The sequence below is a fragment of the Cydia amplana genome, chromosome 5 (genome assembly GCF_948474715.1).
Source record: "Cydia amplana chromosome 5, ilCydAmpl1.1, whole genome shotgun sequence".
Taxonomy (NCBI): Eukaryota; Metazoa; Arthropoda; class Insecta; order Lepidoptera; family Tortricidae; genus Cydia; species Cydia amplana.
In genome coordinates, this window is record NC_086073.1 from 10056896 (window position 1) to 11196926 (window position 1140031).

The 1140031-nt window shown below is 37.5% G+C and overlaps 42 protein-coding genes, 4 long non-coding RNA genes and 1 other non-coding gene across 69 annotated transcripts; 23 read left to right on the top strand and 24 right to left on the bottom strand.

The window, feature by feature from the left end:
• The first annotated feature begins 1510 nt into the window (after nt 1–1510).
• On the top strand, nt 1511–33681 carry LOC134647986 (uncharacterized). 3 transcript variants are annotated; one of them, XM_063502412.1, is made up of 7 exons: nt 2926–3060; nt 3142–3346; nt 3481–3600; nt 3681–3763; nt 6868–7010; nt 7779–7881; nt 33672–33681. In XM_063502412.1, the coding sequence occupies exons 1-6, from the start codon at nt 2998–3000 to the stop codon at nt 7873–7875; spliced, it is 711 nt and encodes a 236-aa protein (XP_063358482.1). In that variant the 5' UTR covers nt 2926–2997; the 3' UTR covers nt 7876–7881; nt 33672–33681. The 3 variants fall into 3 exon arrangements, 2 of the variants coding, with proteins under 2 accessions (XP_063358482.1, XP_063358481.1); XM_063502411.1 differs by lacking the exon at nt 33672–33681 and having other exon boundaries at nt 7779–7976; XR_010096871.1 differs by lacking the exons at nt 2926–3060; nt 3481–3600; nt 3681–3763; ... (1 more) ...; nt 7779–7881; nt 33672–33681 and adding an exon at nt 1511–2879 and having other exon boundaries at nt 3142–3274.
• On the bottom strand, nt 9283–25446 carry LOC134647956 (thioester-containing protein 1 allele R1-like). The gene is made up of 26 exons (XM_063502350.1): nt 25291–25446; nt 22528–22593; nt 21742–21925; nt 21343–21521; nt 20214–20370; nt 19529–19665; nt 18223–18550; nt 17870–18046; nt 17585–17791; nt 17155–17316; nt 16664–16828; nt 16252–16368; nt 16106–16160; nt 15870–16023; nt 15422–15726; nt 15022–15182; nt 14293–14535; nt 13659–13798; nt 13161–13368; nt 12866–13043; nt 12377–12567; nt 11976–12113; nt 11311–11483; nt 10907–11009; nt 9959–10127; nt 9283–9529 (listed from the first exon to the last, which is right to left on the bottom strand). Exons 2-26 carry the CDS (start codon nt 22590–22592, stop codon nt 9312–9314), a joined length of 4314 nt encoding a protein of 1437 aa, XP_063358420.1. The 5' UTR covers nt 22593; nt 25291–25446; the 3' UTR covers nt 9283–9311.
• On the bottom strand, nt 28797–32302 carry LOC134648245 (uncharacterized abhydrolase domain-containing protein DDB_G0269086-like). Its single transcript, XM_063502732.1, has 5 exons — nt 32225–32302; nt 31615–31821; nt 30690–30862; nt 29573–29739; nt 28797–29119 (listed from the first exon to the last, which is right to left on the bottom strand). Exons 1-5 carry the CDS (start codon nt 32300–32302, stop codon nt 28797–28799), a joined length of 948 nt encoding a protein of 315 aa, XP_063358802.1.
• Nucleotides 33682–39814: 6133 nt separating the features above from the next.
• On the bottom strand, nt 39815–188545 carry LOC134647958 (tensin-1). Of its 6 annotated transcripts, none has more exons than XM_063502357.1 (23): nt 188362–188545; nt 129032–129140; nt 124911–124948; nt 102371–102439; nt 93993–94145; nt 74377–74433; nt 64502–64666; nt 63758–63945; nt 63185–63334; nt 62681–62844; nt 62134–62334; nt 59809–59988; nt 51193–51805; nt 46855–47145; nt 46387–46515; nt 45851–45977; nt 44641–44783; nt 43972–44144; nt 43038–43287; nt 41916–42072; nt 41554–41726; nt 40881–40995; nt 39815–39883 (listed from the first exon to the last, which is right to left on the bottom strand). In XM_063502357.1, exons 1-23 carry the CDS (start codon nt 188515–188517, stop codon nt 39845–39847), a joined length of 3840 nt encoding a protein of 1279 aa, XP_063358427.1. In that variant the 5' UTR covers nt 188518–188545; the 3' UTR covers nt 39815–39844. The 6 variants fall into 6 exon arrangements, with proteins under 6 accessions (XP_063358427.1, XP_063358429.1, XP_063358428.1 ...); XM_063502359.1 differs by lacking the exon at nt 188362–188545 and adding an exon at nt 182024–182110; XM_063502358.1 differs by lacking the exon at nt 188362–188545 and adding an exon at nt 179712–179923.
• On the top strand, nt 139870–139941 carry Trnam-cau (transfer RNA methionine (anticodon CAU)). The gene has a single exon. It is a non-coding gene; the product is annotated as a tRNA-Met (tRNA).
• Nucleotides 188546–191066: 2521 nt separating the features above from the next.
• LOC134647957 (uncharacterized) lies at nt 191067–270515 on the bottom strand. 6 transcript variants are annotated; one of them, XM_063502355.1, is made up of 20 exons: nt 270422–270482; nt 270045–270234; nt 264641–264765; nt 217263–217382; nt 215120–215411; nt 213183–213469; nt 210515–210717; nt 209388–210265; nt 209045–209302; nt 207775–208031; nt 206765–206956; nt 205948–206071; nt 203503–203628; nt 203022–203342; nt 202685–202796; nt 202376–202452; nt 201982–202081; nt 200599–200820; nt 198128–198307; nt 195713–196206 (listed from the first exon to the last, which is right to left on the bottom strand). In XM_063502355.1, exons 3-20 carry the CDS (start codon nt 264667–264669, stop codon nt 196043–196045), a joined length of 3942 nt encoding a protein of 1313 aa, XP_063358425.1. In that variant the 5' UTR covers nt 264670–264765; nt 270045–270234; nt 270422–270482; the 3' UTR covers nt 195713–196042. The 6 variants fall into 6 exon arrangements, with proteins under 6 accessions (XP_063358422.1, XP_063358425.1, XP_063358424.1 ...); XM_063502354.1 differs by having other exon boundaries at nt 270045–270515; XM_063502352.1 differs by lacking the exons at nt 195713–196206; nt 264641–264765; nt 270045–270234; nt 270422–270482 and adding exons at nt 191067–194200; nt 245585–246149.
• A 3486-nt stretch (nt 270516–274001) lies between these two features.
• Nucleotides 274002–275744, top strand: LOC134647942 (pyruvate kinase-like). The gene has a single exon (XM_063502326.1). It carries the CDS (start codon nt 274028–274030, stop codon nt 275732–275734), a length of 1707 nt encoding a protein of 568 aa, XP_063358396.1. The 5' UTR covers nt 274002–274027; the 3' UTR covers nt 275735–275744.
• Nucleotides 275745–283480: 7736 nt separating this feature from the next.
• LOC134647951 (serine-protein kinase ATM) lies at nt 283481–312588 on the top strand. The gene is made up of 35 exons (XM_063502339.1): nt 283481–283748; nt 284237–284333; nt 284758–284922; nt 289242–289471; nt 289750–289848; nt 289935–290168; nt 290456–290583; nt 290849–291082; nt 291992–293088; nt 293228–293649; nt 293738–294196; nt 294415–294741; nt 295146–295699; nt 296496–296667; nt 296805–297045; nt 297763–298001; nt 298312–298577; nt 299758–299968; nt 300429–300714; nt 301056–301526; nt 302297–302495; nt 303121–303286; nt 303960–304072; nt 304958–305065; nt 305727–305956; nt 306515–306751; nt 307599–307757; nt 308024–308130; nt 308338–308454; nt 308780–308896; nt 309898–310082; nt 310233–310339; nt 310557–310671; nt 311021–311154; nt 312388–312588. The coding sequence occupies exons 1-35, from the start codon at nt 283548–283550 to the stop codon at nt 312579–312581; spliced, it is 8421 nt and encodes a 2806-aa protein (XP_063358409.1). The 5' UTR covers nt 283481–283547; the 3' UTR covers nt 312582–312588.
• A 2290-nt stretch (nt 312589–314878) lies between these two features.
• On the top strand, nt 314879–318413 carry LOC134647943 (B9 domain-containing protein 2-like). Of its 2 annotated transcripts, XM_063502327.1 has the most exons (6): nt 315513–315641; nt 315722–316309; nt 316408–316620; nt 316700–316850; nt 317023–317204; nt 317350–318413. In XM_063502327.1, the coding sequence occupies exons 2-6, from the start codon at nt 315818–315820 to the stop codon at nt 318391–318393; spliced, it is 2082 nt and encodes a 693-aa protein (XP_063358397.1). In that variant the 5' UTR covers nt 315513–315641; nt 315722–315817; the 3' UTR covers nt 318394–318413. The 2 variants fall into 2 exon arrangements, with proteins under 2 accessions (XP_063358398.1, XP_063358397.1); XM_063502328.1 differs by lacking the exons at nt 316408–316620; nt 316700–316850; nt 317023–317204; nt 317350–318413 and adding exons at nt 314879–315083; nt 315160–315285 and having other exon boundaries at nt 315416–315641; nt 315722–315958.
• On the bottom strand, nt 318401–339811 carry LOC134647944 (cullin-3). The gene is made up of 16 exons (XM_063502329.1): nt 339654–339811; nt 339112–339278; nt 336721–336918; nt 335886–336071; nt 334656–334859; nt 333743–333922; nt 332168–332362; nt 330593–330769; nt 329716–329886; nt 327670–327777; nt 326646–326770; nt 324986–325208; nt 323049–323218; nt 322492–322630; nt 320621–320773; nt 318401–318510 (listed from the first exon to the last, which is right to left on the bottom strand). Exons 2-15 carry the CDS (start codon nt 339169–339171, stop codon nt 320621–320623), a joined length of 2289 nt encoding a protein of 762 aa, XP_063358399.1. The 5' UTR covers nt 339172–339278; nt 339654–339811; the 3' UTR covers nt 318401–318510.
• A 4171-nt stretch (nt 339812–343982) lies between these two features.
• LOC134648246 (uncharacterized) lies at nt 343983–459768 on the bottom strand. Its single transcript, XM_063502733.1, has 7 exons — nt 459749–459768; nt 456666–456753; nt 362359–362560; nt 348141–348379; nt 345418–345678; nt 345037–345195; nt 343983–344138 (listed from the first exon to the last, which is right to left on the bottom strand). The coding sequence occupies exons 1-7, from the start codon at nt 459766–459768 to the stop codon at nt 343989–343991; spliced, it is 1119 nt and encodes a 372-aa protein (XP_063358803.1). The 3' UTR covers nt 343983–343988.
• LOC134648474 (uncharacterized) lies at nt 453649–454020 on the top strand. Its single transcript, XR_010096894.1, has 2 exons — nt 453649–453799; nt 453869–454020. It is a non-coding gene; the product is annotated as an uncharacterized LOC134648474 (long non-coding RNA).
• Nucleotides 459769–461379: 1611 nt separating the features above from the next.
• On the top strand, nt 461380–649513 carry LOC134648019 (uncharacterized). The gene is made up of 3 exons (XR_010096875.1): nt 461380–461655; nt 471240–471526; nt 649442–649513. It is a non-coding gene; the product is annotated as an uncharacterized LOC134648019 (long non-coding RNA).
• On the bottom strand, nt 527905–573989 carry LOC134647945 (trissin receptor-like). Its single transcript, XM_063502330.1, has 6 exons — nt 573706–573989; nt 567891–568035; nt 566828–566987; nt 566087–566284; nt 542520–542678; nt 527905–528539 (listed from the first exon to the last, which is right to left on the bottom strand). Exons 1-6 carry the CDS (start codon nt 573965–573967, stop codon nt 528072–528074), a joined length of 1392 nt encoding a protein of 463 aa, XP_063358400.1. The 5' UTR covers nt 573968–573989; the 3' UTR covers nt 527905–528071.
• On the bottom strand, nt 585368–786127 carry LOC134648015 (uncharacterized). The gene is made up of 3 exons (XR_010096872.1): nt 786116–786127; nt 585626–585661; nt 585368–585595 (listed from the first exon to the last, which is right to left on the bottom strand). It is a non-coding gene; the product is annotated as an uncharacterized LOC134648015 (long non-coding RNA).
• LOC134648180 (uncharacterized) lies at nt 615539–616983 on the bottom strand. Its single transcript, XM_063502661.1, has one exon. It carries the CDS (start codon nt 616637–616639, stop codon nt 615539–615541), a length of 1101 nt encoding a protein of 366 aa, XP_063358731.1. The 5' UTR covers nt 616640–616983.
• On the top strand, nt 667167–668389 carry LOC134648004 (uncharacterized). The gene is made up of 3 exons (XM_063502438.1): nt 667167–667312; nt 667503–667606; nt 668192–668389. Exons 1-3 carry the CDS (start codon nt 667231–667233, stop codon nt 668387–668389), a joined length of 384 nt encoding a protein of 127 aa, XP_063358508.1. The 5' UTR covers nt 667167–667230.
• Nucleotides 668434–668742, top strand: LOC134648008 (uncharacterized). The gene has a single exon (XM_063502441.1). It carries the CDS (start codon nt 668434–668436, stop codon nt 668740–668742), a length of 309 nt encoding a protein of 102 aa, XP_063358511.1.
• On the top strand, nt 668780–671256 carry LOC134648002 (ankyrin repeat domain-containing protein 39). Its single transcript, XM_063502433.1, has 3 exons — nt 668780–668906; nt 669385–669603; nt 671022–671256. The coding sequence occupies exons 1-3, from the start codon at nt 668804–668806 to the stop codon at nt 671219–671221; spliced, it is 522 nt and encodes a 173-aa protein (XP_063358503.1). The 5' UTR covers nt 668780–668803; the 3' UTR covers nt 671222–671256.
• Nucleotides 673363–679856, bottom strand: LOC134647971 (ankyrin repeat, PH and SEC7 domain containing protein secG). The gene is made up of 9 exons (XM_063502389.1): nt 679735–679856; nt 679116–679587; nt 678348–678505; nt 676742–676917; nt 675447–675597; nt 675094–675218; nt 674538–674667; nt 674286–674469; nt 673363–674037 (listed from the first exon to the last, which is right to left on the bottom strand). The coding sequence occupies exons 1-9, from the start codon at nt 679814–679816 to the stop codon at nt 673677–673679; spliced, it is 1839 nt and encodes a 612-aa protein (XP_063358459.1). The 5' UTR covers nt 679817–679856; the 3' UTR covers nt 673363–673676.
• On the top strand, nt 680488–699859 carry LOC134647946 (rho guanine nucleotide exchange factor 7). 4 transcript variants are annotated; one of them, XM_063502331.1, is made up of 11 exons: nt 680488–680782; nt 680972–681189; nt 681413–681575; nt 682129–682347; nt 688193–688391; nt 689231–689452; nt 689877–690089; nt 693218–693485; nt 693570–693770; nt 694158–694229; nt 694966–695562. In XM_063502331.1, exons 2-11 carry the CDS (start codon nt 681006–681008, stop codon nt 695436–695438), a joined length of 2214 nt encoding a protein of 737 aa, XP_063358401.1. In that variant the 5' UTR covers nt 680488–680782; nt 680972–681005; the 3' UTR covers nt 695439–695562. The 4 variants fall into 4 exon arrangements, with proteins under 4 accessions (XP_063358401.1, XP_063358402.1, XP_063358403.1 ...); XM_063502332.1 differs by lacking the exon at nt 694158–694229 and having other exon boundaries at nt 680489–680782; nt 694966–695561; XM_063502333.1 differs by lacking the exons at nt 694158–694229; nt 694966–695562 and adding an exon at nt 699531–699859 and having other exon boundaries at nt 680491–680782.
• Nucleotides 683363–684109, bottom strand: LOC134648181 (uncharacterized). Its single transcript, XM_063502662.1, has one exon. The coding sequence runs from the start codon at nt 684107–684109 to the stop codon at nt 683411–683413; it is 699 nt and encodes a 232-aa protein (XP_063358732.1). The 3' UTR covers nt 683363–683410.
• LOC134647948 (homocysteine S-methyltransferase-like) lies at nt 707866–722810 on the bottom strand. The gene is made up of 6 exons (XM_063502335.1): nt 722620–722810; nt 718054–718224; nt 714358–714458; nt 711471–711632; nt 709277–709491; nt 707866–708275 (listed from the first exon to the last, which is right to left on the bottom strand). The coding sequence occupies exons 1-6, from the start codon at nt 722798–722800 to the stop codon at nt 708077–708079; spliced, it is 1029 nt and encodes a 342-aa protein (XP_063358405.1). The 5' UTR covers nt 722801–722810; the 3' UTR covers nt 707866–708076.
• On the top strand, nt 750011–752763 carry LOC134648475 (uncharacterized). Its single transcript, XM_063502995.1, has 3 exons — nt 750011–750379; nt 751048–751219; nt 752511–752763. The coding sequence occupies exons 1-3, from the start codon at nt 750140–750142 to the stop codon at nt 752741–752743; spliced, it is 645 nt and encodes a 214-aa protein (XP_063359065.1). The 5' UTR covers nt 750011–750139; the 3' UTR covers nt 752744–752763.
• Nucleotides 776173–793376, top strand: LOC134648011 (uncharacterized). The gene is made up of 9 exons (XM_063502445.1): nt 776173–777605; nt 779222–779372; nt 782974–783202; nt 785410–785506; nt 786400–786532; nt 788307–788524; nt 792278–792539; nt 792745–792820; nt 792894–793376. Exons 1-9 carry the CDS (start codon nt 776307–776309, stop codon nt 793123–793125), a joined length of 2697 nt encoding a protein of 898 aa, XP_063358515.1. The 5' UTR covers nt 776173–776306; the 3' UTR covers nt 793126–793376.
• An 11192-nt stretch (nt 793377–804568) lies between these two features.
• Nucleotides 804569–813266, top strand: LOC134647950 (transcription initiation factor TFIID subunit 5). The gene is made up of 12 exons (XM_063502338.1): nt 804569–804646; nt 804725–804910; nt 805881–806083; nt 806450–806649; nt 806821–807022; nt 807386–807575; nt 807713–807788; nt 809223–809360; nt 810446–810639; nt 811285–811398; nt 812326–812515; nt 812672–813266. Exons 1-12 carry the CDS (start codon nt 804584–804586, stop codon nt 812878–812880), a joined length of 1965 nt encoding a protein of 654 aa, XP_063358408.1. The 5' UTR covers nt 804569–804583; the 3' UTR covers nt 812881–813266.
• Nucleotides 812891–814785, bottom strand: LOC134647949 (integrator complex subunit 10). Its single transcript, XM_063502337.1, has one exon. The coding sequence runs from the start codon at nt 814733–814735 to the stop codon at nt 812978–812980; it is 1758 nt and encodes a 585-aa protein (XP_063358407.1). The 5' UTR covers nt 814736–814785; the 3' UTR covers nt 812891–812977.
• A 385-nt stretch (nt 814786–815170) lies between these two features.
• Nucleotides 815171–817002, top strand: LOC134648476 (F-box/SPRY domain-containing protein 1). Its single transcript, XM_063502996.1, has 4 exons — nt 815171–815588; nt 815863–816136; nt 816446–816536; nt 816858–817002. Exons 1-4 carry the CDS (start codon nt 815239–815241, stop codon nt 816950–816952), a joined length of 810 nt encoding a protein of 269 aa, XP_063359066.1. The 5' UTR covers nt 815171–815238; the 3' UTR covers nt 816953–817002.
• Nucleotides 817003–824634: 7632 nt separating this feature from the next.
• On the bottom strand, nt 824635–828705 carry LOC134648477 (transmembrane protein 164). The gene is made up of 6 exons (XM_063502997.1): nt 828376–828705; nt 827901–828083; nt 826727–826843; nt 826168–826246; nt 825924–826024; nt 824635–824953 (listed from the first exon to the last, which is right to left on the bottom strand). Exons 1-6 carry the CDS (start codon nt 828508–828510, stop codon nt 824720–824722), a joined length of 849 nt encoding a protein of 282 aa, XP_063359067.1. The 5' UTR covers nt 828511–828705; the 3' UTR covers nt 824635–824719.
• Nucleotides 828706–832001: 3296 nt separating this feature from the next.
• On the bottom strand, nt 832002–851088 carry LOC134647954 (collagen alpha-1(IV) chain). Its single transcript, XM_063502347.1, has 12 exons — nt 850972–851088; nt 850761–850797; nt 843650–844024; nt 843116–843358; nt 842490–842711; nt 841996–842301; nt 841225–841695; nt 839834–840217; nt 836819–837275; nt 834830–836347; nt 833084–834315; nt 832002–832508 (listed from the first exon to the last, which is right to left on the bottom strand). The coding sequence occupies exons 1-12, from the start codon at nt 850989–850991 to the stop codon at nt 832245–832247; spliced, it is 5529 nt and encodes a 1842-aa protein (XP_063358417.1). The 5' UTR covers nt 850992–851088; the 3' UTR covers nt 832002–832244.
• A 1-nt stretch (nt 851089) lies between these two features.
• Nucleotides 851090–883976, top strand: LOC134647955 (collagen alpha-1(IV) chain-like). Its single transcript, XM_063502348.1, has 15 exons — nt 851090–851268; nt 873445–873636; nt 873862–873906; nt 874000–874284; nt 874502–874756; nt 875047–875830; nt 877201–877461; nt 877594–877819; nt 877976–878091; nt 878486–878886; nt 879736–881806; nt 881886–882063; nt 882500–882614; nt 882878–883098; nt 883654–883976. The coding sequence occupies exons 1-15, from the start codon at nt 851182–851184 to the stop codon at nt 883850–883852; spliced, it is 5436 nt and encodes a 1811-aa protein (XP_063358418.1). The 5' UTR covers nt 851090–851181; the 3' UTR covers nt 883853–883976.
• Nucleotides 883977–884730: 754 nt separating this feature from the next.
• Nucleotides 884731–887926, bottom strand: LOC134648478 (PITH domain-containing protein GA19395). Its single transcript, XM_063502998.1, has 4 exons — nt 887668–887926; nt 886690–886811; nt 886052–886156; nt 884731–885227 (listed from the first exon to the last, which is right to left on the bottom strand). The coding sequence occupies exons 1-4, from the start codon at nt 887851–887853 to the stop codon at nt 885017–885019; spliced, it is 624 nt and encodes a 207-aa protein (XP_063359068.1). The 5' UTR covers nt 887854–887926; the 3' UTR covers nt 884731–885016.
• A 1075-nt stretch (nt 887927–889001) lies between these two features.
• Nucleotides 889002–891192, top strand: LOC134648020 (thioredoxin reductase-like selenoprotein T homolog CG3887). The gene is made up of 3 exons (XM_063502449.1): nt 889002–889296; nt 889386–889515; nt 890711–891192. Exons 1-3 carry the CDS (start codon nt 889136–889138, stop codon nt 891026–891028), a joined length of 609 nt encoding a protein of 202 aa, XP_063358519.1. The 5' UTR covers nt 889002–889135; the 3' UTR covers nt 891029–891192.
• Nucleotides 891193–891459: 267 nt separating this feature from the next.
• On the top strand, nt 891460–892145 carry LOC134648479 (uncharacterized). The gene is made up of 2 exons (XR_010096895.1): nt 891460–891639; nt 891719–892145. It is a non-coding gene; the product is annotated as an uncharacterized LOC134648479 (long non-coding RNA).
• Nucleotides 892146–893881: 1736 nt separating this feature from the next.
• LOC134648021 (WD repeat-containing protein 35) lies at nt 893882–918231 on the bottom strand. The gene is made up of 22 exons (XM_063502450.1): nt 917918–918231; nt 917209–917320; nt 916832–916971; nt 916456–916558; nt 916039–916199; nt 915545–915692; nt 914641–914771; nt 913783–913986; nt 911560–911674; nt 911000–911113; nt 909698–909920; nt 908936–909161; nt 907878–908047; nt 907105–907320; nt 906295–906438; nt 904981–905104; nt 900974–901099; nt 898904–898997; nt 897001–897176; nt 895903–895989; nt 894883–894992; nt 893882–894054 (listed from the first exon to the last, which is right to left on the bottom strand). Exons 1-22 carry the CDS (start codon nt 917939–917941, stop codon nt 893886–893888), a joined length of 3117 nt encoding a protein of 1038 aa, XP_063358520.1. The 5' UTR covers nt 917942–918231; the 3' UTR covers nt 893882–893885.
• A 2104-nt stretch (nt 918232–920335) lies between these two features.
• On the top strand, nt 920336–941728 carry LOC134648022 (sodium leak channel NALCN). The gene is made up of 35 exons (XM_063502452.1): nt 920336–920633; nt 920752–920937; nt 921931–922154; nt 923070–923198; nt 923340–923485; nt 923744–923852; nt 924147–924346; nt 924671–924831; nt 924928–925095; nt 926065–926256; nt 926496–926633; nt 927342–927548; nt 927980–928215; nt 928619–928741; nt 929277–929465; nt 930100–930279; nt 930709–930829; nt 930911–931042; nt 931413–931580; nt 932093–932160; nt 932248–932388; nt 933087–933207; nt 933579–933712; nt 934210–934375; nt 934808–935002; nt 935736–935953; nt 936592–936815; nt 937660–937796; nt 937973–938109; nt 938494–938653; nt 939184–939285; nt 939972–940035; nt 940110–940203; nt 940357–940439; nt 941571–941728. Exons 1-35 carry the CDS (start codon nt 920532–920534, stop codon nt 941720–941722), a joined length of 5307 nt encoding a protein of 1768 aa, XP_063358522.1. The 5' UTR covers nt 920336–920531; the 3' UTR covers nt 941723–941728.
• Nucleotides 941729–944347: 2619 nt separating this feature from the next.
• LOC134648247 (uncharacterized) lies at nt 944348–950308 on the bottom strand. The gene is made up of 9 exons (XM_063502734.1): nt 950149–950308; nt 949868–949968; nt 949502–949576; nt 949133–949296; nt 948332–948533; nt 947783–947958; nt 946957–947137; nt 946056–946271; nt 944348–944587 (listed from the first exon to the last, which is right to left on the bottom strand). Exons 1-9 carry the CDS (start codon nt 950210–950212, stop codon nt 944348–944350), a joined length of 1419 nt encoding a protein of 472 aa, XP_063358804.1. The 5' UTR covers nt 950213–950308.
• Nucleotides 950309–950946: 638 nt separating this feature from the next.
• On the bottom strand, nt 950947–956147 carry LOC134648023 (nucleolar protein 10). 2 transcript variants are annotated; one of them, XM_063502454.1, is made up of 10 exons: nt 956018–956147; nt 955667–955927; nt 955449–955589; nt 954926–955134; nt 954413–954641; nt 953887–954013; nt 953050–953218; nt 952333–952567; nt 951939–952067; nt 950947–951417 (listed from the first exon to the last, which is right to left on the bottom strand). In XM_063502454.1, exons 1-10 carry the CDS (start codon nt 956081–956083, stop codon nt 950992–950994), a joined length of 1992 nt encoding a protein of 663 aa, XP_063358524.1. In that variant the 5' UTR covers nt 956084–956147; the 3' UTR covers nt 950947–950991. The 2 variants fall into 2 exon arrangements, with proteins under 2 accessions (XP_063358524.1, XP_063358523.1); XM_063502453.1 differs by having other exon boundaries at nt 950947–951420.
• Nucleotides 956148–956602: 455 nt separating this feature from the next.
• LOC134648480 (M-phase phosphoprotein 6) lies at nt 956603–957226 on the top strand. The gene has a single exon (XM_063503000.1). The coding sequence runs from the start codon at nt 956712–956714 to the stop codon at nt 957219–957221; it is 510 nt and encodes a 169-aa protein (XP_063359070.1). The 5' UTR covers nt 956603–956711; the 3' UTR covers nt 957222–957226.
• A 1821-nt stretch (nt 957227–959047) lies between these two features.
• On the bottom strand, nt 959048–970099 carry LOC134648024 (katanin p80 WD40 repeat-containing subunit B1). Its single transcript, XM_063502455.1, has 16 exons — nt 969844–970099; nt 969636–969766; nt 969225–969558; nt 968768–968966; nt 968182–968332; nt 967515–967689; nt 966180–966311; nt 965980–966036; nt 965277–965444; nt 963436–963582; nt 962256–962358; nt 962053–962173; nt 961081–961218; nt 959918–960030; nt 959757–959831; nt 959048–959349 (listed from the first exon to the last, which is right to left on the bottom strand). The coding sequence occupies exons 1-16, from the start codon at nt 969872–969874 to the stop codon at nt 959094–959096; spliced, it is 2331 nt and encodes a 776-aa protein (XP_063358525.1). The 5' UTR covers nt 969875–970099; the 3' UTR covers nt 959048–959093.
• Nucleotides 970100–970505: 406 nt separating this feature from the next.
• On the top strand, nt 970506–971409 carry LOC134648482 (UPF0598 protein CG30010). The gene is made up of 2 exons (XM_063503002.1): nt 970506–970680; nt 970759–971409. The coding sequence occupies exons 1-2, from the start codon at nt 970525–970527 to the stop codon at nt 971269–971271; spliced, it is 669 nt and encodes a 222-aa protein (XP_063359072.1). The 5' UTR covers nt 970506–970524; the 3' UTR covers nt 971272–971409.
• Nucleotides 971410–971793: 384 nt separating this feature from the next.
• On the bottom strand, nt 971794–973287 carry LOC134648481 (AKT-interacting protein). Its single transcript, XM_063503001.1, has 5 exons — nt 973112–973287; nt 972940–973004; nt 972752–972852; nt 972475–972662; nt 971794–972230 (listed from the first exon to the last, which is right to left on the bottom strand). The coding sequence occupies exons 1-5, from the start codon at nt 973195–973197 to the stop codon at nt 971978–971980; spliced, it is 693 nt and encodes a 230-aa protein (XP_063359071.1). The 5' UTR covers nt 973198–973287; the 3' UTR covers nt 971794–971977.
• Nucleotides 973288–989045: 15758 nt separating this feature from the next.
• On the bottom strand, nt 989046–999701 carry LOC134648025 (protein big brother-like). The gene is made up of 3 exons (XM_063502456.1): nt 999367–999701; nt 994916–995091; nt 989046–989411 (listed from the first exon to the last, which is right to left on the bottom strand). Exons 1-3 carry the CDS (start codon nt 999542–999544, stop codon nt 989058–989060), a joined length of 708 nt encoding a protein of 235 aa, XP_063358526.1. The 5' UTR covers nt 999545–999701; the 3' UTR covers nt 989046–989057.
• A 34747-nt stretch (nt 999702–1034448) lies between these two features.
• Nucleotides 1034449–1047384, bottom strand: LOC134648026 (tRNA-dihydrouridine(20) synthase [NAD(P)+]-like). Of its 2 annotated transcripts, none has more exons than XM_063502458.1 (6): nt 1047173–1047384; nt 1046830–1046968; nt 1045845–1046177; nt 1045334–1045621; nt 1044956–1045112; nt 1034449–1034589 (listed from the first exon to the last, which is right to left on the bottom strand). In XM_063502458.1, the coding sequence occupies exons 1-6, from the start codon at nt 1047324–1047326 to the stop codon at nt 1034467–1034469; spliced, it is 1194 nt and encodes a 397-aa protein (XP_063358528.1). In that variant the 5' UTR covers nt 1047327–1047384; the 3' UTR covers nt 1034449–1034466. The 2 variants fall into 2 exon arrangements, with proteins under 2 accessions (XP_063358528.1, XP_063358527.1); XM_063502457.1 differs by lacking the exon at nt 1034449–1034589 and adding an exon at nt 1044332–1044649.
• A 6721-nt stretch (nt 1047385–1054105) lies between these two features.
• LOC134648483 (COP9 signalosome complex subunit 9) lies at nt 1054106–1054750 on the top strand. The gene is made up of 3 exons (XM_063503003.1): nt 1054106–1054186; nt 1054261–1054333; nt 1054701–1054750. Exons 1-3 carry the CDS (start codon nt 1054118–1054120, stop codon nt 1054736–1054738), a joined length of 180 nt encoding a protein of 59 aa, XP_063359073.1. The 5' UTR covers nt 1054106–1054117; the 3' UTR covers nt 1054739–1054750.
• Nucleotides 1054751–1056480: 1730 nt separating this feature from the next.
• Nucleotides 1056481–1073925, bottom strand: LOC134648052 (transcription factor Dp-1). 5 transcript variants are annotated; one of them, XM_063502491.1, is made up of 12 exons: nt 1073504–1073925; nt 1073005–1073123; nt 1072562–1072610; nt 1070053–1070138; nt 1069361–1069548; nt 1068863–1069031; nt 1068032–1068229; nt 1060481–1060629; nt 1059751–1059833; nt 1059089–1059172; nt 1058174–1058333; nt 1056481–1056705 (listed from the first exon to the last, which is right to left on the bottom strand). In XM_063502491.1, the coding sequence occupies exons 1-12, from the start codon at nt 1073550–1073552 to the stop codon at nt 1056678–1056680; spliced, it is 1362 nt and encodes a 453-aa protein (XP_063358561.1). In that variant the 5' UTR covers nt 1073553–1073925; the 3' UTR covers nt 1056481–1056677. The 5 variants fall into 5 exon arrangements, with proteins under 5 accessions (XP_063358561.1, XP_063358564.1, XP_063358563.1 ...); XM_063502494.1 differs by having other exon boundaries at nt 1068032–1068244; nt 1073692–1073923; XM_063502493.1 differs by having other exon boundaries at nt 1068032–1068244; nt 1073005–1073118; nt 1073504–1073923.
• Nucleotides 1073926–1074181: 256 nt separating this feature from the next.
• On the top strand, nt 1074182–1079890 carry LOC134648028 (EGF domain-specific O-linked N-acetylglucosamine transferase). Its single transcript, XM_063502459.1, has 8 exons — nt 1074182–1074650; nt 1075078–1075168; nt 1075541–1075641; nt 1076439–1076615; nt 1076938–1077212; nt 1077554–1077888; nt 1078364–1078466; nt 1079696–1079890. The coding sequence occupies exons 1-8, from the start codon at nt 1074338–1074340 to the stop codon at nt 1079861–1079863; spliced, it is 1563 nt and encodes a 520-aa protein (XP_063358529.1). The 5' UTR covers nt 1074182–1074337; the 3' UTR covers nt 1079864–1079890.
• Nucleotides 1079891–1140031: the final 60141 nt, after the last annotated feature.

Consider the following 1140031-nt stretch of genomic DNA (forward strand, 5'->3'; position numbering starts at 1 on the left):
AATTTTCACTTTATAAAAAAATGATTATGGAAAACCCCCATTTATTTTAAAAGACCTATCCAACGACACCCCACATTATAGACTTGAAAGATGAAAAATTTTTCACACACATTATGTATCTTTTAAAGCGATTATTTCCGAAAATATTCACTTTATCAAAAAATGTTTTTCTAAATCCCCTATTAATTTTAAAAGACCTATCCAACGATATCCTACATCATATATTTGAAACGAAATTTAATGCTCACATACATTTTGCTTCGTTAGAAGCGATTATTTTCGAAAATGTTCACTTAATCAAAAAATGTGTAGGGTGTCGTTGGATAGGTCTTTAAAATAAATAGGGGTCTGAAAACAACATTTTTTGATAAAGTGAATCATTTCGGAAATAATAATTTAGAAAGAACAAAAAACGGTTATTCCTTCTAACTTTTGAAAAATCGATCTAAAAAATATGAAAAAAATCATAAAAATAGTGCTTAAAGAACTCATTCAAACAAAATTAAAACAAACTTGATAAGTTAAGCCGTTTATGAGTTATCGCTAAAAGTCTTCCCTTCTTATTTTATTTAAAAGCCTGGCAACCCTTATTTGTGACCGGATTTTCGCAGGCAACCCCACTGTATTCGCAATAAAATTACCATCATTTTGATGTATAATTCAAGCGTCAGACAGATGAGTGCAATTATCGATAAAAACTCACTTGTTTAAATACGGCAACCACATAATAGTGACCGGAAAAAGATAGGCAACCTAGTTGATTTATGTTGTACAAGTTGTATACTTTCCATCAGAACTTATTTCGTTTGTCAGACAGATCGGTGAAATTTGAAGAAAAATATTTTTTTTTTTCAAAAATTAATTAAAAATGGCCTTGACCATATTTCTTTAGGCAACCCTATTTATTTGTGTTCAGGAACATATTTTCTTTCATAATATGTAAGTTTCATCCGTCAGACATATCGGTGAAGTGAAGGTCGACCATATATGCCGGATCTCCTACTATACGCAATGCGACAATATGATTGGTCGAATTTATTTGTAGCCACTTGTAGCCCACCATAATCCATAGTATTATCTGGTCTGGCTGGTCAACCAAAACTTGTCAGTAGAAAAAGGCGTGAAATTCAAATTTTCTATGGGACGATATCTCTTCGCGCCTACATTTTTCAAATTTGCCGCCTTTTTCTACTGTCAAGATCTGGTTGACCAAGTATAATTTACGGTGGGAAATTAAAAAAAATGTAGACTGTGACAAGGACAAACAATAATAGCGCTTTCGCTGCTACTCCTACTGAAAAATACATAAGACTATCCCGTTCTGTCAGTTATCCCCACCACTCATGCCCAATCCAGTTTAATACTAGATTCATGATCCAACCAAATTGACAATTTGACATTGCCATTGACAATTTACAATTTGAGTAATTTGACAAGTACATGACTTACATGAGTACAATGGTCATTGCTTTTCTTTTCATAATAAAAGAAAATATTGTTCAAGGTCTTGTTAAATAATGGCACAAGTGGTGGTTCTTGATTCTATCAATGAAGATATATTTGTTTGTGGTAATTGTAAATTAGTGTTTAATTCTCTTAAAATTTTCTTAGACCATAAAAAGTGGAAATGTGGCGTTGATTTATCTAGAACAAATGAGCCTGCTGTAAATGAAAGTTCATGTGAAAATACTGTAACAACATTATCACATCTGTCGGTCTCTCAAAACCTTGGAATACCTTCAGGAATAGGTTCCAATGAATGCAAGTTGTGTAAAAAATCATTTAAAAAGATTAAGTCATTAGTGGCCCATCTGAAGACTCACAGCGATAGACCGTATCAGTGCCCTATCTGTGGCCGCTGTTTTGTCCAAAATTCCCATTTACAAAGGCACATAGCCTCCCACAAGATTTGGCCTGATGGTCTAACTGAGACAACTCCAAAATCAGCAGAAGCTGAACTCTTAAGCTACTCTTGTGCGTATTGTGATATAATATTACCAAATTACAGTCAGTTCAGACTCCACTTAAAAAAGCATCTATGTAATAAAAAGTTTAAATGTATTCAGAGTAATTGCAGCGGCTTGTTTGCAAACATTGATGACCTGCTGGAACATGTCTCCAGTAGCCATGAAACAACTGCTTACCACTGTCATATGTGCAACCAGACTTTTAATACACTTGAAGATATAGCTGCACATCATAAAACCCACGTGGAACCTGAAAAAGCTGTGCACAACACTGCTATAGCAAGGCATAAGTGTGCACAGTGTGATGCAGTCTTTAAAAATCCAGAAAAGCTGTCTTTGCACCTGCTGACCGAAAACCACAAGAAAGTTTGTATTCACTGTAACAGGACATTTGCTAGTGATAAAAGATTGAGGTTACACTTGCAGATTCACAGGAAAAACAAACCATTCCAGTGTAACATATGTGACAGTAGCTTCCATATGAAAAAATATTTGTCATCACACATGTTAAAGCATGGAGATAAACAATTTGCATGCTCCATATGCAATCATAAGTTTAAGAGAAAGGACCTGCTTCAGCGACACATGAAATCACATCAAGCTAAGAAACTGTTCAAATGCCCTTTCCGAGATACTTTAGACTGTATGAAGGAGTTCAGCCGGAGTGACAAGCTCAAGGCTCATGTGAAATTTCATACAAAGCGCATGGTGGCGAGCCCCAGCCCTCCACAACCAGTGTATGAAAATGCAGGCACTGTGGAAATATGCATAGTGCCTTTGGATGGCAGTATCATCACAAAATAAGAATCAGGATTAATAATAAAGTACCTAAATTATGAATATGTTTTTCATATGGATTGCACAATGATTTCAGTAATGTAAGACATAACACCAAGTATGGCTTCTTTATAGGTAAGGAACTATGATGGTAAGACTATTATCCAATTAGCTACTATACTTGTACAACTGTCCAGTATTGATTCAACCTCAAAGTGCTTGGGTGTCACACTCGTAATTTACCTAGTTGATAATGTTCTTTTATGAAAAACTTTTGTTTTTGTTATATATTGCAAAGTGTTTTTATGTGGCTGAAGTATGTGGTGAAAATGAATGACTTAGCAAGAAAATATTTTGTAATTTTATTTAGGTATAATATTCGATGTTTAATTTACAGACACGCCAATTTCGAGTTACTGATCAAGTATACCTGGACATACAAGATGAGGATAAGCCCTTAGGAAGGGTAGTGATTGGATTATTTGGTGACTTAGCTCCTAAAGCCGTTAAGAACTTTAAAGTTCTCGCTACTAAAGGAATCAAGGGAAAATCTTACAAAGGGACCTCATTCAACCGGATTATTAAACGGTTTATGGTTCAAGGTATGTAATTTTACAGATATAGTTATTTTAGAAAAAAAAAGTAGGTATTTATTTGTAATCTTATTTTTGAAAACTATAAAAACTAATTCACCTACCTATGTCTACCTAACCTAAATTTTTTTTTGAATTTGCAGGTGGTGATGTAGTATCTGATGATGGTTCAGGTTCCATTAGTATATACGGCGAGACATTCAAGGATGAAAACATGGACACTCAACATACCATGGCTGGCTTTGTTTCTATGGCCAACAAAGGTAACTTAACCCATCATTAATTCTGAAGACCTTCTTATTAAAGAAGTAATAATTTACTTGAATTCTCTTTATGATTTCAGGAAAGGATACAAATGGCTGTCAGTTTATAATAACAACAACTGGAACACCTTGGCTGGATAATATACACACTGTGGTGGGGAGGGTATGACTTTTATTGCTATTATATTTTTATAACCTAAGTATCCAAGGTTGTTTTAACCTTTTGGCCGCCGGACCTAGTCCGCAAAGACGCTCACTCACACGCCAGAGTAAATTTTAAGTAAACAACTAATAAAAAGTTTAGGCATTGCAAATAGTGATATCGATATTTACAATTTATGGTAAAAATCTACTCAATTTGGCTTTGTCCTTAACCAACTTTAATTTATTTCGAAAATGCCAAAAATTAACATTTTTTTACATACGACAATGTTAAAATTAAAGGTCTTTATCATTAAAAACAACCACTAAACAATATCGATTCATGACGTGAAATCACTGCACTAGGCTGTACGAGAAGGCTTTTATACAAGACAACGGCGCGCATGGACTGGCCGCAGTGCAGACCGACAAGGACTGTTTCCACGCGGATTAAGTAATAATAGTCTCTAGGTCAACGGCGTAAGCGCTTGTCGGTACGTAAACTTTATAAGCGTAACGTTAGAGCCGCGCATCGTGTGTCGATAATATAAATGTACCGGAACTGCATTGGGGAAAATTACACGTGGGTTGAATTGTCAATGAGTGAAGAACAATAATATTTATTCAGTCATTTATTAATTGACCGAAACGTAGCGAAGGTCTACGTTTTGACTCTGGCATTTTGCTTTTGTATGTCCGGATGTTCTCCTCTACAGGTCACAATTCTCAACCGATTCTTGTGAAATTTTGTGACCAGATTCTATGAGTAAATTTTTTTTTGTCAATCCCGTTTTTGGAAATTTTCAAAAATGGAGGAGTTGTGATACCTCGCGCTTAAACAAATAGTCGTATCGATATCATAAAAGTATTTTCTTTTTGAGACATGTTTATATAGTAAATGGCAAAAAATGCAGAAAAATTGTATTGCTGGTTTAGGCGGTATTTAGATATTTAGTTTGTACTCGAGAATGAGTAGCCGAATTTCGTCAGCTTAGCTAAGAACTATCATGGCGCATTTTGTAAACAATCGCTTTTTTTGTTTGCACACAGAAAGTCTGGGTTCGATCCCCAGTAAGACATAACTTTTTGTATTTTTTTTCTCTTAAACTTCGTATTTTTTTTAATAAATTAAAATCTTTGTATTGTTGATTGATCAAACCGCTGTGTGGCGCTGTCATCGTGCACGGTCCCATATTGGGCTATGCTCGCGAGGTCTACAGCTCACAGAGCCATTAGTGTAATAGTTTGACAAACAATTTAATAGTAGCATACTTAGCTTTACTTTAACGAACAATTAGGAGTTTTTTTACTTTCCATCCTAACTTCTTATCAAAAAAAATAATCAGCTGTCCTTTTTCGGTTTGGTTCCTGTGTTTTTCGGTTCGAGTGAACAAAGAAATTTTTAAGGGTTATAAAGCGTCACATAATAAATGTTCGGCGCGCGGCGCGTCCTTTGTTCCTACGTGTGATTTAAAACAGTGTGGTATTTTTACACACTTGAACACGTGTGCGTGACTAAAAATATGCATGTGAAAATTGTAATCATCTTTAATTTAAAATGACTCACTGCAGGGGTATCACTCTCCACTACACTATCATGTCAAAATGAATCATTTGTTCTGCAAATAGAGACCACAAGGAAAGATTTACTTGTCTGACTCTACTGTCTACAGCTGAAGAAGCTCCCTGTACTTCAGCTATAGTTATGCCTGTCTCTCTCGTTTTACGTAATCTAGTTACTAGTTACCACCAATTGGCATTTAACAAGTGTTCAAATGCTTAAATAAAACGAGATTTGCGATTTGATATTTATTTTGAATATTCTCATATCGAGTTAACATTCCCATCCCTAGCTGTCTTGTATACAAGGCAACGGCGACGAGGAACATGAAAAACGTTGAAAACTGGAGCAAATTCTGTGATAGCCTTATTATAAAAGAATGGATTTATATAGCTGCTTTAAATGTATTTTTTTAAAACAAAAACCTAAAACATTAAAATGAGTGTAATTTTTTTTACAATTGATATTTTTTTCACATTTACCGAGCGGTTGAATTTGTGTCTTGTATACAAGACAGCGGCACCATTGTACCGTTCTATCGTTCTTTATTTATTTACTTGAATCGTTGTCTTGTACCTATACATGCCAACGGCGCTCAAAGGGTTAAAAATCTTAGGTTTAGAAAGACTCGCCATTTAAGTAATTAAGTGGTAATACAAAAGTCTGATATAAAATTACCCTGACTGTAAACAAATAGATGGGTATATATACCTAGAAGGTAAGGTTATCACACACCAAACTTATATTTCGATTTTTAAAACTAGTTTAAAGGTTATTAATTAAAAATTGCTCAGGTTTACAAATGTCAGTTAATTTGGAAGCTTTATTTGGAGATTTTATGGTACTGGTATGGTATGGTACTTACTAAGTTGTCCAAGTTGCTATAAATACTTCCTAGAGAAAATTTATAGTGTTGTACGTAGTAGGCACCGTTTTGAATTAATGAATCCAATTTTATAGCATATTGGTTAAACTTTTATTCAGTTTTTAAAACAAATCTATTTTACGTAATAGGAACAAAAATCTAAATAAAACTACATACTTACCTAGATGTCTATTTCCGAACGCTGTTTACGAGTTTCTAAAATACCTTCTGTATAACAATTGGATTATGTATATAGTTAATAAATAATTTAGTCTGTGATTATGCATGTTAATTAGGTTAATTAATTAAGGTCTATTGTCTATTTGAGGTTATTCTGTAATGCTAGGAAAAGTGATGATATAATGAAAATGAACTACATAATACCATCCCGCGAAAAGGACGGCCAAAATCTAAGTCGCTAGAGATCCCATACTATTGTCACTGTGACGAAGTACAAAAGGGGAGGAAATTAACTTCTTTGACTGTACAATTTTATATCGTGCAATAAAGTTTAAATAAATAAATAATATATTACAATCCGGCTCACGAAAAGGAGGCAGGAGAGCCTATGGCCTGGCAGAGACAAAAAGCCTTGACTCAAATAGTTTAAAGATCCCTAGCTTAGCAATCCAGCGCACAAACAGTAGATTAGGTATCTTACACTAATACCTATTTAGTTATCTCCGTATACATTGTGCAGGTGATCGAAGGGCAGAACATCGTGCACCTATTGGAGCACACGCCCACAGACGTGGAGGACCGGCCTCTCCGCCGTGTGTTCATCGCCGACTGCGGCCTGCTGCCTACCCCGCAGCCTTTCTACGTCTCCGATGACCCTTACGAGTAAGATATACCGATCCTAACACCCTGTAAATAATACTAATATAAGAATATCCTATGCATCCTCATGTACCTAATGTGTTAATAACGTAATAATTTAATTTTTATTTGGAATATTTTGTATTTTTTGTTCGACATGTATATGAGATGTACATTTACGAATAAATCAAACGGTGCGTCAAACCTACATAAACGATTTTTCTTCGATATCTGCATAATAAGAAGCTCAACTTATTCGTTTTAAGTAAGCCGGTGGAAATCGAGTTCTAAGGACGCCCTGCCATTGCTATCTTCTCATAAAATATACTCACGTTCATTCCTCTTATGATATAAGACATAAGAGTATTCAATATTCGACTTATGAAAATAACGTATGACAATAGAATTAAGTATCGCCTGTATTTAGTATTGTGCCAATTTGCCCCAGTACTTTGGTACAGTCAAGGTCAAAAATATCGACAAGGATAAAGTGCCAAAAATATAAATACATAGGTCCACGACCTAACTGCTTAGACCTTAAATACGTACCTATGTATATTATTGGCCCTTTATTCATATTGAAATTTTGGTGCTTGACTTACTGGTCAGATTCTTTTCCTCTTAGCAGAAAATCCTAACTGGGCACCTACCCTTAAAATAGAAATTCAAAGAGAAAATCTATGTCCATCTCTATCGCTCATGCTTAATTAGAGTGACAGGGACGCAGAAAAAAAATCGGAGTTCGATATTGGAGGTAGCGTCTCGTCACTCAGTCTCTATTTATTGTTACAGTTTGTGGGCGTGGGTCAGGGCTTCAGTGGTCCCCCTGACGATGTCCTTCTCTATCCTGGGCTTCTTCCACTGGATGATAAGGAAAATGGAGATATAACTATGTATGTTAGTACCTTACATAATATACTTTATTGAATGGCAGTTAACTATAGAGACGTAAGTAAATTTCCATATCACGTTTTTTCCCCAAATGCGTTGATGAACATCAGTTCATCATCAGATGAGGACATTTGTATACCTAATTCAAGTTTATTTTGTATTCAAATGAGTTCAAGATAGATGTTTAATTTTGGATTTAATTTTATTGAATTAAAAGTCGGGCTTATTATAAATTTATTTAATTTCAATATTCTCCAAATGTTCATGTATATCACATTTAGTCAATTTTATACTGCGATTACACTTACCGTTTTGCGTCAATACCTATATGGCTCGGACATATCGTTTACTTTACAATTCAGCGCAAATACTGCCAATTGTTGCTAGCATTATATATAGTCATATTCTTATTTGTATTTAATACATTAATAAATTATTTACAATGAAATAAACTATCTTCTTAAAATTCTAACTAAATTATTAGTCAAGGTCTATACATCTTTTGGTGAAACCTGTGTTTTACCCTTAACTACGTTATATATCACATTAGTCGATTAGAAGTCTATGAGAGAGTAACTATGTATACGTTACGATACGATAGTATCCATGCTTAAATTAAAAGTCGTCAGACGATCAAAGTATTATTCGTCCATCCATAGGATTCACTGGGACTTGAAACTGGGTGCTGTTTAAAGAAATGAGTAATAAGAATAACTATATCGTTGGCTTAAAAAACAGGTGTTTTACTCTGTAAGTGAGTTGTTCGATATGTAATACCTAGCTAGTATTAAGTAGAAATATTAATTTTAAGTTAACAATCTACCTACCAAATAGATGAAGACTAATACAACTATGAATAGCTTCAAGATAATATTTGCATGCTTAACCAGCAAAATATGTCTCTGTACGGGAATATCTTTCCAATAACACCTTGTTATACCATATTTTAAGCGAATAAAGAATTTTTCATTTTCATTTTCAAAAAAAAAAAAGAAATGCAGACGTATTTGACTGCATGGACCTTATGCAGATGATGATTAGTAAAAAAGTACATCGACGTGTGGTCCTCAAGGAAGCGCGGAGAATCTGTTCTTCACGCAAACGTCATTATACCAGGGCTAGAATGAACACCGCCGGGGCGTCACCACCATTTTGTGGCTTGGTAACTTTGCCTTCATTCATGTGCTGTCCAACAAGGAGCCCCACCCGAGCATGACGCACAGCAGTAGTGACATATCCCTTCTCTGTTGTGTATCGTTAAGTCAGGATTCATCAGTAAACAGTCCTCATAGAAGTGTAAACAACAACGCCGCGAGCGCCACTATAGCGGGCACCAGTACAGAACCGCACGCTCTCGGGCGCGACGCGCAGCTGAAGTGACACTTCCTTCATTCTATGGTGTGTCTTGTTAGTCAAAGGGTTTATCTCGTAAACTCATAGTAGAGTAAATAATAACGTCACGAGCGCCACTATAGCGGGCGCTAGAACGTGCGTCGCCGCTGCATCAGGAGCACTGCGCGGTTTGGCGACGTCACTGCTGTCCGCGCGCTGCGCCGACACAGAGCCGCACGCGCTGGAGCACGACGCCCACGCGCGGCAAACGTCGCACGCGTGCGTCGTTATTGGCTGGAAGAAAACGCGCGCCCGGTGACCTGAAACAACATTCAGATTAATATAGGAGAAAAAAGACTGATTCAAATAATTGAGTTGCGACGTATTTCGTAAAAATAGATGAAAAGAAGAAGAAAAAGAACTTCGTAATGTCAGACTACATAATAACCTCTAACAGTTCAGAGGATACAGAAACAAATAAACTATAATTAAAATTAGTGGAATTATGATTCATACATAAAGTGCCAGAAAGAGCTCAGAAGCTCACTTTATGAATGGTGCAAGTACACTTAATCGTTCAGCTAATGCGGTTGCCGATTCAAAGTATGAGATTGCCAGGCAACCGACAATAGCGACATTGATGCCGCGTCTGCTAGACCTATAATCGCGCTCAGTGTAATTTGTGTCATCAAGGTTTTTTTGCTAGAAGCTAGAAGAACTAGATTACTAGATAGTAACAAAAAACTGACTAGAGTCGTAAAGGTCCTTGAGCGTGGCTACTCCGGGCCGCTGGCGCGCCACGGCGAGGGCGCGCGGCGCGGCGAGCGTGGCGCAGCGCTCGGCGCGGCCCGCGCGCAGCCAAGCCAGCACCACCGCGCCGCCTTCTGACAGTCGCGCTGTCGTCACGTGCGACGCTGCCTGTGGGATAATTTATTTTATTTAGAAAAAATCAGGCAACAAGGCCCATATTACAAATACCTTACAGACTAACAAACATATGTATTTTATAAACTTAAAACTAAACACTAGTTTTTTAGTCGACAAAACGGCGTGGCTCCGTTGCATCGGCTGCTCTGGTGTCGGATTCGGCAGTCATAATAACCACAATAATCGGCATAATAATCGACACATTTCAATGTGCCTCTTTGGAGCAGTTTGCACATTCATTAGTGTTTAGTGCGAGTTCATACATTTGCTACTTACGTACTTATTGAGTAAAATGGCCCTCATGTAACTGAGAATTAAGGATACTTACGTAGTAGCCCCACGTTGGGCGCCAGTATAATAAGAACATCCAAATTAGTGTCGAGATGTGTCTTATATCTAACTGAGGAATAAAGATACATTCACAGTGACCCTACAGTGTATCAGCAGGAATGGAGATGAGAAAATGTATCTAGTTTCTAACACAGGAGTAACATCTGAAGTAGCCCCACGTTGGGCGCCAATTGGTCGGTGTAACTAGCATTGAAGAAGACTGAAGAAGTGGCGATAAATAAAAGAAACGAGTGTACGTTTTGTTTTTTTGTTGTCCTAGACCCGATGTGACTGCGTTGAATTATTCTAGTAGAATATGAGATTGAACGTCATGAGTTCATGACTGTGTATTAATTAATTGTTAATGTTACATTACGTTAGGGCTAGTTATTTAAGGGCTAAGATAATATTAGGCAAAGACAGTATTTTAAGAATCTTACCGTTAGTTCGGTCAGTGTGTGGATGTCAGCGAGGTATCCGGAGGGTAGTCGCACGGTCAGCAGAGTAAGCCCGCTTTCAGTTTCGTTGCCCAGAGCGACAAACCTGCATTCAATTGGCAAATATGAGGTAAATCTGATGGCGACTGTACCTAAGTGTTAATAAATCGATCCTCAATCGGTCATTCATTTCCAATCCCTAAAAGAATTATATTTAAAAAAAATTAATCGTATTGAAATTTTCAAGAAACTTTTTGGTTATTTATGGGTAGGTATGTGTAATGTGATTTCTTGTGGAATTCGTATGTGAACTTTTTGATATCAGATCATTTAAATTCGACTAAATTTAAAGTCGAACAAGAGTTTAGTAGGTATTATATATCTACCATAAACCATTTAATACTGACCCTATGCAGATGGATAGCTGCAAGCGGTCCTTAGTAGACACCTGGTCCACCCGGGGGTCCAGGTTAAACCGAGGCCAAGCTGCAGTGACGTTGGTGCTGCCTTTGGTTGAGAGCCCCACGATGGCTATGCCGCGACCTTCGGTAACTGCACTAGCGGAACGCGCTGCACGTACCTGGGAACCAAGGCATAGGCACTCATTTCAAGTCCAGTCACAAATCACGTTGTCCCTCCCTAACACGTGACTCGTTCTCTTTACGTTGTGCCTTAATTGCTGCTCAGAGCACTCGTAAACCGAGCGCGTCGTTAGAATTGTGTAATATAGCGCATAATGTGCGTTTATAAATTAACCGTCACTTGGGTGACGTCCGCATTTGAAAATAATATAACGGATTCGAATTTCACTGGCTATACTCAAGATCTGTTGCGTAAATGGGCAAATATTTAGCATATTGGTACTATACAAATTCATTCCATTCCATAGCATAGCATAGCACCCCCACCGCACAAGCCTTCTTGAGCTTACTGTGGGACTTAGTCAATATGTGTAAGAATGTCCTAATATTTTTTTTATTTATACAAGTATGTACATGGAATGCGGTTGCGTCAACAATCAAAATATAGTTTATGCAACAACCAATGGCTTACTCAATAAATATGTAATTACCAGTTGTGTCTGTATGACAAGTGCATTTTCGTCGTCTATGTTGAACTGTCGAGCTTCTTCAGATCCTGTGACATTCACTGACAACCGAAGTTTATTTGGAGATCTGATTTCTTTAGCGAACATTGCAAGTGCATCCAGCTGAAAAATAAAGGGATTAAATTAAAAACCGGCACGTGTAGATATACAACACTCGCATCATTTTAACTTGGTAATAAACAATTTTACGACAGCGATCTGACCCGAATATTATTATTTCCGAAAACAATGAATGAGGCAGTTAAAGTAAATATGTATAATGCAAATACTGAAACCCTGATATTTATGTATGTATTTCCAAATGGATAACAAACTGTCCATTCTTAATGATGCAATTCCGAAAAAAAATTGCCAATAAAACGTACCACATCGGGATCCAGGTCGTTCTGAGCCTGCAAAAGGTATCTGGCTACGGGCACGGCCTCGTCTACCAGTCGTTCCGAAAGCATGGCGCGGAGTCCCCAGGCTGCCGTCGAGGCTTCTAGGCTGTTGCCTTTCAGCCAGGGGTTACGCCATTCGTTACCGGTCATCTTGCGAGACCAGAACTTAGTTGAACCTGAAAAAAAAACAGTGATCGTGTGTAGGTACACTTTTAAATTCACGAAAGGAGATGCAAATCAATCTTATAGTATATTTGTAGATTCATGTGTGTTTTTATAAAACTACGGTAAACTGTAGGTTCCTCTCATCTGGAAATACTGCCGTGTCCCCGCCAAGACAAGACAAAGAGTACTAGCTGCCTATTACAATGCCATGGAATACTTATGCATCGTGTTTGAAAACCAGCTGGATCTGAAGTCTTGGACACTTGGTCTTGGACACCGGCTCTTAGCCTCTCAGGCAGTTGTAATTACCAGAAGCGTTGGCGTATCGATCCATCATCTCCAGCGCCGTAGCGGCCTGCGGATGCCTAGCGGCGGCAAGAGCCCCGGCCGAAACTGCCAGGGAATACGCGTCCTGTTCGGGAGACAGTGAGCCCGCGACGTAGTCAGCGGTTTGCTGGACGGCGCGCCTCAGGAATATGTCGTTGCCCTGGAATAAATTTACATTAGACATTTATTGTATTGCCAGGTCTACAGCCGCGCGAAAAATAACATGCAATAATTGTGTTGATGAATCAAAGGCACACGGAATAGATTCGTAGTTTACCTGCGCCTGTGTGAACGCCAACAACGCATACGCAGCCGTTGGCAGGGCGTCTTGGGCATGTCGGTTGAGGCGCTGGTCAGGTGCGCGGAAGCTGCCGCCGGGGCCCTGCGCATCGGCTAGCCAGCGAATCGCTGCCGTCGCCGCCGCCGGGCCCACTACTACGTGGCGCGCGCAACGGACCAGCCAACGCGCTGCCACTGCTGTCATCCTGTTACAAACAACAAGCCATTTATTAATTGCGAGTTAAAACTTTTCGGTTGCACAGTGCACAACCATTCTGTAATACCAAAACTCATTTTAACTGGAGCTTGGTCTGATTAACCTTTTCGACGCCGTGTCAAACACAAAAGCTGTCACGCTGACGCCAGGTCCCGAAGTGTCAAAACTGAAATTGAACTTTATGCATATGCACGTAGGTCTATGTTGCTCTGTGGTCTGTGACCGATTAATCGGTCTTTGGCGTTGAACCTACGGTGCGGATATATCGGTCTAACTAACCATACGTCTCCTGTAGATTCGTCATCGGTGTCGGGAGCGAAGGAACCATCCGGTCGACGATAAGCCATGAGCCGCTGGTAGCCAGCGGCGGCGTGATCACGAGCCTCGCTCGTCACTGCCGAGTCGTCTTCACCGATCGCCTATAGAAGAAAAATTGGATCACATTCATTTTTACGTTTAATTACCCTCTTTGATACTAATACTGTCAGTAACAGAGTGTCCGGAATGTTCGCATGACTCTTAACTAAATACTGTTAATAGGGATGATGACACATGTTGAATTTTATAACAAAATCTAGTAAAATAGATAGCAAACGATACACAATTATGTGGATATTAAAATAAAATATTGAAAAATTACAAAATTACAGGACCTGAAAGTTTCAAAATTTAAGATTTTTTTATGTTCCAAAAACGATAAAAGTAAGGGTACCATTCGATTCCTTACATTTCATCCAAAAAAATATTGTATAGCAACTATATACATAAACGCAATATATCACCGACAACTTTTGTGTTACTTTAATGCAATGGGTCCCATATAGACATTTGATCCTAAAAACAAATCCGATCGATTGATACCATAAAAAAATAGTCATGTAGCCTATTCTCATTAAACTTCGTTTAAAATTACCTGCAAATAGTCGAGTAACACGCAAGCCACTGCCATGGGGCGCAAGGCGTGCACTGGATCGGCAGCAGGAGCGGGGGCCGCGCGCGCCCTGGGCAGCGCCGCGGCCAGCAGGTTCCCGGCTGCCAGCAGCGACACCGGGCCCGCTCGCGAGCCCGGCGGGGGCTCCAGCGTGACGTTCGCGCGCGCTACGCCGCGCCGCCCGTCTAGCAGGCCCCAGGATGAGATTTCTTCGTCGTAACCGTCCTAAAATAGTAATAAATACCTCAATATATAAATACTTTCTAAATCAATCAATCTTCTAATGCTAAGGTTTGCCCATAATGACCTAAGATATGAACCAAGTGTCAGATTACAATCAAAAGGCGCTCCGGACAACATTAGAATACCCTAAAAGTGTGTATGTTGCAGGAAATCGAAATCTGTAGGTATATCATAATACCAGTAACATTTAAAAATGAATTGTTTAGTAATAATAGTAGTCTATTGTACATTTTAAAGCTGTCGGTTCTCCCTAACTAAATAAATAAATAATTGGACGGTCATCCCTACTTTAACGCCAATAGTCCTGAAACTCCTGAAGAGTGAAGCAGACACACCATCGCCGGTGGCCTCAACGATAATTGGCGCTACTCATAGCCGCGTGGCGCTCACCAGGAACGCTGTGCTGGCGGAGCCTCCCACTGTCGGGGCCGACACTCGGATAAAGCAGTACACCTCGATCATCTTTACCTTAACGTCAATAGTCCTGAAGAGTGAAGCAGACACTCCATCGCCGGTGGCCTCAACGATAATTGGCGCTTCTCCCAGCCGCGTGGCGCTCACTAGGAACGCTGTGCTGGCGGAGCCTCCTGCCGGGACCGACACTCTAAGGCGGCGGTACACCTCGATCTCTGCAAGTTCACATTGCGTGATGATGTTTGCGCTCAAATTAAGAAGTATGCCAGTTAGAAAAGAGGATTTTCATCCCATTTAGGTGAAGAGTAATTGATCTCTATTTCTGTAAAACTGTCGCTAAATCATGTGGGAGACATGCTGATTTTAAAGTTTTCAAAAGTTTCAATAACATTAGCGTTAAAGCAGGTTTTAGCATTTGCTGAGAAGACCAGGTAAGGTTGTGGAATGTACTCACTTTTAGCCGAATCGATGTTATTTTCCAACGGTTCAAACTCAAAGTACTGCTCGGAATTGTGGAAAGTAACTTCAACGCTTGTATCAACTGTCAGCGTGCTTTTTAATGTGATAACTGCCGCCAACGCTTCGCCACGTTGTAGGCTAGCTGGCAGCTCTGCAGTTATGGTTAAGGGTATGCTGGTGGTGAACTTCTGTGGTGAAGCGAGGCCTAGTCCGAGCTCAGGATGTACCGCGAACGCTCCCACCAACCAGTTGCCACTGGTGATTGGAGATACTCTGTTCTCAGAGCCTCTTCCGTCATTGCTAAAAGGAAAAGTGGCATTGACAAATTCTTATTTTTAACAAAAGCTGATATTAATTTTAAAACGTACATTCTAAGATAGGTATATAATTACGAATTAGAGACAATGGAGTCAAGAGCAAATGAAAAAAGAAATTGTGCGTACTCGATTGAGAAGTTAGCAACCGTCCAAGTAGGCTGCGGTGCAAGTTTGAGGTAATATCTCGGAGTTGGCGGCGTCGGCAGGCGACTAAAGGCGTAAGGTCCCGCCAGCGGAGGCCGAGTGCCTGTTTCCGGGAGGCTTAGAGGCGGCGGTTTACCTGTTGGTTAAGATTGCTGTAAATAAAACAATCACTTACGGAAAGACAAGCATAAAGCAGGGCACAATTTAGATTGCATTACCTCTTGGATCGCTCCTCATTACTAAACCATCCGTTAAGATGACTACTCCTGCATTCTAAAATAAAATAAAATAACTGATTTTACATGTGTATTAAGTATATATTATTGTTGTTACATTGGCGTTGCGTGCGTAGGTATTTACTAACCGTGAAAACGTCAAATGTAGCGTTGCCTCCCAGGTCAACTCCCATGCCTGGCAAATGGTCATGATTCTTGAATATGGAATGCCTCAAGCCACTAAAGCTTTCTACTTCTCGTTCGATCTGTACGGAAAATTAATACATTTTAGTTGGAATGGCACAAATCGCCCTCCCACACAACTCTACTTTAATGATTGAAAAGATTAAGGAAGTATTCGTTTGAAGTGAATAGTCGGACATCATTAACACTACCAGTATGTTTCTTTCATTTTATTTCAATATCAAATATTCGTCAGGATACTCGTGGTTCTGGAAAAAATGTGGACTTTGCCACTTTGTCCACCTCCACTACGAATCAGCAGATCAGGATCAGGATAAATGCTAAGATGAGACAGAGAGACTCATGGTTCTTTGTTACCGTGTGCATGTCAAGCCCGCTGCCGAGCCCGTCCTCCCCAGAGAGTCCCGCGAGGGCAGCCCGCGAGTCCTCTGCCAGCACGGCAGCGTGAGCGCCGGGCTCGCCCACCACCCTCATTTCTACCGCGCCACCTGGTCGGTAGCCTCCGCCTACTGATAGATATACCTGAAACAGTTATTCATGTTTCAATGACAGATCACACAATAAGCTACGCGGGACAAGTCTTCTGAAAATGTCTCGGAGTTAAATTTCAAGACGCAAAAGAGAGATAAAAGAAGTCCGATTTCGTAGTCCAGTCCCTGAAATACCATTTACGAAATATTTACCAGTGGGATTATCTGTTAAACTCGGCCGAGGAAGACCAAAAAGTAAATGGCACGATGATATTTTGTAAAATGTTCAGAACAAAGGATTTTCAGAACAACAGTAACACATTGCCATAAATCATTAAATTTAACGTTGTTAGAAAGCTTGTTCATGAATATAGTTACTTTGTGCTGTAGCAAATTCTTTTGTGGGGCATATATCGCTGACGCCAATACGACGTCTTGGGTAGAGTCCAACAGCGGATACCAAGCTAGCAGCACGCAGCCGGGAGCCATCCGCGCTTGCACCGGTATTGAGACGTCCACGCTTTTGCGAGCAGGGCTTAACTGTAACACAAAAGAAAATATGTAATAAAACCCAAAATAAATAAAAAACTAAGGCCAGTCACTGAATCAGCGACAACTATGAATGATTATGAAAATCTTGGGATTAGCCAAACGAAGTACGCACCTCGTAATATGCGAATGCAATCGGCAATGCAGATAAGGAGGAAGACCTCGTCTCGAATGTGTTACGAATGTGTCGCGTTTAAGTGTAACGATTGGGGCTTAGGTAAGCGATAGGAAATGTATTAAGTCCTATTGTATGACTAACTTCAACAGTTTTAGCGAGAAGGATATCTCCACGCCCTATAACAGCATAGTGCAGAAGATCCATTCGTTCGGTGGAGGAAATACGCGCCCGCATCTCGCCTCCGACGGTGGTATCCCGAGTCAACAGTTCCACCGTGAGGTATTGTCCTTTAGAACCAGCTGATTTTATCACATTGATCACTCGCTCTGTGACCTCCTTGTATTTTATCTGAAAGATTTAATACTTAGGTAAGATCAGGCTATCATATAATTGAATTTAGATTTTATTATTGTTGTCTTATCATACCACTAAGTTGAGAGTAAAAGCAGCATACGATTCAGCAGGCGTTAAAGTGTAGGTGGCTAAACCTTTCTTCAATGGAACCGTCGTCACATTTACAGGCGCTCCGTCATCCCATAAACGCTCGACCGTGACGTCATCGTCCAGTTCTATTATTTGGCCTGATGGATCTACCACTTCGATCTGAAAACGTAAAAAAAGATATGTTAGCTATTTAAAAGACTTAAATTGATAGTTCAACCTTGAATTTATAGTTTCTATCGTGGTAACGGAAGAACCGAAGTGGTTTTATCCAAATTCGTTCCGCCGTAGGGGGTTTTAATTTAAATGAGTTAAAGAAAATGGCATGATTTGCTTACCTGGACAGTGTAAGGTAAATTAGGCCTGAAGTACTCCGGAGCAGTAACCTTGAGTCTATAAGGAGTCCTCAACAAAAGAATTCTTGAGGAGACATTTTGCTTTATCAACGTATCTTTCTCCTCCAGTACTGCTTCAACTACTAACGGCCTTGCCGCATCTTCGGCAAGGTCTAGGTCAGTTTTTAGATCATAGGTCACTTCAGTGTTACCGTTGAAGTCGACAACCTTGCGGGCGGGATTAGAGAATACTGGCTGGAGAATGTCGGAAAAAAATACTGCATATGCGGATAGGGTTAGTTCTCCTTGTACCGGTAAACCGGTGAAGTGGCTGGAATTAATATAAGTTCAAATAAGATCTGAGGGCTTTCCGCGAACACCGCCGAAGTTCGCAAACTGCGGACTTGTTTCTCTGTCGCAATTTTAGAGTAAAAGGAAAAGATGCCCGCAATTTGCGAATTTTGGTGTTCGTGGTAGGCCTTCTGAAGTCCTACGGACTACGAGTACAAATACTTTTACAGAAAAATACCAAAACCCAGATGTTTAACAAAAAAATGTGGAATTAATTTGCTCCTTAAAGATGATGGCATGCCATCCGTAAATAATTACAATAACAGCAAAAAGTTTTATTCCAACAGTTTTTTGTGCAGCAATATGTAAGTTATTAAGGCTATCTAATATTTAGTATAAGTATTTATACACAGTTTCTGAAGAGCGCTATAAAAACGAAATGACCGCATCAAATGGTTGGCCGGACGCTTCGCCACAAATCTACATTCAATCGAAATAAAACCTGATGCCACAAATAATCAGTTTTCCATCATTGTTACCATTGTTGACAGCTTTCGCGGAGAAAATAGAACTCCTTTGTTTACAATGGGAAGTTATTATTGATGTTTGTTTTCACTTTAACCTAGTGAAGTACGATGTTTTTCTTGCTTATTTTATTCTAAGTACATCGGAATAAATTGGAAATTAATTGATTTGAAGATATTATTTATTAAGTGCCTACAACACGAGTCTTATTGAGCTTCCTAGTCTGTGTATGAAAATTCATAAGGATCCTGACCACATTTTAAGTTATCTTGTTGCATTTCTTTCGACAAATATTTTATTGCACTATACAGCACAAAATATCCGGAAACGGGTACCTATTAGTTCAATCAATGGATGCTAGGCTAGAGGCAAAGATAATGCTTGTTTTATAAGAACTTACTTAAATTAAATTAAAATTAAATTAAATTCATTTATTTAGGGATAATTTTTGTTAGTACTTACGACTATGCCTTATACTTACTACACTACTTACTTAGCAGTGACGTTGATGGTAAACCGGCCCGCGCTGAACAACACTTCTTTAGGCAGTTGCATGTCCATCTGGAACTTGGGCATCACGTAGTCGGCCACCAGTATCTGGCGCGAATACACTTGGTTGCGAACCTCCACCTACAATAAGTACAAACATTGTTTTTACTACTTCTTTATACTTAATACAACCATAATGTATTTGTAAACAACATGACGTCAACCATTGTCGTAGGTAAACTGGAGTTTTAACATACCTATGGCTTATTTGGAATCAAAATAGTTTACATCGTATCAGACAAGTTACTATTAATGCCCAAAAGTTAAGACCAATAAAAACAGGTTATTAACACTTTCCGTGATCGTTTTTTTGCTCAACAGACTTTCAAAAAGAAAAGGATTAATACCTTTTCCGAATGCATGGATTTGGTTATCAATTATGGTTCCTACCACAGTCCCGAAAATTGTTACTGATGTAATTACTAGAACTTGTTTGCCCTACAATTTTTATTTGTTAAATACATATATACCAACTTATATTTGTTATGTAACAGTGAATAAGCAATATGTAGGTACTTCAAAACATGCAAATGTAATGCGCATCAAGAAACAAAATCTAAGGTCATATCAGAGTGGGTGTTAAATTCAAAGTCATGATAGCTATCTATGTTTCCGCTGTACTTCCTTACTTGTATCGTCCATTCCCCAAGTGCTGGCTCATCAGCCAGTACCAACTCGTCGGAGAGAATCCCTCGGTCCAGGGAGACAGCGCCCCATTGTCTTACAGGAGAGCCTCCCGCGTCCATCACGCTCACGTCTATCGGGATAGACAAAGGCAGCAAGTACCTGTGGGTGAGGTCAATAACCGTGGTAATCACACGTAATCTTACGCGCTCTATCCGTGCGTTCTAATTGCTTAGGAAGTGCAGGCGAGTCGAACGCTCTGTATACCTGTAACCTCGAGATCCGAGATAGCTATGTGTAAGCCCAGAGCGCATATATACTGGTTGACCTGTGGTTTTTAACACCTGCGCTAGATAAACGATCGGAATGACACCTGCTGGCTTCTCTTCGCCGAGGGTATCGAAAGCGAAAGTGTCTTGTGTTACGGTGCTGATGAAATTTATACGAAGAAACATTGTTCATTAGATACGATCGGCTAACGCTAAGTAGGTACTATTGTATGTTTAAAAGTTCGGAAGCTAAACATGCATTCTTGAATAAAACGGGTAGACACAGACAGTTAATTTATGTATTCCTACGTTTTAGGAAAATTATCTAAAACGATAAAAACTGTAACGAACGATTATTTATATTTAAATAATTCAAACTGGAACGACAGAAACTTCTACCATGCACGTAATGTCGCGTTCGAAACGTCAGACCAAATAAGAAACGTATGTGCACGGCATTAAGTCCCGTTTCAGTTTAAATCATCCACAACATCAATCAACACAGTATATTGAGGTATATCAAAAACGTGGGTAGCAAGGTAGCATCCACACAAACCTTTAAAAAATAAATAAATAAAATAAATTTATTTCAGACAATTAAACAGTCCATATTTTTACATTTTTAAATTAATTAATTAGAGCTTCAAAATTTAAATGATGTACAATTGTACAGTCAGGTGCAGATTGCTGCACTCCCCCGCATAGAAGTTTGTATACCTATATATAAGGCAACTCAAAGCCTGCAAATCCTCCAAAATCTCTTTTATCAAGCAGAATCTATTTTAGGTAGGATTGGTGACGTGGTGGATCAGTTAAAGCTTAACTGACAAAATTCAAATAATTACCTTTAAAAGGTTTAACTTACTTATCTAGAGCGACGACTCTGAACTTGATGGTGTCTCCGGGCTGGTAGACCCGTTTGTCGGTCTGCACGAATACGCAGAAGCTCCTCGGTTGGTACACCAGTCGCGCTGACGATGAGAACTGTGCGCCAGACCTCGACTGCGCGATCAGCTCGTAGTTACCGGGCCCCGGGTCGTCTATCTAGGATACAAATACAAATTAACTTTTTAGATTATTGTTATCATTAGGTATCGTTTGAGGGACTATGTTTATAGCTGATAGCTTTACAATTAATTGCAATGATAAGTATACAATGAAGGATCGGAAATGACCCGCCCGAGATCGTCAAGCGAGAAAAGCTATGCGGTCAGATCGCACGTGGCAAAATCGTTTAGATAGCATCAGTAAAAATGTAAGGTACCTCAAGATCAACGATCCTGGAAGACGCCGGTTGGACCTGCACCTCTCGCCCTTGTGAGTAGGGCTCTCCATTGGCCTTCCTGCCCTCCACGGCTACATAGAGGCTCTGTGCCCGCGGTCCGCCTGCGACCGCTACACGATACGCGCTGTACGGCCGGACCACTCGCGGTCCTATCACTGATATGCTGTAGGGAATAACACAACATCAATACTTGACAACATAGAGCCCTATTGATAATGCAGCAGGACGTAGTACAAACTCCATGGTGTAACGATTAATCACATAAATCGAATAGGAAGGGAACTAGAACAGTATTAGGTACTACAATGTCTAGGCTTACATAACGGTTATTTTACCAAACAAAATAACTAGTGTTATGGCTGGTTCGTTACATACCTACACGGTAAACATATAATTACACAACTATGTACCTACATATTATGTACAAACGTGTGTAGATCTATGGATTGCCATCTGTACAAGCAGGTAGGTAACATGCATTCATGAATAATTAAGTAATGTAAATAGGTATCTGTATGTGACCCTGCCTGACATTGTAACATATAACACAACGCTCATAAAATTTAAGCAAAGGTTTTTCAGTGACAACTCAAAGCCATAAAAATACCTGTGAGTTCCTATAATTGGCTTCCTGTATCTACTAAAATTTCTATGTTAATGTCATAGCTGTTGGATCTCTAAATAAATAAAATAAAATAAAAATAAAAAGCTTTATATGCAATTTGTAAGTGATATATTGATAATTATTGGATAACATAAACTTACCATTGAATAACAGTAGGAGCGACCAGACTTATAAGAAATATGTGAAATGCGAGAGAGTTCATCATTCTGAAACAAAACGTAGTTGCATTTGAAAGTGATAGTGTAGTAATTACTAGGTAGGTTATTTGCGAATGTAACTCTTTGTTTTTTCTTAACTTACCTAAATACTTAACCGATTTTGATGAAATTAGGTCAAGTAAAAAGCTACGCCTGGGGGATGACCTCAGGCTTCTTTCGGTATCGATATTTGAAAATAAAGTACTTACATCCTATATCCTATGATGGCGAAAAGATGACACTGACCGAATCCCACACGGGCGCAACGTAAACAGGTTACAGTCAAGGTGAATGCCAAAAGGCAAATATACTTAATGAAAAGACCTGAATATTAAATCAGAAAGGTAGTAAATAGGTACCTATATAAACTCTAAGCAAATCCAACCAAATTAACCTAACTTGCATTGCAATTTAGGCGACCGACATCACCTGTGCGTAGGTATCTACTTGTTGGTGCAGCTTTTGCTGCACTTATTTGATGAATATTTGAAAAATAAAACATTGGTCTAGCGGGCATTGCATAGCGGTCAGATAGCTGTGAAATATTTGAGTAGGTACGTATTACAACTACGAACGTAGCCGGTATAGCGTCACATGTCATCAGTGTTAATGGTCACCGATTTTTATTTTGTCGTCGTTTTTTTTAAATTGGTAAGTTTGAAGAGCTCCTCATTCTGGACAGTAAATCATAAGTGTTTATTACACTAAATCTCAATTTGGGACAAAAAAAATGTAGGTACTTAATTATTAGTTGAGTTACGAAAAATTTAATACTTAATTCCATACGTTTTCCTAACTCAAAGGAAGATTTCTTTAGGAAATGCGGTACAATAATAATATTGTAATATCCCGACTCTTATTAACCTAATTTTATCGAATTCTTACGAGAAACAAACGACAACGAAATAAAAACCAGCCCTAGTACTCGTAGCGCAGCTAATATAGTTTTGGTACGTACTTTGGATACGTTATTCGATTAGCTCAGGTATTATAGTGTATCAAAGGACTGTCCCATTTTAAACATAGAGAGAATCATACTATATTTGTTTTACACTAGTACTAGCACCCAAAAGAAAAGGACGAGTATAGTTTTTTTGATTCCTATTTACTGACGAATTGCATGGTTTGACCATCTATATTTACTTAAATAGTTCCATTCCATTCCATATACATAAATGAAGCCGGTGATCCAATTAAAGAATTGATTAGAGATTTGCAAGAGGTACTATTATAACAGCTGTTACTGTCCCTACAAGGAAACTTGAACAGCCTTCTGAACGACCATGCGTGCCCAGAATTAACACGCATAATGGCGTGATTCATATTCATTTGCACATTTAAAATAAATTCGGTTCAACATGACGATATTTTGAGTGCCGGGAACCCGCTTGGCGGATTCTCTGTTCGTAGTCGCTTTTCTCTACAAAGCAGGAAAACGCTGGGATCGGCTACGAACGTAGCGCTACGAAAACGTTAAATAGCAGTGAATGTGTTAATAGAATGTGTATGAATATGTGTGCGTGATTATTATCTTGTATTACTTTATCGAACGAGTGAAGCGTATTTAATTTACACGACATGCCGATATTCGTTTGCTAGATAATCTAAGTTGCAAATCAATTTCATGGGAAAGTACCTAACCTAAATAAAATATACCACTCAAATTAAATGTATGGATTTTGCTTTTCACTTTGTTACGGTTCCAAATCACGCTATTTTCTTCGGTTTCCACGATAAATAAAAAAAAACAATAAACTTATTGCGTAGAAGCTCTACGGTAGGTATAATGTGTACTTGTGTAGGCAATATTAATACGGAGGCATTTTTGCACCAGGTAGTCGTCAATGGTTACGGGATGAACTCCACAAAACAAGGTAAGTAAAATATATGAACGATGTTTTTAATCTCTACCTTCGCTCTACCAATACCTTATGGGGTAAAACATATTTTCTTATATGAGTCATAATCTTTATGTAATTAGTGATTCATGTTTGTCATCAGTGGTATTTATATTTTGTATTGATGCTCGAGGCAAGTGTTAGTGGTGTGTGTGTGTGTGTGTGTCACAATACCTAACTTCACATGTTACGGAAGATCGTGGGCGTGCTATTATGTATAAAATTCATATGTTTACGCATTGAGCTCACCGTCCTTGTGTCCCTGCCTGTCTGACTCACAGAGGTTGTATCAACACAGGCGTGTTGGCGGAACCTCTACCAAAATTGGTAAAATGTCCTTTTTAAGATTCTTTTAATAATTTTTAAAGTTTTCAAAAATTTCGTGTTTGAAATAACCGTGTTAGTTTAAAATGAAATCAACGGCTAAGTCATGTTTAAATGAGTTTAAACAATACAGAAGATAAACAGTAACAAAAGTGTTTAAGTACACAATAGTAAGGAACTTTCTCTGCATAGACACGGTACATGAGTACCTCTTACAAACCGCGAGCGATGTTTACCTCTAACAACCAAACAATTGCTGCACCGTCGAGAGCTATTTAACAGTTTCGTTTCTTACTACGAATCTTAATCCCCCAAGTCTTGGAACAATTAGTGCTTGACCTCCCCTCTGTGACATTCACGTAATATTTGACATTAAAAAAAGACGTTTTAATAAATTTCTGGTTTCCAGCTCCATATAAAAATAAAGATTGCGCATGCACATCACTGTTCACATAATTCTTGTATTTAGAGCGGAAAATCTCACCTGCGTAACACTCGAGTCACTAGTTAAACTTAATAACAGTAACTTAACACTATTTGATAGATCGTTTCTGTCTGGTGCACATAGTATTTGTGGTAGCGTGACGGCGCGCAGCGACGCGGGGCCTGCGCGAGATGCGGTGAAACTGACGGCAGGTTGCGCGGCGGCGCCCACGCAGCGGAGGGGCGCCGCGAAGCCTTGCGAAAATCCGCCGGACCGCGGACCGTGCCCGCCTCACTGCTGCAGGACCAGCATAAGGCTGACCTACAATCACGCACTATTTCTTACAAATATCTGCGTCGAATTATAACAGACGTGTCTCTGGTATATTTTGCTCATAGCCTAGATATATACCGTATGTGAATACGATAGCTGCTGCTGCTCTGTAAATCGCACACACCGAATCACTGGCGATCGTAACTTCTAAATATGTCACATTATGCAACATAGTTTTTTTTTATGGTCGGTACAACTATTAACACTAATAGCTATGTAAAAGATAATAAACTTGCACAATCAATCGTCCCTTGCTAAACTCTAAATTGATACCTGCATACATATCCAAATATTTGTCACATTGAAAACCTTGTAGCTTGTAGCATTCAGACAAGTTTCCTTCGATGAGATAATAGAGGATTCCTTATTAATTAGTCGTACGTCCCACTTATTATGCAGTCTCGAGTGGACGCCGTGAGTAGAGAGACAATCGGCGCAGCAAGCGGCCGCGCATTCCTAGGAACATGTTTTACCTCAAAGCTGCTCAATGACCGGCCGCTTGCATTCATACTTCTATTCCACTTAGCGTGTCTATATACAGAATAACTGTAATCTCATTAACGGGCGGAGAAAACTCACTACAATTTCACACAGTAATAAAAACAACTTTATACAAAGATAGTAATAAAAACTACTCAAAAAAGATATAGTTGCGTGTTTACTGACTTGCATGGGACATGCGAGTTTTGACGAAAAACCTGTTTGGAATATAAAATACTATGTATGTATACTTCTTAGTGTCGATAGCTTCTTGCACACGATTGTTAGTAAGATATAGCGATTGTGTATATACCTAATGATGTGCCGGCTAAAAGATAGTAGATGCTTTCGATCCATTCATTATACTTAACTACTCATTTGCGCAATCAATAAGTGAGAGAAAAACCTAATTCATCATGCAATTAATTAGAGGTAGAATTTAGAACTGATCAAGTGATGTGTTAGATTTTCTAAAAAGATTTTCATTTTGTGTTAAGTACAGTCGGCGTTGAAAGCACCTACTATAGATATAAAATTTCTGGTTGTACGTTGTTTCATATACTACATTTTCGTAGAATTGCGCTTCATAGAAAATGTTTCTAATATTATCATTTCATAGAATGATCAACTTCCAGTGCACATACATTGTAGAAGATCTATTTGTATATTTTTTATAGTTCAGAAAATTAATGTTTCGAAATTCATTTTATTAAATTTCAGGTCATATATTATTATTCCTTATAATATTAAGTTTATATAAAACTTGTTTCCAAGCCTGCATATTCATAGAATTGTGTTTCTCATTTTATTAAACTTAATATTTTAATTTTCTAACCTAACCTAACCTACTTTTCTGGCAACAGTTTGTTTCTGCGGTGGTCGCAGTTCTAACTTAACCTAGTCTACTTTTCTAGCAAGTTTGTTTCTGCGGGGCTCGCAGTTCTAACCTAACCTACTTTTCTGGCAACAGTTTGTTTCCGCAGGGGTCGCAGTTCTAACCTAACCTAACCTACTTTTCTAGCAACAGTTTGTTTCTGCGGGGGTCGCAGTTCTAACCTAACCTAACCTACTTTTCTGGCAACAGTTTGTTTCCGCAGGGGTCGCAATTCTAACCTAACCTAACCTACTTTTCTAGCAGCAGTTTGTTTCTGCGGGGGTCGCAGTTCTAACCTAACCTTACCTACTTTTCTGGCAACAGTTTGTTTCCGCAGGGGTTGCAGTTCTAACCTAACCTAACCTACTTTTCTAGCAACAGTTTGTTTCTGTGGGGGTCGCAGTTCTAACCTAACCTAACCTACTTTTCTGGCAACAGTTTGTTTCCGCAGGGGTCGCAGTTCTAACCTAACCTAACCTACTTTTCTGGCAGCAATTTGTTTCCGCAGGGGTCGCAGTTCTAACCTAACCTACTTTTCTAGCAACAGTTGGTTTTTGCGGGGCTCGCAGTCCTAACCTAACCTAACCTACTTTTCTGGCAACAGTTTGTTTCCGCAGGGGTCGCGGTTCTAACCTAACCTACTTTTCTAGCAACAATTTGTTTCTGCGGGGGTCGCAGTTCTAATATTACAATTCTTTGCATTGAGTTTCTTTTCAATAAATTTAAATAAAGTGAATAAGTTCTAAAATAATAATATTTGAAAAGAAAATACTCGAACTAAATGTTATATTAAACAGTTCCTATGAAATAACAATCTATGAAATCTGTGTCTACGAAACAAGAATACACGAAACATAATTCTACTGTTTGATAAGTTTCTAAATTTAAAAAGTTTGATAGTAATATTCATTCAACTGAATTTCTGTGAAATATGTTTCAACCAAGTAAATAGTCCCAATCCCAATCTGTAGCATCACTCAAGGAGAGGCTTAAAAAATTGTGGCTTTCCGATACATAAGTAGTTCGGTTTTCCTCGATTAGTACTTCTTTAGTTTCCTTTACTTTTCTGGTTCGAGCTCATATCTATTTGTTTTATGATATATATTGAGTATTTATTTATTTATTTAATTTAGGTTATATTTATATATGTACGCTTTATTTTTATTTATTTAAGTATTTCTATTTATGTTTATGTATATTATTTGTAACAATGTGTATTCAAAACTTGCATTTCATTAACTTTAGTGATTGTACACTATTGTGTTGTTTGTCATTCATCGTTACTTCTGTTTTGTTTTATTCGTTTCCTCAAAGGTTAACTGGAAGAGATCCCATACAGGGATAAGTTCGCCTTTGTTGTATTTAATTTACTCTGTAACTATGTTTCTCGTGTTTTTATTTCTATGTGCAATAAAGTATATACATACATACATACATAGTCTATGAAACAATAATATTGAAACTGAAAGTATATGAACCAAATAATATATGAAATAATTTCTGAGAAACGATATTCTATGAAATTTCTGTCTGTGAAATAGGGTGACACCAAAATTTCTAGACTGAAAGAAAATCTAGACACAATGAACACTAACATAATACAGTACCTACCTGAGTTGTCACATTAGGTAAGAAAATTTAGCAAACTTGGAAATTGGCAATATGAATTATTAATTTCAGTAATTTTTTGGGTAGGCAGGGGTTGGTTTAGGTATAGTTAGCAAATACATACAATGTTCCTACATAAAGTAGGAGTTTAGTTTTGTCAACAAGATTTAAACTTAATAACACATTAAATTTAATTATACAAAGAAATCTAGAAACAGTTTATTACCATAACCAATCAGTTTAAAAAGTATTCCATCTTTAAATTCATTATCTAATAATCTGCCAGGAAAGAATCAATTGGCGATATTTTGGTGTCCTCATCCTTCTGAGGACTAGGCGGTTGTCGATCCTGATTGGCGTGCGTGTTGTCCGTAGCGTGTAGGGTCGCGGCGAGCGCCGCGTTGTCCGCCAGCGCCGTCGCCAGCGCGCGCTCCAGCCTCGCCGATCCCGCGCGCTCAACTTCCAACGCAGCCTTGGCTACACTTAGGGCTTCCTTGTCGGGGTCCACTGCCGCTTTAGAGTACTCTGTTATATTGGTCGCTGATAACCGGGCTTGGAGCTCTGCTACTAGTGTGTTCAGGCGAGTTATATCAGCTGAAAGAAAATAGAGCGATAGATAACACCATTTAGTCTGCGTTGATGTCTAAGTTATGTATGTTTTTGTAATGAAGGAAATGAAGGCGATATGAACATAATATTTAGATTGCAGTGGGCTGACACTATTGTCTGCTTATTATCTGAGTAGGTATCCTCAATTGTAAGCAGCAGTAATGACAATTTGAAGACATTTAAGCCTACTAATAGGTAATTACCTTGTATTGACCCTGCTTGCAAATCTGGCGGTCATGCATGGAATTAGTATGATGGGGATATTTTTTCAAGAACTATTCTTGTTGTTGTTACTTGTTCTAATGTTATATGTTGGACTACATTGTTGTGTGCAAGACTGTCTTGTCCCTTGTCGCCGCTGACACTCCAAAGACGCTAGTGTGGGGTGGTCCTTAATGTTTAATGGCATGTCTATAGAAATGAATTCAATATTCATACTGTTAGCTCTCCTCAGCTTACTGCCGGTGTGGTGCAGCTCGGCGGCAGCTCGCCGTCGCTCCCGCGCGTGCGCGGCGGCGGCGAGGCGCGCACGCTCGCGAATCTCCGCGCCGCCGCTTGCGCACCGCTCTACTCGTCGGAGCTCGCTCTCAAGCCGGGACGCTTCGCTAAATGTACATTACACTAATTTTAAGAATGGAACGTGATGGGATATGAATTCTCTTAGGAGCCTCTCATTTATTTTCATGTGGGATTTGGCTAATGGGGTCAGGTAGTTTTTGAATAGGTACCTTGAATTTTTCTGAAGGGTAAAGGGTAAATTGAATTTTTCAGAATAATTATATACCTACTTAGGTATCTATTTTGTTCTATTAACGGGCTTGAACATATTGATTTGAATATATGTATATACATGTATATACGTTATGTATATGTAGGTATTGCCGAATATTCGGCGCCGAGAGAGGGGCCGAATATTCGGCCAAAAACACTATTCGGGGCATCTCTAATATATATATGACTGATTTCAAAAAATTGGAATCAATGTTTTTGTGTATAGTCTACATTTGTCCATAAAAGATGGTTAGCAAGCTGATGCGAATTAGATTCTAATGCACGCTGTTTACTCGACTGTGCAAGGTTAGCCGCTGTTTCCTACGAATCAAGACTCAAATACCGAGGAGACTATGTTGAATAAATAAACAAACCTAAATCAAAGTGGAAGAACTCAATAGATACAGGACTCATAAAGGTAGGTACCTATAATTGAAATATCCGTAAGGCAACATCCTGTATTTTTTCTCTATAATAATAAATTATAAAATTTTAGGATCAAAAGAAATTCCTCTTTACCTAATTTTAAAAATGTTGTATGATAAGTTGATAACTGTCCCTATATTGGTCCAATAGACAAATTAAGGATAGCGTGCCCTGGCTTACTGAGCTCATACCTTGGCGAGGTGGACTCAGTCCTGCACTCTGCCCAACCCGGTGTACCTACTGCAGCGGTCACAGTGACTGTTGAGTTCAGGTCGTGTGAGCGCTATAGACGAGCATAGTCTAGCTTACACACCGGAGTGGCGTGGGGATTCGTTTCAGTTTGATAACCGCGTCATACCTCCGTGCGTCGTCTGTGGCGAGGCGCACTCGGTCCTGCAGCTCGGCGTACTGCCGCTGCAGCGCGCCGTACGCGGCCTGCAGCGGCCGCAGCTGCTGCACTTCTCGCTCCAAACTGCTCAGCTGACGCGACAGCTCGGCGCAACGTTCTTCGAAGAGAACGCGCTGACGATCCTAGTCAAACATTGTTCATGATGCCTGAATATCCGCTGGACGAATAGACAAATTCAATGCTGTTAGAATTCGTCCAACATAGAAAGCGACTAAGAATGTGATAGTTCAGGATAGTACCTAGTAAGAAAAGCGCGTGTCATACATTATGTACTTTCAATATGCAGGCGAGATTCTCAAGTCATGATGGATCAAAGAGGCGACAGTGATGTAACTGATGTAATTAGCATATTTAGGATGAGCATATTTTTTGCCTCGGAGCCTGTTTCGATGCCATGCCTGAGCAGTTAAGCATAAAAAAAGCTTTCCATATGATGATTGATTGTCTTTCATAGTCTTGGTTCGTAGTTAGATTATCTTTCCTTCCTCGCATCTTGTGTAATATACTATAAGTAGTTTGATATTGGACAGCCCGGAAAGCGCTAAGATAAGGAAAACTAATTTAATTAGAGCTTTTATCCAACAATTCTATCCAATGTAAAAGTGTGAAGTATAATCCAGTTGTTGAATCCAGTTCTATATTAAGCCATCCACCCACACCCACCGTTATATTATGTCCATTCGTGTTTAACATTAGCAAGTTCCTTGTGAGCCTTGGCGAGCGTGGGTGGTAGGTATCCTTGGTTGCAGCACCTTGCCTTGCCACGCTTCGGTTCGCGTAAATCGCGTAGACTCTGTTTAGACCGGTTTTCTGATACTAGCATTTCATTTTTCGGCTTTATAACCAGACATTATTTTTATTAGCCTTAACTTACGTGTATGTCCATTTGCGTTTTAACATTAGTGAGTTCCTCTTGTGCCTTGGCGAGCGCGGCGGCGGCGTGGGCGGCGCCCGTGGTGGCAGCGGCGGCGCCGTGCCGCGCCTCGGTCGCGGCGCGCTCGGCGGCGTCGCGCGCGGCTTCCGCCGCCTCCGCCCGTGTAGACTCGGTTTGGACTGTTTCGCGCAAGTGTTTTTCTGATACCTAACCAAATCAATGGTTAGCTCTCTCATTATAGGATAGGATTTTATATCTTTTAATCAAAATCAAAAATGTTTTATTGCACATTTGAATTTCTTATCAGATTTACACTCTCGGTTGGACCACGGTGGCTACCGCGAACATCAGAATTCGATAATTGTCTATGTGCGTCCTTATGTTACTCAAAAGAAGTTATATAAGAAATAAAAATGTTACATTCGTCCTAGTTTCCTCAAAATTTATTTGTTTTTTGTTAGCAATCAATAAAGTCTAAACAATTGGACGGATAGGTAATTTCATCTTCGGGAACAATCCATCAACTAAATACTTATTGAGTAGGAAAACGAACGTCTCATAAATATATAATACCTAAGTAAGTGTATAATAAAAACAAAATGGTGCTCACGCTAATAGATTCAAATTCAGCAACAAGTTCCAGGAACTGCTGTTCAAAATTCTCAAATACCGTATCGTTCAACCCCATTTTGTAATTATTATTTTTAATTATTTCAGTTTGTAAGATTAAACTTTTTGACGTTTATGTTTTATAAAAGTGGCGGTAAAAGTATTTTTAACCATTATGGTCTGGATGCGAGTCCTTTAAGCCAATTGTTTTTATTTTTATTTTTAAAAGGCGTCATTCATTATCAAACGCAATCATAGAGGTACAACAATAGGTATAGAGATGAAATGGTAGAGACGTGAGATGACCGAACGAGATGCTCTTATAGAACTTTCAGTAAGAGTAGCAGAGAAAGCGTTATTATTGTTTGTCCTTGTCACAGTGTCACTTTTTTTTAAATTCCCCATCGTAAATTTAGTATGGTTTGATGGTAGGTAACAAATAACCCGACCAAATTACTTAGGTTGTTTTTGGTATGTCTTTTTTTAGAACAAACAGTATGTTGTCAGGAATGTCAAAATGTGTTTTTAATTTTGTCGCAAATGTATAGTTGGCCAAACCAATTTGTCAGTAAATAAGAACAAAAAAACTATACTCCTCCTTTTCTTTTGGGTGCTAGTACCAGTGTAAGACAAAGATAGTATGATTCTCTCTGTCTATGTTTGAAATGAGACAGTCCTTTGACAAACTATATGTTGTGCCTATCATGGGCGCACGCGTAGGTATAACACGTTTATAGAAAATATATAGCTGGTCAAGCAGATCTTGTCAGTAGAAAAAGACGGCAAAGGGTGTAGCAGGATAAGCCTTCAAAAATTGCCCCCAAAGCTTTGAGTTCAAAACTACTACCAGTTGATGCCCCGTCAAATGAAAATAATCCACACCAATTTTTAACCCTCTACTGCCGCCTGGAACCCCGTGACATTCATTTAACCCTAAAAAGTTTTTATTTTTTTTCTCAAAAAGTATAAAACGGACAATTATGAAATTTTTCATAAATGTTGATGTCATCTATACAAACTATCAAAAAAAAACTAACTCTCTACTTACTTATTTTCCTAGAAAAAAACCTAAATAAAAAAATAAAACACCCTGTATATCAGTTCAAGCTCGTCGTACTATCACCATTTTTGTACTAATTATTAACCAACTACCTATCTACATAATATATAAGTTTCATGTAAATAACAAAGGTGGAACAGTGTGAAAATATAAGTATTGTTCAGTACGTACCATGTATGTAACACGCTTACCAAACGTTGACGACACTAGTAAAAGATATCGGCCCGCCAACCGGGAAGCCATCCGTAATCATTTTTTTTTTGTTAATTACGAAAAAAATATTTGAAAATCGAACACGGCCAGCATCACGGCCGAGGGCCATTTTTTTTAATTTATTTCGCTTGCAGGACTCAAGAACTTACATAAAATGCTAAGTAACTCAATTACGTAGTACCTACCTTTTTACAAAACAATAAAGTAAAATAAACAGAAACACTTGTTCGAATAAGTATTAATGAGTTTCATTTGTCCTCCATTTCAAATTAACAAAAAAAAATGATTACGGATGGCTTCCCGGTTGGCGGGCCGATATCTTTTACTAGTGTCGTCAACGTTTGGTAAGCGTGTTATATACATGGTACGTACTGAACAATACTTATATTTTCACACTGTTCCACCTTTGTTATTTACATGAAACTTATATATTATGTAGATAGGTAGTTGGTTAATAATTAGTACAAAAATGGTGATAGTACGACGAGCTTGAACTGATATACAGGGTGTTTTATTTTTTTATTTAGGTTTTTTTCTAGGAAAATAAGTAAGTAGAGAGTTAGTTTTTTTTTTGATAGTTTGTATAGATGACATCAACATTTATGAAAAATTTCATAATTGTCCGTTTTATACTTTTTGAGAAAAAAAATAAAAACTTTTTAGGGTTAAATGAATGTCACGGGGTTCCAGGCGGCAGTAGAGGGTTAAAAATTGGTGTGGATTATTTTCATTTGACGGGGCATCAACTGGTAGTAGTTTTGAACTCAAAGCTTTGGGGGCAATTTTTGAAGGCTTATCCTGCTACACCCTTTGAAAGACGCGAAGGGATATCTTCTCATAGAAAATTTGAATTTCGCGCCTTTTTTACTGACAAGATTTGCTTCAAATTTTCTATGGGATGATATCCCTTCGCGCCTACATTTTTCAAATTTGCCGCCTTTTTCTACTGTCATGATCTGGTTGACCAAGTATATTTACATTATAAGAATTTTACGCCCTATGAACTGACGCCAAAATAAATCTTCAATATAAAAATACAGGCTACACAAAACTTAAAATGCTTACAACCATTGTGCAGCTGATAATTGAATTACATTTGGCCCTAAACACCTTGTAATTTTTACTTACGTAAGTAGGGATCGCGACACAGGTAGGTATACCACAAAATTTTAATGAGAGATGAATTTCGTTATCTCATTCCATAGACTAGGAATCCTCTAGACGGAGTTTAGAGCAATTATTTCATGAAACCGATGCTGCCAAAAATACGGGGGTGCGGGGGGACGAAGTGAGCGAATCCCGTGCCGTGATTGGTCCGTTCAAAGACACGGACCAATCACGGCACGGGATTGACTCGAAGATGGAGTAAAACTACCGTATAAGTGGCAGAGGGGGTAGCGTTACTATGCTCAGTCTAGAGGATGTCTTGTCTGTGTCTCATTCTAACAAATAGGTTTGTCCCTACTTACGTAAGTAAAACTTACAAGTGTATCTCAGGCCTAAGACGTAAAAAACTTGCCGTGGAGGAGTTCCTCTGGGCTTCATGAGCAGTTTCATTTCAGCAAATAAAACTATTTGAGTGCAAATGCTTGGTTTTTAGATAAAAATAAAGTTATGCTTATAAGAGTTAAGGAGATCCCTCAACTCCTCGTGGAAATCCATCATCAGAACTAGACCTTGAAAAAAAATGTTACTTAAAAACCTAACTTGCTTAACAAACAACGAAGAGCACAAATCGCCAAACGTGAAATATCCGTCGTTAAAAAGTCCCGTTCTGGTCATCATCAGCAGTTCCAGTTCATCAAAAGTCATTTTTTTTTTAATTTAAATGCTTGAATTGTTTAAATTTTAAACAATTTTTTTTAAGATAAGATTTTGAAAATTATGTTTTAAACTTTAAAACATAATTTTCAAAATCTGTCGAGAAATGACGGTGAGAAATTCTGAGGTAACAAACATTTAAAAAAAAAAGTAACCCAATCAATAACCTCTTTGACACATTCAGTGCCAGCGCGAGCTACGCGCTACGAGCGTAGCCGATAACACGGGAAAAACCGTATGTAGCGAAAAGCGCCTACGAACAGTGAACTCGCATAGCGAGTCGCTGGCACTGATGTGCCTCTTTAATTGTATTGTATCTATAATTTTCTTTGTATTGTATGAATGGACGGAATCCTTCATTATGCGTGGCCCGACACGCACTTGGCCGGTTTTAATGTTTACTTAAGTCAGGATTATTTATGATGATAGATTTAGGTTTTTGTATTCTTCAAGGTAATATAGTCTACAATAATATAAACATTTAAAAAAATAAACTTTATATACACGTGGTGCCAGTATTTAAGTACCTACCTACTGTTATGTTATGAGACTATTTTTATCTTCCTGAGAAAAAATATTTTTGATTGGACGAACAAATGTAATTATTGACGTTAAAACCACTTCAAACCCATAACAGGCTCTTTGCTGTCGAGATAATTGCAATGTGTCAATTCTTATTACAGTGCTTGTGCAGACTACAGAGAGGCCTCATTGCGAGGGGAATATTAAAAAAGGGGGAGTTATTTTTCTACCCAAAAGGGCTCATATAAAACCGCCTGTTGCTTCTCCGGGCCCTTACTTGGTCTTATCGTCTCCTCGGAGTTGCGGGTGAGTCATACAAAGTTTTAACGCTTAAACAAGCCAGTGTATGCCTGAATGTGTAGATGTGTAGTGTGGCGTGGCTGATAATAAAAAAAGGGTTCCGTAGCCAAAATGGCAAAAATGTTAGATCATGTCCGTCTGCCCGTCCGTCCGCGGGTACTCCATACATACATGTAACTAAAGTGAAAAAAAAAACAAGTTAACTCATCGTGTGGCTCATAATTTAGATAGGTCTTTAACTAATAACATCAAGGTTGCTAAGAACGTTTTTTTGATTCAGTGGATACTTTTGGAAATATTGCTCCGAGAGTCAAAAATATTGTGTAATACGAGTAAAGGCGAAAACACACTTATCCCACGTACGCAACCTTATGCAATCTGAACCCTGAAAGTTGTATGCTTAGAACCATACTTGTCATGCGTTGCGTTGCGTATGATAAGTATGTTTTCGCCTTAACTGTTGAATCGGGCGTGCATAAAAAAAAACTTAAATAAAGCTTAATAAATACTTTTCCTGAAAAATATGTTGAATATGACAAAGCATAAATTTAAAAGTTTGCAAGCACCTACGATCTAGGTTATTTTTTTATTAAAATTAAGCGAGAATAATTTTTGCCTTCTGTTGTCATTTCAAATTGTAAATGCGTTGCGGGCCTTTAAGATGGGAGTAGGTACGCTCTTTTCTTGAAGGTCGTATCGGTCCGGAAATATTGCAGGCGACAGTTAATTCCAGTGTATCCTACACCACAATAAAGTCTATACATGTGATTTTACGACTGTGTTAACACTCTGAATTAAATTTCAAAATGTCAAAAAATCACATTCTAATCTTTATACATTGATGACATGATCTCCATTGTGGCAAGGACTGGATAGTACGAAACTTTAAGGTACTATAATATTTAGTGTGGAGCACTTACTGATACACTTCTCTCTTGTACTAGGTGGTAGAGCCAACAAGCTAGCAGGAGCTAGGTGGGTACAAATATTATATGAATAAGTCATTGATATAGCTTTTAGAATAACGTGAAGTACTCGTACAGTCCCCATAAGATATATCGTAGCGTTTAAGGTGCTCCCAGATATCTAAGCACTCGTCTATTATCAAAGTGCTAGAGTACGTGTTCAGATATTTTTGAACACCTCGGCCGCTCGGATATTTCAGAGGCTGACTGTACGAGGTTAGCCGTATAGTGCTCTGCATATGTACCTACAGCAGTTTGTAAAGTCGTTCGTCATGGCATGGTTTGTTGTCGGCCGTGCTAGATGTTGAGGGTTATTTAGACTCGGGATGCTTGTGAGTCGTGTGTCGACAGTAGGTATTAGTAAATCACACTGATTTTCTGAACTTCTAGACATTTAAAATGCAGCTCGCGACGCTGGTAGCACTGGGGTTGAGCGTAGGTCTGACGACGCTCCCAGCGTGCTGCGACGGCAAAAACGGACGCGAGCAGGCAATAGATGAAGAGGAGGATTTCCGACCGAGGCTGTACCGAGAGTACGCCGTGCGCTCCGAGCGCGGCGGCGACATATTCGACGACTATGGGCACCTGCGATTTGGCCGCTCCGACGAATGACACTTGCGCCGACGGCGCCTCACGTTCAAATACAGGTTCAGATCGAATTTTTAAATTTGAATACCGATATGACGATTATGATGTCAATAAATGATTGAATCTGATATGAAATATCTATGGCTGGTACGATATTTCATGTTGAAAATTTGGAAGTTGAAAGAATGTTTAATTGTAATTCAATTAGAGTTTACCACCAATATTGTTGTAGTTATTTCTAAGGTAAAATTAAACTGCGGTTTATTTCAAATAATGTATTATAACCAATAAATACATTTTACAACAGTTATTTATTACAATAAACGTGTTACATTTAACATTAATATCTTAACTGGATATCATTAAAGAATTAAAATATAATTCTTATTTAGATCACTGGTGTACTCTTATAAGGCATATCTATGGCGTCAAATATTGATTACGGGTTGGATAATACAGTACAGTTAACGTCAAAGATATTTTTAAAATTTACGCCTTATTACCAAAGGAGTACCTAAGGTGCAAAAGTGTAAACTTATCTTTGACGCCGACTCTTAAATACGAATATTCTTTAATAATAAATTAATATGCAATATGTCAAGTCAAGTAAAGATATATTGCTATCGATTACTAGGCTACTGCTACTGACGGATTGCGACTATGGTTTTTATTATAATTTGTAGTGATCATATTGAAGACAAATTATTAAATAATTTGTACCAATTACTTTAGGGGTTCTTGAATGTATCAGTGCACTAATTGTAAATTACTGTGCTAATAAATATTAAATGTTAATTTTGGATTTTCAAAGTTGTAATATTTGAAATGTACCTTTGTATCTTAAGTTAACATTTTTACAGGTTATTTTTACATAATTATTGAGTCGTTTTAAGCATTTTTGTACTCACATTATTCGTTGTAGGATTACTAGACTCTCATGTACGAGTATGTAGTCATTTTATGTGTAGGTTCATGAGTTAGCCATTAGACTACGAAAGACTTTCATTATCGATTAGAATTATTGTTCTATCGCATTTATTTATTTTCTATCTAAGTCTAGATTTTTTTGATTTATGTAAGTTCTTCTCTCCACTCTCTTCTCTTACGACCCGCGTTACAAAATATCCATTGAATGCGCATTAACAAATATAATTTCACGAAGTTAATTGATTGAAATGTATGCCATATCATGGGGTCTACATTAAAACGCATAAAATTAACTGTTCTAATTCAACAACACATAACAAATTTAAACAATAATGCTTAAATATGTTATATATAAGAGACTAACTTGCTGTGTCCTTACAGGGTCTGTATTGGGTACTTGTAATATAATAAGAATAAAGATGTTTAAGAGTTTGTTTGACTTTGATACTATGAATACGTATTTTGCATCTACTTACATAATGTTACTACGCATAAATTAATATGATTCTGATTATGCCCATTATGCGTTATGCTTTTTCGTTATAATATCTCAATAATATGATAGATACCTACTAAAGATACATTGATTGAGTACAGTACAAATACTCTTTGATAGATATCTACCTAGATACTAAATCTGGTATGTGTTATATTAGAACATTTAATTTTGTGCCAAATGGAGCAATATGACAAAATTGCATCACATTTTCATCAAATTATGGAATCTATCCTTAACTCATAATTACACATTGACGATGTAGACGTTTTAAACATTATATAGGCACGCTCGATATCACTACATTATATATTAAATTAATATATGAGACTAGTTAGTTTCTTCTCTATGCTACGGTATTAATATAACATTTATATTAATTTAGCTTAAAACTAACGAAAGGGTTGGTTAATTGTACTTGGTGAATACGAAGCGTATTAAAAATAAAATCTTTGTAATGAGTTCATTTATACTAGTAAATGAATTAAAGTTCATAGTGACCAAGTTCAATTTGTGAAACATCTCACAAATGTAGTTAATATACTCAAATGTTTACACGGACAATAATGCTTGCCAACTTTACAGAGTGAAACATTCAAATATTGATCCATTTTGATTATTCACTCTGTATGTGTTGCTACAAAGTAGCTAGAATTTCGTAGATCACTGTTAGTGTATAACACGTCCTATGAGTATTCCATTAGACTCATCAGTTGATGTTAGAGGCCGTTAAATTATATCCTTTTTCTGCGAGTTCCCGAGTAATGCCTGTAAAAATAAACATATTATAATGGGTTCTAAAACAATATATAGTAACTCTAGTTTACTTATCTAAGTAATAATACTGGATAGCCAAAAAATAAAATTGTTGATAACTTCACGTTTGCGTTTGTGTAGAAAACTTAAGAAGAATATTTTAAAGATAATAGGTACTTTTTACTATTGAAAAATGATTGTAGATTTAATTTTTAATAACATTTTGTAGAGGATGTGTAAGTAAGAAAAATATTCCTGAAAGTTGTTTGCCAACTTTTTTTTTGGTCCAGCCTGTACTTAATAAGACTAAAGACTAAGGGGCTCAAGCCTTCCCGCAAAAGCATCTGAGTCCCTTCATGAAAAAATTTAGGGTAGGGACCCTAAAAAATTGGGTTCAAGCCCCACCCAAACCACAATCTTTACAGCAGTGTGTACAGTGAGCTGCAAAAGTGCATACGCACTTTATAAATGAATTCCATTCATAAAGCTACTATGCATTTTTGCAGCTGTGTGTACTTAAAGAGGACAGTAAACAATAAAACTTTTTTTACATTTATAAAAGCGATATAATTTTTTTACGAACATGACCTAACCATGAGGTCGGCGCGCGTCGGTCGCGTCTTGAACCTCGCTAGGTGTCTGTTATGTACATGTAGTGCATAATTGTTTTCGTTCGTATTTTCTCTCCGTACGTAAGTATTTGTCATGCTACTTCAAGTGTACTTCAATCCAGTGGCGTAGCGTGAGTCTCGGCCGCTCGGGGCGGATGAAAATTTTGCCGCCCCCTAGCTTACGTATATCAATATAATAAGTGCGACTGAAATAGTTCAAATATTTATACGATATTATTGGTATTTATTCTGAAATTTTGCCGCCCCCTAAAAGTGCCGCTCGGGGCGGGCCGCCCCCCCCGCCCCCACTACGCTACGCTACTACTTCAATCAACCTCAGTACTTTTTGCCTACGGCTATGAGTATGTAAAACTTGCAGTAAACTAGTATGAGGTTACCTTGTTGACGAAGTTGACGATGGCGGTGGCGGGCTGCTCGGGCTCCAGCTCGGCGAACACGTGGCACTGGTTGTCGGAGCCCGTCGCCGCGCGCGCCACGAACGCGAAAATGCGTCTGTAGAGGTACAGTGAAAAAGTTACTAACAATCTGACAACTGATGTTGCAATGGTCAAGCTAGACAGATAAGATAAAGCTTTGCCGGGGCTGGCTTTTCGACAAATATTAGGCAGTGACATAGATTGACTTACTTTTCAACCTTAATATCGTGACTTTTTCTACTCCAGCATTGCAATCTATCAACCAAAATGACTGGCAAGTGTTGAAGGGGTATACTTTACGATATAATGTCTGTGGTATTCTATTACCGATACCGTTCAAAGTTCTGTATCGTTAAGGATTTATATGTATACAACTTATAACGCCAAATTGGTGGTTTGCGTATTCTGCCAGCATTTAAATTTTAGAATGATGTTATTTTGCTGTCATCGAAAAAGTATTAGAAATAACTGACATCATTAGCCCTAAACCACTTGTATGATTCTATTATGAAACTCGCCTCGCTCGTTTCATAAAACCACACCCGTGTTCTAAGTGCTTTATAGAGTTAAATAGGTACGTTTGCGTGCCGTTCACTTATAAATTAAGCTTTACAGCTATAAAAATAAAGCTCACTTTTCATTCTTGGTGCCGTTCTCGACGTGTGCGTACCGTCGCTCGTCCGGGTCCAGGCCCGCGTATGAGACATTAGCGGCGGGATAGTGCCGCCTGAAGAACAGTTTGCGCGCCGCGTCGGTTAACGTGATGCCACCGCCGAACACCTTGAAGTGTACCACGTGCGCTCCTCCCTGAATAATAAGGGTTAAGACGTTGACTTCTGCACATATGCCTTTCATGTCTTGCAAGTGAGTCTAAAAATTCTGCAGCAATGCCTGGTGATAACTTTCGGGTTCGGATTGAATCTTAGACTAGTCACAGGTACTTGCGATGTAGACCAGATATCACGCTGAAATAATAGTAAGGAAAATGTCGCCCACCTTCTTCAGTATAATGTTGGTGACGGCCCGCTTGACGGCGGCGGGGCCGGTCAGCGCCTCGGTGTTCTCGGAGCCGAGCAGCAGCACGTGGCACGCCGCCCCTGTCGCTAGTAGGGCCCGAGCCGCCGCGTTCGCGGTGCCGCCGCTCCATGGATCCCTAAACAGAGAGATCATGTTTAGAATAAATAAATAATACCTAGGCTTAGTAGTAAATTCATAAATTGGACTAAACGGAACATGTTGCTTGCATTTGTAGTATCACAAAGAGCCAGGGCCGTCTTAAACTATGCTGGGCACATAAGAATTTGGGGCCCTTTTGGATAGTAAAGATAGCTAATTAAACTAACATTTTTCTACTATGATCTTCTATTTATTATGGGTAATCAAATATACTGTTACTGTCTGTCCTCGGGGGCCCCCTGAGGATGGGGGCCTTGGGCACGGACCCTGTGTGCCCTTATGGTAAAGACGGAGTACCGTCTTTACCATAAGGGCACACAGGGCAGTAGCAAAGAGTACCACAGAAAATGAATCTATTGAGAGATTGTGGGTGTCGGAGCCGATAACTTGCTAATGGTTATTTATTTGACTCTATAGCCTGGAGTAACACAACGACGGATCGTTTAAGAGCCAACAGGAGCTAAGATTTAAATATTTTAGGTAAATATACCCGTCTCGCTAACGGAAGCGGCTCCTAAAAATAGTGCGATAAGGACAAGGCGAAAAATCCTGCGTAAAAATATCAAAAATCGAGGTTTCGTACTCGACTGTTTCCTCCTCCAAAACTTAACCAATCGTAACCAAATTTGGAAATCTAAATGATTATGATATTATCTGTGTCGGACCGTTTTGCTTTTTTGACTAATTGATGTCAGTTTTGAATAGCACTCCTCTCATTGCGGCATAGTCAATTAGGCCATTTTGGCCATTTTTGAAGGGCTCTAGCGCCTTAAAAAACAAAAATATCAAAAAAAGCAAAACGGTCCGACACAGATATTGACAATATTAATTTGTGTTGAAAAAATCATTGCTCTAGCTTCAAAACCCACGGAGGAAACAGTCGAGTACGTTTGTATGGAGAAATGACCACTCCTGTTGGCTCTTAATAGTGTAGCGAGTAACCTGTCGGGCAGCCGCAGCGGCACGGGCAGCGCGAGCGGCGTGACGGTGTGCTGGTACACGAGCGCCGACAGCGAGCCGAACACGGGCTCGTCGGGGCAGCCGCGCAGGCGCACGCCGCGCGCCGCCGGCTCCACGAGGAAGTGGCGCACGCCGCCGCCGGCGCGCACGGCCAGCCCGAACGCGCCCGGGAACGAGTTCGAGTCGCGCACGATGAACGAGCCCTCCTCCAGCTGCTGCAGGGCTGCTACCGCTGTTCGTTACATAATTAATTAAAATTATTAGGAGGAACCAACAGAAAGGCAATTGTACTAGATACACGGTTTTTAATTATTAAAGTTTTAAGTAACTTAAGAATATACATACATAACACTTTCCTAATTCCTATACTTATATACGACACTTCGAAAGCATGGGACAAAATTAAGTGCAAGACAAAAATCAAAAAACCGGCCAAGTGCGAGTCGGACTCGCGGACGGAGGGTTCCGCACCATCAAAAAAAAAATAGAGCAAAACAAGCAAAAAAACGGTCACCCATCCAAGTACTGACCCCGCCCGACGTTGCTTAACTTCAGTCAAAAATCACGTTTGTTGTATGGGAGCCCCACTTAAATCTTTATTTTATTCTGTTTTTAGTATTTGTTGTTATAGCGGCAACAGAAATACATCATCTGTGAAAATTTCAACTGTCTAGCTATCACGGTTCGTGAGATACAGCCTGGTGACAGACGGACGGACGGACAGCGGAGTCTTAGTAATAGGGTCCCGTTTTTACCCTTTGGGTACGGAACCCTAAAAATGTGGTCATTCGAGCCGGATATGTTGTTGGCTCATGTTTGTCGTTGGAGCTCTATGTGAAGGACTACCACAACCAACCGGCCAACCACATCAATTTATTTGAATCTACCGTAAGTCATACAGCATATTTACACTCACCGTCATCCCGAGAGATGTTGGGCTTGTACCAGAAGTGGCTGGTGTCCCTGGCGAAGCGCTCGCGGTCGGGCGCCACGTGCTGCGGCTCCGACCCGCCCGCGCTCGAGCGCCGCGACCCGCAACTGCCGTTGTAGATCCGATACTCCGATTCGGGGCTGCTTTCGCGCTCTTTTCTGTAACATGGACATTATGGGCATAAGTACAGTACCTATGCTATGGCCCAAAAATCAGAGAAACTGGGAATGACGTTTGGTAGTGGTGTAGCGTGAACTAATCTACCCGTGGGGGAAGACGCATCGGCGAGGCCCTTTTCGTTGAATATATATTTCCCAAGGTGATATAAAGAGTTGGCTCCCGCGGGGTCATCTTAAGTGTGAGGCCGTGGGCAAGGGGTCGCTTTGTTCACGCCTAGCAACGCCATTAGTCTATGTTGTCTTTAAGTACAGGTAGCCCGCTTAGCAGCAATAGTTGCTAAGCGGGCTAGGTGTTCAAAATTACCTTGACGCGCTCTTATTTTCTTAACAATAGAGTCGCGTCATGATCATTTTGAACACCTCGCCCGCTTAGCAACTATTGCTGCTGACTGTACACATACCTAACGCTGACCTGTAGCTAAACAAATGTATAGACGCCAAAGATACGAAGACAGTAACGAGAGTCATGCGGTACCTGGTGACGGGCGGCGAGCGCGGCGGGCGCGCGCTGAGCGAGGGCGTGGGCGTGGGCGGGTACGGCGTGCGCGGGTGCGTGGGGAACAGCGGCGTGCCCGCGCGGGACTCCGACCGGGACCAGCTTTCGGTCCGCTCTCGAATCTGTACAGAAATAATGTTTACAGTACATATGGGGCTACTTTTCCGCACTAGTGCGTAAAATAGCACTTTTCGTGCGATGTCGAAACTTTAAAGTGCCATATGTACTGTAAAACGTTGTGCGAATAGGTAATTCGCAACTCGTGTCGATTTATAACTATTTTATTGCGTCAACATAATTCCTAACGGGTTAACTAATAGTTATTTACGATACAAGTGCGGAAAAGAGGAAATTCGAAACGAGTGGCGATAAATTAAAACACGACCGAAGGCCCCGAAGGGAGTGTTTTAAATCGACACGAGTTGCGAATTACTTATTTTCACGCGTAACGTACAACGTTTTACAGTACATATGCCCCTTTAAATATTTGACATAGTAACGAAAAGTGCTTATTTAAGCACTAGTGCGGGAAAGTAGCACCATATGTACTGTAAAAATAATTTATGAAACGACAAAACAATTAGCTATATAAATAAAAAACACATCTTATTACGTCACTATTCTGCACTCAAGCCGCCTTCTATTAGGAATATAAAGACTATGAAGTTACACATTTAGATAGAATTATGAGTGAGAAAGTTATTTTTCGCCTATTTTTTCCGTGTATTTTCCAGAATTTATTGCATGATTACTGTGATATATTTAGTTAGACTTGTTTACAGGAAACTGCCTTGAGTGTTTTACCGGAAAACGCAGCGTGAGTATGTCTCCTACAAGCTCAACCCACCAGAACTTGCTCTTGCATTTGGATTTGCGCTGGTTGAGGGCATCATGGGACTAGCTATCGCTATAATCTTTGTTGAAATAAGTATTCATTTAAGCAGGTAGGTACGAATATATTGATTAAATTAATGTCTAAAATTTAAACTGTCTAAAATAAAACCCAAAATTGCAACCTGACTGGCTTTAGATAATACCTATATAAGCTAATATAAATGGAAAGGAAACAAAGATCTGACCTACTTATCTTAGATTTACTTTCGAGAACAAAGGAGGCAAATTTTGTTTTTCTGGGGGCGTATGACTCCTGCTAATTATCCACAGTAAATTGAAAGTGAAAATAGCTTACGATAGTATCATTGCTCGGCGGCTCCGCTAGCGACAGAAGACCGGGCGCAGTGGTAGACGTGGGCGTGTTACTGCCACTCCACTCGCGCATTGTCATCTTTTCGAACATGAATTTTCTAGATGAGGTTCTGTAAAAACATAGGATAAGTTGTTTTGGAATTACAAAACAAAGAGAACAATATTTGTGTAGTTTCAAAAACGTTGTTTTTGAGCAACGTTATTAAAGCAGCATTCAGTATTTTCTAAAGTCAACTGAGTGACTGTCCTTACTTCGTTTTCGTAGTACTTAAGTATAATCGAGGTGGAGAAAACCCACGGCAGAATAATGTCAATAAATACACGCACCTTAAGATTAAGTTTAGGTAGGTACCTATTTTAATTACTTCTGTAACACCACTTTAACTAGGTAGGTATGTTACTCGTACAATACAAATGCGATGATTTGCAACATAGCCAAGTTCTCTGTTCTCTAGTCGTCGAAAATTGGAACTAGAAAAAGACTTGGTATATTAACTGGTATAATATCTCGATATTTACCTGTCAGGTGCTTGCGGACTGATACTATCGTTCCTAAGTGGAGTTCGTAATGTGTGGACGTGTAAGGGAACACTGAAGTCGTCATCGTCGTCGGCAAATGCTGTTGTGTCGCTAGTGTAGCCGTCCATTCTGAAAATAATTGTATTTTGTAAACAACAACAATACGAGTATAGCAAACTAAACAATGTTTAAAAAATTGTCATTGGGGTTAATATCTACCAATTTCTCATTTCAAATTGAAATAAGATTGGCCTCGATGTGTATGTATGTATATATTAGTTACAGCGCCAATGGATGATAATTTAATTGCGTCTTCATTTGAAATATTAATTCAATTCGTTCCTATAGCTAACAGCACACAGGGACAGGACTAACAGCACATTTTTGGCCTAAAATGTATAGCGCAATAAGCTTTTAGCTCCTAGTTTGTAATTGTAACCTGATTGCCTATTTCTATAATTTTATTACCGGTGGCTGGCAGAGCGTCGAACATGTCTGGAAGTGGCATCCCATTCAAGAGGTAACCGCTGGACTCTCTCCCTGGCTTCTTTCCTTTCCCGCAGTTTCTGCTGTTGCCGCTGTAACCACGTCAGGCCCGTGCTGCCTTCCAAGGCACTCTCTGACCTTCGCGGTTCCCTCGCCCTTGAACTTTCGTGCCATCCCAACGTGCTTGCTGATCGCCAAGTCCCATTTTCTTCAATCGCCTTGCGAGCGTTACTTGGAGGTCGGTCGATCCATTCCGCGTTTCCGTTCAACCACCTAAAACAACATTAGGCATACTTAATGGAACCTTCCTTAGCTTCCTTTGAATATTAGTCGGTATGTGTTTGTGTTCCAACTACTAAACTAACCATCAATTTTCTATACATACATAGTAAACAAGTAGGTTTATAAGGTTGTATTTGTACAGCTGGCACATAATAACATCTCAAAGTTTTTTATGCGTAGGACTATTTGACGATGGCTTGGATTCATATATGGTGAAGATACGGATATTTTTCTGTATAGGTATGTAAGTATGCGATAGTGGGTGGTGAGGATATCCCACATAATAAAGTACAAGGTAGGTAAGTTGTTAATTATAACACTTAGTCTTAAGTACTTATATCTACACTATCAGGTATACCCTACACATTTTTGTAATTAACTGAACACATTTTCTCGCTATTGCTGAACCGGAACAGTTAAGAAACGGCACTTATTTCAATATAGGCAGGCGCTATGTATGGGAGGTACCGATACCACTGGGTGCTGGAAGTATATTCCCATATATTGCATAGCACTTGCTCGAGGTTGACCAGTACAAGTGTGATCTATGATTACGCATAATAGTTACGGTTCTTCAGGTCACAATTATAGTGGTTTATATGAGGCGTGTGTTTGGAAAGAGGTCGGATTAACCGGCCTGGTCGTGGCTCGGTCGACAGGCGCCCGTTTATGGCGACGTTTATCTCGAAATAGCAACTTGCTCGGGTCGCGATGGCGGCGACGCAATCACACGCCATCGCTCCAAATCAATTTCTACGAGCCGACCGACTGGGCTCTCATAAGTCGGCACATGTATGGCATACGTAACTGATTTAGTGCATTATGTTAAGCAACGTATATGTTTCGCATAGCTTTGATTAAGGCTTTAGTAACCTTATGCGTGGGAGTTGCGAAAGATGTTTGCTAGTATCGATTTATAAATTGTCAGCAAATAGACTTTCTAAGAAAGGGCCCTGCAAGACGCAGTTTGTCTAAAGTGATCAGTCAGTAGGCGCCACATAAATAATTCGCAATAAGCAGTTTGTCGGAGCGCATGTGGCGCGTAATGTTGCGGAACGGCTAGCTGCGCCGGCGGCCCACACCCGTCACTTAACTTAATTCACGTTTAAACTTCCGGATATTAAAATACGACGTAGATATCTTCTTACAAATGTCAAGTAAAATCTTCATATTCAACTGCATTCATATATATATAGGTATATAACCTTTGTTATTTATGGTTTAGATTACCGCATCAAAGATTATTTAATAAATTAATATAAGGTAAAACATTCAAAACACTGACCGTACACCGTACTTACAATAGTGTAGGTACGATGCGGGTAACAAGATCTTCAAATCGCGTAGGTTTCTCAGGAAGCTAATGTATCGTATACGAGTATATCATGATAACGACTAACGCTACCGCTTGCTATGAAATAATATGTCGCTTAAATCAATTTGACACCTCGTTGCAGAACAAAAAATTGCGTTAAGAATAATATGACTCTACGTTAAAAGTTACGTAACTTTAAAGTGCTCCTTTAAGAATAATTGATTTGATTACAATGCGTTGTAATGTCTCTTTGATTGACAAGATATCGATCGCTATTATACTCATTTATCTTGGTGTCTATCACAGATAGCCGTCATGTGGCACTCTGTTTGCACATTATGGGACGGCGATTATCTAGCATGCCGATATGTCGTTAGTAAAGTAGTTTATACTAAAAACTTGTTATACTAAAACAAGATAGCTATCATCGTATGTAAACAAACCGTTCCATTAACCGCTATATTTAATCATAAAGTTTATAAATGGGCGCTTTGTTGACGTTGCTATTCAAAATATTCAAGTAGGCATTGTACGGATGAATGAGATTATGTATGAGGGAGAAAACGGGACCCTTTGTGATACCTACACGTATTCAAGGAGGTGTGGATAACGTCAATGATATGTATACATTTTTCGCTTTATTACAATGGCGTAAATAGCAAACGCGTTAACATATCTTTGATATTATGTACGATATGTTGCCGTACCGCCACACACGCGCGTGTTGCAGTAATAACAGTAATTTACTCCTTGTTACTGTTGACACACTTGATGATTGGCTATTATCTAGCAAACTGTACATATAATGTAGTTCTATATTTGCTTACTAAATACCTAGTTCTTTCACAAAGGTTCTTGGAATAAGTAGGTAGCAAATAAATAAATGAGAAATAGATACACATTGATCGCAATTAAAATAGTTTCTTCCTTTTCTATAGCTACATGCTTTGTATGTGGGCCGGTAGGTCATTTACCTTAATTATATAGTTACGGATCCTTTTATCTTACGATCGCGGCTTGAATACTCGTACAATACGGCTACAAATTATTATTTAAAGACCACAACAGCGTCTTACATGGATTGGTTGGTTTTTGTTGTGATCATTGTTCGTTATTCAATTAACGCCCACGTAATCAGAATCCCACGCAGCATCTATCAATAAATGATCGACGGGATCAAATTTATTTAGGTTTATTTTTCATGCTCGTTCCATGTAATTAGTCCTAAGAGACATTAAAGCGTTCAGTAAACAGGGGGAAAGAGCATAATTGAGCGTGTCTCATACAATTAATGGCTTTAGTACTGGCAAGTTCATAAAACGTACGAAATAACAACACTACACGCCATGATATGTAATGGGTTTTGTGGCTTAGTGTAATGGCCCAGATTGGTTATGGTTCGCCTTATTGCTCTTCTTGATCGACATTGAAGTGGGTCGAGTGGAACGAAGCTAAATAAATTACGAGACTATTCAATTCCACACCTCTTGATGCTTTGTGTTGTGGGTAGAGTTCTAGCTCTATCAGCATCATAATTTTTATTGCCTTCAATAATGTAACTATGTATAGGCAATTAGGCAATGGCAGTATATTATTTAAAAATATCTAGTAATAAAAATCATGTGAAACACATTTATAGGTCAGTCAGCTGCAGGTAAAGGTACCCCCCCTGCATAGAAGTTTGTATGCGAAGGTGCTAAGCGAATAGTATTATGCACTGACTTTACATAGAGTCCGTCTAAGCTTCACTAACGCTGACATTGGCACACTTTGTCATTGCAAATGCCATGCATTGTTATCTTGGTTCGACTATATAGGTACAGTTTTACTTACCATGTATACAGATATTTAATTTTTACAAAATTACTATCATCTATTGATTTATTTAATCGTATGGCATAAATACAAAAATAGGCAATTTTATACAATAATATACAAAATAAAAAAATTAAAATGAAATTTTAAACGTCAACATTCAGGGTGCTGAGCCAAACAGCTGCGTCGGGTGTGAGATGCAGCAGATCTTCTGGTGGCCCTTGGTATGAATGGAGGGGGCAGCGCTGGATAATATGTTCCATCTATTGATGATCTAATCGAACTAACTTTAATCACGGTTAGAAGGTGAGCATTGATTGTTTATGTTATAAACTGTATTTGCTAAAAATAAACTGTAAATGGTGAGGTTATGAGAGTAAACAGTAGCTCGAGTCGAGTTGAAGGAGTGAAGTAGGCGGCTCGCGGCCTCCAGCGCGCGGCCACCGCCTACTGCACGGGAACATATGTTTACGTTATCCGCCAGACCCCTTTTATTTTAACTTCACCCAACTTTTTAATGAACTCAACTATTCTGTTCGCAGAAGAATAATAACAAATGGAAAATTTGCTTTTGGAATAATAAAACAAAGCTACCTTTATCGATGCCTGTACAAAAAGTCGGGTGATTTATTGTTGTTGCGCGATTGGTTTTGAATTATTTATAAAGCAACATTAATCCTTTATCTCGTTTTTTAAATTACCTACGCTCCCAACTGATTTGATTAGATTTTATTATTACACCACGAGATAACTTAAAATTTGCATTCATTCCTTCCCCAATGAAACCGGTTAGGCTGGATCATTATACTCAATTAAATTAGAATACCGAGTATCAAGATCTGAGAAATAACCACAAAGGACTTATAATTTTAAAAATAGAGGTAATGTATAAATTGAATAACACTCACCTCCCATTTCGTAAAGGAGAGGCCGACGGTGGTACTGCTGTAGTGGTAGTGGTGACATCTTCATGAGTAAGTTTACGAAGGGTACGCGGAGAAACAGGGGTATGAGGCGATGGCGGTTCAGGGGTAGCGACTCGTTCATCGTCGTCGTCTTCGATGGGTCGGTAGGAGCGGTCGCCGCCGAGAGCCCGCCGCACCAGCTCGGGGCTGGCCAGGCGATTGGGAGCGCGCAGCATGCCGGGTCGCAAGCCTGGCGCTCCGTATGTGAAGGGAGCCGAGTCGGCGCGCGCGTGATACGGTATGTCAGGCGCGCGGTCGGAGTGCGATTGCGCGGCGGCAGGCTGCGCGCCGGGCGGGTCGGGCAGCGCGCTGACGGTGCGCAGCATGTCCCCGAGCAGCGCGTCGAGCTCGTCGGGCGGGCTGGGCGCCGCGCGCCGCCCCGCCGACGAGATGCCGGAGTCCATGGACGCGCTGAGCAGGGACGCGGGCCCGCCGCCCGCGCGCACCACTGTGGCGTAGATGGACCCGTCGAGGGGACCGAACGTGTGCGCCGCTTCAGCCCCCTCCCCGGCCTCGCCTCCCGACCCGGAACCTTCTGCGCTGCCGTTGTTTTCACCTATACCAAAACGTTATTAAAGGTAACTTTATTCGAAAACGAATTATAATCAAATGTAAGTCGTTTTTACTAGAGTTATTTGAAGTCACATATTTAAAAAAACCAACAGAGACTACAAACAGAGAGTTTAATTTCTGAAAAGTGAAAAAAGTTTATGGTACCTCATAGTACCTGCACTTTTACTTTAGCAGGTACCTAAGTTATATGTACCTCATTGATAAGGTGTATTTGGGCGTTTTTTTTTGTTGTCCCCTCCCCTACACTTTTTTTTCAAATATGGGATTTTTTATGTAATTTCTACTAGAATCACGAGCTCTTTCTATCCTAATAGGAGAAAAAAGTGTCCTAAGGTGTTTATTTCCATTACGTCACCATTTTTCATAGACTTTGTATGGCGGTCGCGGAATGGAAAGATCGAAAAATGTATGGAAATTTTGGGACACTTTTTTTCTCCTATTAGGATAGAAAGAGCTCGTGATTCTGAGTAGAAATAACATAAAAAATCCCAAATATGAAAAAAAGTGTAGGGGACAACAAAAAAAAACGCCCATTTTAGTCTATACTTAAATGGATATCGCAGGTTGTAAATTAGGTACCTAAGTATAAACTTGCGATACAAGTAAGTCATATATCTAGTTACTTATGTTTTGTAATCAACTCGACAGCCTAGTCCCAAGCCAATCAGTTTAGCTTCGGTTTAATTAACGACAGCTTCTAAATTGGATCCGACTCGCTCCAATAAGAGCCCCGTGGCCCCTCCTAACAAGCCGGTGGTAATGTGTGCAATTTCCTCTTGCCTTTCGTTCAAAGACAGTTTCGTTTACATAGTAAGTGTGGTAGGTATCTAATGAGTGTTGACAGATGTTTAACGTCAATGTGTTTTGGCTCGGTTCATTGAGTAGCGCGTGGATGCACTCTTGCAGTGGGTGCAGGTGCGGTGCAACGTGCAACCCGGTGCTAGACGGACGCCATAAAAGGATTAGGATTGCTTCCCGTTATAACGACGACTGTGGGATAACACCGTTGTATGACGGTAGAAACGTGTGAAAAAAAGATTCTTGGAAAACATCTTACTATAAAAACGGGATTTTTCAATAAAATCAAATTTGAAAAGTATTTCAGTAACTAGGTATAAGTTTTGGGAATTCTTTCCAGAATGTACATATGTATTTCTTTGGTTACCTTTAGAATTAGATCGACATACTATACCGTTTTTTTAATCATCAAACGTTATTTGGACAAGAAAGAATGTCATATGGATTAATTACTGAATAAGTCAATCAGAATCACTACTAGGTTCTCTACTACTAGGTTCTTAGATGTAATTTGCTCGTAGCGGTAAATAGTATTTATTTATCTTGGAGGGCATAATCTAAGTAATATATCGCTGTGGTTATGATGCAATCACGATAACCTCGGTTTTGTCAAACAGTTCCAAAGACGAGGAATTTGCAGACATGTTGACTATTCAAGGCAACAAATCTAAACAAGGAAGTGACCTCTTAATAAAGGTACCTATTACTATTTAAAGTTGCTTATAAAATAATCTATGGCGCCTACGTATGTTGATAGCTATATAATTCATTAATAAACTATATTATATTGGACCGTTCTCATATCTTGATGCATAGACCTAATTTAATACAATCTTTAATGTATAATCTTTATACATTAGCCTAAAAAGTACCTAGAGTTAGACCAAGCCAAGTATGAAGCGATTTTGATAGCCCAGACTGTGCAAGTGTTATTTTACACGTCAAACTTCTATGAAATTATGACGTTTAAATAACACTTGCACAGTCTGGGCTATCAAAATCGCTGCCAACTTAGCTTGGTCTTAATCTAGTACCTTTAATAATTCCTTGCAAGTTAAACAAACATTTTAGCGGAAAAAGCGTCTAAAATAAACGATTCAAAAAGTTGCCAAGCGAGTAAACACTGAACCAATATGGAATTGGGACCATCTTATTCATGGCTCATTTGCATAATGACTGTGTGTTTTTCGTTCACTAATTGAATGTAATACCTTCATGGTGTCATAAAAGTTGTAACCAGATCTTTTATAGGACCCTTATACGATCGGAAACAACTTACAGAAATTAATATAAGAAAAAGCAGAACCATAAAACATTAAAAATAATTAGGAATCGGCACACAATAGAAAATATCATTCCCATTCGGTCTGTCTAATGGATTGTCGATTTCACAACTAAACTAAAAGTAGGGTTGTCAATAACGCAATTAGTGTAAAGATATCAACGTCAGCGTCTGGTGACCGTCGGCGTCGGCTGTTAAGGAAGATGCGGTTATTTCTGTGATGTCAACCAAAATAACATGTTGGTTCGGGCTAGTGTTACGAAACGTGCGCCGGCGCAGGAAGAGGATGTGCTCCCCACGGCTCGGCGGTGCGAGCCCTACCGTCCCATCTTCTCATTCTGATACTCTTTGATATAAGCTACGTTCGCAAACATAGCATGTATGAGAATAAAAACAATCTCGCGACAAACTTAAGAATTGTTTGGAGAGGCCAATTAAGTTGTGGTGTAGAACATAAATTATTCCAATTATGTCCTTAGAATATTGGAATGAAGCCAAACAAGTTGGTTAGTGTGACATTTTATAATTATTGTTGTAAAACTTGTAAGTGACTTCCGCACAATATTTACGAGTACATATCCATCAATGGATTAATGGGATATGGACTTTCTTTTTTCCGTGCACTTGCAGATCCAAAATAGGCGAAATGTCTAACTTAACTAAGTTCAATTTCCATGTTGTAGAGTAATGGGTAAAACTGGTTAAGGACCGAAATCTTGATTACGGAAAACAAGTTTTATAAATTTGCTAACAAGGAAAATAGTTCAGTGATTTCGTCGCCTGACAAAACCTTGAATTAGTAGGTATGTCCTCAAGATTTAGCCATTTCAGTGTTATGACATGGTAACATTAATTAAAATTCCGATGTAAAGTCATAAACTACCTATACGCCGCACAAAATTTATGATTTCATTCCACTTTCAACATATAGAGAGAAGCATAATAGAGCCCTTGATAACTTAAGGCACAATAGGAAGGTAGAAAGTGACCGTCAATGGCGGTTGGAAGATTTATTGTCCGCCGTTCGTTAGCTGACGAACATTGGCGTGACCGTCATGACCGCGGTGTGTCGACTGTCGTCCGTCGGACGTGTCACGCCCACTGTCAAAACATAGATGAGAAAATCACGGATAGCCTGACAGTTTGAATGATAATATTTGAAACGTTTTAGGTACCTACATTGTTCTTGTTAAATTATTGTTAAATTGTTTTTATTTGTTATAAGTGTTATAACTAACTTATCTTCCTACCTAACATTCCTTAACTTTGGCATTATATGATGTACGACTGACTATTATTTACTACATTTATTTGAATTTAATAATTTCAAAGTTAAAATATTATAAAATTTCATTTTAATATTTAGGTAGGTATGTATTTATTTTACTGTTTCAATATTTTATTCATTTTTATCATATTTTGTTGAAACCTCTCCCAAGAAATAAAAATAAATAACTTATCTATAAGTTCTTGTAATTTTTTATATTTAATTACAAGATTCATTCATTCATGACCTATAAGGCGCTCTTGTTTTTTTTTTGCAATTAGAGACTTAAATATTATATCTTGTTGTTAAGCCTTTTTGCATTGGAATCCGCATTTTGGTATGCTAATTTTCAGCTAAATCAGACAACTGGTTCACATCTTGCATGCAAAATTTGACCTGAAGTAGTTAACGAACATTGTAGTAAGTTAAAGCTTTTATTATTATATAAAAAAGCATTGTCCGAAGGTAACCTCGCGATTCCGCCCGGTCATGATGACCTCACCGGCCCGCCCGATTGACCATTCTGCGAAAACCTAAGCGATCCCGGCCCCAAATTGTTATTCCTTCGCCCGCTGCTCTTCACCTTATCTGTTAGCATTTTGTTAGTTTCAAATCGCAACCAGTTTGGGATTTTTATGTCTTTTTGCCGTCCTTACGAGTATATGATGCAGTTGTTTACAAATTTTTTTACTAATTTCAACTTAGATGTTGTTGGAACATGTTTCTTAAGATAAACGGTTAAGAAAATAATACCTACATCGTCGTTTTTAGATTGCGATTGAGTACCTAAATTTTAAATAGCTTTCGTAACAAAATATATCTATAAGTAATATATATTGCCAAGCGGACCCTAGGCTCCCATGAGCCGTGGCAAAAATGCCGGGACAACGCGAGGAAGATGGAAGAGAAAACAATGAAAATGCTTCAAGGGCGTCCAAACAATATATTATACTACACTACACATGTAACACAAGTCCTGCTGACCTAATGTCACATTTAGTTTTATAACTAAACGTAACAGTGGGTCGTCTGTTACTTAACTAATTAGTGGAAGTGGTTCCGAGAACGTTAGGTTTCAACTAAATGAACGTGACATTGAATTCGATCCGTTATTCCATTAAATGATGATAAACGTCCGTGGTCTACATCTGACCTTTAAACATACGGCCGAAGTAAAGCAAACAAACCTTCGGTGTACGTTGCGCGCTGTTTTGTAATCGCAGGTTTATCGGAAACTCCAGTTTTTAAATACATTTTTAACACATTAGCCTACATATACTTTGCATAGCTTTAACATTGAATTCCGCACTTGTTTTTGATAGACAGTAACACTAATTCGGTTTTTATATGAGATCGATTTTGTGACGACACGACCTCAACTAGCACACCTGTGATATGAACTGTTCGTTAAGCTAAAAGTAAACACGATAAAATAATGCTGATATTTGTATACTTACAGTATTTGTATTTCTAACCTGGCTTTGATACGAGTCGAGTGGGAATTTGTTACTAGATAACACATATTATTACTTACCATAAAAATATAGTGGCTACTCCAGGTGATGATCCTCGAAAAGGATCTAAACTTGATGAATTTGAGAGTTACGGGAGTGTTCTATAGGTAGTTAAAATGCCTAGGTATATATATAAATTACAAAAACTTCTTATTTTACCAAACTTTACAGGTTTAAAAATGCAACTATTTAACAGTTGAAATACGTACCAAAAGGAAATTCATCAAAAGTGCCAGTTGATTTTGGTTTACGTTCTTGGTTTTATGCCTAACGTGACTCATAATCTGTTAGCTATAGGTAATTACCTAGGACCACGGACGTTTGTTACCATAGTATTGTGTTAATAGCAAATACTCTACAAAGGCTTTAAAGACTTTTTATAGGGGTTTCTCGGGATTTTGTAGATAAAGAAATATCACTTATCCAATTACATTTTTAAAGTTTGATATGTAATGTAACTCTCATTTAAATCGATATTTTAAACACAAACAGATACACGTTTTTCCTGTTTTGTATATTATTCAGAAGAGATTTAATGCTCATAAGCCGCCGTGCAGCAAGTAAGTAGGTAATAGAATTAGTGACGTCAGACCAGATTTGCAGGCAAAAGTTAACACATGAGCCGGTGCGAGTCACTGATCTCGTCGGGCCCGTCGAATCGAATTAAGTTGACGTATGACGAAAGGGCTGATATTGCGAATGGAACGGTACCGGCAAGCGATCGCTTAAGACAAACCAGTAAAATGTGATATCTGAATCCGTATACTTGTCACCGTCACGTATTCTGGTTTAAGTCGAACTGTGGTCGAAAATTGTAATACCGGCGAAGGAGGCGACGGGCGCCGCGGTGACGAGCGCGGTGGACATCCATCACGGATTCACCACGCCGGTCAATTAGCCGAAGCCGCAGGCGCCGCTACGCCCTGCGGAACTGATTTCCATCTCAGATCTCGTTTGAACCCTCACAATGCATCGTTCGTTTCACTAATAAGCACGCCTATTGTTCACATATGATCAACATTTGTTTGTTTCTATTTAATTTCGACAAAGTCGATGACATATTGATTTTTGAGGGGGTCGTTGCTATTGGTAATGAGAGGAGATAATTAAAGAAGTGCGTAGGCGCCGGATTGTGTAAAAGTCGATTTGTTTCGAACTGTAAACTTGTATTTGTATTGTCCCACTCACCTGGTTTCCAATAGTCGTCTACCGAAGTTTAGGGATCACTGGGCACCGACGTCTAACTGGTTAAAGTTTGATAAATATTTGTAGTTTTGTTTATTTGAAGACTTTTTAATAGATGAATATTGTTTGGTTTGTTTATTTCACGCATGGGACGTGAGTGCGTGGTGTCGGGTCGGGCGCGCGACTGGGCGGGCGGCCGGCGCTCGGCTCGGGCGGGTCTAGTTCACTAAAATAGCCCCACACCTGCGGCACCACAGACTGCGACCTCTCGGTTAACTGATGCCGCCTCAAATAATCATATTGTCGGTTACCGGCACCGCTCTACCTGGGTTGGTTAATTGGGTAGTTTATCTTTCTGCTCCATATTAAAGTTAATATAAATAGAATGCTAATTATTTTATATCTCACTTAGTACCTTTATATCGTGAACTTTTATGAAAGATTTGAAAATGTTACAAAACATTATATTATATAAAATAAAAATATATAGAGAGTTAAAATATCATCGAACAAATTGGGAGACACTAAAAACTTTTGTTAGATACATATTTATTTTTTGTTTTAGGAGTGCCACCTGGACAATGTTGCAAATACGACACACCGTGTTTAAAACCCTTTGCTTGACATCTGGAAACATTTAACAACACGTCTACTTGATCTATTTACTAATTTTAGCCTCTAAATGCGTAGGACTACGAGTTAAAACGCATTTTAAAGTTACTTTTATTCTATTCTGATTTTATGGGATTTAAAAAGGCGGTAAGCCAATTGAATTATTCTCTCTACTTAGTAAGTAGTTTTATAATGTTATTGCTGCTCGTCTAGCCCATAAACGCCGTTCTCTAACGGATTGTCTTAATGTGGTTAGACGTACTGTTATATTTTGTTTTTGGTCCGATTTTCGATTTTGATCAATTTAGATGATACAACGAAATTGAGACCTATGGATACATTGGATAGTGAAGGTAGAAAGCTACTGTTTTTTGACTGGGTATATCAGGTATATGTATGTATACACAGGTTGGGTCAAAAAGGTGTTGGCAGTTTGAAAAAAAAAAACTACAAAACGTACAACATTTTTAATATTACATACTTTTAAAAACTAAAAATTATGGGAATTGTATGACTTAAATGAATGTGTATATTATTGCCCCCCCTGAGCACTCTTGAAGGCGGAGTCGCAAATTCTGTTTCTTTTTTTCGCAGTTTTCCCCTCGGGGATAGAGTCTGTGCGGAAAGAGAAGAGTCGTGGAATGTATTGGACCCCATACATTCCACGACTCTTTCTCTTTCCGCACAGACTATATTAGCGATTTCCAAGACAATTTTCCTTTTGAGCTGCTCTAAAGCTTTCTGATTATTCTCATAGACTACGGATTTGTCTACAAAAATAAATCAGACAGATAGAGATTGGGGCTGCGTGGTGGCCATTGAATCACTCCTATTGGAAACGAGTTTAGACCATCTGATTGGCATAATAAAATCTGTTATTCGCATCATATGGTTCTAATCCATAAACAAACTGAATCTTTTAAACCTTAAGATAAATACATCCAAACAAATCTAGACAAATAAATCTTTGAATCTTTAAGATGCAAATTACGCTGCAAAACTTGTCGCAATGTTGTTTTTTTTTTCACCAAAGCCTCTCTCATTGATTGTTGCGAAGTTTGCCGCACTGAACGTCGAACTCGCTCCACAATGTTGGCCGTTCTCTCAGAGACCGGACGTCCGCCAGGCATTATTGCTATGGTCGAGCCGATTGTTCCAAACATTTTGATTAAGTAATTTGCGTACGTGCCTGAGCGAGTCGGCGCGGGCGAGTGCATCGGGTGCGACGCGCAATGGGGCCGCCCGTGTCAGCGCCGCCCTCGCTGCGCGCGAACACTAGCTCCACTAGCTAGGGCTGTGGTTCGATTGTTTGTAAACCGTGGACTTACCAGGGTCATCATCGGTGAGCGTAGATAGGGGCCGCAGGTGTTCGAGCGAGTCGGCTCGGGCTAGAGCATCGGGTGCGGCGCGCAGCGGGGCCGCCGGAGTCGGCGCCGGCGCCGCACCGCCGCCACCCTCGCTGCGCGCGAACACCAGCTCCACTGCGCCATCGGACGGGAACGATGGGTCTGTTGAAGATGAAATTAGGTTAGAGGTGGTCTTCGTCTTTATTCTATTTAGGTCTTCGTTTTTTTTAAGTGTATATTTTTACTGATTGTATTAACTTTCATGTATGTACCTATAAAATAATATAAATATGTAGGTACATACTTTAATTCCACATAGTACCTAAGTAGGTACAACTAATTTTAAACTATTATTTGCAATATCTCTTAAAGGCATTGAATCATTACTTAATTTAAGTCTGATTTAACAGTTACATCTTTCAAAAACATTTTTTTCCTTTCCTCAATTTGTTTATTTACTTATACACTTCGATCAACACGGGCTTCCGACACGTCGGAAGGGATAGGCCCAAGCGATATCTTAACATACAAATCATTCTGCCATTTTTCGCAGGGGGGAACGTGCACACAGTCGCACTTCTGACACACTTACGTACAAAATCCAATCTGTAATGACGACACAAATACATAGAAAATGACATCCTACACAGACAAATCTTGCACACCTCGATCTGTTTTTGTGTACGGATGAGCGAGTCACAAGTGTCACAACACGCACATAAACACGGGCACATTTTCGTCAAAGAATTTTATTGTTTTCTGAGAAATATATGAGAAGTCGGATTTGTCGCTCGACCGATCCGCAATTTGTACTGGGCGAGCAAAATCGATAAATCCAGCAATTACATGAGACTAAAATATAATAATTGTGTTTAGATGTAATTAAACGTATGATATGTAAAAAAATATTACATGTGAAATGTAACACCTTCTTTTTGTAAATTTGATGTCCCCGACCTCTTTGTTCAACAAAAAACCAAGCAATTAGGCATTTTTTCTGCTGCTGTGTTCACTCGCGCGTCTGGACTCGGTCTAGTTAAAAATCCGAGCGCAACTAGTTTTATTACCCGCGCTAGATCAGTTGATCTTGTACCTAGGCAGAGGGGAAATAGTGCGAATGCTGCATCCCTTCCGTGTTGATCGAAGCTTATACAAATTCTTTGTTTCCGACACCAAACAGTTATGATTGATATAGTGTAGTCAAGTGTTGTGTAGGCTGTGTAGGTATGTGCATATTTTAGTGTAACGAGTTTACATTAATGACCATTAGGTGGCGCTAATCCCAAGCTCAATGTTTCATTTCATATGAACAAAGTTTGACCGAAATACGGTTTTTTCATGCACAAGAAATATTCAAGTCGTGCAATAGATGGCGCTACATGGTAAAGCGTAGTGATGATAAGTTAGGGCAAGTTAGAGACAGACTTCGCTTAGTGTACAGCAAAGAGAATTAAATCACGACGTGTACAGGTCAAGTGCTATGATGACATTCGGATGGCCAATGCAGCTGCATTGCCGCTGCAGCCCTGATGAGGGCGCTGTCTTTGTCAAATTCTTTGATACAATGAGTAAGTAAGCGCCACTTGCACCATCCCACTAACCCGGGGTTAACCGGTTAGACCGTTAACAGAGTGTCAAATTGTACTGGTAACCATGGTAACTCCAGGTTTAACCGGTTAACCCCGGGTTAGTGAATGGTGCACGTGGCCCTAAGTGAGTTAACTTTCTAGTCGCGGTAGTAATGAGGCTACGAATGTCACTCATTTTATCAAGAAAATTGACAAGGTCATGTCAGTAATGTCCGAGCGACACCTTAAATCAGTGCAAGCGTAGCGTCGGACTCTAGATTAAAAGGCACACGTGTGGAACTGGCACCTGAACACGAGTACGCTGGCACCAGCCTGTCGCTTCGCTGTACTAGTTATATATCTCTCGCGTCGAATGATGGTACGTATGCGAGTAGTTGTCATGTCTGTACATTTTTTGGAAGTCTAGCGCATTATGGATGACTCACGTTAGACCGGGCCGTGTCCGGGCCGGAGCTTCCGGAGCCTCATTTTCTATGGAAAGCATCACGTGATCACCTGTCATCGTCATAGAAAAGTAAACGCCGGAAGCTCCGGCCCGGTCTAACGTGAGTCATCCTTTAATGTAGGTCTTAAGAATTCTAACATTTAAGTAATAAAACTACGGTAAAAACATATACCTTCAAATATTTTTCAAATGAAGGCCAATCAAAAGTGACTCGAAAGAACTGTGATAGGGACCATCATTCGATATGAAAGGTACATATCAGGGCATCGTTACCGTGCGCGGCGTGGTCCAACTGCTGCTTGGTGAAGGAGAGCGTGTGGTCCGCGACGGCGCACGTGTGGAACTGGCACGCGAACACGAGGCGCCGCTGCTGCGCCTGCGCCGGCCGCCGGTACGCCCGCACGAGCACGTCGCCCCGCAGCGCCAGGCGGCCCACGCCCACCGTCCACCCGCCGCCGCTCACCATGTACAAGCCTGGAGGTAATCGTGTTCTTAGAAATGTGCTGTACAACAATAAAAGCTAAATGTGCTAGAGAACATATTATAACTTTAGGATTGTTAACGTCTCTGAGAGTAGTTAAATTAAACCCTTGCACTTCAGACCCCCTAAGTGTAAGCCGGTTATAATTAAGTACTTATGTTAGGTGATCGTGTATTAAATACATGCAGAATGATAAAAAGTGCAAAAGTGATTGCTCCATCCTTAATTTATAATTTCTACATCGATATCAGTAAAGACATTTTAGAGCCAGTGGTAGCGCCCCGACCACGTTCAAGTGCAGAGCACACTCGTTTCAAATAGCACAGAAGCTTTGCTTACCCGAGGTATAGACGCAGACGAAGTTCTCGTAGATCTTGAGGAAGGCGATGGTGGGCTCCGAGGCCGGAGCTAGTGCGCCGGCCACGCTCACGTGGGTCAGGTGCAGCGGCGCCGCGTTCACGCGGATCTGCCCCGCCAGCAGGCCAGCAAACGTATCGATGTACCTGTGACAATGCAAAACATTAGTACAGTTCATTGTATGAACGCACACACACTTGTTGCAACTTTGTTTTTTATGTGCAATGGTCATACCACCACCAACTTACAATATGGAATCGACCTCAACCTCAAGAGTGAAGAACCTTAAAACTTATTATTGCAGGTATTAATAAAGTGCTAAAGGCTAGGATTATATGTAATAGAAATCGTTTTTATAGAGTGTTTTGGAACGCCATGCAGAAGTGAAGCAGATGATTTTCAAAGATACATAGTACCTACAAAGTAGTGCATATATATATGCTATGTAGTAGTTCTTGTCGTTTATATTATGTGTAGTAGTGTTACCTCTTGTTGGATGGCAGGTGGAAGACGGGCACGCGGTCGTCGAGGTACCGCCGCATGGCGTACCGGTCCAGCGCGTGCTCGGGCGCGCCGCAGATCGCAGAGTAGTGCATGTACGCCGCTACCAACACGCCCAGTCGTTCTCGGTTACCCCTGTCAAAGATAATAATATATTAATTATTTTAATAAGAATTAATCACCCTAACTCTTATACAGCAAACCAACTCAACATTAAGCAACTAGGCTGCTAATGTGAAATAATTTAATAAGTCAGCTCGAGCGATCAGCCCTTCTCGGCGCGAATGCCTTGAGCACAGTACAGTAATTTACGTCAGACACAAGAATAAGTACGCGGCCTGTCAAGTGTCAACTGTCAGTGAGCATGCTGGCGGATAGTTCAGTCGCTCAAGCAGGCCATCCAGCCCGGCGCCATCACAATAGGGACGCAGACCACAAGGATACGTTCCGCAGTTCCGCGGGTGCGAGGCCAGTCAGCTTTCCGCACACTGTGTATGCGCCCGAACGTCCCGCTTCGCTGCCGTCGCTACAGCTTATGTGAAGCAAAGGAATAGTTACCAGGCGAGTAAAACAGCTACGTTCCGCGGGTGCGCGGCCAGCCAGCTCTCGATGTGCTTGCAAGCGGCGCATAGTCGCTCGAGTGGCGGCGCTAACGTCCCCGCCCAGCCTAACGCTCGCGCGCGCCCAAACGCCGCACGCGCGTCTCGCCCCGCTCCGCTGCCGTCGCTACAGCTCACCTCAAACACCTGGAATGTGCGACATGTTTGTTTAAGATCAGCTTGTTTACATGGTATAATCATGGACAAGTTCATAAAAAAGTTAAAGACTTGATATATTAATATGTATGGATTTGAAAAATACTGTTAATCACACTTTTATGAATAGCTCATCAAGTACTATGGCCGCGATTGGGGCAGATATGATCATAATCATAATCATAATCATAATATTTATTGATAATATAAATTACATGTCACATTTTATACAGTGTATAAAGATTATATTTAAGTATTAAAATTAATTATGTTTATATGTGCATGGTTACATGCTAGTTGGTGAGCATGTGCGCGGCCTGCGCTTTGGCGTAGGTACCTACGTGTCGCCAGCATGCGCTCGGCTACATAACATTAGTCAAATCATTAGCCGGTTCCACACAGCAAGCATACGCGCGAGGAAATTGCCGCATTGCCTCGGGCGAGGCACGTCTTACACATGCCGCTTTGTGCGCGAGAAAATAGCCTCGCACGTATGCTCGCTCTGTGTGGACCCAGCTTGTGTGGACAAGTTACAAACAATGCTAACCATGAAATGTTCGCCGTGCTTGTTGGTAAGCATGTGCGCGGCCTGCGCCTCGGCGTGCGCGTCGCGGTCGGGCAGGTGCAGCGCCAGCATACGCTCGGCCACGTAGCACAGGTCCAGGCGGCCCGCGGACCCGCCGACGGGGAAGCTCGCTGACCGCGCGCCAGTCTGAGAGGAAAAAAATAACACGATGTAATTCATGTCCGTTCACTGGGGACCTAACACAGTGGTATGGTAAACTCAGCAATTATGTACATATTTGTCAAATTTTGTATCTTTCTAACAAATATTTACATAATATTATTACCTATGTCACAATCACGGATAGTGACTGAAACAAACGACTGTCAAGGGATTGTTAGATTTGACAGACGTTTAATAAATAACGCCATTAATTAATAGTCTATTTTTGAAATCACTTGTAGAAGATGTTCAATACTCGTATGTTTATTTATCACGCTAACTTTATACTACTATAAAATATATAATTTATTTATAAACTAAGGGAGGCTTTTTTTTAAATTGAACATGACGGCTTAGGGGCATGTAGGAGGAAACGGGGTCATTCGAAGCATGATTTTTGGATGATTTTAGGGGGGGGGGGGGGGGTGGAAATCGTCAAAAATAGATGACCTAATTTATGGACTACCCCTTAGGAGGAATTTGAGGAAATTTAAATGGCGTAAGGATAGACGGAATAATGTTTTAGATCCGTTTTACAATTAAATAAATATCACGATTACGAAAGTATAAAAAAAATAGGTACCATGTTCTGCAATGCATACATTAAAATAAATGTAGAGTGTTTGTGTGTGTAGTTAGTTACACTGTTCAAGATTATCAAGTAGGCAAGCTAACGCTGTTTTTCAACTAACTTAGGTACAGGTGGCCTAGCCAAGGTGACGATCACTTGCGCTTCGTCATCGAATCGCTTTGTGTCTCTCTATCAGTCTTCCATATTCGTGCGACAGTGACAGTTGGGTTTCGTTTGCTACGTAGCGTTAGCGATTGGCATGTTGTCTACGGGGCCAGCCGGCCTAGCCAAGGTTACAATCGCTATCGCTTCGACAACGAAAAGCATTATGTCTCTCTATCACTCTTCCATATTAGTGTGACAGTGACAGTTGCATTTCGATCGCTAGGAGCGTAAGCGATTGACATCTTGGCTACGCGACCTGGTTATCGACGTCACGAATCGACGTATCGAAAGTGTCACGATAAAGATAAACAACGGGAAACCCTGTCAGCAAAACTCTTATTGTTGTTTACCATTTGAAAGATTTCAATAAATTCACCTATTTACGAAGAGCATTTAATGAGATCTTTGGTACCACTGATGAGCAAATCTTAGATAACATTTACCAACTGTAGTGTGTCATTTGATATCACGCAATCTATCATTCCGTTCCCGTTTAATAATATGAATGTTACCTATGTACTTGTACAGTCAAGTGTATAAAAATATGGGTGTAGACAACTTACTCAAAAATATGTCCCATAGTTTTTAATTCGCTGACATAAGAGCTATGGGACATATTTTTAGTAGGTATGATTTGTGCACCAATATTTTTACACTTGACTGTACTTGTAGATAGATACATAATAATATCGAACCTTTTATTAATATTTGCCCTTTCCAGTATGAATACAGAGTCGTTCCCAGTCCCGAAATATAACAGAATTATTTTATTTCCTCAGGGACTTCTTCACACTTGTGTTGGAGCGACGAAGCCTCGAACAGGGTAAAATAGGGAAAGTTTCATATAGGTATAATTTTACCTAAAAACGTTTTTATGGTGAATTTTAGAATACCAGTGTTTTTATAAATTAACTGGACGTTAATTTAGGTACCCTTCAAATTAACGCAGTTGAAAAACGCGGTGTAGTATTTGAACTTCCTGGCTATACTGATTCGGCAGTTTATAAGTCAAAAATAATTTAAAAAACTGAACATTTATAAAGCAATGTTTTAAAAAAACTATATAGGTATTATTCTGTCGATTGTTTAAGCCTGTTCTTAAGACACTCTTCGAAATAAGTCCAGTAATTCTGGATGCTTAATTTACTTAAAGTTAATTTGTGTAATAAAAGTAATAAAACCTGAGTATTTCATCGTGGCCCCAGATCTTATCCCAGATTACGGCGGTTATATAACTCGGCCTTGGATGTTCTGCAGTCTCCGGGGCGTCAGGGGCGTGGAAATGAGGTAGGATCAGCTGTCACGCTATCGTACCTACGAAACCTACGCTAAGTTACGCCGCAATATCCTACACAATTTGTACAATACTCGTAGTAAGTGAATTAAATTTTAGAAGGCCGGAAACTTTAATATAGGTTGGTATAATTGGAATTTGTTATCAGAACGATTACTTAGTACCAAGAAATGGAATCTAACGTCTTATCAGTTGTGATTATGAAATTCTGTGTTTGTAAACACGGGGATCTAATAATAACATTTCATTGGAACTTCTGAATTTTTTTCTTAAATTGGTGTTTATCAATTAGCAACAAAACATTTAATTTGACAGTTATTAAAATTTAATAAATTGGATAAGAAGGATAAGAATGACTAAATTTTTTAAGACGTGTATATAAGTACCTACACAGTTTATACAATACGTATTGCAACATAAACTATAATTACTTATAAATGACCAAATTATGTAATAATTAATTACTAACAGATATTTGAACAGGCAGTTAATAAATACATACAATACAAGTAACGGATATTCTATTTTAATAACCACACTCAATTTAGTAGCGTTGACAGCTTTCATTTAAACATGTTAATTTCCGTGTCCGCGTCAACCTGTCTCCATTGAACAGGTCTCAACTATTACTATTATTACAACCAATTATGTTATAATATGTCATTTAGCCACAAATGAGTTTGTAATTTAAAACAATTAAGCTAAAATTACCTAAAAAAGATAAGAATAGAGTATTTGAAAGAAATTATTTCACACCGCATGCATGGAACAAAGCACCATATAATTATTATAAAAACATAGATAGCAGCTATTTTTAAGCACAGGTCCTAATTAATAAATCGGATAGATATATGTATAAAGAGTAGGTGAGTTGACCGTGACGCCACTGTGTAAATGTTTCATATAAATTCCATATTAGCAAATCGTTTTGACAGTTCTAAAAAAGAAAACCGATTTGACTAGTAGGAAAATACCCTATTACGGCATGTTTTACTCTTGTAGATGGGTCGTTCTCGCATTTCGTGCAAATCGGTGTTTTCGGAAATTTACCAAAAATGTGGTGGCGTTTTCGAATATCTGTTAATGCAAGGTTGTAACATAGGGCCTAAAGTATATGTATCTCCAATGAACAATTCTAAAAAAGTTAGTATTTTCTTTATATGTACAATTAACACCCAATTTTTTCATTCATCTCTATATGTAACGCGTGAAGATATAACTTTGACCTACATTTTAACCTTAAGATACTACAAATAGAAAATTCGTTGTTTGTGCAATAAATGACTTATTTAGTTATGTTTTAAATCGTATAATATTAGAAGCTAGAAATAAATAATAAAAACTATACAGCCTTATAAGTGTATGGTTCAAGTAATTTCTTCATTACCGACGCGAGAAATAGATTAGCTATATTTTGCTACATAGCGAGGGTATATAGCGCCTACCGCCGATGCAACACATTGTTCGTCAGTCAGTTGGCCGCATGATCTCGTAGCGGATGCCCGTGTGCCACTGTTAGCGAAAATATATACGATCTCTCGGGTCGGGAAGGAGTGTGGTTCTCGATAGTCTTCATCGCCATCGCGTGATTTATACAGTAAGTAGCAAGTGTACATTATTATAATTATACGTAATGAAGTGTTTTAGTGTCGCCTTTCAGATGGTTTATTCTGCAAAATTAAGGTCTTATGCCAACTGATGTAGGCGACAAAAACTTCCAAAACTTCATTCATATCGGTTTCATTAACTTCTTTTCCTTCCAATTTTACTGGGGAAGGTAATGAATGACTTAAGAAGGTAATGATAATATATTCGAGGCAGTGCATTTAATGAAAAGAGGCTTAGTAATTATAAATACTACGCTGTTATAAACATTTAAAACTGTATATGATAATAGGGGAGCCTTTGTAGTCTAAGATGGTCGACCTTCACCGATAGGTGAGGGTGGGGAGGGTCGATCCCTAGGGGACACTTGGTAAACTTAATTTTTAATGAAACCAAACGAGATACAATTTTTTGCGCTGGTAACACTCATTCATTCGTTCCTAACTTCACGTTCTGTCATGGCACTGTATCGGAAAAGTCAGTGGTTCAAAAATGGCGGACGGTGAAAGATTTTCTGCGTACTATATTCAATTTTCGGTAAGCTTTAACTGGATTTATTTTATAATATGAGATGGAAATGATGTTAGTGAGTGTGCTTATTTTATTTGTTGTTTATTGAAGTGATGATTAACTTGGATTACATTGATATACGCGAACACATGTTTCGAGTACGGCACGTTTTATAATCTTACTATGTATGGGGATACTTTGTCTTTTTCTTCAGGGGAGATATGATTCCGGGATCATGTCACCCCCAAAGCGATCAAGTATACATTGTAATAAATTTACTTACAAAATGATTCATAGAGCTATCATAAATATTTTCTTTTCTTTAGTAAATCATGCCGCGAAATTACGACCAGAGAAACACTGATTTAAACTTTCAAGGTTTTTGACTCATTATTGTTTATTAAAACAGAATTTAATGGCGTATAATTCAGTTTTCAATTATACAACCGACTCCGAAAACGGAATTATCCCCGTGGCCTTTGAAAAAACTGACTAAAGTTGACATCAACATTTTACGAACTACCCGTACTTGGTCTTTTTTATCAAGTTAAACGTTTTACACACAGGGGATGTTACTCGGTCGACAAGAAACACTTATAACGATATTTGGTTTTCAACCGGCGATATTTGTTTTTATGGATGAAATGCTATTTCAATGGCTTTCCGACCTTATGTACTATAGAACCGACGGTCCATAGAAAGGATTTTAGGATTATGCAGCTCAAACACCGTCCTCGAAACGTGAGCAGTAAATTTCTAAACTTATTTATTATAGTAAACAATAACGACCAGTGATGGGTAAAAAAATTAAAATTGCTGTAGGTATCTGACGCTAAAAATACCTTCACACGAACTTTAAAAAAATTAGCTTGTTACAAGAAATTTTATGTTAATAACTTAGATTTTTGTTTTTTTTTTTACTTTTTTTTTGGTACAAAAATTGATTCCCTATTTTATGTTGTTTTATGGATAATACGATTACATTGTTTTTTAAAAGTATAAGATTATGGATTAATATGTGTTTGATATCTTCATATATTAATTTTCTGTAGATAAAGTGAATAAATTAATGTAGATACTACCCTCGAAATGTGACATTGCCACTTAAAATCTTTTTACCAAGTGTCCCCAAATCTGGAAGACTTGATCCCTTCGGCTTAGACATCTGATTACCGGAAATACAACTTCAAAGCATGGAAGATGCAATATATATATGTTTGCTGTGTATTTTACAAATTATAGATGCATTGCTAATAGCGATCCGAGTTATATAATCAATGAGAATCTGGTATGGGGAGACATGGTAAAAATATGTTTACCATGTGTCCCAAGAACCAGGGTCACTTGATCCCCCTAGGATCAAGGCTCCCGACCAGGGGTAAACAAGTCTCCCTTACATAGGGGACACATGGTAAAAGTCAACAGTATGGGTTTTCATTAAATAATGATCTAATTTATTGCACAAATCTGTTCTAATTCAAACTATTAATGAAGAGATAAATTCTGAGTCGTATGGTCTATAAAGTTTTTCAATACTACAAATAGTTAAGAAAATGTATGCTAAAAACAAAAGGGGTGATCAACCCTCCCCAGTTTCCCCTATGTCTGACGGATGAAACTTACATATTATGAAAGAAAATATGTTCCTGAACATAAATAAATAGGGTTGCTTAAAGAAATATGGTCAAGACTATTTTTAATTATTTTTTGAAAAAAAATTTTTTTTTTCAAATTTCACCGATCTGTCTGACAAACAAAATAAGTTCCAATGGAAAGTATACAACTTGTACAATATAAATCAACTAAGTTGCCTATCTTTTCCCGGTCACTATTATGTGGTTATAGGGTTGCTTGCGAAAATCCGATCACAAATAAGGGTTGCCAGGCTTTTAAATAAAATAAGAAGGGAAGACTTTTAGCGATAACTCATAAACGGCTTAACTTATCAAGTTTGCTTTAATTTTGTTTGAATGAGTTTATTAAGCACTATTTTTATGATTTTTTTTTCATATTTTTGGATCGATTTTTCAAAAGTTAGAAGGAATAACCGTTTTTTGTTCTTTCTAAATTATTATTTCCGAAATGATTCACTTTATCAAAAAATGTTGTTTGCAAACTCCTATTTATTTTTAAAGACCTATCCAACGACACCCCACACTATAGGGTTAAAACGATAAAAATAAATTACATAGGTACAAAACGCGAATGATTTAAATATATTTTGTCTATGCTAATTTTTGAAAATTTGAAAACTACGTTTTATGTGATATGGTGCGCAGATGTTCAAACCGACTTAACAAACACTTCGGGTTGACAATCTCGACTTATAATGATGATAAGTAAATGGTAAATGTACCATCTAGCTTGAACATTATAAGTTGAGATTGTCAACCCCAAGTGTATGTTAAGTCGGTTTGATCATCTCCACAGTGCTTAAGACACATGTTTTTAATATTGTCGATTTTAATTGGTGTTAATTTTCTTGAAATACAGTTTTTTTATGTTCGATTTCATAAGTTTGTTTCATTACCGTCCACAGATAAAATTACCATCTCGGCCGATTTCATTACCAGCGCGTAGTTCATTACCAGTAGCCTTATTAAATGAAAAGTAATAAGGTTACAAAGGTGCCTTTAGCAGAAAAATGTTAATAAATGAATCCACAAATTGACGAAACCCAAAAGTTTACCATTTAAAAGAAAAATTACAAATCGAGAGAATCTCACCGATTTGCACGAAATGAGAGAATGACCCAGATAGCGTATGAATATACGCGTCAAAAGTATCTAATATTCTGGGACACTTTTTCCAAATAGAGATATTATCTCTACAGTTCGCGTTCAAAAGTATCGATTACAGTCTAATTTGTTGTACATATAGAGAGAGAGACATAATATCTCTTTTTGTTATGGTATTAGAGAATAGTAGATACCTTCTTGATGCTGACTGTATATTCTGCTGAATTTGGGAAATTATTAGGTAATTTTTTAGGGCTAAACTGTGTAAAATATGTATTGTGACGGAGGAATAAATAACACACGTAGGCTGGTTGTAAGACTAACTCTTTATTCATCTACCCACACATATGAAAGTATATATATGACATCTCCCTTTTTATAAGGAGAAAAAAAAATTAACAATAAAAAAAAAAACATGCTAAATCAGCTAAATCCATGAGAGGATTTCTGAGATGATTACATTAGATACATGCAATTTTTATTACAAAATTATACATGCTGATTATTTTACAATTCATTCATTAATTTTACAATGACTTGGTATTTTAATATTTTAAATTATATCATGTTTAGGTACAAATTTTTAATAGTTTATTTGTAGTAGCTACAAATGTTCAGAGTGCATTATGCTGGAGCTGGACAAGTCCGTATTATTTTATAGTTAATTAAACATTTAATTAGGAATTATTCTTACTACATTAACTTAAACGCATGACAATACAGGCAAAATTAGTTTGTAAGTGATTGTATCACATAAACGTACATTGACTTATAACATATAGCTTTTACATAATTTTATTCGCCATTCCTGAACCAAACATGTGGAACATTAAGTATGTCTAGGTAGGTACAAAATCTCAGGTCCTTCGGTGCGTGTCGGTGTAACCCCAGCGATCAGGCGGTCTCACTGTCCTGCCGTAACGAGTAATGTATAAGTTGTTGTTTTGGTTACACGGATTGTTGGATAAGCTAGAATTTAAATTATTCTGGTTGTTCGGGATGACAATATCATCGTATGATTGGGACCGGTGTTGAATATTATTGTTGCGTCGTTCAGAATCGGTAATCACGTGCCTACGGTTCCTAACTATTTCATTTCCGGTTTCCAAACGAATTAGGTATGATCTTATTCCGACATTTTTTTCTATAATCCCACTTTTCCACTTTTTATTTATAAGTGCTTAATTCATGAACATGATGCGTCTCCGATTCTGGTTTTATAGTACTGGCTTGCACCTGCGACATCTCCACTAAACGGCAAATATCCAGCGCTGAGCTAAGTTTTAAATCGGGCTCCCTTAACAAACGTTCACGCAGAGTAGTATTTCGTATACCACAAATCAAACGATCTTTTACAAGGTCATCACATAAGTCTTTGAATCCACACTTGGCAGCCATTTTATTGAGTTCAAAAACATATTGTTCTGCTGATTCTTGTGATTTCTGTTCCCTCGTGAAAAACCTATGCCTCTCAACTGTCGTATTGGTTTTAGGCAAAAAGAAATCGTCAAATTCTTTTAAAAGCGCCTGCAAAGTCGTTGGTTTCACCGAAAACTGCTGATATACCTCTCTGCATTTGGGTCCGATGACGTGCAATAAAATATTAGTTTTCACTTTTTCGTCTTTTTTATGAAGTTCGCATGCCTCACAATATATGTTAAATGCAGTTTTCCAGTTTTGCCACGCCTTACTCAAATTTCCCGAAGTAACACTTGAAATATTGTTCTCAAATAGAAACGGCGCGGGTGGTTGTAACACAGCTTCCATTGTTCATAGGTTAGTTTAACTTCACATAGGAAATACACTTATTTTGTACACTTCGCACTCAATTTTCTTATTACAACGGATACGGGCCGTAATTTAGTACAATATAATTCCGATTTCACGTAGATTTACTCGACTGCGCCATGTAAAATATGTATTGTGACGGAGGAATAAATAACACACGTAGGCTGGTTGTAAGACTAACTCTTTATTCATCTACCCACACATATGAAAGTATATATATGACAAACTGTACCTAAATAAGTAACTGCACTGTACCTAAATACTTATCTATTTGGTATCTACTAGACAAACAACAAATACGTAAAATGTGTCAAATAGTGACATGGAAAATCTCGTATTTCCATGTTTATATCTAGTCGGTGTCTATATTAGAGGTCGTAGGCGAGACATAACTCCGAGAAAGTGACATAGGCGGAGCGTAGGCGCAGGGTTGTTGTTCCAATTACATATTTACTGAGCACGAGCGAGTCGAATGCGCAGGGGTACCGATTTAGATGCGCTCTCCCGATTGCCTATAATTGGCGCAGATACTGAGGTCATAGTTACACTGGTTTGTCTGCGCGTCGAACTCGATTGGGCGCGCTCTGTATTAAAAGCAAAATAATAAAATGGCTAGCACGCAAAATAGAGCCTCGGGCTCGAGCCGCGACGCTAATCCGATTAGCGTAGTCATACCTTAAGCTCTGCTTATGTTCGACGTAAATTGAACCCATTGGAGCATAAAGACATTCATTTATACTGTCACCTAACTAAATAGTTGCTCCGAGGTAATGGCGCGGACTACTGAAGATACCAGTGTGCAGTTGTAGTCAAACCACAATACTTGTCTCCCTTTTTCTTGAGGCGTCGCAAGTAATGATGCACATTTGTTTTTATAATTGCTCAACGGAGACACGCGTTCAAGGCTATTTATCTTGCCGTACCGTACACAGTAATTATAATTATCTTGCACAGATAATAAACCCACACGTGACATCTTAATTCTGACTTTTCTTTTATGCAACTTGATGGGGAATATACTCACTTGATCCCTTCCAAATAACGCACCGGCGGGAGTGGCAGGAGCGCTGACGGCTCGTGTCTGAAACAAAGTAATAATGCGAATTTAAGTATAACACTTTGAACGAGTAAAAAGAATAGAATGCCTGGAGCAAATCCTTGATTAAGTTCTCCGACAAGGTCGCAGCTGCTGTCATTAAAACGAAATCAAAAGTAGTAATATAATTCTCGAGCATTTTTTGCCGCTACACGCCGGCTTTGATCAGACAGATGTATAAGATGTATTTCATTACACAAAGAGAATAGCGCGCATTGAAGGGAAACGAAATGTAGCGTTATGGTGAGAATATAAGTATCAGAGTTTGGTTACATTACGGATGGGAATTAAAAATTATCATTTGAAAATTAGATATAAATAAGTAACAATCTGTTGCCGATGACTCTGCCGCCTTGGTCAGAGTTACGAGATAGAGCCATGCCTCTCTAAGCCATCTCATCACCGTGAGAAGCTTGTATTAAGTGCAACAGCAGTACAGTGTATTAACCTTTTCCACGCCGTGTCAAACACAAAAGCTGTCACTCAGACGCCACATTATTGAAGTGTCAAAACTGAAGTTGAACTTTATGTATACGCGCGTAGGTCGATTTGCTCTGTGGTCTGTGACCGATTAATAGGTCTTTGGCGTTGAACCTACGGTGCGGATATATCGGTCATTGCCGTCCAAAAGGTTAAGTGTATAGAATTAATATTTTGCATGTCGAATACTTTTAAAACAAAAGCCTCGGAAGTACGCTCGGTGTCTAAGGTGAGTAAAGAGGGCCTCGATGCCTATCGCGATCGGATGGCCGCGTCAGCCCTATAAAACTGATAGATGAGTGTAGGAAAGGTGTGGCTTAAGTGATTACTGCAGTTTAAGGTCGGGTTATAGCCCCTCAGCTGGAAGTTTCATTAAGCTCCATTGTTATTACTGATTACACTAGCCTCATGGAACGCCGCAGGAGGAAGTGAGCGTACGCGTAAGGCGAGTAATTAACTATTTAATTAAAATGTAACTTCCTAATGAAAACTGATTTCCGTGAAACCAATTCGGACACGGTGTTTTTTGAGAGAAAATAGATATATACATACGTAGTAGAGGTACGTGTAACCTTAGAAAAAATATAATCCAGCAATAAGAAGCCGACTATGTAATTTGGTAATTATCCATAACAACTAATTTATATGCAGTATATTTTCAATCTTCATGTGCAACTATCTACGTTGCTCGAAAACAGGCTCATTTTTCGAACAATATTAGGCTAATATTATTAGTGTAGTGTAGGTATTGTTATGCCTAACACCGTTCGAGAAATGGGCCCCTCTTGCATACTTGTCGAATATTAGCGTATGAGTCATAACATAACATAAACGTTATGTCTCGAAGTGTTTTTTAACAACCAGCAAAACGCGTCTGTTATTTCGTGTTTTCATTCAAACTAATATTGAGCGGCCAGTGTGTAGGCCGGTTCATATTCTGGGTGTAAAGTTTACGACCCATAAATACACACCGTGGGCTTCCTCCTCGGGGCTGTGGCGACGCTTCGGGAGCGCGAGCGTGCGACATAGGCCTTTGTGTAGCTCCGCTGAAGATAGAACACTGCTCGCCACAGCGCAAACGCAAGGCGATGCAGCGCGCGCGCAGCGTCCGCGCCGTTCGCGGTCGGTTCTGCGCATCGCAAGCGGCGCATTCTACCTATCTTCACTGTCATCCATACTATCACTTAGGTACTCACTATTTATCTTTAGAACCAGTCATGTTGCAAAATTTACTAGTTTATGAATTACAGCAGATGAAAACTAAAAACTTTCTAAAATAATTGAAATTCATTACCACTTCCTTCGAAAGAAAACACCACTATTTCCTTAGAGAAACATAAACAAAGCAAGCTCTTTAGCTAAGACCGCAGGAACGTGCTGTGTGTGGGAACTAGCCTATCTCTAGAGGAAAAAGGCATCACGTGCACAAAATGTTAAGGATGTTATGGCGTTTTCCATTGGGATGGTAGTGGAAAGTCGGCGCCCGGGGGCGAGCGCCCCTGCACTGCGACACCCACGTGCACATTAACTATTACACTGCATCATTACTTCCTGAATCTTCTCGTATTACAAATTGAATATGTCGGACGTCACTCAAAATCGAAAGCTGGCAATTTTGTGATTCAGTGAACAAATCTTTGCCTTAAAATTCTAAGTAGATAATATTATGGATTATTTGATTAAATTTAAATTTCTAAAATAATAGAGCGTGAGATAGAGATGCGACTTTCTGAAAGCCGAGCAGGTATTTGGCAATATAATATTTAGCAAGTGTCGATTTCTAATTGACTTTTGGTGGCGTGGCTTTATTGAGTTCTAAATTTTTGCCTACCTTACTTGAAAGTTACACAATTGTTGAATACGGCTGTCGGAAACTCAGTAACTTCAAACGAATTCCCCCCAGACTCTTCACACCATGGTGCACTAACAGGGTGTAAACAGTGACACGTACAACGTATAACCCTGACCTTCCTCCACGCACGAGGGGTGAACGACCTCGGGGGTGCGGCTCGTCTAAATAAAAGATCGTCACATGTCGGAGAATGGCCACCGACTGCAGCCGAGACGTCCATTTATACTGATTCCGAGGTATGAGCCTGCTTTGAACACTAGTTTACAATAGTTTCAGTAGGTAAATGCTATGAAATTCGATTGATTGAACAGTCTGAAAAAGTGATTAAACCTAAAGGAGAACAAAAGTTTTACAAAGAACATTAGCTATAAGATATACAAAACACTAGCGACTAGTCATTACACTATCATCTATTAAGTCTCATTAAAATCTTTCATCACGATCTATAAGCGCCTGTCTGTCTGGGCAGAAAACTTTACTATGTACACACACAAGTAGTATGGTATGCACCCTTGCAAGAAAAATACGTTAGAAGAGCTTAATTCTCACCACATTTAAGTGTTAGGTAGGTACACTTAAACAGTGGCAGACATTGATCATGTGACTAAACACATGCAAACACTTCGACATACATGTTTATCTTAAACTTAAATACTTGCAAAATTACCCCCGACGTTCGAAGAGAATTTGAGTATCATTTTCAGTTTTTTTCTAGAATATTTTTTTCTAGAATATTTTAGATGCCTGATACGAAACGAATAAGAGGAATGTTAATATTAATGTTCGTTATCTTGATAGTATAATCCCAGCACAGACTGCTATCGTGTGAATAAACTTCGAATGTGCAATTAACTCTACAAATTAAATATAACCTTCTATCACAAAAAAATGAATCCTGTGATTATTACACATATTGAAGTGATTGAGCTGAATGTTTTCGCAGAATCATATATATCGCTGATTATCTTTACTGAAGTTTAGCATTATTCACGTTAGAAACTTTCCACTATTAACTTTTCCACATTCTCCAGAAACTTTTCCCACAGAACTTATCACTTTGAAAATAGCACTGAAAGCTGCATTTCAGCATCGGTCGTAATAAGGAACACTACAATTTTCCGCGTGCGACCACGACGGGCGGTGCGTGGTGCACGGAGCCGCCGCGGCGCGTCGGGAGCGGACTGAGCGTCGCCGCAGCGTCCCGGCGCTCTCGCCGCCGCGCTGGCGACGCGCGTTGCCTGGCAACCGCATCTGACTACGATAAATCACATCTCCTATCATACCGCAATCTATAAAAAAGGCACGTATCCTGCTAAGTGCAATGTTGTCAGCACTAGGTAGGTACTTTATTATATCGTTCCCTAAAAACTGAACGCCACTCGAACACACAACATGCAATGTCAATTTGGTAGAGCAAATGTGCCAAAAATTTACGTTTGCGTTCTATGAAATAAGTAACAATCATTAAGTATATTTGCATAAAATACAATTGTATTGGATTAGTATATCCTTTAAGCACTTAATATGGTTACTTAATATATGAATAAGTATGTAATTATTAATTATGAACAAAACATGTTCTCGGTTCTCGGTTCCCACGGCAGCTGAAATACAAACATTTACCAATACCTCTATCGCATTGCATAGTAAACAAAAAGACGTAGCACGCCACATTAATAGGTACAGTCGGCCAAAAATGTGGTCTACCACCCTACGGTTGAGGTTCGTTTGAACGTCATGAGACAACAAGGTCGATTTAATATTATGTCAGTGACAATTCTCAACCTTAGCGATCGTTAGATCTCGCAAAGACTTTTGTCAAAACTGGTAGAACGCTTTCTTGGCCCACTGTACCTACGTGCACTACAAACACTAATGGGATTTTCAAGCGGCCCGAGCTTAATTAAGTTTCAAACAGGTACCTACGTGTGCAATATCGAAATGGGCGTTTATGTAGAAGTAAATCAGAAACATGTCTAATATATTTAGTGACAATCAATTCAATTAAAATCTCATTCAAATTTATTTGGTTTTAGCGTCATAAGTGTCAGAACCAGTACTTACCTACACACGACTAGACTATTTTAAACTTTCAAACGTTACCTACTTGAAATTCATCATTTCTAATATTATGCTTTGTAAAGAGGAACTATAAAACATAAAAAAAGTACAGCACTAAAACCGCTACGAGCAAAATGCACTCAAAAACTCATTATTGTGCAGTAAGTTTCCAATGTTTAAAAAACATATAAGTACTTGCAATCACTGCTCAATTTCACGCCATACAAAAGTAAATAAAAAACAAAAATCAGTGAACATATATGAAGTCGGCGTTCCCCGAGCGGGATTTATTTTTATTCCCGCTCGGATCACAGATGCGCGCGCGCTTAATGCACGCCAATCGGCATTGACCAAGATACAGCTTCGCACCAATAAAAATTTAGTACCGAGATGCAGCACTATATAAATTGTTATTAACTTATCTTATCTTAAGCATCTCTAGGTAAATACCTACGTACTCATTCTTACACGTAGGTACCCAAGTTCTTATGAAACCGAAGCTTAGAACATTTCTGTTTTTTTTATAATTTTACATTTTTGCTAATTAAACGATTTGCTTTTGATTACGATTGTAATAAAATGTTATCTGACTTTTAGTTAACTTTGCTGATTGAGACAATGTAAAAGACTACTACTTAATGATGATAAAACTAAAATAAATTATGAGTTATCATTGAGGACTTACTAATAATCGTTACAACAAAACAAATTAAGTAACATAACAGGTTTTGCATGTTCATTAGACTAGCTTAACGTAACCTACTAGCATTTCTTCACCAAATAACCAAATATAGATTCGGTTTTATTGGACATAATTCAAATACCGCAAGTTATTAAAATAAAACTTTGTAATAAAGACATTGCAGTAATTTTTCAGTAGTCGTGTAAACAATACCGTCAACAGGTATTTTGTGTTGTGTTTTCACAACCCCCGTTTTACAATTCCCCCTTTGCATTAATACGCAACTGCATCGACATGAGGTATTACGTTTCATTGTGTCCATTCACTAGCGCAGGGCGGGCGGCGCGGCGGGCACTTCCGTAAACAAACGCCACGCGCCGCCGCCGACGGCCGCCGAATAAAATTTATATTCTATTGAATACGTAATATTGTACCTACTTGACATGTAACAATTGTTATTAATAAACAAATTTCATTTCATTTCATTTCATTTCATTTCATTTCATTTCATTTCGACGCGCCGACGCCGACGCGCCGACGCCGACGCCAGACTGCGTCGTTACTGCGACTAAGGACCTGCGCGGAGCAACATGGCCAGCACTTTTTTTTATTTGCGAGCAATGAACTCATATGTTTGCGAGTTCAGAAAAGCTGTCAGCTTTGTATGGACACATTCTTTTTGAATAGTTGGGTACCTACTTTAATTTTTGTAAAATTTATTTGTATCCCCATGTTTTTATCTACAATTAGAGGCAAAATTTTCATTATTTATGAAAGCAAAGTGTCAACGCATAATACATACATATAATCACGCCTATTTCCCGGAGGGGTAGGCAGAGACCACGGATTTCCACTTGCTACGATCATGACATACCTCTTTCGTTTCCTCGTATTCAATTATAAACACTAATCTATACACGACTTACTTAATCAAATTATTAATAAGGCCGTGCAATGTAATGCAAATGCAAAAACGTAACGTTATTTCAATGTGAGCGCGGCTTTACTTTAACAGAATAACTCATATGAAAATATTGTCTTCCTGTATTGCAGCACCAGTGTACGCTGCATTTAGCTGGATGCTCGGTTTATTACAGTATTTACCGTACAGTAGCCGGAAACCGCATGTGTACTAACTATTATACACCTAGGTGGATACATTTTATTGATGGGATAGGATATAATTGTCCGTCATATCCTGAAATAACTGTTTTCTTAAATTTATGCCTACATATAAACTACTAGAGAAGCAAGTAAGTACCTACCTACTGCCTTAAGCTGTTACGGCAAAACAGCGTATCTAGATAGGAAATAAGTATGTAAGTATTTGCCGTAATATGGCAGAGTACCTAGATGTATAGAATATGAAAACACTTTATTTATTTCTTACGATCCCAGTTCAGACGCACCTTATGTAAAGCGGTTCGCGATCCGCGATCTACTTCTTGTAACCCCTGCTTGACCTACCCGGCTTACGATATTTACTTCGGCAACACGTTTCCTATTCATAAAAGTGGTTCCCACGGCTCCTGTCAACCGTGTTCGATCTAAGGGCCAACTCGTGCATGCCAATCACGTACCTACTAATAATTTCGCCGCCGGCCCTAAATGTTGCGGAATATAGGTACAGCAGCTTTCATAAACAAATGACTTCTTGGCATAATCGTTTGTGTGACTAAGTGGAACTATTAACTCTACTTGCCGCCATAAAGTATTAGTCCTTAGAAAACGGCAATGTATTTTCCGTCCTATGAAAAACAATCTTACGGTTCAAAATTAAACATTTTAACAGAAATGTCAAAAAACTAAAATATGATCAGTTTAACATTTCCATCCACACGTAGAGCGAAGGCATGTCGACCATGTCGTCAAAGAGGTATTGCATGTAGTAATGCAGGAACCTAATTACTAAATGAAGCGAGATGGGGGCAACAAGTAGGTACCAATTAAACAACTTTCTGTTTCTGATGCATGGTACACGGAACAAGAAGCTTTTGTATGTACCTACGCTCGGGTAGGCGGAAAAACAAATATTCGGTTTAAACAAGCGAATGCAAGCGTAACGTCCAGCAACAACCACCGCCCAAATATTTACACCTTGACTGCATATTTACATAACAAATGTAAGGAATAAACATTCCTTTTATTTCAGATTCATTAAGTCTTTCATACATTAGTGTTACGCCGCATTTACATCAAAGAAATAAAGAAAACATTTGTTAGCTAACAAAACCGTTTCTCTGTAAAAACCCGTCAACATTATTGACCCCGCGAAAATTATATAGCTTGATTAGATTCTCATCGATAATCTCGTAATTAAAACGAATCGCTTTTGTCCATAATCGGCTGTCAAAGAGACCGCGGGTCGGTTGTGTTAGATAACAGATTGGTCCGATCGCGAACTCTCTCACGATGCCGCAGCGATACGCCGCGCCGCGGCCTGCGGCGTCCCGGTGCGACGGTACGGGGAAATATGCTAGTAGCGAGATAGTGCGGCTTTGGCATAATAAATAATTCTAGGTACCTGATAAATAGAGTTTACCGCATTCCTCACATCCTTTCCCTATTCATTAATAGCGGCCGCCCGTCAATTGGCATGCCTTCGCAACGCAATAGCTAATACAAGAGTAGAACCGAAATAGGTACGAATATTCATACTCGTAGGTGTAGGTATAAGTACATTTCGTATTATACTGTTCAAATAAGAGTAACGTCCTATTTTACATTTGAGGATAGTGACGTAAACTTGCGCATATGGGCATGTTTATTAACAGGGAACCGCAAAGTAATTATCTATAACTTATATTACTATAAGTAGGTAATTATATAATATTGAGCGATTTGTTTTTTGATAAAATATTTTGCCCCAATCCCGATAGATCCCGAACTTGTAGAGTACAAACTACCTACACTTTTACATAATTCACAAACATTTTAGAGCATTGATATTAAAACGTATCAAATTACTAACCGGGAGCGGGATCGCATCTGTATTGTTTTGATTGCTCTTACGCGACGGACAGGCCGTGGGTTCCTACTGATTGTACAAGCGACAGGGAACCGAGTTCTTAAGCTAACCAACGTAACCTGGTCTTTAGACTCTTAAAAACTATGCGTAAAAGAGCATAACACATACCCAGAGAGCGAAACTTTTGGTGCCGATGACGTCATTATGACGTTAAGTCGCATATAGGATGTTTTTTTAAAACAACATTGTAACACCTCAATGATTCTTAACCTTTTCGACGCCGTGTCAAACACAAAAGCTGTCACGCTGATGCCACGTCACCGAAGTGTCAAAACTGAAATTGAACTTTATGTATATGCACGTAGGTCTATGTTGCTCTGTGGTCTGTGACCGATTAATCGGTCTTTGGCGTTGAACCTACGGTGCGGATATATTGGTCATTGGCGTCCAAAAGGTTAATAATGATAATATATATAATTGTCTATTTATAAAAATGCTTGGTAATTTAATTTACACAAAAAATAATAAATAAAATAATATTCGAAGCTATCATAAAATTTGTTAAATCCATGTTAAAATCATATTGTGTCATTTTCTCTCCTTCTCGTTCAATATGCTTTGTTGTTTTCAAATGTTTCTCTATATTGCTTGCTTTTGCTGTTAAATTTTGGTTACAGCAGGAGCAGTACATTTTTTCATTTTTTACAATCAGAAAAGGAAATTTCTGCTAATACGGCTGCATAGACTCCATAGCGACTTCAAACAATAATATTTCGGTTATATTTTACTAATAAAAAAATAAGTAAACAGAAATTGGTTGTCATTTCCAACAATCTTGTTTTTAACATGACAAAGACAGTTAGTTATGTTTTTATACGTGGCCAGTACCAGTACGTATAAAATCTCTCAACTCAAGTTTCAATATCAGTAAACTAAAGAGGCTAATAAGTTGTTATTTGATTAAGTATCTATAATCTAGATAACAACACTCTGTATTTAGCTTGACGTCATACGTCTGTCATCGGCACCAAAGTTTCGCTCTCTGCACATACCTATTTGTACCGGTCTCCATGAACATTTCCCTCGCTCCTACTTGGAAAGCAATTATAATGACGCCATCGTATCGCGCGATCGCGCTAGGGCTCCTTCCCATTGTTTGAGTGTCGAATTTTATTTACGGCGACGATTGCCATGGCGTGGCCTATCGCACCGACACCTGATGCCCGATGGCTATCTCTCGTCACCGGCGGGTGGTCGTGTCTCACTAAACTACTCATGTAACGAACAGCCTACGAACTTTCGGCATCGTCTCTGTAACGCCAATGAATTGGCAAGTAGGTAAAATGAGAGTATATTACTTAAGCAAAAATCTTTTGATAACTATGTCTCTATTTCATCTTAGCGTTTTTCCCGGTTGCATTTAATGAGCTGCTTTGGTGTCATCAGGATCTGCTTTCCCTTTTTTTCTTCACCACCTCGCACGGTCGTCCACTTCCTTATTTGTCAGAGCATTGGCACGCATGCAATAACTTGATAACAAGAAAATCATTTGATAACTATTGTAAGTAGGGTTGCCAACTATTTTTTGGTAGAATATAGTATTTTCCAGAATAGGGCATCAAAAATATAGTACATTTCAAAAAAATATGGTACTTTTAGATAAAATACTAAACATAAGTGTAACATACGTTTAATCGGAAATATAGTATTATAGCGTACTATATATTTTTCCAAAAGTATATAGTACAGAGAGCCAAAATATAGTACAATACTATATAATATAGTACGGTTGGCAACCCTAATTGTAAGTCTAATAAATCTAGAATTTAAATCTGTTAAAATAAGACAAAATATGACAAAGGTTTTCTACGTATTATAAATAAGGGGGTTTAAATATACGAAGAGTACCACATATTGTTACTTTGGATTTGACATTATTCGCCCGGTATTTTCACTTAAGTATGTGACATGATGTAGACACGTGAATATAATTATTCGATGCTTTGCTAACCTAAACCACAACAAAACAATCTGTTATATTGCCATAGAAAACAAAAGAAGATCCTTTTGTTCTTTATAGCTAAAGAATGACATCATTTGATTAAATTTACTACATTCCAGGCTAATGACATTGTTGAAGATCCTTGGGTCTTAGCAGTGCGTCTGTACCGCGTGACACAGAGATGGGAGCGAGGGGCCGGCTGAAGACGTTGGAATGATAACTCACGTAATATTGAAGCGGTCCTTTTATTTCTCAGAATAACGTACAGCTTGCAATCGTCAAATGGTAATAATATATATTAGAAAAATTAATGAATCTAAAAATAGATCCTATCGCTATGGCTGACAGAATGGAAGAGAGTTAAACCATAGACTACATGCATAGACATGAAAAGCTACGGGCATAGTGTAAGGGCTCTACACATGATGCTACCAAATTATATGAGGACAATACATTCTAACACTTCCCCTTATTGTACTCAATGCAAATAACCAAATGCAGAATATAAAACAATCACAAAAAAAACTCTACATTAAGTGACTCTACCATATTTCTATGTGACTCTACATTTGATAAGGCATTCCTCTATGTGACTCTACATTCAAAAGAGTACAATACAAATGCTTATATCAAATTCATTACTGTGACAAAACGCTCATGCTTGACCTTGGATAACGGTTTAGTTAAAACATCTGCGAGCATTTTGTCAGTAGGCATGTACTTAACATCAATCAATTTCTTATTGATAAGATCCTTGACATAATGAAACCTTAAGTCTATATGCTTCGTACGCTTATGACAATATTCATTAACATGCAACAATCTTTGTGCGGACTGGTTATCATTATAAACAACATATTGAATATCCTGACTTTGTGTAGGTAAAATTTCAGAAAGTAAATTTTGAATAAATGTGACATCTTTACATACATCGCTTATAGCTAAGTATTCCGATTCACATGATGATAACGCCACGCACTTTTGCTTACGAGCTTCCCAATTGACCGTATCATTTCCGAGTTTAATGACAAAACCAGTATAACTTTTCCTATCGGTCACATCATTGGCCCAGTCCGCGTCAGTAAAGGCATTTAAAAACCAATTCTTACTTTTATGATAACATAAAGAGTACTGAATCGTTCCTGCCAAATAACGCAGAATCCTTTTAGCTGCCAGCCAATGAGTCCTATCGAAGCAGTTATTGAACTGGCTCAGCTGACTGCATGCATAAGATATATCTGGTCGCGTACAGACGGACAGATACATCAGGCATCCAAGCAGCTGACGATAGTTGTAAATGTCATCCTGTAAACTATCAATATTTTTAGATTTCAGTAGCTTACAGTTGACCTCCATTGGTGTAGATACGGCCTTACAATTTTGCATATTAAAGCGAACAAGCAATTTACGTATATATTCACTTTGGTCGAGTTTTAAAATGCCTTTAACTCTATCCCTAGTGACATTAATACCTAAACAGCTCTTTAATTCTCCTAGGTTCTTTACATTAAATTCTTTTTCAAGAACTGAAACCAACAAACTTTTATTAAAGCTGTTTGGACTGTAAAATACATAAAAATCGTCTACGTATAAAGCAATTATTACAATATCATTACCAGAACATCTCATATAGACACACGGTTCGCATTTAGATTGAACAAAGTTGTGTTTACATAATAAATTGTGTATTTTACAATTCCACATCCTGCTCGCCTGTTTTAGGCCATAAATACTTTTCTTAAGCAAGCAAACTTTATTAGGATCTTTATCACAAAAACCTATTGGTTGCTCCATAAATATAGTTTCATTCAAATCGCCATTTAAAAAGGCTGTGGCGACATCTAAATGGTCTATATTTAAATTAAATTGATTAGCAATTGAGAACAGAATTCGCATAGTAGAATGACGTACGACGGGTGAAAAAGTCTCCTTATAATCAATACCTTTACATTGAGTAAAACCTTTGGCAACTAGACGAGCTTTGAAACGGTCAAATTTACCAGATGCATCATATTTTACTTTGTATACCCATTTGCATTTAACTATATTTTTATCTACGGGTCTATCCACTAGCTCCCACACATTGTTGGCAACTAGTGCGTCGTACTCACGCGTCATGGCCTCCAGCCACTCCTTACTATGAGCTGAATTCACCGCCTCGTTGTATGTAAGTGGTTCGGAGATAAAAGGATTTTCAAAGACCATAAAACTGTTATCAGTCATATCATAGTCGGAAAATCTCGGAGGTTGTACGTTACGTGTAGAGCGGATTGGACGACCAGTGTGCGAAGCGACAGTCGCAGGACCAGTCGCGGCACCATCCCGAGCTGTGGTCTCGCATGGCGAAGTTAGAGGCTCGGAGCTTGGCTCCCTTGCAGGCAGCCCAGCGGGGTCGAGCTCGTCCTCGCTTGCAGACAAACCAGCGGGTTCGGACTCGTCCTCACTCCCAGTACAGTACACGCCATCTGAAATTGAAATATTATCTCCGTTAATATCATTACTTTCACTATCACTTACACATAATTGATCATTATTAAAATTTAATTCATTATTATTAGGATTAAATTCATTAATATTTTTATCACAGTTCTGTTTTGTTGTATCACAGTCAAAGTTAAAAATATTTATTTGCTCTTCGCTGTCAGCTTCTGAAGGTTGAGGATAGGAACCTCTGAACTTGTTCTCAATAAATGCTACATTTCGAGAGATAATCACCTTAGTAGGACATAAGGGATCAGCTAGTCGATATCCCTTAGAAGTCTCACTGTAACCTACAAATATATATTCCTTCCCCTTAGCGTCTAGCTTATCCCTTTTATTTTTAGGAACAAGCGAATAAGCCATACAGCCAAACACCCTGAGATGGCTGAGGTCCACCTTAGACCCAGACCAAACTTCTTCAGGAATGTGTCCGGACAAAGCAGTTGTGGGAGACCTATTTTTTAAATATATGGCTGCCATGATGGCCTCTCCCCAAAAACGCTTTTCCAAGGACGCATGCTGTAACATGCAGCGCGCTTTTTCAAATAAAGTACGAAATGCTCTTTCCGCCGTACCATTCTGGGAAGACGAATAAGGAACTGTGGTTTGGTGAATTATACCATGTTTTTGCAAATACTCAGTAAAATTTAAATTACAGTATTCTTTACCATTATCTGAACGTAAGCATTTAATAGGCAAATTTAGTTGCTTTTCTACTAAGGCTTTAAATTGAATAAAATAGGACATTACCTGCGATTTGTTCTTCATGAGGTATCCAAAGGTCTTCCTTGTGAAGTCATCGGTAAAGGTGACCAGGTAACGCGCCCCACCCCAGCTTGCCTCTGGTAATGGTCCACAAACGTCACTATGTATGAGCTGCAGCGGTTGGGTAGTCCTGCTTGAGCTGGCTTTAGGGAAAGGCTTGGTGGCCATCTTCCCCTTAAGACAAGCTTCACACTTGTCATAAGCATCACCCTGAAACACGACACCACACACATGCTTTCTCAAGCTATTCATACCTGCAATGTTCAAGTGGCCTAGACGGCAATGAAACAAATTTGCCGCCGCAGAGGTAGCGACTGCTGCGCTCGGTGTCTCCTGCCTCTCTTGCAGGAGCAAAGAGTGCATCCTATTGGGCAAGTTACCTTTACATACAGAACCCTCTAATTTATAAATGCCATTAGTACAGTTTGCTTTTGCTAAATAATTGCCAGAAGTTCTACTATTTTCATCATATATGAAACAACCATCAGCATTAAATTCAATAATGAAACCATTTTGACATAATTTAGAAACACTCAAGAGATTTACAGACAGACTGGGGACAAACATAACATTTTTAATTTGTCTAACCTTATTGTTCATAACGAGGTTCAGCTCTCCTGCGCTCGTACTGGTCATCTGTTGTTTATTTGCTGTTGATATTGATTGCGCACTAGTGTCCTTAAGATTGCACAGTAACTCCTTGTCCTTCACTAAGTGATTTGATGAACCCGAGTCCAAAAACAATTCAGCGGCAGCAGCATGGGCTAGGTAGGCAGAGGCATGTTGATCCTTGTTGTCCCTCTTCTTCGCCATCTTCTCACGTCGCAGCTTAAAGCATTTAGCCTTCACATGTCCTGGTTTCCCACAATATTTGCATGTGATCTGTTTCTTGCTTACAAACGCTGAAGTAGTCGAAGTCGAAGACGCATTCATGGAGTCCTTCCTCTGCTCTTCTTGTAACAGCCTAGTTCTCACTACCTCGCTAGAAAGTTTGGATGTCAAACACAGGGTCTCTAGGTTACTAACAAGCGAGTCATATTCTGGTGGCAATCCACTTAACAGTATTTCTGCAATTTCTTCGTCTTCAACGGTCTTCTCTATGTCTGACAACTGGTGTACAAGAGACATAACTTTCTCAATATATGAAGACATTGAACTAAAGTGCGAAAATTCAATACGGTGCAGCTGTCTTAAGAGTAGTACGCGCCTATACAGGCCGCGATCCTCAAAAACGTCGGACAACTTCTTCCAAGCGTCTTTTGCTGATTTGGCGTCTCGAACATACTGGTATAACCCAGGTTTTAAGCCTAAGCACAGACGGGCCAGCGCGCGCTGATCGCGCACGACATCAGAGCCCGTGAGCGGCGTATCATCCAATCTCACAATGAGGTCCCACAATCCTTCCAGTGTGAGCATCATTTTCATAGTGAACTTCCAACTTAGAAAATTGCCAGCACCCTCAAGCTTCTCCATCACGCCTGCGCCACCTAACATTAGCGTCGACGTACTTGTCGCTGTCGTCGAAGCACCCAGCGTGTTCGCAACCGGTGGTGTAACATTATCAATAACCTCATCACCATGCGGTGGCATGTTGGTAGGTTGCTCAGCGCGTAATTCCAGGTCACGCCGATAATACAGACGTAGGATGAAAACGGATTTGATTTACCTGTCGGGCTGGGCACATAAACTGTTGAAGATCCTTGGGTCTTAGCAGTGCGTCTGTACCGCGTGACACAGAGATGGGAGCGAGGGGCCGGCTGAAGACGTTGGAATGATAACTCACGTAATATTGAAGCGGTCCTTTTATTTCTCAGAATAACGTACAGCTTGCAATCGTCAAATGGTAATAATATATATTAGAAAAATTAATGAATCTAAAAATAGATCCTATCGCTATGGCTGACAGAATGGAAGAGAGTTAAACCATAGACTACATGCATAGACATGAAAAGCTACGGGCATAGTGTAAGGGCTCTACACATGATGCTACCAAATTATATGAGGACAATACATTCTAACAGACATAATGCAAACGCTAGAGCTATGGTTTACAACAAATAAACGTAAATCACTCGCAGATTTCTATTGACTAAGTGTTTGACCTCTCACGTTTGACACGGGACTAATATTAAACCATTAAAATTCCATAAACTCCCCGAGTGTTGCGCTGAACAAACAAATATTGTTGTCGACGTAATTTGCAAGGCGCCGCATACGGATAAGTATTAGATCACGCATTTGCCTTGAGTTTCGCATTACGTAATATGTATAGGTAGCACTCATTCGTTTTATTTCGCTCATAAGATTTATACTAAAGCTGAAAACTGTTTCTGCGACTATTCCCGTGGGCATCCAGGCGAGATGCACGTTAAAAACTAATAAAAAAGGTCTCAGGATATCGTACCACTATCTACACGAAGCTGCCTCGCCAGTCTAAATTATTCAGTTTGGAGGCTTCAGGAGCTAAAACACCGCCTGATCTGCGTATCCTTTTCTTTGAACTTATGCATTATTCATGAATCCCGGGTGATTTTATTTGCGATTGAATTTAGCATTATAAATAAAGTTTACTGGAATAGATCCTTCCAGAGTGGGGGCTTCACATCACATGCTATTTATTTTTAACAAAGAGACCGCAATATATTACCAAATCAAGTTAACGTCGAATTTACGTCATATATTGTTCTGTTCTTATTTTTATTTTACTATTGCATTGCATGTCGTCGGTTTGTTCCGAAACTTTAGCAATATTACCGGATCGCCTAGAGTTCTAGACTGACCTAGTTGTGCAAGTAAATATGGATAGTAGCTGCAATGTTCGGGACGCTCGGTAGCTGACGACATTAGCCAATCGGAAGGAAGCCCCGTCGAGCCAGTCCATCAATTACCAACGGCACAATTACTCCATTACAGTCGACTAGAGCACCATTAGGGTACACTGCCGGTGTTCGCACTCTCCGGAAAATGTCGTTGATAATAAATGCTTTCAAAAGGAATGCTATCCATAACCCGCCAGTATTGAGTAAATATATAAAATAGACACTTAAGTGCTAGTCAATTGCGAAGTCATCAATTAAATACCAAGGTTATCTAATACGACTCTGTTTACTCGTACGTATGAGTGTGTTAAGTACAAAGTAGTTGAAATAAATTATTATGACACTTAAGATTAAGACACTAAAAAATATAAAACAAATGATGTCACCCGTTGTATTGGAGAGGACCTAAAGATTATAGAATACGAAAAACATAAATTATGATTTACATATAACATTTAAATAGTGATCTAATTATCGCAACTTGAGGTTGCATAGTTTCTATGTACATTGTGCTGTACATATTACCAACAGGATTTTGAACAAAGTAAATGCAAGTAACGGAATTCTAGTTAAGGAATAAACTAGTGAAATCACGGAACATGCGTCGCGTGGGCGCCGGCGTTCAGATTCGAAACAAATGGCCATGCTATGCTCCCCGGAGCAGTCTCACGATAAATGACCGTAGTATCCGGCTCAGATCGTGTCAAGCCGGCGACCCTCTGCAAACTACACTTACAATAGTATCAATCAATATTTCTAAAATCGAACGTTCATTTTCATAAATCACATAAGAATTATTAAGTTAGATACCCAGCAGATCTGTTGAGTGATAATGACTTTGTGTTGTGAATACGTTGGGTACCTAGTTTTCTGAGAGTAATGGAGTTGATGTCTGTGACAAACCTCGGTGGGCACGGGCACTAACCCTTAGTTTACGAGCGAGCTAGCACAAAGGTACATTAGCTAAACAACAGGAACTGCGAGCTCGCGGCTACGCCTCTAACGCCCGTCTCTCTATTCCCTACTCCATTACACTACGAAACGCATTCAGCAAATGGAATGTCTGATATTAGAGTAACGAATTTTAGCTGAAACTTTTACTTCTACTCAAATCAAGAAATAATTATTTTGACTATTAAATAACCTACATGAAATGTATTAGAATTTAGAATACAGTTTTGTATACGTAATACGTGGAATACTACCCTTACTAACATATAGTTAAGTAAATATATTATTTTGTAATGCTGCTGTAGTTAAGGGATCATAAATTAATTACGTCACACAAATTTCTAGGTTTTTTTACCCCTCCCCCCTCATTGTCACACTTGGTCACATTTTGCAAACCCCCCCCCCCCCCTGGTGTGACGTCACATTTAAGGCAATTTTGTTTTCAACGAAATCGACAATATTAACTCGGCATTATTTTTTTAATAAAAAAATATTTTTGATATATAAATATTAGTATGTATAACACAACGAAAGTTACATCCAAAATCTCATTATTTAACTGTACTGCGAATAAAAAAATATAAATTAATTTTCAGTTACTGATGAAGTTAAAGTGACATCACAATGTTTGTGACTCCCCCCTCCCCCATGTCACAACATGTCAGATTTTCTTGACCGCCTCCCACCCCCTCAACGTATGACATAATTAATGGATGACCCCTAATGGGCATCGTATTCAAATATTAGAGGAAGGTATCTCTTAGGATTACTGTGTAAACTGAGCACCTAAACGTAATTTTTAAACGAGACATAAATTTCCTTACTATGCGTGAAAATAAGTACATATACATATTACGGATGAATGTGAATAAAGTGCATGTTGACCGCTTTGTTTAGAATAATACGAGCATTGGTGTGGCAGTATATTTATACAATTGCCTTACCACAGCATAGTTTGATTTATAGAGCATAAATGTACACTTCTAATACGACGTACATATAATGAATTATTTTTGCTCGAGAGTTGGAAAAGCCCGTCTAACAGCCTATTAAACCACATTCAGCTACTGTACGGATATGATGGTCGTTCTTGTCTACATGACAGCGTGATAAAACGGTGTCCGTCACTTTCTTTCCCACGGTGTTAAACAGTGACAGTTATTTTATCACGTGGATAAAGATGGATAAAGCTATCCATAATAGGCTGGCAGGAGGTGCCTAGCTTACTTATTTGATTTAACACTTAATCGAATTTTAAACGTACAATAACATTTACAAACCTGTTTTAATAAATTTTAGGTTAGTAGCCAGCTAAGGGCTCGTTAACTTAATACGTTTTTAATTTATTGCGTTTTGTGGATGACATGTTTTTTAACTCTTCTAATGTGTAATGAATTTTAAAGAGGCCACGAAGATTCGAAGAACCGCGTCAATGCGATTATGTAATCAATACACCGAGATAAGAGATAACCGGTATAAAACACCTATACTCTACCAACTTACTAAGATTAAACTGTATTATTGTTACAATAAGGTTATAAAGCCGAAGTTATTTAGTTTAAATTCCAGTAAACAATACAATACGAGTAAGTCTTATCAGAAAGTTTATAAGTGCTTCAAGCGCAGGAAGTAAAATATAGAGCTCTTATTACCGACTCCGTGCCAGGTTATATATCTAATGTTTGTTAGTACGCGAACATGAAGTACGTGAGTTTGTAGATGTTTAGGTATAGACTTTTTAAACATCCCAATGATGAAAACTCAAACCTTGATTGAGTAGCACAAATGAAGACACCCAGTTAAATTTGATCATGAAATTAATTAGTAGTTAAAGTAACCTAATTAATTCTAAAAGCTTAGGTACGTTCATCTGAGCGGTACACAAAAAAAAAACCTGTACGAAACCTACATAGATTTTGTACTGTTATTTACTTCTGTGCGATGTTCTGTAGCGAGTCAGGTAGGTAGGCTGGTTTGCCTGATACACAGGAGTTGTGCAGCAGTACAGACGACAAGGGCAACGGGGCTTCAAGAGTCCAGCTCCGGCGGGTCAGCTAGCTGGTGTCAGTAGAGAACCGTCGTACCATAGCAGATACATAGGTATCGTGATGGTATCATAGATGCCATTCTTGCCACTGCGGAGTTGTGGAGCGGGTGCTAGCTTACCGGTTTATTAGGGTTACCAGATCCAAATTTGGAATTATCTGACAAAATTCCTGATTTGCGAATTTATTTCCTGACGCTCATATCGGCGGGCGACGGGGGGTTTAGCCGTATGAGATATCTATGTTATGATTGATAAGTAAATTTGAATAATGTACCTTTTTAGGTACATATCGTTAATACACTAAAATTCCTGACCTTTTCGTATTCCGGCCGCATTCCTGACAAACGGCCAAAATTCCTGACATGTCAGGAAAATTCCTGACGTCTGGTAACCCTATACCGGTTGGCGTCGGAAAACAGACTTTCAAGAAACATACCGTAATGGTGTCATAGATGCCATTCTGGTCATTGCGGAGTTGCGTAGCGGGTGCTGCCGCGGTGCGCAGCGGTGGAGGCGACCGCGGGAGCGGGTCCTCGCCCCGCCAGGTCCGGTGGATCTGCCAGCTGGTGTCGGAGAACCGGGCTCGGTCCTGTCAACAATACGAACATTATTGCTATTGGGTTGATTTAACTTGAATTGATTACAAAACTCTTATTCTTCCTCGCGTTATCCCGGCATTTGCCACGGCTCATGGGAGCCTGGGGCCCGCTTGACAACTAATCCCAAGAATTGACCTAGGTTCTAGTTTTTACGAAAGCAACTGCCATCTGACCTTCCAACCCAGAGGGGAAACTAGACCTTATTGGAATTAGTCCGGTTTCCTCACGATGTTTTCTTTCACCGAAAAGCAACTGGTAAATATCAAATGATATTTCGTACATAATTTCCGAAAAACTCATTGGTACGAGCCGGGGTTTGAACCCGCGACCTCCGGTTTGAAAGTCGCACGCTCTTACCGCAAGGCCACCAGCGCTTCCGCTAGGCCACCAGCGCTTCTTGACTTGATTACAAATAAAGAGTTGTAAATTATCAATGTATTCACGTCAGCTTCGACAGTGACAGGCTATCGGTCTCTTCCATTTGCTAGACCGAGAGCAGATATATGTACTTATTGTAACAAGATGTAGACACGACGACCTGCGCCACGCGCACGCCAAGATAGACGACCTGCAGGTACCAGTACATGCACTATACACTCCTGCGGGCGCAGCAAGGTTCCATTTTTATCGCATATCACTATGCGCGTCCCTTTCGCACTTACATACTTGTGAGAACGTGACAGGCATGGTGACAAGTGATAAAAACACGATTGTGCTACGCCGCCTGCTGAGCCCGCACACTTACAACCACAATGAGTTGGATCATATAGGCTGAAACTCCAGTTGCTCCTACATATATATTTCTTACATACATAATGACAACATCTACTTCGTGTTTCTCAGTCTATGTTAGGATAAACGAATAATTTTAATAATAAACAACTGTGGAGTTTATTAGCAAAAGTTTACTTATAGTAAGGCGTTATTGATGTAAGGATGTAACTAGAAGTCCCCGTATCGACAACCGACAACCTTTTGCCCGAAAATATGTCCCTATTGTAACGGTGAGACATGTCGATTCTCATGGGAAGGGTTAACTTGGGCTCGCATGTGAAAGTCATAAACAAAATTATTTTTATTTAGAGCTTTATATTAAGGGTAGGTAGGTTAGGTAAGTTAACTCTACGCTAAAGATTTTTATTTTGGGTAGCGCGAATTATTAGGTACTTATAGGTAAGTTCTTTCGTGGCGAACTGTACCTGCATTAATTACTGAGACACCTAATCCCATTAAAATAACGTTTTAGTAACAACTCACCTATACAGCTAACCGCCGTTTGCATGCTAATTATGTGTATACCTACGTTAATCATCTACATTGACAAATAGGCAGTTACGGCAGAGCATCCAAAGTCTACGAGTGTCTTTATAAAGATGCTTGTCACGCACGGGCCTTCTCTTGTGGACTTTGTAGCACAATACGTTCTACACAGGAACTATAACTAATTCAATAAGGCGCTAGTGATACGACTTCCAGGCTGAGTAACCTCATGACATAGATCTTATATAGCATGTAGGTACAGTGAGCTGTGAAATTACATGGAGAAATAGGTTTAAGATCATTTATTCTCATAAGAATTTTACAAATTATGAATGAATTCAATGATAAAAGTCACCATGCACTTTTACGGCTGATGGTACAATATACATTAACATCACTTTAAATGGACTTCAGAAATTATGAAAGCTAAACCTTAGCTAAACCATAATTATGAAAGCTAAACGAGTAAAATACTCGTAAATATCAATAAATGAGAAAACGTAATTTCGTTTCTTCTTATACTAGGGTCATTAAGTAAACGGTAGTCTGGAGTTGACAGCATTCTACATGGCTTATAGTTTAGAGAATAACAGTTACTTATACGTATGTTAAGTTTCAAAATCTCTGCTCTACATTGTGTGAAAATAGCACAGCGTATTAACGAGCAGGTAGATAAGATAATAAACATCCCACGTGCCGCCGCAGCCTGCATCGTAGTCGCAGTATGTCGGTACATCCATCGATAATAACAGCAACACACGTATGCCGCCCCTAGACCTTACCTCGTCGCAATAAGGTTTACGACTGGTCAGCGAACTGCGACAACGATGGTACATCGGTGATCAAGCGCGTAGGCGCGCACATGCACTTAACATTTCGTTACTACTTTCGACACGTAGCGGCGTGATAAGCCACCTCGAGGAATTAATAAAGTTATCCACGCCTCCAGCCGACCGCGCCGTTCCTAGACACGCCAAATTAGATTTGTTACACTGTTGAAAACGAACGACATCACGTATTTCACGGTTTTGTGGTAACTCACTACATAGCTTTGTTGAATGAATTGACATCGGATTGGGAAAACTTTTAAAACTTTTTGCTCTATGAAAGAATCATGTCTTGGATAACAGCCAGATTCTGCTACAATATATAAAGAGTATTAAATCATTTATAGTGTTTTGAAAGTGCTATAGATATAGGGGCCCGATTCGGATTTTGAAATAGACATCTGTTGGATATCTTTTAGACATCGCCAAGATACGATAACGATATGTTTAAGATCTAACCTGTCAAATTTGACATTTGCGCGAGTCTGGAGATACTCTTGAACGATTTCCACAAGATTTGGCTTAGAGATCCAATTCACATCTAATAGATATCTAACTCTATAACGTAAAAGTGACATTGGTTGCCCGAATTGCGCTGCAAAAGAGAACTAGTTGAAATCTAAACTATAACGTATCTAGAATGGATCTAGTACGTGTCGTCTCTTGTGAATATCTTGAAGTTCGAATACGGCGGTAGGTACCTAATGCGTTTGTATACACTAATATATCATGTTGGAATACGGTGCTCACACAAGTCACACACAACACATGTTTGCTTGTCACTGATGGAGTGCCGTATGTTTTCTTTTGCGGAGAAATCGTAAGACTTGGTGAGAGTTAGAATACTAAATACATTACACGCATGTTCCTCCATGAAAATTTAAGATATAGGATAGCTAGCTGATCCATTGTATTTGCAGCTAAAAAGTTGGTTAAACGTTAGAACGGACGTTGCGTTCGAAATATTTAGACGAATTATTGTTAAGTATTACTTCAAAGTAGGTAGGTAGTATTTGCTTTGTGCATGACTATTGGCTTCGCCCTAGAGCGTGTGTGGTACACATTGATCTAACTGTTGACATTGTCAAAAAGTATGCAGAAGATTATCGTCCGTAAAAAACCGAACAAGTGCGAGTAGGACTCGCCCACCGAGGGTTCCGTACAAATTTAACTTATTGTAATTTCAATACCATATGCGATTTGTTTTTTTGCTTATTTTTAAAATATTTTACCTAACATGTATTAGTCAAGTACCTAAATGATATTACATCAATAATATCACATTAAAAGTGTGGTATGACGAGATAAGTTGTATGGAGGTATGTTAATTTGCTACTAATTTAGTTTGAGACAAACATTTATTTGATTCGACCGTTTACCGTATGTTTTAAGGTTGATAATTGACATTGGTGAGGACCAATGTTTGGCACTTCAACATCAATCAGCAATCGTGACCCCCTAAAAAATAAATACCTATGACTGGTAGGTATTCCTTCGGTAAGCAAATACAATAGTTCGTTTGTGTAGTTGGTAACGTAGGACAGCTGTATATGCGTCATGTTCATGTTGTTTTAAATGCGGTAACATAAAGTTACACTGATGGGTAGGTATGGACTATGACTTCTGTTTATTGCGTTTGACATTGACGAACGGGTTTAACATCTGATGAATATCTTACATTGATCAGTGCCGTACCGTACGTAAGTCAAACTTTATGCTTTTGTAATACCTTAAATGTTATTGTTGTGCGTTTAAAAAGTTGATGTTGTGACTAGATGTTTTGAAACAGAATAACATCCATCGTATATTTAGGTTTTTATTCAGTATTTGTGACCGTTAATGAACTCTTCTATAATTAAAAAAATATATGTACATCTGAATTGCTTACTACATACCTTTGCATCTTTTACCTAGGACCTAGACAACAAGAGTAACTGAAGTTTAACATTTAGTGAACTTATATTTCTACCTATCTATAGGTACCTACTTACTTACTTTTTAATATTAACTAGGATCAAACATTACTAGGTAGTAGAAGAGACGGACTTAATAGGTACATTCTCAGAATCAGAAATATAATGAAACATAGGTTGTGCAATTTACACCCCCAGAAGGGCTAAGATATGGCCGGCTCTTTATCATTTGTCACCATGCCTGTCACTTTCTAACAAGTATGTAAGTGCGAAAGTGACGCATGATATGACAGATGACAGGTGATAAAAACGCGACCATGATACCGCTGCAGGACGCATCAGTGAGTGGCAGGAGATTATATTTGTCAGGCTGAGGCAGACATGGCAGAATGGAATTACAAGAGGCTAAATAGCTGAAGGTAAACTCTCGTCGCGCTACGCGGCCCCCGGAGCGTCGCGACTCCGATAAGATAACCTTGCCTTTCAATTTACTTCGCACAGCACCGCGACGCTGCACGCTTCACACTACAAAAACTAACTGTAATAAAACTCTTATCAACTCCATGTCGACACACTCCGCGGGTCAGCCAAACGCGCGTGCAATCACGAGCCCTTTCCTTATCACCTTATCAGCTAAGAATAAGAGCTTGATTGATACACGTTACTCCTATTAATGTATCTACTCTTAAAACAAACCGAATGTCTATGGAATATTTTACCGCGAGCCATCTTCATCTTAATAGATTAAGATTGACGAGGGACAAATTAATCTCGAGAGATAAGTTAAAAACAACGCCGGCGCGTGCTTTTTATAAAACATACAAGCGGAGGGTAGTAGGTAGTAGATACAGCAAGGTGTATTGTCCAAAGGTGTGGGTCGAGTGGCTATGCTAGGTACCTCGTGCTCAAAGGGGTCGTCTGTGCGGGAAACCCGTTTCTGTTTATCTCCGCTGAACGACAGCCTCCTCTTGAACAACTTCATCTTTTAGACGTGGTCGCCGGCGGCGCTGCGCAAACGTCACTTCAGACGGGGAACCTCATTATTTTGCAGTGGAGCCACTTAAAACATTTTTGAAACTTGAAAACATCACCTAATATGCACTGAGTTCACTTTCTCGTAAAGAAAATACTCGTGACTTAATTTTGAAGAGTTTTGGCGAGTTAATAGGGATTTTTGTAAAACCTATACTGCCTGTATTTTCCCGCCTTTTATGTTTCCGCACGTGCGGAGTGCGGGTAGATGCGCGAGCACGCGCGTGGGTGGCTGCAGTGTACGGCCGAGTCGCGCGCCCGCCGCGCACTGCCGAAGCCCGCAGCGCCGCGCCGTCACCGCGCCGCGCGCGTCACCTTCGCACCACGCCATCAGGAACCGGCATTCCCGCCCTCCAATATTTTTGCAATTTGTTTGCATTTATCGTTGCAATATGAATTCATGTAAAATGCGATTCGCCATAAGTAATAATCACTAGTTAACGGTTAACTTTAAATAAGCGACTTAAGATTGGTATGGTATTTAATTTCACAAACGGGTCTACCGCGATATAATTTCATTGTTTTTACCTTGAATTCCGACGTTTCAGCTGAGTTGCACCAGCTGAAACGTCGTTATGTGTACAAAACGCGAGAGTTGAAAGTGTTATATTGGTATGGTACCTACCTATTCAAATGTACCTATACACACCACATTTTTCACGCGGGTGTTTTATGATTAACCAATCCATGAAAATGACGTTGCACGAGTTGATTAAAAAAACCTTAACAAATTGTTTTGATTTCTAGCCAATCAAAGCAACCGGTTTGCGCAAACCGTCTCTATATTCGACTGAATGAACCCAGCATCCGTTGTTTCTGTAAACAATGTTCTAAACTGGACAAATCAAAGTCGACCTGCGTTTGACATATGTCAATTACCCGCATGGAACGTGCTCAGAGTAATAATATTATTGTAATGGGATTAAAGTGAACGAGCGGCTGCAGAGGTTAATCTGTAGTCGCCCTTAGACATGAATTATCTACGTTACAAAAATACTTTAATTGACTAAAGTTTATGAGGCGTATATTTAAGTATAAATAGTTATGACTGCATTATTTTATAAAAATACTACTTCTTTTAAATAGTGCTTCGTTGAATTTATTTCTTGTATGTACCTACTATACTTGTACTGTACCATACGTGCTAGACTAGTAGATACTATCAATTATCTTCGTAAGTATAAAAATAGTCTCCTAAATATTAAATCGACCGCAGTCAAGGTCCCGAGTTAAAGAACATTTACTTTCAATCCTCACTGACTATAAAAACTAAACAAAATAAAGGCAAATAAATGTGAATCCTAATATGTAATATAATTTAAGAAATTATGTGTAAGATTTTTAGCTTAATATCTTTATCTTTATATCCCAACAATATCCTAAGCAGTTAATTATGGAACAAGTAACATTTTTATAAATGTTGATATCGATTCATTGGCGAAGCTGCAATATGTCTCAATAATTAATAAAATCCAATGAATAATGGTTAACAGTCCTTGTCTGAAGGGTAAAGCGTCGACATTTATTTCAATTAAAATGATCTTGCAAGTGCAGGGGCAGGAGGTTAAATTAAGAAAGAAATAATGCGTTCGCTAAATTGACACTATAGTGTGTAAGATGCCAATTGATTTTATCTTAGGTTTGACCTTACTTTAGCACCTAGATTTTCCTAATAATGATTTGCTAAAAAATGCTTCAACAACAATTACTGGCCCATTGTTTTAGTGTGACAAAGAGACCTCTCGCCTTTAAATATAATGATCGTTACGTATTGGTCTCAAATTGGTAGAGTCGATTTCCATTAATTGTTTAAAATATTTGTAGGCTAAGTTAAAATAATACTACTTATCTCTAAACTGGACATGAGAATTCCGAAGCATCAAGTTTAAAGTTAAGGGTTAGTGATATTTGTTTAAGAGCAGGAAGAGAGAACCACGAAGGTCGGAATGTAGCGCCGAGCTGCGGAACAGTTAAATGTTTGAAGTGTCGTTAGCACTTTCTAAATCCTTGCCACAGCGTGCCTAACACGGGGCACATGGTACAATCAGCTCAAAGCAGTGCTCAAAGCATTAGAATTAAACACGTCAACAGGTATTTGGTATTATAAGTCACAATGGTATGCGTCTTGCCAAAAGTTTAATTTGGTAAAAAAAGATCAAAATCAAAAAATAGGCGAAAATAGGGATCAAAACCAATTTAACAAATTCTACTTAAAATGTTCACTTTTATCATGATATGATTTGAATTTGGCCGTGTCAGCGATTTAAATCTAAGCGAAAACATAGTACGTACCTACACGTTACTTATTCTATTATAAAATTGTACCATCATTCATTCGATCAAACATACCTATTACTGATGAACACTCGACCGTGATTTCTAAGCAATTTACTTAACGGGTAAGGCGAAAATAATGTGAAATAATGGTCGGAACAGGCCGGGAGTTTACCCGAGTGGTGTGAAAATTAAACCGACGCGTGAGCTCCGACTCCGGACGGTCGTGCCACTTTCTTGTTCACGTCCCATAATCATAATCATAATGGGGAGTAATATCAGCAATTTCCAGCTGCAAACAGCCCCTTATATCAGCCATATCTCGCAGCTCGTATCTGCGAATATTTTTGGGCCGAAAGTTAACAACCTTACTCTTTGAGGTGCCTCCGATAATAGTAATTGCAGACTCATTTATACGACATTTTGACGGAATAATTGGTGATAAATGCCATTTATGGGGTTAAGGCAGAGCCTGGTTTGTACATTATCCCTTTAAAACTTCATTAGGTGCGTTTATTTTTACATAATTAACCAGGTATGGTTAATAACGGTTGGGTTCATTAAGCCTCAAAAGTATACTTCCAAAGTACCTACATAAAAACCTATGTCATGTGAATCAAGGTTTGGTTATAATGTTATAATGCATGTACTAGTTAATTTAGTACATTTTTATTTTATTTTACATCAATACATAGGTACATTCAATGTGGAAAAAATGAAAGTGGATACGCACTGTCAGCCAAAAATATACAGACCTATCATATTTCACGACTGCCTGATATTTCTATTTTCTTATCATTCAAGACCCATTTTTGACGAAAATAAAATGGTATGTACATCTTTTATTGACGATACTGTAACTGATAGCGGGTAGTGTCAGTTTACCATTATAAAAGTGTAATTACTTACAGGATTTTGCAGTTGAGCTAGTATCTGCGCAGTATTGGCGGGGTCTGCCAACTCCACGGCACCGGACACCTGAAACAAACAGTCCTCGCCCTATTAACCGGGTCAACTGTTCCCTGCGGGAACAACACGACGGAAACATATCTGGGTATGTGCACCGTGTGTCTTGTTAACAATTGTAAATTACTATAGCTCTTCTCACTCTCGCTCTCTTCACTTGTTTTTCCTTTTCTTTTCTTTCTCCTCACATCTAGGCAAAGGTTAATTGGGAGTAGGTTAAGGATACCTCAAAGGGATAAGTTGTCCTTTGTTTAATTGTAAGTTAAAAATTATGTGTTTTTGTAAAAAAAAGTGTTTACTACTACTATAAGTAAGTAAGTAAAGTAAATACAGTTTATTGCACCACAAAGAAAAATACAATAACAGATTTACAGTGTAAATAAAGGTAGCAACAGGCGGTCTTATCGCTGTAAGCGATCTCTTCCAGACAACCTTGGAGTAGCAGGATATAAAGAATAGAAAACTTTTAAAACAGGTAGTGCACGAAATAAATTACAGGAATAAGAAGATTACACATTCGACTACACATCATTTCATCATCGGTTTTTTACTATAGGTAAACTACAAAAGAAATGCCTCTAGGTGTTGTATAGTGTTCAATTATGGATTTTCGTTTTAAAGAAATAGGACGTTAACTTATGGACCGGATATTGCTTTTGCATTTTTCAGGGGCAACTACTTCAAAAGATAGTCAAGTTATATCTTCTCATAATACTCCTCTGTAGAGGGTTGAGTAATTACGTAATAAGGCTATATTTGTATCAGATTAATTTATTTCATGCATATAATATTGTCCGACTTTGGCTGTTATTTAAGACATTTGTGTTGCTTTGATGTAGCAGGTTCAGAAGTATCCTCACCAAATACAGGATCGACTGACACCATGATATAAATTCAGCGAATTAACTACCCTATATTGAGAGTGGCGTAATTATTTTTTGTACTCGTAATGCGTTGAATCGGATTACTAAATTCTTCTGAACTTATAAACGTTTCCAATGGTTCAAAGGAAACTTATAGGGTCAATATGGGAAATATGACTGCGGGATAGGCGAGGTTGCCACTAAACGCAAGTAGCTAATAATGTATCAACTCGCAAACAATGCCAGCCACACTTATCCCGTAGTCACAATTACCCGTATTGACCTAGCCTATTTTACATAAACTTATGTACCTACTTAAGTAACCAAGGCACCCATATGATGTCATTAATTTCATCATCAATGCCAACCTCCTCGTTTACTTTAATCAGCTGACATCGCACGCCGAGTTCAGCTATCATCACCGCAAATAGATCTGCAGATATGTATATCAAATATGTAGGTGCACAACAGACGCTGCCGCTGAACCGACCTTGCTCTACTATTCTTATTTGCGATTCAGCCTTGCCAAAACTCTCCTGTAGTGGAATATTGTATTGCGCTATAAAAGCTATGATATTGAAATTTCTTAAAATGGAAATGCATTTTTCGTAAAAGGTGGTACAAAGTTTAAGGTCGGTCGGTAAATATTCCTGTTAACAATATCATCTAATATTTAAATCATTAATAAACACTGATAATGTACCCTACTGGCAAGCAATGCCAATGCATGTACTCGTATGGGCACATATAAATGGCTTGACAAGTTTGGAAGTGTGACGTGTTTTTAGATTAGTTTAGTTGATCCTGGAACGCTACTCACCCTACTCGCGCAAGCAATGAGGATATACGGCTAGGTTGCGCGTGCGCAAATCAGTTCGCCCAAGGGCTGCAATTTGTAGCTATTGTCTATTATCGCGATATCTCTCCATTAGTCATAATGCCGTGCTCTATGATTTTATGTTACAGCATTCTCGTATATCGTTAAAATGTTTATGTTGATTTCAACCGCACCTCTCCAATAACTTCATTTAATCTACATATCAATCGCATCATCGCAGTTTACAAGAAACAAAAACCTAACGGTGTTATTATTCTACATTTTCCTATTTGGCCAGAAGCGACTCTCTATAGCCGTTTGACTTAATTCAGAGTTTCTTGTAGAATAATAAGTAAACAACCGGTTTATAAGCAATCACTGCATCACTGTACCTGAGATTTATATCCAACACATCCTTCACGGAATCTGCGGGAGAATTTCTAAAGGCATATTCAGAATAAATTATAGTATTCGCAGGTGCTTGGCATTCGCTAGTCGCTCGGTACGTTATGGACCACCATTACTCGCCGTCGCTCTGTAGGTGAAACTTCGGGAAATTTATGCATATTGAAAAACACATTGTTTATGGTAAACAGTACGTTGTTGTACGGTATCGCGAATGCCGTTGCTGACCACCAGTTTGTTTTAATGCAAATTATGGACTTGATTTTCAGCTTTAGAAATACGAAATAGGTACGTAGCCGGTTAGTTATAGGTACTTACTCGTATATACTTATAAATTTAATATGGGTATTTCCGTAAATACTGATGATGGCGAAAGGTTCTTGCTAATAATGCCATAATGACGGCTGAAGTGCTTGGCTGCTTGGAGAGAACTTTCTTAGCATCAGAAGAGAAACTGGGAGGGCTAATCTCACATCTGACTGACTGACAAAATTTAAGCAAATTACTATTAATTTAAAGAGAATTATTCTTTAAATTAATAATGTTTTACGGGGCAAAATTTAATGTCACGCAGGAAGTTCCTATATCAACAGGTAGGTAGGTAAACTCAATTATCTAGCTTTAAACCGAGCATAGGTATTTTAAGTGACTTAATGGTTTATGAGTACCAACTGTACCAAGTTATGATTTTTCTTTTAAAATAAAGAAGTACAATGTTGTTACATTGTTTCAACTTTCACGATTGTTACACATTATAGTGTTTTTGTTTTTCAAATGTGTAGATAGATTCTTATGGTATTCTTTTTATTAGCTTATAAATAGGAAATGGGCATAGATACTTTTTTTAACGACCAGTGCAGTCGCATTTCCACATTGGAAAATGCTCTAAACCTGGCTCTTACGTAGTGCCTTAAGACAATAAAGATGAATAAAAAAATTATAATTAATCTATTACGTCAAAAATAAACAAGCATTTCAGAATCACGATGTATTACTAGTTTACTAGATACATATTACCGGTAGCAAACTAATAAAAGGCGATTTGTAATTGGCCCCGCGTTCAGCAAGCTACAACATGGCAGGTAATTGCTACTCGCTCCATACCGAATACTCGGAAATGGAAAAGATTTTCCACCAATACATATCTACCAATTAAATTTCCACGTTTCAGTGGAACAATTTTTTTTTGATTGTTATTCTAAAGTTTTTTGTATGAAAACTGAACCTTTGTGTCTGAAAGATTCTGAAAAATCTGACGTAACCAAAACAGTACGGTGCCATCTTATCTTATCCATCCGGAGTCCATTAGGTTAACACACCCGACGTTAATGATGTGAAAATATTTCAAAAAGTAAACTTGATACCTAATATTTTTCGTTTAAACTTATTCATAATTCAAATTAATCTCTAAAGGTCAACTTTTCACGACGCTGAGTCTATAAAGATAGACTCAAGTAAGATTTGGTTGAAGTTGATTCAAATACCAACCTAATTATTTCTAACAATAGACTTTGCGAGGACCATTTAGGATTACACAAAGTGTTTAACGCCGAAATAAGACGAATTAATCAATAACTAACAAGCAATTTCTGTTACCATCTGGTAGTCAGATTGTAACTGCAGAAATTGGAGGCGTTTACAGTCCATACCTATTTTATTAAAAAAAAGTGTAAACACATTATTAACGTCGTCTGTATAGCCGTTTCACTTCATTCCATTAGCCAATTAAGCAATAGTGTGAACTTGATCGGCCTACGATTGAATACTAACAATGAGAAAAGCGAACGTAACTAGAAATGTGGACGAAACGTATTACGGACATCTCTCACGGCCGGACATTTACAAATCGCGCCACTAATAACATTCACCGGAATGAGAAACCATGCCGTATATTATCATTACGGGGAATGGCACTTTAACGAAGATAAGCTGTGAACTTAATGAAACGCCCTTCCTAGTAGAAAGTGACAATACTTATCTACATACATACTTCTATTGCCCAACCCCAAGTTAAATTTTAACTATGCCGGTTTGGCGACTTTGGCGCGATGTGTGTGGGTTTAAAACCCAATTGCTTTATTCATAAAATTGAATCTAAATGCTTAATGATGGGTAACGGTATCGCAGTAACATGTATTTATGTTTAATTACCAATTCGGTTCGATGTATGCTTTTTTTTATTCTCTAGGATGGACCTTTAACTCCATCCTTGTACCATTTGCCTGATTTAACCGCCTATCAATTTATTCTATTTAATTTAGTACTATTATCGACATTTTTTGGCTACACTCTTATTTTAATAGCACCTGTCTGCTAATCCAATTTATAGTACCTGCCTACTGACGTAGATAAATTGGACATTATGTACGTAATCAGGGCGAATTAGCCTTTATTACCGAGAGCCAAATAGAAACCCGACCGACGGCGCATTTAGAGAACATAATATGTTCTAATCATTATATGACTCGAGTTTTTACATTTTAGTATCGCCCTTGTTTTTACACACTTCTATTTCATTTAATCACACTATGCAAGAACATTATTTTTATTTCACTACAGTGATGCGAGACAAAGGCTAAAGGCTGTGATCCGCCCAATATTAAGCCACACCGCAGCCTTTGAATGCATTGAACCCTAAACATAGATTTAATACCTATTAACCCAAAATATATTTAAATTACATTAAAAACTACTGGTGACATGAAAGACGTAACCCTATTCATCATACAGTCAAGATTGAATAATTATATTTCAAATGTCAATTAAATTATAAAAATATTTGTAGAACATTTACCAGAAAGTGTTTTTGGAATGGCATCAAGAATTTTCAATATTTTACCAAATAGCATTTTAAATGAAGACAACATAATACTCTTTAAAGACGTCTGTTTGCATTTTTATCAAACAAAGCGTATTACTCCATTGACGAATATAAAAGAGACAATAATATAATTTAATTTAATGCAATAATTATTTAATGTTTAGAATAAGGTAAGATTTATGCATGCAGTTCATTGTTAAACTTACCAACGCAATTAAATTTGTATATACCTAATGCTGGTAAGACATAGTGATACTAAGTAATTATTTGTAACATCTATGTAGGTACCTATGTTTAACAAATAAAAAATATTGATTGATTGATTGAAAAAAATCGACTTAACAAAGCCTATTCCTATTAGGCACTCCTTCGGGAGTATGGAATGAAACCTTACCAAATATGGCTACCCCAAAAGCTATTAGTAAATAAATATTTTTACTAACGTTATAAATATTATAATGGTTTCATAGATTTCCTATAGGTATTTCTACAGTTTAGGTTGTAATGTTTAACATCTCACTTTTAAGAAGCAAAATTTCAATCCTTTTCTTTTTTATCAGGGAATTTCAAGTAATATTTTTAAAACAAAAGATTACAGAATGCCATCAAAATAAAAGCCCCGTGTCTATTTTTCTCAACAGTATCTTCGCAGTAACTTTAAGCATGGGCTTGGATTAAAGTTTCCACTCGTTGAAGACAAGTTACGACCACAAGAAAATGCATTTCATTTCCCGGTATTAGAAGAGCCGTGTCGGGCACTCCAGTGGTCTGCCGCATTGCCGGTAAAATAAACCTATTTAAGAACCACTCCTAGTCCCATGAGGCGTTCGGCACGGCCCCATTTCTGTTGATCCACTGCAGACCCCCACTTACTGATTGTTTATTAGGTCGATCAGGAAATCGCGAAGTTAATACCGGCCAGTTTATTTTCATAGTTCTTGAAGCTTTTACCGGTTACGCATGGCACGAAGCGAGGCGGCTAAACCAGAGCGCAATTGACGAATGACGAATCAAATACTAGTAGTTTGTATTAGCTAACCAGTACGGTAAAGTTTGGAGTAACGATTTCTACGCGGAGGAAGACGCAGGCGGTATGATGTTATAACACCATGTATTGATTAGCCTATTTTATCCAATGAAAACAAAATAAAAAGCTTTAAAAATGATATAAAATCTACACTTTGAACTCTCACTACTAGGTATTTCAGTTCAGACTTATTATTAAGATCACAAACTCCGAGCGGTTTTTATGTAATACAGTCGTCATTTTGTTTGTCTGTAATTAAAGCGAACATATAATTTTCATTTCCGTCGGCTTGTCCTATCATGCGTCGGCAGTCAAGGCACAATTTGTAGCATGTTGTTATTAATTACACGGTAATGTGGGCCCACCGCCGCCGTCCTGCAGCCCTCGAGTTCACATTCTGACAAACCAATTTCGTAATATTCTCTTAATGCAATCGAAGCTTTTTACCTACAATATGTACTTACAAAATAATGTCGCTCAAAAGAAAAATCAAAAGAAAACTAAAACTAGGTATGTTATCGTAGGTAGGTACTATTGTTAAAGGTTCTTCACAGTAGGATAAAACTTTAGTTAACTACCAGCTAATTAATGCAATAAATAATGACACAATATATCTCCATCATAATTAATCTTTAATCACTAACTTACCAAAATGTATTTTTTATAAACATTACGGGCGGGCTTGCCAGATTTATACGATACGTTCAAAGTTTAAAGACATTATTTTGCTTCTCTTTTCCACGTTAATTCAGCATTAATAACGATTCATTTTAACGAGACAAACGTGACACATTTATAGCAATTATTAATACGATGTGGATGAATATTATGAGCCCAAAAAGAATATACATATAAGTAAACTTTCATTTTTAGGGTTTCGTAGCCAAATGGCAAAAAACGGAACCCTTATGGATTCGTCATGTCTGTCTGTCCGTCTGTCCGAGTATGTCACAGCCACTTTTTTCCGAAACTATAAGAACTATACTGTTGAAACTTGGTAAGTAGATGTATTCTGTGACCCGCATTAAGATTTTCACACAAAAATAGAAAAAAAACAATAAATTTTGGGGGTTCCCCATACTTAGAACTTAAACTCAAAAAAATTTTTTTCATCAAAGCCATACGTGTGGGGTATCTATGGATAGGTCTTTAAAAAAGATATTGAGGTTTCTAATATCATTTTTGTCTAAACTGAAAGTTTGCGCGAGAGATACTTCCAAAGTTGTAAAATGTGCCCCCCAGGGGTAACTTCTAAAATAAGAGAATGATAAAACTAAAAAAAATATATGATGTACATTACCATACAAACTTCCACCGAAAATTGGTTTGAACGAGATCTAGTAAGTAGTTTTTTTTAATACGTCATAAATCCCCTAAATACGGAACCCTTCATGGGCGAGTCCGACTCGCACTTGGTCGCTTTTTTAAATACAAATGTTGTCATTTATAGCATACCTATTTTGTTGGTTTCAGATATTACACAATAATTAGAGCATCCAACACATAGGTACCCTATAGTTATAAATAATCTTTTCCTATAATCTAACAATAATTTACTCTTACAACAACAAACAATAGTTAAGCAAACACACAAAGCAAGGAAATAAATGAAATGAAACAAAATTTTTACAATAAAATGTAAATAAAAAATATTTTTTTCAACTCGAAAATGTAACTCTCTCTCTCTAGGCTGGTACTTAAAGACAGCGGTGGTAATATATTTAACAACAGAAAAATATAAATATTAAAGTACGACAAGAATACTGGTTGTGCGGAATGTGCGTGTTTCCTTAACCATTCTCCAATAACGGCTTAATATCCCCGCAAGATGACATCGGCTGTCTTTACAAATTAAAGTGTAAACCACGCAGATACCGACACGTCCGTACGTTCACTTCCTCGGGCCTGTCCCGATAAATCGAGAAGGGTACAACGAAATACTTTAAGTGAAAACAAAATGCAAAAGAAGTATACCTACCCGTTTGCGTGCACGAGAACAGCTTCAACTTGTAATGGGTTTATTTAAATTTGGCTTCAAGTATTGTTAAACGCTAATACGTAGCGTTACTAATAATATTCCGATAGGTACTTATATCATATAACAAATAATTTACGAGGTTGTTGATACACAATTTATGTTTTCAATTTGGATGAAACCTCTGTAACAACATCCCAGAATAAAGCATTACAAGCCATTAAAATTTAATTATGAGATATGTGTTTCGAGATTTTCGAGAGACATTTAGGATATGAAAGTCGTAAATTCAGCTCATGGGAATATTATACAGGAGATACCGGCAATTCTATTGTCATTTGCGTTAAATCTTTATTTACAGTATTCGGCATTACGCACGCTCCGGTGCTCAGGCTAACACAAGTTTTACGATGCTCATTTAGCAAGATCCATTTCAGTAGATTGCTCAAAAATATGGTAATCACGTCAATTATACTCCGATTAGTATTGTTAACATAAACGTATAAGTACGTCATTACACTAATTACCCATTACATAACTATTCAGATGAAGGGCAGGGTAAAACAATATAATGTAGTTTACCTACCTATAGGAACCTATATAGCTCCCATTTAATATAGTGTAAAAACCATTTCGTCACAATTGGAACCTTTGATTCGAAAATGCTATTAGGTAATAATAATACAGTGGGAATGTGTTCGGTGTCAATCAGAAACGTTATTGCTAACAAGAAATCGATTATCGTGCTTTTATAATCCATGTCCCTGGCGTCGAAGTCGTGATGTGAACGAGCAAAAAATACGCCTGTTGTAAAGTGATTAGTGTAGGTAATGCTTTACCAATACAACCGTCAAGTCTGAAAGAACTTATACAAATTAAAGCATTACATGCGGTTATTTAATAATAATAAATGAATAGCTACGATAGTTGTTGACCAGCAGGGATTTCCCGACTTTTTATCTACTTTTGTTAGGTATTTTTAATTTTTATTAAAACTAAATGACATACCTAAACAAGAAAACAACGGGTTGCACTCCGGGAGTGCCGACAGAAGTGAAAACTCAATGTCTAGTACAAAATGTCTGCAGCACTATGTATAATTGACCCATCCTCCTTTCAATTGAAAAACTTTAGTTCCGAAATTGCTGGTCAGTGAGCTTGTTTAAAATTCGAAATTCAAATTTGTAGCGTACATTTTTTTAAATTCGAATAGAAATTGTAAAGTTACCTTGCAGACCTCGCATCTAAATATATGGTCATGATATTTTGAGTTTTATTCACCAGTACTAGAGTTCACTTTTATTAGCGATTTCATCAAGATGTAGCTTTATTGAATTATATTTGAGTGATATAAAGTTAGAATGTAACTGTGAGATCCTCGTATTTCAGCCCGTAGGTACAAGATTAGAACATTGAGCTTTATTGCTTAATATAAAAGTCCAGTTTTAAATAATTGAGCTGATTATGATACGTTATGACTAAAGTTCTTTAGTGAATAAAAACGAAACAGCAGGCTCAGGCATACATTTTCGCCGCGCGGTAGAAAGAGAGGGTTAGGTACGCCTTACGCTGTCTCGAGTTTATCTGGTTTATCATTTTTTCCCCACCTCAAAAAGTGCACAGCGCCGCTAAAGAAGTTTTCACTTCAAAAAGATAATACAACTTACTAAATACTTAACTTATAGGTAAAAATTTTAGCCTAAATCGCCGTCAATCGTAAAGGTATTGGACATGGGTAATTTTTGCAACAAAAAGCAAAGACACGAGAAAATGCTAGTCACCTGCATCTCTCATATCATTTCTTTACGACCCCACAACACCATGTATACAAAACACTACGTAAATAGCCAAACCATTTACTAACAAATCTACAATAATTTATACAAGTAAGGTATAATATAATATAGGTGCATTATTGATTTTACAGAAATAAGCATTAATAGTCAATCACACTGAACATGTATTATCAATGCCATATAGACATCGATAAGTCCATTGATCAGTTCCGGGTCAATCGGCAGCGGTTGATGTTTGATATCTGTTGTTGTTGAAATATTAATTAAACCGCATTGATTTCATCAAACAAAACTAAGTGTACGTAAGTAGAAGAAAACTAAGAGGTAACTTTACATATATATTATATCATCACTAGCGCCATGTTTTTGTTGGTGCTCATTCTGTTTTTTTATAATTTTACATTTTTGATAATTAAACGTGATTATATATTATATCATCATATTCTTATGGATGGGATAAATAATGTTTACTCTAAAGCTTCTCGTGTCAAATAACTTAGAGCTTTTATTGCGAGCAATATTTTATTTCCTAGGGCCATATTTCCATCGCGACAGATTTTAAGATGCTAATTCCTATTGTAAAGTATTCCTTTTTCGTGATTAACTCAATAATCATAGGTATCAAATCGTAGGTTTGTAGGTTAGGCAGCCGTTTAGCCGTAAAGTGATATCAGTAGACAGGTATATGTTGTTACTTTTGCCTTTGCAATATTTGTAAAGATAACATATCTGCATGAACCTCGTAATCATGCAAATAAACTAACACAATCGACAAATACCACAGACGTAAAGAATGCCGGCGAACATAAATATAAGCAGCTGCATCGCTCCTTCCCATCTTTAGGTACGGATTTATCTTACTAACGCTGCACCTATCTGTACATTTGTTTATAACTTTCGCTCATGATTTTAAAATGTGTAAATGCTCTCTCGTCTTCGCCGCTCTTTTCAGATCGATTGACCCTGTGCCTCGCCTAATTCCCCAACAAACGAAACGACCTTGCATTGTTACCGTTCCTGACTCTCGGTTTGGATGAATAAGTAAAAAAGTAATTGAATGAAAGATCTGGCAGATCTTGTTCGTTATTGTCCATAAACACAATAATTTACGTAAATATAACCGAGTTAACAATATAATGCTTATGATGCCGATTACGAATGATAGTTAAATGAAATGGACCGATCCATTATCTGAAAATAATTTGCAAAACATTGCATCCAAGCTAATTTAATTTATTGCATACACGTTGCTAGTTCCCGAGAGAATCCAGCTTGATAATTGACATTGGAATTGCTAAACTATAATAAAAACAATCGATTTTTATTTATTTCAATATATGTAATATAACTGTTTAAATTGTAAATGGCGTATGACTCAGTGATTTATGGTGGTTTATGTGTAAAAGATCCACGAGGAAAATTATACCGAAGTAAGAACTTATCATGGTTACACTAAGTATAAAAGACACTAAGTGTCAAGAACGCTTTAACGTCCAGGGATGGAATTAGGTACGAGTAGATAGCTGTAAAGTAGAGCTTGTAGCGTCAGCATGCCTCCGCGTCGCCCGGACCGGTCGACACCGTACTTAATCTCCGGCAGAAGGCAACGTACCCGGAAACTAGGTGACTTTTAAGATATCGACCGCCTACCGGAACAGATCACCCACACTCTGCAATTTACAATTTGCATCTCGCTGATGAACTTGTCAAATGAGGCGCGAACGGCCCGGCCTAGCAATAAGTGCATCTTAGAGCGTGCAATTTTAGACGAGAAACTATGTACCAAGTTACCTGTTTACCTGTATTAGGTAACTGTCTATTTAAGTATTTACTAGCTAATAATTTACCGGAAGACTATATTTTAGGCTCGTAATGAAAATAATTATGTTATTGTATTGGTTGTTTTATTTAGTGAAGTAGAAAAGCTAAATATGTAGTAGTGAGCTGTCATTTAAATAAAAGGCTTTCTCAGACGTTTTAAGTTTAAGGAGTTCACGTACCTAAAGCTTTAAATATTTACTGACGACGCACCGTTATAGGTCTAAGAGCCTAAGAAACACCTCATCGTAGGGTCTTTCACATTTTACAAGATACATTTTTGAAACAGGTCAAAATATTATAGTTACGCAAAGTTAATTAGACTTATTGAGTTATGTGGTATGTGGTGTTTAATGTTATTCTTAGGGAGAAATTACATCTAAACGTTTTAATACGAAAATATGTACCTATGTATGTATATGTACTTGATTTACTTATATCTAGTTGGTTAATTAATAAGCGGTAGATGTCAGAGTTATAAGGGCGACGGAGCGAACACATTCCAGAATGCTAGAGACTTGAATCACTGTTGCCATTTTTGGATCCGTTCCGTCCCCACACGCATCTTCGGAGCGAATTGCGGTATCTTTAGAGCGCTTCTATGTTTCCTCAATCCTCCCATATTACTAGATGCGGTTTTGATTTTATACGTATAATTATTAAGTCAATCTGATAAAGTGCCGCTATTTACTTATTAAATAATAATTACCTAAACTGAAAAGATCCTTGGATAAAATATAGAAATATGTATTACATTTAGCTAAGTATTAAGTAAACTATTATGGCACGATTGTAGCAATGGTTGTGTGAAATTAAATATGTAGTACTTACAGGGAAACTAATAATTATCTAGCAAACAACTTATATTAGGTAGGTCCCTAGTTTCAACTACGATGCGCGATTCTAAGAATGCAACGCAAGAGAACATCCACCCTGTCGGTGTCAAGTGTCACCTGACCCGCGTATTTCAAAGTCAAATCGTGGTTTTGCCATTTTATTTGTTCGTCGGGCAAACTGCTTAGTGTATTGAACTGTGAGCATGTGCGGTCGAGGCGAGCGGGTCCGCGCCGTCCGCGGTATCGTACCGGTACCGTCCGCAACACACGCTGCGCCCGCGCTCGAGGCCCTTCTATATCATTGTCTAGAAATCTTTGACCCGCGCCGTAAGGGCACGCACAATCAATGCTGACATTGTTCCGATACATTTACTGTGTTCGTAAAAGTACGGAATTTAATAGATGTCAAGGAGGTCATCTGACACAATATTTCACACTTGAGGTTCTTGGTTTAGTTATGTACCTACTTAGTATTTAGTAGTCATATTTTCTTAATAAACAACTTAACAGTGTGTTGAGGGTTAGCCAATTTATTTATTTATTTAAAAGAACAAAAGGTCTTTTAAGATACAACTGACCTAAAAATTTGTGAGTATTGCAAGTACTTAGATCAGATCGGTAATGAAGAAGCAATTTATGATCTTATCTTCTACGTGTCTAACATAGAAATTTGATATACTTTCAATTTGGAGTAGTTAAATCATCATCATCATCAACCAGTTAAATAATGTAATGTATAATTTACCCGCAGATCCGAGGATCCTCCCGATGATGTAGAGGTGCTGCTACTGCAGCCGAGTCGCCCGGTATGGTACATTTTGTACTGTATGTACTGACAAGAGTCCGAAGAAAGGCAAGTTTGGTTCCTGGCCTAAACGGTTGGTAAAGAGTCTGTATTCACTTGTAACATTCACATCACGAGCTCACTGCTCAGCTATGCTGAGTTTACGTAAAGCTTTCTTCACTTAACAATCATTAGCAGGTGGATTGCGCACATTGTCTCTGCTAACCATTTTAACCGGCTTGTAATGCAATGGTGTTATTGTTGTTAGGGTTATTCTTAGTAGGTACGAAAACGAAATCTGGCAGTTAGTAATGACAACCTATAATAAGCACAACGATAATAACCAGTTAACTAACCGAATAGATTTAACACCTGTTAGCGTCTACGTGACCTAAAGGAGCTGTTTTATCGATCACTGAACACACGAGAAATAGTGGCCCCGATTTATCGCTTACTATCGACTTTGGCAGCAATAAATAATCGTGCCTCAATTTTGGTGATAAGGGAAAATCGCTGTCACCTTGAAAATTGTCTTTTGATAAACGACTAATTTTAATAAGTATCATTCTTGCTTCGTATTTAGACAATCAATTTAACTGGATAACTTTAATTGAAGGCACCTTAAACAAGACAAAACTAAAGGATTAATACAAATTACTATTTAATTTAATTTAATAATATGTAGAGTTAAACATTGATTGTGATGGTTAGGTATCTACATAAAAGTTAATTAAGCAAATTATTATCACATAAACTTGTGCTTATTATTCAAATATACGTACTTTATAACAATCGTAAGCATTCATCTCAACTTACTCAGTTTTAAGATCAAAATAAGTGTTCCTTCATAATCGCAAGCTAAATTTGCCACTAATTGGTAAACACCAGAGGACCACGACCGCGCGCTAATTAAGTGTATTTATAGAAAGGCATGGCTTTCTTAGCTTTAAAAGGCGTTTTATGTGAAATTGGTGATCGAGATAGTTGGATCGGTATCGCGAAAGCGTTTTCGCGTGCGCGTGGGCCGGTCGGCGCGCGCGGCGGCACTGCCCGTGCCCGGCGCGGCGCCGGCGTCGCTCAGCGCGGGACCCGCTGCGTGCGTTGCACTTGATCCTGCCCGCCGCCTCCAGCTCCCAAGATTCCCAGGAAGCTGTACAACGATCTTCGACCACATACCACGTGCCCACTCGTCATGCTTGCTTCTCAGATGCGTTGAACTCTAATAATTCACGCTCAGCGCGTGCTTGCATGTCATGACGAATTAGGAAGTTTTAGTTAAAGTTTGAATCATTATTAAATTGGTTAGTTGACACCATTAAAAAACTGTATCAGTTTTTTTATCCATTGTAGCTTCATAATTATTATATCCGTGTGGGTATTTACTTGGGGACCGGTATAAATATTCGTCTTACCTATGTAAATTCAACTCCAAAGGACTTTCGGTTTTCTACATTATTCAAACTCGTGAACCATATTATTCAAGTTTATGCCAATATATATAGATATATAGCAAGAATGTGTGAATATTCTCAATAAACAATGTCGGACAGCATCCCAGCATCTTCATTTGCATTGCGCCCGCGCCGCCGGGTTTCACTCACGACAACTTCCTACTCCGCAAAAGCCTTTTCTGTCTCTATTCAAGTGAACATTCCACAAATTATTGTTTTCCTTACTCTACTTAACCGTAAGTATAAATAAGTGTAAGTTGTATATGGTAAAGTGTCAAGCAAATTAGTGTAACTGCCTTTTAAAAACACATTATTATCAATTGATAAAGAGGTCAGCGAGGGGCTGCTATATAATTGGAGAAACAACTATAAGTATGTACTTCGTTATCGAAATAACCTTTAAATTTGTCAAACATGATAGTGACTGGAAATTAAAATGAATCTACCTAATTAAGTACCTACTTACATCGTCTGACGTTGAGTTTCCTTAAAGTTCTTAACTTTAAATTTTTTTTTACAAATATTATCAGTTCAGTATATAGGTAAATCTACTAAGTAAAATTCAGTACATAAGCCTCAGTCCCACTATTATTTACCATACATTTCATTTAGACCAATAAGTATTTATTACAAATAAAATGTTTAAAACATTAGTCAACTCAACAGTTAATTTTTATACACAGCTATATTCGGGCCATAAAACGGACAGAATAAGAACTTCATGCATCAAAATCGGCTCAGTCCCATTGACCCTACGGAGGAACACAGACATACGACCCAAACATGGTAAAAATTAAGCTAAATCCCTTTTTAGAAAATCGCGAACGCATAAGTAGGTACTTGTGTGGACTCCTAATGGCGATGGCAGGGTATTAACATTGAGACATGATTATTATAGAAGTCCCGAGAGAAAAGGGACGAGTATTAACATGTTATGTACCTATGTGTTGTGTGTAGAATACAATTGTTTTAACAAGTAGAATAATACGTCATTCATTGAGTCACGTATAACGGCACAGCGCGGGCTTTTTACTCGAGCTCATTCACCATTGTGTCTTGTGTAAATTTCATTCTGTTACATTTTATTAAGCGTATCGTACGGGAGTTCCATTTTTAATACTTCGGATATTTAACTATAGGGCTAAGATATAATAACATCATCTTTTTGTATTTTTTTCTTGTATATATACATAATTTTTAGGACTACATTGGCAATGAGGCTTAGGTACATTCTTTTTTGTCTTGCCCGTTAAAGGGTTAAACTTTAATAACCTACTGTATTTAAAACAATTTGATTGCCTGAGTCATCAACTCAAATACAATTTGGTCGAATTAAAATGTATCTCGCAAAACATCGGTGTTCCGGTGGACATCGCACGGCGCGTGTGCGAACGGAATCCAAGCGAAAAAAAAAACAAAACACCCACTTATACCCCGAATATTGGGTATATAGCTGATCGTGCCTGATAAGACGCGGGTTGGCAGCTTGTTTGGCACCTAAAATATCGCGCGATATATCGCAATCATTAGTCTTCGATTTGTGCGGCATACCTACTCAATCTCGCCCTTGGCTTAATAATGTTATTTATTTATTTATTTAAACTTTATTGCACATAATATATACAACAATGTACAAATGGCGGACTTAATGCCAAATGGCATTCTCTACCAGTCAACCATAGGGCCAAACAGAGATACCTTCAATTGGTGCAGAGGGAGAAAATATATTGAGTGAGTTAAAAAAAGCAAACTATACTTATAAATTACATAAATAAATAAAATATATATAAACTACCACGTATTTATAAAATACATACTATAAATATAATAATGATGGATATTATTCGAACTCTTGCTTTAGCAAATGCTTACGTAACATCCGCGCTTGAAAGTAAACTTACTAGTAGTAGTAGTAGTAGTATGTTAAGCTGCATTCAACTTTTATTACACACCTACAGTAACGAGCATGTATAGTTAAACATCAGAACAGTAGCCCAACTGTTGCCTAGCAGTACAGAATAATTTAGAACACCCTCATACCCGAGATTATAAATGTAGCGTTTGTAGGTAGAGTTTGAGACAGAGAAAATTAAATCCACACTCTAACTTACTCGAATAGGAGCCATATTATGGGTTTGTCTTACAATTTGTATTATTACCTATTGTTAATGTACCTATTGTTAGTATAATAAGCTCTACATTTGTAGTATTCAATTTATAGTGTTACTGTAACGTTGAATTAAGTATTCGGACGAATTAAAATTAGCAAAACTAAGTGTAAGTTAAAATGGTCATCATAAGTTTTATTACCTATCTCTTTGTCTTAGTTATGCGGTGCAACTTTTGCAGCGAACAAAGTTAGTAGTCAAAGCGAAACTGGCGAGTTTTATTATATTAGCGATGCAGAATCACGAAAACGCGAGTCTAGTTACGCTATACATTATTATCATAATTATACATTATATCTTTATCTACCTACCTATTTTGTATTTTTTTTTCTCGGTGGATAAACGGAATCAAGATTCGTAAATAAGTGGGAAATAATACTAATAATTATTCAATCCAGATTTGTCTGAAGAGCGAATGAACGTCTCGTGTAAAGGATGACTCACGTTAGACCGGGCCGTGTCCGGGCCGGAGCCTCCGGCGCTTACTTTTCTATGACAGATGATCACGTGATGCTTTCCATAGAAAACGAAGCCTCGGAAGCTCCGGCCCGGACACGGCCTGGTCTAATGTGAGTCATCCTTAAAGCCTTAACTTTTGAAATTCCTTTACAGTATAAGAACAATTAAAACAAACTGCTTTCATTGTAGTATAGTATTCCAGGGCTGATAGTTATGAATTTCATTCATTTGAAAAACTTGGTGTTGTTGTTTAGTTTAAGATTGATAATGATTTAACCTAGATAGTACGCCGTGTGCCTGCTACACTGCCACATCTCAAAAAACCGTTTTTTCGAGAAATCGCGTCTCAAAGTTGTGAGAGTATAGTTCAGGGTGTTTAATAGGATCTTACTCCTTTAGTTTTAGGTCTATGAATTTAAAATTTAGCTTTTTTTACTCGGAATGATATAACCCTCCTTATGACCACGCCACTTTTTAAAAGAAATGTTTATTTTTTAAGACACAAGGCCCGAAAGACAGGTATTTAGAGTTGTGGCCGTATTGCAGAAACGTTTTTTAAAGATTTTGAGATGCGGCCAAATTTAAACACAAAATTATTGGATAAAGGTTACCATGCAAATATAAATAAAAACACCAAAATAGTTAAAATCCCTTTATTTTATCAACTTTGGTAGGAACAAGATCACTGTACGCGATAATATGTGTAACTAGCTTATAATCAGCAACATTATACCATGTCATTACCAAATAATATTAATTGTTTAAAAGGTTCTTTATAAAATTTGAACAAATAAAACTTTGAAACTTCTTTTTTAAAACATTCATAATAATAAAAAGTATTTAGAATACTATATTATAAAATAAGAAATCAAAACACAATACTGTTCCTTGCTAATTTGTGAAATCAACATCTTTCAGAACATCGCAGTCAATTTATTTATTATAATGTATTCAGTAAGTTAATTCTTACAAGTAGGTAACTTCTTATAAGTAATCAGTACAAGAAATAACGAATATAACAATGTATTTCAGCTTAGCACTAATAAATAAAAAAAAGCGTTGATACACAAAATATTTTGTTTTCGTTACTTTAGTAGAATCAACGTATGTAATAATCAGTCTTCTTTAAGTAGACTTACAAAATACAAAGGTAGTAAATTGCTGTATATTTTCCTTTAAAAGGCCAATATTTAGTACTTACACAATACACATCAATAACACGTAACTACTGGACTCTAAACTTAATCATAGGTAATTCTGTTTTCTGGTGAATCCTTCGCTTTTGACAAAGGTGTCACACGAGAGAGACTGTCCGAGGTGGCATTACGTGTGTTAGCAGATCTACTCGTAGTCCTCGAAATTTTAGATCTAAAACAAGCAAGCATATAAAACATAGCTATATCTAGTTTCTATCATTCTTCATAAAAGCATTTTAATGGAAATAAATTGAATAGCTAGGACACACACCGATAAAAACATTAAACACAGTCATTACCACGAAAATTCCTTTACCATTATTAATAAGTTAATGTAAATATATCAAAGTAACGACTTTCCACGTGATTTAGTTTTTGGCGCCAAAGTCCCCAAAATAAAAGCAGTTATTATAATATTTAACAAAATTCCAATATTATGACACCATCCCGAATACAACCATCCCGAACACAGTTAGTAATTTACCTCACACAATAAAATCCGTTGCATATTATTGGCAGTAAAGCGTGCTATAGAATTAGACACACATAATATTATATACAATAAAATGTTAGTTAAATACATACACACTCTTCGAAAACATGCTCAATACTTATCTTTCTTCAGACGGGTAAAAATATGTATTAGGCTCACGACCCTCACTGATGAGCCATATTGAACCGCACTTGTAAGAAAACAAAGTTGAGATTTGCTTAATCATTTTGTTGCGTTGTGGTAGTTTCGGTGGCGAGCTTGTAATTTTGTAATAATAAGTGTAGTACTTACTGCTGTGACACAACCAATTGCCGTTTGTTTCTTTTATATTTATAGTGATTCATCGTAATTATCACTCAACTAATTATTATTTTCTAGGACGCAACTCAAAAGTTTCATTTAAAACGTGTGCTATATAGCCACAACTCAAAAGGGCCGTCAGTTCACGTACGAACGCCAGACGGCAGACTGGCAAGTGGCTGTATTGCAGGGAATCGTCTGACAATTTATGGTCAAATCCATAAGGCCACTTGTGAGAAAAAGGCTCTTAAAGACCTTTTTTGCTATGGCTCTCGAAATAAGGTCGTAAATTGAACAATTTTGAATACGAATCTGCAATAATCCAGAAAATTAAAATTTTTGAATTGTGGCCGTATAGCAGGCACACGGCGAGTAGTCACTACTTTACCAATGCGATCTTCTTAGTTAATGGGCTACATGTACTTCTAAACATATAGGTAAGTACATATTATAGATACCTCTACACATAATACGTAAAACAGTAATTACTTGAGTAGGTGCCAAAACAAGATATAACTTTTATTTTAATAATCAAAAATACCGGCAATTCCTAATAAATTAAATAGGTAAAGTTAGGGTTTGAGATCCGGATATCCGGATATCCGAAATATCCGGATATCCGTCAAATCTAAGATCCGGATCCAACGTCTCATAGGATCCGGATATTTCGGATCTCACGGATCCGTCAAATATTGCATTGGTCGCGTTATTGGTACGCGATAACGTCATAAAATAAGTACAAATATTGCTTAAACTAAACTGTAGTAACAGTAAGTCTTAAAAGGAGCTACCTGCATGCCTCCTGACTGGAATAAGGGTAAATATTTGTATGTTTTAAAGTAATTGTTATCAGGTTTTCGCTCAGTCACCTTTGGGTCGTCTACCTGGAACTTGATTAGTGCTTGTGCGTGTTGTTATCAGTGACTTTTTGTGTTATCGTGTCCGTTCCCAGTCTTCTGTTAACATAAATAACATGTGCTTGATGAGCTGCTAACTGAGTAACTAATATTGATATTTTTTTCTCGTTATTAAGAAGCTGTAGCCCAAATTTCTTAATTTCACGAAACTTTTGTAGTAATTTCACATTATTTTGCAGTAATTAACTGGATTTATATATACCTATAATGGAAGATTGTTGTAATGGGGACTGAATAAATGAGTTAGATACTTTTTCTAAGCCATTTTTCTCAATCTAACCACTGAAGGTATAGCTATTTTACCAAGGTAAAGGAAGTACGTTTTTTAATAGTATAAATTATATCACACCACACCGGTATAATATAATAAAAGTACATAAATGTAACTTTTTCTCCATTTTCTATTTTGTGAGCTTATAATGGCAAATTTAAGAAAAAACGCCGAAGTTAAAGCGGTGTTTTTAGGCACCTTTAGAATTAATTCTTCTGTGCAGATATATAGAAATAAATTTGCTTTAATTACTTCATTTTTGGCGTTTTCGGTTACAAATCGACTACGGCCTCCTAAAAAAAATGCATAATATTATTAATAGGAATACCTAATTAAGACTACACTGAATATCTTATTATACTTATTTATATCGTTTTGAGATAATAATAATAATTATTAATAATTGTAATTAACATTTTACATTTTACTAGCTGTTCGTTGTATGTAAGTTGTAAATTTCGTCACCTTTCTTGATACAGATCCGTATTATCCGAATTATCCGGATATCCGGATCCGTCAAATTTTAATATCCGAAATATCCGGATCCGAAAAATTGACGGATCTTGCAAACCCTAGGTAAAGTTGACATTTAATTAATATAAGTTACTCGTATCGTACCTCATATATTACCTGCGTTTAATAATTATAAGGTTGAACGCCATTAAATATGCAAGTCACGATTAGAGATAAATCTCAGTTAATATTAGTTGTCCACGAGATATTGGAATGGGTTACTGGTACTGCCAGGTCTGCCAGCAACGTACCTAGCCTAGGTACCTATGCCTAGGTACGGTTGCAACCCAACATTGGCCTCAGACGTCTCAGCAGATCACACTCAATGCTTCAGGCCAAGTGTTCACAGTATGAACAAATTAACTAGGAAGATCATTGTACAATCCTTTTAGGATCCAATTTAATCAGTAGTCAGTCTAGTAAGCTTGCGCTAGCGCACAATGGGAGCGTAACCACCGGCTGGCCGATTGTCATCAAATGTTCTCTGGCTAAACATGGACAGCAGAACCGGAATATTATCTGTTTCGTGAATACATTTAAATAAAGACCGTATAAACGACCGCGAAATGGCTTGTGTGACCGCTTCACAGATAAATACGTGACGGACATCGTTGCAGAGGGGCTACCGCCAAAATCGGAATTCGCAAATTGCGGGAATCTTCCTCTTTATTCCATTGCAGGCGTAATTAGAGTGACAGAGAAAAATGCCCGCAATTTGCGAAATTCGATTTTCGCGGTTATAGCCCTGACAGTAAAGACGTTTATTTATATTATGGAAGTCGCTAATGATGTTTGAATTATTACTATTATTAGAATAGACCGGTACATGATTTCTGAAATTACCAAATACACCCATCTACTTCCTTAGGCTGGGCACATACTACTTCGTTGTATGGTAGGTACAAGTAATTACGTAGGTATATATGTATACGTATACTCTGGCACAGCCTCAGTAGAAAAAGGCTGCAAATTTAAAATAAATGAATTTTGCGCCTTTTGCTACTGACAAGTTGGGTGTGTTTGAGTATACCATACCTATTCCTATTTTAACATTAATTTACAACATTTTCCCCCTCTTTGTTCACATTTTAACGGTATTTTAGCGGTAATTTAGATAAGTATTGATTATGTGTTATCTAAGCGATGAAAAACGTATATATTTCGTATAATTTATGCTTCCGGAAAGATTAAAAGAATTATTTATCAACAGTCGATAGGTAAAGCAAACTTCCGGAAGCCACGGTTTAAACATGCTGTGTGTATGTTTACGCCATCTAGTGGCATTATCAGATAAAGAATAGCGTTTAAAGTGCGCATGCGTGCTACGCATCTGTGTGACTAACTAATACTTATCATACTGGTAGAGGGCAGCACTGGCCATGCCATGCCAGTTGTAAATTCTTAGAGGTACCTATACAGATATTCCACTTGGAATCTAAGATTAATTTTATGTAATATAAAATTAATTTTCATATTTTAAATTAATACCAAGAGCACAGTAGGGTACAAGTAGATTCTACACAAACTTAAAATACTTACAGCAAACATTTTAAGCGCCAAATTCAAAACTTACCTTGCTTTCGCAGGACGTGTGGCACACATATTTGCAAACTGAAACAAAAACATTTATGTAATAGCGGCACGACGACTTCTATCGTTGCTACGATTCCTACAGCTTAACATACTTTATGGCCCATAAAACATACTTAGTATACGTTAAATACTCTTTTAATTTGAATTTCCGGTTCCTGGTAGCTAAGGATTGGAGAACCCATCGGTACGGGCCAAAACTGGGTACGTCAGGAATGTAGTTTTTATTATAATGAGGATATCATTCAAGAACAAAAATATTACATATCTTAGAACTGCAATGTTAGCCTGGGGAAAGAATTACAATTCTAATAAAAATACGTGTATGACGTTACGATATATAAGTCACGTCAGGATTATTAATTGTATTTCGATTTTAAATAAGCCAAACGTTTATCTTAATAATACACATAATAATTGATACCGGGGGTTGTTCACCTTTAGGGGCCAAACTAACACGATGTTTCAGCAAAAATTGTATAAGTATATATGTATATTATTTTATCCTCTAGCCGCCCAGAGACCTATAAAAGGTCTCCTATTCCATTCAAATTTGAACTTTGTGTTGACAAGATAAAATTTAATTTTGCTTGGCAAGGTTTGACGTATAGGCAGCTAGAGGTTCTATATTATATTGCCATTCAATTTGTCGATTAGAGATCATTGGATTATGCATGCAGTTTATAAATTATGATCATCACCGCCATCGCCAATGCCAGTGATTAAGTACCTAGACGACAATTAATTGTATAGTTTACTTTAGATCACCTTGCAATTACGTAATACAGATGTACTTAAAGCCCTTAAAGGTAACTAAATAACCAACTACCTCCTACTTACATAAACTTCTGTAACATTCATCACTTTGTAAGACAGCAAATTAGATCCATAACAAAGTTTGTGGGAAACACAAACGTTGTTTTATTCAGAGATTAGGCCTCATTCAGTTACGCCATGAATTACAAACACGGCCTCTGCCTACGACGCCGACGTATAAAAACATTCCTTGAATAAGCAAATATTTTTTCAAATGTTTACCTTTCCTAAACCAAGTAAGGGCCCGATTCTGATTTTGAAATAGACATTTATTAGATATCTTTTAGACATCACCAAGATACGATAACGATATGTTTAAGATCTAACCTGTCAACTTTGACATTTGCGCGATTCTGAAGATACTCTTGAACGATTTCCACAAGATATGACTTAGAGATCCAATTCACATCTAATAGATATCTAACTCTATCTAACGTAAAAGTGACATTGGTTGCCCGAATTGCGCTGCAAAAGAGAACTACGAGGGTTGTTTGAGAAATAACTTGGTTTCATATCAAAAAATAATAATATTGCAAATGTATTTATTTTATTTCTCTACGTAATCCCTCCGAAGTTCTACGCACTTGTCCCAACGAGTCTGCAACTTCTCTATGCCTTCACGGAAGTGCGTTTCTTCAAGGGCCTCGAAATACGCATTGACCTCCCATATAACCTCCTCATCGGACTTAAAATTTCGCCCTAAGAGAAATGTTTTCAGTTTCGGGAAGGGGTGATAGTCCGACGAAGCCAAATCTGGTGAATAAGTAGGGTGTGGAAGAAGTTCCAATCGTAACTCCGACAATTTTTGTGCAGCGACACGACTTGAATGCACCGGAGCGTAGTCATGGTGAAAAATCACATTATTTTTTGCCAAACCTGGACGTTTTTCAGCTATTGCCGCCTGTAACTGATCCAAAAGTGATGCGTAGTATGCCCCAGTTATAGTTTTTCCCTTGGCCAGGTAGGCAATTAAAAGTATCCCTTTGCGTCCCAAAACACAGACGCCATCACCTGTCCAGCAGACGGAATGCATATGGCTTTCTTTGTAGTTGGCTCACCATGACCAGCCCATTGTTTCGACTGATGTTTCGTCTCCGGGATGTAGTGATGGATCCAGGATCCATTCATAGTAACAAAACGGCGAATAAAATCTGTTGGATTTTTTTAAACACCTGCAAATCTTCATCAGATGTTCACATGCGAATACGCATTTGTTCTGGAGTCAGTAATCGCGGCACTTACCTTACACAAAGCTTTTTCTTATGCAAATCGTCGTGTAAAATAAAATGCACCCGCTCAGAAGAGATGTTTGTGGCTTCAGCTAATTCGCGTATTTTCAATCTTCGGTCGGCTAAATCTAAATCATGGATTTTATCGATGATTTCGGGTAAAAGTGCTGTTTTCGGGACTCCCGGACGGGGCGAGGTGCATCTTTAATGCATGTCCTGCCACGCTTAAACTCATTTACGCAAAGTCAAATCGTTCCCTAGGAAGGACACGAACTACCCAACGTAGGTAAAATCCTTTTATTGATTTGTTTCACAGTTTTGCCTTCCAAAAAAAGAACTGAAAAACTCCACGAATTCCAATTTTTTCCATTTTCCCGCGTAACTCAGACCAGTTTTGTTTGAACTACTGTCAAATGTCAAATTCCTGCCAAAAATGACATGACGCCACATATTAAATATGTTTAATTACTAAACTAAATCAATACATACAGAGTTGACGCCAACGCCATCTATACGTAGGCGAAACAAGTTACTTCTCAAATTACCCTCGTAGTTGAAATCTAATCTATAACGTATCTAGAATGGATCAGAGGGCCTACCGCGAACCACGTTCGACGTGTTACCTCCCTGTCACACTTCGTACGAATTTACAAGTGCGACAGAGAGGCAACACGTCGAACGTGGTTCGCGGTAGGCGCTCTGTCGTCTATTGTGAATATCTTGAAGTTCGAATACGGCAGTAAGTATAGGTACAGGTACCTACGTAGCTATGTTTTGGAATTCCTCTGTTGTAAGAACATAAAACGTAGCGAAGTCGTCCCTCGTGATATTTGCCGCACATTTCACAGCCTGTTGATGTCTAAGCATCTACGAGCAATTGAATTTGAAACGTGACATTTAATTTAAACATTCGTCTTGGCTTCTAGTAATTTTGTCGTCAATGACCTTTGAATGTCAGACTGGCAACGCAAGTTTGTAACAAGTTTACATCGGAGCCCCGGCGAGAGTGCTTACATAAATCTCCTTTGAACCTTATAATGAACTCACTAAACGATATTAAATTGCTATCAAGATCATAATCATCCCCATTTGAGTGAATAATATTGCGAGAGGAATACTTGGCTGTCGGTATCTTTATAATTAACGATCTCCAGTAACGTTAGAGTGGAGTATAATAAAACCCTATTTTCCGTAAATCACTTAATAAGAACGAAGGTGTAACAGCTTGTAATCGAAATATAAAGAATTCGATTCCATATTCGTCCAAAATATAGCAAGCAATACAAATAAGTAGAAATGTACTGAGAAATAGTTCTCGAAATTGCTTTTTTTCTATGGAGATTTCGTAGACAGCCTACATCTTTAAACATCGAAAACATGTCGAAAGTTCACTGGATCGTCAATTTAAACTCCCATTAGAAACTTTTTTCCCTCCGGAAAGTTTACGAAATATTATGATTTTAAAAATTATGTAACTACTACATAAGGTAGGTAAATTGCTACTTACATACCTATGTACTTAAAAGTGGAAAAGTCTAACTAAGTGTGTACTACTGGTTTAGGTAAAAAAAGTGGAGCAGAGCCTATTATAATACATATTATGACGTAAGATTTGCAGACATGTTATTTAGTTATCTAATAAGTACCTACATATGTTTATAATGTATTATTTATGGCATTCCATTGTACATAGAGATGTTATCTTAAATTAAATTGTTACAACATGGACCCTGAATAGGGTATGGCTACCTATAGCAAGTGAACCTTAATAATTAATATTGTCCACTTATAATTTAATTCTAATGAAGATAAAGCATTAGTCGACTGGCAGGCCAATAAAGAAAGCACACTGACATCAAATTGGCCTATTTATTATAAACGCACCTGTACAAGTGTACACTTAGGTACACAAACATGCTTTTACCTAGGAACCTAGGTAACTGCTGTATCTGTCCGTATGAATGACCTATTTGTTTTTCTTAATCCTCAATCCGCCGCGCCGTTCTGACCTTAAACCTCTGATTCGTCCATAAGTCATAATACACAAAAAAGTTCGTACCTCGACAGCAGGAGCCTTGCCCGGCGACTGGCTGGTGGCACCAGTGGCAGGGTTGCGGCTTGCGGAACGATTTACTGCGGAATGCGTGCGCCTGCGCCACGCCCTCCTTCTGAAACAATATAACATAATCTTATATTATTTATGTTGCAATACAGTTCAATTTATGGTCTCCTCTTGTCTAGTGGCAATTTTAACCTACAAAACTGTTTTATAAAGTTTTAACTTTGAAAATAACTAAAAGAAAGTTGCGCCTAAAAACACATTGAACATTAAGCTAAGAAATTAATTGATTGTTAAATTGCTTAAGTATTACACGCGGTTTTAAAGTTTTACTTATTGATTTGTCTGAACCGTGTGATAGGCACCTTACATACGTATGTCAACTATTGCATGTTTTTTTAATTAGGTAAGTAAGTATATTCCTAATTAATTTATACAACCTAGGTCACACACATTACTAAAAGATCTGAACCCAAGAATACAATTGATCTAAACACAAGAGTTCCCATTTCATACAACAATGTTAAATTCCTGGTCATGTTATTTTAAAGACATCAAACAGACCCTAGAAGCGCGTGTAGCAGGTACTGACGATGCTGGCCACCCAGTCGCGATCTTGTTATACGACTATTCCTGATGCTTATTACAATGAGGTAAAGTCCAGTATTGGTCAGCTGAGTATGTTGAACTGCTGTTTGTACCTGGCCGCAGCGAGCTCCACGGACAATGCACGCGGCGGTGGGAGGCGATCCATTCAACAACGCGTTCAGTAATTATCCAAACAACTTTTTCTTATTTTCGTTCAGCCGCATAAAGATTCAATGTACATGAATTAATATTGTGTGTCACATAAAGTTTATTTATTATTGCCTTAGACTTTATATCTTGTTGAAAATGTTAATAGGTACCTATGCAGGTACGTACACCTACGTGTACCTATAATATTGGGCCCTACAGCATTGTATTATAAGTTTCATTTCCTTTAAAACCTATACTAAATCGTAAAATACTTTCTCGCTTATGCATTATTTATTTATTTTATTTATTTAATTAATAAAGTACAGTGATATTCTTAACTATAATCATAGCCCCGCAAAACTCAACAATGAGTTTGACTGTGGGGTCATCAGTCTCTGGTTAATATGTAACTTAATGTAACTTAAAGTAGGTAAATTAATTACTACAATGTGTCATGGTAATGTTTTTTTAACATAGATTTAAATTTGGACTTCTTGTTTTCGCGTCTTATAGCTTCAGGCAAACTATTGAGTAAGTATGGAATTCTTTTTCTAAGTGTTCTATCCCCGTAGTAGTTATTAATTCTAGGAACGGATAGTTTGCCTGTAGTCACAGCCTTTATAGGTATGGTTCGATGCAGACTGTTTATCTGTCAAATTATCTATGCTTAAAATACATTCAGTTATTTAGACCATTATCGTGTCAATAAAATAAGTAAATATATTCCACTCAGTCAAGCTCCGAAGCCCTGCAATAGTCGAGCAATTTGCATTCAATAACTAACCACTCACAACTTGATCTTATCTCTTTAAAGCTCTAACATGTTTTACACTCGTTTGCAAATTGTAACTGACAGCCACAAATCAGATCTCGTTACGTCCGTTCTTGTTTGTAGCGAGCGGAGGAAATGGGCTATTTCAGCCGGTCTTACGCTATAAATGGCATGTACGGGATAATGGCGGGGACTTTATGAGCACCTGTACATTTTGCGGAAGAGTCTGCCCACTCTGCCCGATATAATGACGTCACGGGTTTCTGCGCTGGCGCCGGCGCCACATTTGCTGCGCACATGATCGACAGTCGCAAAATAAATCACTCCTCTGTTCTTATCTACACACAATGCTCAACCACCCGTCTAAGTGCTTTGAAATTGAGAACAACGATGATTCGATTTACATTTTTATTTTGGTCTCTAATCCTTTCGAACCATAAACATAAATGTATCTCAACTGGTTTCCTCCAACCTACAAAAAAAACTTGAGAATACATAACAGCCGAACAACAAGGCGTGCGTGCGCGGTCTCACACACGTGGCGTAGTTTTTGCCACCTGCTCCTGCCAGGCATGCAGCCGCCGGGAGCCGCGTGAGCGTAGCACAGTGGTTACACAAGCACACTCCAACAAAGGAGCACACCCGCTCCATTAACTAACCAAATCAAATAACATTGAACAGCTGGTTCTATAGCCAATTCAAACAATAGGGAATCCAACTGTCCGACAAATAGATGTCTCCATTTTAAACGAAGCGGTCCCACTTTTGATTTAAAACTCCAGTTATGCCTCTATTTCGGCTCGTCCGACTCTGCTAGAATTACTTGGCCTCTGCATTCACAGCTGCTATACGTACTCTAAGGTCAAACCTTTACTGGTCCACTTCAGACTATGTGGTCGGTAAGCGTAGAGAACAAGGGCTTTGCAGGCCTGCACGCGTCAATCGGCTCGTACATAAAGCGATGCAATCAATAACAATGCCCTCCAATGTCGGGCGCCTATAAAATGTGCATGAATGGAAGTAGGTGGTGTATCGAAATGTACGTGCACAATGATACTTTAGTAGGTTACAAGGCGCTGGTTCTCGGAATCCAATTCATTGTTGAATAATTCGGCAAATCCCGACAATAAATCGCAAAGGGTCGGGAGTCGGGACTCGGGAGTAGCAACCGCCCCTCCACGGGGTGCAAGCGCGGACGGCAGTGGAACACAAACACACTTATTCCAAGTTTTGTTATTATAATGTAAGAACATATATAACATCTGCACGTGAAGAAACATACCTATTACTAGTTCCAAATGTCAAACTAGGGTTTAGATTACCCTGTCTTTAGAGTTTTTTCTTTATAGAAAATATTTTTTGCCCATAAAAAAGTGTCTCTGTTGAGTTAAGCGGTGAGTTATTTCTTCCGAACGAACGATCCCTCCCATTGCCCTTACGACACAAATAAAGAAAAAATAAAAGTGAAAAATAACTAAAGCATAAAGCCGATGCTCACGAGAGCGGCTACTGTCGTCATAAGGAGAGTTAGATTTTTGTTTATCATGCCCAATAATTTGGCGATCGAACTGTTCCGTGATTGAGGCACACAACCACGCGACGTACGATCTGCGGTATACAGTCGGGCTTACCGGGAACACTTAGCGAAGTTTGCAGAAGGAGTAGGACGTTGCTCTGAGTCTTGGTGTATTTCTGCGAACGGAGCAGTAAAGCAAAACCACTCGAATACTTTGTTCATTTTCATTTGTATTTTCTTGTTTTATTTTAGATATATTTAGGGTTGTTGGTTTTAATTTAGTATTATTCATAGATGTATTTAGTTCATAAGTTATTTATTTGTCTTTTTATTGTTTGTTGCCATATATTGAGTCTTATAGGTAAATTAAACAAAATTACCTAAGTGTAAACTAATATTTTGCCGGCTACAATAATTTAAAGACTACGTTGCAATGTGAACAGCGCCCGTCCAGTCATTACAGCATCCCCCACGCAGGCCGCCGACGGACTCCCAACAAGCACTTATTAAAGAAAGGGTCGCGCCGTCTGTGCGGCGACCTTCACCCACAAATCTATAACTATACGTTGTATGTATTACGTATATAGATTAAAAGCTACCCGCACGGCCTGGGGCTATAAGGTGGGCCTATACCTGTATATTTTGTAGCAACTATAAAAAGAAGTACTTAACGAAGTATATGTACATACTTTTAAGTCTATAACTTGTTTGTTCGGAAAATGTTACCAAAACTTTAGTTATTAATCTTCTATATATATAAATGCACGTGTCCTGACTGATTGACTGACTGACTGACTGACTGACTGACTGACTCATCAACGCAGAGCCGAAACTACAAATGCTAGAAAGTTGAAATTTGGACACTAGGTTGCATTTATAAAATGTATAAGAGCTAAGAAGCGATTTTGAGAAATTCAACCCCTAAGGGGGTTAAAAAGGGGATGAAAGTTTGTATGGGGTTCAAGTTTTATTTTAAGCTAGGAATTTGAAACTTTGTAAAAATGTATTACATTAAAAAACAAGAAAACTAATTTCTGCGTTTTCGAAAATTCATCCCCCAAGGTGGTGAAAAAGGGGTTGAAAGTTTGTATGGAGATCAAATATTTTTGTGAGTGTGGGACTTGAAACTTTGTATAAGGGGAAATTATTATAAGACAGAAAAAGTAATTTCAGCGTTTTTGAAAATTCATCCCCTAACAGGGCTAAAAAGGGGTTGAAAATTTGAATCCATTACAAATGCTTTGAAACTTCTTAGAAAGGCATAATAGCCAATTACAAAAAAAAGTAATTGCGACGTTTTAGGAAATTCAACCCCTAAGGGGGGGGGGGGGAAAGGGGATGAAACTTTGTCCGGGGGTGCAAATTTTATTTTAAGCAAGGAATTTGAAACTTTGTAAAAATGTATTACATTAAAAAACAAGAAAACTAATTTCTGCGTTTTCGAAAATTCATCCCCCAAGGTGGTGAAAAAGGGGTTGAAAGTCTGTATGGAGATCAAATATTTTTGTGAGTGTGGGACTTGAAACTTTGTATATGGGGATATTATTATAAGACAGGAAAAGTAATTTCAGCGTTTTTGAAAATTCATCCCCTAACAGGGTTAAAAAGGGATTGAAAGTTTGAATCCATTACAAATGCTTTGAAACTTCTTAGAAAGGCATAATAGCCGATTACAAAAAAAAATAAGTGCGACGTTTTAGGAACTTCAACCCCTAAGGAGGTAAAAAAGGGAATAAAACTTTATCATGGGGTGAAAATTTTATTTTAAGCTAGGACCTTGAAACTTCCTAGGGTAAAAAAGGTATTAAATTAAAAAAAAAGAAAACGAAATTCAGCGTTTAAAAAAAATCATTCCCCGAGGTGGTGAAAAAGGGGTTGAAAGTTTGTACGGAGACCAAATATTTTTGAGAGTGCGGGTCTTGAATCTTTGTATAAAGCCATATTATTAGAACTCAAGAAAAGTAATTTCAACGTTTTTAAAAATTTGTCCCTTAAAAGGGTTAAAAAGGGGTTGAAAGATTGTATAGGGTTTTAATTTAATTTTAAGCTACGAATTTGTAACTTCGTACAAAGTTATTTCATTAAAAGAGAAGAAAACTAATTTCAGCGTTTTTTTTTAATTCAACATTTAAGGTGTGAAAAAGGGGTTGAAAATTTGTATGGAGGTCAAAATTTTTCTTTTAAGTGCGGGACTTGAATCTTTATATAATGACATACTATTAGAATACGAGAAAAGTAATTTCAGCGTTTTTAAAAATTCATCCCCTATAAGGGTCCAAAAGGGGTTGAAAGTTTGTATAGGGTTCAAATTTTATTTAAAGCTAGGAACTTGAAACTTCGTAAAAAGGTATTTTATTAAAAAATAAGAAAACCTATTCAGCGTTTTTAAAAATTCATCCCCCGAGGAGGTGAAAAAGGGGTTGAAAGAGTGTATGAAGATCAAATATTTTTGCGAGTGCGGGACTTAAATCTTTGTATAAAGTCAGTCAGTCGCGCGCGCGCATCGGTTCGTACGGTAGTTTCGCTCGCATAATTCATTGCCCAAGGTGGTGAAAGGGGGTTGAAAATTTGTATGGAACCCAAATATTTATTTGAGTGCGGGACTTGAAACGTTGTATAAAGGCATAATTATTAGAATACAACTAAAGTAATTTCAGCGTATTTAAAAATTCATCCCCTAAAGGTTTAAACAGGGGTTGAGAGTTGGTAGAGGGTTCAAATTTTATTTAAAGCTAGGAACTTCTAACGTCGTAAATAGGTAGTTAGGTAGCAGGTTTTATTAAACAGTGGACTTGAAAATCTTCTGGGGGTTGAGAGAGATTATATCGAGAACAATTTTATTCAGTTAGGGGCTTGAAACTTCGTAGCCAGGTTGTGAAAGACATACCTATCGTAGCGTTGTATAATAATTAACAAATGATTAACCGTCCCTACTGCTATCTTTTGCTGCCTAATGTTCTAAGCTAATGTAGAATTTATAACCACCAATATACAAATCCACGCGTACGAAGTCGCTGGCAACAGCTAGTAGGTAATACAAGCGTATTTATACTATTTGTTTTACAAGAGTCCCGAGTGAAACAACATTTTTCACCACATCAACGCAAGGAAAATACTAACAGTTTAGACCGGGCCGTCTCCGGGCCGGAGCTTCCGGAGCTTCGTTTTCTATGGAAAGCATCACGTGATCATCTGTCATCTGTCATAGAAAAGCAAGCGCCGGAAGCTCCGGCCCGGACACGGCCCGGTCTAACGTGAGTCATCCTTAAAACGTTACAAATCAAATTCAAATGAACTTTATTAAACATTTACTTATCACTCAAAATCATCACATAAAAGTCAATGATATCAGCTAGCCAATATGAGCCAATAACAACTCAAAATTTGCATCAGATTCCTTGGATAAAATGCAACTTGCTTTACCAGTTTTTGAAGTACAAAGCCTTTACGAGCTGGTGTGGTGAAAATACTTATAACAATCGGTAATACAGTAGAGTAAAATGCGATATTTGTAGCGGATGTTTGTAACCAAATCAAAGTTTCCACCAAAGGGCACGTGCCTGTTGCAGGGAGTGAAGGGTTCAATTATGGAACGTGCTTCAACGGAAGCGGCACTTGTTTGATCCTAATACTTACTGTATTGTTTCACTATAATTGAAGGGATGTTTACAAAAACAACATAACTGACTACACTGGTTGACACCTGAAACGATTAACAATGTTCTTAAAAAAGTGTCAACCGCTCTATGCAGTTATGTTGTTTTTGTAAACATAATTATTGTAAATTTTAAACCTACACGCATAGAATCGACTAAAATTGCCGGAGCCGGACTTGGGCGATTACGTTTGAATAGAGATTCTGTATTAAATGACCTTAATAGAAGCTTTAGTGTTTTTTTAATGTAAGTACCTAGTATATATGTGTATATAAATGTGAAAACTGCTAAGTACGTTGGTCTTATAATTATTTTGGGCATAAGTATAGCACGTGTCAACAGAGCGAGCAAATATTTCATCTCCCATAGGGTCGACCGAGGCGATTCGGATCACTGGGGAAATCGGATCAAAATAAGCATTTTTATCAAATTTGAAAAATCGTGGTTAGTTACAGCTAGCCAATCAGCGTCCCGGGTTAGCTCTGTTCCTAACGCAAGCCGCCACAGTTACTGCCCTTGGATAAGGCTCACGCTTCAGCCACGGTGACGGTTCCCGATGAGTCCCTCGTACAGGTGTATTGTGATTTTGACTCCGATGTAAAAAATGGGCAAACACATTCCGTGATAAAAGTGAACGCGAAAGGCTAAAGGTTAGTAATTGTTGTTACTTATTGTTAATCATGCATAGTGTTTCCTGGTTTGTTTTTGTTTTCATTGTAATTAAAAGCATATTTCCGTTAAGCGAAAATAATTCAAACCTATGATATGGGGTTATTCGGATCATCTGATGGGGGGCGTTTAGGATCACATTATAAAACAAGGTTTTTGGACGGTTTTGTTTAGCTTATTATATGCTTGCATGTTTAAGATGGTGCGTACGTATAAAAAGAAGACCCACCAGGGGGAATGGTCGGCAGAAAATATGACTACAGCTGCTGATAAGGTTCTAACGAAACACTTATCCTTACGTCGAGCGGCTGAGTTGTACAACGTTCCGTTCACGAGTTTGAAAAGGCGAGTCACAATGTCTCAAAGCATAGCAAAAAGCCGTGGTGGACAGCCAACATTAAAATTAAACCAAGACGCCGAGAAGTTATTTGCCGATCGACTATTGCAATTATCATCCCGTAACAAACAACAAATTTTCTGATATGGGGTGAATCTGTTATATGTGATGTTCAAGTTTTGGTATGCAAAAGTTTAAATTTCTTTTATTTTCATTTAAGTTATTCATTTTTGTTGCTAAAAGGCCATTAGCATGTTTTAAATTTATTGTTAAAACATATAGTAGCATATAGGAGTGATTTTATGTTGCGCTTTATATTGCGGTGTGATAAAAAAATTGAACTAGAAAGGAACAATAAAATTAAGGCTCAAATGCAATATTAAAGACACCAATTATAGTTGACCTCAAGTATTGTCCCTTCGTGATTCTTAATCATATGTTTAACGTTGTTAAATATTATTAATTTAGATTTTATGACACAGTTTTTTTGATCCGATTTACCCCTAAAAATGGGGCGAATAGGATTTTCTTAGAGGTTTAGTATTTTATTTTTCATAAATCATATTTAAGTTTTATTGTATGTCTGAACCTTGGATTCTGTTAATTAATAAATAATTTGTCCAACTGAATATTAATAAAAACAGTATCACCTTTAAAAATGGTATTTATTTACCGTCAAACGCGAAATGATCCGATTCGCCTCGGTCTACCCTACGAGGCGATGTTCCATTTTCACCGTTATCTCTGTAGACGCAGCTAGACATATAACTTTTGTAAGCTACGCGGCGTACGTGGCGTGATTTTGTCAATTTCATGAATTTCCCTTTATCCGGAACATTTGTATTCACGACGGGGCGTTTAGTCGATACCTGCCGTCCTTCGCTTCCTTGAAACAAATCAACAATTTAGTGAGTGAGCCATCTGTTCCGCGGGGCGCGAGCGCTCAAAGCGTACGTGACATCCTCCTAACGTCGACGCGGCTCTCACGTGGGGACACGACGTGTAATATCCATCGATCACACCGCGGTTCGAATAACTCGATAATGACATTACGAGCACGTGACGCAGGGGTGTAAATCATATTTGCGTGGGCAAACATTTCTTTAGCTACGGCGTAGCGATCGTAGCACACGAAATTTGCATAAAAATGCGAACCGCTCGAGAGCTGCCATCGCCTTTTGGTAAAATGACAACGCAATAGCGATTGCGGGACCGTAATTACTTCTTACGTGAAAACAATAGATGCTTAGCATTTCTAAAGGACCATTGTCTTCGAATGCCACAATTAATTTAGGGTCGAAAGTGTTTTTCGTTTTTATGCTACCTATAAAATGCAGATTACCATATACTACGAGTGTCCTCCGTACGAGAATTGTTATTAAAATATTTAAAATCAATCAAAATAAAACTACATGTATCATCTAATTTCACACACATCTTAAACCCACTTATAGAAAAACAAAACAAAGGATGTTGCCTCTGTCTCCTTCGATATAGGTCGAGATCCAGTAGAGCGATTGTAATTTGTCGTGGTTTTCTATTTGTGTCTATTTTGGTGCCTTACCGTCACGCTTAATAAATTGAGGGACGAGGGTTACTTTAATACAAGTCACCAAAATATAATTATGTTTTTATTCGGCTATTATTAATGCCTCGTGAATCTCGCGATGTTTCTGTCACAAAGCATGATCATAATTTTACTATGAAATATTATTATGTTATAACAAAATGATTTAACTATTAGCTAATCCCATTCATAACATTGTAGATGCGTGGTCTGAACTTCTAATAGGCTAATAGCAGCATTTGGAAGTTTAATTATTTTCAATGAAAGAGCGCAGTTATTCGGTCAGTCACATTCATTAACACGAGCAACTCGGGCCAATTAAAACAATCTGACCCTTGGAGCAGAACAGCTTTCCGGTTCCGATCGCGCCTAGCGCGTTGCATTAACCATAAACAATATTTCGATTAAGTGCTTCTAGTTATGTAACAGTTTCAAAGAGGAAACTATTTGGTACAGAGCAGGGATTGCACAATATCAACAAAACGTGTGGAATTAATATTTTGTCTAGCAATTGGCTACAAGATCGGGATATCTGGGATTGAAAATGTACAATTTGTTATTAAAATTCGACGATATGGTTCCAAAAATTGAAGATACGAGTAAATCATAAATTATTTATTTGCACAGTACGTTAGTAACTTAATTACAGATAATTTAGTTACTAGTACATATTTAATATGAATAGATTTTGCACATATGTAATTCTAGAATTATGTACAAAATCTATTAACTATATATTAAAATGTATTATGTGTAAACTAAATGTCTAGACATTAAATATGTATTAATTAGGTACATCCAATTCGATTTTAGGTTTACAAAACTAGTAGTCACTGGTCAGCTTTATTATGTATCCTTCCAACTGCCAACTGTAGCATTGTAAAATTTTACTGACAATACATAGAGGCTGCAACAAAGATTTTAAGAAAATAAAGACTTTGTTTAGATTTCCGGGCACACACACCTCATATGTATAATTGTATACCTATTTTATATTCAATGTTTTTTTTATAAAGCGTTTCAGGGTTCCGTACCTCAAAAGGAAACAAACGGAATCCTTATAGGATCATGCACTTTGTTGTCCGTCCATCTGTGGGTCAAGTCAAGACCCTTTATCTCGGGAACGCGTGGAGGACGTGGAGGTATCGAGTTGAAATTTAACCATAACCTAACTGAATAGAGTAAACCTGAGTAGGTTTACGGTCCCTTGAAGCTTTGATCAAATCAAACTTCTAACGTAAAAAAAAGATACTGCCATTTATGCCGCAAAAAACGTATGGTACGTATCAAAATTTACCTAGAACAGAACTATGAAATTTGGCAAGGAATATCCTCTCACGACAAATACAGGGAACATTCGTTTAATTTGTACGGAACCCTCGGTGGGCGAGTGCGACTCGCACCTGACCGGTTTAATTGGACTATCATTGTTTAATCAATTAATATCTTTAAAATGACTTATTTACAAGCCATTATGACTATATAATTTTGTCTTATGCACATACGCCATTTTAGGAACGGTGGAAATATCTAATCAGACACCATGCACAGTGTGGTAGCTAATTTCGTCCTAGCATTTAAGTAGCAGAGTGGCGCAGTGGAAGCGTGCTGGGCCCATAACCCAGAGGTCCGTGGATCGAAACCACGCTCTGCTAGACTTATTTTTATTTTTATTTTTTTCCTACATTTCCTTTCAAAGTACCTACATATCTAAGTATTGATTAAATTAGAAAAGAAATGCAATCGTTTCGTGACTGTACCCCGATGCCACGTAAAATGTATGGTTGCATGAACTAATATTGCCTACGTTGGCCATCAGCCGAATGATGATGACCGGACACTCCCTCTTTCGGGTTATACGAGGGTCCGTCCCTCATGCCAGGCATGAGGGTGACACCGGCTAAGTAATGGCACGTGGTAAAGGTGAACCTAATGTATATTAATTATTAATATCATGTTACTTAATAGTCAACGCGTGATAAGCGATGGCGTAAGTTATGAGATCATTTTTGATAAACTTGTGAACCGATTATCACCGACCGTGCGTTTTGCAAACAATGAACTACATGCACTAGGTTTTGTTAGTGTCTATAAGGATGGACTGGACAGATAACTTCTGGGTGGTTAGATGAGGTGTCCCCTTTGCACTCTTTGCAGTGTGTATGTGTGTGTGCGTGTCTGGCTCCGGTCCCGCGGGCTGCTCCGGTCCCGCGGGCTACTCCCCTCACTCCAAACAAAACGCAAATTATCAAATTATTCTACCAAATGGTTTTGATCGTGAATAATGACCGAATTCCGGCATTTTATTGAATTATTTAATTAATTTGATTCGAACAATGTTGACGTATCATTGTTTCTGCCGTTTTCAATTACTCTTCCATATATGTATACTATGTATGTACCTACACCAACCATAAATATGTAGGTAGGTACATCACCACATTAGTAAATACATATTTATCATCATTTTATGTGACATAGGTACCTATGACTAAACTTTCTTATTTTATTTTCCAATAAAACAACCCAAATCAAGATTCTAAAATTAAAGTCTGTAGGTACCTAATTTAAACATTGGGTCTCTTTATTTTGTGTACCTAACCCATATTTAACCTAACCTACCTACGTAGTTTTTGTAAAGGGATTTGACCCAGTCAAAATCCATATATCTAACTTCAAAAGTTAAAAACGAAGATAAATCTTGAAAATTTGCGAGATGTCCAGCTTTGAGAGCTTCGTTTTTTAGGGTACAATTTAAGATACTATGTTTACATTTTATCCTAATCTGATGATTTTCAATAATTTCAAAGTGAGGTTCTGAGCATTACCTACTGGTTTTACTGTTTAGAAAAAAAAAGCAAAAATAAAAATAAATGGGAAATTAATAATGTGCCTAATTAGTAAAATCTTAAAAGATTATAATTAGGCTTAAGAAATGTTTGTTAATCGAATTCAACAGATTTATTTTGAATGCGTATAAAAAAATACTCGAGTTTTCCTTTTTAACCAGACTATACGTAACAATTGAACACCAAAGGGATCACCACACTCGTGTGCAACCCTGGCTGTTTACGGATGAATGACAGGGACTCAGCCACATCCATCTATGGCAGGTACATGGAGAAAGTCGGAATCTCGACCCACCATACACTCGCCGACATGACTTGTCTAGACATACCTGTACCTACATGTCTCGGAATGGAAATGAATTGTATAGGTATCTAACTTCCTCAGTATCCGTATCGTTGCATACCTAACTTTCGTTGAGGGGCATATGTACTGAGACTATATTCTGTATTGGTCATGTAATTGCTCACAACTTTGGTACCTACAATTATTGAAGACGATTTCAGGAATCAATTTAAATACTTATCCTTAATTTTAGGGAACAAAAAAAATAAGATGTGTCATATACCTACTTTTAACAATTATTAGGTAAGTTCACTTCAACAAATTTTATATGTACATAATGCTATGCATTTTTTATGTACCTTACCTTACCTTCTCTAGAAGGTAGGAGTTCTATTAAAACCTGTGTAATAAAACATGATCACATGATTTATTAAATATTATTCACGCCAATGACAACTAATATTTTAAAAAATGTGTAATTGTAATAAATAATTCATACCTAAACAGAGATTTCGTATTAACTTATGACGAGCAAAATTGTACGTATAATAGAACAATATCGGTACACACACACAGTACACACAACTGTAGTCTTTTTACCTGTGTACTAAGAAAACTGTAGTAATCTCAACCAATATATGTCCCACAGCTGAACTCATGTTTCAAGCACGCGAGGGATGGAGCTATAGTCTCCACCTACGCTGGCCTAAGGTGGGTTGGTTGGTATCTTTATATTTGGGAACTTCTTCACGGATGCATATGTTTTCTCCTCAGATCATAGAAGTATTCTCAGTGTGTTCCTTTACTGAAAACGTAGCGGTTAATACCAAAATATCTATAATGATATTCCGTAGATATAATTAATCCCGAAGAACTATGGTACGAGCTAGGATTCGTAGCCAAGGCCATGGCCCCTGCAATGAAAATCGGACGTCGGAAGGTCGGAACCGCTCGGCCATCACCGTTTCTGTAACCGTAAGTTGACTAAAACTAATAAATATAAATGCGTCATAATGACTTTAATTATTAGCACTTCTGCCAGATATATAACACGTACGTTTCGTAAATCATCACACACTCAATGAGTCACCCTACACTTTTTAATATTAAGCATTGATCGAATGGAATTTTTGTGAGATCATAAAGTGTAGCAACGGGTCAAATTTCAAGTGGTTTATAATTTCTTAAATTTTAATTTACAGCTTCTCAGTACCTACTCCTCCAGATTCCGGGAGGCCACCCGCGCCGTGGATAATTCAGTCACCATTTACGTATAACTCATGTGCATCAAGCGCACTTTTAAGGCTTGCGCTCAATATGCGTCTGGTGTGACGGATCTAGAGAAGGAGCACCCGAACCGAGTAGCCCACGAAAGCCATGAACATACCGACCCCTGACCCGTCCTCACCGGTTTCACACCTCATAACCTAAAGCATAACAGTTTATGGAAAATATGTACCCAATTTTTATTTTTATACGAAGTTGGGCAGCTATAATATTGACAAGCCTACTTATCCCGTATAAATAGACAGGTAGTTTGTCTAGCCAATGAGGACTTTCACAACACTATGAAACAAATTAGCTGCACGTAACCTGAATACTAATTCCAGACTCGAATAGGTACTGACTAAGTACAAGTTAGATTCCTGAGCTCATTAAATGTTGGCTATCCGTATTTCGTGTCCATTAACCGCACTGGTAGTTAATTACAGACCCGCCGCCGCATTCTCTGCTTTTGATCAAAATTCTATTTATCTTCATTAACCAGTGCTTATCACGGCAGCTTTTATTAAATTAGACCTTCTCATACGGGTTAATAAAACACAGACCGCTAGTTTAATGGTACTTTAACCAAATAAAGGGACGAAAGTTTATATACATTAAGTAAACCGTCGTTTAGCTGACCAGAGACAAATACATATCTACAATAAATGGGACAATTTTAATTTCTACTACTAATTAGAGTAAAGTAACTAAGTAATAGGTATCAATGTTGTTTACTGTTAGCATTCGTAGAACGGAAGAATTAGTAAGCTATATGAAATAATGTGCCATAACCCGGTCACGGACTAAGCAACTAATTCAATGCATTCAAAATGAGTTCACCTCTAATCTTAATTCGTACAAACGTTATTTTCTCTTGTCTCAAAATGGGACATACACGATGCCCGTGCTCGTGTCTTGCAGCATTGTTTGTCTAGTGTCGAAACTTATGTGACGTCAACTCGTACACCCAGATGCTTTACGCAACACGACCTAACGCGCAATTGCCGCAAACACACAACTCACACAATGTACCTACTTACAGTTTACAGTAACCTCATCAATGTTTCTGACTAATAAATTTTAAAGGACATTATGTCGTTAAAATGGACACCTTAAATGGTATACAAATGGGTCGGCGCTGCTCTTGTTGGTTTCACCGCGCCCGGTCGGCGGAGTGTTTGGCGAAACCTCTTATTATCATGTCTAAATCAGTCGTAATGATAACAACTCCCAACACAATAGGAGTCATTGCCTTTTTCAGAGAACATTTAAACGTTTTCAGTTACTACTTTATTTATATGAAAGAACCTACTTAAATGAAACATTAAATTCAACTACTTCGTTAATTTTGTCATTTCCTTTAGAATGTAGGTAGAGCACCTGAGCAATTATTCGAAACATGTTACATATATTTAATGGTGTTGCACAACCTATTTCTAAGATGTAAATATGTTGGTACGTGTAGGTAGGTACTTATCATACATACATACATCACGTTTTACACCCCATGCTTGAAGTAATTTAATGTTGGTATTATTTATATTCTAATAGTTAGTATTTTTCATAGACTTCATACATTGCATTGTCGACACACAAAACTTGTGCAAAATAGCTATGCAAGGTCACGCAAGGTATTCACAATAATGGCTACAGGCATTCAGCATTCAGCATAATAAAAATCTGACTTCCGACAGTAGGTATAAATTAAAGCTATGAAGAATTTCAAGACTGCATCCCCAGAACTCTCTACAACTAAACACTGCACTTCAAAACGAAAATGTACCCTTAAGGATGACTCACGTGGGTCCGGGCCGGAGCCGGGCCGGAGCTTCCGGCGCTTCGTTTTCTATGGAAAGCACCATTATCACCGATCAGCCGTCATAGAAAATTACATGTCGGACGCCTCGGCCCGGGCCCGGCCCGGTCTAGCGTGAGTCATCCTTTAAAGTGTCAGTGGTAATGTGTCTAGAGTAGTTCTTACCATAATCGTTACGTAAGATATAATTAGATCCAGTTCTAACACTTTGCGTTATGCAGCGCTGCGACAACTTAATTGCCTAAATTGTCAGCGGCTTGCTTACAAAGTGAAAAGAACGGAACGTGACGAGGGGTTGGCTCGTCTGTCGTATTGGTCGTACGTCAAGCTGTCAGCTCGGCCGTATGGCGATGCATAGAGCCACATAGAGCACATGCCTGTCTGGTAATAGCGTAGCTCCATCAATATTAAAATGAATTAAAGATTCCAACCACCGCAACTTTTATTATTCGACAAATGTTCTGACAGTCATTCGTGAAATGTGTGATGTTGATCACTTGTCGAAATTATAATTTGATGGATTACTTATTTAGAAGCCAAATTACTAATAATATATGATGAGATAAATAAGGTTAGATATTAGATCAACATAATAAAAAAGTCGAACTAGGTAAACCACCTACTGTACTAGGTATTTATAAAGTAGGTACGTGCATGCATCACGATACAAAAGTTCATAGCAAGTCGGATCGAAATATACACAGATTTTGTATACTTAAGGATTCCTGATCAAAAGCATAACTTGAGTCTAACGTAGGTAGTATTAACGTAGAGTTTGTTATTAAGTATAAGGGGTCGCCCAGAAATCATGTGATCGTTTAGAGGGGGGGTGGGAGAACGAAAATATCACGAATTATCACGATGGGGGAGGGGGGTCAGAGAAGATATTACGTGTATTTTTTTTAAAAAGCGGGTAAGTCAAAATCAACAATATTACTCAAAAATTTCTTCAGATCAAATATAAATCCGCTCTATTTTGTATATATAAGTGATAAGCAGATTTTTACGATGCCTGTTTTTGAGAGATATCATCTTGAACGTGTCTTGAACATTACGCAATACATGCAGAAGAAACGACATTAGACTTGCCATGGACTAAGTTAGTCCATGGACTTGCTTAGCGTCAGAGTACCCGTATCATAATTATCACGTGATCTTGTGCTAGGGGGGGACGGGGGTTTCGTTAAAATCACCAAATACCACCAAGGGGGAGGGGGGGTCAAAAATAGGCCAAATATGATCACATGATTTATGGACGACCCCTAACTTCTAATGCCGGTTTAGAAGGAAGACGCGAAGCTTGCTCGAGCCGGTATTATCCCAAAAGGATTATGGACAAATGACAAATATAAGAGGCTTTACCTTTACGGGCATAACTTGTAAGAAGGAAATCTTACGGCTAGAAAACAGAACACGTTCAGAACCATTTGACTTAGTACGATTAAAATACTATGCTAAGTAGATAATTTACGTTCAAATGAATTCCTAAGAATCTAAATAGAATCAATTAAATAAAACAACAAAAGTGAAACAGAAAGATGAATATCGCGTATAGTCAATCAATTTAATTCAGTTGGAAATAATCGATAGCTATCTGAGAAGACCACCCACGTGGCCGGCTAAGGGAACTACCATCTACAGCACAACGCACCCACTAAATGCTGAGCATTTGGGATAATTGGCGTCCACTGGACAGTGAATAATACTCTGCTCAATTAGTCACTAACGTAAGTACATACAAAGCTTCTCACCGATTTTACGGTAGTCATAATAAACACTATAAAATAGTCCTTAAAACGTAACCAAAGTTTATGTCCGTCGAATTTACTGCAGATAAAATTAATTATCGGAATCTCGGATCGGACCTTCTTCAGAAAGGTTCCATCAAATATTTAAATTACCGTTTTCTGAAATTTTCAGAAAGCGCGAAACAAATAAAGTATTGCGTTTTTTTTTTTTTTATTTATTTATTTACACAAAAGGTACATGCTCACAAACAAAATTTATGATGTCGCCAAACTGTAACCAGTTTGTTGGCGAATGAAGCGCTCACTTAACTAATCGAATCATGCACCTAAACAAAACAATTAGTACAAAACAATAGCCTTTAAACAATAGGTAACCCTTATTATAATCTAAAAACTAACATGCACACATATGCTTAACAAATTAAATAGGTATCACAATTTCCAAAATTTTAATTTTCTAAAAGGTATGTTTTTAATCTCTTTTTAAGGACCGGCTTACTTAACTTAGGTTTCCCTCTTAACCACCCTATTTCGTTAAACAGTCTAGGCACTAAATATTTATTTAACCTTTTCCCATAATAATTAACCGTCGGAGGCTGTATTAACTTCCCCTCGCGTACCCTCCTCGTGTTGTATTTGTTAAATGCTGGCCGTTTATGCTCTTCTAAGTAATAGTTTTCTAAAGCTATCAGGTATTTAATTCTCTTATGTACAGATAAAATTTTACAAAGTGGGAATAACTCGCTATAATCATTACACGTTTTTTTTATTTTCCTGTCAACTAAATACTTAACTAATCTGGTTTGCAAATTTTCTACATCCTTTATATAAGTACTAAAGGTGCGGCCGTACACACTTAAACCGTAATTAATTATAGAATCCGCTAACGCGTAGTAAACAACTAATAACACCTTTTTACTCATCACTTTTTTCAGTTGATAAATTTTCCCCAAGACTATCCGGAGTTTCTTACAAAGTTCCTCTATGTGAAATTTAAAATTGAAGTTATAGTCCACCAGCAGACCCAAGTGTTTACATCGGTCAACATATTCTAAAAATGAACACTCACAGTCTAGTTTATTCCTATGCAAACAGTCATAAGTATGTCCTACTATGCCAACTTGTGTATAATCCACTTTTTTTGCTATGCTGTTATACGGAGAATATATATGTAGGCACTTCGTTTTTTTTATATTAATTATGATACCGTTGTCATGTGCCCATTTTAGTATGTTTTCAAAATCATTCTGCAGCTGACAGCGAGCCTCATTAATATTTTTTGATGAATAAAATAGGCACATGTCTTCAAAAACGGAACTCGTAAACGACGCGTATTTCACGTTTGGCGATTTGAGTTCTTCGTTAAGTTTATTTTAAGCAGGTACCTAAGGTTAATTTTAAGGAACAGTTGTGTCCTGGCGGCCTAGCCAAGGTGACGATCGCTTCCGCTTCGCCATCGAATCGCTTTGTGTCTCTCTATCACTCTTCCATATTAGTGCGACAGTGACAATTGCATTACGATCGCTACGGAGCGTAAGCGATTGGCACGTTGGCTACGCGGCCAGTCCCAGTTCTGGTAATGGGTTCCATGAGGACTTGAGGGAATTTCTCAAATCGTGCTGGATTCAGGTCCACACCTTGAAACGTACCCGAAGCGCGAAATCCTTTCCGAGGTCGGTTTTCTTAAAAAGAAGATTACCTATATTAAAAGAAATACATTAAATTTAAATAAATAAACCATATTAAAACATACCTTTGTGAAGGATTGAACGAATAGTTGGGCAGTAGGCAGGGGTTCTCATTACAATGTCCGTTTGTTGCTATTTGTTTATACAGACGTAATTTATTGCTACCGTGCCGTATGTTTGGTATAGGGGTAACGTCAATAATAGAACACAATTTTAATAAATTGCCCGCAGTTACTAAGAATAGCCATATTATGATTATAATTTGTCCAATAGAAAAATAGTCAAGGGTTATTTTTGCGGCTTCACTGTGTCGAGCTGAAGTGTCATAAATAATGTTCCCTGCACTCGAAGCAAAAGTTACGACTAGGGATTGCAGAACCGGTACTTTTTAAAAGAACCGGGATTTTCGGTACTAGGCAAAATTGGAACCGGGATTTCCCGGTATTTTCGGTACTTTCGGGACTGCCTTCAAAAATCAGTTTTTATCTTAATTTTCAGTAAAAAAAGCGTAAAACGACCATGAATCATTCTCTAAACATTGGCGCAATATAAAATGTACCATAGTAAAAAGGTACCTATACTTCTTTTTTACGATAATATGTCTTTATATAAGCCACACAATCATTGCCTACATTCATTGCCTACAGTACATACGACGCAATCTCGAGTGGATCCCCTCTAATCACCAAAAACTCCAGACTGTAACGCGTAGACGCAACCTCCTATACGTGCCCCCGAGACGTCTAGCAAAGTCTAAAAAATCCTTACACATAGTAGGCATAAAACTTTACAATACTCTAGACGAACAGTTAAAAGCTACTTCTGACTCGATATTCGAGAAAAAACTAAAGCAGATATTGTTGGACATGGCGTGCTACAGTATTGACGAATTCGTTAACTGCTACAAGTCACTGACCCATCTACACAATTATTAAATAAATTACCTATTTTAAGTAGTGGAAACACCCGCATTGCATGTTATTGTAATTTTTTGATATTACCAGTGTATCTAATTAATAATAATGTATAGTACTTATAGGATAAGAAAATGACATGTAAATCTTTTTATATTTTTATCAATAAATGATCTATCTATCTATCTATTAACTGTGATATGAACATGAACTGCCTCTCTGCGTACTGTACTACAAAATAAATAATTTTGGTTTAATCCTAATCTACATGTCATATTTTTACTATCTACAAAAAATTTCCTTATTTTTTGCTCGTATTTAGTATACAAATAATTAATTATTAGTTTTTTTTTATCGTTGAAACACTTATGTCCTTAAAGTTTACTACGCAATTTTATGTTGTCTGCATTGTCAAACCCATTGCCTATTTTTGTTTTGATTTTAATATTGTGGTCAGCCATAAAAGTATTAGAGTCAGTCTTAGATAGATAAAACATATTTCTTTAAAAAATCTGATATTTCATGCTAAGTAGGTAACAGAAAACAGTCAAATATTTTACCGGAAATGTTAGTCCCGAAAATCCCGAAAGTACCGGGATTTTAATTTTAAAATCCCGGTTCTTTGCTTGGGAATTCTCGGTACTTTCGGTTCCGGTATTTCCCGGGAGCAAACCCTAGTTACGACCATGCGGCTGCACCAGGTGGCGGAACTTATATTTAGGCTCATTCTGTTAAGTTGGTACTTAATATGAGAAATAAAACTTTATTACTTCCATTCATGACGTTTCTTTATCGATGAACGATCCAAGTTCTCAATAAGTAGGTAAGTTTTTTTTTTCTATTTTGTGCTCAGGCCGCGTTACGGTCACGTCGTGAAGCGTCACCGAAGTGACTCCTAACGCAAGCGAAACATTTTTAATCACCCAAAGTAACACCAGGCAGCTGTTGAGCATGTTTCGCGAAGCGTACTGTTTTTTGTTTGGGCCAGATGTTTTTGCGCGGACACAGCTAAAATTTCAGTGATGAAACCTACACCCAAGTAATCCAATACGTCGTCATTAAAAAGGTGACAACCTGTTAATACTAATATGTCGTAAAACTAGATCACCACTGGAGTGAAATACGAGCAATGACGTTAAAGTTCGAGCGTTCATTTTATTTGTGAATATGGATAACCAAACTTTATTGCTTTCGGTCCGCTACCGCCCGGGTCAACATTTGTCGATACAAAAACTACTGAATGTAGCTTGATTTTCCCACAAACTTACTTAGTGCGCGATTGAACCTTCGACTTTAAACGAGGTCTCATTAGCAATCAACATTCAACCAAAGACGTGTGGGTACTTTAGCCTAGACAGCGTATCCTTAATCAAAGTGATATATGTACGGCATTGTATAGAGCAATTTGTATTGCGCATTACGCATAATTAGATGCTGCGCTGCCGCTCCTGTGCCACTGCCGCTACGAGTGCATGTTGTTCATTAGGACCGTCATTAAGTACCTGTGAACTGACCGGACCACTTCCGCACAACAAACGGTTCCTACACTCGTATTGCGCAACGTCCGCTCCCGATTCTAAACCATGCATTAACAATTAATTCACAAATTAGATAATTGAACACGAATAGAATATAACACGCGTTTGTTGTGATGCATCGTGCTTGGCATGATAAGTTGACTCTTCATTATTGTTGTTACGGATTTATTTTGCTGTTAAATAAGTTTTCTACTTGTTTCCTAAATTAGCTAGGTTTACGTCCATAAACACATATTGTCGTAATTGTTATTCAAAGCAACGTGTCCATCAATATTCAATAATGAATAAATCAAAATTGGGCATCAATGCTATCGGTTCCTTTCAAGTACGCAGTACATTGACGCTGCCCAAACATTCCGTCAAATGTACACTATGTGTGCTATGGTGAGTAATGCTTGCTCTGAACCGAACAATGCGCGACAAAGCGCTCAGTCTGTCATCAGTTGAATGTGAAGTAATCTCGTTCCCATCGGCCGGCGCAGGCGCAGTGGTCCTGGAGCCGCAGGAATGTGCCGTAAATCATCTCGTTTATCCGTACCCGCTAGGGTTGTCGGCGTTATTTGTGAAGTCCAGACTTCAAGAAGCCGATGTTGAAGGTAGCATTCAGGTGTTTGGTAAAACATTTGAACAGTACTCATTTATTGTGAGGAAAATAATTTCATTGGTGTACTTATCTGAATAATTAGTTGAAAATAATTGCATTTAAGTAGGTAGGCCTATAACAATATTACTACCTACATCCTAGATTTGAAACTGTGTATAAAAATTATCCCTACGTATTAATAAATCTTCCGGATTGTGGCAGCCCTAATAGATTCCCGCATAGCTGCAGTCACATCGCGTTGCATTCAGCCATATCATATCAATGGCCAATTTAATTTCATTAACTCTTCCCATATAGAGAGACAGTAACCATAGTAGGTAAGTATCATTTGCAAACAGAAGAAAACAAATCAGATTAACTGATATACATACATGCTTCGTATCGGCCATTACAAAGGCAAGATTAAGTTTTAAAACTTATTGCTAGTAAGTATTGACGTTAAGGCTAATCTGTATGCACATTGTACGTAAGAAAGCAGCATGACTTCCAGCAGTTCACGGCACACGTGACGACAATAAACAAACGGATTGCCGGCTAAAACTTATGCAATATAGAAACTGTATACAGATTTACGAGTTCCTATAAATAGTTGACGATTCAATATTGAAAGTGCGCGGGGTGACAGTCGTATCTGTGATTCGAATAACAATAGTCATTAGTCAGTAATATCTATATTGTCATACAAAATTTCTTTGTGAAGCGCTTAGATCCGCGACGCCTATCCTAAATTCGCAAAACAGGATGGGTAACCACTGGTTACTGAGTTAGCTCCTGCCTGCTTTGGGTAGAAGGCATGTAATCAGTACCGCTGATTTTTCTTCCAGTAGTCCTTTACCCAGTTAGAGGCTTTCAGGCAGCTTGAAAATTAAAGGAAGTTTTACCACTCGCTGGAAAAGTAAAATCCAAGTGAGAGTAACCTTTAGCCCCATAAAGAAGCTCGAAAGTAGATATACGGTAACAGTGGGTTAACATTCTTAAATTATCAATTGCTTCTGTCAGTTTTAAATACTCGATCGAATCAGTTACCTTTAGGTTAAGGACGTAGCCTATCAAAAATAAAGATAGGCACATGAGTTAAAGTTAATTGCGACAACTTTCAACGTTTTCATTATTTGCATTGTTCATAATCAGAATGCTCTGTTTTTGTCTCGAATTTACATCATTAATTAATATTATCTCACAGTAGTCAATACAGCTAAAGTAAGTACATACCTAACTGACAAGGAAGGTTATCTGAACTGGCTATCGCCCGTATTATTTTACTCTCTTTGACAGGCTGCACCGAAATCATTTTGTTACTGCGCCCGGCCAACGGATCAATGCTTCTGTGTAATGAAGCAATTTTGGTATTATTCGGATTGGTGTGGTGGCGTTGGTGCGAGACCGTGTCATTATATTACCGCTCTATTATCCGAAATGGCTTATATTCATTGGAGTTACGGGCTTTAGTGGTTATTTTCATTTTTAAGCATCTAGCGGCGCGGCGTGATGTCGATATTGTCAACGCAATGATGTCGATATTATCGTGGTTGGCAATGAAATCCGAAACGGCCACAGCATTTCCAGATAAGAATAAAAACACGCGTCTCTTACTCGTGTTGGTACCTTAAAACCACGCAAATAAAACGGAATCATGAGCGTTGTGAGGGTTTCAAGGCACGAGGGTTAAACAAATTTTGCCACGGAGTGAAACACAAAAATGTTCACCACACCAACGCAAGGAGAAGAACAAATAATAAAAAGCACGTCGACTTCTAGTGCGAATTGAAGACATAGCAACAATATATTATTTTATATTATAACGAACCAATAATAATTCGTTTAAACACAGCATGACATCTGTCAAACTGAATCAATAACGCTACAGTTTCATCCATCGGCAATTGTGAATCGAACAATAACGTCTAATACATAGCGTAGCGGGGTTAATTAGGTGGATGCGTCAAAAGCGCCGCCGCTGAAAGGCTCCATTGTACAGGCTGCGCGCGCGCACGCAGATGCTCCTAATTAACTTATAAATGTTGGATAGATAAAGTACGAGTGCGTACACTAACACAATAGCGCCATGCAGCACAAGACTTGAGCACGGCAGCTGTATCACAGCGATCAGTATTTTAACTTGCAAATTTACCATTTTAGACAAAAGCCAACCAACAATCAGCCATCTTATCGGTATCATTAAGGTTGATTTCTATGCACAGTAGCGATTAGTGAAACCGAGAGCTACTACATTAAAATGTTAGTGACATACAAATGACACATGATCAGCAGCTTGTAGTGGTAACAAGACGAGACGAAAGATGCTGTGCTGTCGAGATAATGTTAACATTGTTAACTTAACAGTGCTCACTTGTGCATTGCATATACGCTGTGTCGAACTCTCAAACGCGGTCATGATACTGAGTACAGCAGTTGTACTGTGCCTTTAGTATTTGCTCAGTGGCCCAAGTAGGTATGTGAGTAAATAAGATACACGCACTCCCGGTTAAGAATACCACGTCCAGTGAACACTCAGCATCTGTATTTGAACAGAGCAGATTGCTTTAATGTGGGCCATATTATACAAATATAGCACATGCATTACGTTCCTTCAGGTACTTATTCGTTTCGTAACCTGTAATGGGTTTGTGAGGAAAATTAACTGAATGAAAAACACAAAGCGGTACGATACCGATCCGTCAAAAGTAACGTTTTTTGGTTGAAAAAATTTCACTTTTGACACTGACAGATCGGTATCGTACCGCTGTGACTGCTTCTTATAAGCATTGTTCGAATCGGGCCGATACATAATTTACAAAACTGGGTTAAACGGAAGCCAAATACGGAACAGTAAAGAAGCCAGTATTTCATAAAATGATCAGCAGACAAGCAGTGGGCAGATCAGTGGATATGTTGGTGACAATGAACTTGCCCGCGGCGCCTGCGCCGTGGGCGCTGCACTTGTGCTTGCGCAAGCGTTTGGGAAGCGACTCGACTGGGCATGCGACATCACACTAGTCGCATTAGCATTCTACCGTTAACACCGTTGCATCCAAGGGCGCCCTAGTATTAACGCTTGTACTAAAATGGCCGCAGCCTAAGTATTCATCACAATCTATCCCCGATCGATTAAGGCTTGTAAATTATAATTTTATTTTAATATGCATAACATTAACCAGCTTGCTCAACTATCGGTTATATATCGGTACATATTAACAGTAGGTATTGATGTAGCTGCTCCTCAGAAAATATTTAACTGAACTTATTTACCTACTTTTAGGTTCTTTCAGGTCGTTTAAGACGCTGTATTAATCGTATATGAGACGTCACCAATCGTCTGTCAGTCTGTTCAGTCACAACTGATTCTATAACCTGTTCAACTATTTAGAAATAAACTAATTAGCCTTAATAAAGGTATTTTACTAAGTAATGTCCTCGTCTGTCTTTTCCCAGGATTGTTGTTGATGGCCAATAGTGCCCAATAGGTCAAGGACCGTCGTGGTTATGTGAGTATAATTATGGTTATGGTCTGGATAAGAATCGTCCGAATGTTAAGCCCTAAGTTCAAAAATTAGCACAGTTTGACACTTAATACGAGCGTTTCGAGTAAAGAGACTAAACTTTACCTATAATAATTATTATTACGCTGCACAAACTTCTTCAATGATAATTTTAACTTGTAGTACGTGCTTTATCATGTAGCCTGTTCCATGAATGTTACAGAGAGGCAAAGCCAAAATTAAAAATATGTATCTGATTTATGAACATAACTCCTACGTTGAACGATTCCCGCGCTGTCAACTGTCAATGTCATTGTGTTTATTCATGTTAGCCTAGACCATTAGGGCTTAATAAAATATAACTTTTTTAACAGGAAATAATAGTAAATATATAATAAATATGTGAAAAAATAAAATATTAGTGTACGACAGTCCGACCAATTACAAAATTGGAAGAAAATACAAGAAGACTGAAGAAGAAAATGCTACTTTCGCGACCAAGGTCAAAGGCGGCGTCGTTTCGTGGATAGCATGACTATCCACCCGGACATGTTGCATATCAAAATAAGAATCTAGCAGGGCATGGACGTAGGTACCTACTTTTTATTTTAGGTCTGCATCATCATCTCCATCTCCGCCAGCGGCGTAGAGAAAAAAGCGATTTTCGCGTGGCGTATAAAAAGCAATCTGTGCCCTCCTCGCTCGCCAGCGACCGAATGTTTAATACGTATCTAAAATTCCGAAAGGGAAATAAACGCAAAGTAGGAAATACAGTGGACCCAGTATCAAGTGCTTATTTGTTCATGATTTTCGACGTTTGTGCTACTTGTGCATTCTGGATTTTTTGGAACACTATTCTAGCTAGGTGTATATCTGTCCGCTAACTGCACATGGTGACTGAGCTGTGCACTGCATTCTGGAGCACTATTCTAGGTGCGTCTGTCTGCTAACTGCACACGGTGGTTGTGCTGTGCACTGTGCATTCTGGAGCACTATTCTAGGTGCATCTGTCTGCTAACCGCACACGGTGGTTGCGCTGTGCACTGTGCATTCTGGAGCACTATTCTAGGTGCCTCTGTCTGCTAACTGCACACGGTGGTTGTGCTGTGCACTGTGCATTCTGGGCCACTATTATAGGTGTGTCTGTCTGCTAACTGCACATGGTGACTGAGCTATGCACTGCAATCTGGAGCACTATTCTAGGTGCATCTGTTTGTAAAATGGCTATACTAAGCTTTTTGGAGTACTAACCTAGGTATCTCTGATGATATTTGAACTTGGCAATCTTTCACATACTAATACTAGGTGTGTTCAATGCCAGTATATTTGGGACATTGTGGTGTTGTCACTTATTCCTTACTAACAGCACTGAGATATGGCTCATATCCTACCTGCCAATGGCAGTGGACTTAAGGCCACAAGTCTTGCTAGAACTGGGTTTTGTGGCCCCATGAGTTAATCAATGTGGTATGCCAAATTAGGCCGTCTCTTGATATGTACTCATCTTCAAGTAGGTGAATTAAAATATTTATTCTTATTTCAGCAAGCAAGGAATTAAGCGAGTAAATCTTGACATCGTGAGACGGAGGCACCAGAAATCTGGATATGGAAAAATCCTAATAAGACAACCTCGTTGTTTGTTTTTTCAGATGTATAATTAAGAACATTACAAAACCAGTATGACCCAAACAAGATTATGCAAAAATAATCTGCGCTGTAAAATTTTATTGGCAGCGACTTGAACTGCGGCTGGTGAGATGCTTGTCAGTAATGAATAAGGCTAAGTATTTGTTTGCTAACTGTGATGATTTAGCTCTCAATCAATTTTGTGCTGCAACCGGCTGTCGCTTTTAAGTGACTGACTTTCATTTGTGTGACTGTCATCACTGAGAATCTTCGCTAAGGCAGCGGTCCTTTAAATACTATTAAAGCACAATAAATGGCATTAGAGATTTCTTTAAAACATGCTGTCGACAAGTGATATTATAAGAAAATCTAACAGAAAAACTAATAGCTTACGGCCCGGTACTTCAACTTCAAGGGCTCGATTATCAATCATATTTTCCAATGTATGTTTTGCTGTTACTATTTGTTTCATATAATAAAGTGTTCATTTAACATTACAACATACAAAAAACCCTGGTCAAAAGCAGCGATAAGGAAGCGGAGTAACACTTTCCTCTCTGCAGTCACAATGTGGTCGCACTCAAGTGACATTACAACAGCCTGTGTTCATTTAGAACAAATTCTCAAAAGCTGTGGTTTATTTAAATACACTTCTTTAATTGCAGTGACATCATATTTACAAGGATTCTGTCATACAAAATTAAATTTTTGTCTGTGCTAATACCTAGAGGCATTCCGAAATATGATCAATTCTGTAAAATTGATAGTCAAATACTAGAAAACTATGTGACTGTGATATATACTGTGTGTATATGCCTATGATGTCCTTATAAAATAATGTACACTTTATACAGTTTAATATTGACTTCAATATTTTCTCTACCAAATCCTAAGAGAAATAAATACAGATACCTATAGAAGAAGTAAATTTATTGCAACTAAGCAGTTTAAGTCAACAGGGAATTGGAACTGTTATGAAACTAATGAAGTAATGACATAAGTCCTTTTATTAGACTATTAGACTAGGTGTCGATATGTGTCAGACCTTTCATGAAGTGTCTAAGATCTAGAGGTCACATAATGAGCAATTGTTTAGATTATATATCTATTGTTGAAGCTTATTATTATAAATGTTATTTATACCATGTAGGTGCATACATATACAAGATACACTTAATTAGTCTTGATACCATTACCTATATGGAGCTATAATCAAATGAAATTAGCTCCTTAGTACTTACCTCAGAAAGCTTAGTAATACTATAATTATTTCTTTAGCCGATAAGGATAAATACAAACTTAAACAACAGATAAAGTCCTTTATATATTGGTCACATTGTAATTAGTTTTAATGAACTTTGCTCATATAAATGGGTTGTTGTACCTATAACTACAAGTTATAGGTACCTATAACTACAAGTTATAGATATTTAAGTTTGGCTAATGAATATGGTTATGTGTGTATTTAAAGAGCTGAATAGATAAAAGTACCTATACTGAATTTCGTATATTTTAAAGAAATACAATGCCAATATATCACCTAGTGTGACATAATTTGGTGGCTAATTAAAATAAAGGGTTATAAATATATATTTTTTCCAGATATTTAATTACTTACGGTAATACTTACACCCGTGTGGAAATTATTAAATAAGCCTAATAGAATGAATTAGGTACATTAATTTTGTTCAGGTTATGGTGGTCTTGTTTATGTTTAAAGACCCTCTTTTCCGGTTTACCACACTGAGATACATCTGAGAGAAGACAACACAGCTATCGCAATTATTTATAAACCGGTGAAATGAAATACAGTATTTTTTATGTCTAGGAACATTAGCAGTGGTGTGAAAAGAGAAATTACAATATTCTACTTAAATGCTATATGTGCTTTAAGTGTCATAAGCTGATTGAGAGAAAATAATGTAAGATTTCAGATTTAACGCAAATTAAATTTGAAATTCTTACAACATTTTGGAAATCCATATACCTCACGAGTTATTGGTTATTATATAAATATCCTGGTGAAGTAACCCAGATGTTTTTTCTACATAAGTAGATGCTTTTGCAAAAAATATTTTATCTATGTTTTCCTTCCAACTGAAACGAAATCTAAGGTATTAAAATTTAGGAAAAGTAGAAGGCATCAAGGCACGGTCATTGTAACTACTCAGTTTACAAAATATTTACACGCATATGTACATATAATTGTATAAGATTTGCGCCCCAACTCTCATTTATAAAAACATATTTTATTAACTGGTTTCAAGTTTCAACAGCGGTTACCCCATTATCCATTATCCTGGTTACCCCAGTGTTATCCAGGAAGTGCCATCAGCCATCACTGAAGGAGAAGAGGAAGAGGAGAAAGGAGTACAGTACGGTGTAATCCCTTGCGCCCAACACCGTCAAGCACACACACACACACAGTACACACTTGAAATACTGGTGTATGTTATGTAAAAATAATTACATTAATTATTTTATGGCATCTGTTTCAGAAGTGCTTGCCGTTTTTAATAGCATTATGTAATGAGGGTATAGATGTGTAAATAATTGTAAATCTGCTCTTGTGCTTTTATTGGGGAATAGGCTCTCCTCAAATGATAGAATTGAACACTTTATGAAGAACGTTTTTTCGATTACACCAAACTCAACCTTAAAGTGTGACCTAGTACCCTTAATCGGTCTTAAATTATTTATTAACAATGTCACCAACTAATGAAAATCATTCATTACAGGATTAAGAAAAAGTAAAAAATTACTTTATCACTTTTATTAGCTGTTGTGATTGTACCTATACAACGTGCAAACCCTGTCCTTGAAAAAATATCAAACTTTACTGTTATTCTGATTGATAAATTTCAGCAACCCTTGTTTTAAAATCAATAGATGAGAATATCTTACATTATGTTATTAATTGCTCAACTACAAAGGATATCTTCGATAAGTTAGATGTTGTCTTTAATTACAAAGTGGAAAAAGACAGCCACCTAAAGGTAATTGAATTCTACAACTATAAATTCAGCGGAGATATACTTCAGGACATTAGCAAACTTCAAAATATGTGTTTCGAACTACAGTCTACCACAAATAAAATAAATGATGACATGCTTATACAAAAGATTTTAACAATCTTACCAGCTAATTTAAATTTCTTTAGAACTGTATGGGAGGTAACTCCAAAATCTGATCAAACCATACATACTCTCATTGAACGTATTCAAAAAGAACTTAAGCTATTTGATAGTAGTCCTTCAGAAATACTTCCACAAACAGAAGAGGCCATGAAAAGTAATGAAAAGAAGTGCTTTAACTGTAATCAACCAGGTCATATTGCGAGATTCTGCTTTAATAAAAAGTGCACCATTTGCAATAAAAGTGGACACACTTCCAGTGAATGTTTTTCTACAAAAATATGCAGGAAATGTAATAGGAAGGGACACATTGAAAGGTTTTGCCGTACGTTCAGCCTGGTGAGTGAACAAATAAAACACACGACTAGTACTAGAGCTATAATTGATTCAGGTGCTTCTTCCCACATGTTTTACAATAATGATATCATAAATTCCACAGAAAATATAAATGTAGATATAAGATGTGCCAATGCAGAGAACCTCGTCGCTCAAGCAATAGGTACAGTCAACACAAATGGTTTTGAACTGGAAGATGTACTGTATGTTCCTGCAATTTCTAGAAACCTGATATCTGTAAGTTCAATCACTGATCACGGTGCATCTGTACTTTTCGCTGGAAATAAGGTATCTGTAAAGAAACATAATAATATTATTCTTACTGGTTATAAAACTAGAAACGGTCTCTATGAAACAGAATTTTCTGCAAATATCGTTCGAGAGGTATTGTTCTCCGAGAATGTCGATATCTGGCATCGCCGGCTCGGTCACGTATCGGATGTGCCGCGTCTAGCTAAATTGGTAAACGGTATTAAAATTGGGGGGGCAAATCAAGAACATTTTTGCGAAATATGTGTCAAAGCGAAAATGACTAGAAAACCTTTCAAAAACAATAGAATTCAAGCTAAATTCCCTTTGGAAATAATTCATACGGATGTTTGCGGTCCAATAGAAACTCCCACTTGGGATAACAAAAAATATTTTATTACTTTCCTAGATGACTTTACACATTTTTGTGTCGTTTATTTAATTACTTTTAAAAGTGAAGCCTTTGACAAAATAAAACAGTTTGTGACTTTAGCGGAAAATCATTTCAATTCAAAAGTGAAAAAAATAAGATGCGATAATGGACGCGAATACTCGAACAATAATCTAATGTCTTGGTGCAACTCTAAAGGAATAATTCTAGATCTAACAATACCCTACACGCCGCAACTGAATGGAAAAGCGGAGAGACTGAATAGAACCCTGTTAGAAAGAACTAGAGCATTAATATTCGATGGCCGTGTTCCAAACTATCTATGGGGCGAAGCACTTACAACTGCCAGCTTCCTAATAAATAGAAGCCCCACCGAAGGTAAAGACAAAACTCCAGCTGAGATGTGGTTTGGCTTCAAACCAAATGTATCGCATATAAGAAGATTTGGTTCAACAGCCTATTATAAAATAAACTCAGGTGTACGAAAGTTAGAAGTTAGATGTAATAAAGGAATTCTGATTGGCTATATCAGAAATGGTTACAAAATATGGGTGGATGAAACGAAAACAATTGTAAGAGCCAGGGATGTAAGAATAAATGAAGACGAGCAAGGTATATATCTAAATGAAGAAAATGATGAAAGCATTAGAGGTCTTTGGAAGATATTCGAAGAGAATGAAGAGACGGTTAGGGAAGGCACAACACGAAATAAAGAAGTTAATAGACAGGAAGAAAATCAAGGTGGTAGAGTCAACAATAATGAAGGTCGAGAAGGTGAAATGTTAAGAAAAAGAATGAGTAGTAGAAATATGGAGAGTGTTCGAGAAGGCGATATTCATTTGAGAAGATTGAGTAGTGAAACAAGTGGAGACGAAACAAATGAAGACGAAACAAATGAAGGTGAAACAATTGAAGGTGAAACAATTGAAGGTGGAACAATTGAAGGTGAAACAATTGAAGGTGAAACAATTGAAGGTGGAACAATTGAAGGTGGAACAAATGAAGATGAAACAAATGAAGTAGAAACAAATGAATTCGAAACAAATGGCAATGAAACAAATAACAATGAAACAAATGAAGTTGAAATAAATGAAAGTGAAACAAACCGAGAAGTAGAAGAAGAAGAAAGTAATGAAGAATACTATGATGGAAATGAAGAACCTGTTGATACTGAACTAGTTGAAAATCGAGTTGAAAGTAATCGTAATCGAAATAATGATAGTGATAATAATGAAAATAGAAGAGTTCAGCCTGCCAGAGAACGTAGACTACCCGATAGATATAAAGATTATTTAATGAATTATGACACTGAAGCATCGATGTTGACCTACGAGGAGGCAATAGAATCAAAAGAAAAGGACAAATGGAAACAAGCTATAGAAGAAGAAATTAAATCACTTGAAGAAAATAAGACGTGGTCATTTGTGGATGAACAAGAAGCAAAAGGAAGGAAATTAGTTACTAGCAAGTGGATTTTTACTGTCAAGTCTGATGGTAGGTATAAAGCCAGACTAGTTGCAAGGGGCTTTCAACAAAAGTACAAAATAGATTATGATGAGACATATAGTCCGGTAGTCAATACTACTTCTTTAAGAATTCTATTATCAATTGCGGCAGCGAAAGGTCTAAAGATGAAGCAGTTTGATGTGAAAACGGCCTTTTTACATGGAGACTTGAAGGAATGTATATATATGAAGGTGCCTAAAGGCTACAGTGACAAAGAAGGCAAAGTATGCAAACTAAACAAGAGCTTGTATGGTTTAAAACAAGCTCCACTAATGTGGAATATCAAGTTTACAGAGTTCTTAACAAAGATGGGTTTTAAACAAATGAAACTTGATCAATGCATCTTTGTCATGGAAGGTGAAAGGAAAATTATCCTTGCAGTATATGTCGATGACGGATTAGTACTCGGAGAAAGAGAAGAAGATCTATTGCATATAATAGATACAATTCAAAAATCCTTCGAACTAAGAATTTTAGATGAAGTAACTAATTATATAGGTTTGGATATAAAGCAAGATAAGAAGGGGATTAAAGTTTTTCAGAAGACATATAGTGAGAAAATCATTAAAAAATTTAATCTTGAAAATGCAAAAGAATGTAAATGCCCAACAATTATGATAGAAGAACATCCATCTGTTAAAGTTGATACAAAGTCTCATGAGCTTTACCGCGAGATGATAGGGTCATTGTTATATCTCTCGAATAAAACGCGACCAGACATTAGTTTTCACGTAGGTTATTGTTCGAGGCATCAAAATTCTCCAAATTTAAATGATTTAAACAATGCTAAAACAATTTTGCGATTCCTTAAAGGTTCAGCAGAAAAAGGGATTCACTTTAGTAAAGATGATAAAGTTCTCAGGGGTTATTGTGATTCGGATTTTGCGGGAGATCCAGACACTAGACGCAGCACTTCTGGTTTTGTGATTTGGCTGAATGGTGGACCAGTGGCATGGAGCTCAAGAAAACAATCAGTAGTCGCATTAAGCAGTACAGAAGCAGAATTTATAGCAGCAGCAGAATGTTGTAAGGAACTACTGTTCGTAAGGGATCTGATCTATGAGATAACCAAAGAAAAACTCGAAGTTGAGATGAGAGTGGATAATCAGTCTGCGATTTGGCTTATGAAGAAAGGAATCATGGGAAAAAGAAGCAAACATATAGACGTAAAATACTATTATCTAAAGGAGAAAATCGACGAGAATCAGATTACAGTAAAATACTGTCCAACTGGATCACAGCTGGCTGATATACTAACGAAAAGTTTACCAGCTGTAAAATTTGAAAAATGTCAACGAAGATTAGTGTTTTAGTGATAATGTGAGCTATTGAGTGTAGACAATGTAGTATAAGTGCGGGCTAAAGTGAACGTTAATAATTATTTCGAATAAATGTCGGGGTTTTTTCTTTTATATTATATCGTAGTATGTAAGTTTTTTATAGGGTGTGTAAACTTTTATATTATAATACAGAAATATATACTTATTGAAAGAAAACTTGAGGATCAAGGATTCTAGAAACAAAGTGTATTCAAAATTGAGGGGGTGCTTAATAATGATTCACTTAAGGGGGTGTAAGTGTAGAAAGTGTAACTGAATCATTATTTAACCTCATCCACCAAAAAAGAAGAAGAGTAACATTCCCTTTATTAGGTACATTTTACATCGTTTCTGATAAATATCCTTGAGTTTTTTGTTTCTAAGTCTGTATTTTAATATTTTATAATTGGTATTAGAATTGTTATTAGGTATAGATTATTAGTGATGTTGAAGAGTTGAGTCGGTGAATAAAGGTTTTATTTTATATAATATGATTAGTATGGAAGAATCGAGTGGGAGTATAAAGGAAATATAGAAGAGGATTACTGTTGATGAGTCGAGCAGGAGAATAAAGGATTTATTAAAGAGTGGAAGAATAAAACGTTTATTATAGATAATTTGTGGTGACGTATCGAGTGGAGGAATATTTGAGTACTTATCTTGTTGAATGAGAATTTACTGTAATGTATTTGTTGAATGGGGATTACATGTATGTAATATGTGGGAAATATACAGGGTGATGTAATATGTTGGAAATATACAGGGTGATGTAATATGAGGGAAATATACAGGATGTGTTATGTTTTTTCTGGTTATTGTACTTATATGAAATTATTTATTGGAATATTGTCTTAACTAAAGAATAGCGCTGTAAATTAATGCTTCAAGCAGAGTCGATTGAGGGGGTGTGTTGGTATGTAGAGGGTGTATATGCAATCGACACTGGCTTGACACATTTAATTTGAATACAGAAGCTCAAGTTTGAATGATGTTTAATTCAAACTTGAGAATGTCAATTACTCTACTTCCAAACGCCGTCATGTAATGTTGTGTTTATAAAGTTTATAAATTAAATAATAAATAATGTATTGACAAACTAAAGTGCCTTCCAGTATTTATAATAAACCTCCAAAGACCTCCTGCAACCAATTAAGAGTTTTTTTTTTTTTTTTTTTTTTTTTTTTTTTTTTTTTTTTTTTTTTTTTTAGTTATATAGGTTTGGATATAAAGCAACATAAGAAGGGGATTAAAATTTTTCAGAAGACATATAGTGAGAAAATCATTAAAAAATTTAATCTTGAAAATGCAAAAGAATGTAAATGCCCAACAATTATGATAGAAGAACATCCATCTGTTAAAGTTGATACAAAGTCTCATGAGCTTTACCGCGAGATGATAGGGTCATTGTTATATCTCTCGAATATTTTGTGGTGACGTATCGAGTGGAGGAATATTTGAGTACTTATCTTGTTGATTGGTATGTAGAGGGTGTATATGCAATCGACACTGGCTTGACACTTTTAATTTGAATACAGAAGCTCAAGTTTGAATGATATTTAATTCAAACTTGAGAATGTCAATTACTCTACTTCCAAACGCCGTCATGTAATGTTGTGTTTATAAAGTTTATAAATTAAATAATAAATAATGTATTGACAAACTAAAGTGCCTTCCAGTATTTATAATAAACCTCCAAAGACCTCCTGCAACCAATTAAGAGGTTATGGAGCCCACAAGATAAAGTAAAATAAGTAATTTTAGTGTTTCAGATAAAACGATTCAGCTTTCGTACACAAATATTTCAGAAGATAAGCCTAGCAACGGAGTTGTTTACAAAATAAGGCTAGCAACCAGTTTGACGTTTCAGTAAACCGTACGTAATTTTAAATGATGGAGAATTCGGACTGCCTAAATAAATTGAATTTAAATTCCTCCTATCCTACGTGGCGTAAATTAGCAAAATTATTTCTGGACGCCAAAGGAGTTGGAGAAGACAGCGAAGATAAAGGTAAAGCCGCAAAGGCTAAATATTTTATTTTAAAATCAATAGATGAGAATATCTTACATTATGTTATTAATTGCTCAACTACAAAGGATATCTTCGATAAGTTAGATGTTGTCTTTAATTACAAAGTGGAAAAAGACAGCCACCTAAAGGTAATTGAATTCTACAACTATAAATTCAGCGGAGATATACTTCAGGATATTAGCAAACTTCAAAATATGTGTTTCGAACTACAGTCTACCACAAATAAAATAAATGATGACATGCTTATACAAAAGATTTTAACAATCTTACCAGCTAATTTAAATTTCTTTAGAACTGTATGGGAGGTAACTCCAAAATCTGATCAAACCATACATACTCTCATTGAACGTATTCAAAAAGAACTTAAGCTATTTGATAGTAGTCCTTCAGAAATACTTCCACAAACAGAAGAGGCCATGAAAAGTAATGAAAAGAAGTGCTTTAACTGTAATCAACCAGGTCATATTGCGAGATTCTGCTTTAATAAAAAGTGCACCATTTGCAATAAAAGTGGACACACTTCCAGTGAATGTTTTTCTACAAAAATATGCAGGAAATGTAATAGGAAGGGACACATTGAAAGGTTTTGCCGTACGTTCAGCCTGGTGAGTGAACAAATAAAACACACGACTAGTACTAGAGCTATAATTGATTCAGGTGCTTCTTCCCACATGTTTTACAATAATGATATCATAAATTCCACAGAAAATATAAATGTAGATATAAGATGTGCCAATGCAGAGAACCTCGTCGCTCAAGCAATAGGTACAGTCAACACAAATGGTTTTGAACTGGAAGATGTACTATATGTTCCTGCAATTTCTAGAAACCTGATATCTGTAAGTTCAATCACTGATCACGGTGCATCTGTACTCTTCGCTGGAAATAAGGTATCTGTAAAGAAACATAATAATATTATTCTTACTGGTTATAAAACTAGAAACGGTCTCTATGAAACAGAATTTTCTGCAAATATCGTTCGAGAGGTATTGTTCTCCGAGAATGTCGATATCTGGCATCGCCGGCTCGGTCACGTATCGGATGTGCCGCGTCTAGCTAAATTGGTAAACGGTATTAAAATTGGGGGGGCAAATCAAGAACATTTTTGCGAAATATGTGTCAAAGCGAAAATGACTAGAAAACCTTTCAAAAACAATAGAATTCAAGCTAAATTCCCTTTGGAAATAATTCATACGGATGTTTGCGGTCCAATAGAAACTCCCACTTGGGATAACAAAAAATATTTTATTACTTTCCTAGATGACTTTACACATTTTTGTGTCGTTTATTTAATTACTTTTAAAAGTGAAGCCTTTGACAAAATAAAACAGTTTGTGACTTTAGCGGAAAATCATTTCAATTCAAAAGTGAAAAAAAAATAAGATGCGATAATGGACGCGAATACTCGAACAATAATCTAATGTCTTGGTGCAACTCTAAAGGAATAATTCTAGATCTAACAATACCCTACACGCCGCAACTGAATGGAAAAGCGGAGAGACTGAATAGAACCCTGTTAGAAAGAACTAGAGCATTAATATTCGATGGCCGTGTTCCAAACTATCTATGGGGCGAAGCACTTACAACTGCCAGCTTCCTAATAAATAGAAGCCCCACCGAAGGTAAAGACAAAACTCCAGCTGAGATGTGGTTTGGCTTCAAACCAAATGTATCGCATATAAGAAGATTTGGTTCAACAGCCTATTATAAAATAAACTCAGGTGTACGAAAGTTAGAAGTTAGATGTAATAAAGGAATTCTGATTGGCTATATCAGAAATGGTTACAAAATATGGGTGGATGAAACGAAAACAATTGTAAGAGCCAGGGATGTAAGAATAAATGAAGACGAGCAAGGTATATATCTAAATGAAGAAAATGATGAAAGCATTAGAGGTCTTTGGAAGATATTCGAAGAGAATGAAGAGACAGTTAGGGAAGGCACAACACGAAATAAAGAAGTTAATAGACAGGAAGAAAATCAAGGTGGTAGAGTCAACAATAATGAAGGTCGAGAAGGTGAAATGTTAAGAAAAAGAATGAGTAGTAGAAATATGGAGAGTGTTCGAGAAGGCGATATTCATTTGAGAAGATTGAGTAGTGAAACAAGTGAAGACGAAACAAATGAAGGTGAAACAATTGAAGGTGAAACAATTGAAGGTGGAACAATTGAAGATGAAACAAATGAAGTAGAAACAAATGAATTCGAAACAAATGGCAATGAAACAAATAACAATGAAACAAATGAAGTTGAAATAAATGAAAGTGAAACAAACCGAGAAGTAGAAGAAGAAGAAAGTAATGAAGAATACTATGATGGAAATGAAGAACCTGTTGATACTGAACTAGTTGAAAATCGAGTTGAAAGTAATCGTAATCGAAATAATGATAGTGATAATAATGAAAATAGAAGAGTTCAGCCTGCCAGAGAACGTAGACTACCCGATAGATATAAAGATTATTTAATGAATTATGACACTGAAGCATCGATGTTGACCTACGAGGAGGCAATAGAATCAAAAGAAAAGGACAAATGGAAACAAGCTATAGAAGAAGAAATTAAATCACTTGAAGAAAATAAGACGTGGTCATTTGTGGATGAACAAGAAGCAAAAGGAAGGAAATTAGTTACTAGCAAGTGGATTTTTACTGTCAAGTCTGATGGTAGGTATAAAGCCAGACTAGTTGCAAGGGGCTTTCAACAAAAGTACAAAATAGATTATGATGAGACATATAGTCCGGTAGTCAATACTACTTCTTTAAGAATTCTATTATCAATTGCGGCAGCGAAAGGTCTAAAGATGAAGCAGTTCGATGTGAAAACGGCCTTTTTACATGGAGACTTGAAGGAATGTATATATATGAAGGTGCCTAAAGGCTACAATGACAAAGAAGGCAAAGTATGCAAACTAAACAAGAGCTTGTATGGTTTAAAACAAGCTCCACTAATGTGGAATATCAAGTTTACAGAGTTCTTAACAAAGATGGGTTTTAAACAAATGAAACTTGATCAATGCATCTTTGTCATGGAAGGTGAAAGGAAAATTATCCTTGCAGTATATGTCGATGATGGATTAGTACTCGGAGAAAGAGAAGAAGATCTATTGCATATAATAGATACAATTCAAAAATCCTTCGAACTAAGAATTTTAGATGAAGTAACTAATTATATAGGTTTGGATATAAAGCAAGATAAGAAGGGGATTAAAATTTTTCAGAAGACATATAGTGAGAAAATCATTAAAAAATTTAATCTTGAAAATGCAAAAGAATGTAAATGCCCAACAATTATGATAGAAGAACATCCATCTGTTAAAGTTGATACAAAGTCTCATGAGCTTTACCGCGAGATGATAGGGTCATTGTTATATCTCTCGAATAAAACGCGACCAGACATTAGTTTTCACGTAGGTTATTGTTCGAGGCATCAAAATTCTCCAAATTTAAATGATTTAAACAATGCTAAAACAATTTTGCGATTCCTTAAAGGTTCAATTATAAAATAAACTCAGGTGTACGAAAGTTAGAAGTTAGATGTAATAAAGGAATTCTGATTGGCTATATCAGAAATGGTTACAAAATATGGGTGGATGAAACGAAAACAATTGTAAGAGCCAGGGATGTAAGAATAAATGAAGACGAGCAAGGTATATATCTAAATGAAGAAAATGATGAAAGCATTAGAGGTCTTTGGAAGATATTCGAAGAGAATGAAGAGACGGTTAGGGAAGGCACAACACGAAATAAAGAAGTTAATAGACAGGAAGAAAATCAAGGTGGTAGAGTCAACAATAATGAAGGTCGAGAAGGTGAAATGTTAAGAAAAAGAATGAGTAGTAGAAATATGGAGAGTGTTCGAGAAGGCGATATTCATTTGAGAAGATTGAGTAGTGAAACAAGTGAAGACGAAACAAATGAAGACGAAACAAATGAAGGTGAAACAATTGAAGGTGAAACAATTGAAGGTGGAACAATTGAAGGTGGAACAAATGAAGATGAAACAAATGAAGTAGAAACAAATGAATTCGAAACAAATGGCAATGAAACAAATAACAATGAAACAAATGAAGTTGAAATAAATGAAAGTGAAACAAACCGAGAAGTAGAAGAAGAAGAAAGTAATGAAGAATACTATGATGGAAATGAAGAACCTGTTGATACTGAACTAGTTGAAAATCGAGTTGAAAGTAATCGTAATCGAAATAATGATAGTGATAATAATGAAAATAGAAGAGTTCAGCCTGCCAGAGAACGTAGACTACCCGATAGATATAAAGATTATTTAATGAATTATGACACTGAAGCATCGATGTTGACCTACGAGGAGGCAATAGAATCAAAAGAAAAGGACAAATGGAAACAAGCTATAGAAGAAGAAATTAAATCACTTGAAGAAAATAAGACGTGGTCATTTGTGGATGAACAAGAAGCAAAAGGAAGGAAATTAGTTACTAGCAAGTGGATTTTTACTGTCAAGTCTGATGGTAGGTATAAAGCCAGACTAGTTGCAAGGGGCTTTCAACAAAAGTACAAAATAGATTATGATGAGACATACAGTCCGGTAGTCAATACTACTTCTTTAAGAATTCTATTATCAATTGCGGCAGCGAAAGGTCTAAAGATGAAGCAGTTTGATGTGAAAACGGCCTTTTTACATGGAGACTTGAAGGAATGTATATATATGAAGGTGCCTAAAGGCTACAATGACAAAGAAGGCAAAGTATGCAAACTAAACAAGAGCTTGTATGGTTTAAAACAAGCTCCACTAATGTGGAATATCAAGTTTACAGAGTTCTTAACAAAGATGGGTTTTAAACAAATGAAACTTGATCAATGCATCTTTGTCATGGAAGGTGAAAGGAAAATTATCCTTGCAGTATATGTCGATGACGGATTAGTACTCGGAGAAAGAGAAGAAGATCTATTGCATATAATAGATACAATTCAAAAATCCTTCGAACTAAGAATTTTAGATGAAGTAACTAATTATATAGGTTTGGATATAAACCAAGATAAGAAGGGGATTAAAATTTTTCAGAAGACATATAGTGAGAAAATCATTAAAAAATTTAATCTTGATAATGCAAAAGAATGTAAATGCCCAACAATTATGATAGAAGAACATCCATCTGTTAAAGTTGATACAAAGTCTCATGAGCTTTACCGCGAGATGATAGGGTCATTGTTATATCTCTCGAATAAAACGCGACCAGACATTAGTTTTCACGTAGGTTATTGTTCGAGGCATCAAAATTCTCCAAATTTAAATGATTTAAACAATGCTAAAACAATTTTGCGATTCCTTAAAGGTTCAGCAGAAAAAGGGATTCACTTTAGTAAAGATGATAAAGTTCTCAGGGGTTATTGTGATTCGGATTTTGCGGGAGATCCAGACACTAGACGCAGCACTTTTGGTTTTGTGATTTGGCTGAATGGTGGACCAGTGGCATGGAGCTCAAGAAAACAATCAGTAGTCGCATTAAGCAGTACAGAAGCAGAATTTATAGCAGCAGCAGAATGTTGTAAGGAACTCCTGTTCGTAAGGGATCTGATCTATGAGATAACCAAAGAAAAACTCGAAGTTGAGATGAGAGTGGATAATCAGTCTGCGATTTGGCTTATGAAGAAAGGAATCATGGGAAAAAGAAGCAAACATATAGACGTAAAATACTATTATCTAAAGGAGAAAATCGACGAGAATCAGATTACAGTAAAATACTGTCCAACTGGATCACAGCTGGCTGATATACTAACGAAAAGTTTACCAGCTGTAAAATTTGAAAAATGTCAACGAAGATTAGTGTTTTAGTGATAATGTGAGCTATTGAGTGTAGACAATGTAGTATAAGTGCGGGCTAAAGTGAACGTTAATAACTATTTTGAATAAATGTCGGGGTTTTAAATAATAAATAATGTATTGACAAACTAAAGTGCCTTCCAGTATTTATAATAAACCTCCAAAGACCTCCTGCAACCAATTAAGAGGTTATGGAGCCCACAAGATAAAGTAAAATAAGTAATTTTAGTGTTTCAGGAAAACGATTCAGCTTTCGTACACAAATATTTCAGAAGATAAGCCTAGCAACGGAGTTGTTTACAAAATAAGGCTAGCAACCAGTTTGACGTTTCAGTAAACCGTACGTAATTTTAAATGATGGAGAATTCGGACTGCCTAAATAAATTGAATTTAAATTCCTCCTATCCTACGTGGCGTAAATTAGCAAAATTATTTCTGGACGCCAAGGGAGTTGGAGAAGACAGCGAAGATAAAGGTAAAGCCGCAAAGGCTAAATATTTTATTTTAAAATCAATAGATGAGAATATCTTACATTATGTTATTAATTGCTCAACTACAAAGGATATCTTTGATAAGTTAGATGTTGTCTTTAATTACAAAGTGGAAAAAGACAGCCACCTAAAGGTAATTGAATTCTACAACTATAAATTCAGCGGAGATATACTTCAGGATATTAGCAAACTTCAAAATATGTGTTTCGAACTACAGTCTACCACAAATAAAATAAATGATGACATGCTTATACAAAAGATTTTAACAATCTTACCAGCTAATTTAAATTTCTTTAGAACTGTATGGGAGGTAATTCCAAAATCTGATCAAACCATACATACTCTCATTGAACGTATTCAAAAAGAACTTAAGCTATTTGATAGTAGTCCTTCAGAAATACTTCCACAAACAGAAGAGGCCATGAAAAGTAATGAAAAGAAGTGCTTTAACTGTAATCAACCAGGTCATATTGCGAGATTCTGCTTTAATAAAAAGTGCACCATTTGCAATAAAAGTGGACACACTTCCAGTGAATGTTTTTCTACAAAAATATGCAGGAAATGTAATAGGAAGGGACACATTGAAAGGTTTTGCCGTACGTTCAGCCTGGTGAGTGAACAAATAAAACACACGACTAGTACTAGAGCTATAATTGATTCAGGTGCTTCTTCCCACATGTTTTACAATAATGATATCATAAATTCCACAGAAAATATAAATGTAGATATAAGATGTGCCAATGCAGAGAACCTCGTCGCTCAAGCAATAGGTACAGTCAACACAAATGGTTTTGAACTGGAAGATGTACTATATGTTCCTGCAATTTCTAGAAACCTGATATCTGTAAGTTCAATCACTGATCACGGTGCATCTGTACTCTTCGCTGGAAATAAGGTATCTGTAAAGAAACATAATAATATTATTCTTACTGGTTATAAAACTAGAAACGGTCTCTATGAAACAGAATTTTCTGCAAATATCGTTCGAGAGGTATTGTTCTCCGAGAATGTCGATATCTGGCATCGCCGGCTCGGTCACGTATCGGATGTGCCGCGTCTAGCTAAATTGGTAAACGGTATTAAAATTGGGGGGGCAAATCAAGAACATTTTTGCGAAATATGTGTCAAAGCGAAAATGACTAGAAAACCTTTCAAAAACAATAGAATTCAAGCTAAATTCCCTTTGGAAATAATTCATACGGATGTTTGCGGTCCAATAGAAACTCCCACTTGGGATAACAAAAAATATTTTATTACTTTCCTAGATGACTTTACACATTTTTGTGTCGTTTATTTAATTACTTTTAAAAGTGAAGCCTTTGACAAAATAAAACAGTTTGTGACTTTAGCGGAAAATCATTTCAATTCAAAAGTGAAAAAAATAAGATGCGATAATGGACGCGAATACTCGAACAATAATCTAATGTCTTGGTGCAACTCTAAAGGAATAATTCTAGATCTAACAATACCCTACACGCCGCAACTGAATGGAAAAGCGGAGAGACTGAATAGAACCCTGTTAGAAAGAACTAGAGCATTAATATTCGATGGCCGTGTTCCAAACTATCTATGGGGCGAAGCACTTACAACTGCCAGCTTCCTAATAAATAGAAGCCCCACCGAAGGTAAAGACAAAACTCCAGCTGAGATGTGGTTTGGCTTCAAACCAAATGTATCGCATATAAGAAGATTTGGTTCAACAGCCTATTATAAAATAAACTCAGGTGTACGAAAGTTAGAAGTTAGATGTAATAAAGGAATTCTGATTGGCTATATCAGAAATGGTTACAAAATATGGGTGGATGAAACGAAAACAATTGTAAGAGCCAGGGATGTAAGAATAAATGAAGACGAGCAAGGTATATATCTAAATGAAGAAAATGATGAAAGGATTAGAGGTCTTTGGAAGATATTCGAAGAGAATGAAGAGACGGTTAGGGAAGGCACAACACGAAATAAAGAAGTTAATAGACAGGAAGAAAATCAAGGTGGTAGAGTCAACAATAATGAAGGTCGAGAAGGTGAAATGTTAAGAAAAAGAATGAGTAGTAGAAATATGGAGAGTGTTCGAGAAGGCGATATTCATTTGAGAAGATTGAGTAGTGAAACAAGTGAAGACGAAACAAATGAAGACGAAACAAATGAAGGTGAAACAATTGAAGGTGAAACAATTGAAGGTGGAACAATTGAAGGTGGAACAAATGAAGATGAAACAAATGAAGTAGAAACAAATGAATTCGAAACAAATGGCAATGAAACAAATAACAATGAAACAAATGAAGTTGAAATAAATGAAAGTGAAACAAACCGAGAAGTAGAAGAAGAAGAAAGTAATGAAGAATACTATGATGGAAATGAAGAACCTGTTGATACTGAACTAGTTGAAAATCGAGTTGAAAGTAATCGAAATCGAAATAATGATAGTGATAATAATGAAAATAGAAGAGTTCAGCCTGCCAGAGAACGTAGACTACCCGATAGATATAAAGATTATTTAATGAATTATGACACTGAAGCATCGATGTTGACCTACGAGGAGGCAATAGAATCAAAAGAAAAGGACAAATGGAAACAAGCTATAGAAGAAGAAATTAAATCACTTGAAGAAAATAAGACGTGGTCATTTGTGGATGAACAAGAAGCAAAAGGAAGGAAATTAGTTACTAGCAAGTGGATTTTTACTGTCAAGTCTGATGGTAGGTATAAAGCCAGACTAGTTGCAAGGGGCTTTCAACAAAAGTACAAAATAGATTATGATGAGACATATAGTCCGGTAGTCAATACTACTTCTTTAAGAATTCTATTATCAATTGCGGCAGCGAAAGGTCTAAAGATGAAGCAGTTTGATGTGAAAACGGCCTTTTTACATGGAGACTTGAAGGAATGTATATATATGAAGGTGCCTAAAGGCTACAATGACAAAGAAGGCAAAGTATGCAAACTAAACAAGAGCTTGTATGGTTTAAAACAAGCTCCACTAATGTGGAATATCAAGTTTACAGAGTTCTTAACAAAGATGGGTTTTAAACAAATGAAACTTGATCAATGCATCTTTGTCATGGAAGGTGAAAGGAAAATTATCCTTGCAGTATATGTCGATGACGGATTAGTACTCGGAGAAAGAGAAGAAGATCTATTGCATATAATAGATACAATTCAAAAATCCTTCGAACTAAGAATTTTAGATGAAGTAACTAATTATATAGGTTTGGATATAAAGCAACATAAGAAGGGGATTAAAATTTTTCAGAAGACATATAGTGAGAAAATCATTAAAAAATTTAATCTTGAAAATGCAAAAGAATGTAAATGCCCAACAATTATGATAGAAGAACATCCATCTGTTAAAGTTGATACAAAGTCTCATGAGCTTTACCGCGAGATGATAGGGTCATTGTTATATCTCTCGAATAAAACGCGACCAGACATTAGTTTTCACGTAGGTTATTGTTCGAGGCATCAAAATTCTCCAAATTTAAATGATTTAAACAATGCTAAAACAATTTTGCGATTCCTTAAAGGTTCAGCAGAAAAAGGGATTCACTTTAGTAAAGATGATAAAGTTCTCAGGGGTTATTGTGATTCGGATTTTGCGGGAGATCCAGACACTAGACGCAGCACTTCTGGTTTTGTGATTTGGCTGAATGGTGGACCAGTGGCATGGAGCTCAAGAAAACAATCAGTAGTCGCATTAAGCAGTACAGAAGCAGAATTTATAGCAGCAGCAGAATGTTGTAAGGAACTACTGTTCGTAAGGGATCTGATCTATGAGATAACCAAAGAAAAACTCGAAGTTGAGATGAGAGTGGATAATCAGTCTGCGATTTGGCTTATGAAGAAAGGAATCATGGGAAAAAGAAGCAAACATATAGACGTAAAATACTATTATCTAAAGGAGAAAATCGACGAGAATCAGATTACAGTAAAATACTGTCCAACTGGATCACAGCTGGCTGATATACTAACGAAAAGTTTACCAGCTGTAAAATTTGAAAAATGTCAACGAAGATTAGTGTTTTAGTGATAATGTGAGCTATTGAGTGTAGACAATGTAGTATAAGTGCGGGCTAAAGTGAACGTTAATAATTATTTCGAATAAATGTCGGGGTTTTTCTTTTATATTATATCGTAGTATGTAAGTTTTTTATAGGGTGTGTAAACTTTTATATTATAATACAGAAATATATACTTATTGAAAGAAAACTTGAGGATCAAGGATTCTAGAAACAAAGTGTATTCAAAATTGAGGGGGTGCTTAATAATGATTCACTTAAGGGGGTGTAAGTGTAGAAAGTGTAACTGAATCATTATTTAACCTCATCCGCCAAAAAAGAAGAAGAGTAACATTCCCTTTAATAGGTACATTTTACATCGTTTCTGATAAATATCCTTGAGTTTTTTGTTTCAAGTCTGTATTTTAATATTTTATAATTGGTATTAGAATTGTTAGTAGGTATAGATTATTAGTGATGTTGAAGAGTTGAGTTGGTGAATAAAGGTTTTATTTTATATAATATGATTAGTATGGAAGAATCGAGTGGGAGTATAAAGGAAATATAGAAGAGGATTATTGTTGATGAGTCGAGCAGGAGAATAAAGGATTTATTAAAGAGTGGAAGAATAAAACATTTATTATAGATAATTTGTGGTGACGTATCGAGTGGAGGAATATTTGAGTACTTATCTTGTTGAATGAGAATTTGCTGTAATGTATTTGTTGAATGGGGATTACATGTATGTAATATGTGGGAAATATACAGGGTGATGTAATATGTTGGAAATATACAGGGTGATGTAATATGTTGGAAATATACAGGGTGATGTAATATGAGGGAAATATACAGGATGTGTTATGTTTTTTCTGGTTATTGTACTTATATGAAATTATTTATTGGAATATTGTCTTAACTAAAGAATAGCGCTGTAAATTAATGCTTCAAGCAGAGTCGATTGAGGGGGTGTGTTGGTATGTAGAGGGTGTATATGCAAACGACACTGGCTTGACACATTTAATTTGAATACAGAAGCTCAAGTTTGAATGATGTTTAATTCAAACTTGAGAATGTCAATTACTCTACTTCCAAACGCCGTCATGTAATGTTGTGTTTATAAAGTTTATAAATTAAATAATAAATAATGTATTGACAAACTAAAGTGCCTTCCAGTATTTATAATAAACCTCCAAAGACCTCCTGCAACCAATTAAGATTAGTGATTATTTATTGCCCTCAGAATCATGAAAAAATCACTTCCCAAACGATTTGTAGAGGGATTACATAAGTCAACTCTTAAAGATTTGTATTGATATATTTTTATTTTCATCACCTATTTAACCTGTTATGTGTTGTGTCAACCGTAAATCGTTTAGGAGTTGGTGGAAGAAAAACATCAAGGTGGAGTGATTCTTGTAATGATTTTTCTCAATTTCATAATCATGGTTCCATCCAATAATTTTGGTAAATCCTTACTATGATAAATGAGAAAATAAGTGTTACTTAAAGGTGTAACCAACAATAACACACTGCCAAGAGTTGCTTATAGTTGTTGTATTCGCCAACAGATGCATCTCATGCTATCCTTTGATTTCTTTCCTATAATAATTAAGTTGTATGTGGTATTTGGTGGTATAAATGAAAATACTTACCTATTAATAAATAAGGATCAAATTATTTTTGTTTCAACTATCTATACTATACGATAGACAGTTTGATGAAATGATATCACTAGATCTCTAAATAATGTTGTAAACTAAATATACATACCTATATTTTGAAAATAGTTAATGATAACTAAAAAGGTACCTAATTTAAAATGAAATAATAAATCATTGTTAATCAATGATTTCATTGTTGTAATACAAAGCCAAAACAAACTTTGAATACTTATCTCTAAACATCTACAAGTTAAAATTATCATTGAAGAAGTTTGTGCAGCGTAATAATAATTGGAAATTAAACGAACTTACCTGTAAGTGAAGTTCATTTCAATTATATTAGCTGCACAAACTTCGAAATGATAACCCATCCCACCCAGTACCCACGTTGTCCTGAGACAACCAGGGATTCGTGTACCTATAATCCCTGTCAAAGTTATGGCAATATTGGCTTTGCTGAATTGGGGGCCAAGTTGTTCCATCTATTGGCATATTCACTGCCAGCGTGAGCTAAAAGCATAGCGGATACCATATGTTTTTTCCGCTTTGTAGCGATAAGTACCTAAGAATAGAGAATCCTAGCGGGCTACTGGCAGTGAAAGTGTTATGTCTTGGCTTGTTACTCTAAACTAAATGACATTGACAGTTGACAGCGCGGGAATCGTTCAACGTAGGAGTTATGTTCATAAATCAGATACATATTTTTAATTTTGGCTTTGCCTCTCTGTAACATTCATGGAACAGGCTACATGATAAAGCACGTACTACAAGTTAAAATTATCATTTCGAAGTTTGTGCAGCTAATATAATTGAAATGAACTTCACTTACAGGTAAGTTCGTTTAATTTCCAATTGTACATGGTACTTACTGTACCTACATGTTACATAGGAAAGTGCCTACAACAATAGGTACTAGCTATTTAATGCCAAGCAATAAATATTTAATAACCAGCTCTTGATAAGCGAATAGAATTGGCACTGCTATTTGGAATTACTACTAGTAGGTACGTACTACTTACTTGGTAACTATTTGCCTACTGCCTGATAGAAGCTATTGTTGTGTCGCTAATTTAAACATGAATTTTAAATTAAGTAAATGTCAGAGCAGACGAAGTAGTTATAGGCAAGTACTCTTAGCATCCAAAAAACAAGTACAATAAATACTCAACTGAAGTCTAAGCATAGTCTAGGTACATTAGTGATTGCCTATCAGAATACTGGCCTACCAATAAATAAATAATAAATATCTTAGCAACGATTCTAATACATTCACAATAACATCGCTGACGAGATAGATTTGTGATAATTTGAATGTCATAATAATAATCTATAACCCAGTCTCATAGTCCACCCAAACTTCAATCCATAGACCAGTATATACTGTTCTCTTTTTCTACAATAGTCCCAATGCCTGCTGAGACCGGTTCATGGGTGGCTATTGTTGCACCTGGGAACGGGTTCCAGCAGGCGTTCTACATGACATAAAAGCTCTCCAAGGGGCCTCTACGTGTTGGATCTGTGTCCCCACGCAAGCCTATCAAAAAACCGGGATTATAGGCCCGTGATATCCAAGGAGATACATCTAAAAAAGCCCTGAAAGTTACCAAGAGCAAGATTTAATAAGAATTGTCTTATTCGAACTAACCAAAGGCAAAAGATACAACTCATTTTTAAATTGAAAAGGCATTCAAGCTTAGTCACGGAAAATATGAAGACAAAAAGAGTTGTACAAAGATTGTATTGTAGGCATTATAGCGGGCAGCACCGAGCTTGATGTGGATCGACGGCGGTGGTCGCTCGCGGCCCTGCACCAATTATATCTCATTGTGTCTATTAGGGCTGGAGCTCGCGTGGGAATTCAGGATACCCCGGCCTAGAAATGCCTTCAAAATAGAAAAAGCGGCAAGATCCTACATTCTACTCTTGATCTAATTGAAATCTGATCGTAACTCTACCGTATCATGCAGCGCAATGCATCCGCACGCATTTGGTTTAGCATTAGTCGATAGGTACCTACGAGTTTACCTGCATGAACCACAACGATTTTAATATAATACGAATACCAATATTTAAAATTTTCAGCAGCAGTTTGACCCTAAGTATAACACTAACTATGCTAGGTTGTGGTAACATGTTTACAGTTTCGCTATTCTATTACCTTCTCACGTAGGTAACGTAGCGTATATATAGTAGATAGTAATTGTGGGGTAGCCAGTGTTTAATTTGAGGGGTGATTAGATAGTTTTTAGTTAAGGTAGCTTAAAATTCAAATGCTCGTTAAAACTCAAAATGTACTTAATATACTTTCAATTAAAGCGTTCATTTAAAGGGCAATTGCGAAGAACTAGATACTTACAGATTAGATGTAAAATGTTTTACAGGTAAGTACCTAGTAGTACGGGTAATCCTGTTTTACTGTCCATGTGGGTATAGCCGCTTTATAACCAATTTACACTTGAGTCAATAATGGTACAACAAATACAAGCAAAGTGAGGCCTAAATTTACACTTAACCGAATTATCTTACTCGCCAATTATTTTAATTTCTAAACGTTGATCGATATCGATGTACCATTAGCTAATTATCAATAAAATATATGCATATTACTTGTTCTATTTTGATGTCAGCCGCACTAACTTAACTTTAAGTAAAAGGCAGGTTAAATAACCTAGGACTCTTAAGTTAAGCGGAATAGGTATGGCATATTCACCTGAATTAGGTGCAGCGGCCCACTGACTCTGCAGGTCGGTGCTGGAGGTTGGTATCCCCAGAAACAATTCCACGGCATTTTGTAGCATTTCTTAATTCGCACTTTTCCCACTAAATTTTAACTACATTTTGGATATAAATAATCAGAATATCGTCTTAGATTATTTATTTTTTAATCACCGAAGTGATCATAATTTAAGAGGCATTGTTGTTGAAGACGATGTCGCAGTAAGTATCGGATGTGTCGTTCCTCGACGGACCGCCGCGCCGCTAGGAGCGGCCGACCGGGAGCACGGGCGTATTTTAACTGAGTCGGGCCGGTACGCCGGTAGAGCTCCGCGGTTGATACCATATATCACTAACTTTACCTTGTTAACTTAACTGCTGCACTCAATTTCGCGTGGGTACTTTGTTCTTTGTAGAAGATTGAGGTCTATTCAGATTAGAATAGTCGAACCTGAATCCAGCTCTCGATAACTAAGAAGGAAAATCTCTTTTAGCGATTGGTTCTCTACCTGTGTTTGAATCCAACTGTAGGTAAGTATACGGATTTTTGTAAGGTTTTCAAAATGATATTGATGGATTTTTGTAAGATGAAAGTTTTTATTACCTAGTAGTTAGACAAAAGGCGAGGGATACCTAATGATAAGATTAATTCATCCAATAAGCTAGTACCTTATTACTAGGTATATGGAGGAACTCTACATTAATTGACATACTGCCATCAAGTGACTATTGGCCACCATAACGGGCTATGAGAGTGAGCTCCAGTTTAGTCAGTTTTCGTACTTCCTTACCAGAAATACCTACCTAATATGTGTTATTCCCGACTTCCCAGCAATGTTTTATATTTGTGTGTACCTATTCGGAATATTTATACAGTTATACACAAACAGTCGTAGCGGTGTTGAAACTTACAAAAGAAAGGAAAAGATAAGTTTATTTTGCACAAATAGGGTTGAAACAGTGGGACTTTTTGCTTATCAACTGATTGATGGCACCCTATGGTGACGGCGGAAACTACAGGTAAGAGGCTAATTGGCAAAAGCTGCCCATTTCAATCGGTCCCACTTCCGTCACGCGCCGGACCCTCATAAATAAAGATCCATTGTCAACCAGAAAATATAACCAAACTTTTTAGTGACACGGACACTTTTAAATCAATGGTGTCGCAACGGTTAACATGAAATTAGTTATCTTAGAGGTATGCTTATGTTTTTATGCTATACGCATTCCTGCGCTCTATTCTGTACGATATGGCTTTTATGGATATGACATTAACATGCATACAGCACTTTAAGTCCATTAAACAAATCTGGAGTATTACGTCGGCTACACTTGCTTTATCTCGGCGCGCTCTCAGAGTCAAGCTTTCGATTTGAATCGTAGGACACTTCGGATGAGCGATACAGTTATGTCAGTTATAGAAGACGCTGATACATGTTGTAGGGATAAACATGACTCACAGGACCAAATATTTGTCTCTTGATATTAAAATAAAAAATTAAGTAAGTATTATAATTTTATGATTTCCCAAATTGTGTTTCAGTTTTCAGTGACGTATAGGTACCTACGCGAGGAAAGCCGAAAATACAGTATTTTTTTATGATCTAAATTTCTAAAACAATTACGGTAGGCGTTCCAAGTTTAAATTAAACGTTTATGTTAACTGATTGTTATTACGTAACTTTTCATGTAGGTATTACTAATTTGCTAATACTGTTTACCTACTAATTACTTAACTATTTTGTTTTTATATTTATTCAGTTAGCTACTTCAATGGAGTTTTTTTAATCCCCTTGGCTTGAATATGAATATGCAAAATCAAAATTCAATAAGTGTCTGTAAACAGTTAGTGCGCGTTTTTGTTTGCCTTAACGTGGCTGCTGACTAAACGTAGCGGATTTAAAGTTCGACGCCAAACTGCGCATAAAAAATACAAAAAGTACAAACACTGTTTTGGTGGGAATGAAGGATTAAGAACTGATTGATGGACATAAGAATCTCGTACAATACTTTATGCTTTAAATACAGTATTTAATAAAAGGATAGGTATTAGGTAGGTCCCGATCGCTGTTAACGTGCATTAGGGAAGCCTTTTAGTAAATAGATGATTTATGTTTGTATTCTCGCTTTCTGACCTCCTCGAAGTTTTATTTCCAATTTGTTTTTACACTTTATAGCATGATGTGTATTATAAATGATAGATAAATTTTAATAAAAATTTTGTTCTCAATAACCCAAACACAAGTCTCAAATTTCTATCAAACGGTAAAGTAAAGAAAGCGAAATAATTGCAAACAAAAAACATACCTCATAGTGTAGAGGCGGGATAGCAGGCGGCGGCCGCTGCCGGTCCTGCGACCACGGACAGGTCCAGGGCATTACTAATAACTCGCTAACTTCTCGCTTTCTGACCTCCTCGAAGTTTTATTTCCAATTTGTTTTTACACTTTATAGCATGCCATTTTTTTAAATCCTCGTAATAACACAATAACGGCAATTTTCATACATTTTATGCACTAACTAAGTCAAACACTAAGCTTTATTTCTAAATATTGCGTAATTAGTTATACGGTTTATTGCGTGAGTTTTAGAGTACCTATACGCGTGCAACAGGATCGGTACGCACGCATGCGTGCGTGCCGCCGGCCGGCTACCTCGGGACTAGGTAGGCTCGGGACTCTGGAATCGGGACTTAGCGCGAACCCAAACCTTCCCGACGCCTCCGGGCTCGGCTTTCGAGGGCGCGCCACTTGTCAAGATACAATGGGACCATATTGTTATAATAAGTTGTTGTGATTATGACTCAGCCCATGAAAATTTAGCACAGTTGGAACAGAACCGTGTCATTTTCTAATTGAAATTTTGCCTTCTAACTAACAGGATCTAATTTTTTACCTATTATTGAAATCGGAATAAGTACGCCTGTAAGAATAGTATCATATAGGTATAGAGTCTGTGCGGAAAGAGAAGAATCGTGGAATGTATGGCGCCCAATACATTTCACGACTCTTCTCTTTCCGCACAGACTTTAATAACTTTACTACCAGAACGGTAAAATCCTCCTGAAAATTTAATTCCATTACTCGTACCAATCATACGTACTTACATGAAAATATAGAGTCGGACCAACCTAACTCTGCAAAAACGGGCCAAGTTCTAGATGAACTGGCGCCCTAAGAATTTTACCTTACTTTTTTTTCAATTTCGACCCATTCGTATCCTGTTTTTTATGGTTCCGTACCTTAAAAAAACAGAACCCTTATAGAATCACTCGTGCGTCTGTCTGTCTGTTCTGTCCGTCAGTCGCTGCCTATTGCTCCCCGAAAATACTAAACCAATTAAGTTGAAACGGTAGGTACACGTATGTGTACCTAAATCCGTGACCCAAAGACGGACGTGTAACATAAAATGTTTAACCTAGGGGCCACTTTTGGGGGTAAATGGGTAAATAATATATATAGTGTTATATATCAAATGAAAGGGCTCATTGTGAGTCCGAAACATCTTTTTTTATAATTTTAAGATAGTTTAAAAGTTATTTAAGAAACTAGGCAAAAAATTACCATCCCGTTCCCGTTTTTTCCAAAACTAAAGTTAAAAAAATACACAAAATAGATCTTCATCTATAAATTACAGGAAAAGCAGTCAAGGGTGATTCAGGCTTTAGAAAAAAAAATTGCTACAATAAGTGAATACGGAACCCTTGTGGCGCGAGCCCCACTTTGCACTTGGCCGGTTTTTATTACTATTTATAAACTAATCTTGCATACGAGTATATAGGTATAATACCTGAAGGAGATAATTATATTTTTATATTTTAAATACTATGCAGTAGGTACATATATTATATATAATTTCTGGGGTTATCAAAAAGAATATGAATCAGAAAACCTGTATGTTTCAATCAATTATGCTTATAATTCGTATTAATAATGGTACAAGTGTAGACCTTTATTAGGCAAACCAGACCACGTCGTAGACTCCCATCCAGAATATTTCATAGGTATGTAGACCCAGGGCCGGATTAACCCTAAGTCAGAGTAGGCAACTGCCTATGGGCCCCGCCTCGGATAGGGGGCCCCGCCTCGGCTAGGGGGCCCCGGCGGCCCCGCGCGCGCCAAAAACAATATTTGTTTCATATGGCCAAAATTCATAAATATTGTTTTTATTGTACCTAAATATTTATACCTAATACCTACTTAATGTCCAATATCAGTTTCTCAGATACACAATCATTAGATGATTATGTAAATTATGTTATTTTATAGATTTAAAGTCTGTAATATCGAGCTCGATTTTCAGGCTACCGAGGGCCTAATACCTCATCTCCGAGTAACTCTTGCACATATTATTGTCGAGTAACATTTGACGATTGGTTCGTGTCAGAGCGCTGCTTTCTTACAGTTCGACCTTCGGCGTCGTTTTTTAACAAATATAAACATTGATTTAAGAAGCTTGGCCTTTTGCCTCGCATGAAAGCTCACCTCGCTGGTTATAAGTACGCTTCGGGCTTGTTAAGTAATGTGGAGATTGCTGAGCTCGACCTTCAGCCTCACTTTTTACCTCCATTTTTGGTTTGTCTTCCAAATCTCCTCTTCTTCAGCTTAGCCTTTGGCCTCGCTGCGCCAAGCTCGGCCTGCGGCCTCGCTTTTTAATACAATGGACATTGGTTGGCGTCTGTGCTCTAGCTGAGCTTATCCTGAAGCACGGCTTTGACCTCGCATGAAAGCTCTGCTCACTGTGGAACTTCGGATTTTTAGGCCCGGCCCGGCCTTTTTAACACGCTTTCACAATTTTTTTACAAAAAATTTCGCGCTCGCTGCGCTCGCGTTTTTTTGCTGCTTTTCTGGTTGACCCTGTACCTACATGCTAACTTGACTGGTGAATGAATAGTAATTTAAACCTATGGAATATCTTTATTATTACGTTAATTTTAATCATGTGGCTCGGCGTATGGTATTATGGTCGGACAATCGCTGTTCAGCCTCGCACAATATTTAACTACCTATTGAGAAAAAAAGGGCTCTCCCCACACTTGACGCAAAAAGGACTCGGCAAAAACTGATAGAAAAAAGCTTTATGTCCACGCAATAAGAGCGAAAAAGACGTCGCTTGGCATGTTCGGATCGGCTCAACCGACACCTGAAGGTTGAAATTAAAACCACAAACTTACTTCCCTGAACTGAAAAATGAACATTATGTATGCAGAATTGACTGTAAGGGCCTAAGGGGGCCCCGAGCATTGCACTGCCTAGGGGCCCCGACATGCTTAATCCGGCCCTGTGTAGACCACTGTACATAGTGTACATATTCGATAACCAAAGAGATACTTTAACCCGAACATCGATGCCCTCGACCTCGATCTGTATTGCAGAATAACATATAAACTTGAACGTAGCTCTATCTTCATAATATGCATTATTACCTACATAATATGATAATCTGGCGGTCATGTCACATAGGTTCAAGAGGAAAGGTTTCCCGAGGGTATTTTGTGGTTCCCACCTTGAGTATTAAACTCACCTATTTAATTTGGGCTCTCGTATCAGGTAGAATATTGTAATTCTATGACTTGTAGGTACGTTGATAACATATTCCTCCCTATCTGGGGGCACGGCCGTGTCCCCGCCAAGACGAGACAAAGGGCAAAAGGCAGTGCATATCTTTTCTCGGCACGTTTCGTCGTATTTTCGAACCCCCGTAGTTTCGGTTTGGATAATGCTAGAGAGCTGAAATTTTTTGTATACCATGTATTAGGTATTAGGTGAGGGTGGGGAGGGTCGATCCCTAGGGGACACGTGGTAAACTTCATTTTTAATCAAACCAAACGAGATACAATTTTTTGCGCTGGTAACACTCATTCATTCGTTCCTAACTTCACGTTCTGTCATGGCACTGTATCGGAAAAGTCAGTGGTTCAAAAATGGCGGACGGTGAAAGATTTTGTGCGTACTATATTCAATTTTCGGTAAGCTTTAACTGGATTTATTTTATAATATGAGATGGAAATGATGTTAGTGAGTGTGCTTATTTTATTTGTTGTTTATTGAAGTGATGATTAACTTGGATTACATTGATATACGCGAACACATGTTTCGAGTACGGCACGTTTTATAATCTTACTATGTATGGGGAGACTTTGTCTTTTTCTTCAGAGGAGATATGATTCCGGGATCATGTCACCCCCAAAGCGATGAAGTATACATTGTAATAAATTTACTTTCAAAATGATTCATAGAGCAATCATAAATATTTTCTTTTCTTTAGTAAATCATGCCGCGAAAGTACGACCAGAGAAACACTGATTTAAACTTTCAAGGTTTTTGACTCATTATTGTTTATTAAAACGAAATTTAATGGCGTATAATTCAGTTTTTAATTATACAACCGACTCCGAAAACGGAATTATCCCCGTGGCTTTTGAAAAGACTGACTAAAGTTGACATCAACATTTTACGAACTACCCGTACTTGGTCTTTTTTATCAAGTTAAACGTTTTACACACAGGGGATGTTACTCGGTCGACAAAAAACACTTATAACGGTATTTGGTTTTCAACCGGCGATATTTGTTTTTATGGATGAAATGCTATTTCAATTGCTTTCCGACCTTATGTACTTTAGAACCCACGGTCCATAGAAAGGATTTTAGGATTATGCAGCTCAAACACCGTCCTCGAAACGTGAGCAGTAAATTTCTAAACTTATTTATTATAGTAAACAATAACGACCAGTGATGCGTAAAAAAATTAAAATTGCTGTAGGTATCTGACGCTAAAAATACTTTCATAAGAACTTTAAAAAAATTAGCTTGTTACAAGAAATTTTATGTTAATAACTTAGATTGTTGTTGTTTTTTTAACTTTTTTTTGTACAAACATTGATTCCCTATTTTATGTTGTTTTATGGATAATACGATTACATTGTTTTTTAAAAGTATAAGATTATGGATTAATATGTGTTTGATATCTTCATATATTAATTTTCTGTAGATAAAGTGAAAAAATTAATGTAGATACTACCCTCGAAATATGACATTGCCACTTAAAATCTTTTTACCAAGTGTCCCCAAATCTGGAAGACTTGATCCCTTCGGCTTAGACATCTGATTACCGGAAATACAATTTCAAAGCATGGAAGATGCAATATATATATGTTTGCTGTGTATTTTACAAATTATAGATGCATTGCTAATAGCGATCCGAGTTATATCATCAATGAGAATCTGGTATGGGGAGACATGGTAAAAATATGTTTACCATGTGTCCCAAGAACCAGGGTCACTTGATCCCCCTAGGATCAAGGCTCCCGACCAGGGGTAAACAAGTCTCCCTTACATAGGGGACACATGGTAAAAGTCAACAGTATGGGTTTTCATTAAATAATGATCTAATTTATTGCACAAATCTGTTCTAATTCAAACTATTAATGAAGAGATAAATTCTGAGTCGTATGGTCTATAAAGTTTTTCAATACTACAAATAGTTAAGAAAATGTATGCTAAAAACAAAAGGGGTGATCAACCCTCCCCAGTTTCCCCTACTCATACTACTAGCAGGGATGCTCATTCAACAAATTCAGGCCAATTTACGTGTAATTCCAACTGACCTCGTCAATTAATTTACCTTATCGTCGGTGAATACGTTCATTAGACCAATCAGTGAGTTCAGAAATGCCTAAGTAAACAATTTTGAAGTCAATGTTTTATCTAGCTACTGCTGACGCTATCCTGTGAAGTGGTTATAATTGAATAGTAGCCTTTGCGATAAAAAACAAAAATAATTTATATCAGTGAACCTGTTTTTGGATGGAATAAAGATAAAGATAGTTTATTCAAGAAGGCATAATTAGAATGCGCTTATGAACGTCAAATAAAGCTAGGTTGACCGGCTACAACCCTACACCTCTGCCCCGAGAAGATTTAAATCCCCCCTCAATTGGAGGAGGGTATCCCAATATGGGACCGGCAACAAACTCGGCGGGACACATATTTTCAAAAAAAAAAATTACATACCTACCTACCTACCTACTTAATTAGGTTCAGTCAGCATCAAATACTTTGTAGCAGTCAAAGTGGCCAAATAGTTCGGTACACCATCCTAAATATATGGTGTACCGAACTATTTGGCTACTTTGGTTGCTACAAAGTATTTGACGCTGACTGTACACTACTGAAAAAACCACACACTGAAAGAAAAGTAGGAAATTCGCAATGAGTGGCGATAAATTGAAACAAGAATATAAGACCCGACCCGAAGGGAGTGTTTTAAAACGACACGAGTTGCGAATTACCTTTTCGCACGTGTATTGTACATTTTACAGTACATTATGGCCCTTTAAATTTTTGACATATGCACGTATTGGAAAGTTAATTCCTACTTTTCGCACTTGTATCGTAATGTACTACTCGTATTACTAAATACTTTCTGATAACTTACATTCTAGGGTTTCAATAATACACTTCCCTCATCATACTCGTATTTCTCTTGAACGGAATCGCCAAAACCATTTCATGACCTCCAAAAATTTAGTTTTAACAGCTAAGACCAAGTTAATTCCTACTTTTTGCACTTGTATCGTAATGTACTACTCGTATTACTAAACTTTCTGATAACTTACATTCTAGGGTTACAATAATACACTTACCTCATCATATTTCTCTCTTGAACGGAATCGCCAAAACCATTTCATGACCTCCAAAAATTTAGTTTTAACAGCTAAGACCACAACACTCCCTATAACAATAATTAATACCGCGAGAGGCCATTCATCTAGGACCTCATTATCCCAGACGGGAAACATAGTTTTAATAGGACCGATCGTTGATTATCAGGCAAAGACATGACCCCGGCCATTAGTTGCTAGCCCCGCGGTAGCTGGTAAACAAATGAATGGTAGCGCGGATGTTCAGCTTCCAAGCTACCGCTAATTAGTAGTTAGCCACAAACTTGTGTGTAATGTAACGAGTAATAGGGTTGCGCTAATTATTCATTGTTAGCAGTTTCAATTTAATGAAAATAAGTCAAAAATACTTGGAAAATAATAAGTACAGCTTACAATAATAATGTCCGTTTTGTATTCTACGGACGGCACCTATGGGAACTGTAATAATTGTACTATTACCAGCTATTGTATGGTGTTTTGTGTATGTATATAGTATGTAGTTAAGCGTTTGCGGGTAGAGTAGAGGTACAATTAAACAACCATTTTCTTTTAGATATTAATATATTTCGAATCTAAAATGTACAAAAAATACAACTTAAAATTAATGTAATGTACTCATAATGCCTGATCTTTTCAAGGAATAAAATTATATTTTCACTGATTTTTTTTATCTCGGAGACAGCAAAATGCGTCAAGTTTCATTAATTGACAAATGCCGAGAAGAAATGTTCTGGAACAAGCTATTTAGGTAGACACTAGGAACAAAACGAGCTTAAGCCACACTCATACACTACTTATTTCTGATACATTTATTTATAATTTATATTCCTTTTAGATTTAACCGTTTTTATACCAAAAAATAATAAATTCGATTTTACTAATATCAGGGCGGTTGTGTAAAAGGCTTCAACGAGACATTGGATGTACCCATATACAACTGTACAGTTTTTTTGCATCTTTTCCTAAAATAAACATAACGACCTATTTTATTTAAATTTATTATTTAATCAACCATCACTTTATAACAACTTTGGTTGCGTATATGCTAGTCGTAAAAATATAATGTATTTTAGCTATTTACAATATTATAAACATACATACATACAATGCTTAGAAATGCACAGCAACACAAGAGGCCTTAATCTAACATCTGAAGAACTAAATAACACAGACTTAACGGCCACTCGCAAAAACGATGATTGCCCGAACAAGACTAGTCGTGTAAGAGGGTAATGTCAAATTTGAAATGTAGTGGTGCCGCGCCGAGCTGTACAGGACCCGTATCCGACGCGCCCGAGCGCTCTGCTCGTCACTGCCGCATACAGTGCGCTTCTAAACTAGAGTCTATTTTTTTATTCGGTAGACTGAAATGACAGTTAATAGTATGAACATGAAATGTCATTCCATACTATTAACTGTCATTTCAGTCTACCGAATAAAAAAATAGACTTTAAAGCTCACGTTCGCAATAATCCTTTCTGCGACTGACCAACACCTAAAACCACTTTGCGTATTCTTAGAAAAACATAATTAGCTTTTTACACTAACGTATTTAACCTTAGAAATATCCACAACGGAAGGAAACATCCTTTGTTCGCAGACGACAGGCCAAGACAAGAGGTACGATTTTATACAAAAAATAAAATCATTCTTGTACGGGAATATTAGACCTCATTGTGTTAGCAACTGTCATCCTTTATATTATAAATATTATCACGCGCATGTTAACTCCTTATTCCTTGATTATAAATATAGTGATACAAAAACACACTGTAAGTAATAATAAATAAATAACGGACATAACATGTACTTAATCTGAAGAACTAATTATGTTTTCCCTTTGAAACAAAGATTCCCGTACTCATCAATGTTTCAGGACGCAATATGCTCAGTGATAAACAGAGGTCTTTTCCACAGAGTAAATTAGTTGCAGCAACGTGTCTATTAACGATGACGTCATTAACTTACAATCCGAATTTATATTTCTGATATTTTGGATGGAAAATTTGGACCCTATTAATTGCATTTCTAGTTTAGATTTACTCTGTGGTAATAGATGATGCCTAGTCTAGATTAAATTGAGAAAACATTATAATATCTCAATTAAAAAGCATCATTTATGACATACCTTTCAAGTGAAATAGTTTAGTTTAATAGTTTAGTTTTTAGTAAATCCCATATAATATTTTTACAATAGGGACCATCATCCTGTAAATGGCCATGGATCCAAAGTAACAAATTAAAGTTTAAGTGCATAAACTAGATCAATTGCTATATAACATTTTGTAGCACAGAATTAATGTTGTATTATTAACAGCTTTGAAATGATTTATATGTATATTGAATCAAATCGAATATTTTATGCAGTGAATTCATTCCAACACACCAAGACAATTAACATGCTAACACTGCTTATACACACTGATTAATAGTTATAATCAATATTCTTAAAGCCCATTTAAACATTAAAATCTTCTTTACCAAAATACATTATTTATATGTTAGGAATATATTTTCGATGACCTTTGGTTAGATGCCAATTATTTCAGTATTATGTGAAGAATGAAAAGTAAGCTATTTGAAGTAACTCTGAATATGAAGCCCATTCAACGCAAGTGATATATTTAATTTCCACCGCTAAGAACTGGAAGACAAGTTCCCCAGGTTCATGTGTGATGGGCACTAACGTTTATATTATTACCAATTTTCATACAAATCACCGACAATCGTATATAATTATTAAGCCCATTCTCACTTTTCCGGAGTTTATAAACCTAGAGTTACAGATATAGATTATGAATGAAAATCTTAATTTTGCCTAATCGCTGCTTATTATAATTTTACTCGTATTTCATACAAGTACGTAAATTTATTAATGTAGCTATTCGATATCAAAATTTATCGTTCTGTTTGGATGCTTAGAAAAAATATCTTTTATTTATTTTAAATTCCAGGCACCTATGTTACTCATGTATTTGCTGCATCTATTTATTTACATTGTTTCAATGTACATATTCAACTGCTTGTGGTGTATGGACGTGTCTTCAGATTATTTATGAGACAATATGAGGTATTCACTATGTTAGCGTAAATCTGCAAAAAATATAATTTTAGTGTACAATTATTCGCTTCATGACGTAAATAAGTGACGGCATTTCATGCAGTTCCTTCTAGCGATCCGATAAGTCCATATATTCCGTATGTAAATATATGCATGTGTGGGTGGACTGACTAATCTTCATCTATTACGGTTAAATGTTGTCATATTAAAAGGCCATCACTTGTACTTATTGATTTGATATTTATCTATCTGACATTTCCCCCTTAAAATAAATGGAATGAATAGAAATATTGCTATATTCTTTTATCTTTAGTACATAAAACAAATCTTATCTAATAATTTTATGAGGAAATAAAAAAAATCACTTGCAGTAATCATAGTTCCAGATGTAGATATTTTAACAGCTAGCTAGCTACGGTAAGCTAGTGTGCGATGATCGCTACGCTAACCTAGCCGGTGTGCCCTTCCCCATAACTACTTTCACAAACAAATTGGTCAGTAGTCTACATTTCCAAACTATGGTACTTTTCATTGGTAGAAAAATATTCTTATCCTATACACATTACTCGTTTTGGTTTATGGATATCTTCTACAGACTATTTGTACGTTACTCATTAGTTAGGTAAAATCTTAAAACATCACATTACTCTTTGTCGTGATTCTACGTGCTACTGGCTACTCGTGTGTCGCTTTATAAGAGTAGGTCTGCAAAGTAACGGTAGGATTTATGCATGTGAAATGTTGGTACCCCCAAGTCTATTTAAGTACATACCTTATTTATATTCGTTTGTTTTATTGTCATTCGCCAATGTTGTATCGCGGGTATAAGACATCGAAGACTAATATAGTAGTTGAGCCGCTTGAGCTACAGTGGTTTGTAAGATTAGAGTAGTCGGTTTGCTTCCAGTCGGCGCGGCGCGGCGGCGGCGACCGTGGAGCGGAACTATGGTTGCCTCGTCCAGCCTGTTATGGTCCCGAGTGTTCGAGTTTGTGAATAACGTCTGTACAATTTTGAATAAAATTAGTTATCTTAAATGTAATTTTAATATTTTGTACATTTGAGACCGACAAATGAGAGCACTACGTTATATTTTACAAACACCAAAATATTAGTCAGTGCCCTTATTTTTATTGTGCACTATAATTGAATAATTTGTACATTTTGATGCTAGATGAATATTGATTACTTTTTCGATGAAAGACGGGCAGGTTGAGTTTAAATTGAAGTTGTAACTTTCGCCAATTATTGAGATAAAACGTTTTGCTTTAGTCTACACGGTCGACCATCCTTATCTGAAGTAGCCGAAGTTCACACATCAAGTTAGTGCATTTAACAGGAGCTGTATGTACAATAGTTGACAAGTAACATCGACGTTGTTCACGCTTGGACACATCGCTCAGCACATTTATTTATAATAGTGCGGCACGCCGGTCGTTTAATACATCCTGCCCACTCTACCCTAGACGGAGGATCTTAACAATTTCCTAAAGATCTAACTAGGATTTCTAGCTTTGCGACTATTGTTATTCAACAACACTCTCGCGATGTTGTAAATGTAAACTATAGACGATCTTGCACTAGGGGGCTAACAATATTTCCGGAAAGACTTACATTATAAACATGCACAAGACTACCAACCAATATAATAAAAACATTATTAGAATAGAATTCTGAATAATTGTCAAATTATAAATAATGCAATGCCAAAGAAAACAATGTACGAGAATAACATAAAATATCATAGGCACATGAAACACAAAGATTTAAAAAAATATTTACATTAAAGCAACATAATTATATATAATTAATTTAACAACACAGTATTTACACGCCATCATTATCATTATTCTTTGTTTCACTTGATGTCTCATTATGAATACAGAATGAGTTTTAGGACTAACAACATTTTGTTATAATCATTTGGAGTCACGTCTCTGTAACTATTTCACAAGGAACAAATATGTTTACTTATGATAACATTTCTAGTCAATTTTCATTATACAAATTTAGTGTAATTCCATGTCCTAAAACTCACTCTGTCGTCTCTAGTATACTATAATACAAATTACTTTGTCATAACAGGTAACATCTGACTTTCATACTATATTACATAAACGTTCACAACGCCTAATATGATTTTAAATCTATATCATATTGCACACGGTACATTTCTATCGTACATGATGTATGTACTAGGCGTACGAGTACATTGTAAAATAAAACTAATTTTTCCGTCGCTGGAAGCTACCATCATAATTCGTCTCGAACTAAAATCTCGTTCGAAAAAAAAAACTACTCATAGAAATGTAAAGATCAATCTTAAACAACGTTCTCAAAGAACTCAAGACAAAAATATTTCATCAACAAAACGATTTTTACAACTCCATATATAACTAGCACTACTAGACTACATATCGACATAATTATAAGACGTTCTATAAATACGTGTACTATGATTATTCTCGCGCCGCGAGATTTACAGCCGTAGAGGTACCGCGTAGACCGTAACCGGGAACGACGACGTTCGTTACGATGGAATTTAAGTATCGTCGAGTATCGTCCACCCGAAGGATCGATAAAGTAATAAATGCAACTTTAGCGAGTGTGGGAGCGAGTGAGAGTCACTGCGAGAGCAGCTTCTGCAGCAGCGACGCGTTCGCGGCCGCCGCCGGCGCGCGCCCGCCGCCCGAGGTCGCCGGCGCCTCATCACCGCGGGCCGCCGCCGCCGCCGCCTCCGCCGAGCCCGCCTCCGTAGTACTCTGCACATACAACACACCGCTCACTTCACACCCACCATCGGCCCCGTAACCCTGCACCACTGACCATCCAACCTCTAGACTGAGCTCAGGCCAATTCTTTCATGAAACCGATGCTGCCAAAAATACGGGGGTGCGGGGGGACGAGGTGAGCGAATCCCGTGCCGTGATTGGTCCGTTCAAAGACACGGACCAATCACGGCACGGGATTGACTCGAAGATGGAGTAACGCTACCGTATGTGTGGCAGAGGGGGTAGCGCGACTATGCTATGTCTAGAGGTTGGATTGTCTGTGCCCTGCACATACACCACGTAACCCTGCTCAACTATTAACAGAGCCTCGTTCTGGTCTGAATTTGAATGACATGAAAAATATTGATTAGTAAGTGTAGTAACTTTACAGTCATTGCAAAAGTTAATTACAAGTGGAGACTCAGTCAAGGGAACTCGATTAAAATTGAAACGGAGAATTGCCTCAAAACAGTATATCTCGTAATGTTTCAAAACGCTTTTAATCCAATTCTTGATATTTTTTATAGCTAAATATTTTTAAAAATCTACATAAAAACTATACTTAAACGTTGTACTGTAAAAGAGCAATAATTATCAAAAAACATACAATAAATACTAGAAATACGCTTATAACATTAATACTAAAATTAATCTATAAAATGTTCTTCTTATCTTGCTACATGTCACATGAAAAATAAATTTTGCATAAAAAGATTTGTAAGTCAAATATATTATTGTATCATATATATTATTATTGTATAGTTCTTCAACAACTTCAACAAGTAAGTAACTATTGCAAGAGTGACATTTAATTTTAAACTGCTGCTCAATAATTGACAACGACTTTCTTTATGATTGTACATTCTGACAAAATTGACGCAATAGAACAATTCTTTTGCTCGTAACATTCTACAAAAAGGTAAACTCAACTTACTACCACTTACCACATACAGTCCTGTCGCAATGACTGAATCCGGAGTTTACTATGTTGTAGAATGTAGAACATTAGACCTTGGTTCAGTCTGTTCTCAAAATCCGTCAATTTTGTTGAAACCATTGTTTATAAAATGATTCATTTTACTATTTTTATTATTTTGCACAAAAATCCTATTTTTTTTTAAGTATGTAGGGTGTCTTACCCGAATATTCATAGGTATCAAAAGTTTATAAAAAGCAATTTAATGATAATACCATTATTTTAAGTAGGCATCTAATAATTCTATTAAAAATAAGTTAAAAACGTCCGAGAACTTTATCATGCATTTTCAAACCACTTTTACTACAGAATGGAATAAACTGAACGGCTCGTATGCTATAGAACATTTCAGAAGCGGACAAATAAGCATTTTCTATCGCACAACAGTATACCTACTGACGCTCCGCGGCGGTTACATCACACAACCTTCACCACACTCCGCGCATGCTTCGTGCCCCACGTACTCAACATAAAGCTTTCATTTCTTTTATAACATAACAATTAAGCGCATTTCATTACAATTTTGATTTATGGAAAAAAGTAGAGTACTCAAATATCGGAAGGTTTGACACTATCAGAAGTAGGTAATATCATGGTTTTACTAAGAGTAGATAAGATAACACATCACAAAAGCGTAATTTAGTAATTTCAGAAATGTACCAATATCGCGTTATATAAATTTAATATGAGATTTTATTTCATGTCGATCGACCGCGAATTCTGGCAGAGAAGGCAACGAGTATTTTATTTTATAGCAGAAGTTTGGCACATTTCTCTAATTCAGCATCTAAGTATCATAATGATTGAATCGATACAACACACGTTGCGGGGCAGACTCAATACGTATTCAGATAAGTCTACAAAAATAATGAAAACCGATACAAAAGTAGTGGAGTGACTACATGTCTGGCCGGGTCGCAGTCCGCGGGTCCGCGGGCCGTGCTTACCGGGGTGCTCGACTCCCACGCACTCTGCGGGCCCGCCGCCGAGGCCGCGCGGCCCCCCACCACACTGCCGCCACCTACGTACGTACACACGCATACATTGCCTTGCCAGTGAATACGAGCGATTCACACATTTCTATGGAACCGCGCGCAGATTACACTCCACTTTGAGGACGGTTATAAGATTTTGTGGGATCTTATGCAGAGACTTTAACAAGAAAAGTGTGTGTCGGATCAGAAGCGCATAAAGAAGGATTGTGTCGTAACATTTCATCTGCAATTTATTACGCCTTTTATCTCTCTCGTCTCGTCTAATAATTCTAAATCATTATTATTATTATTACTATTCAATCTGCTTTCCATGACACAAAATTGTACACTGAAATATCCTTAAATATGAAATATATACCTCAGGCAACATAATATATAGTACTTATATTTCATGTGTTGTAAAGACGAATATGTAGTTTGATCGACGGACGGACTTTGTAAATCAGGGTTATATTTGGGACTTCAAAAATCAAGAACTACACATTAGAAAGTACAAGTTCACGGTATTTTCAGCTCTGACACTCGTTATATAATTAGCCTCTTAAATTTGTCCATTCTTACATCGAATAGGAATGTAACATATATATGTACTACCTAATCCAGACCAGATAAAAATCTCGTTTCATGTTCACATCGTACGTACACCAAATAATCTCGACAATTATGTTCATGCAACAGTCATTTAAGTGTAAGTACATTAATAATGACAAATAACAAAGCTCAGCCCGTATTCGATCTGATCACTTGCGCTATATCATTAGACAACATGACCCAAACCGATAATTACCATCGTGATATCGGATACAGGTTGCGGTCGAGTTATACATGAAATGCCTTGTGTCTGAAATTAGCTGGCATTATTTGCCTGAAGAATAATTTCATTCAAAAACCAGGCATAACTTATTAATATAAAACGCGTGGTATAATAAATATAGTTCGCCTGAAGTCATTTTGGTTGCGCTTATTACGCAACGTGTTATGATGTTACAGCTTATGTCACTATGTGAGACCGCGCGGTGGTACGCTATATCACGGCTAGTCGTGCGCGATAGTCACGACCAGAGTACGCCTGCAGGCGAAGTTTATTATAATATCACGCGTTTTATCTTCATCTGGTATGTTCTTCCCGCGACATCTCGTGAAGTATCATCGGCCTACGTAAAATACGTCACCATGGTGCAATTCTTTCATTTCAAATTCCAAAACTTTGACATAAAAACTGAACTACTCACGATTGTTATTACACATTTTTCATAATAAAGAAACAACGTTGCAAGTTTGAAAATGAATGCAAAAGCGGGCTGCCACTACTGCCAGTGTTAGGATTTAATTTGATGTGGTACAACTTCTTTTTTTATTTTTATTCTTTGTACGGCAAAGTTATGTTTCAAATTGGCATCACTTGGGATTTCTGCACTATTCAAATATGCCAAAATTTCAAGGAAATTTGTCCCAAATTAGAGTTCGTGACTGTACTTTAACTTCTTTATGAACAGTAACCGTACATTATCAAAACTTCATGATAATCATGAACGTATGGAAAGCGTTTATCAATAATAGCACCGATGTGACGTAGTCTCGAGACGTTACCGGTAAGAAAATACCTCGTCATATTGTACCATGATAAAACGTAAAACGATTATCAAACCTAAATAGACAAATGCATTTCGACACATTAAAAAGTGGAATACGGTTAAAGGAATACGTGGATCGAAACATCAAAATCGATCGGTCGCATTCACCGGTCCGGTCAATCTATTAATCTATCCCCGCGTTCAGTACAACGTTCAAACACCTAAATATAAGTCGAAGAGGAAGTATAGACTAAACGAAATGTAAAAGTTCGTTTCGTCTGTACCGAGGGAGGGAGTTTTCGTCAGGTGACCGTCAAGCGGGAGGCCCTCCTACCGGAGTAGAAGTTCGGATAGGAGAGGGGTAGACGCTTACCGCTCGACGTGGACATGTCGAAGCTCATGAGTGGGTCGAGGTCGGGCGCGAGGTGCGGATGCAGGTCGGGCCGCGCCGAGCGCGCGCCCACCACGGCGCGCAGCTCGTTGCGCACGTACTCCGACGTGCCGCCCCCCGCCGCGCCCGCGCCCGCGCCGCCCACCCCGCCGCTGCCCGCGCCTGCAATACCAGCGACCGAAACTTAGCGGGAGCCGTGGAAGTATGAAGGCAATCATTATCTCGCCGGTCCGACGGGGCCACTGACAATCCAACCTCTAGACTGAGCTTAGGCCAATTCTTTCATGAAACCGATGCTGCCAAAAATACGGGGGTGCGGGGGGACGAGGTGAGCGAATCCCGTGCCGTGATTGGTCCGTTCAAAGACACGGACTAATCACGGCACGGGATTGACTCGAAGATGGAGTAAAGCTTTGGATTCCTCCAAAGACGGTGTCGTCATATGACGGCCGTCATATAGCGGCCGCAAAAGACGGCCGTCTTTACGGTGGCGACATGTGGAAAGTACCACGGCGTCATAACACACCGTCATCCACCAAGGTCAAAGCGGCAAATTTGAAAAATGTAGGCGCGATGGGATAACGTCCCATAGAAAATTTGAATTTCGCGCCTTTTCCTACTGACAAGATTTGCTTGATCATCTATAATTTACTTGGAGGATGAAATATCATCAGAAGACGAAAATAATCGTAGTACGGAATCATTTATTCAAATCTCGTGTCATTTATTCAAAATGGCGTCACCGCTATCTAATAAAACGTTCACGAAACTATCGACACCGTCATGACGGCCGTCATCTTACGTTACGTTGACAATCAACGTAACGTAACGCCGTCTGGGAAACCGCGCCATCTTGTTTACATAGACAACGTTCTAGTGACGTCAGTCAACGCTATATAGCGGCCGTAATATGACGGCACCGTTTTCGGAGGAATCCAAAGCTTAACGCTACCGTATGTGTGGCAGAGGGGGTAGCACGACTATGCTATGTCTAGACGTCGGATTGTCTGTGGACGGGGCCATCCGTGAGCGGTACCGACGAACTTCTTGTGCCGCCTCGTAAATCACTCGACCCGTTGTCGGACGACTGTATTGCCCCGCCGTAAAAAAGCCTTCGGCCGTTCAAACTGATGTAAAGATATGCCGACGGGTGTACTTTCGTTTGGGCAATACCTTTCGCCAGATTTCACTTCCCGACAAACTTATCGCGATAGTTTCATTTCCCAAAGGAACCTTTAGCAAAGATACACTTCGCATATAATTTATAAATAAATATATTAAATTTTAGAGAGTTTATTAAGAAAAAAGTGATTATTTCATCCAAATCTTGTAAATTATTCTGTTTTGAAACCCCTATGTTTTATTCATTTTCTCAAAAAAAAATTAAGTCCCAGAAACGGCCCCCCTTTGGTACAGTCAGACCGGCATCTCTATTTAAATTTGAACCTAAATTTGTTCTGTTAGAATTTTGAATTTATATAATATTTCTACTCAGAATCAGTAGCTTTCTCCATTCCTACTGAGAAAAAATATCCCCAAGTCTTTGGTGCATTTGTATGAAATTTTAGGGACACTTTTTTTCTCGTATTAACGCCATGCAATGTTTTGGCACAATGTAAGTTATGCTTAATGATATAATGATACATTTGACTAAATAATACTTGGTAAGATGAAACTTGTCCAAGTAATTATTTTCTAAACAATAATTTGCCAAAAAAAACTATTGCTAACTGAAAAATTGCGATAAGTTGTTTTGTTAAACATTTTTTTGGGAAATGATAATTTGGGAAACATAGTTTGGGATGTGATACTTTGGGAAACGTTTTTGGCCCATTCGTTAGTAAACCATGCCGACGACAATGTTCATCGAGACTCGAAAGATTATGAAAAGTGTTTGAATGTAGGTGTTGTATTAAAATACTGCTACTGTTTTATTGAAATCGCGGACGATTTCAATAAAACATTGGAAGTTCGAAATCCTTACGTACCTACATGTTGTCAATCGCTTTTTACATGTCAATCGAAAACTAAACCCCGGGTCGGGCCTATAAATATATCTGAAATAATATCAGCGCCCGATAAACCGAACGACATTACAGACTGATCCAAATCGAATAACTTATATACATATCAAGAAAGTTCATATTATTGTAGAAGCGAAGTCGGTCGAAGCGCAAAATGCATTATTAGATATAAGTATCATGCAGAGTGAAAGTAAGAAAAATACTAATACGATACATGTTTCTATCATATTTTCTACGATTACTTTACCTTACAATATTCGAATTTATTTTGTAATCACAATGTCGTCCTCTGAACAAAAGGTTAATCAGTTAAAAACAATTTATTATAAGTTTATTCGTACACAATAAGGGACCCTTCCAGCTACAGCTGAGCGAGACTGGTTATTTACATGTTCACCATGAGGGTGCGGTGAGGCGCGGGGTACTCACATGACAAGACTTGGTCATGGGGCGGCGGGTGCACCTGGTGCGGCGTGTGCGGCGAGATGGGCGCGTGCGGGCCGTGCGGGGCGTGCGAGCCGTGCGGGCCGTGCGGACCGTGCGGCGCGTGCGGGCCGTGCGGCGCGTGCGGGCCGTGCGGCGCGTGCGGCGGCCGGCGCGCGGGCGCGTACTCGCCGCAGTAGCCGGCGCCCTCGTCGTAGTAGCTGCCCACTGCCACACACCCGCGTTAGTACCCACATAGCTACGGCGAAACCCGGACCTACCTACTCCGGAGCTTGGCGCCGACGATCGAACGAGCGATCGCGGAATCGCCGTTTTATTCCCGGGAGAGACGAGCCTCCGACCGGGATCGGCCGAAGCGCGTTTGATACGCCGAGGCTTCGATCTAAAACCTTACGATCGTGTCGAATAAAACTATTATATAAATACCATAATATAATTACAGCGATTAGTTCGGCTCCAACGCATGCGAGACTAATAAAATTACTTGGTCCGTCGTGTCCCGACAATATAGTCACGAATCACGTCGAACTTGCGAGGGAAAAAAATGCAATTTTATAACAAGACGCGCCTGTATAAGAAAAAAAATCATTCGACTCTAGGAAGCGGAACTACCTCACCTCTGTATTAATATTATTCGATATATCGAATAGATTACTAAGCGACATGCAATTAGTTCGTATCGTGGTTTCGAGAGTCGGGTCCCCGAACCGATAGGATCTAAATCTACGGAGCATGCTGAAGAGTCGGCGGGGCATGCTTCGAAGTAAAAACAATATCGGAGAAGATCTAATCTATAATCTACCTAAGAAAATATTTAGTATTTTAAAAGCATACCGTTACATAGAACGAAACCATTGGATCAGACTGAACACGGAACGGATTATTCAACAATTCGGTCGCGACATCGTTCGCAAAACACATACATACCTCGCGGGACCTTTAGTTTAGAGTTAGACTAAAACGAAAGGGAGAGAGACCCTCTCCACTAGGGTTGCCAACTATTTTTTGGTAGAATATAGTATTTTCCAGAATAGGGCATCAAAAATATAGTACATTTCAAAAAAATATGGTACGTTTAGATAAAATACTAAACATAAGTGTAACATACGTTTAATCGGAAATATAGTATTATAGCGTACTATATATTTTTCCAAAAGTATATAGTACAGAGAGCCAAAATATAGTACAATACTATATAATATAGTACGGTTGGCAACCCTACTCTCCACTGAGGCGGGGAAGAACGGTCGGTTCGTCATTCGCGTCGTTTGGTCGCGACCGGTCTTCGCCTCAGTGGGGAGGCGGCGGTAAATGAACACAGGAAGACGGTTAGTAAACAAGTAAGGCTTCGAACAGTGTTTGACTTACCCGGCTGCGGGCGCGGCGCACGGTGGTAGGGCTGCTGCGACATGGGCGTGTGCAGCGCGGCCGCCGAGTGCGCCGCCAGCGCCGCGCTGTACCGCGACCCCTACGGACATATCACATTACTACTACTATTCAGGGAATGAACCTTATGCCCGATTTACACATAGATTAGTTTTAAGTGCGAGTTCTTACGTTTGCTACTAAACGCGAGCAGTAAATGTATTAACTCGCACATAACACTAATCGAGTAATCATAGTGTAAATCGGGCGTCACTACACGACAGTTTACTAAATATTTTATGGTACGACTTGTGATATACCTACTCTAAAAAGTAAATTAGAGATATAAACCGGGTTTAACGTATTTTATCCGATTGATACGAAAGACAAAACTTACGGTTAGTTGTTGCGATAACATTGGGTTTTGTTGCGTCGAAGTAATTTTATTTGTACCATAATTTGACCCCAATTGATCTGAAATGAAAACATATACATTAAACACCTGACTCTAAAATTGTGTAAGTTTGATACTATCAAAAGATCAGACCCTTCGGGGGTTCTGGAAAAAGTTACAAGGGTCGAAAAGTGGTTAAGGAGGTTTCGTGTAAATATACACTGCACTGTGGCTTTTTCTTCAAACTTGGCCAGATACGCTGTCGGATTTCGATAAGCGAATTCAAGGGAAGGTATTTTTACTAATACTTACTAGAAGGGGATATATACAATCGGTGATAGTCGGGGGTGCGCTGCAGCGTGACGTTGGGCGGCGCGCCCGTCACGAGCGCCGAGCCGAGGTCCGCCTGCGGTTGCTCGGCCGCCTGCAAAACAGACGCCCGATTCAGCACAAACATGTTACTATTTTAGTTGAAAAAGCTCACTAAATTAATGTTTGACTGTTTATGCAATATAGATATTAAATGTTGGCATCTCTGTTAATTTAAAAGATAACTTTTCAATACGTCCACGCCGGCGCCGCTCATGCTGTACATTGCCGCGTTGCTGCCGCTCATGCTGCCCGCCCTGTAGTGTGACACGAAGCTCACCTCGCGCGACACGAGCATCTGCTGCTGCAACTGCTGCTGCAGCAGGCGCGCCTTCTGCTGCTGCTGGTCGCCGCCGCGCCGCGCCGGGTCCACGCCGGCGCCGCTCATGCTGTACATTGCCGCGTTGCTGCCGCTCATGCTGCCCGCCCTGTAGTGTGACACGAAGCTCACCTCGCGCGACACGAGCATCTGCTGCTGCAACTGCTGCTGCAGCAGGCGCGCCTTCTGCTGCTGCTGGTCGCCGCCGCGCCGCGCCGGGTCCACGCCGGCGCCGCTCATGCTGTACATTGCCGCGTTGCTGCCGCTCATGCTCCCTCCGCCCTGTAGTGGAATTGTATGTATGTATTATATACTGCTGTAATAACACATGTCTCAAAGGATTCGTTCCATTCGTTCCAGCTCTTGTGAATGGACCTGTTGAATGGAACACATTATAATTTATAAAATTTTAGTGGAACATTGTAAAATGAAATATTCTTACCAAATTTTGTACGGAGTACACAGGCGGCGGCGGTCCGGGACTAGACACTGGGCTCTTGGTGACGGTTTCACATTGCATAAGACTTTGTCTTATTGCATTGATCATAGCTTTGCTATCTTTCATACCCTGCAATATCAAACAATTTTTTTTAAATTAAAGTTGCTTGGTACCTATTTTGCCGTATCTCCAAATGGTCTTTGTCTTTATACCTAAACTTATTTTGGGTAAATCCACGGTGACTCACGTTACTTTGTAGTCACTATTCCTAACAATCTTGTCGTATATTTGAGATCAAGAGCTTTCTACGTCGAAAACTTGATAATAATATCACAGAGTACATTACTGCGAATCATTTATCGAAGTACTTTTTCTCCATCAAATTATAAAAATTGGAGAAAAGTGGAAAATAACTCCATGACTCACGTTACAAGAAATGGACACGGAGTTTTACGCCTTTTGTGTTTATTGATTTCCCTTTGATTATTGAATGAATTAGTTTTAACAAAATAACAAAACAATGACATAAATATGCAAGCTTCTTTAATAGTTAACCAAATTAAATCAAAGATACACCCTTATTTAAATAAAATATAAAACCTTACGAACTCACGTTACAGCGATTTCGTGAATCACGTTACTTGCGACTACCTAGAATATTTTGATATTTTTTATCATTTCTAGCAAACAAATAGCATATTTTTTACTTATTATTATTAGAATTAGAACTTTTCTGATACGTTATTTAGCTCTACCCAAAGCTTGGCGATTAATTAACATCGAAGATGAGGATGCAATTGAACTATCTAAGGCTCTTGCTTATTCAGCGTTTTTCTTTGATCTATATGTTTTTCAACTCTTTTTCTGGTTTTTTCTCTTTCATCCTTTATAAATTGGTTTTTCTTTTTTTGAGTCATGTTATCTAGCAACTTCTTCTTTTGCCTGATTTTTTTGGCGGCAAGCCTATGTTTTTTCTTATACTCTTCGTACTTTCCGTCGTCTTTCAGCTTCTGTCTTCTTCTTTTTGCCCTTTCTGCCGCTGATAGAGGCATTGTAGCTACAAAATACATTCAAATATTTAGTTACTCGCTTTACAGTTGCAACAACGCGATTCACTGTGACTCACGTTACAAGTATCTCAAGTCATGTATTTCTATAAAATAACACTTATGCGGAGAAATAAACCGCGAGAATGACACCATCTAAGCCCATTCATACACATAGTTCAATATAAGTTCGTTTGTCCAAAACTTCAGTACAGTAAATGAAAAAGATTGTTTTTTACGTTACTCACGTTACTCAACGACATGCAATTTTCATTCACCTCTTACATATTTTTCTTTCAACTTATGATAATTGTAATCAAAGTAACGCGTGAATAATTTAATAGACAACAGATAAATAAAGGTTACTTACCTCTTCTTTGCGTAAAAATCAATTAAAGTCGTAATATTTATAATCACTTATTTTACGTTCCTAGTTGATTCCGCAAGCAGCACTTACAATGTCGGAAATTATGACAACCGTTGACTTATTATTGACTTAAGGTTATAAAATTTGTTCTGCTACCCTCATTTGATTATTCTACATTCAAACACATTCTAAATTCAATAGTTTATTTTTTCGTTGTCATGTCCGAGTTACGCGGAAAGACCCTTTTTTAATCTGATTGACGATAAATGACAAATTACCAGCATTGATTGAAAAGAAAAATAGCATGACATGTCAATAACAAATATTCTACTTCGTAAATATGAAACAACCATACAAGACCTCAACTATCAAGCATTAAAACAAAATAGGTACTTACACTTTAATTAAAAATAAAAATAACGAGATTTGCTAAAATAGTGAAAAAAAAGTTACAAAGCTGAAACAAATTACTATGGATATATATTTCTTTATTTTTGGTTGTTCCTTTTACTTAATTCTTTGGAAGATAATAGAACCATAAAATAGAAAAAGTATAAGACATATTCCACATCATATCCCAAATTCATTGGTAGGCAAATAACAACATGCAAATATGTGTCACTTAACTTCAAACTCGGGTAAATCCATTCGACCTTCTCAACAAATATCTACCCTATTACCTTTTCTTAATACTAAAATCGCATAGTCTGACAGATGGATTTACCCGAGTTTGAAGTTAAGCTAGCTACTCATATGGAGGACCAAGGAGCTGACTACAATTCTACAGCCGATAAAGGTAGCAACTACCGCGGTCACCATACTGGCACCGCAACCAGATGTGGCGACGGCGTGCGAGCGAGAATCGCTATAGAAATGCATAGCGCTGTCTCGCTTCACACCGTAACCGCATCCGAGTGCGGTGTAGTGTAGACAGGACCGCCTAACAACGACAACGACAACAGGCTACGCCAGGTATCGACTTGCCGCGCTGTCGGGTTTGAGCTGATAGGTCTCGAGGTCCAAGAGCACGCTTACGTCGGGCGCGTTGCGGTCAGCGTCGGGCATGTTCTCGATGAACTCGTCCAGGATGGCCGACAGCATGCTGTCGCCGCAAGGGACCTCGCTGTCGCCGCGCTCGCCCTGCCGACTACTGCCGCTTCTGTAAACACATCTCCAAGTGAGTAAGTATAGACTAATCACAGTTAGGCCCACTTGCACCATCCCACTAACCCGGGGTTAAGCGGTTAAACCGTTAACCCAGTGTCAAATTGTACTGGTAACCATGGTAATTCCAGGTTTAACCGGTTAATCCCGGGTTAGTGGAATGGTGCAAGTGGGCCTTAAGGATTAACTAGAGGTGTTAAGTAACTGCTCCGTCTATTTGGTGTGATTTTTTCAATACGGGGTTAAGCGGTTTAACCGGTTAACCCTGGGTTAGTGGGAGTGTGCAAGTGGCGATAATTGTCAAAGATTTGTTGAATGTGTACCGATATTTAAAATCTAAGACAAATTATATTCGGCTCTATACATTATGCGGTAACTCTGTCATAAGTTGGCGCTTGGCAATCAGTAGCCAAAAAAATCATGTGGCGTAGTACAGTGCCATTTGGCACGGTGGCACGATTTTTTGTTTGACTTTACAACTGAATTACAATCAATAATTTCGTATGGGATTTAAGGGGGTTTTCTTCCTGGAGAGGAAGGAGGAGTGTTCATTTATCGGTTTAATTATACATATATTATCTGCCAGGAATATACTCAGGCGCCTATTATTAGGAAGGCGGAAACAGTGCAGAATGGAGAGCCTCGGTGCACAAAACAATGTGTTGACCGACAGGGAGCTAGGACTCACTGGGGCTGGTTGTTGTAGACGTGCAGCGGCGCGGTGTTGCCGTAGTGCAGCGGGTCGGGCGGGTTGGCGGCGGGCGCGGGGTAGCCGCGCGGCGCGCCCTGCAGCACGAGCTGCAGGTGGCTCTGCACGAGGCTGGGCGCGCACTCCAGACCCGACCCTCCGCCGCCGTTCACGCTGCTCGCTCGGCTGTTGCTGAAATAATACGGTCGATTCTAATTTCGGTCTTGTGCAAAACCGTTCACAACTCAACTGTCGTTATCTGCGGATCGGCAACAGTTTGTTCCGGACCCATTTTATGATCCGTTAAACGTAACAGTATAAGGGTCGGTTGCACCGAACTGTTTGTCTTCGTTAAAGCGTTCGCTAAATTCTATTGTATGGGAAGTTTCATAGTTCACTGCCGAGTGACGTTGATCAGTCCGCTAAGTGTGGTCGGTGCAACTGGCTCTAAAGCTTTGGATTCCTCCGAAAACGGTGCCGTCATATTACGGCCGTAATATAACGGTGAATGACGTCACTAGAACGTTGTCTATGTAAACAAGATGGCGCGGTTTCCTAGACGGCGTTGATTGTCAACGTAACGTAATAAAGCGGTGCCGTCATTTGGATGACGGCCGCCATGACCTTGTCGATAGTTTCGTGAACGTTTTATTAGATAGCGGTGAAGCCATTTTGAATAAATGACACGAGATTTGAATAATTGATTCCGTACTACTATTATTTTCCTCTTCTGATGATATTTCATCCTCCAAGTAAATTATAGATGGTCAAGCAAATTTTGTCAGTAGAAAAAGGCGCGAAATTCTAATTTTCTATGAGACCATATCCCTTCGCGCCTACATTTTTCAAATTTGCCGCTTTGACCTTGGTGGCTGACGGTATGTTATGACGCCGTGGTACTTTCCACATATCGTCACCGTAAAGACGGCCGTCTTTTGCTGCCGCTATATGACGGCACCGTTTTCGGAGGAATCCAAAGCTTAAGTGGAGAGGACGGGAGCGGTACTGACTTGTTAGCGGCGAGCATGTTGGTGATGGTGGCCTGGTGGCGCGGCAGGGGCGGCGGCGCGCGCGGCCGCTGCGCCGGGAAGCCGCGCAGCGCGTTGGGCAGCGGCATGGGCGTGGTGGGCGACGTCTGCTGCCGCGCCAGCAGCGACACCAGGATCTGGTTCTTGGCGCACAGCGGGCTCATGCCGGCGCTCGAGGTCGACGGTGACGTCGCCGACGACGAGCACGTGGGTGACGCCGACGCCGCACTCGAGCTCACCTGAGTAATAAAAGGGCCTATAGTGGAGTCCGTTTAGGGATCCACCTTATTTTTTTTTTCTTTATTTTAAGAGCTTTGTCACTGAGTGACGATGTCGCTCTGTATATACTACATAAATCTTAACGTCTACTTAATCCTACATTTACAAGCTTATAAATTAAGTTAGCGGCCTCTGACAGCGGCTGGGATAATATATAATTACATCCACCAATCCTAAAAAAGTTAACATCGTCAATCTCTCGTCGAACTGATTCGTTGATCCACCTTATTTATCAAAGCGAATGTAAAGAAATTAAGACGATAGTGGATGACTTTATTCTCCTTACAGAGTCCCCATTTTCCTCCCACAATAATAATAATACGCCCGCAGGATTTACGACCCCACGGACCCGAGTGCTCCAGAAAGTCGGTCAGGGTCTCCGTCTCCGGCGTGTCTTCGTCGGTCGGAGTGGAACCCCAAGGGGACCCGCAGGACTTTCGGCTCTGGCTTGCCTTAATTGGCCGTCCAGAGAGGAGTCATTAGAGCTATATGCTCCAAGTATTAAAGGGCAACACGCCTCGAGTAGCTTCGGAGAAAGCGCAGCACACCTCTCGACACCCCTGAGCCGCTCACGCCGCTGTTGCACTTAGCCGTCTTTACGATGGCACACCAGGTGCCCATCTAGCGAGTGGCGAGTCACTACCTGCCTCGATAACACTGTATATCACAATGTTATGATAGGTCATGCTAGCTTAGGTGTGGTTAATAAAAAAAATTAACAAGCAGAAACGTCTGCGAACGATGCTATTAAGCTTAGAATGAAAAAGTGGAAAAATTCCACTCCATTCCACTTTTAAAGTTGTGGTTAATAAACATGAATGAAATTAATAATATTTCCCTCCCGGGGAGGGGAAAATGGAGACTACTATTGTATGGAGAAACGGTCACGTGACTTCGTCCCCTTCCCTGTTAACGACGACATCGACCGTGTGAAGTGTACCTAACTACGAAATCGTATAAGAAATAGACTAACCTGTTGAGCCTCAGAAGTCGGCCTTTTAACATTACTCGTAGGGCAACCTTTATTCTCCTCAAATTTTCGTTTAACCCCTTGAAGCCTCTCGTGGAGGTAATCTCGCTCGGGGTCTGTGGAGCGGCCGTTATTCGACGGCCCGTTTGCCAAAAGTTGCGTTAGCAGCGCACTAGGTTGCGACACTTGTGATGACCGATTCCCGTCTTGACAATTTCTCCTATTTTCTTCAGCGTCTTCGTCTGAATTGGTGTGCAATATCTGAAGAGGACAAATACGTTGTCGTGTTTATAATAATAATAATACAACATACACAATCGATTAACGGTTCTAATGTAAAACTTACCCGTGATAAAATTTCTGAACCGTTATTATTAGGCGGCTGAAGAGTATGCAGCGCCGCACTCGACATGGACATCTGCGACTGCAGCATGTGCGACGAGTGCGACGCGTGCGGCGGGTGCGGGTGGTGCGGCAGCGCGCGCGCCGCGTGCGAGTGGTGCGGCGACAGTGCGGCCGGCGTGTGCGGCGTGTGCGGCGTCAGCGGCGTGTGCGGTGCCGACGTCTCGCTCGACGCGCCGTCCTCCTCCTCCTGCTTCAGCAGGTTCTTGAGCAGCCGGTTCTCGGACGCCACCGAGGCGTCCGACACGGGCTTGGTGAGCAGCGAGCGCAGGCGCTCGTCGGCGCCGCCCGCGGGCGCCGGCGGCTCGCCCGGCGTGGCGGGCGTGCGCGGCGTGAGCGGCGTCAGCGGCCCGGGCGACGGGCTGCCCTTCGTCTCCTTCGACTCCTCGGACATGTCGCCCATCGGGAAGTTGGGCACCGAGAACCACTGGTCGTGGTCGAAGTCGTTGATGGCGATGAAGTCGGCGGGGCTCATGGTCGGGCGGTAGGCCTCGCCGTTGGGCGCGGAGGGCAGCATCGGCCCGCCGGCGCCGGACGGCGGCGGGCCGGCGTCGAGCGGCGCGTCGTCGTCGAGCACGGTGTGCGTGGACATGATGAAGTCGTGCTCGTCGGAGGCGGCCTCGGCGCGGAAGATGCGCGTCTGCGCTATGACCCGCAGCCGGCGCTCGTTGAGCCGCAGCCGGAAGGGGTCGCTGATCGAGGGCGGCGCGGACAGCCCCGGGGCTCCCTTTAGATGCGCGGCGACGCGAACGCGATCACTTTGATCAACTAGTTCCAAATACCGGGTCCCTACTAAGTCTTCCAAACCACTTAAATCACAAGCTGTAACAATAAACATTTAATAGTTACATTTCAACCTATGTACCGTTCACGTGGCGCAGTCGGTAGGATTAAACTGGGTTAGCGAACATTTTATGTCACTTTCAATCTCAAGAGGAATTATTAAAACTCTCGAATCCGTTTAAAGAGACGATCGGTAATGACTCGATGACACTAATAAATAAATCCAACCATCTCAATCCAGGGAGGAGTACTGCTAGCCTTGGCAACAAATAGTAGTGAAAGCCTTACTTAAGATAACCAAATTGGAGTCCAATCTGAAGACGATCTGGTCGTTGTGGATGTCGGCTCGGCTGGGCGGGCCGTCGGTGGGCAGGGGCGCGGGGAGCAGGGCCGACGCGTCCTCGCAGCGCCGGATGACGCACATGACGGAGCCGGCCTGCTCCGCCGGCGAGCCGCGCACCGGCGCCGCGTGGATCACTGCCTCCACGTATCTGCACCACACCAAATTATTACTATAGTGCGTCAAGCAAATCTTGTCAGTAGCAATGTACTGCAAATTAAAGTAGGGTAACACCATGTAACACTCAAAGAGCAGAATTACGCTAAGAAAAGCAGCAATGTACATCGAACCAAAACGTGTTTCTTTTTCCACCCTTCATACGTCAGTTCGAGTGAATTATCATAACCTCAAATTTTAGTAATGTTTACCGTCAACGAGCATGATTGTACATTGTAGACACCTTAGCTTTGCTTGAGGTCATGCATAATCTCATAATCAGCAGAAATTTCTCTTGAAATAGAAACGATTCAGAATGTAAACAATAAGATGATGGCTGTCATTCACGATCCACATTCCACAGATAACACACAGATGACACGCGATTTTGGAATTATTCGAACACAGTGTTGCTAACCCGCGATTTTTCAAATTTGCCGCCTTTTAATACTGACAAGATTTGGTTGATCCAGTATATCTACTGTGTATATTGCTAAACTTATCTAGTGCCCTATGTATACGATGTCCCTCTCGCACACCGCTGCGGCGTGTGGAATACCGCCTTGAGAGTAATTCCCGATAACCGGCGCGGGATGGAGTTAGTAGTAAATGAACCAAGGGCCGTATTTATATCTGCAGGTGCGTATGCATTTTACTAATTAAAGAAATTACTTACTGAAAAGCACAATAGGAACACCATATAGCCAATACTACGCTTTAATAACCAACGTGTTTCGTAAATACAATTTGATAATTAATTTGATTTATGAAAAGTTAACTTTCAGTGAAATACTTTTACCTTATGCATGACGTCAATTTCAACCATTCATCACAACCATAAATCAAAGTTCATAATCATGGTGAGCACGCAGTCCCCAAACGTTATCGTTCACTACAAAAAGATAGGACGGATCATTTACACCGTCGGCGGATTGACCAAGTCATTGTCTCGCGATTGCCAATCGTTGTGCAAGCGTTTTGAAAAGCGAAGCTCAACCGACCAACTCTGGTTACGCATTACGAAAATTGCGATAAAACTAGTAACCGTGCCTAATGACTAATCGGCCTCGGAATTTTTAAAGCAATTATACATATATTATTTAAAACTAGGTATTAGCTTTTACTGTGCATTTATTTATTTTTATTTTCATTTTATGTTAGACAAACTTACGGAATGCACAGTTTCCGTAAGTTTGTCTATCTAATTTGAATTCTCCCCTCATCTACTCGAAGGTTAGCTGGAAGAGATTCCTTACAGGGATAAGTTCGCCTTTGTACCTTTATTTCTGTAAATATTATGTAAACCTGTGTTGTGTGCAATAAAGTGATTACTACTACTACTACTACTACTTTTTGTAGAGGTCTCAGCAACAATCCTGACAAATTACGAGGTGATTCTGATTTCGTCTGATTCGATTTTAAAAACCCGACCCATAAATTGCGCTATTTTTAAAAACCCTTGGAGTTCTTTCCTTGATTTCTTTGCATTTGACATTTTTCTATATGATAATTCAGTAGAAAGAAGAGAGGAAAATAGAACATTGAAAATTACTATAATAAAATTTAATCGACCCCTTATCGCTCAACTGCATCAGAATGAAATTGCAAAATAATCGATAGTCATAACCAACAATCGTTGACATAGGAAGCTAGTGCTAATCTCAATACGCAAATTTATAATTTATATGGGTGCCAATAGATCTTTAAATAATGTAGGTCAATTTATTGAAAAGTTGTTTCTATGTTGAATACATTATGTTTACACATACACGTTTATATTAGGCTTTTAGTTTGCAGTTCACGTTGAGCGATAGTACGGCATTGACGGCCAGCCTAATAGGGTATTATCCATATTGGTCCAAACCTTGCCGTCCAAAAATTTTTTTTAGATTCCACACGTCGTGGGCTATCAGAATATACCCCATGTATATTAGCCGATTTTTCGTAGTTTTTGAGTTATGATTTTTTAAACTTTTAACTTTTGTTATGAAATTCCGGGGTTCCCATACAGGGTGGTTAAAAAATAACTGCATTCCCGTTGCCAGGAAGGTTTTGGGATTATACTGAGCAAATTTTACTATGGCACCAACCCCGAAATCGCGAAAAAAAAATTTACCCTTCCATAGAAAATGGACCACAGCCAAAATGTATGAAAGCCAAAATTTTTTTCTCGCGATTTCGGGGTTGGTCCCAATAGTAGAATTTGCTCAGTGTAATCCCAAAACCTCCCTGGCAACGGGAATGCAGTTATTTTTTAGCCACCCTGTATGGGAACTTGGGAACCCCGGAATTTCATAACAAAAATTAAAAGTTTAAAAAATCATAACTAGAAAACTACGAAAAATCGGCTAACATACATGGGGTATATTCTGATAGCCCACGGCGTCAGGAATCTAAAAAAAATTTTTGGACGTCAAGGTTTGGACCACCCTGTATAGTATTTAATAGTACATTACTTACTCAGCGTTGTCTGTCCCATTCGAGTTGTGGATGGCGAGTCGGGCTTGTATAGCTTGAAACTTGTCGGTGTCTCCTGCGGACCAGCCGAAACTTTGTATATTCTTCAACAAGGGCTTTATTTTTGCATGGTCCCTGGCATGCAACAGTGAGAAGATAGATTTTTTGTATAACTCGGTTCTGTCCTGCAGAATGAAGTCTTTAATGTTCTCGGTTACGCAAACGATTTTGCCTTCTGAATTAATTTCCAGTAAAACCCAACCAAGATTGCTCGTGTAGTGCTTTAGAGCCTGAAACGAGAAAAAATAAGTTATTACAAAAATATCTAATATAAAAAGATGGAATGTGGACTACTTAAACTAAATATTGGTACAGATATAAACATTTTAAAAAAGGAGGGAGAGACAGTAATTTATTCAATCAGATAGTCGAAAATAATAAATGCTAGTATTATTAAAATGACTAAGTAAGGAAAACATAACCTAACTACAGCTTTTCTAAGTGTGAAAGTATTCCTAGATGAAATTTTATTCATATTACCAGACTAGTACAGTAATCCAGTATTTACAAATACTATTGCAAGCTACAGCGCATGATCAGCAAGAAGCATGTTAAGTAGGGCCTGAATGTCATTTCCACCCGTATCTTTATACTCCATCCAAATACATATCCCGATAATCGATAGCGGTCGTGACCTTGCCGACCCTAAATACAGACTGGAGCCCTGAACATTTTAACACATAGACACTCTCTAGGTCAGATGATTACCATAAATGTTGTTATGTCATTCTTACGTATTATCCGTGTACTGTATAAAGTGTCATTCAATAGAACTTGCTAACTATGTAAACAAACCGCCATACTAAAATTGACACTGAATGTCAATTTACTCGTAACTTTTGTTTACATTGTTAGCAATTTCTATTGAATGACACTTTAGATATTTTTATGGGTCATCTCGACATACCTGAAAGTTTTTATTTTTATTTTAGTTTGTATTACAGTAACAAGTAGGTGGGTGTAAGCTGTAACCTCGCGAATCCCCATGAATCCACCATTTTGAAAGAGTTCCAAAAATGTGAATCGACACCCGGTTGCGTCGCCAACAAGATTCATACACGGCAATATTCAGTCATGGCTAAATTATTTTTCGAAGACTCGCCCTGCCAGTCATCCCTAATGGCAACTTACGAAACAAAATATAACATATTTTATGATATCTCTATCTCTTAGGAGGTGATTACTGATTAGTAATAGACAATTTACCGCACAACTTGAGCTCCACGAACTGGGTAGGTATATGACGAGTAACCGTGATAGTTTCTTTTCCTTTTTCCTGTTTAGTCAACATCTAAAGCCGAACCGTGCCCGACTTGAATCCGAGGAATAAGCAAGGTAATATTGTTCCTACAGCATTCGCAGAAAACAAATGAGTCGCATAATTATAGGTATCGGTAACATGAAGTCCGTTAAACAACGTCAGTGCAACAGATGCCTCTGAAGTGCGTCGCAACATCAACCTCTAATCCTATAGGTTTTCTGTAAGTCACTAAGCTACGAGGCTATCCGCCTGCTAATACGGCACACGCTAACTTTAGATGGAGTATTGTGCTTCACTATGTAAACATTGTTTTTAGTAAGTAATGCCACATGCATTTACATAATATTTTATGAAGAAAAAAAATAGCATTATGTATGTATAGGTATATAGGTATGTTATTTACGTAGACATTATTACTCACAATAAATTAAAACTTTTGACCAGTTGCGCGGACCAAACCTAACTTTTTATTTACAATAATAAAAAACGTACTTTCCGTTAATGACATCGTACTGGGGACTCTCGTCCGCGAAAGAAAACCTCGCCCATGCGCTTCTCACTGATCGAGTGATCGCCGCTGATCGGACAGCTACGTAATATTGCAAATAGCAAGTGATACCTCAATAAGTGTAGTGGTCTCAGAGTAGTGGTGTCCTGGAGGCGGCGGCTGCGGCTGCGTGGAGCTGACCTCCCCCGCCTGTACGGGCTCGAGGCGCGCGCGCAGCGGACACTCGCCAGGGCACTCGCGGCGCCGGTTCAGCACCTCCTGGATCTGGCGAGTGGCCTCGCGAACGATGCCGTTCTTGTCTGGCTGCTTCACCTCCGCCAGGCACGTGCCCAGGAGCTCTTCCAACTGATTTATGGTCTCGTTCTCGAGCTCCCGACGCCGTTTCTCGTTGATACACTTATTTCTGGAAAAGAAGAGATGTTTTTTAGATACTTATCGAGATATGTGCAAACTTACATGAAATTTACGCGAATCATGCGGAAACGGAAGTTGATATTCAAACATTCAACAATATCAATATATACTAGCTTTACGTATACACAGAATTTTACATACATATGTAATGTAAGGCATTCCTTAGAGTAAACGGGAATATTACGAAGAACCGAAAATCGAACACGCGACAGCTTTACCACTTAACGTCAGCTTACGCGATTACAGCGAATATTTTCATAATTTCGCCTTTTCACACCAAGGCGAGGCGCTTAGAGACACATTCCGACTATACTTTGTTAACGGCCCTAGATATTAAGTGGTAATATTAAGTAACAATGCGCTACCCCATACTATCATGTTTTATTCAGCAGGGCCGCCTGCTATGAAATTACGACTTTATTATTTTATTATTAGCATAATAACAAAGGTAAATAGAATTCAAAACCTATGACAACCTGGAATTAAAATATGTATCTAATAATCTAATTAGAGCACTACGCGATTTTAAAGTTAAGTTCAATGAAATTGTAATTAGTTCAATAGGCCACGAATTATTTAACCAACACATTTACCTATATAGCGACAAGTATCGGGTTTCTTCCAACGATATGCTACATACGCTGACAATGTTATTAAACTCATTTGAATTGTTTCCGTGTAAACTGTTTAGTTGATAATTAGTATGCGAAAGATAAGTATGTGGCTCTTACTATGCTTTGACTGGTATCCGATATCCTTGGTAGTTCTACTGTTGGTAACTACTAATATTACTTTTATTTAAAAATGAATATTAAGAGATGAAACCTTTTTTTTCTACTGTTTGGAAATGGAAAGCATAGACAATAACATACGCGCTTAATGAGAGTTTTAGATTAATGCATAGGCCACTTGTCTTATGTCGTTTTTAATTCAAACGAATAATCTAACGACTGATTTGTTTAAATTAGCGTATGGAGCAAGCTACACGTAAGAAAGAAATACATTTTTATAATTAACGTACTTAAGTACCTATTCAAATATTCTTATGAGAACTAACCACAATTTCGGTCAATAAAGTATTCGAAACGTCAAATCAACAATTTAATATTCAAATTGAACGTTCACGCATTTATATGAAATGACTAGACTGTGCTGCCTCCTGACGGCCAGGCCAGTATTACGAGGCCGACCGCAAAACCGACCTGCGGAGCGTCAACGCGTATGACAATAGGCGTTTTGAAAACTTAACAAATTATAATAGTAAATAGAACTGCTGAGGTCCAAAAATATAGTTGAGCTTTTTCAGACGCAGTTGTGCATTAGTGAATCCGACTCTGACTGAGACTTCAAACAAAACTATGGACCGGTAATTACAGAATTTAATATGTAGTCTTGGGAGAGTATTTATATTAACAACTAAAATAAATACCTCACAAACATGATATTTATAAGTACAATATAACTGAGCGATAAACCAAAAACGTCCAACCACGTCGAAGGACACTCGTGCCCAAAACGCCACGCCGTCATTCGACGTCAATAATTATGAATTTTCATGCTTTATCATCTTAATGCTCTCTATTACTATCTACTGGTAATTCTTCATTTACTTCTAAGCTTTGACTTTGGTAATTATTTTAAAGCAGTCGAATATACATTATTATTATTATATAGCGCGTAGCGTCTGGGGCACATAATTTTGACAATTGATGTTTCATGAAGAATTGATATTGATCTATGGGAGTTCTATTGGAATGTAGTATGAATGTAGCTTGTTCGTGATGGCAACCCTATTATCGATGATGTATCGGTGAACGAGCACTTAACGCTGGATACGTACACTTGCGATTGTGGTTTACTGTCTGACTTTCTCTTTATCTTCTTAACCGGCGCTGTCACGCTCATCTTGCCTTGCATCCCCCTCCATGTGTCTCCCAGTTGGAGGTCACAGGAATTGACTCTACGGAAGCAGCAAACAAACAACTTTTAAATTAATTATCATTCACTATTACGAAGCTAACATATGCGTGAACAAGAGACCAAATAATAATAACGGCTACCTCTATACAAATTTGTGTTCCTTCGAGATACAGAGCTTGTTATAGATATTGAGCGTCACTTTAGCGAGATTTAAGAAGGATAATAAATATCCTGGGGTTATTCCATTTGTCCCCGCTTGGTATTTACCCGCGAGTACTAGGTCAATCGCATACAGATCACCGGTAAATTCAAAGTTAGGACAAATGGGAATATTGGGCATATCCCTTTTTTATTTGAAACTTTTACCTCCGTTTCTCTTATAATGCCACCTACTAACTAAGTTTCAAAAAGCGTTATAAATAATATGTGCCGCACAACATACGTCTTGCTAAATTGACGCAATGTACAAATATTAGGAACATCACAATGTATGGATAGCAGACTAATATTACTCGTCCCTGCTTAACCAAAAATGTAATAAAAGCATATTAACTGAAACAAAATGTAAGTAAATTGTAAGTGAGAAAGCATAGGCTCAACTTTCTTCAATTAGCCCGGCCTTCTGTGCACACCAACCTCGATAAACATTAACAAGAACACTTTATGTTTTGATTGCTTAAGTACACAATGAGCATGACTCATTATCACAACGTGTTTAACATATGCAGCATTTTTTTCTTACATAATCAAGTTGTCAATATGGTTGAAACTCGGCATGATATAAATTAGTTAAATGACTATGCTACACATGTTTTTTCCCAGATCGGTTTAATTGACGAGCCTAATCGTTAAATTTAAACTTAACACTCAGCAGCTCACATGTAGTGATAGACATTACGTAATATTGGGTGATTAATAACTTAGAACTTAACTAACTCTTCTTGGGTGATTGATAACTTAGGGATGAAAACATTATATTCACACTTTTAAAACGCCACATTAAGTGTTTTTTTTTTTTACATTTTTAACCTTTGACTTTGGCCATAGTTACATTTCTATAGAAATCGTCACTCAATCCGGTACATATTTTTACAAAGAAATGTATGACTGCCTGCTTTGAACTGATACTTCATAGAATAAGGAATCTCTTGACTATATAAAAATAATATACAACTTGCCCTAGTTGATAAGAACAGGAAGAAATATAGCATAGATTAGACCTGGGGATCCAACCCTTTCCCCTCCCTTTTTGGGGGTAGGCACGGTACAATCTCGTGGCCACCGGGCCAAATCAGCTTTGTTTGACCTTAGGAACAATCGTGCCAAGCGGCATCGCCTGAGACAAAAGTGCATACTCACTGCACTCACTTAGCCTACGAATTAAATTTCACAAAATTAAAAACTTTTGAAAGGCTATATCTCGGAAACTATTCAATCTACAGAGATTATTCTAGTGTCATATTGCAGCACATTTAGTCTTCTTTAAAAACTCCCTGAAAGGGTACAATCAAAAACTAGTCTTTTAGGGTTATAATCGCCCAAATCTAAAAGAAACCCGAAATTTTCGCAGTTTTTTCCATTTTTGACAAAGTTGCGTTCGGCACTCGAGGTCACAAACTTGGATTATTAATTGGGCCAACATCATAAATAAGACTGCAAAAAATCAGAACTACCGGATTTGACGCAGAAGAGCCACGTTACAAAATTCGACAAATTTACTGGATTATTATGAAATTTCCGATTTTCTGCTGTTTTTTATTTCAGGGTTAACTCGGAAGGTAGGTTTTGTCGTTTGTCTGGCAACGAGGGGTTGCCTAGATTTTGAAAATAGTTTACCTCACGCTATAGGTATGACAATTGCCACTTCAAAACTTTAAAAACCAAGCATTACGATTCGGTATACAGCTTATCACATTTTACAATAGTTTTGCCTTACGATTTAATTCGTATATTTTTAAGTCCAAAGAGAAAGAGTTCCGTTCAGTTACGTCACATTTTTTTCGTTCGACTATCTGGTTGTCAAGTGATTTTACGCTCTCGCTTCGCCTGTCGTTGAAACTAATTTTATGTTAACTTTACTGCATTCTTCTTAATCAACGCTATTAAAGAATCTCTTAGTTAATTAACTAAATCACCACAACAATTTTATTTTTCAACTAATACTTTAGTAGATTGAATGGAAATGGCATCTTTTATAGTACATACATGTGGCTTTCCATCAGACAAGGGTCCTTATGCACATAGAGCATAAGGACCCTATAGGCATGGAACCCCACATATGGCTAGAATGTGACGGTACAAGTCTTTATTAAATAGCCGATAATAAATTCCTTTGTTCCGACAATTGCCATAAGTTGATAAGAGATAGGTCCATCAACTAAATAAATGACAATCAAAATGTAATGTTCACATTGCGGCGATATTCATCAAATGCCAAGTACCGAACAGAACTGGCTGGAGCTTGGTGCGAAAGAGAGACAGGGCTAGCCGTCGAATGACGCCTACCGAGGAGCCCCACTACGCAACCTTACTGCGACGGCCGCGCAACCTTGAAATAATAATGTTCGGAATAACAACAACGCGCCATGACCAGAAATAGTACCTATATAAAATTACTTCTTGACAATTTTGAAGCCTCTATTCAAATCCTCTTCCTGTATCCTGTATTATATAACATCAAGTCCCCACCACGCAACGCGCATGCGTTAAAAGAAATCCCAATTAGCGACAAATAGCAAAAAAAACGTATTCTTTTTTTTAATTCTAATTAAGCACTCACCTTCCCATATTGTTAACGCCTTTGAGTAACACAACCTACCGCAAATAAATTCAGTTGACACTCGCATTCAAATGGGTGAAAGTTGGTAGTAGCCGAAGGTTTCGCTTTTTCAATCGTTACTCAACGAATTCGTCACCCGTCCACGTACATTAGCATTACATACGTTGAAACGTAAAGCAAACGTCAGACTTATTTTACCCTGCCGAAGATTAGATATGTCATGTTACCACATTAAAAATATCAATATTTGTAAATATTTATGAGAATAGAATATTTTTGTTTTTTAATAAACATTTTGATTTAATAATAATTAGTTTGTGTTTGGCTTCAAAAGGAGTAACGGAATATATGATAACTATGATGAGTTATAGAAATACAAAATTTCAGCATAAGTTTTTTCATCAAAAAACATTTAAAGTAGCTTCAACTATTGTGGCAAAAATGATATCGTCGAAGTAATGGAACGGGTTAAGCCTCAGGGGGCTTTGTTCGCTGTCATAATTTTTTGAATGTAAACATTGTGTGTTAATAAATAAATGAAAAAAAAAAAAAACGGGTTGCACAACGCACAACCTTCGATCTGATGAACGTTTAAGCGGCGCCAGCAACTGTCTTCCCTTAAGACGAAACAGGAGCTGAGATTTAAAATTTTAGGTAAATGTACCCGTCTCGCTAACGGAAGCGGCTCCTAAAACTAGTGCGATAAGGACAAGGCGAAAAGTCCTGCGTAAATATCTCAAAAATCGAGATTTCGTACTCGACTGTTTTCTTTTCCAAAACTTAACCAATCGTAACCAAATTTGGAAATCTAAATGATTATGAAAATATCTGTGTCGGACCGTTTTGCTTTTTTGGCTAAGTGATATCAGTTTTGAATACCACGCCTCTCATTGCGGCATAGTCAATTTGGCCATTTTGGCCATTTTTGAAGGGCTCTAGCGCCTTAAAAAACAAAAATATCAAAAAAAGCAAAACGGTCCGACACCGATATTGACAATATTAATCTGTGTTGAAAAAATCATTGCTCTAGCTTCAAACCCCACGGAGGAAACAGCCGAGTACGTTTGTATGAAGAAATGACCACTCCTGTTGCCTCTTAAAGAGCTGTCATATTTTTCATACAAACTAACTTTATCCGGCCCTAATTCTTGCGTTTTAGGAGTATTTCGACTACTAGTTTCGTCATTTCAAGTTCCTAATTAGAGATCTTTATTGGGTAATTTTTGTTGTTTCTCTCTATTTATTTCTCCATATCTCATCTTAGCGTTTATCCTGGCATCTTCAACTGCTGCTTCGGAACTAGGCTCCGTTTGCGAATTTTTCTCCACTCAGCATGGTCATGTTTATTTTATTTTTATTTTTATTTATTCTAACGGTACTGTACCGTTATTAACATTAACACAACACCTATCACAACACTGTAATGGTTCCTCTACACGATGGGCCAGCGCCGGCCACTCCAAGGGACGCATTTATGCGTTAGAGGGAGCAAGTGATATTGCTATCTCATTCTACCGCATGGCTGCGTCCCTTGGAGTGGCCGGCGCTGACCCATCGTGTAGAGGAGCCATAACAGCTATCGAAACAGTTGCCCAATGCGATAGTGTTACATATTTTTTTTCATCTCTCCTGTTCGGAAAGTTCACCTTTCACAGGCTGATAACCGGGTGGAAATTCGCATTTCCCACCCTAGGGTGGAATGTAATTTTTTTTTTAATTTTTACTTCGAGCAACGGCTAACAGCCATATATGCCATATTATTCAGTAAAAGCTCTCATATTAGCTTCCGCATGACTGAAATTGGCTACGTTTACATTTTGATCGAAAAAAAAAAACTAAAACCATAGACAATCCGATTTTAAAATGGGATGTCTGAAACGGCCTTAATGTATACGCGCCTTAAAAAAAGTGAAACTGAATGAATGAATGTAATGTAATGATAATATTTTAATAAACATTCATTGTATGCATTGTATTTATATTAATTTATTAACAAATATTTATGTTTATTTTATATATTTAAATATTAAATACAAGTAGTATATTTTTTATACACAATAATAAATATTTTGGCAGTAGCAACATTTTTATTTTTATGAAACAAATAAAATAGGAAAAAAAACTAATTAGGAAAAGGCGGGAATCGGTATTGGTACTAAATAAACTGTTGAGAGATTACTTGCTCTGGTTCAAAATTGATTTTTCAAGTGATTCGAGTGACTTAAACAGAATTAACTCCTGAATCTGTTAAAGAAGAAGCAAAAACAGTGATTGATAATCTTTTACCTACATCTTCAAAACAAAGATACCTAAAGGCATACGAGCACTTCATGAATTGGAGAAGCGTTAAAAAAGTGGTCGCTGTCGGAAAACGTATTTTTGGCTTATTTCAGTGAAATGTCTAAATCATTACAACCTTCCACACTTTGGAGCAATTACTCTAAAATCAGTGCTTATTGATTTTGATTTAATGACTGATGTGATGAATACAAAGCATCAAGTGAACTTGAAAATCTTCATAAATTTAACAGCGTTTTTAAAACGACTATCTCAAAACTATAAAAGCAAGAAATCAAAGGTAAAATCCTCAAGAAGTAGAGATAGTCTTGAATGACGCTCCCGATGACATTTATTTAGCAACCAAGGTAGGTACAAAATGCGCAACATTTTCGTAAAAAGTCGAAATGTATAGGTTTTAGTAAGTAAGCCTACATGATAATATGTTCTAATGAAATAATGTTGCAGGTTGTTCTTATCTTTGGCGTATGCGGCGCCTGCAGAAGCATTGAATTCTCACAAATTACCGTCCATGATGTCGAAAAATATAACGAGATAATACTAGTGAAACTGTTGAATACAAAAACCAATATAGACCGTCAGTTTGTAGTACGTAAAGAATTTACAAAGTTGGTAGAAAAGTACGCAGCTCTCAGACCAGAAAATGTAAACACAGACCGATATTTTTTAAATTACCAACGTGGTAGATGTTTAAAGCAAGTAATTGGAAATAACAAGTTTGCAAATATGCCACGACAAATTGCTTTATTCCTGAATTTGCCGAATGCAGAATTGTACACAGGACACTGTTTTCGCCGGACTTCCGACACCCTACTCGCCGATTCTGGAGCTAGCTTATCAGCCCTGAAACGGCACGGTGGTTGGAAGTCTAGTGCCGTCGCCGAGAGATACGTGGAGGACTCCGACGAAAAGAAATCTAAAATAGCGTCAAAAATAACCGAATTAATAAATATTTAAAGAAGTCTATGGCCCTTCTCTCACGAGGCTACTCTCAAGCGATTTGTGTTTCGTACGCGTATCCTACGCGTCGCTTGTGAGTACCCGCCATATTTATTTCCTACGTTTCGCACACGACGAGACGCGTCGACGACGCGTTTGATATCAGTCGCACGCTACTGTCTTGCTGATCGCACGCGACTCGAGTCGTATACGCGTTGTATACTCAAGATGGCGGCAGAACAAGTTTTTAATATAAATTTCGTTCAAGAGGTGGAAAAGTATCCATGTTTATATAATTATAAGCTGCCTGATTATGTAAGAAAAGATGTGACAGAAAAGGCGTGGCTTGAGATTGAAAAACAATCAATTTGACAGGTCAGGAATTATATTTTTATTTCAATTAAATGTATACACAATAATTGGACGAATAAAGAATTGAGAATAGAGAAGAAGATTGTCTTCATCGCTGGAGTCACTAGACATCGTCGTACGAATGTTGTTCCGCAAATGATACAAAATAAGTCTCATTTGCGTAGCACCGTGTGCGGAAACGAGTAGCATACCAGTAGGCGATCATGGTTTGCATCTCAGTCGCGTAGCTTTTGAATAGTCTCGTGAGAGAAGGGCCTATCTCCCCAAACTGGTACGTCCAAAGATCCGGATCCAGTCCCACATTTTTCGAGACAAAATAGTCAGTTTGACGAGCAAAATGTACCGGCATCTCACAACACACAAGAGACCCAGGTGTCTCAGAAGATTTCTAATATAAATATGCCTGGCAAAACTTTAAATTTTTCTAATTGTTTAAATTTTACCGTAATCTTTAAATAATTTCGTTTCATTATTGTTACCTAATAATTTGTTCTAAATAAATATACTAAACCAATACCAATAATAAACCTACATTGCTCGTGTTTGACTTTCCTCATACATAGTCGAAATGAAAAGTAGAGTGTTTAACTCGGGTAAAAGTAACCATCTCACCCTCGAACTATTGGCGCTCTCTGTTCGTTCGAGCGCCAAAATATCTCGGGTGAAATGGTTCACTTTCCACCCTCGGTTAACAATCTACTATTTACTCCCGTACTTTATTTGTCATTTAAAGGATCCTGCACACATCTTTAAAACCTACCTTAAGGCTTCGTCACACAGGCGCGTATTCCGGGCGGGGCGTGAGCGGGGCGCGCCGCTTTTACATATAAAACGCTCACGCCCCGCCCGGAAAACGCGTCTGTGTGACGGAACCTTTATAGTTGTCAAGACAAATCTTTAGTCAATTCCCCAAAAAAGCATTTGTGCATACACGCAGTATCTTTTTGGCACTTTTACGATACTTCGTGTAATGACCACTTAAAAAATATTGTATGAAATACATTGTTACCAACCTTATTTTAAATGTCATCTCTGACAAGTAAGTGAACCATAGACATGTTTTTTTTTTATTTCACACATTCTATAATCTTTTCCCGCCCGTACCCTCCATTCTTTGCTACTTCTTGAATGTGGTTGTCGTATGAAAACTTAACATTGTGTTAAAAAAACAGTGTGTCTTTCAAGTTAAAATCGATGAAGACGAAAACTTTGTGTCTACGCCTGAAGAAATATTTGTGATAGCGCAAGAAGTTATTAAAAATACCTATTTTACGGTATCTACCTAGATCATCATCTTCCTCGCGTTATCCCGGCATTTTGCCACGGCTCATGGGAGCCTGGGGTCCGCTTGACAACTAATCCCAGTAATTGGCGTGGGCACTAGTTTTTACGAAAGCGACTGCCATCTGACCTTCCAACCCAGAGGGTAAACTAGGCCCGTATTGGGATTAGTCCGATACACGATGTTTTCCTTCACCGAAAAGCGACTGGTAAATATCAAATGATATTTCGTACATAAGTTCCGATAAACTCATTGGTACGAGCCGGGGTTCGAACCTGCGACCTCCGGATTGCAAGTCGCACGCTCTTACCGCTAGGCTACCAGCGCTTACGGTATCTACCTAGATACCGTAAACAATATTTGTTAAATTTAAAATTTTATTTCAAAGTAAGTGTTACTACTAACACTCGTGGTTTTTGACCTCTCTTAAGGGGACGGTATATGACGTTTTCGATTTAGACCTCACTTTGTGCAATCAATTTGTTCAATGAATGATTAATAACTGCATTAAATTATACGCAAATCTGTTCACGAAGAAGCCGTGTACCGGCTCTTCACGCCATATTTTTTTTTATTTCCTGTAATTCTCTACAAATCGACACTAAAAGTGTCCAAAAATCAAAATATGGAGTTCCGTTTGAGCAAGACGCATTACAGTTTTGTCTTTGACAGTAATTGAGTTGTTGTGGGATTTTGAAGGCTAGATAACTAAACTACCAGATTATTATCTACTTATATTTTTACTCACAAATACAACACAGAAATTCAATCCCAAATGTAAACTTTCGTATAATTTCCATACATTGACGACATCACTCAAAACTCTTCTTCGAGTCAGATGGCCGTTGGCCTTGCATCGAAGCAGACGTGTACATCGTCATAGCTCGTTTTTGACATTAATAAAGACATTTCATCATATACGCATACGAAAATGTATACCAGTAGATAAATTGTATTTCATAAAATAGGGTAAATAAATATAATCACGTCGAGCTCCAGTCAAATTTTAAATGTGAGTTGTTGTTATTTACGGGTCGTAACGGTCGAAAACAGCAGTAAATTATCCTAAAACAATACGATTACAATCGAATTTAAGTAACTTGTTCCTTCAAAACCCGCTTAAAATGAAAAAAGTTTAAAAACTCGTTTTACTGATTGGGATTGATTTTCATTATGCTGGTATCAATTTTGCGTCATTATAAAAATGTATATGACTTCTGTACGTCAATGACTTTTGATGTCAATTAATTGTAATCTTGTATTTATGTTAGAGAATATTATATGTTCATTTAAATATTACTCATCTATTAATACGAAGCGAAATTCGTTTAATACCTAAAGACTTGCAGTGTCTACACCTACGTTCGTTCCGTCTATGTATGCGATTACGTAACGTGCTGTTCTGATAATCTTCAAGAATCAAGATAATTAATAACGGCAAGACCAGCATTTAGTACCAGCGAGTTTTGCGGATTTGGAGACCGAGATGAAGCTTACAGGCCAATATCGCTGCGGCCTGGCCTGCTTATTGTTATGTGTATAAATCGAATGTTATATTAATTTACTATAAAAAACAATGTTTTATTTCAATGACATTCTGTGCGTAGAGGTATGTATGTTTCGGTGATTATAAGAATTATGTCCACACAATAATCGTGCAAAGCAGAGACTGCATTATTTCTTTACGGTATAAGCGGTAAGGAAAAACTCATTGGTATCCTGGCTCGTACCAATGAGTTTTTCGGAACTTATGTACGAAATATCATTTGATATTTACCACTAGCTTTTCGGTGAAGGAGGAAACATCGTGAGGAAACCTGCATACTCGTAGTGCATACATTTGCGAAGAAATTCAAAGCTGTGTGTGAAGTCCCCAATCCGCATTGGGCTAGCGTTGAGATTATTGTCTATACAGGGTGGTCCAAACCGTGACGTCCAAAAATCGTGGGCTATCATAATGTACCCCATATGTATGTTAGCCGATTTTTCGTAGTTTTCAAGTTATGATTTTTTAAGCTTTTAACTTTTCCTATGTAGGTAATATTCTCCGACCGTCCATAGTCTGGGACCGGTCTGAAAACCAGCGCCGGGCACCTAGGCCCGGCACACGCTGAGACTGGAACCCTGTGCCTAATACAAAGATCTTCTCACTTTTGTTTTGTATATGATAACAACTGTTTTATTTTATTATGTAAGTAATTCTAACTCTATTTTATGTTCATGTATGTGGCAATAAACAATTCTTATTCTTATTCCTATGAAATTCCGGGGTTCCCATACAGAGTGGCTGAAAAATAACTGCATTCCGTTGCCAGGGAGGTGTTGGGATTATACTGAGCAACTTTTACAACCTCCCTGGCAACGGAAATGCAGTTATTTTTTAGCCACTCTGTATGGGAACCCCGGAATTTCATATGAAAAGTTAAAAGTAAAAAAAAATCATAACTCGATAACTACGAAAAATCGGCTAACATACATGGGGTATATTCTGATAGCCCACGACGTGAGGAATCTAAAAAAAAATTTTTGGACGTCAAGGTTTGGACCACCCTGTATATAGGCTGAATTATTATTATTATTTATAGGCGGTACGGTACCGTTATTATTTATCAATACCGCTTCGTTTTGAAGGTACTATACCTGTTGAAATATAAAGTACGGTACCGGTATAAAATTGCAGCAGGTACAACAATTTTTTATAGGTGTACAGTCAGCTGCAGAGAAAAGGTACCACCCCTGCATACAATCTTCTATGCAGGGGTGACCTGCAGCTGACTGTACCTAAACCATCACTGACCGAGCGTAGGCGAAGGTCTCCGTTTCAGCTTGGGCAAAAATACTTTCGTTTGTTCGAATGTTCTCCTTTGCATATCACATTTCTCAAATATCTCGAGAAAATTTGTAAGCAGGTTCGGTAGTTGGATATAATTACTCGGTTTCTTTTTTTTTTATAAGTTCTAATAGGCAGAGATTGGCATAAAGGACTTAAGCGACAGTAGGGTCTGTGGTACTTAGACCATTGTGATTATTCGTAGTGTCCGACCGAAGATTCGGTTTCGGTTTCGGTTTCGGCCATAAAATCATGTTTCGGCCGTAGTTTCGGTTTCGGCCAAAAAACGGCCGAATCTTTCGGCCTGGCCGAAACATACGAAATAGTACTTCGTATTATGAAACTAAACTATGTGACAAAGACCAAAAGTTGGCGAGCAAGTAGGACAACAATATTTATATATACAGAAATTTGTGTTTCGGTCGGACACTAATTATTAGGTACTTACTGATTACGCTGCGCCGCGTGGAACGTGAGGTGCGTTGGGGTAAGTACATACAAATCATTCAAGAAAAAAATCCCTTTTAAGATCACTCGTGTGTCTGCCCCTAATAGACTAATTCAATTGAAATTTGGTACACATTTTTCACATATGACAAAGAGTCGGTGATCCAAAGATGGACTAGTAACGTAAATAAATAAACTTTTAACTTTGCGGCCATTTTTTTGTATCGTGTGATATATCAGATATTAAATTGTAAGATATTTACTAATAATAAGCATTGGTCACGTAAATTATTTTTAGTCTTTTTTTGCAAGTATGAATGATATAGAACATTATTTCAATTATTTTTAAAATTAAGCCTATCCAAAGGCGACTTGGAAGATGTGTCATGGGGATCTATATTCGTTGGGTGAAAAACAAGTTTTTTTGTCTAATTATCGTTTAAAACACAATCGATCGGCAATAACGCGGGCACATAAAACAAAAAACTTCTTTTTTCACTCATAAAACTCCTTAAACCTAATAAGAGCTAAACAAAAACAAGTGCGAGTCGGACTCGCATTCTAAGGGTTCCGTATATTAAGTCCGTCTCACGCTTGACTGCACATTTCTTATAGATTTTCCTGACATATGTAGGTAAAGAACTACTTTGTGTATTTTTTTCAAAATTTTAGATCCAGTTGTTTCGGAGAAAGTGGGCGGAGAATGATCATTTTTTGCCTATTTTCATGAATAACTGCTGAACTATTAATCCTAAAATTATAAAAAAAGTTATGTTTGAGATTCTTACAATGAGCTCTTTTATTTGATATGTAACACTATATAGTTTAAAAAACATTTTTTAATTTTTTCATTTACCCCCCCCCCCCCCCCAAAAATGGCTACCGTATTTCAAATTCTCTAAAATACATTTTATTTACGTTACACGTCCATCTTTGGGTCACAAATTTACATTTGTGTGCCAAATTTACATATGTGTGCCAAATTTCAACTGAATTGGTCCAGTAGTTTCGGAGAAAATAGACTGTGACAGACGGACGGACAGACAGACAGACGCACGAAGAATTATATGTATATGCACTTATCCCAACGCACCTCTCGTTCTACGCTGCGCGGGGTTCATTGCCGCTCCTACCGCCGTAAGTGTAAGTACAACTACATCATCAAGGCTACGATCGAAGATAATCAGTTCAGCACTGAAATAATAGCGGTGGAATGCCAGTATAATATTTAATTATTTATTTTAATTTTATAAATTTAATAGCAAAATAAATAGCGAATATAGGATACTCGTACAAGTAAATCTGTAAAGATCTTAGGGGTACATCAGCCGACATATATTATTAAATTTTATTTTGTCGGCCTTAATTAAATTTCCACCCTGCCGAAACTTTATTTATTTAAATTTTTAATTGAATTGATTTTTCGCCTTATGAATAACCGTATAGAGTAGTAAATAACATTTTACATCTGACTTAATGACATCTGGGTTTATTCGGTTTAACTTTACAAAACGCGTATCTCGACAAAGCCATAATATGCAGAAAATAGTTAACAATCAAATGAATTAAATTAGAATTTAAATACGTCACGTGTGACATGAACAGACAAGGAGAGCAAGATTTAATGTATTGTTTCTCTTTCTTCTTTCAATGGAACGTTTTTACAGTTTCTGTTCCTCAAAAGAGGTCAGTGGTTAACACTAAACTCAAAACGCAATCTTAAAAAAACTTGATGGGTCAATGACCTGTCCCAGTAAAGTGAGGTAGTGTGCGTGAAGTGCGCTTGTGTGTGAAATGGGGTAAATTGACAGAATCTGAAAATTTACCCACCTCTACCGTCACCTTAAACGGTTATAAAATACTATTTGCAGTTGCGTGAATTCATGTTAGCCTTTACTGTGATGGCATATTCGTAAGACACAGTTTAGCTTAGGTTTCAATGGCAGTAATTCTTAAAAGTACTTTCGTTGATTATGTTATAATGTAACCATTAATGAATGTTCGTGTGAAAGTGTAGAACTGTAGTCATCACACGCCACTCTGTGCGCTTAAGACTGAGTTATACCGATTATGTAATGAATAAGTCTATTAAAAAATTTACTTGAATAGCTCACTTTCCGGTAAGCAAGTAAGTTGTATCACATTCTATTTTACATCTCTCATTATCATTAATAATTTAAGTAGGTACTTCTTCTAGGTTGACTTCATCATCGGAAACTGTGGCACCATAATTTTAGAATATATTATATTATCCCAAGCTTCGACTGTCATCTACTATTCATCAAGATAATCCTAACGAGCCCAAACTCAACAAGTACGCTTTATTTAATTACAGAGTTCCGGCTCTATCACCAAACTGGCTCTCAAACTAATAAAAGTCCGTAACTAAATAAAGCGTAAAAGATTACTCGCTATGAAACTGCTAGAGCAACACGTTTTTATCAGAAATAATTTAGGCATTTCCATACTATGATATCCTTGTTAACATCCGGTGTTTATTCCACACCCTATGTCGATGGTTATCTAATCTTGGTCGTGGCGCGACTCTGTAGCACCGGATCCACCATCGCGAAGGGACAGACGCTGGCCTTGTGGGCCATCATTACGATTCCCTATCTAACCTTCATATTTATGTCCAATAAGACGTGCGAATTCTAAGCTCACCTGTATTTCCGGCAAAACGCCCGATTTTATAATTGGCACATTGTTTCTTTATTCACTACATCCTACGCGACCAAAATTGGGTACGTGACATGGGAAAAGTTTTATTAATGATTGCGAAATGACGTATATTTTTTATATTTTTATCAATAAATAATCTATCTATCTATCAATATAACGTAGGGAGGTACTCTTGCAACTTTGTAGGTGATCTTGAAAAACTCATCTACGACGAGTGGTGGTCCGAAAATCGTTTTTTCCTAGTTGCGATTTCTGCCATTCGCAAATTTTACCACTTTTTAATTTCTCAATAGGTTCCTTTCCCGATAGCATCTCTAACCAATTCGCATATTTTCCTATATATTTATTTTTCAATAGATTATTTCCCTAACAGGATTTCTAACCATTTGCATAATTTCCCGCTATATTTCATTTGTTTACAATCACTAAACATTTGACAGAGCCTACCACCTGTGTTAGGTAAACTGCGACCAAAACAGTGCGCGAAGCCGAGCGAGCGAAGCGAGCGTGCCGCGGCAGCGGCCGGCGAGCGCCAGAACCCAGAACCAACATATTTTATTGAACAATATTGATTTACATTACAGATAATAAGAAAGTTATCCAAACTATTCGAATGGTTTGAAAACGTATCAGGAAAATAAGTTATTGCAATATGTATAAATTTAATAAGAAAATATGCGAATTGGTTAAAAATGCTTCCGGGAAAGGAAGCTAGTGAAAAAGAATAAAATGGTAAATTTTGTGAATGGAAATATTGCTTCCAGTAAAATTCGATTTCCGGGAAATAATCGCTACTCTCGAAATAGAATATGTACCTTTTCCGTTAAACATCGTTCAGCTTACGGGATCTGGGGGCACGGCAATGCCCTCGCCGAATCGAGCAAAACAGGGGCACGGCCGTAGGGCCGTACCATCCTTTTCTCGATAACTTATTTATTTGAATTTACTTGAACAATCGATCAACAATGAACTTCAATGACTCATAAAAACTTAATATGGCCGTTGATAAAAGACGAGAACTATTTTAATGAACAGGTATGCTGAACGGATGCTAAAATATGCAATGACGATTGGACCAGGTTGTCTAAGTGTTATTTATTGCTCAAATAAATTAAATGCACGCACCGTATGTACCTACTGGTTAAGGCGTAAATAATGATAATACGCGCGATATATGTTATTTCAGGGCCTGTTTACCTACAATAAACATAGTTGTTGGTGTTTGTATTTCGGGGAGTTGACTTGGAAATTAGAAGTAGTTTTAAGACATAAAATGGCGACCACGTAGGTATCCGAAATAGCAACGTTGGTGTCGTGTCGAACATTGCGTTGTATGCAAGTGAGACATGGACACTGAGACAAAAAGATAGAAAAACCGGCCAAGTGCGAGTCGGACTCGCGCACGGAGGGTTCCGCGCCATCATCAAAAAATAGAGCAAAACAAGCAAAAAAACGGTCACCCATCCAAGTACTGACCCCGCCCGACGTTGCTTAACTTCGGTCAAAAATCACGTTTGTTGTATGGGAGCCCCACTTAAATGTTTATTTTATTCTGTTTTTAGTATTTGTTGTTATAGCGGCAACAGAAATACATCATCTGTGAAAATTTCAACTGTCTAGCTATCACGGTTCGTGAGATACAGCCTGGTGACAGACGGACGGACGGACGGACGGACGGACGGACAGCGGAGTCTTAGTAATAGGGTCCCGTTTTTACCCTTTGGGTACGGAACCCTAAAAAGGTTGGAAGCTTTCGAAATGTGGTGTTAGCGGAGTATGGAAAGGATCTAGACAAAGGAAGAAGAATGAAGAAGCCCTGAGTATGATAGAAGAAAAGCGATACTTATTAAAATACAAAAAGAAATAGGAGAGGCATGATGGTAGGACACCTGACACGGCATGACAAGTTTTTCCTGAACATCTTGGAAGGCAGGATTGAAAAGACAAGAGAAGAAGGGAAACCTAGAATAACTTATCTCAGCCAAATAAAAAATGATACGTCGTATGAGGAAATTAAAAGACTGGCACAAGAAAGAAATGATTGGCGATTACATAATCATAATCATAATTCTTTATTGCAACCATGGTATTACAAGGTGTTCTTATGTTACTTAGTACATCCATGGACCCTACTAGGGCGTGGCAACATTTTATAACTATTTAATCTAAGTATAACTAATATATAACATAATATTTCCAACAATACGCATAAAAATTAAAACAAGCACCGTCTTAAACTAGAGCTTGAGCTAACTGTCCATGATTTCTTGTAGAGTATATGACACCACCGACAAGAGCAAAGCTCTTAAGTTATGATGATGATGATGATGGTGTCGTGGTACTTGGTAGACTTCTAAAAAGCGGACCGAAGATTTTGTAAAGGACTACCCTAGATAAGGTTTGAAAGGGGGTTTCGGAAATAAAAGATTATAAATAACGATTCATTTGTTAATTTTACTAGATACACTAATAGTAAAAGAGACGTAACAGTTGACGAAATAAAACTTGGACCGGTTTGTACCATCGACTTATGTTATGAATTTATGATATCCGGATTACGAACCAGCATGAGAGTAGGTACTTTCTAAAATGAATAGGGTAGGTTTATTACATGTAACAAGAAATATCAATACTTGTTGACTATATTTTTTTTATTATTATCCGAGTTAAATGAAAATCGTATCTCATTCCAATCTCAACGATACAATGTTAGCTCACTTCTCAATCGAGTGATACAACCACCAACAACACCAATTGGTTATTATAGTTATTATAAACGGTCTCACGTGGCTACCAATAAAACAACGCAAATAGTTTAAAAGTATTTATGTTTTTGCAGACCTCTAGTTTGGCGATGCTTACAAATAGGTATATGCTCTGTCCTGCTCTGCTGCTATACTAGGTGACGCATGCGTTCACGGCCACCGACGGAAGCCCGAGCTTCGTCACAAGCCCGGTCAAGGATATACATTTTTATAACTCGCTCCATGGGAATGTAGAAATTTAAACAATGTAAGTTTTAATTGGTTATTTATATATAGTTCGCGACTGTGTTATGTTCATGTCTGTTTAATGCATGCGCGCATGATAGCGAACAACATCTAAAGTTGTTTTCGAACTATCCTATTATCTCTTATTAATACACTCCAACCCATTTATCATTTAATATTATTATTTTAAAGTGCATTGACTTTTAAATACTTTGATGATTGAATGTTTAGTGAAGTATAATTTCTTGTCATCCATTACGAGCCATTTCGATGACTTCATTGTATCGCGGTCAGTGTCATGGCTTCGTTCAACAGAGCCACGAGACACGGTACTAACCTGCTGCCATGGACATATTCGATTATTCGTGGTATTGCGATTTGAAACATTTTTCCGCCTATTGTTTACTGTAGACTATGTATGTATTTACTTTTCGCATACAATATTGAAGGTGAGTTTTCAATTTGGTATTTAAGAACACCCTTGCATACTAATGGTGACACGCACTAGGAACATGGAAGCTGAATTTATGAACATCTTTAAGTATGCGTTTTCAGGGTATTGCAACGTTTTTATTTTCCTTGGGTCGCAAAACACTTGGACGTTGCTGCGCAAATGACTTGTTCTACATTTTTTCTTTTTATAATCTAAAGATAGATTTGTAGTCGGGATAGTTGGCCTAAAATACAGAAGTGATGATGCTTGTGTTATGACAAATTGCGCTTTCAAGCAATTGATACTAGAATGCGTTCGCACTTTTGCGACTAAATAACAAACTGCACCAGGGATGTTGCGAACATCCGCATCCGCAACCGCGGAACTTCCGCATTATTTACAACATCCGCATCTGCATCCGCATCCGCATAAAATCGATGCGGAGCTTATGCGGATGCGGATGTCGAACAAGTTGGTACAGGAACGTCTTAGGGGCGGCGTAAAGTGCTAGGTAATTTCGTCATTACCTATAACGAAATCGTCTAGATCCAGAAAAGTCGGCGAAGTTACTGTTTATTAAATATAACGCACTTATATTCTTGCTCAAATACTAAACGTTCCGTTTTTTTTTAATAAAAAAATACTAAAAATGTAATATTTGACGTTTTCTAAGTACCTAATCTTGATATCCGCATTTGCATCCGCGGATCTGAGCCTTTAAATATCCGCATCCGCATCCACGGATGTCAAAAAATCTGCATCCGCAACATCCCTGAACTGCACCCCTAGCACATGATTGTCGCGACAGTATCTCGCGGCGAGATAGACTACCCGTCTTTTTCTATGTTAATAAAAGAGGACGGGTAGTCTATCTCGCCGCGAGATACTGTCGCGACAATCATGTGCTAGCCCGGCTGGTATGGTAAGAGTATGTTCGTACCGCATGTGCAGTGCTACATCCAGTTCCTTGTTTTTGAAAAAGCCTTTCTTTTTCAAAAACTGATACGAATATACTACAGTTGCGAGAGCTTATGTGATTGCAGATGTGCTTTCATTTAAGTGTGAGTTAAAAGGGATTCCCTTCCCAGTGTAACAGAAAATTCTACTCGTTTTACGTCCACATACGCGACAGTGGAATTTCAACTTTAGCATTCCAATTAAGGATCAAATTAGATTGCACTTTAGGAAAATGTGACTTGTCTTCAAATCAAATGAATCATCAAAGCTGGATTAATTGGAATATATTTGGATTTTTTGGGAAAACTTTCAGATTGCTGCAGCCTGGAAAAGGGGTAAAATCCGTATCGCAACTCCCACAGCAGCGGTATATTATATATATGTATTAGGTCATGGGTCCCACATCCACAAGACTTGTATTCGGGCGTTACTTTTCCATTGCTAGGCAGGTTTCACTAAACCGTCTGTTAAATTCAGAGTAGTTAGATCAAAATTGCTTGTCAGAATACAAGAAGTTTGACAGTTCTCTGTTGGATGACCACTGCTTAATATTCAGCTGGTCAACGTTACAAAAAACCATACTATAAAATATAAGGCGTCATCTAGTAATAACGTCACACAAAAAATTGAGTTTTTAGTACTACTCGTATTATCTATTCTGTGCTGGTACTCCCCTTTATTGTCATTTTATCACATGTTGGTTTAATAAACATCTGAGAGATAGGAGTAGATTGTGTCAAGTAAAAGTGATTAGGTAAAGATTAGATATCCTTCTATTCAAATAAGCAACAATGATGCTTCATAATTTGCTGCCGTTTGTCGTTACACTTCCTAATTCAGCGCTTATCACGACATGTTGTCGTTACTCGTTACGGTTACCCCTCTACGATACTTTTACTGCATAAGTACCGGGAAAACTCTGGAATCCGCTACGAGACGTAGTGCTACGAGCGTAACATAGCAGTGAATTAATCATGCAGCCGTAAGTTTCTCCGAACTTATGTATCTAATCATTGAGCCCAACTAGGGTTAGGTTCCTTCCTGGGCTGGAAGGTTACATGACATGCAGCGATTGATGCTGGTTGCATAACATTCGCTTTCGGAAAAACTATAGTGTCTACGTTAAATCTGCATAAGGTAGCCGAGCGAACGCCGGGCTCCTAAAAGAAACCATGTGCTCGTGACCTGATGCCATTTGCGTTACTAAGTCGCTTTCGTGGTTTGCTGAGCCATTGACACAGGTTGGTATACTCTATCGATGTTAAAAAGAGAGGCAACACGGCTTGCGAACTTCTAGCACTTGTATAGCAGTCAAGCCCGCTCGCATTAAAAAAATCAGATCATATTATGGGTGGCGTTTTCATGTTATAAAAAAGTAACTTTTTAGCACCACGCCATTGAAAAAGATGGACGCTGTCATGACGTTGTCATGTAGACCAGAAAAGTATTAGTTCCCGTCTTAATTAAAGGTTGAATAAGGAATAGGACCTATCCACATATTTGTGCCGAACTTGACATGCCCATGCCATGCTTAACATACGCATGTGAAACATGGGCATGCACTAAGAACAATATGCAAAAGATTGCTGTTTGCCAACACGATATGGAGAGAAGCATGCTAGGAATAAGAATAAACGACAGATGGAGACTGACAACAATCAGGAATAAAAAACTAAAGTCAGAGATCAATCAGAGAAATAAGAAAAAGAAAATGGAAGTGGACAGGTCACATGTCAAGATCAAAAAAAATAAACAAATAGACACAAAATATAACCAATTGGTTCCCTATAGAGCTATAGACCAGGATCCCTAGAAGAGTGTCGTATGCATAATTGTTAGACCGCAATTTGACTTCTAATCCTTGTAGTAGGGCTCCTAGGCTACAAGAAACCTGATGTTGCCGGGCTAAAAAGTGGTGCCGTTCCCCCCACCACCCCCTTGAAAATCCCCTATAAAATGTTCATAGTCTTTGAGATTCTAATGGTTTTAATTTATTTTTAATAACTTGTTAATGATAAAAACCATACAGATTATCCTTTTCAAAAAAAAATCTTTAAGTTTTTCAAATAAATTCTTCTGGTCTAATACTGTTTAAACGACATTATTATAATATACCTAATAAAAAAAGTCAAAAATGGGTGGACCAATATACCTGCAGATTGCAGAGATTTCTTTGTGAGCGCTGAAAATAAGTTGCAACTTTAAAAATTTCTTTGCTCTCATGCTTGCACTTATGCCACAGTACACGATAACCGAGTGATATATATTTCCGATGGGTTTGAAGATCCCACAAAATGTTTTAAATTACAAGGTGCCGCTTTTACCGAAGTTGATAATTTAATAAAATCTAACCATTTAGAGGCTGATTCAAGAATGTTCTGCCATATATTAACCATGCCGAGATAATAATTCTCAGCTCTGATACAGATATCTTTGTGTTAGGTGTTTATTTCTGGCGTGAACTTCAAACGATGGGTTGCACAGGTTAATGGTTCGAAGGATCACGCAAGAAAAATCGAATGCTTGGGTTCGGTGCCATTCAGCTGCACAGTCTCATGGCGAAAAAGTATGCAATGTTCTACCTGCACCGCACTCTCTAACTGGCTGTGATACCACTAGTCGCATTAGTACCAAAAAACCGGCCAAGTGCGAGTCGGACTCAGCAAAAAAATCGTGTTTGTTGTATGGGAGCCCCCTTAAATATTTATTTTATTTTATTTTTAGTATTTGTTGTTATAGCGGCAACAGAGATACATCATTTGTGAAAATTTTAGCTATCGCGGTTCATGAGATACAGCCTGGTGACAGACGGACGGACGGACGGACGGACAGCGAAGTCTTAGTAATAGGGTCCCGTTTTTTACCCTTTGGGTACGGAACCCTAAAAACGGTCAAATGTTTGTATATCACTTTGTAAACGTGTAAATAGCAATTGTAAACACTTGTAATGATTTATGTTAGTTTATTATAGTTGGTAAGACATAAAAAGCGGCCAAGTGCGAGTCGGACTCGCCCATGAAGGGTTCCGTATTTAGGCGATTTATGACGTATAAAAAAAAAACTACTTACTAGATCTCGTTCAAACCAATTTTCGGTGGAAGTTTACATGGTAATGTACATCATATATTTTTTTTAGTTTTATCATTCTCTTATTTTAGAAGTTACAGGGGGGGGGACACACATTTTACCACTTTGGAAGTGTCTCTCGCGCAAACTATTCAGTTTAGAAAAAAATGATATTAGAAACCTCAATATCATTTTTGAAGACCTATCCATAGATACCCCACACGTATGGGTTTGATGAAAAAAAATTTTTGAGTTTCAGTTCGAAGTATGGGGAACCCCAAAAATTTATTGTTTTTTTTTCTATTTTTGTGTGAAAATCTTAATGCCGTTCACAGAATACATCTACTTACCAAGTTTCAACAGTATAGTTCTTATAGTTTCGGAGAAAAGTGGCTGTGACATACGGACGGACAGACAGACGGACAGACAGACAGACATGACGAATCTATAAGGGTTCCGTTTTTTGCCATTTGGCTACGGAACCCTAAAAAGGAAGAAGTACTTTGAAAAAAATAAATTAAAACTTACAAAAAGTTTAATCTGTATGTTTATCATCATTTTGTCACCTGTATATTCAATAAAAACTATCCAATATAGATTAAACTTTCCTGTAGTGTGCAAATTATTTTACTAGTCCATCTTTGAACTGCTCCTAAAACTTATTACTATACGACCTCGCTAAGCCTCGACCGTCAAAAACAGCTCCGTCAAACTATTCTATATATCTCAGTATATGTTATAGCAGCTTATTTTAATACGAATCAGTTATTAAAAATAAATTAAAACCATTAGAATCTCGAAGAATATGAACATTTTATAGGGGATTTTAAGGGGGTGATGGGGTGAACGGCACCACTTTTCAGCCCGGCAAGATCAGGTTCCTTGTAGCCTAGGAGCCCTACTACAAGGATCAGAAGTCAAACTGCGGTCTAACAATTATGCATACGACATTCTTCTAGAGATCCTGGTCTACTATATACAGCGAGAGGGGCCAGTGGCGCCCGAAGATGAGATGGGAGGACGATTTCCCACCAATTGGAAAGCTTTAGAGGCTTTTTTGGAAACCCCGACAACCTAACTAGCGACAATTAAATGAATCATAAAACAATAAAAGTAAAATGAGTCAGTGAATAAAGGCTAATTGTATTGTATTGACTTAGGCATGTCAATACAATACAATTTAGGATTTTTTCAATTAAAGAACAAATCACTATTTCCTATGCTTATGCTTGCTATGCCTATGCTAGTAAATTGGTGAAATAGGTGCCCTGGACTCTTCACACTACAGAGCCTACTGAAAGACATATACATTACACACAAAAATACATTTAAAAGAGAAAGTGATAAAAGTAAAAAGTAATAATTTATGGATTAGTTCTTTGTCAATATTTACTTGAATATCCGAATCATGTGTGCAATGTCATGCGCAGATGACAAAACTAACTGACGTCACCAACAGAAAACATAACTCAAGTTGAGGTGGATAGGTCATGTGTTACGAAATGGTGACGGATACAGTGCGATATCTTAGATGAATCAAGTTGCCGAATGGTAAGTAAGGTCATACTATTATTTATTCTGTGGTAAGGTCGACAAGGGGCCCATTTCTCTAACGATATTAGTCTAATATTATTAGTGTGTTGTCATGGCAACCCATAGGATTTGACAGTTCGTGCACAAATAATATTTAATATCGTTCGAGAAATAGGCCCGAGGGGTGGCGGTAGAGACCACAGGGCAAAATTTTATAAAGCTACAAGCTAAGGCCTTGGCTATGTTTAGTCAAGGTATGGTTGGACCGGACCGATAGTGTTGTGAGCACTATGCTTGTTTTAATGTGTAAATAGTCTTAATTTAATATAGTCGTTATTCGTCTTATTGCTGTGTAACTTTTTCTTATTTAACTATTTGTTCACTGTATGTTATTTTATGTCTTTTTCTTCTTGTCCGTGATTATTCTCACTTGGTGGTCTCATCGGAAGATCAGCGCTGGAAGCCACCAGCAACATGCTAAGATGAGGCCATTTCGTGGCACTTCATTCTTATTTTGTGTTTATTTTATAATATCTGGGAGACCGAGCTTTGCTCGGTAAACATATAAAAACTCAAAAATGAGCGTTTCCCCAGAGATAAGACCTAGCTAGATCGATTTTTTGCCTCCGAAAACCCCCATATACCAATTTTCATCGAAATCGTTAGAGCCGTTTCCGAGATCGCCGAAATATATATATAAATAAATAAATAAATAAACAAACAAGAATTGCTCGTTTAAAGGTATAAGATTATGTATTGTCTTGTTTGTTTGTGCTTACGAATAAATTATATTATATTCTACAAAAGTGTAAACCTGTTCTTGGCATGCGCTGAAATAAAGGGGAAGGCTGATGAAAACTAATTCCGCTCTTTTAGATTATACGTCAATAGAAAGAAAGATAAAGAGAGAGAAATAAGATGGTTCCTTATTATGTCGGGAAACTACATATAATAGATGTACAATAAGAAGGCTATCCCCAGAATCTACATGCTCATTATTGTGGGGTTATTTTAGGAAGAATGAACGTGGATTCGCATTTCGGAGCGATCTAGGTAACGTTGATATTTATGTACACAAAAATACAAATATGTATGACTTGTTATTGGGACTGCTTTTGGGTAACTAATAGATTACACACAGTTATTTGCAATCTAAGAATTGCAAGACTAAAAACAACTCTTGTCATACAAGCAAAAAGTACACGTATCAATGCATTCGGTAACTAGGTATTTTCATTTATTTATTTACTGCAATCCATGGTACATATAGGTCACATTAGGTACACATTTTAGTCAATGTTACCTTATCTGCGGGTCACCGTCGTGACCTACAATCTTTATGTCTATTTGTGCCGTTTTGGTTATCATTTGCGCTCACTGTTAATCTGTATGCATGCCTGGAGGTAACGTCAATTTAATTGCATTATTGTGCCGTAAACGGTAAAATTACTGCAATAATCTGTTGACTAAATACAAATAATGGAGATATATTATGCAATCTAAGCAATGCTAAAGATAAAAAAATAATAATCGCGTCTATATTAAAATTTTTTATCTACATCCATATCATAACCCTCCTATAATATATTCAGACACGATAAGCTAACAGCCTATATTAACAAACATTTATCTGTTCTGTGGGTGCATCGTAATTTTCACTTTAATGCATCGATATCCGATACCTTAATTACATTCAAATTTAGAACATCTCTGAGAAACAAAGAAATTTGATTTGGCCTCTATTCTAATATCAGTCCAGATGACGTTTTATTCGAAATGAAGTGTCCGAAACAATTTAGACAAATCTCACATGTTACTTGATATCAGACGATATGGCAGTCGACCCCCGGCTAGAGATGGGCGCCGGCGGGTAAATACCGGGAAAATACCCAAAACTACCCAATCTACCCGATATTTACCCATATCTACCCAAATTGTTGGGTATTTAAAATCTGTTCGTATAATTGAAGAAATTCATTATATAAATAAGATATATCAATATTATTATCGTATAAATATGAAAATTAGTTAAAATAAAGTATACAAATCACAATCACACAACTTTTTGTACACAATTAATGTATATTTTTTCGACGAGTGGATTTTATACCGTATTATTTACATTTCTTTGTTAATTTGTGTATTTATATTTTTTCATTTTTTTATACCTATATCTACTATTTTTAAATTATTTTCTTATTTTGGTTTTGATATTTCTACATTTGATTTTTTATTTTATTTATTTTTTGATACAGTAATTTTTTCGTTAGGTATATGGCCAAATTTGATTTACTGAAACCGGTTTGGATGAAATTTTGTGTGTATCTAAATTGTTTGAAAACACAATATGACCCAGCAGGTGGCACTGCTATCGGTATATAGCTAATAGTGTTTTCAAACAATCCAGGTACCGGTTGAAATATATACACAAAATGCCATCCAAATCGGTTTCATTAAATATAATTAGGTGATATACCGACAGCAGCGCCACCTACCGGGTCCAATAGTTTTTTCAAACAATCCGGGTACCCGTTGAAATATACATATATACAAAATTTCACCCAAATCGGTTTCAGTATATCGAATTTGGCTATATACCGATAGCAGCGCCATCTACCGGGTTCAATTGTTTTTCCCAACCCTTCAGGAACCCATATACACTAAATATTTCATCTCAATCGTTCCAGCCGTTTAGGAGGAGTAGAGTGACAAACACACGTATTGTAGAATGTATGTATTAAGATATTAAACATTTGACGATTTCCTTAGTCAATACAAATATTATACATTTTATAGAACTACATGAGTATCAAAAAACTGTTATTTACTCCGTTTCCAACTTTTATTTATACCCACTGATTTGGGTAGAAAAGGTAAATACCGGGTAGATTGGGTAAATACCCGATAAATACCCGATATCTACCCCGGGTATTTACCCGCCGCCCATCTCTACCCCCGGCTCTAGTTTGTCTCTGAATTTATAAAAAAACAACGTATGCGTGACATGCGCGAAAAAGTTTGTATTACCGGCATTTGACGTTTAGTTTGTCTCTTAACTAGTTTGTAAGTATAATAATTAACTGTACATAATTAGGCATTAAAATACTCATGTGATCCTTTTATGAAACTCATTTCATTCGTTTCATAAACCTACACTCGTACCATTATGTAAAGTAGAAGCACTTCCTGGTGCAACACGCTGGCCGGCGTACCGCAAGGCGGCGTGTTGTCTCCCTTATTATTTTCAAGTTTTATAAATTCCATAATCTTAAATCTCTCTTCGCGTTACCACCTGTATGCCGACGACCTTCAAATTTACTCGCAGGGTAAAACTGAAGATCTTCAATCTGTCATTAACACCATAAATAACCATCTTGTGAGAATCTTGGACTGGAGTCTTGCCTTTGGCCTCAAAGTAAATCCTTCAAAAACGCAGAGTATTATTTTTGGTAGTTCAAAACTGCTATCGAAGATCGACTTCAATACTCTATCTCCAGTTTATTTTGAAGGCGTTCTGATCCCGTACTCGTACCCTATCATGGGTATCTCAGGTTGGCGAAGTAAGCAGGAGAATGTTTCCATCAGTGGGCTCTGTTAGAAAGCTACGAAATCTTCTACCAATTCCGACCAAGACTGCGCTTGCCCAAACCCCCTTCTCCCCATTTTGGATTACGCTGACGTTTCATATCCTGTCATCCTGATCTAACGGAGGAGCAACTTAATAAACTTGAGCGCATCCAAAATATTTGCATCCGGTTCATATTTGGGTTACGCAAGTATGACCATGTTTCTCTTTTTTGCTTACAGCTCAAGTGGCTGCCTATTCGTTTTCGTCGTAACTTTCATATACTGACTCTTCTATATTTAATTCCTTTCCTTCCAGCAACTCCTCGCTATCTCAAGGAGCGTTTCAATTATTTAAATTCTGTGAGGCTGTCGCGCAGTATGCTTCTTTCCGCTCCGTCTTCTTCTTCAAAATTTTATAACACTTTTTTTACCTTTCAAGCTGTCCGACTCTGGAACTCTTTACCAGTAGGTATTAGACGCGCTCAATCGCTTGCTGCTTTCAAAAAAATACTTAAAGAACATTATTTATCTTTCTCTTAGTGCAGTTTGTATAGCATAGTTATTGTTACTCTATGGCTGACATGCTGCTGTCATATTTTAGCTATATTCCGGTCTATTATATATGTATATATTTATATGCATATTTATGTATGTCTATTTGTATTTCGTATATGTGTATGTTTATTCAATGTGATTGTGTGTGTAAACGTAGGCTCCACAATGCTTTTGCAACACCTACCTTTTCGATTATTTCTCTGTTTCCGCTACCCAAAGGTTGTCTGGAAGAGATCGCTCGTTAGCGATAAGACCGCCTGTTGTCTGCCTCTACATTTAATCAATTGTTCTTTTTACTGAGGTGTGCCAATAAAGAGTATTCTATCTAGAAGTCACATAAACTACTATACTCTTCGTAGTCATTATTTTAGAAGTCTAACAGCAACTGCTTGTCATTTACAAAGGCCAACGGCAAACCAACGGTCCCAACAACCACAGGTTGTGTGCTGCTCTTTTATGAGGGACGGACGAGGAGGGAATGTTGCTTGCGATATTGGCCATGTCGTTGGACCGTCGCTATGCGCTTTTAAGGCTCCTTCATCTTCAACTGTGAATTATTTGTAGTAGCAGCCATTTAAATAGACATACTCGTAAGCAGCTGTCGCTATCGTAGTTATATATATAATATCTGGGTGACCGAGCTTCACTCGGAAAACATTAAAAAACTCGAAAATGCGCGTTTTCCCAGAGATAAGACCTAGCTAGATCGATTTTTCGCCCCCAAAAACCCCCATATAGCAAATTTCATCGAAATCGTTAGAGCCGTTTCCGAGATCCCCGAAATATATATATATATATATAAACGAGAATTGCTCGTTTAATGGTATTAGATTGGATAGATATATTAATGGACCACTCGCAATGAGACACTTTCACTGCGCACTCCTCGTCACACCTGAAACGATTTCTCAGGCTTACAGCAGATTTCATAATCGTTTTCCTCGAGTTATTCAGTTGAGCGCGGATAAAGACAACGCACTGAACGCACCACCAACCAGCAAGTCAAACGAACGAGGAAATATCACAGGTAATTGTCCGAATATACTTCGACACCCAGGTGAAGAAATAAACTAGTTTTCTAACACGAGATCCTAAGTATCAAGTCGACTATCTGATACGACTTCTAATGTTCAAGCAGGCATGACGTGATGTGATCCAATCATTACACTGACACGCTCGATTTCATGAAGCTACCACTTGTTGACTTTCTTCGCACACTGGGCGTAATATGAGCGACTTGGAAACCTTTGCGAAATCGTTTGGCGACCAATTTACGTTCGTGTACGTGTTTCTGTAAATGCTACGCACGCATTTTTTACGAAATGTGAACGTCGGCGAAATGCGCAGCAAAAATCAACATGTTTTTACATGAGCACTAGATAAAATGTAGCGAGGAGAGCGTTTCACTAGCTATATCTAGTATTGACTACGATATAAATGATCAGGGTCAAGGGCGCGAGATGTGTTCGCTGTCCTAAAAATCGTTATCATTTCGTGAATGCAATAATTTACCTTGAAAAAGTGTTGACGGCCACATCGACGTCAAAGAAAATGTCTACAAGTTCGTCAACATCCGAGTGCGGCGTGAGCGAGGACGGCACCGAGGGTGACGGAGTTGCGGCTCCGTCTATGCTGGGACCCCCAAAATCGAAAAGCACCGGCTCTGTATGGACCATTGGCAGCATGGCTACAGCAAAATCCACAACTTTTTTGTACGATTCACTAGACTGCGGTCTCTCAGTATTAAATTCGCACAACACTGTTTGAATTCGCATCCAAACATACACTGCATTGCGCCACGCTTTTTCCCAGCGCTATTTTTTGTTCAGAGAATTCTCTAGAGCACTTGTAATCTAATGTTCAAAATAATCCTAAAGCTTCACGTAACTGAACTTCTCTCTCAGGATTGCCGATTGCAATAAATATATTACGTAGCGAAATTGCAATTTCCTATCAATATCCGTGCGAAACGTTCACTACAAAACGACGATGAAAGTCAACTGAAAGACGAGACGTACGTATACATACATCCTTTTCGTTCGCCACTTCACATAATATCAACACGACGCGACGCAGAACGGCGGCTGACGGCGGCGGTCGCGGGAGGCGAAGTCAGGACTGGACCTGATAGCGCTGCTACGGTCACACCCGTTGCCTTTATCTTATGAAGCTCTGTAGCGATCTCGCTCACCGTGACGACACATTCATAAACTTGACGAATAAAACCGATCATGCGCGAATTAAAACGAATGGCTAGACACAGGTAGATGTTTTTTATTTGCCATTTAGTTAAACTATTTGTTGCGAAATAAATACAGACTATGAGAGGAAGCTGATTACGAGAAACTTTTTTCCCACATACATATTTGTATTTAAATTTCACTACGTGTTGTATTTTTTTCTTATTGGATAGCTTTAGGTGACTGAATAGTTTTGTAAAGAGTTTAAATCTGTAATTATTTAATCTTGCATGTACATGTAATCGTACTTGGTACACGTGACATCGGCATGTGCGTGCATATTACCCATCTGCGTATACATACGTACACCAATCTCCGTGACGCACACATGAAAGTGAAATGGAACAGTACTTATTCGTGTCAAGTGCACAATTTAGATAACAAGGCCATTGTTGCACTATTCAATTTAATTATTTCAAACAAATAGAGTGAATGTTTAAAATACTTTTAATTAAGTATTCGCATAAAAATATATCAATGTAGATACCTACGTTAAGTTATCATTAAAGCAACATTCATGTATATGTAACTGTATGTAGAGCATCAGTTGACACGGATGGTGAAATTATGTTAAGGTCTAGGTGAGGTACGCATGTGCACATCTTTTTATAAGCCGCGTATGAAACAAGTTTAGTATAAAAGCAACTCGACTCGTTTAATGATAGTAAAACTCGCATGACGTAAGTGGCAATGGTACGCATTACAAAATAGAAATGCATCAAAAATATGCATGTTAAAAAGAGTGCAAGCGATATTGTGGTCGGGTAGGAGTGAGAGGAAGAGGTGGCGGCGCGTGCAGATATCGGTGCATGCAGGCGGCCCCGCGGATCTGTGTCAGTGGGTCACGGCAATGACGTGGCACACGGCCGCGGCGAGTCGCGCCGCGCACTTCATTCTAATTCCGCTTCGCCGGTGTCTTCGTAACCACTCGCCATTACGCTCAAATGAGTTAATCATACCGAATCATACCACACATGCTATTATCGGTATCGGCGCAAACACTACTGTGCACCCTGATAACGTGTCAATATCAAAGTCTCAAAACGGAGATACATTATTTATTAATATAGGTACTACACGTCGGACCTCATATCAATTAATGAGGTTGAAAGACTGATGGGTTGGCTAATTTTAGCATCTGTGTTCGATTACGAAGAAATTCAGACCCAAATGATAATTTATGTATACTTTCAAAATTTCATTTTTGAGGAAGAAATTGCGTAACTGATCATTATGCACAGCAAGCGCAGAAGTCAAATCCAGCAGCGGTTGGGTTTTCCTTTACGGCCAATGATGACTACGCGTGACCCACATTCGAATTCCGACTAAAAGTGTCACAGTTTCCTCGGTATTTGTTTACATACGTTAAACGAAACTAACTGACCGTGCACAATGATGTTGTTGGTTGGCACCCTGACTTTTCTATGGTTCCATAAATTAAAGGCACTTGGCACTGTTAATATTGTTACACAGATTGTAGATTGGGGCAGTGAGGGAATATCAAAAACCAAAGAAGAGAGCTAAATTCCTACTTAGCATCCACGAGTCTTAGGCCCTTCTCTCACGAGACTATTCAAAAGTTACGCGACTGAGATGCAAACCATGATCGCCTACTGGTATGCTACTCGTTTCCGCACACGGTGCTACGCAAATGAGACTATTTTGTATCATTTGCGGAACAACATTCGTACGACAATGTCTAATGACTCCAGCGATGAAGACAATCTTCTTCTCTATTCTCAATTCTTTATTCGTCCAATTATTGTGTATATGACACCGTAAGATTGTGAACCCGTTAGTTTACAATCTAACGTAGGTTAGGTTAGTTTATAATCTCCCTACCGTCAGTTTATGATTTAACTAGCGAGATTATAATCTAACGAGTGCTTACAATTTTACGGTGACATATACATTTAATTGAAATAAAAATATAATTCCTGACCTGTCAAATTGATTTTTTTTTCCAATCTCAAGCCACGCCTTTTCTGTCACATCTTTTCTTACATAATCAGGCAGCTTATAATTATATAAACATGGTTATTTTCCACCTCTTGAACGAAATTTATATTAAAAACTTGTTCCGCCGCCATCTTGAGTATACAACGCGTATACGACTCGAGTCGCGTGCGACCAGCAAGACAGTAGCGTGCGACTGTTATCAAACGCGTCGTCAACGCGTCCCGTCGTGTGCGAAAAGTAGGAAATAAATATGGCGGGTACTCACAAGCGACGCGTAGGATACGCGTACGAAACACAAATCGCTTGAGAGTAGCCTCGTGAGAGAAGGGCCTTACTCTACTGAACCGTACAGAACAGGGTTTACCTATTACGGAATTATGTATTCTACAATAAATACAACCAATGGAAACTGCCGAATTCGTCACTTTTGTTTACCAAAGCTGTGTAACTGAGAGCAGCAAGATATATAAATTTCTGCCGTATTGTTGACTGCTTAATTTAATCCTCACTTTATTAGCAAGAAAGTATAAATGGTTGACTTAGTAAGAATGATAACGTCACACACCCACACTCGTTTTTCTTTTTGCCCCACCTACTGCCTACGTTGTCCTCCCACTTTATCGGCTCTTCTTTTCAGCACACCTTGGCCCTAAAAGCTTGGGTAAGCGATGCCATATTTTGTAGACAATAGGGTATTTGACAATTTTTTATGAATGGCATCAGTCGATCAGGTTTGTTTTGAGGATCAAATTTCTGTATGGGACCCATTGTCTTAAAGCAATACAAAGTCACAAATGATGGTCAAAGTTTAAGGTCACCCGCACTTTACGGACGAAACGCTTCTAAGAAAATGACAATACATCGTGAATCGTGACGTCACCATGTAACGTTAGAAGCCGTTTCGATGTATGGAAAACAAGGAAGTTGCGATTTTGTCGGTGAAATATTGCCGTTTATGTATATTATTATTATTTTAATAAAATGTAAGGAATCGAATGGTATCATTAAAAAAAATTGAAGTGAAAAGTTCTTTAGCGGCGCTGGGCAATTTTTGAGGTGGGGAAAAATGATAAACTCGAGACAGCGTAAGGCGATCACGTGACCGTAATTGACCGTAAGGTTTAGATGGCCACTCATAATCGGGGAGCGGTGCTCGGGCCCGGCGCCCCGGCGCGGAGGCGGGCAGCCTCGCGCGCCGCGGTAGGGTGCCGCGCTTCAAATTGAATAGGAAGAACGAAGCCTTCAATAGGATAGGTTTGGTTAGGTTAGGTTAATTTAGATGGCATTTAAATCAATAAATAAAAACTCAATGTTATTTGACATTTATGTTGCGGACTCCTTTTCGAGACTCTTTACCTATGTTCAAATAATTTGACGTTGTCATGGCAGTATCTAAATAAACATGTCAATGAAAAAGTATGAACTTATTTGAGAATAATAATAATATATAATAAATAAATAGAATACCTCCGCTAAACGTATGTATCGTGTTACCGGGCCTCGGTAACATAGTGAGGTGAGTTTTCACTTCTATCGGCACTCCCGGAGTGCAACCGTTGTTGCTTGTTTTTGAAACTTTAAGGTCGTGTATTTTTTTATTTTTTCTCATATATTTTTTAAGTTTCCATTGTATTGTGATAAATTGCTCATGTTCTATCTATTTATTAACTAGATTTGGTTATAAAATTCAACATGTGTCAATAACCCTATTCTGGACTAAATATGACGTGTTCAATCAACATGTACCACATTGGTGTTGGCGATTAGGGTGATTCTTAATTGCTTCTTATGGCAGCAACACCTCGTTATCAACCAGAAATAAGGTGTAATTTGAGTTTTAATTTTTATTTAAGTGAAATAACTGTAGTTTCTTTGCATACTATAAAGTAACAGCTACCTATTTTAAACAGAAAAACAGAAACTGAATCATATTACATGGAAACAATAAATTTTAAATACAGGGAACGATTCAACATCCCATTAATATAGAAGTGCAACAACATGAATACGCCTGTAGTTATTTTGCTGCGTCATTCTTTTATCTTCAATTGCAACAAAAACGGGAGGAAAACCTGAGCAGTCAAGTGTGAACCTTGAGCGTCGAGTGTTGAAGCCCTTTTCTACCCTCTCTTATCTATTGTTAACATTAATAAGTTAAGTACCACAAAAGTACATTATTGCAGTGGCCGGGCAAGGGCAATTCGTGGATCCACGAATTGCTATTCCATGCCGAGGCATATATATAGTACTTTTCTCCAAACATGCGAGGAAATAAGGTAAAATAATCATTATTTAAGCATCAAGCCTCACTCAAATCGAACCTTCACATCAAAAATGTCAAAAACAATTTGCCTCTTTAATTATTTATTTAAAGTTAAAGGCACAAACTTATTCTGCCATACAGTACCATTCAATATTCGTCTATTCAAAATAAATTATAATAATTGTGCAATATATAGCTGGTCAACCAAATCTTGTCAGTAAAAAAAGGCGCGAAATTCAAATTTTCTATGGGACGATATCCCTTCGCGCCTACATTTTTCAAATTTGCCGCCTTTTTCTACTGTCAAGATCTGGTTGACCAAGTATAAGCTGTATGAAGAACTTCCCGTACTATTTTTGCTACAATAAGGTGAACATTTCCGAGCATATTGGAGAAAAGTCAACCCATCAAAAACATTACATGTAAAAAGGTGCAAGTCTCGCAACGCTTTTACTACAAAAAAGTTTTGAGATGTAATGTGAAACCAAGTTGGTTATTTTAATCAGTGCCACTAGTGCCAGGGGGTTTTAAAACTGTATCAATAAGATATCTTTAATTTGTAATACGTAGGGCAAACCTTGGCTTATCGGTGATACTTGGTAATTCGGTGATACTGCGTTATAATCTTACACAGTTCTCACCATGAGGAAATGCGAGCTATAAAATTGTTGGCAGCTGTTAGTTTTGATGCTTGCAATTGGGTTGGCAGCGATTTAATTGCTTACATTTCAGCATTGTAAGCTCACTGTAGATATGAGCGCCGATGGGCATATAGCCGGCGGCGGCGCGCCGGTCAAAATTGGTCGGCGGCGGCGGCGAATCGGCGGCGTGACCTTGAAACACCTTCGATTAATGAAAACAGAATCCAAACCAAAATTTTACCGAAAAAACATGTTTTTGCTGTAAGAAATTGATGAAATAAATGCATTCTTTATTTTCAAGGATAATTGGACGTAGTTTAGCGTAAAACATTCATCCTCTAAAATTTGACATTTAAATGAACGACTTTTTCGTTTGACAGAAAGTTCAAATTTGACTAACAGATTTTTGTGGATTGGATCTTTTACCCTAAACTACGTCCAATTTATTGAATAATGGTACGAAAAAAATTGATATCGTATAAACTGTGGATAAGCGGTATCGCGCGGCATCAGAGGCGGTCTTAATCTTGGCGAGGCTCTGTCCGGAAGATCTTAGCGAGGCCCTTATCTTTTGTGCTAAGTTAAAAATTGCGGATTGACTGTATCAGAGAAACGTCTTGTCGACAGTCCAAAGAAAATCGAGCTCCGTCATTAACCAATATCGACCCAACAAAACCGATTTATGTCAAAAAGTGAGGTCCAACGCCGAGCTCCATGTGCCGAACACCAAAGACTTGATTTCGACGCCTCCCAATGCGAGGCCAGAGGATGAGCTGCAGGTAAGTATACAGCTAAGAATCGAACGCCAAGTGTAAGCTTGGCTAACGGCCGAACGCCCGGAGCTCCGATTGCGGCGCGCTTCTGTGCGAGGCCGAGCTGCAAGAGAGCAGAGCGAGGGTGAAGGCCGATAAAGACTGAAGCCATAGTGTTAAAGATCTGGAGCTTTCCTGCAGGCGCATCCGTGCGACGCCAAAGGGCGAGCTGCAATAGAGCTAAGATCGGATAAGGACCAATGCTCAAGCGTTTTAAAACAGGCCGAAAGTTGAGCTCCAAACAGGGCCAAAAACGTTTAATTGAGACCCGATTCCGCGCCCTTCCGTGCGAAGCCAACGGCCGGACGTTTGAACGTGGAAACGCTTAATATCTCAAAATTAACCCCATTTTATACCTTTTAAAGATGGTAATGCTTGCAATGGTTAAAGTAGCGGTAAATGACGAATGGTTAGCTGGCAAAATTAGTTATGCATTGGATCGGTAATCCAAAGATGTGGGTTCGTGTCTCACGTTAGCCAGAGTTTATCACAGTTAATTTTTTCATTATGATTAACATATATCTAGTATATATATATATATAACCTATAAATTGTAATGTGGAACGTTCCACAATAAAAATGGAAGGAAATCAGTATATCTATTACAAGCATATTGATGTTAAAATTGATATTAAATAATTTCGTTTCTCCTAGACTAGTAGCGCGGTTACTAGATAGATAAGTTTGCATTTGCCTTCGATATTTTTGAATTATACGGGCCTAAAATACCTTTTGAATGCCTATAAACTATTCGAAGTGGCGCCGTTAATGATCTAAACTCGATTAAAAATATATTATCTGATTCTGAAAGTAGTAGTAACTACCAAGGTCACGCCGATGCCACGCCGATAGCGCAGCGTCGGCGGCGGCGGCGCGAAAATTTTGTCGGCGGCGGCGGCGCGCCGGCGCGGCGCTCATATCTAAAGCTCAGCGTAAGATAACAACGCATCATCACCGAATTACCAAGTATCACCGATAAGCCAAGGTTTGCCCTATAATGACTTAGCCATCGCACGGCTGCATAATGACAAAAGGATCATCGTCACCTATTAAAAATAATTCTAACATAACGCTAGCGCTAACTGCAGTTTGAGCATTACACATATTTACGAGTACGGTACGAGTAAAGCATTATGTGCGATTGCCAAGTCATTATATGTATTACAAATTAAAGATATCTTATTGATACAGTTTTAAAACCCCCTGGCACTGATTAAAATAACCGACTTGGTTTCACATTACATCTCAAAACTTTTTTGTAGTAAAAGCGTTGCGAGACTTGCACCTTTTTACATGTAATGTTTTTGATGGGATCTCATCTCTTTTTGTAGGCAGTCCTTCTTTTCGGGTACTCATACCCATACTATGTATACAGATATCATAACTAAACATATCTTCATTCATACTCACATCGTACATCGTAGTGTACCTTTACCTACTATTTGTAGGAACTGCGACAGTAACTTTGTAATATCATATATTTATATGGGATTACAAACTTACTTATGCAGTTCTTATATCTTTAAAACGTGACTGATATTGCAATATTTTTATTTTAGGTTTTCCCTTTATGTGGCCATTAAACCCTAACTCTGTACCAAATTTCAGCTCTCTGAGTTTATGGGAAGTACTAGTTCTATGCTGATGATCATGAGTGAATGAGTGTCATAAATGCGAAACTTTGCTTTCGCTTAACTTCGGAACTAAATGACCTACAGACTTGAAATTTTGGATTTTAAGTATGTGATTATAGCTTACTGGATGACGAAAATTTCTGCGTTCTGGTCTTATCCAGAGGTTCTCAAATAGGGGCCTGAAAATGCGGCGAAATGGTTCCAGTAAAGGATGGTACGGCAGTGTTTGCTTCGCGCTCGACTTGGCGGGGGCACTGCCGTGCCCCCAGATTTATTTAGTCCTTAATGCTCAGCTCTAAGGATAAGATAAAAAGTTTCCTGTCTTATTCCAGATTAGGAACTATTTGTGTTCCAGACATCATCGAGATTTGATTAGCCGCTTTCGCGTATCCAAACATCGAACCATCCATAAAATATAGAGATGCGCCGAATATTCGGCAAATTCGGTGCTCAATGACAATATTTATTTTGTTGCTACGTGCAATTCTGCAATAAATTTAGCAATTAACACTGCTAGATGGACTGCTAGACCGATTTTGCTTACTTAAATAGAAATATGAAACTACTAAAATCCTAAGGAAGCAGATAAGGTGCAGTCCTATTTATGCCCCGATATTTAGAGATGGACAGGTTTAAAGTTCTGTCAAAATCATGAAGCATTTTCCATCAACACTCAATAGTAGGTATGGATGTAAATCATACCGAATTCATAACCTCATACGAAAAAGTTTTTGACAAAAATTTCATTTTTGGTACAAGCTTTTATCGCTGACTGTACTTTTCTTTCCACAGGCAACTAATACTCATCGAGACATTTCTAAAAACCCCAAACACAATTAGGTTGCGTTGTTTTATCACAGAGTTCCTATGGCCACCTCCTGTCTCCATCATAGATATGAGCGCCGCGCCGGCGCGCCGCCGCCGCCGACAAAATTTTCGCGCCGCCGCCGCCGACGCTGCGCTATCGGCGTGGCATCGGCGTGACCTTGGTAGTTACTACTACTTTCAGAATCAGATAATATATTTTTAATCGAGTTTAGATCATTAACGGCGCCACTTCGAATAGTTTATAGGCATTCAAAAGGTATTTTAGGCCCGTATAATTCAAAAATATCGAAGGCAAATGCAAACTTATCTATCTAGTAACCGCGCTACTAGTCTAGGAGAAACGAAATTATTTAATATCAATTTTAACATCAATATGCTTGTAATAGATATACTGATTTCCTTCCATTTTTATTGTGGAACGTTCCACATCACAATTTATAGGTTATATATATATATATACTAGATATATGTTAATCATAATGAAAAAATTAACTGTGATAAACTCTGGCTAACGTGAGACACGAACCCACATCTTTGGATTACCGATCCAATGCATAACTAATTTTGCCAGCTAACCATTCGTCATTTACCGCTACTTTAACCATTGCAAGCATTACCATCTTTAAAAGGTATAAAATGGGGTTAATTTTGAGATATTAAGCGTTTCCACGTTCAAACGTCCGGCCGTTGGCTTCGCACGGAAGGGCGCGGAATCGGGTCTCAATTAAACGTTTTTGGCCCTGTTTGGAGCTCAACTTTCGGCCTGTTTTAAAACGCTTGAGCATTGGTCCTTATCCGATCTTAGCTCTATTGCAGCTCGCCCTTTGGCGTCGCACGGATGCGCCTGCAGGAAAGCTCCAGATCTTTAACACTATGGCTTCAGTCTTTATCGGCCTTCACCCTCGCTCTGCTCTCTTGCAGCTCGGCCTCGCACAGAAGCGCGCCGCAATCGGAGCTCCGGGCGTTCGGCCGTTAGCCAAGCTTACACTTGGCGTTCGATTCTTAGCTGTATACTTACCTGCAGCTCATCCTCTGGCCTCGCATTGGGAGGCGTCGAAATCAAGTCTTTGGTGTTCGGCACATGGAGCTCGGCGTTGGACCTCACTTTTTGACATAAATCGGTTTTGTTGGGTCGATATTGGTTAATGACGGAGCTCGATTTTCTTTGGACTGTCGACAAGACGTTTCTCTGATACAGTCAATCCGCAATTTTTAACTTAGCACAAAAGATAAGGGCCTCGCTAAGATCTTCCGGACAGAGCCTCGCCAAGATTAAGACCGCCTCTGATGCCGCGCGATACCGCTTATCCACAGTTTATACGATATCAATTTTTTTCGTACCATTATTCAATAAATTGGACGTAGTTTAGGGTAAAAGATCCAATCCACAAAAATCTGTTAGTCAAATTTGAACTTTCTGTCAAACGAAAAAGTCGTTCATTTAAATGTCAAATTTTAGAGGATGAATGTTTTACGCTAAACTACGTCCAATTATCCTTGAAAATAAAGAATGCATTTATTTCATCAATTTCTTACAGCAAAAACATGTTTTTTCGGTAAAATTTTGGTTTGGATTCTGTTTTCATTAATCGAAGGTGTTTCAAGGTCACGCCGCCGATTCGCCGCCGCCGCCGACCAATTTTGACCGGCGCGCCGCCGCCGGCTATATGCCCATCGGCGCTCATATCTACTCCATCATCAGATCAGCTCGATGGTACCATAATATAATATTGCATTGTCACCCGACTTACACGTGTATGCAAAATTTCAGCTCAATCGGAAACCGGGAAGTGGATCAAATTTAACTTGCAAGATTTGATAACAGACAACGGGACATGTGAAACTAAATACGAGGGCTGTTTGATAAGTACCCGTTTATGAAAAAAATTATCAGTTGTTTTTGTTTATATGCATTTATTTTTCTTCATAGTCTCCTTTTACCTCTATACACTTGTTCCACCTATATTCAAGCTTCAATAAACCATCCAAAAAGTATGATTTCGGAAAGTCATTAAAATAGGCCTCTGTGGCGGCAATGACTTCGTCATTTGATCCAAATCGCTTACCACCGAGCCATTTTTTCAGGTTTGGAAACAAAAATAAATCGCATGGGGTCAAATCTGGAGAATACGGGGGGTAAGGCAATAGGGCGTAGCGTAATTGTGTTAATTTAGCCATCACAACTCTAGACGAATGAGCTGGTGCGTTGTCGTGATGAAACAGTACTTTTTTATTTTTTAAATGGGGTCGTTTGTCCTTCAACACAGCGTCAAATTCATCTAATAAATTGGCATAGTACTGCCCTGTTATCGTTTTCCCCTTTTCTAAGAACTCAATATGTATAATACCCTGCGAATCCCAAAAAACGGTCGCCATGACCTTTCCAGCCGATGGAACGATTTTTGCTATCTTTCGCGCAGGTTCACCCGGTAAAATCCACTGCTTCGACTGCCCTTTCATTTCCGGAGGGTAGTGGTGACCCACGTTTCGTCTACGGTCACGAAACGATGCAGAAACTCCTTCGGGTTACGTTTGAACACGGCCAAACACTGCTCCGAAGTAGTCAGTCGGTTCCGTTTTTGTTCCTCCGTGAGTAAACGCGGCACCCACCTCGCCGATACTGTCTTCATACCCAATTTATCTTCTAATATGTTTTGTACCCGCTCGATTGGAACATTTACAGCATCAACGGTTTCTCAAAGTTCAATTCGGCGGTCGGCTAAAACGATATTTTCAATTTTCTTAACCATATCGTCTGTAGTGACCTCAATTGGGCGGCCTGGGCGATCCTCATCAAAGACGGTTGTTCTCCCCCGCTTAAACTCGTTAAACCAGTATCTGACGGTTGTCATAGAAGGAGCACATTCATGGTAAGCCGCTTGCATTCTTACTTTTATTTCATCACATGTTTTTCCTTCCAAAAACAAGAATCTAATTACAGACCGATACTGCTCTTTCTCCATTTTCACAATTTTAAGTTCACGCTTTCACTGAATCGTTGTCAAATGAGAAAAAAACAAAAGAATGCTGTTTTTTTTTAATTTTCCCACCTCTGAAAAATGGCTTAAAACGATTGTATACATATTTTCGGCCCGTGATATTAATACATTTGGAAAACGGGTACTTATCAAACAGCCCTCGTAAAAGCTAGTAAAAAGATAGGCGATTACGCCTAATTTTGGTTTTCCGAGACGTTTTAGTCACGCTTTTCTCTTCACCTTCTGAATCTGGTCATTCCTGTTCACCATTTCCAGATTCAAGATATAGAGGTGTTTAGGTAGGTACCAAAGCTGCTCGTCTCCCAATTACGGAGTTTAAGTTCTTTCCGTTGTTATTAAAACTAGTAAAATCTACTTAAAGCAGTTTTTGATAATTTTACGGTTTTTGAAATTTAGTTTGGGAGTCCTTTGCTTTTTACGAAACTTGTTTTACTCTAGAAGCGGTTTATTTAATGCTAATTTAATTACAGCGTTTTCTTTTGTCATAAGTGAACCGAATGATACGGCCGAATATTCGTTTTCGGCAAAGTCCATGTTCGTCCCATCTGTAACACAATATGTCACACGTATAATATACGCGAACGCGTTCTGGCTCATAATATATGAGCCGTGGGAGCTGACAGATTAAGAACCACACCAAAGCACACTTACAATTACATAGTTTGCTTCATTAATCATTTTGAGCATTAGCTGTAGATGTAGCTTCATCTGATCAGTAATTATGAACTGCTGAAATTTATAACGTTATATCAATAATCCATTGGTTCGATAACAACCGTGTAACGACAAACATGACTAGTTCATTACCACTTCGGCGGCGTGCTAATTCACCAGGCTATGTCGGCAACATCCGTCCTTTCACATAGATAAACCCCATTATTTACGAAAAGCATGCTGAGAAAGTGACAAAGAATAATTTGACACTTTTCTAAACATTTAGGTCCTTTTCCCCATGCCCCACCGTCGTCTTCCCCTTAACTCCGACGGCTTTTAAGTATTTTTATAAGAATATCTCAAGGAGCTGTAGGTAAAAAAATTCATAAATACAAAAACTTCACCAGATTATAAAAAAACGGTTCAGCATGTCAAACCGGCAGCGAATCCAAAAAATGGGGTAAATGTCTTATGTAGGTACTGTGTCTTTAAACAAACTAATCTATTGAATAGCAAAGGAATCTTTTGATCAGTTGATAAAACCAGCTCCATCGTGACATTATGAGGCAACGACAGACGTCAGTCAACCTTGACTACATCCGAAATTAAGCAGTCTCGCGATGGTTCAGAAACGACAAGACTGGTACCATTCGCAAACTAGGTCAGAAAAAACTACATATCAATTAGCACTCGTATTAACTTATGACAGTAATAAATGTAGCGAGTAGCTGTTTGATCTCTTAAGGGGCCCACTGATTACCAGTCCGCCGGACGGTATCGGCCTGTCAATTGTTCGGAGCTGTCAACTTTTTGTTCTGACAGGCCGATATCGTCCGGCGGACTGGTAATCAGTGGGCTCCTTTACTTTACATGGAACGCTTTATAAGCCTCCGCTGTCCATTAGCGGTCAATCAACGAGGAGCACAACATGCATGACCCGTAATATGAGTAGGTGGTAGACCCTTGAAATTTTAGCAAAATGTATTTTTCTATTGCCGCTTTAATAAAATATAATACCTAATCAAATGAGCCCCCATACAAGAAGAGTTTATGACTACATAATTGCATTAATTTAAAGTTTCAGACTATATTAAAAATATGGCTTATTTACATCGTAATTCTTTGGAAAAATTACATTACGAAGGACCTATTAGATATAAATTTCCACGTGAAAAGTAAGAACGAGAATATAAATTAGTCCCATCTTCAATCATAAACATAATAATATTTGAAATAAATTACATCATATAAATTTGAATCAAACGATCTTACGCTCTGTCGAGTTTAAATAGAACTCTTCTAATATGTGTTGACAAGATATGATGAGATGCAATCCCACGGGAGCGTAAGTAATCTAATCAAATGAAACAACTAATGAGATCTTAAATGGCGTAATATATTGGTTGGGGACCGGGTGGCCTGTCCCCGTCGACTGTGAGCCTCAGTTCGCAATCAATAAGTTTCTGGTACTTTGTTAGCTTTTAATAACCCCGTCACATAATAATTGCGTTGGTGCGTGTAAGTGCTGTCTGCTGTGCGATTTGATGGCATTGAAATCAGGCGCAGCTTCACCAACCAGTTGGTCGCTTGATCAACTGACTAACTTAGCAGAGAAGTCTGAATTGTCCCGCAATTTACTCTAAAAATTTTGCGAACGTTATAATTATTACAGACGGATTGTAGCAATAGGCCTTTAGACAAAAAGTCTGGACAACTGGAGGCACCATTTTTTAACTAACTCGGTGACTATGGTTTTATAGATGTATTTTTTTTTATATAATGTGAAGTACTTAGGGCCAGTTGCACCAACCACATTTGACAGACTGATCAACATCACTCTGCAGAGACCTATGAAAATTCTGTCTAATGTCAAAATCGAATTCTGTGATAATCTAGCTCATATCAGACATTTTATCATAGGTTATAAACCCTTGCTGATACAGTAGGGATCAGATGATCCTGATTAAGGTCCTTGGTTTCCAACTATATATTATCTTAAGTTACTCTCAGACTCAGAGCGTTTGGGAAACTTGGAGCTTTTTAATGTTTATAAATTATGAAAATAATTTAAGACAACCAATACCCATCTGTAAGTATATTATCATTAATAAATTAAAATAGCACCAAAACCTTCATAATCACAATCTACAATATTTACTTGAAAATGAACATTTCAAATATTTTTATACTGTTATTATGAAAATCCCGAGCTCCTGTTAAAGGCAAACATTGTGACGTTAGCAATATTGGAGTTGTAAGTCCTCGATGTCCCAGTGAGGTGTTGGTTTAATATGATCAGCTCAGCAAGCTCAACAGGTGTAAAAGCACTCGGCATCGGGCATCGGCGGCGATGCATTCCATTGTGGAACTATTATTGTTGTGACATTGTGCTGATGGGTGGTTTAACGCTGTTTACGATTACACTTTCGTTTTAAATATTTTACAAGTTTTAAATATTTATTATACAACGTGAATATCGTCAAATAAATATACCCTTTGATAGCTTATAGTGTGAGTGTGCGTTATAGTTATAGGTAAAATACATACGTGATGGAGTTAGATAGTTATTAAAAAGACACTATTATGCTCGTTTATGCTGGGAAAGAAAAGTAAATTGATTGAAATAATAATTCCGTTCTGAAATGAAATCTACTTACACTAACCTATCCCTAGCTCGAAGATAAATGTGTATAATCTATTCAAAATAACGCATTACCAAGAAAGGTTATCTGGGTCTTCAGTCACCTTTGGGTGAAAGAGATAATAAAATATTTTCAATTAAGAAAAATATTACAATAATCAAAACCTACATTTGCACAGAAAAACTTGGACCTGCGCTAGAATCATTCAATATTTTTTTCATTATTAACACATTTTAGGCTCTGTTGCACGAGCCTCCCGGGCCCTGTGCCTCCCTCCTCTCTCTCTCACCACCGAAACTCTGACGCGTTTCAAAACGAACAGGCCGTACACGTGTAACCGAAGGTCAAGAGCTCTGCGGGAATTTGAAGGTCCAAAGTCATCCAATTCTAATAAATGGAGGAATAAGGAAGTTACATTCCTTTATGTTTTATTTTGCTTTTTCAGAACATTATTTTTATGCATGTAAAGCATACATAACTACGTAGACTTATACTATTTGAAAAGCCTAGTTTTGCATTGATTGGCAAGAGTATGTCTGCCTGATGACATTACCCTTTGTCCGCCATTCCCTGACCACCGTTCCCTGACTTCTTTGACTTTCATGGGACCATATTGTTGGAGAACTATTGTGATGTCAAGTACCTACATAGCAAGTTGTCCGCAAAGAATCCCCGCAAATGTAATGCGTCACGTGGGCGGGCGGATCGATGGGCGGCGACGCATGAGCGCGTGCGCGAACTCGATCCTCTCTTATATCGACCGTAACTTTTAACTCGACAACGCTTTTGGGGCAGGTTAGGCCTATGCTCGGGGGTCAAGGTCACGCTCCTTCCTAGTACTGCTCGGTTTACTAGACTCTCGTTTCAATTGCTACCAGCGTTTTGGAATCTGATCTCCTAGATTTAGGGGCGTTAATTGAATAGACGATTTACTTTTTATCTGATCTGGATTAAGTACTTATTGCCGTCTTAACTTATTGCCGTCGATAGTAGGGTATGACGAAATGTTATTGAATACCATTTCTTTATTTTCAGACCGCTAGCGTAAAATTGGCGATCAATGCCATACATTTCCATAATCTCCGTTAAGGAGAGCTAATATGCTGTGATTTTTATCACTTATCAATGACACAGGTAACCTTAACATTACAAATTCAGAGACACCATATATACAGTCGACGTCAAAGATATGTTTACACTTTTGCCCCTTACTCCTTTGCAATAAGGCTAAAAATGTAAACATAATTAATATCTTTGACGTCGACTGTACATACCTACATTGTAGATTTTTTTAACCGACTTAAAAAAAAGGAGGTTCTCAGTTCGATCCGTATGTTTGTACATACATATACATATGTTTGATCGCGATTATCTTGATCTCCCGTTGATTGTGTTACGAGCTCATTTCTAGAAGCGTGTAATTATGGTAAAAATCATAGAAACTAAAATCAAACTTTACGCTAACCGAGGTATTCCACAATAGTTAAAATAGGTAATCAACTACTAATTTTAAGCCCCACAGTAAGCTCAATAGGCTTAAGCTTATTACCTAAGAAAATTTTATCACGGACATTTATACTTTGTACGCCCCCGTAACGGATCCATGACCGGCAAAAATCCCATTATTTGGAAAGTTAACTATTTAATTTTTACCTAGTGGGACAAGAAATTTTGTTTAAAATCCTATTGCACGTGTAAGAATGTTTTCGCCGGGAGTTTCTTGGAAATGATTTTTCCGGGGCTTGATTAGCGCAGTGTGGGGTGTTGCGCGAAATGGTATGCGCAGCCGGCGGCACCAGCCGCTTCCTCCGGCCGGATTGATCGCCGGGCTCGCGGAGGCGGCCGGAGCGGAGCTCGCGTAACCATGCCAACCGCCGCTGCGTCGCCATGATAACCACGCTCACACAGTACTACTTTATTCCCGACTAGGTATATTACCTCTCATTTTACTGATTTACAAATTGTATCACGCAATCATGTCTTATTTGTTTATCGAGATTAAATAATGTGCTCATATTACTCTTTCAGATATAATTTTTTGATATTAAGTTACATGTTTTTAAATCAACGATTCTTCTAAATAATTCACGGGTGTATGACCGTGGTCGGTTACCATTCGGTTTAAATTCATTTAAAATGCCTACCTCACAGCTATTTTCAACTTTAGCCCAGAATGAATTAACCTAGACAGAATATCTTGTAAGAATCTTATCACTTATGTTTAATGATGCATACGTAAACAATTTATGACACAAGCCTTTTGAAAATGAAACCAAGGTACAAAATTACTTATACTGATGCGGTAATTAAAGACTGTACACGATAAAACCTGGCCACGCAAGATATCGTAAATCTTTTATATGAATGTGCATTTTCAAGCAGCTTTTATTAAATAATTTGTGGTTATCAAACTACATAATAAAATTAGAAAAACAATATAACATTAGGTTGTCTGTGACCTTGAGCATTATATATTCTACAGTAAAGTGTCATTCTATGGAACTTGCTAACTATGTAAACAAAATGTGAATTCTTCTTCTATTTCTAAAAATATGAATTTACTAGTGACTTTTGTTTACACAGTTAGCAAGTTCCATAGAATGACACTGCCAAAATTTATTGTTCACGGTCTTCTGAGTGTTTACCAAATTCTTCTATTAAAAAATATTTTACTATTTTTAGTTAAATAGTTAAGCCAAATTATAATATACCTTCTTAAATTGTCTTTTCACAATAGCTAACATTTTTAGGGTTCCGTACCCAAAGGGTAAAAACGGGACCCTATTACTAAGACTCCGCTGTCCGTCCGTCCGTCCGTCTGTCACCAGGCTGTATCTCACGAACCGTGATAGCTAGACAGTTGAAATTTTCACAGATGATGTATTTCTGTTGCCGCTATAACAACAAGTACTAAAAACAGAATAAAATAAAGATTTAAGTGGGGCTCCCATACAACAAACTTGATTTTTGACCGAAGTTAAGCAACGTCGGGCGGGGTCAGTACTTGGATGGGTGATCGTTTTTTTGCTTGTTTTGCTCTATTTTTTGTTGATGGTGCGGAACCCTCCGTGCGCGAGTCCGACTCGCACTTGGCCGGTTTTTTTCTAATTATATTCAGATTGATATAGTTCTGTGTTTTAAATAAGTTAAATTCACACGGAACTCTCGGTGGACGAGTCCGACGCGCACTTGTTTTTTTAATCGACTTCGCTAATACCTATGTAGCAATTTGTATACCATGTGGCGAAGGATATATAGTGATACCTTATTATACATTTAAGACCTACTGTTGTACCGAACAATGTTTAACAAATAAATAATTTGGAACTTGTCTTCACCCTTGAAAAATCTTTACAATTGTGGCTTTGTAGCAGGAAGCGAGTGAAGATTATCAAAAAAATATTCGGCAAATCTCACACACGCCCATACAATGTAATATGATTGTATTTTTATTATATAGTACTACATATATAGAAATAAAGATTAAATAAAATAACAGCCTGAATATTTCCATTCGGTAAAAATATATACCAGTACGGATATGATGGTCGTTCTTGTCTACGTGACAGCGTGATAAAACGGTGTCCGTCACTTTCTTTCCCACGGTGTTAAACAGTGACAGTTATTTTATCACGTGGATAAAGATGGATAAAGCTATCCATAATAGGCTGGCTGATCATGCATAGCCGGATTATATCATGTAGTCTTCAATACATATTTATATGTACCTAAAAAAATACAAATACGTTACCCTAATGAAATATGCATGTTTAATAAACATAGGGTACATTTTTAAGTATTTTAGGTTAGTTATTTTTTGTGAATGATGTACCTAGGAGTCGAATGTTGAATAATATCAAGATAAAAAAGCTGATTAGCAAATACGTGGGTCTAACCTTGCATCTTCAAAGTCCAGAACTGGCATAAATGGTTCATTGAAGAGATGCGCGCCAGGGCGTTCCGAGGTTTGACGATCCGTGGCGTTGCTTGGGGTCTGTGCGATGTTCCCCACTTTTTACACCTGCAACAAGAATATATTTCATCTGATAATGATAAATCAGCTAATAAGCATAATATACACGGTGATATCGTCTAGGATATTTTTTGAAATACTTGGAGAGATGAAGATGTATTGTATACTGAAAACTTTACCAGGGGACCAACATTGATATTGCGAAAAAAAAAGGTTATTTTATAGGTACATTTCTGCCGTAAAAGCCAATCTTTTTTTGCGCTATGTCCTAAAATAAAAACTGATCAATATTAGTGATGTGCCGTTCCCGGGAAAATTCCCTAGGTGGGAGTATTCCCGGAAACGTTCCTCGGAAAATTTCCCATATGAAGGGAAAATAGGGGAATTTTGAAATTGTGCATAGATTACTATTTTATTATCAGAAATTCAGTCAACACTAAGCATTTTTTTTAAATTAAATACCGTATCTTATCCGCCTGAGTAAATTCACTATACTCCAGGGAAAGGCCGTGGCAGAATAAGGGAAGAAAAAATGCCCTTCGTCATTAAGAGCTGGTTTTCTCTATAGTTACTTATGTCTAGTAGTACTTACAAATGAGCCAAGTTTTGTATTGTCACAGAATAAATAATAGTACTAAGTACAGAAGACTCACTCTCTAACAAAACGCGTCTGTTACGATCAGCACAGATATGGCCGCTAGGTGGCGACAGCGCCACGCGCGGCTTATGGCTTTCCCCAACACTTCTTTTGCAAATGATATTTTTTGTAAAATAAACCGTAAATATTATTCATGGTCAAGTAATATTAATTAACCTAAAAACGACAATATGAGCAATAGAAATAATACAATACATTTAAGTAAGTGTACTTTAAGTATTTTTTTTCGTATTTCAAAGTTGGCAACTCCTATAATTGGACGAAATCTGACTCACCTACCCTATGGTTTAAATAAACGTAATGTCTCATAAACATGTTTACAACTTAATGTAACGTAGGTACTAAGCAGAAGATAAAGAAAAGTGCAATAGCAATATCAGCCAAGGAAAACTGTGTATGTAATGTATGTATAAGGAAGAAATAAGCCGTTTTGATCCGAACTTCAATATTTGAACCTTTTTTTAGAGAACAGGAAAAGACTTTTTAGAACTTAAATATTAATTAAAATGCGTAATTTTATGTTATAAGCAGAACTGCATTGATACTGAAAAAAAAAAGAATGGAATTAAGCTCTTTTGAAAAGACATTCCTCAGATGTTGATGTTTTGAATTATAGAGCCAATTTTCCAAATTGATCAAGCCACATTCAATTAAAAAAAGAAATTTCCAAATTAATCAAGCCTGGGTAATTCCATCATTACAGACGTTACATTTGAAGCGTTACAGAAATTGAATAATAACTGTAAAAGTAATATTAAAAGGCCCTTAATGTGGACACTCAAAATAATAGAGAAGTCTTTTGCATGTTTTGTAAAATATAGAATTTAATTGTTGTAACTGATGTTACAATGAATACGAGCCCCGATGCAAATTAGTTTGTCTAGTTCCACACAATAATTATGTTTGAAATGAAATGAAATGAAATGAAATGTTTATTTGCTAGAATACGTTACAATTTGGTCTTAATACAGTTATAGCATCAGTATTCAGTCGACATAAAGCCAACATGCAAAATGTTTGTAAATTATAATACGGGTACATCAGGTACATGCAATACAATTATAATAATCCTAATAAAACAATGTCAATTCATTACAAATAAAATAAAAAATAGAAATACTTATAAATTGCACATTAAAAAAATTAAGCTAAAATAAAATAGATTGATGGTGTCAGAGTTATGTCCTGAATGATTTAAATATTACATTTCGAAATTTAAATAGTCCTTAATAGTATAGAAGCAATGATATTGGAGCCATTTAGTCAGTTCTTTCTTAAATACATTTCCATGCAATATTCTCAATTCATGAGGGAGATTATTGAACAAAACAATACACATGTTATACGCATTTTTCCTATAGATATCAGATTTACAAGCTGGCTGGTATATCATATTTTTATACTGGGCTCGTAGCTCTCTTGCAAACATGTCATCTCTGTTTTTAAAATATCCTGGGTGGTTCTTAATAAATTGGCATGCCTTCAAGATGTACATAGAAGCTAAGGGGAGAATTTTAAATTTATGGAATAAAGGTCTGCAACTGTCATCAAATCGAACCCCACCTATTTCTCTTAAACATTTTTTCTGAATGATGAATGCCCTGTGAACGTCAACAGAATTGCCCCAGAGCAAGAGTCCGTAATTGAGAGTGGACGACACATACCCATGGTAAGCAGTTAACGCGGCGCGAACAGAAACTGAATTCCTCAGACTTCTTAAGGCGAAAACAAACCTCGATAACTTGGAACATACCAGGTCCACATGATCTTTCCAATTTAAATGTTGATCGATAACTAAACCTAAGAATTTAGATTTTTGAGTTTCTTCAATGGGAGTATTATTAAGGTTAACATTTATATGTATTGGATTTGAGTTATATGAATGGAATTGTAAAAATGAAGTCTTGCTTATATTAATTTTAAGGTCATTATTTTCTATCCACGTGTTAACATCGGTCAGTGCTTTATTTACGTTCGATTCGTACATAATTTTGTCAGTTCCTTTTATTATTACTGTTGTGTCGTCTGCGAAAAGTATACACTTTTGTGATGTTGCTGGCGGCAGATCGTTTATTCTATATATTTTACACATGAACATTAAATGACCCAGTAATAGGAACCATAAAAGTAATGTTTAATCTAGTTTATTTTGATCATATAATAAAATTGCATGAGACTTTTATTGCTGAAAAAATCTACTTGTCAAAAACATTGTCCAAATCATATTGTCCTCCCCTACAGCACTGCTGCATGCAGGGGCTCGAAACAAAATTGTCAGTACATTGGCAGAGCCGCGTTGCTTCCCTAGTAATAGCCCTTTTCACATCTGTTATATTCCTACCCATCAAATAAAAAATAAAAACTCTTTCTTCTTTTAGTCTAAATGGTATTTCTTGTATTTGGATTTAGTTATTGAAGAATATTACCTTATAAAATTAAACTACATTAGTATAATCATTAAATATTAGTGATCTTTGAATGATAACATTATATTTGTACAAACGCGTGAACCTCAAAAAATGGCCTGACTAGACGAAAACATATGCATCGGGGCTCATAGACATGTAAGTATGAAGGTTTCAGGACAGGAATGTTATTTTTGAATTGAAGAATCGAAGTTTGTTTAGAGAAAGCCTTTAATTGGTAAAAATCTATTATAAACAAACACATTCTAGAAAATCTACCAAATATACCGTAACCCTTACTGAAAATTCGTAACTGATGTTACATCAAAATCATCAATTAGATACTATGTCCATATACATATATTATTTATTTTATCATACACTAGCGAACCGGCCCGGCTTCACACGGGTTAACAAATTATACATAAACCTTCCTCTTGAATCACTCTGTCTATTAAAAAAAAACCGCAACTAAATCCGTTGCATAGTTTTAAAGATCTAAGCATACAGACAGACAGACAGCGGGAAACGACTTTGTTTTATACTATGTAGTGATGACATGAGCGTTGTTTATGTTTCTTAACAGCGTCAGTAGAATATTGCCATTGCCTGAGGAGTCATGATGGAGGAAGAAGATGTAGAAGGCTCTGAACCAAAAATGTTTAGTTTCTTCATTAAAGGACTTTGAGCTGTTTGTATATAAAATAGATTTTAAATTGTAAAAACACTCTTACCATAAAAGTTAATCAAGTCACTGTAATTTTGCACTAAATTCATTCCAAATGGGTTTGAAATAGACTTCTACCTTCAAAGCAAATTATGAATACAAAAAGTTGATTTTTGCCTCATCATGTCCCTATTTACGTGGAAGAATTATTTATTTTATTAATTACCCACCTTATAAAACAAAGTCTCCTGCCACATCTGTCTGTTTGTATGTTCGCGACAAACTCAAAAACGACTAAACGGATTTTCATGCGGTTTTCACCTATCAATAGAGTTATTCTTGAGGTTTAGGTGTATAATTTGTTAACCCGAGCCAAGCCGGGGCGGGTCACTAGACTATTCATAAATCAAACTTGTAAAGGAACAATTATTTTTAAAAAAGCTTAAAGATTTCCTTGTTACCAATTGTTTTTATGATATTAACGAATATTACAACTTTATGGAGTCTAAATAATATTAACCCTTTACCGCATATGAAGCCATACGAGTATATGATATTCGACTCTATTGACAGCTATTAAAGTTCAAATTTCAAAAGTAAGGGGTTAAGTGCCTATACATATGTAAACATTCTGCATGATAGATATGTTGTAAATATTGCATGCTATTTTTATTAGTTTATAACTAATAATAATGCAGTGTACAGGGTTTGTGGTAAACATACCGATTTTTAGTTATAAGACCTATTGTAAACCCACAAAAGCAATAAATATATGAATTATGAATTAATATAATCTTTCACAGAAAAATTGATGTGCTCACAATATTGGCTCTTATATAGTTAGAAAAAGGGATAAATATTGCAACCTTTTTACCTATGTTTAGTACCCATTACATTACACAAGTCTTGATTAGTGTAAGATTTTACCATAGTATTTGTATAGTACTTCTTTGATTATATACTTATAAAACCCCTAAAACTCTTAAAGGAAATACCAGAACCCGTCCCTGGGTTTATTTCAAGTAACTTTCAAATATAATTAAAATTAGGAAGAATTTTATACTCCTGGTTATTTCATTCTAATTTGATTTTGATTAAAATATTGTGATACACATATAAATGCAGCAATTTTGTATAAGTAAACTGATATAATTAAAATAGTGAATTTTATAATCACAGATTAGATAAATGAAGAGAACAATAGGATATCATGTACAGCATCTACGCCGAATTCGCACTGTATAGAAAACAGTAGGTTAGCGATTGTTAATAGAACAAAAAATAACCTCCAACAGGCAGGTGATCAAGGCTATACCAAAACCTTGAGATAATTTCACAAACATTGTTCTGGATATGTAACTTGTGTTATAAATTACATAAATATTGGTGTTTTCAGTGATTTTAATTGTGTTTTGATTACTGAGCCCCATAATATAGAAGTACCAATTCAATGACGTCATTACTTTGACAGTCAATAAACCACGGTAAACAATAGCAATATTTTTACACGAACACCTTACTACAAAAAACAATCGTTACACATAAATAAAAAACAATAAACCCCATAATACTAGAATAATAACAAAAGTATACTCACAATGTTTTCAATGCTATGGCAAAAAATGTTGGAAGTGTAGACTAACAACGATCAGTGGTTGACAGCCAAACTAAATAACATGGCGGCATCTCATTGCAGCCGGTAAAGAACGGATCCATCGATAACAATAATACACTTTCAGACACACTCCACAATTGGCGACAGTTTCGCTCAAGAAAATCACTTTTCACTACAACAGCAAAATAAATGATTGTATATCACACATTAAAAACTAAATGACGTAACATACTCAACCTTCACGGTCGCACAGTACATATTATGAAAAAATACTGATATTTTAACTAATGTACGTTGTATGCAAAACACTATTAATTACACTTTAGAGTTCAATTACATTTTAAATTGCGTTAACGTACATCAAATTAATTTGTCAAAGCAAAATCAAACGCATTTATGCCAAAGAACAAACGTGACACGCAGTCAAGCAACTCAAGCCACAGAATGCCTAGGAAACAATAAACATATCGGTACACAGACAAGTAAAATTTGTGAAAATATTGTAGAGGTGCCAACTGTTAGGAGAAAATAGTCCCATTGGTTTTGACAGTGTAAGGCCCCATTCGCACGAGAGCTTAAAAGCGTCGCGTTAAAACCCAACGTTGGCGGTTTTTTACCGTTTCTAATATTTGTGTTCATATAAACGCTTAAAAATCACTTATGAGTCGTACTGCCACGTACGCATCTCAGCACAGCCATGACGATTGACACCAACCAAAAATTGACACTTGACAGCCAACTGACAGCAGCGCCGGCGCTTTTTTAACGCTCGTGAGAACAGATACACGAAGTTCCGTATGCTCAATTCAATTAAACGGCCAACGCTCAACGCCGAAAATCGAACAGTGCTCGATTAAAAAGCGCTGCGCTTAAAAACCGCCTTCGTGTGAATACATACATGGTTATCTATTTTTCATTCAAACGCTTTTTTAACGCGCGTTGAAAAAGCTCCCGTGCGTATGGGGGCTAAAGTAGTATTTTTGTTTCACAAGCGTTTAAGGCTTGGCCAGACACAGAGCGCGACTTGGCGCGACGCAGCGCCGCGTCCGCGCCGCGTGATGCCGACGCGATGACTGTTCAAACAGGGCGCGCGCGGACCGCGCTCTCAACACGCCCTCATCGCGCGCGCGAACGCGGCGCGGCCGCGCGCCACCGCTCGCTGCCTAACGTCCGATCCGACTGATGTGACCCAGCGCAACGCAGCGGCCCGCCGCGTCCGCGCGGCGCAGCGCTGCGCGGACGCAAGGGGCCGCGCGGCGCGGGGCGCGACAGAAGCGGACGTGATACCGGCGGGACGCAGTCTGTTTGACGTCGGTAACCTGTTAGCATGTGCCGCGGTCGCGCGGCGCGGACGCGTCGCTGCGTCGCGCTCTGTGTCTGGCCAAGCCTTTACATTCTCGATTCTCGCGCGAGCCACGATACGCGAGTGTAAACGGTGGGCTCGTGGCTCGTCTCGCGGCTCGTAAGCTCGTCGAGCTAATATAATTTAAACACTAACGGCACGGCATAAGGTTTATAACCGAATGACAAGCCGAACGCGAGTGTGTCGAGGCGAGCCACGATTTCACGCACATAGTTTGGACCTGAGGGCCTACCACGAACCACGTTCGAAATGCTGCCTCCCTGTCACACTTACGTACGAATTTACACGTGCGACAGAGAGGCAACACGTCGAACGTGGTTCGCGGTAGGCCCTCTGGAGGGGGCTTCAAAAGTTTGTTTAAGTGGAGTCCAGACGTCTAGACGGACTAAAAATTGGCGTCCATCTCCAATTTAATCACCATTTTTAGGGTTCCGTACCCAAAGGGTAAAAACGGGACCCTATTACTAAGACTCCGCTGTCCGTCCGTCCGTCCGTCCGTCTGTCACCAGGCTGTATCTCACGAACCGTGATAGCTAGACAGTTGAAATTTTCACAGATGATGTATTTCTGTTGCCGCTATAACAACAAATACTAAAAACAGAATAAAATAAAGATTTAAGTGGGGCTCCCATACAACAAACGTGATTTTTGACCGAAGTTAAGCAACGTCGCGTCGGGCGGGGTCAGTACTTGGATGGGTGACCGCTTTTTTGCTTGTTTTGCGCTATTTTTTGTTGATGGTGCGGTACCCTCCGTGCGCGAGTCCGACTCGCACTTGGCCGGTTTTTAGTTTTATGGTGATATTCGAGCGTTCTAAATTAAATAAGATAAGATAAAAGATAGTTTATTCAAGTAGGCATAATTACAATGCGCTTATGAACGTCAAATAAAGCTAAGTAGACCGGCTCCAACCCTACACCTCTGCCCCGAGAAGATTTAAATCCCACCTCAATTGGAGGAGGGTATCCCAATATGGGACCGGCAACAAACTCGGCGGGATACATATAAAAAAAATACATCTTATAATTAACATGCATTACGAGAAAATAAGTAAAATACAATTTAAATTACTATAGAATTCATGCAATTATATACACATAACTCACATAAGGTGTAAAAGAAATTTGATTTAAAAAAATATACATATATACATGGAATCATACAAATACGTAGTAGCTCTTTCAGAAAACATATCAAATTCTTACAAAAGGAAAAGAAAATAAAGTTATTAAAATAAATGGGAAAACATATATATGTCGAAAAGGGAAAAGGGGGGGCTTTTGTGTGGGGTGGTGGGCATGGTACCTCTATGTATTACTTCACAGCCAATATAGTAGGTATGCTACCAACGCATGAAATAAACGTTCGGACTCGTTAACCATACTAATGCCTACTATATTTTAGTACTAAATAATCAAAACGACCAATCACTATTTGGATCCAAAAGGATTTGATTTAAAATAAAAAGATCATATGAAATCGTTCAAATCTTTATTTAAGTCAAACTAAACCGGCTTCCTACACCTCTGACCCGAGAAGATTTTAAAAGGGTATCGCAATAAGGGACCGGCAACAAACTCGGCGGGACACATCTTTTCAAAACAACACATCTTTTCTTTATTTTACACAAGTAAGCTTCTAATGGCAGGTAAGAAATCAAAATAACACTTGGAATAAAACACTTAGCTAAATGGTTAAAGAACGTTTGAATCTATAAGCTTTCAGAATAATCCTTCAGGTATAAGCCTTCAGGAACGTAGCGAATTAGACACGAGCTTGGCTAACGTCCGATCTCTAGCGCGGTCCGATCAAGAAGGAAGAAAGTCCCAGCGGCGGAGCCAACTGCTCCCGCCTCCAATTCAAGTTGGCAAACATGCCTGACCAGTCTACCAACATAACGACAAAAATGCCGACTCGTGCCTACGTTCGCGCAAGATACACCTCTTGACGTTCCAAAGCCTTCTACCTGTCATCTTAGTTCAACAATACGCCAATAGATGGTGGCGTTACTCTCTACGCAACTTTATTACTCCGTTACAAGCAAATAATACGTAGCCAAACATTGCTAATCGACTTTGTACAGGCGTCTAACTATGAACTGTAACGCTGCAAAACGTCCTTCTGGTGTCTCGCTTAAATCGTGCACCAGCGCCGGTGCTATCGACAAAGTTCCTATCAACAAAGTTTGTTATGCAGTTATTGTTAAAAGTCCTACTACAAAATTTCACCCCTTTAAGGGATGATTTCTGGGATAAAAACTATTCTATGTCCTTCCTCGGGCCTCAAACAATCTCTATGCCAATTTTCATCTAAATTGGTTCAGCGGTTTAAGCGTGAAGCGTGACTTACTTTACTCATTGGTTTAATGTGCCGATTTTGCATAATACAGTTTTTTATTCTATTAATACATTTTTTATTTTTAACTTTAACTAAATAGGGCTAACCTCTTTGTAAGTAGTTTTCAAACAAATGAACATTGACATGGTCAACATATCATCAACATATTTACTTGTCAATGGCAGAAAGCGTGTGTTTACTTTGATTTAATAAGGATTTAATTCATATTAAATTTTTTACTTGATTTATTTTATACAGTGAAAGAATGTCTGAAAATATGACACTTCCTTGGCACATTTCTTTAGAAGAGGCCCCAACGTTAAAAAAAGACAACTTTCCTTACGAGACATCATTGTTAAAACACTATTGCAAATTAGATGTACATAAAAATCCTTGTGAAGAATTACAAACAGGTATCATGTGTGACATCGGTATCAACAATCGAGAGCCTAGCAACGTCCAAAGGCTTATTTCCTCTGGTATGACTGTAGCTCGTCTCAATATGAGAGATATGGAACCAAATGCATGTAGTCAACTAATTCAGAGCATCCGACAAGCCGTATATAACTATAGTGCTGAATTGCAGTATGTATATCCTTTAGCGGTCATTGTTGATGTTAGAGGCCCTGATATTGTTACTGGTGATCTAAAAAGTGGTCCACGTACCACAGTGGAATTATTCCAAAGCAACACTATACGTTTGACTACTGATACTAGCTGGCGCGAAAGCGGTACGGCAGAATGTCTCTTTGTTGGATATGATCGTCTTACTGATCTTACAACAGGAGACAATATATTTATAGATAGTTTAACACAAGATAAAATTAAATTAGTGGTGTCCAAAGTGGGCGATGATTCTGTGGAATGCGTAATTGCAGTAGGAGGAACGATTGGTGCTAAAATGACAGTCCGGATTTCGTCGGTACCCCTTCCCAATTTTGTAAATCAAAATGAGAGTCGTGAATCACTTGCATGTGGCGAGTCAATAGGAGAACAACTTTTCGAACATATGGAAGGACAAATTGCTTGGGCTCTTGCTTATGATATCGATGCGATTTTAGTTTCTAACACTCAACAAAGAAACGATATAAGACAAGTACGAGAGCTAATACAGGATAAAGGCAAACATTTACTTTTGTTTGCTAGCATTGATACAACTTTAGGATTAGATAATATTGATGAAATAATAGATGAAGCTGATGGACTTTTCTTAGATCGAAGCATTCTTGCCACAGATTTGCCAATAGAAAAAATATTTATTGCACAGAAAGTAATTCTTGCAAAATGCAACAATATTGGTAAACCGTGTATTTGCAAAGCTGTTATAAACGAGCAGATTCCTACATTATGCGTTACTGATATAGCAAATCTCATACTGGACGGTGCAGATGTCCTTTCTTTAGAATTTAATTATGAATCTCCGTTGAAAAAATTTGCTCCTTGTTACGACGCACTTCGTATGGCAGAGCACTGCGTTGCAGCTGCTTCTGTTATTGGTAGACACGCAGAACGTATAGTGTGGCAACCGCGGACTTATGGAAATGTAGAGCTAATGCAAAGTCCGCTCAAGGAACCAACTGCAGCAATCAGCGTGACTGCAGTAGAATTAGCTGAGCGTTCTAATGCATCTGTAATTATATGCTTGACAAATTCTGGACGAACTGCAAAAATTATTTCACACGCACGACCATCCTGCCCTGTGGTGGCTGTCACCCGAATGTGCCACGCTGCTAGACAGTTACGTTTCTGGCGCGGTGTTCGCTCGGTGCATTATTTCGAAACCCCTAAAGATAACTGGATATCTGAAGTAGACGCTAGACTTCTCGCTGGATTAAACTATTGCAAGGCAAAATGCATTTTGCGTGGAGGTGACGCTTTTGTTGCAGTCACAGGATCTCGTCGAGGCGTAGGATACTGCGATTCTGTTAGACTCTTGTACGCAAGTGCCCGTGATACTGTATTCATAGAATAATATTGTTGTATAATTGTTTTACACTGTGTTATAAATATTATAATGATACTTTCCAATATCATTTGTTTTGTTTCTTATAGAAACTAAGTTATTCTTCTCTAAAATATAATAATTAGCAGAATTTCATTACTTTCAACATCGGTCTAGTAACTTCCAGATCCTGAAACCAAACAGATTGGTTAATTAGACAGTTCTATAGAAATTTTAGGCGCGAATGTTAGTATTCCGAGTAATAATTTTTAGCAGAGACTTTGCCTCCATAAAGCTGTAGGTATTATTTTATTTCCGACGAAATGCAATTTGGATCACTAGATTGCGGAAAGAGAAGAGTCGTAGAATGTATTGGATCCCATACATTTCACGACTCTTCTATTTCTGCACAGACAAATTTTACAGATTCTATAAGCAAAGAGAAAACATCAAATGATCTTTGCTATAAGATAATTAACCATTGTAATCCCGTCTTAGCAAGGTCAGAAGGGCAAATTGCGGCGAACTTCGATTTTCGCGGTTTTGGCGGCCCAGCTTGACCGGAAATTTTGATGGAAGCCGCGTAGAAGGGGATTCACCGTAAAATTTGGCAGATAAAGAGAGTTTGACGTATTTATACCGTGTTTAATGTTTAAAGCCGGCCTACACTCTCGGCTCGCGGCTCGACTCGCGGCGCGTCTCGTAGCTCGCCTCGACACACTCGCATTCGGCTTGTCATTCGGTTATAAACCTTATGCCGTGCCGTTAGTATTTAAATTATATTAGCTCGACGAGCTTGCGAGCCACGAGACGAGCCGCGAGCTCACCGCTTACACTCGCGTCTAATCGGCTATCAGAGTCAGTGTGCGGAAAGAGAAGATTTGTGGAATGTATTGAGCCCCATACATTCCACGACTCTTCTCTTTCCGCATAGACCTATAAAGCCCCCTCCAGACTATGCGCGCGAATCGCGGCGCGACTTCGCGGAGCGAACATACCGCGACGTTGACGTAGGACTCCACACTTGCAAACTTCACGGTGATTTCGCAGTTTGGTTCGCGCCAAGATGGATGAAAAGCATCAGCTGATCGAGTTTAACTGTCAGTTATCTACGGCATCATACTTGCTGGGGCTAATTTTCCATTTTGTTTGGTTGTAAAACCGTAAATTATAGCCGCTTTATATAATATAATTATTATTTATCTTGCAACAAATGAGACAAAATAGTGTGTAATGTGGAGTCTTACTAGTTCGCGCTTCGCGCCTCTTTGACGCGGGCCGAAAAACCGACAAAAAACGGGGAACAATGCGCGAAGACGTGAACATTCTGCGAAATCGACGCCACACTCGCGTTCGCGGCTTCGCGCCGCGATTCGCGCACGAGTGTGGAGGGCCCTAAAGATCTACTGTGGTCTACTGACGGCCTACTGTCCTTAAAATTTTGTATGCTACATGCGACATGCTAAATAAAAGACAGCAAAAAAATAGAGGCGATAGAATAAATGGGCCTTGAATCGCCAGAAATCTTGTTGGTTTAAATAGGTGTTAAATATATTAAACGAGTTTTTAAGCTAATCATTGCATCTTAATTAAACAAACAAATAAACAATAATTTATTTGCAAAAAAGGGTATGCAAACGTTATTTTTGCATTTTGCATGAAATCATGTGTTGGTCCCAAGTTGGTCGGGTTGGTCCTAGCGGGAAAAATATGTAGAGCCCCCTCCACACTCGTGCGCGAATCGCATTGTCCGAATCCGAAAGGCATAGAAGGTAGGATCCTATAGAAGTGGTATACGCGTGCCTCCGTGAGGGACAAAACATAGGCAATGCGACACAATGATTGGTCGAATTTATTTGTTGCCCACCATAATATAGCTGGTCAACCGAATCTTGTCAGTAAAAAAAGAGGCGAAATTCAAATTTTCTATGGGACGATATCCCTTCGCGCGTACATTTTTCAAATTTGCCGCCTTTTTCTACTGTCAAGATCTGGTTGACCAAGTATACATACTAAATTTACGGGGGGAATATAAAAAAATTGAGACTGTGACAAGGACAAACAATAATAGCGCTTTCGCTGCTACTGCTACTGAAAGATACATAAGACTATAGGAGACCTACCGGTGTAGTTGAATTAAACTTCCAGATATAATAAATCTCCTATAATTAATCAGTAAATACAATAACATTCAAATGACACGGAAAAATCAGCGATTGTTTCTGAATGTCATGCTTCAGCTAAAAAACTCGTTGAACCGCAGACGTGTGGCCAAAAAGGCCAGTCCGCCACACTACTCCCCCGCCGAGACCGTTCCTACGGTCGATAGTCAAAAAGATGGGACGGAAAGTGTACGGTTCGGCCGCTACGAGTTCTTTTTACTGCAGTTTGTTCCTGCTCTAGCGGCAGATTATTAGGAGCAGGTGTAGGTACTTGCGGAATTAATGGCGTGCTAGGCGTAGCTCTGCTGTGGTTGAGATTTCCCCAATCGTCTTTGGACATATAATGTAACGGCACCAGTCATGGGACATTTAAGAGGAAATTTGGAGTATTTGTGATATTTCCCTGATACATGTAAAAGTACTACCGCTTAGCTTGTTAAAAGATGAATATCCTATCTTTCTTTCATGTTTAAGGCGTGTTGTATCAAAGATACTGCAATTAGTTTCCACATAATTAATAAATTAAAAGTATGTTTTTTTTCTCCAGTCATGGACAGCAAAGCTCCAGTAATGGGCCCCCCATAATGGACATACCCGATCAGTATAAGATATTGGAATATAAGGAATAAGTTTTTGGCAAAAAACTAGTTATTAGTCATGTTTGGTATAAGCTTTTATGTAAGAATGTATTTTTCTTTCGACAGCCAACTAATACTCATCGAGACAATTCTAACAAACCCAAACACAATTAGGTTGCGTTTATCACAGAGTTCCTATGGCCACCTCCTGTCTCCATCATAAGATCTGGTCCGAGGAGACCTCCTGACATAGTTCGTAACTACATTATACTTCTGAATTGTTTAAATATGAAATTACGCCATGACAAGCATCATTATGTAAATTGTCCCATCATAGGAGGTATGCAGTTTTACAGCTCCTATAATGGGATTGGGCAAAATACCACTATTTTTATACATATCTAGAGTCACAACATAGTGTGTTGTATACCTTATCTCATGGTAAATGCAATTAACAAAACACATTCTAGTTTACACCAAGTAATACTTAATTACAATTTAATATATGAACTCACCTCTCTTAGCGAAGTTGTTAAGAATTCATACTGGTTATTTTTTCAGTGACACGGCAACTTTTGGGTTGGCGCCAATTTCTTAAAAAGTAACCGAAATTAATAAAGTCAAACTTAAACAGCTCTAATATGACTCTTATTTATGGTTAAATATTGCCAGTGTTTATAAACTACTTTTACATACTTATTTTAGAGGATTTGTGGTTTTATGTCCCATTACCGGTTCCACGTCCATTATAGGGTCCATTACTATACGCTGGCTTGAGCCTGTCTATAGTTACAGTGTCTGCTTTCCCAGCTCTCTCTATTTTAAATGTTTTGCTTCCTCTATGCAAAACCTTATATGGGCCAGTGTACGGGGATTCCAGTGATCCTTTGACAGGTCCATGTCGTAGGAAAACATAATCTGCAGAGCTGAGATCCTTCGGGATATAGAACGGCCTTTGAGAGTGACGAGTGCCAGGAACTGGGATGATTTTAGCTATATGGTTGCGTAGTCTGTCCACAAAATTGCAGTAGTCAACTGCAGTGGTTTCTGAAGGCTTGAAGAAGTCACCAGGTAGGCGCAATGGCTCGCCATATACGAGCTCCGCCGCCGAAGACTGGATGTCTTCTTTCCAAGCACTGCGGATTCCGAGGAGTACCAAAGGCAAAGCTTCTACCCAGTGCGTGTTGGTATGGCACATTATAGCTGCTTTTAACTGTCGATGGAGGCGTTCGACCATACCATTGCAAGCCGGATGATAAGAAGTTGTTGGTCGATGCTCGGACCCAAGGATTGCCGCCAAACTTCGGAAAAGCTCGCATTCAAACTGTCTGCCTCTGTCCGTGGTGATTCTTGCAGGGCAGCCAAAGCGGGCGACCCAGCCTGACATAAAGGCTAGTGCACAGGTCTCTGCAGTGATATCGGCCAATGGATATGCTTCAGGCCAACGCGTAAAGCGATCGATGACCGTGAGGCAGTACCTGTAACCACAAGAAAAAGGTAATGGCCCTACTATGTCCATGTGGACGTGCGAAAAACGATGAGATGGAGTGGAAAATGATGAGATGGGAGATGAAGTGTGACGTGAAACTTTGTTCTTTTGGCAATCTGCGCATTCTCTAGCCCACAATCGGCAATCTTTCCTGATGCCAAGCCAAACAAATCTTTGCGTTACCAGGCGGATGGTTCCTTTAACGCCTGGGTGGCTCAGCCTGTGTACTGCGTCAAATACTTTTCGCCGGAAAGTTTCCGTTATATATGGTCTTGGGTGTGCTGTTGAGACATCACAGTACACTTCGATATCGGAGTCAGGGATTCTCAACTTCTTTAGATTCAGCCCTGTGCCGTGTTGTAGTAGTTGAAGCAATTCCCTATCTCCGTCTTGAGAATTTGCCAGCGCTTTGTAATCAATCGTGTATCCACCAATTTCTTCAACTCTGGACAGGCAGTCTGCCACCACATTTAGTTTCCCTGCCACGTATTGTATGTCTGTGCTGAATTGGGAAATAAAATCCAAGTAGCGGAATTGCCTAGGAGAACATTTGTCTCTTGCTGAGGAGAAAGCATAAGTCAGGGGTTTGTGGTCCGTGTAAATAGTGAATGGCCTGGCTTCAACCATGTGACGGAAATGCCTGATAGCGTCATATATGGCCAGCAGTTCTCTATCATATGGACTATATTTCTTTTGCGAGGGTTTTAAACGACGAGAAAAGAATGCTAGGGGTTCCCAAGCTCCAGGTGTTACTCGTTGTTGTAGAACAGCGCCAATAGAGGTATCTGAGGCGTCAGTATGGATCGCCAACTCAACGTCTGTTCGAGGATGAGCTAGGATAGCAGCTCGAGAAAGTCCTTTTTTGCATGCCTCGAAAGCTTTCATCATTTCCTGCGTCATCTCGATGTCCTGCGTAGGTTTCTTCTTTGGGCCAGTCAGCACAATATTCAAGGGTGCTTGCAGTTCTGAAGCACCTGGCACGAATCTTCGATAAAAATTAAACATGCCAAGAAATCTGCGGAGTTCTCGGATGTTTTTAGGTGCGGGATAATCTAACATCGCCTGTACTTTGGTGTCAAGGGGTTGGATCCCTTGAGCTGAAACTTTATGTCCAAGAAAAGTAATTTCCGCCACTCCAAATTCACATTTTGCTACATTAATGAGAACACCATAATCTTGCAGACGCTGGAATAACGTATGGAGGTGTTGTTCGTGCTCTTCTGTGTTGGAGGAGAAGATTAAGATATCATCCAAATACCCGTAGCAAAAATCAAAGCCTCGGAGCACTTCATCCATAAATCGCTGGAACGTTTGTGCAGCATTTCGGAGGCCAAACGTCATGTACGGAAAATGGAACAGCCCGAAGGGGGTTATAATGGCAGTCTTTGGAATATCATCAGGATTTACAGGAATCTGATTGTACGCTTTGACGAGGTCAACTTTTGAAAATACTTTGCTTCCTGTTAGCTGCTGTGTAAAATCCTGAATGTGTCGTATTGGGTACTTGTCTGGAATGGTACGTGCATTAAGGGCTCTATAGTCACCGCATGGGCGCCAGCCGGCATCCTTTTTAGGAACAAGGTGCAAGGGAGACGACCATGAGCTCTCGGATCTGCAAGCTGTGCCAATTTCGAGCATGGCTTCAAATTCTTTTTGAGCTATTTTTAGGCGATCCGGTGGAAGACGTCGCGGCCTGCTTGTAACTGGCGGTCCGGGTGTAGTGCGAATATGGTGTATGGTATTATGCTTGGGAGTGGTATGCATGCCGGCTGGCCGTGTAATATCAGGGTACTGACACAAAATGTTATGGTAGCTCGACTCCCCTGACATTACTTTCACTGATGCGATGGATTTTGCTGACGGTTGAGGTGGGGCCGTGATGCACGATGTTGTTAAATTATCTACCAACCGCTGGTTTCTGCAATCAACTACTAAACTGTAGAACGATAGAAAATCAACGCCAATGATGGGCTTGGATACGTCGGCGACCACAAAATTCCAGTTGTAGATCCGACGGAGCCCCAGATCCAGTTGTAAGTGTATCGAGCCGTATGTGTGTATTATTGAACTGTTAGCAGCAAAAAGTTCATAATTAGATTTTGCACGAGGTCCTCTAATTAATGTGCGCGGATATACGCACACGTCTGATCCTGTATCTACTAGGAAAAGGGCTTTAGAGGTATGGTCCAATACAAAAAGACGGCCCGGGTTTATATGGCAGACGTTGGGCGCTAAATTCGGCTGCCGCTGAAGTTTTCCGCTCCTGGGTAACTGCAAGGCCTAGTACAGCGGGTAGCTCTATCACCGAATCGGTTATGGTAAAAGCATATGGATTGATCTCTGGGTCTCGATGCGGAACGATCCTGACGGCGGCTAGACCTAAACGGCGCTCGACTGCCACGGAAACCGGATCTTGATGTGTGTGGTGAATATCCAGCCTTTAAAGCAGCAACTTCTCTTGTGAGTTCAGTCATTTGTCTTGCAATTTCGGACATCTCCGTGCCATGAGAGGTAGTGCCTAATGCATGGACCTGCATAGTCTGAGGGGCGACGTCGTGTACCTTGTCCGCGGATTCAGCTAACTCTTCTAACGTAGCTTTGGCTTGGGACGTAATAAGCGCCTGCAGGTTGCCGGGTAAACGGCTTATCCATACGGTTTTCAGGAAATCTTCCGGAATGCCCTCACCTGCCAACGCGCGTAAGTGTCGTAGGAATCGTGACGGCTTTCTGTCACCTAGCTCTTCGTGTTTCATCAACTGTAGAAACTTTTGTTCTTTAGACACGGAGATCCTCGATATGAGCTGCGATTTTATCTTTTCATATTTATTGTCAGCTGGTGGGTTGCTAATAATATCCTTTACCTCTACGGCGTACTTATGCTCCAACTGGCCAATGACGTGGTTAAATTTGGTTGTGTCACTCGATATGCCGGCGATGGCGAACGGGGCTTCCATTTGCGAGAACCATAATGCGGGTTCCTCTGGCCAAAACGGCGGAGTGCGTACAGTGACTTTACATACCACACACGGGGCTTCAGCGGCTTTGGTATCAGTCTTGGTTTCATTCGTCATTTTTAATGATGATGGCTTGTAAATTTATAATGCAATACTGTATCACGTCGGGGTCACCAATATAGGAGACCTACCGGTGTAGTTGAATTAAACTTCCAGATATAATAAATCTCCTATAATTAATCAGTAAATACAATAACATTCAAATGACACGGAAAAATCAGCGATTGTTTCTGAATGTCATGCTTCAGCTAAAAAACTCGTTGAACCGCAGACGTGTGGCCAAAAAGGCCAGTCCGCCACAAGACTATCCCGTTCGGTCATTTCCCCCACCCCTCATGCTAGATCCAGTTGAAAGGGCACTAATTTTTGGCACTAATCCAAACACTGTTCACACTTGGTTTAAATTTAAATATCTGAATGCACCTTTATGAGATTGACAGTTTGTTGACAGTATTGACATTTGATTGACATTGACATTCATGTCATTGGGATTACCGGGAAGCGTTTCAAGTTGTTAGCTTTTAGACTGTAATCTTACTTTTTATTTTAGAGTTTCAAGATAGGGGAATAGATAATTTGATCACAGATGAGGTTATCGAAATGTCTCTTGTGAATTCTTTACAAGAAATAGGTGCCGGACTAATTTCCACTCGAGCAAATGAGAGAAAGAAAAATGCAGAGGCCTTGAAAAACTTCCTGACGGGGAATGCAGTTCCTGCACTTCTTAGCAATAATACTATAAAGAAAAAGGGATATAATTGGAATAATGTATTCGATGACGTCCACGAATATATATTAAAGGTAATATCAAAATATTCTGTAGAATTTCGAATTGTAAAAAAAGAACTAACTGTAGTAAGTTTTAATCATGGATGAGACATTAATATTATTATAAAAGCTATATTAGACTCCAGCAGTGTTTATAAGTACATACTAGTACTCTTTTTGAGTATTTTATTACATAATATAATTTAAAAAAGTTGCGGCTGTTTCCCTCATACAAAACATGTAGAGAGTGAAGTTCCAATAACTTTGGCAAAGGCCCTATGGGTGTACCCATAAGGTAAGTGCCTATACTACACATGCTATCTATGAACCTTCAATATTCATTTCATGGGAGCAACCTGTCCAACCTGAACCTTTAATTTTTAACCACAATTTAATGTATGAGGCAAAGTGACAACATAACTAGTGTCTTTGTAAATTAAGACAGAGCTCAAACCAGCACGTTAATTTATTGACAACTTAAGTTTAATATTCACTTTCAAAATGTGTTTATGTGACAATAGGAATTGGAGAAATATGAGACTTCAAAAACCTTCTTCAATGTAACGGCACCTCTTTGCACATCCTTATTGCACTTGTGCTTGGCTGGATCCAATAAAGGTAAAAATGTATTATTTTCGCAACTGTCATAAAACTAATAGGGTAAGCTTGGGGGCTACCTGGCAAATCAAAGCTTAAAAATTGTCTATCTTCATCCTCTTATATGTATAGTAGTTAGTAGTGATAGAGTTGGACATACATACACTTTCTTCAAATTTCATTGTAGCTATCCTTACTTGCAAAGGTCTTTTTTATAGGCTAATATTAAGAGGGCTAGCTTATTGTATTTATTTTATATTAGTTATAATGAAAGCCTACTGTTTTCATATAAATATCTGATTTCATGATTACTTTGTAATTTTTTTAATTATCTTAAAAAATATACTCGGAATATTATTGAAAAAGTCTAGCATAACTTTTATGTAGGTAACAGGTTAAACAGGGTTATGAATTTTATATTTATTATTATTTTATAAATTTGCAGGCCAAGCATACATCAGCTGTGAGAAAGTAATGGACGCATGTTTGTTTGTGTTGAAAGACAAACGCATGGCAACTGCCATTGGAGATGCCTATTTACAGTTGCTGTATAAACATGTATTGCCATATGAACATTATGTGAGTTTTATAACACCTGCAACATGGGAAGGTAAGAATACAAATACAAATATTTATTGATAACACCAATGTTACATGTCAACCAATACATAGACATAGACATAATTTATTCGTAATTAGGTATTACAGGTCACAATTATACAACTTATTTCATACATCTTAAATCTATTATTTACACCAATTCTTTAATAATAAAAAAAAACAATTCTTTATAATCTAAACACTCTTTAAAAGTATAAAAACTTTGCCTGACTAGCAATTTTTTTAGTCTTGTTTTGAAGACATCATACATCTTTCTCTTCTCTAAAACGATATTATACTTTTGTCAAAGGACTCTCATTTCAAAAATAGACAGAGAGACTCATACTATCTTTGTCTTACACTAGTACTAGCACCCAAAAGAAAAGGATGAGTATAGTTTTTTTTTGTTCTTATTTACTGACAAATTGGTTTGACCAACTATAAGTACTTTATGGACTGATCAGAAAGTTTTTAAAATTGAGAAACTTTTGGCAGTTTGTATTAAGTAATATGCAACAGTTTCCATTTTTAAAATTAAAATAAACTACACAAAGTGATTATCATGATCATGTTGTGTGCAATCACTTGTGAATTCATTTTGACAAAGTGCCAAGAGTAATAAAATAAAGGAGACAACAAAAGTGTGGATTTATAAGGACTACTCATTTGAATTAAATTATTGATCTGTTGGATTATAATACTGCATATTAAATAAGCATATGTATAATTTTACAAGTTAATGCTTGTCAAACACATTTTTTTATCAATCAATCAACGACATGAAATATGCAATGCAATTATCGGCCACTTGTATGCGGATCAGGTTTGATGACAATGATTAAGGCTCTGTGAACTGTACACCTCGTGAAGCCCTATTGTTCCGCCACTTTGAAATATTCCTTAAAACTGAAGCGACAAAATAATTCTGAATAATTATCTGCTAACCGAAAATTACGAGAATTGGTGGAAAACTGTCATTTATAATACCTACCTATGGTATAGACCAGGGATGTTGCGCATGCCGATTTTTTACAATCCGCGGATGCGGATGCGGATTTTTAAAGGCTCACATCCGCGGATGCGGATGCGGATGTCAAGATAGGTACATAAAAATCCTCAAATATTACATTTCAGTAATTTTTATTTCAAAAAATCGACCAAGTGCGAGTCGGACTCGTGTTCCAAGGGTTCCGTACTAAGTCCCACTGACGCTTGACTGCTCATTTCTAATAGGTTTTTTTGGCTAATGACTAAATTACCTAGCAGTCTAGCACTTACGCCGATGCTAAGACGTTCCTGTACAGACCTGTTCCACATCCGCATCCGCATTAAACTCCGCATCGATTTTATGCGGATGCGGATGCAGATGCGGATGTTGAAAATAATGCGGAAGTTCCGCGGTTACGGATGCGGATGCGGATATTCGCAACATCCCTGGTATAGACAAGAACATCTGGACCAGGGATGTAACGGATGTGGTTTTATCGGAACCGAAAACGGAAACAGATGTTTTCAATTTAGCTTAACGGAATCGGAAACGGAAACGGAACCGGAAACGGAACCGGAAACGGAACCGAAAACGGAACCGGAACCAGAGCTATAACCGCGAAAATCGAAGTCCGTCTATTGCGGGCATTTTTCTCTGTCACTTTAATTACGTCTTAATGAGAGTAAAAGAGAAAGATCCCCGCAATTTGCGAATTTCGGTTTTAGCGGTAGGCCCCCTGAATCGGAACCTGAGGCACTAGTCCACCAAGGGCGAGTAAGCTATAAGCTATCGACTATTTTTTCGCTCAAGAAACAAACAAAAGATAGAGATTCCGTGTCGGTAAAAGAGAGAGGTTCCTATATTAATAATTGATCGCTGTTCACACTGCCGGCGAGGACTCTCTTTACACTCTATTCGCAGCGATAAAAACTATCAACGATAAAATCGCTCAGCGGTACTCGCTAGGCGGTCGGAGAGACCATGCAACTAGCGATCGTTCTACAGTACATGCAGCGTGGATTTCAGAGCAACAAAAGTTTTTTGGTTCCTAGTTGCGTCGATCTAAATAAGGCGAAATCCTCGTTAACACGAAATACCTTCAAAGCCAAAATCCTCCATAACTTGAAATATTTAACCTCACTAAGATCACAGAATAAATAATAGTACTAAGTACAGAAGACTCACTCTAACAAAACGCGTCTGTTACGATCAGCACAGATATGGCCGCTAGGTGGCGACAGCGCCATGCGCGGCTTATGGCTTTCCCCAAAATTGGGGCCGGAACGGATGTACTTTTAGCTACCTGTAGCAAAGCGACGAAATCGCGGAGTGAAACACACCTGCTAAGATGAAGTAACCAGCGATTCCCTTCACGACTATTTACTACATTTTTTACCTCTATAACTCGGAAAATTTGAGCTCTACAACAAGAACCTCTCTAAGTCGATGCCCTCTATAAGACGAAACCTCATTAACGTTACCACGAAGTTTTTGGCGTTTCCCTTGAGATTAGTGCTATCGAGGTTCCACTGTACTTTTATTCTGTTACAATACTTAATTCTCGAAGGCTGATATTTGCTTGTAATTTCATACAAAATTTTAAGGACAGTAGACCTTATTAACCTTAAATACGGTGATTTAAAACGTCAAACTCTCATAGGGCGAGTAATCGCCCGTCACATTCGAACAATCGCTTTACAGCCGAGCGACGTATCTATCAGAACTACACTCGCTTCTCGCTGCTCGCCAACTCGTTTCTAGTTTCTAGCTCTAATCGCTTCTCGCTCATCGTTCTTGATGGGACCAGCCAGTGCTTGAGTGATTAGGTGGACGAGATGTTAAGGGTAGGTCTATTAAAAACAAAATTCAAAATCGAACTTGGTTTTGATTTCATTGTTCGTTTTTTACTCACTAACATTCACCACACACAGTCTAGTAGTATGTGGTGTACTGTCCGTAGGTACACATTACACAACACATACGAATAGGTAGTTTTAATTTCAATAACACGAATAATACAAACAAATTAGTGCAACACGTCGTGGCAAGCGGGGCGATGAGCGAATGACTGGTATAAACCTGTTTGTTTTTGATGTACGCCGCTCATGTCCCGCCGCCGCGCTAAGCATTGACATCCGATATACTTCCGTTTCAAAAGTAACAGAACCGGAACAGAAACGGAACCAGAATACCAAACGGAAGTTCCGCCTTAACGGAAGCGGAAACGGAGCTCCGTAACATCCCTGATCTGGACATACAAATAAATTTCCCAAGCTGAAATGGAATCCTTTACTTTCACTCAGTCAAATACGGCCTATCAAATATTTCAAAACACAAAGAGACAGTATAATTATTATTTAAAAACATTTTTTTCCTAGTTTTCTGCTAAGGCAAGAATACTTTGGGATGTAGAATAAATTCAATATGAATCAGAATCAGAATCAGAATCTTTTTATTTGTGAAAACATAGGTACAATTATGGTGTTAAATTATGTACAGGTTTCTCTATGTCTAATATGCCTAATATGCGCGATATAATCTGTTTTAATAGTTTTATTTCATGAGTAACTATCCCGGTAACCAAAGACAATATTAGGCAAGAATATTTAATTTGGTTCAATTAGTTTAATTTTCTACCTTAACTTAAACAAACTAAAGTCGAGTATTAAAACATGCTTGATATCTTACAGCCAGCAGCAGAAGTTGCTAAGCAGGCGAGGTGTTCAAAATTACCTTGACGCGCTCTTATTCTCTTAACAATAAAGTCGCGTATTGCTGCTGGCTGTACTAGGTGCAGAAGATTCGCTCTAACAAAAGGCATCTATTACGACAGATATGACCGCTAGGTGGCGCAAGCGCGAGCAGGCATCCGTACCGTAGTGGTGCGCGGCAAAATTGGTGTGGGCCGCATGTACTTGTAGCGACGCGACGAAATCGCGGAGTGAGCCACGCCTGTCCTAGTATAACATCACCTAGAGGGGTGCAATCGGGACTGTAATTTAGTGTTGTGTCGTACAACACTTATTTTTATTTTGTTGTATGTTGTAAAGACATATTTTGTTCCAAAACTTACAACTTATAGGAATCACTACATAGTATAAAACAAAGTCGCTTTCCGCTGTCTGTCCCTATGTATGCTTAAATCTTTAAAACTACGCAACGGATTTTGATGCGGTTTTTTTAATAGATAGAGTGATTCAAGAGGAAGGTTTATGTATAATTTGTTAATCCTTGCGAAGCCGGGGCGGGTCGCTAGTATTACAACAAACACATAAACAGTAATTAGGTACTTCAGGCGTGCGGTATATTTCGCGTGATTCTTTTACATTTCTTGATTGCAGATTTGCTGGAAATAAGTGTCAAGACATCTCTAACAAACCACACACAACTCGACACTTACACGTTGTTGCGACTGATATGCAGTGTCATCAAAAAGGCAGCTAGTTGTACCCAATTTGTGGTGCCATTGAGAAATGCTCTGCCACAACTGAAGAAATGCTTCCATAGAATAGAGAGTGATAAAAAAAATCAAGAGACTGTGACTGAGATCACAAGTATACTATTAGAAAAGGTATTATAACAAGTTTTTGTTTATTTGATAACATGGGCGTTGCCAAGGGGGGGGCAGAGAACAAAATTTCTAACCAAATGTATGCCCCTCCCCCTCCCCTTGGCTATATGAACTTCGAAATAGAGTAGATATATTGGCCATATTTTTGAAGTGTGCTTTAACTTCACTATAATAAAGTTGTTATTGTTTTAGATGTATTTGGTAGCAATTGTGTGGTCAGCACAACGGGGCCACCCTGATTTGCTTTTCATTCAAAGCACTTCCTTTTTATGTTCTAGCTTTCATCCGAAGGCCGACTGACCATGTGTGATTTTACAGAGAGCACACTACCCTTACTCTTAAAATATTATGATCAAAATGCAGATCAAAAAAAGAAGGTGGGAATCAAATACTTTAAAATGTGTATACTTGAAAATGTCTATAACTAGCTTCTATTTTAAAATTATATTAAATTAATTTTCAGGCTTCGGTATTCAAAGTTTTACATCTCATAGTACTTCTACATCACCCTGAAGGGAGACATCAAGGAGAGAATGGTAGCCTTTCTTATAATTGGAACATTTGGAACAAATATCTGAACAGTATCATGGAGATCACTTGCTTAGAAGCGAATTATTTGCAAAAATTAAGAAAGCACAATGACTCAACTCAATATTGCGAGTACTATTATACGTTGGCCGCATCAGTATATTTTCAGGTATTTACATATCTCCAATTTCTCTTTATACAGACCCATATTCAATAATTCCTAATGATCTTGCTTGTATAGTCCTGATGATTTGTCTCTAACCATCTGTATCATTGTTTGTATACATTTTAATGAAATTATCTTGAATTATGGTTTCGCTAGATGGCGCTGCCAAAGGGCATATATTTTATTAGTAAGACCTTGGTCTGCGATCTGCGATTGACGCTCTATAGAACGTGAAGCTTCACGCTCTATAGAAGTGACAATCTCCCTACATAACACATTTTTTTTTTCAGATTTTGAATATGCCTTCACAATCTGCTGATGAAACAATGAATTCGTCAAAGAGACAGCGAATTTCATTGAATAACTATAAATGCTTCTCTGATCTGATAGATGAGCTACAAACCAATCATGTGCCATGGTAAGATTACTTTTCAACTATTATAATACCTACATACTTATGTTTTAGTAGAGTTAGAGTTACCTAATATTTAATCTACTTATATTGTTCTCATTTAGCTATTGTAAGACATGTGTAACAGTTACAGTATCTACAATTTAAAATCGTATTGAATATTTTTAAATTGCTTACAATCTTACACCTGTATGATTAGTAAAATATTAAATATTAAGTTCTTATATACTTGATATTGAGAAAACTATAATAATATTGTTTTTTTTTTCAGGCTTGGAATTATATGCTCCTACATACAAGACTATGGCCGGCATGTAACAGCACAGGAATATGTGGTTTTACTAGGTGTTGCAGAACATTTAGTCTCCAACAATAATATGCAGAGTTATTGGAATGTTTTTGAACAATTTGCGTGTTTAATCTTGAATAATTTAGTTGACATGCCGGGTAACAACGAGAAATTGACGACCGAGCCTTTGGTGGCGTTGTGGAACTCTTGTGTCAGGTGAGAAAGCATTAATTTAGGTGTTTGTACCTTCGCTTGAAACACATGTGATAATGATAACGTCCTTGTAAATTAGCCTGGCTTAAAGGACTCGCATCCAGGCCATAACTGTTAAAAAAAAATGTAAATTAGCCCTTAACTAGCAGCGCCATCTATCGGACCACTAAAATACTGCTCCTCATTACGTTTTATTTCTCCAGTATTTTTGTTATTGCTTGATATAGGGAATATAGGGATGATGAATTGATGACACATTGTTGAATTTTATAACAAAACCTAGTAAAATTGATAGCAATTTATCACAATATTGTGGATATTAAAAAAATATATGGAAATAATACAAAAATTCAGCACCTGAATATTTCAAAATTTAAGTTTTTTTTAACTTTATAAAACGAAATAAGTAAGGATACCATTCGTTTCCTCACATTTTATCCAAAAAAAGATTGTATAGCAACTATATACATAAACGCAATATTTCACCGACAAAAATGCAATTTTCTTGTTTTGTTTATACTTCAAGTTGCGATCTCAGTGACCTTGCCGTCACGTTCACATAGCGATTTGTTAGGGGCGTTTTGCGAGTGAAGTACGACTGTCGGACTTTGACTATCATTTCATTTCATTTCAATTGAGGGGGGATTTAAATCTTCTCGGGGCAGAGGTGTAGGGTTGGAGCCGGTCTACCTAGCTTTATTTGACGTTCATAAGCGCATTGTAATTATGCCTACTTGAATAAACTATCTTTTATCTTTATCTTTTATCTGACTTTTGTATTGCTTTAATGCAATGGGTCACATATAGACATTTGATCCTAAAAACAAACCTGATTGATTGATACCATAAATGAAAATTTGTCATCTAGCCTATTATCCCATGTTGCTTAAAGTTTTATGCTATTTTTTTTAGGAACTCCTCATCTGTTAACGATGCTCATAAAGCGACACATACTATTATGCAAACATTGCTTGAATTGTACAACTTTGAATTTCAAACTGTGCAGCCATTACTGAAATTGTATTTTGAGAAAGGCATGCCGGTCACAGACTCGAGTATAAAAACATTATGTTGTGTTTATCACAAATATTATAGCAAGTGCAGTAACGAGCTAGAGAGGAGAAAATGCCTCGCTTGGCTTTTTCAGGGAAATATAAGCTCATTAGAAGTGAATCGCGTAAGGCATTTCTTCCTACGCATGATTGCAAATGAGAATTTCACTTTCCAAGAAAACATGCCTAAGAAACACAATGATCCTTTATATGAAATATTATTCAATTCCAAGGGAAAAGATACTCTATTTAGTATAGGCGATCTCGATATAATAAAGGGAAAGGAAACTTCTAAACATGTTCTCCAATCCATGGAACTGAACAATGAAATAGCCGGAATAGTACAAGAATATTTACAGGGAGAAATAACTTGTCATGTCGAAAAGTTAAATCTACGAGAGATAGGCCCATTAGATTTTATCCAGTATGCTCGGGTAGTTATAGCATACATTGACGTTACTTTGCAAATTAGCCCAGTTATGCAGTCTCAAATTGAAGAAAGCCAGTTGTGCATTTGCTTGAAAACTGGTTTAAAAACCATGTCCCGGGCCTTGGCTAAAATGCTTAAAGAGAGCAAAGACGCCAGAGATAAGACAAATATGTTGCAATGTATGCGGGATCTCTGGCTTACAGATTATCATCCAATAGTGAACTCTTTAGTGCGTTCTTGTGCCGATCACGAGTTTTTCGCGAGCATAAATGAAATACTGAGCGTACAACAACCTAAAGATGACGACGAATACGTAAATGACTCTGATTATAATCCTAGCGCTACAAAACACAACTGTATCTGGCTGCTAGCAGCATATTGTCGGAAGAGTTCTGAATATAGAGATGATATTTTTGAGCTAATATTAGACCCGGCGTTGTATGAGCTTACGTCTCCTTGGGACGTCAAATGTGCCTTCCAGTGCATAAGAATACTGATTGCAGAAAGCGTGGAAGAATGTCCCCTCGGTAGGTTAATTAATGATGATATTTTATTTTTTACTTACAGTGAATTAAACAGGCATATCTATCATAAGGATTTTCATGAAAATCTCAAGACAATGAAATTTTATTTTATTTGTTTAATTTTTTTTTCATTTTTTTATAGCCTCAGTATTTTCTCTTCTGAGCAATATGTGTAGAGCGTTATTTCGAAATTCGGAAGCAACTGAGACAATACTCCACATCTTATTGGACATACTCGACCGCGTTTGGACGCTAGACAACAATATGAAACAAAACTGCTTCATTATGGTCAAAGGGTACTTGCAACGCTGTGAAAAATTGTACTACCCTCCTCATGTTGCCGCTCTGATCTTGAAATGCGTCGCCAGAATGGCTGAATTAAACAATAATAATAATAACGATATGGGGAGCATCTTCCGAGATGCCCTAGTGGACCAGATGAAAAGCATCACACACAGCTTACGTTTGTACACTTGTTATCTGTTGGACGTGATTACGAATAACCTTACTGACACTGATATAGAAGCTTGTTTTACTGGGCTATTGGAGATCTTTGTTATAAATGTATGTTTAAGTATTTTTATTTTAATAAATCTTTTGTGCATAATTTGTTTTAACATTTTTTTTTAACTTAATACGCTTCGGATTTCAGGTATCTGATACAAATGAACAGATAATAAAAGATGAATCAACAAATCGTACTTTGACGGTTCTTCATAATTTCCTCGCCCTAGCGCAAGCAAAACACTCATCAATCCATAGAGTGATTACTGGTCTTCTATTAATAAAGACAGAGAAATCGTTGGATGCATCATTAGTAAAGATATTTTTGAATAAAATTACTAAATCGGTGACGTGCGGAGACATTGAAGCGTACCTTGAAGACAACATAGTTTCTGTCATTCATTTCTGGATATCGAAAAACAAAAAGATTGAAGAATTGCCATTCGAAGTGTTAGGATTTCAAAATGTAGACAGTTTTCTGGAAAAACATATGAAATGGATAATAGCGGCAGATAGTTTGTGGAATAATGAAGGCGATGTGATGAAAAGTCACTTTTTAAATACGATAAAACAGAAATTACGCAAAAGTGAAAAAAACATTATAGAGGTATAGTATACTCTTAATTTTAAAAATAGCAACACATATATCTGAGCATTGGTAGATCTTATCTCGTTGCAATAAGGCTCACCAATGGTTAGTTAACCGTGTCAATGATGGTACATACTCGTGCATTATTATGTTTCATGATAAAATTGATACATGTAAAATTTGTTAAGAGCTTTCAAGAAATATTAGTAACAAGTACCTATACGTCCTTGTTACAGATGTGTTTGCCCAACATGATGGTGTTATGCTTACCCTACATTTTGACCCAAAAATACAGCCTCAATTTCTCGGGCCCCGACCAATACGCCTTCCTTCAATCTGCGAAGCACGCCAACAACATGTTCAAAACCACGAGAAATGTACTGGACAGTGACAAATGGAGTTGCTTGTTTGCGGAGGCGATCCCGGAGCTAATACTGATGGGTGCGATGCACTTGCGCGACCAGGCGGGTGTCGAAGAGATGTTTGGAGTGAATATACCAGCAAATACGGAGTCTTATTTGTATCCAAAGGCTGTGTTTAGTTCGATGTTGAGATATTTTGGAGTGAGTTCTATTATTTCACTTGTTTCATAGTTCGCTTCTACATGTTTGACATTTATTCAGTGAAGAGTTTATTATTGCCTTTTAACTAAGACATTGAAGATGGCCTAAGTAGCCTAACTCAAGACGAAAATCGATTATCTGAAAATTGAGAACAGCAACACAACACTTCTGCCCCACTTAAACCTTGTGAATCGCCGCTACGCTCAGAATTCAAGCCAAGTCAAAATATACTTTATTCATGTAGGCTTAGCAACAAGCACTTATGAATCGTAACATACTTATAAATTATCTTAAGCTTATCAGAGCAATTTATTGATGTTATTATTTCATAATAATATTGGAATATTAGTTAAAACCCTTTGTTTTTTTAACAATTCAATGTTAGACGCATATTTTATTTACAGGAAATAACTGGCGGAAATATAATGCAGTACTTGTGCACAAACCAAGCCACCACGATATTCGACATACTGCTTAAGTTATGGCAAAATGTTCTCCAAACGAAAGTTTTCGAATTCCGAGTAATGTCCTTATACTCGTTCGTAACATTTGTCGAGTGTGTTCCTCTAGGGTTTGACTCCGACGCGTTCGTTGCCAACTTCACATGCAATCATCTCACTCAGGCAATCAAATCTTCCACAAAGAAAGACGAATTGCGCGTATTGACACAATCGCTAAAGATTGTCTTAACGAGACTTTTGCCGCAATATGCTGATCTGATTAGAAAACCGATGCTAAAGGCTTTATCAGTATTGCTAATCAAAAAAGAAGAAGGTTTTGACGAAGAATGTGAAGGATTGTTAAAATATTTAGCTCTGGATATGAAAGAGACTCTGAGACAGAATGAAGACGTGGTGGATTTCAGCAATGCGTCTCACGGAGCTGTGTTGTCTTGCGCGTCGAGTGTGGAGTTCTCCGAAAGACTTAAAGCGTATAGTTTTACTCTCACTTGCCCGAGGTACCTATTATCGTTTTGATATACCTATTTGTAAAATAATACCAGTAACCGCCTTCTTAAATCGTAAAGATTAATGAGACAGTGTAAAGTACATATGCGGGTTCGAATCCCGGCATGGGCATTTACTTGTGTGTTTATTTCATATTTGTGTCTAATTTATGGAAGTTTTCTATGTTTTGTACATATACTATGTATTATATACTACGTTGTCTAGTACAGTCGCAATCACATGTAACAAAGCGGTCAAGTTTATTAACGTACGCCGCTGCGATGTATCTGCAGGCGACTGTATCCACGACACAAGCTTACTGTAAGATTAATAGGTCGATTTGTGTAAGATTGTCCTTACAGACCTTACAATATTTATTTATTTTATCATACCTACCTAAGTATTATGTATTATGAAGCGCTGGTGGCCTAGCGGTAAGAGCGTGCGACTTGCAATCCGGAGGTCGCGGGTTCGAACCCCGGCTCGTACCAATGAGTTTTTCGGAACTTATGTACGAAATATCATTTGATATTTACCAGTCGCTTTTCGGTGAAGGAAAACATCGTGAGGAAACCGGACTAATCCCAATACGGGCCTAGTTTACCCTCTGGGTTGGAAGGTCAGATGGCAGTCGCTTTCGTAAAAACTAGTGCCCACGCCAATTACTGGGATTAGTTGCCAAGCGGACCCCAGACTCCCATGAGCCGTGGCCAAAATGCCGGGACAACGCGAGGAAGAAGACCTAAGTATTATGTATCAATGGTTCTTATTATAATCTCACGCCTAAAATGTGTTTTGATTTTCCAGTCATGAAGCTTTAAGCAACCTACGGCAGTTCGTCAAGTTGAACAAACACCACGTCAACAAATTGTGCGAAGAATTAAACACCAAGCATTTTTCTGAAGAATGCAAAACGAGCGTCATACATCAAGTCATCTACGCTCTCACCAACATTATGAAATCTTCGTCTGATGATAAGGTTTGTAATCACTTTATCATGTCAGGCAATTTTCCAGGGGATTCCCATCGGCGAGTGCATTTCACATTATCAGATACTTGTTATAAAAACATTTTTCTTTGGCAGAATAATACTAACATAAATCGGTTTTCTTATAGATCATAATCGAAGCGTGCAACTGTTTGGCAGAGATCGGCACATACGACTTAAAAACCATCGTCACCGTGCCCCCGCCAGATACAAAGCGGGTGATACATTTACCGCCGAAACAAAGCTTCGCTTTCGCCGTCGTGGCGGTCCTTTCCGAGGTTCTCTGCGATGACAACCCAGCAGCTACTAACAAGGCCGTAGGGGCGTTGAGTGATTTATTTAAATATCGTGAAGGAAAAGATGCTTTAGGTAAGAGAAGAAAGTGGAAGGTTTTGTTTGAACCAATTGTCATAATTTTCCGTAGTTTATAATATAAGTAGGTAGGTATCGATACAGAATACAGATATGCGGTCATGCACACAATCACATGTCATGTAATGACAGCAGAGTTAATTACCTTTTTTCGTACTGATACCAAGTTGCCAACTGCCACATTTTGATTTACACACAAAGTTTTTATTTATATATATGTAGCTTAAATACTGTAAGAAAACCGTAACGTACACAGATGAGGCCTAAGTGCCGAAGTTTCTTGCGTTGTGTCTTTAGATAGATTAGAGTGACTCGGAGGGGCGCACAGTTAAAATAAAACAACGGGTTGCACTCCGGGAGTGCCGCCAGAAGTGAAAACTCGGTGACTAGTGCAAAATGTCTGCAGCACTATGTATAATTGAGGTTAACGCCATCTAGCGTTATTTCGTCGCATTACTTGAAACCCCTAAGCACATCACCGTTAGTACTCGAGTTATATTAATACCAGTTAGAGGGAAACTCATTAGATGGCATTTAAATCAATAAAGAAAAACTCAATGACATTGTAAGTTTTTCGATCAGGTCACGTGTCCGTCTTACGGTCACGTGATCTGTCGCGAGTTTAACATTTTTTCCCCCACCTCAAAAAGTGCACGGCGCCACTAAAATAGTTTTCACTTCAAAAATTGTGTATCTCTATTTATTCATTTACAGAATTGGGGAACGTAAATGTCCAACTCCTGAAGCCCTTCTTGTCGCCTAATAGCGTCAGCGACAACGCATTTTTTACACATAGCCGTAAACTAGAAAACTGCTCATCTGTCGGGTTTTGGATCCCAAAAGACAAGGAAGATCACATCCAGTGGTTGGCTAGGATAACCGCTGCATTACTCGATGTGCTGGTGTCGGATACAAATTATATAAAAACTCTGAAAGAAGTATGCAAAATTAAGGTACGGATTTTAGCTTACGATATTCCTTGCCAAATTTATATAAAAAAATAACTCAGGTACGCCAAAATTAGTTTATCAAGCCAGCCAATATAAACTTTACTTGAAAAAATGAAGGCTGTTTTGTTACCGTACGCCACAAGACTTATATCATCACATCGGGACGACCACTTACGACAAATTTAGTATTTTTTTAGCAATCTATGTTAACCCAATTAGGCCGACGAAGTATCAACAAAACCTGTTTACTCATTTGTTTAAATTTAATGCTCTACTTAAAAAATTATCAACAGTTGTATTTCTTTTATTTTAGCCAACAATTTGCCAGCACATTCTCCCAGGCTTGGTCGGACTACTTCTCTATTCATCACCTGAAACACACATACAGATGTTCAGCGATCAAATAAACAATTTCTTTAAATTCATCTGGAACATGAACTTCGATGATGAAATTGACAACAGCGGTGAGCGCTGTAACCGCAGCTCAAATGTGATTGGCCATGATCGCAAAATGATTATTCGGTATATGATTGATATTGTTAATTTCGTACGACTGCAGAGGACTCATTATAAATCGCGGTAAGTGTTTTTTCGTTACTCTTTTAGATGTACCTAAGTTTCAAAACAGACAGAAACTTTAACCTAACCGCCATCCACTATCGCTGTATCGCTATACAGCGGCGGCAGTTATTATTTGAAAGAGTCTGTTCAGCTACGTTTACTTGAAGTTGGGCTTGGAGCACAACATTATTATGGCTTGAGAAACAATTTTTAACCGACTTCAAAAAAAGGAGGTTATCAATTCGACTATTCGATCTTTTTTTTTCACTTGGCTTGGCACCGACTTCAAACGTTTCAGTTGCTAGCGTATATAAAACGGGATAATATTTTATTTTATCCTTTTTGAAGTCGGATTTTACTTTTTTAAGAGAAATTTTTCACATGCCTGATCGCTTTACTTTACAGGTTGGCCCATTTAGATCGGTCAGTATGGGAAAATCTGAAACTATAAGACATACGACGATCTCTTCTTAGGAACCATGTCATCGATTTTAGTAACAAGAAAAACTGCATTCATACATTTAATTTTTTTTTATGTAAAATGTATTGAAAAAAATGGTGGCCATTTCGAAAACATACTAAAATAAATTAAAGGATATGAATACAATGCATTTTATTCATTTCAGACATCATGTTTCATAGTAACATTTACTGCTTATAAGACCTACACAATCGATATCTAAATAGAAATAATTTTAGTTTTTTTTTTCAAAATGTCCGGGTTCGATTCCCGAGCTGAGTACACATTGTTTTTTGAATGTATGAATGCAGTTTTTCTTGTTACTAAAATCGATGACATGGTTCCTAAGAAGAGATCGTCGTATGTCTTATAGTTTCAGATTTTCCCATACTGACCGATCTAAATGGGCCACCTTGTATATTGGCAAACTCTATATTATACGGGAAAGGCCAAAATGCGCGAAAAATGTCATACCCTTATTTTAATCTCCTCAAAAGGTGCGTTCAGATCCGGCGAATGCTACAATGCATTATGTAATTATTATGATATACGCACTTGCAATGCGCAGGTGATTCGGGAATGGCGCCCTGGGGCCTATTGCATAACATTTTACAACTCATAATGCAAGCGGACGCCTCTTTTAATTCCCTTTTATTAGAAAGAGACTGCCGCTTGTATTATGAGTTGTAAAATGTTATGCAATAGGCCCCTGGCTATGATAAAGTGAAATTGTTCCAGCCCTGACCGTACCCCAGTGGACGCGCTGAACTACTTGAGGCTCGACTACGACAAGGTGGCCTGGGCGGCCTCCGTGGCCGACCAGAACTTGGTGGCGATATATTACGGGGAGCTGTGGGCCGTCGCGCAGAACGGCGACGTTCCCCCGCCTTCGTCAGAACGCACTACCAATCTGGACGGCGGTGATAATATTCAGAGGATTTTCAGAAAGGTACGACAACATATTTGTTTAAAATATTTTTCTTTAGATTTTTGATTTACGCCAATGAAACTGAATCTGAGAAGGCGTAAGTGCGATTGGTCTCCAAATATATAAATTTGTGATTATAGAAAGATAAAAAATATGGTCAAATTGAACTGTTTAAATTTTTTTATTGGTCAGTTTGCTTTTGTCTGCTACATAGGGTCGAAAAAATTTAACACCATGTAAATTGTCAGCATAGATAAGGCTACATCTGTATATAACTTGGGATTAAAACCCTCGCGTTATTTTATTTTGAAACTCGCCTGTGGCTCGGTTAACAAAACTGTCTTTAGGGTGTCGCTTATCGTTATTAGAGATCAGTCTATTTTGTGTGACATTTCGGAATTCTGTACCTTATATCCTTCAACAGTCCGATATCAAATCATGCATATCAGTTCCAAAAATAACCATTAAATTCCCGTTCCAGTGTTTCGTATCTATCGGCGAAATGGATGCTGTCGATGGCTGCGGCACAGCGCATCTGACAAGCGAGGCGGAAAAGCGGAACCACCTCATCAACACGGGCCAGTACTCGGACGCGCTACTGTCTCACGACATCGCCTTGTCTGGCGGTGTTTCTTCGGACCTGCAGTTAGGTGTTGTGAGGTCGCTGTACAAGTCTGGCATGCACCATTTGGCCCTGCAGTACATTAAGTCGCTACCGGAGAACGATCAGCTTAACGATGTTAAGTACGATTGCTTGACCTGTCTTGGTGAGTTCTGGTTTATAATTCGGGGTTTTATTGTACACGGACCTTACACAGTACACACTACACATACACCTTACCACACACGGCCGGCCTTAGTATCACGAATGCGTCTTATATATCGAAGCAGTTAACAACTAGAACCAAGTTTAGTATGATTGTCTGAATTGTCTTCGTGAGTTAGTTAAGGTATCACCAGGGTTTTACAGCACAGAGGTATACACGGATGGTCTACTCTCACGACTTCGTCTTACTTACTAAAGAATTAAAATCTTGTATGTTTATTTATTTGTATAATGCTGTGCATTACATGATGACAGTAATAAAAAATGTGATTATGGTTTTAGGAGATTGGAACCATTTCGTTGATACAAAAGATTTGGAGGAGAAGTCCAAGACTTCAATGAAAACTCCTCTATCGCTTATAAAAGCACTGCGTTACGCTTGTCTCAAAGACTGCTTAAACGTGCAAGCGGGACAGAACCTGGACTCCAAGCTTACTCTACCCCTAGACAGAGCCAAGCTGGCTGTTTCCAAATGGTGTCAGAACTTCAATATGGAAAACTGTCAGAACGTGTACAGAGTTGTAGCGAACTTGCAACTGTTTAGTGACATTGAGGAATACTTTTTAGTCAGAAGCAATAAACTAACGGTAAATCGTTTATTGAGTAATTGGAGGGTCGAGAAACTGCCTTCTTTTCACGATTTTAAGCACCTGGAATCGTTGATATCGCAAAGGAGTTTGATACTCGAACATGCTGGGAAAAATTACAATACATTTTTGAAGGATATTGTATCGCTCCAGTTGCAATACGCTGGTACGTATGCACCAGTATCTATTACTTCAAAAATTAAACGTATCATGCTTGCTAATTCGCTTCTTTGTCGGCAAGTTATATACTTTTGCCATAGCCTTTCTATCTCCCATTACTTGCATCCAGTTAGAACCTACGTGTCTCCTGAAATCGGCCTGAATTCCAGCGGCACTGAACTGACTGACTGATGGTATCATCCGTTGTCCATGGACGCGCAGTGTGCCTAGACCACCTACTTTCCCTTCCTTTTAATGGTTAACGTTCGTTTTGAATAAATGTCATATACTAAGAAAAAGTGACCAAGGCCTCCAGTGCCCCAGGCTGGAATCGAACCAGCGTCGTCTGCTATTGCGGCAGGTGCCTGAGCCATTCGGCCACTGGGCCACAGCGGCAGAGGTCGAATTTTTCCAAGTATATGCACTTCTTACTGAAGGCTTATGGCGCCCCCTGGCCACCTCTAAGGTAGAACAGTATGGTTCGACCTTTCTAAAGCTTTGGATTCCTCCGAAAACGGTGCCGTCATATTACGGCCGCTATATAGCGTTGACTGACATTTATTCAAAGTTTATAATTTATAGTAGTGTGTCTACTTGAAATAAAAACAAATTAAAATATTTTCTGAAAATAATTTAATTTGTTCTAATACGTTAACGTTCGTTATCAACCATATCACTTCGCGCTTAGGTAAATCAAGCATTCTGATGCCGACTATTGCGCTCTCAATACTCCACATTATATAAATACCTAATTAATACCAAAATATGATGTTACAGAATTGGGACTGTCCAATGGAAGACTTCAAATGGCTCAACGTCTGTTGTCTGTGGCCAAGAATTTGCAAAATAGTGACGCGGTGTCTTTGGTAGAGAGTCGAGTGTCTTGGGCCAAAGGCCACAGGGAAATCGCGCTTTCTCTTATTCGCATGATGGGAGACCGCACTGATGATATTGAACTTAATGCTGCCTCGTTAAGGTATTTTTACTTATACAAGGCAATGACTCTGATTAAACTAGACTTTTAAGCATATCTTAATACTATTCAGTTAAAACTGTTTTGCTTGACCCATATGGTGGAAAGATTTGCTGGCTTTGGATGAGGTCTTGGTGGCTCAGATGGCAGAGCGCTGGAGTATCGATCCAGAGGCCGTGAGTTCAAGTCTCACCCAGGACAGTAATTTTTCCACTTTTAAATTTTATCGTAGACGTTTCTGCTTGTTAAAAATTAAAACTGTTTTGTTACATTTTATAATCATTATGATTTTATTGCAGTTTTCATTGTTATTTCTGTACAATTTACGTTATAATGTTATATTTAGAGTTATAAATTGTACTCAGATGATAGCTAATATGAAACTACAAAGAAAACAATAATATATCATCCTGAAAAAATCGTTGATTTGACAAAAAGTAAGTGCTTGTACAGTCACGTCTAAAATATTGTTACGGACAAAGTGCCAAAAATATGCACTACTTTAATATTTCGGCTGTGTGGCTGTGTTTTGTTTTAGGTTGTGTATACATATTTTTGGCACTTTGTCCATATCGATATTTTTTAGACGTGCCTAAGGTAAGGTGCATAATCTGCTTTATCTTTTCAGACAATATGGAATGTGGATGGCAGAATCGAAATTTGATAATCCCAGAGACATAATAAACAAATTCCTGAAGAAAAGTCTCGACGTTTTGGCTGGAAGCGACCACAGGCAAACAAGACTAAAGGTTTACCACGACATTGCCAAATTCGCAGACTCTGAATATAAACAGGTACCTAATAAATTGAATATCCTCTGTTTAACCAAATGGTCGGTATCATCTTGGGTCGTCCCATTCGTTTTTCGTCAAGTTCTTAAATTAGTCCTATTCTGCTTTCGTCACTCATTCTACATTCGTCACAATCGTCGGTGGCTTTCAATGTAGAATGAGTGACGAAAGCAGAATAGGACTAATTTAAGAACTTGACGAAAAACGAATGGGACGACCAAAGATGATACCAAATGGTCACACCAGGGGCGCAGAGTAGGGCAGAGTAGTAAATAGAGGCAAATATCCTATTTGGGTCACTGAGCCAGGGTCACTTACCCAAACAAGTAGTAGAAACTACTAGAAACCTTAGAAAAATATCCTGATAAAGTAAAAAGTACACTCAAGAACTACCTAAAACAAATATAATACATGTAAGGCTAAATTTGGTTAAGATAATCTCCAAATATAGAGATTGTAACTGAGTGTAACTGTACCTCTAACATTTATGTATAAGAAATAAACACATTTTTTTTAAATATGTAAGTAACTAACGGACAGGGCCGTTTAATAAGCTACTTAACTTAATTTTAAAAGCAGTTTAAAGCATAAAAGCAATCCCATTTCTATTAATTACAGTTTGTAGCTTACATATATTATTTGTACTAATATTGTTTACTTAATTATTATTTTTCAGGTAGTTTCATATATGAATTCTTCAATTTTCGAACATAAATTAAAATGTATGGAAAATATGAAGGATGCGGCAGACTCCCTGAGAACAACTTCAACGCAACAGCAATTGACCAGGTAGGTAGGCACTAGGTATTAGGGTTCCGTACCCAAAGGGTAAAAAACGGGACCCTATTAGTCCTATTACTAAGACTTCGCTGTCCGTCCGTCCGTCCGTCTGTCTGTTACCAGGCTGTATCTCATGAACCGCGATAGCTAGACAGTTGAAATTTTGCATCTATGTTGCCGCTATAACAACAAATACTAAAAATAAAATAAATATTTAAGGGGGGCTCCCATACAACAAACACGATTTTTTTGCTCTATTTTTTGTTGACGGTGCGGAACCCTCCGTGCGCGAGTCCGACTCGCACTTGGCCGGTTTTTTATTAACGTTAACATTGTTTCACATAATTTACATAATTTCATTGAAAGTTATATTTGTGTGAACACTATCAAATAGTCACCTTAATAACTATTCTCCCGGAAAACTAGTGTTAATGCGCAAGTCTTATATAATCACACCCATACACACAGAAATCACCATCCCATCATTTATACTGGCTACTGACTCACCTTATAACACACACACACACACACACACACACACACACACACACACACACACACACACGTCAGCCGTTTTTGTTTTTGTTTAGAACATATATTCATCTAGACTCTTTACATTTCCCCTTTCTATCTTAGTAGTATGTTCCTTTAGTACTTAAGTTTATAAAATAACTTGTACCACTTTCCTCGGAGGAATCGCTGAATCCTGAGTCACAGGCTTTGTCCTAGTTCAGGAAACAGAGGCTCAATCCAAAATGAAACTGATACAAACCTAATACTTATAAGTTTTTTTTTGTTTTGTTTCCTTTTTTTTGTAATTGTATAAGGCTGTAATACTTACTGTATTAGGTTTCAAGTAAATAAATAAAAAATAAATAAAAGATGTGTTATTAGGGATGAAAAGAAATATCTGGCGACTACGAGAGGATTGAGTAACTTGGACGAGGCAGATATTGCAAATACAAAGGCTGAAAAGCAACGATACTTGCAACTAGCTATGAGGTAATTGCGTAAGAAATTTTAGTACATTTAATATTACAACCCCAACATCTATTGCAGAATTAGCTATATATAACTGTTCTTTTTTGTGCCAACCATTGCATAATTTGTAGTAATTCGTGGATAATGTCGTTGGCTATGCATTAAGTTAATCTTAATTTGTAACACTAAATGTAACATTATATTGTATAGTTGTTTGTTATCCCTAAAATGAATAAAATAAAATAAAATATATGTACTATCAACTAGTTAAACTAGTTTGACTGCCAAAGACGATAATTGACGCGCGAAGCTACAGCTCAATATCAACCTTTGTGCAATGCGACAAGGTTACGCACGATAGGCGTAACTTCAAAGGGTTAAACATTGGTTCAAAGTTTAGGCAGGCGTGGCTCACTCCGCGATTTCTACGCCTCGCTACAAGTACCAACAAGTACATGCGGCCCACACCAATTTTGGTGTCTAGCCATAGTAGTTTCCGCGCACCGCTACGGAACGGGCGCCTGCTCGCGCTTGCGCCACCTAGCGGTCATATCTGTCATAATAGACGCGTTTTGTTAGAGAGTGAATCTTCTGTACCTAGTCCTATTATTTATTCTGTGGTATAGCTGTACACACTTCAGATTATATCTGGTTTGAAATCCAATTTTTTCCATAATTACAGGTACTATCTGCTATCCCTAAAGCACAGCGAAGAAAACAACCTATCAGTGTTCCGGGTCATCTCCCTGTGGCTGGCTAACCCAGGCCTAGAGTTGGACACGGACGGCGACAGTTTCGAGGCGCTGCTACGCGCGCTGCCGTCACGCAAGTTTCTAGCGGCGCTTCCACAGTTGGCACCTCGGCTGGCACAGGAAACCGGGGCGTTTGCTGACAATTTGAACAATGTTTTGAGTAAGATTTAGATTTCCTAGGTTTTAACCCTTTATTACGCAATGTAGATAATCTCTAGTTTATTAGTTAGTAGTATTGTGGGAATGAACATAGTAGTTCCTGCTCGCGATCTAGGGTAGAGCGAGTGGAGCGGCCGCTGGCAAGGCGCCGGATGGCAAGGGGGGCGCCAAAATGGCAAATGAGAAAAAAAAGTTTTAAAAGACGCGAGTGTGGCGAGGAGGGGGGGGGGGGGGGGGGGAAATACGCTTGAAAACTTCAACGAAACCCCGACGAAAACCCGATTTCGCTCTACCCTGAACAAGGGCTCGGGCCGGCACTGCCTGCTCGCATGTTGATAATCGACATTATAAATATGTCGTTAAAGCTTATAAACATTACGTTACCCATTCGTTGTTCCTCGAGATGCGGGGAAGAACAAAGGATCGGAAGGGTGCACTCTCCCCATCTTTTTCAGCCTTAATAACTCCGATAAAGACATGCTTACTTTAAATTTGACTGGACGGGGCGGACTGTTGTTGTATAGCACAGAAACTGCTAACGTTTTTCTGTTTTCATCAGAACGTTGCGCGAAAGAGCACCCGCACCACACTCTCCCCATCCTCTTCAGTCTCAAGAATTCGGACAAAGACATGCGCATCCTGAACGCAAGTCGGCACGCGACAGGCGACGCGCCGACATCGACGCAGGAGCCTCCGGAGCCGCGCGTCGGAGCGACTGAGGCATTGATAGCGGCGTTAGCGGCTGAAAGCTCGGCTCTAGCTAAAATTATAGCACAGATGGAATGCATGTGTGATGGTTAGTATAATCTTCCCATCCTCCTCAGTTACAATAGGGATGATGACACATGTTGAATTTTATAACAAAATCTACGAAAATAGTTAGCAAACGAGCAATTTATCACAATAATGTGGATATTCAAATAAAATATTGAAAAATTACAAAAATACAGGACCTGAAAGTTTCAAAATTTAAGTTTTTTTTAACTTCCAAAAACGATAAAAGTAAGGGTACCATTCGATTCCTTACATTTCATCCAAAAAAATATTGTATAGCAACTATATACATCGCAGTATTTCACCGACAAAAACCCAATTTTCTTGTTTTGTCCATACTACAAGATGGGCTCCTATAGACCTTGACGTCACGATCCCTTGTCGTTTTGTATAGGCCGTTTCGCGAGTGAAGTGCGACTTTGACTACAATTTCTGACTTTTGTGTTACTTTAATGCGATGGGTCCCATATAGACTTTTGATCCTAAAAACAAACCCGATCGATTGGTACCATAAATTAAAATAGTCATGTAGCCTATTAAACTTAAACTTTCATAAAAGGATATTTTAATGCAACCGCACCTTAGTATAGTTATAAGATACAAATTTCGGTAACCTCGTCCATCTGTTGTTTTGTTTTGACCTCAGGGTTCGAAAGGATAATTATCAATGATAGTTATCTTGATAATTATCGTGATTTTTATGCCTATAATTATCGATTAGACAACGAGCAAAAACGTCCAATTATTTTTTACAATCAAAGAATTCAAAGAAAATAAATATAGCACCATCTATACCCAAATTAATTATTATCAAGGACTATAATTATCAGGATAATTTCGAACCCTGTTTGACCTTATGTTTTTTCCAGCTACAATAAGCTTCGCAAACTACAAAACGAAGGAGAAAGCTCAGAAACAAATAATACCGTCCGCTGAACTGATACACCGACTCGGTCGGCTGGATGCTATACCTGTGCCTATTGATACGATACCCGTGAGGCATGATTGCAACTATTCGTATCTACCAAGTAAGTCCCTGTGGTGTTCGTTTTAGCTATTAAGAAAGGAATTAGATTTAAACTTTCTTTCATATTTACTTTAAAATTAAAATACAAAACTGTTAACTCGCTCATGGATCGCGACGTAGTTCTGATAACAATCAAACTTCTCTGAAGAATTCTCAATACATTAGTTGTATTTTTTGCAAAAATAGTTCATCTAATATTGTTAATTAATATCTTAGTGTAAATAAAATAGCCTGCATGGAATTCAATATATTTAATTTGTTTTTTAGCTATCGATTCATTCGAGAACAGTTTTGAACTAGTTGGAGGGATAAACTGCCCAAAGAAAATCATCTGTAGAAGTTCAGATGGAAGGAGAAGGATCGTTTTAGTAAAGGTATGACGCCCTAGCTATTTATTAAATCACACAATTAAAATTAATTAATTTATGTACAGTAAAGTCAAACATAGATTTATTAGCCATTAGTTAGTATATCACGAGACTAAAATCTTTCTTATAATAAAAAATACGCCCAAAAAAATAAAATACTGAAACACTCTGTTATTGCACCAAAACATTTGGTACATGTCTTATTTTATTCAGGGCGAGGACGATCTAAGGCAGGATGCCGTCATGCAACAAGTATTCAACATCGTAAATACATTGCTGGAAAGGAACTCCGTGACCAGCCGAAATAAGCTTCTTATACGAACATACAAGGTAAAAATATGAATATATATGATATGTATACCATTCGCTGACCATAAGAGCATTCAGCTATGGGAATTATTTTTATAGACATTTATTTTGCATAAATTTTTGAGTAACATGTTTTTCCAGATATGTATAGGTAAAGTTAGACCAAGATAAGTCTGCATTGATTTTGATAGCGCACGCAGTGCAAGTTTTATTTATACGTAATAATTTCATAGAAGTTTGACGTTTAAAATAACACTTGCACTGCGCGTGCTATCAAAATCGTTGCACTCTTCTTGGTCTAACTTTATTTGTTTGCGTAACTAGTAAAAAATGTTCTCTTTGAAAGGTGGTGCCGATGTCTCGTCAGTCGGGAGTGCTGGAATGGTGCGAAGGTACCCTGCCGCTGGGTGCATACTTAGTGGGAACTGGCACCACGGGTGCTCACGCGCGTTATCGACCGAAGGTAATTAACATATAGAAGACATGCTGCTGCGGCTAGCATTGTCATAACTTTTAGTTTTATTTATTTTATTTTATTGATAAATTAGTTTACATGACTTTACAGCTAAACCAATGCGTCACGAAACTTAGACTAATAGCAAAGGTAGTTCTCTCAACAGTTTATTTATAAGATTATTTTAAGTTTTATAATACATGTAGTTTAGTTTTATTGTTTAGTTACACGCACTTACATGGCATGGACAGTCATATAGTAGTTAAGGATAAGAATAGAGGTATAGAGGCACTACCTCTACCTCTATTCTCACCCTGAACTACTATATGACTGCAAATGCCGCTTTTTCTCCAACAATCAATTTAGGAAGGTGCACTCAGGGCGCATGTGCCTTTATCCTCACTTTTTACCTGATTCATAGGGAAGAGGCACGTGCCCTGTGGGAGAATATGTCCTACATGACCTTATTAAATGAAGTTTCAGTAGTACATAAATAGAGGCTTCGTTTAACTTTGATGTGATAGAGTCTATCACATCAAAGGTCTATCAGATAGACCAAGGATTGTGCTAGATAAATCCTTTTTAAGGATTCCTAACTATGTCAAGTCAAATTTTAATCTTTTCGACGCCGTGTCAAACACAAAAGCACTGCAAGTGTCAAAACTGAAATTGAACTTTATGAATGTGCACGTCGGTCTATGTTGCTCTGTAGTATCTCCTCCTAAGGTCCAATGTCCTACCTATAGTACCTATTCAGTTCGATGCAATTTAAACCATGTTCAATTGGAACAGAGTCGCTTTTGCTTTGTTTCGTTCAATTTTCAAACAACGCAAAATAAACTCTTTTTCCTACAATTTAGGTTCAAATTTAAGTGGCAAATTTTGGATGTTTTGTTTTTATGCTTAGGAGGATCTGACCGATTAATCAGTCTTTGGCGTTGGACCTGCGGTGCTGATATATCAGTCATTGGCGTCCAAAAAGTAGATCTATGCCTTGTCGCTTATTCCAGGATATCTCATGCACCGCTGCTCGTGCCAAATTCACCACTATTCAGAACAAAAGGACGTTGTCAGAGAAGTTGGCAATTTTCATGAGCATACTGAAGAATTTCAAGCCAGTTTTCCACAACTTCTTTACTGAACAGTATCTAGATCCCGTGACTTGGTATGAACGGCGCCTGGCTTACACCAAAAGGTAATCTGAACATTCTTCATTCCATCATTTGGAAACATTGTGACGAAATTTATGGATATGTCATTGTATTCATTCACAGTCGTTTTTGTCAAATAAATTAAAAAAAATTGCGTTTTTGATTTGCTTTGATTATGTTTTTCTTGATTTCAGTGTTGCTACCTCGTCGATGATGGGTTATATCTTAGGTTTGGGAGACAGGCACGTTCAAAATATTCTAATTGACAAGAATACTGCTGAAGTGGTGCACATCGATTTCGGTAAATATTCTTCACGTCAACTACTACTTGTAATGTTAAATCTCCAAACTAGTAGTCAAAAATGAATTCTAAAAACTTCATAAATGCTAGAGGAAAATCAAAAATAAAACAAAAGGAGACCAATTAAACAATTTATCAATTTTTATCAAACTTTTGGACCATAGTTGTTCTTAAGTTCTTATGCACGATATTAATCTAAGTAAATAAATGTTTTCAGGAATCGCGTTCGACCAAGGGAAAGCTCTTCCAACGCCCGAAACGATACCGTTCCGTTTGACACAGGACATGATCGCCGGGTTTGGATCCAGTGGTGTGGAAGGCATCTTTAGAAAGTGATTATCAATATTATATTTTTAATGCCTCCAAAAACTCGTATAGGGCCGCACTGAGCAGAGGTTCTTGATTGTAGATGGGACGTGTCAATATCAAGTTATGGAGTTCGGTGCAAGCCACATGGTGGTTACAATCTCAAACCTATGTTTTATACAAATTACGTACAGTCAGCAGCAATATGTAGTTGCTAAGCGGGCGAGGTGTTCAAAATTACCTTGACCCGCTCTTATTCTCTTAACAATAAAGTCGCGGCATTTTGAACGCCTCGCCCACTTAGCAATTGCTGCTGACTGTATGTACCTATTTGTCAGTATGTACCCTATAATCTATTTAGTTATCTTTTGTTAGGTCCTGTGAAAAAACAATGCAACTGTTGCGCGACAACCATGAAACTTTATTGACAATATTAGAGGTTCTGCTTTGTGATCCGTTGTACGCGTGGACTACGAAGAAGTTGCGGTCGACGCAAAAAGATGCAAATGGTAAGTTAACTGCCATTTGTGAAATTAAGTATTTATGCTTCAAAATGTTCTGTAATTGTTTTATTTGTCTGTCCCGTTTTGTTCAAGGTTCATTAGTCTAAGATGGGGAATGCTCCCGGTACTCGTTTGCTATTCAAAATCTGTACCTGAAAGCAGGGATCGGATACCGGTATTTTTTGTATGGGAACGGAAACGGTATTTTTTCGTTCTTTGCTAATTATTTCATTTCTAATTGGGCAATCTAATAATACGAAGTCGTAATCTAAAAACACAACTGAGTCCTACATTTCGAGTATAAAATAATTCGAAAAATATGGTTATTTCTAAGTTTTTGCAAAAAACCGGTTCCGATCCCTGCCTGAAAGGGGAATACCCGGTCTCGCCGTACAAACTCAGTACCGGGAGCATTGCCTAGTCCAAGCAGTATTTATTAGGCCAAGGCCCGCAGTAGGCACACACAGCCGCAAAAGTGCGCAACCACTTTATGAATGGAGTTCATTCAAACAGTGGATATGCACTTTTGCATCTCGCTGTGCAAAGAAATTACCGCGCGAGGTGTGTGTAGCAGGGATGTTGCGAATATCCGCATCCGCATCCGCAACCGCGGAACTTCCGCATTATTTTCAACATCCGCATCCGCATAAAATCGATGCGGATTTAATGCGGATGTGGAACAGGTCGGTACAGGAACGTCTTAGCATCGGCGTAAGTGCTAGACTGCTAGGTAATTTAGTCATTAACCAAAAACCTATTAGAAATGAGCAGTCAAGCGTGAGTGGGACTTAATGTACGGAACCCTTGGAACGCGAGTCCGACTCGCACTTGGCCGCTTTTATGAAATAAAAATTACTAAAATGTAATATTTGACGTTTTTTATGGTACTATCTTGACATCCGCATCCGCATCCGCGGATGTCAGCCTTTAAAAATCCGCATCCGCGGATGTCAAAAAATCGGCATCCGCAACATCCCTGGTGTGTAGACATGCCTCGCCCGAGACATTGCGTCGCGGGGTACGTTTACTTCGGTTTCATGATTAACGTTCTGGTTTTACCTTTTAACTTTTATCTGTTTTTAATATTGTAAAACATATTTTTACCATTATAACCTTTGTATGAAAGAGCGAATACCTCCTAACACAAGTGTCAAACTTAAATGGAGGATTCGACACCTAGGCAAAAACTGGTTAAAAATAAACGAATTTTGAATTTTTGAATATTTTTTTGAACTTTAGTGGCGCGTCCAACGGGCTCAGTGGCGGATCTAGCGGAGCGGGCGCTGCTGGCCGTGGGCAGCAAACTGCAGGGCACCGAGGACGGCGCGGCGGGCGGCGTGGCCGTGCCCGGGCAGGTCGCGCGGCTCATCCGCTCCGCCACCGACCCCGCCAACCTGTGCCGGCTCTACCAAGGCTGGCAGCCTTACCTGTGATTGCACTGATTGTAGTGATTGATTGTTTATGTTCTAACTTACTCTCTCATAGGGTCGGTTGCACCATAGAGAAAAAAATACATAGATTGCTCACTCCATACATCAGTTTTAGTACCAAAAAGACTATTAGCATCTAGCATCGAGTAGTGGAACTATCAGTACTGCTACTTGACAATAGATGTAGCACCGACCGGAAAGTTTTATGCTGTTGAGATAAAGCTTTGGATTCCTCCGAAAACGGTGCCGTCATATTACGGCCGCTATATAGCGTTGACTGACGTCACTAGAACGTTGTCTATGTAAACAAGATGGCGCGGTTTCCTAGACGGCGTTACGTTACGTTGATTGTCAACGTAACGTAAGATGACGGCCGTCATGACCTTGTCGATAGTTTCGTGAACGTTTTATTAGATAGCGGTGACGCCATTTTGGAATAAATGACACGAGATTTGAATAAATGATTCCGTACTACGATTATTTTCCTTGTCTGATGATATTTCATCCTCCAAGTGAATTATAGATGATCAAGCAAATCTTGTCAGTAGGAAAAGGCGCGAAATTCAAATTTTCTATGGGACGTTATCCCATCGCGCCTACATTTTTCAAATTTGCCGCTTTGACCTTGGTGGATGACGGCGTGTTATGACGCCGTAGTACTTTCCACATGTCGCCACCGTAAAGACGGCCGTCTTTTGCTGCCGCTATATGACGGCCGTCATATGACGGCACCGTTTTCGGAGGAATCCAAAGCTTAAGACTTTCCTGTCGGTGCTACATCTATTGTCAAGTAGCAGTACTGATAGTTCTGCTACTCGATGCTAAATGTAGACACCGAAATTAATAGTCTAACTGATGTATGGAGTGAGCACTCTTGTCTTACTATATTTCTCTATGATGGCACCAAACTGTTCGTATCGTTAAAGAGTTCGCAAAATTTTTATGGGAAGTTTCATAGTAAAGCGCCGGGGCGCGCCGGCTGACGTTGATCAGTCTATCAAATGTGGTTGGTGCAACTGGCCCATAATCTGTTGTGCCGATGTAGGATTGTTGATTAGATTTGAGGCGATTACAAATCCCTGTGTAGCTAAGCTACCGTTCGACTGGCAAACTTACTTGTGATTTAGTTTTAATTATTATATGATGATGACTTATAGATATGTTATTAGGGCATTATTTTTTGTAAGTAGACCCGACCAATGTTTATTTTAATTAGAATAAAGTATTGTTTGTTTTTAATTGTGAAATAATTATTAAAACTGCAAGCATGTAAGCGGTAAATTTTTAAATCATAATTTTGTACTTGTGAAATAATTTAAATTAACCCATCAACCTGTTGCCCGTTTTCGCCTTTCGGTTGACAAAGCCGCCGCTTTTATGTTCGCTATTATGATTGATGTTGAATAAATACGGATTTTATTTTACTGCTCATTTAGTGCTCCTCAGTCCTCATTGCATGCCTGGCAAATAGTCCCTAGATTTTACGTAAGGTAGTTGGCTCTTTAAGCCAAGTGGGCAAGTTTGTTGCTTGTTGCAAGAGGCTCGGTTAAGAGTAAGAGGGTCAGAGGACTCAGCGGTTAAAGGGCCTGGCGCGAACACCGAAGTTCCCAAATGGCGGTGGTCTTTCTGTTTTAGGTACTCTAATTAAGGCGTAATTAAAGTAACAGAGAAAGATGCCTGCAGAGAAGTAACAGAGAATATGCGAACCTCTGTGTTTGCGATAGGCCCTCGGTCAGTTCTGTCTGGTAACTTCATTGTTTAAAGTTAAAAATGCTCAAGCTGTCCGAAGCAAGTTCGAATCCTATTGACAGTAAACAGGGATAAACTGTTTGGTAAGCTCTACCGAATAAGCCACTAGAATAAACGATATCAACCGATATTGTTTAGGGTTCGTCCATTAATTACATCACACAAAATTTCGATTTTTTTGCAAAAGCCGAAGTTAATTCGACTTCCTTTTCAAAGATTTTGCGGGCCAATACAGGTAAATCGCTCATTACTATGCTATTTGCCCACCAAATAGTCCGGGTTATTACCTGCTTTAGTTACTTGCACGTGCTTGCACCGCGTGCAATTATTTCAATGAATTATTTATAGCTGGTCAACCAAATCTTGTCAGTAAAAAAGGCGCGAAATTCAAATTTTCTATGAGACGATATCCCTTCGCGCCTAGATTTTTCAAATATGCCGCCTTTTTCTACTGTCAAGATCTGGTTGACCAAGTGTATACAGAAGGTTTTAAAAACGAAACGCAACATGCAATGTCACTGTCACTTTGACAGCTGATGAATTTTGGTTAGTTGCCATAGTAACAAAGAATAACAACATTACAGTAAAATTAATATGCTTCCCTTACATTTGCGCATAACTGCATTCATGCAAAACCAATACCACCTTGCGACAAAATTAATCCCATGGCTGAATTGCATATATTAGGACAATTGCATGGTGCATCGGAGTTTCAAACAAGATCTTCATTATTCTGCCGATATAGTTTTCAGTCTGGTGAGTCGAGTTACATTATTACACAGCATTAAAAATCTAATGGGCTATTTATTGTTCATATGTGTTGATATTTCAGGTCCAAATTGGACGGTTATTTCTGGGTGTTCAGAAGGTCAAACGGTATCGGCAAAACCTGACCACGAAAACAAAGTTATTTGGACTCAACCGCTCGATATTCATTACATAACAAAGGGTATCCAGGGTAACTATTACTTTGATCAATTAATATACGTAGTTATTATGATTATAGATTCTCTTGTTAAGTTAAAATGGGTAATTTGGCAAGCTTACTATTTTCTGATTTGATAAGCTTATATCTGAAATGTTTCTAGGTTGGCCAAAACTAGTCTTGCAAGTAAGTTGTTTGGATTCATTGAATCGCTCCTGGATAGTGGGCTATAGTTGCTGCAGTTTAGCAGCAGTCCCCGGCTATCACACCATAAAGGTGCCATGTTGGGCTCCTGCTGCCACAAACCTCTCTGACCGAGTAAAACAATACTTTCTTGGTGGATCTCATCAGCTTTTACAGACTGACTTAATTAATCTAGGATTAGATAGGTAAGTCTATCCATTGTTATATTTTGTAGTTTTAGATGCCAAGTATTTTTATTAACCTTTAAAATCATTATTTATTTCAGATACAAATTACATACAGAGTCAAAAGGCAACATATTTTTACAAATAGACATTATCTTAAGAAACTTTAGCCAATTTGGTATAGAGTATAAGTAAAAATGAAGGTTATTACTTACCTTGGGTTTACACTACTCTCCATACTGATACAGTTTAGTGTTATGGATTATATCCAAGAAAAACTACAGCCGGATGAAAAACCACTGATTTCTAACAATACTAGCAATAGGAAACTGTTTCGAGATATACTGCAAGAATACTCTAAGAAACCTCATGCACTATATTACCGTACTCTGAACCAATTACAAGAACACAAAAACATCACTACCCCAAAAAATTATGATGATGCTACTTTAAATGGTAGCACATTTGAGACAGCCACAGATACTTTAAGCACTACTTTTGAAGACCTGTTTGATGAAAGTTCTTCCATGTCAGATGTTGAAACCACAACAGATTCATTTTACACCAGTACGGAAATTGAGAATGTGACAGAGTTTACATTATATGAAAAGAAAAATAAGACGATGAATAAACCAAATTCTAGTCCAAAGAGGAGTTTTACCAAAGACATGTGTCATTGCAATCTCTTGGTAAGTTTTAAACAATATGCAAATTACATACAAATTAAATAAATAAAATACATACATTTGCTAAATAAGAGAAAAAAATAATTTGTTTTCTTTTGCAGTTTAAAGTGTGTGATATTAATTGCTGTTGCGACAGTGATTGTTCGGAGACAGACATTAATTTGTTTGAGAATTGTGACAAAACCTCTTTAGATGGAAAACAAAATGATGTATGCTTTCCTCAATTCAGTATTAAACCACAAACAAGTAATATTATTGGTAACTTGTTTTGCATAGCAAAAACAAATTTACCTGAGAAGCGGAATGTTAATAAGGTATTATTTTGTACAATATATCACAATTATTATTCATAAATATAATGTCTTTCCACACTGATTCAAAATTTAATTTTAGTATGATCTAGAATTCGCTACTAGAACTATGGACATGACTTTAAAATGGCAACAGAGAAAAACATCTAAGGATAATATAGAATTTACTAAGGAACTTTATAAATCTGGTGATCCAATATGGCTACTGAAAAACGGTTCGATCGGTTATTTAGGTAAGTTTCATTACCTTCCTAACGCAAGCTAATATTTATTCAAGTACCTTCCTAACGCAAGCTAATATTTATTCAAGTACCTTCCTAACGCAAGCTAATATTTATCCAAGTACCTTACTGGAATTTGTAGACCCTATCACATAAATACTTAACTTTCTTTATTTTCTTACAGATGTATCGACCCCGGAAGTAAACCACTATTGTACAGGCAGAAAAATTATTAAATTCTTGAAAAATGAAAAAATTCAATGCAACGTTAAAATAACGCACTTGGAAATGATACAACTGTATAAAACCATTGAAGAAACTACTATTATCAGTGTTATAGATCGCACTTTGAACACTTCAATCTTGGTACGAAATTAACATAACATACTACCTAATATCATGTTCATCCTACCTAATCATGTTTTGTATTTAATTTTTACGCTATGTTTTTATTTTAAAGTTCAGTAGTTTGAGATTAATAGACTTTTAAAATGTGTATCTGTTGTTACAGAATTGTTCTAATGTTCATTGCACCAATTGGACAGTCATTATTTGCAATGATACATCATGCATAAATTATAACAAATCTATACACGAGCCATTCTGCACGGATACTCAATGCACTCATATTGCACTGAAGATTGACTACATGTTTTACTATCACAATTTAAAAATTATCAATGCAACAGTCAAATTATTCACTCAAAACGTCTCAATGAATGTGCCACTGATGATTCAAGATATAAGTGTGCGATTTTATCTATCAAATACATCCATTGAACAAGCTGTTCAATTTAGTGGAAATCCTAGTTACATTCCTAATCGTCCAGTCATTGTATCGCACGTTAAAAACAATCACACTGATAACTTTTTCAACAGTAGTTCAATGCATAATCATTTCGTACTTCCTGTTAATGAAAACGGAAAATGTACCCTGTCTAATTCAGCAAAAGACGAATTGAAATTCGGCTCAAATAAGAGAACTAAATGCCGATTGTATTTGGAACCAAAGTTTTTATCCTACAATGGCACACACGCATGTAGAATGATTCATGCCAGTATTCAAAAATATTTAGGATTAAATTATACATCATTTGTATCTTCATATGGTAATCCACGTGGACAAGAAGACGCCCAGTGGATTCCACTACGAGTGCAGGCAATTGAAAAAGACGCCATTTTCGGTGAATTTGCTGACGAAAAATCAACTTTAGTATGTTACCATATAGTGACGGCTGTGTCTCTAATGTTTACCTACGCTGACCTAAGCGCGACGAATGATAAAATTGAAAATAAAATTCTTACTGCAACTGTACAAATGGCAGAGCAAAATATTACTTTCCAAGTGGAAGATTTCACCACTGTGTTGACTGTGGATGTGACCTTTGTAGACGTCACTAAACCGCCAGTGTACGAGTTTGCTGGAAGCCCAGATTTCAATATTCATTTACCTGCAGATTTTTTCTTCCCATTTCCAAGTAAAGCTTTCGTTAATAGATGCAATTCAATGCAATTTATGTACATTTGTGGAGCAATGTTTTTCGCAATAAAATAACTTTAAATAATAACTATAAAGTTTTATTTTGAAATAATTTAATTACTTTTGTTACTTCTATCAGTTATAACTTTGCACCCGCCATTCAAGGAATGAACAATCTTGAAGTGCGATGCCCTGAAAATAAAACCCAATTGAGGCTTATGATTTCAATTAAACATGAATAATTGCAAGCAGAAGGCCTCCCAATAAGTTGGTACATATAAATGAAACAAAGCAAACCCAAGAAAACTCCGTGAAAGTGCACGATTGGTGTTTATATTTGTTAATATCAACAAAAAAAACGAGTTAATTAAGGCAAAAAGGTAGTTGATGATGGGTTTACCTCGTTTTAATTTAGCTGAGATATCAATAAAACATACTGTTACAAAAGAGAATTTTAATATATTTGCTTCTGGAAATTATGAGGAACACTATCATAATACAGTTCGAAAGGATCCAACTAAACCTACAATGGTATTTACAATATTTTTACATTGATTAAAATCTCAATGTGTTAAGAATAACTCTAAGACATATTTCCATCCGTAATAACAAAATACTATTAAATAAACTAAAGCGGACGTACACTGGGATCTATGCTTCATAAGTGTTTATTATAACAGTTAACATAGAGTGATCCTGTTTAAAATTATTACCTAGGTCAGTTCTTTATCGACCGATCGGTCGGCGCAGAATGCTGGCTCGTGAGGCGTTTATGAATGTAATATAACACTATTTTAACATTAGCTCGGGCAACCAGATTACACAACATTGCAAACGTAGCCCCCGAGTAGGGGCAGCTTTATTCCAAGACTTAGTAGGTGAACATTACAACATATTTCCCAAAACACATTTTATGCTAATAAGATTTCTAATGGGATACATACTTATTATTTCTGTCGGGCTGGCATGATGGAGATTCAAATAAATAATGCATTAAGTAGTCTGTGAAATGTGAAAGTATCAATCATGCCCAGCTTCGATAGGGACCGGTCGGAGGGTGCCGTCCGACCGTTCAATATAAGAGAAACAAACGGTCCGTCGGTCGCGAAGAAAGATGACAAACGACAATAAGACATGTTCCGGTGCACGACAATTTTGCCATTAATAAAATTTTCCAATCAAATAACGCAGTTCCAAAATGGTAAATATATTTTTCATTTAAAACAACTAAGTCCACGTTACAATCGAAGGTAACCGGACCGGGAACCGCTCTTCACTTTTTAAAGTTCAGCATTCGCCACACGACCCGTACAGACCCTCCGCTCATTCACTATCCGAACCAATGATATTATATAACCATAGATAGGTTATACTCATACTTGAGGAGCACAAAAAATACTTCCATATTTATTTCTGTGCCTACGAAGAAATCTGTTATTTTTGATTAATTTTCTCATTCCATCCATCTTTGTCACACTCGTTGTTAAACATAAGGTCGTCTCTTTCTCTTTCGGTGTGCGGGAGCTCGTTAGCACGTGCACATTTCTCGCTTGTCCAGCCGCGTCTAAAGGGAACTTGTCCAATATGTCACAAGTTAAGCGCTTCAATTTTGGAACGCCTATAACCTATCTTTAGTTATAAATCATTGATCCGAACTTTCTAGCTGTCGACGGGGTCAAATCGTACGGGCTCGCGCGTGAATGATAAGCTTTATAGGTGACGGGGAATGGCAAAATCGGTGTGGTCGGGCCTGGCGGCACTAAATAGATACAGTACAGAAGTCAACCACATGTATGTACTTCACTTTTCATACCTACGCTCGGCGGTCGCTCTAGGGTTGTCAACTATGATTTATGCACAAAAAACTATCGTGGTAGTGGCACTCGTATCTGGTAGTGGCCGGGGCGGGGTGCTTACCTACCTACCTAACTGTTCTGTTTAACGTTAAAACGAACCATTGAAATACAAGCAGATACCTACTTACCTCTCTGAAACCACTGGTAGCTTAAAAAACGACAATTCACCGTTTAATGTTGAATTTAAACAACCGTCCACTGAATAGTCATAATAACTTTTTTTTTGTTTCTCCATAATTGCACAAAAAAGACGCGTGTCTCAAGCGGTTGACACTCGCGCTCGCACTGGTCCCAACCGGTCCGAGATATCGTGTCCGTGAGCAGTGTCTATGTGTGCGTTGCTCGAGCGCACTTTGTATGTAGATTGATTTCTGTACTGTATCTGTTTTGTGCTGGCGGTGCGGCGGCAGGGTACGCAGGGTACGCAGGGTACGCGGTGTACGCACCTATGCGACGTAGGTGTAGACCTTGCGGTCGTCAGGCGTGCGCGCCAGGTACTCGCGCTCGATGAGCCCCTCGATGCGTTTCTTGATCACCACGGGCGACGGCAGGAAGCGCGCGCGCAGCTGCTCCGTCACCTCCGCCACCAGCAGCGTGTGCTGCACAAACATTACACATTAGGGTCTCCCCATACTTATCGACGCGGATTCGGCGAAAGCCGATAGTAAACAGCATAAACAGGTAAGGTTCGGTACGGCTCCGTTCGGCCGTCGACGTCGACGGCGTCTTTTTCGCTCTTATTGCGTGGACATAAAGTTTCATTTCTATTGGCATTGCCGATTCCGCGTCGATAAGTTTGGGGAGACCCTTACTGAATTTTAACCTCGAACAAGTCTATGGAACATGTGACAATTAACTCATCCATCCTAATTAGGGTTTGCAATCCGGATCCGTAATGTATGAAATTATCCGGATCTGGATCCGGATCCGCGGATCTTCCCATACATTTCGGATCCGTCGTGCAAACCCTAATCCTAATTGCTAAAGTGACACTGATTGAGAATATCAAAGTGCAGTTCTAAAGGGGCCCACTGATTGCCAGTCCGCCGGACGATATCGGCATGTCAGTTGTTCGGAGCTGTCAACTTTTTGTTCTAACTGACAGGCCGATACCGTCCGGCGGACTGTAAATCAGTGGGCCCCTTTAGAAATCTCGAAGAGTGAAACGATTATCATACTTGCCCCGCATACGGAAAACTTAACGATAGCCTTAATTTTCTTATAAGTTATATGTTATTTCTAAATAGTGCAAGTATAATGTAATATCGCTTTCTGAATATTTGATAGTATTTACGCGATACTCTTATAGGAACAGTTTAACGATCATCCTTAGCCAGTTAATTAGAAGTACCCTACCCATCAACCTCTATACTCTTGTTAGCTTGTTGCCGCAATTCCCGCTCCACATGGCGACCCTGCCGCGTTCGGTTCGGTTTCATTCAGAAGTGCAAGGAAAGGATAGAGAAAAATGTCACAAGCGCGTTATTCCGTGGACAGTACCATAGAGAAATAAGTACCTATAGTAAGACAAGAGTGCTCACTCCATACATCAGTTCAGACTATTAATTTCAGTGTCTATATCACGTATGCAGTTGAGATAAGACTTTCCGGTCGGTGCTGCATCTATTGTCAAGTAGCAGTACTGATAGTTCCGCTACTCGATGCTAGATGCTAATAGTCTTTTTGGTACTAAAACTGATGTATGGAGTGAGCACTCTATGTATTTTTTTCTTTATGACAGTACTCACCGGCAGCGCTGGTGGCCTAGCGGTAAGAGCGTGCGACTTGCAATCCGGAGGTCGCGGGTTCGAACCCCGGCTCGTACCAATGAGTTTTTCGGAACTTATGTACGAAATATCATTTGATATTTTACCAGTCGCTTTTCGGTGAAGGAAAACATCGTGAGGAAACCGGACTAATCCCAATACGGGCCTAGTTTACCCTCTGGGTTGGAAGGTCAGATGGCAGTCGCTTTCGTAAAAACTAGTGCCCACGCCAATTACTGGGATTAGTTGCCAAGCGGACCCCAGGCTCCCATGAGCCGTGGCAAAATGCCGGGACAACGCGAGGAAGATGATGAGTCTTGGAGGATACAACTAAACGGAGTAGCCATTAACAGGCTTTCCCCTCTGTCGAAAATAGGCGGCCAACGGTCATACACAATGTATGGACTGACGTTTATCTGACATGGCTATTTTTACGTTACGCATACATTTGACGTTCCCCTCCCCCGCAAAAATCGGCAGATTGTTTTGTACAGAAAATTACAGACATGGCGTCTCCGTTTGATTATATCCTCCTAGTGATGAGTACTCACGGGCATTTTCTTGCGCGCCTTCATGATGCGCACGATGGCCGCCTCGATCTCGTGCTTGCGGTCCTCGTCCACCTTGTTGCGTGTCTCTTTCCTCTCCGGCTCAGACTCCCCTTTCGCTGCCACCGTTTGAATCTTTACTCTGAAATTACAGACACTTATTAAGAATTTGGAGTATTAGGAAACACTTTCAAGTTTTGGCCAATGCTCTTCTAATCCAAAGGTTACTAAAGTCTATTTTTTTATTCGGTAGATTGAAATGACATTTCATAGTATGAACATCATGTGTCATCTCATACTATGAAATGTCATTTTAGTCTACCGAACAAAAAAATAGACTTTAGTGAGTCATCTCGTTCGAAAATAAGCGTGCGAAATCAAGATTTTAGGCGTTCAAATGAATGGATATATGTATCTGCGAAATCTGCGCGAGTTCGAGTTTACGCAGTGGAAAGTGACAAGGCTGAAATTCCGATTTTTCTGGATAAGTTTAATTATTACGGATGTGAATGTCGCACTTATTCACGATAGTCAGTCTGTAGGGCTAGATAATAGGCTACCTGTGCAGTTTGGAGGTGAATGCATCGTTGACGTAGAAGTGGTGTGCGGGCTCGATGTCCTTGGTCTTGGGCTGCTTGATGAGCACGCGCTGCGTCGGTTTGCCCATGGCCAGCGATTGCAGCGCTCGCACCAGGTCTTTTTCCGGGATGTCCGTCTCGTTCAGGATTTCCTGCGAGGAAGGGCGATTCGAGGGTGTTTAACAAAAACCGGCCAAGTGCGAGTCGGACTCGCGCACGGAGGGTTCCGCACCATCAACAAAAAATAGAGCAAAACAAGCAAAAAAACGGTCACCCATCCAAGTACTGACCCCGCCCGACGTTGCTTAACTTCGGTCAAAAATCACGTTTGTTGTATGGAAGCCCCACTTAAATCTTTATTTTATCTGTGAAAATTTCAACTGTCTAGCTATCACGGTTCGTGAGATACAGCCTGGTGACAGACGGACGGACGGACGGACGGACGGACGGACGGACGGACAGCGGAGTCTTAGTAATAGGGTCCCGTTTTTACCCTTTGGGTACGGAACACAAAAAAGTAGGGAAAGTGAGAAACGTTGGCAGGGTTGCAGTAACGCATGCGCATTGAGGGGGTCCAATTTCAGGACAAATTAATTTCGATATAAGTGAAAGGCAGAATCATGTATGCGCTAAGGGTCGGTTTTCCATAATGTAGAAATATTGAATATTGCTTTTGTTTCTAATGAGAAATGGCTTTATCTTAGTGTGCTTCTTGGAAGTAAAAGATGCCACTTTTTGGTGAAGGTAAACGTCTCGGGAATCGTCCATCGCCCGTCACAAGGTATTTCCTTTAAGTCCGAACGTCAGTCGCTTTTGTGCAAAAGAACGCCTGCTCCAATTCGTAGGAGAGAGTACGGTAAAAAGTCGGAACAACACTTTTTTGACTCGATCTTGGAAGAAATTCCACCAATTGAAATTAATAGTACATTACTGCAGACGCCGGGAAAGAAGGGCTTGCCGGGTGAGTGGGTATAGACGGCCGACCGTAGGGAGGCCGAATAGTGATACGAAGTCGGCAAGACCTTTTCACGGCTAGGCATGTATAGTGCTTTTCTCAAACATATGCAATGAAATTCACCACTCAAAAAAACAAATTATAAATATCAACCACATATAGCTACACGACAATTTTTTTTTAATTTTCCTTCCAATCCTGCCATAATGACTTTTTTTTTACGGAAGTCGTCCGTATTTCGCGTGTGTAGTGTTCGAATAGACCCTATTAGGGCCATTATACATTATACTAACAAGAATCTCAATTTCAATAAATAAAATAAATGCAGAGGTTTTTAAATATTGTCTATGGTCTCTGGTGATTTATGTATAGACAAGATTTTAAATTTATTCATCAACACATTGAATCATACAGATTCGTATTCTTAATATCAGTACGTCCGTGTATAACAGGCGTTAACACGGATATTTTGGTCCGATAACCATTCATTCACTAAAAATAAAAAAAAATAATATAATTCGGCTGTTTAGTCTGTTCATGGACACAGACCCCATGTTTACATTCAAATTAAAAAAAATTACTTCCCGGCCTAGGCCTTCAATTTCGTATGAAATTCCTTTCAGTTCTCTGGAGTTGCTCCGCCCTAAACGTGATACTTCGAAGCCTGATATAACGCCCGGAGCGACGATTTCATTGCATGTTTGAGAATAGTTATTTTCGATACAAGTGCGAAAAAGAGGAAATTCGAAACGAGTGGCGAAAAATTAAAACACGACCGAAGGGAGTGTTTTAAATCGACACGAGTTGCGAATTACCTATTCGCACGTGTATCGAACAACGTTTTACAGTACATATGGCACTTTAAAGTTTCGACATACGCACGAAAAGTGCTATTTTACGCACTAGTGCGGAAAAGTAGCCCCATATGTACTGTAAAACTTATTTTCTTCTCGTTCCTACGTACCTCATAGGTGAGTCGCTCCCTCTTGTTAAAGAGCAGCAGCACGCACATCTGGAACGTGGAGACCTGTATGATGTGCTTGCGGGCCTGCGGCGGCGCGGCGGCGGCGGCGGGCGGCGACCGCGGCGGCGACGCGTCCAGCGCGCGGAACACGGCGTGCAGGTCCGCGGAGCCGAGCTGCGGCTGCAGCGACAGCTGCCGGCCCGAGTGCTTGGCCAGGTAGAAGCTGGAACAAGAGAGGGTTAAGTTCTGGTTTCCTCTGAAAACGGTGCCGTTATATAGCGGCCGTAATATAGCGGTGAATGACGTCACCAGAAAGGTGTCTATGTAAACCAAATGCGCGGTTTCCTAGAGGGCGGTGATTGACACCGTAACGTCAAAAAGCGGTGCCGCATGGGTGCCGCCATATTTTGACGGTGTCGATAGTTTCGTGAGCGTTTTATTAGATAGCGGTGAAGCTATTTTGTACTAAAATCTCAAATGAACCACGAGATTTGAATAATGATCTTCCGTACTACGATTATTTTCCTCTTCTCATGACATTTCATCCTCCAAGTAAATTAAGCTAAATCAAGGTAGTTCATTTTCTCTCCTGGATACGTTTCGTTTGACCTTGGTGGCTGACGGTGTGTTATGACGCCGTGGTACTTTCCACATGTCGTCACCGTAAAGACGGCCGTCTTTGCGGCCGCTATATGACAGCACCGCTTTCGAAGGAATCCAAAGCTTTAAGCTTTAGTTTCCTCCGATAGCGGTGCCGTCATATAGCGGCCGTCTCCATACAAATACTACGACATCCATATTTAGCCGTATTATTTAGTATGGAGACGGCCGCTATATGACGGCACCGCTATCCTAGGAAAACCGATCTTTACAGCCGAGATCGAGCCGCTCCCTGCCTGCGGGACATCTCAGTTTCACCGTAAGTATCGGCTGAGTGACTATATTTTTTTAATACTTCCGATGAAGCCAAGATGCCGATATTTAGCATGGTAACATTTTATAAATTGGCCGTGCTCGACTTCGAGATTAAAGGAAGTTTTTAAAATTAACTGGTTATCAGTTTGAATTGAAGTCTCACATTATATATTCGAGATGTCAATAGGTATGAAATATACTAATTAAATTGTGCTGGGTTCGCCAAACCGTCAACAAATTATGGCCATGCTTCAAGCAAGTGCAAGTTTGACCTGACACTTGCCTGACACTGATGTAACTTTTGGTCCAAGTTTCATATTGAAACTCATATTCTCCTGTTTGCCCTTCAAAATTTACAAGCAGTAAACGAATTTGACCAACCCTACGTAAGGTCCATCTATCTAAACTAACTTTGCACCAACTCTGCAATGACAATATGTGAAAGTGCCCATAACATTCATAGGAATTTGTTTAGGAATATAGTACTTAAATACTCTATCGGTTGCTAAATCAACTTAGCCGAACTCTAGAACCTGAAGTAAATCACTACATATTATAAAACAAAGTCGCTTCCCGCTATCTGTCCCTATGTATACTTAGATCTTTAAAACTACGCACGGGATTTTGATGCGGTTTTTTTAATAGATAGAGTGATTCAAGAGGAAGGTTTATGTATAATTTGTTAACCCGTGCGAAGTCGGGGCGGGTCGCTAGTTATTAATATGTGTAAGCAGTAGATGCTCACCTCCTGAAGACATCGAAGGCGTTCCTCGGCGGCGTGGGTATGTTGCACTTGGGCGTGGCGCTCTGCGTGGGCCAGAAACCCGTGGTGAGCACTCGCACCGACAGGTCCACGCCGTGCAGGTTCGTCTGGGCATAGAGAAAAAAATACATAGAGTGCTCACTCCATACATCAGTTTTAGTACCAAAAAGACTATTAGCATCAGCATCGAGTAGCGGAACTATCAGTACTGCTACTTGACAATAGATGTCGCCACCGACCGGAAAGTCTTATGCTGTTGAGATAAGACTTTCCGGTCGGTGCTACATCTATTGTCAAGTAGCAGTACTGATAGTTCCGCTACTCGATGCTAGATGTAGACACTGAAATTAATAGTCTGAACTGATGTATGGAGTGAGCACTCTTGTCTTTATTTCTCTATGGTCTGGGGGACACAAACTTACTAACTGGACACGGGAGCCCCTGTTCATTGGAGTTGAATGTCAATGTCATGTTTATGTTTTAGATTTACGACATTATCCTACTGAGTTGTGCCTAGGGTTGCAGGATCCGAAATGTATGAAATTATCCGGATCTGGATCCGCGGATATTCCCATACATTTCGGATCCGTCGTGCAAACCCTAGTTGTGCCATTGTGACAATCGGCGTTCAACTATGAAATTTTCCACAAAATTAATGAATGAAAAAATGCTTAATTTGTTGCTGAAAATACAAAAATCGTTATAATATGATTTCAGGGGTGCCCTCAATTACTCATGGATCCCTTCATATAAATCTGGAAGTATATAACTTTTAAACAAAAAAATATCCCTAATCAGTTCAAGATTTACGTAGTTATTTTATTATACTTAGATAACAAATATAAAAAAAAAACTGAATTGAGACGTCGGTAAAAAAATTTATGTTCCACAATTTTTAACAAGAAATGAGTGTCCAAGACATTATTTAACCAGCGCGCTGTGAAAGGCCCCATACTATCAGACACAATATCCTTTTTACTTTGACGATATAAAGAAATAAACTCACCCCCGACGAGAGCACATGCTCCTTGAACTCCTCCATGATGGTGTTGGACACCGTCATGTCCTTGAACATGCCCTCCAGCTTCGACGTGAACTGACACCCGCACTCAGTCTGCAACACAACATCCATTCATGTGCTGAACACGACTATTCATAAAGGTAGCAAAAGGAAAGTACGTAAAACGGGGAGATTAAGTGTAAAGCCCTTGCTACACGGTCGCCGACAAACCTTCAGAATGCGTGGCCTTGGTCCGTCCCGGACCGTGTAGACAGTTGTTTCCAACAAAATTTGACCAAAACTGACCAAGGACAGACCAAGGTCAGACGGTTAGAAGGCTTGTCGGCGACCGTGTAGCAAGGGTTTAAGGCCTGAGTGGACGCTCGAGTTGGGCGTGCAGCGGGGCGGGGCGTGCGGCATGCATTTTAAACAAATGCAAGCGTATAGGAGCGCCGGCCTTAGTGCACGCTACTCACATCACTTGTGAGCCCGACGCCACGCTGCACGTCCCGCCGAACGCTCCGCTTCGAGCGTCCACTCAGGCCTTACACAAGGGCTGATTTAGACGGCGCGCGAACTCGTATGCGATTTTAGTTACATTGCGGCCGGTTACGACCAATCAGAACCCGCAATGTAATAAAACTCGCGTTCTCGCATCGTCTAAATGAGCCCTTAGGAAATTATGGGGTTACTTTGATATTAATAATTCCGATGGCATATCGTAACGAACTACTTCAGTCTACTTACAGCTACTTGTACGTGTCCAAGTTCTACACTTTAAAAATGTAACAAAACGTAAAGTAATCAAATGAGGAAAATTTACACATTATTTTTCATAATTTTCTCCTACAATATAAAAACTGCATTACTTTTATCAAGATGGATTGTTTTTCAAGAGTCAAAATTAACTTATTAAATAAGTATTTTGACTTGAATGTAAAAAAATCATACATTTTCACGGGCTAGCTTAAAGTCTCACGTCTGCAAAATTCTTTACTTGTTCAGTTTATCAGCGGACTAATTGAAAAATTTCGCAATCAGATAGAGGAAGGCAGGAACAAGGCAAAGAATTTTACATTCTTGGACTTTAAGCAAGAATTCCTCTAAAAGACTACTAAGAAATGTAGGCCCATTTACAATATATAGGGCCCGCCTCCCTCAATCGAGAAAATAGCTCGCTGAATGCGAAAGTCAAGCCCTATTCGACAATGTAAACAGGCCCTTAGGGGGACACTTACAAATGTCCATAGGATAGGTAAAGAATTTTGCAGATATGAGGGATGGGACAGGGCAGGGCAACGCGGCACTAGGAGCAGCCTGGGTTTTCTATTTGCGACACGTCTCCGATTATACAGTGGAAGTCTCGCGGCTCTACGTCCTTTAGCAAGCCTTCATTCTGGTAAGAACCAAAGTAGGAACCTTAAGTTAAACCGTAAAAATTGCAAACAGATAATTTGCAGCTATTAAAAAGTGACGAATCTCCTCCTTGTAGACATGATAAGTTTGCTGGATACAAAAACACGTGTGTCAAAAAAAATCAATCGATTATTCATCATTATGGTCTCACTGTTTCTCTTTATTACTCAGAATCACATTACTAGGGAGTCTAAAATGGATGAAGTAGGACGAGACATTCGTTTATAAACATCAAAGCTAAGATTGCCAGGTGTCCGATCTTGTTTAGGACCAAATCTTTAGGTGTCTTGCCTATCCGGCTTAATGGAGGTTACTCCACAGAACAAGTAGAATGGCGATGCGAGCAGGGTACGTGTCGCCGCCGGTTATGAGCAAACGCTCGCATGCTAGTACTCGCCCGCGCTGACCGAAAAACGTAAACATGACTTTTGCGCCACAATAACGTTCAGATTAAGAAGCCAGACATCAAATCTGTCTAAAGGAGGCGTATCCATTCACCAGGCACACAAGTTTTTACTACCGTTGCGCGAGAAATGTGGAAATGTGGAGAGGAACGAGCGGCGACACCGGTTCCGATACTAACTGCGCGCGATAGCCGTTCTAACCTCTTTAATATGTTCTGTGGGTTACTCATACCTTAAGTTTGGAGATCATGTTCTTCTCCGAGTCGTCGGAGACGGACTTGTTGAGCAGCAGCCGCTTGGCGAGGTGCTGCTTGTAGTACCGCTCGAACACGTCCTTCTCTTGCAGGAAACGGAACAGGACCATCGTCTTGTCCAGCACGCCTTCGATCTCCTGCTCGCTCATCTGCAAATACAGCAAAGTGTCAATAAAAATGGCCAATAATTTAATTCGTAGTGTTGTTTATAAGCATGCAGCATAGATAATAACTTAAACGTTGGCCTTACATTTTTTAGCAGAACGTGGCCAATGGTTTTATTGATTTGGAGCAAAAGATCAAAATGGACGTTTGTTGCATAAAATCGTGAGAATCGACTTGTGGTCGAAGGGTGTTGTTTTCAGCCACTGACAATCCAACCTCTAGACTGAGCTTAGGCCAATTCTTTCATGAAACCGATGCTGCCAAAAATACGGGGGTGCGGGGGGACGAGGTGAGCGAATCCCGTGCCGTGATTGGTCCGTTCAAAGACACGGACCAATCACGGCACGGGATTGACTCGAAGATGGAGTAACGCTACCGTATGTGTGGCAGAGGGGGTAGCGCGACTATGCTATGTCTAGAGGTTGGATTGTCTGTTTTCAGCAGTTCCGGTGCAATCTGCCGAACCCTACGTAAGGATAGACAACGCAGCCCATTTTTTGGAAATTTCAAAATATCAATATTTTATGTAATAAAAGTTAGTCTGTACTGTACGCTATGTATATATAGGCCTTGATAACTGAAAATAAATTACATTTTGTTTTACTAAACAACATAAAACAAAATACTAAATCTAAAGTTTATACTAATTCTTTCTTCTACAGAAAGATTTAGTATAAACTTAGTACTTACGCCTTTTTCGCCCTTCTTGAGCTTGCCATCGATGAAAAGAGACAAAAACTCTGGCGATTTGTTGTTCAAGTTGAGGAAGTATTCGAAGTCCGAGGCGATCATGTGCTTGAATATCTTATCATTGTTGAACGAGTTATGTAGGAAGTGGTCAAATCTGTCCTTCAAGTCAAGGAGATTCTGCAAAGAAAATAATAGGCTACATGACTAATTTTCATGTATAATATCAATCGATCGGGTTTGTTTTTAGGATCAAATGTCTATATGGGACCCATTGCATTAAAGTAGCACAAAAGTCAGAAATTGTAGTCAAAGGCCGACAGTCGCACTTCACTCGCGAAACGCCCTTAACAAAACGATAAATGAACGTGACGTCAAGGTCTCTGAGAGCCTATCTTGTCGTATGGACAAAACAAGAAAATTGCGTTTTTGTCGGTGAAATATTGCGTTTATGTATATAGTTGCTATACAATTTTTTTTTGGATAAAATGTAAGGAATCGAATAGTACCCTTACTTTTATCGTTTTTGGAAGTTAAAAAAAAACTTAAAACTTTCAGGTCCTGTGTTTTTGTAACATTTACATATTTTATTTTAATATCCACATTATTGTGATAAATTGCTTGTTTGCTATCTATTTTACTAGATTTTGTTATAAAATTCAACATGTGTCATCATCCCTATTTGATTAGTGACAGTAGGTACAGTAGTAGTAAACAGTTTGTAAATGTAACAATACATGTTTCGTTGTGTCACAGATTCAGATTCAGATGTTTTATTGATAAAAGGCAATAATTTTACAACAAACTGATCCGCAGGTCTCACATTAGCTGGTAACGCCCTAGGCCTCCTTCAAACAAATTCGCTTGTCCCAAGTGTCAGCGTCTAGCGCGAAAACCAAATGTAGGATTTTGCTTTGTTATGTTGTGAAAACTATGAAAACTCTATTAGACATATTATATATAGTACCTATTTATATATAAATTTTACTTTGCTCAAAAGTTACGTTTTTTTATTTATTTATTTAAACTTTATTGCACAAAAGAATAACTTAATGTACAAAAGGCGAACTTAATGCCATGAGGCATTCTCTACCAGTCAACCTTAAGGCCAAGCAGAAAATAATGTAGGCGGTGCATTAGAAAACCAAAAGAGAACTTATCTAGAAACAAAATATATACAATGTACATACATACAAATATCTTTAATAAATATGGCATTAATACATAAATATAGATTAATAATATTAAGTATATTTAGTATTAAGTTTATTGCAAAATATGTTTTGCATATAGGAAACTATAGGTCTACATTATAAAAAATTCTAGCTGTTTAGCTTATTTACCTACATGTTTATAAGACTGTTTGTTTCTAAATAAAATAAAAAATAATAATACATAGATTAGTTTTTTTTTCTGTTTATTTCTCACTGCACCCACGTGGACGCTTTTCTGTTTGGCCCTATGGTTGACTGGTAGAGAATGCCTATAGCGGCATTAAGTCCGCCTGTTGTACTCTTTTTTTATGTGCAATAAAGTTTGAAATAAATAAATAAATTCTCCTTGCATTAAAAGCGTTACCTGCACGTAGGCGATGGCGTTGGTGTTGTGGTGCGGCTCCTGCACCAGCGCGCGGCCCTGCTCGCGCAGGTGCGCGGACACGGCGTCCGCCACGGTGCGCAGCCCCTCCGCCACGCGCGACAGCAGCTTGTACACGCACGCCAGCTCCGCCGTGCGCGTGTGCAGCAGCATGTGCACCACGCCAGAGTTCTCCATCTGCACGGGACAACAATGCAACAAACAACTGTAAGTTAAGGCTGATGCCATAGACCAGTGGTCGGCAACCTTTTAGCAGCCAAGGGCCACATAGAGTTAACGAAGCGCGTGTGCAGCAGCATGTGCACCACGCCAGAGTTCTCCATCTGCACGGGACAACAATGTAGTGTCCGACCGAAACATGTTTTTTGCCGAAACCGAAACCGAAGGTTCGGCATTGGCTCTAGTTTCGGCCGAAACCGAAACCGAAACTTTTGCAGATTTATTGAAATCGTTGAATAAATTTCATTAAACCGCTTTTATACACATATTAAGACTGCGTCGACCCTCCAGTGGCGCCATCATTAGGGGAATTGTGTTTTCTAATAAACCAATTAATTTCTGTATACATAAATATTGTTGTCCTACTTGCTACCCAACTGTTGGTCTTTGTCACATAATTTAGTTTCATAGTACGAAGTACTACTTCGTATGTTACGGCCGGAACCGAAACTACGGCCGAAACATGAAATTATGGCCGAAACTGGCCGAAACCGAAACCGAATCTTCGGTCGGACACTACAACAATGCAACAAACAACTGAAAGTTAAGGCTGATGCGGTGTGAGCCTGTAACGTGTGTATAGTGTACCTCGACGATGGTCTTCATGTGCCGCTCGATGAGCTCGTGCTCGAGCACGGCCACGACGCGCGGCTCGGTGCTCTCGTCCAGGTAGTGCCGCGCGCGCTCCGCCTCCTCGCCTGTGCTAGGGTGTGAGCCTGTAACGTGTGTATAGTGTACCTCGACGATGGTCTTCATGTGCCGCTCGATGAGCTCGTGCTCGAGCACGGCCACGACGCGCGGCTCGGTGCTCTCGTCCAGGTAGTGCCGCGCGCGCTCCGCCTCCTCGCCTGTGCTAGGGTGTGAGCCTGTAACGTGTGTATAGTGTACCTCGACGATGGTCTTCATGTGCCGCTCGATGAGCTCGTGCTCGAGCACGGCCACGACGCGCGGCTCGGTGCTCTCGTCCAGGTAGTGCCGCGCGCGCTCCGCCTCCTCGCCTGTGCTAGGGTGTGAGCCTGTAACGTGTGTATAGTGTACCTCGACGATGGTCTTCATGTGCCGCTCGATGAGCTCGTGCTCGAGCACGGCCACGACGCGCGGCTCGGTGCTCTCGTCCAGGTAGTGCCGCGCGCGCTCCGCCTCCTCGCCTGTGCTAGGGTGTGAGCCTGTAACGTGTGTATAGTGTACCTCGACGATGGTCTTCATGTGCCGCTCGATGAGCTCGTGCTCGAGCACGGCCACGACGCGCGGCTCGGTGCTCTCGTCCAGGTAGTGCCGCGCGCGCTCCGCCTCCTCGCCTGTGCTAGGGTGTGAGCCTGTAACGTGTGTATAGTGTACCTCGACGATGGTCTTCATGTGCCGCTCGATGAGCTCGTGCTCGAGCACGGCCACGACGCGCGGCTCGGTGCTCTCGTCCAGGTAGTGCCGCGCGCGCTCCGCCTCCTCGCCGATGCGCGCCTCCACGCGCGCTATGTATACCGCCGCGCTATTCTCTGCTAGGAACTTCTGAGATTCCATCTATAACAAACAACGCGGTATTTTAGATAAATCCGATGGTGAAAGAGATTAAAGATAAAGATAGTTTATCATTCAAGTAGGCATATTATAATGCGCTTATGAACGTCAAATAAAGCTACACCGACTTTAACCCTACACTTGGGAAAGATTGGGAAATGTGATATCGGACGGCATCCTCAGCAGACTCATTGAAGATTGTATCATGACACCACTAAAATAAAGGGTTAACGACCGACCGCTGCGGGGAATCCCAGTTTGATAAAAACACTGATCCCCTAACGGTCGCTAAGTCACATTATATTTACGTTATTCGGGGAATCCCCCAACTAGCGAGCGACTAAGCGATCTATATAGGTAGGTATATCCCGAAAGCGACGTATCAAATAACGGGAATGATTAATATAAAATAAAAACTACTAATTTCTATTTACTTTTTTTTTGTAGTCATTACCTGCTAAGTTTCATGTTTTCTGCAGGATGGGACCATTCTTAAAAATACTTACCCAGATTAGTTCATTAATACTTTGGGGAAGGTCCAATAAGTCTTTCGGTAGTCTCGGTTGAAATGATTACGCAATTTCAATGTTCATGAATGAGCGATCACCTGTGCTAGGTTCGAAAATCGATTTTCGCAAATTGTGGGCATCTTTCTCTGTCACTCTAATTACGCCTGCATTGGACTAAAAGAGAAAGATCCCTTTCGCGGTAGCATCTGCTTCAAATGGTAGCTTACCCTATAGAACTCTGCAGACTGGTGCAGGAACGGTTTCTCGAAGTCCTCCTCGTAGACGGCGCGTGAGTTGATGCCGAGCACCATGAGCATCTGGCAGGCGTTGCGGATGGCCAGTCGGTCCACCACCTCGCCGCGCCGCTCGCGCGCCACCAGCTCCAGCAGCGTCTGCCGCAGGTGGTCGCGGATGCAGCCGTAACGGACCACCTGGATTGATCAGACAGACAGATGGTTAAGGTAGAGGAACAAGTAAGATTGTCACGAATTTGTCTTCCCGAAAGCTCCGTGCATGCATGTTTTGTGGTCGAAGCGTCGGCGCGCCCCGCTCACGTCCCGCCCGTCAAACGCGCCTGTGTGACGAAGCCTTAAGACTATTTATGTAATACAAACAACGAATCTTTGCTTTCAAATTCTTATTTAAAACTTTTATTGTATAAATAAAGAGGTTCCAACAAAAAATGAAACAATTGGCTACTTTCCTACTAGTCAAATCGGCTTCTTTTTTAGAACTGTCCAAAACGATTTGCTAATATGGAATTTATATGAAAACATGTGTAGTGTTGTATTTTTTTTTATTTCAATCCGATTTATTAAATAGAAAAATTTTGTGTTTAAAAATAACTGCTATCTATGTTTTTCTAATAATGATCTATGTTTTTCTAATAATTAATAAAGTTGTTCTAATATTATATATTAAGTGTTTTATTTCGTACACAGTGTGAAATAATTTATTTAAAGTAGAGGAAAGTACCCAATTGCTTCTGGAATTCAGTAGGGTGAGATTCAAGACCATTCTTCATAAACAGTTTAAAGACGCCCTTTGCCAGTCTAGAGGGCGTAGGATTTGAATAAAAAGAGTCGCGATGTCAGACATATCCGCCGGGTATGCAAAAACAATAAGCCTTTTCTCTTTTGATAAAAAGTTGGTTTTATTAATTGCATGAAAAACAATTTCTTATACAAAGGATTAATTTTGTTTAACTGAAATAATTATTTACTAATAAAATAAGAGAAATTGACCTTTTGCTGTTACAAAAATCGTTGTAATTGGTTTCCTTAGAAGTATTAAAGTGTACTGGATAATCTGCATCATCAAGAAATGTACTTACTTATGTATAAATACTAGCTTTATGATAACCTTATAACCAAGATTAGTCCTTTAGTCTAGTTTCAAGTGAGGTATGGCATGATGAGGTAGGTAACTAATAAACTTGTGCTGGTGAAGGTACATACCTGATCTCTAAAAATAATAAGTCCCAAATTGTAAACATTGTCCACTTCATTTTGCTGCACATATACCCTGTCCATATACATAAGTATGTCACGTATCATCACCATACTGGTCTGGTGGTCCGTCCATGCATTATTTAAAGTCTGCAGGAAACCATTGTGTAATGAGTGCAGAACGTCTTCTCTGACCTATAATAAAAGAAAAAATACGGGATAATTAATTACAATATCTTCTATCTATCTCTTTGCTAAACTTTTAAACGACCAGCTGGGCTGTATAGGCAAATGTATGGACTCTTTTCCAGCTTAATGAAAATATTTGTACATATTGAAAGACAAGCCATACGAAGAACGGCTTCAGGAATTAGGTCTTACAACATTGGAGGACCGAAGGAAGCGAGGCGATCTTATCGAGACATACAAAATCTTGTCTGGACAATGTTCCCAATATTATAGACCTATACACCTCAAGCCAGAACGTAAGGTTAAGAGGACACTCCAAAAAACTTGTCAAACCTCCATGTGCTAGTAATCCTAGAAAACACTTCTTACCAAATCGTGTGGTAAATGTGTGGAACTCTCTACCAGAAACTGTTGTTAGTGCACCATCGGTCAACACTTTCAAAAATAGACTGGATACACATTTTAGAACTTTAAAAAGTGCAAAATAAAATAAAATACAAGTGCTTCGATATACACGCATCAGCTCCAAGAGCTGCTCGAGTGTATCAAATAAAATAATAATAATAAATAATAATATCTATCACAATTTCACAATGGCACCAATGGATTGACGTTATTTTGAGACAAGTCATAAAGGATAAAATGAAGAGTTTACTTTTGTTTCAAGGTGATGCGTGACTACTTCTTTCAACCCAGTGTAGAGCCTTTCGCCATGTTTATGGAGGACCATAGTATATGCATTACGATATAGTTCTTCAAATGAAAGTCCAGAATTATTTTTCTTTTGTATTTCCTGTATTGCATTTTTAAGTAAACTCCATATGCTTTCCACATACTTCTCGTCCATAGTCATCTGTAACAGAAGAACAGAAGTGTTGGTCAAATTATTTGTATAATTCATAGATTTTACTATTTATGAGTTAGGGTAGAGCGAAACACTAAAGACTCTCAAAGTTAGTCATATTTATAGTACAGATGATTTGATTTTGCCTTGATGCTGCCAATAGTGAAACCATTTGGAGCCATATTATATTTTTTCTATTAAAAAATATAATAACTTGTTTGATGCAAGGCACAGAGTGTTAGTGTTCATGTAAACCTTATCTCACAACACAATCAGCACTATTAGGTATACTAGCATTGTCTTTTACAGACCCATGTGTCTGGATACATTTGATAGTAAGGTTCTGAGTAATTCCATACTTGAAATTTTCGTGTCATCTTGAATTTATCATATATATTAAATCATTAAATAGGCATTGTACAAAATTAAAACAGAAGTAACAAAAACACAAAACGGTTACAATACGAAAATACTAATAATGGTTTGCTATTTGATTAAATTTTCCCTCTTGTCAAAATATAATTCATGACATATTGAATACAAATAATTTAGATCCAAGCCAAAATCAACTTGACATTCCAATTTTGAAATATTGTTACATTTGTTAATTTAAAAAGTAATAACCATAAAGCCATGCTAATAGACTAGAAATTATAATTTTACATTTGATCAGCCTATTTTGCTTTTAGACTTCTATCCTGTAGGTTAGTGCAAAATTTGACCACATACTATTGTATGGGCATAGAAGGTAGGATCCTATAGAAGTGGTATACGCGTGCCTCCGTGAAGGACAAAACATAGGCAATGCGACACTATGATTGGTCGAATTTATTTGTTGCCCACCATAACCCATACTAATTTATGGAGGGCAATAAAAAAAAATGTGAGACTGTGACAAGGACAAACAATAATAGTGCCTTCGCTGCTACTCCTACTGAAAGATACATAAGACAATCTCGTTCGCTCATTTCCCCCACCCATCATGCCTTATCCAGTTAAAATACTAGATTCATGTGTATGGGTTAAAGTTAGTGATGTGCTGCTACAGACGGAAAGTTAAAAAAATTGTACTATCCTGAGGTTTTTCCCAGACTTATTAGGCTATATAGGTAAAACTATGTCAGGCCAATTATCTGGCTGCCCTAGGCCTGGGCCTACTGGGCCTTAAGGCAAATCCACCACTGTACCTACATCTCTTTCCACAAAAAATGTTCACAGTATGGCTGATTTAATGCAACCGACTTAAGCTCATGGTATAGTATGTTGACTATGAGCCTATGTTAACAAAATAACGACAATTGCAATTAAAAGTACATTTTGATTCGTAAATGTTTGGAAGTCTATAACAATTTCTCCTTAACTACAGAAGAATCAATGTGGACTTATTTCTCGGTAAAGTATTTCAGCATTACAATGTGAGAACAGACATTGTTGTTAGAGTCTGTTCTCACATTGTAATGCTGAAATACTTTACCGAGAAATAAGGCGCCAGGCCACAAAATTTCGTCATATAAAGCTGTAGTGCCACAATCCCGACTATTCAGTCGTCCGACCTGGGAACGAAATTATAAAATACCCGATAGTCGGGTTTTCGGCACTGAATTTATTAAACTCTAACTGTTAGCATTATTTTATGATACAATGTGACAGACGTAGTGAATAATCCTTTCCCATCATATTTTTATGGAAATGTATGAACATGTCATGTTATTTCAATCAAACTCAGTACAAAAAGTAGCTTGACTAAAGTAGCATGACAAATATGACTAATTCTGAGATAATATGATGGGAATACAAGTGTTTGTGATAATGTAAATCTTTAAGACATTTTGATATAATGTGAATGTGTTTACTAAATACATTAAATTACCAGACTAATTCAACTAATTGTTAGTACTTCATTGTAAACAATTTTACCTATGGAGGTGATCTGATGACCTCTTCAATAAACGTCAGCACATACATTTATTATGATCACATTATACAATTAAATGTATGTGTTAGTATATGACAGGCTGTAATATGGATATTTGTTGTATTATTTTACTATTTATCTATTTGTGACCATGTTACATAGTTTAAAACCTATAAGACAGGCCTAAAACAGCTTATTGTGCCACTAAGCTGATTTGTGTAAGATTTTTCCTGATAAATATGTATAATGCAATCAATGTCAGCCTTAATAAACACAGGGTTACTCACAGGAAAGGCTCGGATCCTCATTTTGCCTGGTTTATCCTTAGTTAAAGTATTTTTCATCATTTCGAATGCTGGTGATTATACAAACAAAACAGACACCTATAAGGTTTCTTCAATTAATGGCTTATTTACATAGGCAGAAATTCTTCATTGTGATTCCTCATTAATATCTGAAATTAAAATATTATTAAACATTGCGAATAAGCAAACGTCAGTTAGAATGATAAACACACCGAGACTCCATACTAAAGTACGCTGCAGAGGCCACATTGCAACGTGATTTGTTGTTTTATGTGTACTTTATTAGCACTTACTTATAAGATATATTATTATGAATGTTTGTTTTATACATTACGAATAGCATTATGATAAATATTGCTACGAATATTTCAATTAAAATTAGAATATCGAAGATTGACAGACAACTCCGCTCGTCTATCTCTGTCTTTCACATGTAAAAGAGGAACTTCTTTTTCTAATTTTTATTCCCTTTGTAAATCACCAATTTAACGTTCGTAATCAAATTATGTGCACTTGAAACTTACACGTAATGAGACTTTTAGCCGTAATGTAGATCAACAAAATAACGCTCGAGCGTAAAATAAATATGTATTTTTATTCTGATATTTTCTCAATTGTTTCAATTTATTTCTCTTTCCGACATGACAGTAACCGAGTATAAGGTTGCCAGTGGAATAAATAAATATAAAACGAAAGCTGGATGGATTGGATGGATGTACAGGGAAAAATAAATATTTTATATTAATATACAACAAAATGGATGCCAAAGACAGGTTTGAATACTTTAATATTATTTATTTCATACCTTTTAGTAGTGTAAAATAGTATAATATTCGGGTTTTGTGCAAAAACAACTTTTATTACGGCTTTTATTATTACTTTTTAACAATATTTATGACATTTAAATTATAACGTAACATTATGCTTTAAATACAAATAAAATAAATGGAATCATAACTTTCCCAAGGGTTACCAGGTTTAAAAAAAGTAATAAGCATGCAAGGTATTTTAAAAGTACTTGTAATCGTCCACAGATGGCATTGCTGAAAAGGCTAAAGAGCAAGTTTCTAGCATGAAGTTGGATGTAAGTATGTAAGTAGTTAAGTACTTTTGAGTTTAGACTGAGCTTTAGATCAAAGAGTATAATAATATATACCTATACCTAGTGAGATGTAGAGTTAAAAGAGCATTTACACATTGTTCGATTTATTGTTTGTTGCTCAAAAGAAATTAAATAACGCTTTAATGCAAAAATAAAAGGACTTTATGCTACAAGTAGGGCATTTCTTATAAGTTAGCTTAAGTTACTTATAAGAATTGCCATGCCCTTACGGGGCTCATGTTTGAAACTTTTATTTCATAAGATGTTATGTACAACATGAAAGCAAATAAACTACTTGAATACTTGAATACTATACTTGAATACTTGAATACATTTTATAGCAGCTGTTATTTCTACAGCTATTATTATACTAATAATTTCAATACAAAAATTAATGATATCCCATCAAAAACATAAATGTGAAATGAGAGTCAAGTTCAGCATTAAGAATATTCATGATGACTTCGCCGGCAAAATAATTGATATCTAATATGAATTCACTTGGGCTGTAACTAAAGTTCAGGAATTGACTTGGCTAGTTTTTACGTACCTACAGGCTATGTTAATGTTACTTTTCTAAAATTAGTTTATTGGTATAAGTGTTGGTTTATGTTTAATAGCTTTTGAGTTACGCAGGGGTTAAAAGTGGCTCCAAATGGTTCGTGTAATATAGGTAATCCCATCAAAAACATTACATGTAAAAAGGTGCAAGTCTCGCAACGCTTCTACTACAAAAAAGTTTTGATATGTAATGTGAAACCAAGTCGGTTATTTTAATCAGTGCCAGGGGGTGTTAAAACTGTATCAAATATATATCTTTAATTTGTAATACGTATAATGACTTGGCCATCGCACGGCTGGCCGAACATAACGCTAGCGCTAATTGCAGTTTGAGCATTACACATATGTATTTACGAGTACGGTACGAGTAAAGCATTATGTGCGATTCATCATCATATCATAACTAAACACATCTTCATTCATACTCACATCGTACATCGTAGTGTACCTTTACCTACTATTTGTAGGAACTGCAACAGTAACTTTGTAATAGCATATATTTATATAGGATTACAAACTTACTTATGCAGTTCTTAGATCTTTAAAACGTCACTGATATTGCAATATTTTTAGGTTTTCTATGGCTTGATAAGCTGAAAACTACTTATGTTTAAAATTTGAAGCTTGTGGGTATACTAGAAGTACCTTAGAATTATGATGATCGTAGGTGAGTGAGTGAGTGAGTGAGTGTGTCAGTGTCGAAAATAAGGAAATTTGACGTACAATAATTCTTAAACTACAAGTTCAAATTGAATGTTTTGGAGAATATATCTTACGCATGTTAAGCCCTATATATATATTACTGAAAATTCAGGGTTCTAGCTTCAGCCAGCACAAAATTACAGGACGTCGAAAATGGTCTGAATCGCTTCGAGAAAAGGATGGTACGGCCGTGCCACTTTGTTTTGCTCGACTTGGCGGGGGCACTACCATGCCCCCAGATATACTTAACACACTGCCGCTGCGTCGCCACAGTCGCCAGTTCTTTTCTTTTGAACTTGGCTTGACACGCTGCCACGTAAAACGTTACGATGCGTTACAGAGGCGGGAGGGAGTGTTTAAACTACGCGTTACGTAACATTGTTTTTTTAACCCTTCAGAACTTTTCGCCACTTTATGGTACTTTACGCCACATAATTGTGGCCTTTAGGTAACAAAATGGTCACTTGGTAGTTACGTAACGTTTTACTAGGGGGGGGGGGGGGGTACAGAAAAACGTTACGGCGCGTTACATGGTTGGGGTCAAAAATGTCCAAAAATTGCGTTACGTAATGCTTGAAATAAACCGACTTCTCGTTTATTTAGTTTAGGTACAGTCGCATGTTTTAATTTATGACCCATTTTTGTACCTTGTCACAGTGAAAGTCGCTAGAGACCTCATGCTTCATGCTATTGTCACTGTGACAAGGTACAAAAATGGGTCATAAATTAAAACATGCGACTGTATCATAGTGGTTTTCAGGGTCAGCGTCTGGGTCCGAGTCCGAGTTCGGGTCCGAGTCCGGGTCCGGGTCGAGTCCGGGTCCCAGTACCTACAACTCCTACAAGACAAAATCGAAATCGCCAAACTTGTACTATGCGTCGTTGAAGAGTTCCGTTCTGATCATCATCAGCATTTTCACTTTATCAAATGCGACAGTTTTCAATGTACGAGTAAATGCTTGACTTTCTGATGAAAATACAAAAATCTCTATATTTACCTTTATGATTTGAGGAGTTCCTTCGATTCCTCATGGACCCCATCATCAGAATTCGAGCTTGACATCATCAAATGTCACTTTTTTGAATGTATATGCTTTGTTGATATTTAAAAACACAAAATCACTACTTATATGTAGGTATGCCTTTAAGATTTGAGGAGTTCCCTCGATTCCTCATGGATCCCAATTCCCATCACCAGACCTGGATTTTGACAAAAACGGGACCAATCTGTATGCATACATATATATACAATCAAAAAAAGAATTTTCAAAATCGGTCCAGAACTGACGAGATACCTATGGAGTAACAAAAATTAAAAAATAAAACCGTTTAAAAAAAAACAACCTTCTGCCCTAGTAGCGCGGTCGCATTTTTATCGTTTGTCACCATGCCTGTCACGTTCTAACGAGTATGTAAGTGCGAAAGTGATGGGCATAGTGATAGTCGATAAAAATGGAACCGTGCTGAGCCCGCTGATGAGATTTGAAGTCGGTAAAAAAGGCAGTTAGAGTGTCGACGTGACTACTACAATTAGCGCTAGCGGTTCGCCAAAAAACGCTGCAAAATTGTAAAATTGAAAAATTATAAAAAAATACTAAATGTAAATATTTTCAAAATTGCTTTATTAAAATTAGATATGAGGATATTAGGAATAGTTTGAGGTATATTAAAAAAAAATATATATATATTTAACGGTATTGTATCTGGAGAAGCCCAAACCTGGTATGTTTTGAACATTATTTTTATTATAATAAAAAAAAGACTGAAATGTAATGATGTGATATATTTTTAATCGGCTCAGAAAAAACTTTTGTTTAATACCACACACGATAGGTTCCTTTCTAGACAAAACTTTTTTTTATTCCATACAAAAAAAGATGACATCATAACTCATCCATTTTTTTTTGTTTTTTTGGTGCTAAGGGTCAAATTAATTTAAATGTCCTAAAGATCAATCGTACCGTGTACCGATTTTCATACCTTTAACACCATTTGCAGCATTTTACTGAATTTCGCGGTGTACCGCCAGCGCTAAATCTGTAATATTTACGTGTCAAATCTTGAAGCATTTTAGTTTACCCCCATGCTCATTGCTTTGTCCGAAAAGCAAGGGGTTTTATAAAGTTATTATACTTAATATGTAAGATCACAGACCAACCCCTAGGCGGTTTTCTGTGTGTAAGATTAAATAAAACACATTTCACGAATATAATATTTAATGTTTAACAAAAATAAATTATGTTTACCTAATAATACTTATTAGCCTATCCATTACAATACTATTGTACCTATGCCCGAGAAATACCTGCCTAGACGCTGAATGTTATTATTTATTATATTACTGTAACTCGACATAATCCATTTCTCTGATTTATCGCTATTGTGCTCGGCTTTCAGTATTTGTTTTTGTAACAAATTAAGTTTAGGCAATGAGGGCATCATTCTAACTAGGCACTATTGTTGGTTTGAACGTGGTTACAAGCTATTTTGGTTATTACTCGTAGTAGGCGGGGTGGCCATGTAGCACCCATCTCAGCAAGAGGAGGATTACGAAGGCCATGGCGAAGAAGGAGACCATGACTCGCAGTGTCTTCTCGGACCGCTGGTCGCGCTCGCTGGTTCGCAGTCGCTCCACCAGGCCGTTCTGAAATAAACAAAAATAATTGAAATAAGGAAAACAAAGCTGTACGAAGCTGTTCGTGCTTAGCGAAGCACGAACAGCTTCGTACATTGACTATGACTTTGATCTTTTCTTGTTTTATACACGAAGCATTGTACTAAAACGTGAGAAAACCTCTACTCGCGCTAACCTATTATGAGAACAGTCTACAGGCAACACACGTTCCGGTGAATGCGGTAATCTCAGATTAAGTCCTCATTCCAATTTGGCAAAGTAGGACTTTGGCAGGTAAACAACAATAAACATGAGTAGAATCCATTAAGAAAAGTGGGCCTTAGTAAACATAAAGATGTTGACATAGAGCTCTATTCACATAATTAACGATCTTTTAACAGTCACAAGAGTAGACTGAAGAACTTAATTAAGTAGGTAGTAGGTACCTATTTAGCGTTACGACGAAAGTGGGGACGGCTCTTTCTTTCGAAAATCTTGGTTATTATAAGAGTTATTAGTTTTAAAAAATTAGTATGTAATTTATATTTTGCTCCTGCATCTTATAATAATCTAACAATCTAAAAAAAATCTAACGATGGGGCTTATAGTTACGGTTAATTAAAATATATGTACCTAAATATACCTATATCAAATTGTGTAGTAAATGTCAATATCCTGAGAGGAAAATGTGGAATACTTTTATATGTAGAAGCCGTCCTGCCCTATCCTCTCAAAGTGTTTTCTGCCCAACCTCGGGATTATCTTTCAGAGGGCCTAAGTATCGCGAACATCAATAAATCCTTCCTGCCTCTTTATCGCTCTTGCATCGAGAGATAGAGAGGCAATTAAACAAATAAACGAAATACATACTTATGTTCTTCGCGGTTATCGTCTAGCTAGCTAATGATGACTTGAATGTTCGGTTTACCCATCCACCGTTAGCTGCTATCCAGGATCCTGTCTCCTCGTGTAGAAGGTCTGCGACCGCCGCGGCCGGCGCTGCGACTAATTCTAGAGCTGGTTCACCATCTGCTGCCTCAGCTGCCTCTCGCGAAAGTGCCCCGCAAATACAAAATACTGCTGCTATCTGGAAAAAAGATGAATATCATGATTATAATTAATTAAATGAATGAAGGATCACAAAATAATATTGTTATGAACTACTGATATGTGGACGAAAGGTCCAATGGTGAATCCCACTCTTTATTCTGCGGGCAGGTTCAAAAGCTAGCTAAGATCGCAAATTTCTTCTTCTTAAATTTCTTCGGGGAGGTATAGCTGGCTCTATAATAGTCTGTGTAAAGCTTACCTTCGACCATGTAATGTTATCTCTCGTGATCCTGCGTGCAAGGGCCAAAGCCAACTCCGCTAAAGCGGTATCAGAGCGCAGCATGGCACATGGAGCTCGCGTGGCCTGCCGCGCCACATGTCGGAAGGCGTCTGGTCTCTTGCGCTCGAGAGCGGCGCACAGCGCCCGCAGGCCCGCGAGCACGCCGCCCTCCGCGTTACAATTCGCCTCTTCTCCACATTCAGTCTCGAGCATTCGTTGCAGGCGCTTCACTACGATTTGCTGTTACATGAGAAAGAATAGGATTAATGCTCTGTTCACGGAGCAATGCCTCGAACAGACAGACGGACATGGCGAAACTCTATAAGGGTTCCTAATTGACTACGCCGGAACCCTAAAAAACTAAAGATTTCTACCTGTCCATAAATCATGTAACCAATCCTACAAAATATATACCTTACCGTAGAGCAATTTTACCTCTAGTCCCATAGAAATTAACATTCTGCTTCAGCACGAAACATCTGAGAATACGATCCAAATATTTATTTTGAGAGTGCAAAAACACATTAATTACTTCCTCTCATGTCGCTTGCGACGGCTGTGTTGGTGGCTAACTGCGTGAACACCTGACTCTTGCCAATGGCTAAACTTATCCACGCATATATAGGTGTAATAAATGCGCTGTTCTGATATGCTGTATGAAGCTACCCCGTGTATGAATGGTGCTTATCTATGTACCTCTATGTATATTTGGTGGTTCTGAGAATACAGAATAGGTACAGTAATATTATGTGAGGTATTAAATAAAATATGCCCAACCTAAGCAAATACACAACATCCCAAATAGTTTTCAATTTAGTTATATGGTCAGGTTCAAATACCTGACATTACTCAAAAAATTTAGCAGCTTACAACTAGGTACGTAGGTATAATCTGTTTGTGTAGACCCTTTCAACATGCTTAATAACATGTTAAAATAAAGAAAGAGGTATTTTAATAATATCTTAATTCCTGCCGCTCCGGGCTATTATTTGAATATTTTGAATTCCATTGTTTTAATTACTTAAGATATTAAAACGGCCTTTATTTAGTTTACCGAACAAAAATGTATTTATAAGTACAGCGATGTCAATTCGTTCCATTATGTTAATGACACAATCAGACTCGATTGTCAGACGGTTGATTGAATTGAACAATTTGACGAATCATAGGTATTATGTATACGTTTGCGCGTAATCAACATATAGGCACAGTTAGGTACTTATGTAGGTACCTAAGTACTTTTCTATATGCCAACTAATGGAGTAGAAAAGCAATCATGCCCGTAGGTAATCAGTTTATTTATCGGTTGTCATGGTTAATAATAAATTTCTGTCGTGATATCAGCTTCACGGTTTGTTTCATTAATTTGTTATTTGTATTGCACGTTTCGATAAGAGTATATAAACCGTCACACTGTAGGTACATTAAAAAAAAGTCCTATCGGCCTAGTGGTAAGAGCAATCCGGAGGTCGCGGCTTCAAACCCCGGCTCGTACCAATGAGTTTTTCGGAACTTATGTACGAAATATAATTTGATATTTACCAGTCGCTTTTCGGTGAAGAAAAACATCGTGAGGAAACCGGACTAATCCCAATAAGGCCTAGTTTACCCTCAGGGTTGGAAGGTCCGATGGCAGTCGGGATTAGTTGCCAAGCGGATCCCAGGCTCCCATGAGCCGTGGCAAAATGCCGGGACAACGCGAGGAAGATGACGCTGTAGGTACATTTTTAGAAGCATTTCCTTTGGCGAACGTTCCGGCTGTAGATTGAGTTTGATGCTTTACCTATATTACATGAAACTCTTCAAGAAAGTATAAAGTTACTTTAGAACCTACCTATTTGATATTGACTTAAGTTTTACTAAATATTCCAACTCCTTGTCCTATCCGTTTCCTACACAGTATATATTAATATAACTTCAATAACTTGACTAAAACAGACATTAGCCAATGTACAAATAATGTGGTAATAACGTTTATCTACTTCCATATTATAACTTCCGTATAATATGTTCAGAAGCGATAAGCTAATGGCCTATTAACGAACCTTCATCTGTGATTGGATCGTAATTTTTACTTTACGTTATCATTAACTGGTATTTTAATTATATTCAAATTTAGAACATCTGTGACAAACAAAGAAAGATTTGGCCTCTATTCTAATATCAGTCGAGATAACGTTTTACTCGAAATGAATTGTCAGTTGCAAACAATTTTGACAAATCTCGCATGTTTCTTGATATCGAACGATATGGTAGTCGGCCCCCAACTTTAGTCAATTTCTGGATTAAAAGTTTGGCCTATATTCTGACAGAATGGTAACTACATATGTACCTACGAAACCCAATACTGAGCACAATTGCTTGATTTGTTAATGAATATACTAAATCGTGCTATATGTGTGCCTATAAGATTGGAGGACTTCCCTCGATCAATTCCTCATGGATGCATGCATGCACGAATTCCGCATGGATCATCAGAACTGGATTTAGCCAAAAATGGGACCAACTTTAAACTATCGGTTACCCATAAAGAGTTTTCCGAATCGGTTCAGATAACATTTGACGGAGTTCTAATGAAACAGACGTAAAAAAAATGGTACCTATGTTTTGAGAACCTCCTCCTTTTCAAATATTGAATTCGGTCAAATATTGATAGCGAACCACCAAGCGATTAATGAAATACTAAGATGCTATAAAAGTACCTTATTAGCACACATGGACGACCTCCTAATCTGCGTCTTAATATACTGTAGACACAGCGCGCGACCCTGCCGCACAATTTGGGGCTTGACTTGCGTGGGCGTCGCGAGACACCATCCGATGGTCGCGGACAGTCGGCGCGACACGGCCGCGGCCGCCGCCGACGACACCATGGTGCTGAAGCGCCGCTTCGTGCGGTCCAGCGGCGACAGAGACCGAGATGGCGTACTGCGCTGAGCATCTGCACAGTAAATAAGTTAACATCAATTTTGATGAATAGGTACAATAGGGATGATGATGAATTTTATAACAAAATCTAGTAAAATAGATAGCAAATGAGCTATTTATCACAATAATGTGGATAGTCAAATAATATATGGAAATTATACAAAGATACAGGTCCTGAAAGTTTCAAAATTTAAGTTTTTTCTTAACTTCCAAAAAGTTATTAAGTAAGGATACCATTAGATTCCTTACATTTTATCCAAAAAAAGATTGTATAGCAACTTATATACCTACGCATAAACGCAATATTTCACCGACAAAAATGTAAATTTCTTGTTTTGTCCATACTTCAAGATGGGCTCTATGTGACAGTGACGTCACGTTCACATATCAATTAGTTAGGACCGTTTCGCGAGTGAAGTGAGTAAGACTATCGGACTTTGACTATCATTTCTGACGTTTGTATTGCTTTTAAAGCAGTGGGTCCCATATAGACATTTGATCCCAAAAACAAACCTGATCGATTGGGGTTTACTACGGGAGTGCGACAGACGCTTGTTCGAAGTATTGTTAGTGCGACGTATGATTAGGCGATGTACGATTGTACGACATGTCATTTGTGGGAACTATATTATATTGTTCGTGCGAAACATTATTAGGCGATGCACGGCTATACGATGTGCCGTTTGAGCGAATCATCGTTTGTGCAAAATATTCGCGTTTTAACCGTGGTCGCACTTTATTTTTATTTATTTTTACCATAGTCCCACCGCACTAAGTGTTTCTTTTCCAAAAACATTTGCGTCACAACGACAATTTTCCAAAAACATTTAGACGGAGCCCCGCAGCTTATTGCTTTACTTTTGAGCGTTTGAACAGATTCGTGCTTTCTTGCAGAGTCAACAACTCCCAGAGCTGATTTTAATTAATATCGGGTTGGATTGTTTTACTACAACTTACAAAATATATGTAGCAAATTAGAATTCAAAAACATGATGAGCACGCGCATCCATCTCGCTCACGCTTGCGCTCAGTGAGAGTGAGAGAACACGTAGGGCCTTAAGGGTTTGCTGGAAGAGCCTTAGCTTGGAAAAGGTAAGACCAAAGATATGTAACTCCGTATAAGATAAGTAGTCCAAGAAAAAAAGGTACCTCGGAAAATTAAGAAAAAATCATGCTCGATTAGATGGCGTCATACCTTTGGCCTATCAGTATACTCATGTAGATGGAGATACCGTTTAATATTTAACATTTTAAACACAAGAACATGGGTCACAGTAATATGAGTAATATGGCGTTAAAAAAAATAAAAAAAATAAAGTTTATTTATCCACATAATAATATTGATATTTATTGATATTTTATTCATTTTCATTTTTAGTTTTAAACCTGTGTCGAAAGATGGCAGTTAATTTACTGTGATTACAAAATTTAATATGACAATAAGCCTCTACCCACTCCATCTATTCTCTTATTCTCTTTGCTATTATTTACTACAGAGTTGCTGCAGAAGTATTCTGATGTATATAGGATTTTAATATGCATTAGGTATTTTGCATGAAATTTAAATCATTATCATAGGGCCTACCTACTGAGTAGGTACCTAGTAAAACGGATAAAAATGTATGAAATTAATTTCATGTCTTCTTGCCGGACTTATATAGAAACTTAAAAAGCTGGTAGAAATAGTTCTAACCCAGAGGATAAACTAGGCCTTATTGGGATTAGTCCGGTTTCCTCGCGATACGTTTAATAACCACGGTATGATGTACCCATCATAAGATGGGGTAAATTTACGGTCTAACAAATTTTCGACGAGGTGGTTAGCCTTCGGGTTTGTATTTGATTACGATTATTCGAATTGTTGATGTTTGTCTAAAAAGTAGGTATATACTTACTTTGAAGTGTTTTCACGTCTTAATTACTTAAATATTTTCTACGTCGTACTTACATCAATTCTTAGTTGAAATAATAGTCATTCATAAAACATCGGGTTGATTTATTGATTTTACGTCAGTTACGTGCAAGATCATCTTTAAATACCTATAAGTACCAATACATATAAGTTTATTGGGCTAGGTCACCCACATTATTTTTATTTATTTTTTAAATCTATATATTACCGCTTTAAATCTATATATAAATACCTACGCTACTGAGTACAAAATCAAACACAGGTATTTGAATTACGGTTTTGACACTTTTGACCCGGTTTCGTCTTACTCAAACATATTACCTTACCAAAAATTTTGTACATGAGTGTAAAGTTAAGGACGTATGTGGAGGTCAGATCAGTCAACTGAAAATCCCAAGGCAGTGTATCTTAAGTCTGACCCTTTCCTTTCCAAAACTTCCACTCACTTTGAGTAAAAAGAAATGGCTCGCGACGACGCGTAGACGGACTGATTGAATGCCAAAGGGACATTTGTCTCTGCATTCTAAAACATAGAAAACAATATAGCACAACTGCCTACCTACACTCCAGAGGATTTTAAACGGGTCACTTCGTATGAGAATTGTACACAAAGTGGCAAGTTTTAATTGCTCTTGAGTGTATTCTAGGGACAATGATTCGGGCTGAATAATGATACAGATGAGTTTTCGTTTTGCGATTAATGAGGGACAGACACTTCATCGATCTATATTTTAGAAATTCAGAAATATTTAGCCCTAATTACTGAAATTTAATTACAGTAACCGCCCTGTGTAGAAGCTGTTCCAAAGGTTGTCTTTTGAATCGGGTATCTCCGATCCGGAATGTGGACCACAATTATAATTATCTGCCGAATCATCGACCTTCACAAATTCCTACCTGTTTCCTGCCTCTATACTAACTATTCCTGTACCTACTAGTCATAAAACTCATAATTTAACTTCAACCCACTTGGTATGCTAGCTTTGCCAAATATTTGGACGACTCTAGGTAAGAGTATAAAATAATAATCGACCCAAAAAGAAACAGATGTCTAACAAAAAACCGGCCAAGTGCGAGTCGGACTCGCGCACGGAGGGTTCCGCACCATCAACAAAAAATAGACCAAAACAAGCAAAAAAACGGTCACCCATCCAAGTACTGACCCCGCCTGACGTTGCTTAACTTCGGTCAAAAATCACGTTTGTTGTATGGGAGCCCCACTTAAATCTTTATTTTATTCTGTTTTTAGTATTTGTTGTTATAGCGGCTACAGAAATACATCATCTGTGAAAATTTCAACTGTCTAGCTATCACGGTTCGTGAGATACAGCCTGGTGACAGACAGACGGACGGACGGACGGACGGACGGACGGACGGCAGGACAGCGGAGTCTTAGTAATAAGGTCCCGTTTTTACCCTTTGGGTACGGAACCCTAAAAACTAAAATGAGTCAACCAACGCCCGTTGCATATCTCACCTCGTGTCTAATTAATTTTGATAAAGAGCAGGCCTACATGTGTAAAAATCTCACGCACCAAATATTTTTCGAACTCTTTATTTAATCGAGAAACTTTATGGGTGCCTACCTACTCAATGGGATCCGATCGGGTTTTTCGTTTGTTTTACCAGAATACCTACCTAGAAAATTAAAAATTGTTGATAAAATTCCTGATAGTTTTTATACCAATTGAAATCTCCTGTACAATAAATAATTTTTAGTGTATACTTAGTAGTCTTAGTACTATACTTAGTGTCCAATATTACAAAATACTCGTAAAAACCTTAGCAAATCCATCAGAATTCCATATTCAAGCCTCGTACTGACAAATGACCAAAATTCATGACGTTTGGTAACCGTACTTTGCGGGGATCGACTTCGCTTTCATACATAAGCGCTGCGGGTTTCGGCAATGGCTTTTATATTGATAAGCCGATTAGTGCTAATGCGTTGCATGTTTCATCCGTAATCGCGAGTGGCCGCTGTCGTTTTATCGTTATGGAAATGGAAAACACATTTAGTTTCATAGTACCCTGTGTCGTTACTTCAACTGAGCAAATATATTTGAATACCTATATTAAAAGACTAGCTGTTGCCCGCGACTTCGTACGCGTGGATTTGTACATTGGTGGTTATATATTTCTACATTAGCTTAGAACATTGTGCAGCAAGTGATTGCGGTAGGACGGTTAATCATTTGTTAATTATTAATATTATACAACGCATGAGACTTTGTCTTTCACAACCTACGAAGTTTCAAGCCCCTAACTGAATAAAATTGTCCTCGATATAATCCCTCTAGATTCCTCCTATCCTCCCTAGAAGATTTTCATGTCCTCTATTTAATAAAACCTACTACCTAACTACCTATTTACGAAGTTTGAAGTTCCTAGCTTTAAATAAAATTTGAACCCTATACAAACTTTCAACCCCTTTTTAATCATTTTAGGGGATGATTTTTTAAAAGCTGAAATTATTTTTCTTGTATTCTAATAATATGCCTTTATACAACGATTCAAGTCCCGCACTCAAAAAAATGTTTGGCCTCCAAACAAATTTTCAACCCCTTTTTCACCACCTCGGGGGATGAATTATCAAAATCTCTGAAATTAGTTTTCTTCTCTTTTGATAAAATACATTTTTACGAAGTTTCAAGTTTGTAGCTTTAAATAAAATTTGAACCCTATACAAACTTTCAACCCCCTGTTTTAACCCTGTTAGGGGATTAATTTTACAAAACGCTAAAATAACTTTTCCTGTCTTCTAATAATATTCCCAAATAGAAAGATTCAAGTCGAGCGTTCGAAAAAATGTTTGATATCCATACAAACTTCCAACCCCTTTTTCACCACCTTAGGGGATGAATTTTCAAAAACGCTGAAATTAGTTTTCTTGTATCTTAATTTAATACCTTTTTGCAAAGTTTCAAGTTCCTAGCTTAAAATAAAATTTGCACCCTAAGACGAACTTTTATCCTCTTTTTATCCCCCTTAGGGGTTGAATTTCCAAAAAATAGCAATTACTTTCTTGTAATCGGCTATTATGCCTTTCTAAGAAGTTTCAAAGCATTTGTAATGGATTAAAACTTTCAACCCCTTTTTAATCCTGTTGGGGGATGAATTATACAAAACGCTGAAATTATTTTTCCTGTATTTGAATAATATCCCGAAATACAAAGATTCAAGTCCCGCGTTCGAAAAAATGTTTGATATCCATACAAACTTCCAACCCCTTTTTCACCACCTTAGGGGATGAATTTTCAAAAACGCTGAAATTAGTTTTCTTGTATCTTAATTTAATACCTTTTTGCAAAGTTTCAAGTTCCTAGCTTAAAATAAAATTTGCACCCTAAGACGAACTTTCATCCTCTTTTTATCCCCCTTAGGGGTTGAATTTCCAAAAAATAGCAATTACTTTCTTGTAATCGGCTATTATGCCTTTCTAAGAAGTTTCAAAGCATTTGTAATGGATTAAAACTTTCAACCCCTTTTTAATCCTGTTGGGGGATGAATTATACAAAACGCTGAAATTATTTTTCCTGTATTTGAATAATATCCCGAAATACAAAGATTCAAGTCCCGCGTTCGAAAAAATGTTTGATATCCATACAAACTTTCAACCCCCTTTTTACCACCTTAGGGGATGATAATTCAAAAACGCTGAAATTAGTTTTCTTGTATTTTAATAACATATATTTTTACGAAGTTTCAAGTTCCTAACTTAAAATAAAATTTGAACTCCATACAAACTTTCATCCCCCTTTTAACCCTGTTAGGGGATGAATTTTACAAAACGCTGAAATAATTTTTCCTGTCTTCTAATAATATCCCCAAATACAAAGATTCAAGTCCCGTACTCTCAAAAATATTTGATCTCCGTACAAACTTTCAACCCCGTTTTTACCACCTCGGGGGAAGAAGTTTTAAAAACGCTGAAATGAGTTTTCTTGTTTTTTTAATTAATTACCTTTTTACGAAGTTTTAAGGTCCTAGCTTAAAATAAAATTTGCACCCCAGGACAAAGTTTCATCTCCTTTTTTACCCCCTTAGGGGTTGAATTACCTAAAACGTCGCAATTCCTGTTTTTTGTCATCGGCTATATGTCTTTCTAAGAAGTTTCAAAGCATTTTTAATGGATTCAAACTTTCAACCCCTTTTTAACCCTGTTAGGGGATGAATTTTCAAAAACGCTGAAATTACTTTTCCCATCTTATAATAATATCCCCATATACAAAGTTTCAAGTCCAACACTCACAAAAATATTTGATCTCCATACAAACTTTCAACCCCTTTTTCACCACCTTGGGGGATGAATTTTCAAAAACGCTGAAATTACTTTTCCCGTCTTATAATAATATCCCCATATACAAAGTTTCAAGTCCAACACTCACAAAAATATTTGATCTCCATACAAACTTTCAACCCCTTTTTCACCACCTTGGGGGATGAATTTTCGAAAACGCAGAAATTAGTTTTCTTGTTTTTTAATTTAATACCTTTTTACGAAGTTTTAAGGTCCTAGCTTAAAATAAAATTTGCACCCCAGGACAAAGTTTCATCCCCTTTTTTACCCCCTTAGGGGTTGAATTACCTAAAACGTCGCAATTCCTTTTTTTTGTCATCGGCTATTATGTCTTTCTAAGAAGTTTCAAAGCATTTGTAATGGGTTCAAACTTTCAACCCCTTTTTAACCCTGTTAGGGGATGAATTTTCAAAAACGCTGAAATTACTTTTCCCGTCTTATAATAATATCCCCATATACAAAGTTTCAAGTCCAACACTCACAAAAATATTTGATCTCCATACAAACTTTCAACCCCTTTTTCACCACCTTGGGGGATGAATTTTCGAAAACGCAGAAATTAGTTTTCTTGTTTTTTAATATAGTACATTTTTACAAAGTTTCAAATTCCTAGCTTAAAATAAAACTTGCACCCCATACAACCTTTCATCCCCTTTTTAACCCCCTTAGGGGTTGAATTTCTCAAAATCGCTTCTTAGCTCTTATACATTTTATAAATGCAACCTAGTGTCCAAATTTCAACTTTCTAGCGTTTGTAGTTTCGGCTCTGCGTTGATGAGTCAGTCAGTCAGTCAATCAGTCAGGACACGTGCATTTATATATATAGATTAAATGAATAGCTATTTGATTATCTGATTATCGGCGTCAATTTTTACCCTATATGGTAAATTCGCCCATTTTTACGCTCCAAGGTGAAGATAAACGGTTTCATGGTGTTCTTTAAGTTCTATCTGCGTACATATTGTAGTAAAGCATGAAATACTTTTACTAGTATTACCTACATATTAGTATCTATGTATATAGGCAGGTGCTGTTTGTAGGCTCTTAATTTAATCCATTTATAGGCCCACTAAGACGGTGAGGACCATGCGTTAAGAAAACGTGCGAAATTTGAAAATTCTAGTATTAATCATGACATTTGTCTTTCATTAAAACGTGTAAAAATTCATTGCGTTTCATGCGTGTTGTAAATAGAAACTTTCAACCCCATTTTCACCTCCTAACAAAACAATACTTTCATAGTGGAGTATTACAACACTTGAATAATAATGTTTAAAATTTCAAGAACTACTTTTAATATTATGTTATCTGTGCATATACGAGAATCAGTATGCCACTTGCACAACGAGTGCCGAGCAAAACACACAGTGTGAAACGAGAAGAGAATTTTAGTTGAGGGCTGCTTCAGACAATGGGAAATAGTAATAGTACCGTTCGGATTCAGACTAACACCACCATTACTGCTGCAGTAATGTCGCGCCGCAATGATACTGCCGACAGCATTGCTTCAGGAAACGTCAAAAAAAGGAGATTGAGACATTTAGGTACATTAAATTTTACATTTCCAGCAGTAAGATAGTCGGTAGCATTACTGCAGCAAGACAGTCCTGCTGACTGCATTGCTGCAGCAAATATCATAACACCAAGCAGCAACATCGATATTGACATACCGATGACCGGCAACCTTCAAATCAAGGGTGAACAGGCACCTTCTGGGCAGACTCGCTCCATCGTAGGCCACGTCTTCGCCCCGGCTAGTCTGTGGCCATGAGTAAGCCCATTTTTAATAAAAAAAAAAAAAAAAAAAAACAACAGCAATGCAGTCGGAAGTAATGTTGGTATATAGTCTAAATCCGTATGGTACCTAATAGAGTCAGATATTGTTCAGTCAGTCAAGATCATAATAAATACGAGTATCTATACATTTCTTCATCTTTGTTCATTGATAGTGTTAGCAACATTAAAAATACCTAATAACTTTAAGTTCTTTATTTAAAATATGTGTCATTAGCATTACTGATTTTTGTCACCATAGCGATCTCTTCTACATTTACCTTGCAATTGATATCTATTTTCTAGTATTTTATATCTTTTAACTCTACAGTCCACCCCACCCAGCTGACCATGGCTCCGCCAAAAATTAGGTGGCAAATAATCCTAACTGTACTAGGCGTTAAGAGAAGTAGGTAGGTACGTATAGCATCACCCACAGAACAAGTTAGAATGGCGATGCGAGCAGGGTACGTGTCGCCGCCGGTTTTGAGCAAACGCTCGCATGCTACTCGCCCGCGCTGACCGAAAAACGAAGTAAACATGCCTTTTGTGCCACAATAACGTTCAGATTAAGAAGCCAGGCATCAAATCTGTTTAAAGGAGCCGTATCCATTCACCACGCACACAAGTTTTTACTACGGTTGCGCGAGTGTTAGTAAATGTGGAGAGGAACGAGCGGCGACACCGGTTCCGATACTAACTGCGCGCGGTAGCCATTCTAACCTCTTTAATATGTTCTGTGGCATCACCAGTTAATGTTTGGCGCAGGCGCCACTTTCAAATCATTCGGTTCGTAAAACTTTATTGCTGAAACCCGTACTTTTTCTTTTCATCTTAACATTTGATCCATCGGCACAAGGCGTCAAATAAATAGGCGAATCTCAGGTAAATAGGTAAAACCTTCGTAAAAGTTTAGATCCTGGTCTTCCCATGTCGCTGTTAAATCGCTCGTAAATGAAATAGGTAGGTATATATCAAAAAACAAAAACATTTTGTAATTTGTTTTATATAAATAAGTACACATTCGGCATGGCAGCTAGGCTAGGTAAGGTACCTCATTGTGTTATGAAAGAGGAGAAGAGAGGGCTTGTTGTAGTTTTGTAGGATGGCAGGTAAGGGCGTATATATCTTAGAACAATCTGGCATTGCCGGCTATGTGCTCTTTGTTAACTTTAACCACTACTTAGCAGTTCAGTGTAGATAGGTAATTGTGCAATATTGCGCATTTTCAAGACCTATAAAACCAGATACGTACACGCCTTCTTTTATTGTCTAACGGAAAACTGTCTTAATTTTTTTATTTGAAAACAAGGACGATATAAAAAATAATTGTTTCACCATTAGGGGAGAATTTGTGTTACATGGTAACACTCTTCTACACGCACACCGCACACATTCAAACCGTCCGCCATTGCAGTGTCACAGTTTCTCTTAAGTGACATTCCATCTGTCAAATATATACTTCTATGGGTATATTAGTTAAAAAATATAAAATAAATACCACTTGATGACTGACAACATTGCATTTTAGACCGGGGAAATAGTTTCCTTTAATAGTTATGCGGGAGGCGGGAGAATTGCAACTTATTCATAATATTCATGCTCATTGCGGGTATGTCTTATAGTAGCCAGATCAGCGATGAGAAGGCGAGTAGCGATCGACTATTCTCTTTTGCAAAAAATGTACCTACGTTTAGATGTACAATTGTATATTTGTAGATGTGTGAAAAAATCAGCGGCATCACATCAGCCGGAATGTATGAAACAACCACATTTTATTGTGTTTTGGCATTGGTCCCAAAATAAAAGTTGTGCATCACCACACAGAGTATGCCTGGTAATAAAAATTTCACCCTGTATACTAGTGGCTCTACATATAAGCTAGCGACCTCATCTTGAAAATTTCGTAAAAACAAAATCGACCATACTTAAATTAAAATATTGTTTACTGGTTAAATTGCCAGTTAGTGCCTAGGTACTTTTTAGGGTTCCGTAGCCAAATGGCAAAAAACGGAACCCTTATAGATTCGTCATGTCTGTCTGTCTGTCTGTCTGTCTGTCCGTCTGTCTGTCCGTCTGTCTGTCCGTCCGTATGTCACAGCCACTTTTCTCCGAAACTATAAGAACTATACTGTTGAAACTTGGTAAGTAGATGTATTCTGTGAACCGCATTAAGATTTTCACACAAAAATAGAAAAAAAAACAATAAATTTTTGGGGTTCCCCATACTTCGAACTGAAACTCAAAAATTTTTTTTTCATCAAACCCATACGTGTGGGGTATCTATGGATAGGTCTTCAAAAATGATATTGAGGTTTCTAATATCATTTTTTTCTAAACTGAATAGTTTGCGCGAGAGACACTTCCAAAGTGGTAAAATGTGTCCCCCCCCCCCCCCGTAACTTCTAAAATAAGAGAATAATAAAACTAAAAAAAATATATGATGTACATTACCATGTAAACTTCCACCAAAAATTGGTTTGAACGAGATCTAGTAAGTAGTTTTTTTTTATACGTCATAAATCGCCTAAATACGGAACCCTTCATGGGCGAGTCCGACTCGCACTTGGCCGCTTTTTTTCAATTGCCTGTGAAGAAAAATGTCGCTAATGATTCTCTTGCCATCGCCCTCCGATCGGAAATCAGCCGTAGTAAGAAATGCCATTTCATTCTATGTTTCGCGACGCCGGTTGATTATTTTGACTTACAAATGGCTTTTATATTTATATTGTGCCGTCGTATTTTTGGATGGGATTAGAAGTCTTATTTATACTCTCATCGAACGAGCATTGATAGCTCCATAAAACCCCTGTGACAATTTGTGTGGGGGGCAAGAACGTGCGCAATTTCCGGGGCGCCAATTATTTATTTTCAATTTGCTTTGAGGTATTTGTTCGGATAGAACCTTCGTTTCCTTTCTTTGGCAAATTCAACAATACAGTGTGGGACTTCCTTCAAGTTTAAATTACTTAGGTATTTTAGATTTTTTTGGCGTATAATTATACCCGAATATGTGAAAACGCTTAGCTTAACTATGATAAATTCCCCCATTCCTTCCTGGCATAAGGGTAAGTGTGGCTAGGCTTTACATTGAGCCTGTTTACACATTGATTAGTTGTCTATTGCTAGTTCATCCATTTGCCACTAAGCGCAAGTAGCAAATATACTCTCGTGACAGTCTTGACTGGTCTTCTCATTGGGGTCTCTTTACACATTGATTAGTGCTTATTGCGAGTTCATATTGCTACTTGCGTTTAGTGGCATTGGACATGTAGGTACATAGACATGAAACGTATAATCTTCTGAAAGTTTATAGAAGGAAAAATAGGGAAAACGGGGAAGGGGAAGGAGGTTGAACTGGCTCGACAACACCAAAAAATGGACAAACGTCAAGGACGCGGCGGCATGGCAGCAGAAGAAGAACAATAATATACTGGAAACCGTCTTACTGGGCATGCTGATTAATTAGCTGGGGGCCGATTTTTGAATTTCGACCGCTCGATTTCGACACTCGAAAATCGGTGGAAAACGGTGAAATGCTAATTATTGAAATACGAGTGATAAATTTTTTGAATCGAGTGGTATCGACCACTCGTTTTCAATTCTATTAGTAGAATGTATATGCCTAGTAGTGGAGATATTACTGAACGAAATACACGAAATCGAGTGGTCGAAAGTCAAAAACGGCCCCCTGGTCAGCAAGTAATAAAATTGTCAGCATTTCTTTACAGATGCTCTTAACATTTGAAGACAGAATAGGCAGACAAATTAAAACCTAATCTGTATTAGACGTGTGCGCCGATTAAAAAACGATCGGCGGCGGCGTTTGCCAAAAAATCGGCGGCGGCGGCGTGTTTTCGGCGTGAAATCGGCGTGACCTTGACTTTCAGGTTTCTAAAGAAAAATCATTAATTTGTCATTTTTTCTTGAAAATTTGATTAATCCAGGTTGGTGGTAAGTGAACTACGTAATCTACGTATAGTTTTAAGTAGGTTGTGAGTAAAATAGGGTCGCGTTTGTATATGAATATAGCATATATAATAACTTGATTTTCCTAGTACAGTTACTAGGAAAATCAAGTTATTGCAAGCCAGTGCTATTAAGGGGTTACCTGTTCCCAATTACTTCCGATCCGATCTGTATCTCTCTGTAACTCCGTTTTCTCATGATTTCCATGGCTTAGGTATCTTTAAGTATCCTTGAAATTTGCTGGACATGGTCCATTAAATGGAAGCCATAGCAGTCCTGCTATGGCTTCCATTTAATCGTTTTCTTGTCGCACACGCACCAGGCTCACTGAGACGTATCTTCATCTTTCTCGATTTCTCATTGCTCAGGATTGCAACCACTTGTAATCTGTCTCCATTTCGTGCGGTTGCGGTCATAAACCGTGTGGACTGTACGGTATAGACTGCCGCCAGCCATCGACTATCTCACACATGCTCCACTCTGAGCAATTTCGCCATCCATAGGGCCTTAATTCATATGTTTCTCCACATTATGCGTTGGAACTCGCATAATATGTTCGAAGAAAGATGTTGTGGAGAGCCGAGTGGCGATATTGAGCTCTCAGAGAATTAAGGGGTTTGTTCTTCTAGCTCCTAGCTATAAGCAGCAGTCTTCGCCAACACCACATCTCAAAAGCGTCAACCTTTAGACGTCACACTTTTTGAGGCTCCACGTTTCGACACCATACTGGAATATTGAAAAGACGAGAACTCTTACTAAGTGCACTTTAGTTGCACGTCGAAGCCATAGCACTCTTAGCAATGCCAGATCTGCGGCATATCTCGACGGTGCAACCACCGGCCGGCACTGGTTATCAACCCAAACTACTTAGCTCGCTTTTTCGTAATCGCCGAGTGCGTCGATAACTCGGAATACGTTTGCCCTGTCTACTACCATTACTTTGGTCTTGGAACGGCTGATCTTGAGACCTCTCTAGAACTTTAAACTTCAATTTTCTTCAAAGCCGCCATTTCAATGTATTTCTTGATGTTATAATCCTGTCACCCAGTCAACAATAGTATGATGATCGCAACATTATTTATTTAGTTTTCCTTTTCCGTCGCACCTTGAGGTCACATGGTAATGAGTACTGTGTTTTAAATAAGTACAACAGAAAACTGTGTTCACGTCATTCCTGTAGACATACACAAGAGTTAAGGGCTATAAAGGTTAATTTTCTTATTTAACCCTTATCCACGTGAAAAGGTTCTCCTTTTATTTAGAGAACTATGATAAAATCATTACTTACATGCCCACAAGCTGTTAACTATTGCCCACAGGAGAGAAAACTAGTGTGTTCGCGCGAACTAGCTGTACATTTTTCTCTCCTGTGGGCAATAGTTAACAGCTTGTGGGCATGTAAGTAATGATTTTATCATAGTTCTCTAAATAAAAGGAGGACCTTATCACGTGGATAAGGGTTAAATAAGAAAATTAACCTTTATAGCCCTTAACTCTTGTGTATGTCTACAGGAAAGACGTGAACACAGTTTTCTGTTTGACCCAAATAGTTGCCTAGTTAATTGAATAAAATTTAACAACTGCAACCTATATAATCCAAATTTTAATCCAAATATCAAGTAAGGATAGTTGATTAACAAAACTCAAGGCCACGCCGATTTCACGCCGATCATTTATCGGCGGCGGCGGCGTGGCAAAAAAACCCGGCGGCGGCGGCGCGCCGGCGCGGCGCACACGTCTAATCTGTATCTAATACCTTGAAAGTTGAAACGAGCAATTCTTGTAGTATATTTATTTCTATATATATTTCGGAGATCTCGGAAACGGCTCTAACAATTTTGATGAAATATGCTATGTGGGGGTTTTGGGGAGCGAAAAATCGATCTATCGTCTTATCCCTGGGAAAACGCATTTTTGAGTTTTTATATATTATGTTTTCCGAGCATAGCTCGGTCTCCCAGATATTTCATGTATAAATTATAATATTATCAGGTTTCAAATATACATTTTGGATAAGGAATCCTAAAAACCTTCTTACTAGGCATGCCGATCAGCCGGTCGGCAGCGCCGGGCAGCGCGCTCAGCGGGGTGCTCATCTTCCTCCGGGTGCGCGCGCGCAGCGGCGGCACGAACTCGTCGTCTTCTTCGCCATCGGGTGGAATGACGTGTATTGCGATGTTGTTGCCCTCTTGAGTTTTTTGACCGGTCGTTTGCCATCGTAGCTCTGTTAGCTGCCCTATCTGGAATAAAATAAATTGGCATTAAATGTATAACGTAAACAATGGGCATGCATGAAAAATATTCATATACATGAAAAAGAATACATACATATACATGAATATATGCATGAAAAAGTCAAGTTAGTATTAGCTCTAGAACAAATGTGTAATGATGAGTTTAAAATACCTATTGTCAATCAAAGGTTAATAAGAAACTGAGATAGTAATAAATTGCTGGTACCTAGTTTTACGAATTATTATGGCCAGAGAAGTAGAAAATATTTAGTCCCTAAGATCTATAATGAGTTACCGTCGGATTTAAAGAACACAAGGATGACAAAACAAACATTTAAAAAAACTAAGCAATTTTTTATTAAACAAAATACAAAGTCAATAATACGTTACAATTTTATTTTATTTTGATTTTCTTTTACTGTACGCTAAGAATATAGAGTTAACCCCTTACTTCATGTCATAAATAAAAAGTATTTGTTTAAAAATGAACTTTAATAGTTGCTATATAGGGCTGCGCATGCGGTAAAGGGTTAAGTAGATACCTAAGTTTAAGTTACCTATCAACTACCTAGCTTGCATGATTATACATAAAGGAGCCTCGTCTGCCAACAAACCACTCTGTGGTTTGGCAGAAGAATATATGTAACTAGTAGTTCGCCCCGAACTGAGAACTCGCGGTTCGCCAAAATGTTAGATCGTTATTTTAAAATTGTAAATTTAAAAACTATATTATAAATGTGTAAGCCGAGCACTTTCATTTGATACCAAACTCGACCATACTTTCTTGCAAAAAAGATGTCCAGAATAGCAAGACCCATCACAAATAGCTTTTTAGCCTTCTAAGCTCGTCTAGCTCAATCACCCCTTGATCGAGCCTGCTCATAATTTAATGACTAAAATATAATGCCCTCAACTACACGTTTACCCAATTTCATTTAAATTAGAACAAATTTACTTAAGTTATTGTGTATCAAACTATCCTCTGATAGTTCAGCTTAAAAACATCGAAATGCCGGGACGTGCCCCTAGCCAGCCGTGTGCTCCAAGTTGAATGTAAGAACTTCACTTCGCTTCGCTCGCTCGTTCGATTAGTTGTAAGCAAGATCTCTGAATAAACGTTTTTTTTTTTTTATTTTTTTTTTTTTTTCATACTGTTTGTGCAATAACACGTTCAACAACGTTAAACGTTTCGTTAATCCAGAAATGTAGAATTCTCAACTTTGTAAATAGGTATAGTATGTACACTAACGAAAAACATTTACTCAAACCCGTTAATGTGTAGGTCACACTATGTGTAGGTAGCAACTTTTACTATGACACCAAACCCGAAATCGCGAAAATTTCAATGTCCAGCAAAATGTATGAAACAACCAAATTTTTTTCGCGATTTCGGGGTCGGTGCTATAGTAAAAGTGTATAGTGAAAGTTGCTCAGTGTGACTTACACATTAATGGGTTTGAGTAAATGTTTTTCGTTAGTTTACATACTGTATACCTATTCGAAATAAAAAAAAGCGGCCAAGTGCGAGTCGGACTCGCCCATGAAGGGTTCCGTATTTAGGCGATTTATGACGTATAAAAAAAAACTACTTACTAGATCTCGTTCAAACCAATTTTCGGTGGAAGTTTACATGGTAATGTACATCATATATTTTTTTTAGTTTTATCATTCTCTTATTTTAGAAGTTACAGGGGGGGGGGACACACATTTTACCACTTTGGAAGTGTCTCTCGCGCAAACTATTCAGTTTAGAAAAAAATGATATTAGAAACCTTAATATCATTTTTGAAGACCTATCCATAGATACCCCACACGTATGGGTTTGAGGAAAAAAAAATTTTGAGTTTCAGTTCGAAGTATGGGGAACCCCAAAAATTTATTGTTTTTTTTTCTATTTTTGTGTAAAAATCTTAATGCGGTTCACAGAATACATCTACTTACCAAGTTTCAACAGTATAGTTCTTATAGTTTCGGAGAAAAGTGGCTGTGACATACGGACGGACAGACAGACGGACAGACAGACGGACAGACAGACAGACATGACGAATCTATAAGGGTTCCGTTTTTTGCCATTTGGCTACGGAACCCTAAAAGTAACCTTTTAACATATTTTTTATTGCTGTAACGTATACACGCTTTAATTAGATTCCTTTATGTAATAAGGAGAAAAAAAAGACAAGAAGTCTACCCATTATACAACCTAAACGTTTTTTTAGAGGAGAAGGAGGAGGTATACGTTCCTAACTTTTAATCGTTAATTTATTTAACTAGTAAACAGTAGAGTCAGTATAAGCTAACTTTGTACCGACTTGAACAGAACAAAGTGAGGGAGTGTCATTATAAACATTATATTTTCATAGAAATTTTACCTTAATTATGACATGACTACACTTTTTCATTGCAAATACCATAAAGAGTTATTTTGGTCTGATTCTATGAACCCTATTGACTATTTACCATTACGATTACTATTTTTAGATAAATGGTGAACCTCGTCTTTTTGGAAAAGTCGGCGGAGAAATGGAATGCAAAATAAATAGCATTCAAAATTGAGTCGGCAATACTGTTAATGGATCAAATTAAACGTACAAAATAGCTGAAATAGCCCTTCGTTTTCTTTTATTGAATTTTTTCGAACAGCCAAGATGTTAAAGGTATTCTCAGCCGGGATTTGAATTTTCTCTACTGCAATTCAAACTGTATTTTTTAGATGGGAGTGCTCAAGTAAGCTCCAATGTGGATTTCATCAATGCTCATCAAGTCATCAAGTATACATATATATAAATCCTCCTGACTGACTGACTGATTCATCAACGCTGAGTCGAAACTACAAAAGCTAGAAAGTTGAAATTTGCACACTAAGTTGCATTTATAAAGTGTACAAGAGATAAGAACCAATTTTGAGAAATTCAACCCCTAAGGGGGTTAAAAAAGGGATGAAATGTATGTAATGTATTGTATGGGGTTCAAGTTTTATTTTGAGCTAGGAAATTGAAAGTTCGTAAGAAGATAAATTATTAAAATAAATGAAAAATATTTTCAGCGTTTTTGAAAATTCATCCCCTAAGGTGATGAAAAAGGGGTTGAAAGTTTGTATGGAGATCAAACATTTTTTTTAGCGCGGGACTTGAATATTAAAGGGTGGTCCAGAGATAGAGGCCGCTTTTTGCAGCCGTTTATATGACTACGAGAATAAACAATTGGATAAAAATGTTAAATGCATTTTATTGTAATATTATCCTAATTTGCATTCCTGTAAATTAAATCATGAAAAAAAATTATAATGAAACGTACCGAGCACGAATACCGAGCTAAGTCGATAATGGAATTTTACAGACGCTGTTCTGAAAATCGTGTACTGACTTTGCATCACTTTAGCAAGCAAAATGTACCTGACCAGACCATCCAAAATGTGATCAAACGGTACGTAGACAAACGTCAAATAGGATTCAAGCCACTTCCTGGTTTAAAACCGACTATTAACACGCCCAGGTTGCAAAAGAAAGTGTAGAAGGCGAGACAAAATCGTAGCAAATCTAACCGCGTCGCCTTACGAGAACTTGGCTTGACCCTGTCTACATATCGGCGAGTAAAGAAAGCAGAAGAAAAGACGCAGCCCCAATACAATCAAGGGTAGATCGATCGGTGTATTAAGGGTGCAGTTAAGCTTTACAAGGACAGCATTCCCAGCGGTCGAAATTTATTCTTCGTTTCAGATGATGAACTTTATGTACCGCTGGAGCTGGATCCGACGCAAGTAGCGAGCTACAAATACTACATATCGGACGATGAACTAGAAACACTAATAGAAGACACTGTTCTCTCGACTAGCTAACAGCATCCCAGTGATGAAGCGAATCTGGCAGCGGATTTCTAAGGACATCGCAATTAAATCTAGAAAATCACTTTTCAGCTGATTCCGCTCCGAGATACTGAAATGTGCTAAACAAGGTCATGTTGGGTTGTAATTTTTTTAGCATATTTACTGTAAATAAAAGTAAAACTGAATAAGTCATTCAATTTTTGTCACTTTATTTTAGTTACGTAGAAATTTACATATTTACAAACGGCCTCTATGTCTGGACCTGCACCCTTTATTAGAAAATAAGAAAAGTAATTTCAGCATTTTTAAAAATTCATCCCCTAACAGGGTTAAAAAGGGTCATCAATTATAAATGTATACCTAACTACTTAGTTAAAAGCGTAGATGAGCGTTAATTAAAAAACCGGCCAAGTGCGAGTCGGACTCGCGCACGGAGGGTTCCGCACCATCAACAAAAAATAGAGCAAAAAAACGGTCACCCATCCAAGTACTGACCCCGCCCGACGTTGCTTAACTTCGGTCAAAAATCACGTTTGTTGTATGGGAGCCCCACTTAAATCTTTATTTTATTCTGTTTTTAGTATTTGTTGTTATAGCGGCAACAGAAATACATCATCTGTGAAAATTTCAACTGTCTAGCTATCACGGTCCGTGAGATACAGCGTGGTGACAGACGGACGGACGGACGGACAGCGGAGTCTTAGTAATAGGGTCCCGTTTTTACCCTTTGGGTACGGAACCCTAAAAATTACACCATTCATAAACATTTTGTAAAAAACTTGCATTTGGTTCGTTGTAATGCAAACAGATTTTAAATTCAGTATTTGGACTTGACCTAAATAAAAAATAAAATGAAAATTGTTTATTTCAGATTTTAAAATCCATATTGTCTACTTACATCGAAACTCTAATTTTTTAAATAAAATATTTAGTTTTTTACCTCCTTTTATTAGGGTTCCGTAGCCAAATGGCAAAAAACGGAACCCTTATAGATTCGTCATGTCTGTCTGTCCGTCTGTCTGTCCGTCCGCATGTCACAGCCACTTTTCTCCGAAACTATAAGAACTACACTGTTGAAACTTGGTAAGTAGATGTATTCTGTGAACCGCATTAAGATTTTCACACAAAAATAGAAAAAAAAAACAATAAATTTTTGGGGTTCCCCATACTTCGAACTGAAACTCAAAAATTTTTTTTTCATCAAACCCATACGTGTGGGGTATCTATGGATAGGTCTTCAAAAATGATATTGAGGTTTCTAATATCATTTTTTTCTAAACTGAATAGTTTGCGCGAGAGACACTTCCAAAGTGGTAAAATGTGTGTCCCCCCCCCTGTAACTTCTAAAATAAGAGAATGATAAAACTAAAAAAAATATATGATGTACATTACCATGTAAACTTCCACCGAAAATTGGTTTGAACGAGATCTAGTAAGTAGTTTTTTTTTATACGTCATAAATCGCCTAAATACGGAACCCTTCATGGGCGAGTCCGACTCGCACTTGGCCGCTTTTAGTTTATATATTTTATTCCGTGTCGTGTCCTCGTTGCGATAAGAAGTATACATTATTATAGATTTTCCCTGAATGTATTTACATATATCGTGAAATTCGTGAAGCACTTTTTCAAAAGCACTCGAAAAGTTTAGCAAGAGCAGGATTGCACTTTGTAAAATGCTAGTTGTTGTTGCTTAGATAAGAAGTTTTGGGAAGTCGCAGTACGACTCTGTGAATGCTGATTACTTTCTTTGAACTTGTTTAAATTTTTTGGCGTGCGCATATCCAGTTTTAATGAAGTTTTAAAAGTTGGAGTAGAGGAGTAGAGTGTTTTCACTGGCATAGCGGTAGTTTAAGTAGATTAGCGACGCGCAGGGTGCTTCGTTACTTTACCGCGTGTCCCTTGATAAAATATGTATAATTATGTACCTAAACTTTAGCCTTTATGTTTTCTAATAGAAAGGTCTCTCATTCATATTTAATACCTTTAAACGAACAATTCTTGTATATTTGTTTATATATATATTTCGGGGATCTCGGAAACGGCTCTAACAATTTCGATGAAATTTGCTGTATGGGGATTTTCGGGGGCGAAAAATCGAAGTACTAGTTCTTATGCCTGGGAAAACGCGCATTTTTGAGTTTTTATATGTTTTCCGATCAAAGCTCGTGGTCTCCCAAATATTATTTATTAAGCTACTCGTAGTCGTATGTGTTGACATCGGAAATGTAATAATTATGCAAATTTGAAAACCAAATCTTGTCAGTAGCAATGTACTGCAAATTAAAGTAGGGTAACACCATGTAATACTCAAAGAGCAGAATTGCGCTAAGAAAAGCAGCAATGTACATCGAACCAAAACGTGTTATTTTTCCGCCCTTCATACGTCAGTTCGAGTGAATTATCATAACCTCAAATTTTAGTAATGTTTACCGTCAACGAGCATGATTGTACATTGTAGGCACCTTAGCTTTGCTTGAGGTCATGCATAATCTTGGTATTTAATGGTGACAGCAGAAATTTCTCTTGAAATAGAAACGATTCAGAATGAAACAATAAGATGATGGCTGTCATTCACGATCCACATTCCACAGATAACACACAGATGACACGCGATTTTGGAATTATTCGAACACAGTGTTGCTAACCCGCGATTTTTCATTTGCCGCCTTTTACTACTGACAAGATTTGGTTGATCCAGTATATGTATGACATTTACACGTAATAAATAAATGTATAAACATCCCGAAATAAGCGCTGTCGAGCACAGAAGCGCTGGTGGCCTAGCGGTAAGAGCGTGCGACTTGCAATCCGGAGGTCGCGGGTTCAAACCCCGTCTAGCACTCGTACCAATGAGTTTTTCGGAACTTATGTACGAAATATCATTCGGTATTTACCAGTCGCCTTTCGGTAAAGGAAAACATCGTGAGGAAACCGGATTAATCCCAATAAGGCCTAGTTTACCCTCTGAGTTAGAAGGTCAGATGGCAGTCACTTCCGTAAAAACTAGTGCCCGCGCCGATTCCTGGGATTAGTTGCCAAGCGGATCCCAGGCTCCCATGAGCCGTGGCAAAATGCTGGGACAACCCGAGGAAGATGATGACAAGACATCCCGAAATAAATAGAGGATCACTAAGCGTGACCCCGAATTCTAACAATTGAATACCGTTATCATGCGTCGATAATGCGACCTTTACAACCCGCATCAATTCCTGAGATAGCCTTGAATAGATTGATATCTTGGAAATACCGCGTACGCGTACCTACATACGTACAGCTAAAAAACCGGCCAAGTGCGAGTCGGACTCGCGCATGGAGGGTTCCGCACCATCAACAAAAAATAGAGCAAAACAAGCAAAAAAACGGTCACCCATCCAAGTACTGACCCCGCCCGACGTTGCTTAACTTCGGTCAAAAATCACGTTTGTTGTATGGGAGCCCCACTTAAATCTTTATTTTATTCTGTTTTTAGTATTTGTTGTTATAGCGGCAACAGAAATATTATATATATATGTGAAAATTTCAACTGTCTAGCTATCACGGTTCGTGAGATACAGCCTGGTGACAGACAGACGGACGGACGGACGGACGGACGGACAGCGGAGTCTTAGTAATAGGGTCCCGTTTTTACCCTTTGGGTACGGAACCCTAAAAATTACACAAGGGAAAAGTTTAGGACTTCTGTGAGATGTTTTTCTTTTATTTTCTTTGCCTGGGCCCCTATTAAGTATTTTGTTTTCATTTGACAAGTAACATGGCTTATATTATGTGGCTTATGAGCATAACATTAGAAATTGACAGATTGCCAGCCAGTGAGCGAGTGAGAAAGAGAACGTGTCAAGCGTAAGGGATGGACATAATGCTCGGACAAAATGATTCGTGACCTTACTGCCAAACATCTGTTTTTTTAGGCGGTGAAAATCTTAAAGATACATACTAGGTATTTATAGTTGGTCAAACCAATTTGTCAGTAAATAAGAACAAAAAAACTATACTCATCCTTTTCTTTTGGGTGCTAGTACTAGTGTAAGTCAAAGATAGTATGATTCTCTCTGTCTATGTTTGAAATGAGACAGTCCTTTGACAAACTATATCTATTCTGTGGCAGAGGTTGTTGAATAATGCGATGTCGTTAAGAATGAGACAGCTGCATCAATATCGTCTATGAGCTTAACGACAGGCGATTGAACCGTGGACACGTACCATCAATCTAAGAATCATAAAGCCAAGCTTTCCAGTCTACTGCCTTGTCGGGATATTGACATATTTATATTTATACTACAGGGCATATGAACGAACGTGACTTAGGAACGTAACTTATTAAACTGAAGTTACATTTCGTCTCCATTCAAAAGAACTCGACGCTTTTTGTCATATTCATGACACGTGTTAAATCAAAACAATGTGTTAACGTAAACTATGAAAATTAGCGTTAGAGTTAGACCAAGATAAGTCTGCAACGATTTTGACCCCTACGTAACTTAAAATCTTTCAAGCTAACTAGAACTCCAAATTTCATAAATATTTAAACTCAACCGGTTATTAAGTTAAGATACAAACAAATTATTAAGATCTAAAAATCGAGATTTTACTCACTGACTGACCTAACAACAAAAACCTAACCCATTTGTACTAACTATTATATTCTATTTCAACTCTTTTGAATTTAGGATCAACCTACATTATTATCTCGAATAAGTACTACCGATTAAACAAAGGAAAAGTGTCCTATTTTTCTCACGTGGTAGGTATAACCTACCGTCATAAAAGAATGGGAAACCGGGGACAATTTTAAGTAAAAAAACAACACTTTTTGCTGAAAACCCCCGAGTTGAAATACTTGTCGTTTTGTTATAATTTATAAAATAATAATGTGAATTGGTGACCGTTGACTTGTGACTAATTAAAATCTATCGCTTTAGTCACGCGAACACATTGTTAAGGAGTCCAGCCCATTTGTAACTTTAGAAGATACAAGGCGGTCTCTTTGTGGACGAAACGAAGGATTCATTATTTACACATTCATGATGCCATATTAATATCTTTCCACCCACTTATCTTTTCAGCTACCTAATTGACAGCTGACAAAGAATACTAGCAATTTTTATGTTATTTGATACAAAGAGTTAAGCGACCGAAACTGTAAGAACATGATAGCATTGTCAACAATTCTATGAAAAATTAATCCCTACGAACCTAAACAAAATGAAAGGGCTGTCTTTAAACTGAAAATACCTACATTAGGGACGTCGTCAAAGGCGGACGCGACAATCACCCAGATTGTACGACCGAGACTCGCGCCAAGACAATGCGTCTAAAAAGCTCACAAACATTAAGCAAAATAAGCCAAGATTTCCACTTTCGTTAAGTTCTGTTACAGCTGTTACTCTAATGCTCGAAATAATATTTCTACAATTGCGTACTTTCAGTCGAAAATTGTAGTTTGATTGAGATAAATCATTATACAAATGCGCGCCCCTCTACAGGCACCTGCTCACATATTAAGTTGTAGACGCACACAAGCACAATAAAAGAAAATTATACTCTTTCTGTGTTTCTGTGAGTTGCTTCTATAAGATTATACACCGTGGGCGTTAATAACCCGAAAGATTTAAACCACGTATTTTTGACGACAGTACGAGTAAATAATGTTAAATCAACATGGGTCCAATTTTGTGTTTTAATTAAATTATTATTTCAGTACAAATTAAATCATATTAATTTACCACTTCTTTATGAACAAACCTTTACTTCAGAGAGTGAGCGAGTTTAATTAATCTCAAGTAGAGAAACAGAGAGCGAGTATGACATTTCACGAATCACTCCGATATCATACGATGCACGGCGAATTTAGTGACTTGTGTTCCATGACAAGAAGTGCTATCGTTCCCAAAAGGGTCTGCGTCCGGCCTTGACGGCATTTCCCCTCAGCATCTGATTGATCTCACCAATCATGGCAGCGGTGTAACTGGTGAGCACCTTGTCTCCAGCATTACAAAATTAATCAATCTTATGCTGATGGGAGATGTGTGTCAAGAGGTGACGCCGGTAATTTATGGGGCGAATCTCATTGGCCTCTCAAAAAAAGACGGTGGCGTACGCCCTATTGCCGTAGGGTCGACGTTACGGCGATTAGCGGCCAAAGTGTGTGTCCGGCTAACACGCAAAAAACTAAAAAATCCTTTTGAACCTATTCAGGTTGGCTTCGGCACACGCGGTGGCTGCGAGGCGGCGGTTCATGCCGTACGCACCTTCGTACAAAGCGACGCATGTGAGGTACTTTTAAAATTAGACGTACAAAACGCCTTTAATTCAGTTAATAGAGACACCCTGCTGAACGAAATTAAAATAACGATTCCGGAAATTTATAACTTTTTACTACAGTGTTATCACTGTCCATCGAAATTAATGCACAAAAACAATGAGATCCTTTCGGCAGTGGGTTGTCAGCAGGGTGATCCCCTCGGTCCAGCCATATTTAGTCTGGCAATTAATTCAATAATTCACAGTCTAAATTCCAAATTAAACGTGTGGTACCTTGACGATGGGACTCTAGGAGGCGATTCACAGACTGTCTTAGCAGATTTATTACAAATTAAAAATAAATTTAAAGATATTGGGCTGGAATTAAATTTCAATAAATGTGAATTATATATTTCGGACAATTTAGATTCTTCTTCGGCATCCCAAATTATTCAAAGTTTTAATAACATCGCGCCATCTATCAAAAATATATCTAAAGACAGTCTACATCTTCTCGGAGCACCCGTCTTCGATGAAGCCATCCGTCCCCTTCTGAGTAAATCTATTTCAAAATTTAGTGACTATTCGGACCGCCTTTTCAAAATTAGCAGTCATTCTGCTCTGTTTATTCTAAAATTTTGTCTACTCATTCCAAAATTTACCTACCTGCTCCGCTGTTGCCCTATCTGGAAATACCCCCATCTACTCCGACCTCTTGACCTACTTTTAAAATCACAAATTGAATCAATTTTGAACATCCGATTTAGCGAGCAGGCATGGACTCAAGCCACCTTACCGATAAGGTATGGTGGTTTGGGTACCCGTAAAATTTCAAGTGTTGCTTTGCCGGCATTCTTGGCCTCAATTCATAGCACCTCCGATCTCGCAGGTAATATTCTCAAAGCCTCTCCGGCTACAAACTGCGAGATCGCGTGCCTGGTTGAGGCCTCGAATGCATGGCTAGCTGGACCGAGTCAAAATTTTCCGTCTCGACCGAAAATACAAAGGGCCTGGGATAACATAGCTTCAGTCTCTACGCTAAACTCACTTCTGGACACAGCGACAGGCAGGGACCGAGCGAGGCTTCTGGCATCATCTCAGCCAGAGTCAGGTCAGTGGCTACACGCGTATCCCTCGCCTAACACCGGCACCTTTATAGACCCAGAGACGCTTCGCATAGCCGCTGGTCTCCGGCTAGGAGTTGCTGTCTGTGCCGACCACAACTGCGCTTCATGTGGATCTGAAGTAGATAGCCTCGGTCACCACGGGCTCGCCTGCTCTTCGGGTGCCGGCCGCCTGTCTCGCCATTCCGCCCTCAATGACATCCTGAGAAGGGCGCTCGTCAGTGCCGGCGTTCCCGCCGCTCTGGACCCCCAAATAGTGCGGAACGACGGTAAGCGCCCTGACGGGATGTCACTGATTCCCTGGAAGATGGGTCGTGCGTTGGTATGGGACGCCACTTGAGCTGACACGCTAGCGGCGTCCTACGTCCCATCGACCAGCAGGCGTGCTGGCGCGGCGGCGGACACTCGGGAGCGTCAAAAGGTAGCCAAATACAGCTGTCTCGGCGCTCAATACGAATTTGTCGCATTTGGCGTCGAGACGCTTGGTTCGTGGGGCAGAGGCGCACAGATGCTCCACAAGGCGCTCGGGAAACGGCTGAGGGAGGCAACGGGCGACCCCCGCGCGGGCAGCTTTCTCGCGCAGAGAATTGCAATCGCAATCCAGCGCGGGAACGCTGCCTGCGTATTGGGCACCCTCCCGCGGGCACCAAATTTTGATAGGTATTTTTAATTTTTAGTTTTAGTTATTTTAATTGTAGTTAGTTTTAGTTTTATATTCTATGTCTTTTAGTAATTTATATTAATAAAGATTTTTAGAAGTGTCAAGTTATCTCTAGGATGATACAATGTTTACGTTGAAATAATTTCAATTTATTGGCACCACAAAATACCACAAATTGTATCAAAACTGTATTATTTAGTACAACATTATAGTGCAGTTATTATTGTTGAAACTTTGCGATAATATCTTTTCCTTTGACTGACGTAACCATGATTATATCCGAAAGAAATCATGCCTCTTATTGTTTTAACTCATACTACAGCCGGAAAGGGATGATTACTTTGTTAAAATATCGATCATGCTAATCAGTACGTATTTTAAATCTCGATGTGTTGATTTATACTGAGTAAAGTAAAATAAATAACTATGTTAAACAATTAGGCATTCTTATTAATTTAATGAATTAGGTTTTTGAAGTGTGTTCCACCGCTTTCAGCACAAATATTTAATCTTAAACGGATTTAATTATTTAGGTTTACTAAAGTGTTCTTTATTTCTTCGGAAGCCGTTCGAATTCTTATTAATAATTCTTCTCCAGAGTTCACTGGTGTTGAGTATTCCTTATCTTTCAGAGTTCTCGATAGAAAAAAAAAACCAATGGCGTTAAGTCGGGTGATCGGGCGGGCCAGGTTAGATAGGACGTTGCTTCCACGGCCAATCCACCTCTCAGTTTGTCAAGCCAATTTACGAACTGCAAGGCTGAAGTGGGTCCGTCGTGCTGGAACCACATAGTTCTTCGGGGTTTCCAAATCCGTACACAAAGTGAATATCCGCTAAATGATTCGGAGGATAATGCGGCATGGCGAATATTATTTATTACACTCAATCAAATTTCTAAGATTTTATCTCACGTGACAATCAGTAATAATATGAAATATGTCATTTCAGTGACATCAATTTCAAACTACCGGCCAGTTATCGTGAAGGTAAATAGTTTGCACTCTCGCGATTGAGAACAGAACAAAATTTCGGTAGTGAAACCTTTTTGTAGGATAGATACCAAACTTAATTAAGTGAATCTGGCTAATAACCATGCAGTTAGTGCGTCTGTGTGTAAAATTAGTTGGTGGCTACGTCACGCATAAGGGTGTGTTAGAATTGAGATTTTTTAACTTGTGATTTGTTTTAAATAATTAATATCTCTTAAATTATGGGTTTTTGGACTATATGATATATAACTTTATATACTCTAATTAGGCTCTAAAATCGTTGGTTTAAATCTTTCGGGTTATTAACGCCCACGGTGTATAAAAGTCGGAGCCATGAACATTGCAAACTCAGTCAGAGTAACATTTCTACAAAGAAATTCACAAATCCAACAAAACCTCAAATGTCTGCCCTTCCGCCCGGAATTTATCCCTTTTGGAATAAGCAATGGGGTACCTAGGCGCTCTTGGCCGGAGTTTAAATTTAGGCTAGGTTAATAGGTTTAGCTCTGCAATTTGCATTCTAAGCGAGTTAGGTATAAAATAATATTAGCGAAGTCTTATTGGTTTATCAAAATAAGTATGTCTGTCAACAATCCAACCTTTATGCATTAGCGCCGCCAGAAGAAACTACGATCCGGCGCGGATTCTAATTTTGAAACACATTCGATTATGTCAATACCGAAAAAACAATACAATTAATGTCAACATATTAATGTAAAATTACAATAAATATTGCTAATTTGTTATTATATAACGAGTTTTCATAATTCTACAACAAAAGACAAGAATATAGTTAACGCCTAATAACCGCGTTAACAATGTCATATATCGACTACCGTAGGCTCAAAGGGCGTAAGGGACAAAATGACGAAAATGAGTTATGAATGCAGTTATACTTAGTGAAACCTTTTTGTAGGATTATCTATCCAAACTTAATTAAGTGAAACTGGCTAATAACCATGCAGTTAGTGCGTCTGCGTGTAAAATTAGTAGGTGGCTACGTCACGCCCTTAGGGTGTGTTGGAATTAAGATTTTTTAACTTGTGATTTGTTTTAAATAATTAATATCTCCTTAATTATGGGTTTTTGGACTATATGTTATATAACTTTATAAACTCTAATTAGGCTCTAAAAGCGTTGGTTTAAATCTTTCGGGTTATTAACGCCCACGGTGTATAATACGTGTGAGGCTTTGGGCAGGGGCACGCACTTTTAAAACGGTTTACCTCTACCATTCGGATACGTAAATATAGGTCTCTTAGAAAGAAAAAGAATACAAAAACCTTGAAGTATATACCAGTATGGGATATCCGAAACCGTGAAAGATAGGTTAATCAATCTAGAATTAATTACTGCTTTGAAACTATTTTATACATTTTCAATAACCCTTACCAAGGCCTTTTAAAAAGGGGGGCCATGGAGCTTTTTGATAACGAAGTACATCTTACAGCAACACGGAATGGAGGCGGTATTTGCACTATTTCCGCTCTGCCGAGATACAAGATCAACTGATCTAGCGCGGGTAATAAAACTAGTTGCACTTGGATTTTAAACTAGACCGAATCCAGTCGCGCGAGTGAACACTGCTACACAAAAATGCCTATTTGCTCGGTTTTTTTGTTGTAAAAACAGGTCGAATACATCAAATTTACAAAAAGATGGTGTTATATTTCACATGTATTAATTTTTTTACATATCATACGTTTAATTACATTTAAACACAATTATTACATTTTAGTTTCATGTAATTGTTGGATTTATCGATTTTTCTCGCCCACTACAAATTGCGGATCGGTCGAGCGACAAATCCGACTTCTCATCTCTTGACGAAAATGTGTTAGTGTGCGTGTTGTGACACTTGTGACTCGTCCGTACACAAAAACAGATCGAGGTGTGCAAGATTTGTCTGTGTAGGGTGTCATTTTCTATGTATTTGTGTCGTCATTACAGATTGGATATTGTATGTAAGTGTGTGAGAAGTGCGACTGTGTGCACGTTCCCCCCCCGCGAAAAATGGCAGAATGATTTGTATGTTAAGATATCGCTTGGGCCTATCCCTTCCGACGTGTCGGAAGCCCGTGTTGATCGAAGGGTAGAATATTTATAAAAAGCTACACATTACTAAGCTTAGTGGTCAGGAACTTTCTGATATGAATGACACACATCTGATATGGTGATATGGTGATATGACACAGGTGATATGACCGCATGCGATACGAATATGAAGATACAGGGTGCTAGCGGGAAATTGCTATGGGTAGGCGAGACATAGCTATACTTCTGTCGTATATGTGCATAACGCCGTCTCGCTCACGCACCCGAGCGGCGTGCGGATCCGCATTAGAGTGATTACAGCGTAATAGTTAGTATTTTGCTTATCTAAACTCTGAGCTTCACTACGACTGATGAGAGCACATTAACAATGCTAAGTTGCATCCCGGAACACAGATGGCGACACCGAGCAAGATCCGGCCCTGAGCGCCATCACGTTGGAAATGTTAATTCAGCATTTCATTGCCACCGGCGTTTATCAGCGCCGCGCTTGAATACCTAATTGAGTGCGGAGGACGAGGAAACATCGACATGTGAATATTTAGGTGAGCTACGAGGTACGTAATGTTTACATTTTGTCTGGGTTAAGTAGGAACATCTAAAGTATCTTTGAGTTTTATTTTCTTACTCGTTATTTTTTTGTTGTAAATAAATATTTTATTCTCGGTATGCATCTAAAAATAATTTATTTAGGAGATTCCCTTGTAAATTAGGACGATTTACAAGGGGGTATCCGAGCCTTCCGACTGCCGACTAATATTTATGTTAAATGTCACAATTTTTGTCTATAGGCTTCATTAATTTCCCTGAGAATGTTGACTGTACGCTTGTATAAACATACATTAATAGCAAAGACATAACTAACTCCTTATAAGATGAATAAAGTCTAAGGAAAAAACGTGCCTCGGAAATCAAGAATAAGTCATTCTCGGATAGATGGCGCACACACCTTTGGCCTATGCTCGGCTAGATGGCGTTGACGACACCGTTTCATATTTAACAACGTTTCATTTTAACACATAGGTATCAGTGAAAGAACATGGGTCTAAAGGCCTAGGTAATAAGGGTGACGACTTTTTGGCTAAAATACCAATATCTCAGTTCTGCAATGGAATTTCACTTGGTGCCTATAGAACGAAATTAAGTACAAAGAAATAACTATCTAATGACCTAACTCTCAACTCTGTTGGTTTTGGGACAATTTTGATGCAGAGATTTTTATTGAGACTACAAAATTTACGATGACAGGACCCCTCTATACTATATTTTCTCTTTGTTAATAGGTAATCGAATGTAGTTGACAATATAGCGCTGGCGGTAGACCGCGAAATTCAGTAAAATGCTGCAAATGGTGTTAAAGGTATGAAAATCGGTACGATTGATCTTTATAGGACATTTGAAATAATTTGACCCAAAGCACCAACAAATAAAAAAAAAACGAGCGAAGTTATGACGATATTTCTTGTTACTAAAATCGATGACATGGTTCCTAAGAAGAGATCGTCGTATGTCTTATAGTTTCAGATTTTCCCATACTGACCGATCTAAATGGGCCAGCCTGTATATCAAACACGTGGAGTAAACGAAACTATTATGTACATTTCACGTATCGATATCTGAATTGGATACGATAGAAAGTAAGTAATAAAATGGTCAAATTCTATCGAATATTTATACCGTTTACCGTTTTGTAATTTTGGGTCAGCATTTATTTGAATTTTGTTATAATAATTAGGATGAAATGAATAATATTGTATGTTTTCGGTTTAAGTAAATAATATTTTTATGGGTGTCTACTTAGATGAGTATATGTGACGTTATCTATGAAAAGGGACCTTATCGTCGATGGCGCTTACGCCATAATTAACGATGCTCCGATATAAATACGCGGCCACGAGATGGCGCCATATCTTTAACCTATACTCGTGTAGATGACGACACCGTTTGATATTGAACAATTTTAACAAATATCAGTGAAAGAACATGGGTCAAAGTCATATGGCGTTCTAAAAAAGTAAAAATTCATTTATCCATATAGGTCATTTATACATATTTTGATATTTTTATTAATTTTCAGTTTTAGTTTTAATCCTGTGTCCAAAGATGGCAGTACAATTTACTGTGACTACAAAATTTACTATGACAATAAGCCTCTAGATACACTATTGTCTTCTATCAGGTTTCTCATCAACAAGTATTTAGTTATGTTTATAGGGTTAGCTACTTCTTTTAAGTCTCGCCGTCATGTACAGTTTATCTTAGTTTGACTACCATTTCATAATGTATCTCTCAGTTACTTAAAGGTTAGCTGGAAGAGATCCCTTAACGGGATAAGTTCGCCTTTGTACACATTTACTGGATTATCTCTGTGTTATGTACTTGTTTTGTGCAATAAAGTGTTTACTACTACTACTACTACTACAAGTTTTTGGAACTCATACCTAGTTACTTAGAAATCCGCACCGTATTGAATATAGGTATTTATTTTATTAAGTCAGTATTACCTATCCAGTCAAGCGCTAAGATTAAAAATCTGTCTTATAGATTGTAGAGGATATTTTTTGCTCACCAAGCAAATGCCCAAGCAAATTTCAATGTATATTTATGCCAAATAGTACGAGTACGACATATCGCATTTGCACGAATCTCTCAATAGTCTCAATTATCTTGTCACATTTGGTTCAGAGCGATATCGATAGCGCCGATATTCATTGGGATAGCCCGTATAATGTGTCTTCAAACCGTGGAAACCCATTCCGAGCAAAGTATAACTATACCGTAAAACGGGGTGAAAAGGTTTCGCGGGGAATGGGGAGAGAAGGTTTGAGAGGGGGGTGAGAAGGGATTTTAAGGCTACTGCTGGAGCTATAGTAATACGCATAATAAAAAAAAAATCGATCCAACAATCTTCCAAAATCAACTTTGTATGAAAACCCCTCTCACCCCAAATACGAGGCACTACGGGGTGAGGTGGGTTTTCCTTTTTATCGACAAAGTTATGAAATGGAACTACCCAAAATAAAATAAAAACTAAAATATAAACGTCCGGAACAATTATTATATACACCATTCAGTTTTCATATGTAAAAATAAAATGTTATCGTGGTTTGAATTTCAGTTTTGACCCTACTCACCCCATTTTACGGTACCCATATTTTAAGGATTTTTTACTACAACTCGTCACGTAAATATCCTTCCTATACCTATTTACAACAACACCACACGTAGGTAGGTATACTAACGCGTAATTATTTTATTTTAAATATATGAGCAAATAATGGGTCAATTTATTGAATTTATAACAAGTTAATGTAAATAAATAACACTGGCTAAAATTCAGTTATTCAACTTACTTATATAAAGAACAATAAAGAGCATTTGTATTGTATTGTATTATATACTTATAAATATACCTACAGCCCACAAATTATGCAATGAAATGCAAATCACTGCTGAATGCTTTATGCTTATTGGCCTTGGAGGATATAATCAAACGGAGACGCCATGTCTGTAATTTTCTGTACAAAACAGTCTGCCGATTTTTGCGGGGGAGGGGAACGTCAAATGTATGCGTAACGTAAAAATAGCCATGTCAGATAAACGTCAGTCCATATATTGTGTATGACCGTTGGCCGCCTATTTTCGACAGAGGGGAAAGCTTGTTAATGGCTACTCCGTTTAGTTGTATCCTCCAAGTTATTGGCAGTCGGTGGTATAATATTGCTTTAAATATTCCGCATATTCTCATTTGTTTCTTATAGAGTTGGTTTGCAATTTCCGTTACTTTATCTCCGAATAAAGAAAATGAAAAATAATTTATGACTCGTGTACAAATAAAATCAGCTACAAATATGCTCGTCTTCCATTCCACTTGGAATTTGTTATTTCGAATGAATATCAAACATCAAGGGCTCGTACATATTACCTGCTATGAGATAGAAGGTAAACTTATTAGTAGAGTCGGCAATTCCGTCGCGCTTCCAACTTAAGTAATAGGGTAAGTTGGGGAGTAAATACAGGGTGGATTTTCTTTTTGGGTCAGTGAGCGCAGCTACCAGATCCCGTGCTGCTACGAGAAAACGGTTTTAGAAGACCTTCCCTCGATTTCAAATTAATGAAGATTGGCTTTTACAGATTTTGGAAAAAACATACAGGATGCGAGAAAAAGGTCATTTTTGACAAACTTTTTTTTTGATGCCAATCGATCCCATTCCTATTGAGGATCAAAAGCTTGTATGGAACCGAAAATAAATTCCGTCTAGAAAAGCCACAAATCGAGGAAAACTTTTCCCATGCAATTTGTATGAAAATGAAAAAATTTTCACATGCGATTTTTGTATGCCAATCGATTCCATTCCTATCCAGTATCAATAGTTTCCTAGGGGTCAACTTACGGTAATGTACTAAAAAGCCACAAATTATTATAAACTTTTTCCATACATTTACTATGGAGAAAACCTGAAATTTTATTCACAATTTTCTATCTCGCCCATCAGTCCTACAGCAATATATTCATACAGTATTATGGTCCTTAAATGTAACAGTACTGATTGGGCAGATAGAAAATTGTGAATAAAGTTTCAGGTTTTCTCCATAGTAAACCCTGTATACACTCCAATTTACATAAATAAGAGTAGGTAATAGATTTTATTGCTTTAGATATACAATGCTTTGAATACTTGTATAATTCTGTAATATTATCTTTATATATTATATATCTTATCTTATATATCTATATATATAAATGCAAGGTCCTGACTGTAGTGATGGGTAGGACATCAATTTAAAATGAGTTTGTATGAGTACCTCATTTTCTAAAATGAGGTGTTACAATGTCTTACTTCAAATGAGGTGAGGTACTAGCATATTTTCAGCGTCGACTATTCCATTAATTCCAACGGCGACAAAAATATTTAATGTATATAAATATTTATGTATTCGTCACTTCCTTTATAAATAAATAAATAGTAACATTTAATTGGAGTGCAATTCTGGAGGTTAAGAATAGAACTTTTAGTAGAAAGATAATTTTAGAATCAAGTAAAATGAATAGAGGAGTGAAGTAAGACATTTTTGCGGTACGAAGTACTGCGACAAATTAACAAAATGAGTGGTACAAATGAGGTGCCTCACGAGTGAGCGACTCAACACTACCTGACTGACTGACTGACTGACTGATTCATCAACGCAGAGCCGAAACTACAAAAGCTAGAAAGTTGAAATTTGCACACTAGGTTGAATTTATAAAGTGTACAAGAGATAAGAAGCGATTTTGAAAAATTCAACCCCTAAGGGGGTTAAAAAGGGGATGAAAGGTTGTATGGGGTACAAGTTTTATTTTAAGCTAGGAATTTAAAACTTTATAAAAATGTATTATATTAAAAAACAAGAAAACTAATTTCAGCGTTTTTGAAAATTCATCCCCCAAGGTGGTGAAAAAGGGGTTGAAAGTTTGTATGGAGATCAAATATTTTTGTGAGTGTGGGACTTGAAACTTTGTATATGGGGATATTATTATAAGACAAGAAAAGTAATTTCAGCGTTTTTGAAAATTCATCCCCTAACTTTTTGTAAAAAGGGGTTGAAAGATTGAATCCATTACAAATGCTTTGAAACTTCTTAGAAAGGCATAATAGCCGATTACAAAATAAAGTAATTGCGACGTTTTTGGAAATTCAACCCCTAGGGGGTTAAAAAGGGGATGAAAGTTCGTCTTGGGGTGCAAATTTCATTTTAAGCTAGGAACTTGAAACTTTGCAAATAGATATTAAATTTAAATACAAGAAAACTAATTTCAGCGTTTTTGAAAATTCATCCCCTAAGGTGGTGAAAAAAGGGTTGAAAGTTTGTATGGATATCAAACATTTTTTCGAGCGCGGGACTTGAATCTTTGTATTTGGGGATATTATTAAAAGACAAGAAAAGTAATTTCAGCCTTTTGTAAAATTCATCCCCTAACAGGGTTAAAAAGAGGTTGAAAATTTGTATGTGGTTCAAATTTTATTATAAGCTAGGTACTTGAAAGTTCGTAAAAAGATATATTATTAAAATACAAGAAAACAAATTTCTGCGTTTTTGAAAATTCATCCCGTAAAGTGGTAAAAAAGGGGTTGAAAGTTTGTATGGATATCAAACATTTTTTCGAACGCGGGACTTGAATCTTTGTATTTGGGGATATTATTAAAAGACAGGAAAAGTAATTTCAGCGTTTTGTAAAATTCATTCCCTAACAGGGTTAAAAAGGGGTTAAAAGTTTGAATCCATAACAAATGCTTTGAAACTTCTTAGAAAGGCATAATAGCCGATTACAAAATAAAGTAATTGCAACGTTTTTGGAAGTTCAAACCCCTAAGGGATTTAAAAAGGGGATGAAAGTTCGTCTTGGGGTGCAAATTTTATTTTAAGGTAGGAACTTGAAAATTTGCAAAAAGATATTAAATTTAAACACAAGAAAACTAATTTCAGTGTTTTTGAAAATTCATCCCCTAAGGTGACGAAAAAGGGGTTGAAAGTTTGTATGGATATCAAAAATTTTTTAGAGCGCGGGACTTGAATCTTTGTATTTGGGGATATTATTAGAAGATAATACAAGTAATTTCAGCGTTTTGTAAAATTCATCCCCTAACAGGTTTAAAAAGGGGTTGAAAGTTTGTACAGGGTACAAATTTTATTTTAACCTAGGAACTCTAAACTTCATAAAAAGGTATTATTTTAAAACGAAAAAAAAAATTCAGCGTTTTTGAAACTTTATATCTCAAGGTGTTGAAAAAGGGGTTGAAGTTTGTATGGAGTTCAAACATTTTTGTAAGAACGGGCTTGAATCTTTGTACAGAGGCATATTATTAGAATACAAGAAAAGTAATTTCAGCGTTTTTAAAAATTCATCCCCTAAAATGGTTAAAAAGGGGTTGAAAGTTTATATAGGGTTCAAATTGTATTTACTTCAAACTTCGTAAATAGGTAGTTAGGTAGTAGGTCTTATTAAATAGAGGACATGAAAAACTTCTAAGGGGGTTGAGAGGGATTATGTCGAGAACAATTTTATTTAGTTAGGAGCTAGAAACTTCGTAGGTTGTGAAAGACAAATCTCATGCGTTGTATAATATTAATAATTAACAAATGATTAACCGTCCTACTGCAATATTTTGCTGCATAATGTTCTAAGCTAATGTAGAATATATAACCACCAATATACTAATCCACGCGTACGAAGTCGCGGGCAACAGCTATCTATCTATCTATATATATGTCGGCGACGGATGGTCCCGATGGTGGGGGGCGCGTGGGGGTAGTACCTAGATGATGTATTACTTCACAGCCAAAATAGTAGGTATGCTACCTACGCATGAAATAAACATTCGGACTCATTAACCATACTAGTGCCTACTATTATTTGAGTACTAAATAATAAAAATAACTAAACGATCTTACGATGGAATCGGAATTCAATAAAAATAAAAAGATCACATGAAATCGTTCAAATCTTTATTTAAGTCAAACTAAACCGGTTCCAACCCTACACCTCTGACCCGAGAAGATTTAACCCGGCAACAAACTCGGCGGGACACATCTTTTCAAAACAACACATAGTTTCTTTATTTTACAAAAGTAAGCTTCTAATGGCACATAAGAAATCAAAATAACATTTGGAATAAAACACTTAGCTAAACGGTTAAACAACGTGAGAATCTATAAGCTTTCAGAATAATCCTTCAGGTGTAAGCCTTCAGGAACGTAGCGAATTAGGCACGAGCTTGGCTAACGTCCGATCTCTAGCGCGGTCCGATCAAGAAGAAGGAAGCCAGTTCCAGCGGCGGAGCCAACCGCTCCCGCCTCCAATTCAAGTTGGTAAACCTGCCTGACCAGTCTACCAACATAACGACAAAAATGCCTGCTCGTGCCTACGTTCACTCAAGATACGCCTCTTGACGTTCCAAAGCCTTCTACCTGTCATTTTCGTTCAACAATACGCCAAACATTGCTAATAGATTTTATACAGGCGTCCAACTATGAACTGTAATGCTGCAATACGTCTTTCTGGTGTCTCGCTCCGACACGGCCGTCCTGCGCTACACACGTCCTCGTGTGTGGGTGTATGCATTTGATACTGAAACAAAACATACAGCACAGTATCTCATCGCTCGGTCATTCCTGACCAACAATTTGGTTCTCACCCAAATTACTATTAAAATCAAACTTTGTTATCAATCAAACCAGAAAAAATAATTGTTCAAAATTACTTTAACAATCCTCAATTCTCTAATCAAAAATAGTCCATCGAGCAACGACTAAATAAAAATAATCATCAGTAATCATCGCCGCTATCAAACGGATACACTCCAATAATCATCGCCTCCATCTGGCGGATACTCTCAAATTTATGCGAAAACAACAATCCCAAACATCAAAAACACAAATCACAACAGCTCTAATTCATTGCTCGACAGTATCACTACTATTGTCGTCAACATCAATTTACGGGGAAATTATCTGGCATTAAAAAAAAAAATTGGTCATATGTGATCTAAATTTTTGTAAGACATCTTAAAATAAATAAGATTCTGAATTGATAGTTCCAATTTTACTCATATGAACACAGTACATAAACGGGAATTCATTTTTAACAAAACACCAGTCCTTCGGTGCATTGCCAGTCCTTCGGCAGATACCAGACCCTCGTCAGAAGTAACCATCTCAGCTGCGTAAGTGCTACTCCTCGCAAAGAGCATTCTGCACATAAAAAGCAGACCACGTGCACCTCTTACATGCTCCGGCACTTCTGATGCGGTCACTAAACAATACCCATCGGCATACTTTCAGTCCATCGAAAGCAAAACAGTATTGCCCAGTCCATCGGGCGTGCCTTCAGTCCATCGAAAGCAAAACAGTAGTGCCCAGTCCATCGGGCGTAATTTCAGTCCTACGAAAGTACAAGCTTTCAGTCCGTCGAAAGCAAAACAATGTTAACAGTGAATTCCAAAAAAAAAGAAAATAAAAACAGGTCTTTAAATCATGTTACTTAGAACCATTGGTACTATCAGCGTCAACTGATCAACTGAAACTGAACATTACTAATCAAAATCACTAAAGATAGCTTTCTCCTTTAGCTTTAACAGAAACTCGCTCAAGACTTCTATGCAGAAGTAAAACATCTCAAAATAATCCCAACGAAATGGGAACTGCTCACCAGCTTAATAAAGTATGATGCACGCGACCAAGTCAAAGGTGGTGGTGGTGAGATCCAACCCAAGCACGGAGGCCGATCCCTTCCGCCCGCCGCTGCGGCAGACTGCAAGAGACACGATGCGGCTCAACACAGCCGGCTGTTACTGAAATCATCATTTGCACGGTATCAGGTTCATCATGTATGCAGGCTAAACTCAAAAGGTTTATGAAATGCAAGGTGGCAGACACAAAAAAACATGTTTTCAATGTATACGGGGCTTCAAAAATCTCAGAATAAAATTTAAACTTCAATGAGTGCGTTGTGGCGGCCTGCTCGGCTCGCCACTCTACACGCGCCTAAGTCCGCGCGCCTGCGCGATGCGCCACCGGCCGTCTCTTGGCAACGGACAAGATCTGCCTAAGACGAAATCCCATATTTCTAGTAATTCGTTGATTTGTTGTATATACCTAAATTGATGTAAATAACACTGTAAATATAATTGTAAATACTTTCGGTGACTTCTTTTGTACATAGCATTTTCCCCTACATACCTACCAACCACATTGGTGACTACCGACTAACGCAAGATGTCGAAAGAAAATCTCCATGAAGATTATGCCGACGCAAACGAGGAGGCGCAGGTATGTAGGGTTGGCGTCCGCGTGCCTCCATTTAACGCGGACGAGCCCGCCCTGTGGTTCGCCCAGATCGAAGCTCAGTTTCACTTATCGAAAATCACACTTGACGATACCAAATTTTATTACGTAGCTGGGCAATTAGAGGCGCGCTATGCAATGGAGGTAAAGGATGTGATTACTAACCCTCCCGCTACCGAGAAATATCCCAAAATAAAGGCCGAATTAATAAAACGTCTGTCCGCGTCGCAAGAGAAACGGACGCGGCAGCTGCTTGTTCAAGAGGAGCTGGGCGACCGCAGCCCGTCCCAGTTTCTGCGCCACTTACAAAACCTGGCCGGCGCCGCTGCAACTTCGGACCTCCTACGGACAATTTGGTGCGACCGTTTACCGCACAATGTTCAGACCATACTTGCGTCGCAGTCTGAGCAGCCTTTAGAACAGCTCGCCGATCTAGCAGATAAGGTTTATGAGCTAGCTCCTCCAACACCCCGTGCTCCGCAAGTGGCGACTACTTCTGGTGCTGCTACCACCTACGCACCAGCGCATCCTATCTGCCACGCGCCCGCTTCGCCTACCGACGCCTTGACGCAGCAAGTCAACGAGCTTACAAGGCAAGTCGCTTTATTAACGACTAAATACAGAAGAGGACGTACGCACTCGCGCTCGCGCTCGTCGTCAAGGCCACGAAGGCACAGCCACTCTCGACCTAGGATGCCGCAGCCGCCGTCTAACCATCCGCACTGTTTTTATCACTACAACTTTGGGCAAAAAGCACATAAATGTAGTAAGCCCTGCAGTTTCGACTCGGAAAACTCCCCGGGCGGTCGGAAGTAGCGGCCAGCGACTGCCCTACCTCAAAATCTGGCCGTCTATTCATCACCGACCGGACTACGAAAATAAGGTACCTCGTTGACACGGGATCTGATTTATGTGTTTTCCCCCGGTCGGCTGTCAAGACGCCTTGCCCACAATCAAAATTTGATTTAACTGCAGCCAACAATTCTGTCATACATACATATGGACCGATACAGCTAACTATCAACTTGGGTCTACGAAGAGCGTTCCCATGGAACTTTACTATAGCCGACGTGTCAAAACCGATTATAGGAGTCGACTTTCTCATCTATTACGATCTATTGGTAGACTGCCGAAACCGTCGACTAATAGATAATCTTACATCGTTATCGGTAGCCGCTATGCCCTACACGTCGTCCGATAATATTGCTTCCGTCAAAACCGTTACTGGTGAAACAGAATTTCATGAAATCTTACGCGAGTATCCCGCTATCACCAGACCTCCAGGTAGACACTCGCCATCGAAGCATAACACCTTGCACTTCATCAAGACTACTCCCGGACCGCCAGTATCCTGCAAACCTCGCCGCCTTGATCCTATGCGTCTGCAAGCTGCCAGAAAGGAGTTCGAGGATATGTTGGCATCCGGTATAGCCCGTCGATCAGAAAGTCCCTGGGCCAGTGCACTTCACTTGGTGAAGAAGAAAGATGACACCTGGAGACCCTGCGGTGATTATAGGGCACTGAACGCCAGAACGATCCCTGACCGATACCCTATTCGTCATATTCACGATTTTTCTCACCAACTATCCGGCTGTACCATCTTCTCAACCATCGATCTGGTCAAGGCTTATAACCAGATAGCCGTGAACCCTGATGACATTCCCAAAACCGCGATTATCACTCCATTTGGCTTATTTGAATTCCCATTCATGACTTTCGGACTAAGGAATGCAGCGCAGACCTTCCAGAGGTTTATTGATGAGGTTCTGCTCGGTCTAGACTTCTGCTATGGTTACTTAGACGATATCCTGATTTTCTCATCTTCACTGGAACAGCACAAAGGTCATCTCCGTCAACTGTTTGAGCGTTTGACACAGTACGGCGTATGGATCAACATCTCCAAATGCTTGTTTGGCCAATCCGAAGTCACTTTTCTTGGTTACCGTGTGACAGCTTCAGGTACCAAGCCTTTGGAATCTAAGGTGCAAGCTATCCAGGAGTACGCCGTCCCTAAAACAGTCAAGGAACTCAGAAGGTTCCTGGGTATGATAAACTTCTACCGCAGATTCGTACCCAACGCTGCACAACTTCAGGCACCTCTTCACTCCATTCTGTCTGGTCCCAAGATCAAAGGATCACATCCAGTGAACATGACTCCTGAATTGCTACAGGCTTTCGAAGACTGCAAGTCATCGCTGTCTAAAGCAACCCTCCTTGCTCATCCGGATCCTTCAGCTCAGCTAGCGATCTTCAGTGACGCTTCTGACACTTCTATTGGCGCAGTACTTCAACAGCTTGTAAACGACACCTGGCAACCCTTGGCATTCTACTCACACAAGCTTACCAAGCCACAATCGAAGTACAGCCCGTACGACCGAGAACTCCTGGCTGTGTATGAAGCCATCAGATACTTCAGGCATATGGTCGAAGCCAGAGACTTCATAGTGTATACAGATCACAAGCCACTTACCTTTGCTTTCTCCACTAACCGAGATAAATGCTCGCCAAGACAATTTAGATACCTGGACTTTATCTCGCAATTTACAACAGACTTAAGATACTTACCTGGAACTCTCAACGTTGTCGCTGACGCCTTGTCTCGCGTCGAGGAAATCGCCGTCCCTATTGACTACCAGGCGCTTGCACAATCTCAGGAAGCTGATCCAGAGCTGCAAGACCTGATCCTCCACGGCTCCTCACTCAAACTGCAGAAGATTCCTACACTTGGCAGTACCTTACCCGTCTTCTGCGATACTTCTACTGGACAACCTCGTCCATATGTCACTCCAGAGTTCCGAAAACAAGTCTTCGACCAGCTACACCAACTTCATCATCCAGGATGCTCAGCTACCGCGCGACTGGTCTCAGAACGATTCGTATGGCCAGGGATTCGCCGAGACTGTAGAGAGTGGGCCAAACAGTGCTTGAAATGCCAACAATGCAAAATCACTCGTCATACCATTTCACCACTTTCCACTTTCACCTCTCCATCCTCGAGGTTCGCTCATATTCATCTCGACCTCGTAGGGCCTCTTACCCCGTCTTCTGATTACAGATACTGCCTCACCGTCATCGACAGATTCACGCGATGGCCTGAGGCGTTTCCACTCAGAGACATCACTGCTGAATCCTGTGCATCAGCCCTGGTATCTGGCTGGTTTGCCAGATTTGGATGTCCGCTGCGGGTGACCACAGACCGTGGTCGTCAGTTCGAGAGCCAGCTCTTCAAGGCTCTGACCACGATGGTTGGTGCTCACCACCTCCGCACCACCGCTTATCATCCAGCCGCCAACGGCATGTGCGAGAGGCTCCACCGTCAGCTCAAATCCGCCATCATGTGCCACTCATCTTCGTCGACTTGGACCGAAGCTCTACCCCTCATCCTGCTTGGTATTCGAAGCGCCGTAAAGGAAGATTTACAGACTACCCCGGCAGAGCTCGTCTATGGCGAGACGCTTCGTTTACCCGGCCAGTTCCTGTCACCTCTACCCGACTACAAAGTGGCAGATATCACTGAGTACGCCACACGTCTACGCTCATACATGGCTAAACTCACACCCAGACCCGCATCTTGGCATATTTCATCATCACCGTTTTACATCCCACGTGGCTTAGATTCATGTTCCCACGTGTTTCTTCGAGTCGACCGTGTCCGCAGCTCGCTTGAACCACCGTACGAAGGCCCATATAGAGTTATTAAGCGACAGTCGAAATACTACTCTATTGACATTAAGGGCAAGGTGAATAACGTGTCGATCGACAGACTCAAGCCGGCATTTGTCATGCGAGAAGTGGCACCGCAATCGCCTGAGACAGACAACAGCGATACTGACAACGAGAAGCGGACGAGGAGTGGAAGACTAGTCAGGTTCCCCGCTAGGTATCGACCGTAGCCACGGTCTGGCCAGGGGGAACATGTGGCGGCCTGCTCGGCTCGCCACTCTACACGCGCCTAAGTCCGCGCGCCTGCGCGATGCGCCACCGGCCGTCTCTTGGCAACGGACAAGATCTGCCTAAGACGAAATCCCATATTTCTAGTAATTCGTTGATTTGTTGTATATACCTAAATTGATGTAAATAACACTGTAAATATAATTGTAAATACTTTCGGTGACTTCTTTTGTACATAGCATTTTCCCCTACATACCTACCAACCACAGCGTTTTCTTTCATTCTATGAACAAAAAAACACGTGTTCCAAAAATAAGTAACACGGTAAAATGGGCCAATACGAAAAGTGACAGCTTATTAGTTACGTTCGACTGTTATGCTTCGCCATTACACTCAAAATAAAATTCACTAATAAACAATTAGAACGAAACCTGTCCTTTTATTTCCAAATCTCCAGCACAGAAGATACTGCACAGCTGCTTCTGTGTCACGGGCGTAATGGTATCTGCAAAGTTCGCTCGGCTCTGGCTGCAGGACACTGTAACATTAATTTTCATATGCGTAGCTCATGTTTCCATAGTATGCACGATTTGTGATCTATCACGGCATTACGAGCAATAATTTGTCGCAATTTTATTAATTACTAAACATTACAGGGTAAAGATTACATAATGCTTGCATTGGCAAATCAGCAGGATCAATTTCTAACGGTGCATTGTATTTTTATGAAAAAAAAATATTTTTTGAGGGTAGATGCACAAGTGAGCGATGAAATAATATCACGTCGCGACAGCCAATATTTGATTTTAATTAACAATATGGATTTCACATCAAAATAACTTAAGATCACTTAGATTTCAACGGATTTTAAAAATTAATTGTATTTTCAAATCAATTATTGAGGGTAGATTCACAAGTGAGCGATGAAATAATATCACGTCGTGATAGCTAATACTTGGTTTTAATTAACAGTATGGATTTCAAATCAAAATAACTCGAGATCGCCTCGATCTAAATGGATTACAAAAATTAATTGTAAAGAAACGCGGCGATACCAGAGATGACGTCACGTAACGACCGCTATGCTCGACTGCCTCAATCATAATTCACAATTTCACAATAATTCTCACCAAATAACAATGAATTACACTCACCATTCAATCAAGGTTAGACACGTGAGCTTACCATTACAAAGTGTCCAGATTATGGAATGTAGGTCACCAGAAATACACCACGCTCCCAGGTGGCTGTGTAAGCAATACATGAAACTCCGCATCTATCCCACTTGCTGATGTCGGCGACGGATGGTCCCGATGGTGGGGGGCGCGTGGGGGTAGTACCTAGATGTATTACTTCACAGCCAAAATAGTAGGTATGCTACCTACGCATGAAATAAACATTCGGACTCATTAACCATACTAGTGCCTACTATTATTTGAGTACTAAATAATAAAAATAACTAAACGATCTTACGATGGAATCGGAATTCAATAAAAATAAAAAGATCACATGAAATCGTTCAAATCTTTATTTAAGTCAAACTAAACCGGTTCCAACCCTACACCTCTGACCCGAGAAGATTTAACCCGGCAACAAACTCGGCGGGACACATCTTTTCAAAACAACACATAGTTTCTTTATTTTACAAAAGTAAGCTTCTAATGGCACATAAGAAATCAAAATAACATTTGGAATAAAACACTTAGCTAAACGGTTAAACAACGTGAGAATCTATAAGCTTTCAGAATAATCCTTCAGGTGTAAGCCTTCAGGAACGTAGCGAATTAGGCACGAGCTTGGCTAACGTCCGATCTCTAGCGCGGTCCGATCAAGAAGAAGGAAGCCAGTTCCAGCGGCGGAGCCAACCGCTCCCGCCTCCAATTCAAGTTGGTAAACCTGCCTGACCAGTCTACCAACATAACGACAAAAATGCCTGCTCGTGCCTACGTTCACTCAAGATACGCCTCTTGACGTTCCAAAGCCTTCTACCTGTCATTTTCGTTCAACAATACGCCAAACATTGCTAATAGATTTTATACAGGCGTCCAACTATGAACTGTAATGCTGCAATACGTCTTTCTGGTGTCTCGCTCCGACATATATAAATGCACGTGTCCTGACTGATTGACTGACTGACTGACTCATCAACGCAGAGCCGAAACTACAAATGCTAGAAAGTTGAAATTTGGATACGAGGTTGCATTTATAAAATGTATAAGAGCTAAGAAGCGATTTTGAGAAATTCTACCCCTAAGGGGGTTAAAAAGGGGATGAAAGTTTGTATGGGGTTCAAGTTTTATTTTGAACTAGGAATTAGAAACTTTATCAAAAGGTATAATATTAAAAAACAAGAAAACTAATTTCAGCGTCTTTGAAAATTCATCCCCTAAGGTGGTGAAAAAGGGGTTGAAAGTTTGTATGGAGAAGAAAAATTTCTTTTGATTGCGGGACTTGAAACTTTGTATATCGAGATATTATTAGAATCCAAGAAAAGTAATTTCAGCGTTTTTGAAAATTCATCCCCTAAAAGGGATAAAAAGGGGTTGAAAGTTTGAATCCATTACAAATGCTTTGAAACTTCTTAGAAAGGCATAATAGCCGATTACAAAAAAAGCTATGGGACGTTTTTTGGAAATTCAACCCCTAAGGGGATTAAAAAGGGGATGAAAGTGTGTATTGGGGTTCAAATTTTATTGTAAGCTAGGAACTTGAAACTTCGTAAAAAGGTATTATAATAAAAGAGAAGAAAACTAATTTCAGCGTTTTGGAAAATTCATCCCTCAAGGTGGTGAAAAAGGGGTTGAAAGTTTGTATGCACATCAAATATTTTTTTGAGTGCGGGACTTGAATCTTTGTACAAGGGCATACTATAAGAATACAAGAAAAGTAATTTCAGCGTTTTTAAAAATTCATCCCTTGAAAGGGTTAAATAGGGGTTGAAAGTTTGTATGGAGATCAAACATTTTTTTTCAGTGCGGGACTTGAATCTTTGTATAAAGGCATATTATTAGAATACAAGAAAAGTAATTTCAGCGTTTTTGAAAATTCATCCCCCAAAGTGGTGAAAAAGGGGTTGAAAGTTTGTTTGCACATCAAATATTTTATTGAGTGCGGGATTTGAATCTTCGTATAAGGGCATATTATAAGAATACAAGAAAATTGATTTTAGCGTTTTTAAAAATGCATCCCTTAAAAGGGTTAAATAGGGGTTGAAAGTTTGTATGGAGATCAAACATTTTTGTGTGCGGGACTTGAATCTTTGTATAAAGACATATTATTAGAATACAAGAAAAGTAATTTCGGCATTTTTGAAAATTCTTCCCTCAAGTTGGTAAAAAAGGGGTTGAAAATTTGTATGGAGGTCAAACATTTTTTTGACTGCGGGGCTTGAATCGTTGTATAAAGGCATATTATTATAATACATAATAATTAAATTCAGCTTTTTTAAAAATTCATCCCCTAAAAGGAAGGGGTTGAAAGTTGGTAGAGAGTTCAAATTTTATTTAAAGCTAGGAACTTCTAACTTCGTAAATAGGTAGTTAGGTAGTAGGTTTTACTAAATAGTGGACTTGAAAATATGCTGGGGGTTGAGGGGGATTATATCGAGAACAATTTTATTCAGTTAGGGGCTTGAAACTTCGTAGCCAGGTTGTGTATAATAATTAACAAATGATTAACTGCAGTCCCTACTGCTATCGTTTTCTGCATAATGTTCTAAGCTAATATAGAATATATAACCACCAATATACAAATCCACGCGTACGAAGTCGCGGGCAGCAGCTAGTATATATATAAATGCAAGTGTCCTGACTGACTGACTGACTGACTGATTCATCAACGCAGAGCCGAAACTACAAAAGCTAGAAAGTTGAAATTTGCACACTAGGTTGAATTTATAAAGTGTACAAGGGATAAGAAGCGAATTTGAAAAATTCAATCCCTAAGGGGGTTAAAAAGGGGATTAAAATTTGTATGGGGTTCAAGTTTTATTTTAAGCTATGAATTTGAAACTTTGCAAAAAGGTATATTATTAAAAAACAAGAAAACTAATTTCAGCGTTTTTGAAAATTCATCCCCCAAGGTGGTGAAAAAGGGGTTGAAATTTTGTATGGAGACCAAATATTTTTATGAGTGTGAGACGAATCTTTGTATAAGGGCATATTATTAGAATACAAGAAAAGTAATTTCAGCGTTTTATAAAATTCATCCCCTAAAAGGGATAAAAAGGGGTTGAAAGTTTGAATCCATTACAAATGCTTTGAAACTTCTTAGAAAGGCATAATAGCCGATTACAAAAAAAGTTATTGGGACGTTTTTTGGAAATTCAACCCCTAAGGGGGTTAAAAAGGGGATGAAAGTTTGTGTTGGGGTTCAAATTTTATTGTAAGCTAGGAACTTGAAACTTCGTAAAAAGGTATTATAATAAAAGAGAAGAAAACGAATTTCAGCGTTTTTGAAAATTCATCCCCCAAGGTGGTGAAAAAGGGGTTGAAAGTTTGTATGCACATCAAATATTTTTTTGAGTTCGGGACTTGAATCTTTGTATAAGGGCATATTATAAGAATACAAGAAAAGTCATTTCAGCGTTTTTAAAAAATCATCCCTTAAAAGGGTTAAATAGGGGTTGAAAGTTTGTATGGAGATCAAACATTTTTTGTGTGCGAGACTTGAATCTTTGTACAAAGGCATATTTTTAGAATAGAAGAAAAGTAATTTCGGCATTTTTGAAAATTCATCCCCCAAGGTGGTGAAAAAGGGGTTGAAAGTTTGTCTGCACATCAAATATTTTTTTAAGTGCGGGAGTTGAAACTTTGTATAAGGGCATATTATAAGAATACAAGAAAAGTGATTTCAGCGTTTTTAAAAATTCATCCCTTAAAAGGGTTAATAGGGGTTGAAAGTTTGTATGGAGATGAAACATGTTTTTGTGTTCGGGACTTGAATCTTTGTATAAAGGCATATTATTAGAATACAAGAAAAGTAATTTCGGCATTTTTGAAAATTCATCCCTCAAGTTGGTAAAAAAGGGGTTGAAAATTTGTATGGAGATCAAACATTTATTTGAGGGAGATTGAAACTTCGTAAAAAGGTATTATAATAAAAGAGAAGAAAACTAATTTCAGCGTTTTTGAAAATTCATCCCCCAAGGTGGTGAAAAAGGGGTTGAAAGTTTGTATGCACATCAAATATTTTTTTGAGTGCGGGACTTGAATCTTTGTATAAGGGCATATTATAAGAATACAAGAAAATTCATTTAAGCGTTTTTAAAAATTCATCCCTTAAATGGGTTAAATAGGGGTTGAAAGTTTGTATGGAGATCAAACATTTTTTGTGTGCGGGACTTGAATCGTTGTATAAAGGCATATTATTAGAATACATGAAAAGTAATTTCAGCTTTTTAAAAAATTCATCCCCTAAAAGGTTTAAGAAGGGATTGAAAGTTGGTAGAGAGTTCAAATTTTATTTAAAGCTAGAAACTTCAAACTTCGTAAATAGGTAGTTAAGTAGTAGGTTTTACTAAATAGTGGACGTGTAAATATGCTGGGGGTTGAGAGGGATTATATCAAGAACAATTTTATTGAGTTAAGGGCTTGAAACTTCATAGCCAGGTTGTGTATAATAATTAACATATGATTAACAGTCCCTACTGCTATGTTTTGCTGTATAATGTTCTAAGCTAATGTAGAATATATAACCACCAATATACAAATGCACGCGTACGATGTCGCGGGCAACAGATAGTTTGTATATAAAGTAATTATCAACTCAAAATAGCTGCCATAAACTGATATACATATGTTAAACCTCTCCTTATATTCTTCCATTAAAAATATCTGATAATATGACTAAAATGAGATTGTATAAACATATATACATAATACAACGCTATTTGTGGAGCAGTTGCACGTCACATTGGTATAGTGTCATATCTTATATTGATTTGAACCTGTAAATTCACTCCCCGACCCACTCGATCGTCTGTACAGCGCGACGAGGTTGCGGAGTATACTCGTACGTAGGTACCCATGAGGACGCGTATTCTCAAAGTGACAGTGCTTTATACTCAAAAGTGACATTTCTTCAACCATAAACGTCATTTTTGACAATCACAAATGAAATTCATAACAGAATACCCCTCCAGATTGCAGTGGCAGGCCTTCGAAAAGCTTTTGCGTTGTTAACTAACGGTATCTTTACAAAGCCATTGTTTCCACTGTTTCCAGCATTGAAACCGATCTAAATTGCTTCGGATTAGATTCGCTACCCAGGCTCCGACAAAAGCTTTCATTTGGCCTGGTCTGATGGAAACCAATCTCAAAGAACATAAATTTAGTGACAACAAAAAATCAGGACTCCGTTTGCGATTATGATTTTTATCAAGGCAAGATCTCCAGAAGACCTATTGAGGAAAATATTTTCATAAACGTAAAAAAATGAAACCAACAACAAAATTAACACAATAATAAATAATGTATTAATACAAACATCAAAAGTAGCGGATCTTCTAATATCTTAACAAAAAGTCTTAACAACATGTTAAATAGAAAATTTACAAAATGCATGGTAATAGTAGGTATTAATTTTTTATTTAGTTTCTAATTTAAAGTACAGTAGCCATCAGATATATCGGAGCGGCTAAGACGCTCACAAATATCTGAACACGCGTCTATTGTAAGGGCGTTAGAGTGCGTGTTCAGATATTGTGAACACCTTGGCCGCTCCGATATATCAGAGGGCAACTGTACCTTTCTTACCTTTATAAGATTTAAGATAATTACGGTAAACCTTGTAATTAATGGAAGAGCGGAGCCTTCTGGGAAAAGTATTTGTTTACGTAAAAGAAGGTTCTTGTTTTGGTTCTAGTTAAAACCTATTGTGTAGCCAATTAATCATTTTTCATTTCATTTTCAAGACATGGATCTATATGTTGAACAATTAGACTGTGGCAGGTACTGAACCCGAAGTGTAAAGCTACCCATTACTCTATTTGGAAAAGTATTCTCGGTGGAAGATACTTTTGGCGCGTTGTTTCATCCATTGACTGTACTTAGTACCTCCCTAGGCTATAGCTACAAATATTTTCAATAACACGGCTGTAAACAAAATGTGAGTCAATTGAGAGCCATATGCGTCATCATAGTAATCATTCGCATATATCAATTGAAATGAGATTTAAATGAGATTCCTCCTCAGTAAAAGCAATCTTTACAAGATTGGCCGCTGCACGATGGATTAGGTAGGTACTTTTTTCCCTGTAATGGACCATTGCCGTTAGCAATATTCCCTTTTCCAGGAATTTATCTGGTAATAAAAACTTATGCTGGCGGTAAAAAGTAGAATATACCTATGTATCTTTTAAACTTGGCTCGACATCTCTTGTCTCGATGTGTAGTGTGTACACAGTGTTTTTTAAAAGTCCGTTAATTTCAAGGGTGCATTCCTGAGCTTCAATTAAGTAACTTTCTCAAAGAAACCAATATTCTAATTAACTCCATTTTGGAAATAATCGATTATTTATTTTTATCTGATAAGGGCCCTACGAGCGTATACACTTGCCTTAGGGCCTGTTTACATATTGATTAGTGTTTAGTACGAGTACTAAACTTAAGTACTATCTCGGACGATCGATGTTCGAAATGACATTGATGTCATAGTTTTCAATTGATTGGTGGATTTAAATATAATGTCCATGTTACAACAACGCTATGCATGTAATGTATGTAAATATGTATTTCAAGCAACATGGCACATAAATAAGGCTGTGAAACATAAAAATTAAAATTTAAAATATTTATGAATATTTTTTTGACAATTTTGAACTTTTTCACGTGATGATAATAAAAAAAGCGCCCAAGTGCGAGTCGGACTCGCCCATGAAGGGTTCCGTATTCAGGGGATTTATGACGTATTAAAAAAAACTACTTACTAGATCTCGTTCAAACCAATTTTCGGTGGAAGTTTGCATGGTAATGTACATCATATATTTTTTTTAGTTTTATCATTCTCTTATTTTAGAAGTTACAGGGGGGGGGGGGACACACACATTTTACCACTTTGGAAGTGTCTCTCGCGCAAACTATTCAGTTTAGAAAAAAATGATATTAGAGACCTCAATATCATTTTTGAAGACCTATTCATAGATACCCCACACGTATGGGTTTGATGAAAAAAAAATTTTTGAGTTTCATTTCACAGTATGGGGAACCCCCAAAATTTATTGTTTTTTTCTATTTTTGTGTGAAAAGCTTAATGCGGTTCACAGAATACATCTACTTACCAAGTTTCAACAGTATAGTCCTTATAGTTTCGGAAAAAAGTGGCTGTGACATACGGACGGACAGACAGACGGACAGACGGACGGACAGACAGACAGACATGACGAATCTATAAGGGTTTCGTTTTTTGCCATTTGGCTACGGAACCCTAAAAATTCATGTTGACAAGAGGCAGATGCTCCTATTTTTTTCTATAATCTATACATATAATAAAGCTGAAGAGGGTCGAAGGTCATGGAAGATATTCGAAAAAAAGTTGGTTGGGGATACTTAGAATCGATTACAGAACACGTTCTAACAGTTTTTAGAATTTTTGTCTGTTTATCTGTTTATTTGACCGCGCATCACGTGAAAACGGCTGAATGGATTTTGATGAAAACTTTACTAATCTGTCAAGAAAACCCCTGGCCCTATTTTAGGCTAGAAAAATTCAACCCCTAAAAGGGGGGGTGGCCACTATACTCAATTAAGTTATGTTTGCACCTGAATCTTATGGCGCTAACTTAAGAAAGTGGTGCAAACTTTTTTTTGTGTATGTACTTTGTAAAAAAAATACAAAAAATATCTTAGTCAATGTCAAACGTCTTTGCAAATACATATTAAATCACATTTATAGACGGGTCTATCGCGGGTATATTGACAATAATTAACATTATGTGAAGTGGGTGGTTTGAAAATATGATGTCTACCCCAAACTTTTTCATACACTTTTCGTCGGGTAGTTGCACAAACCTCTGTTTTGACATTTTGTTGGGACATCAGTTAGCCGCGACCACGACCAGTGAAACCTGTGTCGAAACGTCGGTAAATAAAGGTAATAAAATAAATTTCGAGATAGCCCGTCTATAAATGTGAGTTAATATTTATGTGTTCAAAACGCGAAAGTTTTGAAATTTTAAATAGGTATTATGTCTTTGTAAATGTCAAACAATTTGGGACTTGCATTTTAAACGCGTTACCATACCTGCTTCGCAACGTATTGAGGTTACAAGGTAGCACGGTCTCAGGAATCTGAGGAAGACGGATCGGAGACGTTCACGCAGTGCGAAGAACGGTTGACCGCTCAGCGGATTCGCACGACAAACGCGCTCGACGGTAAGTACTGTTGTGCATCAGCGGGTACTGGAGAGAGTCGTACGTCTATACTTACCTACACATGTGCGGATATTGGCGGAAATCGAAAATGAACAAGCAGTATATACCTAAATCCATTAACACTGTCTTGGATGAAGGCAACGTCACAACAGACCCTTTGGAGTTCCTAAACTCATTGAGTGCTTCAGGACCACTGTTCAGGACTCCCAGCACATTAACCTACATTAATACTATTGTTCTGTGTTTAAGCACGGACAGCCTGGACGCTTCGGGCCGTCCGCCCTCCGCGGAGCTCGGCCTTAAGCCTTCGCACTTAGACACTTATACTATTGTTCTGTGATTAAGCACTGACAACCAGCGGGCTCAGCACGGTTCCATTTTTATCGACTATCACTATTCCCGTCACTTTCGCACTTACATACTTGTTAGAACGTGACAGGCATGGTGATAAACGATAAAAATGCGACCGTGCTACTAGGGCAGGACGCTTCGGACCTTCGGCCCTACGCGGAGCTCGGCCTTGGCTTTCGCATTAGATATCCACACCAAAATTCAACCATTGCGGCTGTGTCCCTGACATAGCCTCTCAATTTTTTCTATCAAAAAAATTCGCGCTCGCTACGCTCGCGTCTTTAACTTTTAAGGTTAAGCCTACTTTAATAAAGGTGACATTCTGGGCACCCTACCGAGCGACTACTACTACGACTTAAGCATTGACATCCTGGACGCTTCGGGCCTTCGACCCTACATGAAGCTCGGCCTTCGGCCTTCGAATTTAGACACTTATACTATTGTTCTGTGTTTAAGCACTGACATCCTGGACGCTTCGGGCCTTCGGCCCTAAGCGGAGCTCGGCCTTCGGCTTTCGCATTTAGACACTGATACCATTGTTCTGTGATTAAGCACTGACATCCTGGACGCTTCGGGCCTTCGGCCCTACATGGAACTCGGCCTTCGGCTTTCGCATTAGATATCCACACCAAAATTTCACGTAAACCACTGCGGCTATATCCCTGACATAGCCTCTCTAATTTTTTTTTCTATCAAAAAAAATTCGCGGTCGCTACGCTCGCGTTTTTAGTAAGATTTTAAAGGTTAAGCCTAATTTGATAAAGGTGGCATTCTGAAGGGCACCCTACCGAGCGACTACTACTACGACTTAAACACTGACATCCTGGACGCTTCGGGCCTTCGGCCCTACGCGGAGCTCGGCCTTCGGCCTTCGCATTTAGACACTCATACCATTGTTCTGTGATTAAGCACTGACATCCGGGACGCTTCGGGCCTTGGACCCTACACGAAGCTCGGCCTTCAGCCTTCGTATTTAGACACTTATACTATTGTTCTGTGCTTAAGCACTGACAGCCTGGACGCTTCGGGCCTTCGGCCCTACATGGAGCTCGGCCTTCGGCTTTCGCATTATTTAGATATCCACACCAACGTTTCATGCGGCTGTCAATATCATCACCATTGCGGCTGTGTCCCTGACATAGCATCTCTCAATTTTTTTTCTATCAAAAAAATTTCGCGCTCGCTGCGCTCGCGTTTTTAATACGATTTAAGCCTTACTTTAATAAAGATGGCATTCTGGGCACCCTACCAAGCGACTACGACTTAGGCCTTTTTTTTTTAAATGTAAGTGTTATTCAATAAATAACACTTAAATTAAAAACTAATAATTCAACATTTTTTTACACTGTTAAAAGTAATCCCCGGTACATACATATATGTAGATATTTAGTTGTGCATACATAAACATAACTGTAAATAAAGTGTAAATACTCGGCCTTAAGTTTTTGATATCTATAATATTCTCCTTTCCTCTAATCTTACTTCTAACTAATATAATATTAGGCCTAAATTCGAAAGTTTGTTAGGAAGTATGGATTTCTATGTGTATAATTCTTAATTTTTCATAGTACTGTATTGTCCGTTATACACCTACTACTCTGTGTCGTTTAAATCACGTCTAATATTGGAATAAGGGCGAAAAAACTATTGGTTTTGGAGTGTAGTTTTGTTTAGTGGTACCTACCTAATTGTAAAATATTTTATCTGGACTTCAGTCCGCTAATCGTATCCATCTGTCAACTTTACTTCAAGTTCCGCCTCCAGGGGAGAGAAAGAGAAATTAGGGATGAATTAGCTTACTGACACATACCGAATTCCACGCGGGCGGAGCCGCGGGCACAGCTAGTATATATATAATTTCCGACAACTTCGCCCGTAATTTCCTAAACCTTCGCAATCCACATAGGTAGTACATCCATATTATACTATGTATGTTGTACGTTGGATGAAGATTCAAGTATCAAAAGGCTTCAAATAATAATGAACACCAATAAAATTTGCTGAATTTTCTTCACCGTTATAAAAATTCAGCAGATTTTATTGATGTATTTTGTTTATGGCTGCCTTTTATTACTAAGCTGGGCATTAATGTTTCGAACCTACGTGACCAGAGAATAGATTTATGTACCCGAATATTTCTCCAGTACGGATATGATGGTCGTTCTTGTCTACGTGACAGCGTGATAAAACGGTGTCCGTCACTTTCTTTCCCACGGTGTTAAACAGTGACAGTTATTTTATCACGTGGATAAAGATGGATAAAGCTATCCATAATAGGCTGGCAGGTCGTTGTCAAGGTTGATGAGGTTGATGTAGTATACATGTCATCCGAACTATACGACCCATATTAACGTGTTTTTCCTTTTTTCTACACTTTTGTTAAAGGTCGTGTTTAACGTACAAAAATACAATAAAAAATCGGCCAAGAGCATGTCAGACCATGCTCAGTGGAGGGTTCTATAGTTACTATTCTGCCAGAATAGGCTGAACGGGGGCTATTACCATGATACCATGTACTGTCAATGTCACCACACGGGATTGTTACGCCATTTAGGGTCCTAGCTAAATTGGTTGTTCCATACTTACGCTATGGAATGTCCAATTTAGCTAGAACCCTAAATGGCGAACAATCACGGAGCGTGTCTGTACATTGTTTTGTACGTAGTTTTACTAAGAAGAGAAGACTTTTTGCAATAACTCAAAAACGGCTGGACCGATCATGTTCGCAATAGTTTTAATTGAGAGTATTTGTTAAGTTTTGTTTTACGATTTTTTTATATTCATATTTTTTGGACCCATGGTTCAAAAGTTAGAGGTGGGGAATATATTCTTTTCTTTCGGAGCGATTATTTTCGAAAATGTTTACTTACTTTATCAAAAATAGTTGGAGAACCCTTACTTGTTTTAAAATACCTAATATCCAACGATACCCCACACCTACACCATTGGGCATTGTAGCTTTCTAGCACTAACGATCACGGATAAAAGCCGCGGACAGGCAAACGGACGGATATGGCGAATGGTTCATGGTTCCTAGTTGACTACGGAACCCTAAAAAGGGACACGTTTTTATTTGAGACCTGTTTGAGACAAAGAACGCCGATTTAGCTTATCTCGTGACACCGAGGGCTTACCTCAACTCGATATCTGCCATAGACAAACGTAAACCGCCGGCAGCGGCATAATCTTTTGAAATCCACAAGAATTTGAATAGCTTCAACAGAGTTGAAAATAAGCCGTGCATCTCCATCTCGTAAGAGGATTTCTTGATTTATTAAGCGGAGTAATTTGCAGAATAGCAGTTGGCAGCTGTCTCTCGAAAAAGTATTTCTATACAAGCTAGAGGTGACATTGTAGCGAGTTTCGGCAAACGAAAGTCCGCTGCAGTGTTCCTATTTCCTATCCCATATCAAGGAGAGCCTCAACAGGACCTGTATAAGTGAGACCCCGATTACATATAGTGGACTGTGATCACGAAGTCACAGTTACACTAGTTCCACTCAGGCCTAATGGTTTGTACACAATAGGAAGAGCAAGTCTAGCAATCTGCACGCTAACAGCAGTTCACAAAGTGCCTACTGCCTATACTGTGTCCTACTCGCGAACTAATAGAAATTTTATAGTTGCAATTGTATAAACTTATCCGTACGTTATCGAGAAAACTCGTTGATTGCAATATCACGCTTGGCTTATTGCGCGGTGCATGGTGCATACTATACATAGGTTGGCAGTTGAATACATTTTAGTAGGTAGGCACACAAAATGACAGTCACGTGAAGAAAAAAACTACGTATTCGATAATTAGATTTTAGACTTTGACAATTTATATCTGTATGTTGTTACCTAAGAGTAAGTTCCTACTCATGGCAAAGTTCAAAACACTACTCGCAGGACGACAGACGATAACTATGTATTTGCAAATAAAAATAGTACAGTGATGAAAGTAATAACTTGCGTTATAACGTCAGCAATTTCCAGGAAATACTCAAGTTTTCAATACCTACTACAGAAATATAAATTATGCAACAATATTGGAGCGGCAGCGGCGGCGCGTTCGCGGCGAATGAATGTTGCTAACGTTGTAAATTGTGAAAATTCTCCCACATTGGCCAATTCAGAATATTAGAAAGGTAATTTTTGTTTAGGTATAGGGTATCTCACGACATTCTGTGCGAAATATCATTTTATATTTACCATTCGCTATCCAGTGAAGGAATACATCGCGAGGAAACAAAACGTATAATACGTATAATATAGGACTTACGAATAAGGCTCAAGGCAAAGGCTTCCCCTCTAGGTTGGATGGCAGTCGCATTCATAAAAAAAAAGTGTTTGCGCCAATTCTTAGAATAGGTTGTCGTGCAAACTTTAGGTTTCCTTAGTGAACCGTGTCAGAAAGCCGGGACAGCGCTAGTATGATTATGATGATGATCAAGATATCTGACGACTACGACTTTTTTATGTAAAGTCCCGAAAAATGGGCTTTGGGCTGGGTTATCCGGAACATATCAGGGAGAAATCAACGATGACTAATTACTCAAATGTACTCAAACTCATGACATCGTATTTGTGGCTCATTCTATGGATTCATTAAGTATGTTTGCGTAGATAATTAGAGGTTTAGTACAACTACTAAAATACATAAGTATAAATTATTATTATTATTATTTATTATTCAGAGCCCACTGTGTCCCACTGCTGGGCAAAGGCCTCCCCCCTCTTCCTCCACTCGTCTCTATTTAGTGCAATATCTGGCCAGCCTCTCAAGAAGGACTCCAAGTTATCCCGCCATCGCCGACGAGGCCTGCCGGCTCCCCGGTTAGACTCGTGGGGCTCCCACTCTGTGGTTAACTTGGCCCACAAGTCGTCCGGCATTCGGCAGACATGACCAGCCCAGTCCCATTTTAACTTAGCCGCTTTCCGAGCTACGTCCATTATTCGAGTCTTAGAGCGCAGCGTGGTGTTTCGGACTCGATCCCTTAATTTTACACCTTTATGCTGCGCTCCATAGCTCTCTGGCAAACCCCGAGTTTGGACTTCTGATCTTCCGTCAAAGACCAGGTCTGAGCACCGTAGGTGAGAACTGGAAGTACGCACATGTCCATGAGCCTACGCTTGAGTGATAGAGGTAGGTCTTCCTTCATCAGGTGTTTCATTGACCAATAGCTCTTCCAGGCGTTTTCGATGCGTCTTTGGATTTCTTTCTCCTGTCGCGCCTGGAAAGAGACTATTTGGCCAAGATAAAGGTATTCTTGGACATATGCGACGTGTTCTCCGTTTATCTCAATCCCACGTTTTGTGCTGTTAGTCATGACCTTGGTCTTTGACATATTCATTTTCAGTCCAACCTCGAGGCTTGCGTTGCTAAGGTATTCTAGCATTTGACGTAACTCGGATGGAGTTGAGGAAAACAAGACTATATCGTCGGCGAAGCGAAGGTTGGTCAGCCTCCTCTCCCCGACTATCAAGCCCTTCTCTCCTCAACGCGGCGCAAGTTTTCGGAACACGTGCTCTAAAGTGCTGGTGAAGAGCTTCGGCGATAACGGATCTCCCTGTTTGACTCCTCTTTGTACATCGAAGGACTGGCCAGAAGTATAAATTAATTAGTAAATAATTAAGTATGTAGTAGGTTATGTATTCAGTTAATTTTCATTTTTGTTATTGCTACTAGATACCTCGTAGTTATAGTTATTTTATGGTCCGATACCCAAAGAATATGGTTATGATTATGAATATTACCTACTTATAGAAATGACATTGCCCTACGTGAATATTTCGGACACTTCTTATTATAGTTCTATATAAATCGGAAGAAGCTGTTATTTCCTCTGTAATAAAATTTATAGCTTCCTCAATAGTTACTTCAGTCGTACAATAATAATACTATCAATTAGAACGGAGAACCCACAAATAAAAACTGGTTGAATTATTAAAGTACTTACGTACCTGTAGCTAGTAAGTAGGTAGAGGTACGATCGGTTGTTTATTGCGACCAGCCTAATTAACCTGTCGGTAATGACAGGGCTGTTCTTTTCTGGTTCACCGAGCATTGGACTCAAGTACACCAGTATAAGTTTGAGCTCTCATTACACACAGTTCTCATGGACCTCTAGATCACACTCACTTAATGCAAGTGCTGAATAAACGAAGTATTAGAAGCTGCAGGTCAGCTAGGTTACTGACGAGAGTAATTTAGTATGAGCACAATTGACGCCTAGGATCAACTTAACAGAGAAAAATAGCGAAGTAAAAATAATAACCCCGGTATAGAAAAGCATTTTGATGAAATTCATTGGGTAGGCTGTACTTTTATGTTGGTAGACGTGGGTAGGTTTTACTTTCAGGTTGTTATTTGTTTTAATTTATAACAGTTAAGGCCTATGGCAATAAAGAGAAAAACCTACATGCTTCGGCGAATTATGAATTGCCTCGCCTAATCGATTACGATGGTTCTTACCCAATAATATTACTATTTCTCGTTTTGGCTTCCTTCCTAGAGTCAGATCGGTTCTTTAGAACTGTTCGATCGATGGTATTTATGTAGGTTCAGGCGGATGAATGACCTTTTTCTCGCACCCTGTATGTTTTTTCCAAAATCTGTAAAAGCCAATCTTCATTAATTTGAAATCGAGGGGAGGTTTTCTAAAACCGTTTTCTCGTAGCAGCACGGGATCTGGTAGCTGACCTCATTGACCCAAAAAGAAAATCCACCCTGTAGACCACCCATAGTTTGAATGTTGGATTGCGTACTGATCAGTACGACGCTGTCATTTTCTATTACGCGATTACGTCCGATTTTACCCGAAAAACGAAGTTAATTCTGAGAGTTAACGGACAGGACAGTAAAAGTATAGTTGGTCAAACCAATTTGTCATTAAATATTAAGAACAATACAAACTATACTCATCCTTTTCTTTTGGGTGCTAGTACTAGTGTAAGACAAAGATAGTATGATTATCTCTCTCGTCCTTTGACAAACTATATAACCTTTTTGTAGTTTCGCATTTTAAATAGAAAAAAAATCTGCCATGTCAAATCGGCGACATGATAGATTTTAATTGTCAGGCTAAAAGTACAATGTAATATTAATTTAAAAATCCATCATGTAACCTATATAGGAAGAAAACAAACAAATAAATTGCATTAAATATATGCAGAACATGAGAACTATGAGAGTGTGGATCACTCCATACGCAGAAGTGATTGATGGCTGAACATATATTCTGAAATTCGGCAACGCTATGAAGAAAAAATCCTGTGACGCCTATTCTCCACAGGTGACACGAGAAGAAATATTGTCTGAAACAAAACTGTAAGAGCTGATTTTATACACAGATATCCAAAATTTACACTATCATCAGAAAAAAAGACGTTTGGGTTTATATGACAGAAGACGCGGTATGCTGAAGAATATGTTGTCACGAAAGGAGCGGCAGTCCGTTTAAATGTAAATATGTGGGAATCACCTTCTACTGGTTTCAGCGAGCTTGCCGTGATTCCTTCACGGGCTAATCACAGCGGCGAATGATAAAATCATGGTTCCTACTGTGCGAAACATTTATGTGTATTGTATCGAAGCTGTTGCCGGCCTAACTCCAATCTGTGGCTAAATGTTTTGGTGCTTGTAGTTTCTAAGTATTCTGAATTAAATACTCTCATTGAAACATAATTAGATTGTTTTATTATTATTATTTATTTCTCTATTTTCACTTTATTGCACGAAACATAGGACGTTTTGCCAAATGGAATCTCTACCAGTCAGGCGTAAGGCAAACAGAGATTGGTATGGGTATGTAGAATATAAAAGCGACCGTATGTTTAACAGCTAATCTGGTTGCTGGTAGTATACATATTTCGTGCAGGTATACCTATTATACTGTTAAATCGTACCTATGCTAAAAAGTGACGTACTCAGAAAGTGACGTCCTCAGAAAGTGGCGTTCTCAGAAAGTGACGTCCTCAGAAAGTGATGTCCTCAGAAAGTGGCGTTCTCAGAAAGTGACGTCCTCAGAAAGTGTCGTACTCAGAATGTGACGATCTCAGAAAGTGACACAGTCAGAAAGTGACGAACTCAGAATGTGACGTCCTAAGAAAGTGACATACTCCGCCTGAATTATATGTGCTCATTCAAATTCACAAAACCAATTTAACTTACGCAAGATACTTACGCAATTTAACTTGCAACTAACAACTTAGGCAACTTGTAATATAACGTATATCTTTGTTTGTTTTGCCGAGAAGGTGGAGTGGTTAAAGATTTTTGATTCTCCTAGATAGGTATATAGGAGAATCAAAACGGTAAACAAAATTCACAAACCGGAGGAAACGGGTTCAAAGTGTTCAAACCCAGACTTGTACCAATGAATTTTTCGGAACTTACGTACGTAATATCATTTGATATCCATCAGTCGCCTTTCGGTGAAATAAACGAGACCGGATATTTGTGAGTTCCCCGGTTCAGCCCCGAAAACTGTACGAAACGAAATCGCGCGGGACCGCCTTTTTGATCGTAGACAGCCGCGCTTGTTTTATTGAATCGGGAGGAGAATTCTGTTGTAACAATGTGATATGGTTTTGATCATACATATATTGATACATCGGATTACATTCTTGAGCCATGTTGTGATCAGGAGACCAATTCAAACTTACATTTTGACATCAAAACGATATCTAAATGATGTCATTTTGTTCTAATTCGCTCGCGCGTTTCGGGCGCGCCAATACATGAACGATCAATAAGAACGAGCGAAATACACGCGCGGATTAATTTTGATACACCGCGCGGATATAATTTTGATGCACAGGGTGTCGTTCGAATTGGTCTCCCGCGCGTGTCAAGCGCTTTTCGTGATCGCAAACGCTCAAGCGCAAGCGAGACACCTTACGAGGCGATTCCTGATTTAATTTCGTGAGGACCAATTAGCGTGCAGCTTATTTAATTATATTTAATGGTGCAGCGGCGACCGCTGACTTAAGGTCGTATCAGAACAAAAGACAAACAATACCAAATTCTTAAAACACAATCGGCCACCAGTTAAGTGTACTGCCTAAGTAGCGAGCGACCAACGGCGCGGTCAGCGGGGCGTGCAGCGAGGCGTCGAGCGTCCAAGGGATTTGAGCAGCGTGCACTCGCATATGTTTGCATTTGTTTAATATGGATGCCCCGCTGGTCGCCGCCGCTCAAGCGTTCGCTCACCTTGCACCCTAATAAAATGAAATTCTATAATTAAAGCACTTGTATATGAAATAAAATGTATATTACGAATTGTTTGTCTGTGTTTGACTCTAACTTCACTCAAGTCTTTAGTTTCGTGCTTACGTCTCTATTTTTTATATTTATTATCTTCCGACACGCGTCATATTAGACTAAGAGTATAATATTCATAGGTAATATAATTATGCACACTGTAGACTTGTAGAGTAACTCCCTTTTTCAATTAGTACTAACCCAGCAGGCGTGAGTGCACGTCTGCTGGGTTGCACTGCTGTCTGCAAACATTACAAATGCAACTGTAATATTAAGTTTACGCATTAAACCTAAATTAAAACTGGTTATGGGCGCCAGATGCGGCGCATCCGACACCTACTAACAGAACGACGCATTTCGTAATATTCCGGTACTGTTTCCGTGTTTGTCAATATTCTAATAACTAATAATGTAGTAAATTATCTTCCAGAACAGGGCAATCAATTACAATCAAACATAAAATTACGCCCAATTTATTACTTTTATGGTTTTCTCAGACCGGATCTAACAGAATATTGGATTTCCTCATTAGCCATAACTATTGGAATGCGACGGATTTTTCTATTAATGGGCCAAGGGCTTTGCCCCGTCACCAAAGGTGATTATCGTCTATATTTCTTGAGATGTTCATAATTTATATAAACTGCCATTGGAAATAGAATGTTCTTGTCTAAGACAGTAAGGTTTGAACACACCAATTATGCTAAAAAAGTACCTACCTACACTTAAGATCATTTTAATTTAGGTAACTATACGGTCTATACGGATAGCTGGCATGCTGGCAAGTGAGAGAACACTCAAGCGTCAACTACAAACAAACGTTTGCATCACATTTATGATGTACAAAAGGGAAGACAATATTACCTGCGTAAAGCTGTCCCTTTCACTTTATTCAAAACGTGTGCCTCACCAGTTAGTCAGTCTACTAATGGAACGCGTAGTTTATCTATTTATGATAAATAAAATGGCGTTTGAGTTCCATTATGAGAGCGAAACAAAGTTTTCGAATAGTTGTGTCCAAAATGTACTGTTTACCAAATAAGAATTTTGATATCTGTCGGTTGCCGCTGCATAGGTACATAGGTACTAGGCTACGTAGGTAGATAGATATTTACTTGAGCTATCGAGAACACTGCACTGCGGACTATCTATGAATTTATAGCTTTATTATAAGCTCTACAGTTTTATTTTAGCTTCTAGTAAGGGTGGATGAAATTGAGGTATCAATATCAATATTTACATAGGTAAAAAGGTACTTACTGAAAAAAACATTATTTCAATTTGCGTAAGGTAAAGTAACCTGAAGAAATGAATGTACCAAGTTACCTTGTTAATATTTAAGTAACTATAGAAGGTAGTTTGTGAACGTATAGGTTTCACAAAAACCACTGAGATTGTTATTTCAAAGTTCAATCATTGTTTAACTTTACAATATTGCCTGCAGCGTTCGTATAATCCGGCACTACCTTTCATCCTTGTCCAAAATTACCCTTTGAACCCTAGTTAACCCGTTTGATGGGGCCCGGTCACGTTTGCTATTTACGAACGATGTGGTGGTAATCAGATTTAGTCCAAATTGAATAAATTTGCATTGGTTATAGCTGTAAAAACCCTTTAACGCGATCGCGTCGTATGTGTATGTATGCATACAGGTTGTTTTTGTTGTGTTTGAGTTATCTGACCATACTCTGAGGAGTGAATATGTATGTCATATTGAATAACTTAGAGTATGGTATGAAGCCAACCCCAAAATCGCGAAAATAAATCTGCTGTTCTATAGAAAACACAAAACGGGGTTAGCCCCATGATAAACTGTTCAGTATTATGACCTAAATATTCAACCTGTACAAAACGTGTTTTAGTACTTTGTAATTGATATTCATACGCATATGGTCCTTCGACGTTTTTAGGTACCGACGATGAAATGAATGATTTTTTAAACGTGAAGTAATTTACGACCAAAGTATAAGTAGGTACATAGTTATAAGTAGGTACTTAAAAGAGTTAAAAGGACAAATCACACGAGCATGCAGATTATTACTTTCATGAGTTTTAGTTATAGACGAAATACTCTCTCATACATATTTAATTGTTAAAAAGTTTTATACTTCTGACATTGTGGTTCAGCCGCGATACTAAATTGTATGTATAGGTGGGAGGGTCGCGCTTAGTGCGGTCTATAAATAGCTGTAACTTATACAAAAGTCGGAGCCATGAACATTCTAGACCAAACTCAGTCAGAGTAACATTTCTACAAAGAAATTCACAAATCCAACAAAACCTCAAATACCATACGTCTGTCTGCCCTTCCGTCCGAAATTTATTCCTTTTGGAATAAGCAATGGGGTACCTAGGCGCTCTTGGTCGGAGTTTAAATTCAGGCTATGTTAATAGGTTTAGCTCTGCAATTTGCATTCTAAGCGAGTTAGGTATAAAATAATGTTAGCGAAGTCTTATTGGTTTATCAAAATAAGTATGTCATATATGTTCTTTTAACAATAGATCGCGAGTAAGCGGTTAAGTACACCTTCACAAACTATATATTAGCATAACAATACGTTACAAGGAAACTATGTAAAACGGATATTACCTGTACTAATGCAGACGTGACACAAGACCATTATCTGTAGTCGAGGAATCGTAATGATACAAGTCATACAAGTAATGGTCGGTTAACAGCGTTGGTTAAGAAACTGGGTATTCACCCCGGCACTTGACTGATTTGTCAAACGTTGGACACACCAAAAAAATTACACATACTGCAGTATTTGATGACTTTAAATTACATAAATGAAATCTTGGTCGCCGTACTGTCTGTCGAAAATCGTCGATGATTATTTAAAGGCCTAATTTTGCTTGAAAAAGTGTCATTAGGTGACTTATTAGGGGTATGAAAATTTTTAAGGTTAAAAAGAATTAAAAATACAATATTGCTACTTTTGTGTCTAGCGTTCCATACTCATAATAGATCCTTGTAAACAATGTTTAAAATAATAAAGGTAATGCATAAAAAAAAAACAAAAGTGACCCAGATAAATGTGTAAAATGTGCGGGCTTCTTAGAACGTAAATCGTGTCTAAAGAAAAGTAAACCGACTTGACATTCATGATATACTTTGAGTAGGAATGCAATTTACTTGTACTTAATATTGGGAATAGATTTAAATAAAATAGCTAACCTCATGATGGTTTGCTATACTTAGGTGTTATTAACAGAATTGCGATATACACCTTTATAAATAATATCATTTATTAGTGCTCGTTTTAGACCACTGAGTGATTCAACCGCTGTATCTTCTTCTTCTTCCTCGCGTTATCCCGGCATTTTGCCACGGCTCATGGGAGCCTGGGGTCCGCTTGATAACTAATCCCATGATTTGACGTAGGCACTAGTTTTTACATAAGCGACTGCCATCTGACCTTCCAACCCAGAGGGGAAACTAGGCCTTATTGGGATTAGTCCAGTTTCCTCACGATGTTTTCCTTCACCGAAAAGCAACTGGTAAATATCAAATATTTCGTACATAAGTTCCGAAAAACTCATGGTACGAGCCGGGGTTTGAACCCGCGACTTCCGGATTGAAAGTCGCACGCTCTTACCGCTAGGCCACCAGCGCTTCAACCGCTGTATATTCGCTTAAAAGATTACATAACCGCGGTATAATTTATACAGTAGGTATGATTGGAAATAGAAAATGCTCTGCATTTTGCTCAACCTTAAAGCTCCACTGAGCACTGAGTTAATCTTTTTATTCACCAATTTTATAAGTAGGTATAATCTTTAGCGTAAAATATTATCTTCACGAAAAAGCTTAACACATAGATATATGAAAGGTAAATCATTAGCATAGCATAATCGACCATTTTTCCAACGTTCTCATACATGCAGAGGGGCAACCGCGTAAACCGAAATTGGCAATTTTGCGGGAATCTTTCTCTTTTACTCCAATGAAGGCGTAATTTGAGTGAAAAAGAAAAATGCCCGTAATTTGCAAACTTCGATTTTCGCGGTTATAACCTATAAATAGCTCAGAATCGTGAGAATCAAGGATGTTACCTCACGTTCTTGAGGCTTTTGCATAGTAAATTTAAATTATAAACCCAATCACTAAAAATAGAATGTTAAATAAGTAAGTAATTCCGTATTTACTTTCCGTAATCCTTCGGGTTCTTTCCGAGCACTCTGGTAAATTATTGTATTTATATAAAAATATATATTTATAAGAAGAAAAATACCTGATACAGATTGCCCATTAAGAAAACGAAAACATTTAACCCTTAAATGCATGATTTTTTATATAATTAATTTCCTAATAAATTGAAGTAGATGGGTAATATTGTATAGATTGTAGGAAAAATAAAGAAAAAATCATAGTACCTAATTAATAAATAATGTACCTAATTAAATAATAATGTTTTAATTTTTGTGTAGCATACCCGTTTTCTGTTTCTATATTCCCGAACGATTCTTAATTCGTCATCACTGTCACTGCTATCGCTCGAGTCGTAGTTTCCTTCACTAAGACTCATAATATCGCAAAGTGTCCAATTCCTTGTAATTACTTTTTCACCAGGTAAAGTACTTATGGAACACGCACAATCTGACAATAAAAACCAACCAATACAATTACACGAAAAAATTTAACTATTTAGCTCTCGCGACAAATTTTGTACTTACATTAAGCAGTTATGAACATAAAACTGCAATCACTGGCATTTCAAATTATTAGTTAAATATATTAATTAGTGATGTCTCATTAAAATTAATGATAGTTAATTGATAGGTATTGAAATAACGTAAATTTTCGATGATTAATTTGGATAAATTAAGAATCACCTAAATTGGAATATCTTAGTTTCCATGACCTTACTCATATTATTATATAGGTACTTACCAATTTATATCTACCTGTATTTGGAGTAACCGAACCAGGCCATGACCATCCGTGCAATTTCCACTAAAATGCAATTTTGTAACAGCTGTAAGAGTTCTTAGGATGAAAACGTTCGTATAATTTGCAAGATGATTTTACCTTCTATCACATGAGAAAATGGAAGTTACGCTGGTGGAATGAAACTAACAGGTATCCAATCCGATTTCTCGTTCCAATATCGCGTTATCGTAGGTACACGTGCTACTTATATATGTCACCGCAATATTGTAAACACTCGTCAGTTTATAATCTCGCTAGTTAAATTATAAACTGAAGGTAGGGAGATTATAAAGTAACATAACCTACTTACGTTAGATTGTAAACTAACGGGTTAACAATCTTACGGTGTCTACCCTACGTACGTAAAGTCTAGCTAGTCCTCGTATGTTTTATGTGATCTTCTTAATACTATTGGGTCAAGGTTGATGGCTGAACAAAACAAATCGAATGTCAATCAGGGCCCGGCCACATGTCAGCGGGGCGGCGCCGCCGCCGCCGCGCGGCGCGGCACCGCAGAAATCTGCGGCGACGCCCGCCGCAACGCAAAATTTTGCGGTGCCGCGCTGCGGCGCCGCAAAGCGGTGCGCGGCGCCGCGAGCGGTGCCGCAAAGCGGTGAGTTTCGCCGCGCGCGGTGCCGCAAAGCGGTGAGTTTCGCCGCGCGCGGTGCCGCCAAGCGGCGTGCGGCGCAGCGTGCGATGCCACGCTGCATAGTAAAGAATAAAATTCGACTACCAGTTGTTTAATCAGACATGGATCCCTTCACACGTGTTCTGCTCTTGCTGTTGTTATAGCGATAGCGGTTCGCCAAAAAACGCTGCAAATGGTGTTAAAGGTATCAAAATCGGTACGATTGATCTTTAAGACATTTGAAACAATTTGACCCGAAGCACCAACAAATAAAAAAACGAGAGGAGTTATGACGTCATCTTTTTTTTGTATGAAATTTAAAAAAAAATTGTTTAGAAACCTATCGTGTGTAGTATTAAACGAAAGGGCTTTCTGAGCCGATTCCAAAAATATATCACATCATTACATTTGAGTCATTTTTTTTAAATTATAATAAAAATATTTTTCAAAACATACCAAGTTTGGGTTTCACCAGATACAATACCGTTAAAATTTTTTTTGTTAAATATACCTCAAATTATACCTAATATCCTCATATCTAATTCTAATAAAGCAATTTTAAAATAAATTTTTACATTTAGTATATTTGTTTTAATTTTTTCTACTCCCGTAGCTTCATTTGTCATTTAAAAGGTCATCATACACACACCTTTAAACCCCTATGTTATAGTTGTCAAGACAAGTCTTTAGTCTATTCCCCAAAAAAGTATTTGTGCATACACGCAGTATCTTTTTGGTACTTTTACGATACTTCGTGTAATCACCAGTACCACTTAAAAAATATTGTATTAAATACATTGTTGCCAACCTAATTTTAATTGATTGATGAGTACTAAGTGCATTTACAAAATATTCATTAGGTTCTATAGTAGAAACAATAAAATTTCTTCAGAAGTCAGAAACGCGCATGTGACACCCGTAATATAGCAAGATCCATAGACTACGAACACCGCTTAGCGTTGCTTGTTAGTCTCCATAGGCTACTGTGGCCAAAATTGAGAAAAAAAACTATCCAAAATTGTAATTTAACTAAGAGCAAGTACCAGGGCCTCATGAGTTACTAGGAGGTGTCGCTGACCATCCGGCCGTGGGGCGCGGGGCGCTGTGGCCGGGTCGCGTATCTTAGCTGTATACTTTTGGTTTGTTTACCTACATATATGTCCTATATGATTCCACTTGTTTAAAGTATTATTTTTGTTGAATGAAAAATATTTGTTAAATTTACATTTTTTTTTTCAAAGTAAGTAAGTGCTTGGTCGTAGAAAAAGTATTGTATGCAACGTTGTTTAACCGAGTCAAAAAATACTCGTGGCGACTTTATTAACAATTTTCGGCTTCGCCTCAAATTGTTACTCACGCCACTCGCCTTTTCTAACTCCTCTTAAACAACGGTTGCATAAAATACTATTTCAATTTTACAAAGTGTAATAATACCCCTGCCGAATTATACTCATAATGTCATTCGGGTAAAATAAGAGTATTGAAACTTGGTTTACATGTTCCTTTGGTAATATCTAAGCTTTAAGTAAGAAAAAGTTCTCATGAGTGGGGGGTGGAGAACTCGGGGAAAGGGGGGGGGGGGTTAAAGGTGAGATTTTTCAGTTAATTCTTACATAAATAATTTTTACTACGACTTATAGATTCCGAGATATAAGCGACTTTCTGGAAAACCGTTATACTTATATTAATTTTATGCTTTCTATTAAAATATTTAATTGAACACCACACACCACCCCACCACACACACTTCACACACTCACACTTCATCACACTTTGTAAAATTGAAAAATTAAAAAAAAAGGACTTCATGTAATTATTTTCAAAATTGCTTTCTTAGTGTTAGATACCTAATATCCTCATAGGATATTAGGTATAATTTGAGGTATATTTTACAAAAAAATATTGAACGGTATTGTATCTGGAGAAGCCCAAACTTGGTATGTTTTGAAAATTATTTTTATTATAATTAAAAAAAAACCGGCCAAGTGCGAGTCGGACTCGCGTTCCAAGGGTTCCGCACATTACACAATTTTTAACAATATGTTTTTTTTAATGAAAAGTCAGTAAAATGTCTCTAAAAAACCCGTAGGGGTCGGATCAAAAACTAAGTACTTAAGTCCGACTCACGCTTGACTGCATATTTCTAATAGGTTTTCCTGTCATTTATAGGTAAAGAACTATTTAGTGTATTTTTTTTCAATATTTTAGACCCAGTACCTAGTTTCAGAGATAAAGGGGGGGAAAGGGTCATTTTTTGCCTATTTTCTTGAATAACTGCTAAACTATTTATCTTAAAATGATCATTCCAAAGTTTAATTAATAATTAAACGAATAAACTTTATTTTGAACACTTTTAGGTACAGAAATTTACAAACTTTTCTCAAAATGAGCTCTTTCATTGGATATGTAACACGATATCTTAGTATGAAAACCTTTATTTTTTAATTTGCTCTTTTACCCCCCAAAACTACATATTTAAAATTAATTTGTTTACGTTACATATATGTCCGTCTTTGGGTCACAAACTTACATAGGTATGTGTGCCAAATTTTAACTTCATTAAAAGTGAGTAAAATGTCTTTAAAAACCCCGTAGGGGTCGGATCAAAATCTAAGTACTTAAGTCCGACTCACGCTTGACTGCACATTTCTAATAGGTTTTCCTGTCATCTATAGGTAAAGAACTATTTAGTGTAATTTTTTCAAAATTTTAGTCCAGTAGTTTCAGAGATAAAGGGGAGGAATGCTAATTTTTTGCCTATTTTCTTGAATAACTGCTAAACTATTTATCTTAAAATTATAAAAAAAAATATATTTGAGATTCTCAAAATGAGCTCTTTCATTTGATATGTAACACGATATAGTTTAAAAAACCCCCCAAAAGTGGCCTTCATATTTAAAATTCATTTATTTACGTTACATGTTCGTCTTTAGGTCACAAACTTACATAATATGTGTGCCAAATTTCAACTTTATTGGTCCAGTAGTTTCGGAGAAAATAGGCTGTGGCAGACGGACGGACGGACAGACAGACGCACGAGTGATCCTATAAGGGTTCCGTTTTTTCCTTTTGAGGTACGGAACCCTAAAAAAAATGACTAAAATGTAATGATATGATATTTTTGGAATCGGCTCAGAAAGCCCTTTCGTTAAATACCACACACGATAGGTTTCAAAACAGTTTTTTTAAAATTCCATACAAAAAAAGCTAACTCATCTCGTATTTTTTTTAATGGTGCTTCGGGTCAAATTGTTTCAAATATCCTAAAGATCAATCGTACCGATTTTCATACCTTTAACATCATTTGCAGCATTTTACTGAATTTCTCGGTGTACTGCCAGCGCTATTAAGAAGGCGCAGAAATAAAAAAACAATTGAAAAGAAAATTTTGGGTGAACCCATATCTTCGTATAATGAATGAAGATGCAAATCATTTCAAAAGAAAATACCGGCGCGGCACCGCAGAAATCTGCGGCGCCGCACGCCGCTCGGCGGCACCGCGCGCGGCGAAACTCACCGCTTTGCGGCACCGCGCGCGGCGCCGCGCACCGCTTTGCGGCGCCGCAGCGCGGCACCGCAAAATTTTGCGTTGCGGCGGGCGTCGCCGCAGAGCGGTTTGCGGCGCCGCAGATTTCTGCGGTGCCGCGCCGCGCGGCGGCGGCGGCGCCGCACCGCTGACATGTGGCCGGGCCCTCAGATGGTCGATATGGCTACGCGAGTGCACACTGCGGCCAAATGAAATCAGACTGACGAGCATGATTGCGTTTACAAGTCTGGCGTACAGGATTTGTATACGAGTATTTGTAACCGTAATAATTTATATTTAGTGTGACTACCTATTTAAAAATTACAAATGGAAATAATATTTCATAAAATAATTAGATTTGTTCCCTGTATAATATTAAATAAAAACGTTCAGAGACCATTGTTAAAAAAATAAAAACTTTCTTTCATTTAGTACGTATGTACCGCGGTATATTATTATGTAGTACCTATAAACATTTCAGTGTTTATTGATAGTCTTAGCCATGAAAAAATACCTTTTAGTCTTTACGTAAATCTTATTCAAGCACTATCTGCGGTGTTGTCGTTTTTACCTGTACATAAATAGGTACTTTATATTACTGCTTATTTTCTTTGAATGTTAGTGCATCACTAAAACCGTCATCATGTGTACCTATTGCCAGGGCCGGATTAAGCATGTCGGGGCCCCTAGGCAGTGCAATGCTCGGGGCCCCCTTACAGTTAATTCTGCATACATAAGTTCAGTACAGGGAAGTAAGTTTGCGGTTTTAATTTCAACCTTCAGGTGTCGGTTGAGCCGATCCGAACATGCCGAAACGATGTCTTTTTCGCTCTTGCGTGGACATAAAGGTTTTTTTATATTCGTTTTTGCCGATTCCTCCTTGCGTCCAGTGTGGGGAGAGCTCTTTTTTTCTCAATAAGTAGTTAAATATTTTGCGAGGCTGAACAGCGATTGTCCGACCATACAAGCCACATGATTAAAATTAACCTAATAAGTGTTGGAAATAGGCCACAAACATAAGCGCCTGCCGCTGTACCAGTAGCAACACGACGCAGCGCATGGAAGTTAATCTTGACTTTTAGGAAACTCTCTTGCCATACATACGCGGTTAGCAACGTTTCATGTTAATCTTCATTTAAGTTTTTATAATATATTCTTTTTGTATTTCCCTCAAAACTTGTCTTATTTCATTAGGTTATGGGCCGCCCCATGCCTACATAAAAAAACAATTGAAAGTCAAAGTGTTTTTAAAGTGAAATAGTTCAATTAAAATTTAAAGTCATTCTAACCTAAAACGGTCACCAAGTAGGATTCTTTTTCAGCATAATATCAAGTGTAATACATTATAATGACGTCTAATAATGGATTATTGAGCATTGAAAAATTAACTGGAAGAGAAAATTATGCCACTTGGAGTTTTGCCGTAAAAGCATATTTGCAGTTGGAAGATTTATGGCAATGTATTGAACCAGAAACCGGCACGTCAGTCGACGCTAAAAAGGATGTTAAAGCTAAGTCAAAACTTATTTTGCTTATCGACCCCATAATATATGTGCACGTTAGAGAGGCAGAAACATCCAAGCAGGTGTGGGACAACTTAACGTCAGCGTTTGAGGACTCAGGCTTGACTCGAAAAGTAGGCTTGCTAAAAGATTTAATAAATACTACGCTAGAAACAAGCGCAAGTATAGAAGATTACATAAATAAAATAATGTCATCCGCACATCGTTTAAGAAACATTAAATTTAAAGTAGACGATGAATGGCTGGGAACGTTAATGCTAGCGGGATTGCCAGACGTATATAAACCCATGATTATGGCTATTGAGAGTTCCGGAGTAAAAATCAGTGCCGATTCCATTAAAACAAAATTGTTACAGGAGGTAAAAACTGTGGATACAACTGCATTTTACTCAAACTCCAGAAGGCAAGAGAATAAAAAGACTGACAACAAAGGGCAAGGGCAAAGTAAATCAAAAGGACCCAGATGTTTTTTTTGTAACAAACACGGGCATTTAAGCAAAAACTGTTGGCATAAGAAAAATAAATTAGATAGTAAAGATAATGCTTTTATTGCAACTTTTTCAGCCACCAGTGCCACCACACACAATGACTCGCTGAACTGGTATGTGGATTCGGGTGCGTCGAGGCACATGACGTTACACAGAGAATGGCTCCAGGACGAAAGGGCATCATCTGTAACAAACATCAGAATCGCTGATAATAACATACTCAAAGTACAGAGTTGCGGTGATGTAACAATCAAAGTACCTGACATGCATGGAAACATAAGTGAAATACAGGTAAGAAATGTCCTTTATGTACCTGATATTGGCACTAATCTAATATCTGTCAGTAAGACAATAAAAAGTGGCTGTAAAATAGAATTTGATGAAACTGGCTGCCAAATAATCAATAAACAAACTGGTTTGAGAGTAGCAGATGCCATTGAAGTTAATGATATGTATAAGCTTAATACAATTAAAGAAAAAGTTCATGCTATGCCCGCCGCAGTTGCTGATGATGACAATTTTGTTTGGCATCAAAGAATGGGTCACTTAAACTTCAAAGACATGGAAAAAGTTCCAAATTGTACTACCGGTGTAAAATTGTCTCCGTGTAAAGAAAATATAACATGCATAAGTTGTATTGAAGGAAAGCAGACTAGACAGCCATTTCCAGGTGAAGGCTCCCGAGCAACCGAGTTGCTAGAAGTCATCCACTCCGACGTATGTGGACCGATGCAAACTGCATCACTTGGAGGTGCCCGGTATTTTGTCACTTTCATAGACGATTTTTCACGTAAAGTATGTGTTTTTACCATGAAGAGTAAAGCTGAAGTTTTTGATAAGTTTGTTGAATATAAAGCAAGAGTTGAAAATGAACTCAATAAAAAAATTAAAACCCTAAGGACAGATAATGGCAAAGAATACGTAAATAAAAATTTTGACAATTATCTCAAGAAATTTGGCATATTGCACCAAACTACAAATCCATATACACCGGAACAAAATGGATTAAGCGAGAGAATGAATAGAACTCTTATTGAAAGATCTAAATGTATGGTACTAAATGCTCAATTACAGAACAACTTCTGGGGCGAAGCAGTGGTAACGGCAGCGCACATTATAAATCGTTCGCCGACGAGAGCCCTTTCTTACATCACTCCAGAAGAGGTTTGGACAGGCAAGAAACCAGATTTAAGCTACATGAAGATCTTTGGGTGCAAAGCGATGGTACACATACCTAAAGAACGCCGCCAAAAGCTGGATCCAAAATCCCGTGAGTTGATTTTTGTCGGTTATAGTGACTCCGTAAAGGGCTACCGTTTCATAGATCCTAAAAATAAGCAAACTATAACAAGTAGAGATGTCGTATTTCTCGAGGCCACTGTAAAAAGAAATATAGTTAATAATAAATCTGCTCCTGAAAAAGAAAAAGTAATTAGTAATGAAAGGAAGAATAGTAGACATGAAGGAAATGTACATGATGATACATCTGCACCTGAAAAAGAAAAAAGGATTAGTAATCAAAGAAATAATGCTACACAGGAAATAAATAAAAAAATAAAGTCTCACAAAAAGGAAGAATTAAACTTACCAAAGTCTAAAACAGTTTACTTACCTTTACCTGAAGAGAGTGAAGAGGATGATGATGATAGTGATGATAATAACAGCGTTGGAACCGATGAACTGAATAGTACATTTGTAAACGTTGAATCGTCATCGTCACCAGTATCAGTTTATTCAGATCCTAATGATGAGTCCTATATTCCTGAAGAGAGTATTGAAATTCCACAAATAGATAGGGATCTTCGGCCACGTCGTCGAGAAGAAATATATGAAGCTAATCCTCCGAATGTTGATGCATCGTTTATGTGCATGAACGGTGAATCTGCAATGAGCATTTTAGATAAGGATCCACAAAGTCTTTCTGAAGCTCTACAGAGTAATAAGGCAGAACAATGGATACATGCTATGAAAGAAGAGCATAAATCACTGCTTGATAATAATACTTGGACATTAGTTGATTTGCCTAAAAATAAAAAAGTAATTCCCTGCAAGTGGGTTTATAAAACTAAAACAGATGAGAAGGGCAATGTATCAAGACTGAAGGCACGACTTGTCGTAAAAGGCTATCAACAGAAAAAGGGCATAGATTATCAAGAAATTTATGCACCAGTGGTACGCTACACTTCTATAAGATATGTAATTGGCTTGGCTGTAAAGTATAATTTAAAAATTCATCAAATGGATGCAGTGACCGCATTTTTGCAAGGTGATATTGATGAAAATATTTACATGTCTCAGCCACCCTACTTTGAAGAAGGCGACAAAGTATGCTTACTTAAAAAATCCATTTATGGTCTGAAACAGGCCAGCAGACAATGGAACAAAAAGCTTAATGCAGCTTTATTAGAAATAGGAATGTCACGATCCAGAGTAGATCCCTGCATATATTATCGTATAGTCAATGAAAAAGATATATTATTTCTGACAGTTTATGTGGATGATTTACTATGTTTTTTCAATAACGAAGAATCTGTCAATATGATAAAAAATAAACTGAGTACAAAGTTTCATATGAAGGATTTGGGTGAAGCTAAATGTTGTATTGGTTTTAGAATTACTCATGAAAAATCATTGAATGAAATTTCTCTGGATCAGACTATGTATATAGAAAAGGTACTTACTCGTTTCAATATGAGTGACTGCAAACCAGTGCACACGCCGTGTGAAGCTAATCTGCAACTGAAAAAGGCTGAAAATGATGATGATGTCTTAAAAGATATCCCATACCAAGAGTTGATAGGGTGTCTCTTATACTTATCTCAAGGCACCAGACCTGATATAGCCTATATTGTAAATCAATTAAGCCGATTCAACAATAAACCTACAGCACAGCACTGGATGGCAGCAAAAAGAGTTTTAAGATATCTACGAGGTACACAAGATTTAAAACTCACCTTCAAGAAAAATAATGCCAATATAGTAGGCTACTGTGACGCAGACTGGGCGTCCGATACCGAAGATAGGAGATCCTGTTCTGGATATGTCTTCACATTTCAGGGTGCCGCCATTAGTTGGTGTTCTAAAAGGCAGCCTACAATAGCTCTCTCGAGCACTGAGGCGGAGTATATGTCACTAGCTACTGCAACGCAAGAAGCCATCTGGCTCAAACAATTGGAAGAAGATTTTTGGCCCACCATGTCAGGTATACCAATTGTCATGTTTTGCGATAATCAAAGTGCTATTAGCATTTCAGGTGATGACATCTACCACGCCAGAAGCAAGCACATCGACATACGCTACCATTTTGTGAGGGAGCGTATAACCAACAAACAAATCTCCGTTCGCTACAAAAGCACTCAAGATATGTTGGCCGATGTTCTCACAAAGGGGCTGCACCGGCCGAAGCATCAGACATTCTCAATGGCAATGGGTTTGTGCCCAGAGGAGGGTGTTGGAAATAGGCCACAAACATAAGCGCCTGCCGCTGTACCAGTAGCAACACGACGCAGCGCATGGAAGTTAATCTTGACTTTTAGGAAACTCTCTTGCCATACATACGCGGTTAGCAACGTTTCATGTTAATCTTCATTTAAGTTTTTATAATATATTCTTTTTGTATTTCCCTCAAAACTTGTCTTATTTCATTAATAAGAAATATTTTAGATGTGTTTAAATGATTATTCATTAACCAGTCAAACTAGCTTCTAATTATAATAACTCCACGGCCGATTCGGCCACGGCGACTGCTATCAACTCCGAATGTAAGTACAGGGTAAATCGGAAAAAGCAATAAAAACCGCGAGCGCAGCGAGCGCGAAATTTTTTGTGAAAAAATTGTGAAAGCGTGTTAATAAAGCCTAAAAATCCGAAGTTACCCAGTGAGGCGAGCTTTCATGCGAGGTCAAAGCCGTGCTTCAGGATAAGCTCAGCTAGATCACAGACGCCAACCAATGTCCTTTGTATTAAAAAGCGAGACCGCAGGCCGAGCTTGGCGCAGCGAGGCCAAAGGCTAAGCTGAAGAAGAGATTTGGTAGACGAACCAAAAATTGAGGTAAAAAGTGAGGCTCAGCAATCTCTACGTACTTGACAAGCCCGAAGCGTACTTATAACCAGCGAGGTGAGTTTTCATGCGAGGCAAAAGGCTAATAAGCTTCTGAAATCAATGTTTATACATATTTGTTAAAAAGCGACGCCGAAGGTCGAGCTGTAAGAAAGCAGCGCTCTGATACGAACCAATCGTCAAATGTTACTCAACAATAATATATGTGTCATACAAGTGTTACTCGGAGGGCCGAAGTTTCATTAATGAGGATTTAGGCCCTCGGGAGCCTGAAATTCGAACTCGATTTACAGACTTTAAAAGCTATAAAATAACATAATTTAAATAATCATTTGATGATTGTGTCCGAGAAACTGATATTGGACATTAGGTATAAGTAGGTACCATTAAAAATTATTTATGAATTTTGGCCATATGAAACACATTTTTTTTTGGCGCGCGCGGTGTCGCCGGGCCCCCCTAGCCGAGGCGGGGCCCCCTAGCCGAGGCGGGGCCCCCTAGCCGAGGCGGGGCCCATAGGCAGTTGCCTACTCTGCCTTAGGGTTAATCCGGCCCTGCCTATTGCGCATACAGGATTATAACAGCCATAACAACGGAAAGTGCATTCAATTGTTTACCGTATTGTACAGGGAAACTAAGTCCAAATTAAAAATGATAACCGTGTAAGTGTAATGTGAGTGGACTACAGCCATAATCTACCACAACGATTCAAACAAAATTACAGTTGACATTTATGAAACAAATAAATTGGTGTGTTGTGCTTGGTAATTTTGTAAATAAATATATTTAGCATCCGGATGTACAGTCCTGAGAGACAGGAGGTACTGAATAAAACATTTCATTATGAGTTATTACTTCAAGCTTCAGTCGTAACTCACGCCTGTGATTTGCGCGGCTAAAACGCAGCTATTATTTTATGACCGTAACAATATGCTGTAATAATGTTCATTTTGAAAAGTACGCTTCTTTGTTGCTCGTTTAATGTGCTGCTAGTTTACTTGGTGCGCGGGAGTCGCTCGTAAACGGAAGCTGATGCGTTTTATCTGCGCGTAAAGATAACAACATCATACACACTTTTTACACACGAAACTCGTTACGAGCATGCCGTAATATTTATCTGCCTACATTAACATTAGTACCTTTGAATACATAGTTAACAAGGCGGCATTAAATTAGGGAGGTAACGAATTTACTGCCTTATTTGCAATTCATGAAAAGTGATTTCCAGACATTCGATCTGGCATCTAGTCTATTGGAGGGCCCTGTGGGAGGTGACAAACTAATTCTAGAAAGTAACAGACAAATATAATATACCGTGTTGATAGCGTGTACGTAAAAACTTCCTGAACTTTAATTACATCCCGAGCGAACTAGAACTTGGCACCCATACAGATCTCAATTTTTTTTCCGGCGAAGTCAACAACGACGCATATTCTTAAAATATTGAACTTGGCTCTCATTTCACATGTCCGCTTTTTTCACGTCACCAATCATCACAAGCTGAAACGTTCACCTGATATCTAGGTAGGTACTATTTTAAGGTTATAACTCAATGATTCCACTAGGTACTTTAGTTGTAGGTAAACTAAACTAAACTAGGCCGGTTGCACCACCGTTAATAATGATGGCTACGGTCGCAAACATCATAATATGCTTATAATACAATATGCAGGATCAAGATAATATTTGAGTACCTAAGTAAATACGCCATTGAATCCCGTCTCGGTTAATTATGGAATACTTCCAAGTCTGAATAGCCTTGTTGACATTTTGTGAGAGAATAGCCAGCATTTCCATTATAGCAATAAAATCAATAGTGTAGTGTAGGTACGTTAGCACAATCGTATTAGGTCTAACCCCGAAATCTCTAGAAGAATCCTGAAATTTGGTATGAATGTTAGTAAAACTCCTAAACATTTTTCCTCCGTTTATTTTAGTAAATTTGCATTGCATTGCATAGCACTCGTGTACCAATTATGGATCTACTGATGTCTATTTTATTGAAATCCGCTCAATAATTTAGCCGCTAGGAGAAAAAATATGATTTTATATTCGGCGTCCTCTTAAGGGGGCTGTTTTGATTTTTCAGCGATTATTTTCTATTCTTCTTCTTCTTCAACCTAGCCTTTTCCCGGCCTAGCGCCAGGGTCGGCTTTCCTGTTTCTAGTAATTATTTTCTATAACAAGATGTATTTTTCCGCAAAGATATCTAGAATTTAATAAGCTTTAATGTTGCCTTACACCATATTCTCAAATACAACGTAAATTTAGAGTAAAACGCATATTTCTCCAGGATGGTACACATTTTCCAAGAAGGCTGTGATTCCTCGAGTTCCCCAAATTCAAATAGTGAGGACATGAAAAAGAGACCTTTAATTAACATACATACCAAATTTCAGGATTCTTCTAGAGATTTCTAGGTTAGACCTAATCCGATTGTGCTACGTGTGGTATGAATATGCATGCGCTGCGCAAGTGCGTTTGTTTTTTGGACGTGGGGAATTAAGTGCTGCGCTGAAAAATGTGAATTGGTTCGAAGTTTGGTTATTTCTATTGTACTGAGATATATTTTTTGTGTTTGCATTTCTACTTATTTTATACGTATTAATAAACTATAGGTATGTATTTATTGGTATATGCTTTTAATCCTGAGATTTTCATGAAATTGTAAAGTCAAAATCAAAAATTAAAATCAAAAATGTCTTTATTGCAATATTATGGTACATTTATAATAGTAAAGATGTTACAATGTTTTTATCAGAACACATAATCTACCCATTAGAGCATGCAATAGGTTCGTCTCCTTCATCTCTTTAGTACTGAATAATATAGAGTCTGTACAGAAAGAGAAGAGTCGTGGAATGTATGGGGCCCAATACAATCCACGACTCCTCTCTTTCCCCACAGACTCTAGTATCTAATATTTTTAGATAATAATATAGAAACAACATTAATTATTACATGAGATCATTAAATTAAATTTAAATCATTAAATTAAAATTAAATTCATTTCAAGTCGTTGGAAGGTAATCTGTTTCTTATATCTGGGGATGAATTAATTGAATCGCTCAGAACTCCATAACTGCCAGATTGATTACACTATTTTAAGATAATTAAGCCCGTTATCCCGGATTAGCCCTCATCAATGTGCCTCCCACTCCATTTGGTTAGGTTAGTTAGTCGAGCAAACTAATTTCATGCAAATTTTGAGTTGTTTCCTTATGCTTGAGGGTAGGACTGATGGACTTTTAAGTGGTGATTTAGAAGAAATACTATATTTGCGGCGTTTGGGCGTTGTAACCCTGGGCCGTGGGGGCTTAGCGCACGTCGCGTCTTTGAGGAGCTGTCAAACCTCCTTATAGAGGCTTCTGGTGACCAGATTAGGTATATGATCTGTGCCTGAGGGCTGGCCAATATTTTGCTCAGTGCATCAGCAGGGTGGGCACCCTATCGGGCGATCAGGATTTAGAACAATTTTATTATTATTTATAAGTTTTTAATTAAAGTGTTTATATTACGTTTTAGTTAATATTTGATTTATTTAATGATGAAATTAATCAGAAATTATTTTATTCAAACAAACATTAATAATAAATAACATAATTCCAGCAGGCGTTCTACATGACATAAAAGCTTTCCAAAAAGCCTACATGTTGGATCTGTGTCCCTACGCAAGCCTATCAAAAGAGCGGGATAATAGGCCCGTGAAATCTAAGGAGATACAAGTAATAACATAATAATTAAAACTAATAATGAACTAAACGTCTAATATGCGCCTCCATCCTGCATCGTACCAGGCTCAAAAGTCCCCGTGATGCCTGCAGCATTCCCTCGCTGCACTACAATTGAGATCTGTTGAATCAGGTAATCCAGCGGGGGTCGCAGCCCCCCTCCCGTAGACACCTCCCCAGTTTATTTAATTGTATTTCATTGTACAAAATCCTTAGTTGAATAGTAAATTTAATAGCATTCATTTGAATTCTATTTGCAATGTTTTAGAGCATGTTAATGATTTTAGAGCCAAAATGTAAAATTGATAGATTTAGTCGTTGAAATTGTACACCTTTTGTTACGTAATATCTAAATAACAAGTAATGGTTTCTATTAGCACGTCTTCTCATCTTGCCTTTTAATAATGAGGTCACAAACGTGCGTCACCGGTAATATACAGGGTGCTTCCTGTAACAGGAGCAATAAATTAAACTAAAGGCTGTACTCCTCAAACTGACCAACATTTGTTCAGCAACTTATACATATTACAAAATTACAAACAACCTATTATATGAGTACCAAATTCAAGTTTACTTGGGTTGTAATTAAAGTTCAGGAATTTACGACGCGTGTCTAGATTCAATTTTATCTTGAGTAATATGTCTTAAGAAATGTTACTGACGATTAAACATGTAGGTAGTAAGTGTTAATAAAGTTTGTAACAAGAATTCGTCATTAAAAGAACCTTGAAGTTGCTATAATGAAAGTTAATTAGGTGTGTATAGGCGTTTTTGTTCAAGTCTTTGTTGTCTCAAGTTAAATGTAATTAGACACTTCTGTTAGGTAAATGGAAACACTTCTTAAGTTGCTAAGTGTGCAGTTGTCGTTGCTAACTGCCGTGAGAGTTGTCTAGTCGAAGGAATGAAAACAAGTCTTCAGTATTAAATTATTTCATAAGCAATAGGTGTTAGAAGTATAATTATAATAATATGTGTTATATTAGTAATTAAAATGAATGACTTAAAATTAATAAATGAAATACATGTTTCGGTATTAGTCGTATTTATAGGAATTTTGAAAAATGAATGTTGTTTAGACATACTGGTCAGATCCTCTATAAGTAGATTTAAAAGGAGTGAATAGCCAAATAAGCAGACCCCTTTATTATTACCACTAGAACCACGGAACCTTATTATCTATCCTCATATCCTTTATTGAGATTATATCATGTCTTTGCTGTTCGCAGCAAGAAACCGCAAACATTGGCACAAAGTTGATATTCATTTCTTTCGCCTAAACATTACAAAAAAGAGTCACCTGGGGGCTGGTCAATGAATGACTTACGTTTATCTTCTGATTACACTGAATATTAACTAACATTAGCAATAACCCTGCTGCAGTTTCGCCATACAAATGTCAATCTTATTGATAACTGACAAACTAGCAGCTTTTGTGTGCTGAAAACGTCACTGTTGGTCTTATTTGGGATTCAATTATGTAATCTATCCTATATTGTGTACCTAGATTATATAATTGAACTGTAGTTAGCAATTAGCACTAAAATTCCATAAATAGAAACAAATGTTGTTTATATACAGGTATTTGCTGGTTATATCTAGCTCGCATTCCCAGGCTAATTTACGATGAAATAGAATACGTCAATTACGAGTAGGTATGGATCATATGTTATTATGTAAGTATTGTGAGACTATACTCGTAGGTAAATGTTCTTAATTGCAAGGGAAGCTTCATTTTTCTCTCTTAGGGCCCGATTCGGATTTTGTAATAGACATCTATTAGATATATTTTAGACATCGCTAAGATACGATAGCGATATGTTTAAGATCTAACCTGTCAAATTTGACATTTCCGCGATTCTGGAGATTATCTTGAACGATTTCCACAAGACATTACTTAGAGATCTAATTCACATCTAATAGATATCTAACACGATCTATCGTAAAAGTGACATTGGTTGCCCGAATTGCGCTGCAAAAGAGAACTAAGTAGTTGAAATCTAAACTATAACGTTTCTAGAATGGATCTAGTACGTGTCGTCTCTTGTGAATATATTGAAGTTCGAATACGGCAGTTAGTCGTCTGCGGTGTATCTGGGGGCACGGCAGTGCCCCCGCTAAGTCGAGCGCGAAGCAAACACTGCCGTACCATCCTTTACTGGAACCATTTCGCCGCATTTTCAGGCCCCTATTTGAGAACCTCTGGATAAGACCAGAACGCAGAAATTTTCGTCATCCAGTAAGCTATAATCACATACTTAAAATCTAAAATTTCAAGTCTATAGGTCATTTAGTTCCGAAGTTAAGCGAAAGCAAAGTTTCGTATTTATGACACTCACTCACTCACTCATGATCATCAGAATAGAACTAGTACTTCCCATAAATTCAGAGAGCTGAAATTCGGTACAGAGTTAGGGTTTAATGGCCACATAAAGGGAAAACCTAAAAATATTGCAATATCAGTCACGTTTAAAAGATCTAAGAACTGCATAAGTTAGTTTGTAATCCCATATAAATACATGATATTACAAAGTTACTGTTGCAGTTCCTACAAATAGGTAAAGTAAAGGTACACTACGATGTACGATGTGAGTATGAATGAAGATATGTTTAGTTATGATATGTGTATACATAGTATGGGTATGAGTACCCGAAAAGAAGGACTGCCTACAAAAAGAGATGAGATCCCATCAAAAACATTACATGTAAAAAGGTGCAAGTCTCGCAACGCTATTACTACAAAAAAGTTTTAAAGAAACCAAGTCGGTTATTTTAATCAGTGTCAGGGGGTGTTAAAACCGTATCAATAAGATATCTTTAATTTGTAATACATATAATGACTTGGCAATCGCACATAATGCTTTACTCGTATACCGTACTCGTAAATATGTGTAATGCTCAAACTGAAATTAGCGCTAGCGTTATGTTCAATTAGAATTATTTTTAATAGGTGATGATGATCCTTTTGTCATTATGCAGCCGTGCGATGGCCAAGTCATTATACGTATTACAAATTAAAGATATCTTATTGATACGGTTTTAACACCCCCTGGCACTGATTAAAATAACCGACTTGGTTTCACATTACATCTCAAAACTTTTTTGTAGTAATAGCGTTGCGAGACTTGCACCTTTTTACATGTAATGTTTTTGATGGGATATGTAATTACTTACACATATTTTTAATGACTGGTATACACGTACGTATAAAATAGTTTGTAAATTGATGCGAGCCAAATATATATATCGCAATCGCAATCAACACAAGAATACCTGGGGCACAAAATATAAATAATTAGGTTAAAGATTAGGTAGGTACCTATCTAAAATGTTCTTTAGCTCTCTCTACTAGTATTAAGATAATAATAGTTTTTTTATTATTATTATAAATGGGCTTACTCATGGCTACAGACTAGCCGAGGCGAAGACGTGGCCTACGATGGAGCGAGCTCGTCCAGAAGGTGCCTATCCACCTCGGCTGTTCACCCTTGATTTAAATTGTGTCTAAGCATCCTCTTTACCATCGGTGGTAGGTAATCCAGCTACTCAGATATTAGGTAGGTATGTGGGTACATCTATCTTGGCATGTTAGTAATAACATATGTAGATACCTACTCCGTCTACGGCTATAAATGTAATTTCATGCGGCAATTTCTTAACTTTAAAGCTTGTCTTAATGCATAATTTACGTCACTAATTTATGAACACCATTAAAACGAAATAGGCCATGCTGATGCCGCTAGACGAATTGAATATTAAGTTAAAAGTACTTAAGAGTCCTTAGTCCTACAAGCGAGCGTTTTTTGCAATCTGTTACCTTTTTCATTCAAGATTACGACGTAACTATTAGTATTCATTCAAAAACTGATAACGTACTTAAATAATCATTTCTTAAACTAGCAAGTAAGACCGTTCAAGTTGACATTTTCTCTTTTTAAACCTAAAATAAATGAGTTTTCTTGGGAGGCTTTTTCAAAATTTGCAGTGAGAACTGTCGTTTCGGTTCTCAATTTTGCAGTAAACAAGAATCATTTGATACAGAAATGATTACAATTCAATTCACCATATCTTTTACGAGCGGCTAAGACTATTGAAAATCAAAGATTCATTAAAAAAAATGGATATTTAACCTTCCGAACTTTCTTCATTTTTTGGGTGAAAACAGGGTTACATTATATTTTTTTATCGCAAATTGTACTATTATTTTGCCCTAAAAATAATATTATAGCAAACTATAACTATACGTTAACCCATAAAAAAATAATCATAACTATAGGACCTACCTTGCCGTAAATTTATATTATTTTAAAACACGTATAAATCACGCTGCACCAGTGTTGCCAGATCGTACCTTTTAGTACGGTTTTCCGTACTATTTTGGACCCTTGCGTACCTTTTTTGTAAGCAGCGTACATCGTACTAAAACCGTACCTTTTGATGTACGATTGTTTATCAACTTTTTTTTCGTTGTATTGGTTCAGGATGGTTTGTTCAGGGCAAAATATCTAATCTGACAACAATAGCCACCATAAAAAAGTACCATGTACTATAGAAAATACAAGTTTCTTTAGTTGCAGTCGGCAGTTGTGTCTTTCTTACCTGTGCTTTGCTAATAGTAATAGTAATATCGTTTATTGCAAACCATGTTAACCATGGTACAATAGAATAGATGTTACAATGGAAATAGATGACATGGCACCCTGATAGGGTATTGGCAATTATCCATAAAACTACATTAAATAATTTATGTGTAATATTATTAATATTGCTTTGTGATTGCTTTTAATGCAGTGCAGTTGCTCGAAGAATAATAAAAACGCTAAAAGAAGTTAAAAAAATTATAAAGAATTTGTTCTCGGGCTGTCAGGTACCTAAGTCATGTCATGTCCATAAATACTACTTGTTTATCTTACCAATCTTATTCACATGCATTTCTTTTTAATTTATATATGTACATTTGCATATCCAGTAGAAAGTTACTTAGTCATCTGAGTGTATTTCGTTTTATTTGGCATTATTATCCAGATTACAAAACTCAGGTAGTCAAAATTCAGCCGGCCATTTATAGCCCGTCAAACAACTTAGTCAGTATAAAATGGCGCGAAATTTAAGTTTTCTATTGGACCATAACCCTTCACACCATTTTTTTTTAAATTTGCCGCTTTTTTCAACTGACGGAAATGACTTGACAAATTTTATTTTTCATGTACCTATCTATATAAATGCAAACAAAATTGGTTAACTATAGCTGGTCAACCAAATCTTGTCAGTAAAAAAAGGCGCGAAATTCAAATTTTCTATGGGACGATATCCCTTCGCGCCTACATTTTTCAAATTTGCCGCCTTTTTCTACTGACAAGATCTGGTTGACCAAGTATATGACGTGTACACTACACTTATAGTTGGTCAAATCAATTTGTCAGTCAGTAACAATCAGGAAAACTATACTCAGGTCTCATCCACCCACCATACCCCCCACCCACACACCCACATATAAATATTGTTTCTGTAAGAAAATTATACTAATAAAAAAACCGTACTTTTTTTATCAAAATCGTACCTTTTTTGACGTACGACCGTACATAAGCTGGAAGCGCTCTGGCAACACTGCGCTGCACCGACGCCGCGCGCTCATTCTCCGCCGAGGCGGCTTAGGGGACGGACCTGTGCTCGATCGTCAGGCGTTCGGTGACTATGGTGCGTTCGTAAACAGCCAGAGAGTTCCGAGAAGTGCTGTATACAGCGACTAGAAAATCTTGATACAAATAAGTACATTTTTTACACCATATTTAATTTCAACAACAGACTCTCGCTAGGTGATAGGTTTTCAGTGTTACTTGAATACTGGTTAGGTTTTGCATTATTATTATACCCGGACGACCTGGATAATGTCCAGGTTCTCATGATGGAGTCAGGAGTTGGTCACCGAACTCCTAATCTACTCATCATAACTCCATCGTGTTTGGGCTCAATAGATTTGCCTCGACGAGCACCTTCGTTCTAGATGAGGTCCAGGTTCTCATGATGGAGTCAGGAGTTGGTCACCAGAACTCCTAATCTACATATTATCACTCCATCGTGTTTGGGCTCATTAGATTTGCCCTGACGAGCACTATATATCTTGAGGAGGTCCAGGGTCTCATGATGGAGTCAGGAGTCGGTCACCAGAACTCCTAATCTACTCATCATAACTCCATCGTATTTAGGATTATTAGATTTGTCCTGACGAGCACCATCTATCTAGATGAGGTCCAGGGTCTCATGATGGAGTCAGGAGTTGGTCACCAGAACTCCTAATCTACTTATCATAACTCCATCGTGTTTGGGCGCATTCGATTTGCCTTGACGAGCACCATCTATCTAGATGAGGTCCAGGTTCTCATAATGGAGTCAGGAGTTGGTCACCAGAACTCCTTATCTACTCATCATAACTATATCGTGTTTGGGCTCAATAGCTTTGCCCTGACGAGTACCATCGATCTAGATGAGGTCCAGGGCACAGGGCTATATTATAGTTCTTACGAACAGATACTTATCTCTCAAAGAAAACTCAAATGCCTACCGTTTTAATACCTACACAAAAATACAATGGAATGACCTTCAACGCACCGCTCCCCGCACCGCGCGCACCGGCACAAAGCTAGGGTTGCCGACGCTTAGAAATTATTTTACAAATAAGTACCTACCTACTTACCTAAACTATAGATTGTATGAAAGATACCTACCTACTTACCTAAGGTACAAATATAAGTTTTATTAATTGTAAAATAACTATGAGCAAGATAAGTTGCAATAAGTAATTAATAATTATAATATTCCTTTTATCATTATTAATTACTTATAAATGTATTTTATTATTCTCTTTATTTATCTTTTGTCTTAAGTTAGGGTTTTTCCTTATTTTATTATTTATTATGATGAGTGACTGCGAAATATTTTAAAAGGTCATATCTCCCTACAGTAACCGTAGTGTTTACGCCGTTTTATAAACCGCGTAAACACTACGCGCGGTTTATAAAACGGCGTACTACGTAGCTTGCGACTATCGTAAAAAAAATTGGTATAAGTACTTATATTGAGAACGTCTAATAGTTACTTTTCCTATTAATCGGTAAAGCAAACACGGATTTTTTTATTAGTTTTTTTTTGTTTCTGCATCCATCCACAATTCCACACTACAACATGTGTTATTTGTTCGTGAAGAAGACATTTATTTCGCATACATTTTGGCATATTCGAGCGCCGGCGACCAACTAGCTTGATTTTCTACCGTGAACGGGAAGAGATTCGTAGGTATAAATCCGTGCTCGCGCGGAGAGTTCCATAGGCCTGAGCGCCTACCGCGAACCACGTTCGACGTGTTGCCTCTCTGTCGCACTTGTAAATTCGTACGTAAGTGTGACAGGGAGGTAACACGTCGAACGTGGTTCGCGGTAGGCCCTCTGTCCAGGGTATCTTAATGGAGTGGAGCGAAGATGGCATAATATAAATAATCGGATTTCGGTATTGACCCCGACGAGGCCATCAAACAAAAAAAAATGTGGAATGTAGTCAACGGTATCATGGTTTTAAATAAAAACAATGACTGGTTTTAACAGATACGGCCAGTTGCATATCACAAATAAAGAAACATGTTTATTTGCAGTATGGACGGGCCCCGACTTTCCCCTAAAAACAGAAATAGTACAAAAAGACGACAATTTGTGGGCAGCAAAAATGTAAACAAAACTCATGGTTTGTCATGGTTTGTAAAAAAAAAACAACGGGTTGCACTCCGGGAGTGCCGGCAGAAGTGAAAACTCAATGACTAGTGCAAAATGTCTGCAGCACTATGTATAATTGATGTTAATGCCATCTAGCGTTATTTCGTCGCATTACTTGAAACCCCTAAGCACATCACTGTTGGTACTCGAGTTATATTAATACCGGTCAGAGAGAGGGAAACTCACTAGATGGCATTTAAATCAATAAAGAAAAACTCAATAACATTGTAACAGTTTTTTGATCAGGTCACGTGTCCGTCTTACGGTCACGTGATCTGTCGCGAGTTTAACATTTTTTCCCCACCTCAAAAAGTGCACAGCGCCGCTAAAGAAGTTTGAAAATACAACACTACTACAATGACGAATATTAGTAGTAAGGTTTATTCGGGTAATTCCGAAAATAATTGTAAAATCACTCATATTCCGTTGTAGTAAGAGTCAGCTTTCGGAATTATCCGCCACTATTTGTTCATTCGGAAATACCCGAATACACCTTATTCATAAGAAGAGTGATTGTCACAATAATTCCATGCCAGAGGTAAATATTGTTATTATTTACTCGCCTCTGGTTATATATTATCCCAACACATACACTCTATTGACTACTACCATGCTTATAAAATAAAATAAAGAGTGCCAATATAACGCTAAAAATAATGTTACTTTGCAATTAAATTGAAAAGTATCAATATTATTCTCGCCTGCGTTGAAACGCGCTTAACTTTGCCGGCGCTCGCGTACCGAGCGCCAACGCCATCTATCGAGTGTTATTTCGTGAAATCGGTGAACGCTCTAAGGAATAAGGCCTCTTAACATTTATTTAAAGTAAAATAGCACTCAACCTGAGTTAGCTTTTAAACTCAAGATTTATTAATTAGATTACTAAATGAAACAAAGCATATTGTTTTTTAATGGGCTATTTAGTTTTCGTGGTTTTTATATTTTGATAGGCACTTAGAAGACTATTAACTCCATTTTGGTAGAATACGCTCTGGTTTTGGTATAAAAATCATCAAGACTGCATAATTGGCTTGTGGCATTGAATCTCTGTATCACATCATCGCACATTGTTAGTAGTCAGTGTTGCATATTACGCAGTCGATGACTACATATACCTACATAGGTAAGAACATAAGTTTTGCAATGATTTATAACTCAAGATAGGTTATAGGCGTTCCAAAATTGAAGCGCTTACCTTGTGACAAATTGGACAAGTTACCTTTAGTCGTGGCTGGACAAGTGAGAAATGTGCACGTGCTAACGAGTTCCCGCACACCGAAATAGACAGAGACGAGCTTATGTTTAACAACGAGTATGACAAAGATGGCTGGAATGAGAAAATTAATCAAATAAACAGATTTCTTCGTAAGCGCAGAAATAGATATGGAACTATTTTTTGTGGTCCTCAAGTATGAATATAACCTATCTATGGTTATATAATATCATTGAAGTTTTGGCAGTTTTGGTTAAGTACCTATTCAGTTAAGTATTTAATGAATCGATCGCGACAGGCCGTCACGCATGAATAGGCGACACCAAACCCACAAAAGTTGCGTAGTGTGGATACATTATTCTCATATACATGTATCAGTGTCACGGTATCGACGAGTCCAGCCAACCGATAAATAAGAGATTCGGTAAGTGGTCCCTAGCGGCGTTGTACAAGATATCAAACATCTTCATCACCATCTTTTTGTTGTCTAGGTACAAGCTCGTTTTAAAATAGAAAAAACTTACTTACAGTGGTATTCAGAGAGTAAGAATAATTAAATAACAATAGTTTGTAATAGGTAAACTAATGTTGTGATTTGTGTTTTAGACAGTACTTGTAGAAAAATGCTAAGTGCGATTCTGACTCGCGTCCCGAGGGTTCCTTGCCATCACACTATCAAAATATTAAATTTATTTATTATATTCAGTATTACATATATTCTTTTTATCAGGTGTACCCTGATTTTACCGTAAAATCTTTTGCCGAATTTTGTTTTATAGAAAATTATTCATAGAATAATCGAATCCCACATTTTTGTTACAACTAATTTTGTTTCTTCGATTATTCAGTTTAAAGAAACATACTATGTAACTTTATTAAAATTCAGAATATTTATTGAAAGATTTTTAAATAAAATAAAATACTAACTGTAGAATTATTATTCATTGAGTATTATTTGTACGACACTACAGTTCACAGAATATTGATTTCAACTATTATTACTTCACTAAATTACCTTTCACCTAGTATTCATTTAAATAAAACACACTTCAAATACACCTAAACGCACTTAGACTTAAAAGTCTAACTAATCAAAATCCGAATCGGAGCACCCCACTATCCACGTGGTCTTGTCTGTCCTACCCCTAGAGTGTATGTAAAAAGTCGGAGGCGCGGAGGGGAAGCAGCCCTCGCCCGCCGTAACAAAGCGCAGAGCAAAATGCGAGCTGTAGCGGCTGAGGCTGGTCGCCGAAGGCGACCAGCAAGCCGAAGCTGTGGAGGCGAGCATTTGTGCCTGCGCTTTGATACGCAAGGGCGAAGGGGCTGCTTTGCCCGTAGCGCCGGATCAGACGCGGACCACGACTCGATAAAGAATATAACTCCAACAATAACAACTCCGCAACATTTACATTCATTTGCGTCAACATTTCATATGATTTTACCCGCAATGTTTTTAACGTTGCAATGACTTTCGGCCTAACAAAAATATGTATGAAGAATACTTTATAATATTATTCTATGAAATTAATGTTCGACTAAATAACTGCCGGCCTAGCCAAGGTGAAAATCGCTATCGCTTCGACAACGAAAAGCTTCATGTCTCTCTATCACTCTTCTATTTAGTGCGACAGTGACAGTTGCGTTTCGATCGCTACGGAGCGTAAGCGATTTGCATGTTGGCTACGCGGCCTGTTCTGTATTTTAAATTTCGGTAAACCATATTTATGAGAATCAACTTTTATACATATCGATGATTCTGTGAAATGAAATTACATGGATAAATTATCCTTAAAACGAAAGAACTTATTATTTTTTTCTGTGAAATGTAACTAAACCGAACCAAAATTGTTTGAATTAAATATTCTGTGTAATGATTATTTTGCAATATGAAATTACTTGAAAAATTTTCTGTGAAACAAAAATCTACAGAAAAATTGGCGACAAAACAAAGGTAAACCCTTTATCATCATACCGAGTTTGTTTCTTCAATACGATCAGCTGTAAAAGTGCATGGCGGTTTTATCAATTTAAGTATGCAATCTTTTTCTCCATGCAATTTCGTAGATCACTGTACAAAGGCGAATTTATCCCCTTCTGCAGTATTACCTTTTCCAAACTAAAGATCTTTCCAGCTAACCCTTAAGGCTTGTGTTCTTTGTCTCACTCTAACTGAGCGTAAACGTGAGCGAGATGGATGTGCGTGCTCGGGCTCGGGACCGCGGATATCATGCATGTTTTTGAATTTTAATTTGTTGTAAGTTTAAAAAATAAAAAGTAATCGCTAAGATCCAGTGTCAGTGTCAAACAAGTCTCAAAAGTGACGTTTCTTCAAAGAAATACGTCACTTTTGACACTGACATATCCGATCCATATCGTTTCAATATCTTATATTTGACGTATCTTAAAGTTCGAATATGGCTGTTAGAAATTTCTAACAATAAGGTACTTAAATTATCACCAACAGTACATGTAAGGTAACGGGAAGGTGTTCTACAGCGGACAGTTTTTTCATAAAACATTTTCCTTATTTGATGAAAAATTACCAAAGTAAACCTGCACTAGGAAATCATTTTATCGCCAAGGAAATCAGACGGAGAAGTTTTCGGAGGAGGAAGTTCATGCCGAGGATGTTCATCATTCTGCCAGAAATTTATTTTTGTTCCTACACTTAACATCTCACATCTTGGCATCTTGAGGGCGTTCGCGGAGAGGTTTGACTGCCAGTACCTGAATCACTGTCATATGATTCACGTACTGGTGTCCAAGCCACTCTAAGGCTTTGTGTTAAAATAGGTTATATAGGTAATATAATTGTTATATTTGATTTTAATTTATGTTAATGTAATTTAGTTTAGTTTATATTTCATTTTAATGTAATATGATCCTATGTTGGTCGAAATAAATGAATTATTATTATTATACAAAACAAAACAGAGACGAATCACAAGCTATTACCGTCACCCCTAGACACCTAGAAATATTGACTATATCTGAGACTATAGTAGGTATCAAAATTGAGAATATTTACCCCGTGACAATATATGATGCCGCGATAATATACCTAGATGGCGTTAAATTTTATTTTTAAATTTTAGATATTTGCGTGTGAAAACTGTCACTTTGCTATTTATAATTTCAAAACGAAAAACTAGCCTATAAAGCTAAAATGCAAAATACAACACCTACAACAATGATGAGAGGAGTGAGGCATGCGAGGCACTTAGTGCCGTATTCGAACTTCAAGATATTCACAAGAGACGACACGTACTAGATCCCTTCTAGATATGTTGTTATAGTTTAGATATATCAACTAGTTCTCTTTTGCAGCGCAACCAATGTCACTTTTACGGTAGATAGAGTTAGATATCTATTAGATGTTAATTGGATCTCTAAGTCATATCCTGTGGAAATCGTTCAAGAGTATCGCGCAAATGTCAAATTTGACAGGGTAAATCTTAAACATATCGTTATCGTATCTTGGTGATGTCTAAAAGATATCTAATAGATGTTTATTTCAAAATCCAAATCGGGCCCTTAGTGTTGTGTGAAGATTGTAGGTATTTTTTATTTACTAGACTCTGACTAAAGTCAATATAAAATTTCACACCATGCATGCATGCATGCACTATAATATTACGCGGCTGAGGACTTGCCCTCTACTGTTTCAAATAGTTTCAATCGCCGATGACTTGTTAGGCGCTGAATAATCACTTTTCTTTATTATGGTTAACATAATTTATTACGAAAGTACTTGTGACTTAAAACTTGTTATTGATATTGATATTTGATATTTATTGAAAAAAAATTTTACAGCATTACAGCTAACACCAATGCACTGTAAAATTAAGTAGTAATTGTTATAGTTGTTATTAGGCTATTACCCACTGCTGAAATAAAATCCAGGCTTCTTGTATAAGTAAATGTATATTTGAGCCCTCAGCATAATGATATTTCGGTCACTGAGCAATATTGTAGTACATAGGTACTAATAAATTCTCTTTTCGAAATTCAGGCCTGGAAAATACGAAAAATAACAGCGATTATTTTTCTTCATATGTTACCGCCAGATGATAAAAGTTTAGAGGGTAAATTTATTGCGCATTGTGATGGGGTTACCAATGAGTTTCTTACATTTACATACGCGGGTTGTCCAAGTAACTTCATACTCATATTATTATATTATACATAATACCTAATATCTGGGAGACCGAGCTTTGCTCGGTAACTTGTAAAAATTCAAAAGTACGCGTTTCTCTAGAGAAGGACCTAGCTAGATCGATTTTTCGCCGCCATAAACCGCCATATAGCAAAATTTTTCGAAATCGTTAGAGCCGTTTCCTAGATCCCCAAAATGTATAATGTACCTAAATATACAAGAATTACTCGTTTAAATGTATAAGATACACCTTAGTAGTTCGGGTAATATAAGACTTTAAAATCATATCAAAATCATCCTAAACTGCAAACAGAGCAGAAAAAGCAAATTTCAATCTAAATCTACTTATATAACCCACTTGAACGAATTATTACGTCTGGCTTATAATGGACTTTCCTCGCAGGAAGCATAATATAAGCATAACTCACCGCATTTGCCTTTGAATAAATTACGTACCTATATAATTTTTTTATTTTATTATTTTATTATTATTTTTTTAGCCTATTGGTGTGTACCACTGCTGGGCAAAGGCTTCCCCTCTTTCCCGCCACTTGACTCTGTCCAATGCACACTCCCGCCACTCCACACAGAATGCATCAAGGTTGTTCCGCCATCTCCGTTTGGGTCTTCCTTTTAAATTATTACAGCAGTCAAATTTTACAATGCAATGCGTGATGTAAAGCTGTATAGTCAGTCACACACAGGATTGTTACGCCATTGAGGGTCCTCCTAGCTAAATTGATCGTTCCGTACTTACGCTATGGAATGTCCAATTTAGCTAGAACCCTAAATGGCGTAAAAAATTTAAAAATCACGGAGCGTGACTGTACATCACGCTTTGAGTTTTAAGGAGATTACAACGTAAGATTTGACTGGCTTATGTGTTTGTTACAAGTGATTTGATCTTCTCAGGTAAACTCTTATTTTGACCCAAACATCCCTTCGTTCGAAGTCGATATCCACGGGACTTTTTAATTTATTAGGTAGGTAATTAAAAAAAACTAATAACATGAAAAAAAAAACATTTTTCTAATGTGGTTGAAGTGTACAGATGAAACAAAAATATATATTTAAAGGTCTATATTTTAGTCAGTCAATACAAGTCACGTCAGACATGTACCTACAGAATTTCTTCATTAAATAAAAGGACGGACGTGCCATGAACGTAACCGTGAAAATACTTTGTCTCAAATCTAACTTAACTAATTTGGAACTCAAGCTTTATCGAAACATACATCATTTAAAGGAACTCAGTTGGAATGTAGGAAAATGCCGATGACAATAAAACAGTGATAAGAGCGCAGAGTGCCGAGAGGTAGGATATATACATGATAAATGACTCCTTATGATAAATGACTTACCGGACACAATCAGTGCTGCTAAATGTCTTCTTTTCGCTGATGACCTGAAGCTGTTCCTAGGCATTCGTAGTATTAGCGACAGCGCAGAGTTGCAAGCTGATATTGATGCTGCTGCCAGGTGGAGTGAGAGAAATCGACTTCCCTTTAACGTAAAAAAGTGTAAGGCGATAACTTTTTCGCGTAAACGTTCTGCTCTCCAAACTGGGTACAGCTTAGCGGGTTCCTCCTTGGAGAAAGTTAGCGAAATTCGTGACCTGGGTTTAATATTAGATAATAAATTTGACTTCCATTCGCATATCAATAGTATTTGCAAGCAGGCCAGTAAAACCTTAGGATTTGTAATGAGAATATCCAAGCAATTTCACGTTGGAGTGGCTAAGGTTCTCTATAACGCATACGTGCGCAGTAAGTTGGAATATGGTGCGGTTGTCTGGGATCCATATGAGGACAAGTATTCCCTAATGCTTGAAAAAATGCAACGAAAATTTGCACGTTGGTTGTATAAAAAAGCATATGGTTATTACCCTTACCTCTACCCTTCCATCTTTGTCTCGGGGATGGTTGGGCTAGACACGCTCGCATTGAGGCGGAGGGTGTTGCTCCTGGTGCACTATCTCTCAATCATTCACCACCAAGTTGATAGCCCAGATGTGTTAGAGAAGATAGGGTTGTTGGTTCCTAGGAGGATACCACGGGATGTGGACGGGGCGATCGCGCCGCGTCGCCGGCCGTGTGTGTTGCTGCGGCCGTCCGCTCGCACATGTTACGCGAGGCACGCACCTACCACGCGTGCTTTATCATTTCTCCATCTTATGCTCACTCAACACGTTGACGCTGACATGTTCGCCGATAGTTTAGCAAATTTGTGCAAAACTGCTAGACAATTTTTAAATTTTCATACTGCATGACATTGTATAGGGTAACAACATGTAATTGTCCCTAATCTGTTTTGACATTTAATTTATTTTATTGTTTTGCTCCATTTCTGTTCTCTTAGAGTGTAAGTAAAATTATAATTTTAATTTGTATGACATTTTTATGCGCATGATTTTATATTTTTGTATGTTTTTAATTGTCCTTAATTAATTAGCATGTATATTGACAATGTATCTGTTTTTCCTAGCGTGTAAGTGATTTGGTCTGAAACTGTAAGCTTACATTGTGTTCAATAAATAATAATAATAAATAATAATACATGAATGAACCCAATGAAAACGAGATTACGCGATTATCCGATGACGTGTTATCTCCTCAGATTTTAGGGCGGTTTCAGACTAGCGTTTTATGCGCGCGTATAATCTCGTTTTTGAAAGCGCGCATAGGCACGTTTAGGGCAAATGTAGTGAAATATAGAGCTCGTGCAAGCGCGTAATGCCGAAACGACCGTATACGCGCAGAAAACCGCTATTGGGGAGAAATTCTTTAAAAAACTTCGACTATGAAATATTACTGCTTAAATAACATTCAGCTATTTGTGATAAAGAAGTTAAGCTAGGCCTAAATTTTACTTTTAATATATGGGTGAAAAAGAAAATAAATGCTCTAGGAATTTTAAAACGACATCTTGTTATTTTTATAAATTATTAGTTAGGTAATCATCGTTTAATCATCCATAAAAGAAAACTGGCAGTGAATTTAGAACATAATAGTGTTATTAAAATAGAATGTTTGTCTAGTTTTTAAATTAAATAAGATGTAGGTATTGTGATGTAAAATCCTTCGAAGTAGAGGAAAGCCTTTTTGTAATTTAATGAAAATGAAAATACTTATTTCAGACAAAAGGTATTCACCAGCTATTATTAAGTAGGCATATTTTTGGTTCAGGCGGAGTATGTCACTTTCTTAGGACGTCACATTCTGAGTTCGTCACTTTCTGACTTTGTCACTTTCTGAGATCGTCACATTCTGAGTTCGTCACTTTCTGATTTTGTCACTTTCTGAGATCGTCACATTCTGAGTACGACACTTTCTGAGGACGTCACTTTCTGAGTACGTCACATTCTGAGAACGCCACTTTCTGAGGACGTCACTTTCTGAGTTCGTCACTTTCTGAGTTCGTCACTTTTTTAGCATAGGTACGATTTAACAGTATAATATACCTGCACGAAAGATGTATACTGCCAGCAACCAGATTAATAGCTGTTTGACATACGGTCGCTTTTATATCCTACATACCAATACCAATCTCTGTTTGCCTTACGCCTGACTCGTAGAGAATTCCATTTGGCAAAACGTCCTATGTGTCGTGCAATAAAGTGAAAATAGAGAAATAAATAATAATAAAAAACAATCTAATTATGTTTCAATCAGAGTATTTAATTCAGAATAAGTACTTAGAAACTACAAGCACTACATTTAGCCACAAATTGGAGTTAGGCCGGCAACAGCTTCAATTCAATACACATAAATGTATCGCACAGTAGGAAAGGAACCATGATTTTATCATTCGCCGCTGTGATTAGCTCGTGAAGGTATCACGGCAAGCTCGCTGACACCAGTAGAAGGTCATAATTCCAACATATTTACATTTAAACGGACTGCCGCTCCTTTCGTGACAACATATTCTTCAGCATACCGCGTCTTCTGTCATGTCTCCATAAACTCAAACGTCTTTTTTTTCTGATGATAGTGTAAATTTTGGATACCTATCTGCGTATAAAAATCAGCATTGCAGTTTTGTTTCAGACAATATTTTTTCTCGTGTCATCTGTGGAGAATAGGCGTCAATGGATTTTTTCTTCAAAGCGTTGCCGAATTTCAGAATATATGTTCAGCCATCAATCACTTCTGCGTATGGAGTGATCCATACTCTCATAGTTCTCATGTTCTTTATTTGTTTGTTTTCTTCCTATATGTATAGGTTACACGATGAATTTTTAAATTATTATTACATTATACTTTTAGCCTGACAATAGAAATCTAGTATGTCGCCGATTTGACAACGCTGATTTTTTTTCTATTTAAAATGCGAAACTACAAAAAGGTTATATATAGTTTGAGGACTGTCTCATTTCAAACATAGACAGAGATAATCATACTATCTTTGTCTTACTCTAGTACAGTCACCAGCATAAATATATGACTGTGGGCAGCCGTGCAAAAATATCTGATGCTCCATTGGAGGCATAAGTACATGACGACACTACCTCGGTAATAATATGTGATGCTTTGTGGCCGGCAAAAATATCGTTAGTCTTTATCCGCATAAATATCGGATCGGGTCGCTTAAAAATATTTGATTATTTATAAAAATCAAAATTATCTGATTACTCTCATCTGGCATAAATATCTCTCCACTGTGAAAGCAAATACATCGGATGGACGACGGACCGCCTATTATAATATCTGACACGTTGGAAAATCACAAATATGTTATCGACCTTCAAAAACGAACCATACATGTTTGGTATAGAGCCGTAAATTGTATGAAGTGATTTGACAATTCACGAAAAGAGTGCAGTCTTGTCATTGTATATGTCTGTCTCACATTATATTCTATCATCGATTTGACGGAATAAAATGGATATATTTTTTTTGTAAATTTGAACGTATTGCAATCATATCATGAATCTAGTATATAACTGGATCTGGCATGAGGGGTGGGGGAAATGACCGAACGGGATAGTCTTATGTATCATTCAGTAGGAGTAGCAGCGAAAGCACTATTATTGTTTGTCCTTGTCACAGTCCACAAGTTGACTTCTTTATCATCCTTTTTTATGTAAGAAGGAGGTTTATTAGTTTTATTACACATCTTCTATTAAAAGTCTACCTGAATTATGTCACAATTTAAAATTGCAAATGAAATACGTGAGACAGACATATGCAATGACAAGTCTGTACTCTTTTCGTGAATTGTCAAATCACTTCATACAATTTAAGGCTCTATGCTATCCAGGTATGGTTCGTTTTTGCCGATTGATGACATACATATTTCATAATTTCGTGTCAGATATATAGGCGGTCCGTCTGCCATCCCATGTATTTGCATTCACAGTGGAGAGATATTTATGCCAGATGAGAGTAATCACATAATTTTGATTTTTATGAGGCGTCAAATATTTTTAAGCGACCCGATTCGATATTTATGCGGATACAGACTAACGATGTTTTTGCCGGCCACAAATCATCACATATTTTTACCGAGGTAGTGTCGTCATATACTTATGCCTCCAATGGAGCATCAGATATTTTTGCACGGCTGCCCACAATCATATATTTTTGCTGGTGACTGTACTAGCACCCAAAAGAAAAGGATGAGTATAGTTTGTATTGTTCTTATTTAATGACAAATTGGTTTAACCAACTATAATTTGATAATATGGTGCGCTAGCTTTGACCCGCGACTTCATCTGCGTGGAAATATGATGATAATAATTATAGCTGGTCAACCAAATCTTGTCAGTAAAAAAAGGCGCGAAATTCAAATTTTCTATGGGACGACATCGCGCCTACATTTTTCAAATTTGCCGCCTTTTTCTACTGTCAAGATCTGGTTGACCAAGTATATGTCCTTCCCCGGGCCTCAAATCTTGGGGAACGAAAATTTGATTATTTTTGCGCTACGACGTACGGTTTAGGAGATACAGCATTATAAAGTTTTTTTTGTTTTTTTTTTTTATTTCTTTTTTGTTTTTTTTTTATATTAATTAGGGATTTCTTACAGAGGAATGAACATTTTATTATTTTTGCACTACGACGCACGGTTTAGGAGATACAACCCATAAACCTTTTTCTTACTTTTTTGTTTTTCGTGTTTTTTAAACATCACTTTGAGGTTTCAAAGGGGAACGAAAATTTGATTATTTTTGCGCTACGACGCCCGGTTTAGGAGATACAGCATTATAAAGTTTTTATTTTGTTTTTTTTTTTCTATTTTTGTTTTTTTTTTTAAATATTAATTAGGGGTTTCTTACAGAGGAATGAACATTTTAATATTTTTGCGCTCGGTTTAGAAGATACAACCCTATAAACATTTTTCTTTTTTTTTTTTTTTCGTGTTTTTTAAATATTACTTAGGGGTTTCAAAGGGGAACGAAAATTTGATTGTTTTTGCGCTACGACGCGAAGGACCTAATTATTGTTTATAAATCATCATCATCATCATTATTTCCACGCAGATGAAGTCGCGGGTCGAAGCTAGCGCAACATATTATGTACAGTCCGTTAACTCTAATGACCTTCGGATTTCAGAAAGATACTTACATCGGGTATCGGCGGTAACACGCGAAGGTGATACTGCTATTCTGCTTTCTTACTCACTCACAAAAAGTTTTAAACTTACCGCAAAAAGTTAGGGATACCTATTGTCTCAATGTAAAATAAGCCCTAATTGAATGACGTTATGCTTAATATTTGGTTGATGACTATATTGCTATTTGACTTTTTGTCATATTCTATATAAAATAGAATCAGAATTTGAAAGCAGAACGTCACACCGTCATTTACTACTTCTAGCTGAAATTATATAGAGTGGTAATAACAGTCACATTTTTTTTGTAGGTAAGTATATTTTATAGTTTGTGTTTTTTATTTTATCTCTAGTTTTAATTCAAATTTACTTTAAAATAAAAGAATAAATTAAAACAATAATTTTAAATTTAATTTGTAAATATACAGGAAGTACTTAAAAGTCACATATTTTAATGAATTTAAATATTTACTTACCTACTAGTTATGGTGGTATTAACTACTCTATACAAGGTGGTACAAACCTCGATGTCCAAAAATTTTTAAAACGATCCAACCCACACTTCCTCGTGCTCCATGGTTCTCTTTCTGTAGGATGAACAGGCAAGATTTAATTGTTGCTCTTAGATTGCGATCTGGTCACATTCCTTTAAATAGTTTTGCATTTATGATGCGTAAAGTTGACTCGCCTAAATGTAACTTATGTGGAGTAATTGAAGATGTGTTTCATATTTTAATGGAATGTCGCCGAGGTGCTGCACAGCGTCGTTTGCTCAATGTCAGGTGCTATGACCTCGGCAGAGTCAATAGCACCCTGGCATGTCCAGCCTCCGAAGAGGCTGGGCTTCTTTATAATATGGTCAAGGCCATCTTACAAATTAGAAATAGTGAAAGTTAGATTGTTGTAGTTTTATTAGAGAGCCACTATGAGGGTGGCATTTGTAAAAACCCTCTATAAATAAATAAAGATTTAAAAAAAAAAAAAAAAAATTTTAGATTCTTCACTACGTGGGCTATCAGATTACTAATTTGGGAACTTTCCACCTCGGTTCCTTTGACCGGCGACTCTGTCAAATTATGATGTTATTATGGTGTTAAGGTCCCTTTTTAGAGTTTTTCGTAAATAACTCTTGAACGGTGGCCCGTAGCAAAAAATGTTCTACTACATAAGTAATCCATATAAAATTTCCTACAAAAAAGATTCAGTACACTTTTTCGCTAGGATGAATGTTTTAAAATATATTAAAGTGGGAAAGTCACGTATAATTTATTCCAAGGTTGTTATTTTTTAGTTTTTCGTAAATAACTCGTAAACGGTAGCCCACAGCAAAAAAATATCTTTTACGTAAATAATCTATTTGAGATTTCTTATAAAATAAATGCTACTTTTTTTCGCTAGAATCAACATTAAAAAATATATTTTCTATTACGCGATTACGTCCGATTTTACCCGAAAAACCTTGGAGGATACAACTAAACGGAGTAGCCATTAACAGGCTTTCCCCTCTGTCGAAAATAGGCGGCCAACGGTCATACACAATGTATGGACTGACGTTTATCTGACATGGCTATTTTTACGTTACGCATACATTTGACGTTCCCCTCCCCCGCAAAAATCGGCAGACTGTTTTGTACAGAAAATTACAGACATGGCGTCTCCGTTTGATTATATCCTCCAAGCGAAAAACGAATTTCATTCTGAGAGTTAACGGACTGTAAGTATAGTTGGTCAAACCAATTTGTCATTAAATAAGAACAATACAAACTGTACTCATCCTTTTCTTTTGGGTGCTAGTACTAGAGTAAGACAAAGATAGTATGATTATCTCTGTCTATGTTTGAAATGAGAGAGTCCTTTGACAGACTACTTATATATAACCTTTTTGTAGTTTCGCATTTTAAATAGAAAAGAAATCAGCGATGTCAAATCGGCGACATGCTAGATTTTTATTGTCAGGCTAAAAGTATAATGTAATAATAATTTAAAAATTCATCGTGTAACCTATACATATAGGAAGAAAACAAACAAATAAAGAACATGAGAACTATGAGAGTATGGATCACTCCATACGCAGAAGTGATTGATGGCTGAACATATATTCTGAAATTCGGCAACGCTTTGAAGAAAAAATCCATTGACGCCTATTCTCCACAGATGACACGAGAAGAAATATTGTCTGAAACAAAACTGCAATGCTGATTTTATACGCAGATAGGTATCCAAAATTTACACTACCATCAGAAAAAAAGACGTTTGAGTTTATGGAGACATGACAGAAGATGCTGAAGAATATGTTGTCACGAAAGGAGCGGCAGTCCGTTTAAATGTAAATATGTTGGAATGACCTTATACTGGTGTCAGCGAGCTTGCCGTGATACCTTCACGAGCTAATCACAGCGGCGAATGATAAAATCATGGTTCCTACTGTGCGAAACATTTATGTGTATTGAATCGAAGCTGTTGCCGGCCAAACTCCAATCTGTGGCTAAATGTTTTGGTGCTTGTAGTTTCTAAGTACTTATTCTGAATTAAATACTCTGATTGAAACATAATTAGATTGTTTTATTATTATTACTTTTTCTCTATTTTCACTTTATTGCACGGAACATAGGACGTTTTGCCAAATGGAATTCTCTACGAGTCAGGCGTAAGGCAAACAGAGATTGGTATTGGTATGTAGGATATAAAAGCGACCGTATGTCAAACAGCTATTAATCTGGTTGCTGGCAGTATACATCTTTCGTGCAGGTATATTATACTGTTAAATCGTACCTATGCTAAAAAAGTGACGAACTCAGAAAGTGACGAACTCAGAAAGTGACGTCCTCAGAAAGTGGCATTCTCAGAATGTGACGTACTCAGAAAGTGACGTCCTCAGAAAGTGTCGTACTCAGAATGTGACGATCTCAGAAAGTGACAAAGTCAGAAAGTGACGAACTCAGAATGTGACGATCTCAGAAAGTGACAAAGTCAGAAAGTGACGAACTCAGAATGTGACGTCCTAAGAAAGTGACATACTCCGCCTGAACCATATTTTTGTCTACCTGACTATATTATTAAAAATAAGTTAATGTTAGTAAAAACGTATAGTGATTAACGTATATGGATCGAACATGCATTAAGATGAGTGGTAAGAGAGCTATTAACCCTTTCCGCGATCGCCTTTTTATCCCACCAACTAATTACTTATAAAATATAAAAAATGCAAATCTTGCAACGCACTTAATCTGCTGCAAAAAAGTTTCGAGTACCTATTTTCCGAAACCATACCGGTCCATAGAACTCTACTGTTAAGTTGTTACCTAATAATGATTAGTTCACTAATTACTCCAGGAAAAACGCCCGTCATTTGAAAAAACAAAACATAATTTTAGAATCCATTAGATTGAAAATGTTCGTTTACGGTCTCGGGGCTATTCATAAATTACGTCATTACAAATTAGGGGGGGGGGGTCTGGACATCGGATGATGGTAGCATGACGTAGGGGGAAACGGGGTCATTCGAAGCATGATTTGTGGATGATTTTAGGGGGGGATCAAAAATCGTCAAAAATAGAGGACGTAATTTATGAACAGACCCTACGGATTGGGACATATTTAATCGTTGACATTGGTATAAAGAAGACTGTTTTGTACGGAACAGGGTAATGTTTTCAAAATGACGGGCGTCTTTCCGAGCCTTGCTAATTACCTATAATAATATAATATGGATATATTAGGGATGTACCGACTAGTCGGGAAAGCCGACTATTCGGCCTCATTTGTAGTGGCGATTAGTCGGCGACTAGTCGGCAAAAATGGCCGATTAGTCGTCACTTTATAAGTGACAGAAAAACAAGGCAAAAAATAAATAAACAGTAAATATTTTCATAAGCTTTTTACCTATTTTACCCAAATTTTTATTTAGGGTGCTTACGAAAACTTTTGTTCGAAATTATTGACCTTGTGGTCGCTTTTTTATGTCCGATTGTGCGGTCGCCGTATGAAATACATATAACCTTAGGATTTTTTTAATTTAATTTTTTAGCGTTACTTTACTATAAGTATGATAAATAGTGCGACGAAAGGGTTTGTTTTTTAGTGCTTTTGAACCGAACCTAGACCAAACTAATGATCTGGCCGACTAGCCGACTATAATCCGGCCATCCGAGCGCCGATTAGTCGGCTAGTCGGCCAAATCAATAGTCTGTACATCACTAGGATATATACATAAATAAATATTATTTGATAATACATATTATAGTGACCGCATCAATTAATTAATAGCTTTATTTTACTTTTATAAGCGCATTGTACCTAATATGCTTACTTGAAAAAGAAACTATGTATCTTACAAATACAGTTTACTTTGCGATACTATCTGAAGTCTAAGATTTTTTTTAAAGTAGCGCGGCAGATGTAGTTATGCCTTGCCAACTGTATTCTTAAACACGGCGTTGAATAGGTCACATTTGCGTTCAAATACGTACAATACATTGTAGATACTCGTAAGATAGGCAAGCCAGATATTTGGATACAATAATAATAGAGTCAGACCAAGATAACTTTGCAGCGATTTTTATAGCACAGACATGCAAGTGTTATTTTAAACGTCAAACTTCTATGAAATGATGACGTTTAAGTAACACTTGCACGTCTGTGATATAAAAATCGCTGTAGAGTTATCTTGGTCTGATTCTAGTAACAGATACTGCATTTCCATCTACTGACGAAAATAACATAACACGTAAATACCTACATGTTAACCACTTTCAGCAGGGATTAAGACAGATTAAGACCTTTTTAGGGTTCCGTAGCCAAATGGCAAAAAACGGAACCCTTATAGATTCGTCATGTCTGTCTGTCTGTCTGTCCGTCTGTCCGTCTGTCCGTCTGTCTGTCCGTCTGTCCGTCTGTCCGTCCGTATGTCACAGCCACTTTTTTCCGAAACTATAAGAACTATACTGTTGAAACTTGGTAAGTAGATGTATTCTGTGAACTGTGAACCGCATTAAGATTTTCACACAAAAATAGAAAAAAAACAATAAATTTTGGGGGTTCCCCATACTGTGAACTGAAACTCAAAAATTTTTTTTTCATCAAACCCATACGTGTGGGTAGGGGTTGGGCTAGGGATAGGTCTTCAAAAATGATATTGAGGTTTCTAATATGATTTATTCTAAACTGAATAGTTTGCGCGAGAGACACTTCCAAAGTGGTAAAATGTGTCCCCCCCCCTGTAACTTCTAAAATAAGAGAATGATAAAACTAAAAAAATATATGATGTACATTACCATGCAAAATTCCACCGAAAATTGGTTTGAACGAGATCTAGTAAGTCGTTTTTTTTAATAACGTCATAAATTCCCTAAATACGGAACCCTTCATGGGCGAGTCCGACTCGCACTTGGCCGCTTTTTTCCGTACCCTTAGCGCATAATAGTAGATTAGATTGTACTAGAGCAGAGAATAATCCATCTTATCCGAGGAAATGTATCAAACCTAACCGCCAGGCGAAGCCGATCATTGTACCTAAGTCGAGGGTATATTATGCGCTTTTAAAATCTGCATTTTACTTTTATTGCGAAGCAGATAAAGTTTAATAAGTATAATATATGCTGCTAAGGTCTGATGTGGTCTGGTTAATAGAAGAGGAGTACCTCCTTTTGCTTTTTAACTATTTATACAGCACTATAGGTACGCAGTAAGTAAGAACGCCTAACGCCAACATAGAAAAATCGAGAATCGTTATCTGCCTTTCTATTGCTCTTGCGTATTTGAGCGACAGGTAACGGTTTTCGATTTTTCGATGTTTGCGGTAGGTCCTCGGATTCTGCTGTCTGTCAGAACATATTATCTAAATTCTAGAATTATCTAAATTAAAGAAACTCTTAAACTACGGTAGGCACAATCTACGAATCTATGCTACGTTGCGAAATGTACTGTAGAAAATATTATTATTTTTCACCAAGAACTTTATTCTAGAAATAGCTGACTGCTAAATCTAAAAATTGTTGCAAACGAAATCGGTAGATACGCTTGTGCAATAGAATTTTCTTCGTATTTTACGTGACGACATTTGAAATATTTATTTGTAGAATTGAATTTTGTAACAAAACTCAAATTTCATTTCTACTCGAAAACAACGCAGGCTAAATAAAACGGCTAATAAATCATTCAAATATTTAACTTCGCAATATTGTATCTTAAAATGCAATTATCAATTTTTTTTAATGAAATAAGTTTGTTTAATAACATATTGAGTAAACATACAGATTATAAACTAAAATAAACCTAAGAATGAGTAACACTAAATAACTTAACAAATAAAATATTAACCCCCCCCCCCCACCCCCTCACTCTGATTATGCCCGGAACAAATGTGTGAAAAATACTGGCGATATTACCCCGCTGAATGGCCAGTGATATCTGTTGAACAAGGGAAGAACCAGAGCGAGGGTCGCAGCCCCTATCCCTTAAACGTCGCCCTATGTCCTTAATAAAGGCTTTGGCCTCGGCACACCAAGGCCCCGCCGTCTCGACGGTAACCGGGACAAAATCGTACACTTGTTCAAGGTTCGCGTACTTGCTGTAACTAATAAATTGTAGGACATAGTAAGGTATTGAAAAAACCGGTCAATTGCGAGTCGTACTCGCATTCCAAGGAATCCGTACATTACCCAAGTTTTAACCATGTATTTTTTTATGTGGAACGTGAATGAAATGGCTTTAAAAAACCCGTAGGGGTTGGATAAAAAATAAGTAATTATGTCCGACTCACGCTTGACTGCACCTTTCTAATAGGTTTTCCTGTCATAACTAAGGACTATAAGAACTATATTTGTGTATTTTTTTTTTTAATTTTAGACCAAGTAGTTTCAGAGGGTACGGAACCCTAAAAAGTACTACAGTTTTTATATCGGTTGGGAAATGCGACCTGCCAGCCTATTATGGATAGCTTTATCCATCTTTATCCACGTGATAAAATAACTGTCACTGTTTAACACCGTGGGAAAGAAAGTGACGGACACCGTTTTATCACGCTGTCACGTAGACAAGAACGACCATCATATCCGTACTGTAGAGGAAAACAGCTAAATATTCGGCTAGCTTGGGCAAAAAAGCATTTATGCCCAAGTTGATACGGAGAGTTTGGAGCTCGCTCGGTTTATTATTAAAATAGGTACTTACCTACTGAAAGTAAATTAAAAAAAAACTAAACAGTAAAAACAAAACTAAGGGTTAGTTATAAATTTCAACTGAGGTAATTATCAGGTATTCAATTAAAATTACCTTTATAAATAAATTCTAAAGCTATTTCGACGGTAAGTCAGACAAAAGGTATTATGGTTCTAATTAAGTTTATATAGGAACGGTCTTTGCAATCCTTTAATTGCTGTTTACCTTCCTCTTTTGAGCAATTAGACTGGCCCTAGCAGTTCAACTAAGCAATTAAATAAGTTCTGATACAATAGTAGTAGTGCATAATAATGCATTCTGTAAAATGATTTAGTTTATTATTGTGTGTATACGTATATTTCACACACAAAACACATTAGGTAAGTATTTCCTGAAACACAAACACATTAATGGCACCACAAGCGCTAGTGCAACTGTTTGACAACTGTGCAATTAATTCTGAAGATCAACTGGCATAATACCATTGACGACATTGACAAGATAAGATAAATCGATTTGATTTTATCTCAACGTAACTTACTTGTATAATAATTACTAGCTACAGTTACTAGTCAAAGGAAATATATATTCATAACTAAAACTGACAAAACAATTTTAGTTAGAAGATCAGCTTTAGGTAAACAAAGTTTAAATTGCTAAACCGTGCTGTGTGTGTATACCTATATTAAGGCAAGATAACGTTCAGTACCAGTAGTCAGCATCGGACAATGCATGCACTCAATTCAGTTACCAATACATAATGTATGATGGATGGTTACAAATAAACACTAAGTAACTCGAAATAGGTACCTTGAAATAATTGCTAGCAAACACTGGAAATGTGTCGATCGTTCTCTCCTGTGAATCAATCCCTGTATCTTCAGTGACACTATAGAAGCTTGAAGAAGAATGATTATGAGTATTCGAGGGTATCCGGCCGGCACGTTAATGGTGTTGTGTTGTCGACTGATAAGGCGCGGCGTGCTACGAGTATGCGTGGGCGCTGGGCACAGGCGGCGCGCGCGGCTCACGGTTATCAACTAAACACATTATGAACACTCGCGACGACCACTTTCCTCCATGCATCTTAACAAGCCGTATTGTTGATTCGTCAAGCGCACTATTTCATCTTTGCTCCGAGATTGAATTTAGAGTGACGATTTACTGTGAACGTTTAAATCGGAAAATGAAAATAGGCATAGGGAGTTATGCTTATGTTACATAAATTGCAACATAACTAGTAGTCATACGTCTTACTTATAGATTTTGTAGGCAAGCATAAGTCATTTGTTGAAGATTTGGTGATAGTGCCAAAAGTCGTCCAAAAGTAAGAGGGCGTGTTACAGATTTAAGTGCCAGCAATATTTTTTTCACCTCAGCAGCTCGAACAAGGGTACTTTGCTACTTAAAAACAGTGCAGCAAAGTACCCTTGTTCGAGCTGCTGAGGTGAAAAATATATTTACATAGGTAAAGAACTGTGATCGCTATGTCATAATCTGGGAGTGAAATGTTTCGTCACTGAGCCGATCAAACCATCCGAACGAGCAGTGTTTTTTTACTAGCGGTCTGTTATGAGGTGAAAATTTAATTGTTGGTATATCTTAAGAAAACATGAGTGAATAGAGGTAAGTGATGAAGAAGGAATACATTTTTCGGGTTCTCTAATATGTTCTCACTGCTGAGGTGAAAAATGTTGTGTACTACATGAGATCAAAGTTATTTACATCTCGTGCGCTTTCAGTCCCTTTTACTACGCTCAAGATTCTAAAATAGATTCACTCGCTACGCTCGTGAATCTATTATAGAATCTTTCGCTTGCACGGGACTCAAAATAAGCACTCGAAGAAATATCAAACTTTGATCTCTTGTTGTACAAATAACTATTATTATGACCAAGTTCTTTCTTGGATCACAAAATTACCATCGTTGGTTTGATTAGTTATTTTACGAAGCTACTTAGGTACTATTTATTTGTAGACACCTCTAAATCAGAACACAATTTGCAACCTTGAAATTGTAAACAAGCACCATGATACCATGAAACATATCTATATATATATATTTCGGGGATCTCGGAAACGGCTCTAACGATTTCGATGAAATTTGGTATATAGGGGTTTTCGGGGGAGAAAAATCGATCTAGCTAGGTCTTATCTCTGGGAAAACGCGCATTTCCGAGTTATTATATGTTTTCCGAGCGAAGCTCGGTTACCCAGATATTTATAATTATATTACCTATCTTCCGAGCTTCACACTATCGTTTTGTTCATTTCGACGGTTAGGTACTATTTCTTTTATTCAAATGCAAACCAATTTAACACCGAAATATATTAAAATTATCTTAGTATTTACAAAACTTGTTTGCGCTTTTTGTTTCATTTCTACTCTTTATTATTGGACTGTGAAACATCAAGTTCCGAGACAAGACCGCAACAGCGCCTCACCAAAATAAAGCATTAAGGGTTAATTATTAAGTTGCAAGTTTTCTTTGAGGCAAGCAGCCGCTAGGCGACCGCACTCGTAATGGTTAGTTTTGAAACATCATCTTGCCAGATTATAAATATTAACTAAACAAGTAGATACAAGATTATGAATATAGTGCAACCTACTTCCGTAGGATCGGTAAACAATAAATAAAGCGAAGTTTACAATTTCTTTTGTAGTCAGATAATGAAAGCCTAGCTTACAATATATATATGTATATTTTTTTACATTTGTTTGTTAAGTGATTTCTTTGAGTTGTTGCATTTTGCAAATATCTAATTAACAGCTATTTAGCTAGTACCTAACTGTGTCGTTTCAAACATGGTTTAATCCTTCCATTGGAAAAGAAAGACTGAATTGTCTAATATATTTTTCCCTTCTAAAAATCCAATGGACAAAATAGAGAGGTAAGATTAGGAGTTAGAAATATTAGGATTTTATAAAAATATCAGGGAACGGTGGGAAGTCCCTTGAGTTTAAAACGTTTCCGCTTGGCGCGCTGTTCAAAATCCCATACAAAATGAGACTTAAGAGCCAACAGGAGTGGTCATTTCTCCATACAAACGTACTCGACTGTTTCCTCCGTGGGTTTTGAAGCTAGAGCAATGATTTTTTCAACACAGATTAATATTGTCAATATCTGTGTCGGACCGTTTTGATTTTTTTGATATTTTCGTTTTTTAAGGCGCTAGAGCCCTTAAAAAATGGCCAAAATGGCCTAATTGACTGTGCCGCAATGAGAGGCGCGCTATTCAAAACTGATATCAATTAGTCAAAAAAGCAAAACGGTCCGACACAGATAATGTCATTATCATTTTAGATTTCCAAATTTGGTTACGATTGGTTAAATTTTGGAGGAGGAAACAGTCGAGTACGAAACCTCGATTTTTGAGATTTTTACGCACGATTTTTCGCCTTGTCCTTATCGCACTAGTTTTAGGAGCCGCTTCCGTTAGCGAGACGGGTATATTTACCTAAAATATTTAAATCTTAGCTCCTGTTGGCTCTTAACGCAAACGTATACGTAATGTCACGTTATCAGGGCCGTCTTAAACTATGCTGGCGCCGCTGGGCATATAAGAATTTGGGACCCTTTTGGAAAGTAAAGAAAACTAATTAAACTAACATTTTTCTACAATTATCTTCTATTTATTATGGGTAATCAAATATGCAGTTACTGTCTGTCCTTGGGGGGCTCCCCTGAGGATGGGGGCCCTGAGCACGGGCCCCGTGTGCCCTTATGGTAAAGACGTTACTGCACGCTATCGAATGAAATTTACACTAGGGCAATGCTCTTATATCCGCGAACTGTGGGATATATTTTTGAGTAAGTTATATGCACAATATTTTTACAATTGACTGTACCTACCTAAAATAACCACTTTCTTAAGTATTCGTTCGCACCTACCTGACTACTAGTCTATGCATGGTATCATCGTAAGGAAAGCTAATATCCTTTTTTCTGATGTAAGAACAAGGGCCTCTCTTATGTTTGAGTGATATATGGGATCCATTTTTTGGTCCCTTTGCGTGGAGATACACGTACTAAACATTCTTTTGCATTTCATACGAATACACCGTGTTTTTTGTTTGTTTTTTTTTTATAATAGTAATTTGTACTATGCCATTTAGTTTTCTTGAATATACGTGGCCATCATACTCCGAACTTAACGGAATTCAATAAAACACCGCGTATATTTTGTTAATTTATAAGTGGGAAATTTTATTTTATAAGTCACAGTAACGTCTAACCGCCACATTCCTGACAAAATGTATGGGATTTGACATTGACCGTCAGTTTTGTGACGATTGCTAACCGGCCGTTAATGGAACACAGACAAGTGAAAATGCTCAGGTACGCCTACGTGATAAATACATTGTTACGATACCTTTTGAACTCCGTGCGTTTTGATACCTATTATTTATACGGTACGGTAGATAAGTATTGTGCTTTGACATGAGAAGAGGCCACGAATACGACAATAGTAATGTCAGCGCCATTTTGGATTTAGAATAACTGTTATGCTTATATTTATTGTCTGTGTTATTATAGGCACTCAACACTGGTTTAACTAAATCACCTCCCTTTAAATTGTGAGACCTAGATTACCCTTTATGTTTCGAACAGAAATAGATTGATGTAGGTATATGTACCTAAGTATGGGGGCCCACTGATTACCAGTCCGCCGGACGATATCGGCCTGTCAGTTGTTCGAAGCTGTCAACCTTTTGTTCTAACTGACAGGCCGATATCGTCCGGCGGACTGTTAATCAGTGGGCCCCTTAAGAAAGCCTCAACTATTTTTTTATCTTCGGAATGGTATTAATTAAAACTTTTTACAGGTAACACGTTTTTTACACCGGATAGAGGATGTCTAATTAACTCAGTAAATTAGATTTCATGATATCTAGGTACACCGGTCACTTCGCGATAGAACAATTAAAGAGGGTATAGAACAATTAAATATATGAATTATTTGAAATGATTTTTTGGCTTTATATAAACCCTAAACTGTTAAACAAAAGCCATTATTTCTTTTGTGCACGCGGTGGGTACCGAATTTCTCATGAGTTAGAAGTATCAAGGCTCTTTTAGCGTTCTACAGACATGGCTCAAATTTATGTAACACCTTTTTGTTACCTCAGCGTGTTATCTCCGAATGTATGTGGGGGGACAAACAGTATGAGTATTCCCCATAAGTGTTTGTCTTGTTCCAGTGGGCATCTTAACCTAGAAAGCTAAAATTGTCTTTTAAAGTCAACAGTTTAGGGTTTGACACCTAAAAATCATCTCAGATAATTCATACTATAAATAAAAACATAAATAATTAATTAAACGGAAATATTGGTATGTAAATAAAATAAAATAAATATTATTATAAATAAATATTTAAGGACAAATATTACACAATAGATTTTGGGTACCTACTAGGTGACGATACATACATAACATCCATACGGGTATTCCATCAAACAAAAAAAGCGGCCAAGTGCGAGTCGGACTCGCCCATGAAGGGTTCCGTATTTAGGCGATTTATGACGTATTAAAAAAAAACTACTTACTAGATCTCGTTCAAACCAATTTTCGGTGGAAGTTTACATAGTAATGTACATCATATATTTTTTTTAGTTTTATCATTCTGTTATTTTAGAAGTTACAGGGGGGGGGGGACACACATTTTACCACTTTGGAAGTGTCTCTCGCGCAAACTATTCAGTTTAGAAAAAAATGATATTAGAAACCTCAATATCATTTTTGAAGACCTATCCATAGATACCCCACACGTATGGGTTTGATGAAAAAAAAATTTTTGAGTTTCAGTTCGAAGTATGGGGAACCCCAAAAATTTATTGTTTTTTTTTCTATTTTTGTGTGAAAATCTTAATGCGGTTCACAGAATACATCTACTTACCAAGTTTCAACAGTATAGTTCTTATAGTTTCGGAGAAAAGTGACTGTGACATACGGCGGACAGACGGACAGACAGACAGACAGACAGACATGACGAATCTATAAGGGTTCCGTTTTTTGCCATTTGGCTACGGAACCCTAAAAACCTCCGTGTAGGACATTACAGAGTACAACATCTGCATTTTGATTCTCTAATGCAAGTTTTTTTTGTTGGTAAATGCAAAATTCGTTATTCCATTATCCTGGAACAAATTTTCTCGTGCTCTTACACATAAATAAATACAGTTGTAGTGCAAAAAAAAATTCCATCGTATTTTCACGGAAACGTACGAACGTGTCTTGCTATTTCAGTCAGTCTCGGTACTGACCGAAAACTACTAAGGTTGACCGAAGTAGCATGACAAATAAGAGCGTTTCCGAGAAAGTACGATGGAAAACTATTATGCACTAAATCTATACCTATTTAACTCTGGGTTTGAAACAAAACATTTGCAAGTGGTAGTTTAATTACTTTTATCTCATAGCCAATAATTATAAATATGTAACTGGGCATTGACTTAACTGTGCACCTTTAACGGCCGATTAGCAATCGTCACAAAACTGACGGTCAATGTCAAATCCCATACATTTTGTCAGGAATGTAACGGTTAGACGTTACGGAAACACGAAGTCGCGCTTTAAAGTGCACAGTTAAGTGAATATGCCCAACTATAAACGTTATCCTATTATTTTTGACCGAGAATAATTTTGCTGAAGTCTTAACCAGCATAAAGGGAAGCCGTTTGCTAACTAGGTACATCTAAAGAAGTTGAGCCAAGACATTACGTTAACTCGAGACAGAATAAGCACCTACTTAGTTGCCAAGCAATTTGTCGGAGTTCCAGCAGACTTTCTCGAACCTCATGTATAGGTAAATTAGGTAAGTTATTGCCGAAAGTCTTACTAATACAAGGTCCTATTTATCATTCTTTTGAGTCGGTAACCAGGATAATGATCTACACGCGTCAGGGTCTGATTACCTACAGAGTACAGGACAATTCGAACATACACTAACATCAGTATGATATCTAAATGATTACATTTAGTTATCGTGCATTTCGCTTGAACTTGTCCGTACAGTCACCTGCAATAATATGTTATTGGGCATTTTCATTTTAACTTGCACTTTAAAGCGCGACTTAAGTCGTGTTTCAATAACGTCTAACCGTTACATTCCTGACAGAATGTATGGGATTTGACATTGACCGTCAGTTTTGTAACGATTGCTAACCGGCCATTAAAGGTGCACAGTTAAGTTAAAATGCCCAATAACATATTATTGCAGGTGACTGTACATGTATTGGCGCGAGCGAGATGCACGATAACTAAATGGCATCATTTAGATGTTCGAATTGGCCTGCTAGTCTATCGTGAGGCGTGAGCAATCCTATAGGACTTGTATATAATAATATTGGTACACACAGCTAGTATATACCTAGGTATCCAAGGTCAATCGTCGCTACAGCGAAATTTAATCTCTCACAGCGACAGAGCCCCAAAACGTGATTGCGAAGAAAGTAAACATCCTAATATATGTGTGAGTATGTAGGGGAGGTTAGCCCAAAACTTTGACACGGGGTAAAACAAGGATACGGCAGTATGGCTACTTAAATAGTTTCAGACTTACCAACGCTTTGATCACTGCCTACCATCTTGGTAAGTTTTTCTACAAAAGTTGAATGACGCGCGTGCCGGCGTACAGAAATTAAATAAGAAAAACGTTTTTAGCGGTACCTGATATAAAAAAAAATCCATAGAATTCATCACTATACCAATTTGTCGTGCGTTGACGTAAGTACAATTTGTATTTTTATTGCGATTATGTACTTATGTATGTTATTGTTTTTTCCACGTGAGATATGATCATGTCGATAATGATCTGACTAATTAAAAATATAGAATTAAGTCACTTAAACAGAGACTAGTAAAGTTGATAGATTTTAATAAAACTAAGGGTTTACTTTAACTTTTTCCTTAACTTCACGGTTCTACCCCACTTTCCCCTAATATGCTATTGTTCCGTTATTTCGTGCTACAGTGTTCCTACGTAAACTTTGGGGGTAAGAAAACATTGAATACTGGATCTACCCGAGTAAAGGATGACACACGCTAGACCGGGTCGGGGCCAGGCCGGAGCTTCCGGCGCTTCCTTTTCTATGGAAAACATCACGTGATCACCGATCAGCCGTCATAGAAAATTACGTGTCGGACGCCTTGGCCCGGGCACGGCCCGGTCTAGCGTGAGTCCTCCTTAACCCTTAGATATTAGGATTGTTTTTGGTATAGGTACAATCATGTACCTGCAGAGATGGGTGAGGTTATTTATTAACTTTGCTTACTGTACCAGAAAGTATAGTGAAACTTCGGAAACACGAATGTCAAGAGAAATGGGAACGAGAGGAATATCAGAATTAATGTTACGTGTAGTACTTAGAGACGTTTTATATGTTCTTGTTCATCTTAAAATTAGAAAATCACTACCAGCGCGAGCTACGCGTGTAGTCGATAACTTTTTTTCTGCTTGTAGCGAAATGCGTCTACTATCATAGAATCCGCCATAGTGAACAGCAACAGTGAATATGTTAAGATTAGGTAAGAGACATAGAAATCCGATCAAAAACAAATGTGAAATGAGAGCCAAGTTTAATATTAAGAATAATGCATGCGTCGTTGCTGACTTCGCCGGAAAAAGAAGTGAGATCTAGGTATATGGGTGCCAAGTTCTAGTTGGCTTGGGATGTATAGTTAAAGTTCAGGATTTAATTTATATTTGTCTATGTTAAGTACTTTTCTGAAATAAATAAAATGTTTGGTATAAAAACGAATTAAAATGTGATATCTTGGTTTTTAAATTGTATCGATTCGCACGCGTTTATGTAAATGTAGGTAATAGGTATACATTTTGTCGGAGTGAAGCGTATACAATTTAAAGATTTTGGGTAGGTATATTACTCATAATAGTTTGGTACCTAATTACATATAAATAAGAGTTGGCCAAGTCACCCATGTTAAGTTAATAGCAATGAACATAACACGTGCATGATTGCTATGATAAAAAATATCTTAAAGGGTTTAAAGTTTGTAAAATGAATGAATTTGTGTAGGTAGGTACTAGAAATTCGTACAGATACACAATATTAGAAAGTAAGAAAAATAATTTAATTACTTTTGAAAGTTTATTATAAATTTATCTATGATTGCTCTAATTATAAAATGGTGGTGTCTCTTTAACTTTGCTCACCCGTTACCATCAAGATGTTCTCTCTTTGACTCCCCAATCCAAGTGAACGAGTCTGCACAACCGTCCGTTTAACTCCCACTTACCCCTACCACTTGCTAACTCAAGTGTTGCCAGGTAAGTCATTAAACATTACCCATTACCCTAATATTAAATTCAGGTATTTTCAGAAAGTTGCCAAGTAAAATTCATATTTGCTTACACTTTTTGATATAATTACCAAAAATCATGACAAGTTCATCTCCTAATAGGGGTCGAAAACTCGAAAGTCGGTATCGGGAAAAACATCCACGAGAACGAAGTCGTGGGCAACGGCTAGTAATGGTATATAATAATAGTACATTGTGCAACGTGGGGGGTAAGTGAAATATTGTACGAAAGTCTACGAGTATATATTCACGACAGCCGCAGGCTGGAGTGAATTAAAGACTCGAGTAACAATATTTTTACCCCCGGAGTTACACACAATGTTTTTCATCACACTTGCGAAGAAAATTACATTTTAAGCGAAATCATTCTTAAATACGGTGACATTTCAAACATTCATCCACCATATTGTCTTGTTTTGGCAGGTTAGGATTCGAAGGCACAGACCCACCCGGATTCAGTCATAATCGAAAATTGTGTAAAAAATTATTTAAACGGCTATTAAATTACCTAATCAAATTAAATATTTTTAAACATATATACACATAAAAATAATTTATAGACGTCAGTATTTTCAATGCAAAACTCATTTAAATTTACTTGGTTCGTATGAATTAGTGACATAATTAAAAAAAAAGCCATAACTCACTCGTGAGTTATAGCTTTTTTTTTCAGAATCTATAACTCCCGCGCCGCGGGAACAATATAGGCCTTTGTCCTTCAGTGCACCTGCATGAAATAAGATATTTTTCGAGCAAGTGTGATGAAAATAAATATGTGGACCAGATATACGCAGAAATATCACAGTGTTCTCCGAGACCAATACAATAATGCCTTCAGGGTGCTGATGAGGTTGAATAAATACTGCAGTGCACGGTAAATAACGGAGTATTTTTATACAATAATCCGTAAACCGTAATCCGTAGCTGGCATCCCCAGTGTAGTCGAGGCAGAGGCAGACCGAGAAAGAGATGGCGGGACGACTTGGATGCATTCCAGCGGGATTGGCGGGATCTTGCTCAGCACAGGGAGGATTGGAAAAGGAGAGGGGAGGCCTTTGCCCAGCAGTGGGACACACACATAGGCGACTAAAAAAAATTATCCGTAAACGTTTTGGTGTTATACTGTAAGTTTATATTGAAATCAATGAAACGAGTCGCCTCCCTGATGCACAGGGATTGGACAGCACCACCAGCTTCTTGAAAGTCATTGCTGAGAGATGGGATTACCTAATGCTATTTCTCTACGTGAAAATACATACAATATCGAGATGTATCGCCCCAACAAAATTTGTATAATTAATATCCGGGAAATGTATAGTTATTTCTAGTAATGTATAGTGTTATAGTTTTAATTTAATGAATTATGTGTTATGCTTATGATTTTATTTTATTTTTAATTTATTGGTTTTTTTTTAAACTGTGACTGACCAATGTTTTGGCATATGTGTAGGTACTAACAAGAATATGTTTTTTTTATTAAATAATATAATGAATAAAGAGAATATTAATAAAGCCCATTTATTTCCAATCAACATTTTTTTACATGCATTTTGATCAAATAAGTACATTTATCTAACTTATAGCTATGGATTTTTATTAATCTGAAATAAATATTATTCATTCATTCATTCAATAATTTATTTTACTATACATTTAGAGTTTAGAAAATAAATGGCCACAAAGGGTACAGTGGTCAGCTAGTCACAAGCCGTATTTAATTAAACACGAAACAAGCTTTGGTCTTGAAAAGCATACGTATAAACAATTTGAATTGGTAAAGTTGTCGTAGTGGAGCGTGAGGCGTGAGTGTCTCGCCGCCGTTAGCGCCCTAAATGTGCGGAAGCAATTACTCCACTGCTTTGTCTTTGCAAGCGAAATCACACGATGTTTGTGTTGGTGACGTCTTTTTACTTTTGCCTCAGCGCGATCAATTGTAAATAAGTGTCCAGAAATGGGAACATTCAGCCGCAAAATATTCCATGTGTAGGTATAAGTACCTACTTAATGTTATTCTCGGCAATGTATTTTACAGGATACATAATTTTATACCTTTTTAGGGTTCCGTAGCCAAATGGCAAAAAACGGAACCCTTATAGATTCGTCATGTCTGTCTGTCTGTCTGTCTGTCCGTCTGTCCGTGTATGTCACAGTCACTTTTCTCCGAAATTATAAGAACTATACTGTTGAAACTTGGTAAGTAGATGTATTCTGTGAACCGCATTAAGATTTTCACACAAAAATAGAAAAAAAAACAAAAATTTTTTGGGGTTCCCTATACTTAGAACTGAAACTCAAATTTTTTTTTTCATCAAACCTATACGTGTGGGGTATCTATGGATAGGTCTTCAAAAATGATATTGAGGTTTCTAATATCAATTTTTTTCTAAACTGAATAGTTTGCGCGAGAGACACTTCCAAAGTGGTAAAATGTCTGTCCCCCCCCCTGTAACTTCTAAAATAACAGAATGATAAAACTAAAAAAAATATATGATGTACATTACCGTGTAAACTTCCACCGAAAATTGGTTTGAACGAGATCTAGTAAGTAGTTTTTTTTAATACGTCATAAATCGCCTAAATACGGAACCCTTCATGGGCGAGTCCGACTCGCACTTGGCCGTTTTTTTGTGTATTTCTATCGTAGATAATTACTTTTGCTCTATTTTGCGTAAGACGACTGACAGTTACCTACTAGTCATATATAGGTAGATACGACAAGTCAATCCTATCCTCATCTGATCAAGAAACAGGGGGGGGGGGAGGGGGGGTTAAGGGTTAAAAAATATGAACTGTGAAAGCTCACATACCTACAGTACCCAATATATAAGATTTCATATTGATTTTCTTGTAATTGTACGGTAACGGTTCCCACAACAACATTCAAGTACAAAACGTTTAAACAATAGTATTTTAACGAGCAAAGTTAAATGGAAGTTTGCCAGGTCCTTGAACGTAAGAAGATTTTTAATACCTACCTTCCTAAGTAGGAATGCCGATAAATTGTATTCAAATGGTGCCTTTTACGGTTTTTCATTCGGTAAAGCGGTTCTGTAATTGACGAACCCTGAGCAGACGTTATTAAATTGTACAACGGGACTTAATCGCGTATTTAAAGATTTATCTCCGACGACAATTTAATAATGTGTAAAAATCGTGAACCTGAGCAGACGGTTGTACACTTTGTTCTGGAATGCCCTCTCACCAAATTCAAGGGACGGATTGAAGACCTCGCAAACCTCAGTGAAAGGGCCATCGAGTATTTGAAGAGTGCAAACCTCAATATCTAGATTAATATTTAATTTAAATCCAGTAACTCAACGATAAAAAAACGCCATACGATAAAAAAAAACTTGGATAAAGTTAAAAGTATAGAGGAAAAAGATGACAGTCATAGCCCCGTTTAAAAAATCCTGTATGCGCTATACTGCGCTGCTACTTTCAATAGGATCCAATACGGTAAATGAAACGAATTAATTCCCTAGAAACTAGCAGGCCAATTTGAGTTTTAGTTATTAAATCTAATTCCAATATGATACTAATGTTATACTGATCTGTCAGTGTCAAAAGTGTTTTTGGTTGAAGGTTGATTAATGCGCAATTCAGCAGGTCCTCTAAAGGAGATTGGAACCATCTCATATTGGAATGATATCAGACCCATGTTAGATCAGTATCACATCATATTGTTGGAATTGGCCTGTAGGCCTGTCAACAATTTCGAACAATCTAGGTCCAACCAACAGTTAACTTTAATTTTGTGGAGTAACTTTAGGTATTTAGCTGTTCATTTGCATTTATATAAATCCCTACTAATAGCTTTTATCTAGCTTTTATGTCCGAAACTCTAAAATTTCGGTCTAAAATTTTGAAAAAATACATATAATAGTTCTTTATATATATAGGTGACAGGAAAACCTATTAGAAATGTGCAGTCAAGCGTGAGTCGGACTTAATGTACGGAACCCTTAGAACGCGAGTCCGACTTGCACTTGGCCGGTTTTTTTATTAAATTCGACATTAAGAGACCTTATACATCTCTAAGTAATTGTAATACGAGTACTTACGTTAGTTTGAATTGGTAGCTACAGTTAGTTGTATTTTATAATAAAATTGTTGATGTATTTTTTTTCTTTTATGTCAATTACATTTTGACGTGTTTAAGTCCCTTGTGTGCTATTTGCTGAATAGGTCTTATCTCTGAGAAAAGCGCATTTTTGATTTTTTATATGTTTTCCGAGCAAAGCTCTGTTTCCCAGATATTTTTTGATAAAGCTTGGGATTGGGGCAGCCTGTAAATTAGACCGACACGCGACCGGGTCATTACTCCGGAGTTGTGGTCGTTAAATACATCTCTCCATCACATTTCCTAAATTAACGTTTCCTTTAACAGGTCCTTTTGTTCCTAGTTACAAGTCAGTTTGTTAGAGTTATTTTTGTTAGTCGTATGTTACGACTACGACTCGTAACGTAAGCACGGGATCGTTTTGGCAATTTTCGCCAATTCGAGTTTTAGTGTTGCGATCAGAAGGGCTACCTCGAAAACCGAAATTTACAAATGGGGATCTTTCTCTTTTACTCCAATGAAGGCGTAATTAGAGAGACAGAGACAGATGCCCGCAATTTTCGAACTTCGATTTTCGCGGTTATAGCATTGATTCTATCTGTCGTGATAAAAGTTGACCATTCCAAGAGACCTTGGTAGTTGTTCGATATTTTCAGGATTTGGTTAAATGTTATAATAATTTGAATTTTGTCTTCGGGTTTAATTCCGTGAGGTGTTATACTGTGTAGCCAAGGAACTTGACAGATTCTTAACTCAGCGCGCATTTTGAGGAGGATTGATTGTGACACGTATTCGTTCAGCCGTTGTAGGATTGTCCGAACGCGATTTTCGTGAGTTTTCGCGTCCCTTGACGTAATGATGATATCGTTGATGAATGGAAAAACATAATCTAGACCAGCAAGAACTTAAAAATGTCTGTCCTGTCAATGATGAGAGAAGGTTTAAAAAATGCTTTAAACCTTCTCTCATCATCGGAAACTCAAAAAGACCGAATGATGTAATTATAGCGCTTTTGTCGTTATGATTTTTGTGTATATCTATGTATCTTCTGATACGCCCGGTTCAAGTCGATCGTACTAAAAATATTCATACCGTGAGGTTGGTAGGTAAATCTCTTAAACGAGGGCAAAAGCTAGTTATAAATAAATAATGAATAATCTCCATTACCTATTAAATTTATTAGCGAAGCCAATAGTGTTTTGGCATGCTACCGAAGGTAGAGAATAACGAATAGTTACCTAATATTTGTGGCATACGGTTTGGCACTTGGTCGAATGGCGCCCCCGATGCGGTGGTTGTGGAAGTATGACAACAAGTTATTAAATAGTGTTTTAATAGCGTTATAAAATGTTTAAAGGTTCAGCGTAGGTATTATATAAAGGGTATAAATGGGAAGTCGTTATAAAGTTTATTTAAAGTGAAAAGTCAAACCTCTCTCCAAACTCAGTTGTCTAGTATAGCCGGCAGCGCGGCGTACATCGACGCGCGATCGCAAGCGAGCTACGTCAGATAGCAGTTTGCTTAGAACTAGGTTTAGACCCCAAGCGGCAAAGTTCCTCCATGAAGTCAGTAGGTATACATACAGTCGCAATGCGGTCAAGTAGGATTATTTGCAAACACTCGTGGCCGAGCATAGAGTTTCAACCAACTTTTTTCATTTGATTTTCAATGGAGTTCAGTTGGAACTTAGGTACCTACCTACACTACTTGAGGCCGTTCAGCCTCAAGTACCTATAGCGGCTGGAATCTAGTTCGCAGTTTTGAACTTGAATAGAACTAGAAGCAAGCAATTTCACTTGCACAGTGATCTGAGCTAATCGGTTTTTCCCGGATTTTCATATTTTAGGACGACGTTGCTACATTTGAACAATGAACATGTTGAGACTTTCGCTCAAAATGTGAAAATGTTTATAGGTACCTAAAGCACGTGCCATTTATACCCTTAGTAAAAAAAGCGGCCAAGTGCGAGTCGGACTCGCCCATGAAGGGTTCCGCATTTAGGCGATTAATGACGTATTAAAAAAAAACTACTTACTAGATCTCGTTCAAACCAATTTTCGGTGGAAGTTTACATGGTAATGTACATCATATATTTTTTTTAGTTTTATCATTCTCTTATTTTAGAAGTTACAGGGGGGGGGGGACACACATTTTACCACTTTGGAAGTGTCTCTCGCGCAAACTATTCAGTTTAGAAAAAAATGATATTAGAAACCTCAATATCATTTTTGAAGACCTATCCATAGATACCCCACACGTATGGGTTTGATGAAAAAAAAATATTTTGAGTTTCAGTTCTAAGTATGGGGAACCCCAAAAAATTATTGTTTTTTTTCTATTTTTGTGTGAAAATCTTAATGCGGTTCACAGATTACATCTACTTACCAAGTTTCAACAGTATAGTTCTTATAGTTTCGGAGAAAAGTGACTGTGACATACGGACGGACAGACGGACAGACAGACAGACAGACAGACATGACGAATCTATAAGGGTTCCGTTTTTTGCCATTTGGCTACGGAACCCTAAAAAGGGCCTATTCAACAGGTATTTCAGGCAGTCAGGCTAGTTATATTTTTAAGCAAGTACTTAATGTGAATTATAATAGGGAATATGTCGATGCCCTAGTTCACACTTGTACTAATTATGGCGAAAATTTTGTTGTAAATATAATTAGTAAGTACCAATGTGCACGAAAAAGTTTGATGAACTAATCCCAAGAATTAGCGTAGGTACTTAGGCACTAATTTTTACGAAAGCGACTGCCATTTTCCACCCATAGGGATGTAAAGGGTCAAATCTGTGTTTAGTTGTTAGGTATTCTTCTTTTCCTTAGAAATCGACACAAATATTAATAGCTGAATTTCTCGAAAGGCTAAAGGTAAGTACGGCAAATAACCTTGGAATAGTAATTTCTATCACTCATTGTGTCTTATTCTCGGAACAGAGCGAGTTTAGTTAGGGGGTGAATATCCCAAGCAATAAAATTTGATGGCAAGACTGAAAACGCTGGTGCAGAAAGTCAAAATAGTCATATACTATTTTTTTTTTGAAACATCTCTTAGCTATCGACCTCGGGCAATAACTAATATTAAAATATTAAATAATTTAATCATTGAAAAAAAATAATAAAGGCCCAATTTTTCATTCAGGTGGGTTGTCCGGAACCCAGTTATTCTTGTTTAATGCCGCATAACTCTAAAACTATACAAGATATCAAATTACTTTTTAGTTCATTATAATACCATATCAATAAAGAACCCTTTAAAATATTACTTGCTTACTAACTCTTTAATAAACCCCCTTATTATGCGTAAAGAAATTTGTCCGGCAAAATAATCCTTATTACCGCGGACAAATTTCATCGACGTTTATTGGCTAAGTTTGACTTCGTACGCCCCCCCGCCTCCTGCGCACTTTGAGAATCAGTTGTGCCGCGGCTCTCACCGCAAGAAGACGTCGACGTGATGCCGAATAGATCCGCTACACACGTGAGTCATGTCATTTCGATGTTACGGGGACAAAAAAATATCATTCCGGAGTTTGCTATATGTTTTTTGTTTCATATTTGTTATTTTTCAAATATTTACAGATCGTGTATTTTGTACTTGTGAGTTTAAATGTCGCGATAGTTAAAGAATGTGGGATTTAGTTATTTTTTTATAATTTTATTTCACCTCGGTTTATCATTCCACCAATTTCATTCCGGTGATTTCGGTGTAGTAAAATGGCTTTAATACCCACCAGAATGAAAATAACACCGGAATGATATCAAAAGTAGCTTCACTTTTGTGTTTAAGTATTATTTGGGGGCACTGCCATGCCCCCGCCAAGTCCGACAAAATAAGATTCAAAGAAAGACAAACATAATTTGGAACTATTGCGAATGCGGACACGGAAAAGGTGCTGCGGACGGGATTGGTGGTATTTTAAAGACGGCTGCCGATAAAATTGTCTCCTTTGGAAATGACATCCCTGATATCGATGCTTTGGTCCAAATTTTGCAGTCTAGGGTTCAACGAGTGAAAATCAAAATAGTCCAAGACTACGAAGTAACAGAAAAAGATTGGCTGTTACCTAAGAACTTAAAGACTTTTCCCGGAACTATGCAGGTACATCAAGTCGTATGGATGAAAGAAACAGAAAGTCGCTTGGCACTTCGATGCCTTTCATGCACTGAACCAGAGTGCCAAAATAATGCAATCAGATGCCCTCACGGTAAACATTTGGGTTTTCATGACTCGGCTCCAAACCGTGGTAATGAGCCTCAACCAAATAATGCAGTGACCAAAAATAAGCAAAACAGAATTGTACCGGCTATAAATATGCAGTCTTAAAAAAAATCCAGTAAGACTAAGAACGTCAAATCAAGTGAGAGTTTGGCGAAACTGACGCCCGTTAAAATGTCCGATATTCTAATACTACCCCAAAAACACATAAACGTACATGACATGTCGGAGGTCACCGTTAAAGAAACAATACCTGCCTCTGAGCGAATGACAACATTATCTAAAACTAAAGTCATGCAACACGGTAAAGGCAAACTTGTAGCTAAAAAGTCAAAGACATCAGAATCGAAGGTTTCACCATCAAAACCTGTTGGTACCCCGAGGATATTAAAGGACCAATTATTAAGCTCATCGCCAAAAAGTTTCCTCAAGGCCAAACATGTACCAAAACCAAATTGTGGTCCCTCAACGTCCAAAATACCTACGTCTTTAGCAAAACCAGGTAAAGGTCCATCAGTATCAAGTTTAACTCGGATTAGTAAGGATAGTGAAAAAGAGTCAACTGGCTCTATAATCAGTAGGTCATTGCTAACACATTATGAGAATCAGGTTTTAGAAGAAGTAATACCATCGAGTTCATTTTTTGAAGCCGAGTTTGACAGCAAACTGTTTTCTGAACAGGAAGAAGCCAGGAACATGGAAAATTTGTCAGCAGTAAGACGTGTCAATCAGGAAAAATCTAATGTATTTGAAAGTGACGCAGATTCTTCTGACTTAGACATATTTTAGAAATATTTGATGTAGTATTTCGAGTATAGGCGAAGATAATGATTAACAAGTGGTGACAATTAATGTGATAGTAGTATAAGTTACGTAAAAGCAATTTGTTGTTAATTTAAATTTGTATTTAAGTCAATCATGGCCATGTTAGTATGCTAGATGTTGATAATGTGATACTAATGTTATTGATCCCAAAGTAATTTGTTCCTAGTTTAAGGATGCTAAAGATATTTATGGTAAAAATATAGCTTCGTTTACTATTCATTAACTACAAATTTTCTAGTTTTCTCTTCCGTGTAATGCAGCAGCTTTATAAGGTTAAATTACACATTTGCACATTTTAATATCTGGTTGCATGTTTGAGAGCCTTTTTTAATAATATTTCCATTGATTTTGAAATATGTAATCCATATATAATGTTGATTATTAATGTGTCTAAATTATAAGTGGATCAAAATATAAAACTCTTTAAATATGAATAATATCAACTGTTTTGTTAAAAGTATTCTTGTACTTCACATCTACAGTGTCTATTGTCCAGCTGGGAATAGGTATACGAAATATTTATAACTAGATAACTATATAAAAACTAATTGTTGATCTCAAATACTACAATATAAATAAGTGATAACTAGTGGTAAGTACTAGTTAGTAGTTGTTTGATATATTTTTTATTTGTACGCGTTGTTGATTTAAGGGTAACTCTTTAAATTACTAGCGTCCGTCAGGCTCGACGGTTAAGCTTTGAGTAGCTCAGGCTCAGCTTGGCGTTTGTTGCAGAGGCTTTGTATTAATATTCTTAATAAAATTCCACTTTTACGAAATATAAATTTTGGGTACATAAGTAATTATTATGTTATGTATTCAAATCGAAATAACGAGCTTTTTTTAATTTCCAACAAAAAATGTCCTTAGTTCTTTTCTACTGTATTGCTTATTTCTATAGCCTTTGTATTGCGGTAACTCAAATGGAAATTCTAAAATTTTACGTATTAAAGTGGGACAATTTTTTCGTTTTTAAATTGAAAGAGCTTGTTATCTCGAGTAGAAGTACCATAAATTGTGCCCATAATTTAGTAAAAGTGGCACTTTTTAAAGAAATACTCGATATGCTAGATTGAACATGGGCATTCGAAATAAATTTTCGGTTAATTATTGAACTTGGCTGATTTAGGCAGTTCTTAGCATTTTTCTCATTTTAGTGTATAGATATCATTCCTGTGTTTATTTTTTTCATTCCGTTGGGAAAAATGTCATTCAGGTGGAGTGTTATATCATTCCTGTGTATACTTATCATTCACGTGCGAGTCAATTTTTTTAATCTCCAATAATTCTCAAAAAGCTTAAGATATCAAGTGCTCTGTAAGAGGCCTATCAAAGAACAGTCTGAGGTGTCGATTGACATTAAAAGAAACATCGAAGAAACGTAAATAAAGAATTACACCGGAATGACACAAAAAACTAGTACTGTTGAAATTGACCCTAGGGATTCATAACACAAACTTCAGTACTTACTCTATTTATTGAAAAACTTCTAAGTCTCAGAACGTAACGAGACTTATTTAGGTACTCGAACCGTTTTATTGCCTGTCTTGCCCAAGTTGACTTTAACAATAAGATTTATTACTTCGCTGGCGATCATGTCCTTATTAAATGGCAACAATAAAATACATGCAAAGTGTGATACTCGTAAACGCGACTTATTTATCGTGTCAGCTGAGAACATAGAGTCTACTAATAAAAAAAAAACGTAACGCCTACATTTGAATCACTTTATTGTTTTATTACCTACCTGTTGTGATTGTAATTTTAAATTATAGCCTACTTTTAAATTAGTTTGTAGGATTCCAAGACAACTGGAAATAGCAAAATTCTGAACTTAAATATTAAGTAAGTAATAATGAAATAAAGATTCATGTTCCTTGGCAATATAATAAATTTTGATAAGAAGTTGGATTGGTTTAATTTTAATTATGAATTGTAGACTAGTCTCAAGTGAAACAAAGAACGCTCTTAGGTGACCGGAACATGCCGTAGACTACTTGATCTAATTTTAGGCAAGCGCGTTACTTAAATGATTAAATGATAAATTATGAGACAAAGTCCGTGTTCTTTTTGGAGATGTTCTTCAAAATTACATGATTATTAGTTGTTTGAGTGATTGTGATACAAAAGTAAATCAAATTAGAGATAAAGTGGTCTAAACATGATGTAGGTACCTACAATTGTATTCGTATACCTACGTCATGTGTAGGGCATGCTCCCGGGAATTCCCGGTTCTTAATTTCCCGGGAATTCCCGCGAATTTTGTAGTGTCAAAAGTACCGGTACTGAAGACCCGGAACCGGTACTTCCCGGTTCTCCCGGACCCGTGTTTAAATTACCTTTATATTGCTATTTTGTAGTAAGGTGAGTTCGTGTAAGTTTCGGACGTTTTTAGGTGGGTTGAGATGGTGTTGGATTAGATTTTTTTTCTCAGCTTGTGGATAGGGTATGGACATGATTCAATTACAGAATTGATAATAATGAAATGCTCTATATAATAGAATTTTATTATCTTTCTAGACGTCATAATGAGCGTGTAATGAGTGTTTAAATATAGGAAACAAAATAAATTGACAGCATTCTTTTTTTACCTGGTGGTGTAAGAACGGACGGGCCTATAAGTTCGGTCCTATTGCCGGTATCATAGAGTTTACTATTGCAAAATAACTGGTATTACCCACTGATTAATATATAGAAGAATTGGCCTAGGAGTAATTCGGGCTATCATATCCGACCCGATTTTTATTTTTTTGCATTTTTTCTGTCCGATCTTACACCATGCGCTAAATTTTCAAGAAATTATGGTTGTCAAACTTTAGATGTGGAGTCAATACTATATAATAGGGTCAATGAACCACGTGGGTTCACTGACACCATAAGCGCGTTAGGTTGAAAAAAGGTGATGAAAGAGGATTTAAGGATAAAATAATATGAAAGTGGAGGAATGAATACGACCATTTTTAATCAGTCTGCGTTTTTATTATTTATAATGATGGAAACATATTTGTTTAAGAATAACAGATCAATTAAGTATGTGGCGTTACTTAGTTAAGTGTAGCGATCAATACAAGATGATTTGGGAGCTTTATTGTGATTTAATATCTTCTATTAATCATATTTACCTAATACCTAATTTAATCAGATATAATGGTGACACGAATAAAGTTTGAGCATCCCTGAGAAAATAAGATCGGATGATTAGCATCCGATCTTTTACTACTTCGGGTAAGACCGGATCTCGGCCTACAGGCATCGTATCAAAATTCCAAATGTACAGATTTGTCACAAATTTAATAAAAATAACATGCAATCTGTAAAAGAAACAAATAATGCTTCAACTTGCCAGTTATTCAAGAAAAACTGGCGAAGGGTAATTCCGGACACAAAAATTTTTCTCATTTTTTGGACGTTTGCACTTAACCGTATATATCTTGCGACTTGTTAGTCGGAGCGACAAGTGCGTCCTGAAGGGGGGTGCGGGACAAAACAGCGCATTGCCTTGCCAGCATTAAAAAAAAGCCCCGCAACAGGCAGAAATTTGAATCATACGATCTTACCCGGTGTCCGATCTTAGTCGAACTCACCTTAAGTAGTCATAATATATATGGCGTTATTCATAAACGGCTACTAAATTAATCAGTTGATGATCGTCGTTATGCCATAGAGAGGGACAAACGACGATCATCAGCTGATTAACTTAGCAGACGTTTATGAATAACGCCGATAGTATTTTAGCTAGGTGCATTAAGTAGCATTTAAATTTAATCATAATTATTATAATTTATTATGTAATTAGTTTTAAATATTTTAGATATTTTAATCACATATGGAATATTTCTGGAATAAATTTATTTCATTCATTTCATTCATTCATTAAATATGTTGGTTTGAAACGGAGGACACAAATAACCCGACGCGGATGACGGTCAATTGTAAAAAATAGCTATGTCGGTGAAGTCCGAATAATATTTCGTATAGTCAGACCAAGCTAAGTTGGTAGCGATTTTGATAGCACAGACTGTGCAAGTAGGGTTGCCAACCGTACTATATTATATAGTATTGTACTATATTTTGGCTCTCTGTACTATATACTTTTGGAAAAATATATAGTACGCTATAATACTATATTTCCGATTAAACGTATGTTACACTTATGTTTAGTATTTTATCTAAAAGTACCATATTTTTTTGAAATGTACTATATTTTTGATGCCCTATTCTGGAAAATACTATATTCTACCAAAAAATAGTTGGCAACCCTATGTGCAAGTGTTATTTTAAACGTCAAATTCTATAAATTTTGGCGTTTACTTTAGCAGCGACATAAGCGGTTGCTGAAGTAATAGCGGCTCGGCCACGATATTGAGCAACTTGCGACGGCGGCAGCGATAACCATAGGTTGGAGTGAGACACGGCGATTGGACCTTTCGTTCCCACCTATGGTTGTCGCTGCTGCCGCCGTCGCCAGTAGCTCAATGTCGTGTCCGAACCGTAGGTGTTATACCGCCAATGAGAGTATGCTTGCTTAAGCAGCCGACAGAAAGGTTGGGAGAGCTAGACCGCGCCAATCACATGGATACTAAGACCGGCATAATTAATCGGGACAGTAGCTTGGGTCCAACTGGAGGATGTGAATGTAACGTTCTGGATTTTGTTGAAGTGTCTCTTAAAATTTGGTCAATATTTGTATTGAATGTGGGTAATTTCTAGAGTCGCGGCGGATGATGTTCATAAATATGGGTAGGAATGGTCAGTCTCAAAATGTAGTCATGGGATGTCATGGGTTAAATTAGTATTATAGTGATTTCATTTATGGCATTCAATAATACTTATGAAATTGTAATTATTTATATAGAATTTATTTATTCATAAGGATTGTAATAGACATAAAAAACTAATTTCTTAAAAATTATTATATAATACCCTCAGAACCGGGAAGAACCGGGAATCCCGGTACCGGCCGTGCCCAGAACCGGGAAATGAAATTCTCGGTACCGGAACCGGTACTGCATGCCCTAGTCATGTGTATTCTGCCTGTTCTAACCTACGGTGACCAAACATGGTCACTCACCAAGAGGCAGTAGTCCAAATTGAAGGATCTCCAGCGAGCAATAGAGTGCAGCATTATAAGTGTCACGAGGACGGATCGCACCCGGAACTCTACGATGCGCTCCAAAATACCCGTAGTGGGACTGCCGGCCTAGCCAAGGTTACAATCGCTATCGCTTCGACAACGAAACGCTTTGTGTCTCTCTATCGCTCTTCCATATTAGTGCGACAGTGACAGTTGCATTTCGATCGCTACGGAGCGTTAGCGATTGCCATGTTGGCTACGCGGCCTGGTCCGGTCACGTCTGCCGCATGCATCCGGAATATCCGGATATGTGGACTACTATAACCACCAAATGGATACCGCAAGATAAGCGCGGACGGTCGCAGTCCCAGACGGAGATGGTGGGATGACGTTGACGCCTTGGCCATCACTGGTCGAAAAAGGCAAATCAATGGGAGTCTAAGTAAAAATATGACGTAGGTAGGTATCACTATCACTACATAGTATAAAACAAAGTCGCTTCCTGTACGGATATGATGGTCGTTCTTGTCTACGTGACAGCGTGATAAAACGGTGTCCGTCACTTTCTTTCCCACGGTGTTAAACAGTGACAGTTATTTTATCACGTGGATAAAGATGGATAAAGCTATCCATAATAGGCTGGCTGCTGTCTGTCTGTCCCTATGTATGCTTAGATCTTTAAATCTACGCAACGGATTTTGATTTATTTAACAAATAGAGTAAATCAAGAGGAAGGTTTATGTATAATTTGTTAACCCGTGCGAAGCCAGGGCGGGTCGCTAGTAGGTAATATAATAAAGTAATACGCTGTGGTAATACTTCTTCGCTTGAAACTTCCCGTTTTAGGGTGTTGCGATCTGTTCAAAGTTGACTGAACCGACGGATGTGTAATCAGTATTTTGATTTTATTTTGCATAGTGTAATGTAATTTAAGTAACAAAGTAAAACTTCAGAAAGGATCGCTTTATCAGAATTCGAAAGCTGCTGACTTTATGTAAAGTATTGAAAGACAAAGTCAAACACCAAGTATGTGCTCCATAGATAAGCTATATAAATAATTACAATTAAATTACGGGTTACGGGCATAGGTATACCATAGTAAGGTTATGTCATAGTAAGTGTAATGTTTAATTATAATACAACATTGTAGTTTTAAAATTAGAACAAAACTCCGTTTGTATGGGAAGTTGAAATTCGGCCAAGCTTGCTGCGGACTCTGAACTTCGCGAGTTGTAATGTAATTTACTGAAACGATTCCAATTTCAAGTAGATAGGTACTTAAATGTCAAAGGACGAATTCGTAGTAAAAGTCTCTTACTTTTATGAGTTTTTTTTGTTTTATCGTCGTTTTCTTGCCGATGTAATATAAAACGTGATTTAATAATCATGAAGGGTCATTTTTCATTAGGGAAATGAAGCCATTACCCAATATTTTCTTTAAAAAAATACAGTATAAAATAATTATTGAATTTTGAAATATTTTCTACAACTAAATAAGAAATCGTAAAGTAATTTTTTTATTCCTCCTAATCGAAATGAAAATTTACTTTATTCGAGCCCCTAAATACCTCGACTGAAAAGGGTTCCATTAATCCCTGATGAAATAAAACTATTTAGACTAAGAATTTAAGATACCTACCTACATCCCGACGACGACGTTTGTCGTGTAAAGGGTTAGAAACGTCGCGGTAATTATAATCCGTCTAAAATTGTTTTATTGCATGAATAACTATCTCGTTAACCGAATAAAATATTCTATAATTATCTACTTACGGGTTACAAAATACAAATACAAATACTCTTTATTGCACACCTCATTACAGAAAACAATACAGATAATACAGGAAGAAGAGGTTAGACAACAGGCGGTCTTATCGCTAAAAAGTGATCTCTACCAGACAACCTTTAGGTAGCGGAAATTAATAAATTTATGTCATGTCAGTAGGTGTTTCATATTCAATTTATGAATTACATATATATTATATATGGGTTACATACCTTATTCTCATTTAAGAAGAATAAGAAGAAGAATAAATTTATTGATAATAACTAAGAATACAGTAGTATGCACAGAAGGTGACTGGTAAACCCCAAACTAGGATAAACCTATTGTATCTTGGGATACTCACTAAAAAAGTAAGTAACAAATGGGACATTGAATAAACTTAATGTGTGTGTGTGTGTGTGTGTGTGTGTGTGTGTGTGTGTGTGTGTGTGTGTGTGTGTGTGTTTTTGAGTTTAAATTTAACATTTGATAAGGTACATGTTTTTAGATCGATTATTTTGCAAACAGAGATATATAAACGGGTGCATGTAGGTTTCAGGAAGCGTAAGCAGATTCTGAAGAAGAAACTCCCTGTTAAAATATTTAATAAATTTTTTTTATCGATATAAGTCTAAGACGGGACATAGCCTCCTTGTGTGTATTCTACCGCTCGTGTCGTCTGTGCTCTGAAGAATTGTTTAATATAATGGCCGGCCCCTTTCTACTACCTAACCGCTCGCCGTCGGCCACTCTGAATCCGGCCACCATGAACACCCTCATTCTACACCCTGCTTCAATGGTTCGCACACTGCATTTTAAGGTGCGGCGGTTTAGCCAGCAGTTTTTGAAAAATCGTAGGGCTTTTTAGATCACAATACCTTATTTAATGACCTTCCTTCGATAGAAAAAAAATCACAAACAGGTATAAAAGGCACCTTGAAAATTCGTAATTTTTTTTGCACAAAAGTTAAAAATATCAAAAATGCTTCTAAAACTGTGCAATTTTATTTTTGATAGAACTTACTTGTTTTATTGTTAACATTTTGAACGCCAATGACCGATATATACGCACCGTAGGTTCAACGCCAAAGACCGATTAATCGGTCCTAGACCACAGAGCAACATAGACCATGTGCATAAAGTTCAATTTCAGTTTTGACACTTCGGTGACGTGGCGTCAGCGTGACAGCTTTTGTGTTTGACACGGCGTCGAAAAGGTTAAAACCTGATAAAACTTTTAAAAAAAGTCAAAAATGTGATAATGTCCTATCAAAAGTCCAATGTTATGGAGAGCATTCTAGCCACAACTGTGAGATAAGATGACTCACGCTAGACCGGGCCGGGCTCGGGCCGAGGCGTGACGGCCGTAGCGTTATTATGACGGCTGATCGGTAATCACGACGTGCTTTCTATAGATAACGAAGCGCCGGTAGCTCTGGCCCGGTCTAGCGTAAGTCAACCTTAATGTTCTAACCGTAGCAAAAACATTTTCACTTTGTAAAGTTGTCGTAGTCAAGTGAGTGTCTCGCCGCGAGCTTTGTCTTTGGAAACGAAATCACACGTTGTTTATATTGGTGTCGTAATTTCATTTGTTTCCACCATCCCTGAGCGTATCAGTGGTACCTATTCTCAAATGAGCGTTTGAGACATTAGCAGGCATTATCATCATCATAATATAGAAGTGATAGTCATAATTATATTTTAGAAGTCTCTGTTTGAAGTTTTAAGTAGAAAAAAAAGTACTAGCTGAATAGAATGTTCTTTTGCCTACAATGCTTCGTAAAAAATAATAAAAATCTTTTGACAGTTTCCCACCTAAACTTCAATAAAAAAAAGAATGTCGCTTACGATTCACGTTATTATGAGGCAGTGTTCTTCTGTACGTACCCGAAAGGGGCCAAAATGTCACGAAACTAAGCTGATTGCATATAAATAAATCGAAGGCGTGTGTAATGAAGCTGGTGAAGCATTATATGGAGTATAAAAATGTTTACACAAGTATATTTTTACAGAAGTACTTATAATCTTAAGGGCCACCCCACATCTAGCGTCTTTCGAGCGTCGGCGTCTACAAATCTATGGCCGCTGCTCGACGCAACGTCGACGCAACTGCGCACACTGCGCAGCGACGTCATTTTCCATAGCGCTGACCAGACGCCGACGTTCGAGACGCTAGATGTGGGGTGGCCCTAAACCAGCTCGAGGGCCTTATTTTCCGTTGAAAGTTTCGCGCGGCGCGTCGCGTCTTTTGTTCCGTTTAATTTCCTGGCTCTTTATAGTATACGTTACTCATACTCGTAATACCCAGGGTTAAATACCCATACCCGTTTAGACAAAGATTTCACGAAACTGTCAAAAAACTTATAGTATTTTATGCATCCGTTGTTTAAGAGAGGTCAAAAAAGGAGAGTGGCGTGAGTATTTGATGGTTCCTCTGCACGATGGCCCAACATATTGGTTCAATATATTGGGCCAACGTGTAGAGAGGGTAGTGGTGTCGGTTGGCTTATGGCGCGGCGAATGGCGATGGGATGGCCGCACATCAAAGGTAGTGTGCCAGCGATGGCGGTACGCATCTACATGTGGCCCAATCCACAGTGCGCGCTCAAACGCGGTCGAGTGTGGACGTTTGTGTTCAGTATCAATTTACAGTTTTTTTATTAAAAATGACGAGTACGTCGCCTCATTATGGAAGTAATGAAGGAATAGGAAATTTACGCAGACAGTAGATTTACAAATTAAATAAATAAATATAACAATACATCCTTATAGTTAAATAAATGAATATTAGATACATATCTAACTATACATAGTAAGTACCTACATTGCACAATTTGCACAGCTATGTTGGTAAGCTAGTAACAAAATTAAATAAAAATTATAATATGCTCAAAAATAATTTAAGCAAATTATAAGGTAACATGAAATGAAAAAAGATATTTAATCAATTTAATTCTTTAAAAAAATCTAACATTCATTTTTTTCGGTAAATAGGTATCATCAAAAAACTCCTGCAGCTTCTACGCCATTTTTTTAAATTAAGTGTAGAAAATATTGGTACGTGGGCGTGTAGATAAATTGCTGTAACGGCTAATGCTTCCACGTCCATCTTGGAAACCGGATAGATAACAACTGAATGTCGCCATCGTGTAGTTGCGTTCCAACCATCGCATCGCATGGCCAACCCGCTGGCCCAGCGCTGGGCCATCGTGTAGAGGAGCCATGAGGCGAAGCCGAAAATTGTTAATAAAGACACCACGAGTATTTTTGGACTCAGTTAAACAACGTAGCATACAATACTTTTTCTACGACCAAGCACTTACTTTAAAATAAAATTGTAAATTTAACAAATATTTTTCATTCAAGAAGTAGCAAAGAACAGGCGGGAAAAGAATGAATGAAATAAAAAAAACATGTCCATGGTTCACTCATCTGTCAGAGATGACAGTTAAAATTAGGTTGGCAACAATGTATTTCATACAATATTTTTTAAGTGGTGATTACACGAAGTATCGTAAAAGTGCCAAAAAGATAGTGCACGCAAATACTTTTTTGGGAAATAGACTAAAGACTTGTCTTGACAACTATAAGATAAGGGTTTAAAGGTGTGTGCACGACCCTTTAAATGACAAATTTGTACGGGAGTAGAAAAAAACGATTTATGCACATTAATTAAACTTTGCGGGTTTTACTATGACGGAATGGTACTTAGGGACGTGTGTAGGTAAGTATACGCAATTAAAAGCTTTATTCATACACAATGTTTTGCCGCGCTGCAAAGCTTGGTACCGGTGTAAAGTAAACAGATAAATACCGGTTTATTTTGGCTCCAAACTTTTCTTTTACACCTAAATAAACCAGTTTATTCGATAACCAAGAGAACGGATAGAGAGTGGGTGGCTAATTAAGAGCTTTGCACGGAACCTAAAAAAAAATCGGGCTTTGCATTTCTTAGGTATCGCGTTGGCTCGATGCTAAAAACATGACAAATAACCGTTTAAATAACGCTAATGTGTCAATCCACGCTCTGACAAAGCGGGCCTATGAGAGTCATTGTCATCGACGTGACAACTGTCATTATCATAGGCAGATCATTAGGCAGATATACGCCGTCATCGCCAATTAGTTAGTACCGGGAAGGTTGTCGCCGTGCTTAATAAATTGTTCTACACTATTTACTATTCTTCTGTAGATGAATACTAAATCACTCACTATTTTTTTAATACATAGGTATTAGGTATCTACTTTTTCATTATTATTTACACATGGGAATTTCCGCTTTCAATGATTGAGATGTGGTAACGTGTACTTATCGTATAACATTCCAGTTGTCAATTCAAATTAGTGAAGTGAAAATTGTCCAACTTTGCCCTTGGCGGAAATATAAAGTGGGCCCCCCACTGATTACCAGTCCGCCGGACGATATCGGCCTGTCAGTTAGAACAAAAAGTTGACAACTCCGAACAACTGGCAGGCCGATACCGTCCGGCGAACTGAAAATCAGTGGGCCCCTTAAATATTGCCACCCACTAGACTTCTATGAAGAATAGAATGGGGAAAAAATTGTATGTACCTAACTAGCGGCTTGTCGTTTTTATTTATTATGTCATAACGATTTAATGGGATAATTAACCCTACAAAAGTAGACGGAGTAATTTGCGTTTCAAGTACCTATGATAATTAATTGTATAGTAATTATTTTTTGCGATATACACTAGCTTACCTAAAGGATTACCTATTAATTAAGCTCATTTCCGTACGGTTCAGCAATCACGCTCGAAAATTATAAGCAAACCTCATCTAAAATCTCTCGTTTCAGCCGGCGGCGGCGGCGCCCATTGCAAACAATCAGCCTGTATTCCAGCACGAAGGACCCGACTGATAAGCTGGTTTTTAACAAGTTAGGCTCTGATCACTTTGGTCAACTAGCATGTTTCAGTGTTAAGGTGGATGAACTACCCTTAGAAATTTTGTACAGACCGGTCACAGAAGGGAGGTTGGTGACTTTTAGTAATAACATTAAATATCAACTTGAATTACTTGAACCATATATTGAGGACCCTCATTTGTATTATTCTAAATTATTTAACTGAATAGAAACTGAATTTAACAATGTTTTAAAGTTAAAAAAAGTTAAGCGCAAGGATAGGGCAAGTTTTGATGAGTGGGCTACTCCTGGAATCCACAAATCTAGAAATAGGCTGTATGAACTATATGCATTAAGGGTATCAAATAGTGACCCCAATTTCAATGAATATGTTAAATCATATAGTAAATTATTTAAAAATGTATGTAACATGGCTAAATCCAAATTTTTTGCACTTAAAGTAAAAGACTCAAACGACAAAGTCAAAACCGTGTGGGGAATTATTAGTAGTGAGACTGCTAAAGCGAAATCACGTAATCCTAATTTTGCTCTGAAAGTAGGTGATATTTATTAAATCAGATGTAGATGTTGCAAATGAATTTGAACGTTTCTTCACAAATATCCCCATTGAAACGACTAGATCGCTTAACTCGTCCTCCTCTATGGCCGAAAATATGCTTAAAGCAAATGTGCCGGAATGCTCGACGATTTTCTGTTTTAAATACGTCACACCGCAAACAGTCATTAAAGCGTTTAGGACATTAAATGTAAAAAAGACCGAAGATATTTGGGGCCTATCGGTAAAAGTTTTACAATCGATAGTGGATGCTATTGCACCTCACTTGGCCATGATTTTCAATACATGTGTTGATATAGGACTTTTTCCCGATCTAATGAAGCACTGTCGAGTCATTCCATTATTTAAATCCGGATCAAAAAAAGACCCTACAAATTTTAGACCTGTTTCTATTCTACCGGCAATAAGTAAAATCTTTGAAAGAATCATTCTGGATCAATTGCTATCACACTTTAACGTTAATAAACTATTAAGTATATAAAGAACAGTTTGGATTTTCACGGGGCAGGTCAACGACGGATGCAGGCACGACCTTAATCAAACACATATTTGAAGCTTGGGAACAACAACTAGATGCAATAGGCGTGTTTTGCGATCTGTCGAAGGCCTTCGACTGTGTTGATCATGACACTCTTATTCGCAAGCTAAACCACTATGGCGTAAAGGGTTAGGCTCTTGATCTCATATGGTCCTATCTTATAAACCGAATTCAGAAAGTGGACATAAATAAAACTAAATCGTCGGGATCTATTACTTCAATGGGCGTCCCCCAAGGATCTATTATTGGCCCATTCTTGTTTCTCGTATATATATATATATATAAACGATCTGCCTTATATAGTTAATGAAAAGCATAAGTTGATTCTCTTTGCAGATGATACATCTATTATATTTAAAGTAAAAAAATTTAAAAAAAATTACTACAAATAATTTACTTCTCAATGCCAAGAAAACTAAATATGTTAGATTATCTTTGCTTAATGTCCAGCATACAAGTAACGCACAGGTTGTTTTAAAAGAAGAAATTTTAGATTTTGAAGATAAAGCTGTTTTTCTAGGCCTTGGATTCAAAATTACAGTGGGGTACGCACATTTCTACACTAGCAGGTAGACTAAGTTCGGCAGCATACGCAGTTAAAAGAATCCGTCAACTTGCAGATGTTGAGCCAGCACGGCTGGTGTATTTTGGATATTTCCATAGCGTCATGTCTTACGGCATTTTATTATGGGGCAAAGCCGCTGACATTAATTCAATTTTTGTTTTACAGAAACGTGCTGTACGTAACATATATAATTTAGGAACAAGAGTGTCTCTCAAAGATAAATTTAAAGAAATCAATATTCTCACTGTTGCTTCCCAATATATTTACGAAAATATAATGTATGTAAGAAAAAATATTGACATGTATAAATTGAATAGTGACATACACAATTTTAACACTAGGAATAAAAATAAATTGGCCATTCCAAGATTACGTTTAAATAGAGTAAATAATATGTCATTTATGGGGAACAGTGTGCGCTTTTATAATAAGTTACCATCTAATATTACGAAATTGTCAATGAATAAATTCAAGTCAATTGTGAAACGACAGCTGTTACAAAAAGCTTATTATTCTGTTAAAGAATTTGTAGAAGGTAAGGATGCATTTATGTTAAAGTAGAACATTGTATATATATAGTTATAAGATGACTTGTAAAAGAGCTAGCTTAAGCCTATTTACAGAATAAACGTTTTGATTTTTGATTTTTTTGATTTTCAGCGCCATTCTATATTGCCTCTCGGTTTTTTGGAGGTTCGAGTTACTGTATCTGGATAATAACTGTACCACTCCATAGTCCATGATGGGAAGGATGCAGGCTTGAATTACGGCTAGTTTGACCTCAAGATCTATCTTGGCGTGGAAGCCGATGATGGATCCCAGGGCACCTCTTACCCGTTTTAGTTTCTTGACTACTTTGTCTGTGTGTGGGTTCATTTTGAGACTCTTATCGAAGATGACTCCTAGATATTTTATTTCTTTTTTTGTATGTCTGGTTTTTTATTTTAACTGTCGGCTTGAATTTCTTCTTTTTAGGGTTCCGTAGCCAAATGGCAAAAAACGGAAACCTTATAGATTCGTCATGTCTGTCTGTCTGTCCGTCTGTCTGTCCGTCCGTATGTCACAGCCACTTTTCTCCGAAACTATAAGAACTATACTGTTGAAACTTGGTAAGTAGATGTATTCTGTGAACCGCATTAAGATTTTCACACAAAAATAGAAAAAAAACAATAAATTTTTGGGGTTCCCCATACTTCGAACTGAAACTCAAAATTTTTTTTTTCATCAAACCCATACGTGTGGGGTATCTATGGATAGGTCTTCAAAAATGATATTGAGGTTTCTAATATCATTTTTTTCTAAACTGAATAGTTTGCGCGAGAGACGCTTCCAAAGTGGTAAAATGTGTGTCCCCCCCCCTGTAACTTCTAAAATAAGAGAATGATAAAACTAAAAAAAATATATGATGTACATTACCATGTAAACTTCCACCGAAAATTGGTTTGAACGAGATCTAGCAAGTAGTTTTTTTTAATACGTCATAAATCGCCTAAATACGGAACCCTTCATGGGCGAGTCCGACTCGCACTTGGCCGCTTTTTTGTAAACAGGATGCATTCTGTTTTTTCTACATTGCATTTAAGGCCCCATCTTTCGTAATAATTTACAATAGTTTCGGCTGCCCATTCCGCTCTCATGGTAGCGTGGTCGGGGTTATTTGCTCTATTTAAAATACAGTCATCGGCGTATTGGGATAGCTTGAGACCTCGTATTCTGTCGTGAGTATCCCATATGTCATGATCAAACAGGTTGGAAATGATGGGACCGAGGATCGATCCTTGGGGCACCCCGTGAGGTATCCGCTTCACTTCTCCATGGATGGTTCTAAATTTCCCTATGAGCGATCGGTCTTCCAGGTAATTTTCTATTATTTTAATGACGTTGATAGGGACATCGGTATTTTGAAGTTTCTTTCTTAGGCCTTTATGGTTAATAGAATCGAACACCTTGCTTAAATCCGATCAAGTGAGGTAGTCCCGCTATGGAGGCTCACGCGAGATTATATAGATGAAGCGGGAATTAGAATTCGTTCGTGTTATTACATTGTCGTGTTGTGAACCTTTGCGGTTGGCTTACTACCGCCTACGAACGCAGGCCGCTAAGCCAATTCAACTCATTTTTGTGTCAGGCTGAATAATGTTTTATTATTATTTGAATTTCAATCAATATAATTGAATACATGTTTACTTTACAGTTATTTATTTATTTCTCTTAAAATAAGAGTCTCACAGTAATTATAATACTTATTTCAGAAATATATTTTGATAACCCATACAAATTGATTCCACTATGAAGCCAGTTATATAAACAAAAGCACGCCGATCTTACTATTGAAATTACCAATACCGAGAATTAATAAGACTTTATAATAGACAATGGTTTTGAACATTATTTAAAGGAATTAGGTACAAGAAACTCGTTAATTTGATTCGTTACCAAAAACGTTCATGAAATTGGCGTTGTTACGATTCTGTACATATTTTAGAACAAGATTATTCTAGATGTACCTATTGTTAATCCAACTTGATTACTTACAGACTCTCACCAGTGTCCTGCTGCTGGGTAAAGGTATCCTCACGTCTTTTTTAAATAACCTAATTCACAGTATTCACACTTCACAGGTCATTCCAACATTTTCGTTTTGGTCTGGCCCTAATTAACCCAATAAGTAATATGTTTTTTTACATTGCATATTCGGATTTTCATGAAATTTCATGAATGTCAATCATATGGACAAGCAGGGTCTCCGCTGGCAGTCGGCTGGCAGTAAACGGTCGGGGAAGCCTCGTACTAAATGGAGGCGAGCAGTTGAGAAGGAGGCTGGCTCAAGGTCTCGGCTGGAAAGAGCTGGAAGGCCTGGAAGTTGCCGCTCAAGATTGCGACAAGTGGAAGTTTCTTTTGCGAGCCCTATGTCCCTAATGAGGGATAACAGGAATGCATCATCATCATCGTCATGAATGAGAATGTTGTCAGATTTAATTGAGGCGCGGAAGCAAGTTGGCAAGTGTTTGCTTGTGTTGGCGTCGTTGCGGCCGTTAAACCGATTATGTAACTACAATGGAAGCACCGGAACACGCCTATTCATAGGGAACCTGCAATAAAAGTTGTCTCATTAACGTTGCGAACTGCACGTTACCCAACTTTTTGTTTAAACACGCTATGTAGGTATACCAACTTTTTAAAGGGATTTTTAATAGGGTATTTGACCCATGTTGAATTTTATAGCTAAATCTAGTTAAATAGATAGAAAAACAGCAATTTATCACAATACATTGGAAATTTCAAAAATATGTATATGGAAATATGTAGGTAATAAAAAAAATACAAAACCTAAAAATAATAAAAAAATATTGTACAGCAATCATATACATAAACGCAATATTTCGCCGACAAAATCGCAATTTCTTTGTTTTCCATATATTGAAACGGCTTCTAACGTTACATGATGACGTCACGATGTATTGTGATTTTGTTCGAAGCGTTTCGTCAGTAAAGTGCGAGTGCCAGACTTTGACCATCATTTGTGACTTTTGTATTGCTTTAAGACAAAGGGTCCCATACAGACATTTGATAAGTCGATCAGGTTTGTTTTGAGGATATTTGACAGTAATAGGGTATTTGACATTTTTTAATGAATGGTATCCCATTCATTAAAAAATATCAAATAGGTACCCTATTACTATTTATCACATACGTATCACTATTTAAGAAAAGTTATTTGTTTTACAAGGGGGCAAAGCAAAGTTGTTGTTTAACCGCTAGTGCTGATATTGATACCCGTGCAAGCGAAAGATTCCAAAATTGAACCAAGAGCGTAGCGAGTGGTTTGAAAAGTGGAATCTTGAGCGTTGTGAGGGTTTCAAGACACAAGGGTTAAACAAATTTTGCCACCGAGTGAAACACAAAATTTTTCACCACACCAACGAGAGAAAAATACCAACTGTAAAATAACAACACAATGAAACCAAATCAAATCCAAATTAACGTTATTAAATATTTATCATCCAAAATCATCATTTAAAAAATTCTATCAGCCAACATGAGCAAACAACTCCAAAGCATGAGATTACTTTGCTTCACATGATGTAGATAAAATGCAACTTTCTTATCCGTTTTTGAAGTAGGTAAAAAGAAAGCCTTTCCGAGCTGATGTGGTGAAAAATCATTTGTTATTCTAATTACCTACTTTATTGCTAAAGCGCTCCTTGAACCACTAGAGTCTGTGCGGAAAGAGAAGAGTCGTGGAATGTATGGGGCCAAATTGGGTAGAGTAGAGATGAGCTTTAACTGTTTTAAAATATAACATTTCATCTATTTATATACCTACTATTTATTTGGTTGTGATGTGTACCGGTCTATTTATAGGAAAGCTGGCTGTTTGAAAATTGTATTACGAGCGTTTTTATAATTTTGACGGCAGAAATTGTTGACGTTAGAACTTTATACGACTTTCAATGTACCTTCAATCGACATCGAAGTTATACCAGGCTTTAAAAATTATCTTATAAAGAATTCCACTTCTCGTGCGACTGGTTGTAGGTTTTATAAATTTTGACACATTATTATTAGGTAATCTTACGGTGATTATCGAGAAGGATGTCTTTCAAAGCAACACCTTAAACTACAAACACAGCTTTGTTGCCAATGAAAAAAAGTTACAAAATAAATTAGATCGCAGATTCAGACAATCTTAGCTATCCAAATAGTAAGTAGTAGATAAAAAAAAACGTACCTACACGATTCGTATAAGTCAGAAATTATGAATTTAAATACATCACACCCTACAACCGCAATTCAGTGGTTTTACCACTGAGGATCCAAACTTTTATACAACGCAGAGCCTGACAGTGTTGCCAGAGCGCTCTCAGCTTTTGTACGTAGGTACGTCAAAAAAGGTACGATTTGGGTAAAAAAAGTACGGATTTTTTTTAGGATAAATTTCTTACAGAAATAATATTTCTGAAGAATCTGGGGGTCTACCGCGAATTCCTAAATTCGCAAAATGCGGGGATCTTTCTCTTTTACTCCAATGAAGGCGTAATTAGAGTGACAGAGACAGACGCCTGCAATTTGTGAACATCTATTTTCGCGGGTAGAGCCCTGTTTGAAAAAAAAAATAACTTGAATAGTCCAGAGGGCCTACCGCGAACCACCTTCGACGTGTTGCCTGCCTCCCTGTCACACTTACGTACGAATTCATAAGTGAGACAGAGAGGCCACAAGTCAAAAGTGGTTCGCGGTTGACCCTCAGGGCTATAACCGCGAAAATCAAAGTTCGCAAATTGCGGGCATCTTTGTCTGTCACTCTAATTACGCCTTCATTGGAGTAAAAAAGAAAGAACCCCGCAATTTGCTTATTTCGGTTTTCGCGGTAGGCCCTCATATTCAAAAAGGTTATATTATAAAACAGCATCAGCGTTTGCCTACATTTTGCTATCATTTTGCGATTGCAATTTGCAATTAAAAAAGAACTAAGTATTTTAAAGTACACAATACAACTCATTTGTTTTAAGTATTTCTCTAAGTAAATACATTTTAACATAAACAAAGTTAAATTGATATACATGAAAAATTATGGCCAACCGAATTTTGACTATCAGAGTTTTGTTAAGACACAACTGCCGACTGCAACTGCTATTTGTAATTACGTAAGTACATTGTTTGGACATATATTGTCCATACTTTTAATTTCCTTATAGTACCTACATGTACATGGTACTTTTTTATGTTGGCCATTATTTTCAAATTAGAAATTTTGCCCCGAATTAACCAACATACCGAATTTTTTTTTAAACTATCGTACTTCAAAAGGTACGAATTTAGTACGATGTACGCTGCGTACAAAAAAGGTACGCAAGAATCCAAAATAGTACGCAAAACCGTACTAAAAGGTACGATCTGGCAACACTGGAGCCTGAGGAAAAATAGCCCATATACAGTCACGTTCCGTGATTGTTACGCCATTTAGGGTTCTAGCCAAATTGAACGTTCCATAACGTAAGTATGAAACAACCAATTTAGCTAGGACCCTAAATGGCGTAGCAATCCCGTGTGGAGGTTCGTTGTTCGATTTTGCTTAGTCCTAAGTGTTGATTTACTTGTTTTTGTTTAGTTTTAAGTGAGTGTGTAAATTTTATTTGTCTAGTTGTATATTTGATAACTTCTATGTTGTTTTTATTTTTATTTTTTTATTCTTCTCTCCATGTATTTTCAAACACAATCCTGTATTGTTCATGAATAAATACTATGACTATGGTTCAGGTTATCCCATCTTAAACAAATTGTTAGAAAAAGCGATTATAAAACAAAATCTTGCATATCTTTTAGTTTCTGAGATTATAGAAACCTAATATTGGATTGACCTTCAGAGTTCAATGAACACAGAGGCGCAAAATTATCAATGAACACATAAATCATAGAGCAATAAACCCACACGTCGGCGCGACGTCGCTATCAACAAAAATATTTCTAAGTGACAGCCATGTGCCGTAGCGCCCGTAGCGTAGCGCGTGTATTGTACAGGTATACTACATATTATAATATGCTATTGGTTGAATTTTAGGATCAAACGAAGGCTAATGATAGTGACAATGATAGTGATAGTGACAATTTCAAAAGTTTCTAATATCATTCAAGTGTATTTTAATTGCAGGCTGAGTTGTTTATTATGGTCACATGTCAGTTTTAACTGTGATTTGCTAGTTTTTTTTAAGGCTATTATAGACAAACCTCTCCTAAATATCAAAATCTAAACCTGTAATAATTTAGAACAGCTAGTATGCGTGCCTTATGCGTGTTGGAAATGCGATAAAAATAAAATCAGTCGCATATCTGCCACTGCATGCAGTGAAATGTCACGTGCACGCGAGCGGTTGATTAAGGTGCTCTGTAAAAAACCGGCTAGAGCATGTCGGACCGTGCTCAGTGTAGGGTTCCGTGGCTACCCGTCCGTCACAATGACTGCTTTGAACGTAATTATCATATGTGATCATGTTAATAACAAGCAAAAGGGAGTACTTACCTTCACTTACTTTACTTGCAAAATTGTCAGTACATCCTTTTTACATCTGTTAAATTCCTACCTGATAAATAAAAAAAACGTGTTTTTTCTTTTAGTCCAAATGGTATTTCTTGTATTGGATTTAGTTATTGTAAATACTTCCATATCTATAACATAAAACTACATTAGCATTCGCATTAAACATTAGTGTTTTTTTTTAACTGAAACATTATTTTTGTATTAGGGGTAAGGTCACTGCGGGCAAGACCGTCTACAAGGCAATTCCGTCTACACGTTATAACTTTTGAATTAAGAGGCGTATGCCGCTTTGGAGTCTAGTCGATTAATCAGTTTTGCGCGTTAGTTCCCTCACTCTAAAACAGATGGCGCTGTGACAACCAATTTCAGAGCAATCCGCCTAAATAAGTCATTTCGTGTTTTGAACTCGAAGTCATAGTTCGACAGCCGTTCGAAATTTTTTTGTTAAAAATAGTTTTTGAAAAGATTATGCATCAGAAAGTACCTACGTAAGTAGCATAAGAACCAGTTATCTTTATTCTGTGTTTAAAATATCAGAAATTGGCTTAGTTTTGTAATTATACGTTCCACCATTTATCACATTAAAATTTGACTAAGTTTGAAAGTCCGTCTATTATGTACAAGGTAAGTCCGTCATATGCCGGAGTTTCGTTAAATCAGAGATTACCAACTGTTTTTGCAACTTTAATATTATAACGATTTGATAAGGTATCGACAAATCCTCCTGACATTGCGCATGATGTTAGTTTCCTAAATTTTCATCTCAGTAAATTAAAAGAAACTAATAAAGTACATTTTGAAATTTCTATTGGTCTTTTATAACGGAAATCCAAAAAATAATTACGTGTAATTATTAGCCATAAAAGGTTTACCACCCCATTTTCGTAGTATATGGCCGGACTTGCCTTTATATTAGAAAAATGGCGTTTATTTCGAATCTGAACCCTATATTAACAAGTTGAAAGTACACTTTTCATTGTCTTGATTCATTCTTTTTAGGAATTCGACTACGAACATATACGCACCCATAGATTGGCTGATATCATTACTAGACGGACTTCCCTTAAACTACAAGGGAAGTCCGTCTACTCGCCGTCTTTTTAAAAATACTAATGTTTTTGCTTAATTCATGATTAAAATGATCTGTCACTATGGCTAAACCATAGACTAGAAATCCTCTAGACGGAGTTTAGAGCAATTATTTCATGAAACCGATGCTGCCAAAAATACGGGGGTGCGGGGGGACGAGGTGAGCGAGTCCCGTGCCGTGATTGGTCCGTTCAAAGACACGGACCAATCACGGCACGGGATTGACTCGAAGATGGAGTAAAACTACCGTATAAGTGGCAGAGGGGGTAGCGTTACTATGCTCAGTCTAGAGGATGTCTTGTCTGTGGGCTAAACTATTAATTATTAAATTCTTCATCGTATGCGATTACAAAAGGTAACGTAGGTGAATAATTAACGCAACTAGATCACTCCAAAGTAAAAAAAAAAGTATGCCGGTCTTGCACGCAGTGACCTTAAACCTCAAAAAATAGGCTGATTAGACGAAATCATATCCATCGGGGCTCGTATTAAAGTTGACTAAGCAACTCTAAAAAGCCAGACAAAGGGCTCTCATGAATTATATGACAGATCAATTGGGGCATTATCTATGAAAAGGGACCTTATTGTCGATGGTGCTTACGCCGCACAACGTCGCGCGGCATTGTATTTATATCGGAGCATCGTTAATAATGGCGTACCTAAGCGCCATCGACAATAAGGTCCCTTTTCATAGATAACGTCACAATTTTCTTTTCATAAATGCAACCACGATCCTATCGTTTGGGTGTTAGCTTCTATTTTAATATAGGTATGTACTTATGTATATATTTTTTCACATTTTCTTCATCAATTTCTGGTCACAACTACTTAATAAGAACAAATGAATAATACTCATATATTGAATACTCAGTGAATTTAACACAACCTACAATACTAAACATTAGGTAAATAAAAGCTTGTACAAAATTGGAAGGAAGATAATCGTGAGATTCGTGAGATCAATATCACACATATGTAGATGTACATTCTTCCTCCTCATTACTTGGCTATAAAAATGTTACTGTTAATGTGTGTGTTTAATGTGTTTTACGTTGCCTACCTTGTATGTATAGGGTTTGTAGAGTATAATATCGTCAGGTGACAAGCAAAAGTCACTAAGTACCACCACAAGTTCATAGCCATAGAACCATATTAGTACGAAAAGAAGGTTGATTTTTGTTTAAATATTTTATAGTAATTAGTGACTTTTGCTTGTCACCTGACGATATTACATACGGAATCCTCTCGCCATACAACCAATTTGCACCAGTCTCGATTTTGTATGGGGCGATTTTATTGTTTTTATTGTGCAGTAAAGGCACGTACGACTCGAGCCTCGAGCTCTAATTACTCAGGAGCAAAAACCAGCTAAATGCGTGTCGAACCGCGAAAATTGAGGGTTTAGTGCCTTTTTATGATACTTGATGATACGAAATAACTGTATACTAATTGTAACTAACTAGACAAGAAAAAATGCGTATTTTCCTGATACTGATGTTTACGTAGGATATTTTTGAAACGTTAGAGGGGTGAGAACATAATTATATACCTATTCTATAGCGACTTCGTCTGCGTGGAATGATAATGATGATGATGATTGATAAAATCGACGAGTACCTATCGTATCTCCTTACCCGGGCCGGGCTTTAAACTTTCTCCAAACCAAATTTTATCTAAATTGGTTCAGCGGTTTAAGCGTGAATAGGTAATAGACAGAGTTACTTTCACATTCAAAATACTTTAAAGTAGGCATCCTACCTGCCTGCCTACCTGTGAATGCTTTCAGAATTGATGGTTGTTGACGTTTTAGGATCTCCAGCAAGCAAGGCGGTATAAGTGGTGCTAATTTTTTAGTTGCTCCTGGAACAAACCGTCTATAAATTATGTCTTTCACTTTCGACTCCAATGGACGGAGTCCCTCTGCCGAGCCTTCCCTATTCTATCACTCTCACTCCTCCCTCTACTCTCCCTGCTTAGAAATTTACCTCACACTGTCTGAAAACACACTTCGAAGTGTTGATCAAGACACCGTAGTCTTGAAGTCTTCGGAAAAGCTGGCTCCGGCAGGCGGGGCTCACTCCGCGATTTCGTCGCTTTGCTACAGGTAGCTAAAAGTACATCCGTTCCACACTAATTTTGGTGGCTAGCCATAAGCCGCGCGTGGCGCTGTCGCCACCTAGCGGCCATATCTGTGCTGATCGTAACAGACGCGTTTTGTTAGAGAGTGAGTCTTCTGTACCTAGTACTATTATTTATTCTGTGGCTCCGATGATCTTTGTGTCCGATTTCTGAGGATGATTATGAGTAGAGATAACCGATGGCGAAGTGGAATTCACGAAGAAGTTCATTAATCTTTAGAACCATTTGCGTTACGAAGGAGTTGAAACATTCCGAAAGGTGTCGTTTACGGAGTTGTAATGTCCGACCCATATTTGCTACTCGGATGTGTCTGGTGAAACCCCAGCCTAATCGCGCGATAAAAAGTAATGTCCGTTCTCTCAAGTCGAAAACACCGTTCATCATATGCCCGCTGGTCGTTACTTAAAACCGGTCCCGATGTAATTTTCGGGTAATAGGTATTAAAATTGTGGGCGGTACCAATTTTCCTCACTTTTATGTGCAGAAAAGACAAATGCGAACACTTAATCTGTGCACGACCCTAATAGGCTTTATCTTGTTAAAAAAGGTTTTACTTTACATGATCCATTAGAGGTGGCAATGAGCACAAAACTCGTTATGTAAGGATAATGAGCCTTAAAACTTGACACTGAACACGTGGAAATACATAACTCCTCGGTTCATAAAGCTCATTAGCCGTTCGTGGAAAACTATGAAAATCCTTTACTATGAAAATTAAGTTATATATTATATATTTAGCATTGAGCCGTAAAATAAGATGGGTATTATACTTTAAAGGTGGTTTTAATGTCAAGTAGGTATCAAATTTATTGCTGTATAAATTAAAATTGAAACGGCCAATGAATAGCTGGAGCAGCGTCGAGTACTAGAGTTTCTTTAAGATGTTTTTCGTTATCGAATGGTGATTGGTGATTAAATATCAAATTATATTTCGTTTATACATAAGTACCTAGAGGAGGCAAGAGTTTGCGATTTTCAATCCGGAGGTCGCGGGTCCAAACCCCGACTCGCTACGACCCGAAATATCGATACGAAATACGAAGGAAAACATCGCGAGGAAACCGGACTTATCCCAATAAGGCCTAGTTTCCCCTCTGGGTTGGAAAGTCAGATGGCAGTCGCTTTCGTAAAAACTAGTACCTACGCCAATTCTCGGGATTAGTTGCAAACGGACCCCCAGGTTCCTATGAGCCGTGGCAAAAAGCCGGGATAACGCGAGTAAGATGATGATATATTTAAGTACTAAGAAACTTCCTACGACCGAGGTTCAAACCCATGAACTTCGGTTTGAAGTTGGGTTTCAATACAATAGACTTGCACGTTATTATTTAGAGTAACAGGAAATCTATTCAATGTAATTGATACAATAGGGAACTCCGTTATGTACCGCCTAATAATACAAAAAGTTAACCAAAGCCATAACTTTACTGTTAATTAGAATATGGTCTAAATAAAATTACTATCTGAGAGTTGAACTCAGTTAGGGGAGATGTGGGTATTAGGTTTAGTAAAGGATCATTTTATACATAGGTATGTATGTATAAAACGATCCCTAGGGTAGAGTTAAAATAATCACAGATAATTCCTTTGTAATATCAAGATTTCTTCGTCTTAATCATTTAAGTCAGTCGATTCCAGCGTTTCTTTATTTTCAGAAGATGAGTGCTATTTTTTTTCTATTTTGGCCTTCTTTTTAGAGGGCACAGATTTTGCTTGCTATTTTAAAAGGCAATCCATAATTTAATCGCAATAAGAGCCCTTAGCATTTCTTCCTAAGGTTGATTTTCGGAAGTAAGTGGCTTTGCGCACATAAATTCGCGACATGATATGTTATGGCCTGTACAGGAAATGCTCATAGTAAATTACTTTGGGGGTAAAATGATCCCTGGAATCATTTTAATCATTTTTTTAGAGGGTAAAATGATTCCAGGGATCATTTTACGCCTACGAAATGGGATCATTTGACCTCAAACACCAAATTTTAAATATCGACAAAAATATAACTTTCAAATTCAACTTGCTTCAGTATAAACATCCTTATAGTATAGATAAACATCATTAAGATCCGACAGTGAAACATAATTTGAATAAAACGCAACATGCTAAAAGTAATGGAATTCGGAAAATAGGCTACCGTAGATTAGACGTATATGTTTTAATTATTTTCTAATAAAATCACGCTACGTGCTCATACCGCTTTAAGAGGCAACTGGCGGGGTCACGGGGAAGACGTTTAATGCATATTTAGATAGATGGCATCAGTAGTTGCTCAGATAAGAGGGGGGATCATTTCACTTTGAGGGATCATTATACCCACATCTCCCCTACTCGTGCGGTTCATTTCATTTCATTTATTTTATACAAAAACCATGGTTATAATAGGTGTTACATAAACATTTGGTACATGCCCTGCAAGGGCGTAAGGTTTAAAACAAAAAAGTTTATTTATGCAAAACAAGATCATTTTTAAAATTGGTAGTTGTAGTAGAAATATAACAAGATTAATCAATTCATAATAAATATAGGACATTGGTGATCTATCGTCAAGAAATAATTATAGTAAATTAGAATGATAATAATTAAATAGTAAAATTAGTTAAATGTCAAGTCGTTACAGTTATAGTTAAAATATCATCAAAATACTCAGTAATGGTATAATAACATTTTGAGACAAGTAGGTAATTGTTTTAGACGTCATAAAAAGGTAAAGTCTAGTTCTTCGTTTCTAAGTACGTCTCGTAATTATTGAAAATTTTGATTGCCATGACGTATGTGCTTTTTGAATGCTTTTAAAATTTGATGAGGGCAGCTTAAGTATGTTTCTGTGCCTAACTGAGTGAGCTCTAGACAAAACCTCTTCTCGTTGTCTAAACATAAGTACTAATATTTTTTCTAATGAACTTACATATTTCTAGGTTTCGCAAAGGTCAGGTGCAAAGTCAGCACTCCATCGCGAAGCCAAACTTTTCGTGATTTAAGAGTCCGCAGCAAGTTCGGTTCTCCATACAAAAGTAGTTACGCTCTCATTTATTTAATTTCATTTCCTTTTATTAGGGCGAGCGAAGCGAGCCCTATCACTATTCGACAAACTATGCATTCTTGTGGTACACTTTACGGAAAAACTACTGCACTGTTAGGTTTGAGATTTAACATAGTAATTTAAATTCATGTCTAGATGTGTTATCAAACATAAAAATATCATTTTATAAACCTAAAAAAATAAAATAATGTAATAACACTTTGTATTACTACTAGCGCCATCTGTTGGCAAAATAATGAATTAACATTCGTGCTAATTTTAATTATTTATTTCTCTAACAGATGGCGTTAGGTAGTAAATAAATAAATATTGGACATTCTTATACAAATTGACTAAGCCCCAGAAAAGCTCAAGAAGGTTTGTGTTGTGGGTACTCAAACAACGATATCTATGTGGTGTTTTCAATTTCAATAATGTCGATGGCACTTACGCCATTAACAACAATGAATACAAAAGTGGGTTAACATTTTGGATTCAGACCCACCTCGCTTCGCTTGGTTTGATTCCCAATTTAGCAATTAAGTTTCTGTGAATACCTACTAGAATAATCAATCTTGCTGTATATTTGTCGCAGTATTACATTACGGCTAGCCGTTTTCAAAAACAAGGGCGTTTTGAAATGCGGCGGTTTAACGATTAGCCGGATTGAATGCGGCTGAATGAGAATCCGCCGAAAATGCCGGAATGTATTCGGCGCCATACGTTCTTCAACATAGCTAGCCGTAATGTATTACAGCGAGTCATTAGCCGCCGCTTTGACAGTTTTTAGTTCCCATTTGTAGCACTCGTGGCGCTGCCTGACATAACAACAACAAACTATGAAAAACGCTGGGGTGTCCATCAAATTTGGAGTTCGTCGGACTGTTTCTTTTAAAAAAACATTTCCTTCGCAACTTAACTAGACGGAGCCCCGCGAAGCGGGGCTCCTATTTCTGAGCGGTTTGCCCTTCGGGCATCTGAAGCTACCTAACGAACCTAACCTACCTACCTATTGATTTAGTGAGACGTCCGTGAAAACATTACACTTTGGGGAAAAAGCGTAGGTAGGTAAGTAGGTTAGGTTCGTTAGGTAGCTTCAGATGCCCGAAGGGGAAACCGCCCTTTGCGGGGCTCCGTCTATTTACGAAATGTTTTGGAAAAGAAACACATGTAGTTCGGTGGGACCATGGTAAAAATAAATTAAATTGCAAATATTGTCAAACTCCGGTTACGTAGGTGACCGAAAGAACTGGTCACTCTACAATCTAAATAGTAGTACGATGCGGCTAAACGTAGGCCGCCTTATTGAAGAACGTATCGCAATGACAAACCGGCTACTCATCGAACCGCCGCATTTCAAAACGCCCCTGTTTTTGAAAACGGCTAGCCGTAATGTAATACGGCGGATTATACGATCTGACTACGACATATATTATTCACTGCGGAGGTCAATTCACTCGTATGTTTTGTGACGCTCATGAACTGATCAGTCATGTTGTGTTAGCAAACTTAAATCGGGTATTTTCAGTTCGAGAAACAGTTTTGGTGCCATTTATTTATTACGTAAGGCGATTTTGAGGTGAAGGAGGGTCAAACATATCTTATTTTTTCATTTTTTGCTTACTTGGGGGAGGGAGGGGGTTTTCATAGTTCTTACTCATTTTTTCCTTTGGATTCTTATGTAATATATGGTAATATAGGGGCGGGAGGGGGGGGTCCGCTTATTCTTATTATTTCTTACATAGGGGAGGGAGGGGGTCAAAAACTGGCAAAAATTGTCTTACGTAATTAATGAATGGCGCCTTTAGTGTTACTATTGCTTGGAACTTCTAAAATTATAAATAAAGTTTAGATCATATATTAGTACAAACTTCAATGACATAGGGCCGATACACGACTACAACTTGTATGTAACTGCAACATATATAGACATACGCTGTTTTGGACTTCCGACTTGTCATGTGATCACTGGGTAGACCAGTTAAGTACCCAAGATAGCTGATGCTGAACCCTGACAGTACCTAGTGGAGCCATAGATGTAAGTAAAATGAGGTAGATATGGTACCAAGCGCACGATCGTGAGCCATTAAATATAGGTTACGAAACCTATATTTAGTTAGTCGTATGGGTGACGCCAACCTCTGTCAAGTTGTCAAAATCGTTGGATCAAATTTTAGTTTTGTCAACTATGAACGTCACACGTCTACATAAAGGTCATTGAGTGGAGCTCGGGTTTTATACCACAGCACACGCTGTTTTGGTCATGCAACTCGTCTTGAGTACTTAGGAAAGTAGTACCCAAGCCCAAGATAGAGCTGATGCTGAACCTTGGCTGTACCTAGTGGAACTCAGGTTTGATGCAACATAGCACACGCTGTTTTGGCCATCCGACTCGTCTCGATGAGCACTTAGGAGAGTAGTACCCAAGATAAAGCTGATGCTGAACCCTGGCTGTGCTTATTGGAACTCAGGTTTGGTGCAACGTAGGTACACGCTGTTTTGGTCATCTGATACGTCTTGATGAGCACTTAGAAGAGCAGTACCTAAGATAGAGCTGATGCTGAACCCTAGCTGTACCTAGTGGAACTGTGTGTGTGTGTGTGTGTGTGTGTTATTGTGTGGTGTGGACGCAAAAATTAAATTCAAGGACACTGGCTCGCTGACCCAACGTTATGTAGGAAAGCCAGTTGGCTTCCTTACAACAAGTACTGGACGACCGTGTAGGATGTAATGAGAGCTTATGAAATTGTATATTACGTGTGGATGATATTGGCAATTTGATTTTGTCGTCTGGACACGTTTTTAATGGACAAAGTAAAAGCTGTGACAGACAAGCGTACCGGACAGCAACCGGGGTCCGGTTAGTATATTTCTTTCTTGCTCTCACTTATAATATAAAGCTGCGTTCTTAACGGACTTATTACGTACCCACTCGATCGAACATGAAATAAGCCTCGGATTGGATCAAAGTCGCGATCTGGTACGTTTAGGTAGAAAAACTCCGCGAGCCCTTACAAAGCTCTGCTTTTTGCTAGTTTATAAATGACTAGCTAGATTGCTCTGAAACTTTGTACTTACAATAGGATAAGGTTTATCTATGCCTGTAATTATTTTATGTAGCTTCAGATACCGTAGTTAAAAAATACAGCGAATTTAAGTTTTTCATACAAAACTTGTTTTTGTTCTATTTCGTTCGTTTTATATGCTGGAGCTATATAAACTAATTACAGGCATAGATATACCTCATGTCATTGTATGTGTAAAGTTTCATTACATACATATTACCTACCTCACATTTATAGACGGGTCTTTTTAGGGTTCCGTAGCTAAATGGCAAAAAACGGAACCTTTATAGATTCGTCATGTCTGTCTGTCTGTCTGTCTGTCTGTCTGTCTGTCCGTCTGTCTGTCCGTCCGTATGTCACAGCCACTTTTCTCCGAAACTATAAGAACTATACTATTGAAACTTGGTAAGTAGATGTATTCTGTGAACCGCATTAAGATTTTCACACAAAAATAGAAAAAAAACAATAAATTTTTGGGGTTCCCCATACTCAAAAATTTTTTTTTCATCAAACCCATATCTATGGATAGGTCTTCAAAAATGATATTGAGGTTTCTAATATCATTTTTTTCTAAACTGAATAGTTTGCGCGAGAGACACTTCCAAAGTAAAATGTGTCCCCCCCCCCCGTAACTTCTAAAATAAGAGAATGATAAAACTAAAAAAAATATATGATGTACATTACCATGTAAACTTCCACCGAAAATTGGTTTGAACGAGATCTAGTAAGTAGTTTTTTTTATACGTCATAAATCGCCTAAATACGGAACCCTTCATGGGCGAGTCCGACTCGCACTTGGCCGCTTTTTCATACACTTTTCGTCGGGTAGTTGCACAAATCTCTGTTTTGACATTTTGCTGGGACATCAATTAGCCGCGACCACGACCAGTGAAACCTGTACGGATATGATGGTCGTTCTTGTCTACGTGACAGCGTGATAAAACGGTGTCCGTCACTTTCTTTCCCACGGTGTTAAACAGTGACAGTTATTTTATCACGTGGATAAAGATGGATAAAGCTATCCATAATAGGCTGGCTGTGTCGATACGTCGGTAAATAAAGGTAATAAAATATCTAGACACGCGGTAGCGTGTCCAGCCAAGTTCAAAGATAAATAAATTACACGATAGACCCGTCTATAAATGTGTTGGAAACGCAAAAGTTTTAAATATTAAGTAGGTATATTGGAAGCTCTATTTGTATGGGAAGGTGAAATTCGGCCGAGCTTGCTGCGGGCTCTTAAATACGGTCAGGATTCTAATTATTAAATATAAAGCGTCCCAACTGTAGTCCAAAAATTTTCAACTATAATCTGAATTACACTATGTAATATTTTCATGTAGGTAGAATGTGACTTTTATTAGGTTTAAGCATATTGTACCCGCTAAGTGGGAGTTCTCATGCATACGTAATAGTAATACCTACTTTTACGTAAATGATATTGTGCGTCCTTCCTTGGTGACCTCTGTGTCGAGCGTAGACTGTAGCTTTTTTCTTTATCATTGTTCTCCGAAGTGAAGAAACGCAGTCAGGAACGCGCCGGCCGCTATGTTGCCCAGAAGTCCGCTTTACCTCCAATTTACCACCAATTACCGGGATGTGTTTATGTGAAATAAAAACACATATTTAACTTTATTAATACTGGAGAGTGTTCAAGCAAAGTGCTTGGGTGGGTGAGTAAAACTCTCTGAATAAGCAACCAAGATCGGGGTTTATATAGGCAGAATATCCCGTCGTAGGTACTTTTCCAGCAACTAGGGAGTGTTACATGGAGAGTCAGTTTTATTTATTTCGACCAATCACCTTAATCTAATACATTTTATTAAATACAGTGATACAAGACTTAAAACTAGGCACATAACATTCCACACAATACATTAACATGATATAAACGGTAAAAAACACATAAAAGTAAAATTACACGAAATTACACGTAAAATCAAGATTACACTAAAACATGCATGATTAAGAGCTATTCACGACAGTCTCCCCCACGTGTGCCAACACCGTCTTCATGTGAGGAGTGGATGGGTATAAGCCGGGAAACTGGGCGGCGGACGTCACCTGCGCGGGTGCGAACAATGGCCACTCTTACATGACCATCCGGGCCGGAAAAGAGCTGGACGATTACGCCTCTGGGCCACGTTCCTCGTGGCATGGAGCTATCCGCTACGATGACTACGTCGCCTTCATGCAGTTTTTTCACGTTCTGATGAGCACCAGGCCGGGGAGCCGTGTGGAGCGGGAAGTAGGGCAGCAAGTAAACAACACGAGTATTGCGTAAAGACTGGCCTATTATTTTCGTTACTCAAAATTGCTCCCAAAGCATAGCCAGATGCATCTGTCTGTAAAATAAACTTATTATTCGGTGAAAAATCCGGGTATTGAAGTACCGGAGGAGATGCAATTTTTTGTTTTAAGGTATCGAATGACACTTGACATCTTTCGTCCCATACAAAGGGGACGTTTTTCCTTGATAAATAATTTAAGGGTATTGCGATTTCAGCAAATCGCTTAATAAATTTCCTATAATAATTTGCAAATGCCACAAATCTTTTGACTTCGTCACTATTAGTAGGAACAGGAAATTTTTGTATCGCAGCTATCTTATCCGGATCGGGCAATACTCCGTCACTTGACACTACGTGACCTAAATACAAAAGTTCTTTTTTCAAAAAATCACATTTGTTTGGATTTAATTTTAAGTTGACTTTACGCAACCTACTAAATACATCCATTAGATTCTTGTTGTGATCATCTAAATTTTTACCAAAAACTATGAGGTCGTCTAAGTAGATTAAACATTTATCGTATGTCAGACCAGACATAGCGATATTCATCATCCTGGAAAAGGAATTTGGAGAGCTGCGTACCCCCATAGGCATACGGGTCATCATATACTGGCCAGAGTCAAAGGCTGTATATTGTCTACTATCTCTGTCGAGGTCACATTGATAATAACCATTTGCTAAATCTAAGTGACTAAAATATACACATCCTGAAAGAGAATCTAAAATTTCCGTTATATTAGGTAGTGGAAATTTGTCATCCTGTATACAATTGTTTAACTTTCGATAGTCTATTACTATACGCCATTTTTTCTCTTGTGATCCGTGACTTTTTTTTGGAACTAACAAAAGGGGACTAGACCACTCGCTCGAGCATTTTTCTATAATTCCTTGTTTCAACATATTATTTAATTCATCCTTTATTATGGTTTTCTGAGCATGTGGTAACCTATATGGCTTAGTGTATACCGGGACAGTATTAGGTTTCAACGATATAGTATGCTTATAAATATTAGTGGTACTTAATTTATCACCAGGTAGGAAAAATACATCAGGAAATTTAGCACACAAGTTTTCAATGGATATTTGTTCTTCAAGGTTTAGTTTTTGTAAATTGAGGTGTTGGAATAACGTTTTGAGTCGGTCAACATTTACTTTATCGCAATTGTTGAAGGAGCAAATATTATAATCACTAGCCTTTTGAACGGATACGCTAATATTGCATAATTGTATTTCATGTTCCGTTGTATTCAATATTCTAAGTGGAATTTTATTAAAAGTAGGTGAAACTAAAGACCCCGCTAAAAAAATACCATCCTGTATCTCGTTCGAACATATGACACAATCTTCAAGTATATCCGTACTTACATAATACACAGATTCTGACCTAGGTGGGAGCGTGAAATATTTTTGGTTGTCGTCAAGGGGCATGGTGACTTTCGTTTTATTATCTGTAGTCAAAGTTAAAGTATCATATTCTAAATCAATTTTGGCATGATGTTTTTTAAGAAAGTCGCGTCCTATTATGCCGTCATTACTACATGGCAAGTTATCAAAAATGTAAAACTTATGTTCAAACACGTGCCCCTGATAGTGTAACTGTAGGTAAATAAATCCAATCGCACATTGTGTTCCTCCAATTCCATTAATAACTAATTCTTTTTTGCATATAGGAATATTCAATTCCAAAGCGCTGCGCAATTTTAACGCGCATATCGTAGCTCCCGTGTCAGCTAAAAAGGAATATGTAGTACATGTATTATTGTTTCCTATATTAAAACTTACGTAACTTGAATTTCCGCTTAAAAATATGTACTCTTTAGTCTCGAAAAAACTGGATCGGATTTACTTTATTTTCGACCGATTGATTTAGAATATTAATCTCATCATTACAGTGCTCATTATTTTTGTCAGTTTCATGTAAAACATGCATTCTTTCACGTTTATATCCATTATTTCTAGAAGAAAAGTACCTACCTTGATTTCCCCGGTAATTCGGCAAGTAGGCACCTCTGCTTGGACCGGCAGCGCCAGCCCCGGTGTAGGGTCGCGCTGTGCGACCCGGAGCTTGACTTTGCGTCAGCGGTGGCCGCGAGCCACGGTATTGGTTGGGTGACCCTCTGTAGTTTTGGTGACCTCGACCACGTACATATTCTCTGCTGAAATGATTATAATGATGATTAAATGCCAGCATGTCACCCGAAGTCGTTGTTATTGCCGTCTCTTCGTCTTTTGCTCCTTGTACAGCGTCCTTCAGCGATTGGTAATCGCGTGCTGCAATAATGGTGCTAATTCGCCGAATTCGCAGACCGTCCGCGAATTTTTTGATGACTTGTTTTTCATTATTTTTTTTTAATACATTTAATGTAGTAGAATCGCCTTCTGACTGCGCTATCGTCAAATTAACAAACAGCTCAGATAACTGCTTACCGTAATCGTCGATTGAACTCTCTCCTTGTTTTAACACCTGTATTTGATTTTGGATGGCAAAAGCTGATTTTTTAGTCAGTAAGTGAGTCTTCATGTCTGTAATCATACTTTGTACTGAACTATAAGTGTCACTTAATTTAAGTTTTGCTAGTTTTGTAATTCGGTTTTTAAGAACGAAATTAATTAACTGTGGTTTGGAATCTGACTTAAGCACAGAGTCGTAATATTCAATGGAATTAATAAGCTGCTCTATTACAGCCTCATTCTCTGTCATAATTGGTATTAAAGACAACGCGATTTTTAAGTTGAAATCTTCCATTGTGGAGGTTTTGTTAGAACTTGTGTATGATTTATTGCAAAAATCTTCAATCCACTTATATAGTCCTTGAATTTTATCACACTCTGTTTGAATGTCGACTAAACATTGACCCTCTAACTTATTATTTTCTATTTGGTCACGTATCTCCCTAATAATAGCACGAAACTTCCCATGAATTACACTTGCTTCGTTTAACTTAACTTTCAATAGCTCTGGTTTCCTTCTATCGTAACTAAGTTTTGATAAGTTTTCTTTTATGTTCTTTAAATCTGAATAGATATGAACTAATTCACTTGTCATGACAGACTAAATTATATTATTGCTATATATTTGTATGTTTTGCATTTAATGTTACTTAGTAGAATATTAAAAAAAAACTTACGTAGATTTCCCTTATTGTACCTACATGAATACACTGATATTAAGTACCTATGTTAAGTATAATGTCTCAGTGTCCATCAGCTAGCTGGAGCGGTGGCGGGAGAAGAGAACGTGGATAGATATATAAAAAAAACACGCTATGCACTGGTATCACTTCACTAATCACATTACGCGTAGACACGAATTAGTCCTTGCTAGTACCGGCACGAGCAGCAGAGCATCCACGGCAGTGGGTATCCTCAAGTTCACGGCGATCGTTACGAAGAGATCTGCGAAGGTTGTATTGCACAATCCAGTCAGCAGCCCATGATTCGTGGCATCTTTTGTACAGCCTGTAGATAATGTATAAACCTCCAATAAACATTAAGGTGCACTGTAATGCTCCAATTCCATTTCAAACCTAAGGTACGTTCGCTCTCGTTCGCGCCTAACAGAGACGTTTCCTCTTTGCTATTAACTACGTCAGCAATTACCGCAGGATGGTTCGATGCGAACCCGCGAAGTTCGAATGACGCGCGCATATTAAGCTCGTAAACATCGTTTACTACGCGTCTAGCGTCCTCTTCGGACGTGTCGAGGGCGATCAACATGTCGTCCATGTACGTATTCTTTATCGTTTTTTCAGCTGCGATCGGATATTCTTTACTATGCGTTTTTGCGTTTTCGTTTTTGACGTATAACGCGGTTGTCGGCGACGCTGCCGATTCAAATATAAGCCGCTTCATCCTATATTCTTGCGGTGGAGAGGTGCGGTCCTCCCCCCGCCAAACGAAACGTAACGCATCGCGATCTTGCTCTATTATTTCGATCTGTAAAAACATCTCTTTGACGTCGGCTATCACCGCGATTTTGCCTTCGCGGAAGCGCACTAATACGCCAAAAAGTGACTCTAACAGGTCGGGGCCAGCCAACAGCGCGCTATTCAGCGAGCGTCCGTGAGCTGTGGCGGCCGCGTCCCAAACTAATCGCATTTTGCCGCGTTGCGGGTGAAAAGTTGGGAAATGCGCTAGATACCACGTCCGGGGTGCATCGGAGGGCGGCAGCGAGTCCATTTTCTCCGCGTAACCTTTGTCAAGCAAATTGTTCATATGCTTCGCATATTCGGCTTTAAGATTCGCATCGTGGTCTAGCTTTCGTTCTAGACTGTGCAGCCGTTTCAATGCTTGCGCTCGGTTATCGGCGAGTTTCTCGTCATCTGATCGCCACAGTAAGCCCGATCGATACCTATTCTCTCCCGGTATCTTTTCGCAGGTGGCTTTTAATAAATCTAGCGCGCGTTGGTCGGGATCGGCCCGAGGTAACTTCTGTGAAACGCCTAATGATTCTATGTCAAAATGCCGTTTCATAAGCTGTAAGGCCTCGTCCTCCGCGGTATTAGGCCGTGCGTGCCCTACAAACTGTACCGCGGCGCGACGTGTACGGTCGGGACCGTGTAAAACCCATCCTAGCCTGGTTAAACTCGCGACCGGAAGGTTAGGCGGACCGTCTATAATTTGCCGAGTAACGATGAGATGCCAGTTATCTTGACCTATCACGATAGTAGGTACTGCGGGAGGGTAACTTAATTCGTCCGCGATTTTAGATAAATGATCGCACTTATCCACTAAGTCTCGCGGTACGCCCTGCGCTCCTAAACCTACATCGCAAACTGTGTACGTCTCCATCATTTCCATATGTCGGCTACAAAAACCCCGTATTGCGACCCGTAACGCATACGAATCTGGGTCTCGTACAACACCGCCTATGCCTTCTATCTCTAACGTTTCACCGCGCACGCGCGGCGCGATTCTGTCCGCAGTTTCGTGTAACATCAAAGTCATTGCCGCGCCTTCGTCAAGCAGCGCAAGGGTTTGGACGGTACCTAACGGTCCCGACACCTCTACAGGCATGATTTTGAGATACGTCTGCGGCAGTCTAACATTGAGTACTGCAGGTGCCGCCGGAGCACTATTACCGTTCGCGGACGCGGCCGCGCTTAATCCGTGTAATAGTTTGTTATGTCCGGCTTCGCACTGATTCATGCCACACGCGACATATTTACATTTAAAAGACGTACGGTGATTCGCGCCTAAACATCTAAAGCACAATCTAGCACCCTTTGCCAAGTCCCATCGCTCAGATATAGTCGCGGCTAGAAATTTCGAACACGCACTAACTTTGTGTTCTTTGCCGTTCTTACATATGGCGCACGCATCGCGCGAGACAGAGACAGACGATATCTGTCGTTTGGGCTTAGCTCCGGTTGACGCTGGCTTTTTCTTTAAATTACCATCGCGGTGCTTCACTTGAGCTATAGTCGATTTACTAGGACGCGATCTACTTCCCGTATCACGTGTGTATGTTTCGTGGGAATCTGACTCCGAATCCGAACTATATTCACGGTAGAACGCGGGGGCGCGAGACCCAGAGAGAGCTTGGCTCGATCGTCTCGGTTCGTGCACAGAGGAAACCGCATTCACTGCATTCCGTGATTTCGAATCCGACCTATCGTCACGGTAGAACGCGGGGGCACGAGACCCAGAGAGAGCACGGCTCGATCGTCTCGGTTCGCGCACAGAGGAAACCGCATTCACTGCATTCCGTGATGTCGAATCCGACCTATCGTCACGGTAGAACGCGGGGGCACGAGACCCAGAGAGAGCACGGCTCGATCGTCTCGGTTCGCGCACAGAGGAAACCGCATTCACTGCATTCCGTGATCTATTGGACGGCTTATGTCGGTTTACGCGCTTGGCCGCAGTGCTAATTTCGTTAAGAAACTCGGATATCGCAACTAACCCGGGTGATTCTATGTTAGACTGCCTGTATTTGGCCCATTCATAGCGCACTATCAGATTCAATTTATCCACGATTTTATTTACAAGCTCAGGCGCGTGTAAATATTGTTCTTGACGCAACGATCGAATGGTGGCGACGGCGTTCGCGATATGCGCGGCAAATGAGGCGATATTCGCATTGTCTTCGGACAAACGCGGCATGCGTTTTATGTTATGTATTTCCGTAAGAACAATTTCCTCAGGGTCGCCGAACTGCCGTTCTAGCGCTTCCATTATTTCGTACGGATCCTGAACCGTATACATGATTGATTTTACGGCGGTCCGAGCTTCGCCCTTAAGTGCGCGCCTAATCCGACTCACGTTATTGACGGCACTAAACATGGGCGACGTATCCTCGAACTCTGCCCTAAATGATATCCACTCGGTGATATCTCCGCCGAATGCGGGTAATTCTGGCGGTTTATGGTACATTGGCGCGTAGGTACCGTGCGGTACCTCTAAAAAGCGCGGTTGCGGTCTGCTAGCCCGATCGGCGGCTGCACGCGGCGCGGTCTCTTTCGGCGGCGGGATTTTAACGTTTTCACTCGCGATCTCGCGCTGTAACCTAGCTTGTCGTTCTACCCAACTTCTAGTCCGTTCTTCGACGGTCGCGTCACTGCTGCCGACAGACTGCGCCTTCAGTTGCGCAACCTGCAGCCTTAACTTTGCAGTGTCGGACTCTGTCTTAGCAACGGTTAGAGCGGCTTTATGAACCTCGAGCTCGGCCATTAGCACGGCTAATTTATTATCGCGTTCCCTATTTACCGATTCGCGATTTCTCTTTGACGATTTGCGATCAGACGGCGCCCGCGGCGGCGGCGCGACATCGGTGTCTTTATGCACTAGCGTATTTGACCTACTGCGAACTAATACCGTATTGTCGAACGCTTCCGAGTGTACCGACTCGTTCTCACCGGTAGTGTTCCGGTTGCCACTGGTGCCCTTGCTCCACGTATTGGTCTCGCCGGACGTAGTCTTTCCGGACGAGGGGGTAGGGGTGTCCATGTTCGGTGCGGGGGCAGGCTGGCCCCTGGTGCGCGAGCGAAGGCTTCGTGCTTCCTTTTCGGACATCTTCTTCTTGGAACCACTTCACTTTACACTTTACACACGCGGGGGGTCCCTAACTATATACCTGCCTACGCCTATGATCTGACGTTACAGAGCGCAACGTCGATGCCCTAAGCGTGGATCCCTCGTGGCACTGAGTCTCCCGCAATGGCGAAGTGCAATGCCTAGAGCGTTTGAAAGCAGTGTGTTGGTATCAACCATGTGACACATGCAACGAAAGTTGCCAGGACACGTGAGTGGAGGTAAACCTACAACACTGCACGGTCCGTCCGGCAAGCCGGTAATTGGGGTATGGAAAGGTTATTGGGGTAGGGTCTGAACCGAAGCGAACTTCTAGGCTCAGCGCGTACTTTATTCTTTCTTGCCGTCTGAGTTAAGCAATAGTTCGCTTGAAACTCAGCGCGTACTTGTTTCTTTCTTGCTGTCTGAGTTAAGCAATAGTTCGCTTGAAACTCAGCGCGTACGTGTTTCTTTCTTCATTCGGCAGCGAAGGACCAAACTGTCGAGCGTAGACTGTAGCTTTTTTCTTTATCATTGTTCTCCGAAGTGAAGAAACGCAGTCAGGAACGCGCCGGCCGCTATGTTGCCCAGAAGTCCGCTTTACCTCCAATTTACCACCAATTACCGGGATGTGTTTATGTGAAATAAAAACACATATTTAACTTTATTAATACTGGAGAGTGTTCAAGCAAAGTGCTTGGGTGGGTGAGTAAAACTCTCTGAATAAGCAACCAAGATCGGGGTTTATATAGGCAGAATATCCCGTCGTAGGTACTTTTCCAGCAACTAGGGAGTGTTACATGGAGAGTCAGTTTTATTTATTTCGACCAATCACCTTAATCTAATACATTTTATTAAATACAGTGATACAAGACTTAAAACTAGGCACATAACATTCCACACAATACATTAACATGATATAAACGGTAAAAAACACATAAAAGTAAAATTACACGAAATTACACGTAAAATCAAGATTACACTAAAACATGCATGATTAAGAGCTATTCACGACACTCTGGTTGATCTCTGTTGCCCTTTGACCATCATATTTTGTGACTTTTGTATTGCTTTAAGACAATACAGACATTTGATCCTAAAAACAAACCTGATCAAATGATACCATTCATAAAAAAAAAATTGCCAAATATTATAGGAAAAACTTTAAACAGGCCGAATAACGAATAGTTGCCGAATGTTTGTGTCATCTCTAGACTCTCTAGTCTATCTATAGCGTTCGAGTGCTCATGGGTGGTTTTTCTATCGAATTATCTAAACTCGTTACAACAGATTTTATGGTCGTATTCATCTCTTTTTTTTGCCTTCTTCATCTACTCAGCAATAACAGGCGGACTAGCATGAGTTGCGTTCTCGCGCGTGACTCCATACATCTAGCGCGACTTCAAGTATGGACACGCGCGCGAGAACGCAAGCCATGCTAGACCGCCAGATTTTAAAAATGTAAAGAAAAAAATGCGTATAGCAATAAATACCTTCAATCTGTGCAGGAAATCCCTTTATGAGATCTTATTTATTTATTATGTACTTAGCTCCATAATAAATAAATAAAACTTCTCTCGATCTCGAAAAATCTTCTTTTGATGGTAAGATTGACAAGTATGTAGGTAGGTATGTTATTTGTAGGGGATAGCAAATTAACTTGAATGTTTTGCTATAAGGTGAACATTTTCAGATAATTTATAACAACATTTTCCGTTGTATGATTACTTTTCCTTTTACAAATGCGGAAAATAAATAATACAGTAGCTACACAATACTTGAAAATTAGTCATAAGAGACATTATTTATTTTTCTGACTAGACTTCCAACTAGTTCAATGCAAAGTCATTGCAAAGTATGCTAGTCACGTCCCTCGGCTATATCACTAGCTATTTTTTACTAAAACTATACTGCTGTGGTATGCAGGGTAACGATATAGGTACCATTGAAATTAAATGAAAAATAGGTAATATACTTTTACCTGTTTCCTTTTCCCTATAGCTGGCATATTTACTCATATATATATATATATGTATGTATTTGTGTATGTATATGTGTATGTATATGTATCTTATTTTATTTTATTTTTATTTGTGTTATACTGTTTTTGTATTGTGTTTTTCTGTGCTAAAATTCTTATATTGAATATGAAACACCTACTGACATGACATAAATTTATTAATTTCCGCTACCTAAAGGTTGTCTGGAAGAGATCGCTTTTTAGCGATAAGACCGCCTGTTGTTTAACCTCTTCTTCCTGTATTATCCGTATTGTTTTCTGTAATGAGGTGTGCAATAAAGAGTATTTGTATTGTATTGTATTGTATTGTAATATGTTTTCGTGATTATTTTAGTGAAATTGAAAAGTTATAAAGTTGCAGTCTGCCCCTGCAAAATAATAATATAATTTAGTTTCGGTGTGAGTTCTTATGGAATTTGCCTTTGTAAACACGCGTAACAATTAAATATACTACCTAAAAACTAAATTTTGCGTTAGCCCTCTCTTAATGGAGCTGCTCTCTTAGCTGTAAAAACTTTAGATAGTTTCGATCGAACCAGGGACATTTATAAAAAACCTGCCAAATGCGAGTCGGACTCGCGCACGAAGGGTTACCATAACGCAAAAAACGGCAAAAAAATCACGTTTGTTGTATAACAACTTAAATATTTATTTCATTTTGTTTTTAGTATTTGTGTTATAGCGGCAACAGAAATAAATCAGCTGCAACTGTCTAGCTATCACGGTTAATGAGTTACAGCCTGGTGACAGACATACAGACGGACAGACTGGCAGACGGATGGGTGCCTTTACCGTTACCGTTTAGGATAGACGAAGCCCTAAAAAACGATGATAGACCTAAAATTTAGCCTCTTTGCTCCCAAACCAGTTCAATTTCAAGTGGCTTGTTAACAATTAAAGCTTTGTAGTATTTGTACTTAAAATAAATTGCGGCGCAATCTGGTTCTATTGGGAATGTGGAAGCTCCTATTTCTGAGAAAAGCTTAGCAAATATTTGTGCACTGCAGCCTTAAAGTCAATACCAATCAGCCATTCCTTCCAAAACAATTACTGGCAGGGAACAACTGACATTCCACAGTTCATTTAAAATATGGGGCATTATCTATGAAAAGGGACCTTATTGTCGATGGCGCTTACGCTGCACAGCGACGCTCAGCATTGTATTTATATCGGAGCATCGTTAATAATGGCGTAACCGCCATCGACAATAAGGTCCCTTTTCATAGATAACGTCACATATACACAAACTAGCGTACCGCCCCGGCTTCGCACGGGTTACACAGAACCATAATAAATTATATACCTCAACCTTCCTTAAGAATAACTCTACTGATAAGTGAAAACCGCATGAAAATCCGTTCAGTAGTTTTCGAGAACATACATTCGTTTTTTTTGTTAAAAATAAGAATGGCATCCGCGATCCCCGGCACGCACGTCCGGCCGCTCAGTGCTCAGCGAGATGCGTTCGGAGAAGGACCTGAAGTGAGTTCAGCACCTTAACATAGAAGGGGTGAAAGTCTTCCACAACGATTATAGGTATAGTTATACCTGAAAACAAATACCTAGGTGCAAGTGGTATTATGATATATTAGGGCAATCATCGTTCCAAGCAGACAGAGTCGTTGGGCAGAACCTAGTCTTTTTTATGAATTATAGTAATTAATTATAGCAGAAACCATTTCAATTTCATTTCATTTCTAAATGTAAGTGCGGTACTTTTGGCACAAAATTTATTTGCTTACTTTTGTAAAACAGTTCCGACATTGCTAATGATATGCAAAAGCCTAAAATGCTGAAAAAACGATTTATTTTAGTTAGCTCAGAGTCGGCAACTGAGCACCTATTCGATTTGTTACCGATCGGCGCGACTGAATAAGTTTCAATGCTTTTAACGAGTCCTATTTCAGCTGAGCCCACTGAAAATACCAAAAACATAAGCCAATAAATGGGGGAACCGATATTCGTTGACTGTGAACAGATAGCGCAATTAAATAAATCAAATAAATATTTAAAAAAAAGTTTTATTTGCCAAAAAGTTTACAGGTTTTACTTAACCTATGACTGTCACACTAGGCTACGCCTGTCTTGTGGAGTCAGATTGAAAACATACTACATTGGGTTACCTACATCCTACGCTGAAGTTTTATTTTCTAATAAGCATCTAGTACTAACTAATTTTGGTATTGGGGGACATCTTACACAGATCAACCTAGCCCCAAACTAAGCAAAGCTTGTACTATGGGTACTAGGCGACGATATATAGATAAATACATACTTATATACATTGAAAACATCCATGACTCCGGAACAAATATTAGTGTTCATCACACAAATAAGTGCCCTTACCGGGATTCGAACCCAGGACCATCGGCTTCGCAGGCAGGGTCACTACCCACTAGGCCAGACCGGTCGTCAAATTAATTAATTAATTATTGCCAACGGATAAACTTTGATGCGGAGCAGATGCTTTATAGCAAAGGATCGGTGGATCTGGCGCAATGTCGGTGTGTGATGCTGTTAGGCACATGAAGATTCACTGTTATTGCGATTATTAGGTACTCTGTATACCTGTTTGTGTAATTATTCACCTCAACACCTCTCCTGCCGATACCTATAACATAATACTTATAACGTTCGGGAAAAGGGAGACAGATTAGACGAAACACGAAAATATTAATCAACAAGTGACGTTAGCTGTCACTGGAGTAACTAAGAAAGAGTTAAATATTAAAGTTTAATACAAATAACACACAACATCGTTTGTTGATGACATGCCGAGCTTATATTAGTGATTCTCGAAATCCTGCACCGCGTGTGTCAAGTTTTCTTGTGTCACCGACGACGTGTCGAGTAAGTTCGCAAACTTTAAAGACGTAATTTTAAAGCTCGTTGTCGAGACAGCCTCTCGAGTTGCGAATACTTCAATTGAGGTTTAAGATGGATTGGATTTGTGGAAATAAAAGGAATAAGTAAGTAAAAATTCGTCTATATTTCATAGAATAAAACGAGCAAAAAGTAACTGGGGAACTGCTGAAGATACTGAAGGTAAGTACTCTTGAGTCCGAATAACAGTTTAAATCCTTACCTAAAACCACTTTTAGTGAAACGGAACTAAGTTCATATCAACTTGAAATTTCTAATATTAGGTATAACGTAGGTATTCCTTAAAATTTTAATTTGCGATCCCTTTTTATCTTTCAATAGTCGTTAAACTTCGGATTAAACTGCTGATCATGATGAAAATAAATTATTTTTTTGTGATGATCAATCATCAAATGTCATTTGATGGCTCCTCTACACGATGGGCCAGCGCCGGCCACTCCAAGGGACGCAACCATGCGGTAGAACGAGATAGCAATATCACTTGCTCCCTCTAACGCATAAATGCGTCCCTTGGAGTGGCCGGCGCTGGGCCATCGTGTAGAAGAGCCATGATATTTACCAGTCGCTTTTCGGTCAAGGAAAACATCGTGAGGAAACCGGACTAATCCCAATAAGGGCCTAGTTTACCCTCTGGGTTGGAAGGTCAGAGGCAGTCGCTTTCGTAAAAACTAGTGCCCACGCCAATTCCTGGGATTAGTTGCCATGCGGACCCCAGGCTCCAATGAGCCGTGGCAAAATGCCGGGAAGATGCGAGGAAGATGAATGAATCATCAAATGTCTCATGTCGAGTATTGTATTATGGAAGCAATAAACAAGAAATAATGGTCAAAGTGGAACGGTTCTTCCAAGAACTCGGAACGCCAATACGACACTTTAGGTTCAGTTTTTTTTTTATTGAATTGGAAGTGAGAAATGAGAAAAAGAAAGAATGAATTAGAAAATTCATAAATTGTCAACCTCCGTGTTTTAATTTAATAACTACCTACTTATTCCAGTGGGCATTGACATGTTTTAAATCATATAAGATGGCATTTGACGTGTCTGGCAATGCACTTAATTGTGACGTTATCTATGAAAAGGGACCTTATTGTCGATGGCGGTTACGCCATTATTAACGATGCTCCGATATAAATACAATGCTGCGCGACGCTGCGCGGCGTAAGCACCATCGACAATAAGGTCCCTTTTCATAGATAATGCCACCATTAGAGTTAGGTATTACAGCTTTTAGACTTTGCAGCTTTGGGCATACTCGTATTTTCATGCATGTTTATCGTAGCAGTTTGGTATTATAAAATTATACGGCGCCATTAAATTAATAATATAAATAATATTTTAAGTTGCACATGGATTTGGGTTCTTTAACATGCGAGCCAACTTGGCGTGATATGAATTTATTAAAATGAATGATAGTCAGTTAATCACGGGTCAAACGAACTTTTATCTGACTTTTCTAGACTCCGACCACGCTAATGGTGACATTCGGATGGCAACTGCAGACGTCAGACGCATTACTTACGCTGGTACCGTAGAAGCTTAAAACTTTGCCCATTCAACATAATTTGCCCACCGCGTCACAGTCCAGTAAAAGCTGAACTTAAAAAAAGTAGTTAAAGATACACTTTCTTTTTAAAATGTGTTTTATAATAATAATGGTTTTAGATTTTATGGTGAAATTTGAGCGCTAGAATTTCAATTACGATGGCCCCTAAATGCTTGCATATTGTCGTTGAAAATTTGCAATTTTGTATACATATTACGCACCTCCTGATTTGATCGGCCATAATCGAATCAAGTGAGATCGGCGAGTAGGATGTCCGCGAATTTGATTTAAGGGGCCCTACCCTTTATTGACAATTTAATCACTTTGTACGTAAAATTGTCTCGTGTGGATGGAGTAGGTATGTATTAGGTAGGTACATACTAATCTGTCTTTATTCTTTACGGTGATGTAAGGCACGCATTTATATAACTATAAACAATTTATTTTTCTTTTTAAATAGATTTTATTTTGATATTAACTAGCGAGTCGTCTTGGCGTGACGTCAAAGTGTAAAATAATAAGTTTACAGTGTCGTGAAATGTATGGGATCCAATACATTTTACAGTACATATGGGGCTACTTTTCCGCACTAGTGCGTAAAATAGCACTTTTCGTGCGTATGTCGAAACTTTAAAGTGCCATATGTACTGTCACCTCCCACTACCTACTTACTTACCTAACCATAATATAAACACCCCCTTTAGATTTACCCCTGAAATTTGGCCATGTGATTTAGTCGTGATCGTCTAGTCTAGCGTTAGGACCCCTCGAAGTGAACCGCGGTACCCTAGGTTCTTTAATGAGTATCAGCTAAATTTTGGACTCTGATTTTATTTACAATTACCTGGACTTTGGGAAAAATATTTTACAATATTGGAAGCACATTTATTATGACGCTAACGAGTAACTTACTAGAATAATTTATTACAATACAGAAATAGTACCAAAAGTTACCAGAATTTATTAGTGTAATGTAAATGGAGTTATATTTTACTTCAAATGATATTATTTAGGTAAATGCAGCATATATGATAATATCAATATAAAAGAAATATGTTTGGTAAAATGAGTTTAAAAATGGGGTTGGTAGAAGCCTGCTACAATCTATTAAGCCTCCGGGATAACATATGAGTAGCACTCCTGGGGTAAGCCCATTTACACCCTAGCATTTCAAGTTAATATTATTATCTACCAGCTTCTATTCGAAATATGCTACCCATACGCTCGATGCAGGATTGGGGGCTCCTAGTCCAATCAGCAAGGTCAATTGGAACTCCTACCCTACCTCTTTAGCCAGACGGGCTATGACCAACACTTCGGAACCTAAGCGTGCCTAGATGGCTATGGAAAGAAGTGTCAAAGTATCCATCAGTCATCAAAATTACTATTCTTTTTTATTTCAAAAACTAGGGATGCGAATCCCATTTCCATTCCCCAGAACTAAGATATAAACTGTATTTCTAGTTTTTTAGAAGTATGAACGAAGTACTAAGTTTATTTGTTAAAAATGTACTATATTTTATGAGACTGAAATATCAAGATGAGCATTATTTCACTCAAATCATCCTTTGGATTACTCTTGCCTGCCAAAGGTTCCCTAAAACAGCTAGTCGTCGATTTTCTATCTCCGAATAGACTGTGTTCCTAATCCCAACTTGATATTTAAGATTTTATTTTGTAAATACCTTAGAAACATGATTGTAATACTCAGTACCTCGTCTTTACACCAGAAAACCAGAATCTCATAAATGAAAATAGAGATAAGATTTTACATTAATTATTTTCCCCAAATAAATTAGAATATTGGAAGATTTAAGCAATTGGAACCCTATACCTATTTACGCAAAATTTTAGTATAGCGAGACTTTAGTTGAAGTCCTTTAAAAGGAGAAATATATCAGTTTTACAGACCAAGACTAAAATGAACCCTAAATTCCGAATAATTAGTGTGTGAATTTACCCTAAACCTACCCTTGTCCCTACTCTAGTATAACCAAAGTACAGTTCGTACTTACCATCGACCTGGTACTTTGGAATATACGCAAGTGTATCCCTACTAAGAAGCTGTAAGAGTTCGGCGAGCGATTCCGAGAATGCAACCTAACAGCTCGTGGGCTTGTCTCCCCCCATGGCGGGTTGCACAGAGGCAGGGTGGCAACATGGGTAAGACAGGTCCCTATTATGTATATAAATGGTATAAATAAATATATTTAATATACGAAGCCTCCAAATACTGTAGATTTCAAATGGGCCCAGATTACTCCGGATGATGCGCATGTGACACCCCCACTATTCATCTAACAGCTGGACATTGGAGAGCTAAGGAGGGAGACGTTTTTCACCTTCTATGTTGGTAAAGAGAAGGTGCCAAGATAACCCTCATCTTGGAACAAAAAGACTCCTAGACAGCTCACATTTAACACCGCAAGGGGTGAGCGGTCCAGCCGGACAAACAGTCAGTCCAAACAATGATCTGGTTTTAAAATATATAGCAAAAGACCCCATAGTAAAACACTAAAATAACTAGGTTCTATTTTATGAACCAAACTACTCACAAAATCAACGAACTAAACACAGAAATGAAATTTCCTTAGACACCTTTATCTAAGTTCAGTTTTATGACGATATTGTCCCCACAAAACCAAACACAGACACGCTCTCCAAGCCCCTGTTATGCAACGATATTGTCCCTGCATAACGTGACGGCACTTAGAAAACACAGTGTAGAAAACTTCACTATAACTACACACAGTAGCAAAGAATCCCCGCAATAGCCTAAGTTCAGTTTTACGACGATATTGTCCCCGTAAAACTAAACACAGACACAATTTCCAAGTTCCTGTTATGCAACGATATTGTCCCTGCATAACGTGGCGGCACTTAGAAAAACACTGCATAGGAAACTTCACTATATTTAAATCCCGTACTCGGTAACAAAGAATCTCCACAAAAGTCTAAGATCAGCTTTACGACGATATTGTCCCCGTAAAACCAAACACAGACACCATTTCCACGTTTAAATTCACCAGGATAATTCCAAGCGAAAACAAACATAGTAACAGTAGTAGAGGAACTTTGCTCACCGAATATTTAAACGCCCGAGAACCAGAGTCACTGCTAGTCCGATGGTTGAAGAATGAATGCCCCGCCGGCGGCGCGCACCGGCCTTTTATACCCTCTACTGGAGACTGGATACATATTGGATACAAGAGACTTATTGGAGACATATTGGATACATAATGGATACTGGAGACATAATGGATACAGGGGACCTAATGGATACTGGGGACCTAATGGGGACATATTGGATACAAGAGACATATTGGGGACATATTGGATACATAATGGATACATAATGGATACATAATGGATACTGGAGACATAATGGATACTGGAGACCTAATGGATACTGGGGACCTAATGGGTACATATTGGAGACAAGAGACTTACTGGAGACATATTGGATACATAATGGAGACAGGGGACCTAATGGATACTGGAGACATAATGGATACTGGAGACCTAATGGGGACATATTGGAGACAAGAGACTTATTGGAGACATATTGGATACATAATGGAGACAGGGGACCTAATGGATACTGGAGACATAATGGATACTGGAGACCTAATGGGGACATATTGGAGACAAGAGACTTATTGGAGACATATTGGATACATAATGGAGACTGGGGACCTAATGGATACTGGAGACATAATGGGGACATATTGGAGACAAGAGACTTATTGGAGACATATTGGATACATAATGGAGACAGGGGACCTAATGGGGACTTATTGGATACAAGAGACATATTGGGGACATATTGGATACTGGAGACATAATGGAGACATATTGGAGACAAGAGACTTATTGGAGACATATTGGATACATAATGGAGACTGGGGACCTAATGGATACTGGAGACATAATGGATACTGGAGACATAATGGGGACATATTGGAGACAAGAGACTTATTGGAGACATATTGGATACATAATGGAGACAGGGGACCTAATGGGGACATATTGGATACAAGAGACATATTGGGGACATATTGGATACAAGAGACATATTGGGGACATATTGGATACAAGAGACATATTGGGGACATATTGGATACATAATGGATACTGGAGACATAATGGATACAGGGGACCTAATGGAGACATATTGGAGACAAGAGACATATTGGGGACATATTGAATACATAATGGATACAGGATACCTAGTGGATACATAGTGGATACTGGATACATAGTGGAGACATAGCGGATATATAGTGGTTACTGGATACCTAGTGGATACATAGTGGATACTGGATACATAGTAGCGACTGGGGACGAGAAACAAGCGATTTATGCTAACCAAAAGTACCAGGCTACCAGAACTGAGGAAGAGGTCATTTGCCCCGTACATATTAGCGTTATGCAACCTACGACCGGTGACTTATTAAGACAAACGTTTACCAAAAGTACCAGGCTGCCATAGCCGAGGAAGAGGTCATTTGCCTTGTGGCGGGTGCCGACGCTCGATTCAAGAAGAAAGATCCTAAGTCCTATTTTGTTTACTAAGCCATACGACCGTAATATTAAGGTTCACATTCGTAAAGTTCGATGCTACCAAGACCTATCCCTTTCACGCTTGCGTCTTAGAGAAAGACGGAGATATTCTCAATGACGTCTACGCACACATTCACAGACAATAGTCGGGTAGTCAGTTTAAGTAGACTAAATTATAATAAAAGGGAACGCTTTATGGCCCCTCTACACGCACGAACCTGCAAGCATTATTTTACTTTGAGATACTTTTAGCCTCTTTCCGAAAAACACTCCTGTGTGATAGTATTTTACGTTCACCAGTAGCAAACATACTCAAAACATAGCGGGAAGTTTAAAATCTTAGGAGTTTTGGACTGTTTGTATTAACTCTGTACTAGGAGTTCAGACTACAATACGACCGAACGTCACGCTGTCAATGTCACTGTCATTCTCAATGCCAAAGTTCACACATTTAGTTTAGTTTCAACTTGAGATGATTACTTTACGCAATTTATTGATTTAAATAGCGAAAATTTTATAGTGGGTTATATATTTAATGAAACCACAAGTGGTAAAATATGAAAACGTGTGCTTCAAGTTATAATTGTTACACTATTCATTGGAATCATGTATGAAATACGCGACTGAAGGGGATCTTAGTATTCAAGGTATTTCTTTCTAGTTTTTGTGTTTTGTAATGAACAATTTAGGTTAATATAATAGGCATACGGCCAGTCACAGTACTGTAAAACGTTGTTCGATACACGTGCGAATAAGTAATTCGCAACTCGTGTCGATTTAAAACACTCCCTTCGGTCGTGTTTTAATTTATCGCCACTCGTTTCGAATTTCCTCTTTTTCGCACTTGTATCGAAAATAACTATTACGAGTCCTCTCTTTCCATATGCACAGACTCTACCTATGGAATGAAAGTATTGCTGATTGGATTATTGAGTCAATTTACAATCAAAATTATAAAGTCTGCAACACTGAATAAATTAATATATGCTTTAACGCAACCTTCGGCAAATTACTGCCCATTTCATAGGCTTTCGATATTTTATAATTATGTTATGTTAAAACCCGATGCAAGTGTAAACAAGTTTTCCTAAATGCCATTTTTTATATTATTTAACAGGACCTTTATACTGTTGTAAATATCGGCCCTATCATGTCCTCTTCTTATAGTTTCAAAAATTACAAAATGTACATACTACATTCATATAAGTGAATATTTAAAATTCCTTGGAAAAATTAGTTTTAACTTTTTTTCTTGATCAAAATGATTGAGTGGTTGCAAAATAATGTACTTATTCAATTTGTTTTAAATTCAGAATACGTTTTAATCAAGAACATTTTAAAGTAAAGAATTATCTACACTTACTCGCGTTTACGTCGTAACACGTGGCTTGTCCGTGGTAAAACAAATTGGTAATAAGAACCTTTTACGACTGATTCATCGTAATTCATCCCCAGGGGTAAGCAACACCTTGGCACGTATGAAGGTCATCTATTCTATGTTATCTAGAAGGGTTTATTAGCTCCACCGCGCTGTGAGCCCGAAGTCAGCTTAAAAAGGTTACCCCGGAGCCTTCGAAACAAATCACTCCTTGGCCGAATATTGACAGCGGGGACGGTAAATCTTCAGGTTGCCTGGGTGCACGGACCTCAAATAAAGCGAATAGATAATCTTGCGGACAATAGTAATCCGTCCTAAAGTTTTTGTGTAACTGGCTATTTGACAGTAGGTATACGGAGAAGTATTGTAAAATGTGGGCGTATTTATTGCTTTTTCAGTAGTAGCGGATGGATGGTACTTAATTTTGACGCGTAGTTTGATCCGCTACTTTTGATTCTGACTGTACGGCGCTCGTTGTCAGAGGGTCTACCGTGAAACACGAATATCAAAATGTCGTTATTTGCCTTATTTGCCTACTATATATTCGAGCGACAGAGAGGCATTAAATAACTAAATTTGGATTTTCAACAACTTATTGTGGTTGATATACAACATATTGTGTCAAAATATTTTTAATAATGTTAATATCCAGAGAGGAAAATGAGGACTACGTTTGTACGAAAAGGCGATTTCGAGCTGGTCCTCCACTTTCGTCTTAATGAAGTTAGATAAAGACGAGTATCTCGCGCCCGAGATACTGTTGCGGCTGTGCTAAGCCTACTGTATACTTACGTGTCCAATATTGTAGGTAGTTAGGTGTCTCTGCTTTCAATATGCTCTGCTCTGTTAAACGCTTGCGTAAAATCGTATCCTGAATTATACTATAGATTTTGAGATAGGTATCTCTTGATTCGGCAAAGGCATGGGCGCCGCCAGGATTACTTTCAGGGAGGTGCATATTGCATATGTGAAATAGAAGCACTCGATGCCGTCATTTAAGTACGTGTCAGTGTTATTGTTTTTGTTATTAACAATACTTAATAACAATGCAGTTCTTCGATGGTTGAAATTGGACGACTAAGTCGAATTTGCGGGTTAAAAAAAAGTCGCGTAAGTGCGTTATTTGAGCAATTCTCAAAAAGTTTGTACATCTCGATCACATCTTAGATTTCTATAAAAATTGGTATGCTGGTAAAGTACATGAAGCTGAACAACTTCCACCACATTTCCCAGAATGTCCCAGAAAGTTTCTAAGAAACATTCCTTTTTTGTTACCAGATTTCCTTACACATTTGTTTTTATTCAAACAATAACATAATAATGCTGGCGCAGTCAGGTAAAAAATAGGTATATGTTTTGTATTTTTTCCTACGTGTTTTCTTTTCTGCCAGGTGGGTGCAAGTGCACCCCCTTGCACCCCTCTGCCGGCGCCCATGGGCAAAGGTACTTACTTACTTAATGGTTACTCACATAAAAATATGAATTAGAAAGCATTGAGCCACATAACTAAAAATATATTTAATTCATGTGAAATTATAAGATTTATACCATTGCACCTTAATCTCATTAAATAAATAGCTTCACATGTCCATTTAGGTACCGACTCTAATCCTGGATGCGAGATTAGTTTATTCTTAGTTTATTAGATTAATTAAAAGACCACCAAAACAGAACGAACGAACTTTAATTTTCATATTTATAGATACATGGATACATATATACACGAAAAATATACAGTAAACATGATTCGATTAAGAACAAGTTATCTATTTTGGCACATTCACGTCAATCCAAGTGTGTTACCGGTACGACGTATCCTCTTCCCGATTAATTACTTCCTATATCAATTTAACACACGAATTACCTATTATTAAGTCATGCCTCGTGTGTTGAAGTTTATGTGCCGCTTATTGTTTTATTCAAATAATACATTGAAATTATGTACATAGGTAGGTATGTATTTTCGCACGAATTTAACTGATTATCATGGATCTATATTATACACGGACACGATATGTTGGCTTTTTGGTAGGTACAACTTAGCTTTGACCTACTAATTAGGTATACTAAAAATACTTATACTAAAAATAAATATGTACTCGTTTAAGCTCAGGAGATCACTTGATGACATAGGTAACATATAACATTATCAGACGTAAATAACTGACTCACTGTCCACTAGAGTCAAAGAGTCCAAATATGTAGAAGAGTTCTTTATTAGTCGTATAGATCTCGTTTAGAGATGGTAGAGATGGTGTAAAGACCGCTGCTATCAGTCACTTCATCCGTGCTTTCCGTTAATCAAGAAATGTCTATATCTTCGACTTTATAAAGAAACCTTCGGCGTCGGTAGTCTCATGAGTCTCCGTTAGGCGCCACAGTAACGGTGCTGCAGTTGGCGCGCGTGGAGCGCGTCGAGCTACGCCGCAGGCCGACACCCACTGGATTTAACAATATTAAGTTATCACTCTTCCTTTTCCCGCGGCAATTGCAGAACACCAGCTCCCTCATACCTTTCCTGAAGTTTTTGGATAGGAAAGCGTAGAGGAGCGGGTTGATGCCGGAGTTGAAGTACGTAATTAGGAAGGTGAGCGGTGTGAAGAGCGTGCTAAAGTTACCGGTGCCATGGTAGCCGCTGGACCAGCGCTGCCACATCTTACGCGCGTGGAAAGGCAAGTTGCAGATGGCGAAGGCGAGCACCACCACGATCAGCATACGCACGACGCCGCGCCGCGCACGCAGTACATTGCGTGACAGGTGACTCAGGTGGTGGCATTTGCGGGACTCCGGGTCGCGACAGGCTTTAAGTGCCTTCATCGCTCGCTGAGAAAAATACAAACAAAAGCTTTTATTAAGATAAAGATTATAAGTAGGTATCATTACAAAAATATAGGGCACAAAGAAGTTATTTTGAGGGGCATTTGACATCATTATTAACATTCCATTTATCATCGGGGAGATTAACTACACACACTGGAGGATCAAATAAAATGGTTTGCAAAATTTGAAGAACAAGTGAAATAAACGATAACCGATTGCATTTTAGTCTTTTAATTGGCGAGTAAAATAAATGTTGGAATTATAAATTTCAACATTCGCCCTTTCCTCTCAAGTCTTCTCTCTTAAGTGGATCTTTTCTCTTAATTAGGCGTATAAACGATCTTAAACTTAATTTCTTCAGCAAAGTCTGAAACTTTATGAGGAAGCTATGTTAAATAAAGGCTGTTTTAACACGCTATCAAGCAAAAATAGCACGTACAAAGATCTGAACAATTTTATTACGTATGTGACTGCGTATTAGTTCTACATACATACATAATACTACTTTGACGTGTTGTTTTAGATCAAAAATGTAACAGCTGTGTTTAGTCGACTTCCCTGGTGGTTCTGAATCTACCCACAGATTTAACCGCGCTTAACTTTCACTTTAACTAAGTTAAGCACTACTATAGTAGTCATTCAATCTGTGTAGCTTTCGAAGCAAATAGCTTATTAAAAAGGTGAATAGGGTCAGTACAGTCTACGTCTAAAATATAGACCAGGGAAAGCGAAAACAATCCAAGATACACGACCGTATCGCCTATTGGTAGTGTGTCAAAATTTTGAGCTTGTTAATAAATATCAAATTTTGACGAGTATATTTTATTATTAAACATAATACAGACAACCTAAAACAGTTTATTTTTTGATATGCTAGTTCCTATTTACTTTCTACATAGTTTTTCTCACGTTTAATCAAGTATCAACACACATTTTATAAACTTTAGAGTAAGGTTTTGATGCGAAAATGTATAAGTATTGAATGCTCCAAAAGCGAGCAGTGAATCCCCAGATCGCTGTCAAGACTTATAAATTGTAACTACCTAGTTGGCAGTTGCCCGCGCCGGCCGAGCGCCGCGCCGCGCCGCTGCCTTTGTGTTCCACGCTTTCGTTAGCCTTGTTCCCTCGACAGCATTGTATCCAATCCACCTCTTTCCATATTGATAAATTGTGCAATAATAACACATGTCATATAAATAGGAGTGAGTGGAAATGGAACCAGTGCAAAGTGGCATTTCTAAAAAAAAACATACCTACAGCACTTGCACATCCTAAAAATATTCTAAAGGTTTAATTTAAACTTAAAACAGTTTATTTAAGGGAATGCAGCTTTCCGTTTTCTGGTTGTCTTGTATGAAGATGCTAAAATCAAATTGCTTAGTGGCACCACTGCAGTGTAGTCAGTATTCATCAGAGAAATACAAATCAGTACCTACTGACAAGACATCTACCTATGACCTATTATATTCTGACATCTCTGATAAGTATAACATGTATTTTTTATCCGCAGGAATAAACGATATGTTTATTTAATTTTAGATCGTAATAATAATAACATTAATAACCCTGCACTATTGTAGCCATAAGCCTGACATCGTGCTGTCGACATCACCGTCCCCCATGATGAGAATCTCATGAAAGTCGAGAAGGACAAGTCCAGTAAGTACCTAGACTTGGCTCACGAGATTACCGCCAGGTGGAATGTTGATTCGACGATCATTGTTCCGATAATCGTTTCAGCGAACGGTCTCATAGCGAAGAGTCTCAACCTGTTGAGAGACTCTCGCTAGGTGGTTGGTTCACGGGTCAGATGCAGAAGGCGGTGATGGTCTTGGACACGGCGCGGATAGTCCGGCGGTTCCTCTCTCTGCAGCCCTGACCACCGGCTGCTTGGGCTCTGCCCCGCTGCTGGCGGCACCCTACGTTAGGTTTTTTACGATGTGTTTATTCTGTATTGTTTTTTTTTTACTTCTACTCGTATATCAAGCCAGGGGAAACCACCGCACTACACTCCCTTTACCCCGCAGCAAAGATGAATAGTACAATAAACGAAAATACAGTCCTTAACAACGGGCTTCCACGACGTAACATACCGTGGCGGTCCGAGTCCGGCAGGGGCAGAAACAAGGCTGTCTCGGTCGTCATCCCGCGAAACCCTTGTCAGGATATGAAGATAGAAACCTGGAACGTGCGAACTATGCTGCCCGACGGAAAACTAGAAGAGCTTTTGAGTGAAATAAGAAGATTAGACATAGACATACTAGGTATAAGCGAAATACGCTGGGAAGGAAGTGGAGACTACTGGAAGGACAATCATAGAATAATTTTTACAGGAGCAGAAAGAGGAAAGAACGGTACGGCTTATATTCTTAATAAGAAATGGGGCCTACAAATCGAAAACACGATGCATCTTAGTGATAGAATCACAGCTGTTAAAATAAAAGCGGAACCGCAAAATATGCTCATTATTCAGACATACATGCCAACTAGTTCACACCCGGAAGAAGAAGTAGAAAGTGTATACGAGCAAATAGAAACATTAACTGATACAAATAAAGAAACAGAACAGCTGCTAATAATAGGAGATTTTAACGCAGTAGTGGGAGAGGGTAGAGACGGAGAGACAGTTGGTAGGTTCGGGCTGGGGAATAGAAACAGAAGAGGAGAAAAGCTGGTACAATTTTGCAAAGAACATGACCTAACAATAACAAATACGTTATACGATCAACCTTATAGAAGACGATACACATGGAAAATGCCTGGTGACCAACTAGATTACATATTGCTAAAAAGAGAACACATCAAGTGTGTAACAAAATGTAAGAGCTACCCAGGAGCGGATGTAAACACGGATCACAACCTGGTTATGTGCAATCTTAAAGTCAAACCAAGAAGATACAAGAGAGTAAATAGAAGCAAGAAAATAGACCTCAAGAAACTAAGATGTGATACTGAAACAAATGTGCAATGTGCAATATAGTAACTCAATAGGAGATAAAATGTTAGAGTATTGTTAACGCCTCGTCTTCGCTCGGGAATCTTCGGGAGCCGTCGCCGACGCAATGCATGGTGCGGGGCGCGGAGAAGCGGGGCCGGCAGCGGCCATTCTCTCAGCAATCTTGCGACGGACGGTCGTGCCCGTCCGCTTACCATTAGTGATCTTTACCACCTATGTATCACCAAAGTACTTAATTATTATACGTGCATGTATTGGACTACGAGTGTCATTTAACTCACCTCATCCACGACCCCAAGATCTTCTCGTCCACCCCTACATGCGTGGACAAGTATAAAGATAAATATATAAGTGACAATTCGATTAATAAAATAGAAGAAAGATGGATCGACATAAAGAGTATAATAACGGGGAGTGCCAAAGCCACTGCGAAGAAAAAAAAAAAAAAAAAAAAGAAAAAAAAAAAAAAAAAAAAGAAAGCAAACACCTTGAAGTGTGAGGAACATAGAACGCTTAGTTTAATATCGCAAGCTTCAAAAATCCTACTGAAGATAATACAGTATCGCATAAGAGATAAGATTGAGAGCAACCTAGGAGAGGACCAATACGGATTCAGGAAGCAAAAGGGTACTAGAGAAGCAATACTGGTATTGAGATTGACCTTAGACCGACGATTAGATATAGGCCAGAATACAAGTGTAGCCTTTATAGACCTGGAAAAGGCTTTCGACAGGGTGGATTGGAAGCTGATGATGGGCAGACTAAAAGAAATAGGTTTAGACTACAGGGACCGAAGGATAATATATGAACTATACAGACAACAAGAAACGATTATAGAAGTAGAGAATGAAAAGGGAATGGCTAAAATAAAACAGGGGGTAAGACAGGGATGCTCATTATCACCACTCATATTTAACGTATTCATTGAAGCAGCAATCCTGAAAACCTTCAGTGAAAGTTCAAGATTCGGTGAAAGAGCAGGGCATCCAAATAAATGGAGAGAGAGTATTATTTGTTAGGTTTGCTGATGATATTGCAGCCTTAGCTAATAACAACATACAATTAGAGAAGTTGGTAAATACAATGGATAAAATATTTAGAGAATTTGGTCTAAAAATTAATAACAATAAAACTAAATTCATGGAAGTGTCTAAGGTAGGTAATATAAAGAGTGAGCTGAAAATAAGGGGAAGAAATATAGAACATGTCAAAAACTTTAAATATTTGGGAAGTATCATAACAGAAAACTCAAGATGTAAAAGCAAGAATTGCAATGGCTAAACAGACCTTCTATAAAAAGAAAAACCTATTTAAATCACGTATATCCTTAAACATAAGGAAAAGATTTATGAAAACATATATATGGTCCATCGCACTATATGCATGTGAGACATGGACGCTAAATAAGAGAGATCAAAAATATCTACAAGCATTTGAAATGTGGTGCTGGCGAAGGATGGAAGGAATAAAGTGGACGGAAAGAGTGACCAATGAAGCCGTCCTGAACAGAGTGAATGAAAAGAGAAGTTTAATGGACATTATTAAAAATAGAAGAGGAAAAATGATCGGCCACCTGCTACGACACGACCACTTCATCAGAAACATCATAGAAGGGAAAATAAATGGAAGGAGAAGGAGGGGAAGACCAAGAAAAAGTTATATGAGCCAAGTGAAGGAGCATGTAGGGGCCGTGTCGTACCAGGACGCTAAAGGGCTGGCTTCGGATCGAACAAGGTGGAGACAAATTCATCACGCTGCACCGACAAGAGCCCAGCTCTTAAATTGAATGATGACTCGTATATCCATATTATAAATTGCCAAGCTTAATAAGAGAAATGAATAAAGGAATAACCTGCTACAATAACAGAATCTAATTCATTATATTGAATTCCAAAGGTAAGTAGATTGTAGGCATATTGAATTCTAAATAATTTTAATGAAATTCAGGACCGGAATTATAAATAGTCGACGTTTTCCTGCCAACGAAGTTCTTTGTAAATTTAATTAAAGCCTTCTATAATCTGGATTAATTAATCAAATAATAATTACTGCCGTACAAGGAACCGTTAAGGTAAAAATGACAGAATCGTAATAAGTGACCCTAATATTGAAAATATAATGTATACGTCATAAAGTAATAAGTTTCTATGCATAAAACAAAGCAAAGTATCACACCGATCACACGGTATGGTAGGTATGTAATACCTACTCGTAAATAGCCCATCTTTAAAAACAAATGTAACCCTTCTGTAATGTAGTGCTTCAATTTTCCACTCGAAAAGAAAATTATTATCATTCGTAGTAATTTACCGTGAAACGGAGATTTTCTTACTTTAACCAAAGATTTATCTTATCGCTGAAGAAACAATGAATTCCGATACATGCACTATGATGCTTCGGAACTACAAAATGTGTACCAAGAGTTGGCAAGCGGCAAAAATCAAATTAGTCCGGACTCTAGAAATTTAGTCTTTTTTAATAGTAGCAATAAGTTAAAAAAATATATTAAGATTAATAGGTATATTAGGAGAACCCAGAAGCTTATCAAAGGCCAGGCATGCATTAAAAAATATAGTAAATTAAAACATGCATTATCAGTTGTGAAAAATAGGGTTCAAAATTGTCATTTGGAGCTTGAAATTAAGGAATCAAATTTCCAGAAGTTACATGCCAATATAAATAGGTTAAAAGATGAGCTTCTGGTAATAACCACCATGTATGAAACCACAAAAAAACAAGTTGAGGAGCACATCAAGGCTTTCAATAAATTGTTGCAGGAAAACCAAAATTTAGAGGAGCGATGCAAGTCATTACTTAATGGAAATATTTGTAATTGTGGACAAATGCCACCGGCAAAGGTTATTCAAGCCGATGTGGCCCTCAACACTTCTGGGCCAGCTGTACCAGTAGTCACACAGCCCCCTAGAGCAGTCAGTAAGACTGTTATTTTTTCAGATCAGATTGGGTTAGGAATGGGCCCATTATTAAGCTACAGATTACAGCAAAAAGTCTCAAATTACTGTTATCAAAACATTACTTTGTCTCACTTATGTGACCTTATTTCAAAGGGATGTTATGATAGCAGTACTACACTAGTAATTTTGTTAGGAAATAGTCTTAATGTAGATAAGCTTAGCATAGATAAGTTGATGTCTACTTTAAATATTATTGAAAAATCTGGTGTGGGCAAAATCATTTTATGTGCACTGCCTTATGCAGAGAATATGTCTTATGACTATAATAGTAAAATAGCACACTACAATTCTTTGATGTACCATGCCATATCTGTCAATAAAATGTACCATTTCTTTGACTTAAATAAATTCATTGAACGCTTCATGCTAGCTCCAAGGAAGGTATTTTTGCCAAAGAAATATTTTGTATACCTAGTGGATTTATTGGCCTTTAATATTGAGCCAAATAAATTTAGTAGTGTTATAGCTAATTCTCAGTCAGCTGACAAAGTCAAGGACCCCGTGCCACGTTTTAAACTAGGTTGTAAGACAGCGGAAAAACGCCTGAGTATGAACATTATTCACCAGAATATTCAGGGTTTTTCCAGCAAAGAATTAGAAATAGGTTTATTTTTAGATAATAATAATGTTGAAGTTATGTGTATTACTGAACATTGGCTGAAACATGGACAGTTTTTATTTGATTTTGTTAACTTTAAATTAGTCAGTTTTTTTGTTAGAAAGTCTGCTGTTCATGGTGGTTCCCTGATAATTGTTAAAAATTGCATGAAATCTAAAGAGCGTAAAGATATTGTAAATTATTCCATAGAAAGAATTATAGAAATTTCCTGTGTAGAATTAGAAAAATATATTATTGTTTGTGTTTATAGACCACCATCAGCTGACTTCAGCACATTTGAAACTACAATGGAAAGTGTGCTGAAGTTAGTTAAGGGCCAAAAACATGTTATAGTCTGTGGAGATTTTAATGTTAACTTGCTCGAGTCCTCTAGTAATACTCTTAAAATGCTGTGTTTGTTTAAATCATTCAATTTATTTAACTTGTTTCTTGAACCTACCCGGGTAGGGGTAACTAGTGCAACATGTCTGGATAATATATTTTGTAATTGTGAATGTATAGATAAGCAAATATTTAACTGTTTTCATTCTGATCATAGCGGTCAAAGGGCTGTTTTCTTAAGCGATATTCATGATACTCCACAAACAATAACATACAGACCCATTACTAGTAGTCGCTTGGAATCATTCAAAAATGAAATTCAAAAAATCTCTGTATGTTACCATTTTCACATTATAACTGTAATAGTCTGTATGAAGATGTTTTTAGTGTAATTCTTTATCATTTTAATCAAAATTTCAAGGAGAAAACTATTAGTGGGTCAAAAACAAAAACTAGAACAAAGTTTAGTGAATGGGCTACTGCAGGCATTTATAAAAGTAGAAAAAGGCTTTATGAACTTTATGGTGAGAGAGAGCTGAACAAAAATTCTGATTTCCTGGACTATGTAAGGAACTACTCAAAAATCTTCAAGAGAGTGTGTGTAACAGCCAAGACAAACTATACAAGTTCTAAACTGAAAGTGTCGGACAACAAAGTGAAGACAACATGGAATATTATAAATAGGGAAGCTGGTAAATGTAAATCACGCGATTGTCAAGTCAACATTGTCTCGGATAAACAACTTACCATGTCAAACAACGATGTTGCCTCGGCATTCGAAGATTATTTTTCTAAAATAGCTATTAATACCACGAAATGTCTACATTCATCTTCGTCTCGAGCTCATTCCTTACTTTGCGCTAATGTTAAGAAATGTAATATTAACTTTGAGTTTAGTCAAGTAGATTCAGCAAATATTGTTAAAACATTCAAGTCACTCAATTTAAAGAAAACGGAAGATTTATGGGGAACATCAGTTCGAGTCATTAGTCATGTCATAGACGTAATAGCGCCTTACTTAGCCGTAATTTATAATATTTCAATTTCACAAGGCGTCTTTCCAGATCTTATGAAATATAGTAAAGTCATTCCTCTTTTTAAATCTGGTGACTCGAGTAATATGGCTAATTTCCGACCAATATCAATACTTCCTGTACTAAGTAAAGTTTTTGAAAAATTAATGTTAAATGATCTACTGGGTCACTTCAACAGACATACTTTACTTACAAGCAATCAGTTTGGTTTCACAAAGGGCCGTTCCACGACCGATGCTGCTTCGGTACTCATTAAACATATTTATAATATTTGGGAAAATTCTTGTGATGCAATTGGCATATTTTGTGATCTTTCTAAAGCATTTGATTGTGTGGATCATGGAACGCTCATTTTGAAATTAGAACACTATGGTCTGTCAGAAAATGCCCTAAACTTTATGTCTTCTTACCTTAGCAATAGAACACAAACAGTTGTTGTAAACAAAACCCAGTCTAGCGGAGCTGTAGTCCAATTAGGAGTGCCGCAAGGTTCTATTTTGGGTCCATTCCTGTTTTTGGTTTATATAAATGATTTGCCATGTATAGTAGAAAATCTTTGTGAAATAGTTCTTTTTGCTGATGACACATCATTACTTTTTAAGGTTGATCGGAAATCTACCGATTATAGTGTAATTAACAGCACACTCGTTAATGTACTTAACTGGTTTACTATGAACAATTTGCTTCTTAATGCTAAGAAAACCAAATGTATTAGATTTTCTTTGCCGAATGTTAAACCAGTCGATACTAAAATACTTTTGAATAATGAATGCTTAGAGATGGTAGATAAAGCTCTGTTTCTTGGTTTAACATTGGACAAAAATCTACAATGGAGTCCTCATATCGGAACACTAGATAACAAATTAAGTTCGGCCGCTTACGCCGTGAGGAGAATTAGACAACTGACTAATGTTGAAACAGCTCGCCTTGTTTATTATAGTTATTTTCATAGTGTAATGTCATATGGTATTCTGGTTTGGGGCAAAGCAGCTGACATACAGACTATATTTGTCTTACAAAAGAGAGCCATTCGTTCTATATATAACTTAAGAGCGCGTGAATCATTAAGAGAACTTTTCAAAGAAATTAATATTTTAACTGTAGCTTCCCAATACATATATGATAGTATTATTTATGTTATTAAGAATCTAGACTCCTTCACTAAGAATTCTGATGTCCATAACTTTAACACTAGAAATAGAAATAAGCTTGCTATCAGAAAGTTTCGTGTCCGTAAAGTACAAAAGTCATTCGTTGGGCAATGCATTCATTTTTATAACAAGTTACCTGAGGATGCTTTAAGATTACCCTTTCCAGCTCTTAAGAATTACTTAAAAAAGTCATTGATGTTAAAAGCTTATTACAGAGTCGAGGACTACTTGACAGACAAACATGCATGGTCCAAACCAGAAACTAACTAATAAAAAGTAGTAGCAATTAAAAACATTGTATTATGTATAGAGTTATAGGTGACACAGCTCAGGTAAGCAGGAAAGCACATCAAATATTATATGTTGGTAATTAATAATAATCAATCAGATTTATATAATATGTTTTCCCATTTCTTTTAATAACTTTATTTTCTTTTCCTTTTGTAAGAATTTGATATGTTTTCTGAAAGAGCTACGATTTTGTATGATTCCATGTACATATGTATATTTTCTAAATCAAATTTCTATTACACCTTATGTGTATAATTGCATGAATTCTATAGTAATTTAAATTGTATTTTTTCCCTTATTTTCTCGTAATGCATGTTAATTATAAGATGTAATTATTTTTGAAAAGATGTGTCCCGCCGAGTTTGTTGCCGGTCCCATATTGGGATACCCTCCTCCAATTGAGGGGGGATTTAAATCTTCTCGGGGCAGAGGTGTAGGGTTGGAGCCGGTCTACCTAGCTTTATTTGACGTTCATAAGCGCATTGTAATTATGCCTACTTGAATAAACTATCTTTTATCTTTATCTTTATCTTTATCAATATTACATTTCTTTGTGTTGTCTCAAAACATGATTAGTATACAGTGTGTAAATCCAACACGGGGTAATATTTAAACGGTGGTTAGCAAGCCCCTGAAGTATATTGAGATAGATTTTGTTTAGAAATACAATTAAAATTTACACAAAATAATTCGACCCGCAATGTAATACACTACACAAGTTACGGAATACGAGCTTTTTAAAGTAATTGTCAACGCTTGTTGGCAGTTACAATAAAAAGCTCGTAGCTTGTAATGTCATGGTATTTTATGTTTCTTACTGTTTGCAGTACATTGCTGCTCGGTACATGTGAAAAAATAATAATTACGGGATCAAAATTAAGTGTAACTTAAAAAACTTCTTATACTTGGTCAACCAGATCTTGACAGTAGAAAAAGGCGGCAAATTTGAAAAATGTATTATCATGCCGCGATCAGAAAGGGATTAGAAATAACAGATTTCCATACACTTACGTCAAAATCAATATGGATTGACAGCTATCTCAATCCCTTTCTAATCGCGATTCAGTAATAGGCGCGAAGGAATATCGTCCCATAGAAAATTTGAATTTCGCGCCTTTTTTACTGACAAGATTTGGTTGACCAGCTATAATTAATGATTAGACAGGTAAACTCAATATCTCGTTTAATTTATTGCCCGTATTAGACTTACACACTGTATACATAACATATAATTAGATTAGTTAGTGGCCGCTAACAAATAACAATAACGAAAAAATTTGCTTCTATCATTATTTCCTCCATACCTAAATATGTATTTACTATTATTATGTAGTTAGTAGGTACTATACAATATTGCTTACTGTTCATTATTACTCACCAATATGAAAAGGAACATGATACAAATTAAGCACATAACTTAAACTATGGTAGAAAAAAGGCTAATAACAGGATAATAATACTATAATACGCCGGAGCGGCCTCTGCGTGCGTTCCATAATATGACACGGCTAGGGCAGCATTATCCGCTCGGTGTACCCCGTACATTTCATTAAAGTGTCAAAAGGGCTCTACGTGTTGGCTTCGGCTCCGCGCACGCCTCCCAAAGGTCCGGAACACCATTGTTCCGTGATGGGAAAGACATAATACTTTCACCTCATAAATAAAATTGAAGTAACATAATTTACATAATGTTTCATTATACCTCTAACATACTAGTATAATTCAATATATATGTCAGTACTGTGAATGTGTCGGTCTCCTGTAATTATTTTTGTGATCGGATATCCGAGTCACGCGTTTGCAACTTCGAATCAATAGAAAATTAATGAGGCACGTGGAACCCGAATCACGGGTTAAATTACTGCTTAATTAAATAACTGCGACTGATACATGTGACGGTCATACCACACTGTGGTGTGAAACAAATGAAACAATCAACGGTTAATATCGCACTTTAATAAATGGTAGGTTTGGTAAAACCGCACGCCTCAAAAATCTTTTTAAACAATACTTGAGGAGCACAAAAAATACTTCCATATTTATTTCTGAGCCTACGAAGAAATCTGTTATTTTTGATTAATTTTCTCATTCCATCCATCTTTGTCACACTCGTTGTTAAACATAAGCTCGTCTCTTTCTATTTCGGTGTGCTGGAGCTCGTTAGCACGTGCGCATTTCTCGCTTGTCCAGCCGCGACTAAAGGCAACTTGTCCAATTTGTCACAAGGTAAGCGCTTCAATTTTGGAACGCCTATAACATATCTTGAGTTATAAATCATTGTTAAAGAATAGATTCCCAACCGTAACAGTCTTATGAATTCAGTATTTCGTATTTTAACAAATTGATACAATTATGTGGAAGTTCAAAAGTGGTCACGCATTCGAATTCACATCTTTTTTACTCGCTTAAAATCTATATATTATATACATATAAGCGTTCGCGTACCTTCATGGTACTCGTAATACACATCGTATACACTCGTATACAGATCAGTAACATGGCCAGTCAAAGCAAATGAACCCATGGGATAAACGTACCTACTTTGGAGTTAAAGTGTAGAATGTAGATATTGTAATATGTCTCGGGTATGTGTAGACTGTAGGTATGTGTAATTTGTGTATACTATTTTACATATAGGTATGTAAAGTGAAGTTCAATAGAAATTGCAAATAATGTAAACAAACCAATTTACCTTCATTGCTTCGTAATCTGGCACTTTTTATAGGCGACCTTATCAAAAGTTGATATACATACTTAAATATTTTATTAATACCATTTTTGAAGTGAAAACTTCTTTAGCGGCGTTGGGCACTTTTTGAGGTGGGGAAAAAATGATAAACTCGAGACAACGTAAGGCGATCACGTGACCATAAGCCCCGTAAGGTGGCCACTCATAATTTAAATGGCATTTAAATCAATGAAGAAAAACTCAATGTTATTTGACATTTATGTTGCGGACTCCTTTTCAAGACTCTTTACCTATGTTTAAATAATTTGACGTTGTCATGGCAGTATGTAAATAAACATGTCAATGAAAAAGTGTGATCTTATTTGAGAATGATAATAATATATAATAAATAAATAGAATACCTCCGCTAGACGTATGTATCGTGTTACCGGGTGTCGGTGACGAGGTGAGTTTTCACTTCTATCGGCACTCCCGGAGTGCAATAGTTGTTGCTTGTTTTGTTGAAATATACATATGTTCATTATTATATTTCAGTGAAAACAACCTTCGTAAGAATTTTAAGTTATAGCTATGACAAAATCTGTCATATTTGTTTACATTAGGTATTTGCAATTTCTATTGAACAGCGCTTTATACGAGGGGTGTTCAAAATATTCTCGGTATGAGAATGAAAACAAACAAGTACGAAAAGTTTGATATTTTTATTTTTCAATATACTCCCCCCCTATGTTCATACACTTAAAAGATCGATCAATTATTTTTTTTAATCCTGCATAAAAATATTTTTTATCTTTGGTGTAAAAATGCTCCTCCACTGCCGCCTTCAATGCTTCATCATCGGAAAATTTATTTCCACGCAGATCCTTTTTAAGATTGGGGAACAAAAAGAAGTCGCTGGGGGCTAAGTCCGGACTATACGGTGGGTGAGTAACAGTTTCAAACCCACATTCAACAATAGCTGCCTTGGCAATATGAGCAGTATGGACGGGGGCGTTGTCATGCAGAAGCATAACACCTTTGGTTAACTTTCCTCGCCTCTTTTCTTTGATTGCATCCTTTAATTGACGTAGAATGTTAGCGTAGTACTGTCCTGTGATATTTACACCTTTTTCTTTATAATCGATCAGTAATACTCCTTCACAATCCCAAAATATCGTGGCCATGACCTTGCCAGCTGAAGGGATGACCTTGAACTTCTTGGGATGAGCTGAACCCTTAATGTGCCACTGCATGGACTCTTGTTTACTCTCTGGGTCATAATGATGAACCCAGGTTTCATCTCCAGTAACTATTCTTTGCAGCACCTCATCAGGATTTTCACCGCACAGGTCAATAAAATCGGAACAACAAGCTACACGCATGTCTTTTTGAAGCCGAGTCAGCATTCGCGGAACCCATCTTGCACTTACTTTTGACATATTAAGATGGTCATGGATAATATCATGTACGGTACCAATAGAGAGATTGGTTACTTGTGCTATAGATTTTACCTTCACTTGACCATCTTCCAATATAAGTTTTTCCACTTTATCAATATTTTCTTGTGAAGTAGCTACTACAGGCCGGCCAGGTCTAGGGTCGTCTTCAACACTCTCCCTTCCACGTTTAAACTCGCTTGACCACTTTTGAATGGTAGATAAAGAAGGAGCAGACTCACGGTAAACACAATCCATTTCCTCTTTTATGGTTTTTTGATTTTTACCCTGTTTTGTCAAGAATTTTATCACGCATCGATGTTCTAATTTAGTTAACATTGTCAATTCCCACATGATGTTCATGTTTGTTCAGCAATTGCAGAAAAACAAAAGAACATCTCGGTTCGAATTATACTTTTTTTTAATGTCAATGAATAAACCTTAGCGGCCAGTAACGAAAGAAATTTTAGAAGAGGTTGTAAGATATCAATACCGAGAATATTTTGAACGCCCCTCGTAAATTGCATCTAACCTTTGCTTCCTTATTGCCGACAAATGTGCGTTGTGGCTCGTAGTTCAGTGGTTGCTTCTCTGGGCGCGGAATGGGCGCCGCGCAGCACTGAGCGCGCCCTAGGTGCTGCAGCCCGTGCGAGCTCTGCCACAACCCCACAGCAATCCGTGTATATAAAACCTGCCGCCAAAACAAACATATTAAATCTTTTTTATGAATATAAAAGATTTTTCCCGTATTTCCGTATGCAAGATTTGTTGTTGGCACCAAATTGAATGAATTATTTATTCGCATTATTCGAGTATCAATTTCCGGTTTTCCTTTCCTTCTTATTAATTTTCTTTAATCGATTACATTTTACCCATTTTTTGATGTAGGGTACGGTGAATCAGTAATGATACTCATGGACTAACTCGTACCACTTTGTTTCGAAGCGCACACGAATAAAGTTAAAGTTAACGGATTTATACGGCTTAGAGTGCGGTTTGCGACACGTCTACTAGATTAAAGCTAGTGAGATAATAACGTTTCTTAGTCTATAATTTAATATATATTATAATATAGAGTAGGAATCGTTACTTCTACTTGCAATAACTTAATCGTTTTTACTCGTTATTCTCTCATCCATCTTAGCTTTTACCATAGCGCTAAATAACACCTCAAATTAATTTTAGGCCTCTGTTTTTGTACGACTTTTCAACATGATACCCTACGATACCCATTCAGGCCTGTGACGGACAGGTAGCTATGGAACCCGACATGCTGTTGGTCGGTTTTGGTTTTAAAGAAAAAACTGCCGGACAAAATGATGGCGATCCATTTTCACTACGTCTCATGCCTTTGCAAGCTCGGATATAACGTCTTTGTTATATCCAACTCAATGGCCATCTGTATGTGAGATACCTACACTAGAAAATCACCAGTCGAGCGACTGTACAGACAGTCAAATAGTCGTCGCTGATCAAATCGTGATTTTCTTGGTATCCAAGGAGCTTAATATTAATTAGACTTACCTAATACCTTGGAGAGAAGGGAGGTCGGTCTGGTATTAGCGACATTTCTACAAACAGTTGGCGTAAAAGTAAGTAAGTACATATTAAATGTATATGTACATTTTTTATAAGACCTGAGATATGATTTTTTACTTATAAAATAAATAAATATAAATATTGTTTGCTTTAAATAATATATCTATTTGTATAAAAAGTGTATTTTTCATTACTATTGAATATATGCCAGGAAGTGCTCAGTTCGAAAGCCAAACTGCCGTATTCGAACTTCAAGATATTCACAAGAGACGACACGTACTAGATCCATTCTAGATACGTTATAGTTTAGATTTCAACTAGTTCTCTTTTGCAGCGCAATTCAGGCAACCAATGTCACTTTTACGATAGATCGTGTTAGATGTGAATTAGATCTCTAAGTAATATCTTGTGGAAATCGTTCAAGAGTATCTCCAGAATCGCGGAAATGTCAAATTTGACAGGTTAGATCCTAAAAATATCGTTATCGTATCTTGGTGATGTCTAAAAGATATCTTATAGATATCTATTTCAAAATCCGAATCGGGCCCTAAAAGTAGTACGAAAAGGAAGTTGCATTTTGCAAAATACACGGGTGCTCTAGCATAGCTAGTACTCGCACGTGCTCCCGAGATCCAAGAGGAACGTTATTTATGTGCTGCGTTACGCCCAGCTGACTATAAATTACAAAACCAAAGGATCAGCAAAAATATTTTACGTAAAATTGTGTCTCAAGCCTAGCATAACTTGATCTCGCGATTTGTAACAAATTACAACTAATTTTACACACCAAAGACAATAAGCTTTGTAAGCTTTGTGAAAAACAAACATAGATTTGTTGATATTGTTAATGTCAAATTTATTAGGTACTGAGAGGATCGCCAGATGATTAACTTCCTAGTTATATGTATACATATTATCCAATCAAGGTTACTCGTCTCTCCATCTTTCTGCAAAATACAGCTACATATTATACTGGGATTTTTATTAGAGCCTGATGGCAGTGTCTTAATTACCGAGATATCAACTTTTTGGTAAAATATAGAGCAAGAATAATTGCGATGTGTATTTTTAGCTAGTATTATTCGTGTACGTTGATTATTTCTATGTTAGGACCTGTCGACCTGTAGGACAGTCACGCACTTATTGGTTGAGACATCCGAGATCTAATTTAAAATAATATTACTGAAGGTGTACGCCAAAAGAGGTTGTTAATGATAAGTTTAAAGGTCATTGAAAAAGTAGGTAGGTATAGTATCTTAGCTATTTAAAAATCATAAAGCTAATAATAACTATATGTTATGGCAGGTGTCCGGACCTCTTTACAATAGCCCAATCTTTTGACCAGCTAAACTTCAACAACATATTATCCGGCACTTTTCTCCACCATTTTTACAATACTCCCTTGTTGGGACCGATTTACGGGTATCTATTTGTACCCGTGAAAGGGTTCTAGCAGGTGTATTCCATAACAGCAAACTTCTCCCAAGGGCCTCTACGTGTTGGATCTTTAAAAAAAATAATTAAACTGTTTATTTCAGTAAAGGCATTGTATAATACTAAACTTAACTACTAATCTTAACTTAAAAAGATTTTTGAGTTGAGGAGTCTTAAAATATTTACAAATTCATTTTTAATTGTTAGGTACATAATAGACAAGACCGTAATTAAGTAATTTCGGTGCACTGCCCTCTCATTTTAACTAGGTATTTTTTAATAATATTTCTAGCTTGTTTACTCGTCCGTCCTTCTATAAGTTTTAATAGTTTCTTTGAAAATCTATTCATCTGTATCCCCAAGCACGCCTATCAAATGACCGGGATGTATATACCCGTGAGTTTAGAAGAGACTGTATGTAGTATCTAACTACAACCTTTTAAAGTGCTATTATTAAATGATGTTATCTGGCACACTGGTTTAGGTTTCACGTTCATTTTCGCTTCATGATTGCACTAATAAGGGCCTCGAATGTATCGTGAACCGAGTTGTAGGTCGTTAAACGACCGGTTTACTCGCCTGGGGACCTCTCGCTATAATTATATGATAAGCAATGAAACGGAATGAACATTATACTGCGGCCTCTATCTACCATTTATTACAATAATTGGTTGAGGGTTGTTTAGGCAGTAACTAGAATTTAATTTATACCCCCACACTATAAAATTTCGAGTTAGAGTGAATATTCCGATATTTAATCCTAATCAACTAAATACATAGTTTCATAGAGCATTTTGAAGATATATAATAAAATGCTAAATTTAATTTATTATATCTCATAGCCCAATATTAAATCCGTCCACGAACTTCCATATTCCATAAATCTTATTTCTGGCGGGTGCTGCTTCTGCGTGCCAGTCTAACATTTAACTGAGGCAATTGGTAAGAAATTAGTCAGTTACAAACTGGTAGAAGGCTTGCCTGCATGAAGCTGATTTCTATTAGGTAAAGTACCGTAGTAAAAATGTAATATTATATAAACTAGTGGCAGTCCCAAAACTCAGCCTACCTTCTACTCGAAAATAACCCCGCGACATCTTTACTAACCGCCTGAGATACAAGTAATCAGCAACGAGTATAACATCCGCTCTGTGTTCATCTTATATCTCTTAAAGGGCTCCATCCAAATATTCGGAATACCATTGTTCCGTGAATGAGAAAGACATGTCTAAATCTCTGTTACACGCTGAAGCTATGCCAACATCAATAAAAACTGGACCCTCAATCGGCAACTACGAGTTCAATCTGATAAATATTAGTGCGTTGCGTCCACGATACGTGCAAATTAGACAGATGCAGAGCAGTTAATGTAGTTGCATACAATACCTACTGATGAGAGTTGAAAGTAGCATATTTATCGTTATAATTCTTTTCTCCATGTGCGATTGGAACTATATATATCCTTGTACGAAGGTTTCCGACTTCCCGTGCACCTTAATAGCGGTTCCTGTCCGTTTAATTATAAAGTTATATTAGCTGGATTATCCGTTGGTTCTTTCGATTTGTTAAAGCTTAAGCGATCTTAAAATTATTGCTAAGTAGGTACTGTGGAAGATGTATTTAAATAAATGTAGTACATATTATAAGGTTTAGGTTCCAGCAAAATGCGTTCAGAACCTTTGGATAAATGAAAGCGCTTTATTGCCACCAAGTGAGCACTTAGGGAGCCTGGGGTTCGCTCGACAACTCCAAGAATTGACGCAGGCACTAGTTTTTAGGAGTGCGACTGCTCGGCGGATGAATGATGCCTCATTGGAATTTGTCCGGTTTCCTCACAAAGGTTTTCTTCACCGATCAAGTGATGTTTCCGTACATAATCGTCTTAAAAAACGTGTTGCTATGAGCGACGCTTCGAACCCGCAACCTCCGTCTTGTCCGAAAGTCGCACAACCTTACCGCTAAGTCACTAAAAAGCTAATAAGCGTTATTTTTAAATTACTATTAGGTACCTACCTATAAATAAATACGTCAGTTAATAATATGTGACGTTATCTATAAAAAGGGACCTTATTGTCGATGGCGCTTACGCCATTATTAACGATGCTCCGATATAAATACAATGCCGCGCGACGCTGTGCGGCGTAAGCGACATCGACAATAAGCTCCCTTTTCATAGATAATGCCCCATATGGTCTTTGCATTATTGCAGACATTATTGTAATCTAATGCTCAGAAACTTTTCTTATAAGTATTTTTCTCATTCTGTGAGCCGATTGATACAAGTACTTATCCACTGATAATTATCGTGCAGCAAAAAATAATTAAAGATTAATATTTCTCTCATTTTATCAATGGGCAAATTATTTCGGAGTCTCGCTTGACACGCTTGTGCACTTGACAGATGTAGACAGAAGCTCGGTGTCTCCATCTGTATGTGATTGGTATATGATCAAAACAAATGAACCATGTGTATGTAGTCTGTTTGACGCTTACACTTCTTACTAGGAACCAATACCAGGGGCCCGTCTCTCAATACCTTGTAACTTGTACTTAATACAAGCGGATGTCACTTTTTGACAGCTTTTGTTAGAAAGGGACGTTACGTTCGAAAGACACACTTTGTCTGCGTACAATGATACCGCCACGTAGCGGATTGCCGGCAACGAATGATTAATGGCGTTTGTTGAGTCGTCCAGGGGGCGGTTTTGAATTTCGAGCGATAGAATTTGTTAATCTGGTGGTATTGAACACTGGTATTCAATTCTATTAGTAGAATTTAAATGCCTAGTAGTGGAGATATTATTAAAGGGAAAACGCGACCTCGACGAGCGATCGAAATTAAAAAATCGGGCCAACATGGCCGGTTGGCTTGGTGTGTACTGTGTACGCACCTTGACAGTAGTATCGCAAACTAACCAAGCCGACGTCAGATGGTGGCGAGTATGTTTTTTAACAACGAATGTATGTACAAAAGAAAACTATTTAGCATATTAGATAGAATCGGCCAAGCTAACCCTGCATGGCATTTGAAATGACAAAGTGTAGCCATGTCATCATTTGAGTCAAATTTCTATGAAAATATGTCGTTTCTAATGACACTGCCACACTTTGTTATGTTCAAGTCGGTGTGGGATCGAATTTCATACGTACTTAAATAGACTCATATTGAATCATAATATTTAAATATGGGCCAAAAATAAAAGAAATGGTATCCTTTGTCCGTAATAGCTACCTATATAAGTTGTAAGTCAATAAGAAGATTACCCACATTAAGCCTGGCTGCAGTTCGAGAACCCAGCGGGCTAGACGACAGAGCCCGCTCGCCGCGCCGGTCGAAAGATTTATACCACTGCATAATCACTATGCAAACAGCCCTCGGGTCTTATTAAAATCTGACTCTTAGGCAAATTTGTTATTTGAGAAATTTATTAAGAGCAGAAGCGGCAAATACTCATGTGAGACATTTATATACAGAGCGCTTTTTATACCTGTATAGTAAGGATACAAGTAAAATCATTTGTGTTGTACCACGTATTATTAAATTTAATTTTAATCAAATTTTATTGAACTTAAGTTAATTTATTTAATATTTTTATTTTATTTTATTTTAAGCAGTGTAAACTAACAGAATATGGGCTGACAGACCTGAAATAAAGATTTTCAATTTCAATTTCAATTTCAATTTCAATTTCAATTTCAATTTCAATTTCAATTTCAATTTCAATTTCAATTTCAATTTCAATTAAGCAGGGAAATTTGACAGTGGCAACATGCCAGTATTGATAGTATTTTATTATGTTGTCCCTGTCACAGAATGTTAGTAGGAGAAATTGTCTTAGTTCTTTGTAGAGTTGGTGCGTTATAGACGTTAGTAGTAATTTTCAAACTCGAAGGGTAGGCTGACTGCTGACACTTGTCAAAAAGCAGAGGGTTGTGACTAGAGATGGCCCGAATAGTGGTTTTGGCCAAGTTCCGAATATTCGGCCCCTCACTTGGACGAAGCGCCGAATATTCGGCATGACATGCGAACATTTTGAGTCACAATTATTATGAAAAATCATCGCCAACAAAGCACAACGTTTGCTATATTTTTGTTGAACAGAATTAATGAATGTAGAGAGAAAAATTCAATCAAATCAGACCCATGATAAAAATAAAATATTTTGTAAACAACAAATGCTCAAAAAAACAACGGGTTGCACTCAGGGAGTGCCGTCAGAAGTGAAAACTCAAGCACTATTGCAAAATGTCTGCAGCACTATGTATAATTGAGGTTAACGCCATCTAGCGTTATTTCGTCGCATTACTTGAAACCCCTAATCACATCACTGTTAGTACTCGAGTTATATTACTACCAGTTAGATCGAAACTCACTAGATGGCATTTAAATCAATAAAGAAAAACTCAATGACATTGAAGTAACAGTTTTTCTATCAGGTCACGTGACCGTCTTACGTCTTACGGTCACGTGACACCTGTTACGCGTTTAACTTTTTTCCCCATCACAAAAAGTGCACAGCGCCGCTAAAGAAATTTTCATTTAAAAAATTAATTGGTGTAAATCAGACCGAAGTTGAAACACGTAGCTTCTAACCTACAGTCGAAAGTTTTAATTTGTGACCCATTTTGTACCAGTGACAATAGTATGAGGTCTCTAGTGACTTTTATATTAATTGTCACTGTGACAAGGTACGAAATGGGTTATAAATTAATACTTTTGACCGTACTATTTTAAGTTCTAACATGATTAATTCGCGGCTAAACTAACTTTTATTTAATTGCTTTTATTGTTTGGTTTTCTTCATTACGAGACTGGGATAATTTACTTACAACTTAACTTAGTGGGGATCCAGAACTTTAGAACAAAGTAGATGCAATTCAGAAGTTGAAAAAAAAAGCTTTTATGTACTTCAATGGAAAGCTGGCATCCGAGTAATTAATGCAATTGCTTGTGCTCTGCGGCAGTGCTTGCTGCCCAGCTCCTAGGGTTTACTCCAATTGAGACCATAAGGAAGTGTTAGATTAATTATTCATGATTGTGCAGATTGGATACCGGCTCAGCACACCGCTTCCCTGAGCACGAATATATATGTCGGAGCGAGACACCAGAAAGACGTATTGCAGCATTACAGTTCATAGTTAGACGCCTGTAAAAGTCGATTAGCAATGTTTGGCTATGTATTATTTGCTTGTAACGAAATAATGAAGCTGCGTAGTGAGTAACGCCGCCATCTATTGGTGTATTGTTGAACGAAAATGACAGGTAGAAGGCTTTGGAACGTCAAGAGGCGTATCTTGAGTGAACGTAGGCACGAGCAGGCATTTTTGTCGTTATGTTGGTACACTGGTCAGGCAGGTTTACCAACTTGAATTGGAGGCGGGAGCGGTTGGCTCCGCCGCTGGGACTGGCTTCCTTCTTCTTGATCGGACCGCGCTAGAGATCGGACGTTAGCCAAGCTCGTGCCTAATTCGCTACGTTCCTGAAGGCTTACACCTGAAGGATTATTCTGAAAGCTTCTCACGTTGTTTAACCGTTTAGCTAAGTGTTTTATTCCAAGTGTTATTTTGATTTCTTATGTGCCATTAGAAGCTTACTTTTGTAAAATAAAGAAGCTATGTGTTGTTTTGAAAAGATGAGTCCCGCCGAGTTTGTTGCCGGGTTAAATCTTCTCGGGTCAGAGGTGTAGGGTTGGAACCGGTTTAGTTTGACTGAAATAAAGATTTGAACGATTTCATGTGATCTTTTTATTTTGAATTTAACCAGTCAACATTCTAATAGCAATTAGTTCTTTTCATCATTTAGTACTGAAATATAGTAGGCACTAGTATGGTTAATGAGTCCGAATGTTTATTTCATGCGTTTGTAGCATACCTACTATTTTGGCTGTGAAGTAATACATCTAGGTACTACCCCCACGCGCCCACCGCCATCGGGACCATCCGTCGCCGACATCAGCAAGTGGGATAGATGCGGAGTTTCATGTATTGCTTACACAGCCACCTGGGAGCGTGGTGTATTTCTGGTGACCTACATTCCATAATCTGAACACGTGGTAAGTGTCCTGCAGCCGGAGCCGAGCGAGCTTGCGGACGCCATTGCGCCCGTGATACAGAGGCGGCTGTGCAGTATCTTCTGTGCTGGAGATTTGGAAATAAAAGGACAGGTTTCGTTCTAATTGTTTATTAGTGAATTTTATTTTGAGTGTAATGGCGAAGCATAACAGTCGAACGTAACTAATAAGCTGTCACTTTTCGTATTGGCCCATTTACCGTGTTACTTATTTTTGGAACACGTGTTTGTTTGTTCATGGAATTAAATAAAACGCACTCATTGAAGTTTAAATTTTATTCTGAGATTTTTGAAGTCCCGTATACATTGGAAACATGTTTTTTTTGTGTCTGCTACCTTGCATTTCATAAACCTTTTGAGTGTAGCCTGCATTCATGATAAACCTGATACCGTGCAAATGATGATTTCAGTAACAGCCAGCTATGTTGAACCACATCGTGTCTCTCGCAATCTGCCGCAGCAACGGCAACGGCAAGCGGAAAGAATCAGCCTCCGTGCTTGGGTTGGACCTCACCACCACCACCTTTGACTTGGTCGCGTGCATCATACTTTATTAAGCTGGTGAGCAGTTCCCATTTCGTTGGGATTATTTTGAGATGTTTTGCTTCTGCATAGAAGTCTTGAGCGAGTTTGATTTTGATCAGTAATGTTCAGTTTCGGTTGATCAGTTGACGCTGATCGTGCCAATGGTTCTGAGTAGCATGATTTGGGGACCTGTTTTTATTTTCTTTTTTTTTTGAATTCACTGTTAACATTGTTTTGCTTTCGACGGACTGAAAGCTTGTACTTTCGTGGGACTGTAATTGCGCCCGATGGACTGGGCACTACTGTTTTGCTTTCGATGGACTGAAGGCATGCCCGATGTACTGGGCAATACTGTTTTGCTTTCGATGGACTGAAAGTATGCCCGATGGACTGGGTATTGTTTAGTGACCGCATCAGAAGTGCCGGAGCATGTAAGAGGTGCACGTGGTCTGCTTTTTATGTGCAGAATACTCTTTGCGAGGAGTAGCACTTACGCAGCTGAGATGGTTACTTCTGACGAGGGTCTGGTATCTGCCGAAGGACTGGCAGTGCACCGAAGGACTGGTGTTGTTTTGTTAAAAATGAATTCCCGTTTATGTACTGTGTTCATATGAGTAAAATTGGAACTATCAATTCAGAATCTTATTTATTTTAAGATGTCTTACAAAAATTTAGATCACATATGACCAATTTTTTTTTTATGCCAGATAATTTCCCCGTAAATTGATATTGACGACAATAGTAGTGATACTATCGAGCAATGAATTAGAGCTGTTGTGATTTGTGTTTTTGATGTTTGGGATTGTTTTGTTTTCACATAAATTTGAGAGTACCCGCCAGATGGAGGCGATGATTATTGGAGTGTATCCGTTAGATAGCAGCGATGATTACTGACGAGTATTTTTATTTAGTCGTTGCTCGATGGACTATTTTTGACTAGAGAATTGAGGATTGTTAAAGTAATTTTGAACAATTATTTTTTTTCTGGTTTGATTGATAACAAAGTTTGATTTTAATAGTAATTTGAATGAGACCCAAATTGTTGGTCAGGAATGACCGAGCGATGACATACTGTGCTGTATGTTTTGTTTCAGTATCAAATGCGTACACACACACACGAGGACGTGTGTAGCGCAGGACGGCCGTGTCGGAGCGAGACACCAGAAAGACGTATTGCAGCATTACAGTTCATAGTTAGACGCCTGTAAAAGTCGATTAGCAATGTTTGGCTATGTATTATTTGCTTGTAACGAAATAATGAAGCTGCGTAGTGAGTAACGCCGCCATCTATTGGTGTATTGTTGAACGAAAATGACAGGTAGAAGGCTTTGGAACGTCAAGAGGCGTATCTTGAGTGAACGTAGGCACGAGCAGGCATTTTTGTCGTTATGTTGGTACACTGGTCAGGCAGGTTTACCAACTTGAATTGGAGGCGGGAGCGGTTGGCTCCGCCGCTGGGACTGGCTTCCTTCTTCTTGATCGGACCGCGCTAGAGATCGGACGTTAGCCAAGCTCGTGCCTAATTCGCTACGTTCCTGAAGGCTTACACCTGAAGGATTATTCTGAAAGCTTATAGATTCTCACGTTGTTTAACCGTTTAGCTAAGTGTTTTATTCCAAGTGTTATTTTGATTTCTTATGTGCCATTAGAAGCTTACTTTTGTAAAATAAAGAAGCTATGTGTTGTTTTGAAAAGATGTGTCCCGCCGAGTTTGTTGCCGGGTTAAATCTTCTCGGGTCAGAGGTGTACGAGGGGCGTTCAAAATATTCTCGGTATTGATATCTTACGACCTCTTCTAAAATTTCTTTCGTTACTGGCCGCTAAGGTTTATTCATTGACATTAAAAAAAAGTATAATTCGAACCGAGATAGTCTTTTGTTTTTCTGCAATTGCTGAACAAACATGAACATCCTGTGCGAATTGACAATGTTAACTAAATTAGAACATCGATGCGTGATAAAATTCTTGACAAAACAGGGTAAAAATCAAAAAACCATAAAAGAGGAAATGGATTGTGTTTACCGTGAGTCTGCTCCTTCTTTATCTACCATTCAAAAGTGGTCAAGCGAGTTTAAACGCGGAAGGGAGAGTATTGAAGATGACCCTAGACCTGGCCGGCCTGTAGTAGCTACTTCACAAGAAAATATTGATAAAGTGGAAAAACTTATATTGGAAGATGGTCGAGTGAAGGTAAAATCTATAGCACAAGTAACCAATCTCTCTATTGGTACCGTACATGATATTATACATGACCATCTTAATATGTCAAAAGTAAGTGCAAGATGGGTTCCGCGAATGCTGACTCGGCTTCAAAAAGACATGCGTGTAGCTTGTTGTTCCGATTTTATTGACCTGTGCCGTGAAAATCCTGATGAGGTGCTGCAAAGAATAGTTACTGGAGATGAAACCTGGGTTCATCATTATGACCCAGAGAGTAAACAAGAGTCCATGCAGTGGCACATTAAGGGTTCAGCTCATCCCAAGAAATTGAAGGTCATCCCTTCAGCTGGCAAGGTCATGGCCACGATATTTTGGGATTGTGAAGGAGTATTACTAATCGATTATAAAGAAAAAGGTGTAAATATCACAGGACAGTACTACGCTAACATTCTACGTCAATTAAAGGATGTAATTAAAGAAAAGAGGCGAGGAAAGTTAACCAAAGGTATTCTGCTTCTGCATGACAACGCCCCCGTCCATACTGCTCATATTGCCAAGGCAGCTATTGTTGAACGTGGGTTTAAAACTGTTACTCACCCACCGTATAGTCCGGACTTAGCCCCCAGCGACTTCTTTTTGCTCCCCAATCTTAAAAAGGATCTGCGTGGAAATAAATTTTCTGACGATGAAGCATTGAAGGCGGCAGTGGAGGAGCATTTTTACACGAAAGATAAAAAATATTTTTACGAGGGATTAAAAAAAATAATTGATCGATCTTTTAAGTGTATGAACATAGGGGGGGAGTATATTGAAAAATAAAAATATCAAACTTTTCGTACTTGTTTGTTTTCATTCTCATACCGAGAATATTTTGAATACCCCTCGTAGGGTTGGAACCGGTTTAGTTTGACTGAAATAAAGATTTGAACGATTTCATGTGATCTTTTTATTTTGAATTTAACCAGTCAACATTCTAATAGCAATTAGTTCTTTTCATCATTTAGTACTGAAATATAGTAGGCACTAGTATGGTTAATGAGTCCGAATGTTTATTTCATGCGTTTGTAGCATACCTACTATTTTGGCTGTGAAGTAATACATCTAGGTACTACCCCCACGCGCCCACCGCCATCGGGACCATCCGTCGCCGACATATATTTATGTATAAGTTTGGCACCCGAAACACTTACAAATACCCTTCTGAAAAGAAAACCCAAAAATAGAACACCAGAACAGAACGTTACATTTACTTTATAAAATTGTAATACTTTAGAATATTTGATATTGTAACAATTTTCTAAATAAACAAAATTACTTTGTTGAGGTTTAATACATGTTTACTATAATATAAGTACAACATTTAGGCTATTGTTGAGCTATTCGCCAGTAATTTAATTCACAACTTGGTGTAACAAAAATTAGTCATGCATTGATATGAGACACTTTCTGTTGATAGTGGATGAATTAGTAATCCCAGTTATGTTTGGTTCGGACTGCTTTAATTAAAATAATCCTTTACGTGACATTTAACTAAATTCGTCGCCTTTATCTCGTGTCAAAATTTGATAAGCAAACACGTAGGGTGCAGCGGGACAATTTCGGCCGGTAAACTACTATCAAAAACATATCTACAGTAAGTACTTTTAGTGAAAATTTGTTGCATTTTATTATTGTAGATCACATATTGTAAATTACGTATAGATTTTATTTTTCGGACGGTTCAATAAGGTTAACACACTTTTTTTTTGTTAGCCTGGTTTAGTGTCCCACTGCTGGGCAAAGGCCTCCCCTTCCTTCCTCCACTCAACCCTGTCGTTTGCATTTTCCCGCCAATCCGGATAAAATGCGTCCAAGTCGTCCCGCCATCTCCTCTTTGGTCTGCCTGAACCCCGGCCTACACCATTGATGGTGTTCCGTGGGTCCCACTCGGTAACCATTTTGGCCCACCTTTCAGGGTGCATGCGGCAGACATGTCGGCCCAGTCCCACTTAAGCGGTCTTGGCACCTACATCTACAACTCGAGTTCTGGAGTGCAGTTCCGTGTTTCTGATTCGATCAGTTCTGCGAACACCTAGTATACTGCGTTCCATCGCTCGCTGGCATACCTTGAGTTTGGACTTTAGAGCCTCCGTTAATGACCAAGTTTGACACACTTTAAAATATGTTTTTATATACTAAGGCAAAACATAGTTGTAATGCTCGCTCACGCTCTAAAAAGTATTAAACAACATTCGCAAACAAACTTCTCAAATTGTAATGTTGTTCCACTTGTTCCTGATTACAATACGACGATTATAACTCAAGTCACAAACATATTCCCATCTCAACTCCGAAAGGGTTTCATTGTGTTAATTCCAATTATAGCCTATTCAATTGGTGAATATCCTTTGAACATACCTTTCAGATAATAATGTAGGTAATCAACTGGTGACAATAGGTATTATATTAATTAACCACATATCCTACCTGCGTCATTTTATCCTGTTTCATTGAATTAACGTGCATAACTAATTGAACGGGAAGGTAAATTAACTTAATAAAATAAGTAACTTATTTTTGTTATGTTGTGACGATGAAAATAGACGTAAATATTTAAGCCCTTTTCAGCTGTCTAATGTATATAAGTATGTGAAAAAAAAAATGTTTTTAAACCTAAACCCAACAGTTATTGAGTTATTAAGAGTTGATATAGGAACTCTCCAACCGGAGCAGTACCAACGGAAATATAAACAATATACACAAAATCATCCACAACATCAAGGAGTCTGGGGAAATGGTGATAAACTTCTGCTCGATCAAGGCCCTCGTCGGCCTGGATGGCAATGAGAGAGCAGATCTTGCGGCCAAGCATGCGGCCACACTGCGGAAACCACCTGATTATGATTATTTCCCCTTGTCGTATCATAAATCACAAATGAGATCCAACACATACGCCACACATAATAAATCATATACAGATAGCACAACAGGGAAACATGTTAAGCAATGGCTACCTACTTTAGATGACGTCAAACTTCTCCGTAAGCACACCAATATTACATTTCAGTTAACTCAGATACTTATTACAGGCCATGGTTACACCAATAGTTATTTGTACAACAAGAGATCAAAGTTTGATATTTCTTCGAGTGCTTATTTTGAGTCCCGTGCAAGCGAAAGATTCTATACTAGATTCACGAGCGTAGCGAGTGAATCTAATTTAGAATCTTGAGCGTAGTAAGGGACTCAAAAGCGCACGAGATGTAAATAACTTTGATCTCGTGTAGTTCACAAAACTTTTCACCTCAGCAGTGAGAACATATTAGAGAACCCGAAAAATGTATTCCTTCTTCATCACTTACCTCTATTCACTCATGTTTTCTTAAGATATACCAACAATTAAATGCGATTTTGCTCACTGTTTTTAAGTAGCAAAGTACCCTTGTTCGAGCTGCTGAGGTGAAAAATATATAATCGACACCCTAAAAACCTTTAATAAGAATTAATAAAATCGCTTACTTGACTTACACCATGAAACCACCAATCCCGGCGAAGACCTGGAAACTTAAGGCAAGGTCACCCATACTCGCTGTGGGGACCTGCCCCAACAAATCAGCAATATGCACCTACTACTAGACACATCACATATATCCTCTATGCGACAAAGAGCAACCGGCCGCCCGTATTTCTAGCGAGGACCGATTGACTCACACAAGTGATACAATAAAAAAAAAAGAGTTGATATAGTAAATCCAGTGAACAAACCAAGAAAACTTACTTGGTTGGAAATGTAATTTAGAAAATTAGTAATAAGTAGTAATATAGTGAACAACATGTTTTGTTATACTTTTTCAAGGTCCATTATGTATTATTACATACTGTATATGCAAATAAAGATCTCTATCTCTATAAAATAATATAATGTTATACTGAAGGCAGAGCTTCTGTCTTCTCTTTATGCCACCATGTATTGGAGGGGAGGTGGGGTAAGGTTATAAAAGAGGGTCTCTGTTACGTCGCTACCAAATGCTGGAATAACCTAGCTCCACCGATCCGCACACTGAAAACCGTTAACAGTTTCAAATATAATTGTCGAATTCTGTTTTTTAACACCCAAAACATTTAGCGGCAGCAACAACCCCATATCATTAGTTTTCTTTGGGCAAAATTGAAATATTTAACTTTTTTAGCATTAGTTTGTAGCATTTCAATTCATATAATTTTTACATCGTTCTTACCCAAAGTGTTTCATTTGTTTTGTTTTATTTAACTTTCTTCTTTTAATTACGGGTTTATCTATTTTATTTATTTTTTTCCTCTACGTGTTAATTTACCTCTAGCCTTAAGTTAATTATAAGTTAGGTCCCCACTGAAAATCAGCGCTGCGGCTTAGCGTAGCATTACCACAGAATAAGTAATAGTATGGCATTACGCTGAGTGGGGGTGCTTTTTAACGTCTACCTCTTTTATGTATCTTATGTAATTAACTGGTTTAGTTTGACGTAAATAAATGTATTTTCTTTCTTTCTTTCTTTCTGTTATTTTGCGCCTGGAATGTTGATTGAAGCGTCAGAGATTAAGTATCACTCTATCGTACTTAACCCATCTTCGCTTAATAATACCTACTCGTATTGATCGTTAGGAGTCCGTATTCCAATTGAGAACAGAAATCACTAATCATTTAAAAAACGTCAAAGTTTAATGTGTTATTATTGCATAAAGTGTGTCTTTTTATAGTTTGGCGATTACTGGAGCATAAGTCAGACATAATCATACTGTCTTATTCTTACACTAGTATTATCACCCCAAACATGGGATGATTAAGTTAGTTTTTATATTCTACTGCTGCGAAAAACTTGTTTTGCCAGACTACAGTACCTAAAACTATTTTAGCTTTTTATCCTAGTTTTACCCCAAAAAGAGGAATGAGAAAAGTTGTTTTATTCTCCTGTTACTGACGTATTGGTTAGTCTGACAAGAGTATAATAAGTACTTACCTCTATAGCTTCAATCTTTTAGATAATTCATCGAAATTATTTAAAAAACATTCCCCGCTAAAGTATTTATTTACTTGTTGAACCTCGTGAAAATTTTATATTTACAATAACGCGTTGAGAATGTTGAATACAATTACCAGGAGTATAGCGGGATTTCTGCGTCAATATTTGTTCAAGCACGTTTTTCGCATTCGGCTCCATTAACGTATTATGCAAAAGTGCCATTTATTCGTCAGTACATCTTGTTTTAACTTAAATTTCAGGAGATAAGTCTGAATTATTTTATTCATTTCCCTTATTAAGTTAAATAATTTATTTTGCGTTATATTAAACATTAATAAGTACAATACTAACTACCCGCTCCGGCTTTGCACGGGTTACACAAAACCTTATTAAATTACACACCTAAACCTTTACAGAGTGTTTTCTAAAGAATCACTTTTGATTGGTGAAAACCGCATGAATAGTTTTTAAGTTTATCGCGAACATACATATCTAAATACATACATACAGAAAAAAACATACATACAGACAGACGCGGCGGGGGACTGTTTTATAACGTGTAGTGATATAGTGTATGTTATATCACACACAGTTAATAACCGGGTTACATTCCCTAATGGGGACTGGTTGTACATCTTAAATGCATGAAAATACTAGCTTTAGCTTTATAATAAACATAATTTTAATAAACTCAATGCATCCAAAGCAAACTCTCCATGTAAGTTTAAGCCAAAACTTTTGAAAGCGAAATATTTTGGAGGGCACAGTAACTTTCTGTGGTGAGTGGGCATTAAATCCTGGGACTAGTATTACCGGACCCTAAATGGGTACCTACTTAAGAAATTGCCTTCACTTTGTTTTGTTTAGGTTAGATGCTGACACATAGGGCACACGGCAGCGTATGGTGATGGACCTTTAACAAATACAGTTGTTTGAATTTATAGGCTACATAAAGTAAACACTTTATTGGGGATGGTCTTATTAGCAATTAGGATTTAACCGGTCGGTTAACCTTTGAGACATAGACGGCAAGGCAAAACGGCATGGACACGGCTGCTGCCGTCGACAGGCACTCGTTGTCATCTTAGTCCAATTAGCTACCTTAATTTAATGGTTGGCGTATCCTTTTCCCAAAATCAACATCTAGGAAACTTTTGGACCAATTACCGATCTAATGTAGACCTAAAATACGGTTTCAGATAATAAGACATCAATTTGATGAAGAAATCAAATACGTACGAAGGTACCATTTAGAATGAAAATGAATACTCATTTTATTTTGCTTCGATTTGATGTACCCATGATAGACACTGATTAAAATAAATTGCCTTGCAGTGTTAATTTATCGTATTTGATAAACTTCGTTAATAAACAAGCAATCGACAGCTAGATAATTTATACCAATTACTGTAATTACAAAAGTTTATTCTTCAATTTATTGTTTTCGTTCAAACGTCCCAGACTTTTGTCTTAATCTCCACTGACGAGACAACGCCCTTCGATTTGATTTAATACAATACTTTATTTTAAAGAGATCGTTATATAGTTAACCGCTATAAACATAGATTTTAATAAAATACACTTCTATTTGCCATATCAAATTTAATATGTTCCTCTAACCATGTTTTAAATAAGATCAAATTAGTTGTATTTGTATGGGTGGGTTTGACTAAATACGCCTGTTAATATACAATTGATGGACCCCACTGCAGGTAAGAGGAGCAGAGGGAAGCCAAAAGAACGCTGGATAGACGAAATTCAAAAGAAAGCTGGTAGAGACTGGATCTTGAAAGCGCAGGACAGGAAACAATGGAAACTGATGGAGGAGGCCTTTACCCTAACTGGGGCCATGTGACACTCACTTACATTACAAAAACTATAACTATTTAATTGTTATATTATAACTGTTTAATTGTTTAAATTGTATTTAATTCAAGTGTTTAATTATGTTTTAACTATGTAGTTACATGGCAATAAAGGTTTTTTTTTTTAAGCGCTGGTGGCCTAGCGGTAAGAGCGTGCGACTTGCAATCCGGAGGTCGCGGGTTCGAACCCCGGCTCGTACCAATGAGTTTTTCGAAACTTATGTACGAAATATCATTTGATATTTACCAGTCGCTTTTCGGTGAAGGAAAACATCGTGAGGAAACCGGACTAATCCCAATACGGGCCTAGTTTACCCTCTGGGTTGGAAGGTCAGATGGCAGTCGCTTTCGTAAAAACTAGTGCCCACGCCAATTACTGGGATTAGTTGCCAAGCGGACCCCAGGCTCTCATGAGCCGTGGCAAAAATTCCGGGACAACGCGAGGAAGATGATGATATACAATTGATAATATTGTGTATGACACATTTTATTGAAATACTTAGTAGGCCAGGAATATATGTACCACCTACTTATCGAATATGTGTGACTATGTCAATAAACGAAACCCTCGTTTAAGGTCGGTCACAATATCGAAATTTTGAGCACTAAATTTATTAAATTTCATCATTTGATCTAATATGACGAAATGTGACTAGCCTGACTCTTCGTTATTGATTTTGTGTAGGTAATAATGTTCTATGATATTAAAAAAAATATTTATTACGATACAAGTGCGAAAAAGTACAAGTAGGAACTTCGCAACGAGTGGCGATAAATTAAAACACGACCGAAGGGAGTATTTTATATCGACACGAGTTGCGAATTACCGATCGCACATTGTATCGTTACGTACTACATTTTACAGCACATATATTATGGCCCTGTAAACTTTCGACATCTAAGGCACGTAAAGTGCTATGTAATTACCACAACATATGTACTGTAAAATATTTTCTTAACCTTTTAACCGCCAGCAATTTGATCGAGCGTGCTCGTGTCGCCACCGACAGTAATTGTACCACCTATATATACCTATATATAATATGATTTAAAAAGTCTTGTACACAGGACAGAAGAGGCTAACGCAATTAAAAACAGGATTTTTGGTAAATCACGATGTTGGATACCTAGTTGAGTTCACGAGAAGAATAATAATAGCTAGGCATTGACATAGATATCTAGGGACTGGCTTTACGGGCAATAATAATGAGGCATGACAGGGGCCAGTACAGCGGTGTGAAATCGCTACAACGCGATTGGTTGATGAGTTCGCATCTCGCGCGCGATTGGTTGACGAGTTCACATTACGCGCGCTATTGGTCGCAACTAGTCGCGTTAGACTGCACGATTGGCTGGAATTCGTGGGTAGCACCGCTGAACTAGTACGACGTTTAGTGCCCCATTAGCCCGTCCTTAGATATTATACGTCAATGTAGCTAGGGTACCTGTGCTTGATCTCAGACACGGTCAGAAATTTTAATGACTATGTATTAATGGTATCGTCTTGGGTCGTCCCATTCGTTTTTCGTCAAGTTCTTAAATTAGTCCTATTTTGCTTTCGTCACCCATTATACATTGAAAGCCACCGACGATTGTGACGAATGTGGAATGGGTGACGAAAGCAGAATAGGACTAATTTAAGAACTTGACGAAAAACGAATGGGACGACCCAAGACGATACCGTATTAATTCTTACCCTGTGCGGCAACTAATTAGTTGTCTCCCGTAATGGTGCTACGATCAGTCTAAATTCCATCTTATACCTTACGTCGTGTACCCAGAGAGACGCCTAAACCATTTAGCGCCACTTGCACCAGCTAGGGTTAAGCCATTAAACCGGGGTTAACCGGTTAAACCTGGAGTTACCATGGTTACCAGTACAATTTAACACTGGGTTAACGGTTAACCCCGGCTTCGGGCCCTGGCTGTCGCAAGTGTCCCTAGAGGGTAACGTAGCGAGTTAAATTGATATTATTTAAAGTAAAACTTGAATTTGTTTTGTAAATTTTGTTTAATGATTAACGTAAGTTTCGGTTAGTAATTAAAACTATTTCATTATTATTTGTTTTCACTTGAGATTATTGAGATAGGTACTAGCTGTTGCTCACGACTTCTTCTGCGTGAATATTTCCCGAAACATTTTCAACCCCTTTTTAACCCTAGGACCTGAATTTTCAAAAGCAATAAAATTATTTTTCGTGGTTTCTAATATTTTATTTTCCTACTAATTTGAAATTCCTACTCAAATCGTTCCGGTTACAAACTGAAAGTTTAAGTAAATAGGGTTAGTATTAGGGGATGAATATTCTTAAACGCTAAAAATACTTTTCTCCTATTTAATGAAAATGTCTGGTTAATATAATATATTTAATATAAAACTTGATCCCACATAAAAACTTTCATCCCCTTTTTAACCCCCATAAGGGATGAACTTTCAAAAACGCTGAAATCACTTGTCTTCTATATATTTTAATATAATACCTTTTCAGGATTTCTTGTACACGTTTCAAATGTAAATGGTGTGTAAATTTCAACTTTCTACTTTTTGTAGTTTCGGTTCTACGTTGACGAGTCAGTCAGTAAGGAAACACGCATTTATATATATATGTATATAGTTTGTAGCTTTCTAGTAGACCCCGAAGGCTTATCCTATTGTTTATTGTTCAGTAAAATCGCACGTGCTACTTACCTGCAAAAAAGGGTCCTAATTATTCTATTTGGCACCTGAGCGCGGGCTAGTCCAACGCTCAAAAAACCAGTGTAGCTGTAGGTGCGCTCTCCGATAACGCGCCTTTGTTACGCATCTCGATGACACATTTTAGACTGGTTCTGTAGCATTCGACTCGCCGGCACTCAGTAAACGAAGTACCGATTTTTTATGCAGGTGGTTGTGGCACGTGGCACGAGCGGTTTTACTTAACAATAGACAATAGAATTAGCCTTCGGGGTCTATTAGAAAGCTACAAACTATACCTCTTCTTCCTGTATTATCTGTATTGTTTTCTGTAATGAGGTGTGCAATAAAGAGTATTTGTATTTGTATACCTACATAGATTAGATAGATTTACATAGTCATGTATTTATTTTTATGATTATTGCTTTATAATTGTCACTATCATCAGTAATTTTAATCAGTTAATAATGAAGGCGATCAGTTGAGGTACCTAATTGGTGTAAACACTGCAACTGTTAATGTCTTAATATCTCAAATTAAATAAATTACTCGCCAAACTAAATAAACACCACTTAAATCTCAAGAGGCTTTAATAAAATAAAATAAGAAAATGTTTTATTCGGCTTTTTTAGCGTATTTTAGGGTACTACATCTTCATGCTTTCTTTTGGGGTCTGGTACGAGTATCTGCTCAGCAATCTTCTTTCCGGTGCGGAAGTGAATTTTGTTCATCTTCAACTCAAAGCGTAAACTATAAGTAATTACTTCATTGGAATTAGTCTTCAAGCTCAATCACATAAAACACTTCTAACATACTTAATTAAACTTAACTTATAGTAGCTACGGACAACACCGAAGTTAATGTCTGTTTTCTTTAAAACCAAGAAAACGTTGAATAAATACTTAGTTCTCAAAGCCTAAACTATTAAGTAGTGATTGGCTTGAAACCCCAGCAGGAACGATGTTTCAGTAGGTATGGTTTTACAGATGACGCCATTAGGCAATGTATGTAACAGCAATTTTAGTAAATTGTACTACATTCACAAATCAAATGTTACCTAAACTAAGGCCCACTTGCACCATTACCCTAACCCGGGTTTAACCGGTTAAACTTGGAGCTACCATGGTTACCAGTACAATTTGACACTTGGTTAACGGTTTAACCGCGTAACCCCGGGTTAGTGGGATGGTCCAAGTGGGCCTAAATCAACATGCCCATGAACTTTCTGCTAGAATAATATAATTTGTTCAGTCGAACTTACATGAAATAACTTGGGGAGCTCCTTGGTTTGTCTTGTCACGACTATATTAATTAAAGAACCAATTGTGACATCATATTCGTATTTCAATACTTGCCTTGCCTTTCTATGTGCTTTTATAATTAATGTTGGTTCCTAGTTCCTAACCAATACATTTACGTCAGCACTTTCAATCTCAGTAATAAAATGTTAAATATTCATGTTAAAATTAATCTTTTTAGCAAAATCCTCTTTCAATTAGTATCAAATTCTAAGAGTTTTGTCATGAATAATTCCCATGGTTAAAGTTTTTGTTTTAGAATGCTACCAGGAATATTTTTCAAGACTAAATAATTATCTCAAAGACTCTCAAAGATAAAGCTTTTATCTCGTTTCAAGCTGACTTTTACTTAACGCTCCTTATGGACAGAGTCTGTCTAACGTCTGACGTTGGTATATTGGATAATTTAGCGTCTGATTTGTACAATTTATTTTGAACGTAATATGTTTCGCGTAAAATTGTATAAAATTTATCACATATTACTGCCAAAATACAACCTCAAAACGCCTTTATCTTTGTCGTGACGTGACACGAAATGCGATTGCTTCGCTAGAGAAACACGCCAGCCTAGCGGTCCCGTAGGCATGAATAAAGTAGTAAGTTAACTTGTAGTTTATAACGTGTGTTGTAGGTATCGGTTATATTTTAAGATTTTATTTTGATTTTTATAAATAACATAAACGCGAAAAGTCATTTGGCATAGTAAAATTTCCAGAAATATCACTGAAACCATTGTATTGCGTATATGTTCAAGATTCTATCACTCAAAAACGGGCATCGTAAAAATCTGCTTATCACTTATATATAGAAATAAAATTTATATTTTATCTGATTAGACATTTGATCCTAAAAACAAGCCTGATTGATTGATACCATAAATGAAAATTTGTCATCTAGCCTATTCGTGATATTTTCCTTACCTCCACCCCCCCTCTAAACGATCACATGATTTCTGGACGACCCCTTAGTTAGTGCCAGCATGTCCACTAGACGAGAAAGTGCCACGTGGAGTTTTGTGTGTCTGTTTAAAATGCGGCAACCATATATTTCTATAATCTATGAATTTTACAGCCTTTGTAATTACGGATTCCTTTTTGATTATGTACCCTGGTCACTTTTGATGTTTTGATATAAATTCTCATTTGGGCACTAACGCCGATGCAAAAGTGATGAGACCAAAAGGAAATTGTCCATTACAGGGAAGGCAGTTTGTTAACCAATCCATATTCATTCATCCATTCGTTTGTTTTTATGTCAAGTACCTACAGTTGGGTTTTAGGTAGAAACCTAACAACAATCCAATAATGTATGTTGCAATGGCCACATATCTTTAATCTGATGCATCGCGGCCTTAAACATCATCACAAATACTTAAGTACGTAACTACGAACCTAAACTAATATTTTTTAATTCCTACAATATACATATAGGTAGTTATAACATGTCCAACATTAACGTTCAGGATATAGTAAACATTCTAGCAACATTTTTATAGCTCTATTAGGTAAGCGAAACATACAGATGTCAGTCATAATAAGAACGTGTAGCCACTTACCGTCATTACACATAATGGCGTCACGTACAGGAATCCGAAATTCACCAAATCGAATATCTCCGAGTTGTATTTCTTTAGATGCTGTATGCATATTGTCTCCAAGTGCCCATTGTCGAGGTTGTACGTTATTGTTTCAACCCAAATAAACTTCGGTGCGCTGTATGCTGCACTCGTTATCCATACGCCCATGATAACCATCTGTCAAAAAATAATGTAGTTAGCATAATAGAGCTGGCTAGATCTAAATGTATGTAATCTTATGGCCTGGTTACGTCCATATTTCTTGTAAAGTAATACTTGACACGAACAGTCTGACTCAGGCTTATGAAGAGACCCGAGCGGCTTCCATACTTCATTATTCACCATTATTCAATAAATAGTTACGGAAAGAAAGTGTCTGACTGGGCTACTTCCTTGGAACCTTTTATTAAACTTATTCCTTTTACACTAAAATATGGCCAAACCGGAGTTTTAAATTTATACTTGACTTAGGTAAATAATGAAAAATAACAACGCGGGAGTATCGTTCACAGGTATCGAGAAGTGTTTGGTATGGGCTGGTAGAGCAAAAAAGTTCACCTGATATTACTAGACTATAACTAGGCTGGGTAAACCGATAGATAATATTTAATTTTAGTCTTTACTCCATCAATGTTACTTATAGTGTGCCTAAATGAAAAAAAAAAGAAGCTCTCCAGAAAACTAAACATATTAATTGAATACAAAAGCAACTAATCTTACCCTGAGTCTGGTAGACGTGAGAATTTGCTTGCATGTTATAGGGTGTATGATAGCAAAATATCGTTCAGTGCAAATTACAACCAAGATAAATATAGACGCGGTGTAACTTAGTGAATGCACAAACTGGTACATTTTGCACAAAAAATCTCCAAATACCCAGCTGAAAAAAGTAAAAGGTATGAATAAATAGGGTTATATATTATAAAATTTTGAAATACATCCATAGATACTCTTTTAATAATTTAGCCAGTAACCGATAACACTAGATTTTTCAAATTAATGGGATGCCGGTATAAAATACAATTTAAATAAGTGTAAGTCAGGTGTAAGTAGATAAATGAACTGCTATTATAGAAAGCAGACTTCGAACATATCATAAACATAATAAAAAAAACATATCATTCATCGAAATCGGTTTAGCCGTTCAGTAATTAGGAGGGACCAAAGAACCTAATACGTATAGGTATACATACAGCCTCTATGAAATTCATGGAATACTTAGATTCATAGTATGAATCTATTCCGATATAGCGTTAGCGATTGGCGTGTTGTCTACGGGGCCTGTTTTCAAAATCCATTCTACGGTTAAATAATTAATGCACTGTATATTCGATATTTCCGCCAGCGTAAAACGTGGCAAAAAATATGTAATATATATATTCGTCATGAGAAAATGAGTGGGAAGAAAATTCAGAAGGGAAGAGAGGTCAGATCGGTTTTGCGAGTATTAACAAGTTCGGTGATGCTCGTCAAATTGTCTGTTTTCGATTTAGAATGCTAGAAGTAGCCTATGATTATCTGGCCTTTATTATCTATTTTGTAATTAGCTTACATGGATTTAGTTAAATAAAAGTAATCAATATGTATGTAAGAAAAGATCATCGCCGTGCCGTAAAGTTGAGGATGGGAGACGAAGTAATCCTGAGTGATTTTCTGTGTTCTGATCCGACACTAGTCCCGACATCCGACTGATGCAAACAATGTTAATAAGTTTTTCGCTTGCTTGAACGTAATAATTAATATGTAGTAGGTAGGTATATTTTTTTCACATCTTTACACTTACCTAGGTATGAGATATATCGTCAAATTTTGGAAGACACAGAACACTCCAACACATAAATCTGCGACAGCTAGATTAGCCAAAAAAAAGTTGGTAATGGATCTCAACCGCCTTGACAGAGTCACCACAAGGATTACCAACAGGTTTCCTGGAAAACAAAATTAATTATTAATTACTAAACATGACACCATATCCAACTAATCCTATGATACGTAAGTATGATAACAAATAAAATACGTAATTAAGCGCGGATTTAGTACAAATCCGCGCTTAATCACGTGTTTTATCAAGCTTTATACTTAATTCAAGGGGCATTCGAGCGAGCATGTTGCTTATTAAAAAAATGTGTTATGTGTGCAGGTAATGTGATTATAATTACGAATATTACACTTTAAGTAGCTGGTTCGAAATTAATGAAAAAACTAACGATTAAGTAGAAACGACAACGTTCTTCTAAACTGAAATGAATTCTCAAGTGAATCACTATCTTACGTAGAGCGCATGTCTATTTGCGCTGAGCGATCGAGAACAAAACCTTAAGTAATCGCTATCGAGCGAAGCCAGCTGAGGACATATTACTTATAGCCTTCTATTGGACGCAAAATGACGTCGGCATTTTTTTATTACAGTTACATACATACAGAATTGTTTAGTGTTCTATAAATATTTTTGATTTATTATACTGCTTTAAACAATGAAATAATTCTAACGCGTAATTCTAACATCATCTTCGTCGCGTTGTGCCGGCATTTTGCCACGGCTCATGCACTCTAAAAAATGAAGACCAACTAAGAGCAGTTTTCTCTTAGTTGACGTTAAGTTAATTATAACAATAACGATCTTATATAAATCAAAGAAACCTGATTACTTAAAACAATAAGTGTATCTGTGATTGAACTAATAAAGTAGGTATGTTATTAATCCTAACAATTGTATACTTTGCATCTATCATTAACTTGTTGGCATAATTATGTAACGTAGGTTGATTCAATCCTTAACAAATTAATTAAAACAGATAAATATGGTAATAGTTATGAACATCTTAATAGTTTATGTGATTATTTTCTCTTTGTTGATTTACGTAAGACTTGGTATTTTAATCAACTAAACATATAATATTTAGAACAACGAAGATAAAACATTCAATCCCATTATGATCAAGTTATTGTATTAATTACGAAACTAATATTCCATTCTATTAAGAATTATTTGTTAAATCGATTTTCTTCATAATTAAATTAAATAATCAGTTAATCCGTTCAATCAAGAGATAAGTAGGGGGGCGCCGGTGCACCCGCGGTCCTCCCCGCCCGCGCCCCTGCGGCGCCTGTGACCGTGCGAGTGGGGAGTCAGTCTCAGCCTCGACGTTCAACATTCAACTACTTAGTCATTCAAGTACGCGTCAACGAAATAAACTTTACTTGTGCCTTTATTTCACGGCAAGCCTGGAACAGTGAACGTGTTACCTTTGCTTTGTGTACCTAATGTATAATAGTGTATGTGCAACATGGAGCAAGTGCTAATCGCGGCGACGGGAATAAAAGGCGCGGGGACGGGCCGGGATGGTTATGTGGGCGTTGGCGGCCTCAAGGCTTTAAGGCGAGGCACGGGAAACGATCGGGACCATGCTTCCGAAACCCCGCCAGCGGCTGTCCGAACTGCGGACTCGACTTCGGAGGAACTGTTTCCCTTTACTTCTCTAAGAGTGCGCCATTTTTTGCGCATTGGCCATCCCAGGGACCCTCGTGTAGGCGACAGACGTCCCCGAGCCTGCCGCCAACATATAATTCCGCCCATAAGGGGGAAATCGACGGTTGTGCGCCAAACGGTCATTATATTTGTAGCCCGTTTTAAATGTTAATTATAATATATATGTAAGGTATGTAAAAGAAAGTTCGATTTTTAAATGTAAAACGTTTAGTTTTCTAAATGTTTAGATGAATAAATAACATCTTATTATATATATTTTTTGTTTTATTCATTTACCCCCTTTTCATAAAACTTTACTTTGTTAAATTTGAATCTCAATTGTTTAATCAGTTCAACTATGAAGCTTGTTGTTTGTTGTTGTGTTTTATTGTACTAGTACAATTGATGAAGAATGGTATATTGTACTAGACAAGCTTCATAGTTGAACTGATTAAACAATTGAGATTCAAATTTAACAATTTCTTAGTTCTGGCTAATAAGATGCATAACTCGATGCAATCATGTTCTTAGTTGAACTTATTAGGGTCAAATAGTTGATACAGTAATTCTTCATGTTAACATTGATTTACATCTTAGTTGAAATGATTAAACAATTGAGATTCAAATTTAACAATATCTTAGTTCAGGCTAATAAGGTGCATTAGTCGATGTAATCATGTTCTTAGTTGAACTTATTTGGGTCAAATAGTTAATACAGTAATTCTTCATGTTAATATTGACCTACATCTTAGTTAAACTGACTTGTTTGTATTAGTTGGTACAGTAACTTATCATGATAATAATGATCAAGCCCTTAGTTGATCTTGCTAGGATCAATTAGTTAGCATAATTATTTTTCGTGTAAATATTGAACAAGATCTTAATTGGTTCAGTTACATAGATATAGTAATAGCAATCAGAATTACCTTATTTGATGTGTCTAAGTTCTTGTTAGGCTCGTATGGAATCAAGATGCTTGATTACGACTATCAAGATATTGATAGGGCCAACCAAATTTTTTTTAGAGTGTGGGAGCGTGGCGTCCGCTTGGCAACGAATACCACTAGTTGGCACTAGTTTTTACGAAAGCGACTGTCATCTGACCTTCCAACCCAGAGGGTAAACTACGCTTTATTGGGATTAGTCTCACCATCCAGCTCGTAAAGGTACCATCTTTATAGGTAGGTACATCAAAAATATTATGAGATTTATTTTTACCACCAGAGTCGCAAAGTTTTTTGATGGAAATTTTGAGTTATTTCCTCATGTTGGCCGGTGGGGTTGACTTTTAAGTGATTATTTTAAGAGATAAATATTTAATATAGCATTCATTTAGAATTGATTTGTTGTGGTTTACACTTAATATTTTACTCGTGTTGTTGTAAAAAAAAATGGTTTATTCACTCGTGCCTAGCAACTTCACAGTCTTGCAAACCTTCTTACCAGGGATCGGAACCGGTTTTTTGCAAAAACTTAGAAATAACCATATTTTTCGAATTATTTTATACTCGAAATGTAGGACTCAGTTGTGTTTTTAGGTTACGACTTCGTATTATTAGATTGCCCAATTAGAAATGAAGTAATTAGCAAAGAACGAAAAAATACCGTTTCCGTTCCCATACAAAAAATACCGGTACCCGATCCCTGCTTCTTACCACTCTGAAGGTGACACTCCATTTCCAACCGCAGCTGCACTACTGTCAATTTTACTATGGAAATTGACAGTAACAGCGGCGCGTTCAGTACCAGTAGTGCAGCTGCGGTCAGAAATGGAATGTTACCCTTACACTCGTGGTTTAATTTCGGTATCATTCGCTTGCTCGGATTATCTCGGATATCAATATAATCACGAGGATTTTAAGAACAACTTTGTCTTCTTGTAAAACAAATAACCATTTTCCTGTATACTTACGAACAGAACACATACTACGGTACGGTGCACAAAATTATGATATAGGTACTTAACCAGTCACGGTGATAACAATATCAATACAAAAGTAATATTGCGCAGGTGTACGGTAATTACGTTAAACCTTCCAGTAAAAGTATTAAGTTGCAATATTTATTGGTTGATAGTGTCTGCATTCATTATTAATATAGGGGATCGATCATGACATTTAAAGGTTTCAATAAATTTTGTACTTATCGGCAAACTTACGGTATAAAATTGTCCAACCGTAAATTATGATATGACCGTTTGACTTATAATGTAAGTAGGTAGCTAATAACGGACAAGCTTTGCATAGGTTGGTAGTGTGTATATGCTCCTCTCTTTCCTGAGACTATACTTTACAACGTGTTACTTTACAACATTAATATCTAAACTAAATTACAAAAGTATTGTTAACCAGTAAAGTTTGTCTCCTACCTACCTACCTACATTATATACAGACTGAAACTAAGGAAAACTATCTGGGATAATTACCTAGACAGTTTCAGTTTGTTTCTCAATGAAAGAACTGCTATCGAAGGTAACAGAAAGCCCGTGATTCGGTTAGAGGCACAAATAAATGTTGCACATCCCTTTTAAACGGCAATTCGATGCGGCATTTTTGTTTTTCTAATTAAAGCAACGGCCTGTGCCTTATAACAACTTCCCTGTACAGATAGATCCTCCTAATTTATGGTGTACATTTATTTTAAAATGTCACCACATTACTCATAAAATACATCACTGGCCACTGTAGTAAAATTTACGTTTTGTAGGCAATAAAAGTAACGAATGGCATTGTTATTGCGGGTGCGACACATGAACGGACACAATTCAGTCGTAAACACCTGCCCTTGCGGCATTTGAAAAATTCTATTCGTTTCCCGTTTATTTGGAACCGTGCACTTACAATTGCCTCTCACTGACCTTTCATGTGCCAACTTCAAAGGTAAAAATGTCTAAGTCAAAAGGTACTATGAATAAGGACATTTAGGTGTTATTTGGTTAAGTAACTTTATACAATTCTAAAAATGAATGAATGAATGTATGGTTATATTGTGTAAGGAAGTTGGTGTTGTAAAGTCATATAAATTAAAAGTGGAAAATGTGTATACATTAGTACATTAATATAGAGGCCGGGAAACGAACGGTTGCAGGCCAAGTAGATATAGACCGTACGCGGCCGTCGACCCCGTTTTTCGTCAATCCCGAGATTTGTATAGAGCTTTTCTCAAACTTGCAATGAAATACCCATAGGCTACGGTGACCAAAATCGAGAAATAAACTGTCTAAAAATTGAATTTACTTAGCACGGAGCAAGTAAGCCAAGTCACTATACGCATTAAAAATTAAAGATATCTTATATTGATACGGTTTTAACAAATATTAACCGACTTGGTTTCATATTACATCTCAAAACTTTTTTGTAGTAGAATAATTGCGTTGCGAGATTTGCATCTTTTTACAAGTAATGTTTTTGATGGGATTATTATATTTCAGTATTTCTTTATATGTTTGAGAAAAGCACTATACACCTCGGTGGAAACAGGCATTTTCCATCCCTCGGCAACAATGTACTATATATTAATAATAGTAAAATACTTTTTATTCTTGAAATGATTGGATACCCTGAATGAAGTTAAGCCAAGGGTACATTTTCGTTTAGACAGTAAGCAATCAATTGCTCGATTTAACACTTCATAGATTTTAATGAGAATAAAGAGTTGACAATGATTTATTGCGACTGAAATTGAGTGATAAAGAAAATACAAAGTAAGTATGCTTCAGTGTACAAATATAATTACCGTAAAATGGGGCTATTCGGTACGATGTTGGGAGTAAAACATAAATAATATTTTATATTCGTCGTCATATTCGTATGATTTATTTTACTCCTAGTATATTTGTCCGATACATTCGCCAAATATACTATATATTTCAGTATTTCCTTACACATGTTTGAGAAAAGCACTATGTATACCGCGGTGGAATCAGGGTGCTAGGCCTGGCAAAAGGTCCGAGTCAGAAAATGCCTTTCTTTCCATCCCTCGGCAACAATGTACTATTTTGTAAGTAGGATTACCTACTTTTTTGTGCCTAAACTGTGTTGCTGTCATCTCCTGGCTAACGGGACGAAATAGCAACAAAACAATAAACTTAATAAATAAAAACAAGTAGAGCCTGTAGATAAGTACTTACCGAAGAAACAACAGCAAAATACTATCGTATAAAGAGCGATGAATATTGCTCTTATATCTGTTCTATCAAAAATGTATTCATCGTCGTTTAAAGGATTACTGTTATTTATTCTCGAAACGTTAATAAACGATTCTTTACTATGGATTGGCCCGCTGGGGTGGCTTCTATTTGCGGCGACCCAGACGCTCGACTGAATATTTGAAACGATTAGCTGTTTTGTTCCCAACATGTTACTGGTCGCGACTTTTCCGGATCCATCCATTAATTTATGTAGATTATAATGTAGGGTATACTTTTTTTGCTCCCTTTCATTTTTTTTAACTCAGGATACCTGTAACAAACGAAGATACATTTTATTACAATTTTCGACCATCTTGCGTCAGTTCATTTGGATGATGTTTGGTAAACACACTCAATAAATAGGTACCTAATAACTAACTAATGGGATAGATGTTGGTTAGACGTACAGTCACGCTGCGTGATTGTTATGCCATTTATTTTCGTTATGGGACAACCAAATTAGCTAGAACCCTAAATGGCATAACAATCTCGGAGCGTGATGGTACATAAACTGCTATTTTATTTATAAATTATAAATTACTAAAATAAATCCGTCACAAAGGCTGTTTTTCACGTAAATTAACTTCGTATAAGACATGCTCCATGCGTGAAAACATAAATCAATCCTTAGGTAAATCTGAAGAGCTTGTGAATCGCACCGAAATGAAATCGAATTGTGATATACCGTTTTATGAACCATATTATCCGCGTCATTTTAAATAAAATTTGGGATACCATCAGTCACACTTTCTTTCAACAGCCAGATAGAAATTTGGGAGTGCTCTGGAGACATATTCTGATTTATCAATTTGTTATGATTTTAGTCTTGTTTTGATACGACAATTGTCTTGGTGGCCGGTGCGCATCTCACAAACGACTTTCATCGCAGTTATATATAAACTATCGCGAAGATATATAAACTATTTGAGCAAGCAATGGAGATTCAAAGTTAAGGAAAATCTCGATTACATTTTAGTCAACAACTCTCTGGAGCTCTTTTACACGTAACCTATATTTTATGATAAAATATATGTTTATAAAAGTACGGAAGGAAGGAAGTTCTTTATGGTTAAAAAATAAACTAATTTATTTATAAAATAAAACTAATTATAAATAAAATGTAGACTAAATAAATGCTTAATTTTACCTGAATCGGCTCTATTAAACATAAACATATGAAATTTGGTTCATTTATTAAGATATCTGTACATATAGGTACATATAGGTAGATAGTTTTAGTTCATTTTAATTTTGTAGGTATTATTTCTGTTTTTATATGTTTATGTTTGTAAATAAATCCCCACTTCACAGCCAATTTTATAGTAATATAAAGAATTAATAATTAGTTCATAGCAAGTAAAGTAAAATATAGTTAATAAGTCGACTCTCGTTCTCAAGAATGTAAGATACGTCTATAAATACGTCTACTATCTACTATCACTGGTAGTTTTCCTACTATATGTATAGAGATAAAACAGAAATGTATTAGTACAGTAGCAGCATTTCTCGTACTCAAATTTGGTAATCTTGAGTGTGCGTGCATAATTACGTAGGTACTTAGTAGATTCTCAGCACTAAGAGATCATTAAGTAAATAGCTTCAGGGGCTGTTTGTCTGTATGCCAAAGCAGTAACAATTAAGTTTAGCTTTGTGCAAATGTGTCAGTCTAGATAGATAGAAAACAACAAAATATAAAATAAATTGTAATAATTAACTATACGAAATTTGATAAAGCTGTTCTTTCGTGTTTGATTTATGTGATCTGGATTAACAGACTACCATAATTGTAAGTAAACTAAAAGTACATTTATTGACACACTAGCGATCCGCCCCGGCTTCGCACGGTTTAACAAATTATATATACATAAACCTTCCTCTTGAATCACTCTATCTATTAAAAAAAACCGCATCTAAATCCGTTGTGTAGTTTTAAAGATCTAAGCATACATTCAGACAGGGAAGCGACTTTGTTTTATACTATGTAGCGATAGTGATACATTTCCGGATGTAATATAATGTTAACAAATATTAACGTCCTTATTCATAAAACTTTACAAGCTACAATTAGTTCATTTGAAATGTATCCCTATCTGGCAACTGCTTTAGAGATCGGGGTTGGCCATGCTCCATGAACAAATAATAATTTTGTTTCCACTATTAAATCCTCGCATTTGACAAACTTCTTTGAGATTAGTCGAGCACTTAAGACGCCCGTCCATGTGAGTGGCGAAAACAAATACCTAATCGTGTCGTGTATAAATAGGGAGGAATTAAATAATTAAGTGTGTGAAACTGATACCAGCAGAGTTTCCTCCAAAAGAAAGGTATTAAGGTACGGTGGGGTGGGGTAAGACGAACATAGTTTATTTTGCTCGGGGCAAGACAAACAGAATGAGGATTCCATACAAGTGTTTGTCTTGGCCTGGTGATAGTCTTAACCCACCTTAACTTATTTAATCCGTTGCGTTGCCAAAAGTTTTTATTTTTATAATACCGTGTTAAGGCTTAAGGGATGTAATGACCCCATCGCCCGCTGGTTTTCTCAGTGTAAGCACAGAATAAATAATAGTACTAAGTACAGAAGACTCACTCTCTAACATAACGCGTCTGTTACGATCAGCACCTATCAGCACTGATATGGCCGCTAGGTGGCGACACCGCCACGCGCGGCTTATGGCTTTCCCCAAAATTGGGGCCGAACGGAAGTACTTTTAGCTACCTGTAGCAAAGCGACGAAATCGCGGAGTGAGGCACGCCTGGTGTAAGCAGTGAATGCAGGGAAGCTTGTGGCGAGCTGTAATGTTGGGGTCTAACGATCCCACGTTACACAAGGTTCTTGACCCACTATAGAAAATTCTCTATAGCATCTAGCTTTTCTATTTATTTATTGCATTATTAAAGCTTTCTTCTGCATAACAAGCAATCATTAGGTAATTGTATAAAAATATAAAAAAGCACTTTTTACTTTTTGCTTCTTTGTAGTCAATCCGACATGCGATAACGGATCGGAAATTGTGAAAACGCTTTTAGGCTCCTCATGCGCGCTCCTCGCGGCCATCTTTTAAACATTATATTTATTTGTAAATCTGTAACGAAACATCTAATAGGTATGAGCCTTCGATTCCTGTGAATAGATTTAAAGAAAATTATCCAAAATTGCTAGCATATCATCTATCATTATGATTTAGTTTTATTTATTATACTAGGTAAAATACGATACTTCTTGTTTATTTTTGAGTAAGATTTACAGTCGTAATTTATCTAGTCTAGTCTTTGGTAAACTTGAGTCGTGACTCATGAAGATATGATGACGCAGGCTTTTTTTCTAAACCATTTAACAAAAATATACTGACCCAACAGTAGGTAGTTTTTAAGTGTTTGTGTCGCTACTTCTACATATAAAGGATTGCTTCTCTTTCTATTCGGTGATTATTTCAAAGTAGCAAATTCAAATTCAATATCTTTAATGCCAAAAACACATGTCAAATACACACATAGGTATACAATACAAAATAAAATGAAAATTAAAAAATACATAACTTACACTAAATTATAAAGTAACATATATAAAATGTCAATAGTAGTTTATGTGACTGCTACATAATGAGAGGCATTAAAATACGAGTGTGGGTTTAAGAAACGAACGTTAGTGAGTATAACACGAGTGTTTTAATGCCTAATTATGTACAGTAAAACTAATTAAAAGATAAACTGTACCTCAAATGGCGGTGAATGAAAACTTTTTTCACGCATGTCACGCATCCATAGGTTTTTTAAATTCTTAGACAAAAGAATGAAGTCCCTATTCTCATGTCACTCGAGATCAAATATCGTGCGGTTTATCGAACGAGCGAGCGAAGCGAAGCGAAGTTCTTACATTCGACTTTGAACACGCGGCTGGCTAGCGGCACGTCTCGGCATTTCGATGTTTTTAAGCTGAACTGTCAGAAGATAGTTTGATACTCAATAACTTAAGTAAATTTGTTCTAATTTAAATGAAATTGGGTAAACGTGTAGTCGAGGGCATTATATTTTAGTCATTAAATTATGAGCAGGCCCGATCAAGAGGTTATTGAGCTAGAAGAGCTTAGAAGGCCAAAAAGCTGTTTGTGAGAGGTCTTGCTATTCTGGTCATTTTTTTGCAAGAAACATGGTCGAGTTTAGTATCAAATGAAAGTGCTCGACTTACACTTTTAAATTTACCATTTTGAAATAATTAGCAAGATAAAAATAAATTAGAATAAACATGACATATGTATTTGACATTTGACAGGAAATATTTCGGCTTAGCACAGATACAGTTTATTTTAATCTCTATGGTGGTGACTTAAATCCAGGGGAGGGACAGCCGTATACGAAGCCCTTTATTCGAAAAAATAGCGCCATCTATATTACTTAACGCTAAACTTGTAAATGGCGCTTCAAAATTGATGCAAAAAAGCAAATCTTGTCAGTAGAAAATGGCGCGAAACTCAAATTTTCTATGCGACCATATCCCTTCGCGTCTACATTTTTTCTACTGACAAGATCTGCTTGGCCAACTATATTATACATACTACTCTTTGCTTAAATCAATCAGTTAAGGGCTCCACAGACCTTGCAATAAATCCACGCGATCTTTGATCCATTGCCGCCTATAGAGCGACATAAAATAGTTGAAATTAAATAAAATGGAACTCAAAAATGTCCATAGTAAATTGTTGCCATGTATAAGCATTTTACGTCAAAAATGTGACTGCAGTTACGTAGAAAGTGGCGTCCTCATTTATTTTCTATTATTTTATGTCGCACTATACGAGTATGTACCTAAGTAGGTGCAACAAAGTCAATCGCTATATAATTTTTGGTTAACCGCGAGTTCTCAGTTCGGGGCGAACTACTAGTATTAAAAAACATACTAAATTGACGTTTCGTATCGATAACTGTTTTAATATCTATGGATACTAGAATTAGGGTGGAGCGTCGTTGTATGGGAAAAAATAAAATTTTGATTATCAATGTGGAACCGGTACAAAAAGTTGCAGTTTGTCATGTAGATTATAGTGATTTTATCAAGATTCAAAATAAACACAACTTTTAGCCCTCTACCCAGCCGCTAAAGAAATTAATAAAGGTAAATTTTCATCAATTATTTAAATATACTATTTCACTAATATGTGTACATTTTATTGAAATTATATAATACTTTATAAGCGTATAATAAGTTATTACCAAAATTTTTGTGCCATTTTCAATATTTATGAAATAATAAAATTTCAAACTTTCATATTAAACAGCAATTTCATGCAAAACAAGGAAAATGCTACAGTGTAAAAAAAATATATGAGTTATTTTTTTTTAGACGTTCTTGTGCCAAAGTAACGATGTTATTGATTACGAAAAGTATAATTTTACTGCAAAAAATGGGTTACTTATATGTTTAAATAAGCGTCAAATTTTGCCCTTCGGCGTCGCTTACGCCCTTTTTGGGTCATGTTCACACGTATATTAGGCATATATTAACTTATACTAGTAGTATTTTTATTATCTTATCACGTTCAAAATGGTTTTCACGGTTCTGTAATAAGTTGTAAACTCCAATTTGTGTACAATATCCGGGTTAAAGGGCTTTTTCCATAAAACCCCTATTTACGTGGTTTTACCGTGTCATAAAAATATACGTTATAAACAAAAATAAGTATAGGAATCGAGTATATCTGTAACAAAAAGATGTCCTTGAATGAATAAAACTTGTTATAAAAAAAATAAGCATAAATTAAATTTATTAAAAATATACATATATTGCTATATATAATCGAATAGTAGAGGGCTAAAAGTATATACCAATATTTTATTTATTATTTTTCCCTTAAATAATAAAAAATTAGACATCCTTTTAGAGGGGTTCCATTGCTATATTCAAGAATTTTGGATTTCGCTCCACCCTAACTAGAATAGAGACCCACTTGAGTTTTGACTGCTGTTCCAAATTTAAACTCATAACGATACAAACAATTTATAACGTTATAACATTACAGTACAGATTTTCCTACTACCCCAGATAGGAAAGTTCTCATTTTAAAATTGGTTGTAATAAAGCTGGTCATTTCCTACGGTTTCTGAACGCATTATAGAGCACTAATGACATGTGTGTAGATAAAACAGTTATATAATACAAATGTCAATAAAAGCCATCAATAATCTTTAATAGAAAAAAACCGACTTCTCTAACTACTAGCCTAACCCACTTAACGGTGCTTATACTTTATTTGGTAATATGTATACATTTTATGGTAATCATAGTGGTTGATTTAGTTTAGGTATCATAGTGGTTTTCCGGGTCAAGGTCCGGGTCTGGGTCCGAGTCCGAGTACGGGTCCGAGTCCGGAGTCCGGGGCCCAATCCAAGTCAAAATCGAAATTGAAAATCACAAAACGTGTACTATGCGTCGTTGAGGAGTTCTGTTCTGATCATCATCAGCAGTTCCACATCATCAAATGCCACAGTTTTTAATGTAAATGCTTGATTTTCTGATGAAAATATATAAAATTCTATACGGATGCCTTTAAGATTTGAGAAGTTCCCTCGATTCCTCATGGATACCATGTTCAGGACTTGAGATTGACATAAATGTGCCTAAAAACCTAACTTGCTTAACAAACATAACGAAAAGGACAAATCGCCAAATGCGAGCTATGCGTCGTTGAAGAGTTCCGTTATGATCATCATCAGCAGTTCCACTTCATCAAATGCGACAGTTTTTAATGAAAATGCTCGATTTTCTGATGAAAATACAAAAATCTCTATACGCATGCCTTTAAGATTGGAGGAGAGTTCCCTCGATTCCTCGTGGATCCCATCATCAGAACTCGAGCTTGACAAAATTGTGGCTTAAAAACTTAACTTGCTTAACAAACATAACGAAGAGGACAAATCGCCAAACGTGAACTATGCGTCGTTGAAGAGTTCTGTTCTGATCATCATCAGCAGTTCCACTTCATCAAATGTCACTTTTTTTATGTACATGCTTGATTTGTTGACGAAAATACAAAAATCTCTATACGCATGCCTTTAAGATTTGAGGAGTTCCCTCGATTCCTCATGGATCCCATCATCAGCACTCGAGCTTGACAAAAATGTAGCTTAAAAACTTAACTTGCTTAACAAACATAACGAAGAGGACAAATCGTCAGACGTGTGCTATGCATCGTTGAAGAGTTCCGTTCTGATCATCATCAGCAGTTCCACTTCATCAAATGTCACTTTTTTGAATGTATATGCTTGATTTGTTGATAAAAATACAAAAATCACTATATGTGTGCCTTTAAGATTTGAGGAGTTCCCTCGATTCCTCATGGATCCCATCATCAGAACTGGGTTTTGACAAAAACGGGACCAATCTGTATGCATATACATACAATCAAAAAAATAATTTTCAAAATCGGTCCAGATACTCGGAGATATGGAGTAACAAACATAAAAAAAAATAAAAAAAAATAAAAAAAAACATACAACCGAATTGATAACCTCCTCCTTTTAGATTTGGAAGTCGGTTAAAAAGCAAAAATACAAATGTTTAGAATATAAAGGAATCATTTTACATTCAATTTACTATAAAATTGTTTTACCATATAGAACGCCTGGAGCTCGTTTCTCAAAAGCTTGTAACTTGTAATACAAGCGGATGTCACTTTTTGACAGCTTTTGTTAGAAAGGGACTTCCACTTGTATTACAAGTTACAAGCTTTTGACAAACAGGGCACTGGTCAATCAAAAACTCTTTTAACATTTTAACAAATAGCTCGTAAGAAGCCGCCTCTTTTATTTCACGGCTCAGGCTGTTATACATTTTAATACCAACTACCCCTAACGAGTTGGACGATTTTACGAGCCAGACAAAGACGGATTTAATATCACGATCAGTTTGCCTTTGATCAGGTCGACCCATAACAAACTGCCTCGAGGGAGTACTTTAAGTTACATCTATTAAAGATAATAATCCCTCAGAAAGATTCGGCAATTCCAAAGTGGTGACATTCAAGGTTGTATTCGCACCTCAAAAGAAGGTTTAGCGTGGAATTTCAGCTAAACTAAAATATCCTTGGATCAACCAAGAATAATGTTTATTTTTTACATTTTAAACATAACTCAAACGATCGTAATTAATTAAATTATTTTCCTACTTTTTTTACAATGTTTTGTTTTATTCCTTTTAAGGCCGATTTCATTATGGTACATTAAATTAATCAATTTGGATTATTTGTTTTGTTATTTTGTTTTCGTTTCGTTGTTAGGTACCCTTACTTGAACGGAACACTAACAAAGTAATCAAGAAAGAAAGAATAAACAAAATCAGGATTAAAGAAAAATATTATCTTATGTGAACAATATCACCTTTTTATTTTTCTTGACATAGTTATCTTAATTTGGATACTAAATAAATACCCTGGTGGGTAGTGCCTACAATAGATGCATGACATTGACCTAAGTTAATTCAGCTTCAAGTAAAATTATCATAATGTATCGGCGATAGGTACATATATTATGTATAAAAATAAGGTTTGGGTGAATTATATATGTACATATAATATAAGCACAGAGTAAATTAAACATGTACCTTTCATAGGTGGGTATTTTTTCTATTATTGTAAAATTTTTAAGTAGGTTTATTTCAAGTTTAGTATTATTTATTTTTAGATTTAACATGTATTGAAACAAATAAATGTACCTATAATAAGTATTCTTATTTTGATCCCGTTAAAAAAAACCGGGTGACGCCGCATTTATTATAAACAATGTAGTAACCATGTAGTATACCTAAAGTAACGCGTTTGCTCTGCTTAGCTTTTTGGTCTATTTTACAAGCTTTTTACTAACATGCAATGTAGAGTTTGTGCGGAAAGAGAAGAGCCATAGAATGTATGGGTTCCCTTACATTCCATGACTCTTCTCTTTCCGCACAGACTCTACCTATGTATGTTGGTACGGGTCAAATCTTGCGAGTTAAATTTGACCCACATCCCAAATTCTAATGAAGCTGAAAATTTTCATACGTATGTAAGTCGGGTGACAATGCAATATTATGGTACCATCGAGCTGATCTGTTGATGGAGACAGGGGGTGGCCATAGGAACTCTGTGGAAAAATAACGGAACCTAATTCTGTTTGGGGTTTTTAGAATTGTCTCGATAAGCATTAGTTGCCTGTGGAAATAAAAGTACAGTCAGCGATAAAAACTTGTATCAAAAATTAAATTTTTGACAAAAACTTATTTGACTATAATTGGCGAACTATTGTTAATTAATGTTTAAACCACAAGCAATTAAATGTATGTATTTACACTATTTACCTACAATAAAATGGCAGATGGAAGAAAAAACAAAAAAAAAATTCTTTTACTTCATAATATTGTATTGATTTAGATCAATGAAATGGCAGATGAAAGTAAAAACCAAAAAGAATATATTCTTTTACTTCATAATATTGTATTGATCTAAAAACTGTCATCGTAGAAGAAATTGCCAGTCATGAGTGATTAATTAATTAAGAAATAAAGTATAATTTAATACAAATAAATGAACCTCTTTAACAGTTATGACAGCACTTTGAGAAGAAAATAAATGTATTGTCACAAAAAGTAACCACTCTGACGTTAAATTTTGCGGAATTATTCTATTTTTAAGGTGACCGTGCATGTCGCGCGTGCATAAATTTACCTACCCATTTAAATAAAAAAGGAGAATTAATCTCACTAATACTGGTTCGAAACAGTAGCTTATACTTAATAGTAACTGAATGCGTAGGGTCCATCCTGTCCACGTCTCCTGAATTATCATCTATAATGCCGTGTAGGCAGTTGCTGTAATTGCTATGACTTTTACCTTTTACTTCATAATTTCACTAATAACATCTTTTCCCCCCAATCTCAATTCGACCTAAGAGGAAAAGTTTAAATCCAACATTATTTTAAGTAATTTTCTTTTTTTTTCAATCTGAGATTGAGGTCCAATTCATAATTTTAATAAAACCGAACGTTAATCTACTTCAAATAAAGATCAAATTCTAAGAATAAAATAATTACTTACGTAATGAAAGTCGGAACATCTGGTTTGATTTGGAAATACTCGGGTAATGAATTTCATAAACCTTTTATCACGGCGCCGCCATATCCCAAGAATGCCTGTCGGCTAGATTAAGATGGGGAATGTAGTCGGATTCTCGTACGAATAGTGAGACGAAACACTACGTGCCAAGATACTTATTAAACAGAATATTACACTCACATGTTATTTAGATGAACATAATATTAGGTATATGCCGGGGTACCTGCGAACAAAATTAGTTTGTTTAAAAAGGAGTTTATAAATGTATATTTTGTAACATGGCAACCTGCATAGTGCAGCCACCGCGCGCACTGGCCAGTTGTAAAATAAAAACTAAGCCATTCGCCCGTCTTTTGTTTTTTCTCATCAATTTTCTCTAGGAATTCTGTTGCAAATAGCACAGCTCTGATTTGATTTATTTAATTTTACTCGATGCAGGTAAAATTTATATAATTGTATTATGTTTCTGTTAATGTTTAAATTAAACCTAATCCAAGTCTTATTTGTACGTCACTGGTTCTTGTAACGAAATGAGGCTTGGGTTAGGTTCCGACCCGACGTCTAAGAACGTACGATTGTTGCAGCCTTTACTTCTGCCTTATAACTGAAGAGTATACTTATTACTGTTGCTGTTTCTTTTGATGGATATTTGCTGCTGAAGTTTTTCTCTGCGTGGACCTTGCTGAGCCTACGACATCGGATGTGGTAGCACCCGCGGCCAGAATTGATCGTTCGGTTCGACAAAGATCGGGATTCAAGAACGTTAAGGCCAGTGACGTTATTTTATTTGTTTAGGCTCACGTACTGACGAAAATTACTTTATTTTAAGATTTACTGGCTATGGATGAGGTCTTGGTGGCTCAGAGCGCTGGAGTATCGATCCAGAGGCCGTGAGTTCAAGTCTCACCCAAGACAGTAATTTTTCCACTTTTAAATTTATTCTAAGCTTAAATATGTATAGGTACCTTATTCGTTCCATTAGTTCTCTATCGGTTGATATATCGCATAAATTGTGATGTAATCGTGCCGGCCATGGAGTAGCAGCATCTTATGATAGATGCAGTAATAAACGCTACAATATTGACACGATTGACCATATATTATCTTCGTTTATGATGCCGCCCGATATAAAGAGACGGATGCTATGTCCCCTACTATCATGACGATAGCTGCGAGTGCTGCGACCAATTACCTAAGATATCCATTCCTGAGGGCCTATCGCGAAAAACGAAAACGGAATTGCTTAAAAAATGTCTAGTAAAATAAACACATAGGTAACTCGTGGCATTTAGGTAGCACTTAAAAGATTAGTTTAATTAATTTCTTTTCTTAGTGGTCTCTTTTTCTCGACTCGTATAGGAAGAACATTGTCACATCACTAGTCTGTTAGAAACTGTCAAATGCTACCTAAGTGCCACGAGTTACCGATGTGTGCTCATCACTAATCTTTTAAGTGCTACCTAAATGCCACGAGATACCGATGTGTACTCATAATATTTACAGAAACCCCTTTTTTCTCAAAAATGGACGGCAAAGTCGACGTTGCCGGTTAAAAAATAGGTCACCAAGTGTGTGGTTTATGGTCAGTCAAAAAATTTAAAAGTTAAAAACATCGCAGTCTCGATTTCGGGACTGGAAAGTTGCATACAAATTCCATTATTTGTCGAGTTCCAAATTTCTTAAAAGTTGAAATGGCCATATCAAATGAAGGCATAGGTCCGTTAAACAGCCAAACAGATGATCAGTACCTATTATTAGTATTATTATAATGTTAGTACCGCGACTATTTAGGTGTCTCAAATAGGTTGGCGTACCTATTTTCAGCAGAAAAATAAACTTTTTTTTTAAGGCGGCAAAGCAAATATTTTCAATGGTTTTACTCTTTTCTGTTATAATTAGACCGTTGCTTCTGTAAAATATTTTTATTTCTTGCACCATTTTTGAGAAAAGCACCATGGTATAATAATATACTCCGCCTGGTACTCTCTTCCGAGATTCGCGAATGACCTAACTGGCACTTGCCTACGTCATCATGCTGTTTACAGGTTCTCAAACTTTAAAATGTGGGAGAATTTTAACCAACAGTGAAAATTATTTTAACGGCATTAATTTTAAGTTATTCATGTAGAAACATAGTAAAATAAAACAAATCTATACTGCACTTTTCACTCCTACTCTTACAGTTCCGAATAGAGCAGCCAACCATTTTCGTAACAAAACATTAATTACGAAGCTTACGACGTGAAAAGTTTGGAAAACACTGCGACTGCTGACACTGAGCGAGAAGGAAATAACAATTAACACGCGTTCGACAAGGACGGTCGGTCAGGGACAAAATGGCGGATTGTCAAATGTGACAGCGCTATCCTGTGTTGCCAGTAGTGTAAACAGAATTACCCGAACGTCTGAAATTTCTTTCGTGAATCGGAAGATATTGCTAACGAATAATTAAAAATGACGTGTTATTGTAAAATTTCAGATAAAATACATATAAATGAAAATTATTAAATTATAAAGAAATAAATTAACTTATTAACCATAGATATAATGTACCCATGTAACATGTTATGTTGAAATAAAGTGGCAATGTTATTGTGACGTAGGCAAGTGACACTCTGGGAAGAGAAGACCATGTTTTATTAGACCATGGAAAAGCACTATATATGACTCGCCTGGAAGGCTACTTGCTGGCTTCGGATTCAATTACGAATCCTCAGCCAGCAAGTAGCTACTTCCGAGCCTCGACAATAATGTACTATTACGCTTTTGACAACAATAATTTATCATATAATTCATAACCTCGCTTGAGTATATTCGATTCGTCGAACTAATAGCTTAGGAGATGCGAAGTACTAAGTTGCCTGAACCATGGCCAAAATTGCTTTGTGCCAACGCGCACTTTATGACGTTTAGTAATTGCTTCTTTGTCGGAGCTTGATTATAATATTGGGACAGAGGGCCTACCGCGAACCACGTTCGACGTGTTACCTCCCTGTCACACTTACGTACGAATTTACAAGTGTGACAGAGAGGCAACACGTCGAACGTGGTTCGCGGTAGGCGCTCAGGTGCCCTCTATTTAAAATCTAGTTTTTGAAAAGTATTTCAATGATAGCCGTAAGATTGTATTGTCCAACAATCAAATGATATTTAGACCATTTCAATTAATTTTAACGCTTATTAAATAACTTCACACACCAGTATTTGTTTTAATTTTTTTGGAATCTTTGGAATTTTTTCGCAAGCCATTATAAGACAAATGTAGTACGACCTTTCATTGGCTTAGCCTTTATCCCCGTTTAACCTGACCACAATGAGGCCTGGATGCATTGTCGCTGCGATTGAAATTAATAATAATGCACAGGAAACCATAATTGCTAATAACATTAACGACTGGTTCCTTTTAATCATGGACGGTAAACAAATCAACACAAACATTTTCACCTCACGAAATTAAGCCTACAGATATTTCTCTATGTTAATTAATACCTATTAAGAATTTGACGACTCGTACGAAAAATATTTCATAGAAAATATGCCTTTTATATGAGACTTTTCATTGCTCTGGGTCCTTTTCTATACAACAGGCTCAACGCAAATTTAGATTTATATACACTCAGCTACAAAAAGTGTAAGGATACGCTCCGAAAAGCCCTTCAAAATATGACGTACGAAGACACAGAGAATCTACTAATAGTTATAAAATGATTATAAGCAATATGTCTGGATTTACAACAGGATACATAGAATAATTATTACGATAAATGTATTATATTAAGTTGCTAAATTATGTGTTTTTTGTAAGTGAAAATTCATTTGCTTGAACAATGTTTGCCATATTTCACGCCTGAAACACAGGGAATCCTAGTTCAGGCACATGTAAACTATCACTATTTTTAAGTCTTTGTTTTATATGAATGTAACCATGAAATACGTGTTTTTTAAATAAATTATGTTTATTTTTCAGATTGAGATAAAATTTTGGTTCCGTGTTAAACAAACTTCAGTATTACATTGTATAATTATGTTTTCATTATTATATTGTGGCAGGTATAATTTGAGTCACGTAGCAACATGTATCCCAATTCAGCAAGTATAGGTATAACGTTTCATATATTTAAGCAGCTTAGTAACTAGAGACTCCAGTACTTACACCGAAAATTGTTGCACGAATTTCTACGCTAGCTTTTCACCAAAACTGCGTCGAGACGTCGGAAAAAAAGATAACAAAATAAATTCGCGACAGACCCGATAAAATTGTATTTTAATAAGATTGGAAGCTTTTAAAATGTGGCGCTAGAGCCGAATGGAAGTCACAAATCAATGTAAATTGTTCGATCGACAAAGCGTGTGTATCTCCATCCGAGTTGCAAACGCCTATAAGCAGTGCGGTGATTGCTGTTTAACACGAGGCGGGCAGTTTCGGCCAGTTGATGCGACTCATCCATTTCTTTAAAACTATTCTGGGAGGGTGGATAGGTATATAACGTAAGAGAAGCAGAAGCAGACCCAGACGCTGTTGCATAGACAAACTGACAGACAAAATGGAGGTAGTGTTACTCCACGACCCCCACTTTTTCTTTCCATTCAAGTCTTTTTATTTTAAGTTTATCATGAACAATATGTCAATGTATTCTAATAACTACACCTTATAGAACAAAGTGTTTCTTTGTATGTTCGCTATAAACTCTAAAACAAAAACGGATTTTCATGCGGTTTTCACCTATCAATAGAGTGATTTTTGAGAAAGGTTTAGGTGTATAATTTGTTAACCCGTGCGAAGCGGGGCGGGTCGCTAGTTTTTAGGGTTCCGTACCCAAAGGGTAAAAACGGGACCCTATTACTAAGACTCCGCTGTCCGTCCGTCCGTCCGTCCGTCCGTCCGTCTGTCACCAGGCTGTATCTCACGAACCGTGATAGCTAGACAGTTGAAATTTTCACAGATGATGTATTTCTGTTGCCGCTATAACAACAAATACTAAAAACAGAATAACATAAAGATTTAAGTGGGGCTCCCATACAACAAACGTGATTTTTGTCCGAAGTTAAGCAACGTCGGGCGGGGTCAGTACTTGGATGGGTGACCGTTTTTTTGCTTGTTTTGCTCTATTTTTTGTTGATCGTGCGGAACCCTCCGTGCGCGAGTCCGACTCGCACTTGGCCGGTTTTTTTATTATTTGGCTGCAACTTCTCAAAGTGTCAACAGGCTGTCAAAATTTCAGGAACCGTAATGAATAGATGTAAAGTCTATTTTTTTATTCGGTAGACTGAAATGACAGTTAATAGTATGAACATGAAATGTCATTTCATACTATGAACTGTCATTTCAGTCTACCGAATAAAAAAATAGACTTTAGACAGTTGAAATTATCAGAGCGATTTTTGTATCGTCGTTAAGAGTAATATAAATCACTCTATTTGTATTATTCCGTTTGTACCCATCTCAATTTTATACGTTCCAGTTTGATCCGGGACCATTCGCCTAACAAAATCGACGGTCTCCTTTTCGAGGAAATGAATACATAAAACTTAGAGGGGGCGGGCGTAAAGCCCGGAAAAGAACAAAAGATAACGAATGGATCTAAATTAACTGTATTATACATATAGGTATAGAAATTGAAATATATATAACATAATTAAGAACTAAATATGGTATGTACGAGTATATATGCAATTAGAACTTAATTCTAACCTCTAGATTCATAAAATAAGCCAAGACTAAGACTTTATTAATTGTTTTACCGATATCGCATAAAAAGTAGGTAGCGGTAAGCAGAAAAAATCTTACTTAAATAATTTGATCAAATTTTATTTTACATTTCAAATGTTAGTGTGTTCAGACCACGAAGGTTGAATGAAATAGCAGAGATAGTAAAAAGGAGTCGACCTATTAATAATTTCTCCTTTGCCTGTTACATCGAAATTGCGACATTTTTGGGAAGAGTTTGGTGACCAAGATCGCTCGGTAAGGTTGGTATACCAAGTATTGGTTTTGGTTTTGTCTATTGATATAGTAAGGTACCTATAGACAAAAAGGTCTGCGCTGTTGTGGTTTCTTGAAGGGGAAGATTCCTCCGCACTTTAAAGGACTTCTTTGGCTTTCCATATTTCAATTGGAGATGAAGTGCATTTGCGAGACTCGGGATGTTACAATTGATAATCCAAATTAAATGGAATAAAAACTCGTATAAAATACGTAGGGGCTCTATCAATTAATATCAAGCGTTCAACTATAGATCTAGGATCGTTTAACGCAACTCGTTAATTAATGAAAACTAATTATCACGCATAAATTAGGTACTGCAGTAAAAGCATTACCGTAGAACCTCGCTAGTCTATTCCGATAATAATCTTATAATATTTAAAACCTTCGCGTTTTGAACACATATTAACTCACATTTATAGACGGGTCTAACGCGAAATTTATTCAATTACCTTTATATACCGACCTTACCTTTATTTCGCGTTAGACCCGTCTATAAATGTGAGTTGATAATAATCTTATCATTGCGATTAAGGTTATAGGTATTACGTATTGCCATAGAAACAGTGGTAAATGTGCTGTTTACTGACAATTTTCTTGATTTTATTGAACGTTCTAAACGAGACAATATTGCGGCAAAGACCAGGAAGGAATCAAACGAGTTGCTAGATTTATTTCATTTGTTGAAATACCATGTTATTATGCACGTTTCTAAAATTATTCTGTACGTAGGTAATACTCAAACTTTCTATAATGAGCGACTTATAGAGATTATACAGTGGAAAAAAACGTTTATTGTTTGAAAACATAACGCTTCGTCTATTTTTGGAGGGTTTTTTATTTGGGTGTGACGCGTATTTTAGGAATGCTAGCAGTTTGATGGGTCATTCTCAAAAAATATGTCTGAGACCAATTACCGCGACCCATACAAAATGTATGAAAATAGTCTGGGTAATTAGACGCAACTCAAACATATTCTCAGAGAATGATCCTGATAATTGTATGTTTTAAAACTTAACCCTAGATATGTATCGTGTTAGAAATGTATATATAAGACTTTCAGTTATGTGCCCCAAACTATATTGTAATTAGTACTATATTAATAAAAATAGGTAAGTAAGTTAAAAACCTTCATGTTATAAAAAACAAGCATAGTAAATTAGTTATGTTGTGGTTACGTATATCGTAATACTAAAGATTGAACAGCGTAATTAAAAAGAACAGTGTTATAGGGCGAACTAGCTCGGAAAACGAATCTTGTTTTTCAGGTTCTTACTGTCTAGGATTGTAATGTACACTAGATAAGTAAATATATAATATTGTATATTTACCTAAAAAATACATTTTTTTTTAGTTTTTTTTTAAAGGACTGTAGTATTATTAACGAAATTTGCTGAATATCATCATCTTCCTCGCGTTGTCCCGGCATTTTGCCACGGCTCATGGGAGCCTGGAGTCCGCTTGGCAACTAATCCCAATTTTGCTGAATAAATTATCACAAACACTTTTAAAAGAAAAGAAAGTATTATGTGCCCCAGTCAATAACAAAGTTATACCAGCCGAGTATTATATTTACCATAATCCGAGAAGGACGTCTTTCAACAGCGACGCTCTAAATTGAAATCGCAGTTGTGTGCTCAGTGATACAAACACAAAAAAATGCATAGGTATCATCAACATATAAGTAGTACAACCTTAGGTATACAAATAAGTCAACAATCCAACATGTACACGTATACATGAATCTAAATAGATACCGTACAACCTGCCTACAAAAAGTGCCTGAGGAAAAATAGGCCGTGTATTTTTTTAGGTTGTTTAATCGTAACGAAAATTTGTGAAAAGAGCGATTATAAAACAATATGTTGCTTGTCTCCGAGCGAGTCGTATTGAAAATTTACTTTACACGTCTATCATAACATTATATTCGTTCTATTTCTTTTGATGTGCCGTTTGTTCAAACCATATATCTATACTGTCATTTCTTCAAAGATGTCATTATTTTAAAAAGTGTCTGACTCGTGATAGGGAATGAATTCCAAGATGAAAAGTATTTGTTTTAGGTGCCACATCATAGACTATGTGTTCGGCCGTCGTGTATGTGGTGATGGAGGAACAAACATCCAATACAAACTATAATACAAGTATGAACTTTCTCAATAATAATATTCAAAATACGGCTTACAAGTGGGAGCAGTTTAATGCAAAAAAGAACTATGGTTTATGAATTCTCTTAACTGCCCGCATGCCTCTTTGACCCGTTTCATCGGTCTTAAGTTTACTTTTAACTTATTAATTAACACGACGACAACTGGACAAAAGTTTACTAATCGGTATTATGGAAATGACTTTGTTCTAGACAAAGTAAAATTCTGCGTTTAAGTTGGATTTTATTTTATCCATCGCTGGCAAAGATAGCGACTATTATTTAATGTCAAACTGCCTTGCCACCCTAAATAGGTAGTTGAAATTGTTAGCTTAATTCGCATGGGAATTTGAATAATACTATTTTTAGTAATGCAAATGTCTAAAGTCATCCTGGCATAGCGTTTTCCTAGTTACACTTTCAGCATTTCTAGTCAGGTGTTCAGAAAAAAACTATCCTTAAATGGTAATGTTTTTTAACGACTTATTATTTTACTTATTCAGTCCACGTATATAAGCGCGCAAAGATCGTAGCTAATCCATCCATAGACAAAATACTAATAAGTATTTACGGAATGGTAGGTAATTCTTTTATTGGCTTTGCCGTATCGGTTCTGAATAAATATACATTCAGACTTCATGCTTCAGGTACTGAAAAAATTTAAATTCACAGAATAGTTAACCTTATTTTATGCAAAATACGATAATGATATCAGCTGGTTTTGAGTTTAGTTTTTATTTATATTAGGTACCTACATTGAGTTTTTAATGAAAATATTGAAGTAAGTAATGAATGTTAATAATAATCATTAAAAATAGGTAATTGAAAGTTTTGTCGATGCCGTGCTGTGCTGGTACCTATACTTTAAAAAATTACATAATATAATTATTAAAGTCAAACAATTCTTTATAGATTAATTAACCATATTAAACTTCAAGTCATTTTCAACGCAAAAGGAGCTTATTACTTCTTGACTGGTACTTCTAGAAGTTATAGAAATCATAGTTTAAGTATTCTCAGAATGATTTCAATTGATTTTGGCAAATTAAATCGGAGTACCTGGAACCGGTGTTAAATTACTATTAAGTAATTAAGAGGCTGTCAATAGCTAAATTGTATCGCTTAACTTTAAACTCGGCTAAACCCATTCGACCCTCTCAGCAAATATCTACCCTATTACCTTTTATTAATACCAAAATCACATAATCTGACTATGACTATGACTATCACAATATATATATTTCGGGGATCTCGGAAACGGCTCTAACGATTTCGATGAAATTTACTATATGGGGGTTTTCGGGGGCGAGAAATCGATCTAGCTAGGTCTTATCTCTGGGAAAACGCGCATTTTCGAGTTTTTTATATGTTTTCCGAGCGAAGCTCGGTCACCCACATATTTGACATTAAAGAAAATTTTTATATTTCGTGCTAGAACTTGGCAGTACATACAAGTAGATGAATAGTACTCATAGTAGGAGCACTCCATGAAAACGGTAAGTTTTTCATGTAGTATTTTTTTACACAATCCATTATTTAAGCAAGGCCTAATTGTAGCTCAAAGTATTGGCGTAATTATGAGCTCGAGTCGCTTACGTATCGTTTGCTTTAATGCCGAATTTCGTTGTCAACTTACGTTTCTATAATTAAAGTAAGTAAGGTTATAAAGTTTTTTTTCTACTCCAGCACTTAAATGTGTCAATTAAATGACTGACAGTGATATCTAAAGCAATGTCATTTGAATGCTTTGTCTATAGGCTCATAAGATGACTGCTAGCAGTCATCTTATGAGTATAATACAACTGCTTTATTTTTTTTAAAGATACAAGTTCCGATCATCTTGATTGAAAGAGGTATGTTTTCATTTACAATAATAACTCTTTTTTTTTTTAAATAATAACTCAATTTTTTTTAAATAATAACTCTTTTTTTTTAATAATCTCTTTTTTTTTAATAATAACTCTTTTTTTTTTTTTTGCTGCAGCTGTCATAGAAAAAGTAATGTATGCAACAGCTCATAATTGGTTCTTAAAATTCTCGGGTCTTTTTTTACAAAACTCGACTACGTCTCGTTTTGTAACTTCGACCCTTGAATTTTAAGAACCCTTATTATATCACTGTTGCATAAACTACTATTAATAAAGTCAAAATAATTCGTGAAAATGTCGATTACGTAACGGCGGAATGCTCCTTAAAATAGGTCAACGTATGATATACAACTATATATACACGGGTATACATAGTTGTAGTACATAGTATATAGTAGTATGAAGTCAACCAATGAAGAAGTAGGTATAAGACTTTGGCTGACCATTTAATAATTTTTTCTACTCCAGCACTTAAATGTTTCAATTAAATGACTGACAGTGATATCTAAAGCAATGTCATTTGAATGATTTGTCTATAGGCTCATAAGATGACTGCTAGCAGTCATCTTATGAGTATAATACAACTGCTTTATTTTTTTTATTTTATTTTTTATTTTTTATTTTTATTTTATTTTATTTTATTGGGAAACAAACAGCTTTCAATCTTACACAATATGAATTAATATTAATAAAACACAAGCCAAAACAGTTTCCACTAGTAAATTAAAGCAGATATGCTCAAAGGGAAGTACTTAATAGAATACAAAAAATACAAAACGTATTATCCAAAGCAATCAAGCAAACTGAAAGTTATTGAACTACATTATTGTTTCATTTTAACTACTGTATTATTTTAACTAAACTTGTTAGTTAAATCGAGAAGAAAAGAGAAAGAAAGGAAAAATAAATAAATAGATGTACATTCTATGCTAATGTTAGTTTGTTAGGTACATCGTTATAATTATTACTAAGTTAGGGTTTATTTTATTTTTTTATTGAAGTGAGAAATTTACCCAGCTTCATATTGAACACATCAAAATTTGAATATTTAGAGTTATACATTGAGCATGATCTAGCAAGATATGAGTTTTTGAAGTACCTAGTACGACAGAATGGAATGGCAAATAAAGCTTTTGATCTAGTTCGGGAATTAGGACATCTATATGAAATATTGCTAATAAGATATTGCGACTCGATTAGATGGTTTAATAATTTAAACAGAAAAATTTGATCTTTTTGCTCCCTGCGCAGCTGGAGACTTACCATGTTATCACCATTAAACAATTTAAACCTATATTTCATCCATTTAATAAATTTATTCTGAATTTTTTCGATGGCATTAATGTGCACCGAATATTGAGGACTCCAAACGACCGATGCGAATTCTAAATGCGACCTGACAAAGGCATTATAAAGTAAAATAACGGTTCGAGGATCACTAAAATTTTTACTTTGCCGGAAAATAAAACCTAACATTCTATATGCCTTAGACGTAATTTTGTCAATATGAGAAGTTTTAAAGATACAAGTTCCGATCATCTTGATTGAAAGAGGTATGTTTTCATTTACAATAATAACTCTTTTTTTTAAAAAATAATAACTCAATTTTTTTTAAATAATAACTCTTTTTTTTTAATAATCTCTTTTTTTTTTTTTTTTTTTTTTTTTTTTTTTTTTTTTTTTTTTTTTTTTTTTGCTGCAGCTGTCATAGAAAAAGTAATGTATGCAACAGCTCATAATTGGTTCTTAAAATTCTCGGGTCTTTTTTTACAAAACTCGACTCTCGTTTTGTAACTTCGACCCTTGAATTTTAAGAACCCTTATTATATCACTGTTGCATAAACTACTATTATTGTCTTCGGTTAGGTACCGCGATAGTTACTCATGAAATAAAACTATTAAAAGTAGTATAAATTCAATATACGCGATATATTAATCGCTGGAAGCGCTGGTGGCCTAGCGCTAAGAGCGTGCGACTTTCAATCCGGAGGTCGCGGGTTCGAACCCCGGCTCGTACCAATGAGTTTTTCGAAACTTATGTACGAAATATCATTTGATATTTACCAGTCGCTTTTCGGTGAAGGAAAACATCGTGAGGAAACCGGACTAATCCCAATACGGGCCTAGTTTACCCTCTGGGTTGGAAGGTCAGATGGCAGTCGCTTTCGTAAAAACTAGTGCCCACGCCAATTACTGGGATTAGTTGCCAAGCGGACCCCAGGCTCCCATGAGCCGTGGCAAAAATGCCGGGACAGCGCGAGGAAGATAATGATGACGCGATATAATCCGTTTTAATAGTTTTATTTCATGACCATTTAATGTTTAACACTTTGTCTTATAGGTATTTTATAGAGAAGTCTCATAATAATAGGTATTGAATTATTAAAAATATAGGAACACGTTCAGTTTAAGACAAGCTCAAAACTGTTTACGTTGTTTGGATATTCAACTGCCAACTTTTCCAGCTACTGTTGATTATATACACCAGATGTTTACATTCTAATTAATGTGTGGATTCCATGTTTATTCAGTTACCTACTACAATATTTTATTCAACAGGATTGGTTTACCTTTGTACAACATCCATCATTTAAAACAACGTTAGGGAAATGGTTTAATATACTCTCGGACCCAACGACGAACAAGTGGCGAGTTGGACTCACGCACCAACACGGTTTCTGTAACATCAAATATTTTATGTTCCTACCTACCATAAAACTAAACAAAGTCGGCTTTCAAATTGCGTACCTATAAAATCGTGATTACTTTTATATCTCTGTTTTTGTTACTGTCGCGAAAACTGTTAAACGAAACCTTTCAATAACTTTGTACATAAATACATACATATAATCACGTCTATTTCCCTTTGTATCAGTAATTTAGGACACAAAAGTGGAGGAGGGAGGGGAAATAATCACGAGACGACTTGAAAGTTACAAGTAATCTTTTCTAAAGAAAAATGTAGTTATAATATTAACGGATTGTTGGATAGGGCGATACAATTCCAAGGATGATATTTACAAAAGGTAAAAAGATTCACGTTAGCAGAAATGGATTTAGGGTCTCGAGTTTGGGAAATTTAATTATACCTTTCTGTACGTGTACAGTGTATACTGTGCAACAACGTCCGGCCATACTAATATTGTACATAAACGTAAGGACAAACTTAAGGATGACTCACGCTATACCGGGCCGAGGCGTCCGACGGCTGATCGGTTCTTTCCATAGAAAATCAAGCGCCGGAAGCTCCGGCCCGGCCCCGGCCCGGTCTAGCGTAACTCATCCTTAAGAGCCAACAGGAGTGTTCATTTCTCCATACAAACGTACTCGACTGTTTCCTCCGTGGGTTTTGAAGCTAGAGCAATGATTTTTTCAACACAGATTAATATTGTCAATATCTGTGTCGGACCGTTTTGATATTTTTGTTTTTTAAGGCGCTAGAGCCCTTCAAAAATGGCCAAAATGGCCTAATTGACTATGCCGCAATGAGAGGCGTGCTATTCAAAACTTATATCAATTAGTCAAAAAAGCAAAACGGTCCGACACAGATAATGTCATTATCATTTAGATTTCCAAATTTGGTTACGATTGGTTAAGCTTTGGAGGAGGAAACAGTCGAGTACGAAACCTCGATTTTTGAGATTTTTACGCAGGATTTTTCGCCTTGTCCTTATCGCACTAGTTTTAGGAGCCGCTTCCGTTAGCGAGACGGGTATATTTACCTAAAATATTTAAATCTTAGCTCATGTTGGCTCTCAATCTAACAAAAACTTGTTTTTCAATAACCTTTAAGTATATTTTTAAGACAATTTTCTGAATGCAGAGGCGGACGAAAACGCAAAGGTGGGGAAATATCGCGGTCTCGGTGCCGGATACAGGTTTATTCCTTTCACCGTCGAGACCCTGGGTCCGTGGGGTCCTGGGGCTCGGGGACGCAACTGGGGACCCAAGAGCTGGCAGTTGCCTCGCTCAACGCTTCAGTCTGGCAGTTCAGCGGGGTAACGCAGCCAGCATCTTGGGGACCTTGCCGGAGGGGCCTATTTTATATTTAGGTTAGTTTAGTTTTTAAATTTTAGAATAGTTTTTAGTTTGTATTTAGTTTAATTGTAATTTAAGTTGTTTTTATTTATTGTTCTTTTTGTCATGTTTTTGTTCAATAAATAAACATAAATTTTCTGAATAGCATATTACAACTTGCTCCGTGGAGTTTTTAGAGACCTGTACTTCAATCTTTTTACTTTTTTACTCAAGCAGCTTCACATTCATTTTAATTTGAGCGTATTTTAGATTAACCGTCAGCGGGAGCGTTTATTTGGCAGACAGATTTATGAAGCAGACAATAAATAAGCTCTACAATCCAGTCTTGCTATGAGCCATGCATCACGTAGAAAATGTGTGCGACACTTGCACAGGTCCTCAAAATTAAATAAAGAAAGTTTTTAGGGCCACCTACATTTAAATATTAAAATTTAGCGCTGGTGGCCTAGCGGTAAGAGCGTGCGACTTTCAATCCGGAGGTCGCGGGTTCGAACCCCAGCTCGTACCAATGAGTTTTTCGGAACTTATGTACGAAATATCATTTGATATTTACCAGTCGCTTTTCGGTGAAGGAAAACATCGTGAGGAAACCGGACTAATCCCAATACGGGCCTAGTTTACCCTCTGGGTTGGAAGGTCAGATGGCAGTCGCTTTCGTAAAAACTAGTGCCCACGCCAATTACTGGGATTAGTTGCCAAGCGGACCCCAGGCTCCCATGAGCCGTGGCAAAATGCCGGGACAACGCGAGGAAGATGATAATAATTCACTACCATGAAAACGAATGCCTAAATTATATTTTGACGACTGGTCTGGCCTAGTTTCGGCCTTGGCCTAGCATCGAATCCCGGTGGAGGCATTTATTTGTTGCTGAGTCTTGGGTGTTTTCTATGTATTTGTATATTATATGTATCGTTGTCTGAGTATCCACAACACAAGCCTTCATGAGCTTACTGTGGGACTAAGACAATCTGTGTAAGAATATTTATGTTCTATAATAATATGTATAAATTTATTGTGGACTGTGTTTCGTACGTTGTTAGGAGGAAGCTACTGACAGGATGTTTGGATAATAGATATTACACCGCTACAACACCTCATCTCGCGTTATTACATGATTCAGATTCGATTCAGTATATTGTGATCAGATACCCATCATAATGTGTGCATTTATTGTAAAACGAATATAAAAATAGAAATAACACGAAATTAAATTAGGTAACTAAAAATATCCTTATACACATATTTAAAAGTAAATAATGGGAGCTAGCTTGACGCCGGATGGTAATTGGTAGGGTGCCCAGAAGGCTGGTGGCATTGCATAATTAAAATATCTTTTATTATGGCACGACTGCCGAGATCATGAAAAAAAAATGGCAATCCAATAGAAATCTGATGTGGCATCAAATCAGCCGGAATGTATGAAACAGCCAAAAAAAAACTTGCGATGGTATGAATGAAATATTGTACTCATATAGGTATTCTAACATAACATATAACAACCCACACACATATTTGACGATTTGATAGTCGGTCACATTGTTAAACTCCCACACCAACTCAATAATACACTTATTTTCTATATTTATCGTTTTATTTTTAGAGTTCGGTGGACGTTTGACAATAATGTATTACCAATGTATTGATCCGCAGTGTATTTTATTTTATAATGACGTCAACCGAATAAATAGTTTCAGTAGACACTGAATCCTTAGACACCTTCATTAATAACTGGCTGTAAAACGCGCAACAACGGGAGTCGTGGGAATTAAGGGCAGGGTCGGATTAAGCGTGTCGGGGCCCCTATGGCAGTGCAATGCTCGGGGCCCCCTTATTGTCAATTCTGCATACATAATGTTCAGTATAGGGAAGTAAGTTTTCGGTTTTAATTTCAACCTTCAGGTGTTGATTGAGCCGATCCGAACAAGCCGAGCGATGTGTTTTTCGCTAGGTAGTTAAATATTTTGCGAGGCTGAACAGCGATTGTCCGACCGTAAGACCATACGCTGAGCCACATGATTAAAATTAAACTACTAATAATGATTTTCCATGTATTCATTGACCAGTTAAGCTACCATGTAGGTATAGGGTCAACCAGCAAAAAACGCGAGCGTAGCGAGCGCGAATTTTTTTGGAAAAAAATAGTGAGAGCGTGTTAGAAAGGCCGGGCTGGCCCTAAAAATTCGAAGTTCCCCAGTGAGGCGAGCTTTCATGCGAGGTCAAAACCGTGCTTCAGGACAAGCTAAGCTGGAGCACAGATGCCAACGAATGTCCATTGTATTAAAAAGCGAGACCGCAGGCCGAGCTTGGCGCAGCGAGACCAAAGGCTAAGCTGAAGAAGAGGAAATTTGGAAGACAAACCAAAAATTGAACAGTGGAACACTGTACCGGGCTATTAAAAAAATATAAAAATTAAATTAATCAAAAGCTACACAATAGTCCATTAGAGCGATCAGACATACTTGAGGTCATGTTTAATTTAGTTAAGAGTCACAAGAACCCAGCTGCCGCGCCGGCATACAATCGAAGTTACGCTCTTATTTTAAAACACGACATATTGAATTAACATAAAAATTAAATAAGTAGGTAACATGTACCTACTCGTATCTATGTCTGGTATGAGATATTGACATTGAAGTTATTATACTTATCATTTAATATGTTAGACATTTCTAATTGTAATTGAATAGGTATTTATTTACAATATTGACATATACTAACTTTATTTATACACCGTGTTTTTAGTACCTACGTACCTGTAGAACACATACTAACGTCAAGCCGAAAGCGGCTTGCCAGGCAAAGGGTGTCAGGCTACAATAACGGCTCACCCCGGCCTCTACCCAGATTACGTAGTACCTATGTACTTGATGCCGTCTACCAGTACATTAACATTAATACATATGCCTATTGTACGTAACCGCTTCTCCATACAAAACAAACGTAGTCCCCATGTTTCTCTCCGGATGTCAACATTAAAGCAACATTAGGCCTGTCAACATTAAGCCTGTTATCATAATTAAACATATTTAGTTAGTACTAGATGCTTATTAGAAAAATAAAACTTCAGCGTAGGATGTAGGTAACTCAATTTAGTATTGTTTTCAATCTGACTGCACAAGACAGGCGTAGCCTAGTGTGCCACAGTCATAGGTGTAAAACTTGTAAACTTTTTGGCAAATAAAACTATTTTTTTTTTTAAGGCGGAAACAAAGTCTACGCAAATGTTTAAACGCTCCTGACGTTTCGTAACTGTGGTTAATTTGATATACAATGGAGTACTAAGGAGTTTTGAGAAATTTTAGAGAAAAGCGCTATACTTCACTCGGCTGAAATGGCATTAACTGACTTCTTATTAAATGAAACTTTCTCTTAAAGTCGTCCGTAATTAATATTCAGCCAGGACCTCCATTCCTCGCCTCGTCAGTAATCTATCACTCGTATGGCACTTCAAACACGAGGACATGAACACCTACTTACTATAGGTACTATGAATCCGGAAATAACTAATGCAGTAAGTATCTAATCGATTTGTTTAAGACTTGCCCAAATTGTCTAGTTTAAAGCAACCATTAAGAACTATACCTAAGCATAGAGAAAAAAATACATAGAGTGCTCACTCCATACATCAGTTTTAGTACCAAAAAGACTATTAGCATCTAGCATCGAGTAGCGGAACTATCAGTACTGTACTGCTACTTGACAATAGATGTCGCCACCGACCGGAAAGTCTTATGCTGTTGAGATAAGACTTTCCGGTCGGTGCTACATCTATTGTCAAGTAGCAGTACTGATAGTTCCGCTACTCGATGCTAGATGTAGACACTGAAATTAATAGTCTGAACTGATGTATGGAGTGAGCACTCTATGTATTTTTTTCTCTATGACCTAAGTACTTAAGTAATTATATATTCTTGAAAAAACATCAACAACGTCAAATTTATACCGTATTTATTATCACATTCACAGAGATCAATTTCCCTGACCCTCCCAGCGGAGAGGCGGTTTATTGGAAGCTGTGAACAACTATATAACTTTAGGTATAGAGTGGTACGAGAGGGCTCTCAAAGGCTTTGGTAACCGCATCCTGTCGTCGATTGCACTATCGTGCGCAGCATCGCGACATGCAAATCTACCCGCGGTCCACTAGCCCACATCAGACGACTTTTATGAAATTCCGTTTGTGCTCAAAAGTACATAAATTTGACTCAAACGGAATAACTTTAACGAAAATTATCACCCAAAATCACCCAGAAAACTTTAAAATAGTTTATTACCTAATAGATTCAGTTATAGTTATAGTTCGTTTTTTTAGCATTAGAAAGAAGGTAAGCGATCTTGACATGTCTTTTAATTGAAAAACGCTTTTTAAAAATCAGTAACTATTACTTACGAAATCAGAAGAATATAAATGATCGTATTAGATTCATAATTGTTACATATTTGCTGTGACTTATTTTTAAAACGTGTTTTTCAATTAAAAGACACATCAAGATCACACATCACCTTTTTTCTAATGCTAAAAAAACGAACTATAGTAATAGAAACGACGTTTTGTATTGATGTTGGATAAATAATACTTTTAGGTATTACTTACCTATTCGTAAAGTGATACTACGAAACAGTTCACAGTATGTGTCTGGCCATTTTATTGTATTTTTATTTACAGTTAAACTATAATTTAATTCCAGTTACTTATCGCCTTGGATGCCTAATTGCATTTTACAAATTAATGACCTATTTTCAAGTATTCTATTTTGCTTGCTAGTAATAAGCACTGTAAGTAATTAGTATTAAGTATTTACGTTAAACAACTAGCCATAAAATGGGCCCAAAAAGTTGGATTTTTGTTCAACCTACTGAAAGTAATAATGACTGCGTTAAGAAAATTACCAAAATTATCGATTTTCGAAGAGATTATATAAAAAAGTATACACTTTACCAAAAAACATTACCATTACTTTTAATGACTTGAATAAATGTTTTCCATTATTTTTCATATTAAGTATGGTAAGTACTAGTTTTCACCAATACACAAGGCACTATGCGGGCACTATGCGAAAACTAGTTTTGATTAAGTACCTAGTGAAAACGCATATTCACCCAGGCATTACGGTTTTTACGGTTACATTACATACTTATACATAACATTTATTGTACCAGTAGAAACATTTTTTAGGGTTACTTTGATAGTTTTAAAACGACTAAATTAATTTTTTTACTAATACTGATAATGACATGACATTATCTAAATGATAATTTAGATAATCTAGGTACCTATAGATTACTAGATTACTAGGTATGTATATATCATCAATAATGATCACAGTATTTTACAGTAGAAAAAATCTCGCATTAAATATATTATAACTTAAAAACTGAAATTTAAAAGGCGCCCCTACATTTGAAAGCCACCACGTTTACGGCATTGCTAACCTCGTTAATCTTTTAACTAGAAAGCATATAGATCCATGAGATACATGCAAGTAGTACTTACAAGTGGTTCCAGCCCTATTCGAACTTTAAGATACGTCAAATATTAGATATCGAAACGATATATTGGTGATGTCTAATAGATATCTAGTTCAAAATCCGAATCGGGTTCTAGTCTTTTTCTAACAAAAGCTGTCAAAAAGTGACATCCACTTGTATATAACTTCTATGTATGTAACTTGTAGTTACAAGCTTTTGAGAAACGGGCCACTTGATGCCTTATCACAGTGACAATACTTATGGAAGCTGGAGATGTCATAGGTGTTATTGTCACTACAACAAGGTATAAATTGGCACAGAAATCAAATTCCTTAACGTGCAGTAGTTGTGTATTCCAGCTAAACCATGAAATATAAAACGAACCATTACAAAAAAGCGGACGTGTGTAATAGGTTACGAAAATAACCAGCCGTTTACAATGCTCGAGCCATTAATTTAAAATGTATACAGAATAACAGACTCTCAGTCACAAGGAAGATGTTTTGCGCTTGTGTTAACCAAGCAACACATAAGATTATTCAACAATGTTGATGGCTATGGCTGTCTATCGTGAAAAATGCGTTTTATGGGTATGTACGCTTGACATGTCGTTAATTTAAGAAAAATCTCGTATGATACGAGATTAAGTAAACTTACAGTCCTAGAAAATAAACAATCCAACAAAGTAGGGGAGCCGGGGGCTTAATGTAACAGGGGTAAGTAGTAACGCTCAATTTTGACGGCAAATTAAAAACATTATATTTTTTTTTTGCTGAATGACTTTCTTATAATTCGAGGAATAACGTAAACACCGCCATTGCCCCGCCAGACATCGAAGTGAGTGGATGTGCATAGGAGCTCTGTTTCGACCGGGTATTGAAAAAAAATACGGGGTAAGTTGTAACAACTCCCAGTTTTTCAAAAAGTCTCTGGTGTAAAAGATGCGTAAACATTTAAAATTATTTTGTAATCGGAATTAGTGCTTAGATTACAAACCCTCATACTCAGAATCATAAAATTATACATATTTTAGACAATACAGGCCTTTTTCCTAAAACTGTTACAACAAGCCCCAATTACGGGGTAAGTTGTAACAACTCCCAGTTATTCAAAAAGTGTCTGGTGTAAAAGATGCGTAAACATTTAAAATTAGGTATTTTGTAATCGGAATTAGTGGTCAGATAAATACTTTACAAACCCTCATACTCAAAATCATAAAATTATATATATTTTAGACAATACAGGCCTTTTTCCTAAAACTGTTACAACAAGCCCCCCGCTCCCCTACTTATACAAATATTCGCGACTAGTTTACACACCTTGTTCAAGAATACGAATACGTCTGAATAGTGATCTTTATCATCACCACACCTTATAAAACAAAGTCCCCCGCCGCGCCTGTCTGTTTGTGTGTTTGTAGGTTCGTGATAAACTCAAAAACTACTGAACGGATTTTCATGCGGTTTTCACCTATCGATAGAGTGATTATTAAGGAACGTTTGTGTATGGTTTGTTAACCCGTGAATTTCAATGGAACTTGTCTAGAAAATCTAAATTTTTTTTTATAAGTACCCTACAATAGAAGTGCGAAAAATAGAAAATTTTCAATTCAATTCAAATTGAAGGCGTTGAAAGACGACCGAAGGGAGTGCTTTAAATCGACACGAGTTGCGAATTACCCATTCGCACATGTATCGTATAACGTATTACAGTACCTACGTATGGCCCTTTAAATTTTTGACATATAGTTACGCAACGTGCTAATTATCGCACTAGTGCGGTAAAGTAGCACCATCATTAGGTACTATAGGTACAATTATGTATAATAAAACTAGAAATGCTCCGCTCCGTCTCATAAAGCCTTGGTTTTCAGCTTATGAATTGGCACATAAAAGAAAACTTATTTATTAACTCGTTTCCTTATAATCATGTGAAATTATAGCCAACAGTAAAGTTTAGAGAGAAATCACAAATGTGTCGATCACAATCTCAGTCTAGAGAACTTTAAATTAATAATTTCAGCTTCTCTGCACATTAATAAGTTGAAATTCGCTTCAACTGAAATATATTTTTGCACAATTTAATTTTGCTTTAACACTCTTAAGTTTATCCCCAGCTGCTAGAAATAAGATTATTTAATAATCTAAATGCCATTTTATTTTATTTGACTAAATAAGTAGCTACTTACAGTTGTGGCCTAAGAGAACGTACCTACCTAATTTGATTTCAGTTCCTCTAGCCTGCCTGCGACTTTGACTGTGTAAAACGATGATGATGATTGATAAAAACCGGTGATAAGGTTTATAACCGAATGACAATTAAGCCGAACGCGAGTGTAAGCGGTGGACTCGCGTCTCGTGGCGCGGGTCGCGGCTCGTCTCGTGGCTCGCGCGAGAGTATAATCCGCCTATCAGGCATTAATGGGGTCGCTAGAGTCGCTAGCTGTGAACATAATTTCGACGACCACTCGCGGAGTCCGACAGTTTCCAATTGATAAATAGCAAGCTTGCAATTACCGACGTGTCCGCTTAAAACGATATGTCTGCCTGTATTTTCTATACTAGCGACCAAATATATGCCGGATAGGTAATATTGCATTTAATAAATATTTTAGTAAATATCAGTTGTCGCAAAAGAGTATATGTAAACTTCGTTATTTCTAATCTCTTACAGTTTAGCTTTGATCTGTAAATGTTATTATTCGTAATGCTTAAATAAATACAAATTGCTTAGTTTTTGACCCGTTTTCTTAATTTTATTTTATATTCAACATAAATTAACTAAAAAGGTAGGCAGCTTCCTCGCACAAAGATTAAGTATTGCAATACAGCGAGGAAATGCTGCCAGCATTTACGGCACCATGCCGCAGGGGTATATTTAGTTATTAGTTATTTATTTTAAGATTAGTTTTACTTATTTTTAGATTTAGTTTTTAAGTTTTATAGGTTAATGTTTTTGTCTATTTACTGAAAATATTAGAAGAATGATTTTTACTTTAGTGAAAATTAAGTAGAAATAAAAGGTAGGTACCTACTTATATGAAAATACTACTTGTACCTACGTAGGTGTACTATATAAAACTTTCAGTCAACATTTAACTACTAAACCGCACTAAAGTTAAAATAGGAAACCACATCAGTGAGCAATGCAAAATCACGTTTGGCGTGCCCCAAGGAAGCGCACTTGGATCAACCTTATTCCTTAATATATAAACTTCTACTATGGCATTCCAGCCGGGCCCTTTGTTTTAACTTCATTTGAACTTTAAGCATTTTTATATTTTTATGAAAAATCCTTAAAGTTCAATGAAACAAAGGATCAAGTTTTCCTTTATATCCCAAAGGACATAACTGAATTTAAGTTAATAAGATTGCTTTTGCAAAATTTTCAATTATCATAGTAAATTATACATAGTAGTTTTAGAGATATTATGATTTTAATAATTTGGTTGCCACCAAAATTAGATTTACTGGCCACTATCCCTATTATAGTCTGTATCTTTAGGTATTTTAATAAAAGTAAACGAAATCTACCCTCAAATGGCTCCTTAAGCCAGTTGAGGGTAGATGAAAATATTACACGATCAAATAATGTAAACCTACCTAATAAAACCAGTGCAATTACAAAAAGGAAATTTTGTTTTATTGTACAGTATTTCTTTTTTACTGGTAATCAATGCACTTAGTCATTAATGCTGTGAATACAAAATATAAATATATGACAGCAAATACAAAATTACTTAGTTATGGCTCATAAGTATCAATTTTGGTGGCATTAAGCAATTTTGGTGGTTTTCAAATTACCACCAAAACCACCAAAATTGATGCACCAAAATTAGAACCATTGCATAAAAGTATATTTAAAAGTAAACCGTATCACTCACTTCAGTTTCAAGTTTATATTTTAAAAAAGAAACTATAAACATTCTTTAAATACAGTTCACACAAAAACAACTACTTTTCGGTCATTAGTTAGATACACCACCAAATTGCATTAAAAAGTATTTTAATACACCAAAATTAGATACTTACGCGTTTACTGGACAGATCTAGCGTCATACGACACGTGCATCATCGCTCAGTGCCGGAGGAGACCTGAATTAAAAGGTTATTCCACGTTTGTTAGCCTTGTTGCGTTTCGTTCGTGCAAACTAAATTGTCGGTAATTACTAAACTAAGTTTTATCTATCTATTGGCAAGGTGCGAAGTCGGTGGAGGGGGAAGTGGCGCTGATCGTCACAAACATAGGTAATCTTATGGAATGTCCGACATTAGTACTAGCGGCAGCCGGTTGAACTAATTTTACTCCATAAGATTTAACGTAGAAAGTCCGACAAAATGAGGGCAGCACACGTCGTGCACCTAGCGAATAAGCGAAACCGCGTTCTCCTTGGGAACAAGGGTGTGACCAACATTCACAAGAAAAATTTTGACTAGTGAAAATATTTTCAAGGATTTTTATGATGATTAGTGTCTTGAAACAATGTTTCTTTATGATTTTATTACGACATATTTTATACAAAGTTATAAGTAGGCACTTAGCATTAAATAACTACATATTTACATACAGGTAACTATTTTGCGATAAAAAGCTGATACTCCACGTGCGGGTTCAAAAATAAGGCCCGAGTTCATCTTGTCTTAACGATATATTTTTCCTTATTGGGAAGAATCCGGAAAAGGGTCCTAATAAGGACTCACTCTACATTGTGCCGAAGCCAAGCCTATCCGAAACAAAATACAAATTTATAAAATAAAGGGTAAGTACTTATATTAATGCCATCATTTAACCTACACGTTTTTGACGGATATCTGCATGGTTTCGTACCCAAAGGGTAAAAACGGGACCCTATTACTAAGACTCCGCTGTCCGTCCGTCCGTCTGTCACCTGGCTGAATCTCACGAACCGTGATAGCTAGACAGTTAAAATTTTCACAGATGATGTATTTCTGTTGCCGCTATAACAACAAATACTATAAATAGAATAAAATAAAGATTTAAGTGGGGCTCCCATTAGGGCTTCCAATACCGGGATCCCGTCTTTTTAAACGCCTTTTTCAATACCGGTATTTTTAAAGGCAATACCGGGATCCCGGTATTTTAAAAAACGAGGGAAATGCGCAGTATAAACCCTTTAAATCCATTATATTCGGCTGTATCAAAAAGCTTACTAAACGTCAGACGCATCTAGAGTTAGACTAAGAAAAGTCTGCATTGATTTTTATAGCACGCGCAGTGCAAGTGTTATTTTAAACGTCAAACCTCTATGAAATTATGACGTACAAATAACACTTGCACTGCGTACTGCGTATGCTATCAAAATCGATGCAGACTTTACTTGGTCTAACTCTAACTGGTCTCTAGCCCTCATTTTATTATTGAAACAAGATCGTTGCCTATGCGTCGGATAAATATTTGGTAGTTGGTGGTGGATGAATCCTGAAGTTATGTGAGTGATGAATATGATGATAGTGACATTAACATTATTAGTTCTCATAATTTTATCAAATAATAAAACGAAAGAGCAAGGATAACTGTAACCATTTTAGACGGAAATTTGAAAAAATGTTGTTTGTTTGGTTAATTTGGACTATAAATTAATGTGACTGGCGAGGTGAAGTCAACGGGTTAGTGTACCTTTGAAGGTACCTGAAGAGCGAGCGGCTCCCAAAGATAAGCTCCCTGGTGCCAGTGTGGATGAGGAGGAGTTCACTCTGGTGTCAAGAAAGAAGAAAGCGCGCTCAGCGCCTCGTAAGACTCGGTGCGGTACCGCCGAACTAGTTCATTCTGGCTTGCGGGTTGCTACACCGAGTAAGGCGCTGTATGTGTCGCGCCTGCATTACACCGCCACGGCTGCTGAAGTGGTGGAGTATTTACACCAGAAGACCGGCTATACGCTGAGGGTGTTTCAGCTTCGATCGCGCCACTACGTGCACTTCAACTCGTTTGTGGTGCGCGTGCCGCGACCGCTGCAGGGGACCATCGAGTGCGCCGACTTCTGGCCGAAGGGTATCGTGTTTCGGAGGTTCCGGGGCAAACTGTCGAATCCGACACAAGACCAGACGATTCAACGGAGCCACGCCGTTTTGTTGCCTAAATAGTGTTTAGTTTTTTTAAGTTTATATAAAATGCATATATATGTTAGTCTGTAAGGTATTTGTAATATGGGCCTTGTTGCCTGATTTAAAATGTTAAATAAATAAATAATAAATAAATTGGATAAAATTATTGCCAACCTGGAGTGTGAAATTGCAGATGGCGACATTGATTGTTTATTGTTGTAATAGCTTTTAGGACATCATATATCTGGTATTCCAGTGAGCTTTTCTAATTCCCCTTTTTAATAAAACTATAATATATTTTTAAGCGATTCATATCCAATACCGGGATCCGGGGATCCCGGTATTTATGTAGACAGTTTCGGTATTAATACCGGTATTGTGAGAAGTCCGGTATTTGGAAGCCCTAGCTCCCATACAACAAACGTGATTTTTGACCGAAGTTAAGCAACGTCGGGCGGGGTCAGTACTTGGATGGGTGACCGTTTTTTTGCTTGTTTTGCTCTATTTTTTGTTGATGGTGCGGAACCCTCCGTGCGCGAGTCCGACTCCCACTTGGCCGGTTTTTTTTAATGACGTGACCCGGGAAAATGTTTCTCATATCAACAGAACTGATAACTATTAGTTATAGAATTTGTTGAACAATCATACTATGCGAAAACACGTTGGCTATTGGGATGCTTGATTGAAAATTAGCTTACAGTGTACACTGAGTGTTTACGTTCAATTTAAAATTCTGTTGACAGTCCAATTATTGATTAAGCATAGGTAATGAGGCGTAAATGCGGATCATTGAGGTAAAGGTGTCGAAATTTAATTATCTTTGATTTTGCATATTTATTAGAGTTTGAATATTGACCCTTGACTGGTGAGCAGGTAGCGACATGCGTAATATAGAGATAACAGGCATATTTCGTTGTACATAGTTTCAAAATAAGGACTAATAGGTAACTTACCAACTTTGACCCTTGTTTCATTTGACCCCGGGCTATCCTATAACGCAAACCCTAACCCTATTAGTAAAATGCTACTATTGAAAACGAAGTAAAGGTGTAATGTTGTGTCATGATCTCATGATACAAATACAAAAGAAAAATACTTAGATATTCTATCTTTACTTGAAGTAACAGAAATAGGTGTGTAGGTATATGGGTTGCTTTTATCGTCGTCAGTTTGTAATTTTATTTTAAATTAAAAGATTTACCGAAACGAAGTTACAGTTAAACAGGGTCAGTTCTTTATGTGTGCGATAAACTAAATGGTCTGGGGACCGAAAGCAGCTTCGAAGGCATTTAGCTCGATCGTAACGCTTACGAGCGTCATTAGGGTTCCGTAGCCAAATGGCAAAAAACGGGACCCTTATAGATTCGTCATGTCTGTCTGTCTGTCTGTCTGTCTGTCCGTCCGTATGTCACAGCCACTTTTCTCCGAAACTATAAGAACTATACTGTTGAAACTTGGTAAGTAGATGTATTCTGTGAACCGCATGAAGATATTCACAAAAAATAGAAAAAAAAAAAATTTTTGGGGTTCCCCATACTTAGAACTAAAACTAAAAAAAATTTTTTTAGCAAACCCATACGTTACGTTGAGGTTTCTAATATATTTTTTTTCTAAACTGAATAGTTTGCGCGAGAGACACTTCCAAAGTGGTAAAATGTGTGTCCCCCCCCCCCCCCCGTAACTTCTAAAATAAGAGAATGATAAAACTAAAAAAAATATATGATGAACATTACTATGCAAACTTCCACCGAAAATTGGTTTGAACGAGATGTAGTAAGTAGTTTTTTTTAATACGTCATAAATCGCCTAAATACGGAACCCTTCATGGGCGAGTCCGACTTGCACTTGACCGCTTTTTTTTTAGCAACCTTCTGCTGTATAGTAGGTAGCGGCGGCGGTGGAAATTTCAAATATCACATTTGAAATTTCCACCATCGATATACTTACTGTGAAAATATTAAACGAGTAATAAATCTTTATAATTTTTTTGCATTGATCTTTCTGCGTAACTTGTTGCCACGGCCGGCATGTTTTGGTTTTATTTTTATCGTAAGAAAAAATGTAAGAAGCCAAAATATGGCAAATGTCGTCAGTTTTTTTACCGAAACACAGCAAGAGAAAGATTCCAAAAAAATTTAATCTTGAGCGTTGCGAGGGTTTCAAAGCACGAGGGTTAAAAAAAATTCACCACACCAACCCAAAGAAAATGTTAACTGTAAGATTAATTAAATTAATTTGAATGATAAATCGTCCTGAAAAAAGATTTCATAAATGTTTTCGATATTTCGATGTTTGGCTTTCCCCTTTTATGATAGATAGATAGATAGATAAATCATTTATTTGACAGCTGCAATGACACACAATATAAATTTACACACAATCATCATAACAGAAGAAAAGGAAAAAAAATAATAATTATTACACTAACAAAGAAAATAACATAGAAATGAGTAGGTACAAAAGTAAAATTTAATAAAAGTAGGTAGGTAGGTACAAACTGTGTGCGTTGCAGCAGGACAAAAGGGTCACGGCTCAGTGATACGCTTCGCTCTTTCGAGCAAAGCACTGATTTTCTGCCGGGACCCAGGTCACAACAAAGAATATATTTACGAAGAAGTATTTACGTACGTCGAAAACAATCGTACAGTGTAAGTGTGAGTATTTGTGCATGTCGTGTGATAATTTTTGATAAAATACTTAGATAATAGGTAAAAAAATGGTAAAAATTGACCCGTGTGTACTGTGTGTAAGCCTCCTAGTTGTGTGACACCAGCCCCACCATGTTATATCCTAAAATCTGCAACCAAATAGCCGAATGGAATCCCAGCGGTTTGTTTTTCAAGAAGAATTTTTTTAAAGTGATTTTTAAATGTTTTTTTGGATTTAAGCTGTCTTAAAGGCGGAGGGATATCATTCCAGCATTTGGTCGCGAGATAACGGAAACAACCGGTAAAGGCAATCGTCCTATGAGGGTGTACTTCTAAAATGCAACGTCGAGTAGATCTTGTGGCGTGTCGATTGTGAAAAGAAGAAATATTTATTTTAGAATAAAGATATTCGGGTGACTTGCAATTTATAACGCCAAAGAGAAGACAAGCAAGATGTAAATGTCTACGTGATGCCATATTCAGAGTCGAAGATTTGTTCAAAAACGGTGTGATATGGCTCCTTGGAGGAACTTTGTAGCAATATCGATAACACGCGTTTTGAACTCGTTGTATTAATCGACGAGTTTTTTGTTGCAGACGAGGCCCGTACACCAGATCGCCGTAGTTTAACTTAGACAATATGAGCGATTCGCATAATGTCAAGCGAACTTTTTCATCTAGAAGGTTTCTTACTTGATACAATACTTTCAATCTATAGAAACATGATTTGGCTAGCTCTGCTATGTGTTTTTCAAACCTTAACTGGTTGTCTATTATTATACCCAGGTTTCTGGCCTCCTCTACTCGCTCTATTAATGAGCCTCTAATATTTAGTTGAGGGCTACCATCTAAGATTCGAGAAATTTGAGTTTTACTACCCAAAATCATAAACTTTGACTTAATAGGGTTTAGCAACAGACTGTTTTGTTCAGCCCAAGCGGAGATACTTTCGAGGTCTTCATTAATTTTATTAACTGAATCAGTAAAGTCACAAGGACGGGCCGAGTAGTACATCTGAACATCATCCGCATACAAGTGATATTGACAATGCTTAATAATGTTAACGATGTCAGCGCTATATATAATAAAAAGTAAGGGTCCAAGAATGGAGCCTTGTGGGACTCCGCGATTTAGGGGTCTAGAGTCAGACACCAACAAAGTGCCATCGTTTTTAGCAATTTTAACTGACTGCATACGCCCACCAAGGTAACTTCTAAACCACGAGAGTGACCCTAAGTCTACACCGTAATAAATTAACTTAGATAGAAGCAAGTCAATATTTATGCAGTCGAACGCACGAGAAAAATCCAACAACACTAAGCAAGTACCCTTACCTGAGTCTAGGCCATAAATAATATTGTCAAGAACGTCAATAAGGGCAGTTACAGTCCCCATACCCCTACGAAATCCTGACTGTAATTGAGGTAGTATATTATTGTTTTCTACATACTTATATAACTGCTCATAAACAGCTTTTTCTAATATTTTCGAAAGAAAAGGTAAAATACTTATAGGCCGAAGATCTTTGAGCTCAGTAGGGTTATCCACCTTTGGCAGAGGTGTAACTATGGCAGATTTCCACAATGATGGCACTTCACCGGTCAAAATAGAGCGATTAATTATGGCTGTTAATACTGACAAAGTACGAGGAAGAGTAAGAAGCACCATATCTCTACTGATTCCGTCCACGCCAAGTGCATTGGTGGTAACAGACAGTATATATTTTCCCACTTGATCCTCTTCGACAGGTTTTAAGCTAAAAACAGAATTACTAAAGCGATTTTGTTCAAATTTCAACATGGTGGACAAAGAAACCCCATCACTACCAGGCACATCCAAAAAACTATCATTAATTACATTTGGATTATTGAAGTGATCAGGAAGCCGGTCACGAGTATTATCTGTCAAAACATTATTTTTAATATTTTTCCAGAGTGTTTTTTGATCTTTGTATTTTGAATTGATGTGGTGATTGTAGTAACTTTTTTTTTCATTAAATATACTTTGTTTTACCAATTTCTTTAATTCATTATAATATCGTTTATGACTTTCCGTTTTAGACTTCCTGTATGCTGAAAAAGCCTCGTTACGCTTTCTTATCATAATTTTAATAGTGTCTGTGATCCAGGGCAACGAATGGCTATGCCTAACTGTGACAGATTTAAATGGTGCATGTGAGTCATATAACGACAACAAAAGGACATTAAAAGCCTCAACCATACATTCAACAGATTCAAATGCCAACACTGACTCCCAATTAATAGCATGCAGATCCCTATTAAATTCTGCCATGTTAATATCCTTAATGGGCCTATAGGTAAACGTCTTAGGCATTATTTTGGGTCGTTTTGTTGGCAAAGTAATTGTTACCATGGCATGACCAAGAGAACCTGTTATATTAGAAACGCATACATCGGTAACAGGTGCGTCGGTACACACAACATCAAGGAGTGTTTCATTGCCTATAGAAAAGTGAGTTGGTACCTTCACCACTTGTTGTAAGCTAAAGTAGTTAAGAAAACAAGTTAATTTTATGGCATTACTGCTTGTAGTTTCAAGCATATTGATATTAAAGTCTCCAAGCAAAACAACATAATCGTGTTTAGAAAAAAATGTTATGGATTCTGTCAGGGCATCTAAAAACGTATCTACATTAATCCAGTTAGGACGATACGCCGTACCTATTATATAACTCCGACGGTTAATTGAGACCGATAACCACAATTGTTCAATATTAGCAACAGGGTGGGTAGATCGGCGCGCGCGCACGCTAGTTCTAATGTAGAAACCTACCCCGCCACCGCGGCCTCCGCGCATTCCAGTCGGTCGCGGGGCGTTAATGAATTTATATCCGGGGACGAGCGGTGCGCGTTTTTCCTGGCCCTGTCTGATCCATGATTCATTGATCGCGACAATATCAGCGTCAAATCTATCCATCGCAATCAAAAAATCATCATGTCCAGTTGCCAGTGAACCCGCGTTAAAAAGACCTAATTTGAGGTATTTCGTTTTAGTCGACACTATCACTCGTATTATCTAATATTGTTTTGTAAGTTAATTCATGTGGTAAATGACAACGCGGCCGTATAACCTCAAACACTGATGCAACTTTACTCGTATTACTGAGGAAAGTGTTTAAAAGAGTGATGATATATGTGTGTTCAGAAGAAAGAGTGTTATAAAGTGAATTATATGTGTTGACATAATAAAAACAAGAGTGTATAGTGTACGGTTTCTGATGTCCCACGATCGTAGCTGCTACAACGCACTCCAGTGACAAATTCCATAATAGTCTGTTCTTACAATCAAAACAATAACAGTTATAAATAGAAAAAAATATATAGAAAACCGACAAAAGTAAAAAGTAGCAAACGAAATAGCGACGTAGATTGTGTACTTTAAAAGCATTATTTAATGTGAAACAAGGTTTTTTATCGTCTAAAAGGATTAGCACCAAGATAAGTTCATATATACCATCAAATATCAAGTGTACCAAAAACACGGCTCAAATCCAGTTCCGTTCGAATTCGGTGTCGCGGTGATTCCGTTCCAGGACGTAACACGTAAATCCTACCATCGCGGGTCCATACATATCGCCAGCCGTAGTGTTCCTTGAGCTGCCGCGCCTTCTGGAACAGCCGTCGATTGACGAAGGTGAGCCGCTCGTTGACGTAGAAGCGGCAGTCGGGGCCCGGCAGGCCGGTGCCCTCCGTGGTCGCCCCGCGGCGGACCCTCGCCGCCTGCAGCAGCCGGTCGCGCACGGCGCGGCGCGCCAGCCGCACCACCAGCAGCCGCGGGCGGGCCGGCTGGCCCTGGGTGCCCTCGTCTAGTCGCGGCGCCCGCCCTACGCGAGTCGCATCAACGATGTCGTGCTCCGACAGCGTAACACCGAGCTTCTGACCCAAGGTAGCTACTATATGCAATGTATTTTCCCCACTCTGCTCCGGTACGTTCGATAACTCGACATCGTTGAGTAACATATCCTGGTCACGGTCGTTTAACTCTAATCTTAACTGGGCTACGGTGTCCGCCAGTGAAGCCTCAGTGTTCTTGCCTACACTAACACTTGCGGTATTATTCTCCAGAGCTTCAACGCGGGTACATAGACTGTCGATGCGCCCATCACATGCGTCAATTTTTGTTGTCAGGGTGGCTACCGTTACGCGAAGCGCCCGCATTTCCTCCCGAAACAAACGAAGTTCGACTACTAACTGTTGAATGTCGGAGGCCCCTGTCGTGTCGAGCCTAGTGGTGTAGTTCAAGTGCTGGTTGTCCGTGAAAGACACTTCCATGACCGAGTTGTCGGGCTCGCTGGACAATGCGGACGGGCGCGCGCCGGCTCCCCTGTGCATGTTTACATTGTCACTGCCGCGCACCGGCGTATTTGTATTATCCGACTTAGGTTCGGCACTTTTGCACTCAACACACTTCCATGAATACCTTTGCACGGGTCCCATAAAATTAAGGAATTCCTCAGTGTAGTTAGTGCAGTGGAGACAGTACGATTTTTGGCAGTTATGGCAGTTTAAAAATCTGCCATCGGTTACCTTGTTGAAACACCCAGCACAGTCTGCCATTGTAAATTGTGTTTAATGGGTAGGTGATAAGGTGCTATTTGTAGTGGCAGTCACTGACACACAGCTGATGCGCGTGCGCAGACTCTCACAGCTGATTCGTTGACAGCCGGACAGCTGACCCGCGCAATGGATGACCGGTTAGGCGACTACACTTCGATTTTACACTGTGATTTCTAACTACACGGTAACTTTAACGCACTGAAAACTATTATTTTCGTTTCTGACGGATAGTAATTATATAATTTTACACAATTTGCGTTTATAAACCAACTTATTACCAGATTTTTAGGCCAATATTACGGAGCGACCGATAAGTACGTGTGACAGTTCTGACGTCCGTCACGTGACCCATCCATCCACCCATTTTATGTTATGATGTTAATATAATGTTGTTGTAGGAATACGATAAGTTATTTTTTTAAGGAACCAACAATCATATTATAAGACAGAATGATATGGGTCTTGCTCAAAAGTAGAAATTCCATATGCCCTCCAATATTGCTGACGTAGGTACCTAATGCCAGTGTGGTATGCTAACATCGTAAATTAGTTTCTTTAATGACCGGCCGAATGTAGCAAATTTGTTTTCACACCACCTATTCGGAAAAGAGCTTTTTCTTCCCTGCTAGGAGGCATCAAAGTGGCACTTTTCCTCCCTGCTAGGAGGGATCAAAGTAATACTTTTCTGTTCTAACACACTATTTTTAAATTTTGCACATTATTTTTTTAACTGAAATAATCTTTTTAAGCATCAGATTGTGTCAACACTAAGATTTTTTTATTTTCCTCATAGTTGATGTGAAACGCAGTGTTGATGTCACACGGTATCAAAATACTTGGGCGTTAACACTTGAATCCCTCATTACGCTCAGGATTCAATGTATGCCCATATATCATTTTGATCCCTTGTAACACAAACTACTATTGTAGCCACCGAATTTCTACTGCTTAAAACATACTCAACAACAAGCACTAGTTTGCTATTGCGCTCGTGGTTCTCCACACTTTTTCAGCAAAAAAGTAGGTACGAACTCGATATTTAATAATAAAACGAGCAATAAAGACATGATTGGCAACCGATATTTATTTCAAGTCAAGATTCGATTCGAACTGTAATTATGTAGGAGGTATAATATCAATGTCTACCTATAGGTACTTTTTATTGTAGATTGAATAAATAAATTTTATTGTAGACACCTTCGACCAAAGTTCGACCGGTCTAGCGGTCTGGTATGGGTCGCGAGAACGCAACTCATGCTAGACCGCCTGGTATCGTAGCAAAGGTTATGGAAGTGCGTGTTGAAATATGATTGAGCCCTAAAATGGACTTCTATTTATACGATTGAGCCGTTGTCGAGTCGTATCGGCTTTTAAAGGTGGCTGACATGGAACCTTATTTAAGAGCAAATGGGTGCTGACTGCTGTTAGGCTTTTTTGGCCGACCCGTCGAAATGATGGAAGCGTTTTATTATAGATTAGATTGGCCTATTACACTCCTAATATTAAATGTAACCTTCTTGTATTTATTTTATGTATTAGGAGTGGGCTAGGTCTTATTTATAAAAGCGTTACTGGCCTGAATTAGCTATGAATCGTTTGTCTTTGTAAGAAAGGTATAAAACATAATTTAACTAAATCAGCCAGCCTATTATGGATAGCTTTATCCATCTTTATCCACGTGATAAAATAACTGTCACTGTTTAACACCGTGGGAAAGAAAGTGACGGACACCGTTTTATCACGCTGTCACGTAGACAAGAACGACCATCATATCCGTACATGCCCGTAAATTTTTATGAATAAGGGGGTAGTCCCCAAACTGTCAAAATGCATTTAACTTGCTTTGTCATTTCACCAGACTTGTTCAGTGATTTGATAAAATCCCTGGATACCGATTTGATCAAATCTCTAAACTGGTTCATTGTAATGTCGATAATAATATATGTAACATTTCTCCACATAACGAATTTAAGATTTATTTTTACAATGCCCAAGAAAACAATTATAACGAGAGAGAAAATAAATGGCCTAATTAAAAATGTTAAGCGTCGATATATAAAACTGAAAATATTTCTGATGTTCCGACAAATTAAATAAATTTTCTGTAAAATTCGTCAAATTTATTTAACTTTAATTAGCGCCTAACAAAGGAATATCGCTTTAGGTACTAAAGAATTGTTACATTAAAAACCTAATTGGTCCTACAGTTCCAAGGCACAGCCCTCACCATGTCAGGGAGTATTGGTATCCTCGGTGTAGCCACCTGGAAGGGAAGGCTGCGCTGGAATCCAAAAAAATGTGCGTGCTCCATAAAGCGAGGCGATACTTTACTCCGGGGCAAAGGCTGCTTCTATATATATCGCAAGTCAGGATATGGAGTACTGACCCTTCGACACAGTCCAAAGGCGCGCTGTACGAATCGTCAAAAATCCCAAACTCACTTCCACTAATCCGGTCAAGTGTCAAACTGTACTGGTAACCATGGTAACTCCAGGTTTATCCGGTTAACCCTGGGTTGGTGGAATGGTGCAAGTGGCGCTAAGGAGAGACTTTGCCTCCTTGTGTATGTTCTATTGCTTGTACAGTCACCACACGGGATTGTCACGCCATTTAGGGTCCTAGCTAAATTGGATGTTCCATACTTACGCTATGGAATGTCCAATTTAGCTAGAACCCTAAATGGCGTACCTAACAATCACGGAGCGTGACTGTACTGTACGGGCTGTCCTCGGAAGAATTGTTTACTAAGGTGACTGCTTGCCATCAGGCGGGCCGAATGCTTTTTTGCCACCGACGTAGTAGGAAAAAAACCTACTATTCATAGTTATAAGCATTGATCCTTGTAATTACGTTGTATTAGATAGGCCGTGTGATTAAAATTATAATTGAATTGAATTGAATTAAATTTCGTGGCTATTATGTTGTTGTATGTATTTTTTGTCACGAATAAACGCTCTCTATTCTTTCTCTATTCTATTCTAAAAGGTAATTTATGTCTTCGACAGCAAATTTAAATTAAACGCTGCCTGAAATATGCAAGCGCTAAGCGAATTAAATCAATATTTGTGCGCTTTGCAGCAATAAAAACAATTAATATGCTACTAACGTTCGTTTCGTTTAATTTGCCGAGCCAGCGTAATGTGCGAGAACATTCTGAAAAACCGGCCAAGTGCGAGTCGGACTCGCGCACGGAGGGTTTCGCACCATCAACAAAAAATAGAGCAAAACAAGCAAAAAAACGGTCACCCATCCAAGTACCCCGGCCGACGTTGCTTAACACGTTTGTTGTATGGGAGCCCCACTTAAATCTTTATTTTATTCTGTTTTTAGTATTTGTTGTGTAGTGTATCATCTGTGAAAATTTCAATTGTCTAGCTATCACAGTTCGTGAGATACAGCCTGGTGACAGACGGACGGACGGACGGACAGCGGAGTCTTAGTAATAGGGTCCCGTTTTTATCCTTTGGGTACGGAACCCTAAAAAGCGAACGACCTCTCTACGCTGGCTGGCTGAAAATACTTATAAGCTGGCATGAAAACGAAGTTAAATCTTATTGATGGAAAGTTGATTTAATACATGAACGTATTTCAAAAAGAGACAGTAAGTACGTGAATACTGAATTGCTAGATGATACAGTGATGCAGAATTTTAAAAATTCAAATTTAAAAGTCTTTATAGTCACCAATAAGTCCAATGCACTTAAAAAAACGGGTGTTTATTGCTCTCAATATTCCATTCTTCAAACATATTTTGCTAAATTTCTCAAACGATTGGGATTGCTTTTTCGTAAATTAAACTTTAAAATTATATTTTGCAAACCTGTCATTTTATAACAAGTAATAACTCTAACAAAACGTCAACAGACGATTATTTGACTAAATGAAGTAATTTGCACATCTTTTCTCGCTGTATAAACAAGTACCGTAAAACCATCCAAAACTGTCAAAGCTTGAAAAAATATCATACCCCTTTTCAACATAACTTTGCCCCGTCACAGTTCAGTAAAAGCAAAATAACTTCAAAGTCGGTTGCCTCGGCCCAGGCCCGGGCCGTTCTGGCGTGAGTCATCCTTCAATTGGCCATTACATCATAGCCTACCACTTCACTCACAAGGTACAACAATTTTAATGTCTCTGGAATACATTAGGTTTAGGTTTAGGTTAGGAATACATTGAGTTGATAATCCTTCGAACCATGCGATTTGCTAATTCGCCAACTGTCTTAGATTATAATTTATAATTGGCAACTTAGCCCTTCAGGGCGTTAATGAAGGTTTTACCGTAGCGGACCTACTTCATATTTTATACGGGAGCATAATTATGATCCCTTTATATCAGTTAACATGAACCTAACGAGACTATTATACTGTACTGGCGGGGATAAGCGTCTTTGTACAGTTTGGGTTGGCAATAATTAAGTTCTTCGTATTTCACTAATTGATGAAAATAACCTCATCTCGTAAATTAAAACACAGTAGAGGAAATACATTTTAGAAAACTTCTCAGTGCCGGTTTTTTCTGAGTTCCTCAAATGAAATCAATTTAAGTATGTACAAGCGATTGTTTAAGCATAGACCCCTTTTTCCTGATTGAATATATTTGATTACAATATTAGTAGTAGTGTTCATATTTTATTTTCTACCTTTTTCTAAAACTCATGTCTATTTATACATACAAGTAGAGAAGATAGTTTACTTTTTGGAGTTTAATATATTTTGTTAGGTTTTAAGCTTCATGTGGGTACAATGCATCCCTCTTTCTACTGGCGGCAGTACTGTGCACATAGACTAGGAATCCTCTAGACGGAGTTTAGAGCAATTATTTCATGAAACCGATGCTGCCAAAAATACGGGGGTGCAGGGGACGAGGTGAGCGAATCCCGAATTCTGACACTTTGACTCGAAGATGGAGTAAAACTACCGTATATGTATAGGTAGTGGCAGAGGGGGTAGCGTTACTATGCTCAGTCTAGAGGATGTCTTGTCTGTGGCTGTGCAGGTGTGCAGTACAATAAATACCTAATTAATAAAAACAATAACTCTTATACATATATGTAGTAGGTTCTTCACTCCGACCGTCCAGCACGAGCTTGAAGTCGGGCAAGATGCATGGAGTCGCGTGCGAGAACGTAACTCATGCTAGGAGGTCAGGTGCAAAGTATTACGGAATATATTTTTGCTACAAGATGAACCTCTAGGATAAATGCTTATAGATTAATCCATAGACTAGTCAACAGAAATTGCTGTGTAGACAGAAAATTCAATTTCAATTGAACTTTGTGAAGATATTGATCGATTTAGCTTAACTACAATAGTTGTAAATCTCGAACGTACCATTACATCTATATCTCATCAAAAACTAATTTTCAAATGACAAGAGAATGAATTTCAACTTGTTTGAAACTATTTTAGTTTAAAGTACCTATGTGTCTTAAATTTAGTAACTTTTTAATACTTATTGCGAACATGTAATGAAAATTAAATTATATTTACCTACCAAATGTTTAGACAATAATTCAAATTAAACGCGAGTGTTTGAATAAAATGTGATTAATTACAATAATTACTCGTATTCAATCCATAGCGTTTGTGGGCCTAAACAAGGAAAAATATTTAAAACATTGATACCTAAATATTAGGGATTGCAGAACCGGTACTGTTTAAAAGAACCGGGATTTTTGGTACCGGGCAAAAATGGAACCGGGATTTCCCGGTATTTTCGGTACTTTCGGGACTGCCCTCAAAAATCAGTTTCCACATCAATTTCAGTAAAAAAAACGACCACGAATCTTTCTTAAAACAATAAAAAAGTAGCACAGTGAAGGTACACACTTCTTTTGTACCATAATATGTGTCTTTAAGTCACACAATCATTAATATAATTTGTTTTTTTTTTCCTAAACTATATGATATTTTTACTATCTTTGTTGATTGGCAAAAACGGAATGGTGACTCAGACATATCATCATTTTTTTTAAATATGTAAGACGTTTTGTGAAAAAGGATAAAAAAAATGATAATTTTCGCATGCGTTCAAAATGGGCTGTGTAACTTCGAACATATAATAAGTTAATAACAGAACTATCAATACGACAAATCAAGAAATTATTCAGCCAGAATTATTAATTCATTTAAAATATCATTATCATATGTGAGTTTCTTATACCGTGTTTGAATTTGAATTAAAAGTAGTATTTTATTAATTACAAAATTGTCTCTATTTTTGCTTCTAGTTAGTATACAAATATGAAATAACTAATTGTTCGTATAAAATTATTTATCGTACAAACATTTATGCCCTTAAAGTATCAAATTACGCAATTTTATATTGTCGGCATTGTCAAACCCATTGACTTTTTTTTTAATTTATTTTAATGTAGTGGTCAGCCGTAAAAGTATTACCATCAGCCTTAGATTGATAAAATATATTTATTTTCTTTATAAAACATGATATTTCATGCTAAGTAACAGAAAGGAGTCAAATATTGTACCGAAAATTTTAGTCCCGAAAATCCCGGGAGTACCGGGATTTTAATTTTGAAATCCCGGTTCTTTGCTTGGCTCTAAATCCCGGGAATTCCCGGTACTTTCGGTACCGGTATTTCCCGGGAGCAAACCCTACTAAATATAGACAGAATGGTGTATTGTATTCACTCATTTAGATTTATACCTGAAAGTTACCTATATCCTGTCGCCAGTAGCTTTTCGTGTGTGTATACAAAGAAAAACATTTTAAATTCAATAAGTTTATCAGTGCAAATATGTATTTTTAAAAAGCATTAAAGGTGTAATATTGGTTTCAATAAACGGTTTTTGTATTTTTAAATCCGAACGAAATTCAGACACTTCAAAAAATACAGTAATAAGATGAAATTCATGACTACAAACCGGCTGTAGCACGTATCGGAATAATGGAGGGCGCAAACTATTCAGTTTAGAAAAAAACCGGCCAAGTGCGAGTCGGACTCGCGCACGGAGGGTTCCGCACCATAAACAAAAAATAGAGCAAAACAAGCAAAAAAACGGTCACCCATCCAAGTACTGACCCCGCCCGACGTTGCTTAACTTCGGTCAAAAATCACGTTTGTTGTATGGGAGCCCCACTTAAATCTTTATTTTATTCTGTTTTTAGTATTTGTTGTTATAGCGGCAACAGAAATACATCATCTGTGAAAATTTCAACTGTCTAGCTATCACGGTTCGTGAGATACAGCCTGGTAACAGACGGACGGACGGACGGACGGACGGACGGACGGACGGACGGACAGCGGAGTCTTAGTAATAGGGTCCCGTTTTAACCCTTTGGGTACGGAACCCTAAAAATGATATTAGAAACCTTAATATTATTTTTGAAGACCTATCCATAGATACCCCACACGTATGGGGTTAATGAAAAAAAAAATTTGCGTTAGAGTTCTAAGTATAGGGAACCCCCAAAATTTATAGTTTTTTTTTTCTAATTTTGTGTGAAAATCTTAATGCGGTTCACAGAATACTTACCAAGTTTCAACAGTACCTAATATAGTTCTTATAGTTTCGGAAAAAAGTGGCTGTGACATATGGACGGACAGACAGACAGACAGACATGACGAATCCATCAGGGTTCCGTTTTTTGCCATTTGGCTACGGAACCCTAAAAATGCAGAATTGCGATAACACCACTGTTTATGAGCAAAATTAAGGTGGAATATTTTAACCTAAGTCTACCTGCCAAAGGTACCTTTTACTCATCTGCCGCTGCCTAAAACCGCTTTTTGTTTTATGAAGCAACATTGAGGCTAAAAAAATTCCTTCGCACATTTTTTCCACATATTTGGCCTGGTTGCCAATTTAGTTTTAAATGTTTTAATCTTTCGTTCAGTATGTAAATCGTGTTGTTACAATGCTGTTATAACTGATTAAACATTATTATGTTAATACGGTGGATATTTCTACCCGCTACCGTAGTTATACACGTCATGCAGTCGACTCGTTTAATAATAGCAAGAATCTTTTAAATATTTCAGCCTTCTCGGTTGCAATATTCATAATGAAATGTCGTGATGCAGCGGCCATGTATATAATATGCATTCCTAGTTCATATTGAAATGTACTTATTTTAACGCTAATCACCTATAACATCACGTGCACTGGTACAGAATGGAGACAAACTACTGAAGTGTAGGTAGGGAGTGAATATAATTATGTCACGAAATTATTTGCCAAAGGCCAAGCCGGCTTTTTCTAATGCACACAGCATAAGTATAAGCTTGTTTAACCTAAGATAAAATGGTTTGGATTGAAATGAGGTAGGTTTAAACGAGGGCAATCAACATTCATTTGTTTGACTAAGATATCGCGAGTTCTAAATTTAAAATATGTACTGACGTGCCAGCCTATTTTCACAAGCTTATGGTACCTGTACCTCTACCACCACTTTGACATTGACATAAACATTAGCGTGTGCGTAACTTACTTTCTATGCATCTCGCTCGTACTCGCATAGTAAAGCGAAAGAGAGTAATAGAAAGTAATATAAAATACAAAGTAAGTTACGCAGACGTTATCGAATATGTCGGTTTGACTTGACACTGCTAACGAAATCGTGGTAAGGCTACTGCTACTGAACTTTTACTTAATAGCGTATAATTAATTATGTGTAGGTACCTAAAGTTTTCTTTCTTTACAGCGTTTTCACTTTATCCGATTATTCCTATAAAAAATACGGTAAAAGCATTAGGTACTTGTATTGGTAAGTATAAGTAAAAGTCTACTTATAAAATATGGCAAGATCAAAGAGATATATAATTTCTTCTGAATGCAATAAAACTTTAAAATAATTACTATTCCGATATTAACTTGAAGCAAAGCTGCCCTCTTAACTAATCATATTAGGTAAACTAACGTAGCTTTTAACCATTCACTTAAAACATCTATCTCAGTGCTTCGAAATAATATAAATATGAATACCAAGTGATTACCGAATATTCGTGGCATCTCTAAAAAAAACTAAATAATGTTAATATTGCCCGGGCCGGAATTTTCTTTTTTGGGTCCCGTAGTCGCCATGTCCATCCGTCTGTCTGTCTGTCCGAGACTTTGCTCCGTGGCATTTAATGCTAGAACGCTGTAATTTTGCACGGATATGTAAATTATACATTACAAGAGAACGGTAAAAAAAGAAAAAAAAATGTATAAAAAAATATATTTTTTTTACCGTTCATGACAGGGGCATTATTAGGTCCATAAGTATTTAATTAACACATTAAAATTAACAATTCGATCAGATAAAAGTTACATTTTGTACGGTAACGCAGCAGAAAAAAGTTTTCTCCCATACAAAAATCAGGGACACACCATTTTTGCCCTCTTATAATAAGGTTGACAAATCATTGCAAAGCTTAGCCATGAGGCTAACATACTATATAGAGCTAATCATAATTATGATTCATATGTGAGTAGCTGTTTAAATCATGTTCACTATAAACCTCTATCCTGTTTATCTTTTTCGGTATGTTTCATAGTTTGTTAACTTCCGTTGCTGTAACTAGTTACCTACACGGAACACCCGGTCCGCTGGACTCGGCCGATTATTTTTAGATAGTACACATAGAAAAACCCCAGCTTTTCCTTTCCTACACCTATTTATAACTTGCGTGAAATAGCGAAAGCAGCCAGAAATTATGTCACGAAATATTGCTTAGTGGTGGCATAGAGAAAAAAATACATAGAGTGCTCACTCCATACATCAGTTCAGACTATTAATTTCAGTGTCTACATCTAGCATCGAGTAGCGGAACTATCAGTACTGCTACTTGACAATAGATGTAGCACCGACCGGAAAGTCTTATCTCAACAGCATAAGACTTTCCGGTCGGTGGCTACATCAGTCTATTGTCAACTATTATAGCAGTACTGATAGTTCCGCTACTCGATGCTAGATGCTAATAGTCTTTTTGGTACTAAAACGATGTATGGAGTGAGCACTCTATGTATTTTTTTCTCTATGGTGGTGGCTACACGTAACCATGATAGACACGAAGCTGTCGCAGTCAGCCATATCTTCTGCTTTAAAATATAATTCCAACATAAAAAATTAAACTTGACTTAGAACGAAAGCAATTTTCACAAGAATATTACGTGACAGAAAGCATTTTACTGCAGATATTGAAGATATCTATATTTTAAAGCAAATTATGCGTTGTCAATTCAACCGGTTAAATAAATGGTACCTACTTATGTACCTACTGATTATTTAGGTACTGGGGGCCGATTTTTGAATTTCGATCTCTCGATTTCGTCACTCGAAAATCGGTGGAAAACGGCGAAATGCTAATTTTTGAAATACGAGCGATCGAAATTTGGAATCTATTGGTATTGACCACTCGATTTTTAATCTATTAGTAGAATTTAAATGCCTAGTAGTGGAGATATTATTTAAAGAAATACACGAAATCGAGTGGTCGAAATTCAAAAATCGGCCCCCTGGTTTATTATCCGTTAGATAAAAAAAAACGCGGAAACAATGTAAGTAGGTAAGTTTTATATACCACGCCGGTGCCAAAAGAGCATAAATCTCACCTAAGCGGTCACTGTAGCCTATGGAAGCCAGCAACTCACAATATAGGTAAATAATTATATTATAAAAATGTTATACATATAGGGTAAACATATTGGTACGTCTACGGATTAATACCGAACCCAGGATTTAATATTAATTACCTATTCTCATTTTTAATTTTCAATAAAATTTTAACTCAATTTATAATCTTAAATTTCATGATATATAGGTAATCTTGAAAAACGGAAACGAAAAACGGAACACTTGAAAAACGGAGCATTAAACCAACAGAAAGTTATTCAAGTTACAAAATTGGAGTCCAAATGACTGGCTTACATTGATCTTACAGTATCTAAGCTCTTTCGTTGCGGGCACTAATGACGATTTATACGAAATATACGAATACCCTTCCGAGGATCAATAGTGGAGTGGGTTGGTAAGCCGGCAACAGATTATTATAGCCAAGCGAAACTCGTAAGGTGGTTAACAGGAGGCGTACCTACTTAAAGCCGGGAAATTATTGCGCTTCGGGTAGGTTACAAGTTTCAAGGTCAACAAACATAACGAAAAGGACAAATCGCCAACAATTTAATAAGTATGCCTTGTTAAAGAGTTTTTTTGAAGTGAAAACTTCTTTAGCGGCGCTGGGCACTTTTTGAGGTGGGGAAAAAATGATAAACTTGAGTGACTTGAGATAGCGTAAGGCGATCACGTAACCGTAAGGCGATCACGTGACCGTTGGTTTAGATGGCCACTCATTTAGATGGCATTTAAATCAATAAAGAAAAACTCAATGACATTACATGAAAAAGGTTCTAATCTTGTACGGGCAGAAATACGAGGATCTCACAGTTACTCGTACATTCTTACTTCATATCACTCAAATATAATTCAATAAAGCTACATATTGATGAAATCGGTAATAAAAGTGAACTCTAGTACTGGTGAATAAAACTCAAAATATCATGACCAAATATATTTAGATGCGAGGTCTGCAAGGTAACTTTACAATTTCTATTCGAATTTTAAACAATTAACGCTACAAATTTAAGCTCACTGGCCAGCAATTTCGGAACTAAAGTTTTTCAATAGAAAGGAGGATGGGTCAATTATACATAGTGCTGCAGATATTTTGGACTAGTCATTGAGTTTTCACTTCTGTCGCACTCCCGGAGTGCAACCCATTGTTTTTTTTACGCTTCAACCTAACAGTGTGGGGTATCGTTGGATAGGTCTTTTAAAATGAATAGGGGTCTTACACAAACACGTTTTGATAAAGTGAATATTTACGGTTATAATCGCTCCGAAAGAAAAAAAAATTGCGAACCTTTCTAACTTTTGAACCATATATGGGTCCAAAAAATATGAAATCGTAGAAACAGAGCTTAAGAAAGAACACTCTTTTGCTTGTAATGTATGTACATGATACTTAGCCCCCGTCATAGAGAAAAAAATACATAGAGTGCTCACTCCATACATCAGTTCAGACTATTAATTTCAGTGTCTACATCTAGCATCGAGTAGCGGAACTATCAGTACTGCTACTTGACAATAGATGTAGCACCGACCGGAAAGTCTTATCTCAACAGCATAAGACTTTCCGGTCGGTGGCGACATCTATTGTCAAGTAGCAGTACTGATAGTTCCGCTACTCGATGCTAGATGCTAATAGTCTTTTTGGTACTAAAACTGATGTATGGAGTGAGCACTCTATGTATTTTTTTCTCTATGCCCCCGTTTAGCCTATTCTGACAGAATGGTAACTACGGAACTCTACACTGAGCATGGCACGACATGCTATTAGCCATTTTTTTAAATATATTTGAATATTGTATGTAAATAATTTAATAGTCTCTTGGGTAAGTATGTGTCTGTCGGCTTGTTTGAAAATAAGATACCTAGGTATTTGATTTGTTAATGTCAAGAAGGAAATTATTTTCACAGCAGTAGGTAAAACATTTCAAACCAGATAGAAAATGTTTAATTTAGAGAGATTTTATATAGGTAATTTCAAAATAAATTTAACTAGCTAACATCTAATTTTTTCGCAAATGTTTCTGAGTGGCCTGAGCCGTGTTTTATAAAGATCTGTAATCCCTGCCCGAATCTCTTTCTATAAAACAGATTAGGTCCTTCTTTTAAAAACGCGACCCAACGCCAATAGCAATTTAAATTTATCAACATTCCAACTTAAGTAAAATGTTGTAAAAATAACATCAAAGCTGATTATTTAATAGCCTAACCAAAGATAACTTAAGACTGTAAAACCTTCTAACGGTGCAGGCGTCCTCTGCTTTGTGAAATTAACCCAAAAATTTATTATTGTTTTCTACAATTTGTTACAGAAACACAATCTCTTTTAAACCGGTTAAAATACATATTTGTCTCAATAATAAATTGATTAATTAGAGAATGTTACAAAACCATTTCAGTGGAAGGTGAAATCATTTGTATCTTAGAAAAACCAAAATCACTAAGAGTAAAAAACCGGCCAAGTGCGAGTCGGACTCGTGCACGCAGGGTTCCGCACCATCAACAAAAAATAAAGCAAAACAAGCAAAAAACGGTCACCCATCCAAGTACTGACCCCGCCTGACGTTGCTTAACTTCGGTCAAAATAGTTATTTTCGATACAAGTGCGAAAAAGAGGAAATTCGCAACGAGTGGCGATAAATTAAAACACGACCGAAGGGAGTGTTTTAAATCGACACGAGTTGCGAATTACCTATTTGCACGTGTATCGAACAACGTTTTACAGTACATATGGCACTTTAAAGTTTCGACATACGCACGAAAAGTGTTATTTTACGCACTAGTGCGGAAAAGTATCCCCATATGTACTGTAAATCACGTTTGTTGTATGGGAGCCCCACTTAAATCTTTATTTTATTCTGTTTTTAGTATTTGTTGTTATAGCGGCAACAGGAATACATCATCTGTGAAAATTTCAACTGTCTAGCTATAGGGTCCCGTTTTTACCCTTTGGGTACGGAACCCTAAAAAAGAGTGACCTCAAAAGGCTGTGATATATTATCGATTAATTTACAAGGTGAGATAATGATTACTCTACGAACGCCGCGGACCGTTATATGCCCACAAAGGCCACAAAACAATAAACAGCTATGATAAGATAACTCATACAAACACTCACTCATATAAAATTGGTATTTCATTTGAAAAAAATAATATTTACCTACCTAATTTATAGGCATTAAATTCAGCTTCCTAACTACCCAAAATCTTCGGTCGACCAGTAGGTACTTAGATTTTCATTATTAATTCTACATAATTGTAGTCCGAGTTGGAAGGGTTATTGCCGGGCTTACGACTTTCGCACAGGTAATCCTTAAGGGCCCCTATTCGACATGTGCAACTGTCAAATTTCGCGTCATTTGAAATTCAACTGTTGAAGTTCATTTGAAGTTCATCAAGTGCTGAAGTTCATTTGGTACAAACAATAATTTAACAAAAAACAACTTTGTTTTATTATTACTTTAAGGTTTATAATGGTTTGGTTTGGTTGTCACCTAACTGTGGATTGCTAATGTCAAATTTTGACAAGTAATGATTCCAAATGTAGACTTTTTTCTCTATGACCTTCGGCTCCATCTTGGAGTTTTTGACGTGCGAAAGGGTAATTTATAGCAAAGAGTAAAACTTTTTTTTTTCAGTACGTAAGTTTACATGAATTAATGACATCTTGTGAGCGATAGACTAACGAATGCGCTGTAGGCGATGCGGCGGCGAGTAGTGGAACTTACGTGACAATTTCCATCAATCAAAAAGGGACTACATTGCTGATGGTCGATAAAGGCTATTAATAATTGAATTTTAACAGCAAGAATGCCTTATTGACAAGCGATCTTTTTGTTGAACCCACACCTACACGTCAAATAATGCTTGCTCCACACATTCTCCTATAAACGCTCAAAATTGTAAAAAAATGAAACAATTTACTCATCACCTCTCTCAACTCAAGCTGCCTATTTCTAAACCACGTTAATAAACCACAAGTTGTACCTTAACACATTTCGTAAACCACATATACAGAAAAGTCCGTATTTTATTACTAAGTGGAACATGAATAGCTTGTATTACTTTTTTGGCATAAAAATAATCTAAATTAGTCAAAATATTTTGACTAAATATTGCGCTACTGCTACCTACTATATAGGTACCTACTACCTTAGTAACTTGGTAACTTTGTCAGTCACCAACTATTTTGATGCTACCTACAAAGAGCATCAAAATAGTTGGTGACTGACAGGTCAGGCTCCGGTCTTGGTAAGTAATATAGTCAAATACAGTAGGTCATAAGACCTAACATTACTACCAAGACCTAAAAGTACCTATTGTTTAATATGTATCTACTCAGAGATGATTTTTAATTAAAGGAGATTAAATACATATATGTTATTCAACTACAAATAAAAAAATTTGATCTATTTCAGTTTACACATTTTTTTTCGTTTAATTTTAATAAAACATTAAAGTTTTTAAGCATTCAACTTTATTTAATTTTCTTCACTTTAATATTTTCTGATATTTAGGTAGGTATGGTGTTTCAGGTTGGTAACAGGAAATAAGAAAACCACACCTCTCCAAAAACTCTGCTGGTGATTCACATCTGTAAGTTTAAATATGAAACATGATAAAAACACTTAAATTAAAAACTTAATGTCTGGGAGACCGAGTTTTGCTCTGGAAACATATAATAACCCAAAAATGCGCGTTTTCCCAGAGATAAAACCTAGCTAGATCGATTTTGCGCCCCCGTAAACCTCCATATAGCAAATTTCATCTAAATCCGTTTAGAGCCGTTCCCGAGATCCCCGAAATATATTATACATATAAATAAATAAATAAATATACAAGAATTGCTCGTTTAAAGGTATTAAAAACTTATAAATAAATTATTAGCCCTAAATCCTGGTAGTGAGTGTAGTGACCTACCAAGTGCGGTAGGGTGCCCTTCTGCAGGCTGGCCGCTTGCCCCGCTGGATAAGAATGCTGATCCGCATCATCAAAAGCATACAGATATAAAGCGCTTTGACAGCTCCTCATAGAGGCAACGCGCGCTAGGCCGCACGCCATAAATCTAAGCTAAAGTCTTAAATTCGAGATCATGAACATGAAATATTGTTCGCTATAATATTAAAATCATAGGTATTAGACCTATGATTTTACTATTATAGCGAAAAGTTAGCAGGAGACGGCCGTGCCGTGGTCGTGATAGGTACAGCATGCGTGGACCAGACAAGCAAACCCTGAATTATGTCCCTACCTATTTTACTATACCTTTGTTCACCATTATGTTCACCTATGTATATTTACTCTTCTTTCCAAGATAATCATCTTTTTCAAAATGTAACCCGTATAATCGGGCTGTATAATTGCCTCAATTTTTTTTACACAAAGTTGTATGTAATCTTAATTCGATAATTAATGATGTTTTACATATTTATCATATACTATTTTGCAAATTTTTCTTGGATATTACGTTATTTCGATTGACGTGTTTATTATTTTCGTTACTATGACAGCGTTTTTTTTTTCTTTTTTGGCATTTACTACAGTAGCCAGTGTCATGTCGATATAAAAACACTTTAAAAATGGAAAGGTTGAGTCCTCAATACAGTGACATTATAACTCAAACAAGAACCATCCAAAGGGGGGTGGGGGAAATTTCGTTATCTGCCTCTCTATCACTCTTGCATATACGAGCGAAATTTAATGGTGGCAGATAACGAAATTGGTTTCGCGGCAGGCCCTCTTTAAACAAACCGCCTTGATTCATCAATGTTATATTTATTAGGAACAAACGTTGACTGCCGACTGTCCTATATGTAGTCCGTCAACCAAATCTTGTCAGTAGCAATGTAAAGCAAACTAAAGTAGGGCAACACTCAAAGAGCAGTATTGCGCTAAGAAAAGCAGCAATGTACATCGAACCAAAAGATTTTTTTTTTCCGCTGAGCGCGCCCTGCGTACGTCAATTCAAATTGTCACTCGCGGTTTATTGAAAAAAATTGAAACATGGACGATGGACGGACAATTTAAAAGCAATGTTAAAACAATGTTAATCAAAATGATAAACAAATTTGAAGATATCAAAAACAACTACCTATCGTAGTGCTTATATTCTCTTTGTTCCCTATCTGTCTTCTAAGTTTACTAAAATAAAATCATATCAAAATGCAGATAATTAGATAGTGCATATATTTGTTATTTACAATATAATATGCCAGTTGTTAATGTAAATTAGTATTAGTGTACTGTTCTGGATGAATATGACATACCTGTGTATTTTTTTTGATTGGTATATATTGTACAATATACATATTAAAAATAAAACAACTGATATTTCGGTGTTTATTTAATTTAAAGGTAAATAAGATAAGGGTCACTTTTCGACTTGGTTGCGTTGTACACGTACATAAACCGCCATAGGTAAGTATTGTCTGAAGAGATACTACCTACTACGAACGCCTTATATTGGGCAAGATTTAATCCTGCAACAAACATGTATGGATTAGGTAGATATTGCGAAAGAACGGCGATATAATCAAGGCTCTTAATACTGTTTAAAAGGTTTACCTTTGTAAATAGTCACAACTGATTGCTGAAAATATTAGACATGTGGGCCTATGGACGGTTTCCAGGACACAATTTATGGTCTTGTTGGATAGATTTAGGCATACGTTTTAATTTTATTTATGCCTTTTAACCCTAAAACAAAAAAAACTGAACATAATCTTAAAAGTTCGAAAGAGTTCTTCCAGTACTTGTTTGTTTGTTTCAGTAACGTTTACCATCAACGAGCATGATTGTACATTGTAGGCCCCTTAGCTTTGCTTATTCTTATTTAATGTATTGGTATTTAATGGTGACAGCAGAAATATCTCTTGAAACAGAAACGATTCAGAATGAAAACAAATAAGGTGACGGCTGTCATTCACGATCCACATTCCACAGATAAAACACAGATGACACGCGTTTTGGAATTATTTGAACACAGTGTTGCTAACCCGCGATTTTTCAAATTTGCCGCCTTTTACTACTGACAAGATTTGGTTGACGGACTTTATTATACTACTCTTTGCTGCCCACTTCTAGCGCTGACGGTACACCGCGAAAATCAGTAAAATGCTGCAAATGGTGTTAAAGGTCTGAAAATCGGTACGATTGATCTTTAGGACATTTGAAACAATTTGACCCGAAGCGCCAACAAATAAAAAAAAACGAGAGGAGTTATGACGTCATGTTTTTTTGTATGAAATAAAAAAAAATGTTTAGAAACCTATCGTGTATGGTATTAAACGAAAGGGCTTTCTGAGCCAATGCTAAAAATATATCACATAGTTACATTTCATTCATTTTGTTTAAATTATAATAAAAATAGTTTTCAAAACATACCAAGTTTGGGCTTCTCCAGATACAATACCATAATTTTTTTTTGTAAAATATACCTCAAATTATCCCTAATATCCTCATATCTAACCCTAATAAAGCAATTTTGAAATTATTTACATTTAGGTTTTTTTTTTAATTTTTCAATTTTACAAAGTGTAATAATAGCCCTGCCGAATTACTTAATACGAGTAATAATGTCATTCGGGTAAAATAAGAGTATTGAAACTTGCTTTTTCTACTCCCGTACTTTTATTTGTCATTTAAAGGGTCGTGCACACACCTTTAAACTTATAGTTATCAACACAAGTCTTTAGTCTATTCCCCAAAAAAATATTTGTGCATACACGCAGTATCTTTTTGACACTTTTACGATACTTCGTGTAATCACCATTTAAAAAATATTGTATGGAATACATTTTAGTTGTCATTTCTGACAGATGAGTAAACCATAGACATGTTTTGGTTAATGGTACGATTATTTTCATCTTTATAAAGCTGTATCTCCTAAACCGTGCGTCGTAGCACAAAAATAATCAAATTTTCGTTCCCCTTTGAAACTCCTAAGTAATATTTAGAAAACACGAAAAACAAAAAAAAATAAAGAAATTTTTTTTATAGGGTTGTATCTCCTAAACCGTGCGTCGTAGCGCAAAAATATTAAAATTTTCATTCCTCTGTAAGAAACCCTAATTAATATTTAAAAAAAAAAAACACAAAAAAGAGATTAAAAAAAACAAAAAAAACTTTATAATGCTGTATCTCCTAAACCGTGCGTCGTAGCGCAAAAATAATCAAATTTTCGTTCCCCTAAGTAAGATTTAAAAAACACAAAAAAAGAAAAAAAAAGTAAAAAAAAGAAAAAGAGGAAGAAAAATATTTATAGGGCTGTATCTCCTAAACCGTGCGTCGTAGCGCAAAAATAATAAAATTTTCGTTCCCCTTAAGAAACCCACGCACTGAACAACCTATCACATTAGGACATGAAACAATCATCATCATCCATTTTTATTATTATTTCATTGCATTTCAAAGTAAGTGCTTGGTCGTAGAAAAAGTATTGTATGCAACGTTGTTTAACCGAGTCAAAAAATACTAGTGGCGTCTTTATTAACAATTTTCGGTTGTTGTTTGTTGTTATTGTTACTGACGCCACTCGCCTTTTTTGACCTCTCTTAAACAACAGTTGCATAAAATACTATTACATGTTCCTTTGGTAATATCTAAGCTTTAAGTAAGAAAAAGTTCTGATGAGTGGGGGGTGGAGAACTCGGGAAAGGGGGGACGTTAAAGGTGAGTTTTTTCGGTTAATTCTTTCTTAATTATTACATAGACAATTTTTACTACGACTTATAGATTCCGAGATATAAGCGACTTTCTGAAAAAACCGTTATATATTAATTTTATGCTTTCTTTTTAAATATTTAATTGAGAGATTCATAGATCACACTATGTAAAACTGAAAAATAAAAAAAAAACCTAAATGTATATAATTTCAAAATTGCTTTATTAGGGTTAGATATGAGGATATTAGGTATAAGATTAGAGGTATATTTTACAAAAAAAATTTTACCGTATTGTATCTGAAGAATCCCAAACTTAATTGGTATGTTTTGAAAATTATTTATATTATAATTAAAAAAAAATACTGAAATGTAATGATGTGATATATGTTTGGAATCGGCTCAGAAAGCCCTTTCGTTTAATACCAAACACGATAGGTTTTTAAACAATATTTTTTTATTCCTTACAAAAAAAGATGACGTCATAACTCCTTTCGTTTTTTTTTTATTTGTTGGTGCTTCGGGTCAAATTGTTTCAAATGTTCTAAAGATCAATCGTACCGATTTTCATACCTTTAACATCATTTGCAGCATTTTACTGAATTTCTCGGTGTACCGCCAGCGCTATATAGGTATACTTGGTCAACCAGATCTTGACAGTAGAAAAAGTCGGCAATTTTGAAAAATGTAGGCGCGAAGGGATATCGTCCCATGGAAGATTTGAATTTCGTGCCTTTTTTGCTGACAAGATTTGGTTGACCAGCTATATACATATTATACTACCCTTTGCCTACGCCTTTCCTTTAAACTTTTTTTAACAAGTTTTCACAAACAATTAATAATTTGACATAGACACATCAAGGCGGTTTGTTTACAAAGGGGCCTATCGGGGAGTGCGAAAATCGAAACTCAGCTATTTGCCTCTTTATCGCTCGAATATGCAAAAGTGATAGAGAGGTTAGATAACAATATTTCTAATTTCTGACTGTATTTTTCTTTAAATATTTTCAAATATAATTAAGTTGCGTTGTTTTATCACAAAGTTAAAAAGACTTAAAAGACCACTGTCTGTATCATCACCATCAGATCAACTCGATGGTAACCATAAAAATATTGTATTGTCACCCATATTACATATTATGTACTTATGTAAATTTTCAGCTTCATTGAACACCCGAGAAGTGGGTCAAATCTAGACACGCGGTAGCGTGTCCAGCCAAGTTCAAAGAAAAAGGAACTGGCGACGCAGCAACCGTGTGTAATATTACACGAACCATTTCGAGCTACTTTTGACCCCTTCACAACTTGAAACCTACTTAACCTACACACATGAAATTTGGCACATGTATTCAAGTCCCTTAGCTTGTTCAAAATACACTATTTCATAAACATAGCTCAAACAGTTATTGATAAATTAACGTTTAAAAACCGGCATTTTTGTGACTGACTGACATATAGATCAAAAACCTAACCCACTTCCAGGTGACCTAGAAACTTGAAATTTGGCATCAAGGTAGACTATTAGGTGTATATAGAAGGAAAAATGTGAAAATTGCAAATGATTGATATTTTGATGGAAAAAAAATAATTAATACTTATAGACCAAAAACCTAACCCACTTCTAGATTACTTAGAAACTTGATATTTGGCATCAAGGTAGAATATTAGGTGCATATAGAGGGAAAAATCTGAAAACTGGAAATTATTGATATATCGATGGAAAAAAACATACTTATAGACCAAAAACCTAACCCACTTCTAGATTACTTAGAAACTTGATATTTGGAATGAAAGTAGACTATAAGGCGTATACACTTTTTGACAATTAACCGCGCGTTAGCGAGGGTCTCCTTTTCAGCTTAGGCAAACTGCTTTCATGATGAATACTATAGTAATTTCTGTACAAAAAGTAATGATATCCCAACAAAAACATAAATGTGAAATGAGAGCCAAGTTCAATATTGAGAATATGTGTCGTTGTTGACTCGCCGACAAAAGAATTGAGATCTATATGGGTGCCAAGTTCTGTGCTGTGTAGAAAATCCTGAAATTATAAAGGATTTGTCTTGGCTAGTTTTTACGTATAGGCATATAGGTAATATATATTTTTCTGTTAGTTTTTCAAAAACTTGGTTTGTTGTTAAAAACTAGCCAAGACAAATCCTTTATAATTTCAGGATTTTCTACACAGCACAGAACTAGGCACCCATATAGATCTCAATTCTTTTGTCGGCGAGTCAACAACGACACGTATTCTCAATATTGAACTTGGCTCTCATTTCACATTTATGTTTTTGTTGGGATTTAATTTGCATGATTTGATTGGAACCACATTGGACAGACAGACAACCAACGGGACAGATAAAACTAAGTAAAAGCTTGAAAAAATGTGGCTTTTTCAATTTCTATTGCAACTTCAGATGAAAACGGGGTCTCTATTGTTTCCCAAATAGTTTTAAGCCATAATGTATTGTTTGCTCGAATTTTCGTTAGTCATAATTCATTTAGTTCAGAAACGCGTCACTTTTCAGGATTGCCATAAAACAAATCTAACCTAACCTAACCTATCTATAGGATAACCTAACTAAAATCTTGAAATGTTAACGGTTTCAGTTTTATGAGTAATGATAATATGACAAACAATACATTATGACTTAAAACTTTATGGGAAACAACGGGACCCCATGAAAACGTCCTTATTGAAGCATAAGGACCCTTAATTTATGGAAAGCCACATATAACAACCAATTCGAGGCTACTAGGTGGCAAAATACGACTCAATACGAGTAGGTAGGTCAAATACACGAGAGTATTAAAATAAGGATTTATATTTGGCCAAATATTCTTGTGACAAAGTTATTCTTCCTCGCGTTATCTCGATTTTGCCACGGATCATGAGAACCTATTGTTCTCTTGACAATTAATCCCAAGGATTGGCGTAGGCACTAGTTTTTCCGAAAGCAACTGCCATCTGACCTCCCAACCCAGAGGGTAAACTAGGCCTTATTGGGATCTGTTAGGCTGTTAAAGTTTAAAGTTACCTACTCGTAAGTCTCGTAACACAACATATAAGTTTCACATAACAAAATTACTTACATATATATATTATGTACCTAAATATATTACTTTTCTAAAAAAAGGACTGAAATCTAATGCTGCGAAGAAACGGTATTTTTGTTCGGCTTTTTTGTTGCTATTTTGGCATATGGATACATGGTAGAAGAAGTAAGTATGGAATCCTCCTCCGTTTTGCGTGGTCCGACGCACCTGGCCGGGTTTTCGCGATTTTCCGTCAATGTCTGTCAATACCTTATTTCTTACGAACACCTAAAATAATAAGTTTAAAATTAATCTCAATGTCTCCAGTTTGCTGTTCATTCAAACTGACAAAATCCAAATTTCTAAGGCAATATACGACCGCTGTCTTATATAAGCCATTAAAATTCATCATGAATAACCCCACGTTGCGTTGTTATAAATTTAATTAAATAAATAATTATTTTATTTAATTTATAACAACTAATTAGGCATAGCGTCCAATTTAGAATATGACACAGGCACTAGTTCTTACGAATTTTACCTTAATTTATTAATCAAAGGACCTGAGGTAAAAGTGAGAAGAGGTTAATAAGCAGATGCACCAGCTAGTCGCCGACGCTCCGCTTCCCCCGGGATTAGCCCTTAAGCCTGCACCTGACTGGCTCATAGGGGGCTATGAGCTTGCTGTTGCGTCAATTTTCATTTTTAGAAAAAAAAACTAGTCTACTAACTACTAACAACACAATAAATGCTTATTTTGCCGCATTCTTCACTATCTCTCCCTATTTCACTGCCATCTAACCCAGAGGACAAAAATATAGCTTATTGTGGCTACTGGCTACTCCGTCTTTCTCATGACTCATGATATTTTACTTCACCATAAAGTAATTGGTGTAATATCAAATGATATTTTTCACACAAGTTACAAGAAGTTCATTGCTAAGAGCCGGGGTTAGGACCCACGACGATTGGTTTAAAATTTAAACTTTATATATAATTTGTTACCTAGTAATTATACTAAATCTGTTTTCTTTTTGACATTTAGTGGTATATGTATTGCTGTATGTTTATTGTCAAGTTTTTTTTAATTCTGGACAATTGTCATATATTCGTTTTCATGATAGATCTACACCAACGCAACTGCATGTCATGTTCTTGCGGTTTATTTTTATAACGCCAAGATCGAAATTTGACTGTTAACTCCATCTTGCGTCGAGTAGAGGAATCAAAAAACTATAGAAAATAGAAATGCAGTTTACTCTATGCCATAGAATCCCCTTTTAAATGTCATAAATCCAAACATGGCGGCCATACCAATAGACAAACAAGTCTAGCGATGAAATGATTTGTTTACATGAGATTCACTGACAGATAATGATCTTTACCTATTCGACAACCCATGATTGTTCAGATTCAAATGAACTTCAACATGCGACGTCAAAAGTGGCATGTCGAATAAGGCCCCAGGTGACAGTCCATTTCCAACCGCAGCTGCACTACTGTTTATTTTACTATGGAAATACCAGTAGCATACCAGTAGGCGATCATGGTTTGCATCTCAGTCGCGTAGCTTTTGAATAGTCTCGTGAGAGACGGGCCTAACAGCGACGCGTTCAGTACCAGTACCTAGTGCAGCTGCGGTCAGAAATGGAAGGGTAACATTAAGGTGACAGTCCATTTCCAACCGCAGCTGCACTACTGTTCATATTACTATGGAAATTGACAGTGACAGCGACGCGTTCAGTACCAGTAGTGCAGCTGCGGTCAGAAATGGAATGTTACCCTTATGCTTACTGGGTGCTCCTATTTTTCCGGAAGGCATTAGCTCTGCTCTTGAGGAGAAAATGTTTGTGAAAGGACTCAAGAGCATTTATAGTACCTAGATTGTTAATCAAGGAATGTAATGATGCCTTTCATCACCCGATTAAACACTCTACTTTTCATTTCGAATACGAGGAATAGTTATTTGTACAACAAGAGATTTGATATTTCTTCGAGTGCTTATTTTGAGTCCCGTGCAAGCGAAAGATTCTATACTAATTTAGAATCTTGAGCGTAGTAAGGGACTCAAAAGCGCACGAGCTAACTAACGTGCTAACTTTGATCTCGTGTAGTTCACAAAACTTTTCACCTCAGCAGTGAGAACATATTAGAGAACCCGAAAAATGTATTCCTTCTTCATCACTTACCTATTCACTCATGTTTTCTTAAGATATACCAACAATTAAGTTTTCACCTCAGCAGCTCGAACAAGGGTACTTTGCTACTTAAAAACAGTGAGCAAAATCGCATTTTGCTCACTGAGTGAGCAAAATCGCATTTTGCTCATTTTGTCACACCCAGTGAGCAAAATGCGATTTTGCTCACTGTTTTTAAGTAGCAAAGTACCCTTGTTCGAGCTGCTGAGGTGAAAAGTAAAATACATATGTGTTTATTTTTTAAACATGACTTAAGTATTTTTTATAGCATTTCTTGAGGGTAGATACCTACTTTCAAATACCAATTCAGGTAAAAGTATCGGTATTTATGGGACGGGGAATTAAATATAAGAATGGAAATTGTATATAACAAAAAAAAACATTTTAAAACCAAATTTCAATTGCTTATCGTAAATAAATTAAAATAATCGTACTTTAAAAGTAAAATGCTCTAGTGCAGTAACGTATCACTTTCTGCACTATTATAGGATAATTTAAAAATCTTAAAATACTAAATATACAATCACAAACAATCACAAACTGTCTCTTAGCTTAGCCTAGTCGGCAGTGACCTTGGCTATGAAGCTGGAAGGACCGAGTTCGAATACTTCGAATCCAAGAGGCCTATTCGTACGTATCGGTATCTCAAAAAGAAAAATAAGAAAATAAGAAGATGTTTAATACTAAATGATGAAAATAATGTATCATTCTTTGGGTGCAATTGGTTTGAATTAAAATAACAGGATCACATTAATTAAACCGTTCAAATCTCTATTAAAGTACCTAGGCATATTACAATGCGCTTATGAACGTTAAAGCTATGCCGGATTCAACCCTACCCTATGGGAGGGTATCCCAATGGGACGGGCAACAAACTCGGCAAGACACATTCTTTTCAAAACAACACAAATGGTACGAAACGTACCTAATACTGCTCCTGGACTGATGCGTCCGCGCGCCAAGTGATCAACGACAATAATCACCGTTCCGATCGGGTGATCTTAGTGGGCTAGTATGATGGCCCCTCGTGTAGAGGAGCCATTATGGCTACAAACTTAACTTTACTAATTTAACAGAATTAATATGGCTCTAAGATTCTACGTTTTAAGCGATCTGCACTTAAACCGTGCAAATTAAAAGATAGCAATCCAAACTATGCAAACACAATTAGCAAGCCTTCGAGCGGCTTCTCATTCGGCTTTGTATACCTTAGCAAGATCTCTATACCTACAACTAATTCCAAAATCGTTAATACTATCTCCAGATATGTAGGAATATACAAGCTTTTATTTCACTGAGCTATCCATAACAAGCTGCCACACGCTATAATAATCACTTAACATCAGACGGATTGTATTACTAGTATTATCTATCACTGACGTGGTATAAATAAATTAAGTAAAGCTTTCTAAATATAGGTAACCAAACTTTAATATTTTTCATAATCTAACTGGACCACAAACCCGATGTCTGTGAAAATAAGCGAAGGTCGTTTCATTATTTCTCTTTTAACAAAGGTTAAAATATACTTAGAGGTCACTAAGAAATATGGCTCAGGGCTATAACCGCAAAAATAGAAGTTCGCAAAATGCGGGCATTTTTCTCTGTCACTCTAATTACGCCTTCATTGGAGTAAAAGAGAAAGATCCCCGCAATTTGCGAAAAACGGTTTTCGCGGTAGCCCCTCAGATTTTAGGCATACAATGTATCGTAAGTTATCGTCTTAATATTTCTAAAGGGTGGGCCTGATAACACAATCAAACCACGTATTCTTGAACTTATCACGAGTAAAAAACTGTTAAGTAGATTAATATAACTCCGATTTTACCATTTGAAACTTTCCTGTACAATAGAATTTATTTCTGTTTAGTATTTTTCTAACGGCGCTTTAGGTCGCACTAGGGCAATAACCAATAACAATTGATAACTGAAAGTGAGCGGTGGATGAAATAAAACTATGGGATTATATCGCGTATACACGTAATAAAAAATAAATCCCAACGTTTCCCTTTTCGGCGTTTCGAATAGGAAAATATTTTTTGAAATAGAGTGTAAGCTTGCGCTTTACAAAATATAGAGTAATTTTGGTTTATTGAATTTACGCTTTATTTCGGTTCATTGTTAATTCGAAACAATTTTATTTGACAGCCGGAAATTACCCTATTATGGCCGTGCGTCTGCATCCGAATCGAAACGAACTTCCGTCGCTGCGGAAGCAACCCTTTGTGATGTATGTAAAACACTTCGTCAAATATTTGTGTCGCATGTTGCTAGGTAGGTATACAATATACATTCCAAAAAAAACAACGGGTTGCACTCCGGGAGTGCCGACAGTAAGTGAAAACTCAATGACTAGTCCAAAATGTCTGCAGCACTATGCACTACTAACATATATATATAATTGACCCATCCTCCTTTCTAATGAAAAACTTTAGTTCCGAAATTCGAATAGAAATTGTAAAGTTACCTTGCAGACCTCGCATCTAAATATATGGTCATGATATTTTGAGTTTTATTCACCAGTACTAGAGTTCACTTTTATTAGCGAGTTCATCAAGATGTAACTGTGAGATCCTCGTATTTCAGCCCGTACAAGATATTAGAACCTTTTTCATGTAATGTCATTGAGTTTTTCTTTATTGATTTAAATTCTCGAGTTTATCATTTTTCCCCACCTCAAAAAGTGCCCAGCGCCGCTAAAGAAAACTAAACAAAAACTAATTATACTTACAGCCATATTCGAACTTTAAGATACGTCAAATAAAAGATATGTTCTCGGTGAGATATGCTCAGTAAACATCATAATCCATATAGTTATGTAGGTATATTCTGTCTACACTGTTCTTCACTTGTATGCTTCTGTTTTATTAAGTGGCAAAACCCTATTAATTTAACTTATTTGCATTAATGACTTATTTGTGGCCTGGAGCTTTGGGAATCAATCAATTCGTAGGCTAATTCAAACTTACACTTTGAAGTCAAAATTATGTCTAAATGATGTCATTTTGTTTTAATTCGCGCGTGTTTTCGCTCGTACTTGTCCGTAGGTACATGTATTGGCGTGAGTGCGTCTGCGCGGGCCAATGATAACAAAATTACGTCATTTAGTTATCATTTTGACATCAAAATGTAAGTTTGAATTGGCTTCACGATGTTTTTCTTTAACTTGTGTTAGCGCGCTTAGCTTACTTGCTGTTAATATTTGACCCGCAGGCCAATTCGAACGTACACTGACATCAGAATGATATTGGATTCGTCTCGCCCGCGCCAATACATGTATGGACAAGTATGAGCTAAATTCACGATAACTGAATGACATCCGTTAATTGGGTATATTTTTTAGGTTTTATATTTTCTTATTTTGCTACATTTAATATTATTTTTAAGTTTACATACTTTAGTTTTAATATTATAATATAATAGTTTAATTGAGTTCGTTTTGTATTTTGAATAAGTAAATAGGGATGTAACGATACCGATACCGATATCGGCAGGCCGATATATCGGCATCGCCGATTTAAATACTCCCGATATCATAACAAAATGTAAACAACCCACAGTAAGGTATTTTATTGGGAAAGAATATCCTTAACCTCAATTTTAACTTGATGTGTAAAACTTACGTAAGTTTTACTACGATATATTATATTACTTACTCAACGTAACAGTGAAGCTGCTATAATCGTGCTATTTTGCTAATGGGAATATATTTTTCTTTATTTTTATTTTACAGTTTTTTAGACTTCTTAAAATCGAGTGTCTATTAAACATAAGTATGTTTTATACATATAAAGGATATAATTATTTATTTATTTTAATTATTAACTAACTACCAGGCTATCGATATCGGTATCGGTATCGCCGATTATTTACTTTAAATATCGGTATCGGTATCGTATCGGTAAAATCATGTATCGTTACATCCCTATAAATAATTAACGACATCAGGTAGATGTTATTGTGATATCAGTGTACGTTCGGATTGGCCTGCTAGTTTCTGAGGGCCTACTGCGAACCACGTTCGACGTGTATCCTCTCTGTCGCACTTGTAAATTCGTACGAAAGTGTGACAGCAGGTAGGCACACCGTCGAACGTGGTTCGCGGACATCGCGGTAGGCCTTCTGATGTCTGATTTGGCTGCATACCTAGGTACAAATATTAACTTACGTTTGTAATACTGGTGACAACACAATATTATGATCTAATCTAAATAAAACTAAATTAAAACTAAAAACTATTACTAAATAAAATTAATATAAATCTAAGAAATTGGGCCCCTTTGGCATGGTGCCGAGGATGCTGGATCTAATTAATTAATATTCAATGTTGGGGGACACCTGGTGATAGACACTGAAGGTAGCAATGCAATCTCATTGAACTTGAGTTAGAAATTTTTTTTTAGAGCGGTGAAACCAAATTGATTCGTTATAAATGTTTCACATTTATGGCCCTTAAATGTTTCGACATAGTTGCGTAATGAGCTTATTATCGCACTAGTGCGGTAAAATAGCACCATGAGTACTGTAAAAACAAAATGATATACTTGAATTCTAATTAAATTGTCTTTTTTAAATGTTACCTACATTACATAAGTAATTATTTTTGTATAATATATAAGTAATTAATTTATATTATATTTCGCACTAGCAAACTACATGTTCAGCGGCGCGGTAGGCCCACCCTCGTCGGGAATACTATCAGTAACTTTTTTTAACTTATTATTATCCATTAAATGTTCCCGAGTGAATACATTCTAATAATAAATCATTTATTCAAAGCTGGGCACCAAATTATAAACTGAAATAGATGTCATAGGTATATTAAAGAAAAAGTGACGTAGCTCCAGTGGCGAAGGCCGGATTCGGATTAAAAAACACAAATCAAAATATTTAATAAAATTATTTGATTTGTTCCCAAAGTTGTGTCTGGGCGCCAAAGTTAAGATATTAAAAAGTTTAAACTCACCTATGAACTTTTATTTCACAGAAACTTCAACATAACTTTTCCAGGAAAGTTTCCTTTATAATATTTGAAAGTATTTATTAAAACGAGCACCCTGTACCACTTAATTTTTCACAAACTCGTATAGAGCAGAGCCTCATAGACACGTAACGTGGTATAGCAGCACACGGGCCAAATATCGCGGGTGGCGTCCGCGCCTCAGCTTGCCGATACGAGTACTGAAGACGGCGGCGGAGCCCTTCAGTCGCTCTAGGGCGCGCCGAGCCTTCGCCGACCAACCGCGGTATTCGGAAAATAAGATCCGTTCTAGAGAAGAAAACAATACGATATGTACTAGATACCTGGTAGTTTAGATTTCAACTAGATATCTTTTGCAGCTCAATTCGGGCAATCAATGTCACTTTTACGTTAAATTATCGTAGTAGGATCGTTTCAAAATCGTTTTGAGATCTAAAAATACAAACCGAGACGTTTTAGACATTGTGGAGATCGTTCAGGAGTATCTCCAGAATCTCGGAAATGTCAAATTTGACAGGCTAGATCTGAAAAAAATCGTTGTCGTATCTTGGTAATGTCTAATAGATATCTAGTTCAAAATCCGAATCGGGCCCCAACACTCCGTTACATCACGCCATTCCACTGCCAACCAATTATCTTTGACACGGGCTCTTGAAAAATGATGCAAATATTGTAATAACCAGACGTGACGCTTTGTAAGGAAAAAATCTGATATTTCCGGCGTTAATTTGTCACAGCCAACGAAATCAGTTTTTGTAGTCATTTACTCATTTCCTAATCTGCATTCTGTTAGAAAAAACCGTCATCAAGTAGCTCGCTTGCCTAAATGGAAAAGGTAATCTACTTATTAATTTATATGTGGTTATCTTCAAAATTCAAACTTCAAAATGTTTATTGCATATCACATTACACATTATTAGGTGGAGCTTATGAGTAGGTGGGTTTATATGTGACATCCTGCAAGGGCACAGCAACATACTTAAGACTAACATGCATATAAATTAACATTGTTAATCATGTTTATCGCTAAAAAATTCATTAGTATTATAGTAACATTTGCTGGCTAAAAATGTTTTCAAGCGTTTATTAAACATCGGCAGTTTTTCAATATTTTTTAGGGAGTTCGGTAGGTGGTTGTATATTTTAATAAGCATATAGTGAGGGCTGGATGCAACTATTTTTAGTGTTGAGAGGGGTAATAGAAGTTTATTTAAGTTTCGATTGTTCCTTTTGATTTTTGGTGCTGTCGGAGTAAACAACTCTGGATGTTTCCTAACAAATTTACATGATTCCAGGATGTACATTGACGGTAGAGTAAGTATTTGGAGTTTCTTCTCCATTTGATCAGTGTTTGTTAATATTCTAACACATCTTTTTTGGAGAATGAAGATCTTATCCATGTCAGTGCTATTCCCCCATAAAACGAGACCGTAAGTCATTCTTGAATACGCGTATGCATAGTATACAGAGACGGCAGTTTTTTTTTATACCACATCGGTGGCAAACAAGCATACGGGCCGCCTGATGGTAAGCAGTCACCGTAGCCTATAGACGCCTGCAACTCCAGAGGTGTTACATGTTAGTTTGGAAGTCGGTCGCCCGTTTGATGTGTTGTAGTGCGTATAAAAAGGAGGACAGCTTTGTTGACAGTTTCTGGATGTGCGGTTTCCAGTTCATGTTAGTGTCTAGATCTTCCGCTCCTTCTTTGTTCAGTAGACATTTTTTGTCAGATCCGAATCGCTATTTCAAGATAATTAATATTTACGCGACCGAATCATGTGATTATGGTTTTCAATGAACTCGGCTTTCTGAAATATTTTACATTATACCTAACTATGTATTATAATGTAGACGTTCTAGATAAATAATACTCAAGCGTCCAGCATTTTTAACCTTCCAAATTATGTTCTCAAAAGGTCGGTTATTTAAACGTCTTGATAATTTTTTTGGAGACGTTTGGACTGATTTAATATTGTTTAATTGTTCCAATTTTATTGGCCCAGGAACTGATAACGGGACGGGATGGTATCAGGCACAACTATAATGATTTAGGTAGATATATTTTATACCTAACAAATTGTTAAACTAAATGTTCTCGGAAAGCACAAATTATGATAATATATTTTAAAGGTATTTATTGAATAAGCTTGAGATTACTTCAGTACTAACAGAGAGAAAAGTGTGAATTTCCCAGAATTTCCATACAACTCCGCGTCCTTTTTTATTATCATACAAAAACTGATTTTACAACTTGGAAACGCCTTGTCTGACCGCACATACAGGCACAAAAGTACAATGAAAGCAAAATAAAACCACTTTAGAATAGATTCACAACACCCGAACCGACCCCATTACGTATTGTATTATAGATGTAAATAGGTACTTTTAACTTTTTTTTCTACTCCAGCACTTAAATGTGTCAATTAAATGACTGACAGTGATATCTAAAGCAATGTCATTTGAATGCTTTGTCTATAGGCTCATAAGATGACTGCTAGCAGTCATCTTATGAGTATAATACAACTGCTTTATTTTTTTTAAAGATACAAGTTCCGATCATCTTGATTGAAAGAGGTATGTTTTCATTTACAATAATAACTCTTTTTTTTTTTTAAATAATAACTCAATTTTTTTTAAATAATAACTCTTTTTTTTTTTTTTTTTTTTTTTTTTTTTTTTTTTTTTTTTTTTTTTTTTTTTTTTTTTGCTGCAGCTGTCATAGAAAAAGTAATGTATGCAACAGCTCATAATTGGTTCTTAAAATTCTCGGGTCTTTTTTTACAAAACTCGACTACGTCTCGTTTTGTAATTTCGACCCTTGAATTTTAAGAACCCTTATTATATCACTGTTGCATAAACTACTATTGAATCCACTCGGAAAACTCTAAAATTATGTTACCCTCTAATAGCTAGGGTGCAAAGTGATTTGATTCTTATTGAGTTGTTTCTTCACGTTAGCTCGACAGAATTTAAGCGATTTCTTTTTTAATTTATTTAGATCATATTTGTTGTTTTACCGCTAGTATTTTCGTGTGTTAATCAATGATATTGGCTTTATACTCAGTAGCAAAGTTTATTCACCTCTCGTGTCTTGAAACTTGAAACCCTCGCAACGGTTCAGATTCCACTTATTGCTGGACAACTTACTACCAGGGATGTTGCGGATGCCGATTTATTGACATCCGCGGATGCGGATGCGGATGCGGATTTTTGAAGGCTCACATCCGCGGATGCGGATGCGGATGTCAAGATAGGTACATAAAAAACGTCAAATATTACATTTTAGTAATTTTTATTTCAAAAAAGCGGCCAAGTGCGAGTCGGACTCGCCCATGAAGGGTTCCGTATTTAGGCGATTTATGACGTATTAAAAAAAAACTACTTACTAGATCTCGTTCAAACCAATTTTCGGTGGAAGTTTACATGGTAATATACATCGTATACTTTTTTTAGTTTTATCATTCTCTTATTTTAGAAGTTACAGGGGGGGGACACACATTTTACCACTTTGGAAGTGTCTCTCGCGCAAACTATTCAGTTTAGAAAAAAATGATATTAGAAACCTCAATATCATTTTTGAAGACCTATCCATAGATATCCCACACGTATGGGGTTGATGAAAAAAAAATTTTTGAGTTTCAGTTCGAAGTATGGGGAACCCCAAAAAATTATTGTTTTTTTTCTATTTTTGTGTGAAAATCTTAATGCGGTTCACAGAATACATCTACTTACCAAGTTTCAACAGTATAGTTCTTATAGTTTCGGAGAAAAGTGGCTGTGACATACGGACGGACAGACAGACGGACAGACAGACAGACATGACGAATCTATAAGGGTTCTGTTTTCTGCCATTTGGCTACGGAACCCTAAAAACCGGCCAAGTGCGAGTCGGACTCGCGTTCCAAGGGTTCCGTACATTAAGTCCGACTCAACCTTGACTGCTAATTTCTAATAGGTTTATTGGCTAATGACTAAATTACCTAGCAGTCTAGCACTTAAGCTTTGGTTTCCTCCGAAAGCGGTACCGTCATATAGCGGCCGTCTCCATACAAATACTACGACATCCATATTTAGCCGTGTTATTTAGTATATAGAGACGGCCGCTATATGACGGCACCGATATCCTAGGAAAACCGATCTTTACGCCGATGCTAAGACGTTCCTGTACCGACCTGTTCCACATCCGCATCCGCATTAAATCCGCATCGATTTTATGCGGATGCGGATGCAGATGCGGAAGTTTCGCGGTTGCGGATGCGGATGCGGATATTCGCAACATCCCTGCTTACTACTACGATCCTGGTTAAATTTTGGGAAATTTTGTTTGATCGGGTTTCAATATTAGCGCGAGGGGGGGAGATGTTTACATCAACTTTTCACTCTTTCGAGGTCTTGTCGTACTGTTTGCAACAATGAAAAGTAAACATCTCCAGAGAAAATTAAGTTAATTTAAAACTTTCTTGTTTTACCGAAAGCTTGCGGGGTGTTTCTTGCAATTTACGTTTTTAAATTTAGATAAACCCAAACTTGTTTAAAAAAACAACAAAATAATAATATTATGGTATAATTTTGTGTATAAGTTATTTTGAAATCCGAGGGAACTGTGCTACGAACAATAAAAAGTAAAAATAGTTTTATAGAGCAATTACCTACAGTTTTAAACAAACACGTAATGCGGCAAACGAACTTTCCGGGCAACATAGTTCCTTGGTATAAATAATGCAGCCAGTGTTTAGCATAGCATATTTACGACACGCTAGAGAAGAAAAACATGTTCACAGAAACCAACTAATAATAAAGTGCCTCTATTTAAATGTGCAGTGAAGGCGTGCCGGCTTATCGCAAGTTTTTCCGAGCTCTGGCATGCTTTACATATACAACGTTTTTCATGGTTGTCCATCACCACAACTACTGAGTACGCGTGATATATAAATTTTCACCATTACCCTCAGTGCCCTCAGCTATGTGGAAATCTAGAATTAAACATTGAACGAGCTGCTATAAAGTCTTATCTTTATTTTATGTGACCTATAACTTTTCAACCGGCAAAGCGAACAAATTGGTCTGTGCGCTTGTTTTTGAATTTATTTTGTTCGAGCCCGAGCCGAGTAACCAATATCGAGTCGAACGGTTACAGTTGTATTTGTTGTTGTTTGGTTCCGAGGCGAACGGTAGAGTCTACTGCGCTTCTACCCGTAACGCTGATTTATTTTCAACATTTTACTTCGAAAATGAATTGTTACTATTTATTTGAATTCTAGTACTTACAGACCCGACAAGAGACAAGTGTTTAAAAGAAAAAAAACAAAGTCACGCTACTCATTCATATTTGCCCACTTTATGTCGTAACGTGTCGTAAACATGTACACGATTTGACATAGTTACAAATATTGTGTATACAAGGAACAAGTTCACAGTCAAAACAAATGTCTCAGATGTAGGTAGGTTAAATGTTACATTAGTTAGGTATCAAACATACTCGTACAAATCCTTGGAGACGGAGATTGCATGGGATTATCTACCGCGCGTCCCGCACAAAAGCGAATTTCGCATAGATATTAATAGGGATTTTTATTGTGCACCATAAAGTCAAAAAACATGTCGCGCGAGTGACTTAAAACAAGTGAGTCTAAACCGTAAAATTATTCAATTCTCAAAACCACTTCTTGTTTTTTATACCTTCACAAGTTAGAACCTTATGTGCAAATTGAAACTTTCTAGCTTTTTTAGTTGCGGCTCTGCGTTGAGGAGTCAGTCAGTCACACACACACACACACGTCAAACTCACACATCACATCAGTCACATTGACTGAATTAAAATGTAAATATATTTTGTCAAAGAACTGTCTCATTTCAAACATAGACAGAGAGAATCATACTATCTTTGCTTTACACTAGTACTAGCACCCAAAAGAAAAAGATGACTATAGTTTTTTTTGTTCTTATTTACTGACAATTTGGTTTGACAATGTAAAATTCACTAATTACATTACATACATTTGAACCATCTTACTATTTTGTGGGATCTATATCTGAATCCCTAAAGTCTTTTCTCCTATCTTTGCATTCCTTAATATTGTTTGTCATAATGATCTGTCCTAGCACTCGTATACCCTAATTTTGGTTTCCCTATTATCGAATGGCCGATTTTTTTTGTCCTAATATGTTTTTCCCTAATGGCACTTTCCATATTGAGTATTTATCCTAATGTTATGTAGCATAATTATTTTTTTGCCTAATTATTGTTAGGCCTAAAAATTATATATCCTAACCATCATGTTACCTAATTTTACTTAGCCTATCGTTGCTTGACCTAACACTCGTATGCCCTAATTTTGATTTCCCTATTATCGAATGGCCGATTTTTTTGTCCTAATATGTTTTACCGTAATGGCACTTTCCATATTGAGTATTTATCCTAATGTTATTGAGCATAATTCTTATCTGGCCTAATTACTTTTAGGCCTAAAGGTCATACGTCCTAACACTCCTAACCTAACCCACTTTTCTGGTAGCAGTTCTTTTTCATGAGGGTCGCAGTTCTAACCTAACCTAACCCACTTTTCTGGAAACAGTTTTCTATCGGACTCCGCATCTACTCCGGCGCTACGGGCAAAGCAGCCCCTTCGCCCTTGCGTATCAAAGCGCAGGCACTAATGCTCGCCTTCGCAGCTACTTCCCCTCCGCGCCTCCGGGTTTTTATATACACTCTAGGGGTAGGACAGACAAGACCACGTGGATAGTGGGGTGCTCCGATTCGGATTTTGTGTGCTAAAAATATGTATACACCCAAAACGCCAATAATATGTTCGGGAACCCAAAGTTTCCAAAATACAATAATATAATAATATTTTTTTACACATTATAAATGTAGGCCGATGTACAAATTTCAACTATACAGGGTGCTTCCTGTAACAGGAGCAATAAATTAAACTAAAGGCTGTACTCCTCAAACTGACCAACATTTGTTCAGCAACTTTTAAAAATTATGAATCCTTTAGACTTCCTCTTTTTCATACAAAATAAATATTGCCTTCGATGTACGCTGACATCAGTGTGTTTGACGTTGCTTGTCACGCTTTAAACATAACAAAATTTGCAATTAAAAATATTTTTTATGACAATTGATCATACATCATTAGAGCAATACCCATTACCTAGATCAAACCAGTTAGGTCGTGATGTGTTAGGCCAAATATTGATAGAAATTTCGAGGAATATGGTAAAAAATATTAAGGATATTGATAGTTATTTATGGTAGAAATGCTTACAACATATGAGTTTTAGGCTAAACATTCATTATGGAAAGTAATTGTTATGATAATTGATCAATAGGAAAAGTAACTGTTATGACAATTGATCATTAGGGCAATAGCCATTAGGTCATAGCAGTTAGAGCATGTTATTTTATGCCAAACATTGTTAGGGATTTCGAAGAATATTGTAAAAAACATTAGGGATCTTGATAGTTATGGTACAAATGCTTAGGACAAATGAGTCTTAGGCTAACCATTACATTATGGAAAACAATCGTTATGACAATTGATCGTTAGGGCATGTGCCCATTAGGACAAACCAGTTAGGGCAAGTAACTTTAGGACAAACGTTGTTAGGGATTCAAAATGACACCCATTTTGTGATAACCATGTGATAACACTTAAAATGTATTTACCTAAACTTTTCTTTGAAGTCGACTGTACAATACTGTAATAATATAAAAATTTTACCTTCCAATATAAAAAATTAAAAATAAACAAAAATAAAATAACTGAATATAATATCTTTTTTTTAAAAGGGAACCGCTTTTAAAAAACCAACTCACTGAAAAGTACAAAATAATTTTTATATGGCACCCCTTTACGTGTCCAATCCCTGTCCCGTCGTAAAGCAAAATTTTGCCAAAAAGTAATGAATACCTAATAATAAGAAAATTAATAATCATCCGGGTCAAAATTAATAATAATTACTTAGTTTTTGAAGTCGGTGCCAAACCAAAAATTTAGAGAACCGATATTTTAGACAACGAAGAACGCTGCACTTACTTGCATTATAAAGACATACTTAGTTTACTCATTCATTTAGTTCTTGTAGGTACTACGTAGGTACTCGTTTTTTTTTTCTGATTGGTAGTAAAGACTGTTTTTGTTGGTTTGGCACCTACTTCATTTATTTTAGGTTTTGGGCTAAAATACTAGTTAGGCACTCCATTTAGTTTTGGGCTAGTAACTACCTACTGTTGGTGATGGCCTAACTCGATGATAATCGCGACACAACATAATATGACGTTTTTGGTGCTAAACGATTTGTATGTACGAGGGGTGTTCAAAATATTCTCGGTATGAGAATGAAAACAAACAAGTACGAAAAGTTTGATATTTTTATTTTTCAATATACTCCCCCCCTATGTTCATACACTTAAAAGATCGATCAATTATTTTTTTTAATCCCTCGTAAAAATATTTTTTATCTTTCGTGTAAAAATGCTCCTCCACTGCCGCCTTCAATGCTTCATCGTCAGAAAATTTATTTCCACGCAGATCCTTTTTAAGATTGGGGAGCAAAAAGAAGGCGCTGGGGGCTAAGTCCGGACTATACGGTGGGTGAGTAACAGTTTTAAACCCACATTCAACAATAGCTGCCTTGGCAATATGAGCAGTATGGACGGGGGCGTTGTCATGCAGAAGCAGAATACCTTTGGTTAACTTTCCTCGCCTCTTTTCTTTAATTACATCCTTTAATTGACGTAGAATGTTAGCGTAGTACTGTCCTGTGATATTTACACCTTTTTCTTTATAATCGATTAGTAATACTCCTTTCACAATCCCAAAATATCGTGGCCATGACCTTGCCAGCTGAAGGGATGACCTTGAACTTCTTGGGATGAGCTGAACCCTTAATGTGCCACTGCATGGACTCTTGTTTACTCTCTGGGTCATAATGATGAACCCAGGTTTCATCTCCAGTAACTATTCTTTGCAGCACCTCATCAGGATTTTCACCGCACAGGTCAATAAAATCGGAACAACAAGCTACACGCATGTCTTTTTGAAGCCGAGTCAGCATTCGCGGAACCCATCTTGCACTTACTTTTGACATATTAAGATGGTCATGTATAATATCATGTACGGTACCAATAGAGAGATTGGTTACTTGTGCTATAGATTTTACCTTCACTCGACCATCTTCCAATATAAGTTTTTCCACTTTATCAATATTTTCTTGTGAAGTAGCTACTACAGGCCGGCCAGGTCTAGGGTCATCTTCAATACTCTCCCTTCCGCGTTTAAACTCGCTTGACCACTTTTGAATGGTAGATAAAGAAGGAGCAGACTCACGGTAAACACAATCCATTTCCTCTTTTATGGTTTTTTGATTTTTACCCTGTTTTGTCAAGAATTTTATCACGCATCGATGTTCTAATTTAGTTAACATTGTCAATTCGCACATGATGTTCATGTTTGTTCAGCAATTGCAGAAAAACAAAAGACTATCTCGGTTCGAATTATACTTTTTTTTAATGTCAATGAATAAACCTTAGCGGCCAGTAACGAAAGAAATTTTAGAAGAGGTCGTAAGATATCAATACCGAGAATATTTTGAACGCCCCTCGTATATTGCTCCCACTCCCACTCCCATTCCCAGTCCCAGTCCGATTCCGACTCCTACTCCCACTATTTTATCTAAATCAGTTTCAGCAACATAAATTTGTTGGTAGGTATACCGATAGCATCGCCACCTACCGGGTCCAATTGATTTTTCAAACCATCCATGTACTGTACACTAAAACCTTCTCCAGAATGTAACAAACACTTTTCTGAAAACCGCATCAAAATCGGTTCAGCCAAACGCGAGATAATCACGAACAAACATACACACATACATACATACGGGTCAAACTGAGAATGTCCTTTTTTTAAAGGCAGTTAGAAAAAAGTTCATCGACCCACCTAGTGGAACTCTGCAACATAGGCACACGACGACAAGTCGGTTAACCAAAACAAAAGTGTGCCTATGTTGCACCAAACCTAAGTTCCACTAGGTACAGCAAGGGTTCAGCATCAGCTCTATCTTGGATACTGCTCTCCCAAGTGCTCATCAAGATGTGACAGATGACCAAAATAGCGTGGGCCTATGTTGCACCAAACCTGAGTTCCACTAGGTACAGCAAGGGTTCAGCATCAGCTCTATCTTGGATACTGCTCTCCCAAGTGCTCATCAAGATGTGACAGATGACCAAAATAGCGTGGGCCTATGTTGCACCAAACCTGAGTTCCACTAGGTACAGCAAGGGTTCAGCATCAGCTCTATCTTGGGTACTGCTCTCCCAAGTGCTCATCAAGATGTGACGGATGACCAAACTAGCGTGGGCCTATGTTGCACCAAACCCGAGTTCCACTAAGTACAGCAAGGGTTCAGCATCAGCTCTATCTTGGGTACTGCTCTCCCAAGTGCTCATCAAGATGTGACAGATGACCAAAATAGCGTGGGCCTATGTTGCACCAAACCTGAGTTCCACTAGGTACAGCAAGGGTTCAGCATCAGCTCTATCTTGGGTACTGCTCTCCCAAGTGCTCATCAAGATGTGACGGATGACCAAAATAGCGTGGGCCTATGTTGCACCAAACCCGAATTCCACTAAGTACAGCAAGGGTTCAGCATCAGCTCTATCTTGGGTACTGCTCTCCCAAGTGCTCATCAAGATGAGTCGGATGACCAAAACGGCGTTTGTCTATGTTGCACCAAACCTGAGTTCCACTAGGTACAGCAAGGGTTCAGCATCAGCTCTATCTTGGGTACTGCTCTCCCAAGTGCTCATCAAGATGTGACGGATGGCCAAAATAGCGTTGGCCTATGTTGCACCAAACCTGAGTTCCACTAGGTACAGCCAGGGTTCAGCATCAGCTCTATCTTGGGTACTGCTCTCCCAAGTGCTGACTATGATGTGATGGATGACCAAAATAGCGTGGGCCTATGTTGCACCAAACCTGAGTTCCACTAACCACCCATCCACACATCCAGGTTCCAACATCAGCTCTATCTTGGGTACTGCTCTCCCAAGTGCTCATCAAGGCGTGTCGGATGACCAAAACAGCGTGACCAAACCTGAGTTCCACTAGGTACAGCCAGAATTCAGCATCAGCTCAGATCTATGTATACTAAAACCTTCTCCGGAATGTAAGAAACACTTTTCTGAAAACCGCATCAAAATCGGTTCAGCCAAACGCGAGATAATCGCGAACAAATATACATACATACATACATACGGGTCAAACTGAGAACCTCCTTTTTTTTGAAGGCGGTTAAAAATTAATATTATGTTTCCTTCCACGTCTGAGATCTTTTACTTCTCTAGAAATACTTTGGAAATTTATGTCGTATATTGAAAAGCACTTTGCTCAAAAGCTGGGCCTAGCCATTAGAGAGGTAATGCGGGTAGCATGTAGCATCCTGGCCCCTGGGAACAATGCCTCGGGCTGAAGTGGAAGCTGCAAAGGACACGAAGTTTTATAACGTAACAATGTCTTATATAAATTAGCGTACGTACTCGTATGTCTGAATTTTCTGACAGTTATTACTCCAGTGGGCTGCACGGTTCCATTTTTATCGACTATCACTATGCCCGTCACTTTCGCACTTACATACTTGTTAGAACGTGACAGGCATGGTGATAAACGATAAAAATGCGACCGTGCTACTAGGGCAGTAAAGAAAGCGTTATCATTTTAGCAGTTTATGAAGTATAAAAATATTGATGTGTGTACATAATATGTCGTGACTAACATCGTAAAGTCAAAAATAAGTATTGGACTAGGCTTTGTGAATGAGATATCAATCGGTTCATTTTTATGGCGTGGGTTACGAATAAAGAAAAAAAACCGGCCAAGTGCGAGTTGGACTCGCGTTCCAAGGGTTCCGTACATTTAGTCCGTCCGACTCACGCTTGACTGCACATTTCTAATGTGTTTTCCTGTCATCTATAGGTAAAGAACTACCTATATATTTTGTGTATTTTTTTTTCAAAATTTTAGACCCATAGTTTTGGAGATAAAATGGGGGAATGGACAGAAGCACGAGTGATCTTATAAGGGTTCCGTTTTTTCCTTTGAGGTACGGGCGGAACCCTAAAAACTTAGCAAAAACCAAATTAATCGAATTATCCACGCAAAATTGATTTAGTCCATTCTTTGTAAATAAAGTATGTATAATACTATAATTATAATGATTTAAACTTTCACGATTTTTACATATTATTAAATTGTACAACGGAACGTTTCGAGGACGGCGTTATCCCCGTAGTCTCGGAGAAAACTAGTTAAAGCTGACATCAACAACTAGCCGCGCGAGTTTTTCGAACTACCCGCACTTGGTCTTGTTTATCAGCTTGAACCTGCGTCCCAGCATATTGCAGCGAATCGCCAGCGCTCTCCGTTCCCTCTCCATGTCCAGATGCATTATTTAATAAAGTATTAATGATTAGTAAATATGCCTTGAAGACAGTTTGAGATTTCTTCCTCCTAATATATAAGTACTAATTAATGAGCGCGTTCTAGATTAACTTCCGTTACAGTGCTCGCAGCGACTCTTTATTGCTTTTCGTTTCTCCAGTGCTCAAAGAATAAAACTTCCTTGACATTATATGTATACCTATACGTACCTACGGTACCTATAGTTTCATTTCTACTCTGCGGACAGCACCATTTTAAACCTAAAAATTCGTTCAGTATGGCTTAAATATTATTGTAAAAAAAACTTAGAATAGGTGTTTTGCTCTGATTACTTCAGTAAAAAGTTTAATTTTGTCCTTCGAAAATGTTGATTGGACTTTGTCAAGAATAATAAAAGCAATCTACAAAACTGTGATTAAAAAATCTTTTGACATTGAGATGAAACCATGTTACGAAGCCCCGGTTACGTAGGCGGCCGAAGGGGTATTTTTGTTATTAATTAAAAAGCGAATGTTATTTTTTGTATTAAACAATAGCTATTTTGGTCCAAGATACCTATACCTATAAATATAATAACAAAAACCAAAGACGGATGTTTTACCGACCATCCGAAACCCTTCATATTAAGAGCCAACAGGAGTGGTCATTTCTCCATACAAATGTACTCGACAGTTTCCTCCGTGGGTTTTGAAGCTAGAGCAATGATTTTTTCAACACAGATTAATATTGTCAATATCTGTGTCGGACCGTTTTGCTTTTTTTGATATTTTTGTTTTTTAAGGCGCTAGAGCCCTTCAAAAATGGCCAAAATGGCCTAATTGACTATGCCGCAATGAGAGGCGTGCTATTCAAAACTGACATAAATTAGTCAAAAAAGCAAAACGGTCCGAGACAGATAATGTCATAATCATTTAGATTTCCAAATTTGGTTACGACTGGTTAAGTTTTGGAGGAGGAAACAGTCGAGTACGAAACCTCGATTTTTGATATTTTTACGCAGGATTTTTCGCCTTGTCCTTATCGCACTAGTTTTAGGGGCCGCTTCCGTTAGCGAGACGGGTATATTTACCTAAAATATTTCAATCTTAGCTCCTGTTGGCTCTTAAATCGTCCGTGACATCACTAAGCTTTCATTATCAGCGATCCGCTATTCGTAGGCACTTTTGGATACAAATGGGTTTTCCCGAGTTAGCTATCGGCTACAATCGTAGCGCGTAGCTCGCGCTGGCACACTGCTGGCAGTGAATGAGTTATTAGCCTATTGAATGTAGGTAGTAAAACAAGTATATACCTACATGTCCACATGTCTATGATACTGACTATGTACTAACAGTATAAGTGTCTTGGCATAGGTAGTTGTAAACTTATACTTGTGTAAAGAATAAAGAATAGGTACCTATTACAATTTTATCCGTGGAAATGATAGGTACATTAGGTACTGTACAGAAGATACCTACACCCATGCTCGTGCGCCCGCACCGTGCATCCTAATTTTCTGAATGTATATAATTCCACAAGTACCTAGTTCTAATCGAGAAAGCTCCCAAAGTCCAAGCGGCCAAACGCGGCCGATTACCTTCATAGCACAAAGCGTCAGTGTACGTCAGCCAATGTCGCTATATTTGTCACTCGGCTAAATTTACTTTCAGTCTGAAAGGTTTATTTTACTAAGCCTCAATAATCTTTCTCAATTGAGTATCTTTAGGATTCCGTAGGAAACTCAAATGAATAAATAAACCCTCAGCGGCCTCAGCTAGTGGAATAATCGATCACTGTCTCAGACTAGGGCTAACCTTTCGTTTCTCGGACACAGCCTAACACTTTGGGCAAGGAAATATTATATCAGCAATCGTAATCGTAAATAAATCGTAAATATTTTAATACTGGAATTTTCTAACCAATAATTAACCTTTCCGTAGAAACGTCAAAAAGATTTCTCAATGAGAAATCATGAATATAAAACCAAAAAAGCGGTCAAGTGCGAGTCGGACTCGCCCATGAAGGGTTGCGTATTTAGGGGATTTATGACGTATTAAAAAAAACTACTTTCTAGATCTCGTTCAAACCAATTTTCGGTGGAAGTTTGCATGGTAATGTACATCATGTATTTTTTTTTAGTTTTATCATTCTCTTATTTTGGAAGTTACAGGGGGGGGGGGGACACACATTTTACCACTTTGGAAGTGTCTCTCGCGCAAACTATTCAGTTTAGAAAAAAATGATATTAGAAACCTCAATATCAGTTTTGAAGACCTATCCATAGATACCCCACACGTATTTATTTATTTATTTATTTTAAACTTTATTGCACAATATAACAAATAAAGTACAAATGGCGGACTTAATGCCTAAAGGCATTCTCTACCAGTCAACCACCAGGCTAAACAGAAACAGTAGGTGCAGGCATTAAACAAAAAAAAAAACGCAGAATAGGTAACTTAAGACAAAAAAAATATAGCGATATATAATACATACTAACGAAAATAAACTTACATATACATACTATAATTAAATAAACTTACATATATATTAATTTATGTACCCAGTGCAAAGAATACTATGCCTACGATGGACAATTAACCAGTGAGTTTGTCGAAAAAATGCTTGCGTAACATGCGCTTAAACGAAAGCTTGGTTTGAGCCTGTCTGATGTTGAGTGGGAGATCATTCCAAAGCCGGATCGCCTGAACGGTGAAGGAGTTAGAGATAAAACCGGTACGATGAGAAGGAAAAGAAAGCTTGAGACTACGGGACTCACGAAGGGTGCAACCTGCTCGGGCGGTAATAAGATGAAACTTGGATCTAAGATAGTCTGGCGCATTTGGATCAAATAAGAGAGTGTATAGTGTGCACAGAATACGTAAGGACCTCCGTTCACGAATAGGAAGCCAGTTAAGTCGACGGCGATATGCAGATATGTGGTCATATTTACGGAGTCCGAAAATAAATCTGATGCTGTTGTTAAGAAGGCGATCTAGTTTGCTCAGAGAGACTTCTGTGATATTCGCGTAACACACATCAGCATAGTCTACAATAGGTAACACAAGAGCCTGAACAAGGAGAACCTTGGTGCCAGTCGGAAGGAAATTTTTAAGCCGGTATAGGGCTCTAAGAGTGTTAGTGACCCGACGACATACGTCAGACACCTGCGGTTCCCAAGTCAGGCCGCTGTCAAGAATCAACCCCAGGTTTCTCACTTGCGATGACAGCGGCACAGGTATGTCTTCGTACACGATAGGAGACAAGTGAGTGAGGTCAGCTACGGCGAGTAAACGGGGGCTACCCAGTACAATCGCCTGGCATTTGGACGGATTTACAGAAATGCCGAAACAACGGGACCAAACAGAGATGCGATTCAAATCGTCGTTGATTTTTGCTATGGCACAATTCAGATCGTTAATGCTACTGTGGGTGTACAATTGCAGGTCATCGGCGTAAAGATGGTAAGAGCATGCGATATGAGATGCGATCAAGTTAATAAAAACGGAAAAAAGAAGAGGAGAGAGTATGCCGCCCTGCGGAACACCGGACGTGAGGTCACACCAGTCGGAAAAAGAGGAACTGTCCACGCGAACCATCTGACGTCGATCTCGAAGATATGAGGCGAACCATTTAGCCGTTGATGACGTGATATTTAAGTGGTTCAATGCGGCTAACAAGAGGTCATGGTTGACTGCATTGATTGCACGTATGGGTTTGATGAAAAATTTTTTTTGAGTTTCAGTTCTAAGTGACCCCCAAAATGTATTGTTTTTTTTTCTATTTGTGTGTGAAAAATCTTAATGCGGTTCACAGAATACATCTACTTACCAATTTTCAACAGTATAGTTCTTATAGTTTCGGAATAAAGTGGCTGTGACATACGGACGGACAGACAGACAGACAGACAGACATGACGAATCCATAAAGGTTCCGTTTTTTGCCATTTGGCTACGGAACCCTAAAAACGAAGTTACTTTGATAAATTATGCAACCTGAGACTATTCATCACATCACTTATAAAAATCTGGGAGACCAAACTTTGCTCGGAAAACATATAAAAGTCAATTGAAAGGTCAAAACTTGTTTGACCTTATTATTCCAGTGTATTTTCGTAAACTGGATTTCCTGTGTAAAGCATAATATATCATTAGGTACCAACACATGTAATTGTAATGTAATTTTTCATGAAATCGTAATGGATATATTATCATTTTCTAGGTTGTAGGAGTTATTTTCATTGACTAACGAGTAGGTATTGCCTTTTACTTAAATTTTTATCCGAAAAAAGACTGGCCTAAAATGGTACTAGTTCAGCGGTGTCACTCACGTATTCGAGCCAATCGTGTAGTCTAACGCAACTAGTTGCGACCAATCGCGCGGCCGCGCGCGCGTGATGCGAAATCAACCAATCGCGTTGCAGCGTTTTCACACCGCTGTACTGGCCCCATTCATGCTCCATTATTATTGCCCGTAAGGCTAGTATATACATATATATGTCAATGGAAAATGCTAAGTATGCGATGAACGAACAGATGTCGAACCCTTAGCGTATGAATGCGACACGCATTTGACTTATTTTCCAGAGATTATCTTTTAAGACGTTAAGAAGTTTATCCCAACAAAGATTTTTCGTCGTTACCTATTGCCGATAAAAGGTAACGTTAGGGTAGGTAAAAGGGATAGGCAAAGGTAAAGGTACCTATAGATTATATGCAGGCTTTATAGCCAAATAAAGAGAATAAAACAAGATTAACTTTGTTTAAGTTTATCCTAAATGCTACAGGGCGACTAACAGGTTACCTACAAGCCGAATTTAATGAAAAAAGTATCAAATTGGTAAAAAGGTTTATTCAAGGAGGAGTTAAGTAGGTACACGAGGGTTTCGTCCCTTTTGTTTGCCATAGGTACTCATCGTGGAGCACTTCATCTATTATTTACCTACCGCATAACAACATTTACATTAAAAAACTATATAGCAACACTTACTTATTACCAAAAATGGGGAAGACTACCGACGCTCCTGTCAAAATTCCATTGCTAACGTAATTAAAAAATAACATCGGGGAGACTGAGCTCGCGCTTTGCTCGGAAAACATATAAAAACTCAAAAACCGGCGTTTTATCAGAGATAAGCTAGATCGATTTTTCGCCCCCGAAAACCCCCAACAGCAAATTTCATCGAAATCGTTAGAGACGTTTCCGAGAAACTCAAAATATATATAGGTACTTACATATTAATAAATAAATATACAAGAATTGCTCCTTTAAAGGTATAAGATAAGATATACATAAATAAATACACAAGAATTGCTCGTTTAAAGGTATTTGATTACATAAATTTGTATGGCGGGAACTTTCTATAGTAGTTTTCAAACAGGTTGGGTATGGTGACAGATGTCAACTCCATACAATTTATAACCTTAAAACGCATGCAAAATTATATTGATATGATATCTGTCACCGTATCCAAGCTATTTGAAAAATACTATAAAATGGGAATTCACGTATTATAAAAAAAATAAGGTTGTGTATAAAACAAACTTGTAATTTATTTCAAAATCTGGAAAAGAACATTATCTACAATCACTTTTCGTCGAGTTTCCATTGGTATCATTTTGTAGATAAGTAATTGTCTCAATTATGCTTCCTGCGTTCGTAGATCCTAACTTATGGAGAACGCTACGGTGTAGCGTGTAGCAAGCACTTCGTAGCGAAGCTGCGCCTCTACGAGGGAGGTATAGTTTGGCGAGGAGGCAAAATCCTACTCACAATTTATTTCAATTTCTTCAGTAAAGTCAAAAAAAAACGAGCCTCAGAAAGTAAAGAAAAAAAATATGCTCGAATAGATGGCACCATACCTAGCCTGATACTACAGACTAGAGCTCCAAGCTCTGGCTAACCAAAAATTGTTGACAGATATTTTGTTGTTGTATCACTAATAGTCTATGATTTAAAAAAAAAAGCTAAAAGTCAGTTGTCAACTTATGTCATTCATTCAAATTGTTTGCTGTTTATAAGGGGTTTATTTTAAATATTTTTTATACTGAGTGAGATCCGCAAACTATTATTTAAGCTCGTAAATAATTACGACAATGTGCGAAGTCGACGTGTAGCGTTGCATAACGAAAAACAATGCGAAAAACTGCAACGTTTACAAGTCCTACAGAAATGTAAACAAATTATGAGGTTGGTGCTCTATCAATATTTTGATACTTAGCATTTAGCATATTTGGCATAGTACTTATGTATTTTTTTTGGTGATGGATTTATATTACGGTATTATTCAGCTAGGTCTTATTTACACTACATTTCATTTTTCGCCTTGTTACAATATCGTGTGTTTATCGTTGTGTGTACTTTACATATTGGTGGAAATTATGTGAGCTAACTTTGAGTGCACGCAATATACGTTGATATTTAACTTATATTCTTAGGTACCTTACGTGTGCACAGAAAATCAAAAATATTTTCTAGTATCACAGCTATAATTCCTACTACACAAAGTGTGACCGGACCAAGATTTTTTTAATTTCCCGCCAAACATTTGTTAATATTTCAGTAGCATGGATTATGGTGGCCAATAAATAAATTCGACCATTCATAGTGTCGCATTGCCTGTTTTGTCCTTCACGGAGGCACGCGTATGACCACATCTATTAGGATCCTACCATCTATGAATATGAGTTAAAGTCCGTCAACCAAATCTTGTCAGTAGTAAAAGGCGGCAAATTTGAAAAATCGCGGGTTAGCAACACTGTGTTCGAATAATTCCAAAATGCGTGTCATCTGTGTTTTATCTGTGGAATGCGGATCGTGATGGGATCGTGAATGACAGCCGTCACCTTATTTGTTTTCATTTGGTTTTCATTCTGAATCGTTTCTGTTTCAAGAGATATTTCTGCTGTCACCATTAAATACCAATACATTAAATAAGAATAAGCAAAGCTAAGGGGCCTACAATGTACAATCATGCTCGTTGATGGTAAACATTACTAAAAATTGAGGTTATGACAAGTACATACTGGAAGAACTCTTTCGAACTTTTAAGATTATGTTCAGTTTTTTTGTTTTAGCGTTAAAAGGCATAAATAAAATTAAAACGTATGCCTAAATCTATCCAACAAGACCATAAATTGTGTCCTGGAAACCGTCCATAGGCCCACATGTCTAATATTTTCAGCAATCAGCTGTGACTATTTACAAAGATGCAATAGAATACTACAGAGTATTATGCTTGGTTGAAGTGACCCGGTAACATTGGTAACTTCATTATATTTTTTCAATTAATGACCTGAATTATAGTGTAAGCTAAAGTGACCCTTATCTTATTTACCTTTAAATTAAATAAACACCCAAATATCAGTTGTTTTATTTTTAATATGTAATCCTATTGTACAATATATACCAATCAAAAAAATTACACAGGTAAGTATGTCATATTCATCCAGAAGAGTACACTAATTTACATTAACAAGTGGCATATTATATTGTAAATAACAAATATATGCACTATCTAATTATCTGCATTTTGATATGATTTTATTTTAGTAAACTTAGAAGACATAGATAGGGAACAAAGAGAATATAAACACTACGATAGGGAGTTGTTTTTGATATCTTCAAATTTGTTCATCATTTTGATTAACATTGTTTTAACATCGCTTTTAAATTGTCCGTCCATGTTTCAAATTTTTTCAATAAACCGCGAGTGACAATTTGAATTGACGTATTACGTAATACGCAGGGCGCGCTCAGCGGAAAAAAAAATCTTTTGGTTCGATGTACATTGCTGCTTTTCTTAGCGCAATACTGCTCTTTGAGTGTTGCCCTACTTTAGTTTGCTTTACATTGCTACTGACAAGATTTGGTTGACGGACTATAAGTGATATCCAGACATGACTGATCAAAGCAGTTGATTTGATCAGGAAAATTCATTCCATAGATAATTACTATGAAAATTTGCATTTATAGCTCAACCAAATCTTGTCAGTAAAAAAAGGCGCGAAATTCAAATTTTCTATGGGACGATATCCCTTTGCGCCTACATTTTTCAAATTTGCCGCCTTTTTCTACTGTCAAGATCTGGTTGACCAAGTATATGTGTCCGCACCTGCTGATTCGATCGGAGAATTTCATCAGATTGGCGAAAAATTGTCTCATCTGGATACTACTTTATATTATTATTCTCTTTGCATGTAATCAACGTCATTTGTTAGAAAAAGAGACATACAGTGGACTTTGTCCCTATAATAAAAAGCTATAAAAGCCCTAACACATTATCGCACCGTTCAAGGTCACGGTTGCACCGCACCCACAAGTGAGAGCGAAAAAGAGATATCTGTTTTTAGCTCTCACTTAAGGGTGTAACGCACCAAGGTCGCGGTGCGGTGCGATAGTGTGTTATCACTTTTACTTATGGGTGCGTCGCACCGTGACCTTGGTGTGGTGCGGTAGTGTGTTATGGCTATAAGTGAGAGCTGACCGGACCGAATCCGGTACGCCCGTCTGTTAAGCTTTAAAAATTGTAAAAAGGAATACAGCATAACTCTATATACTTTATGGTTAGATAGTAACAAAAACAAAACAATCACTTCAGTTCAAATTCACGTTGTTTATTCGATTTGTCTATTGCGTTGCATTTGATTATTGTATTTCGTAGTTGACATCTAAATAAATAAAGGGTTTATTGAAATCTTCAAGTTATCCGTAATCAATGCCCTACATTTTGATCAGAGGTAACCTCGCATCTTATGGCCATAAAAACCCTTGGCGAGTTTTAGTATCCGGCTTAAAAGGTATATTTTATATTGAGTGCAAAGAGATTAACTCTTATTATCTAAGTATTCTATTTGAATTTAACATTTGTTGACTTTATTAACAAATATATCTATGTATAGGCATGATAAACATTCTATTATCACGAACAATCCTCAGTGATGGTGACTCAATGAGTAAAATTAACAAGTGTAATTGTATTTAATTCAGCTGGTGACATTGAGCAGCTAAAAAGATTTGCGTGTGGTGGCTACTGTGATGATTCTACCATTGTCTACTTGCAGCACCCCTGTGTAATACTGAGCGCATTAGAGGTAAGTTGTAAATCTGTTGGGGCGTGTTCATATATTTCTACGTTGTTAGTAAAAAATGAGTCATAACATTTTCACATCTTATTAACACTTTCACTGAAAGCGCCGAGTGTTACGAGTGTAGCCGATAAAGCGCCTACATACAAAGAACCCGCCAGCAGGTCTCTGGTAGTCAGTGTGTTAACTATAATATGCACTTGCGAGTCTTGCAGATACAACAGTTTTCTATTTCATATAAAGACTACCATCACAAAAACCTTAATGTTAAGATCTTTGCATCTGAAAGCACTTTTGGTTAATTTTTAATTAACCCCGATCTAAAATTACGTTGGTAATTTTAAACTGACCTTGGAACACTGGGCTACAATTGGTACATGATATTAAAATAGCAGAAGTAACATTCTGACAAATCAAGCTGGCAGTGTGATAGAGTGCTAAACCATAATGTGTGTGTTTAAATTTAAGTTCTTTGGTGACATTAGCAAAGTTAATTATAGCATACATATTCATTTGTATATTATTATGCAAGTTCTCTGCTAATAGCCTGAAATTATCATCCTCTATTTTTAATTATGTTATTTTTTACAGGTTTTGGGTTACAAAGTGGTTGCATCAAGTTCCACATCAGTCAAACAAGACTATAATGAATACATGTGGACTATGAGAAAGGAGTTTTCAGAACCGGAACCATCAGTGATTGTAGAGCAGGACAATATCACAAATTTTAGCAAAGAGGCTATGCACTTTGGTAACTATCAGCAGCCAGCAAAAGACGACGTAGTGTAAGTTGTGGAACACTATATTTTTTACTACCGTTTTTTTAAACTATTATGGATACCAAAGGTAGCCAAAATCCTTCCTCTGCCAATCTGAACACTATTCCTTTATCTGAAGAAGGAGTTGTATACATTGCCATTAAGGGCTCCCTACATGCATCTGACTGCTCTGTCTTTGGATTAGGCGATGACGAAATAAGAGCACTGACTAAAAAATACCCAGGATCTGGAGTTGTTGTAAATGGAGTTGCCATTAAAACTAATGTGCTACATGCTATAAACTCATTATCCCAGCTGGGCTACAAAATAATCTCAAGCACTGGAGAAAATGAGATCACCTGGACTCTTCAGCGTGAGCTGTAAATGTTAACCGATATTTCCTTTTTGGTGTATTTTTGCTGTCATTATATGTTTAGAAATAGAAATGGATCATGTCAATTGTGATCACACTCACTGCACAACTGCAAACCAATCGGTTTGTCAGACACTATCGGAAATGGAATGGGAGAGAGGAATATGGAATGCTGGTAAGTCTTTTAGTATTACATTACATTATTTCTACTGAACAGCCTTCCAAGGTCAACCCGTGAAGTTGTTGTGACAAATATACAAAAAATATTTAAAAAAAGTTTAAATTTATAAATTCTAATTGTTCGGTATTAAAACCTTCTCCGTTTAGTTATATTGATTTTCTACATTTAAAACACATATTAAAAGAATGTGACTTTTCTATTTAGATTTGCACCAAAAACATGTATTCTTTATTAATAAATAAGAAATAACGATAAATACGTGTTTAAATATACAATACATAATTACATAAGACATAATCCACTTCACTAATCAATTACACACATTATACTTATTATCTGACGCAAAATAGGCACTAGTCATGGAGTTGCTTGTCTTCACTGCCTGTGCCACAACCTTGTTTGTGTATTACACCTCTAACTGAATTTTAAAATTACTCATGATTAAATAACACAGCCAATAATCTTGTTTCAGCTTTTAACGGTGACAAAGAGAAAGTGAACACGTTAATACACAAAGCAAACAATCCTAAGGAATTTGTGAATATTCCAGACAATTCTGGGTACACCGCACTGCACTACGCCGCACGTAATGGTCATGTAGACATATGTAGAACACTGCTGGGGACTGGAGCATGTGTTGACGCTCAGACTAGTGGATTTGCTACACCACTTCATAAGGCTGCTGCTGCAGGTATTTAAAGGCTTTGTTCGCAAAAATTGTTAAACCCCAACCCCCCCATGCTCATAGTACCACCTAGCATATAATATTTTTTCTACTCCAGCACTTAAATGTGTCAATTAAATGACTGACAGTGATATCTAAAGCAATGTCATTTGAATGCTTTGTCTATAGGCTCATAAGATGACTGCTAGCAGTCATCTTATGAGTATAATACAACTGCTTTATTTTTTTTAAAGATACAAGTTCCGATCATCTTGATTGAAAGAGGTATGTTTTCATTTACAATAATAACTCTTTTTGTTTTAAATAATAACTAAATTTTTTTTAAATAATAACTCTTTTTTTTTTAATAATAACTCTTTTTTTTTTAATAATAACTCTTTTTTTTTTAATAATAACTTTTTCTGTCATAGAAAAAGTAATGTATGCAACAGCTCATAATTGGTTCTTAAAATTCTCGGGTCTTTTTTTACAAAACTCGACTACGTCTCGTTTTGTAACTTCGACCCTTGAATTTTAAGAACCCTTATTATATCACTGTTGCATAAACTACTATTATATACCTAAATAAACTGCATAATAATACATTCATAAAAACGAATGAAACAAGGTAATAATAGTTATAGGCCGCCCGTATTCAAAGCGAGGACCTACAACTATAATAATAGTAAAAAAAGTACCTAGCATTAAAAAAAAGAAGCGGCCAAGTGCGAGTCGGTATTTAGGGGATTTATGACGTATTAAAAAAAACTACTTACTAGATCTCGTTAAAACCAATTTTCGGTGGATGTTTGCATGGTAATGTACATCATATATTTTTTTTAGTTTTATCATTCTCTTATTTTAGAAGTTACAGGGGGGGACATACATTTTATCACTTTGGAAGTGTCTCTCGCGCAAACTATTCAGTTTAGAAAAAAATGATATTAGAAACCTCAATATCATTTTTGAAGACCTATCCATAGATACCCCACACGTATGGGTTTGATGAAAAAAAAATTTTTGAGTTTCAGTTCGAAGTATGGGGAACCCCAAAAATTTATTGTTTTTTTTCTATTTTTGTGTGAAAATTTTAATGCGGTTCACAGAATACATCTACTTACCAAGTTTCAACAGTATAGTTCTTATAGTTTCGGAGAAAAGTGGCTGTGACATACGGACGGACAGACAGACATGACGAATCCATAAGGGTTCCGTTTTTTGCTATTTGGCTACGGAACCCTAAAAAGTACCTAGCATACCCAATCTCGTACTACAGTGGCGTTGGAATTTCGGGATACAAAGTATGCTGTGTCCCTTCCTAGGTTATAAACTACCTGCCAAATTCTATCTAATTCCGTTATGCTAGGTTTTAACGCCGTTCGATGGAAATCGTACATTAGATTGTATAAAAGCAAGTTTTACCTATAAATTATTTTCCATTTCAGGTAAAGCAGCTACCCTATTATTCCTTATTCAGAGTGGAGCAAATGTGTTAATGCAAGATACGGATGGTCAGACTGCTCTTCACAAGGCCATAGCTAATAAACGTACAGACCTGATCAACATTTTACTACAAGCATGTCCCGAACTTGCTAATGTTAAGGACAAGAGAGGTCGTGTTGCAGCCGAACTTTCACAGAACTGAATGATTTGATATTTGGAGATTATAGTCTATTGCAGTGTCTTGATCTGTGAGCCATAAGGCAATACATACCCAAGCAAAATATTTTGTACATGCTAAGGGGGTCGCGTCATGAAAAAGGTTGAAAAACACTGGTCTATTGAATTGAAATCAACTTATCACACATTTTCTTTTTTCATGCGTTCTATAATTTTATTATTTAAGTCGTTGATTGATTGATGTCACATCCTTTGAGATTGTAAGTTATACAAACTTATTACTATTTTATTTTAGCTGCGCTGGATTCCCCGAAAAAGTGTGTGTTGCTATTATATAAAAATAATTATAATATTGTGTGGGCCCCGTTCCATATAATGTTATGGGACTATTGAAAACTTAACACTAATATTGTGTACCTATAGGTATGAAATGGTCCCGATATTGTTTATATTATGTAATTTTATATTGATTAAAAAGCCATAATTATTATATTGACATCGAATATCGTTTACTTGTTTTATATATAATTTAATTACGTGGAAATTACGAAGATAAAGCTGTATTTTATGTTAGCTAATCATTAAGTTGTTTATTCAATTGTTATATAAGTTATATTTTTTTATATTATATAGTTTATTTATCTTGCAGCCCTGTTACAGTGTTCTTTACATTTCAAGGTTGCTGCGTTAGGTTTATTGTATTATGTTATTATAATTCTGTGATTTCCCCTATATTTCTATTATAGAACCTGAATATGAAACTTATTTTGTTGGTTATAAGTTATAAGGCACATAAAAATACACAAAGGTTTTAATTTAAGTATGTAGTATAAATAAGGAAGGATATTTTTGACCAACATGCCATTTTAAAGATACCGTTTTAATTTATAAAATGAAGTGAAGTTACATATGTTAGGAACATTTTTAAACAAAAATATCACTATACATTTTTCTATTCTATTTTATGTACTTATAATAGGCTAAGATTAATAATGACATTTCATCACAATAATTAAGGCAAGGTACTTTAATAAGGACCACGCACTTAATGAAACGGACATAAGAAATTAAAAGTGAATTTTATCAAAACTTTTTATTCTCGGGAAAGGCCATCTATCGTCATCTAAATTGCTCATGGCATCCCTTGACGACCACTATCAAAGATTCTTCACATAAGGTAAGGTTATTTTTATTTAGTAATTGATATTTAAACAATCACAAATAGTAGAGAACTCTATGCCATCGGTGTAAAGTTTATCTTCATATATATTTCCAAGTACAGTCAGCAGCAGAAGTTGCTAAGCGGGCGAGGTGTTCAAAATTATCTTGACGCTTAACACTAAAGTCGCATCAAGATCATTTGGAACACCTCGCCCGCTTAGCAACTATTGCTGCTGATCTATGTGATTGTGAAGCAATTTTAAGATTGGTTGTTGAGTCTTTTTTGGTACCTAGTACTATTTCTTAGTCCTATGCCTAGTTTACACCTGACGGATTCTCAATTAAAGTTATTGTCGTCATTGTGTGGCAATGTGTTTATTTAATTATCGTATATTTGCAAATACTTAGTTGTTAATTATAAGAACCACCGACGCGTGTTTTGAATGTATACCTACATGTGTGTTTTGCAGTTTTATGTCCATGCCAAGAGGGGTTAGTCTTAAGTTTTATCTAAACTCGTCATGTGTAAACAAAGCATTTATTTCGTAATTTTGAAAATTTTGTAGCGGTTATCGCATAGTAGGAACATAATCAATTTTATATTTTCCACTTACACCTTTGTACTAACAATAATGTTTTAGTAATAATAAAACGCATGAGTGTAAAAAGTGTTTTTATTCTATTATTGTAGGTACAATTCCACTTGGTACAATCAAGACACAACATGGGTGGATCGATCCAACATTGCGCGGGAGACAAGTTAGGTACTATTGAAGTAACGAATTAATAATCAAGAAAATAACGTATATGGGGAATAACAGGTAGCGTTGTAATAAAAATAAGATAATCCGAATTACTGATTTCCTAAACTGAAATTTGTACAAGGGCAAATTTCGGAAGCTTCCCATATATTTGTATGAAGAGTACGTTTTTGGCTACCTATTAGTTTTTGACGCCCCCCCGAGCGGTGAGGACTTGAGAAGTCAAGTTATATGAGACAGTCTACAAAAGATCATTCAATGTTTATTATATTGCGATCCACCTGTAATTTTTATGATATTTTTGAAATCAGTCTATGTAAGTAAAACATTAAAACGTGACTAGAAAATTTTAAAGCAACAAATCATTAAGTATTAGTACATACATAGGATATGAAAGAGTGTAGGTGTAGGGTAGGTAGGATAGGTAGACCTATCTCCTACTTAACTAACTTATAAGTCTTATAACCTATAAATATTTACTCTGATCATAAAGACAACATTATAAATAATGATTTAAAAATAATTCAGTAATAATAACAATTCACTAGTCATTAGCAACTATAGACCTTCATCTTCCATCATTAGGAATCTTTTTAAGCTCGTGGGTAAAGGCAGTGTTGATATATATTGAAACAGTATTTTTTTCTTAGTCATAGATCTAATTTGCATTCTACAAATGTCCGACAGGCTATGTGGTTGTCTGCTGGTATGATACAGCCAGTAGGCTGTTGTGCCTTGTTTAGGGACCGCTGTAGTAGGATCAGGTGTAGTTATATGATGGCCTGCCTTTATTAGCATACGAGCTAAATTATTCGAGCGTCGCCTACTTGCAATTGATAAGTTGTCTAAACCACAGGAATGCAAATCACAGGCATTGACGTTGGCTCCGTAGCGAATTTGCAACACCGCCGCGTGATCTCTGGAAAACAATGAATCAGTTATTGCGCGTTACATCGTTTCCATATGTGTTAAGCCTCGTCTCCATATTGCGCGGCAAACCTGCCGCGCGAGCCAATGTTCGATGGTTTGCCGCGCGATATGGAGACGGGGCTTTAAAGTGGACAATTACTTATAACATTTCGATACCTGTCTTGTTAGGTAATGATTATGATAAAAGTACTATAACTAAGTCTAAAAGTAGCGTTAGTAAATAATATTATAACTTACTTGTGTAATAGTAATGCTCTGTTCAGGGCAGTGTCGCCAGTAAGCGCTATCGCGTTCATGTCTAGCCTATACTCTAACAGACAAATTAGCAATTCCTCAAATATTTCAGGACAGTCTATACTTTCAACAGCTATGTGGAGTGCGGTGGCTCCAGTTATGCTGTTACAGGAGTTAACGTGGGCACCTGTAAACAAACGAAATTTAAAGTTAACCCTTATAGGTAGTAAATTAAAGCTTATAAAAAGTGTTTACCTTTTTCCAATAAAATTCTGGCAACCCCGGGCTGTGACAACCTCACCGCCAGCAGCAGAGGCGTGTCGCCATTATCGTTGTGGAGATTCAGCCCGCCGCCGTAATTTGCAAGCATTTTTACGATTTCCTCCTAAAAATGTAGGTACGATATATAAAATTATACACAGCATTATTGCAGCATTATTTACAGTAATAATTAAGGTCATTGAAGCCAAATCTGCCTGGGGAGTTCCATGCATAAGCATATTTTTTAATTGTCGTCCACAGAGCGCCATCTGTTTTCGACTGCGGAAACTAAATACTAAGAGTGACTAATCGGTGAATTCAAGAGCGCAAAGGTATGCCTCTTGTAGGTAAGGAATTACCCCATAGTGCAAAGCTATAGCTGCAATAACTAATCAACTTTGCGCCTGCATAAGTTTTCCTGACAATCTCATAGGACTAACTACAAACAGTGAAAATCTATACTGGCGCCATCTACGTAAACATTAAACAGTTGCCAACCCTATTAGATCATTTGGTGTATTTTTTATAATTATAATTTAAACATAAGTACCTGTCTTTGTATTATTGCATAATGTAAAAGTTTGTGGGAATGTGTTATTCGAGCTCTGGACAATAATAATACTTCGACTACTTCCGGAAATCTGCGCCAAACAGCTTCACAAAGTGGCGTATATCCTGAAAAAAAGTATATTCCAGTATACAATAAAAGGTATGGTTCTACAATATATGACGTATATCTAAATAGCAAAGCACAGTATTAACTATAAAATTTCCCAAACAATCCCAACTTTAGTGAGCGTTTTAACCGCGATACACGTTTCGGTGAAACCAGCCCTTATTATAAAATTGATTTTTGCAATTTAAGTACTTAATATTTTATTAAAAATGCATATTGGTATTTACCATGAATTTCTTCGCCATTAACGTTAGCTCCAACCGATATGAGGTATTTGACCACATCAACATGTCCTCTGCCGGCTGCTATGAACAGAGCGGTGCGCTCACTGGTGTCCCTGGCTTCCAAGTTAGCACCATTGTTTACTAGAATTTTCACCTGAAATAAATTATTCCTTCGTTTAATTAAAAAGTCATTTACTATCGCAAAAAAAAAACTACGTAGTACTACTAGGTACTACTACTAACAAAGCATAATCGCTTTTGTTATGGTGGTCACTGAATGCTATTATTGTTGTCCCTGTCACACCCAACACCCAGACATAACAGCTAGTGTGAGAGCTCGTTCCCACTATGTCGGATGTCGTGGCGATTTTTAATCGTGTGTCGTTGCCGCTGTTCTCACTATGTCGGATGTCGGATCCGGATTTCAATCGGGTGTCGGCGGTACTGTTCCCACTAGTCGTCTGTTGTGCACGATCGCAGCTGGCGTGTATTTTTCGAGTGGGTAGCGAGGCTTAGTACAAGATGAACGTCGACGAAATGTTTGTGGTTTTGTATTATTTGCGATTTTATATTCTTCTATAGTCTTGTCCCAAATAATACCTCTTTCCTGAACAAGTGCGATCAAATCTTCAGAATTTATATTAAGTACAGCCATTATTACAATTTTGCAGCATAAAAACACAATACTCTCCTTCCGCGCCAAAATATGATTGCGCAATGCGAGCGATCGCAACGACGCGGCAGCGACGCGCGGGTGTGTGAGGGGGTGCCGCGCGGGCGGCGCGGGCGAAATCGTTCCAACATCCGACAAAATGTGAACAGCGCTATATTCACTCGTACGCGAGCGAGACACGACACGATTTTTTTCCGGGCTGGGAGGGCTGGCAAAACGCAAAATGTCGTATCCGACACAAAATCGTTGTCGGACGAGTGTGAACAGCTTCATATAAAATGTTCTGCCAGTGGAACGTACGATTAAAAATCGCCACGACATCCGACATAGTGGGAACGAGCTCTGAGATCACCATTAGATCTAAAGAATATCGTTAAGCAAAAAAAGAACCCTATCTCTTTGTAATAAAGTTCATTATCACATTAATTTTTACTATCGGTGTAGCATTAACGATGTCATGTACACGTTAAAACTCAAAAGTCATATAGATGGAGGATAGAGTACCTAATCATGATAAAATGGTAAAGAATACCTTGAGGCGTTAAATCCGCATTTTACCTATCCTTATGCGAGTTAAATTTTAAAATAAAATAAATAATACATAACATGTAAATTATTGACTTACCAAATCTATAAATCCATTAGAAGCTGCGTAGTGTAACGGCGTCATTTTCTCATGAGTCTTGTTGTTGACATGGCACCCTGCCATCAACAGCATTTTCACAATCTCCGGGTGATTCTTAATGACGGCGACGTGAAGAGGAGTGGAACCGTCGCCGGCAATTACTTCCACTTTGCTTCCTAACATGGATAGAATACTCGTTATTGGACGCCTCATAAAAGAAAGAGATAAAACACCTCGAGGAATATATAATATTTTTATTTATTTATTGGTAAGGTACTGTTGTAAGGTGTTGTTGTTGTTGAAATGCGCTGGTGGCCTAGCGGTAAGAGCGTGTGACTTGCAATCCGGAGGTCGCGGGTTCAAACCCCGGCTCGTACCAATGAGTTTTTCGGAACTTATGTACGAAATATCATTTGATATTTACCAGTCGCTTTCCGGTGAAGGAAAACATCGTGAGGAAACCGGACTAATCCCAATAAGGCCTAGTTTACCCTCTGGGTTGGAAGGTCAGATGGCAGTCGCTTTCGTAAAAACTAGTGCCTAAGCCAATTCCTGGGATTAGTTGCCAAGCGGACCCCAGGCTCCATTGAGCCGTGGCCAAAATGCCGGGACAACGCGAGGAAGAAGAAGAGAGGTAAGGTACTGTTGTAACGGCTACTGCCAATGGGCACTCACTACCCTTTTTAGGGTTCCGTAGCCAAATGGCAAAAAACGGAACCCTTATAGATTCGTCATGTCTGTCTTTCTGTCCGTCTGTCTGTCCGTCTGTCTGTCCGTCCGTATGTCACAGCCAGTTTTCTCCGAAACTATACGAACTATACTGTTGAAACTTGGTAAGTAGATGTATTCTGTGAACCGCATTAAGATTTTCACACAAAAATAAAAAAAAAACAATAAAATTTGGGGTTCCCCATACTTCGAACTGAAACTCAAAAATTTTTTTTTCATCAAACCCATACGTGTGGGGTATCTGGGTGAATCAACTTTTTCTTGTCACTTCGTTGCCATGGTTACGTTCTCCTGGGTCACTCTTTAAAACCTGATTTATAGGCATTTAAATTCACCAAACACGCTTTTTGGTGATACTTATAAACCCTTTCCATAGAGGGTCGTCTACCAAGCGTGTCAGAAGGAGGTGGTGGACTATGTCTTCTAACAAACTATGCTACTATTGTCTCTTGGCTGACCGGACAGAATAACAACAAGAAATAGTTAATCCAAGTGGTAAAATGTGTGTCCCCCCCCCCCCTGTAACTTCTAAAATAAGAGAATGATAAAACTAAAAAAAATATATGATGTACATTACCATGAAAAATTCCACCGAAAATTGGTTTGAACGAGATCTAGTAAGTAGTTTTTTTTTAATATGTCATAAATCGCCTAAATACGGAACCCTTCATGGGCGAATCCGACTCGCACTTGGCCGCTTTTAATTTTAAGAACAATACATATACAGATTGTTATGTCTGACCGACTTTGAGTAATGTTTAAAGGGCCAACCCCAAGAAATGCAAAGAAAATACTGTTTTATACATTCTGGCGAAGTGATGAATCATATGTTTTCTGTTTTTTTTACAACTTAAGGATCACTTCTTTAAATTTTTACCTGCATCTAACAACAATCTCACAACCTCTGCATGTCCCCGCTCAGCTGCATAGTGTAATGCAGTTCTCATAAAAGCATCTTGCTGATCAATTCCATAAATCTCTATTGATTGTGATGCAATAGCTGCACCGGTGCATTCTAATATTGAAGCATACCATCTGGAAGTGTCACAAAAGATAAATAAAACTATTAATTGCCTATGATAAAATAGATTAAATCATTGAATACAATTAATGCACTGTACACATTAATACTCCTGCTTTCCCAAAATCTATTAGGAATAAAAATAATCTTATGAAAAAAAAAAAACAAATATCTTAATGAAAAATTTTACCATTAATTTTTTTTCAGTAAATTTATAACAATTATTAGAATTAATATTTATATGGGTCAAATCAAATGCTGTTTGGGTTGCTTTTCTAAACATTTGTATATATTGTCTGGGATAGTGAAATACCGTGTAACTAACATTTCATGACTTTTATGTTATGTTACCTGTTGTTTTCTTTTATTTATTTTTTTGTCACGAATAAACCCTCTCTATTCTCAAATGCAGTAAGGTTCAATTACCTTGTACATAGTTTGAATTTCAAACACTTTTGACTTTGTTAGTTGCACGGTATTGCACTATCCACGATGATATGCCCAAGTATGAACTTCGGCTTATACATATATAAAGCCTAGTGACATTAAATCAACAAAAAAAATCCATATGTAGCCGTAAAAGATTTCAAAGTTAATAATATTATATTGACTAATGCTACTCACTTATACATTGAAGTCCAAGTCTCATCTTCACTGGTGGTAGGAGCCACATTGCCAATCTCTTCATCCCATTCCAAGTCATCCTGTGGTGAGGGTGTCAATGATACTGGACTCAAAGGAGATAGCAAACTGGTGATTCTACTCTCGTCACTACTGGAGCCATCACTGTGTATAAACACAAAGTATCCACGGTTGACATCTCTTTTGGAATCCTGACCCGGGCCTATATTTTCAAGTTGCAAGCCCATACGTTTTCTATCACTAGGGTTTTTGTATTTAGTAAGTGTCTCTTCCTGAGGTCCATCGTTTTTTATCTTGCGCTTTTGGATTTTTAAATGGCGCTTTCTACTTGAATGTGTAGTTTGTCTAGATCTTGTTGTATCAACCAACAATTTCACTATACTTAAATTTCCTACATTGCATGCTTCACCTAACGAAGTTTTACCATTTTTTGCTATCTTATTTGGGTTTGCGCCTGAAATTAAGAAATAGGTTTGATAATAATTAATAATACTCCAATGTCTGCATCACTCAAGGACCCAGGTAATTTTAATTGGTGTAGTATCTTTAAAATTATACATTCCAAGTGTAAAATTTAAGGGTAAATATATTCGTTATTTACCTCTGTCTAGAAGGCACACAATCGATCCTTGGTCTGCAGATTGTACTGCTTTGTATAAATTATCCTCTAAGGAACTTTCCATTGCTCCTTATGTGTGCAGAATTAACGAACCAGACCAGTACTGTTAACTCAAAACAATAATAACCAATATATAATAGATAGTAACGCAACTCATTACTTTGGGATGTAATGTTTGGAGTATTGTTTTATGTTGATTGATTACTTTCACCATTTCAACCTTGTAAGTATATAACCATTTACATACACGCCCAATATTTTATATTTTATTGTACACGACCCTACTCCTGGCCAGAATAAAAATTTGAACGAAACTAAATTCATTAAGTAGCTATTATAAATTTTTTTATGATTTTTAATGGATTTTTATCAATAATATATCGACTCTGTATGACATTTTATTTAGTTGACACTTGACAGCGACTAGAGGACAGGATCTGTGGTATACTACCATCTATGTGTGGTATGGTATTGAGGAGCGTTCAGAGAACTCTCCAATTTTGTTGATATTATTTAAGTCCTGAGTAGCTTACAAAGGTAATGCGATTTGATTTTAGATAATTGCCCGCTAAGCGTCGGGTGTACCAAAGCCTATTTAGGTGCAAATTCAATCGATCGATCAAATAAATCGTAACGAAAAGTGAACGCAAATCACAAGCGATTATCGGTGTAGTTTCAGACCCTTATCTGTCGTATCCCGAATGTCTAGGTTTGGTACGGTCTAGTCTAGTCTATGGTATTTATTTTTGGAAGTCAAGTCAGTGTAGTGGAGAGTAGTACGTGTGATAAAATATTATTTGTCTTTTTGTATCAATTTTATCAATGTCCTCTTCAGTTACCCATTATTTTAAAGTAGAAGCAAGTGTTATGTTTAAATGTATCATCGTTCACGAGTCAGTGTAATTATGAACAGGAATCCATAAGTCATTTTGGTTCCTTCGGTCGTCTCGCAAATTCCGGAAATTGTTTGACATCCTGTCGTAATTACGTGTTTTATGCTACCAAAAGCAAAGAGGACATTCTAAATTCAGTAAGTAACAACAGCGGAATATTAACTTTCCAACAATCTGCACATTCTAATCCCTACTTGGTTGTGTAGCGTGAATGCTACCTTGAATTTATTTTTGATTAAAAGGTCTTTTAAATAGTTATACCTTCAATTACCATTTCTGTCTTAACTCTGTTTTTCTTAGGTCTTGTTTCTCGTTTGTATTTACAGCAAATTTATAACATGGTGCTAGAGTTTCTACACAATGTCAACCGAAAGTTGCTTAGTAAAAGCAATCTACTCATTCAAAGGCAAGAATAATGACGAACTGTGTTTCAAAAAGGGTGATATCATCACAGTTACTCAGAAGGAGGAAGGGGGCTGGTGGGAAGGAACCTTAGGGGAAACCACTGGGTGGTTCCCTAGTAATTATGTTACAGAATGTAAAGGTAATGTTTTTTTTCTGCCGAACTTTATTGCAATTTTAATCATGTGTTTAGTCTGCTGTCTAACAATATGAAATCCTAATATCCTCATTTTGCCGTTTATTTTACAGTAGGTTAAGTTAATAAAATGTATTCAAGATGCCAGTAAATACTTCGAAAAAATATTCGCGAATAAATGTTTCTGTTGAACTTTAATACTTAACAATGAACATTATGTTTATTTTAGATCAATCAGGATCTTTAACTACATCTCCTATTAGAGCAGCATCTGAAATTCAAGCATTTAGAAATGTTGTCCTCAAAGACATTATTGATTCAGAAAAGGCACATGTGGCCGAGATGCAGGGGCTGGCCAGTAATTTCCTTCAACCTCTGGAGAATAGTGACATGTAAGCAAGCGAATATATTCATTCCATTATTATAACCAAGCAGGCTTAAAGCAGTACAGATGGAACAAAAGTACAGGGTGTACAGTCATCTGCAATAATATCTTACACAACAAAGGCCACAAAAAAAAGGAATACTCAATACTCTTATTGCGCTAAAAATAAGATAGTGCTTAAGCCTTTGTTGCGTAACATATATTATATTAAGATTGCTGGCCACCATACTTTTATACCCCACCATATCTAGTTTGTTATTCACAGTTGGTTGTATGAACTTTATGTTTATTGTATAAATTTATAATTTAAAAATACATATGTTAAGCACAAAGCAATAAGTAATTGTAAGTTAACAGTAAAGATTTTTTTAATTACCAGGCATATTCTGATTTTAATAATAGGTTAAGAATTAGATCAGATCCATATCTATTCCAAATCTAATTCATATACTGTCATTAAAATCAGAATATGGTATGTTTAACTAAAAATGTTTTACACTTAGTTAAACTACCTAGGTGTAGCAATCATAACAAAATCCAAAACACATCATTGTTTTTAGGCTAACAAGAGATGAATTCAAGCAATTGACAGGCAATATAAATGAGGTGCTACAAACTCATGAACAGTTCCTTTCCCTGTTAGAAGAATGTGCAACCAAAACAGGCCCTGACCAGCGGGTGGGCGGCCTTTTCTTGCAATGGGCTCCAAAGATTAAATCAGTGCATCAAACATACTGTGCTGGTCATCCTAAAGCAGTGTGCATCCTCGACAAATACAAGTAAGTCAATTATTTTCAAGGATTGGATAGTGACTATTATCCTTTTCAGTACATAAATAAGTCATATTTATAAAAGTATTTATTGCTGCAACTAGTATGCTGTTATTTGAATTGAAAAATCATTTCCACAATTAATAACTGAGTTTATATTTTTATATTTACTGTTTGGTGTAAGCTTTGTTTTAAATTAAAAATAATGCTTTTTAATTAGCAGCTTGAAGGTTTATAAAATTGCTACTTGTTTTTATATCCGCTGGTTGAACATGTCGGCGAAGTTCCACTATTCGCCTGGTCTGCATGGTTATCGGGTGATAACCCTTTCTCATCACCATCCATTATGTTAGAAATAGTAAAGAGGAAACAGACTTTTCACTTAATAACTCAGTTTTATTTACGAGTACAGATAGCTCTTACACAGTCTACGCTTAGCATAAGAATGAATCAAAACAACGGCATGCCACCACTTAAATAACCTTTCCAACCCTACCCCTCCAGGTAGGACTACCTGAGATCACGCCACACCACCTGCGCTATACTTGTTTATCAATACAATTCCCAATTATGTATTAATATTTCCGAGATCGTCTTAAAATAATAATTAATTCAATGATAAGTAATTAATTAATTTTATACAATAATCTTGTGATTATTTTAATTAAATACATTCAGATTATCTTATCAAAATTATAATTAATAAACAGTCAATTGGCTACGCTTTCCTTTAAATCAAACATTTTATCTATCGATTTGAAAATGATAAAAATCTAACTAAAATTATTTAAAAACATGCATAACAAACATCAAGGATTGCCGCCCACACGGCCATTCTGCTCCAGCGCGCTCCCTGCGCTGATCCTGGCATCACCCATCCTGGGATCTAGCCCACACCGGCATCACTCAACATAGAGGTCTAGCCGCCAAGACCGGGAAAAAGGAAACGCGTGGTGGCCAGCCAGCGTTATAAGGAAGGTGTCGTGGATAAGGTGGAACAATGCATACACATAATCATAAATATGTTTATCAAAAGAGATCGGATAAATATCATACTTGAATAAAACCACGTTTATTGAGTCTCGGACTGAGAGCAGTCTTCATTTTGAACACTGCTACTCGTCTCATCCACCGCCCACACGGCAGACTCGTCATCATCATTACCAAATGGATCTGTCTGTCCCATAGGAGCAGGTCTCAAGAAATCATGGCTAGCGATCTTTTCAGTACTTCCACGTAAATTAACATGTTTTAATTTATAACGGTCGTTTGGTAATATTTCTAATATTTCCATGGGGCCCTCAAATTTTGCACCCAATTTGGTAGTATGTCTTTCATGACGACGCATCAAAACAAAATCTCCCACTTTGTAAGGTTTGACCCGCGCTTTACCTATATCAAACCTCACTTTGTCTTGAAAAGATCGCTCGTCCATCCTTTGCTTACAAACATTTCTAACAGAAGTAAGGTCCTCTATAGGCTCGTCATCGTCAACTTGGAGAAGCTTGATAGCGGGTGGCGAACATTTTTTACCTAGCAACAGTTCTAATGGACTCTTACCGGTACTTTTAGAAATCGTACAATTAATTGCTAACTGTAGGTCTTGCATAGCAGAATACCACGGTTTATCAAGCTCCACCACTGACATATTATCTTTTATTATTTTCATAATACGCTCTGCCTGACCATTTGCCCTACTAGCGCCTTTAGCCACAACATGATGTTCAATACGGAATTTATTACAGAATTCTTTAAACTCTAGCGACGTCATACTTTTATCTTGATCTGTTATAAGACGTGCCGGGGTACCAAATATAGTTATTAATTCCTGAAAGCTTTTTATAGCGGAATCCGTTGTACGATCGTCAGCATAAACTAAATGAACGTATTTGGTAAATGCGTCTATAAAAACAAATGCATACTCGGCCTCACTTCGGGTCCCATTCATACGTCCGGTTATGTCCGCATGAACGGTATGAAAGGGCACAGCTACTTTGTCAATGGGGTGTAGAGAGATTTGCCTAGCACCAGATACGCCTTTTCGAACTCGGCAACTGACGCAGTTCTCTATAAATTTGCGAACTAATTTAGACATATTAGGGAACCAGTATTGTTCTCTTATTTTGGCTAATACCTTTTCCCAGCTAAAGTGTTGAAGTGCTGAGTGATAGTGAGCAATAAGATTCCATCGATAACTACATGGGACGATAATAAGTTTCCGTGTTTTGTTATCAATTTGAACTTTTCTTCTGAGCAATTTGTCTTGTAATATAACGTATGTATTAGCTATATCCTGCGGTATAGAGTCTGAATTCAGCTGTTCTACGATATTTTTAAGTATGGGATCGCGTTTTTGTTCTATAAGCAGCCAGTTATGATCAAGAGTGGTAACATTAGCTGAAAACCGCAAAGGTTTTGATTGTTTTGGTGGTTTGTTAGAATCACGGGTATCTACAGGATTCCTACTGAAGTAATCTGCGTGAGCCAATCGTTCACCCTTACGGTATTCGATCTCAAACTCATAGTTTTGTAAAAAGGTCCACCAGCGGTGAACTCTAGGCGTTAACTCCTTTTTGTGTCGAGACGCTTTAAGTGAATTGCAATCAGTTATGACTTTAAATGATCGCCCATATAAAAAATGACGAAAATGTTTTATTGCCTTTACAACGGCCAGCGTTTCAAGTTCATATGAATGATATTTACTTTCTGCGCTGGTCGTTCTCATACTAAAGTACCCAATGACGTGAGCTTCTTGATCTCTTTTTTGAATTAAGACGGCGCCATAGCCGAGAGAACTGGCATCCGTATGGACTTCGGTTGGTAAATCCGGATCAAATATCGTGAGCAAAGGAGAAGATGTCAAGCGGCTGACTATCTCTTTTCTAGCCTGTTCTTGACGCTCTGTCCAGTTCCACGGTACGTTACTCTTGGTAAGTTCATAAAGGGGAATCATAATCTTTGAGAAATTCGGTACATATTTTCGAAAATACCCAGCTAGTCCGTTAAACTGTCGCAATTCTTTTACATTTCTGGGTACCGGAGAACTGGACAAAGCCTCAATCTTTCTAGGACTGGGCTTAACGGTCCCGTTTTCTACAATGTTCCCCAGATATTCGATCGAAGTTTTCAAAAAAGTACATTTTGAAACGTTTAATGAAAAACCGGAGTCAGTTAATCGTTTTAGGACAAGTTCAAGGTTTCGCAAACCTTCCTCGGGCGTTTCAGACGTAATAAGAATATCGTCAAGATAGACTAAGGCAATGTTATCTTTATAATCGCCTAGTGCCTTGTTTATGGCGCGCTGATAGACGGAGGGCGCATTGCAAAGGCCAAAAGGCATACGTAAATACTCATATTGCCCATCAGGGGTCACAAATGATGTCTTTTCGATCGAGTCTTCAGCAATAGGAATCTGATGAAACCCGGCGGTCATGTCAAGACGAGTAAAGTAACGCGCCTTTCCTAACTTATCTATCTGATCAGCAATCAAAGGCAATGGAAAGTGGTCTCTTAAAGTGTTAGCATTGAGCTCACGGAAATCTACGCAAAGGCGATCGGAACCATCCTTTTTCTTGACTAACAAAATCGGACTGCTAAAAGGTGAAGAACTGTCACGGATTATTCCATTGCTTTTGAGATCTGCAATCATTTCCTTAACCTTTTCGCGCTCAGTAGGTGATAATCTATAAGGCCTACGCTGTACTATTTTGTCAGGATTTTTAAGTCTTATTTTCAATTCACCAGTATTTACTTTGGAAACGCGATTTCCAGTCGTAAAGCTGTCTTTATATTTATCAACAATATCATGTAATTTTTTAAGTAAATCCGCATCTTTTACGTCTGTATCAAAAACAGCCTCAAGACATGATGATTCTTTTTGCGTGCATTCGCTTATTATGAAATTGCGTTTCACAGAAATATCATCCCTTGTTTGAATGACAGCAAGACCAGGTATTTGCAAAAGGTCAAATCCAATTATGATATCATGTTGTATATCAGTATCTTCAACAACATAAAACTCTAGCTCGACACACGTACCACCTATTTCTACCGCATTAGTAATGGTCTGTCTTGAATCAAATGGGTGGTCACCTGCACCGAAAAAAGTGGCGTTAACAGCCTTTCTCTTCCCGGGAATCGAACCAGAGAAGCGTTTTCGCATCAGTGAACAATCAGAACCAGTATCAAACAAGCAAGGATAAGTAACATCACCTATTTTAACTGTAGTAGTACTACGGGCCCTGCCGGAACGATTGCTGCAAAGGTGTATTGACTTGTCTGAATTCGACCGTTCATTTAACATTTTACGAAAGCAATTCTTTTCAACATGGCCCTTTTTCTTACAGTATTTGCATTCAACTGATTTAGTATCATTAGGTGCTTTAGACTCGCTACCAACGGTAGGGGAAATATCAGATCCGGAAGAATTAAGCGCCTTGCAATCACGAAAGCGATGACCAGGTTTATTACACCTATAGCAAATAGTAGACGAATAGTCTGGTTTCAAACCTACTTCAGTTGAACGAGCTTTCTTAGAATTGTTATTATTGTTTGTTTTTTCTAGTGTATCGAATTTGCGTTTACGGTATGTCTTCAAAACAGATACTAGATTAGGCAAAGAGTCAGGCGTATTTCGTAACAATTCAGATCTAATATGTTCAGGATAAATACCTGTGATAACAGCATCCACAGCATCGGCATCATTCGCTTCCGGCCGCACGCGCTTGAATAATGTCCAAGCTGCAGTGGCGTATTCGGCGTAGCTCGTTGCTTGGTCCGACGTGTAGTTGCGCCACTTCTGTACATCATCAGCATACCGGAACTCCTTTGAGAAAGTCTTGATTAGATCTTCCTTCACCTGGTCCCAAGTAGTTGAATGTAGAGACCACGTGTCGGCCCACACTTTTGCTCTTCCTTTTAACTGAAGTATCGCTTTCATCCGTGCTTCTTGAGGTGATATAGCGAAAACGGAAATGGTTTCATCGACATTAGCGCACCAATCTCGAATATCATGAGATCGTACATCCGGGTCGAACGGAGGTAGATAGAAATTTCCTCTTTCACGGGGTAGCGCCGGCTGTTGTGGATAAGCGGCGGTGGCAGATAGCGCCGCATTAACAGCGCTTGCTGCGGCTTGCTTGGTGACTGTGGTTACCAGGCTCATCACTTGGTCCATGGTAAAAGTAGGCTCAGGTTGAATAACCGATCGGCGGCGCCCGCCTAGTATAGGGGATTGGGATCCCACCGCTGCCGTCGGCGAAGTTCCACTATTCGCCTGGTCTGCATGGTTATCGGGTGATAACCCTTTCTCATCACCATCCATTATGTTAGAAATAGTAAAGAGGAAACAGACTTTTCACTTAATAACTCAGTTTTATTTACGAGTACAGATAGCTCTTACACAGTCTACGCTTAGCATAAGAATGAATCAAAACAACGGCATGCCACCACTTAAATAACCTTTCCAACCCTACCCCTCCAGGTAGGACTACCTGAGATCACGCCACACCACCTGCGCTATACTTGTTTATCAATACAATTCCCAATTATGTATTAATATTTCCGAGATCGTCTTAAAATAATAATTAATTCAATGATAAGTAATTAATTAATTTTATACAATAATCTTGTGATTATTTTAATTAAATACATTCAGATTATCTTATCAAAATTATAATTAATAAACAGTCAATTGGCTACGCTTTCCTTTAAATCAAACATTTTATCTATCGATTTGAAAATGATAAAAATCTAACTAAAATTATTTAAAAACATGCATAACAAACATCAAGGATTGCCGCCCACAAACAATTGCATTAAAGAGACAATAAGTACAATAACCCTCAATTTTTAGGGAGGACCTTAACACATGGATGGAGAATGCTGGTGCCGTATGCCCTGGAGTATTAGTACTAACAGCAGGACTATCCAAACCATTCCGTCGCCTCAGCAAGTACCCGGCGATGCTGCAAGAGCTGGCGCGACATGTTCATGAGGCGCATCCGGACAGGGGCGACACACATCGCGCTTCGGTTGTTTACAAAGATATTGCTGTAAGTATTAGTGTTGGCTGATGCGGGGCTATCCTAGCCATTCTGTCGGCTCAGCAAGTACCCTGATGGCAAGAGCTGGCGCGACATGTTCAGGAGGCGTATCCGGATAAAGGCAACACACAGCATTTCAGTTGTTTATTAGTGTTGAACTATCCAAGTTATTCTACGGGTACTTACCCCTCTTGGATGCTACGAGAGATGAGGAAACCATGAGAATAAAAGCTACTTTAATGCATAAAACGTGCAAGATTTGTGCCATGTCGCTGTAATCTGATTAAATACACGCCGCCAAACGTCAGGTTACCCAAAGTCTGAATACCTACCCATCCTATTCTGAATGGTGATTATGCAATCCTGTTATAGAATCACTTTTTTTCAATATGTCAAACGAAAGTGACGCAGTGACGCAACACAATAACAAACCACAATGTTTAATCGGCATAAAAATCCACCATGTGCGATAACTCAAAATGCCCCTTTGACGCGGCATATAAACAAACACACTGTCATGTGAAGTTAAATTTTAATTTCCCTGTTTTACTTGTTTTACTTACGTAACTAGGATCACAACGTTCAGCAAGCTCTGACGCTCCATAACAAAATTTATTTTACAGCACATATGGTGCTACTTTCCCGCACTAGTGCGTAAATAAGCACTTTTCGTTGCTTTGTCAAATATTTAAAGGGGCATATGTACTGTAAAACGTTGTACGATACGCGTGCGAATTTATCGCCACTCGTTTCGAATTTCCTCTTTTCCGCACTTGTATCGTAAATAACAATTACCATTAAATTTTTGGCCTTTGAAAGTTCCAATTATTTTATTTTTTGCCGTCCAGAGCGGCTGCGCAGCATTACGGCGGCAAAAAGAGCTAGAGCTTCAAGTAGTAACAGGAGAAGTGCGCGGATGGCCCGGTGGCGAGCTAGCGGCACTCGGCGATGTCTTGCACATGGGCAGTGTAGCGGTGGGCCCTTCGCACCAAGACCGGTACCTAGTGCTTTTCCCTTCGGCGCTGCTTTTACTGTCTGTTAGCAAGAGGGTGTCGGCGTTTGTTTATGAGGTAAGTTAAATATTAAACTGTAAACCATAGATAGCCGGTTTTTTTTAATTGTACAAATACTACAAATATCAGTCTAGTGTAGTGTAGTCGAGCAAGATCATTCTCCTAGGTCAGGGGTTGTACGTAGTTTATACTCCAAAACATAAAGGGGATCTCTCGCTCTTGTTGACTTGAAGTCGAGTACTGATAGTTATCTTGCTAAGGTGTTGCATACTATTCTCTCATTGTTAAATATTAGTTTTGAAGTGAAAACTTCTTTAGCGGCGCTGTGCACTTTTTGTGATGGGGAAAAAATGTTAAACTCGTGAGAGCGTAAGACGTAAGATGTCATTGAGTTTTCAATTCTGTCGGCACTCCCGGAGTGCAACCCGTTGTTTTTTTATCGTGTTTACTGTGGCTTCTGAACATTCTGAATTAATTTTAGGGTTGTCTGCCACTCACCGGCATAACAGTCTGCAAACTAGACGACTCTGAAACAAGGAAGAATGCATTTGAAATTAGTGGTCCAATGATAGACACCATAGTAGCGGTGTGTCAGACGCGAGCGGAGGCCGACAACTGGGTCAGTTTGTTGCAAAAACATTCGAACACCAGCAGTCCTGCACATGAACCTGGTCAGCCGCAATCACTGCCACATGTAAGTATATTCATATAATTACTATTTGATTACCTATACATGTTACTTAAAAGTAGCTAAGATACATTCTATATCTTTCATACGCAAGCAAGATGACCTCCAAAAAAAGGATCGATGTTTGTATGTAAAATCCCGGTTTGGCTATTTTATTTTGTGACTAGAAGCGAACATATTCACGTATTTCACATATTCAGTCAGTATGTGTTTTGGCTACTTTGCTACTGTTACGTTTGTCTGTGAAGACTTAATGAGTATCGTTTAAATATTTGCAATATTAAGGTTGTTTTATGATGTTTTACACAGCTGACCCGTTCTCCTTCTGAAGGGGCGCTGTCTAGCATCAATTCTAGCCGTCGAAGCCTTTATCATGTGACTTTGCCACCACCCAGCTACCCCTCGGCATCACCTTACTATTCACTTACCAAATATTTTGCAAGACTAGTTAAGAAAAAGGTTATCACTAGACAAATGTTGCGTAAATTGTTACATGAGCGAACATGGGCTAAAGCCTTTGAATTAACGGGAATACCTGTAATGAGAAAACATAAGAACCATATAAGGCTAAGAATAGAAAATGACGGGACTGTTGGCACCGAAACAGATGGGTCGGATAGCGATAGTGAGAGGGAATCTGACACCACCGAGTCATATACAAGCTCTAGTTGCGCCGATATAGATGATCTGCCCTGCCCTAGAATGCTGAGGCAAAATGCTCAGGATATTACCAGCCCTAGAACTGCTTCCTCTGTTAGTAGTTGGGGAAGTAATTATGGCTACGTCCGCTACATGGATAGCACAAATAATATAAACCTCGAGGAGTCCGACTTCATTAGGGGAGATTGTATGAAAAATATATTTATGTCAATTCCATCCCACACGAATATTTTTCAAGCCGTAAATAGCCCTGAAGACACTCCTTTACAAAAAACCCAACGTGTGCAAAATTGTGACAGACATCTATTTGCACAGCATTCAGAAAGTACAGAAAACTCTTCTTTTGAAGCGAGACCTTACATGGCATGTGAAGATTTGGTAAACATTGATCAGGATATTCAAATGAATACGATAGGATATGAAAATTCTGATTTTGTTCCTACGAGGCAAAGTTTTCCCATTAATGTTAAAAAGGATTCTGTCCCAAAGCTATGGAAATCTACAGAGGAAACACATTCTCAAGATATGGTCGAAGAAAATTCAATAACAGACATATTGCAAGAAATCGCACCGCCATCCCCAAAACTCTGTAACGATTTTATTTACCCTGATCATCCAGTCATTGATCCGCCTCCAATGTTTAGAAACGAAGAAGATGATGTTAAAGTAATTAACATGCACCTTAATACCGATATTCCTTTTCGTAAACATTCTCTTAATTCTGATAAAAGAATCAGGCGTTCAATGTCGAAGTCAATGGTGGAAACTGAAAGCTTCTGTAAAAATAACGAACCCACACTTCAAAGGATGAGTTCACAGTCTGACGGAAATAAATTATGCAAGAAGTGTGAATGCTGTAACAGGTCTTTATGCCCTAGCCCGAGATCTTCGGACTCGGGAGTGGTCGGAAGCTGCAACTTAGCGTCTCCCGAGTTGAACTTGCATGAATATGCTGGCGGAAGCACTGGAAATGACTCTGATGGACATGAAAAAATAGTAGACAATTTGTCACAGGGAACTTTCGATGACCGACGTAAAAATTTAACACTGTCCGAAATAGAGGCAGCTAATTTCGAAGATCAATGTAGATGCACATCTCCTTTCGGGTCTACGGCTAGAACTTCTTGCGTGACGAGTGTGACGTCGGAAACTAGTCTTGACGTGATGGATTCGTCAAATATCCACACGACTTCGACGTATGCAGCCACCCCGCCGGTGTCGTCGCCACAAATTAAAAGGACGTCCATTCGTCATAACATCGACCGATATGTGCCGGAAATCAAATTAAAACCCGAGCCTCCACCACGTATCTACCGCAAGCCCAGTACCCATCTAGAGATTCCAAAGAATGTTCGACAGCCTGTACCCTGTCAATGGAGTACTTTGAATATAACGGAGCGTACAAAACCCAGTTTACATTACCACATGCGCATATTCAGGGAGAAGCCCGAAGGTGACGATTTGAAAACTGATAGACCTTCTCGTGTGAATCAACGTCGGAATTGTGATGTTTTTGATCAAGACAAGGTCCAAGCAAAAAGAGGAGAGAGTATGGCAACTCGCAAAACTAGATCTCGCAGCGAGGACTTATCTAAATTCCAAAAGGATTTAACTGAAGCAAAGAGTGGCTTCATGGTGTATCGTTCGGACTTGTATGCACATTGGTGGATGAAAGCAAAGTTACCCATAACAGTGGTCACCGACTCAGGCAAGGATAATATTTTTGTAAAGAGAGACTGTTTGTACATCACTGGTTTGAAGATAATAATACTTACTGCCTTGAAGTTTTGTAACCATTAATGCTGTCATTAGTTACCCCAGTGTTGCAGTGCTTTACTTGATCATCCTTGCCTGTGTTTATTCATCTTACTAACTGAAAAAAACCTGCCACTGCAACTAGATACCTCATTTACTAACAATTTAAGAAAAGTGCATGGATATGCTTCTATTACCTGTGCCTATATCACTAGAGGTACAAATGTATAAAGTACTATGTGAATGTACCTACCAATACGAAGTAAATGCGATCGATTTGAAGTCAATTTGAACCTGGGTCCATAAAATAGTTAGAAAATTAAAAAGCGATCGTATAAAATGAAACGTTTGAGTACCGTAATAAAAATATAAATACGTATTAGGAACTGAGATTTTATCTGAGATGGAGCCGGGTCACAAATGTGGGCTATAAAGTGTGCTTTAAATAGATGCTGAGCGGATGTTGTTGACATTTGTTGATGAATACTCTGTAAACGATAATGGAACTGTCGAGACATTAGAATATTCAATCAAAATGAACAAGTTCACAAATTCTGACATAAACTGTAATTTTTCTAACTCTATTTTGTTTCAATTTTAAAGCACCGCTCTCTTAACCTGATTACCTAAATTAGATTTGTACATACATATACGTTGTGTTATTTTTAAGATATGGATGTTTAGTCTGGACTGAAGAACTTATGTTTTTTTTTTTGTAGATGGCCATGACAGACGGCAATAACCCTGATTTATCGTCAGGTCTAACCAGCCACAAAAGATCACACTCATTCAACAACCATCAAAGCTATTCGCAGCATACCCAGCAAACGTCAAAAAGTAAACAAAAAAATCAGTCTGCCCGCTGGCTTTTGAATTCTTGCGACTCTATTGATCAGTCGCCTGCCAAACCAAATAAAAATGCTATCGGTAAAAAATTCTCATCCGTTGATTTCATCGACACGGCGGGATCGAACTACAGCAATAAAGGTAGGTGAATGTACCTAAAATGACTTGATTTTCTTGTATAGAAAGAAGTTATTTGTTTGAATTGATATAAAATGTGTATTTTAGGATGGAGTATAACATGTTTGCGCCCCGCGCCGCCCCTGCGGCCGCAATCCTTCACGGCGGGCTCCGACGAGAACATAGGCCCGACGCACCCGTATGCACCACACCAACGAAAGTCAAACTCCTATGAAGAAGACGCTCTTATTCTTAAGGTCATCGAAGCCTATTGCACTTCGGCGCGCTGTAGAAATGCTGTAAGTTCTGGTGAGTATCTCATTTCATTCATATCATCTAGGACAGAAAAAAATACATTAGATTAGGTGTGTTGCGTCTGTGATACTAAAAAATTGATTCTTTAGCTCTAAAATTTTATGACTAATGGTCTGACTGGACTGCGTGTTATTCGAGTTATACCCGATTACCTTGCGATTTCCTACCTAATGAAGTCTCCAAGTACCTTTTGTGTTTGTCGCGAGTATTAACGTTGCACTCATTAATAATTTCCTGAAACTTGTATGCGTATTGGACAAAAGTCTGTTTAATTTGGACAAACGTTTGACAATTTATACAATAACTGTTATGCTACCCGTTTCCTAATATCTAATACTAGTAAAGGGTTTTACTAACATTGCTGTATATTTTATTATGCAGTACCCAATATACCACTGGAGATATTCGAGGCTACAAGGAGGAGACATGCCAAGTCAAGAAACCGTATTATCAGTTGGTTTTTAGAATGATGTGTAATAATCCACACCCTAAACCAAATATAACGCTAGTCATAAAAAGTAGCGCTTGTACTTTTATACTTGTTCGACATTTTGTTGTTGGTGTTGTTAACGATTGAAACTCGTATTTATTTATTTATTTATTTACATACGTAAACACTCACTATAATCTATAGTACTCTAAACATATACGTGTTGTTTATCCTAAGTGAGCACAGACTTTTATATTGCATGAGGTTGCAGCATGCTTTACTAACTTTTCTTACTACTCTATATAGTGATTTACTGTTACTCATACAAATGATTGTTAAAGGAATATTATTTAATTTTATTAATTTAGAACAAACCATTAATGCTAAAATCCAGTACAAAACGGCTTTCTAGTCTAGTTAGAAGTAAAATAAGATACTCGTATTATGAATCTCATAATAGAACTACATATTTAGTAAATACTAGTAAGCAATTCATCGCATTTCTCTCTTCTTACCACTGGACATTAAAGATATAAGTAATATAAGTAGAAATGATAATAATAATAAATATGTAATGCATTTTGTAACCTAACTAACGAGCACGTTGATATGCAACCGATGAATTTGGTTCCAACTGTGCTATGTTGTGCACCCAGCATCTAAGTACCTACATGTATTAACCCAGGTGTATTTATGTGCCGCGGTGGTCTGAAACTTTCTATTTTGTTACATGCGGCTGCCTTTATATCGCACCTGCAGTGGACTGCGGTCACTTGTCTCTTGGTAAAGTACAATATCACGCACCCGCTTCTAACATTTTTCACTATAACTACACTAAATTGCCTATCGTCCAAAGAAGTGAGACCCCCGACTACGTAGGCTGCAGCAAGTCTTCGAAAGTGAAGCGTAACAAAAGCTCAGCTGCCGACACTTACCTGTATCGCGGCCTCGAGACGAGGAGGCTGCTCTCGGAACGCAAGTTCCAGATGAACCGTTCTAACCCGAATCTATGGGAATGTTCAGAGGAGCGCAGGCAGAAGCTGTGCGAGGGTCGGGAGCGGCGCAGCGGGTCGCACCCGAGCCTCGCGGCGGCGCTGCGCGCGGTCGCCCCCGCCTCCGCGCCCGCGCCCGCCCCGCTCGGCGCTCCCCGCGCCGCTCGCTCGGCGCGTTCCTCCACTTGGTGCTGCGGATCTTTCGTCAAACAACTCACCAAATCTCACCACTTCGACTGACACAAGTAGTCTTTCTCTCTTTTTCGGTCGTTTTGACCTTGGTCCTCGAAAGGCGTCTCTCATTTAATTAATCCATCATTAAAAGTTACATTAATGTGCGTGAACATTGACCCATTTTTTATATTATTAGATTATTACTAAACGATAACTCATACTAATGAAATGACATTTATTTTTAGAGCTAAAGATATTGATTCTAATCGTACCATTATTTTTAATGGATGTGGCTCTGTCACGATTTAACGAAAGCGATATTGAAAATGTGCTTAAGTTTCAACCACGATTCAAATTGGAAATAAGACGGGACGAACCCTACCGGGTTGTAATTTAGAATAGTAAAAGATACTACATTTTCTAGTCAGAAAAGTATATTTTTGAAAACTTATCGTCTTATTTTCTTTTGCAGCTTCTTATAATTATATCGCCTTAACACGTGTACATATTACTATAGCGAGTGCAGTATTATTAATATATTAGGTTAGATTTACGAAACAATTTTTTTTTATAGGTTTGCTTTTTAATTGTATGTACCTATAGAGATAATAAAATGTATGGTGCATATTGGATGTTATAATATAATAAAATGCATGCCTTGAATTGTGTAGTGTAGAACATTATTAATTGATACTAATATGTTGGGAGTAGTCGGTCGGTAGTCCCGGTTTTAACGTGTGACATGGTAGGCGAAGCTTTTATGGAAATTGCGTCAGTATCCAAAACGGCCCGCAGTTTCATTTCTCAGGTGAGACTATTTCGGGAGCAGTGGTAGCCGCCCGCCGTTACTATATTAATGATTTAGTGCTATATTGAGCCTTTCGTGCTGTGTAACACTCCTTACTTAGAAAGTGAATCTGTTTACGTAAAAACCAAAAACGTATACAACCTCACCTTTAGATACTTAGCGCCCGTTAGACGCTTAGCACACTGCATCCCATTCTCACGTCGTATAAAATACGAAAGAACTTTCTCCCAGACCTAATATAAATATTATAAAATTTTGCGTGTTCAAAATCTGAGAGAATTCTTACGATACGAATATTTTATTATTAAATCCAAGTAATCCATATTGTACCTTATAAAATGTATAGTTGACCTTAGGTACCTACCTATACGTGAGTAGGTAGATTCCTAATAGAAACATGAGTGAACATTAGGTGTTGCAGTGGGTAATCAGAGCACTGGCGGGCGGCACACCGTGTTATTCGTTAAATATTGAACGCAAACGCGCCACTGCAACGTGTATATAAATACGCGGCCACTAGACTACAGCAGTGCCTACTGCAATGTTGCAAAATACCCAACTCTGTTGATCGTTCTTATGCCCGAATTTGTTGTAATGTAAATAGATAACGAGCATTGCGCGTAGATATGGATTGACGCTTTTTATAAATCGAATTAGAAAATAATTTAAAATTTATCGTTATAAATATGCTATATGTGATGTTAAATCTGAGGCGTATAAAAATAATGATTTACTGTGGCATAATTTACCTGGTAAAACTTCTGGGTATTTTAAAGAAGCCTGTAAGTAGGTACCTAAAGAAGGCAGTTATAGCAGTTTAACGAATTTCTTGGTTATATTATTCAAACATTATTAATCTTACCAATTCATTCATGGAATGAATATGAATTTTTTAATATATATTTATACTTGCAAACTGTTTTATATGTAACTACTTTTTATAAAACTTCGAAGCGTGATAAATCTCCACTTTATTTTACTTGGACCGCAGACTACTAAATAACTGAGTCAGTAGCATAGATGTGCAAAAATGTTTGTAATATGTCCGAATAAGAAAGTCAGAAAAGATTATAACATTTTTGATCTTTTTTACACGTGTTTATTACAGGGATAGAGATCAAAAATAAATCCTGGGCTTGTACATTATTATAACCTTTTTGTTATTGTAGGTACCCACCTAGATATTTTCAACTAACCGGGACGTAATACCTTATAATTAAATTATGCAACGCATGTCAAATAGTGCCGGAAAACGCAATTGCTTTATATTTTCTCTACTTTATCACGTAATAAATCCTAGCACTGTAGCTGTAGGCTCATAGATGCTACTCGTGATATAATCCGCTAGTTTTTAAGTGTATCCATATAAATGAAAAATATTTCTGTAACCTCGTTATGCCTGCGCATTGGTCGGTTAAATTGTAGATAAGGTATAATTATGACTTAAAACCAACATATGTGACGTTCCACGGGAAAAGGTACCTTATGGCACCTGGCGCTTACGTCGTATAGCACCGCAATTGTATTGGAGCGGCGTTAATAATAGCGTAGGCGCCAACCGCCACAAGGTACCTTTACCCGTGGGATGTCACATATTACTTTGCTAATCCGCGAAAAGATAACGTGCTAGTCAATCAGTGCTAACCCGTTATACTGTCTTGCGTATTTTTTACATGACGCCCGGCTACGGGATATGACTGTCAACAACTCCTGAAGACTCCCTTATGTCTCGTAGAGAGGCGAAACACGTGTCGAGTATTGTTCTTTTGGTGGTGGTTTGTTATATTTATTTGCGTATTTATTTTTGCGGTGGGAGGGTGGGACCATTAATTTCATGTAAAAAATATGCAAGTAAGTATAACGGGTTAGCACTTAGCACTGATTGACTAGCACGTTATCTTTTCGCGGATTAGCAAAGTAATATTTTGGTTTAAATTAATATGGATTTCCGCAAAGTAACGCCTGATTCTATTCATGACATTATGACTTTTATTTATTACGTAGTACAAAGTGTAAGTTCAAGAAGTTTCTTGAGTTCTCTCTAATATCCGTATGTTTCATTATTATTGCTTCTACGTGTTCTATGTAATCTCAAATAAATAGATCGAATAAGGATGCTGTGTTGTCTTTAAATTGGAGTCAGGAATACTTGAATTAATTATTTACTTCCCCTGTCCCTGCACGAGTATGGTGATTGTGTTTCTAATGACATAACATGGATGAAAATAACAAGGTTCGGGAAATGTGATCATCATACTCGTAGGTGTCTTGTTGTATTGTTTTGTAATTGGTGTACTAATTTAATTAATGCGTTTTTAAATAAAATGCACACCTTGTATTTTACTCGTAGCGTTGCCTTACAAATTTGGTGCAAAAAGACATAGATAAAGTGCGAAACTGTTCTTATTGACTTTATTGAGTAGCTTATTTATAGCATTTTATTTAAAACAATATTTGTGTATTACCTACTGAAACCATTAGATGGTATCATGAAAGAATCCGCCAAAACTAAATATTTTATGTATTTTCGTCCTGTGTTTTAACTGTTTTATATAATATGTGTATTAATTAATTATTATACTTAACTGTCCTTGTCAAACAATGTTTTAGGCAGTTTTCAAAACTGCAGTGAGTATCTATAGTCTATACCTATTAAGATTAAATATCGTTAATATGTATACAGTGTTGCATTAAATACCTAAATGTTTATCTTTAATTACGACAATTATGCATATATGTATATGTATTATAGTAACTAGTTTATAATTTATTTTTTGAGCAAATTATATGAAATAAACTTTTAGAAAATATATACCTACAACTTTTCTATCTTAACTTTTAATACATAGTACCTAACCAACTTAATATTCTTACCAGTCAGTTATTGATTCATTTAGTACGCAGATAACTAAGTCAAATTGTCTGATACGCCAGACTAATTCGACACTGTTTTACCTAGGTACTTGTGCCAACACTACCTACCAGCAGATATTGCCGGAATGCATACATATTAGGTTGAAATAAACTGTTTTTTAGATAAAAAGTTTAAATTTTGCTCGCTTATGCCAACGCAAATTATCAAGTAGTACCTATTCAAGTAATTGATTAATTATAATTACCTACGAAAAGCAAGTTAACACCGAGTTTAATACACCACACAAATTTCACGCTCGGGCACTTTCTATACCCACTTGTTCATTCTCTAATAATAAATCACAGATGGTTTAGGACACTTAATTTTACTGCCTTTCTGCCACGAACTCACACGCCGCTGCAAGGTGGGTATTCAATGATTACTTAGACAATAAAATGAAAGCCTGTATTCCGTTACGTTTCAATTTTGTTTCCAGAATGCGACGACGAGAGCCCATTGACGATTGAAGCTCTAGTGAGGTCGCCTTCGCTGCCTGCACACCCGACTGCGGCGCACGGGTCGCCGAGCTTGTGGGCCGTTGTTATGCGATTACAAAACGATATAAAAACGCTCAAATTGGACGTTAAGAACTTGCAGTTGCAACTGAACGAGGAGAAACAAGACAGAAATCTTGCCATTGCTGCTTTACAATCTAACAATATTTTAAAAGATGTTAAGGAAAGTAAATGTTAATTAATTAGTTAATCCAATGACTGCTTATACCTGTAATGAGTATTATATTAACAATAAATGTATTATCTTATATTTCATAGTTTTCATTCGATTACTGCATACATTTAATTTCCCGTGTAGGTAGGTACGTATCGTGTTAGTTTATTAAATTAACAGAAAATGATGATATTAAGTACTGAACGCAATCATTAAATGAGACTATTGATACTCGAGCCCTCGATAATTATATTGGTGAAATTTCAAATTGAAATATATTTTCTCAATGACAGCAAAAATATTTGATGTAGTAGCAAATATCATGATAAGCGGTAGCATGCACAAAGTTCAACCAGATATAAAATTTCTAATAAGCTTGCCAGAATTAGACTACATAATATCTACTGACGAATTTATAGACTCAAATCGAATTTATCAGAAGTGCCTAACGTGCTAGAAACCGATAAACTTATCTAATTTTCATTGCTGTCTGGCTTTGTGGGTATTGGGCGAGAAAATCTTCATTTGTTTGAATGTCATTTGCACGTGCTCACACCGGACCCTTCCATTTCACAACCCGTCATTGATCGAGCTTTCTAAATTAGGGCCGTTTTCATCAGGCTTTTAGGGTTCTGTAATTCAAAAAGAAACCAGAGAACCCCCTGGTGATATCGCTGTCATTAAGAATTAGAGTAAACTGATATTTACAGACGTGCATTTACCTAAATGAGATTTACCTATGCTATGCTAATCTCTCATGGTAGGTTATATTATGGTAGAGATACATGTATAATACCTACCTTGATACTTTTTTATGATAAGCAGCATTATTTCGTGGATTTACTTACTTGTTCTTATTCTTATGTATATTTTTACTTAAACTGCTGTCAAAGTAGGTACCCATTCTAACTCTGAATAGGTAGCACTTAAGTTAATTTTGTTGGGGGCCTTTCCTTTCCCCGGTACCTACCTACTTTGTATTGGGTACATGGACGCCATTTAAGAACCATTCTTCCTCAGTGGCCGTCGGATTTACGAGGCACCGGGCCCACTGGACTTAAACATTTTGTAGGTATAGCAAGTAAGACTTGCGGATCTCCTCATTCTTGATCTCGTCGTTCGTATTTAAATACCGTTTCCGAGATCCCCGAAATATATAAGTATATAAAATATGTTTCCCTTAAGGAAAATATCCTCTACAGCTCTACACACTCAAATAATAATAGTTCACATGAACCTATAATAATAATGTTATGTGTGTCAAACAGCTCAATCAAATAAGCCCACCCCAGTGCCCACCCATCCATTCTTGAGGGCTCTTGAATTTCACGCTACTTGTCCTGTTCTATAATAATTTTCGTTTCTCATATTCAAATTAATGTCGTGTAACTTTGTAACATATAAGTTATAACATATTATATCTATTTGTAAAAAGCATTAAAAATACCTCTTACAGGTATTTTGTAATATATTTAAAATTTCGGATGATCAATGCATATGTCCCAAAAGTACCTATACAGATCATTGTTACTCATTAAAAGTCATTTTAGCTTTGCGATTAGATCTTAACCCGCAAGTCATTTTTGCGACATTGACCCATTTCCCGAAACTAAACAAAGTTTTCGGTTAACGCAGCTGCGCGATAAACATCCCAATAAACAACTTCGCTCTTAATGAGAGGCTCTTTATGTTAATTTCTAACGCAAGGGTCATGCAATATATAACTGAAACTATTCTGAACTGTTATGGCGGGTTGTGACGGCCGCCTCGGTTCAGTGGGTACCTATCGAGGCGAATCGCCATCGCCATTCCCCACGTAAGTGCAAAGCAAGGCACACAGCAGCGTTGACTGGTCAACTAACACTAACGCCTGCAGATTTTTAACGCTCACCTTCTACGGGTCACTGCATGCTATTATAAACTTGGAGGGGAAATATAAAGGGAAACGGTTCACTTAAGTGTTAAATGTAGGGAGTTGACATAATGTACCTAAAGGGCAAGGTTAAAATATTTTTGTCTTTTTATAGTTACACGTAGAAGTATTTAAGTAAAGCAACAAAACAGGAGAAAATCAAATGCTATAGGCTAGATATCCGTTCTACATACTCGTATATACATATGAGGAGTGTCTTTTCAAAAGGGTTTATTTTTTCTGGGAATCTATTTCTAAATTGGACCTTAAGTTTTCTTGAGCAAGGTTCTCTCTAGAAGTACCGCTAAGAAAAAAATAAACCCTTTTGAAAAGACACTCCTCATATAGTTTAAGTATTTCACTATGTTATGCCAAGCTGCTTTGAAGGCGGACCAGTAGGTACCTACCTTATAACCCTGAACTATAACGTATAACGGTGGTACAGGATTAAATCGTACTAGGGATGAGCTCCTATACGAGTACAGACCAATTTATGAATAGACCATGTAAATGGATACCGAGGCCCGCTTCCAAATAGGTACCTCGATAGACAGGAAGAACATACAATAGCCATGCTATAATAGATCGCTGGCTTACCTGTGCCAGTTATGCCGCCAGCCAAAAAACGAATATGGATATACCTGCTCTACTAAGGACCTTTAAGAATTTCACATCACAAAATAGGTAGTATTATAGGTACTTACCTAAAAGAGAATGATGCAAATTTATGCTGAAAGGTGGAACGATTCCGAATATTTTCGAATGTAGTTTTTCGCATGGTGAAATAGGTGTAGCTATTTGTGCAAGATTTACGCATAAAATTAATATACTGTATGAGATTATATGTATAGGTTATATGATGGTTAATTTGTTTGTAAACTAGTTGCGAAGGTGTTGAATGCGACCGTCTGAGTTTATACATGTACATTATTACCCACTATAGTTCGTTTTTTTAGCATTAGAAAGAACATGCAAGAAGATAAGCGATCTTGACATGTCATTTAATTGAAAAACGCTTTTTAAAAATCAAAAACTATTACTTATGAAAGCAGAAGAATATAAATGATCGTACTAGATTCATAATTGTTACATATTTTCCGTAACTTATTTTTAAAATGTGTTTTTCAATTAAAAGACAACAATGAAAAGACAGTAATGGGGACATTTGAGCCAGGTACGATTCGTGACGGTTATATTGTTTAACTTAGATTTTTTCTTGTAAAGTCTAGCTATCGCCTTACAAGAACTGAGAACCAGACTACCGAACAACGTCGTGCTCTAGAGCATTTATTTTGGTATTTCTACCTCTAACCGTGGCTGGCTAGAGCCCTAGAGGCCATAATTTTATACTTTTATACCGTACACTGGCTGAATTTTATTACAAATAATATTAATTCGATCCCACGTGGGATCCACTTTGACGTTGGCGAAATCATCGACAGTATCGATGGAGCCATATTACCCAAAGATTGATTGAACTTAGATTTTAGAATGACGAAGCCTGTTGCGGATATCATCCTTGTTGTGTTTGGGACGAAGCATGTTGCTGATTTGCATTTGTGGCCACCGGACGAAGCCTGCGTTGTGGATTTCTTACATATATAACTAGAGTTTAAAAAAAAATTAAAAGAAATCAAGATTGTTTACCTTATTTCTAATGCTAAAAAAACGAACTATAGCACTCGCATCTGCCTTAAGGGATACTAATCAGATTTCACTACCAACATCCGAAGCGTTGATATACTTCAATATCATTCGGAGTTAACCAGATAAATATAGGTAGTTGATTGTTGTTGATGTTACCTTTTGTAATTGGCTGGATTAGAGCAGCCTGTCTAATACTAGGTAATAGGTATATTTAGTATCGAAGTTTCTGGAATCCGCGCTAATTTCACATTTGCATAACACCGGCACGCCGTCTTCGTTTTTATTAAAGCGGATGTTGGATAAATTAAATTTAATAAAACAGCCAAAATGGTCTTTAGCTGGGTGCTTACGAGGGGCGTTCAAAATATTCTCGGTATTGATATCTTACGACCTCTTCTAAAATTTCTTTCGTTACTGGCCGCTAAGGTTTATTCATTGACATTAAAAAAAAGTATAATTCGAACCGAGATAGTCTTTTGTTTTTCTGCAATTGCTGAACAAACATGAACATCCTGTGCGAATTGACAATGTTAACTAAATTAGAACATCGATGCGTGATAAAATTCTTGACAAAACAGGGTAAAAATCAAAAAACCATAAAAGAGGAAATGGATTGTGTTTACCGTGAGTCTGCTCCTTCTTTATCTACCATTCAAAAGTGGTCAAGCGAGTTTAAACGCGGAAGGGAGAGTATTGAAGATGACCCTAGACCTGGCCGGCCTGTAGTAGCTACTTCACAAGAAAATATTGATAAAGTGGAAAAACTTATATTGGAAGATGGTCGAGTGAAGGTAAAATCTATAGCACAAGTAACCAATCTCTCTATTGGTACCGTACATGATATTATACATGACCATCTTAATATGTCAAAAGTAAGTGCAAGATGGGTTCCGCGAATGCTGACTCGGCTTCAAAAAGACATGCGTGTAGCTTGTTGTTCCGATTTTATTGACCTGTGCCGTGAAAATCCTGATGAGGTGCTGCAAAGAATAGTTACTGGAGATGAAACCTGGGTTCATCATTATGACCCAGAGAGTAAACAAGAGTCCATGCAGTGGCACATTAAGGGTTCAGCTCATCCCAAGAAATTGAAGGTCATCCCTTCAGCTGGCAAGGTCATGGCCACGATATTTTGGGATTGTGAAGGAGTATTACTAATCGATTATAAAGAAAAAGGTGTAAATATCACAGGACAGTACTACGCTAACATTCTACGTCAATTAAAGGATGTAATTAAAGAAAAGAGGCGAGGAAAGTTAACCAAAGGTATTCTGCTTCTGCATGACAACGCCCCCGTCCATACTGCTCATATTGCCAAGGCAGCTATTGTTGAACGTGGGTTTAAAACTGTTACTCACCCACCGTATAGTCCGGACTTAGCCCCCAGCGACTTCTTTTTGCTCCCCAATCTTAAAAAGGATCTGCGTGGAAATAAATTTTCTGACGATGAAGCATTGAAGGCGGCAGTGGAGGAGCATTTTTACACGAAAGATAAAAAATATTTTTACGAGGGATTAAAAAAAATAATTGATCGATCTTTTAAGTGTATGAACATAGGGGGGGAGTATATTGAAAAATAAAAATATCAAACTTTTCGTACTTGTTTGTTTTCATTCTCATACCGAGAATATTTTGAATACCCCTCGTAACTGCTTAACGAGTGAGGCTTTAAAAAGGCCTAATTTAATTTTGATTAAATCTACAGAATACCACGATGATCTCCAATAAGCTTCCGTTTAACGGTTCCTTGCTAATTAATAGCTGTAGTGGGTGACGTTCATTTTCATTTTGATTTATCGTGAGCGTTAAAATCGATCGTAAATTAATTAATTCAGAGATTTCTTGTTGTTTACTGTTGTGTTGTAATCGCGTTAAGGGCACGTTCCATTAAGCAATCAGTGGCATTATTTGACCGCAATATTCGGTGCCAATATTATGTTTTGTATTTTTTGTGGCTTCCTAATTTCAATAATACCGAAATTTCGATACGATACGATACTTGGGTTGGGTGGGTCACTGTCAGCCGCAAATTAAACATAATTAATGAACATTTTTGTCTCACATACTACAAATAATTAATTATTTAATTGCCGTTTAAGGATCATATTGAAAGCTAAGCTAGCAATTAAACTCAAAAAAATTTTTTTCATCAAACCCATACTTGTGGGGTATATTGGATAGGTCTTCAAAAATGATATTGAGGTTTCTAATATATTTTTTTTTCTAAACTGAATAGTTTGCGCGAGAGACACTTCCAAAGTGGTAAAATGTGTGCCCCCCCCCCCCCCTGTAACTTCTAAAATAAGAGAATGATAAAACTAAAAAAAATATATGATGTACATTACCATGTACAAACTTCCACCGAAAATTGGTTTGAACGAGATCTAGTAAGTAGTTTTTTTTTAATACGTCATAAATCCCCTAAATACGGAACCCTTCATGGGCGAGTCCGACTCGCACTTGGCCGCTTTTATTTTTACGTTAAAACTAAAAAATCTGAAAACTGTACTATTTATGCGACCATTTAGATCACAAGGTAGGTAAGTACACAATCACGTAGATAAAACCAATTTTAGGATAAAAATATTTGCAGGTAATTACATAATAAATAATAATAATTGATCCTATATACGTCCCACTGCTGGGCAAAGGCCTCGCCTCATGCGCGAGAGGGTTTGGGCTGGCACAATGCGGGTTGGAGACAGGGACAGTTGCATGGAGGTTTCTTCACAATACCATGCCTACCATGGAATTTAATATGCTACAGGCTACGGCGTAGCGCTACGGACCACAATACATATAACGGAGAAAGGATTTTTTTTATTTCAACTGTAATCTTCAAAAAAATCTAATCTCGGACATGGTCGCACCAAGTATAATAATTTTTTTCTACTCCCGTACTTTTATTTGTAATTTAAAGGGTCGTGCACACACCTTTAAACCCCTATCTTATAGTTGTCAAGACAAGTCTTTAGTCTATTCCCCAAAAAAGTATTTGTGCATACACGCAGTATCTTTTTGGCACTTTTACGATACTTCGTGTAATCACCACTTAAAAAATATTGTATGGAATACATTGTTGCCAACCTAATTTTAATTGTCATTTCTGACAGATGAGTGAACCATAGACATGTTTTGGTTAATGGTACGATTTTTTTTTCATCTTTATAGGGCTGTATCTCCTAAACCGTGCGTCGTAGCTTAAAAATAATCAAATTTTCGTTCCCCTTTGAAACCCGTAAGTAATATTAAAAAAACACGAAAAACAAAAAGAAAATTAATAAAAAGAAAGAAAAATGTTTATGGGTTGTATCTCCTAAACCGTGCGTCGTAGCGCAAAAATAATAAAATGTTCATTCCTCTGTAAGAAACCCCTAATTAATATTAAAAAAAAAACACAAAAAAGAAATAAAAAAAACAAAAAAATACTTTATAATGCTGTATCTCCCAAACCGTGCGCCGTAGCGCAAAAATAATCAAATTTTCGTTCCCCTTTGAAACACCTAAGTAATATTTGAAAAACACGAAAAACAAAAAAAAATAAAGAAAAATATTTATGGGTTGTATCTCCTAAACCGTGCGTCGTAGCGCAAAAATAATAAAATGTTAATTCCTCTGTAAGAAACCCCTAATTAATATTAAAAAAAACTTACAATGCTGTATCTTCTAAACCGTACGTGACGTACGTCGTAGCGCAAAAATAATCAAACTTTCGTTCCCCTTTAAGGAACCCCTAAGTAATATTTAAAAAACACAAAAAAAGAAAAATAAAGCAAGAAAAATATTTATAGGGCTGTATCTCCTAAATCCTAAACCGTGCCTCGTAGCGCAAAAATAATAAAATATTCGTTCCCCTTAAGAATCCTACGCACTGAACAACCTATCACATTAGGGCATGAAACAATCGTCATCATCCATTTTTATTATTATTTCATTGCATTTCAAAGTAAGTGCTTGGCCGTAGAAAGTATTGTATGCAACGTTGTTTAACCGAGTCAAAAAATACTCGTGGCGTCTTTATTAACAATTTTCGGCTTCGCCTCAAATTGTTACCCACGCCACTCGCCTTTTTTGATCCCTCTTAAACAACGGTTGCATAAAATACTATTACAATGTACACTATCATTTTGTTATGCTCTTCACTTCTGATGCAACGCAAGGAATAACCGCTAAACAAAAGAGACAATAATACACATACAGACAGATTTGGTTTCCGCATTTCTCAAAAATACGTTTATTTGTATTTATATTATACATTGTTGCTCATTTCCGACTGAAAATAGATAATACCGTAGACTACTTTCATTCATGGATTAACATATATTGATCATCAATTTAAAAAAAAAAGTATATATATGGAATTGATTATTAGGTTTAAGTACCGTAAAATTATTCAATGTTAGTATGTCTCACAACAGTTTAAATTCGATGAGTTTTCTTCTGTCAAGGTTGTCAACTAAATCAATAGATCTTTAAGGTCACGTTCAAGAATCGACATCTTAAAACTTCAAAATTCTTGATAATTATTACCCCACGAATCAAAGTATTTATCTCCTTTCTACGGTATTTAAACGTACAACAACGAACAGTATTGATCAATATTTCTAAAGATTTTAACATTAACACACTTATAAAACTTACGGCCATTTAAATAGGCCAGGAAGCTAATTAGGTAACTCAAAGGCTCGGAACATTAATAAATTCGATCATTTGTCTTGTTCGGCTAGGGCCATAAAGAAGCGTAATGTCGGTATTTAGGAGACGTGTTCGCTGGCGGTCTCCGGCTGAAAGTTCTGGAAGCGGTATCGCTCGCGCCACTTGCCGACCTGGTTGCGGATGCGGGTGACGTCTGCCGCGTACGTGCGGCAGCAGCCGCCGACGTATCGCGCGCCGAGGTCCAGCCAGTCTTGGATGAACACTTCCACGGCTTCGCATTTGTCGCGGTCGATCCAGCTACGGGAATAAAGTGCTAACATTATCCAACATGTTTAGACAGTTCATATTAGTACTAAATTTTTGACAGTTAAGTATAACAAGATTTTATCATTAGGGACAAACTATGTAAGGACACTACCGCGCATATTATAGTTTAACCGGCTATGAGCGTTAGGATGTAAACCTGGAGAACCCTAACCACGCACGTAGACCACAAACTTAATACCTAAGTGTTGAGCACTTGAATGGAATAGGTTCCCAGTCAGCTTGAAACGTGATCTATCACTATTAAGACGTTCGCTCAGTTGATAAGGAGTACCTAGTCTAGTTGCTTTTATAATGGATAGATTTAGATTTTTAAAGCCAGTCTCTCTTATCTACTTATTACTTCTAAATTGCTATACCTACATATATACTTGATATTTCTTCATTGAGTGTGCTATTATACGGATATCCAGAATTAGAAAGAGTACCTGATCTGATAGCAGTTTGAAGATAAAAAAAATTGATTCAGGAGTAATTATTTTATTACATATGTAAAATAATATGACTGTAAGAATGTAGAGCGCCATGAAAATAAATGTAATTTTAAGCTATAAATAATGTGAGATTTATACGATAACGCATCACGTGAAATAGAGCATGTCCCCCACAACTGTTAGGTTATTCGTGATAGGGGTACTTTTGTAGCGAGGGCTTTCAATCCGTGAACCTATCGACAAAGGCAAATAGAAATAAAATAAACCGTATGGCTACAGAGCTGACAACGCGAAAAGGCTCACACATTACGGTATTTGCATAACATTAGGTAGGTACGATTTAAACATTGCGGTAGAAATGGAAAAAAAATCTTAAGTAAAAACCAAAAAAAAAACTTAAGATAACGCTTATTACGGAAGATAAAGGTCAATGGAATTTTAACAATAGGTCCTATCCGTACACTTTGCTCGTATAAGGTCAAATGGCCGATGTCTGAGACCGAGAGTAATAGTTAGTTTTATCAAACTGCGAAATCTTACCCGATTTCGGGGTTGTATTTTTCGCCTGAATTGGGGTAAACGATAAGTGGAATCGGCGCGTGTGGTCGGTCGTCGTTGAAACCTTTCAGGAGATTTTTCACGTAGGACGGCGCGCAGCAGTTCACTCCCACGGCCACCAGCTGATCAGGGTTCGTTTCCCAACATTTCTTTGCCACTTTTTGGAAACTTTCGCCATGAGCTATGCTTTGGTTATCCTGTAAGTTAATAAGAATAATTAATGGCGGTACTAGACACATACATATTATAGATACAGGGTGGAAAAAATGGACCATGTAAAATAAATTGGCTTCGTTAGCTCTATCATCTAAGCATTTAAGATGTCATTGATCTAAGGGGGAACCATATGGATTGATAGGTAGTAGGGTAGTAAGTATTAAAGGTAAGGGCAGAGTTTTTTAGGTGTAAAACGTTTTATTTTTTTAATAAAATATATTCAATTGTTCGCAGAATTTCCAATCGCCTGCCGTTTTAATAGCTTGTCTTGAAATCTGTCACAAAACAACAACCGAAGCGAGCAAGATTTAAACTAGGCCAAAGCTGCGATAGCGTTTCAAATAAAGCAGGTTGACAACTTTCTCGAGTCAATTGCCAAATTTTGATGCAAAGTTGTGGCCGTTCAAACTAGAAATGCTGGAATGTTTTTTTATCCTTTTTTTGACAAATAAAAAAATCATGACTAGCCTCGCTTGCGCCTACAAAACGCCTGCAAGGGCAAAAATTTTTCAAAGAAAAAAAATGCAAATGGAGGGTGTAAAATTTTATATCTTGTATGTACCTACACATTGCCAAGAAAACGGTTAATATGCATTTTCTTTCTAAATAACGCTGCAGGTCTACCAGTTTTTTTATAATCAAGTTTTTTCAATAATATTAATCCCACCAAAAACAAAAAATCTCATCAAAATCGATATCTTTAGCAATAATTTAAGTATGATTACAACCTGCTAACTAACGTTTATTTTGTTAAACTCTCTCTTCACAAGAACGTACTTTATCTCGCTATAACTTTTGCGATTTAAGTTTATCATTTAGTTCAACTAGGTTTACTTAAAAAAAACTGTTTATTTTCAAACAACAGGTTAGTTGTACAATCTCAGTTACAATCTCTATATTTGGAGATTATTTAAACTAAGCTTAGCCTTAATTATATGTAAACTTATATTGTTTTGTTACAGTTAGTTAGTGCTTACATGTTAATACTAGTTATATCTTACATTAATTCATGTTAATCAGTGCTTTCTTAAGTGTACTCTTTACTTTATCAGGATGTTTTTCTAAAGTTTCTACTACTTGTTTGGGTAAGCTGTTCAGGATATTAGGTAGGGTAGGTTACTTATTTTGTGTTGTGTTTGCATACGGTTTTAGCTTTATTTTATTTGACATAAAACTATATATCCTTTGTTTTGTGTCAAATAAAACGTGCTTAACAATAATTAGTGTACTTTTGAAACGAATTGATAATGAGTACAAGGAAGTGTATTATCATATAGGAATAATAAATACCTACAAGTGGTTTAAGAGATAAAATTCACCCGAATAAGAATTTATATAAAAGGTACAGTAAACAGAGGTCCATTCGTGCCTTCCCGAAATAGTCGAGAAAAGCAGCACTTAAAAATAATTTGACGAACCGTTGAAAATGAAATGACAAACGGATAAATCGTGAACTGAATTTTAAAGGTACTCGTAAACATACTAAAGTTGGATCAGTAAGAAAGCTATACGCAATTAAATCGAGTGAATCCTGTCTAACAAAAGTTTTGTTCATTGTCAAACAAAGTAACATGTGAACAAAAAACTGGGTGCCTAGCCAACATGCCAGTCGTTATCGCTCTGTAGCGTAGCACAGTCATCTCTGTCTATCACTCATCCATAATAGTGTGACAGACAGATTGGCGTTTCGTTCGCTACGGAGCGGAAACGGCTGGCATGTTGGCTAGGCACTCTGATTATTAAAATCAATATTGGTAACTAGTTTTCCAATCCAGCTTTACTTGTGTTGTGTAGCAAGAGCATTTTGCTAATATGTACCTTCGTCCGTAACTAGCTCCATCTACATAATTATGTACGTCTATCCATTCATTCCATTTTGACGGTTATTCATTCTAATATATGTACCTACTCGTAGTTTCGTTTATGTCGAACATGTAACTTGCAAACAAAAGGTACCTACCTTGCAACTGAAGGCCAACCAAGCTTTCATGTGGGGGTATTCTCGGAGCAGCTCGCAAAGCATCTCGGCCTCCTCTTGGCACGGGATAGTCTCAAGCGCAAGCAGATCGACTCCTGCGTCCACGAGCGCCTGAATGCGTGGTCGGTGCCATTCGCGCATTGTCTGTTAAATACAAATATATTTATGGATTATTGTCATAAAGGCTTTAAGTGCAGTCCCTGTAGTAGATAGCTAAAAGCTCTATTAATTTAATAAATTATAACTATTATAAGCCGTCGCACTCGGTGCAGCAGCACTACAGCTTGACACTGCGTGTTAGTTAAAATAACATAAAGTACCTATGTACATACATTAAAAAAGCGGCCAAGTGCGAGTCGGACTCGCCCATGAAGGGTTCCGTATTTAGGCGATTTATGACGTATAAAAAAAAACTACTTACTAGATCTCGTTCAAACCAATTTTCGGTGGAAGTTTACATGGTAATGTACATCATATATTTTTTTTAGTTTTATCATTCTCTTATTTTAGAAGTTACAGGGGGGGGGACACACATTTTACCACTTTGGAAGTGTCTCTCGCGCAAACTATTCAGTTTAGAAAAAAAATGATATTAGAAACCTCAATATCATTTTTGAAGACCTATCCATAGATACCCCACACGTATGGGTTTGATGAAAAAAAAATTTTTGAGTTTCAGTTCGAAGTATGGGGAACCCCAAAAATTTATTGTTTTTTTTTTCTATTTTTGTGTGAAAATCTTAATGCGGTTCACAGAATACATCTACTTACCAAGTTTCAACAGTATAGTTCTTATAGTTTCGGAGAAAAGTGGCTGTGACATACGGACGGACAGACAGACGGACAGACAGACAGACATGACGAATCTATAAGGGTTCCGTTTTTTGCCATTTGTCTACGGAACCCTAAAAACTGGCGTTTCCCTTATAATTGCATATATATATATATATATATATATATATATATACATATATATATATTAACGAGAGTGATAAACTGTGTCCACCCAGTCAAAAAATAAATGCTGTCAATTTTGTTTTCTCTGTGATACGTTTGGTTATGGTTGCATGGTAACTGGTCGGATCCCCGAAACTTTAATGGGATATAAAAATAAACTAGTGGCTCTGTGAGCTGTAGACCTCGCGAGCATAGCTTATTGGGACCATGCACGATGACAGCGCCACACAGCGGTTTGATCAATCAACAATACAAAGATTTTAATTTATTAAAAAAAAATACGAAGTGTAAGTGAAAAAAAAATACAAAAAGTTATGTCTTACTGGGGATCGAACCCAGACTTTCTGTGTGCAAACAAAAAAAGCGATTGTTTACAAAATGCGCCATGATAGTTCTTAGCTAAGCTGACGAAATTCGGCTACTCATTCTCGAGTACAAACTAAATATCTAAATAACGCCTAAGCCAGCAATACAATTTTTAGGGTTCCGTACCCAAAGGGTAAAAACGGGACCCTATTACTAAGACTCCGCTGTCCGTCCGTCCGTCTGTCACCAGGCTGTATCTCACGAACCGTGATAGCTAGACAGTTGAAATTTTCACAGATGATGTATTTCTGTTGCCGCTATAACAACAAATACTAAAAACAGAATAAAATAAAGATTTAAGTGGGGCTTCCATACAACAAACATGATTTTTGACCGAAGTTAAGCAACGTCGGGCCGGGTCAATACTTGGATGGGTGACCGTTTTTTGCTTGTTTTGCTCTATTTTTTGTTGATGGTGCGGAACCCTCCGTGCGCGAGTCCGACTCGCAATTGGCCGGTTTTTCTGGATTTTTTGCCATTTACTATGTAAATATGTCTCAAAAAGAAAATACTCTTATGATATCGATACGACTATTTGTTTAAGCGCGAGATATCACAACTCCTCCATTTTTGAAAATTTCCAAAAACGGGGTCGACTAAAAAATTTTATTTACTCATAGAATCTGGTCACAAAATTTCACAAGAATCGGTTGAGAATTGTGACCTGTAGAGGAGAACATCTGGACATACAAAAGCAAAATGCCCGAGTCAAAACGTAGACCTTCGCTACACTTCGGTCAATTAAAGTTTGTTACTGATGTTCATTTGTTCTATCTTGGTACCTATCGTTAATTAACTGTCCGCCCCAGTCAAACGCCGGTCCGGTTCAAAAAAGAGAGAAATGGTGAGGGACTTTTTCATATTGCCGATGTAAATTTTAATTTGCCGGCAACTTTACGGCCCTCTTTACGATTTAGCTGACGCTTTCAACCTTTATTAGGCTATGCATTCATGGCTAGGGGGGTTCAGTAGGTACGATCTCAAGAATCTCCACTTTTGTTGACAATAAAGCTTGTCCCAGATTATACTAAATGTGTATGAAATAAAAAGTAGTTTTGCGCAGATAAAAATAATGCTACGAGTATGCTTCTTACAGATGTATCTCGCATATATGCCTCCATTCACAGAACAAAGGAATTCCTGTCGTAGCTTTAGTACTACATACTTGTACTATTCAGACTGAGTGGCATTTTAGCTTTTATAATAGGATGTTGATTTGCGACTTCTCACAATGCGCCTCGCTCCAATACACAGGCGCGAACCTTGTTCATAAATATAATTATTCATGTTGAATCCTGAAATTTTACTTCGTAACTTAACTACTACAATAAAAATACTCATTTAGAGTTTACAACTTAGTCGGCGAGCTTCATATTTAACATTTAATTTATTCGAAAGCTTTTTCCGATATCTGCCGCCCTAAAAGCATTCTATGACGCAGTAGTAGCTGAAAATGGCGATGCACTAATGAGCTACTGTTGCGGTGAAGTTCGTCTATTATAGTTGACCTGATAGCCTAGCAATATCGGGGCTAGGTTATTTTTACCTCCACTGATGTTGTGTCCGCGTAGCTGCCGTCGTACTCGGAGCCGTCGTGTAAATGGGCCCCGTAAGGGCCGACGGACCCCACTACCAGCGGCACGTGATCTACATCAACAAGTACTCATTAACGGCATGACATAGCATTAACAAAGCGCAATAAGTGTCAACAGCTCGCTCTATTTCATCGCAAAGAGCTGTTATTCCGATGTCGGGCCGAACTCAGGCGAACGTTCGTCTGAGACGACGTGAGGGCCTACCGCGAACCACGTTCGACGTGTTACCTCCCTGTCACACTTACGTACGAATTTACAAGTGCGACAGAGAGGCAACACGTCGAACGTGGTTCGCGGTAGGCGCTCAGTATGTGTGATATCCGATTGCGCATAGGGTAGACCGAGGCGAATCGGGTCATTTCGTGTTTGACGGTAAATAAATACAATTTTTAAAGGTGATACTGTTTTTATTAATATTCAGTTGGACACATTATTTATTAATTAACAGACTCCAAGGTTCAGACATACAATAAAACTTAAATATGATTTATGAAAAATAAAATACAAAACCTCTAAGAAAATCCGATTCGCCCCATTTTTAGGGGTAAATCGGATCAAAAAAACTCTGTCATAAAATCTAAATTAATAATATTTAACAACGTTAAACATATGATTAAGAATCACGAGGGGCAAATAATTGAGATCTACTATAATCGGTGTCTTTAATGTTGCATTTGAGCATTAATTTTATTGTTCCTTTCTAATTCAATTTTTATCACACCACGCATATAAAACGTAACATAAAATCACTCCTATATAGGCTACTATATGTTTTAACAATAAATCCAAAACATGCTAATGGCCTTTTAGCAACAAAAACGAATAACTTAAATGAAAATAAACAAAAAATTTAAAGTTTTGCATACCAAAACTTGAACATTACATATATCCGATTCACTCCATATCAGAAAATTTGTTGTTTGTTACGGGATGAGAATTGCAATAGTCGATCGGCAAATAACTTCTCGGCGTCTTGGTTTAACGTTGGTTGTCCACCACGGCTTTTTGCTACGCTTTGAGACATTGTGACTCGCCTTTTCAAGCTCTTGAACGGAACTTTGCACAACTCAGCAGCTCGGCGTAGGGGTAGCTGTTTCGTTAGAACCTTATCAGCAGCTGTAGTCATATTTTCTGCCGACCATTCCCCCTGGTGGGTGGGTGGGGTTTATACGTACGCACCATCTTAAACATGCAAACATATAATAAGCTAAACAAAACCGTCCTTTTGGACGGTTTTACAATGTGATCCTAAACGCCCCCCATCAGATGATCCGAATAACCCCATATCATAGGTTTGAATTATTTTCGCTTAACTGAAATATACTTTTAAATACAAAGAAAACAAAAACAAACCAGGAAACACTATGCATGATTAACAATAAGTAACAACAATTACTAACCTTTAGCCTTTCGCGTTCACTTTTATCACGGAATGTATTTGCACATTTTTTACATCGGAGTCAAAATCACAATACACCTGTACGAGGGACTCATCGGGAACCGTCACCGGGGCTGACGCGTGAGCCTTATCCAATGGCAGTAACTGTGGTGGCTTGCGTTGGGAACAGATCTAACCCGGGACGCTGATTGGCTGACCGTAACTGACCGCGATTTTTAAAATTTGACAAAAATGCTTATTTTGATCCGATTTCCCCAGTGATCCGAATCGCCTCGGTCGACCCTACCTAGGAGTTAAGCATCCCGATGTCATAATAATTACTGGATACCCAAGGCGAAAGTTCAATATCATTCAGTAAGCTAATAGAATACCATTGAGCTATTATTACTAACGTATAGAGGAGACATCGCCCATCACTACTGTGTTCCGTTCAAGTGCGGCCGGCCGGCCGCACGCCACTCAGTCGCTTGCGAATTCTAAAGCGACGCAGTCGTATTTGTTTTAAAACGAAACAGTGTAAAAACTCGGTAAATATGCTCTCGTGTGTGCTGCGATATTGCACTAATAATTCAAGCAATACGTCGAAGTGCAAAGGAGTAACTTTCCATCGGTAAGTAACTCTATAATCATTTTAAATCTTAATGTGAACAAAATGTTTAGTGGACGCCATGTTGCGTCATTTGTCATAGACTAAAAATTAAGAGACGTGACATTGTGTACATTGTGTGGATGTAGCTGGTCAAGGAAATCTTGTCAGTAAAAAAAGGCGCGTTATTCAAATTTTGTATGGGACGATATCCCTTCGCGCCTACATTTTTCAAATTTGCCGCCTTTTTCTACTGACAAGATCTGCTGTAAAAGGTGATGTTTCTTTTAAAAGCGGAATATAATATTTGTACACATTATTTAGAAAAGAACTGACAGTTAATGGATGAAAAAAGGTAAACTATGAAAAACTATCCTTGAATTTTGAAAGTGATAATTTGTCTTATTTTATTCAAGTTTTCCACGTCTGGGGCGCAAAACAGGGAAAAATGGATAAAATTTGACCAAAACAACCGCAGCGAAGAGACCTGGTTACCGTCCGTCCACCCGTCCGGGAAGGCGTTTCTCAAAGCGGCAAAAGTTAACAAAACTTATATTGTTTAAGGGTAATTAAATAAAAATAATATTACTACAAAACTATACGGCAATTTTTTTTATAAAAGCAAAAAGATTTCCATGACCCCCTGAACCAGTTAATATATGTACAGTCGCCATCAGTTGTATCAGAGCGGCCACGGTGCTCAAAAATATCTGAACGTGCACTCTAACGCCATGACAATAGAGGCCTGCTCAGATGTTCGTGAGCACCCTGGCCGCTCCGATATATCTGATGGCGACTGTACATACCTCATAGGTAAGTGTAATAAATACTACACTTACCTAATTAAAATTGACCATTTATTTTTATAAACTAAAAATAAACAGACAATATTCATATAACTTGATAATCTTAATATTAAAAAATGTATCATCCACGTTCCCGGGAACGTGGATGATACATTTTAACCTAATTATTTAGGCAGAATATAAACAAGTGTCGCGTCTGCGACGGTGACATCGTATGTCTAGTTAGCCGCCCTCCCCGCGCCCCGCACTACCGCGCTTGCTACCTTGATTTTGTTCGTGCCGTCTGTTCTATGTACGTAGTACATTATACTTCAATGTAGAATACATGAAAACTTGGCACTATACCCTAATCCCATGACCCTCTGCAAACTGTAATTAAGGCATGCTTGCATCCGTCCTTTATGGAAGTTTGTCTCATAAAACCTTTGTTTTGAGTAAAACTCTTGTAATTTAATTGCCATGTTTTTGTGACAGACACGGGAATGTCGGGAATGATAAATCATTTCTAGCCCCGTATTTTCCTTCGTAGGTAATTACAACTCATAAAACAATTAGAAATTGTGCGCTGTTACTTTGTTTACTTTAGGTATTTTTCAAGTTTAAACATTATTTCTTTCATTTGTGGATGCCATTTTTACGTTGGCTCTTTTCCTTGTCCTATATCTATTTACCCTAATACTTGTTCTCATAATGCGCCAATCAGTAAGCGCCTAAAGACAAAGTTTCATGTACGCTATGAGGCAGCAGATGACATAATATGTGCGCACTGATAGAGATAAAAGAAACCTAACCTTATACGTGGTACGTGTTTAAGGAAGCAAGATGCTCACTTAGATGGCCACAGTGTTGTTCTTACCATTTTGCAAGAAGTTTTGGAATTCCTCGAGGTAGAGTGTGCGGGCACGTTTGGCGAGCTCGACGGCGCGCTCTATCAGCGCGTACGCCTGCTCCTCGTTAACGCCCAAATGCTCCACGAAACCGCCTATTGACGCCTGGTACGTGTTTGTGATTATCAGATCCGCTCCAGCTGAAAAAAATCATCATCATCATCTTGAGTTTTTTCCGCTCAACATCCTGTGCACTCGCCTATTAGCATCCGTTTTTTCCATTGACTAGTTAAGTACCTACATATTACTTCGTACAAACACTAACGAAATGGGCCAGTTCATTTGTGCAAATGCACATGTACACTCGGCATTATATAAAAGGGCCTATCCTTACTATTGACATTTTTGGTGTCATTGCGTATAAAAAAAACTGTTAATGATGTGTCATATGTTATGATGGTTTAGTAAAAATGTATAGGTAGTTATTGCGTTTTTCGTACGTCGTCGGAGTATCATTTCAAGTTGGTAGCTTGTAAATAAAGAATAAGCGGCAAGATGCGTACAAGTAAGTGGCAATATGAATAAATAATACTGATAACATAATTTTCGACGGCACCGATTACACAAATTGTTTTGTCTATTTGTCAAAGTTACATATGGAAAACTAAATAATAAATTAATTTACGTATGATTAAGTATAATAATACCTATGAGTCCTATGACTGATTGCTTAATTTTGATATAATTTTACTTTTAAACAAAATAATATTTTAATTACTATTTTTAGTCTCCTTTATGCTAGTAAATTTAAAAATTACAGCTTACATGCACTACTTTGTACAACAACATTAAGTACTTTGTTTGCCACATCTTCAAAACTGCCAACAAGATTGATGCCTCTCTCTTTTTCTCAGATTATTTACTAAGGCCCAATTTGGAAAATGTCGCATGTCTCATGTGACAGAGATCAAATCCTATTGACCTCAGACTAAGTGGGTGCCTCGAATGATACAGTTCAGCCCCTACCCACCCCTTATTCCCGATGTGGTTCAGAACTACACTAAAAAATGAAAACTGATCGCTTAGAAAGAAAATAACCATATTAAGTACCTAAACTATTTTCATTGCTCTTGAGTGGTAGTTTACTTAAATACCATATATCATGAATGTTCTTACCATATCTTAATTAAAACAAATGAAACCCGATATTAATCTTGTGCGAATACACAAGCCTCCTGTCTAAAATAATCATACCGTATAAGTTTATATTAGTAAACTAACTCAATAAATATTAAACTTGTGCGGACTGTTAGTATTAACTGTGAGCACTGAGCAGGGTGCGGCTAAAAGGCGTAAACAGTTAATATTATTAAAACTTAGTAACGCTTCAAGAGGCGCAGTAGCTGAGCAATAAGGAACTTATCGGCAAAAGGAACTCATGCCTGCTAGAAAATAATTATGTAAATAGAAGACGGCGCACGGCTTGCGAATGAAAACGTATTAGACAGACAAGGTGATTAATGGCAGCTACGGCCTGTAGCCGGGCTCAGTGCGCGGCCGCGGCTGGGCTGCGGGCTGTGTTGCACCTACTTATAGTTAAGTTTGGCCTCTTGCCTTTTCCCTCCTGTCTACTCTACACTATGCAAATGCGGGGCAGTTAGCGAATGTGGGAGAAACAGCAGCAAATCTTGGCAACTGTAACCAGCGTCAATCATAATAATCATTTGGAAACAGCTGGATATTACAACGCAAAGTGAGCTACAAGAAAGCCGTAGCCAAATAACAGTACTGCGCTTTTTTTCGCATAACTTAATACTTTTAAATGTATAATTAGGTATTCTTAGAAAAATACAGGACTCGTAAAAGTCGAGAAGTTATGTCGGTAAACATTAAAAATACATCCACATACAATGTTGAAATGAAATTCTGGCATAAAAATCTTTAAATTTCACAAAATAAGGGCCCATTTCATGTCATTTTCATAATGATCACTACTATAGCAGGCAGCAAAGCGAGGCAGTAGGCTGTCTCCCTCTGGGGAGTTATTTGCATGGAGACACTTTTCAGCTTTTCCTTATGAAAAGAAACGGTCCGTTTTGTGGCGAAGAAAAGCGCTTTCAGAGGACGATGACACGACGCGAGGTCGCACTCTCGCTGTTGGATACAAGAAATGACGAGCTAAAAGCGACCTAACATGTAATTCGTCAAAACACGCATATGTACGTGAAAGCTTACTTGTTTGCGGGCTGTGTGCGGCGCAGAAATTCATTCAAACTTTGCCTTGGAATGTAGAACAACGCAATTACTTTCCAGTTCAAAGGGGTTAGTTGTGCGTGGCAGTGTCACGTTCAGGTATTGATACGTGATGTCATCGGGGTTGACGAGATCGGTGCGAATACTACCTACGTAGGTATTCTGCAATTTGGGCCTTTGTACTTTGAAGTCTCTTGTTCCCAATCGACATTCTGATACGTGTTCCCCCGTGTTTTTGTCTAGATTGAGTTTGTAACATGGATTTTCAAGTTTTATTAAAACTTGGCTAAAGAGGAAAGTTTTTGGCTTAACTTAGTAAAATTTGTTGCTGAATAAAAAACACTCACTTAATATTTTATTCTGACTACACATCGTACAGAGATTAATGTAGAGGGTGTATGATATGTGTGTAAACAAAGAAGGAATACCTATAACGTCAGGAAGATTTATTGTAGTGATTGCGAGCTTGGAATGTAGCGTAAACAAGAGTTTACATACCTACTTCATTTTTAAACGAAACATGCCAGTCGATCCGATATCTTCGGTAACAACTACTATACCTACTACAACTAAAACCTCCAACTTGGCTACGGAAAAGGGAAGCCATTTAAAGTAAACAGGAAATGCCAGGAATTATTTGTTGGTGTTTAATTAAACAGAATCACGGTATTATAAAAACTTTTTACAAAAAAAAATAAAACCGACTTCAAAAAGGATGAAATAAAATATTATCCTTTTTGAAGTCTATGCGTTACCAACTGATATGTTTGAAGTGCGTGCCAAGCCAAGTAGTAACAATACGAGTCGAAAATGGGATTTATAGCCATAAACCTGATTATTTTTGACGGTATTGTTACTACTTGGCTTGGCACCGACTTCAAACATATCAGTTGGTAACGCATAGACTTCAAAAAGGATAATATTTTATTTCATCCTTTTTGAAGTCGGTTTTATTTTTTTTGTAAAAAGTTTTTATTTATCCATTTTTAGTTTCAATCGGTGAGTGAAAAATCAATCATCCCCTATTTTCCTACCCTTAAGGTTGGATTTTTTTTTCCAAATTTATATGGGACCAACTTCGGGGTACACCCTTTCCAATAAATAAATAATTACCTATCAAAATCGAACTACTCTGTAAAAAGTTATGCGTGGTCATACATAAAAAAAAAGAGAACCTCCTCCGTTTTTTTCGTCGGTTAAAAATACGGGCAGCGTAATCCTTGTATCGTTGTTTGGCATGCTTCTGCTCGCATTTGTTTTTTTTTTTGTTTTTGACATGTTTGATTACGTACACCGCACTTATTTTATTATAAATTTTGTCGAAATTGCATGTAGGTATGTAAAAGTTACGTCCATGTTTTGGGTATAAAAAAAAAATATAAGCAGACGATTAACGTAAGCTATGAAAGTAAACATCAACATTCTTCTCGAAGAATATAAAATCAGCCTTTGAAAAAACTAGGCCTTGCCTAAAAGTTGAACGCCGTTCATTTATTTGTTTGTACGCACAATATTGGAACCATAACTTTAACGGTAATATTTTCATATTAATACATAAACATAGTATATAAAAAGTTAAATTGTGACAAACGTAAACATTAGAATAAATAAGTAGTCCATTTATTTTATTTAAAAGTACGCTACGCATAATCATAATCATTTATTTGTTGCAAACCAGGGTATTACAGGCTAAAATTTTGAAGCAGTCATCTTAATAAGATTTCCATACAACTTAATACATAACGGTGTTTTTGGCGCGAAGCTTGTACGCGGCGACCTCCCAACACCGCTAACGTGGATTTATTGTGTTAAAACTGAAATGTCAGCCTCGCGAAAGAGTTTGAAAAGTTTTAGTAATAGGCGTAATAGACAGGTAATAGAGGAGATAAGAAGCGTATAAAGTAGGTACATCAGGATTTGATTATTTCGATTTTAAGGACAATTTCATCTACTCGTGGTAGTTCATCTTTTAGTGAATTTAGTGCCACTGCTTGTATCGGTAGAGCCGTTTTTGAAACGTGACTTACAAATTTATAATCTTCAATAGGTATACTTCAGTTATCGTCCATGTCCAATCATTATCGAAAATTCATTTAACTTCCAAAAGATTTTATGATAACTAGTGAATGACTTCGCTACTTTTAAGTAGGTACCTAACTATATATTTTTTCAATATTACGTGAATAAGAGTCCATTTTTGAACAAACCATGTACCTACGTTAATGGTACCTACGTACTTAAGCTTTATTTTGTTCATCACTTAGTGCTGGGAGAAGTTTAAATTTTTTGACTCCACCACTTAGTAATTAAAGATTGCCATTATTGAACTCGACATTACGTACCTCTCAAAAAGTCCAAATGCGCGTTAACGACTTCTTCGGGGTTGGTGTGGAGGAAGCGGGCGCTCCAGAGCGGGTCCCCGTCGATGACGTGGCCCACGTGGCACGACAGCTGCGACGAGAAGCCCCCATCCAGCACCACCACCTCCGGCGGCTCAACCAGCTCACCGTTCGTTGGAGTCATCACAAGTGTGAGATACTTGCAGCTGTGACAAACAATAGGCAATGGTCATTTTTTGATAGAATATAAATTCGGGCTGCTACTATTTTGTTAAACATAAGTACGAGTCATTTTGTACTATTGTGATTAATAAAACGACCAATTGAAGAATTATAGACCAAAGGTCATCGAGCGCATAAAACTCTCTAAAACTTATTATCTAGAGGTAAGTTACCGCTCGCAGCTTAAGACAAACTTTGCAGTGTATTACTGTTAAAAAGGAACTTTTAAAAACGTGTTATAGTTCACGCTCCGTGAGAATGAACACGAGCTTAAGGTGAAGTGGGTTCAGAAAATGGAGTTTTAAAATATTCGTAGCGCTTTTTTAGATCACCATACGGCTGCCATAAATTGTATACGCAATCTTGAGGCCTTTTTCTAGGGAACTCCACGATTCGAATCCTAAGTTTTTGACTTTCGCTCGATAGAAAACAATCACGAACATAGGTCTAAAACGGACTTGAAATATTCGTAACAATTTTGGCACAAAAGATAAAGATATGAAATTTGCTTCTAATAACGCGCAATTTTATACTTGATGGAACTCCACGATTCCTTTTTTTTTAATTGAACATTAAATAAATATATTCAAAGACATGATATCGGCGGTCCCGTGCACGCAACTTCTTTGATTCAGATGGCCGCTGGCCTCGGACGAAGGCGGACGCATCGCGATTTTATACAGGGTGTCCCAAGAAGTAGTGATATACTGAAGCTGGGAGGTAGAGGACCTAGAGGGCTATCTGAATCACCCCCATGTATGTTCCGCGATTTTTCGTATTTTCGGAGTTATGATTTTTTTTTTTTTTTCACCTATCTCCGAGTACGATGAGATTTTTATTTATGGTGACGTGAATTATTGCGGTAGATGCTTGATTTTTTTTTGTGTGCTACGCTGATAGATAGGCCAATTCAGTATGGTAATATTTACTATCGTAAATAATCGTAAATAAAATAATGCCAAGAAAGATAAAATTACCCAGTATGTTCACAACTTCAAGGGCGCTTAGAAAAATAAAACATACTGGGTAATTTTATCTTTCTTGGCATTATTTTTTTTTTTAATTCCATTCAGAGATCTAACGATACGATAGTAAATGTTACCATACTGAATTAGCCTATCTATCAGCTTAGCACACAAAAAAAATCAAGCATCTACCGCAATAATTCACGTCACCATAAATAAAAATCTCATCGTACTCGGCGATAGGTGAAAAATTAAAAAAAAATTACATGGGGGTGATTCAGATAGCCCTCTAGGTCCTCTACCTCCCAGCTTCAGTATATCACTACTTCTTGGGACACCTTGTATAACATGACAGCTGTCAGACAGCTTACTCTTGACAATTAAATCATGTACGTATACGAAAAAGTATACCAGTAGACAGTTTGTATTAAAAGAAATAGGGTAAATAATTATCATCACGTGGAGCTCGAGTCTCATTTTAAATTTGATTTGTTGTTATTTACGGGGCATAATGGTTGAAAAACGCAGTAAACTATCTTAAAACAATACGATTACAATATCATTTAAGTGATTTGCTCCTTGTAATCCCGCTTAAAATGAAAAAAGTTTGAAGACTCATTTTTACTGATTGGAATTAATTTTCATTATGCTGGTATTAATATAGCGTCTTAGCGTCACTTTAAAAACATTCCTACGTGACTTCTGTATGCCAATGAACTGTGTTGACAAATGACTATTTTGTGATCTTGAGTATTTATGTTAGAGAACTTTTGTTCTTCAAATATTACCTATTAGAACGTTATGTAAATTATTAGTTCATTGACATTGTCTTTGAATTGATTTTGCGCCTTATCGAAAGCCGTATAGAATAGAGAATACCTAAATAACATTTTACATCTGATGACTTCTGTATTTATTCGGTTTATTTAGTACGCGTATCTCTACTCAACAACAATCAAATGAATTAGATTACTTACATTTAAGTACGTCACGTTTGACATTTACAGACAAGGAAAACAAGATACAATGTATTGTTTCTCTTTCTTTCTTTCAAAGTTCCTGTTCCTCTAAAGAGGCCAGTGGTTAACACTAAACTCAAAATGCTCTCACATGAATCTTAAAAAAAAACAGATTGGGTCAATGACCTGTCCCAATAAAGTGAGGTAGTGTGCGTGAAGTGTGCTTATGTGTGAAATGGGGTAATTTGACAAAATCTGAAAATTTTCCCCGGGCATACCTCACCTTAAGTCACTACAAAAGATAAATAATAGTCGTGATAGTAAGAGATATTTAACTCGCAATACCGAACATAAATTAAATATCTATTATAGGTATACCTATGTACAATAGATGTGGACTTTTAAATGATAGTTAAATTATGAAAAAAATCCGCTTGCTCCGCTCATTTCTAAAGCGAACTGCGAACGAATTGCGAAATGAAATTCTAGGTTCTAATAATTTTCCACGGCTAGTAGAAACATGACAAACGGAAAGTATTTTTCAGATACCTTTAAAGCACAGACTTTCATATAACTTATACCTCTAAGAATAACTAGCAGATTCAAAAGGGTTTAAGTATAGCTTACAAAAGGAAATAACTAAACGATAAAATAACCCGATAATGACCCACCCCGGTCATTTGCTTGTTGTATCGAACAACGGAATATAAATGATATATTGAACCCTAACAAATATCGGTTATCATTCTTGTTCGAGCAACCACTGCATGGCCATTCTCCTTTGTATTGTAGGTATCTGTTAGGCGATTTGTCATTAAATAGGGAGTTTCTGATGAAATAAACGTGCCTACCTTTTCCCTGAAAGCATAATGCGCACAATATCATTAGGCCTGGGAAACGTAAAGGAAGAAGGAAACGCCCGCCGTTATTGACAACGGTTGCGAATAATTTAATGTACTAAGTAACGGGGGTATAGGTATCCGAGCTACCCTTTTACTTATTGAAGATTTTATTGAAATCTCAGAGCCCTGTTGATCGAACAAAGGGTTTACAGGATTACAAAAAAACACTTTCGCTGTTTTGTTAGTCAGGTAAGGTAAGTATAGCTAACTTGCTACATGTGTACCTACCTAATATTTAAATCTAAGTACACCTTAATTATAATGGGCTTGTGGTGTTTATTGCTGTTTGGTAGTTTTATTGTAGTTCAACAGTTTTTTTCTAAAAACATTGAAAAACTTAAAATGGGAACATAAATATGAGGGAAAACAACCGTCAAGTGGTCGTCCGTGAGTTGTTTCCACATCTTTTTTCTTATACCTGCATAACCTGCTACCAATTCATAATAAAATGATATTTCATATAATTAATATACTTTGACTAAAATGCCTACTCTGAGCTAAAATGCCGGACTAATGAGCGTAATCAAAATAAAATTAAGCAATTGATTATCTCCACACTAAATAGGTTTGTTTATATTAAGTATGTTTTGTCTAAAAAAGCAAATTATAACAACGTAGTAATTAAATGAATTGAAAAATATCCAATAATATATATTTTAATTGACGACTTAATCGATGTAATCAAAATAAAATTAAGCAAATGATTATCTCCACACTAAATAGGTTTGTTTATATTAAGTATTTTCTGTCTAAAAAAGCAAATTATAACAACGTAGTAAATTAAATGAATTGAAAAATATCCAATAATATATATTTTAATTTACGACTTACGAGTATACCGTAATTGCCCATGTAACCGGTATTCGTGGGTATGTAGCTAACATCTCTATAGTTATTGCATCAGTAGATACAAGAGCAGAATCGTAACCGATAACGCATTATTAGGAAGGTGTAGTAGATTCAGCCACCGAAGTTTTTGAAAAAGCATAGCTTTTTTAGATCACAATACGGTTGTCAAAAAAATCATTAGCAATTTTGAGGCATTTCTCTAGTAACTTCATCGTCGCGATAGAAAAAAAAACACAAACATCAAATGCAATGAATAAATTAATTGGCCTAAGTCATAGTCGCTCAGTAGGGTGCCCAGAAGGCTAGCCGCATTGCCCCGCTGCGCTGGATGGCAATGCTGATTGCTGGGCAAAATATTGCACTAAAGCTAAAAATACGATCATTGGTTTTATTAAAACTCACAAAAAAAAAACATGATATCTGCGGCCCCGGGCACACACAGCCGTCTCGCTCACCCTTACGCTCAGCGAGAGTGAGAGAGAAACCTGAACCCACAGGGCCTTAAGATGGAAGCACATAAATTAATTTTCTAATCAGCTTTCGGCTCATTGAATACTTCATCAAGATGATTCAAGTCAGCATCCACTGTTTTGATATTCGTGTTTACCAACGCCTTTGAATCGTTATTGTAGTAGGTAGGTAGTGTAGGTACTTCAATATTTTGATGACGGCAATCAAGGGTTTTTCCTCTCATGAGCTCTTATGAGGCTGGCCAGGCCAAACTTGCTCTTAAAGTGTTAGACAGGGCCAAATTTTTTACCAACCAAATTGTCTTGTTTTATTGTAATTGTAACTTAATTTAAAGTGTAGGTCTAGGTATTTTGTAAGCTGCTATGGCGTTGTAGTTAAATTAAAAAATATATACTCGTAGGTACTTATATATTTAGGGGCACTAAAATGTAGATTAAGTATTATTCATTTATTATTATTTTCGGTAATAATCGCTTCAAAAAATGCAAAGACAGCGCCTTCTAACGTTTAATTAAATGGTGTGTTGTGTTTTAAAGTGTTATACAGTGTATATTAGGTAAACTTTGTTTTTTTTTAAATAAATTTAAGGTGAAGTATCTATCTAATGGAAACAGGGAGAACTTAGTAGATACCAAACATTTATTTCGGTTTTCTTGGCAACTGTTCTGAGAAGCCACTAATAGGCGATTACTCGGCTGCCGTGCATCGGCTGGCATTGCCATGTATCAATGCTTATTGGAACATATTAATAAAGCCCGTTCGAACAACTTTCATGTATGCACGCCAACATTTAATGCAGATGTAAAGTACCTACTCTAAGTCTTAGGTAAGTATAAAATGATTCTTTCTTAGGTCGAACAACAACAAAGTGTTTAACTAATGATTATTATAATTAAACACAATATCTATTGTTAATTTTATCGCAGCATTATCAAAGCTCTTCTAGGTATTGGTTATACCTATACTTTATGATTGTCTACAGCAGACGGACGCTAAGTAAGTATATGATAAATCTTTCTGACCTACCTATCAGAAACGTGACTTGACAACGAGAGTGGGGTCAGAGATCTGTGAGGAGTTCTTATCATTTTAATACTAATATAATACAAATAAGACTACTTAGTATAGGTAATGCACTTCTAATGTAACGACCTGATAACATTTTAACCTGCGTCAATAAGGCTTAAGTTTAATTTTCCCAACCTAGCATATAAGTATTGTGTAAGGGCGTCCGCCAGCGTCCGCAACGTCACGCGTGTGCACGGAGCAGCCGCACACGCGCGCGGGTGAAGTTGTAAGTAAAATCCGCCGCACGCGCTCGCGTATTTTTCGTTAACCCTCTCGCCCGCTCCGTGCACACGCGCGACATTGCGAACGGCCATTATACCTATAGGTAAAGAAATAAAGAGCTGTTTTCACTTTTTAATACTAATCGATCACAAAGTCCCGATTTGTTTACCATACTATAGTATATACGATACGAATAACACAGTTTTAGCGAAGTAAACAGAAACGAAATGATAGGCACTGGATGATAAGGACTGCGGCTCTGAATGAGAATATTTATTCAACCGGTTATTAATCATAACCCGAAAGGAAGGAGCGTTAAATATTCTTACTTACGTGGCATCGGTATAATGTTTAAGTACTCCCGATTTTCATACACCGTTTTAATTAAACGGGACGAGACTTAACCGCTTTTAATTTCGGAACACCCATCCCATGACACGTGAGAAACGTCGTTGTGGTAATAAACAGGGTAGGTACCTAAGTGATTGAATCTAGACTATTTATAATAAGGTTTCATGGGTTAGGAAACCTATTTAAATGCAAATCATGTGGAATTTCTAAGGGGCTTTAAATTTATTTAATAAATTCGTTATTTTTTATCGTAAAAGAAGTTTAGGTCATCAGTAGAAACTTTTCTTTGTATATAATGTATCCTCGTCTATGTTATGTTACTATTTATTGTATTTTGTACCTACTAACGAGATAGTGGGAGTCACTAATTCCCAAACTATCTATGCGTACTTTAAATCTAATATTTATTTTAAACTCCTACCGTAAATTGGTAGCGGTTTCCGACTAACTAAGTATGTTTCCATTAGGGAGAGTATTATACTAAAGGGGATATTGTACCATTCAACTTTATAAAACTTAAGGCATTACCGTAAAACGGGGTGAGTAGGTTTCGCGAGGAGAGGTGGGTTATGAATAGGGAGAGAAGGTTTGAGAGGGGAGTGAGAAGGGATTTTAAGGCTACTGCTACAAAAATAATGTATTCCAATTTAAAATGGAGCTATAGTAATACGCATAATAAAAAGAAATCGATCCAACAATCTTCCAAAATCACCTTTGAATGTATGGGTATGAAAACCCCTCTCACCCCAAATACGAGGCACTACGGGGTGAGGTAGGTTTTCCTCTTTATCGTCGAAGTTATGAAATGGAACTACCCAATATAAAATACAAACGTACACAACTTATTATATATGTCGCAGGGAATTGATCAAAACAGAGATTTGAACAAATCTCTAAGGGATATGATCAAATCACGCAGGATGTTAAAATGGCGAATCCTTATCATCATTTCCCTAGAAAAATTCAGTCATTTGACCAAATCACTGACTCTGTTTAGTGAAAAGACAAAATCGGCCAATAAACGCGAAACGCTTTTTCATTTCACTAGATTTGTTTAGGAATTTGACAAAATCCCTAACCACGACAGTAAGTTGACGAAACGAACTCAAAAAGTCAACCAGTTTTATCATTTCGCTAAACAGGTTTAATAAAATGTTATCGAGGTTTGAATTTTAGTTTTGACCCTACTCACCCCATTTTACGGTATATATTGTTTGGTAAATTCTGTCACGATCTATCGTAACTAAAAAGTTAGCATGAGTAAATAATGTAAAGTACTTAAGCATGAATAAATTTAATTGAATTGAATGTAGTAATTAATACCTATTCAAGATTAAATAGTGTACCTATTAGGTACCTAAAGCCATCTAAAGCTAAATTGACAACAATTATAAAAAATATGTTAAAAGTAAAATTATACAGAAGAATGTAAATAGAAGTAAATTAAAATCATAATAAATTATCGTTAGATGACAACCAAAACTCACTAATTACTAACGTGAACCGTGCGAGTACCAAAATAAGGTTATTATTTGTTTAGGTAAGTAATTTTATTTTTTCAATTAGCGAGTTTTGGTTCTCACCTGACGTTATACTCAATCTAGTTCTAGATAACAATGTCCTACTATTCCAAATGATTGAAACAATTCCACAACTTATAATTACAACATTTATTCTAGACAAGGGGTCATCCTTATGGATATAGATTTTTTGACCTCTCCCCTTCTCCTTGTTACATCTGGTCAACCTTGGGAAACCCCTCCCCCCCTGGTGTGACGTCACATATCACATATTTGGCAATTTTAATTTAGTAACAAATGTTTTTGATAAAAGCAATAGGTATTAAAAATGTCATAACATAACACTAAACCGATTAATAATAGTAATTTCATTTCTTTATTCTTCAATTTAGGCATTAATTAACATATTATGAATGTCAAAAAAGTAGGTACATTTGTACAGAATTCAAAATCAATTAAACAATCAAAATAATCTCATAAAGTAACATAAATACCAACGATTATCATTGCAAAAAGTGTTTATTTAACTGTACAGTGAATATAAGCATATCAAAACAATTTTCGGTTACGGAAGAAGTTAAAGTGACGTCACAAAGTTTGTGACTCCCCCCTCCCCCTTTTCACAACATGTCACATTTTCATGACCCCCTCCCTCCCCCTAAACGTCATCATCTTCATCTTCCTCGCGTTGTCCCGGCATTTTGCCACGGCTCATGGGAGCCTGGGGTCCGCTTGGCAACTAATCCCAGTAATTGGCGTGGGCACTAGTTTTTACGAAAGCGACTGCCATCTGACCTTCCAACCCAGAGGGTAAACTAGGCCCGTTTAGGGATTAGTCCGGTTTCCTCACGATGTTTTCCTTCATCGAAAAGCGACTGGTAAATATCAAATGATATTTCGTACATAAGTTCCGAAGAACTCATTGGTACGAGCCGAGGTTCGAACCCGCGACCTCCGGATTGCAAGTCGCACGCTCTTACCGCTAGGCCACCAGCCTCCCCCTAAACGTGTGAAGTCATTAATGGATGACCCCCAAATGTCATACATTTATACTGCCGTATTCGAACTTCAAGATATTCACAAGAGACGACACGTACTAGATCCATTCTAGATACGTTATAGTTTAGATTTCAACTAGTTCTCTTTTGCAGCGCAATTCGGGCAACCAATGTCACTTTTACGATAGATCGTGTTAGATATCTATTAGATGTGAATTCGATCTCTGAGTAATAACTTGTGGAAATCGTTCAAGAATATCTCCAGAATCGCGGAATTGTCAAATTTGACAGGTTAGATCTTAAACATATCGTTATCGTATCTTGGCGATGTCTAAAAGATATCTAATAGATGTCTATTACAAAATCCAAATCGGGCCCATAGCCGGTAATTTTTTCCTATTCACCAGAATAATTGCACCAGCCTTTGCAGCTCGTGGGAACTTCTTAAATTCGGAATGGCGAATGACACAAAAATGTGAAGGACACTCTAATTAAACATAAATCACTACACGAAAAACTCGGGAGCTCGGCGTAAAAGCCGTCGAGGCGTTTTTACTGCTTAAGAAACATTGTTTTCGTTGATAACGATATTTTAAGCGTCTCGACATCCCACCTGGGTGCGAGGGTGCTAAAATGAATTACCGTCAACACGACACCAAAACCCGAAAACGCCATTGTTTTCGGAACTATGACAATATAAGGCTAATATTAACATGTTTTTACGCTTCTTGTCTGTAAGTCTATATGATGACATAACTAGAGACCCATTCGAACGTACTCTTTGGTACCGATAATATCTATACCTAATTAATGTGATTAGTTATCTAATCATTCGCGTGTGCATTTCGCTCGTACAATTCCGTACATGTATTGGCGCGAGTGAGATGCACGGGCTAATGAGAACAAAATGATATTTAAATATCATATTGAGGTCAAATGTAGGTAAGTTTGAATTAGCCTAATAAGCAGAGAATTACTAGACAGCGTCTGCTGGCGTCAATTATTTTGGGGAAAGTCAGAAAATAGCAGACATTCATCTTACTATTTTTACGTAAAAAGGAAAAAAGTAGATGTCATGTGACCGCTTCTACATACAAACGTAGTCCCCATTTTTCTCTCTGGATATTAACATTTAAAATACATTTTTCCCGTAATTTGATAAAGGTAGGTAAATATACTAACCATAACTATCTCCCTTTGTTTAGCCTTAGCCCTTACAGTTTCGCCATGTCCGTCTGAGGCTTTGCTCTGTGATCGCTGCAATTCGGCACCGCACGGTTATAAATCAATCATGCAGACAGAGGTAAAATAAAAACATAAAAAATTTTTTTTTGGGTCATTAGGGTATGTAATCAACCCGTACCTAAGTACACGTAAAGTGGGGATTTTTTTTTGGTTCCAATTGTGCCAAGGACTTTTCACTAAAGGCGCTCACGGGGCCTAAAGCATCACATATCGCTCAAAACATTACCGTCCGCAATTACCTGCTGTCGTACTATTTCTCCTTTTTAGGGTTCCGTAGCCAAATGGCAAAAAACGGAACCCTTATGGATTCGTCATGTCTGTCTGTCTGTCCGGTCCGTATGTCACAGCCACTTTTTTCCCGAAACTATAAGAACTATACTGTTGAAACTTGGTAAGTAGATGTATTTTGTGAACCGCATTAAGATTTTCACACAAAAATAGAAAAAAAAACAATAAATTTTGGGGGTTCCCCATACTTAGAACTGAAACACAATTTTTTTTTTTTCATCAAACCCATACGTGTGGGGTATCTATGGATAGGTCTACAAAAATGATATTGAGGTTTCTAATATCCTTTTTTTCTAAACTGAATAGTTTTCGCGTGAGACACTTCCAAAGTGGTAAAATGTGTGTGTGTCCCCTGTAACTTCTAAAATAAGAGAATGATAAAACTAAAAAAAATATATGATGTACATTACCATGCAAACTTCCACCGAAAATTGGTTTGAACGAGATCTAGATGCAGTGTCTAAGATTTTAACAGAATACTCAGCATTCTCGTGTTCCTTGGGACTGGTGCTTATATAAAAACAAATTACAAACCAAATTTATTATTATAATTTTCTGTTCATTTCTCGTATCTCGCTTTAAATATTTTTAAATATGTATTTATTGATCTTTCCGGCATTCTGTGTAAAATTTTGGCTATCTAAACACGCGGCAGCAATGAACGTAGCGGTAGGTACTAAATAGAATGAAGTTAAAAAACAAATTCAGTTGTGTCATCGGTCATTCTAATTTTCGTTAGCCCTTTTTACTACTATAGCAAAATTGTTTATATAATAAAAGTAGTAGGTACCTTAACCGTACAAAGGTCAAAAACATCAATGACCACTGAGTGACATCATTTTAGATAGTCAGAATAGTTTAATTCTTAAGAATAATCTGTAAATGTTTTATGCCTTATATACTTAAATAGCATTAATTTCTATGCGGAATTCTATAAATATCGGGATCTCACGGGATTGAAAATATTTCTTTCCGCAGACACCGAGATTGAATATAGAATAGGTACGGGATTTGCAGCCCTATTCATATCATTACCCGCCGGGAATAAAAGTACGCTGATAAAGACGGAATAATCACAGCATTCATACCTTTTATTAGGGTTCCGTAACCAAATGGCAAAAAACGGAACCCTTATGGATTCGTCATGTCTGTCTGTCTGTCCGTCTGTCCGTATGTCACAGCCACTTTTTTCCGAAACTATAAGAACTATACTGTTGAAACTTGGTAAGTAGATGAAGTAGATGTATTCTGTGAACCGAATTAAGATTTTCACACAAAAATAAAAAATAAACAATAAATTTTGGGGGTTCCCCATACTTAGAACTGAAACTCAAATTTTTTTTTTCATCAAATCCATACGTGTGGGATCCATAGCTAGGTCTTCAAAAATGATATTGAGGTTTCTAATTTTTTTTTTTTCTAAACTGAATAGTTTGAGCGAGAGACACTTCCAAAATGGTAAAATGTGTTTTCCCCCTCCCTGTAATTTCTAAAATAAGAGAATGATAAAACTAAAAAAAATATATTGCAAACTTCCACCGAAAATTGGTTTGAACGAGATCTAGTAAGTAGTTTTTTTTTAATACGTCATAAATCCCCTAAATACGGAACCCTTCATGGGCGAGTCCGCCTCGCACTTGGCCGCTTTTGACGAAGTAACGATATAAATTAATAATCAAAGAGGCGGTAAGTACCATTTTTAATTAAAAATTTAGAAGGCGTAAAGTTAGAAGGAAATGAAATGACGCATTAAAACTGACAGCTTATTTCATAATTGTAGACAAAATTCTATGTACCTACTTAGTTAAGTATACAAACAATTTCAAAATTGCTTGTGAATCTTGTGATATGACTCACTTCACTGACCAATCATTCTAGTCATTTGTACGCCTTATACATATTGGCCCTCGTCTAGCCAAGTGTAAGTCAAACCGATAAATTAGATAGTTAAAAATAGATAGTTGTTTTTATATTCCAAAATTTAGTACGATAAACGAAATTAACGATTTTATTACCCGAGAATGTATTACCGAGTGCCATTCCTCTATCGCTAAAAATCTGGTCGTTCACCTAAACAACATTGCGGGTTTTATATATTTAGCTTCTTCACGTGTTTATCTAGTGACTGCGGCATATAAACAGTAATATTATAATAATGATACGATATATTTTTATAAACATAGTTATTAACTTTATTTTTCTTGTTTAAATATAAATAATCAACAGTTGATATAATATAGGTACCTATAGATAGTTTACAGTAAGCAGTTGTCTTAAGATTATGTTATTATAAAAAGGAGTTAGGGGGGTTAGTTACAAGACCCGGTCCAAGTACCAAATCAATAAAAAATTAATGCAACATTACTTTCATTACATTATATTTGTACAGCATGGTATACAATTTTAGAAACATTTTTTTTCTTCATCATAATATCAAGATGATTTAGACGCCTATGGTAGAGTTTGTTGATACATGATGGTCGCGGTTAATAACAGTGTCGCGCGTTATAAAAGTAAATTAATAGATCTTTTTTTTTTCAAAATAGCTTTGCTAGGTCTACAGTTCACAGACCCACTAGTATTATATTTATATTTAAATACGTACCTATATACATAGACAACATCCAAAACTCATCAGGAAAAAATATTTGTAATAAACACACAAATAAATGTCCTTACAAGGATTCGAACCTAGAACTGACTAGGCTAGGAAGCCGCAAACATTGTTTATATTATGGTGTTTACAATTCAAAATGTATTTAATAAGTAATCAGTAAGAGAGAGGAAATACTGGAAGGAGTTGGAGGAGGCCTTTGCTGACAGGCACACTGAACTAAGAGACTTCATATAAATATTCAAAATTAAAATTACTACTAAAATCAACAAATATGTTCAGAATAAAAATAAAAATAAATCAGTTTGTCACACACTTGGTTACCAACTCATTTGTAAAAGCGAGCAATAAAATATCGATTAATTCAGAAATGTTATTAACACGTGCGAACAGCGAACATATACTCGCCAATGAGCTAATACTTGGGTGGCAACGAAATATGTTAACCCGTGAATAAATTAGACAACCACTGAGTAAATTAACTATTTATATCACTAAGTTAAATATGTCAAGCCGGCTAATAATTAATCAATACATAAATCTAGACGTACAGAAAAACACACAACTTAGAATTAATATACCTAGCTGTACATAAATAAATAAGTAAACTTTGAAGCTACAAAAAAACATACAAATAAAAACGATTGAAAAATCAAAATAAATCAAAATGTATACAGCATATCTAGATCTATATGCAACCAACAGATTATTTTCTAGATAAATTTTTAAGAAAACAATAATTTATAATCTATTCTAATTGATACCGAACTCCGAATAACAATGTGAGCTACAACAATACAAATTTATTTATTTAATCGTTACAAAATAACCGACTTCTCAGTTTTACTTTGAGGTACCTACACATGACGAAATTGTTCCGAAAACCTACATCTAAATATATTATAAATACTTACGTATAAATCCGAACCTTCAAAAGCGAATATTCAAATGGAATATTTAAATGAGTATATGTTTACTAGAGTCAACAAGGCGACGCGAGGCGCAGACAAACACTATCGCAAACACACGCGTATCGCACGTTTGTACCGGCGGCTCCGCGCACAAGGTTAATCTAACGTTTATTTCTGGACAAAACACAATATTACTTTAAATATTACTACTTGCGACCATTCAGTTTGAAGATCACTCAATGATTGAAAATGAAACGTTTACGGAGCAACAACAATATTAGCATAATGAATAAACCATTATTAATTTAACAAGGTTGTGTCATGTCAATAAGCTCAGCAGCTCATAGTTACCGGCCTTAACGACATGAAAAATTTGCCTGTTTAGTTATATGCTTATGATACTTGTTTATAAAGTAAGTACCTACTTTCACTAAAATCAAAATCTCGATATTTTTTATTGTATTACTAGTGATCAAATCTTCGTAACATATGTTGAATTTAACAGTTCACTGACTTTTTTTGGTAAGTCAAATGGCTATCGGGCACCTGCAGTACCTGCCCTTCATACGTTTACTACGGTACTAAACTGCCTCTAATCAAGTACCTAAATAAAATACCCACAGTTGAAGTTCAAATAGAAATTTATTTCTATTAATATTTTAATTAAATTAATTATTGATCCATTACTTTTGTTGTAATAGAAATCTTCCTTTTCATTTATTTTATACTCATATTCTTATGTATGTACTACTACTTACTTGTATCATGCCATAAGTCCAAATATAATTTCATGTAGTTACTTATACATATTTGGTCTCCATCCATTCTCCATTCCTGTTAATGAAGTTTTTAATAAACACTAGTAACACGAAATAAATCACAAAATTTTATAAAAAAATTATAACTTTAGCTAGAAAAAAGTATTAATTCAACATTTATGCATTCATTTTTGACTCAAATGATATTTTACCGTCAATAAACCGTTAAATGTAACTTCTATGTTCTCCCATGATAGGTATTATTTTTTCCCCAATAAAACTGTAACTGTACCACTGGGCGCAATACATTGCGATGGCAGTTCATTCGAGAGGAGATAGATAAGTGTTAATAGAGTTATCAGTAGAGCAACACACTGTTGGGTGGCCAAAATACCTACCACACGATAAATGAAAATAATACTCTGTGGCTTTACTTGTGTATCAGTTGAATATCATTTTTAGTTAAATTATTCAATTTTCATTATGTTGATATATAGATAGGTACTAGAAAGTTCGTCTAACTTAATTAGTGAGTATAAGTATAGTAATTTGATAAGGCAAGCTTGATACTGGAGACATGTATATGTATTAAGTATTTAGCCGAGGTTATCCCACCCAGGTCATGTAATTCTATATAAAGTCTTTAAACAAATAACTTTCTGCCCTGTTGACAGCGCATGTCGTCAACACACAGTTCGCATCAACAACAAAAATACTTTTTCTACTCCCGTACTTTTATTTGTCATTTAAAAGGTCGTGCACACACCTTTAAAACCCTACCTTATAGTTGTCAAGACAAGTCTTTAGTCTATTCCCCAAAAAAGAATTTGTGCATACACGCAGTATCTTTTTGGCGATTTTACGATACTTCGTATAATGACCACTTAAAAAATATTGAATGACAGTTTGCCAACCTTATTTTAAATGTCACCTCTGACAAATAAGTGAACCATAGACATGTGTTTATTCTAAATTTCATTCATTCATTCATTCTTTTCCCGCCCATACCCTCCATTTCTGCTACTTCTTGAATTAAAAATATTTGTTAAATTTACAATTTTATTTCAAACTAAGTGCTTGGTCGTAGAAAAAGTATTGTATGCAACGTTGTTTAACTGAGTCAAAAATACTCATAGCGTCTTTATTAAAAATTTTCGGCTTCGCCTCAAATTGTTACTAACGCCACTCTCCTTTTTTGACCTCTCTTAAACAACGGTTGCATAAAATACTACATATTACAATTCTGTGTGTATTAGGTACCGTCCTAAATTTAAATACGATCTCTATCTAATCAGACACCTAGCGCTAGCCAGACACATCTTATCATGCCCGAAACACACTTAGCCCTAGTATTTTCGCAATAATGTGTGAGTTACTTTCGAACACGATTAATTTGGCAGATAGGGCGAAATGAGTTGGCCGCATCAGATTCAATAAAATAAATTTAAATAAATTAGTGTTAAAACTACTAAAACGGCCTGTCCGTGACGGTAATAGTACGGTAAAGGACCCAACTCAAAAACGGCTTAACTGGATGTCTTTATTAATTAAGCTCTAGTTTTACGATTTTTTCATATTTTTTGGACCCATGGTTTAAAAGTTAGAGAAATAAAATTTGCGTCGGGCTCACATATATTGGAAGAAAAAAATAATTACGTGTATTTTTTTTTCTCGTTTTTTTATTTACTACTTTGTCGGCATATATGGTTGCATGCCAAATTGCAGCTTTCTAGCTAGCACTTGGGATCACGGAGCAAAGCCTCGGACGGACTGACGATCAGATAGACGGACATGGCGAAATAATAAGAGTTCCTGGTTGACTACTGAACCCTAAAAAGAGGTTTCAAAAATTCTATTCTAACAGGTTTACGAACCTCATTGGAAATATCAATATCACCACGCTAAACTGCCGGCCTAGCCAAGGTAACAATTGCTAACGCTACGTAGCGATCGAAACGCAACTGTCACTGTCACACTAATATGGAAGAGTGATAGAGACACACAAAGCGATTCTATGGCGAAGCGATAACGATTGTCACCTTGGCTAGGCCGCCTGCCACGCTAGTCTTGTCGTTGGCTTAAAACTTAAAACCAGTGTGAAATTGCTATCGGTCGTTGAGAGGTCATTGACCACGCGTGTTTCACCGATGTGTAGCCACGACTTGTATAGTAATCATGTGGGACGTAAATTCGTAATAATAAAACTTGGCACGTATTCAATGCTTACATTCGTATGAAATACGTACCTACATATTTTATTACCCCACTTATCCACTATATAATAGCGCATTTTACTCGTAAATTTACAGCTAAATAAAATAATATTATAATTACAATTCGTTAAGATCAGGTCCTTAAAACGGCCGTAGGTAAGTACCTAGGTACCTAGTATTTCGTATTTTTATTCTATATGAAGGTAAATTTTTACCAACGAATTAACTGTGTATTTTATCCTAGTTTTTTCTCCGTCTGTGTTTTTACATTCAAACTAAAAAACGTCTCTTTGATAACACGATTTTATACAGTTTGTATTTAGTATTATAATTTAATTAAATAGGTATTATAATTTAATAAACATATGTAAACGGGAAAAATATAAAAAAACGTTATTAAAATGCACTTGTTGCAATCTAACGACCTTAGTTACATATAATAATAATTTTAGTTATTATAAGATAGTATGTATCATGATTTCTTTTTCTTGAACTCCCCATCGGCACACAAACTTCCTTAAGGTTTTGCCCACGATGGGTCTTGTAATATTAACATGCATGTAACTTGTTATTATTCAATAAAAAAAGGTACATAGAAACATCCATAATACAAGAACATCGCGTAAATAATAATGCCGTACCGGCATTCAAGCCCCGGTCCTCCATCTTCATAAGTTGTCTTGGTTTATTATATGTCATTTAATAGATCTGCAAAATATTCGTATTTTGATGAACAAAAATATATATTTTGGCAGTCAAAAGTACACTTGGTCAGCAACTTAAGGATAGCAAGTATTTCTAAACGAGTTCGCTATGAATGTCATAGGTACTGAGCTGCTCTAAATTATTTGATCAGCAGTAAGCGATTCACCATTTATCAAATTTTATTAAACAATCAGTGGGGAAGCGGATTATTTCATTTTGGATTACAATTTACCTGATCCACAAAAATTAGTAAGTAAGCTGAAAAATTTGTTGATCAGCAAATATCTAACCAACCTAACTTGCTGATCAGCTGATTTAATAAACAAAAAAATATTGCCCATTATTTGATTACTTCCCGTTCATGTTGTCCTTCAAAAAACTTACTGCCCATTCACAAAATGGACGCAACTAACTCTTTGTCGAAGAGGGTGTATTGTGTATTCAAGGCTAAAAATTTACAGTATGGGTCCGTATGGTGAGGGGCGAGGGGGCCGGGACGCAACTGCGGCGGGGTGAAGCTGTTGGATCTGGGTAGCTCCGGCGCTGCGGAAGAGCAGACCTTCCACCCTCGCGTGACGAAGCACGGTCACCACACTCGGCTCCGCACTGCACTCCCTCCGCGCCTCCGTTTTCGCAATTGCTCTCTAGGGTAGGACCGACAAGACCACGAGGATAGTGGTGTGCTCTGATTCGGTTTAAGATGACCTTGACATTTTGGTAACGAAGCAGATCGACTTTGGTTATAATGTTGACCGTTTGTGAATTATTTGTTGAACAAGAGTTGTAGCTCGATTTTTATTTATTGCCAGCAAAGTTTTTGTCCCCTGTTCATGATTTAATGGCGTTTTTTTTCCCCACATCAGTTTTAAAAACGGCTGATCACTTAATTACTTCCCGTTTATTATTTATCAGCAGCTTCTCATCTTTAAGCATTATTTTAAATTCACTTTACTCTGATATGGGGTATAAATAAATTGTTGTGAATGTTGCCTGGGATTAGAAACAGAACTATTTAATATCACAATAGCTGCCTCATGCAAGTCAATTACGTCTATCCGTTGCCTGGTTAGGTATCTAAAGCCACTGATGCAATATGATTTGTTCGAGCGAGAAACAGTTTGGACTGTTTAACATGATTATTTCAGGGCGAGTTAATATTGAATTAAAATCCAATTGTTACGTTCCCTGCACAGGTGGAAGTTTAGCTAGACTTTTAGGCAGCGAGATATGACGTGAAATGCCAGACGCTCATGTCAGATCAAACTAAACCATTAAAAGATAACATAGATATAATATCAAAGGTAGGCACATTATTAAATAGTTCTAATATAGTGTAGTTACTAACTGCGACTGTTATCAGATTACCACATGTTGTATCAACTCATTTATCAGTAGCACGAGCCGTTGTATGGTTACCACAGAAATAACATTATTTGTTCCCCAGAAACCAAATAACCCACAAGCTTGTTAGCAATCTTGTTTGCTCTTAATAGAAATTCAGATGTCGTAGGCGTAATTATCCCCCCTCCACCCCTCTCCTCTACCGCTCGAAGTTCCCAGATATCCTACACCCACCTATCTACATACATACATACACCCACTTTAAACTTTTAAGCGATGACCTGAAAAGCTGATTCACCGCAATGCTGAGTACACTTTATACGACCATAAGAATTTCTTCCGACAATCCAATTTCGTTGTTTAAACAATGAAATTGAATATTGAGAAAGCGCTGTAAAAATCCATTCTGAAAATGTGGAACAATATGGAAACCGAGAAACAGGCCAGCGCTGCGCCAGTCCCTACACTACGCGAAGATATTGAATTATGCTTATACATACATTATTTAAGATGATGACTGGTGGTTATGTAATCCCCCGACTCTGCGCACGGTGCAGGCACCATTTGCTGTAACATTACTAAAACTATATAGCACATCAGCTACATAATAAGTACCTATGTTGCATTAACTGCACGTAGGTACATATCAGATTATTTTTAAATTATACTTAGACTGTAGGTTTGCGCCAAAAGTCTTACTTTTGTTTTGTTTATCTACTGTCACTATTCATAGAATTTCCATATTACTTGTGATAACTTCATTAAATAATATCTGGGAGACCGAGCTTTGCTCGGAAAACATATAAAATCTCAAAAATTAGCGTTTTCCCAGAGATAAGACCTAGCTAGATCGATTTTTCGCCCCCGAATCGAAAACCCCCATATACCAAATTTCATCGAAATCGTTAGAGCCGTTTCCGAGATCCCCGAAATATATATATATATATATACACACACATAAATATGCAAGAATTGCTCGTTTAAAGGTATTAGATTAGTAAGATGTATAAGCAAGTTAGCAAGCTACCTATTATATTATTATTTTTTGTTATTTAAATATAAAATAAAACGTATATCTTTCTGAAGAAGTTAGACATAGACATAGACATAGAAAAACTTTATTTAACATCACATTAATGGTACATTTGAACATACTTACTTAGATCTAATAATGTGTATTTAGTCTAAGCATTTAAACATAAAATCTTAAACACTTAAAAACAAACAAACAAGTTACATTTTAGGATAGTGGGAGAGTCCTACTGGGAGACATGGTTTACGACTCTGCGCTCGCTCAGCGTATCCAGCGCGGACTGCAGCAGTTGCAGTGGTGATAAATATTTTTCGGAAGGGAATAAAATCTTCCATTATTATTTGAGGCTCCTTACACGCCAAACGCTGGTACTTTTATAACGATAATGAAAATTTATAGGTGCGCAACTGCTGCTAACCTGAAGAAAATAGAAAATATTAAAACTTGTAACAATGGCGAGCAGAAAGATCACGTGTCTGAGAACGTACCATCAAAACATACTAAATGAGACAATGAGTAAAATTGGAACAAATTTGTATTTTTTTTTCTATTGCGAGTTCAACTTCTCACGTTATATTCCCTGCCATTAATAAATACTTGTATTAGTAAATAACACCGATTCGACTTTATAATTTAATTTAATTTGATCTAATTTTGACATCAATCGTCCGTACACCTCGATCGCACTTATAAAGGTAACTACTGACTGATGCGAGCGAAATGGGCTTCAAGTAATAAGTGTAATAAATAACATATATCAATAACAAATCAATGACAGATTTTTAAAGTTCGAATGGCGGTCCCGACTTTTAGGACAATTCGAGTTTTATTATTTATTCGATCTTTTTCTGATATATACTGATTTGTTACTGACCAAAGTGACGTTTTTGGTTGAAGAAATGTCACTTTTGACCCCGAGAGACCAGTATCGGAAACAGATTGAATGAGTAAAACTCGAATTGGCCTATTAGTTTAGGACGGAACCTAGTTCTTGAAACGTTACAAATCTTGTGATTCAAGTCCCTCTGCCGCAAAATGTACAAAAAGCAAAATGTACACAACGCGCAAAATGTAACAACAGGTAAAATGCTAAATACGCAAAATGTGCACAAGATAAAACGTACAATAAGCGGAACGTACAAAAGCACATTGTACAATCGCATAATGTACAAACCTGAAAATGCGCACTACTAGCAAAACGTACAATACGCAAAACGTGCAATATGCAGATAGAGTTGTAAGCAAAATGTACATTGTTTTTTTGTATTTTATGTGTCCCACATCACTGCTGGGTTTACTCCTTTACCTTTATGGGGAAGGCCAAAATTTTTTCGAGATTTCGGTCAGTATGGCCTCAGTAATCGTGTTGGAAAAACATCCTGTATATAAAAGAAGAAACTGACTGACTGACATATCAACGCACAGCCCAAACCGCTGGGCCCAAAGTTTTAAAACTTGGCACGTAGATTCGTTATAAGGTCTAGGGGTGCACTAAGAAAGGATTTTTCAAAATTTACCCTCAAAAGGGGGTAAAATGGGGGTCCAAAGTTTGTATGGGGAATCATGATTTGTTAGACCATTTTATTAAAAACTTCGTAGAAGTATTTGTAACGACAAATTAGTAAACACGTGTTTCCGCATTTTTGAGAATGCAACCCCTAATAGGGGAAAATGGGGTCAAAAAGTCTGAAAAGATAGAAAATGATGATGGAGTCGCGAAAAACTTGTGTCAGTGAACTCACCAAAATCTCGATGTGGGATCAGGACAATCTAGTCCGATTCAACCCTACCGAAACACAAGTTTGCGGACACGAACTTTTAGGGCACATCCCTAACCACGGAAGTAGGTACTGGGATTCTTGGAGTCGATATCGAGCTGTTAAGGAGGAGGTTAAGGGGTAAAGGAGTAAACCCAGCAGTGGTGTCGGACACATAAAATACAAAAAAAAATGTACATTTTGCTTACAACTCTATCTGCATATTGCACGTTTTGCGTATTGTACGTTTTGCTAGTAGTGCGCATTTTCAGATTTGTACATTATGCTATTGTACAATGTGCTTTTGTACGTTACGCTTATTGTACGTTTTATCTTGTGCACATTTTGCGTATTTAGCATTTTACCTGTTGTTACATTTTGCGCGTTGTGTACATTTTGCTTTTTGTACATTTTGCGGCAGAGGGATTCAAGTGTGTATACAATATAACAATGAAAATACTTATAACGTAACACAAGATTTGTAGCGTTACATGTAGAATACTTCTAGTTTATTTATGTGTTTTTCGACATTTGAATTTGTAACTTACACGGACAAGTGCGTGTCGATCACTCACCGAGGGTTCCATACAAATTTAACTTTATTTTTAGTTTTTACAAATTAATATTTTTCATTGTACTTGTAGTGTAAGACCATATTACTTGCCAAATTTAATACACAGTTCTAAGTCAACGGGAAGTAGGTACTCTATAAATTTTGATTCCCTTGAGAGTGTCGAAATACAAGTTTTTTTTTACGTTAAATTAGAAGTTTGATTTTTACAGCTTATAGGGACTGCAGACCTGAGTACCTACCTATATGGTTTTAGTTTCCACTCGATACCTTCACGCGTTTCCGAGATAAAGGGTCTTGACAGACAGACAGACAGACAGAACGGACGGACGGACGGAGGGACAACAAAGTGATCCTATAAAGTATAAAGGTTCTGTTTTTTCCTTTTGAGGAATAAAATTATTTAAAAAATGTAGGCAATATTTAAGTAAATATTTCCTCAATAATATATTTAAAAAAGTAGTCAATATTTAAGTAATAGACTGGACGACGTAGAAAATGTATAAAAAACATTGGCCTATTACAAAGTAGAGGTAAAGCACTTAACCTAACTAAGCATCAAGTATTAACCTTTTGGACGCTAATGACCGATATATACGCACCGCAGGTCCAACGCCAAAGACGTATTAATCGGTCATAGATCACAGAGCAACATAAAACTAGGTGCATATGCATAAAGTTCAATTTCAGTTTTGACACTTCGGTGACGTGGCGTCTGAGAGACAGCTTTTGTGTTTGACACGGCGTCGAAAAGGTTAATAAAATGTAGATTCGGTGATTCAGATGTTGGTTAAATCGTACAAATACGTATGTAATTCGAGGTGATTGTTGTCAAAATAATGAACATTTGTCGAGTATGACAATCAAAAACAAGACGCGTCAAAGACTACGCAATGAAAATATGAACTGTGATGATTTTATGAAACAAAAGGAAATTATTTACTATTTGTTAAATCGTGAATATAAGGAATTTAAGGTGACTGACAGATGTACAAGCCATCAATAGACCGCGAGCCACGAACAGGTTTCCATGACCAATCGCCTCCCAGGCGATAACTCCTATAATGGTTAACGGCTACGTATGATGAATCCTCGTGGACGTCAGCTGCCGCTCCGTTGGTGGGTTGAGGAATGGCAGCAACCGAAACACGTAAAAAAAAAAAATATTTTCAGTCATCGCCTCCCGTTTGATACTTTGCCAGATGATAGTTTAGGTGCTATTGTTAATAAAAAAAATCGTCAGCCGGTTGTATCGCGGTGGAAACACCGTCAGCTGGTCACATGAACATGTAAAAAAAAAATTTTTTTTCAGTCATCGCCTCCCGCTTGATACTTTGTCAGATGATAGTTTAGGTGCTATTGTTAATAAAAAACATCGTCAGCCGGTTGCATCGCGGTGGAATCACCGTCAGCTGGTCACATGAACATGTAAAAAAAAATTTTTTTTTCAGTCATCGCCTCCCGCTTGATACTTTCTCAGATGATAGTTTAGGTGCTATTGTTAATAAAAAAAATCGTCAGCCGGTTGTATCGCGGTGGAATCACCGTCAGCTGGTCACATGAACATGTAAAAAAAAATTATTTTTTCAGTCATCGCCTCCCGCTTGATACTTTGTCAGATGATAGTTTAGGTCCTATTGTTAATAAAAATAATCGTCAGCCGGTTGTATCGCGGTGGAATCACCGTCAGCTGGTCAAATGAACATTTTTTTTACATGTTCATGTGACCAGCTGACGGTGATTCCACCGCGATACAACCGGCTGACGATCTCTTTTATTAACAATAGCACCTAAACTATCATCCGACAAAGTATCAAGCGGGAGGCGATGACTGAAAAAATATATTTTTTTTACATGTTCATGTGACCAGCTGACGGTGATTCCACCGCGATACAACCGGCTGACGATTCTTTTTATTAATAATAGCACCTAAACTATCATCTGACAAAGTATCAAGCGGGAGGCGATGACTGAAAAAATATTTTTTTTTTTACATGTTCATGTGACCAGCTGACGGTGATTCCACCGCGATACAACCGGCTGACGATTTGTTTTATTAACAATAGCACCTAAACTATCATCTGACAAAGTATCAAGCGGGAGGCGATGACTGAAAAAAAAATTTTTTTTTACATGTTCATGTGACCAGCTGACGGTGATTCCACCGCGATACAACCGGCTGACGATTTTTTTTATTAATAATAGCACCTAAATTATCATCTGGCAAAGTATCAAACGGGAGGCGATGACTGAAACCAATTATTTTAAATTTTAGATTGTATTTATTTATTTGTTTTATAAATTCATGTGACCAGCTGACGGTGATTCCACCGCGATGCAACCGGCTGACGATTTTTTTTATTAACAATATCACCTAAACTATCATCTGACAAAGTATCAAGCGGGAGGCGATGACTGAAAAAATATTTTTTTTTACATGTTCATGTGACCAGCTGACGGTGATTCCACCGCGATACAACCGGCTGACGATTTGTTTTATTAACAATAGCACCTAAACTATCATCTGACAAAATATCAAGCGGGAGGCGATGACTGAAAAAATAATTTTTTTTTACATGTTCATGTGACCAGCTGACGGTGATTCCACCGCGATACAACCGGCTGACGATTTGTTTTATTAACAATAGCACCTAAACTATCATCTGACAAAGTATCAAGCGGGAGGCGATGACTGAAAAAAAATTTTTTTTTTACATGTTCATGTGTACAGCTGACGGTGATTCCACCGCGATACAACCGGCTGACGATTGTTTTTATTAACAATAGCACCTAAACTTTCATCTGACTAAGTATCAAACGGGAGGCGATGACTGAAAAAAAATTTTTTTTTTACGTGTTTCGGTGGCTGCCATTCCTCAACCCACCAACGTAGCGGCAGCTGACGTCCACGAGGGTTCATCATATATAGCCGTTAACCAGTATACGAGTTTTCACCCGGGAGGCGATGACTGACGAAATTTGCGCCTGGCTCGTGGACCACAAGTGCTAGGGCTCCAACCGACATGTTTTTTACTAGAGAAGATATCGAAGGTAATAGGTATTTACCCAAATTATTTCACTTTAATGTCGTTTGATATCTATTACATTTCATAAGAATAAAATAAGGATCCATTTTTATTATCTCACTTCAATAGTGCTGACATTGGGGGCATTTCATATGAAGCGGACAGGAAAAAAAAAGTGAGGTTCCCGAATTTGTTTATATTTGGTTTAGTTCTTCTTCTGGTAGGTATAAAACCGGACGCCAAATATTTTTTATATATGACGTTTATTTTAAAAATTATGAGCTTTTCAAAAATTACCGTAATTGAAATTCCGATTTTTTTAAACTCGAATATCGAATAATTAAAACATATAACTTATTATTAAACCAAGCGTTTTGTATAGAATTTTTAAAGATCTTTTCAGCGAAGAAATCAATTTTGAAAAATAAATAAAAAATAATGGTTAAAACCGGAAGTAAACTTTTCGAAACCATTTTTCGAAAACTTTGACCAGTTTTTTTTAATTTTTTTTTATCTTAAAATATAGCCCTAAGTATGTACAAAATACACTAGAAGTTGCAGAATGGGATCTCCATTGGTTAAGACAATAGGTCAATAAATGTACATACATGTCGCCCTGAGTGCGACGTACCGTACTGGTATACATACATATAGCAGCTGTTTAGCTTATAAGAACATGTATTCAGTAAGACTGCTGGTAAATTCTAATCATAACATAATGAAATAAGAAATAAGAAAGTCAACAATTCTAACCAGTTTATTTCATAATTTTTATTATTTTACAATAAGAATCTATGCTAGAGCTCGTTCTTTTTACAAGAAGACAGTCAGTTTTTGGAATAAACGCATAAAACTTTTTTGTTCCTGGAATCGTGACTGCGGAATCAAACCTGGCCTGCAAAAATATCCTCTGACGTTGAATATCGTCTTTAGAGCAATAGTAGATTGCCGTTTGCTTCAAAGATGATTTTGCCCAGTCATACAATCGCATTGGTGAAATTATTGATCTACTTGGAGGTAACTGCAAACTTGCACGCCTCGCCAAACGTTTCAGGTTCCCTCCGAGATGTTGCGTGAATATGTGCCTCTGCATTCGTATTAAAATCATCCTTGTAATGAATAAGATTAACAAAGTTAAACCTATTTTTAAAATGTTGTGAGGTACCATCGGTTATGTATGTGATTTTAGATGCAAATATTTCTTTTTCTGAAAGGTGCTTGTGCAGTAATATTTGGTAAGCATAATAGGTAGCTGTGTCATGTTTTAAGTCATCGGAAATCATGACAATGCTGCCGTGTTTTATTTCAGTGCCATCTCTATAGTAATAAACCGAAGTTAGGAGTGTAGCTTGGTCGTTATTCCAATGAAACGATTGGGCAGAATCTTGGACTACGAAACTGTAATTTTCTGCAAAATCACACTGTACGATGATTTCCCTTCATCGATAGTCTCTTTCAGCTCTTAAGTAATAAAAATTATAAAAAAACTGGTTAGAATTGTTGACTTTCTTATTTCATTATGTTATGATTAGAATTTACCAGCAGTCTTACTGAATACATGTTCTAATAAGCTAAACAGCTGCTATATGTTTGTATACCAGTACGGTACGTCGCACTCAGGGCGACATGTATGTACATTTATTGACCTATTGTCTTAACCAATGGAGATCCCATTCTGCAACTTCTAGTGTATTTTGTACATACTTAGGGTTATATTTTGAGATAAAAATAAATAAAAAAAAACTGGTCAAAGTTTTCGAAAAATGGTTACGAAAAGTTTACTTCCGGTTTTAACCATTATTTTTTATTTATTTTTCAAAATTGATTTCTTCGCTGAAAAGATCTTTAAAAATTCTATACAAAACGCTTGGTTTAATAATAAGTTATATGTTTTAATTATTCGATATTCGAGTTTAAAAAAATCGGAATTTCAATTACGGTAATTTTTGAAAAGCTCATAATTTTTAAAATAAACGTCATATATAAAAAATATTTGGCGTCCGGTTTTATACCTACTAGAAGAAGAACTAAACCAAATATAAACAAATTCGGGAACCTCACTTTTTTTTTCCTGTCCGCTTCATATGAAATGCCCCATTGGTCGGTTTTATATCGGCGAAGCGTCGACTTTACTTTTGATCTTAAAGAATTAGTCATTTTTCTTTACGAAATTTACTTTAATTTTTAATTCTATATTTCACCAGCCTACTACACCATAACAAATACATAAATGTAACAATTTTAAGATATTTAATTTTACTATATTATTGAGTTAGGTACTTCTAGCTTGTGTATATTTACTTATATTCCACACCCGTATCTGTGTTAAATTTTACACTCGTAACGTATACACACCTTTGTTGTTGAATGCTCCTTATACCTATAACATACAGGACCTGTACATATAACACCACCATTAGTCATTTATATACGAGTAACTTAATCCTAGGATTATCTGCGCGGATATCGAATCTGTGCTGCACCGGGCTATATAACCTCACATTCGTAAACAACGGAGTGAAATTGCCGACCGAATGGAAACAAGAATGTTTACGTGGATCTGGATATTTGAAATTGTTTTCCACGGTGCAGTGCCGCAAGTCTTGGAGCCTCCGGGAACCAGGTGGGAGAAGAACGCTACATCTTGCGAGGAATTCGAACGAGACGCTCACTTCGAGCCGACAGAAGTAATCGATGCCATGTGGAAAATATTTTACTCATGGGCTGACACCACTGAGTTGTCTCTCGTCGTGTTTTCTTTATTATCAACTAAGGTAAGATTGATTAACGCTTAACCTTTTAACCGCCAGCAATTTTTGATCGAGCGTGCTCGTGTCGCCACCGACAGTAATAGAGTAAGGTTGGCATAGTTATGGGAGTTATAAATGTGCTTTAAAAACCAAATCAGATCTTTGTCTTATTTATCAGACTGTGGCGAAATGAGCTGGATATGTAATATCTTATATATCAGACTCTGGCGGTTAAAGGGTTAAAAATATGCTTTTCAGTTTTTCTGTTCAACTAAAAATGTTCAGGTTTTCTTTAATACGTTTTTAATTAATTTGATTTATTTTTTTACTAAATTATTAAGTGGGTACCTAGATTTTTTAAGTTTCATTTTTATTTAATTATTAGGTAGGTACCTACAATACCAGAATATTTCATGATCGGGTCAATCGTATATTTTGCAGTGTTATGAACACATCATAAGCTATTAAAGATTTAAAAAATATAAGCTATGTATTTCTAAGGCGTTAATGTTGTGTTCAGCGGCTGTGTTTAACCTAAATAATTTTACATAATTACCTACCTACAATTAATACAAAAAAAAATCTGACGGATTCGGCTCTATTTTTCCAGTCCACTGGAAAACTCCTAACTTTTGTTTTTGTCAGTTCGCATTGTTTTCAACTAAAGTAATTCATGTGTATTGCGGTTTCAGCGCTTAAAAAGAATAAAAGCTGTAGTAGACTCGATAGATCCAGGTTGGGGGATACCCTGGTTGGATGCCGAGTTTCTAATGGAGCCTCGAGATGGTTTACAGATTCTGTTGCTTCGCCAAGGGACTCCGGGTGCATACCGCGCCCTCATCATCGCCGAACAACGCGATAAAGGTACCCACAAAGTGCTTCCCGCCCCGGCCACAAAACTTGCCCACCGTGCGCCATTTCCGCTCTTAACTTTCCTCGCCCGTCTTGCCTCATAATGATAACAAATAGACCACATTTCGTTAAAACATTTCTTCATTTCGCTAACGATGGTTAACATGTTTACTAATTGAAAGGATTTTGTATACGTACTTGTACAATAATAAGAAAACATTTTTACCCGAAATTATTTTAATGTATATTCCTGATGGCATCACTATTAAATTACATAGGACTAATTTTACGTTTTTAATTAGGTACCTAAGTGATTTTCTGGAACAAATAATTTGGTGTCCTTTAACTTTTTGTACACTGTGTTTCCTTTAACTTTTAGTCGCTCTACGTACAGACAACTGGTAGCAAACGGTGTACCGTAAATAGGGGTGAGTAGGGTTCGCGGGGAGAGTTGGGTTATGAATGGGGAGAGAAGGGATGAAAGGGGGGTGAGATGGGGGGCTACTGCTACAAAAATAATGTATTCCAATTTAAAATGGAGCTATAGTAAATACCAGGGATGTTGCGGATGCAGATTTTTTGACATCCGCGGACGCGGATGCGGATGCGGATGTCAAGATTAGGTACTTAGAAAACGTCAAATATTACATTTTTAGTATTTTTTTATTTAAAAAAAATGAAACGTTTGGTATTTGAGCACGAATATAGGTGCGTTATGTTTAATAAAAAGTAACTTGGCCGACTTTTCTGGATCTAGACGATTTCGTTATAGGTAATAACGAAATTACCTAGCACTTACGCCGCCGCTAAGACGTTCCTGTACCGACTTGTTCGACATCCGCATCCGCATAAGCTCCGCATCGATTTTATGCGGATGCGGATGCAGATGCGGATGTTGAAAATAATGCGGAAGTTCCGCGGTTGCGGATGCGGATGTTCGCAACATCCCTGGTAAATACTCATAATAAAAAAAATCGATCCAACAATCTTCCAAAATCACCTTTGTATGAAATCCCATCTCGCCCCAATTACGAGGGACTACGGGGTGAGGTGGGATTTTCTGTTTATCGTCAAAGTTATGAAAAAACGTCCGGAACACTATACACCATTTAGTTTGCATATGTAAAAATAAAATGTTAGCGAGGTTTGAATGTCAGTTTTGCCCCTACTCACCCCATTTTACGGTACGAAGTTCGACTAATTAAGGAGGATGAGCCAAACTGCAGGATATTTTTTTATTCGATAATACCATAAAGTCCTTCTAACTTCCCGCACTTTAACTAAACTTTCCCGTGTTTTCTAGCTCGCCCAAACCCGAGACCAATCCTAAACATGGCGGATGTGCGCATGAAACTGGTGGGGCGTGTCATGGGCATGATGTCCTGCGAGGAGCTGACCGCGTATGCACTGGCTCGACAGCACGAGATGCCGGTCACGGAGGCCGACTGCGTGGTGCGGGCCAACACGCTCGGGTACCGGGGGCCCGGGGGACACTCGTACCTTCAAATACATCGCATGATTAAGCAAGAACTATAAAGAGTTAATAAATACATAAAATGTATGCTACACTAGGAGGCAAATAGGAATTCGTAGGTACTTCTAAAGAAATCTAGTGTACCTACCTGATGGGTGAAACATAATGCTGCTCAATCTGGGACAGTGTTGCAATTGCGTGTGATCTAACTAATGATTTTAATCAGTTTCATATTCAATTAAGCCGCCACATGGTGACTCACTCTAAGAAAAAGCGTTAAGGTCTTACTCAATACCTACTATTAATGCCAAACACTAGTGAAGCAATAAATTGGTGGGTTCCCAAGTAATTGATACATTCGTAAACCTAACAGATATATTCTGCAGTGATACATATATTCCCATTTCCTCCCCGGGCACCCGTAGTGGCTTTATGATGTTTTTAGTGAATAATGTGCGAGTCGGGATATCTCAAAGCCCCGATCTGCCAATAAATCAATGATCAACAAGGCATGCTACTCTCTCCTTGAGGATTTCTATATTTAATTCCCAGCGCGAGGGTAAATGTTTAAACAGCTTAAATGTTTTAACAGATGATTGTGCTCATGAATCGTAGCGTCTCTGTGAATCACAAAATAGTTCTCGCTCCGAGCATTAAATGGGCAAAATTACTTATCCACCCTCCTGAATACATTACCTGCCAGTTAAATTATCTGCAGGTTCTAACCAAAGTTAGGTAATATAAATGTTTAGTACTTGTTACTTTTATTAAAGAACGACTTGCAGCGCAATTAAACATTTATAATAATATGCGCACGTTGGAGCCGGCGCAGCGGAGTAATCCCACGACTTTAAGTATTTCTGTTCTCTCGGTCTTTGAACAGGCAGAGTAACTCCAATTTTTAATCAATCTGAGAGAACCGGTGTATTGATATCTAAGTATATTGCCGGCCACATAAAACACTGATGAACGCATATTCAATATTGATTAAAAAGTATTTTTTTTTATAAAATTTAAAAAACAATTGCATATACACCTTTGTTTACCTAATAATAAACATTGTTATGGCAGGTGTCCGTACGTCTTTGTAATAACCCAGTCTCATAGTTGACTTTTGCAAGTCTTTTGTATTACCTACCTAATTAATTTACCTTAAACACTATACGTTCCAGGCCCGGGGTCTAAAACAAGCTATTATAGGCTCATCAAGGATTTCGTTACAGGATTTTTAAATACCTACCCTTTTTAAGTCAGGCAGCAGGTAATAAGAAAGTTGTCTAATAAAATCGAACCCTCTTTCAATTCTACAATCAATAACCTACCTAATTTGCAATCCGAATTTATTCCCCTTTTGCGAATCCTACTTTTTGTTGGCATTTTCTAATAACAACTTTAGTTGTTTTATGGTGAAGTATGAAGTAACAACACCGAGATGTTAGACCAAGCAAACAATATATAGCTATAGCAATAACTACTTAGGCGAGTAAATATAGTTATATAGGTTCAATATGATATTGTTGGCGAGTGCTCGGAGTCTACCCGTATCCACCAGAACAAATTTATTTTCCTCGGAAGCATACTAGACGTCAACAAATAAGGATTTTTATTCAATAAAGAGGTTTTACTCATTCTTTACATATTGCGCAAAGATTGAGATTTAGAAGAGACCTTTTAGTGTTTTATTTTGATCGATAGCCCGTAGATTTCGATTATGTAGTTATTTTGTAGGTTTGTTTCCCCTAGGGAGCTGAATGCGGAGTACCGAGGGAGATTTATAGTGGCGGCCTTGTTTTATGGAATATACAGAGCGAATCAAATTTTCTACCTTAATATTTTATAAACTCACCGTGTGAGGCTTAAAATTTCACACTGACCATTCTTAGGATTCTATATAATGATAAATCTATACTGGATTAGTATTTCCGAGCAAAATTTATTGTATCTTCTTTTCCTTATAATACCAGCTCATTTTCTGAAATAGATATAGGAAAGGTTTTCGACTAAATCCATTGAGTCCGAAATGAAAATATGATTCGGATAACACCCTCTTCGCAGCACGTCCTCCATTTGCAGTGTTACGAAGGAATTCCTATTAGTGAAGGTTGTTTTCTGTCTGACGGAACCATAAAAAGTTTGTGTTAAATGAATGTTTTCTCAGTCGTCCAAAACAAAACACCGGAGAAGACTATAAAAGCTAACGTAGCCTACTTTATTGTTATTGCTGTTCGATGTAACCTGCATTGGAGCTACCGAAGTCATTAAGGCTTACGCTGTAATTATAATGTAATTGATTAAGCCGTTTTGCTTATGCAGAACTACTCCAACGTAACTCTCCAATTTTACACACTAGACTATTGAATGACTACCTACGTCGGATTAACATAATTTATATCTACTATGTATTTATTACTTTTGTTGTGTTTTGATTTTGACATAAGTATAGGTACAGACGGTACAGTAAATATGTAAGTATTATTATAATTTTCAAACAAAGTCAAAGCTTGCTTGTTTACAAACAGACCAATTTCCGAATTTTGTTTATCTAAATGTAATCCAATTTAAAATTAAATTATCAGGGCATCACAGCATAGTTAAACTTTAGCGAAAATAGGTCTACTGTTAAACCAGTAAGACTAATTTTCATTAGAGAATTGACTTCCGGGTCGTGCTACGACTTAACTTACAATTTGATTAGAAGCTTGCGTCTCATGTGAGTTGTACTGAAATTTCAACCCCTTACAAAACTGCATTAAACTCGTGAGTACACGATCAACCAATCAAATTATAGCTGCTCCCGAATAAATCTAAAAATATATACAGATACTTGTATCATAAAATAAATGATGTGTAGGTACCAACATTGGCTATTATCCAAAATAGATTGCTTACTTAGCAGCTAACGTTTAAACATGCGCTGCAATCTCAAATGGAATTTATACTACCTAAATCATCATTATCACCAACATTTTCCAGTCAAAGTTGCGGTAGTCAAAAAATATTTTTAAAAAATGGCATTATGCTCGCCTTTTGTAGACAAGTTTTTGATTTATGCAAAAAAAGTTTAACCAAATAAAACTGCTATAAAATATTCAAATCGTTTCTTTTTAATTCGTCTTCTGTAATCCTTAGCTAACATAGACGACCAGTGTATAAATCTAATCCAAATCTTATTTGAATTAAAGAAACAGATGAACAAAAATTTTATAACCGACTCTGCTTAGTGCTAGTACGTACCTGGTACAGACTTAGAATTAAATTTCAACTTAACCTTATTATGTGCGTATATTCACACGATTGCACTACATACATAGGTATCGGGAGCGGGAGCCGTGGTTGGAATAATTGGTTGGAACCAATTATTTTACAATCCAGTAATTTGTCAAATTGCCTTTAGAAAAAATACATACATTTAATTTTTGTGTCTGGGGTCCTGAAAGGACAGTGCCCGTGAATCCCGTTGTATCAGACCCTATATATAAATATATGTGGGGACATCGGGCATGTCCTGTCTTTTACGACCATTACTCTACATATCGTATGCTACGTATAGGGTAACAAACGGGTAAACTTTTCGTATAACCTTTCAAACAACTTCAATCTGTTAGGGAGTTTTCAGATCTGATATCTCACCTCGTTAAACTGGGCGACCGACTTACACTCTCAATAGCACAGATTATTACGGAGATGGAATAATATCAATAATTTTCAATATTGCACCAAATATTTGGTATTTAAGTTGTAATGTATTGTTCGACTAGACTATTTTGTATATTACTCCATACGATGTAAGTATCAAGTTATCAACTAGTGTAGATCCACCCAAAGTGGTAAATTGACTAATACATATTTAATGATATCTTACCCTACAATGTAGAAAATACGAAAAGTTTATATAGGGGTGAGTAGTGCGGCCCTGACTAGTTTTAGTAGTTTTCTTCATTGCTTAAGATTGTGTCCGTCTTGAAAGTTTATAAGTAAGGAGAGAATATACAGGATGATTCATGAGACGTGAGCAGGACTAAGCCTACACAATCAGTAAATGTAATAGAATCGTTCACCACAACATTTAAGTAAAACAATCACGCTTTTTTTCTGTTATACTTTTTGGTAAGGACAAATTTAATTATCTACAATCATGGATACCCTACAACATTTAAATAACAAAGATAAAACCTTTTTAACCGTTATGACATCACTTTAAGTATGAAGAAATTGAAATGTTACACTTGAGTGAGATACGATTTTTCAAAAGTAACCAGACCCCGATGACTTTTAATTTGTCATCTGTTATAAAACAAAGAGGGTGACCATTTATGTCGTAAATAAATTAAAACTTATTTTTTAAACAGGTTAAAATAAATTTAAGTTAATGTCACAAATACTAGTACGAAACAGTTGTTTATAACTTACTGTATGCGTAGGCTTGATCCTGCTCACGTCTCCTGAATCACCCTGTATATAACAATTACCCTATTGAATGGACACATTATGAATGGAATACTATTTACTTATGTACACTTGAAGCCAGGTGTACATAAGTAAATAGTTTTTAATAAATTAACCATTCAATACAGCAAGAACTCAACCAATATATAATATCTGGGCGACGAGCTTTGCTCGGAAAACATACAAAAACTCAAAAATGCGCGTTTTCCCAGAGATAAAACCTAGCTAGATCGATTTTTCGCCCCCCAAAACCCCCATATAATAGCAAATTTCATTAAAATCGTTAGAGCCGTTTCCGAGATCCCCGAAATATATATACATATAAATAAATAAATAAATAAATAAACAACAATTGCTCGTTTAAAGGTATTAGATTATTATATATATATTTTTATGAATGTCAAATGAAATAATCATTTATTTACAAACAAGATATATACAGTGGTATTACTAAAAGAAATTAAAAAGTAGTTTAAATCTAAAATAGGCCCTTGAGGCATTGTACCAAGGATGCTGGCGACATTTCCTCGCTGTATCGAAATGCTGATACGTTGTGCGAGGTAGCCGCCAGCTCTTCGGTCACCAGTTACGTCAACCAGACGCTTCGCGATTTCTGCGAACAACTTATGCGCGCTGGTACCCTATGGACCTAGAGTTTCAACTTCAAATGGTACAAAATGGTACTCTCTACCGAGACTCTTAGTTTTAAAGTTTCGGCGCTTTCCGCCGTCCCGCCCGCTTTTATATTAGTCCGTTGGAGGTGGGATGGTGCCAATGTGTCTACGTAGGTAGCATCCCACACTAACATCCGTCCCAAGCTCCAAGGAACTAAAGACACCCCATCGGGCCTCTTGCCATCATCTCTGATAATGCCAGTCGGTTCAAGAAGAGCAGGCACATTGATGGTGGCAAGAGACCGACGGATTATGTCATTAAGCGACGCATGTCTCAAAAAACAGCATGCACTTTTTTGACAAGATAATCCATGGTGTCCCAGTCGGTCCACGTCCGTGCCACAAGAGCATATGTGTGGCGTACACACCATTATTATAATTAGGAGGACATTTTATTTTTTCCATTTACAACATGTATATGTAATGTGTATTTGTGTATTAAGGCTAAGCTTAGTTTAAATAATCTCCAAATATAGAGATTGTAACTGAGATTGATTGTACAACTAACCTCTTGATTGAAAATAAACAGATTATTATTTTTTTTTAATTCAGCAATGACGGTACAAAATATTGACAAAATGTGATTTTTAAATAATCTCATTAACGTTTCGCGGTCTCGCCACGCTACACAAATGTGCGGAGCGGTCAAAGGGTTAAATCAATTTCTCTACTGAAACATTAACTGAGAGTCTAATTTTCAAATTCCGCTTTTGCAGGACCCCAAAAATAAATGCCGCCATATGCGACCAACAGCCCGTCATTGCGTCATCGTTACTCAGTAATTGGACATGCAATTTATGTTTAATTTAGGAAATGCCGAACGGTTACACAACATAAATATTTTCACAGTCTCAGAATTGACTAAATAGTAATTTTATTTCATATAACATTTAGTATAACGAAATGTTATAAAGGTAAAATTTATTCCAAGGTAAATATTTGAGAATAATATGTTTCATCTACTAATGGGAGGCTAAAAACTTTCACGTCGCTAGTCAGCAAACCTACGAAAGATAATGAGGTTTAGGTAATTTAGCCAGCCAGCGACGTAGCTCTCTAACTTTATAAGCAAGGTTCAGGCGATGAACACAGAATACAATATTCTCTTGATAAATTTACTGCTAGGCTTACGAGGGATTAGGGTTAACTGTATCCGATAAAGCGTTCGTTCTTAGTCGTAATAGAGTTCTCGCTAGCACGAGAGCTAGGTGTCTTATAAGTCTTATAACGTTTGATATTAGGTACCTTACACTCTTACCTGCATCTAAACAAAAGCGTACAGGGATATAATATTTTATATATAGTGTGAATGAAGGGTTCATTAATATATAAAACTTTTTTCAATATTTATGTTTGTATACATATATACCTAGGTACCTATCTACATATTGTACTCATCTCTAATCTACAATTAGAGATTTGATTCTCTACAATTGCAAATAAACAAAACCAATACCAGAACATTTGTTTGTGTGTACGTGGTCCTGATAATTGAATTTTAAGCATTCCATTGTATATTTGTACACCGCAACTTGTGTTCATGTGGTTTAGCTTAGCATAACACTAAATATTTGGAAAGAGCCTGCAATGATTTACATAGGTAGGTATATTAATAATTACATAAGTAGGTATGTAAGGTGTATTAATATTTGATGTTTATATGAGGTAGGTGTGACGTCTAGGTTCCCTTTTATTACAAGGTGATAAATAAAACTCAGTTGCTCAGTCATGTGCTTTGCGACCTGTCCGCACGCCATGACAGTTGACAACAGAATGTCGACCTGCAGGTAGTTCGCATTGCACTTTTATTGTGTAAACGTCACAGTAGGTAAATACCTACTTTTATATAATCGCAACATAATCAGTTCAGTGTTTATGAGCATAAGAGGCTTATCAACCATGACAAATTTATAAAACCATGAAATTGTGCAGACCCACTTCACCAAAGGTTTTATTGTAGGTATATTGTAAAGTTACATATTAAGTACCTATATGCTTGATAGAAGATTTTTTAATTTAATACATACAGCCATATTCGAACTTTAAGATACGTCAACTAATAAGATACTGAAACGATATGCAAACGATATGGATCGGATATGTCAGTTTTAAACAAGTGCCAAAAGTGACGAATTTGTTTGAAGAAACGTCACTTTTGACACGTGCTTGTTTGACACTGACACTGTTTATATTTGACGTATCTTAAAGTTCGAATATGGCTGTTAGTTATGTTTCAGTATTTTATGCGTACAAGTGAGTTTCAAGTTAAAACGGTCTTCTCTTATAATCTAAGATATAGATATCAAAAACGCATATAAAAGTACTGCATTTTGTATTTCCACTTATTTGGTGAAAAAAATCCGGTAAAATATTTTATCAAATTGTTCATTTAGTTAACGCAGCATCCAGCATGTGATCAACGACCTCTTCCACCGTAACATTTCAGTGAAAATCCCAAAGGATACTCTCAAGATATTCGGGTAATGTGCGTCATCTTGATGATGTATTAAAATAAATTCTGGAAATGTTTCGAAAAAGAATGTTTTTAAATACATGTGATGGCATTTGGATTATTTGAAGGTCTGCAATACCTGTTCCCCTTCACCTACCATTTCAAATGATGCTTTCTTAGAGGATTTTATGCATGAGTAAGGTGGGTACATTAAAATTATAAAATGTTTGTGCCCCGTTTAAACCAGTGTATAGGTATATTAATTTTTACCTTTAGACTTGTTAGCGGCTCACAAAATACATCTGTGAATCCTGTGAACCAAATTTCAAATCTACCTACTGAGATAAATGGCTGTGACATATGGACAGACAGACGGATGGACGGACAGACGGACATGACGAAACTACAGATTATATAATAGACGAAACTATAAGGATGTTTGATACATATTCATAGAGTCCCCTTGATTTAAATGAAATGACAAACCAAGTATAAAGTTGACCCAAATCGGTCCTACTGTCTTAAAAAAAACCTGTCTAATATAAGCAAAGGTTTGACGCGGCAGTTTTTTTTTTTCTTAATTTTACCCTGATTTACACATAAAGCATACATTACGCATGATTTAAAGGCACAAGACAGCGGTTAAGGTAAAATAAATAAATAAGGGTTCCGTTTTCACCTTTTAGCACGGGACCCTATTAAAGGTGTCCGATTTGGTACGTTTGAGTAGGGTAGGTAGGTAGGGTAGGATAGTACGTTTAAGTATTCCTTGACAGAATGTATTTACCCTTAGGCAATTCGATTTGGTATGCAAATATACAAATTTTAAAAGTTAACGCAGCGGATAATAATGTATAATTGTCCGCTACGTCTTAACTTTTTAAATTTGAAAAGAAAAAAATTGGGCACTTCCCATGTTTTACGAACAAATTGCGGGCACAGCCGAGCATGTCTAAGTAATTTATATTTTACCACTACTTACTAGGTAAATCCCTCAAAACAAAAATCAGAATGAAAAGTTTCCCATTTATATTGGTTTTAATATGGTTTTAATTCACTTTCTTGGTCGGCCCTTATTACCACCGTATTGGAAACATCATTTTCTTGCCGTGATACAGTCGTCAAGTTCACATACAAGCACATCTACCCCATTTACGCTCAAATGATTTCACTGATTTTATTTTATGGGTAAGATAAGCAAAAATCATGAGGTGTGCACAGTACTTAAGTAGGTACATTGTATGACATGCATAGTAAGTTAAATACTGTGAACGTAAACCCTTTTGCATTACTTACCAATGTGTCCAAAGTGACATTTTTGTGTTTCATAGCCAGAAAATGTGTTTCAAAACCGCCCTACTGCTATGAACAAAATTATAACTTTTAATTGAATAAATCAAGACTCGGGTGTATCTTAGGTACCAAAGTGCCTGACTAACATATATTTCAATGGAAATCGCAAATAAGTAAGTACCGTCAAGTGGGATAACTGGGAACAGGAGAAGGCTAACATTAGATATGGGAAATATTCCCCAATTACATGAATCATGATCATGGCTGACAGCAGTTTAGGTACTTTTTATAATCTTTGAATCGGGGTTTAATACCAGTCTTAGGGTCAAATTTATTACTAGCTAGATGAGTTCATAGACAAAAAAAAATGTCTAAAGTTACCGCTTTATCACGTTGGTGGCAAATAAGCTTGCGGCCCGCCTGATGGTGACCGTAGCCATGGACGCCTGCAATTCTAAGGTTATGTTATTACATACGTCTTGCCGACCCTTTAAATAACTGTACACTTTTTAAGGATCCCATACTGTAGTCCCTCGCTGGAGTCGGAGCGTACCTATTAGGTTCTAGGGTGTGAGGATTAACACCCTGCCGACGGCGAGCGATGCAGTGATAGAAAGCGACCGTTGGCTTCATGTCAAACAATTCTTCAGTACACAGCCCATTGTACAAGCCGTAGAATACACACAAGGAGGCAAAGTTTCTCCTTAGATTTAAAGGTTCAATGTCGCTTGTGTGTTTGGGATCGTCCACGATTCGTACAGCACGCCTTTGGACTAAGTCGAAGGGTCCATCAGAGGGGTAACATCAGAACTCTATAATAATAATATCTGACTTGCGATTTATACCTACAGTAAGTCTTTGCCCCGGAGTAACGTATCGCTTTGCTTATATTGCACTATCCCCGACGATATGGGGTCTGACTTGCGATTTTTATAAAAATAGTCTTTGTCCCGGAGTAAAGTATCGCCTCTTTCTGGGATTCTGGGATACCAGCGCAGCCTTGGTGGCTACGGAATTGGACGTCACTGGAGATGTCGACACCGAGTATCCCAATACTCTCTGACATGGCCAGGGCTGTCTGCTGTGCCTTGAAACTGAGGGATCATTTATCCTAGTTAATTTATGCATCGCCATTTTGAAAAATTCCAAAATTAAAGGGACTAAACAATTCTATATAATTAATTATCGAACTAGTTCACCAGATTTCACGATAATCGATTAAGAAAATGCGACCTGTAGATGAAAACAGTCGGACATACAAAACCATGTTTGACTAAGTAGAAACGGAGACCTTCCTCACTTTCGCTCGGTTATTGTTTTGTATTTCACCCCTCTAATTATTGAACATTGTGAGTATAACGCACAAACAACCTATAAAAAACACTGGCATAACAACGGATGGACTGACATACAGATACCAAATCTGAGCCTTTATTGAGAGAACGGACAGATTTTCATACAAATGTACATGTCAGTTGACGCGACCCGAACATCCTTTTACTCTACTCTCAAGAGATGTATGAACGTAGTGGCCTTTCATTCACTTTTCTTTCTTACTTGTTCGCCCTTTCTTGCGCCGCCCCGTAGGTAACATTTATATAATATCTTGGAAAATTTTCCCCGCAATTAAAGTTAAAACTCCACAAGTACTTAAGGTACGAACGATTATCATTCAAAACTTTTTGATCGATGAGACAAAAAGTGTTTGTACCTATCTACAGCAGATTTTATTTTCCTCTGTTATTCTATAAAGAAAAACCATTAATTTACTTCCATAAATAAAAATCTATTGAAATCAGCCGCGAACCAAGTACGAGAGCATTAAATCATCCTGAAAAGCCATTTGAACACAAAGGATATGGTTAATAAACAAATGGGACTCTGAGCAGGCACTGGCGCGAGTCGCGTCGCGGATGTAACTTTTCCGTTACAAGACTACCTGCCGCGATATATATCACGACGAGGCTCATTTCAGACCCTTTATCTGTAAGAGAGCGGTGGAAATCAGAAATCTTTTTTTTTGGCCGACCACTAAATGCGCGACTAATAAACTGGTCACGTCAACGTTATTTATTATTATCGCAACAGAGTAGAACAAAACATCCAAGCCCAGTCTCATTTTATTTTATTGCTCAATTCCTACTGGATGAAGCTTATATATACATCTTTATTGTGCTATAGCTGTAATAAAAGGATTAACTGTTGATTAATAAAAAAAAATACCAAAAAAGTTTTATACTCGTTATATGAACATAACGAGTAAAGCTTTTACTCTTTTTTTGCTCTCTTTGTGGTTTCAAGCAACTACTCATATTCCATTAAATAACTTAATAATTATACACTTTTCATATAGGTAGTAGGTACTGAATAGCAAAATAAATGATATAGGTAAATCGCATACCTAAACTTCAACACTAGTAAACTTTCGTTGAAGTTTCTAAGTCTAATATAATACAATATACACAATATTAATTTACTTCTAATGTAAAACATATAAAATTGTCTAAATAACTGAATGAAAATGCATGCCGTAAAAACGCATTTCGTTGCACAGATTCTAAAATTATTTGAAATTGTGTCAACATGCGGGGCGCAGGCGGCAGGCGGCGGGTGCAGGGCGCGGGCCTGTGGCGGCGGGAGCAGTCGGAGCCGGCTCGCGCGACCGCCCTCCGGTCCGGTAAATACAGCCTCCTCGCTGCTCCGGTATGGATTATTCGCGCCGAACGGCGAGCGGCGGCAGTGGCAGTGCGACCCACGCGCTCCTCGCGGCTGCTCGCCCCACGACGTCGCGCCGTTAGCGCCGCCGCGACAAATCCGCTCACCGCTCCCGCCGCCGCTCGGGCACACGCTGCCACCGAGCGGAGAGCGCTCGCTCGTCCTTCCCACAGCGCCGGAGACGAACGCTCCGCGCGGCGTTAAAAGCATGCCATTAATACGGACCGCGCTGTGTTTGAATGACGAGACTAATGTCACATTACTATATCATGAAAAGCTTCCGTGGAGCAATTAATTTATACGACTTTCGTGCGACATTATAGTGATTGTTGAACATTGTCTTCAAGTGGAGAACAGGCAGGTATTTATATTAAAGAGGATTGGGTTACTAACAGTTTACAACTATACCTACCAAATTAAGTTTTTTTCCTTTTTAACTACGGTACGTACATATATTAATTTTATGCAGTTTACATTTTTATTCGAAACGTTATTTACCAAATTTAAGTCGTGTTGTAAGTTTGTCTTAAACTTTAAGTTCACTTACACATTTACCTACGTTACACAAGTAGGTAACTAATAAAGTAAAATTGATCACAATATTCCAGCTAAGTGGAATATAAGCAGGTAGGTTTATTTTGTCATTTCTTTGTGAGTAGATACATAATAAAATAATAATAATATCGTCAGTACATATTTAAATTTCACTCACAACATAATATTTATTATCGTTCCCTGCTAGCAACGCTCATTGGCATTTTATTAATAAGCCGCATATATGTTTTAACCATCACTAGTAGCTGTGCATCATCTGGATATTCTATTAATTCTTCAACTAATCCTTTAACAACAGAACAATCTTTTTACAAACCTTTTTTTATTAGAAACGGTAATTTCGCTACGAGCTGCAATGCTACGCTGCGTAGGCGCAGCTGGCGCAGCGTTGGCGTAGCATTTAGTCGTAGCACTACCCTCGCCGCACGGTTGACCAATTTGCACCGATTAAGAGGATAATGGAGACCGCCCGCTTCTCTATACAAATGTAGTCCCCATTTTCCTTCCTGGGAAATTAAATATGTTAAATATTTTTACACAATGTATTCAATATTAACCATAGCTATCCCCCTTCGTTTGACTACCATTGGATTTTTTTGATTATTATAATATGAGCGAAAAACATAAAATTTCAAAATCTCCTAACTCTTGTAATAATTATTTAAAAATCGAAAAAAAATACGAATTGTCATAGCTGTTGTTAAAATACATCAAATAGCATAGCAGTTATTTATTTTACAAGGGGGCAAAGTTGTTGTTTAATAACCGCTCGTGCTAATATTGATACCTACCCGAGCAGGTGAAAGATTCCAAAATTAAAAAGTTAGAAAAGTGGAATCTTAAGCGTTGCGAGGGTTTCAAGGATTTAACAAAATTTGCCCCCGAGTGAAACACAACATTTTTCACCACACCAAGCCGAAGAAAATATGAACTGTAAGATATCAAACCAAATCAAATCCAAATAAATGTAATTAAATATTTATCATCCAAAATCATTATTTAAAATTCAATTCTACCAGCAAACCTAAGAAAACAACTGGAAATTTGCATTTGATTACTTATCCTCACATGTGAATAAAATGCAACTTTGCTATGCGTTTTTAAACAATCAAGAGAGCCTTTACCAGTTATATTTTCTATAATGTTAATATCCATAGAGAAAAATGGGAACTACGTTTGTATAGAGCAGTGGTTCCGAAACCTGGGGGTAATTACCCCCGTGGGGGTAAAACTGGTAGGTATTATACGGGGGTAAATAAGCTAACCTAATATAACAATACAACAAACGTTCACGTTTTATTTTTTATTACCATTGGGAGGAGGGCTAAAATCAGGTTCCCTAGTTAGTCATAGGGGTGACCGAACTGAAAAGGTTAGGAACCACTGGTATAGAGAAACGACCCTCCCTTTTCATCTTAATCATACAACTTATTCGACAAGTGTTCAAGAGATTGCACCGGCAAATTTTATTTCGTCTACACTAACGTTTGAAAAACAATTTAAATAATTATAACATCTATTGAGATTATTATACTGGATCGGTCAAACCTACTTGCACTAGTAAATACAAAATAATGTTCATGCAAAAGTATTATAATTATTATATAGAACAGAGATCTAATTTCATTAGAACAGCTGTAAAGTAAAAGGAGACGATACGAATATAAATCGAATTGCAGTTGAAATGTTTATTATAATTTATAACGTGTTTACGTTAGGATCCATAATATATTATCTTACTTATTATTTTAACCCAAACACGGGGCAACCAATGATATTACCGATGTGTAAATATTTGTTAAGTACTGAATTATTATACAGGGTGTCCCAAGAAGTAGTGATATACTGAAGCTGGGAGGTAGAGGACCTAGAGGGCTATCTGAATCACCCCCATGTATGTTCCGCGATTTTTCGTATTTTCGGAGTTATGATTTTTTTTAATTTTTCACCTATCGCCGAGTACGATGAGATTTTTATTTATGGTGACGTGAATTATTGCGGTAGATGCTTGATTTTTTTTTTTTGTGCTAAGCTGATAGATAGGCCAATTCAGTATGGTAACATTTACTATCGTTAGATCACTGAATGGAATTAAAAAAAAAAATTAATGCCAAGAAAGATAAAATTACCCAGTATGTTTTATTTTTCTAAGCGCCCTTGAACATACTGAACATACTGGGTAATTTTATCTTTCTTGGCATTAAATTTTTTTTTAATTCCATTCAGTGATCTAACGATAGTAAATGTTACCATACTGAATTGGCCTATCTATCAGCTTAGCACACAAAAAAAATCAAGCATCTACCGCAATAATTCACGTCACCATAAATAAAAATCTCATCGTACTCGGCGATAGGTGAAAAATTAAAAAAAATCATAACTCCGAAAATACGAAAAATCGCGGAACATACATGGGGGTGATTCAGATAGCCCTCTAGGTCCTCTACCTCCCAGCTTCAGTATATCACTACTTCTTGGGACATCCTGTATTTGTATTAATAGCGTTATTAATCATGATTTATGTACACCGTAAAATAATTGCTAACAAATCATTGAAGCTCAATTACACAGACCAAAATAGACGGGGCAATATAATAGGACCGATTATTGCTCATTCCAATTTATATTACGTGATGATAAGCTTTTAATAATCTCCTCTTTGTATAGGGGGCTCTAACTTTGTAAAAGGGGCACTGATTGTTTGAGCCGTATAAATACTTTGGAGATATTTCTGTGGTCCTCTTTATTCTAAATGTTTCTGTAACTTTAAATTAAATTTCTTAACCCAATTTATATACAAAGGGAAATCCAGATTTGTTTTTCGTAAGTAGGTAGATAATAAATAATTACTAAAGTGAAACAAAATATAATACTTATTAAAATATGTATTTTAGATTCAGCCTAATAAATTGCTACTAATACGCGAGGTCGTTAAATAACGTTTTTTTACCACATTTGTTGAATTCAGAGCTTTGCCCTTTAAATACAAAATCAACGTCTGAATAATAATATCCGACGGGTATTATCGTAGTCGAAGCTGCATTATTGGGTTTTTAGCATAATATAGAATGCTACTCATTTAATTACAAATCCAATACAGAAACTGAGGAGTGCCTTCCATCGGAGATAAACCCCTATTTTTACATTGCTCCTAATTTTGTAAGTTTTATTTGTCTAAACAAGTTTTACATCTTAATTATAAATTAACACCTTAATATAAATGGAGCTATTAACAACCCATAGTTTTTACTTATTTATCCTTGTCAAATAACAATTTTCAACATGAACAGTACGAAAATAAATACATACAAGATGGCGGCTGTTTTTTAACATTTATACTACGAATCTACGAATCCTCAGATATCAATTTTAACTATGATCAGACCAGATGAAGAAGTTTAAGATAGCGGCCGGTTTTTGCGGATCTTACAGGCCAACTGTGACTCTTCATACGATCGGCAATGACTGTATGAAAATCGTTAGTTAGCTTTACAGCCGTTTCTTTGAGTAGCCGTTAGATATTGTAACACTCTCCTTAGCCTCATTTTGTAGTGTATAAATTTTATCCGTATAAATTTTGTTCACGGGACACTTATTTCGCTGTTGTTATTTGTTTCAGTTCAATTCAAAACATATTACTGCATCATCAAATGTTTGATAAAATTAATTTCAGCAGGGAAACTACCCATTCCCACTTGTCCCAGTGGGGACGATAGGGTATAACTATTCTTATATTAGCTCTCGTACTCACAGGTTGGCGACAAATGGGATATAACATCTAAGCACCTGTTAATGGGACAATTTTGAACGAATCTTCTAATGGCTATAGGATATTTAGAACTAAATAACATTAGGAAATCAGTTTAAATTTGTAAAAGAATTTTTGAATCGACTTAAGGTACGTTAAACTCAAACCCGCCGAGTCTCATCGGAAATTGACCCGTGCCTCAACGCCGACTGCTGTTGTTTTTCCCAAGGGACGAGTTGTCTTTTGACGGCGACTTTCAGAACAAATTGTATTTGCTTGCGCAAGAAGGACAAGGTATATATAATATCGGAGCGTGACTTAGTATATTTGTATTTAAAATATTATTTATTGAAGTGATTGTTTTTTGGGGTGGAACTAGGCTGCTCGTGTCTGGAGCATGAAAGATGACCCGTAGGAAAACGTGGTTGTTCTTTAGTTCGTGAATAAACTTACGTATTCAGCCCCCGAGACTGAAACTAAAGAGCCGGCAGATCACATGACACAGACTTTTTTTAGCTATCCCAGATTCTAGCATATTCACCGGTATGGTATATTGTATAAGCATGTGTATAAAACCTTGGAAAACATAAAAAACCACTTTGCTATATTATCAAATTAGTTCGATTTAACATTGTTGTCATCATCATCAATAAAGCTAGCAGCGTCATACTCAAATACTCAAATATGATCGCCAAAATACAAATGCAGGAGTAGGCGCTATCATTTAGCGTTTCCAACATATAAGTACGGTTATTTTGACAAGAAACGAGCCAGGAACGACCGCACGCAAACTTTACCCACATCGATTAATCTGTGTGTCCGCATCCGCACACGCACACAAGCTCACACTGCCCATAAAGACCGTTTTGTTGAAGAGGGCAAATACGAATATCCAGTACCCGACTAATGAGAGATGCCTCTTAATATGAATTTATAAGAAACACCCTTGTATTTTCAATTTATGTATTTTGGTCTTTGAGTATGGTAATTATTATTATTAATTACGATGCAACGCGTATGTTTAGTTATTAAGTACAGGTACCTGTACCTAACCTGTAAGTTCCATTTCAAAAAATTTGGAACCAACTAGGGTAACAAAAAAAATGTTTCTTGTCCTGACTGGTTGTATTTTTACATTTTAGTATTATTTTTTACCTGTCTACGTACAGTTAGGGTTAGGAAGACTTGTCCAAATGACCAGAGTCAGAGGTCAAAAAACAGTCAATCAATAAGGTAAAAGAACATGTATTTTATAACTGTAGTTAGGTATACACAGTAGCTCTAAACGATCTATTGAATCATCAATAAAATTTTGGCTCGCATTCATTTACATTCAGTAGAGGCGAAATAATCCGTACGGTGTCAATCTTTAGGACCTCTACCTTATTCAAACCCAATTAAGTATTCACGACTGGCATATAAAACAATAACCTCAATTTGAGTCTCGGCAAATTGTTTTAGAACTGATGCTGACAGTTAAAAAGCGAGCTTCTTTTTGAGTTAAACCGAATATAAAAGTGGTCTATATCATGAAAATAATTGGAATTTTAATAACTTTCGCTATGTTTAAGTGTTAGAAGGTAGGTAGGTATAATAACATGTGTATTTATTGATGTTTTTATTTTAACATTTAGCATGGTAATCTCTATCTCTACTTAATATATGTATACATAATATACATATATTCATTTATATATAAACATATTATTAAAAAAAAACTTACCTAGGGTGCCCCCAGCAGCGGGGCAGGGCCTAAGCTTTATTAAATATAAAAGCGAAATTAACTCTGAATGTATGTAAATTCTTGCTTGTATGTAAATTCAATGTTGACGTGTAAAAGTGCCTTGTGGCCTATTTGCTGAATAAATGTTGAAGTTGAAGTTGAAGTATATCTGTTACCTCTTCACGCTTAAACCGCTGAACCGATTTAGATGAAATTTAGTATGGAAATATTTTGTGGCCCGAGAAAGGACTTAAGGTATTTTTTATCAAACATTATCCCACACAGACGAAGTCGCAAGCAGAACCAAGTACAAAATAGACTACAAAAAATTCGTTTTTTTGCAAACCAGAAGACGAAGGGGTTGTAAGTGCGGTGCCGGCCTTTAATATGGGAGTAGGTACGCTCTTTTCCTGAAGGTTTTAAGGGCAATGGACGTTGGTTAATTGAAATACATAGCTAATTATTAAGAAGCATTAAGAAGTTATAAAATTACATAGCTACCTACCTAATCAAATAAGACTACACGAAAAATATATGTCCCTAATAATTAGGTATATTATTGAGAAAGGTATTTTAGTAAAACCACAACTATGACACATTTCAATTAAACAAAAAATACAGAAGAAAAGGAAATCCCGAATCACAAAAAAACTGAACGGAGTAGTATTAAGGGCATCATCAGTATTAACTATAGCTCCTTAACCTCAAAGTCGATGCTTACTTAACCGCCATGTAATAACTTCTATATGTATAATATTTTTTGTAATATATAAGTATTGGTATTTCCTATTTAAAACATATTACTTTATTTAATTATCTTATCTCACTCATAAACTACTATTACTACTGACGTACAAGTCGCGCAGTATGCTGTCCCGCACTGCACACCTCGCTGGCTCCACAGAAAACCAGCGCCGTTGGCAACGCTAAGTCGTGCTAACTGCATTGCTGAGTGGAGACCATTTCAGCCTCACATCTTTATCTGTGTTTTGACTGTTTTGTATACTTCTCGTTTCACATTTTTGTTATGTAATGTCAAATTTTTATTGTTCTGTTATTCTGTAATGTAATGATGTGTTGCCTGAATAAATATTTTTCTATTCTATTCTATTCTATTCTCATCGTATGTTAATCGAACCTCTCAAGGTGCGACCGAACAATCAACGAAAGGACTTTGCTGTCTTCTTTCTTTGTGAGAATCGTCCATGTTGAGCTGGATAAATCTAATTTCCTGCGAGAGATCAGAACTTTTCTCAAGTAACTTCAAACAGAAAGAAAGAAAACTATTGTTGAATAGAAGTATTATAAAGTGCCAATGGAGAGCATCACTACATTTGGGTGAAAATTCCGGAAACTTGGAAAGTTTTATGACAAGGTTCTACATACTTTAATGTTCTAAAAAGTTTGTTTCACAAAGTAGTTTTCCGCGTCCCATCACTTTGTTACGCAAAGTAATCCCCGGCCATGGCCTCTGTGGTTGTAAAAGAGTCAGTCGTTGCCAAAACCGCGGTGTTATTTGACTGATAGGTTAAAATAATATAACTGCATCAGGTCAATCTTCTAGAAAAACCGATAGCCGCTGGGACTATCGATTTTGAATGGCAACCTGCACGAAAGATGAACCATGAATGAAAACAAGAAACCCGCAGAATGACCGGACGTTTGATAGATCTTATTCAATATTACTTAATTACAGATTTGTTGGATGGGGTGTTCTTTTTATAACTGGGTTATAGGTAGTTTGTGTTTTATTTTATTTTATAGGTAGTTTGTTTTTTATTTTATTTCTAGTTTTAATTTAAATGTATTGTTTATAATTATAATGTCAAATACAATATAATCAATACTTAATTTTTTTCATATTTAGGTTAAGTGTAAGGTACAAACACACGATTTACGATTTGCAACCTATTTTATAATAGACGATCATTCTTGTGTAATCAATTGTTCGGAAATACCGATGTTTACACAAATGTTTCGAGAGACGTCGTAAATAAGGGTGAAAAATTCGCGAAAGAAAGGTACGTCGCTAACTGTTCTCGATTATTTTTTCTGGACGAGTGAGCATTTTTCTCGCCTGCTTACAAATGACCGCTTACTTACTAAGAAATCTCTTGCGCACATTTTATTTTCTCCCGTGTAAGATATTTCCTAATATTCTATTAATGGAACGCTGTTTGAGATATGCCCAAACAATGTAACTCACATGTTGGCGTACCTTCACTTCGTTGCAAGGATAAATTTCGTAATACTTAATTGGGATAGTGAGATATAATAATATTTTTCCTTGGTTCTGTTAGTAGTAGCTCATACCTATTATTTCGTTGGTTTATTATATAAGAAGGGTAGGTAGGTATTCGTACTGTGAGGCCCATTATTGTTTGCCCCTTATTCGGGACATTAACAATAATCAACGTTAATTGAATGTTTCTTTTACGAAACCTTTTGCACGTAATGATATAAGTAATATGCTTTGAAATATGACAATATTCGTGTAGTAGCACAATATATGTCAATTGTACAATGTGACCTTTAGATTTAGAAAAAAATAAGGCGTACCTTCGCGGCACTTAGAGGTGCGTCCTTCTAGTAAAAAGAGAAGTCGGATAAAACTCCTTAATCGCTCAACGATCATGTGCAAAACTAGAGTTAGACCAAGAAAAGTCTGCAACAATTTTGAAAGCACACGCTGTCCAAGTGTTGTTTATACGTTGATTTTATACAAAAATAACATATCTACCTACATTCAATAGTATAAAGCTATATTTAAAAAATAACTAAATTTGTTTGTACGCCTGGTTCAAATATTGGATGGGGGGATTCGATTTTTATATTTACTTAAGCAAAAAACGTTTTCAAAAACACACGTTAATTTTTACCAAAATATTATTTTACACAATTACTAACATGGACGGAGTCCACCAACCTATTTCCCCGTCCCTAAAAATATTGTATTTTTATTTTAACTTCTAAAGAAGCGGCTCTAAAAATACAAATATTCCAAATGTCTATACAATGGCTGTGACAAACGGATAGACGGACATGACGAAACTATAAATAAGGGTTTTGTTTTTTGCCATTTTAGCTACGGAACCTTAAAAAACGCAAGGTGAAAACGCACTAGGGACTCTTGAAAATTTAAAAGTATATAAAAGGAATATCAAATGAGTTTATATCAAATATTCAATGAAGATTCAGTCTGCTCTAAAGCAATTCATGGTTAATCGTTAAATATTTAGGTAGGTTCTTTGTCGTTAGTAACAGTACCTTAGACAGGTATTGTTATTTCTACCTACAACACAAGTAAAACGTATTTAGCTTACTGTAGGATTAGGTCTTCTTTGATTTAGGCTAAGATAGGCAATTTTTTTCCAAGAATGTTGCATAATTTTTTTAACAAACCTAGTCCATTAGGTACTTCGTTAAAAATATCCCAATGAATATCAATCAAACGTTTAATATTTGACCAAGCTCTTGAGCAGTTGACAGGTCATTCTTAAGGGGATAATTGCACAAAAGATCCCTGTGTATGGCAAGGGCTCCCAAAATTTTTAGACAAGGTTTGACCAACAGTTAAGGACACGTTTTATATATCCGAGTCACTGACGATGACGGGAGAAATATGTACCGAAAATGAGCACTCGACAGAGCTGTACGACAAAGCTGTAAAAGCCTATTGTCATTGCGAAGCGGTAAAACGAACATAAGACAAAAATGGCTTACCGTCATCCGCCACGCGTCGCCGTGTCTGAGGGCCTACCGCGAACCACATTCGACGTATTGCCTCTCTGTCGCTCTTTGTAAATTCGCACGTAAGTGTGACAGGGAGGCAACACGTCGAATGTGGTTCGCGGTAGGCCCTCTGAGATGTCTGTCGAGATACCTACTGCTATATGTCTACTCATCGTCTCGGCTCAGGATTTTCCGCCGCTGACACAAACACTCCCCCTCTAGATCTGCGAAAACATGTCAATGATTATTCATACGGCAACTAGGAACGCATCAAGCCGGGCCAACGACGGCCTTAAAAAGCTGTTTTATGGATACACATATTACAAATAGTACAACATTGCCAAGGAAAGAACGTGTAAATAGAGATGCATTGGATTTTATTTACCTAAACCTGTTTTCGTAACCATAGTTTAAGCTATTTATTGTTAACGTAAACAATGTTAAGTATACAACAATAGTTATATAACAATAGTCACTAAACTTTGTTTAAAACTGGTTATCAAATTTATTTATTTTTATTTTTTGATAATAACATGGAAATATAAAATATGCGTACTGTGGTACAAAGATTCGCCAAACTGCGGAGCAGTTTGTTGGCGATGAGCTCACTCTTTTTATACATTAAAAGCAGGTACATAATTTTGCACTGTCCTACCGTCCCAGCGAAGCCCTTTTTTATAATGTACCTATAGGTATATTATGTTTTGAATTATTTTTATTAACTGCACAACTTCGATGTTAACTTGGCACGCCGCATTTGAATGGCTCTATGATAAAAGAAGTACAAAAGCGATTAAACGATTAAAATACCAATCACAAACATTAATTTGCACGAGAACTGGGATGTATCACAAAATAATGAACTGAAGCATATTGGAACAGGATGCTAAGGCCCACAATGAAAGTATACGACTTTTACTTACTAAAATTATGACGGTTATTGAAATTAGGACACAAAATAAAGTCTCAGGTCAATATTGTTACACAACGCGCGACTTATAATTTTCAAATTGCCAGCAATCTTGAAAAACAGATGACAACTGAACAAAAAGTACCAAGGTGTAATAATAAGTTTTTGTCAAAAGTTTCCTTTTTTAAACATAATTTCTTTGACAAATATTTATGAAAATAAAATTACAAAATTCAAACCCAAACAACTAGGTTGCGTTGTTTTGTCACAGAAGGAATTCCTATATATGGAACCATAATATTGTATTGTCACCCAACTTTACATAATTATTTATGTATGTCGAAACGAAAGAAACTTCGAATAATGGGGAGTGGGTCTAATTTAGCTTGCAAGATTTAACCCGAACATACAATACATTCACTGCGAATTTTCCACATGTTACTTTACAAAAGTCATATTAGATGATAACTTGTTACTGCAGACTTTACGGTTGTCAGTAAGCATCTATAAGTATGTACCTACACTGTCACGATTTAGGTTGAATAATTCAAGCGGCTTTCGTGAAGCCTTCAGACATATCAGATTTCCCAGTTCGGCGGGCCGTGGAACATCCGGAAAACCAACCGGATACACAAGACTTTTACCAAACTGGTTCAGATAGGCGCTTTTACGAGGTACATATTCAGGAAAAGGTGCGATTATTTTGATAACGCAATCCAGAATAAATACAACTTGATTTACATCGAAGGAGCTAGATGTTTTGGTTGGCAATTAGAATTTACGTGAAATCTAAATAAACGAAAACGGCCAGCTGTCAAAGACGTTTTATTTAAATACTAATATTGGTATAAAATGAATAAACAATGTAAAACCAACGAAATAAATTGTTTCGTTAATTGCTACTAACCCAATGCAATACAAAGATAATTAGTTAGGTATATTAGTGTCATCCCATATCTCGTAGTAAAAGTAGGTAGATATGTATGGGGTCCAATACATTCCACGACTCTTCTCTTTCCAAACAGACTCTAATACGGTTATAGTTTAGTGCATTTAGCTCCAAAATATGAAATTTTTTCATTACATTTATTTATCTACACTTACAACTTTCTCAAACTTTCGTAAACATTTTGCGAAAGGATCACGAAACATACCCACTCAAGCGTGTTCAAGACAATGTTCCTAAGTGTTTTTTTATATGTATGTACATGAGTTTTCGCCGATCACCTTCCAATGCCATTTATCAAATATTTGAGGCGCTTCAAATGAGCACATTAAAGACATGCTCGTCCTAATAAACAGTAGCCGTTAACTTATTGATTTTTTTTCTTTTTACAGGTACAGACTCCACAAAAGCGAAAAGTTGAAGACTGAAGCATGCTTCAAGTAGACGGATTCAAGAGACCATCTCCTTCGCCATCGCGGAGTTCGGTGAGAAGCGACAGTCGAGTATTCCGGCCACCGCGCGTCATCCACGTCAACCGGGACGCATCCACCATGGTGGACGACGACGCAGGTGGCGCGGGCGGCGCGCCCTGTTTACCTAGTGGGGCCGGACTGGTCTCCGATTGGGAAAATGTCGAACAGAACCCAGCCAACTTTCGGTCACGCACCTTCAGCGATGGCTTCATCAGAAACACGAGCCTTGAGCTGTTACTAGGTGTCGACTGCGAAGCGTGTCTCGCTCTCGCAGCACAACGACAGTGTTTCAATAAACACATATCAGACCATGACTTTGACTTAGTTTGCAACTGTAGCATACAACAGAACAATTACTTAAACTGCCATCGAGACATCGTGGATCATCGAGGTCATACGCTTAACATCTATGATTTAGAAAGAATAAAACGCGGAGCCAACAGAAATCATTTAAACATAGCCTCGCATCGCAGCTTAGACAGAAAATATACAAAGAATAAGCATATTGGAGTTTCCAATTACTTTTCTAAGCAATTGATTTCGTATGATCCAACGAATACACTTGTGCAAAAGATAAAGAGAAAACTATCTAATTTAAAAAAGATTGGCGGCGAAGCGATTTCAAAGAAAAACCAAAACGCGGTCCAACTGGCCGAGATAACATCTGGCTCGGCGAGCTCTCTCAAGAAACTATCAATGTTGTCTGTAGTCGACAAGTCGCAGAGGAGGGTCAACAGCCAAAGCTGCATTTTCACTTCGTCGGAATTTCAATCGAAAGACGATTTGAAAAACAATGCTTCTACTTATGCAAATTTTTCAGGGAACGTCGACCAATGTTTTGATAGACTCAGGGAGTGCAATGTAAGTGCAGATAGTGGTAGACGGCCACCGCACAAAATGATTAAAATGCGAAGCTTCGATAATAATGACGAAATGCTAACGAGACACTCTCCTGCGCCTGAAAGGATGAAATTTTCCACTCTAGATAACCGCAGCCGATGTCGAAGTATAAGAAGGCAAATGTCATATAACGATTTTCCAAGTGAACGGTTTAAGGATAGAGGGTCAGACCTATGGACGCGTGATGAAAGCTTGGAGGGGTCAAAAAGTACTCACAACGATTTAGTAGATGACGAGGCACAAAGTTTTGTGGAAGCTGACAGGATAGCGATGGGCGGGCTGCGAGGCGCGCGCTCTCACTGCACGTGCGAGTCGGGCGGCCATAACAGGATACCTTCCATATTCTACGATACCCATGTAAGTTTAACCCGCTTACCCTCTTTTACTTAACATAAAACCGGTATTATATTTTATCCACGTAACCAACTCCAATATTGTATACGTACCTACCTATACTCTGCTGATGCTATTTAATTTCCATAATATTTTTTATAACAGAACTTTTTATAAAATTTTGTGGAAATACCTACTTATAGCCCTTATGGGATTAAAAAGAAAGTACTTATTGTTATTGTAGGTTTTTGCGCTACTTACCGACGAAACTATTAAGTACTTAAGTCATAATACTCATAATAAACGTAGGAACATACTGTATTTTGAAAACTCTTAATTTTTGCTATACGATATTTTTGTAACTTTGTGACTTGTTATATTAAAATAACTAAAACACACGTGATTCGAACGTAGGTACGAGTTCTTACATTTTCAATGTTATAAACATATACTGTATTAAGAGATGTTAGCATACCTTCAATTGATTTTTTTTTTTAATTTTAGAGAAGAGATTAAACGAATGATCATAATCATAAGTCTAAATCTAAATTAGCCTGAGACACAGGCCGCGTTCCCCTCTGCAGTGTGGCTGAGTTTTTGCGCACAAAAGCGCCATTTATTTATTGGTAATATCTAGCTGAAAAAATCTAGTTTTTTCCCTGTATTAAATAAATAAATAAATATAGGGGGACACCTTACACAGACCAACCTAGCCCCAAACTAAGCATATTACAAATTACAATCCAATGCCGTCTATTTAACGAGCTGATTTCAACTCGCGTTAATTCTACGTCATGAGTTGATTGCGCGCCTAATTTAGACGATAATCAGTTTCACAAATCGCACATTATTAAATGCCCACAGCGAGCATCACTAGTGATAGAATATGGCACTAATGATAATATGAAACGATTCGCTGATTATGATCCGTTAATGTATGAAATGAATCGGAAATTAATCAGCATGGAATACTCGATAAATTTACGAGAGGCATGTTATGCTAGACGTGCGAATTGCTTTTCGCCATACATAACGCATAAAATAGTGAATTTGAATGAAAGATTTAGAATCAAGGAACTTTAAAACCAGATATAATTGCACCTCCGAAGTTTATTTAAAAATATAAATACCATCGGGTTGAGCTTTTGGAAAAAAGAATTATAAGATCGAATAGTTTTTCTATAGAAATAGTACTTGCACATAATTTGGTTAATGCAACTTTGTCTAATGTAAAGTACCTACATCGAGATTGTTTTGATAGTAAACGAAGCAGTAAGAAAAGTAAATTTTTGAAAAAACCGTTCGAAAATATTCTATAAACCGTGTTTTTTTTAACGGTTCAACTCATTCAGACGCATATGACGATCTTATTAAATTGTTCTAAAAAAATGTGCAAAATTTGTATATGATTTGCGCTTGACTTGAGTGTTTCATTAAATCGTTGAATTTACGATAGTCTTTCTCGTTACCGATAGTCAGATTGCTATGTAGGTATGTCAGAGTTACGAGTATCATTTGTATGGTTTAACTTAATATTGATTTTTTATTTGAACACGACAAAAGTTTCCTGTGCTATTTTATTCGTCTCATTTCCAAATGTTTATATTACCGGCCTTTTAAATTCCAACGCATCTGTTCAGGGGAAGAAGCGAGCTGCGCCAGCTCCTGACGTCACTGAACGTGGCACCGTGCGGCCCGCGGCGTGCAGCGCCTGCAAGTCCCCGCAGTGGTTGTCCACCGGCACCACCTCCACTGCCAGCCACAGCTCTACTACCACAGGCAACTCTTCCAGTAAGTGAGGCTTTAATGGCTAGAGAACTCCATCTCTGCGCCTAGAGAATCTCCAGGGCTCAACCGGCAACTCCTCGTATTGGTTTTGACCGACCAGGTACGGAAACTCATCATCTTACACGTACTGTCAGGGCAGAGATTGCCAGGTTAATAAGCATAGTAAGTAAGCAGTTTTCAGTGTACGTCTTGATGATACCAAAATGTCAGGAATCGATCAATTCTCAACCTGGAGTCTATAAGTGCTTAGTCCAATAGACCAATAATAACGGTTAGTGGCAGAATCATTGACTACAACACAATCACAACGTCACGTATCTATAAATTATGCCCTTTGCAGTCTGTATCTAGGTACAGGTATTGGTATTGATATTCCACACCTACTTGTAGAACAGTTGAATGGCTTATTGAGACGTAACATTTCACGGAATGGTGCTTGCAACATGAAGAGCTACCGCCACTAGCAACATATTTAACCAAAATAACACAATCCTCAAAATAGTAGGGGTTATTTCTATAATAGAGGACTGAATTCGAGCTGTACTTAAATACGCGAAGCAAAAAGTCACGCATTGTCTACGTAAAAATAAAAAGCGTTAACTCAGCTAAGCCCATTAAGGCTAAAGTGCTCAATTGTTCACATGTAAGAACGTAGAAAAATAACAAGGCTTAGATACTTACCTACTCACAGCATAGTAAAACTTCACATGTATCCCAAATGTCGTCAGCGTAATTCCATTTGAAAATTACACAGATAGCAAATAGACCTTTTGGAATTAGATACCGCCTACTACAGCTGACCGTTACACGACCAAGCACAATAACACATAAAATTCAGTACTTTAACTTCATATTTATGCGAATTTAATGGTGCACCGTTTTGACAAAAGTTCCATAAATATCATAAATTCTGATAACCTTCTTCCAAAAACATTTACATTCACACTGTTATTGGTGACATAATAAGTGTGGTAAATGACTGCCAAAAACTTAGTTTATAGACTTCATAAAAAGCTATAAAATTGCGCGTTTCTAGAATAATTACGTCGTTTTTTTGTAATTTTTGACCAGTCGATATTTAAAACTGAGCTTTCACCGCTAGTATAAACCATGAATTACTTTTTTAATGATTCGTGTCGTGATACACCTTTCGGAGCAGTCAATATACTGTCAATAATATTATGATTGTGGTTTTGGCAAAGCTCGGGCCGCCCTCCAGCAAACAGTCACGGTGAGCAATTTTCTAACGGGACGTGTATAGCACTTCAGCCGCCGCTCATGCGAACATCTTTTAATCAATAGGCCTCCCGCTTGTTTTTGCCATTCCTCTGAGCTTTAACGATTGCCATCGTTACGTTATAGTTGTACGTAGGATGTACACTCTTTCGTGGGTCATGAAATAGAGAAATATAGTAAGTATTGAGTGCATCAGTTTTGGTACCAAAACGCCTATTACTTTCGTATTCGACGTCTAGCATCTAGTAGCGAAATTATCAGTACCGCTACTTGATACTAATAGGTAATTAATTTGTCTGGTGTCTCAGTGGCCTATCACTCAATTATTGACCTATTTCATTTTGTTACAGGGCTTTGGTGGTCTTATATTGTATACGTACCCTCAGTTATAAAACCACATAATCGAGACAAGCACCTGCCAACTCGCACCTCAAAGCCACTTTATTACTCGGCAAAGCCCTACAGAGTTCATGCGTTATGAAATGCTTTTTATTCCCGTGATGCCAGTGATGCCACAGACATATTTATTCTCGTGGGTTCCTGAAGATATTGTTTTATTTGAATTTGTGGTTAAAGAAATTTATTTCTCAAAAATAAACTTAACATTTCACTTAAATAGAGAAAAATTGAGAAAATACGAGATGAAACATAAAATACGAGTGAGCATGCAGGTAATTTAGGGAATTTGGAACCTTTTTAATTCAATGATAGTTCGAAATTTCTTTTTGTATACATACAATATATTATTCAATGTACATTTCTCTCTCGAGATTAGGTAAGTAGTATCACCTAACTGCATCTTTGCGTGACATTAAGTATGTTATATAAAGCACATCTAATTATTGGCCAAGACCAATTTAAATGCACTCTCTTCTATGCTCGATTGAACATGGTTTTTCAAATTGTCATCGAAATTGGTTCCTAACGGTAAATAACTAACGTTAAAGATTGCATAATGGTGAGACTTCTGTTCCGAAATAATTCTGTGCGCGATACATAACCCCAGCCATTCCACAATAAACAAGTGAACGGTATAAAATGGCTGTGCTACGAAATAAAATGCTCAAACGATATAATGCTTTTTGCACCATACTTTTTATTGTAAAAATTGGATCTCTAAATTTCGATCGACACAAAGCGTTGCGGGCTAGCGTTAGAAACTCGATTATGTTATTGGCATTAGATTTCCAGAATTTTCACATCATTGTCACACTGGTTATTGAGTAGGTACCTACACGAAATATATTATGTAAATCATCAGGTGTTGCTTTACGCTTTTAGCAGTCAAGTATTGATGTTGGAGGGCGCGGAAAAGTTTTAGTACTTTTAGGTCTTTCAAAATAGGTTGAGTTATATTTCCTGAGAAAAATTCAAGAAATCCTCTTTCTTTATCGTCTTCGCCTTAGCCTATTTCAGTTGGGGTCGCCTCCCTTGATTAATTTATTTTAGGATATTCTGTTCTAGGTCGTCTGTGGATCTATTTGAGCTACCTTTAGATATTAATTTTGATGTTCAAATTCATCCGAGTCTGTTTCGTCCTCTTGTTCCGATTTCAACGTCAAGCACTGTTCTTGTAATCTTGCGGGCGTCTCATTGCAAAAGCAAGGAGTACCTATTGATATAGGTAATAATAAGCTACTATGTAATGTCCTTTTTTGTGAGCTGCCAAGTTAGATTAAACGCAGCCTTAATATATGTAGCTATGCAAAAAAAAATTGTCTCCGAATCGACACTAAGACAAACAAAATACAGGATAGTCAGCGTCCGGTTCATACGCAGTCAACAAGCATCGAAGGCACAATCGAGAATGGAGCCACTAAAAGGATAAATGTGCAATGTAGTGTGCAGTTAAGTATACGGCGGGGAACAAGCCGCTAATTCTCCGTACAATTTCCACACACGTCCGCATCGTCATCGCACCGCACGCTGCTGGGTGCTTGCGTTTGACAGCAAGATTATCGGAGGCTTCCCCACGACCGATTACTTTGAACTCAATCGGGTTTTATTTTGTACTTAAGTCAGTTGTTAAGATAAACGTCGATCACAATTGAGCGTTTATCAGAGAATGGGACATAGGCAATATTGATTTTGGCGTTTTGTGCTTCGATTGTAGCTTGTTGCGAGTATGTTTATGCAAAGATCATAAAATTATAAAACAACAAATGGGAGAATGTTATGTTATGGCACAGATGCTTTTATGTACCTATGCCATATTCGACATTTGTATGGTCAAGTAGCCGTACAAATGTTAGAATTTTAGCCTTGGGACACCAAAAACTTCTCATTAGAGAATTGACCCGTCTACATAATAATAATTACCTAACATATATTTTTCTTTACCTAATATAACTTATGTTAACCTACACAGGGTTCTCCGTTTGGCACCGGCGCTGGTGTTGCGTAGCGATCCTAGTCCTAGTGGCCGGCACGGCGTGTGTGGCAGGCCCGCTAGCCCTCCGCGCGCCGCCGGGCGCGCCGTTGCACGAGCGTCTCCGGTTGGCGGAGCGCCTTCTCCACGAGTCGCCTCTCATCGACGGACACAACGACCTACCGTGGAATATAAGGAAGTTTCTACACAACAGAATTAAAGATTTCAGGTTCGTGTATTTAGCTAACGATCGTCAAAGTGACCTTAATGATGACTCACGCTAGACCGAGCCGTGCCCAGGCCGAGGCGTTCAACATGTCATTTTCTATGATGGCTGATCGGTGATCACGTGGTGCTTTTTATAGAAAAGGAAGCGCCGGAAGCTCCGGCCCGGCCCCGGCCCGGTTTAGCGTGTCATCCTTTATTCGAAGTGCGCTGATGTATTGAGATTAAATTTGTATCACACTTTTATAAATGTCAACCGCCGGTTATAGTCTATACTACTCCGAGACGTCGACGCTAGATTGGATAAATAGTTCCGTTTCCAGTGTGTAAATACCAGTGTAATAAATAACTGGAAGCACGACCACGATGTTTACAGTGTTACGCTAACGAGTTCCGGTGAACGTTTTATCTGCTTTACATCAATACTTTTATTAGTAAATAGTACAGGGAGCCACTGATGATTAGGTAGGTATGGTAGGTAGTTAATGTAGTTATGACTATCTACATAGGTAAACTGAATTAAATGTCATATACTCAGAAAAAGTGTCCCAAGCCTCTAGTGCCCCAGGCTGGAATCGAACCAGCGTCCTCTGCTATCGCGGCAGGTGCCTGATACCTCTCGGCCACCGAGGGACAGCGGCATAGGTCGAATTTTTCCAAGTATATGCACTTCATACTGAAGGCTTATGGCGGATTCGGATTGTGACGTCCTGTCACGTTCTAAAAATATATCCGGCGAAACAAGAATCAGGCGAATCGGGAACTAACCTTCTAGGATTATAATACTCGTATATTACTTTACCAAAGCCACGGGTATGTTGATTTAGACGTTAAATTAGGTAACCGCTTATCCGTTTGAAGGATGATTGCTCCAATTACAAACCTTAATTAATGTCAGCGCAATAATCTATTAATCTTATACGAGCTAACCTCGATAGACAGGAATGTGAACGAAGGAAAATTGCAATTCACTATTTTTTTCCCCTCTTTTTCGTCTGTGTTATCTCCTTCGCTCCTCTTAACAAGAATACTTTATTAAGGTCTTTCATCTCCACGAGATGAAATTGTTTGCAAGCGTCGAGGACTTTATTACCTGGAGTTAATTATGTAGGTATTTCTAAATTACTAGTAGTACAAAGGATTTTTAACTAATGCTTCTGGAACTTTAGTTTACTGACTGAACAAATGCACTCTGCTTTGATTTATGCATTAATTTAGTGCGAAGCTTTCAAGATAAAGAGATACCTATGCCAGAAAATTAAGGCAGGCGTTTTAATGAACATTTGTGAGCGAGTGTAAAGCTAATAGGTACGAAATTGGATGTTACGCGTGTGTTGTATAAGTTGTTGGTTACATCACTCTTTCTTTATTTTATTGTGATAACAAATATTTGGTGGACAATCTCAAGCCAACCAATCATAAACACAATAAATTATATATGTATTATATTACAATTATAATTCGAGCAAGCGTAAGATTCTAAAGACACTATAGTTCGTTTTTTTAGCATTAGAAATAAGGTAAACAATCTTTATGTCTCTTAAACACATTTTAAAAATAAGTTACGGTAAATATGTAACAATTATGAATCTAATACGATCTTGTCTTCTGCTTTCATAAGTAATAGTTATTGATTTTTAAAAAGTGTATTTCAATTAAAAGACATGTCAAAATCGCTTGCCTTCTTTCAAGTTCTTTCTAATGCTAAAAAAAACGAACTATAGACGTAAACAAATAACATTGATTTCATATTTACCTAATGATGTGAACAAGTCTACCGCTATATAATTTCATTGTTTTTACCTTTTAATAGCGCGTTTTTTTTTTCATATCTTTAAACATACAAAACGCGAGAGTTTAAAGTGTTAACTTTGATTTCGTTTTGCACCTACCTACTACATTTCACCTAAGTACTTAGCGATAACACAAATAGAACATGAAATGAAAGGTACTTATTACATAATACCGTTACATTAATATACCTCATGCATTTACGCCATATTAAAAAGTTATTTGTTGATAATTCAGCAAAATACGATTTTGCTCACTGTTCACATCCGGGCAGCAAAGTAGATACTACCTGTACTAATATATATTATACTAGGTACGCACATGTTCGAGAGCGGCTGAAGTGAAAAGCAATTGTCATTTGGTTACCTACTACCTTAACCACTGCCCGAGGCGTGGTATATAAGTATAAATTTGTTTCAGATTCGATGAGGATCTGCGAACGATATCACCGTGGGCCACCAGTTCATGGAGCCACACCGATTTGCCGCGATTAAAACAAGGGAGGGTGGCCGGACAGGTAAGTAGAATTTATTGTCATAGAGGTTCATTCTCGAATGAAAATATGCCGTATTTTTGCGCGCTTGGCGCACAGATGATCGGATTGAATCGCAAAATATTTCTCATTACATTAACACATACAAAATGTTTATTTTAATCAACAAATGAAAGTTCCAGACGAGCTTAATGTAAATTAATGTTACATCACAGCTATCACTCTGATAAGTCGACAAGCCACCTGTAAGCTCATCTTCCGTCACACTCTTTCAACCACTGGTACACAGTAGCGCTATTTATTTCGAAGCGAACATTCTACTACTCTAGCACCTTTGTGTATGCGTCTGTGCCTCGTTATTGACGCTGTTAAAAATTACGGGATTTATTTGAAAATTACTATATTTTATTGCATTTTCCGCGCTAATAATCAATTTATTAAATAGCTCTAGGGGGCTCTTAGACGATTAATTTCACGAGGTACACTTTAAAAAAAAATACCAAATCGTGTTCCGCAAATCCATTTTTTGCATTTGTTTCCTTGCTACCGTTACTTATTGGATGTTAATTGTTGTTGTGCCTTGTGCATACACACATGATTTTTTATTACGGTTCCCAAGAATCGTAAAAAAACCTGCGGCAGAAAGGCGTAAAAACCGCGTTAGAAACAATAATGTCATATTTATTTCAGTACATCATTAATTGCCGTTACAAATACGTCTATGAGCAATTGTTTGAGCACCCGTGACTTCATAATTGGTTTCCATTAAAACATTATCGTTAGTGCGTAAATATCTGTATCAAAGAACAAAAGAATATTGTTTTTTTTTACTTTGAGTTTCTGATCTTATTCTCAGTCAACGCCATGTTGGCTCGTGCGTGATATTTTAATCAAGTTAGTGTCATCTGTTCCCGCAGTTCTGGGCCGCGTACGTGCCGTGCGACGCGCAACACAGGGACGCGGTGCAGCTGACGTTTGAACAAATTGATCTCATACAGCGGCTCACGGATAAATACCATCCGCAGCTCACTCTCTGCACCTCTGCCGACGGTATGTAACTTGTTTATTAAATATTTGCCTTGTCCGTTGTCATAAGCGCTGCCGTTAGCCGGCTAGCCCCGGATAATTTTGTACGCTATTAGTGCTATTATTACTAGCATTAATTATTAACATTTGCAGCTGCACAATATATCATGCATTTTTGTTTATAATTAACAAGCGGCATGTATAGTCGACATCAAAAAGAATTATGTTTATACTTTAGCACCTTACTCATTTGTAATAAGGCGAAAAAGGAAAACATGTCTTCACCATTTTGGCGTAGCAGCACGGGATCTGGTAGCTACCCTTAGAGCCCCATTAAAAAAATCCTTCCTGTTACCTTTATGAAATAAAGAGTACCTACAGCTAATACCTATTCAGTACTAAGTACATTCTAAAAGTAGTTTATTGTTGAAACATGTGCTCAATTAAAAGTAATTATGCAAACCCGCGGTCGGGGAATAGGCATTGTCGACACACTTATTTTTTAGAAAAGACGGATTGTTATAATTATAACGGCGCAGCTGTACAATCAGATTTATATTTTGTAGGTAATCTACTCTTTGCATCCCAGCTATTTGCATGAAAAACTCGTTGTCTTGACTGTGAGACATAAAAAACCTTAAATGGTTTTTAATTAATTTCCATCGGCGAGTTTCTTTTTGCCCCATTGTTTAGGTATTTAAATTAGTTTATTTAAATTTACTGCTCCTTAAGGATAATTTATCTAAAAATATACAAATTTAAGAGTAGGTAATTAAAAAGTCGGTGGTTATACACAATTTTCAAATCAACCCACTTGTAGCAAAAAACGCTACGCGTGTGCTACGCTGAATTCCGTAGCAACATTTTTCCGCTATATTGTGAAAATCATCTGTAGACCAGTGACACACAAGAGTCACCATGAGGCTAAAATGGGTTTCATGTTTTTTTTTGTTCATAACTGTTAAACTGTGTGTGTGTGTGTGTGTGTGTGTGTGTGTGTTGTGTTGTGTTGTATGAACAACACAACACAATCAATCATGAGACATTTAAAAAAGCCGACACTTAAACACAGAGTGATCCCTTAAAAAATATGCTCCTTACAGACGTGGAGTACCTAACTACATTGTTCTTTTCGCAACGAAGTAAATATTTTATAGTGCAATGTAATTTATTTTTCGTTAACATATTTAATTCGCTGCGTTTACCTGAGTACCTATGTACTTACCTAATATACATAGAAGCTTTATTATTAAACTCTCAGTTGTACAAACCTGTTAGAGTTAGATCAAGCTAAGTTGGCAGCGATTTTGATAGCCCAGACTGTGCAAGTGTTATTTTAAACGTCAAACATCTATGAACTTTTGAACGCTGCCCAGGTACATTGGTATATTTCTATTAAATTTTCCTTTGAAATTAGGTTAGTAAATGGTTAATTCGTTCGGTCAGGGTTTTTGCTTATATTTATATAAATTGTGAACCCTGAAATCATAGTTATCGTCCATATTTAGGCCTTGTTATTATATTTGATCATTTAGTTTACCTACGTCATCGTTCCGATCAAAATCATTTATAGGAGTGAAATGAAAGGGGATCTTTTAATTAATCTATGAACTAGGATGTAATACTTTTAATACAAAAATTAGATTTCCAGCCAAGTAACAATATACTATGTATTTCATTATATAAATAGGTACTTATACAAAAAAAGGTATACGTACGTAGCACAATGAAGCCTTTATACTTTTAGCACCATTATTTACCGAAAAAAATTGGCGAGTGTAATCATGTGTGATCGCAGATATAGTATCGGCGCACGCGAACCACCGCATGTGCTCACTGGTGGGCGTGGAGGGGGGGCACGCCATCGGCGGCTCGCTCGGCGTCCTCAGAACTTTGTACCAAGTGGGGGTGCGCTACCTCACGTTGACCTCCACCTGTGACACCCCGTGGGCTGAGTGCGCCTCTGCCGACCGAATCGAGCCTTCGCCGCGCGGTGGACTTACGCCTTTTGGAAAAGTTAGTATCTTTATTGAGATAGAGATAGAGATCTTTATTTGCATACCATAGTATAGATGTTACATACATGGACCCTGGAAAGGGTGTAGCAAAAAATAGGTAATTCACAATATCACAGTTTGCTTATTACTTTACCTAATATAATTAGATATGTCGTGGCCATGAAATCATCGGTGTGACATCAGGAAAAAGTCAAACCTAACCCCATGTGAGTATCATGAAGTGATCAATTCTAAAATGGCATTTCATGAAATTAACAAAATCTATTATCTGGCCACGACATAAATATGTACTTACATACCTATATTTAAATGCTGCCATCTATTTAAAAATGCTGCAATTTTGAAAGCATGTTATAATTTAATTACGATGTGACTCAAAGTAAATTATTAGATGAGTTTTGATATATATATTTTTTAGTATATTTTGCCTCTGTAGCCCGATTTCCAGCTTATCTGTCTTAGTCTTCATCTTTCTTTAAGAAGTTGTAATCTCTTTTATTGCAAATTCCTGAAGGAAGCTCGTTAGGACTGGATTTATTGTCCGATCCCTTTTATTAAGGACATTTTATGTCGTTTTAAAGTTTTGAACAACGAAATAGTGTTCAATTTGGTTGTAGGTACTTCCTTTTGTAAGCAGATTGTAGTGGTATATATAATCCACTTAATAAAATATATTTTGATTTAAGCAAGGTAGCATTTCAGATTAATAAATAAACCTATGGAAACGGATTATATCGCATATATACGCCATACGTTATATACAATAATAATCCTATAGGTACCGTAGTTTTATTTCATGAATAGGTCAATTCGAATGTGCACTGACATCAAACCGATATTAGGATGATATTGGAATCATATTATCGGTTAGCCGTAGATGTCATGTCTTAGTCTCCACTCGCGACTTTAGCCGCGTAGAAGTCGTTAAAAATTTCCAATGAAATTTTCACCACCGTTTTGGTAGATAATATGATGAGATATTTTGTATACTTAGGCATACTTAGGTATTTAATATAAAAAATATACAAACAAGGGAACATAAAATATTTAAAATTTGCTCGAAATTAGCATACTTATGCCAATTAAATTTTTACATCGTACCTTTATATATTGACGACACCGGAGAGCAGCTGTAAGTACTTACAATAGTCTCGTACTCGAAGTAACATTGAAGCAGGTACTCAAAACGAAACCGTAAAGATTGAGACGTCGAGTAGAGTGAGTGTGCCATAATCATAAACATCCTACCGCACCGCAATATTTCGCTTTGTATCAACTCCAGCTGCTTGCGAAGCTGAAACTGTTTTCCTTGCAACGATACTTTTCGAAATATGTATTTTCTTTTGTTGAAACAACTCTCAGCGCGTAACGCAGGCTCGTGGGCATCACTTACGAACTTTTCAAATAACAAAATAACAAGTCGTAAAAAACATACGAACCGTTAGGTTAGAAGCAGACATTTACATTTTTAACGACTGAATAAAAAATAGATACAGCTAATATGATTAGGTACCTCTTTTGATAACCCAAAAGCCGTTTAAATCGTTGTAGGTATATACATAAAAGGCCAGATGATGGATCCTTAAGGTTAAAGGAATTTTTTCGCTGTCAAGGATATTATCTGAGGAACTTGTGGAAGTATTCATGTCCATTAGCATAATAATACCGAATCAGGACCATCGTTGCGAGAAGCCACTCGCAAGGATTTCTGAACAATAATATTTTAAAATAAATACGAACGTAGTCAAAAAAATCTTACTGAAACAATTAATATGTAAAAATTAACTTTTCACTGCTACTGTGCGACGACGGGCTATGCTGCAAAAGAGCCATTGTCTAAGCGATTTCAGTAGGCACAAGCGTTTTTCCAAGCGTGAAGTAATATGAATATGAAGTGTTACAGTGGACACAGCATGCTCAGATATATCATGCTCAGGTTTCTACTCGTACTACATAATTATATAGCTACTATCTTCAAACATGATTCATTTGAATTCCAACACGTTTTTATTACGTGGCGACCTCTGACACAATCAGTCTCATATCTTATAACATAAATGTTAGACTTGATTCACACCAAACAATGGCACACGCCGAATGATTAACATGATAACAAGATGCGACATGCGAATCCATCACAGATACACAATGATTCCGTATGCCGAATGGTTCTGCCGTATTCGAACTTCAAGATATTCACAAGAGACGACACGTACTAGATCCATTCTAGATACGTTATAGTTTAGATTTCAACTAGTTCTCTTTTGCAGCGCAATTCGGGCAACCAATGTCACTTTTACGATAGATCGTGTTAGATATCTATTAGATGTGAATTCGATCTCTAAGTAATATCTTGTGGAAATCGTTCAAGAGTATATCCAGAATCGCGGAAATGTCAAATTTGACAGGTTAGATCTTAAACATATCGTTATCGTATCTTGGCGATGTCTAAAAGATATCTAATAGATGTCTATTACAAAATCCGAATCGAGCCCATAGATAGACAGAACTATAGATAGACGAGCTAACTAAAGTAAGTAAATAAACACTTAGTTTCATTGTACGAATAAGAAATATTTTCAGCAGATAGAACATTATAATTGATAGAATGTGTAGGTAGTACAAAGGCAAACTTATCCATATGAGGGATCCCTTCTCTTCCTTCACTAAAGGGTCTCTTTCCCTAAGCCTAAGAAGTTTACCGTTTTATTAGCCAAACAACAAAATGCAGTAAATAAGTACTTCATATAACGACTTTTCCAAAGGGAACTAGATAAATTCAATAACGCTTGTTTGTTAGTTTGTGGTTAGTTTGGTTAATGGTTAATGTTAATTACCTTCCAGAAACGGACAGCACTATAAATGTTATAGAAATGCAGTTTTCCAAACTGCCATCATACAGAATACCTACCTAAGAGGCACCAGCAGAAACCTCTTTTAACTCCTATTGTTATTACAAAGATGTTGAGAGAAACTTGTGGTTTATGCCATATCATGATTTTCCTATTAAGTTACGTAACGCTCATAAAGGTGCACAGCTTTACTTTGTATTGTATCCAAGTTGCGCACACTTCAATAGTAAAGAGCAACACCGACCGTACAATTTCGATACCTACGGCTGAAATGGAGCGCCATCGCCATCAAATACCCGGCTGGCACGGGTTCCTAACGTAGCTACCCCGGGCTATTTCACGACTTGCGCTGCTTTCCACCTCCATTTCAGAACCAAACTATTGTACCTAGGTATTGTATTCCAAGCGGCGCCTAGCAATTAATTGTACTAGGCAAACTTAAACAGACGGCAGGAAAGAACAATGCCTAGGTAGCCAGCCTTTCAGTTGCGCGAACAAGGAATGCTTACTAGCAATATCATATATCTTTCACATTGAATTGCATTAAAACTCGGATTGCGCTGATCGGACATTCACAATTAAGAAATTATTTTATAAATCGGGATTAGGTAGGTATATGCTTCTAACGTAACGCGTCATTTCGTTTGACAAAGGTTTCCAACAGGGTGTTTTTGGTTATTAAAACATGATCTATTTTTACCTCGGAGCAGTTTGATGTAGGTATGTGCATCTTTTTGTGATGGTCAGATATATCGCGACTTCTACGCGAACAATGTGGGGAGCTGGGGGCATGCAGAGGCTAGTTAACAAAAAATATGTATGAACCGAACGTTATATTTATTCTGTGCTCTTATAATAATTTAAATGTATTTTTTTTTTAAATTGGACTTTGTGATTAGGTGGTGGTGAAGGAGATGAACCGGCTCGGCATGCTGGTGGACCTCTCGCACGTATCGGAACGCACGATGCGCGACGCGCTCATGGCGTCGCGCGCGCCGGTCATATTTTCGCACTCGTCTGCGCGTGCGCTCTGCAACGTCACGCGGAACGTGCCCGACACCGTGCTACGGCTCTTGGCCGCCAACAAGGGACTCATCATGGTCAATTTCTACACTTCGTTTCTTACATGCAAGGAAACCGCTACAGTTCAGAACGCTATAGGTAGGTACATAGTTATTTGACACTAATAAATAAATAAAATATAATATCTAATCAGAATCCCATCGCTATCCACGAGCCTGAAATCTTACTACCCGATATCACCTTTTTATTTTCTTCATAATTGATTAGGTACTTTATAACATATCACTTATATTTTGACGTGAGATGCAAAGGTAGTGTTTACTTACATTGTGTTAATTTACAGCGCATATAAATCACATACGCGATGTCGCCGGGGTCGACAGCGTGGGACTGGGCGCTGGCTACGATGGTATCAACTAGTGAGTACCTGATAAAGTGATAAACAACTCTTAGTAGTCGTAAAACTTTTTCTAAATGAACTTTATTCAACAGCACGCCGCAAGGATTAGAAGACGTATCGTCATATCCTTTACTCTTCGCTGAGCTAATGGAGTCCGGCTGGAGCATAGAAGACCTTAAAAAGTTAGCAGGGTTGAACCTTCTGCGAGTGTTAGGAGCCGCGGAGCGCGTAGCACAGGAGCTCGCTTCTGCCCACGTCACTCCTTATGAAGAAGTGCCGCCACGAACACTGGACACTCATAACTGCTCGAGTCAAGATCTCTAAACGAAATCAACACGTACCTGCCTACTGATTTCATCAATTTGATTAAATGCAGTAGGTACAAGCGGCATGTTCCACTCAAAGATCCACTCAGAAGTTCGAAAATCTAAATGCTTTTCGTTATGTCTCCGTCTGTTGAAAAATCGAGTCGAAGCAAATATATTTCCGAACTTCCGGAAAGCAAATCCAAACTTTTAGGAACTGCGGCAATGGTCGTGTATTCCAAGCTTTAATATTTCCGTAGGTTTATTAATTCATTAGTTCATAACAATATAATTAGTACTTATACTTAATACCATGTAGCTATACTCCGATTATCGTCCGTTTATTACAAGTTGACATTTTAGGGTACCTTACCTACTAGACTGTTATTGTCGTAAGTTATGTAGTAGCTTAGATTACTTTCAGGCCAAACCAGATCACATGTGTAATGCAGCACGACCCCGGTTCCTGCATAGTACGTATTGTATACGTATGTGCAGCAAGCTGTACATCGGTTGGGTTCCATTTGCATGTCCTACGCGTGTATTAAGACTCGTTACGCAACGCAAGGTGTACTAACGTAGAGAACCGGAGCTATGCTGTTTTACGCATAAAGTGCGTTTTGGTATTTAAACAAATAATAAGACAATAGTCATGCATTTAAAATTACTTAGTATATTTTTACATTATTGTTTTTATTGAGTTTAATAAACAGACCGTTAACAATAAAGCATTCCATTAAAATAATGGTTTGTCAGTGTGTCACAAAACACCGCATTTTGCTGCCAACTTTGCGCACTCGTAATTTTTATTCCACATAATTCCGAAATATTATCGTGACTTTTTTCAGCCAGGGGGCTCAGCACGGTTCCATTTTTTATCCACTATCACTATGCCCGTCACTTTCGCATTTAGGTACATACTTGTTAGAACGTGACAGGCATGGTGATAAATGATAAAAATGCGACCGTGCTACTAGGGCTGGTCAGTGATGTAAAGTTAGTTAACCAACAATGAATATTTGGCAAATGTAAATTGAAGTCAAAGTTAAGTGGTTTTACATATTTATTTTATTATTAGGGGGTGGAAGGACTGGAATATAATCTGTAATAAAAGCAACTTGCATCGACATCTTGAATTAATCAATATCATGGCGGTTTCCTCATTTTAATAGTTACTGGTTACTAGTTTTTATATGTATAGATCATCTAAAAATTTCACATATTTAAAGGACTTAACTATCACAATCCAAATAGAAATTTAAAATTATTACATACTTGGAAATATATTACGTAAGTTAATTTTTATCGACCGCTTGGACGTCGACTTTGACACCCGTCCAGTCAATGATACTATAGCGGTTATTAGATCCACACGGTCGCCGGGACCTTGCTAAAGGTCCCAGTACACAGTGGTGAAGGATGGGCTATCCCACGCCGACGCCATTGTGTACAGGGGCAATGGTATACAATGGCGGACGACCGGCCGTCAGTTGTCAGCCGTGGTGGGCAATCGGGAAGTTGTCGGTTTTTTTGACACACTTCAAAGGAATCGTGGCGTACCGTGGCCTGTGGTGTTCAGTGTTCATACAGTCGCCATTGTTTGTTTAGTTTGACGTAAATACTACTAAATACGCTGTCAGTTTGACAGCTGGCTGGAGAGACCCGCTGTTGTATATATTGTATGTATATGTACCTACTTATATGCACCATTGTGGTGAACACCTACGTGATTTAGCCTACAGTTGCGCATTTCAAAGCATGGCTTGGCATGGACATTCCTTCACCACTGTGTACTGGGGCCTTAACGGAGCCGGTCAACGGGTGCTACCACACTAGAAGAGCTGTTTTCCGTTTCACGAAATATCAGAACATCGTTAAAAATATTTGAAATATAAAAAAAATACTTTGTCTTGATTTGCGAAGGTAACGGTGTCCTGATGATGCGTGGAACTGAAAATTAGGGTGGTTAGCAGTGTTAGCACCCGTTGACCGCGCGGCTCCCGTCCGCAAGTGCCCAGCAGCTACCGTGTGGAATTAATTAATTAGTTCCAACAAGTGACGTACTTATGTCACAAAAAAGCGCTGGTGGCCTAGCGGTAAGAGCGTGCGACTTGCAATCCGGAGGTCGCGGGTTCGAACCCCGGCTGATACCTATGAGTTTTTCGGAACTTACGTACGAAATATCATTTGATATTTACCAGTCGCTTTTCGGTGAAGGAAAACATCGCCTGAGGAAAGCGGACTAATCCCAATACGGGCCTAGTTTACCCTCTGGGTTGGAAGGTCAGATGGCAATCGCTTTCGAAAAAACTAGCGCCCACGCCAATTACTGGGATTAGTTGCCAAGCGGACCCCAGGCTTCCATGAGCCGTGGCAAAATGCCGGGACAACGCGAGGAAGATGATGAATTGACGTATTGTCACACAAATTATTTGAAAATGACAGGTGTCAAATTTAACTTCAAGCGACGGACAAGAAGATTTAGTAACTTGTTAATGATTTTAATATTTTTAATCAATAAGCATTGACATCGAGTTCTTAAATATAATTACTATGTAGAAGAATAATTCTAAATTTATGTTCGCTACTTTAATAATGTTATCCCTGTTATGTGTGTTGTAAGTGTATTAGCTTTACAAAGACCAAATTTAGAGTTAAGTAGTTGAATATAATAAAGTATTGCCCCTAGGTATAGTTGTATACTAAATCCTATTGCCAAATTTATTTAGAAATCAATGATGTAAATAATGATCCTGAAATAATATGGCAATAATAGACGGATCTTAAGACTGACGTCAATCTTGTTATAAGTATTGCAAATTACTACAGCATTAAATAAAAAAAATGTTAGGTGCTATCTTAAGATGTGTTTATTATCCATTGTAATGCATTTTTACAATTTTGTTACTCGATTGATAAACCTATTTGCTAAAAGTTATTTTTAACATCTTGCTCTTTGAGCTAGGTGACCTGCGAGACATATCTCTTATTCATAGTGAATTAAAGTAACTTTAAATTACCTACTGTTTACCAATAAAAAGTTTACAAAAGAAACCGATTTTTCTAATCTAACTAATGTTAAGAAACTAGAGTAAGCTTAAGAGTCTTAAGACATTAAACTAAATTTAAAGCGAAACAGGCTTACAGTAGATCAGCGGTCGGCAACAGGCGGTCTCACTTGCGGCCCGCAAGCCCCCCTGGCTATTTTGTATGTAATATTGACAAACGACAATGTCTGATAACGTCACAAATGTTAGCAAAGCGCGGCCCGCGTCAACTTCGTTAACTACTATTATGTGGCCCTTGGCTGCTAAAAGGTTGCCGACCGCTGGAGTAGATCAATCGATATACTATAGATACCTAAATACACAAACAATTACGGATTCGATTTAATTGTGCTTTTGAAGTTAACCAAGAAGCGAATTTAATTACTGGAATAATATTTACTTAGGGCCCTATTAGCTAAATTGGTTGTTCCATAGGTACTTACCTACGTTATGGAATGTCCAATTTAGCTAGAACCCTAAATGGCGTAAAAATCACGGAGCGAGACTGTACCTAAGTATAACTTGACAGCTAACAACATAATTTTTCCTTTAGCATTAAACAAATCAGGCAAAAAATGAGTTTGAAACCCAGCCTTAAATCCCAGATTTTCAAACATTTTTCTTAAAGTTCGATTATCGAAGTTCTTATCTCTACCTACTAATAAATAGCTTCCAGGGATCTGGAAATAAGGATATAGGTATATCAGTTATCACTGTTATCAGTCTATCTCCGGGTCTACAAACTTGTACTAATGGGTGTACCGTGTATCTAATACCATTTTGGGGCTAACTCTGAGACTAAGAATAGCGCCTTGTCGTACATCTGAAGATTCATAATATATATACCTACTATTTTAAAAGCCTAAAAGCTTTCATTTCTACTGACACTTGAATCTCATGTCGGGAGCTTCGTATTTTTAATAAGATTTATCCGCTGGACAACAGCCTGTTCTGCAATGTTAGATAAGGATGAGTGACACTTGCCTTGCTGCCCCTACTTTTAGGGATTAGGCGTAGGTACCTTTTTCAAGCGTTTGTAACATGACAAGCCTGCGTGAGATAAGCGTTTCCCCTGCGGACCCTTTGGACCGGGGTTCACGTGCAAACATCAAACACACTATTAAACGAATGCTTGAGTTAATGGGCTCCATCAAAATTATAAATGATCCTTACAGACATTACAGAAATTGACGTTTTCGCAGACTTTCTTTAATAGAGCTGATAAACTGGACATATAATGCTTTTGGAACATGTCAGATAAGATAAATGATATCTACTTAGATATAACATTCCAGTGGCACAGTACCATACAGGGTTATTTTGAGACAAAATCTGATGTGTGTTTCTTTATATAAAAGCGTTTGTTAAAGATACAGTAGGTAGGACGTTATCAAATAGAATATTTGTTGGCTTATCTTAAATTCCAAAATACACAAATGCATATCTATGAGAATTATGAGTTATGTCGTATTTGTAGCATAAAAGAGTGGTATTTCGTCACATATAATTACCTGTCACCGTCGTCGCTTAATTCGTTTAATCTTAGCTCAGGACCGATGAAAGTATCTTAGGTAAACGTCAGCGTGATTATTGTGGGATAAGTAATTAAATTTGTAGCGAGCCTCGGCTCGGCTCCGCTTCGGCGGCTATCCCGTCCTTAATTAGATTACCTATTACAATGATTACTCGCCACTTTGTATTATCCGAATGAAAAATCCTAATGCCAATCATCACTCCCATTTTCTTTGCGTCTTTGCCGTTTATACTTTTTCGAAGCAAATAACAAAAATCCAATATATTTACAAAAATCTACGTAGGCAAAATTAATGCTTTTAACGTGACATGAAATGAATTTTGATTTTATCCATGTGTATATTAAGGTACATTTCTGAGAAGTAGGATAACGTCTAAGGAAAAACTTTCACTCTCAGTAAAGGATGACCACGCTAGCTAGAACGGTCCGGATCCGGAGCGAGGCAGTCGAGACGTCCGACATTTCAATTGCTATATTTTAAGCATCACGTGATCACCGATCAGCCGTCATAGAAAACGAAGTGCCGGAGGCCTCGGCCCCGACCCAGACCGTTCTAATGTGAGTCATCCTTAGGGCTTATTTAGACGGTGTGAGAACTCGCATGCGAGTTTAATTACATTACGTTATTTGATCGGACGGCTGAATTGTTGTAACCTCAATGGTCCGCAATGTAACTAAAATCGTATACGAGTTCGCGCGCCGTCTAAATGAGCCTTAAGACTAGGTACCTACGTCGGATTTTTATAATATAGGTAGGTACCTAGTAATAAGATGCGTATTTTTTTACATTCTTATATGATTAGATACTTAATCGATACGAAATTACTTAAGATGTAAGTACCTACTTCTTGGATTTATTCCAATAGGTTTTTGGGCGAGTAAAGGGTTCGAGTGTTTTAAAATCTGTTTCATTCATCATCATCAAATCTGTTTTATTTACGGAACACATGTACGCGCCAACCTCAAAATAAAAACAAAACGACATCATTTGTAAGGTAAAGCATTTCATTTTAAATTAAGTCTCTTCTTCTTCTTCTTTAAAATTATGGCTTCAGCCCATTGGGGCAATTTCGCCAGTATCAAGGTCATAGTAGCAAGGTAATACGATTTAAATTGTACGGTTAGTACAAGACAGTGTACGGTGATTTTATTCGCTCTTGTAAAGCGATAGCAGACTTTACAAGAAGCACGTGGAGAACCGGCCGCGGCCGTTGACACCAAAATGGTGATTAAACGCGCTTCAAGATTAATTCTCCATTCACTGCACTCCACCACATTAGTTTACTGTATAATAAGCTATCGATATTACAGTTTAAACAATGTAATTGAGCTAAAAATAAAGGATTAATCGCGAAGCTAACTATCAAGATGGCGCTGGAACCGGAAGTCTAAATGAAGTCTGTCATCATGAAAACATCTTTACTTAATTTCCTAATTCTGTCCATCATACTCATGTTAATACGAGCACATTCGAGACCTATTTATTGTGAAGGTACCTATAAAGTTTGGTAATCACGCGGCTAGCCAGTGAACCGTTGTGATCAAAGTCACAATAATAATATAATATATTTTCGAACTCCTTAAGTAAAAATCGTCATATAGGTAATTAGTACGCACAGTATCAAGCCAATTAAATATCCGCTCTAAAGCTCCATAAAATAACTTTCATGGGGATAACAGGCAGTCATCAATCAAAGGTATTTTGAAAATTTTCAGTTAATTTATTTAAGAAGAATCATAAGCTCCCTATCCGCACACAATTCGGCCACGCCGCCGGGGTCACACTGCCGGGTCATACCGCCGCCAGTGCAAATTCATCATCGCGACGTTACCTACAAATACCTACCCACGTGTAATACCTACCTACCTACCTTCTGTTTCTCAGTTTTCCTACCTAAGAGATCCTAAGAGGAAACTGTAGGTAGGTACCTAACAAAGATAGATAATACCTTTTAAGATAAATTAACCAATTTTACACCGAAATAGGTACATCACAGGATTCACAGGTAATATTATTTGATTATACTTACCTACAACAGAACTGGATTAATGCCGAGTTACTAATGATAAATGACGTTAGGTATATGACAGACAGATTCCCATAGAATTGCAACCATTAATCTTATTTCCTTGAGCCTTAAACACGAAAATTCAACGCGGTAACAACAAATCAGATTGATAGGTAAGTATGTGGAAAGGTAATAGAGTCGGACCAAAAAAAGTCTGCAGCGGATTTGATAGCCCACGCAGTGCAAGCGTTGTTTATACGTCATAATTTCATAGAAGTTTGACGTTTAAAATAACACTTGCACTGAGCTATCAAAATCGTTGCAGACTTTTCTTGGTCTGACTCTATCATTAACAAAGACAGATATAATCTAATACCTTTAAACGAGCAATTCTTGTTTATTTATTTATATATATATATTTCGGGGATCTCGGAAACGGCTCTAACGATTTCGATGAAATTTGCTATGTGGGGGTTTTTGGGGGCGAAAAATCGATCTAGCTAGGTCTTATCTCTGGGAAAACGCGCATTCTCGAGTTTTTTTATGTTTTCCGAGCGAAACTCGGTCACCCAGATATTAATATTAAATGAACCTGCCTACTGAATTTTATTTAACAAGTAGCGTACTTACTGAATTTTATTTAAAAAGTTTTTTACACTTCTCTGGAAAATGAGGCTTTCTAACTTTAACTGAACTAAGTAATAATAGGTAAAGCCAGACCAGAAATATATGATCATTGTCAAGAGAGCGCTATTATTATTTTGTATGTAGTGACAGTTCAGTTTAGTTTGAAAATGTTACACACATACATACATATAATCCCGCCTATTCCCGGAGGGGTAGGCAGTGACCGCGGATTTCCACTTGCTACGATCCTGAGGGCCTACCGCGAACCACGTTCGTCGTGTTGCCTCCCTGTCACACTTACGTACGAATTTACAAGTGCGACAGAGAGGCAACACGACGAACGTGGTTCGCGGTAGGCCCTCTGACTTCCTGACATACGTTTAAGTAAACCTCTTTCGCTTCCGTTACTTTCATAACATTCCTCATACACGCTCGCCGGTTTAGGCTGCTCTTGACCTGGCCTATCTTCAGGATTTCCTCGATCTGATCAGAGAAACTCTGCCGAGGTCTGCCCCTTCCAACTCCCTCTTCTACTTCTCCCTTATACACTCTCTTTGTCAGCCTTCTTTCACTCATTCTTTCCATAATATGGCGCGCGTTTGTTACTTAGCATTAGAAGAAAGTCCTGTGATCTGCGTAGTTCTATCTAATCTTAAGGCCCCATACGCACGAGCGCTTTTTCAACGCGCGTTAAAAAAGCTTGAATCTGTCCGCACGCTAAATTCAATTTAACGACCAAGGTTTAAAGTCGAAAATCCAACAACGCTTGATCAAAAGCGCCACCGCTATAGTGTTAATAAAATACACATGTATAGGTAAACCAGAACTTTGGGAGTATTGTCAAGAGGGCGCTCGTTTTCAATTTTATATAGCAACAATTTGTATAGTGGGGACAATGGAAATTGGCAGATGATTTTTGTTTTATTCCGACAACTTTAATAAGTGCGAAGTTTGATGTTTGGATATTTCTTCGGTTTTTACGCTTAAATGGCTGACTCGATTTAGATAAACGCCGCCCTTCGCTAGCAATCCGTGATACCGATGCATGCGATACACCTAATACACAAATCAAATTATTACAAGATATCAACCAAATCGTGACGACCTGACTATAGTGACATTTGTCCATAAGTTTGAAACTTACCCGTCAATTCAGATGCTAATTTCGTTATGTTTTCTAATGGAAGAAATTGCTCTCCCGCACGTTTTTTTTTCAATAAATAACTATATACACTATTTACAACTTTTTTCTCTATAAAATCTAAAACTTTCGGCATGATTATTGCAGTCTAATAATAATTCACACGAAACTAGACAAAGCAATGTTTACATTGTCAATATTGACAACTATCATAGAGGGTAGATGTTGTCTATTATTAAAATTGTTGCCATTGCTAGAAATTAGTACCAACAAATTTCCGTAACATGGCGCACCCTCAATAGATCCTGGTTCACCTATACCTAGAGTCAGACCAAGAAAAGTCTGCAGCGGATTTGATAGCCCACGCAGTGCAAGTGTTATTTTAAACGTCAAATTTCTATGAAATTATGACGTATAAATAACATTTGCACTGCGTGGGCTATCAAATCCGCTGCAGACATTTATTGGTCCGACTCTACCTATTGTGACGCTTACAACGCGTCATTCAAACGCTTTTTGGGCCTAAAAATATTCAAAGACATTTTAAACGTGTTTGGCTGTGCGTTACTCGCCAGCTCGCTACTTACAAGTTACAACGCTCGCTATACAGTGTGTTAATCCAATACGGGCAATAAATTAAACAAGTAATTAATAATAATACAATAACAATATTTTATATATAGTCCGTCAACCAAATCTTGTCAGTAGCAATGTAAAGCAAACTAAAGTAGGGCAACACTCAAAGAGCAGTATTGCGCTAAGAAAAGCAGCAATGTACATCGAACCAAAAGATTTTTTTTTTCCGCTGAGCGCGCCCTGCGTATTACGTAATACGTCAATTCAAATTGTCACTCGCGGTTTATTGAAAAAATTTGAAACATGGACGGACAATTTAAAAGCGATGTTAAAACAATGTTAATCAAAATGATGAACAAATTTGAAGATATCAAAAACAACTCCCTATCGTAGTGTTTATATTCTCTTTGTTCCCTATCTATGTCTTCTAAGTTTACTAAAATAAAATCATATCAAAATGCAGATAATTAGATAGTGCATATATTTGTTATTTACAATATAATATGCCACTTGTTAATGTAAATTAGTGTACTCTTCTGGATGAATATGACATACTTACCTGTGTAATTTTTTTGATTGGTATATATTGTACAATAGGATTACATATTAAAAATAAAACAACTGATATTTGGGTGTTTATTTAATTTAAAGGTAAATAAGATAAGGGTCACTTTAGCTTACACTATAATTCAGGTCATTAATTGAAAAAATATAATGAAGTTACCAATGTTACCGGGTCACTTCAACCAAGCATAATACTCTGTAGTATTCTATTGCATCTTTGTAAATAGTCACAGCTGATTGCTGAAAATATTAGACATGTGGGCCTATGGACGGTTTCCAGGACACAATTTATGGTCTTGTTGGATAGATTTAGGCATACGTTTTAATTTTATTTATGCCTTTTAACCCTAAAACAAAAAAACTGAACATAATCTTAAAAGTTCGAAAGAGTTCTTCCAGTATGTACTTGTCATAACCTCAATTTTTAGTAATGTTTACCATCAACGAGCATGATTGTACATTGTAGGCCCCTTAGCTTTGCTTATTCTTATTTAATGTATTGGTATTTAATGGTGACAGCAGAAATATCTCTTGAAACAGAAACGATTCAGAATGAAAACCAAATGAAAACAAATAAGGTGACGGCTGTCATTCACGATCCCATCACGATCCGCATTCCACAGATAAAACACAGATGACACGCATTTTGGAATTATTCGAACACAGTGTTGCTAACCCGCGATTTTTCAAATTTGCCGCCTTTTACTACTGACAAGATTTGGTTGACGGACTTTAGGTACTCGTATAGTCTTTCGATTTGTAGCTGGCCCCGAACGGCTAATCCTTTGTCTATTCTTAAGCAAAACCGCAAGTGCTACTGTAAAAAAGCGGCCAAGTGCGAGTCGGACTCGCCCACTCGCCCGTATTTAGGGGATTTTGACGTATTAAAAAAAACTACTTACAAGATCTCGTTCAAACCAATTTTCGGTGGAAGTTTGCATGGTAATGTACATCATACATTTTTTTTAATGCAAATATACTTGGTCAACCAGATCTTGACAGTAGAAAAAGGCGGCAAATTTGAAAAATGTAGGCGCAAAGAGATATCGTCCCATAGAAAATTTGAATTTCGCGCCTTTTTTTACTGACAATATTTGGTTGACCAGCTATAGATACACAACCTGTTTAAGGGTTAAGGTGTCTCCAGACGAGGACGATTTTTCGCCAATCTGATGAAATTGACCGATCAAATCAGGACGTGCGGACGCAAACGCCAGTTTGGCTCGATGATCCCCGATTATGACCAATATTACCAATAAAATGGAAATGCGGACGCAAGAAAACCAATTTCTGACTCTAGTATTCGCGTTTGAGGACACTTTTTTTTTATTTAGAACGCTCAAATATCACCATAAAACTAAAATTTGTGATTAAATTGGAGATGCCAATTTCTTTTCTGATCCCGTCTGGACTCCACTTAATCGCAATTTTTTAACGGTTCGGTGCGATCTTACGAACACGAAGTAACTATAGTTTGTCAAAGGACTGTCTCAGACATAGACAAAGATAATCATACTATCTTTGTCTAACACTAGTAATAAATAGCACCCAAAAGAAAAGGATGAGTATAGTTTTTTTTGTTCTTATTTACTGACAATTTGGTTTGACCAACTATAGTTAATAATCTGTGGTACGGACGTCAATGCCGTTCCTACTAGAACCGCTCCAAGGTCGCGGTGCGGTAGTCTGTTATAATCTGATTAAATTGGATTGCCCGTGTGAACTGTGAACGCGCTATAAGTGAACCACGGGTGAAGATTGGATGAAATCGAATTAAAGTTCAGGCAACATTTTTGTGATGCCAAAATTTCTGTTTGCCATAAAATCCAAAAAAAAAAATCTGTTTGCATTAAAATTAAAACATTTAAAACGTACTGATTATATTCTCTTTGGTTTGCAATGCCTGACACTGTGCATGATTCCTTTTGTAATTAAATTGTAAAATTTAGTATATTAAATTGTGAATTAAGGTGCAAAGAATGGGGGAAAAGTCTACACCACTTCTGGCGGTATTGCAACTGCTGAGAAAATATAACCTTAAGGTAAGGTATAAATACCTGTTGTTTTATTGCGGCATGCGTTTTTGTACTTCTAAATTTAATGTAGGTATTGTTTTACAGGGTACTGAAGAAATACTTAGGAAAGAAGCAAGTTTGGGAGATGCCGTAATAGAAAACTTGGATTTACCTGAAGTAGAACTTGCTAATATTTTGACTTCACATCATACAGAGAGTGATCCATACAGTTATGAATTCGCCTACGACAGCTTGAAAAAGTTTGTCGAAACTTCTTTAGATGTTTACAAGGTAAGGCGCACTCGTAGTATGTTTAATAGGAGCGTATTATTGCACATATATTTACATTGGTAAGTATATAATATAAGTGGGACTCCCGAAGTTCTATTATATCTTATTAGATTTGCCATTTAATACCTGATTGTAGTGACAAATGTATGATCACCTAGATTCATTTATTTCTGATCATACAGATTTCATACCTGGCCACCTTTAATTTTACTTCTTTATTTTATTATGACATGTTGCACTTTTAAATAACACAATTCAAAGTATTTTTGTAGTAGCATTTGTGGTATTATAAGAAGATAAACAAGTTTTTTGGGCCAATTTATCCTGACTTTTAACAATTTTTTTGTTACATTAGCTCCTGCACCAACTTTTGGGAATCTCATATTTTTCTGATACTCTTAAGTTACAGTACACTTCAATTTGAGTATTGAGTTAAATTCCACTTAATACTCAAACTCAAGTGTACCCACTAGGTGCTAAGAGGTTACAATTAACCCCTTAGCACCTATTGTTCACTTATCATTTACTAGCTTTTGCCCCCGACTTCGTCTGCATGGAGTTAGTAATTTGGATAGCTTATTTTTACCCAATCTGCTTTTTAACGATTCCCCTTACAAACTTCCACCCCCCTTTTCACCCCCTTAAAGGGTGATTTTTGGGATAAAAACTACCCTGTGTCCTTCCTTAGGACTCAAACTATCTCCATACCAAATTTCAACTAAATTGGTTCAGCAGTTATTGATTGCCCATACAAATTTCCACCCCCCTTTTCTCCCCCTTAAGGGGTGAGCTCTGAGATAAAAAGTATCCTATGTCCTTCCCCGGGACTCAAACTACCTTCATACCAAATTTCAACTAAATCGGTTCAGCAGTTTAAGCGTGAAGAGGTAACAGACCGACACACACTTTCGCATTTATCATATTAGTATAGATCTATATTATACCCTGATGTATATACATTGTATTACAGCATGAGCTCTCAACGCTTCTGTACCCAGTGTTTGTGCACATGTACATGGTGCTCATATTGTATGACCATAATGAACATGCCATGAACTTCATGGAGAAATTTGGTCCGGAACAGGAAGATTACTATCAGGAAGATTTGAAAAAAATATCAATTGTTAAAAGCAAGGAACAAATAAAGGGCAATGAACTGGCAGAGATCTATAGGTAATGTTCACTGGGCCCTTACGGCATTTGAAATATATTGTTAACTAAAACAGTTGTGGTGGTAAGACAAACAGTTTACTTATCTTGTATATCAATATAGCCAAAAGAAATCCACTGTTAGACAACTTTATTAGACATATACCGCCTGCATGATCGGTTTACGCAGTTTCATCCAATGGTTATGTGATCTGAACTAAATCATTGGTTCTCCTTGTTGAGGGTCTTATTTTAATGTAATTTTGTAAATTTCGTGTTTTGAAATAATAACTCCAATTACTAATACCGAGACTGATTTTGATGATGTTTTTGTTTGGTAAAATTTGACTTTAAATTCTTATTCTTAATATGTACAATATTCTATTTTAGCACCAACAAATTTGTAGTGCAAATGTCAAGAGATGCATCATCGCAACTCAAGCGTTATCTGCATGAACAAAAGAGTTCTACAGTCATCATAAACATCATCAATAACCACATCCACATTGACATCCACGATGGCCCAGGCCGGACTCTGGCTCAGGTCCGGACTAGCATTGGGAGCATACTTGGAGAAGCACCAAGAAATGGTTTGACTTTTGTTTATTACAAGCAGCACCTCTCCCCATTAATAATCCTGTATTGAACCTCCATTCGGCCCCCTAATCTCAACTATCATAATTCATATTTGAGAACAGGTGTGATCAAAACTAAATTTTAATAACAAAGTTATGTGTATAGCTATTTTGTTATAATTGCAGAGAATCGCACGAAAGTGTACTATGGACTATTGAAGGAGCCAGATATACAACTGTTTCCCGTACCCACTGAAGATGAAGAGGAAACTGAGGAAACTCCAGATAAGCCAAAGAAGAAAAAAGCTAAAAAAGACAATATTTTCATGAAGAAACCGAAATCTGATCCTAATGCACCTCCGAATGACAGAATCCCTCTGCCAGAGTTGTAAGTTAATATTGAACATGTAATGTTTCTGTTTGATATACAAAGAGTTAATCCATTTTAATTGACAAAGGATTGTTAAGTTAAAAAAAAATTGAAATAAATGCATCTTTAATGAGATTATAGTCTGATGTCGAAAATAAATAAATAAATATGGGACAATCTTACAGAGGTGGAGCTACTAACACAGTAAGATCAAATAGAAATCACACATAACTGAGGAAAATATCTGTGATAATCAAATGCCAGGGACATATACTCTAGCTAGCTTCATAGGCAGGGTCGCTAGGCTAGGAGGTCGCTAACTTTCAATCCTATAAGAATTTTGAGCGTATTTCGTAGATCGAATTGTTTCATTATTCACAGAAAAGAAATGGATAAAATTGAAAAAGGAAAAGCTCTTAGAGAGGCAGCGAAACGTGTGCAATTGGGACCAGAGAGTCTTCCCTCCATCTGCTTCTATACTCTGCTGAACAGCGGCCACACGGCTATCTGTGCAGATATCTGTGACGATTCCACTCTGTTGGCTGTCGGATTTAACAACTCTACAATCAAAGTTGGTATTTCTATACAATTAGGATATAATGACATTCTAAGAAAATTGAACATCAAATTCCATTAAAGATTTACCGATATGATTTCACTCCTCATATTTTAAAAATGGCTACAGTATCCAATTCTGTTGTTTATCAGGTATGGACTTTGACACCTGTAAGATTACGTGGAATGAAATCTGCTGAAAAATTGCAAGACATTGATAGAGAAGCAGGTACAGTGTAATTGTTTCCTGCTGTACTCATTCGATTTTCTACCTTAACATAATAGTAAACTAATATTAGAAATGTCGTCCGCGTAGACGTCGTTAATCACATTCTTATACACTTCCAATCTTCCAACCCTCACATCACCTCCTTAGAAGATGCTGATCTGGAAATTCTGGAATAGAGAAATATCTATATGTATAAGTCAATGGCTCAATGCCAATATACAGGGTGGATTTTCTTTTTGGGTCAGTGAGGGCAGCTACCAGATCCCGTGCTGCTACGAGAAAACGGTCTAAGAAGACCTTCCCTCTATTTCAAATTAATGAAGATTGGCTTTTACAGATTTTGGAAAAAACATACAGGGTGCGAGAAAAAGGTCATTTTTGACAAACTTTTTTTTTATGCCAATCGATCCCATTCCTATTAAGGATCAAAAGCTTGTATGGAACCAAAAAAAAATTTCCGGCTAGAAAAGCCACAAATCGAGGAAAACTTTTCCCAAACAATTTGTATGAAAATGAAAACTTTTATTTTTCACATGCTATTTTTGTATGCCAATCGATTCCATTCCTATCCAGTATCAATAGTTTCTTTGGGGTCAACTTACGGTAATGTACTAAAAAGTCACAAATTAAAGAAAACTTTTTCCATACATTTACTATGGAGAACATGTGAAATTTAATTCACATTTTTCTATCTGGCCAATCAGTCCTGTTACATTTAAGGACCATAATACTGTATGAAGACATTGCTGTAGGACTGATGGGCGAGATAGAAAATTGAGAATAACATTTCACATTTTCCCCATAGTAAATGTATAGAAAAAGTTTTTATTAATTTGTGGCTTTTTAGTACATTACCGTAAGTTGACCCCTAGGAAACTATTGATACTGGATAGGAATGGAATCGATTGGCATACAAAAACAGCATGTGAAAAATAAAAGTTTTCATTTTCATACAAATTGTATGGGAAAAGTTTTCCTCGATTAGTGGCTTTTCTAGCCGGAAATTTTTTTTGGTTCCATACAAGCTTTTGATCCTTAATAGGAATGGGATCGATTGGCATCAAAAAAAAAGTTTGTCAAAAATGACCTTTTTCTCGCACCCTGTATGTTTTTTCCAAAATCTGTAAAAGCCAATCTTCATTAATTTGAAATCGAGGGAAGGTCTTCTTAGACCGTTTTCTCGTAGCAGCACGGGATCTGGTAGCTGCCCTCACTGACCCAAAAAGAAAATCCACCCTGTATGTCTATCAATCAGTAGCATAACTATACCAACTGAGGCCTGTGCTCACTGCCTCTCGGTCAAGTTGGGCACCTTCGCAGGCCAGTGGTCCATGGAACTTTACCAGCTTTGGCACCCCGTAGCTGCAATTATGCTGTGTGTGTAGGTATTATATTGGTAAAATAAGGTAACTTTTTTTTTTTTTTTTTCAACAGGAGATGTTCTTGTACGAATGATGGAGGAAAGAGATAGAGATGCCTGTCGTACGCTATACGGGCATTCAGGACCAGTCTACAAAGTTTCATTTGACCCATTTAAGAATTTATTGTTATCCTGCTCAGAAGATGCAACAGGTACTTTATTCATACATTACAACCATAATTATAATAGTACAGTATGTCACTTCTAGATATATCACTTTCATACAAAAAGCGGCCAAGTGCGAGTCGGACTCGCCCATGAAGGGTTCCGTATTTAGGCGATTTATGACGTATTAAAAAAAACTACTTGCTAGATCTCGTTCAAACCAAGTTTCGGTGGAAGTTTACATGGTAATGTACATCATATATTTTTTTTAGTTTTATCATTCTCTTATTTTAGAAGTTAGGGGGGGGGGGGGGACACATTTTACCACTTTGGAAGTGTCTCTCGCGCAAACTATTCAGTTTAGAAAAAAATGATATTAGGAACCTCAATATCATTTTTGAAGACCTATCCATAGATACCCCACACGTATGGGTTTATGAAAAAAAATTTTTTGAGTTTCAGTTCGAAGTATGGGGAACCCCAAAAATTTATTGTTTTTTTTCTATTTTTGTGTGAAAATCTTAATGCGGTTCACAGAATACATCTACTTACCAAGTTTCAACAGTATAGTTCTTATAGTTTCGGAGAAAAGTGGCTGTAACATACGGACGGACAGACAGACGGACAGACAGACAGACAGACAGACATGACGAATCTATAAGGGTTCCGTTTTTTGCCATTTGGCTACGGAACCCTAAAAACAGACTTTTTCATCAATCTTGTTAAAACTTTAATCATTATTGTCCTACCAGTTGGTCAATTGCAACCAAAAGTTCATTACACGACTGAATACGGAACGTGTTTTTTTTGAGTTGCGTATATCCTGAGTCCTAAAATATTTTTTTAAATTTATGATGTAGTCAAATTACTTTTACAGTACATATGGGGCTACTTTTCCGCACTAGTGCGTAAAATAGCACTTTTCGTGCGTATGTCGAAACTTTAAAGTGCCATATGTACTGTAAAACGTTGTTCGATACACGTGCGAATAGGTAATTCGCAACTCGTGTCGATTTAAAACACTCCCTTCGGTCGTGTTTTAATTTATCGCCACTCGTTTCGAATTTCCTCTTTTTCGCGCTTGTATCGAAAATGACTATTTCAATAGGTACCTACTTATATATATTTATAGTGAGACTATGGTCCCTACAATGTTGGACATGCCTAGTGGCGTACAGAGGCCACGTGTGGCCGGTGTGGGACGTGAGATGGTCCCCGCACGGGCACTACTTCGCGTCGTGCGGCCACGACCGCACGGCTCGGCTCTGGGCCACGGACCATCATCAACCGCTGAGGATCTTTTCTGGACATCTCACAGACGTTGATGTAAGGTTGTTTTTACTAAGGGCCTTGTTATGTTGATTAGTGTTTACGTTTAGTGCAAGCTCAGACATTTGCCACTAAACGCAATTAGAAAATGTATAAACTCGCACTTAACCATCAATGTGTAAACAGGCCCTAAGTGCATGTTAGAAGCACTGGTAGCCTAGCGGTAAGCCTGTGCAACTTCAAAGCCACATGTCTTAGTGAAACATCGTGAGGAAACCGGACTAATCCCAATACCTCCCCTATAGTTTTGTTTTTTCCCTTCGTGATCCGTGTAAAAAGGCGGGAAAACGCTAGGTGATATGTGACGTTATCTATGAAAAGGGACCTTATTGTCGATGGCGCTTACGTCATTATTAACCATGCTCCGATATAAATACAATGCCGCACGACGCTGTGCGGCGTAAGCGCCATCGACAATAAGGTCCCTTTTCATAGATAATGCCCCATATGATGATGACTAAGCAATGAACCTGCTATTACAATTGGGTTGTAGATATAGTTGCAAGCTTAATGCTGCGAGCATTCGTAAAAGACCTGAAGATTTCATTAAATCCAGTAAGAGAATGGCAACCATATTAATAAGACAAGCACACGATCATTGCTCGTATCACCTTTCAAGTTGCAACTTTTTTTTACTTTCAGTGCGTGCAATTCCATCCAAACTCAAATTACATAGCCACAGGCTCCAGCGACCGAACAGTGCGCGTGTGGGACTGTTTGACGGGAACTCAAGTGAGAATCATGACGGGGCATAAGGTAAGTTCATCATAAATCATTTATTTCGTGATAAACTAACATACATACATACAAAAGTAACATTATAAAGAAAATTAATTAAATAGTTAACCACGAAATGGGCTCGCTCAGCATAATGCCGTCCCGAGAGTTAGCGCTGATCTTCCGGCGATTCCAATTGTGGGCCACGATCGCAGCTGTACGGCACGGCCTCGTAAAACTGAACGCATATCTTTCCCTATCGTTCGTAACGTAATGTATGCTAGCTAAACTGAAGTAGAGACGTATTATCGCAAGAATCGAAGTTTAATTATAGTTCGTTTTTTTTTAGCATTAGAAAGAACTTGCAAGAAGGTAAGCGATCTTGACATGTCTTTTAATTGAAAAACGCTTTTTAAAAATCAAAAACTATTACTTATGAAAGCAGAAGAATATAAATGATCGTATTAGATTCATAATTGTTACATATTTGCCGTAACTCATTTTTAAAATCTGTTTTTCAATTAAGACACATCAAGATTGTTTACCTTATTTCTAATTCTAAAAAAAACGAACTATAGGTATCGTACGAATATGGAAGAGCGAGAGAAAGGCAGATAACGAATTTTAGATCTTCCATTTGCATCGTGTAGAAGCAACCGGTGTAACAAGACAGCGTACTGTATGCGTAAGGTAGACGCGCCTTTCTTTAATGGGGTTGACAACTATCAAAGGTTGCATAGATGGCGCCATCATAGCTTGCCCCCTTTTCTATGAGTTTTGTCTTAAAGGGCTGGCATCCATGGCATTAAAAAAAAATTACAATTCTATAGATTGAGAGGGCAAGCTATGATGGCGCCATCCGCTAAATACTTCGACCGGCCAACCCCATTGCGCCAGCTGCATGCACCATGTGCAAACATAATCTCGTAAATGGTTCGGCAGTGAAACACACTTGTATTTTTGTAGTGCGCAGTATTCACGCTGCAGTTCTCCATCTGCGGGCGCTGGCTGGCGTCGGGCGGCGGCTCGGGCGCGGCGGGCGAGCTGCTCGTGTGGGACGTGTCGACGGGCGCGCCGGCCGCCGCGCTGCCGCCCGCGCACACCGCCCCCCTGCACGCGCTCGCTTTTAGTCGCGACGGAACTATTTTAGCCTCGGGCAAGTTTTCAATATAAAGTCCGACGCACGTTTGACCGTGTGTAAGGTCACCAAAAAGAGATATTGACCAAAATTTCATGTTGCTTTAAAATGAGTGTATCTTCGATTGTATGAAAGCGAGTGTCCTAATCTCTAACATAAATTTTACGTTTCTAGGGTCTTTAGACTGTACGATCAAACTCTGGGATGTTGCCGCTATAACTGACGAAGTGCCAGTGGAAGATGCACCTAATAACCCAGTGGAGAAAAAGGAAGATAAATTTTTGTTGCGTTCATTTGCTACGAAAAATTCACCAATAACAAGTTTGCATTTTACAAGGCGTAATCTTTTGCTGGCTGTAGGCACGTATGAAGGAAGTACATAGCAATAACATATGTTAAAATTAAATCTTTTTAATTATATCTTATAATAAAAGCACACTTTTTTTTACAATAAAAACCTTTTTTTTATGTAAATTGAAATCATAAAACTTGAAGTAGGTAGGACCGTTCTGATGTTATAAACTGTATCATCAAGTTTAAGATAGATTCATTACTTCTCGCAACTTGGGCTTTCATGGCCTGTTTAAAATCTTCCTTTACTCCCTTATCTGCACCCCTGGTTCCGATCCTTCTCTGTCCTAGATGCTGTTGGGAATTTGGTAAAATATCCAATGCTACACTATTATTCTGATCATTCCACATAAAACTCAGCTCCTCTAGTATGTCTATATGTATAATATATGCTGAGAATAAATGATAGTGAAATACACCCTTTCGTTTTATAATATCCAAAATGTTCATAAAAATAGCTTCTTCCTGAGGCCATCCAAATTGCATCAATACTAATATGTGGCCATAGGTTAAATCCGAACTGTTTCCTGTGCTGAGCAGAATTCTTATAAGCAGGGTACAGAAGTAATGCATAATAGCTACTTTAGTAAGCGGCAAAAAGTGTAGGTGTCTGTGAGTGCCACCAACAATCAGCTCTGTCTCTAAGGCACCCTCGACTGACGGCAGCTGTGGCAGGGCTGCCAGTATACTTTCCACACATGCTGCATACTTTTTATGGAAAAAGTTAAAAGATACTCTCATTATGTTAGCAGCAAGATTGTTCCCTTGAACTGTCTGAACTGTTTCATCATATCTTCCTTGATAAAGTGCCAATTCTTCAGAAAATCCATCAGACCAAGGTTTAACTTGCAACTGATTAGCTAACTTCATGAATTCCCGGGAGATCACCTCATTACTGTGCAGCAGCTCCCAACAACTGGCTGCAGCTTGGAACTGATTTGATGAAACTCCAGTAACTTCTATTTCCGATTTTCTTCGCTTCAATGGTGTTATGTCTGGATCTGCTAGGGCTTCAATAAGAATATGATTTCCTTTTTGTGATTTTTGTTCATAAAGTGATCTCAAGAAGAAAGTGGTTCCACAATACAGCAATTGACGACAATCATCGCAACTTCTTAATGTCAGTAGCTTTTGAAAATATGCTTCCTTATTTAAGCTATTATTGTAATTAATCAGATAAGGATCCCAGCCAAGTTGCCTTCCAAGTAAATCTAATACACCATAGAGTCTTAGCCAGGGGTCTGATATATCATGTTCTGTTTCATCATAGACATAAGAGTTGTAAAAATCAATAGCTTTGACCAGTAACCGCTGTAACAATCTGGGGGATTCTAAAGAGCTAAGCAGGGGCAGAGTTTCCACAACCAGGAGCCTGGCATACCTATTGTCACTGAAGAATTTATCTGCATTGATTAATGTTTTTACCAGACTGTCAACTCCAAGTTGGGGAAACTTCTTCAATAATAACACCAACAACCGACAGTGCTCCATGGTGTCATCACTGTTCTCTACACTAGTCTTTAATATTGTTAGTTGTATATCGGGACATATTTTGTCAAACATTTGACTCAAAAAACTAGATTCTGCCGTTTTAAGAGCGTTAGCGATGGCCGATATTTCTGGTAAAAGTTCTGGAAGATTTTGACGTGACAACATCAAAGAAGTGAAACACTCTGCTGCTTCCTGTAAGTTACCAGATTGTTTCTCCATCAGATAAGCCTCAAACTGTATCTTGAAATTTGTGGGAAATAGTGTTTTTGCTGTAAGCATCCATGCTTTTGCAGAATGTATGTTATGCTTCTGAGCTTCTTTGGCTTTTGTAATAATATAATCTTCATCACTTGAAGCAGCTTCAATTCCAGGCATGGTTGCATGCAGATTTTGCATGAAAATCCTGTTTTCCAACTAAATTATTGATTGGATAAGCAAACTGTACAAATACAAAATGAAACGATAGGTTCGGTCAGCATCGGCTTTACTTCACTTAAACATGACACTTGACAATGACAGATGATCTTTTTTTTGTCGGCAAGAGTCCACTTTTACATTCTGCCGAATTTTGCAACATCGTAATAGTGCTAACAGACGAGCGTACCAAGGTACGCGCGAGGTCGCGGTCAGGTGCGGTTCACCAAACCAACTGTTCTATTTTATTTTATTTCTAGGTTTAATTCAAATTTATTATATATATATAAGAATTTAATTTATTACAAATACTCTTCTATTGATTTGACAAATCCAAAAGTGACAATGACATTTGATGTGAAGTAAATTTCTTGATTGAAGTCGGGATTTTGATGGGATTTTGTCACAACCCACATTTTTATAAAACAAAATGAAAATGATAAGATGATAACAAATTATTTTCTGCAAATAAGTCATCTAAAGTAATGGAAAGATTAAACTACTTATTGAACGACGTGCATTTGTGCGAAGGTTATTCTATTGCGGAATTAGTTCCGGATCTTGTATTGGAAAACATATTTTCATACTTATCTGTGAAAGATCTTCGAAATTGTTCCTTGGTTTGTAAGAGTTGGTACAGAATCCTCAGTGATGAAAACAATGACGTATGGAGAATACATTGTGTTAAAAGATTGGCAGAAGAAGTCATGAAGTCAGACTTGCTTTCTACATTAACAACTTATAAGGCAAAACTTAAGGCTTTCTTTCATTCTTGGAATCCGCATGACTGTTCCAGAAACATTTATGTTAAACCAAATGGATTCACTTTGCACAGGTATGCTATCTACAGCTAAACAAAGTACTACCACCATGTAAATTGTTATTTGCATTATTATTTAACCTCAATGCTATTTTACATTTATACATATTTTAATGTGATTTTTTACAAAAATTACCTTATTTATTTATCATTGTCAAGCATGTTATAATAGAAACAATAACCCCTCAAATCCCAGGGATCTAAATTTATGTTTCAAAAATGTTCTGCTCTTAAATATTCTAAAAAATTACTCACTTCACTTCAATTTAATCTCATTTAAATATTACAGGAATCCAGTAGCACAAAGCACAGACGCTTGCAGAGGCAAAGTGGGTTTCAATTATGGCCGACATGCCTGGGAAGTGATATGGGAGGGCCCATTAGGGACTGTAGCTGTGGTGGGCATCTCAACCAAAGAAGCACCTTTACAATGCCAAGGCTATGTGGGGTTGTTAGGGGCTGATGAACAGAGTTGGGGATGGAATCTTGTGGACAATCACTTGCTGCACAATGGTGACACTCAAGGACACTATCCACTGCTTAACAATTGTCCAAAATATCAAGTAAGTCTTAAAGATTTAATCATAAAAAACACAATTCTAATACTAAAAAGTTGTATAGAATTGCATATCTATAGCTGGTCAAGCAGATCTTGTCAGTAGAAAAAGGCGACAAATTTGAAAAATGTAGTCGCGACGGGATATCATCCCATAGAAAATTTTCATTTCATGCCTCTTTTTACTGTCAAGATTTGCTTGACCAGCTATAGTAATTACCCTGAAGCTTCACACTTAAAAACATTAAACAACATTTAAAAAAATACTAGTCCAAAAAAAGTAAAATGCCTCTAATAATGAAGATTTTTTTTCCAGGTTGGTGAGCGCATACGAGTTATATTAGACTGTGAGGATAATACTTTGTCATTTGAAAGAAATTATGAATTTCTAGGAGTTGCATTTAAAGGTAAATAAGTTATGGAGTTATTCAATGTACTATAGTCTGTGCGGAAAGAGAAGAGTCGTGGAATGTATGGGGCCCAATACATTCCACGACTCTTCTCTTTCCGAACAGACTCTACAATCATATTTAAAATATGCACATGACTAAAGATATGGCAATAAAAATTACTAATAGCTTCACAGGATTAAGTAATTTTAAGGTGTCCCAACACTACAAAAAACCTTTTTTTTTATTTAATACAAATATTATTTGGGATTTTAGAATTCATCTTCATTGACTTGTATTTATCTTACTGAATATTAATTCATTTCTGTGTTCTTTCAGGTCTTCCCAACAAGCGACTGTATCCAACTGTGTCAGCTGTGTATGGAAATACTGAAGTGTCTATGGTTTACCTCGGTCCACCATTAGATGGCTGATAGCAACTTTCAATATCTAGATAATGTTTTAATGATTATAACCCGGTTTGGTGGGGGCCAAAATGCACCAGGGCAGGGCTAGTATGTTAACTCAAGTGTTGTTGATATTGACTAAATCATAAAAAGAAATGTGACTCCTCAAACGAAATATTATTAATTAAAAGTGTCAGCTATTTCATTACACTTGCAAATCTTTTTCATTTATTCTTATTGAAACTTGAAACTATAAATATCCATAATCTGATTATAGATTCACTCTTAACGAAAATTAAATACTAATTAAGTTCATACTGTTGTAATCACGATTATTATATTTTAGAATTAGGGCTGGTACAGACGGACTGCAACTTGTATGGGAACTGCAGTTGGCTTGCGGTCGGCGTGCAGTTCCCATACAAACTGCAGTCGAGTTGCAGTCCGTTTGTATCGGCCCATACACTATGTGGAATGATATGAGTGTCGAAGTTTATCAATGTCGACTTATAAAGCAACTTCCATTTGCCCTCACACTATTTAACGTCAAACCAAATCTGCCTTCATCAGACCGGGGTATGTTAACAGTGGCGGCTTTGCAGTCTTGGCCACCCTACACCTTGGGCCCTGTAGTAACTACTAGCCGCCCCTTTCTCAGCACCCATCATATAGACTGCCGCCCCTAATGTCTTACCACCCCATGCCTACCTACTGGGCCTTAGGGCAAATCCGCCACTGTATGATAATGAATAATGATGGATCTATGTATCTCACAGATTTTGTCATTCACGTCGCACGACTTCGCACGCACACTATGTACTTATCGGGTTTGACCAAATGACCGCTCGACCCTCGTGAATGTGTGCGTGCGTGTACATACAAGAAAAATAGGCGTGTCATAAGTCTTAGTCACATGGTATCCGTGAGATTCATAGATCCATGGTGTTAATAATATTATTACTAATTTAGTCTAGTCAAAACAATAACACCTAGTCACCTACCTAACAATACCTGACATTAAAGATTATAGGCCCGTTAGGTGATGCTGAATATGTTGATAATCACGAATCAATAAACCGGTACCATTATTATGATAGGGCAGGTCTACTCATGGTAATAATTAATTTTTATCCTTTATTATTACGCACGCATATTTTTATCCTTTCGTAGCCATTATTTCCGAAAACATACTTTATCAAAACATTGTTTTCGGAGGCCCTTATTCGTTTTGAAAGACCTATCCAACGATACCCCACGACCTACACTATTGGGACCACACCCAGCGAAAAATTAGTTAAAAAAAAAAAATTGTATGGTTTTTTTTTAATACTTATTATTCTACCGTTCTGTCGCAATGCATGATTTATGTATCCATGCCAAATTGCTCTTTAGCATAACGATCACGCAGCAAATCCTCTGACAGACGGACATGGCGAAACTAAGGGTTTCTAGGTGACTACGAAACCCTAAAAAGAACCGCCCGTGTCTTGGCAAATGCCATCATTCCGTTTTTTTAACATTTTCTCATTCCAAATTATATTTTATACACGGTGAATATGTAGGTATGTACATATATGTTATGTATATTTCTGTAATTATTTTAAACTCCTTAATATTGATACTAATTATTGTTTAAACATTTTTGAATTTTTATATTAAGCTTATCGGTGATACACGATACACTAGTTGGCAATTTGAAAGCGAGGCGAGCTCGCTAAGGCCCTAAGGTAGACCAGCAGGTAAGTACGGTTCGTCAGTAAAGTGGTGGTTTTTCTTTTGTATATGGCATCTATTTTATATTATTACTTTATATGAGTGGGAATATTATCCAAGATATTGTTAGCATTTATTTGCGATACCGTAGTAGGTAGTATGTAAAAATGTGTATAGGTATTATAAGATTATAGACTTAAGTTATTATTTATTTTCTTTTGGTTAACCTTTTCGACGCCGTGTCAAACAAAAATTGAACTTTATGCATATGCACGTAGGTCTATGTTGCTCTGTGGTCTGTGACCGTTTAATCGGTCTTTGGCGTTGAACCTACGGTGCGGATATATCGGTAATTGGCGTCCAAAAGGTTAATAATGTATGATGCACACTTTTATTGCATTGCCCTAAAGTTGACTGATTGAGAATATATGTAATACATGGTGGTTTTACGATTAGTACCTACCTAATGATTTTGTGCAATAAAATGACTATTCAAGTAAATAACATGGCAGTTTTTTTTACCCAAGATTAGATTTTAGGCTCGTTATGCTGTCGTTTCTTATACGACCAATTTTATGGAGTCTTTCTGCAATTTGCACATCTGTAGTGTAGGGTAGTTATTTTCAGTAGGTAGAGAATCGGTAATATCGGTCGTGTATCGGTCATAATCGGCGAGCCGAATTGGCGTTTGCGTCCACCACCTGATTTGATCAGATAGTTTAATCAGATTGGATAAAAAACTGATCCCGTCTGGATTGGCCTTGAGTTTAACATTTCTCAAGTTTCTTATGTTAATTATTATGTAAGTAATACGGCCGTGGCCTCGTGGGACGTAGGTTTATTACAATAAAAATGCAGTTTTTTGTCAATACTTTATTTAACAAACCAGTGAATTCTTATGATAACTAGGTACATTATTTTATTTCGTTCAATCACAGGCTCACAAGAATTACGCGGCGGCCACATGTGGTCGTGTTTATACGGGGATTAGACTCTCGCGCGAGCCACGAGACGAGCCGCGAGCCGCGCCACGAGACGCGAGTCCACCGCTTACACTCGCGTTCGGCTTGTCATTCGGTTATAAACCTTATGCCGTGCCGTTAGTGTTTAAATTATATTAGCTCGACGAGCTTGCGAGCCACGAGACGAGCCGCGAGCCCACCGCTTACACTCGCGTCTCGTGGCGCGGCTCGCGGCTCGTCTCGTGGCTCGCGCGAGAGTCTAATCTGCCTATTAGTAGCATTATTATAGATATTTTCGCTGGCCACACATAAGCAGAGACAAGTAAATAAACAATAATATAAAAACAATACTGCTAATACAAATACAAAGCGGCGTTTCTCCGAAATAACAAATTGTTGTACCTAAATGGCATAACTTTATTGACGTATGACGCTTCGATCGCTAGATCCATAAATTCACAGAGTCTAATTAGAAAGCATTAATAAAGGAATTCAAAGCGCCACGTCACACTTGGGACAAAGACCTCGCTAATGCGACGCCATAAAACGTTTTTTTCGGAAGTAGGTAGGTACTTATATTTACATGGTGCCCGAAAGAACGAGTACTCAAAAGGGACACCGCCGGACACTTTCTGCTTTGCTATCTGACTACTAAGAGGGACAGGGAAATACATTTATCTGTTGTGTCCTCTCAGCAGAAAGTGTCCTGAAAAAGGATAGATGATAACCATTTAAATACAACTACTTACATACTTTACAATTTCATGTGCCTACTAGTAACACGTCATTGTGTTTTCTTGTACATAGGTATATCAAGTTTATGAATATGAAACCATTTAAGGAAATATGGAATATGAAAATAATAGTAGTTTGTGTTACAAGGGATCAAAATGATATATTTCCGTCAAGGGCGTACAGTGATTCCTGAATGAAGCGATGGATTCTACAATAGAATCCTGAGCGTAATGAGGAGATGAGAAGTGTTAACGCCCAAGACGAAACAATTTTGATACCGTGTGACACATACCTACTGCTTTTCACATCAACTATGAGGAAAATCAAAAAAATCTTAGTGTTGACACAATCTGATGCTTAAACAGATTATTTAAGCAAAAAAAAAATAATGTGCAAAATAATGTAAAAATTGTGTACTAGAACAGAAAAGTGTTACTTTGATCCCTCCTAGCAGGGAGGAAAAGTGCCACTTTGATTCCTCTTAGCAGGGAAGAAAAAGCTCTTTTCGAATAGGTAGTGTGAAAACGTTAATTGCTGCGTTTGCCTGCGCCCACGTTATGGCCGCACTATAATAGTCACTTTAAACCTATAGATATACCTACTAAATTCAAAAACAACTTTTTTCATAATTTCCGCAACCATATCTGTACACTAGGTGTTTGCCCTAATTTTCTACACAACCAGATCTAGATCCGATCTATGTTCTATTCTGCCATTTAAATCAGTGTTAAAATTGTTTAGGACTAGGTACTCGTAGGTGCAATAATATGTTACACAACGAAGGCCGTGTCACACATTTTTACAGCCTTCGAAAAGTAACATATTATTGCTATTTATTTTCGTCATTTTTCGTCGACGCTATTTAGTAAGGTAGAGTAGGTATACCATTAAAATGTAGGTACATACCTATTCACAACACTATGGAAATTCAATAAAATAAAACACAAGTTAATATTCAGATTAAGGCGCACATACCAGCTGAATTTCTGATTTTACAGGCTTTTAAATATTTAACTTGCAATATTTTTGTAAAATGTTTGTTCGGGTCAAATTTTGCAAGCTTTTGGAAATCTCTCTGAGCAAGGGGATAACGGCATAGATTCCTAAGCCTAAGTCCCCACGTACCTATACAAGTACATTAGTACAACATATGCAAATCCAAATAAAATTTTGATTTTATTAGATAAGAAAAATAATTACCTACAAGAAGGTTCGAGATTAAAAAACGTGATAGTAATCGCTCTCACTTCTTATGACTATAGTCAATGTATTAACATATATATATATATATATACCTACCTATTAAAATTAAGTCGGTGGAATGAATACGTTTTTAAACACATTGAATGCAAAGCGGCTACCTACATAAGTAGGTACAAGTACCTATGTATGAGTAGGTATATCCTACATACATACATGTGGGTACGGTAGGTATAGGTATGTAGAGATAACTGAAGCGTTTGAAACTAGTAGAAGAATGGCATGTGGGTCAGGTGAGTGAAGTCCCATGAATATAATTGATTTATTACGTATGACATTGGCTGGCCTTTTTTACAGAGGACCGACCATAACGTTAGTTCGCAGAGTACATTGTTGTATGAAATGCTTTGAAGGCTGCAGTTTAATATCTATACGCTTCAGTGGTTTTATGTTCCATTGGATATAAAAATCCGCTATGGAAATATAGACTACATATGTATACCTACTTACATGTAGCAAATAAGGTATCTACATTTGGTAACGTCTGCGATTGCGAAGCACGTTACCAAGGCGACCCAGAGGCTCACTATACATAACACGTACCCATCCGTCATGACTGGGGCGATCGGCTGGCTATAACTAGCCTGGATGGCGACTTATAACTATATTACCCGCAATGTACCTATATTATACTCAACACAATTATATAAATAAATCTAAAATCTGACCAATTTTTCGTCAAACTACTTTTATTCAACGAAATGCATATCGTAATGTGTTAATTGTTCTCAGAATCGCTATGACTAGAAAGGTTATTAGTTAGTTGGCATATTTGTTGCGTAGACATACCGTTTCATTTAAAATTCATACATATAGGCTTAATCGGCACAGCAGTGTTGGCCGAGCGTCGTATCAGACGTATACATAATAAAGACTGCTAATATCCACACTAAGTTACATTTTTGCACTCTTACTCCAGCGACGTTTTAGTACCATAGAAGTATTGTAACCTAGCGGTATGACCTCTGCATTAACGGCATCCTAATCCTAATGGCAATGAGATTACTACACAACACAACCGATCGGCCAACACTGGATGTGACACTATAATTTTCTACCCTAAGTTTTATATGCGAAAAGCATAATATCAAATACTTTGGATCGCTTTAAATAGTTATTTTAGGCGTTTGAATTATTTATTATATACTTAGGTACTTATTGGTACAGTATATTTGAGGCTTAGGTATTATAAGAAAAGCTAGTGTTTGAAAAAAATCTACGGAGTATTTTCTGTGAAGTCAAGTCAGTGTTCAAAAACTATGTAATCACGTGCAATTTACGTTTATATTTCATTAAGGGTAAGAGGGTTCCGTAGTTGTAATATACTAAATGTTTCAACATCAAATCATTATCTTCCTATCAGCGTTGTTCCGGCATATTTGGGAAGCCTGGGGCAATTTATCCCCAGGCACTAGTTTTTACGAAAGCATACATTTGTATGAAAAGGCTCGTATTTTAATTACTCAGTTATAACTATCTACTCAATTAATTTCGTCCGAGCTCATAAGTTCAAAACATTACTAAGTATAATTTGACTTACATTAGGTACCTGATAGTTCAAACTTTAACACGTAACAAAATAATACCTACCTAAACAAGCTAGATTTATAGTCCGTGAGTTGTCTTCATTATAAAACTAGAGGCCAAGTTGAAGAAACTAGTACAATCACGATTTTTACAGTCCTGAATCGGTGGTACAACGACAAGCATTTCATTGTTTCCAAGTTAAAATATCTGAGGTTGCAGTCTAAAGATTTCTATGGTGTATTTACTTCGACGTCGACGCTTTATAAACTTGTCACGTCATTTATATCTATAATCTGGCAAGCCAACTTTGTCACTAGAAAAAGGCGCGAAAACCAGAAATTATATGAGACATCGATCCTTCACGCATACGTTTTTAAAATTTGCCACGTGCTGTTCTCTACTGACAAAGCTGGCTTGCCAGGGTATAATTGTTTCGGAGCCTACTAAAAAAAGCAGTCAATAGAAATATATTTTAGGTACTCCGTTAGCCTCATGGAGTAGGTAATAATAAGGGCCGTAATAGATGATTTTTCTTTATGCTCTACTAGAGCATAAGCAACTTTATGCCGCTTACTCGCGACTTAAATGTCAATTTTACTAGCATGAAAAGTGAAAATAACTATTACACTCACAGAGTCATAAAAACCATTGCTCTTTAGGCTTTGGGTTTCTACCTATTCAATACTCAATACTCTAGTTTAATTAACAATTTTACATTGCCTTTATCGCACAATGTACGGTACACACGGTACACTTGATGAGGAAGAGATTGCTTTATAAAATGACGACGTCTATTTTGATGAAATTTTCTTGCGAAAGAATGAACGAATTTTGTTGATCACGAAGTACAACAATAACGCTTGTCGTTTGCATTCAGTCGCACCCGCTGGCCTCCCTATTTATTAAAGAGATCATGATCTATTAATTATTTAGCTTAATATCAACAATAATCACCCAAACGAAATGGACGCGATGAAATATTGTTCTTTAGGTACTACATTAGGCAATTTCACAGAGATTCTAGCTACCCTGAAAGGGGTTACAGCCATAAAGGTGTCGTTTTCAGGCAAAGAGGTACCACGAACGGATGTTATTAAAGCGTTGCAAGACTAATAAGAGGTGCAAATAGGACGTTTCATCTCTAACGATCACGTTGTCATTGTGTGGATTTCCACTTGAAAATTACATTTGTAGATTTTTACTAACATGATAGCCGTCATTAAATTATACAACGGGACTTAATCGCGTATCTAAGTTTTAAACAAACCAAGACCAAACAAACAATACCAAGACAAAGACCAAGATAAACAAGACCAAGTGCGGGTAGTTCGAAAAACTCGCGCGGTTAGACGATGCTGATGTCAACTTAAGCCAGTCTTCTCCGAGACCACGGGGACAACGCCGTCCTCGAAACGTCGGAGGTAAATCTTAAAACTTAGATACGCGATTAAGTCCCGTTGTATAATTTAATAATGTGTAAAAATCGTGAAAGTTTAAATCAGTGTTATGATAGCCGTCGTTAGAGATCGTCTTTACCGAAAACCGACAACGTGGTACCTATTTCTTAAGAACGTCACTTGAAGAATTTGACACGCACCTACAAGTCTTTTTTGTCGTCTGTCCTCTTGTCCTGCAGTAATTCCTTGAGCTGTTGTTTGACCTTCGTGGGCGGGAACTTGGTGAGGCAGAAGTCAGCGACGAGGCAGTAGGCCTTGCAGAGGAGGGGGCATAGCGCGGCCTGGTGCAGCACGGCCGCCACGCGGTACCACGGCCCCTCGAACGGGTCCAAGAGCGCCGGGCAGATCATGTGGTTCAGGTTCACTTGGGCCGGCTGCAAATCATTCAATTGTCACTTCAACAAGTTCAACATTCCTAAACGAATAAGTACTATCAATAGATTATCAGTCTCTATTTTTAGGGTTACGTAACCAAAGGGTAAAAACGGGACCCTATTACTAAGACTCCGCTGTCCGTCCGTCCGTCTGTCACCAGGCTGTATCTCACGAACCGTGATAGCTAGACAGTTGAAATTTTCACAGATGATGTATTTCTGTTGCCGCTATAACAACCAATACTAAAAACAGAATAAAATAAAGATTTAAGTGGGGCTCCCATACAACAAACGTGATTTTTGACCGAAGTTAAGCAACGTCGGGCGGGGTCAGTACTTGGATGGGTGACCGTTTTTTTGCTTGTTTTGCTCTATTTTTTGTTGATGGTGCGGAACCCTCCGTGCGCGAGTCCGACTCGCACTTGGCCGGTTTTATATTATTATTGTCACAGGGCGGACACGCCATACATCAAAAATCATTTGCGTTTATATGTGTGCACGGCACGTCTGTACACGCGTCATTGTGTATGTGTGGGTAAGTCGCTTTACTGAGAGCACGCCAGAAGTCCGCCAGATTCATGTCGCGGGGCGAGGTAAGGCGAGTCGGAGCGGGGCGATGCGTGGCCGTTCTGTATGATAATACTATTACTTATTCTGTGTTATGTATTGTAACCGTATTGTGAAAGTAGCTGTCTCCAGCGATCGGACTATGTCTTATGATATGATTTTTGAAAACTAAAATTATCGACATCAACCATGCAGTCTCGGCTGGAAGGAGACGTGAACTCTTTGTGTCTGTTGAGGGATAACAGGAAAACATCGACATTATCTAGAAATCAATAGGTATAAATAGTTACACTTTGTAGAAATACAATTCTGGGAAATCGGCTCCCGTACTTTTTGACCCTTTGACCGCTACAGTCGTAGGTACTGCGTATTATACAAAATAGTCGTGGCGTAATATACTTACTATTGCTATAGCTTGTAGAATTATGAAGTGATACAACAGATTAAGGCAGTAACTAACAATTGCCCAATTGAAATCACCAAGTGGCTCTACATTGTACACACCTGAAAATTAATTTAATTAATTTATCATTCGAACCTGAAAAATAAATTTAATTAATCCATCATTGACGCAATGGCATTTTAATAATTTTATAATTAAAAATATTAAAATTAATAATGGACAACGCGTAGAACAAAATACGCACCTCCAATTCGAAATAGATAGTATGGTATCACACACATCATGCCATGTTGTATCCAGTACAGGGCAGCTTCTGCGGGGATCTACGATGATACACATTCATTATTAATTTTATGAGTTTGGTAGGATTAGCAGGGCAGGGGCTATTGCTGGCAGACAAGAAGAGCACTAATAAGTTTTTGGCAAAAATAAAATTTGGTGCAATCTTTTATTAAGTACTTTTCTTTCCACAGGCAACTAATATGTACTCGTCAAGACAATTGTAACAACCCCAAACACAATTAGATTGGGTTGTTTTATCACAGAGTTCCCATGGCCACCTCCTGTCTCCATCATCAGATCAGCTCCATGTCATCATAATATTGCATTTTTGTCCGATTTACATACTATGCAAAATTTCAGCTCAATCAGAAATCAGGAAGTGGCTCAAATTTAGCTTCCAAGATTTGACCCACACTAACTAACAGGGCAAGTTAAATAAAAGCTTGTAAAGACATGCACGTGCCGAATATAATTGTAATGAATAGGTTTTTAATTGTTCTTAAGTAATTACTCATATTTACCTGTCGGGATGCTGTTTCGGGAAATAAAAAAGCTAACAGAGGCCCATTTAACAAGTTTAGGTGTATGCGAAAGACTGCAGTCACTGTCCTGCTGGGTGGTGCAGCCAACAAATATATCTGAAAAAAAAACGTATTTTATTATCAATTCAAAACTACATTTTTAGACTGTACTAAAAATAGAACAAAATATTAATTTACTTAAACTTTATTGCACAAAATATACACATCAATGTGCAAATGGTGCCAATACTTCAAAATCTTCTAAATAGTAAATCAGAAATATTGTTCTGAAATCATTAAGATTATGAGTTTTGCTTTATCCCCTGGAGCGCCCCAGAATTACCGTAGTATGGAACTCCTATACTAGTTACTAGCACATGTGTCTTGTTAGGGCGCTCCACGGGTTATAATAGGTCCATAACTGTTATTGATATTCTAGCTCCCAATTTCCTGATACATTTTAGATGTCAGCAATCATTCTATTGTGACAAATCTGTGCTTATCAAATACAATCATAATGTATTTAAGCCATACAAGCCCCAATGTTGTGAATAGGTACTTACAGAGTAATGGCTTTGTATGCAAACCAAGCATTTTAACCTAAACGAAAACGTTTTGAACGTGGAAAACATGCATTGTATTTATGTATTCAAGTCAATAATTAGAACTCATCTAATCTAATTAAATTTGAAATTTAAATTACAACATTACTATGTAAACAGTCTAAATTAATGCTTGTGGCACCACATTCAAACATTCAACTTAATGACATTATCTCTTTGTTTATATTAGGGTGTCAATAATTTTAAGGAAATCTAAAGGCCCCAGTACACAATGGGCCATCGCTGGCCAGTCCAAGGGACGCAGCCATGCGGTAGAATGAGATAGCAATATCACTTGCTCCCTCTAACACATAAATGCGTCCCCCAGAATGGCCCACGCTGGCCCATTGTGTACTGGGGCCTTTACAGTATTTAGTATGATTCATTTATTTTTTGTTCTTACTTAATGTATGTTCTAACTTAGTTCTTCTAATTATTTGGTCAGTATTTAGTATGTTATTTACAAATATTTAAAAACACTACACCTCTGGTGGCAAATTTCATTTTTGAATTATGGAAATGATAAAATCACAATGTGAGCGGACCATTGTGATGCCTGCTTGCATACTTACTTGCATTAATGTTGTAACATGACATGGATTCAATAAATATATTACAGTGCGAGATGCAAATTTAAATCCAATCTCCATCCCCCATAGTAAGGCCAAAAGTATGACAAGCAATCTCTTGCCTCCCCGGTCACTTTTAATATAAGTTTCATCATGTGGTAAAACCAGTTTTGGATAAGTTTTTACCTGAAATATTTAAACATGTCATTCTAAATCAATATTACTAATTTGTAAAAAGTTGGGGAGTCAACATAAAAGTTCAAATATTTATACTTTTTTAGTATAGAAAACAATAAATAAGTAGTGTTTTAGCGTCCTTATAAAAATTCAGCAATATCTGAATATAAGTTTATTAGGTTACAAAGGTATTAGTTTCATTAGTTTGATCTATAATTAATGGTACTAATTTTAATTAAATTAAAAGAGAAAAAACACTCGTAGCTTAATTAAGTTACAGGTTTAGGTTATTGATACTTACTAAAATGTATGAGCACAAAGCAGTAACTATAATTGTTTCAATGATTTGCCTATTATACGATAAAAAATATGCGCACTCGGGCCCCACATTTCGGGGAACGGCTCTGTTAGCACCACTATAGGCCCACTCAAACATCGTTAAATATTACAAATTAATAATACTGCTTTTAAATAAAAATTAACAAATACAATATTCAATTTTTTTTACACATTTCCTGTAACGAAATTTGTGTGTTTCAATAAAATATGAGTAGCCTGTCTGTAAATAATTCAACGATTCAATCAATTCCCGCGATGACAGCTGACAAAAGGTTTTGTGAGAGTTGCCATTACATAAAAAAAAAACATTTAACAGATTATACACAAAAGTGGTAACAGACTATCGCACCGCACCGCGACCTTGGAGCGTCGCACTCATAAGTGAGAGCGACAAACAGATATCTCTTTCTCGCTCTCACTTATGGGTGCGACGCTCCAAGGTCGCGGTGCGGTGCGATAGTCTGTTAAGACTATTAAATCATTCCGTCTGGAGCTCTGGACAGGCCTGTTATAATTTTTTTTCTGTCTATAGCTGGTCAACCAGATCTTGACAGTGAAAAAGGCGGCAAATTTGAAAAATGTAGGCGCGAAGGGATATCGTCCCATACAAAATTTGAATTTCGCGCCTTTTTTTACTGACAAGATTTGATTGACCAGCTATAGTTGGTCTGGATATACACTGGCACGGCAACTTTGTCAGTAGAAAAAGGCGGAAAATTAAAAAAATGTAGGCACGCAGTGTTGAACTCTCATAGAAATTTTTAATTTCGCGCTTTTTCTACTGACAAGTTGGATGTATCATAGATGTAGTAATTGCACCTGGTGCACACAAATGTTCACGTGGATTATATAAATATGAATATCATCTCGTACTTGCTGTAATCAAGTTTGTGCTAGCTCCACATAGCATCCTCATAAAGTTTTATCTGTTCACCCCATGTTCACACTGTCTGGAAACGTCCCCAGCGCCCTTAAAGGGCCCCTAGCAAAGGATAGTATCCATACCTATACAATATATCGGAGGGTCCCTAGAACTCGCTTTCAAGACAACCCTCTCATTCATCCTCAACAGTCCTTGACAGTTGTATCCGATGTTCTCTAAATCGTAAAAACCTGTATCCTCTAAAAAAAAATCCCCTCAATGAGCACCGTCCGCCGGCCGCCTCCGTCCCTTGGCTAGCTAGCAGTAGCAGAGTCTTAAGCGGGATACAGGCTTGATCGTTAGCGTCTTTGTCTATAACTGGACTGGTTACAATAACCATGAATAATACTCATGCTGTGGAAGCTGGGAGGTCGCTTGTGTGAAATTCACCTATGTCGACACGCTTGCGCCGTCCCACCTACAGGGTATGTAGCAGGTCCGACCTGCTACATACCTATTTCACCTTTGGTACCGCACAACCCAAGGACAGTGGGGAAAGGGCTCATAACTCATAAAGATTATTTTAAAGTGAACTCCCAGCGCCTTGTCGATACATCAGGCGACCAGATGACTAACAGCTATATCGGCCAGAGAATAAGCCATTTAAAGAAACCAAAGGCTATCCAAAGAGGTAACGCTTTCTGGATAGCCGACTGGATGGGTTGGGTAGAGAATACAAGTATTAAATTAATTTTGTATTAAGCAGAAACGTCTGCGGACGATGCTATTAAGCTTCGAAATAAATTAAAAGTGGATAAATTCACTGTCTTGGGTGGGGCTTGAACCCACGACCACTGGATCACTAGTACAGTGCTCTGCCATGTGAGCTACCAAGACCGTACCCAATTCAGCGAATATTTCCACCATATATGAGCCCTAGGGAGGCTCTTAGCGACATCTACCGTAAAAGTCCTACACTTCTTAAACGGCTACCAGAGTTCCAAATCATATTGGAAATTCACCAGTAACGAAGTACGAATACGAGTATTTATAAAAAACAATATAATTTTGTTATTTATTATGTATTTAGGCATAAGCACGTATAAATTATAAAAATAAAACATTATCTACAATGGCAGTGCTTGTATCAACATTTATCTTCACTACACATATTTCTCAAGAATATGAAATACCTAATAATTACCATTATATTAGATACAAGATATAAGAGTATATACCTATACATTGTGTTCAAGTAATAGTTTAACATTACATAACAGTGAATTTGAAAGTGACGTGGTATTGGTTGTGTATTATATACAGATTAAGGCACATTTAAATTATCACAAGCGTATTATCATCTATCATAAGTAATGTGGTTACAACTATCTTCTTATAGATATTTCCTTACAACTTGATCTATGTCGTTCAAACTGGGTTAAGAAGTTTAGTAACTGTTACTAAGCACTTTTACTTTGGACTGATCCCATTAGGAAATCGAAACACTTTCTTTTTCCAAATTAAATGAGAAACCCAAATATCAGGATCAAGTTGAATAACTCCATATAAATAAAAAATAATCTATAAAGACATTTACATTAATTCTACTTACGATATCATTCATCCTAACTATTAAACAAACTTTGGTGTTTTTGGCTTTATTTACCCTATTCAAAACAGGAACACGTTTAACTTATAACATAACATGGAAACTCACAATTGAGATCTCAATTGAGGCTTACGGAAAAATAAAAGGAACCCTATTGAAATTTTTTTTTATAGTATCAATCGATCGGGATTGTTTTTAGGATCAAATGTCTATACGGGACCCATTGCATTAAAGTAACACAAAAGTCAGAAATTGTAGTCAAAGGCCGACAGTCGCACTTCACTCGCGAAACGCCCTATACAAAACGGCCAGAGGCCGTGACGTCATCGCCCATCTTGTAGTATGGACAAAACAAGAAAATTGCGTTTTTGTCGGTGAAATATTGCATTTATGTATGTAGTAGAATATTTTTTTGGATGAAATGTAAGGAATCGAATGGTACCCTTACTTTTATCGTTTTTGGAAGTTAAAAAAAACTTAAATTTTGAAACTTTCAGGTCCTGTAATTTTGTAATTTTTCAATATTTTATTTTAATATCCACATTATTGTGATAAATTGCTCGTTTGCTATCTATTTTACTAGATTTTGTTATAAAATTCAACATGTGTAATAATCCCTATTATTAAAATTTAGCGTTCGAGATTTTCGATATGCCTCAGTAGGCCAAGAACACATCTGTCATGAAATTCAAAAATTAAATTACGCCTAGAAAACGGTTCGTTTTAACCAAATAGACTAGTCTAAGATCCATGTTTGTGGGCTGGTCTTCGTTTCGTGATAAAATGAATACCATCTGAGTTGCCTACTGGTGGATACTCGTATGTGCTAAGAATTATTTTTACATGTGCTTGAGATTAACTGTTTTGCTCATCAACGCCTTGCATTGCAACAAGCCATCTATAGTTTCGTGACTAGGGTTCACGCGGCGGCGGCGGGGTTTACTTTAATTAGGCCCGAATACGCATATTTATAAACGAGATAACTTAGAAAACCAAAGACGCTATTTTATTCATAAGAGACGCGAGCCCTCTGAAAAACTAAGCATTGTTTTAATAAAATGAAATAGTATGTATGCGTTCATCGTATTTATAAATTATTAAATATACATTAAAGTGTTCTCTTCACAAGATTAGGTACCTACCTGCGGGATCTTGTCACAGGCAGCGTGTTTAAAACGTAACCGCATTAAGAATTATATGATGCCAATGACCGGTTCTAGTTAAAATTACACCATATATATTGAACTGATTAAAGTACCTAGTTTGCCCCGTGTAGTTTTTTGGTATTATGTTGTAAGTAGCATACACAACTAGGGTCGCCTTAAGTATACTGTCCACGAGTGAAAACATACGTATAGAATTATGAGTTCTTGATGCACACTGCGCATCGAGACACTTGAGAGCGCGAGTTGAAGTCTCCCTTGTGCGTGGCTCGCCGCGGCGGCGCGCCGAAGGCGGCGCTCTCGTCGATGACCGTGAGCCAGAAGCTGAGCAGGTTGGCGAAGTGGTGGCAGGTGCCGGCCTCGCCGTTGCACTCGATAAGCGGCGTGGCGCGGAAGTCCTGCAGGCACGAGCCGGGGCTGGCCAGCGCCTGGCCGCCGCCCTGCGCGCCGGCGCCAGTGTGCTGTTGACAAAGTGCTCCAATCAATATCCAATCATTTTAATTTTATCGATTTTATTTGATTTTATTTATTTATTGTGATTTTACTAATTTTTAATTTTTATTAATTTAATTTATTGTAAATTTTAATTTCATTTATTTATAACTTATGTAGTATTTTAAATATTAACAATAAATTTTAAGTCACTTTGTACCTAACACCAATGGATCATAAGTTATCTGAATAAAGAAATTATATTATTATTATTAATATAGTGTACAGTATACTAATATGGCCCAAGTCATATTAATATGGCCATATTAATGACTGGTTAGGTTAGGTTAGGTTGGGTCTAGAAAGTGACCGGGGCTTTTTCATGATCCCAAATTTTGGCTCAATTGAACTAGATTTTTTGTTAAAATTTTAGACAGTGGCATATCTGTTAAAGCCCCAAGCTCATAGGCAGCTTTTACAGCAGCCAATTGAGCGCACTAACTGTGCTGCGGGGATATCTGATCCTAATGTAAACGTCGGTTTGGTTCGGTTTATTTTATGTGATATTGTCGATATTGTATAAGTACATTAAGTATCTACTTACCATAACAAAACTGTATCCCGCCCATAACAAGCTCCAGCCTCCTGGACAGGGAGGTTCGATGTCAGTTTGGCTGTGTACAGCAATTACATTCGTCGGCGCTTCGCAAACAACGCATCTTGAAATGTACTCCTGAATGGCAGTTCCCTCCACGGGCATCATCAACGTCGGCCTGCCAGTCGCCAGCCAGTAACTGCGGTCGTTTCTACTGGCGTAGTTACACGTTCCAGTCACGTCACAAAACATGAATGGCATTGTACTGAATTTTCTTACGCAAGATCCAGCGTAACCTAAATCTTGATTATGGGACTTTTCATTACCGTCTATGTATAATAGCGAATAGCCTTCCCATAGTTTGATATGGCCAGGTTCACATTGAGGGATAATATCACTTTGACTGTGCTTCACCAGGAGTATTCCAGTCATAAAGTCTGTACTGGTACATGATTGTCCGGGAATTCCGGGCGGGCCGGGTTCTCCCGATAAACCTATTTCGCCACGGTCACCTTGGTATCCCGGAGCTCCAGTTTCGCCAGGTGGGCCGGACGGACCCGGCGGCCCCGTCATGCCTCTGTCGCCCTTTTCTCCGTTGATACCGTCCATGCCAGGCGGGCCGGGCATACCGTTTTCACCAGGTTGGCCGTTTATTCCAGAGAAACCAGGGGGTCCCCGATCTCCTTTAGGTCCGAGTACGACCTGTCCTGACTCTCCTTTGTCACCCTTAATGCCCTGCATACCTGGCTGCCCAGGGAAGCCCTTGAATCCTCGATCGCCCTTTTCACCTGGTACACCTGGCTCTCCTGGCGGTCCATCACGCCCGTCGATTCCGCCATCACCCTTCACCCCGGGTAATCCTGGCATTCCTGGCTCGCCTGGGGGCCCTTGGTTTCCTTTTTCACCTGGATATCCCATCACGGTCTCGCCCTTTTCACCCCTTTCACCTTTGATGCCAGTAAAACCACGAGGGCCAGGTTGACCCGGTGGTCCGTCGAAGCCGGGCGGGCCGGCAACGCCTTCCATGCCCTGGTCACCCTTCTCGCCGCGATCTCCCGGTCGGCCCGGAGTCCCGGCGAAACCTGAAGGTCCCGGAAGACCTGTTAAGCCTCGGTCACCCTTGTCTCCGGGGGCGCCCTGTGGCCCAGGACGTCCGTGTTTGCCAGGAATACCGTGAAGACCCTTCTCCCCTTTAATTGTTAATCCAGGCAGGCCAGAAGGTCCAGCAGGTCCAGTGTCACCTGTCAATTAAATGTTGTTTATGAGTTTAAAAGGTTAAATTATACAGAGACAATTAATAAATAGGTAAACATAAGGCGTATTTGTTTTCAAGTACCTATGTATAAAGAAAATACAGTTCATTCATAACAAATTAGCCCTTAACAACCGGGTATGAAAATAAAATATCATGTATTCCAAGAATCATACACGAACACGACTATTCCTTGAAACAAAACCGACGTAAATACGTTTTACTACCTAAAAGCCGAGCTAAATTTTACATGTCAGCTAGGCCAATCAATTAAACCATTACCATTATTCTATTTATTTTTTCAAAATGTTGATCCAGTAGTTTCGGAGATAATTGGGGATGGGGGAAGGGGGGAGAATGGTTTGACAAACAGATAGACAGACAGACGCACGAGTGATCCTATAAGGGTTCCGTTGTTTTCCTTTTGAGGTAAGGAACCCTAAAAAGAGAAGAAATAGCGAAGATAAATGACATTTGTAAAAAATAGTAAGGTAACAACTTACCCTTATCTCCTGGGAATCCATATTGTCCAGTTGAACCCTTCTCTCCTTCGTATCCAATCTCCCCTTTGTCGCCTGGCATACCAGGTTCTCCGGAGAAACCTCTGTCACCCTTTTGCCCGGGGTAGCCTGGGGCACCTGGCAAACCTTGGTTTCCTTTTTCTCCTTTCACGTCTATCGCGACACCAGGCAAGCCTCTTTCGCCTTTAAGGCCAGGATATCCTACAGGTCCTGGAACTCCTGGTGGGCCGATCGGGCCATCTTTTCCATTTATCCCATTAATGCCGTCCATCCCAGGTTCTCCAGTATCTCCTCTCTCGCCTAGTGCGCCAGGTGCACCCGTTAGACCTCTGTCGCCAGGCTTACCCGGTAACCCATCCTTTCCGTCTATTCCAGGCCACCCATCGTTGCCAGGTAAACCTATGTCACCCTTTTCGCCTCTGGCACCAGTAAATCCACGATCGCCCGGTAACCCTGGTTCTCCAGTAAACCCTTGTGGACCTGGCGAGCCTGCGTCACCTTTTTCTCCAGCGGGCCCAGGTCTGCCAAATCCAGGGAACCCTGCATTACCCTTGTCCCCTTTTGTGCCATTTCTACCTGGTGTTCCAGTAAAACCGCGTAGTCCTGTTAAACCTTGCTCTCCTTTCTGTCCTTTTTCTGAAGGTAAGGCTGGTTCTCCTCTAGGGCCTTGAGCTCCCGTGAACCCTCTATCTCCTTTGTCACCTTTTGGTCCCATTGGGCCAGTCGGTCCCGGTGGCCCTTCAAAGCCTTGATCACCTTTTTCACCAGGAGCACCCACTAGACCAGGGATGCCGTCCATGCCAGGCGTGCCTGGTTCACCAGTGAAACCAGGAGGTCCCCTATCTCCCTTCTGTCCTGGTTCACCATCTTGACCGGGAGTACCAGGAAATCCAGCTGGTCCTCGTCTTCCAGGGAAACCTCGAGGCCCATCAGGACCCTGAATTCCCGGTTCACCTGTCTTTCCAGGAAGGCCAATGACTCCGGGTTGTCCGGGCATTCCAGGGTAGCCCGCTTGCCCTTTGTCGCCAATAGGTCCAGGCGTTCCCGGAATACCACTCATCCCAGGTGGACCTGCAGGTCCAGGTTCTCCTTTAAGACCTTGTGTGCCAGGCGGTCCTGCAATTCCTGGTCGGCCACTATCTCCCTTTTCGCCTGGAAGCCCATTCCAACCGGGTGGTCCATCATTTCCGTTCTTTCCAGGTTCACCTCTCAAACCTCTGTCACCTTTTTGTCCGTCATTACCCGAAGGTCCAGGCGGCCCAGGCATAGAAATGCCAGTGTCTCCTTTAAGGCCTCTCGTACCTGGAAGACCAGGTATACCTCTCAAGCCCTTTTCACCGGGCGATCCTGGGGAGCCCATAATTCCCATGCCTCCTTTTTCGCCTCGAGCTCCTGGAAGACCACGTGGCCCAACTGGTCCCTCTTTTCCTTGAGCACCCAATTCACCCTTATCTCCTTTTAGACCTGTGTAGCCTTGGTCTCCCTTTTCCCCAGGTATGCCTGTAAACAGATATTAGTCAGATACCAGCGGTAGGAAAATAACTTATAGGTACCTAACAATTTTTTTAAACATATACATTATTATTACCCTATTGGGTATTTGACAATTTTTTATGAATGGTATCAGTCGATCAGGTTTGTTTTGAGGATCAAATGTCTGTATGGGACTCATTGTCTTAAAGCAATACAAAAGTCACAAATGATGGTCAAAGTCTGGCACCGCACTTTACTGACGAAACGCTTCATAGAAAATGGGAATACATCGTGACGTCATCATGTGACGTTAGAAGCCGCTTCAATGTATGGAAAACAAGGAAATTGCGATTTTGTCGGTGAAATATTGCGTTTATGTATATGGTTGCTATATAATATTTTTTTAAATAAAATGTAAGGAATCGATTGGTATCGATAGCGACTTATTCCAAAAACAAATATAGATAATAATATATAAAGAGCCAGTTAATTACTCACCAGCTGGTCCCGGCGGTCCTTGTGCGCCAGGCGCCCCTCTGTCACCTTTTGTAAGTTCCCGTAAATTCGCAGGACACTGGCCAGGTTCCCCCTTCAAACCCACTCTTCCCGGGAATCCTTTATCTCCTGACAATCCGGGCTCTCCAGGGGTACCTTTCTCGCCCTTTATTGAAAGACCCTTTGCACCAGGGGTACCTGGTCGACCGTGTCTTCCTGGGGTTCCGTCGATTCCAGGGGCGCCGGACAATCCTTGGTCACCCTTGTACCCTGGCATGCCTATTGTGCCTTTACTGCCGGGAGGACCAGCAAGTCCTTTGTCTCCTTTTGGCCCTCTGAGACCCGGGAGACCTCGTTCACCCCTTTCTCCAGGAGGCCCTTTTACGAGATTTGACGGTATCATTGCAGGCAGACCAGGGCTTCCGGGAGGCCCCATTGGACCATCGTCACCTTGTTTACCCTGTAACAGACATTCATATTTTAGTATGTTAAAAGGGTATAGCCGGGTAAGCATGGCCAAACTGCCCTTAGCGAAAAAAACAATTTCCTTTTACTGGATTATTAACCTATGTATATGTAGTGCTTTCACCAAATATTAAGCCTGAAATGCTTCAGATTTAAAAAAAAAATGCAAAAAAAGAAAAATCATTTTTATTTTATTACAGCCAAAGTACTAATCCGATTTCTTTGTAATTTGGGTATGTTGTATATACAATTAAGGTCGCTTTCTGAAAAAAATAATATTGAATTATCTCTTAAAATAATAGTAAAAAATTAAGATGAAATTTTTCAGAAAAATAAAAAAAATACGTGCGAGATAGCGACAGTTACTAAATTTACATATTTTATGTAGAATTTAATAATGTTTAACATATATTTTTTTCAAAAATTAAAATCGGGATTAACAGTGTGAAAAACTCGAATTTGTAACATCCCATAATACTCTCTCTTCATACAAGCAAAGCTAAGTAGTCATCAACGAATGAAGTATATTGTGAACGCAGTCTTTACGAATTTGAATTTAGAATGTGACGTATTTTATTCATCAAAGGAACAGACATTTTTCAATCGTTAACGCTCTGTATAAAATTCGTGCCTATTTTCCTGTTCCCGCGCTTTTTTTAGGGTTCCGTAGCCAAATGACAAAAAACGGAACCCTTATAGATTCGTCATGTCTGTCTGTCTGTCCGTCTGTCTCTCCGTCCGTATGTCACAGCCACTTTTCTCCGAAACTATAAGAACTATACTGTTGAAACTTGGTAAGTAGATGTATTCTGTGAACCGCATTAAGATTTTCACACAAAAATAAAAAAAAAACAATAAATTTTTGGGGTTCCCCATACTTCGAACTGAAACTCAAAAATTTTTTTTTCATCAAACCGTATGGGTTTTGTGTGGGGTATCTATGGATAGGTCTTCAAAAATGATATTGAGGTTTCTAATATAATTTTTTTCTAAACTGAATAGTTTGCGCGAGAGACACTTCCAAAGTGGTAAAATGTGTCCCCCCCCCCTGTAACTTCTAAAATAAGAGAATGATAAAACTAAAAAAAATATATGATGTACATTACCATGTAAACTTCCACCGAAAATTGGTTTGAACGAGATCTAGTAAGTAGTTTTTTTTTATACGTCATAAATCGCCTAAATACGGAACCCTTCATGGGCGAGTCCGACTCGCACTTGGCCGCTTTTTAAATCTCTGAATGCCGTTCGCCCTAGCCGCATACAGCCACGGAGTTTAAGGTCCGCGCTCAGCGAAATAAGTCGCGTTCTAAATTCAAATTGCGTTGGGAATATAACTTTCTAGTATAACGTACAAGTTATTTTGTATGAAGAGAAGGTATTATGGGATGTTACAAATTCGAGTTTTTAACACTGTTAATCCCGATTTTAATTTTTGAAAAAAATATATGTTAAACAATATTAAATTCTACATGAAATATGTAAATTTGATAACTGTCGCTATCTCGCATGTATTTTTTTTATTTTTCTGAAAATTTTCATCTAAATTTTTTACTATTATTTTAAGAGATAATTCAATATTATTTTTTTCAGAAAGCGACCTTAATTGTATATACAACATACCCAAATTACAAAGAAATCGGATTAGTACTTTGGCTGTAATAAAATAAAAATGATTTTTCTTTTTTTGCATTTTTTTTTTTAAATCTGAAGCATTTGAGGCTTAATATTTGGTAAAAGCACTACATATACATAGGTTAATAATCCAGTAAAAGGAAATTGTTTTTTTCGCTAAGGGCAGTTTGGCCATGCTTACCCGGCTATACCCTTTATCTAAGCGATTAGACTAGTTACAGAACGAGCTAAAAACATAGTCAGACATATGTACTTAAATTAAGTACTTATTATTTAAATAATCGAAAAACATTGTCCTTCGTCGTTGTCATATGAATATGCGGTAGTTTGGTAAAATGGATCATGTACAGTCAGCAAAACTGTTAGCTTGGTATCCTTTCATATATGTATCTTGGTATGCAAGGTAGTGTTACGGTGACTAACTAGAGTCTGGCTAATGAAAGTTGAACCTGAAATAACACGGCCATGAATCTAGTATATAACTGGATCTGGCATGAGGGGTGGGGGAAATGACCGAACGGGATAGTCTTATGTATCTTTCAGTAGGAGTAGCAGCGAAAGCGCTATTATTGTTTGTCCTTGTCACAGTCTCACATTTTTTTTATTCCCCACCGTAGGTAAATTAGTATGGATTATGGTGGGCAACAAATAAATTCGACCAATAATAGTGTCGCATTGCGTATGTTTTGTCCCTCACGGAGGCACGCGTATACCACTTCTATAGAATCCTACCTTCTATGAATTCAAAAAATCTGTAGCAGGCGGCTCTTTGATGTAAAAACTGTAAAAGTTATGCAATCCTTGTAATCCCGCCTGCTACAGATTTTTTAAAATTGCCGCGTTTTTTCAGGTTCGACTTTCATTAGCCGGACTCTATCTTGAAGTAAACAAAAGTATATAAATCACATAGTAACTTACCGGTTCTCCTGGTGTTCCCGGTAATCCATGAAGGCCGTCGGGACCGCGTTGGCCGGGCACGCCAGGGGGCCCCTGCGGGCCGCGCTCTCCCGGCGTCCCGGGCATGCCATCAAACCCTCGGTCACCTTTCTGTCCGGGCGTTCCCGGTCTACAGTCGTTGCAGACACCGCCTCTGTCTCCCTTAGTTCCCGGCTCACCCGGATATCCTGGTTGACCTGGGTTCCCTTTGTCTCCTTTTCTTCCGCGTGGTCCGACATCCCCAGGCATACCCGGGGTTCCTAACGTTGAATTACCAGGAGAGCCTCTCAATCCTTGGTAACCTCGGTCACCTTTTTGACCTTTCTGTCCAGATAATCCTGGTTGTCCACCTGGTCCTCGATCACCCTAAAACAGAGAATACTTGCAGTCACTTTTGCATAGGTTTAATCTCATAGTATGATGTGATTATACTAGAAGGAAGACGAGAGTGGGGTGGTACAGTGGATCGTGGGTCACAGTTGATTTTTTGCAATAAATTTGCTAACACTTGTAACGATGGTAAGCACTCCCGAGGTTACCGCTTTTATGCCCCTTGCTTTATGCTCCTTGTGCCAAACTAGTTTAGTACAATTTATTTAATAGCTAACCGTTAATAAATGATAATAAAGCTTTATGATATAATGTGCAAAATTCTATTTGCGAATCTTTGTTCTAAAACTAATGAGAAAGTTGTATTTTATCCTGATGTGTGGCAAAGCAATTTGATGCAAATTTTAAGTTGTTTCCTTATAAGGCTGGTAGAATTGACTGTTAAACGATGATTGTGAATGATCAATATTTAGGGCCAGTTGCACCAACCACATTTGAGAGACTGATCAACGTCAGCCGGCGCGCTCCGGCGCTTTACTATGAAACTTTCCATACATAAAATTTTAACGAGCTCTTTAACGATACGAACAGTTTGGTGCAACCGACCCTTAATATCGTTAATTTGGAAATTATTTGATTTGATTATGTTTGATGTTTTACCGTTCGTATATTCGTCGTTTGGTGTGATGAAAAATGTTGTGTTTCACTCGGTGGCAAAGTTTAACGCTCGTGCCTTGAAACCCTCGCAACGCTCAAGATTCATGTTTTCAACCCACTCGCTACGCTCCTGGTTCAAATTCGCAACCTTTCGCTTGCTCGGGCAGGTATCAATATTAGCACGAGCGGTTTAACAATTTTGCCCCCTTGTAAAACAAATTATGAGGAAATTAAAAGACTGGCACAAGAAAGAAATGATTGGTGATTACTCCACCAACAAGAGCAAAACTCTTAATCTTCATCTTATGATGATGATAATGATGTAAAACAAATAACTATTTCGGTGAAACAATAAAGAGGTACTTATAATATCACTGTAAACTTACCGGAATCGAAATGCCACTGTCACCCTTTTGTCCTCTCTCCCCTGGGTATCCGTCCTGTCCATTGTACCCCTGAAGTCCAGCCGGTCCAGGTTTCCCTTCGGGTCCAGTATCTCCTTTGTCGCCTTTCATTCCAGGTGGGCCTTCTCGCCCTGGTGTGCCGGGGACTCCCTGTCCTCCGGGTGGGCCCATCGGGCCGGGCCGGCCCGGTTCTCCGGGATTTCCGTCTGTGCCTCTTGCACCCGGTCCGCCAGGATTACCTCGAGGTCCGATCGGACCGGGAGGGCCAACAACTGACCCTGTGCTGCCACCGGGTGGCCCGGGCACACCGGTAAGACCTCTCAACCCTGGACCTCCGTCTTTGCCCGGCTCTCCCTTTGATCCGGGTCTGCCATCACGACCTCTCAGCCCTTCGTTACCTCTGTCACCTTTTTGTCCTCTTTGTCCACTTGCACCAAACTGACCGACTCGACCCTGTAATTGTGACAAATAGCTTAACTAAATGTTCATTTAATATTTGAAATTGATAAAGGGAAAATGTTATTGACCGCCTGTTGTTTAACCTCTTCTTCCTGTATTATCCGTATTGTTTTCTGTAATGAGGTGTGCAATAAAGAGTATTTGTATTGTATTGTATTGTTATTGATGTCCAGTGAAATTAGGTACATTTTCTTACAATAAATATCCATAGAATTTATGTCGCGCGGGTGACTTAAAACAAATGAGTCTAAACCGTAAAATTATTCAATAAATATCCATTATCATTGTACTTACTCGCTCACCAGTGTTTCCACGAATACCCTTCTCTCCTTTTGGTCCTACCAGACCGGCTAATCCTTGTTCGCCTGTTTCTCCCGTATATCCCTTTTCACCCTGCATCCCTGGTTCACCCTTTGTACCTTTATCTCCTTTGTCACCTTGAGTTCCCAGGATGGCTCCTTTCTCTACTTCCACATGTAAAGGTTTTTCCGAACAAGCCTGACCCTTCTTGCCTTGGTCTCCTCTGTCACCTTTGTCACCTTTTATCGATAAACCTTTTGGACCCTTAGCACCTTTTTCACCTGGTTGACCTGGTGATCCCTGCAATTTGAAATATTAATTAGTGTGGTGGATAAACGCACGTTAACACAAACTTGGGTACATAAATAATAACTGTGGCAGCAATACCAGTAGATTTACTATCTTTAGCATTAAGCTACTTGTAAATATTTATAGTAGGTACTTTAGAAATCTTGTACTGAGGACTGAACGTATATACATATAGTTACCGTGTAGCCTGGTCGACCTAGTAATCCTTGCGGGCCGGGCTCCCCTGTGGGTCCGATGGGACCGACGGGACCCTGCTGTCCGGCAGACCCAGGCTCTCCCTTGTCACCCTTTGGATATCTTCCGACGGCTGCCGATTCTCCCTTGTCTCCTTTTGATCCCGGAGTACCCGGAAAACCGCGAGGTCCTGGATACCCCCTCTCGCCTTGAGGACCCGCATCACCCTAAACAAATCTTGACGATTAAAACGCAAAAGCAATGTGCTTGTAATAAAACGCAACAAAGGAATATGTATTAGTTGTGCCATCGAGCAGAAACTATTTTTATTCATTGTTTAATATTATTTTATTTAAAAAAAATCTTTTAGTTACCAAGTTAGTTAACAAAAATTAATAATTGCATAAAAGATGCTTATGTTTCTGTCCAACCCCAGCAAGTACCATGAATTTCTTATATCTTAGATACGAAATATCATTCGCTCTATTAGATAATTAGGTCGCCAAAGAGGACCCTGGAATCCTTCAGGATGCAACCGAGAAAAGTGCTAAGCCTTTGTACAGAAATTGACAATTTAAAGCACATAAAGCAAATTAATGAGTTTAATTACAAAATAGGTAGGTATACTTACGTCTGTACCATTGCAACCATCTCTGCCCCGGTCGCCGGCTCTGCCCGGGTCACCTTGTAGTCCAGGACGTCCCGCAAAACCTTGGAATCCCTGTTGACCAGGTTTTCCTCTATCACCTTTAGGCCCTCGAGGGCCTACTGAACCAATTTCTCCTTTTTGACCTTTCGGACCCGAGGGTCCTTCAGGTCCCTCGTGCCCAGGTAATCCTGAAGGTCCAGGCGGACCGAAAGAACCTTGTTTTCCCTGAAAAAATAAATCATAATTATAAAGACATATTAGACAATCAAATCGAAATCTAATCATTTAGTAAAAAATAACTAGGTAGTAATTGCTATTAGGATATAAAATAATTAAAAACGAAGTTTAGCACTAAACCTTCTACACTATTAGAATTTGGAATGGGTTACACATAAAAAATGCCGCTATTAGTTGCTGCATCAAAATATTTGTTATTACAGCCACTTAGTCTAGTAGGTACCAACTGACCCAATTAAATTAATTTGGATAAAGTAATAGGTGCAAGTAATTTCATACCTTAGCGCCTTTCTGCGCAAGACACAAAGGTTGGCAAGAGGCGCGCGTCGTGCAGTTCGGGTGCGGCGTAACGCGCTGCTTGGTGATAGGGTCGTAGTGGGCGCCATAGGGCTCGCGCGCGGCCGGCGGCTGCGGCCCTGGCTGCTGGGACGGCGACGCCTCGTAGTTATTGTACCTCGGGTCCGAATATGAGTTCCTAGATGCGTCCGGGTATTGAGGGTATGAGTTCCTAGACGCATCTGGGTACTGGGGGTATATGTCTCTAGATGCGTCAGGATACTGAGGGTATGTGTTCCTCGTTGGATAGCTTCCCGCGGGATAGTATCCGGGGTTAGAATTTACTTCGTTCCTCTGAGCGTACCACGAATCATCTTGCTGAAAAATAATACACGTATTAGTCAGGTCAATTTACAATTCTCTTTTTTTTTAAGTTGTGTAGTTAAATAAATGGATCGATTTAAACGCCCTGGGGATATCTAACTGTCGTGAAGTAGCTTACAATGTACCTAACTAAATAAGTATTCCCAAGTGAATAGGAAATTTACAAAAGAAATACAAAGACGACTAGCCGACAATGTTTTGTGTGATGGTTAAAAAACCGGTCAAATGTAAGTTCATTTAACTCGCGAGCTAAACCGAGAAACTTTCAATTATTTCATGCAACTATAAACATGAAACGTGAAACGTTTTTGACTAATAGAAATATAATAAGTACCTAGGTATAGTTAGCAAATAGGCTCAATAATAAATAGGCGCGACCTAATGTTATATACATATATTTTTCATCTCTCCTGTTCGGAAAGTTCACCTTTCATAGGCTGATAACTGGGTGGAAAATTGCATTTCCCACCCTAGGGTGGAAATATTTTTGAAGTGAAAACTTCTTTAGCGGCGCTGTGCACTTTTTGTGATGGGAAAAAATGTTAAACTCGTAACAGGTGTCACGTGACCGTAAGTCGTAAGGCGTAAGACGTAACCCTCTCTTTCTACCGCGCGGCGAAAATGTATGCCTCAGCCTGCTGTTTCGTTTTTATTCGCCAAAGAACTTTAGTCATAACGTATTATAATCAGGTCAATTATTTAAAACTGGACTTTTATATTAAGCAATAAAGTTCAATGTAATGTAACTGTGAGATCCTCATATTTCAGCCCGTACAAGATTAGAATCTTGTACGGGCTGAAATATGAGGATCTCACAGTTACATTACATTCTAACTTCATATCACTAAAACATAATTCAATAAAGCTACATCTTGATGAAATCGCTAATAAAAGTGAACTCTAGTACTGGTGAATAAAACTCAAAATATCATGACCAAATATATTTAGATGTGAGGTCTGCAAGGTAACTTTACAATTTCTATTCGAATTTTAAACAATTAACGCCATATTAACGCTACAAATTTGAGGTCACTGACGAGCAATTTCTGAACTAAAGTTTTTCAATAGAAAGGAGGATGGGTCAATTATACATAGTGCTGCAGACATTTTGGACTAGTCATTGAGTTTTCACTTCTGTCGGCACTCCCGGAGTGCAACCCGTTGTTTTTTTTTTTATTTTTACTTCAAGCAACGGCTAACAGCCATATATGCCATATTATAGTGTGTCAAACGTCTGTTTGATTTCAAACATAGACAGAGAGAATCATACTATCTTTGTCTTACACTAGTACTAGCACCCAAAAGAAAAGGATGAGGATAGTTTTTTTTTTGTTCCTATTTACTGACTTAACTTCCGCATGACTGAAATTGGCGCCGTTTACATTTTGATCGGAAAAAAATTTAAAACCATAGACGAGCGGTTCTTTTGACGGAACCCTTTTGGAAAGCGAAATACTTGATGGAACCCTACAATACGGTGGCGGGCTGGCGGCATACTCGGCATAGTAAAAATTTTCGAGGCGACTAAAGCATAGTGTTCTAAATTCTTGCGGAAACCCTGCAGGGGTGTCGCGGAACCCTAGGGTTCCGCGGAACACACTTAGAGTATGGCCGCCATAGACAATCCGATCTTAAATTGGGATGTGTCTGAAATGCCCTTAATGTATACTTGGTCAACCAGATATTGACAGTTGAAAAAGGCGGCAAATTTGAAAAATGTAGGCGCGAAGGGATATCGTCCCATAGAAAATTAGAATTCCGCGCCTTTTTTACTGACAAGATTTGGTTGACCAGCTATATATACGCGCCTTAAAAAAAGTGAAACTATATGAATAAATGTAATGTAATGATAATATTTTAATAAACATTCATTGTCATTTACATTAATTTATTAACAAATATTTATGTTTATTTTACACATTTAAATATTAAATACAAGTAGTATAATTTTTATACACAATAATAAATATTCTGGCAGTATCAACATTTTTATTTTTATGAAAATAATAAAATAGAAAAAAAACTAATTAGGAAAAGGCGGGAATAGGTATTGGTACTAAATAAACTGTTGAGACATTACTTGCTCTGGTTCAAAATGGATTAACCTATATATCTGTTAATAATTTGTTCTAAAGAAATATACTTACCAATAATAAACCTACATTTCTAGTGTTTGACTTTCCTCATAGTCAAAATGAAAAGTAGAGTGTTTAACTCGGGTAAAAGTAACCGTCTCACCCTCGAACTATTGGAACGCCAAAATATCTCGGGTGGAGTGGTTCACTTTCCACCCTTGGTTAACAATCTACTAATGTTAGTGTGTATATATGTTAGTTTTTAGTGATAATTCTGTAATCTCAAAGAAATTTCAAGAGTACCTAATAAATACACGCAAAAGGCGGTTAAATCATTATTATTAAAAAAAAGTGTTTATATTTTCCCTATAATATTTGTGATAATGTTAATATTATGTAAAAAAACATAATTTTTCTTGGCAATGGTATTGTTTTGTACATTTTCCTTCATAAATATTTTTTTTTTTAATGTTCAGAATGTGCAACTTAAGCTTCTCATATTTACCTCCTGTCATAGTGAATAAATAGTAGATTGTTGACCAAGGGTGGAAAGTGAACCATTTCACCTGAGATATTTTGGCGCTCTCTCTTCGTTCGAGCGCCAACAGTTCGAGGGTGAGATGGTTACTTTTACCCGAGTTAAACACTCTACTTTTCATTTCGACTATGAGGAAAGTCATACACGAGAAATGTAGGTTTATTACTGGATTGGTACCTAAGTATTTATGAAGTTTTTCAATTTCACATAAGCGATTTAAGCATAGAGTAATTGCTCCAAAGTGTAGAAGGTTGTAATGATTTAGACATTTCACTGAAATAAACCAAAAATACGTTTTCCGACAGCGACATCACTTTTTTAACGCTTCTCCAATTCATGAAGTGCTCGTATGCCTTTAGGTATCTTTGTATGGAGGTAAAATATTATCAACCACTGTTTTTGCTTCTTCTTTAACAGATTCAGGAGTTAATTCTATGTTTAAGTCACTCGAATCACTTGAAAAATCCATTTTGAACCAGAGCAATGAAAGGTGAACTTTCCGAACAGGAGAGATGAAAACACTTTTTCACAGCGTCAAAAGGGACTGTAGACCTGGTTTTAATTTCAACTCTATACTTCCACATGTTCCTGAGATAAAGGGTCTTGCTTGACACTGACAGAGAGACGGACAACAAAGTGAAGCGAGTGTGTATAAGGGTTCCGTTGTTCCTTTTGAGGTACGAAACCCTAAAAACAGAAACGGATTGTTTTGTAGGTATTTAGTGTATCTATTTATGAAAATTACAATTTACTGCCTACGGTGCCGCATACTATAATAGCACAGAATAAGTAATAGTATTATCATAATAATAGTAACTAAGCTCGATATACCTAACTTGACTTAATTTCTTTTGACCACATTTTAATTATGTTTACCTACTGTTTAGGTACCTACAACATCTGGATTAGACATACATTTTAACTAGTGCTGCAGTTTAAGCATATAGGAGCTTGCTAGTATGCCGGTGAGTTTTTAATAGCACGGTGCATATGTTAGGTAGTTACATACGTGTTGCATTCTGAATATGTAACTTGATATTTAGCTGCATGTGCTTTCTTTTGTAAACGAACACTAGTTTCCGTATAGGTACCGATAGTACATATTAGTAGTGATTACTGATTGTGCAATAAGCATTATTAGGTATTGTATAAAATATTAAGAGGTGGTTGACTCGTGGTAGTGCCTACTAGGGTTTGCTCCCGGTACTGAGTTTGTATGGCGAGAACCGGGAATTCCCGGGAATTCCCGGTTCTCGCCATACAAACTCAGACCCATACAAACCCTAGTGCCTACCTATAACGCCTGTATTAAGAAAAAACCGGCCAAGTGCGAGTCGGACTCGCGCACGGAGGGTTCCGCGCCATCAACAAAAAATAGAGCAAAACAAGCAAAAAAACGGTCACCCATCCAAGTACTGACCCCGCCCGACGTTGCTTAACTTCGGTCAAAAATCACGTTTGTTGTATGGGAGCCCCACTTAAATCTTTATTTTATTCTGTTTTTAGTATGTGTTGTTATAGCGGCAACAGAAATACATCATCTGTGAAAATTTCAACTGTCTAGCTATCACGGTTCGTGAGATACAGCCTGCTGACAGACGGACGGACGGACGGACGGACGGACGGACTGACAGCGGAGTCTTAGTAATAGGGTCCCGTTTTTACCCTTTGGGTACGGAACCCTAAAAAAGAACCGACTTCACAGAATAGTTTTAAAATTAGGTATTTATATAATTATAATATTTTTATGATTCACCCAATGATGCTTTTCAAGTGCAAATGCTCGAATTAAAGTACCCAAATAATAAACGAGTTCCCTCGAATTCTCCAATTTAACATCATCAGATCCTGATTAGAAGCATACCATTACAGACAAAAAAAAACCTTCACCTTCACCTTCTTTACGAAACATTAAAAAAATTGTACGTCCTTGCATAAAAAAATATTAAGTGCTAGGGTTCGTATTCACTTTAGAGGTACGTAAGTATTTATGATGATATTTTACAATAACTAGGTAACTTAACTACATATATTTTTGTTTTGAATGCCCAAAGGGTAAGTACGGGACACTATTACTAAGACTCCACAGTCCGTCTGACTGTCTGTCCGTCCGTCTGTCTTTCACCAGGCTGTATCTCATGAACCGTGATAAATGTCAAACATGTTTTTGCATTTTCAATTAAATAAAAACAAACAATCTAAAATTGCTATCGACTTATATCTCTCTATCGCTCGAATATGCAAGAAGGGTTGAGAGGCAGATATGTAACCATTTTCGATTTTTCGATGTTGGCGGTACCTAGGCCCTCTGTGTCTGTATGTCTGTCTTTCGTACTTATTTGAGCGGTTTGGTTGGTGGCAATGCAATTTTTTCTAATGTAATTACCTACAATATTTAATTATTTTGATGAAATAGATTAAGACCAATATTATTTGCATGTCACTATGCGACGAGGTAGTTGATTCCCATGTGTAATCTTATATGAACCTACATGTACTATCTTACGCAAATAAAAAAATACGAATAATGAATGATTAAATTGTTTTTTAAAATTTGAGGCGAAATTAAAGGAACTCATATTATCTCAGCTCATAAGTCATAATCATAATTATTATCTAATACCTTTAAACGAGCAATTCTTGTTTATTTATTTATTTATTTATATATATATATATATATATATATATATATATATATTTCGGGGATCTCGGAAACGGCTCTAACGATTTAGATGAAATTTGCTATACAGGGGTTTTCGGGGGCGAAAAATCGTTCTAGCTAGGTCTTATCTCTGGGAAAACGCGCATTTTCGAGTTTTATGTTTTCCGAGCGAAGCTCGGTCACCCAGATATTAATCATAATATGCCAACGGTTAAACTTACATATTTACTACGTAACGGCACTAGGTCTTTTTAACTAAAACCTCTCTACGAACGTCATACTGAATATATTTGAACGATAATGTAATATTTATATTTAAAAAGTTGATTTCGGCAAGTTACTTTCAATGTCAGTTTAAAGATATTTACAGAATAATTAACATGGTTACACTTAACAATCCATCCTGTATAAAGTATGTTAATCGAGAATTGTGGCGGTTATCAGTCGGCCAGTGCGCGAGCCACACAGCCTGTGCCCGCGTATGCGTAATCAGTTTCTGGAGATATTTATATATTTGACCTCCACTTTACATCGTATACCTAATTACATAAAAAAAGTTAACGGATGTCACCATCAGATAAATGTTCTTTCAACAATGAACGCATGGTTATACTTAATCATAAACCTGTACAAGGTTTAAAATTTAATTTGACGTATTTATAACCCGTCTGTATATGTTTTCATATACATATGGAAGCATGTCTTATTTATTTAATTATTAATATAATTCATTTACTATTTCCAATCTGATTTTTAGATGTATTTTCCTATCCGAGATTTGTTGGATAATGAATTGCAGGTTCCCCCAGGGCGGAAGGTAGGTATAGTTGAAACATAAATCAAAACCAAATTTAATTAAAAGAGGTCCTCGTCGCATTTTATGAATACATAGATTCATGCACATACATTAAATGATGCAAAAGTTTAGGTCACATAAGCATAACTGTTTAACTGAAAAATACATAATTACTAAAATACTAAACAAAAATAAAATGTTACTTAATTTTTGTAGGTATGTGTACCTATTTTACACGCGCTTTGTAAAACTGGAAGTGTTATACATATAGTTTTGCGCAATACCGGCGCATTACATCCGAGAATTGATAAACTTTGTCGGTCTCGGGTTTGATCTATTTAATTATTACATTTAATCTTCTTTATAAGATTGTATAGTCTACAATTGCATTTACTATTTGTCATAAAAAAATGAATTTTATTTTGTAAGTTGAAAGACGCACATTGTATGTTAATATTTTTCTCTGAACTGTTTGAAGATGACTTTGACCAAATGTTCGCATTTGGCAGAAATTGCAAAAGGAGGAGTAAACCCGGCCGGCGGTCGCCGCGGCTCCAGACCCGCGCCCGCCGCATTCCCGCTACTTTTTATGAGATTTTAATCACTTTCACCAAATTCTAATAAAAAAACAACTTGTAATTTAAATAAAAAAAACTTACCGAGTTGACTCCAATTAGGGGCAGCGCGGCCACCAAACTGCGAAATAAAATGTAATACTTTACTTACCAGTATTTCTTTTAACTTATTTAAACTATGAATTTTAAAACTTTTTAAAATAAAATTGCATAGTTTATTTTTGGAAAAAAATTAGTGTCGCCTTTGTATGTTTAGAATTTCGCAATTCCAAGTTTAGAATATTTGTACGCTCACCATAGCAAGTGGACCGCCATGTCCCGGAGCGCGCAGCGCCTGAGTCCCGTGCGCGCGCGCAGTTAGTGCCGGGACGGGATACTAAGGAGCGCTCGGCTCGGGCGGCCGCGGCCGGCGCGCGGGCTGCGCCCCCGGGGCCCCGCCCCGTCGCGGCCGGGGCGCTCGCCCGCGACTCTCCACAGCGCCCGGGGCCAGTAGTGCGGCGCAGCCATGTCGGGCCCGGCGCGTGCGCGCCCCTTCCTGCTGCTGCTCGCGCCCTGCGCGCTCCTGATCTTCACCTGCACCCCATCCTCCGCAGTAAGTACCCTTTTCTTAATGTGTGTTAGGGTTCATGTGCTGATGATGGCTAGGTAGAGTTTGCTCACCTCAGGTGTTCGCCATATAACCTCTATCGGCTAAAAAGACATCAACGCGCGAATAAGCGCTGAACTTATCGTTAAGTTTCAGCAGATAATAACATTAACTTGTCGTCAAGCTGCGCAAGAATACAATCGGTTTTTAAATAAAATTACGCCTATGTAAATGAATAATAGACTAAATCAATTATATTAACATTTTTTTGTGTAGGTACTTTACTTCTTCGATGTAAGAATATTTTTTCAGGTGGTATTTATAGTTATGTAATATTTCTTAGTTTTTTTATTAATTTAAATTATGACAAACTGAACTTATGTTTATGTATACTACCTATGTATGGCCTACCATGGCATTGATCGCACCATAAATACCGTACGTAAGGACTTCCTATTTGAAACGGAATCGTAGAGATATTACTCGCCTATATCGCCGAGAACCTGCGAATCTACTTTTTATCCCGCCGTTAAGGACCTAACTGATTCCATACACAACTCACAACTTTTTACTTGAAACTAATGTTTTCTCGTCCTTGAACCGCTTTCATGATCCTGATAATTTTCTTTTTCTACTCCCGTACTTTTATTTGTCATTTAAAGGGTCGTGCACACACCTTGAAAATTATAGTTGTCAAGACAAGTCTGTAGTCTATTCCCCAAAAAAGAATTTGTGCTTACACGAAGTATCTTTTTGGCGATTTTACGATACTTCGTGTAATGACCACTTAAAAAATATTGAATTAAATACAGTGTTGCCAACCTTATTTTTAATGTTATCTCTGACAAATAAGTGAACCATAGACATGTTTTTTTTTAAATTTCATTCATTCATTCATTCTTTTCCCGCCCGTACCCTCCATTTTTGCTACTTCTTGAATTAAAAATATTTGTTAAATTTACAATTTTATTTCAAAGTAAGTGCTTGGTCGTCGAAAAAGTATTGTATGCAACGTTGTTTAACTGAGTCAAAAAATACTCGTGGCGTCTTTATTAACAATTTTCGGCTTCGCCTCAAATTGTTACTCACGCCACTCGCCTTTTTTGACCTCTTTTAAACAACGGTTGCATAAAATACTATTTCGACGAGTTAAAAAATATACTACCTACCTCGCTTTTCTTAAAGTGACTTAACAACACCACCCTTGAAAAAAGCGATTATTTATTGAAGTGAAAACTTCTTTAGCGGCGCTGGGCACTTTTTGGGGTGGGGAAAAATGATAAACTCGAGACAGCGTAAGGCGATCACGTGACCGTAAGATTTAGATGGCCACTCATTTAGATTGCATTTAAATCAATAAAGAAAAACTCAATGACATTACATGAAACAGGTTCTAATTAAATCTTGTACGGGCTGAAATACGAGGATCTCACAGTTACATTCTAACTTTATATCACTCAAATATAATTCAATAAAGCTACATCTTGATGAAATCGCTAATAAAAGTGAACTCTAGTACTGGTGAATAAAACTCAAAATATCATGACCAAATATATTTAGATGCGAGGTCTGCAACTTTACAATTTCTACTCGAATTTTAAACAATTAACGCTACAAATTTGAATTTCGAATTTTAAACAAGCTCACTGACCAGCAATTTCGGAACTAAAGTTTTTCAATAGAAAGGAGGATAGGTCAATTATACATAGTGCTGCAGACATTTTGGACTAGTAATTGAGTTTTCACTTCTGTCGGCACTCCCGGAGTGCAACCCGTTGTTTTTTATATTTACAGTTCGCTTTTATGTAGTATACGTACTTATGTATAATACATAAAAGCACTACTTAGTGCTTCTGGTCTAGTAGACATTAGCGATTTTCAAAATTATTTTCGAATATATTATGATGATCCTTCAAACTGTAGAAACTGTGTATCGCTAAGTCTAGACACGTTTATTAGCCCTGAGAATTAATTAAGTACCTACAAGCCTAATCCACAGCCCCCCCCCCCCTTTTCCTTCTTCCATCACCCCCTCGCCCTCCTGTACTCAGGGGGATAGGAGGACTGATCTATACCTTTTTCTATATTTTATTTTAGTTATTTATTACACGAAAGTTACAACTTTTTTGTTAAGGACAAAGCTCCACAAAACTACATTTGTTTGACTGTGGAGTCTCATTATTCTATACTTAATTAAATTTATATTACCTAGCCATATATTATACCAATTATGTAAATAAATGATTTTAAAAAATTTGACCTCTACATATGACTCAAAAAATAGACGCATTATTGTTTTATTCACCTCTATATGTCAAAGTTAGCACCCACATACTAACAAAACTTTGTAACTTGAAGAAAAGAAAAACGGAGTTATTCATAAACGCGCTACTCATTCATAAGCCTCGGATTGTTAGCCTACGGATTGGGGGTAAACAATAAATTAACATATTGAGGCTTGTAAAGTTTTGAATAAGGGGATGAGACTGTATTTTGCGCGTTTTTATTTTTACGGTATTTATACTTTTCTAATACGAATATTTTTTTCGTTTTACCTCTGTATTACTCAAAACCTGTTTAAGACGAACAAAACCCCCTCTACGTTGATATCCTCTGTAAGACGAAAACTCGTTAAATCGAACTTATTGGCATTTCTCTTGAGATTCGTGCTATTGATGTTCTACTGTTTTTATGATAATTACGTACGTAGGCAAGAGCGTAAAGCTCGTTATACACCGCACACTCAAACCAAAAGCTTGAAGAGCGGAAATGAATGACGTCCACGATACGTATACGCTTAGCTCTGTCTCATTTTTCTGGGTGACATTCTTGAACGAAATTGGATGGGATCATGTCATTACGAACATCGATAGTCCAAGATAGTGTTTGCGTTTATTTGCAAATATATGAACTCGTACTAAACACTAATATGTAACCAGGCCCTAAGGCAAGTTTACACGCGCTTAAGGGCCTTATCAGATAAAATTAAATCATTAGTTATCTTCAAAATGGAGGTAATTAAATTAAAATATCTGTCTCTTCCCGCTAAATCAATTTATTTAAACTTAGGAATGCACCTTTACAATGAACGGAGTTAACAAAAACACGATGTTTAAAGTAAGTACCTACACTATGCCTAGGTATAAAGTAATAGGATATCTACAAAGTTTTATATTTTATTATCCTACACCAAGTCGTCGCCCAAATCTAATGTTTAATTTGACATTGGTTTTTATTTGTTTTTTTGTATGCTTGTTTTGTAGTTTCACAGTGCCTTGGTTTTTACTTTAATGCTGTGTCACTTATTTAAGTGATAAATAAATAAATAAAATAAAATAAAATTTATTTCGTCTTATCGTTTTTGATGACCACCCCGAAGTCGCCAAGACAACAGCTTCAAACTATTACATCATTATTTAAATAATTATAATTAGACGAACTTGACAATTAGATTCAAAACTGTTTCAATACAATAATCAAAAATATTACATGTTTACATGAACAGTTAATACTCTACTTCTAAAACCATTTCATATGAATATGTAAATATTTCAATAATATGTTCGGTCAAAATTTGTAAAATTGGTTTTTTAAATCCTATTAGATTCAGATTCATTTATTTCATAATACAGATTTCATTATAAATTGCAAGTATATCAATCTACAAGAGTTCATATTATGATCGTCAAAGTACAGTACAAGAATATAAACAATACGAGTAATACCTAATCTGGCGGCCAATTGAGTGGCCATGGTATCATAAATAGCTACAGGATATATTTAACAAAATAACGCTAGGACAGCTACTCTAGCTCATCAGAACCGTCTTGAAATTATTTAATTTATTAATACCAATTAACAGCTGCAACTGTTTAGTACTTACAATAAACCTGTTATAAAATTTTACAGAGACATTTGTTTTTAATTAGTTTTTCTACTCCCGTACTTTTATTTGTCATTTAAATGGTCATGCATACATCTTTAAAACCCTACCTTATAGTTGTCAAGACAAGTCGTTATAGTGGAGTCAAAACCAACGTGCCGGCCGGGCAATAAAACGAGCTGTCAGCAAGGATGCGGCTAAAGTCGATATTTCTTATCGATAAATCACGCTTGTTCTATGAAAAGTACTATGCATGTGCATGGTCGTTATAAGTAAAATCGATTCCATTATCTATAAATAAATATATTTACCTCGTTAGGTTTTAGTGATATCTAAATGGTTAATTATAAATAGCAGTCATTAATATCATGGCATTTTGTTACTGTTGCAATATAATTAGTGTCTTACTTTGAAAGTCCACTTTCAAAGTAAGTGCTAGGTCGTAGAAAAAGTATTGTATACAACGTTGTTTAACTGAGTCAAAAAATACTCGTGGCGTCTTTATTAACAATTTTCACTCAGTTAAACAACGGTTGCTTAACGATTGATTAACTTTTTCTACCAAGCAATACCCAAGGCCCAAATATGATTAAAGCCGACTATATCATGTGAGCAATGAGCATATAAGTTAGGTACATTTTTTTGCAATGTTTTGTTAGCGGATCAGAGTCAAAGGCAAAACCTTATCGTATTATAGTCGAAGTTGCCATCACAATTAGCATTTCATTGATACTGGCTCATTAAGACTTCGACGATAACATAGATATATACAACGACTGTGATTACGTAATGTCAGAGATAGTGGCTATCAAAAACTTGCCTCAGTGCTTAAAATATATGTAGGTAGGTACCTACAGATTTTTGCGGCCACGACCGAATTTCGATCAAGTTGAGGCGCAATTCAATATAGCTTTGCTGGCAAATCTTATTATATAGCCTCCAACGGCTACGGCAACGGCATTTCCAAATATCCAGCAAGTTGTCATTGCAGAAATGTACTTTACATCGCGGAGTACGGCGCTGACGCAAGCACTTTTTCACGAACGGTGCAGAGTGCCCAATCCACACGGCAATTGATCAACTCCTACATACTCGTACAATATCTGAGAGACCATGGGCAATTTACAGTCCCAGTTCATGCCCAACGTAGAGGTCGACGCCCACGATACTCGGAGGTGTTTCGAACACAGGTGCTTAGGTATTTTATCCGACACCCAGAAGCCACAGAATCTGTATTTTGAACAAGATGGGGCTCCAGCACATTTTTCTTTGCGGGTACGAAATTACCTTGACCAAACTTTTCCCGAGCGTTGGATAGGAAGTTCTGAATGCCAATCAGTTTGTACTTGGTAGAATGAGTCAGGAGGAATCTTCGACGTCGTACAGAATAATGTGAAGCGCAAGGTGGTGGTCACTTCGAACATTTGTTGAAATACGTCTAAACTTTGAATTTGTCTGATTTAGCAATAAAATCTTTTAAACAACTACCTACTTATCGCTAATTATTACATTATTACTATTATTAGACATAATGTACAAAAGAATGTTACTGCACTCAAGAGCAACAAAAACGGTCTCCTTCTATGAGAATCACCATAAAAAGTTACCCATTTTCATTACTTTCGAGTGTACATCATATGAGTGTAGTTTTATGTTTTAAATTTCAGAATTAGTTAACATGACAAATAGGTGCCACACGACAGTGTGTCAACACTCGAGATTTTAATTAATTATTTTGTTAAAAAATTACAAAAAATAATTTTGATTAACTTTAATAAGAGTTAGTGCATCGTGTTCTCGATATTCAATTAAGTCAGAATTACTTATTTTTAACCGACTTCCAAATCTAAAAGGAGGAGGTTATCAATTCGGTTGTATGTTTTTTTTTATTTTTTGTTTATTTTTTTATTTTTTTTATGTTTGTTACTTCATATCTCCGTCATTACTGGACCGATTTTGAAAATTCTTTTTTTGATTGTATGTATATGCATACAGATTGGTCCCGTTTTTGTCAAAACCCAGTTCTGATGATGGGATCCATGAGGAATCGAGGGAACTCCTCAAATCTTAAAGGCATACATATAGTGATTTTTGTGTTTTTATCAACAAATCAAGCATATACATTCAGAAACGTGACATTTGATGAAGTGGAACTGCTGATGATGATCAGAACGGAACTCTTCAACGACGCATAGTTCACGTTTGGCGATTTGTCCTCTTCGTTATGTTTGTTAAGCAAGTTAAGTTTTTAAGCCACATTTTTGTCAAGCTCGAGTTCTGATGATGGGATCCATGAGGAATCGAGGGAACTCCTCAAATCTTAAAGGCGTGCGTATAGAGATTTTTGTATTTTCATCAGAAAATCAAGCATTTTTATTAAAAACTGTCGCATTTGATGAAGTGGAACTGCTGATGATGGTCAGAACAGAACTCTTCAACGACCCATAGTTCACGTTTGGCGATTTGTCCTCTTCGTTATGTTTGTTAAGCAAGTTTAGTTTTTAAGCCACATTTCTGTCAAGCTCGAGTTCTGATGATGAGATCCATAAGGAATCGAGGGAACTCCTCAAATCTTAAAGGCATACATATAGTGATTGTTGTGTTTTAATCAACAAATCAAGCATATACATTTAAAAAGTAACATTTGAGGAAGTGTAACTGCTGATGATGACCAGAACGAAACTCTTTAACGACGCATAGCTCGCGTTTGGCGATTTTTCCTTTTCGTTATGTTTGTTAAGCAAGTTAGGTTTTTAAGCCATATTTATGTCAAGCTCAAGTTCTGAACATGGGATCCATGAGAAATCGAGGGAACTCCTCAAATCTTAAAGGCACACGTATATAATTTTCTGTATTTTCATCTTAAAATAAAGCATTAACATTAAAAACTGTCGCATTTGATGAACTGGAACTGCTGATGATGATCAGAACAGAACTCTTCAACGACGCATAGTACATGTTTGGTGATTTCGAATTTCGACTTTTACTTGGACTGGGACCCGGACTCGGATCCAGATCCGGCCTCGTACCCGGATCCGGTTCGGACCCGGACCCGGACTCGGACACAGACCCGGACCTTGACCCGGAAAACCACTATGATACCTAAACTAAACAAACTACTATGATTACCTACCATAAAATGTAGGTATAAAGTATGATGAGGCCAAACCCCTCCCGCTCAAACCCCCGTACACCGCACCGCATGCGCCGTTAAGTGGGTTAGGTTAGGTTAGAACTGCGAGCCTTACAGAAACGAAATGCTACTAGAAAAGTGGGTGGTTTTACCTCCTTTTCTACATAGCGCACCATCTACAATAATCTTTCACCGGGCCGCATAGAAGTCGGTTTTTTTTTTCTTAAAAATTATGTATTACGTCTTGGGTGTCACCCTGTAATCTGATCTAAATCGTTTTCTCTTACAATAACTTACCTTTTTATACCTCAACTGGGTAATAACTGAAATAATAGATTTCTCAGGATATAGATTTAAAAAAAAACCTTCTTTTGTGTATTGCCACTAAGGTGACGGTAGAGGTGGGTAAATTTTCAGATTCTGTCAATTTACCCCATTTCACACACAAGCGCACTTCACGCACACTACCTCACTTTACTGGGACAGGTCACTGACCCATCAAGTTTTTTTTAAGATAGCGTTTTGAGTTTAGTGGCCTCCTTTTAGGAAAAGCGTTCCATTGAAAGAAGAAAGAGAAACAATACATTTAATCTTGCTTTCCTTGTCTGTTCATGTCACACGTGACGTATTTAAATTCTAATAATTCATTTGGTTGTTGACAATTTTCTACATTATGGCTTTGTCGTATACGCGTTTTCTAAAGTTAAACCGAATAAAACCAGATGTCATTAAGTCAGATGTAAAATGTTATTTACTACTCTATACGACTTTTCATAAGGCTCAAAATCAATTAAATGAGAATTTAAATAAATAAAGTTCCGGCAGGGTGCAAAATTTAATTAAGGCGGACAAAATAAAATTTGAAAATATATGGAAACAGTGTTGGCTAATGTACCCCTAATATCTTACACTACTTACTATTAAATTAATACAATTAAAATAAAAAATATTATACCGGTATTCCACCGGTATTATTTCAGTGCTGAAGCGATTATCTTCGATCGTAGCCTTGATAATGTAGGTGTTGATAGTTACTTACGGCGGTAGGAGCGGCAATGAACCCCGTGCAGAGTAGAACGTGAGGTGCGTTGGGATAAGTGCATATATCTACTTATAATTCTTTGGCTGGTTGGTAACCCTCTATATTTTATTTTTTGTTTTACTGTTATTAGGTTAAGGGAGTTTTAGGGAGTGAAAAAAAAATGATTTTCGTTTTATGCGCTCGCGTGATTGCCGATGGATTATAATTAGACAAAAGAACTTGTTTTCCACGCATCGAATGTAGATCCCTATGACACTTCCTCCAAGTCTTCTCCAATAATGTTTATACCGTATTTTAATTACCTACCTTAAATGTTACATTTCTAAATATATTTTTTGTGCTATACATACTTCGAAAAAATCGCTGGAGGCCTAGCGGTAAGAGCGTGCGAATTGCAATTCCGGCTCGTACCAATGAGTTTTTCGGAACTTATGTACGAAATATCATTTGATATTTACCAGTTGCTTTTCGGTGAAGGAAAACATCGTGAGAAAACCGGACTAATCCCAATAAGAGCCTAGTTTACCCCCTATGGGTTGGAAGGTCAGATGGCAGTCGCTTTCATAAAAATTAGTGCCCACGCCAATTTATGGGATTAATTGCCAAGCGGACCCCAGGCTCCCATGAGCCGTGTCAAAATGCCGGGACAACGCGAGGAAGATGATGATGATGTGACACATACTTCCAAAAAAATCTACAAATATTTTACGTGACAACTGCTTATAAGTAAATATTATGTAGGTACACTTATAAAGTATAAAGTAGAAAATATCTTATAGGTACATAATATAAAAACCGATCATGTACGAGTAGGATTCACTATGGGTTCCACAGTTACACATTTTTATTGCATATTTTTTGTTTAAGACCAACTCACCTATTATAGGACATAGGTCTTCCATTAATCTTTTGGCGTTGAACTATTTTTTGTATATGTATTTATGTAATACAATTCTGAGTTAGGTTATGGTACATTTTTGCTCACCTACTTATAGTTATGTATTATATCTGATATGTGAGATACCAAACCTGATACCAAAAATCGCCGCAAAGTTAAAAGTTCATTTATTTACGTTACTCATCTTCGGATCACCGACTTACTACTTCCTTACTTGACATATGTGTACTAAATTTCAATTGAACTAGTCCAGTAGTTACGGTGAAAATTGGCTTTAACAAAATGGCAGACACACGAGTGATCTTATAAGGGAGATTATTTTCCTTGAGTGAATGGTATGCATTTACCCCAATGCACCTCACGTTCCACGCGGCGCGGCGTAATCTGGCCCCTATTTCACCACGGTGACAGGTACGACAAAAACATCACTGTTATTGACGCCATAGGCATCCATGGACTACAGTTACCGCTAACACTGATTTAAACTTTCACGATTTTTACACATTATTAAATTGTACAACGGAACCGCAAAACGTTCAAGCGGATAAACAAGACCAAGTGCGGGTAGTTCGAAAAACTCGCGCGGTTAGAAGATGCTGATATCAACTTAAGCCAGTCTTCTCCGAGACCACGGGGACAACGCCATCCTCGAAACGTCGGAGGTAAATCTTAAAACTTAGATACGCGATTAAGTCCCGTTGTACAATTTAATAATACAGTTACCGCTTACCATCGGGCGGGCCGTATTCGTGTTTGCCACCGTCATTGTACCTATTATTAAAAAAAACTTTATTATATCGGATAAAACAGACATTTCTCTCGCGAAAAAATCTTGTGACAATTGTCACAAGATTTTTCAAAGAATTTTCGGTAAGTCTTGACAGGAAATGAGTTCTGTGTCGCAATTTCGATACAGTTGCCGTGTTTCTTGTGACAATTGTCATTAGCTTCGCAAAATAAGAATTTTTTAGTGGCTATATAATGGAGTTTATTTATTTATTAAAATGTTGGTGGCAAACAAGCACATCGCCCGTCCAATGGTAAGCGGTTACCGTAGCCTATGGAGGCCTGTGACGTCAGCAACAGTGATGTCGACAACTGTCGCACCTGTCACCGTGGTCGTAGTGAAATAGGGGCCAGTAAGTACCTAATAATCGCAGTGGTCTTAAGTGTCACAGACCCTACTGGCGCTTAAGTCCTTTATGACAATTTCTGCCTATTTTAAATTGTTCAAAAAAAAAAGAAACCGAATAATTATATCGGACTACCGAATTTTCACGAGAATCAGTTGAGAAATGTGATATGCAAAGGAGAAGAATTCCGACATACGAAAGCATTTTTGCCCAAGTTGAAACGGAGACCTTCGCCAACGCTCGGTCAATGATGGTTTAGGTACAGCTAGCTGCAGAGAAAAGGTACCACCCCTGCATACAATTATCTATCTGGTCGTACCTTTTCTCTGCAGCTGACTGTACACCTATAAAAATGGTTGTCCCTGCTGTAATTTTATACCGGTACCGTACTTTGTATTTCAACCGGTATAGTTTTACCTTCAAAACGAACCGGTATTGATAAATAATAACGGTACCATACCGCTTATACCGTAAAGAAAGCATGATGCAGTCTCTGCTTTGCACAATTATTGTGTGGACAAAATTCTTATAATCACCGAAACATACATACCTACGCACATAATGTCATTGAAATAAAACATTGTTATTTTATAGTAAATTTATATAATACTCGATATATACACATAACAATAACCAGACCGCAGCGGTATTAGCCTGTAAGCTTCATATCTTGTCTCCAAATCCGCAAAAACTAGTTAGTACTAAATGCTGGTCTTGCTGTTATTTTATTCTTGAAGATTATGGCTTGTTTCTTGATTATTGAGAACAGCACGTAATCGCACACATATAGACGGAACGAACGGCAACAAAGTAGGTGTAGACACTAAGACTTTCAGGTATTAAACGAATTACGCTTCGTATTAATAGGTAAGTAATATTTAAATGAATATATAATATTCTCTAACGTAAATACAAGATTACAATTGACATCAAATGTCATTGACGTACAGAAGTCATATACTTTTTTTAATGACGCAAAATTGATACCAGCATAATGAAAATCAATCCCAATCAGTAAAACGAGTCTTTAAACTTTTTTCATTTTAAGCGGGTTTTGAAGGAACAAGTTACTTAAATTCAATTGTAATCGTATTGTTTTAGGATAGTTTACTGCTGTTTTCGATCGTTACGACCTGTAAATAACAACAAATCAAATTTTAAATAAATTTATTTACCCTGTTTTTTGAAATACAATTTATCTACTGGTATACATTTTCGTATGCGTATATGATGAAATGTCTAAATAATGTCAAAAACGAGCTACGACGACGTACACGTCTGCTTCGATCCAAGGCCAGCGGCCATCTGACTCGAAGAAGAATTTTGAGTGATGTCGTCAATGTATGGAAATTGTACGAAAGTTTACATTTGGGATTGAATTTCTGTTTTGTATTTGTGAGTAAAAATATAAGTAGATAATAATTTGCTAGTATAGTTATCTAGCTTTCAAAATCACACAACAACTCAATTACTGTTAAAGGCAAAACTGTAATGCGTGTTGCTCAAACGGAACTCCATATTTTGATTTTTGGATACTTTTAGTGTCGATTTGTAGAGAATTACAGCAAATAAAAAATATTATGCCGTAAAGAGCCGGTACACGGCTTCATCGTGAACAAATTTACGTATAATTTAATGCAGTTATTAAACATTTCTTGAACAAATTGATTGCACAAAGTGAGCTCTAAATCGAAAACGTCATATACCGTCCCCTTAAACTTTCTACATTCCAAATTTATTAATAATTGGATTTGTAATTTATGAAATTGAAATCTTAACAAACCCACACAGGTATTTAACTTTATTTACAAACTATCAGTGTGTAAGTTTTCAGTACAAAATAGTTCAATAAAGCTTTCTTTGATCGCTAGTCGCAGATAACCCTAGTAAGTATATCCTATTTTTAAACAGTGTTACATGTAATTAAGCGCGTTGCTCAATACACGTTTCTTTGTAAAGTAATTCGTTGGTCTTATATCAAGTGTTACGGTAACCTTTGCACTATTATCATTTATCATTTTTATTTGATATAAACTCATCTACTGGCAACAACACGCCCTTATCATTCCATGGCCGCGTGACCTAAAAAAGATTTTATTAATAAAAGAATCAACTCAACGTCGTTGGTATTTAATAAAAGAACCTGATATAGGCATTATGAATGAAAGGAGCATAATAATATCCATAAAACTTCGGTCATTATAGGTACAGTCAGCTACAAAAATATCAGATCAAGATCACGGCACGAGTCACGAGTAGACATTAGGTACCAAACACCACACCAATTAAGCTCTACAAGTAGTTAGGTATTTGTTTCTCAAACGAACCAAAGTTGTTGTTTAACTCCTCGTGCGAATATTAATATATCTGAGTAAAAAAAGACTCCTGTATTGAACCACGATCTTAGTGTTGAGACGGTTCCAAAGCACGAGGGTGAAACCATCTTTGCTACCGAGTGAAATACATTTTTTTTTAATGTTTAAAGTGGGTAATTGTATGCCTCCGATTTAAAATAGGTCGATTCATAAGAACTGGCACAACATTAGTATGTTACCTACTGAAACTACGGAACTGACTTCAATTCATAAAAACGGTCATAGCTGAGATAAACATGTCAAAGGCCACAATGATTCGCTATCCTATATACTTAGATCACTTAGATGTAAAACAAAACATTTAGTGTATCAAATTAAAATAAGGACTTCCTGTGTAAAACGTCTGCGTAACTTACGTTCTGTAGGTACATCTCGCTCGCACTAATATGCCTGTACGAGCGAGATGCGTAGCAAGTAAGTTGACGCACACGCTAGCGAAAATGTCAGTGTCAAACTCGTGGTAAGGCTAAAGGTAGTTATCCCGTAAAACTTTAAACCATATTATACGATGACAGTAACTTATTCACGATATATATATGTATAAGGTAAACGTACTAGTGCTCGACATACTAATAATGCCCAATAGATGAATGACACCCTGCTGTCACCTCTATTGACAATGACTTAAGTTTCAAGATGACATGTACTGGGACCGCGTCGAGCACCAGTACGTTTACCTTACCTACTTTTTATTTCTTTTATACCTAATCATATTTTTGCTACTTAGTACAATAGCTGTTTGTTTTACAAGGGGGCAAAGTTGTTTTTTAACCGCTCGTGCTAATATTGATACCCGAGCAAGCGAGAATACAAAATTGAACCACGAGCGTAGCGAGTGGTTCGAAAAATGGAATCTTGAGCGTTGCGAGGGTTTCAAAGCACGAGGGTTAAACAAAATTTTCCCCCGAGTGAAACACAAAAATTTTCACCACACCAACCCGAAGCAAATATTAAATGTAAAATATCAAACAAAATTAAACCAAATCAAATCCAAATGTTATTAAATATTTCATCATCCAAAATTATCATTTAAAAGTCAATTCTACCAGCAAACATAAGAAAACAACGCAAAATTAGCATTTGATTACTTTGCCTCACATATGTGAGGCAAAGTAATCAAAGCCTCACATGTGAATAAAATACAACTTTGCTATCAGTTTTTGAAGTGCAAAGTAAGCCGAGCTGGTGTGGTAAAAAAAACTTTGCTCATTTTTCTCATTGACAGCGAGGTACTACTGATAAAAATGATAATGCATACACACGCTCTGCCACGTGACGCGGGTTTGCGAAATAATAATGTTAGACACTTATTCATTTGAGATTTTTAGAGATCATTTGAGATATTTATACACATAATGTAATATATCGCTACGTACATTAAGTTATTCGGTGATCCTTATCTTTCAGCCTAAAATACAATAAAAGTTATTTATCAGAACTCTGCATCAAAAAATCGATTATATCATGTACATAATCATTTCATCATGTCATTTCTTATAATTATTTACATAGGTACTGTCATGAGTCATCAGTGTGTATTTAACTTAAAGGCCGTCAAATTGATTTACTTCTAAGGAATTATATTTATATCTAGTCCAGTTAAAATCCAATAAGATTCTGTTAAAAAAACCATATTAGACAAGACAAAGTCAATAAATTCTACTTCCAATTAAAAGTGACAAAATGACAAGTCGTAAGTAATACCCTACAATAATCTTAAAAGATAACCTTGGCACTCTATACCTAGTCTGTATTTATTAGGAACACCTTTTTAAAGTGAAACTTTTCATCTTGGGACTAGACCGGAGCTCGCCCGCTTGGCCACGTGAAACCTCTAGCTTCAAGCCCTATATGGCTAATTCTGTACATACGGATTTGATCTACATAAATTATAAAGCATCAGTCACAAGTAGGTCAAAATCAGCTTCCACTGACAAAGCTCTGTATTGAGGTCGCGACACAGCAGTACATCCTATTATCGACCGACAGGAAGCCTGCTATCAACTTGTCGTTAGGTATTTCATTTAACACAATTTTTGCAATTAATTATTGCCGAAATTATTTTAACTCCCACGATTTTTATCAATGTGAGATAATGTCGACGAAGTGATTTTATGCTTATAGCTTTTCGTGAAGAGGAACGTTAGCTCGTCTTTCGTTACTTTGCAAACTAAAGCACTACGTAAAATTGATCACTTAATATATTTTACAGTACATATGGGGCTACTTTTCCGCACTAGTGCGTAAAATAGCACTTTACGTGCGTATGTCGAAACTTTAAAGTGCCATATGTACTGTAAAACGTTGTTCGATACACGTGCGAATAGGTAATTCGCAACTCGTGTCGATTTAAAACACTCCCTTCGGTCGTGTTTTAATTTATCGCCACTCGTTTCGAATTTCCTCTTTTTCGCACTTGTATCGAAAATAACTATTCTCAATTTCAAATTCTAACCTTTTCGAATTAATCCTGAACACTGTTTTTTTTTAATTTATACCTGTATATTTCTAATTTATAAATATTCTGAAAGAAAATTATTGCAGTAAACTTATTTACCTACGATAATAGATAATTATCGATATTTAATGACCGTGATAATGATAACATGGCTCCCCGCCCTTTAGAAGACGTATAAAAACGTGTTATTTTATTAGTACAAATTGCTTGAAATAACAATGAAGGCATGTATCTGTTTTATTATCAACAGTGAGCGCAGTTGCTTACATTACATAAATATACCATTTTGTTGTGACGTGCAGGAGACCGCCGGTTGCTCCGGGGTGAGTCGCCTTGTCAATGCACGCCACTACTCATCGACTAATGCTCTATTATCACTGTGACGTACACAGAACATTGAACTCAAGAGGAAGTAAACGATGTTCCTGAAATTTTACAATGCTCCGATATCATTCGCTGATGTGACACACCATCGGCCATTCTGCTCTTCAATCGGGTTGCAATATGAATTTACGTATTATTGACCAAACTAATTTAATAAAGTAACAGAACTTGTACCTTAACTATCAAAAAATATTAACCTCGTCTTATTCTTATCAACATTGAATGTCTTTAGGCTTTAGAGCAGCTAGCTCTGTCTTTCCTCTAAAAATCTAATAGATATGACATTACGGCATTATGCTAAAGTAAAGATTCCACATTTCTACAGCAAAATCTGGTAATAAAACAGTGATCACTTTTAGTTCCTCATATGAAAGTTGAGCAGTAAGTTGGTCATAAGAATATCTAACATTGATGAGAAAATCCTTGTGCCATTAAAACATAGGTATCTAAAGTCTATTTTTTTATTCGGTAGACTAAAATGACATTTCATAGTATGAACTTAAAATGTCATTTCATACTATGAAATGTCATTTTAGTTTAGTCTACCGAATAAAAAAAATGACTTTAAGGTACCTAAATTAAGGAAACCTAACCAATACCTACATTTATTTCAGTAACTGAACAACACTGTATTACGGAACGCTAGGTGCAGGTGCAGTACACTTGCGGCCTTTGCTGGTTACGCGGTGCGCCGCCGATTTTACGGCGCGAGCATTGCACTGAAAGTTATTGCTTACTTCCAGTAAAGTGAAATAGGTCAATAGTTTCAGCGCGCAGTAACAAAAGCCAGTCGGACGTGCGTCCATATTCCTGTTCTAAATTTGGCGCGAGTCGCTGACAGAAAATGATGCACTCGATATCTGAACTGAAAATCCTGCCTAACACGTTTTAGTCGTTTTGCCTAAACCCTACGTCTCTATCGCAGATCTGTTCAAGAGATCGGTAGATTGGTGTGGTGACGTACCCCACTTATCAAATTTCAACGAAATCGAACGCCAGGGAGAGTAAATTAAAACCTTTAAAGCTTTCGCCTTGTCATATCGCCACTTCCAATCATGTGAAATAAGGGTAAATTACTGGTAGATTTATAAAAAAAAAAACAATGGGTTGCACTCCGGGAGTGCCGATAGAAGTGAAAACTCAATGATTAGTCCAAAATGTCTGCAGCACTATGTATAATTGACCCATCCTCCTTTCTATTGAAAAACTTTAGTTCCGAAATGGCTGGCCAGTGAGCTTAAATTTGTAGCGTTAATTGTTTAAAATTCGAATAGAAATTGTAAAGTTACCTTGCAGACCTCGCATCTAAATATATTTGGTCATGATATTTTGAGTTTTATTCACCAGTACTGGAGTTCACTTTTATTAGCGATTTCATCAAAATGTAGCTTTATTTAATTATATTTGAGTGATATAAAGTTAGAATGTAACTGTGAGATCCTCGTATTTCAGCCCGTACAAGATTAGAACCTTTTTCATGTAATGTTATTGAGTTTTTCTTTATTGATTTAAATGCCATCTAAATGAGTGGCCATCTAAACCTTACGGTAACGTGATCGCCTTACGGTCACGTGATCGCCTTACGCTGTCTCGAGTTTATCATTTTTTCCCCACCCCAAAAAGTGCCCAGCGCCGCTAAAGAAGTTTTCACTTCAACAAAGCTCAAAAAATAATAAATGAACATAATCGATAAACTCGGCGTTTGTGGAGCAACGCAAGGCAATGACCGGCACCATTAACTTGCGATTGCGTTACTCTCCTGAAGGATCTACGAAGTGCCTGCCGATATGCACTTAGCCACTTACTTCATTAATAGCTATGTAAACTTCCGGCTAGCAATAGCGAGCGTTATTCGACTTTCATTAATGACAGCTCAGTTTGAGTTTAGGTTCAGGTGTTTCAAAGTTAATAGAAATCATAATCAGAGATCGGACAAATTTGCGACATTGCTCGCAATAATGTGGACATGACTCCAAAATTGATTAAATAATTAATCATTTAATTAATTTCTTACCTCAGGTTTAATTTTGATTTCTAATCAATAAATAACACAAAGAGTTCTTATAATGTAAATTTATTTAAAAAAATAATCAGTATGTTTTCTGTAGGTACTTATTTTTTTATATCAAAAATATATTTAAGTACTATTTATTGATTAGGAATCAAAATTAAACCTCAGGTAAGAAATTAATTAAATGATTAATTATTTAATCAATTTTGGAGTCATGTCCACATTATTGCGAGCTATGTCGCAAATTTGTCCGATCTCTGATCATAATATATTCCGAGTAGTAAAACTTAAGTTATCTGGTGACAACGCCATTTTTTTTACCAAAAGCCGCATGGTCAGCACGTCTCGAGGTGTGAAATAATAGAACGCCGCTGCATCATATCATATGCAATTGTAACTGTATAGGTATGTAAGAATCCTATAACATGCACGCACCTAAAGTAAACAAATGGCAACAAAATAACAACCTATTTGCTAACCTGAAACGTCCTACCGTAGAAAAAAAGGGAAAAAAGAGCTATCTAGAGAGACAATAAAAACCCAAATATCAGTATCCTCCCGACATTTGCACCTTGGATGCAACATTTTTAGAAGCGTAAATAACTTAACGGAGCTTTGAAAACCGGTGAACACAATGTCTCACCTCTATGTGTGTAAATTAACTTCTATCCTTAATTGTTAAAAGTAATTTAGGTCCTTCTGCGATTCGTTACCTTAAAAATAAATAGGGATAACAAACTCAATCACCTGCTCATCTCACCAATTGTTAACTCCTGTATTTCACATTCATTAAGAACGGACATAGCAACTAAATACAAGGACTAGGTGCCTACTTCTTTCCTAAAGAACTCTGAAAATTGCTGAACACACTAAATCTAACGCGAGCGCACCCGAAAGTAATTAACTCCTGTATTTCATTTATTAACAACGATGAAGCGGGTATTGGGAGCAGGTTTACGACCCGGCGCGGGCGCAGCGGGGTCACCATCGCCGGGTTCCGGCAAACAGCTCGTAAATCCCAACCGATCGCTCCATTTTTGACACAGTTACAGTATCTTTAAGAATAGACTATGACTGATTTTCTTAGGACACGACAAAGGATGTTCTGTGTTTAAAGTTCAGTACACTGGGCGCATTGATTTTTGACTTGCTCGACATACCAAAATGGCTGTGATATCATAAATTGGTCACATGTCCATTTTAACATACTATGACCTTATGGGTCACACGCAGATTAGATTATAATTTGTCTTTTCAATTCCTGCGAGTTAAGAATATTGGTTAAAGAAATGCTCACAATTTTGATAAACCAAAAACCACAAACCAACGTCGGGTCGAGGATCGTTTTGTCTGATATAATATAAATCACAACCAGAACCCCGGCTCGTACCAATGAGTTTTTCGGAACTTATGTACGAAATATCATTTGATATTTACCAGTCGCTTTTCGGTGAAGGAAAACATCGTGAGGAAACCGGACTAATCCCAATACGGGCCTAGTTTACCCTCTGGGTTGGAAGGTCAGATGGCAGTCGCTTTCGTAAAACTAGTGCCCACGCCAATTACCTGGGATTAGTTGCCAAGCGGACCCCAGGCTCCCATGAGCCGTGGCAAAATGCCGGGACAACGCGAGGAAGAAGAATATAAATCACAACCAGAAATTAGGCTTCTGTATCCTTAACGGGTACAGAAGCAACAACTTTTATTTTTAAGGGTAATTACTTAAATACATTTTAAAACATTACTTGGGTTTTGCTAGGAACATAACTTTTGTCAAAAATAACCTTTTTTAGGAAGTTTTCAATTTTTCATGTCATGACTTCATAAAAACAAGCTTGTCTCCAGAATGTGCAAATGCGTAAGAGGATATTTCGGGAACCGAGCTAATACGTAACCTATAAAGGTCACTTAACAACACAACCAGTAAGTAGGCTTCTAAGAAACCAACATTTTTGTGGTTGTAATACTTTATGGCGTTGGCGTTATTCATAAACGGCTGCTAACTTAATCAGTTGATGGTAGTCGTTTGTCCCTATCTGTCGTTATGCCATAGAGAGGGAGAAACGACGATCATCAGCTGTTTTAAGTTAGCAGATGTTTATGAATAAGGGGGAAATAGGAGATAAGTACATAGTTACGTTACTGGCTCATTGATAAGTTTCGCTTGATTTTTTTAAGCACCATGCATGACGTAGTCACAGAGACCCCAATAAGCTTGTCAAGTGAGTAACATCTACTTGTTAGCTCGTTTTCTTTCTATAATATTTTTCTATTATACATTCTGTATTTGAAATTATTAGTTCACCTAAAACGTGAGAAGCTTCCTTCTGGCTTTCATGAGCATTTCCACTCCACTTAATAGTGTTTTAGTAACAAAATAGAAACCAAGAGTTATCAATACGAAACTTCAGCTCGGTCTTCTAATCTTTCGTACAAACCTTCACATATTATGGATTTGGTAATTTAGTAAACCACCCAAAACTTGTAACTTTTGCGAGGGTGTTGGCTCGTGGCTCGTGGCAACGAGATGAGGTGAGGGCCGCGGGCCGCGGGGCGGGGAGGGCTCGCGGGATGTGCGAATGGCCGTTATCTTCTGGGACACAGCAATGATTGTTTATCCAGCCCGTTCCTTGAATTGCAACTAATGACTCATTCGTTCCATAACCGTCCACCACCATTAAGCTGATATCAATTATTTCACGTTTTGCAATTGCATAACGTCGCTCTTTTATACCTATTTTTTTCAGTATGTACATATAGGTACCTACATTCATTCCTGATTTTTTGTTTACGTAACTTCAGTTGGTAATAACAACAGACTAGATTTGAACGGCGAAGGAAGTTATTGATATCTAAACTAGACCACAGAATATAGATACATATTTTCATTAGGTTTACCAACCTGAGTGTTTTTTTGGGGTCAGTAGCCAAAATGGCAAAAAAATAATCTTTATATAGTTTATGACGAAACTTCATGTTTAAGCAAAGTTATCAAATAAATAATTGCGCTGTTGCGTAGAATATTGCGTATTGCGTAGATATGTAATGTTTTACAGCCCAGTATTTTCACCTTACCACGTATTAAGGTGAAAATTATGAGTTAAACTCGGCAGCAAGGACAGTGAAAAGTATGTTTACCTGTCCCGGCTTTAAAAAAATCCCTCGCACAATTCAAGATTCACTTTCTGAACCATAATCAATCAATCATAAAAGCTTTCGTTTGCTCGGGTATCAATAGAAGTCTCGGATGTAAGGTACCTACTAAATGCAGACCTTCATAGTTTTGCCATGTCCGTCTGTCTGTCCGTCCGCGGCTTAGCTCAGCTGCTCAGTGATCTTTAATAGTAGAAAGCTACAATTGAGCATGGGCTTATATATTAGTTACGCCGACAATATGGTAGGTAAAACAAACCCTATAATAAAAAGACCATACACTTCAACCCACTGGTGTGGTGTCTTTGGATAGGTCAATGAAAACAAAATAAATATCTTCAAAAAAATCGGTGGGCGAGTACGACTCGCACTGGTCCGGTTTTTTAAATACACATCTTTGTTTTTAATGGGGTATGTATAATAGGTTTGTAGAATTTATTTTTGCGTTACTTAAGTTTTTCGTTATCATTTAGGTACGAATTGCCTAATGATAAAATACCTAGTATTTTGACTTTTTAGAGAGTCTAAAATAAAACTTAAATTAAAATACCTGGATATTGACCACGATGGACAGTAGCTAAACGATATTTTGTATAAGAGAAATGACTGAAACTATGTCACTGGTTGCAATTACTAATCAAAAGTGCATAAAACTATGTAAGTACTAAGAAGTGTATTGCGTCATGCAAATTTAAACACAAGTGTTTGATGACAAGCACAAATTGATATTGTTATAACGCTTTAATAGGTTGTGATGTCTTAAATGTCATTCTACATATTGGTGAGATCTGATATTCTTTGTAGCCGAGTTCATATATATGTGTACATTTCTTCACCTTAATCCATTGCAATAAGGTGAAAAAATCTTTGCATATTTATGAACTCGACTGTAAGTGAACAAGGATCGGAATATTTACACATAAGGTGCATGCGTCATTTAAGGTACCGCAAGATTAGCACAATATATAATAGAGGATTGAACGGTATGGAGTAGGTATATCATGGGTATGGTATTACAAAGCGCAATTTTATTAAAATACAAACTAAAATTGATACATACATACGGAAAAATAATGAGAAAGCTTCGTTCCTAGATACGTGTTTTTTGATAGATAGTTCCTAGATATTTGCATTAAACGTGGTTTACAGTAGGAATTCCATTGTAGAGTGTGTATGTGTAGTACTTAATTCAAATCTAGTCGCAGATCCTATATTTTCCCTTTCCCCAAGGAGGCATGTTCCCAAACAGCACAGTTCAATCACTCTACAGCCTCATTTTAGTTAGTAGCGTGATGCATAAGTAACTATGGTTACTAGGCGACGACAAATGTCTCAACTATAAAATACCTACTGACTAGACTAAGGCCGGTAAATTGAAATGATTTATTAATGTTAAATGACAAAAGCCAGCCAGCCAGCCAGCTTATTCATGACATCATTCAGTGTCCTTGCTGTAAAATCCATCTCAAGCCAACGCACATAGAATGTTAAAGCAATTGAACTCAAAAACAAGCTAACTAAATTACGTAAGTAATTACGTAGCAACTTTAAATGATATATGAAGCTTTTATTGACTAAAGCCAAACTGCAACTAATGCCAAACAATATTGTCTTGTTGGAACTAATTGAGAATACATATTACACTTTTATCTTGTATGAACTGATTGGTGGAAATAGGTATTAAACTATTTGTACTTTTTTTTACTTTTCAGGCAGTATGCAATCAGACAGCTTGCCCGATCGACTGCTCCGGGATCAGAGGGGAACTAGGAGACCCGGGCCCGCCGGGCCCTCCGGGGTCCCAGGGAAACTACGGTGAGGACGGCCCCGAGGGCCGCCAAGGGCCCCTTGGAGAAATTGGCGACAGAGGAGAACCGGGAGATATAGGAGACAAGGGAGAGCGGGTTCGTATTAACACTCTGACATCAACACATTTATAAAATAAAATATGTAGATTCCAACAAATACCTTAGAGTAACTTCAAATACCTAAGTAATTGAAACGGGAATAGTTTTCCAAATGACGTATGAAATGCAACTACGAGTAAGTACTTTATTTTGTGACTGAGGTACAGATCACGGATTCTACCACGGCAAGCAATATTTTGTTATTGTTTATTTTTATTTCAGGGTTCAGATGGACCATACGGACGAATGGGATTCCCTGGAAATGATGTAAGTAAATTGTTAGATGAATAAAGAATATAACTAAGTACAACTTTAACTAAGTACCTATACAAATTAATATTTCGCATTTATTTCGATTAGGGATCACAAGGGACAATTGGTGTTCAAGGCCTCCCGGGTTTGGATGGTTGCAGCGGCTTTGACGGTACTCCAGGGCCACCCGGACCTATTGGATTCCCTGGAGAGAGAGGTCAACCTGGGCTTCCAGGAGATAAAGGCCCGCGAGGTATGGCAGGAGACGGAGGAGCCAACTCGAGAGGCACAAAAGGAGACAGGGGCGAGAAGGGATTTCCTGGTTCATTCGGGTTAGAAGGACCTAGAGGCTATGCTGGCGAAGCTGGCTTAGCCGGTGAAGATGGTGAACAGGTACCAACTCAATATACCTATACAATTTAGCGCTATTGTTCAATAAGTCCGTTATTTATAGCATAACTTTACACCAAATTTAATTGTAAAAAAATAACGGTTACTTACTTACGACGTATCAATGTTTCGTATTCGTCCGGATTCCAATATTGATTTATATATTAGAAGTAGATTTAATTTACAAAAGTACGTTTCTAAATCTAGTTCCTACATTTAGGGCCCACCGGGACCTCGAGGAAACCCAGGTAGCTGGGGAGCACCCGGCGAAGACACAGTCGGGCCTAAAGGTGACAGAGGCGATGTTGGTCTCGATGGCGAGCCTGGATCGAAGGGTACCGTTATATACGTTGGCATCGACGAAGCGCGACAAAACGTTACCATCATATCCAAGGGATTTAAAGGCTACAGAGGAGAAATAGGAGATAGGGGAGATAAAGGTGGACAGGGAGAACCTGGAGCAAGAGGGCTAAACGTAAGTATATCTTATTCTTACTTCTATTAATTTTACTCTCGAAACTCCCCATAAAATAAAAATTGTTCTTGCACCGCCCACGATTTATCTGCTTTGCCCGAAGGCGAAGCAATGACCAGCTAGAGAATGATTTGCATTAAGTCCGCCTTTTGCACGAAGAGATTCTTCCTTGTATAATTCAGATAAAAATAACCTAAACATGGGAGTAATATTGCAGATGATTACGACACGTTTCAGACGTGTCGTACTCATCTGCAATATCTGCTTACGTTTTTTATTCATTTATTTAGGGACCTTTTGGTACACGCGGTCCGCAAGGCTACAAAGGCGAAGAAGGTGAAGAAGGCCCTAGAGGAAAACCCGGTCATCGTGGTGCACCGGGCCCAGACGGCCCAAAAGGCGATAAAGGTGCTCCCGGATATGCAGGGCAAGATGGAAATGACGGGCTACCTGGAGAGCTAGGAGAAGACGGAAGACCAGGAGCCCCGGGAGAACAGGGATTCCAAGGACCTAAAGGAGTGTTCGATGAATCTTTTAGCGAACCATTAAAAAGGGGTGCACCGGGTCCCCAGGGTCCTATAGGTGAAACCGGATTTATGGGATACCCTGGTTTAGACGGCGAACCTGGTTCTCCTGGTATAGTGGGAGCAACTGGGCCGCCGGGACCTCCAGGATTCCCGGGTCGTGACGGTAACCCCGGAATATCGCCTAAAGGTGAAACAGGCAGTAGTGGCTTCCCTGGCCAGCAAGGACCTCGAGGCTTACCTGGCAACCCTGGGCGACAAGGATCAGCTGGACCTAAGGGTTTCGCAGGCAATACAGTGAAGGGTGAACCCGGTGAAGCTGGCATCTCGGGTTTAGATGGTTTACCTGGCCTTCGAGGAGATATTGGTGATACTGGATTTAGAGGGCCGCCAGGTTATCCAGGAACAGGAGTTTACGGAGCCGGGCCACCTGGAGAAGACGGAAGGCCTGGCCGGCCCGGAGAAGTGGGTGACCTTGGTGATCCTGGCTCACCAGGATATTACGGACCCAAAGGACAACGTGGGGATGACTGTCCATTTTGCCAATCAGGTAAGGGTATTTGATAACGTAATACCTAGATACAAAAAGCTTTAGTAATTTATTCAACTGCTACTACAAGTACTGAATAGCTAATCTGGATATGGATGCCTTAAATATTAAGACAGACCGCAAACGCAATCACATGAACCTACACATTCGTAACAGTTGTAGGAATTTTAACGGATTGAAGAGTGACATTGAATAATACGACCTCTCGAGTTTGGGCTACATATAATGATTCGTTTCGAGTCCTGTACTTTTTAGGGTTCCGTAGCCAAATGGCAAAAAACGGAACCCTTATGGATTCGTCATGTCTGTCTGTCTGTCTGTCTGTCCGTCTGTCCGTCTGTCTGTCCGTCCGTATGTCACAGCCACTTTTTTCCGAAACTATAAGAACTATACTGTTGAAACTTGGTAAGTAGATGTATTCTGTGAACCGCATTAAGATTCTCACACAAAAATAGAAAAATAACAATAAATTTTGGGGGTTCCCCATACTTAGAACTGAAACTAAAAAAAAATTTTTCATCAAACCCATACGTGTGGGGTATCTATGGATAGGTCTTCAAAAATGATATTGAGGTTTCTAATGTCATTTTTTTCTAAACTGAATAATTTGCGCGAGAGACACTTCCAAAGTGGTAAAATGTGTGTCGTCCCCCACCCCTGTAACCTCTAAAATAAGAGATGATAAAACTAATAAAAATATATGATGTACATTACCATGCAAACTTCCACCGAAAATTGGTTTGAACAATATCTAGTAAGTAGTTTTTTTAATACGTCATAAATCGTAAACCGCAATTTACCTTTCATTCAATTACTTGCTGCTACGGAACCCTTCATGGGCGAGTCCGACTCGCACGTGGCCGCTTTTTTTAATTATTTTAGGTTTTCAAGGTTTAGGTAAAGTACGAGTAGCGTTACGAAGTGATAAAAACTATAAAAAGCTAAAGAGAAGTTTTTTTTATTATTAAGGGTAATAGTCGATCAGGTTTGTTTTGACGATCAAATGTCTATATGGGAATGGGACCCATTGCATTAAAGCAATAGAAAATTCAGAAATGACAAAGTCTGACAATCGTAATCTAAACGGTACTTGATCGTGACGTCACGAATGTCACGATCGATAATCGATGGAAAACAAGAAAATTGGGATTTTGACGGTGAAATATTACGTTTATGTATATTTTACATAGTTGCCATACAATCTATTGTTTAATAATATGTAAGGAATCGAATCATTTTTATTTCATTTAGGAAGTTAAAAAAACTTAAATATTGAATCTTTGAAGAATGTATAAACATTTAACTAGATTTTGTTATATAATTCAACATCAATGTCATCATCCCTATTGGCATAATAATTTTGTTTGTAGGGGCACCTGGTACGCGAGGAGCCCGAGGAGAGACAGGCAACCGTGGGCCGGATGGTCTACGAGGCCCCGAAGGTTTACCCGGGCCCCGAGGAACAATGGGCGAAAAAGGAACAGACGGATTGCCCGGGCTGAAGGGCAGCAAAGGAACTGAGGGGCCGTCTGGTGCCCGAGGGCGGAAAGGTTTTGCTGGAGAGCCCGGTATACTACAAAGGGAATCTTTTGCTCTCACTAAGGCCGACGTCGGTCCCCCGGGTGAGCCAGGTACGATACTGCAAGCCTACTATTCTCTTTTTTGCTAAACGGATAATTCGGATAATTGTTGTTTAGGTTTAGGTACATCCGCCGGTCCATCAATGTGTATGTTGAAACGTTTAAAAAAGTGTAATGTTGTAGGTTTCATCGGCGCACCTGGCATTCCTGGCGATCAAGGCATGCCCGGCTTCCCCGGTCTCCCGGGGCCAATAGGCATGAAGGGCCAATCTGGTGATATGGGACGACCTGGTCTGCGTGGGCGAGACGGCCTGAATGGCAGTGACGGCTTGCCTGGGCGACGAGGCATGGATGCGAACGCATACTACATTCATTTTCTTCAGGGACAAAAAGGAGAACCAGGCCTCAAGTAATTCATATTACGTATCATTAATGATTTAGCTTTTCCGTGAATATATTTACTACCTTACGGAGTCAATTTTGATTGTTTTGTATCCTCTGCTGTCTTCTGGTGGAGAATATAGAAGATGGAAACTCAAAAATACGTCTACTTTGACTGTTTCAGAGGTCTACCCGGTTTGCCAGGTGACGACGGCCCTGTAGGAGAAACAGGAGAAGCCATTGGGAACGAATTTAATGTCAAAGGGGAGAAAGGTTTCACGGGACCACCAGGATATCAAGGTACCTACGCAATGAAAATTTTACTGACATATGTATACCTATTTATGTTTCGAATGTATAGGTACTCTAGGTAAGCAGGTAGGTAGATAATGACCTTTTATACTAGCTTTTTAGTTTATATATATCGTTGTATCTCAACATTCATACATGTATGCAAGAAATTTATTGACGTTTTCAAATATTTAATAAATAGATATACTTACCTGCAGGGTGGTCGGTAATAAAGTAGGAATATGATAAAATGGATAAATTGCTAATCATGCCAAGTCAATTTTTAAGTTATTTTACCTCGACTAAAATAAAGATTGTCCAACGGGACATAAATAAATAAATAAATAATAATACATAAAACAATACTGAACGCAGTAAGACTCAAATTTATGCTGGTGTTTAGGAGAACGTGGGCGAAAAGGAGAACGAGGAACATCAGGTTTGGACGGGTATCCTGGCGAAAAGGGCGATCAAGGTTTTACTGGAATTAGCCAACCCGGTGAAAAAGGCATAAAAGGAATAGCGGGAGAAAAGGGCGACTGGGGCCTTTACGGAGAACCCGGGCTTGCGGGACAGAGAGGAGATGCAGGCTTCCCCGGCATCCCTGGACTAAAAGGATTCCGCGGTGACGCGGGTGCTCCTATCATACCTGGGGAGCCAGGACTTCCCGGCAACCGAGGCATCATGGGTGACCAAGGGGAACCCGGTTATATGGGAATTCCTGGTCGTCCTGGTCAAATGGGGTCGAAAGGAGAACAGGGAGGGCCTGGTGAGCCAGGTCCAAGAGGACCAATGGGACTCCAAGTAAGTACCACCTATCATTAGAATTATCATATCTTTGAGCATTATTTAATTTGCACTCAAGTTATATTGTGTTAGTTGATGCATTGTTAAACATAGGTATACAGGTGTATTGAGGTTATTCCGATAGTTTTTTAAGCGAGTTTTGAGAGAGTAATGTTTGGACGTAATATTTTTTCTTATTGATCAAAATTACAAGAAAACAGTAAACATGATGATGCTTATTTTATTTGAGTAAATACAGGGGCACAAAACACTTAATAACATTCGGCTCTAAAACTTTACGGAAACAAAGTATACTTGAAAGTACATATGATCAAAACTCGGAGCCGAATTGCAAAATTGCAAGTTGCGGCGAAAATTTAAAATAATGGCGCGTACAATACATTTGAAAAGTCAAGAAAATAAAGCTTAATGAATACTTTCCAAGAAAAGTTTGAAACGACTTCTCTTCCTAGTTAGAGGCCGTATCGTATGTGCCGAAAAATGCGCTTCATTATGCGCGGCCCGACACGCATTTGGCCAGGTTTTCTATTATTATTAAATTTGTTGGATTTTATTACGTACATAATATTAGAAATACTTGACAGCTGATAAATGGTATGAAAAGCTATCTTAATAAGCCCCATCGTGGGCTTGAAAGGTGGAAACGAAAGTTCAAGTCGCATATAAAATAGGTATATGTATAACTAATATAACTACCTACCACCATAAATAAAGTATATCAAATATAACAACTATAGTATATCAAATTTAAATTTGGATATGGATTATCTTTCGTTACCTTATAATGCCACAACGATCACATTACAACGCATGAACTATCTATTAAATATCTATTTATTTTAACAGGGACGTAAGGGCATGGAAGGTGTCGTCGTCCGGGGTGCACCAGGCATACCGGGGCGTAACGGCCCAAAAGGAATGCCTGGCATTGCAGGTACCCCGGGCCTTCCAGGCGAACCTGGTCTGCCTGGTATTGATGGTCCAGATGGGATAAAAGGAGAAGCTGGCAAAAAAGGTTTCCGTGGTCTAACAGGTTTACCTGGTAAAGGCGGAGCGTTTGGCTTTCCGGGCTTAAAAGGTAAACGGGGACTCCCTGGAGAATACGGAGATTATGGCGACGTTGGTCTACCCGGAGAAGTAGGCACACCAGGCAGAGAGGGCATGCCAGGTCCACTTGGTATTAAAGGAGAAAGAGGTGATTCTGGATATATGGGTCGCATGGGATTACCGGGCCCGGCTGGAATTAAAGGAGACAGAGGAGATTATGGCTTTACGGGACCGAAAGGAGAACCTGGTGAAAGTAGTTTCAGCGGACTGAAAGGTGATATGGGAGAACAAGGAGCGATGGGTTTCTCCGGTGAGCCAGGCTTAGATGGTTTAATAGGTCCAAAAGGTGACGCTGGAGATGACGGTTTGGTTTATAATGGAGGCCCTGGTGTTAAAGGCGAAAAAGGTAACAATGGACTATATGGACCACCTGGTGAACGTGGCCGAAAAGGAATATCAGGAGAAATTGGACTCTCAGGACAGCGTGGTGAAATAGGAGATAAAGGTTTCTCTGGACAAACTGGCAAACCAGGAAGAAACGGGTTAGATGGTCTGAAAGGAGTGAAAGGTTCAATTGGATTCCCTGGATTTTCTGGTGGCAAAGGCGAAAAGGGCTTCCGTGGGCGACCAGGAAGACCAGGAAATGCTGGTTTAGATGGCTTACCCGGTTTACGGGGTTTATCAGGCGAGAGAGGACTACCGGGATCACCGGGAGAAAGAGGCGAGCCGGGATTAATCAGTTATGGGCACGGTACCAAAGGAGACATAGGAGACTTAGGGTTGGATGGTATCCAGGGAAACCCCGGAGAAATAGGTGCACCCGGATATCCTGGACAAAAGGGTATTAAAGGACAACGTGGTGAAATTGGTTATCGAGGTCAGGAAGGTGATCAAGGTCTACCTGGTCGGAAAGGTGAGACTGGCAACCTGGGCCCTCCGGGTATGCCAGGCTTGCGTGGTTTAAATGCTGAAAGAGGTGAACCCGGTACACCTGGTATTGATGGCCTGGATGGATGGTATGGAGCGATGGGACAAAAGGGGGCTCCAGGAGAATATGGCCTTGATGGCCCTCGAGGCAAGCCAGGGGTTCCAGGCCTCGTCTTTCATGGTCCTAAAGGAATAAAGGGTGATCAAGGTGCAATAGGCAGCCGAGGAATCTCAGGAGCACCCGGAGAATTAGGATTACCAGGACCTACGGGTCTCAGTGGAGAAAAGGGAGATCAAGGTGAAGTCGGATATATAATTAACCCAAAAGGTATGTCAGGCGACGTAGGTTGGCCAGGTACTGAAGGACTTACAGGAAGAAAAGGCGAGAGGGGCAATAATGGCAGAAACGGTTATATTGGTAGGCGAGGCGCTCCTGGTTTAAAAGGATTCGAGGGAGACATGGGACTTCCGGGTGAAAAGGGAAGTCTAGGACTAAAAGGCATAAAGGGTGAGAGGGGTGATGTTGTTGCAGCGTCCCAAATTATACCAGGTCCGAAAGGTGACATTGGTTTCCGAGGTATTGATGGTTATAAGGGAGAACCCGGTAGACCAGGAGCACCAGGAAGAAGTGGATACCATGGCATAAAAGGAGAAAAGGGAGACATTGGTTTCCAAGGATTCTCTGGTCTGCCGGGACCACCGGGACTTCAAGGACAAAAAGGCACCCGTGGTTTCAGAGGCGAGGATGGTACCCGTGGGCGCGCAGGGATACCTGGTATACCTGGCCCTCCGCCACCGGTCCCGAAATCAAGAGGCTATTATTTCGCAATACATTCACAAAGTAGTATGATTCCGCAGTGTCCGCCTGGGTCTAATCCACTGTGGGACGGCTTCTCACTAATGCACATTGTTGCTAACGGCAAAGCAAATGGACAGGATCTTGGTATGTATTTTTGTTTTTCTAAAAACATTGCTCGTTAACTAGTTAATTTTAAATAATTAATCAACAAGTGATTTATCAGGTGCACCGGGTAGCTGCTTGCGTAGATTCACTACGATGCCCTATATGTTCTGCAACCTCAACAGTGTGTGCAACTTTGCCGAACGAGAGGACTACAGTTACTGGCTGTCGACTAATGAAGCCATGCCAATGGACATGACTCCGATTCGAGGAAACTCCATCGGACCTTATATATCAAGGTAGGTACACTCTCTGAAATATTTTATTAACTGAATAAAGCTGTATATTACACAATGTCACATAGGTACCAATATGGTAAAAACTGAACCCTTAAGGTACTTAGGTACTCCTGGGTACTCGTACACACCACGCATGTGCGTGTTGAAGCTCAACCCGAGCTTGTGAAAGCAAGCTCAAGCTAGACTGTGTTATAATCCTATGTTTAACATGTGTCTCCCTATGGCATCGTAAAAACCAAATGCAAAGATTTGAGTGTGGGTTTTTAAATAGAAATTCAGGTAGGTTTTTTTCGAGATCGAGTCGAGATGGTGTGATGGAGTGATGTAGGAGTTTCTTTCGTTGTATATTTTATAATTATAATAATCTTAAAGATGTCATGTTAAGGATAATGTATTCCTAGAATGGAACCTACAACTTATTTTATCATTGCTCCAGGTGTCAAGTGTGTGAAGCACCAACGAGAGCTATTGCACTGCACAGTCAAACTACAATAGCGCCGTCCTGTCCAAACGGCTGGGAAGAACTGTGGCAGGGATACAGTTTCTTGATGGTAAATATAACTATTCAGTAAACACAAGTGACGAGAAAACAATAACCCGTCCCGGGACTTGAAAATCGATATGTTGACTCGCGCAAAATCAAATCATAATAAGTATGTAAATAACTAGCACAGACGAATTAACTCTCTATAACTTAATTATTATGCAGAATATGGTACGCATAGGAAGTCTAGCACATCAAAAAGTACTCGAATGCGAGATACATAGGAATAGAAATATGAGAGATTTAATGTCATTATTTTTCATCCGTCAGCACACAGCGGGAACCGATGCAGCTGGCCAAAATTTGGTCTCTCCTGGGTCTTGTATGCACGAGTTCCGTATCCGCCCCTCCATAGAGTGCAACGGTTTGGGTCGGTGCAACTACTTCGCGATGGGAATTGGCTTCTGGCTTTCTACTATTGAAGACAATAAGATGTTTGCAAAACCAGACCAAGAGACGCTTAAATCTGACCATATCAGGAAAGTTAGCAGGTATGTAATAAGAAGGTATTTATTGTTTTACCAGCTGGCAATGAGGTGTAGTTTAATCTTTACTATACCTACTGATGGACAAGTTTAGAGGAACGCAAAAAAAAGTTTAATTAAGTACTAATTTTGAAATTACTTTAGGTGCTGTATTCCAGTAGGTAATTAAAACTTTTTTTGCGTTTTTCTATATTTGTCCATGGGTGTAAGTGTAGCTACAAAAGGCGGTAGTGTCTAATGTCTGAGATCGCGGCTGTTTGGCGCCAGAGCCAAAGCTATTTAAAGACAAATATAATCACGTATTCTAAATTATGGATTTATCACAGTATGTGTAAGTAGTTACTTCCTAAATTTTACATTAAGTGTTTGGACAACTATTACCTACCTATACCTAAAAAGTTGGAAATCAAAACTTCCGCGGGTGGTCAAAAATTAATGAAACGAATTAAATTTGGGCTCGTTACAATCGTCTTCGGGAATTTCTAAAGAAGTCGGAGTTAAAAACTTTTATCCAAAATTGTATTTATTGACAAAAACTTATTAATGATTTTGTCTCTCCAGATGTTCTGTCTGCATGAGGCGCTGGCCCGCCGCGTCTAGCCAACAGCAAGGCGACATAAGAGCCGTGCCCAACGCGGTCGTGAGACAGAACCCGCGGTACCCGCCGTACGGCCGCCGGCCCGGCTACCCCTACCAAGGAACCCGAAGGCGCGTCGCCGGCTGGCGGAACCGACGTCGCCAGGAACAACCGGGCTCATAATCGAATAACCTTCTTAGAAATGTAATATAAAATTCGAGTCATTTTTCGAAGCACTTATTTACACTGTTAATCACTTTATTCAAAAAAACAGTGGTAACGATAGGTGAGCAAGATTCAAAAATCAATATTATTACATACCAAAGTTAATTAGTATTTTTTTTCCAATACTTATTTTGATGTTTTCGAAAGATGATACTTAGTATGAAATACTATCACTTCGCGACACGATAGTGTGATACTGTGCTGCCGATGAACTTAGGTACTCGTACCTATACCTAGGTATCAAGTAGTAATTAGTTTAATTTTAAGTAATGATTAACTTAAATAAAGTATCACTGCCTTCTTTAGAGCAATAATGTAATTTAAGTAATTATTTTCGTAATAGATGTTCAATGCGTTGGAAATGGAAGGTAAATATATATTCGTGAAACTTTTACTTTTATTTTCTTATACCTTCGATGGAAATTTAACGCATTATGTTGATTTTTTGAATACATATGTAACTAAGTAATTTTGGGGTAAATTGTGATATAAGGATTATATACCTATTACCTAACTATTGCAATACGACCCGACCATTTTTCTCGTGTAAATATTAAAGACAAGGTCTTCCACTGTATAGTAATTCATATAACTAGGCACAAGATTTTTGTTAAGTACTGCATGCTGATCTACATAAAAATATATTTATTTCTAGAAACTGTTACATACATATTATAGTACCTAACCTGAAATAAATACAATAGTTTCGTTAAGTCAATCCTACTTAGTAAACTTTCTGCAAATAAAACTTAAATTTTCTAAGATATATTTTCTGTAAATATAATATTATTATTGAAAATAAAATGTTATAATACAATAAAACACAGTAATACCTTATAAAAATATTTTATTTTAAAATAAAGTACTTAGTACATATTTCACATTTCCCTTTCCTTCATAACTAACAAAACCCTGCGATGTTTAGGTATAAACAGATGGTGTTATAAATTAGGTTGCAATCTGGCTGATACAAGCTGAACCTATTAAAGTCAATTAACGGCGCTGCTACTCGTATCGGTAGTATATCTGTATTTATGTGACATATATTTTTCTGTGTAATTGAATTAGATTGGTTCAACTTTAGTAAGGCCGAGCGAATATGAAAATATGACACTAAATTGCCTAATCTATATGCCTGGATACAGAATCTAAATGTTTTAATTTATGATCGTCGAGATTGGGCCTTGCTTCATATGTACAAATGGTGACGCCGTGCTTGTGTCCCGGCGCCCATTCCCCCTTTAGGCCGATATAATAAATTTTCGTGTTGTCAGCACCGAAATTACTCGGAAAGTGCATGGTCAAATGGGTTACAGATGAAAACGTGACGATTCTGTAACAATAACAAAGTACATATATAGAAAGTACTCTTTCTTGCAAGTATTACATAAGAATAGAAATTTGCAAAAATAAATAATTTTGTATAGGATGTACAGTCAGCATTAAATAAATAGTGACCATATTGGAACACATCCTTATTTCTATGGTAACAAAGGTGTGGAACGATATATTTGGCCACTTACTTGTGTACAGCGAAACTTTTTATCTAATTCCATGCATTGAAAAATTTACGGAATTGACAATTAGTTTGCTACGTTAACACATTTTAAAAATATAGTTTCATCCGAAAGAAAGCATGAATCACAGCGTGCATATACATATATCATATCTATAAACAACATGGTATGTCAAGATTCATGGTTTCTTTCCGATAGGACCGTATTTTTAGCTAAGAACCTTGGCACCTTACAATACATACATGCCCAATACTTTTCAAATCTTAGACAAGTGGTACTTACCTACTTGAAATAATTTCTTCACAGATACATTCACAGGGTGGACTCAAATTAAAAAGTGTAGGTACGTTATGTATATAATTTTTTAATTTTACGTAAATGAAACCAGGAAAGTCCAAGTCAGTTTTGTACATTGAGGATTACAGAAAAGTAATGTATACCTCAATCAGTGTGTAAGCATAAACTATTAGATAAAGTGTTATAGCTTTACAATTAGAAGTCCTAAAAAAAATACCTTGACAAATGTATCATGTCCAAGTAATCAGTTTTTTCGCCACGGGCGGCAAAACACAAGCACTCTGGCCACTAGGGTTAAGCTGAAGCATATAGGTATACTGAATGTTAAAAACATATCACTTACTTGGGAGCATATTCTAATACACCTTCACTGTCTCTGTGAAGTTCAAACACCTGATCTGGTTCCATGGTGACATCATCAAATGTCATGTTAGGTTTGTTTTTAAATCTGCAACAACAAAAATAATCTTTAAAATATTATGAATTACTTAGGACCACCTTAGTTACAGTAATACAACAAAGTGAAAAAAACTTTTTTAAACTGCATTTAATAAAATGGAATTAGTAGAAGATAAACAGCAAAACTTAACTTTAAAATCATATTATTGCAACCATCATGTAAAAAAATTAAAAATGACTTAAGATTCAACTAAACTAAAGGCTTACAGAGTTAGTTGACTTTTGCAGCCCTATTGTAGAGGATGCCAGTATTGCAGTTATATATTATCGTTGGGGAGAGTGCAATACCATGTAACTAACAAATGAAGTAAGGTCCAATTACCTTGTACATTGTTTTGAATTTTATACTCTTTTGACTTTGTTAGTTGCGCGGTATTGCACTATCCCCTATGCTGCCCTCCTAAGCTAAAAAGCGGTATTTTCATATAGTTTTCTTTGAAAATACGGCCTTTTACCTTAGGAGGGCAGTATGATACAGAGATTGATTTATAATTGAAAACACATCATTCAACAGGTACTTACAGTCTCAACTTAGATGGGTGTGCATCAGAATTTTCTGATGCTATCTTTATGCCTTTAAGTTTAACATTGCCAGTGAATGGGATGTTGAAAAGAAGTTCTTCGTCTGCATCACTCTCCACAAACTGAAAATAAATTAGGTACATTAATTTTATTATGTTGTTCATTAGTAACCTGAATACTTGTAGTGGGCCCGATGGACCACATACTTCATACCATACCATAAATTACCCTCACACCGCATCACAAAAGCATTTTGTGCATTAGTACCTGGGATCTTATACCGATCTGTTTTAAACTACTGCCTCATAATTATATTTTAAAATAAAAATTTTCATTGATTGGAATCTTTAATACTATTGAGGTATTGGTGGTGAGGCTTGTGTCGTTGGCGAACTAAGAACTGTTAAGAATGAAATCCCGTGAAGGACGGAAAGGAACTAAATCTTTTTGCGCGCTCTAAATCGGTCTTTAGGTCCTTTAGTTCAGTGAGATTGGAGAGCGCTTGACTGAGTGAAAAAGAAAACGAAACGGTTCACAATGTCGCTGGCACAAGCGCGAATGAGATGAAAGAATCACGTGACACACCAAATCCCGAAAAGTTTGAAGGAAAATCAAATATTTACCTATATATATTATAATTTTTTTATTGTGTTAACCTGTTTTAATGTTTAATATCGACCTAATCATATCGTACAAATTTAATTATATTTAGTTACCAAAGATTGGGACAAAATCAGTGTAAAACCGATTCCTATTCATTCCCGGCTCTCAACAAGTTCAACGACCGAATTGAACTAAAGGAACTAAAAGAACGAACTAGTTCGTTCGACCGATTGACCGAGAGCGGAGCGCTCTCTGTAGTGAACGAGCAGGCACAAGCTTAAGGTGTATTGAAAACAACAAAGTTTGTTAATAATTAGTTCCAATAGTAATATTACATTTAGATAACAAAGAAGTATTAAATGACTCAATACTCACATGAGTTGTATCATGCCGGCTTTCCCATGGCTTAAATACTGTTTTACCTGATCCTTCCACCATCTCATTTAAACATTGTAAATTCTCCTTATCAATTTTTTCGTAAAGGTTATATTGAATACCCAATTCCTCTGAACTTGAGTGGTCGTGATCGTGGCATCCATTGTGACAATGGTTATGAGACATTTGATTAATTATTATCTATTTGTTTTAATTTTAATATAAATTTGCAGGTAAGGTAAATATAGTTAGTCACGGTTGCTCACTCAAATTAAAATCCAAAACGTCACTTGTCACTTTTATTTTGAACTTTTGACATTTGAAGCTGTAGATGTCCTAAATAACGTAACGGTCCATTTGGGTAACGTAATGGTTATAGCTGGTCAAGCAGATCTTATCAGTAGAAAAAGGCGGCAAATTTGAAGAATGTAAACCAAAGAATATAAACACGAAGGGATATCGTCCCATAGAAAATTTGAATTTCGCGCCTTTTTTTACTGACAAGATTTGCTTAACCAGCTATAGATGGGCAAGCAAATCTTGTCAATAGAAAAAGGCGCGAAATTCAAATTTTCTATGAGACGATATCCTTTCGCGCCTACATTTTTCAAATTTGCCGCCTTTTTCTACTGACAAGATCTGCTTGACCAACTGTAATATATATTCTCTTTGGTTTGGGTATCTAGCCGTAAGCATAGAAGGTAGGATCCTATAGAAGTGGTATACGCGTGCCTCCGTGAGGGACAAAACACAGGCAATGCGACACTATGATTGGTCGAATTTATTTGTTGCCCACCATAATATACTTGGTCAACCAGATCGTGACAGTAAAAAAAGGCGGCAAATTTGAAAAATGTAGAAAAATTGAATTTCGCGCCTTTTTTTACTGACAAGATTTGGTTGACCAGCTATAAATTTCCGGTGGGAAATAAAAAATTGTGAGACTGTGACAAGGACAAACAACTTTCGCTGCTACTCCTACAAAAGACAATAATTAACTGGATAATATGGCATGATGATCGATTCGATCATTTCCCCCACCCCTCATGCCATATTATCCAGTTAAAATACTAGATTCATGGCCGTAAGAGATATATCTTTCTCTCTTTCTCTTATGGGTGCGGCGCACCGTGACCTTGGTGCGGTGCGGTTGTGTGTTATGGCTTTAAGTGAGACCAAGACAGCGATATCTCTTTCTCGCTTTCACTTATCGGTGCGGCGCTCCAAGATCGCGGTGCGGTAGTGTGGGAAGGCTATAAATTTCACCAAAGCCTATGGCTGTTCTTTTTTATCCTGGCAACCCTGTGTCACCTAAGTCACTGTCAAGGAATGACGAATGTCCATTGAATGTCGAATTTTTGATGCTTTGGCTGGGATTGGATGAAGCAGAATAAGTGCTCGTGATTTTACCTAAAATACTGAATAATCGTGAATTTATACTTTACTCGCTGTTGGCATCTCCTTCAACATGTCCTTACTGAATCACTCTCGGGTTTCTATTAGTGTGATTGCCATATTTAGTTCTATGCTATTGCTGGCTAATAATTATGTGCAAGCTAATGAAAATGAAGCAGTCAGTGCCTCAAAAATTGGTCGAGGAGTTGGGCATATCATGAACATCTACTACTGGTGAGAATCCTTCGATTACTACTCGCCTAATTTTAGTTCCTGTTATTATTACTAGGTATGTGTACTTAATTGCGACATTTTATTTGCAGCTACTCGTGCGGATACAGGAAAGTGTTTGAAGACTATGCTGGAATCATTTCCCAAAAATATCCAGACATCTCTGTTATTGGCGCCAACTATGACCCTCCTGGCATGAACATGTACCTCTCAAGGATGATAGTAAGCCATGCCAATTCATAATTATTCTAAGTTCTTTTTTTATTTTCCTCATGCTGACTTTAATGTATATCTATGAATCAAAATTTTTGTGGTAAGTATCTTGATTTTTGTGGTATAAATTATGTTTTTCCCGGGCCAAATTTGTTTGTGAATTATGTGCAAATTGACCACATCAATGAACCCAAATACCCTTAATGGAATGATTAAATTGTAGAAGTGATTTAAGTCCTGATTAGTGCTAGGAAACTATTAAGTTAGTTGTATTTAGAGTATACATGCTATCTTTAATATAACCATTACAGTCTCTTTGAAACCTTGCATGAAGAGAGTAGAGGAATCTTATCATCATTCTTATCTTTTACATATTTTATTTGTAGGTGTAGTGAACATAACTTACTGTTCATGTGAACACACAATATTCTTCTTATCTCAATTTATATATAAAGTAAAGTAAAGTAAAGTAAATCTTTATTTCAGTACATATTTGATATTGAGCATAAGTATTAAACAAAGAGGTTAAGCAAGTACTCGAATAACATAAACCAAGAACAAATTATACATGGTTCCTACACTAGGCAGTGCCTGTCCCGTAGGTAGCCGACACAGTTACGAGTATTCAAACGACATGTAGCACGTAGTTAACACAATCAGGCTTAGATTATTGCAGGTCATACTTATTAAAACGAAACTTATTTAAAAAATTACAAATAATATTAATATAATCTATGAAGTTAAATATTTATTTACATTTTGAGCTTACTAAGGTGTAGCGAAATCACTCAATATATTATATATATTGACTCAAGAGATAGAATGTAAACTAAATAAATTAGCCTTTTACAAATTTAGATTCTTCAACCAGTTTATAAATCAAGGCAGTTTGTATTTAATAAAAATAATAATAGTGTTAAGTTTATTTGAAATTGCAATCACCTGTCATAGGACTACACACTTACTTACTCTGTAGTTATAACTACAGTTACAACTACTGCGGTCTTATTATCTGACCTATGTTGTTGCAGCAAGGTTTACAAATGGGCTGTTAACGTGTGTCCATTGTGTACATAAATAGAGATGCAACATTCTGACTGATAACTGTCTACCATTACTAATCGTAAATTTAATAAGTAAAACTTACTAATAGAAGATTGGCATTGTGTTATAATAACAAGCTACAAATGTTCTTTTATTTCAGGGTTTTGCAAAAATGTTGCTGATCATGTGCATATTGAGCGGAGTGAACATATTTGCGTGGCTCAACAAGCCGCAGCCGGCCTGGTGGAGTTGGTGCCTGGAGAACAAGCTGTATGCCTGCATGATGATGTTCTTCCTTGCTAACATGCTTGAGGGCCAACTTGTCTCGTCCGGAGCATTCGAAATATCTCTAGATAATATTCCACTATGGTCTAAACTAGAAACTGGAAGAATTCCTCAACCGCCAGAATTGTTTCAGATAATTGATAATACATTACAATTCTCTAAAATGGATATGCCAAAGAACTTTGCGCAATAGGGTTTAGGGTTTCAGTGGTAATTAGGACATCTTATTCTTTTAATTATTTTCTTCTTCCTATCTTTATTACTTGCAGCACTATGATCAAATTAATGTAACTTGTTTCAACTCATACTAAAGTATTTAGTGGAATATTTAGGCTAATATAACTGATGTACCTATTGCATAGTATTTAGCAACAAAAAAAATTTTGCTTATAGAAGAAACACTTTTATGCAGAAGTAATAAACAACACCTGATTGTGGAACAAACCTGAACAATAAGCATATAGGCAGTGTTGGCCGAAACGTTAATGCAATTGAAAATGTTGGCCATTAACCATTATAAATTGAACCTTAAACCGTAACGGACGATTACAGTTTACGGTTCAATTTATAATGGTTAATGGCCAACATTTCGGCCAACACTGCATATAGGTAATCACTACTAATCAGTCATCTCTACTTAATACTGTAGTATGGAGCATTTAATTGTCAATGGGGCATACCATTTAGATACTTTTGGGTTTTAGATAGGTCGTTTTGCATCACTGTGTGGGTATTTAAAAGAAAATTACTGCTTAAAGTATTTGCAAAACGATCCAATTGGGTTTATTTGATACCTAAAATTAGGTAGGTGTATATTTTTGTTTTAACCTGTCGAATACCCACGATATGACGTCACCCATAAACGTTCTGGCTCAAATATGAGCCGCTGGGAGCTGACAGATTGCATTTCTGGTTATATTTTTGTACAAAGATGTGGTATTATTTATAGTAGTTTTGTTAAAGTACTAGAATAATGTGATGTAGATTCGTAAAAACAGCGAAAAACCATATTTGGTGTTTGCAAATGAAGCCAAATGATAAATCAGGATTGTTTTATTTAGGGATGGATATTGGAATGGAAATTTGTTATTTTTTATGGAATTATATTGAAAAACGTTTCAAGTATTCGCATACAGTTTAACCACCTTTATTATTTTAAAAACATTGCATTTAGAGAACAGTTATTTATAAGACTAAGACAACAGTAATTTTCTAGTCACATCATATTCAACTAGTTACTGTACCAACAATAACACAATGTCAAACACATCTTTTGAAAACCATCAATAAAGTGATTTAAAACAAGGAAATATTATTTCATTTTACATTACTTTTTATTCGAACAAATTACGGTTTTTAGGAGACGTGGGCTCATAGACGGCGCGCGAACTCGTATACGATTTTAGTTACATTGCGGACCATTGGGGTTACATCAATTCAGCCGACCGATCAAATAACGCAATGTAATAAAACTCGCATCGCATGCGAGTTCTCGCACCGTCTAAATGAGCCCTAAGGGTAGAATCACATCTATCACTTCTATCAGCGCCGAGCCGCATTCTATATATGAGAAATCGCTCGTTACTATGAAGATGGCGAGATGTGATTCAACCCTAAAACTCTTCAAGTATTTCAGGGAATGGAACCTCAATAACAAATCGTCAGATGACAAGCAAAAGTCACAAATTACTATAAAATATTTAAACAAAAATCAACCTTCTTTTCGTACTAATATGGTTCACTATGGCTATGAACTTGTGGAGGTACTTAGTGACTTTTGCTTGTCACCTGACGAAATAAGCATTAGATTTACCTATATACATATACTTACTTGAATACTTATCATGTGTGAATAAAAATTAACGAATCTTTCGTACCTACCCTATCTGCCTAATTTGTATACTCTAAGGACGGATTAATAATCACAAAAGTGTTCTTGTCGGCGGAGAAAATAAGGACGGTATAAATTAACTGCCGCTTCAGGCACAGCGCACGTAAATATAGTGTGGCAAACAAGTTTTGTCAGTAAAATTTATCAGTAGCATAATAAATCTCTTTTTTTTTGGTTTATAATACTATAGCATAAGAAAAACACAGTATGATTATCTCTGCCTATGTTACACTGACAAACGACTCTTGCCAAATTATAGGGAACGTGTATAAACTATAGGGGCAGCACAGGAGCCCCCCCCCCCCCCTGTTTATTGGCGCGAAAAGTAAATGTCAAGTTTAAGCTTTCAATGTAGCCCACACGATGGCCGAACCTACAATGAACAAGAAAATGTACGCAAACTGTAGATTGTCACTACACACCAAAGCAAGTGCTGCCCAGCACTTGCATTGGTGTGTAGTGACAATGTACAGTTTATGTTCCCGATTCAAGTTACAAGATGGCAGACCCTCCAATCTAAAGACGGCCTTACTGCGGCGTGTGGCACATGGGATAGGAGTGTCGCGCGGCGCCTCTAGTGCGCGTCCCGACACCGGGCAGCCCGGGAATAGAGATGATGACACATGTTGAATTTTATAACAAATCTAGTAAAATAGATAGCTAATTAGCAATTTATCACAATATTGTGGATATTAAAAAAATATATGGAAATAATACAAAAATACAGCACCTGAAAACTTTCAAAATTTAAGTTTTTTTTAAACCGATAAAAGTAAGGGTACCATTCGATTCCTTACATTTCATCCAAAAAAATATTGTATAGCAACTATATACATAAACGCAATATTTCACCGACAAAATCGCAATTTTCTTGTTCTGTCCATACTACAAGATGGGTTCCCAGAGACCTTGACGTCACGTTCCCTTGTCGCTTTGTTTAGGGCGTTTCGCGAGTGAAGTGCGACTGTCGGCCTTTGACTACAATTTCTGACTTTTTTGTTACTTTAATTCAATGGGTCCCATATAGACATTTGATCCTAAAAACAAACCCGATCGATTGATACCATAAATGAAAATTAGTCATGTAGCCTATACGACGTCGCAGCTGGGGCACACTGCTTTCCTGGCAACCCTGGTTTCCTGTACCCGTCGTTTGGCTTTAAAGCGGTGCGTGGCACATGGGGCAGGAGTGTCGCAGCACGAGCTCGTGCTGCAGCGCGCGCGCCCCGCACGCGGCGCACGCCCACACGGCGCGCGGCGCCGCCAGCGCACGCGCCGACACCGCGCAGCCCGGGAACACCGTGTCGCAGCTGGGGCAAGCTGCTTTCCTGGCAACATACGGCAAGGTGATGACTTAACGGGATGGGGGCGTTTTTTTTTTTTGTTGTCCCCTACACTTTTTTTTCAAATTTGGGATTTTTTATGTTATTTCTACTCAGCATCACGAGCTCTTTCTATCCTAATAGGAGAAAAAAAGTGTCCTAAGGTTTTTATTTCCATTAAGTCACCATTTTTCATAGATTTTGTATGGCGGTCGCGGAATGGAAAGATCGAAAAATGTATGGAAATTTTGGGACACTTTTTTTCTCCTATTAGGATAGAAAGAGCTCGTGATTCTGAGTAGAAATAACATAAAAAATCCCAAATTTGAAAAAAAAAGTGTAGGGGACAACAAAAAAAAACGCCCATGGTTGGCACGACTGCCTATCAAAGAGTGCGAGTCAGTAACTTCCATCTCTATGGCATAGTAATCATCGGAAAGAGTTGCGTAATCTCATGTACGTCTCAAATCGCATGGTCATTCGTGGCCGGTTATATTTATTTTATTTGGGGCATTATCTATGAAAAGGGACCTTATTGTCGAAGGCTTATCTGCCGCACAGCGTCGCGCGGCATTGTATTTATATCGGAGCATCGTTAATAATGGCGTAAGCGCCATCGACAATAATGTCCCTTTTCATAGATAACGTCAAATTTATTACTATTCGTAGATCCATGTCTATAGGTTTTATAAATGTGATACAAAAAGCCAATGACAGGTTCTCACCAGTAAATACAGTACAATACATATTTGCACCAACAACAAGTTTTTTTATACATAAAATAAACATTTTAAGTAGGTAACTAAAACCATGGTTATTCGATTGGAGACTTACCATTCGGGTATGGCGGCGTTACAATTTGGGCAGTCGATTTTATTCCCTTTTACATCCTTAGGTTTACATCTGGTAAAAATTTCAATTGCCAACTTTTCAAAGTTGTCGGGCTGTAAAAAACAATGATTTATTAAACGTTAGATACCTACTAGGCCAGTGGTTCCTAACCTTTTCAGTCCAGTCACCCCTATGACTAACTAGGGAACCTGATTTTACCCCTCCTCCCAATGGTAATAAAAAATTTAAACGTGTACGTTTGTTGTATTGTTATATTAGGTTAGCTTATTACCCCCGTAAAATACCAGTTTTATCCCCATGGGGGTAATAACCCCCAGGTTAGGAACCACTGTACTAGGCATTCAAGTTAATGCACATCGATTCTCACTTTATACCCTGACAAGATTTTATTTGGTCTTCGCCATGTTGCGGATTTTCAGCGGTAGGTACTATAATATGTATAATATATTTACTGGCAAGGAGAAGGAGACCCTTTGACAACAGGTCGCGTAGCCAAGATGTCAATCGCTTACGCTCCTAGCGATCGAAATGCAACTGTCACTGTCACACTAATATGGAAGAGTGATAGAGAGACATAATGCTTTTCGTTGTCGAAGCGATAGCGATTGTAACCTTGGCTAGGCCGGCTGAACTTGAAAGTCATCGATTATCACCGATGTAGCCAATTTTATTTAAGAAGAAAATATTTCGCAATTAATATAAACAATTTTACCCCAAAATATCCAAAAAAATGTCAAATACGCAAAAAATATATTTGGAATAAATACAATAAAACATTTGCATCAACAAAAAGGACGAAGGATTGCGTAGCATTCCAATAAACAATGTTTTTAAAGTAGACTTGACTTAAGGACTCATCACGCAAGCACATTATTGCCATATGTATGATTGTGTGGAACTATCTCAGGCTGATCTCAGGACCAAATATTTTTTTTTTTCAGAATTTATTAAATACCAAATAAACAAAGAAAAAAAAGAGAATCAAAAGTCAAAGGTACTCACATCGATAGCTTCGAGTTTAATGAATGCCTTGGAACATAATTCAAATGCTCTCGCTTCCACCGCTATCGATGCTATTGTGCACCATACCTGAAGACAAACAAGACAAAGAAGCATTTAGCATCTCTAGAAATTGCAAACAAATATATACCTACATACATTCAAGTAGCGGTTTATAAATAATACATTCAAGTAGCTGGTTTATCTTATCTACTCGAATTTTACTACGAAACTATTATGTATGTGCAAATTCCGTGCATATTTAAATACCTAACTAAATGTGGTGAAACTTGCGTGTTTCATTTCACTGAGCTAAGGTGGTTCTACTTACTCTGGTCGCGCGAACGCGTCGTTAGTTTTCGTGTTCCTTGAACTTTTGTTGACTCGACGTGAATTCATATGTCAGCAGCAGAAGTTGCTCTAAGCGGGCGAGGTGTTCAAAATGATCTTGACGTGACTTTATTGTCAAGAGAATAAGAGCGTGTCAAGGTAATTTTGAAAACCCCGCCCGCTTAGCTACTTCTGCCGCTGACTGTACTTATAATTTTATTGACTTAAATTAGGTTGGTCAGTTGTAGCAATTCCGGGTAGTGGAGAAAGAACAAAGGTACCTGTACCTACTACAAATACCAAAAGTAGCTAAGCGGGGGAGCTGGTCAAAATTATCTACACACGCCGTTATTTCCTTAGCAATAAAATTGTGCTAATTTAGATTTTAGATTATTTAGAAGTTTTAGAACATCTCCCCCTCTTAGCAAGTTCTGCCCCAGACTACTTGGTGTAGTAAGGATCTGGAGACCGTTATGATTGATTCTCTGCCATCTCGAACCGGTGTTGCGTTTCGGCAGCAACATCGTCCGTCTCTCTTGCCCTGCCATCAGATACTTACAGGTGGTTGCGCGGCCACACGTAACATTCCGCTGCCATCTCGAACCAGTGTCGTGCCTAGGCACTTGTTACATTTACATCAGATACCTGTAGGTGCTGCGCGACATGCAGGTCGTCGACGACGGCGTGCAAGCGGCGCGTAACGCGACTTCGGGGCGGAGGTCGGTCTAGAGCAGACACACATTCAGCGTCTATATTGCCCTGCTATCGTACCTGTAGGTGCTGCGCGACATGCAGGTCGTCGACGACGGCGTGCAAGCGGGCGGCCGCGCGCAACGCGGCGTCGGCGCGCGGCGGGCGCGCGAGCGCGCGCTCGGCCGCCATGGCGAGCCAGTGCTGCGCCGCGCACAGCCGGTAGCTGCGGGCGGCCTGCCGCCCCGCCGCACCGTCTGATTTCACGTAAACCACTATTCAGTACGTGTTTTTTGAAGTGAAATTGTTATTTTCGATACAAGTTTAATATCAACAACAAGTATAATAAGTAGTTTAATATCAATATTTGGCATGATACCTACTGTTATTGTAATTCTAATTCTAATGTTTAATTGTAATTGCTTGATATCTAATGTTAATAGCATAATAAAAAAAAAATAAAAAAACTAACTGTAAGTTACCAACAGTGGAAGAGCGGTATTCTCTTAATACAAGTATTTACAATACTTAAAAAGAGGTACCAGCCCAATTATGAAAAATTGTATGCTACCAAATAAATAATTTTAATTTTAATTTTTTTAAGTGCGAAAAAGAGGAAATTCGAAACGAGTGGCGATAAATTAAAACACGACCGAAGGGAGTGTTTTAAATCGCCACTCGTTTCGAATTACCTATTCGCACGTGTATCGAACAACGTTTTACAGTACATATAGCACTTTAAAGTTTCGACATACGCACGAAAAGTGCTATTTTACGCACTAGTGCGGAAAAGTAGCCCCATATGTACTGTAAACTTCTTTAGCGGCGCTGGGCACTTTTCGAGGTGGGGAAAAAGGATAAACTCGAGACAGCGTAAGGCGATCACGTGACTGTAAGGGGCGTAAGGTTTGGATGGCCACTCATAATTTAGATGGCATTTAAATCAATAAAGAAAAACTCAATGTTATTTGACATTTATATGTTGCGGACTCCTTTTCGAGACTCTTTACCTATGTTCAAATAATTTGACGCTGTCATGGCAGTATGTAAATAAACATGCTAATGAAAAAGTGTGATCTTATTTGAGAATGATAATAATATATAATAAATAAATAGAATACCTCCGCTAGACGTATGTATCGTGTTACCGGGCGTCGGTAACATAGCGAGGTGAGTTTTCACTTCTATCGGCACTCCCGGAGTGCAACCGTTGTTGCTTGTTTTTACTATAATTTAGGGCCAGTTGCACCAACCACATTTGACAGACTGATCGACGTCAGCCGGCGCGCCCCGGCGCTTTACTATGAAACTTTCCATACATAAAAAATTTGCGAACTCTTTAACGATACGAACAGTTTGGTGCAACCGACCCGACGTATCGAAAGAGATAATAATAGTACGGGTAACATGTACCGTGAGCAGCAGAAGTTGCTAAGCCGGCGAGGTGTTCAAAATTACATTGACCCGCTCTTGTTATCTTAACAATAAAGTCGCGTCAAGATCATTTTGAACACCTGGCCCGCTTAGCGACTTCTGCTGCTGACTGTACTCGTTAAATTAACGTGTTGACCTCGTTTAGCGAAATACCAGAGACAATGCTATGGGCGGGTCGCACCGCGCATCAAAGACGTGGTAAACATTAAATATAGAGCTGTAAAACTTATCACCTGAACAAATTTTAACGATGACAATGTCGTTAACAACAAGTTGGATGCAACCACTGACTTTGCTAGATACCTAGATCTAGCAAGATCTATCTTACAATAAAACCATCGTCAAGACTTTGGAGTTATTATTTACTAGCGACTCGCCCCGGCATCGCACGGGTTAACAAATTATACATAAACATTCCTCTTGAACCACTCTAGCTATTTAAAAAACCGAATCAAAATCCGTTGCGAAGTTTTAAAGATCTAATGTATGCACATAGGGAGTGGGACAGACAGCGGGAAGCGACTTTCTTTTATACTATGTAGTGACTTACCCACAGAGTTCTGAGAGTAGAGATGACCTGCTAGGATGTATAATTTCTTTATACGGGTTGGAGACCCGCATTTTGACGCCTCAATGTTAGCAAGCTAAAACACAAATAAACATTGTTAATACCTAACTTTTTTTAACTCACATGTATTATTTATTTAATAATAAAAACACTTAAAATAAAAACTTATAAATTAAAAAAATTGGCCTAGGTCGTGGTCGCTCGGTAGGGTACCCAGAAGGCTGGCCGCATTGCCCCGCTGGGCAAAATATTGGTGACCAGAGACCAGAAGCCTAGAATAAGGCGCTTTGATACCTCATATACCTAATTACAGAAAAACGTCACACATTATTGTTATAGAAGTTATAGAAGTAACTGTTTAGACTATTTATTTATTTTATGTATAGTATTTATATATATAGTCAGCCAGACACACTTCCGCATTTATAATATTAAGTATGGATGTTACATTTTCCAGACCATGCTAGTCATACTATCATTTGATGTCAACTGCTTCATTGCCGCTTCGTTGTGTATTATCGTAATTAATACAATTAATATATAGTCCGTCAACCAAATCTTGTCAGTAGCAATGTAAAGCAAACTAAAGTAGGGCAACACTCAAAGAGCAGTATTGCGCTAAGAAAAGCAGCAATGTACATCGAACCAACAGTTTTTTTTTTCCGCTGAGCGCGCCCTGCGTACGTCAATTCAAATTGTCACTCGCGGTTTATTGAAAAAAATTGAAACATGGACGGACAATTTAAAAGCGATGTTAAAACAATGTTAATCAAAATGATGAACAAATTTGAAGATATCAAAAACAACTCCCTATAGTAGTGCTTATATTCTCTTTGTTCCCTATCTGTCTTCTAAGTTTACTAAAATAAAATCATATCAAAATGCAGATAATTACTTAATTAGATAGTGCATATATTTGTTATTTACAATATAATATGCCACTTGTTAATGTAAATTAGTGTACTGTTCTGGATGAATATGACATACCTGTGTAATTTTTTTGATTGGTATATATTGTACAATATACATATTAAAAATAAAACAACTGATATTTGGGTGTTTATTTAATTTAAAGGTAAATAAGATAAGGGTCACTTTTCGACTTGGTTGCGTTGTACACGTACATAAACCGCCATAGGTAAGTATTGTCTGAAAAGATACTACCTACTACGAACGCCTTATATTGGGCAAGATTTAATCCTGCAACAAACATGTATGGATTAGGTAGATATTGCGAAAGAACGGCGATATAATCAAGGCTCTTAATACTGTTTAAAAGGTTTACCTTTGTAAATAGTCACAACTGATTGCTGAAAATATTAGACATGTGGGCCTATGGACGGTTTCCAGGACACAATTTATGGTCTTGTTGGATAGATTTAGGCATACGTTTTAATTTTATTAATGCCTTTTAACCCTAAAACAAAAAAACTGAACATAATCTTAAAAGTTCGAAAGAGTTCTTCCAGTACTTGTTTGTTTGTTTCAGTAATGTTTACCATCAACGAGCATGATTGTACATTGTAGGCCCCTTAGCTTTGCTTATTCTTATTTAATGTATTGGTATTTAATGGTGACAGCAGAAATATCTCTTGAAACAGAAACGATTCAGAATGAAAACCAAATGAAAACAAATAAGGTGACGGCTGTCGTTCACGATCCACATTCCACAGATAAAACACAGATGACACGCGTTTTGGAATTATTTGAACACAGTGTTGCTAACCCGCGATTTTTCAAATTTGCCGCCTTTTACTACTGACAAGATTTGGTTGACGGACTTTAGTTATCTTATTAACTCTACTGTATTTAGCTGGTAGCTGCGCGCAACTACGCTCCCTACAGGTGTTCACGGAAGACCAGCGTCAGGTACTACTCCAGTAGGACCCGGCATCATGCTGAGTGTTCACCTTTTTCAGTGTAGTGACAGTGTACAAGTTAGTTATAAGTTTTTTTTTTCTTTCTTCCTGTGTATGTACTGTATAACTGTGTACCTATGCTGAAATAAATCATATTCTATTCTATTCTAAGTTGGTGGTGATGGTAAAGTACCTGAAATGCCATGGCCGCAGCTTGTAGCAAACGACCCGTCTCCTTTAGCTGCATAATCCCTTGAATGGAAGGCGTTTCATTGATGACGTCACCCATCTCGTCAATGTTAGTTTTCATGGGTGCATCCTAAAATAAAAATAAAACATGTAGAGTCTGTGCGGAAAGAAAAGAGTTGTGAAATGTATGGGGCCCAATACATTCCACGACTCTTCTCTTTCCGAACAGATTCTAAGATAGGTATTTTAAACACCTCGTATGAAACTAAAATGTACTCTAACTAAAAACCAATACATAAAGCCTTTGAACTTATGTGGTATGATACTACTGAATATTCCGACACCATTAATGAAAGTGTGCCGTGTAGTCATGCTTGTTATGAAAAAAAAGCTGCACTTTTGGAGGAAAGCAAGCCGCTTTGCACGATGATAGTGGAGGCCCATTAAAACATTTTTTTTCGAGGAACCCGTAATTTCGTCCCTTAGAGGCCGAGGTGAAGCGAGGTCTGTTAAAAAAAGAAAAAAAATCCTACAAGTTTCACGGATCATCCAATTTCGTTAAATTTGGTGTCAATTGAAAGAAAATTACATTCTTAATTATAAAAAAAATAAAAACAAAATATTATTAAAGAAAAATAGTGTGAAAAGATTAAAAACCTATTTTTTCCTTTTACGGTTTATTTGTGCAAATAGTGTCTTCCACATTGAATAATGTTTAGAAAAAAGTACTGTACCATAAAATTAAACACATTTTTCATCATATACTGAAAACCGCATCAAAATCGGTTAAGCAGTTTATGAGATCCATGTTTCAGAAGTTGGCTTAGTTTTATTTATTTATTTTATAGACCAAGAAGCATGTAAATCATACTAAATTTTAAGTATTTTGTGGGTATTTACTTTATTTATTTTAAAAATATGTGTATATATTCACAAAAAACTGGACAAGTGCGAGTCGGACTCGCGCACGAAAGGTTCCGTACCATTACGCAAAAAACGGCAAAAAATGTACGTTTGTTGTATGGGAGCCCCACTTAAATATTTATTTTATTCTATTTTTAGTATTTGTTGTTATAGCGGCAACAGATATACATCATCTGTGAAAATTTCAACTGCCTAGCTATCACGGTTCATGAGATACAGTCGGATGTTTACCAGTTCTGTTCCGTTTGGACAGACGGACGGACAGACGGACAGCGGAGTCTTAGTAATAGGGTCCCGTTTTTACCCTTTGAGTACGGAACCCTGAAAAGGTCTATTCGCCTTCATTCGTACTTAGCTCACATGGTACGCTGCACGCAACGTATGTTTGTGAAGTGCAGCTTGAGTTGAGGGAAGGTTAGTTACAAGTTTGTTCTTTAAGTACTGTAAAAAACCGTTCTGTGCTCTGCATGTGCATAATACAATTTAATAAAATAGTTTCTAGGGAACCAAATAAGCTTACTTAGGTATAAAGGCAGGAGGTACTTCAGAATGCTACTGGACGCTGGACGTGTTGGAGTCTCAGGGCCTAAATAGGGCTGACGGAAAAAGGACAGATTGTTTGACACTGCTGAAAACGCAGCCCCGTTTGGGATGCGACGTGTGTAAGCACACTTGCCCCTTCACACCTACCACAGGGCGCGTCGGAGCAGCCGCCGAAAATACAGCAAAACTTAAACGAGCGAAATATTCTAATTCTAATTCGGAGCCTGCCTACGAATTTGTACATAGCCGTAGAGACCAGCGGCTCTTAGTGTGCTGAGGCAAAACTATCAATAAGTTAAGACAATGATGCCTAGGTGAAAAAAGGGGCGACCCCAGGTCCGGCGCATATTTAGTGTTAGACACGTCGTTAGCCACACAGCGAAGCAACGCGAGCAGCGTTATAGGCACAAGCTCATCGGAACCATCTACCGCAAAAGTACTGCAAGTTCCCGGCCCTAATTCTGCATCCAAAAAGGAGTCGAACAGGATGATCGACCCACTATCTCCAAAGCTGTTTACCTCTTGCCTACAGGAAATCGTCCAGAAGCTGGTGGCTAAAAGGGAAACAATGGGCATTGACGTCGGCGAAATAAGGTTGGAAAACCTGCGTTCTTCCGACGGCATAGTCTTGTTTCCCCACACTGCACCTCATTTAGAGAAAATGTTAGACCTTAGACCAGCAAGTCTTGAAGTCGGATTCGAAATGAACAGGACAAAAACCCAGTTAATGATCAATAGAGTGAAACGTAGGGTCACGGTAGATGGGCAGGATATACAATTTTGTTGACGAATACACCTGCATGGGCCAGATAGAATCATTTGATAATATGCAGTCCAAGGAAATCTATCGACGCATCGAAAACGCCTGGAAGACCTTCTGGTCCACGAAGGGCCATCTTCCACTGGCATCAAAACACAAACACTTCAACATGTGTATCCTTGCTTATCCTAACAACCTACAGCGCATAAACTTGGTCATTAACAGAAGCCCAATAATAGTCCCAACTCAAGAATATGACAGTACTAAAAATCGCCATTTAATAAAACTTAGCCAAATTTGAAAACTTGAATCTCATAAACTTCCGATTTTGATGTGGTTTTCAATATACGATAAGAAATATGTTTGATTTTATCATTTAGTGCTTTTTGTAGACCGTTTTCTATATGGAACACACTATTTGCAAAAATAAAATGTAAAAGGTAAAAATAAGTTTTAAATTTTTTATACATTATTTTTATATTGACATATTTTGTTTTATTTTTTTTTACGATAAAGAAAGTTATTTTCTTACAATTGATACCAAATTTAACGAAATCGGATGATCTGTAAAATTTTATAGGATTTTTTTTCTGTTTATAACAGACCTCGCTTCACCTCGGCTCCTAAGGGACGAAATTACCGGTTCTTCGAAAAAAATCGTTTTATTGAGCCTCCACTATCATCGTGCAAAGCGGCTTGCTTTCCTCTCAAAATGCAGCTTTCGGGCAAAAAAGCTTCATAACCAGTAAGACTAGTGCCGTACTGTTCACGCACGCTTCCTATGGAGTTAAAACCGCACTACAATACCCTTTTTCAAATTCAAAAATAGTTATTTTGTGTGATTTATACACATAGATATACAACACAAACATAACCAAGCGTTACACAAATTAAATCAAGCATTAATAGTTTAAGCATTATTAATTTTATATGATACGGGTTCTACAAAATCGTATTGATGTGTGTGTCTGTGTTGATGTCTGTAAGGTGAACTGAAATAACCAATAGTACATTACTGCAGACGCCGGGAAAGAAGGGCTTGCCGGGTGAGTAGGTATAGCCGGCCGACCGTAGGGAGGCCGGATAGTGATACGAAGCCGGCAAGACCTTTTCACGGCTAGGCATGTATAGTGCTTTTCTCAAACATGCAATGAAATAAAAAAAAATACGCCACTCAAAAAAACAAATTTATAATCTTTATAATAAAAATCCAACTTCACAACAAAAGTTTTTTAATTTTCCTTCCAATCCCGCCATAATTGTTTTTTTTTTACGGAAGTCGTCCGTATTTCGCGTGTGTAGTGTTCGAATAGACCTTATTAGGGCCATTATACACAATCTGATATTAAGAATCTCAATTTCTATAAATAAAATAAATGCAGAGGATTTTAAATATTGTCTATGGTCTCTGGTGACTTACGTATAGACAAAATTTTAAATTTATTCATCAACACATTGAATCATACAGATTCGTATTGTTAATATCAGTACGTTCGTGTATAACAGGCGTTAACACGGATATTTTGGTCCGATAACCATTCATTCACTAAAAATAAAAAAAATAAAAATATAATTCGGCTGTTTAGCCTGTTCATGGACACAGACCCCATGTTTACATTATAATTTAAAAAAACATTACTTCCCGGCCTAGGCCTTCAATTTCGTATGAAATTCCTTTACAGTTCTCTGGAGTTGCTCCGCCCTAAACGTGATACTTCGAAGCCTGATATAACGCCCGGAGCGACGACATTTCATTGCATGTTTGAGAAAAATTTGTTCCAAACCTTAGGTTGCCTAGGCGAGCCAGCGAACAGATTCGACAGGGCCTCGTTGTCCTCGAGCGCCATGTAACATTTCTTCAGCCCCTCCGTGTTATTGGACATCGTGTAATACTCGAGAGCTCCGGTCCTGTTGGTAATCATTTAGAGAAACAATTAGAATTACACAAAGTGATTGATGTTCGAAGATGATCGAAGGATTAGTGTTTTGATACAGTTAATAACAGAGACAGTCCCTGACTGACATAAATAATATGGGTCTCTATTGTTTCCCAAATAGTTTTAAGCCATAATGTATTATTTGCCCGAATTTTCGTTAGTCATAATCATACCTCGCAACCGTGCTAGCAAATCTGTAGCAGTTGTACGTCAGGGTTATCACTACTACGCATAAACTAAAGTACAAAAAATATTTTTTCTTTGTTTCCAAACACCTATATTTTCAAGCAATGAAAATGCCATGTTAATATTTGAAAGAAATGTGAAAAAAAAAACGTGATTTTATAAACAAAATAACAGATACATTGAAACGCATCTAATATTGACATTGATCTGTTAATTTATATTATTTGACAGAAAATTAAACCGGGTTATATCGGAAGAGGGTCAACAAGGTTCTCGGTCAATTTTATTAATCTTACATACAATAAAGTTAAAGCAAAATGGTTCATCATAATCGCCAACCCTGACAGAAAACTGTCATATGCTACGGTTCTGCTAGCTCCGTTGCGGGGTATGGTCATAATTCATTTGGTTCAGAAACGCGTCACTTTTCAGGATTGCCATAAAACAAACCTAACCTAACCTATCTATAGGATAACCTAACGAAAATCCTGAAATGTTAACGGTTTCAGTTTTATGACTAATGATAATATGACAAACAATACATTATGACTTAAAACTTTATGGGAAACAACGGGACCCCAAATAATATCCATCTGTTTCAGTGCTAGAAATATAGGGCCAGGGGACAGTCGACGTCAAAGATATGTTTAAATTTTTTGCCTTATGACAAAGGAGTATGGTGCAAAAGTGTAAACATATATTTGACGTTAACTGTACCTAAAAAGAATGCGTAAATATCACTTTTTAAGCGGCAGTTTCCTTTCAGGAAACCTTTAATTCTTCTGGAAGCCACTCACAGTGCCTCAAGATTTCACAATGACTTTTTAGAGATTACGGCCCGAGCCCAAAAGTTCGCCTTACTTGAACTCTACCATGGCTCGGCACTCTCGGCGGTTTTCACATGCAATGGCACCAGAGTTGTGACATAATTTCACGTTAAAACCACAATTAATAACCCTGTCGGTAGGTACTTACCAATTCTGTCGGTCTATATAGTAGTCGCCAATGTTGCTGTAGGCCTGCTTGACTTGCGCGTCCGTGGTGCTTGCGGATTGCTTGAGTAGTTCCACCACGCGGAACCAGTGCCCGAGCCGCTTCCGGAGTGCTATGGCCAAGTCCCTGGGGGAAATTAAATATGCACGAGAGCCGTATGAATATGATAGTGTTTGAATGTGATTTTCATAAATTTAAATATGTTTAACCTTTTCAACGCCAAGAGCCACTAAAGTGGTCGAGTGCTGTCGTGCCCATGACGCCAACAGCCACTAAAAAGGCTATGACGGACGCTGTCAAAACAATTTTCCTGCTGACAGATAAGGTTTATTTTCGCTCTTCATATTGCAACCATTTGGCGTATAAGCCACATTTTAGCATGGGACGAAAAGCGTTGAAAAGGTTAAGGTAGGTAATCTATAGTCTGGCTAAGTTAGGACGGTCTAATTAAATTAAATAACTATTTGGTCGGTGGAATATTCATTAACCGTTACTTATAACGAGAATAGTTAGATAAAATGCAATATCCACGTTTCGAGGCCCTTGGGTTAAACTTTAGCAGTTGTCCATATGTCAACATAATTAGGTAGTCAACAAAATAGTAGCTCTAAGTAACTTCAATTAGAAGCTCAATATTTGAAATTTGTGACTATACCTCATACTCGTACCCATGTTCAGAAATTGTCCCCACAGACAATTAAACAAATACATGTGCAAAAACCTAAGTTTCGGCGCCATCTACTGAAGTTATTTTCACCATACGAAACAAAACTTTCCAGGGATAAAACTTACCGTCTATCTTCATCGTGGTATATCTTTTCAGCAGCGTCGAAGTCTTTAAAGTAAGCGAGTATTTCAGCCTTTTTCAGCGCGTTCGAATGCAGCGCGTTCAGTCGCGAGACGAATCTGATTCCCGCGTAGTCGTTACGCCGTACGAAGGCCGCTTCCGCCGTCTCCAAGGCCGACTCGGTTTCTAAATTTCTTAATGCTGCTTCAGCTAATAGTAACCTGAAGGAAAATGAGTTTTTATTTCGTTTAATTAATGGGTGAATCAAATTTTAGAACACTTAATTTCGTGTCCCTGGACTCCCTACCAAAGAAAAATTGATTTTTCAAAAACCATCTATATTCGATATTTCATTCGATATTTTTACTTTTTTGTTTACACTGGCGTTATTAGATCCATAAGTATTTAAGAACACATTAAAATTAACAACTTGATCAGATAAAAGTTACATTTTGTACGGTAACGCAGGAGAAAAAAAGTTATCTCCCATACAAAAATCAGGGACACACCATTTTTGCCTTTTACTACTGCGTTACCGTACAAAATGTAACTTTTATCGCATGAAGTTGTTAATTTACGTATCTTATAATGCCCGCGTAAAAAAAATGTAAAAAAATCAACATGGTTTTTGAAAAATCGTTTTTTTTGCTAGGAAGTCTAGGGACACGAAATCAGTGTTCTAAAAGTTAATTCACCCTATTGTATTTGGAACTGGAAATGCGGGCTAAATTTCTAGCCCAGACAAAAGTTACACATTACACATTTTGTGAGTATATACCATAACTGCGGGTGTGGGTTGTCCTTAATGAAGTTCTCAGCCTCCTTCAAGCCGACCTTCTCGATGAGCTGGCGAGTGTCCCTGAGGGACTTGACTTCCACTCGCACGATGTGCTGCGGCGTGCACTTGTCCGTGATTCCGTCTAGTAGCGCTGTTGTAATCTCCAGCTCCTAAAAAAATAAAGATAGGTATCTAAAATAGAAATAGTAGCAGCAGGGATGTCTTCGCAAAAAAGTAAAATAAATAAAAGTTTTTGGCAAAAATTTCATTTTTGGTACAAGCTTTTATCGCTGACTGTACTTTTCTGACGACAGACATAATATTATACTCATCGAGACAATTCTAAAAACCCCTAACACAATTAGGATGCGTTGTTTCATCACAGAGTTCCTATGGCCACCTCCTGTCTCCATCATCAGATCCGCTCGATGGTACCATAATATTGCATTGTCACCCGACTTTGTAGTCACTACAACTTACACGTGTATGCAAAATTTCAGCTCAATCGGAAACCGGGAAGTGGATCAAATTTAACTTGCAAGATTCCATTACATAGTTACATACAGGTAGACCTAATAAAAGCTTGTTAATAAATAAAATAAACATGAAGCGATAGCTAATCATTAAATTATCATAGATTCTAAATGGTCATTAAAAATTTACACATTCAATGCCAGCGACCCGCTAGGCGAGTTCACTGTTCGTAGGCGCTTTTCGCTACATACGCGTTTTCAAATGTTATCGGCTACGTTCGTAGCTCGCGCTAGCACTGAATGTGTTAAAAAGAATATAACTAAAAATGATTTTCAACCCCTAAATAATGATACCCTACTCGACCTATTTTTATTTTTCACAATATGGCGTCTTGACGATTGTCGCCATATTGTTTATTCCTTACTTTCATATCTTCAGTGACCCTCGGACAATTAACACCGATTTATGCCTATTACGCCCGTGGTCAATGACACTGTGTGAGCGGGACAGCATTATAACTATACGCGAGCAACATAGATAGGGATAGACAGGTCGGTGTCCTTTAGTTGTCTAAAACCTATTACCTTGAATGTGCACAGGTAGCCCTGCATCGCGAGCGGCTCTTCGGGCTCCGTGTCGCGCATAACATAAAGGCGCGCCTTCTCAGCCACGGCCAGCATCTGCGGGTTGTCACTCGCCCACAGCGCGCTCCACACGTCTTTGCGCAGCGCCTGCCCCACGCTGATGTTGTTGGCCATGTCAGTGTCGAGGAGGTATAATGAACCGGGCTGGTCTATTACGTAGAATTTGCTGGAAATTAAATAAATAAATAAATATTAGGGGACATCTTACACAGATTAACCTAGCCCCAAACTAAGCAAAGCTTGTACTATGAGTGCTAGGCGACGATATGCATACTTATATACATAGACAACACCCATGATTCAGGAACAAATATTTGTGTTCGACACACAAATAAATGCCCTTACTGGGATTCGAACCCAGGAGAATTGAGAACGTTTCAAAATAAAGTCGAGCATATCACAGGGAGTTCTTACCTTTCGTTTTCCGCTGACACGATATCGGGTCATCAAATATAATCGAAATTAAATTATAAATTTAATACTTCAAGGTCGTTTATTGGTTAGCAAGTTTTGGTCGTTCTTTACGTCAAAGACAATTTGATCGAAATCATCCTAAAAATTCGTTCATGCTAAAGGCTCGAGGCTAGAAGCGCCGTCATTGAAATATAGAATGTAAATTCTATATAGAAGGTTCAAATTCCTTCGACTCAAGTAAAACGCTGTTTAAAAGGATTGATTTTAGCTTAGATTTAGTAAACGCACCTGGAATTCGAATTAAGTCCCAATTTGTACGGTCTCGAGTTCATATTGATCGAAGTAATCTTCTTGAAATTCACAAGTGAGAAGAACAGGATCGTGCCAGAATCTCTACCGACCAGCAGGTGGCTATCTGAGCAAGTTATACAGCATATGGTATCGTCTTGGTAGCTGACATCCCCTGTTGTAACCGGCGTCCCGTCCGCGCGAAATAAATGTTCTGTGCTTCCTGTGAACATATCGTCGCTATACTTACTAACCTCATATCTGCAACAATCATTTGATGGAAATGTCGCTTTTCTTTCATTCGGAATACGGGTGATTTTGTCATAAAATGAGTGTTGCAGATACGAGGTTGAGTAAGTATAGCGGCGATATGCGATGAACTAAACATGGCAAGTTCGGTGGTTAGGCGAATGCAAGCCTCGTCCCTCGTCCGAGCTCGGCCGTTCCGCAGCCGCACGAAATCACGTCACATACTGAATTAAATACCTATGTGTTGATGAAATATATGAATAATATACATAGGTACTATCTTTTTTCAAATCACTATACATAGTATAAAACAAAGTCGCTTCCCGCTGTCTATATGTATGCTTAGATCTTTAAAACTCCGCAACGGATTTTGATGGGGTTTTTAGGGTTCCGTAGCCAAATGGCAAAAAACGGAACCCTTATAAATTCGTCATGTCTGTCTGTCTGTCCGTCCGTATGTCACAGTCACTTTTCTCCGAAACTATAAGAACTATACTGTTGAAACTTGGTAAGTAGATGTATTCTGTGAACCGCATTAAGATTTTCACACAAAAATAGAAAAAAAAAACAATAAATTTTTGGGGTTCCCCATACTTAGAACTGAAACTCAAAATTTTTTTTTCATCAAACCCATACGTGTGGGGTATCTATGGATAGGTCTTCAAAAATGATATTGAGGTTTCTAATATCATTTTTTTCTAAACTGAATAGTTTGCGCGAGAGACACTTCCAAAGTGGTAAAATGTGTCCCCCCCCCCTGTAACTTCTAAAATAACAGAATGATAAAACTAAAAAAAATATATGATGTACATTACCATGTAAACTTCCACCGAAAATTGGTTTGAACGAGATCTAGTAAGTAGTTTTTTTTTAATACGTCATAAATCGCCTAAATACGGAACCCTTCATGGGCGAGTCCGACTCGCACTTGGCCGCTTTTTTTTAAATAGATAGAGTGATTCAAGAGGAAGGTCTATGTATAATTTGTTGATCCGTTTGAAGCCGGGGCGGGTCGCTAGCAATATATAAATAAGAGATGTGGTGCAAACTTACTTGGTCTGGACGGCGTAGAGAACTTCCAGACTAGAAATGATTCTTTCGACGCAGCAACTACCGTCGCTTTGCTGTTAATAGCCACGTACACCATGGGTATGCTTACAGCCTTAGCTAAAAAAAAAACAACGGGTTGCACTCAGGGAGTGCCGGCAGAAGTGAAAACTCAATGACTAGAGCAAACTGCACTATGTATAATTGAGGTTAACGCCATCTAGCGTTAGCGTTAATTACTTGAAACCCCTAAGCACATCACTGTTAGTACTCTAGTTATATTAATACCAGTTAGAGCGAAACTCACTAGATGGCATTTAAATCAATAAAGAAAAACTCAATGACATTATATGTAACAGTTTTTCGATCAGGTCACGTGTCCGTCTTACGGTCACGTGATCTGTCTCGAGTTTAACATTTTTTCGCCACCTCAAAAAGTGCACAGCGCAACAAGTTTTCACTTCAAAAACTTTTGAATGATAGGTATATAACCAATAATATGTGTTCAAACGTTTTAGGCTGATTGGCTAATATTTTATTTTTAATGAATTAACCGAAATACTAACCGTCACATTGGATCCCCTGCTGATTGGAGATAATGAGCATGTTGAGTGTGGCAATGACACAATACTCATCCGTGCCGCACATGTCTATCACGTCCGGAATGTGGTTCACCCACGACTGAAACAATAAAATACTAATAACGTTCATACTCGTAACATTCATGAATAGGGATGATGACACATGTTGAATTTTATAACAAAATGTAGTAAAATAGATAGCAAACGAGCAATTTATCACAATAATGTGGATATTAAAATAAAATATTTAAAAATTACAAAATTACAGGACCTGAAAGTTTCAAAATTTAAGTTTTTTTTAACTTCCAAAAACGATAAAAGTAAGGGTACCATTCGATTCCTTACATTTCATCCAAAAAAATATTGTATAGCAACTATATACATAAACGCAATATTTCACCGAGAAAAACGCAATTTTCTTGTTTTGTCCATACTACAAGGTGGGCGATGACGTCACGGCCTCTGGCCGTTTTGTATAAGGCGTTTCGCGAGTGAAGTGCGACTGTCGGACTTTGACTACAATTTCCGACTTTTGTGTTACTTTAATGCAATGGGTCCCATATAGACATTTGATCCTAAAAACAAACCCGATCGATTGATACCATAAAAAAATTAGTCATGTAGCCTATTGTAGTCGGGATTCACGTTGGCCAAGTAAATGAACGAGTCGATGGGACTGCTTCTCCCAGGAGCGCATCGCCCCGCCGGGGACTCGTAATGTATAAATGAATACCTACTTGTAACGTAACTGTATCCCAGAATGTAACCGTTTCCGTGCCCGACACGTACGCCAGCGTGTTCCCGTAGAACGCGTACTTGTGGTCGGGCTTCACGTTGGCGAAGTAGATGAACGAGTCGATGGCGATGGCGAGGCGCAGGGATCGCTTCTCCCAGGATAGGGAGCGCATTGCCCCTCAGGGACTCGTAATGTATAAATGAATACCTACCTGTAACGTAACTGTATCCCAGAATGTAACCGTTTCCGTGCCCGACACGTACGCCAGCGTGTTCCCGTAGAACGCGTACTTGTGGTCGGGCTTCACGTTGGCGAAGTAGATGAACGAGTCGATGGCGATGGCGAGACGCAGGTACTGCTTCTCCCAGGATAGGAAGCGCATTGCCCCCCGGGGACTCGTAATGTATAAATGAATACCTACCTGTAACGTAACTGTATCCCAGAAAGTAACCGTTTCCGTGCCCGACACGTACGCCAGCGTGTTCCCGTAGAACGCGTACTTGTGGTCGGGCTTCACGTTGGCGAAGTAGATGAACGAGTCGATGGCGATGGCGAGACGCAGGTACTGCTTCTCCCAGGATAGGAAGCGCATTGCCCCCCGGGGACTCGTAATGTATAAATGAATACCTACCTGTAACGTAACTGTATCCCAGAAAGTAACCGTTTCCGTGCCCGACACGTACGCCAGCGTGTTCCCGTAGAACGCGTACTTGTGGTCGGGCTTCACGTTGGCGAAGTAGATGAACGAGTCGATGGCGATGGCGAGACGCAGGTACTGCTTCTCCCAGGATAGGGAGCGCATTGCCCCCCGGGGACTCGTAATGTATAAATGAATACCTACTTGTAACGTAACTGTATCCCAGAATGTAACCGTTTCCGTTCCCGACACGTACGCCAGTGTGTTCCCGTAGAACGCGTACTTGTGGTCGGGCTTCACGTTGGCGAAGTAGATGAACGAGTCGATGGCGATGGCGAGGCGCAGGGATCGCTTCTCCCAGGATAGGGAGCGCATCGCTCCGCCGGGGACTCGTAATGTACAAATGAATACCTACCTGTAACGTAACTGTATCCCAGAATGTAACCGTTTCCGTTCCCGACATGTACGCCAGTGTGTTCCCGTAGAACGCGTACTTGTGGTCGGGCTTCACGTTGGCGAAGTAGATGAACGAGTCGATGGCGATGGCGAGGCGCAGGGATCGCTTCTCCCAGGATAGGGAGCGCATTGCCCCCCGGGGACTCGTAATGTATAAATGAATACCTACTTGTAACGTAACTGTATCCCAGAATGTAACCGTTTCCGTTCCCGACACGTACGCCAGTGTGTTCCCGTAGAACGCGTACTTGTGGTCGGGCTTCACGTTGGCGAAGTAGATGAACGAGTCGATGGCGATGGCGAGGCGCAGGGATCGCTTCTCCCAGGATAGGGAGCGCATTGCCCCCCGGGGACTCGTAATGTATAAATGAATACCTACCTGTAACGTAACTGTATCCCAGAATGTAACCGTTTCCGTGCCCGACACGTACGCCAGCGTGTTCCCGTAGAACGCGTACTTGTGGTCGGGCTTTACGTTGGCGAAGTAGATGAACGAGTCGATGGCGATGGCGAGGCGCAGGGATCGCTTCTCCCAGGACAGGGACCGCATCGCTCCGCCGGGGACGCGTAATGTTCGAATGTGCTGCAACAGTAAATACTGGAATAGGAAACCCTGAGGACTAATTTCGAAATCAAACTCAAATCGCTGGATGGGGTGTCTCAAAAACGCGAGTTCAAAATGCGACCATGACGGTGAGTTATTTGTTTCTGATGATGAAGTCTACTACAGTCAGCAGCAATAGTTGCTAAGCGGGCGAGGTGTTCAAAAATCTTGACGCGACTTTATTGTTAAGAGAATAAGAGCGCGTCAAGGTAAGGTAAGGTAACACCTCACCCGCTTAGCAACATCTGCTGCTGACTGTTACTACAGATGTAGTGCATAGTTATTTTCCTTCGTATTTTCATGGAAACGTACGAACTAAATTCAGTCAGTCTCAGTACAAAAAGTACCGAGGATGATTGAAGTAGCATGACAAATACGAACGTCTCCGAGAAAATACGATGGAAAACATCTGTACGTACTTAGTACTACGGTAGTACTGAGTCGAATAAAATTATGTAGGACATAGTGGAAATATTTGCCACAATCGAATATGATTCGGTAGCTCAGTTGGGCCGGTGCCTCAAATTCACTTCGAATCTCGGCTGACGCAGTGGACTTTTACATTATTCTTATTATCAAAATTTAATATTTAATAGGTACCTAATAACAAAGATAAGTAACAGGCGTACTTACCTCCCCATAGGCGCTGAAGAATTGTACCACATTGGTCTGGTCCGATGTGCACCCGGCGGCCGCCAACACAGTTCCATTGTGGTTCCAATGGCAGTCAATAGCCATCATGTTAGTTTCAACTACTATGCTATCTGAAAACAGTTTTATTTTATGTATGCAGACTATTTTCTTTTATTGAGACAACAAATATCTGTAAAGAAAATCGGAGGTTATTATTACCTAATTTTGTGTACCGATCGAGAGACAACCCTAGTATTCAAACCATTGGCGTGTATCTCAGGACTGGTCTTACGGGCAATAAGAATGGGGCATGAATGGCGCCAGTACATCGGTGTGACCCCACTACAACGCGATTGGTCGATGAGTTCGCATTACGCGCGCGATTGGTCGCAACTAGTTGCGTTAGGGCTCAATTAGATGGTGCGAGAACTCGCATGCTAGTTTCATTACATTGCGTCATTTGATCGGTCGGCTGAATTGATGACACCTCAATGGTCCGCAGTGTAACTAAAATCGTATACGAGTTCGCGCGCCATCTAAATGAGCCCTTAGACTGCACGATTGGCTCGAATTCGTGAACGACACCGCTGAACTAGTGCCATTTTTAGTGCCCGAAAGGCCCGTCCTGAGATATATGGCAATGATTCAATCATTTCAGACTTTTCAGTAGATAGTCGTAGTCTCGGCGTCGTCGTTCTCAAGCTCGAAACTCCGAAATTATTTTCAAATTTGATTTAATACTTATGCGATTAAGTCCCGTCTTAGTTAATATTCTACGGAGTAAACCGGTTGGCTCTGATCGAGAGTCAAAACTATGTAAAGCTTACCTGACCAAGCATTCAACCACTATTCTATCAGAAAAAGCCTTAACCAGTAAAAGTTTTTAAGCGCCTTATTAAGATACCTTCTTCCACGCAATTTTTCATCAGCAAAATAATTCCACTTTTGTAGCATATCATCAGCACTGGTCGGTTGGGCGGCGCCTTGCCGGCGTACCAATCCATTGCGACCACCTCCATCGATGCCGTCACACCATTTATGGCAACTGGCATCTGCAAAAAATAAATACACATGACATCCTTCAACTTTTTAAAATGGTTGTCTCGCTTGCATACCGGAACGTCGTGCGGTTCCGTTTCATTTAATTATCAGATTTATTTATGTAAAATTAGATTTATTGTATGTGAAATATTGTGAAATTATGTTAATAGTGTAAGGGTTTAAGGCCTGTGCACACCAGCTGCATGTGCGTAGACGTGCACGTGCACGTTCGCTAAAATGTTTGAGCCGCGCACGCACTCGTAACGCAAGCAGTGTGCCGTCTCTCATAAGGATCTGTATATTACAACACGCACGGGCACGTCTACGCACACGCACCCGGTGTGGACATTGTCATACTGTTAAATTTCCTTGGTCGTCATACAGCTGCAGCTCTCCGCCAACCAGAGCAAACAGCAACTGAGTGTTGTCTGGAGACCATTGCACAGCAGTAAGGCCGGGCCCTTTTATGTCTTTACCCCATACCCTGGACCCATCCACAGATCCAACTATGACAGCACCTGGAGAAAAAAAAATGATTAAGCCAATGAGACAACAAGAATGTATATATAAAGCTTTTAAATCTTTACTTGTATCTAAGTTTAAAGAGCCTCTTATGAGGGTTTTGGAGTAACTTTTTAGTAATTAAGATTTATCCTATATTAAGTACAAATACTTTATAGTGTATAGTTATACCCAGAAATAAATAGCTTTTTATTTATTTATACTTGTATGTGGTTTATTTAATTAATAAATGTATAATTTTGAGCAACATACCATCCTCATAGGCAATACATATCTTTTGGCCATCTGAGCCCCAAGCCATACTTGAGACAGTAGATTTATTTCTGTTGTTTATCATTTCTTCATACCAGGAACCCTGTAAGAACAAGAAAGGATTATAAACAGAATTAGTAAAAAGTTTGAATCTTGCTGTATAGTAAATTGGGATGAATTGTTTGTTTGAGAAAGTAATGAAACAAAATACATGCTACTTTATTTGGTTTATGAAAGGTTCCAATTAAATTAAAACAGAGTGTACATTGTAATGCACATAGCATGGGACTTAGGGGGCTGCTGTTTGGTTACAATTTAAAAACTATTTTGATAAACATTAATTTTGACATAATGCGGTGCACATTGTGATATCTACCTTATACAACATCCAGACAATGATGACTCCATGTTCATCACTTGTGGTCAGTTTCTGGTACACCTCATTCCAAATAGCTACTCGCAATTGGCCCGTGTGCCCTTCCAGACTCAAGTTCATAGACAGATTTCCTCCACCACCTGTGAAATTTCATGTAATGAGTATCTAGAAAGTATTTATAGCAAGTTTGGTAAATAATATTCTTACGTTAACCATAAAGTACACAAAAGAATTATATTAATGTATATATATTTTTGATGACTATAATATTGGCTAGGTATGCAATTTGAAGATTTGTAGGTTTGAACAATTATTTTTATACAACCATACATGTTACTGGATGCTTATTCTAGGACAATGTAATGAAAACTAATTACCAGACTCCAATTTTAAAACTTTTAACATTCCTTCTTCCCCACCCACTGCAATATAGCCTGAGGAATGATTCCATGATATACAAGTAACATTTGACTGCTTAGGAATGGCAATCTGAAAATATAATTATCAATAAGTAGGTACATAAATTTTCCTACCTATATTGCTGCGCATGAGCAACCTTTGTCTAACAGTTAATTATCTCATCACTTCATCATTCCTAAACATAAATATATAATAAAATTGTAGTGGCATTTTTGATTCAGCGTTTTAACTGAAATCTAAAAAAATATGTAAAGTAAGGGTAGATCACGGGTAGATTAAGGTCTTTTATTTATGACTAGCTTCTGCCCGCAACTATGTCTGCATGGAATGATGATGGTGATCGATCAAAACTATCATATGTCCATCCTCGGGTCTCAAACTCTATCTCCATACAAAATATCATCTACATTGGTGCAGCGCTTTAAGAGTGAAGAAGTGACAAACAGAATTAAATTCGCGTTTATAATATTAGTAGGGATGATAGGTTTAAGTGTTTACATTGCTGATAAGACAATGTTTATTCTTTAAAATTGTGTAAATGTGCATAAAGGTAAATTGAACTGTTTACACTTTTCCCTAATTCTATTGAACCATGCTTTACGTTGAATGCGAATTGCTGGTCTCATCTCCATAGTAACCTTAAGAATAACAAAAAAAAAGAAGTACCTTTTTACTCATATAAATGAACATGTTGTAGAATGTTTTATGCACAAACGAGCAATAAACGTATTTATTTCAATTAATAAACATTCACTATACTAGTTGTAGTAACTGAAGTTAATATTCGATAACTTTTCAAAGTCATACATCGACAAAGTTCGCATCATATAATAAAAACTAACATACAGAAGAATTCCTGTGAATTAAGTTTTAAGTGTATGTCGAATTGGTTGTATAAATTTCACATTTTAATTGAAAACTTTTACTTTAAATAACGAAAAATACTGAAATGACTCAAACAACAACAATGTTTGTTCGGTATGTTTGACACCTTTGACAGTACAAACTACTAAAGTCTCCTCCACACTCGTGCGCGAATCGCGGCGCGAACGTGAGGGTGGAGTCGATTTCACAGGCAGCGAAATCGACTCCATACTCGCGTTTGCGGCTTCGCCCCTTGGAGGATACAATTAAACGGAGTAGCCATTAACAGGCTTTCCCCTCTGTCGAAAATAGGCGGCCAACGGTCATACACAATGTATGGACTGACGTTTATCTGACATGGCTATTTTTACGTTACGCATACATTTGACGTTCCCCTCCCCCGCAAAAATCGGCAGACTGTTTTGTACAGAAAATTAGAGACATGGCGTCTCCGTTTGATTATATCCTCCAAGCTTCGCCCGCGATTCACGCGCATAGTCTGGAGGGAGCTTAAGAAGATATGGAAGATACTACGTTAATGACACTTGACAGCATCTGATAACCTCTAGCCGCCCAGAGACCTATAAAAAGGTAGCTTATTCCATTCTAATTTGAACTTTGTGTTGACCAAATAAAATTTCATTTTGCTTGGCAAGGTTTGACGTAGAGGCGGCTAGAGGGTAATGGAACGTCCACATGAAACAAAGAATGTCGTACACTAGACTCACTCGGATTGCTAGACAATCCGGCAGTGTGAGATCGACTAAAAACATTCCGTTTCATGTCTGACCTAAGCCAGGAAGAATGTGATTTAATTTTTGAAATGGTGTGGTACATATAGTCCGTCAACCAAATCTTGTCAGTAGCAATGTAAAGCAAACTAAAGTAGGGCAACACTCAAAGAGCAGTATTGCGCTAAGAAAAGCAGCAATGTACGTCGAACCAAAATTTTTTTTTCCGCTGAGCGCGCCCTGCGTACGTCAATTCAAATTGTCACTCGCGGTTTATTGAAAAAAATTGAAACGGACGGACAATTTAAAAGCGATGTTAAAACAATGTTAATCAAAATGATGAACAAATTTGAAGATATCAAAAACAACTTATATTGTAGTGCTTATATTCTCTTTGTTCCCTATCTATGTCTTCTAAGTTTACTAAAATAAAATCATATCAAAATGCAGATAATTAGATAGTGCATATATTTGTTATTTACAATATAATATGCCACTTGTTAATGTAAATTAGTGTACTCTTCTGGATGAATATGACATACCTGTGTAATTTTTTTGATTGGTATATATTGTAAAATAGGATTACATATTGAAAATAAAACAACTGATATTTGGGTGTTTATTTAATTTAAAGGTAAATAAGATAAGGGTCACTTTAGCTTACACTATAATTCAGGTCATTATTTGAAAAAAATATAATGAAGTTACCAATGTTACCGGGTCACTTCAACCAAGCATAATACTCTGTAGTATTCTATTGCATCTTTGTAAATAGTCACAACTGATTGCTGAAAATATTAGACATGTGGGCCTATGGACGGTTTCCAGGACACAATTTATGGTCTTGTTGGATAGATTTAGGCATACGTTTTAATTTTATTTATGCCTTTTAACCCTAAAACAAAAAAACTGAACATAATCTTAAAAGTTCGAAAGAGTTCTTCCATGTACTTGTCATAACCTCAATTTTTAGTAATGTTTACCATCAACGAGCATGATTGTACATTGTAGGCCCCTTAGCTTTGCTTATTCTCATTTAATGTATTGGTATTTAATGGTGACAGCAGAAATATCTCTTGAAACAGAAACGATTCAGAATGAAAACCAAATGAAAACAAATAAGGTGACGGCTGTCGTTCACGAATTTCACGATCCACATTCCACAGATAAAACACAGATGACACGCATTTTGGAATTATTCGAACACAGTGTTGCTAACCCGCGATTTTTCAAATTTGCCGCCTTTTACTACTGACAAGATTTGGTTGACGGACTTTAATTTGAAAAACATTTTTTAAGTTTATTTTTACAAATAAATATAAACTTTGTATGTTATTAATTTATGTTTTACATTTAAACATTTAAATTAAACATCCTGATTTATTTTGCTAAACAGTCCGTTATACGTATACGTTATATTTCTATAGGAAACTTGAAGTAGTTGAAGTGAGAACTGTCAGTCACTAATAAACATTCCACATTGATTCCACACCACAAATTCGAATCGATAATTTGCTTCAGACTGAAAATGAAAGTTTTCAGCAAGTATTTTGATTTGGTTTGCTTAAAATGTTCCAACTATGGGTAAAGCTATCGGATTCAGTTGATATTTCAAAATTACTAAGTTCAAGATTCCAGAATTGTATATAAAATATTACCATAGTAGTGCTACTACAGGGGACAAGATGCTAGGCAGAAAACAAAGTCTTAAAGGGGAACCAGTCCTCGCGGACTACGGTCCCGAAGAGTCCCTTAATGAAAGCGCTGACATAGAATGGGTAAATAAGGTAAGCAAGATTAAATTGTTGTATTAAATTTTACAAGTTTGCCATCAACACTGCACTTTCTCTTGCATTGCAAGGACTATTTTATCATCTACTAAGCCGCTTATGTTTTTGTTTACAGCTATGGGTGAGAAGAATTTTAAGACTTTGTGCTCTAATGAGTCTAGTATCTGTATCACTGAATACTCCCAAGTCATTTGAAAGATATCCTTCACTTCAAACAATTACTTTTGCTGTAGACTGCAGTGTGACTCTATTTTTCACTGCAGAAATGATTGCTAAAATGCACATAAGAGGAATACTTAAGGTAAAATTACTTTAATTAATTTTTTTAGTCCCTATTATACATTTATCTCCGGTCAGACTGTATCAAAGGGGGGCCGTTTCTGGGACTTAGATTTTTTTTTTGAGAAAATGAAAAAAAGTAGGGGTTTCAAAACACTTACAATAATTTACGCCGCGGCACGCTCGCTTCGCTCACTCGGCTCGCGCGCTGTAAGGTCGCAGTTCTACCTAACACTCCTCCTCGCTTCGCTCGTTGTCGTACCTACACCGACCTGCCTTAAAAGAGTGTTATGTAAAACGCTCTATCTCCGCCATTTTTAATTTTAGAAAAAAGTTTTCCAAGTAAAAGTTGCTTATTTTGATGTGTTCTATATGTTACAATCATTTAAAATATATGTCATAATGACACCACTCTAGATGAAAAATTTCCAAGTCCCAGCTGCCTTTAAAAACATCAATCTTTGGAGGCGTCTAACTCGGCCATTTTTTATTTTAGAGAAAAGTTTTTCCAATAAAAGACGCTTATTTTGACGTGATCTACACATTACAATCATTTAAAAATAGTGTCATAATGACACCACTTTGTCAAAACCTTATCTCCTTCTGCCTGTAATTTAAATTAATTACATTAAGGTGTATTCAGTTAGCTACAAAACCAAAACACTTCCGAACATGGGTTATTTTCACTCATAATTCCATCAATAATTTTCAGAATTACCTTATGTTCAGAACTGATTTGGAGTTTCCCAAATACACACTATATGTATATTTTTATGTCTACTTCCTATTTTATTGTGTTATTATTTCTGTTAGATTGAGTCATTTTATATTGTGGTACATACTTAAATGAAATATTATTATAATAATATGGTTATTAATGTTATTAAGTTTGGTATGGTGGGTTTTATGGTGTCAATCCTGTTTTAAAAAGTATCAAATTAGAGAGGTTTTTTTATTTGAGTGTGAAAAGGTAAAAAAAACAGATTGATAACTTGTTGTTTCTTGTTATTTCCAGGGAGATGTAGCCTATTTGAAAGATCACTGGTGCCAGTTTGATGCATCTATGGTATTTTTCTTGTGGGTATCTGTTTTGCTGCAAATGTTTGAGTTGACATTGATTGTGCCAAGATACAGCTACCTCAGCTTTTTGAGGGCACCCAGGCCATTAATCATGATAAGATTTCTGAGAGTATTCTTGAAATTTTCTATGCCAAAATCAAGAATTAATCAGATATTTAAGTAAGTAATCTTCTATGATTTATCAATAAAATTAAATACTTAAGTTATATGTATATCTGTGCCCTTGTATATGTTATGGGTAAAGCTAGAAGGTTGAGTAAACTTAAGTTTACCTACTCAGGTAAACTTAAGTTTACTAGATATACTCATATCTAGTATTACCCAAACCTTTTGGGTAAAGTCCGAAAATGAAATCAACTTTAATCAGCGTTTTTTACCCATATACATCTAGGTCTACCCAACACTGGCTGGGTAATATCAGAAGTGAGGATGTAACATCTAACACCTATAGTTTTTGTCATATGTGTGTCATAAATAAATGTATTTTCTTCTTCTTTCTTCTATAATAATCTTCTAGCATTATCCGTAACATATGTATATAACAAATATGTAGCTGTGTGATCATATGAGCTTTGATGCTTCTGTATTACTTACATCTACAATTACCTGACACCAAAATCAAGCTAAATAAAAAAAGTAGTATTGTCATAACCTGTAATTGAAACTATTTGTTATAAGAATATTAAAAATAAATTCACATTAAAAAAAACTATAGAAATACAAAACTGGCTCTTTGACAACCAAAACTCACTTATTGCAAAAAAGAATTAAACAAAAATCAACCTTGTTTTGGTACTAGTCATACTATGGTCCACTATGACTCTGAACTGAACTTGTGGTATTAAGTAGTAATTGGTGAGTTTTGGTTGTCACCTGACAATATAGGACAATTGAATAATTTTACGGTTTAGACTCACTTGTTTTAAGTCACTCGCGCGACATGTTTCGGAGAGCCTAGGTCTCCTTTCTCAAGCACTAACAGTGCGAGCAGCGTTCACGACGGCCGTGTATCGCGTACTCTAGTTTAAATTCGAATATAGGACAATTACGTAACTCTGTTTTTTTGTCTTGCAGGAGATCAAGCCAGCAGATTTATAATGTGACATTGTTCTTCCTCTTCTTCATGTCACTGTACAGTTTGCTGGGGGTGCAATTTTTTGGAGAACTCACCCATCATTGTGTCCGAAACACAACTAGTCCTAAGTGAGATATTCTTAACCACATTATCATTCAAGAACTTAGTAATATTTTACATGTATATTTTGCATTATTTATATTTTATTTGTACCCTGTATACCTACTTAGCAGCATTTCAAAAATATTAATAAACATCTTAACTTTCAGTGCTATAACAATAAACTCTCTGGCCATTCCTGATACATTTTGTTCACCTGATCCTGATTCTGGCTACCAGTGTCCTAAAGGAATGAAGTGTATGAAACTTAACTTGTCCAAATACATCCAGGGATTCCAAGGGTTTGAGGAATTTGGTGAGCATGTAAATTGTTCTTTTGATCAACAGATAGTTTATATTTATTTTTTAACGTTATTGCTGTAATCATGAAGTCTGTATTCCAAGAAAAGTAGTCTTGTTCTATTGGGAAGTGTGTCACAAATATGGATTTTATTTTGTAAGCGTAAAGATAGACCAAACTGCGCCGCGCATTTCCTCGCAACCTATGTGTGGATCCACCTAATGAGTACAAATTATTAGTATAACTTTGTTCATAATTATTTTTTTGTTTCAGTGACAAGTTTGTTTACGGTGTACCAGGCATCTTCTCAGGAGGGATGGGTCTTTATTATGTACCGAGCCATCGACTCGTTGCCAACATGGAGGTCTGCTCTTTATTTTAGGTAAGGACACATTTTTCATCAGCATCACTAAAGATCTTATTCGCTGGAGTGTTAGTAGTTATTTTAAAAAGTAATCAGCAAAGCGATTTCCTGAATAATTATTTTCCTAGTTGCGTGAGAGTGGCGTCTAGTCATATATAAACCTTTGACCGCCAAAGACATCAATTGACGCGCGCGGTTACAGCCCAATATCAATCTTCGTGCATTCCGACAAGGTTCACGATGACGCGCCGCACTCGAGAGGCGTGGGAAATGGTTCATCTGCATTAATACTTCATAAACGTTATTTTCCAGCACCATGATCTTCTTCTTAGCCTGGCTAGTAAAGAACGTCTTCATAGCCGTGATTACTGAAACTTTTAATGAGATAAGAGTTCAGTTCCAGCAAATGTGGGGTGTGAGGAACCCGATAACAAAGGGAAGCACCACGCAGTTCTTCACTGGGGATGATAACTGCTGGAAACTGGTCACTATTGATGAAAATAAACATTCAGGTAATTTTATAATTTACCACCAACATTTTCTTGCTTATTAGTTTGGTGAGGTCTCCTGGGTTACTTTTGAAAAAAGCGTGTTATTAAAAACAATAAATAGAACTGTAAGCATTAACTTTGAGCCTATTATTTCAATGACTGGTATGGTATGGAATTGTATGCATAGTTTACCCTTTTTTTTAAACCAACCCTGGAATTTACAGAACAAAACATTAATAAAAAGTCGTTACACGGCATTTTATCGTTGTTCATAAAACTGTAATTCGTTAACCTTAAATCTTATTATCCTCAAATTTTTGTTAAATATTATTATGGAAATTTTAGGTAGTGCTCCAGAAATTTTCCACAAAATGTTGAGGTCAGCGTACTTTCGGCTGCTAGTCATGGGCGTGGTGCTAGCTAATGGCATTATAACGGCTACTATGAATTTCAAACACGATGGTAATCCAAGAGAATTTTTCTACGAGAAATACTACTATATCGAGGTAAAGTAATAAAACTTAAAATTCCATTGTTTACATTATTAAATAATATTACAAGTTATTTTTCATTTTTAAATATGTATTTTTTATGTATTCCAGATTGCGTTTACTATATTCTTGGATCTAGAGGCACTGATTAAAATATGGTGCTTGGGTTGGAAAGGCTACTTTAAACATTCTGTCCATAAATTTGAACTGCTGTTGGCTATAGGAACGACAATTCATATAATACCCCAGCTCTACATGTCAGGCTTTACGTACTTTCAGGTAAAAAAAAGTGGATTCTTATTCAGATTTTTTTTCAATGCTTACTACAGTATTATTAAATTAATCTAGTTAAATTTGGCACGTAACGTTTTCCTTTTTTCCGTGGTGTTGTCCCCTGGGTCACTCTAGAAAATAAGTTGGGAAAAATAGGGTTAAGGATAGGGGTTATTTACAGTTTTTCTTGGGTGACGACACAGAAAAATCAAACAACAGAAATCTAAATTAAGGCTCCGTTAACGATTTTAGAGCCAAAATGTAAAATAGATAGATTTAGTCTTTGAAATTGCACTCCTTTTGTTACGTAATATCTAAATAACAAGTATTGGTTTCTATTAACACGTCTTCTCATCTTGTCTTTTAATAATAAGGTCCCAAGCGTGCGTCACCGGCAGTATATGACGCTAAGGGGCAGTTTTTAAAAATTCATCAAAAAATTATAGTTATAAATGATAAAAAATGATGTATAAGAACAGTTTCAGGAAATGTTGTAGAATGTTTAAGTATCAAAATTACGTTGAAATTAAGTCGATTTTCACGAAAAATGTTCACTTGTTTTGAAGTAATTTCTGGTAAAAATTGATTTCGTCTAACTTTCATTTACTCTTGTTCAATATCATATAACAAAAATGTAGTCTATGCAAGTTGGAGTACAGGATATGTGTAATACAAAATTACCATTTTTAGCAGTCCAAACTTTACGAAATTTACAAATAAGATCGACTAAATCAGTGCTTTACGCGCGTTTACCTAAACGTCCATCGAAAAAAAAACATTACTAATTTAGTGAGTCAGTTTTCAAAAAAATGATCTGTACAAATGCCAGATAAGAAGACGTGCTAATAGATACCAGTACTTGTTATTTCTATTACGTAACAAAAGGTGCACAATTTCATCGACTAAATCTATCAATTTTACATTTTTGCAACTAAAATCGATACCGGCCTCTTAACCCGTGTATTTTATTTTCAGGTCCTACGAATTGTAAGATTAATTAAAGCGTCGCCGTTATTGGAAGGATTTGTCTACAAGATATTTGGACCTGGAAAAAAATTAGGAAGTCTCATAATTTTCACAATGTGTTTGCTAATTATTAGTTCTTCAATCTCGATGCAGTTATTCTGTTTCTTGTGCGAATTTACAAAGTTTGAGGCTTTTCCCGAGGTAAGCGCGAATTGATAAACTATAAATAAATGGATTATAGGCCACATAATACAGACAGACAGCACGGCTCCCTGCATAGCATCTAAATCGCTTGCTTTGCGTGTCATTCGTACGTAAGAGAGTAGATAAGACTCCGCAGCACAGGGAAGTAGAGCCGTGACATTAAGGATGCGGTGCGGTCTGGCCCTAGTTCTGCCTATTCTTGAAATGAATGCAGTATTCAACTTTTTATGTTTCAGGCTTTTATGTCTATGTTCCAAATATTGACCCAAGAAGCGTGGGTAGAAGTAATGGATGAGACCATGGTTCGAACAAGTCAGACATTGACTCCTTTGGTGGCTATATACTTTATTTTATACCATCTTTTTGTCACACTGGTAAGAATTATTTTAATATACCTTAACGCGGAAACTCGTCACATAAAATATTTTTGATTCAATCAACTATTTATTGTTATTTTTTGTCCCGTCAGCCAGGGGACAAAAGTAGCACAGTTTGTTAGGACAAATGTTATACTACGTTCTACTAACCTAGGCCCATCATGGAAGGGCTTATAATAATAAATAAAATAAAATGTTATTTATTTAGGTATAAACCCATTACATTTTACAATAATACAATAAAATTAAAGCTAGGTATACTAAATCTAAAACTAAACAAGTAGGTAGCTACTAATTATTAGGTGCGGCTGACATCTGCATACAACCTGCTACTGTATGAGTAGACAGTAGCAGGTTGTGTACACCACATTAACAATACTGTTCGTCGATTCACTCACTCTCCCGACAAACGACCAGTGCCTTTTACGCATTATAGCATAAAAGTCATCTACTCTGTTCTCGGCGAACATACCAGACGCACTACACCGCCACGGTAGCCGTAACATTGCACGAAACGCGTTGTTGTACTGTACTTATAAAGCAACTACCATAAAAATAATGTTTTGTTTAAAACCTAGGTTTTAAGAGTGATCTAGGATTCTAGAAGAACGTTACCACTGCGATGAACGATAGAAAAGAAAAATTTGATTCACCCTTTGACAAAATACTCAATAAAATACCTAATAAACCTAATCTGTGTTCCAGATCGTGCTTTCGCTCTTCGTAGCAGTCATCTTGGACAACTTGGAGTTAGATGAGGACATAAAGAAATTGAAACAGCTGAGATATCGTCAACAGAGTGCAGAGATTAAAGAGAGCTTGCCATTTCGTCTAAGAATCTTTGAGAAATTTCCGGACAGCCCGCAAATGACAAAGCTGCATAAAGTACCTGGAGACTTCAATTTGCCAAAGGTGGTTTTATTCGTTTTCACTCAACTGTCATTGTTTTCTAATTGTGGTGCTGTAAAGTCAGTTAAACATTAGGTACTGCTGTTTCGCTCCATGGCGATGCGTTTTATCTAGAGTCGTTCGTGTTGGATAACTGAAAATCTTTTTATAAAAAGGATCTTTTAAAAATAAAATGTAACAAAAAAATCGAATATGTACCTATTTTGTATTGTGTGATGAATAGTTTGTGCTTATACTGTTGGCATAGAAAATCCAATACTCTTATCAAATCTTATGTTAGTTAAGTGGGTAGAACACAAAAGGATAGAGAGCGCTTTATCCGCCAACAAACTGTCCTCAGTTTGGCGGAACATAAATATGTAAATATCCTGTAAGTTTTTTTTGCGATAAATAAATTAAAAAAAAAACAAGTTTTTTTAACCCGGTTTTATCAGGTCCGCGAGTCGTTCATGCGTCAGTTCGTATGCGAAGAGCTGGAGGAGGAAGCCGCGGGTGCGCCGGTGAAACCGCGCGCGGCGAACGGCGACGAGTCGCGCCGCGCGTACGTCGGCGCCGACAAGATCTCCTTCCCGTACCGCAAGCGGTGCCTGGTGAAGACGCTGGTGGTGGCGCCACCGTCGCAGCGGCCCAGCTCGGCTCTGAGGCGGCACGTTGTCGCTTCTATCATAGAGTAAGTGCTGAATGCGTTTGTGTCAATTAAATTTTGTTGTGTAATGTCGCCAGGTAGATGTGGTAGTGTAAAGTGTGGATTTATACGTAACAAAAAATGTTATCGATCCGATTTTTATAGGTATAGGTTCATGAGATTACTAGTCACATTTTTTTGTAGTAAGACTGCTGCTGGCTGTTGTGCACCAATTACAATATCATATTTCTCGTGCATATTTTTTTCTTTGGAATTATTATTTTCGTTTATTTTATTAATTTATTTTCATTTATAATTTATTTATTTTCAGGTACCTATCGTTTTTGTACGTGTCCACGTTGTAGTAAAGGTTTTATTTTTTTAAATATTTATTTGATTTTGATGCCAAATGAGTAATTTATATTAATTCTGCCCTTTCACGTTGCAGAGATTCAAACAATCACCGCATGGTTCTAGGAGATTCCGCTATGTTGGCGACGGGAGGCAAATCGGGACTGAAGTCACAAGGAACCATTTCTAGTGCGAAACAGTTGAGGGTGGATCAAAAGAAGTAAGTCTGTGTAACAGAGATTAACTTGCTATGCCGGATATTTTTTAACTAATTCAATAATTTACGCCAATAACTCTATTGTGTAGCACTTATTTCAAGCTTCGACCGGAGAACCCCTTATAACGCAATAAAGTTTTTGAAGTGAAAACTTCTTTAACGGCGCTGTGCACTTTTTGTGATGGGGAAAAAATGTTAAACTCGTATCAGGTGGCACGTGACTGTAAGACGTAAGACGGACACGTGACCTGATCGAAAAACTGTTACAATGAGTTTTTCTTTATTGATTTAAATGCCATCTTGCGAGTTTCCCTCTGACTGGTATTAATATAACTCTATAATAACTCTATAAACTCTAATATACTATAAGTGATGTGCTTAGGGGTTTCAAGTAATGCGACGAAATAACGCTAGATGGCGTTAACCTCAATTATACATAGTGCTGCAGACATTTTGCACTAGTCATTGAGTTTTCTCTTCTGACGGCACTCCCGGAGTGCAACCCGTTGTTTTTTTTTAATTGTCAATCAAATTCCAGGTTCGGGTCGCGATCCATAAGGCGGTCAGTGCGCAGTGGGTCCATCAAGCTAAAGCAGACGTACGAGCACCTGCTAGAGAACGGTGACATAGGCGCCGCGTCCCGCGTCGTGCCGTCCTCGCGCGCGCGCCCGCCGTACCTAGACATACGCCTGCTACAGGCCAAGCGACAGCAAGCGGAGATGAGAAGGTAAGGCCCACTTGCACCATTCCACTAACCCAGGGTTAACCGGCTAAACCTGGAGTTACCACGGTTACCAGTACAATTTGACACTGGGCTAACGATTTAACCGTTTAACCCCGGGTTAGTGGGATGGTGCAAGTGGGCAGTTTTCTAAAGTTAGATCACACTAAGCTAAGGTGTCATGCCTAATGCTATGGTTGATATTTTATTTTATTTATTAGGCACACAAAACAGATAACATTTGTTACATGAAATAATTATTTTCAGTACAGGTTTTGGTTGGGAATGCCATCCAAAGCATGTATGCACATCATGAAAACATATTGGAGCGAAAACTACAACTATGCTAAGGCTACAGCTAACTACTTAAGGCACTCTTATGGAATAAGTACGCATTAATGTCACTGCTATTTAGGTCGATGCGTGCTTATCCTTGTCGGAGTTAACTATAGCACAGTTACTGTGAAGCAAAGAGATATTGTGACAAATGTAGATGACGCTGTACCGCGCCATATATTTTGTGACAACTGAATAGTTGTACGTCAACTTTCGACAACCAGAGTTAGAGTTACTGCATAATTCATGAAGCCGTACAGCACCATCTATATAAGGTACCAAAATCTCTTATTCGTATTCTCAGGAATCAGCGTGAAGAAGATCTACGCGAAAACCATCCTTTGTTTGACACGCCGCTGTTAATAGTGCCGAGAGAGTCGCGCTTCAGGAAAATCTGTCGCGCCATAGTGGACGCGCGGTACGACGCTCGCTTGCGCGACCCCGTCACTGGGAATGAGAGGAAGGTGCACTACAAGAGTTTTCAGTAAGATATTTTTTGTATAACTGGATCAGATGACATATTCTAAAGACATGTGTGACCAAGACGTCCAGTGCCCGAGGCTGAATTCAAATCGGCGTCCATTTACATTCGCGGCTGACGCCATAACCACAAGGCAACGCGGTCAGAGCGGCACCTGTCCTATTCTTTTTTTTGTGATAGTCAGCAAACGAGCAGACTTGATTCTTAATTAGATACATATTTGCAATTTAACTAGCAGTTTAAATATAAATATTCACATCATTGTTCATTGTCAATGAATTTCCTTCGTTGCTCCGTTTCTCCTGGGTCACTCTTGAAAACAAGCGATATTTAAATTTGATAGTACTTGTAAACTGAATTAGATGACATTTGACATTTCTATTATATCATAATTATTGTTCACATTGAAAATTATGTAATGTTATGTTTCAGTAACTTCCTGGGATTAGTGACCTATCTGGACTGGGTGATGATCATGGTCACTACTCTGTCATGCTTTTCTATGATGTTTGAAACACCTACCTACAGGGTTATGGAAAATTTTGTTCTACAGGTAGGACGCCATGTGAAAAAATACTCAACCAACCGCTTTTACAACTATTTTGGGATCATCAATGAATGTTTTTATTTTCAGATTGCGGAATACGGATTCGTGGTATTCATGAGTTTCGAGTTGGCACTAAAAATCTTAGCCGACGGTTTATTCTTTACTCCGAAAGCTTATCTCAAAGATGCGGCAGCAGTTCTGGATGTTTTCATTTACATTGTAAGTAGTTATTACATTAATCCTTGTATTGTTTTATCCTGGTTTTATCCCACAACCACATGCTAATATGACAGCTCCATTTTCCCGATTTATTCTACAGTACAAAGACAGGTTGATTGACTAGTATATTGGTCAATCGAATTGTCATTTTAGGATACTTATCTGGAAAATAGAACTTAAGTAGATTTATTTAGGTGTCCTAACTTCTTTTCAAGACATAAATATATGATTACATTGCCACTAAAGACTTTTAAGGGAATAAAAACGAGGAGGAGGGCTAGTGGAATTAAAAAAAAAAACCTTATCACCAGTGGACCTTATGTCTTTGCAATAAAGTTTAAACGCTCAATCAACAGTATGGATGGTGCAGGTATCCTTGACGTTCCTGTGCTGGATGCCGCGCCGCGTGCCGCCGGGCTCTGCGGCGCAGATGCTGATGATCTTGCGATGTGTGCGTCCGCTGCGAATCTTTACGCTTGTACCGCACATGCGCAAAGTCGTCTACGAGCTGTGCCGCGGCTTCAAGGAGATTCTCCTGGTACGATTGGATCAATATTCATAGTTAACTTATGGCCGACAACGACGTAGGATGATGATTTCCGCGATATAAACTATCCTATGTCATGTCTAATCTATCTCCATAACAAATTATATCTAAATGAGTGGTTTAAGCGAGGTAACGGACTGACTGACAGACAGAGTTACTTTAACATCTAAAATATTAGGAGGTATAGGTACTTTGTTGCTTGCTGCCAAGGGCCTAGGTCGAAGCGGACCGCCATGGGACGCTGATATCAACCGAAATAGGGACCCAGATTTGAGGGTTGGGTCGCAGTCGCTAGCGAAGATACAAACTTTGATCTCTCACCATCTAAAAATTGCTGAAGACTACACAACCTGTAGATATTTTTTGTGATGTCTCCTGGGTCACTTTTTTATTATTTTATTAAAAACCATTAAAAACTAATATTATGTAAATTATTTTGTTCGTATATTTTATTTGAATACTTTGTAATTACAGCCTAAAACGTATGTTTCGATGTTTTACAGGTATCAACGCTTCTTATACTACTGATGTTTGTGTTTGCTAGTTACGGCGTTCAACTATATGGAGGAAGGTAACATTCTTATTTAATATTTTTATAAAGTGAACTTAAAGTTCCTAATAAAATAAGTTAATGCCACAATATTTTTAATTGCGATAGGTTAGCGCGATGCAACGACCCCACGATTTTAGAGCGAGAAAACTGTGTGGGAGTTTTTATGAGAAGAGTGTTCGTTACTAAGATGAAGATCAGACCTGGGCCAAGTGAGACGTTTCCATCAATGCTGGTGCCTAGAGTGTGGTAAGAATATGTATTAATAGATGTAAAATGAGTGGGCACTATTTTTTTTATTTAGAAATAGCTTTGGAGTCCATCTGAGATGATCTGAGCTAACCTTTTACCGACTTGGGAGCCACTAACTGTGACAGCATTAACAGCTTTGATGTTAATGGTAGCGATTTTTATAAGTTATATAGGTCAAATGTTAATTGTATATCTGTTTGTTATTTAAAGTTACTTAAAGTTCTTAACCTTAAAGTTCTGCCATTTCCTTGCCTGTATGTTTTTGAAGTAGCCTTTGTAAAACAACACCCTGAATTATTTATTACAGCTAGTGACATATACCCTAGAAATACTAGAAACGGCGAACGACTTGTAGTTGGAATGCAAAAAAAAACTGCAATTTTTAACAAAAACTGCCCTGCTATGTGTGTGGAAATATTTAATAAATTGCCACCTGACATTAAATGCTTGCCAATTATTAAATTTAAGAAAACGCTACATGAATGGCTATTAAATAAAATGTTTTATTCACTTTACGATTATTTGAATAACTCGAAATATAATGTAGTACATAATGTAATAAATACTTAGCTTAAGAAATACAACAAATATTTGCATGCTGTTTGTGGACGGTTGAATCAGGAGAAACTTATGTATATATAACAACTGTAATCTGACCCTGTTCACGCGAATAAATAATTTATGATTTATTGCAGGGCAAACCCGAAGCGGTTCAACTTTGATAACATTGGCGACGCTTTGTTGACGTTATTTGAAGTTCTTTCATTTAAGGGGTGGCTAGACGTCCGTGACGTCTTGATAAAAGCACTTGGCCCCGTAAGTATATAAATTACACTTAACATGAGATTTTTTTTAAAGAAAAAAAAAATTTTACACAACGTCGTAATGAAGTCGCTTGAGTCACTTTCAAAAACGGAAGTTTTTGTGGCAATGTGGATAAAACTTGGCAAATTAAAATAGGAAACTGTATCTGCTCTATCTATCTATGCCATACCGGATTGTTTATCATCTCACCTGCCTAGGTAGAATAAAATCAACAAAATGTTGGTCAGTCAAGTTATACCGTGCGATACAAAGCTTAACTTATAATACACCTTGTGCTTCATGTGTTTTTATGAATCAAAACAGTTTTTCGCCACTTAAACAATGTACCTTGTGCCTATGTTCATTGGTGAATTTGATTGCAGATGCATGCTATATACATACACGTGTATATTTTCCTGGGGTGCATGATTGGCCTAACCCTGTTCGTCGGCGTCGTGATTGCCAACTATTCTGAAAACAAAGGCACCGCCCTGCTTACTGTTGATCAGAGGAGATGGTACGTTTATACTTATATGCTTTGTGAAATACGACATATGATGCTATTTGTATTTATAGGTAAGTACCTAAGCAGTGGCGTAGCTATAGTGGTAAAGCGGGCAAAATGCGGCGGGCCATCAGCCCGATAGGGTTTCCGTTCCCGAGATTTCAGTTGGTTCTAGGTATTTGACCGAAAGGTACTTGACGCATCACAAGCAAAGGCCTCCACTCAATGAATTTGCCAAGAGCCTCCGTTGGTATATTTACGCCACTGTACAGTCAGCAGCAGAAGTAGCTAAGCGGGCCAGGTATTCAAAATGATCTTGACGCGACTTTATTGATAGTTATGTTATAAATTTTATGGATAAGAGCGTGTCAAGGTAACTTTGAACACCTCGCCCGCTTAGTAACTTCTGCTGCTGACTGTGACTTGTAACCTAAGTGTAAAAAATATTTGACCGGATTTCACATGCGTAAGTTTTTTTACATTATAATGGTTTGTTCCTTGGTGCACAGGTGTGACTTAAAAAAGAGATTGAAAATTGCCCAGCCGCTGCATTTGCCACCGCGACCCGATGGGAGGAAAGTGCGCGCTTTCGCTTACGACGTCACGCAGCATATAATTTTCAAGAGGTTCATAGCAATAGTTGTGCTTATTAACAGTGGATTGCTAGTTGTCACTGTAAGTATGCAAATACAAATACAAATGGTTTATTCGCAGTAATATGGTTACATAGTGGTCTTAAGTATTAGGTACAAAATTGTTCTACATATTACGCCTCTATGGATAATGTACCTTTCAGATGACTGTCAGATGTAACGATAACCAAAACAAAATTACGATGGCCGTATAAATAGTTCTGTTTAATTTAATAATTTGTTGCGATTATCATACATTAAAATGTAGCCATGGTATTTTGTCAAGAAAGAACCGAGAGCTAATTTAATTTGTAAATTTAAGGAATATCTAATATTACTTTTACATTGATTACCCTTAAATATTTTAATTATAAAAATTTATTATAGTATAATTTGATTTTACTTAAATAATTTAAATAAATACTGATTTGTAATTTACTATATTTAAAAAGCAATTCCACTGTTAAACTTCCAGTGGTCTCGCGACTCTTCGTTAACAGAGCAGCTGGCGCTAGTGTCGGCGCTGCTGACGCTGGTGTTCGTGGTGGAGGTGCTGCTGAAGACGGTGGCGTTCACGCCGCGCGGCTACTGGCAGAGCCGCCGCAACCGGTACGACTTGCTCGTCACCGTCGCCGGCTGCATCTGGGTCTTCATGCACTTCACGCTCAAGGTAATCTTCAGTGGATTAATTGCTTTTTTTATGTGATAGTCAGCAAGCGAGCAGACGAGCCGCCTGATGGGAAACGCTTGTTGAGAATGTCTCCTGGGAGACTGTATAATGAATATCACGTCCGAAATGACAACGAAAATTCTATATGTACTAAATTTAAAACCTCAAGGTCGATTTTTGGAACTGTACTTTACACCCTTGGGACGCCAGGGATTAAATTCTTCGTAAAATTTAGTGACGAGTATCATTACCGTCCAATATTATACATTAAAGTAAGTCTCCTGGGTAACGGGGTATAATATAACTAGATAATGAAGTACAAAATAAACTAAATTTTAGTTAGGCTGATTTAGACGGCGCGCGAACTCGCATGCGATTTTAGTTACATTGCGGACTGTTGGCTACGTCCAATTCAACCGACCGATCAAAACCAGCAATGTAATGAAACTCGCATAGAGTCAGACCGAGAAGTCTGCAGCGATTTTGATAGCCCACGCAGTGCAAGTGTCATTTTAAACGTCAAACTTCTATGAATTTATGACGTGTAAATAACACTTGCACTGAGTGGGCTATCAAAATCGCTGCAGACTTTTCTTGGTCTAACTCTACGAGTTCTCGCATCGTCTAAATGAGCCCTCATTAATAAACGCCCGAATAAGCACTAAAATAGTAAATATCTAAATAGCGTTATAATTTAACACAATATTGAAGTTAAACTATGTCAACTTTATAGAACGACCTATCGTACTTCGTGGGGTTCATGGTGGTGATCCTCCGTTTCTTCACGATCACGGGCAAGCACACGACGCTGAAGATGCTGATGCTGACGGTCGGCGTGAGCGTCTGCAAGAGCTTCTTCATCATCTTCGGCATGTTCCTGCTGGTCTTTTTCTACGCGCTGGCTGGTACCATCGTCTTCGGGAACGTTAAATATGGAGAGGGTATTGGGAGGTCAGTATGACTAAGGTCTCTGGTATGCTCATAATAGTCATAATTTATCGACGCAATAATACATACTACGCTACAGATGTAGTGCTAAAATTGTTTTCCATCGTATTTTCTCGGAAACTTCCGTATTTGTCATCCTACTTCAGTCAACCTCAGTACTTTTTGTACCGAGACTGAGTGAAATAGCAATACACGTTCGTACGTTTCCGATGGAAAATAATTATGCACTACATCTGTAATGGCCTACTCTTACAATGTATATCAAGGGTCACCAAATGGCGGACCGCGGTCCGCATCTGGACCACCGACCTATTTTATTTTTTGCTTATTTAATAAACTCAAGGAGAACTGGAGGACAAGGTCATTTTATTTGAAGAACCCCTGAAAAAACTAATTGGTGACCCCTGATGTAAATGATTCTTTTTGACAGCTGCAAAAGATGGCGCAGTATTGTGCCATCTTTTTATTTGGTCACTGGATTGACAAACTGTCTTCACAGGGTTACCGCAAAATGGACGGAGCTGTACTACGCCATTTATGTCAACTATAAAATACGAAGCAAGGATTTAACTTAAACTTTAGGCTTAAACAGTCAATGTTTGGTCTTTAGTATGTGTTGTCAACTCGCTCGTTTCTTACAGACGCGCAAACTTCAACTCGCCGATCCACAGCGTAGCAATGTTGTTCCGTATAGTGACTGGTGAGGACTGGAACAAGATAATGCACGACTGCATGGTGGCGCCGCCGTACTGCACGCCGGCCGACAACTACTGGGAGACCGACTGCGGGAACTTCACCGCCTCGCTGGCCTACTTCTGCACCTTCTACGTCATCATCACCTATATCGTGCTTAATCTACTTGTGGGTATGTTACACTTGTGTACCTCACTTCTATTAGTATGATGACGAGTAATGACTCGTCATGCGAGTGCTCGAATGCGAGTTGGTGTAATTAAGAGCCAACAGGAGCTAAGATTTAAATATTTTAGGTAAATATACCCGTCTCGCTAACGGAAGCGGCTCCTAAAACTAGTGCGATAAGGACAAGGCGAAAAAACCTGCGTAAAAATCTCAAAAATCGAGGTTTCGTACTCGATTCTTTCCTCCTTCAAAACTTAACCAATCGTAACCAAATTTGGAAATCTAAATGATAATGACATTATCTGTGTCGGACCGTTTTGCTTTTTTGACTAGTTGATATCAGTTTTGAATAGTACGCCTCTCATTGCGGCATAGTCAATTAGGCCATTTTGGCCATTTTTGAAGGGCTCTAGCGCCTTAAAAAACAAAAATATCAAAAAAATCAAAACGGTCCGACACAGATATTGACAATATTAATCTGTGTTGAAAAAATCATTGCTCTAGCTTCAAAACCCACGGAGACATGACCACTCCTGTTGGCTCTTAACAAACATGTAGTTGTGGACCCGGTTAGGGCTTAGTTAGCCTATTGTTATTTCACCCCCTTGAGTCCCAGGGGTCAAAATTTGCCAGCCAAAAAACGACATTGAGGTCTCAAATATAGAATTTAATTTTGTTTGCCACTTTTGCGCCCATAATGGTTATCAAAATTAGCGATATCTCCGTGATGAGACTCTAAGGGTTAAATAGTTCGAATTTAAATATGTTCAAATAGTATAGGTAGGTATACGTATACCTACCTTAAGTACAATAAGTACAATTAGTATAAGTACAATTTATTCTTCCAGCTATTATCATGGAGAACTTTTCATTATTCTATTCAAATGAAGAGGACGCTCTGTTGTCATACGCCGACATCAGGAATTTCCAGAACACCTGGAACATAGTCGACGTGCATCAAAAGGGCGTTATACCTGTCAGAAAGGTAGGTGGACATTGCTCTAGGGTTTGAGCTTCATATTATACATTGCTAAATAATCAACCCGTACGAACGTATTATGTATTTATTGAGAAAAACAAACACCTCAAACATGTCACATTTAATAAAGTTGAATATTCAACAGAGTTCCTAATATATTTATTAAATATTTTAAATTTCAGGTGAAGTTCATTCTGCGCCTGTTGAAAGGTCGATTGGAATGCGATACGCACAAAGAACGGTTGTTATTCAAGTACATGTGTTACGAACTAGAACGACTTCATAATGGCGAAGATGTGACTTTCCATGATGTTATAAAGTAAGTTGGTTTATAGATTACTAGTTTTTAGCGTAGCAATTACCGCCTTTTAATTATGTTGAAGATCCTTAACGACGGACAGCACCTGACGTCGGGCACTCGCATCATCTCGAAAAATCGAGACTTGCAACTTTCTTTATATGTCGTTAATTAATTACCCACACCCGTCAACCAGTGTTTGAATTGATATCGTTATGAGTTATAACTTACCGATATACTCTTAGTTTAAGTTTCCGTTAGATCATTCACCGCTAGATGCCTTCTCCTTAATTGTAAAAAAAACTAAAATGTAATAAAATAAACATTGTACATTTGTAATATGCCGTTTATTAATATTCTTTAATCTTTATCCGATATTTTAAATAATGATGTAAATGCTTGCAGTATGCTCTCATACCGCACGGTGGACATTCGCAAGTCGTTGCAAATGGAAGAGTTACTCGCGAGAGAGGAGTTCGAGTTCCTCATAGAGGAGGAGGTTGCGAAGCAGACCATCCGCACCTGGCTCGAGGGCTGTCTGAAGAAGATACGCGCCAACAGTAGCGTTAGTATTATATTACTTTACTTATTATTGTTTGTTGTTGTCCAGGAATTGTGGACATTTACCAATTCGATAGCTGAGGAGACGAAATAGCTGGCTTCCAGTTCAATAATGTATTTTACAAACAGTGACAAATAATAAATAGACAAAAGGTATAAAAAATATAAATCATACAAAACCTATTTAGTCCTCGACAGTTGTGTATTACTTTACTTATAAAATTGTTGTCATATTGTTGTTTTTGTTGTGTCTCGTGACCCAAGAGACAACAGTGTTATTTAAAAGACAGTAATTGGCTTGATATTCAAATAAAAAAGCTTACAATGACGATTTTTTTCAAATTAATTATTTTTGTGTAGCCTTTAAAACATGTTTTGCAAGAGTGACCCAGGAGAGATGTCATAATTAAGTTGACGAAGTGGTAAAGGAAACCATAAAAAATATCGCTTATTTTTATTTTATTATTCCAGATGAAAGGATTTCATCACCTAAATTGTATATATTTTATTAATGACTATTCTCTTTGATTACAGAAACAGCAAACAAGTTTAATCGCCGGTTTAAGAAAGACTAATGAGCAAGTGCTCGACATGGCAGAAAAACTGGAGAAAGAGAAGCAGGAAGCAGAGGCCCAGGTAAATACAATACAAATACTCCTTATTTCACACCTCAATACAGAAATCAACGCAAATTTGTATTTTCTAATCTCATATTTGCTGGCATACACACTATACACAGTAACCAAAATCTCAACAGTGCTTTCCAGCCCAATATTACATTTCTCCGTAATACCTATGCGTAGGTATGCGTTTTCATGCATCAGAAGTAACAATCAATTTATTCCAGCAGCAGATCTGCGCTCTATCTGTCTGAAATAATCGTAAAATACAGGGTAGAAAAAATTTATAGGCCCTCGAGGGAAAGTCCCTTAACCTCCGAGACTTAATGTACATTACAATGTACATATTCGTGCAATCTAATTTGAAACTTTCGTGAACCAAATAAAGTAGCATTTTTCTTGTTTCATTTTTTTTTAAACAAACGGAGGTCGTCCTAATTTACTTATAGAATAAGGACATAAGGTTCAATTTAAGAATTTGAAAACTTTATATGGTGGGTTTTACGAGGATAAAACCTTAAGTTAGCTCGATTTATTAAGGAAACATTCTTTTATTTATTAATTTCTGCAATTATAAGATTTTTTTTAAATTCGCTTTGTCTCGCCCGGGAACCGAACCGATTGAAAATTCAAAAAATACTTAAGCACTTTTGTATGTAGTTGTGCACAGTTGTTTTTACCCATTATTTTCTGTATTTACAGCAGGCCAGCGCCAACGCCGGTCGTACGGAAATCACAGAGTCCACATCCCAACCAGCTATATCGAGTAAGGAATTAAACTTATGCAAATTATTTAGTTACCTACTGCATCAAAATATTTCAATGAACTTTATATTTCAGACATAACATCGTCCTTCGATTCGCAACCTAAGAGATCCTCCACGAAGCAGCCCTTCAAAAGACCAGGCTTACCATCCATCGCGATTTTACCGAGGTACAAACATATTACATACCTATTTAAAATACTTAGCTATATTTCCTTTGTTAATACTTACAACTTCACCGACGTTTTTAAACTATTACTATTTATATTATAACTGGGAATGTCATTATTAAGTTTTCTAATATGATTATCTGTGTTTCACAGGCCTGAAAGTCCGGAAAGTAAAAAGAGATATTTGCAACCGACGTTGAGTGATCCCCATCCGGCTCTCAATAAAAAATCTCCACGTAAGTTCAAGCTACTTTTGTAAACTTTAAATACTGATTGCAATAATCATGAGACTGCGTTTATAACTCGCCAGATTATGCTATACAGTATACATGCTAATGATTTTGACTCATCGAAAGGAAGGCAGGCGGTCGAACACGGAAACAAAGAAAAATGCAAATATCACCTACGCCAAACCTCTCCACCACTACCAGGGGCCCGTTTCTCAAAAGCTTGTAACGTGTAATACAAGTGGACTTTCTAACAAAAGCTGTCAAAAAGTGACATCCGCTTGTATTACAAGTTACAAGCTTTTGAGAAACGGGCCGCTGATAATTATCCGCAGCGCACATCCTCGCTTCCACAGGCCTCGAATCACGGATTTGATCGATTCCAATCGTGTAATGATTGCGCGATACCTTTTAACCGCCAGCAATATTTGATTGGAGCGTGCTCGTGTCGCCACCGACAGTAATTGTACCACGCAGAGTAAGGTTGGCATAGTTACGGGAGTTATAAATGTGCTGTAAAAACCAAATCAGATCTTGGTCTTATTTATCAGACTGTGGCGAAATGAGCTGGATATGTAATATATCAGACTCTGGCGGTTAAAGGGTTAAGTATGTAAACGAGAAACGATTTGACTGTGTAATAACAATAATAACGATTTGACTGTGTAATTGTTATTACACAGTCAAATCGTTTCTCGAAGATAATACGCTAGATAATAAGTATGACATTGAATTAATTTAGGATTTTATTTTTTTCAATTATAGCTTGACCTACTAGTACCAACAATAAATCTACTATTACCTATACGATTAGAAAAGACGTCCGGAAAATGAACTATACTATATTTTGACAAAATAATTCCATTAACTATTTAATATTCCAATTTATTTATTGACATTATAATCCTGAATTAATTTATGTGACTATGTAGATGCTATTTTATTAAATAATTGGTAACTTTAAATGATTATACTATATAACCTGATAGAATCGTATAAAGTCCTATATAACTGTAAATATAAGTACCTACTATTGTTTGCCCTTACAGGGTGTCATGAACTGGCCTCTTAAATTCTAACACCTTATTATGTACATGACAATGCAATATTGAATAAATGACTAAATTGTTTCCCCCTCAGCCGCGGTGAAAAGCAACACTCGGGCGGCGCAGGCGCAGGCGCACAACAGCCCGCTGGCGGCGCGCGCCGATCAGCCGGCGCCGGCGCTCAGCGACGTGCACTCCTGGTGGGGCGCGCAGCTCGCCCGGCACGCGCTGCTCGACGTAGACTAGCTACCGACATATATTACACTATACCAGGGATGTTGCGGATGCCGATTTTTAGGGTTCCGTAGCCAAATGGCAAAAAACGGAACCCTTATTTGACATCCGCGGATGCGGATGCGGATTTTTAAAGGCTCACATCCGCGGATGCGGATGTCAAGATAGTACCATAAAAAACGTCAAATATTACATTTTAGTAATTTTTATTTTAAAAAACCGGCCAAGTGCGAGTCGGACTCGCGTTCCAAGGGTTCCGTACATTAAGTCCCACTCACGCTTGACTGCTCATTTCTAATAGGTTTTTTTGGTTAATGACTAAATTACCTAGCAGTCTAGCACTTACGCCGATGCTAAGACGTTCCTGTACCGACCTGTTCCACATCCGCATCCGCATTAAATCCGCATCGATTTTATGCGGATGCGGATGTTGAAAATAATGCGGAAGTTCCGCGGTTGCGGATGCGGATGCGGATATTCGCAACATCCCTGCTACCGATATCTATTAATTCTATTATACTATACCTATACCTACACATGGTAGACCGTATCCGAGTTGCATCCCTTATCATGAGCAAGTAAGGCGAAGCAAATGAAACAATTATTTTTCGCGGCGGTCAGACAACTGCCTGATAACATTGATTTGGTTCAACGAATACGCCCCATAATTTATGATACTTTATTATTTTTAAAAAGGCGGGTTACAAGAATTATTTTTTTAAGACTTATTATTATTTGTTAAATACATTTAACACAGTCATTGCCACCCAGCCAAACAAGACATCCGAGCCATGCCAACAAAATTTCGTCATATAAAGCTGTAGTACCACCATCCCGACTATCGGGTCGTCCGGCCTGGGAACGAGATCATATAATACCCGATAGTCGGGTTTTCGGCACTGAATGTATTAACGTAACCACAATGTTGCATTATTTCAATTATTTGTATTACCTACATTTCTATTTTGTTTGATCTCGTCTAATATTAACGAATTGTTAGGTTACACGTCTACCTAGTCTAGTTATTACTTAATGTATTTAGGTGCCACTAGCATGAAGATTTTAGTTCATATTATATAATGGATTTTTAGAAAGTGTTATTTTGTGGTTAAATATTTATGTGTATCCTCTACATGCGCATAGCCTACTTACAATTACGTACGTTAAGTTTCCTTAGTTTAATAGGTAGTGCCAAATATAAACAATGTTGTTTTAAATAAATGTATGTGTAATTAATCAAATGCATTTTATTATTTCATTTACATAACAAAACACTAACACTAGGTTAAGTTACATTTGATGTACACCAAAACCTTATGGTCATTTTCAAAAAAAAAAAATTATTCATTCTTTAAAATTATTAATAATAGAATCTAGCCAGAGAACAATCTATAGTAAATTCAATTGGATTTCTAATTTAATAATAATAATTAAGTGTAGGCAAGTCCGAACTCAAACCAGTTCTGCGTCTATAGATAGAATTTTATTGTTAAAATAATCGAATTTAAACTGTTGTGAGACATACAAACATTGAATAATTTTACGGTTTAGACTCACTTGTTTTAAGTCACTCGCGCGACATGTTTCGGAGAGCTTAGGTCTCCTTTCTCAAGCACTAACAGTGCGAGCAGCGTTCACGACGGCCGTGTATCGCCGCGTACGCGTCTAAGCTCTCCGAAACAACAAAAAACAAGCGAGTCTAAAACGTAAAATTATTCAATTGTTTAGAAGTTGTCTAGAAGTGTGTGGAAATTAGTTAGAACATGGCCCGTGTAGCCACTTCTGCTACTAACTGACCAGAGAGAAAAAGAGTGCGATTATGAGCAGTAGCCAGCTACCCTTACGCGGTAATCTTATTAAATACACGCTCGCAAATGTCTATTTAACCTTTTGGACGCCAATGACCGATATATCCGCACCGTAGGTTCAACGCCAAAGACCGATTAATCGGTCACAGACCACAGAGCAACATAGACCTACGTGCATATGCATAAAGTTCAATTTCAATTTGACACTTCGGTGACGTGGCGTCAGCATGACAGCTTTTGTGTTTGACACGACGTCGAAAAGGTTAATTCTGGTTACCAGTGGGACGTGACCAATAGCAGGATGGCCGAGTCGTTAAGCTTTGGATTCCTCCGAAAACGGTGCCGTCATATTACGGCCGCTATATAGCGTTGACTGACGTCACTAGAACTATGTAAACAAGATGGCGCGGTTTCCTAGACGGCGTTACGTTACGTTGATTGTCAACGACGTAAGATGACGGCCGTCATGACGGTGTCGATAGTTTCGTGAACGTTTTATTAGATAGCGGTGACGCCATTTTGAATAAATGACACGAGATTTGAATAAATGATTTCGTACTACGATTATTTTCCTCTTCTGATGATATTTCATCCTCCAAGTAAATTATAGATGATCAAGCAAGATCTTGTCAGTAGGAAAAGGCGCGAAATTCAAATTTTCTATGGGACGTTATCCCATCGCGCCTACATTTTTCAAATTTGCCGCTTTGACCTTGGTGGATGACGGTGTGTTATGACGCCGTGGTACTTTCCACATGTCGTCACCGTAAAGACGGCCGTCTTTTGCGGCCGCTATATGACGGCACCGTTTTCGGAGGAATCCAAAGCTTTATATATAATGGCACATGCCCAGCGAGAACAGCCCAACCAGTGTGATTGTGAGCACTAGCCAGAGGTATCGGCCGGCGATTGGATGGTGGAACAACTTGGCCCGGAGCCTGAGCGTCGTGGAGTACATGAGCACGGCGGCGACGTCCTCGTGCGGCGTGTCCTGGTGCAGGAACGGCCGGACGCAGAGTTCGTGGCCCACGCTCTCTGTCCGCCGGCACTCTTTTGAGAGGCGCGCTGCCTATAAGTCACGAAATAACAAGCTTTAGTTATGAAGCATATCATTATAATTTAAATAGTCTTTATTTTACACTTACGGCTTTTACACTGTCCTACTTATAGTACCTAACAGTGGCGGGCGTCATACATATTCGTAGGCAAGCCGGGACTAATTTGGCTTACACTTTTCCTTTACAACTCTGCTCAAACGTCCAAAAACAGGCAAGCCGGTAGGAATCGGCTTTTATGGACGCGCCGCCTCTGGTACCTAACAAGTTCGAAAAAATTTAAAACGATTTCAATTGGGACAAGAGACTTTTGAATTTGCTTTATTTAGTTACATTTTTAAGCACGACAACATCAACTGCATTTCGTACACTGTAGGTTAAAATTGTACTGTAGGTTAAATTTTTCTCTTATACGGCTGGGGGCTTTCATAATCATAATTTTTTATTGCATGAAAGTGAGTACAAAAGGTGTTAGTATATACGAAAAGTCCATCACAATCTGCCGAGGTCCAGCACGCAATATTTCTTAAATCTAAAAGCTACAGTACAACTAAATTAATCTAAAAGTACAACTAAATTAATTTAGCTATAACTATAAAATAACAAATTAATAAATAACATAATAGGTAATTAAAATATTAAAAACGTGCTAACTACAAACCTTTACATTCCAAATATTCTTTTAGGGAGTAAAATTGCTTGTTCATAAGCCATTCATGTAATTTTCTAGAGAATAGTTTTTAGGGTTCCGTAGCCAAATGGCAAAAAACAGAACCCTTATAGATTCGTCATGTCTGTCTGTCTGTCCGTCTGTCTGTCCGTCCGTATGTCACAGCCACTTTTCTCCGAAACTATAAGAACTATACTGTTGAAACTTGGTAAGTAGATGTATTCTGTGAACCGCATTAAGATTTTCACACAAAAATAGAAAAAAAACAATAAATTTTTGGGGTTCCCCATACTTCGAACTGAAACTGAAAAAATTTTTTTTCATCAAACCCATACGTGTGGGGTATCTATGGATAGGTCTTCAAAAATGATATTGAGGTTTCTAATATCATTTTTTTCTAAACTGAATAGTTTACGCGAGAGACACTTCCAAAGTGGTAAAATGTGTGTCCCCCCCCCCTGTAACTTCTAAAATAAGAGAATGTAAAACTAAAAAAAAAATATGATGTACATTACCATGTAAACTTCCACCGAAAATTGGTTTGAACGAGATCTAGTAAGTAGTTTTTTTTTATACGTCATAAATCGCCTAAATACGGAACCCTTCATGGGCGAGTCCGACTCGCACTTGGCCGCTTTTTTATTTTAGGCTTTAGCAGGTTACAAAAGATTGATTTGACAATTAGTTACTACATTACATCAGTCATACATTTCGTGACTGGTTGTTAAATTGGACAAAGCGGGTACATACTAGCATAGGTGCTAAAGAACCCTGGTCCTATAAATCCCACAATAATTTTCCCAAAGTCTTACCTGTATAAAGGGCACGATAGCCGCCGCGATCCACAACAGCAAGTTGAGCAAACTGATCCCGACGATCGGCTCCGTCTGCGTGTCGACCTTGTCCAGGCTGTACATCCACATGGCGCCCGACGCGACCCACGACACGTTCACGACCGTGAACAGGCACACCGCCGGCGCCAGGTCGTCGTTCAGGTACTTGAGAAGCTTCTGGAACTCGGCGATCTCCTGTTATAATAATCCCACCAAAAACATTTTCATGAAAATGTTGCCAAGACGAAACCATAAGGGCTCATTTAGACGGTGCGAGAACTCGCATGCGAGTTACATATATTACATTGCGTAATTTGATCGGTCGGCTCAATTGATGGAACCTCAATGGTCCGCAATGTAAGTAACTAAAATCGTATACGAGTTCGCGCGCCGTCTAAATGAGCCCTAAGGCTCGCACTCTCAAAAAGTTATCAGATCTCTTGTAGAGCCAAGCTTCTAACTCTACAAGCCCTAACTTCACAAACTCTACACCTTAGTCAAAATATGTGGCTTGGCAAATGTGTCTCATTACCGCAGGATATGAACAATGACAGGAGCGACTTCGACCAATTAAGTGGGGCCATTTTCGTGGTTCAAATATCATATGTCATTATTGGCTATGTGCTAAGTTGGTGGTGGGTGAAATACAAGCGACGACAGCGCACGACGTGCTGAAAATATACTATTTGGAAGCTGCAAACTGTCAAATGAGCAATATATCCCACACCCACTAGGGCAGTCATTCACGGAGCGAATAGCACGTACCTATTAAATATTTAACTATAAGCAGTGCTTTTTTGTTTAAAAATTTTGCGCGTGTCCCGCCAACGCCAATAAAAAAAGTTTTTTTTTAAATACCTAATAACGTGGAGTAACTCACACGCATCCAATTGAGTGGCGTGGTGGATCTGTTGAGCAGGCGCTCCTTGAGGTACATGAGGTGCGCCTGCAGCAGCTGCGCCTGCAGGCAGTAGCTCGTGATGATGGTCGCCTGCACCATGTCGTGCACCAGCGTGCACGCCACCAGCAGGATCTTCAGTATTAATAGGGTTTGTTTTGAACTGTAAACACGAACATTAAAATTAAAGCTACGTATTCACTACGTCTCGAGATGTAAGTCATGAATAGGTATAGCTGGTCAAGCAGATCTTGTCAGTAGAAAAAGGCGGCAAATTTGAAAAATGTAGGCGCGAAAGGATATCGTCGCATAGAAAATTTGAATTTCGCGCCTTTTTTACTGACAAGATTTGCTTGACGAGCTATATTTTTTAAATTATTAATAACAATTGTTTTCCGTTATTCGACTTGTAGAAATACGAAATACGGGTGTAATAGACAATAACACTGGTTCCAAAGCTGAGAGTAAACCGGTAGAATGCTATGGCGATAATGCAGCGGGAAACAGAAACTGTTTTTACTTTCATGCTCGTAAAGTTCGTCTTTATGTCGTGTGTAGGTAGGTCTCTATTTTTTTATTCTCTAGTCATCTAGTGGATAAAGTAAAAGCTTCTAATACCCCTATTGACTTAATAGCAGTATAGTCCAAAACCTCCCGTACAACCACCGTTGTCGCCCCAGTAGCGAGTCTGCTCGCTGGTTAACGCAGGTTGGACAGGTCTATGATATATATAATGGTATTTCGTGACTCAGATGATAAATAACCTATATTTTTATTACTAAAAAGTGTAGCTTAATGTACAAATTACCTTTGTTCCATCCACCGGAACATAATGGTACCCTCGGCCATCATCAGATTGACCGAGCAGAGCGACAGGCACATCCACAACACGCTCATTATGATGAACGCCCACAGCAGACGTAAGAGCCGCTTCGGGTTGGCAGAGGCCATGCCCTGCTGTGTATATGACGATAGTAGAAATACCTGGAAAATGTACTCATTCTTAGGAAAATACTAAACAATAACGTTAGCCCTACTCTATTTGGATGTACGACGGAGTGCTTCAAAACCGAGGTAAGTATAAAAGTGTAATTTTATGAGTTGCGAGATTTTCAAGGTACGATACGAGCGGTGAACTACAACGTGAACCACAAACATAGGTATAGTCCACCCTACAAGCAAGCTATGTGAAAAATAACTTATAATCTGAATGGAATTACTTTCCGAGTGAAAAAACATTGGATAAATCAATAACCTGCAAACAGCACGACGCAAGCAAATGCAATTTTTATTAATGTCGTTGTGGCATTTCTTCGCCATTTTGACTCGAGTATTTGTAAATGTGAATGAATCTTACCCTTTCCATAAGATTCTGGAGCTGCTCATTATCGGATATTCTAAACAAATAGAGAGCGTATAGGAAGCCCAGGAAGTGCAGTATGCTGGGCCCGATGTACGTGAGCGTCACGTTCCCGTAGCACACTTGCTTGTACGTCTCGTACTCGAGCGACGACTCCAGTGCCAGCGGCACGAGCTTGTAGCAGAAACCTCGGTCTCTTCTGAAATTAGGTACAACAACATTTGTTTTTTTTTTAATAATCTTTAGATACGACAATGGACACATTGTAAACTGAAAATTCGTAAACTCTGATGGCCTTCTAGCCTGTTAAGGGCATTTATTTTTGTGTTTATCACAAATATTTGTTCCCGAGTTAATACGGATGTTCTCTATGTACCTATATTAGTATTTATATATAACTACATACATATTATATAAATCGTCTACTAGTACCTACAACATAAGCCTTATTGAGCTTATTGTGGGACTATGTCGATCTGTGTAAAATTGTCCTATAATATTTAAGTACCTACATATATACTTTATTGCATAGACATATGTAATACTGCTACGCAGATAGTCAGACGTCGTAGCCTATGGCCGCAGGCAACTCCAGCTGTGTCGTTGGCGAATTGCCTGCTTTTTATAAGTACACTGGTATCGACTTTGTATTCGAATTTGAATCTTTACATTTTGCAATAAAACTTTTTCTTCTACAATCTATTATAAAGGTAGTACTAGTACCTATTTGAATTACATATGTGGTTTAGTTACAAAAGTCATATACAAGGATAATTTATAGAATTTTGTAACACTTACCTAAAACATGCCATGTACTGAAGAATGTATCCTAAGAACATAAATACTGCAACTTGCGCAGAATGGAAGTGTGACAAGCATATAGAGACTCTTGACGAGTTCGAGGAATCGACGACTGGACGCAATCCCATTATTGTTAAAAGTTTAAGATAAGGAAGCAATATCTGAAATCAAAACAATATTAAGTTTAATAACTACGAATCTACGAATAGTTTAGCTATTAATGTAATACTTAGCTACGTACTAATCAAATCTCTCCCTATGTCGAAACGATGTACGACTTATGTTATTATCAAGTTTTATAAATAACAACAACGAATAAGCATCAAGTTTACAGGTAAGAAATCAGGAATAGTAATGACCACGTACCTTAGATTTACAATAGTGTAGAATAGCAGACGTACTCATATACTCCGTATCAGGAGATTCAGTTATTTCACCGATCTGAAATATATTATTATATCGTGTAAAATACAACAGGTACTAACTAATGGAAACGCCCCTAAATTCAATAAATTAGTTATCAATACTCTCAAGAATAGATGCTTACATCTTGCATTTTCATTGGAGCTACGCACTCAATCTCAACTTTAAAAAAACTGAACTAAAATTAAAATGAACTTCAACCAGGAAGACATTAAAACTCGATAAAACGTTAAGTGCAAAGAAACAGTAAGTGTCGTTAAACAGCGTAATTATATGGTATGGTAGATGCACACAATACGTAGCACTCACGTCAACACTGTTGGCGTCCAGGCTGGACCTCGTGGACCTCTCCATCGCGGGCTCCTCCAGCTTGTCTCGCCCCAGCACATGGCTGTCCAATAGATCACTCGCTACGTAATCGTTTGAAAATTTCACATTACTATTCAGTTTATTGCCCATATCTACACTTTAATTGCCATTGTGCATATTATGCGAAAAGATAACTTAAACATTATAATAACAGGGTAGTCACTCATTGCGACGACAAACTAACTTCAATATTCAATTAAAAGAAGGTAATTGTAACTTACCGCTGCCATAAGATCCATTATTATTGTGCATCATAAGGTACTTGTGGGCTATTAAGTCAGTCATTACATTTATTTACTGTGTAACATTGTCTCTTTCTCACTGGGAAAATATCTAATATTAAAAAAGGATGCAATTCGTTTAACATTGATCACAACAAACAAAGCACTTAATGTTTGCATGTTAATTGTTTATAGCGACAAAATAATGTACTTAAATGCAGCGGTGCGCAACCTTTAATCTTACATTAATGTTAAGTACATAAAATGTTATGTTTTTACATATAGGTATTATTACACGTTGAAGGGAAAAAAACAGACTAGTATTCTTAATTAAATGACATTTTAAATGACTGTCAGATAGTACCTAATTCGAAGTTTGGACTTACATCTGGGCTGATTGATATTCTAATATTTAAATATTGAGATATGCCACCTGAAGAAAAGATTTATTTTAAAACGGACTTTTTATTTTAAGACAGAAATATCAAGATCGATTTGTATTTTTTATGTTTTCCCTTCGTAATGGTGTAGGTAACTACAACTAACAAGACTGCTATTATATAGACGTCATCAAAACACAAATAAATTAAAAATAAAACCAAAGGTTTTCTACCAAGGTTGAACTCAGATAACCCTAAAGAGATAAATATGGAGAAAGAATGCAATCTGTTTTTATGAAACGCCCAGACTCCTAGACGGTACCTAGATAACTTCGTCATGATTTTAGCCACCAACATTGCACTTTAAATTCACTGAAAATAATTCATTCTAAAAATAGAACTTACAAAAAAAACAAAGTTCAACATATCAAATTTATTAAAGACGTCCTTGCAACATGATAGTTTACATTTTAGATGGTTTCTTTTTCATTAAATATCCTGTTCTCCTGACAATCTGTTTTCTTTCTTGGTAGTGTTTCTTAATTTTCCTTTGTGCCTCCGATTCTGATCTCTTGCCTCTCATCGTGAACTTCATCTCCCTGTTACCTCCAGTACCGGCGACTGTCGCTGTAAAGTTCTCCCTAGCTAATCGGTCTCCTAAACTTGCCTTGTTTACTTTTGTGATTGTTTTGATATTCGTTGTTTTGGGTGTTTCACTGAATTCGTAAACCTGTTCCTTGTGTTCTGTTTGGTCATGTTCGTGTTGGTGTTTCTTTCTGATCATTTTGTGTTGCTTCTTGACTTCTTTCACCCATGTGCGGTCGTCGTCCGAACTTTCCTCGCTAGACTGATAAAGCTCCTTATCTGAGTCTTTGTCCTCAGGTTCGTGCTCCTAAATAAAACATGATTTTATACTAACACTATCATAATATTGCATTGTCACCCAACTTACATATGTATGCAAATTTTCAGCTTCATTGGAAACCGGGAAACTGGTCAAATTTAACTTATTACAGATAAACAACAGGACAGGTGAAACTTTAAAAGCTTGTGAATAATTTTTCACAACGAATTAAAGCTAAAATAAAACACCTACCAGTCATTATTATCAACAAAGCGGCCAAAAATGTTGTAATAAGGACTTTATGTTTATTGTATGAATGTGGATAATCTGGTGGATTAAAATTTCATACCTAAGTATTCGACTGGCTTCCATTCTATTTTTTTAAATCATTTATAGAATTTAAAATAATTGATTATTTAATTACCTATACAAATTGATCTCCTATGTTATTTTAAAATTTCTACCAAAATAAATTCCACTTTATTATATATAAGACTAGATTCAAATTTCCGTAGCAAACACTTTATATGGTGGGCGTTACGAACATAATAGGTAAGTATACACACCTCCATAGGTTCAACTTCTGCTGTTTTAGGTTTCGTTTTATCTTTATCCAGCCTGGATAGCACCGGATTCAGTAATCTGTACTCTTCAGCCGACTTGTCCACTTCAAAGTCAGGATCTTCAAACATAGCCTGGAAATCAAACAATGAGCATTATATTTAATGATTTCGTGAAATTATGAGGACTGCACTAAAAATAGATTCCTACTTATACTTACTATTGTCTAGTTCTATGGGTAACAAATACCTATTGTGTTAATCGAATATGTACTTAAAGTAACACACTCATAACAAACTGAGCTTGCTTGAATTAATTTTGTCAGTGTGCTACTATAACTTTTGTATTTTAATCAAATAATTTAAAATTACTATGGAGTTGTAATGTAATAAAACTTACCTTGAATCGGTTATCTTTAAGAAGGTTAGATGGATGCTTCTTCCTTTTACCCTCATTCTCCATAAGTCTGGACGCCAAGTCTCTATTGACTTTAGGCAAATTGTCTTCAATTTTAATTCTTGATGGCCTGTCCTGTTCGATCTTCTCTCTAATTTTACGTTTCTTGTATTCTTCAAACGCAAATGGATCTGCTATTGACTTGGCTCTCTTGTAAAGTCGCACATCAACAAAGTATCTAAAATGTTTTCAATGTTTAATAGAAATCTAATGTATTTTATTTTATGCAGTATATTTCAAATCAGGGATATTTTGACATCCGGGTATGCGGATATTTGAAGCCTCACATCCGCGGATGCGGATGTCAAGATTTGGTACTTAAAAAACGTCAAATATTACATTTTTAGTCATTTTTATTTAAAAAAAACGAAACGTTTAGTATTTGTGCAAGAATATAGGTGCATTTTATTTAATAAACAGTAACTTGGTCGACTTTTCGGGATCTAGACGATTTCGTTATTATATAATGACGAAATTACCTAGCCTTAAGCCGCCGCTAAGACGTTCCTGTTACCGACTTGGTCGACATCCGCATCCGCATGAGCTCCGCATCGATTTTAATGCGGATGCGGATGTTGAAAATAATGCGGATGTTCCGCGGATGCGGATGCGAATATTCGCAACATCCCTGTTTCAAATCATAATCTATACAAAACTTACCCATGCATGTATGCCCTCAAAAGATTTGTGCCAAGGAGATGGTCCAATCCCAAAGACTCCAGTTCTTGCTTGGTCACGAACTTGTAATCGTCATACACAGTCTGTTTTCCTTGTCCCTCCAATTCATCTGTCAAGTTATCTAGGAATGCACACCATCTCGGGGCAGGGCCTATATTAAAAGAGTTAAATATCAGAAAATTTAAAACATAACTAAATAAGGGTTATATTTTGAGCGGAAGCAACGGTGTAGGCAGTGCGACCGGCGGCTGTATGCGGGTCTTGACTTTGAGCTCTATTGCCAAGTCAATAGGACCTTAACTGAGCTTTTATACTTACACGTTATCCATAACGACGATCTTAAAATACTTACTAGCATGAGAAGTAAAAAAGTTGTTGAATTTTATTTCAATGTTTGTAAAGGACAAGTACATTTTTATGTCGCGTGTATGCTTTAATCTTTTTATACTCTAGTAGATAAAGTACAGTCATGTACATTATCTACAAGCTCTTAATTGTATATTATTGTCTTAGGCAACACAACCTGCTACAGTGCCATCGCCGCGCCGGCACGGTAGTAAACGTTTTTTTTGTCAGAATTAGAGGCCCAACAGTCACCATTCTTCTCCTCTCTTACTTACTTTGACCTAGGTGTTTTTATCAACATCAAACAAAATTCTGTTGAGTCAACATAGTAACTCAGAATATAACATTCTCAACATTCTATGTGCACAAGCCTTATTTTCTTGTGTATGAATCTAAATTGTGTGTATTGTGTATCTGCTGTTGACGGTAACTGATTTTATCTATGTATTATGTTATATGTAATTCGAAGTTTACCTAGTGATGGAATGTAGTAAACTTGCATCTTCTGATCTTCCACTGCCATCATACTTAGTCCAGTATTGGGAATGATGCAAAGGTCATTGAAGTCAGCTGATGATTCAATGCTTGTATATTGCTTGCCCTTGAACAAACATTTACTAATTAGGTACCTAATATATAAATCGCGCGATCTCGCCAACTATTACATAAACCCTAGAGGTTTCTAATAGTGGCATGCATGTAAAAATTGTCTTCAAACTTTAAGTGAATAAATAAAATAAAAAAACTGTAGGTATATTTGTAAAATTTTAAAATGCTGATACTCTAGAATATTGTGAAGGGTGTCTTGAATATAAATTTTATTCTATTTATATTAAGGACGAAAATCCAACGTATTCTAAGCCATTTGACAATTTAACAAATTAGAAAGATTTTCCTATACCTATGTTTCATATTTTTGTGTTAATTTCTTTAATTATTTTGAATTTTGTATTCAAGCACAAAATTTTATATTAAATGATTTAAATATTCAGCAACTTACAGTGTTCTTATCCCATATTTTAACAACAGTAGAATCCATTGAATACACATATTCCTTAGTTTCATGGAACTGTAAATTTTTGATTGGCAGTCCGTTCATGTGATCCTTGACTAAAAGGGGCTTGCTGGATCTGATGTCGTACAGAAGGACATGTCCGGTACTTGTCCCAACTCCCATTCTGAGTGGTCCATCAAATCTTATGGATGTAATCACGGGTAAACCTTCATTTCTGAAAACAAAACAACATCCAAGTTAACCATCTAGGTTCATGACTAAATTATCTTGATTTTTTATTTGCAAGTTGGATGGAAGCAATTTATAGGTAGGTACAGGGTCATGATATGTCTTAGTGTTAGTTCAACTGTATATATACACTCTTATGTGCATCTCATTACTTTTAGGGAAAGATTATATCTTATTATATATATGGCTCTATAAAAACCTCAAGTGTTGCAATGTGTACTTTTAAAAATACAACTATTTTATGTTAAAATAACTGAATAGTGGTTATACCTGTATTCTGAGTCTGTGCAATGTAAGGCACAGTCCAGTATGCCCTGCCTGGACTTTGTCCGTGGATCCCAAGCCTCCACGTGCCCACTCTCTGTGCCCACCACAAGCAGGCCGTGATCTTCACTAACTGCTGAACAATTTATTTCATGGGCTTTTGTTACATATGGCGCCATGAACTGGCCAACTTCTAAGTTTAATCTGTAGATTTCCTATAATAAAAAAAATTGGATTGGTAAATAACAAAATCACAGATAGTCACAAAAACTTTCAAGACATTGAGTAAGTATAAAATTAATACCTACTTATACAAACAAAAACAAAACCATTTAATAATGCAGCTTTAGGGTGGTATTCGACCTGTCCAATTTCTTTGTCCAATGTGTATTTGCGTCTCACATTTTGCTTAATGAGAGAGTGGGACTCAATGCACATCGGACCAAGAAATTGGACAGGTAGAATACCAACCTAAAGTATGATATAAACTTTTAGGTATGCATCTACGCATGAGGAATAGTACACTTACAGATGATGCTCCAACAACAAAGAGATCACATGAGGGTCGGTGATAAGCAATGTCTCTACCAAATTTGGGAACCCTCAATCTGTAATGGCGACCATGCCCAACATGAAACTCTACATATCTGTCACATTGTAAGAAGACAATCTGAAATACAAATAAGTACCTAATTAATATTCATATATTTCAGAATATAAAACAGCCAATAGGATACAAAAACATACCTTTGTATAGTCATCACTCAATATTTCAAATGTAACCACTTCAGAATCAAGACAACGCTCAAACTTGAGAGATAAGTTATTGACATCAAAACATTTTATTCTTGGTTTGTAAATGCCTGTTGCCATTATGTATTGTCCATCTTTAGATGCCCGTATGTTGGTACTGACTCCCGGCATGTCGAACTCTTGGATGAGTTCGATTCTTCTCCGAAGGTCTACATTTTTTTTCAGTAATGCACGTTTCTTTCGTTCAGTTAACCACTGAAACCAAAAGAAAATGTGCACAAATAAATACCATGTTTTGCATGCGCTTGTTTTCAATCAAGTTAACAACAACTTCAGTAAACCTACATCTGGTAAAGATTTGCCAGCGCTAAGATTGAAAATCTTAACATTATCTATTTCGAGGACTTGCATTTTTTATTAGTTTATCATAATATTTCTCACTACTTTAGGTTATCACGGCATGCCCATGTTTATACGTCACTGTCAACACAGAAAGTTAAGTGGCTGTTTAAGAAATGGCTTAAATAAGTTCATTTTGCCAGCAACACGAAGCGTTATAGTGTCTACAGACAACCGCACCGGACTGCGCTGTTAAAGTGATAACACAGTATCGCACCGCACCGCAACCTTGGTGCGTCGCACCCATAAGTGAGAGCGAGAAACAGATATCTCTTTCTTTTAGTGCGGTCAAAATATCTCTTTCTCGCTCTCACTTATAGCTGCGTCCTTAACGAAAGTACGTGAAGCACCTTACACACGATCGAATATGCGCCGGATTACACACCATGGTCCGGTGCGGTCGTCTGTAAGCGCTATTAAAAAAAAAAGGTATATGTCACACATGACATTGACACTGATTGACACATGTCAATAAAATAAATACAGCATGGTTGGTTATCAGGATTCGAAGTGATTCTGATTATAACATTTTTTATTATTTTTGCTTTAAACGGTTATATCTTGTATCTCATCCATAAGACATAGTAGGAAGGCAAAGTTAACAAATATTTTACGTAAGAAAATATCTCTTGTTAGAATCATGGATAGATCACAAAAGAAATTGCAATTACCAAAATCTGTGTTGGATATGAAATTTATGAGAAAAACTAAAGAAAGGATAGAAAAAGAATTAGAAAACACTCAAGGCCATGAAAATTTATACTCCAATATTATCACGGATGAGATGCGTACTGCATCTGGCAACTATGTATCAGAGTCAAGTTTTATATTCTGCGAAGACTTGATGGAAGGAAGACTATCTTATAAAGGGATGAATCCAGAGATTGAACGTCTTATGCGAGCTGACCAAAATGAAGACAGTGATGATGGGGAGATGCAGAAAGATATCTCTGATGAGATTCTAGCCAAGAAAATGGAAGCATTTCACAAAAGAAAAAGACAATCAAGTGATAAAAAACCACAAGGACCTAGAAATAAGAAGAAGAGATTACATGAGCAGCCCAAGAAAACGGGCAAAAATCGGAATTCAGATTCATCAGAATTAGCTTCCAAAACCGTCTCATGGACTACAGTTGTAGACCCAGAGTAAAGAGTAGATATATTTAAGTATTCTATATAAAATAGACCACCCAATGTTTCCTGGTCTTTATTTTACATTAGACTAATAATATGTAATATTGGAGTGTCCTTTGGATGTATAATTGTTTCATCATGTTTATTATCAGGAAGAAATAAATGCATATTAACAGATATTGAAAATGGTATTTATTTCAGTTGATTTATTCTTGGAAGTTAAATAATTATTTTGTTAAGTTTTTACATGATTATTCAGTCTATTCCATTATCATTTGATGTCTAATTACTTAAATTAAAACATGCATGTGTAATTCTCTGTACAACTACCCTACATAGATAAACGATTGTGTCTACTAAACAAATTTGAGACATAAGATGTAAAAGTATTATTCCACAAACAGGAATGGAAGTTCACTGTAACATTTTCCACAGCCCACAGTATAAGAAGTAAAAGCCTGGCAAGGGGTTAAGTCCAGGCATAGTACAATATATTGACCACATAATAGCCAATAGAATTTCAAATTTGGCATTCCTATTTAAGGTTCAAATTAGATTGAACTTTTGGGAAATGTGACTTGCCTTCAAATGAATCAACAAATGATTAATAAATTAATTTGAATAGGTATATTTAGATTTTTTTGGGAAAACCTTGCAGATGGGTCGGTCTGGAAAAGGGTTAAAGCAACACACATATCCATTTTCTTCTTCCTCCATCGCTAGATGCATACAACCCCTAGTTGGTGCTGGGCTCTACTTGGTTTGTCCAAACCAGTTCAGAAAAAAAAATCTAAATTGTTTATCAACACTAAACAACCACTGTCATCTCAATCATGTCTCTCATATCAAACGCTGTCAATTTTTGATCCAAAAGGTGGCTTACTTTTCTTTAGAAATCTATTAATTAATTCTAGAAACATTCCTAACTTAACCTAACACAAACGTGTTTGCATTGAAAAGTAAGTAGGTACCTATAAAATTTTGTAAAATATACTGGTCTGGATCTAAGGACAGCACAAATTCAGTTTTTTTTGTCATGGCCATAGTTAATGTGTTATAAAATTATATTAGTTATAATCATAATGGAGTTCGTTTTGAAAACAATCCACAATAACCCAAAGCAGTACAAAATGCAGACATTTAAAATGCTATTGAGTATAGGTAGTTGTTTTATAAAATATAATGAGTCTCATGATATAGATAAAGTTCAATTTGTTAAATTAAAAAATCATACTAAATACCTACTTATTAATAATGGGGCGTTGTAACTAAAGGACGGAATTTAAGAAACAATTTGAGATAGACTAAAACTAACGATAACATGGAATTATGCCCGAGTTAATTTAAATTCTTGGGGCTTCATGATGACAAATTTAATACTTTTTAATTTCAATCAGGGTACGACGGATTCTCTCTACAAAATTATACATATTTATAGGTTTCTTGGATAAAAACTAAAACATATTTAGGTATATTTGCCAGTCAGGAAACCAAAAAGGTAGTATCGTAAAAAAATGTTTAGTCAGTCACATATACATTTTTCGAAAACATTCACAAAATATCGCATATTAATACTTAATTAAAAGGCCACTTAAAATGCATCGCATGTAGACATAAGAAGTATAGTAAAGTTACTTTCCAAGTTTAAAGCCATTACAGACGGGCGTACCGGACCTCGACCTTGGTGCGGTCAAAATATCTTTTTCGCTCTCACTTATAACTGCGTCCTTAACGGACGTACCGCGGACCACCTTGCACACAATCGAACGTGCGCCAAGGTTCGGCCCGGTGCGGCCGTTTGTGTACACTATTATGTTCAACCGTATACGTGTACAGCTCTCGTCTATGGTATGTAATTTGTAATATAACCTGGACGCGATTGCGACGGTCAGTCGAGCCCCTGCTGCATGAGCGTGTGTAGGTCGCGGAAGGCGGCGCCGAGCCGGCCCTGCAGCGTCTGCCGCTTGAGCAGGAAGGCGCGCACGTCGAGCAGCAGGCGGTGGATCTGCGCGCACTTGGCGTAGCGCTCCTCGCGCGGGATGTCCACGCCCAGCGTGCGCACCGGCGCCGACACGTTGGCGCGCACCACGGACGAGAAGTTGCGCACGATCAGCCGGAGGGCGTTGCAGCCGCATTGCATGTACCTGACACGGTGGAACAATCTTAACAACCTGCGCTAGTTTGTTTCTTATAGAATGAAACGCCGCATTACTACCTTTTCTATACAATCGTTAAAAATCGTCAACTAGAAATGACAACGCTTAGGTGTAGTGTATTAGGTCATAGAGAAAAAAATACATAGAGTGCTCACTCCATACATCAGTTTTAGAACCAAAAAGACTATAATTAGCATCTAGCATCGAGAAGCGGAACTATCAGTACTGCTACATCTATTGTCAAGTAGCAGTACTGATAGTTCCGCTACTCGATGCTAGATGTAGACACTGAAATTAATAGTCTGAACTGATGTATGGAGTGAGCACTCTTGTCTTACTATATTTCTATATGGTTAGGTATAATTATTTTGATGGCGATATTCAAGTATACTTACGATTCATATTTGCTCTGCAATAATTCGTATATTTTAGGAAGCATTAAAAGGCAAATGTCTAAATTCCAGAGTGACCTGAAACAATACAACAAATTAAAATGAAACGGTTCTAACTCGAATAGTTATGCAAAAGTGTATGACATTTTCAAAGAACAACTTACGGTTTATGCGCCATGACGTTCAAAATGTCTAAAATTACTGATGTATCCTCCAGAGCGATTACTGATTCTAAGGCAATTTTTAAATTTTTATTAACTCGAACTGAATGGAATATCTGAAATAGAAAACAGAACACAAGTAATTTAACTTGAATATGTGGATAAAGATAAATATATAAGGTACGTCTTAAATGTCATAATACTCATAATCTGACGAACTCTCCTCCAATTATTAACGTCGGAAATATTCAGTCATAACATAATGTCACATCGACAGGAGATTGTATACGAGAGGCTCCGTTTACATTTCTCTTCTTGTTGTCTCTTGTATATACTAGAATTGAAGCCCAGGACTGTCTCATTTCAAACAGACAGAGAGAATCATACTGTCTGTCTTACGCTAGTAGTAGCTTACTGACTGACAAGTTGTGTTTGCCAGACTATAACTTAGAATACAATTTAGAGTACAAATCAAATTATTGTATGAAATATTTTGATTTGTGTTTTTGTCATTGGAGGGCTAGGTCATTTTTTCGTTAATTATGATATATGATATATGAATAATATTAGAGTCCGCAGTAGACCCCTGATCGTGTTGTATCCTAGATAGGATAGAGCATGGTATAATAATATACTCCGCCTGGTACTCTCTTCCGACCACGTGACTGACACAAGCCTACGTCATCATGCGACAGCGCTATACAGGGTGCTTCCTGTAACAGGAGCAATAAATTAAACTGTAGGCTGTACTCCTCAAACTGACCAACATTTGTTCAGCAACTTTTGAAAATAACTCATGTTTTGATTTTTATTACACTTTAAAGTTTATTCTAAGACGAAATGTATTCCAAATTTTGTTATGTTTAAAGAGTGACAAGCTACGTCAAATACACTAATGTCAGCGTACATTGAAGGCAATATTTATTTTGTATGAAAAAGAGGAAGTCTAAAGGATTCACAATTTTTAAAAGTTGCTGAACAAATGTTGGTCAGTTTGAGGAGTACAGCCTTTAGTTTAATTTATTGCCCCTGTTACAGGAAGCACCCTGTATAATAATGTGCAATAGCGCTATATAAAGTGGCAATGTTATTGTGACGTAAGCTTGTGTCACTCTGGGAAGAGAAGACCATGTTTTATTAGACTATGGGATAGAGTTGTTTGGTACCTGCAGCGCCCGCTGCCTGGCGCTGAGCACGGCCATCATGGAGTCGTGTCCGCGCATCATGACGCCGAGCACCTCCTGCTCGCTGGGCTCGGGCCCGCCGCGCACGCCGCGCCGCGCGCCGCCCACCGCTAGCGCCCTCTACACAAACAAATACGATGTACCAAGTGCACCAAATACCGTTCACTAGGCCAATAGGCTACATGACAAAAAAAAATATGGTATCAATCGATCGGGTTTGTTTTTAGGATCAAATGTCTATATGGGACCCATTGCATTAAAGCAACACAAAAGTCAGAAATTGTAGTCAAAGTCCGACAGTCGCACTTCACTCGCGAAACGCCCTATACAAAACGGCCGGAGGCCGTGACGTCATCGCCCATCTTGTAGTATGGACAAAACAAGAAAATTGCGTTTTTGTCGGTGAAATATTGCGTTTATGTATATAGTTGCTATACAATATTTTTTTGGATGAAATGTAAGGAATCGAATGGTACCCTTACTTTTATCGTTTTTGGGAGTTAAAAAAAAAACTTAAATTTGGAATCTTTCAGGTTCTGTAATTTTGTAATTTTTCAATATTTTATTTTAATATCCACATTATTGTGATAAATTGCTCGTTTGCTATCTATTTTACTAGATTTTGTTATAAAATTCAACATGTGTCATCATCCCTATTCACTAAATTAACTTTTGCCCGTGACTTTGTCGGCGTGGAATCATAATGTTGATTGATTAAAACTACCCTATCTCCTTCCTCGGGCCCCAAAGTAGCTTTAGCAGTTTAAGCGTGAAGAGGTAACAAACATACAGAGTTATATACTATTGCAGTACGCTGGTAGCCTTTGGGTACAGGTTTTTTTTTAAATGTATGAATGCAATTTTTCTTGTTTTTAATTTCATACTTTCCCATACTGACCGATCTAAATGGGCCACCCTGTATAGTATGGATAATGAAGTAAAGTTTTTACGTACTGGTAAAAATTCGTCGAGATCCAACCCGACGGGCCTGTCTGTGGCGCAGGGCACGAACTCTGGCTCATCCGTATCTGTAGAGACGACCACGGTCTCCCTCACTATATTATCTACTCGTCGCCTAAAAATAAACAAAGTTAAATAAATAAATGCTTGAAGATCATGACGTATTAGGTATCATTGCTTGTTAGAACAGACAGTACCTTGTTGTTTCTGAAGACGTCCTGGTAAATGAAAGAGACCGTGGTCCTAGTGACGGTGGAACTAATGACATTTCACTGTTGCTGGATCTTAATAGGTTCCCAGCTGGTGAAAAAGAAAAACAAGTCATTCTTCATGCACCTACTGTTATAATTAGATCACCTACTTAATATAAGATATACAGTTTGTGGGTCTCCATGTTTAGATGCTTCCGTATTATTATTATTTTTCTATACAAAAACAGTAGCGGAACTGGAAATTCCCAGATCTTTCCATACCAAGTAAGCTAGTTATCTGTAATGAACGCGAGATAGTCACAATCTCATCTCAATGTGTTACTACTTGACGCTATGGAATATTAAAGTAAACTCTATGACTTTATTGCGATTGCGACACATTATATACAAACACACACGCACACACACACATATCTCATAAACAAAGAACTAGCTTTGGAAAAACCACACAATTTTGAAAGCAAGAAAACCCCTTTAGCTAGTTTACTCTAATATCCTTATTACTAGATGTGCCTGGCAGCTGTTTATCAGTGGATGTCAATATAGCTGTTGCTCGAATTTAAACTGTTATGAGTCATACTAACACTAAGCTAATTACGCGGTTAAACTCACCTATTTTAAGTCACTCGCGCGACATGTACTGCCTTAAAATATGTAAGTTAAAGGCTTGGCCAGACACAGAGCGCGACGCAGCGCCGCGTGATGCCGACGCGATGACTGTTCAAACAGGGCGCGCGCGGACCGCGCTCTCAACACGCCCTCATCGCGCGTGCGAACGCGGCGCGGCCGCGCGGGAACGCGGCGCGGCCGCGCGGGAACGCGGCGCGGCCGCGCGCCACCGCTCGCTGCCTAACGTCCGATCCGACTGATGTGACCCAGCGCTGCGCGGACGCAAGGGGCCGCGCGGCGCGGGGCGCGACAGAAGCGGGGCGTGATACCGGCGGGACGCAGTCTGTTTGACGTCGGTAACCTGTTAGCATGTGCCGCGGTCGCGCGGCGCGGACGCGGCGCTGCGTCGCGCTCTGTGTCTGGCCAAGCCTTTAACCGTATAATTAGCTTAGGCATAGCGGACATAGCGGTTGCTTTAATTATTCTCGAAATTGTTTTTTTCTCGTGTTATCTCTCAGATGATGTCCAGTCCACTCCAGACAATAATTACACTTACACATGTCAGTAGTTTTAGATTCTTTACATGAGTTATGTCGGTTAAGCGAGTTGGCTGCGTGAGGCTGGGGCATGACATAGTCCCGGGAGGCAGGCTTTGGCGGAGCTGTGAATGTGTTATCCTCTTTAGCGTTGCTCTCCACCGGCCCTGGGTTAAATGAGCGCATGAAAAATACAATTATAATGTCAAAATTGGCCATAATTGAGTCTTGTTACTGTATTGTTAATCATTACTGTTGTTATGTTGTTGAAGATTACCTATATCTTTGTACGTCTTTTATTATTAATGAATGATCAAAACATTAATATAATTTAGATTTGTAGTTATAGCTGGTCAAGCATATCTTAAATTTTCAGTAAAAAAAGGCGCGAAATTCAAATTTTCTATGGGACGATATCTTTTCGCGCCTACATTTTTCAAATTTGCCGCCTTTTTCTACTGACAAGATCTGCTTGACCAAGTATAAGTAAGTATAATTATTTTTGTCAAGATTTTAAGGTCAAATTCGAATTTTGGTAAATTCACTAGCAATTATGTTTATTAAGGTAATATGTAAATAGATCAAGAGATCATCATAGAAGATCAAGATATTCAAGATCAAGTAATCTAATAATAACTTGAACGTGATGACCTAATGACGTGTGCTATGCTTACCGTAACCGTAACCTTAGTAAGACGTAAAGTATTGACTTAGTGAAGCAAATTAGTATTTACATAGTTAGTACATCACTCACTTACGCCATGACGGCAGTCGAGGTAGGTTTGAAATCCACAAGTAATCGGTACAGCGTCACAGCAGTGATTCGTCTGATATCAGGTCGCCTAATGACGAGTTATGTAGCCAGCTAACATTATTTAGCAAAGCTGCAGATATTTTACTCGAAAAATGCTCTGCTTTGACGGTAGTGGATTAGGGTACGCGCAAGCAGTCGTTGCAATGACACGGCGGTTGCGACAGACGGAGCATCGAAAGGACGCGACATCAGGCCTTATAAAGATGTATTGAGACCAGCAATACCGGCATGGCCAAGGAAAGGAACCCGTATTTGGGTTAATAAACTTTTTCTTGTCACACGTTGCTATGGTTACGGTCTCCTGAGTCACTCTTAAAATTCTAGGTTTTTCGTATTTAAATGAACCAAACTTGCATTTTATGGTAGTTATAAGACCTTTCCATAATGGGACATCTACTGAGCATGTTAGTAGAACATGGTACAGCAGTTCTTCTAACAATCTATGCTACTATTGTCTTCTCGCTGATGGGACAGAATAACAACAAGAAATAGTTGATTGACCCGTTTAACAAATTTGCAGTTATCTGACTTGAAAAGGACACTGTTTTGACGGTAGTAGAGGCGGGTACCCGGCGTGGTGCCGCTGCGGTAACGCCAGAGATCATCGGGTCTCGTAATGGTGTGCTCAGATACTAGCTTTATTAATTGATTGAAATTAATCAGGCAGGGGAATTCGCCCGTGCAGTATCAGCAGATTGAGAAAGATAGTGATATGAGTCATATGACCCCGGTCTTCACTTAGGTTAATGTGGGTCCTATTCGGGGTCCCGTTGTTTCCCCATAAAGTTTTAAGTCATAATGTATTGTTTTTCATATTATCATTAGTCATAAAACTGAAACCGTTAACATTTCAGGATTTTCGTTAGGTTATCCTATAGATAGGTTAGGTTAGGTTTGTTTTATGGCAAACCTGAAAAGTGACGCGTTTCTGAACCAAATGAATTATGAGTAACGAAAATTCGGGCAAACAACACATTATGGCTTAAAACTATTTGGGAAACAATAGAGACCCGGTCCTATTCCTATAGCACAGCAGCGACATCTTACTTGAGAAGGGGTCCGCCTTGCCGGTAGTGGAGGTGGGTATGCGCGAGTAGTCGGCGCGGTGCCGCTGCGGCGGCGACGGCTGCGGCGCGGGCCGCGGCGGCTCGTCGAGCAGCAGGTCGCGCAGCGACGTGCTGAGCCCCGCGCCCGGCTTGCCCATGCACTCCTCGGCTGCAGTTTATACTGAACTTAGGGCCAGTTGCACCAACCACATTTGACAGACTGATCAACGTCAGCCAGCGCTTTACTATGAAACTATCCATACATAAAAATTTAGCGAACTCTTTAACGACACGAACAGTTTGGTGTAACCGACCCTTAGTCTGACAAGCCCGTTTTGTCAGTAGATTTCGATTGAACTGTAAAAAACAGCTCCGGAGCTGAACCACCTGTTTATTGGAGCCAAGTGTCAATGTCCAAGTTTAAGTGGCAAGGAGCGCTCGCGCGTGTTTTAGGATAAAATATCTGCTTAGCGTAAAGTTTCAATGATAAGTGTAAGTTTTCGATTTACGTAACAAGGTGGATGACTATTCTATATGCATGTTTATGAAATGGTATGAGTCTTTAAGCTGATTTTATGATGATTAATGATGATGATAACTGTTTTTTTAAAGGCTAATTGATGTTTGTACTTAATCATTTAAATTTTAGAATCACATTAAGTCTTAGTTTATTATTTTTTTGTATTTAATGAGTTGCTTCTTACCTGGCAATGAGTAGTCTTCAGAGGATAAACTAGTTGCTGGTGGCGGTGTGCGATTCACTAAATAATGAATTCATTAATTAGTATCATAACAGGCTTGAGTCTGGTTCGACCGTGAATCAACATGTACATCAACATTTATGTTAAAAGCTAAAGAATGTATTTCGAACAGAAAGCAGGTGAGAGTATACTCAATTACTCACATGCCCTGGAAGGCCGAAAGATTTCTGTGTAGTCATGGATGTTGGATATGACCGCGCCGTCCTCGTCCGCTTCGGTGCCTGACATGGACTCCTCCGCGGTCTTCTCATCCAGGGGGGTTGACTTATGGATCACTTCAAATGTGAAAGCGGGAGTCGGAATGAGATAAGTAGATAACCCACATGAAAGCTTGTATAAATAAGGCTTTTCTTAGTTTGGGCGTGGTTGATCTGGGTAAGATTTTCCACAAAATATTTAGGCTTACGCCCCTCACTACCACCACACGTCCAAGCGCACTTCGCCGACGAATGTTTCTGAATATAAAATATTTTCAATAATTGATGACAATGAATTCAATTGTCATAAACTAGTTGACAAAAAAAAATACTTGTACTTTTTGACAAAATGCCATTAGATCGCGACTTTCTAAAGCAGAGACACTATCCAAATAGATTCTTGTACCCGCCTGTTGCTATCACTATTTGCCAATCAATCAGGTTTGTTTTTAGGGTCAAATGTCTCTATGGGACCCATTGCATTAAAGCAATACAAAAGTCAGAAATGATAGTCAAAGTTCGACTGTCGTACTTCACTCGCGAAACGCCCCGAACAAATTGATATGTGAACGTGACGTCAAGGTCACTGAGAGCGCATCTTGAAGTATGAACAAAACAAGAAAATTGCGTTTTTGTCGGTGAAATATTGCGATTATGTGTATAGTTGCTAGTTGCTATACAATCTTTTTTCGGGTAAAATGTGAGGAATCGAATGGTATCCTTACTTATTTCGTTTTTGGAAGTTAAGAAAAAACTTAAATTTTGAAACTTTCAGGTGCTGTATTTTTGTATTATTTCCACATATTTTTTTTATTTCCATAATATGGTGATTAATTGCTCATTTGCTATCTATTTGACTAGATTTTGTTATAAAATTCAACATGTGTCTTCATCTCTATAGAGATACCAACAATGTACGAAAATCTATCTGGAAAGCGTCTCTTCTTTAACATACCAACTACAATGCGTAACTTACACGACTTCTAAGTTCATTAATGAAATGAAATGAAAAATCTTTATTTTCAGGCAACTATTGACCCATACATAAATACCTTAAAACAAGCATACAGCATATGGCTGCGATGCATTACGATGAGTGGACTATACGAACTAAAAATTGATAGGTCAACGTGAATTTAACTATGGACCACCTTTTCTCAATAATTAACAGGCCTTGGCTTTGGTTCTAGGTATGCTTCCACTTATCAACCTTTTTAATAAATATTGGAACTCTGGAGTTAAATAATTTGACTGTGTTAGTACTACTTTTATATTATGTACCTTCTTTAGATGGTTTTTCCTTTGAGAAACTTTTCCTGACAGACTGTCCTTTTTGGAAGGGCGACAAATCTCGCACCACAGGTGGTGTCACTGGTGGCGGCCCTCCAAATGGATGGACCTTATTGAGATCAACCACTGACAAACACACATATGTTGAATGGAATGACCCAGCAATCTGTAATTACAAAATATACATTACATAGTACATACATTTGTTCTACGGGTATACATACTAAATATAATATTTTCTTGTTCTAATTGATTGATAGATCTGCTGTTGACTCTCCTTCATGCATATTTTTTGAGACTGAAATAGTGTCATAGAAAAGTAGGAAAATGTATTTTACAAATGGTAATTGTATTTAAAAAATGATTTTACATATTACAGAAATAAAATTATTTTATAAATTCTCCTAAATAATTCTCAAGCGCAGTTGCCATCGGGTTGTACATATAGTATGCAATTCACTCAGTAAGAGTCATTGTAGAGGAGCCCAGATTGACTCGCACATTTTATAGACAATATAGCATTTCAATATAGGGATCATGTAGATATATTAATTAGACATTAGGTCCATAACTTACAGCTTTAATTAGATTGAGCAAGTCTTTAAGAATAACCAATGACCTACATACTCATATTACAAAAAGCTATTATAGTACTTACAAGTTGTGTATGGGCAACTGTGATGTCATGAGTTTGGCCCCAGTGGCCATGTACAGTGTCAAATACTCGAGCAGGCTCCCACCCAATTACATGCAGACCATCATTACCACAACCCAGAAGAGTTGTGCCATCGTCACTGAACACCATAGACCTAAAACAGGAATTGGAGACCATGTATAGAACAAAATAAATCTGGTAAAGATAAGATTTCTCTTAACTATGTATGGAAATTAGAAAGAATTAAATGCCAAAGCATGAATGCAGATCAAATCAAATGTGGCTTTGGCTTCCATACTTTAACAATAATCAACTTTATAAATGTTTTCAAATAATTTTTCACTTTTCAACACTATGTCAATGATGTGAAGGTTCAAATTTGACAACTCCTTGTATTATTATTATTATATGTGAATGCACAGACAGCTTAAAGCTGACATGATCACATCAATGTGTCCACTTATGTTTTGTCCTCTTTGAAAGTGCCATGGCTGCCATGGTGTGTGGAAAGTGCTTTGGAATTCCAACACTATACAGTGAAGTGTATTCATATATTTTAGTAAAGATGTTTAGTATATGGCCAGATTACCTAATAGAAGTGTTCTCCTTTTCAAACTTAGATACCAATTGAAATTTCTCCATGTCCCAGAAGTTGACAGTCCTGTCCATACCGCAGCTAGCCAGGAGGAACTCGTGGGGGTGGAACTTTACACAAGTGACAGCCGCTGTATGCTCTCTAAACTCCTGCAGAACCTTGCCCACTCTTACATCCCATACTTTGACAATACCTGACATAAATAAACAAAACATTAGTCATAGACTGGACCACCACATGTCCGTGTAATCTGTAATGTTAGTTAAAAATAATCAGGCTTAATAACAATTTGATTCTGTTTTCAATGTTGTGCTATAAGTATGTACTAAGTGTACACCACAACACAAGTGACGCAAATGAACCAATTTGATGGAGATCTGGTTTATAATTAATTAATCTGTAGCTGAAAATACCTTATCTGCAAACTACACTTTATAAAAACAAGAGTTACCATCTTCACATGCTGAGGCAATCCATTGGCCATCTGGGCTAAACTGCAAACTGTTTACAGCAAGTCTGTGACTGGAATATGTCACAATACAGCCTCTTTTCCTTGTGTCCCACAGTTTAATATTATTGTCACAAGAGCCTGTAGTTAAATAATCCCCGTATGGATGGAAATCCATACACTTGATAGCTCCTTTATGTCCAGTAAATGTTCTGAGTAGTTTTGCTGCCTCCAAGTCCCATATTTTCAGAGCTCCAGTCTGCGAGCCAGCACAGACTAAATCTTCAGAGTGGCCAAAACACACACATTCTACTGGGGTTGTGTGCCCACTCAAACTCTAAAATTTTTAATTGGATTAATACTATTTTCCAATTATAAATACAAGAGCAACTACAATCGGTATTGTTCACTCACCATCAAACAGCTTTGCCTACCAATGGCCCATAGATTAACTTTTTTGTCATCGCCTCCAGTGGCTAGGACTTGATTGGATTTGTGCCCCATGGCCAAACAGTTGACATTCGCCTTGTGGGCGACGAATTCCTCTGTAACATAGTATCAGGCTTAAGTTTTATGTTGTTTATATATTATGATAACGTATTGATTTGAAATGAATACATACGTAGTTTCCATGATCTTCTCATTGAATCCATGATTAGTTGTAGTTTTCAAAGTTCCATTCCATTTACGGAGAAGTTAACCTTGCGAATTGTGCGAAGGAAAGCCAAAATGTATTAAATAGGGATGACGAAATTAGTTATTTGTCAAACTATTGATGCATTAAGAGAAAAACACTTGAAATCTTGGTTGGGGTATTTACTAAACAGTTGTTTTTATTTAGAATCAGACAAAATGAAAATGGATTGGATGGATGGATTATGACATTAGCAAGTACCACAGATACGCACATTTAGTTTTGACGTATTAAAATACAATGAAAATACAGATGTTTAAGTACTCTACAAACGCCTATATAAGCCGTAGCACACTACCGCACCGCGACCTTGGTGCGGTCCAAGAAAAGTCTGCAACGAAATTGAAAGCACACGCAGTGCAAGTTTTATTTTTAAAATCAAAATTTCATAGTAGTTTGACGTTTAAAATGGGTGCGGCGCACCGTGACCTTGGTGCGGTAGTGTGTTAGGGCTTTAAAGCCCTCACCACCCCCACAACAAGTTTATCACCTTTCATTGCACTGGCAGCCCCAAAATGACGTTTCCTATCAAAGTTCAAAACATAGCAGTCTGGACACTAACATTGGACTCCTACGAATATTTTTTTTTTTTTAATATATTTCTTAATCATGAAGGCACTTTCGCCGTTGTTACAGGTGCCTCGTTACTGGGGTAGTTTGCGGAATCAGACAGTAGCTCAAAAGTGTATGCTGCATTATGTGCAAGGTCAAGAACCAGAGCCTAAAATCAGAGAATACTTTTACTACATAGATCATCAAGGGATGGTGCGTATCTATATTTGGAAGATTTATCTTATGTTATATTACAGTTATCATAAATTCATATGTAATATTTTGTTACAGTTGTTTTTGGATGATTCTAAAATGAAAAACTTTACATCATGCTTTAAAGAGAAAAAATTTTTAGACTTTTTTTTTAAGAGGATTCGCCTGAACAAAACTGGGAGATACACTGAAGATTTTCCTTTTATATCCTTATGTGGTAGAGAAAGAAATTATATAAGATGTGATGACGTTCCGATTGTCTACACACATATTATAACTAAAGATAAGAAAGACTTCGTTACATTTGGATATGCAGGTGAACTACTAATCACACCATTCATACCTCAAAAAATCTACATGTTACCCCTGACTGGCAGAGTGTATCATCCTGCTGATGACAAGTATGGAGGAATTGGCTTGGTGCGATCCAAACTTTCTATAGAACTAAGTAAACATTTTGAGTTTCACGGCGGTGATGGACACCCACCAACTCACTTTACATGGAAAAATGAGAAATATGAACTAGATCAAAATTGGTTCCAAGAAAAAGTAGATGAACATGGAATAAAAATAAAGACTGATCCTGATTAGCTAGCTAAATATAATTATTGTTATTGATATTAGAATTACTTGTACAAAATGTTAACTAGTTCTTGTGAACTTAAGAATCATAACAAACATTATTAAATACTGTAAATACTAACAGCTCCTGTGCTAATAAACTTCGTCAACCACACAAATGGTCTTTAGTGATGTTTTTTTATTAGGGTTCCGTACCCAAAGGGTAAAAACGGGACCCTATTACTAAGACTCCGCTGTCCGTCCGTCCGTCTGTCTGTCACCAGGCTGTATCTCACGAACCGTGATAGCTAGGCAGTTGAAATTTTCACAGATGATGGATTTCTGTTGCCGCTATAACAACAAATACTAAAAACAGAATAAAATAAAGAATTAAGTGGGGCTCCCATACAACAAACGTGCGGCGGGGTCAGGACTTGGATGGGTGACCGTTTTTTTGCTTGTTTTGCTCTATTTTTTGTTGATGGTGCGGAACCCTCCGTGCGCGAGTCCGACTCGCACTTGGCCGGATTTTTTAGTTTTGGGTCGCTGCTGTGTCCTTGTTACTGAATAAACTTTTATAATACTTGTAACACTTTAGTTTTAATTATTACCTCTGGAGAAATATTATTATTTGATATCAATTAGTGGTTATTAATATGTAATTGCTTCTTTATCACAGGTGTTCAATATGGCTGTATAATAATCTGCATTAATACTAATGATAATAAAGAATAGTTTATGCGGTTTCCTCCTTGGAGAACGGCTGGTAAGATCCTGGTTGCACCCATGACATGCCCTGATTCATGCCTTCATCAGGTGTGGATGGTTTCAGCATTTGATGTCTTGCTGAGTCGTGGATTTTTGAGTCATAGGGTTTAAATGTTATGTAGTGCTTGTCTTCAGTTGGTGGTTCATCATAAACATGGTCAATGCTGGCAACTACACACTCTTTAACTTTTTCTGTGAAAATCTTTCTGTTTGTTTTATACCTAAAAAGGTTATTTATTTATTACTGTTATACCTAGTCCATGTGCTTAATTACCTATGTTGCAGTGGTGGCGCATCCATAAAACCAGATTCCCTGTTTTTGGACGCCTTGCCTGGATGGCTTGCCTGTTTTTGGACATTTGAGCAGAGTTGTAAAGGATATGTAAGCCAAATTATGCTTGCCTATGGATATGTTTGATGCGCCGCCACTGCTATGTTGTAAAACTTTTTATAAGATTAACTTACGCTACTGAAGCCTCTACATTAGTGGGTGTTTTCATGTTCAAATTATGAAATATTAAGTGTAGATATTTCAAGATGTGCCATATATGGTTCCTTTTTCTGTCCCACTGAGGGAACACTTGGCTCAGATTAAGAATGCCTGTGTTGGCATCAACGGCAGGATGGTATAAATGTGAAGTAAATGCTAAAACCTGAAAATAATTAGCAATTGATTATAGTAATGAATTAACCATTATGAAGATAATTGTATATAGGTATCTTTATTATTAAATGTACTTACAGGAACTTCTTCGTTGGGAAATTTATCAGGTAATGTAAGGGTGAACCTAAACACTCCACCTTCATAAAACCCCGCTCTCACAAAGACTACACCAAACCACTCTGAAACCACATGAAAGACATGAATTACAAAAATCACACTTAATGCTATAAGAATATTACATAAGTATATGGATAAGTAAAACTTACGAAATGAGTTTTCATATGACGGTATAACATAAATCCCTTCCAAATTTTCAGTTTGAAGCATACGACTAAAAAGTTAAGAACATAATTAAATTAATTAGAGACTGTTAACACTTAACATTGTCAAGCATTTCTCAAGTACTAATGTCAGCGAATATATCGTAGCTTTACTTACTATTCTGCCATAATTATGTATTCCTGATGGAACATGGAGTATAGTTCTCTAATTTCTTTAACGTTACTATTTGTTTCTTCGCTCATTTTGAATGCTATGATTTACCAACAGCTTTGATCATTAATCATTACAGTATACGCCTCCAAAACATAAACAATAACACAAAGTAATGAATTCTAAAATCAAAACTTAAACGTAGAGCAGCTGAGTGTATAGGTGGGTGACAGTTTAGTTTTGTTTGACACTGTTCCACAGATAAGAGCAGGGGGGGGACACTAGAAATGTAGTTAACGTCAGTAAAGATGCAGGCGATTTCTATATTTTGCCCCCGACAACATACTATTGCGTAAAGTTGACTTCCGATTACACAAACTACGTCACCAGATGTCACTATAAAATTCATATAATTTTAGTGGCATTAATATTAAAATAAAAATAAGTACGAATTAATATTTTTAATTATTATAATTTTCAATTAATTTTGCTAAAAAATAAGAATTTTGTTAAAATGTGATTTAATTATGCTGGCAACACTTGCATAACCGCCAAGACCATAGAGGTACAATCATATACAGGGCGCTTCCTGTAACAGGAGCAATAAATTAAACCAAAGGCTGTAGTCCTCAAATAGTGATGGGTAGGACATCAATTTAAAATGAGTTTGTATGAGTACCTCATTTTCTAAAATGAGGTGTTACAATGTCTTACTTCAGATGAGGTGAGGTACTAGCATATTTTCAGCGTCAACTATTCCATTCATTCCAACAGCGACAATTTTTTTAAGATGTATGAAAGCTTGCAGCGCTTACGCTTGTTGTCTTTCGTGTGTAATTGTTAACGTATTTTCGGTGGTGACGCGAAGCGATATTGAAGTACGTCGCGTGTCGGTCTCACTCCCTATTTGGGTATTTCTAATTCATTTTTTCATTTTGAAAGGATTTTTGAGGGGTTCATGTCACAGAGAGGCGGTTAGTGGATCTTTTGTCGTTGCAATAAGGTTTGTAGTTCGGCAGTTGACAGTGTGAATCATTACTCGTTTCTCTATTTGAGACATTTGAGTTTTGAGTGTCGGCGAGCAGGCGAAAACCTAGCGCCTCGCGCGATCCAGGGACTCTGTTGCGAGTTGTGAGGAGTGTATGAGTTATGAGGGTCACGAGACTTGCGAGTGAATATGAACGGATAAGAGTTTTTTGAAATTTGAAGTGTGTGAATGATTTGTGTGGCAAGAGGTGTTTGTGATGCGCGCGAGTAAATGAGTAAAATAAATAGAGGAGTGAAGTAAGACATTTTTGCGGTACGAAGTACTGCGACAAATTAACAAAATGAGTGGTACAAATGAGGTGCCTCACGAGTGAGCGACTCAACACTATCCTCAAACAGACCAACATTTGTTCAGCAACTTTTAAAAATTATGAATCCTTTAGACTTTCTCTTTTTCATACAAAATAAATATTGCCTTCAATGTACGCTGACATCAGTGTGATCAGTGTGTTTGACGTTGCTTGTCACGCTTTAAACATAACAAAATTTGCAATACATTGCGTCTTAGAATAAACTTAAAAGTGTAATAATAATCAAAACATGAGTTATTTTCAAAAGTTGCTGAACAAATGTTGGTCAGTTTGAGGAGTACAGCCTACGAGTTTAATTTATTGCTCCTGTTACAGGAAGCACCCTGTATAGATGAAATGTGCGAGGAGCCAGTTGACCGAACAAGATGCACTTATGGAACTTTTAGTATGAGTAGCAGAGAAAGCGCTTTTGAAATAACCCGACCAAATTACGTAGGTTATGTTTGGTAGGTTGTCAGGAACGTCAAAACGTGTTTTTAATTTGGTCGCATTACGTATGTTCTGTCCCTCACGGGCGCACGCGTATAGCTCATCTAAGTATATAATACTAGGTATATGGCCAAGACATGCAATTTTTTAGCTGTCACTGGAAGAGCGTAAATTAAAAATATTTTAGTGATGGTTGAGCCATTTTCTTCGTTATGGTTTGGTTATGGTGCTGGAGGAAATTAGATTATAGCCCGAATAAAAACACATGCCTGCCCTGCCCTGCCATGCCCTGTTGTGAAAACCTCCAGAAAGTGCGTTGAGTTCTGTGTTATTTTGTGCAGTATCCGGACGCTATTTTAGAGTAAATTTATTTCGTGGTAGGTATCTAATAAGTACCTACTTTTGATAAGGCACGCCACTATCGATAAATCTGCTACAATGCCTAGACTATGTGCTTGTATTGTGCGTAGTAAATTATTCAAATTTTCTTATTAACATGTATTTTCTTGTGTGTGAAAGCTTCTTGACCACACTCGCTTTCTTTTCGATTGTGTACCTAAAATTGTACTTTCCTAGCGATAATGTGATGTAAAACATGTATGCAATAAACATATTGAATTTAATATTCTGTTTTTTTCTTTATTCCATTATTGATAACATTAACCTTTTCCACATAATGTTAGGTCTACTTAGGCGGTTTACAAGTACATTTTTTGTTTGATTTCTTGTAAACAATTAAAGGTTTTTGTTTCAAGAAACCAAACAAAAAACGGACTTGTAAACCGCCCAAGTAGACCTAATATTATGTGGAACGAAAGTACACGTATGGATGCATATGTAGTTGTGCACGCACACAAACATACTTAGTTTCGGCGGAGAATCAGAGATGGCGCTTTCAAATCAGTTTCCATAAAATGCTTCAAGAGGGCTCTCTTTACCTATATACTTAATTTACTCTTTGGATAAGAGTAACAATAAAGATGGAATAAAGAAACAAGGTTACGAAGGCTGCATTGAGGAAACGAAACGAGTATCAAGTGTGCAACATTACAATAAAAAGCGCTATCGTGTCGCCATCTGTCGGCTTAAAGGTAAGCTAAATTCAAACTTTTAAAATAGATGTCACTAGCATGCTAGCATGTAATATACATATATTACATAGTTATAAGTATTGGCGCCATCGCCATTGTAGATTGTAGAGTTGTAGACATCCTTTTTTACACGAAGTGTCGCCGTAAATTGTAAAAAGTGTAAAAACTCGCCAGTTTACAATCTTGCTAGTTAAATTTAAACTAACGGTAAGAAGATTACAAACTAACCTTACTTACGTTAGATAATGAAGATTATAAAATACTTAAAGGGGCATAATCTTACGGTATGACACCACGAATTGTGTATTGTACATTTCGTGGTGTTACGTTTATTCATTGTAGGTATACAAATGGTACCTAAAAAACGGCCAAGTGCGAGTCGGGCTCGCGCACGAAGGGTTCCGTACCATTGCTCAAAAAACGGAAAAAGATTCACGTTTGTTGTACCGTCTTGTACCTTTGTATGGGAGACCCACTTAAATATTTATTTTATTCTGTTTTTAGTATTTCTTGTGACATCTTCATCATCTGTGACAATTTCAACTGTCTATAGGTATCACGGTTCATGACATACAGCCTGTGGCAGACAGAAAAACGGACAGTGGAGTCTTAGTAATAGGTTCCCGTTATTATTACCCTTTCGGTACGGAACCCTAAATAGTAGTAAGTGTAGTGACTGCACCGAGACTGTAGATAGTAGTATCACGTAGTATGGACCAGTACTTTGTATATTAGTAGGCCACCCAACTCAACCGTACCTTCCAGTGGCCTGAAGCGATGCTCCACTAGATGAAATAAAAAATATTGAAATTCGACTAGTCTCCTAGCTTCTAGACATAGTAGGTATTGTACAATGATTTAAATTCTAGTCGATTTTACTAAAATTATACATATTTTTTTTTACTACATTCATATATCTTGGATATCTACCAAATACATATGTAGCTACCTACCTATAGAGAAAGAATTTAATTTAATTTCTCCGTTTCTTATCGCGAGGGAGGGATCACCGCGCGGGATGAGCCGCTTCAATTAGCTGAGATTATCCCACACGTGCTACGGGATTATCATTTATTGCATGCCCTTCATGTGCGAGCAGTACCTGCGATTTAATACCATTTTAATACCTATACCCTCTCACACAGCTCGTTCTACCACTGATTAATTGTATCGGACATTTACTATTTATTGTCTGATTGAATTGTCAGCATATGAAACTTTTAGTTTTATGAAGGAATAGCCGCGAATAATAGGTAAGTGAGCAACACCATACAGAAAAAAATACATAGAGTGCTCACTCCATACATCAGTTCAGACTATTAATTTCAGTGTCTACATCTAGCATCGAGTAGCGGAACTATCAGTACTGCTACTTGACAATAGATGTAGCACCGACCGGAAAGTCTTATCTCAACAGCATAAGACTTGCCGGTCGGTGGCTACATCTATTGTCAAGTAGCAGTACAGATAGTTCCGCTACTCGATGCTGGATGCTAATAGTCTTTTTGGTACTAAAACTGATATATGGAGTGAGCACTCTATGTATTTTTTTCTCTATGGCAACACCTAATTTAATTTTTATTTCTTCTGTGACTCACTTTGTGTAATCGCGCCAGCCAAGAAGTAGTAGTAAGTAAGTGTAAGGATCGGCTATGCCATTTACAATTCACGCTTACTTAATAGTTAATTTAAGTACCTACCTATTTGATTCAATGGTAATAAACAGTCTCCGTAGCGTAGCCGAGTCGGTTAGTGGCCCATTGGGCCTATTCATGTCTACGAAGCGGGTTCGATCCCAGTATAAATTATACCTAAAACTTGTGTGCTGAGCACGAATATTTTGTTTCTGAGTTAAGGATATGATCTAATAATTAACCTAATATCTGGGTGACAAACGTATAAAAACTCGAAAATGCGCGTTTTCCCAGAGATAAAACCTAGCTAGATCGATTTTTCGCCCCCGAAAACCCCCATATAGCAAATTTCATCGAAATCGTTAGAGCCGTTTCCGAGATCGCCGAAATATATATATAAATAAATAAATTATTAAATAAACAAGAATTGCTCGTTTAAAGGTATTAGATAGGTAATTATTAATTAATTACCTATACAATTATAGTTATACAATAGGAATCCTGTTTAATGCGCTAACCTCAATATAACTTTACAAGGAAACACACAGATGTAAATAACAGGCGACCTTATCACTAAAGAGATCGATCTCTTCCAGACAATCCTTAGGTAGTGGAGAAATGAAACTCTTAATTCAACTAATTAGGAGGTGCTAAAACTAAATTGAAAACTAAATAGCAGTAATTAAAATAGGTACCCCAGGTATCCTAATGAACTATAAAATATAATAAAAAAGGTTTTTCACTATTTGTATAAAATAGACCAATCTATCTTCGGTTCTATAATATCTTATATACCTATATCGTCTAGCTGGCTAGTACCAACAACTATTGAAGTTACGGATGGACTAGGTCGATAAAATTTGTGAAAGATTGGGACAATGCATTTATTTACTAAATTTAAATACCTAGTGCAAACAAGAAAAAAATCCTGACACTTGCTTTGAGCAAGAAAGAATGCTTGCTTAATCGTGAAATAATATTGTGTGGCGTGATAATCTTAACACAAATAGAGCATCGAATGAGCATGGGGGCAGCTATATAGTATTTGCAGAAGCTGTGGAATCACACGGCTAATCCTCTCCGGACTCATTCGGTATTTATTCGCTTTGACGCTTTTGATGAACATTGCATTTCTAAAGTACATGTTTGCAATTGGTACGGAAACATTTGGAAAATTACCTGAGCCGTAGCGTAGGTAGTTAACCAACGGACATTTAGTTTTGACAGTATATCTTATAAATTATAATGATATAATTCTTTAAAAATGTTTTTTTTGTTACTTTATTTAAAGTTGTACACTACACTTTTTTTCAGATTTCGAAATTTGTATGTTTTTTCTACTCAGTATTCATGAAGTCTTTTAATCCTCTTAGGAGAAAAAAATATCCATACCGTTACCATTTTTAATAGACTTTTGTACTTACCTGCAATGATAACGGAATGGAACAATGGAAGGAACGAAAAATGTAGGTAGGTACCTAATGTACCTATGTAAATTGTGAGACGGAGGGGAATGGTAATTTTTTGGCTATTTTCTTATTTCTTAAATGACTTCTAACCTATGTGTTAAAAAATTATAAAAAATATTATGTATTTAAAATTCTCAAAATGAGCTCTTTCATTTGATATACAGGGTGTCTCATAAGTGACACTGGAGGTACACTAGGCCAAGAACCTAGAACTAGAACAAGGAACCAAACCAACTTAACATGACCCCAGTAAAAGTGGCACGGTTTTCAAGTTATTGCCAAATTAAGGTTTTTCATGAATTTTGCCCGTTTTTAATATTGTTAGTGCCAGTGTGCACTCGAAAAGGCCTCAAAGTTAGTTTTTTTTTACGTGTACGGCATTATGAATAGTTTATTAAGATAACTGAAGAGTTATTTTCTCGATAAACAATGTAAAATGCAATAAAATACTGGTTTCATCTCGAAATAAAATCACAGCGAAACATTAATTTCGACTTTCACCGCCTGTCCTGAAAAAAAATACAAAAAAAGTAATGAGCAAATAACGTCACTTTATTAAGCATGTCATGCAGATTAAAAAATGGTATAATACATGTACCTTCCTCCAATAAAATAGGAATTATTATCATCTTTCGAATGCCTCATAAAAAGTAAGTTAAAATTAGGAAATCTGCAATCCGTTGCTACTTACTAAAAATAACAATTTAATGTTAAGATATCTCATTATATATGGATAAGTACAGAAATGAAAAAAAAAATGCCCATTAAGTATTTGTCGAATGCCTAAAAGAAAGAGATGGAAAGTGCTTATCTCTCTTTTATAAGGATATCATTGATTTGATAAAGGTTCAAAGAAAATCAAATACAGGTTGAAGTTTAATTGATTTATTAAAATTATTTTACAATTAGGTGCTCGAATTATTTTCCCCCGACTCGTATGCACATTTTCCATAAATTAATTTCGGATATGTTTCTTGCTGCCTCGAACACACGCCAACCTGTATTTTATTTTCTTTGAAACTTTATCAAATCAATGATATCTTTAAAATGAGAGATAAGCACTTTCCATCTCATTCTTTTAGGCATTCGACAAATACTTAATGGGCGTTTTTAGGGTTCCGTAGCCAAATGGCAAAAAACGGAACCCTTATGGATTAGTCATGTCTGTCTGTCTGTCCGTCCGTATGTCACAGCCACTTTTTTCCGAAACTATAAGAACTATACTGTTGAAACTTGATATGTAGATGTATTTCATCAAACCCATACGTGTGGTGTATCTATGGATAGGTCTTCAAAAATGATATTGAGGTTTCTAATATCATTTTATTCTAAACTGAATAGTTTGCGCGAGAGACACTAATGTGTGTCCTTCCCCCCCCTGTAAATTCTAAAATAAGAGAATGATAAAACTAAAAAAAAATATATGATGTACATTACCATGCAAACTTCCACCGATAATTGGTTTGAACGAGAACTAGTAAGTACTTTTTTTTTAATACGTCATAAATCCCCTAAATACGGAACCCTTCATGGGCGAGTCCGACTCGCACTTGGCCGCTTTTTATCCATAATGACATATCTAAACATTAAATCGTTATTTTTACTAAGTAGCAACGGACTGCAGATTTCCTAATTTTAACTTACTTTTTATGAGGCATTCGAAAAATGGTAATAATTCCTATTTTATTGGAGGAAGGTACATGTATCATACCATTTTTGAATCTGCATGACATGCTTAATAAAGTGACGTTATTTGCTCATTACTTTTTTGTATTTTTTTTTCACGACAGGTGGTCAAAGTCGAAATTAATGTTTCGCTGTGATTTTATTTCAAGATTAAACCAGTATTTTATTGTATTTTACATTTTTTATCGACAAAATACCTCTTCAGTTATGTTAATTAACTATTTATGATAACGTACACGTAAAAAAAACTAACTTTGAGACCTTTCTGGGTGCACACGGACACTAATAATGTTAAAAACGGGCAAAATTCCTTACTTACGGGCAAAAACCTTAATTTGGCAATAACTTGAAAACCGTGCCACTTTTACTGGGGTCATGTTAAGTTGGTTTGGGTCCTTTTGACCTGGTCTACCTCCAGTGTCACTGTGACGTGCCTCTTATGGGACACCCTGTATGTATTACACGATATAGTTTGAAAAACTTTATTTTTTAACTGTCTCATTAACCCCCCAAAAGTGGCCCCCTTGTTTATAATTCATTTGTTTACGTATGTGTACTAAATTTCAACTTAACTTAATTGGTCCAGCAGTTTCCTAGAAAATAAGCTGTGACAGACGGACAGACAGACGCACGAGTGATCCTATAAGTAAGGGTTCCGTTTTTTCCCTTTTGAGGTACGGAAATCTAAAAACATAAAAAAATCCGAAATCTCACAAAAGTGACCACCTCACCTTTTACAAAATGGCCCAGTTACTATGAATTTTCGCCGGACTTAGTGCTAAATGGCATTCTCTACTAGACTTAGATCAAGACAAGTCGTCAAACTTCTATGAAAATATGACGTATAAATAACACTTGCACTGTGTGTGCACTGTGCTATCAAAATCGTTGCAGACTTAGGTATCTTGGTTTTACTCTATTGAGATGTGAAATAGATTTTATTTTGTGATTGTGGTAAAAATATGTGCTATACCTAGATATGATTTGTCAATTTGTCGAGTTTACATGAAGACTCAATTGCGACTCAGCGTGTTGCCGTACAACTATAAAAAACTACAAAATTAACTAATCGACATTTTATGCCATAACATAACCCCGTCAGCCCGTCACCGGATGTCTTAGCTCTTTTCTTTTTATTGTAAACAAACAGTTTATATTGTTTTATACAGTAATCTATACGTGTTTAACGACTGTCGTTTTCTTCACAGAAAACAGACGTTAATTCGAGGAAACATATGCGTGAGATGGTGCTACTCGTTTCAAAGTGCCGCAGGCGCGTTTGGGCTATAAACTCAGCATTTGATGTGCGCTCTGCAGCGAGTAATTTAGGACTGTCTGGATAAACAAACAGCTTTATTTAACTTCTAACTTGGCATAATTAAAATGTAGATAATTATTTATTTGGAACGAGTATCGCTTGATGGTTTGCTGTTTCAGAATGTTGTGTTACGAGTATACCTAATATGATGTAGTACATTTTTTTTAATTTTTTATAGGTCTGCATGAGATGTAAATAAAAGAACACTTTCTGCATCACTGTATGGCCGAAACAGGGCTGTAATCTGCATCTTATCCTAAGTGAAACATATAAGTAAGCGAGTGTGTTTGGCCTATCCTACCTATAGGTAGGTACTTTTTATTTTAAAATTAGGTATGAATTATGTACCTATACTAATCTACTTAATCTGCTTTTAATGCGATTTTCATTTGCTGGTTGAAAGACAGACATAAAATTTTCACATATTTATTGGTCCTTCGAACCGGATAATGCGCCTTTATTGCGCAAATATTAACATTTATAAGTCTAAAACGTTGTACAAATTTACTCGGATTGTAACCACAAATTTTAAAAGGCTCAAGTAATAAGTTACATGAATTGTATCAATTATAAAAAAAAACGAACCTTAATTTAGTCAAGTGTAGGTACACTACCTAATAATTACGAGTACCTATATAGGCTATATATAACAAAAACCAATTGGAAATTTTATTAATAAACGATTTAATAAAATTGGCTTCTGTAAAAATAAGTAAATGTTGCTGTACCTATATAATATTTTATGCTTTCTTACAAGAAATGTTATGATCTTGTGGTTTGATATCGTATCAATTTTATACTAGGTAGGTATTCAGTATAATAAGGGACGATACGAAAACCGCAAGAAGCCTCATGCCCACCTCATGGGCACTCACGTGTGAGACGAGCCGGTTTGCGTGTCTTCGGGAAGCCGTATAACTCCTATCCTCCTGCCACTTCATTTACAGAATAATGTCTCGGCTAAGCGTTAGTCTCCGCTCCGGTATTACTTAACTCAGAGATTCATAAGAACTATCCTTAATCTGAGGTCTGACTTAAATTGGTCGTTTTGAGAAAAGTGTATGTTGCGAATAATATCTCTATGGTGTTGTGTATAAACAACTTTCTACTTCAGCCCAACTTAACCCTGTCGCTGATCATTTTAAGGAACATGAATTTATATATCTAATTTTTAAACATACATATTTAATGAATGAAAGTAGTCTAGTATGTTACTCGAATTTGAAGTTTTTTTGTACAGTCGAGGTCAAAGATATGTTTACACTTTTGCACCTTACTCACTTACTCCTTTGTAACAAGGAGAAATTTTTTAAACATATCTTTGACGTCGACTGTACATATGGACTATATCAAAAAAATACTTAAATATATCCATATAAAAGTAACACTTTTATGGTACCTAGCTGAATAATTGAGAACAACTTCTTTGTACAAAATCATTGGATTGGATTGAATTTGGAGCCTCTCATGGCTGACTACTGGGTTCGAGACAGCAGATCTTAGAATTTTTATTTATATATTTTTTTATTAATGCACCATTAAATATTTATATTATATGTAGTGAACTTACTTAACTACTAACTAGTTTTTTACGATACAAGTGCAAAAAATAGCCAATTCGCACGTATAGCAACGATTTACACTTACATTACAGAACATATGTCCCTTTAAGTTTTCGACGTAGTTACGTAATGGGCTTATTATATGTATAGTAGCACAGGGTGTCGTAATGGAGCACCATATGTTCTGTAAATACGTTATAATGTCCTGGTTGACCAATTGACCATGCTGCTTACCAGCTAACTCTGCAGATACTTTACGAGACAGAGCGTGGATGGGTCACCTCGTCAAATTCCTATTGATATATATGTATTATGTTTAATATACTTTGTCACTTCAAAGTTGGTGCAAAGTTAGCATAGAAACTCTATTCATATTTCGCCGTATTGTGCATACAATACTTATAAACTACCTACTTCCAAGTTCCACCTGATACTGCCGGAAGTCAGATAATACCGACATTCTTGTACAACAGCAAGATTCATAACAAGTTATTGTCAGCAAGTATATTTAACGCCGCTGTCTAAGTTATCGCGAGTGCCATCTATCAGTCCCACAATACAGTGGTAGTGGACTGGTGAAAGATTTACCACCGTTTGGAGACTTCGAATGAAGTTGTAACTTACCTGGTTGGACATTGAGATAAATAAAATGAAATGGGAATCGTTTCTTGGTAAAATAAAGTATTTTGTACCTTATAAGGTGACTTCCTCTTATATTTTATTTTATTTTAGGTGAGCTTGCCTATATTTTTAGTGTTTTTACCCACAGTTAGTTGGCCAAGAATAAGTTATCCATAGGTATGTACTTAGGTGAATACCATTAAATATCAAATAAATATATATATGTAAGTATATGAAGATGATATGAAGTTTATTTAGGCATGATTTATGTATGATTTTATATGCTCACTACCAAATACGAGCTATGTAGGTAGGTGATACCTCCGGTACTTTAGAAAAATAGTGTGTAAATGTGCTTCTGCTACTTAATTCCCTATTAAGATATTATAATTACCTACCTATGTCCCTACTTAGAGGTAATTGTAGGCCTACCTACGCAATACGCAAATGAAAATCATTTTCTTAGAATGGAATTTAGTGAATTTAATTCTGTAATAATGTTTATTAATCGACTTTATTACAGTAGGTATGTTAAGGTTTACCAAATAAAGTGACTTGAACACTTTGTTAGCCGGTACCTACCTACATGTAGGACCCAGCGCGATCGCCTTTCCCACGCTCTGTACGCGGATTACACGAAATGCCCTTTTGGTGCTTCGCTCCGACACTGACCTGCGCTTATTGCGCAAAAAGAATGGCCTGATAAATCACCGGTTCATTGTGCACGGGATCTGGATAGCGTTCGTTTCTGATTTCTCTTGTACACGTCCCGAGTTTTTTGCGGTCGATCGTCAAAGATCATGTCGGCTACCTGCTCAATTTTGACGGTCAAGGTGCCGTCGGTCACAATATAACCTGCGATAGTATCTCATGCGAATGAGACGACTTAGCTACTTCCGCATAACGTGTCAAATAATCCGCAAAAGATGGAGCGATAGCAAAGGATACTTTTGGATTGAGTGATATTTTATGTTGTTAGTATTTTTTTAAATTACCTAATACAAGTAAGAAAGCAGTAAATTCTTAGCCCTAAAATATACAACATGAGTTGATATTAAATCACTGTAAGTTTTGTTTTGTCCTCCGGTTCGAAGGACCAACTACAAAACAAGTGCCTATGACGAAAACAAGACGTAGGTACGGTAACCTGAAAATAATTCGTTTTTCATGATATGATATAGATTATACATGAATTACATGATACACATTGTAATGCAATCGACGTCCCGTATGCTTTTAACCAGACACTGCAGATTTATTAGGTAGTACCTACCCATTGCTCTAGAAAGGTGTAACAAATAGAGTTAATAAAAAAAAGTATTATAACTACGTGTATTTTAACATATATCACGCCACAAGTATAATTAGCAAGCTAAAGCCCTACAAATTACCATTAGTTTCAGTTAATTCTGATCACAGGTATCATGCTCAACGAGGCTTTGTGCATTGGAGCAAAAAAGTTAGGGGTGGTGATCCCTTTCGTGTTGCGCGCGCTAGTCAAATTAAATGCAATTAGGCATCGCATGTCCCGACGGCGCCGGCGCAGGGGTCGCCAAATACGATCCAATAAAGTAAAAGTAATTGTCGGACCAATGCGTCTCATATCGAGAGCATTTGAAAACCTGGATAAATTGAATCTAAATAATAGAATCCGCAACTTTAGATTTGTAGAGGCCATTGCCAGCGTCCTAAATATTCAATTATTCAAAACATATTGTACCTACTGATCCCTAAATGGGTTCACTGAAAAGTAATTAGAACACTTTCCGCGATTTGAGATCAGTTTAGCGTAGTGGATGGAGTGGTGGTGGAGCTTGTCTATAAAGCCTTGGTCCCTAGTTAAGGATTTTTCTATATAACAGCGGTTCTCAAACTTTTTTGGTGACGGAACCCTTTTGAAAAGTGAATTATTTGACGGAGCCCCAAATTAAAATTTTTCGTTCGTCACCATTGACTTGTGGACCAGCCATATAGAAGAGCTGGATTATTGATTTTTCTTCGTTTTTTCTAGCATAGTCCCTACAAAGGCTTTGGCTCCCTAGGGCTCCGCGGAGCACACACTTTGAGAATGGACTATATACGGTCGCTGCCCCAACTTAAGTACGCACGTCGCCATACTAACTGTATAGAAAAGTGGATACTTATGTCCTTATTTATGTTAGGGAACCCACTGTACCTACTTGGGGTACTAGTCGCCATAGTGCAGGATTTGTTCAGTTTTCATGTTCATCAAAATATTTACTTATTTATATCGCAGTTCCACTTAACCAGGATTCAAATATTTGTAACAACACAGACGTGATAGTTTTGTGAGTCGGGTCGGTCGCACGCGCCGCACCTGTGCCGCCGTCCCGCTCCGCCCTCGCTCATTATACGCAATTTAGCCGCCACGGAAATATTCACATTCACGCTCGTTGAACAGCTCATAGTTGATTGCTTGCACTAAATGCTGTTGTAAAATTAACGGCCGCCTTCAAGCATCAAACGCCTGTGAGATTCTATTCGGATTGATACCTCGCGACTTTGATGAACATTCAGTAGGTAACTTGACATTGGCCGTGTAAATGGTGGCCCATGGTGGAGATCCGACAACGAGTCGTGGCAGAAACGTTGAACTTAGGGAGCAAGCTCGCTGTCATTGGGATTTATTAATTATTGTAAATCAATTATACGGGCAGAAGGTTAAGCATTGAATTGACTTTTAAGTGATTTTGATTTATAATTATTCAATAGCGTTCATTTGGATTTGATTTGTAATGTTTTACAGATATGTAAGTAATTACATAAAAAAAACTCTAATCTGCCTAAAGGGTTCGGAATAATATACATTAAAAAAAATTGTCACAACCGATTACAGAACTTCTTGGAATTGATATCGGTTAAAAAGTACGGTTAACACCATGGACCTAGAATATTACGGACGGACTGTTACCTAGGACAAACTGTGACACTACAATGGCGGACGGTTTGAATGTGTGCGTGTAGACGAGTGTTACCATGTAACACAAAGTCTCCCCTAATGGTGAAACAATTATTTTTAATATCGTCCTTGTTTTCAAATAAAAAAATTAGAACAGTTTTACGTTAGACAATAAAAAAGGTGTGTACGTATCTGATTTTATAGGTCTTGAAAATGCGCAATATTGCACAATTACTCTGTGCAAACATTATTTTCAATACCTAATGATAGTTAGCATCGTAATGAAATCAGTTCGTCATGTTTTTTTAATTTATACATTTAACTTGAAACATATATGGTTTTCAACAAAAAAAATTATAATACATAACAAACAAACGTTAACTATCAAACATGCATGTAAGCGTCTAATATCCTTAGTATCGGGAAATTACCATACCGACCTAGTTTGAAATGCACAATCAATAATTTAACCATTTACCTAAATGATCTCTTAATACATAATGATTTAATAAGAAGGGTATCAATTATCCTACTTTCGGGAAATTACCCTATTCATGTTCCTGGTCACACACTAAACAACAAATTATCGTGATTTTACGTACTAATTGATAAACTTAAGTATGAAAAGTTATTCCGTGACTTTTTTTCTTTCGATCGGTACAATTCTAGCAGGATTTAACTACGCATGCCGGCATATTTTATATTTTTCTTCGACATGTTTACTTCAATGACGTTTCGATTCGTCTGACGGCAAACTGGTCAATGTGTGTGTGTCACGCGTAAATACTTTGAAACTGGTGGATGTTGGAATGGAATCACAGTTGTGTTGTAAGCGAAACTCTGTCCGTAATATTATAGGTTCATGGTTAACACCCAGGTCAAATAAAATTACAATTTTAAAATATCATTAGGATTTATTTACATTACTATCACAAAAATTGTAATTATGTTTTTCTTTGTATGAATACAATTTCCTTAAAAATAAATAACATAATATAACACAAAGTAAACAAGAACAGATACTTTGATTTAATTAAGTAGCAAAATTATACAAGTGTACAGTTTAACCCGAAGTCTTAAAATAAGTATATGTTATTTATCAATTTAAAAAGAATGAGTAGGTATTTTGAATAATATATAACTTAATGATTTCAAGCACGTACTATATTTATAGTTAACGTATAGTTTCCTGCAGTAAGTTGGAATTTTATGTATGTTGGAATTTTTACACTATTAACATCACTAACAATTGTTTTCGACTGCAGTATTAACTAACTTATATTCTAACATTGCAGATTTATAACTAAGCTTGACCCACGAAATGTCATAATTTGTTTCTGCTACATACTTCCAAGTTATTATTTGGCGCGGAAACTGTACATAAAAGGTACACATTTGTTTTTCTTGTCGTCATTCTCGATATTAATTTCCTTACGAAAATTAGACTAAATCCTTATTAATAGGTCAACAGAATACCTAATGGATCTGAATTGGTGACTGAAATGAATATATGTAGATCGCTATTAGTAAGTAACCTAATTCAATTTAAGTAGTCGAGTTAGGTGTTATAGTAAATAGTAATGTCTAATACGGCATTTTTTATAGTATTAAATTAATTAATTGTAATACTCTATTACGTGACTGACAGTCAGACTTTTGGTGCTAAGTTACGTTTTCAAAGACGAGAATATTCCTACCAGCAGATTATTATTTGGTAAAAAGTTAAAATTGCATAGTTTCACCATTCATTGTTAGAAGAGAGGACGCAATTTTGTTATCTTGATAGCCTTCCACGTCCAACTTCATTATGTGCGGGACATTTAAAAACTACAACTAAATTGTAGGTTATTCTCGGCTTTTTGGTTTACGAGATGAGAGCTCCCTGGGACTTCATGTGGATAGCGTGCGAGGGGTGTGGGTGGGGGTGCGCGACGTGCGCTGCGTGCGGCGGCGCGCGCGCCTGGTGGCATCGCTGCGCGTGCGCGTGCGAGTGCGCGCGCAAGTCGTCACCATGCTCGCGGTATACTCGCTGCTTATCCTCGAAGTCCCGCAGCCGCTGGTTGTACCGCTCGATCTGGTCGCGCAGCGCTGCATCCTCAATAGCCGCACGCTCTTCGTCCAACTCCAGGCACCCGACACCGTCCAGCCGCTCTAAGTCAATCCAACCTCGCCATCTTACGCACACGCCATTCATTATAAACTTGGACACTATGTGGGCCTGTGGACAAAAAAACAAAATAAATTACTACCTAAAACTCCGAAACAAAAAAGCGGGACCCACAAAAAATGGACGCTGTTGGTGGCGTAGCAGAACTGCCAAGTGCCAAGGGAAGGAAAAGTTTTTATAAGTCACATCATGTGTCACTGACGTGTCAGCGATTTCTTTGAGTAGGAATATGCTTCTCCTATTGACTGACTAATTTTTGATTAAGTAGTTGATTGTTGTGTTGTGTATTGTTGTAGCATGCTGTTAAGAATATAATTATTTTAATAATTTATCCTTATTAAAGATGTAAGTATTTAGCCATGAATAATAATTATTTCATTTATGTATTATACATTCTTCTGAAGAATTAGTATTATGTATAATATTTTATTACCTACTGTTGAAAGTTTTATTTTATAAGCAGAGTTTTAAATATTAACTTCTTGATTTTTAATAATATATTTTTAAATGCAAATTATATTATACCCAAGTTAAAGTAGCTTTTAAACCTACTTAAAAAATGAGTTAGTTGAAAACCTTAAAAGCCATACGGCAAGCGACAAACTATGCTTCGTCAAACAAGAATGGTTTTAAAATTAAAAGAATGAGCATAATTATCGAAATTGCATCCTTGGCGAGTATCTGCCACAATAACAGTTTCAAATTAAAGGTTACTTGGCACCGGATGCGGAACAAAGAGCACGCGATCGAATCCTTCGCTTGCCTTCTGTTGTTTGGCCATTTGGACTCAAACCGATGTTGCTCAATATACGACGCATATTGTTTGGATTCCAATAACTTCGGAATACTGCTGTGTATGTGCATTTACAGGAATTAAGTAACAATAGGGTTCATTGAAATACGGGTAATAATATTAAACGCTTCTCACTACACCCACCTTGACATTTTTCTGTTTAACCCTATGGTCGACTGGTAGAGAATGCCAATGAGGCATTAAGTCCGCCATTTGTACCTTTTTTGATGTTTAAAATGAATAAATAAATACTAATTTTCGCCATTTTCATCATTGAATTATTGTGTTGTATTTATATTTTCAGGAGAATTAAAGTCTATTTTTTATTCGTTAGACTAAAATGACATTTTATAGTATGAACATCATGTGTCATTTCATACTATGAAATGTCATTTTAGTCTACCGAATAAAAAAATAGACTTTAGTAACTACTGTAAATTAATGTAAACACTTTAAGCTTTTACGGGAAAATTTGTCTCGCATATTTTATTTAATATTATTTGTTTTTTTAATTGCACTCCAGAGCCCTAGATACAGGTTCAGACCTCAGTCTAGTTTGGGGTCCGTCAGTTATCTCAATATGTAGGTATACTGGTACGGTTGCCAAATTAAATACGAGTACTTACATATGAAAAGTAAATACATACATATCTTTTATTAAATAAATAAATTAACAGGTAAATGTACATTAATAAAGAAATAAACTAACTTAATTAAATAAAACTAAATTAAAACTAAAAACTAATACTAAATAAAATTAAAATAAATCTAAAAAATTGGACCCCTTTGGCATGGTGCCGAAGACGCTGGCAGCATTTCCCCGCTGTATAGCGAGGCTAATACGCTGCGCGAGAAAGCTGCCACCTCTTCGGTCACCAGTGAGGTCGATCAGTCTTTTAATATATAAAAATAGTTAGGTAGCACTAAACTAACTGTCGATGTCGTCAAACATAAGTATACACACCTAGTCCTTTTTTAGGAAAACGAATGCAGATGCAGAAACGCTATACTTGCTCTTATTACATATGTATAACCTATAAATTTGGAAAAAAATCATACATTTTTCGTGGACTATAACCAGACGTTAATTCACTTTCTTTAGCCACTCACATGATTGAATAAGTTTGATTGATTTTTTATTTAAATATTTTGTATCTTACCTACTTTTTTCTTCTTCTTTAAATGTGGCATGTAATAATAAAATGTGATGTTAAAGATACTCTCATGTCAGGTCACGTACCTACCTTATTTAAAATAAGTATGTAGTATTTATTTTATTTCAACCAGTACCTATTCATTTTGCATCATAAATGCATCATAATTCAATTACTTGGCTTGTACAAAGAGGGTAGGAAGGAAAGTGGGAGTGCAGGCAGCCATGATGGAGCGGGCGGAGCGGCGCGCGCCGCCGCGACGTTCTCCAATGGCAACTAACGTTTTCCCTTTATCGATTTTAGGCGAATTATTTTCCCTCCTGCCTTGACGGAATTTTCGAGAAATTCAGCAGCCCCCGATTACATTTTTATCCCTTTCCAACTTTATGACTTGCTGTATTTCTTGCAGTTTTTTTTGACAAAATATAATGTTTCATTCGTAGATATTTGTAGAAAAGAAGACTATTTTCTTTCTTTCGAGTCAGAATTTTAGAAATGGTAGAAATATAAGCCTTAAAGGCCTTCTTATAGGATATACTTATTTATTTAAATGATGCAGTAATTTATAAAATTATGTTATTTTACGTTTTTCATTTAAATCATTAAAGTGCTGCAGCTCGAATCAATGCTTTCACAACCGGAATATGTATACTTATATAGAAAACATCAGAAATGATCATGACCATTATCAAAAAGCTATAATTAGTACTGCGAGGTATAATTAGTAAGTATACTTACTTATTCAATTAGTTTACATGATGGCATGATGCGCAAAATATTTTTCACCTCAGCAGCTCGAACAAGGGTACTTTGATTCTTAAAAACAGTGAGCAAAATGCGATTTTGCTCACTGGGTGAGACAAAATGACATTCAAGTGACATTTATAGTCAAATGTCATTTCAACATGCGGGGTCTAATAAAAGTTCGAAATACTTGGGTTCTATTATCTCTGTCCATTTCACACTGTTGGCAAAAAGAAACAGACAAAAAAAAGTTAAAACGATATTCACGGTTTATAATAGACCCCCGAAAAACTTCAGACCGCATCGTTCAAAACCACGTACGAGTATGAATTCTTAATAATGAATTAATCAAAATAAAGTTTAAGATTTGATAAAAACTGATAAAATACTATATTTTAGGTATTTTATTGTACAATTAAAATAATGAACTCAAAAAATACACAGATCAGCACGCAAAATTAATTATTTTACTTTTAAGAATTTCTACCATAGTTGACAAATATATAGTACGTATCCGCAATTCGGACCGTATCTTACAAAGATTTTTTTTACAAAAAAAGTTGTCGATGGAAGTGTCAGTTAATGTTTGTTATTTCTCTTTTCTATATTATTTTACTGGAATTTATTATTACGTTTTGTTTTTGTGATCCATTGCGGTAATTAAACTTAATTGTTTATATATCTTAAGAAAACATGAGTGCAGGTATTAAGTGATGAAGAAGGATTACATTTTTCAAGTTGTCTAATAGGTGTGTTCTCACTGCTCAGGTGAAAAATGTTGTGTACTACACGAGATCAAAGTTAATTACATCTCGTGCGCTTTTGAGTCCCTTACTACGCTTAAGATTCTAAATTAGATTCACTCGCTACGCTCGTGAATCTATTATAGAATCTTTCGCTTGCATGGAACTCAAAATAAGCACTCGAAGAAATATCAAACTTTCATCACTTGTTGTACAAATAACTATTTTTATATTCAATTGTTTTTCCATTATGTAAATATGTAGTTAAGTACATATCTCAAACCGGGATTTACGCCAAAAGTCAATAAAAAATCTTGTAAAAGGAGTATGTAGGTTGATATCTAGGTATTAATAACATAAATGGCAACCATTTCGAACACAAATTCAAGTAGGTACGTTTATTATGTACCTACTCAGATCTATTCTAAACACACGAATGGCCATAAATAAAATATCGTTTTATAATACGGGCTCATGTGCTGTGCGCATCGAAGCACGCAGTTAAATGAACCAAATGTAAATAAATATACGTAAGTTAAGTATTCATACAGAAGCACAGCGGGTGCCTGGTGGCGCGACGAGAGCGCCGAAGGGGCTAAATTCAATAAAGGAGGCACCATATGGATCGCTGCTGGCTAAAATTGAGATATAGTGTAGTATACAGTAGGTAGCTACAATGACTAACGTACATATTTCAAACACGGACTGGATATTATTTTATCCGCTTGATTGTAGTTGACCGTAGGTCCGGGTTGATCCGTTAATATTAATTAACTGTTTGCCTCACGCAACAAGAGGAAAGACTCGGTGTATATTCAACAATTTTCCCTATCGTTATTAAAATATTTAACGAAGTAATAATACACTATACAGTTCTACAGAACACTGTGCCTAAATACCCGTGCGTCGACTTGAAAACTAAATAGGTACAATTATAAAACCCTTTACAAATTCGTAGCATTTAATTTAGATGCTCTTGAACAATATTAATTTATAAAAAAGTATTTTTTTTATTCTTCGTACCTCATGCGTGATTTGTTTTAGGACTTATGAATACTTAGCTCAATATAATTATGTTGAATTGTTGATACTAGAAATGTATGCGTCAACATTATTCACAGCACATCAGACTGATCACCACATAGTGGACGACTTTCGAGTAGTCGACCTTAATTGTACGAGATGAACTCGGAGCGTGACCAACACGTTATGTGCGGTGTTACGGCTTTACATTTCTTTCATTAGAAGTTTGAAAGGAATTTATGTCTTAATTTGGTTTATGAAAATGCAGGCCGGAAGAGCCGCCGATGCTGGACCGTTGAAAAATGATGCCATTAGTTTAATATGTATGCAGCTATAGGATGAATCACTATAAAACGTGATTCTCACTTGATTACCTAAATCAGGAACATGAATCAAAATAAGGATTACGTTATATTACTTTTTTATGATTGTTACAGCGATTATGTTAATTTACTTACCTAATTTGGGGTCGCTAGACAGTTATCAAATAAATAGGATTTTATCTACTAGACGCCAACATTTTGTATAGAAAAAACATTTCATCTCATCATTTCAAAAGTTTCTAAACTCGAAGCATTTGCGCTAGGTTGTTGCTGCCCTGTCCTGCTTGCTCGTTACAATATTTTTCACAATCGCACTTACATTGATAGAAACGTGAAATACCTACTTATACATGTGCCTACATATTAAATCACAACAGTCACAGCAATAAAATATGTACAAACTAATACCACAGTTGATATAAATGAGATGGCCGGGCTTATGCGTCATTATCGCAGTTCATCACACAAGAAGTCAAAAGAAAGTCATGACAAACGATAAAAGTACGACCATCATGTACCCACAGTACTTATGATACGAAATTTCAGTCCATGTTTTCCACTAGAAATATGTTTCGTTACAAAACTACGCACTTGCATGGTATCCACTAATTAGGAATGTCAATTTCCATAGCTAAGTCCAACTTTAGCTAGAATCAGTTTTCGTAGTTTAGCTTTAGCCTCATACATCTCTGGAACATAATCAGCCTTGATTAGGCTAATTGTAATAATATTTAACACTGTGTAATATTTACAATGAATTCAATCGAGCCCTCACCTTGCCGTTCTCCTTCTGGAAGTCGCAGCCTCTGTTGTTGTAGGGCGAGTGGTCGAAGACCAGCTGCAGGTTGGTGCCGGTGGCGGTGAAGGCGATCTCGGTGTGGCCCTCGCGGCACCCGCTGGTAAACCGCATTTGGCGCTCTTCTGGCGGCCTGTCGCGGTAGCCCGTGTATCGTACCTGAAACAAAATTAAGTAGGTTTAATTTAAGTTGCTAGTAGAGGTAGCTTATCGACAGGAGGACTATTCAGAACGTTATTTATTCCCATTTTACGGTTATGGACCTATGATCTTTCAAGCGTCAACATGACATTTCTTCAACCAGAAAGTATTAACAGCAGTCAGATCATATCCATAACAGTAACCATAACAAGTTGCTAACAAGAAATTACTATCTGAGAAGACCTCCATGATTTAATTTTGGAAAAATTATATTTATTTAAGAGTTGCGTCGATTCCTCTTGGATCCCTTGCTAATTAATTATCAAGTCAGACAAACAACGGTAGCTTACTAAGGGCTCAAGAGTTAAGAGCCCATCAACGTGCACACTAGCGCCACTGCTATTTTAAATATAGTGATTATTTAAATTTGACGAAAGATATTTAAAAAAAAAGCGGCCAAGTGCGAGTCGGACTCGCCCATGAAGGGTTCCGTATTTAGGCGATTTATGACGTATAAAAAAAAAACTACTTACTAGATCTCGTTCAAACCAATTTTCGGTGGAAGTTTACATGGTAATGTACATCATATATTTTTTTTAGTTTTATCATTCTCTTATTTTAGAAGTTACAAGGGGGGGGGGGGACACACATTTTACCACTTTGGAAGTGTCTCTCGCGCAAACTATTCAGTTTAGAAAAAAATGATATTAGAAACCTCAATATCATTTTTGAAGACCTATCCATAGATACCCCACACGTATGGGTTTGACGAAAAAAAAATGTTTGAGTTTCAGTTCGAAGTATGGGGAACCCCAAAAATTTATTGTTTTTTTTTCTATTTTTGTGTGAAAATCTTAATGCGGTTCACAGAATACATCTACTTACCAAGTTTCAACAGTATAGTTCTTATAGTTTCGGAGAAAAGTGGCTGTGACATACGGACGGACAGACAGACAGACAGACATGACGAATCTATAAGGGTTCCGTTTTTTCCATTTGGCTACGGAACCCTAAAAAGGGGGCCGCTACGTACTGTAGGTATCTTGTATTAAAGTGCCTACCTTTTGAATATATCAAACTAGTTTCTATGTTGCTGGATTCGTCAATCTACTTATGGGTCCAAAGTTAAAATATATGGTGTATATGTCGGAGGCAGATCGTAAAATCGGCCATATCGAGATATTCCTAGGCATACCATGAAACGCCGCCATTTCATGATCTGACTAGCGACTACCAGCCATATCGTTCAAACATCAACGTTTGACGATTTGCCTAGTGACGTTTAGGCATATCAAATAAGTAGGGTGTGATATTCCTAGGCATATCATGAATCGCCGGCATTTCATGATCTGCCTAGCGCGACCATCAGCCATATCGTGGAAACTCAAGGGGTGATATTCCTAAGCAGATCATGAAACGCCGGCATTTCATGATCTACCTAGCGACCACCAGCCATATCGTGCAAACCTCAATGGGTGATATTCCTAGGCAGATCATGAAACGCCGGCATTTCATGATCTGCCTAGCGACTACCAGCCATATCGTGCAAACCTCAAGGGGTGATATTCCTAGGCAGTCATGAAACGCCGGCATTTCATGATCTGCCTAGCGACGACCAGTCATATCGTGCAAACCTCAAGGGGTGATATTCCTAGGCAGATCATGAAACGCCGGCATTTCATGATCTGCCTAGCGACCACCAGCCATATCGTGCAAACCTCAAGGGGGATATTCCTAGACAGATCATGAAACGCCGGCATTTCATGATCTGCCTAGCGACGACCAGCCATATCGTGTAAACCTCAAGGGATGATATTCCTAGGCAGATCATGAAACGTCGGCATTTCATGATCTGCCCAGCGACGACCAGCCATATCGTGCAAACCTCAAGGGGTGATATTCCTAGGCAGATCATGAAACGCCGGCATTTCATGATCTGCCTAGCGCGACCACCAGCCATATCGTGAAAACCTCAATGGGTGATATTCCTAGGCAGATCATGAAACGCCGGCATTTCATGATCTGCCTAGCGACCACCAGCCATATCGTGCAAACCTCAATGGGTGATATTCCTAGGCAGATCATGAAACGCCGGCATTTCATGATCTGCCTAGCGACGACCAGCCATATCGTGCAAATCTCAAGGGGTGATATTCCTAGGCAGATCATGAAACGCCGGCATTTCATGATCTGCCTGGCGACGACCAGCCATATCGTGCAAACCTCAAGGGGTGATATTCCTAGGCAGATCATGAAACGCCGGCATTTCATGATCTGCCTAGCGACCACCAGCCATATCGTGCAAACCTCAATGGGTGATATTCCTAGGCAGATCATGAAACGCCGGCATTTCATGATCTGCCTAGCGACGACCAGCCATATCGTGCAAACCTCAAGGGGTGATATTCCTAGGCAGATCATGAAACGCCGGCATTTCATGATCTGCCTGGCGACGACCAGCCATATCGTGCAAACCTCAAGGGGTGATATTCCTAGGCAGATCATGAAACGCCGGCATTTCATGATCTGCCTAGCGACGACCAGCCATATCGTGCAAACCTCAAGGGGTGATATTCCTAGGCAGATCATGAAACGCCGGCATTTCATGATCTGCCTAGTGCGACGACCAGCCATATCGAGCAAACCTCAAGGCTCAAAAGGAAAGTTTACGTTCCGAAATGGCGGCGTTTCATGATATGCCTAGGAATATCTCATCAATTATTTTACGATGCGCCCGGTATGTAGCTAGGAATATCAACGAATACATTGGTCTGACCGATCTGCCGCCTCTTTTATAAGGCAGATCGTGATACGCCTGGGTTAATCTTAGTCAGATCATGAAATGGCGGCGTTTCATGATATGCCTAGGAATATCTCGATATGCCCGATTTTACGATCTGCCGCCGACATATATAATAAGTGTTCCAGACGTTTGTATTTTAGTTTTTACTTTATTTTGGCTAGTTCCATTTCATAACTTTGACGATAAACAGGAAATCCCACCTCACCTCGTAGTCTCTCGTAATTGGGGTGAGATGGCATTTCATACAAAGGTGATTTTGGAAGATAGTTGGATCGATTTTTTTTATTATGAGTATACTATAGCTCCATTTTTAATTGGAATACATTATTTTTGTAGCAGTAGCTTTAAAATTCCATCTCACCCCCCTTTCATAACCCAACTCTTCCCGCGAACCCTACTCACCCCATTTTACGGTACTTAGGTAAATAAATAACCTACTGGGGATTAAGCACGAAAACAACAAAACTAATCAATCAAAATAAATCAATAAAAAATTGATTTTTAAGATCCGTTAGTTTAAATGTGTTATGATACTCATTTCGAGTGGTGGTGTTGAAATTGTTGAACCCGGATTTTATAGACAAATAAACGTGGTTCTTAATATAACTTCAAATTAGTATGCTAAGTTGCTAACTAATTAACTAGATCATTAATTGTATTTTAATAGTTGCGTGTCTCGCGCAAGTGCATGGACACTTCGCAGAAAAATAGATGTCGTTAAGATGTTAGGTATTGTTGCGATACTAACCAGGTAGGTGGGAGGTAAGTACAAACCAGAGATCTTGATTACGACAAAATAAAACTTACATAGTTTGCTGCAAAAGTAACACATTTTTCATCAAGCCGATTCTAACGACACGTAAACTTGACGAGGCTGACAATGATTGCAGAGCTCATATGGGCGCCTTTAGTGTCCATCATTACAACCAGCACCAGCCAGCATTATGTTGCCATAACATTGCATTATCACCAAAGTTGTTACATATGCAAAATTTCAGCGCACTTGGAAACCGAATACGGATAGTGGATAGACTTGCAAGATTTTATTACAGTCACCAGGACAGGCGTATCAAGTGAAAATTAAAAGTATTTACTTAATAATTATTTACTTAAAGTTGTTTATATTTATAATAAATATAAGTATACATTTTTACCTAATTTAAAAAATATATTTTCAATGATAATTGTATAGAAACGAAGGTAGTTGTAGAATAACAAGCGCCAGTCATACAAAGAATGATATCATAAGCAGGATAGACGATATTTTACTCACAATGAAATTATAATACCTAAGCCTGTCTACAACTAATCATATTAATATTACACTGAGAAGTAACCGCAGTAACATGGGAGAATACTGATAGGTACCAAATTAACTGGTAGTCAATTATTCATTCTATGAGTAAATACCAAATGTGTCACTCGCAATTTTAATAATGGTCAAAATTTTAAATCGGTATCTGAATATTAAATAACATATATATAGGTACCTCGCTCTCTCTGCTCAGCCTTTTAAAGAGATCATCGGATTCGAATTTCGCCTTCTGATCGGGAACCACTCGCGGCATCTTGAAGATGAATCTGGGCTTCGGCTGTTCGTACAGTCCAATAGAGTCAAAGGGTAACATGCCAGCCAGGGCCGAAGGGTCGCTCATGGCGTGCATAACACCAATCGATCACACGGGCACCCAGCCTACCATCACTTTCCTGCTACACTATACACTGACTCAACAACAACAACCGATGATTCAAGTTATACTAAGAAACGTCAAAATGTACTTCGTACCGGCGGTTCAGCGCGTGACTATGGAATGAATGAACGCTCGCTTCGCGCATTGCTCGGCCCGAGTTTCCACCAGGGCGGAGTCGCCGCCTGGAGGGGAGGCCGGGGCCCAATGAGCAGGCCCAGAAGCGCCGCCCGACGCCTCTAAGCGCGCTTTCGTGAGCTTTCGAGCGAAAAGAGGGTTTTCCCCCCTCGACATGTTTCAAAATAAATACTGTAAACGACAAGGCACATGAATGCATAATGATGGTATTATCCTGTTTCGACGTTTCGAGTGTTTTATGTATTTATATCATAGCTTTTGTTCCTTTGTAACAAAATAAATGTTGTTATGTACGAGTTTTATGAAAGGGGAGCTGGATCTCAGGATCCGATAGAACGTATGAAATGTGATATTATCGTATCGCTAAGCTCGACAGTTGAATGCCTAATTGTAGGTATACAGTGTAACGCATAAAGGGACGCACATATATGAGCTACGCGGATTTGCACATGGCGCCCGACTTCGGACTGAACGTTCATGGCACTGGAATTATTATTATAAAATTTTATCAACCGAAATCGAACAATTCGTTGGTATATTCGATCATGTCGAATGTGGTATAAACCTTTCAAATATTTATTTTACCACACACCTTGGACCCCAGAAAGTCTCCCTTTATTGTTTTAACAACGAAGAAACTTGATTTTTTTATCTACAAGAATGCAAAGTAATTGTATGCAGATTTTTATTTGGGTCTTCAGGTTGCAATTTTAAGTGATGATTTTGAATGTTAATATTTAATAGCATTTTTAAGTTCGATTTGTTTTTCTTTTATTTTACTGGTATTTTCCTCGCGGTGATGAGCACTCGACAAGTCGACAGCAAGGTTTGTTTGGCTCACGAAGCTAGAAGCCCTCTCAATGCTCAAGCTTCCACATTTAGTATGCAAATTTTGCTCAAATTAAGCACGAGATGAAAACAGCGATTTGGCTTCCTTCTACCTATAACAATCTGCGTTCTACCATGCAGAGTGGAGTAGTTGAGAGGAAACCTTCAATGTAGCGTATCAAAAGTATCAAAACTGCCACTACTACTGCTACTTCATTTATAATTATGAAACGTAAAATAGGACTTGTCTTACTGATGGCCTGGGCACAAAAGTAGAATTCATATTAATTATTAATATACTATTATATTATAGTAGATTGTTAAGACTATAGTGGACGACTGCTTCTTCATACAAACGTAGTCCACATTTTCCTCCCTGGATATTGACATAATGGTCAATATTTTTATACAATTTACTATTTTTTATTAACACTAGCTATGCCCCATAGTTAGATTTTTTTTTAGATTTTATTATTATTAAGTTTTGATACTTTTGATACGCTACATTGAAGGTTTCCTCTTATAAGAGTTAGGAGCGAAAAACAAATTTAATATAATATTTTCAAATCTCCTAACTATGTATTATAATGATTATAATAGAGAAGAAATACACATCCTGTGATAATAAAAGTAGGTAAAATTTATCTCCGCATATGGAATTCATTAGTAGGTACAATTTCCATGTTTTAAGAAAATCCTTATAGCTTGCCATATAAATAAGTGGATTATTTAGTATTTTACATATAATCTATCCCGATTAGACAAATAAATTGCATTTTTTAGATTACATCCTAAATTACAACCTAGCACATATGGGTGATGGATAACGTTTTCTTTCAAGTGTTTATTAGCTAGGGGTAACCGCAAAATTTTACGAGAGCCCACTTTTATGCTATTTGGCAATCCAAAGTTCCATGGAGTTATTTGGAGTTCCATGCAATCATGGAACTCCATTTAAAATTATTTTTAGCCGCCAGTGTGTGTTCATAGTCAAATGCTATTCTGTGGTACATCTGTCAGAAATTTTGCCATACACAGTGTTGTTAAATTTAACATTTTGTGCTAAACATGTTCTATACTACATAATCGAAAATGGGTAAAGCAGACAATATTATTGCCTCTGGCTAAAATACAACATTAATCACCAAGCAGATAATATCGCTTTAAACATTTAGACAGAAGCTGAACGTTTGGATAATCACAGGGCCCGACACATATATCCTTCGTCTTTTTTAACAAAAGAGAGGGCTTTTAAACGTATCGAGTGTTGCTAAAGTATCATGGCGATCAAGATAACGTTAACTTAAAGTGTTGGTATTGTTGTTACATTTTATACTTACGGAAGCTATTAAACGCTTAACGTCACTTACAAAAAGAATGGAACATTTTAGGATAAGTATATACCTATCGAGTGTTTTCGTAATAACGATAATGTGAAGTCATACTTATACAATAAGATAAATGTCCTAGTGCTTGACAGGTTGCGTTAAGTAATAGTTGACACCTTGTGTATCATCTCTATTGTAAGGAATTAGGACATAATATAGAACATAAATACATGGAGCCTATACCGAATTACCGATAGGCTACTTAAGGGTAAAAATATGAATCCCGCTCAAGTAGTACATACCTAATAACTGTATACAGCCAGTAGCAGAATCAGCTACTGACATTGAAAAGAAATTCAAAAGAAAAGATCAACAACGACTTGAGTTTTTAAAGACATAAGTAGTAAGACCGATTTTAAAAACGATATACCTAGCTATTATATTTAGTTTAGCTATTTAATAAACGCTCAATATAATTTTGAATATTTCGTTTGATATTGAAATTCTTTCGTTCGACACTCCTCTTGGCAGCGTGCACGTGTCCGTGCTGTATGGTGTTTGATCTCGACATTCCTGGCGCAATGAGTGAGGGTTTTACCGCCAACGGCGCGGGCGCGCCACGCGTCGCTTCTCGGGGTTTGGCTCATAAGTGCTACAATTGTTTCAAAATCACGAACTCCGCAACAATGATTTATAACTCAAGTTAGATTATAGGCGTTCCAATATTGAAGCGCTTACCTTGTGACAAATTGGACAAGCTGCCTTTAGTCGCGGCTGGACAAGCGAAAAATGTGCACGTGCTAACGAGCTCCCGCACACCGAAAGAGAAAGAGACGAGCTTATGTTTAACAACGAGTGTGACAAAGATGGATGCAATATGAAAATTAATCAAAAATAACAGATTTCTTCGTAGGCACAGAAATAAATATGGAAGTATTTTTTGTGCTCCTCAAGTATGCGTATAACCTATCTATGGTTATATAATATCATTGCTCCGCAATAAGAAATAATTATTCTGAGACATTAGTAGGTAGGTACCTATATTGAGCCTGTCTGAATTCCAGTATAGTTATGGTTTGAATTTTAATTGGTTTTCTTAGTTTCTATTATAAGATTTTATTTATAAGAGATCATACAAGAAATACATTTGCTGTAGCAAAGTAAAATAATATATGTTAACTGGGTTATTTTTAAATTATTTGCTGAAAATATCAAGTGAAAATACCGGTCAAGTGCGAGTTCGTTTAACTCCCGCACCGGGCGTTCCGAACAAAATTACAAATAAATGTCAAATCTTCCAAACACGAAAGATTTTTGACGAAGTATACTAAGTATTATTGTGTACAGAGACTAACTAACTAACAGAGACGTCCAACTAATTTGCGCAATCTAATGTACTTACTGTAGGGATTGCAGAACCGGTACTGTTTAAAAGAACCGGGATTTTCGGTACCGGGCAAAAATGGAACCGGGATTTCCCGGTATTTTCGGTACTTTCGGGACTGCCTTCAAAAATCAGTTTTCACATCAATTTTCAGTAAAAAAAAGCGTAAAACGACCACGAATCTTTCTTAAAACAATAAAAAAGTAGCACAGTGAAGGTACACACTTCTTTTGTACCATAATATGTGTCTTTAAGTCACACAATCATTAATATAATTTGTTTTTTTTTCCTAAACTACATGATATTTTTACTATCTTTGTTGATTGGAAAAAACTGAATTGTGGCTCAGTAATATCATCATATTTTTTAAATATAGCTGTACGGATATGATGGTCGTTCTTGTCTACGTGACAGCGTGATAAAACGGTGTCCGTCACTTTCTTTCCCACGGTGTTAAACAGTGACAGTTATTTTATCACGTGGATAAAGATGGATAAAGCTATCCATAATAGGCTGGCTGGTCAACCAAATCTTGTCAGTAAAAAAAGGCGCGAAATTCAAATTTTCTATGGGACGATATCCCTTCGCGCCTACATTTTTCAAATTTGCCGCCTTTTTCTAATGTCAAGATCTGGTTGACCAAGTATATGTAAGACGTTTTGTGAAAAAGGATAAAAAAAATTGATAATTTTCGCATGCGTTCAAAATGGGCTGTGGACCTTCGAACATATAATAACAGAACTATCAATACGACAAATCAAGAAATTATTCAGCCAGAATTATTAATTCATTTAAAATATCATTATCATATGTGAGGTTCTTATACCGTGTTTGAATTTGAATCAAAAGTATTATTTTATTAATTACAAAATTGTCTCTATTTTTGCTTCCAGTTAGTATACAAATATGAAATAACTAATTGTTCGTATAAAATTATTTATCGTACAAACATTTATGCCCTTAACTTAAAGTATCAAATTACGCAATTTTATATTGTCGGCATTGTCAAACCCATTGACTTTTTTTTAATTTATTTTAATGTAGTGGTCAGCCGTAAAAGTATTACCATCAGCCTTAGATTGATAAAATATATTTATTTTCTTTATAAAACATGATATTTCATGCTAAGTAACAGAAAGCAGTCAAATATTGTACCGGAAATTTTAGTCCCGAAAATCCCGGGAGTACCGGGATTTTAATTTTGAAATCCCGGTTCTTTGCTTGGCTCTAAATCCCGGGAATTCCCGGTACTTTCGGTACCGGTATTTCCCGGGAGCAAACCCTAGTACTTAGGTATGTATCTTTCAGGGATAATTATTTAACATGTGAACCGATTTCGATAATTTTTACTTTGTTTGAAACGTGTGGTTATTTAATGTAATCTCAATCTCATAGAAATTTCAAGTACTTATGTGTGTTTCACAGAAAGTATGGTATTTTTTTGTACATTAGCCTTCATAAATCTTTTTGTTTTCGCTGTAATATAAATGTTTCAGAATGTACAATTTAATTCAATAACCATGAAAGTACCCTTCGTTTTTAAATTGTCTAGTCAATTCCCTCGGCTATATCACTACCTAGGTATTTTATACTGAAATTATATTGCTGTGGTATGCCAGGGTAACGATTATACAATTTAAAATAAATAAAAATAATAGTTGTTTTCGTTTTCTTTTTCTATCGAGCCAGCTTTAAGCTTTTAAGGTTTTGGTCAGAGTTGGCTCTTGCAAATATAGTCTAGTTTCCGTGTGTGTGTTTTTAGGGTTCCGTACCTCAAAAGGAAAAAACGGAACCCTAATAGGATCACTCGTGCGTCTGTCTGTCTGTCTGTCTGTCTGTCTGTCCGTCCGTCTGTCTGTCTCAGCCTATTTTCTGCGAAACTACTGGACCAATTTAGTTGAAATTTGGCACACATATGTAAGTTTGTGACCCAAAGATGGACGTGTAACGTAAATAAATTAATTCTAAATATGGAGGCTATTTTTGGGGGGTAAATGACAAAATTAAAAAATAAAGTTTTTCAAACTATATCGTGTTACATATGAAATGAAAGAGCTCATTGTAAAGCAGGCCACTGACGACTACTGACGAGCCTTCCAACAGTCCAAATAGCGTGGCTGCAATCCAAAATCGGTCCGTGAATGTCAAAAACGTACAATGTTTAATATTAGGATGCCGTCCATTTGGATTAATCCATTGTAACGGCATCCATTTGGAAGGCTCGTCAGTAAGAATCTCAAATATATATTTTTTATAATTTTAGGATTAATAGTTTAGCAGTTATTCAAGAAAATAGGCAAATAAATGACCATCCCCCCCCCCCTTATCTCCGAAACTACTGGGTCTAAAATTTTGAAAAAAAATACACAAAATAGTTCTTTACCTATAGATGACAGGAAAACCTATTAGAAATGTGCAGTCAAGCGTGAGTTGGACTTAATGTACGGAACCCTTGGAACGCGAGTCCGACTCGCACTTGGCCGGTTTTTCTCATGGCATTTACCTACCATTGTTTACACTACTACAATTACAACTTTGCTTTAGCCCCCTTTTAAAGCTTTAGCTTTAAGAGGGATCTTAAAAACATACAAACACACGCACATAACTTTAAAAACGGGACTTAATCACTAATATTAATAACAAAGGAAGTTATTTAAGTATGTAAATAATTTTATACAATATTTTTGTTCCCATAGAATTATATCAGCTCTGATTTTCCCACAGAATCTGCTCACACGCCCACCACTGGCGAAACTGATAAGAGTTGTGAATGTTGTGATAAGTAATGAGAAAAGAATACTTAGGTATTGTTTTGGGGATAAAATAACCTTTGAATAGTGTTATACTGTAAACTGTAAAAAAAAAATCCGTTCAAGTTATCGCCTCCTCAGTTATTTCCATTTTAAACCGTAATCTACAGCCTTAGAGAAGTACCTAGCTGTAAGTAGCGTAGGGAAGTGCGTTTTTATAAAAAGTTATCAGTATCGTAAAATACTAGGGTTTGTGTCACGCAAAATCAAAACAGTGAATGATAAGTGGTTCTAACCACTTCCTACACGAGCCCAATGATAAGATAAGTACCTATGTACTTACTAATTAAATGTAATCAGGGATCGGAACCGGTTTTTTGCAAAAACTTAGAAATAACCATATTTTTCGAATTATTTTATACTCGAAATGTAGGACTCAGTTGTGTTTTTAGGTTACGACTTCGTATTATTAGATTGCATAATTAGAAATGAAGTAATTAGCAAAGAACAAAAAAATACCGTTTCCGTTCCCATACAAAAAATACCGGTATCCGATCCCTGAATGTAATGACAATAAAATATATTTTTCACTTTATTACGGTAGGTTTTTACTTTATATCATTCATTATGAATCAGAGATAACTCATTACAACAACAAAAAAACGCTTTTATAAATAGATGCTTTTAGATCGTCCTATTACCTACGTAGACTAAAAAAATATAGGTACCTAGGTACCATTTATTAAGACATTTTGTATTAGGTATGTAACAGTAGTACTGATTTAATTGTAACAGTGCCTAGTCTTCCTTAGCCCTTTTGCCGTTCGTAAAGATGATTCATTGTTCTTGTACCAAGAACGTCATTTGCTTTGTTCCAACGTAAAAAAAGAAGAACAAATGTAGTCTAAGTTCTCACCTTGAGCAAACCCTTTTATGTCGGCCAATAAATCAAAACATTGTTACGTACCGGTTCATTTCCATATTTGCTCTATGACAATGACCGAAACACATTTAATTAATTGATTAATAAACCTTTTCATAGTTGTTCGTTGTAAAGCAAAAACTATGCATTGACCCCTACGTATAAAGACAATAAAAAAGCATTCACCGAGAAAGGGTTACAACGTGTTTGTATTAACATGTATTTTAATGTGAGGCACGGTTTGGGCATGGGCAGTCCAGTCATTTGTTAAGTTCTTTTATTTTTCTGTCACCCTATTTAACAATTAGTTTTTATAGTGCCGGAACTGTGTTCTACGGATATTGTTAAATTATTTCCTTTAAAATTTAACTTTGATTAGTCTAAACATAATAAACGAATGCGAATACTAGTACCGTAGTACCTAAGTAAGTATAAGTAGGTACATAATTTCAAACAATACATAAAATAAAAATTGTTTTCCCATGGCAGGCCCATTCACGAAGGGTCTTAATATTAGGTCTTAGAATAAGTACACGAATTGCCGTTAGTGTCGAATTAGTCAGTGTTTTCATGAAATCACACTAATAATGGCAATAATATCCGTTTAAATTGTGTTTTTATATCCCATAGTTAAAATTTCGTAGATTGGGTGTGGGTAAGATAGGCCAAACGAACTACATATATAAAAATGGGCAGCAGTAAAAACCGTTTAATTAATGTTTTACCGAATTTCTCTAATATTACTTATAGTTGAATACCTAATAGGTAAAAGGGTTTGCACGACGGATCCGAAATGTATGGGAATATCCGCGGATCCGGATAATTTCATACATTTCGGATCCTGGGTAAATCTAAATTGGTCATGGGCGAGGTTATAGGTCTTTTCTCAGGCAGTTGTAAAGAAGTTGACTTTGTGACTATAACTATTATATTTTTACCTACTTCACCAAAGACAATCAGCTTCATGCAGCCAAGCCTTCAACCAGTCCGTAGCTGACCATAACAACTTCTTCGTACGGTAAACACAGACATTTAAATATTTCTGTGACATAGTCTAATTCGTATTTCGTTCGTTGGTAAGTTTTCTAATGCACCGGCAGATGCCAAAGAGATCCGCCGGCTCGTAATCATAAACCGGCAAAGAAGCCGTCAAACATTGTTTATGCGAGTGATTCCGGCCCCTTTGTCTTCGCCGGCCCGCGCCGCGCCGCGCCCGCGTGGCCTTCCAACGACACCCTCATAAAAGGCGTAGCAAAAACAGCACTAATGGTTGCTGATCCCATTCCGAGGCAATAAAGTGCAACAAAATTAGCTTTGTTAAAATTTGGAGAAACTGTAAACATTCTAACTGCAATAACGGACCATTAGACCAGCTCTACTGTAATTAAACAATTGTTTTTTGTGCTCCCAACCTTTTACTCTTTTGTATAAGAGAACAACTTATTTTAAAGAAAAGGAAAGTTTTAAATGCAGGTCATAACACAGCCAATGAAAACAGAGAAATAGTATAATGCCGACATCGGCAGTGTTTCAAGCTGGGAGCTAATTTGTATTTGCATTTTTCTTCAGGCTATATTATTATAATTTTCCTTCAAGAAAAAATGCTAGTTGATAAAATGCTAGTGTCTCGTCGCAAGGCAAGCCGATGGGAATCGAGGTCTATTAGGACATCCTACCACTTAGTATAATATAAGTACTAAAGATTCTTCTTATGAGTCCGAAGCAAGCTCAGTTCCCATACAAACGTAGTTATGCTCTCATTTTAAAACGACTAGCTAGATTGCTCTGAAACTTTGTACTTACAATAGAATAAGGTACATATATCTATGCCTGTAATTAGTTTAAAATGTAGCTTCAGATACCAAAGTATTATAAGCTTTGGTAATATGTAAAATCCTCGTAATTACAGGCGTAGATATACCTCATGCCATGTCATTGTATGATATAGGTACTTATATTATTACTTTATGTTATACTACCAGCACGTTCAAGTGTCTGCGAATAGTACCTACCTAATAAATTCCCTACCTAAAATAAGTACCCCAAGCAGAATAAAACATTATCAGGGCGATATAAGTACCTAATTAAGTAATTACCTATTACATGTTATCGTCACTACTTCCGGAAACTCTCGGACCATCGTTTTTTTTTTCTAGCTTATCTGAGTGTCCCTGCTGGGCAAAGGCTGTTTCCCCTGGCCAGTTGTTCAGGAAGTTGTCCAGGTCATCCCGCCATCTCCGTTTGGGCCTGCCCCGTCCACGTCCCTCTACCGGCATCCACTTGGTGGCTAAGCTAGCCCACCTCTCCGGATGCGTGCGGTAGACGTGACCGGCCCAGTCCCATTTGAGCCTAGCGGTTTTCTCGCCTACGTCAGCAATACGGGTTTTATATTTTATATGTTGAAGGAAAAATACAAGCACACCTTTATCTTCATATTTTGGTTTTATTTAGCAAGATGCATTTCTGTTCATCCGCCAAAGACGTGTATGGGAGCGGGTTCAAATTTATCAACTTTACGGTGTTGATCTTATTTTGATACGACCTTGAAGATCGCTCACGCTAATTGATGCATGCGAAATTAAGTGAGTCGTGCGTGAGATGCGCGCCCGATTGGCGCGAAGATTATCGTCAAGGTCGTATCAAAACTAGTTCGAAACCATGGCTCTGGGCTGGGTCTCACTAGTGACGCAGACCATCATCACAGATGGTTCCTTGATAGATACGTGAGCTGTCTTAGGACCAGTTTCGATTGTGCCTTATTAAGACGGCGCAAATTCGCGTCATCAAGTTTACGATGTACGCGTATGACGCACAGACAACCACGCGGAAAACCAATGCAGGATGTCTTAGTACATAATATTACTAGTGGCTCTGTGAGCTGTAGACCGTAGACCTCGCGTTATTCACAGAAAATGTAAAAGTGAATAATACTTAGTTCGTTAAGTCCACAATGGTCTTAAGCACCATAGACGCTTTTGGCGCTTAACCCTTTACCACATACTGTAATAATAACTCTATTGACAGCTATTTAGTTAAAATTTAAACAAATCCCCCGGCAACCTTCAAATCTAGGGTGACCAGGCACCTTCTGGCCTCCTGTCACCTCCATCGTAGGCCACGTCTTCGCCTCGGCTAGTCTGTGGCCATAAGTAAGCCCATTATAACAATAAAAAAAAATTATACCATACAGTAAGGGGTTAAGTCCTTTATGCCAATTTCCGCATTTTGGAAAAAAAAATGGATCGACTAAAAAATCAATTTAATCATAGAAGCTATCCGGTCAAAAAAAAATCATGAGAATCGGTAAAGAATTGCGCCCTGTAAGTAGAAGGGAACATCCGGACATGAAAGCAAAGGGCACGTATTTAACCGGTCAACTAATTAATCGATTTTGGGTAGTTTAAAAAAATAGAAATGCCTACTAAAATTAATAGTTTGGCAACAAAAACCGAGTCTTAAAATATATCAATATGAGCTGTATTTAAAGCCGTTACAGCATTTGAATATTTTTAGGCAGGTACCAAGTATTTATTTGGCAACTGAATTAATATATTGGAGACTATTTATGAAGCACATTTTAAAAAGAAAACGGCTATCTATTAATTCAAAAATGAAGTTCTTTTAAAATATTTTTTTTGGTCATTACACGGTCAACCTAACACGCTCCTCCTCGCTTCGCTCGTCGTCGCACCTATCTGTTGACTCTAGCAGAACACAGTGGTAACTATTGAAATTTGTAATTAAGTAAAGTAAAAAAAAATAAAATTTAAAGATCTAATGGTATAATGGCCATTAGGCGTTTCATGATTAGAAATTTCGACTATAAGTATACTAACCATTGCGTATTGGTAAATTAATTTGAGGTGTTTTGAGTAAAAAGTGACCAATATTCATTAAATTGAACTGTTTTCGTGTTGAAATACTACCTAGCTGAAAACGATATGCTCAGTTATGATTAGTTGATTACTTAGGTGTGAACAACTAGATGACAACTAATTTTATGATCGCTTTACAATATTAGTTGCCAATTTATTATTTTAGATGCCAACCTATCACTTTAAGTTCCCTATAATTTTTTTAGTTGGCTTGATTTTGCTGCCAGTTTTTTTAATAATATGATGCTTATATTTGGGGCTAAAATAATTTTTTTGGCGCCAAAATATTAATGCACAGCCAAATTATATTATTATATGCCCAATGAAAGTTCCTGTTTAATATTTTAGTTGCCCGGTTAATAATAAGCCAAAGCAAAGTGCCCCAGTTAAAACGGAGACCTTTGCTAACGCTTCGGTCAATAATTTGTATAACAATTACTTTTAGGATTTTTTTAGTTAGGTATATAAACTGTATACTCGTAGGTATTGTAGGTAAGTATATACTTAGTTACTCGTGTTCAAGTCGAAACGGTTCTCGTAAATATAAAGATAAAGGGCAGGTTGCAAAATCTTAAGGCCTTGTCAGTTTTATTAGGGTTCCGTAGTCAACTAGGAACCCTTACCTATTTATAAATATATTTGCTTATTTCAGGACGCTTGAATAGTAAGTAAATTGGTAGATTTGTGTTCTGTCTCACCATGCATAATAACCATATGTTAATCAAAACCTTATCCAATTATATTTATCGTATTCTCGCATATTATATTATGTAATACAAAGGGTATAGCTGGGTAAGCATGGCCAAACTGCCCTTAGCGAAAAAGACAATTTCGTTTTACTGGATTATTAACCTATATATAAGTAGTGCTTTCACCAAATATTAAGCCTCAAATGCTTCAGATTTAAAAAAAAATGCAAAAAAATAAAAATCATTTTTATTTTATTACAGCTAAAGTACTAATCCGATTTCTTTGTAATTTGTGTATATTATATATATAATTAAGGTCGCTTTCTGAAAAAAATTATATTGAATTATCTCTTAAAATAACAGTAAAAAATTGAGATGAAAATTTTCAGAAAAATAAAAAAATACGTGCGTGATAGCGACAATTATCAAATTTACATATTTTATGTAGAATTTAATAATGTTTAACATATATTTTTTTCAAAAATTAAAATCGGGATTAACAGTGTGAAAAACTCGAATTTGTAACATCCCATAATACTCTCTCTTCATACAAGCAAAGCTAAGTAGTCATAAACGAATGAAGTATATTGTGAACGCAGTCTTTACGAATTTGAATTTAAAATGTGACGTATTTTATTCATCAAAGGAACAGACATTTTTCAATCGTTAACGCTCTGTATAAAATTCGTGCCTATTTTCCTGTTCCCGCGCTTTTTTTTTAAATCTCTGAATGCCGTTCGCCCTAGCCGCATACAGCCACGGAAGTTTAAAGCCCTTGCTACACGGTCGCCGACAAGCCCCTCAGACCGCGTGGCCTTGGTCTGGACGGACCGTGTAGACAGTTGTTTCCAACAAAATTTGACCAAAACTGACCAAGGTCAGACCAAGGTCAGACGGTTAGAAGGCTTGTCGGCGACCGTGTAGCAAGGGCTTAAGGTCCGCGCTCAGCAAAATAAGTCGCGTTCTAAATTCAAATTGCGTTGGGAATATAACTTTCTAGTATAACGTACAAGTTATTTTGTATGAAGAGAAGGTATTATGGGATGTTACATATTCGAGTTTTTAACACTGTTAATGCCGATTTTAATTTTTGAAAAAAATATATGTTAAACATTATTATTATTAAATTCTACATGAAATATGTAAATTTGATAACTGTCGCTATCTCGCATGTTTTTTTTTATTTTTATGAAAATTTTCATCTCAATTTTTTACTAATATTTTAAGAGATAATTCAATATTATTTTTTTCATAAAGCGACCTTAATTGTATATACAACATACCCAAATTACAAAGAAATCGGATTAGTACTTTGGCTGTAATAAAATAAAAATGATTTTTCTTTTTTTGCATTTTTTTTTAATCTGAAGCATTTGAGGCTTAATATTTGGTGAAAACACTACTTATATATAGGTTAATACATTTAATAATCCAGTAAAAGGAAATTGTTTTTTTCGCTAAGGGCAGTTTGGCCATGCTTACCCGGCTATACCCTTTCAAACGAATTTTCAATGTCAATATTATATAATGAGTAGGTATATTTAAAATTTGAAGCTCTGTAGGTTGTAGATTTAAAGTTCGTTATTTACAATTTAACAAAACTTGCTTATTGATCGATAGTGGACCGTGTCCAGTGTCAACGACTTCACTTAATAATAGGTAATCTATTGGCACGCATAAAAAATCGCAACAAGATCTAAGTAAACATCGATGTGAGAAACACAATAACGTCATTAACCACCTAAACATACATCGTGATTATAGTCTCGATCTCGACGCATGGAATTACCTGTCTAATACAATATCGGGGAAATACACTTGGAATTTCTCAGCTTATGAAGGTCAAAGTCATGTTCAATGGAACGGTGTTTTTATACCTACTAATGAAATTGTTATCTTTAGTCGAGATGGGCCATGGGCCAGAGAACATACCGAGAAGCCCTAAATTCGAAAAATTTTAAGTTTCATTTCTAGAGCGGCTGTACCTTGATTTTCGTCTCTGGCTGGCTCCAGGGCACTAATAAAGATGATATTATAATAAGAAAATATCGTTGAATAGTTATATATGCGAATCCTCTAATAGCTAAGGGATCATCCATTAATTACGTCACACGAATTTCTAGGTTTTTTTACCCCTCCTTGTCACACTTGGTCACATTTTGCAAACCCCTCCCCCCCTGGTGTGACGTCACATTTTAGGCAATTTTGTTTTCAACGAAATCGACAATATTAACTCGGCATTATTTTTTTAATAAAAAAATATTTTTGATATATAAATATTAGTAATTTTATAACACAACGAAAGTTACATCCAAAATCTCATTATTTAACTGTACAGCGAATAAAAAAATATAAATTAATTTTCGGTTACTGATGAAAGTGATGAAGTTAAAGTGACATCACAATGTTTGTGTCTCCCCCCTCCCCCATGTCACAACATGTCACATTTTCTTGACCCCTCCCTCCCCCTAAACGTGTGACGTAATTAATGGATGACCCCTAATACCTACACAATTACAATTACTACATAGTTTATTGCTAGCTTTTTTTTATTCGCACTAATTTTACGTCACGTGCAACCATACCAACACTGCTTGTAGTATCCTTACGAAATTCAAGCAATAAGACAAATCAATTATCTACTTATACAAATATTATCAAACAAGGAAAACTATGGTCGCAATCCTCGCCACGCCACGGGTTTTACGCGTGATTCCGAGAAGTAGGCAGTGGGTCACATAGAAACACGGACGCTCTCCGGATGTCTATTTGTCTAATCTGTCATAGCCATAGAGCGTAGGTTGTATCACTTCACTTGTATAGGTCATGATTGCGCTACATCGGAAATACCTCAATAGTCACCGTCACCGCGCTATGGTCTAATAGAAAAAGGGCGCAACTGTATGTGAGTAAAATATCGTGGCTACCTTATACATTTGAGAGTGAGCAAGGCTCCGGCGCCGCAGGTCACCGAATGCGTTACGTCATCTCTGACGATACGGAGATTACGGACGGGTGGCCTTACAATTTAGATCGATCGTATAAAGTAGAGTTTAGAACGGGAAAATATACCTATTTATTTATTTATCTTCATAAAATATAACAATATTCCTTAATTAGGTAGATGGTCCTCTCTGGCAAGAGCCAGAAAAAAACTCAGCTAAATATGCTTTAGGTTTAGGTACTGGTTACCAAAGATTTGGATTAGATCCCAAAAATTGTTTTGCTATTTAATACGGTTCAATGAACCTATTTATGTATTATTCAATTAACCTTCCTAGTTCTTTCGTTGGCCAAGGGGAGAGCAAGAACATAGAGCGGCCGTAGTTTTGATGCAATCGGCAGTCGGAAGAGTAGAAGACTAGACAGTAATCCTAATCGATATTCCGAAATATTTAAATCAAAATCTTGTATTTGTTAGAATACATATTTTACGTTACCTAGGTATAATGTAAATGTAATTTGTATTAAGCTGACATAAGTTATGGTGGAGTTGAGAACCATGTAACCAACCAAATGCAACGGTTTTCGGAAAAGAAAACTGTTTTCTAGTCTAGGTACCTAATTAGGCCTCGTAAATCTATAATCTGTTTAAGAAATGTACAATATATAAAAATCATTAATCAAGTTTAAAAGAAAAGCACAATTTTTACAAACTTTAAGCCGTTTTAATCGATAATAAAAAGAGCAACCATTAATCAAAGCTTTTTACAATGCACTCTCCAGCTAGCTGTGTCGCTTACACGTCATTACAGAAAGCTTATTTTGTTAGGAGCGGACGGCACCGTTTATAAAGCGTTATCTTCAAATAAACACATTAACAAGTTTAATAATGGCGATGATTAATGTGCGCAGGCTGACGCGCACTTTGCGCCGAGGGCCAAGGGAGGCGCGAACACGACACAGCGTATAGGGTGCAAAATTCTGTGCAGAATACTGCAGAACGTCCGCTCCGTACAAAAGCTTTTTATGGCTTGACGATCTCGATCTCGACAGCGTAAAAGAGTCAGACCAGGATATCTCTGCAGCGATTTTTATAGCACATACGTGCATCTGTTATTTTAAACGTCGAACTTATATGAAATTATGACGTTTAAATAACACTTCCACGTCTTCTCTGTTATAAAAATTGGCGCAGAGTTATATTGGTATAGTCTACTATACTACGCTGGCATTAATTAAATATCAAATCATTACCTACTACTATAGATAATATTTGACTAATCCGAAAATATCTAACTGGGTACTGGGTATTGGGTAAGCAAAGGAATTTTTAATTTATATGCCAAGTCAAGTGAATCTAGAGGACTACCTAAGTAACGTGGAACTAAAGCGGCATTCAGATAAAAAAAAATACAGTTTATGATTTGATATTGACATTAAATATTCTTTAGTCTAACATGAGTCTAACGCCAAACGCGATGCATAGGTATAGAGACTATAGAGACTTAAGTAATATCATATAAATAAATATGAAATTAGTAGTTACATAATAACAATTTGTACAATCTGAATGCAGCTGCTAGCCTTTCACTACGAACAGCGATGGCGTATTAGGCATGATGATTGCAACGGACCTATTTATTCGTAAAACACTTTACACCGGTCCGCGTGCCTGTTCCTAATATAATTTGATCTCGAGAATCGTAACGACTGCATATTGACTGCATATCAATGCCGCGACTTACACTGGTTCTCTTATAAAGATGCGTCGAGTAAGTGAGTGTTAAAAAACGACCCGAGACCGGCTCACGCGCCCCATGCCCCAACTTGCTGTATGTTCCCGCCCGCCCCAAATGACCAGACATTATTTAATTGAATGACAAGTAAAAGGGTGACAATTGTCATAGAAAACAAAAAAGGGAACCCTTTTTGCGAGAATGCCGCGATGAAATATTGCGCCAGCCGTGCATAGTAACAGTTGCCCTTTAGCACGTATGATAAATAGTTAGTCGTTTTTAATATTAGTAATATTATTATCTTAATAAACAAAGTTATAGTTACGAATGATGTAGGCATTTTGCTTAAAAAATAAAATCATAATAAGCGCATTTACCCCTAAATATTTCTGCGAACTAAAGCAAATAGATGCAGGTGAAAAACAAACAGCGAAGAGTGTTAAAAGAAACTATAAATCACAGTATAAGATGTTTACGTAGCTACCTTCTTGTAACGAATAGGTTAGGCGAAAAGTCGAAAGGAATCTATAGATCTCGACTGACATTCGCTAACTAATGATCCCGGATCACAATGCGTCCGCGCCGCTCCCTGCCGCGCGACTTCGAAATCATTGTTATCCAACATTTATAACACTTCAATGTTTGATTTGTGCGAATTTGCGACATTAGCAAAAAATCGATTGATATGTCACGTTTTTATTACTGTTTGTATTGCTACCTGGGTCCTTTATGCCAAGTGAGAAAAAATAAGGGTAGCTACTATTGCATAGATCGTCGACAGATCGAGCCTTTCACGCCACTCGCCGGAATGTGACAGATCTATGACTCGTTGACTTTATTGTGCTCCTGGATATGTCGTGAAGGGCGGATAATCGATGCTCTTTCGGAGAAATCACGCTTTTTCAATGAGAGATATTCACATAATTATAAACGATAATCGATGACTATCTATGGTACCAAGGTATTACTTAATTCTATGTGTAAATGAAAATAATTAAGTACGTACTAGCTGGTCAAGTTCCACTTCCACAGACCTCTTAATATAGTCTACCGGTATTTTTCCTATCCAAGGATTCTATTTATTAATATGAAACGTTTGTCGTCGAATTTATATTGTATTTTTTAATTGTAAAATGTTGGCCACAATCTACTAGGCTAGGATAAAGGGCTAGTTGCAGCAACCTCACTTTTTGACGTTTAACTATGAAATTTCCTATGAAATATTTGACATATAATTATAAAGTAGTTAAACAAGATTAAGAAGTCACTATTTTAGGGCAAATTAAAAAAGAAACTCGGCTTAGAGAAGCATTAGAAGAATAACGAAAAACACAACTATCGAAAATTGTATTTTGTCACCCAACAGTCATAATTTATAAAAAATTAACATGCAACAATATTCGAAGGGCGTGAGGCGTGAAATCAAATTGTCGACGCGAACTACGGTGACCATATTGATATTTTAATTAGATTTACAAAGTTTGCTCGCAGCGCGGGTCCCGGCATCGGCAACTCTTTGGCCCAGACTAATGGCACCCCGCGGACCTCATTCAAGGGTTGTCGCGGCCCGTATTGTGCACACTCAATATTTACTCCCAAATGCATTACTGTAACAATGCTTACTTAGTTTTTTAAGTTTTCGGCGCAGCTTCCGTGTTATCGTTTTCAATGGGTTTGGAAATGTCGTTCGCGCCGTAATTATAGGGCAGCTCAGCAGGTCGCTCTGCGCCACAGTAGCGACTGCGAAATCATAATTGCTTTTTAGTCCATAGAAGACTGTACGCAAAAACTATTCTATAGGTAGGTACACCTTTGTTAAAGTGTAATAAAAAAATGCTCAGAAATAATTACTATTGCTACATAATAATTAAAAGACGTTGGAAAACAAACGAACTGGAACACAAAACAGTGATTGAGGATTTTAAGAAGTTAAGGGAGTTCTCGTTTAAAATGTATTTACCTAGCGAATAAGGGATTACTATAATGCAGTAGGTAGACTGGAGCTGAGGTATACTCATAAATAATACAGACAGGCGAAACATTCACCAAGGATTCCCGGAATTCAAATGAACAATTTTTTTTTCGTAACCCGTAGTAATAAGTTATAAAATTTAACAAGTATGTCAAATCGATCACTAAAATAGGAGCACATATATTAGCATTCTCGTTATTTTTATTTTTGGTATAAAATTGCGATTCCGAACATTTTATAGGACAGTCACATGTGACGAGGGTTCTGCAGGGTGATCCGACGTTATTCACCTAACACGTGCGATTTGTCGTCGCGGGCCGACCCGCGGGCCCCCGGCGGCCGGGGCTGCGCCCCCGCTGCGCACCGTCAGCTCACGCTGGGCCGTCAGCATACAGAACTCTAATTGACACACTAAAAAATGTCACGAAGCACAAAAGCGTTTATTATCCTATGTTCTATGATTTTTCGCAGAAATATTTTTTTGTTGGAATAATTTTATGCCTATCTTACTTATTAGTCCACAAACACTAATACGAGTGTAGAATATTAAAAGCTGCGGAAACATAAGTACGTAATGTAAGAAATATACAAGTATTCGGTGTTACAATATATCAAACGAAGTGGGCATATTCGTCTGACGCATGCCACTTGGTGACTCTAAAACCTTGCGGTAGTTCTCGACCGACACCTTTGACAAAGATTGGGAGATATGGAACACAACATAGAAGGAAGAGTCAAGAGTTCTATATTATAAACTGACATACAAATCAAAATATACTTATGATAAAATAATTTATTGATTTATTAATTGTTCCCAAAACTGCAGAGCTCTATGTCCTAAATAAAGAGCCTAGTGGGTAAAATATAAAAAAAGTATGGCATTATCAAACCACGTTAGGCTGCTTGACAAACTGTAACATGTTTGGGACAGGACATTTTGTCTGATGTTCATTAGCAATTTACGTAACAAATGTAACAATAAGCATACATTGTTCAAATATGTGAGTATAAAAATAGCTAATTGGCGTTTAGTTATTAATAGGGAATCGTAGCTACTAGTGTAGGCACCTACAATGTCGGGGCGAACGCCTCGTCTGCGCCCCGCCCGGGGGCAAGTATCTGCAGAATGCGTGTAATTATTTATTTGCCCTCCGAACCCTCGCAGCCCCGATTTCAATAGCCATACAAATAAATGAATTCAAAGAGAATACAATAATAGAATGAAATTCAAGGAATTTTCGGTGCACTCTTCTGCTTTTTATCAAATACCCACGAAGTAATATAATTATGTATGTATGTTTGATTGAGACTGCGTTACTGCATGAGCCGTATTTAGGTAGGTATATGTGCATACAACTATCCCCACCGGTTATATTAAATTAAGAAGTTATCTAACTACGCCTTAATTTTCACAGAAATATATCAAGCTAGAACATGTGAGAAGATTTTAACTGACAGGAAGTTCCTTATTACGGATATTACAAGGGCAATGTTTCTTTGTTAAAAATCAAATATAACACAATATAAACATGCAGGTAAGTAGCCGTTTTTTAAATGTTCAAAAAGTTGAAAGAACGGCTTAAACGGTATCGTTTTTCGTAATAGAATAGAGGCAGCGACGCACAATGCCCTCTGATAATGCCGGAGACAAATACCTCGCGCTGCGTCGCTACTATTTTGACATTTTAATTTCACCCCTTGCAGAAATCCGTTTTGAATGGCGTCGGGGGCGCAACGGGCTTTCAGCTCTACTGATACATGTATCGTAGAGTCTTGATTGACGTTTATCGTTGGGATTAAAATACAATTAAATTTAATTTTAAATCGAGCACAACATTTCAACTGTTAGCCCTTTCACGCCCGTCTTACAGGCCCAATCATAAAAGTACAATCAGTTTTCGCACCGACTTAAAAATTTAAGTAGGTAAGATAATGAGAAAAATAAAGAGGACTGGTCACATTGCTTGGAAAATGTTATACAAAAAAACATCCTGTTTTTATTTCTCTAATGTTTATTAAGCGTCGTAAATTGTACAAAGGCGTTAACAATGGAGTAGAATTTACAGATTTGTGCGTGTGTGCGGAGTTGTCGATTAGAGGTAATTTGTGTCAATCACGAGCATTGTCCGAGCACGTCCGCCTCCACTAAACTGCAGGCCCATTCGCCCTAATTAAAAACCGAGCCCTTTACAAAAGTCAATCGCGGGATTAATGTTTGACGGGAATGCACCGTTTTCGGAATACTTTTGTGATCTCGAAGCGTACGCCGTCAATCCATAAGAGATTAAATATTTTGAATAGCCCCGAGGAATCTCATTTCCTAAATTCGTAATTTAATCAATTTTTTTATCACTTACGGCTTTCATCATCGGTTCTCTTCACAAAATGCTGCTGTCAAAGAGCAACTGCAGAAGTTACCCAAATCTCCCTCCCTTTTGGTTTCCCAGGTTCCTTCCACCACGACAATGGAACCAACTCTGAATACTTTCCATCAAATAAAGAAAGTTCTAATCGGTCCAGTCATCTTAGAGAAATCGGGAAAAATACCTACTACAAAAAACTACAAGGCATCCGACGAATGGTTTATCTCCTTCTTTTTGATGCCGGTTAAAAATAATAATTAGATCGTTTACTTTACTTTTTAATTACTAGTATTTACGCGTACTAGTAGTCATATATATTTCTGATCCCCTGGGAAAACCACGATCATATTGATTTTCGAAAACGGGGGGATATCGGCGTGACATTTTCATTAGAAATAATAACTTGTTTTATCGCCTACACAAAACCAATTCCGTGACTCAATTTGTTTGCATTTTCGATTTGCACAATTCTTGATTTGCGGTGAACGTTCATAAAATCGGAAGTCGCTGTCCTGCTTTAACAAGGGAATAGCCGTATTTGAGAAAAAGAGAAAGATATAGTCATTGCAAGGGTTGCATTGGTCTCGCCTAGACGCAACCCTTTCCCTGCGCTGGGACTGGTAAACGGTAATTTGATTTCACGCGCGTTTGATGATTAATGTCAGAGCCTTATCGCTCCATATTTCACCGATTTAGTTAAATATCCTTTTTTTATTGTTGTACTGTGAATACAACTTAATCCGAAATGTAAGCTGTGGTTACTTGCCAACTTAGTACCTAACTGTTAAGCATTGTATCATGGCTACGAGTATATCTTCTTTTATTTTAGATTATATTAAATACAGGCACTGGTTTTACATTTAGTACTACTACTTACCAACACCAAATATACACTAATACACTTCGATCTAAAACGTAAAAAAGGTTGGAAATTTAATGTTGGAATAATGATAATGATGCTTTGGAGGCGGAATAACAACCTACATACATAATTAATACCTCGATTGGATGCAATAGGTACATAAAAAAGCAAATAGATAAACATTCATATAAAAAATATTGGTAAAACGACAAAAAGAATACCAACAGCCCGTAGAATAAGTCTGGCCATTAACAATTAACAAGATTGCAAGAGCCGCGTGGCCTAAAGTGAGATACCATTTACAAAATGTTATCACCCATTTGCATCTAATGTTTTCATTAATAGACCTTGTATATGGCTTCTTTACTTAATTTACTCAATTAGTCCTCGTTCAAGTTAGTCAGCATATAGAGATGATTGGTCGGAGAAGAGGTTAACAATAGCAATTGAGAGATAGAGTTGTGATGTGACTACATATTTACAGCCCCACAAAATAAATTGTAGAAATTAAAAAGTGACAACATTGTAGTGTCGTTCCTTATAAATCAATCTAAGAAAACGGGACGACACTACATGCTGCAATGTTGCCACTTTTTAATTTCTACAATTTCTTAGAGTCAGACCGAGAAAAGTCTGCAGCGATTTTGATAGCTCACGCAGTGCAAGTGTCATTTTAAACCTCAAACTTCTATGAATTTATGACGTGTAAATAACACTTGCACTGCGTGGGCTATCAATATCGCTGCAGACTTTTCTTGGTCTAACTCTATCAGTTTTTTTTAACAATTATATTAGGGCGTTCTTTCTCAACATTTCCCAAATCTTTTATCAACGAAAAAGCTAGCGAGGCCAAGATGTTGCTGTAATTCTGACAATAAAGAATTGATTCCTTGTTATAGGTATATAAAATATCATTATAAACGTCTGCCAAGTGTAACAAGCTGTTGATAATCATTTGTCACTTAACCCGTCGATAAAATTTCTCCGTTCGGGCTGTTTAAAATCAGGGAAATTCAGGGAAAAAGATAAATCAGCTCAAAAGTATCCTAAACCAACCAGCAAGTACAAGGAAAGGAAGGTATAGGTAATATGAAATTGAAGAGAGTGAAAGACGTGGGTATGGGTACCTATGCCAGAAGCGCAGCAAGTGGAATTCCTTGATTTCTATCTATCCTCCGGGAAATAGGTGTGATGATGTGTTTACATGTATGTATGTGCTATATATATAGGTATTCGTATATCGTAGTAAGTGGCAGTCTAGTTAGGTGGCGCAGACGGGCGATATCGATCGGCTTGCCACGCGTCCCGCGCAGGCGTGCCGTAGCTGGCTACAGAAGGGCCGTAGCGTGGCGCGTAGCGGGTATATAAGGAACGTACGATGATGTCATTCTTTACGTTACATAATTCATCAACGAAATTCAAAACTTACAGTATGTGAAAATGGTTATATTTAAATACATTTTAAAAACAAAGTTTTATTTAGTCTGAAGGTTTTTTTTTTAATCTGCTGCTCGTTGTCAGCAGGTACCAAACGACAATGGAACTCGGTAAATAACTTAATTTATTTAGTGTTCTTTTTATGCAAGTAACGAGCTTATAGCTAAGGTACATTGAAAAAAAAACACGAAGTTATTAAAGATTTTTTTATCTACATGTTTATTTACAAGTAGCGCTCTCTCGCACACTCAAATCCTCTTAGTTGAAAAGGATCTCTTCGTTGTGGGATCCATACATTCCCATCTCGGATATATGTGTCTAAGTAATCAAATAACATTAATGCCCGTCCTAATCCTGGCTAATGCCTTTGTCCTCCAGTTTCACGCTCCGCTACGCCCCCGCTCCAATATTTGTTTATCTACTGTGTACCTATTTTTATCGCGATGGCCTTTTGTTAAAACTTGAAGCTTTTTTGTGCAAAAAAGCATTTTTTGGATAAAAAACTTCCGACTTGCAAACACGTGGCGCGTGATTGATCACGGGCCATAATGGTGACATGATATCGATATCAATTATCAAGCTAGCGCTTTATTTAGGGTCACATACCTATTATAACCGTCGTGTAATACCTAACGGTACAGAAAATTTTCAAATCTCCACTCTTATGAGCTCAATCGCGCCCTTTATTTTAATATCGCGATCAATATGCGTGATTTGTGCGTGATCCCTAAGTGTGAACATCTGTATTTGCGTACAGAGCTCCCACTCCTGCACCTATACGCATTTATAAAGCCGTATTCAAATAACTTTAATCGCTTAAGTACACAAATCCGCGACAAACGAATTATGATTATTCATACGCGACGGCGACAATCCTTTCGATCCATCGAGCAGTGTTTGCATAATGCTCGGGCATTTGATACTGAGTCCAAAACTCACATAAAACCATGTGTTTTTAATTTTAACAACATGTTTGGTTTTAGTTTAAAGTTATAAATTAATCAACACGGGAATCAACCAATGAAAAAAAAAATAACTTTGATATAAAAGGGAGAAAACTATTTTTACTAAGTAAGTACCTACGAAAACTTGTCCTTTCAAGGATTTCCAATTCCTACCCCACATCCCATCATCAGGCTTTGGAATTTAATTATAATTGTAAACATTATTAATGACTTAATTATATATCATATTTATAATTATATTTATAATATTTATAATTAGATATCAAATTTTGTTTTTAAAGTGAGATTGACACTGTATCACTTTTTAATACTAAGTTTTATTCTAGGAGTTAGAAAATTATTTATTATTAACTTCACATTTAGAAAAAAATAACCTGTATTTCTCGTATTATGCAAAAAAAAGTATGTGATTTATAATTAACATTAAATTCCTTATACCGGATCCGGTTCAAAACAAAAAATATCGGAACATCAGTCCGGTTTTAATCCCTAATACCAAATTACAAATCTACTCAAGATAAATAAATAACTGTACCTACCGTAGACCGTAGAAATAAGACACCTAAAATTGCGAATGCTCCAATTCGCTCAGTCGTTGCAAATTGAATGTTAACAGATTAGCCTGAACAATAACTTTCATTATATGCTATTTTGAAACTGTCGATAAATAAAAAAAAGTATATTTAGGTAAATGAATTTGTGTAAACTTTTGAAAAAAGTACAAAAATATAAATAAAATGACAAAAAACCGGCCAAGTGTGAGTCGGACTCGCGCACAAAGGGTTCCGTACCAATACGCAAAAATCGGCAAAAAAATCACGTTTGTTGTATGGGAGCCCCACTTAAATATTTATTTTATTCTGTTTTTAGTACTTACGAGTATTTGTTGTTATAACGGGAACAGAAATTATACATCATCTGTGAAAATTTCAACTGTCTAGCTATCACGGTTCATGAGTTTCGGCCTGGTGACAGACAGACGGACAGTGGAGTAATAGAGGGTCCCGTTTTTACCCTATGGGTACGGAACCCTAAAAACCGTTAACATTCCAGTTCGTCGGGTACAAATAGGTAAGTACCTACTGAAACTAATCTAGCGCCTCCTTTAGTTGACTTGTATAAAAGCTTCAATTAAAATAACAAAACTGTATGACAGTTACAATTTAACCCTTTCAATGTATTTTTTATGGTGTGTAGATTGTCAGAGGTGATCGATATATTATACCTAGTGATGTTCGCGGTGTTCGAGCGCAATCGGGCGCGCATGCGTGTTTCGCGCACGACAGAGCACGGCACCGTGTCGTGTTCTTGGGTGGCATCCATCATGTCACATCGTCAGCACCGTGAAATAGTTGGTGACTGATACCTATATACAATAGGCAGTTCTATTTTATTCGTTTTTTTTTAATACTAAGTCCGTAGCAATTATCCAGCTCGCATGGTGGTAGGCGGTTACCAGCCTTTAAACGAATGCAAATCCAGAGGATCGCATGCTCGTTGCTGACTCTTTAAAACCTGTAGATACGCTCCTTTTTTTGGAGAACCCCATAAGTAGAACTCCTATTGTAGACCCTCGAAAAAACCTTTATTCAACGCTATCATTTCAGTAAACACAAACATTCATCTGCTATGCTAATTTTTTCCTTATATCTTGTGCAAATGCTAAATTATTCCTTATGTACCTAATACTCCGAAAACTATTTCATTTCTCTTTAAAATCTGGCGCTCACAAATATCTGAACACGCGTCTATTGTCAGGACGTTGACTGTACCTATCAATAAAAATAAGGAAACAAGAAATATTGATAATCGTTTTGTTACGTAACGCTCTGTGTTTTATCTAAATGTAGACCGAGTCTATCGACTACCTATCATGACTCAGTTCTATGACTTATAATCGATCTAATAATCGAAAAAAAAACCTAATAAAGCATAAACAACAATAGTCTCATTTCCACCAGATGTGCGATAAACGTTATCAAGAGGGTTAACCGTGACCTCATAAAAAACGGAATTTATTTCATCTCACGACCCTTGCTCCGAAAATAAGACAGCGAAGGAAATAATAGAAAAATATCGTAATTAAAATCCAACCCTTCCTGTCGTTGCACCATTTATGGAGGGATAAAATTGGAGCGAGGCGCGCGTGACCGATGCGATGATATAGTGCGCGGCAAGTGTATGAGGAGCCCATGCACGCACACGGGGTTCCGAGCGAGGAGTTCTTGTCTTGCTAGCTATCACCTTTCCGCATTTTACTCCGAATATTTTACTAATGTGCGGTCCGCTTCATCCGCTTGTTAATTCAAACAAACAAATATGTTAAAAATGTATAAAGAGGGAGACAGAAATTTAATATACTTAAGGAATCTAAGGATAAAAATGTATACTATCATTTTGTATATAATAATAAAACACTTAATGAGGTTGAGGTTTTCATATACATATGTAGTATAAAAACTGTTAGAGCACAGTGGGGAAGCCAAGTAGGCACATTTTAAGGTAATACTTTATTATTATTATAGCTAATAAAGCGTTTAATTTGATGTTTTCAGAGATAATTTAAATTGGTTGTTTTATAATATAATATTTCGATTTTTGAAATAAAATTTATATTGGAAAACCTTTATTCTTAGCCTTTATTATTAATGTTATTTTGAAAATTATTTTTGTAGTTTATGTTTTTATTTGCCGTTTACACGTTTCCTCTTACATGATCTGGCAACATTGCAAGGATCAAGCCTCTGCGCGGGTGTTCGCACACAATATGCTGCGCCCGGACGGACGGCCCGCGCACAGGCAGGGTTAAGCGATCTTTAATTATCCCTTCAACTCGTTTACGTCATGTGTTCATAATAAAAACACGGTTAAAAATATATTTCCGGTATAACTAACGATCAATTTCTTTAATTGCAGTAAGCTAAGCGAGCAGACCTTTTGTCGAATGTCATCACTACATAGTATAAAACAAAGTCGCTTCCCGCAGTCTGTCTGTCTGTCTGTCTGTGCTACGGTACTACGCAACGGATTTTGATGCGGTTTTTTAATAGATAGAGTGATTCAAGAGGAAGGTTTATGTATAATTTGTTAACCCGTGCGAAGCCGGGGGGGTCGCTAGTAAACTCATAATGTAGCTATAAATCCAGAGCTGTTATTCCCGTTGTAGTGTATTACGCCATATGATCAGTATAAACTATGAGTTGATAGGCTGGTTGATAGAGATCTTACTTATTTTAGTTCGCCTTCGATTCGACAATAAGAATAAGAAATGTTTATAAGCGATAAAGACAACAGCCCGTAACTCGGCTCGATATGCAACACTAAGTTCAAGCAATAATAAATGGTTGATTGAGAAACAGAAGTAGACAGCGAAGTAATTTACCGTGGATTGTTATTAGGGGTAATTTGGTAGGTCTGCTGGCAAATAACAGAAGCTGGTCCATCTCCTGCGGACGTGAGGAGGCGGCGCGCGGATCGTCACGTTTTATATTGCCCACAAATGTAAATAGCATATTTGTATGAAATTGAAGTTAGTTGCATCGTAATGCAAGTAACTATTTTTTTAAGGTTCCGTATCAGACAAAGAAGAAGTCACAGGAAGAAGTCACGATTAGGAGCATTATTTGGTTGAGTGTGCTTCACGATTCGTTAAGTTAAACTTGATTAATATTTAGTAATCAAGTTCCCTTTTCAAAAAACAAGATGTGATGGTATTGTTATGATTATCTTTGTACGTGTTTAGTGTTAGCAGTGCTTCTAACTCTACATATACCTAGAGATTATTTTGTTCATACATACAAAGTTAATTAGCTTATGTACTAGAAACATTTTTATTTAGGTGTTTAAGTAAGTAACATAAATAAATTGACTAACTCATACCCGCAACGTACCTACGCTCCGTCAGGAGGATACAAACATAAATCAGCAACAGGCGTCGTCATTACACACAAACATTAAGGTATCCGCAACAGGCTTCAGTCAGGGTTTATGTACTTATTTAAAATGTAGGTATCATCTTGGGTCGTCCCATTCGTTTTTCGTCAAGTTCTTAAATTAGTCCTATTCTGCTTTCGTCACTCATTCTACATTCGTCACAATCGTCGGTGGCTTTCAATGTAGAATGAGTGACGAAAGCAGAATAGGACTAATTTAAGAACTTGGCGAAAAACGAATGGGACGACCCAAGATGATACCAAAATGTATAATACGAATAAAAAAGTAATTTCTACTTTTTATTTTAAGAATATATGTACTATAAATGTAAAAAAACAGCAAATAAATAAGATTAACGCAAATAAAGGAAACATTTTTTTCTCCCTGAATCTCGATTACATTCTGAAAGAGCTCTTTGTGACTGTATTCGGAGATGGATTTTCTTTTATCGAATTACTAAACATAGACACACAAACATTACAATAAAAGTTACAAAAAAATTTGAACGTGTACAAAAGATTAAGTAAGAATAACATTAGATAAGTGTGTTATGATATGCCGCCTCTGAACTGCGAGTATTCTGAACAGAATTTAAATGTTATGTCTCAATAGTTAAGGTTTATTTTTAAAGGTAAATGTTACTAGTCCAGCGAGGTGCGATGCGCAAGTTGCAGTGCTGTTTGTTGCATGTTAAAGTATGCGTGAATAAGAGATGCTCAGACCAGTATTGATTGGTATTCAATAGCAGTGGCATGAATGGGCGCTTGACAATACGGCTGCCTTGCTACCTTTACTTGTAGCATTATAATCATTGTAACGTTCTAATATGCTAGCAGTTCTAATTTAATTGTGTATCATGCGTGAAACTATTGAAATTCTATAAGTCAAGCTGACCCTATAACCCAATTTAAGGCAATAAGATACTTCCAGCGAGTATACAAAAAAAAATGTTAGGTATATCAAATAAGGACTCTGTTATTCCTATAAAACAAGCAAGCATAAGCAACGTTAATCATACTCGTATTTCTACCAACACTGTTGCAATTGTTGCGAACCTGGGCCAGCGTTTACAGATCTAAACACGTAGACAACGATGTGCAACGGACCTGGGCCTGCTTTTATTGCAACAGCTCTTGTTGTAAGATTGGCACAGAAGGCGCTATCTAGTGAGAACGTTTGAGAGGCAGCGAACTGGCAGCGCGCTCGCACGCTCCGCCGCGCGGCAAAGCACCGCCTCCGCCGGTGGTCCAGGCGCTAGCCTCTCCAATACCCTACACCATTCTCATCCAGTTAAACCTCCCTTTGTAAAACTGAAGACTGAATGGACAAAATTCATTGCAACATTGTTATCTCGCTCTCAATCGAGTGCAATCTACCGTGCCTGCACTTATTGAGCTCAGCAGACATTGCGACGTCGACAATCGCAAGCTACAAGCGTATTAGCCTTTTTGACGGTTGATCAGTTTTATTGAGCTACTTGAAATCAACACAAAGAGACAACATTCCTGAATAAGCTTAGTATAATGTAGATACATATTTCAATACATTCAGATATGGAAGAAAAATCGTCAAAATAAAGTCAACTCATACATTTACGATAGATATGTTAATACATATAAGCTAAGGCCGATGCATTAGGTACTTAAAATATTCACTGTAGGTAGACGCTCACTCCATACAAGTACCTACTTGATTAACTAAATTACATACTTATCCATACTAATTTGAATACCTTACGACTCTGTTTAGTTAATTTAACTTTAGAGACGAAAACATATGATAATTAATTATAGTAGATGGAAAAGTCATAGAAGGAATTTTCAATCTGTGTGGAACCGGTTCCTATTTCCCATTTTAATGGGGTATTAAACTGAGTACTAAATGCACTAATGAATTATTAAGATAATATCGTGACTACGCATTATGTTGGACAAAATAATGGTGACATGGAGCGGAGATCCGGAAACAAAGGGGCGTCCCGGCGCACGCGCCACTTGATACTCGTTAGCGCATACGCATCGCACAATGCGCTAAAACAATACCAGCCCACGTTGCCATTATGCTAATTGCACAACCATTGTTTGTATTACTTTTCATACCATTTACTCTTTTCAAAAGTTTGCCAATAGAAAGTTAGCAAATTAATCGGGACGGGGCTGTTGTTTGTTGACACTCGTGGCTGGCACTGCCATTGTTCCTGATGCTCAAGAATCGAGGTTAAAGGACGCAGTTTCATTTAATGACTCGTCAATCTTACTCATCATGCCGTTTGTATGCAAATCACAACAGTATTATCCTTGTCTAAGGATGTATTTATGAGTTGTACCTACAACATGCCATATTTGGCAACGAGGATATTGATTTTGATTCCTCCTTTATGGCAACAATGAATTGGTATTTATTGGGAATATTATGTCAAAAATTATACCTATACCAGAGAAAAAGCCAAGAAAGTAACCTACTGATTAATATACCAACTCATGAATTTCGTAAAATTTTGGGATTATGTACCTACATATATATGCAATTTTCGAATAGGTAAACTGTAAATGATTTAGGTACCAAATATCTTTATCCAATTAGAGTAAAAACATTTTGTGTTGAAACAACTATTATTAGCACGGCAATTATTAGGTGCAACAATCAATTGCCTAAAGCTGATATCGAGAGCACCGGGTAACAATCAAGCGACAGCATCGACCTAACTGCCGTCATGATATAGAAAGTTGTATGTTCGTCGGATAACGTACTACACATGTGCTTTTTGGGTAAGAACGGTGAAATAATGTCGGCAATTAAGTAAACGGAGCAGCGCAGAGTTAACTGCCGCCTAATGTGTCTATTAACAAATGTATTTGCCGTGTTCGGGCGCTCGTAAATTCCGGGAACAACTGGAGCAGTTGGCTCTTGTCGTCGCTATTATAATATATCATTGTGTTTTAAATAGCCACTTATAAAAATACGACTGCTCTGTTTGACGGGGAACAGTTAAAGCTGAATGACGGGAGAGATACACCAAATTAGCAATAAATTCGTAGCTATAGCTAATTTGAAAACATACGTACCTGGGGGCCTAACCAAGATGACAATAATTGTAAATCGACATACGCCACACGAAAAGAAAAAAATGTATCGGGATGACAGATGATACGAAAAGTCACGTGACTATGTATTTCCATACCTACATTACGTGAAAAATGATATTTTTTTGCAATTATCTAACATGGCTAAGCTGTTTTGTGTTTCCACAATTTTATTGATATATTAATAGTCTCAGATACCTACATTTTGAGACAATTTGTGGATAATTTTATTAATCGCATCGTGTTCTACTGAGTACTACTTGCGAATACCTATAAGTATTAGATAGGTATATAATTTACCACATGTTAATAGGTAAGTGTTCACTAAGTGTGTTAATATTTTTTTTATGTTTCCATTCGAAAGCAATTAAGCTGTTAGTTAGGTCCGAAAAGTGACAGATAATTTCACATTGATAGCAATATGTGAAGATTTTAGAACAACATTCTTTCAGAGCATCATCTGTCTCCGAAAGCAATTTATTAAGTGTCAGGGCGCGCCACCCGCGCAGGCACGCGCGCCCTTCTCCGTCCTAATAACTTAACCCCCTTTTGTTTTTCTACATAAAGCTCACAATTTATTTATGAGATCTCCTGATTATGTCTCGGCACGCGCCTCGGCCTAATGCCGCTCAGCTCTCAATTTAAACGATCAAAGATGCGTTGCGTACCAATTGAATATTATTGTTTGTTTAAAATTTAAATGCGTTAATGTAAGTACCCCTACTACGTAAGCGAGTATTAAACGCATTATTAGATATACATGTAATGTTATATCTATGTCGGCGGCAGATCGTAAAATCGGGCATATCGAGATATTCCTAGGCATATCATGAAACGCCGCCATTTCATGATCTGACTAAGTTTAACCCAGGCGTATCACGATCTGCCTTATAAAAGAGGCGGCAGATCGGTCAGACCAATGTATTCGTTGATATTCCTAGCTTCATACCGGGCGCATCGTAAAATAATTGATGAGATATTCCTAGGCATATCATGAAACGCCGCCATTTCATGATCTGACTAAAATTAACTCAGGCATATCACGATCTGTCTTATAAAAGATTCGGCAGATCGATGGGAGCAATGTATTCGTCGAATTCCTAGCTTCATTCATACCGATCGCATCGTAAAATAATTGCATTTTTTGCCACTGGTGGCGCTGCATTCTATATGGCGCTGCGTCCGAGTCCAGTGTTGCCAGATCGTACCTTTTAATACAAGTTTACGTTCCTTTTGAGCCTTGAGGTTTGCTCGATATGGCTGGTGGTCGCTAGGCAGATCATGAAATGCCGGCGTTTCATGATCTGCCTAGGAATATCACCCCTTGAGGTTTGCACGATATGGCTGGTCGTCGCTAGGCAGATCATGAAATGCCGGCGTTTCATGATCTGCCTAGGAATATCACCCCTTGAGGTTTGCACGATATGGCTGGTCGTCGCTAGGCAGATCATGAAATGCCGGCGTTTCATGATCTGCCTAGGAATATCACCCATTGAGGTTTGCACGATATGGCTGATGGTCGCGCTAGGCAGATCATGAAATGCCGGCGTTTCATGATCTGCCTAGGAATATCACCCCTTGAGGTTTGCACGATATGGCTGGTGGTCGCTAGGCAGATCATGAAATGCCGGCGTTTCATGATCTGCCTAGGAATATCACCCCTTGAGGTTTTCACGATATGGCTGGTCGTCGTTAGGCAGATCACGAAATGCCGGCGTTTCATGATCTGCCTAGGAATATCACCCCTTGAGGTTTGCACGATATGGCTAGTCGTCGCTAGGCAGATCATGAAATGCCGGCGTTTCATGATCTGCCTAGGAATATCACCCCTTGAGGTTTGCACGATATGGCTGGTCGTCGCTAGGCAGATCATGAAATGCCGGCGTTTCATGATCTGCCTAGGAATATCACCCCTTGAGGTTTGCACGATATGGCTGGTCGTCGCTAGGCAGATCATGAAATGCCGGCGTTTCATGATCTGCCTAGGAATATCACCCCTTGAGGTTTGCACGATATGGCTGGTCGTCGCTAGGCAGATCATGAAATGCCGGCGTTTCATGATCTGCCTAGGAATATCACCCATTGAGGTTTGCACGATATGGCTGATGGTCGCGCTAGGCAGATCATGAAATGCCGGCGTTTCATGATCTGCCTAGGAATATCACCCCTTGAGGTTTGCACGATATGGCTGGTGGTCGCTAGGCAGATCATGAAATGCCGGCGTTTCATGATCTGCCTAGGAATATCACCCCTTGAGGTTTTCACGATATGGCTGGTCGTCGTTAGGCAGATCACGAAATGCCGGCGTTTCATGATATGCCTAGGAATATCACACCCTACTATTTGATATGCCTAAACGTCGCTAGGCAAATCGTCAAACGTTGATGTTTGAACGATATGGCTGGTAGTCGCTAGTCAGATCATGAAATGGCGGCGTTTCATGGTATGCCTAGGAATATCTCGATATGGCCGATTTTACGATCTGCCTCCGACATCTATATCTAATGTGAAAATTCTGTCCACGACGTTATTTTACAAAGAAGATAAAAATAGGTATGTAGTACAATACAAATAGAAATAGTCTTTATTGCACACCTCAATAAAAGAAGACAATACGAATAAAACAGAAATACAAACAGAGGTAAACAACAGGCGGTCTTATCGCTAAAAAGCACCTACATTTTATCTTTTATTGATGCATCGTTTATATAGATACCTAAGTGCATCTTCCTTTTAAAGGGTCAGAGCGAATAAGTAAGTGGTGTATCTATCTGTATTTAGCGATGATGAATTTAAATTTAAATTCGGCCATTTCTATATATTGATTGATATTAAGACCCCTGCCAACAATATGATCTCACCCCCCGACCTCAATAAGTATTTTCAAGTGCAAACAAATGGGTTTGGAAACTTTTTAATTTAATTTTTGCGACCCCAGCGGTAATGAGATGCTACATGTTGAGATTTGAAGAGTCGTCCATTGAATTGTCGAAAATATGCCTTTCACGTCGAGTTGCGAGTGTCGCGTTGCTTGTCATTTAAATAATATCCATACAAAGCAGGGTGACACATCGTGACGGGCCATTGTCGCTGTCAATACAAATATCCCTAGAACTTTTAAGCCCCATCACATCGTAGCTACAAATTTATAAAATATATGTTTAATATATTCAGATAGTAGCTATTAATTTAAAAACAAGTATGGATAGTACTTATTTATCCTCCACAAAATTTGGAAAATGTATTGTCAGCGTCTGCACCTGCGACCTTCTGACCCGACTCAATATGTTACCTACATCAATTACAGAATTTTACGGAGTTCATAAAATTTAACGAAAACTGACAATAATTCGCATACCTATTTAATTCACCTCAGTATCGTCTAAACTAAAGGAAAAATATTATAGGTATACTGGTTAATAGCCTAGTTGCTCTAGCACACGATGACCATCTTATTTAGTATCTAGGCTCGCTGAATGATACGAGCAAGTTCCATTTCTCCAGGTTCTTTTAAAATCTGAAAGTGTATTTAAAGCTCTCGGTAAGTTCGCTCATTTTTTACACTGCAGCCGTTGAAAACAGCGATTTCTCGTTTGACCATTTAGCTTTAAAAAACATTGCGTAGATAGATTAAGGGTGCATATACCTACTTACCTAAGCACGAATAGCACGATGCATTCAGATTTCTTATTATGCGGGCACCGCAACGAAGAAAAGTTTGTGGTTTTGTAGCCGTCGTCTGCGATCGGTCGCGCGTCGTAATTTCGCGGTTAGGCTCCGACACGCGGACATTTCCTTCGCGGGCCCATTCAGCTGTAAATCAAAAAACTCATTAGAATCTTGACCTCAATGATGGGAAAAAAGACTAAGCTGTAAGTAATGAAACGACGACCATGGCCATATTTGTGACATCTTCTAATAATTCTTTTCGATAAAACGATAAACTATATGTATAGAAATAGCATTTTCATAACGTGAATCATGACGGCGTTGTGGCATGTCATGGCCATGACATGGGCATATTAGCCATGTCGATATCGTTGTGGATACAATCCATATTAGATATAGCAATTGATAAACAATAGATCAATTAATAGGTCTGTACTGCGTCGAATAACTTGTAAGTACACGATTTTTACATGTGGAACTAATAGAAGTAGTCGGCGGTGGTTGTCTAAGCGAAAAAGCAGCATCGCACACCGTGTGGTCCGGCTCGTCCGACGCATCCATCCACGTCATGTCGCTATACGTATGTGACGCCGGGAGCCCAGCCGCTCAGGTTACAGGCCGATCATTGATGCGATGTTGCGTTCATTCATTTCAAGTTTTAAGAAAAACTATTAGTAACGCTTAAGGCCCCGTGGGTTCAGGGTCTACCGCGAACCACGTTCGACGTGTTGCCTCCCTGTCACACTTACGTGCGAATTTACAAGAGCGACAGAGAGGCAATAAACGTGGTTCGCGGTAGGCCCTCTGGTTCTTCTCTCACTGTCACTGAGTCTAAGCTTGAGCGAGACGGCCGTGCGTGCCTGGGAGCGCGGATATCATGTTTTTGAATTTTAACTTTTCGTAAAGTTTTAACAAAACAAAAAAAATCGATTCCTTCAGTCAAAATGTAGGTACATCATTTTAAAAGCTTTTTGCATATTTTTAGCTTTTGATAATTGTTCATACGAATTTTTAAGGTGCGTTGTAGACCTATGTTCGTGATTTTTTTCTATAGAGCGAAAGTCAAAAAATCAGGTTTCTAATCGATGAAGTTACTACACTAGAGAAAGCTAAGATTGCTAATAAAATTTTTGGCAACCGTATTGTGATCTAAAAAAACTTTACGGAAAATATTTCTACACAATTAATTGTCTGTATATTGACCGTAGCTATGTCTCCTCGTTTGACTTTTTTCGGTTTATGATTATTATTAAAATTAGGAGGGAAAAACAAATTCCATACAAAATGTTAAATGCTCGTAACTCTTATCATAATTTAAAAAAATTAATCAAACGAAGGGGCATAGCCATGGTTAAATAATGTTAATATCCAGAGAGGAGCATGGGGACTACGTTTGTATGGCGAAGCGGCCGCCCCTTTCCTCTTAAAGCAAAATTAAGAAGAAAGCTTCAGCATAGAAAGTCACTGTGGAGTTGAGTCTCCAACTAAGGGATCTTTAGATCAGTCTAGTACCTAGTACCTACTTATACACGATAGTGAGATAGTCGATTATCGACACAACAGTTCAACCGGGCACTCGATGCTTCATTACAGACATTATTTACTAGTTATATCTAACACTATGTACCTACCTATATAAAGTAGAATCTTCTACGGAACCCATGTTCGGAAGATGCGTAGCGTAGGTAGGTACATAAAAGCATTTATTTAAAGACAAAACCTGTACGTTCGAGCATACTGACTGGAGGTCGATGCAGCCGCGGCCGCAGCAGGAAACCGCAAACTATCCAACTAAATAACTACACGACACAGCGTACAGATCTCTGCCCAGTTGGTACTACCTAAAGATTTTTTAGACAACTCATAAACAGAACAGTTGAAGTCCTTTAAGCGTCAAAATAAGCACGTAATCACCCCTAAATGTATTGTACATACCTAATATTTAAAGATTAGCCCAAAATTACTACTATTGCCAATTTTTGTCATTGTAATTTATGCTTTTCGTGTACCTAATTTTTTTTTTCAATGAATAAGGCTCATGAGATCTCTATAGGTAGTGTACATATACTACTATCCTCGTGCCGCCCAATGTACATTAGGATGTACACTCAGTTTCGATGGAATTTCAACCTTAATTTAAAAAAAAAACAAAGTAGTACTTATTATACCTAGTATTTCATTTGTCTCGTAAAATGTTCGAACAACTGAAATTCAACCTAATTGAAAATACATGATTCTAACTTCCTTGGCTATAATATTGTGAGGCGGGCGGCAAGAGGCTATAATAGGTACCTAGGCATACTACCTAATAAGATGATAGGTGGACCTACAATAAAATTTAGCGAACGCTTTAACGGTGACAGATGATTTGGTGCAACCGCGACCCTTAATTAACTTTTATCAAGTGCGTGTATAAATATTAACGTTATTTTCCTTATACATAATAAACTTTATCTAAAAATTCTAAAGCAACGCGTTTTGGGCGCGACGAGTCGTGGGTCGTTGCGTCTGTAATGAAATTTGAAATTTCAAATTTCGCACGACGTTACTGGGCTTCAGTATGATATTTTGTTTTGGAGCAGTAAGATAGTCTATAAATATTCCAAGGTGTAGATTAACTTTATTTTTATTTTAGACTACTGATTTTTATGCCTTAAGGCGTTGTATTGTAGCCTAGCGTTAATTTGAGTGAAATTAGTCCTACTTTGCCCTCTGGGTTGAAGGTAAGATGGCAGTCGCTTTCTTAAAAACCTAGTGCTTACGACATTTCTTGGGATTAAGTAGTTGCTAAGCGGGAGAACGCTTGGAAGATAATGATGATGACTGGTCTATAGTTTGTCAAAGGTCTCAAAGGACTGTCTCATTTCAAACATAGGCAGAGATGATCATACTATACTATCTTTGTCTTACACTAATACTAGCACCCAAAAGAAAAGGATGAGTATAGTTTTTTGTTCTTATTTACTGACAATTTGGTTTGACCAACTATATAATTCATATTTCTGCATTTACTTGTATGAAAAGTGTTTTTATGTATGTTTTCTTTCTTTCTCTTTTTTGCGTAAATCTGTGTGACTATATATTATCTGTCTTTGTAATTTTCCATTTTTCTCTGGATTGTTTTTTGTATACTGTCAATGTTGTAAGTTTGAATATCTTGTGTGTATTGTGGCAAACAAATAAATGGACTATCTATCTATCTATCTATTTCTGCGTATTTTTACCAGAAAATCTCTAAGCTCAGCATCACTGATTTACAGAGCCATCTATGTATGTAATGAAATATTAAAGTTGTTAACCTTACAGCGCCTATACCGGAGGAGGCCTATACCCGACAGGAGTCCTTAATATAGTAAAATGAACAACATTATTATTAGAAAACTTTTATTATGTAAAACTATTTAAGGAAAAACATAGAGGAAAAAATACATAGAGTGCTCACTCCATACATCAGTTTTAGTACCAAAAAGACTATTAGCATCTAGCATCGAGTAGCGGAACTATCAGTACTGCTACTTGACAATAGATGTCGCCACCGACCGGAAAGTCTTATGCTGTTGAGATAAGACTTTCCGGTCGGTGCTACATCTATTGTCAAGTAGCAATACTGATAGTTCCGCTACTCGATGCTAGATGTTGACACTGAAATTAATAGTCTGAACTGATGTATGGAGTGAGCACTCTATGTATTTTTTTCTCTATGGGAAAAATAAAGGCTTAAATAAATAAATAAATAACCTTACAGCGCCATCTAGTGAAAGTATAAATACGGCCTACAGATACAAAATTGAGGGACGGATGGACGAGTCTAAAAGACAATACAACCAACATTAAAAAGAACATAAAGAAGAACACTGAATTGTCTATGCTCACACTTGTCTATGTCAATTAGTTGTCAAAGTGACAGTCAAGTCACGGGCATTAAAGCAAGGCGAGTTAGAGAAGGATTTTGGAGTGCGGGAAGGGTAGTGACGTTTAAAATCTTTTCGGCCCAAATTTTTATATTTATTCATTCTAGGGGCGGATTTTATGCAAATAGTATTTTATTTATTTATTTGTCCAATTATTATATATTTATTACATTTTGTTGGGTTCAGATTGTTCTCATATGGCCGGCAGAGTGATGGGTTCTTCTAACCCATCACCCGGGCCGGCCATGGCGGCCATTAATCTTGCGTCAAACTCCCCGCAAAGTCCTCCGGCGGCAGACCGTGAAGCATCAATCTCTCCTGATATGGAAGAAGAATACGTAATGGCCAAATCGTCTTCCCTCAAAAGATCCGCGATTAATTTAAAAGAGATCTCGTCTGACATTCCTAAAAAAACAAAAGTAGGTCAATCTTCGAAGATTCAAGCATCAGCATCACCCCCCATTGGTAGGCAGTGCTACACCCAATCGGACGTTGGTCCGTATGTGATTCACGTGCAAATGAAGTCAGATCTATCTCCCGATAATACACATGAAGTTTCACTTCACCCCGTGAAATTTGGGCAATATTTGTGCTCTATTAATGTTAAAGGTTTGCTTGAGGGGGGAATCCGTAAGGTGGGCAGGAATCGGTTAAGCCTTGACTTTGTTAACGGTGTTTCTGCTAACAGGTTCCTAGAAATAGTTAATAAAGAGAACTCTCGTTACCTTGCGTTTATCCCGACTTTCAACGTGGCAAGATTGTTTATCATTCGACATGTGCCCAAAGATCTGACCATCGAAGAATTAGTAGCGGGCATGATAACGCCCGAAGGATTTGGAAATGTAATTAAGGCGAGGCGACTCAATGCTAAAAAAAAGGTAAGTGAAGGCCACGAATGGGTCCCCACGGAAACAGTAGTCGTAACAATCGATGGACAAAAAATTCCCCAGAGAGTGTACCTTTTCCACAACTCTTTTCTTACCGAAAAATACAATTTGCCGGTAATCCAATGCCGGCAATGCTGCAGATATGGTCATATTATGGCTCACTGCAGATCTCAGCCCCGCTGCTCAAAATGCAGCCAGCCACATTTAAGTTCGCAGTGTACTTCATTTAATGATGTAGTTTGCCTTTTCTGCTCTGGTGCCCATTCAGCTGACGATAAAAAATGCCCAGAATACAACCGTCAACATAAAATCAAAGCTGCTATGTCGGAGGAGGCCATATCATTCAGTGAAGCCTCTCATCTCTTCCCCTCATCAAAACGATCCTACGCTGAAATTGCCGACTCTGCTACTCTATCATCCTACAAGAAAACCGTTACTATCACCAGGAAACCCAGAGCTCCTCTTCAACCGGGATATGACAAGGTAGCCCATCAAGCATTAATAAATAGTTACAGAATCCCTGATCCTGTAAATGGTTGCGCTCTCCGCGAAAAGCCGAACGCAGACCTAGAGAATCATTTTGACAGTGCCAACTCTGGCTCTCCTCCGACTATCCGTCAACCCCAAAACGCTTTCCGCGGGAAAGCTCAACTAGATGACAAAATCCTAGATTCTCTTTTAACTACCTTGCTGATGCTCCTTAGTTTAGACAATTTACCGTACCACGCTGCTCCTAAAATAGAATCCCTGTGTGTATTGCTTAACAAAAGACTACAAGATGTGTACGGCAGTGCAATGGAATTCGCGTAGTATTTTAAACAAAAAATCGGAATTATCATTCCTTTGCAACAAATATAATCCAATACTTTTTGCCATAAGCGAATCTTGGCTTAAACCCCAGCAATTCTTTAAATTGCCGGGGTTTTTAGCGCTAAGAGATGACAGGATAGATGGGTGGGATGGTTCCGCCCTTTTAATTCATAACAAAATCCCCTTCCACCACATACAAATTCCCGTTCACTCTAACGACATTTATATTGTTGCAGCCAGCATTAATAATATTTCTTATGTCTCAATTTACATTCCACATCCTTCTATAGCCAATCTGAACGAATTCTACTCTATAATAAAGAATATTCCCAATCCGATTGTTATTATGGGTGATCTGAACTGTCACCATACGTGTTGGGGTTCAGGCACTTCTGATAGAAATGGCAGGTATTTACTTGGTTTATTGGATAAATTGAACCTTTGTTGTCTGAATGACGGCAGACCAACTAGACGTACGGCCCCAAATCAGTTTTCCTCAGCAGTAGATTTAACTCTATGTTCCTCCAATTTAGCCCCTCAATTATCATGGAATATCTCTTTACTATCTCACAATAGTGATCATTTCCCTATATTTATTTCCTTACCCGGAAACCTTAGTCCTTCAGCCTCTCTTCCTCCGTTACTAAAATATAGACTAGGTAAAGCAGACTGGGATAAATATTCTTCCACTTTGGATGACAACATTCAGATCCTGTTCTCTGTCACCCACCCAAACTTAAATTCTGCTCACGAGTCATTCGTCTCTGCTATCCACAAATCAGCAGAGGAATCTATCCCTCTCAAAAAACCCTTTGTCCGTCGTAATAATAAACCTTCTCAACCATGGTGGGACTCAGAGTGTTCTGCCGCGGTAAAAGAACGAAATAAGGCTGAATTAGAATACGCTAAAAATATAACTATTGAAAACTACATCAAGTTCAAAAAAATTAGAGCGAAATGTCGTAAAATTCTCTCAACCAAGAAATCTGATGGTTGGAACTCGTTTTGCGAATCTATTTCCCCCTCCACTCCCTCTACGACAGTATGGAGGAATATACGAAGATTTCGCAGAGGCATTGCTCCTGTAACAGCCTCTGGATCGTCTCTCAACTGGACAAATGATTTTTTAAATAAACTAGCTCCTCCTACTGCTCCTAATGAGCTCGATATTCCAGCTACTTACTCTTTTAACAAATCGGACAATTTATTGGATAAGGATTTTAGTTTAGATGAACTCAAAACGGCTCTTGCTGCAGTAACTGACTCATCCCCAGGCTCTGATGGTATTGTTTACTCTTTTTTGAAAAAGGCTGGCCCAGCGTGCCTTAATTTCTATTTGGATTTAATTAATAAAACTTTTGAGTCAGGTGATGTCCCTGAATTGTGGAAGCTTCAAATCATTCTTCCTATCCTGAAACCGGGAAAAGATCCTGAGAACTTCAGCTCTTATCGTCCCATTGCTCTCTCCTCGGTTCTATGCAAGATAGTTGAGCATATGCTTAAAAACAGATTGGAATGGTATGTTGAGAGCTCGGGGCTTCTCTCGGAGACCCAATTTGGTTTTAGAAAAGGAAGAAGTGTTACTGATAGCCATGCTCTATTATCAACAGATGTCAGAATAGCTTTTTCTCAAAAACAAGCCGTTGTTGCTGCTTTCCTTGACATATCCTCTGCCTATGACAATGTTCTTCTCCCGGTACTCTGCAGGAAACTGCGTTCCATGAGAATTCCGGAGAAAGTTGTTCTTTTCATTAATAATCTCTTATCAGGCAGGAAAATTTCATTAAGAGTAATTAACATGCATGATAATTCAAAACTTGTTTGGAGAGGTCTTCCACAGGGCTCGGTTTTAAGTCCATTACTTTACAGTATATATACCTCTGACTTAGATCAGTCCATCAATCAGCATTGCAATATCCTCCAGTATGCGGATGACATTGCAATATATTCGGCTCATAGGAACGTCGTTGATGCGACCCATTACATAAACAATTCTCTCGCCTCTCTGGGTCTTTGGCTAGAGGCCCATGGTTTAGACTTGTCTCCTTCTAAGAGCTCAGCTCTAGTCTTTTTCAGAGGCCGAAATTGCCCTCCTATTAATGTGTTTTTTCGTTCTCAAATCATCCCAGTCCATAGTAATGTAAAATTTCTAGGTGTTATCTTTGATTCCAAATTATCATGGATCGAACATATTAAAAGTTCAATTGGAAAGTGTGAAAAAAATTTAAATATAATCCGGGCCCTATCTGGCTCCTGGTGGGGAGCCCACCCATATTCTCAGAAATTATTATATAACGCCTTAGTCAGGTCTCTTCTCGATTTCGGTTCTATTATAATTGAGCCGTGTCGCAAAAAAGATCTTAAGAAACTAGATAGGATCCAATCTAAAGCCCTCAGAATAGTTACCGGTGCCATGAGATCTTCCCCCATTAGAGCGCTTCAAGTAGAATGCGCTGATCCCCCCTTAAAGATTCGTCGTCAGTATCTAGCTGATAGATATTTATTCCGTGTTGCTCAATTAGAAAACCACCCTATCTTCCCAAAGCTTCAAATATTACAATCCCATGTTGATGTGAATCCGTTATGGCTGAGAAGACCAAAACCAAATCTTGTTACCAGTCTAGTTAGATTAAATAATATTGAGGTTCCCTTAACTAAATTCTCTAAGATCCCCATTTATACAGTTCCTTTCGAGGCCCTCACGTTCCAGCAGAAATCAGTGAACATTGGCGTCAACCGTAGTTCGACTGACGTCAATGACAGATTCCTGTCTTCAGTAAGAACTAAGTGGCAGGAATGGGATTTACTCTTCTCGGATGCTTCAAAATCTAACAATAGTTTAGTTGGATGTGCCTTCATTCATGATAATTTGATGACAACCCACAAATTTCAACTTCCCTCAGTTTGCTCTATCTTCACCGGAGAATGCGTAGCCATTTTGAAAGCAGTTAAATATATAATAGAACTCAAGGTGCCCAAATCGGTAATCTTTTCTGATAGTTTAAGCTCGATCCAGGCCATTACCTGTAATTCTATCAAAAATTGCTCAAAAGCCCCTATAATTTGCCTAATTAAAGAAGCTCTTTTTTCTTGCCACTTGTTAAATTTAGAAGTACAGTTATCATGGATTCCAAGCCACAAAGGAATCCACGGTAACGAAAAAGCAGATGAAGCTGCCAAAGAGGCGGCTACAAATGGTAGTAGGTCCTTTTTTAAATGCTTCAGTAAGGACTTGGACGTAGTTTCATCATCAAAGCTACTTTCTGTTTGGTCGGATCTTTGGGTTTCTAATAACAAATTACAATTCTTTCAAATTCAAAAAAATATTTATCGTAAACCTTGGTTTTATAAACATAGGTTCAAGAAAAAAGTAACAAGTGTTCTGATTCGCCTTAGAATGGGTCATGTGTGCTCTCCGGAGTTTCTATTTAGGATTAATGTAAAAGGTAGCCCGGAATGCCAATGTGGGTATGGTGTAGGTACAATTGAACATATATTTTCCGAATGTCCGTTGAACCGTCTTTCCTTATACGATCTCTTGATAAAATTCAAAGTCTGCCTCCCCTGTAATGTCAAATCTCTTCTGGCTAGTTCTGAACCCAATGTATTAAAACTGTTGGCATATTTTATTGATAAAAATAATATAAGTCTATAAATATTTCTTATGTATGTTCAGCTATATGTGTTTATTGCTAATGTTATATTATTAAAACTATCTTTATGTGTATAATTCTCTAAATTCAAAATTCTGGGCTAAATCATATTAGGTGCACTCCTCAGTTTGTCCTTATATTATAACTAAACTTGACATTGGCAAAGTGCCCTGGCAGCAAAAGCCATTCTAACAAAAAAAAAAAAAAAAAAAGGCGAGTTAGGTGAATTTACGAGCTATTTATCCCATTTTATCCGAATAGGATTACTAAAATTTGGTACGTGCATATATAATTTCTTGAAACTAATTTAACGTGTTTCTATAGAAAGGATTACTCACTCTTTACTTGAAAATGGATGCGAAGAAATATACAATACCAAACTTGCCTACTACTCAAAACATATTGGAAGACATAGCTAATGCAGATGATAAAGTTTATGATTTAAAATTGGACGCTGAAGACGAAATTCTGAGCAAAGCTTATAAATGTTACCAGAGTTTCGATAATTTGCAGAATGACACAACTAAACGCAGTGAGCTGAAATTGAAGTTAGAAGAACTAAACCAAAAATTAGTGGAAAGTATACAGAACATAAAAACGTAATTTGTTGCTTTGTAATATTTAGAAGTACTATTTAATAAAACAATTATTATTTTATTTCTAATTATTTAATTATACTACCAAGTTGTAACAATTCCTCTTCTGTTACCAAACCCAGATAGAACAAGCAAACTAAAGCTGCACCCTGCTCTGCAAACTTTTTATTTTTTTCCCAAAATGATGAAGTATATTTTTTTCCATTAAATGTAATTATGGTCCGGAACAATTTAGTTACCTGCTTTGTATCATAAACTGGCAAGTCATGGCCATTTTTCCTTGCCCAAGCATGTAATCTTGCTTTTGGCAAGTTTAAATCATCAAAATTGCCTCGTATGAAACATACCTGGAAAATAAATATAATGTATGTAGTTAAACTAGGACTGGAGTGGTTAAAAGGAAAACAGGTGATGCAAGACTTACTTAATTCAAATTAACTCCATTATTATGACTTTCTTACCCTAATAATAATCAAGCAGAAAATACTTCAACTATAAGGCATAGTTAGAGGCTATCAGGCAAAAATTTTGAGGTTCAATATTTGCACCAGACAGTTATTATATGGCTTGAGTGCTTAGATTAACCTTCCATGTCTTACATGCATGTAAAGGCATGCATTTTAATAATCTTTTAGTATAGGGGAACACCTTACCTTCATTTGTTGCACTCCATCTAGGTCATCTATCACTTTTTGTTTCTTATGAGGTGGTTCCAAATCCTCAGGCGTCACCTGCCATCTCCCCTGTATCCCCATTTTCTGATATTGAGACTGTTTCTCCTGGCAGTACTGTCCCAAATCCCAAATGTCACTGTTAAGATTAATTTATAATATTATAATAAGTTAATATTTACAAACTAAATCTTCACTATCTCACAATGACCACAAATTGTTTATGTAATCTATAAATAGAATAGAATAGAATTTATTTAACACAACATAAGATTAAAGTGCCACAAAATGTGACCATATTAATGATATTTAATTATGGATATTTAATGTTAACATTAAATTATTAGCTGTGACACCAACCATATTTGTTCAAGTGTTTGGCACTCTAAAAACTGCCTTCCTCTTGGAGTCTCTTGCAACTCTCTTAGAATATTTTGTACATTGTATTTAGTATTTGATGGTGAGTTATCATAATCAACAGCAAGTTTCAGGTACTCCTTGATGACTGTCTCCATTGGTAATAAACCTTCTTTCCTAAAGATGGAGCAGTTCCACTCTGCTGCCCTGGCCAGCATGACACTGTTGCACCCGGTCAGTTCTTTGAACTTATATATGTCACTGTGTTTTTCTATTTCTTTTGAACCTCCACTAAAAAATGAAAACAATGTAAATATGTGTTTGCCTCTATATATTATTGAAGTGATGACATTTTACTGCTTGTAGCTAATAGACAGTGGTTCTTGTATGGGCATAAGTTTCTACCAAGATGTGACTACCAAGGTAATCTATACATTTTTCCTATAACAAATGTATATGAAAAGCAAGCACTGTTAAATATGAATAATGCATAAATAATGCTGGCAGAACTTACTTTGCGATTACTGGTATTGATGCCCTCTCTGCAACATAACGGATTACATCTGTATGTACAGCATGTTGTGGTCTCTCCTCTTTTGTTCTGCCATGGATCCCTATAGCCTGAATGCCTGAACTTGCTAATTTATTCACTAGTTCCAATGTTTCTTCTGGGGTCTTCAATATCCTTATTTTGCAGCTAACTGGTATAGAGAGATTAGTGACTAGTGTATTTAGTATTTTCCGTGCTTTGTCTGGTTGGCCCATCAGGGCTACCCCCATTCCACCTTTAATGGAAAACTCTTTAGGACAACCCATATTGATATCTATTGCAGCCACATCATTTTCCCTGAAATTATATATGTTATTATTAATAACATTTAAATGCCAAAGTAAAACACATAAACCTTATGCCAGAAAATTTTGACTGATTTTAACAAGCTTTTATTAGGTGTTGACCAGGACAGGTTGCTGTACGTAACTATGTAATGGAATCTTGCAAGTTAAATTTGATCCACTTCCTGGTTTCCGATTGAGCTGAAATTTTGCATACACATGTAAGTCGGGTGACAATGCAATATTATGGTACCATCGAGCTGATCTGATGATAGAGACAGGAGGTGGCCATAGGAACTCTGTGATGAAACAACGCAACCTAATTGTGTTAGGGGTTTTTAGAATTGTCTCGATGAGTATTAGTTGTCTGTCATAAGAAAAGTACAGTCAGCGATAAAATCTTGTACCAAAAATGTAATTTTTGCCAAAAACTTATTTTACAATTTTATTACAAGGTTATTCATGCAGTATAACAATTTTGGTATGGGCACAGGGTGAAAAAGAAAATAGCAAATTGAACATTTGATTGGTCAATTTGCTATTTTTATTTTATGATTAGTTGTTATCATGATTGATCAAGCAAATATGAACAAGTTTAATAATACAATTTCTTTCTTTTTCATACTTTTGTTTACTCAAGAATAAAGTAAATTAGATTTACTCACACTAATTTCGCGACTTTCAGTGCCCGCTCTGCATCACAAGTGCCTAGTTGTAAAACAACCCTGTCCTTTTCATCAGCGCATGTCCGGAAAACAATTGTGCCATCTGTCTGATCAACATAGTCTATAGTGTTAAGTATATCTGAAACAATAAAGTTGGAACCATGGATAAATTATTATTATTTCATTTATAAGTTACTAAATAGAACAATAATGTAAAATCTAAGTATCAGTAACTCTGTTCTCCATAGTAGAATTATATTAAACGCTAAAATAATGATTTGATTTGGTGGAAAAGTTTCTGATAATAGGTTTATTCTACTTATAACCCAACATAAGTTCTTACCATTAATTCTGCGCTTTGAACGTAAAAACTTCCAATCTATTAGTTCTTCTGTGTATACTATATCAGCACCATACCTGAGAGCTAATAATCTCATAGGTAAAGTGCCTATGCGTACCATAGGTGCAAGAACTAATTTATTTTCATAAGATAACATTATAAACGATTATTTATAATAATTAATTAAAAATAACAACACATAACCTCTATCTAGAGCGTTTTAGTCATGTTTAGTTCTTGTTCTTGACGTTCTTGTGTCACTGTCACATGTCATTGAATTGATATCATATGGCTGAGAGATGTCCATATGTGCAGTGATAACAAATGAGATAAAGGACAAGCAAAGCTTCAAATTAATTAATTACATTCTAGAGATTATTTATCTCGAGTCTGGTAAAACTATTTCATAGATATATGTATCCAATATTTTCTTAGGTTTTAAAGGTCTGAAGTACACAGTGAATCACTATGTCAAAAGGGAGACGTCAGTGTACGCGTGCTTTTTAGATCTCAGCCGCGCTTTTGACTCAGTCAACTATGATTTGCTGTGGAAAAAGCTTTTTACGTCTGGAACACCTCCCGAGGTTGTAGGTCTGTTGAGGTTCTGGTACGAGAACCAAACTAACAATGTAAAATGGGGTGACACACTGTCTAACGACTACAGGCTAGACTGTGGAGTGCGCCAAGGTGGGTTGACATCTCCGGACCTATTCAATCTATATGTCAACGACCTTATCGGGGAGCTGAGAGGCTCTAACGTCGGTTGCCATATTGGTAACGTATGTGTTAACAATCTGAGCTACGCAGATGATATGGTGCTTCTCAGCCCCTCGATAAACGGTCTTGTAAAGCTGCTTAAGATCTGCGAACACTATGCCAGTACGCATGGCCTAAAATATAACGTGCTTAAGACGGAAATGCTCGTTTTTAGGTCAGGGAAGGGTCCGGAGGTGATACCTACGGTGTGTATGAGTGGTGCGCCAATTCGGGTTGTAACGAGCTTCAAGTACTTGGGACATATCCTGAACGAGTACTTGAAAGATGACGCCGATATGGAGAGGGAGCGCAGGGCTCTCGCGGTTCGGTGCAACATGTTGGCTCGACGCTTTGCGCGTTGCTCGAGTGAGGTAAAGGTGACCCTGTTCAAAGCCTTTTGCCAATGTTTTTATACTTGTCAGCTTTGGAATAGGTACACCAGGCACTCCTTCAACGCGCTAAGGGTACAGTACAACAACGCCTTTCGTATTTTGTTGAAATTTCCGCGTTTCTGCAGTGCGAAGGGTATGTTTGCCGACGCGAGAGTCCCTGACTTCTTCGCCATTCTGAGAGCCAGGTCGGCTGCCTTCCGAGCGAGACTGCTAGCCTCTGACAATGAAATTCTGTCACTGGTAGCTAAAGACTACAGTGACGAATTTAACAAACATTGGCGAAAACTGCACCGGTCTGAGAACGGCCATCTTTAGTGCAAAAGTTTGTAAATGTTTTATTTCATTGTTTTAGGTCGTAAGTTTTACTATTTTTTACTGTATTTTATATTTACTTTTACCTTTTATTATATTGTATTGTATTTATTTTTTTGGGTTTCTTGCCTGCCAAATAAAGAATTATTATTATTATTATTATTATTATTATTATTATTAAACCCCCTCCACACTCGTCGATATGCGAATTCGACGAAAAGCCCCTACTGTGAAAATAAAAATGTCGTTTTCTGCCTCTCTATCACTCCAATGTGCAAGAGCAATAGAGATGCAGCAGTACAACCCTGTACTGTTGCTTAAAATTGTCGCGCATTACGATAATCGACAACGATTTGTCATACACACGGTAGATAAAACTGCGCAAATCGGACTGCACAGATTAATCGCTACGATTTATAGTTACGTATGTAGTCGGCATAAATCAGTCTGGACACTGCTGAAAGCTCTAACACACTACCGCACCGCACCAAAGTCATGGTTCGCTGCGGTAGTGTGTTATGGCTATTAAAGGCGTGTCCAGACGAAGATAATTTTTCATCGGTCATAATCGGCGGTCGAATTCGGCGAGCCAAATTGGCGTTTGAGTCCGCACTTCCTGATTTAACTAACTAACTATTACGGCTTAGCGACCCAAAGAGGATATTGGCCTCCGAAACAAAAAGCACACCACTTTTCCCATACTTTTCCCGATCCTGCGCCGTTTCCTGACAATTATCGACTTCCTGATTTGATCGGACAACTTAATCAGATTGGCGAAAAATTGTCTTCGTCTGGACATGCCTTAAGATTGTTGTAAATCTAATTTTCTATCATAGTAACAAAATAATAGTATATGTATTACCACTAGCGCCATCTGTTGTAAACTAAGTAATAACGTGTTTTTTAAATAAAACGTCAGTTCATTTGCAACCCAACTTGAAGTTTCATTAGGTTACGGGTCCAGCTCGTATTTAATTAGTTTTTCGGAGTTTTTTCGGTAGTTTTTCGTAGTGCACAGTAATAAAATGTCAGCGAACTATTCAGTGAACGTTCCAAAGTTGAAAGGGCGAGAAAACTACGACGACTGGGCGTTTGCTGTGGAAAACTTTCTCGTCTTGGAGGGCGTCGACTTGGCCAGCCAGCATGTGCTAGACGATGCAAGCGACAGAAAAGCCAGAGCTAAGATGGTTTTAACCATTGATCCTTCGCTTTATGTCCATATTAAAGGCGAGACTTCAGTGAGAAGTACTTGGATTAAGCTAAAATCATTGTTTGACGACTCCGGTTACACGCGTAAGATTAGCTTGCTGAGGAATTTAATTTCAATACGCCTAGAAACAAGTGAGTCTATGACTGCGTACGTGACACAGTTAGTGGAAACGGCACAGAAATTAAAAGGTACTGGTTTCGAGATAAACGATGAGTGGATCGGTTCTTTGTTATTGGCGGGTCTTCCAGAGAAATTTAGCCCGATGATTATGGCTATTGAGCATTCGGGGATGACTATAAGTGCAGATTCTATAAAAACAAAGTTATTGGATATGAGTACAGATTTTGAGGTTAAATCAGAAACCGCATTCATTGCTAAAAATTCGCACAAACGAATTGGAGGTAGCAATAAAACATTTCAAAAGAAAAGTTACAACAGTGGGAGTAACGAAACGCAATCTTCGAGTTCTTCGACATCTGTCAATGGAAACGTCAAAACGTCAAAAGCGTCGATACGTTGTTACGACTGTAAACAGCTGGGGCATTATAAAAATCAATGTCCTGAAAGGCAGAAAGTGAAGATGAATGCGTTTAGTGCCGTATTTTCAACAGGAAAATTTAGCCCGAATGATTTTTACGTCGATTCAGGCGCGAGCGGCCATTTTGTATCTAATAAAAACATTCTATCCAATGTTTGTTACCAACCGAAAATGAAAGAAATAATCGTTGCTAATAAAGCCTGTGTGCCAGTAGTGTGTTCAGGAGATACACAGATTACTACAGTGGTGAATAATACGGAGTATGACATTCCAGTTCGTGATGTATTGTGCGTTCCTAACCTAACCACGAATTTGTTATCAGTCAGTCAGCTGATTGCGAATGGAAACAAGGTTCATTTTGAGAAAACGGGCTGTTACATTATAAATGCACAAAATCAAGTCATCGGAAAGGCTGATTTAGTAGATGGAGTGTACCGTTTAAATATTAGGCAAATAAGTATGCTAGCGGCAACAGCAACTTCAAGTATGGATCAAGTTTGGCATAGACGTTTAGGCCATATTAATGCAAATGATCTCAGTAAAATGAATAAAGGAGTAGTTGAAGGTGTCTCATTTCAAGAAAAAAGTGGCAGGTTAGATAAATCCAGCTGTGAAGTATGCTGCGAGGGAAAGCAAGCGAGACTGCCATTTCCTCAGAGTGCAAGCAGAAGCAAGGAGGTCCTGGAATTAATCCACACGGATTTGTGCGGCCCAATGGAAAATCAGTCACTTGGAAATGCAAGATACTACCTCTTATTTGTAGATGACTATAGCAAAATGTGTTTTGTTTACTTTCTTCAATCAAAACATCAAACATTCAGATACTTCAAGGAGTTCCAGAAATTAGTTGAAAACCAGCAGTCTAAGAAAATTAAAGTTTTAAGAAGTGACGGTGGTGGAGAATTTTGCTCAACTGAAATGGAGAACTACTTGAAGCAGTGCGGCATAGTGCATCAGAAAACAACTGCGTATACACCAGAATCTAATGGTGTTTCGGAAAGATACAACCGTTCTTTAGTAGAGAAAGCACGCTGTTTTCTTTTCGATGCTCAATTTGATAAGAAGTTTTGGGCAGAAGCTATAAACACAGCAGTGTATGTAAAGAATAGGTCACCGGCATCAGGACTCGATGGAGATACTACACCTTATGAAATGTGGACAGGCAAGAAGCCAAACATTGGCCACTTACGGATCTTCGGTAGCCCAGTAATGATGCATGTCCCAAAGCAAAAGCGCAGAAAATGGGACAAGAAAGCGACCAAGATGTACCTTGTTGGTTATTCAGAAGTCACCAAAGGTTATCGCTTGTATGATCCAAATTCTCAGGATATAGTTATTGCCAGAGACATAATAATTATGGAAAATTTTGGTGTAAAAGAAAGAACGCTTTTGGTAGAAGACCATCAAAAGGAGGATAGTGAGTGTGTGACTCTAGAGGCACAGAGTAGCTGGTCTAGAAGTATGTCACAGAGTACCACAGATGACAGCGTTCACGAGGATAACAATGATGTGACGTATGTTCCAAGTGAGGATGACAGCTTTTACGAGCTAGAAATGGATTCGACACTGGAGACAGAGCAAGAAATGCAGGAGGTGTCCAAGCGTGTTCGACGTCAACCAGATTACTATGGCTATGCAACCATGTGTGTTGATGAGGTTCCAGGAGAAAATATCTCACTTACCGAGGCTGTGACCGGACCAGAAAAAGTGCAGTGGCAAAGTGCAATGAAAGAGGAACTGAAATCTTTCAGTGATAATGACACTTGGGTGCTGGTAGATAGGCCAAAGGATGGTACAGTGGTGAAAAATAAGTGGGTGTTTAAAAAGAAATTTAACAGTGATGGTGAAGTGCGCTATAGAGCAAGGTTAGTCGCAAAAGGTTTCACACAAAAGAAGGGCATAGACTTTACAGAAACCTTCTCGCCAGTGTTAAGGTACTCCACTCTAAGACTCTTGTTTGCTCTGAGTGTTCAATTAGATTTAAATATGAATCACTTAGATGTACCTACAGCTTTTTTTGAACGGTTTCATTAAAGAAAATGTATACATGGAAATACCAGAATGTTCCAATTTTGTAAATTGTGATAATAAGGTACTAAAATTAAAGAGGGCAATTTATGGCCTAAAGCAGTCTGCTAGGGCCTGGTACACTAGAGTAGAAGAATGTTTGTTAAAACTGGGTTATCAGAAATCAAAGTATGAACCCTGTCTGTTTATAAAATGTGAAAACAATGTGAAAGTATATATTGCATTATTTGTGGATGACTTCTTTGTGTTTTATAATTGCAGAAATTCATATGAGGAGTTAAAGTCTGAACTTGTTAATAAATTTAAAATAAAGGACTTAGGCCAGATCAAGCAGTGTTTAGGAATGAGAGTAAATGTTAAAAAAGATTGTATCACTGTTGACCAAGAACAATTTGTTGAGAATATTTTAAACAAATTTAATATGCCCAATTGTCAAGGTTCAAGCACTCCTATGGAAGTCAATTTAAAATTAGAAAAGGAAATAAATAATTGTGATAAAAGGTATCCCTATCAACAATTAATAGGTAGTCTTATGTACCTGTCTGTCCTAACACGACCTGATATTGCTTATAGTGTAAGTTTTCTTAGCCAGTATAACAATAGTTATAATGAAACTCATTGGAAACATTTAAAAAGACTGTTAAGATATTTACAGAAAACTAAAAGCTATGGTTTAGTGTATAGAAAGTGTAATAGTTCTTTGCATGGTTTTGTGGATGCTGATTGGGTAGCATGTACTATAGATAGAAGATCTTACACAGGTTATTGCTTCATAATGTCGGGATGTGTAATATCTTATGAATCCAGAAAGCAAAGAACTATTGCTTTGTCGAGCTGTGAATCGGAATACATGGGATTAAGCGAAGCTTGTAAAGAGGCAATTTATTTAAAGAATTTGTTAAATGATATCTTAAAACCATGTGAGAGTACACCAATATGCTTATACAGTGATAGTCAAAGTTCACTCAAATTAGCAGCTAATCCATTGTTCCACAAGAGGACCAAGCATATTGATGTGCGACATCACTTTGTTAGAGAATGTGTTATGTATAATAAGGTCAAACTAGAATATGTACCAACTTCTAACATGCCAGCTGATTTGCTCACAAAAAGCCTTAGTGCAGACAAGCACTATAAATTTATGAAATTAATGGGCATATCTGGAATATAAGTTTCTGAAATAGTAAGCTTCTGTTTGTTGTTTTTGAGATTAAAACTCTCAGGTCATTTTTAGATTATTTTGTTAAGAGAGGATGTTGTAAATCTAATTTTCTATCATAGTAACAAAATAATAGTATATGTATTACCACTAGCGCCATCTGTTGTAAACTAAGTAATAACGTGTTTTTTAAATAAAACGTCAGTTCATTTGCAACCCAACTTGAAGTTTCATTAAAGATGTGTAACCCCACATGCTCTGTGTGCAAAATACCTGTGGCTGCACTAATTTACTAACCACATCCAAACCACTTCACTGGTCGATTCAATAAATTGAGAGAAAAATACTGCTATAAAATGTCATTCGGGTTGACGTTTTGTCGTCTGCTATCTCCGCCTTGTCTATGGTATTGTTTTGTTGTGAACGTGGGAACGGGGTAGTACACAGCCAGTTTTTTGGTAAATAACTAATAGTTCATTTGGACTTCGTCGTTTATTATTTACATTATATTAACTAAGTGACACCCAACTCTACAACCCAACTTTCAGCAACCATGAAGCCGACCGTTGCCGCTGACGAAATGTTTCCCGAAGGAGTTGGACCTTGGATGGATTTGGAAGAAGTATGCGCTGTTCATATTAAATCAAATCTAGTATTTAGTTTTAAAAACTAGTTCATGTCGTATCTATGTTGCAGGCTGGTGGCCCATCCAATCTTCTCATGGATTTGGCTGCAAATGAAAAAGCAGTCCATGCAGACTTCTTCAATGGTACTCATGTTATATATTCTTAATTACTTACAAATACCGCTATTTGTCCGTATTAATAATCATAATATTAGCCTAGAATTTGAATCTTGGAATAGTGAAGCTAATTAAACTGTCATTCTCAACAGTAACCTTTATATTGCATGTATAAGGAAAGGTCAGCAAAAAAGGAAACAAATAACTGTGTATTGCCATCCCTGCCCACCCCCTGACCTGACGGGAAAAGTTTCAATCCCATCTGTCCCCGCCGGGCCAAAATGGGAAGGATGCATTGGTTTGTGTCACCAAAATTTTGGCTTCCTTTCCAGGTATGCTAAATTCTTTGCTGTATTTATATGATTATAATGAAAAAAAAAATTCTTCTTTGCAGATTTTGAAGATTTGTTTGATGATGACGACCTAAAGTAGTGTTGGTTGCTGTTACCTCTCTAGACTAATTATTGTAATACATGTTAATTTAAGATAAAAAAATTATCGAAATCTAACAAAGTTTACTTTTTCTTTATAATATCAATATCATAGTGTTCCTTGAAGTCCTTTTTAGTCTTTAAAAGAATGTTGAGGTCCAATATGCCCTCTAACAATATTTAGTTTAAGTTCTTTACATAATAATAAAGTAAAGTCCGCCGGTTCCTCTCTCTGCGGCCCTGACCACCGGTAGCTTGGGCCTTGCCCCGCTGCTGGCGGCACCCTAGGTTAGGTTTTTTATAATGTGTTTATATGTATAGCTGGTCAAGCAGATCTTGACAGTAAAAAAAGGCGCGAAATTCAAATTTTCTATGGGACGATATCCCTTCGCGCCTACATTTTTCAAATTTGCCGCCTTTTTCTACTGACAAGATCTGCATGACCAGCTATATTTTGTGGGCGTGGACACTTTTTTTCTCCTATTAGGATAGAAAGAGCTCGTGATTCTGAGTAGAAATAACATAAAAAATCCCAAATTTGAAAAAAAAGAAGTGTTTGGTACAACAAAAAAAAAAACGCCCACAAAATATAGCTGGTCATGCAGATCTTGTATTGTTTTTGTATTTTATTTTTATATCCATATTATTAAATAACCTAACCTAAGATCAAAAATAAATAAAGAAAAAATAGTACAGGCACTATTTTTGATAAAGCAACCTTTCAATCTTAAGTTTGGTTTCCTCACTATATTTTCCTTTGATTTAGAGCTGCTTAGCTATTAGAGTAATGAAATAATTATGATGACACAAGGTACTTACAAACCCCCAATTTTGAAAATGCAGGCTTCCAGTATTCTGCATCCAACATCTGAGGTGTGTAGCAAACCTATACTTAACTACCGAAATAACAAACAGGGTAGTGTATTATAGCAGGTCAAGCAGATCTTGTCAGTAGAAAAAGGCGGCAAATTTGAAAAATAAGGCGCGAAGCGATATCGTCCCATAGAAAATTTGATTTTCGCGCCTTTTTTTATTGACAAGATTTGCTTGACCAGCTATAACATATTTACTGCTGGCGACCTGCCAGGCTTTGTTCATAGCCGCTTTTCGCTACAAGCGGGAAAATCGTGTTATCACTTGCGTATGCAGTGAATGTTTTATAACCAGTCAAATCAATTAGGTACTCTTTATGAAACTTCAAACTATACTTGGTAAAGCAAATCTTGTCAATAAAAAAAGGCGCGAAAATCAAATTTTCTATGGGACGATATCGCTTCGCGCCTTATATAAGGCGCGAAATTCAAATTTTCTATGGAACGATATCCCTTCGCGCCTACATTTTTCAAATTTGCCGCCTTTTTCTACTGAAAGATCTGCTTGACCAAGTATAGGTATTTGTTACTGTGGGAAATGGGTGGTGACGTCTTTAACACACTGCTAGGCACAAAAATTAAGCATTACTCTTTAAAGACCCGCAAATAATCACGTTTGTTGTATGGGATTTTTATTTTCTGTATTTGTTATAGCGGCAACAGAAATACATCATCTGTGAACATTTCAACTGCCTAGCTATCACGGTTCATGAGATACAGCCTAGTGACAGACAGACGGACAGCAAAGTCTTAGTAATAGGGTCCCGTTTTTACCATTTGGGTACGGAACCCTAAAACCGTCCTCTTTGGGGTTGTCAAGTAGTGTGACAAGGAAACAGGCATAATCTACATATAAAAAAAACTCCGTACATGATTCATAAAATCGTTTTATTTTCACTTCATTTTTGATATTCGACCATGCACGTCAGCAACATATTGTTTGACATTCCATTGTACAATAGTTGTATAAAATGAGGCCGCACGGTCGTCGGACATATGATAAAACTGTGTATGAATATAAGTAAAGCCCGTGGTGATATAAGAGTCGCGCCGCGGCGCGGGTGCTCGCTACACGTCGACGTCGCTGCTGTCGTCACTGTAAAACAAACATTATATTATTATTTTGTATTTTTTGTATCAAATGGGACTGGCCCCAGCCACGTCTATCGCATGTGCATCCGGATAGGTGGGCTAACATAACCACCAAGTGGATGCCGACGAAGAAGCGTGGGCGGGAGTCATGGAGAACCAGGGGAGAGGCCTTTGCCCAGCAGTTGGCTACAGTACACAAAGAATAAAAAAAAATGTTTTTGTATAAGGCCAAGCACGCACCACGATTTAAATTTTTGCGACACGATATTAGAATCGCGCTGTAATATATCGCAGACAATTCGCTACGCGCACTGCGATGAAAAAGTCGACGATTTGTTCATTCTCAACATGGATTTCGTACCAGTCGCTTGTCGTGAAACATGCAAACATGTCTTCAATATGCGATCGCTTATAACTTTGAGAATTTATACCACAAAGGTGATCTCCTTCTATTTCCATAATTAAATGGTCAACATCTAGCGTCTTATCTTCTAGGTTCCAACATGTTGACGCTTGGAGAGCGAAATGCCGACTGAGGTCCGGGGTGCGATTTTATTATCGCAGTGCGCGCGGGGCCATACAACTCCGTATGCTGCAATTCACTTTGCGACAATCGCGTCGCGAGCAGTCGCGGAAAAATGTGACAAATCACAATTTTAAAATCGCTGCTTATTTTTTGTCGCATATGCGCGCACTGGTATATAAACACTTACGTTGCATTTCTGCGCACAAAATAATCGCGCGACAAAAAATCGTGGTGCGCGCTTGGCCTTAGATATGTAAAATAAAAAAATCGTGCTTCCAAGTTTGACATTGACAGCTTAAGATGAACTGGGCAACGCATTTATACATACCGCGTTGGACCAGCGGTATGTATGTTACGGGTTACCAAAATGGAATCCCGCGCCACGGAATCGCTTTCAGCACTCAACCCCCTCGCGCCTTACTTCGTCCTCTGTGGTTTTCGGTGCCTCCTGCCTGCGGTGTTCGTTCTCTAATGCCAACCTGTCGAGATGCTGCAATGAGACTCCGATCAACCAGCAGATCAAGCGCCGGAAATGGAGTTGGATTGGGCACACACTCCGAAGGGATCCTGACCACATACCGAGGCAAGCCCTAGACTGGAATCCCCAAGGAAAGAGGAAACGTTGCCGTCCAAGGCAGACCTGGCGCCGGACTATTATTGCAGAGGCAGAGGCTATTGGGAAGACTTGGAGCGAAGTCAAGCACGAAGCTCAAGACCGATCCAGATGGCGGCGCACTGTGGACGCTCTCTGCCCCATCTAGGGGACATAGGACAATAAGGGCCACTTGCACCATTCCACTAACCCGGGGTTAAGCGGTTAAACCCCTAACCCAGTGTCAAATTGTACTGGTAACCATGGTAATTATAGGTTTAACCGGTTAACCCCGGGTTAGTAAATGGTGCAAGTGGCCCTAAGTCAAGTAAGTCTGTGTTGTTCGGTGCTCACCTGTACTCCGCGGGCTCTTCGTCGGGCTCGGCCTCGGGCTCCGGTCCCGCCTCGGCCTCCACCTCGGCCTCCGCCTCGACCCCCTCCTCGTCGTCTGCAGCCTCGTCCAGCTCCTCTTCCAGCATACTAGAGAGCTTCGATGTGACTCCTCGACCCATTTCTGAAAACGATGTGATTACTTTGTACAATCTGTGACCACCACTAGGATGTCCATTTTTTAACACACTATTCAAACAGCTTGGGTACGGTGACAGATGCAATCTCCATACAATTTATAACCTTAAAACGCAAAATCTTGCAAAATTGTATTGAGATGACATTTGTAACCGTACCCTTCTAGTTGTGACATAAGACATGTATGATCCCTAATTCCGTCGTACCTCTTGGCAGGTATAGTATAACTAGTGCCCGACCGAAGTTTCGGATTCGACACAAAAATTATCTTTCGGCTGAGGGTTCGGTTTCGGTAAACAAACTGCCGAAACTTTCAACCGCGTCGAAACTTACAACATTGTAGGTACAGTCAGCAGCAGAAGTTGCTAAGCGGGCGAGGTGTTCAAAATGATCTTGACGCGACTTTATTGTTAAGAGAATAAGAGCGTGTCAAGGCCATTTTGAACACCACGCCCGCTTAGCAACTTATGCTGCTGACTGTACATTGGACTTTCGGACCGCGTTAAGAGCGTTAGAATAGGCGCGGTCTAACCGGCACTGGGCCGGTTTTTATACAACTTGTACGAATTATAGGCATTTCATTGTTTTATGTCTAAAAACAAAGGGCAACGACATTTTTTTCAACGATTTAAACACGTCTACAAAACTTTTGTTTTCGGCCAAAACTGACTCAAAACCGAACCTTCGTCATAACCCTATATTCTAGTTTGCTAAGATTAAATAAGCTACTCAAGTACTCACGTTCTACATAATACTCTAACGATTTCGGTACCATGCTCTTAACTCTTTCAATTTCTTCTTCTGAACATTCTCCTTTATCTAAACCTGAAAAACAAGGAAAAAGAAGCAATTAGAATAAGGTTTGTCTAGAAACCTACATAAAACTATTATAGTAATACGGCAAAAATACATCGTCATGTAAACTACAATTGTCTGGGAAGGATCATTATTCGATGCGTGAAGTTTAATAGTAGTTATAGTGTAACAACTTTAACTAAGTTTTAATTTCTCTCAGGAATATAAATAATGCAAGTTCCAGTGGCCTAGAATAATGTGGATGCCCTAAATAGTAAGGTAAATAAAATAAAAAAATATATGGACCGTTTATAGTTCGTTTTTTTTTAGCATTAGAAAGAACTTGAAAGAAGGTAAGCGATCTTGACATGTCTTTTAATTGAAAAACGCTTTTTAAAAATCAGTACCTATTACTTATGAAAGCAGAAGAATATAAATGATCCTATTAGATTCATAATTGTTACATATTTGCCGTAACTTATAATTAAAATGTGTTTTTCAATTAAAAGACACATCAAGATTGTTTACCTTATTTCAAATGCTAAAAAAAACGAAGTATAGTGGTTAAAAGTATTGTCAAGGGAAAGAAATTTCCAACTGATATTTACCATATAAAAGCCCCATCCTCTTTAATATGTCTATGTCATCATGAATCTGGAACCTTTTGTTGAAATTAAACATATACTCTGTTCTGAAAACAAACAAAAAATATATTAAGCTTATGTTGGTGATTAAGTGAAACATTGGGGCAAGACGCTTGAAGACTTTTCACGCATACTGAATCCCACCCGGGCAAAGCGGCGGGTACAGTGGATGTCCTGTATTTTATTAAAAATATCACAATAAGCGCAAATTCTAAGGTTACAATCACGAGATTAGGCAATAGCGAGTCAATTACCTCCTCTACGTCCGCTTATGGCGTAATTTCCATTATTCTACAGTTTATTTAGTCACACCTATTACACTTATTTTCAGATAATAGGGGCATGTTTTACATGGCACTGGCATGTTTAATTGTATAAAAAATACGATAGTATTTGGGTCATTTGCAAATTTATTGTACCTTTGTCAAATTTTTTCTTAACATTTTCAGTTTCGTAACGAAAATTAACCATACAAAAATGCAAATTTATATAGCTAACATTCGTAACGAAACTGAGAAAATTAAGAAAAGATGAGATTAAGTTTTCTTATAATTTTCTCAGTTTCGTTACAACATTCGTAATACAAATTTGCATTTTTGTATGGTTAATTTTCGTTACGAAACTGAGAATGTTAAGAAAAAATTTGACAAAGGTACAATAAATTTGCAAATGACCCATTTAGTGATAAACTTACTTGTCATTTGATATACTACAGTCGATAAGTGCCTTATCACTAGTATTCACAACTATAAACGGCAGATGAATGGCCGAGGATGGAGATGGTTTAACACCTTTGCTCTCGGACTCTTTATTTCTTTCTATTAAACTCTTGAATGAGATGTGCTGGAAGAAATTTCATGTTCATTACCATTCTTCATTGTAGTTTTTTTCATAACTAAATTATAAAATGCCTCTTAGTATTTCTATTATGATTGTAAACAAAGTTCCTATACTAAGAAAGTAATAGATATGTAGCAATAATATAATGTTAAGTAAAAGTATATTTAAGTGTATCAAATATTATATTTAGTTAATGTAGTTAAGGATAATTGCCATACCCTACCAGGGTGTCATGTGATCTTTTTCTATTGTAACATCTATGGTATTGTACCATTTGTAGATGGTTTGCAATAAACGATATTGCTATTACAAACTATTATCTTAAGGAAGGTATTATAACTAAATGTGTATGTTAAGTTATAGTATTTTATGCAACCGTTGTTTAAGAGGGGTCAAAAAAGGCGAGTGGCGTGAGTAACAATTTGAGGCGAAGCCGAAAATTGTTAATAAAGACGCCACGGGTATTTTTTGACTCAGTTAAACAACGTTGCATACAATACTTTTTCTACGACCAAGCACTTACTTTGAAAAAAAAAATTGTAAATTTATAAATATTTTTCATTCAACAAAAATAATACTTTAAACAAGTGGAATCATATAGGACATATATGTAGGTAAACAAACCAAAAGTATACAGCTAAGATACGCGCCCCGGCCACCGCGCCCCGCGCCCCACGGCCGGTTGGTCAGCGACACCTTCTTGTAACTCATGAGGCCCTGGTACTTGCTCTTAGTTAAATTACAATTTTTTTTTATATCTTTATTTAAAGAGCTTGGTCACTTTTGTGACAATGTCGCTCTGTAAGCAGGGACCGGAACCGGTTACCTTAACCGGGGTTTTTCATAGGGTTATTTTAGAAGTGGTTATAAAAACCCCTACCATAACGGTAACCGTCTGATAAGGTAACACTTTGATTCGGTAACCGTATCAGATCGAGTTAACCCCTGTTACCGGTAACCGAAATAAAAACCCAGTCGATTCTGTTACCTCATAATAAGGTTTTGAACCAGTTCAAACGATTGTAATCTTTACGCAGACTTAAATTCAACTCATTATTGAATAACCGTGGTTGGCATGGGCGGTCTATGAAGCCTCCAGCACAAACAAGTTTTTTTGCCGGTAACTTCGCTTATTGTCAATTCAAACAATATTGCACTTTGAGTCCTTAAGCTAAAGTTGAAAACATAAGTGAGCGATTACAGTATTATTTTGGAGCGACAGCCGCAGGCAGCGTGGTTATTCCTTTGTTTATCTTTATACCTGTGTGTTCCTATTGTTGTGTTTCGGAGCAATTCTAGTTTAGAAATGTTTAGAAAAGGGGTTGCAAGTAAACAACATCCTATCCTAGTAATATCTGCTATTATTTACATAGTTATATTTTATGCTACTTAGATTATTATTTTTATTTTCGGGTTCACACTTGGTATGTACCTACAGATTAAAGACTGATTTAAAGAAAATTTTTTACCTAACTAGTAATTTTACTGGTACATAGTTAGGTATAATTTATCTTTAGATTCCAGAGAATAGAGATAGAGTGATTAAAAAAAATCACTTTGTGATAAAGATACATGCGCTAGTGGATTGTGGTAGATATTTTACCATTGTTAACAAATGACATATGTACTAGTTATTACGAGCTTATTTTATAATAAGCAATTAAAGTCTATTCTTTATCCGGTAGACTAAAATGACATTTCACAGTATGAAATGAAATGACACATGATGTTCATTCATACTATGAAATGTCATTTTAGTCTACCGAATAAAAAAATAGACTTTAGTTTAAAATGTTTTCATATGCGGTGAGTTTGTATGAGCTAAAAGCCGTAATTTACCTTGTACCGCTTAATGCAGCGATCAGAAAATATATATCTATAGCAGTGATAAATAAACTTATTTTAATACTTCAAATCTTTCATTAATACCAGAATTCATTATATTTATTGGGTATCTATAACATTGCTAGGTGAAATAGTTTTGTTTAAATTAAATAGATACATACATACTTAGTAAGCAGTGTTGGTCATTCAAGAATAAAATCATTATTTAAATAAGAATTCCTAAGAATAAAATCATGTTGATTTTATTCCCGTCAAAATTATTTAAATAAATTTGATCGGAAATAATTAGTATGTGAAAAAATTGAATAAGAATAATTCTTAATCAAATAAATGTAATCCCATCAAAAACATTACATGTAAAAAGGTGCAAGTCTCGCAACGCTTTTACTACAAAAAAGTTTTGAGATGTAATGTGAAACCAAGTCGGTTATTTTAATCAGTGCCAGAGGGTGTTAAAACCGTATCAATAAGATATCTTTAATTTGTAATACGTATAATGACTTGGCCATCGCACGGCTGCATAATGGCAAAAGGATCATCGTCACCTATTAAAATAATTCTAATTGAACATAACGCTAGCGCTAATTGCAGTTTGAGCATTACACATATTTACGAGTACGGTACGAGTAAAGCATTATGTGCGATTGCCAAGTCATTATATGTATTACAAATTAAAGATATCTTATTGATACGGTTTTAATACCCCCTGGCACTGATTGAAATAACCGACTTGGTTTCACATTACATCTCAAAACTTTTTTGTAGTAAAAGCGTTGCGAGACTTGCACCTTTTTACATGTAATGTTTTTTTAAGGGATCTCATCTCTTTTTGTAGGCAGTCCTTCTTTTCGGGTACTCATACCCATACTATGTATACACATATCATAACTAAATATATCTTCATTTATGAACTGCAACAGTAAATTTGTAATATCATATATTTATATGGGATTACAAACTTACTTATGCAGTTCTTAGATCTTTGAAACGTGAGTGATATTGCAATATTTTTAGGTGTACCCTTTATGTGGCCATTAAACCCTAACTCTGTACCAAATTTCAGCTCTCTGAGTTTATGGGAAGTACTAGTTCTATTCTGATGATCATGAGTGAATGAGTGTCATAAATGCGAAACTTTGCTTTCGCTTAACTTCGGAACTAAATGACCTACAGACTTGAAATTGGATTTTAAGTATGTGATTATAACTTACTGGATGACGAAAATTTCTGCGTTCTGGTCTTATCCAGAGGTTCTCAAATAGGGGCCTGAAAATGCGGCGAAATGGTTCCAGTAAAGGATGGTACGGCAGTGTTTGCTTCGCGCTCGACTTGGCGGGGGCACTGCCGTGCCCCAAGATCATGATTTTATATTCTAAATAATATTCCTAGATTAAACATGCAGTCTGGGTGCCGTATAGGCGTTACGTATAGATAGAAGTAAATTAGACAAGAAACTACTATGTTTCTTGTCTAATTTATACCTGATTTTATGCAATAAAATCTTACAAATTTAATTTACTGCCGCATAGTCTTGGTATTGGACGATACCCGTATTTCTTTTAATGTGATCTAAATCATCAGGTACAATTCACCTGCTATGAATAAAAAAACCGGCCATGTGCGAGTCTGACTAGCGCAGGAAGGGTTCCGCACCATTACGCAAAAACCAACAAAAAAATAACGTTTGTTGTATGGGAGCCCCACTTAGATATTTATTATATGCTGTTTTTAGTATTTGTTGTAATAGCAACAATAGAAATTCATTATTTGTGAAAATTTCAACTGCCTAGCTATCATGGTTCATGAGATACAGCCTGGTGACAGACAGATGGACAGCGGAGTCTTAGTAATAGGGTCCCGTTTATACCCTTTGGGTACGGAACCCTAAGAAAGATGTTTTTAAAGGTAGGATAAGGAATGGCTCGATATGGTGTATTCCTATTTCTCCCCGCCGGGCACAGATGGGAATAGACGCTTCATTTAAATCTAGTGTTGAGTCGCTCACTCGTGAGGCACCTCATTTGTACCACTCATTTTGTTAATTTGTCGCAGTACTTCGTACCGCAAAAATGTCTTACTTCACTCCTCTATTCATTTTACTTGATTCTAAAATTATCTTTCTCCTAAAAGTTCTATTCTTAACCTCCAGAATTGCACTCCAATTAAAGTTACTATTTATTTATTTATAAAGGAAGTGATGAATACATAAATATGTATATACATTAAATATTTTTGTCGCCGTTGGAATTAATGGAATAGTCGACGCTGAAAATATGCTAGTACCTCACCTCATTTGAAGTAAGACATTGTAACACCTCATTTTAGAAAATGAGGTACTCATACAAACTCATTTTAAATTGATGTCCTACCCATCACTATTTAAATCATTCCCATATGTCCCCGCCTCATGTATCGCGGCGGTCACGTTGGGCAGGAACAAATGGGGAAAATACTCATGTTTATTTTCTGTTTTCGAATTATGTTTAGTATGTGGTTTCAGTGTCCGAGTTACTACCAAGACTTATGGTGTTTTTAAAAGTTCTTCTGATATTTAAAATTTGCATTTATTATTTAGACGGAAATTAACAGATATTAATATCGTTTGACACAACGCTTGCCGCACGTGTTTAGCAAATGCTGACAAAGAATTCACCACGCCACGACTTAATCCTATTGTTATTACCAATGAGTAATAAATGACGGTCTCAAGTGGAAACACGCCTGCAACTTTCTGCAAATCTAGTGATAAGCGTAGGACTCTTTTCTTACCTGCAGTAATTTACTATCTCATTCACTTTCCGTAGGTGTGAAAGAGATAGCACACGTATGACCTCAAGGCTGATAGGAATCATAAACAAAATACATACATACTTAATACGCAAAGAAATATACATTGAACCATCATAATTATAATTTCGCAGTTTACTTTATATGTAGCTTCATTATAAAATTATCATCACCGTTTCGAAGACTTCAAAAAATGTACCTATCTATCACAATAAAATCTTTTACGCTAAAAAAAATTCAAATCAATCCGACCATTGAAAAGAGGGGTGAAATTGAAGTGGATTATGTATTGTATATTTAAACACGTATCATCGTTGTTTCTTATTTATTAATAAAGAATACATGTTTTTGGTGCAAATCTAAATAGAAAAGTCACACTCTTTTAATATGTCAATGTTTTAAATGTATAAAATCAATATAACTAAACGGAGAAGGTTTTAATACCGAACATTCATTTTACTATCTATCTATAGTTAACATTCTAATTGAATAAAACGTTATTTAGAATAATCCTACACCTGGAATAAATATTCCGTTTTTTATTTTTCATTTAATAAAATAAAAGTGACATGATTTATTAACTTTTATTTTATTCTAAAATAACGAGTGTAAGAATTATTCTTATTCAAATCGATTGGAATAAGAATAAAATGTATGTTCTTATTCTTCTTCTTATTCAAGTTATTTTTAGTCCAACTCTGAGACTTGAGACTTAGTATACTTTTTACATTCCAACAAAACTTTCTTCTCCAATTCATGGGATTTTTTTAAACCCGAAAGAGTAAAAGGAATTAAGTAGTAATGTATGTAGTATAAAAATGCAAGCTATATCAATATAAGCCAGAAACCCAGAACGCCTGAATTAAAACTTGGGAACATTTAACTATATACCTAAAGGAAAATACGTCAGGTCTTCTAAATGCTTAATAGAGTAAAAAAAAATGTTTAACAATAAAATTAAATAAATAAATGCTTATGACAAAAATTAATGAACAATGGTTGGGTTATGTTTAATAAACAAAATTAATAAAATTAAAAAAATAAATAAAATAAATAAAATAAATAAAATAAATAAAATAAATAAAAAAAAAAAATAAAAATAAAAAAAAAAAATAAAAAAAATAATAAAAAAAAAATAAATAAAATAAATAAAGTAAATAAAGTAAATAAAGTAAATAAAGTAAATAAAGTAAATAAAGTAAATAAAGTAAATAAAGTAAATAAAGTAAATAAAGTAAATAAAGAAAATAAAGTATATAAAGTATATAAAGTAAATAAAGTAAATAAAGTAAATAAAGTAAATAAAGTAAATAAAGTAAATAAAGTAAATAAAGTAAATAAAGTAAATAAAGTAAATAAAGTAAATAAAGTAAATAAAGTAAATAAAGTAAATAAAGTAAATAAAGTAAATAAAGTAAATAAAGTAAATAAAGTAAATAAAGTAAATAAAGTAAATAAAGTAAATAAAGTAGATAAAGTAGATAAAGTAGATAAAGTAAATAAAGTAAATAAAGTAAATAAAGTAAATAAAGTAAATAAAGTAAATAAAGTAAATAAAGTAAATAAATTAAAAAATAAAATAAATAAAGTAAATAAAGTAAATAAAGTAAATAAAGTAAATAAAGTAAATAAAATAAATAAAATAAATAAAGTAAATAAACTAAAATTAATACAATAAATACAATAAATAAAATTAATAAAATTAACAAAATTAATAACAAATAAAATAAATGAAATAAGTAAAATAAACAAAATAAAAAAATAAACAAAATAAGTAAAATAAACAAAAACATTAAAATAAGCAAAATTAAGAAAATTGACAAAAATAACAAAATAAACTATTATAAAATATGTAGTTAATTTATTATTAACAATTTTTCTTAGTATTTGACTGACGGCACATCACTAAATACGAATGTAGCAAACCAATAAGCAACCGATAATAAAGGTTACCATAACTGAATAAAAACCGGTTAAAAACCCCTAACAAAAACCCTAACGCGATGGGGTTTTGAGATTAACTCGGTTAACGGTTAAGGTTACCGTTTCAATAAGCTTACCGTTACAATCAGGTAACAGTATGATAGGGTTACCGAATGATAAGGTAACCGAATTGATTGGGTTACCGAATGGATAGGATTAAGCGTAAAGAGGGGTTTTCCGGTCCTTGTCTGTAAGTATACAAAAATGTAACTTTATCTTCTACTTAATCCTACCGCAACAAGTTTATATATACATTTTGCATCCTCAGATAGTGGGTGCCCCAAAATTTGGTTGCAACCCCCAACTTCAAATAAGCTTTCGTTCATAATATCCTTTCTCTCACTTTCATTCCGGACACACTCCATGATGATATGGTATGCATCCTCCAAAATGTCACATTCGTCACAGTTTGGCGACGGCACCTTTTTCATCAAAAACGCAAACTTATTTAATGGGATGTGTCCTTGCTATATTACGGGTGTCACATGCGCGTTTCTGACTTCTGAAGCAGTTTTATTCTTTCTACTAGTTAGTACTCATCTGTCAGAGATGATAATTAAAATTAGGTTGGCAACAATGTATTTCATACAATATTTTTTAAGTGGTGATTACACGAAGTATCGTAAAAGTACCAAAAAGATACTGCGTGTATGCACAAATACTTTTTTGGGGAATAGACTAAAGACTTGTCTTGACAACTATAACATAGGGGTTTAAAGGTGTGTGTGTACGACCTTTTAAATGACAAATAAAAGTACGGGAGTAGAAAAAAGCATTAACATTCTAATACCTGTAAAATAAGTTCTTGTAGTTGTTGAGTTTTCTTCTGAATCTTTTCCAGTTTTGCTTGTTTCTCCTTTTCTAGTGCTGTGCATTCTTGTACTGAATTAGTTGGGAGCCCTAACCACCGAATTTCTTTCTTTTCTTTTGAAATGATGTTCATAGCCATTAACACGTTTAAGGCGTCATATACTCTCCGGCGAATATTCTTTTGGTCGTATTGCTGAAACGTGAAGTTCTCTGAGTTTTCAAACAAGTACAGATGTTACCTGGCAATGAGCTCTGGGGCTCTTGAATATATATACCTGGTAAACAAGGATCGGGACAAGTAGACTCAAACACTGCTTCAATAGAGTTGTAATGCTAGGAATGGTAGGTAACTTTTTCTAAGCACTCTTTTCTAAAAATTATTGTATTTAAATAAATTCCAAAATTAAACTGTATTACTGTATTTTTCCGCATTATATAATAATGCCCCGTTTCGATGATGCCTTACATTTTAATGTAAAATTTTGGCAAAAACTTCACTTTTGGTATGTACAAGCTTCTATCACTATACTTTTCTTTCCACAAGCAAATAATACTTAACCAGACAATTCTAACAACACCAAACATAATTTGCGTTGTTTTGTCACAAGAGTTCCCATGGCCACCTTCTGTCTCCATCATCAGATCAGCTCCATGTCATCATAATATTGCATTGTCATGCGATTTACATATGGATGCAAAATTTCAGCTCAATCGGAAATCGGGTCAAATTTAACTTCCAAGATTTGACAGGGCAAGTTAAATAAAAGCTTGTAAAAACAACAAAAACAAAGTATCATGAAATGCTACATACTTGACTGTCAGCTGATCCGTGCATGCCAGCCGAGAATTCCAACACTAACTCATCTGCCACCTCATTGTACGATGTAAACCCTTTAGTCCTCACTTTTTCACAAACTTTCATGGAGAAATGCCGCAGACCTTTTCCAACTTTATCAGCATGCTTACGTCGTTTTGTGGTACTGTAATTCAAAATAATCAAACATTAATGAAGTTCTTTTATTTATTTATTATCGTCAATTATTAGGCCTTCACAATACTAGTTGCCGCGCGAAGCCACTCGGTCTGTGAAGACGTGCCTTGCCCGGGGCATCGCATCGTAGCCGGGCGTACGTTTGCTTTGCCTCGAAATGAGGAACGTCTTCTCAGATTAAGGAGCTGGTTGGGTGGGCATTTTAACTGAAAATTTACGACGTATGTATTGACTCTGAGGACCAACCCAGTAAGTAGCGCGGCAATTTCTGTGAGAACTCGTCCAATTAAAAAAAAAACAATTTCCATTTGAACTTACTATTCTGGTGGTGGTTCATTATCGGATTCGTGTCTCCGCCTGGACGCACTGGACATGGTCGGCAAGTAGTTGGTCCTGCCGTTGGTTGTACTTGTACTCGTTTCTAGTTTCGTCGTCACTGGCACTATGTTGGGCAAGCTCTCGATAAAGTTAACCTCTTCTAAGGCGTTCTGCTCCTCTTCCTGTTCCTGTGTAATTAATGTGTTTATTTATCCATTTTAGGTGGCTGCGGTTTCAATCGCGGATACGCCGCGGTTGCCAACAGCTACAGGCTGGCCCAAAAATACTGACAAACATATTTTTTTTGGATTGCATATAAAACGAAAATTACAATCCTATAAAATACTATAAATAAATAAAAAAGAATTATCTTTAAAATATCCTCATGTAATGTATTGTCCACGTATTTTTGGGCCAATCTGTATAGTGTGTACGAGCCTTGAGGATTGGAGGACCCCATATATTTTGGGATGCATGATGCATACAGTTTTAATACAATATAAACCTATAAAGTCAAAGCAAAGTGATATTTTGTACCTACTTCAAGTCTGATGAGTTTTTAGCTGAAGGAGCGGTAGTATAGGTGCAAGTGCGCCGCGTCGTGGACACCGCCGTACTTCGTGCACGAACTGTACTTGCTTACGAGGGCCGGTAGACTTAATGAAGGAGAAATTATATGAAATACAGCTTACTGTAACTTCTTCTAGCTCCACGGGTTCAGTTTTCGGAACAACTTTTTGCAGACGAGCAAATGTGTCAACAGGTACTTGAACCAATTCTGAAAATAAATATAATGCCTTCATTAATAATGGAAATGTTTAAAATGGGTAGGATCTCCGTTCCCGAGGACAACATGGTATAAGACAAGTACTTTGCTTCCTATTAGGTATTCATGGCATATTCATTCAACTGTTATTTGAATTCTTGATATCAATGTGCTTTCCTATTTGAGGTTGAGGCCACATGATTCCTTAATTTACCTAGGCATTCTACAGGTTGTCCCATAAATGGCACGCCACAGTGAGACCGGAGGGAGAGGCCGGCCCGAGAGGCACCAATCCAGCCAACAAAAGCCCTAGTAATGTAAATGTACCTATATTAGAGCATCAGGCTCTGAGTTTATTTTATTCGATTACGGATATGCTAAACGTAAAAACGTTTTAAGTTGTGGCAGGCGTGGCTCACTCCGCGATTTCGTCGCTTTGCTAGAGGTAGCTAAAAGTACATCCGTTCCGGCCCCAATTTTGGGGAAACCCATAAGCCGCGCGTGGCGCTGTCGCCACCTAGCGGCCATATCTGTGCTGATCGTAACAGACGCGTTTTGTTAGAGAGTGAGTCTTCTGTACTTAGTACTATTATTTATTCTGTGGTTGTGGGCATACCGGCGCCAATGGATTTCCACAAATAAAGTACCTAATTGACCATCTCCATGGTCGCGTCCTTTAAAGCTACAAGTTCGCTATTTGCCTCTATTTCTGACAATCATGTTTGTTAGCAAGAGAGATATACAGCCAACTTGTATCTTTAGTAAACGTGAAACAGGGCTTCAGCCTTCAGCTTTCTGCATGTCATTGTCAAATTCATAGAAACCTAAATAATCGGTGAACAGATAAATGAGAGACAGAGTTACTTTTGCAATACCTAATAATTATTAGTATGGATTTCTATAGTAGGTAAGTAAGTGGTATTATTACTAAGAACAAAAATAAGAGTACATCACCTGTGTTGCTCACGTAATGCTACTTTTTTAAATACTTCTGAAAATAATGTGACACTAAAATTTTGAAGCTAAGCCAAGAAATTTCATTGCATAAAAAAGACCGGCTAAGTATGTGGCGGTGCCGGACCGCCCGGACCACGCATAGGTAGTTGAGGGAGAGGATAGGTACCTCCGAGCGATAGCGATATGAACATACCAAAAACCGTTTATACATAAGGGTGTATCGTCCAAGCACTTACGTCATTTTATTAAGGAAGTCTTTGACCAAAACTCAACCAACAAAATATGTACATATATTGCAGTGAGAGAGGGGGAAACCTTTATGAACTTTCGAGACGAAAATTTCCAAAAATATTTACAATATTATTTTAAAAGGCTTATCAACCTATTTTGAAACATTAACATAATTATTGTTACCTACGTTAAGGTACCATACTAATATTATAAATGCGTTAGCAACTGTATGTGTGTTATCTCTTTATGCTTAAACCCCTGAACCTATTGAGATAAAATTTGGTATGGAGAAAATTTGAATCCCAGGAAAAGACATAGGACATTACTATATAATGTGGGACAGTCGGTGTTTGCCAGTAATTAAATGTGTTTGGGCAATGATTAAATAGGTACAGACTACATCAACAAGTGGAATTGTATTTACCATAATTATGTTTGATACAACTTCAAGCATAAGCCTAGCCTTAGTTACTTAATGAACAATATAAACCAGTTTTGTAAAAAGTTAAGTGTCTAGGAAATTTAGGGTGACTGCTATAGTTATTGGTCACTACATAGTAATTGGTCTTTCCTAACAAATCAGAGAGAAACAAGCTAATTGAAACCCCATTGTTAAGAGCGGCCAATTACTATAGCAGTTACCCTATGTTGCTGGAATTGAAGTAGGTATATTAAAGGAACATTTTATTTTCCTGAATCTCAACAAGTGTATGAATTAATGGACAACACCAAGTTCCTTTTCATGCAAAGCAATTGCTTGTAGGTATAAAGATTATAAATGCAAAAACAATGTTATTGTTGTTAGAGAAAAACAAAGTAACCACTATATTTAGGATAAGATCATCAAGTTTATCATGAGGGATACTTAGCACTTCGCTGCAAGTTAGGTAGTAGAATTCTTTAAATTTACAGTTGAACCTAACCTAAAATTTTATTTAGTAACATTATGATGTAATTCGTAACATTATGAAGTTTTAAGTAATAAAATACTAAAATGATTAAGTAACTTATTGATTTGTTTTAATTTTACAAAGAATTGGGTTATGAGCAGTAAATAATGTGCCAGGCAAAAAATAATTAGACCATTGAATAAATATCATATTTATAATCAAATTTGCTTAAACAAAAGAAATGTGGTGTAGCTCCTTAACTTTATTAGCCATTGAATGAGTTAGCAGCATATAAACTTGTAATGTACAAGCCATAGAGTTAAAACAGTTTTGTCATGATGAAATGTTAGTACTTACTTGATGCACATTTAATCCCACTCAACTTCACAGTCCGGTATAGAGGAGCCTGTAAAGAAAACACCATTTATTACACTTGCAGATTGATAACAGTTGATAAAAATTACAGTCATCAGAAAGTGCATTAGATAGTCAATAGCTTCATCTGAATCCAAGGTATCAAGTCTTACTATTGATGATGACCATTTTAGTAAATATATCTGAGTTAACTTATTAAGACACAATATTAATTTAGCTAATCATTTAACTACTACATAAGGTTATATGGGTAGAAGATTAAGATAATAAACCAACACACTGACCTTGGTTATTGATTTTAAATGATATGTAAGATTCTATACCTACTGCTTTCTTATCTAACCCTAGAGAAAACAAAAACTAAGAGCATTTAAAAATATGTTTCAATTAATAAAGTAAGAAAGGAAACAAAACATATTGGTTACCTGTGTATTGACCTCTGAGGCGGCTGGCAGCTTAATAATTTTTACAGGGTTTTGTTTAAGTTTAATTTGACCAATAGTTTGATTAGTATTCTGCACTACTTTAACCATCTGAGGCTGTCCTAAAACAATTAGATTTTTTACACTTAGCAGGGGGTTAATTATGTCTTTTTTTTCGCTCACTAGACGTTTAATACTGTCTCAAATACCTTCAAGACTGCAAAAGGCAGAACATTACCAATAATAATATAAAAATAAATTAGTTATAAACAACATTTTACAGGTTATGCCACAGCCTGTTTACACACGAAAAGGAAATGCCGGGATCGCGCCTTTTGCGCTTCAGGCGGAATCTTTGTTTAAACAGTCACGAAAGAAAAAGCTTTGTTATAAATCGATGACAAGGAGTATTCCGATGAAAATTATGGTGAAATATGAGCAGAAATTTAAATACAACAAGTAATATTCATAAAGGTAGACGAGGGCTAGCGTAATTACTAACCATTGGCGTCACGGATAAGAAAATTTACTGTACTACTTTTCTGGGACATTTTCTTTGTACTCTTAGCAATTGCGCATCCATTTACATATCTCTCACAGGGACGGTCTAACAGAAATATAAGTTAGTTGAAGACTAAACAAATTAGTTTGATACTGTACGATCAAAATGGCGACATATAATTTTGGTACCAGTTTGATTGAAAGACACTGATCGTAAAGTCAAAATGTACGTTTTCCAAACCACATAAAAGTCTCAAGTCTCTTGTAAACTTTAACGCAACATGATCACTAATTAAACTAATAAAAATACAAATATAAACGCGGCAACAAGGCAAACTCTACAGTTAAAACTCATCGAACGGGCCCAAATACCAGCTGATTGGATTGGATGACGCTGTTCACGTGGTACCCGTATAATCCCACGCCCGGGAATTTTATGTCCGTTCCGGAAAAGGCGCGAAAGAATAGTGACATCTAGTGTGAGTACAATAAGGTTAGGTGGTGCATTATATAAACCAAAAAAATATAAAAACCTACTAATATTTGAAGTTGTAATGTTGGTTTACCTGATAATCAGTATAATTTTATTCGCTATGTTAGAAAATAAATTAACCGTTTGCAGTTTGCATTACCTGTGGTAGCTGTCAATGATGTCAAATAACTGCACAGAGAAGCCACAGCCTACACAATAAACATAACCTTAACCTTTGTTGTATAAACATGAACGGTTTATTTGTCGTTATTAATCATTTATTAATTAATGAAGTAAGGTATCTTCTTGAATGATATAAGTTATTATTCACGCTAGGAGATATACCTAACCAACGCTGCAACCATGTTTCTAATATTATGTCTGTGTTTCTTAAATCTTCGTGCAACTAATTCTATTAACTTAAAGGATTTAAATGTACCAGCAGAACATCTTCCTTATGTTTTTAATGCATATCCTAACATCGCCAAATCGTGTGCTGAAGATCCGAAATGCCCTTACAAAGCACTAGCTAAAATGAAAGCTTGTTGGGGTTATGAGCCCACTTGTGAAAGAAGTAATTCATATCATGTTAGACCACGATGTCCTGGCGATCATCGAGGTTGGGTCAAGACGAAAGAGGCGCAATATGATACTTTTTTTACACAAGCGGATTTCGGTAAGTCCAATAATAATATTATATTAATGTGTGTGAAATGGCCAACCTCAGTCCATGATAGTGATACAGCACCAAATGGTACATGTACTTTTTGCTCAAAATGACCAAGCATACTATAATACCATCCATCTGGAACATAAATGTCCATCAAACGTGAATGAAACAGTACCTATAGTAAGACTGTTAGTATTTACAATATAGGCCCTTTTCCTCTTACAAATTTCCTATTTTCCTTTTTTACATTTGTTTATTTGAATAATAAAGATATTACTTCAATATCCGGGCTGAAGAAGCGGCTGCTTATCTGAGTAGGGTGAAATTGTAATTTTAAATTGTTGGTATAAGTTTTGTATCCCATGACATGTAACCAAGCCATATGATAAATAAATAAGTACATAAAGTCATAAAGGTATTTATCTCTTTCCAGGCTATATTAAGGAGCAAATCAGTGAACTGATGATAATGTGTGAACCGTCATATCCACATGATTCATCCTTGGAATGCTCAAAGTATTTAAGGTAAATCTCTTAGAATTAACTGGTAATGAGATTTTCCATATGGTTCCATACATTAAGTCCGACTCACGCTTGACTGCACATTTCTAATAGGTTTCCCTGTCTTCTACAAAATAACTATTTTGTGTATTTTTTGAAAATTTTAGACCCAGTAGCTTCGGAGATAAAGGGCAGGGAAGGGTTAAACAGACAGACAGACACACCAGTGATCCTATAAGGGTTCTGTCTTTTTTCTTTTGAGGTACGGAACCCTAAAAAACCTTAAAAACCCCTTACGTAATTAATAGACGCCCCCTTTGACTATGGAAATTTAAAAATCATTTATTGATTTCATAAAGGTCAACACATTTTATACGTAACTTTTGTTTGTTGTAGGTTTTGCAGGGGCCGGAACCTGATGCTCAATTTCACTGGGCTGATTGGCCGGGGGGATAATCTGCGTTACAAGTCTGACATCCTTGGTCCTGGACAAATAGGTGAGAAGATACAGCATTTAATTAATTTGCAAGGCTAAGTGCCACTACAGTCTGCAGACTTTTGATCTGAACATAATTTATTAATGTAATTTTGAGTTTCTGGCATTCCCATAAATATCAGTGTTGTTAATTTATTGATGTTATCTTATCAGTTATAGCTGGTCAACCAAATCTTGTCAGTAAAAAAATGCGCGAAATTCAATTTTTCTATGGGTCGCTATCCCTTTGCGCCTACATTTTTCAAATTTGCCGCCTTTTTCTACTGTCAAGATCTGGTTGACCAAGTATAGATTGTTTACAGTGCGTTTAAAGGTAGAAAGTTACAGGAACCCTCCATTATAAGTGGTATGAAAGAATTAAACATATAATGCTGAGGGCCTACCTTGAACACCGAAGTTCGTAAATTAGGTGCATCTTTCTCTGTCACTCTAATTACGCCTTAATTGGAATAAAAGAGAAATATGCCCGCAATTTGCGAACTTCGGTGTTCGTGGTAGGCCCTCCGATTAGGATAGCGCCGCGTGCTCTCAGTACGGAGCGATATAGATACCTACTCGTATTTTAAAAGCTAACGTAAACGAATACTCGAGTGGCGACCATGGGGGGAAGAACGTCCTCCAAGTAGACCCAATATGCGTTGGGAAGATGACATCAAAAGGACTGCGGGGATGAGGTCGCTCCAGGCTGCACAGAACCGTGACGAATGGCGTAAAACAAAGGAGGCCTACACCCGAAGGGTAGAAAAGAGCTAAAGAGAGAGAGAGAGATTTTAAAAGCGAATTTGAACACAATTTCAGGTGGCTACTGCAAGTTCTACTCAGACAGACTGAAGAAAGAAGCGGAGCATTTCAGCCAACTGCAGTCATGGTCTTCCGAGCTTCAACATTTCGTCAGAACGCCTTCCAGACCCGTGGATGGTGCGTTATGTGACGTCACTATTGAAAAACCAACTTATATCATGAAACTGGACGCAAGTAAGTTTTGTATAAAAATTTGGTTTATTTTGTTACTTTAATATTTGCGACCACTTACAAGCTTTTACACTGCCACCATTTCAGATTTATTTTATGACTAGTATCAGGGAATGCTCCCGGTACGATGCGAAACCCATTATTTTTGTATGGTAAACCAGTACTTGATAAGGGCCAACAGGGTATCATCGTCTTCATCAAACCAATACAATAGTAGGAGCACACCCTTAATAGTATTAAACCGCCTGATGGCAACTGCAACTGCGACTGGGGAATGCTATGACTGTATCCTAATACTAACCAAGTTCTGTTTTCATCATTCCAGCTGTCAACATGTATCACCACTTCTGTGACTTCTTCAATTTGTATGCATCACTCCATGTCAACTCTACTCACCCGTCCACTTTTTCAAAGGACAACCACATTCTAGTTTGGGAGACATTTACATATGGTTCAGCGTTTCAAGATACATTCAAAGCGTTCACAGTCAACCCTATATGGGACTTGAAGAAATTCAGAGGGAAGGTGGTGTGTTTTAAAAATGTTGTGTTTCCTCTTCTGCCCAGAATGATTTTTGGTTTATACTACAATACTCCTTTGGTAAGTTGCTGTATATATTTTGTCTGCTTCCAATATGAAAATTCACTCATACATATCCCAGTATTTATTTAACACTATTTCGCTACTACCATACCACCTAATTCAAACTTTCGGTGAAGTTGTTGGTCGGCGATTTTCTAGCAGACTGTAGCATAGTAAGGGACTAAGGGTCAGTTGCACCAACCACAATTAGCGGACTGATCAACATTGTTCCCATACAACAAAATTTTGAGAATGCTTTAATGGTGGCAGACGGTTTGGTGCAACTGACAAATATAGTTTAAATATTTAGTTTAGCTGTATAGCCCTTTTGACGATTGTTATATGTAATTTTCTTTTAGATATATGGCTGTGAACAAAGTGGATTATTCCACGCATTTTCAAAACATATTCTACACTCATTCAATATAAAGCCTGATATTAGGGAGAATAATAAAGTAAGAGTAACACTACTGTCCCGAGGGACCACCTATAGAACTATATTGAATGAAAAGGAAATAGTGGAGGCATTGCTCAAAGTGAAAGGGTATCACGTGCAACGAGTCGTGTACGACCGAACTGTGCCCTTCGCTGAGCAGTTGGAAATGACTCACAACACAGATGTGTTTATTGGCATGCATGGGGCTGGTCTTACTCACCTTCTCTTCTTACCTGACTGGGCTGCTGCTTTTGAAGTGTAAGTAAACAATTAACAACAGATTTTTGGACCTACACGACTTATTGACCCCTTTTTGTTAGATCTGTAGCCAGTAACTTGACTGATTTTTCTGAATACCTATTGTTAGCACAACAACATTACAAAAAGTACACGAACACATGAAGCATTCTCCGCTACATCGAATTTTCTAATGAGTATACCTAATGGTTTTAAATTGCGAGTCTGGATCGTAATAGCATCGAATTGGTGGCTTCAAATCCTGGCTTGTAAACTTGTAAAGCGACCATAATAGAATAAAAATAGAAGAGAAGAGTGTCCAAGGTGTTCATAAATATATGAACAAAGTCTCTATATGTATATGTATGTATGTAAAACAAGTGTTGTTCACATATTTTTGAGCACCTTGGCTGCTCTGATATATCTGATGGCGACTGTACCAATGAGTTATATGTTTATGTTTAACCATCAATATAAATATTTCTGTTAATTGCAGCTACAATTGTGAAGATCCGAACTGTTACGCAGATCTGGCGCGGCTGCGCGGACTTAAGTATGTCACTTGGCGGGACAAAACGAAGCTAGTTCAACAAGACCAGGTAACTCATGCCTTTATTTATATATTCTTGAGAAATCGGGAATGCAGTAACGATGCTTTCTGTTTTAGTCTTTATTGACACTTGATTCAGCAAAATTCGTAAAATTTACGCGTCAACCAGCAATGTCTATTATATTATCATGCAAAGATATTTAGTTTTTTAAATATAAGTAAATGTCAACTTCTTAAACTTTATTTTATCAGATTACAGTGTTTGGTTAGCAAGCAAACTGTATTTTTTTAATAATACAATAAAAATCGCGCAAACGGGATGCATTGAACGCTTTACATGGAAATTTGTGTATACATATATAAAATATAGAAATTTCCATGTAAAGTCATGCATCTGCTCGAGTGCAGGTTATGGGCCTAAGAGTTCTTATTGCCTATTATTTATAAAAAAAAGCATTTGAGCCTTGAAGCCTTTTTACGGTAAACGAATTTTTAATAATTTTTTCAGTTATTTTTTTTGGATTATGGTATAATTTAAGACCTCAAGATGAAATGTAATGTAAAAAATTTAATGACATAGCATCTCTGAGCAAACTTCTTTATAGTTTTAGTTATATCTTTTGTTATCTTTCAGTCGAGAAAACGAGCGTTTTGTTCGTTATTGCAGATAGTAAGTAAGCTATTTTAGTTCAAAACATAACGAATTTTTTTATAATTTTTGGCTTTAGGTACATATGTAGAATATGTAGAGTAGATAGTTTTATTAGGAGACGAGGTATTATGTCTAAGAATAATTCGTGCCTCCATTATTGATAGCTGAAGTAGATATACCTCATATGAGGTAACTCTGGCTGTCTAAAGTTACCGATTGACATTTCAGTTACCAATAACATTGGTGCCGTAGGTATATCGTCATCTAGCTCGGCCGTTAAACTCGCGGCCTCGATTTTTCTTAGACTTTACACCGTTTCGTCTCTTTTCTTTTATTAATCCTTTGACCGTCGCATACATACGTCTACCTACAATACTTAACATATTCAGTGCCGAAAACCCGACTATCGGGTATTTTATGATTTCGTTCCCAGGCCAGACCACCCGATAGTCGGGATCGTGGTACTACAGCTTTATAGGACGATATTTTTGTGGCCTGGCGCGGATGTCTTGTTTGGCTGGGCGGCAATGAATGTGTTAAGCGATAGTGAATTTATTTAGAATCCCGGTCAAACGGTTAATAACTGATAGAAATTTCACAATAATGCCGACTGTTTAATGTTGTAGGGCCACGGACCAGGCGGTGGGTCACACGCGAAGTTCACCAACTACTCGTTCGACGTCGAGGAGTTCCTGCGACTGGTAGAAGAGTGTGCGACCTACGTAAGAGAGAGACAGGACTTTCAGAACTTTATCGAAGCTTCTGCAGAAAAGAGAAAGCATGAAGAGCTGTGATCGGTTTTTAGATTAGACTAATTTTTTACTAAAGTAAAGTGTATGGAGGAGGCTACAGGTTAATACTATTTAATGATGTGATTTGATGTGATAATAAGTTGTTACTGTTGTTATTAACAGGAAAATGGTTGAAATGAATCTCATGTTGTACTTTGATATTTCATACGTACTCGTAACACGAGTTACACGACCTAAACATTATTTTTCTCGCCTGGGCCACAAAAATTAGGTTTAAGTATTATGAGGACTATGTGTCTGTGGGGGCTTTTGTTTGGAAAGCGCTCATCTTACTTATAATTATAGGTATTTACTGTACTTACCTAGTGTTTAAACACTAAAATGTATAAACTATGTATGTAAATTGTTTAACAGCGGTTGTGAAATGATAGGTATATACAAAGAATAGCACAAGATTAAACATGTTTTTTTCCTTCAATGATTAAAATCAGCCAAATATAATTAATCGGATGAATTGTAACGTCCCCATCCCGTTCTCAAACCAACAACCCCCTTTTGGCGTTTTATAAAGAGTTGCTGGGGGGTCCATACAACCCCCCAGTCAAGGTACTAAGATGACTTGAAATAATTGATAGGCACTATGTGCACGTGCGCCGTGCGCATTTCACCTCACGGACATAAATTTAATTCTGTCCATTCCAAACGCTGCACAAAATATATTAATTATTTTATAATAAAATATGTTAATTATTTTCTGTTGGTAAGTAATTCATGTCAATTCAATTCAAAATATTTATTTCATGTGGTTTACACACATAGACAAAACAACATACAAGCAAACATTACACATAAACACAACATATACACATTATAAATTTACATATAGATATTATAATATAATACAGTGGTAGGCAAACTATTAATTTTAGCTACCACTGTATCACACTTGTAGCCACTAATACCTACTAATATACAAGTAAAAAGGAAAATTTCTTAAACTTATTATTAGGTACCTACGTAATGTTTAACAGCCATGATTAAGTTTTGATTTTTCCTTATATTACTTACCTTATACTCTATAGCTTTAGCTTGCGTACATTTGCGCAGAATTCTATATTAGGCGCTGTTATAATTTGCGTAGATGACCACGATAAAGTATTAAGCGCCCAATCGCTCTTAATTACAACTTTCGCCCATATTCATTCAGATCCGTTCAGCTGATTATGCGTTAAAAAAAAGTAACAAACATGCAATAAATATTTAAGTACATACTAGGGCTTCTAATACCGGGATCCCGGTATTTCGGGATCCCGGGATCCCGTCTTTTTAGACGCATTTTTCCATACCGGTATTTTTAAAGGCAATACCGGGATCCCGGTATTTTAAAAATGAGGGAAATGCGCAGTATAAACCCTTTAAATCCAATATATTCAGCTGTATCAAAAAATTCAAAAAGATTACTAAACGTCAGACGCATCTAGAGTTAGACCAAGAAAAGTCTGCAACGATTTTGATAGCACGCGCAGTGCAAGTGTTATTTTAAAGGTCAAAATTCTATGAAATTATGACGTACAATAACACTTGCACTGCGTACTGCGTTTGCTATCAAAATCGTTGCAGACTTTACTTGGTCTAACTCTAACTGGTTTCTAACCCTCATTTTATTATTGAAACAAGATCGTTGCCTATGCGTCAGATAAATATTTGGTGGTTGGTGGTGGATGAATCCTGAAGTTATGTGAGTGATGAATATGATGATAGTGACATTAACATTAACATAATTAGTTCTTATAATTTTATCAAAAAAATAAAACGAAAGAGCAAGGATAACTGTAATAATGGCAAACCAATTTTGACGGAAATTTTAAAAAATGTTGTCTGGTTGGTTAAGTTGGACTACAAATGTGACTGGTGAGGTGAAGTCAACAAATTGGATAAAATTATTGCCAACCTGGAGTGCGAAATAAAATTATTGCAGATGGCGGCATTGATTGTTTATTGTTGTAATAGCTTTTAGGACATATCTGGTATTCCAGTGAGCCTTTCTAATTCCCCTTTTTAATAAAACTATATATTTTTAAGCGATTCATATCCAATACCGGGATCCCGGGATCCCGGTATTGATGAAGATAGTTTCGGTATTAATACCGGTATTGTGAGAAGTCCGGTATTTGGAAGCCCTAGTACATACGGTACCTAACAATTGGCTACTTTCCTACTAGTCAAGTCAGCTTCTTTTTTAGAACTGTCAAAACGATTTGGTAATATGGAATTTATATGAAAACGTGTGTAGTGACGTCACGGTCAACTCACCTACTTTTTATACTTCCATACGATTAATTTAATATGAATTGTGTTTAAATATAACTGCTATCTATGTTTTTCTAATAATTATTCTGGTGCTTTATTTCCAGCACGGTGTGTAATAATTTTTTCACCTCAGCAGCTCAAACAAGGGTACTTTGCTACTTAAAAACAGTGAGCAAAATCGCATTTTGCTCACTGAGTGAGACAAAATGAGCAAAATGCGATTTTGCTCACTGTTTTTAAGTAGCAAAGTACCCTTGTTCGAGCTGCTGAGGTGAAAATTTAATTGTTGGTATATCTTAAGAAAACATGAGTGAATAGAGGTAAGTGATGAAGAAGGATTACATTTTTCAGGTTGTCTAATGTGTTCTCACTGCTGAGGTGAAAAGTTTTGTGAACTACACGAGATCAAAGTTATTTACATCTCGTGCGCTTTTGAGTCCTTTACTACGCTCAAGATTCTAAATTAGATTCACTCGCTACGCTCGTGAATCTAGTATACAATCTTTCACTTGCACGGGACTCAAAATAAGCACTCGAAGAAATATCTAACTTTGATCTCTTGTTGTACAAATAACTAATTTTAAGTAGAGGAAAGTACCCAATTGTACCAAAATAATTGACGCCCATTTTTAGTTATGAATTGAAAATATTTTTCGAAAAGCTTAATCTGTCAGCTCCCACTGCCCATATATGAGCCAGAACGCTTATGGTGACGTCATATCGTGGGATTCGACAGGTTAATTCAAATTGAAATCTTAGCAAGTCTCGTACTAGTTTACAACGATACAGGTACATAGTTATTTTTTACGTGATAGTAATGATAGTCTGTAGTGCTAAGATGGCCGGCTCTTTATCATTTGTCACCATGGCTGTCACGTTCTAACAAATATGTAAGTGCGAAAGTGACATGCAAGTGATTTAAATGCGACCATGATACGCCGCCTGGATCAATAATGCTTTTAAAACAAGTATTAATATAATCCAAGTCACTGCTTAAAAGCAATGTACACCCAACAACTTACGTGTAGATTTTTATTAGGTAGGTAATTAATGTCAACAATTTCAATAAATAAAGCATGCAACTCCCATCAATGTGGTTTGATGATTAACTGAACTTCAAGTATGTTTTTAATTCTACTATCTATAGGAATCAGTTTTTAGCAGCACAAAAATTTCAGTCGCAATATAAAGTTACGCTCAATCATTACCGTAATATTGCTTATTTATTTGCATTTTTTCACAAATGACTACCATTGGGATAGTAGATCGAAGTCTGTGTGTCTGCTAAGTAACCAAGGTTTTGGTTTGTTCATAGGTCCGCCGCCGGCTTTCATCTGACCATCATCTGCTTTCTTTGATTTCTTGCAAGAATGCCAAATAAACCTGGGAGTTCGTATAGTCTGTTTATGTACATATATTTTGAATAATTTAATAAGATTAATAACTTACCACACTTTACCAAACTTTGATGACTTAATTACTCGGGAGATTGCCACGAATGCTACGTTACCTTCTCATGGCAGTTTTAGTAGTTAAATACTGTATTCAAGTATATACTAAACATTGCTGCTGGTCTCCAGATGTGAACGTAATTCTATCTAGGTATTAATTAACTCTTGATCAAAGCCCATATAAAAACCCTTGAAAAAAGAGAGATAAACATTCTTCGGTTTTCGTCGGGGGACTCGGGGGTTAAAATATAGTAATTTATGCAATACCATAGAGAAATATAGTAAGACTCACTCCATACATCAGTTCAGACTATTAATTTCAGTGTCTACATCTAGCATCGAGTAGCGGAACTATCAGTACTGCTACTTGACAATAGATGTAGCACCGACCGGAAAGTCTTATGCTGTTGAGATAAGACTTTCCGGTCGGTGCTACATCTATAGTCAAGTAGCAGTACTGATAGTTCCGCTACTCGATGCTAGATGCTAATAGTCTTTTTGGTACTAAAACTGATGTATGTAGTGAGCACTCTATGTATTTTTTTCTCTATGGCAATACATCACGAGAAGCCTTAAATACGACAGTAATTTTAAGAAGCAAGTTTCATAATAGTGTCACACGAGTGTTTTAATACCCAATTAAGTAGAGTAAGACCAAAGAAAGTCTGCAGCGCTAGATTAAAAGTAGTTTTTAAAAATCAGTATGCGACAACACCACAGAAAATGGATTAAATAGTCTTGATACTTGTGAAATTTCTACCATATTTACCGTCTATGAAAAAATTAAGCTGTATGCACAGCTTAATTTTTATGGTAAAATAAATTTCATTCCAACAATAGATGTCACTATTAATATGTACCTAGACATATACTAATATTGATAAATAATATTGGGAGAATGTGACATTTGGCTTCATCAAAATTAATAAGCTTTTGTAATATCTGCGACGGCGGTAAATAGGTACAGAGGGTCTACCGCGAACACCGAAGTTCTCAATATGCGGGCATCTTTCTCTTTTACTCCCATTAAGGCGTAATTAGATTGACAGAGAAATTGCCCGCAATTTGCGAACTAAAGTTTTCGGAAAAACGAAATAAACTATTATAAAACAATAAACATATTATTAAAAATAAATTGTAGCTTTAACTAGTAGGTACCCATGCCGTGAGCAGAAGCATGGAGGTTGTGGGTTCGAGCTCAAAACCCGGCTAGTACCAATGAGTTTCACGAAATGTTAGAGGAAGTTCATAAGTATGCCTATACCTATTAGGTGTGTTCAATTTGCTGTGAAACCTTAGTCTAAACCAATATTATATTATCTAAGTAGGTACATATGGTGAAGTATTAAGATGTTTCATTCCACTTACCCGTCATCAACTCAAAATTTTGTAAACATTGTCGTTTTTCAGCCTGAATCGCCTCGTGCTGACTTTTTACAAGTGCAAAATTATTCGTCATGTGGAAAAGTAACTCCCGCACGCCGGTTTTGTAAGGTTTCACCATGTTTATTCCGTTCATCACAAAACACAACGAATATTTAAACGATTTTGACAAACACATACCATAGTGCATGACGTTTACTGACTGCTAAAAAACATTGCCATATGTAGTTTTTTAATTCGCTGTCAAATTATTGCGCTGCAGACTTTCTTTGGTTTGACTCTATGTAAAGTTGCTTACACGCTTAAATTTCATGATATAAGTAAGTAGGTACATTATGACTAGATTTATATGTTATTTGTATTTTAAATCGCTCATTAAAATATAATATGTGTTTATTAATATTATACTTAAACCTTATTTTTTTCAAACCTACTTAAAGTGTTATTATAGTTATAAGAGCGGTAGTACTTTTATTATACTGATTGCGACTTTAATACGTTGACGATTGCAAGTTGCAAGGTAGTAGTGATGGGTAGGACATCAATTTAAAATGAGTTTGTATGAGTACCTCATTTTCTAAAATGAGGTGTTACAATGTCTTACTTCAAATGAGGTGAGGTACTAGCATATTTTCAGCGTCGACTATTCCATTAATTCCAACGGCGACAAAAATATTTAATGTATATACATATTTATGTATTCATCACTTCCTTTATAAATAAATAAATAGTAACATTTAATTGGAGTGCAATTCTGGAGGTTAATAATAGAACTTTTAGGAGAAAGATAATTTTAGAATCAAGTAAAATGAATAGAGGAGTGAAGTAAGACATTTTTGCGGTACGAAGTACTGCGACAAATTAACAAAATGAGTGGTACAAATGAGGTGCCTCACGAGTGAGCGACTCAACACTACAAGGTAGTTAAACGGTTACGAGACAAATTGTGGCTTTCCATGAAAGAAGGACCTTTTTATCGGAATTTCAGTTAGAATTTCAGATGGACCTTATCACTTGAAGCATAAGGTGCCTTCTGTGATGGAAAGCCACAATACTGCGCACTTACTATTTTATAGGGCCCAGCCCGTGCAATGGTTTATTGTAGGGAAGAACCCTTACAGTACCTAAATCTAAACCAATTTTTAGATCTAATTTTGCGATTAGGTATTATTAGTTATTATTTTCGAAAATCTTTACTTACCTATAGCCTAAGGTACATTACATATATATATATATTTGAAGTGAAAACTTCTTTAGCGGCGCTGGGCACTTTTTGAGTTGGGGAAAAAATGATAAACTCGAGACAGCGTAAGGCGATCACATGACCGTAAGGTTTAGATGGCCACTCATTTAGATGGCATTTAAATCAATAAAGAAAAACTCAATGACATAACATGAAAAAGGTTCTAATCTTGTACGGGCTGAAATATGAGGATCTCACAGTTACATTCTAACTTTATATCACTCAAATATAATTCAATAAAGCTACATCTTGATGAAATCGCTAATAAAACAATGATTTTATAACTCAAGATAGGTTATAGGCGTTCCAAAATTGAAGCGCTTACCTTGTGACAAATTGGACAAGTTGCCTTTAGTCGCGGCTGGACAAGCGAGAAATGTACACGTGCTAACGAGCTCCCGCACACCGAAATAGAAAGAGACGAGCTTATGTTTAACAACGAGTGTGACAAAGATGGATGGAATGAGAAAATTTATCAAAAATAACAGATTTCTTCGTAGGCTCAGAAATAAATATGGAAGTATTTTTTGTGCTCCTCAAGTATGAGTATAACCTATCTATGGTTATATAATATCATTGTAATAAAAGTGAACTCTAGTACTGGTGAATAAACCTTAAAATATCATGACCAAATATATTTAGATGCGAGGTCTGCAAAGTAACTTTACAATTTCTATTCGAATTTTAAACAACGCTACAAATTTGAATTTCGGATTTTAAACAAGCTCACTGGAGGATGGGTCAATTATAATAGTGCTGCAGATATTTTGGACTAGTCATTGAGTTTTCACTTCTGTCGGCACTCCCGGAGTGCAACCAGTTGTTTTTTTTTTTTAAGAAATCGCAGTATACGAGTTGTATGAGCAATATGAGTATAAAACAAAGGTTTATGTGACAGATTAAGCCTGGTGCCGAATTCGAATTATGATAAGTATACGTATCTACCATAAGCTCATATTCAACCATAACCAAATCCAATGGATTATCTGCTCTTATTTTATCGACGCGAATTATTTCTTCCGTATCAAAATTGGTATAATAACTCTGTGGAATTTCAACTCATCAGTTACTGTAGATATATTTCATAAAAGGTAGGTAGCTGTATTGTTATTCTCGAAATCGGCAATGTATGTTGTTGATATTATCTGGTTTATTTATTATTTCGCGAGTGCACCGCTAGTTTAATTGTAACAGCGCCATCGAACGTAAGTTCCGTAATTACAGTCCGCGATATTCAGATAAATCGTTCGAGAGATTGGACGAGTGCGAGCTTCGCTGGTGCTCCTATCACGCGTCGACCGCGGGCGGTCGGGGTCTGGGGTAGACCAGTATAAGTGTGACCTCCGACGTAAACTCGAAGAATTGGCAGAAATAATGCGTTTAACTTTTAATCAAGTATTTATAGGTGTTTATAATTGTTTTGAATGCGTCCCAAAGAAAATCAGTAATTTTTATAAAGCATTTTATTTTGAACTGCCTTTACCTACTCATGCTTTTCCCCATATCTACTTAACCCCATAATTAGTTAAATAATTCAAAACAAAACAAGAATTTGACGTGGCTAAGTCTAGATTTCAATTTTCTTACAAACTTGTAGGTACATTGAAGTATTTGAAATCTTAAGAACTATTTTTCTAAAAATTGATAATAACTTTAAATTTTCGAGATTAATTTAAATGCATTCTTTACAAAGTTATAAAAGGTTGTAGTAGTATCGAGTCCACAGTTATACAGGATCGGTTTAGTCGGATACTCGCCTGTATTCGTAGCAATTCGAATACGCGGGCTTCTCGTGCGTCTGTACGTCCCTTCGATGACTTATCGACCATTACTGTTACACTATCTCGAAAGATCCTTTTCACCAATCATGCTAATTTTAAAATTACAATTAATTCCTTTTAGTGAGATATATATTAAGTTAATGGAATACCATATAAAGTATTTAGGTATATTATTTATGTCACGCGAAATCTCGAATGTTGACTCGTTGAGTTTGGAATAAAATGTAAAGTATGGTAGGTACTTATTAAAAAACAATGAAGCAATTTTATGTTAAATATATGGAAATTAATACATTTTCATTTATGTTTAGGTACCTACTTATTACTTAAATATACTTAAGGTTAATGAAAATTTACAAGTTTTAACTACTCATTGCGCTTGTGTTTACAGCATACTCGTAAGTAACCTACATTATATCCTATTATCATTTTCTTACAGATTTATATACATATAGTACGTACCTACACCTACAGTGATATCCACTATTACAGAGAATGTAACTTGAGAGTAGCTTGAAATAGTATTTTATGCAACCGTTGTTTAAGAGAGGTCAAAAAAGGCGAGTGGCGTGAGTAACAATTTGAGGCGAAGCCGAAAGTTGTTAATAAAGACGCCACGAGTATTGACAAATAAAAGTACGGGAGTAGAAAAAAATAATTAAAAATTAGTTAGAAGTATGAAAATTAAACCAATATTTTTTTTATGGTGATATACTTACCTAATTTTCTTCTCAAGATCAACTCACATTTTACCGGTTTGATTATTTGTTGTCAGGCAGTACCTAGGTATTATTTGAGGTTTATTTATTACACCGTATTATTGTTATTAGAAAATTGTTATTAATTTATAATAATACATTATAACATAAATAAAAATACGCGCTGTGTAGGTGAGAGGTATAGACAGCTGAGGCTTTGTAATCTGGTTCCGTTTGTCACCCGTATGGTATGGAATGGAACCCTAAAAACGCAATACAACCTGTAATATTAAGTGAAGATTAATGTGTATCGTGTAATCTGCTGGAATGCTAACTGTCGACAGAAATACATTCGAAAAGAAATTGTTAATCGTAAAACAATCGCGTTTAATACGCAGGCAATATTTACAGAGGGAAATTAATGATGGCCGCGCGCGGCCGCGGGGCAAGTAGGCTCGTTACTTTTGGCTTAACCAGATTGTATCTCGAAATAAATATGCAAGGGCTAATTGAAATAATCTTAATTTGTGTAATATTTATTTATATTTTGAGATTTGTTAACTTATTTGAAGAATTTCGTCATAAATGTCATATTTTTTTATTATGGAAATAAATGTTTACTTCACCTGTACGTACACTTATCTTTAAGGGATAATGAATAAGTAACCAAGTGACTCACTGTAATTACCATTAAAATAGGTATTAAATCGAAGGTAATAACTGAAACAAGTATTGAAAACTTTTAGTATCAGTATTTTTTGTAAACCAAGCGAGGCAATCCTAGGCAAGGGAATAATTATGTAGTACTTAGTTGTGATCTGCAGATTTAATAGTAAATAAGCAATAACATGTTAATATAAAACAGTGGGTACACCGCGCACAACGTTATTTATTAACTTGTTTTTAATATCTGTAGAATAGTAATGTTAGTAATGATTACCAATTATCACTAGAAATTGAAAGGTCCGAGAAATCTTTCCGATGGTTATAGGAGAAACTAGGCCGCATTAAGATTTGTTTGATTATAATTTTCTGACAGAATTTGGTCAGAATCAGAAATATGGACAGTATAAATCAGAATTGTAGACGTATCTGACCTGCGGTGGCTCTTAACGGGTCATCATTAGTTGGGTTGGGAAACAAATCAAGAACTTATTAACGTATTAATACTTATAATAGCAAATTGAATTCTGTCATTCTTGTCTCGAACACAATTAGAGTGGTCAAAGTTACTTACCCTCGGCATACCTACCTACTTTATATGTAATGGAATGAAACATTGTAACATTTCCTCGAGGGAGGCGTTTTGAACACTAGCGTGGAATCTTCGTTTCGTTCGTATGGGATGCAAGTGCCTTATGGAAATGAATTTTGCTACCTTGAAAAAAGGAGTGGTTGTCACACCTCATATACGAAGATTTATATACTTAATGTGAATTTTGCAAATATACTTAACACAACATTTCATGACTAATTTATTAAACTTTAAAAAATGAAAAAGAGGACGAATATAGTTTTTTTTTCTCTAGCAAGGCCTTTCGTACAGTGAACAAATTAATAGTTTAAGCTGTTATGATATGGAGAAAAATATCTTATACCTATCCATGACCATTGAAATTGTTTGCAATTATTTATACCTTTTTATGTCTTAGTGTCGTATGTATATATTATAGTTCAATGAAATATTTATTATATACACCTAGCTAACTCTTGATCCGCGATTTTTTCCATATATTCTTAAACAATCACAATACATGATAGTAAAAAAATCAACTAAGTAACTAGGTAATTTAACGAAAAAGAAAATTTCAAGGTGTGTTTTTATGCGCAGAGTAATTATTTTTGTTCATAAGTAACTAACGATATAGATAGTTTTATGGGAAACTCTTGTAGAACTTTAGATATTTTGCAGTTTAAAAATGATGATTAAAAATGATGTACCTAGCTAGATATTGCTGGTCAAACAAGTTTGTCAGTAGAAAAAAGCTCGAAATTCAATATTTCTATGGGACGATAACCTTTCTCGCCTACATTTTTTAAATTTGCCGCTCTTTTCTACTGACGGAAATTGCTTGACACAGTATTATTAGTTATGCTACGAATACAAAAAATAAATACCTTCGGGGTTAATCCCATAGTAAGTATTGCTTAGTTTGACCTATAATATTCACGTAGCAAAGTTTAGCTAAACATCTTTCATGACAAAGTTATATTTATAGTTGGTAACCATGTCGGGTATAGTGAGAACTACAAGGTTAAGTTTGTAACTGAACTATAGTTACTATTCGTATTCGTAAAAGTATGACCTTGGTTGCATTACTAAAATTATGCATCCTTCGAGGTAAGTATAGTGCATTCAATTGGTGCGAATGTAGCACTGACTCCTGACGTCACACCTCGATTACTTTCCATCAAGTCAGACGTTCCAAAAAACAGGCAAAACAATAAATCCCTTCGTGATAATTTGTCACAGTACGTCAGGTAGGTACACAAATGTTTTTGTACGACGTGGTCCGGTGATATACCATTTCCGTATGTTTGCACGTATTTCCGGATGTTTGCATTTGCTGATAATTGGATTCATGGTTAAAGGTTATATGTGATAGATAGTAGACAAATAGGTTTACTAAAAGTAGGTGGTAGTCTAGGTCTGGTGGAGTTGGTAGCGCGGGTGCGGGTGGTCGCGGCTCGCGCCGGCGGCGGCGATGCGACGACGCTGATTCATGTCCCGATAGCGATCGCAGGCGCCGGCGCCCGGCGCTATTTTCTATATTTATCACCGCGAGCCTACCATCCGCACACTACTGAATAAAGGCATTTATAACTCCTCGAGTTAAACCCGCTCATTTCTTTTTCCTATCATTTGCTTAGGTATACACCTCACTTCTCGCTTGTAGAGCGGACAGGTTATATTAACTATACGATTTTGCTTTCGTTGCTACATAGTTGATTTAAGTATGAGCTAATTTCACTATCATTTTTTATATTTATCACCACGAGCCTACCATTCGAACGAACACTCGGAACACTACGGAAAAGAGACATTTAAGAGTAGGTATTATAGGTAACTCAACAATTTATCATTTACTTAGCTCACTTAGGTTACCCAAAACTCTATCGTTCGGACAAACAGCTAGATTAAAACATTTTCATTAAGTGTTTTGCGTAGGTAAGCATATCTTTATCCCATTTAATTAATACCTTTAGTAGGTGCCGTAGATGGAATCTTGTACCTATCTGTTACTCTTGTGTTACATGTGACACGCAATAATACGTAAATAGAGACCTTTAATGCGCATATACTAACTTTGGCGTCGTTTACTTTGCTTAACCTCTTTGTACAGCGGATCTATCTGCCCAATAACTCTAAGAGCTTAGTTGTTACTGCGATTACGCAATGACCTGATGTCAAGTGGATCGCCTGCACTTGAGAATGTAAACTGTACTCAACCCGAGAAAGAATTAATCTGAAGTTCGTTTGCCCGGTACAATAGCAGGTCGGATCGAGCCAACAAACAGAAGGTAACAGAACGAAGACAAACATTCGTGGCTCTTTCAAAAGCGTACAATAGTCGTCATCAATTACGAGCAATAGATCGCCCAACATCATTTGTCCGTCCGTTACTCGACTGGGGCATTCCCACGGCTCGGGACGATCGTGTTTGTTGTCGGAATATGTCCAACGATAAAATAGTAATAGAAAATTGTTTCTGATTGCCCTCGCTTTCTTCCTAAGCGCCCTCTTGAGATTTGCGTTCCCGTTTTTATTGTTTCCATCTTCTTACGTACCTACTCAGTGATTCAAATACTGGCGTAACTGTTGTAACGGAACCAACTTACTAGTATACTTTAAAACCATCATCATCATTTTCTTGCCCTTGTCCCATTCACTAGTATACTTTAAAATATCATTAATAAATAAGGTAACTGTTAGATACCTAACATAGATATTATCTCTCTCTACTATATGTTGTTTCATAAGTATTAGTTTGTATCGCAATGATATTTGCCAACAGTGCTAACAGTAAATATCTGTAAAGCAGTGTGAATTAGGATGCCTGCCTTGATGACTATTATCTTTACTATTATAGTAGTTTGCACATACATAGCGTGGGTACGGTGACAGCGGTCATCTCCAAGGTTATCAATAGATTTGCCGATCTATTCTATCCCAATAAAAGCCCTACATGAATGGCTATTAAATAAAATGTTTCATTCACTTTACGATTATTTGAATAACTCGTAATATAATGTAGTACATAATGTAATAAATACTTAGCTTAAGAAATACAACAAATATTTGCATGCTGTTTGTGGACGGTTGAATTAAGAGAAACTTTATGTATACCTACTTATATAAGAACTGTAATCTGACCCTGTTCACGCGAATAAATAATTTATGATTTATGATTAAGCCTTATTTTTTGTTACATCCATTAGTCTTAAATAATGCAATATATCTAAGTATCCATCGATAAATTAACTATTTACTACTTTAGAACCTGGTAATTTGGTATGGATTGGTAGAAAAATGATAATATTTTGTTTTCATCATATCTACCTGCATACCTACTTAGTTTATAAATGTCTGTTGTTTGAAATAATTCGTTTAAAATTTAATATAAAATAAATAAATCATTCAGCCTATGCGTCTCACTGTTGTGACCTAATCACGTCCTATAATCCCATACGACCAAATGTTAAAAATCTGATTTAGATTATTAATATTTGAATTTCTCATGTAAGCGAATTTATTGTAATTCTTTTGAGAATAAAGATTTCTTTAAACTGAATATTGATGCCGCATCTTATCAATACATATCAATGTCATATTATAAAACAAAGTCCCCTGCCGCGTCTGTCTGTCTGTATGTATGTTCATAATAAACTCAAAAACTACTGAACGTATTTTCATTGCGGTTTAGTAGAGTTGAGTAGAGTGATTCTTGAGGAAGGTTAAGGTGTATAATTTGGTAAGGTTTTGAGTGATTTAGTTAGACTACCCGTGCGAAGCCGAGCCGGGGCGAGTCGCTAGTAAAATAATATTTTTGGGGATGTAATTACCGTCGTCTAGTACCACTAGTACAATACAAGCTTTATTGAGCTTGCCGTAAGATGGTTCTTATAATGTTTATTTATTTATAAGTTCTGAGAAAGCTCATAGCTATGTAGGTACGAATTAAAAATCGAATTGTTTGAATCCACGACCTTCGTTTCCTGTAAACTCAAAAATTACCTTGCGTTGAAATCTTTTGTTGAAGGCTTAGGTACTGTACAGACCCAAGCCGTAAATATTTTCGCCTTATGTATATATATATATGTATGTTTTGCCATTCCCTCGTGTTCCTTTGGGCTGCACAGAGAGCGATATTTATGACGCTTGCAGCGCCAGCGTATACACAGTGTTGGCCGTAATGTGTAATTCTAATTAACAATTAATCATTTCCATTAACCATTAAATCCGCAATTAGTCAATTGCATTACGCATCAATTTAAATTAAGTTAATTAGAATTGAATTTTGAGACGTTTAATTACATTGATTGTCAATCTAAATTAACGTTTAATGCAATTAAATCAATTTTTTCATAAACTAATAATTAATGTTACTATTGCTTAGAAACTTGGAGCTAGGTATTAAAATTAAAAATAAGCATATGAATACAAGCTTCAGTGAATTATCAGGTCGTGATATTTTAAAATGAGACAACAAAATGACCCTGAAACCTGGCAGTAGGTACCTACTGGAACTCAGGTTTGGTGCAACATAGACACACGCCGTTTAGGCTATTCGACTCGTCACAATGAGCACTTGGGAGAGCAGTACCCAAGATGGAGCTGATGCTGAACCTTGGCTGTACCTAGTGGAACTCAGGTTTGGTGCAACATAGACACACGCCGTTTTGGTCATCCGACTCGTCTTGATGAGCACTTGGGAGAGCAGTACCCAAGATAGAGCTGATGCTGAACCCTGGCAGTACCTAATGGAACTCAGGTTTGGTGCAACATAGACAAACCCCGTTTTAGTCATCCGACTCCTCTTGATGAGCACTTGGGAGAGCAGTACCCAAGATAGAGCTGATGCTGAACCCTGGCAGTACCTAATGGAACTCAGGTTTGGTGCAACATAGACAAACGCCGTTTTGGTCATCCGACTCGTCTTGATGAGCACTTGGGAGAGCAGTACCCAAGATAGAGCTGATGCTGAACCCTGGCAGTACCTAATGGACCTCAGGTTTGGTGCAACATAGACAAACGCCGTTTTGGTCATCCGACTCGTCTTGATGAGCACTTGGGAGAGCAGTATCCAAGATAGAGCTGATGCTGAACCCTGGCAGTACCTAATGGAACTCAGGTTTGGTGCAACATAGACAAACGCCGGTTTGGTCATCCGACTCGTCTTGATGAGCACTTGGGAGAGCAGTACCCAAGATAGAGCTGATGCTGAACCCTGGCAGTACCTAATGGAACTCAGGTTTGGTGCAACATAGACAAACGCCGTTTTGGTCATCCGACTCGTCTTGATGAGCACTTGGGAGAGCAGTACCCAAGATAGAGCTGATGCTGAACCCTGGCAGTACCTAGTGGAACTCAGGTTTGGTGCAACATAGACACACGCCGTTTTGGTCATCCGACTCATCTTGATGAGCACTTGGGAAAGCAGTACCCAAGATTGAGCTGATGCTGAACCCTGGCAGTACCTAATGGAACTCAGGTTTGGTGCAACATAGACAAACCCCGTTTTAGTCATCCGACTCCTCTTGATGAGCACTTGGGAGAGCAGTACCCAAGATAGAGCTGATGCTGAACCCTGGCAGTACCTAATGGAACTCAGGTTTGGTGCAACATAGACAAACGCCGTTTTGGTCATCCGACTCGTCTTGATGAGCACTTGGGAGAGCAGTACCCAAGATAGAGCTGATGCTGAACCCTGGCAGTACCTAATGGACCTCAGGTTTGGTGCAACATAGACAAACGCCGTTTTGGTCATCCGACTCGTCTTGATGAGCACTTGGGAGAGCAGTATCCAAGATAGAGCTGATGCTGAACCCTGGCAGTACCTAATGGAACTCAGGTTTGGTGCAACATAGACAAACGCCGGTTTGGTCATCCGACTCGTCTTGATGAGCACTTGGGAGAGCAGTACCCAAGATAGAGCTGATGCTGAACCCTGGCAGTACCTAATGGAACTCAGGTTTGGTGCAACATAGACAAACGCCGTTTTGGTCATCCGACTCGTCTTGATGAGCACTTGGGAGAGCAGTACCCAAGATAGAGCTGATGCTGAACCCTGGCAGTACCTAGTGGAACTCAGGTTTGGTGCAACATAGACACACGCCGTTTTGGTCATCCGACTCATCTTGATGAGCACTTGGGAAAGCAGTACCCAAGATTGAGCTGATGCTGAACCCTGGCAGTACCTAATGGAACTCAGGTTTGGTGCAACATAGACAAACGCCGTTTTGGTCATCCGACTCGTCTTGATGAGCACTTGGGAGAGCAGTGCCCAAGATAGAGCTGATGCTAAACCCTGGCAGTACCTAATGGAACTCAGGTCTGGTGCAACATAGACAAACGCCGTTTTGGTCATCCGACTCGTCTTGATGAGCACTTGGGAGAGCAGTACCCAAGATAGAGCTGATGCTGAACCCTGGCAGTACCTAGTGGAACTCAGGTTTGATGCAACATAGACACACGCCGTATTGGTCATCCTACTCGTCTTGATGAGCACTTGGGAGAGCAGTACCCAAGATAGAGCTGATGCTGAACCCTGGCAGTACCTAGTGGAACTCAGGTTTGGTGGAACATAGACACACGCCGTTTTGGTCATCTGACTCGTCTTGATGAGCACTTGGGAGAGCAGTACCCAAGATTGAGCTGATGCTGAACCCTGGCAGTACCTAATGGAACTCAGGTTTGGTGCAACATAGACAAACGCCGTTTTGGTCATCCGACTCGTCTTGATGAGCACTTGGGAGAGCAGTGCCCAAGATAGAGCTGATGCTAAACCCTGGCAGTACCTAATGGAACTCAGGTCTGGTGCAACATAGACAAACGCCGTTTTGGTCATCCGACTCGTCTTGATGAGCACTTGGGAGAGCAGTACCCAAGATAGAGCTGATGCTGAACCCTGGCAGTACCTAGTGGAACTCAGGTTTGATGCAACATAGACACACGCCGTATTGGTCATCCTACTCGTCTTGACGAGCACTTGGGAGAGCAGTACCCAAGATAGAGCTGATACTGAACCCTGGCAGTACCTGCAGGTTCAAGATGTGACGGATGACCTAAATAGCGTGGGCCTATGTTGCACCAAACCTGAGTTCCACTAGGTATAGCCAGGGTTCAGCATCAGCTCTATCTTGGGTACTGCTCTCCCAAGTGCTCATCAAGACGAGTCGGATGACCAAAACGGCGTTTGTCTATGTTGCACCAAACCTGAGGTCCATTAGGTACTGCCAGGGTTCAGCATCAGCTCTATCTTGGGTACTGCTCTCCCAAGTGCTCATCAAGATGAGTCGGATGACCAAAACGACGTGTGTCTATGTTGCACCAAACCTGAGTTCCATTAGGTACTGCCAGGGTTTAGCATCAGCTCAATCTTGGGTACTGCTCTCCCAAGTGCTCATCAAGATGAGTCGGATGACCAAAACGGCGTGTGTCTATGTTGCACCAAACCTGAGTTCCACTAGGTACTGCCAGGGTTCAGCATCAGCTCTATCTTGGGTACTGCTCTCCCAAGTGCTCATCAAGACGAGTCGGATGACCAAAACGGCGTTTGTCTATGTTGCACCAAACCTGAGTTCCATTAGGTACTGCCAGGGTTCAGCATCAGCTCTATCTTGGGTACTGCTCTCCCAAGTGCTCACCAAGACGAGTCGGATGACCAAAACGGCGTTTGTCTATGTTGCACCAAACCTGAGTTCCACTAGGTACAGCCAAGGTTCAGCATCAGCTCCATCTTGGGTACTGCTCTCCCAAGTGCTCATTGTGACGAGTCGAATAGCCTAAACGGCGTGTGTCTATGTTGCACCAAACCTGAGTTCCACTAGGTACAGCCAGGGTTCAGCATCAGCTCTATCTTGGGTACTGTTCTCCTAAGTGCTCACCAAGACGAGTCGGATGACCAAAACGGCGTTTGTCTATGTTGCACCAAACCTGAGTTCCATTAGGTACTGCCAGGCTCAGCATCAGCTCTATCTTGGGTACTGCTCTCCCAAGTGCTCATCAAGACGAGTCGGATGACCAAAACGGCGTTTGTCTATGTTGCACCAAACCTGAGTTCCACTAGGTACTGCCAGGGTTCAGCATCAGCTCTATCTTGGGTACTGCTCTCCCAAGTGCTCATCAAGACGAGTCGGATGACAAAAACGGCGTGTGTCTATGTTGCACCAAACCTGAGTTCCACTAGGTACTGCCAGGGTTCAGCATCAGCTCTATCTTGGGTACTGCTCTCCCAAGTGCTCATCAAGACGAGTCGGATGACCAAAACGGCGTTTGTCTATGTTGCACCAAACCTGAGTTCCATTAGGTACTGCCAGGGTCCAGCATCAGCTGTATCTTGGGTACTGCTCTCCCAAGTGCTCATCAAGACGAGTCGGATGACCAAAACGGCGTGTGTCTATGTTGCACCAAACCTGAGTTCCACTATGTACAGCCAAGGTTCAGCATCAGCTCCATCTTGGGTACTGCTCTCCCAAGTGCTCATTGTGACGAGTCGAATAGCCTAAACGGCGTGTGTCTATGTTGCACCAAACCTGAGTTCCACTAGGTACAGCCAGGGTTCAGCATCAGCTCTTTCTTGGGTACTGCTCTCCCAAGTGCTCACCAAGACGAGTCGGATGACCAAAACGGCGTTTGTCTATGTTGCACCAAACCTGAGTTCCACTAGGTACAGCCAAGGTTCAGCATCAGCTCCATCTTGGGTACTGCTCTCCCAAGTGCTCATTGTGACGAGTCGAATAGCCTAAACGGCGTGTGTCTATGTTGCACCAAACCTGAGTTCCACTAGGTACAGCCAGGGTTCAGCATCAGCTCTATCTTGGGTACTGTTCTCCTAAGTGCTCACCAAGACGAGTCAGATGACCAAAACGGCGTTTGTCTATGTTGCACCAAACCTGAGTTCCATTAGGTACTGCCAGGGTTCAGCATCAGCTCTATCTTGGGTACTGCTCTCCCAAGTGCTCACCAAGACGAGTCGGATGACCAAAACGGCGTTTGTCTATGTTGCACCAAACCTGAGTTCCACTAGGTACAGCCAAGGTTCAGCATCAGCTCCATCTTAGGTACTGCTCTCCCAAGTGCTCACCAAGACGAGTCGGATGACCAAAACGGCGTGTGTCTATGTTACACCAAACCTGAGTTCCACTAGGTACAGCCAGGGTTCAGCATCAGCTCTATCTTGGGTACTGCTCTTCTAAGTGCTCACCAAGACGAGTCGGATGACCAAAACGGCGTTTGTCTATGTTGCACCAAACCTGAGTTCCATTAGGTACTGCCAGGGTTCAGCATCAGCTCTACCTTGGGTACTGCTCTCCAAGTGCTCATCAAGACGAGTCGGATGACCAAAACGGCGTTTGTCTATGTTGCACCAAACCTGAGTTCCATTAGGTACTGCCAGGGTTCAGCATGAGCTCTATCTTAGGTACTGCTCTCCCAAGTGCTCACCAAGACGAGTCGGATGACCAAAACGGCGTTTGTCTATGTTGCACCAAACCTGAGTTCCACTAGGTACAGCCAAGGTTCAGCATCAGCTCCATCTTGGGTACTGCTCTCCCAAGTGCTCATTGTGACGAGTCGAATAGCCTAAACGGCGTGTGTCTATGTTGCACCAAACCTGAGTTCCACTAGGTACAGCCAGGGTTCAGCATCAGCTCCATCTTGGGTACTGCTCTCCCAAGTGCTCATTGTGACGAGTCGAATAGCCTAAACGGCGTGTGTGTATGTTGCACCAAACCTGAATTCCACTAGGTACACCCAGGGTTCAGCATCAGCTCTATCTTGGGTACTGGTCTCCCAAGTGCTCATCAAGAAGAGTCGGATGACCAAACGGCGTGTTTCTATGTTGCACCAAACCTGAGGTCCACTAGCTAGATAAAAATTACGGGCGCCTTTATAAAATTACGATATATTTTTGTTAATTGATAATTATCAATAATATTTTTAATTGTCATTAAAAATTGATTTAATTTTTAATGGTTTGTGAAGCATTAACCATTAATTCTTTTTAATTTTTAATGGTTCGAAATAAATTAATATTAATGCAAATTGATGTTAATGCGAATTGACAATTAATTTTCCTTCAATGGTTAATGGTTAATTCGAATTAACCTTTTCAATGGTTAATTTTTAATGGTAATTGGGATTAACGTTCGGCCAACACTGCGTATACATATGTTGCATGAATTCACGGATTTAATCCCCGGTTTATAATTATGCAGAACGATGCATACCGTTGTTCTCTCGATGTTATCAAGAACAAGACCGGAGAGAAATTGCTCCGATCAAAAGATAATCTCAACGGAACCAAAATTGCTCATCGATAGCGTACTGCCGTCAGCCCACGCCCAACGTCAATGCTTAACTCTTTTTTAATTTCAAGAGTTTGTTCCTTAAAATTGGCAATTTATTTCGTTCACACCCAGAACGTGTCGCATCCTCGTAATCTTATAGCGCTTTTATTTATTTTATTTTGTAGATATTGATTGTTATAACAGGACTATTTTAAATATTTTGGTTAAATGACAGTAAATATCCTGATTTAATCAAATTGGTTTCGAAATATCTGAGTTCTGAGTCAAAAAACATACAGAATATTTTTATTTTATTTTACCACATTGTCCGATTGATTGTATATCCATGCCAAATTTCAGCCTTCTAACACTAACGACCACGGAGCAAAGCCTCGGACAGACAGACAGACGGACATGGCGAACTACATAATAAGGGCGGTTCCTAGTTGACTATGGAACCCTAAAAAACGGTAGAGTTAATTTTTTTGTAGTCGTTTAAAAAATCATAAACTGATGTCTAATTTTTTGATAATATTTTAGTGATTTTTTGTATTTTCTACGCAAAATTTAAATTATTTTGTACATAATTTAGCAATAACATTCAGTTAAGTCTGATTGGCTGCAGAGATAAATTAGCCGTGGATAACATGCTACCTATTCAGGCGAAGCTTCACTTTACTGTTATTGTAATCACTTTAAGAGCCTTAATCGTCGACTGGTTTTACGCGTAAATAAGCAAATAGGCAGGCACGGGAGTAGTTATAGCTAAGCTCTATTTGAAATCGATACTACATTACATTTATTGGTTAAGCAATTTACGCCTCCGAGGTAACAGGCTAGATTTCGACTAAGTGTACGCGACGCTAGCGAAGTTCACTAGAGCAGCGCATTACATACATTATTATTAGTTCCAGATTTGGGTCACCTCACATAGCCTCATTCGGTCTCTCGGCCAATAAATATCAGATTAAAGTGCCGCTATTGTAGCCTTCACGCACAAACTAGTACCGTGGCTTTCAATAACGGTTCGCACTATGCAGATTATCATTGCGGCGATAACCACGACGTGAAAGCGATACGGGCGACACGATGTGGAGGAGCGAGCCCGGGGTGCTGCTGTCCCGTCGCGCAAGTGTCGCACGTCACGCCGATCCGCTGACGTGACAGCTTTTCTGCTTTACGCGACATCAAGTGTTTTAGCCCTTGCTCGCATGCTGCGTCATATACAATTAATATAATGTACAAATGGCATGTCCAAGTTTAGTGTCTATGCTAGTCTTACACTAGTTATATTATAATTATGTACTTATATGCGGGACTCATTAGTATTATTTACTTAATTAATCAAACTCTCAAACCTGACAGTTTCACATCCTGCATTCATTTGCCATCTGCTGTCCTGAAAACAAATTTCTATATACGGATGTATATGGCACAGTGTCAGCACTGTCAGTTAATACAGTTGTCCATTTGAAATGTAGATCTGGTCCGTATGTCACATTGCTAAATCTCTCGGGAACTAATTTCGAAATTTGTATGTAACATTAGGAACAGGAAAAATACGAGTGTACCTATCTATAAATAGATATCCCTTTAGCACCTAGGTTATTTTAATTGAAATAAGCAGTAAGAATGTATGTATCTGCAATACAATTGTAGCACGCTACAAGTAAAAATAAATGAACGTTAAGGTCAAAAAGTATGATGAAAATTGATAATGGTGTCCGAGCGCAACAATTCGAAACCCACCTAAATAAATAACGCGAGATTGACGTTTAGCCTAGAACTTGTCACCGAACAGATGATGGGCCAAATGAGGTGCATTCAAAGCATAGGAGTCATAGGTGAGCTTGCGACAGATTGTTTCCTAACTGCCGCCCGCGCGGACAATGCACGCTTGCCACTGGCTCGCTCAAGAAAGTCGCAATAGTTCTGTGTTTGTCGAAGCCAATTATTGATACAATTATGTTAATTATAAGTCCTATCTAACAACTACATATATAACTGAAAAAAAATAGACGTATTACTAAACAAACATCGGCCAGATACAACCGAAAATACAATGTCGGCGCGGCCGAAGGGTTTATATTTTTTTATGCCGAAACCGAAACTTCGGTAGAACACTATTGTTAATGTTATAATCCATCTGACTATTAAAGTGGTAACATGTAAATAGACGGACGGCATAGCGTGTGGCACTCATTTTGATAGGTACCTATATGATACTCGTAAGTATAGTTTAGGTAAACCTATAGATTAACATACATACACATAGTCACGCCTATTTACCTACCCCAGAGACCACGGATTTCCACTTGCTACGATCCTGACATACCTCTTTCGCTTCCTTCACTTTCATAACGTACCTCATACACGCTCACTGGTTTAGGATGCTCTTGGCCTGGCCTTCTTTCAGGATTTCACCGATTTGGTCCGAGAAAGTCCACCGAGGTCTACCCCTTCCAACTCTCGCTTCTTTTTCTTCCTTATACATTGTTAACCTTCTTTTCACGTGTCCAAACCATCTCAACATACCTTTCTCAATTTTTGTCACTACATCTACGTTCAGTCTACACTTTTCCCTTATCACACTGTTCCTAATTCTATCTTGTAATATCACACCACACACACTTCTCATCTTAACGCTCTCAAGTAATTATTTTAGTCTTCAATCTATAAAATTGCCACCATACGCTAGTTGGCTCAATATAAATTTAACATACATTCCCTACGAAATATTTTCAATAAATCTTAATATTAATACCACATACAATGCTTCAATAGGTACTTGAAGTGGTGTTTAACGTTATGACTCATATGTGTCGGTATGTGGTACCCGTATACATTGTGGTAACCGTATTGTGGGGTTCAAGGAAAGTCGTGAAATTTCAAATACTAGTCTCTCAGTCAGTCAGTTATATATTTCTTTTTAACAATTGTAGGCAAAATACAGGTACAGATGTAGTGTAGTACATAATTGTTTTCCATCGTATTTTCTCGGAAACGTTTATATTTGTCATGTACCTACTTCAGTCAACCTCAGTACTTTTTGTACCGAGACTGACTGAAATAGCAAGACAAGTTCGTACGTTTCCGTGAAAATACGATGTAAAATAGGTAATTAAGCACTACATCTGTATTTCATTGAGATTGGCAATATATTTGCATCTTGGTACGGCGCTCGATTTTGACTTTCCTCGCAAGTCGCATGGTCTTGAAGCTTGATGCCGAGCATGGCGCATTTCGTGGCTTATATTTGCTACTAGGATTTTATGCACGGCCCCCTTAGCGAGTGTAGGTATATGTCTCGGAACCGTATATAATTATGTCAGGTTGAGTAGGACAGATTGGTTAAATAGATTTTCAGGCATTGCGGAATGTTAACGGGTTTAAGAATATGCTGTAATCTGATTATTTAATACCGTCCAAGTCGTCCAACCCAGCTAAATTCCTTAGACATATGTTTATATTTTTGTCAAACAATAATAGGTATAAAATAATACGTCCAAGGTGCCTCTGGGTTTAAAACACGTTTTTATACGGTGATCACTGATATATATAAAATAAATGCTTGCATGATATTGTTCCAAACAATACAATCAAGTTTCGCAAATAAGTAGGTATAGGTATAATAATGTGAACGTCGATATTCATAGATAAAGATATCTCGAATTCTCAAAAGATCAAAGGTGGGCATTGATTTTGTGCCAGTCAGCATAATCTTGAGATATCTGTGTAGGCAGGTACGTAAAAAGTGACTGAATGACCCAACGTGTCAAGGTATTGATATATTCCAATAAACGTCGGTGTATTATAAGTAGCACTCAATTAAACAGCAAGGTCAAGCTGTCAAATGTTTAGAAAGTATTGCAAGTGCGAGCTTTATTGTAAAAGTCTCAAATGATGCTTTTCATAAGTTGATGTGTGACCATCACACCTTCGATTGATAAATAGCGTGAACGGTAGAAGATAATTTCAAACAACAACTCGGCTATTGAGCAATTTGTACTTGTACTTACCTATTCATTAATTACATTGCAAGTAAGCACACCTGCATCGGCTAAGCAAACGGAACCGATGCAGGTACAGTAGGTGATTTATTTGCGTAAACAGATATTTATCTATTTATAAATGTTGTATGCAATAGAATATATAATTACGGATATAATAGTTTATTCGGTTTGTTCGTCTGTGCTACATAACTTACCTACCTATATGTTGACGTGATTTTCTCTCAATTTCATAATATACATATATGCTATGAATATTTAATGTATAAAATACGACTATTATAATAAATTTACTGCAACTTATGTGAACAGGATAGACCATCCGGTCTAATACGACCCAAATACGATTACATGCACATATGGGTAGCATTTATTATTCGGTTGTCTCTCCGTATGTAGGTACACTTCTGTCAACCGATTATTTGATCTTTCAGTCTTCTGATACCTTCGGTTATAATACTGAACATCTAGCGACCTTCACCAAGGAGGAGTTTTGGCCGAAGGGTGTCAAGTTTCGGCGGTTCCGCGGCCGGTTCCCTGACACTGCGGGGTTGCGTAATACATCGCAATCATAATGTGTTTTTAGTGTAATATGTATGCTAGTTTTAAGGTATTTATGTATGGGCCACTAGTTGCCTGAAATAAACATTTCATTCATTCATTCATTCATTCATTCATTCATTCAATACAACGTTAGAAATCCGCGTTAGTTAGATATGTATTTAGGACTGTGTTCCTGCACTTACGATCGTAGACAAGAAATGGATACCTACTTGATACTTACCTACTCAATTACAGCTTATCTTGCGGGACAAACTTAAATTATGCAAAAAAAAACAACGGGTTGCACTCCGGGAGTGCCGACAGAAGTGAAAACTCAATGACTAGTCCAAAATGTCTGCAGCACTATGTATAATTGACCCATCCTCCTTTCTATTGAAAAACTTTAGTTCCGAAATTGCTGGTCAGTGAGCTTGTTTAAAATTCAAAATTCAAATTTGTAGCGTTAATTGTTTAAAATTCGAATAGAAATTGTAAAGTTACCTTGCAGACCTCGCATCTAAATATATTTGGTCATGATATTTTGAGTTTTATTCACCAGTACAAGAGTTCACTTTAATTAGCGATTTCATCAAGATGTAGCTTTATTGAATTATATTTGAGTGATATAAAGTTAGAATGTAACTGTGAGATCCTCGTATTTCAGCCCGTACAAGATTAGAACCTTTTTCATGTAATGCCATTGAGTTTTTCTTTATTGGTTTAAATGCCATCTAAACCTTACGGTCACGTGATCGCCGCGACGCTGTCTCGAGTTTATCATTTTTTCCCCACCTCAAAAAGTGCCCAGCGCCGCTAAAGAAGTTTTCACTTCAAAAAACTGACAAGTTAAATAAAAGCCTATAAAACTGGTATAACGCTAAACTTGGTAATTTAACAGTGGGTGTCATCAGTAAACAAGTATATGCCTCCAAGAATAACTCCTTGGCTTTTGACCACGCCACGTGCCAGTGCAGCGCATTGTAACATATCCAAGTGCTCTTTTTTCACCGAGCTGAAGTGTTATTCTAGCTTAAGTAAGTATTGTTGGGACAAGAGCCTTTTATACGATGTGTGATATGTTATTGTGGGTCTTATTGTTCATTGTCAGGTGTGCTATCGGGTAGTGTCTCGATCGAACTTTGTGCGCCTGACTTTCACTCGGCGGTTGGTGATGAATCATTCTATTAAGGCAATGTTTACGCTCGGATCGGATAATCTAAATATTTAAAATCCTTGCTTATTTCTGTTTATTTGTGTATGTATACACGCATACTTTATTTATGAATTCCATTCCAATAGACAATACATAGTACTGTAATAGACTAGATGACAAGTTTTTATTAATGGTATCAATCGATCCAGTTTATGGTTCAAATGTCAATTACAGTAAAAGTCTGATAATCGTACCTATTCTACGTACGAAACGCCCCGTAGGTACAAAACTTACGGTACGGTAATTGATAGTGACGTCATGATGTAGTTGAAGCCGTCTTGAAATATGGAAAACTAAAATGTTGCTATTTTGACGGTGGAATATTGTATTTATGTAGGTATATATAGCTGGTCAACCAAATCTTGTCAGTAAAAAAAGGCGCGAAATTCAAATTTTCTATGGGACGATATCCGTTCGCGCCTACATTTTTCAAATTTGCCGCCTTTTTCTACTGTCAAGATCTGGTTGACCAAGTATAGTTGCCATACGGCCCGCCTGCTGGAAAGCGGTCACCGTAGCCTATGGACGTCTGGAATTCTCTAGGGTGTTTACAACTTTACATACTCGTACATTTAGGAGTGTATAGGTACTTCTGAACTTGTAATTTTATTGAAATATGTAATTCCTAAGCTTCTTCTCAAATGTATCAAGGTAATCTAATTAGAATTACTTGTACGAGTATCATCTAGGTTCCGTTAACTATTCGATAGTTCAACTGTTCAAACTGTTACTTTATTAACGTCGTTATTTTTTTTTAATAAACTGGCTGGACGTCCTGATAACTGATACGGACATGGAAGAGAACAATCTCACACGTGAGGATACCGAAGACCGGGCAAAGTGTAGAAGACTGAGCAGGAAACCGGACCCTGGCGCTAGGCCGGGAAAACGCTAGGTTGAAGAAGAAGAAGAAGAAAATCAGACCATAATCCATATATTGTATTGATATGATCGATCGTAGTAATCAAACTTCGCTTGAAATGTACATTGTAAGACTCTGTAGATGGAGAGCGGTGTCAAGAGCATAAAGTTTCTTCTTGTTGCACCACTGCCTACCGTAATTCGCAGGGTAACATTTCCTCGAGTAATATTCCACTCGTATTTTAAGGGACTCGAGACATTAAAGTTGCGTAAACTATTCATCATCCTTATGATTGTTTGTCATGTAACTGATCTTATACAACTTTTTATGCAGTTAAGACATTTATTGTGACTTAATGTTTCTTTCATGTTGAATAATTATTTTAAGGGCACATAATTGCGAATAATGTGACAGTAAATTGTTAATGCAATGATCAAAAATATTGACTTGTTTTTCTTTTAAAGGATCAAGCAAAGCGCGGCTCGATGTTGGATATTTTATTGCCCACTTTACCTAAATAAGCTCCTGGGTTTGCGCAGCCTTTAGTTATTGTTAATGTCAATATTAACTTTTCTTCTTTACTTCAAATTGCGCGTACATATTTGGCAGACAGACACAGGGGCTGTCAATAAATTACGTCATCTATTTTTGACGATTTTTGACCCCCCCCCCCACATTTTACACATTCGGCATCGTGCCTACAGCTTTTGTTTGTTTTAATTTTCTTTTTGAAACTAGTGTTATGAAGTACTAGCTGTTGCCCGCGACTTCGTACGCGTGGATTTGTATATTGGTGGTTATATATTCTACATTAGCTTAGAACATTATGCAGCAAAAGATCGCAGTAAGACGGTTAATCATTTGTTAATTATTAATATTACAACGCATGATACTTGTCTTTCACAACCTACGAAGCTTCAAGCCCCTAACTGAATAAAATTGTTCTCGATATAATCCCTCTCAACCAGAAGATTTTCATGTCCTCTATTTAATAAAACCTACTACTTAACTACCTATTTACGAAGTTTGAAGTTCCTAGCTTTAAATAAAATTTGAACCCTATACAAACTTTCAACCCCTTTTTAACCATTTTAGGGGATGAATTTTTACAAACGCTGAAATTACTTTTCTTGTATTTTAATAATATGCCTATATACAAAGTTTACAACGATTAAAGTCCCGCACTCAAATGAATGTTTGACCTCTATACAAATCTTCAACCCCTTTTTCACCACCATGGGGATGAATTATCAAAAACTCTGAAATTAGTTTTCTTCTCTTTTGATGAAATACCTTTTTACGAAGTTTCAAGTTTGTTTGCAACTTTACAAACTTTCAACCCCCTTTCGACCCTTTAAGAGATGAATTTTAAAAACGCTGAATTTACTTTTCTCGTTTTTTAATAAAATTCCATTTTACAAAGACTCACAAAAATGTTTGATCTCCATACAAACTTTTTACCCTTTTTCACCACTTTGAGAGATGAATTTTCAAAAACGCTGAAATAAGTTTTCTTCTCTTTTAATAAAATACCCTTTTAAGAAGTCTCGAGTTCCTAGCTTAAAATAAAATTTGAACCCCATAAAAACTTTCAACCCCTTTTTAACCCTTTTAAGGGATGTACTTTTAAAAACGCTGAAATTACTTTTCTTGTATTCTAATAAATGCCTCTGTACAAAAATTCAAGCCCCGCACTCACAAAAATATCTGATCTCCATACAAACTTTCAACCCCTTTTTCACCACCTTGAGATATGATTTTTCAAAAACGCTGAAATAAATTTTTTGCAGTTTTAATTTAATACCTTTTTACGAAGTTTCAAGTTCCTAGCTTAAAATAAAATTTGAAACCCGTACAAACTTTCAACCCCTTTTTAACCCTGTTAGGGGATGAATTTTACAAAACGCTGAAATAACTTTTCCTGTCTTCTAATTATATCCCTAAATACAAAGATTCAAGTCCCGCACTCTCAAAAATATTTGATCTCCGTACAAACTTTCAACCCCTTTTTTACCACCTTGGGGGATGAATTTTTAGAAACGCTGAAATTAGTTTTCTTGTATTTTAATAACATATATTTTTACGAAGTTTCTAGTTCCTAGCTTAAAATAAAATTCGAACTCCATACAAACTTTCAACCCCTTTTTAACCCTGTTAGGGGATGAATTTTACAAAACGCTGAAATAACTTTTCCTGTCTTCTAATTATATCCCTAAATACAAAGATTCAAGTCCCGCACTCTCAAAAATATTTGATCTCCGTACCAACTTTCAACCCCTTTTTTACCACCTCGGGGGATGAATTTTTAAAAACGCTGAAATTAGTGTTCTTGTTTTATAATTTAATACCTTTTTACGAAGTTTCAAGTCCCTAGCTTAAAATAAAATTTGAAACCCGTACAAACTTTCAACCCCTTTTTAACCCTGTTAGGGGATGAATTTTACAAAACGCTGAAATTACTTTTCCTGTCTTCTCTAATAATATCCCCAAATACAAAGACTCAAGTCCCGCGCTCGAAAAAATATTTGATATCCATACAAACTTTCAACCCCTTTTTCACCACCTTAGGGGATGAATTTTCAATAACGCTGACATGAGTTTTCTTGTATTTTAATTTAATAACTTTTTACAAAGTTACAAGTTCCTACCTTAAAATAAAATTTGAACCCTATACGAAATTTCAACCCTATTAGGGGATGAATTTTACAAAACGCTGAAATTACTTTTCTTGTCTTCTAATAATATCCCCAAATGCAAAGATTCAAGTCCCGCGCTCGAAAAAATATTTGATATCCATACAAACTTTCAACCCCTTTTTCACCACCTTAGGGGATGAATTTTCAAAAACGCTGAAATCAGTTTTCATGCATATTAAAAATATATCTCTTTACGAAGTTTCAAGTTCTTAGCTTAAAATAAAATTTGAACCCTATACGAATTTTCAACCCTTTTTTAACCCTGTTAGGGGATGAATTTTACAAAACGCTGAAATTACTTTTCCTGTCTTCTAATAATATCCTCAAATACAAAGACTCAAGTCCCGCGCTCGAAAAAATATTTGATATCCATACAAACTTTCAACCCCTTTTTCACCACCTTAGGGGATGAATTTTCAAAAACGCTGAAATTAGTTTTCTTGTATTTTAATTTAATAACTTTTTACAAAGTTTCAAGTTCCTAGCTTAAAATAAAATTTGAACCCTATACGAACTTTCAACTCCTTTTTAACCCTATTAGGGGATGAATTTTACAAAACGCTGAAATTACTTTTCTTGTCTTCTAATAATATCCCCAAATGCAAAGATTCAAGTCCCGCGCTCGAAAAAATATTTGATATCCATACAAACTTTCAACCCCTTTTTCACCACCTTAGGGGATGAATTTTCAAAAACGCTGAAATTAGTTTTCTTGTATTTTAATTTAACACCTTTTTGCAAAGTTTCAAGTTCCTAGATCAAAATAAAATTTGCACCCCAAGACGAACTTTCATCCCCTTTTTAACCCCCTTAGGGGTTGAGTTCCAAAAACGTTGCAATTACTTTTTTTTGTAATCGGCTATTATGCCTTTCTAAGAAGTTTCAAAGCATTTGTAATGGATTTAAACTTTCAACCCCTTTTTAACCCTGTTAGGGGATGAATTTTCAAAAACGCTGAAATTACTTTTCCTGTCTTATAATAATATCCCCATATACAAAGTTTCAAGTCCCACACTCACAAAAATATTTGATCTCCATACAAACTTTCAACCCCTTTTTCACCACCTTGGGGGATGAATTTTCAAAAACGATGAAATTAGTTTTCTTGTATTTTAATTTAATACCTTTTTGCAAAGTTTCAAGTTCCTAGATCAAAATAAAATTTGCACCCCAAGACGAAGTTTCATCCCCTTTTTAACCCCCTTAGGGGTTGAATTTCCAAAAACGCTGCAATTACTTTTTTTTGTAATCGGCTATTATGCCTTTCTAAGAAGTTTCAAAGCATTTGTAATGGATTCAAACTTTCAACCCCTTTTTAACCCTGTTAGGGGATGAATTTTCAAAAACGCTGAAATTACTTTTCCTGTCTTATAATAATATCCCCATATGCAAAGTTTCAAGTCCCACACTCACAAAAATATTTGATCACCATACAAACTTTTAACCCCTTTTTCACCACCTTGGGGGATGAATTTTCAAAAACGCTGAAATTAGTTTTCTTGTTTTTTAATATAATACATTTTTACAAAGTTTCAAATTCTTAGCTTAAAATAAAACTTGTTCCCCATACAACCTTTCATCCCCTTTTTAACCCCCTTAGGGGTTGAATTTTTCAAAATCGCTTCTTATCTCTTGTACACTTTATAAATGCAACCTAGTGTGCAAATTTCAACTTTCTATCTTTTGTAGTTTCGGCTCTGCGTTGATGAATCAGTCAGTCAGTCAGTCAGTCAGTCAGTCAGTCAGGACACTTGCATTTATATATATAGATAATATTACGAGTATTAGCAGGATTAGTGACCAAATAAGTATACTGTAGTTACTTTAATATATTTTACATATGTAACTGATTCAATTTCTATTATTTCATGTTTCTAGTCTACTTATTTTAAGTATTTTTCGTTCATTTATAATTTATGAAATTAATATTATTTTTATTTCATTATTTTCGGTGTTTGGTTTTTGAATTGGAATTTATTGCGAATGCATTTAATTATTCACTTGTAAAATAGGTACAATTTTATTTTAAGATAAGAAAATGAATTTGTAAAATAGATTGCAGCGCATGATACGTTATAAAACTTAGAAATAAGTCTATTAGTATCGTTTTTATTTTAGTTCAAAACCTTATTTTGTGTAGGTTTAGATACCACATATTTCACAATCGCAGTCCATTTACGATGTCTATTCTAGATATCGGGTATTTTTAAAGATCGATAAATTCAAAATAGGTACGCAATTTCCTCATCATATACATATTAGAAAACGTTTTATACTGGTATTCTACTTGAATTCGCCTTAATTGTATAACACTATCCGGTTTAGTGGTTTACTTATTTGTTTTCACATGTCGCGCGAGTGACTTAAAACAAGTGAGTCTAAACCGTAAAATTATTCAATGTTAGTATGTCTCACAACAGTTTAAATTCGATTTTTTGACACTGCTCAAGTTTCACTGCTGGACTGAGACAAATGTGAAAAAGACAGCATTGAAGCGGTAATCGCCAGCAAGTCCCCTGTCCCCGAGTCCGAGTATGTGGCGTTATGAACATGGACATCAGAGACGAGATAAGGCGGAGGCAGCGCGTGTCCTGCGAAGCGCCTAATGGCCGACGCCGCGGGCGCAACGTGCCTTACAGTTTAAATTGAACGTCAAGCTATCGATTTGCATAAATCACACTGTTACCATTTTCAATTATTTGAACGGTCACGTAGAAGCTTTTAGACGTAGGTACTTGAAAAATAGCTTCGACAGGTTGTTTATGTTGGTAGCGCAACAGTTATTGATCACGGGTTCTGTACAACAACACATTAAATTACGTCGGCTCGACAATACGTAACGACGCTGTACGTCTTCACAGAAAATAATGAGCTTGGTACAAAATTCATATTTTAATATGTATGACATGAGTATTAAGGGAAAGCTGACGATGTGAATAATTTTTTATTGCGTCGATTCATTTATTATTCGAGGTTCGACTTCCATAAATTATGATCCTTTATTTTGACAATATTCGCTGTAAGCACCGATTTTTTGAGTAATACTTACTTTCAATTTACATTGATACCTTCGTACTTTTCCTGATAGTGAATAAGTTATTATGCTTTTGGACATTTATTATCTTTGGAAAGCAAAAAAAAACAGGTCGTCCTCTCAAACCACATGCTTAAAACGTAAAGAAAGAGTACCTACCTAACTATTTTAAATATAAATACGTATTCAATAAATATTTTGGATTAAATGTTACTGTAAGTTAATTAATCCTATAGCTCATGCAAACAGAGGAACACAGAGGTTTAATATGCGTCAGCATATCTTTGGCATATTATCGCTCAAAAGGATAAAACCGATTTCGATAACCGAACCGAAACGTCAAAACCGAAACAACTAATCCCAAATATAGAGGTGTGTTTTGTCTCACTAACAGAGACTAATTACGCGCTAAAGCGGCGGGCCCAGCTATGGAGGTTTCTCACTTATCCAGGTCCCACTTAACCAAGTTTTACTGTTGCTATATCCTGATAAATGACAATATATGACATTAATAGAACGAACCCACTTATAGGATTGGTGCGGCAGCGCCACTTGAAATTAGCAGGACGCTCAACTGCTGAACGATATTGTTCGACATGCTTGCGGTTTTTTTAAATATTTGTGGAAACGTTCATTATATATTAACGTTCAGCTGGCAGGAAAAACAATTATTAAAATTTTTATATTTGTATAATTACTTGAAGTTAGTAAGGCATTTCTTAATTACAATTTTTGATTTATTATTAAATTTTCAATCGGTGAAAAACTACAAAGTCATCAAATCGTGCTCGACATCGAACTATACGAATCGCAGAGAAACAATAAAGCTATAGCAATAACAAACGGAATCTGTCTGGGCATACCTATAGAAGTTAGATAACAATTTAGCCGGTCCGTGTTATGCAATGCGATTGAGAACTAATGAGAACAATAGTCACAAAATCAGTTTGTCATAAGTACCTACCGTGATCATCTCTTTAGTCGAGTGGTTGTTATTCCTCATCATTTGTGTATTGAGTTTCAGTCATCAGATAATTGAAATGAAGTCATCATTCGGCAATCAAGTGGTACATTGCCATAAACGCGACGAGAACAAGCGGTCGCGCTGCGCCACGCCCGTTGCTTTCCGCGAACAACTCGACGACTACGATAAACGTGTTATTCATTCAATTAAATATTTATGTATGCGTCCGTTCAGAGCCTCGTCACATCATTGAATGATAACATAATTAAGACCTAGACGTGCTCATTATGCACGCACGTTTAGTAAAGAGTTTTTAGTGTTCAAATCGTTTATTAGCATCTGAGGCATAGCTACATCATTTTCTTCGTGATGTATAAGCTTGCATTTGTATTATGCCGCCGATTATGCTGTTTCCTTTGCAAATTGCCTATTAATTTTCTTTAAACTGCAACAGAAATATCTCTTACAATTCAACGCCGTTGGTATAGTAGGGGAGCCCAAGAGGGGATTTTTTGAAGTTACTCGAGAGAGTCAGATTAAGATATGATAATGTGGTTGGTTGGTTGGTGGGGGTTGGAGGGTAGTTAAAAAAACGTTAGTAACCGTCGACGCTCGAGTAACTACAAAAAAAAACCCGTACTATATTTTATGCCCGCAATCCCTGGGCATCCCTGCAACTGCGGACTAAGGGTCAGTTGCACCAAACTGTTTGTCACCGTTAAAGAGTTCGCTAAATTTAATTGTATGGAAAGTTTCATAGTAAACCGCCGCGGCGCGCCGGGTGACGTTGATCAGTCTGTCAAGTGCGGATGGTGCAACTGTAGTGAGTACTATATTCTTTGTGCAACTGGCACTTAGTGTTTTCTGAGTATCGTATAGGTACTTACCTACTAAAGTTATGTATTTGTCTTGTTTACTGTCCTCGATCACGAAGTACCGTCTTTAGTTCGAAGTTTAAATTTCTAGGTGCATTAATCGTCAAGTACCTACTTCTCAGAAGAGCATAATGAGTTGCAAGTATTCACTTTCTGTGGTGAAAAATTCTAAGTAGTTCCAATTAAATATACTTTGCGGGAAAATAAAACGCACAACCTCACACGAACAGGTTAGCCAGCATAATGTAACTTGAATATAATATCTAGCCTGAATATCTCCACACGAGTTAACGATCTCTAGAATAATATACGTCTTTGCAAAAAGGGAAATATCTATTAATTGTGACGTACTTATTAAGTTATTAGTTACTATTATTCAGCGCGCTAAATAAAAATAAAACCATTGCAACTTGGTGTTTATATTTTTATAAATATTTTACAGAAATTATCCATACTTATAGAAAAGTTATGAATATCTACAGAACGCATTGACAGGAGCGAAGTACGGTTACTTAAAAGATTGATGACAACCAGCAGCAAAAATTTGGAGACACGGTCATGCTCTAAATTCCCCATTTATTAATTTTGCATTTCCACCTTCTTGTAGAACTTTTGTCCCAAAGGACAAAATGAGAAAAAAGTCGCTTTCGTCATTGGACGACCTATATCATTTATAGAGGAAAGGGGAGGGGACGCCGTTACGTGACCGCTTCTCCATACAAACTTTGTCCCCAGTTCCATCTCTGGAAAACAGAAAATATGTTTACGCAATTTGATATATGTATATTAATCACAGCTATGCCTCTTCCTTTGATTTCTTAAATTAATAAAAGGTAAGAGCTTTTAAAAATATGTTTGGAATATGTTATTCGCTCTGTAGGTACTCTTATACTTATCAAAACATCGAAAAAAGGTCAAAAGAAGGGGCATAGGTTTAGTATACAATAAATTGTGTAGAAATATTTTGACAGTCAATATCCAGGGTGGAAAATGAGGACTACGTTTGTATGTAGAGTTAGACCAAGAAAAGTCTGCAGCGATTTTGATAGCCCACGCAGTGCAAGTGTTATTTACACGTCATAAATTCATAGAAGTTTGACGTTTAAAATAACACTTGCACTGCGTGGGCTATCAAAATCGCTGCAGAGTTTTCTCGGTCTGACTCTAGAAGCGGTCGTCCACTATTGTCTTAATAGAAGTCGAATCTGCCTACACAACGTACTCGTTGTTTTAATATAATACTATCACATTTTCGTTCACAGCTAGTTTATCCTGTTTATGTGGTAGATATTCAAATTCTAAACCATTTCCAAGTATGGTCAAAGTGACTTCATTAAAGAGCAGATCAACGCTAAACGATCTAGCAGAATATTTAATTGGCTCATTAAATGTTATTACCTTTTTTGCCCGGGGTTGTTTCTTATTCTACTAGAATAGTAAATATTCTTACAATAGTGTGGTTATGTGGGGTGTTATAAAGAAACGGTCCAGTAAACGGTGTGCGCATACACATCTCTACCTCAGTTTATTCCTTCTGTACTCATTACTGCCGAGACCTGTCGCATTCTCGTTTAATCGGGTGCGATTAGCGCACTTGGAAAATTAACTTAGAAGTATGCTCGCTGCTCGCTACGCCACCAGGAGACTGCAATTAAAGCAATCATAATTTAAACAAAACAAGAATAAGCTTACTTAGCGCTAAAGGGCCCTTTTAAGCGTTATTATATTACCATACGAAGACATTTCCGTAAATAATGCAAACTATATGGTTGCTTCGCGTTCGGTGAGATTGTTATCTTGCTCCGTGGGCTATACAGTAGTATGACTTACTAGCTTTATACTCCACATGTTTGAGAATACACTAAGTAGGTACCTGAGCTAGTTAAGCAGCGGACATTGTGTTTTATTAAAACGGCCTATTTATGTAGATATTAAAGTTTATCATTCATATGCAATAACTGTACCATTTTCGGACGTTTTTCTCCTCATAACTCAGTGAAAAAAAAAATTTAGGCATACTCAAAAATATGTCCCTTAGCTCTTATGTCAGCGAATTAAGAACTATAGGACATATTTTTGAGGAGGTAGGTATGTTGTATGCACCCATATTTTTACTCTTGACTGTACCTACGCATTTATATTCTATACGTTTGCTGCCAGGGTCTCGAATCCATTTGTTTACACCTTCGGTTGTGTCACTAGTACATCCTAAACCCAAATATGTACATAATTCATTCATACAACAATATAGTGGTCTCATTAGTAGTACTATTTTTGTGTTTCAGTTTCAGTCTTTTTAGGTTCAGTTTGTTAAGGTTATTTCATAATTGTATAATCCTTATTAAAATATGCATATCAAATATCAACACTAGTTTACTTATTTTAAGAATATTTATGATTTGAATTCTCTCTAAGGCAGCCTCGCTTGTACTGTCTATTGTTTGTAAGACATTATGGCCCAAATACGGAGCGCACACCTGTTAACGCTACCCTTATCCGATACCTATGATACTGTAACTTAACTTACTTTATTGACTCACTCCTTTACGCCGAGGTTAACTATAAGTACTATAACCACACAATCGTACAATTCAAGTTGATAATACAAAACTAGTTTACCTACTTTAATATTGCCTAGTAAAAGTACCTATACCAAACTAAATTGCCAACAAATAGTAGAAAGCAATGTTTAGTTTCTATCCGTAGTAAGTATCGTGCCTTAATTTCGTGTGTATACCATGCGGCGTTTGTCGTTGTATAGAGGGATAGTTAAAACCACAAAAGGATCGGGTACACTTGTGTCTATGGTCTTAAATTGGATGTGCGTGAGAAGTAAAATGGGTGAGTGTTGTAGGGATGTCGATTTGGGTGCCGTTACAGTGTTATGTTGTCGGGACGGTGTTCGACCGCGGCCGAGCGGCCGGCGACCAAGGTGCGACAAGGGCGTGCGACGGACCGTTCCAATTTACGGGTCACGAGCGGACCACTCGCGAGCCGACCTATCTGCTTTTCCTCCATAATTGAATCCAATGGCGTGGGAGACTCGACACGGCTAAATAAAATACATATACCATATCTGCACTATTGTTAAATCTTACTTTGTTGTGACAACAATAATCTTTGTTGCTGTAATAAATTGTGTGTTCATCTCAGATATTAAATTAGGGAGATTACATTGGGTAGATAGAGTAACAATGGACCATAGGCCACAATTAACCATCGCATCTATTTTATGTAAAATAGTAATACCTATTGCTTTGATTTCTTTTCATCTGAATTTTTAGGGTTCCGTAGCCAAATGGCAAAAAACGGAACCCTTATGGACTCGTCATGTCTGTTTGTCTGTCTGTCCGTCTGTCTGTCCGTCCGTATGTCACAGCCACTTTTTTCCGAAACTATAAGAACTATACTGTTGAAACTTGGTAAGTAGATGTATTCTGTTAAACGCATTAAGATTTTCACACAAAAATAGAAAAAAAAACAATAAATTTTGGGGGTCCCCCTTACTTAGAACTGAAACTCAAATTTTTTTTTCATCAAACCCATACGTGTGGGGTATCTATGGATAGGTCTTCAAAAATGATATTGAGATTTCTAATATATATTTTTTCTAAACTGAATAGTTGCGCGAGAGACACTTCCAAAGTGGTAAAATGTGTGTCCCCCCTGTAACTTCTAAAATAAGAGAATGATAAAACTAAAAAAAATATATGATGTACATTACAATTCAAACTTCCACCGAAATTGGTTTGAACGAGATCTAGTAAGTAGTTTTTTTTAATACGTCATAAATCCCCTAAATACGGAACCCTTCATGGGCGAGTCCGACTCGCACTTGGCCGCTTTTTTTAAGTATAAGTACATATTACATTGATTGATGGGTTCGTGTATTTTACCTAGCCGTTGTTAGTCTCTTAGACAGTACCTATTGGCAATTTCCTTAGTTTCGTATTGTAGTATTGTGTTAAACCTGCATTATTCTCTAGTGTTGAGTCGCTCACTCGTGAGGCACCTCATTTGTACCACTCATTTTGTTAATTTGTCGCAGTACTTCGTACCGCAAAAATGTCTTACTTCACTCCTCTATTCATTTTACTCATTTACTCGCGCGCATCACAAACACCTCTTGCCACACAAATCATTCACACACTTCAAATTTCAAAAAACTCTTATCCGTTCAAATTCACTCGCGAGCCTCGCGACCCTCAAAACTCATAAACTCCTCACAACTCGCAAGAGAGTCACTGGATCGCGCGAGGCGCTAGGTGTTCGCCTGCTCACCGACACTCAAAAGTCTCAAATGTCTCAAATGAAGAAACGAGTAATGGTCCAAACTGTCAACTGCCGAACTACAAACCTTATTGCAAAGACAAAAGGTCCACCGAGAAATGCGTTGAGTTTGTACCACTCACCGCCTCTCTGTGACATGAACCCCTCAAAAATCCTTTCAAAATGAAACAATGAATTAGAAATACCCAAAGAGGGAGTGAGACAGACACGCGACGTACTACAATATCGCTTCGCGTCCTCACCGAAAATACGTTAACAATTAAACACGAAAGGCAACAAGCGTAAGCGCTGCAAGCTTTCATACATCTTACGCCTTTTTGATCCTGACTTACTTGTCAAAATGGCGCGAGAAACAGTCGCTAAAGGAAGTTCGATGTGTTGCTTCTCTGTCGCACTTGTAAATTCGTAGGTAAGTGTGACAGGGGCGCCACATGACGAACTTGGTTCGCGGTACGCGTTCTGTATACCAGACAGGCATTTACGAAGCTTGCTTAGAAACAGTAATCCTTTAGTGACTAAAATATTATTGGAATATATAGTGCGTCAAGCAAATCTCGTCAGTAGCAATGTACTGCAAATTAAAGTAGGGTAACACCATGTAACACTCAAAGAGCAGAATTGCGCTAAGAAAAGCAGCAATGTACATCGAACCAAAACGTGTTTATTTTTCCGCTCTTCATACGTCAGTTCGAGTGAATTATCATAACTTCAAATTTTAGTAATGTTTACCGTCAACGAGCATGATTGTACATTGTAGTCACCTTAGCTCTGCTTGAGCTCATGCATAATCTTGGTATTTAATGGTGACAGCAGAAATTTCTCTTGAAATAGAAACGATTCAGAATGTAAACAATAAGATGATGGCTGTCATTCACGATCCACATTCCACAGATAACACACAGATGACACGCGATTTTGGAATTATTCGAACACAGTGTTGCTAACCCGCGATTTTTCAAATTTGCCGCTTTTTACTACTGACAAGATTTGGTTGATCCAGTATAGAGTCTGTGCGGAAAGAGAAGAGTCGTGGAATGTATGGGGCCCAATACATTCCATGACTCTTCTTTTTCCGAACAGACTCTAATACTGTAGCGTATAACAATATATGATCATTTCAATAAGTTTCAAGTTATTAAATAAAAATTAAGTATAATTTGCATAGGTAAAATAAAGATGTAAATTATAACGATTTGAATTTGCAATACTTTTTATTAACATTCTTTGTAAACGACTTCGAACTGACAAGTGACAAGTTATGATTTTGACATATTTATTTTGTTCAACTAGTTTCGTTCACCTAGCTAATTTTAGTTCTCTAACCAATACTTAGTGATAATTCTTATAATTATACCAAAATAACAAAATATGGGACATAGTTTTCACAATTAACCCACGGATGTTCCTTGGTGACTTTTGTATGAAAAAATTAAGTGTAAATGTAGCCGGTGGCGGCCGGGCCGGCGCGAATTTGTGCTTTGTTTATTGATGAATGATGATATTACTGTTAAATTATCTGAGGTGGTAATAAGTTAGTCACTTCTATATAATAACTAGCGACCCGCCCCGGCTTCGTACGGGTTAACAAATTATACATAAACCTTCCTCTTGAATCACTATATCTATTTAAAAAATCCGCATCAAAATCCGTTGCGGGTCGCTAGTGATTATCATACTTAAAATTATATCAAGTAGCAAGGACAAACAATCTAAGTCAATAAAAAAGTGCTAAATTAAAACAAGTTTCATAAAAGCAGCAAATTAAGTTGCTATGTGGTATGTAGGTACTTTGTTCTTAGTTTGATTCTAAAATTATCTTTCTCCTAAAAGTTCTATTCTTAACCTCCAGAATTATACTCCTATTAAATATTACTATTTATTTATTTATAAAGGAAGTGATGAATACATAAATATGTATATACATTAAAAAAAATTGTCGCTGTTGGAATTAATGGAATAGTCGACGCTGAAAATATGCTAGTACCTCACCTCATTTGAAGTAAGACATTGTAACACCTCATTTTAGAAAATGAGGTACTCATACAAACTCACTTTAAATTGATGTCCTACCCATCACTATAGAGAAGATACTAACGATAAATGTAATTACTCCTAATAAGTAGCTACTTCGAATCACTCGGGAAACTTCATTCCTATAAATCTAAACAACTTACCTATGATTATACAGAATAGAACTTATTGACTCAGACAATCCGATTAAAGATAGCGCAAGAGCCGGGCGCGGGCGCGATATGAAGCGGTTAAATTAACTTTCATAATTAGAAACACCAATAAGGCAGAACGCCCAACACTACACAAATTACACCTGCGTTACTAATTATGGCGGACGCGGATATATCATCTCTACCATGATTCTTACTTCTAACCGTGTTAAAACTGTATTTATTACTCACATCTGTCACCCCGGTAATGACTACCGCGCATGAAACCTGCCCCACGAACGCATCAAACATTTCGAATCAATTAGTCTGTTTGAGAAACACCGTCTTAATGACACCCGCAAACCAGTCCAATATAGTTCGTATTTTGAGGGAATGGGTTCTTTATGTATGTGTGATGTAGATGATATGGTACTAATACTTACTATATTGTTATAAATTAAGATACTAGGTGTTTGCATTCTTTTTGTTGCTTAAAACGTCTTGGGCTTTAACTGGAATAAAAACAAAGTTGCCAACACATTATATAAATCGTTTATCTTTGATGAAACCTTTTAATTATTACTGGCCCTGTAAGTTGTAGACCTCGCAAACCCCTATAGCTAAGCCATTTTGAGATATGCTCAAAAACTGAATGGACAAAAAAATCTATTTCACGAGAAGCGGTTGAGAAATGCGACCATATGAACGCATTTTTGTTTAACCTGAAACGGAGACCTTCGGTCCGCTCGGTCAATAAGTGAACACATTGAGCTAGAATTTTAAGAGTGCATATGTCTTTGAGAGTAATGAATTCAGGTGCATTTATGTGCATCTGTGCCCGTCGATGTTTCCATATTAATATTCTGAAAATTACAGCGATATGTTGTTGTTATTTCCGATCAATAACCACATGGTCAAAAAATCTAATTCGCCCACTAATGGTCAAGCATATCCTATTGTTAATACATACCTATATTTACAATTATGCCAGCAAGACAGTATAAATTATTTGAAAGGATACGAGTATTTGACTCTAAATTTAGGCCCACTCGTTTATTTCGAAAAGGGAGCCCTACAAGCCAATTAGTCACGAACAAATCGGACGTTAACATTCTCCTAATTTTTCACCAGCAGAGCGAGAGCGGTCCCAATAACGTAAATTATTATTAAAATTTTAAACTTAAAGCGAGAAAGTACGATAGGTACTACCATAATGATTAAAATATCAAATTTTAAGATAGAGACAATTAACAGAACGCAACACATACATTGCGAATAAGTATGTACCTAAATATTCTATTCAATTCAATTTATTTATTTATACAATAATAATTTTACACGTCACATGATCAAAATTACAATTATAATTTATATTACATATAAAACAATAATTTATTTAGCATTATGAATAGTATATATAGGTATGTCACATGCATATTTAATTATTTATGTTGAGTTTGAGTCCGAGTATGAATGTATTGTGTGGAATATTTACATTTATTGCAGGAATACTAATTTTGTGTTACTTAAACTGATTTTACGGTTTAAATCACGAATCTTTTTGTTGTTGCCAAATGGTACTTGGTACCAGGGATGTTGCGGATGCAGATTTTATGACATCCGCGGATGCGGATGCGGATGCGGATATTTAAAGGCCCACATCCGCGGATGCGGATGCGGATGTCAAGATTAGGTACTTAGAAAACGTCAAATATTACAAATAAAATAACACAACGTTAAATATTTTATTAAAAAAAAACATAATGTTTAGTATTTGAGCAAGAATATAGGTGTGTTATATTTAATAAACAGTAACTTCGCCGACTTTTCTGGATCTAGACGATTTCGTTATAGGTAATGACGAAATTACCTAGCACTTACGCCGCCGCTAAGACGTTTCTGTACCGACTTGTTCGACATCCGCATCCGCATAAGCTCCGCATCGATATTATGCGGATGCGATGCAGATGCGGATATTGAAAATAATGCGGAAGTTCCGCGGTTGTGGATGCGGATGTTCGCAACATAAGTAGGGACTTGGTACCTGCCCAAAAATAAACAAAAGCTGTAACGGCATTAAAATTCAAACTCATATTGATATAATATAATTATATAGGTATTTTAAGGCTCCGTTTTTGTTGCCAATCTATTAATTTTAGTACCCATTTCTATTTTTAGTTTTCCGTACCTCAACAGGAAAAAACGGAACCTTTATAGGATCTCTCGTGCGTCTGATGTCTGTCTGTCCGACCACTCCGTCATGTCTGCCCCCCCCCCCTTTATCTCCGAAACTACTGCATCTAAAATTTTGAAAACCTATTTTACCTATATGACAGGAAAAGCTATTAGAAATGTGCAGTCAAGCGTGAGTCGGACTCAATTACTTAGTTTTTGATCCGATCCCTACGGGTTTTTAAGGACATTTCAGTTCCACATAAAAAATACATTATTAAAAATTGAGTAATATACGGAACCCTCGGAACGCGAGTCCGACTCGCACTTGACCGGTTTTTTTAAACTGCCCAAATTCGATTAATTAGATGACCGGTTAAATATCTACGTGCCAAAAAAATATAGATGCGTAATGTAGTACCTATTGCTTATGTCGGTGTAATGTACCACCGTCTGTACACAAGGAAAAGTATAAATGTGAAAAAAATACAAAAAATCTGTTACATATAAATCGCAAACCACGTAAACCGGCATTATAATCAATATTTTCATTTTAAGCTACATTTCTGATCTTGATTTATGGCATGCGGTTTAACTTGCGGTATTATTAACAAGTTGTAAATCATCGATCGGGAATTAAGACCACGGTGAATCGCCAACCTGAATTTGTTGACGAAGGCTTTAATAGTACAAGTCTTATGACTTATGACCTAACACTACTGCGTTTCACAGCACTAGATGTGTAGGTAAATCTTGATATTTTGTAAACAACCACACTGCCGATGCCGTGCTACGCCAAAAAGGCCTAATATCCTCTGTTTTAGCGATATTGGTTAAAAAGGTAATTTTAAATTTTGGATACCCGTAATTTGTTATTTATTGTATTTAACCTACGCTGACATGCTAAATTTGAAAAACGTAACTGATATTAATGTCGTCTTTTTTTTTCACAAGCTTTTATTAGGTCGACCTGTATGTAACTATGTCATGGAATCTAAGGTAACTAATTTAACCATCTTCCAAGGATCGTAACGTCATGAAAATTGGCAGCTGTATGTAGTTCTGATGACAATACAATAATATGGTACTGTCGAACTGATCTGATGATGGAGACAGGAGGTGGCCATAGGAACTCTGTGATGAAACAACGCAACCTAATTGTGTTTAGAGGTTTTTAGAATTGTCTCGATGAATATTAGTTGCCTGTCGTAAGAAAAGTACAGTCAGCGATAAGCGCTTGTACCAAAAATGAAATTTTTGCCAAAAACTTATTTTCAAATATACTTCTTAACTATACCTACCTGCCTACCTACCTACCTACTTTGGACACGTGCCTCAATTGCTTAGGAAAAGAGGTAGGTAAAACCTCTATGTAAAATCCTTTTTATGTGCAAGTAAATGATTATGATTAGGTACAATTACATCCCTACATGAGTTTCTTTAGAGGTATTTTTGAGTTTATTGAAAATAAGTAAATCAAATTGTTATTTTTTAGGAATTTAGTGTTTATTTGCAGAGTTTTCCTCATGGATTACCATCAGGCATGCTTAGCATTGGAAATCAAACAGAACTGTGAAGATGTTTCCCAAACAACATCTGACGCGTGTTTAGTGTTGTTGGCCTGCTACTTCAAAACAATGTGTCAATAATGAATTATTAATTCAGGAAACGACCACATTCATATACCATGTTTTAAAGTGTTATTATGATCCAATTTTATTAGCCACTGACGTAAATATTTGCGATATCTGGAAAAACAAAATCTAGGTTGGAACCAGTATGCTAAAAAAAAATGATATACGTATTCCATTAGCTGATGATGTACAGTCAGCATCATCATCAATAGCAACATATGAAGCACCGCGCCAAAAGCATCTGCCACCCTGTAATACTTGTAAAAATTCAGATATACATATCTCTACAATTCGCATTCAAAAGTATCTGTTCCAGTTAAGGTGACAGTCCATTTCCAACCGCAGCTGCACTACTGTCAATTTTACTATGGAAATTGACAGTAACAGCGGCGCGTTCAGTATCAGTAGTGCAGCTGCGGTCAGAAATGGAATGTTACCCTTACAGTTTAATTGTTCTACATATAGAGACATTTCTCTTTATGTTAAAGTTACTAGATAATGGTAAATAACTAAATACCTTGGACACGTAATCTGATCCGCTACTTTCGATGCTGACAGTACCTACTTAAAATTAGCAAACTAGGTAGGTGTAATCTGTGGCTTGATATGAGAAGATGCGATAAATCTAGTTTCAATACTGATTAACTCAATAAAGATTGAATTCGGTTGGTGGGTTTACGTCGGGATGGCGGGCGGCAGTGGCAGCAAATGCATCACGGGCGATAATGAACCGACTCGTGTGCACGACTGCGGCGCGCTTGCGCACACGTACCTAATGCACTATCCTGGCCTCGCCGAGTCGTGCCACACTTACTCGTTGCCATATAAAACAACCCTTCTTATAATATTTGACTGTGTGAACGTTACCTTGGGAGCCTTACGATGCGTGATTGTTTGGATATACGTTACTTAACGAAACCGATGTGTTGGATTGCTTCGTGCACAATTACTTTACGAGTAGATTGTGGAACTTTAATTAAATTTCGACAACGAAAATTCACAGCACCACAACATAAGAAGACGTGGAGTGGTTGAAAACTAAAACTCAGGTACCAACCTGTAATTTAAATCTCTGTAAAATAATAGTATCAAGGTTTCGTACCTGTTTAATGTTCTTACAGGACAAAGTTGCAGTGAAAATGGACGCCATTTGTGAACAAGACAGGATCTCGGGTTTCTTAAACTGGCACCTCCCACGTGGTGGCTTGTGCCCTTAACCTTTCGAGCGGCCGCAGTGCAGTTTATGCGCCTTATAATGCGCTCTCCGCACTGGCTTATACGGCTGCCCGTTTGTCTAAATTTGGAGCAAAAGCTACCACAACACAATTAAGTAAAAAGTGCACTTACTTGGTCTTGCACTCCTTACGGGATAGCCTGTAAATGTTTCAATATGCGTCTCCGTTTGCTTATGATGCTAAATAAAAAATATATTGTTTACCAGTATAAAAATCCCAAAAATAAGATTAAAGGCATCTGTACATTATTCCCAGCAGCAATAACCATGTTTTAGTGCTCAGACCGAATAGACCAAATAGATTAACTAACATATAGGTAGCTAGGTATATGCATATAAAAAACCTTGCAATTTTTAACATGCTCTTAATATAGATAATTAGGTCATAATATAATCTCATAATCAATATTAATTTAAATCCAGCTGAACATTAGTTATAACGTAGAAAGCACGCTTTTGCCATAGGTACATTGAAAAGTGCACGATTGCACTTGTGTACCTAGCAATCCTAGCATGTTCGGTATATATGAAGTCCGCGACAATATCGTGCGCACCTGCGGCAGCGTCGGGCCGGCGCCGACGCCGACGCACTTTCAAAAAAGGCTTACGTAGCGACAGCTACACTATCCACGCGATGTCTGCCACTATTTATCAGGTTAAACGATTACTCGCAGCAGTAAAACATATAGGTACCTATTTGGAGATGGGTGAATGAAATCAAAGACACGTGTAAAAACATAAGTAGACAAAATATAAAAAATCGAAAGGACTCTGGAGATGGGATGATTGCGATGCGATGTTACCTGGGCATTTTCAGTTAAAAGTGTAATATCATTAACTTTTGGGTTATTTATACACAGAATCACGTTTCACGAGGACTATTAATTTAAAAACGAAAAACAAGTCTCCGCAAAACCAATTCACTTTTGTGACACATTTTCACGTATATTTTACCTGGATAGCTCACGAACGTCGCTCTTAAGTCTTAATAATCAGTAAGTACCTAGGTACTGAACAGTCGCCGTGTCGAAACCGGCCACGACAGTATGATATAACGTAATGGACCCTATAATGGACGTGGAACCGGTAATGGGACATAAAACCACAAATCCTCTAAAATAAGTATGTAAAAGTAGTTTATAAACACTGGCAATATTTTACCATAAATAAGAGTCATAGAGCTGTTTAAGTTTGACTTTTTATTAATTTCGGTTAATTTTTAAGAAATTGGCGCCAACCCAAAAGTTGTCGTGTCACTGGAAAAAATACCCAGTAAGAATTCTTAACAACTTCGCTAAGAGAGGTGAGTTCATATATTAAATTGTAATTAATTATTACTTGGTGTAAACTAGAATGTGTTTTGTTAATTGCATTTACCATGAGATAAGGTATACAACACATTATGTTGTGACTCTAGAGATGTATAAAAAATAGTAGTATTTTGCCCAATCCCATTATAGGAGCTGTAAACTGCATACCTCCTATGATGGGATAATTTACATAATGATGCTTGCCATGGCGTAATTTCATGTTTAAACAATACAGAAGTATAATGTAGTTACTCGTACGAACTATGTCAGGAGGTCTTCTCGGACTTCGGATAAATTAATATCGTTTTTACAAAATTTTATTTACGAGGGGCGTTCAAAATATTCTCGGTATTGATATCTTACGACCTCTTCTAAAATTTCTTTCGTTACTGGCCGCTAAGGTTTATTCATTGACATTAAAAAAAAGTATAATTCGAACCGAGATAGTCTTTTGTTTTTCTGCAATTGCTGAACAAACATGAACATCCTGTGCTAATTGACAATGTTAACTAAATTAGAACATCGATGCGTGATAAAATTCTTGACAAAACAGGGTAAAAATCAAAAAACCATAAAAGAGGAAATGGATTGTGTTTACCGTGAGTCTGCTCCTTCTTTATCTACCATTCAAAAGTGGTCAAGCGAGTTTAAACGCGGAAGGGAGAGTATTGAAGATGACCCTAGACCTGGCCGGCCTGTAGTAGCTACTTCACAAGAAAATATTGATAAAGTGGAAAAACTTATATTGGAAGATGGTCGAGTGAAGGTAGAATCTATAGCACAAGTAACCAATCTCTCTATTGGTACCGTACATGATATTATACATGACCATCTTAATATGTCAAAAGTAAGTGCAAGATGGGTTCCGCGAATGCTGACTCGGCTTCAAAAAGACATGCGTGTAGCTTGTTGTTCCGATTTTATTGACCTGTGCGGTGAAAATCCTGATGAGGTGCTGCAAAGAATAGTTACTGGAGATGAAACCTGGGTTCATCATTATGACCCAGAGAGTAAACAAGAGTCCATGCAGTGGCACATTAAGGGTTCAGCTCATCCCAAGAAGTTGAAGGTCATCCCTTCAGCTGGCAAGGTCATGGCCACGATATTTTGGGATTGTGAAGGAGTATTACTAATCGATTATAAAGAAAAAGGTGTAAATATCACAGGACAGTACTACGCTAACATTCTACGTCAATTAAAGGATGTAATTAAAGAAAAGAGGCGAGGAAAGTTAACCAAAGGTATTCTGCTTCTGCATGACAACGCCCCCGTCCATACTGCTCATATTGCCAAGGCAGCTATTGTTGAACGTGGGTTTAAAACTATTACTCACCCACCGTATAGTCCGGACTTAGCCCCCAGCGACTTCTTTTTGCTCCCCAATCTTAAAAAGGATCTGCGTGGAAATAAATTTTCTGACGATGAAGCATTGAAGGCGGCAGTGGAGGAGCATTTTTACACGAAAGATAAAAAATATTTTTACGAGGGATTAAAAAAAATAATTGATCGATCTTTTAAGTGTATGAACATAGGGGGGGAGTATATTGAAAAATAAAAATATCAAACTTTTCGTACTTGTTTGTTTTCATTCTCATACCGAGAATATTTTGAATACCCCTCGTAACTTGCCCTGTTAGTTTGTATACAGGGTGGATTTTCTTTTTGGGTCAGTGAGGGTAGCTACCAGATCCCGTGCTGCGACGAGAAAACGGTCTTAGAAAACCTTCCCTCTATTTCAAATTAATGAAGATTGGCTTTTACAGATTTTGGAAAAAACATACAGGGTGCGAGAAAAAGGTAATTTTTGACAATCTTTTTTTTGATGCCAATCGATCCCATTCCTATTGAGGATCAAAAGCTTGTATGGAGCTAAAAAAAATTCCGGCTAGAAAAGCCACAAATCGAAGAAAACTTTTCCCATACAATTTGTATGAAAATCAAAACTTTTATTTTTCACATGCTATTTTTCTATGACAATTGATTCCATTCTTATCTAGTATCAATAGTTTCTTTGGGGTCAACTTACGATAATGTACTAAAAAGCCACAAATTAATAAAAACTTTTTCCATTGACCCCAAAAAAACTATTGATACTGGATAGGAATGGAATCGATTGGCATACAAAAATAGCATGTGAAAAATATAAGTTTTCATTTTCATACAAATTGTATGGGAAATGTTTTCCTCGATTTGTGGCTTTTCTAGCCGGAATTTTTTTTTGTTCCATACAAGCTTTTGATCGTCAATAGGAATGGGATCGATTGGCATCAAAAAAAAAGTTTGTCAAAAATTACCTTTTCCTCGCACCCTGTATGTTTTTTCCAAAATCTGTAAAAGCCAATCTTCATTAATTTGAAATCGAGGGAAGGTCTTCTAAGACCGTTTTCTCGTAGCAGCACGGGATCTGGTAGCTGCCCTCACTGACCCAAAAAGAAAATCCATCCTGTATTAGTTAGTGTGGTTCAAATCTTGGAAATGGCATTTGAGCCACTTTCGGATTTCCGATTGAGTTGAAATTTTGGATACGTATGCAAATCGGATGACAATGCAATCGGGTGACAAAAATGACTAATAACTAGTTTTTTGCCAAAAACTTATTCCCTATTCCAATATCTTATACTGATAGGGTATGCCCATTATAGGGGGCCCATTACTGGATCCACGTCCATTACCGGGGTTCCATTACTGGAGCTTTGGTGTCCATGACTGGAGAAAAAAACCATACTTTTAATTTATTAATTATGTGGAAACTAATTGCAGTATCTTTGATACAACACGCCTGAAACATGAAAGAAGGATAGGATATTCATCTTTTAACAAGCTAAGCGGTAGAACTTTTACATGTATCAGGGAAATATCACAAATACTCAAAATTTCCTCTTAAATGTCCCATGACTGGTGCCGTTACTATAATGGTATTTTTATGAAAAACTGCAGACACTTATTTTTTTGGTTCAATCAATATTAGTCCTCGTGGTTCCGAGTCGAAACCCACCTACATATATAACATACAATATGTACTGTAATAACAGTACCATAGCGTATGTAGGCATAATGTACGTACCTACTTAGTGCCTACCTACTACATAACCATGATCCACCCTCGAATTAAATTAGAATTTTGTAAGACTTAAGACCACCTTACGTTTAATCAAATTGTAATAACTTACAATTTTATTTAAAAGTATAGAGTTTGCAATAATGACACCACCTGAACTAATAATAATAATAATAATAAGCCCGCAGGGCAGCTTGTGGCGAGCTGTTGGGGAGTAACGACCCCACGGACCCGAGTGCTCCAGAGAGTCGGTCAGGGTCTCCGTCTCCGGCGTGTCTTTGTCGGTCGGAGTGGAACCCCAAGGGGACCCGCAGGACTCTCGGCTCTGGCTTGCCTTCATTGGCCGTCCAGAGAGGAGTCGTTAGAGCTATATGCTCCAGGGGTGGAAGTGAAATTTGCGTAAGCGCGAGTTGGCACAGTGGCTGTTTACAGCCACTGGGTAGAAAGCGGTGTACACCTCTCGACACCCCTGAGCAGCTCACACCGATGTTGCGCCTGGTCGTCTTTACGACGACAGTTTCAGGGGCCCATCTAGTCAGCGGCGAGTCACCACCTGCCTCGATAACGTGTGTTAGCATTGTTATGGCAGGTGTCCGGACTTCTTTACAATAGCCCAGTATCATTGTCCCCCCAAACTTCAATCCATAGACCGATATACTGTTCACTTTTTATACAATAGTCCCAATGCCTGCTGAGACCGGTTCACGGGTATCTATTGATGTACCCGTGAATGGGTTCCAGCAGGCGTTCTACATGACATCAAACTTGTCTGAAAGGGCCTCTGCGCTGTTGGCTTCGGCCCCACGCACGCCTCCCAAAGGTCCGGGACCCCATGGTCCCGAGATATGGTGAGACATACAAAAAATAATAATAATAATAATCAATCTCTAAGGACCTTAAAATTACCGCCCAGAACATTCCATCTCCTTCAGAAAGCCGCCATCCTCAATACATGCCGCATTGTAAGAAAATTCTTACAAACTGACCAAGAAACGCTTGATACTGCAAACAGACCAACATCACTATCAACTACTACCCATGCAACCTTAAACCTTTCCATAGCGCCAACTACTGAACCACTTACCGCAAACTTGGAGACTCGCACAACGGCTAGGAACGCTGAATCTGCTGTACCTTATGAAGAAATAGTAGATATTACACTTACCTGAGATGCACTTGGCCTAGGCCCGTGCATAGCAGTAATCCGGTGAAAGCCGAGAAAATATGAAAAACCAATAATAATAATAATAATAAAGAGAATAATAATAATAATAATGGGCCTTTGAGAGCCTTTCTAAGCGCGTGTATGAGGCAGTGGACCACAGTCCTTCGTCAACCAGGAGGCGGGGATGACCGCCCTGGCCCGCAGGATTTCATAAGGATTGAGCGAGGAATATTTCAGGGTGATAGTCTGAGTCCCCTATGGTTCTGCCTAGCTCTGAATCCCCTCAGCACCCTGCTGAAGGATTTGGGACTAGGTTGCCGGCTTCGGAGAGAGGGTGAAGTCATTTCTCACCTTCTGTACATGGATGACCTCAAATTATTTGCACCAAATAGCCGAGACTTGACGGAGCTACTGAAAACCACCGAAGTCTTTAGTAGTGCCATCAACATGGAGTTTGGTGTCGATAAATGTGCGGTTATGCATGTACAGCGGGGGAGGGTTGTAAATTCAACAAATTTACAACCTTCTGAGACAATGTCTTTCAGATCTATCTCTGAATCAGAAACCTATAAATACCTTGGTATGTCACAGTCGTTGGGTATTGAGGACGAGGGTATTAGACGGTCGGTGAAGGAGCGCTTTTTCAGTCGGCTCACAAAAGTCCTTAACAGTCTTTTGTCAGGAGGCAACAAAGTGCGCGCCTTCAACGCCTGGGTAATGCCCCTACTCACATACTCCTTTGGCATACTAAGGTGGACTCAGACCGAGCTGGATACCCTGGATCGGAGGGTCCGATCACTGCTCACCGCGCATCGCATGCTACACCCACGCTCGTCAGTTATGAGATTGTACATCCCACGGAAATGTGGTGGCCGAGGCTTCCTAAACGCCAAGGATCTCCACAACCGCGAGGTGTACAATCTCAGGAATTATTTCCTTAACAACCAGTGTGGGATGCATCGTGATGTGGTGGCAGTAGACAGGAACCTCACGCCGCTCTCCTTGGCAAACGAGAACTGGCGCAAACCTGTGGTACTAAGTACTGCGGATCGCAAGACGGCATGGGAGAGTAAGGTGCTACACGGGCGGTTCTACAAGGCCCTCACGGGACCCGATGTGGACCTGCTCGCGTCGGTGAACTGGTTACGATTCGGGGATCTCTTCGGAGAAACCGAGGGTTTTGCCTGTGCAATTGCGGACGAAGTTATGATGACGAACAACTATCGGAAATATATCCTGAAGGACGGTACGGTCGACATTTGTCGGGCATGCCGCCGTCCCGGAGAGTCACTCAGGCATATCATTTCCGGTTGCTCTCATCTTGCTAACGGCGAGTACTTGCACAGACATAATCTCGTAGCCAGGATTATTCACCAGCAGCTTGCTCTTCTATACGGCCTTGTGGACCGCGAAGTACCGTACTACAAGTATTCACCTGCGCAAGTTCTCGAGAATGGTCGTGCCACGCTCTATTGGGATCGATCTATCATCACTGACAGGACTATTGTAGCCAATAAGCCTGACATTGTGATAATAGATCGATCGCAGCGCCGGGCCGTGCTCGTTGACATCACCATCCCCCATGATGAGAATCTCGTGAAAGCCGAGAAGGACAAGTCTAGTAAGTACCTAGACTTGGCTCACGAGATAACCGCCATGTGGGATGTTGATTCGACGATCATTGTCCCGATAGTTGTTTCAGCGAACGGTCTAATAGCGAAGAGTCTCGACCAACATCTTGAGAGACTCTCGCTAGGTGGTTGGATCAAGGGTCAGATGCAGAAGGCGGTGATCTTGGACACGGCGCGGATAGTCCGCCGGTTCCTCTCTCTGCAGCCCTGACCACCGGCAGCTTGGGCCTTGCCCCGCTGCTGGCGGCACCCTAGGTTAGGTTTTTTATAATATGTTTATACGTATTTTGTATTGTTTTTGTAAGTGTTTTTGTATTTTATTTTTATATCCATATTATAAAATAACCTAGCCTAAGAGTTAAAATAAATAAAGAGAATAATAATAATAATATGCAGCCCTGACCACCGGTAGCTTGGGCCTTGCCCCGCTGCTGGCGGCACCCTAGGTTAGGTTTTTTATAATGTGTTTATATGTATTTTGTATTGTTTTTGTAAGTGTTTTTGTATTTTATTTTTATATCCATATTATAAAATAACCTAACCTAAGATCAGAAATAAATAAAGTGAAAAATAATAATAATATATAATAATACTTATGTACTAATTTACTCAATTCTTACCAATAAGTATTTCCTATTTAAAAAATAGCACTTAACAATTAAAACAACGATACCTACGAGCGGGTACTTATTAGGAAAATTTAGTGTAGCTTTATGACAAGAGTCGATAAAAAAAATTAAAAGCCACAGCTAAAAAACGGACTAACAAAACATTTTACACCAGCAAAGTATTATACTCAACTCAACAGGATTCCTCTCATTTTAAATTACGACGAAAACACGTGTAAAAGACAAGCACCACAAATTTATTACGCTATTAGCGTAGATTTACGCTACACTATGAACCTGTCAACTTGATACCCAATTACCTGTGCTCGTCATTGCTTGGAAGGTGGAACAATGAGGTGTATGGTGTATGCGCGAGGATATATGCGCGGGCGCAGGCTGCGATGCTGCGCCGAGGTGAGCTTTGAGGTCACTGCTCTGACCTGCGCGTGGGCGCGCCCGTTTCCGCCCGCAAAACTAAATCATTGCGCTCAGCACTCCTAATCTCTGAAGATATAGCACTCAATTTACACACATCAGCTACTAACCGGCCGCGTTTAGTGAGGAAGCCGGCAGGTAGCCCTCAGAGTTAACCCCAACCTGCCTATTACGACGCTCGACTTTTTGTTGAACCTATATAAGTGACCTCACCAAATTCGAACGAAAACGTTATAAATAAATAAGTATAGATAATTAAGTAAAACCTGTCTACATTATTGCACCTTTTTAAATGATACTGATGATCAGTCCGCCGGACGATATCAGCCTGTCAGTTAAACGCAAAACGTTAAAAATATAGTATGTGACTGCTACATAATGAAACTCATGTTATTCTATTAAAAAACTCGCTTCGCTCGTTTCATAAACCGACACTTTGTGCTTTAGTACCTAATTACGTACAGACTACACTGTTTTAGCTGCCCACTAATTATAAGCTCTCTATGATATGTTCATGAACCGCATGTTACGACCGGCATTGCGGCATCATTGCTATGTCGCAGATATCCTGGCGCCTCCGTAATACCTACCTTGATCACTTATTTTACACGAAAGTGGTGTTATATAGTTTATAAACAACAAACAAAGTAATTAAAAGATAACTAAACGTTAATTGGTGGTTATAATGAAAATTTCTTTCACACATGTAATTTTTTTTTAATTCAGAGAAACCCGAGTTGACCTCAAGTGATATATCCATACCGTTTGATATCAAGTAACATGCGGGATTTGTCAAAATTGTTTGCAATTGACACTCAATGTTGACACTGCATTTCAAAGTATCACTTTTAAACCTACTTTAAACCTCACAATTTCGTTGAAACTAAAGGAATCTCCAGGTCAACTAATATTTATTTAATTTCGGGATGAACTGCCAATTATTGTTTTTATTACGTGTGTGTAGTGTTGGTATTTTGACGCTTAAAGGTTAAACACTTTTTTTTTAAGTATGAGTGTAGGTTATCTTTACGGCTTTTAAGGTCGACTTTCCTGTGGATATAATAAAATAAATTTTCTTGCGAACCCGAAGCATATTCATAACTTCTACTTTTTTAAATTGTTTGATCAAAGCCTTAGTTAAATGTAGGTACATATCCAAACGGCTCACATTGATATTGTTTAACAGGCGCCGGTTTTCCCGAATGCCTTGACCCGTAAATAATTGTTATAAGTATATTAGAAATATACCTTCATTTAATATGGTGTTGATTTCCAGCAAGGAGAATTAATTTTTCAATATTCTCTTATGGCACTGATATTTTATGAAACTAATAAATATTATTGTTGTTATTTTATTACAGACATGCCTAATGTCTATTTTATTACTACGACTGGTTTATTAGTAAATAGTAACTTTATTTACAACAAGTAATAAGTATAATAGGTACCATATTTTTTATACTTGTCTGACTGCCACTTGATCATAAATTTTGAGAAGCACGTTTCAGCTCCAACTTATTTGTAACAAAAGTGAACAAAGCAAAGTGGGTATGAATATTTAGCTTCAATATAACGGGCATGCATCATCATAGGCCACAAAAGAAAAGAGGACGACATTAACTCAGTGTCTATACTATAATAACAGGTGTCTTCAGAGAACCAACTCACATGGCTATAATTTATTAGATATTAAATCGTTTTAAGAGGTCACGAACGCCACACATTAGCGCAAAAGATTTTTTCCGGTTTCATTGTTAGTTAGCTCGCTCATTGTTCGTTTGCGGCACTATCGGTACAATTAATAGTTTAAAACAATCACTTTTACAATGGGGAAAAGCGCCGTTAGGTCACTTCATCTGCGTCAAGAGCCAGTGCCGAAATGTGTTTATCGGCCATTTCCGGATCGGACACCAAGTCCGAGGACTCGCCAGCGGCGGTAGCTAAATAGGGAGGCGGCTTTTGCTGCACGGATATTTACTTAGTAACATTTATTAAATTTCCTATTATGTTCCAATCAGTTCTGATTTAAAGTGAAAGTTTAAGGAAATAAATAAATTTAATTATTTAAGTACCTAAGCTTAGTAATTTAGTTATTTACTTTTGATTTACTAAATATACAGTAAAATTAATTAATAAAATATATATGTAATTGGCTTTTCTTGCTGCTGATACAGTTAATTATAGAAATATAAAATCAGCAGGCTCAATTAACTAAACACGTACCTAATACTGTAATTGCAATTGTAGGGTGTGCGTTTGTTTGAGTTGTTTCGAACCCCGACTAATTTGTTACTTGGCTATGTAAGAAATATCATTTGAAACTTATTTCATAATTGTTATATGTTAAAACTTGCTTAAATCGGCGAAAAAACGTTAATGTGTCTGTGAAGTCCACAATACGCATTGGACTATTGAGGAGACTATATAGTTTTAAGACTGTATCCCTCTTTTTAATAGTGTACAAAAAGATACCTGCTATATACTATTGTTGTGATACTGATAGTAGACATGGTAGCCTTGTGATGAGTCGAATATGCCCATTATGTTTCGGGGCATATTCCAAATTGTGGAAATAGCATAACTAATACTAATCGAAACGCATTCCACTCGCACTACTGTATAAGTGCTGACCGATGCATCGATGCAATGAGAAATTCTCCCTTCTTAGGTTGTTATGATATTTAGTAGGTTTTTTTATTTATCTTAATACGGCTCCATAGCTCATAATACTCAGAAAAAGTGAATCAATGTATAACTAAACTCTTAATACATTTTACATGTTGTTGGTTTAGCACTGCCTGCTTAATTATGCAAAAGTGTGTTGCATACTCTTTGGACTATTATTATTCTCATAAGTTATCCAAATTCAAAATTGTTAAGAAAAAGGAAATTGTCACATAGATTTTTAGTTTTGATTGGTAAGTCATGTCAAATGTTGTTCTTCTAATCCATTGTAAATGCTAATATAAAACATAATTAAATACAGTAATTTCGAAGGTAAAATCTCACTTTTATTCATTAATAATACAGTCCACCCATTTCCATCTTTTTCAGTGTGTTTAAAAATATGTAGAAAATAAATATATTAGCAACGAAAAATGGACAGTTGAAATAAATAATTCCCATTATGAGGAGTATAATTATAATATCTATTTATAAATACGATTTCATATACTCGTAATGTCGTTTTGCGTGTTTCTATAGTTATGTATCTAATAAATAATTTTGTGCGTCCTTTTTCTTTAATTACCATATCTACACTATTTAAGTCTTAAAAACGTGGGTGGATCACTTGCTTTTCTTCGTCTGCCATAAATCAGTTTCCATATTGTTTTATCTGTGCCACGCATAAAAACCACATTTGCATACACATGTAGTCAACCACAATGGTCGATTTAATTACGGTTCATTTTTTGTATGAATTAATAGCAGGTTTAAATATGAGAGAGAAGGCCTTGTTCTTTTACATTGTTAAGGTAACGGATAAGCCCTGTATAGCTAGTATACTTATATGTTTTCGGTAAAATTTATTGTTACTTTGAAGCTTTTTTCTATTATTTTAAACTACAGAAAAAGCAATCTTTGTCATGCGCTATATTTTAGCAACTCATAGTCGGTATTATTTTTAAATATCCTTAATACTTACAGGTACCGGCATTCTATACTACTAGGTAACATAACAACAGAGCAACGGCATAACCAATGATAGTATCAAGTATTCTCGTGTCGTATCTGTATAAAGCTTAGAGAACTTTCATAAATATGTTCGTGGTAAGCGTTTACACTCCAATATTTTTTGGCACCAGCCCATTGTATGCAAATGAACAAATGAATGTTTTCACTGCAACAAAACAGAGTAACGGTTCTCTTAAGTGAAGATTTGTCGGCCAATAATAATTATCACTGACTTGTAATAAATACTTCATACAAGTAGAGTGGCTGTTGGCACACGTAGGTGGATCACCATATTAAACTAATGATTGAAAAGAAGGCGTCATCTCTATTTATCAATGTATCAGTCGCAAGAGTCCAATATTCAACATAGGCCTCTTCCGATGCCAATCAAGCGTAGTGTTTCGTCCATCCTTTCGATAGCGTGCCGTGCAACGTTTTCCTAACCATGGGTGCTACTCTAGTTCTTCGTTTATTATTTTTTTCACTTTCCTATTGCCAATAGAAGCCTGCAATCAAGTAATCATGTTTGGCGAATATAATAATTGACTATGTAGTTGAATCATTCTGTTGAGGTCTTTGAACACAGTTCTTAAAGATCTTCTGAGCTGAGTGATCGCTGTGCCAGGATGCTGCATGCACTTGCTTGAAGATGAAATGAATTTATCGTCTGTTTACCATACATATAAGGTACAATCGTACATGACTCTGGGCTACTGAACTAGCTGTAATGCTCCAGTGGTATCGCAGTTTCATCAGGGATTCCTCAAAATCAAACGATGCGATAAGGCGGAAGAAATCATAATTTCGTCAACTGAAAGTGATATGCGTGCCAGTGGCTGTGACTAGGAACTGATTCAATTAGTGATTGTGCGCGATCACTTGTCGCCGGCCGGTCTTGCCGTGACGAAGCGCTCGGCACTCGGCACCGCTCTCTGCTTGATGCGGTGATACGATCTACTTTTCAACAAGACAATGTCGTGATGTTTTAAGCTATGATCTAGAAAGTAAATGGCTTGTGATTTTGGGTTACCATTAGTTAACCTTTAACCAATTTGGTTGTTGACATATATTGTAGCTAACAATTACCAACTTCAACGTCAATCTGTAGGTACCTACTGGGGGATATTGAGGCCGTGATTCCGAATGTCAATAATGTATTAAGATGGTATAAAAATATACCCCTGGGCCCATACCGTACGTTTCGTCCACTTTGGCCCCTTAAGGTGTCAATTACATTTTTTACGACTTTCTGGTTAGTACCCTGGAGAACCATCTTAAAACATTTTTGACATTCAGGATCACGAGTATCGCGACCCCAAAATCACCCAGTAGGTATGTTTCACTGAACCTCATATTACATGACTACACTAGTCTAGTAGCAAGTATACACAATATAATTACGTCTTTGAAGTCCACCCTCCTCATATCATAACTAATACAAATACACCTATGTACTTACACTATCTGCATATTATAACTCTTTAATCACTTCCAGATTTGATTCAAATGACCGTTATAAAAAATATAACACGGTAATTAAATTACTAGTATTGGAGACATTCTAAATACATGTATATGTAATAGGAATTGGGTTATCTTCGGAAACTAATTTCGTAAATCTCAAATATATATCTTCAAAACAAGAAACACTTTATATTGATTCAATACCTACTTGTCATCAGTATTGCAAAAGCAAGCAAGAAAAGCATAAATTCCAGTTATTCCAATGCAAGGTGTATTAACTTCAATAAATCTCAAATGTATAGTGGTATAAATAATTATAAAAGTTGCGAATAGTAGTATAATGGTTGTAAGATAAAACCTGACCGCATTAAGCGATTATTATTTTAAAATGCTTAGAATATTTGTAACGGTACTCAGATTATTATCTGTCATCATTATCCGATTAAATGCTCACTCTAATTGATGGAGTCAACCGTGGAGTAAAGAATGTAACGCTCTGCGCTACAATTTTATTTTTATAATATCTTAGACATCTGAAGTGCTCGAAGTTTAAATATGAATACATAAGATAATAAAATAATTAGCCAAACGAAATTAAATGTAATAATATATTACATACTTATAATTAATCTAGTTAATAAAACTGTTGAGTTAAAGGACGCATTAAACTTCTTATTGATCGGACCGTCCATTATAGATACTAAAGATTCTTGTTCCAGTTTATCTAAAGTTAATAGTTGAATAGTCTGTCTGTGATCAAAGCTAACGTAAATTTGTCTTGAGAGATATACACAGGGC

Bases quoted from the DNA above. Each gene is read 5' to 3' on its own strand.
- LOC134648475 (XM_063502995.1), top strand. From the start codon at position 750,140: ATGGAAACAAGAATGTTTACGTGGATCTGGATATTTGAAATTGTTTTC. The intron at 750,380-751,047 runs GTAAGATTGATT...TTGCGGTTTCAG, and splicing joins TTTCTTTATTATCAACTAAG to CGCTTAAAAAGAATAAAAGC. The intron at 751,220-752,510 runs GTACCCACAAAG...CGTGTTTTCTAG, and splicing joins CGCCGAACAACGCGATAAAG to CTCGCCCAAACCCGAGACCA.
- LOC134648021 (XM_063502450.1), bottom strand. From the start codon at position 917,941: ATGTTCATTTATATGAGTAAAAAG. The intron at 916,559-916,831 runs GTAGATATCACA...TTGTTCTTACAG, and splicing joins TTGTCTGGATGTTGTATAAG to GGTTCCTGGTATGAAGAAAT. The intron at 907,321-907,877 runs GTATATACTCAC...ATTTTCCTTCAG, and splicing joins AACCCACACCCGCAGTTATG to GTTACTATTAGCTGAAGCAG.
- LOC134647957 (XM_063502351.1), bottom strand. From the start codon at position 245,847: ATGCGAATTCAAACAGTGTTGTGCGAATTTAATACTGAGAGACCGCAG. The intron at 213,470-215,119 runs GTATCACTTGCT...TTCTCGTTTCAG, and splicing joins AGACCACTACACTTATTGAG to GCTCTAAAGCACTACACGAG. The intron at 198,308-200,598 runs GTGAGTACCCCG...CTGGTATTGCAG, and splicing joins CCATGACCAAGTCTTGTCAT to GCGCGGGCAGCGGCGGGGTG.
- LOC134647950 (XM_063502338.1), top strand. From the start codon at position 804,584: ATGGGGGAAAAGTCTACACCACTTCTGGCGGTATTGCAACTGCTGAGA. The intron at 807,576-807,712 runs GTTGGTATTTCT...GTTGTTTATCAG, and splicing joins TTAACAACTCTACAATCAAA to GTATGGACTTTGACACCTGT. The intron at 809,361-810,445 runs GTACTTTATTCA...ATATATTTATAG, and splicing joins CTGCTCAGAAGATGCAACAG to TGAGACTATGGTCCCTACAA.
- LOC134648022 (XM_063502452.1), top strand. From the start codon at position 920,532: ATGCTAGGCAGAAAACAAAGTCTTAAAGGGGAACCAGTCCTCGCGGAC. The intron at 931,581-932,092 runs GTACGATTGGAT...GATGTTTTACAG, and splicing joins GCTTCAAGGAGATTCTCCTG to GTATCAACGCTTCTTATACT. The intron at 938,654-939,183 runs GTTAGTATTATA...CTTTGATTACAG, and splicing joins AGATACGCGCCAACAGTAGC to AAACAGCAAACAAGTTTAAT.
- LOC134648052 (XM_063502490.1), bottom strand. From the start codon at position 1,073,552: ATGTCCCAGAAAAGTAGTACAGTAAATTTTCTTATCCGTGACGCCAAT. The intron at 1,073,124-1,073,503 runs GTTAGTAATTAC...TAATTGTTTTAG, and splicing joins TCTTATCCGTGACGCCAATG to GACAGCCTCAGATGGTTAAA. The intron at 1,059,834-1,060,480 runs GTAAGTTTATCA...GTTTGTTTTCAG, and splicing joins TGTAGTATATCAAATGACAA to AACAGAGTATATGTTTAATT.
- LOC134648011 (XM_063502445.1), top strand. From the start codon at position 776,307: ATGCTTCAAGTAGACGGATTCAAGAGACCATCTCCTTCGCCATCGCGG. The intron at 777,606-779,221 runs GTAAGTTTAACC...GCATCTGTTCAG, and splicing joins CCATATTCTACGATACCCAT to GGGAAGAAGCGAGCTGCGCC. The intron at 788,525-792,277 runs GTTAGTATCTTT...CTTTGTGATTAG, and splicing joins GACTTACGCCTTTTGGAAAA to GTGGTGGTGAAGGAGATGAA.
- LOC134647986 (XM_063502412.1), top strand. From the start codon at position 2,998: ATGTTCTTTTATGAAAAACTTTTGTTTTTGTTATATATTGCAAAGTGT. The intron at 3,347-3,480 runs GTATGTAATTTT...TTGAATTTGCAG, and splicing joins TAAACGGTTTATGGTTCAAG to GTGGTGATGTAGTATCTGAT. The intron at 3,601-3,680 runs GTAACTTAACCC...TTATGATTTCAG, and splicing joins TGTTTCTATGGCCAACAAAG to GAAAGGATACAAATGGCTGT.
- LOC134648023 (XM_063502453.1), bottom strand. From the start codon at position 956,083: ATGCAAGTCCTCGAAATAGATAATGTTAAGATTTTCAATCTTAGCGCT. The intron at 955,928-956,017 runs GTAGGTTTACTG...TTTTGGTTTCAG, and splicing joins CTGGCAAATCTTTACCAGAT to TGGTTAACTGAACGAAAGAA. The intron at 953,219-953,886 runs GTAAACTTCGAA...CTTTTAATATAG, and splicing joins TTACTACATTCCATCACTAG to GCCCTGCCCCGAGATGGTGT.
- LOC134648476 (XM_063502996.1), top strand. From the start codon at position 815,239: ATGGAAAGATTAAACTACTTATTGAACGACGTGCATTTGTGCGAAGGT. The intron at 816,137-816,445 runs GTAAGTCTTAAA...TTTTTTTTCCAG, and splicing joins ACAATTGTCCAAAATATCAA to GTTGGTGAGCGCATACGAGT. The intron at 816,537-816,857 runs GTAAATAAGTTA...GTGTTCTTTCAG, and splicing joins TCTAGGAGTTGCATTTAAAG to GTCTTCCCAACAAGCGACTG.
- LOC134648180 (XM_063502661.1), bottom strand. From the start codon at position 616,639: ATGGCAGACTGTGCTGGGTGTTTCAACAAGGTAACCGATGGCAGATTT.
- LOC134647948 (XM_063502335.1), bottom strand. From the start codon at position 722,800: ATGACTCCAACGAACGGTGAGCTGGTTGAGCCGCCGGAGGTGGTGGTG. The intron at 714,459-718,053 runs GTAAGAACAACA...TTGTTGATGTAG, and splicing joins CCAAAACTTCTTGCAAAATG to ATCACGTGCCGCTGGTAGTG. The intron at 709,492-711,470 runs GTAGGTACCTTT...ATTAACTTACAG, and splicing joins GGTTGGCCTTCAGTTGCAAG to GATAACCAAAGCATAGCTCA.
- LOC134648181 (XM_063502662.1), bottom strand. From the start codon at position 684,109: ATGACGTCGCTAGAGTTTAAAGAATTCTGTAATAAATTCCGTATTGAA.
- LOC134648477 (XM_063502997.1), bottom strand. From the start codon at position 828,510: ATGTTTGAGTGGGCCTATAGTGGTGCTAACAGAGCCGTTCCCCGAAAT. The intron at 826,025-826,167 runs GTGCGTATTTTG...ATTAATTTTCAG, and splicing joins CTATCTATTTCGAATTGGAG to GTGTGTACAATGTAGAGCCA. The intron at 824,954-825,923 runs GTAAGTATATTA...AATGATTTGCAG, and splicing joins TTCTACAAGCTATAGCAATA to CCGGCCCAAGTGAACCTGAA.
- LOC134647958 (XM_063502357.1), bottom strand. From the start codon at position 188,517: ATGTTTCCCGTCTGGGATAATGAGGTCCTAGATGAATGGCCTCTCGCG. The intron at 59,989-62,133 runs GTAACGATGCCC...CATCTTCAACAG, and splicing joins GTTGGACCACGCCGCGCACG to ACCCATCGTTCCCGTCCGAT. The intron at 41,727-41,915 runs GTGGGCGACATT...CTTATTATTCAG, and splicing joins CCAACATTATACTGAAGAAG to GGAGGAGCGCACGTGGTACA.
- LOC134648004 (XM_063502438.1), top strand. From the start codon at position 667,231: ATGCCCTACATTTTGATCAGAGGTAACCTCGCATCTTATGGCCATAAA. The intron at 667,313-667,502 runs GTATATTTTATA...TATTTAATTCAG, and splicing joins TTTAGTATCCGGCTTAAAAG to CTGGTGACATTGAGCAGCTA. The intron at 667,607-668,191 runs GTAAGTTGTAAA...TATTTTTTACAG, and splicing joins TAATACTGAGCGCATTAGAG to GTTTTGGGTTACAAAGTGGT.
- LOC134648026 (XM_063502457.1), bottom strand. From the start codon at position 1,047,326: ATGTTATCTTATGAAAATAAATTAGTTCTTGCACCTATGGTACGCATA. The intron at 1,046,969-1,047,172 runs GTAAGAACTTAT...TTATTGTTTCAG, and splicing joins TTCAAAGCGCAGAATTAATG to ATATACTTAACACTATAGAC. The intron at 1,045,622-1,045,844 runs GTAAGTTCTGCC...TTCATTTTTTAG, and splicing joins TCAATACCAGTAATCGCAAA to TGGAGGTTCAAAAGAAATAG.
- LOC134648483 (XM_063503003.1), top strand. From the start codon at position 1,054,118: ATGAAGCCGACCGTTGCCGCTGACGAAATGTTTCCCGAAGGAGTTGGA. The intron at 1,054,187-1,054,260 runs GTATGCGCTGTT...TCTATGTTGCAG, and splicing joins CTTGGATGGATTTGGAAGAA to GCTGGTGGCCCATCCAATCT. The intron at 1,054,334-1,054,700 runs GTACTCATGTTA...TCTTCTTTGCAG, and splicing joins CCATGCAGACTTCTTCAATG to ATTTTGAAGATTTGTTTGAT.
- LOC134647971 (XM_063502389.1), bottom strand. From the start codon at position 679,816: ATGGAAAGTTCCTTAGAGGATAATTTATACAAAGCAGTACAATCTGCA. The intron at 678,506-679,115 runs GTGAGTAGCATT...TGACACTTCCAG, and splicing joins ACTTGGACTTCAATGTATAA to ATGGTATGCTTCAATATTAG. The intron at 674,668-675,093 runs GTACTTATGTTT...CTACATTTTTAG, and splicing joins ATGCAATAATACAAAGACAG to GAGGAAATCGTAAAAATGCT.
- LOC134648481 (XM_063503001.1), bottom strand. From the start codon at position 973,197: ATGAGCGAAGAAACAAATAGTAACGTTAAAGAAATTAGAGAACTATAC. The intron at 973,005-973,111 runs GTAAGTAAAGCT...TTAACTTTTTAG, and splicing joins TACATAATTATGGCAGAATA to TCGTATGCTTCAAACTGAAA. The intron at 972,853-972,939 runs GTAAGTTTTACT...ATGTGGTTTCAG, and splicing joins GTCATATGAAAACTCATTTC to AGTGGTTTGGTGTAGTCTTT.
- LOC134647943 (XM_063502327.1), top strand. From the start codon at position 315,818: ATGAAGGTTATTACTTACCTTGGGTTTACACTACTCTCCATACTGATA. The intron at 316,310-316,407 runs GTAAGTTTTAAA...TTTCTTTTGCAG, and splicing joins TGTGTCATTGCAATCTCTTG to TTTAAAGTGTGTGATATTAA. The intron at 317,205-317,349 runs GTACGAAATTAA...CTGTTGTTACAG, and splicing joins CTTTGAACACTTCAATCTTG to AATTGTTCTAATGTTCATTG.
- LOC134647951 (XM_063502339.1), top strand. From the start codon at position 283,548: ATGTCTCTTGTGAATTCTTTACAAGAAATAGGTGCCGGACTAATTTCC. The intron at 290,169-290,455 runs GTATTTACATAT...TTTTTTTTTCAG, and splicing joins CCGCATCAGTATATTTTCAG to ATTTTGAATATGCCTTCACA. The intron at 303,287-303,959 runs GTACCTAATAAA...ATTATTTTTCAG, and splicing joins CAGACTCTGAATATAAACAG to GTAGTTTCATATATGAATTC.
- LOC134647942 (XM_063502326.1), top strand. From the start codon at position 274,028: ATGTCTGAAAATATGACACTTCCTTGGCACATTTCTTTAGAAGAGGCC.
- LOC134648480 (XM_063503000.1), top strand. From the start codon at position 956,712: ATGGATAGATCACAAAAGAAATTGCAATTACCAAAATCTGTGTTGGAT.
- LOC134648478 (XM_063502998.1), bottom strand. From the start codon at position 887,853: ATGTCTCATAACCATTGTCACAATGGATGCCACGATCACGACCACTCA. The intron at 886,812-887,667 runs GTGAGTATTGAG...ATTTATTTTCAG, and splicing joins GCCGGCATGATACAACTCAT to TTTGTGGAGAGTGATGCAGA. The intron at 886,157-886,689 runs GTAAGTACCTGT...TTGTTGTTGCAG, and splicing joins CACCCATCTAAGTTGAGACT to ATTTAAAAACAAACCTAACA.
- LOC134648020 (XM_063502449.1), top strand. From the start codon at position 889,136: ATGTCCTTACTGAATCACTCTCGGGTTTCTATTAGTGTGATTGCCATA. The intron at 889,297-889,385 runs GTGAGAATCCTT...TTTTATTTGCAG, and splicing joins ATCATGAACATCTACTACTG to CTACTCGTGCGGATACAGGA. The intron at 889,516-890,710 runs GTAAGCCATGCC...CTTTTATTTCAG, and splicing joins TGTACCTCTCAAGGATGATA to GGTTTTGCAAAAATGTTGCT.
- LOC134648008 (XM_063502441.1), top strand. From the start codon at position 668,434: ATGGATACCAAAGGTAGCCAAAATCCTTCCTCTGCCAATCTGAACACT.
- LOC134647954 (XM_063502347.1), bottom strand. From the start codon at position 850,991: ATGGCGGTCCACTTGCTATG. The intron at 843,359-843,649 runs GTATGAAATTAC...TTATTTTTTCAG, and splicing joins TTGCGCAGAAAGGCGCTAAG to GGAAAACAAGGTTCTTTCGG. The intron at 837,276-839,833 runs GTAAGTTACTAT...TGTCTGTTACAG, and splicing joins CGGGAACACCAGGAGAACCG to GGTAAACAAGGTGACGATGG.
- LOC134647955 (XM_063502348.1), top strand. From the start codon at position 851,182: ATGTCGGGCCCGGCGCGTGCGCGCCCCTTCCTGCTGCTGCTCGCGCCC. The intron at 874,757-875,046 runs GTAAGTATATCT...TCATTTATTTAG, and splicing joins CTGGAGCAAGAGGGCTAAAC to GGACCTTTTGGTACACGCGG. The intron at 875,831-877,200 runs GTAAGGGTATTT...TTTTGTTTGTAG, and splicing joins CTGTCCATTTTGCCAATCAG to GGGCACCTGGTACGCGAGGA.
- LOC134648025 (XM_063502456.1), bottom strand. From the start codon at position 999,544: ATGCACGCCATGAGCGACCCTTCGGCCCTGGCTGGCATGTTACCCTTT. The intron at 995,092-999,366 runs CTATATATATGT...TGTTTCAGGTAC, and splicing joins GAGCAGAGAGAGCGAGGTAC to GATACACGGGCTACCGCGAC. The intron at 989,412-994,915 runs GTGAGGGCTCGA...TTTTGTCCACAG, and splicing joins TCCAGAAGGAGAACGGCAAG to GCCCACATAGTGTCCAAGTT.
- LOC134648246 (XM_063502733.1), bottom strand. From the start codon at position 459,768: ATGCATAGACTAGTAGTCAG. The intron at 456,754-459,748 runs GTAGGTGCGAAC...TTCTTCTTCAAG, and splicing joins ATGCATAGACTAGTAGTCAG to CTTCTATAGTGTCACTGAAG. The intron at 362,561-456,665 runs GTACCTATTTCG...ATTTTATTCCAG, and splicing joins TTGCTAGCAATTATTTCAAG to ATAGGGCAGCTAACAGAGCT.
- LOC134648024 (XM_063502455.1), bottom strand. From the start codon at position 969,874: ATGGATTCAATGAGAAGATCATGGAAACTAC. The intron at 969,559-969,635 runs GTGAGTGAACAA...TAAAAATTTTAG, and splicing joins GTAGGCAAAGCTGTTTGATG to AGTTTGAGTGGGCACACAAC. The intron at 965,445-965,979 runs GTAAGAAGCAAC...TATAAACTGCAG, and splicing joins TGAAGACTACTCATTGCCAG to CCGAGGAGTGCATGGGCAAG.
- LOC134647949 (XM_063502337.1), bottom strand. From the start codon at position 814,735: ATGCAAAATCTGCATGCAACCATGCCTGGAATTGAAGCTGCTTCAAGT.
- LOC134648247 (XM_063502734.1), bottom strand. From the start codon at position 950,212: ATGACTGACTTAATAGCCCACAAGTACCTTATGATGCACAATAATAAT. The intron at 949,577-949,867 runs GTGAGTGCTACG...AATATATTTCAG, and splicing joins TGGACGCCAACAGTGTTGAC to ATCGGTGAAATAACTGAATC. The intron at 949,297-949,501 runs GTACGTGGTCAT...TTTTGATTTCAG, and splicing joins TACACTATTGTAAATCTAAG to ATATTGCTTCCTTATCTTAA.
- LOC134647946 (XM_063502331.1), top strand. From the start codon at position 681,006: ATGTCAACCGAAAGTTGCTTAGTAAAAGCAATCTACTCATTCAAAGGC. The intron at 690,090-693,217 runs GTAAGTATATTC...TTTTTTTTGTAG, and splicing joins AGCCGCAATCACTGCCACAT to ATGGCCATGACAGACGGCAA. The intron at 693,486-693,569 runs GTAGGTGAATGT...TGTGTATTTTAG, and splicing joins ATCGAACTACAGCAATAAAG to GATGGAGTATAACATGTTTG.
- LOC134647945 (XM_063502330.1), bottom strand. From the start codon at position 573,967: ATGGATGGATCCGGAAAAGTCGCGACCAGTAACATGTTGGGAACAAAA. The intron at 568,036-573,705 runs GTAAGTACTTAT...TTTGTTTTCCAG, and splicing joins ATTTTGCTGTTGTTTCTTCG to GAAACCTGTTGGTAATCCTT. The intron at 566,285-566,827 runs GTAAGATTAGTT...ATTTTTTGACAG, and splicing joins TCACGTCTACCAGACTCAGG to ATGGTTATCATGGGCGTATG.
- LOC134648482 (XM_063503002.1), top strand. From the start codon at position 970,525: ATGAAGGCACTTTCGCCGTTGTTACAGGTGCCTCGTTACTGGGGTAGT. The intron at 970,681-970,758 runs GTGCGTATCTAT...ATTTTGTTACAG, and splicing joins ACATAGATCATCAAGGGATG to TTGTTTTTGGATGATTCTAA.
- LOC134648245 (XM_063502732.1), bottom strand. From the start codon at position 32,302: ATGGGGTTGAACGATACGGTATTTGAGAATTTTGAACAGCAGTTCCTG. The intron at 30,863-31,614 runs GTAAGTTAAGGC...ATGTTTGACTAG, and splicing joins AAACGCAAATGGACATACAC to GATCGTCAGCGCGTTCTCTT. The intron at 29,120-29,572 runs GTATGAATATTG...ATTTTCTTTCAG, and splicing joins TAAGCTGAGGAGAGCTAACA to CTGATATAACTCGCCTGAAC.
- LOC134648002 (XM_063502433.1), top strand. From the start codon at position 668,804: ATGGATCATGTCAATTGTGATCACACTCACTGCACAACTGCAAACCAA. The intron at 668,907-669,384 runs GTAAGTCTTTTA...ATCTTGTTTCAG, and splicing joins GAGAGGAATATGGAATGCTG to CTTTTAACGGTGACAAAGAG. The intron at 669,604-671,021 runs GTATTTAAAGGC...TTTCCATTTCAG, and splicing joins TCATAAGGCTGCTGCTGCAG to GTAAAGCAGCTACCCTATTA.
- LOC134647956 (XM_063502350.1), bottom strand. From the start codon at position 22,592: ATGATGAACTCTCTCGCATTTCACATATTTCTTATAAGTCTGGTCGCT. The intron at 17,792-17,869 runs GTATGATAAGAC...TAAATCTTTCAG, and splicing joins CTTTTACTCTCAACTTAGTG to ATAAAATACAAGGAGGTCAC. The intron at 13,369-13,658 runs GTTAGTTAGACC...TGTTTGTAACAG, and splicing joins GAATCTACAGGAGACGTATG to GATGACAGCAGTGGCAGCGC.
- LOC134647944 (XM_063502329.1), bottom strand. From the start codon at position 339,171: ATGATGAAAAATACTTTAACTAAGGATAAACCAGGCAAAATGAGGATC. The intron at 330,770-332,167 runs GTAACGCTTTTA...TTTTCTTTGCAG, and splicing joins ACGCCATCGCCTACGTGCAG to AATCTCCTTGACTTGAAGGA. The intron at 329,887-330,592 runs GTAAGTACTAAG...CTGTATTTGCAG, and splicing joins TCAAGAAGGGCGAAAAAGGC to ATGAGCGAGCAGGAGATCGA.
- LOC134648028 (XM_063502459.1), top strand. From the start codon at position 1,074,338: ATGTTTCTAATATTATGTCTGTGTTTCTTAAATCTTCGTGCAACTAAT. The intron at 1,075,642-1,076,438 runs GTGAGAAGATAC...ACACAATTTCAG, and splicing joins CCTTGGTCCTGGACAAATAG to GTGGCTACTGCAAGTTCTAC. The intron at 1,077,889-1,078,363 runs GTAAGTAAACAA...TGTTAATTGCAG, and splicing joins TGGGCTGCTGCTTTTGAAGT to CTACAATTGTGAAGATCCGA.